The sequence below is a fragment of the Ahaetulla prasina genome, chromosome 1 (assembly GCF_028640845.1).
Source record: "Ahaetulla prasina isolate Xishuangbanna chromosome 1, ASM2864084v1, whole genome shotgun sequence".
Classification (NCBI taxonomy): Eukaryota; Metazoa; Chordata; class Lepidosauria; order Squamata; family Colubridae; genus Ahaetulla; species Ahaetulla prasina.
The window spans coordinates 10529948-11675298 of NC_080539.1; the positions used below are offsets into that span (position 1 = coordinate 10529948).

A 1145351-nucleotide genomic window follows, 5' to 3' on the forward strand; every position below is an offset into this window, starting at 1 on the left:
GGACTGGGGGGGTAGGAATATTCATCAGATAACCAAAAAGAAGAAAAAAACCGGGATGCTAAAACGAGAACCGGTTCGCAGGGAGCCGTTGAAGCCAAACGAGTTTTTTTCTGGGTAAAGATCATTAATCCATCAACTCCGCGAATGACACGGTGGGATATTTTCCCCCCCCCGCCTCAATTCCTGCTTTAAACCGCGCGCCCCCTCCCAAAAAAACCCCCCAACAATTCGCGGACCTTGTCTTGATCTTGTTGATTTAACGTTGCACGTTTTGTCTGCCACCTAAAGGTGCCTTTTTAAGACGCCCTTATCTATCCTAACCATTTTAAACACGGGGGAGGGGCGGGTATGGATAAACTAGCCGGTTTTCCAACTCTCCATCCTCGGCAGACGCCCAAGGAAGGTTTTTCATTTCAGGCTTCCAAAAGGTTGCTTCGGTGGGAAAATTTTAAACCAGAAGACGCTTAAATCTGTCTTTTTTAAAAAAAAATCGAAAAAAAATAACTAGCGGGGGGAGTGGGAGGCGGAATGCGGGTGGGGGGGGGACGTACATTCCCACTTCAATTTCTCCTTTTGAAACCAGCCACCTTTCTAAAATACAAATAAAACCGGCTCGTTTTGAGGTTCCCTCCTTTAACAAGGACAACGTTGCCTTTTTAAAAATTTTTTTTTTTTTTAATGGATCTGTTTGTTGGGGTGTTGTTTTTTTCCTAGTCAAGGAGGATTAAGGACGATTTATAAATGCGTTCATTGGGGGTCTCTCACGCCTTTATTATTATATCCCGTTGGTGGGCGAGAATTTTTGGCTCAGTGATTTGCTTGTCCAAAACAGACTTTAACTTAGTTTGAAGTGGGGGGGGGCCGCAGAGGGAGAGATCGGGATAGGGAGAGATTTAAATCTAGCTTTCTTTCCCCCACACCCCACTTTTCAAAGGATCCCCTCTACTTCTCTCTCCCCGGGCTGAACTTAAGGACCAAGAGCGAGCGGTGTTTGGGAAACGAGAGATGCTAAGTAGATCGCGGCGGCGGAGGGGGAGGAGGAGGGGGATTTTAAAATGTGTCATAGCGTCGGCTTTTAAGGTAGGGGCGGAGGTGGGAGTTGGCGAGCGCCCCTTGTGCGCCCAGAATTAGGCGAAGGACTTCCGTTTTCTCTGCTCTCAAACTTCCACAAGCTTTATCTGTGACATGCGCGGGCACACACACGTGTCGTCCCCCCCCCTCGCTCTCTTTCACCCTCTCTCTCTTTCTCCCTCTCCCCCCTCTCATTTTCCATCTCCATGTCTCTTTCCCTCTTTCTCCCTCTCCCTCTCCGTCTTTCTAGCTCTCTCTTTCTCCTTCCTCTTCCCCCTCTTTCTCCCTCTTCCTTCCCCCTCTCTCATTTTCCATCTCCATACCTTTCTCCCTGCCTCTCTTTCTCCCTCCCTCTCTCTCTTCCTCTTTCTCCTTCTCTCACCCCTCTCTTCCTCCCCTCTCTCTCCCCTCTCTTTCTCCCTCTCCTCCCTCTCTCTCATTTTTCATCTCCATGCCTTTCTCCCTCCCTCCCTTTCTCCCTCTTCCTCTCCCCTCTCTCTTTCTCCTCTCTTCCTCCTCTCTTCCTTCCTCTCCCCTCTCTTCCTCTTCTTCTCCCACTCTCTTCCTTCCCTCTCTCTTCCTCTCTCTCCCCTCTCTTCCTCCCCTCTCTTCCTCCCTCTCCGCCCTTCTCTCTCATTTTCCATCATTTCTCTTTACCCTCTCCCTTCTCTCTCCTCTCTCCTCTCTCTCCTTCCTCTCCCCTCTCTCTTCCTCCCCTCTCTCCCCTCTCTCTTTCTCCCTCTCCTCCCTCTCTCTCATTTTTCATCTCCATGCCTTTCTCCCTCCCTCCCTTTCTCCTCTTCCTCTCCCCTCTCTCTTTCTCGCTCTCTTCCTCCCCTCTCTTCCTTCCTCTCCCGCTCTTTCCTCTTCTTCTCCCACTCTCTTCCTTCCTTCCTCTCTCTCTTCCTCCTCTCTTCCTCCCCTCTTCCTCCCCTCTCTTCCTCCCTCTCTCCCCTCTCTCTCATTTTCCATCATTTCTCTTTTACCCTCTCCCCTTCTCTCTCCCTCTCTCCCCCTCTCTTTCTCCCTCTTCCTCTATCTCTCTCCATCTCCCCCCTCTCACACTTTCTCTCTCTCCCTCCCTCCCTCTCTCTCTCTCTCTCCCCCCTCACAGACACAGAGGACGGAAAGGAGAATAAACTCCCTAAATAAACAAAACGCCGCCAATATAAACCCTTATCTGTGAATTCCACTCCCGCTGGTAGGGCATCAAAAGGAGCTCACCGTGACCCATGGGCCTTATCACCATGTAGGGGCGCGTGGAATCGCAACCTCTCCAGAGGTTTCGTGTGTATTTTCACTGGGGGGGGGAGTCAACTTCACATTTTCCTTTGAAAAGAAATTCAGGTCGTTTCCCCCCCCAAAAAAAATTTGACCGGAGGGGGGAAAATCTATATTGGCTAATCCTCATCCCCCCCCCCCACGCGCGCACAAAGTCGGAAGGTTTCCCTTAGAAATTCCGGCCTGGGGAATTTATTATTCCTTCCCTTCGCTGGCCAGCGATCCAGCCAGCTGGCGGCGGGGATCCCTCGATGCTTCGAAGGTGTCAGTGGGGAGAAAAGGGCCGATTCCCAGGTAAGGGGAAGCTCAGGTGAGCTTTTTGTGGAAGGCGCGCACATTTTGCGCCCGCCAAGATTTACCAGCAGCGCGCGCGCTGAAAAAAGCCAGTTTGATTGCAGCCCTCCTCCCCCCTCCGGCTTGCAAAACTTTCAGGCTCAAGGTTCTAGCCCTCAGGAGGCTCGCGTTCCACTGACGCCACCCCTGGCTTTGGCAGACACCCCCACCTCCCACGCACACGCGGACCTAAATTTCATTCGTTACCAGTTGTTTCCCTTTTGCCAGTTTCTAAACTTGTAGGTTTCCCTTCTTAGACTCGTTCGAGGGGGTGCTTGCAAACGCCGCCCCCTCCTCGCTTGGGCGGTTAACAGGACCCCCCCCTTCCTTCTCCAGCGCTCTCTTTCCCCTTCTTGTAATTTTTATCTGCTTTTTTTTTCCCCTTTCCTTTCCTTTTTTTCTCTTTTTTTGGAAAGAGTGGGAAGTTTTAGGAACGCAGAAGAGAGCCTTTTCGGCCGGAAAAAAACGCCCCGCTGGATTTTTTGGGATATCCACTCAGGGAAGTGAACGTGGAAACGACTTTTCTGCTTGATCTTCCCTTCACTTCTTCCGAGGGAGGGAGGAAGGAAGGAGAGGGAAAGGATGACTGAGAAAAAGAAGATGAAGACAGAAGAAAATTTTAAAACAAGAAAGTGAAAAGGGAGAGAAGGAGGGAAAGAGAAAAAGGAAAGGGAGATTTTAGAAGGCTTTCCCGATCTTCCACTGGCCTCCTCCAGCGCGCTTTCCCGGCGCCCAGCCCCTTCCCACGAAGCTTCAGCGCAGACCGGACCCCCAACTCTTGCTGGGCTCGGCTCTTCTTCCCAGTCCGCCCCGTCGAAAACTTCCAGTCAGGCGTTTTCCAAACGCGTTCGATTCCCTCCCGCCCCTTATCTCCATCCTTTTCCTCCCAGCACCCACCCACCCAACCCTCCTGCCACGGGGGGGGGGGAGGTGACAGCGTGGCTTGACCCAAACGTACCGCTCTCTCGGAGAGGGGGGCGGGGGGTGGGTGGGCAGCGGGTCGCCTCCTTCCTCTCTCCGCCCCTCGGGAAAGCAGCCGCGGCTCTGCGGGCAGCCGCCAAAGACCCTCCGGAGCGTCGGGAGCCGAGGCCAGGCGTGGAGAGGGTTGGGGAGGGGAAGGGAAGAGAGGGAAGGGAAGGGAAGGAGAGAGGGAGGGGGCAGGCTGGAGCCAGCCGGGCGCCGATTGGCCGTCGGCTGCCGTGACGTGGCCGCTCGCTGCATAAGGCTTCGGAAGGGAGGCCGAGGCCAAGCCGCAGTCTAAAGCCGGCCCGGCCAAAGCAGAAGCCGAAACGCAGCCAAGCCGGGGGGGTAGAAGCAAGGCAGGGAGAGAAACAGACAGACAGACGCGCGCGGGCGCGCGCTTGGCGAAGCAGCCAGGTAGGGGGGGGAACATTCATTCTTCCAACGCAGCCACGCCGCCCTAAGAGGAAGAGGATTGGGGGGGGAAGACGGGGGACCTCCAGGCATTTTTGCCCCCTCCGGCGCGGGGGTCCATCTCCCTCCCTCTTTGCGCCCCCCATTCGGCACGCAGCCTTGATCCAGCACCCGAGCCGTCCGGTGTCCCCACCCCACCCCCGCATGGACCAGGCGAAGCGGTGGGGGCGTCCAGCACCCAGGCACCCGTAAAGGGGGTAGGTCACTTGCTGCTTTTTCCTTGCTCTCCTTCCCTCCCCCCTCTCTATCTCAGCCCCCCACCCCTTCGCCCACTCCCCTCCCACCCCCAGGCCAAGAATTGTTATCATTTATTATTATTATTTTAAACAGAGGCAAACCGCGAAGCCCAATCTCGAAGCAAAACGAAGGAGGGAAAGAAGGCAAGAAAGGCCGCGTCTTTTAGGACAACTTTGATTTATATATATATATATGTATATATATAACTTTGATTTATTATATATATATATAATATATATAAATATATAAATTGGTAAAAGCCCCGGAGGAGATAAGGGCCGTTTAAAGGAAGAGAGCCGGTGTGATTCCTTGCTTTGTCCTCGGTTCCTAAAATGAAACTCTTTATAGATTGGAGAAACCCCAATTGTCTCTGATCCGCCCCGCCCCCCAAATTCCTGGTTCGGCTCGGCTCTTCCCGGGCCAGGTGTTGAAAAGATTCGCTCCCGCTTCTCGTTCCGTCGACCTGTCGTTCGCCTGCGGTCGCCGCTGCCGCCTTTTTTTATTATTATTAATTGCTGAATTATTTTTTCCCTAGGAGGAGGAAGAAAAGGAGGAGGAGGAGACGGCGGCGGCGGCGGGATTTTTAAATATATATATATTTATATATATATATTTCGTCCTCGATTGCACTTTGACCTCGGACTGCTCTACCTCAAACCTGAGAATATCCCTGGCCTTTTGTTTCTTTTTTACAACTGATCGATCGACCTTCCTCTTCCGATTTTTCGTCCTGCTCAGTTCGACTTGACTGTTGCTGCTGCTGTTGTTATTAGCCGGCCTTTTGGAGAACTTCCCTTGCAAAACATTCATACAGCCGAGAAGGAAAGAAAGACATTATTATTAATAACTTTCTCTTATTAATATTTTTTTTTTTGGTTCTCGACTCACCAAAACCTCTGGACGGGGGAAAAGGGGAACTCGCTGATGATGACGACGATGTGATAATGATTGGAACAATTGAGGAGGACAAGGCGGTTGGCGAGATGCACTAAAGTGGGGCGTCTGTGGGGCACCCCCCGCTCCGCGATCCTGCCCCGACTTTATTGGAGACCAGCTGCCAGTTTTAATTTAGGCTCTGCCAAAACCAACGGAGCCGGGAGGGGCTCCTTTCTCTCTCTCTCTCTCTTTCTCTCTCTCTCTCTCTCTCTCTTTCTTTGCCTGCCTCCCCACCTACCCCCAATCGGGGTCTTCGTTTGACGCTTGGAGTTTGTGGACTCCTCGCCTTCGTTTCGTCGGGGGGCCCCCCTGCTCTTTTGAAACCCGGGAAAGGCGTTTGAAGCACGGACTTTTTTCTCACTCTGCCAAACTTCGGAATCGGTCTCTCCTCCGACCCCCACCCCCGACCCAGGGGCCTCCCCCGCCCACCCCAGCACCACCTCTAGCCAAAGACAATGGTTCACTGCGCCGGCTGCAAAAGACCCATCCTGGACCGCTTCCTGCTCAACGTCCTGGACCGGGCTTGGCACGTGAAATGCGTCCAGTGTTGCGAATGTAAATGTAACTTGACGGAGAAATGCTTTTCCAGAGAAGGAAAACTCTACTGTAAAAACGACTTCTTTAGGTAAGTTTCCCAAAAGGCTTTGTGCCCCCTTCGTTCCTTCCTCTCTTCGTTTTCACGACACGAATCTAGGCCTCTTGACACGGAAGTCAGCCTCCCCACCCACCATCACCGCATTCACAAGACGCGCTTAAATCTACTTTCCTGAATTAAACCGGTGTATTCAGGACAGGTGTGTTCCCCGCAAGACGTTGGACTCACCAGAGAGTAACCTGGCGGGGTGCTGGGATCCAAATAAGGCTGCTAAGACTTCCCCAATCTTTTTTTTTGAAAAAAAGAAAGAAAGAGTAACGCCGTCACGGATTGGGCGCAGACTGCTAAGTCCTTCCCTGACCTGGTCCAACGCCTTGCGAGAATCCGGAAGCGGGCTTTATGCTTCTTAGGAGAAACTATGGAGTCGCGGGGTGGGGGAGGGGATTACTTCTGGGTAAATATGCCGGCGATTGCTCTTACCAGGGCTGGGGTGGGGTTGGGGGGTTCTGGTCGTCTTTGGCATTGCGTCCCCCCGCCCGCCGCCGCCGAATTGTTCCGCGCCCTGAAAACTTGTCCTTTGGCCCTTTCCCCTCCGCTTCGACTCGACACGTGCAATTGCAAACCAGTCCCACGCCTCCTTTCCGAGGGGGAGATTCGCGCCCCGCGAAGGTCGCTTCTCCAGGAGAGAGAGAGAGAGAGAGTCCTTTTCCGGGCCGAAGTTCTGTTTCAAAGGTTCTGGGTCTGGGAGAATTCTCCGCTCGCCCAGAAGCGTAGGCAGCATTTCTGAGCGCGTGCAAAGCGCTTTTTCCCTCCCCCCCCCTTTCTCTTCCTCTTGGGGATTCCCACGGCCAGGCGGATTAGGGCCAGCTCTTTCCCGTCCGACCGGGCGGCAGGGGTGGATGAAAGGGAAGGGAAGTCTCGGACGAACGACGGCCCGGCCTTGCGGGCAAGGGGATGTTCCGCTCTTAGGAAAAAGGCCAGGGCGAGCGAGTGCGCGGAAAGATGGTTTCTGGGGTCGTCTTTGTTCCCGGGTCTCAGGTCGCCACCGTCGGCCTGGCGAGAGAAGGGAGAAAAGGGAAGAAAAAAGTCTTTCTTCTTTCCCGAATCAAGAGGGCGGCTTTGGGATCTGAGCCAAGCCGGCGCCGCGCGGGGAACCGCGCCGTGTTGCAGCTGAGCTTCCCACAAAGGGAGCCAGCAAAAGCGGGGGAGCGGCCGGTGTAGATAATGGAGAAATACTTTGCCTTTCACCTACGTGGGGTCTATTATGATAGGCGCCTGGGTGCCAGGACCTAGATACACGTGTCGAATAGAGGCGGTTGTGCGAACCCAGATATGCGTGTAGAAATAGAGGCGGGTATGTGAACTTAGATATGCGTGTAGAAATAGAGGGTAAATGAACCTATATACGCGTGTAGAAATAGAGGCGGGTGTATGAACCTAGATACGCGTGTAGAAATAGAGGCGGGTATGTGAATCTAGATATGCGCGTAGAAATAGAAGCGTGCAGGTGAATCTAGATATGCGTGTAGAAATAGAGGCGTGTATGTGAATCTAGATATGCGTGTAGAAATAGAGGCGGGTGTGTGAATCTAGATATGCGTGTAGAAATAGAGGCGAGCGTGCGAATGTAGAATTAGAAGTGAACAGAGTCGGCTCCACGAATCCAAAGCGAGATGGAAGATGAACGGGGTATCGCGTCCATTCGGTTGGGGGCACCGGGTGGGCGATCACTAGGGGAAAAAACCCACGGAGGAATCCGGCCTCCGTTCAACCCATTGCCCTCCGCCCGAACTCTCCAATGCCAGGCCAAGGAAGGCCCCGGAGCGCCCCCCAAATTAAGGAAAGGGCCAAGCCCGCCATCCCCGCGTCTTTTGAAGCTTGTCAGAATCTATTTTCAGATCCCAGTTTTTAGAGGGGAGTGATCCCGCCGGCTTTCTTTCGAAAGGGAAGGTGGACTACACGTCCCATCGCTCCCGGCCCGCCTTGGGCTTCAGACAGCTGAGGGCAAATTCCTTTCGGGGGGCCCGAGGAAATTTGGATACCCCCACCCAGCTTGGCCTGGAAAACCGCGCATCCCAGCTCGGGAAAGCAAGGCCGGCCTGTTGGTGGCTTCGTATTAAATCCGTCTCCCTTTGTTTATTTGAATTTTCCCTAGGAAATAGTTCTGCCGCCGATCCTTTTAAGGGTTTCGCGAAAACCGGCTTTTTAAAGGCCCGCGCAGAGGGGAGAAGTGCAGAGGATCGGCGCCTCGCCTTCGGGGTTTTTTTTACCCATCTTTACTCCGGGCGCGAACAGCCGGCCGAGCTCGCCTTGCTTCGGCCCTTGTTGGAGCCGAGGAGATTGCTTTCCATGGGAGGGAGCGCGCTCGTTTAGAAGGGCGAGTCGGGAACGAAAGCTAACGGGGAAGGCGCAGGAATTGGGGGCGTAAGTCTCATTGAAAGACGGGAATTTGGGGACGGGGGGGTAGAGCGCGTTTTCCAGAGAAAGGACCCGAGGCGAGGAGCCGCGCTTCCTTCGACCCGCTAACCAGCTTTCCAACCCGAACGAATTTGGGAAAATAAAGAGACAGGCGCGCTCCCATCCCAATCGCGCAAAAAACAACCCCGAAAAACAGAAAAGGGAAATTCTGAAATGTGTGCAGAAACATTTTAAAATTTAAAACAAATGTTTAAAGGGAGGGACGGGGGGGGGAACTAAATTAAACAGGAAATGTAGAGACGGGGGGGAATTTTGTCAAAGTTCCCGCTTATTGAGTTTAAAGCGACCCCTTTGCCTGCCCCCCATCCCGAGAGAAATTCGAGGGTCGTCGGTCTAAGCCGGGGAAAAGACTCCTCCGGGGGAAAAAAAGACGTGAGGCTGCTTCCCAATGCGCAGAACGGCGCGGGGTTTTCTCCCTCTTAGAAGAGCGCAAAGGTTCGGTGGCTAGTTCGGCCTGGCCTTTGTTTCTTTGTACCGCTTCGGGAGTCTCCCCATCCCCTCGACGCGGCTCTCTGAGCCCGATTTGCCAAATTCTCGGCTTGGAAGGTGGTTTTCCAAAAAAAAAAACAGCCACCGCCAGGCCCGGCCAGTGAGTTGGGGATGAGGGGGCTGTGAAATCTTCCCCGCGGGCTTGAAATCGGGGGAGACGGGGTGGGTGGGGAGAAACTGATCAGGGCAGGTTTGGGGAGATTTAAATGTCCCCGACAGCGTCGGAATCTGGCATCGGGTTCTTTAAGTGCCTAAAAGGTAAGGATCTTCGCGTGTTATATCTAGGCAAGCCGACATACTCCGAATAAATAATAATAATAAGAAGAATCAATAATAATAATAATAATAATAATAATAATAATAATAATAATAATAATAATAATAATAATAATAATAATAATAATAATAATAGTAATAGTAATAATAATAATAATACCAATAACATACAGTTCTTTTTCCGCTTCTCACCTGCCGCGAAATCCCCCTCCCCAACTTATGCACCTCGGGGTGGGGGTGGGACATTAAAATGGCCTCCATCATCTCCCCCCCCAAAAAAAGACCCAAGCCCCCTTCCCAAATTGACCACTGGGTGGGCTTTTCGCTCCTGCCACGGCCCGCAAACCTTTGGGGCCCGCAAGTTTAACTGTAAAGCCAGCTTCAGCCGTATGGACGCCCTTGGTTAAACTGTGGCCCACCCAGTTTTCCCAGCAGCCGCGTCCCCACGACCTGCTTCCTGAATTTATTCGCTCTCTCTGCCACGGGCCAGAAACGAATCCAAGGGATCCACGCAACGTCCACACCAGCCTTAAGCGAAATTTAAAACCCTCCTTTAGCGTGTGTGAACGGAATGCTGGTTTATTTTCGTGGACTAGATTCAGATATTGGGAAAACTGTATTTTAGAGAACCGGCCGCCTGGGTTTTATTTTGTAAACCACGTTTTAAAGCCACCATCCATTGGCCTTATTGGATAAACCACCAGTTTGACTTTGCTCTGAGCTTTCCTGAATTGGAACCGCGCCGGCTTCGCACGTGTCTCTGACTCGCGTCTTTAACGACCGCCGGGTCCCTGTCCCGGATAAGGCAAGAAGTGGATTCTAATCCAGACACACACACACCCTCCACCCCACCCTCAATCGGGCGACCTTCTTTGGTGGCGTATTAGGATTTGGTGCAATATTTTTAGCATATCCACAGGGGAAGAGTCGCCGGTTGATAAGTTTTTGTTCAGCCTAAATTGGAAAAAGTGGGGGGAGGATGAAAAAACGCCTTTTTCCTTTCGTTGGAGGGGGAAGGATGGGAAGAAACTCGGTTGCGCCCAATCCCACTTTGCAAAAAATTGCGCGTTCACCAACCCAGCGGGTGTGGGGGGAACACGGGACGGGACGAATTCTAATTGACTTTTGGTCGCTCTGCTTCTGAACCCCGCTGGCGAGTCCCGCAAAAGCAAAGGGACTTACATTTAACCCAGCTGAACTAAACTGGAATTAACCCGGATTCCTGGATTCCCACGACGCGCTGATTGTATTAATTAAGTCTGGATTAAAAACGACCGGCTGGAGTCTCCAGACATTTGCGCGGCTCAAATGTCGTTTTGGGGTGGGAGGTTGTGTCCCAGCAGGCCAAAACCTGGCTGAAACGGGGAACTTGAAGGTCGTGGGAAAACAAAGCTATTGGCTTCTTAAATTCAGGGCATCTCAAAGCCCTCGGCTTCCTAAATTCAGGGCATTCTCACCGAGCTCCCCCGAGTCGAAATGGTTATTTTGGCATCGTCTATTTGGTGAGGTTTTAAGCCACGATGCTTCGCGAATCTGGCGGGCTTGAGCTGGTTGTGTGAACCCGCCTCGATACCCTAGACCTTTTAAAAAGTAACATTTTTTTAAAAAAAAAAGAGAGAGAGCGAGAGGAAACGGCCCAGGATGTCAGTTGGAGAAGCAGGGATCGGAAGGCGAAGCTGTGGTTTTTCCAGCGGCTCTGAAAATAAACGTCTTTTGTTGTTGTTGTTGTGATGGTGGGTGCAGCGAGGTATCAAAATAGAAAGAGGAGCGTAGAAGCCGCATTCGGTATTTGTAGGAAGAGAACGGGGTGTGGGGGGCGGGGAAGAGAGAGAGAGTCTCTGGCAGCCAAAAAAAATCAGAAATGGAGGAGGCGAATTTTAGGACCTACACACGTTTTAATTCAAAAGCTGCAAACTGAATAAAATGCATTAGTTTGAGGGTGGGGGGGTGGAAAGTATTCCCGGATTCCTTCTGATTTGGGACAATTCCTATATTTGTTCTCTGGAGACCTCAGAGGACTTATTTCTTCCTCCCCCTCCCGCCTCCCGCCTCTCGCAAACACAAAATCTGGCGGTGTTGAGTTTAGGGGAGCGGGGACAGAACGGGGCTAGCCGAAAACGGAAGGCGAACGGAGGGAAACAGAGACACCCAGCTGAAGGTCGTGCGAAAGGAGGTGAAGTTCACGGAAAAACTAGGACGGGAGGAGGAGCGGACGGGAGCAACGAAGGCGGAGGAGAAGGGCGGACGGGGAAGGTCACCGGCCCTGGGGCGGCCCTCCCTCTCCTCCTCCCTCCCTCCGCCTCCCTTCAGGTCCAGCACAGCGGAAGGGCGCCGGGTTGCTGACCGTTCAACCCGAGACCTCAAAGCCGAGCGCAGCCGCCTTTCTCTCTTTCCTAGAGGCGTCTCACTGCCACTCTCGACGGCTTTCCACTCGCCCCACCGCAGACGAGACCCGTCGGTTTCTCCCCCACCACCACGATAACACGCCCCCCCCCCACTCAACCAGACACTCTTGCATCCAAGTTTGTCGTAGGGAAGGATTTTAGAGGCGCCTCCTATTCTTCTTCCCAGCGCTTTCCCAGATTTCTTTCCTGACATCTTTGCTTCGCTTTTCAAGTTTCTAGTCCTTTTTGTCCAGCTTTATTGGCTCGGATTCCCCCGCGTCCCCCCGCGCGCCGTGCCTCCGTTCGCTTCTGCAAAACCTGGCGAGCGCTTGCGCTGCTTTAGCTGGGCTTGCCGGCCGCCTGCTTGCCGAAGTGATCCTACGGGATCGACTTTCTTTCCTTTTAAGGCCCCATAACATCCATCACGCCAGAAACCTCACAAGGCAAGAGCCCCGAGACAGACCGTGGGGGGGGGAGTCCTACCCAGAGGGCACGGAGTCCTGGTCAGTAGGGAAAGGCCAGAGGGAGCCGGGCAGTTTGTAGGCTCGGACGCGGAGATGTTTAGAGAGACCTTGTGTAGCCTGTTAGACGTTGAGAGGCAGCCTTGCGGAGTCCCGTCGGCCGTCCCCTCCCCTCCCCTCATCCCCCCCCCCCCGGTGACCGCATTGGAAGCCAAGCAATGTCGTGTCCGGTGAGAATTTGGAAAGGAGGCCACTAGGAAATCTATTGGGAGTAGGAGAAAACAGCCTTGAAGGGAGCTCGGCGTCTTTTGGCTTAGAAAAGACACGTGTCTACCAGTTCTCCAGAGCTTGACCTGACCGACAGAGACGGGGCCCGGTCGTCTGAATGAAAAAGAGACCATCGCTGTCCTCTAACGGCGCTCCTGCATCCTACGGTCGAAGCACTTATAAACTCCCAGCTCTCCATCATCCCCACCCCACCTCGACCCGACCCGGCCGGGAGTCTTGCAAAAGACAGGCTGCAAAGGCTCCGCCGCGCTTCTGCTTCGGCTGGCGGGGGGGACGCTGGGCGAGTCGTTCTGCGTCTCCGCTTTCCAACGAACCGAGCCCCGTTGCGGTTCTGCCAAGTGGCGCCTGAGACGCGCGCGTTGGAGCGGTCGTGGGCACCAGCCAGGTGGGCAGAAGTAGGTCGCCCGCGGGATCTGACTCCCAGCGAAGAGGATTGGGGGTGAGGGTGTGTGTGTGTGTGTCCATCTCCGCCACGAAGCCGTCGCACAAAGCCTGCCCAGCCGTCTCTCCGCTACTTTAGGCTCAGCCCGACTTTAGCCATGGTGGTTTGTGTTAAACCCGACTTTCATGGCTTGGCCTAAAAAAATGAACAATCGGGTCGGCCTGGCTCGTTTAAAAACAAGCCGGGATTCCCGCCAAGCGTGACTTAAGCTGGAAGCGTGGATCCAGGCGCAGAAACCGGGTGCTGAACGGTTTTGCCCGCGGGTCCAAGGGGGAATGTGGGAAAATGACCAGCGTGGCTTAAGAAAGCGCCCGGGGCTGGCGGTGGCCCCGATCCCCCATCATTCTCCGGGCCGCCTTGCCTTCTCCTCTCTCTTGGCTGCGTGGGGGAAAAGGCGGGGGGCGGGGCGGCCCAGACCGAACGTTCTCCGGGGCTCAACTCAGTTGGGGACCGCTAGTCGGTCCCAGATCCCCCACCACCGATCCGAGAATAAGCGTGGATGAAGGAACGGGGTTGGATCGCCCACTCTGGGACTTACCCACCGGCAGGATTAGTCTACAGGGCCGCGCAAAGGAAGGCAAAACGGCCGTGGAAATTCGTATTTTATTTTAGAGGATGGGTGGCGTTTTTTAGGGGCGCAAGCAAAAGCGAGTCAGTCAACGTTTACGTGTGAACGCACAGACGTTAGACAAAATACGCAGAGGTGCAGAAAGTGGACCTCTTTCTAAAAGGGGCAGGGGGAAATGTGAAGACCCCCCCCTTCCTCCCACCTCCCTCCCTTCTCCAAGTTTACTCCCTTCTCTAAGTTTACTCTCCACAGTTACTCACTCCTTAAGCCGGTTTAGTTAATACTGCCGGGTTTTAGTAAGGCAGGTGTAAAAGTTACTAGGCTCCCCTTTAGCCCCACCCTGCGCTGGGACACCCCCCCCCCCAAAGGAGGGGGGGTACGGAAGGGGGTGCTGGAGGAAACTGCTTAGGGGATTTGCTGGTGGGTTGATTAGCAAGTCAGCCCAGCAGCTGTTCCTGCAAAGCTGGACTTGCGCCCATAACCTTAACGTGTGAAGATTCCAGGGGCCCTGATTTTTTTGCAAGGATGTCTGCTGCCTGTGGGCAAAAAAGTCAAGATGGCAGCTGTAATGGTATGTCACCCGTAACGAATGGGTGGGGGGGCCTCTCTCACTGTGAGGAAACCCTGGTTTGGAGGGTTGGTTCCTTGAAATTCTCAGAAGCAAGGATGAGCCAGGATTGTCCCTAAGGGAGGAGACCGGGTCCCCACCAACCACGGTTAGCATGGAAACCTTCCTTGCCTAGCCACTTTTTTTTTGTTACTGAGATCCCACCTGGATCCGAGGCCTTCTTCCAAAGCTGCCAAAGCTCCAGGGTGATCATCGGCCTTCTGAGTCAATTCCACCCAAAGATGGGATCGATAAGATCCCTCTGCTTGGCAGAGAAAACCACGCAGAGAGGATCTCCTCCAAAGCATTTTAAAATGAAAATCCGAAGTCTTTCCCACCCACCCCCCACGCACACTTTGGGTTTCTGCAACTGAGTTTTTAATTGAAAGGGTTTCTTGTATTTATTATTGATTGATTTGCAGCTCAGGGTTTAGAATGAAGGACCCTTGGTCCTCTCCGAGCTTGGTTGGTTTCTTGCAGACGTTATGTTACCCAACTAGCACTGATGAAGTTACCCTAGTCTGGGTCATGAAACCTCTACAAGAAAACAACTGAGTTCAGAGAGACACCAAGGACTCTCAAGTTTTTATTTCTTGATCGAATTTATTCGCCCTCCCCCCCCCTCGTGGTTCAAGGCTTGACTCTGAATTCCTTGCTAAGGACAGGCTTCGTTGTGGTTTGCTGAATAAGCCACAACGGTCCAGGGTTCCCACGGCATCAAACATCAGGGGTCGATCAATTAGGATAGCTGGATCTCTGGAAGGAAGGAAGAGTTTTAAACTGGGTAGCTTGTCTGCTTCGGTTCTAGAGCTCTGGCGACCAGATGGGCTTGAAGAGGTTGCTTCCTTGGCGAGCAGAAAGTCCCGAATCCTATTCTCATTCTCTCTCTCTCTCTCTCTCTCTCTCTCTCTCTCTCTCTCTCTCTCGCACACACAAACACACACACACACACACACACACACGGCTGGAGAAGTTCTTGTCGATTCTTTCTTATACCCCCATACAATAGAATGGAATTCTTTATTTGCCACGTGTGATTGGACACACAAGGAATTTGTCTTCGGTGCAGAAGGTCTCAGTGTACATAAGGAGAAATAAAATACATTCATCAAGAATAAAAAGATACAACACTTAGTGACAGTCAAGGTTACTAATAAGCTATCAAATCGTACTAGGAAACAAACCAAAACAATATAAATTGAAAGATACAAGCAACGTGGTTATAGTAATAAGTGGGAAGAGAGAGATACTAGAAAGGAAGAGAAGAAGAATAGTAATACTATTCAGTAAATAGTAAACTACTATTAATCTTCTCATCGTTCCCATCACCCATCTCCTTCCACTTATGACTGTAACTTTGTTGCTTGTATCCTTACAATTTATACTGATATTGTTTCCTGATTGCTTATTTGTAGCCTATGACTTTCATTAAGTGTTGTATCATTAAGTGTTAAATTTGCACCCTACGACTATCATTAAGTGTTGTAAGTGTTGTACCTTGATGAAGGTATCTTTTATGTACACTGAGAGCATATGCACCAAAACAAATTGTGTGTCTAATCACACTTGGCCAATAAAAATTCTATTCTATTCTATTCTATTCTATTCTATTCTATTCTATTCTATTCCATTCCATTCCATTCCATTCCATTCCTAATTTCTATTCCATTCCATTCCATTCCATTTCTAATTTCTGTTCTGTTCTGTTCTGTTCTGTTCTATTCTATTCTATTCTATTCTATTCTATTCTATACAGTCTTAGTAAATAGTTTGACAGTGTTGAGGGAATTATTTGTTTAGCAGAGTGATGGCGTTCGGGGAAAAACTGTCCTTGTATCTAGTTGTTCTGGTGTGCAGTGCTCTGTAGCGTCGTTTTGAGGGTAGAAGTTGAAACAATTTATGTCCAGGATGCGAGGGATCTGTAGATATTTTCACAGCCCTCTTTTTGACTCGTGCAGTAATGGACTTACTCTTCTACATAGACAGTGGGGGAGAACACTATATTTAAAAAAATTAGGAGTAACTCTGAGTGGTTTACAATTGTTAAAGCATGGGAGAAAAAAAAACAGAAAATATTTTTTTTAAAAAAAATACAGCACAAGACAAAGAGACAACTTTGAGCATCTCTCCATCTCAGTGCCCAATTTTTTCTTTCTTAGAGCGAGGCAGATCGGAATAGACTCAGGAAACTGCATTTTTTAAAAAAAAAGAAAGAAAGAAAGGAACTGTATTTGCTGTTCATTGAACCCGCTTTGTAGTCTTCACTGGAGGACTTGCTTTATTAGGTCCTTAAAACTGTGGCAATTCCTGTTAATATTTTCAGGCAACCGGTGTGTTGTTTTTGTACACTTCTTGATTAAAGGAGCTATTAGGGATAGTCACAACAACAAAGGAAACTGTTATTCAATGTGTATTTGCTCAAGTAAACTCTCTTAAACACTATGGGGTATAATTCTAAGTAAATATGCCCAGAACCATGTAATAAGATAATTGATGGAGAAATGTAATATATGCAGCTACCTAACGTACACCCTCTTTTATTTTTCTTGATATTTTTCCAGCATCCCTGTGGAGTGAGGAATATTTAATATTTTCAGTGTGGTAACCGGCTGCAAATCTTAATTTATGTTGTGAATACCTTCGTCTCTTCCTTCCTTCCTTCCTTCCTTCCTTCCTTCCTTCCTTCCTTCCTTCCTTCCCTCCCTCCCTCCCTCCCTCCCTCTTTCTTTTTCTTTCTTTCTCTCTGTCTCTCCCCCTCTCTCTATCTCCCACTTTCTTTCTTTTCTCTTTCTCTCTCTTTCTCTCTCTCTCTCTCTTTTTCTCTCTCTCCCTCTCTCTCTGTCTCCCTTTCTTTCTTTCTTTCTTTTTCTTTCTTTCTCTCTCTCTCTCTCTCTCTTTCTTTTTTTGCATCAGCAAAAAATCTGCAGCCATTTGATTGCCTCTTTTGAACCCTACTTCTAACTCCACCACCTTCTGATGGGTGTATGTGTGTGTGTGTTGTGTTTTCAGTCCTTGCATGTGCCTGAACTAACAGCAATTCCCATTTTCACTTTCAACAAGGAAACCTCTGGGGGTTTATTCCCCCCCCACTCCTTCTGGAGCCGGGGTCAAGCAAATGGTTAGCTGTCAGTCATTCAGATCTGCATGGAATTTAGTTCCAGAACAATTGCTAAAGGGCTTGAAAGCAGCTGGTGAAGACCCGTGGCTAGGAAGCGATAAAGATATTTAAAACCCACACATTGGAGGGCCCTGTCTTTGTGATTGGGACACTACAGAAAAATAGAAAACTGGTGGCAGAAAAAGACCTAGTGGGCTCTCAAGTCTGCCCTTTGAGGTTTTTTAGTTTATTTTTTAAATTTTTTGTCGGATGATGGACATGTTTATCCCAAGCATGTTTAAACTCAGTTGCTCATGACTGACCGCCTTCCTTCCTTCCTTCCTTCCTTCCTTCCTTCCTTCCTTCCTTTCCTCCCTTCCCTTTCTTTCTTTCTTTCTTTTTCTTCTTTCCTTCTCTTCCTCCCCTTTCTTTATTTCTTATTTCTTTTTCTTCCTTCCTCCCTTTCCTTTCCTTCCCTTCCCTTCCCTCTTTCCTTCCTTTCTTCCTTCCTTTCTTCCTTCCTTCCTTCCTTCCTCCCCTCCACTTCCTCCCTCCCCTTCTCTTCTCTTCTCTTCCCTTCCCTCTTTCTTTCTTTCCTTTCTTCCTTCCTTCCTCCTCCCTCCTCCCTCCTCCCTCCTTCTCTTCCTTCCTTCCTTCCTTCCTTCCTTCTTCCTTCTTCCTTCCTTTCTTCCTTCCTTCCTTCCTTCCTTCCTTCCTTCCTTCCTTCCTCCTCCTCCCTCCTCCTCCCTCCTTCCTTTCACCTTTTCAGCCTTCCTTCCTTCCTTCCTTTTCCATCCCCATGGATAAGATAGGAAAGAAGTGGGTTTATTTGGTTTATTTAAATTCAGCTCTTAAATGGATCTGGAAGGATATTGCTAAAGTAAAAGCTGTCACTGTTAATGTTTCTTTCTTTCTCTCTCTCTCCCTCCCTCCCTCCCTCTTTCTTTCTTTCTTTCTTTCTTTCTTTCTTTCTTTCTTTCTTTCTTTCTTTCTTTCTTTCTTTCTCCTGGAAGAAGGTTCCAAGCTTCCACTACTCTTTCTGTGAAGTCATACTTTCTAACAGGACTTTTTAAAACTTCCCTCATGTCAGTGTGTGATTATGTCCCCGTGTTCTTGATTTTTCCTTAAATACTGCCTTCTAGAACCTTATTCACACCCTTCATATATCGAAAGGTTGCAATTATGTCCCCCTCCCCTTTCTTGTGGATGGGTTGGTGCATGGTTCAAAAAAAAAAAAAAAACCCATTGGAAATGGGAATGTCAACATCTCTTTATTTGTGCTAGGTTACCGGCACTTAAGATAGTACCAAACATGCTGCTAGAATTAAGGGCACTTTTAAAGGCTCTTTAAACTCAGTTCCTGAATCTCTTGTTGGTCTCTTTACCTAAATGTTTCCCAGTTGTGGAGAAATTCCCATTTATGAGAGAAGCTGCCTCGCTTAGGCTATTTTTTTTTTTTTTAGAGTTTCGCATCTCAGAATGGAAGGAAAATAAAGCACCGATTTTCAGCACCCCCCGATCAGAGGGGTTTTTTTTTGGCGGGGGGGGGAAGGGGAGACACAAAGATGTTTGGGGCAGCATCTGGCTCTGAGGATCAAGTGGCTTACCTCTTGATAGAATTTGAACTCAAATCTGCCCTGATATGCATTATACAGTTGTTATAGGTATATTAAATTGAGTGTGGGGGCGGGGGGGTAGAAACAGATAAGGAATAAATATGGAGGCTACCAAAAATGTCCCAAATGCAAAATTTCTTTCCCATGGCAAGGTGAGCAACAAATAATTTAACAAATTAAATAAATAAACTTACCGAGACTCCTGTCTAGATTCCTTCCTTCCTTCCTTCCTTCCTTCCTTCCTTCCTTCCTTCCTTCCTTCCTTCCTCCCTCCCTCCCTCCCTCCCTTCCCTTCCCTTCCTTCCCTTCCTTCCTTCCTTCCTTCCTTCCTTCCTTCCTTTCCTTTTTCCTTTTTTTCTTTCATCTTTTTCAGCCTTGTCGTGCACCCTACTTCCCTCCCCATAGATAATATAGGAAAGAAGAGGGAATTTTACTTATCTGCTGAATTTATTTGAAATCTGGCTCTCAAATGGGATCTGGATTGGAAGGATATTGCTCAAAGTAAAAGTTGCAAGTGTGTTCATGTTTAAGAACGTAATTCTAAATTCTTAACTGAACTAACAGCAATGCTGTTAGCATGTCATTCAATTTATGATCCTCCCCTAAATAAATATAAAATCTGGACTTCATTTCTGGTGATTCTGCGGACACATCAGTGCTGTTTTCTTAGCAATAATTAGGAAGTGATGCTTTGGAGTTTTTATTTTGTTCTATAGACTACTGAATCTAGCTTACAGCTTGCAAATCTCCAGGTGGTTTCTTAACACACCTTAGCCAGGTCCAACTGTGTTTAATTTCCAGAAATCCACCAAGATCAACAAGATCTGGAGCAGAGGTGGGTTTTAGCAGGTTCTGACCAGTTCTGGAGAACCGGTAGTGGAAATTTTGAATAGTTCGGAGAACCGGTAGTAAAAATTCTGACTGGCCCCATCCCATCTATTTCTCTGCCTCCCAAGTCCCAGCTGATCGGGAGGAAATGGGGATTTTGCAGTATCCTTCCCCTGGAGTGGAGAGGGAATGGAGATTTTACAGTATTCTTCCCCTGCCACGCCCGCCAAGCCACACCCACAGAACCGGTAGTAAAAAAATTTGAATCCCACCACTGGTCTGGAGTCTTCAGGGTATGGATTATGGATCGGTAGGCCAGATTTACAGTTGACTTGGCTTTGTGGCTGAACGGATTGATGTAGGTAGATTTCTCCAATATCCAGTGGTTGTCTTCTTTAGGAGCTCACCACTGCTGTAATCCACCCACTTTGTAAAAAATCTGGGCTCACGCAGGATTTAGAAAGTTTGGTGACCAAAATAGGCTTGAGGTATTCATTCATTCCACTTTTGGCTGTTTCCTCCAGAGACTGATGGATAGGATAGGATAGGATAGGATAGGATAGGATAGGATAGGATAGGATAGAATAGAATAGAATAGAATAGAATAGAATAGAATAGAATAGAATAGAATAGAATAGAATAGAATTCTTTATTGGCCAAGTGTGATTGGACACACAAGGAATTTGTCTTGGTGCATATGCTCTTAGTGTACATAAAAAAAAAAGATACCTTCATCAAGGTACAACACTTACAACACTTAATGATAGTCACAGGGTACAAATTTAACACTTAAAGATACAACACTTAATGATAGCCATAGGCTACAAATAAGCAATCAGGATAGATTGAACCATGGAATTATTCAGTCGTCCAATCATTCCATGGATTGATACCCTTACAAATATAAACTTTGGATGGCTAATGATACATTAAAACTATGATAGATAGATAGATAGATAGATAGATAGATAGATAGATAGATAGATAGATAGATAGATAGATATAGAGATAGAGATATATAGATATATAGATATTTGTTTTCTGAGGTTTTTGCGGGTGTTTGTATGTAGGTCTTTGGTTATTCGGGTTTTCTCCCACCAAGACACTTCCAATTTTACGCGGGAGAAAACCCGAATAACTAAAGACCTACATATATAGATATATAGATATATTTATTAGTGGAATAAAAAGCCAACATGCGATATACACATGCAAATGAATAAACGGTGAATGAACGAATGAATAAAAGGAATAAACCCAGAACAAACCAGACAGGACAATAGATTTGTTGTTGTTGCTAAGTCTTGTCCAACTCTTCACAACCCCATGGAGCACAGCCGCCCCCAGCCCCACTCACCAACCCACCCACCCGTCCGCCATTGTCTCCTGGAGTTTGCCAAAATTCACGTTCATTGAATGGATGACATTATCTAACCATCTTCATCCTCTGCTTATCTTCTTCTCCTTTAGCCTTCCATCTTTCCCAACCTTGGGGTCTTTGCCAAGGTCTCTTCTCATTGGGTGGCCAAAATACCATATTTTTCGGATTACACATTTTTTTTCTCCCAAAAGGGGGTGAAAATGTCTGTGCGTCTTATAGACCAAATATTGCTGAAGCCCCGCCCACCCGCCAGCTGTTTTTTAGCCTCCTCACACCCCATTTTTGGGCCTTTTTTCAGCCTTTTTCAGGCCGTTTTTCAGCCTGTTTTCTGGGCTTTCTTCAGCCCGTTTTGAGGCTATTTTGGGCCTGTTTTCAAGGCCTTTTTTGGCCCATTTTCAAGGCTTTTTTTTTTTTTTGGCCTGTTTTTGAGGCTTTTTGGCCTATTTTTGAGGCTTTTTTGGCCCATATTTGAGGCTTTTTGGGCCCGTATTTGAGGCTTTTTCCAGCCCGTTTTCAGAAAAACGGGCCAAAAAAAGGCTGGAAAAGGGCCAAAAAGGCACGAAAAAAGGCACGAAAGTGGGGCATGCACAGGCCAAAAAGGTTTTTGTTGTTGTTGTTTTCCTTTTCTATATTTAGGTGCCTCTTATAGTTTGAAAAATATGGTAGTTGAGTTTCAGGATCTGTCATCTTCCAAAGATGGTTGATTTCTTTCCGTTAGGATTGAAGACCCTAAACAGAAATTTCTAAAAAGGTTTCTATTAAAACCTCTTGTGGGTTTGAATTCCTCTTGAACCAAGTTGGGATGGGGGGGGGCTCTATGGTGATTTTGAATCAGTTGCTCAACTTCTCACCCCAACCTACCTAGCAAGGTTGTTTTCACGGGATAAAACCGAGAGTGAGTCTCGTATAATTGCTTTTTTTGGAGGTGGGAGGGAAGGAATTGATTCAGAGTATCGCGCTCTGGAAAAAAAGAAGGGCCATCAATGCGACGAGCAAACAAATAAATAAATACATCTCGCACACACGGGAATTTTATTATTGGTAAGTAGGTAGCGCCGCGCATTTGATTAAATGTAATGGAAACTGTAATTTGTATTCCGTTATGACCGCTCGGCGCTAAACCTCTAGATCGGAAGGATCCAAATACCGTCGTCGGGGTCATGTAACATGCTACATACATGCAAATAAATCCTTTTTGGAGTTTTAACAGGATGGCCTGGTTTAAGCCATGTTCTCTCTTGGTATTTAGAAAAAGCCACTTCATATCACCGGGTTCTTATTGGTTAATGGATTGAAGCATTAATTTTATGCTTTTGAAAAAAAAAATTCTACTCTCTTTTACCATTTTACTTCTTGCTTTGAGTGTTTGTTGGATGAGAAAGAAAGAATAAAATAGCACCATATCTGGTCTTCGGTTCTATATTGAATTTTTCTTCTTTTCTTTTTTCCTCTTACTACTTTCAAGATGCTCTCAGGAAGTGGTTAGTCTTATATAGTTTGGGAATAGAAATACTGTTCCACCTTATGTTTTAGTCTGGTGCTAGTAAGCCGAGAGCCTCTTTCTGTTCCTATATATATCATTTTTCTGTAGCTGGTGGAGAGAAATACATTCCCCTTTGTGTGAATGTGCACTTAGCAACCTAATTTATTTATCTACGTGTGTTTAAAATGTCACATTATTGTCAGGGGTGAAATGCTCCCGGATTGGGTGATCTGGTAGCGATCGTGGCCAGTGGTTCGGCGATCCGGTAGCGATGGCGGATCAAAGCTCCGCCCACCCACCCGGGTGTCATTACTTCCTGGTTTTAACCAGGAAATAATGTGTTTTTTACTTTCTGCGCATCTTCAGAAGGATTTGTGCATGCGCAAAAGGTCTGCATGCGCATGTGACACACACACGCATGTGACTGGAGCGAGTGCGTGGGCGGGGTGTGTGCACTTCCTAACCGATAAGAAAGGTAAGTAGATTTCACCTCTGATTATTGTCCTGTTTCTGTTTTCCCCCAAAAAAGGGGCAATAGGTACACCCTTTATTTTTTGGAACCAAAAAATATCAAAAGCGTTTGGCTGCTTCCTTCTTCTGGGAAGTTTCCTTGACTCCCTGAATCCGCTTCATGTCATTGGGATCTCCTGGTGGTGTCCATTCCATATGAACTCCGCTCAGTTCAGTTCCTCTTCCTGAGACTCACCAACACTGGCTCGGTGCTGCCCCCTAGCCGTATTTCATCCTTCCTTGAATGCATTTTTTAATGACTGTGTCTTCTGACTGCTATGAGAAAGAAGGGGAAAGAAAGTTATTTTTAAAAAACCAGACAATTGATGCTCCCATTCATGGTGTTCCTTTTTCAATGACTTCAGCTGACAATACCTATGGAAATCGATTTTTTTTTAAAAAAAGAGAGCAAAGCCAGAGCAATTTGGCTTAAGGTAATATTTACTAGTGAAATATTGTATATATATAAAACAGTCTTTATCAGCCTCAGCAATTTTAAGATGTGTGGCCTACTCCTTAAGATGTGTCTTAAGTCTCAAGGCCTTCAATCATCTTATAAGCATTTTAAAGAAATTTGACTGGGGAATTCTGGGAGTTGAAGTCCCCAGAGCTTCAAGCAAGCAGGCTGGAGAATTCTGGGAGTTGAAGTCCAGACTTGTTAGAGCTGCTGAGGTTGAAAAACATGGTATATACCAGGGGTCTCCAACCTTGGTCCCTTTAAGACTTGTGGACTTTAACTCTCAGACTTTCTCAGCCAGCTTTGCTAAAGGGACCAAGGTTGGAGACCCCTGGTATATATCATGGATTTCTTTCCCCAATTTAAAAAAAATGGAAAAGTGTACCTCTCCGACTGTAACAGAGATAAGAGCCTTCAGATAAGGCCGAAATAAACATCCCAGAAACTGGCTACCTCTGTTTCAGAGGAGAAGAAGACAGAAGGGTTGAGTTTACACACCCTGGTGAAACACTACAACAGGTATGGTTCAAACTTGGTCCCTTGAAGAGTGGGGGACTTCAACTCCCAGAATTCCTCAGCCAGCAACTTGCTCATATTTATAGTTCATGCTGGCTGGGGGAATTCTGGGAGTTGAAGTCCACCACTCTTCAAAGGGCCAGCTTTGGATACCCCTGCACTACAAGATGCGGTTTCCTTGATTGTTGTTCATCACAGTGTGTGTTTTTCAAAGGCATTGGATTATATAACCCTCCAAATCAGGGGTCTCCAACCTTGGTCCCTTTAAGACTTGTGGACTTCAACTCCCAGAGTCCCTCAGCCAGCAAAGCTAGAAGTCCACAAGTCTTAAAGGGACCAAGGTTGGAGACCCCTGCTCCAATTCATACATGGTTGCCCCAAAGGTGCTTTTTCCAAGAGGCAACTGGACTTTCTGGTTTTTCTTTGAAGACGTTTCGCTTCTCATCCAAGGAAGCTTTGACTGGATGGTGGGGAATGAGTCAGAGCTGAAGAAGCTTCTTGGATGAGGAGCGAAACGTCTTCAAAGAAAAACCAGAAAGTCCAGTTGCCTCTTGGAAAAACAGCTTTGGATCTAGTAGGGAGGGTGCTGGGTTAGGAGCAGAGGGTGGGCAGGTTTTACTCTTCCCTTAGGTACAGAGATTCCCTGGGTGGCTTTGGGCCAGGTAGTATTCCTAGCCCAATTTATCTTGCAGGACTGTTGTGGGGGCAAATAAGGGGTGGGTGTGTGCAAGTCTTTCCTCTTTCAGCTCCTAAATAAAAGAGGAGGAAGGAAATCCAAGAAATAAATAAAAGGAGTTGACTCAGCATATCTGAGACGCACCAGGTGGGTGGATTGGCAGGTCTATTTGGGTTAGAGTCATGATTATCCTTCAGGTTTTTTTACCAGAAAAATGGTTGATCTGAATCAAAATTCTTTTCCTAATCAATTTCACTGGTGAACTGTTTTTTTTCCCTCCCTCTCTTTTCCTTCCTTTCTTTTCTTCCCACTTTCTTTCCTTTCCTTCTCTTTTCCTTCCTTCCTTCCTTTCCCTTTTCCTCCCTCCCTATTTTCCTCCCTTCCTTCATTCCTCCCTCCCTTTTTCCTCCCTTTCTTTACTTCCCTCCTTCCTTCCTTTCCTCTTTCTTTTCCTTCCTTCCTTTCCTCTTCCTCCCACCCTCCGTCTTTTCCTTCTTCCTTCTTCCCTTCCTTCTTCCCTTCCTTCCAACTTCCATTCTTTTTCTTCCTTCTTTCCTTCCTTCCTTTTGTCCAACTTCCATTCTTTTTCTTCCTTCCAACTTCCATTCTTTTCCTTCCTTCCTTCCTTCCTTCCTTCCTTCCTTCCTTCCTTCCTCCCTCCCTCCCTCCCTCCCTCCCTCCCTCCCTCCCTTCCCCTTTATCTTCTATTCTTTTCCTTCCTCCCTCCCTTTTCCTTATTCCCTCCCTCCCTCTTTCTCTCTCCCATTCCCTTCCATCCAGGTGTTTTGGTACCAAGTGTGCCGGTTGTGCGCAGGGCATCTCTCCGAGCGATTTGGTCCGGAGGGCCAGAAGCAAAGTCTTTCATTTGAACTGTTTCACTTGCATGATGTGCAACAAACAACTGTCTACCGGCGAAGAACTTTATATCATCGATGAGAACAAATTTGTCTGCAAAGAAGATTATCTGAGCAACAGCAACTCTGCCAAAGAGAACAGTTTGCACTCAGGTGAGGCATTTTCTTGGCTGGGAAGACCTTTATCCGAGCAGATTCCGCTTTGCTTGATTCAAGGTATCAAAGGCAGGAATTAGTTTTAAAAGGTGACAAAAAGGAACTCAGCTTGTGTGCCCTGGTGTGGGTGAAACCGAGCCCCAGTTTAGAAGAACTGATAAGATTAGTTCAATGGGGTGGGTGGGTGGGGAGTGTAGATTCCATTTTTTTGCACTGTACAGTAGTGGCCAAAATTGTGGAAACCTTTTGGGAAAAGTGTATTTTTGAGGTTTGATAGCTAATAACACCACTTTTTTTTTTTGGAGTTTCAAGATAATCCCATTCCACTGCTAGAATGGCCTGGGAATAGCCCAGACCTTCACCCAATTGAAAATCTATGGAGCCGACTAAAGAAACTTGTTAGTCAGAAACAACCCAGCAATAAAACCCAGTTAATAGAAGCCATCGTTCAATCTTGGTTTCACACTAGAACAGTTGCAGAACTAAAAGACTTGGTTCACTCCATGGGAAGACGTTGTAAGGCCGTAATTCATGCTAAAGGTTACCCAACTAAGTATTAACTGACATGGTGAACATTTTTTGTATATCTCATTTTTTCTAGGGTGATCATTTTTGTATATCTCATTTTTTTCTTCGTGTTTCACTTTTCTTCTTTAGACGGTAACTGCTATTCTAATAGCAAATCCTTCATAAAAGTTATTGCATTACATTCTTGATGAAATTATCTTTCCATTGATATATAATTTTATGGTACTACTCCAAAAAAAAAAAGTGGTGTTATTAGCTTGTTTTAGAAAATACACTTTTCCCAAAAAGGTTTCCACAATTTTGGCCACCACTGTAGAACTCCCGGAGTCAGAGGCAGTCTATCTGGGAATATGTTTGACAGTGGTGTGGACTTGCAGATGGTTGACCAATGCTAGCATGTCTTTGGGACTTTGATTTTTCTCCTCTGTCAGAGAAACGAGACTTTTTAATCTGTTAACACAAAGCATGGTCTTTTCCTGAACATAAACCAACCCCTGCCCTATTTATTTTGGTATCATTAATAGCAGTATTTCTCAACCTTGGCAACTTTAAGAAGTCTGGACTTCAACTCCCAGAATTCCCCAGCATCCCTTGAAGTTGGGAAAGGCAGATTTACGCTGCTTGCACTCTGTCTCTGCTTAAACAACAGCCTTTCCCTTCCTCAAATTAATGTACCGTCCAAATACCACCTCAAACAATGGAACAGCGTCGAGGCAGGATGGGGATGCCTTTGCAAAGGCAGGAAAGCCGAAATAATTAACAAAGTCACAAGAGAACGGAGGGAAAGTCAGTGAGAATCATTGAAATGAATAAGGTTCGTTTCAGCTGCTGAATCTAATTTCAGGCTTGGAGCGGGAATGCAAGAGAAGGAATTTTACATTCGACAGACTTAAAAGCTTGCATTGGATCGTATTTATTTATTTATTTTTATTTTATTATTTAAATTTGTATACCGCCCTTCTCCCGAAGGACTCAGGGCGGTTCACAGCCAAGTAAAATGCACAATACATACAATTAAAATACTAATAAGAAACTTATTTAAATTGGCCATAATTAAAATTTGGAAGTAAAACCCATTTAAAAACCCATAACTTAAAAAACTAACCCAGTCCAGCGCAGATAAATAAGTAAGTTTTGAGCTCGCGGCGAAAGGTTCGGAGGTCCGGAAGTTGACGAAGTCCTGGGGGGAGCTCGTTCCAGAGGGCGGGGGCCCCCACAGAGAAGGCCCGTCCCCTGGGTGTCGCCAGACGACATTGTCGCGCCGACGGCACCCTGAGGAGTCCCTCTCTGTGAGAGCGCACGGGTCGGTGAGAGGTATTTGGTAGCAGCAGGCGGTCCCGTAAGTAACCCGGCCCTGTGCCATGGAGCGCTTTAAAGACGTTCACCAACACCTTGAAGCGCACCCGGAAGGCCACAGGTAGCCAGTGCAGCCTGCGCAGGATAGGTGTCACTCGGGGGCCACGAGGGGCTCCCTCTATCACCCGCGCAGCTGCATTCTGGACCAACTGCAGCCCCCGGATGCCCTTCAGGGGGAGCCCCATGTAGAGAGCATTGCAGTAGTCCAGACGAGACGTCACAAGGGCGTGAGTGACTGTGCACAAGGCATCCCGGTCTAGAAAGGGGCGCAACTGGCGCACCAGGCGAACCTGGTGGAAAGCTCTCCTGGAGACGGCCGTCAAATGATCTTCAAAAGACAGCCGTGCATCCAGGAGAACGCCCAAATTACGCACCCTCTCCATCGGGGCCAATGACTCGCTCCCGACAGTCAGCCGCGGACTCAGCTGACTGTACCGGGATGCCGGCATCCACAGCCACTCCGTCTTGGAGGGATTGAGCTTGAGCCTGTTTCTCCCCATCCAGACCCGTACGGCTTCCAAACACCGGGACAGCACTTCGATAGCTTCATTGGGGTGGCCCGGTGTGGAAAAGTACAGCTGGGTGTCATCAGCGTACAGCTGGTACCTCACACCAAAGCCACTGATGATCTCACCCAGCGGCTTCATATAGATGTTGAACAGAAGGGGCGAGAGAATCGACCCCTGCGGCACCCCACAAGTGAAGACGCGAACTGGAGGTTGTCGGGTTGTTGTTGTTGTTTAAATATAGGAGATTATCGATATTTGTAGCTCAGGGCTTAAAATGAAGAGATCCTTGGTGGTCTCTGTTCTTGGTTGTTTTCTCGCAAACGTTTCGTTACCTAACTAGGTAACATCATCAGTGCTAGTAAGGAGGAAGGGTTTGCTCTCATTTTATATTTTGGTGGCTTGCCCTGTCAATGGGAGTGAAAATGGTTTTGGAGGTTCCTTGGTTGAACTGTTTACTGTTAGCTTGTTTGGGGTATTGTTTACTTCTTGAGCGTTGGTCAAATGTTAATCTTAGTATTATACCATTGTTAGGCCAACAATCAAGAAGCAAACAATATTCCGGACAAGCTTTCAGTAAACAGCCCAACCAAAGAACCTCCAAGAATACACCCACTCCTACTGACAGGGTAAGCCACCGAAATATAAAATGAGAGCAAACCCCACTCCCTACCAACCACTGATGAGATTACCTAGTTTGGTAATGAAACGTCTGCAAGAAAACAACCAAGCTCAGAGAGCACCAAGGACCCGCTATATCAGGGGTGTCAAACTCGATTTCATGGAGGGCCGCATCAGGGTTGTGGTTGATCTCGGCGGGGAGGGGGGCAGGGGGGACGTAGCAGCTCGACATCACTTGTGTCGGGAGCGCCTATGGTGGCCCGACAGCACTGCCAGTGAAAATGGGCTCCTGAGCTCCATTTTCGGCTGCGACGGCCTCCTACAACCCTCTGCCAGCAAAAACAAGAGCCCAGAAAGGCTGCACGCGGCCGTCCCGAGCTCCATTTTTGCTAGCAGAGGCACCGTAGGTCAGTCCTTCGTTGTTTCCAGGGCGGATCCGCAGGCCAAATCTAAGCACCCTGCAGGCTGGATCTTGAGTTTGACGCCCCCTGGTTCAGGGGTGGTATTCATTTACCTTTGCTACCAGTTCACAAATGTGAGCGTGCGCGCAGGGCCTTCCGCGCATGCACAGAGCGTGTTCTGTCTCCTTCCCCACTTCAGAGCAACGAGCTGGCCTTCAGCCAGTGGATTCACGGCTCTTATCAGTCCTGGCAGAGAAATCGCAACTGCCTGCCAAAGTTCAAACAAATGATTCATCTAGCAAGACTTTCAGCTCTTTTTGAAACGGTTCAGCTAAACTTTTGCTTCCCGTGGAGTGAGAGCAGTCCCAAAGCTCCTTATATATCCTGTGGAGCCCCACCCTTCCTTTTGATGACGCTGCCTCTCTAATCTTCTGAAGCGCGGGTCAAGCCAAACTTGATTATTATCAGCTGGGTCTGAAGGCGTAGCCTTGGGAAGGGAGGAATCAGGGGATGACGGCCTCATTACGTCCTCCGACTGGTCTGGTTCTGGCTCCTGGAGCCGAGCCAAAGGAATCGGTGCTCCTGAGGTAAGCCTTACCGGCCCTTCCCCCTCACTCTCGGAGTCACTTTCAAGCATGGGGCCAGATTCGGGGGCTGGAGTCACAACAGAGCGTCAAAAACAGGATGTGATGATGTTCGGGCAGGTGGGCGGTGCCTCCTGCAGCCGCTGCTACCGGTTCACACGATCTGGATAGAACCGGTTCACACAAACAGGATAGAACCGGCTGAATACCACCACTGACCTGGTCTATATAGAAGATTATTTTACGATAGCAAAAAAAAGCAGAGGTTTTCCAAAAGGGACAGAGAACATATCGGCATTATATTATAACAAAATAGAACACAGAGCCCACCCCACCCCACCCCACCCGCGGCAAGTTGTCCGACTAACAAACTTTATGAAAAGGCAGCGGCTTTTGTGAGCTGCAGCTGGCTTCATCTGAGGCATTCACCCATCGAGCCAATCTGTGCATTGGGTTAAATGAAATGCAGCTCACCGAAGCTGTTAATAAAAGTTGCCATTCAGAAAAGGTGCTGGGGATTCTGTTTTGTCCAGTGTTGAGGCAGAGATGACATTCCCAGGCGATCAACAGCCATCATGCCAGAAAATAAGGGATTTTTAAGCTTTATTATTAGTTAAATAATAATAAATAAATGGCCCAGTGGCTAAGATGCTGAGCCTTGTCGATTGAAAGGCCAGCAGTTCAGCGGTTCGAATCCCTAGTGCTGCGTAACGGGGGTGAGCTCCCGTTCCTCATCCCAGCTTCTTCTAACCTAGCAGTTCGAAAGCACGTAGAAAAAATGCAAGTAGAAAAATAGGGACCACCTTTGGTGGGAAGGTAACAGCGTTCCGTGTGCCTTTGGCGTTCAGTCATGCCAGCCACATGACCACAGAGACGTCTTCAGACAGCGCTGGCTCTTCGGCTTTGAAACGGAGATAAGCACCACCCCCTAGAGTCAGGAACGACTAGCACATAAGTGCGAGGGGAATCTTTACCTTTACCTATTAGTTAAAAGTATAGCATAAAAAGCATCCACTCCAACCAAGGTGATCCCCAAATCTCTCAACAAGCTGTCAGGAGCTCCTTCATACAGGTAGTCCTCGACTTACAATCACAATTGAGCCCAACATTTCTGTTATTAAGTGAGACATTAGTTAAGTGATATTTGCCCCATTTTACGACCTTTCTTTCCAGAGTTGTTAAGCAAACCCCTGCAGTCGTTACATTAGTAACACGGTTGTTAAGCGAACCCGGCTTTCCCCTTGGCTTTGCTTGTTAGAGGATTGCAAAAGGTGATATTAATTCTTTCTAACCATACGAGTCGAATTAGATCCTCCCTTGAAATGCAGGTAGTTCTTGACTTATGACCACAACTGAGCCAGAGATGATATTCAGACGGTTCAGACCGGTTCAGACGAACCGGTAGTGGAAATTTTGAGTAGTTTGGACAACCAGCAAATCACACCACCATCTGGCTCCGCCCCACCCCCCCGCCCCACCCCACCCTATATATCTTGCCTTTGCCACGCTGAGCCCCAAATTTCTGTTGCTAAGTGAGACTGTGGTTAAGGGAGTTTTGCCCCGTTTTATGACCTTTCTGACCACCGCTGCTAAGTGAATCACTGCAATAGTTAAATTAGTAAGCCGGTTGTTAAGTGAATCTAGCTTGCTCGTTGACTTTGCTTGTCAGAAGGTGACAAAAGAGGATCACATGACTCTGGGACACTGCAACCGTCTTAAATATGAGTCAGATGCCGAGCATCTGAATTCGGATCACGCAACCATGGGGATGCCGCAATGGTCGGGTGAAAAACTGTCATGAGTCACATTTTTCAGTACCGTTGTAAGTTTGAGCGGTCACTAAATGAACTGTTGTAAGTCGAGGACTGCCTGTATTTATTTATTTTAATCCCATTTTCATTACTTTTTAAGTCAGGGGTCTCCAACCCTGGGAACTTTAAGACTTGTGGACTTCAACTCTCAGAGTTCCTCAGCCAGCTTTGCTGGCTGAGGAACTCTGGGAGTTGAAGTCCACAAGTCTTAAAGTTTCCAAGGTTGGAGACCCCTGTTTTAAGTAACTCAAGGCAGCAAACACACCTAATTTCCCTCCTCCTATTTTCCCTACAACAACAATCCTATGAGGTGGATTGGGCTGAGATAAAGTGATTGGTTCAAAGTCACCCAGCCGACATTCATGGACTAGAATTTACAATCTCCTGATGATTGATCAACACTCATCCATGTGGATTTCCTGCAGAAGGCAGGTCTAGAATTCACCATTACCTCTGGTGATTGGCCCAAAGTTACCCAGCCACTTTTCATGCCTAAGGCAGGACTTGAACTCACTGTCTCCTAGTGACTGGCCCAAAGTCATCTATCCGGGTTTCAGGGAGAAGGCGGGACTAGAACTTCCTGTCTCCTGGTTTCTATATGGTGCCTTCACCACTAGACCAAACCGGCTCACCAAATAATTATCTTCCATATCATCTTTGAAAGTTATCTTTCCAATAACATAGATAAATACAAAGAGCATTATCTGAATAGAAGACTCCCAAATCAGGATTTTGCTAATCCATCAACAAGATCAGGAGACAGTTAATAAATCTGCAAGCTTGATAGAGCAGTAAAATTATATTTTATAAGTATATAAATATTTATATAATATATATTATATATTATATAATATATAAAGTAAATTTATATTTCATTATATCCGATTAATATAGTTATTACATACTTATATATATGCTTATATATTATATAATTACTTTCATGCTTATGCTTATATATACTGTTGTGACTAAATAAATAAATAAATAAAAATTGGGTAGTGCATTTGACAGAGCTTGAAAACAGTGGCAATTTTACTTTGAATGGACTTCAACTCCCAGAATTCCCCAGCCAGCATTTGGATAGGGGAATTCTGGGAGTTGAAGTCCGCACATCATGAAATTGCCAAGGTTGGAAATTACTGCTTTAGATAATCAAAGGCCTTAAGTTTTAAGAGTCTACGTTTATTCTCTGTTTGGGGCACAAGAGGTGAATATCTAGAATTGACTCCTCCTTCCTGCTTAATCCCTCCTGATTTCTGGAAAACCTCCCTAATAAAACACACCTAATTCTACCCACCATTTCTTTACGTTATCTGCAAGTGCATTTCGGGGTGTTTTTTTTGCCAGGCATTTGAATTTCTTTGATATCTAATTTTTTTTAAGCAAGGACTTCATTTTCAGTTCTTTTACATATCTCATATTATTTCTGCTCTCTTTGACATGCTGTGTGTTTTTCACCAACAACGGGGATATTTTTTAAATTCTATTTTTATTGTTTTTTTTAATGCAAAGAGCAGATTTTAAAATATTCCATGCTGCCCTGAGGGGGGCAAAAAATTTTTTGAAGGTGGGGGGGACAGCAATATGAAATATTGGAATAAATAAATAACTGGGAGGTATCACACTTGCAACTCCTATTTATTTCAATCAAGAGAAGACACATGAAATTATGTTTAATTATTATAGATAATAGAGTCGGTCAAAACTGGACAGGGGAAACCTTTACCTTGTATATATTATGTTAAATTACTATGTATTTTTTTTTATCAAGAAAGGACGCTTTACATGATATATTTTTTTTATTTGCATTTATATCCCGCCCTTCTCCGAAGACTCAGGGCGGCTTACACTATGTCAAGCAATAGTCTTCATCCTATTTGTATATTTATATACAAAGTCAACTTATTGCCCCCAACAATCTGGGTCCTCATTTTACCTACCTTATAAAGGATGTAAGGCTGAGTCAACCTTGGGCCTGGTGGGACTTGAACCTGCAATAATTGCAAGCAGCTGTGTTAATAACAGACTGTTTTAGCAGTCTGAGCCACCAGAGGCCCTTTGGGAATATTAAATCCCAAATCTAGAATTTCCCAAGCACACAATAGCTACAATTGCTGTTGTGGTGCATTTATACTTCACACTTATAACCTCTTTCTTTCTTTCTTTCTTCCCCCCACCCCCACACACCTTAAGAGCTCAGGGTGGCTTATCTGGGATATTCCATTTTATTCTGACAGTGAACCTATAACATAGATCAAGCAGTGATTTTAAAGCTCAGAAAGTGATTTGAACCCTTCTCTCTTTAATCCAGTAGCAGATGATTTAGACTTTCGGGAGCTTCCTTTTTTCTTATCCTAGAATCTCCAGAGCAAAGCCGTACCAAAAAACAGAAAGCTTTAAGATGTGATATTTTCATAGCAGAGATTTATTTTAGGGGACTGGAAGAGTTTAAATACCTTCCACCCCAAATTCCTTTCCTGGTTTCTGGAAAGCTTTCTCCATTTCTTTTGTATAATTTAAGGATAAATTTAAGGCTGCTTTCATACGTTAAGGATAAAGTGAGGATAAATTTAAGGATACGTAGAGACGTTAAGGATGAACGAAGGATGAATCGTGAGTGTGATTTTGTGACTATCGCACCCCCAAATTGGGAACCCCTGTCAAACTATCACACATTCCTGATGAGCTGATCAGTAAATCCACATGGCCTCCCTAAATTTATCACCCGTATCACTTATCACCCTTCACACTTAAACCATTTGAAGGGATACCAGCAGTAATAGTAACAATATTATCATAATAACAACAGCACCAATATTAACAATTCTCTCTGGTATAGGGATCAGGAACTTGAGAGACATGATTAATTATTGTCGATAAAACTGCCTTTTCCCCCCTTTTCTTCTTGTGGGTGTGCATTTTTTTTTCATGTTAATTTTGTATGAATTTAGGGAATGTTTTGAACTGGGATCCTTCACCTAGAGTTCTGTAAATTGGATAACATAAACAAACAATATTATTATATCATTATAATAGTCCATTCTGCACTGTAGTCCATTCTGCACTATTATGGTTGTTTATTGATCTATTTTACTTATTAATTACATTTATATGCCGCCTATCTCACTGTCTTTTTGTTGTTGTTAGTTGTGAAGTCGTGTCCGACCCATCGCGACCCCATGGACAATATGTCCATCTTACAATATGTCAATCTTACAATATGAAAACAACAACAACAATATTATTTTTTATTTATTTATTTACATTTATATCCCGCCCTTCTCCGAAGACTCAGGGCGGCTTACATTGTGTAAGGCAATAGTCTCATTCTATTTGTATATTTATATACAAAGTCAACTTATTTCCCCCCCAACAATCTGGGTCCTCATTTTACCTACCTTATAAAGGATGGAAGGCTGAGCCAACCTTGGGCCTGGTGGGACTCGAGCCTGCAGTAATTGCAGGCAGCTGTGTTTAGTAACAGGCTTCTTACAGCCTGAGCCACACCGCGGCCCTATTATTATACCGTTGTTTCTTTCATCTTGTAAGATTGATGGTGAGGTGCGGTGGTATATAAATGTAATTAATAAGTAAAATAGATCAATAAACAATCACATTAGTGCGGGATATAATTAATAAATAAAGTAAACCAATAATAATAATGCGGAATTTAGAAATGGGCCGTGCTTAGAAGAGAGCTCAATCCTTAGCAGACTTTAGAAGCTTTTCCATGCTTAATTCTATAGGCATTAATTTGGAATAAAATGTATCTGAATTGTAGACACACATATACATATATATTTCATTTTGTCTTCTAGGCTGGGCTTTTGTTCATTCCCTTCTTCATCTAAATCATTTCTCAGTCTTCTGCAAAGCTGCACCCTTTCCTATTTGTCGTTCATGGGTGTTTGTTTGTTTTCCCCCCATCTCTCCTTTCTCTACTTTTCTCTTCGTGGTTGCCCCTTTCTTTGGCTTCCTTCTATGCATCACAGTTAGGAAAGAAAACTATTTTGTTATTTAGGAATGGAGAGGGGGTGGTGGATGGGGTGGGGGGGGTGTCTGGATTGGAGAAAAGGCTGTAAGCTTTCTTGCGGATGAGAATCAATTCAGTGGGCCGGAAAGATTGACTGAATGTCAGACAAATATTTGAAGTGATAGGGTGGTGTTGCTTGCCGAGTCTGATTTTCAGCCGGCTTGTTTGTTTCTTTTGGTGGGATGTGTGTGTGTTAATAAAGTCACACCAGACAAAGCAGATCACGGGTCGGGGATGTGTATAACTTGCTATCCACACTTGGTTGTAAACTTACGGGGCGGAGCAAGCCATGAGGTGTCTATGGGTCCCTTCCTTTTGGAAAAACAGCACTGGGGGGAGGACCGAAAGACGGGCCATGTGGATTTTGCTGGAAAGCTGTTTGGGGAGGGGAGGAGAGAAAGCCAGGCGTTGGGTGAAGGGCAGTGAAGAAATTCACAGGCCAGGCCAATGTTTGGCCAGGCAGACTTAACACGGAGGTGCCCGGGTCAGTTTTCACACCCACGTGTCAGTGTGTACACGTGTAAAAGTGTGAAGGCTTGTAGGGAGGGAGAGGAAGAAGAAGATGGGCAACTTGGGAACAATTTTCACTCCCGTGTGAGAAATTGTTAACACAGCCTTTCTTCTCTTAAGTTTAAAAAGCAAAAAAAATAAAATAAAATGGAGCGAGTTTAAGAATTTAAGTTTAATTTAATTTTTTATTTATTTAATTTATTATTTAATTTTAAGTTTAGGAAAGGAGGGGTTTCTTCATGTGACATCTAAGACACGGTCCGGCAGAGATGGCATTTTATTTATTTATTTTAATTACGTTTATTATTTATTTTTCCCACCTTTATGATTTTATAAATAACTCAAGCGGGCGAACGTGACTGCTGTTTCTTCCTTCTCCTAGTTTCCTTACAACAACCCTTTGAATTGGGTTGGATTGAAAAAGAGGGACTGGTCCAAAGTCACCCAGTCAGTTTTCATGCCTAAGGCAGGACTAGAACTCATAGTCTCCCGGTTTCTAGCCTGGTGCTTTAGATCAGGGGTCTCCAACCTTGTCAACTTTAAGACTTGTGGACTTCAACTCCCAGAGTACCTCAGCCAGCTTTGCTGGGAGTTGAAGTCCACAAGTCTTAAAGCTGACAGGGTTGGAGACCCTTGCTTTAGATCACTAGATCAGACTGATTCTCTAAATAATCATGTGCTATCGAATACCATTGGCCTCCAGGAAAAATGCTTAAAATACATATTTAAGGCAGAAATTCTTCTTACATTTACCTGAGGGAAAATCTCATGGGAATATTTGATGGGATGTTTATTGAGTCTCTCATCTGCACCTCTATAACCGTCTGGTTTGGTTACGCAACCCAACAAGACAGACACAGACTTCAGAGGATAATTAGAACTTCGGAAAAAACAATGGCTACCAACCTGCCTTCCATTGAGGACCTGTATACTGCAGGAGTCAAAAAGAGGGCTGTGGAAATATTTCCAGATCCCTCATATCCTGGACATAAATTGTTTCAACTCCTACCCTCAAAACGACGCTATAGAGCACTGCACACTAGAACAACTAGACACAAGGACAATTTTTTCCCAAACGCCATCACTCTGCTAAACAAATAATTCCCTCAACACTGTCAAACTATTCACTAAGTCTGCACTACTATTAATCTCCTCATCGTTCCCATCACCCTCCACTTATGACTGTATGACTATGATCTTGTTGCTGGTATCCTTACGATTTATATTGATTGTTTCCTAATATGATTTGATTGCATATTTGTTCCCTATGACTATCATTAAGTGTTGTACCTTATGATTCTTGACGAACGTATCTTTTCTTTTATGTCCTCCGAGAGCATATGCACCAAAGACAAATTCCTTGTGTGTCCAATCACATTTGGTCACTAAAGAATTCTATGCTATGCTATGCTATGCTATGCTATGCTATGCTATGCTATGCTATGCTATGCTATGCTATGCTATGCTATTCTGTATAGAAATCTATAGGATCTTCCCATATAGCATCTTGCGTGGCTAGCTTGAAAAAAAAATGTGGTATTGCCATTCTCAAAGGCTGCTTATCAGAATCGTCTCCAGAATTCAGTGGAGTTGGGTGGCCCATAGATTTAAGTAAAATCAAACATTTAAATAATAAAATAATAATGAAACCTTGGTGCTCTTTGAGCTTGGTTGTTTTCCTGCAGACGTTTCATTACCAGTCTAGGTAATGCCATCAGTGCTGATGACCACAGAGTTTCTGTCGCTAAGCAAGGCGGTTGTTAAGTAAGTTGCTCCACTGCTTTTAGCCAGCGGAGATCAGAGAGAGGCAGAATATTAGTTTTTCCACGATCTACCAAGTTTAATGTTATTAGAGATCCACCAACCACTGTGAAATACAGCTGTGAGGATTTCAGAGTGAAGATGGATGGTTCTTCTCAATAGTTTAGCTCAGCTGTTTATTAAGGTGGAGCCTCAAGTCCAATGTACTGACCACACAACGCTGTTTTGATTCCCTTGTTCACAAACCTTGTTCAGTTTTGGTCGCCGCGATGTAAAAAAGATGCTGAGGCTCTAGAAAGAGTGCAGAGAAGAGTAACAAAGATGATGAGGGGACTGGAGGCTAAAATATATGAAGAACAGTTGCAGGAACTGGGTATGTCTAGTTTAATAAAAAGAAGGACTAGGGGAGACATGATAGCAGTGTTCCGATATCTCAGGGGTTGCCACAAAGAAGAGGGAGTCAAGCTATTCTCCAAAGCACCTGAAGACAGGACAAGAAGCAATGGGTGGAAAATAATCAAGGAGAGAAGCAACTTAGAACTAAGGAGAAATTTCCTGACAGTTAGAACAATTAATAAGTGGAACAACTTGCCTGCAGAAGTTGTGAATTCTCCAACACTGGAAATTTTTAAGAAAATGTTAGATAACCATCTGTCTGAGATGGTGTAGGGTTTCCTGCCTGGGCAGGGGGTTGGACTAGAAGGCCTCCAAGGTCCCTTCCAACTCTGTTATTGTTATTGTTGTTGTTGTTGTTATTGTTGTTATTATTATTACTTTATTTACACAAAATGACAGTATACACAGCAAACAAGATAATTATGCTGGATTTTGTATCACAGATCACTAGTCGAGCACTTCCCAAGCGTTTAGGACTGCGTGATGTATTGGTGAATTATACGAGCAGATCCCAGTAAGGTGGCCTTCTGCAGTACTGGGATCTGCTTATAATAATTTTATTATTATAATAATTTTATAATAATAATAATTATTATTATTATTATTTACACAAAATGACAGTATACACATTATTATTATTATTATTATTATTATTATTATTATTATTATTATTATTATTATTATTATTATTATTATTATTATTATTATTATTATTATCCCTGTCCTCCTTCAAGCTGTCTTCCGCTTATTTTAAGATGGGGGCATCTCTCTGAGCGCATTGCTCTATTAGGGATCAGAAAGTCTTGGTGAATGATTTGCAAATTTCTAATTGCTGCCTCTGTAGTTTTCGATTGTGAGAGTTGCAATATCCGGGTTGGTCATTGTGTGTAGACTTTTAGCCGTTCTGTTAGGACAGAACGTTGCTTGGGAGTATGGCGGGGTGAAATCCAGCAGGTTCTGACAGGCTCTGGAGAACCAGTAGCGGAAATTTTGAGTAGTTCGGGGAACCGGCAAATACCCACCTCTGACTGGCCCCAGAGTGGGTTGGGAATGGGGATTTTGCAATATCCTTCCCCCAGGAGTGGGGAGGGAATGGGGATTTTGCAGTATCCTTTCCCTGGAGAGGGGTGGAAATGGAGATTTTGTAGTGTCCTTCCCTCGCCACGCCCACCAAGCCACACCACGCCCACCAAGCCACGCCCACAGAACCGGTAGTAAAAAAAAATTAGATTTCACTACTGGGATATGGTTATACCATAGATCAGGGATGTCACTTGACCTCATTGAGGGCCACATCAGGGTTGTGTTTGACCTCTGGGGGGACGACCAGGGTGTGTGTGGCCAGTTCGACATCCCTTGTGTTGGGAGCGCCTGTGGTGGCTCTGCCAGCAAAAATGGAGCTCGGGAGGGCCATGCGCGGCCCTCCCAAGCTCCATTTTTGCTGGCAGAGGCACCGCAGGCCGATCCTTCACTATTCCCGGGCAGCCCCGCAAGCTAGATCTAAGCACCCCACAGGGTGGATCTGGCCCGCAGGCCTTGAGTTTGACACCCCTGCGATAGATTGTTAGCTTCCTTAGATTTATAACATCTATCCTATTGAATTATAACATCTATCCTATTGCGACTTTCTGGTGCCATATTATGGTGATTTTTATCATGGGTTTACCTTACTTTAAGGTAAATATATTGTACTATCTACATATTACACAGGCACACGCACATACTGTGTGTGTGTGCGTTTGTATATATGCTGATGCCAGTGGTGAAATGCTCCAAAGTCTGCTACCGATTCCCTGCGTGCACCAGCGCACTGTAGACGCTACTGTGCAGCGCTGAAAAAGGAGGCTTAAGAAGCCTTTTCCAAGGTAAGTAGAACAGTGGTGGTGAGGGGGACAGCTGTGCTGCGCGATTTAGATTTCCTGCTTTCTAGCAAATATAAATTATGCGGCACAGCTGATCATCAGGAATACCAGTTGTTCCGAACCGGTAGCATTTTTTTTACTACTGGTTCGCCCAAACCAGTAGCTTTTATTATTACCGGTTCGGGCGAATCGATCCGAACCGGTAGCATTTCACCCAGGCTACATAAATTTATATTTGTGTTTGATTAGTGTTATATATCAATGATTGCACAATCCCTGTAACACAATCTCTATCCCCTTTTTTATGTATACCTCTGCTTCTTCCTCTTGCAGCTACAACTGGTAGCGACCCCAGCCTGTCCCCGGATTCGCAGGACCCCAGTCAGGATGACGCCAAGGACTTGGAAAGCGCCAATATATCCGACAAGGAGGTGGGCAGTAATGAGAACGACGACCAAAACCTGGGGGCCAAACGGAGAGGGCCCCGCACCACCATCAAAGCCAAACAACTGGAAACCCTCAAAGCAGCCTTTGCCGCCACTCCCAAACCCACCAGGCACATCCGTGAGCAGCTGGCACAGGAGACTGGCCTTAACATGCGCGTCATCCAGGTATGAATGTTTGAAGAGTAGGGGGGCGGAAATGGCGGGACGGCGGGACGGCGGGACTTCCATGGGGAAGCCACAATCGCGGTCCAGATCTTTTGAAGTTTGCTCAAGACTAGACTGCCTGGATTCAGATTTTGGGACTTCGGCTTGCATGGAACACATTCAGATCTTCATCCATTGGCTGAACTGATTGTTTGGGAATCTACTTTGAGAGTGGATGTGTTTCAAGTGGCGCAGTGGTTAGAGTGCAGTACTGCAGGCAGGATAAAGAATGAATTATCAGAAAAGTTGAAAGAGGATATATATCAGTGGTTCTCAACCTTTATAGTGCTGCAACCCCTTTAATACAATTCCCCATGATGTGGCAACCCCTTTAATACAATTCCCCACGATGTGGCAACCCCAACCATAAAATTATTTTTGTTTTGAATTTATCGCGCCTGAAGCCGTATTGGCTAGCGATCTGAACTGCTTGCAATTGCCTTGAGAACGGAGGCATTAAAGTGGAGACTCCTCCCCTATTAAGTTTATCGCGCCTGAAGCCAGATTAGGCTAGCGATTGGGAGTGATTTGCAGCTGGCTTGAGAGGGAGACATCAGAGCAAAGATTTCTCTCTTTTTTAATTCATTGCGCCTGAAGCCGAATTCGGCTAGCAATTTGAAGAGCCTGCAGCTAGCTTGTGGAGTCAACCATTAGAGCGCGATTCTTCGACTCGCAAGTATACATCCCATATTTCCGATGGTCTTAGGCGACCCCTGGCAAATCGTCATTCGACCCCCAACGGGGTCCCGACCCACAGGTTGAGAACCGCTGATATATATGATGAAAAATTGTGAAATTAGAATTTGAGGGTGAAAGAAGATGTTGTTTATATAAATAAGCACAGAAATATTACGATACGATGAAAAAATATGGAAAAAGAATATTTTGGCAGAAATTGTAACTAAGTAAAATGTATTTGGATAAGACAAATGGCAGAAAATATGATATGGCCAATACTCTGTTCTAATACTCTATGTGGGTGCGGGGTGTATGTGTGTGTGTGAAGAAAAAATAAAAAATAAAACTTGATTAAAAAAAAAAAAAGAATGCAGTACTGCAGGTTACTTCTGCTGCCTGCCAGCTGACTGCAATTTGGCAGTTTGAATCCCACCAGGCTCAAGGTTGACTCAGCCTTCCATCCTTCCAAGGTGGGTAAAATGAGGACCCAGACTACTGGGGGGCAAGAGGCTGACTCTGTAAACCGCTTAGCAAGAGCTGTAAAGTATATGCACCAGGATATAAGTCTAAGTGCTGTTGTTATTGCAGTCTAACTCTGTCCACTGTCAGGAGTTCGATCCTGACTGGCTCAAGGTTGACTCAGCCTTCCATCATTCCAAGATCAGTAAAATGAGGACCCAGATTGTCGGGGGACGGTGGGCAAGAGGCTGTAAACCGCTTAGAGAGGGCTGTAAAGCTCTGTAAAGCGGTATATAAATCTAAGTGCTATTGCTATTGCTACTTTTTGTGTTGCTTTTTAAAATTCCTCAGGCCGTCTTCTGAGGCTCAAACCAGAATGAACGTTTTTTAAAAAACCATTACTACTGTCTTTAGAAAAAAGAGCTTGGTAGCAGCATCAACGCACTTAGAATTGTATCTGGTTCTATTAATTCCTTTGCAAAAGATTCTCAGACTTTAAGGTTTTTTTCCAGCAAGAAGATACTGGACTAAGTCTAAGGGAGATCTAGATTCAGTCCATTTCCTGCAGTGATTTATTTGATTGTGATCACCAGAGGGCATGGATTTATTGGGCTTTATTTGGGGATTTTATTTTTGCAAGATGCTCCAAGGAACTGTGAGTGAGTTGAGAATGATTACAATTTGTAAGGATATAACATAACATAATAATAGAGTTGGAAGAGACTTTGGAGGTCTTCTAGTCCAACCCCCTGCCCAGGCAGGAAACCTTACACCATTTCAGACAAATGGCTATCTAACATTTTCTTAAAAATTTCCAGTGTTGGAGCATTCACAACTTCTGCAGGCAAGTTGTTCCAGTTATTGATTGTTCTAACTGTCAGGAAATTTCTCCTTAGTTCTAAGTTGCTTCTTTCTGTGATGAGTTTCCACCCATTGGTTCTTGTTCTACCCTCAGGTGCTTTGGAAAATAGTTTGACTCCCTCTTCTTTGTGGCAACCCCTGAGATATTGGAACACTGCTATCATGTCTCCCCTAGTCCTTCTTTTCATTAAACTAGACATACTGAGTTCCTGCAATCGTTCTTCATATGTTTTCGTCTCCAGTCCCCTAATCCTCTTTCTTGTTCTTTTCTGCACTCTTTCTAGTCTCAACATCTTTTATATATATATGTAGCAGAGGTGGGTTTCAGCAGGTTCCGACCAGTTCTGGAGAACCACTAGCGGAAATTTTGAGTAGTTCGGAGAACCAATATACCACCTCTGTCTGACTGGCCCGATCCCCATCTATTCTCTGTCTCCTGAGTCCCAGCTGATTGGGAGGAAATGGGAATTTTGCAGTAACCGTCCCCTGGAGTGGGGAGGGAATGTAGATTTTACATTATCCTTCCCCTGGAGTGAGGAGAGAATGGAGATTTTACAGTATCCTTCCCTCGCCATGCCCATCAAGCCACGCCCACAGAACCGTTAGTAAAAAAAATTTGAAACCCACCACTGATATGTAGGTGGAGGGCACCTGGTTGAAAAAGCTTCCTTCATGAGGTTTAGATCAGTTGGACGAACGAATTAGCCTATTTAAGTTTTAAACTATGTGCATAGTTCTTACAACCAGAATAACAGAGATGGAAGGGACCTTGGAGGTCTTCTAGTCCAGCTCCTTGCTCAACCCATTCTGGGCAAATGGTTTTTTTTTTTTTTTTTGTTTACATTTATACCCCGCCCTTCTCCGAAGACTCAGGGCGGCTTACAGTGTGTAAGGCAATAGTCTCATTCTATTTGTATATTTACAAAGTCAACTTATTGCCCCCCCAACAATCTGGGTCCTCATTTTACCTACCTTATAAAGGATGGAAGGCTGAGTCAACCTTGGACCTGGTGGGGCTTGAACCTGCAGTAATTACAGGCAGCTGGTTTTAATAACAGGCTTCTTATAGCCTTGAGCCACCACGGCCCATTGGTTGTCCAATCTCTTCTTAAAAACTTCCAGCGTCGGAGCATCCACAACTTCTGAAGGCAAATTGTTCCACTGATTAATTGTTTCACTGAGATAATAAGGTATTTTGTAATATATAATTATATTATAAAACAGAGGTCTCCAACCTTGGCAACTTTAAGCCTAGCAGACTTCAACTCCCAGAATTCTGGGAGTTGAAGTCCGCCAGGCTTTAAAGTTGCCAAGGTTGGAGACCTCTGTTGTAAAAGAAAAGATAATAAGAATTTTTTAAAAAATAAGAAATTTCTCCTTAGTTGTATTCGGAAGAAGTCTTCAACTTAGAAAATGGCTGATTTGCCATTTCATAGTCACAAAAAGGTCTGGAGATATTAAGAAACTATAGCCCCATCCCATAATAATTTATAGACCTAAGTCATTTTGTTCATTAATTCTAATTTTGTTCTATTTTCCCTTATCTCACACAACCAATTTATTTGGCATATAATTTCTTCGATAGTAAATTGCACGTTCTAAATACGAACAGCATGAGGGATATATTCATACGCAGGACGATGTGGCATATTTTCCAGTCATTTCTATATTTGAATATTCCTTCCAACATTTTAAGGAAACAAATTGATTTGATTTAATGCTAGGTGAATTTTGTGTAAATTACTGTCTCTCCACTCAAACCATCTCCCAATGTTGTCTTTGTAGGGGGAAATAGTAGCATCAGGTATGTACGCTGTCTTGAGCTTACTTACCCAAAATAAAGGCTAGAAATTTTTTAAAAATCAAATAAATAATTTAAGGCAGATAGAGATTTGTTCAATTTTTCATTCTGGTAAGACAATGGGATTTCTTTTAAAAACGCTCTTAGCAAACCACAAGCCAAGACTACCTCACAACTTAAGTTAGTTCCTAACCAAAGGAATTATTAAGTTGGACACAGGCAATAATGTGTGCCTTATTCATTTATTCAATTTATATGTTGCTCATTTGGCCACTGAGTAACTGGTTTAAAACCAACAGATTTAAACTTAATGTTAACCGCTTTAATCTAGATTGCAGAAAATATGACTTCTGTAACAGAATCATCAGTGCTTGGAATACTTTACCTGACTCTGTGGTCTCTTCACATAATCATAAAAGCTTTAACCAAAAACTTTCTACTATTGACCTCACCCCATTCCTAAGAGGACCATAAGGGGCGTGCATAAGCGCACAAACGTGCCTACCGTTCCTGTCCTATTGTTTTTCTTTTCTTCTTCCTATATATATATAGATGCTTATACCTCCCAATATTTACTCATATATATGTTTATATACTATAAAATCTTTTTATATGATATTGTGACAAAATAAATAAATAAATAAATAAATAAAATAAAACAAAATAAAAATGACAATGCAAAGCATTAAAAGAATAACTATTAACATTAAAATTAACGAAGATAGCTAGCAAATATACAAGGAACAAATATACAATGGGGTGGAGGAATAATGCTTGCCTAGCTACCAGTACTTACTTACCGTACTTACTTACCATACTTACTTACCGTACTTACTTACTTAAATGCTCCTACAGTAATTATTACAAGTTTTAATTTGAGCTTGCATATTCAAAATGAAAACAAAAGTATCTGTGCTAAGGGAATATGAATGAAAAGTTTAATGAAAAAAAAGACTAGGGGTGACATGATAGCAGCCTTCCAATATTTGAGGGTCTGCCACAAAGAAGAGGGACTCAAGCTATTCTCCAAAGCCCCTGAAGCAGGAGTGAAATCTACTTACCTTCTTTACTGGTTTGGAAGTGCACACGCCCCACGCGCTCGTATCGCTCGCCCACTCGCGTGTCACATGCATGGTAAAAAAGACATTACTTCCTGGTTAAAACCAGGAAGTAATGACGCCCCGGGTGGGTGGGCCGCCATCACTATCAGATCACTGAACTACCGGCCATGATCGCTACCGGATCACGCAATCCGGTCCGATCGGGGAGCATTTCACCCCTGCTCTTGAAGGCAGGACAAGAAGCAATGGGTGGAAACTAATCAAGGGGAGAAGCAACTTAGAACTAAGGAGGAATTTCCTGACAGAACAATTAATCAGTGGAACGACTTGCCACCAGAAGTTGTGAATGCTCCAACACTGGAAGTTTTTAAGAAGATGTTAGATAACCATTGTCTGAAGTGGTGTAGGGTTTCCTGCCTAAGCAGGGGGTTGGACTACAAGAACTCCAAGGTCCCTTCCAACTCTGTTATTCTATTCTATTCTATTCTATTCTATTCTATTCTATTCTATTCTATTCTATTCTATTCTATTCTATTTGATTTTAGTCGAGGGGGTATTTATGGATAGACTCTGATCTTTATGATAGTGCAGATGGCTTTAGTTAGAGAAATTGCCTTGTTTATATATAATTTTAATTAAAAGTTTTGAACAAGAAGGTAATAAACATTTGTAATAAAAATATAAAGGAAGGAAGAAAAAAGAAATTAAAAAGCTGAAAAGTGCAAGAAAATGAAAGCTGAAGAAAAATAGGGGGAAAAAAGAAGATACACAATAGATTCTGATATTCTTCACAGTAACTCTGAGTACAAATATATTTTAACCCCTCTCTCTCTCAACTCTTCTTTCTGGAATTCTCTCCGATCCTCAAACCGTAAATCAAAAGTTCATTTTTTCCCCCTTCATTTTTACACAGAGATATATAAGAGGCTTCCGGTCACTAATAACTGTAAATAATCATGCTTTTTTTTTCTCTAATCGAAGAAGTCAATTTGTCCATTTTAGCAAGCTGTCAACCATTCATCCACAGTGGCTGATGCTAAATCTTTCCATTTCTGTGCATATAGTAACCTTGCCACGGTATAGTTAGTCCTCTACTTACAACGGTTCGTTTAGCGACCGTTCAAAGTTACAACGGCACTGAAAAATGTGACTTTCGTAGTTACGACCTTTGCAGCATCCCCACGGTCATGCGACCGAAATCGGATGCTTGGCAACTGGTTCGTATTTATGACGGCTTCCACATCCCGGGGTCGTGTGATCCCCTTTTGCGACGTTCCTTCAAGTCAATGGGGAAGCCAGATTCACTTAACCACCAGTGATTATCAACTGCAGGGATTCACTTAACAACTGGGGCAAGAAAAGTCATAAAGTGGGACAAAACTCATTTAAATGTCTTACTTAACAACAAATTTTGGGCTCGGTTGTGGTCATAAGTCGAGGACTACCTGCAATCACATACAGGTAGTCCTTAATTTACGACCACAATTGGAACCAGAATTTCCATTGCTAAGCAGGGCAGCTGTTAAGTGAGTCACGCCTGATTTTACAACCTTCCCCCCCCCCTAGTTATTAAATGAATCATTGTAGTTGTTAAATGAATCACATGGTTGTTTAGCCCAGGGGTCTCCAACCTTGGCAACTTTAAGACTTGTGGACTTCAACTCTGGGAGCTGAAGTCCACAAGTCTTAAAGTTGCCAAGGTTGGAGACCCCTGGTTTAGCCTATCCAGCTTTCTCCAATGATTTTTCTTGTTGGGAATACATGCTGATAACCAAGCATCTGAATTTTGATCACAGGATTGTGGGAATGTTGCAACAGTCATAAGTGCGAGGAACAGTCTTAAGTACAGATAGTCCTCGACTTGCGATCACAATTGAGCTCAAAGTTTTTGTTGAATCAAGATCCATTCAAAGGAAATGGCCTTAAACATGGATGTGAAGAGAGTCAATTTGTTCTCTTTAAGATACTGGGCTAGAAACCGGGAGACTGGGAGTTCAAATCCTGCCATGGCCATGCTGGATGACTTTGGGCCAATCACTAGGAAAGGGAGAGTTCTAGTCCCGCCTTAGCCATGAAAGGCAATTGGATGGCCTTGGGCCAATCATTAGGAGATGGAGAGTTCTAGGCCCGCCTTAGCCATGAAAGGCAATTAGATGACTTTAGGCCAATCACTAGGAGATGGAGAGTTCTAGTTCCGTCTTAGCTATGAAAGCCGTCTGGGTGACTTTGGACCAATTTCTCTCTCTCTCTCAGCCCACCCCACCTCAGAGGGTGGTTGTTATTGTGAGAAAAACAGGAGGTGGGAGGAATACTAGGTGTGTTTGCTGCTTTAAGTTAAAATTACAAAGATTATTATTATTATTATTTATTAGATTTCTATACTGCCCTTCTCCCGAAGGACTCAGGGAGGTGTACAGCCAAAGTAAAAGCAAACAATACAATATACAATTAAAACGAAATTAAAAAACTTATTACACAATTGGCCGAAAACTTTAAAACATTTAAAATTCTAAAAACCCATTAAAATTCATATAAAATTTAGGAATATGGAATATAAATTTAAAAATACAGCAAAAAAGCAGCCCCCGAATGAATAAATACGTTTTCAATTGCAAGCGAAAGGTCCGAAGGTCAGGTATTTGGCGTAGACCAGGGGGAAGTTCATTCCAGAGGGTAGGGGCCCCCACAGAGAAGGATCTTCCCCTGGGGGCCGCCAGCCGACATTGTTTGACATTTATTTAGATGAAATCTAAATAAAATAAAAATGCAAAGGCTACATAAATCTGCATTTATGATTTTTCCAGGCATGTTGCTTCCTGCAAAGCTTCCAGAGAACTTAGATTGCAGTTTCCATCAATCCCAGCTCCATTGGCATGATGGGAGCTGTAGTCCAAAATGTCAGGGAAGATATGGACAAAACTTGAACTAAATTCATAATTTTAAATCCTGTGGACCACTAATACAATCTGCCTAATGACCACTGGGTGGGCATGGCTAGGTGGTCATGTGACCAGGTAGGCGTGGCCAACTCAATGTCACTCATGTTGAGGGGCGCCTCACCAGCTTCTACTCGCCCCTCCTCCCAGCCACTCCTTGCCTGCCCGCCCAGGCTCATTAGGCCCCAACAAGAAATAGTTGTTGAGCTAAGCAGCCACCTGGTCAAACAATCCTTGGGAAAGGGGAAAAAAAAAAGAAGGAAGCAATTTTGTTTGCAGACGAGAAATAATTGACTTCTGCTGTTTGACATGCAACCTGCAGATTCCCTGCAGAAGAGGTGCCAGATGGAAGGCTTGTCTTTCGCTCTAAGTCGTAACAGTTTGTTTGGTTTTGGCTTGGGGTGTGTGTGTGCGTGTATGCGTGGCGGTGGGTGGGTGGGTGGGGGAATCCCACTCCTGCCGTTTGTTTCCCAAACTACGATGAAAGCAAACCAAGCCACAGGTGAAGGTGCTGCTTGCAAAGGCAGAAAAAAAAAGAATTCTGACGTACTTGGCGCCGCTCCTCCGCGCTGAAAGGCCTTTTGCAGAACTACTGGTTATCTTTTCTCATTCTGGAAGGGATTAACAGATTCACAGAGTCGGAAGGGATCTTGTAAGCAGTGGTGAAATCCATTTTTTTTTATACTACCGGTTCTGTGAGCGTGGCTTGGTGGGCGTGGCTTAGTGGGCATGGCAAGGGAAGGATACTGCAAAATCCCCATTCTCACCCCACTCCAAGGGAAGGATACTGCAAAAATCTCCATTCCCATCCCACTCTGGGGCCAACCAGAGGTGGCATTTGCCGATTCTCTGAACTACTCAAAATTTCTGCTACCGGTTCTCCGAACTGCTCAGAATTTCCGCTACCGGTTCTCCAGAACCTGTCGGAACCTGCTGGATTTCACCCCTGCTTGTAAGGTCATGTTCTTCCTCAGCCTCATCGCTGTCTGACTTCGTTGCCAGCTCGGCAGGCTGCTGGTAGATCACAACAGGTGACAGCAATTCTAGTCCAACCCCTTGGTCAAGCAGAAGAGTTTTCTATCATCTCAGACAAGTGATCGTCCAATCTCTTCTTAAAAACCTCCAGCGATGGAGCCAGCCAGCACTTCTGAAGGTCTGCAAAGAATACCATTTGCCTGCCAGCAAGAACTGATGGGACCATAAAATAGAGAAAGTAATTGAGAATAAAGCAGCAAATGTGTTCTGGGACTTTAGAATACAAACCAACCGGCCCTTGCCGTATAACGTAACAGACTTCACAATTGTGGATAAGAAAGACAATAAAACCTGGCTAGTGGCAGTAGCTGGAGACGGCGGAATAAGAAGAGAAGGAACGGAAGATAATAAAACACAAAAACCTGCAAATCAAACCTTCTTTTGACTTTGCCAAAAGAAAGGAGAGGGTAGTGCCGATACAGGTAGTCCCCGACTTACAGCCATTCAGTTAGTGACCGTTCGAAGTTCCCACGGCACTGAAAAACATGACTTATGACCGTTCTTCACAGTTTGCAGCATCCTCCATGATCATATGATCAAAATTGAGACAACCGGTTCGTAGTTAGGACCTTTGCTGCATCCCAGGATCTCCTGATCACCTTTTATGACCTTCTGACAAGCAAAGTCAATGAATGGGGAAGCCAGATTCACTTAACAACCTGGCTACTGTCTTATTAACTCCAGTGATTCACTTAACAACGGAGGCAAGAAAAGTCACAAAACAGGGCAAAACTCACTTAACAGATGTCTCACTTAGCAGTAGAAATTCGGGGCTCAACTGTGGTCATAACTCGAGGACTATCCGTAGTCATAGGCACCTTGGGTGAAATCCCCAAACAATCAGATCACCATTGTCTCCCAATGTTTGGCCAAATTCACATTCCTTGCGTCGATGGCATGATGTTACCATCTCCGTCCCTTTCTCCTTTCTTCTGCCATCTTTCCCAACCTCAGGGTCTTTTCCAAGGAGTCCTCTCTTCTGAGTTGGTGGCCAAAGTGTTTGCAGACGAGAAATAATTGACTTCTGCTGTTTGACATGCAACCTGCAGATTCCCTGCAGAAGAGGTGCCAGATGGAAGGCTTGTCTTTCGCTCTAAGTCGTAACAGTTTGTTTGGTTTTGGCTTGGGGGGTGTGTGTGCGTGTATGCGTGGCGGTGGGTGGGTGGGTGGGGGAATCCCACTCCTGCCGTTTGTTTCCCAAACTACGATGAAAGCAAACCAAGCCACAGGTGAAGGTGCTGCTTGCAAAGGCAGAAAAAAAAAGAATTCTGACGTACTTCGCGCCGCTCCTCCGCGCTGAAAGGCCTTTTGCAGAACTACTGGTTATCTTTTCTCATTCTGGAAGGGATTAACAGATTCACAGAGTCGGAAGGGATCTTGTAAGCAGTGGTGAAATCCATTTTTTTTTAAACTACCAGTTCTGTGAGCGTGGCTTGGTGGGCGTGGCTTGGTGGGCGTGGCAGGGGAAGGATACTGCAAAATCCCCATTCTCACCCCACTCCAAGGGAAGGATACTGCAAAAATCTCCATTCCCATCCCACTCTGGGGCCAACCAGAGGTGGCATTTGCCGATTCTCTGAACTACTCAAAATTTCCGCTACCGGTTCTCCGAACTGCTCAGAATTTCCGCTACCGATTCTCCAGAACCTGTCGGAACCTGCTGGATTTCACCCCTGCTTGTAAGGTCATGTTCTTCCTCAGCCTCATCGCTGTCTGACTCCGTTGCCAGCTCGGCAGGCTGCTGGTGGATCACAACAGGTGACAGCAGTTCTAGTCCAACCCCTTGGTCAAGCAGAAGAGCTTTCTATCATCTCAGACAAGTGATCGTCCAATCTCTTCTTAAAAACCTCCAGCGATGGAGCCAGCCAGCACTTCTGAAGGTCTGCAAAGAATACCATTTGCCTGCCAGCAAGAACTGATGGGACCATAAAATAGAGAAAGTAATTGAGAATAAAGCAGCAAATGTGTTCTGGGACTTTAGAATACAAACCAACCGGCCCTTGCCGTATAACGTAACAGACTTCACAATTGTGGATAAGAAAGACAATAAAACCTGGCTAGTGGCAGTAGCTGGAGACGGCGGAATAAGAAGAGAAGGAACGGAAGATAATAAAACACAAAAACCTGCAAATCAAACCTTCTTTTGGCTTTGCCAAAAGAAAGGAGAGGGTAGTGCCGATACAGGTAGTCCCCGACTTACAGCCATTCAGTTAGTGACCGTTCGAAGTTCCCACGGCACTGAAAAACGTGACTTATGACCGTTCTTCACAGTTTGCAGCATCCTCCATGATCATACGATCAAAATTGAGACAACTGGTTCGTAGTTATGACCTTTGCTGCGTCCCAGGATCACCTGATCACCTTTTATGACCTTCTGACAAGCAAAGTCAATGAATGGGGAAGCCAGATTCACTTAACAACCTGGCTACTGTCTTATTAACTCCAGTGATTCACTTAACAACAGAGGCAAGAAAAGTCACAAAACAGGGCAAAACTCACTTAACAGATGTTTCACTTAGCAGTAGAAATTTGGGGCTCAACTGTGGTCATAACTCGAGGACTACCCGTAGTCATAGGCACCTTGGGTGAAATCCCCAAACAACCAGATCACCATTGTCTCCCAATGTTTGGCCAAATTCACATTCCTTGCGTCGATGGCATGATGTAACCATCTCCGTCCCTTTCTCCTTTCTCCTGCCATCTTTCCCAACCTCAGGGTCTTTTCCAAGGAGTCCTCTCTTCTGAGTTGGTGGCCAAAGTGTTTGAGCTTCATGTAGGCATGTATAAATGCCCTTCTCGCTCTTATGGGTGGTCTTGTGCAGAGGGGGTTTCACGTATTCTTACCACTGATCCGCCCCGTGCACGTGTGCCTTCCACATATACGCCCGGCCTTCTGTGCATGCGTTTTCCTCGACCGTACGCCTTCCGCACATGCGCCTGGCCTCAAAAACGTGGCTAAATAGGATGGTGTTATGCCGCGGCAGACCTGAAGTCGCCGCTACCAGTTCGCCCAAACTGGTTTGAATAGGCTGAATACCACCACCGGTCTTGTGTCTTCTCGACCTCAGGCCCTTTACCAGAAACATGGGAGTTTGAGGGTTCGGGGGCAGGCTCTTAACTGTTCCTAAGATCCTGCTCAGATGCTCTGGACCAGAGGTCACCAACCTTTCAAACCTCAGGGACCACTAAATTCATAATTTTAAATCCCGTGGACCACTAATACAATCTGCCTAATGACCACTGGGTGGGCATGGCTAGGTGGTCATGTGACCAGGTAGGCGTGGCCAACTCAATGTCACTCATGTTGAGGGGTGCCTCACCAGCTTCTACTCGCCCCTCCCCTCCCAGCCACTCCTTGCCTGCCCGCCCAGGCTCATTAGGCCCCAACAAGAAATAGTTGTTGGAGCTAAGCAGCCACCACAAGAAAGAGTTGGCAAAACAGCTCAGTTCAATTGGATCTGGCCGAGAAGGAGGCTCAGTAGAAGCACCTCACTGAGGTCTAGGAGCATAGGCTTTCCAAGCAGAAGGAAGACCTGCGGGAGTGCAAGGCCAGGGACAGGCGCCTGGAGGCTCAGCAGGCTGAGATGGTCAACCAGTTTCAGGCCATGAGGCAGTCCCACTGGAACAAGGTCCTCCGGCTCTTCGCCACCAGCGGCACTTCCCTCCAGCCTTTGCCCAAAGCCCCACACCAGGAGACTGAAACAGACCCCAAGTCAGAATTTCTGCCCCCCTCCGACCCACACAAAAAGACCCTGAAGGGGGAGATTCTCTGCAGCAACACAAATGTTCATTGCACGTACCCAGGCCAGGGACCGTAGTTTGAGGACCCCTGATTTAGTGCGATATAAAAAATGCAAATAATTTTTCTGCGGACCACCAAAAGTTTCTCGCGGACCACCAGTGGTCCACAGATCCCCAGTTGGTGACCGCTGCTCTGGACAGAGAGCTCTGATGTCATTCCTGGGATCTGTTGGAGATCCTCTCCCAGCTAAGGAATCACAGCTGTGAGTGCTCCTACCATCACCGGGACCATTTTGGCCTTGACTTTCCACATGCTCTTCAGATCTTTCTTCAAGCGCTGGTCCTTCTTCAGCTTCTCCTCCCTCTTCCTGACGTTGCTGTCACTTGGCACCACTACATCTATCACCACCAGTGTCTTCTGGTCCTTGTCTACTACCACAAAGTCGGGTTGATTGGCCAGTATCTGTCTGTCTGGATCAGGAGGTCCCACAGGATCTTGAAGTCTATGGAGATTCTCAGTCATCCAGGTCAATTGGTTGTCCCAAAGGTGCTTTTTCAGGAGGCAACTGGACTTCCTTGTTTTTTCTTTGAAGAAGTTTTGCTTCTCATCTAAGAAGCTTCTTCAGCTCCCCACCATCCTGTCAGAGCTGAAGAAGCTTCCTGATGAGAAGCGAAACGTCTTCAAAGAAAAAACAAGGAAGTCCAGCTGCCTCCTGAAAAAGCACCTTTGGAGCAGAGGATCTTAGCTTTCTCATTCTCCACCACCTTCTGTGGGAGCTTCCATCTCGACTTAGGAGGATCTCTAGTCCATATTCTGTACTGATTTTCCTGCCCACAATGCCAGCTGCTTGGTTGTGGCATTCAGTGTGTGCTCTTCCTGCTGTTGTGTCTCGTCCGCTTTCACCGCAGCCGGGGCCTTCTTATCTGCTTCCGAACGCTGAGGAATGTCCTAGTATGCCTCCCGGCCCCAGCCCTGGCTCCATGCCCAGACAGGCTGAGGAGGAAGAAGTACCTCCAGCCCCCAGATCTGGCTCCATGCCCAGGCAAACGGAGCAACTAGACCCCTCCCCCTCCCCCACAGCATGTGAGCCTGAGGAAGGTCAATTGCCAACAGCTGCAGACTGGAGTGACCCTCGCTTCAGAAGAATTGATAGGCAGTGGCGACAGAAGGAAGGGAGGGGCAGGCCTGGATAAGTGCTGAGTCATGGAGCCACACCCCATGGCCTATATAAAGGATCTGCTTTCTGGCAGTCTCTGAGTCAGGCAAAGTCTAAACATATCTTGCTGAAGTCACTTACTGGTCTCCTGCCTGCCCTGAGGACTTTGCTAGGACTTTGGCAGAGCTGCAGAGGCACACCTGATTCGGATTTCCCTGACCCGGCCGTCAGCAGAGGAGTGAGACACGACACCTGCCTGCATCTTACACTCTTCCCACTTTATTTTGAATGAATGAAAATATTTCAATATTTTCTTCCTACATCCCAATGGATCATCTTCACTTCCTGGGTTTAAGAGAACAGGGGCCTCTTGACCAGAAGACCCCACTCTCTTAACCCTCTTAAATTAATCTTCTGGAATGCCATAAAGAGCCAAGAAAAAATGACAGAAAAACAAAATGGGAAGGGACCTTGGAGGTCTTCTAGCCCAATCCCTTGCTCAAGTAGGAAATCCTAAATCTCTTCTTAAACACCTCCTGTGTTGGAGCACCCACAACTTCTAGAGGCAAGTCATTCCACTGATTAATTGTTCTCACTGTCAAGAAATTTCTCCTTAGTTTTAGGTTGGTCCTTTCTTTGATTAGTTTCCACCCATTGCTTCTTGTCCTGCCCTCAGGTGCTTTGGAGAATAGTTTGGCTCCCTCTTCTTTGTGGCAGCCCCTGAGATATTGGAAGATTGCTATCATGTCCTCCCTAGTCCTTCTCTTCATTAAACTAGACATACCCAGTTCCTGCAACCGTTCTTCATATGTGTCTGTCTCCAGTCCCCTCATCCTCTTTGTTGTTCTTCTCTGCACTCTTTCCAGAGTCTCAACTTCTTTTTTACATTGCGGCGACCAAATCTGGATGCAGTATTCTAAGTGTGTGGCCTTACCAAGGCCTTATAAAGTGGTATGAACACTTCACGTGATTTTGTTTCTATCTCTTTGTAGGTATTTGGCTGTTGAAGATTGCTAGCCAATTTAGTTTGTGGTCATGGACTTATTCAGGATGCACCAGTAGCTCTGCACCAAAAAGACAAGTAGCATCCTGTGGCCTTCTCTCACCACTGATATTGCCTCATGCTCATGTGTTACATTGGGGAAGGTCTGGTAGTGGCTGGATTTTACATGATTGTATGAAATGCTCTTATATTCCTAGCAAAGTGATACCTGTTTATCTATTTGCATGTAGCATGCTTTCAAACTGCACAAAAGGCACAAAATTGAGGCGAGTGACGGGAGCTCACTCGGCCAGGCGTTGTTAGGACTCGAACCGCTGGAGCTGAGACCGTCTCCGGCGTTTTTAAGCCACTGAGTCACTGCGCCTCTTTAAAGATGATTATGATGAAGCCAGTGGTGAAATTCAGTTTTTTTTTACTACTGGTTCTCTGGGCTGGGTTTGGCTTGGTGAGCATAGCAGGGGAAGGATATTGCAAAATCTCCATTCCCACCCCACTCCAGAGGAAGGATACATCAAAATCTCCATTCCCACCCCACTCCAGGGGAAGGATACTGCAAAATCCCCTTCCCCCCCCACTTCTGGGGGAAGGATTTTGCAAAATCTCCATTCCTACCCCACTCTGGGGCCAGCCCACCGGTTCTCCGAACTGCTCAAAATGTCCGTTACAGTTCTCCAGAATGGAGAGGGGGGGTCTCCATTATGAACCCCCATAAGGGGGTCTCCGTTACGGACCCCCATAACAATGGGAATTTCAGCGCTTCCCCAGAGCTCCCGGGGTTCGCGTCCGTCTCGTCGTGACGCTGGCCACGCCTCTCTCCTATCTCTTTTTGAAAGCCTCCAGTGATGGAGCCCCCATGACTTTGGAAGGCAGGCTATTCCACTGGTTGGTTGTTCTCTTTAACTGGGTTAGCTTAGTACAGATAGGTTGATATTAGAGACTCCTGAAAAGGAGTCTTTCCCAAATGGCTTGTACAATAGTAGAGGTACCCCGCAGGTGCTTTTTTTTAAAAGGCAACTGGACTTCCTTCGTTTTTCCTTGAAGACGTTTCGCTTCTCATCCAAGAAGCTTCTTCAGTTCTGGCTGAATGGTGGAGGATGGAAAGGTTTACAGTCCCCGCAGTCTTTTGGTCGTGATGGAAGAATATAAATCCTTCCATTCTTCTCCACCACTGAGGTTGGCTGACCTTTGCTGCCCATCAATAGGGGCAAGGCTGCCTCCTCGCGAGCAGTCGGCTTAACCTTCGCTGCTCCTGCCTTTTCTTTGCCCTACGTGTTCTTGGATCAGGTACAACAGGCAGCTCCTCTTCCTCATCACTGGCTGGCTGCAGCTGCATGCTTTCCCCTCCTGAAGCCTCTGGGCTGCCCCGCTGCCCCACTGTGCTTCAGCCAAATCCCTCTCAGATGGCTGCTTGGAGCCATTTGACCAACTCCCCACCCAGAGGTGCCTGTAACTAGTTCCTTCTCCTGTGTGCTAACATCCGGAGGGATATTTAGGGCAACATCTGGAGGGAAGTCATCACACATGACTGCATTTATTATTATTATAATAATAATAATAATAATAATAATAATAATAATAATAATAATAATAATAATAATAATAATAATAATAATAATAATAATAATATTTTAATTTGTATACCGCCCTTCTCCCGAAGGACTCAGGGCGGTGAACAGGCAGATAAAATACAAGCATACACAATAATTAAAACAACCCTTAAAAACTGATTTAAATATGCCCAAAAATTAAAATAATATACATTTGACCACTTTTTTTTTTTTTTTGCCAAAACCAGCGTTTATTTCTGGTTTACGGTCCACAGTGAATAATAATGACTGGCAGCAGTCACCGCAAAATTGGATTGATCATGTGGTCAACCTGTTTTGTGACCAACGTGACTTACGACCTAATTGCTTTGCTTAAGGACTGCAGCAGTGACTGAACTTCGTATCTCCCTTGAAAAACCGAAGTGATAAAAGATGAAGTGAAGAAGAATTTAAAAAGGTCATAAAATCGAGTCGGTCATGCGGGTGGCCTGTTTAATGACCACCATAATGGGTCCATTATAGTCATAAAGAGACAGCAGTTCATTTTGTGACCGATCGAAGTTACAACATCACTGAAAAAGGGACTTGTGACCACTCCTCGTATTTATGACCACTGCAGCCTCCCCATAGTCATGCAACCAAAATTTGGATGCTTGGAAACTAATTCATATCTATGAAGGTTGCAGTGTCCTGGGATCATGTGATCCCGGGACACTGGTCACAAAACGGTCACAAAAGTGACCTTTTTGTGACCTTCTGACAAGTAAAGTCATTGGGGAAGCCACTTAACTACCATGTTACTAACTTAAGCACTGGAGTAATTAAGTTAACAACTATGGCAAGAAAAGTCATAAAATGGGGCAAAATTCACTTAACAAATGTTCTATTTAACAACAGAAATTTCAGGCTCCATTGTGATCATAAGTCGAGAATTACTTGTCGATAGATTTTTTTCCCCACAGTTCTGACGCTAACCTGGTTCTTCGGTCTCCCAAAGGCGTCCCCATTGTTACCATAACGGAGTCCATTCGCTTTGCCGCTGCTCCTCTCCTTCTCTTTCCTTCCACATTTCTGGGTGTTATGTATGAAAAAAGAGAGAGACATTTTCCAATTTTGTAGAAGATTGTCAAGTGACCGGAGTAATAAGGTTGCGTTCTGCCCTTGTGAATTTGACAGAAACTCCATCAGCCGACATCTAGAAATGAAGCGGATCTCCTCAGCTTGGGAGCCAGCTTAATTGCATCTCAATATCGGTTGTTAAAAGTAAAATTATTGTGATTGGCTGGCCTGGCAACCTGAAAGATGCTGTTGTGTGAACACAATAATTACGATGTGTGAATATGTTAGGCTGCTGGGTGTGGAATTCAAGCCTCTGGGGCTTGGGTTTAATTTGAAATGTGACTCTTGCTCCTCTCTATGGTTGCCTTCTCTTTATCAGACAGACACTGAATGTCACCACAAGCCACACAAGGGGAGAAGATTTGTGTCACACCATCCTTAAAGGCACAGGCGCTCGGCCAGAACACCAGTGGCAATTCAGATTTTAAGCAGTTCTCCGCATGCTCTCTTTTGCTATCTCTCTTGTTATGTGTGCTGTTAGGTGGGGGGGTGTTTTATTGGGGGGGTGGGAATGGGGAAAACAGAGTAGCTGAAACTAGAAAAGAGAGAAAGAGAGGAGAGGGAGAGGGAGGGAGGAAGAGAGGGAGGGAGAGAGAGAGAGAGTTAGAGAGGAGAGAGGAGAAGAGGGAGGGGGAGAGGGGAGAGAGACAGAGACAGACAGAGATGGGAAGCTACATTAAAAACCACAACTCAATAACCCAGATGAGAATTATAGGGTGCAAATGTTCCCAAAGCCCAATTAAAGGTAAAGGTAAAGGTTCCCCTCGCACATAGGTGCTAGCCGTTGCCGACTCTAGAGGGCAGTGCTCATCTTTGTTTCAAAGCCGAAGAGCCAGCGCTGTCCGAAGATGTCTCTGTAGTCATGTGACCGGCATGACTCAACGCCAAAGGCGCAAGGAACGCCTTAGTTAGGTGGTCCCTATTTTTTCTACTTGCATTTTTACTTGCTTTCAAAACTGCTAAGTTGGCAGAAACTGGCACAAGTAACGGGAGCTTACCCCGTTACACAGCAGCACTAGGGATTCGAACCGCTGAACTGCCGACCTTTCGATCGACAAGCTCAATGTACCTAGCCCCTGAGCCACTGCGTCCCGTAAAAAGCCCAATTACGAACCTACATTTCTTTTATTTTTCCCCTTTCACTGAAATTAATAGCAAAATGACCGTTTTAGGCTAAAAGAGCATGCAAAATCCATAAGAACCATGTGTGTGTGTGTGTGTGTGTGTGTATGTGTGTAGCTTAGCTCAAACCACTTTGCATTCTCTCTCTCCCAGCCTTTGTTATAAAAGTCTGACAAAATTATCCTGTGTTGCTTACGGTATATACAGTAGGTATGGGTTGTTGTTGTTGTTTTTTAATTTCAAAGATGTATTAGAAAGTTTCCCCCCAATATATTTGGCATGTCTATTCCTAATCTTTACTGCTGTTCACCTTAAGAACATTAAAGCTGTGAGAGCGGGGGGAGGGGGGAGGGGAAAACGAGAAAAGAGGAAGGAGGAAGGAAGGAAGGAAGGAGGAGGAGGAGGGATGAGAAAGGAGAAAAGAGGAAGGAGAAGGAGGAAGGAAGGAGGAGAGGAGGAGGAGGGGAAGGAGAGGGAGGAGGAAGAGGGGAAGGAGGAGGAGAAGGAGGAGGGGAAGGAGAGGGAGGAGGAGGAAGGAGGAGAAGGAGGAGGAGGACGAGAAAGGAGAAAAGAGGAAGGAGAAGGAGGAGGAGGGAGGAGAAAGGGAGGAGGAGGAGGAAGGAAGAAGGAGAAGGAGGGGGAGGACGAGAAAGGAGAAAAGAGGAATAATAATAATAATAATAATAACAACAACAACAACATTACTATAATAATAATAATAATAACATAATTACCATAATTATAATAATTATTATAATAATAATAATAATAATAATAATAATAATAATAATAATAATAATAATAATAATAATAATAATAATAATAATAATAATAATAATAATATTTTAATTTGTATACCGCCTTCTCCCAAAGGACTCAGGGCGGTGAACAGGCAGATAAAATACAAGCATACACAATAATTAAAACAACCCTTAAAAACTGATTTAAATATGCCCAAAATTAAATAATATACATTTGACCACTTTTTTTTTTTTTGCCAAAACCAGAGTTTATTTCTGGTTTACGGTCCACAGTGAATAATAATGACTGGCAGCAGTCACAAAATTGGATTGATCATGTGGTCAACCTGTTTTGTGACCAACGTGACTTACGACCTAATTGCTTTGCTTAAGGACTGCAGCAGTGACTGAACTTCGTATCTCCTTGAAAACCAAGGGATAAAGATGAAGTGAAGAAGAATTTAAAAAGGTCATAAAATCGAGTCGGTCATGCGGGTGGCCTGTTTAATGACCACCATAATGGGTCCATTATAGTCATAAAGAGACAGCAGTTCATTTTGTGACCGATCGAAGTTACAACATCACTGAAAAAGGGACTTGTGACCACTCCTCGTATTTATGACCGCTGCAGCCTCCCCATAGTCATGCAACCAAAATTTGGATGCTTGGAAACTAATTCATATCTATGAAGGTTGCAGTGTCCTGGGATCATGTGATCCCGGGACACTGGTCACAAAACGGTCACAAAAGTGACCTTTTTGTGACCTTCTGACAAGTAAAGTCATTGGGGAAGCCACTTAACTACCATGTTACTAACTTAAGCACTGGAGTAATTAAGTTAACAACTATGGCAAGAAAAGTCATAAAATGGGGCAAAATTCACTTAACAAATGTTCTATTTAACAACAGAAATTTCAGGCTCCATTGTGATCATAAGTCGAGAATTACTTGTCGATAGATTTTTTTTCCCCACGAAGTTCTGACGCTAACCTGGTTCTTTCGGTCTCCCAAAGGCGTCCCCATTGTTACCATAACGGAGTCCATTCGCTTTGCCGCTGCTCCTCTCCTTCTCTTTCCTTCCACATTTCTGGGTGTTATGTATGAAAAAAAAAGAGAGAGACATTTTCCAATTTTGTAGAAGATTGTCAAGTGACCGGAGTAATAAGGTTGCGTTCTGCCCTTGTGAATTTGACAGAAACTCCATCAGCCGACATCTAGAAATGAAGCGGATCTCCTCAGCTTGGGAGCCAGCTTAATTGCATCTCAATATCGGTTGTTAAAAGTAAAATTATTGTGATTGGCTGGCCTGGCAACCTGAAAGATGTTGTTGTGTGAACACAATAATTACGATGTGTGAATATGTTAGGCTGCTGGGTGTGGAATTCAAGCCTCTGGGGCTTGGGTTTAATTTGAAATGTGACTCTTGCTCCTCTCTATGGTTGCCTTCTCTTTATCAGACAGACACTGAATGTCACCACAAGCCACACAAGGAGAGAAGATTTGTGTCACACCATCCTTAAAGGCACAGGCGCTCGGCCAGAACACCAGTGGCAATTCAGATTTTAAGCAGTTCTCTTTTGCTATCTCTCTTGTTATGTGTGCTGTTAGGTGGGGGGGTGTTTTATTGGGGGTGGGAATGGGAAAACAGAGTAGCTGAAACTAGAAAAGAGAGAAAGAGAAGGAGAAGGAGGAGGAGAGAGAGAGAGGGAGGGAGAGAGAGAGAGAGTTAGAGAGGAGAGAGGAGAAGAGGGAGGGGGAGAGGGGAGAGAGACAGAGACAGATAGAGATGGGAAGCTACATTAAAAACCACAACTCAATAACCCAGATGAGAATTATAGGCTGCAAATGTTCCCAAAGCCCAATTAAAGGTAAAGGTAAAGGTTCCCCTCGCACATAGGTGCTAGCCGTTGCCGACTCTAGGGGGCGGTGCTCATCTCCGTTTCAAAGCCGAAGAGCCAGCGCTGTCCGAAGATGTCTCCATGGTCATGTGGCCGGCGTGACTCAACGCCAAAGGCGCAAGGAACGCTGTTTCCTTCCCACCAAAGGTGGTCCCTATTTTTTCTACTTGCATTTTGTACGTGCTTTCGAAACTGCTAGGTTGGCAGAAGCTGGGACAAGTAAAGGGAGCTCACCCTGTTACACGGCAGCACTAGGGATTCGAACCGCTGAACTGCCGATCTTTCGATCGACAAGCTCAATGTCCTAGCCCCTGAGCCACCGCGTCCCGTAAAAAGCCCAATTACGAACATACATTTCTTTTATTTTTCCCCTTTCACTGAAATTAATAGCAAAATGACCGTTTTAGGCTAAAAGAGCATGCAAAATCCATAAGAACCGTGTGTGTGTGTGTGTGTGTGTGTGTGTGTGTGTGTGTGTGTGTGTGTGTGTGTGTGTCTTAGCTCAAACCACTTTGCATTCTCTCTCTCCCAGCCTTTGTTATAAAAATCTGACAAAATTATCCTGTGTTGCTTACGGTATATACAGTAGGTATGGGTTGTTGTTGTTGTTTTTTAATTTCAAAGATGTATTAGAAAGTTTTCCCCCAATGTATTTGGAATGTCTATTCCTAATCTTTACTGCTGTTCACCTTAAGAACATTAAAGCATTGAGGGCGGGGGGGGGGGAAACGAGAAAAGAGGAAGGAGGAAGGAAGGAAGGAAGGAGGAGGAGGAGGAGGAGAAAGGAAGAAGGAGGAAGGAGAAGGAGGAAGGAAGGAGGAGAGGAGGAGGAGGGAAGGAGAGGGAGGAGGAGGAGGGAAGGAGGAGGAGAAGGAGGAGGAGGGAGGTAAAGGAGGAAGGAAGGAGGAAGGAAGGAGGAGAAGGAGGAGGAGGAGGAGAAAGGAAGAAGGAGAAGAAGGAAGGAAGAAGGAGGAGGAGGGAGGAGAAAGGGAGGAGGAGGAGGAAGGAAGAAGGAGAAGGAGGGGGAGGACGAGAAAGGAGAAAAGAGGAATAATAATAATAATAATAATAACAACAACAACAACAACATAACTATAATAATAATAATAATAACAACAACAACAACAACATAACTATAATAATAATAACAATAACATAATTACTATAATTATAATAATTATTATAATAATTACTATAATAATAACATTGCTATACATTGACAGCAGAATTGATGAGAAACAACTTGCAAAAGTCACCAGATATCAAGATTTGAGAATCGAATTGCAGAGACTCTGGCACAAACCAGTGCAGGTGGTTCCAGTGGTACTCGGCACACTGGGAGCTGTGCCTAAAGACCTAGGCAAGCACTTCAAAAGCAATTGGCGCTGACAAGGTCACCATTGGTCAGCTGCAGAAGGCCACCTTACTGGGATCTGCTCGCATAATTCGCCAATACATCACGCAGTCCTAAACGCTTGGGAAGTGTTCGACTAGTGATCTGTGATACAAAATCCAGCATAGTTATCTCGTTTGCTGTGTATACTGTCATTTTGTGTAAATAAAATAATAATAATAATAACAACAACAACAACAACAACAACAACAACAACAACAACAACAGAGTTGGAAGGGACCTTGGAGGTCTTTTAGTCCAACCCCCTGTCCAGGCAGAAACCCTACACCATTTCAGACAAATGGTTATCCAACATTTTCTTAAACATTTCCAGTGTTGGAGCATTGAGGAGGATGAGGGAGGAGGAGAAAGGAAGGAGAAGGACGAAGGAAAGGAGGAGGGAGGTAAAAGGAGGAAGGGGAAGAAGGACGAAGTAGGATGAGGAGGAGGGGAAGGAGAAGGAGGAAAAAGGAGGAGGAGGAAAGGAGAAAGGGAAAGAGAAGGAGAAGAAGGAAGGAAGGAGGAGGAGACTGCTTTTTTTAAAAAAAAAAATCCAACTTAAAATACTGCCCAACCTTGCTGGGGTTTTTTTTTCCAACCTCCCTTTTCCTTTGTTATCCCTCAACATTTGGGGAAGCTGTCTAGTTCCCTCGAAGGCTAAAAAGGGGTAGGAGGAGAAACAAGCGGTGATTTTCAATGGCTGCTCCTATTTATTTTATTTACTTTCAATTGATGCAGCTGCCCGCCTCCAAACCATGGCTTCTGGGCCGCTAAAAAGGTTAATAACATTTGTAACATTGATTAATGGTTATATAACAGTTCATAGCCAACGTAAACAAGAATGTAATAAATACTTAAGCAGCAGCCGAGATGAAACCTCCAAAGCCATCAGTCGTGGAGTCTGGCCACCATGCATGGTGCCATAGCTAAGTCTTCAAAGCCATGTGAAAAGGCCAATACACTTCATCTCATCTTTAGGGATGCTCCCATGGGGCTGGCGCCAGGACATAAAAGGCTCTCCTTCCTGGTTCCTCCCACTCTCAGATCACCAGCATTTTCATTTAACGACCCCATAATCCTTTACAGGGTGGAATCTGGGGAACTGAATGGAGCTAGCAGAGTGTTTACTGGCCGGATGCACTTCCCAACGCCAGTGCGGAGTTTTGTTTAGCAGGTACATTCTCATCGTGCCCAGAGAGAGAAATATCTGCCTCTACGTAGGATCGAACTCACAACCTCCTGATTGTGAGGCGAGAGCTCCACCTCTAGGCCACCGCACCACTGCTACAGCCCCCACACACACACACACCAGATGTCACTCCCTAATAATCGGGAACTATAACACGCCTCTCCTGGTGGATCTGTTGGAACAGGTAGATATAATGGGCAAGTTGTAGTCCCTCAAATAAGATGGCCCCATGCCATTTTTCTTGGTGTTTTATGGAAGGAATGTCAGAACCTAGGGGTGGAATTAAAAAGAGGAATCAGTCTAGAATCCCCTACGTAGCCACAAGCAAAGCCTTGAATTCCGTTGACCCGTATCTCGCTCCAACTTCTGACCGTTTGTTTAGAAGATTCTTGTGCGCAGGCATGAGTAGCACTAAATCCATTTAATTGGATCTTCGGGTGTGGACTTGGTCTTTCATGCCAGGCACATTGCCTCCATATAGCCAGCACTACGGAGACTTCAGTCCCCGTTTATTTATTTATTTATTTATTGTTTAAATTTCTGTACTGCCCTTCTCCCAAAGGACTCAGGGCGGTTTACAGCCAAAGTAAAAACAATTAGTACAAAAATTTAAACCAGTTTAAAAGGAAAATTTAAAGTTGGTTGAGGACTTAAACCAATAAAACCCCATTATTAAAACCCCATTAGGCCAATCCTGCACGATGGAACAGAAATGTTTTCAGCTCGCGTCGAAAGTTCCAAAGATCAGGGAGTTGGCGGATACCTGGTGGTAGCTCGTTCCAGAGGGTTGGTGCCCCCACAGAGAAGGCCCTCCCCCTGGGCGTCGCCAGCCAACATTGACTGGCTGACGGCACCCCAAGGAGACCCTCCCTATGGGAACGCACTGGTCGATGGGAGGTCGCTGGTAGCAACAAGCGGTCCCGTAAGAAATGCGCTCCTATGCCATGGAGCGCTTTAAAGGTGGTAACTAACACCTTGAATTGCACCCGAAAGACCAGTTTAGGTGGGAAGAAATCACTTTTTATTGTTGTTTATTCTTATTTAGGGACGCAGTGGCTTAGTGGGTAAGACGCTGAGCTTGCCGATCGAAAGGTCAGCAGTTCAGCGGTTCGAATCCCTAGCGCCGCATAACGGGGTGAGCTCCCGTTACTTGTCCCAGCTTCTGCCAACCTAGCAGTTCGAAAGCATGTAAAAAATGCAAGTAGAAAATTAGGGATCACCTTTGGTGGGAAGGTTAACAGCGTTCCGTGCGCCTTTGGCATTTAGTCATGCCGGCCACGTGACCATGGGGACATCTTCAGACAGAGCTGGCTCTTTGGCTTTGAAACAGAGATGAGCACCGCCCCCTAGAGGCGGGAACAACTAACACGTATATGCGAGGGGAATCTTTACCTTTACCTATTATTATTTATTAACTATTCTTCAAAAATAGACTGGACAACTATTTGACTGAGATGTTATAAGGCAGGGGGGTCAAATTCGTTTTCATTGAGGGCTGAATCAGGGTTGTGTTTGACCACAGAGGGCCATGGGGGCATGGCCATGGTGGGCGTGGCCAGGGGCGTGGCCTTGGTGGGCGTGACACGGGACTCGTGTTGCGGGCACCTGTGGTGGCCAAGTGCTAAGGAAGGACTTCCCTGAGACCCGCCATGGCCCCCCGTGCCCCATTTTGGGCCTGGATGGCCTCCTGCAGCCCTCTGCCAGCAAAAATGGAGCTGGGGGGAGCCACGCACACCCCCCTAGCTCCATTTTCACTAGCAGGGTGTTGCAGGAGGCCGTCACGGCCTAAAATGAGGCACGGGGGACCACGCATGGCAGAGGATTGGTCCTTTGCTGTTTCCCAGGTTGGCCCCATGGGCCAGATCTAAACACCCCATGGGTCAGATCCAGCCCGCGGGCCTTGAGTTTGACATCCCCTGATATAAGGTCTCCTGCCTTGAGCAGGGGGGGTTGGACCAGTAATGGGATTCAAATAATTTAACAACCGGTTCTCTGCCCTAATGGCCAGCTGGGTAGGCGTGGCTCAGTGGTCATGTGACCGTGTGGGCGTGGTCAGCTCAACATCACTTAGATCAATGGGTGCTTCGCCTTAGCTGTTACAATCTAATAGGGGTTAACCAAAGAGGCAGTTTCTGTAAGCCGGGCAGTAAAGATTAGGCTAGAAACACCACCAGAATGTTGCCTTCCTGCCTTCCTTACAGGATTAGCCCTGTAAAGTGGAAAGAAACAAACTAACATTTCTTCCAACAATCGGTTCTCCGAACTGCTTAGAAAGTTAACAACCGGTTCTCCCGAATAGGTGCAAACTGGCTGAATCCCACCACTGGGTTGAACTAGAAGACCTCCGAGATCCCTTCCAGCCTATAATTCTGTGTTCTTTGTTTTCTTGCTGTTCCTTAAGTCAATGCTGATCTTTAATTGAGGCCTCTGCAGACATAGCTGACAGAGGATATTATTGACTGGACTCAGAAAGTCCTTGATTTACAATCATTCGTTTAGTGACCTTTAGAAGTTACGACGACACTGAAAAAAGTGGCCATTTTTCACATTTACGACTGTTGCAGCATCCCTAGGGTCACCATGATCAAAATTTAGACACTTAGCAACTGGATCATATTTAAGATGGTTGCAGAGTCCCAGGGTCACCTGGTCCAACTCTCTGACCCGCAAAGACAATGGGGGAAGCCAGATTCACTTAATAACTGTGGCACTAATTTAACTCCTGCAGTGATTCAATTAACAACAGTGACAATCATCATCTTCACTTAACAGCCCCATAATCCCTTACGGGATGGAGTCTGGACAACTGAATGGAGTGTTTTAATTGGCCGGATGCCCTTCCTGTCACCAGGGCGGAGGTTTTTTCCCCCCAGCAGATATATTCTCATTGTGCCCAGAGAAAGAAATAGCAGCCTCTACCTAGGATCGAACTCACAGCCTCCTGATTGTGAGGCGAGAGCTCCACCTCTAAGCCATCACAGCACTCCAATTAACAACGGTGACCATCTTGGTGACCTTCAGAGGAGCAAAAGTCAACGGGGAAGCCAGATTCATTTAACAACCATGTTACTAACTTAATAACGGCAGTGATTCAGTTAACAACTGTGGCAAGAAAAGTCACCAAATGGGGCAAAACTCTCTTAACAACTGTCTCTCTTAGCGACAGAAATTTTGAGCTCCGTTGTAAGTTGAAGACTGTCTGTTGTGGTAAAGTATGATAAGGCAATATTGCTACGTTGTGGGTGAAACCAGCCATCCCGTTAAACCGCGAAAAAGAGAGAAATATTGAGATTGTGTGTTAGAGTGTAGTATACTCCTATTTCTTTTCTTGGCCTGAGTTTGGTGAGTTGTGGGAATTTAACTGCAGGTAGTCCTCGACTTACCACAGTTCGCTTAGTGACCGTTCGAAGCTAAACGGCACTGAAAAAAGTGACTTATGACTGTTTTTCACACTTATGACCGTTGCAGAATCCCTATGGTCACGCGATTTACATTTGAACTCACATTTATGACCGCTGCAGTTAACAAGCAAAGTGAACGGGGAAACAGATTCACATAACAACGGTGTTACTAATTTAAGAACTGCCGTGATTCACTTAACAAATGTGGCAAGGAAAGTCGCAAAATGAAGCAAAACTCACTTAACAAATTTCTCACTTAGCAACATAAATACCTTGCTCTATTGTGGTCGTAAGTTGAGGACTACCTTTACTTCAGGCAAGCAGGGCTGTTTGGAAAAAATAAAACAAGGAGGAGACACAATATTGTCTGCTTAGAATCATTGGAAAATGGGAGAGTTGAGTATATATATATATATATATATATATACCTATGGAAGATGATCTTATCAGTCTTAATTGGACTCTCCCAAACAGATTTGCTAGAGCTTTGCCTGGGCTAAAAATAAATAAAATCCATATACTTGAATAGGGTCCTTGGTTACTTTTCATTGCCACAGTTTGGAAGAGGCTAAAGGAAGCTGCTTCTGTCAATCAAGAAATCGGGGGCCCTACTATTGTGTGAATGTCACATTCGTGAACTTTTTTTTGCATTGGTATTTTTGTATCTTCACTTTTAATTGACTTGCACTTATCTAGTGAACTTTTTTGTATTGGTATTTTTGTATCTTTGCTTTTAATCGACTTGCACTTATCCAGTGTCCTGGACTAGAGAATCTGGGGTAAAAAGATGAGGAACTTTGATGCAGTGGTTCTATAGCAGAGGTGTCAAACTCAAGGCCCGCGGTCCGAATCCGGCCCGTGCGGTGCTTAAATGTGGCCCGTGAGGTGCTTAAATATAGCAAAGGACCGGCCTGCGGTGCCTCTGGCAGCCAAAACAAAGCACGGGAGGCCACACGTGTGTCCCTACCCCTTGCCCTGTTTTCGGCCAGGACAGCCTCCTGCATCACCCTGCTGGCCAAAATGGGGCATGGGGGGGCATGCGAGCCACCACCACCCCGCTCACTGTTTTGGCCAGCAGGGTGCTGCAGGAGGATAGCAGGGCTGAAAACAGGGCATGGGGGACTTGCAGGGTTCTCCTCCATGCCCCATTTTGGCTGGCAGGGTGCTGCAGGAGGATAGCAGGGCTGAAAACAGGGCATGGGGGACTTGCAGGGTTCTCCCCCATGCCCCGTTTTGGCTGGCAGGGTGCTGCAGGAGGATAGCAGGGCTGAAAACAGGGCATGAGGGACTTGCAGGGTTCTCCCCCATGCCCCGTTTTGGCTGGCAGGGTGCTGCAGGAGGATAACAGGGCTGAAAACAGGGCATGAGGGACTTGCAGGGTTCTCCCCCATGCCCCGTTTTGGCCGGCAGGGTGCTGCAGGAGGATAGCAGGGCTGAAAACAGGGCATGGGGGACTTGCAGGGTTCTCCCCCATGCCCCGTTTTGGCTGGCAGGGTGCTGCAGGAGGATAGCAGGGCTGAAAACAGGGCATGGGGGACTTGCAGGGTTCTCCCCCATGCCTCGTTTTGGCTGGCAGGGGGCTGCAGGAGGTGTCTGTCCCATTCCCCTCCCCTCCCTGCTCCACTGGCCAGCCCGCGGAGAAGAACTTCAATGCTGATCCAGCCTCTGAAGAAATTCAGTTTGACACCCCTGTTCTATAGCTGTCGTGTCCCACTCCTCCGCTGACGGCTGGGTCAGGGAAATCCGAATCAGGCTTGCCTCTGCAGCTCTGCCCAAAGTCCTAGCAAAGTCCTCAGAGCAGGCAGAAGACCAGTAAGTGACTTCAGCAAGATAAGTTCGACTTTTGCCTGACTCAGAGACTGCCAGAAAGTAGATCCTTTATATAGGCCATGGGGTGTGGCTCCATGACTCAGCACTCATTAAGGCCTGCCCCTCCCTTCCTTCTGTTGCCTCCGCCTCTCCAATCTTCTGATGCGAGGATTACTCCAATCAGCTGTTGTTGGGAGTAAACCCTCTCAGGCTCACCTGCTGTGGAGGAGGGGGAGGGGTCTAGCTGCTCCGTTTGCCTGGGCATGGAGTCAGGGCTGGGGCAGGGAGATGCTCCTTCTTCTGCAGTTTGTGTGGGCATGGAGCCAGGACTTGGGCCGGGAGGCATACATTCCTCAGTGTTCGGGAGCAGGTAAGAAGGCCCCGGCTGCTTTGAGGGCGGGCAAGACACAACAATAGCTTTCGAAATTGTATTTTATTGATTACTTTGAAGCCCGCCTTCATTAATTTTAAAAACATAGGTAGTCCTCGACTTCCAATTATAATTGAGACCAAAGTTTCTGTTTGCTAAGTGAGACAGTTGTTAGGTGAATTTCCCCCCTTATTTTACGACCTTTCTCGCCACAGTTCTTAAGTGAATCACTGAGGTTGTTAAGTTAGGAACACGGTTGTAAACCGAATCTGGCTTCCCCACCGACTTGGCTTGTCAGAAGGTCGCAAAAGGGGAATCACATAATCACGAGTATGCTCCAACGGTTGTAAGTGTGAAAAATGGTTATAAGGCACGTTTTCAATCTGTAACTTTGAACGGTCACTAAACAAATGGTTGTAAATCGAGTGCTACCTGTCAGTCAAAGGGGTGAATGTATCCAACACACCTTCCTCCCCTCCTACTTGATCAGGGGGCTGGACTAGAAGACCTCAAAGGCCCCTTCCAACTCAGTTATTGTTATCTTCTTTGTTATCTTCTAGCTTCCCCACAAAAATAAATCTGGCTTAGCATAGGGCCATGATGGCGAACCTATGGCACACGGTGCCACAGCTGGCACCCAGAACCCTCTCTGTGGGCACGCAAGCTGTTGCCAGCTCAGCTCCACTGCACATGCGCGCGAGAGCCCATTTTTTGCGCCCAGGAGGCTGCAGGGAGACCTGCTAGGCCAAAAATGTGACATGGGAGCAGGGGTGAAATCTACTTACCTTCCTTACTGGTCCGGAAGTGCACCGCGTCACATGTGCGCGCAGACCTGCCTATGCATAAAACCTTCTGTGCATGCACGGAAGGTAAAAAGACACCCTGGGGGTGCGCGGCGCTTTGCTGCGCCATCGTTACCAGATCGCCGAACTACCGGCCATGATCACTACCGGATCGCGTGATCCAGTCTGATCTGGGAGCATTTCACCCCTGCATGGGGCGGGGGGTGGCACGCCCTCCCCTATGGCCTGTTTTTGGTCCCAGGAGCCTGCAGGGAGGCCTGCTAGGCCGAAAACGGGGGGGGGGGTGTCACGCGCACCTGCGCAGGCGGGCGGGAGAGCATAGTGGGCTTGCGGCACACGATGAGGAAAAGCTTAGCCATCACTATGGGAATTGCAAGCTTCCCATACGAGAGAAAGTAATTTTATTTGGAATCCGGGCAAAAGCTAAAAAATTGACAGACAAACGTGATTATTCAGAACTGGCTTTTATTTGTCGAGTAGAGGGGGGAAAAGGAATTGGTCTGCCAGCTGAAGGAGGGGTATTTACTGACCGAGGGGAATATTAGAAGAAGCCCCTGGGGGGACTCGGGCCTGTTAATCCAATCTGATTGGTCTGTTAATCCAATTTGGCTGTGTTAAGGAGCTACATCAACTCCAATTCCTCCCTTGGCTGTGGAGAAAACTCAAGGGAATGCGGCAAGATCTTTGCCCTCAAAAGAAGGAGCCCTTTCTGTTGCTCCTATGGACACATATTTTTTTTGGGGGGGGAAACAAAAAATGTTCTTGCAATGTTTAAAAGAGGAGTGCAGAAAAATCAGTATACCAATTTTTAAAAAGTAATGCGTGACAAATCAAAACTGACTATCAATCAAATCTCCAACCAGTTAGTCAATTATCCATATCAATAAACATTATTATTATTGTGGTTGGTGACACAGTCAGCCAGATTTTCCTGCCTGGGCAGAGGGTTGGACTAGAAGACCTCCAAGGTCCCTTCCAACTCTGTTATTATGAAAAGATGTTCAGATTGTATTTGGCATTTTTATCCACCTAGCGAGTCCTCCCCAAGGCCCTGGGATAAGCAGATGTTGAAATTTCATGATGTTAACAGCATTGCTGCAGGATGTAAGCCGTTCTGAGAAAAGCTGCCATTTGCAATTGACCAATGGTGATTTTGTCAATGCCAATGGTGCTCAGGTGGCGCTCCAGATGTTTGGGGATGGCGCCCAAGGTGCCTACCACTGTTGGTATTCTCTTTGCTTCTTTTTCCGCCACATTCTATTTGCAGGCCTTTATATTCTGCTCCATGGCACAGTCGGCCAGATGTTTAGACTGGACTTGGCATTTTTATCCAGCTGGGATAAAACCTGCAACTGGCAGATGTTGTTGCTTCATGATATCGTTGCAAGATATAAGCTGTTCATTATTATTATTATTATTATGGCCTGGGGGGCCACGCAGGCTGGAAATGGTTTGAACTGTTATATATATAGGTGGCAGTTGAGACCCCCAGACTTTTAGTCATGGGGGACTTTAACCTGCCATCGTCCGGCTCGTCATCGACGGCAGCTCGGGAGTTCATGGCTTCCATGACGGCCTTGGACCTGACCCAAGTAGCTGATGGCCCTACTCACATTGGGGGTGGCACTCTGGATTTGATTTTTCTCTCTGGTCAGTGGTTGAGAGATCTGGACTTAAAGGAAATAGTCATTGAACCTTTGTCATGGTCAGATCACTCTCTTCTTCGCCTGGACTTTCTGACCGCCATTCACCACCGCAGGGAGGCGGAGCTGATATGTTGGTTCCGCCCCAGGCGCCTGATGGACCCGGATGGGTTCCGGACGGAGCTTGGGCCATTTCCTGAGGGTCTGGCTCACGGCTCGGCTGAGGAACTTGTTGCGGCCTGGGAACGGGCCGCGGCGGGGGCCTTAGACCGTGTCGTGCCTTTGCGGCCTCTGACCCGGCGCAGGTCCCAACCGGCTCCTTGGTTCTCCGAGGAGCTGAGAGGATGAGCGCGGAGAAGGCGCCTAGAGAGTTCCTGGAGGTCTAGCCGTTCGGAAGCTGATCGGACACTAGTGAAGTCCTATACTAGGACTTACCTAGTGGCATTGAGAAGCGGCGTAGCTCGCCTCCTCCCTCATTGCATCGGCAGATAACCGCCCAGCCGCCCTGTTTGGTGACTCGCTCCCTCCTACACCAGGGGCGGGATGACCCGTTGCAGGGGCGTGCTGAGGAGTTTAACGGTTATCTGCGATAAAATCGTTCAACCGGGATGGTCTGGACCAAGATTGCGGTGATGCGGGTGAGATGCTCGAGGGTGGTCTTGGTGACATTGTTTGGGATGAGTTTGACCCTGTGGCTCCGAGGACATGGACAGGTTGTTGGGTAGGTTGAATGCCACCACGTGTTTACTGGACCCGTGCCCCTCTTGGCTGGTGCTGGCCACTCGAGAGGTGACATGAGGCTGGCTCAGCGATTCGACCGCTTCTTTGGTGGAGGTGTCTTCCGGCCGCCTTGAAAGAGGCGGTGGTGAGGCCCCTCCTTAAGCCGTCCCTGGACCCGGCTGTTTTAGGTAATTATCGTCCGGTCTCAACCTTCGCTTGGCGAAGGTTGTAGAAATATGGTGGCATATCAATTTCCCTTGCACCTGGATGAAACTGTCTATCTAGACCCGTTCCAGTCGGTTTCGGCCCGGTTACAGCACGGAGGCGGCTTTGGTCGCGTTGGTGGATGATCTCTGGAGGGCCAGGGATAGGGTTGCTCCTCTGCCTGGTCCTATTAGACCTCTCAGCGGCTTCGATACCATCGACCATGGTATCCTGCTGCGCGGTTGGAGGGATTGGGAGTGGGAGGCACCGTTTATCGGTGGTTCTCCTCCTATCTCTCCGACGATCGCAGTCGATGTTGACGGGGGCAGAGGTCGGCCCGGGCGCCTCACTTGTGGGGTGCCGCGGGGTCGATCCTCTCGCCCTTCTGTTCTTTATCTACATGAAGCCGCTGGGTGAGATCATCAGTGGTTTCGGTGTGAAGTACCAGCTGTATCGGATGACACCCAGCTGTACTTTTCTACACGGACCACCCCAGCGAAGCTTCGAAGTGCTGTCCCGGTGCCTGGAGGCCGTCTGGTCTGGATGGGGAGAAATAGGCTCAAGCTCAATCCCTCCAAGACAGAGTGGCTGTGGATGCGGCATCCCGGTACAGTCAGCTAAATCCGGCTGACCATCGGTGGCGAGTCATTGGCCCCGATGGAAAGGGTCCGCAACAGGCGTCCTCCTGGATGAGCGGCTGTCTCTAGAAGACCATTTGACGGCCGTCTCCAGGAGAGCGTTCTACCAGGTTCGCCTGGTACGCCAGTTGCGCCCCTTTCTGGACCGGGATGCCCTATGCACGGTCACTCACGCTCTCGTGACATCTCGCCTGGATTACTGCAATGCTCTCTACATGGGGCTCCCCTTGAAGGGCATCCGGAGGCTGCAGTTAGTCCAGAATGCAGCTGCGCGGGTGATAGCTGGAGCCCCTCGTGGCTCCCGTATAACACCCATCCTGCGCAGACTGCACTGGCTACCTGTGGCTTTCCGGGTGCGCTTCAAGGTTTTGGTGACCACCTTTAAAGCGCTCCATGGCATTGGGCCGGGTTACTTACGGGACCGCCTACTGCTATCGAATATCTCTCACCGACCGTGCGCTCTCACAGAGGGTCTCCTCAGGGTGCCGTCAGCGGCAATGTCGTCTGGCGGCACCCAGGAAGGGCCTTCTCTGTGGGGGCCCCCACCCTCTGGAATGAACTACCCCCCGGACTTCGTCAGCTTTCGGACCTCCGGACCTTCCGCCGCGGGCTTAAAACATATTTATTTAATTGTGCAGGACTGAGCTAGATTTTAAATTACTGGTTTTAAATTGGGTTTTATTCTATTTTTAATTCTAAATTAACGGGCTTCTTAGAATAAGTTTTTTAACTGTTTTTTATAGTGTATTTATGTGTTTTTAAATGCCTGTACACCGCCCTGAGTCCTTCGGGAGATAGGGCGGTATATAAATTTGATCAATAAATAAATAAATATATATATATATATAAATATATATATATATATATATATATATATATATATATATATATATATATATATATATATATTTATTTATTTATATATATTTGTTTTCTGAGGTTTTCGCGGGTGTTTGTATGTAGGTCTTTGGTTATTCGGGTTTTCTCCCGCGTAAAATTGGAAGTGTCTTGGCGACGTTTCGACGAAGTCTCATTCGTCATCTTCATCCATACATCCAATCCATACATGCAGCAGACTGACACCCACTATGAAGATGTAACACGACCACGAACACGAAGCCAAACAACAGCAATGCAGCTCACCAGCTCAAATCCCCATGCAACTCAGACTAATCTGAGCACAACCAAGCCCCTACCCAAACAGGACACACCCCCATCCAATCAGAGCACAAAAAAACCCCATCCAATCAGAGCACAGCCAAGCTCCCACCCAATCAGTTCAAACCCCCACTAGCAGTTAAAAAGGAAGAAACAGCTGCAATCACACATTGCTCCCAGAAGCACGAAGCTGAAGCCTGAAGATGACGAATGAGACTTCGTCGAAACGTCGCCAAGACACTTCCAATTTTACACGGGAGAAAACCCGAACAACCAAAGACCTACATATACACACACACACACACACACACACACACACACACACACATATGCGCACAATATGTATATAAATCATTTGTTTCAGTGCCATTGTAACTTGAAATAGTCACTAAATGAACTGTTGTAAATCGAGGCATGTATGTATATGTATATGTATATGTATATGTATATGTATATGTATATGTATATGTATATGTATATGTATATGTATATGTATACCAGTACATATATACATACATACCAGTAGATATATATATATATATATAGGTATGTATGTATGTACTGGTATGTATGTATAGGTTTCATATACCTGTGAAAACCTACGAAAACATATATATAAATATATTTAAATATATATTTATATATATATTTATATATATATATATATATATATATAAACATACATATATACAGACACATATACATCTATCTATCTATCTCTATTATCTATATCTATCCATTCACATCTATCTATCTTTTTTTTTTAATTTACATTTATATCCCGCCCTTCTCCGAAGACTCAGGGCGGCTTACAGTGTATAAGGCAATAGTCTCATTCTATTTGTATATTTACAAAGTCAACTTATTGCCCCCCCCCCAACAATCTGGGTCCTCATTTTACCTACCTGATTGTTGGGGGGGGCAATAAGTTGACTTTGTAAATATACAAATAGAATGAGACTGGAAGGCTGAGTCAACCTTGGGCCTGGTGGGACTTGAACCTGCAGAAATTGCAGGCTGCTGTGTTTTAATAACAAGCTATCTTACAGCCTGAGCCACCACGGCCCCTATCTATCTACTGTATCTCTATTATTTATATTATCTATCTCTATTTTTATCTATCCAGTCACATCTAGCTATCTAGCTATCTAGCTATCTCTATTATTTATATTATCTATCTCTATCTATCCATTCACATCTATCTATCTCTGTTATTTATATTATCTATCTATCCATTCACATCTATCTATCTATCTATTTATCTATTTATCTCTATTATTTTATATTATCTATATCTCTATCTATCCATTCACATCTATCTATCTTTCTATCTATCTATCTCTGTTATTTATATTATCTATCTATCCATTCACATCTATCTATCTATCTATCTATTTATCTATCTATCTCTATTATTTTATATTATCTATATCTTTATCTATCCATTCACATCTATCTATCTTTCTATCTATCTATCTCTGTTATTTATATTATCTGTCTATCCATTCACATCTATCTATCTATCTATCTATCTATCTATCTATCTATCTATCTATCTATCTATCTATCTATCTATTATTTTATATTATCTATATCTTTATCTATCCATTCACATCTATCTATCTATCTACCTACCTACCTACCTACCTATCTCTATTCCTCAACTTACAACAGTTCCTTTAGTGACTGAAGTTACAATGGCACTGAAACAGGTGGCTTATAACCGTTTTTCACACTTCTGATCATTGTCCCCATGGTCACATGATCACAATTCAGCGGGTTGGCAACAGACTCATATTTATGACTGTTGTGGTGTCTGGGGTTCCTCTGCTCCCCTTTTGCGGCCTTCTGGCAAGCAAAGTCAAGGGGGAAGCCACATTCCCTTTACAACTGGGTTACTAGTTTAACCACTGCAGTGATTCACTTAACAACTGCGGCAAGAAAAGTCGCAAAATGGGACAAAAGTCACTTAACAAAATTTCTCACTTGGCAGCATAATTTCTGGGCTCAATTGTAGTCCTCAATCAAGGACAACCGGTCTATACACACGCTGTAGAGCAGGGGTCTCCAACCTTGGCAACTTTAAGACTTGTGGACTTCAACTCCCAGAATTCCTCAGCCAGCTTTGAATTCTGGGAGTTGAAGTCCACAAGTCTTAAAGTTGCCAAGGTTCGAGACCCCTGGTGTAGAGATGTATGTTTGTGCCTATAATTTATTTTATTTTATTTATTTTATTTGTCATACAGTATATATAAGCATAAGCATGAAATAACTATACAATAGATAAGCATATAGATAAGCATAAGTATGTAATAACTATATTAATTGGATATAACGAAAGGAAACAATAGGACAGGAACGGTAGGCACGCTTGTGCTCGTATGCATGCCCCTTACAGACCTCTTAGGAATGGGGTGAGGTCAATAGTAGACAGTTTTTGGTTGAAGCTTTGGGGATTTTGGGAAGAGACCACAGAGTCAGGTAGTGTATTCCAAGTATTAACAACTGTGTTACTGAAGTCATATTTTCTGCAATCAAGATTGGAGCGGTTAACATTAAGCTTAAATCTATTGTATGCTCATGTATTGTTGCGACTGAAGCTGAAGTAGTCCTCGACAGGAAGGACATTGTAACGGATGATTCAATGAGTTAAACTCAGGACATGTCGAAGGCGGCGTAGTTCTAAATTTTCTAAACCCAGGATTTCAAGTCAGTTAAAGGATTTTAAGTCAATTAAAAGGAGAAGGGCTAGTTTGAAGATTTACCAGCTGAAAAAGGAGTACAGGGAGTCCTCGGGTTAAAGCAGTTCATTTAGTGACCGTTCAAAGTTACAACGGAGACTTAGAAAAAAGTGACTTAGGACCATAGAGTCAGGTAGTGTATTCCAAGTATTAACAACTGTGTTACTGAAGTCATATTTTCTGCAATCAAGATTGGAGCGGTTAACATTAAGCTTAAATCTATTGTATGCTCATGTATTGTTGCGACTGAAGCTGAAGTAGTCCTCGACAGGAAGGACATTGTAACGGATGATTCAATGAGTTAAACTCAGGACATGTCGAAGGCGGCGTAGTTCTAAATTTTCTAAACCCAGGATTTCAAGTCAGTTAAAGGATTTTAAGTCAATTAAAAGGAGAAGGGCTAGTTTGAAGATTTACCAGCTGAAAAAGGAGTACAGGGAGTCCTCGGGTTAAAGCAGTTCATTTAGTGACCGTTCAAAGTTACAACGGAGACTTAGAAAAAAGTGACTTAGGACCATAGAGTCAGGTAGTGTATTCCAAGTATTAACAACTGTGTTACTGAAGTCATATTTTCTGCAATCAAGATTGGAGCGGTTAACATTAAGCTTAAATCTATTGTGTGCACATGTATTGTTGCAACTGAAGCTGAAGTAGTCTTCAACAGGAAGGACATTTATTCTTCAAATTTATATGCTGACCTTCTCACAGTTTGAAAGGGACTCTGAGATGGGTACCACATATTGTGAGTGTATGTTTGTGTATCTGGGCAACAATCCTTCACCATCATCTGTGAGATTAATCCTCGCAAACCCGGGTTGGTGGTTGTGGTGGGGAAAAAATAGGAGGACGAAGGAACATTGTTTGCTGCCTTGAGTTCTTTATTAAAAAGTAATAAAGGAAAGATTAAAATAATAATAATAATTGAGGCCTTTATCCCCTTCACTCTAAAACAGGGGTGTCAGACTTGATTTCATTGAAGGCTGCATCAGGGTTGTGTTTGACCTCGAGGGGACAGGGCGGGCATGGCCAGCTCGACGTCACTCGTGTTGGGGGCGCCTGTAGTGGCCTGAGTGGTCTACTAGCGAAAACGGGCTCCCGAGCTCCGTTTTCGGCTGTAACAGCTTCCTCTGCCAGCAAAAATGGAGCTAAGGAGGGACGCACGTGACCATTCCTTCGCTGTTCCCAGGGTGCTCTGCGGGCCAGATCTAAGCACCCCACGGGCCAGATCCAGGCCCCAGGCCTTGAGTTTGACACCCCTGCTCCAGTAGTGAAATGTAAAATTTGTTACTACCGGTTCTGTGGGCGTGGTTTGGAAGGGTAATGTGACTGGGTGGGCGTGGCCAACTTTTTTAAAAAAAACTTTTAAAAGCATTTTTTCTACAACCTCTTCAGCCAAAGAGGTTGTTAAAAAATGCTTTTAAAAGGCTCTGATGATACCAGCTGAGTTGGCTGATCGTCAGAGGCTTTTCTTTTCTTTTAAGCCGAAGAGGTTGTAGAAAAAATGCTTTTAAAAGCCTCTGACGATCCCAGCTGAGCCATGCAATCACCAGAGGCTCTTTTTTTAACTTTTAAAAGCATTTTTTCGGTTGAAGAAAAAATGCTTTTAAAAGTAAAAAAAACCAAACCTCTGATGATCAGGCAGCTCAGCTGGGCATGGGGGGGCAGGGATTTTTGCTACCGGTTCTCCAAACCACCCACCGCCATCGCTACCAGATCGGGTGATCCAGTCCGAACCGGGAGCATTTCACCCCTGCCCTGCTCTAAAACCTTTGCTCCTGCTTTAAGTTAGGCACTGTTTGAGATTGCAAGAGCCAAAAACAGAGTTACTTTCTGTGTCCTCTGCAGAAGATCTTTTAATGAGTTTGGATTTGCAGGAACAGCAGTTTTCTAGCCTAGAACTGGAGGAGATATTTGTGAGGGAGGAGAGGAAGAGCATGTGTCCATACAAAATCACACACACACACACAAACACGCATGCACAAACACACACTCCCACACACATCAGAGCTGCAATCTCTTTGTTATGATCACCTTCAAGGACGCTCTGAGGATCATTCACCTTCCATGATGCTGCCTCTTACTTTTATGGCCTTCTCTTATGCCTGAAAATACACACACACACACACACACACACACACACACATACACACACACACACACACACACACACACACACAGAGATCGATAGATAGAGATAGATAGATGATAGATAGATAGATAGATAGATAGATAGATAGATAGATAGATAGATAGATAGATAGATAGATAGATATGGATAGAGATAGATGAGAGATGAGAGAGAGAGAGAGATCTAGATCAATAGATGATAAAGATAGAGAGAGAGAGAGAGAGAGAGAGAGAGAGAGATAAATACAATACAATAAATAAATAAATAATAAATAAATAATAATAAATAAATAAGAAGAAGAAGAAAGAAAGAAAGAAAGAAAGAAAGAAAGAAAGAAAGAAAGAAAGAAAGAAAGAAAGAAAGAAAGATAAATACAATAGAACGAGTCCAGAAATATTTCACTAGAAGAGTTCTTCACTCCTCCGAAAACAACAAAATACCTTATACCAACAGACTTGAAATCCTGGGATTAGAAAATTTACAACTCCGTCGACTTCGACATGACCTGTGTTTAACACACAAAATCATCTATTACAATATCCTTCCTATAAAAGACTACTTCAGCTTCAATCGCAATATTACAAGAGCAAAAAATAGATTCAAGCTAAATGTCAACCGCTTCAAACTTGATTGCAGAAAATATGACTTCTGCAACAGAGTTGTTAATGCTTGGAACTCATTACCTGACTCCATAGTCTCTACTCAAAATCCCAAAATCTTCAAACAAAAACTGTCTACTATTGACCTCACCCCATTCCTAAGAGGACTATAAGGGGCGTGCATAAGAGCTCAATAGTGCCTACCGTTCCTGTCCTATTGTTCCCTTTATTATATCAAATTAATATAGTTGATGCGTATTTTTTACTTATATATTTTCTTCAAAACATGTTGTTTTATCTATGACAATTGTTTGTGTATACTGTTGTGACAAAAGAAATTAAAAAAAAGAGAGAGATCGCTAGATCAATAGATGATAGATGATAGATGATAGATAGAGAGAGAGAGAGAGAGAGAGAGAGATCGATAGATGATAGATACTGTAGATGATAGACAGACAGACAGACAGATACACAGACACACAGACACACACACACAGACACACAGACACACACACACGCAGTCCTTGACTTACAACAGTTCACTGAATGACCATTCGACGTTACAACGGCACTGGAAAAAAGTGACTTATGACCGTTTTTCAGAGTTATGAAAGCATCCCCATGGTCATTGTGATGAAAATTCGGACACTTGGCAACTGGTTCATACTTATGACCATCCTATGTCCCGGGGGTGTGTGTGTGTCACATGATCCCCTTTTGCGACCTTTGACAAACTAAGTCAATGGGGAAACCCGATTCACTTAGGAACCGGGTTGCTAACTTACCAACGGCAGTGATTCACTTAACAACTGTGGCAAGGAAGGTTGTAAAATTGGGTAAAGCTCACTTAACAAGTGTCTCAAATTGATAACAGATATGTTGGCCTCCATGGTGGTCGTAAGTCGAGGATGACCTGTATATAGGGAGATGCTCAACTCATATTGTGCATGTTTGTCTGGATGTAAAATACCCCAAGGACAGTCTGTTAATTTTTCTTACTTCGGTTATCATCTGACTTACATCCTCGGAACATTGCAATTTTGTTCTAGTTGTCTCTTCACACATTGTCTCAGTTAAATCGTCATGGAATTTGCTGAATTTTAGCTTAGTGTGTTCCGTGCATTAATTTATTTTGGTTGAAACCCCGATTATGCACCCAACGAATCCAGTAAAATGTGGTTGATTCCATAAAAGATGATATAGTGAATGCACAAATGCAGTTGAATGGATACATGGATAATAATAATAATAATAATTATATTATTATTATTATTATTATTATTATTATTATTATTATTATTATTATTATTATTATTATTATTATTTAATTTTTATACCGCCCTTCTCCCGAAGGACTCAGGGCGGTGAACAGGCAAATAAAATAATACAATACATTACAATAAAAACACTATTTAAAAAACTTATTCAATATAGCCTAAATTTAAAATACAATACAAAATGTAAAATAAACTCCAATAAAATCCATGTTTAAAAACCCTATTTAAGCCAGTCCTGCTCGAAAGAATAGATATGTCTTCAGCTCGCGGTAAAAGGTATGCTAAGCCATGGCCTGTTAATTGTGGTTTATTTAATCAAACACAAGTGGCTGAATCCAAACAAATATAGGTAGTCCTCGAGTTGCAACAGTTCACTTAGTGCCTGTTCAAAGTTTCAACGGCACTGAAAAACGTGATTTGTAGAGGGTAGAGAGCGAGGTTGTGAAGAAAGGAAGTGGCAATCGGGCAGGCCTGAATCAGTAATAAATAAAAAATTAATGATTAATGATGGATAATAGTTTGTACATAAATATGATGTTGGAAAATGGAAATAAAAATTATTTTTTTAAAAAAAAGTGATTTGTGACCGATTTTCATCGTTATGACCTTTGCATTCAGATACTTGACAACTGACTCAGGATTTATGATGCTTGCAGTGATCACCTTCTGTTCTGTCCCCCCTCGCCTCCATCCGAGCGATGGCTTAATTTGCCGGCACTATCAGCTCTGGCAGCAAACTAGCGAGCGCCTGCCAAGTGACTCTGTTATCTCCCTTGATGCCGATGAGTCACCCAGGAACAAACAGTACTTCAGATCTAGTTGAGCAGTTGATTTGCCTGCTACGAAGAGGCATAGCAGCCCTCAGTGGTTTTATATCCTGTGGGGTGTGGCTCCATGACTCAGCACTTCCTAGGTCTGCCCCACCCCTGCTTCTGTTGTTCCCGCCTCTCCTGCCTACGAAACCTAGGGTCCAGCCAGGCCCGATTGCCATCAGCTGGGTCTGGAGGTGTGGCCGGGGGGGGGAAGGGTCAGGGGACGGAGGCCTCGTTATCTCCTCTACCTGGCCTGCCTCTGGCTCCTGGAGCTGAGCCAGGGAAGCCGGTGCTCCCGAGGTAAGTCCTGATGGCCCTTCCCCCTCACTTTCCAAGTCACTTTCTGGCAAGGGGGCCCGGCTCGGGGGGCGCAGACACAACACCTTCTGATAAACAAAGACAATGGGGAGGCCAGATTCACTTAACAATCTGGGTTACTAACTTGACAACTGTAGTGATTCACTTAACAAACGCGGCAAGAAAAGTCATACAACGGGGCAAAAATAGACTTAACAAATTTCTCAGCAACATACATTTTGGGCTCTATTTGTGGTCGTAATTCGAGGACTACCTGGAAAGAGTCTGGAGGCTAAATTGTAGGATGACTGGCTAAGAGAACTAGGCATATTTAGCTCAGAGATCAGCAAACTGGCCGTGGTGGCTCAGGCTGTAAGATAGCCTGTTATTAAAACACAGCTGCTTGCAATTACTGCAGGCTCGAGTCCCACCTGGCCCAAGGTTGACTCAGCCTTCCATCCTTTATAAGGTAGGTAAAATGAGGACCCAGATTGTTGGGGGGGGGGCAATAAGTTGACTTTGTAAATATACAAATAGAATGAGACTATTGCCTTACACACTGTAAGCCGCCCTGAGTCTTTGGAGAAGGGCGGGATATAAATGTAAAAAAAAAACAAAAAACTGCGGCTCTGGAGCTGCATGTGACTCTTTCATCCCTCTGCTGCAGCTCCCTGTCGCCAGTCGGCACCACAATTTTGAGAGGAGCTTCCAGTTTTGGTTGCGGGGGGGGGGAAGCAGGGCGTGCCAGGAGAAGACTCTATGGCAAGGGGCGGGTTTTCCAGTCAGCTCCACCATTGATAGGGCTTTTGGTTAGGACTGGTAGAGGAAAAAGGACGCAACGCTAGGAGGAGACTCTATGGTGGGGGAACCGGACTTCTGGTCGGCTCCCGAATTGAATGGGGGGCTCCCAGTTAGCACCTTTGTGGCTCTTTGAGTGTTTAAGGTTGCCGACTCCTGATTTAGCCTAACAAAGGGAAGGCTTAGGGCAGACCTGATCGCATCTCCCAATACTTGAAGGGATGCCACAGAGAAGTGGAATTAGATTAATTCTCCGAAGCACCTGCGGACAGGACAACAGCATGGGTGGAAATTCATCAGAAGGAGATTCAACCTGGAAATAAGGAGGAATTTCCTGACAATGATTAATCAGTGGAATAGCTTGCCTCTCAGAGTAATGGGGGCTCCATCCCTGGAGGCTTGCAAGAAAAGATTGGACAACATGTGTCCAGGATGGTATAAGGAATCCTTCCTTGGCCAGGGGGTTTGTTTGTTTATTTGTGTTGGAAGCATCCCAATTAAAATAAGGCAAACTATCTGACATAAAATATACAATTTTTGTTGTTTGTTGTGAAATCATGTCCAACCCATCGTATGACCCATGGACAACATTCCTCCAGGCCTTCCTGTCCTCTACCATCCTCTGGAGTCCATTTAAGCTCACACCAACTGCTTCAGTGACTCCATCCAGCCACCTCGTTCTCTGCCGTCCCTTTCTTCTTTTGCCCTCGATCATTCCCAGCATTAGGCTCTTGTCCAGGGAGTCCTTCCTTCTCATTAGGTGGCCAAAGTATTTGAGTTTCCTCTTCAGGATCTGGCCTTCAAGTCAGGGTTGATCTCTTCTAGGACTGACCAGTTTGATTGCCTTGCAGTCCAAGGGACTCACAAGAGTCTTCTCCAGCACCAGAGTTCAAAGGCTCAGCCTTTCTTATGGTCCAACTTTCACAGCCATACATTGCAACTGGGAACACCATAGCCTTGACTAACCGCTCTACTGTTGGCAGGGTGATGTCTCTGCTTTTTAGTATGCTGGGTAGGTTTTAGGCATCCGATAATCGTTCTGCTAGTTTCATTTGATAGACCTCCACAGTTCCTTCCAGGCCTATGGTTCTAAATGGAAATTGTAAATTCTCCCTCTCTTTGTTTGTTTGTTTTTAAGGCTGGAAAGTCATCTCCTGAGGATGGTTAATGGTCTTCCTATCTATAGGAGACTCTTTAAAAACTCTAAAATCTCTAAAATTCATTGATTCTTTGATTCTGAAAATTCCGGCGAAATATGCAAATCCTAAACCAAACAAAGCACATTGTACTTTCAAGTAGCCGAGGTCTGATTAAAGAAGCCCCCCCCCGCCCCCCATGTTAGGATTATCTAGTGATGCAAAGACCCTTTTGTTCAAAAGAAAGTGTGTGTGGGGGGGGAAATGCATGGAAGGAACACAACTGAAATTTTCTCACCTTCTAAACGCAATCAAGATCTAACCCAATTGCTCTGTCCACAGAAGCCTTTGGATGTGACAATGGAGTTAACCTGTTTTCTGGATACGTCCAACGTATTTTAACTATAAGCTAATGAGCATCACTTTGGTTTGCAGGAAAGGTTTATGCATAACATTTATGGCATAGGACCAGGTTACTTACGGGACCGCCTACTGCCGCCAATAGCCTCCCATCGACCTGTGCGCTCCCACAGGGAGGGTCTCCTCGGGGTGCCGTCAGCTAAACAATGTCGGCTGGTGGTCCCCAGGGGAAGAGCCTTCTCTGTTGGGGCACCTACCCTATGGAACGAACTGCCTCTGGGGCTACGCCTTCTTCCCGACCTCAGGGCCTTTAAGCGCGAGCTCAAGACTTTTTTGTTTTAACGAGCAGGGTTGGCCTAAGAGTAATTTTTAATTGAGTGGTTTTATTTCTTGTTATTTTAATATTCGGCCTTATGGTTTCAGATTTTTAAATTTCAAATATTGTGTTTTAATTTTTGTATATGTCTTTTTAACTTGGCTGTAAACCGCCCTGAGTCTTTGGAGAAGGGTGGTATAGAAATGTAAATAATAAATAAATAAATAAATAACACAAATGCACACACAACCAGCCACCATCTCCAAGCCTCTCAAGTTGCATGAATGTATATTCATGAAGGAAGGTCTCTAACTGTCTCAGATAAACCTGTTTTGCAAACAGTTAACAAACAGTTGGTGTGAAAATCTCTCTAACTGCTTGAAATATGTAGCTGAACTATTTGTGGTTCTTGGGATTTGGGCCAAAGGAGATTAAGGTGAAACATCGTGAGGTCTTTTAACATAGAATCATAGAGCTAGCTGCAACGTTGCAATGTCCCAGCTGCAATGTATGGCTGTGAAAGTTGGACCATAAGAAAGGCTGAGTGCCAAAGAATGGAGGCCTTTGAACTCTGGTGCTGGAGAAGACTCCTGCGAGTCCCTTGGACTGCAAGACGATCAAACTGGTCAGTCCTAGAGGAGATCAACCCTGACTGCTCTTTAGAAGGCCAGATCCTGAAGAGGAAACTCAAATACTTTGGCCACCTAGTGAGAAGGAAGGACTCACTGGAGAAGAGCCTAATGCTGGGAAAGATTGAGGGCAAAAGAAGAAGAGGACGGCAGAGAATGAGGTGGCTGGATGGAGTCACTGAAGCAATAGGTGCAAGCTTAAATGGACTCCAGAGGATGGTAGAGGACAGGAAGGCCTGGAGGAACGTTGTCCATGGGGTTATAATGGGTCAGACATGACTTCGCAACTAACATAGAGCTAGAAGGGACAACAGAGGTCTTCTAGTCCAATCCCCTGCTCTAGGCAGGAGACACTTATACCATCCTGATCAAAAGTGTGTCCAGTTTATTTTTTGAAAACCTCCAGTGATGCAGCCCCCAACCTCTGCCGTTCCTTCTGCAGAGATCCAGGTTTGATTCTTCACAAGGCTCCCCACCTTGTTTGAAAAGCAGAATTTTTTTAAAAATTGAGGTTAATCTCGGCCTGATGGATGCATTCCGCCTTCTTCTCTTTGCAACTCAGTGTTCCAACTTTCCCCTTCTTTTTGTCCTGCTCAGGGGAAATTTTAGAAACAGATGCAAAAGGTAGTTTCATACTCCTGATTTATAGCACTTTCCAACCTTGGGGCGATACAGAGCTCCCTTTATGGGCTGCTGCATGAATGCAGCAATGGTTAGGTTGTTCCAGCAATCTCTAATGAGCCAACTGCCTCTGGCCAGAAGTGAATTGCAGGAGCTGAGACCCTGATCTAAAAATGGGGCTCAAAGGATCCCTACCCACTGGGTCAGTAATCACCCACTCACTCGATCATCCCTCAACTCAGAGAGTACAACAGTATGAGATTGGGGAGATTTCATTCATTCATTCATTCATTCATTCATTCATTCATCACATTCTACAGGACATCCTTGAGTGGTGCAGTGGCCTAGAGGTGGAGCTCTCGCCTCACAATCAGGAGGCTGTGAGTTTGATCCTAGGTAGAGGCAGATATTTCTCTCTCTGGGCATGGTGAGAATATATCTGCTGAACAAAACTCTGCATTGGCGACAGGAAGGGCATCCGGCCGGTAAACACTCAGCTTCATTCAGTTGCCCAGGCTCCACGCCCCCACAAGGGATTATGGGGTCATTAAAAGAAGATGATTCTACATGACATCCTTGATTTACAATTGGCTGCTTAGCAGCTGTTTGAAGTTATGACAGCCCCCCAAAAATGACTTACGATCTAAATTCATAAGTTCTCGCGTCCTGGCCCTGCTGCCTGCTGTGGTCACATGACCACATTTTGGGCCCTAGGCAAACATTTGCTTTGCACAATTTTGTTGCAGCCCGCCGATTATTTTCATTAAGCAGTTTGCTTGCACACCTGTAGAGATGGCAGATCAGGGTTAAATCTGTGTAGGTTTGGGGTGGAGATGTAGCATACAATTTACTTAGCATTTTGGCAGATTTATTTTAATTTTATTGATTGCTTGATTGATTTCATTTAAATGCCACCCATCTCATTCTACAAAGCGACAAATTTATGATGCTGTGGGATGTGGCATCGCAACCATGATAAAGTGTGTAGTACTAATATAGATAGATTATACTCAAGTCCTTTCTTTATAATAATGGTGTTCTCTCTCTCTCAATTTCTGTACTTATAAATCTGCAGCACATATAACTATAACGTGATCAACTGCATTATAATTTAGAATGAAAATACAGAATAACAGAGCTGGAAGGGACCTTGGGGGTCTTCTATTCCTACCCCCTGCTCAAGCAGGAGATCCTATACCATTTCAGACAAATGGTTGTCCGATCTCTTCTTAAAAACTTCTGGTGTTGGAGGGTATTCATGATTTCTGGAGGCAAGTTGTTCCACTGATTAATTGTTCTAACTGCCAGGAAATCTCTCCTTGCTCTTAGGTTGCTTCTCTCTTTGATTAGTTTCCATGTCTCAGATTTGTAGAGATGTTTATTAAGAATAGAATAGAATAGAATAGAATAGAATAGAATAGAATAGAATAGAATAGAATAGAATAGAATAGAATAGAATAGAATAACAGAGTTGGAAGGGACCTTGGAGGTTTTCTAGTCCAACCCCCTGCTTAGGCAGGAAATCCTACACCACTTCAGACAAATGGTTATCCAACATCTTCTTTAAAACTTTCAGTGTTGGAGCATTCACAACTTCTGCAGGCAAGTTGTTCCACTGATTAATTATTCTAATTGTCAGGAAATTTCTCCTTAGTTCTAAGTTCTAAGTTCTTAGTTCTAAGTTTAAGCCACAAAGAAGAGGGAGTCGGGCTGTTCTCCAAAGCCCCTGAGGGTAGAACAAGAAGCAATGGGTAGAAACTGATCAAGGAAAGAAGCAACTTAGAACTAAGGAGACATTTCCTGACAGTTAGAACAATTAATAAGTGGAACAACTTGCCTGCAGAAGTTGTGAATGCTCCAACACTGGAAATTTTTAAGAAAATGTTGGATAACCATCTGACTGAGATAGTGTAGGGTTTCCTGCCTGGGCAGGGGGTTGGACTAGAAGGCCTCCAAGGTCCCTTCCAACTCTGTTGTTATATTATATTATATTATTATATTATATTATAAGTTGCTTCTCTCCTTGATTAGTTTCCACCCATTGCTTCTTGTTCTACCCTCAGATGCTTTGGAGCAAGGGTCTCCAACCTTGGCAACTTTAAGACTTGTGGACTTCAACTCCCAGAATACCTCAGCCAGGAATTCTGGGAATTGAAGTCCACAAGTCTTAAAGTTGCCAAGGTTAGAGACCTTGCTTTGGAGAATTGGTGGACCCCCCTCTTCTTTGTGGAAGCCCCTCAAATATTGGAAGGCTGCTATCATGTCACTCCTAGTCCTTCTTTTCATTCAACTAGGCATACCCAGTTCCTGCAACCGCTCTTTATAGAAAAACAGAAGCCTGTTTTGGAGGCAATTGAGTGCCAATGAATGGGAGTTTCGTTTTATTCCCATTTTTTTTTTAATTAGCAAGAAACCGTGCAAATCTCTTGATTTGAATTCTGCATTCTCCCCCCAGAAAAGGCACCAATCAGTCCAGCACTCAAGAAAAGTTCCTGTTTTATTTTCTTAAGTTGTCTGCTTTCCATGATAGGTCAGATGGAGCACCACATGAGAAAATGCCAGGAAATATGGAAGCATTCTGCGGGCTCTTGCAGGAAGGAGAGCAACTTTATTTATTTATTTATTTATTTATTTATTTATTTATTTATTTATTTATTTATTTATTTGTCAAGCATGTATAAGATAACAGATATAAGTATAAACATGATTATGAATAAAGGAAATGGATACGAATAAATGGGGAGGTATGCACGCCCCGTACAGACCTCTTAGGAATGGGGTGGACCCTTTCCCCGTACGTACCCTTTACGTACGGCAGGAGAGAAAGTTGAACCCCTTTCATATGTGCTGTCTCCGACATATTTTTGGCATCACCTGGCAGGACAAAGTTCCAAAATAGCACAGTCTTGGAACGTGCTGGAATTTCTAGCATGTATACACTATTTTTTTTTTTTAAAAAAAGTTTTACAAAATTTTAACAGATATCTCCCCTTCTTCCCGCTCCCCCCTCCCCCACCCTCCCCCCTTCCCCCCTTTCCCCAACCCCCCACCCTCCCCAGACTTCCCAGAGCAAAATACAGGGTATAACAAACATCTAACAATCAAGCTAAACATATGCTAACTATCCATAAACTCTCATCCTCCCCTAGGACCTTAACTCTCCTTTTACATACAGAGAAATATAAATATAATTCTTGCAGTCAGTTCATTCAAAAGCTATTTGATATTTCTTGGTCTGGTATTTATTTTGAATGTAGTCAATCCATCTTCTCCATTCAACTATGTATCTTTCTTAGTGAACAGTCTTTCAAATATGCTGAAATTTTTGCCATCTCTGCTAAGTTTGCAACTTTTAATATCCATTCTTCAATCGTAGGCAAATGTTCCTTCTTCCAAGCATGTATACACTATTGAAACAGCGACATCTACGCTGGCTTGGGCATGTCGTGAGAATGGCTGATGGTCGGATTCCGAAAGATCTCCTGTATGGAGAATTAGTGCAGGGAAAGGCCTCAGAGGGAGACCACAGCTGCGATATAAGGATATCTGCAAGAGGGACCTAGAGGCCCTGGGAATGGACATTAACAACTGGGAAACCCTGACCTCCGATCATACAGCTTGGAGGCTAAAGACGCAGCATGGCCTTCTCCAATTTGAAGAGATATTTGTTCGGCAGGCTGAGGCAAAGAGGCCGTCCCGGAACCAGCGAAATCTGGAGGCTGGGCAGGGGACAGAATGTATCTGCCCTCAGTGTGGAAGGGATTGCCACTCTCGAATTGGCCTTTTTAGCCACACTAGATGTTGTTTCCAGAGCATGATACCATAGTCTTTTGAGACTGAAGGATGCCAACAGAATAGATAGAATAGGAACCGGGTGAGGTCAACAGTAGACAGTCTAAAGTTAAAGTTTTGGGGGTTTGGGGAAGAAACCACAGAGTCAGATAGTGCATTCCAGGCATTGACGACTCTGTTGTTGAAGTCGTATTGTCTGCAATCGATTTTGATGCGCTTTACCTTGAGTTTGTATCTATTGTGTGCTCGTGTATTGTTGTGGTTGAAGCTGAAGTAGTCATTGACAGGTAGGACATTTTGTAGGAGATAATTTTGTGTACGAAGCTTAGGTCAGACCGAAGGCCATGAACTTATGTACATAAACTAGTAAAATCTCTGCAGGAACCCCTACCAAGCTAGTTAGTGTTGCACCTAGACAATCTGAAAGATTTGTGTATGGTTTATCTTCTCGTTACGCAAGTTTAACTCGTGTAACCCAGAAAATTGGCTTACTCAAGGAAACCATGTGTATTGCTTCCCAGACTGATAACAGATTCAGGAGTTGTTCAAATAAAAAATCAGCTGAAACTCCCCCCATCCTTAGAGACTTACCAGTCTATTAGAACAAAAATGATCCTAATTTTTGAAAAATCATCTTAATTTATGAGGTCTAAGAATTCCAGCAGTTGAACAATTCCACTTCCAAAACCAATATACAGTATCTCCAAAGCGAATATTTCTTCAATATGGGTTGTTAACATTTCAAACGCTTTTAAAGACCAACAGAAGAGAATATGTGTAGCTCAGGGTTGAACTGGGGGGGGGGTCCGTGGTGCTCTCTAAGCTTGGTTGTTTTCTTGCAGACGATTCATTACCCAACTAGGTAACATCATCAGTGCTAGAAAGGAATGGTGTTTGCGCTTTGTTTATATACAGGTAGTTTTCCTCTTACAACAATTAGGTTGTAAATCTAATTCTGCGTAGCTTCTTTTCAAAAAACTCTACACTACTAACCAGAGCATTCAAAACATTTGCCAGACCCATTCTTGAATACAGCTCATCTGTCTGGAACCCATACCACATCTCTGACTTTAATACAATTGAACGAGTCCAGAAATATTTTACAAGAAGAGTTCTCCGCTCCTCTATAAACAACAAAATACCTTATGCCACCAGACTTGAAATCCTGGGATTAGAAAACTTAGAACTCCGCCGACTCCGACAAGACCTGTGTTTAACACACAGAATCATCTATTGCAATGTCCTTCCTGTTAAAGACTACGTCAGCTTCAATCGCAATAATACAAGAGCAAACAATAGATTCAAACTTAATGTTAACCGCTTCAATCTTGATTGCAGAAAATATAGAATAGAATAGAATAGAATAGAATAGAATAGAATAGAATAGAATAGAATAGAATAGAATAGAATAGAATTCTTTATTGGCCAAGTGTGATTGGACACACAAGGAATTTGTTTTGGTGCATATGCTCTCAGTGTACATAAAAGAAAAGATACCTTCATCAAGGTACAACATTTACAACACAAATGATGGTCAATATATCAATGTAAATCATAAGGCTTGCCAGCAACAAAGTTACTTCAGTAACAGAGTTGTTAATGCTTGGAATACACTACCTGACTCTGTGGTCTCCTTTCCAACTCCCAAAAGCTTCAACCAAAAACGGTCTACTATTGACCTCACCCCATTCCTAAGAGGACTATAAGGGGCGTGCATAAGTGCACAAAAGTACCTACCGTTCCTGTCCTATTGTTTCCTTTCAATATATGTTCCTGTATACAATGTTGTGACAAAATAAAAAGAAATTCATTTAGTGACCAATCAAAGCTCCAACGGCACTGAAAAAAGTGACCACTGACCGTTTCCATACTTATGGCCATTGCAGCATCCCCATGGTCACATCATCAAAATTCGGATGCTTGACAACTGACATGTATTTACGACAGTTGCCATGTTCCCGGGTCATGTGATCACCTTTTTCGACACCGTGACAAACAAATTCAACGGGGAAGCCAGATTCACTTAACAACCGTGTTGGCTAACAACCGCAGTGATTCACTTAACAACCGTGGTAAGAAAGGTTGTAAAATGAGGAAAAACTGACGTAAGAAATGCCTCACTTACCAACACATATTTTTTTTTTGGCTCAATTGTGGTCGTAGGCCTAGGACTACTTATACAAGTGGGTTGCCCTGTCAGAATTGGCGGGACTGTTCTTAGTGGTTCCTCAGTTTATTTTATTTTATTTATTTATTTATTTTGTCACAACAGTATATATAAGCATAAGCATGAAAGTAACTATATAATATATAAGCATATATATATAAGCATAAGCATGCAATAACTATATTAATTGGATATAATGAAAGAAAACAATAGGACAGGAACGGTAGGCACGTTTGTGCTCTTATGCACGCCCCTTACGGACCTCTTAGGAATGGGGTGAGGTCAATAGTAGACAGTTTTTGGTTAAAGCTTTGGGGATTTTGAGAAAAGACCACAGAGTCAGGTAATGTGTTCCAAGCATTAACAACTCTGTTACAGAAATCATATTTTCTGCAATCAAGATTGAAGCGGTTAACATTAAGTTTAAATCTATTGTTTGCTCTTGTATTGTTCTGATTGAAGCTGAAGTAGTCTTTAACAGGAAGGACATTGCAATAGATGATTCTATGAGTTAAACACAGGTCCTGTCGAAGGCGGCGGAGTTCTAAGTTTTCTAAACCCAAGATTTCAAGTCTGGTGGCATAAGGTATTTTGTTGTATTCAGAGGAGTGGAGAACTCTTCTTGTAAAATATTTCTGGACACGTTCAGTTGTATTGATGTCTGAAATGTGGTATGGGTTCCAGACAGGCGGTATTGTTTATTGTTTATTGTGGTGTTGTTTATTGCCATGATGGTGAACCTGTTGCAGGCGTGCCAGAGATGGCACACAGAGCCCTCTCTGTGGGCATGAGCGCCGTCGCCAGCTGCTCTTCTGGTTTCTGGTGCGCGCATGCATGCCGGCCAGCTGATCTTTGCGTGTGCTGGAGCCCTGGAAACCTGATGCCCAGCTGGCTAGTGCACATGCGTGTGCAACGGCCAGCTGATCTTCAGCTTTCTGGGGCTCTGGTCCGCGTACACATTCCGGTTTAGGCACTCGATTAGATTGGTATGGCACGCTTTCTTGTGGTATGGGAAAAATAAGGTACCTGGGTATTTTGAAAGACATTACATAAGGAATGCATTAATGCTAGTTTGGGAGAAAATTAAAGAACAACATTATTTGAGGATACCAGAGTCCTTGCTTTTCTTCATGCGTTTTTACTTTCCAAGTATCCAAGAACTATTGATCCATCTTTACTGAAGAAAAGTTTAAAAAGCCAAGAATTCTAGAAGCTGCAGTGCCGCTGAAAAAAAACCACCTTACAGAGATAGCAATTTCGAACCTCTCGTTCTTGCCATGATGTCCTTGTTCCTTGGTTTCTCTCTGCAATTAGTACTGATCATTGCTCATTACGATCTCTGGTTGCTTCCCAATTGCCAGGGAAATAAATGGGACTGGCTTTCACCCCAGTTTTCTTTTCTCCTTCTTGCCTGGCAGGTTTGGTTCCAGAACCGGCGTTCTAAGGAAAGGCGCATGAAACAGCTGAGCGCACTCGGGGCCCGCAGGCACGCGTTTTTCCGCAGCCCCCGCCGCATGAGACCACTGGTGGACCGTTTGGAGCCGGGCGAGCTCATTCCCAACGGGCCGTTTTCTTTCTATGGAGGTGAGTAAAGCGTGCAGGATTGGTCCACGGGGAATGGATAGACATCAAGACAGGAATGGCAGCCAAGGGATTGGATTTCACGGTTCTGGCCTTCGGCTTTCTTCCTTTTTGTTGCTATTCCCTTCCAATTTGCACTGGGAAGAGCAGGGAACAATGGAAACAAAAATGTATGGCTAGCAGATTTTAGCTAACAGGGTGATGCTGTCCAGATAGTCCTCGACTTACAACCATTCATTTAATGACCGTTCAAAGTTACAACGGCCCTGAAAAAAAGTAACTTATGACCATTTTTTCATAACTTATGAGCTGCGGTGGCACCGTGGTTAAAATGCAGTACTGCAGGCTACTTCTGCGGACTGCCAGCTGTCTGCAGTTCGGCACTTTGAATCTCACCAGGCTCAAGGTTGACTTCCATCCTTCCGAGGTCGGTAAAACGAGGACCCAGATTGTTGGGGGCAATAGGTTGACTCTGTAAACCGCTTAGAGAGGGCTATAAAGCACTGTGAAGCAGTATGTAAGTCTAAGTACTATTGCTATTTTTCACACTTATGACTGTTGCAGTATCCCAACGATCACATCAGAGGTGGGTTTCAGCGGGTTCTCACCAGTTCTGGGGAACTGGTAGCAGAAATTTTGAGTAGTTCGGAGAACCAGTAGTAAAAATTCTAACTGGCCCTGCCCCCATCTATTCTCTGCCTCCCAAGTCCCAGCGGATCGGGAGGAAATGGGGATTTTGCAGTATCCTTCTCCTGGATTGGGGAGGGAATGGAGATTTTACAGTATCCTTCCCCTCCCACACCCATCAAGCCATACCCACAGAACCAGTAGCAAAAAAATTTGAAACCCATCACTGGGTCGCATGATCATAATGCTTGGTGACTGGTTCATATTTATGACGGTTGCAGGGTCCTGGGGTCATGTGAGCAAAGTTAATGGGGCTAGAATAGCTCAGGCTGTTAGAGCCTGTTATTAGAACACAGTAGCCTGCAATTACTGCAGGTTCAAGCCCGGCCCAAGGTTGACTCAGCCTTCCATCCTTTATAAGGTAGGTAAAATGAGGACCCAGATTGTTGGGGGGGCAATAAGTTGACTTTGTAAAAATATACAAATAGAATGAGACTATTGCCTTATACACTGTAAGCCGCCCTGAGTCTTCGGAGAAGGGCGGGATATAAATGTAAACAAAAAAAAAAAAAAGCCAGATTCACTTAACAACCATCTTTCTAACTGAATAACTGCAGTGATTCACTTAACAGCCGTGGCACGAAAGGTCATAAAATGGGGCAAAATTCACTTAACTTGCTTAGCAACAGAAAATTAAGGCTCAATTATGGTCGTAAGTTGAGGACTTCCCTGTATTGGGGTTTAGTATTCAGGTTTTATTTCTGTGTGCCGCCCAGAATCACCGTGTTGGGCGACTGTATAAATTTAATAAATTAATCTCTTCCTTTCCATTCTCTTCTCCATTCACTAGATTATCAAAGCGAATATTATGGACCCGGAAGCAATTATGATTTTTTCCCGCAAGGACCTCCATCTTCCCAAGCTCAAACCCCAGTGGATCTCCCCTTCGTACCCTCCTCAGGACCATCAGGGACCCCACTTGGGGGGATGGACCATCCTTTACCTGGACATCATCCTTCCAGCGAAGCTCAGCGGTTCACAGACATCATGTCCCACCCTCCCGGAGACTCACCTAGTCCAGAACCCAATTTACCTGGCTCCTTGCACTCCATGTCAGCAGAAGTCTTTGGACCAAGCCCTCCATTTTCATCCATATCGGTCAACGGAGGTGGTAACTACGGTAACCACTTGTCGCATCCGCCGGAAATGAATGAGGCTGTTGTATGGTAGCTTTAAAACACCTGGAACTTTGGAAGGCATGGGTCAAGCAATTTCCATCCTTCATATACCAAGATGTATAGAAATGAGTTCCAAGACATAGACATTTCCGCCCCCTGCATTTATTTTCGCTCTTTTTTTTTTCTTATGCGGCTTAATTCTTGGGAATTAATTGAATTATTCAGAGCCCAGGGAAATTTTGCTATAAACTGGGGGACAATCTTAACACAACAGAATGAAGGAAGACTGTGTGTTTTTGGTTTTTTTCCTCCTTTTGTACTGAGTGAAAAAAGACACTCGTGAAGGGTTTTGATACTGCAATATATATTATGGGATGGCATACCCTTGGATGCTCACGACACGATCCCTCTATTGGAATTGAGAGGAATAACCTTCCATCAGGAAAAAAGAAACTAGTACTGGGGGAAAAAAAAAAAGCAAGCCAAGATCCATAAGAAGAAAAACACACACACACACAAAAAGGGGAAAATGAACAGCTTAAAAGAATTCTAGCAATTTTAAAATTTATGATTTTATTGCTTGTTAATTTTGCCTCTGAAAGTTGAACGCAGTTCACAATGAAAAAAGACTTTTTAAGCCTCTGAAATGCTTCTCAGGCCGACAAAATGTAGTTTATTTTATTGTTCTTTTGGGAAGGGATTTTTGGTTTTTTGGGGGGTGGGTGGGTGGGTGACCAGAGTAACAAATATTTAAATGTTAGCCCTCAGTATCAACTTTCTACCTTCTCCGAGCAACACACACCAATAATCCTCAAAAGACAGAAGTCCTCTTTGGCTTTTATGTTTAAAAAGAATGACTTGAAAAAAAATGAATAAAGTGTTCTACCTTCACACACAAAAAAATAAAATAAAAGCTAAACAAATAACAAATAAAGACTCTATGGAACTAGAAAAAAAAACAGTCAACTGTTTACGTCGAATGTTAAAATTCAGGAGCTCAACGTTTTACAAAAAATAATAATAATCCTGTTTTAGAACCTCTTGTTCAAAAGCAAAGTATTTTGAGCAATCAACCAAAATCGTTCATCTTCGCTTTATTTTTCCTTTGATTCCCCCACCCCACCCACCTATAGATGTAATAGGACATTACAGGGCTTATGATTCAGTTTGTTGAGATGGTGTTTACACAAGAAAAAAGAAGACATACCTTTAAAAAAATCAGACAGTTGCCAAATAAGCAATTCTATAGCACAAAATACTTGGGTGGTAGGTACCCACCGGCCAGGAAAATCTTTTAAACCAAGTGTTACAAACTTAACTGGGGGGGAATTAACATCTTTGCTAATGTTTCGTCCTGTTGAACATTAATGGAATTGTTAATATGACTTATATAGACCCCACAGGTTTTATTTTTGTGTCTTTAAAAGAAAGTCCAAAATATTTAAATTTTATGATCAAATATGCAGTCAACAGCTGCTCCTTTTTTTTTCCTTTATATATTAAATTTCTCATAGGTCTTTTATTGTTCAAATAAAACTAAGCTCGTGTGACCTCCAGTGCATATTAGACCATTCACTGTATGAAAGGGGGGAAAAGTTGGATTAAAAGAATTTGTGAATTTTTAATAAAACTAGAAAATCTGATATTTAGATAAGCCGTGTTTCATTCAGTGCTTTCAAGCTTTCAAGGTGACGTGAGACCATCCAAAAAAAATAGGTGGAAAAAAATATGTGGAATTATTTTAGGGAATTTGCTACAGAGTTGTTTCTCAGTCTTTACGACTCTGATGTATGGACTTCAATCCCCAGAGTTCCTCTGTTAGCATCGAATTCTACTCCCAGAATTCCTCAGCCAACCTGCTTTAAGATGTGTGAACTTCAACTCCCAGAATTCCCCAGTCAGTTGATCAATACATTCCACACATCTTAAAGGTGCTAAGTTTGAGAAGGCAGTTTTACATCATTGGCTCTCCTTCAAATTTCTGCAAGAATCTAAAAGAAGCTTTCAAGACAATCCAAAGCTGAGTTTGATTTTTGGATCATTTAAGTCATTTTCCATCACACTCAGCTGGAATGGGACGATGGACATCTTTGTGAAATTTTGAAGGGAAACCTAACAAAAGTCTTCTCTTAGTATTTACAACTGCAAATATTAATTTTTTAAAAATCAGCTGTTTCCACCTTCTGAAGGTCTTAAAGACATGAAATTAAATAAGTTCCAGATTTCTAACCAGTGAGCCACCCCTGCGGTAAGATCTGGTACAAATGGATTTCTATGGCCAATACTGGATTTGATTGGTTTTGGGTGCATCTTCAAAGGCAAGATTTGACTCTAATGCCTAAAGCAAAACTAAGCCCCATCTGTGGAAACTCAGTAGGTGAGGTTGTGGTGAGGAAAAGTTTGAATAAATACAGGTAGTCCTCAACGTACAACCACAATCGAGCCCCAAATTCCTTGCTGCTAAGTGAGACATTCGCTAAGTGAGCGTTGCCCCATTTTACGACCTTGTTTGCCACAGTTAAGGGTTTCAAAGATGGCCCCACGTGCCATGCAACTGGACTGGCCGTATCATGACTGCAAAAATCCAAACCTCTAAAGCCGAACTGTAGCCCCTTTAAGGCTTGTAGACTTCAACTCCCAGAATACTTGAGCCAGGATGGCTGGCTCAGGAATTCTGGGAGTTGAAGTCCGCCAGGCTTAAAATTGCCAAGGTTGCAGACCCCTGCTCTGAAACATGACTTTGCTACTTCCTAGTGGTGATCCACATTTTTGCAGCCTAGAAGCCATAAGTCTGAAAATGAGAAGCCTGAATGTATGAGAATCTGTATCAACTCTGCTCAGCTCCACACAGGCCCCTTACAAGCTTTCTTAGAAAATATAATCGGTTGCTGGTTCCTGCCCAACAGTGTGTACGTGGAACTGTGTTCCTTGCCTGGAGGTGGGGGAAGGCAAAAATAATTGGGATGTGGTAAAGGTGATTGCTGGGCCTGGAAAAAGCACCAGCATGCTTTTTGGTGCTTAGCATGGCAGCCATTTTGCGCAAATGTCATTATCACCCTCTCCTGTCTTGGCAGCCATTTTATGGGACTTCCCACAGCACCTCCCCCAGCAAATTCCTCAGCAAAGAACTGCAAGCGTACAATCAACATGTGCACGCACAAATCTCTATGTCCACATGTGAGCCAATCAGCGGTGGGTTGCTACCAGTGGTGGGATTCACATAATTTAACAACCGGTTCTCTGCCCTAATGATTTCTTCCAACAACCAGTTTGCCAAACTGCTCAGAAAGTTAACAACCGGTTCTCCCGAAGTGGTGCGAACTGGCTGAATCCCACCACTGGTTGCTACCGGTTCGCACCGGATCGGGAGAACCGGTAGCGGTGGCAGGAGGTTCTGCCCACCCGCCCAGATGCTTCTGCAAGTGTGTGCACGAGCAAACCGGTAGATTTGGAGCCCACCCCTGGAGTCAATGCATACACTTCATTCCAGGTGTGCCCATGAGAGCGGTCTAATAGGCCAAGATAAACGTATCAGCAAAGCCCCGCCCCTTTATGCATCTGGATTTTAAAAGGGGAGGAGCTTTGCATGCTCATTAAAAGGAGTGGTGCTTGGATTACATGTGGTGATGCTGTCTTATTTATATCAACCTCCTCTACGGATGCCTCTGTCATTTCCTCTCTGCTCAACACTGCCTTAGGATTGCTATGTCTGTGACTATGTTTGTGTATCACTCCAGCAATCATAGTTTCGCTTGGACTCTCCTAAACTGCAGCAAAAGAGGCTGTGATCTATCAGAAATAACGACAGGAGGGACGATAATCTCAATTTCTCATGGGCAGGCAAGGCTGGGGAATTCTGGGAGTTGAAGTCCAAAAGATTTAAAGTCGCCACGGTTGGGCACCTTTGCTCTATATACTTTTGGGTCACAGCTATGATTTTATTTTTTGGTCTCTGTAATTATTATTTTTTATCTTTTAGACCAGGGGTCTCCAACCTTGACAACTTTAAGCCCGGAAGGCTTCAACTCCCAGAATGCCCCAGCCAGCTTTGCTGGCTGGGGAATTCTGGGAGTTGAAGTCCTCTGGGCTTAAAGTTGCCATGGTTGGAGACCCCTGTTTTAGACAGTCAGTTGCCCAGAGTCATCAGGAGTCTGGCAGTTTAAATGGTTAAATAAATGAGGTGGTCCCCTTGGACATAGCAAGGAGCTTATTTCTGAATAAATCTGTCCCATGTTTGGCAAAAAATGTTAATTGAATCGGAGAGTGATCCCATCCAACATGCCTTGCCATAATATTTACTGCTTTGCTAGATTGGAAAAAGGAAAGCATTACTCTTGAGGGGCACGTAGAAATGCAAATTTTACGTGGATCAATATATTGACCTTGTTTTCCAGCGAGATCCATTCCAGCCCCAGTTGTGGAAGTAAGTCGAGGACTACATGTACTGTACACTCTCGCCTCTCCAAACTGTCTTGTTTTTCAAGAGATAAGATGTTCCCACTGCATTCCGACCCTTTCAGAGTGCTCCAACTTCCGCACAATTTGTAGTCCTGAATTCAAGAATCTCCCCGTTGAGTATGGATGGAGGTGCTTTGACTACATTTGACTCACAATCGGGAGAAGATACAGTCAATAGGGCTGAGACTGTCGTGTGACAGCAGCCATTATGTATTTGATGGGAGGAATAAAGGTGCATCCTAAAGACTAATGGAGAAAGTCCATAAGCTTTTGATCCCCCCAGTCATCATGTTGGTTTAGTTGTCTGATCTACTCAATACCAAATCTGGACTTCAAACCCTTTCCTTTCCATACAGAATTACAGAATTACAGAACTGGAAGGGACCATGGAGATCTTCTAATCCAACCCCTGCACAAGCAGGAGACTGTGTACCAATTGGCATGGCCTTGCTAATTTATTTGATGAACATATCTTTTCTTTTATGTACACTGAGAGCATATGCACCAAGACAAATTCCTTGTGTGTCCAATCACACTTGGCCAATAAAAATTCTATTCTATTCTATTCTATTCTATTTCAGGTTTGTTCACATGTCTCAGATTTGTAGAGATGTTTATCAAGAATAGGATAGGATAGGATAGGATAGGATAGGACAGGACAGGACAGGACAGGACAGGACAGGACAGGACAGGACAGGACAGGACAGGACAGGACAGGACAGGATAGGATAGGATAGGATAGAATAACAGAGTTGGAAGGGACCTTGGAGGTCTTCCAGTCCAACCCCCTGCTTAGGCAGGAAATCCTATACCACTTCAGACAAATGATTATCCAACATCTTCTTAAAAGCTTCCAGTGTTGGAGATTCACAATCTCTGGAGGCAAGTTGTTCCACTGATTAATTGTTCTGTCAGGAAATTTCTCCCTAGTTCTAGGTTGCTTCTCTCCTTGATTAGTTTCCACCCATTGCTTCTTGTCTTACCCTCAGGTACTTTGGAGAATAGCCTGACTCTTTCTTCTTTGTGGCATCCTCTGACATATTGGAAGAGTGCTATCATGTCTCCCCTGAGACCTTCTTTTCATTAAACTAGACATACCGAGTTCCTGCAACCGTTCTTAATATACTTTAGCCTCCAGTCCCCTAATCATCTTGGCTGCTCTTTTCTGCACACTTTCTAGAGTCTCAACATCTTTTTTACATCATGGCAACCAAAACTGGATGCAGTATTCCAAGTGTGGTCTTACCAAGGTATTAATACTTCACGTGATCTTGATTCTATCCTTCTATTTATGCAGCCTAGTGTTGGCTTTTTTGGCATCTGCTGCACACAGCTGGCTCCTATTGTCCACTAGGACTCCAAGATCCCTCTCACAGTTACTGCTATTGAGCAAGGTCCCACATATGCTGAATGATTCTGGGCCAGCGAGGAAGTTTGGTTATTTATTTTTAAAAATCCTTTATGACCTTTCAACTCAGACAACGGCTATTTGGACTATATTTCCCAGTCATATCTACTGGACCCACCAGAGCAGGGAGGCAGGGAATGCTACGGGTCTCCAGTCCTAAGGAGGTCCATCTTGAGGGTCCAAGAAGAAGGGTCTTCTCCATGATGGCTCCCTCCCTGTGAAACATCATCCCTGTGGAGATAAGATTGACTCCCACTCTTGATTCTCTTTCCCAAGGCCTGAAGACACAGTTCTGCCAATGAGTAGATATGGAACCCATCAAATGGTTTATCAGAGTGTTGTCACCAAGGGTTAAGGAGGGGGGTGTTTACTGGATTTTGTCTTGGGCTTTTATCTTTATAAACTGCTCAGGGTCACTGAGAGTGAATTGAGAGGCCATGCAAGTTTTCTAAATAAATAAATAAAACGGGAATAGAATAGAATAGAATAGAACAGAATAGAATAGAATAACAACTTAAAAACTTCCAGTGTTGGATTGGTAGGCCAGATTAACAGATTAACAGTTGACTTGGCTTTGTGGCTGAACAGATTGACGTAGCTAGACTTCTCCAATATCCGATGGTTGTCTTCTTTAGGAGCTCACCACTGCTGTAATCCATCCACTTTGTAAAAAATCTGGGCTCATACAGGATTTAGAAAATTTGGTGACCAAAACAGGCTCGAGGCATTCATTCATTCCACTTTCGGCTGTTTCCTCCAGAGACTGATGGATAGGATAGGATAGGATAGGATAGGATAGGATAGGATAGGATAGAATAGAATAGAATAGAATAGAATAGAATAGAATAGAATAGAATAGAATAGAATAGAATAGAATAGAATTCTTTATCGGCCAAGTGTGATTGGACACACAGGGAATTTGTCTTGGTGCATACGTTCTCAGTGTACATAAAAGAAAAGATACATTCATCAAGAATGATAAGGTACAACACTTATTGATAGTCATAGGGTACAATAAGCAATCAGGAAACAATCAATATCAATGTAAATCGTAAGGATACAAGCAACAAAGTTACAGTCATACAGTCATAATTGGAAAGAGATGGGTGATGGGAATGATGAGAAGATTAATAGTAGTGCAGATTTAGTAAATAGTTTGACAGTGTTGAGGGAATTATTTGTTTAGCAGAGTGATGGCGTTCAGGAAGAAACTGTTCTTGTGTCTAGTTGTTCTGGTGTGCAGTGCTCTGTAGCGTCGTTTTGAGGGTAGGAGTTGAAACAGTTTATGTCCTGGATGTGAGGGATCTGTAAATATTTTCACGGCCCTCTTCTTGATTCGTGCAGTATACAGGTCCTCAGTGGAATCAATGCAAGATAACAGAATTGTTAGTTAGCCAGCAATCCAGGATTCAAATTTATGCAAGATCACCCAATGGAAACTATTTATTTTCTGCTTTTATTATTATTTTTACAAATAACTCAAGGCAGCCAACTTATACAACATATATGCAATCCAAACAGACATAGGAACAAGACTGCAGAGGGAAGTAGCAATAACTTGCCCATTCAGAAGTGTATCTCGGCTTACGACCACAACGGAGCCAAAAAATTTATGTTGCTAAGTGAGACATTTGTGAAGTGAGTTTTGCCCCATTTTACGACCTTCCTTGCCACCCTAAAGTGGTTAAGCTAGTAGCCCCATTGTTAAATGAATTTGGCTTCTCCCATTGACTTTGCTTGTCAGAAGGTCACAAAAGGCGATCACATGACCCCGGGAACACTGCAATCGTCGTAACTATGAATCAGTTAGCCAAGGCATCTGAATGCTGATCACATGACCATGGGGATGCTGTGACGGTCGTTAAGTGTGAAAAACAGTCCGAAGTCACTTTTTTTCAGTGCAGGTGTAAATCTTGAACGGTCCCTAAATGAATTGTTGTAAGTCGAGGACTACCTGTATAAAAAGCAGCCTTGACACCAGTGTTTTCTTTTCCGTTCTTTGCACCCATTCCAGAGTGGCTGCTTCTCCCACTTTGCTTTTCTGCCTCCAGCAACCTACCCCATGCTTTACAAATTCCAGTTATTCCGGAACATTCTGCCATTCAAGGCCTCTGCCGAAGATGGCTTTAGAATAACAGAGTTGGAAGGGACCTTGGAGGTCTACTAGACCAACCCCCTGCTTAGGCAGGAAACCCTACACCACAAATGGGTATCCAACATCTTCTTAAAAACTTAAAAATGTAAAAAAGATGTGGAGGCTCTAGAAAGAGTGCAGAGAAGAGCAACCAAGATGATGAGGGGACTGGAGGCTAAAACATATGAAGAACGGTTGCAGGAACTGGGTATGTCTAGTTTAATGAAAAGAAGGACTAGGGGAGACATGATAGCAGTGTTCCAATATTTCAGGGGTTGCCACAAAGAAGAGGGAGTCGGGCTGTTCTCCAAAGCACCTGAGGGTAGAACAAGAAGCAATGGGTGGAAACTGATCAAGGAAAGAAGCAACTTAGAACTAAGGAGAAATTTCCTGACAGAACAATTAATCAGTGGAACAACTTGCCTGCAGAAGTTGTGAATGCTCCAACACTGGAAGTTTTTAAGAAAATGTTGGATAACCGTTTGTCTGAAGTGGCGCAGGGTTTCCTGCCTGGGCAGGGAGTTGGACTAGAAGACCTTCAAGGTCCCTTCCAACTCTGTTGTTACTTTTATTATTATAACTTCTAGTGTTGGAGCATTCACAGCTCCTGGAGGCAAGTTGTTCCACTGTTGTCCGCTTTAATCCTCTGGCAAACGAAGACCCGAAAAAGCATTCCAGGTACTGCCGTAAAACTATACATTAAGACAGGGATCTCGAAGCTTGACAACTTTAAGATTTGTGGACTTCAACTCCCAGAATTCAGCTGGCTGAGGAATTCTGGGAGTTGAAGTCCACAAGTCTTAAAAGTTGCCAAGGTTGGAGACCCCTGCATTAAGAGGTGGCCCTTTTCATTCAAAAGGCTGCAGGATGCGCGTAACACGCGCCCATCCCCGGGCAGGGCGGGGCCTTGAGGCTCCGCCCACCGCCGTTTCCGTGGAGAGAGGGTCCGCCCCTCGCGCTGCCCCAGTCACCGCCTCCTCCTCCTCTTGACGGGACAAGATGGCGGCGCCCTTAGCGGCGGAGTTGGAGCGTCTCCTCAACCCGCTACCCCGCGCCCAGGTTGACCCGGAGGACGACCCCGAGGAGGGTGAGGGCTCGCCTGCGGGGCCGGTGCAGAAGCCCCCGAGCTGGGTTTCGACTCTTAAAGGGGCTGGGTTGTTGGGGGGGGGGGAGTTTGTGTTTCCACGTGGCTTTCCGACGTCGCCTCGGTACACGTGTTGTGTGTGTGAGAGAGAGCTGGAACGGAGTGGGGGGGGGGTGGCGCCTATTTCGAACTCTGCCCCCCACCCTATGGGCTGAAAAGCCGTCTCTTTGCCCTGGGAGAGGTCGGTGCCTATTTCCCACTTGGGGCTGAGCAAGGAATGGATAAGGAGTGGCTAGGGTATGCGTGGAAGAGAAATGTCTATTAGAATAGAATAGAATAGAATAGAATAGAATAGAATAGAATAGAATAGAATAGAATAGAATAGGGATTAGAATAGAATAGAATATGGAACAGAATAGATATTAGAAAAGAGATTAGAATAGAGTAGAGATTAGAATAGAATAGAATAGAGATTAGAATAGAACAGAATATAAAATAGAATAGAGATTAGAATAGAATAGAGATTAAAATAGAACAATCTATTTTATTCTCTATTTTGCTCCCAGAAGCACTACATAAAATAGAATAGAATATAGAATAGAATAGAGATTAGAATAGAGAATAGAATAGAATTGAGATTAGAATAGAATAGAATATAGAATAGAGATTAGAATAGAATAGAGATTAGAGTAGAATAGAGATTAGAATAGAATATAGAATAGAGATTAAAATAGAATAGAGAATAGAATAGAGATTAGAATAGAATAGAATAGAGATTAAAATAGAATAGAGAATAGAATAGAGATTAGAATAGAATAGAATAGGAGATTAGAATAGAGATTAAAATAGAATAGAGATTAGAATAGAATAGAGAATAGAATAGAATAGAGATTAGAATAGAGATTAAAATAGAATAGAGATTAGAATAGAATAGATTTTTTTTATTAGATTATCAGCCATCTAGAATAGAATAGAATAGAATAGAATTTTATTGGCCAAGTGTGATTGGACACACAAGGAATTTGTCTTGGTGCATATGCTCTCAGTGTACATAAAAGAAAAGATACGTTCATCTAGGTCATGGTTGTCCCAAAAGTGCTTTTTTTCCCTCCCAAGAGGCAACTGGACTTTCTCGGTTTTTCTCTGGAGGCGTTTCGCTTCTGTCTGCAAGGAATACCACTATCCTATCGGAGTTGAAGAAGCGTTTTGGGATGAGATGCGAAACGTCTTTGAAAGAAAAACCAAGAAAGTCCAGTTGCCTCTTGAAAAAAAGCACCTTTGGGACAACCATGACCTGGATGACTGAGCATCTCCATAGACATTTCTCTGAAGATGTTTTGCTTCTCGTCCGAAGAAGCTTCTTCAGCTCTGACCGGATGGTGGGGAATGGAAGGATTTGTATTTCTTGCAGACAGCTGGTCATTTGAATCCTTTTAGAGAGTTGTTGAGGCCACTTGGAGGTTTATCTGTGTCCTCAGGATCACTTGAGTAGTATAAATGGTTCCTGTACTCTACAATTTTTCTGGAAATCCGTTCATACTCACACATCATTCAAAGAGTATTTATCCCAAAGTGCATAGAGTAGCTTATTCCATTCCCCACCATCCAGTCAGAGCTGAAGAAGCTTCTTGGATGAGAAGTGAAATGTCTTCAAGGAAAACAAAACAAGAAACTCCAGTTGACTCCTGAAAAGCAACTTTGGGACAACCATGACCTGGATGACTGAGCATCTCCATAGACATTTCTCTGAAGATGTTTTGCTTCTCGTCCGAAGAAGCTTCTTCAGCTCTGACCGGATGGTGGGGAATGGAAGGATTTGTATTTCTTGCAGACAGCTGGTCATTTGAATCCTTTTAGAGAGTTGTTGAGGCCACTTGGAGGTTTATCTGTGTCCTCAGGATCACTTGAGTAGTATAAATGGTTCCTGTACTCTACAATTTTTCTGGAAATCCGTTCATACTCACACATCATTCAAAGAGTATTTATCCCAAAGTGCATAGAGTAGTTTATTCCATTCCCCACCATCCAGTCAGAGCTGAAGAAGCTTCTTGGATGAGAAGTGAAATGTCTTCAAGGAAAACAAAACAAGAAACTCCAGTTGACTCCTGAAAAAGCACCTTTGGGACAAACGACCTGGATGACTAAGAATATCCATAGACTTTTAGCTATGTTCTGCAATAAGCCATGATTTCAAGTACAGGTAGTCCTTGACTTAAAACCATCCATTAAGTGAATGGCATTGAACCAAGGCACTGAAAAAAAGTGACTTATGACCAGTTTTCACACGGATGTTGTGGCATCTCCAAGGTCCCACGATCAAAATTTGGGTGCTTGACAACTGACATGTATTGACAGTTGCTCTGTCCCGAAATCATATGTTACAAATGATGATCACACATGTCATGTGTAAAGCACTATGAAGTGGTATATAAGTCTTAAGTGCTATGAAGAGCACTTAAGATCTGTGGTGGCGCAGTGATTAGAATGCAGTACTGCAGACTCAGTACTGCAGTTCTGCTGACTGCAATTTGGCATTTCGAATCTCACAAGGCTCAAGGTTGTCTTCCATCCTTCCGAGGTCGGTCAAACGAGGACCCAGATTGTTGGAGGCAAAATACTGACTCTAAACAGCTTAGATAAATAATAATAAAATGGGTCACAACTCACTTAACAACTGTCTTGCTTAGCAGCAGAAACTTGAGGCTTCATTGTGGTTTTAAGTTGAGGACTACCAGTACTGTCTTTGTTAAGCAGCACAATCACAATTTCCTTGTGAGATGAGCAACAAATAAATTTAATTAATAAGCCTTATTTGTTTATCATAACTTTGAATGGTCACTGAATGAATGGTTGCTGAGCAAGGACTACCTGTAATTTATCTGACGTAGTGTACCACTGCTATCCAAACCTCTTACTAATAATGCATCAACCAAACATGGTGACACACAAGTAGAAAGAATTATAAACTTTATTTTATATCAAGCTCGACTTCAGGGTGGCCATGTAGGTTTTGGAATCATACCATGGAGTTGGCTTTGTATTGTGAGAAGATCCTTGGTGTTCTCTAAGCTTGGTTGGTGGCAGACATTTTACCATCATAACTAGATAACATCAGTTTGCAAACCCCATGCCCTTCTAGCACTGATGATGTTACCTAGTTGGGTCATGAAATGTCTGCAAGAAAACAGCCAAGCTCAGAGAGCACCAAGGACCCCTCATTTCAACCCAGAGCTATAAATGTTCTTTGTTGTATGAAGGTTTATTTTTCAACTTTCAGGAGGCCTTGAGGTTTTCTGATGACCTAACATCCAAATAAATATTAACCGTCTTCGACTCTTAGCTTTTTTCCATGATCAGCAAGTTTGATTGGCTGCTGCCACCTGGTGTGAAATGCTGGTCTTTGGGTAGATCAGCAGTGTTTAATTGACGGCTGATTAGATTAAAAGGTTCATTATTTTTAATTAGCAAATTGGGTAGCTGATTATCAAAGATATCTAGATACTACAAAGATAATATGAAAAGTGGCTGGGTCAGGCCTTTTATTAGAAGAGGCCTCTTCCGCTCTGTTCTCATGAAGAAGAATGATTCTTCTCAAATCACGCTGGGTGGGACAAATGTATGTATTGTCCTTTTTTAAAATGGCATTTTAATCATAGGCTGTTTTATGACAACTCATCTGGCATGATTGAAATTAATCAGCCGAGCCTCCCCTGTTTGAGTGATATTCATGCTTTACATGATTTGTGTCTGAACCAGTTAAGAGTCAGAAAGCACAGCCTCGACTAAGCAAATTCTTTCTCCAGCGGTTAAACACTATAATGTTAGTTTGGAAAAGTTTTTTTTTTATTTGCATTTATATCCCGCCCTTCTCCGAAGACTCAGGGCGGCTTACAGTGTGTAAGGCAATAGTCTTCATCCTATTTGTATATTTATATACAAAGTCAGCTTATTGCCCCCAACAATCTGGGTCCTCATTTTACCTACCTTATAAAGGATGGAAGGCTGAGTCAACCTTGGGCCTGGTGGGACTAGAACCTGCAGTAATTGCAGGCAGCTGTGTTAATAACAGACTGTTTTACCAGTCTGAGCCTTAGAGGCCCAGAAGTTTGTTATGATTTCCTGGGAAGTGAGGGGAAAAAAGATATTTTACCTCAGGTCCAGCAATCCAGGTCAAGTTTTTAACCCTGAGAGGAGTTTTACAAAGTTTTGGTAGAGGAAGGCTTTATTGCAGTGAGATGGTGGCAAACAAAACTAATAATTTAATACAAGTAGTCCTCGACTTACCACAGTTCATTTAGTGACCGTTCAAATTTACAACAGCGAAGAAAAAATGACTCTTTTTCACAGTTACAACCTTTGTAGCATCCCCATGATCATTTGATCAAAATTCAGATGCTTGGCCATTGGTTCATACTTATGACCGTTGCTGTGTCCCAAGGTAGGTCACGTGATCCCTTTTTGCGACCTTCTGACAAGCAAAGTCAGTGGGGAAGCCAGATTCACTCAACAACCGGTAACTAGCTTATCAGTGATTCCCTTAACAACTGTGGCGAGAAAGTCATAAAACAGGGCAAAAATCACCTAACGAATGTCTCACTTAACAACATGTCATTATAAGGTATATATATATAAGCTATAAGGGAGATATTCTCTGAATTGGATTGGATTTTTATGCTTTAGCTGGTTTTAAATACTTTAGGATTAATTTGTTCTATTGATTTATATATTTTATTACTGTTAATTGTTAATTTTTTTTTAAGGATTTTGGTTATGTTAGGAAGTCAGAGCTAGAGAGGGAAAATTGGTATAATAGTTTTGGGGAAAAATTTTCTTAGCATATGTTTGTTTTATTTTTAACTATACCTTGTGCTTGTTGCGGGAAGTCAGGGGGGAGCGGGGAGGGGATTAGTGAAGGGAGGGGGGTTGGGGGGAAAGTGGGGGGGATTTTTTTTTTGTAAAACTTTTTGAATAAAAAACAAACAAACAAAAACATGTCATTTTGACTTTTCTCGCCACAGTTGTTAAGTGAATCGTTCCATTTGTTAAATTAGTAACACGGTTGTTAAGTGAATCTGGCTTCCTCCATTGACTTTGCGTTCTGTCTCCCTCAACCACAACCCAAAAGACACGTGAGCTGACTATATTTGCCAGCAATTTATTCCTACTACAGATATCAGTTCTGGCAACGAACCTGCGATTGCCTGCCAAGTCCTCCTATCTCTTGCAACTGCGGTCCGTTGCTGGAGCAACCCAGAGTTCAGAAATAAACAGAAATCCAGAAGCCAATTCCTTAGTCTCGCAATAAAGCAACCAAAGTTTCCAAAAGTCAGTTTTTGTCCGTCACGAAGCCCAATGGCAGCTCCACCCACTTTTATACCGTGTGGGGTGTGGCTCCGTGACTTAGCACTCCCTGGGCCAGCCCCTCCCTTTGCTGTGCACGTTTCCCTCGGCGTTGCTCCCTTGCATCTAGCCAAGATTGATCCTCCTCAGCTGGCTCTTGGGGCGTTGCCAGTGAGAAGGAGGGGTCGGGGGAAAGAGGCCGTGTCAGCTCTTCCTCCTCCACCTGGCCTGTCTCTGGAACCTGGAGCGGAGCCAGAGAGGAAGGTCCTGTAGAGGGAAGCCCTGTCTGCTCTTCCCCCTCACTCCCTGAATCACTCTCTGCCAGGAGGCCAGGTTCGGGGCCCGCAGACACAACACTTTGCTTGTCAGAAGGTCGCAAAAGCTGATCATGTGACTGTGGGGCAAAGCCACCGTCATAAATATGAACCAGTTGCCAAGCATCCGAATTTTGTTCATGTGACCATGTGGATGCTACAGCTGTCGTAAGTATGAAAAATGGTCATTGGTCACTTTTTTCAGTGCTGTTGTAACTTTGAACAGTCACTAAATGAACCGTTGTAAGTCGAGGACTACCTGTAAATCTTTTTTTGGGGTGGGGGGAGAGCAGAGTTAGCAGGTAATATATCCAAGGGTGCCAAGTTGTCTCTTCCGTGCTTCTTTGATTGGGAACTTGAGTGCTGAATATCGATGGGATTATATTAAGCAAACCTTGGAAGGGGGAAATATGCCGGCTGCGGAATTCTAGGAGTTGAAATTCACACGTCTTCAGGTTGTCAAGTTTGGAGACTCCGGGATTAATCTGAGACTTGATTGCTACTTTTGTAGTACCGCGCTCAGCTTGATAACTGAATTAACCTATTTTCTGGAGTTGGAGGATAATATTACCTCGTAAAGTAACCGGAACCCGAACTAACCACCTCTCGGTTTTTCCTCTGTCCAGCTACAGCAGCCAAAGTGATCGACAAATTTGACGAAGGAAACCTTGATGAAGATGTCCTTTCTGTTGGTCGAATACGGAAAGGAATTGCCTCTCAGCTTTTGGATGCTGATAAGCGATACCAGGGAAAAGCCACCACCCGCAAAGCCTTAGAAGAAGAGTTGTGGGGTGCAGCTGAGCTGCCAGGTGAGTTGTTACCTGTTTTTTATTTTCTAGCCAAACTGCCGTGGTTTTGAAGCCCACGGACAGGTTGCATCTATCTTGCAAAATTGTACTTCGGTACTCATTGTTAATTGGTTCCAAGAGGTGTGATGAGTACTAAAAACGATGAGTACCAAATATTTTTTTCCCATAAGGAATAATGTAGTGAATCACAAGACGGCCGACACTGACAAGTTCTAGCTTGTGCTTTGAGAACAGAATAGAATAGAATAGAATAGAATAGAATAGAATAGAATTTTTTATTGGCCAAGTGTGATTAGACACACAAGGTATTTGTCTTGGTGCATATGCTCTCATGTACATAAAAGAAAAGATACTTTCATCAAGGTACAACACTTACAACACTTAATGATAGTCATAGGGTACAAATTTAACACTTAATGATACAACACTTAATGATAGTCATAGGCTACAAATAAGCAATCAGGAAACAATATCAATCTAAATCATAAGGATACCAGCAACAAAGTTACAGTCATACAGTCATAAGCGGAAGGAGATGAGTAATGGGAACGATGAGAAGATTAATAGTAGTGCAGACTTAGTGAATAGTTTGACAGTGTTGAGGGAATTATTTGTTTAGCAGAGTGATGACATTCGGGGAAAAAACTGTTCTTGTGTCTAGTTGTTCTGGTGTGCAGTGCTCTATAGTGTCGTTTTGAAGGTAGGAGTTGAAACATTTTATGTCTGGGATGTGAGAGGTCGGTAAATATTTTCACGGCCCTCTTTTTGATTCGTGTAGTATACAGGTCCTCAATGGAAGGCAGGCTGGTAAAGCTGGCTCAGGATCTCTGAGAGTTGAAGTCCACAAGCCTTAAAGTTACTAAGGTTGGAGACCCCTGCTTTACAGCCCTCTAAGCCCCCAACACTCTGGGTCCTCACTTTACCAACCTCGGAAGGACGGAAGGCTGAGTCAACCTTGAGCCAGTGAGACTAGAACTGGCGAACAATTGAACACATGACCTTGGGACAGTGCAACCGTCATAAATATGAATTGGTTGCCAAGCATCTGCATTTTGATCACGTGACCATGGGGATGCTGCAATGGTTGTAAGTGTGAAAAACAGTCATAAGTCACTTTTTTTCAGTGCCGTTGTAACTTCGAATGGTCGCTAAACGAACTGTTGTTAGTCAAGGACTACCTGTAACAAGCTAGTCGTATGTAAATGGCCTGCCGGCAACTCCTATTAAGTTTTTCTCTTGAGACTTAGAGAGATTAATGCCAACCTGAGTGAATGATCAGTGGCATTGTTGGCTGGCATCTGCTGGGGTTAAATTTATTCTCTCCACTTCTGTCAGCTTTTGGAGATCTGCCAGTAAAATTGGCCAGAGAAAATCCACGCTTGGCAGCACTTGACCTCTGGATGCTAAATGTTTGGGTGGGGGGGTGTCAAATAGGGAGCAGGAGGTGTATCCCATTTATGTCCAGCTGGCTGGCATCTGGCATCAATTCTTTCAGAGCTGAAGTTTATTCAGGATTGTTACGAACAGTGGGCAGCGTGAAATGATAGCTCGTTCTCTCCAGTCAGACTGCTCCGTGTGTTTAAAGCAGGGGTGTCAAACTCAAGGTCTGGGAGCCGGATCTGATCCATGGGATGCTTAGAGCTGGCCCACAGGGCCGCCCTGGGAACAGCGAAGGACTGGCCCGTGGTGCCTCTGCCAGCAAAAACGGAGCTGGGAAGGGCTGTAGGCCGTTTTCGCTGGCAGAGGATTGCAGGAGGTGTTGTGACCCAGGCCCAAGTAGGTAGTAGGAAACTCAGTCAGTGAAAAAACAAACTTTATTCGTACAGCTGAGAATTACTTCATTCTCAGCGTAGTTCAACTAAATTAAAGCAAATTCCTCCCAACACAAATTCCTCAGTCCTATCGCAAACCTTGGTCCAATTAGGCAAACTGCCAAAGGCCTTTCTTGGCAAAAGTTCAGAAGACACTGATACAAAACAAATGCAAGAAGACAAAGCTATCAACGTTGTTTTCCGGCAAAGCCCAAATGCCGTTGCTGGTCTTTTAAGCCTTATGAGAGGGGCCAATCATCTCTTGAGATGCTCCTCAATCATCCTCTTTGCTCCTGAGTCATCCTCTTTGCTTTAGCTGCTCTTGCCTTCTGGCAGCTCTTCTCATGCATGCATTAGGAACAGGCTCCTCCTGTTTCTCTGCCTCATTACCGTCAGCCTCTGGAGGCTATGGAGTCTGCACCTCACTCCCCGATGGTCCTGGCCCCACCTCTGCCTCCGACGCAGAGCCCTCATTCGGGCCTTCCCCAGCCTCCAGGACTGGCCCATGCTCTTCCTCAGCCTCATCGCTGTCCGACTCCGTTGCCAGCTCCGCAGGCTGCTGGTGGACCACAACAGGAGACAGTCACAGCTGAAAACTGAGCTCGGGAGCCCGTTTTCACTGGCAGAGTGCTTGGGCCATCACAGGCACCCCCAGTACGAGTGACGTTGAGCTGGCCACTCCCAGCCCGGCCATAGCCACCCTGGCCCCCCACCCCGAGGTCAAGCACAACCCTGATGCGGCCCTGAATGAAATTGGATTTGACACCCCTGATTTCAAGTGAGGCAGGGAAGGGTCTTAGGGGTCCTTCATTACAATTCTCTCTTTAAATATTCAGGTTTAAAACAGTGTTTATCTTCCCAGGCTCCTTAATTTGAAAAACGTCTTCTCTTGCCGCACGCCTTTCCTTGCCGCCTCGTTTTATTAATGGCATGACTTTTATGATATATTTGAGTTATTCCTCCGATGTCGTAATATCTGTTGCATAACGGATGGTATGCAAACACTTTAAATAATAAAAGGATAACAGAGGCCTGTTTTCTTATTGACATAAATTGACCATGTTATGATGTGAAGCACTAGCAGAGAGCATTCGCTCCCTTGTCCCATTCTTTGATCAGTCACACCACGCCGGCAGTCTTGAATACAAATGACATAAATTCCTTAAGTCTTTTCAGCGTATAGACTTTATCGTGATTGGTTGCCCTGCCAGACGTTTACGCATTAAAAATCAAAATTTAAATCTGTAGAGTCTATACAGGTGGTCCTCGACGTAACAACCGTTCATTTAGTGACCGTTCAACTTCATTGAAAAAAAGTGACTTATTTTTCACACTTAACGACCGTTGCAGCATCCCCATGGCCACGTGATTTGCATTCGGATGTTTGGACAACTGCTTCATATTTATGACGGTTGCGGTGTCCCAGGGTTACATAATCACCTTTCCTAGCTTTCTGACAAGTAAAAGTCTACAGGGAAGCCAGATTCACCTAACAACTATGTTACTCTCTTAACAACTGTTAGTGATTCACCTAACAAATTTTAAGCAAAATGGGACAAAACTCACTTAGCAAAGTTGTCACTTAGCAGCATAAATTTTGGGCTCAATTTTGGGTCGTAAATCGATGACTAACCTGCGTAGATTTTCCTTAGAAATTACAAGTAGTCCTCAAGTTGCAACTGTAATGGAGCCTGCCCTTTATGGTCTTCAGCCTTGACGGTCATAAAATGGATCACCCATGTGACCAACCTGATTTTATATCCTTTTTTTTTTTTTTTTTGGTGGTAGTCTTTAAGGGAACGTGGCAGTTATTAAGTGAACCAATTGCTGGCTATGGGTTGATTGTAAAATGGTGTCACATGACTGTGGGACGCTACAAACTGGCATAATCCGGACTGGTTGACGAGTACTTAAAGACTGGTCACATGACCAGGGAGTAATGGCTATTGGAAGCTCGGAACTGGATTGTAAATACTCCCAGGGTGACCCACTGTAATTTGAAATGACTGCTAAATGACCGGCCATAAGCCAAGGACTTTCTGAGCTGGTCTTCCTTTTCAGCCCGATCCTTGGGTATTTTAATTGCTGCATGATATCCGTGGGCACCTTGAGGTAGTGTGGAGGTTCTAGCAGAAGAGCGTAGTTATTAACCGAAGATTGGTACATTCTTGGCGCAGTGGTTCAGTTGGTAAAGGCGCTGATCTTATCACCTGGAAAGCTGGCAGCCTGAGTTTGAGACCCGAATGCCACACGATGGCATGAGTTCCTGTCCTCGCCTCAGCTCCTGCCAACCTAGCAGTTGTTGTGGCCCGCCAGCAGAGCTGGTGGCAGACTCAGACAGTGAGGAGATTGGGGAGGAACATGGGTCAATCCTGGAGTCTGGGGAAGGCTCTTTATGAGTGTTCTGCGTTGGAGGCAGAGATGGGACCAGGGCCGTCTGACAGTTGTCAGCTGCCTTCGGAGTCGGACATCAGTGGGGCAGAAAAACAGGTGGAGCCTCTTCCCTATGTGCACCTGCGCAGAGCTGCCAGGAGAAGGGAACAGCTAAGGAATAAAGGTCGACTCAGGAGTAAAGCCCCAGGGGGACGGTGAATGGCCCCTCCCATAGGGAATAAAGAGGAACGAAAGGGGAATGAAGTTTACAGGAGACAATTAGTTTGCTTAATTGGTTCGTGACCCCTTGCCAGGTTTTGAAGATATCGGCCTGGCTGCTCCCTAAGCCAGTTAAGGTCTGTGACTGTAAATTCTCCCTTGAAAGACTTTGCTGGATGTGAATGAGAGGAATTCACAGTAACTTAATAAAAAGGGTTTTTTTGTCGGGACAAGGAGTCTGCTTCATGCTCTTGGGAAGCCTAGGTCAGAACAGCGGTTTGAAAGCATGAAAGTAGATAAATAGGTACCACTTCGGTGGGAAAGTTATAGCGTTTTGTGCACCTTTGGCGTACAGCCATGCTGGTCACATAAGCATTGCCTTTGGACAACGCTGGCTCCCTTGACTAAGAAATGGGGATCTCGCAGGAACTGTATCTTTCTCATGTACAACACCTTCTCTTTGTGAAGACGTGGGTAAGGGAACGTGACCCATTATCTCCTTATTTAATGGGAAAGGCTGTCAGCTAATCAATGGGTTTGATAATCAGTCCGGCTCCTGCTGTGGATAAGCGCGAGTGTGAGATTTTAATCTGCTGGAGACTTTCCCAGTGGTCCCTTTCGGGCCAAAAAACCCCGAGGTTGGTATTCTAAATGCCTCGTAAGGTGGAAAAATGTAAGAAGCGATGCTTTTGGGAAGAGATGGGTGGAATGCATGTATCCTTTCTTTTAACTTTAATAGCCCAAAATTCCCAGATGCTGTTGTAGGATGAACGAGGTTTATGGAAATTTCCATGCTTGTTGAACATTGTAAAGGCAGGGGTGTTGAACTGGATTTCTGAGGGCTAGATAAGCATTGTAGTTCTCCGTCGGCTGGGGGTGGATGAGAGATGGGACGGACCTCTCCTGCAGCACCCTAATAGGGCATAGGGAGCCTTGCGTAGCGCCCCCCATCCTATTTTTGGCCTGGACGGCCTTCAGCACCCTGCCAGCCAAAACGGGGCACTGGGTGGACCTCGCGTAGTCCGCCCCCCCCTTTTCAGCCTGGACTGCCTCTAGCACCCTGCTAGCCAAAACAGGGCATGGGAGGGGACCTCATGTAGCCCCCTGCCCCCCTCATTTTCAGCCTGGACTGCCTCCTGCAACACCCTGCCATCCAAAACAGGCACAGGGGGCTGAGCGAGGCCCCCTGTGCCCCGTTTTGGCTGGCAGGGTACTGCAGGAGGCCGTCCAAGCTGAAAATGGGGGCGGCCTCGCGCAGCCCCCTCGTGCCTCATTTTGGCTGCCAGAGGCATCGCGGGTTGATTCTTTGCTATTTCTGGGCCGGCCTACAGGCCAGATTTAAGCACTTTGTGGGCCGGATTCAGCCTGCAGGCCTTGAGTTTGACACCCCTGTTTTAAGGGAAGAAACATCTATAGTTTTTGAGGCAGGGGTTAGGGCAATTTAAAAAGAGAGTGAGATATGCAGGCAAGACTCAGCTGGTAGATTTCAGCTGGGGAGTACTGGATGTTGGCATCTTTAGTTGCATATGTTCCTGGAGTTGTGGTGTAAAATACTCATGTGTTCTGTGTACAGTCCTTGACTTACAACCTTCTGAAAAAGTGGTGGGGGTTAAACCTTTTTTTACCAAAGCCATATTTCCTTACAGTAACCTTCCTGGGTTCAGAAACAAGTCCCTTTTTTTTGGTTTGTTTTAACATACAGGTAGTCCTTGACTTACAACAGTTCATTTAGTGACCATTCGAAGTTACAACAGCACTGAAAAAAGCGACTTATGACCGTTTTTCACACATATGACCTTTGCCGCATCCTCATGGTCATGTGATCAAAATTTGGACGCTTGGCAACTGGTTCATATTTATGACAGTTGCCATGTCCCGGGGTCCTCTGGTCCCCTTTTGTGAACTTCTGACAAGGAAAGTCAATGGGGAAGCCAGATTCACTTAACAACTGTGGCAAGAAATGTTGTAAAATGGGCCAAAATTCACTTAACAAATATCTCACGTAGCAACATAAATTTTTTGGACTCCATTGTGGTTGTAAGCCAAGGACTACCGGTACAAGTGTTTACTCATTTATTCGCTTAACACATAAAATGTTACAATCAGAGAAAAAAAAGTCCTGTTGGTGTCACTAGAATCTTTATAAAGTGCATCTAATCACTTTGGAGTTTAGATAATTGGGGAGCCGGATCATCCTGCATCTCACTTGTAGGTTATTGCTCCTGAAATAAGCAAGAAAAGAATTATAAATATTCTCACTTGTTACTTTCTGGCTTCTTAAAAATCATATTCTCGGTCATTATCTTGCAGGTTATGAGTAGTTGCAGTTTTTAAAGTCCGTCTTTCACCAATCTTAACCATTATGTTTTCCTATTGGTAGATGAAGAAACATCAGGTGAGGAGATAGATGAAGGTGATCTTGACAGTGAATCTCTGGCTGAAGATGAGAGTCCAGAAACAGAGGAGGAAGAGGAAGAGGCAGCCAGTGATGCTGATGAAGTCAAAAAGCTGTCCCACAAGCTGAAAAAAACAGCCTTCAGTTTCCAGGCCATTGACGATTTTGAGAAATTTGCCGAAGGAATGGATGAGTTTGGGAGTGAAGAAGAAGAAGAAGAAGCAGAAGAAGAAGCAGAAGAAGAAGAAGAGGAAGCTAGCTCTGGAGAATACTACAAAGATGAAAGTGACTCACAGGGAAGCCTGAAGGAGAGTGAGGAGGAAATGGCAGATGTCGATAGAGATCCTGAAAGTGGGATCCTCTTGACTCACTCTCAAGGCCAAGCAGCGGAAGAAGTGGCAAAGGGAAAAGCAGTCAAAAATCAAATAGGTGAGTAGGAGGTTCTCCTTTGTTTTTAGGTGAGGTCTTTGTGGCTTCCTGGGTCGAGAGTCAATAGTAAGGTAGCAGGGACCTTGTTTCAGCGATGGGACATGTACTTTGTGTGTAAATCCTATCACACACAGTCACACACTATCAGGGTGGGCTGCTGGGGGTTTTGCAGGGGTTCAGGAGAACTTCTAGTTAAGATTCTGTGCAGTTCAGACAACCCCCAAAGCCCCCTCCCAGGAGTCCCCACGCGGCCCGTTTTGGACGTAGGTAAGTGCAGGGCACATGCAGAGGTTCTGGGAGGGCAAAAAACGGACCTACCGGAAGTTTGGGAAAGCTGGAAACGGGTCCATTTCCAGCTTCCAGAGGGCCTCTGGAACCTGGGGAGGCCGCTTTCGCCCTCCCAAAGGCTCAAGGAAAGGTTTTCTGACTCCCCAATCCAATCTACAACCATGGCATTTTCTGGTGGTCTCCCATCCCAGTAGAAATTAGGCCCAGCTGTGCCTGTTTTCAGGCTTGATCATGGTCGACCAGGTACTGCTACCTGGGAAGCAACCTAGAACTAAGGAGAAAATTTCCTGACAGAATAATTAATCAGTGTAACAATTTAGTAGTTTAATGAAAAGAAGGACTAGGGGTGACATGATAGCAGTCTTCCAATATCTCAGGGGATGCCATAAAGAAGAAAGAGTCAGGCTATTCTCCAAAGCACCTGAAGGCAGGACAAGAAACAATGGATGGAAAGGAGAGAAGCAACTTAGAAGTAAGGAGAAATTTCCTGACAGTTAGAACAATTAATCAGTGGAACAACTTGCCTCCAGAGATTGTGAATCTCCAACACTGGAAGCTTTTAAGAAGATGTTGGATAATCATTTGTCTGAAGTGGTATAGGATTTCCTGCCTAAGCAGGGGGTTGGACTAGAAGACCTCCAAGGTCCCTTCCAACTCTGTTATTCTATTCTATTCTTACCTGATTTTATGATCTTTTTTGCCAGGGTTGTTAAGCAAACACCGGGGTCATTAAGCAGAGCAATACTTTGCATGGAGGTGTCACTTCTGACCAAAACCCAGAAGTAACTACTGTTTTGGTTTTTTTTAGCAAAACCATTGTAAAACAGTCACATGACCGTGGGATACTGCAAACAGCTGTAAAGGCAGCCCTGTTGCTGAGCACCTGAAATGTGATCACATGACTCTTGGGGTGGGGACAACCCTCAGAAATTTGGATCCAGGTCGTAACTACCCCCAGATAGGTCTGTTGTACCTTCAGTCATTAAGTGACTGGTTGTAAGTCGAGGCCTAACGGTATCTGTCAAATATTTATGAAATGAATCACATCTGTGACTTACCATCATTCATTTAGTGACCGTTTGAAGTTACACAATGAGCCGCGGGTGGCCCAGTGGTTAGAGTGCAGTACTGCAGGCTATTTCTGCTGACTGCCGGCTGCCTGCAATTTGGCAGATCGAATCTCAGCAGGCTCAAGGTTGACTCGGCCTTCCATCCTTCCGAGGTGGGTAAAATGAGGTCCCAGATTGTTGGGGGGCAATATGCGGACTCTGTAAACCACTTAGAGGGGGCTGTAAAGCACTGTGTAGCGGGATATAAGTCTTAAGTGCTATTGCTATTGCTACAACAGCATTGAACAAAGTGACATACGAATGTTGCAGCATCCCCATGATCAAAATGGGATCCCTAGAATGTATCTACAACAATCCCATTGTCCCAGCTTCTAACAAGCAAATTCCCTGGGGGAAGCCAGATTCGCTTACTGACCACGTGACTCATTTAACAATTTCAGTGGCTTTCTTAACAACTGCGGCAAGAAAAAAGTCGTGGAAGTGAGACTTTGACAACTGCTTGGTTTAGCAGCAGATATGTTGAGCTCCATTTGTGGTCGTAAGTCGAGGACGACCTGCAACTTTAGGATAGGATGAATACCGTATTCCGTTAAAATTGCCAGGAAGATTTCTGTAGAAGATTTTGCGGCTGCTTTTTCTTTCCTGCCTTTTTTTTTTTTTTAATTATTTTACTTTCCTTGTTCTGATACGGCTTTGTTGTTAACTGCCTCGGGAGGGAAATGCACCTATAATCATTTAAATACATGGGAATGGGGCGGGAGAGAAATGGAAGAAAGCTCAGCTGGTTTGTATTTTTGCTTGGATTGAATAAAAAGGACTACCATGCTCAGAGAGGCAGTTTCTGCTTTCCCTCCAAGGAATTTAGATAAGACAAGAAAAAAAAAATGGAATTGTGAAACCCACCTCCGTGAGGCATCCACTCAACAAATGAATGACGGCTAATGTTTTGTGTTGTTTCTCTCCCTCCCCTCATTCCACCCTTTTCTTTATTTCTCCCAAAAGCCCTGTGGGATCAGCTCCTGGAAAGCCGAATCAAGCTGCAGAAGGCCCTCTTAATAGCCAACCAACTTCCCCAGCCAGATACCTTCTCTGAATTCAAGAAGAAAGGAGGGCAGGAATATTCTAACGTGCTCAAGAACAGTAAGAATCTATCTGCGATTATGTATTTTTATATCATTCATAGCCAGGGGCTGGCTTCAAAAATTTTAGCAAGGGGTTCTCTGCCCGGTTGCTGGGTGGGTGTGGCCATGGTGGGCGTGACATAGTCGACCTCCTGCACCAAGCTTGGGGTGGGGAGGCGTTTTTGGCTTTCCCGTGCTCTGGAGGCTTTCCTCAAGCCTCCGAAAAGGCAGAAACAGCCTCCCCAGGCTCTGTAGGCCCTCTGGAGTCTGGAAATGGGCCCGTTTCTGGCCTTCTGAACTTCCGATAGGCCCGTTTTCGCCCTTCCCGAGCCCCCGCCTTTCCCTGCACTTACCTGCATCCAAAACAGGCCGTGTGGAGACTCCTGGGAGGGGAGGGGCGCGGTGGGCGGGGCCAGCCAGGAGTGGGATTTGGGGGTTCTCTGAACTGCACAGAATCTTAGCTAGAGATTCTTCCGAACTCCTGCGAACCCTCAGCAGCCCACCCCTGTTCAATAATCAATAATTATTGACGGTATTGATAATGCATTATGAGTTTTCTTACAGACAGGTGGACATTTTACCTACTTAAGAGAGGAAAAAGAGAAATTGGGGGCTCCATTCATCTCAGCGTATTAATTACACAAAATTAAGCACCCATTCCTAGATCGGCTTATTCTACATACAGGTAGTCCTCAACTTACAATCGTTCATTTAGTGACTGTTCGAAATTACGACGGCACTGAAATGCTGTCATAATTGACCGGTTTCCACATGTACGACCTTTGCAGTATCATCATTGTTGGCAACTGACTAATATTTTTGACGGTTGCGATGTCCCGGAGTCATGTGTTCACCGTTTGCAACCTTCTGACAAGCAAAATCAATGGGGAAGCAAGATTCACTTAACAACCGGGTTACTAACTTAATGACTGTAGGGGTTCACTTAACAACTGTGGCAGGAAAGGTTGTAAAAGGGGGCCCAATTCACTTAACAACTGTCTCACTTAAATTTGGGGCTCAATTGAAGTTGTAAGCTTAGGTACTACCTGTACTTAAGAGGAAAAAAAATTTAAAAATTGGGGCCATAGCCATCTCTGTGTATTAATTACACAAAATTAAACAACCATTCCTCGGTCTGCTTATTCTACATAATTCAAGGGACAAAAGAGATTGGAAATGAGTCTAGAATCATTCTTAACTCCACTAGTAAATCCGCTTCTCCGTCGTTCCAGGCATTTTTATCTGACATTACTTTAAGGAAACAACTCCGTTTTTAAGACCATGTCTCTGATTCTTGCCTCTTCCCAACCAATTGCCGGCTGAAATTTTTACTGGGAAGACTGGGAAGTGAAAGAGTCAGTTGGGGGGGGATCTTCCCTCACCCTCAAAACTGAGGGAAGATGGTGGGGTGTAAGAGAATCATAAGGCTGCACACACAGAGAAGAGCATGTACAGCTGTTTGAATAGAATAGAATAACAGAGTTGGAAGGGACCTTGGAGGTCTTCTAGTCCAACCCCCTGCCCAGGCAGGAAACCCTACACCATTTCAGACAAATGGTTATCCAACATCTTCTTAAAAATGTCCAGTGTTGGAGCATTTACAAATTCTAGGGCAAGTTGTTCCACTGATTAATTGTTCTAACTGTCAGGAAATTTCTCCTTAGTTCTAAGTTGCTTCTCTCCTTGATTAGTTTCCACCCATTGCTTCTTGTTCTACCCTCAGGTGCGTTGGAGAATAGTTTGACTCCCTCTTCTTTGTGGCAGCCCCTGAGATACTGGAACACTGCTATCATGTCTCCCCTAGTCCTTTTTTTCATTAAACTAGACATACCCAGTTCCTGCAACCGTTCTTCATATGTTTTAGTCTCCAGTCCCCTAATCATCTTTCTTGCTCTTGTTTGAGGCGTCCCACATCCCCATATCCCAGCGCCGTAATAGCTCAGACTGTTAGAAGCCTGTTATTAGAACACAGCAGCCTGCAATTACTGCAGGTTCAAGCCCAGCCCGAGGTTGACTCAGCCTTCCATCCTTTATAAGGTAGGTAAAATGAGGACCCAGATTGTTGTGGGGGGCAATAAGTTGACTTTGTAAATATACAAATAGAATGAGACTATTGCCTTATACACTGTAAGCCGCCCTGAGTCTTCGGAGAAGGGCGGGATATAAATGTAAATTAAAAAAAAAATCAACATTTTTGGGCAGTTGTGTTGAAAACAAGCACTTCCTGTTTTTGGCAAAACCACACACATTTGGTTTGCTTAACCACGGTGGTTTTCACTTACTGCCATAAGAAACCATGTCTGACCTGTTTTATGACCGTCATGACCTACAACTGCAATGGGCAGGTTCCATTTATATGGGGACTACCTGAACACCAAATGAGAGAGGAAGCTTTTGAGTTTTCCAGAAAAAAATGGTTTTCAGTCCAGGTAGATCTTTCATGACATTGCCTCGTGGAAGAATTTGTTTGATGCCAAGGCAGCTAGATTTTATCAGTTCTTTGTGACAGATTGTGATGCTGATTAACCCATTCATACAATAAGTCCTCGACTTACAGCCACTATTAAGCCCAAAATTTCCATTGCTAAGCGAGACAGTTGTTAAGTGAGTTTTGCTCCATTTTATGATCTCTCTTCCCACAGTTATTAAGTGAATCTCTGCAGTTGTTAAGTTAGTAACGCGGTTGTTAAGTGAATCTGGCTTCCCCATTGACTTTGCTCTTTAGCATTCGGAGTCACGTCCCTGAAATGTTCATTACATGTCAAAACATTCAGATGCAAAGAGCATTTAAATCATGGCCCAACTGGGGATTAAGGAAACAAGTTGTCCATTGCTTTTGTAATTTAAGCAGCCAGGGGTTAATAAGCAATGCAAACCTAATAGGCAGACAAGAAAGAACTAGAGAGACACACAGTAGTGGCCAAAATTGTGGAAACCTTTTGTGAAAAGTGTATTTTCTAAAACTAGCTGATAACACCACTTTTTGGGGGAGTAGTACAGGAGCGGGTTTCAAAAGCCGTCGCTACCGGCTTGCTCGTGTGCACGTGGGTGCGCAACACTTATGAGCTGCACAGAAGCGTCCAGGCGGGTGGGTGGAGCCTATTGGTTCACCCAGTCTGGGACGAACTGGTAGCAACTCACCACTGGAGTAGTACCATAAATTATATATCCGTGGAAAGATAATTTAATCAAGAACGTGATGCAATAACTTTTATGAAGGATTTACTACCGCGTTTCCCCGAAAATAAGACCCTGTCTTATATTTGTTTGAACCCTAAAATAAGCGCTTGGCCTTATTGCCATGCGCTCAAAAGCCCAATTGGGCTTATTATCAGGGGATGACTTATTTTCGGAGAAACAGGGTATTAGAATAGCAGTTACAATGTAAAGTAGAAAAGTGAAACATATAGACAAAACGAGATACACAAAAATTATCCCTGTGTCAGTTAATATTTTGTTGGGTAATCTTTAGCATGAATTACAGCCTTACAACGTCTTCCCATGGAGTGAACCAAGTCTTTGAGTTCTGCAGCTGTTATCATGTGAAACCAAGATTGAATGATTGCTTCTATTAACTGGGTTTTATTGCTGGGTTGTTTCTGACTAACAAGTTTCTTTAGTCGGCTCCATAGATTTTCAATTGGGTGAATAGGATTATCTTGAAACTCCCCCCCCCCCCCAAATAATGGTGTTATTAGCCATCAAACCTTAAAAATACACTTTTCCCAAAAGGTTTCCACAATTTTGGCCACTTACTGTATCTTGTGAAGGTTGTTTCTTTTCGGCTTAGCCTCATGTCAGAAGGTCGCAAGAGGTCAATCATATGACATCCCTCCCCCCCCAGGACACTACAACCATCATAAATACAGTATATAAATACAGAGGGCCTCTGGTGGCTCAGACTGCTAAGGCAGTCTGTTATTAACACAGCTGCTTGCAATTACTGCAGGTTCAAGTCCCACCAGGCCCAAGGTTGACTCAGCCTTCCATCCTTTATAAGGTAGGTAAAATGAGGACCCAGATTGTTGGGGGCAATAAAGTTGACTTTGTATATAATATACAAATGGATGAAGACTATTGCTTAACATAGTGTAAGCTGCCCTGAGTCTTCGGAGAAGGGCGGGATATAAATGCAAATAAAAAAAAAAATATGCCAGTTGCCAAGCATCCTAATTTGTATCGCATAACCACAGGGATGCTGCAGTGGTTGCGAGTGTGAAAAACGGTCCTAAGTCACTTTTTTCAGTGCCATTGTAACTTCGAACAGTCACTAAACGAATGGTTGTATGTCGAGGACGGCCCCTAACTGCAACGGCTCCTCGGTGTTTGAAGACCCGCATCATACGTTTTGTGCGGCAGAGCTTGCTGTTGCTTTAAACCAAGGCTTCTTTCTTCTTCGTCGTCTTCCCCTTTTCGGTTTAAAAGTCAAAGTCCCAGCAACAGGAAACCTGACCTTTTAGTAAAACGTATGCTATTAACGTATTTAATGAGATGCATTACAAACGACAGCAAACGACGTGTTTTCATTACTGGCCCAAAAACGGCGATATCGTTAAGACCTTTAACAGAAACAATGGTTGACATTTTGATATTTCCCATAAGCAAAACTCAGTTATGAACATGGAGTTTAATACGTAAATCCCGTAAAGAGCTAGAAATTCATATATAGGACTTTAAAAAAAAAAAAAAAAAGCTTTGCCAGGGTGATAAAAGAAGATTCTGTACTTTAGCATAGCTTCCGCTGATGGTATCTTCAGCTAGTAAGTGATAAATATTGTAAAGGATTTAGAAATAAAATCCTGACTGGCTTAACCAGCTATTGCTACCTGAGAAAGTTCTGCGTTGCAAACATAGATCTCATATAACTTTCTTTCCAAGACATTATTTGTTTTCTAGCTAATAGCGCTCAGGACAGTGCACTGTAAAAACACAAATAAAACACAAATCTGTATAAATCAAAGCAAAAGGAGCATAATAAAGCAGTCAGTTAAACGACAGTGGCTAAAAGTAAGTAAGTATTATACAAAGAATTATAAAGTATTATAAAAATAAAATTACATTTAAAATAGGTCACAGCTATGGAAATGCAAGAGGTTAAAAATAAAAGAAAAATAAAAAAATAAAACATAATTTACGTGTGATGAATTTCACAGATGCGACCAGAGATAAAATAGGGAAGAGAGAAGAAAAATGAAAAAGAACATAAAAGGCATAGTAAAGTGCGCTATAAAATATCAAAATAACAGCGATATAAAACTGCCTACGGGTAGTCCTTGATTTAGGACTGTAAGACGATGAGCTTGTCGATCGAAAGGTCGGCAATTCAGCTATTCGAATCCCTAATGCTGTGTAACAGGGTAAGTTCCCGTGACTTGTCCCAGCTTCTGCCAACCTAGCAGTTCGAAAGCACGTAAAAAATGCAAGTAGAAAAATAGGGACCACCTTTGGTGGGAAGGGAACAGCGTTCTGTGCATCTTTCGCATTTAGTCATGCCAGCCACATGACCATGGAGACGTCTTCGGACAGCATTGGCTCTTTGGCTTTGAAATGGAGATGAGCACTGCCCCCTAGATTCGGGAACGACTAACATGTATGTGCAAGGGGAACCTTTACCTTTTTAATTACAATCATAAAATTGTAAACGGTCGTAAGGGAGATCATCATGTGATCAACCTAATTTTGCAACCTTTTTTGCGGTGGTTGCTGTATTGCAGTCATTAAGCCAACACATTGTTGTGGGTGTTTAAACCTGAAGGAGATGCTGGTTTTTGGCAAAAAACTTAAAATTGTGGTCACATGACCACAGGATGCTGCAGACAGCCATAAATCCAAGCCAATTGCCAACCACCCAAAAGGTCTCGTGACTGGGTAGGAGGGCACTCATTGGACCTTTGGAAAGTTATAAGTGCCTTTAGGGGATGGACTGCTGAATAGTCATTGAACGACTTGTTGCAAGTACAGGATTACCTGTATTAAAATCAAATTTAAATCAGTTGGAAAGTTTGAAGGAATTAAAATAAGTCAGCCTTAAAATTAGATTCTTATGCAATAATTAACTGGTGAATATTAGCAATATCAGCAAAATCTAAAAAAAAATGCAATAATGCATTTAATCTAAATGCAATTAATCTAGAAAAAAGTTGGAAAAAAACAAAAGTTAAATATTAAAATCTAAAATTACAGAAAATAGAAAACACTGAATGTGACATCCCATCACATTGAATTAAAAACTGTATCCAAGTTGTTTTTCAGATGCGAAGTTAGTTTTGACATCAGCCTATGGTCCTGTAACTTATTTGCCATCTTGCAGTCAGGGTTATTTGTAATTTCTGACAGAAGCAGCAAACGGAGGCAGAGGCATGGAGGGGGGAGGGGAGATAGGCAATCTGGACGCACCATGCAGTACAAGGGAAAAGCAAGAATCTGGGGGTTGGAGCGGGCAACTGGTCACGGGAGGCTCGTCTTTCCATCTTGGCCTGCCTGCGGCCTGCCTGGTGCGTTAGGATCGCCTGTGTTCTGCCCCGCACCTCTGCCTCTGTCTGCCACTGCTGTGGGAACACGAGCCTCCCACGGCCACCCACCCACTCCAGCCCACCCCCTTTCAGCTTTCTCGCAGCCCGTGTGGCGTGTTCAGATCACCACTTCTCCTCCGTCTGCTGCTTGGACAGGGAATCAACTTACAACTTACCTGTGCTGCACAACCCCAGAGTGCGCCAACTAAGGGATCGGCAGGCTTTAGCTGCTGCCGAATACCGTCTGTCCCCACGTGGTTGCCACCCCTTGTGTGTATGTCAGGTGCGGGTGCGCCTAGCTTGGCTGATCACTCTGAAATCGCGTTTCCCTGAAAATAAGCCCTAGTGCTTATTTTGGAGCCCCAAAATATATAAGACCGGGTCTTATTTTTGGGGAAGCATAGTAATGAAGCCGTATCCAAGGGAAACCATGCCCCCCACTCCTCTGGCCCATAGAAAAACCTCTCCACGGAAACGTTTCCCGACACCCAAAAGGTATAACCACTGGGATAAAGAACCACAGCCACTATTTCTATGTAGAAAGCTAGTTCTATGTAGTTTGAAGGAAAAGGAGGTTTAGAAATATTTAATAAGAAAATAGCGAACTGAAAAGAGAAATCTACTTTTCAATTTGTTTTACCCTTTAATAATTTACCATGTTTCCCCAAAAATAAGGCCCTGTCTTATATTTTTTGAACCCCGAAATAAGCGCTTGGCCTTGTTTTTGGGGAGGTCTTATTATTTTGGGGCGCGTGGAGCAAGACGGGGCTCCTCTTGCTATCTTACCTGATTTCCAGCTCTGTCTCCCTAACCCTAACCAGAGGAAATGGCGGGGACCGGCTGTGCATGCATTTAAATATTTTTGAGGAGGGTTTATTTTTTGGGGAGGGCTTATTAGGGGGAGGGCTTATTTTACGGGGAGGGCTTATTATCGGGAGGGCTTATTTTCGGGGAGACACAGTATTTCCCAAAATTGTTGAATTTTGCAACACTGCCACCAGAATAAAAAAAGAAAAAGAAAAGAAAAATGCTTCTTAATTCCCGACATTTTTAGAAAAGGAATTGTCTCTTTTCACAATCAATATTGGTTTACCCCAACAGTACGAATTCTCTGACTAGATTTCCCTTAAGTGTAATATTTATTGTGAGTTTCCCAGTTTGCCATTGCTAGCCCATTGTTGACTTTCAGTTGTTTGTTCTATTTAAATTCTGCCTCTATTTAATCATATAGTATTTTACTTCTTTACTTTTTGAACCATTCACAGCATATAAATCGGCCCCAATAAATTATCTGCATTTTTCTGTGATAAATGTTTCAAACTTAATCAGATCTCTTAAAATGCCACTTTGTTTTCGTAATTAATTTTGGACTGCAACTGTTGTAGATACTGAAATGTTTTTAGTTCTCACTATTTTGAAGAGAGGCTCTTGAAGGATTTCATCTTTTTCTGATTAATAATTTTCTTGCAACCTACATGAATTATTGCCTCTTCAAGTATCAGTTTTTTAATACATTCTTCTTCATGGAAATAAACAATATCATGATAAAAGATGATAGATATGGAACTTTTTTCTATTTATCTCTTGGTTTCAAAACAATGCTTGTTAAGTAATTCCTTAAAGAATGGATTTTTAAAAAATTTTAAATTTAAAAAAAAATTAATCGCCTCAGAGACTTTGTGAAAATCACCCAGAAGTCCTGTTCGTTCCATAGAAGCAGTTCGGCCATAAAAATACTATAATCCTATCTACTCCCAAAGTTCAACAGCTAGCTTGGCAGAACAATTTAAAATTCGATGCTGCTTCCAACTCTTATAAAATCTTGATCTTTAACGTCGGGTATTTTATTAAGCCATATAAAATGGAATGATAGTGACATGTTGAATAGAGGAATTGAAACAAATGTTGTAAGTGTGTTTTAAAAACCGGGACGAGGAAGGCATAAATGCTGTGACATTGTTGAAAAATGGTGAGACTTGGGTGTAGATGACGTAATGGAAGAAATACTAAAACATGGATGCAATCTGCTTATAGCCGTTCAACTTGTTTAATTAGGGTTTCCCCATCCAAAGCAAAAGTGAACGCACGGGGATTAGTTTAAGTGTGAAATAATAGAAAATACTTGTAGCTCAGGTTTTAGATCTTGACAGTTGTTTTGCTATCCAAGCTTGTTTCAATTTAGTTTCTGAACATTTCATTACCAGACTAGGTAACATCATCAGTAGGGTTTTCTTGTCCTATTCCCCTTTAGCTTATAAATGTCTTGTGTGCCAGTGTGATCAGTAGGTTGTGTGTTTGGTTCAATGGTGAAATGTGAACCGGTTTGCTGTGTACCAAGCATGCGCTGTGCATGCGCATGCACAGTGCGCGCCAAACGTACGTTGCATGCGCGCATGAAATGTGCGCTGCGCGCGCATGCACAATACACACCAAAAGGAGGCTTGGGAAAGTAGAACAGCAGGGGGAGGATCAGCTGTGCCGTGCGATTCAGCTTAGCTAGAAAGCAGGATTTCCTGCTTTCTAGCAAAGCTAAACCGCACGGCCCAGCTGATTGTCAGAAATACTGGTTAGGAGGAACCAGTAGCTTTTTCTAACTACTGGTTCGCCCGAATTGGTAGTTTTTATCACTACCAGTTTTCCCGAACCGGTAGCATTTCACCCCTGGTTTGGTTGTTCATTTAAAAGTGCCTGGGAGACTTTTAGCATCATTTAGGTCAGGGATCTCCAACCTTGGCAACTTTAAGACTTGTGGACTTCAAACTCCCAGCAAAGCTGGCTGAGGAATTCTGGGTGTTGAAGTCCACAAATCTTAAAGTTGCCAAGGTTGGAGATCCCTGATTTAAGTGGAAAGGACACTAGAGAGGACAATGTATAAAATGTGGAAGTGCAAAAGAGCAGAATTTACGGCGGGCAGGTGGTTGAGAAACCGAATTTTGCTCTTCAGTGGTTTATTAAGAAATGTTTAAAAGAGAGTTTATTGAATATTATGTTTATATTTATGTATGTATGTATATTTATATTGTGTTATATATGATTGTATATTTTATATCAGAGTTTCTCAGCCTTGAGAACTGTAAGATGCGTGGACTTCAATTCCCAGAATGGCTGGGGAATTCTGGGAGTTGAAGTCCATGGGTCTTAAAGTTGCCAAGGCTGAGAAACACTGCTGCATATTACAGGTAGTCCTCGACTTGCAACAGTTCATTTAGTGACAGATCATAGTTACAACGGTACTGGGGGAAAAAGTGACTTCTGATCGTTTTTCACACTTATGTCCGTTGCAGCATCTCCATGGTCACAGGATCAAAATTCAGATGCTTGGCAAGTGGTTCCTATTAATGACCGTTGTTGTGTCCCGCAGTCATTGATTCCCCTTTGGCGATCTTCTGACCAGCAAAGTCAATGGGGGAGCCAGATTCACTTAACAACCAGGTTACTAACTGAACAAATGCAATGATTTGTTAAGCCAGATTCAACTTAACAACCGTGACAAGGAAAGTCGTAAAATGGGGCAAAAACTCAGTTAACAAATGTTTCACTTAGCAACCTAAAGTTTGCGCTCAATAGTGGTCGTAACTCGAGGACTAGTAGTCCTCGATGTACAACCACCACTGAGTCCAACAATTCCGTTGCTAACCAAGACCTTCCGACAAGCCAAGTTCCACGGGAGAAGCCAGAGTACTTAACAAGGGTGTCACTAACATAACAATTGCAGCGTCCACTTCACAACTACGGCAAGAAAGATCGTCAAATTGAGGCAAATTTTACTTAACCGCTGTCTCGCTTAGCCACAGAAAGTTTGGGCTCAACTGTGGTTTGTGAGACTATTGTGTGCAGAACTGCAAGCACGGGAGAGAAATCCATAGCTACGGTTGAACGAAGGGGGGCTGGGCTGCACATCATTTGAAACCGGGGAGGTAGGCATGTGGGGGAGCTCTTCCTCTCGTCCCCTAGCAGCCCCCCCTTTTTTTTCCCACCTTGCTTTACGTACCGCAGCATGGCCTGGCTGTCAGCGGCCTGCGGATCTCCGATTCTGGCGGATGATTTACTGCAAAATGGCTTATAAATTGAAGTAGAAAGTGTTTTGCCGACGTGGCAGCTTTCAAGCTTCGCACCCATTTGTCACCCAGCATTTCCCTTTGTGTATGGAACAGGAATTAATTAGGCTGCACTGCGGGGTGAAGAGAAGAAGAAAAAAAAAACTTTATGGCCATAATTTATATAGGATGGCTTTTTGTTTTTGTTTTTTTCTGTTTTTTTTAAAGAGGCAGGCAGTGTCGCTTTGTTTAGGCTTTAAACCCTTGAGAGCAGAGGGGCTGTCCACATTGCACATGTGCACACAACACGCACACACACACACACACACACACACCCCTCTTAAATACAAATTCAGCCGGCTGCGCTGAAGGAGGCAAAGCTGGGTGGCTTCGTAAGAGCAGGCCGTTGTGGGTCAACTGGAAGCTAATCATTGAATTTACACATTGCGCTAAGCCATGTTGCGTTGTGCTTACCTTTGAGGTGGCCTATGTAGGTGGGCCAGTCGTCCTAATTGCGTGTACCTAGTTTATTCAACAGCTATGGTTAAAACGAAACCATGGCTTGGCAGAGTATAGGAATCCTATATATATATATAAAGGTGAAACGGGGTTTTATGCTAAGGCTCAGCTGTCTCTCAGCTCTTGCGGAGGAAAAGCCTCGGTTCATAACCATCACTGGATGTTTTTAAGAAGAGGCTAGACCAGGGGTGTCAAACTCGATTTCACGGAGGGCCGCATCAGGGTTGTGTTTGACCTCGGGGGGGCCAGGGTAGGCATAGCCAGCTCGATGTCCCTCGTGTCGGGAGCGCCTGTAGAGACCCGAGTGCTCTGCCGGCAAAAACGAGCTCCCGAGCTCCATTTCCAGCTGCCATGGCTTCCTGCAACCCGCTGCCAACAAAAACTGAGCTCAGGAGAGCCGCGTTTTGCTGGCAGAGGCACTGCGAGCTGGTCCTTCGCTGTTTCCGGGGCGGCCCCACGGACCAGATCTAAGTACCCCACGGGTCGGATCTGGTCCGCGGGCCTTGAGTTTGACCCCCCTGGTTTAGACAATCACTTATCTGAAATGGTACAGGTCAGTGATGGCTAACCTTTTTCCGGATGGAGTGCCCAAAGCACGTGCATGTGCGCCCGAACCCCACCCCACCAATGCAATGCTCATGCAGCCCCCCGTGCATGCTCCCCACCCTATATGCATGTGCCCCTGCACATGCCCTGTGCCCCAGCCGCCGTGCATTCGCGACAGAGACCCAATGGCCAGCTATCCGGCAGGAGGCGCACGCACATGTGTAGCAGAGCTGAACTGGGGCTACAGCTCACATGCCCATAGAAAGGGCACTGCGTGCCACCTGCGGCATGCGTGCCATAGGTTCACCATCATGGATATAGGTTCTCCTGCTTGAGCAGGGGGCTTGATTAGAAGATCTCCAAGATGCCTTCCAGTTCATTCTATTCTATTCTATTCTATTCTATTCTATTCTATTCTATTCTATTCTATTCTGAACGTATCTTTTCTTTTATGTACACTGAGAACATATGCACCAAATTCCTTGTGTGCCCAATCACACTTGGCCAATAAAGAATTCTATGCTATTCTATTCTATTCTATGCTATGTTATGCTATGCTATGCTATGCTATGCTATTCCATTCCATTTCATTCTATTCCATTCCATTCCATTCCATTCCAAATTTCTATTCTATTCTGTTCTATTCTATTCTGTTCTGTTCTGTTCTGTTCTATTTTGAACGTATCTTTTCTTTTATGTACACTGAGAGCATATGCACCAAAGACAAATTCCTTGTTTGCCCAATCACACTTGGCCAATAAAAAATTCTATGCTATGCTATGCTATGCTATGCTATGCTATGCTATGCTATGCTATGCTATGCTATTCTATGCCATGCCATGCCATTCTACTCTACTCCACTCCACTCCACTCCACTCCATTCCATTCTTTCATTTCACAACCACTGGAAGTTAGGATGATACTGAAAAAAATGACTTAACAACCAGTCCTCACACTTACAAATGTTACAGCATCAATATAATCCCATTATCAAATTTTGGGTGCTTGACAACCACACGTATTTACAATTTGCAACCTATCTTAAGGGGCTCCCAACAAGCAAAGTCATTGAGGAAGCTAGATTCACTTAAGAAGGTCGTACAACAGGGTGCAACTTACTTAGCAACTCCACCACTTAATGATGGAAGTTCTGGTCTTAATTGTAGTCGTATGTCAAGTACTACCTGTATTATAAATATGATTTTTTTGGACTTCCCTTAGAATCCTAATGTTCTATATAAATACAGGTAGTCCTCAACTTACGACCGCAATTGACCCTGAAATTTATGTTGCTAAGCAAAACATTTCTTAAGTGAATTGTGCCCCACGTTTCTTGCCATGGCTGTTAAGTGAATCACTGCAGTTCTTAAGTTAGTAACATGGTTATTAAGTGAATTTGGCTTCCACATTGTCTCTGCTTGTCAGAAGGTTGCAAAAGGGGATCACATGACCCCGGAACACTGCAACCGTCATAAATGCGAGTCAGTTGTCAAGCATCTGAATGTAAATCACATGACCACAGGGATTCTGCAAAGGTCGTAACTGTGAAAAACGGTCATAAATTTTTTCAGTGCCATTGAAACTTTGAACGGTCACCAAGGGAACTGTTGTAAGTCGAGGACTACCTATATTTGTTTGGATTCAGCTACTTGTCTTTGATTAAATAAACTAAGATTAACAGGCCATGGCTTAGCATAATCCATGTATCCATTCAACTGCATTTGTGCATTCACCACATCATCGTGTATGGAATCAACCACATTTTACTGGATTCGGTACTTTGCGGCGCCTGCATCCGCAAAGCTGCATTCATGAAAGCGGCATGCACATGAAACAGTCCCCTCTCCCCTACCGCCGCTGCCTCTTCTGCCAGTCCACCGAGCCAGAAGCTGGCCTACAGCATAGAAGAAAAATCTGTAGTTGCAAGAATCTCATACCAGGCAAAAACAACTCTCCAACTTTACATTAAGATTAACAGAGTTGGAAGGGACCTTGTAGGTCATCTAGTCCAACCCCCCCCCCGCCCAAGCAGGAGACCCTACACCATTTCTGACAAATGGCAGTTCAATCTTTTGTTGAAAGCTTCCAGTAATGAAGCTCCCACAACTTCCGAAGGCAACTTCTGTTCCACTGGTTGATTGTTCTCACTGTCAGAAAATGTCTCCTTATTTCCAGGTTGAATCTCTCCTTGTAAAGTTTTCATCCATTATTCCTTGTCTGGCCTTCGGGTGCTTTGGAGAATAGCTTGACCCCTTCAAATATTGGAAGACTGCTATCATGTCTCCCCTGGTCCTTCTCTTCACTTGACTAGCCATGCCGACTGTTCATCATATGTTTTAGCCTCCAGTCCCCGAATCATCTTGGTTGGTCTTCTCTGCACTTTTTCTAGAGTCTTAACATCTTTTTTATAATGTGGCGACCGAAACTGGATGCAGTATTCTAGGAATGGTCTTATTAAGGCTTTATAGAGTGGTATTACTACTTCACTTGATACTAATCCCACTCTATAAAGCAGTAAGTCACATTTTTTCAGTGTCGTTGTAACTTTGAATGGTCACTAAATGACTGTTGTAACTCGAGGACTACTTGTAATCAAGGCTTTCACATACCCTTTTGCTTGAGGCTTAGAATGGTTGCAGCTTCCTGGGGTCATGTGATTGCTATATGTGACCTTCCCAGCGAGCTCCCAGCAAACACCGTCAATGGGGGGAAAGCCGGATTTATTTAATGACCACGTAATTCACTTAACAACTGTGGCTAAAAGGTTGTAATATCAGGCACAGCTCCCTTAACAACTATCTTGCTTAGCAACCAAAATTGTAGTCCTGATCACAGACATAAGTCAAGGCCAATTGTACCAGCCTAGCTCTCTTAATGTCTCTCTCGCACCCAACCTTTTTATAACCAATGCCGATCAAAGCTAGCAATCTCAGTGTCAGGTTTGGAAGCCATATTAGGCCGGAAGCTTCCAGGCTGCCACTTTCTCATGTGTGGGAAAGTAGGGTGGGGGGATTTAGTAGAGGGGTTGTCTTTAGACATAATAGCATTCTTCCTGTCGGTCAAGGTCAGGCCGATCCTGCATCTGGAGGAGGAGCGGTCGGAGTGCCGTCTCAAGATGGGACGGATGGTGATTGGAGCATGTGATCAACTGAGGAGTCAAGATGGTTTTGGGGTTTTTGATTTACTGAGGGAAAACCCAGACTTCTCAGATTTGGATTTTCCCAGATGTGCCAGTTTACCTATCCTAGTAAATAGAACTTTGAAAAAGATGCTTGCTTCAGAGTTTTTACATGGAGTTGGGTTTTTTTTCTGGAATGCTGACACTCAGCTTGATTAGCACATTAAAGAGACCCATTAATTAAATATTTCACTCCACAATGTATGTTCCCTCCAGGATCCCTCTTATTCTTTTGCGTAGAAAAAACCCTTTTTCTAGGGTATCGGAATGCACGATTCTCTATAGGCCATTGCTCATCAACTGTATGACTGCATTGATCTTTTATGTAGTGTTTTTTTTTTAATCTTTTTTAATTTCTATAGGGCTGTGTTGATTCTGTGTTCTTTCCCTGGCTGTGATTTTCAACTAGAAATGTAATCTTGGCTCTTTTAGGAAAAAGAAACTAGGAGCACAGGCTGTATTCTATGTAGCCATGGTTGCGCAGTGGGTTAGAGTGCAGCACTGCAGGCTACTTCTGCTGCCTGCCAGCTGCCTGCAATTTGGCAGTTCAAATCTCACCAGGCTCAAGGTTGGCTCCGCCTTCCATCCTTCCAAGGTGGGTAAAACAAGAACCCAGATTGTTGGGGGCAAGATGCTGACTCTGTAAACCGCTTAGAGAAGGTTTTAAAGCACTGTAAAGCAGTATATAAGTATTATTGCTATTGCTATCTATCTATCTATGTATATCTATCTATCATCCATCCATCCATCTATCCATTTATCTATCTATCTATCTATGATGAGCCACGGTGGTGCAGTGGTTAGAATGCAGTACTGCAGGCTACTCCTGCCTGCAATTTGGCAGTTCGAATTTCACCAGGCTCAAGGTTGACCCAGCCTTCCATCCTTCCGAGGTGGGTAAAACGAGGACCCAAATTGTCGGGGGCCATAGGCTGACTCTGTAAAACCGCTTAGAAAGGGTTGGAAAGTGCTGACACGGTATATAAGTCTTAAATGTGATTGCTATTTGGGGTGGGATGCCAGTGCCCAGAATGGAGCCATGTTTTTGTTCTTGCTTTTATAGAGGTGAGATTTAGAAACGGGAGAGGCATGTTTCTCCAACATTTTTTTTCCTGAGTAAATGAGAATTTGTATTGAAGTGCTGCACTCAGCAAGCTTAATGACACAGGATTTGAACCTTAATCAAACATCAACTGCTATTCCATGCTCTTCAGGCAGCAGTACAGGTAGTATTGCTTACAAACCATTTGTTTAGTGACCGTTCAAAGTCACGATGGCATTCAGAGAAGTAACTTAGAACCATTCCTTGCACTTACCATCACAGCATTCCCATGGACAAAATTCAAGTGTTTGGCAACCAGCAGCAATAAAGGAGAATATTTGTATCTCAGAGTTGAAATGAGGGGGTCCTTGGTGCTCTCTGAACTTGATGGCTTTCTTGCAGATGTTTCATGACCCAGCTAAGTAACAATATCAGTATGAGAAGAGAGTGAGGTGCCTGGAGTGGTGGCGATGGAGGAAGAATGTTGGATCCTTGGTGCTCTCTGAACTCGGTGGCTTTCTTGGAGATGTTTCATTATCGAATTAGGTAATATCGTCAGTGACTAGAGGAGCCCTGGTGGCTCAGTGCACCTCAGTGCACCTCAGAATGCAGGATTGCAGGCTAATTCTGCCGACTGTCAGCAGTTCAATCCTGATCAGCTCAAGGTCGACTCTGCTTTCCATCCTTCCGAGGTTGGTAAAATGAGGACCCAGATTGTTGGGGGCAAAATGCTGACTCTGTAAACTGCTTAGAGAGGGCTGGAAAGCACCATAAAGCGGTATATAAATCTGCTATTGCTGTTGCTAGTTTGGGTAATGAAACATCTGCAAGAGAGCAACCAGGAGATATTTACTAGGTAGCAGCATCCTGGAATCGTATTCCATTTGCGACGTTCCCATCTGGCTTCCAACAACGCTTAACAACCACATGGTTCACTTAACTAAGCCATGGCAAAAAAAGGCGGTTAAATTGGGCGTGGCTCACTTAACAACGAGCTTGCTTAGCAACTGGAATTCTGGTCTCAATTGTGGTCATAAGTCAAAGACTCCCTGAAGTTTCTCTGAGTTGGCAGCTTGGTGGATCAGGGATGGAGCAGGGCCAGGTGACAAAAAAAGACTAGGAATTCCATCTAAGCTGATGATGGGGCTGGAGAAGAGCGAGAGAGATACCAATCAGATGTAAGATTGGCCATATAACATTTAATCAATCAATCAACCAGTCAATCATCAATCATTTCTGTAGCCATCCAACTTAAGCAAGTGACTCTGGAAAGCTTACAATTCCAAAATTGTAAAACAATTAACACGATTTAAAAGACATCAAAACAATAAAAAAACATCCACAAAATAATTAAGTATAAATCAGCAGCCTTGATGATTAATCAAGTAATAGTTCAACTTTGGTTTCCAAGTATGCAGAGAGGGAGAGAAGAAAAAAGGAATTGCTAAAAGTAGAACATAAAAACATAAGATTAGAACGTTCATAGGGATCTCCTGCTTGTGGGTTGGTCTACTCTAGAACAGGGATCTCCAACCTTGGCAACTTTAAGCCTAGAGGACTTCAACTTCCAGGCTTAAAGTTGCCAAGGTTGGAGACCCCAGCTCTAGAAGATCTCCAGGGTCCCTTCCAATTGTGTTACTCTGTTGTTTTGGGGTCTATCATAAACGTGAACAGCCAAGGACCATTCAGGCTTTTGGACAGTCAAGGATTACCTTTGCTTGCATTGTCTAGTTAAATGTAGTGTACATGAAGCAATCCACGATGAACTAAACCAACATCTTACCTGTATTTACCTATATATGAACTTAAGGCCACCTTGAAGACCATCCAGAAGTTACAACTGGCTCAGTACACAGCAGCGCAGACAGTAATCTGGCACCTCTCTTTTTATGTCCATTCGTAACTGCTACTCTTGCTGTATTAGTTTATTTATTTATATATAACAGCTGCAATCCCACATTGCTCCCAGAAGCACGAAGCTGAAGGCTGAAGATGACGAATGAGACTTCGTCGAAACGTCGCCAAGACACTTCCAATTTTACGCGGGAGAAAACCCGAATAACCAAAGACCTACATATATATATATATATATATATATATATATATATATATATATATATATATATATATATATATATATATATATATACATACATACATACATACATACATACATACATATAATTTTTTTTATTTTATTTTAGTACAAATAATCCATCTTCCATTAAACAGTGTGTCGTCAGGGTACAAAGGTTTGCGCAATAACAGTTAAAATTTACAATCATATTCATTATTTAATCTATTCTTAGCTTAATACCAATACATTAAATTTCCAATACTTTACATCCTCTTCTTAATTTGCTCAACTCTATTAACTCTATTATTTTCTATATTTTACTCATCTACTTTTATTTCTAATTTTTATATTCGTCCTTACCATCGATAGAATGTGGCAGTCAGGAACCCTGACAGAATGTTTCCCATATCGCATAATAACCAGTTTGTTTTTTCTCTTTCATTGCCGGTGTTAATCTATTCATTTCTGCACATTCTAATATTTCCCTTATCATAGTCTCCTCTGTAGGAATCTCTTCACTTTTCCAGTTTTGTGCAAATACAATTCTAGCTCATTTATTACATGAATAATCAGATACACATTTTCTTTACTATAAGTTTCTGGTAGGATCCCCAACAGAAATATTTCATACCCTGTTTCCCCAAAAATAAGACATCCCCTGATAATAAGCCCAATCGGGCTTTTGAGCGCATGCACTAAAATAAGGCTCCCTCTGAAAATAAGCCCTCCCGGAAAATATTTAAAAGCAGAGCTGGAAATCAGATAAGACAGCAAGAGGAGCCCCATCTTCCTCCACACGCCCCAAAATAATAAGACCTCCCCGAAAATAAGGCCAAGCGCTTCTTTTGGGGTTCAAAAAAATATAAGACAGGGTCTTATTTTCGGGGAAGCACGGTAGTTGCCAGTCAGATTTCAGGCACAATTCAAAGTGTTGATTGGTGGACCTTTATGACCTAGTTATTTGAGGGACTGTCTGTCTCTAATTTGCTGCTTGCCTATTACATTCAGGCACAATGGGTGTTGCTCCAGGTCCCCTCACTTAAACATCATCATTTTGTGGGATCAAAGAAATGTCCCCCCCTCTTCTTGTTGCCCTCTGGGACAACATCCCCAGAAATACATAGGAACCCACTTTCCTGTGTTTCTGGAGGCTCTTAGGACCTTCTCCTGCCTCCAGGCCTCGGGGGGTTAGCGTGCCTGTGGACCCCTTATTATATTTATCGTGTTTTTATTGTTTGTATTGATGTGGTTGTTTTTAGTTTGGTCCTCCTTGTCTTACTTTATGTCTTTAAAACTGTTTTGTTTTTTAAATTATGTATTTGGATACCACAAACTGCCCAGGGTGTTTTGGAAAAGGGGCAGTTGTAATAAATTTAAATAATATAATAATTTCCATTTTCAAATCAGAACATATCTCTGTTCAGTTTTTAAACTAAAGCTAGTTGGTTAGCACAGTTCAGTTCATTAGGGAAAAAAAGAGGGGGGAATAACAGAATTACAAAGTCGGAAGGGACCTTGGAGATCTTCTAGTCCAACCCCCCTGCTCAAGCAAGAGACCCTGTACCATTTCAGTCGGAATGGGCAAAAAATTGGCAACTCCAAATCTCAACCAACAAATGCTCTGTCTTACACATTGGCAAAAGGAATCAGAACACAAAATACAAGCTGAGAGGACATGACCTTGTAGATGACCCTCACTCTGTCAGGGACCTTGGAGTACTCATATCAAACGATCTAAGTGCCAAAGCCCACTGGAACAACATAGCCAAAAAAGCATTAAGGGTTGTAAACCTAATCTTGCGTAGCTTCTTCTCTGGTAATATTACACTACTAACCAGAGCATACAAAACATTTGCTAGACCAATTCTTGAATACAGCCCGTCGGTCTGGAACCTGCACTGCATATCGGACATTAATACAATTGAATGTGTCCAGAAATATTCCACAAGAAGAGTCCTCCACTCCTCCGCTCGCAACAAAATACCTTATGCCACCAGACTTGAAATTTTGGGCTTAGAAAATTTAGAATTACGCCGCCTTCGGTATGACCTAAGCGTAGCTCATAAAATCATCTGCTACAATGTCCTACCTGTCAGTGACTACTTCAGCTTCAACCACAACAATACACGAGCACACAATAGATACAAACTTAAAGTGAACCGCTCCAAACTCGATTGCAGAAAATACGACTTCAGCAACAGAGTGGTCAATGCCTGGAATGCACTACCTGACACTGGTTTCTTCCCCAAACCCCCAAAAGTTTAAGCTTAAACTGTCTACTGTTGACATCACCATTCCTAAGAGGTCTCTAAGGGTTGTTCATAAGAGCACCAGCGTGCCTACCATCCCTGTCCTAATGTTCCCTTTAATTGTATTCATTTTATGTATTCAATTCATGCTTATACTTATATATATTACCTAATACGTACTTGACAAAATAAATAAATAAAATAGTGGTTGTCCAATCACTTCTTAAAAACAATATAGGTATGGAAAGACAGTACGGATGATTAACAGCACATTAAGACAATACAGTGGCTTATACATTAAGTGAAAATAAAAACAGTAAAATCTAAATTTGATGGTGCAGCTACACCTGACTGGGGCAGACCTTTTGAAGGTTATTGAAATTTTTAAAGAGTTTTAGGAAATCGTAGCAACCTTGCATTTGTAGTCCTAGCTCTCTCCTTCTGCACCATCGCTTCCTTAGAGCTGAGTTTGTACCTTAGCTTTGCATTCTTCGTTGGCTTGTGTCAGCCGTGCACTGCTGCTCTCTATGAGTTGAGTGAAAGGGTAGATGGACCACCCCTCAGTTGGAGAAAGAAGGGTGAACAGAGATTGGGGAGCCTTGAGAAGAGAGACCACGGTAATCGAGCATCCTTGCCGATCGAAAAGCATATTTTGTAGCTCAGGGTTGAACTGTGGGGTCTTTGGTGCTCTATGAGCTTGGTGATTTTCTTGTAGACGTTTCATTCCTAGCACTGATGATGTTCCCTTGTTCGGTAATGAAACGTCTGCAAGGAGGTTTTCTTGCAAACGTTTCATTCTAGCACTTATTTTTATTTATTTATTTAATTTCGATACCGCCCTTCTCCCGAAGGACTCAGTGTGGTTTACAGCCAACATAAAACAGATTCATCAATAAATTAAAAATAATTTTAAAAATTTAATTCAATTAGGCCAAATTCCATTAAAACTATTAATAAAACGATAATAAAACCCAAGTTAAAAGCTATATTACAATTAGGCCAGCCCTGCGCGGTAAAACAGAAAGGTCTTAAGCTCTCGTCCGGAGGTCGGGGAGCAAACGTAACCCCAGAGGCAGCTCATTCCAGAGGTAGGTGCCCCACAGAGAAGGCTCTCCCCCTGGGGGTCGCCAGCCGACATTGTTTGGCTGACGGCACCCTGAAGAGACCCTCCCTATGGGAGCTCACAGGGTGATGGGAGGCTATTGGTGGCAGCAGGCGGTCCCGTAGATATCCCGGTCCCATGCCATGGAGTGCCTTAAAGGTGGTAACCAACACCTTGAATTGCACCCGGAAGACCGCTGGCAACCAGTGCAACTTGCGCAGGAGAGGTGTTATATGGGAGCCACGAGTAGCTCCCTATATTACCCGCACAGCCGCATTCTGGACCAGTTGTAGCCTCCGGGTGCTCTTCAAGGGGAGCCCCTTGTAGAGAGCGTTACAGTAGTAGTATGATGTAACCTAGTTTGGTAATGAAACATCTGCAAGGAGGTTTTCTTGCAGACGTTTCATTCCTAGCGCTGATGATGTTCCCTCGTTCGGTAATGAAACGTCTGTAAGGAGGTCTGCAAGAAAAACCAGCAAGCTCAGAGAGCACCAAGGACCCTACAGAGTATCCTTTTTAGCAACCAAGCGGAGAAATTGCCAGAGATTTGGGCAAAATTCTGCCCATCGCAGCAAACACCATCTTAACTGGAAGGATCAGCCAGCTGTGCACATTGGAGAGAAGCTAAAGAGAAGGTCCCAGCATTTATTGAAAACAACTGAGATGATCAGAAAGCGCCTGTGGCTACCCAAAGTCCTGGGACACAATTACCTAATCAAGATAATCATTTCTGTAGCCATCCAACTTAAGCAAGTGACTCTGGAAAGCTTACAATTCCAAAATTGTAAAACAATTAACACGATTTAAAAGACATCAAAACAATAAAAAAACATCCACAAAATAATTAAGTATAAATCAGCAGCCTTGATGATTAATCAAGTAATAGTTCAACTTTGGTTTCCAAGTATGCAGAGAGGGAGAGAAGAAAAAAGGAATTGCTAAAAGTAGAACATAAAAACATAAGATTAGAACGTTCATAGGGATCTCCTGCTTGTGGGTTGGTCTACTCTAGAACAGGATCTCCAACCTTGGCAACTTTAAGCCTAGAGGACTTCAACTTCCAGGCTTAAAGTTGCCAAGGTTGGAGACCCCAGCTCTAGAAGATCTCCAGGGTCCCTTCCAATTGTGTTACTCTGTTGTTTTGGGGTCTATCATAAACGTGAACAGCCAAGGACCATTCAGGCTTTTGGACAGTCAAGGATTACCTTTGCTTGCATTGTCTAGTTAAATGTAGTGTACATGAAGCAATCCACGATGAACTAAACCAACATCTTACCTATATATGAACTTAAGGCCACCTTGAAGACCATCCAGAAGTTACAACTGGCTCAGTACACAGCAGCGCAGACAGTAATCTGGCACCTCTCTTTTTATGTCCATTCGTAACTGCTACTCTTGCTGTATTAGTTTATTTATTTATATATAACAGCTGCAATCCCACATTGCTCCCAGAAGCACGAAGCTGAAGGCTGAAGATGACGAATGAGACTTCGTCGAAACGCCGCCAAGACACTTCCAATTTTACGGGAGAAAACCGAATAACCAAAGACCTACATATATATATATATATATATATATATATATATATATATATATATATATATATGCATATATATATATATATATATATATATACATACATACATACATACATACATACATACATACATACATACATACATATAATTTTTTTTATTTTATTTTAGAACAAATAATCCATCTTCCATTAAATAGTGTGTCGTCTGGGTACAAATGTTTGTACAATAACAGTTAAAATTTACTATTCGTATAGTAGTATACTAATATACTACTATTTACATATTCTTTATTTAATGTATTCTTAGCTTAATACCAATATATTAAATTTCCAATACTTTACATCCTCTTCTTAATTTGCTCAACTCTATTAACTCTATTATTTTCTATATTTTACTCATCTACTTTTATTTCTAATTTTATATTCGTCCTTACCATCGATAGAATGTGGCAGTCAGGAACCCTGACAGAATGTTTCCTATCGCATAATAACCAGTTTGTTTTTCTCTTTCATTGCGGTGTTAATCTATTCATTTCTGCACATTCTAATATTTCCTTATCATAGTCTCCTCTGTAGGAATCTCTTCACTTTTCCAGTTTTGTGCAAATACAATTCTAGCTCATTTATTACATGAATAATCAGATACACATTTTCTTTACTATAAGTTTCTGGTAGGATCCCCAACAGAAATATTTCATACCCTGTTTCCCCAAAATAAGACATCCCTGATAATAAGCCCAATCGGGCTTTTGAGCGCATGCACTAAAATAAGGCTCCCTCTGAAAATAAGCCTCCCGAAAATATTTAAAAGCAGAGCTGGAAATCAGATAAGACAGCAAGAGGAGCCCCATCTTCCTCCACACGCCCCAAAATAATAAGACCTCCCCCAAAATAAGGCCAAGCGCTTCTTTTGGGGTTCAAAAAAATATAAGACAGGGTCTTATTTTCGGGGAAGCACGGTAGTTGCCAGTCAGATTTCAGGCACAATTCAAAGTGTTGATTGGTGGACCTTTATGACCTAGTTATTTGAGGGACTGTCTGTCTCTAATTTGCTGCTTGCCTATTACATTCAGGCACAATGGGTGTTGCTCCAGGTCCCCTCACTTAAACATCATCATTTTGTGGGATCAAAGAAATGTCCCCCCCTCTTCTTGTTGCCCTCTGGGACAACATCCCCCAGAAATACATAGGGAACCCACTTTCCTGTGTTTCTGGAGGGCTCTTAGGACCTTCTCCTGCCTCCAGGCCTCGGGGGGTTAGCGTGCCTGTGGACCCCTTATTATATTTATCGTGTTTTTATTGTTTGTATTGATGTGGTTGTTTTTAGTTTGGTCCTCCTTGTCTTACTTTATGTCTTTAAAACTGTTTTGTTTTTTAAATTATGTATTTGGATACCACAAACTGCCCAGGGTGTTTTGGAAAAGGGGCAGTTGTAATAAATTTAAATAATATAATAATTTCCATTTTCAAATCAGAACATATCTCTGTTCAGTTTTTAAACTAAAGCTAGTTGGTTAGCACAGTTCAGTTCATTAGGGAAAAAAAGAGGGGGGAATAACAGAATTACAAAGTCGGAAGGGACCTTGGAGATCTTCTAGTCCAACCCCCCTGCTCAAGCAAGAGACCCTGTACCATTTCAGTCGGAATGGTCAAAAAATTGGCAACTCCAAATCTTAACCAACAAATGCTCTGTCTTACACCTTGGCAAAAGGAATCAGAACACAAAATACAAGCTGAGTGGACATGACCTTATAGATGACCCTCACTCTATCAAGGACCTTGGAGTACTCATTTCAAATGATCTAAGTCCCAAAGCTCACTGTAACAACATCACCAAAAAGGCATTAAGGGTTGTAAAGCGCTGTAAAGCAGTATATAAGTCTTATTGCTATTGCTATCTATCTATCTATGTATATCTATCTATCTATCTATCATCCATCCATCCATCCATCCATCCATCCATCCATCCATCCATCCATTTATCTATCTATCTATCTATCTATGATGAGCCATGGTGGCGCAGTGGTTAGAATGCAGTACTGCAGGCTACTCCTGCCTGCAATTTGGCAGTTCGAATTTCAGTTGCCATCCTTTGACTCTGTAAAACCACTTAGAAAGGGCTGGAAAGTGCTGACGCGGTATATAAGTCTTAAATGCGATTGCTATTCGGGGTGGGATGCCAGTGCCCAGAATGGAGCCATGTTTTTGTTCTTGCTTTTATAGAGGTGAGATTTAGATAGATAGATAGAGGCATGTTTCTCCAACATTTTTTTCATGAGTAAATGAGAATTTGTATTGAAGAATTTGTATTGAAGAATTTGTATTTGTATTGAACTCAGCAAGCTCAATGACACAGGATTGTGTCAAACATCAACTGCTATGCCATGCTCTTCAGGCAGCAGTACAGGTAGTATTGCTTGACTTACAAACCATTCGTTTAGTGACCGTTCAAAGTCACGATGGCATTCAAAGAAGTAACTTAGAACCATTCCTTGCACTTACAACCATCACAGCATTCCCATGGACAAAATTCAAGTGTTTGGCAACCAGCAGCAATAAAGGAGAATATTTGTATCTCAGAGTTGAAATGAGTGGTCCTTGATGCTCTCTGAACTTGATGGCTTTCTTGCAGACATTTCATGACCCAACTAAGTAACAATATCAGTATGAGAAGAGAGTGAGGTGCCTGGAGTGGTGGCGATGGAAGAAAAGGAGGTGGAAGAATGTTGGATCCTTGGTGCTTTCTGAACTTGGTGGCTTTCTTGGAGATGTTTCATTATCGAACGATAATATCGTCAGTGACTAGAGAAGCCCTGGTGGCTCAGTGGTTAGAATGCAGGATTGCAGGCTAATTCTGCCGACTGTCAGCAGTTCGATCCTGATCAGCTCAAGGTCGACTCTGCTTTCCATCCTTCCGAGGTTGGTAAAATGAGGACCCAGATTGTTGGGGGCAAAATGCTGACTCTGTAAACTGCTTAGAGAGGGCTGGAAAGCACCATAAAGCGGTATATAAATCTGCTATTGCTGTTGCTAGTTTGGGTAATGAAACATCTGCAAGAGAGCAACCAGGAGATATTTACTAGGTAGCAGCATCCTGGAATCGTATTCCATTTGCGGCGTTCCCATCTGGCTTCCAACAACGCTTAACAACCACATGGTTCACTTAACTAAGCCATGGCAAAAAAAGGCGGTTAAATTGGGCGTGACTCACTTAAAAACGAGCTTGCTTAGCAACTGGAATTCTGGTCTCAATTGTGGTCATAAGTCAAAGACTCCCTGAAGTTTCTCTGAGTTGGCAGCTTGGTGGAGCAGGGATGGAGCAGGGCCAGGTGACCAAAAAAGACTAGGAATTCCATCTAAGCTGATGATGGGGCTGGAGAAGAGAGAGAGAGATACCAATCAGATGTAAGATTGGCCATATAACATTTAATCAATCAATCAACCAGTCAATCATCAATCATTTCTGTAGCCATCCAACTTAAGCAAGTGACTCTGGAAAGCTTACAATTCCAAAATTGTAAAACAATTAACACGATTTAAAAGACATCAAAACAATAAAAAAACATCCACAAAATAATTAAGTATAAATCAGCAGCCTTGATGATTAATCAAGTAATAGTTCAACTTTGGTTTCCAAGTATGCAGAGAGGGAGAGAAGAAAAAAGGAATTGCTAAAAGTAGAACATAAAAACATAAGATTAGAACGTTCATAGGGATCTCCTGCTTGTGGGTTGGTCTACTCTAGAACAGGGATCTCCAACCTTGGCAACTTTAAGCCTAGAGGACTTCAACTTCCAGGCTTAAAGTTGCCAAGGTTGGAGACCCCAGCTCTAGAAGATCTCCAGGGTCCCTTCCAATTGTGTTACTCTGTTGTTTTGGGGTCTATCATAAACGTGAACAGCCAAGGACCATTCAGGCTTTTGGACAGTCAAGGATTACCTTTGCTTGCATTGTCTAGTTAAATGTAGTGTACATGAAGCAATCCACGATGAACTAAACCAACATCTTACCTATATATGAACTTAAGGCCACCTTGAAGACCATCCAGAAGTTACAACTGGCTCAGTACACAGCAGCGCAGACAGTAATCTGGCACCTCTCTTTTTATGTCCATTCGTAACTGCTACTCTTGCTGTATTAATTTATTTATTTATATATAACAGCTGCAATCCCACATTGCTCCCAGAAGCACGAAGCTGAAGGCTGAAGATGACGAATGAGACTTCGTCGAAACGTCGCCAAGACACTTCCAATTTTACGCGGGAGAAAACCCGAATAACCAAAGACCTACATATATATATATATATATATATATATATATATATATATATATATATATATATATATATATATATATATATATATACATACATACATACATACATACATACATACATACACACATACATACATATAAATTTTTATTTTATTTTAGAACAAATAATCCATCTTCCATTAAATAGTGTGTCGTCTGGGTACAAAGGTTTGTGCAATAACAGTTAAAATTTACAATCATATTCATTATTTAATCTATTCTTAGCTTAATACCAATACATTAAATTTCCAATACTTTACATCCTCTTCTTAATTTGCTCAACTCTATTAACTCTATTATTTTCTATATTTTACTCATCTACTTTTATTTCTAATTTTTATATTCGTCCTTACCATCGATAGAATGTGGCAGTCAGGAACCCTGACAGAATGTTTCCCTTATCGCATAATAACCAGTTTGTTTTTTCTCTTTCATTGCCGGTGTTAATCTATTCATTTCTGCACATTCTAATATTTCCCTTATCATAGTCTCCTCTGTAGGAATCTCTTCACTTTTCCAGTTTTGTGCAAATACAATTCTAGCTCATTTATTACATGAATAATCAGATACACATTTTCTTTACTATAAGTTTCTGGTAGGATCCCCAACAGAAATATTTCATACCCTGTTTCCCCCAAAATAAGACATCCCCTGATAATAAGCCCAATCGGGCTTTTGAGCGCATGCACTAAAATAAGGCTCCCTCTGAAAATAAGCCCTCCCGGAAAATATTTAAAAGCAGAGCTGGAAATCAGATAAGACAGCAAGAGGAGCCCCATCTTCCTCCACATGCCCCAAAATAATAAGACCTCCCCGAAAATAAGGCCAAGCGCTTCTTTTGGGGTTCAAAAAAATATAAGACAGGGTCTTATTTTCGGGGAAGCACGGTAGTTGCCAGTCACATTTCAGGCACAATTCAAAGTGTTGATTAGTGGACCTTTATGACCTAGTTATTTGAGGGACTGTCTGTCTCTAATTTGCTGCTTGCCTATTACATTCAGGCACAATGGGTGTTGCTCCAGGTCCCCTCACTTAAACATCATCATTTTGTGGGATCAAAGAAATGTCCCCCCCTCTTCTTGTTGCCCTCTGGGACAACATCCCCCAGAAATACATAGGGAACCCACTTTCCTGTGTTTCTGGAGGGCTCTTAGGGCCTTCTCCTGCCTCCAGGCCTCGGGGGGTTAGCGTGCCTGTGGACCCCTTATTATATTTATCGTGTTTTTATTGTTTGTATTGATGTGGTTGTTTTTAGTTTGGTCCTCCTTGTCTTACTTTATGTCTTTAAAACTGTTTTGTTTTTTAAATTATGTATTTGGATACCACAAACTGCCCAGGGTGTTTTGGAAAAGGGGCGGTTGTAATAAATTTAAGTAATATAATAATTTCCATTTTCAAATCAGAACATATCTCTGTTCAGTTTTTAAACTAAAGCTAGTTGGTTAGCACAGTTCAATTCATTAGGGAAAAAAAGAGGGGGGAATAACAGAATTACAAAGTCGGAAGGGACCTTGGAGATCTTCTAGTCCAACCCCCCTGCTCAAGCAAGAGACCCTGTACCATTTCAGTCGGAATGGGCAAAAAATTGGCAACTCCAAATCTCAACCAACAAATGCTCTGTCTTACACATTGGCAAAAGGAATCAGAACACAAAATACAAGCTGAGAGGACATGACCTTGTAGATGACCCTCACTCTGTCAGGGACCTTGGAGTACTCATATCAAATGATCTAAGTGCCAAAGCCCACTGTAACAACATAGCCAAAAAGGCATTAAGGGTTGCAAACCTAATCTTGCGTAGCTTCTTCTCTGGTAATATTACACTACTAACCAGAGCATACAAAACATTTGCTAGACCAATTCTTGAATACAGCCCATCGGTCTGGAACCCGCACTGCATATCGGACATTAATACAATTGAACGTGTCCAGAAATATTCCACAAGAAGAGTCCTCCACTCCTCCGCTCGCAACAAAATACCTTATGCCACCAGACTTGAAATTTTGGGCTTAGAAAATTTAGAATTATGCCGCCTTCGGTATGACCTAAGCGTAGCTCATAAAATCATCTGCTACAATGTCCTACCTGTCAGTGACTACTTCAGCTTCAACCACAACAATACACGAGCACACAATAGATACAAACTTAAAGTGAACCGCTCCAAACTCGATTGCAGAAAATACGACTTCAGCAACAGAGTGGTCAATGCCTGGAATGCACTACCTGACACTGTGGTTTCTTCCCCAAACCCCCAAAAGTTTAAGCTTAAACTGTCTACTGTTGACCTCACCCCATTCCTAAGAGGTCTCTAAGGGTCGTTCATAAGAGCACCAGCGTGCCTACCATCCCTGTCCTAATGTTCCCTTTAATTGTATTCATTTTATGTATTCAATTCATGCTTATACTCATATATATTACCTAATACATACTTGACAAAATAAATAAATAAAATAGTGGTTGTCCAATCACTTCTTAAAAACAATATAGGTATGGGAAGACAGTACAGATGATTAACAGCACATTAAGACAATACAGTGGGTTATACATTAAGTGAAAATAAAAACAGTAAAATCTAAATTTTATGGTGCAGCCACACCTGACTGGGGCAGACCTTTTGAAGGTTATTGAAATTTTTAAAGAGTTTTAGGAAATCGTAGCAACCTTGCATTTGTAGTCCTAGCTCTCTCCTTCTGCACCATCGCTTCCTTAGAGCTGAGTTTGTACCTTAGCTTTGCATTCTTCGTTGGCTTGTGTCAGCCGTGCACTGCTGCTCTCTATGAGTTGAGTGAAAGGGTAGATGGACCACCCCTCAGTTGGAGAAAGAAGGGTGAACAGAGATTGGGGAGCCTTGAGAAGAGAGACCACGGTAATCGAGCATCCTTGCCGATCGAAAAGCATATTTTGTAGCTCAGGGTTGAACTGTGGGGTCTTTGGTGCTCTATGAGCTTGGTGATTTTCTTGTAGACGTTTCATTCCTAGCACTGATGATGTTCCCTTGTTCGGTAATGAAACGTCTGCAAGGAGGTTTTCTTGCAAACGTTTCATTCTAGCACTTATTTTTATTTATTTATTTAATTTCGATACCGCCCTTCTCCCGAAGGACTCAGTGTGGTTTACAGCCAACATAAAACAGATTCATCAATAAATTAAAAATAATTTTAAAAATTTAATTCAATTAGGCCAAATTCCATTAAAACTATTAATAAAACGATAATAAAACCCAAGTTAAAAGCTATATTACAATTAGGCCAGCCCTGCGCGGTAAAACAGAAAGGTCTTAAGCTCTCGTCCGGAGGTCGGGGAGCAAACGTAACCCCAGAGGCAGCTCATTCCAGAGGGTAGGTGCCCCCACAGAGAAGGCTCTCCCCCTGGGGGTCGCCAGCCGACATTGTTTGGCTGACGGCACCCTGAAGAGACCCTCCCTATGGGAGCTCACAGGGTGATGGGAGGCTATTGGTGGCAGCAGGCGGTCCCGTAGATATCCCGGTCCCATGCCATGGAGTGCCTTAAAGGTGGTAACCAACACCTTGAATTGCACCCGGAAGACCGCTGGCAACCAGTGCAACTTGCGCAGGAGAGGTGTTATATGGGAGCCACGAGTAGCTCCCTATATTACCCGCACAGCCGCATTCTGGACCAGTTGTAGCCTCCGGGTGCTCTTCAAGGGGAGCCCCTTGTAGAGAGCGTTACAGTAGTAGTATGATGTAACCTAGTTTGGTAATGAAACATCTGCAAGGAGGTTTTCTTGCAGACGTTTCATTCCTAGCGCTGATGATGTTCCCTCGTTCGGTAATGAAACGTCTGTAAGGAGGTCTGCAAGAAAAACCAGCAAGCTCAGAGAGCACCAAGGACCCTACAGAGTATCCTTTTTAGCAACCAAGCGGAGAAATTGCCAGAGATTTGGGCAAAATTCTGCCCATCGCAGCAAACACCATCTTAACTGGAAGGATCAGCCAGCTGTGCACATTGGAGAGAAGCTAAAGAGAAGGTCCCAGCATTTATTGAAAACAACTGAGATGATCAGAAAGCGCCTGTGGCTACCCAAAGTCCTGGGACACAATTACCTAATCAAGATAATCATTTCTGGATGCAGAGTAGATCCGACATGGTGTCCCCTAAACAGGTTGTCCTCGGCTTACGACCACAATTGAGCCCCAAAGCTCCGTGGTTAAGTCACACGTTTGTTAAGTGAGTTTTGTCCCATTTTACGACCTTTCTCGCCTCAGCTGTTAAGGGAATCCCTGCAATTGATAAATTAGTAAAGTCGGTTGTTAAGTGAATCTGCTTTCCCCGTTCACTGTGCTTGTCAAAAGGTTATAAAAGGGAAACAAATGGGAAGGCCTGGAAAAAAAATTGGGAAAATTGGTGGGTGGGGACTGGTTTTTCCCCAATTTTTCTGGGTTTTTTCCCCCCGGGTTTTCCCATTTCTATGAAATGGCCTAGGGACGTAGCAACGGTCATAAATATGAACCAGTTGCCAGGTATCTGAATTCTGATCATATGATCATAGGGATGCTGCAAAGGTCATAACTGAAAAAACGCTCATGATTCACTTTTTTCGGTGCCGTTGTAATTTTGAGTGGTCACTAAGTGAACTATTGTAAGTCAAGGACCACCTGCAATGCCGGGGATTTTTAAACCCCATCTTTTTCTTTTAATTCCACCCCCAAATATAACCAGGGGTGGGCTGCAAAAATTTTAGCAAGGGGGTCTCTGCCCGGTTGCTGGATGGCCATGGGCGTGGTGGGCGTGGCCTAGTTGGCCTCCTGCACCATAGTGGGGGGGAATTTCTGCCCTCCCCTGGCTCCGGAGGCTTTTCCTGAGCCTCCAGGAGGGCAAAAACGGCCTCCTCAGGTTCTAGAGCAGGGGTAAGTCAACCTTTTTATACTACCTCCCACTTTTGTATCTCTGTTAGTAGTAAAATTTTCTAACTGCCCACCGGTTCCACAGTAATGCGCCATGTATCATCGTCTGCACCGTGGATTGGGGGGACGCCGGCTACCAACTCTGCTTGTCTATTACAGCTGGGTGATGTGGGGGGAGATATGCGAGCTATTCTGGGACGAGACTCTTTAGTTTGTGGTCACACTATAGCGCCATTTAGTTTCACTTACGTAACGTGAAGTAAACTTATGCGCGGGTGATACAAATAGTATATTGTCAGAAATTTAAATTGTCATGGGGAATTTTATGAAAACCTAATGAAAATGTTTGAAATAATGCTATGAAAATTTTTTAAAAAGTCAATTAAATTAAAAAATAAAAGGAAAGTGCTTCAGTATCGGACAAAACCCCTATCGCCCACCATGAAAGCTGGAACGCCCACTAGTGGGCAGTAAGGACCAGGTTGACTACCACTGCTCTAGAGGCCTGAAACGGGCCTTCCCAAACTTCCAGTAGGCCCATTTTTTCACTCTTCCCAAGCCTCCGCGCACACCCTGCACTTACCTGCATCCAAAACGGGCCGCGTGGGGACTCCTGGGAGGGGTGGGGTGGGTGGGGCCTGCCAGGAGTGGGATTTGGGGGAGGGGTCCTCCGAACTGCACAGACTCTTAGCTAGAGGTTCTCCCGAGCCCCTGCGAACCCCCAGCAGCCCACCCCCGATTATAACCCTGTCAATTTGGAAGACCTGACAGCACTTAATTAACCAACTCTCCTCCCTCCCTCCCTCCTCCCTTTACAGTTCCAATCTTTTTATTTTTATTTATAGCTAATCTTCGGAGGGTCGGGTTTCAATCCCTGCTCAGACTGGAAGCCCCATACGTCATGCTGCTGGGGAAACAGCTGGGAATCCTAGCTATTTAAACAATATATAAATCATTTAATCTTGTACTGAAGGGAGCGGAAGAGGACGAGGGAGATTGCTCTTGGAGTTTTGAAATGACAGCATCCACGCAGGCCATCGTCGTCGGACACCCGCTGGGAATTGAAACAGCAGGGCACCTGAGGGATTTTTGTCTTTTAATTTGGGGAGGTGGCAGTCAGATTTCTCAATAGGACCTTTTTTAAAAAAGAAGAAAAAAGCAGTGCAAAAGTTCATGTCTTCGCTATCGGAAGTGTAGCTGGGTTTGTTTGAAACCCACCCACCCACCTCCCGATCGAGCTTTGTGAACTCCGAAGGCTGGAGGAATTAAAAACTTGCATTAGAGGAAAACGGGAGATTAGCATCCTGTCTTATTCAGGCCTATTTGCATATATTTGCTTCTCTCTCTCTCTCTTTTTTTTTTGGTACTTGATGAAAATGGGAACCAGCAGTTTTTGTACTGTAGTAAAATGCAAAAGCAGCTGTTTCTAAGCGAATCGATAGAAGGGAATTATTTGTAGCTCATGGTTGAAACGAAGGGCCCTTGGTGGTCTCCGAGTTCGGTTATTTTTCTTGCAGGCGTTTCATTACCTGATTAGGTAACATCATCAGTGTATCAGTGTTTCTAGAATCCGTCTCCTTTTGTCTCATCGCCTGTCATCTGCTGCTTTCTCCAACTGTCCTGCAAAATCTCTAGCTGCTGCTTCTTTTTTCTTAGAGTGGTGTGAGGCTCAAAATTAAGTGTGGTTTTGTATCTTCCCCTTACAGCAGGGGTGTTATACTCAAGGCTTGTGGGCCAGATTCGGCCCGCAGGCTGCTTAGATCTGGCCCACGGGACAAGCCTGAAAATATCAAAGGATCGGCTCACGGTGCCTCTGCTAGCCAAAAACGGCTGGAGACTCTACATGTCTTTAATCTCTACGTTATGGAATTGAGACTATTTGTACCAGAAAGTACATCTCCCTTTGTCTGGAATAGCTGTTTTGAATACAAAGGGAAAAAAGCAATGGTGAAATGCTCCCAGTTTGGACCGGATCGCCCAATCCGGTAGCAATGGCGGTGGGTGTTTAGGAGAACCGGTAGCAAAAATCTCTGCCCATCCCCACCCATGCCCAACTGAGCCGCACGATCATCAGAGTTTGGTTTTTTTTTCTTGTAAAAGCATTTTTTCTTTGGCTAAAAAAATGATTTTAAAAGTAAAAAAAAAAGGCGCACAATGATGATCGTGCGGCTCAGCTGGGATCGACAGACCCTTTTAAAAGCATTTTTTCTACAACCTCTTCAGCCGAAGAGGTTGTAGAAAAAATGCTTTTAAAAGGCTCCTCTGACGATCCCAGCTCAGCTGCGCGATCATCAGAGGCTTTTTTTCTTTTAAAGGCAAAAAAAAAAAAGCTTTTAAAAGAAAACAAAAGCCTCTGACGATCAGGCAACTCAGCTGGGATCATCAGAACTCTTTAAAAGCATTTTTTTACAACCTCTTCGGCCGAAGAGGTTGTAGAGAAAATGCTTTTAAGAGTTAAAAAAAAAAAAGTTGGCCACGCCCACACAGTCACATTACCACTCCCCCACCAAGCCACGCCCACAGAACCAGTAGTAACAAATTTTACGTTTCACCACTGGAAAAATGGCATCTGTGTCAAACGCCCAATATGGCCACGCCCCCCCCCATCCTCCGAGGTCAAACACAACCCTGATACGGCCCTCAATGAAATCGAGTTTGACACCTCTGCCTTATAGGTAGGCCTCGACTTACAACCATTCATTTAGTGACCGTTCAAAGTTACAATGGCACGGAAAAAAGTGACTTACGAGCATTTTTCACAGTTCCCATCTTTGCAGCATTCCCCGGTGATCAAAATTCAGATGTTTGACACCTGGTTCCTATTTAGGACCACTGCTGTTTCCCAAGGTCACGCGATCCGCCTTTTGCGACCTTGTGATAAAACGGCGCTGAAAAAAATGTGACTTACAACCAGACCACACACGTATAACCATTGCAGCATCCCCACAACTGTGTGGTCAAAATTTGGGTGCTTGGCAATTCACCTTAACAAGCAGGGCAAGAAAAGCTCATAAAATCTGGCTCGACTCTGCCTTGCTTAGTAATGGAAACTTGGAGCTGCCAGCAAGTGAACCAATATTATATTCCTGTCTGCAAGGCATATAAATCCTTCCCTTCCCCGCCCTCCAGTCAGAGCTGAAGAAGCTTCTTGGATGAGAAGCGAAACGCCTTCAAAGAAAAAGCAGAAAGTCCAGTTGAGAAAAACGCCTTTGGGATAACCATGGCCGGGGTGACTGAGAATCTCCATAGACATTTATGATTTTAAATATTTATTTATTATTTTTATAAATAACTCAGAGTGGTGACAATACTTAATATTCCTTCCTTTTCCTATTTCCCCCATAAAATAACTCTGTGTGGTGGGTTGGGCTGAGAAAGAGGGACTGGTCCTAAGTCAGGGGTCTCCAACCTTGGCAACTTTAAGCCTGGAAGACTTCAACTACCAGAATTACCCAGCCAGCAAAGCTGGCTGGGGAATTCTGGGAGTTGAAGTCCTCCAGGCTTAAAGTTGCCAAGGTTGGAGACCCATGCCCTAAGTCACCCAAGCCTGCTTTCATGCCTATGGCGGGACTAGAACTCAGTCTCCTGGTGATTGGCCCAAAGTCATCCAGCCAGCTTTCATTCCTAAGGTAGGACTAGAACTCAAGGTCCCCTGGACTCTAACCTGGTACTTTCACCACTAGACCAACTTTCACCACTTTCACCACTGACTTCATTACTTAGAAATTTGTATTGTATTTTGCGTCTTACCCTACTCTTCTCCAACTTGACTAACATTGTGGATCTCAGTGTTAGCATTGAGTCTGTCATCTGCACTTCCATAACTGTCTGGTTTGGTTCTGCAACCCAACAAGACAGACACAGACTTCAGAGGATAATTAGAACTGCAGAAAAAACAATGGCTACCAAACTGCCTTCCATTGAGGACCTGTATACTGCACGAGTCAAAAAGAAGGCTGTGAAAATATTTATAGACCCCTCACATCCTGGACATAAACTGTTTGAACTCCTACTCTCAAAACGACGCTACAGAGCACTGCACACCAGAACAACTAGACACAAGGACAGTTTTTTCCCCATGTCATCACTCTGCTTAACAATTAACAACACTGTCCCACAACACTGTCAAATAATTTACTAAGACTGTATTACTATTCTTCTCTTCCTTACTAGTACCTACCTCTTCCCACTTAGAACTATAAACTTGTGCTTGTACCTTTCAATTTATATTGTTTTTACTTGTTTCCTAGTACGACTTGATAGCTTATTAGTAACCTTGACTGTCACTAAGTGTTGTATCTTTTTATTCTAGATGAATGTATTTTATTCTCCTTATGTACACTGAGAGCATATACACCAAAGACAAATTCCTTGTGTGTCCAATCACACTTGGCCAATAAAGAATTCTATTCTATTCTATTCTATTCTATTCTATTCTATTCTATTCTATTCTATTCTATTCTGTTCTGTTCTGTTCTGTTCTGTTCTGTTCTGCTCTGTTCTATTCTATTCTATTCTATTCTATTCTATTCTATTCTATTCTATTCTATTCTATTCCATTCCATTCCATTCCATTCCATTCCATTCCATTCTCCATATTATTCTGTTCTATTCTAGTCTAGTCTATCCTAAAATGAGATAGAGAAAAGGTTATTGATGTATTAATATGGCCACATGTGGTCTCACTATAAAACTGGTGATAAAACATTCCTACACAACATAAAGAATCAGCACATGGTCACCACGGTAGAGAAATTCCTAGGGATATATTGATTACTGAGGAAATGGGGAAACGGGGTTTGTTTGTAGCTTATTCTAACTCTGTGACAGAACACGACAGACAAAGAATGTAAACCTAGTAGTTACGGTGTCAAGGTTTTATTTAATGCATGGTTTTGTTTCAAATTTCACTGTGTCTACACATTTTATCATACCAACAAGACCAGGGTCATCATAATATAACAATAAGCATACCTAAGCATAGATTTTTTAAAAAAAGATTACCTATTTATTTACTTAATCTGACTTTTTATCATTAATCCAGGCAATCTGTTGCAAATATGCACTTCATTTTTGTTTAACAAATGTGGTAGATGGGAAGAAAACCCCCTGAGCAAAAACTCAGCCTAGGATCACATACTGCCAAAAAAAATGACAACATTGTTGAAGAGAGAAACTTCAAACCGTATAAAGCATCAATATAAAAAGAGAAAATTCTGGTCTTTTGCTATTGTTGAGTATGTCTGTCTCTTTTTATTTTACATTGGTGCCTAGAAATTTGAAACAGTTTTTGGAGGGGGAAAAAAAAGAGCTTTCAAAAAATGCTTGTTACTGTCATGGAAACCTTTACAGGTAGTTCTCGACTTACAACAGTTCATTTAGTGGCGATTCAAATTTACAACGGCATTGAAAAATGTGACTAGGGACCGTTTTTCACAGTTACGACTTTTGAAGCACCACCCTCACCCCCCGCATGGCCATGTGATCAAAATTCAGACGCTTGGCAACTTACTCATACTTACAACCACTTCAGTCATACCTGGGATCACGTGTTCCCCTTTTGCGACCTTCTGACAAAGTCAACGAGGAAGCCAGAACCGAGTTACTAACTTAAAAACTGCAGTGATTCACGTAAACAACTCAGGCAAGAGAGGTAGTAAAAGGGTCCAAAACATGGGGTGAAATGCACTTACCTTCGCTACCGGATTGGAAATGTGAGCGCGCGCTCCTCTTCTGCGCATGCGCAGAGGGTCAAAAATGGGATGTAATGATATCCTGGCGGGTGGGTGGAGCCTCCCACAGCCGGCACTACCGGCTTGCACAAACCGGATAGATCCGGCCGGATTTCATTGCTGGGCAAAACTCCCTTAACAAATACCTCACTTAACAGCAAAATTTGGGCCGTAAATCGAGGACAACCTGTATTTAGAAGCAGAAATATACACCTCTTGAACATCAACGACCTTTTCCTCCTCCTCCTCCTCCTCACTGGAGTTCATCAAAGAACTTCAAGAAAACACAATAATTTTCTTTTCATTCTAGTTCCCTTGTGGTGGCCAATACAAAGGTAGAGGAAACTACTGAGGACTTTTTCTTGTTCTGACATAAAGCCGAAAGATGATGGGCCACGGGAAAGGAACAAGGTGCAAAAATCTCTGGGAATGGCCATGGTTTAAAGCTGCGGCATAATTTTCTCAGTCGCCGAAGTTAGGGGCCTTAAAATGTTACAGCTTATTGTTATTCCGAGTTGATAATCTCTCCTTTGCTTTAATAATTTTTCCTCATGCCTGGATGGTCCGTGAGTTGCACGATAATCACTCACACAGCTTTGTAATCAATGCCCAAAGTAATAGGATTCCGCTGGCCAACGGCAATTAATAAATTTGTGTCTTTTTTTTTTTTTTTAAAACACTAGCAAGTCGGGCCTGAAATACGACTGACTGGCTTTTGCTCATTTGCATATTTATTGCAGTGGAAAAATTCTCGCAGAATGATTGATGTGGAGCTCGCCTCTTGAATTCCAAGCAGCGCATTATTATGAAATGAAAAATGCCGGCCATACAGTTGATTAAAGTTGAAGACAGTGGAATCAGTGTTTTTTAAGATTGTGGGAGAATTAAAGGCATATTTTAATAGATGTTGACAAGAAGTGAACTAACAAAAGCAAAGCAAAGGATTTGCTTGAAAAGATTTAATCAAACGTGTTTCTTGGGGGATTAATTGTCAGGGATGACTGGGGGAGAGAGAGAGAGAGAGAGAGAGAGAGAGGCGGGTAAGGTGGGGAGGGGGCTGGCTTGGGGTTTGAATGAGGAGTATTGTTCTTGGGCCAACGTATCAAGCATTGTGTTTGACCTATGTTTTAACTTGGTTCTGGAGCAGGTGGTGAAGAAGGAGGCTCCCTTTGAGAAAAGGATACAGGTGCTCCTCGCTTTATAAGAATTCATTTAGTGACTGTTCAAAGTTAACAGCGGCAATGAAAAAAAGCGACTTGCGACCGCTTTTTTGCACACGGAACCGTTGGCAGCAGTCGCGCGATCAAAATCCAGACACTTGGCAACTTGACTCGTATTTATGACGGTTGCAGTGTTACGACGCGATCCCCCTTTTGCCCTCTTCTAACAAGCAGAAGTCACCGGGGAAGCCAGATTCGCTTAACAACCCGTGTTAACTAACTTGACAACCGCAGTGATTCACTGATCCGCTGTGGCAGTAACGGTCATAAAATGGGGTGTGTTGTGTGTGGTAAAATTCACCTAAAAAAATGTCTCGGTTAGCAACGGAAATTTGGGGCTCAATTGTGGTGGTAAGTCGAGGACTAGTCGTGCTCCCTTTTTTTTCTCCTGAATGTTCAAACCAGTTAGCAAGGAAAGGCAGGTATTTTGGGCGTCGGTAACTTGTTCTGAAGGGAAGATCTGAAAGGACCTTTATCCAGGTTTGTGATATTTCCTCAATTGTAGTCTAAAAGCCAGGCGGTGGCTCAGTGGCTAAGACACTGAGCTTGTCAATCGAAAGGTCGCGATTCAGCGGTTTGAATCCCTAGTGCTGCCGTGTAACGGGGTGAGCTCCCGTGACTTGTCCCAGCTTCTGCCAACCTAGCAGTTCGAAAGCACGTAAAAAATGCAAGTAGAAAAATAGGGACCACCTTCGGTGGGAAGGTAACGGCGTTCTGTGGCCACATGACCACGGAGATGCCTTCGCACAGCGCTGGCTCTTCGGCTTTGAAACGGTGATGAGCACCGCCCCCTAGAGTCGGGAACGACCAGCACATATGTGCGAGGGGAACCTTTGTCTTTATTTTAGTCTTGCTTCCCTCCCCCTGTCCAAGTACTCTACTTAGGTATGTACAGCTGATCCTTACGATTTACTAAGAGCCTGCTAGTATGTATAGGATGTGTGTGAGAAGGAGATTTACAAAGATTAAAAACCCTCTCAGAGATACATCACCCTCCACGCTGGAGTTGGAACAGCATGAAATGCCCCTCCTTGTAAGTACAGGTAGTCCTCGAATTACGACCATGATGGAGCCCAAAATTCCTGTTGCTAAGTGAGACAGTTGTTAAGTGAATGTCGCCACATTTTACATCCCTTTTCTGCCATAGTTGTTAAGTTAGTAACACGGTTGTTAAGTGAATCTGGCTTCCCCATTGCCTTTGCTTGTCAAAAGTTCGCAAAAGGGGATCTCGCAGTAACTCCAGGACACGGCCACCGTCATAAATATGAACCAGTTACCAAGCGTCTAAATTTTGATCACGCACCGGACGCAAGTATGAAAATCACATAAGTCCCTTTTTTCCAGGGCTGTTGTAACTTTGAACAGTCACTAAATGAACTGTTGTAAATCGAGGACTGCCTGTATTTCTTCACACACACACCAGCTTCCCATCAGGAAGGAACAACGTCACTGTGTTTCACCCAGAAACGTAAGGTGCACGCTGAAACGTCATTGCGACAAGACTTCGCTTGAGGTTGTTTTTTTTTTTTATCGTCCCCTCCCTAGAACGCGGAGGCTTCTGCTCCGTCTCAGCAGGCTCTTCCTGTGCACCTTATTCTTAAAAGTAAAGCAGAGGTGGGTTTCAGCAGGTTCTGACCAGTTCTGGAGAACTGGTAGCGGAAATTTTGAGTCGTTCGGAGAACTGGTAGTAGAAATTCTGACTGGCCCCGCCCCAATCTATTCCCTGCCTCCCGAGTCCCAGCTGATCAGGAGGAAATGGGGATTTTGCAGTATCCTTCCCCTGGAGTGGGGTGGGAATGGAGTTTTAACAGTATCCTTCCCCTGCCATGCCCATCAAGCCACTCACAGAACCGGTAGTAAAAAATTTTTGAAACCCACCACTGAAGTAAAGGACCGTACAAGTTACTTGTTGAGCTTTGTGGTTAAGTGGAAACTCCACTCCTTGGTTTGCTGTGATCCAGTTCCAGCAGGGGTGGGCTGCTGGGGGTTTGCAGGGGTTCGGGAGAACCTCTAAGATTCTGTGCAGTTCGGAGAACCCCCAAATCCCACTCCTGGATGGCCCCACCCGCCCCACCACAAACGAGTCCCCATGTGGCCCGTTTTGGATGCAGGTAAGTGCAGGGCGTGCGCGGAGGCTGGGGAGGGTGAAAACTGGGCCTATCAGAAGTTTGGGAAGGCCGGAAATGGGCCCATTTCCAGCCTCCAGAGCCTGGGGAGACCGTTTTTGCCCTCCTGGACCCTCAAGGAAAGCCTCCAGAGTCCAAGGAGGGCAAACATGCCCCCCCCACCGGCCCGCCGTGGTGCAGGAGGCAGACTAGGCCACGCCCACCATAGCCACACCCACCCAGCAACTGGCTGGAGAACCCCTTGCTAAAATTTTTGAAGCCCACTCCTGAATTCCAGTATCTCCAATCGCAACAATTTCCCAATTTCCCAACACCTCGCTGTGATGGAGGTACCATTCCGCAGAATTCCCCACCGAAGACTCTCCTCTTTTGAAGGCACCTTAAGAACGGTGAATTTTCATTTCATGCAGGTGGTTGCTGTCAGGTGAATTCTGCTTTTGTTACCCTCTTTCTAACTCAGAGGTGTTGGGAACCTTTAAGATTTGTGGACTTCAACTCCCAGAATTGGGTTTGAGGTATAGATTCCTGACTTTACAGCAGGGGTATCCAAGCCTGGCAACTTTAAGACGGGTGGACTTCAACTCCCAGGATTCCTCAGCCAGCCATGCATGCTGAAGTCCACCTGTCTGAAAGTTGCCCATGTTAGACACCCCGATGTACTTTTTCCCCTGCATATCTAGCACTGTCTTAGGCACAGCTCTGCAAAGGACTAGAGGCTTCAGAGGTTGTGGGTGCTCCATCGCAGGAGGCTTTCAAACAGAGACTGGACAACCATTTGTCTGAAATGTTATAGGTTCTCCTGCTCTAGCAGAGATTTGGACTAGAAGACCTCCAAGGTCTCTTTCAACTCTGTTATTTTATGTTCTAGTGGAAAACGAGCTTGATTTTTACCTATCAAAGACATATTAGGTCTTGCTGGTTCTCCTGCTATTTTTCCCTCAGTTTCTGGTTATCTCCTTTCATTTTTTAGTTTCATTTTCCCCCTTAGTCTTTTCCAATTTCCTTCCTTCCTTCCTTCCTTCCTTCCTTCCTTCCTTCCTTCCTTCCTTCCTTCCTTCCTTCCTTCTTTCCTTCCTTCCTTCCTTCCTCCCTCCCTCCCTTCCTTCCTTCCTTCCTTCCTTCCTTCCTTCCTTGCTCCTTCCTTCCTTCCTTCCTTCCTTCCTTCCTTTCCTTCTTCCTTCCTTTCCTTCCTTTCTTTTTCTTTCTTTCCTTCTTTTCTTTCTTTCTCTTTCTTTCTCTTCCTCCTTCCTTCCTTTCTGTCTTCCTGTCTTCCTGTCTTTCTTTCTTTCATTCCTTTTTCTTTCTTTCCTTCTTTTCTGACTTTCTTTCTTTCTCTTTCTTTCTTTTCTCCTTCCTTCCTTCCTTCCTTCGTTCCTTCCAGTATTGTTGGCCGCCTTGAGATCTCGCCAGCAAAAAGACTGAGGGGTAAATGCAGTGTTCAGGGTCTTTAATAAAAGAGGCAATAGGATAAACAAAACCTTGAAAATGCAAGAGATGGAAACCTGGGAATAAAAGGCCTTGCAATAAAATTAACCAGCGGGACTTGCCCCGATAGATAGAACTCATCAGGCTTAGATGGGCTTTTGCAAATTGAATAAAAATGCCCTCCTGTCAATGGGCAGAGATAACAGAAAGTGGGCTGGTTCGGTTGCCTTTGGCAGTCGGTGTGGCATCGAGGCTGCCTTCTGAATTGATGAATCTCAGCTGCCTTCGTCCCTCTTCCATTAATTCTTCTGCTGCTGTAGGTTAGACTTCCTCTTGACATCCACACTTATCCTTAAATAACTGTTGTGCAAGGGTTATTGTCCCTTGCAAGAGAAATACTGTGCAAGAGAAATACTTTGAAACTGGGGGGACTGCTGGGTTAAAAACCAGTTATTCTGAGTGTGCAATTCTCCCATGACATTAATACAGAATAGAATAACAGAGTGGGAAGGGATCTTGGAGGTCTTCTAGTCCAGGGGTCTGCAAACTTGGCTCTTTTAAGACTTGTGGAGTTGAAGTCCACAAGTCTTAAAAGAGCCAAGTTTGCAGATCCCTGTTCTAGTCCAGGGGTGTCAAACTCGATTTCATTGAGGGCCGCATCAGGATTGTGGTTGACCTTGGAAGGCCGGGTCCGCGTGGCCCGTTAGTCACAGCAGACTGCGTGGGTGTGGCCAGAGTGGGCATGGCCTGCTTGATGTCACTCATGTCGGGGCGGGGTGCCTGTGGTGGCCCCTTACTGGCTCCAGGCTGACGAGGTTGTAAAATTTTTTTTTAAAAGGTTCGGATGATCCCAGCTGAGTTGCCTGATCATTAGAACCTATTAAAAGCATTTTTTTCTACAACCTCTTCGGCTGAAGAGGTTGTAGAAAAAATGCTTTTAAAGGATTCTGACGATCCCAGGTGAGCCACACGATCAGATCCTTTTTTTTTTTTACTTTTAAAAGCATTTTTTCGGCTGATGAAAAAATGCTTTTAAAAGTTTTTTTTTAAAAAAAAACCCTCATGATCGCACGGCTCAGCTGGACAAGGGGGGTGGGGCAGGGATTTTTGCTACCGGTTCTCCAAACCACCCGCCACCATCGCTACCGGATCAGGCAATCCGGTCCGAACCGGGAGCATTCCACCCCTGCTCCAGTCCCATAATCATCTTTGTTGCTCGTCTAGTAAAATGACAATTTCCCCAACATCCCAGTCTGTAGGCCCACAATGAGCAGAGACGATAGGAGGTGTAATACGGCAACTCGGTCCCTTTCTCTTAGTCCTTTCAGAAACTGGCATCCAGAGCAGAAGTAATACATATGTTGCCGTCTCTCAGCATGCGCCAGTTGTCAGCGGCAGGGATGCCCCCCCTCCCTCCCTCTCCCCCTTTTAATACATCTCCAGTGCCTTCACCATTCAGGAATAAATATGTAATGTGCTTGATGGCAAAAATAATTCCCCCACTTTTATCTCGGCTTTGTTCCTCTGGAGAGCTTGCCTGCCATTCCTCCGGCGCGGTGATATGATGCCTCCTATTGTGGCCGCCTTGTCGCTGGTTAAAACCACTGTTTGGAATGAATGGGCTGGCTCTTTTTTGACTTGCTAAAGCTGGAGAGGGGGAGACAGGCTAGCTACTAGAATGTGCAGAAATGAATAGATTAACATTTGCAATTAAAGAAAAGGAAGAATCTGACTGTTATAGTATATGGGAGTTACCGTATTTTTTTGAGTATAGGACGCACCTTAGTTTTTGGGGAGGAAAATAAAAAAAAAAGCTGATTGGCAGGTGGATCGGCCTCCTGGAATACCCCCAATCAGCTGTTCCCAGAGGTGAATTTTAGCGACAGGTTCCTTGGTTGTGAGCTCTGTGCCTTGCTTCTTCTTCTTTTTTTTTTTTTGCTTTTTTTTCTGCCTCTGAAACTCCTTTTCAGAAAAAACAGATTAAAAAAAAGAGTCTCTGAAGCTGTTTTGGAGGTTCTTTTCTTTCTGAAGCTCTGTTTGGGAGCTTCTTTTCTGAAGCTCCGTTTGTGGCTTTTTTTTCTGAAGCTCCGTTTGGGGCTTTTTTTCCTGAAGCTCCACTTCTGATGCTTTTTTCAGCCTCTGAAACCTCCATTTGAGAAGCTGGACAGGGCCACATTTGTAGTATAAGACGCAACCAAATTTTCACCTTCTTTTTTGGGGGGAAAAGGTGTGCGTCTTATACTCCGAAAAATACGGTATTTTATCAATGGTTAGAGAATAAAGATGAAAATTAGAAATAAAAGTAGAGGAGTAAGTAAGTTAAGAAGCGGGTTGTCGTAATACAAGGTACGTTATGTATCAGTATTAATTTAAGAATAGATAAAATAATGAACATGGCTGTAAGTTTTAATTGTTATTGCACAAAAGACGACACACTGATTAATGAAAGATGAAATGTTTCCATTAAAATAAAATAAAAAAGCAAAAAAGAGGGAGGGAGGCAGGCAGGCACAGGATAAATGGGAAATGTGTTCTGGACCAGAGCTCTCCAACCTTGGCAACTAAGACTTGTGGACTTCAACTCCCAGAGTTCCTCAGCCAGAGGAATTCTGGGAGTTGAAGTCCACAAGTCTTAAAGTTGCCAAGGTTGGAGACCCCTGTTCTGGACAGTTTTCTTACCGCTAATCCGGAAACGTGGCTTGTGGAAGACTTCCAGATTTAAATCTAAACAGACAAGTCTGTATGGAGGGGGCCCTAATTTGGGAAATAGTATTTCTTTGCATGGAGAAGGCCATGCCTTCCATTTCCAGAATCTTCTGTCAGAACTGATGGCTCAACGTCGTTTCTTAGGCTTTGCAAAACTTCCACTAATAATTCATCAAGATTGCACGTTTCTACAGATGCAGAAAGCCCTTCATTGGATCTCATGTCTCTCTATTCAGTGTTTCTCAGCCTTGACAACTTGAGATGTGTGGACAGCTCCAGCTGGCTAGAGAGACTTCTGGGAGTTGGAAGTCCAGACAGCTTAAAGTTGGAAAGTTTTAAGAAACATTGTTCCAGTTTATTATTTCTATGGAGATTCTCGTCATCCCGGTCATGGTTGTCCCAAAGGTGCTTTTTCTCAAGAGGCAACTGGAATTTTTGTTAACATAACATAATAACAGAGTTGAAAGGGACCTTGGAGGTCTTCTAGTCCAACCCCCTGCCCAACCCTACACCATTTCAGACAAATGGCTATCCAACATTTTCTTAGCCTTATGCACGGTCACTCACGCCCTCGTCACTCACGCCCTCGTCACTTCTCGCCTGGACTACTGTAACGCTCTACATGGGGCTTCCCTTGAGGTGCACCTGGAGACTTCAGTTAGTTCAGAATGCAGCCGCGCGGGTGATAGAGGGAGCCACTCGTGGCTCCCATATAACACCGATCCTGCGCAGGCTGCACTGGCTACCTGTGGTTTTCCGAGTGCACTTCAAGGTGCTGGTTACCACCTTTAAAGCGCTCCATGGCATAGGACCAGGATATCTTCGGGACCGCCTTCTGTTACCACATGCCTCCCACCGGCTGGTACGCTCCCATAGAGAGGGCCTCCTCAGGGTGCCGTCAGCCAAACAGTGTAGGCTGGCGACCCCCAGGGGGAGAGCCTTCTCTGTGGGGGCACCTACCCTCTGGAATGAGCTTCCCCCAGGACTTCGACAACTTCCTGACCTCCGGACCTTTCGCCGCGAGCTTAAAACATATCTATTCTTCCGAGCAGGACTGGCTTAATAGGGTTTTTAAACATGGATTTTATTGGGGTTTATTTTATATTTTGTATTGTATTTTAAATTTAGGCTTTGTTGAATAAGTTTTTTAAATAGTGTTTTTATTGTAATATATTGTATTATTTTATCTGCCTGTTCACCGCCCTGAGTCCTTCGGGAGAAGGGCGGTATAAAAATTAAATAATAATAATAATAATAATTATTATTATTATTATTGTTGTTGTTGTTGTTGTTGTTGTTATTATTATTATTATTATTTAAAACTTCCAATGTTGGAGCATTCACAACTTCTGCAGGCAAGTTGTTCCACTTATTGATTGTTCTAACTGTCAGGAAATTTATCCTTAATTCTAAGTTGCTTCTCTCCTTGATTAGTTTCCACCCATTGCTTCTTGTCCTGCCCTCAGGTGTTTTGGAGAATAGTTTGACTCCCTCTTCTTTGTGACAACCCCTGAGATTGCCACAGATTGCCCTCTTCTTTGTGGCAACCCCTGTTGTTGTTGCTGTTTTTTGAAGACGTTTTCTTTCTGCATCCAAGAAGCTTCTTCAGCTCTGACTGGATGGTGGGGAACAGAAGGATTTGATACTCCTTGCAGACCGCTGATCATTTACATCCTTTTAGATAGTTGTTTATCTATCTGGAGGTTTGTCTGTGGCATCAGAGTCACCTGAGTGGTGCAAATGGGTGTGGAGCCTTCTTGGAACTGCCGAAAAGACGGTGTTGACTGGAGATGGATGATGTCCTACAGTCCCCCTCTGTTGAGAGAAGGCTGCTCAATTTAGACATAGATGGCTTCTTCGACTCCTCTTTTAAACCAGCTTAATAATTTTGGTTCCACTCTAATAGCTTGAGGCACGAGCTTCATAAGTGGTTCGGGAGCTATTTGCGGTGTGGAACTATGAGACTAGTGATTTAATTTAGCGGAAGGCAGCTTTTTGTGTTTTCTCTCCTCAAAAAGATTTTCATTCTCTTGTCAACTTCCTTTTCGATAATTGGCCATTCCAGAATTCTTTTGAGCAAGTTGTCAGCTTTGCGAGGCAGTCCAGATAAGAAGCATGTACAGCAGGGGTGAAATGTTCTCGGTTCAGACCGGATCGCCCAATCCGGTAACGATGGTGGCAGGTGGTTCGGAGAACCCGTAGCAAAAATCCCTTCCCCCCTCATCAGAGGGTTTTTGGTTTTTTTTACTTTTAAAAGCATTTTTCCTTTGTCCGAAAAAATGCTTTTAAAAGTAAAAAAAAAAGACTGATGATCGCGCGGCTCAGCTGGGATCGTCAGAACCCTTTAAAAGCATTTTTTCTACAACCTCTTTGGCCAAAGAACGTGTAAAAAAAAAGTTTTTAAAAGGCTCCTCTGGTGATCCCAGCTGAGTTGCCTGATCATCAGAGGCTTTTAAAAGCATTTTTTTACCACCTCTTCAGCCGAAAAACTGGTTTTAAAAGTAAAAAAAAAAGTTGGCCACGCCCACCCAGTCACATTACACACACACACACACACCCCGCACCAAGCCACACCCACAGAACCGGTAGTAACGAATTTTACATTTCATCCCTGCTTTTGGGGATGAAGAAGTTTTTCCTCTGAGCCATGGCCAACCTGTCAGGTTTTCAACATCCTCTTCTCCTATCAGATGGGTGGCATTCCCTGCAGAATCTCCTTAAGGCATTTTCTCGTTTTGCCCCGCAGGTTACAAAGCGTTAAAGGCTTTGCTGAGAAGCCTGGTGGATCTTCAGGATGAGCTGTGGCACCAGAACTCGGGGACCAGACATTTGGTAACAGGACAAAAGAAAGAGGAGAGGTAAAAAAATAAAAAAAAAGATAGCGATGGCGGCGACTGGGCAACGGGGCGGGCAAAGGCCATAAAACACCTTTCCAACATCAGGGCAGAGGGCAGGAAAAAAATGAGGTGGGGCAGAGTGAGTCATCCCTTGAACCCAACTTGCAATCACAATTGAGCCCAAAATTTCCATTGCTAAGCGAGATGGTCGTTAAGTGAACTTTGCCACCTTTCTTGCCAATGTTGTTAAGTGAATCGCCACAGTTACTAAATCAGTAAACAAGGTTGTTAAGTGAATTTGGCTTCCCCGTTGACTTAGGTACGTTCAGCATCTGGTGGCGCAACCCCGAAGCTACAGGCAAGTGAAGAGATTAACAGAGTTGGAAGGGACCTTGTAGGTCATCTAGTCCAACAACCCCCCACCCCGCCCAAGCAGGAGACCCTACACCATTTCTGACAGATGGCAGTTCAGTTTCTTCTTGAAAGCTTCCAGTGATGAAGCTTCCACAACTTCTGAAGGCAGCGTCTGTTCCATGGATTGATTGTTCTCACTGTCAGATTTCTCCTTATTTCCAGGTTGAATCTCTCCTTGTTCAATTTCCATCCATTATTCCTTATCTGGCCTTCAGGTGCTTTGGAGAATAGGTTGACCCCCTTCCTCTCTGTGGCAGCCCCTCAAATATTGGAAGACTGCTATCATGTCTCCCTGGTCCTTCTCTTCACTAGACTAGCCATGCCCAGTTCCTGCAACCGTTCATCGTATGTTTTAGCCTCCAGTCCCCTAATCATCCTGGTTGCTATCCTCTGCACTCTTTCTAGAGTCTCATTTAATCTAATTTAAGAGAAATTGAAATTTAATTTCGCGTATGGAATTCTTGGGAGTTGACGTCTGCAGGTTGTAAAATTGCCATAGTGCCCCCCCCACACCTGTAATTTAAACTTAGAACCCCAGTCATAAATGCCCATATTGGCTGAGGCCGAAAAGGAGCCGAATCTGAAAACATCTGAAATGCTGAACTGCCAACCTTTGAATTGACAAGCTCAGCGTCTTAACCCCTGAGCTACCGCGTCCCATATATATATATATATATTATATATATCATTATATATATATTTCCATTCTCCCCTTTGCATTAGGCCTAAGGCTTATCCAGGGATAAGGTTCAGAGCTGTCGAAAGACTTGTTCCCGTTTCATAGGGTATTATCTGCCTGTGTGATTACATGGCTTTAACGGGGGATTAGCTATTCATAGAGGGGTGGGGGATGCAATCATCCTCTGTTGACCATAAGGCTAAATGGAAATGCCATATTCTGTTGTGGTCCGCCAGCAGACTGCGGAGCTGGCAACAAAGTCAGACAGCGATGAGGCTGAGGAAGAGCGTGGGCCAGTCCTGGAGGCTGGGGAAGGCCCGGATGAAGGCTGTGCATCGGAGGCTGAGGTGGGGCCAGGGCCATCGGGGAGTGAGATGCGGACTCCAGAGCCTCCAGAGGCTGACAGTAGTGAGGCAGAGGAACAGGAGGAGCCTGTTCCTAATGCACGCATGAGAAGAGCTGCCAGAAGGCAAGAGCAGCTCAAGCGAAGAGGACGACTCAGGAGTAAGGCCAGAAGATGATTGGCCCCTCCCATAAGGTTTAAAAGACCAGCAACGGTGTTTGGGCTCTTTGCTGGAAAACAAATTGATAGCTTCATCTTGCTGCATTTGTTTTGAAACAAATCTGAACGTTTGCCAAGAAAGGCCTTTGGCAATTTGCTTAATTGGACCAAGGTTGGTGATAGGACCGAGGTATTTGTGTTGGGAGGAGTTTGATTTAATTTAGTTGAACTACACTGAGAATGAAGTAATTCTCAGCTGTTCGAATAAAGTTTGTTTTTACACTGACTGAGTTTCCTACTACCTACTTGGGCCGGGGTCACAACATATTCAGGGGCAGTATACCATTGAAGGCCAAGATGAACTGAAGCAGCAAAGGATAAATCTGTCACTTTAACAGAATAACGGGGTTGGAAGGGACCTTGGAGGTTATCTAATCCAACCTCTTGCTCAGGCAGGAAACACTATACAGCAGGGGTGTCCAAACTTGGTCCCTTTAAGACTTTTGGACTTCAACTCCCAGAGTCCCTCAGCCAGCAAAGCTGGCTGAGGAACTCTGGGAGTTGAAGTCCAAAAGTCTTAAAGGGACCAAGTTTGGACACCCCTGCTATACAGGTAAGCCCTTGACTTAACAACACTTCATTTAATGACTGTTCAAAGTCACAACGGCACTGAAACGAGTGATTTATGACCATTTTTCACACTTAACGACCATAGTAGCATTTGACCAAAATTCAGACACCTGACAACTGATTCGTATTTATGATGGCTGCAGTGTCCCAGGTTCGCATGATCCCCTTTTGACAAGCGAAGTCGACGGGGAAACCAGATTCACTTAACAACTGCAGTGATTCACTTAACGGCTGTGGCAAGAAAAGGTTGTAAAATGCAGCAAAATTCACTTAACAACTGTCTCACTTAGCAACAGAAATTTGGGCCTCCGTTGTGGTCCTAAGTCTAGGACTACCTATATCAGTGTTGGCTAACCTTTTTGTCGTCCCACGCGCGCACCCATAATGCAATGTGCGTGTGACCACCTCACCATGGGCCCCGGCCTCTTGCACATGCAAGTGTGACCGCCCCCCTGTGCTCCCACCACCACTGCTCATGCATGCAGATCTCCCGTGTGATCCTCTCCCATGCATATATGTGTGCGACCCCTGCACACGCACGTGAGACCCCCTGCTCCCCATACATGCGCACGCTTTTCCCGTATGCTTCTCCCCCCCCCCCTCCCACCCCGGTGCAGGCATGGCGGAGACCTGACAATCAGTGGCTGGTGGGAGGCATGTGCACACGTGCGGTGGAGCTGAGCTGGGGCAACTGCTCATGTGCCATCAGAGAGGGCACTGTGTGCCGCCTCTGGCATGCGTGCCACAGGTTCGCCATCACTTACTTATATCATTTCCGACAAATGGTTGTCCAGTCTCTTCTTAAAAACTTCCAGTTTCGGAGCATTCACATCTGGAGGCAAGTCGTTCCACTGGTTAATTGTCCTCACTGTCAGGAAATTTCTCCTTAGTTCTAAGTTGATTCTCTCCTTTTTTTTTTTGTTTTGTTTACATTTATATCCCGCCCTTCTCTGAAGACTCAGGGCGGCTTACAGTGTGTAAGGCAATAGTCTCATTCTATTTGTATATTTACAAAGTCAACTTATTGCCCCCCCAACAATCTGGGTCCTCATTTTACCTACCTTATAAAGGATGGAAGGCTGAGTCAACCTTGGACCTGGTGGGGCTTGAACCTGCAGTAATTGCAGGCAGCTGGTTTTAATAACAGGCTTCTTACAGCCTTGAGCCACCACGGCACCAAGGCTCCTTGATTAGTTTCCGTCCATTTTTTCTTGTCCTGCACTCAGGTGCTTTGGAAAATAAATTGACCCCCCTCTTCTTTGTGACAACCCCTGAGATATTGGAAGACTGCTATCATGTCACCCCTAGTTCTTCTAAACTAGTCATACCCAATTCCAGCAAACCATTCTTTATATGAAAAACGGTTGAAGAGCTGAAGAAGCTACTTGGATGAGAAGCAAAATGTCATCAAGGAAAGAAAATCCAGCTGCCTCTTGGGAAACAAACCCATGTTACTTCTCTCCTTGGTTAAGTTTCCATCCCTTGGTTCAGTTTGACAGCTTTGCCTTTAGGTTGCCTGTTGCTAACCAGGTTTAGTGATAAAGCCGTACTAAAGAGAGCAAGCTATGCTTGGCCAGCTCTGTAGACTAATTACGCTACCATCTTTATTGTCAGCGATGAAGAGATCTCAAGTGGCAGCACTGAAGCTGAGGAAGAGAAGCGGGTTGTGCGGAGGCCGCCCAAACGGAAGCTGGAGATGGAGGACTACCCTGAATTCGCGTCCAAGAGGTTTGCTGAGTTTCGGGTCTACAGAAACAACACCCTACAGAAGTGGCACGACAGGACCAGACTGGCTTCTGGCAAACTGGGCAAGGCAAGTATTACTACTTTAGAGGGGTGCTGAGGAGTGATACATGGTATGTGTCAGGGTTTCAAGGAACACTCCCTACGAAATAAAGCTCTGAGGGTTGAGGTTCCTCAAAGTTCCAATTTATTAGAGATGTCATGTTGGCACAGCTGGGAAAACCCGAAACTGAGAGCTTCCAGGTTTTCCACACCCAGTTAACAGTTCACAGCCCTGTCCCACACCCACAAGTTCATCCCATTGTCCAATCAACTTTTCACACTCAATTGGATACAATCTTCAGGTAGTCTCCATCAGACGCTGGATGTCCTTGAATACGGAATGTTGTTATGACTAACTTTCTACCGCTCCAACAACAACCGCCTCCTAACTTCCCCAGCTAAAATATGTGGCAGTTAAGAAGCAAAAAGAAAATTGCCTTCCAAAACTGACAGTATGAACTCACCAGCAAGAAGCCTGGTGCCTGTGAGTTCTAGTCCCACCTTAGGCACAAAAGCTGTCTGGGTGACTTTGGGCCAATCCAGCAGGAGACTGTGAGTTCTGGTGCCACCTTAGGTATGAAAGCTAGCTGGGTGACTTTGGGCCAGTCACCAGGAATCTGCGAGTTCTAGTTCTTCCGCAGGCATGAAAGCCGGCTGGATGACTTTGAGCTAATCACCAGGTTGTGTTGAATTGTGTTCTTGCCTTGGCATGAAAACTGACTGGGTGCCTTTGGGCCAATCACTGTGACTTCTAGTCTCACCTTCGCTATGACAGCCGGATGGGTGACTTTGGGCTAGTCGCTCTTTCTCGGCCCAACCCACCTCACAGGGCTATTGTTGTAGGGAAAATAGGAGAAGGAAAGAGGTGTGTTCGCCACTTGAGTTATTTATACCAGAGGTCCCCAACTTGAGTTCTGGATTGGCGGTCCAAAGTGGGCGGAATGGGGAAAGAGGGGATGGTTTTGTGGGAGGGGCAACAGGAGGGCGTGTGCTATTGTTGCTTGTGCAAGTGGGGCCGCGAGCATTTGTGAAGACGCGCAAGAGGCGCCACAAGCACCCACAAAACAGCGACGCTCATGTGAATGGGCCGTGAATGCCCATGATGCTCGCCACGATCCTCTTGTGAGTGGAGCTGCTCATACGGCCCGTTGCCAATAGGCCGTGGCCCAGTAGTGGTTCGCGGCCCACAGGTTGAGACCTCTGATTTATACAAGTAAAGCAGAAGAATGGATGGATGGATGGATGGATGGATGGATGAATAGGATCAGCTTGAAGAAAACTTTACAAGTAAAACCCAAAGTTGCTTTTTTTTTCAAGAGGCAACTGGACTTTCTGATTTTCCTTTGAAGCAGGGATGAAATGCTCCTGGTTCGGACCGGATCACTCGATCCGGTAGCGATGGCGGCAGGTGGTTTGGAGAACCTGTAGCAAAAATCCCTCCCCCATGCCCAGCTGAGCCGCGTGGTCATCAGAGGTTGTTTTTTTTTAACTTTTAAAAGCATTTTTTCTTCGGCCGAAAAAATGCTTTTAAAAGTAAAAAAAACCCAAACCTCTGATGATCACACGGCTCAGCTGGGATCGCCAGAGGAGCCTTTTAAAAGCATTTTTTCTACAACCTCTTTGTCCGAAGAGATTGTAAAAAAAAATGCTTTTAAAAGGTTCTGGCAATCAGGCAACTCAGCTGGGATCGTAAGAACCTTTTAAAAGCATTTTTTCTACAACCTCTTTGGCTGAAGAGATTGTTTAAAAAATGCTTTTAAAAGGTTCTAGCAATCAGGCAACTCAACTGGGATCGTAAGAACCTTTTAAAAGCATTTTTTCTACAACCTCTTTGGCTGAAGAGGTTGTAGAAAAAATGCTTTTAAAAGTAAAAAAAAAAAGGTTGGCCACACCCACCCAGTCACAATACCCTCCCACACCAAGCCACGCCCACAGAACCGGTAGTAAAAAATGTTACATTTCACCCCTGCATCTTCAGCTCTGACCCGATGGCGGGGAATGGAAGGATTCCAGTCAGAGCTGAAGAAGCTTCTTGGGATGAGAAGCTAAACGTCTTCAGAGAAAAACCAGAAAGTCCAGTTGCCTCTTGGGAAAAAAAACACCTTTGGGACAACCGTGACCTGGATGGCCGAGAAGCTCCATAGACATTGACAAGTAAAAGTAACCCCTCCCACCTCCAAATCAAACAAAGTTATCAGCGTGTAAAAGAAAGAAAGAAATCGTAGCAAGGAAGATATTCTGCTCATTGGTTGATAAAGGAAGACAGTTGTGCGGGGGGGGGGGGGGGGCTGTGACTGGGAGAAACTGCAGCCTCTTTCCTGCTTTCTCTGACATCGCTTGATGCTCTTCCAGGGTTTTGGTGCCTTTGACCGATCCATCTTGACTCAAGTAGAACACATTCTGATGGACAAAGAGAGGCTGCTCCGACGGACACAGACCAAGAGGTCAACATACAAGGTCCTGGGAAAAAAAACCTCGTCTGCTGAGGTGCTTCCAGAAACCCTACTGGACGAGACGGTAAGGAATGACGCAGATTGGACCACTCGATCTCTCCTCTTTCTCTCTCTCTCCCTCTCCCTCCTCTTTATCTTCTCTCTCTTTCCTCTTTCTCTCGCCGCTCTCTCCCTCTCTCTCTCTCTCTCTCTCTCTCTTTCCTTTCTTTCTCTCTCTCTCCCTCTCCCTCCTCTTTATCTTCTCTCTCTTTCCTCTTTCTCTCGCCTCTCCCTCTCTCCTCTTTCTCTCTCTTCTTTCTCTTTCCTCTCTCTCTCTCTTTCCTCTTTCTCCTCTCCTCCTCTCTCTCCTCTTCTCTCTCTCTTCTCTCTTTCTCTCTCTCTCTCTTTCTCTTTCTCTCTCTTCTCCTTTTCTCTCTCTCTCTCTCTCTCTCTCTCTCTCTCTCTCTCTTCTCTTCTCTCTCTCTTCCTCTTTCTCTCTCTCTCTTCTCTCCTCTTTCTCTCGCTCTCTGTCTCTTTCCTCTGTCTCTCTCTCTTTCCTTTCTCTCTCCTCTCCTCTCATCTCTCTCTCTCTCCTTTCTCTCTCTCTCCTCTCTCTCCTTTCTCTCTCTCTCTTTCCTTTCTCTCTCTCCTCTCCCTCTCCTCTCTCTCTTTCTCTCTCTCTCCTCTCTCTCTTTCTCTTCTCTCTCTTTCCTTTCTCTCTCTCCTCTCCTCTCTCCTCTCTCTCTTTCCTCTTTCTCACTCTCCTCCCTCTCTCCTCTTTCTCTCTCTTCTTTCTCTTTCCTCTCTCTCTCTCTTTCTCTTTCCTGTCTCTCTTCCCCTTTTTCTGTCTCTCTCCTCTCTCTCTCTGTTTCTCTGTTTCTCTCTCTCCTCTTTCTCTATTGTCTCCCTCTTTCCTCTTTCTCTCTCCTCTCTCTCCCTCTTTCTCTCGCTCTCTGTCTCTTTCCTCTCTCTGTCTCTCTCTCTCCCCCTTTCTCTCTCCTCTTTCTCTCTCTTCTCTCTCCTCTTTCTCTCTCTCTTTCCTCTTTCTCTCTCCTGTCTCTCTCTCCCTCCCTCCCTCCCTCCCTCTCCTCTTTTCCTCTTTCTCTGTCTGTGTCTTTCTCTCTTTCTCTCTCTCTCTGTATGTGTGTATATATACACACACACACTAATCCCTGTCCATTTTGAATACATAGAGGAAAGAGGGAACTTGAGAGTTCACAAGGTTGATGCTCTATGAAACAAAACTGTGACCGAATTCTAGATGTTCTGCTGCAGATACCCCAAAGCTTCCTCCCAGAAGGCAACAAGGTCACTTAAGTGACCTGTTACTTAGCTAAGACTGTCTGTAAATTCTTTCCTGCAAGATTAGTTCGGTGGACTGAGATGGAGCAGCGTCGCCCGTTTCCTTTATGGTAAAACGACCATCCGGTGCACCTGGGCGACATGTTTGTTTGAAGAGCCACATCTTGTGAACCTGTCCTGTTTTGCATGCGCGGTGGGCTTCCCGCTGTCCCCCTTTCAAATCCTGGATAACGAGAGTAATATGTCATGTTTATAAGCTATCATCTGATTTGAAAAATCAAGGACTTGTTTGCGTGAGCTGCACAAAGACTTTTGATGGATGACGGTCTTCCCAGGCCTTCTCACTCCCTAAAGAATGCACATATGAAAGGGAACAGAACACAGCCCTCCCTGCCTTCGGTGTCCATTTGAGTCTACATATATTAGAGATGAATTGTGTATTGTACAAAAGCGTCTCTTGGTTTTGAAGTCAAAGCAGGCCCCAAGATGCTCAAAACAGCTCATTTAAAGTTCAAGGCAGCAGCAACCCTTTTGAAATGGGAAATTTCATGGTATTTCCACATTCCAGGAACGAAGCATTTTTGCATATTCTTAGGTTTCTGGAGCAACAAATAGCAAGCACTGCGAGAGAGAGAGAGAGTTGTGCCGAGGTTAGAAAAGGAAGGAAGAGTAGACAGTCCCATCCCCCCCCCCCCAAAAAAGGAACTGAGCCTGTTGGAAGCTTATCTCATAAACAGCAATTCAGTCCAGCTGAAGAGAAAGCTGCGAAGAAGAAAAAAATTATCCAAGGAGATTCTGCTTTATCTCTTAAATGGCAACTCAGCCCAGGTGGAGGGAAAGCTGGGAAGAAGCATTTCAGTGTGTTTAAGCATCTCCATCTTAATGAACTCACCAGAAAGGAAGGAAGGAAATTCCGCGTAGGCTGTCCTAGATTCTCTGTTGATCCCAGTGGAGCATCGAAAAAAATCAGTGTCGCTCTTGTTTACTTGGTCCTGACTTGTAGGGTGGAATCTTTTTTTAAAAAATTATTTACATTTATATCCCGCCCTTCTCCGAAGACTCAGGGCGGCTTACAGTGTATAAGGCAATAGTCTCATTCTATTTGTATATTTACAAAGTCAACTTATTGCCCCCCCAACAATCTGGGTCCTCATTTTACCTAACTTATAAAGGATGGAAGGCTGAGTCAATCTTGGGCCGGGCTTGAACCTGCAGTAATTGCAGGCTGCTGTGTTCTAATAACAGGCTTCTTACCAGCCTGAGCTACCACGGCCCTGGCACTTGTGGTATCTTAAACATGAGCAAATGTATTATCTGCACATGCAAGAACAGTGTGAACCCCACAAAGCTTTGGTAATAGTAGATTTCTCATATTTATGAATATAAAGAGGGCTGTGAAAATATTTACAGACTCCCTTGCATCCTGGACATAAATTGTTTCAACTCCTACCCTCAAAACGACGCTACAGAGCACTGCATACCAGAAGAACTAGACACAAGGACAGTTTTTCCCTGAATGCCATCACTCTGCTAAACAAATAATTCCCTCAACACTGTCAAATTATCCACTAAGTCTGCGCTACTATTAATCTTCTCATCGTTCCCACCACCTATCTCCTTCCACTTATGACTGTATAACTGTAACCTTGTTGCTGGTATCCTTACGATTTATATTGATTGTTTCCTAATATGATTTGATTGCTTGATTTGTACCCTATGACTATCATTAAGTGTTGTATCTTATGATTCTTGATGAATGTATCTTTTCTTTTATGTACACTGAGAGCATATTCACCAAAGACAAATTCCTTGTGTGTCCAATCACACTTGGCCAATAAAGAATTTATTCTATTCTATTCTATTCTATTCTATTCTATTCTATTCTATTCTATTCTATTCTATTCTATTCTATTCTATTCTATTTTTATGTTCATAAATAGATCTTCAGTAGTATAGAAGATGGTAAGGAGACATTCTTCAAATGTCTGAATTGCACATTGTTTTCCTTTGGGTTACATCTTTTGGCCTGGAAGGTCAAATAGAGGAAGCCAGTATGACTGACTACCACCACTGACTGTCAAACAAAACTTCAGATAGCAATAGTACTTAGACTTATATACTGCAGTACTGCAGGCTACTTCTGCTGACAGCCAACTGCCAGCAGTTCGACAGTTTGAGTGTCACCGGCTCAAGGTTGACTTCGCCTTCCATCTTTCCGAGGACCCAGATTGTCGGGGGCATGATGCTGACTCTGTAAACAGCTTAAGAGAGCGGTATATAAGCGCTATTGCTATCTGCAAAAAACCACCGTGAATCTCGATCAGTAGTTCTTAAACCGTTTGACCCAATAACGCCTTTTTCCAGTCTCAAATATTGTCATAATCTTCACCCCCAAGCCCCCAGGAAATGTTGTTTTACACAAGTTTTGGCAGTAGCGTTCTCAAACTCCATCGTTGACTCACAAACAAGGAAACGCAAATGGCTCCACTACTCCCAGGGTATGGCCGGATTACACACACATACCCCCAGTTGAAGAACCACCGTTCTAGATTGGAGCTGAGACTGTTCTCACAGAAGTCTCTTTTCTTTCTCGGCCTTCTTAGGAGATGCTTCCTCCAGTGATGTCAAATGCCCACCTCAAAGACCTGGACGAGGAGATCTTCGATGACGATGACTTTTATCATCAGGTGAGTCCCACTTTACAAGTGCAGAGTGTTGAAGGAAAGCTACCTGAACATGTTAAGTGTCCTCTACTGTTTTTTTCTTCCTCCCGTCATCTGGCTGAAGAGTTTATGGCAGGGAGGCGGCGGCCAGGAGACATGTGTGAAAGAGAGTTTTACACATACGCATACACATGCACACGTACACACACATACACACCTCTCAACTCATGCTGCTGAGGGCAGCATAGCCGGGCATGAGTTAATATCCCTCTAAAAGCACATTCAGATGTTCTCCTTGGATACTCGTTTCCATCCTGACTCACACACTAAATGAACTGAAAAAGTGTTACTAGATCGCGTGTTTCCCTGAAAATAAGACCCAACCGGAAAATAAGTCCTAACATGACTTTTCAAGATGCTCGTAATATAAGCCCTACCCAAAAAATAAGCCCCAGTTAAAATTGTCAGCCAGGCGGATGCATTTAGTACCGTTATTTTCCCACAAAATAAAACTAAACCAGAAAATAAACCCTAATGCGTCTTTGGGAGCAAAAATTAATATAACACCCGGTCTTATTTTAGGGGGAACACGGTACTCCTCGGCTTACGACCGTAATGGAGCCTGCCCGTCACAGCCGTAAGTCGTGACAGTCATATAAATTGGGTCACTCATACAACCAACCCGATTGTATGATCTTTTTTGCCACAGTCACTAAGTGAACCAGTGCACTTGTAAAGCGACTGTTGCGATCGTTAAACAAACCGACGGCTCACTGTGGGCTGGTTTTGCCGAAAAGCAGAAGTTTAAACGCTTTTTTTTTGATCATGTGACCGTGGGATGCTGCATGTATCGCCAAGTATCCAACCCGTGGTCTCATAACTATGGGTGAAGATGGCCATCGAAACTTCAGAACTGGCTCATAAGTACCACGAGGCAGGTCTTTCGTCTTTTGTGCTTTTTAGGTGACTGGCCATAAGTCGAGGACTATCTGTATTGCGAATAAATGGAAATAGCAGCAGTATTTTAGACCTGTATCCTGCCCCATGGTATTTCAGCATTCTCTGGGTGGTTTAAAACGCGGAAGCATTATTTTGCATATTGCCCTCAACCATCTGGGTCCTGATTTTACCGACCTTGGAAGGATGGAAGGCTGAGTCAACCTAGAGCCAGTCGGAATCGAACTCCAGGCTGTGGGCAGAGTTAGCCTGTAATTCTGCATTCTAACAGCCTCCTAAAGGTTCCTTTCTTCTTTTCCTTTCCTTTAAAAAAAAAAGTGGGGTGTATTTGAACCCAGGGACAAAATGTGTCCATCTCTGCAGTAGAGTATAGATAGTCCTCAACATATGGCCATAATTGAGCCCAAATTTTGTGCTACTAAGTGAGAAATTTGTTGTGAGTTTTGCCCCATTTTACGACTTTTTTTTGTGTGTCTAGATTTGTTAAGTGAATTACTGCAGTTGTTAAATTAGTAACATGGTTCAGTGAATCTGGTTCTCTCATTGAATTTGCCTGTCGGAAGGAGATGGTTAGAAAATTGCATGAGAATTTAGAATAACAGAGTTGGAAGGACTTTGGAGGTCTTCTAGTCCAACCCCCTGCTTAGGCAGGAAACCCTACACCACTTCAGACAAATGGTTATCCTACATCTTCTTAAAAACTTCCAGTGTTGGAGCATTCACAACTTCTGGAGGTAAGTTGTTCCACTGATTAATTGTTCTCACTGTCATGAAATTTCTCCTTAGTTCTAAGTTGCTTCTCTCCTTGAGGAGTTTCCACCCACTGCTTCTTGTCCTGCCTTCAGGTGCTTTGGAGAATAGCTTGACTCCCTCTTCTTTGTGGCAGCCCCCGAGATATTAGAACACTGCTATCAGGTCTCCCCTAGTCCTTCTTTTCATTAAACTAGACATAAGACATTAACTTGAATGAGGCATGCCATTCAGAATAATTGTGGCTGGTTGCTGGTGAACGCTGGCGTGTCACCCAAAGCGTCGCGGTGTCTCCCCTTCGACAAGTGTGTCACAGGTTTGCCATCACTGCCTTAAAGGAGATCTTGTCAATCAATAAACAGACAGGCCATCGATTGCTGGGGATACAAGAACTGGTGAAGTTTCTCAGCGTTGGGACTTTGAATGGTATTGTGCCCTCTGCCCCCAACACACTTTTAATTTGCCGTTCCCTGGCTTCAGAGTTGAGTAGTGTCACAGCTGCGTGATTCCCTCCTCCAGGGAGCAGGGGTGCCAAGGTTAATCCAAATTAAAACGAAGAGCGAAGAGAAGAACGAACTGAATCGAAATACCTTCAGTTCCTGGGAGTTGCCGCCTGCTGGTTTAGGGATTTCCGACATAGGTTTCGGGCGCGCAGGTCAAGAGCGTCGACTAAAACATGAGCTCTGAAGTTTGAGGTGTTGGGGTTTTGTTTTTTTTAACCCCCTTCGTTAGGAAGCGGCTTGGTGTTTGCCTGCTCAGCGCTCCAACAGCGTGTCTGCTGGTCTGCACCTGTCAAACGGAGAAAGGGGGGAAACGTCCCAGATGCCAACATCTGGCAGCTGAACGTGAAACAGGCTTGACTTTGGGATGCCCTGCTATCTTTAAATACGGAGCTGTGGTGGCTTCCGTCATTTACCTGGATCTAGCAGCGGGTTGTGACAGCTTAGCAACCCCTCGTACATCACAGGTAGACATCTGCTCAGCAGAGAGGCAGCTGCACTTTTGATACTCCTGCTTCTCTCTTCCTCCCTCCCTCCCTCTCTTTTTCTCTCTCTCTCTCTTTCCTTCCTCTTCCCCAGGTGGCTTGTCAGAAGAGACAGTAAAGTTTTCCCCTTTGTGTTGTCTCTGCAATTGTGGAGATCGGGGACACCCTCCCACCCTTCTTCGACAGACAGCGGTGCGGTACCCATTTTTTTCTGACCCATTAATTTTCTTCCACCGCTAAGCAGGATTTGGCAGACAGATTGGAGCTCAAATCTTAGGTATTGATAAGGAGCAAAGGGGGTGGTGGTGTATTTCCTCTTTCCTCCCAATGAAATGGACTTCATGAAAGCCTTTTATTTGTCAGAGGAGGGAAACAGAGTGGAGAAAGGCTTTGGGAGGCAAGGGGGCCCAGGGGTAGGATTCAAAAATTTTAGTGCCTGGTTGCTGCGTGGGCATGGCCTACTCAGCCTCTCGCACCATGGTGGGGTGGGGGGGCATTTTCACCCTCCCCAAGCTCCGGAGGCTTTCCTCGAGCCTCTGGGAGGGCCCTCCGGAGGCCAGAAGTGGGCTCATTTCTGAAACTTCCGGGAGGCCCATTTTTTGCCCTCCCCAGCCACTGGAGGCTTTTCTGGAGCCTCCAGGAATGTGAAAATGGCTCACATCCTGGGCTCAGGAGGGCTTCCGGAGGTGGGAAACGGCTCGTTTCTAGACTTCTAGAACTTCTGGGAGGCCTGTTTTTCACCCTCCCAGAGCCTCTGCGCGGGCCCTGTACTTACCTGGCATCCAAAACAGGCCCCATGTAGAGACTTCTGGGAGAGGAGGGACACGGTGGTGGGGCCAGTCAGTCCTTGCAGCTATCGGTTTGGTGAACCAGATGTAAAATTAGCATCCGGTTCTACCTATGACTTGATGTCATTCAAGGGTAGAAAAACCAGGGAAGTTAAAATTGTCAAATTTCTAAAAAATGTTAAAAACGCTAATGGTTAATCTCGTGTCAGGGTTCCAAGTAACATACCTGTAGCAAACAAAACTCTGAGGCAAGTATATTCTTTTAAAAAATAGGTTTATTGGATATGTCATATTGGCACAGGCTGGTGAAAACCGACTCTGAATATTCCCGCGGTTTTAACTTAATTAAAAGCAAAAGTTTGTCACTTTCTCAAAACAATCAGTCACACGGTCCAATCAGGATACTGTCCGGTTGCTAGGTGACTCCAGTCCCCTCCTTTCGAGCACCTGCAGGAATGTCCTTGGTTCTCACGAGAAAGCATTTGGTTTTGGCTACAGCACCCCAACTATCTCTATTCCCCACCTCCCTAGCCCTCTTCTCCGGTATGTCAGCACTGAAGTCCCCAAATGGCCTCAGTCAGGCCAGCTTCAGGGCTGACATCTCGATCTGCTTCTGCCTACCCTTGCCGTAGGAACTTTTGTGTGATCATAGCTAGCAACCGATTCCTGACGATAACGCTGCAACCATTTTTGTGCGCGTGTGTTTTTATATTTGTGAATCGATTTGGGTTTCTCTCCAGTCGTGACTCACGGGCGTGTGGAGAATGTAGAATGAATTTTAAGTCTAAAAGGGGCAAATGTTCTGTACCCACGTATGAAACGTCCAATCTTGCATTTTCGGGGAGTGGTGAACAAAAATCCAGCCAGCCGATGTTAATAAAAGATGGAAAGAAATCTGCCTGTATCTTCCCACCCTCACCCCCACCCCCTGGCTTTCTTTCTTTCTGACAAGTCGGTTTACCTTAATTAAACTGGTGAGTGATTAATATGGACAGTTGATCTCGTAGCTCTCATTAGGCGGGCGTTTAGGATTTTTTTTTTTTGTTCAGAAATTGGCAACGCCTGCAGCCGTCGCGTAGGTTAATGGCAAGGCAGGAATATTATCATCGGCGTGCATCTCCAGAATGGCTGAGTAGATGGTTAATAGCACGTTTTAAAGCTTCGTTTGGGGGGGGGGGTCTCTCTTAATAGTCTATGAAGAAAACGGCACCTTGTCAACCGCTTTGGGCAGTTAACAAGCAAGAACCGCGACCCATCAACAGCGGGAGGGGATTCCCCCGCGAGGTTGTTGCTGAGCTAGAAATAGATCTCACACAAGAGGTGGGGAGGAGGAGATCAGCCTTCCCATCGTCTCTGTAAAGTTGGGATTAAAAGAAGAAACTCCGTTGGCTTGTGCCATCCAACATCCTGTAGTGACCGGCTACAGGTACCTCTTCTACTTAATGACCATGAAGCCTTGGTTTTGCCACATGGGCCTGGGGAATCTAGGGTGGGATGGAACTCACCAAGTGGCTTATTAGCCGGAATGGGTGGGGAGGTTTTTTGGGGGGGATGTTATACTGGGTTTTAACTGCCCTGAGTCCCTGGGAGAGAGTGGGCAGCCATATAAATTGTCCAGATCTGTTCTGTCCTCCCTCGCCTCCGTGCGAGCGATGGCTTAATTAGCCAGCACTATCAGCCCTGGCAGCAAAAGAGTGAGCGTTTGCCAAGTGGCTCCGTTATTTCCCTCTACGCCGATAAGTCAAACAGTACTTCAGCTTTCAGTTCAGCAGTTAATTTGCCTGCTAAAAAGAGGCACAGCAGCTCTGGCTGCCTTTATATCCTGTGGGGTGTGGCTCCATGACTCAGCACTTCCTAGGCCTGTCCCACCCCTGCTTCTGTTGTTCCCTCCTCTCCTGCTTATGAAACCTAGTGTCCAACCAAGCCTGATTGCCATCAGCTGGGTCTGGAGGTGTGGCCTGGGGAGGGGGAAGAGTCAGGGGATGGAGGCCTCGTTATCTCTTCCACCTGGCCTGCCTCTGGTTCCTGGAGCTGAGCCAGGGAAGCCGGTGCTCCCGAGGTAAGTCCTGATGGCCCTTCCCCCTCACTTTCCAAGTCACTTTCTGGCAGGAGGCCCAGCTCGGGAGGCGCAGACACAACAAGATCGATGGATGGATGTATACATGTTAGATATATGATAGATGGAGAGAGAGAGAGAGAGAGATACATAGATACAGAAAGAGAGGGAGAGGGAGAGCTATGGATGGATGGATGGATAGATAGATAGATAGATAGATAGATAGATAGATAGATAGATAGATAAGATAGATAAGATAGATAAGATAGATAAAATAGACAGATTTGTTTAGTGATCATTTGAAGTTACAACGGCACTGACAAAAGTGATATATGACCATTTTTCACACTTAACACCCGTTGCAGAAGCATCATGGTCAGGCGATTAAAATTCAGGCACTTGTCAACTACCAGTAGTCCTTGACTTAGAACAGTTCATTGAGTGACCGTTCAAAGTTACAACAATAATGAAAAAAGTGACTTACGACCATTTTTCACAGTTAAGGCCTTTGCAGCAGCCCTGTGATCATGTCATCAAAGTTCAAATGCTTGGCAAACTGTTTCACCTTTATAATCATTTCTGTGTCTCTGTTGTGGTCCGCCAGCAGCCTGCGGAGCTGGCAACAGAGTCAGACAGCGGTGAGGCTGAGGAAGAGTGTGGGCCAGTCCTGGAGACTGTGGAAAGCCAAGATGAGGGCTCTGCGTTGGAAGCAGAGATGGGGCCAGGGCCATCGGGGAGTGAGGTGCAGACTCCAGAGCCTCCAGAGGCTGACAGTAGTGAGGCAGAGGAACAGGAGGAGCCTGTTCCTAATGCATGCATGAGAAGAGCTGCCAGAAGGCAAGAGCAGCTCAAGCAAAGAGGACAACTCAGGAGTAGGGCCAAGAGATGATTAGCCCCTCCCATAAGGCTTAAAAGACCAGCAACGGCATTCGGGATCTTTGCCGGAAAACAACGTTGATAGCTTTGTCTTGTTGCATTTGTTTTGTATCAATATCTTCTGAACTTTTGCCAAGAAAGGCCTTTGGCAGTTTGCTTAATTGGACCAAGGTTAGTGATAGGACTGAGGAATTTGTGTTGGGAGGAATTTGCTTTCATTTAGTTGGACTATGCTGAGAATTACTTCATTCTCAGCTGTTTTAATAATGTTTGTTTGTTTTTACACTGACTGAGTTTCCTACTGCCTACTGGGGCCTGGGTCACAACAGTCCCAAAGACACGTCTTCAGCTTTTGCAGCCTTCTGACAAGCAGAGCCCTATACCGTTTCAGACAAAGATGACTCATGCAAGTGAGCCAAGCTGCCTGGTTCACAGAAAAAGTCAAACGGTGCCCATTTTGCGGGGACCTAGGAGACAAGAAGCCAATTGGATTTAGCAGTCACTTTTCCCAAGCATTTTATGCTTTTACTATTATTTGTTTGTTTAATGCTGTGGGTGTGAGTTCCTTATATTTGTCATCCCTAACGGAATACTGTAGGCCTGGCTACATTTTTTTTTTACACTGTTTTGGCTAATAAATTCCAGTCGGAGTTGCTGAGGCCCCATGAAATATTACAACTTCAGGAGAAGGACAGGGGATATTCGTTCTTCCTGGGTTTTTTTTAGACACCGTACTAGAATGAAAAAAAAGAGAGGACCAGTTTTTTCAGTAAATTAGTTTATCATTTATCCTGTATTTCAAAGCCCTTGCTTGGCTCTGGAATCCATCTGGAGGGAACTGACTGTCTGGGAGGCCGTGAACCAAAAGGCAGAAAATCTAATTATATTTTTCAAAAAATGGAATGCTACAAGATTGTGCATGTGTGTGTGTGTATGTGTGTGTCTGACTATGTGCAAGCAATCTAATTTTTTTTCCTGTGGGTAACTTCGCTTCCATGCTGGTACATTGAATGTGATTTTCTTACAGGTAGCTTTCGACTTACGACTGATCACTTAGTGACCATTTGATATTACAACAGACTTTCCCAAAAGTGATTTACGACCTAGTTCTGAAGTTACAACATCTCCCTTCCATGGTCATATGACTATATCAGGTGTCGGCAACCTGGGGCTCTGGAGCCGCATGCAGCTCTTTCGTCCCTGTGCTGTGGCTCCCTGTCGGCTGAATCCACCACTGGCTGGCTCCGCCCCTCGCCCTCCCCTCCCAGTCACTCCTTGCATGCGCACACAGGAACCAGAAGAGCACCTGGCGACAGCACACGTGCCCACAGAGAACCCATTTCTGGCACGCATGCCATAGGTTCACCATCATGCGTGCCAGAAATGGGTTCTCTGTGGGCACGTGCGCTGTCGCCAGGTGCTCTTCTGTGTTCCTGTGTGCGCATGCAAGGAGTGACTGAGAGGGGAGGGCGAGGGGCGGAGCCAGCCAGTGGTGGATTCAGCCGACAGGGAGCCACAGCATGTGGCTCCAGAGCCCCGGGTTGCCGACACCTGATATAGTCATATGACCATGGAAGGGAGATGTTGTAACTTCAGAACTAGGTCGTAAATCACTTTTGGGAAAGTCTGTGGTAATATTTAAAATGTGATAAATAAATAAAAATAAATAAAAGCTTACAATGGGATGAGATGGGCCAAGACAGAGGTAACAGCTTTGCTCCCTGTCTGATAACTCTAATTCAAATCTTAGTAAAATTTCTCAACCTTGGTAATGGACTTCAATTTCCAGAATTCTCCAGCCAAGCATGGACTCCCTAGTCATGTGCACTTTAATTCCCAGAATTCACCAACCTGCATGGAGTGCTCAGCCAGCACAGACTTCAGCTCCTAGAATTCCCAGCCAACATGGATTCCCCAGCCAGTGTGGACTTCAACTTCCAGAATTCCCTAGCCAGTATGGCTAGCTAGGGAATTCTGGGAGTTGAAGTCCATACATCTTAAACGTTGCTAAGATTGAGGGGGAAAAAATCCAGTCTGGCATCTCTACCAATTAGTGTTTGCTGAACAAATATTAATAAAGGAAAACCATAAAAACCCTTCCTTCTTAAGTTCTCTGTTTATTCTTCTCTTTAAAGAACAATAAATACAACCAGCCATTTTAAAAGCCATCCCATGGTGGTTCTTCGGTTTATTTTACCACCAAATTATTATGACTGTAGCAATTACATTCAGGGCTCTTCAGTGCAAAGAGACAACAATTTTTGTTCTCAAAGGAAGAGAAACCTGGAAACCCAACCAGCTTTCTCCCTCCATGCCGAGCTCTCTGATTGATTCTTCCACATCTTCCTAGCGCACAATTTATCACTCGTATCTACTCCACACTCCTGGCAGACAAATCCAAGGTCCAAATCCACCCCCTACGCAGTTGGGTGAGGGACACAGTAGCTCAGGGGCTAGGAAGTTGAGCTTGTCGATCAATAGGTCAGCAGCTCAGCGGTTCGAATCCCTAGTACTGCCGTGTAACGGGGTGAGCTCCCGTTACTTGTCCCAGCTTCTGCCAACCTAGCAGTTTCAAAAGCACGTAAAAATGCAAGTAGAAAAAATAGGGACCACCTTGGTGGGAAGGTAACAGCGTTCCGTGCGCCTTTGATGTTGAGTCATGTCGGCCACATGACCACGGAGACGTCTTCAGAAAGCACTGGCTCTTCGGCTTTGAAACGGAGATGAGCACCGCCCCCTAGAGTCGGGAACGACTAGCATGTATGTGTGAGGGGAACCTTTACCTTTACCTTTACCTTACGCAGTTGGGTAACACAGCAAACCGATGTAAGGACAGCTGAGCTCTATAAACAGCAGCCCTGGAAAGCATGGCAAAGTTGGCAGCCAATACTGTAAGGCAGGGGTCTCCCAATCTCGGCAACTTTAAGACTTGTCGGTTGCCAAGCGGCTGAAATTTGATCACATGACCATGGGAGACATTGCAACGGTCGTAAGTGTGAAAAACAGTCATAATTCACTAAGTCTGTGCCATTGTGACTTCGAATAGTCACTAAATAAACTGTGGAAGACTACCTATATATAGCCTCCAGTCTAGTTTTACTGGCCAGCAATCAACACCCAGATGGGCATAGATCAGGGGTCTCCAACCTTGGCAACTTTAAGATTTGTGGACTTCAACTCCCAGAATTCAGCTGGCTGAGGAATTCTGGGAGTTGAAGTCCACAAGTCTTAAAGTTGCCAAGGTTGGAGACCCCTGGCATGGATTAATACCAATATCAGCACTAAATGAACAATCAAGACCAGTCAAGGAATCACCAACACAGACAAACAAGCTAACACTAAACAATTGTTGTGGCCGATCAGTTACCAGCGCCTCCAGCAGCCAAATCACATGAGGCTGTGTGGAGTCAGGATCAGCATCAAGGCAACCAAGGGGGAAAAGGGAATGGAGCTGGAAGAGAGAGAGAGAGAGAGAGAGAGAGAGATGTAGGCGGAGCCGGGGCCGTCCATCTGCACTCAGATGGAGAGTCAACAGCCCCTAGGTCTGGAAATGGTTGATGAGGAAGAGGAGGAACTGCTGGGTCCAGTGCCTGACAGGCGGATGTGCAGAAGCCAGAGGAGAGGAGAGCAGTGGAAATCCGTGGGCCGATCCTTGGGATGGAAGAGTCACCGCTGCTAGAGAAGCTCCACCCTAGCTCTAGGGATAAAAGGCAGGGAGCAGAGATGAATAGATGTGGAAGACAACTATTCATCTTCCAGCTGGACGGCCTTGTTAGCCTGCAGAGAGAGAGAGAAACTTTTTTTGCCGGGGCTGCTGGCGCTCCTAATAAAGGACTCTTTGAGTTAACTTCAGAGGATTTGTCGGGTTTGGGGAGCTGGATCAGAACAACAACAGCCTAACCAAGGAACCATGAAGAACACTGTCACTGCGATAACCCAGGTCGCAGCACAGAGATTACACAAACAGCTGGCAGTTCAAGCAGCCCCTTTATTTCTCCAAATCTCCCCAAACATTCCCGAAGTCCCAGAGCAGAGTGAGAACAAACCCCGCACAAACCTCAAGCAGCCTCTGGCTGCAACTAGTCCAGCCCAGCGCTGTCTGCACCAAGGCTGCACGGCAATAAATCCCCAATGTGTTTGGCAAAACGAGAGCCAAGCAAGGAGTTCAGGGAGCAGAAGATCCAGATAATCAGTCCAGAACGCCAACAAGGAATGTCCCTCTTGGCAAGTTCAAACGTCGACACACCACACTTCAGGAACCAAGAGTTTGTTCCCGACAAATGCCCCTCCTCCCGGTGTCTCATTCCCCAGGTGTTCCTGGTGAAGCTGGGCGGGGCACTCTCCTCGCAGGTGGCCTTCTCTGCCTGCACTGATCCCGCCTTCTCTGCACTCTCCTAGCCCTTACATCAGGAGGGGGTGGTTCTTACTCCTCGTCTGAGCTCTGTCTCTCCTCCCTGCTTGCAGGCCTGGCTAATTCCTAACAGCCATGCCTGGACTGACTCTGCCTTTCCCCAGTTTCCTCCAAGACCAGCGGAGCTGCCCTCTCACTCCCTGTCAGTTCTTGTTCCAGGTCATCTTCCGTCGCAGATTCAGACTCCGACAGGGGGGTGCATGACAATCACCAACACTGACAGGGCAAAGCATCGGTCTATAAACAGAGAACAAACCTCAACTCCCTTTTAGCACTGATGATGTTACCTAGTTGGGTCATGAAACGTCTGCAAGAAAACAACCAAGCTGTTCTGGTCCGTCAGCAACCTACGGAGCTGGCAATGGAGTCGGACAGCAATGAGGCTGAGGTGAGGCCAGGGCCATCAGGAAGTAAGGTACGGACTCCAGAGCCTCCAGAGACTGATAGTAGTGAGGCAGTTCCTAATGCACGCATGAGAAGAGCTGCCAGAAGGCAAGAGCAGCTCAAGCAGAGAGGAAAACTTGGGAGTAGAGCCAAGAGATAATTGGCCCCTCCCATAAGGCTTAAAACTGGGCCTCTGGTGGCTCAGACTGGTAAGACAGTCTGTTATTAACAGCAGCTGCTTGCAATTACTGCAGGTTCAAGTCCCACCAGCCCAAGGTTGACTCAGCCTTCCATCCTTTATAAGGTAGGTAAAATGAGGACCCAGATTGTTGGGGGCAATAAGTTGACTTTGTATATAATATACAAATGGATGAAGACTATTGCTTGACATAGCATAAGCCGCCCTGAGTCTTTGGAGAAGGGCAGGATATAAATACAAATTAAAAAAAACAACAGACCAGCACTGGTGTTTCAGTTTTGCCGGAAAACAACGTCATAGCTGCATCTTCTGCTTCGTCTTCTGCTTCATGTATGTCTTTGTTTTTGTGGCTTCTGGACATTTGCCAGGAAGGGCCTTTGGCAGTTTGCCTAATTGGACTAAGGTTTGTGAGATAACTGAGGAATTTGTGTTGGGAGGCATTTGTTTTACTTTGCGTTGAATGACGCTGGGAATGAAGTAATTCCCAGCAGTTCGAATAAAGTTTGTTTTTTCACAGACTTAAGTTTATTACTACCTACTTGGGTCTGGGTCACAACACAAGCTCATAAGAACACCCTGGATCCCACAGTTCAACGCCAAGCTGCAGTTATTATCTCCTACCCATTCATTCACTGACTCAACCGATCTGCTTCTGCTAATCCAAGACACCCACCTCCACCCCCCTCATCCTCTCGCTCGGGAATTTAATGCGTGTTAACTTATTTCACCCCACCAGGGCAGAGATGGATGCTTCGCCCACCTTTCTCCCTGTGTTTTCTGCCTGACCTTTCCGAGATCCTGAGCTGATATAGACGGGGCGGATTAAACTAATCATAAAATGATGAAGGGAATGCCGCAACGCTCATTGATTCGCCTGAAATTAACTGTAGTACAATAAGTCTTCCTAATGGCGTTCTGTGTTGCATTCCCAAGTGGATTCTGCTTTCCTCATTTTTTTCCCCCTCCTGCTTTCTGTCACACCAAAGATTCCCACCCCCCCTCCCTTTCGTTCCTAAGCTTCCTTTCTGGGTATCTATGACCAGGGCTGAAAGCTACTGGAGATGACAGAATACAGAATAATAAAGAGTTGGAAGGGACCTTGGACCTCTTCTAGTCCAACCCCCTGCTCAAGAGGGAGACCCTATATCAGGGGTGGGGAACCATGGCCCTTTTATGACTTGTGGACTTCAGCTCCCAGAATTCCTGAGTCCAGTTGCCTCTTGAAAAAGCACTTTTCAGACAAACATGACCTGGATGATTGAAAATCTCCCTAGAATCTCTGGAACAGAACAGAATAACAAAGTTGGAAGGGACCTTGGAGGTCTTCTAGTCCAACCGCTTGCTCAGACAGGAAACTTTATACCATTTTAGACAAATGGTTGTCCAATCTCTTAAAAGCTTCCAGTGCTGGAGTATTCACAACTTCTAGAGGCAAGTTGTTCCACTGGTTAATTGTTCCCACGATCAGGAAATTTCTCCTTAATTCCCAGTTGCTTCTCTCCTTGATTACTTCCCGTCCATTGTTTCTTGATTTGCCTTCTGGTTCTTTGGAAAATAGGTTGACTTCCTCTTCTTTGTGACAACTCCTTTAGGGCTTCACGGGTTGTCTTGGATAAGCTTGTATGGTATTTCCACAGTATAGGTTCGTTTCTCATCTTCTATGAGTAGGAGATCCCATGTTGGTTCAGTACCTCGGCAGGGGATGAAGAAGGCAATCTGGTTCTTATATCTGACGTGCTGTTGACAGAACCTCCAGGATAAAGAATAAACTCAGTATAGAGCTTGTGACAGCAAGCCTATGGCACGTGTTTCACAGGTGGCACGCAGAGCTCTCTCTGCGGGCACGCAAGCTGTCACCCCAGCCAAGCTCCACCGTGTATGCCTGCGCACCTCCCGCAGGCCAGCTGGTCTTCAGGTCTCTGCCGTGCATGTGCGGGGAGACGGGACGGATGCGTCAGGGGTGCTCGCATTACATTTTGGGGGTTGCGCATGCGCACACACCCTGCACCCCATTTTGGGCTTTGAAGGCCTCCTGCACCAACCTGGAAGCCAAAACGGGGCACGGGGGCACAGCACGAGGCCCCCCTCCACCCCGTTTTGGGCCTGGAAAGCCTCCAGGGGAATTCACATGCATGGGGATGCATGCGCATGCGTGGGGTGGCCGCTCGCATTGCATTTTGGGATTTTGGGCACATACGCGTGCATTTGCGCGCGTGCGTTTTGGACACTCAGCACCAAAAAGGTTAACCATCACTGGTGTAGAGTATCCATGACCATGTCCGAAAGCTACCGGAGATGACAGAATGATGGAGTTGGAAGGGACCTTTGAGGTCTTTTAGTCTAACCCCCTTCTCAAGCAGGAGATCCTATACCATTTTGGTCAAATATCTGTCCAATTTCTTCTTAAAAGCCTCCGGTGTTGGAGCTCCCACAACTTCTGGAGACAAGTCGTTCCGCTGGTTAATTGTTCTCACTGTCGGGAAATGTTCTCCTTAGTTCTAGGTTGGTTCTAGCGACCGGGGAATCCCCGCAGTTGAATTCCACAAGTCTTAACGTTGGCAAGGTCGGAGACCCTTGAAGACTTGTATCTTACTGAGCTATTTGCAAAATGTCTGTTCAATTAAATAGACTACATTGTTTTAGTTGTTACTCTTTTTTTATATATATAAATTTTTTTTATTTTATAAACAAACATTTAGTACATCAGTCATTTCTTCTGTGTGACATCTCGGTGTTTTCTTCATGGCTCCATCTATATGTTATTTCTTCTTTCTTCATTTCAATTTAATCTATTACAATTTGTCCACAAGTATAATGTTCTAATTATACCATTTTCTTACATAACTATCAATTTCTTAGCTATATCTGTTTTCTAACCAATGGTAAAATTGATCCCATATCTTAAAATATTCTGAATCCTCCTTTTCTTTGATCATCAAAGTTAATCTATTGATTTCTGCATGATCTAAAAAAATTTTAATAACTTCTCCTTTCAGGGGTATTTTCTTGGTTTTCCAGTTTTGTGCAAAAACAATTCGTGCTGCTGTTATTACATGTATAATCAAATACATATTTTGGTCTTGGTGTATTTGGGTTTTTCCCCGTGTAAGGTTGAGAGTATTTTGGTGACGTTTTGATGAGGTCTCATTTGTCATCTTCAGGTTGGTGCTTACGGCTTCGTGCTTGTGCGAGCAAAACGTAGTTGGAGCTGCCGTCTCTCTATAAATACTGGTGGGGAGGTGGGGAGTGTTGCTGTAAGTGGGTTGGTTGGCTGTGTGGTTGCAGCTTGATTGGTAGGTGGAGTGGGTGTTTGCAGAATAGTCGGCTGTTTTGTAGCATCCTGTGTGGGTATGGTCCTAGTTGTGTGCCCATTAGTCTTTTGTGTTGTACGAAACAGCCGGCTAATCTGCAAACACCCACTCCACCTACCAAACAAGATGCAACCACACAGCCAACCACCCCACTTACAGCAACACTCCCCACCAGTATTTATAGAGAGACAGCAGCTCCGACCACGCTTTGGTCGCACAAGCACGAAGCCGTAAGCACCAGCCTAAAGATGACAAGTGAGACCTCGTCGAAACGTCGCCAAGATACTCTCAACCTTACACGGGAAAAGACCCAAATACGCCAAGACCTACATACCTATACCTGTGAAAACCTACGAAAACAAATAAATATTTTCTTTACTAGTTTTCTCTGGAAGGATACCCAATAAGATAGTTGTTCCTCTTTTTGAAAGGTGACAAATCTGCTGAGGAAATTCCAGGCTGAGTTTCACAAACCCTGGCTTAGAATATAATCAAGAACAATGCAGTTGCAAGTCATGATTGTAAAGGGGGGATCACCCCAATGACCAACCCAATTTTGTCAGCTTTTTTTTTTTTTGCGGCAGTTGTTAAGTGAATACTTGTTAAATTAATCCATTATTTCCTATGGTTTGGTTTATGTGCGGAGAGGGGGTGCTGTTCAGAGGTTCGGACCGGTTCACCCAAACTGGTAGTGGAAATCGCGGGCAGGCCTGCTCTGTGCCATCCTATTTAGGCACATTTTTGAGTCCCGGTGCATGTGTGGAAGGCAAACTGGGTGCATGTGTGCACGAAGTGGGCGTGCAGTCTGAGGCGTAGGGGCCTCTGTGGCTCAGACTGCTAATGCAGTCTGTTATTAACAGCAGCTGCCTGCAATTACTGCAGGTTCTAATCCCACCAGGCCCAAGATTGACTCAGCCTTCCATCCTTTATAAGGTAGGTAAAATGAGGACCCAGATTGTTGGGGGGGGCAATAAGTTGACTTTGTATATAAATATACAAATAGAATGAAGACTATTGCTAACATAGTGTAAGCCGCCCTGAGTCTCCGGAGAAGGGCGGGATATAAATGCAAATAAAAAAAAAACAACTGGTAGTAACCTAATGTGCCCACCGCTGGTGCTGTCTGATCTTCGGAACCAGGTCGTAAATATATGACAGCGATCCAAATCCCCCTAATTTAGCTACATTAGAAGGTAACAATACAGATTTAAGAGTCAAGCAATGGAATGAATACAAGCTAGTTGTTTTTCTAAACCAAGAAGTTATAACTCAGAATAATTCTCTCTAGGATGTAGAAGGAAAAAATCAGGAGAACAGCTCTTGGAAAGCGTAGCTCCTAGCTTCAGAAGTCGTGTTGCAAACCCATCACCATGATTCTTATCTGCACGTTCAAAACGCTTCCAGCTTTGTCTTGATCTGCTCTTTCTCAACATCCTTTCCCTTTTTCTTGCTTCTAGCTGCTCCGGGAACTTATTGAACGCAAAACCACTTCCTTGGATCCAAACGACCAAGTGGCGATGGGCAGGTAAATGCTTCAATATCATAGGCCTTTAACAAGAGAGAGAGGCTCTGCGACTAATAGCTCGCTTTTTTTTCTAATTCATTTTATTTATTTCAAAGATAAGTTGTTTAAAAAAACTCCACAGAAACAAAAATACAAAGTTTGCAAACAAGACTATTATTATTATTATTATTATTATTATTATTATTATTATTATTATTATTATTATTATCCAATACATCATGCAGTCCTAAACGCTTGGGAAGTGTTCGACTAGTGATCTGTAATACGAAATCCAGCATAATTATCTCATTTGCTGTGTATACTGTAATAATAATAATAATAATAATAATAATAAATGTGCACAACATACAGGTCTGTATGACCACAGTGGAGCCCAAGATTTCTGTTGTTCAGTGAAACATTGGTTAAGAGAGTTTTGCCCCATAGGGCCTCTGTGGCTCAGACTGGTAAGACAGTCTGTTATTAACAGCTGCTTGCAATTACTGCAGGTTCAAGTCCCACCAGGCCCAAGGTTGACTCAGCCTTCCATCCTTTATAAGGTAGGTAAAATGAGGACCCAGATTGTTGGGGGCAATAAGTTGACTTTGTATATAAATATACAAATAGGATGAAGACTATTGCTAACATAGTGTAAGCCGCCCTGAGTCTTCGGAGAAGGGCGGGATATAAATGCAAATAAAATAAAAATAAAATAAAATAAAAATTTTACAACTTTTCTTGCCACAGTTGTTAAGTGAATCACTGCAGTCGATACGTTAGTAACCCAGTTGTTAAGTGAATCTGGCTTCCCCATTGACTTTGCTTGTCAGAAGGTCGCAGAAGGATCACGTGACCTTGAGACACTGCAGCCGTCATAAGTATGAACCAGTTGCTAAGGATCTGAATTTTGATCACATGATCATGGGAATGCTTCAAAGGTCATAACTGTGAAAAACGGTCATAAGTCACATTTTTTCAGTGCCGTTGTAACTTTGGTCACTAAATGAACTGTTGTAAATCAAGGACTAGCTATATATCAAACCAATGTTAAATATACGTCGTCTATCTAGGTTGAATGTTGACAAATATATCTCAAATTTAGTAACTCCTCCCCCTTCAGACCATTTTTTTTCATGGAGGCTCTGCTTTTAAAAGCAGTGCGGTCTAATGTTTAAGGCACTAGGGTAGAAACCAGCAAACTGAGCTCTATTCCTGCTTTAGGCATGAAAGCCAGTTGGGTGACTTTGGGCCAATCACCAGGAGACAATGAGTTCTAGTCCCGCCTTAGGCATGAATGCCAGTTGGATGACTTTGGGCCAATCACCAGGAGACAATGAGTTCTAGTCCCACTTTAGGCAAGAAAACCAGTTGAGTGACCTTGGGCCAATCACCAGGAGACAGTGAGTTCTAGTCCCGCCTTAGGCATGAATGCCAGTTGGATGACTTTGGGCCAATCACCAGGAGACAATGAGTTCTAGTCCCGCCTTAGGCATGAAAGCTAACTGGGTGACTTTGGGCCAATCGTCAGACCATGAGTTCTAGTCCCGCCTTAGGCATGAATGCCAGTTGTATGACTTTGGGCCAATCACCAGGAGACAATGAGTTCTAGTCCTGCCTTAGGCATGAAACCTAACTGGGTGACTTTGGGCCAATCACCAGACCATGAGTTCTAGTCCCGCCTTAGGCGTGAATGCCAGTTGGGTGACTTTGGGCCAATCACCAGGAGACCACGAGTTCTAGTTTCAACTTGGCATGGTCGCTGACTTGATGACTTTGGATCAATCATCTGAAGATGGTGAGTTCTAGTCCTGCCTTAGGCATGAAAGCCAGTTGGGTGGCTTTGGGCCAGTCACACTCTTTCAGCCCAACTTACCTCACAGGGTTGTTGTTGTGGGGAAAACAGAAGTAGGAAGGAACATTAGGTATGTTCACTGCCTTGAGTTATTCATAAAAATAATAAAGGCAGGATTAAAAAAAAAACCACCTAAAAATAAATAAGAATAAAACCCTCTCCCACCCACCCCACCTCACTGAATCGTACTTCGTTCTTGGTAATTTGCTTGTCTTTATATTTTATGTTGTTGCTATTTATTACGCTAACTTGCCTTCGATATTAATTATGAGCCCCCGTCAGAACCGATGTGGGAAGGAGGCAGAGAAGAATGAAGAGGAAGAGAAACAAATCCCAGACCTTTTTTTAAAACGGGCGGCAGCAGATGGTAGACTAGAGCTCACAATTTGGAAGACAAGACTTTCCCTTTTTTTTCCCGACGCGAGTGAAAAGATGCAGAATTCAAGACGGTATTTGATGGGAGCCAAAGAAACTTGTTGGGGCAGATCCATCCCTACAGCTGGTCACCCATAGCACAAACTTCATCAGCTCAAAGGCCCTATCACTTCTAAACAGATCCTGCAGTTTATTGAGAACAGAGAATACAAGTCAGGCAGTCCATCTTTCAGTTGAAGGCAGGGAGTTTATATCCTTAAAAAAAAACAAAAAACCCAAAAAAACAGACGTCATACGTCTACACGGATTGATTCATGAAGTGGATCTATTCCTACTCAAATCAGGGAAAATGCACTTTTTTTTAATTTGCATTTATATCCCGCCCTTCTCCGAAGACTCAGGGAGGCTTACACTATGTTAAGCAATAGTCTTCATCCATTTGTATATTATATACAAAGTCAACATATTGCCCCCAACAATCTGGGTCCTCGTTTTACCTACCTTATAAAGGATGGAAGGCTGAGTCAACCTTGGGCCTGGTGGGACTTGAACCTGCAGTAATTGCAAGCAGCTGTGTTAATAACAGGCTGTCTTAGCAGTCTGAGCCACCAGAGGCCCACTCAGATTGAAAAAGACTTTATATTCAGCCAGACATCCTGGCAACACATTGAACCAGGGGTAGAATGCTCCCGGTTTGGAACGGATCTCCTGGTTTGGACTGGATCACTTGATCCGGTAGCAGTGGCAGCGGGTGGTTCGGAGAACCAGTAGCAAAAATCCTGCCCCCACCCCACCCCAGCTGAGGCGCGTATCATCAGATTTTTTTTTTGCCCAAAAAAGCTTTTAAAGGTAAAAAAAAAAGCCTCTGATGATCGCACGACTCAGCTGGGATCATCAGAACCCCTTAAAAGCATGTTTTCTACAAGCTCTTCGGCCAAAGAGGTTGTAGAAGAAAAAATGCTTTTAAAAGAAAAAAAAATGGCCACGCCCGCCCAGTCACATTACCACACACACACCAAGCCACACCCACAGAATCAGTAGTAACAAATTTTACACTTCATCCCTGCATTGAACTTCTGAGTTTCTACAATCTGGAGAAGGGTTAGTACAACAAACGATCGCATTTTGAATGTGTGTATTTATTCATTTACATGCAAGGATCGGACAGTCAATTAGAAGCCACAAAAAATAAGGAAAAGATATAAATATAAGTAGTTCCTTGGTTAACAATAGCAACCAGGACCAGAATTTCTGTCATTAAATGACGCAGTTGAAAGCATAATGTCACGTGACTGCACAGTTTAGCAGCAGCACTTCCAGTTGCGGTCATTGAATGAATCCCGTGAAGTGAGTTCAGTGCAGCATCACATGTTCATCGTTTGGGACCTCCTGCTGGCTTTCCCATTGACTGCTTGTCAAAAGCAGGCAGTGAAGTCCATGAGGCTTCCCACATGTCCAGGAAGGCACTGCAACATTGTGAATGTGAACTGGGCCCCAAAATTGCCAGCGGCAATCACGTGACCATTGGGACGCTGCAACAACCAGAATTTCAAGGATTGGTCCTAAAAACCACTCGTTCATCGTTTGTAAGTTAAAATGATCCCCAAGTAAGTATTTGTTAAGCGAGGACTACCAGTATGTCATAATCCACTTAGTTAAAGGCATAATCACAACATGTAAATTGGAAAGTAAGGATCTTATTAATTGGATGAAGTCAGTGCCTCCTGCATTTACATTGCAACAAGGCAAGTGTTTCAATATGCTCCTTGTGTCTTACGGGCACGTCTTAAAAAAATGGTTTAGTGTAAAACTTATCTGTTCTTCCTGAAAATTTCTGAAGACCAGGTGCTATGTAAAGTTCATGAGCCTCTCTGTAAAAATTGCAACGAAAAACAGAAACTGATCAGTTTTAATCTTTGCAGAATCCCATGGGCCTATGTGCTTAAAATACAATTTTACAGGCAGTCTTTGTCTTACAACCACAAATGAGCCCAAAATTTCCATCGCTAAGCAGAGTGAGTTTTAAAGTGAGTTTTCACCCATTTTACGATCTTTTTGCCACAGTTGTCGAGCAAACCACTGCAGCTGTTAAGTGAGTCATGCGGTGGTTAAGCAAATCTTTTTTCCCCCATTGACTTTGTTGGTCAGAAACTGGCTGGGAAGGTTAGAAATGGCAATCACATGATCCCGGGACACTGCAGCTGTTTAAGTACATGCCAGTTGCCAAGCATCTGGATTTTGACCACGTGACCATGGGGACGCTGCAACGGTCATAAGTGTGAAAAATGATCTTAAGTCACTTTTTTCAATGCTGTTGTAGCTTCGGTCACTGAATGAATGGTTGTAAGTCGAAGACTACTTGTATTATGTTTGCCAACTTAAAGGGCCGAGGGTAAAATGTTGCAGCTGGCATGATTTTTTTTTTCTTAAAGTAGAATTTAGAATAACGGAGTTGGAAGGGATCTTGGAGGTCTTCTAGTCCAACCCCCTGCTTAGGCAGGATACCCTATACCAGGGGTATCAAAATCAATTTCATGGAGGACCGCATCAGGGCTGTGATTGACTTGGGGGGGGGGTTGGGCGGGTACGGCCGATTGGTTGGGCATGGCCAATAGATTAGGCATGGCCAGCTTGACACCACTCCCCAAACTGCTGGCATGTGTTGTGACTCCAGCCCCTGAACCTGGCCCCATGCCCAAAAGTGACAGAGAGTGAGGGGGAAGGGCCGGTAAGGCTTACCTCGGGAGCACCGATTCCTTTGGTTCGGCTCCAGGAGCCAGGAACCAGACCAGTCGGAGGACGTAATGAGGCCGTCATCCCCTGATTTCTCCCTTCCCCGGGCTACGCCTTCAGACCCAGCTGATAATAATAATCAAGCTTGGCTTGACCCGCGCTTCAGAAGATTAGAGAGGCGGCGTCATCAAAAGGAAGGGTGGGGCCACAGGCTAAAAGGAGCTTTGGGACTGCTCTCACTCCACGGGAAGCAAAAGTTTAGCTGATCCGTTTCAAAAAGAGCTGAAAGTCTTGCTACGTGAGTCATTTGTTTGAACTTTGGCAGGCAGCTGCGATTTCTCTGCCAGGACTGATAAGAGCTGTGAATCCACTGGCTGAAGGCCAGCTCGTGAGTCTGAAGTGGGGAAGGAGACAGAACAGCATGTTTCTTCTCATTGGGTAGACTAGGCCTAAGCCACGCTGGCCTGATGTTTCCTCTTTGAATTGGGTAGACCAGGACAGCCCCATACTTTTTTCCAGGACGGCCCTGCAGGGCAGATCTGACCACATCACGGGCCTTGTATTTGACACCCCTTCTCTATACCATATCTTTAAAACTTCCAATTATTTTTTTTTTTTAAGAACTAGGGCAGGTTCACATCTGTTTGACCATTTACAATTATTTCTGGAGCGGAGTGTCCTGCAGCTCAATGATAAAATAACACTTTGCACATGGTGTTTATAATTTGTCCAGAACTCAGGTTTTTTGGCTATCCTGCAAATCTCTCTCTCTCTCTTTTTTTTTATTCTGGTACATCACTTTGACATTTGGGTCAAGGAGACAAAAATAGGACGGAGGTTTTAAAAAGTTTCTTTTTACCTTCAGCGTTGCGCCAAAGAGTAAAAACCGCGAAGAAAGAGGACTTGTAATTGCAAACATTTTTATTTTAAGACCCCAAATGGCATTGCTTTCATCTGATTTACTTGTTGGGGAGTCCCAGATCAGGCAGGCAAATCTCAAAATCCAATTACCGCAATCTTAATATAATCTTAATTGCTGTAATCTATTTTATTGTAAAGTCAGATAAATGTGGAGTGTAATAACTGCTTAAGTGCAGTGGGGTTGTTGGGTTTTTTTTGGTCTCCGTCCCATTAAATTATAGCTGAGTAAAGTTACCCGAGCTATTCCAGCCAAACCACCAAATATATTTGACACCCAGCAGCTGAAACTCAGGTAATATTTTAAGAAGAATGAAACCATTTTGCCAGCGCACCTGCGTTTTTTTTTAATGCATCTAGTAGGGTGTTTTTTGGGTGGTTGTTTTTTTTGTAGCAGTGAGTTGCTTTTTCAGCCCTTTGAATCTTTTTTTTTTTCCTAATTTCATTTTGGGTTTCCTTTAACGCATTTCCTATGCATTAGCCAGCGGCTGTTATTAAATAAATATCCTTAATTAAACACGCGTTTTTAAAAAAAAGCAAGTGTATGTATATTGTGGGGATTTTTTCCCCCCTCTTCCTCTTAGAATTGGAAATATAGCGAATTTGCCCCATTGCACTGCATTTGTTTTTTCATTTTTTTTAATTATTATTATTATTATTATTTATTAGATTTCTATACCGCCCTTCTCCCGAAGGACTCAGGGCGGTGTACAGCCAGAATAAAAACACAAACACAAAAGTTAAGAACAAAATTAAAAAACTTATTATACAGTTGGCCGAAACTTTAAAACCTTAACTTAACAACGGTTTGTTTAGTGACAGAAGTTACAACGGCAGTGATAAAAGTGACTTTTGGCCATTTTTCACACTAACAGCCGTTTACAGTATCTCCATGATCAAAATTCAGATGCTTGGCAACTGATTCATATTTATTATTTTTTTAATATTTATTTTTTATTAGTTTATGGTATAAAATACAAAAACAAATAGGTAGTAGGAAAAACGGGAGGGAAAACGAAAGGGAAAAGTGCAGAAAAGAAGAGAAATGTATATAACTGTACATTGAATGAGTTGTTTGACATGAGTGTAAAAATAAAACTTTTTATGAAAAAAAAAAAAGAAAGAAAGAAAGAAAGGGAGTTGGCTTCCAACACCCGTTGGTGCAGTAAAATAAAATTGTAATATCAAACCTCAATTTTTTACTTTTACATAATAGTATAAACTAGCCATTTCAAAGTTTCATTTTTTCCCCTCCTCAAGCACAAAGTCCAGAAGTGGTTTCCAAGTAGAAATAAAATTACTTACTTACTTTCTTACTTACTTACATACATACATACATACATACATACATACATACATACATACATACATTGTTTTATCAAAACAGTCGATTTAGCCATCTCTGCTAATTTTACCAACTTTAGCAGAGATTTGTCCATTGTGGGAATCGAAGTGTCCTTCCATTTTTGTGCATAAATTAATCATGCTGCTATCAACATAAATAAAATTAAAGTTCCCAATATTTCCCCCAAGTCTTTTTCCATTAAACCCAACAGAAGCGTTTCTGGTTTTATCTTAATATTCACTTTAAGACTCTTCTGTATTAGAATATGAATCCTACTCCAATATTTCCTTGTTTTATAACATGTCCAGCCAGCTGACTCATATTTATGACAGTTCCAGTATTCCAGGTCATGTGATCTCCTTTTGCAACCTTTTGACAAAGTCAGTGTGGAAGCCAGATTCACTTAACAACTGTGTTCTTATCTTAACAACTGCCGTGATTCATTTAACAACTGTGGCAAGAAAACTCACTTAACAATTGTCTCATGTAGCAACAGAAACCTCGGGATCAATTGTGGTCGTAAGTTGAGGACTACCTGGAATTGTGGGCATAAGGCAAGCCACCTGAGGCTGTTGCTGCAGGTGCTGAGTTCCCACAGCCCTGATCTTGAACCCACCATGTCACAGTCCTGAGAAGGGAACACAGATAGTCCTCGACTTTCGACCATAATGGAGCCTGCCCATTATGGTTGCAAGTCATAACGGTTGCAAAGCCATGTGTCTGACCCAATTTTACCATCTTTTTGACGACGTGTTAAATGAATGCCACTGTCCTAAAGTGAGCACCATTGTTCACCGTCAGCCATTTTGCCGAAAAACCAGAAATAAACACCAGTTTTTAACAAAACCATCATCAAATATAGTCACGTGACCATGGGCCGCTGAAAATGGCCGCAAACCAGGGGTGAAATGCTCCCGGTTCAGACCAGATTGCCCAATCCGATAGCAATGGCAGCGGGTAGTTCGGAGAACTGGTAGCAAAAATCCCTGCCTCCCTCCCCCCCTTTGCCCAGCTGAGCCCCACGATCATCAGAGGTTTTTTTTTTTTTTACTTTTAAAAGCATTTTTTCTTCAGCCGAAAAAATGCTTTTAAAAGTAAAAAATAAAAGCCTCTGACGATCGCGCGGCTCAGCTGGGATCGTCAGAACCTTTTAAAAGCATTTTTTTACAATCTCTTTGGCCGAAAAGGTTGTAGAAAAAATGCTTTAAAAAAAAAGTTGGCCACGCCCACCCAGTCACATTACCCCCCCACCAAGCCACGCCCACAGAACTGGTAGTAACAAATTTTACATTTCACCACTGCCGCAAACGCACGTTCGTTGCCAAGCAACCCACCTGCAGTCACATGACCATGGGGGTGGGTGAAGTGACTGTCAGAATTTTGGAACTGGATTGTTAAGTATCCCCAATCTGGAGATCCGTCATAAAATTTGAAGCGGTCCTAAATCGAGGACTACCTGTACCACTGTAGGAATTTAGCACCCACCCCCCTCCTAGAAGAATGAAATATTTTAGAAAATACTTAAAAGGCAGAATATATTTCCCTGGATGAGAAATGGAGAAACATGTTTTAAAGACAAAGCAGCTTCCTGACTCCCCCCCACCTTTGTCAATGGGCCATTAAAGCCTCAACCAAGCTCACTCAATCCCCCCATCATTTGCAACACAATAGAACAGAAACTCACCACATGGCAAGGCTCAGGCAAGCTTGAGGGACAACCTACAATGTTAGCTAAGACCCCTAGACCACCTGGGAGTTTGACAACCAATCAGGATACTCTTCCTGTGCCCCAGAAAGTTCAAAGCTCAGAAAAAGCATAAAGCCAGGGAGCACACAGGATCTCAGCCTTTTTTTCTGTTCAGGAACTCAAGCCATGTGATCCTGACCACCATTAAACCATCTTTCCAAGCAGCCTCCATGTTTCCAGTGTCTTTGTCCCCACTTGGAACTGAACCCAGATGGATATTTTTCCAACACCACGAAGGCACCTCAGAAGAGGGAGGCAGCAGCTGATGGGTTTTATTGGTTTCTGTTTTGGGTTGCAATTGTTGATTCCCATCGCTTTTGAGAAGAAGGCAATTTTCATTACCGTGCAACCCGAATGCCACTGTCCTAAAGTGAGCACCATTGTTCACCGTCAGCCATTTTGCCGAAAAACCAGAAATAAACACCAGTTTTTAACAAAACCATCATCAAATATAGTCACGTGACCATGGGCCGCTGAAAATGGCCGCAAACCAGGGTGAAATGCTCGGTTCAGACCGGATTGCCCAATCCGATAGCAATGGCAGCGGGTGGTTCGGAGAACTGGTAGCAAAAATCCTACCTCCTCCCCGATGCCCAGCTGAGCCCGCAACCATCAGAGGTTTTTTTTTTTTAAAAGCATTTTTCTTCAACCGAAAAATGCTTTTAAAAGTAAAATAAAATAGTAATATCAAACCTCAATTTTTTTACTTTTACATAGTAGTATAAACTAGCTATTTCAAAGTTTTATTTTTTCCCCTCCTCAAGCACAAAGTCCAGAAGCGGTTTCCAAGTAGAAATAAAATTACTTACTTACTTACTTACTTACATACATACATACATACATACATACATACATACATACATACATATATACATACATATATTCTTTTATCAAAACAGTCGATTTAGCCATCTCTGCTAATTTCACCAACTTTAGCAGAGATTTGTCCATTGTGGGAATCGAAGTGTCCTTCCATTTTTGTGCATAAATTAATCATGCTGCTATCAACATAAATAAAATTAAAGTTCCCAATATTTCCCCCAAGTCTTTTTCCATTAAACCCAACAGAAGCGTTTCTGGTTTTATCTTAATATTCACTTTAAGACTCTTCTGTATTAGAATATGAATCCTACTCCAATATTTCCTTGTTTTATAACATGTCCAGCCAGCTGACTCATATTTATGACAGTTCCAGTATTCCAGGTCATGTGATCTCCTTTTGCAACCTTTTGACAAAGTCAGTGGGGAAGCCAGATTCACTTAACAACTGTGTTCTTATCTTAACGACTGCCGTGATTCATTTAACAACTGTGGCAAGAAAACTCACTTAACAATTGTCTCATGTAGCAACAGAAACCTCGGGATCAATTGTGGTCGTAAGTTGAGGACTACCTGGAATTGTGGGCATAAGGCAAGCCACCTGAGGCTGTTGCTGCAGGTGCTGAGTTCCCACAGCCCTGATCTTGAACCCACCATGTCACAGTCCTGAGAAGGGAACACAGATAGTCCTCGACTTCCGACCATAATGGAGCCTGCCCATTATGGTTGCAAGTCATAACGGTTGCAAAGCCATGTGTCTGACCCAATTTTACCATCTTTTTGACGACGTGTTAAATGAATGCCACTGTCCTAAAGTGAGCACCATTGTTCACCGTCAGCCGTTTTGCCGAAAAACCAGAAATAAACACCAGTTTTTAACAAAACCATCATCAAATATAGTCACGTGACCATGGGTCGCTGAAAATGGCCGCAAACCAGGGGTGAAATGCTCCCGGTTCAGACCGGATTGCCCAATCCGGTAGCAATGGCAGCGGGTGGTTCGGAGAACCGGTAGCAAAAATCCCTACCTCCCTCCCCCCCCCCGATGCCCAGCTGAGCCCCGCAACCATCAGAGGTGTTTTTTTTTTTTTACTTTTAAAAGCATTTTTTTCTTCAACCGAAAAAATGCTTTTAAAAGTAAAAAACAAAAGCCTCTGACGATCGCGCAGCTCAGCTGGGATCGTCAGAACCTCTTAAAAGCATTTTTTTACAATCTCTTTGGCCGAAAAAGTTGTAGAAAAAATGCTTTTAAAAAAAAGTTGGACACGCCCATCCAGTCACATTACCCCCCACCAAGCCACGCCCACAGAACTGGTAGTAACAAATTGTACATTTCACCACTGCCGCAAACGCACGTTCGTTGCCAAGCAACCCATCTGCAGTCACGTGACCATGGGGGTGGGTGAAGTCACTGTCAGAACTTTGGAACTGGATTGTTAAGTATCCCCAATCTGGAGATCCGTCATAAAATTTGAAGCGGTCCTAAATCGAGGACTACCTGTACCACGAAGGCACCTCAGAAGAGGGAGGCAGCAACTGATGGGTTTTGTTGGTTTCTGTTTTGGATTGCAATTGTTGATTCCCATCACTTTTGAGAAGAAGGCAATTTTCATTACCGTGCAACCCGAATGCCACCCTGTCATTCTGTTTCCATAGACAATGGCTGGCTATCCAGAAACTGAGGAGTAAAATTCGGAAGAAAGTGGACACCAAGGCCAGTAAAGGAAGGAAAATACGGTGAGTAGAAAGAGGCACAACCGTTTTCTGTTCTCTCAATTTCTGGATTCTGCCCCCCTCCCCTTATATGAAAAAGTTAAAAAAAGTACTGTATTTTTCAGAGTATAAGACGCACCTTTTTCCCCCAAAAAAGAGGGTGAAAATCTGGGTGCGTCTTATACTCTGAATGTAGCCCTGCCCAGCTTCTCAAAGGGAGGTTTCAGAGGCTGAAAAAAGCATCAGAAACAAAGCTTGAGAAAAGAAGCCCCCAAACGGAGCTTCAGAAAAAAAGCCCCAAACGGAGCTTCAGAAAAGAAGCTCCCAAACAGAGCTTAGAAAAAAAAGCCCCAAATGGAGCTTCAGAAAAGAAGCTCCCAAACAGAGCATCAGAGGCTTTTTTTCTGAAGCTCTGTTTCGGAGGCTTTCAGAGGCAGAAAAAGGTTTTTTTTCTGAAACAGAGTTTCAGAGCCAGGAAAAAAAGCAAAAAAAAAAAGAGAGAGAGAGAGAGAGAGAGAGAGCTCTGTTGCTAAAATTCACCTCTGGCAACAGCTGACGGGGGTTATTCCGGGAGGCTGATCCACCTGCCAATCAGCTTTTTTCTTATTTTCCTCCCCAAAAACTAAGGTGCGTCTTATACTCTGAAAAATACGGTAATTCTGTGACAAACAATTCTGTTTCGTTCTTTAAATCATTGGTTTTCTGTGAGTGTTAAAATAGATCAGGAGTTCTTCAAAGTTGACAAACTTTTCAGACGTGTGGACTTCAATTCCCAGAATTCTTCAGCCATGGGGGATTCTGGGAGTTGAAGTCCACAAGTTCCCATATTTAAAGACCCCTGAAATAAACGAAGAAATGTTTCAAACTGCATTTTTTTTTTTTGTTGGGGTCCCTCGTACTTGGAGAGATTAACACCAAGATCAGGTTTTCGGTAGACATTTTACCTTGTATTTCAGCAAATAAACCTCAGCAAAACCATCCAAATTATTAATCTTCATGGGGTGCATGATTTCAAACCACTAGCCAAAAACTTTTTTTTAAAAAAAAACATCCAGCCCCCTTCCCCCCCCACCCTCCAACAACTTCACAGAATTCAAGTGCCACAAGGCAGCCTCCATTTCTGGACTCTTGTGACGGTATTGATCTGATTCAAGCCTGGAGAACCACAATAATATGTATAAGGAACCTTTCATCACACAACTAGGTGGCACCGCCAGTGTGAAAAAGGATTCAGGTTTGCAAATGGAAGTTGTTGTAGGTAAGTAGATAGGTAACGGATGATGTTACCTAGTTGGGTAATGAAACGTCTGAAAGAAAACAACCAAGCTGAGAGAGCATCAAGGATCCCAGAGTTCTTTTCCTCCTCCTCCTCCTTTCTATAAATCCCGCTCCTTTCAAGATTTGATGATGTTACATAGTTGGATCATGAAACATCTGAAAGAAAACAACCAAACTGAGAGAGCATCAAGGAACCCAGAATCATCATCATCATCATCATCATCCTTTCCATAAATCCCACTCCCTTCTAGAGTTGATGATGTTGCCTAGTTGGGTCATGAAATGTCTACAAGAAAACAACCAAAGTGAGAGAGCACCAAGCATCCCAGAGTCGTCCTCCCCATCTCCCTCCTCCTTCTCCCTGCACTCCCTTGTAGCCCTGATGGTGTTACCTAGTTGGGTCATGAAATGTCTGCAAGGAAACAGCCAGGCTCAAAAAGCACCCAGGAGCCCACAGTTCAACTCGGCGCCACAAACGTTCTAATCCACGAAACCCCTTTTTCCCCTGGGATGGGCAAAGCTTTTCTATCGGAAGAGCTTCCTTTTAACGCCTTCTCTTTTCCTTCCTTTCCTCTCATTCCCACCTACGTCCCCCCCCTCCCGCCTCCCGGGGCCTTCCAGGTATCATGTCCACAGCAAGCTGGTGAGCTTCATGGCACCCATTGACCACTGCACAATGAATGATGATGCCAGGTTAGTAAGCAGTTAATTACGCTTCTGGAAGGGCTTTGTGACAGCCTGATATTGACCTGTTCTTCAGCCTGTCACCGTCTCAGGTTCTTTTGTATCAGCCGGCCATTTGTCACAGGCCTAGGCCGCCCCTTTATCCAGTCGGAGCCAGCTGCGTGCGCTTCCCACACACTCCCGCACCGCCCCCCCACCCGCCAAATTGTCACAACGGCGCTTTTCCACAGTTCAGCCCAGCCTGTGCCCTTGATATTTGCCGCTTCAGTGCTTCAGGGAGAGCTGAGTTTGTGGCGCGCCCGTGCTTTTAATTTCCTTTTTTTTTCCAGCCATCTGGGGGTGGGGGTGGGTGGGGAGAAGGATTGCAGCGTTATAGCGCCTTTTGTAACATCTTAAAAGAAGAGATTTACAAGGATGTAAGCGCGGGGCCCGCGAAACGCACACAGGCAATTATTTCCATTTAAAGTTGCCACCAAATTCTTCCTTCCTTCCTTTCTTGGGCTGGACCAGATGTTACCTGTGGTGATCCCTCTGGAATTAGATTATTTGGGGTGGGTGGGGAGAAGGATTGCAGCGTTATAGCGCCTTTTGTAACATCTTAAAAGAAGAGATTTACAAGGATGTAAGCGCGGGGCCCGCGAAACGCACACAGGCAATTATTTCCATTTAAAGTTGCCACCAAATTCTTCCTTCCTTCCTTTCTTGGGCTGGACCAGATGTTACCTGTGGTGATCCCTCTGGAATTAGATTATTTGGGGTGGGTGGGGGGGGAGATTTCTTTTTTTTCTTTGGGACAGGATATTGTTGCAAGTTCAAGATAAACATATGCGACTCTTGTGGGCTTAGTCCGTTTAATCAAAGGCATAAAATGGATTCTAGTCCGTGAAAGCTCCTGGCATGGTGAATTTATTAGGTTTTAAGGTGCCATAAGACACTTTGCGAAAGATCAGACAATAATTTCTTGGCTTAAGAGCTCTCTCTTGCTCTCTCTCTCTCTCTCTCTCTTTCCCTCCCTCCCTCCACCGCTCTGTCCTCGCCTCTTATTCCCCACTCTCTTCTCTCTCTTCCTCCCTCTCTCTCTTCACCCCTCTCTCCTCTCTCTCCCTCTCTCCCGCCACCTCTCTGTCCTCTCCTCTCATTATCCTCTATCTTCTCTCTCTCTCCCCTCTCCCTTCCTCTCTCTCCTCCCCACTCTCTCTCCTCTTTCTCCTCAACATCCCCTCCCCCCTCTCTCTCCCCTCCCGCCACCACTCTGTCCTCTCCTCTCATTCCCCCCTCTCCTCTCTCTCTCCCTCCCTCTCTCTCTCCCTCCCTTCCTATCTCTCTCCTTCCCTCCTGCCATCTCTCTGTCCTCTCCTCTCATTCCCTCTCTCTCTCCTCCCCTCTCCCTCCCTCCACCTCTCTGTTCTCTCCTCTCATTCCCCCTCTCTCTCTCTCTCTCTACTTTCTCCCTTCCTCTCTTTCTCCTCCCCACTCCTCTCCTCTTTCTCCTCTCCTCTCCCTTCTCTCTCTCCTCTCCTCTCTCTCTCCCTCCCTCCTATCACCTCTCTGTCCTCTCCTCTCATTTCCCCCCCTCCTCTCTCTCTCTTTCCTCTCTCTCTTTCCTCCCTCTCTCTTCTTTCTCCTCTCCACCCCCTCTTCTCTCCCTACCCTCTCTCTCTCCTCCCTGCCTCTCTCTTCGGTGAACTATCCAATAATAAAACCAGATCTTCATGAAGTCTTTCATTAACTACAGTTCCTTGTTTTAGCCAACCCAAGAAACTTTGTGTAATGGTGTTTGAAACAGACCACTATTTTCAGCAACTACTAACAGTGACTCAGGTGTCATTTGAATATGGCTGTTGTGTTTGCGGGAGACTAACACAGCTGCGCGCCAGGAGATTTTAAATTAAAAATAAAAATCGGCCATGCTAAATAATGCTGGTTGCTAAACATGCCCTGGCTTTTGCTTCATGATACAACGGTGAGTCGTATAGCCGGTGCTGTTGATGTCTACAATGCATGTGAAGACAATTGTCCAATTTTAAATTCTAGTTTATACCTTCCCATTCCCGTATGTTTGCGTGTGTGTTGTAATGCAAAGCTCATATATGCATGAACAGTAATAATAATAACACTGCTTTCTTTAGCGGCAGTCGAAGGTAATTTCATTGTTTGCAAGTGTGAATTACTAGATTGAAAATGCAAATACACATTTCACAGTGGTGCGATCATGCACTCAGCCTTTTGCTCCGTTAGTTTGGAGGCTTCACCCCAAAACAAATAAAAGTCTTGTACAGCGGGGAGCGCTGCATGTTTAGAGTGTGAAAAATCAGAAAAAACAGAGTTGTGCTTACTGCCTATAAAATAAATTAATTGTAGGGGGATGGCTGACAACACCGAATTCCAACTAAAGCAGGAAAACCAGATAATCTTCCGATGTAGGAGCAATCCATCTGGGACCGGAGCCCTTTGTTGGAAAACAGTTACTCATGAACGGTTCTCCCTTGCCCAGATTTTAAAACAGAGATTATCCCCAGAGAGTGAAACGTGGGGAAGCCGAAAAACCTATATGGGGTTAATGAACCATCTAAGCCAGGGGTTTCAAACTCGATTTCATTGAGGGCCGCATCAGGGTTGTGTTTGACCTCGGGGGGAGGGAGGAGTGTGTGGCCAGAATGGGTGTGGCCAGCTCGATGTCACTCATGTTGGGGGCGCCTGTGGCAGCCCGAACACTCCGCCAGTGAAAATGGGCTCCCGAGCTCCGTTTCCGGCTACAATGGGGTCCTGCAATCCTCTGCCAGCAAAAACAGAGCTCGAGAGGGCCACATGGCCAGTCCCTCACTGTTTCCAGGGTGACCAGATCCGGCCCGCGGGCCTTGAGTTTGACACCCCTGATCTAAGCCATGATATAAATTAGACCATAAATTAGGGCCTCCGTGGCTCAGACTGGTAAGACAGTCTGTTACTAACAGCAGCTGCTTGCAATTACTGCAGGTTCAAGCCCCACCAGGGCCAAGGTTGACTCAGCCTTCCATCCTTTATAAGGTAGGTAAAATGAGGACCCAGATTGTTGGGGGCAATAAGTTTGACTTTGTATATAATATACAAATAGGATGAAGACTATTGCTTGACATAGTGTAAGCCGCCCTGAGTCTTTGGAGAAGGGCGGGATATAAATGCAAATAAAAAAAAAAAGACCAGTGTTGGTGAACCTTTTTCGGCACTGAAAGATCAGCTCCTTGGTGCACACGTGCATGAGCACCAGAAACCGGAAGAGCTGTTTCCTGGTGCGCATGCGCATGCTGAGAAGCTCAGCTTCCAGTTTCCAGCATGTGTATGCGCGCCAGTCACCTGGTCTTCCGGTTTCTGGCACACCTGCGTGCGCGAAGACCAGCTGCCACGCATGCACGTCACTGGTGGGTTTCAAATTTTTTTACTACCAGTTCTGTGGGTGTGGCTTGGTGGGTGTGGCAGGGGAAGGATACCCTAAAATCTCCATTCCCTCCCCAATCCAGGGGAAGGTTACTGCAAAATCCCCATTTCACCCAATCAGCTGGGAATTGGAAGGCAGAGAATAGGTGGGGGCGGAACCAGTCAGAATTTTTACTACCGGTTCTGTGGGTGTGGCTTGGTGGGTGTGACAGGGGAAGGTTACTGCAAAATCCCCATTTCCTCCCGATCAGCTGGGACTCAGAAGGCAGGGAATAGATAGGGACGGGGCCAGTCAGAATTTTTACTACCAGTTCTCTGAACTACTCAAAATTTCTGCTACCAGTTCGCCAGAACTGGTCAGAACTGGCTGAAACCCACCTGTGAGGCACATGCCAGAAATCGACAACTGGCGTGCCTGGAGAGATGGCTCTGCATGCCACTTCCGGCACACGTGCCATAGGTTTGCCATCACTGAATTAGATTGTTGTCCAGGGAAAGACCACCAAGCCAAACTGTTCTGTCTCCTTCCCCACTTCAGACCCACGAGCTGGCCTTCAGCCAGTGGATTCACAGCTCTTATCAGTCCTGGCAGAGAAATCGTAGCTGCCTGCCAAAGTTCAAACAAATGACTCATGTAGCAAGACTTTCAGCTCTTTTTGAAACGGTTCAGCTAAACTTTTGCTTCCTGTGCAGTCCCAAAGCTCCTTATATATCCTGTGGCAGGAGCCCCACCCTTCCTTTTGATGACGCTGTCTCTCTAATCTTCTGAAGCGCGGAAGCCAAGCTTGATTATTATTATTATCAGCTGTGTCTGAAGGCGTAGCCTGGGGAAGGGAGGAATCAGGGGATGACGGCCTCATTACATCCTCTGACTGGTCTGGTTCTGGCTCCTGGAGCCAAGCCAAAGGAATCGGTGCTCCTGAGGTAAGCCTTACCGGCCCTTGCCCCTCATTTTCTGAGTCACTTTCGGGCATGGGGCCAGGTTCGGGGGCTGGAGGCACAACACAAACCTTTATTGCTGAAGGGTGTCTTTAAGGGAGATAACTATACCAAAATAGTCCACACGCCTTAAAGTTGCTCAGGTTGACGAACACTGTTGAACATTATATAGAATAAGGCATTATTAATGGCAGAATGGGGTGCATTGGGAATGTCTTAGAGTTTCACATGATGGCTTAAAAGTGATATTTTAAAAGGGAAACATCCTCACAAATGCCCTCAAACTTCCCTGAATTAGGTTAAAGGAGTTGAGCGAGTTTTAAAAATCCCAAGCACGGCTAAAATGAGAATTCTAAGGTGGATAAATTTTGGAGGCCAAGAAGAGAGCTGGAGAGAGGGATCTGCTAAAGGGGAAAAAAGTTCCTCTATGATTAAATATGTCCTGCAACACTTGATTGGCGGCAGTGCTTCAAGCCACACCTTCTCCTGGTGATGTAATGAAGCCTTGCCAATGTTCCCTTACCAGGGCTCCTGATTTTAGCAGAGATTTCCTGGAAGAAATGATCAGAATCTGTATTTCTCAAAGAGTTTACAATTTCAATTTTTCCAGCAATCCACCGACTGGTTACTAATAAAGGTTAATGGGAATAATACATTATGTGGCTGCTTTCTCTCCCCCTCAACCCCTCCATTGGAGTTACGGTTTAAAACGGGTGAAATGCTCAGAATTTCACACCTGCTTTAAACCGATTTGCTTCGCGTGCATGCCCACCGCAGGTGCTAAGAAGCCTTTTCTAAGTCTGCAAAGGTAAGTAGAACAGCGAGGGGGGGGGAACAGCTGTGCCGCGCGATTTAGATTCACTATAAAGCAGGATTTCCTGCTTTCTAGCGAATATAAATTGCGCCGCACAGCTGATTGTTGCATAGCTGATCGTCGGAACTTTTTATTTTACTTTTTTAAACGGTTTTTTACTACTGGTTCTAGTGAACACACACATTCTCTCTCTCTCTCTCTCATTCTCTCTCTTTCTCATTCTCTCTCTCTTTTTCTCTGTCTCTATTTCTCTTTTTATTCTTTCTCTCTCTGTCTCTCCCTCTTTTCTCTGTATTTCTCTTTTTATCCTTTCTCTCTCTCTCTCCCCTCTCCATCTTTCTCTGTCTCTTTTTCTCCGTATTTCTCTTTTTATTCTTTCTCTGTCTCTGTCTCTCTCTCTCACACATACACACATTCTCTCTCTTTTTCTCCGTATTTCTCTTTTATTCTTTCTCTCTCTTTTCTCTCTCTTTCTGTCTCTCTTTTCTCTTTTATTCTTTCTCTCTCTCTCCTCTTTCTCTCTGTCTCTATTTCTCTTTTATTCTTTCTCTCTCTCACACACACACATTCTCTCTTTCTCATCTCTCTCTCCCTCTTTCTTTCTCTTTCTGTCTCTCTTTCTTTTTTTATTCTTTCTCTCCCTCTCTTTTTCTCTGCATTTCTCTTTTTATTCTTTCTCTCTCTCTCTCTCTCTCACACACACACACACATTCTGTCTCTCTCTCTCCCTTACCTCCCTTTGGTAAAAACCCAGCCATACATATTTGCCAAACCCCTTTTTTCATTACTGGGATTTCTATCCTTTAAAAGCACGGAAAAAAATAAAAAAAATAAGAATAAAATAAATAAAAAGCTAACCTGTTTTAAGAACGGCCCGACGTGATTTGTCATCTTTTCCCAGTGAGACAATTTGTCATCCCTTGCCTGGAATCTGTTAACAAAACAGTCAAGCTGTGAAGAGGAGAATTCATCCCGGACACAGGGGATATTAAAGTACACAAAGGAAGGTGCTTCTCCCCCCCCCCCTCATCTCTTTAGACATGGCCATTTCTTTACAGTGATTAATCTATACAAATTTCAGTGCAAGGAAGGAAAGGGAAAGAGAGCAAAAGCAATCTCTCGGGTACTTCTCGACTTACAACCGCTATTGAGCCCAAGATGACTGTTGCTAAGCAAGACATTTCTTAAATGAGTTTCGCCACATTTTGCGACCTTTTTTTTTTTTTGCCACCGTTGTTAAAGCGAATCTGGCTTTGCCATTGAGTTTGCTTGTCGGAAGGTTGCAAAAAAGTGATCGCATGATCCCAGGACGCTGCAGCCATCATCAAGATGAGTCGGTTGCCAAGCATCTGGATTTGCCTCACATGACCGTGAGAGCCTTCAAAACTTGTACATGTGAAAAACGGTCATATGTCACTTTCTCAGTGCCATTCAGTTCACTAAATGAACTGTTGTAAGTGGAGGACTAGCCGTATTTGCAAGTGACCGTTCCTTGTTTGGTATAGGACAACGGCAGATTCTTGCAGGCCCAGCTAGGGTTGATTGATTTCTGTATTCTATATCAGGGGCCTCCAACCTTGGCAACTTTAAGACTTGCGGACTTCAACTCCCAGAATTCCTCAGCCAGCTTTGCTATAGCATACGTACGCAGCGATAGTTTAGTAAGGTTTATTAATATTCCCCTAAAACTCCCTTCATCAAAACCCCCAGAACTGTCCCAATTAAGTCCAACCACCACAGACCAATGGCCAATGAGTCCATAGGGCACTTAAAAGTTTCCCAAACAAGATAAACCCAGCAGACAAAATTAAATCCACTATACAAGAGGGTTCACAAGGTTAAGAAACATCCAGAGTTCACAAGGCACGGTGTCAATCCAAAGCAAGGCAAGAATCACAACAATCAGAAATCACACAGCTTGGAAAGGAACACACTGTTCCCAGCATCGCCGCCATCTATCTGCTGTGCTAAATAGCCAGCGTCAGCTGCAGCCCATCAATAGGGGCGAGGCTGCCTCCTCGTGAGCAATCGTGCTGACCTTCGCTGCTCCTGCCTTTTCTCTGCCCTACATGTTCTTGCATCAGGCGCAGCAGGCAGTTCCTCTTCCTCATCACTGACTGGCTGCAGCTGCATGCTTTCTGTTGTGCCTCCAGCCCCCAAACCTGGCCCCATGCCCGAAAGTGACTCAGAAAATGAGGGGGAAGGGCCGGTAAGGCTTACCTCAGGAGCATCGATTCCTTTGGCTCGGCTCCAGGAGCCAGAACCAAATCAGTCGGAGGACGTAATGAGGCCATCATCCCCTGATTCCTCCCTTCCCCAGGCTACGCCTTCAGACCCAGGTGATAATAATAATCAAGCTTGGCTTGACCCGCGCTTCAGAAGATTAGAGAGGTGGCGTCATCAAAAGGAAGGGTGGGGCAGGAGCCCCACCCCACAGGATATATAAGGAGCATTGGGACTTCTCTCACTCCACGGGAAGCAAAGTTTAGCTGATCCGTTTCAAAAAGAGCTGAAAGTCTTGCTACCTGAGTCGTTTGTTTGAACTTTGGCAGGCAGCTGCGATTTCTCTGCCAGGACTGATAAGAGCCGTGAATCCACTGGCTGAAGGCCAGCTCGTGGGTCTGAAGTGGGGAAGGAGACAGAACACTTTCCCCACCTGAAGCCTCTGGGCTGTCCCACTGCAGCTGTGCTTCAGCCAAATCCCTCTCGGATGGCTGCTTGGAGCCGTTGACCAACTCCCCTCCAGAGGTGCCTGCAACTGGTTCATCTTCCTCTGAGTTGACATCTGGGGAGATAACTGGGGAAGCCTCTGGGGAAATCATCACACCAGGCTAGAAACCAGGAGACGACGAAACGATTTTGGGCCAATCATCAGATGACCATGAGAGACCATGAGCAGATATCTGCTGAACAAAGCTCCGCATTGGCAGCAGGAAGGGCATCCGGCCATTAAATAGCCCCATTCAGTTGCCCAAATTCCACCCCGCAAGGGATTATGGGGTCGTTAAATGATGATGATCAGATGACCAGGAGTTCTAACCTGCCTTAGGCATTATTAATGACCGCTTGGTGACTTTATACCGTGGGTTTCAAACTCCGTCACCTGTTCTTTCATGACATTTTTCCCCTTCGCGGAGCTGAGGTGGGCGTGGCCTGCGCGTGACGCATCCGGCCTGCGGGCCGCCAGTTTGACGCCCTTGCTTTATACCGATCACTCTTCTCTCTGTCCAGCCTACCCCTCAAGATTGTTGTCGTGGGGAAAATAAGAGGAGTATTAGGTATGTTTGCCACCTTAAAAATAATCAAGGCAGGATACAAATTAAATAAATAAACGCCTTGCGCTGCACCCAAATCAAGCAGCACGAGGGGTCACCCAGCCCAGCTGAAAGGTCGGGAGAGAAAAGTTAGAAGGAAGGAAAGACGTCTTCGCCGGTCCCCAAATTTTGCCTTGGAGAATCCGCCGCTGTGGGGAAGGAGAGCCCAGCCCTGGGTTCAAATTTCAGTCACATCATTTGGGCCAAAAAAGGGGGGGGGACAAAAAACACAGAGGACCGACAGTTCTTTGCTTCGGTCTCCCTGCCCTCCCCCCAGGAGCCTTCCCTTCCCCAAAGCAGTGAAAGGAAGCAGACAATTTCAAGAACGGCCATGTGGGAGTCTATAATTAGAGTGGGACGGCGGCTCGGGTGCCCTGCAGCCCAGCTGGCGAAGAGATCATAGCTCTAGGGTGGGACGAGACACGGAGGATGAACTTGCATGGAGCGTGAAGGGCAGAGACGGGTGGGAGAGAGGAGCAGCACATGGCATGACCAACACTTCCACTTTTGCGCAGCATCATTGGAATATAAGGGTCCCTCCTTCCCTCCCTCCCTCCCTCCCTATTTCTCTTTTCACAAAGTCCATATAAAACCTTGTTTCTTTATCCAAGCAGGAATGCCGGGCAGATCGGAGGTCAGGGCTCAACTTTGGGGATCTGTAAGAGCAGATCGGTGTGGGGCTGGGAAGATCAGCCTTCCCTTGGTGGGAGCCAGAGATCCTGCAGGGCTAGGCAGTTTGTGGATTAATTTACGGGGGCCCCCCTGCGTTGACCACGTTCGTCAGTGGATTCCTCTGTTGAGTGTGGATGCGATTGTGAAGCTGCTGTGGCTTCCCGAGGGTGAGATTGCCACCTAGTGTTCATTTCTTTTTCTTTCTTTCTTTTTTCAAATTGAGGAAGACAGGTGAGCTGGAAGCAGGCGGAGGAAAATTCACCTCCTCCTTTATGTGTTGGAGGTTTCCTTACAGTGGCCATCACTCCACTGGCTGGGATCTAGGGCTTCTGTTTGCTTTGGTTGTTTCCCTCCCTCCCCTCCTTAAGCGGGCGGGTGGGTGGTGTTGGACTAGAACAGTGGTCTCCAACCTTGGCAACTTTAAGACTTGTGGATGTCAACTCCCAGAATTCCTCAGCCAGCTTTCCAATTCTGGGAGTTGAAGTCCACAAGTCTTAAAGTTGCCAAGGTTGGAGACCCCTGGACTAGAAGATCTCCAAATCTGCTATTCTTTTAAGTACCTCCCTGAAATGCCCTGAAAATTGTTATTGGGCTGATTTTAGGGCCTTTTGAGGCTTCAGGGGTGGGCTGCTGGGGGTTCGCAGGGCTTCGGGACAACCTCTAGCTAAGATTCCATGCAGTTCGGAGAACCCCCAAATCCCAGTCCTGGCTGGCCCACCCCGCCCCACCCCTCCCCTCCCAGGAGTCCCCACAGGGCCCATTTTGGGTGCGGGAAAGTGCAGGGCACGTGTGGAGGCTCGGGAGGGGGAAAACCGGCTACCAGAAGTTCGGGAAGGCCGGAAACAGGACCATTTCCGGCCTCCAGAGGGCCTCCGGAGCCTGGGGTGGCCGTTTTTGCCCTCCCGGAGGCTCGAAGAAAGCCTCCGGAGCCCGGGGAGGGCAAAAACGCCCTGCCCCGCCCCCGCCATGGTGCAGGAGGCTAACTAGGCCATGCCCACCCAGAAATCGAGCGGAGAACCTCTTGCCAAAATTTTTGAAGCCCACCCCTGGACTTAACCAATGGGACTTACTTGCGCAGTGCAGCTCTCTAGAACATGTTCTGATAATGATGCAGCTATTAACAAAAAGTGTTTATTCTCAGTCTTTCTCCCCCCCCCTTTTCTTTCTAATTGGGGAACAACTTGGTTGTAAATAAAATAAAAATCTACAATCTCCCAATAGTTTGTTATGGATAGATTACAGAAAAGTAAGGTAAAGGTAAAGGTTCCCCTCGCACATACGTGCTAGTCATTGCTGACTCTAGGGGGCGGTGCTCATCTCCGTTTCAAAGCCGAAGAGCCAGCGTTGTCCGAAGACGTCTCCATGGTCATGTGGCCGGCATGACTCAACGCCAAAGGCGCACGGAACGCTGTTACCTTCCCACCAAAGGTGGTCCCTATTTTTTCTATTTGCATTTTTACATGCTTTCGAAACTGCTAGGTTGGCAGAAGCTGCAACAAATAACGGGAGCTCACCCTGTTACACGGCAGCACTAGGGATTCGAACCGCTGAGCTGCCGACCTTTCGATCGACAAGCTCAACGTCCTAGCCCCTGAGCCACTGCGTCCCTTTTACAGAAAAGTGAACGAGTAGCATTAGGAGAGGGATGTATAAAAATCCATCCAAGAGTGCTGAATCTGTACGGTTCCCTTTGATTTGTAATCATGGAAGAGAGAGTCTATAAAACCTATTAGTACAGCTTGGAGAAGTCCAATTATTTATTTATTTATTTATTTACATTTATATCCCGCCCTTCTCCGAAGACTCAGGGCGGCTTACAGTGTGTAAGGCAATAGTCTCATTCTATTTGTATATTTACAAAGTCAGCTTATTGCCCCCCAACAATCTGGGTCCTCATTTTACCTACCTTATAAAGGATGGAAGGCTGAGTCAACCTTGGGCCTGATGGGACTAGAACTTGCAGTAATTGCAGGCAGCTGTGTTTTAATAACAGGCTATCTTACAGCCTGAGCCGCCACCACGGATATGAAAACCAAGCGTTCCTATGTTATTGCCTCAGTTTCCCCCTAGTTTATTCATCTTCATATGGATAGGATTGTAGCTTGCATGATCTCAGTCTTCGGAAGGTGAAACCATCAAGATCGTGGAGGAATTGGGTAGATAGGAATTGTGTAATATATTCTGGACCGATGTGTTTTTCAACCTTGGCAGTTTTAAGATGCGTGGAGCTTTGAAAGCATCCTGTCACATTGTATTATTGTGTAGTTTGGGAGCTTCGGACAGGAAGGTGGTGCAGAGAGTGGCGAGGACAGCCAAAAAGATGATTGGAAGATCACTTCCTTCTATCCAGGACAGGGTAAATAAGTGATGCTTAAGCAGGGCCCGCAGTATTGTCAGGGACGCTACACATCCTCTCCAGTTTTCTTCTGTTGTTTCCTTCTTGAGGCGGCTTCGCGGTATCCGAAACAGAACAACTAGACTCTAATACCTTTGTACCGTAGTATGAATCTTGTTAAATCTCAAGACTCTTTTTTCCACACTATATATTCAAAGTGGACTGCAATTAATATATGTATGTATATGTGTGTGTATGCCAGTAGATAGACATATGTGTATGCATATATATATAGCAATAAATTATATACCTTTTCGCAGTGCTTTACAGCCCTCTCTAAGTGGTTTACAGAGTCAGTATATTGCCCCCAACAATCTGGGTCCTCATTTTTCCGACCTCGGAAGGATGGAAGGCTGAGTCAACCTTCAGCCAGTCAGAAGCAAACTTCTGGAGTGAGCAGTAAGTTACCCTGCAGTATTTATTTATTTATTTTATTTATTTATTAAATTTTTATACCGCCCTTCTCCCGAAGGACTCAGGGCGGTTTACAGCCATGATACAAAACAACAGCAATATACACATAAAACCATAATTAAAAAACTTATTATAAAAATGGCCGAATTAAAACATTTAGAATAAAACCCCAAATTTTAAAATGTTAAAACACTAAACTAATTAAAATCCCATTAAAATCCTATGCCAGTCCTGCGCGAACAAACAAATAGGTCTTCAGCTCTCGGTGGAAAGTCCGAAGGTGCGGCAGTTGCCGAAGTCCGGGGGGAAGTTCGTTCCAAAGGGTGGGAGCCCCTACAGAGAAGGCCTTTCCCCTGGGGGCTGCCAGCCGACATTGCTTGGCGGACGGCACCCTAAGGAGTCCCTCTCTGTGCGAGCATACAGGTCGGTGGGAGGCATTCGGTAACAGCAGGCGGTCCCGTAAGTACCCTGGCCCTAAGTCATGGAGCGCTTTAAAGGTAGTCACCAACACCTTGAAGTGCACCCGAAAGACCACAGATAGCCAGTGCAGACTGCGCAGGAGAGGTGTTACATGGGAGCAATTGCATTCTAACCACTGCACCACCGTGACTCATATGGAGATACACACACACACACACACACACACACACACACACACACACACACACACACACACGTTCTGTTTGCTATGGGTGTATTACTTGGAACCCTGGCATTTATACTCTCTGTGTGTATTTCTTTTGACAGCAGGCAACATAATTTCATTTCTTCATGTGTGCCAGTGTGTTCACAGAAAAAAAGTGACAATAAATCTTAGCTTAGTTTAGTTTAGTTTAATTTAGCTTAGCTTAGTTTAGCCCAGTGCTTCTCAAATAGTGGGGCGGGCCCCCCAGGGGGGGCGCGAGGCTCCGTAAAGGGGGGGCGCGTTTGACCTCGGCAAACACTGTCATAACAAGCTAATGATACTATTTACAGTCGCGCGGGAGGCGCGAAAAATGTTTTCTTCTTCCTAGGGGGGCATGACAGAAAATAATTGAGAAGCACTGGTTTAGCCTAACTTAACCTAGCCTACCTCACCTCACCACATCTGTGGTGGCGCAGTGGTTAGAATGCGGTACTGCAGGCTACTTCTGCTGCCTGCCGGCTGCCTGCAATTTGGCAGTTCAAATCTCACCAGGCTCAAGGTTGACTCGTCCTTCCGTCCTTCCGAGGTCAGTCAAATGAGGACCCAAATTTTTGTGGGTGGGGGGGGCGCATATGCTGGCTCTGTAAACAGCTTAGAGAGGTTGTAAAGCATGGTTAAGTGGTATATAAGTCTAAGTGCTATTGCTTTTCCTTTTCTCCTTCCTTCCTTCCATCCATCCATCCATCCATGGTGCACAATGGTTAGAATGCAGGCTAACTGCCCACTGCCAGCAGTTCGATCCTGACCGGCTCAAGGTTGACTCAGCCTTCCATCCTTCCGAGATGAGTAAAATGAGGACCCAGATTGTTTGTTTGTTTGTTTGTTTACATTTATACCCCGCCCTTCTCCGAAGACTCAGGGCGGCTTACAGTGTATAAGGCAATAGTCTCATTCTATTTGTATATTTTTACAAAGTCAACTTATTGCCCCCCCAACAATCTGGGTCCTCATTTTACCTACCTTATAAAGGATGGAAGGCTGAGTCAACCTTGGGCCGGGCTTGAACCTGCAGTAATTGCAGGCTGCTGTGTTCTTAATAACAGGCTGTACCAGCCTGAGCTATCCGGCCCCTTGTTGGGGGGCAAGAGGTTGACTCTGTAAACTGCTTAGAGAAGGCTGTAAAGCACCGTGAAGCGGTATATAAGACTTAAGTGCTATTACTGTCTCACTTGCCTTATCTTACCATCTTACCTTTAAGCATGCTGGCTGGGGAATTCTGGGAGTTGAAGTCCACCCATCTGAAAGCTGTCAAGGTGGAGAAACGGTGCTTTGGGTGGTGAACATATCTAAAATGGCTTTCAGTCTGGGTCCTGTTGACAATCTGGGGTCATCCATGGCACCCATGAAACCCTCCTGACCTAGTTTATATTTAGGAATAATAGGAAGCGAGGGTAAAATTGGGCAAAATTGTCTGTTGCCATTATTCATGCGGTTGGAAGTCTGGAAGCGAACTGGAAACCAAGGGTTAACCAAAGCGGGGGTCTCCAACCTTGGTCCCTTTAAGACTTGTGGACGTCAGCTGGCTGAGGAACTCTGGGAGTTGAAGTCCACAAGTCTTAAAGGGACCAAGGTTGGAGACCCCTGAACCAAAGGATTTCAGTATATGTGGCAAACTAAAATTAAACTCTCTATATTCGAAATGTAGCTTTAAATGTAGTTTGTCATCTCTGATCTAGAATTACACATTATAAAAACGTTGAATCTCTGAAAAACTTTGTTATCATCCATAGTGCTTAGAATTATCCTCAGTAGTTCCTAGTGGTTAGAGAAGACAAGAGGGGATCAGGCAAGCATGGGACTCAAAGAATAAGATTGTGCGTTAATAGGAAGTCAATTTTTAAAATATATATATTTTTTATTAATTTGGGGTTGTCCTGTTTATTGCACGCTTTAAGTAGGGCTGAGCAATGCTTTGATTTCGGTCTCCATTTAATTTTCTTTAATTCTAATCCCAAGAAATGACTCACATGCTTTAAAGTGTTAGGTGCAGATTCTGCTGTTTTTGCAGTCCCACGTACCTACAGCACAGTGGTGGGTTTCAAATTTTTTTACTACCGGTTCTGTGGGCGTGGCTTGGTGGGCGTGGCACAGCTTGGTGGGCGTGGCAGGGGAAGGATACTGTAAAATCTCCATACCCAGTCCACTCCAGGGGAAGGATACTGCAAAATCCCCATTTCCTCCCGATCAGCTGGGATTTGGGAGGCAGAGAATAGATGGGGGGCAGGGCCAGTCAGAATTTTTATTACCGGTTTTCTGAACTACTCAAAATTTCCGCTACCGGTTCTCCAGAACTGGTCAGAACCTGCTGAAACCCACCTCTGCTACAGCATCTTTTATAGATCAATCTGAAACACTTTTTTAAAAAGGGGGTTATTAGGTTTTGCAATAACCAGCAGTCCAAAGTAAATGTATAATATAAGCCTTAAAATCAGTTATAACAGTGATTCCCAAACTGTGAGCCGCGGCTCCCCAGGGAGCCGCGCTATCGTCATGGGGGCGCCGCGGAATATCTGCGCCCGCTGGGTCCGGCGCTGATGCGCCATTTCTGGGGCGTCTGGTGCGCATGCGCAGTTGCAGGTCGGATTTCCGGGGAGCCGCGGGCGCGTCTGGTGCGCATGCGCAGTTGCAGGTCGGATTTCCGGGGGAGCCGCGGGCGAAAAAGATTGGGAACCTCTGAGTTATAAAATGTGTGCTACAAAACAGGAAAACCCAACTCGGCCTCATGTCTATGGAGATTCTCAGTCCTCCAGGTCATGGTTGTTCCAAAGCTGGACTTGCTTTGTTTTTTCCTTGAAGATGATTCACTTCTGAAGAAGCTTCCTGGATGAGAAGCAAAACGTCTTCGAAGAAAAACCAGAAAGTCCAGTTGCCTCTTGAAAAAGCACCTTTGGGCCAGCCCAGCCTCATGGTTTTAAGCTCCGATTGCAGTAAATTAAATTAATGAATCTGTGCCCCATTGCAAAAGCTTCACAGCTACGAATGTTAAAAATTCAGCACAGAACAGAAAAATTCTAAACATAAAACAGAAGCAGTGATTAATGATCTAAATATAAATTAGAATGGCAAATGAGACAAGACAAGTTTCAAAAAGTTTTAATCTGCCTTCTCTAGCTTGGGCAAGCAAACTATATTCTCCGTCTGTCCGTCCATCCATCCATCCAATTTCTGTGCTGCCTTGCCACACTTGCGTGAATCTGGGCAGTTTGCGGATAAAATGATATAAAAGCCGAAGTTAAAAACAATATTAAAACCGGAGTAAAAAGAATAATTGCAAAGTTAAAAGGCAGAGGGAGTGCTTTTGGAACATTTGCTTTCCAAGCATAGAAACCATCATCATCATTGTTCTTGTCCCATGTTAGTTATTTCATCTTGAAACTTGGCTTCAGATTTGTCTTTAACAAACTTATCCCAAAATTAAGATACACAAACAGAGGCGTTCTGCCCATGAGTTGAAGAACAAGCCAGATTCAGTTAAATCATAGTTTCCTAGTTCATTTGAAGTGGGAAAAGATGTTGGAAGTTTTCAGAACAGATCGGGGTTTATTAAACCACAATTGGAAGTTGGCTTAATCTTCTGCCTTGTTCCAAAAGCATGGGAACATAATGGCCTAAGAATCACTATAACAAATCAACAACAGCAACAACAGCAACAACAAGAAGAAGACTCATCTCCGTTTGGATTTTTAAATGTGTAAAAAACTCATCCTGAGTAATAATCGAAAGTCTTAATTGCCTTCTGTGGATGTGATTATCCAAAGCCGGATATGCAGATATGAAGGGAAGCCGCCTCGGCTCCTCCGTTCTGCAAGCGAGAGCTCAGTGCGTTCCCAAGTCTTCGCCCCTTTGTCTGAAAAATGCAAAGACAAAGGAGATCAATGAACCAGAGGATTTATGGGAAGGAATAGATTTAGGCCAGAGCCTGGATATAAATTCAAGAGATGGGAAGAGTGCAAGCAGAAAGGAAAACGGAAAGTAAGCAGATTGTATTCCCAAGGAACAAACTGTCTGCTTCGTCTGAACAAGGTTTAAAATCTGTGATAGCGGAAATCCACAAAGACAGCAAGCTTTAGAAATCTGGAAAACGGATAGCCTTTGACTTACGACCACAATGGAGCCCAAAATTTCCCGTTCTAAGCAAGACACCATCTCCTGGTGATCAGCCCAAAGTTACTCTGTTGGCTTCTACAGCTAAGGCAGAACTAGAACTCACCGTCTCCTGGTGATTGGCCCAAAGTTACCCTGCTGGCTTCTACAGCTAAAGCAGAACTAGAATTCACCGTCTCCTGGTGATTGGCCCAAAGTTACCCCGTTGGCTTCTACAGCTAAAGCAGAACTAGAATTCACCGTCTCCTGGTGATTGGCCCAAAGTTATCCCGTTGGCTTGTACAGCTAAGGCAGAACTAGACCTCACCGTCTCCTGGTGATTGGCCCAAAGTTACCCCGTTGGCTTGTACAGCTAAGGCAGAACTAGAACTCACCGTCTCCTGGTGATCGGCCCAAAGTTACCCCGTTGGCTTCTACAGCTAAGGCAGAACTAGAACTCGCCGTCTCCTGGTGATTGGCCCAAAGTTACCCCGCTGGCTTCTACAGCTAAGGCAGAACTAGAACTCACCGTCTCCTGGTGATCGACCCAAAGTTACCCCATTGGCTTGTACAGCTAGGGCAAAACTAGAACTCACCGTCTCCTGGTGATCGGCCCAAAGTTACCCCACTGGCTTGTATAGCTAAGGCAGAACTAGAACTCAGCATCCCCTGGTGATCGGCCCAAAGTTACCCCATTGGCTTGTACAGCTAAGGCAGAACTAGAACTCACCGTCTCCTGGTGATCAGCCCAAAGTTACCTCGTTGGCTTGTACAGCTAAGACAGAACTAGAACTCACTGTTTCCTGATTTCTAGTTCAGCACATTAACCACTACACCAAACTGGCTTTCCTCCTTGTTATCAGTTTCCTTGTTTAGGCCTAAATTGCAGGAAAAAAATTGCTCTCCTTTAATCTCTCAACATTTCTGGCCTAGACATAACCCTCTCTCTGCTGTGGGCTGTGGGGCATGTCAAGAGTGCCCCTATGCAGGCAAATGGTCCAAGCTTCTCTCTCCTCAGGCTTTAGGAAAGGCCTAAATCCATGTTTCTCAACCGTGGCAGCTTGAAGATGTGTGGACTTCAACTCCCAGAATTCCCCAGCCAACATTGCTGGCTGGGGAATTCTGGGAATTGAAGTCCACACATCTTCAAACTGCCACGGTTGGGAAACATTGACATGAATAATTAAACCCAGGCACTCATGGAGTTTTACAGCCAACGACTCGCGATAACTTTCCCCGCCTCTCCTCGGAACCAGGTTTTATGATAATATAGTAAAAATATTAAATTAGAAAATGTCTCACTCGAGGTGATAAAACCTTACTGCAGTGGAAATAGGTAATTATTCCCAGCTCAGCCTAAAATGACAGTTTAAAAGAAATAAAAATGTTACCGCTCATTACTTGCTTTCTCAGGTTGTGATAAAGTTAAATTTTAATTCAGGCGAGTCTCGATTTAACCCCCGGGCGGGCCTTCCACCCAGTTGAAAGCCCCAGCAATTACAGATGTTGTAAGTTACTCCTGGCCTTTGGGTGGTCTTATTACTCCTTCTTTTCTTCCTCCCCTCACCCGTCCCGGTTACTAATGGTCCCTTTGCCTTTGTTTGGACAGGAAATGGAGATTGGCAAATTGATTGGGGGGGATCCTCCTGCCCACCCCCTCCTGAAAACCAAAAACAAGTGAATCATAGCTAGTATTCTAAGCTGGTTAAAGGTGCAGTCCTGCTAATAGACACAAGACTATACAGTCCTGCTAATAGACACAAGAACAGTTTTTTCCCGAAGGCCATCACTCTGCTAAACAAATAATTCCCTCAACACTGTCAAACTATTTACTAAATCTGCACTACTATTAATCTCATCGTTTCCATCACCAATCTCTTTCCACTTATGACTGTATGACTGTAACTTTTTGTTGCTATCATTAAGGGTTAAATTGCAACCTATGACCATCATTTGTGTTGTAAATGTTGTACCTTTGATGAAGGTATTTTTTTTTCTTTTTTCTTTTATGTACACTGAGAGCATATGCACCAAAACAAATTCCTTGTGTGTCCAATCACACTTGGCCAATAAATTCTATTTTATTCTATAAATCAAAGGTTTGCTCTCCCTATGGGTAGTACTTGACTTACGACCGGTCACTTAGCAACCATTCGAAGTTACGACCGATCCGAAAAAGAGGAGTTACAACCCTGCTTCAAACGTCTGAGGGACCTCCTTTGCAGTCATGTGACTGAATTTCAGGCACTTGGCAAGACAGCTACATTTATAGCCATTTCTGGAGTCCCACAGTCATGTGATCACGTTTTACGATGGTTTTATCGGAAAACCGGCACTTCCTGTTTTGAGCAAAACCGCTTCCCGTGTTTATTGGTTCACTTAATGAATTGTGGTGTTCACTTGAAAAACCAGCACACAGACACACACACACAAAAATAATAATCGTAGAATTGTGCTGCTCGTGTGATCAACCCATTTTGCAACCATTATGACATAATGGGCAGGCTCCATTATGGTCATATATCAAGGACTACCGGCATGTAGTTATAAGCAGTTGTTTCAATCTCTTTAAGAACATGAGAATTCTCCTGATTCAGACCCTGCCCTTAGTTTCCTACACTCTGTATTTCTGACATTTTGTAAACGAGAATTCAAGGGGAATGAGTGGCTCTAATCCATTAAAACAGGGATCTCCAACCTTGGTCCCTTTAAGACTTGTGGACTTCAACTCCCAGAGTCCCTCAGCCAGCAAAGCTGGGAGTTGAAGTCCACAAGTCTTAAAGGGACCAAGGTTGGAGACCCCTGCATTAAAATATAGATAGTCCTCGATTTACAACCATTTGTTTAGTAAGTGTTCAAAGTCACAACGGCACTGAAAAAGGTGACTTACGTCCGTTTTTTCCACACTTACGACCTTGGCAGCCTCCCTGTGGACAAATGATCAAAATTCGACCACTTGGCAATTGGCCTGTAATTATGACGGTTGCAGCGTCGCGGAGTCACGTGATCCCCTTTTGCAACCTTCTGACTAGCAAAGTCATCGGGGAGACCAGATTCACTTAGCAACCATTTTTAAGTAACGTAACAACTGCTGTGATTCACTTAACAGCTTGATTTTCAGAGTTTTGCACTTTTTCCTTTGGGCAGACCGGTAGGCAGCAGTGGTAGGGCTGCTGCTGGTTCGGACCGGTTCAGGCAAACCGCTAGTTGTGACCTGCGGATAGGTCTGCCCATCCACAATCCCGTCCTATATCACTGTGTTGTTTGATGCTGGACGCATACGCGGAAGGAGTACACACACTAATTTTGTGATGCTGCACGCACATGCGGATGGCACGCATGGGAGCGAATTCCCATGTTTTGTGATGCTGTACGCATGTGTGGATGGCGCGTGAGAGTGAATTTCCTTGTTTTGCGATGCACGCGTGCGCGCTCACACTTCCGGTGCTGGGCAAACCGGTTGTTACAATACATGACGCCCACCTCTGCACGTAGGTCTATAAAAGGATTCCTCCTGCCACTCAGAATATAGCTGAGTCTTTTTGCAGCTGTAAAATCTATCGTAAAACCCCTCAATGCGTCCTCGCCTTTCTCTGCGTAGAGCAGCGGTTCTCAACCTGTGGGTTGGGACCCCATTGGGGGTCGAATGACGATTTGCCAGGGGTCGCCTAAGACCATCGGAAATATGGGAAGTATACTTGCGAGTTGAAGAATCGCGCTCCAATGGTTGACTCCACAAGCCAGCTGCAGGCTCTTCAAATCGCTAGCCGAATTCGGCTTCAGGCGCGATGAATTAAAAAAGAGAGAAATCTTTGCTCTGATGTCTCCCTGTCAAGCCAGCTGCAATCACTCCCAATCGCTAGCCTAATCTGGCTTCAGGCGGGATAAACTTAATAGGGGAGGAGTCTCCGCTTTAATGCCTCCGTCCTCAAGGCAATCGCAAGCAGTTCAGATCGCTAGCCAATACGGCTTCAGGCGCGATAAATTCAAAACAAAAATAATTTTACGGTTCGGGGTTGCCACATCGTGGGGAATTGTATTAAAGGGGTCGCAGCACTATAAAGGTTGAGAACCACTGGCGTAGAGTGAAACACGAGTGCGAAAATTGTGCCTCAAAGAAACACGTTGATATTCAAAGGTCCCCAGGCTATGATTGTAAGAAACGCTGCTCCTATCAGCCCCGATTTGTTGACCTGGGCTGATAGCAGCAACCATTAATTTCATAATTGCTACCTTGGACTTGATTGAGGAGGTTAAAAAAATAAAAGTTTCATATTTATATTTTTTTTCCTGAAGATCCCATCCTTTTCCTTTCCACCTCTCTTCCTCCAACCTAATCCCTAGGGTTTCTTTTTTTAATCTTCTTAATTTTAATTGTTTTGTATTATCTTTTTGTCGTCTCGTAAGCCACCCAAAGTCGCTGCAGCAGAGAGAGGGCAAACTATCAAGCATTGGATTCTTCCTTTCCAGTTTTACTTTGGAAACAGGAGTTGCCTACCGAAATAGAGGATTTTCCTCTCCTTCCTGCACCCTTGTTTATTTATTAAGTTGGGGAGATTGGGTCAGTTTTGTTGTGTCTGCGCCCCCCCAGTACCGGGCCCCCTGCCAGAAAGTGACTTGGAAAGTGAGGGGGAAGGGCCATCAGGACACCTCAGGAGCACCGGCTTCCCTGGCTCAACTCCAGGAGTCAGAGGCAGGCCAGGTGGAGGAGATAACGAGGCCTCCGTCCCCTGACTTTCGCCCCACCCCAGGCTACGCCTCCAGACCCGGCTGATGGCAATCAGACCTGGCTGGACCCTAGGTTTCGTAGGCAGGAGAGGCGGGAACAACAGAAGCAGGGGTGGGGCAGGCCTAGGAAGTGCTGAGTCATAGAGCCACACCCCACAGGATATAAAAGCAGCAAGGGCTGCTATACTACTTCGTGGCAAGCAACTGCTTAGAGGGAGAATTAGAGCTGAAGTCCTGTTTGTTCCTGGTTTCCTGGCTGACTCATCGGCATCAAGAGAGATAACAGAGTCACTTGGCAGACGCTCGCTAGTTTGCTGCCAGAGCTGATAGTGCCGGCTAATTAAGCCATCGCTCGGACGGAGGCGAGGGGGGGACAGAACAGGTTCACTGTTTTTTGTTTTTTGTTTTTATTCTAGTGCTGCTGTGAGTAATTTTGGAAGTGCCTTGCATCCCAATTTCATTAGTTTTAAAATAGAAAACATGTCTTGTTTGCGTAGCGTGCAGTTTGCTTTGTTGGGGATTGCTTCCTATGAATAATGTTTGAATTATTCCCGGCAAATGGGTTGCACCTCTTTCCATATCATGATAAAACATACAAACCAAGTCCTTACCATGGAAGAAAACATTTAGGAAAATGAGGATTTAAAAACCACGCTTGGTTTAAATTTATAAATGGTGGCATGCGAAAAATAGGAGGCTTAGGGGTTTTTTAATTGGCTGTTTTAATAGATTTTTTAAGGGGAGTTTTAAAGGGGATTTTAAGGGGGAGGAAACCACGGGCTTGGGTTGGGGGTGGGAGGAATGGGTGGGTGTTGGGGAAACCCGTGGGGAGTCCAGTTCCTCGCATGCTCGTGGCGGGGTTGGTGGGTCCGAGGGTCATGGGGGGAGTCGGTGTTCCATTGGTTGAGGGTGGTGCTATTTCCACGGTAAGGGGGAGGGGCAGATATGGCGGAAGTGGGGGCTCATATCGTGTTAGGGGGGTGCGCGCTCGATGTTTGCAGGCGGTTGCGCGCCCCGAGCCCCCAAACTTCTCCCGTTCCCCGGATGGTCAGGACCCTCAGGGCCCTGGCCTTCAGCTGATGTTATGCAACGCACGGTCCGTGGCCAATAAGGCCCCCCTAATTTACGATCTTATTCAGGGGGGTGCCGCGGACCTTATGGGCGTTACGGAGACCTGGTTGGGCCCAGAAGGGGGCGTGCCCCTTGTTCAGATGTGCCCACCGGGTTTCCGAGCATTTCATCAGCCGAGGGGCCAGGGTAGGGGTGGTGGCGTGGTGGTTGTGATTAGAGAGAGTCTAGAGCCGAGGGAGACCACTGTACCTCAGATTGCCGGGTGCGAATCCCTCTTTGTGAGATGGGGTCATAGATGTCAGATGGGCTTGCTGGTCGCGTACCTGGCTCCTTGCTACGTGACAGCTGCCCTGCCCGAGCTCCCGGAGGTGCTTGCTGGGGTGGCAGTTGAGACCCCCAGACTTTTAGTCATGGGGGATTTTAACTTGCCATCTTCCGGCTCGTCATCGACAGTTGCTCGGGAGTTCATGGCTTCCATGACGGCCTTGGACCTGACTCAAGTAGTTGATGGCCCTACTCACATTGGGGGTGGCACTCTGGATCTGATTTTTATCTCTGGTCAGTGGTTGAGAGATCTGGATTTGAAGGAATTAGCTATTGAACCTTTGTCATGGTCAGATCACTCTTCTTCGCCTGGACTTTCTGACCGCCATTCAACACTGCAGGGAGACGGAGCCATTACGTTGGTCCCGCCCCAGGCGCCTGATGGACCCGGAGAGGTTCCGGACGGAGCTTGGGCCACTTCCTGAAGGTCTGGCCCACGACACGGCTGAGGAACTGGTTGCGGCCTGGGAACGGGCCGCGCGGGGCCTTAGATCGTGTCGTGCCTTTGCGGCCTCTGACCCGGCGCAGGTCCCAAACGGCTCCTTGGTTCTCCGAGGAGCTGAGGGGATGAAGCGCCAGAGAAGACGCCTGAGAGTTCTTGGAGGTCTAGCTGCCCGAGGCTGATCGACACTAGTGAAGTCCTATACTAGGACTTACCTAGTGGCATTGAGGATGCGAGGCGTTGCTACGCCTCCTCCCTCATTGCGCCGGCAGATAACCGCCCAGCCGCCCTGTTTCGGGTGACTCGCCCTCCTTCACCAGGGGAGCGGGATGACCCATTGCAGGCACGTGCTGAGGAGTTTAACGGTTATCTATACGATAAAATCGTTCAGCTTCGGGACGGTCTGGACCAAAATTGCAGTGACTCAGGGGAGGCGTCCGAGGGTGGTCTTGGTGATATTTTATGGGATGAGTTTGACCCTGTGGCTCCCGAGGACATGGACAGGTTGTTGGGTAGGTTGAATGCCACCACATGTTTACTGGACCCGTGCCCCTCCTGGTTGGTGCTGGCCACCCAGGAGGTGACACGAGGCTGGCTCCAGGCAATTACGAGTGCTTCCTTGGTGGAGGAGTCTTCCGGCCGCCTTGAAAGAGGCGGTGGTGAGACCCTCCTCAAGAAGCCTGCCTTGACCCGGCTGTTTTAAGCAACTATCGTCCGGTCTCCAACCTTCGCTTTACGGCGAAGGTTGTAGAGAGTATGGTGGCATATCAGTTTCCCTTACACCTGGATGAAACTGTCTATCTAGACCCGTTCCAGTCCGGTTTCCGGCCCGGTTACAGCACTGAGACGGCTTTGGTCGCGTTGGTGGATGATCTCTGGAGGGCCAGGGATAGGGGTTGTTCCTCTGCCCTGGTCCTATTAGACCTCTCAGCGGCTTTTGATACCATCGACCATGGTATCCTGCTGCGCCGGTTGGAGGGATTGGGAGTGGGAGGCACCGTTTATCGGTGGTCCCCCCCCTATCTCTCCGATCGGCCGCAGACGGTGTTGACGGGGGGGCAGAGGTCGGCTCCGAGGCACCTCACTTGTGGGGTGCCGCAGGGGTCGATTCTCTCGCCCCTCTTGTTCAACATCTATATGAAGCCGCTGGGTGAGATCATCAGTGGCTTCGGTGTGAGGTACCAGCTGTACGCTGATGACACCCAGCTGTACTTTTCCACACCGGGCCACCCCAATGAAGCTATCGAAGTGCTGTCCCGGTGTCTGGAAGCCGACGGGTCTGGATGGGGAGAAACAGGCTCAGGCTCAATCCTCCAAGACAGAGTGGCTGTGGATGCCGGCACCCCGGAACAGTCAGCTGCAGCCGCGCTTGAGTGTTGGGGGCGAGTCATTGGCCCCAATGGAGAGGGAGCGCAAGTTGGGCGTCCTCCTGGATGCACGGCTGTCCTTTGAAGATTATTTGGCGGCCGTCTCCAGGAGAGCTTTTACCAGGTTTGCCTGGTGCGCCAGTTGCGCCTTTCTAGACCGGGATGCCCTATGCACGGTCACTCACGCCTCGTGACGCCTCGCCTAGATTACTGCAATGCTCTCACATGGGGCTCCCTTGAAGGGCATCCGAGACTGCAGTTAGTCCAGAATGCGGCTGCGCGGGTGATAGAAGGAGCCCTCGTGGCTCCCGGGTGACACCTATCCTGCGCAGACTGCACTGGCTACCTGTGGCCTTCCGGTGCGCTTCAAGGTGTTGGTGATCACCTTTAAAGCGCCCATGGCATAGGGCCGGGCTATTTACGGACCGCCTTCTGCTACCGAATACCTCTCACCGACCCGTGCGCTCTCACAGAGAGGGACTCCTCAGGGTGCCGTCAGCTAGGCAGTGTCGTCTGGCGACACCCAGGGGAAGGGCCTTCTCTGCGGGGGCTCCCGCCCTCTGGAACGAGCTCCCCCCAAGACTTCGCCAACTCTCAGACCTTAGAACCTTCCGTCGTGAACTTAAAACACACTTATTCAGGTGCGCAGGACTGGATTAGATTTTTTAGCTTTTAAATTTTAAATTTTAAACTTTATACTGATTTTAATTGGTTTTATTATTTTTAGTTCAATTGGCCGGTTAAATATTTCATTTTAAAATTATTTTAAATTCATTGTCTATCTATGTATTTTAATATGGCTGTACACCGCCCTGAGTCCTTCGGGAGAAGGGCGGTCTAGAAATTTGATTAATAAATAAATAAAATAATAAATAAATTCCTGTAGATTATTGACTTTATGCTTTGCAAGGCTTGGCTAATTATCTGTGGGCGCTTTGGGAATTTCGGACAGCCATCTCAGTCAGGGGTGTCCCAGCTTTAAGACTTGTGGACTTCAACTCCCAGAATTCCCCAGCCACATATCGTATTTGTGGACTTCAACTCCCAGAATTCCCCAGCCACATGTCGTATTTGTGGACTTCAACTCCCAGAATTCCCCAGCCACATATCGTATTTGTGGACTTCAACTCCCAGAATTCCCCAGCCACATGTCGTATTTGTGGACTTCAACTTCCAGAATTCCCTAGCCACATGTCGTATTTGTGGACCTCAACTCCCAGAATTCCCCAGCCAGCCATGCTGGCTGGGGAATTCTGGGAGTTGAAGTCCACAAGCCTTGAAAGTCCCCAGGCTTGGATACCCCTGACCTAAATAGTATCTCCAATTGCATATTTATATGTTTAACATCTGTGATATCTGCACAGCTGTTGTTTGTCTGAATCTGTTCCACCTTCTTGCCATTTGGTCCTATGGCCCCTTCTTTATTGCATGTAACTTTTTTACACACACCCCGACCCCCAAAAAATAACAAACCAATTTTTATTTTAATTCAGCGAGCAACATTCCGCTTGTCCAAAACCGCAATCAATTTGAACATCGTTGCGGGCTCCAGTTGATTGTCTCTCCTTCAAGTATTATGTCAGTCTCGAGGAAGAAAGGATAACATATATAAAAACGAAATTACAATCCCATGCAACCTGGCTGATTGAATCGCCCGTCCTTTCATCGCCCCGGTTCTCGTACGTTCCTATTAAAATATTCAATCTTGTTCCTTCCTTGAAAAGCCTTGTTTGGAAAGGGCAAACTTGGAGGAGGAACAAAAAAAACCCTCATTCCCTGGAGAGATGGGATCTAAGGCTCCTGTCGTATTTACATATTGGGAGGCCGTGTGTGTGTGTGTGTGTGAGGGGGGGGGAGAGGGAGAGAAAGAGTGTGAGAGGATAGAAAAAGAGATAGGATAGGGAGATGAGAGAGAGGAGACAGAGTGAGAGGAGAGAGAAAGAGGAGAGAAAAAGAGCGTGTGAGAGGGGAAAGAGGGAATGAGAGTGAGAGGAGAAAGATGGGAGAGGTAGAGAGAGAGAAAGTGTGAGAGGGGAAAGAAAGGAAGATAAAAAGGGAGAGGAGAGAGAAGGAGGAGAGAAAGACCGTGTGAGAGGAGAGAAAGAGGAGAGAGGAAAAAAGAGAGAGAGGAAAGAGAGAAAATGCGAGAGGGGGGCGAGAGAGAAAGAGAGAGAGAAGAGAGAAAGTGAGAAAGAGTGAGAGGAGAGAGAAGGAGAGAGAGGAGAGAGAATGAGAGGAGGGAGAAAGGGGGAAGAGTGTGTGAGAGGGGAAAGAGGAATGAGAGTGAGAGGACAAAGATAAGAGAGGGAGAGAGAGAAAGAGTGTGAGAGGGGAAAGAGAGAGGAGAAAGGGAGAGGAGAGAGAAGGAGGGAGAGAAAGACCATGTGAGACGGGAGAGAAAGAGGAGAGAGGAAAAAAGAGTGAGAGGAAAGAGAGAAAATGCGAGAGGGGTGAGAGAGAGAGAGGAGAGAGAAGGGGAGAAAGAGTGAGAGGAGAGAGAAGGAGAGGAGAGAAAAAGGGGAAGAGTGTGTGAGAGGGGAAAGAGAGGAATGAGAGTGAGAGGACAAAGATAAGAGAAGGAGAGAGAGGAAGAGTGTGAGAGGGAAAAGAGAGAGGAGAGAGAAGGAGGGAGAGAAAGACCGTGTGAGAGGGGAGAGAAAGAAAGTATGAGAGGAGAGGAAAAAGAGTGAGAGGAGAGAGGAGAAAGAGGAAAGAAAGTGAGAGGAGAGAGAGAAAGTGAGAAAGAGTGAGGAGAGGGGGAGAGAGAGAGAGAGATGCCTTGCGTAAGGTCCCTGGTGTTTATTAATAAAGATGCCTTTTTAATTATCGGGTGGCCTTTTTGCTTGAAGAACCAGATGACGTACGTGGCAGGTCCTGCCTTGTATAAAATTGTCCATGAGAAGTTACTTTTCCTGTCTCCCCACCCCCACCCCACCCCCCCAAAAAAATCCCTTCAGAAGGCACCTACAGCAACGTGATTTCTTGGGGGGCTGTGGAAATGCTCTTTGCCTGTTTATTCGTGTCGGAAGCATACCAATTAAAATAAGGGCATACCATATGACGTGAACATTTAAAATACAAGATTAAAATAGGTACAAATTAAACAGCTCTTGCCCAGAAACCAGCAACATTTAATTGTGTTCCGTCGCACTGCCACGAATTCCTCAAGTGTACACTGATCCGGGCGCTAAGAGTAGGTATACACATATATGTCGTTTCCTTGTCTGCATGTCACCACAATTGCAAAGGGCAGAAGCCACCTGATAGCCCCATTTGTTCAGTGTCTCTCAATCTTGTAGTTCCCGGGTGGGGAACAATGGCCCTTTATATCAGGGGTCCCCAACCTTGGCAACTTTAAGACTTGTGGACTTCAACTCCTAGAAGAATCAACTCCTTCAACTCCTAGAACTTCCTAGCAAAGCTGGCTGAGGAACTCTGGGAGTTGAAGTCCACAAGTCTTAAAGTTGCCAAGGTTGGAGACCCCTGCTTTATAATGATTTGTGGACTTCAACTCCCAGAATCCCCCAATCAGCTATGTTCTAGAGCAGGGGCAGGGAACGATGGCTCCTTTATGACCTGTTGGACTTCCAACTCCCAGAATTTTTCAGGAGGCAACTGGACTTTCTTGGGGTTTTTTTGAAGACCTTTCGCTTCTCATCCAAGAAGCTTCTTCAGCTTCGGACTGGATGGTGGAGGAATGGAAGGATATATACTCATTGCAGACAGCTGGTCATTTGCATCCTTTTAGAGAGGGTCCTTTAAGCACTTGGGGGTTTATCTGTGTCCTCAGGGTCACCAGAGTACTTCTCCTAGTTCCTGTAGTTTTGTTTTGGTTTTTTTCCCCGTGGAAATCCATTCCTACTCCCACACCATTCAAAGGGTGTTCATCCCAAATTGTATAGCTAAAAGTCTGTAGAGCAGGGGTCTCCAACCTTGGCAACTTTAAGACTTGTGGGCTTCAACTCCAAGAATTCCTCAGCCAGCTTTGCTGGCTGAGGAATTCTGAGAGTTGAAGTCCACAAGTCTTAAAGTTGCCAAGGTTGGAGACCCCTGCTGTAGAAGTTCTCAGTCATCCCAATCCCAAGACAACCATAACCCATATGACTGACAACCTCTACAGACTCTCAGTGCATTTATATCTGAAAGATATTTTGATTTCTCAATCTTGCCACTGCAACTCTGGAACGCTGTCAAAGAATTTTAGCAACAAGAATTAAGATGGCTCCGATCCTGCTTATCCCAAATACATAGTGGGCCTGGTGCCGAAACCTGTGGAAACCCGTCTCTCTTTCTCCTCCTTATTTTATTGACTTTGTTTTCTTGCTTTCTCCTGGTTCTGGAATGAGCTAGGCCAGGGGTTGGCCACCTTAAACACTCAAAGAGCCATTTGGATCCGTTTCCTACAGAAAAGAAAACATCGGGAGCCACAAAATCCTTCCTATGCTTGACTATTTCTTGAGCGGCCACAAAACTAGCATATGTAGCTCTTCTGAAACTTTTCTTTTGTTGGATTTATACATGGTTGGCCTACTGGGGCCAATAAATAGCATGCCTACGGGTGTCGCATATTGGCGGTTGTGATGCCTATTTTGAGTGACAGGGAGCCGCAGCAGAGGGGTGAAAGAGCCACATGCGGCTCCAGAGCTGCAGGTTGCTGACCTCTGAGCTAGGCTTACAAACTTGAATAACTTTGAATAACTTTGAATTGTTTGCCTTTCTCTGCCTCTTGTCTCTCCCCTCCAGGACAGAACTATATCGGTCCCTGTTTGGCAAGCAGGTCCACCTGGAAGAAGGACACCAAGCCTAGCGATCCATAGGAGACCTTTGGAGGTTCTGGAATATGGGAGAAGTTCTCGTGTTTGGATAGTCCCACCACCCTACAGGTCTCACTCAGGAGAGCCCAGGTAGCGTCTGTCCATTTGATGGAGAAGAACCTTAAGAAAGCTGCCATCCATGATCGCATTGAGAAGCGGGACAATGTTTTTGTCCTATTCTCCCCTCCCCACATCTCTCTTTCTGAACTTCCCTCAAGATGAGCCATGTCAATTCCGTCAGGCGGTTTCCTGTGGGATCTTCAAGGACACAGTGAGCAGGAAGCCAGCTTGGATTTTACTCATCGTTCTGGCAGGGCAAGACTGTTGCCAAAGATCACCACTGTCATTACATCCGGATGATTGGATGGATGGATGATGGAGAGAGGGAGGATGGATTGGATGGATGGAGGATGAATTGGAAGGAGGGAGGGAGGGATGAAGGATGGAGGGAGGGAGGATGGATGGATTGGATGGATGGATGATGGAGGGAGGATGGACTGAGGGATGGAGGGATGGATGGATAGATGGTGGAGGGAGGGAGGATGTATTGGATGGATGGAGGATGGGTTAGATGGATGGATGGATGGAGGATGAATTGGATGGATGGATAGATGATGGATGGATGGAGGGATGATGGAGGGCGTATGGATTGGATGGATGGATGGATGCCAAAGCAATTTGCTTGATGAAAAAAGGCCTTCAAGTTTCCTGAAAAAACTTGGTGACATGTTGCATAAGTGGATGTTACAACATTGGCCCCAAAAGTTGTGGAATAAAATTGGGTTTAATTTTTTTTTAGGAAAACAATGACTCTCTTTCTGTATGTATGTTTGTGCGCACATGTGTTTCTTATACAGAAAGAGCTGCCAATCTCAAGTGAGTGCTACAGGACAACAGTTAAGCCCTGTTGATTCTCTTCTTAATCATCCATTGTTTGGCTCTGCCTTTCCTGCAGTTTGAAAGTAGAAACCTAAACTTCTGAATGTCTCTTTGAACCTCCATCCCACCTTTCCAAAAATGTTGGGTGAAACCTTTGGAAGCTAAATCGGCGTGTTTCTAAGATCAAAATTTCCCCTAACTTGAGACTGCACCAGAACACTATTTTTTGAACTGAAACCTACCGTTAAAAAAAATCTGAAATGCTTTTCACGTCCATCTTTGGAACATAAGTCATTGGAGGGCTCAAGGAGGCAGCTCTGTCTGTGCTTATCTGTCAGGGGTCTCCAACCTTGGTCCCTTTAAGACTTGTGGACTTCAACTCCCAGAGTTCCTCAGCCAGCTTTGCTGGCTGAGGGACTCTTAGAATTGAAGTCCACAAGTCTTAAAGAGACCAAGGTTGGAGACCCCTGCTCTAACTGATAAATACTCCTGAATTTTTATACTAGTCCAGAGCTATTAATATATTTAATTATTTTTTGCTGATAGGGATTTGTAGAGGCCAGACAGCTTCTCCTCCTTGTAGAAGTTAGATCCAGGTTGAATCTAACAAAGGGAAATACAATTCACTTGTTTATATTCAGAAGCTCATTGGAAATTAAAATCCCATATAGTGGATTTATTAGCATGCTGTGATCAGTCTTCCAGTGAAGGTTATTTTGTATAAGTAACATGTGTCCATGTATGTAATAATACAACATACTATATTGATTGTCTTTGAACCATGACTCACAAATGCGTGCAAACACGCACTCACACAAATGTAGTCAATCAAATATAGGCTTACACCTTTGTGTATTTGTGTGTGATGTCATACGTGCATGTGCCTTGAATGATAAAATGCTTTTCTATAGATTTATTGAGCTTAAAAATTAAAGTATTGTTCCAGTTAATAAATAAGAGAGCCTTCCGTATTATTTAAATTAATAATTAAGAATGAGAACTCAGCACGTATGTCGTAAGAATTGCAGGGTTGATGAAATAGATTGTCAAGGAATTTTTTTTTATTATTTTATTTATCCAATTTAGATACTGCCCATCTCACTGTCAAAGCGACTCTGGGCAGTTTACAAATGAAAGTACATTCAGAGGTGAAATAACTTAATGTGGAATTAGTAAATTCAGCGACAAAATATTTAAACTAAAATTACAAATTAAGAGAAATATTTTATATTTCAAATTGACTTTATATCTTAGCTTTTCCACCGGCGTATGATTTCTTTTTTTAAAACATAAAAAGATTAGAAACATTAATTGCGGCTGTTGTTTTTTTAGCAATAAGATTAGCATTGTGTTGGTGTTTTGATGCAAGAGATATCAGTACAGCTAAGTCCTCAACATATGACGGTAATGGAAGCTGCCCATTTATGAGTCGTAATAGTTGTCAAAACAGATCAGTAACATGAGTGATTTTATAGCCTTTTTTTGCAGCAGTTGTTAAGCAAACACGGCAAAATGGCTGCCACAGTTGTTAAACCAACGCCGTGGTTGTTAAGCTATGGGTGCCGAAAATCGGAAGTACAAGTTTCCAGCAAAACTATCATAAAAAACCACAGGATGCTACAAATGGCTATAAAGGAAGCTATATTGCGAAGATCAGTCATGTGACTTTGGAGGAAGAGGCTTAATTGTTGACATTTCAAATCCTGGTCCTAAGAAGCCCCCAGGGTAGATCTGCCATAACTTCAAATGGGCGTTCAGAGCTGTGATGGTCCAGTGGTTAGAATGCAGTATTGCAGGCTAATTCTGCCGACTGCCAGCAGTTCGATTCCTTTGATCCTGACTGGCTTAAGGTTGGCTCAGCCCTCCATGTTTCCGAGGTTGGTAAAATGAGGAGCCAGATTGTTGGGGGCAAGAGTCTGACTCTATAAACCGCTTAGGGCTGTAAAAGCACTGTGAAGCGGTATATGAGTGCTATTGCTATTGCAGTCTAACTCTGCCCACTGCTAGGAGTTGGATCCTAACTGTCTCAAGGTTGACTCAGCCTTCCATCCTTCTGAGGTCAGTAAAATGAGGACCCAGATTGTTGGGGACAATATGCTGACTCTGTAAAATGCTTAGACAGGGCTGTAAAAGTACTGTGAAACGTTATATAAGTGCTATTACTAAGTGACAGGTCATAAATCAAGGACTACCTGTGTTGTCACTTACCTAAGATCTGCACGTATGCCAGATCACACACCTGCAAACATGGGTGACCTGTAGGCAAAATATAATTACCGTATTTTTCAGAGTACGACACACTTTTTTTACCCTCCTAAAAGAGGCTGAAAATTTGGGTGTGTCTTATACTCCAAATGTAACCCCACCTACCCACTTGATGACCCCCACCCACTGGCCTCTGTGCATCTTCTTCCTGGCTGCAGAGATTGCCACCAATAATGGCTTGTGCTTTTGGGCTCTGCATGTCGCGTTTTCAGCCTCCAAATGCTCAATTTGAGAGCCCTTCAAGGCTGCGGGGATCACCAAAGCACATTGCTGCCCATCGCCGCCCGAAAATGCAACGTGTTTGGAGGCTGAAAAATATGACGCATGGTGCCCAAAATGGTTACCCGGAAATGTTGTTGCCTTCTCTTACCCCTTCCACGCTTCGCCTGCTTTAGTCACTGGAGCTCCCTCCGACAGCTGTGCTTTTGAAGCTTTTTTCAGCCCCAACCCTGCGATCTTCCGCGCTTTGTCTGCTTTTCTAATTGCTGCTCCCTCCAACGATCAGCTGTGCTTTAGAAACTGTTTTTTTAGCCCCAACCAGCCCCAATCTGAAAACCAGCGAGCAAACTAATCTGCTGAAGCTGACCAGGCTAAGGACCCTAGCCAGATGAATGGTAGCAAATCCCCCCCCCTCCATTTTCCTCCCAAAAAACTAAGGTGCATCTTATACTCTCTGACGCTCTGGAACGAACTTCCCCCCGGCCTGCGTCAAGTGCCTGATCTTCGGACCTTCCGTCGTGAGCTCAAAACATATTTATTCATTAAAGCGGGACTGGCATAATTAGTGATGTATTTTAATTGGGTTTTTTAATATTTTTAACTTTTTAACTTAAATTTTAATAATCAGCCTTTAAAATTTGCTCTTTTTAAATGTTGTTTTAAATTGTATATACCTTTGTTTTTATTCTGGCTGTACACCGCCCTGAGTCCTTTGGGAGAAGGGCGGTATAAAAATTTAATAAATAAATAAATAAATAAATAAATAAATAAATAAATAAATAAATAAATAAATAAAATACTCTGAAAAATATGTTAGTTATAGAAAGTGCATACCTGCACCAATTCCAAATTCCAAATCTACTTTTAGATAATGAAATAACAATTTGTGAATTCCCATCAAAGTGTCTTCTCCAAGTGGGGGCACATAAGGGCAGTTACACCCAAACAAACATATTCCCCCCCCCAAAAAAAAGGCCAACATTCTCTAATTTTGCCTCCTCCTGGGGTGCAGAAAGTATCTGTATCAAAGTGCCTATTGAATCTTGGCTTGGAAAATGTATGTAGCATGGACGAATAAATCTTTAGGCGCGTTTGCAGCCAAGTCCTGGCTGTAGATCTTGGGAGAAGTGCATTGATTTTTCATCTTCTTATGTTCCTTTTCATCCATCTTCAGTTCCTTTCTTTCCTCAGCTTGGATGTGTGTGTCTGCGTGTCAAAATAGTCCCAAGAGAAGCTGCTTTCAAATGTTGCCCTTCGTAGCGTGCCATTTCTGCTCCTGGGGTCTGACAAGAAACAATGAATGGGAACTAGTCAAGGAGAGAAGCAACTTAGGAGAAAATTTGTGACAGTGAGAACAATTAATCAGTGGAACGACTCGCCTGCAGAATTTGTGGGTACTCCAACATTGGAGGTTTTGAGGAAGAGACCGGACAGCCACTTCTCTGAAATGGGAGAGGGTCGTCTGCTTTAGGAAGAAGTTGGACTAGAAGATCTCCATGGTCCCTTCCAACTTTATTCTGTTCTGTTCAGGAAATTATTTTCAGTGATGAAAGTTTCACGAATGAAGGCAAATATATTTGTCCCAGGATAATGATGGGAAATCCAATTTGGGTTGGTCACTGGTCTTCTGAGCTTTCGGACTCGAGATGGAGCCCACCTTCAGGGAGTCTCTCTTCTGGAATACGTGCTTTGGGCTGTTCTGTGAATTGTGTTTATGTGGTGCCTTCCTATTGGCTGATTGGTGTGTTGCTGCGATTGGCTGCTGTTGTGCTGCCAAGCCATCGGCTCCTTAGTACCTGATAAGCTGGAGGTAAATCAGCACTCCTGTTAACTGACAAGGGGCCTGTTTCCCAACCTTCAATGGCTTCTCTGGCTATTTTTGTACCTGCTCGGCCAACAATCTTAGTAGCTGTGAAATTGAATGTACCGTATTTTTCGGAGTATAAGTCGCGCCTTCGTTTTTGGGGAGGAAAATAAGAAAAAAACTGATTGGCAGGTGGATTAGTTTCCCGGAATAGCCCCCATCAGCTGTTCCCAGAGGTGAATTTTAGCAATAGGTTCCTTGGTTGTGAGCTCTGGTTCTTGCTTTTTTTTTTTTTTGCTTTTTTTTTTCTGCCTCCGAAATTCCGTTTCAGAAAGAACTTTCTGCCTCTGAAAGCCTCCAAAACAGCTTCCAAAAAAAAGCCTCTGAAACTCGGGGGGCTTTTTTTCTGAAGCCTCATTTCTGATGCTTTTTTCAGCCTCTGAAACCTCTGTTTGAGAAGCTGGACGGGGCTACATTCAGAGTATAAGACACCCCCAGATTTTCACTCTCTTTTTTGGGGAAAAAAGGTGCGTCTTATACTCTGAAAAATATGGTATGTCCTTGCTCATTGCAAGGTGAGGCTACCAATGAGTTCGGGTCTCCTCGTCTTGACCGCTCCCTTGTGTTCTTGCAATCCAATGGGTTAGCTTCCTCCCCGCTTGTCCTGCAGAGTCACAGGGGCAATCCACCCAGGGAATCCGGTAGATTACGTTGGAAGTATCTCCCACCTCCAAGCGATCCAAATTCGATTTCGCATGAAACTTTCAGCCTGCTTTGTATCTTCTGCCCGATTGCATCAGTCTTAAGAATCCTCTCCTTCCCTCCCTCTCTTTGTACAGGTACAACCATTCATTTAGTTCAAAGTTAAAACGGCACTAAAAAAAAGTGACTTGTGACCGTTTTTCACACTTACAACTGTTGTGGCACAAGTCACGTGATAAAAATTTGGATGCTTGGCATGTAGTCTGGGAGTTAAAGTCTACAGGTGTGGTGACCTGGGCAAGGCACAAAGGCAACATAGCTGATAGTTCAAAACCCCCCTTTATTGCTCCAATTTTCCCCCAAATTTCCCCCACGTTTATGGCAAGTCCCTGAGCAAAGCGCTCTCTCTCTCTCTCTCTCTCTCTCTCTCTCTCTCACACACACACACACACACACACACACACACACACACACACTTCAAGCAGCCTCTGGCTTGGTAAGGCCACACTTGGAATACGGCATCCAGTTTTGGTCGCCACAATGTAAAAAAGATGTGGAGACTCTAGAAAGAGTGCAGAGAAGAGCAACAAAAATGATTAGGGGACTGGAGGGTAAAACATAGGAAGAATGGTTGCAGGAACTCAATATGTCTAGTTTAATGAAAAGAAGGACTAGGGGAGACATGATAGCAGTATTCCAATATCTCAGGGGCTGCCACAAAGAAGAGGGAGTCAAGCTATTCTCCAAAGCACCTGAGGGTAGAACAAGAAGCAATGGATGGAAACTCATCAAGGAGAGAAGCAACCTAGAACTAAGGAGAAATTTCCTGACAGTTAGAACAATCAATCAGTGGAACAACTTGCCTGCAGAAGTTGTGAATGCTCCAACACTGGAAGTTTTTAAGAAGAGGCTGGATAACCATTTGTCTGAAGTGGCGTACAGTTTCCTACCTAAGCAGAGTGTTGGACTAGAAGACCTCCAAGGTCCCTTCCAACTCTGTTATTCTACTCTATTCTATTCTGGCCCAGCAAAACACTGTTAGCACAATGGCTTCAAGGCAAGAAGTCCAGTGGGTCAAGAGAACCAGTCAAGGAGTCCAACGAAGCAAAGGAACAAGGCAAGATGTCCACTGAACTCCCGATGTCGGCAAAGGCACACCAAACTCCACAAATTCAGCGTTTGTTCCTGACAAATGCCCCTTCCCACAGCGTCTCCTTAAGTCTCAGTCCCCAGGTGTGCCTTGTGAAGAGGGGCAGGCACTCTCCCAAGTCATCAGGTCAGTCTGCGCTGTTCCTGCCTCCTCTCCTCTCTCCATGCTCGGGGATCAGAAGGGGGCGGTCCTTGCTCGTCGCCTGAGCTCTGTCTCTCCTCATCTCCACTGCCTGCCCTCTCTCCCCCCCACTTGGTCATCTTGGCCCCATTCTTCCCTGCTGGCAAGCCTGAGGGACTTGGGGCAGCCTCATCCTGCTCCTCCCCACATTCCTCTGAAGCCAGCGAGGCCGCCCCCTCAACCTCCGTCGGCCCCAGCTCTGGCTCGTCGCCCTCCACGGCATCGGGCTTCGACGGGGCCATGGCACTAGGTTTTAAAGTTGCCAAGATTGGGCATCCCTGCTCTTAAGGGTTTCAAGAATGACCTAAGACTTTCTAGTTAGGGTCGCGGGTATTTTGAAACGGGAGGATTTCAAACTTTTGAAACATTTCAAACTTGAATCCTTGTGCACACTCCTGCAGAGAATATTCCTCCATTGAAACAATAGGCCTTTTATTTGCATATGGAGGATTTGCTTTGCTTATTAAATTGTGGGTTACTTCAGACCTCCCTTAATACTTCAAAAAGATGCTTGAACTAAGATTTCGATAATATGCAAGTACTCTACAAATGTAATGATTCATTAACTCGGTTCACCGAAAGGGGCCTAATTAACTAATTGGTTTGACAGTCTTGTTTTATTATCGACTGTGTACTTTGGGGTGTGTGTGTTTTTAATAAATACAGTTTATTATTCTGAGCACTGCAAATTAGATTTGCAAGTTTAACCTTTCTGTCTATAAAACTCAGGTATATTCCTCTGGGCTGGGTTTTTATGACATGGTCACTCATGGCTAAGTAAACTGTGGATTATTAATGGGTTTATGGCTTACTATCTTCTCTAAACACACTTCGATTATGGAAACAATGGAGAAGATGAAAGTATAGGAAGGTGGAATTTTAAAACATTTCTTTGGGGTTTAATGGAAAAAGACCTGGAGAAAAAAAATTCGGAACTTTGATGTTATGTATGTTGACGTCAGCAAGATTAATTTACGCACCAAAATGGAAGGTCATGTCGATCCCCAGAATGGAGGAATGGCTGCAAAAATTGATGGAGGTAGCAGAGATGCCTAAATTGACTGTTTTGATAAAAGTGTGTGTGTGTGTGTGTGTGTGTGTGTGTGTGTGTGTGTGTGTGTGTGTGTTCGTAGGTTTTCATAGGTATAGGTATGTAGGTCTTGGCGTATTCGGGTCTTTTCCCGTGTAAGGTTGAGAGTATCTTGGCGATGTTTCGACGAGGTCTCACTCGTCATCTTCAGGCTGGTGCTTACGGCTTTGTGCTTGTGCAAGCAAGACCTCCATATATATATAGACACAGGCACATACATACATACATACCTTTATTTCTATTTGGAAATCACTTCTGGACTTTGTGCTCGAGGTGGGAAAAAAATGAAACTGATTTTGGGTTTTACCCATTAGATAGATTTGTTGTTATAGAAATGGCTAGTTGTAACAGTGTAATGTAAAAGTGAAAAGTTGAGATTTGATGTTAATGCCTTATTCTACTGCACCAAAGGGAATTGGAAGTCGATGTCTTTTATTTTTATTTTTCCCCTTTTCTTTCTCTCACTTTTCCCTTCCTTATTTTCCCTACTTTTTACTTTTGTATTTTTTTTTTTGGTATGCTACTTTATAAACTAATAAAAACTGTTTAAAAACATGCTGACAACCTTCTCTTTCACGAATAAGACTTTCTTGGTATTCATAAAGACAGTCCTCGGCTTACAACCATTTGTTTAGCGACTGGTTGAATTTACAACTGCACTGGGGGAAAAAGTGACTTACGACCAGTTCTTGCACTTATGACCATTGCAGCCTCCCCACGGTCACATGATCAAAATTTGGGCACTTGGCAACTGGCAGGTATTTATGACAGTCCCGGCAACTTGCAGTCATGTGACTTTTCCAGCTGGCTTCACCTTAAGCAAAGTCAATCTGGGAAGCAGCCAGATTTGCTTAATGACCATGTGATTCACTTAACAACTGCAGTGATTTGCTTAACAACCATGGCAAAAAAAAAGGACGTAAAATTGGATGCAACTCACTTAACAATCATCTTACTTAGTGGAAATTCTGTGGTTGTAAGTTAAAGACTACCAGTACTTAGAGATTGGCAGGAGTAGTTCTATGCCAGTTTATTAAATGGTAGGTTACCAGTTACTTCTTTCCATCTATGCTGGATTTCTGCTCCCGTTATCTAGCAGCTAGCATGGCCACCCTGCCAGAAAACGCTTGGAACTGTGTTTGGTAGTCCAGCAACTGGTGCCTTCAGCCTTAAGTGATGGTTTGAGATATCTTCGATGGCTTTCCATTCCTGCTTTGAGCAAGGAGCTTTGGGTGAGAAGACGGTAATTCTGCAGGGGAAATGTAGATGCACATGGAGGAAGGGTTTTAAATACGGAGACAGAAACATATTAAGACTTTGGACAAGTTTGTGACCCTGTCTTGGTAAGTCCTGTGCTACAGAGGTGGTATTTTTAGTAGGAAATCCTTGTGTAATTTGAGAAATTTCTCTCCTCTCCTCTCCTCTCCTCTCCTCTCCTCTCCTCTCCTCTCCTCTCCTCTCCTCATTGTGTAATTTGAGAAATTTCTCTCTTCTCCCCTCCTCTCCTCTCCTCTCCTCTCCTCTCTTCTCTCCTTTCTTCTGATCTCCTCTCCCATCTCTTCTCTCCTCTCCCTTCTCCCCTCCCCTCTCCTCTCCTCTCCTCTCCTCTCCCTTCTCTTCTCTCCTCTCCTCTCTCCCCTCCCCTCCCCTCTTCTCCTCTCTTCTCCTCTGCCCTCTCTTGTCTCTTCTCTCCTCTCTTCTCTCCCCTCCTCTCTTCCCTTCTCTCCCCTCCCCTTCTCATGTCAAGGCCAGAGAGTGCAAAGTAGTGAGGAAGTTTGCTTCTGCTGGTTTCATAGGTAATCCAGGAGGGGATGGGTCTCTGCAGGCTTCTTCCTGTCCACTCCTGCCATCCCCCTCAACCTTCTCCTCCATCTCCAACCTGCTCCTCCATCAGAGCTGCCTTAATGCTCTGCAGTTACTGACTCTCTACACTCTTCTACTCAATCTGTTGTATTTTCCTGATAAGGAAGCCAGTGTTTTCAGCAAATAAGGGCCAATGATGTTGAATGAGATAGACCATTTAAGATCTCCTTATGAGGAAGACTTCTACACAAAATCCTCTTTAAAGGGTAGAACCCTGAAGAGAGCCAGGTCCCAAGTCATGGAAGTGACCAGTGGTGGGATTCCGCCGGTTCGGACCGATTCAGGTGAACTGGTAGTTAAATTACTGGCTGGCTCGCCCCTTCCAGGAGTCCCCACGTGCCCCATTTTGGCTCCCAAGTAAGTGCAGGGAGGCCCACTAGGCCCAAAACGGGACATGGAGTGGGGGCGTGGTGTGGCCACCCTCCATGGCCCGTTTTTGCTCCAAGGAGACTGCAGGGAGGGTGCAACCCGGCACCCCTGCAGCCTGGTTGTGCTCCCAGGAGGCTGCAGGGAGGCCTACTAGGCCCAAAACGGGGTGCAGGCGGCAGGGCATCCTCCCTCCTCAGCCCATTTTTGCTCCTGGGGGGGGGATATAGGAAGCAGAGTGCTGCCTGTCACAGCCCATGGCCACGCCCACCATGGCCACGCCCACCCAGCCGATCATTAGGGCAGAGAACCCGGTTGTTAAATTATTTGAATCCCATCCCTGGAAGTGACCTACTGAGTTGGAAACCAGAAAGTCACCATAAATAAAGCTTCCCATCTCAGATAAATGAGGTGAGTATATTTTTTGTGTCTTTTCATTTTTGTCTTGTGCAATCTTTGTAAATTTCCCTTTGGCGCTGGCTGGAGTTTGCCAGCTGAATTGACATTAAATCTCTCTCCAACACCGATTGCTGGCATTGACCTTGTTTGAAATGTCGGGGGGGGGGAGAGAGAGAGAGAGAGAGAAGCTGAATCAAGAAGACTCCAAAATGTTGAATTTAGCACCTAAGCAAACTTTTGATATCCCTCCTTACGTAAATGATGCAACGCCATAAAAATGCAGGCTTTAAAAAACGTCTTCAGCGAGGGGGAAACCCAATATCGCATCCATTAACCTCGCACAGAAGATCCGTTTGCTTTTCCCAAAAGGAAGATGGTAAATTTCCAGTAGAAACATTTCTTTGCTTCGATAATCTTGGTGCTCGGTCTAATCTTCACAACGTCACTGAACTGTCTAGAGAGGTTTGCTACTGCTCAAAATAACAGCTATGTTTCTGATAGCAAGTTATAGTATCATAGCCATCCTGAGTTATTTTAAGCGCCTTCCTGAGCTAGCATCAATCAGAATAGAGGTGGAAGGGACCTTAGAGGTCTTCTAGTCCAGCCCCCTGCTCAAGCAGGAGATCCTCTACCATTTCAGACAAGTGGCTGTCCAGTCTCTTTTTAAAAATCTCCAGTGATGAAGCACCCACAACTTCTTCTTCCATACTTCCACCTCTCACAATACTAGACAACACAGTATCAACAGTAGAAACCTTCAAATTTCTGGGTTCTATCATATCGCAAGATCTCAAATGGACAGCTAACATCAAAAACATCATTAAAAAAGGACAACAAAGAATGTTCTTTCTGCGCCAACTCAGTAAGCTCAAACTGCCCAAGGAGCTGCTGATCCAGTTCTACAGAGGAATTATTGAGTCTGTCATTTGCACCTCTATAACTGTCTGGTTCGGTTCTGCAACCCAACAAGAAAAACACAGACTTCAGAGGATAATTAGAACTGCAGAAAAAATAATTGCTACCAACTTGCCTTCCATTGAGGACCTGTATACTGCACGAATCAAGAAGAGGGCCGTGAAAATATTTGCAGATACCTCGCATCCTGGACATAAACTGTTTCCTACCCTCAAAACGACGCTATAGAGCACTGCACACCAGAACAACTAGACACAAGAACAGTTTTTTCCCGAAGGCCATCACTCTGCTAAACAAATAATTCCCTCAACACTGTCAGACTATTTACTGAATCTGTACTACTATTAATCGTTTCATAGTTCCCATCACCAATCTCTTTCCACTTATGACTGTATGACTATAACTTGTTGCTGGCAATCCTTATGATTTATATTGATATATTGATCATCAATTGTGTTGTAAATGTTGTACCTTGATGAACGTATCTTTTCTTTTATGTACACTGAGAGCATAAGCACCAAGACAAATTCCTTGTGTGTCCAATCACACTTGGCCAATAAAAATTCTATTCTATTCTATTCTATTCTGAAGGCAAACCATTCCACTGGTTAAAAGTCCTCACTGTTAGGAAGTTTCTCCTTAATTCCAGGTTGCTTCTCTTCTTGCTTAGTTTCCATCCATTGCTTCTTGTCCTGCCCTCTGGTGCTTTGGAGAATAGCTTGACCCTCTCTTCTTTGTGGCAGCCCCTCAAATACTGTCATACTGCTATCATGTCCCCCTTAGTCCTTCTTTTCTTTAGACTAGCCAAACCCAAATCCTGCAACCATTCTTCATATAAGTATTTTTAGCAGGGGTGAAATGCTCCCGGTTCAGACCGGATCGCCCGATCCGGTAGCGATGGCGGCGGATGGTTCAGAGAACCGGTAGCAAAAATCCATGCTCCCCCACCCACTCAGCTGAGCCGCGCGATCGTCAAAGGTTTTTTTTTTTACTTTTAAAAGCATTTTTTCCACAACCTCTTTGGCCGAAGAGGTTGTAAAAAAAATGCTTTTAAAAGGCTCTGACGATCCCAGCTGAGTTGCCTGATTGTCAGAGGCTTTTTTTTCTTTTAAAGGCCAAAAAAATATGCTTTTAAAAGCAAACAAAAGCCACTGACGATCAGGCAACTCACCTGGGATCATCAGAGCCTTTTAAAAGCATTTTTTACAACCTCTTTTAAAATGCTTTTAAAAGAAAAAAAGTTGGCCACGCCCACCCAGTCACAATACCCCACCACAACCAAGTCATGCCCACAGAACCGGTAGTAACAAATTTTACATTTCACCCCTGATTTTTAGTCTCCAGGCCTTTAATCGTTTTAGTTCCTCTTCTTTGCACTTTTTCCGAAGTCTCAACATCTTTTTTGTAATGTGGTGATCAAAAATTGAATGCAGTATCCCAGGAGTGGCCTTACCAAGGCTTTATAAAACGATACTAATACTTTATGTAATTTTTATTCTATGCCTCCATTTATACCAGGGGTCTCCAACCTTGGTCCTTTTAAGACTTGTGGACTTCAACTCCCAGAGTTCCTCAGCCAGCTTTGCTGGCTGAGGGACTCTGGGAGTTGAAGTCCACACGTCTTAAAGGGACCAAGGTTGGAGACCCCTGGTTTATACAACCAAGGATTGTATTAGCTTTTTTGGTTGCTACCGCACATTGCTGACTCATCTTTAGATAATCCCCCATTTATTTATTTCTATTTCTCTCTCTTTCCCTCTCTCTCTCCCTCCCTCCTTCTCTCTCTCTTTCTCCTATATGTAGAATAGAATTTTATTGGCCAAGTGTGATTGGACACACAAGGAATTTGTCTTGGTGCAGATGCTCTCAGTGTACATAAAAGAAAAGATACGTTCATCAAGGTACGATATTTGTGTGTGTGTGTGTGTGTGTGTGTGTGTGTGAGAGAGAGAGAGAGAGAGAGAGAGAGAGAGAGAGAGAGAGAGAAATGACTAGGCACACAACATACACAAGGTCAGAAAATGCTTCCAAGTCTAACAAGTAGCTTTTTCTAAAAAAAAATCACACAGCAAGAAAAGGGCTTTGAACCTTCCAGCTTATTTTAATGAGAATTTTGTCCCCTCCACCTAGGTAGCTTTTATAGGCAGCTGGTCATTAGTTTAAGCGGTGCAGAAGCATGCAAGTTTAAATTGGCACAAGTAAAGCCTAAAGTAGAAACGGGTTCTTCAAATAGGGGGAGTGGGAAGGGTTTCCTTTACCAGCCATTAAGGCTAAGAAAGGTGATTTTTTATTTATTTATTTATTATTAAATTTCTATACCGCACCATCTCCCGAAGGACTCAGGGCGGTTTACAGCCCTATTAAAATACACAATACCAATACAAATATAATAAATAACAATATTTAAAAACAATTAAAACCAAATATTTAATGCCCAGATCATTAAAACGGTCAAAGTCCGATTTAAAACCCATTTAAAAATTTCACTAAAATATTTCTTAGGCTAGACCCGCTCGATGGAATAATAAGGTCTTCAGTTCACGCTTGAAGGCCCGGAGGTCGGGAAACTGTTGCAACCCCGGAGGTAGCTCGTTCCATAGGGCCGGTGCTGCCACAGATGGCGCAGGTCTTTTTTTTTTCTCCTTGTGTCTCCTTCTAGATAGTTCTCCATTTATGAACGGTCACTTAGCAACTGGTTGAAGTTATGACAAATCCCCAAAAGGTACTCACGGCCTGGTTCTGTATTTCCAACAGTTCCTTCCCATGGTCATGTGACTGCATTTTGGGCACTCGGCAACTGGCCCGCATTTATGGCCATTTGGAGTGTCCCGAAGTAAAGTGGTTATGATTTAAACATTTTTATTTTATTTTTACAAAATCGTTATGTGAGCCTCTGCTTGGTTGCTTTATGGTGTTGAAAATTGATGCATGTCAGTACCATTGATGTATTTCATTCTGTTTGTCGAAAACTGTGTTCTGGATTTTCCCCGACCTTGAGCCATGCGTTAAACCTCATAATCTTGGGCCGCTTTTAACAAGCCAGTATTGACTAGTTTTGATTCAGGGAAGAGCGTAAACATAGTAAGGCTCCAACTCTGGTGTGTCTTTTCTAAAGCGCTCAAAGTCATCGGATTCATTCATTTATTTAATTGTATCCCGCCTTTATTATCATTACAAATAACTCAAAGTGGCAATCTGATCCAACATATCCTCCTCCTTATTTTCCCCACAACAACAACCCTGTGAAGTGGGTTGGGCTGAGAGAGAAGGACTGGTCAAAAGTCACCCAGCTGACTTTCATGTCTAAGGCAGGATTAGAATTCAGTGTCTCCTGGTGATTAGCCCAAAGTCACCAAGTTGGCTTTTGTGCCTAAGGCAGGACTTGAACTCACAGTCTCCTGCTTTCTAACCTGGTGCCTTAACCACTACACCAGTCCCATGAGTCTATATGGAATAAGGGAACTATCCATTTCTCCCTGGAAGATAAAGGTAAAGGTTCCCCTCGCACATATGTGTTAGTTGTTCCCGACTCTAGGGGGCGGTGCTCATCTCCGTTTCAAAGCCGAAGAGCCAGCGTTGTCCGAAGACATCTCCGTGGTCCTGTGGCCGGCATGACTCAATGCCAAAGGCACAAAGAACACTGTTCCCTTCCAACTAAAGGTGGTCCCTATTTTTCTACTTGCATTTTTTTACATGCTTTCGAACTGCTAGGTTGGCAGAAGCTGGGACAAATCACGGGAGCTCACCCCGTGATGCGGCGCTAGGGATTCGAACCGCTGAACAACTTTGTTCCAAAGATGTGCACAGTCTGGAGAGCTTTTGTTTGTTTTCTTGGCCCTGGAGATTTGGGATGAGGTTGCTTCTTTCCGGCTGAAACCGTGTCATTTGTCATTATCTACCCTTTTGAAAGGCAAAGTCAGTAGGCTTAAAGTTTTTTTTTTTTAAAGAGCGAGGGAAAATACAGGCATAACTCAATAAAAATGTTTCTTTTCAGATCTTCAATGACCAACAGAATTTAAATTATTTTAGCCAGTTGTAAGGGTTGGTGGGTTGTTGTTGTTGTTTTTTAAATATTTCCAACATGGGTATAAGGAGGAAAGGCAACTTCTCCTCCCCCCACCCAAAATATTGCAAACAAATAAATAAATAAAAGCGGGGACCGAATTTCAACTTGGAGACAAACAACTTCATTTACAAGTGTGGCTCTAATTAGCTTCTGAATTAGTAAAGCGGAGTTTCCCCCCCACCGATTGGCAAAAGCCCTCGGGGAAGCCTCGGAATAGAGAGAATCGCATTTCCAATTATTTTGTTGAATTGCTAATTTAGTTATTGTGGCTGGCATAATTGTGATGGGTATTGGGTGTGCAATTCAATTTGTTTTAAATATTTCTGGGAAGGCTGATCGGTAATAGAGCTGACCTATTTCACGGCCTAAATTGAGAGAAGGGACTCAAGCAAAGGGTGGAGGAGGGAGGGAGAGAGGTTTTTTTTGGGGGGAGGAATGGGGGGGGTGAAACGCAACTACAAAGCAGCTGTTTTTGTTTCAGCTTTATTTTGATCTCTCTCTCTCTCTCTCTCTCTCTCTGTGCCTCTCTTAAGATCACTGAGGCAACAAAAGGTTTAAATTAAAAAGATGATCGCACTTTGATCTGCTGACATTTGAGAGCTTTTACACTTTGGGGATACCCTTCTGGGTATTTTAAACATATGAATATTGGTTGCTAGTGAATGTCCAGGGTCAAGAGTGGCATCTCTTTGAGTCTTCTATTTACATAATATATATATATATAATGCTAGGAATCAGCACCTTGGACAGCTCCAGCCCAACTTAAACGTGTATGAAACTGAGGTAAAATCCAGTTGATTGGCATGTTTTTTTTAAACGCACACACACACACACACACACAAATACACACACATATTTATGTATGTATATATATATGTGTGTGTGTGTGTGTGTGTGTGTGTGTGTGTGTATGTATATATATATATATATATATATATATATATATTTGTTTTCTGAGGTTTCATGGTGTTTGTATGTAGGTCTTTGGTTATTCGGGTTTTCTCCCGCGTAAAATTGGAAGTGTCTTGGCGACGTTTCGACGAAGTCTCATTCGTCATCTTCAGGCTTCAGCTTCGTGCTTCTGGGAGCAATGTGTGACTGCAGCTGTTTCTTCCTTTTTAACTGCTATATATATATATTTGCTATATATATTTGTTTTCTGAGGTTTTCGCGGGTGTTTGTATGTAGGTCTTTGGTTATTCGGGTTTTCTCCCACGTAAAATTGGAAGTGTCTTGGTGACGTTTCGATGAAGTCTCATTTGTCATCTTCAGGTTGGTGTTTATAGCTTCATGCTTCTAGGAGCAAAAACGGGCTGTAAACACCAGCCTGAAGATGACGAATGAGACTTCGTCGAAACGTCACCAAGACACTTCCAATTTTACATGGGAGAAAACCCGAATAACCAAAGACCTACACACACACACACACACACACACACATGATCTGTGTTTTAAAAAAAACATGCCAATCAACTGGATTTGATCTCAGTTTCATACCGGTTTAAGTTGGGCTGGAGCTGTCGAAGGTGCTGATTCCTAGCGGTTTTGGCAGAAAGGGGTGTGTGTGTGTGTGTGTGTGTGTGTGTGAAAAATAAAATAAAAGCATCAGTTTGGGGTAAACAGGTTCATTTATGCAACCTACCTAGTAGGGGGAAAACTGTTCCATTAGCCGTACCTGCAATTAAATTCAATTGAGTAGCGGTGAGGGAAATGGCGATGTGAGTTCGGGCAGCCATTTGTGAAGCAGTTTTAATGCATGAAATTGTTTTGGCGACCCCCACTTTCTCTGAATGTGAAGAGGTGGGGGTTTGTTGGATACGAAGCATCAGTGGGGAAAAAAAATAAGGTAGAGACCATTCAAAAGGAGCCCCCCTCCTTGCATTAGGTGGTATAGAGGCTGCTTTCACCGTCCGCTCGACAGACACCCTGAAGGCCCCTGAAACTGGGAGGCAAAATAGAATTTTAATTTGTCCCTATAACTGCCTGCAGCCTTTGCAAAACTTAAGGCATACAAATTACATCACGTGCGCTTGACCTAATGATCTTAATCTATGGAACTCAGCCACACAAGGTGAAGTCAACTGTTCTTGGGTAAATCTATTAGTTTATCGGTCCCCATGTTTTTTAACCGTAGCAATTTTAAAGATGGGAGGACTTCAACTCCCAGAGTTCCCCAGTCCCCATGTTGTAGGCATGGTTGTCTTTTCTCTTCACTTCTCTTCTCCTCTCGTCTCGTCTCTTCTCTTCTCTTCTCCTCTCCCCTCTTTTCTCTTTTCTCCTCTCCTCTCCTCCCCCCTCCTCTCTTCTCTTCTCTTCTTTTCTTCCGCTCTCTCCTCTCCCCTTTTCTCCCCTTTTTTTCTCTCCCCTCTCTTTTCTCCCCTCCCCTCTTCTTTCTCCTCTCCTCTCCTTTTCTTTTTCCTTTGCTTCTGTGTTATTGCCAAGAAAACTGCACAGATGAATCTCTGAAACCAGCAGGATCTCAACTTGAGAGGGATCTTGGAGTCCTAGTGGATAACCATTTAGATATGAGCCAGCAGTGTGCAGCAGCTGTTAAAAAAGCCAACACAGTTCTGGGCTGCATAAACAGAGGGATAGAATCAAGATCACGTGAAGTGTTAGTACCACTTTATAATGTCTTGGTAAGGCCACACTTGGAATATTGCATCCAGTTTTGGTCGCCACGATGTAAAAAAGATGTTGAGACTCTAGAAAGAGTGCAGAGAAGAGCAACAAAGATGATTAGGGGACTGGAGGCTAAAACATATGAAGAACGGTTGCAGGAACTGGGTATGTCTAGTTTAACAAAAAGAAGGACTAGGGGAGACATGATAGCTGTGTTCCAATATCTCAGGGGCTGCCACAAAGAAGAGGGAGCGGGGCTGTCCACCAAAGCACCTGAGGGTAGAACAAGAAGCAATGGGTGGAAACTGATCAAAGAAAGAAGCAACTTAGAACTAAGGAGAAATTTCCTGACAGTTAGAACAATTAATAAGTGGAACGACTTGCCTTCAGAAGTTGTGAATGCTCCAACACTGGAAATTTTTAAGAAAATGTTGGATAACCATCTGACTGAGATGGTGTAGGGTTTCCTGCCTGGGCAGGGGGTTGGACTAGAAGGCCTCCAAGGTCCCTTCCAACTCTGATGTTACGTTATGTTATGTTATGTTATGTTATGTTTGTTATGTTATGTTATGTTATGTTATGTTATGTTATGTTATGTTATGTTATGTTATGTTATGTTATGTTATGTTATGTTATGTTATGTTATGTTATGTTATGTTATGTTATGTTATGTTATGTTATGTTATAAGGCTTTACTTTTAGCAAAGTAAAGTATTCTTCCCTGGAAAGGAAGAATAAAGTCTTCTACAGGTTGCAACTATTTTCCCTTATGGGACTTCTCAGGGCAGTTATAGTTTATCTATATGTGTCTAATTTAATGAAAAGAAGGACTAGGGGAGACATGATAGCAGTGTTCCAATATCTCAGGGGTTGCCACAAAGAAGAGGGAGTCAAACTATTCTCCAAAGCATCTGAAGGCAGGACAAGAAGCAATGGATGGAAACTAATCAAGGAGAGAAGCAACCTGGAATTAAGGAGGAATTTCCTGACATTTAGAGCAATTGAGCAGTGGAACAACTTCCCTGCAAAAGTTGTGAATGCTCCAACACCGGAAGTTTTTAAGAAGAGGTTGGATAACCATTTGTCTGAAGTGGTGTAGGGTTTCCTACCTAAGCAGAGGGTTGGACTAGAACAAAGATCTCCAACCTTTGCCACATTAAGACTTACAGACTTCAACTCCCAGAATTCCCTAGCCAGACAGCATGGTATCCAACCTATAGCATGGCTGGCTGAGGAATTCTGGGAGTTGAAGTCCAAAAGACTTAAAGTTGCCAATATTGGGGACCCCTGGACTAGAAGACCTCCAAGGTCCCTTCCAATTCTATTTTTTTTTTTTTTATTTATTCAAAAAGTTTTTATTAGTCAAAAAAAAGGTTTATACAAATACATATCAGGTATGGTAAATTTTCATTTTTCTTATCTAAAATAAGAATTTTACTCAAATTTTTTAACACATACAACAGCCATATGGCAAGCAGGTAACACGAAGTAGCTAAGTTTACAAATTTTAAATACGTAATAAAGAAGGGTCAAGAATAAACAGAATATCGTACTAAAGAGAATAAGGAAAACCAACACAATCCCAAATATCTTTATCACTTCCTAGTTTTGGATCTCAGAACTCTGGGTTCAGCCTGACCCAACTCCAGGGCCGCAACAGCGCAGCCGCTCCGCCCATGATCTATAACCTCCCCTTCTTCAATTCCTGGGTCATCTGATTCCAGGAGGGCTTTGTGTTCCTCCACATAGGCCGTAGCCTCCGCAATTGTACTGATTTTTTCGTAATGCCCTCCCGGAAAATCATCAATCCTCTGGCATCAGCCATCTGAAGCCCACTCCTTCTGGTACAATTTGCTTGACAAAAATAATATTTCTTTCTTTTTCACGTACCTGTCTGGGAATCTGCCTCAGAATGGCTATCTCCTGCCCCTGTAAATCAGTGCCCCACTCCTATGTTTTCTAAGAATTTCATCTCGCCTCTTCTCACAAATTTGACATGAACCTCTCTGGGAACTGCATGCGTGCGTGCATATTGCTAATTAACTCTATAAACTCGATCCACATCCCAATTCATGAAATCAACACCTCTCCCAAGAAATTCTCCCAACAATTTAGTCACAACATCTCTCAAGTCTTCTTGGTCCACTTCTTCCAAATTTTGAAACCTAAGGAAATAAGACATTTTATCCATCTGTAGTCCAAGCACAGCATTGCCTGTCGTCTCCTCTCTTTTCTGCACTGCCCGCATCTCACCCTCCAAACCTTCCACTTTCTGCTTGTTTTCTGCTGAAACTTGTTGAGTATCCTTTAAATCCTTTTGGATAGTCACAATTTCTGCTCTTATTTCATCCAATTTCTTGTCCATATTAGATAACTTTTCCAAAATTCTCCATCTCTCCAGCAGTTGGTCTCTGACCTTTGCCATTAAGGAAAAAAAAATACAAAATCCTCAGGCAGGCACAGTATCCTTGTAATTTCCTCCGGATCCACCAGGGGCACTCACAGGAGCAACGAGTCCAGAGTACAGTTAGTCAACCAGGAAGTCAAGGGAAGTGATGTCATCAAAATTCTCATAGTGAAGGCGGAAGCTGGACGCCACCACTGTTCCCCAGAAGGAGGGGGGGCCTCAAACCTTCCCTCCTAAATTTCTCCATCACCTCTTCTCTCCAGAGCTCCACAAAACCGCCAATCTTCTTATTTTAAGTTCTCCCCTCTCCAGAATAACTCGTGCTCCTTCCAACCGCAGGGGAGAAAACCCCCGCACCGGAGCACTCCACCACGCCACCGATATTCCCTTCCCTTCTCCTCCTCAATTCTTCTCCGTTCCCTGTTCACCACCAGGCTGCTGCAGTTATAAATCCAAAGCCCCGGTGTCACCGGGCACAGCGGCCCAGGCGACGACCAAAATAATGGCCGCGGCCTGTGGCCTCCAAACCCCGCCAAGCCTAGGACGCGCCAGCATCGGTCCCCACAGTCCTGTATGTCGGCTGGGAGACCCCTGGCGAGCCGTCCGTGCGGCAGGTGTCCTTTTCGGAACACCTGGCCCCTGAGGGCCTCGGCGGCGGCCGGATTCGGGCGCTGGAGGCAGGAGAAGCCTTCCAGACGTCCGTTGCCGCTGGACACCGGAAGTCGTCTCCCCTTCCAATTCTATTTTTATCTGCTGGGGTAGACTTAAGTCATCAGCAGGCAGAGGGAAAAGGGGGAGTCTAGACAAATGTGGAGGGGGAGAGAAATACAACAGATGTTGTATTGTTTTCCAGTGGTGTGGGAGTTGCCTTGAGAGACAGGAAGAAGATTGACAGCAATCCAGTAAGTGAAACCTGAATCCAAAGGAGGGATGAAGGTGGAGAAAGCATCTCAGAAGGAACCCTCCCTAATTCTCTGGAAAATAAAAGCAGGTATGGGGGGCGGGGGCGGGATGTGCTTTCAGACATGCAAGTTTCTGTGAAGATAGTCTCATGGTTTTAGCTTCCCCTCGGGATTACCTTGAAAGCTGACATCAACACACTCCTCTTTTTAATGTTAGTTTGTTCATTAAGGTAGAAATAAAGGTTCCCCTCACACAAATGTGCTAATCATTCCTGACTCTAGGGGGCGGTACGCATCTCCGTTTCAAAGCCGAAGAGCCAGCACTGTCTGAAGACATCTCCATGGTCATGTAGCCAGCATGACTCAATGCCAAAGGTGCACGGAACGCTGTTCCCTTCCCACCAAAGGTGGTCCCTGTTTTTCTACTTGCATTTTTTATGTGCTTTCGAACTGCTAGGTTGGCAGAAGCTGGGACAAGTCACGGGAGCTCACCTCATTATGGAGCACTGGGGATTCGAACCGCTGAACTGCCAACCTTTTGATCAACAAGCTCTGTGTCTTAGCCACTGAGCCAGCATGTCCCACTTGATTTCTTCATTAGGCCACTGTATTTTAGATGGAAACCACCAAGCCAAATGCAAAGTATCTTGGTTGAAAGGACAGCCGCGCAGAAGCCCTACAGCTGTGGGGGCCTGCAGGTGTTCTCTTGCTGTCTGCCCCACCCTCTTTTGCAGTGTGCTACCAGTCAAGTTGGCTCATTGCAAGACAAGCACCAATTTGCAGAATTTGCTGGATTCCTAAGAACGCCCTTGGAGACCCTGTAGGACCCTGTAGAACATTCCTCAGGGAGAAGAAGCGTCCAGGAGAGTCGATGGACTCACCTGCCCAGAAAAAGACAAGTTTGAAGTTGCCAACTGGAGCAGCACCCAGCCTTTTCTCCAGATTACTCAATGCAAACTGGCTAGCTCCATTTTAAAATAACCTAGTTCCATGATGGCGAACCTATGGCATGTGTGTGCCAGAGCTGGCATGCAGTGCTCTCTCTTTGGGCACGCGAGTTGTCACCCCAGTTCAGCTCCGCCACGTATACGCGTGTGCCTCCTGTCAGCCCACTGGTCTTCAGGTCTCTGCCGCGCATGTGTGGGAGCGGGGCATGTGTGGGGGTGCTATGCCTGCATATGCATGGGGCGGGGTCCATGCAGGGGGCTGTGTACACATGTACTGAGGCACATACGGGGGGGCACACATGCAAGATGAGGGGAGGGGCGCATGCAGGGGTGCTCACATGCATGCACAGGGATGGGATGCATGCGCACAGGCCTGCGCATTGCATTTTGGGGATGCAGCCACGTGCACCCGCGCTTTGGATACCGGAAAAGGTTAGCCATCACTGACCTAGATGAAGACTAAGCAAACAGTGAGTTTGAGGAATGCACCTGCTCTATGTTTATGTGGTTTGTGTGAACAAACTCAGCTTAGAGGGTTAAGTGGGAGTGGTGAAGAACACTGACCAATTGTTCTGTCTCCTTCCCCGCTTCAGACCCATGAGCTGGCCTTCAGCCAGTGGATTCACGGCTCTTATCAGTCCTGGCAGAGAAATCGCAGCTGCCTGCCAAAGTTCAAACAAATGACTCATGGAGCAAGACTTTCAGCTCTTTTTGAAACGGATCAGCTAAACTTTGCTTCCCGTGGAGTGAGAGCAGTCCCAAAGCTCCTTATATATCCTGTGGGCTGGGGCCCCTGCCCCACCCTTCCCTTTGATGACGCCGCCTCTCTAATCTTCTGAAGCGCAGGTCAAGCCAAGCTTGATTATTATTATCAGCTGGGTCTGAAGGCGTAGCCTGGGGAAGGGAGGAATCAGGGGATGACGGCCTCATTACATCCTCCGACTGGTCTGGTTCTGGCTCCTGGAGCCAAGCCAATGGAATCGGTGCTCCTGAGGTAAGCCTTACTGGCCCTTCCCCCTCACTCTCGGAGTCACTTTCGGGCATGGGGCCAGGTTTGGGGGCTGGAGTCACAACACCAATAGACTATTAGTAGCTCAGGGTTGAAGTTTAGAGGTCCTCAGGGCTCTCTGGGCTTACTGGTTCTCTTGCAGACATTTCATTGCCCAGCTAGGTAATGTCATCAGAGCACCAAGGATTCCACACGGACCAATCAGCTTTCTGATAAAGCGTCTGCCTATATGTAGTAGGAGAGAGGAACCTACGGGACTTGGCCTACTGCCTGCTGACCAAATGAGATTTTTACATGGGGACTTTTCTCCAAAAATGTTCTCCGAGGCTGTAGAGATTAGTGGATTCTGGAAATTCCTTGTGTGTCCAATCACACTTGGCCAATAAACAAATTCTATTCTATTCTATTCTATTCTATTCTATTCTAAATTGCATGGCTGGTTATCAGTTTCCATTTCTAAACTACACCGCTTGATCCTCCCAAAGGAGCTTTTTCCAAAAGGCAACTGGACTTTCTTCTTTTTTCTTGAAGAGGTTTCACTTCTCATCCAAGAAACTTCTTCACCTTCTTGGGTGAGAAGAGAAACGTCTTCAAGGCAAAATAAAAATCCAGCTGCCTTTTGATAAAAGTTCTTTTGGGATAACCATGACCTGGATGACTTAGAATCTCAATTATTAAGTATGACATTACTTGATGCTCACTGAGTAACAGCACTCGTGTTTCTAAGCTAGCCTCACTACAGGAAGCCCAAACATGCAACAGAGTTGGATGTCTCTAAGTCAGGGGTCCCCAACCTTTTGGACTTTGGGGACCACCAAGTTCATAATTTTAAATCCCACGGACCACTAATACGAATCCAGCACACCACTTGCTGAAGTGCCTGGACTCCCAGTGACAGGATGGGATCCTTCAGGCACTCTCTCTCTCTCTCCCTCTCCCCCTCTCTCATTCTCTCTCTCCCACTCATTCTCTCATATTCTCTCTCTGTTTCTTTCTCTCTTTCTTTCATTCGCTCTTTCTCTTTCATTCTGTCTCTTTCTCTCATTCTTTCATTCTGTTTTTCTCTGTCCCATTCTGATTCTCTCATTCTCTCTCTCGATTCTCTTTCATTCTGTCTGATTCGCTTTCATTCTGTCTCTTTCTCATTCTGATTCTCTCATTCTCTTTCTTTCATTGTCTCTTTCTCTTTCATTCTGTCTCTCTCTCCCCCCCCTCATCTCTTCCCCCTTTCTTTCTCTCTCTTTCCTACTCTTTCTCATTCTTTCTCTCGCTCTCTCTGATTCTCTCTCTCATTCTCTTTCTCTCTCTCATCTCATGGGCTAGCCAGTGTCTTGGGGCTGAGAGGAAGCCAAGTGTCTCTCCAAGAGACTGAGGTGCAGGAGCACCAACAAGGGCCGGAAGAAACGACTGTGAGTTCCTGCAAGAGATGAAGCTTCACTCCCGCTCTGGAATATGGAGCGAATCTCCATTCTCCCTCCCCTTCCCTTGCCAGGTGAGGAGTGACTGGGAAGGGAGGGTGAGGGGCAGCCACTGGTGGGTTCAGCCAACAGGAAGCTACAGCAGTGGGAAGAAACAGCCCAGGGTTCCCGCCACCTGTTGCTTTGGCCCGCCTGCACCGCCACCTCCCCTTGCACCATTACCTCATTCTGGCCGGCGAGGGCTGCACTGCAAAGTTGCAAGTTGCACGAACCTCCCTCAACGGTGGAGATTTACAACCCCACCATAAGCTTCCTGGCCAGTCCCATATTCCAGAGCTCTAGTCATAGGACTGGCCATTGCTTATCCCGGAGCAGCTCCTCCCCCCAGGTATGCTGCGGGCCACCAAAATTTTCTCATGGACCACCAATGGTCCGCAGACCACTAGTTGGTGACCACTGCTCTAAGTGAACAGGTTGCCTGGAGCAGAAATATATATTTCAATATCACCGACTGTTGCTCAAAGGTCCCTTCACGCCTGAAAGTCACACCAAAGGATGCAGATGCAAAACTGATTGTTGGTTTTATTAAAAGAAAACTGAGGTAAGTGCAACAACTTCAGACCTGACAATTCTCCCAAAGCAAAACGCACTTTAATACTTCCAAGCGAGAGGTTTTGTCTGAATTTATTCCTGCTAAAGTCATAATGATCGCTCCATCTTTTAGGGACCGAACAGATTCAGGAAGCACCCAGAATGCCTCTTAGCTTGTTTCTCCTCCCCTCTTCAATCCTGTGTGAGGATGTGTTGATTTTTTATTTTTTGTTTTAAACTTTGGTGGACTAGAATTTAAAGGGCAAGATTGAAAAGGCCATCTTTTTCACTGTGGTTGTTTTTGCAGCCTCTAAAAAGAATCGGCGTGGGGTCAAAAGGAACAGCCATTTGACAGGCTTAAGCCGGTGGTTACAAAGCTGCTGGAATCAAGAAATCCTTTACGCACACAGCAGATCAGATCAGTTCGCATGTTTTGCAGGAGGGAAGGAAGGACCAAAAAAAAATTGCACAGATAGACGTGAGAATCTATGTCGGTTCTTGGAAGGCTTGTGGGATCAATGTGATTCTGTGGCGGTTGTTGGGGAAAATAAATCTCAAATGCATTTGTGTTTTCTGGAACCTGGGCCATCCTGGAGTATAGCTGAACATCTATTTTCTTTAATGAACAAATAATGGGAGGGGGAGTTTCAAAAAAAAAAGAAAGGCACTGAGCTGAACCCTGGAGGGAAAATCTGGTGGAAATGCAAGCCCACCACCACAGTCCCATAAGCAAGCCTGTTCTTTTGGAACCTTTTGTTAGTATGAGCTAAGTCGATCAGCGTTATTTTAGCCCAGGGATCTCCAACCTTGGCAACTTTAAGACTTGGGGACTTCAACTCCCAGAATTCCTCAGCCAGCAAAGCAAAGCTGGGAGTTGAAGTCCACAAGTCTTAAAGTTGCCGAGGTTGGAGACCCAGTTTTAGCCCAAAATATGTGCTTTGTATCTCCCATCAAATGACGTGCCTTTTGATGTTTTAGCCTGCTGCAAGTCACTATAGCCCTCCAGATGTCCAAGATGTCCATTCTGGCCAGTAATCTTTGGAAATAACTTTGGGGAAGCTTTTGATGTCTAGTGCATCACACCTGGAAGCTGGAGAAGGCTGGGCTCTCTGAACTACAGCGAAGGGCTGTTTTAATTTCACACACTCCGCACTTTCCAGGTTAAAAAAAGAACCTGGGAACTAGATTCTCAGTCTTTGATTTTTAGTGAAACTTGGTTGGTTGGTTAGTACTGTGCTATGAGGATCCTCCCAACCCAGACCCCCAAATTAAATTCCCTCCCCGCTTTCTGTGTTACGTTGAGCAGCATGGATTTTAGCACTTTGCAATTTATGGAAGGAAAAAAAAGCCAATCGCATTAATTCCAAACTGCTGGGGTTTTTTAAGCAGGGAAAAATTAGATCCTTGGTTTAGAAAGAACATTAAAGTGGCTGGGGGTTTTATTACTGCCCCTCCCAACTTGGATCTAAGGCTGGCTCTGAGAGTTGGTGTGTGTGTGTGTGGGGTGTGTGTGTTTGTAGAGTAGACTCTCCCATCACATCTATAGGCCCACAGGTAAGAATCAGCAATACAACTTGAGGGGGTCAAGGACAGCTCGCTGCGGCCAACACGCCTTGCCCAACTCACCGCGGGACAAGTCAACGCTGAATTAATTGTTCCACTCAGTCACTTTTATTGTCGGTGGCCACATTTTCATTGGAAATTAATGTAACTCTTGTGTTTCTGGATTGACTTACTTTCATTATTATTGGCAACGGTTCCGCTGAAATTAATTTTCACTGTTGTATTGGTTGAATTGTGAGCTGGCTGTGGAGAGTTGTCCCTTTCCAAAATTGGGGTGTGTGTGTGTGTATGTGTGCCCCACAGCTGCATGCTATAGGTGTGGTGTGTCTGCAAGGAGAAAGGAAATGCTCTTCTACCATTTGGCCAACTGAATGGCATCCCAAATCTTGCTGGTGGGCCAGACACTTTCTCCACCCAGAAAGGCACATGCCCCCTAATTCCTACCAGAACCCCAAAATCCCATCTCTGCAGATTTTACTAAGTGCTGATGGTCCTACACATCTGCCACATTCTCCCCCCCCAAAAACCCCACCAGTTGTAGCTTCCAGCACTTCCTGTCCTGGCTGGAGGGCAGTGGAAAGGGATGCTCTGATGCATCCCCGGTCAGTGTATGTATGTGTGTGTGTAAACCAGCAGGTGGGGTGGGAAGGGGGGATGTCAGCAAACCAAAATCTTTTTGGCTTATTCTGTGCTGGGACCCAGGAATGGGGCAGAGAGGCAGGATACCTGACATAAGAGAGACACTCTGGGCTGGGTTGGGTCCAGCCCGCCCTGGGAAACCGAGGGCTGCTGGATAGGTCTGTTTAACGCCCAAAGACTGGTAGTTATGACCACGGAAAGCACTGTGCTGCCTTTTAAGCGTCAGCTGGCTGCTTTGCAAATGTACGGAGGGAGCCCAGCCGAGCCCGGGGGGGGGAGACGCATTTCAAAAAGGAAAATGGGTTCTGTCCTTGCCCTGTGTCGGAAGGAGACGCTCATTCCAGATTAGGGGGATGAGCTATACGAAGTCCGAGGGTCTCCCTTTAGGCACAGAAATGGTGATCCCGCCAGGCTGCTTCAGGAGGGGTGGATGCCCGCCTCCTGCAGGATTAGCCGATGAACTGAAGGGCCCCGGGGAAAATGGGGCGAGGAGGAGCAGCCCCTGTTTACCACGGCTGTTGGGAAACCAGAGGGATCTTGGGTTTGGGGAGAGGGGGGATGTTAACGAACAGACAAACTGGCTCACCACGGACATCAACCCCTTATCTCCTCCCACCCACCCTTTAAATTCCGTGACCTCATGGTACAAGAGTACCATTCATAATCTGGATAAGTGCTGTACAGACAACCGTTAGTTACAATATTGGTCCAGTCACTTTCTTGTTAAATAAATAGGTACGGTTATGTGGCATCCATAAATTATTTTAGGACGAGGAGGAGGGGGGCTGCGTTCCTAGAGTCTTTTGCAACTAGAAGGATGCCATGCCGTCTTCCGTCGAAGTCTGGTATTTAAAAAAAAATAATAATTAAAAAGTCACTTTCCAGCGGTTCTTGGCAGGTCCACGTTGTGGGCGGGTTGAGAGCGGCGAGCGGCCCCTTCTTGCCCTCCGCGATTGAGGGAGGGGGGCGTCCTCTTACGTGGAGGTGGGCGAGTCCATTGTGGAGAGAATGCGCACGATCTCGGTACGCTGGGTGGGCGATATGTGCTGCGTCATGTGAACGATGGAATCCATGGCTATCTCTGGGTTCGCCTGGACCAAGCTAGGAGGAAGAAAAAGGAGAAGCAGTGACCTCAGATTGGGTAGACACTTCATCTGGAGAGCCCGGCTCTGCGGTCAGATCCACCAAGTACAGGTAGTCCTCGACTTATGATGACAATCGGGGCCAGAATTTCCATTTCCATAAGCAAGGCGGTTGTTAAGTGAGCTGCGCCTGATTTTGAAACCGTTTTGCCATGATGGTTAAGCAAATCACTGCACTGCAGAGAATCTACCCGACCCATTAGAACGGGGAGGCAAGGAATGTTACGGGTCCCGTCCATTAGCGAGATACATTTGGCGGGACCCAGAACGAGAAGGGCCTTCTCCGTGGTGGCTCCCTCTCTCTGGAATATCATCCCCCCGGAGATTAGATTGGCCCCCACTCTCTTTCGCAAGGCCCTGCAGATATGGTTCTGCCAGCAGGCCTGGGGAACCCAGAATAGGATGGAGCCCATTAAATGGCTAGTATGAATGTCGGCGGGGTTATTATTTTATTACTTTTTCTTTTTATTCTTTTTATTTCTTCTATAATATGTTTTTATGTCCTTGTAAGCCTTTGTAATCCATGCGTGGATAGGTGGCAATATAAATTTTCTAAATAAATAAATAGAAATGGTCATTAAGTGAATTCTGGCTCTTCCAATTGATGTTGCTTAGTCAGAAGCTGGCTGGGAAGATTGCAAGTGGTGATCTGGTGACCCTGGGAATGCCACAACCATCATAAATAAATACCAAGTGGTTTCCAAGCGGCTGAATTTTGATCACTGTGGGGATACTGCAACTGTCATGAATGCGACGACCAGTTCTGTGTCCCTTTTTTCAATGCCATTATAACTTGAGAACGGTCACTAAATGAATGGCTGTAAATCGAGGACTACTGTAGACTACTGACATTTCAAATTTATGGACGAGGTAGGGTCCCTGAGCGTCGCATAGCATTCTTACCTTCGTATCTGTTTGAGTATGTAGTCCCTGGAAATGTATTTGATGTTCTCGTCAACCACCGAGCGGGCGCCTTCTTCCTCTGCCAGCTGCTTCTCCAGCCACTCTACCAGGTCCTTGTTGTTATCCCACAAGTAGGCCTACCAAAAAACAATGAGGACTGGAGCTGTTGACTAGCTTAAGGAAGGCATGAGTTAGAGAATGGCCGTAATTAGGGAGCAGAGAACTCAATGTCCTCGCAAAGAATTCAACCTCAACTCCCAAAGAGGTCTGGATAGAGTCTGGAGAACCTCTTATATCTTCAGGCTAGACTCCATTCCAACCCTAGAAAATCTTCCGTTGACTTTGTCAAAGCGACGCTGGCGTACTAGGTAACGTTCTTTGCTTGGTCAGTATTTCTCAGCCTTGGGAACTTTTGGTTGTGTGGACTTCAACTTCCAGAATTCCCCAGCCAGCAAGCATGCTGGGAGTTGAAGTCCACACATCTTAAAGTTGCCACGGTTGAGGAATATTGACTTAGGTCTTCTGATTCTCTCTTCCAGTCCAATGAGGGGTGTGTGTGTCACAAACTAGCCGACTCCATTCAAATGTACTTTGACTTGCGTGCTGAAGCTACACTGTTCCTGCTTCTATTAAACGAAAGGTACATCTGCTTTGGAGGGTGGAAGAATGGTGAATGGAGGAGGAAGATGAAGGGGATGAAGAAGAGGGAGGAGGTGGAGGAGGAGGAAGACGAAGCAGATGGAGAAGAGGAAGGAGGAGGTGGAGGAGAAGAAAAGTAAGGAAGAAGGAGGAAGAAAAGTCTTCAATTTTGTCGGTACAAATTTCTAGGAATAATTTATGCATCAACAGAAATGATAGCTGGTTTTAATAAAATTGATGAATGTTGTAGCTTCCAATTGCAGATGGATTCATTTGTCTGATTTAGAGGCCGCCCCAATCTCTTATGATTCTGAGCAACTTAGAAAGCACAACAGAAACACAAAAAATATCAAAAGCATAATCCACAATAGCAACAACATCCCACAAGGGATCCACTACCCATTCTACCCCAGGGCCTGTTTTAAAGACCCCTTTTAAAAAGAGGGGGGCTAGGCAGGTGGCCCTGCTTTCAGCATGTGTGTTGCTAGTCCTCATGGGCAATTTGCTTGAAGGAGAGCAAAAATAACCTTAGCAATTTCTGCAGAATCGAAATCTTTTGTCTTTCTTGCATGTACCCAGTCCAAACCCCCCTCCTTCAAATCCCTATTTCTGAATTAATGAATATCAGATCAAAATGCCGCGTGCCGTGGGGTGAAATGACTCTAGCAGTAAATTTAGAAGGAGGAGGGGGGGGGGGTGGAAAAATCAGAAGGTAGCAAGATCAAGATCATTTAGTTCTCTGTATTTGCTAGGTAGTTGACTATGTAATAATTCAGGAGTGTGTTTGAACCCTAATAGCCATCTCACTGCTTCTCTTCGCCTTTCATTTTCTTTACAAATCATTTAAGAATCGTTAATGGTTTCCAGGGGGGAAAAAAACCCCAAGTACCACCATTAGCGCTCATTCATATTTATGTCATTTTATTTGGGTAATTAAACACCAAAGCTCATCATTTAAAGGTGCACTATCCTTCTCTGTTATATTGCTAATGAAGTCCAAGTCAGAATGACAATGAATTTCCCATCATGATTTAATAGCCGCCAGTTGTCCCGTCCAGTGAAGGAGGAGGGGGGTGGCTTTCCCCCAGCGGGAAACATCTGCCGGCCCTTTAAGACCGACCCTTGGGCCTGGTGACTCTGCGGCAGCGCAAAAACTGGCTGGCAAAAGCACTGGATAAGGGAGAAATAAAGTGAGTCGAGCCTTAGAAGCAACCCAACCGGGAGGTCTCTAGGAACACAGATATATTTATAAGGCAGGGATAAGTTGACTTTAGGTGGATTCCCACATTTGAATTTAGTTTTTAAAAAGAAGGCAGATTTCAAAATTTGGATGACAGCAACCGGCTCAAGGTTGACTCAGCCTTCCATCCTTCCGAGGTGGGTAAAATGAGGACCCAGATTGTTGGGGGCAAGAGGCTGACTCTGTAAACCGCTTAGAGAGGGGCTGTAGAAGCAAATAAAAGTCTAAGTGCTATTGCTATGTTTTAAATTTGTTTTTAAGTTTTGTTTGCTGCCAATCTCACCACACAAGGTGACTCTTATAAGCCTGCCTTTATTATTTTTACAGGCAACTCAATGTGGCGAACATATTTAAGGCAGGTAATCTTTGGCTTACGACATCAACGGAGGCCAAGATTTCTATCGCTAAGCGACACCATTGTCAAGTGAATTTTGCCCCGTTTTACGACCTTTCTTGCCACAGTTTTTAGAGCGAATCACTGCAGTTGTTAAGTTATTAAAATGGTTGTTAAGTAAATCTGGCTTCCCCATTGATTTTGCTGGTCAGAAGGTCTCAAAAGAGGATCATGTGACCCCGGGACATGGCAATCCTCATCAATAGGAGCCAGTTGCCAAGCGTCTGGATTTTGGTCAAGTGACCCTGGGGATGCTCCAACGGTTGTAAGTGTGAAAAATGGCCCTAAGTCACTTTTTTCAGTATGGTTGTAACTTTGAATGGTCACTAAATGAACTGGCTACCTGTACTCCTTCCTCCTTCCGTGTTTCCCATAGCTCTACAAGGCAGAAGGGCGGTTAAGAAGTTTGATCAATACAGACAGATAATAAATAAATGAATAACGACAACCCTGGATGCATAACAATGGCTGTCTGTTCATCCTCTTTCTATATTGTTTAATATTTGAAAGAGAATATAGATCAGGGGTCTCCAACCTTGGCAACTTTAAGACTTGTGGACTTCAACTCCCAGAGTTCCTCAGCCAGTTTTGCTCTGGGAGTTGAAGTCCACAAGTCTTAAAGTTGCCAAGATTGGAGACCCCGATATAGATTATACAGTATTTTATGTTAACTATATTTGGTGATCTCAATGAGCTAATGGTTCGCTATTGACGTTTACAGAAATTGTACTGCAAAAACGTGATACTTTGGCGATGTTAAATTAGAAATGTTTTAATATTTTATAATACAGAATAGACTATTCTATAATATAATTTTTAGAATATTATATTCTATAATAGAATAGAAATAAAGTGAGACTGTTTTTTTGAGGAGGGGGAAAAAAGATATCGGTCCGCATGGAAGTCCACATGAGGAGGAGATGCTGTCTTGCGTTTTTCTGTTTGGATGGGATTTATTAAATCGAAATAAATAACTGAGAGGAAGCCTGGTAGATAGAGATGGGCAAGTCAAGCTATACTCCAAAGCCCCTGAGGGCAGGACAAGAAGCAATGGGTGGAAACCAACCAAGGAGAGAAGCAACTAAGAACTAAGGAGAAATTTCCTGACAGTGAGAACAATTAATCAGTGGAACAACTTGCCTCCGGAAGTTGTGGATTCGTCAACACTGGAGGTTTTTGAAAAAAGATTGGACAACCATTTGTCTGAAATGGTGTAGGGTTTCCTGCCTGAGCAGGGGGTTGGACTAAAAGACCTCCAAGTCTGTTATTCTATTATCCTGTTTAATATTTGAAAGATAATATATAGATTGTACAGTATTTTATATCAGGGGTCTCCAACCTTGGTCCCTTTAAGACTTGTGGACTTCAACTCCCAGAGTCCCTCAGCCAGCAAAGCTGGCTGAGGAACTCTGGGAGTTGAAGTCCACAAGTCTTAAAGGGACTAAGGTTGGAGACCCCTGTTTTATGTTAACTATATTTGGTGATCTCAATGAGCTAATGGTTCACTGATGACATTTACAGAAATTCTTGTAGTGCAAAAATGTGGTACTTTGGAGATGTTAAAATAGAAATATTTTAATATTTTATAATACAGAATAGAATATTCTATAATGTAATTTACAGAATATTATATTCTATAATAGAATAGAAATAAATAAGGGATAGCTGAATATTAATTGACAGGAGATATATACCATTTCTCACAGTGCTATATTTTTGGGAGAAGCTATAGCATTCTTGGTCCCACAAGGATGTAAGCAGCACTTTAATGCTCAACAAAATTAAAATGCCATCAATACGGTAAAACGTAAGATTTAAAAGGTGGAGGGACTTGGATTTCAACTTCCACCCCTTTCCAATACGTCTGCTTTGTGATTCTTTCCAGAAAAGAATTAAAAGGTTCCCCTAAAAGAGAGGGAATTTGTTTGAATGAACAGGATTTGTTCGAATGAACAGAATTGCCCTGCCAGTTATTTTCTTATAAAATTTAGCAAGGTGAAGTAATAGAGATGGTGCCTTTATCAAATCCACAACGGTCAAAGCTCATTATAAAAAATAAAAAACTCTGCCAAACGGTCCACGTGTTTTCTTTCACGTTTCGGTGAGTTGTCTATTTGGACTACAGCAAAAACAATCTTTCTTTCAACGTAAATCGAGGTGTTTTATAAATGATCGATGAAGCAGCTGGCTGTCCCATCTCCCAGCCAGAGCTTGCAAATGTCGGCCACTTTGTAGGCCTGTGAGAAGCAAGGATTTGCCCAAGATTCCCAAAGCTTTAGTTTAGACGAATATTTAATACCCTTATTAATCATTTTTAATCCGTTTGCCTTTAATTAAGAAACAGCATGATGCTTCCCTATCAACATATGCCAGGGAGCAGATTAATTGTGGCTTAAGATAACTCTCCTTGATTGGTGTAATGTATTAGCTAACTAGATGCCAGGCTTATATATATATAAAATATATATATATATATAATATATATATATGTATGTATGTATGTAAGTATGTATGTATGTATGTATGTATGTATATAGGTCTTTGGTTGTTCGGGTTTTCTTCCGTGTAAAATTGGAAGTGTCTTGGCGACATTTCGAAGTCTCATTCGTCATCTTCAGGCTTCAGCTTCGTGCTCCCAGAACATTGCTCCCAGAAGCACGAAGCTGAAGCCTGAAGATGACGAATGAGACTTCGTCGAAACGTCGCCAAGACACTTCCAATTTTACGCGGGAGAAAACCCGAATAACCAAAGACCTACATACAAACACCCGCGAAAACCTCAGAAAACATATATATATATACATATACATATACATACATACATACATACATATACATATATATACATATATGTTAAAAGAAAGCTGCTAAGGCCTTATCTTCCAGAGCTCTGGACTCTCCAGAAAGCAAGTTACACACACACACACACACTCTTTTGCAGCATTTCCAGTTCAATTTGAACTCCATTCCCCCCCCCCCCCAATTCTAAAACAGGACGGCCAGCTCCCAGTTTTGGAAAGTACCGATTGCTAAGTGCAAGCAGGTTGAAAACAGGGGTGGGGAAAATTCCGCTGATATTTAGGAACATGATAGAGAAGGCACTAAGGGAGTTTTAATTCCAACAGGGGAGAATTCCAATGGAAGAGAATTCTAACAGAAGCCTTCTCTCTCAGCTCATTTCCAATGAGCAAAATTGAAGCAACCTATTGGTCTTTCTCCAAAAACTGGAAGGATGGGAGCTGTAAATTAAGCAGCAGCCTGAAAGGAAATGACACAATTTTATTTGTTGATCAAATTTATTTATTTTATTTATCAGATTTAGATACTCCACTCTCAGTGTAACTCTGGGCAGTGTTTTTAAAAGCATAAAAACATATCGGCCATATACAATAACCATACAGGTAGTCCTCAACCTATGGCCCCAACTGAGCCCCAAATTCCCGCTGCCAAGCACGAGGGTTGTTAAGTGAGTTTTGCCCCGTTTTATTACCTTTCTGCCATGGTTATTAAGCGAATCACTCAAGTTAAGTGAATCATGCAGTCATGAAGCGAAACTGGCTTCCCCCAGACAGACAGACAGGGATCGATGGATGGATAGATGGATGGATAGACAAACAGAAAGACTGATAGACAGACAGACAGATGATAGTTAAATAGAGATAGATGATAGATAGATAGATTGATTGATTGATCGATCAATAGATATGGATGGATGGATGGATGGATGGACGGACGGACAAACAGAAAGACTGATAGACAGATGGTAGTTTAAATAGAGATAGATGATGATCAATAGATAGATATGGATGGACAGATGGATGGACGGGTGGATGGATGGATGGATGGGTGGATGATACAGCAGAGAAGAACAACTCAGATGATCAAAGACCTGGAGACTAAAACATACTGTATGAAGAACAGTTGCCGGATTTGGCTATGGTTAGTTTAGAGAAAAATAGGACTAGGAGGTGACATGAAAGCAGTATTCCAGTATTTGAAGAGCTACCACAAAGAAGAGGTGGTCAACTTAAAACTTGCCAAAGTACCAGAGGGCAGGACAAGAAGCAATGGATGGAAACTAATCAAAGAGAGAAGTAACCTGGAATTAAGGAGAAGCTTCCCAACATTGAGAACAATTAATCAGTGGAATGACTTGCCTCCAGAAGTTGTGCGTGGAGGTTTTTAAGAAGAGATTGAACAGCTACTGAAATGGTATAGGGTCTCCTGCTTAAGCAGGGGATTGGACTAGAAGACCTCCAAGGTCCCTTCCAGCTCTATTCTGAATTTGAGATAGATGGATAGATAGATAGATAGATAGATAGATAGATAGATAGATAGATAGATAGATAGATAGATAGATAGATGATATATAGACAAACAGACATAGTTAACAAACATGTAAATTTCTGTTGTATTTTTAGTTTTAAGTAGATCTTTACAAACCTGGAAGTGAAAATATGAATGCTGTGTTCTGAAACTATCTATAAAGTATAGTCTGACTGGTTGCACTAAAACTAGGGGTTTTTGGCATAGGATATAGAAATAACTGGATTTGTTATATAAAGGACCAAAACCAAGTCAAACAGAACCAGTCTCCCTCACTAAGTACCTGAATATTTTTCTATGGAGGCTTACTTCCTGCTTTCTCTAGGCAGCTCAGGATATATTGCAGTAAGCTTAATTATTTTTCCCTGTAAATTTCTCTTCCAAAGCCACTGCTGCATAAGGCCTGCTTATAATTACACAGTTTTCTTCCTAGCAACCTCTAACACCCAAAATCTCTTTGGTGTTAAAACCAAACTGTGCTTCCATGTAAATTCAACCATTCCCCTCCTGCTCTAAAATTAGGCACAAGAATAGCCCAGATTCCAGAACTTGAAAGAATTAGCTGCATCAAGACTGCTGCAATAAATGAAACCATGTTTTCCTAATTTTTTAATCTTTTTAAAAAAATCTTGTAGGTCAATTATACCTCTGAACAAAAATTCCACGTATTTTCCTAGATCCTATCTTAATCGAAGATTTCAACATCTTTGGTTTTATAGCTAGGAGGGTGACATCAAACAAACAAACAAACACACACAAGGAAGAGGAAGAGATAGATAGATAGATAGATAGATAGATAGATAGATAGATAGATAGATAGATAGATAGATAGATAGATAGATAAATATGATAGACAGACAGATAAATATGGATGGATGGATGGATTTAAATAGATAAATAGATAGATGATAGATAGATAGATGATAGATATGATAGACAGACAGAAAGACAAATATGGATGGATGGATGGATGGATTTAAATAGATAGATAGATAGATAGATAGATAGATAGATAGATAGATAGATAGATAATAGATATGATAGACAGACAAATATGGATGGATGGATAGATTTAAATAAATAGATGACAGACAGACAGACTGACTGACTGACAGATATGAATAGATAAATAAATAGATATAAATAGATAGATGATAGATTCACAGAGATGATAGATAAATAGATAGACAAACAAACAAATAAATGAATAATATTAGGCTGTACCTTAACCGTTCCTTCGACTTCCACAAACCAGCGTCTCAGCATTGCCTGAATCTGGCCATCAGTGAGTTCAGGATTTGCTGCGTGGATCTTTTTCTTGACCAAGTCCTCCAGAAGAAGACGCCGTATTCTCCAGTAGAAGAACGAACGGGAGGTTCTCCATTCTAGCACATCCTGGGGTGCAAGCAGGAATGGGAAGAAGAGGAGGGAGAGAGAGAGGGAGAGAGAGAAGTTCACAATGATGGTGGAGAACCAAGGCCACAGGTCCCACCCGACCCACAAGAGAGCCGGAAAAAAATATTTTGCAGGTGAAAAATAGAGGTGGCACCTCTGTAACCAAAACAAAGGAACCAAGATCAGAGGATGTTTTATAGCATAAAGAGCTTGTGTGTGTGTGTGTGTGTGTGTGTGTGTGTGTGTGTGTGTGTGTGTATGAAGCCCCCACTCATTCCACTGTTATCTCCCCAATATGACTAGATTTGCTCTAATCTACATTATGGATGCTCAGTCCTTTTCCAAGACAGAGCTAATCTCCCGTCAAAACAATGGGATGTTTATCATGCATTCGTTTTCACTTATCGCTGGCCACCTTGGAGGCTCGAGAGGCCGAATGTAAATATTTGGGATCGATAAATAAATCTGGGTACACACAAGCCAATGTTTTTTTTTCCCTTTCCTCTGAGCGAAAATTACTACTTGGTGCGCTTTTCTTGTCAAACAAGAGTTCTTGAGTTCCTCAGGCAATCACGTATGTACAATGAGGGGGGGCCACCTCCTTACACAAAATGGTTTGATGAGGAAAGAGAGCTGGAAGGAGAGCAATTAACTCGCTTGTAACCACGTTAGGGAGCCCTGTTTGGGCTATGAGCAATTTTATCTCAAGTTGATATGGAAATGCAATGTGACAGTGCCTTGCGTGGACTCTTTTTAAAAAAAAATTTTTTTGGCTTCTTAACACACATTCTAGGACAGGGATGAGTAACTATGGCAACTTTACCACTTGTGGACTTCAATTCCCAGAATTCCTAAGTCAGCCATATTGGCTCAGGAATTCTGGGAGCTGAAGTCCACAGGTCATAAAGCTGCCCATGCCTGCTCTAGAAGTGGAATAGAATCACGGGATTGGAAGAAGGGCTGGGCTGCTGGGGGTTCGCAAGAACCTCTAGCTAGGATTCTGTGCAGTTCAGAGAACCCCCAAATCCCACTCCTGGCTGGCCCCTCCCATCCCCTCCCCTCCCGCTCCTCCCGTTCCAGGAGTCCCCACGTGGCCCATTTTGGATGCAGGTTAAGTTCAGAGTCCACATGGAGGCTCGGGGAAGGCGAAAAAAGGGCCTACCGGACCCTGGGGAGGCTGTTTTCGCCCTCTCAGAGGCTAGAGAAAGCCTCTGGCAAAAAACACCCCCCTCCCTGCTGTGGGGCAGGAGGCCGACTAGGCCACACCCACCATGGCCATGCCCACCGAGCAACCGGGCAGAGAACCCCTTGCTAAAATTTTTGAAGCCCACCCCTGATTGGAAGGGGCCTTTGAGGTCCTCTAGTTTATCCCCAATTCGACACAGGAGTCCTCAGACCATTCCAGACAAGTGGATGTCCAATTTTCTCATGGAAACCTTGACTGGAGCCTTTGGGAGTTCTCTTGAATAAATCCAGTTTTATATAGAGAGCCTGTTTGGCCTAGTGGTGAAGGCACCAGGCTAGAAAGCAGGAGACTGTGAGTTCTAGTCCTGCCTTAATCTTGAAAGCCGACTGGGTGACTTTGGGCCAATCACTCTCTCAAAGCCCAGCTCGCCTCACAGGGTTGTTGTTGTGGTTGAAGAAGGAGCATAAGATGCGTTTGCCGCCTTGAACTGTTTATTAAAAATAAAGGCGGGATAGTTTTAGTGTTTTTAGAAATATTTATTTTTACGGTTTTATTGCTTTTTAATGTTGTAAGCCGCCCAGAGTAGCACTGAAGCGAGATGGGTGGCAAACAAATGCAATGAATGAATGAATGAATGAATGAATGAATGAATGAATGAAATGTTTGCAAGAAAACAAGCAAGTTCAGAGAGCACCAAGGACCCCTCAAGCTGAGAACTATTTGTAGATGTTTTTATTGCTGACGGGAAAGTCCTTATGGACTTTTTGAGAGTGAAACAGAAAAAAAATGAGCGTATGATTTTAACGATTCGACAGAATAGGTAATAGAAGAGAGCTATGTTGCAACCACAGAGTAAGAGGTAAATTTATAATTATAATTGTAACTTTTCTAAAATTACTTCTCTGTATTTTTCTCTCTTTTTTACTTTCTTGCAACTTCCTCCTTCTTTTCTTTTTTCTCATTTTGTATTAGTTTGAGTTTTCTTTTTTTAAAAGATCTCTAGTTAAATTATACCGAACCAAAAAACAAACAAACCCTGAGAAGTCACCTTTCTTCCTTTGTTGAAGAGGCCCAACCTGAATCCAACAAAAGTCACAGTCCCCCACACACACCCCACCCCATTTTCCCACACAGGATGGGAAAAAAATGGAGCAGAGAGGTTGTTTTTAAGCCAAAATCAGACCCTGATTTTGAGGGTTCAGAGCGACATTTTCTTGCAAGTAAAACCATTTTGTTCAGCAGCATTTGCATCCCTGTACGCAGCCACAAGCAACGCACGATTCCCCGTTCAATTAGATGTGTCAGAATGAGGCTGCTGTTGCACAGATGGTGGCTTGAGAGTCCAACTGTTCAAGGTGAGCACACCCATGCTGGCTTGTTGCAAAAGAACCAGTCAGGAAAAGCTGTGGCTACACAGGCCATAGACCGTGTAGGCCAAAATGCTGGCTTACAAGCTGATTTGTCAAACGATTGAAAAAAATATTTAAGAAATAAGAACAAAGATTTTATTACACCGAGAGGGGAAAAACATGATTTGCATAAAACTTAGCAGTCACAGTTCATTGCAAGGCTCACCTTACATATAGTGTAACAAAACCTGGAAACTTCTAAGGCCCCAGAATCCATCCATCCTTCCTTCCCTATCCCTCCCTCCCTTCATCAGTTCATTCTTTTTTTCTTTCCTCCCCTCCTTTCTTTTTCTTCCTTTCTTCCTTCTTTTTTCTTTCTCTTTCCTCCCTTCCTTCTCTCTTCCTCTCTCCCTTCATTTCTCCTTTCCATCCATCCATCCTTCCCTATCTCTCCCTCCCTTCATTAGTTCATTCTTTTTTCCTTTCCTCCCCTCCTTTTCTTTCTTTCTCTTCCTTCCTTCCTTCCTTTTTTCTTTCTCTTTCCTCCCTTCTTCTCCCTTCCTCCCTCCCTCCCTTCATTTCTCCTTCCTTTCCTCCCCTCTTTCCTTCCTTCCTTCCTTCCTTCTCTCTCTCTCTCTTTCCTTCCTTCCTTCTTTCTCCCACTCCTCCCTTCATTTGTTCATTCCTTCCTCCCATCATCTCCTCTCCTCCTCTCCCCTCCCCTCTCCTTTTCCTCCCTCCCTCCCTCCCTCTCCTTCCTACCAACAAGCAGAATGGGACAATTGTTTAATCAACATGGACCGCTGAGGACTCAAGGACTTCACTGGATTCCACCTTTTGGTGCTGCCCCGCTCTGCCTTCACCCCCAAAGCAGCGGGGGATACCCTCAGAGCTATTAGGGCCCTCCCTTAAGCCTTTGCAAACTTTTAATATTCACCCCACGCTGTCGGCATCATCATCCCCTCCCCTTCAAAACGCTGGGTTGGGAAGACCTTCTCAGCAGCTGCTCTACCAGCCCTGCCTGCAAAAGCTCTTTTTGACAGCCATTGGTAAGGAGAAGATTCCCGACACTTACGGTAATGACACCCTTCTCCTGCATCCGGCCGGGCGTGTCGTGCAAGTCAGCAAACTGCACCGCTACCTGATGGTAAATGGGAATTAGGAATTCTTCTCGCTCCTTCAGCTTGGCCTCCAGATCCTTCCGCTCAGCTGGGTTTAACTCCGGGGTGCCTGAAATCAAAAAGTAAAGATGCTTGTCAGGGGCTTGGAGAGAGGGAAGAGGGAAGAGCCAGGGAGACAGGAGGGGAAGACCCCCGGCTCAGCAGCTTATCTACGGTTCAGACATACATTATTTATTTGGGACATTGTATGTAATGTATGAACAATTCCAACCCACCCCCACCCCCTGTTCAAAAGCCATCCCACCCAGTGATGGCTAACCTTTTTGCCGCTGTGTGCCAAAAGTGGGGGGAGTGCAGGGGGGGGGTCACCCCACCACCCCACCCCCTGTGCATGTGCGTGCAATCCCCCTGTGCTCCCCCTGCTTTTGGCACACAATGGCCCGGTAGGCCCATTTTTCGCCCTCCCCAGGCTCCAAAGGCTTTCTTGGAGCTTGGGGAGGGCAAAAACGGCCTCCCCCACCCGGACACCCTCTGGAGGCCAGAAACGGCCCATTTCCCAACTTCCGGTGGGACTGGAAGGCCCATTTTTCACTCTCCTCAGGCTCCAAAGGCTTTCTAGGAGCCTGGGGAGGGTGAAAACGGGCTTTCCGGTCCCACCGGAAGTTGGGAAATGGGCCGTTTCCAACCTCCGGAGGGCCTCTGCGGAAGTGGGGAAGGCCCCCAAATCAGATGTCCGGCACACGCGTGCATGCTGGAGCTGAGCTAGGGCAATGCTCACGTGCCAACAGATATGGCTCTGCGTGCCACCTGTGGCATGCGTGCCATAGGTTCGCCATCCCGGCTATAGATGTACCACTCTGTTTCCCGACACAGATGCTTAAGGGGGAGCGTGAGGGGAGAATGAAAATCACCAGACTGCATTTGTGCCCTTCTAAGAAGCTTCTGCTGCCCAAGGAGGGTTTCCGGGTTTTTAAAACAAGTCTGAATCTCCAAGGGTAGACAGGAAAGACAGTGGAAGAGCAGAGGATGAAAAAAAAATGAATGGTAGAGGGGTGGAAAAACAAGATTTCTAACAAATAGGGAAACCGTTGTACCCTCCCTGTCAATCCATGGATCTCTTTGCCCATCCCAGTTCTGCCTTCTGAAGAGTTCGGTTTTGGGCTTTTTTTTTTGTTTTTTCTGGCTTTATTCTCTATCTTGCAGAATCCAATCTAGGTCCATTACAGGGACCGGAGGTTTAGTCTTCTGAGCTTTCGGCCTCGTGCTGAAGCCCATCTTCAGGGAAGTTCTCTCCAGCAGAATAGACGCCAGCACGAGTCCGAAAGCTTGGAAGACAAAACCTCTGGTCCCAGTGAGCGACCCAGATCAGATCCTGCAGCGTTATCCTGGGACACGTATTTGTTTTCATTATTTTATTTGTCTGTCTGTCTTTCTGTCCTGTCCTGTCCGTCCCACCATCCAACCATCCAACCATCCATCCATCCATCCATCCATCCATCCAACCGGACCGGGTTTACACCACACAAAAAAAAAAGGTTGTAAAACCGGATCCAGTCGTGTGGTAATCCACTTTAGGTCTGTAAAGTGAGTCACCGCGTGAGTTGCCACCACATGACTTACGACCATGATTGCCAGAGTCAATATGTCGTAAGTCAAGGACTAACCTATTTCTAACACTTGTTGTGGTGCTGTTTAGAAACAAGAAATGAAAGAGAAAATTCTCTCTCTTTCTTTTTTTTCCAGCAAACGAGTATTCCTGTATCGAAGGCTGCCTGTTACCCCCCCCCTCCCCCCAATAATGATCCAGGTGAGATTAACAAGTGTGTCAATGTCCATTTTCTGCTTAATTTAAAAGTGGTTGTCTCACAAAGATTTTCTGGCGTTTGAACTTATCCTCCCCGAGAAATGGGGGGGGGGGGAAGCAACAATAGGGAAGGGAGGAGGAAGAGAGAGAGGAATAAGGAGTGATTATTCCTTCATTGATTGATTGTCAGAAATGTTTTGTATTCACTGGGCATTGTAAAAAGCTAAGCTCTCAAATCAATTTCATAAGCCCCGCGTACAATTAAAAGACCGGGGAAAGCCGGGTTTTTCTTTCGGAGCCTGATGTTCAGCCAAGCGCTTTAGAATAGCCCGAATGGGGAAGGCCTGTATTTGCCAGGGGGCAGAGACCGGGGGAGGGGGGGGGAAACCCCTTAAATATTGCACAGAAATTCAATTTCCTGAAATATGAAAGCACAGATAAATATTTGCAGCTTCTGTAGATTATAGGAAAATGCACGTTGCCTGTTTCTGTCTGGGGGTCAGCGGTGTGCGTGTCGTTGTTTAGCAAAATTAGGTTGTAAGGTTGGCAGGTTTAGGCCAAGGAAAAGAAAAGCTGTTGGGAAAAGTTCTTCTTTTCTCTGTGTGTCTCTCTCTCCCTCTCCCTCTCTCTCTCTGCGTATGTCTCAGTCTCTCTCTGTGTATCTCTCTGCCTCTGTCTGTATCTCTCTCTCTCTGTGTGACTCTCTCTGCCTCTGTGTCTGTCTCTCTCTCTCCCTCTCACACTGTTGCTCTCTCTGTGTGTGTCTCTGCCTCTCTCTCTGTCTCTGTGTTTCTCTGCCTCTCTCTCTCTCTGTCTCTCTCTGTATGTCTCACTGTCTCTCTGTGTGTGTATCTCTCTGCCTCTGTCTGTATCTCTCTCTCTCTCTGTGTGGCTCTCTCTGCCTCTGTGTCTCTCTGTAGGTCTCTCTCTCTCTCTCTGTCTCTGCCTCTCTCTCTGTCTCTGTGTTTCTCTGCCGTGTTCTCTCTCTCTCTGTCTCTTTCTGTGTGTCTCAATGTCTCTCTCTATGTGACTGAATTTGCCTCCCTCTGTCTCTGTGTCTCTCTGTATGTCTCTCTCTCTTTCTCTCTGTATGTCTCACTGTCTCTCTCTCCCTGACTCTCTCTAACTCTCTGTCTCTGTGTATGTCTCTCTCTCTCTCTCTCTGTCTCTTTCTCTGCCTCTGCCTCTCTCTATCTTTTAGAGAATTTTTTAGCCTTTGTTTCACGAAAGGTTTTTGAGCAAGGGTTGGTGACCTCTCCAAAAGCCGAAGAAATAAAAATGTTTCAAAGCCCTTGCAAGGATCCTTCCTATTCCTTTGGTTAGCAGAAGTACATTTATACAGATCTGTCTTATATCTGCAGGATGTAAGCACAACAGAGCTGGCCCAGGGCAGGGGTCCCCAACCTCTGGCCCACGGCCTGGCACCGATCAGCAGCATCCCAGCAACCGGTTCATGCAAACAAGCAAAGCCCCATACGCGGGATGCAAGCAGCATGTGAAACCACGCCCCCTCCGGTCCACTATAAAAAGCTCTCTCCAAGGAACTGGTCCCTGGTGCCCAAAAGGTTGGAGGCCATTGGCCTAGGGTACAAGTTGCATTGGAGTGTGTATGTGTATGTGTCTGTTGGTCTTTGGTATGTCTTTTAAACAACATTTCCTATTTTCCCTAAAAAAGAAACTGGCACGGGTTAGGGTTCTTCCTGACTTTCCTTGGGTCAACCTCACCAGGAAGTCGTCCTTCATCTACAAATGGAATAATCGGGAGGACCTACCCATTTAATCCCTCTGTAGATCTCTCCCCCACCCCACCCCAAAAAAAGCCATATCTCCTTCAAAATCCCTATTAAGAGATTCCTTCTCCACTCCCCACGAATCTCTTAACCCTTAAAGATACAAGTGTGTCCTCTACTTCCGACTATGAAAAGGACCAGTTAATTCATTAAGCGATATGGTCATTAAGTTATGAAATGAGGCATCCTGGGACTGCACCTGATTTTGTTTAGTGACCGTTCAAAGTGACCAGCGGCACTGAAAAAAGTGACCTGACCCTTTTTTCACACTTACGACCATTGCGGCATCCCCATGGTCAGGTGATCAAAATTTGGACGCTTGGCAACTGGCTTGTATTTAGGACGGTTGCACTCATGTGATCTCCTTTTGCAACCTTCTGACAAGCAAAGTCAACGGGAAGGCTAGATTCGCTTAATCATCATATTCCTGCCTTAATAACTGCAGTGATTCACTTAACAGCTTTGAAAAGAAAAGTTGTAAAATGGGACAAAATTTCAGTTGTCTCAATAAAACTTTTGGGCTCAGTTGTGGCTGTAAATCAAGGTATTTGGAATCTAGCCACTCCAATTTTTGCCTCCAGGGAGGTAATTTAGATTCTCCTCGCAGGACAGGTGATTCAGATCTTCTAGAACAGGGGTGTCAAACTCAAGGCCCGCGGGCCAAATCCAGCCTGTGCGGTGCATACATCTGGCCCGGAGGGCTGCCCTGGAAACAGCAAAGGATTGGCCCGCAAAAGGGTCTCTGCCAGCAAAAACAGAGTTTGGGAGGGCCATGTGTAGCTATTCCAGGCTTCGTTTTCGGACGGGACGGCCTCCTGCAGCCCTCTGCCAGCAAAAAGAGCTTGGGAGGGCCACGCGCAGCCATTCCAGACTTCATTTTCGGCTGCAACAGCCTCCTGCAGCCCTCTGCCAGCAAAAACAGAGCTTGGGAGGGCCATGTGTAGCTATTCCAGGCTTCGTTTTCGGACGCGACGGCTTCCTGCAGTCCTCTGCCAGCGAAAACAAAGCTTGGGAGGGCCATGCGCAGCCATTTCAGGCTTCGTTTTTGGCCTCGACAGCCTCCTGCAGCCCTCTGCCAGCGAAAACAGCTGTTTTCACTGGCAGAGGGCTGCAGGAGGCCATCACGGCCGAAAACGGGGCCCAGGAGCCCATTTTCGCTAGCCGAAATGTCGGGCCACCACAGGCATCCCTGACACGAGTGATGTCATGCTGGTCATGCCCCCTGGCTATGCCCACCCTGGCCCTCCCGAGGTCAGAGACAACCTTGATGAACTCAGTGACATCAAGTTTGACCCCCTCTGTCCTAGAAGCATCTTCAGAAGGTCAGAAGAACAATGCCTTCTCCGTCATCTCTTCTAATGAAGAAATGAAGAAGCCAAGAAAACAGATGCCTTCCTTTTGACCTCTCTGCCAACTGTTCCTCTTTGCTTGGCCGCTAATGAAGACACAGGAACCAATGTAGTATGAACTGAAGGTTACTTTGACCTTTTTTTCTATGGGAAGAAATCTAAGACACTAAAATATCATTACACTACGAGTCGTGCAAAAACACGTGTTCTTTCTTGCTATCCAGTCAATGGTACAGGTAGTCCTCGACTTACGACGGTTCATTTAGTGACCGTTCAAGGTTACAATGGCACTGAAAAACGTGACTTATGACCACGTTTCACACTTCCAAACCTTTGCAGCAGCCCCATGATCATGGGATCAAAATTCAGATGCTTTGGCAACCAGTTCGTAGTTATGATGGTCGCAGTGTCCCAGGATCATGTGATTCCCTTTTGCGACCTTTGGACGAGCAAACTCAATGGGGAAGCCAGATTCACTTAACAACCGTGTTACTAATTTATCAACCGCAGTGATTCACTTAAGAACTGTGGCAAGGAAGGTCGTAAAAGGCGGTCGTAAAACTCACTTAACAACAGACAGTTTGGGCTCAATTGTTGTCGTAAGTCGAGGACTACTTGTCTCTGCAGAGCAAATGACATGCACATCACAAAAAAAAAGGATACCACTAACCTAAATACATCTATTTCACCATTTATGGGACGACATTGCAAGCCATGAATCATCATGGCTTGGTCATCATCATGGCTTGTTATGCAGGCCCATTTCATACATTTTAATGGCAACTGTCCTTGGCGAAGACAGCATGCATAGGCTGGGATGCTACTCACAAGGCTTAGGAGAAAGAATATACAAGTTGTGACTTATTTTCTAAAGCTGGCTTGTTGAAGGTAATCGCAGTTAAGATTCTTTGACACCAACTTCTACTCATTTGAAAAAAAACCTGGTTCCAGATTCCTTGCGCCTGACATTAGACTTGATAACAACTAACGGTTTGTCATTTTGGGTAATAATACAATAATACTGTTTGGAAACAGTTCAGTTCAGCCCTTTAATCCCTATACGGCGGATAATACGGTACCCAATAGCAAACAGTTCCACTGGTTTGTACTAAATCAAAACCACATTTGCAAGTGTGCTTTTCAAGGTTAGCTCCATTTTTGATCCCTTCCCTACGTGCTTCTAGTTAACTCACTTCTCCCAACGAACTGAGCATAGCAAATATCCCACCGGTTCCTTACCGCTTTTGCAAGGTTTACCCTGCCTATAGCCAAGGCACTCTCCTCCCCCCCACCCTACCGTTGCCCCGTTCCCGCTTATGCTGAGGCGCCACACATGGCAAGGCTGAGTGACATTGTAATAAACACAAAACCAATGAAGATTTCAGTTAGGGCACGTGAAAATTGATAATTAGCAGCTCAGTGTCACATTATTCAATATTTCCCCAACCTGCCTGCACCGGGGCCAACCGAAGAACGGAGTTTTGAATGAAAACACAACCCTTTTCTGAGATAGTGCCCCCCCTTCCCGCACACTCCCTACACACACCCCTAACCTTCCACCTTCTACCAGCAGCTGGGGGGGGGGACCCGCGCTCTCTCTCTCACCACGAAAACTGCCATTTGGTGGGAATGATAGCAGCCATCCAGGGGTTAACAGAGGCAGTGAACCCCCGGCTAATGAACAAGTTATGCAGCAGGCAAGCCGAGATAAATGGAACAGCTCTTCACTTCTGCTGGAGTCAGCATGAACCGCAGCCCTGCGGCTTGTTTGTGCCAAATGGAGTGCACAAAATATCAAAGGGCAGTGATCCAGAAGACGACCGGCTTTGACAAATTTTAAATTGGCCAGAAAGGGGGAAAACACACACACACACACACACACAACAAAAGCAGAGAGAGGAGAAATTATGCAATCCGCAACGTCCTCTGAACCGGAGTCTTCCCGAGGGTTGGGTGGGTATGGGTTGTGGTGGGAAGCCGATGCCAATGATTGCCCAACAGAGGGGCGCAATTATGATCCATCTCGGCAAAGATACTTCTCAGGCTCGGAAGCTTTTAAAGCACTCGGTCTCTGTTGAGGGAGTGAAAGGGTCAGGCTTCTGGTGACACGGCCCGTTTTAATCAGGGTTGGCCTAGGATTCATGGCCTGCTTCGGTTGGAAAAGCTGGTGTTTGTAGAAATTAAAATACACCCTCATCCCACGATGATCGTAGAAATGATCTGAAACCTAAACCATTTTTTGTCGTTGTGCTGGGAGCCCGGAGTTGTGCCATTTGTAGAAAGGAATGAAGAACGGAGGGGTTTAAGGATGGTCCTGCAACAGCAGCTGGATCAGAAAGGGACAGGGAATATTCTTTTTTTGAAAAAAGCCTCTCTTGTTTTGGAGAAATTATCAGGGGTGAAATGGTCCCGGTTTGGACCGGATCGCCTGATCCGGTAGCGGTTGGGTGGTTTGGAGAACCGGTAGCAAAAATCCCTGCCCCCCCCTGCCCATGCCCAGCTGAGCCACGCGATCATCAGAGGTTTTTTTTTCTTTCTTTACTTTTAAAAGCATTTTTTCTTCGGCCGAAAAAATGCTTTTAAAAGTAAAAAAAAAAAGCCTCTGATATGGTGCGGCTCAGCTGGGATCATCAGAGGCTTTTAAAAGCATTTTTTTTACAATGGTTTTTCTTTTAAAGAAAAAAAAATGCTTTTAAAAGAAAAGAAAAGCCTCTGACGATCAGGCAACTCAGCTGGGATCGTCAGAGGAGCCTTTTAAAAGCATTTTTTCTACAACTTCTTCGGCCAAAGAGGTTGTAGAAAAAATGCTTTTAAAAGTAAAAAAAAAAAAAAAGTTGGCCACACTCACCCAGTCACATTACCCCACCACCACCGAGCCATGCCCACCAGAACCGGTAGTAACAAATTTTACATTTTACCCCTGGAAATTATGTTCTCTCTCTAAGGTTGAAAGGTTGCACAACCTTGCATAGTTAGGCAGTGGTGGGATTCAAATAATTTAACAACTGGTTCTCTGGCTGGGTAGGCGTGGCCATGGTAGGCGTGGCCAAGTGTGTGTGACAGGAAGCACTTGGCCTCCTGTACCCCCCTGGGAGCGGGCCATGGGGGGGGCATTGCCTCCCCGCATCCCATTTTGGGTCTAGTAGGCTTCCCTGCAGCCTCCTGGGAGCAAAAATGGTGTGTGTGTGGACTTCTGAAATGGGTGGGATGGGGAAGGGTAAGGCCAGCCAGCACTTTAATAACCGGTTCGGCTAAAGTGGTGTGAATCAGTTGAATATCATCACTGTTGTTATGAAGTCTGGACTTCAATTCCCAGTTTGCTTGCTGGCTGGGGAAATCTGGGAGTTGAAGTCCAGGCATTTTAATGTCGCCGATATTGAGAAATACTGAGTTATAGATAAGACAGGAGGGTCTCGCTCACTTTAGCTGCAGGATAGAAAAACAAATGGGATCCTTTTTTTTCCTGAATGGTGATGCAACATCTTGAAAAAGTAGCAGACAATGAGCAAGTTAAAATATTGTGGGATTTTTTTTGAATACAAAGTGATTGTAGAAAAAGGATTGGCAAAGTCAGGGGGGGGAGTTAAAAGAGGGATCAGCCTAGAATTATTACATAGTCACAAACGAACTAAGTCCCTTCACGCTGATAAAGTCTTGCCGTGTAACACACCAGATTTCACTGTGGTTGAAAAGAAGAAAATGTGGATAACTGATGTGGAAGTACCAGGAGATCGTAGAATAGAATTGGAGAAGATCACAAAGTATCAAGATCTGAAAATCCAAGCTGATTATAGATTAACAGAATTGGAAGGGACCTTTTAGGTCATCTAGTCCAACTCACCACTCAAGCAGGAGACCCTAAACCATTTTTGACAAATGGCAGTCCAATCTTTTCTTGAAAGTTTCAAGTGATGAAGCTCCCACAACTTCTGAAGGCAACTTCTGTTCCATGGGTTGATTGTTCTCACTGTCAGAAAATTTCTCCTTATTTCTAGGTTGAATCTCTCTTTGGTCAGTTTCCATCCATTATTCCTTGTCTGGCCTTCAGGTGCTTTGGAAAATAGGTTGACCTCCTCCTCTCTGTGGAAGCCCCTCAAATATTGGAAGACTGCTATCCTGTTTCCTCTGGTCCTTCTCTTCACTAGACTAGATTATGGCATAAATCAGCTTTGATGGTCCCAGAGGTGATCAGCATATTGGGTACCATACTGAAAAATCCTGGCCAGCACTTAGAAAAATCTGCACATTCACAAAATCTCCATCTGCCAATTGCCAAAGACCACACCTTACAGGTAGTCCTCAAATTACGACCGCAGTCGATTCCCAAACTTTCCATTGCTAAGACAGTTGTTAAGTGCCTATTGCCCCATTTTATGACCTTCCCTGCCACTGTTGTTAAGTGAATCACTGCAGTTGTTAAGTTAGTAACACAGTTACTTGCCAGTTGCCAAACCCCAAAATTTTGATCCTGCAACCACTGCAACCACTTACGACTGTAGCAAGGGATGCTGCAACAGTTGTAAGGGTGAACAATGCTCATAAGTCACTTTGTTCAGTGGCCCTGTAACTTCGAACGGCCAATAAACCAGCGGTTCTCAACCTGTGGGTCGCGACCCTGTTGGGGGTCGAATGACGATTTGCCAGGGGTCGCCTAAGACCATTGGAAATATGGGACATATACTTGCGAGTCGAAGAATCGTGCTCCAATGGTTGACTCCACAAACCAGCTGCAGGCTCTTCAAATCGCTAGCCAAATTCGGCTTCGGGCGCGATGAATTAAAAAAGAGAGAAATCTTTGCTCTGATGTCTCCCTCTCAAACCAGCTGCAATCACTCCCAATCGCTAGCCTAATCTGGCTTCAGGCGCGATAAACTTAATAGGGGAGGAGTCTCCGCTTTAATGCCTCCGTCCTCAAGGCAATCGCAAGCAGTTCAGATCGCTAGCCAATACGGCCTCAGGCGCGATAAATTCAAAACGAAAATAATTTTATGGTTGGGGTCGCCACATCGTGGGGAATTGTATTAAAGGGGTCGCAGCACTATAAAGGTTGAGAACCACTGCACTAAACGAATGGTTGTAAGTCGATGACTACCTATACAGCATCCTAAGTTATTGGGAAGAATTTAATCCGCATGAAAGGCAACAGCAGCTAAAGAACTGGCAGCTGGGACTTCATATTGTTGAATATATTATAATAATAGCACTTGAGACTGTTCCTCGCAGCTTAAAGAACTGTGCCTTTTAAAATTCTGGTTAATTAATCTTACAAATTCCAATATAAATATGGTGGAGGGCAAAGAGGAGAGAGGCCACTTGCTAATCTTTGAGGTTTCTATACAACTCAGCCGGCGGAAGAGAAAGCTTTCTCTTGTCTTTACACAGCAGGTCACCACTCTACATGGGGCTGCATGGGCTGAAAATTTGCATCCGGGTCCAATTCAAGGTGCTGGTTGCTACCTTCAAAGCCCTACATGGTTTGGGACCAGCTTATTTGAAGGACCATCTTTTCCCAGTCACATCAACCCAACCCACCAGAGCAGAAAGGCAGGGAATGCTATGGGTCTCCTAGCACAGGGGTCCTCCAACCTTGGCAGCTTTAAGACTTGTGGACTTCAACTCCCAGAATTCCTCAGCTAGCAGATCGTTGGCTCTGCGCTGCAATGGAGAGACGGGCAATGGAGCGGCCAGAGTGAGGGAAGGAGGAAGCAGTATCCCTGTTGTGACTCCAGCCCCCGAACCTGGCCCCCTGCCCGAAAGTGACTCTGAGAGGGGGAAGGGCTGGTAAGGCTTACCTCGGGAGCACCAATTTCTTTGGCTCGGCTCCAGGAGCCAGAACCAGACCAGTTGGAGGACATAATGAGGCCGTCATCCCCTGATTCCTCCTTTCCCCAGGCTACGCCTTCAGACCCAGCTGATAATAATAATAATCAAGCTTGGATTGACCCGTGTTTCAGAAGATTAGAGAGGCAGCGTCATTAAAGGGAAGGGTGGGGCAGGAGCCCCACCCCACAGGATATATAAGGAGGTTTGGGACTGCTCTCATTCCACGGGAAGCAAAAATTAGCTGATCCGTTTCAAAGAGAGCTGAAAGTCTTGCTCCGTGAGTCATTTGTTTGAACTTTGGCAGGCAGCTGTGATTTCTCTGCCAGGACTGATAAGAGCCGTGAATCCACTGGCTGAAAGCCAGCTCGTTGATCCGAAGTGGGGAAGGAGACAGAACATTCCCTCTATATTCTCCCTGCTCCTTCTCTTTCCCTTGTGCTGGCCACTCCATTGCCCGTTTCTCCATTGCAGCGCAGCAGCCAGGATCCACTTTGATAGCGGAGGCGGGGGCTAATTTAACAACCGGTTCACGCAGGGTCAGGTTGGCCGTTGAAGGAGGCTCGTCTCACATGTGCGGCGGAGCTGGAGGACAGGGATGGGCCACGCCTCCCACATCAGCCAACCTGACCCTGGGGCGAACTGGTTGTTAAATTGTAACCACTGGTTACAACCATGGGCGTCTTCCAAGAATTCACCTCGGAGGTTCTGTTAGGAGAACAGGACCAATTTCATCATAGGAAATATCTCTGAGTCGTATATTTTTATACGTGACAGATGTTAGAAATCCAAGGGTTACCCCTTCTCTTTCGTACACAGGGGAGTGACCCTTCAAAGACCGTCATTTATCATCTGCAATTTTTTATGTCCTTTCATTAAAAATAATTTCACTGTGTTAACAATCTTCTGCCTGACTGATCAGTGACATCCTTTAAAATCAATGAATACATCCAGTGATTCTATGTGCTATTTCCATTTCACCCCCTCCCTTCTCAAGCCCACTCATTGTTGCGGTGGTCTTTTTTTTGGGTGGCTGTTTACCCATTCAAACATAGTGGCAAAACATGGTTTTATTTCTTAGGCAGCATAAGTTTGATTTATGAGCAGAAAAAAAACCAGTATATACGTTAAATGCAAATGCACATATACAGTTGCATATGTTGCATATCCCTGTTCCTTAGCATTTAATAAAAATCTGTGAATTTACATCACATTTTCCTCTTCAACGTCAAAATTATTTTATGAACCAGGTGCTAAGCTGCATGAATTCTGATCATGTGACCAGGGGGATGCTACGATGGTGTTATGCCTCACTCGCCCCCCTCTCCGCAGCCGGGCCCCTCTCATCTCCTGCTATCTCAGCCAGAGACTGATAGTGCAGAAGAATGTCCTGGCATGCCTCCAGCCCCCAGCCCTGGCACCATGCCCGGACAAACCGAGCAAACAAACTTCCCCCCGATAGCATGTGCGCCTGAAGCCAGCCACGAGCTGGAATTGCCGGCAGCTAGGGACGAAACGATGCAGTGGATAAATCCACGCTTCTCAAGAATGGAAAGGCGACGTCAGCAAAAGGAAGGGAGGGGCAGGCCCGGATAAGTGCTGAGTCATAGAGCCACACCCCATGGCCTATATAAAGGATCTGCTTTCTGGCATTCTTTGAGTCAGGCAAGTCTAAATTGGATTGCTGAAGTCACATCCTGGTCTCCTGCCTGCCCTGAGAACTCTGACAGAACTTTGGCAAAGCTGCAGAGGCTTTGTGGCCACGCTTGATACGGACTTCCCCGACCCAGCCGTCAGAGGAGGAGTGGGACATGACAGATGGTCAGAAGTCTAAAAAAATGGTTGTAAGTTACTTTTTTCAGTGTCTGTGGAGATTCTTAAGTCATCCAGGTCATGGTTGTCCCAAAGGTGCTTTTTTCAAGAGGCAACTGGACTTTCTTTGTTTTTCCTTGAAGACGTTTCGCTTCTCATCCAAGAAGCTTCTTTGGCTCTGGCCGGATGGTAAGGAATGGAAGGATTTATATGCCTTGCAGGCAGCTGGTCATTTGTATCTTTTTAGAGAGTTGTTGAGGCCGCTTGGAGGTTTCTCTGTTTTCAGTAGAGGTGGGTTTCAGCAGGTTCTGACCAGTTCTGGAGAACCGGTAGAGGAAATTTTGAGTAGTTCGGAGAACCGGTAGTAAAAATTCTGACTGGCCCGACCCCCATCTATTCTCTGCCTCCCGAGTCCTATCTGATCGGGAAGAAATGGGGATTTTGCAGTAACCTTTCCCTGGAGTGGGGTGGAAACGGAGATTTTCTCCATTGCAATACCCACCAAGCCATGCCACGTCCACCAAGCCCCACCTACAGAACCGGTAGTAAAAAAATTTGAAACCCACCACTGTCCTCAGGCTCACCTGAGTGGTGCAAATGGGTGTGGAGCCCTCTTGGAGCTTCTGAAAGGACTTTTGCTGCGGAGCTGTGCTTTCTGCAGGATGTTTTTCTCTGCCCTGTGAAGCAACAGTGAAGGGACACAGGGCAGAAAACATCCTGCAGAAAGCACAGCTCCACAACGCAGTCCTTTCAGCAGTTCCAAGGGGGCTCCACAGCCATTTGCACTACTCAGGTTGACTCTGAGATACAGACAAATGTCCAAGTGCTTCAAGGACCTTCTAGAACAGGGCTGGGCAACTATGGCTCCTTTATGACCTATGGACTTCAACTCCCAGAATTCCTGAGCCAGCATGCTGGCTCAGGAATTCTGGGAGTTGAAGTCCATAGGTCATAAAGGGGCCATAGTTGCCCAGCCCTATTCTAGAAGGATGCAAATGACCAACTGTCTGCATGGAGTATAAATCCTTCCATTCCCCCACCATCCAGCCAGAGCTGAAGAAGGTTCTTGGATGAGAAGCCAAAGGTCTTCAAAGAAAAACGAGGAAGTCCAGTTGCCTCTTGAAAAAGCAACTTTGGGAATTTTTTTTTTTCAGTGCCACTGAATGGTTACTAAACGACCCGTTGTAAACCGAGGACTACCTGACATAAGCAACCCACCAAGACTTACCAAGTCGCTCTGCCAGCCCCATATAGATGGGATCCACACGCCTCATGGTTTTTACTAAGTCTTTCTTTCGGAATTTGATTTCCACTGTCCCTTCAGGTTCCAAAACGCCACCTCTGAAAAAAGATGTTTTAACAGAAATTAGCATACAAAAGATTGATGGGGGGTCAGCAGAACATAAAGACCCCTAAGTAGCCTTTTAGAAATTCTAAACCTCTTTAAAAACTCTCCTAGCTGTTGCCCCAAAGGTGCTTTTTTTCAAGAGGCCACTGGACTTTCTGGTTTTTCTTTGAAGGCGTTTCACTTCTCACCCAAGATGCTTCTTCAGCTCTGCCTGGATGGTGGGGAATGGAAGGATTTATATTCCATTTCTATTTCTATTCCATTCCCCACCGTCCAGTCAGAGCTGAAGAAGCTTTTTAGATGAGAAGTAAAACGTCTTCAAAGAAAAACCAGAAAGTCCAGTTGCCTCCTGAAAAAGCACCTTTGGGGCAACCATGACCTGGATGACTGAGAATCTCCATAGGTATCTCCTAGCTGTTAATGGAAGAAACAAAGTCTGAAAGAATAGGTTAAAAACATGTCAGCACAGAACAAGCTGAGCCAGTTAGAAAGAAGGCTGAAAAAAGAGAAAACAAAGCTAAAAAAAACAGTGGCGCAGTGGTTAGAGTGCAGTACTGCAGGCTACTTTTGCTGACTGCCGGCTGCCTGCAATTTGGCAGTTTAAATCTCACCAGGTTCAAGGTTGACTCAACCTTCCGTCCTTCCGAGGCGAGTAAAATAAGGACCCAAATTGTTGGGGGCAATGTGCTGACTCTGTAAACTGCTTAGAGAGGGCTGTAAAGCACTGTAAAGTGCTATATAAGTCTAAGTGCTATTGCTATTGCTAAAACCTTGAAGGAAACCAGGTAAAGTAGGGAACTAAGTTGAAATGTATACTTTATATTTATTTGAATTAGCCAGACAACTTTCACTGCAAAATTGAAGAAAATTAGGGGGGAAAAACCCTAATAAACCGAAGGAATGTTTTTAAGCTGCTGGGAACTTCACAAAATGAAGCATGGTAAGAACCTAAAGTGAGATAAAAGCGTATTTTAATAATCAAAGTACAGATATAAATGCTATGTCCTTCTAGTAAACTAGCCTTACATTGAACAAGGGAACAGATAGGAGATTCATTATACACATATACTACATCAGTGGTGGGTTGCTACCGGTTCGCACCAGTTCGGGCGAATTGGTAGCAGTGGCAACGGGACGCTCCACCCACCTGCCCGACGTCATCAAATACGATCTGTACATGCGCAGAAGTGGTGCGCGCACGAGCAAACCAATAGCAAAGGTAACTGAAACCCACCCCTGTACTACATACAGGTAATCCTTGATTTATGACCACAGTTGAGCCCAAAATTTCTGTTACTGAGCAAGACAGTTATCAAGTGAGTTTTGTCCCATTTTGCAACCTTTCTTGCCACAGTTGTTAAGTGAATCAATGCAGTTAAGTTAGTAACACTCCTATCTCTGTTGTTCCTAGAAACTGCAAGCAATTGGCTGAAATTTGAGAACAGCTGGGGGATTATGTACATTTCCCCCCCCTCTTTCTATACCCTTGAAAAAATAACTAGCAGATTTCGGTTTCTTTTGGAGATAATAAAGACGATATTGTTGCTTTTTTATAGTACATTAGGCAAGTTGCTTGACTGTCCCCATATGTGCGTTATATTGATAATGATTATGTTGTTTTGGGTTAGTTTTATGAGATGTATTAATGGTTATGGAGCATAATGTTATGAGTAGTTAGTTATAATTTAGATCTTAAATGTTGTTTTATGATTCGTACCGAAACTTAAGCATTTTAAATATGATAAGATTAGTTCTAATTTTCTTTTTCATTTTTTTGCAACAAGAAAGTATTGGAAAGAAATTACATCAAGGGATGTAGGACTGTCTGTCCCTCTTTCTGTCTGTCTGTCTGTTCGTTAGCTAGAATTCTCTCTGAAAACTGAAGGGAATGCATCTAAAATTGGTGTGGAGGAAGAAACTGGAAAAATATAGGTGGGATATGAGCCAGCAGTGTGCACAGCTGCCAAAAAAGCCAACACAGTTCTAGGCTGCTTAAACAGAGGGATAGAATCAAGGTCACGTGAAGTGTTAATACCACTTTATAATGCCTTGGTAAGGCCACACTTGGAATACTGCATCCAGTTTTGGTCGCCACAATGTAAAAAAGATGCTGAGACTCTGGAAAGAGTGCAAAGAAGAGCAATAAAGATGATTAAGGCACTGGAGGATAAAACAGATGAAGAACGGTTGCAGGAACTGGGTATGTCTAGTTTAATAAAAAGAAGGAATAGGGGAGACATGATCGCAGGGTTCCAATATCTAAGGGGCTGCCCCAAAGAAGAGGGAGTCAAGCTATTCTCCAAGCACCTGAGGGTAGAACAAGAAGCAATGGGTGGAAACTAATCAAGGAGAGAAGCAACTTAAAACTAAGGAGAAATTGTCTGACAGTTAGAACTAGTGGTGGGTTGCTACTGGTTCGTCCCGGATTGGGCGAACTGGTAGCGGCGGCAGCAGGAGGCTCCACCCACTCGCCCAGACGTCTCTGCGCATGCACAGAAGTGTTGCGCGTGTGCACGCACACCCACAAGCAAAATGGTAGCAAACAAAATTGAAACTCACTTCTCACTACACTACTTAGATTAATCAGTGGAACAACTTGCCTCCAGAAGTTGTGAATGTTCCAACACTGGAAATTTTAAGAAGATGTTGGATAACTATTTGTCTGAAGTGATGTAGGGTTTCCTGCCTAAGCAGGGGGTTGGACTAGAAAACCTGCAAGGTCCCTTCCGACTCTGTTATTCTATATGGATTTGAAAACGGACTAGATGATGCTGGATTGGGGGAAAATGTTTCTAAAAATTCCTTCAACACAGGTAGTCTTACAATCATTTCTTTAGCAGCCATTCTTAGTTACAATGGCCCCGAAACAAGTGACATATGATATGACTGGTCATTGCACTTATGACTGTCCTGTGGACAACCAAAATATATTTACAATAGTTGCCACATCCTGGAGCATCCTGGGGTCATGTGATCGCCATTTGCAACTTTTCTAATGGGCTTCTGACAAGGAAAGTCAATGGGGGAGGGGAGCCAGATTTGCTTAACGACCCCATGATTCAGTTAACGTCTGTAGTGATCCGCTTAACATTGTGCGGAATAAGGTTGTAAAATGGGGCAGAATTCACTTAACAACCATCTTGCTTACCCATGGGAATTCTGGTCCCATTTGTAGACATAAATTGAGGTCTACCTGAATGTAAGTCTGGTGCCAAGATTAATAAATGCTTAAGTTTCCTGTGACTATTATTGCTTTTCAACTTGCCAACAAACTGGGGGGAAGAAAGGGTGAGATGGGATGTTGAGGCTAAAATCTCCAACCGTGAGAGTCAAGGACACTTCTGCAGGTGTCTGCCAAGATGTGGACTGTTGTCAAAACAAAAAGCTGATTCCCATTGGACAATGTGAACCTTGCAGTCACAGAGTTGCGGTGGCACAGCGGTTAGAATGCAGTACTGCAGGCTACTTCTGCTGACCGCCGACTGCCTGCAATTTGGCAGTTTGAATCTCACCAGGCTCAAGGTTGACTCAATCTTCCATCCTTCTGAAGTTGGTAATATGAGGACTCAGATTGTTGGGGGGGAAATGATGACTCTGTAAACTGCTTAGAGGGATGTGAAGCACTGTGAAGCGGTATATAAGTCTAAGTGCTATTGCTATTTGCACCTCAAAGGGGCCGGAATAGCTCAGGCTGTTAAGAAGCCTGTTATTAGAACACAGTAGCCTGCAATTACTGCAGGTTCAAGCCCGGCCCAAGGTTGACTCAGCCTTCCATCCTTTATAAGGTAGGTAAAATGAGGACCCAGATTGTTGGGGGGGCAATAAGTTAACTTTGTAAAAAATATACAAATAGAATGAGACTATTGCCTTATACACTGTAAGCCGCCCTGAGTCTTCGGAGAAGGGCGGGCTATAAATGTAAACAAACAAAAAAAAAAAGTTTATGTTAAATTACATCAGACTCACCTGCTTTCCCGGTCAGCGTACAATTCCATATGTCGAGGATTAATGGTGGGGTCGATCACCACCCAGGACCCGCCTCGGAGTTCTGCTTGGGGTGGGATATAAACAAGGACCGGTTGCTTATATTCTCGCAGACCGTCTACAATGTAGGCCCCAAACTTCAGCACCTGGTCGTACATATCTGGGGAGGAGAAGGACGCAGAAGTAAGAAGTGGGTCTCGTGCTTTCTCCCTAATAAATGCCCCACCCCTCACCTCCACTTTAACTTGTGGGATTCACTGGTTCAGGTGTTTGGCCCAGTGGTGAAATCCTCTGAAGTCTGCTAATGGTTCTGTGAGTTAGCTACCGAGCACGCGCATGCGTGCCTGAGGTGCATCCACGCAGCGCTAAAAAAGGAACATTTTGAAGCCTTCTGCGTCTGCAAAGGTAAATGCCATAGAACAGCGAGGGGGGGGGGGAAATCCATTGTGCCACGCAATTTAGATTAGCTAGAAAGCAGGAAATCCGATGATTCTAGCTAATATAAATCGCGCGTCACAGTTGATTGTCACCCAGCTGATCATTGGAAATATTGGTTCGTGCGAACCGGCAGCATTTTTTACTACCGGTTCACACGGCATTTCACCCCTGTTTGGCCTCAAATAATTTTTTAAGAGAAGATTGGGGCAAACTCTTGGAAGGCAGAAATCCTTCCAACAAACTTTTAGACATGGACAGCTAAATCAAACGTGAAAATTGTCATGGAACCCCAGGGCAGAACTCTTCTCCTTCAAGACTAAATTTGAATAGGCAAGAGCTGGTATTCAAAGATACACAGGTAGTCCTCGACTTACGACCAAAATTGATCCCATAGCTTCTGTTGCTAAACGAGACAGTTGTTGTTAAGTGAGTTTTGTCCGATGTTACGACTTTTCTTGCCACACTTGTTAAGTGAATCACTGCCGTTATTAAGCGAATCCGGCTTCCCCATTGACTTTGCTTGGGAGAAGGTTGCAAAAATGTGACCCCAGGATACTGCAACCATTGTAAATACATGCCAGTTGCCATGCATCCGAATTTTGGTCACGTAAGCATGGGGATTCTGCAGCGGTCGTAAGTGTGAAAAACAATTGTATCACTTTTTTTCAGTGCCGTTGCAACTTTGAATAGTCACTAAACAAATGATTGTAAGTCAAGAACTACTCGTAGTATTTCTGAAGATGGAGGTCCAATTGTCAGGCTTCATGCCTGAGCAAAGGGTTGGACTAGACTAGAAGACCTCCAAGGTCCCTTCCGATTCTGTTAATCTGTTATTCTTTTCCATGCAGGAAGGAAAAAAGGTCTGTAGTCCTCACATAAAAACATTTAAATCTTTTTTTTTTTTGGCCATGGTTTTTAAGTGAATCACCTGGTCTTTAAACAAATCTGGCTTCCCGCAGTGACTTCGCTTGTTGGAAGCCCCCCAATAAGTCATAACTGATGATCATGTAGTCATAGAATGCTACAACCGTCATAAATACATGCCAGTTGTCCAGTGCCTGAATTTTGATCACGTGACCATAGGGATGCTGTAATATAATTAATGTAACTAAAGTAATAAGTTCAAAGAATGGTTGTAAGGTATTTTTCAGTGTCATCGTAACTTTGAATGGCCACTAAACAAACGGTTGTTAAGTTGAGGATTACCTGTGCTTAATAACTCCCTGTAACTTTGCTTTGATCCAGCGTGATCTTTAATTTATTCCTAGGCAAAGAAAGAATATAGTAGCCCCAAAAAATGTTGAGGCAAAAAAAAAAAGAGGCGTAACTTTTGGTTTAATGTCATGTCTGGATGTAAGAAACAATCCTTTTGTTTCCTATAGCAAATGACAAATTTATTGCTAATTAAACAATCATTTTATTATGTAGCGCTGGCAATAAACCACTTGAAACTCCTTTCAGCTAATTCCAGTGTTAAGGAAATAATTGCTCAATTCAAATTATTTTAACCAAATTAATTCTTTAGTAGACTTTTTTTTTTTTAGTCGCGCTACATAATAAAATAATGGTGTAATTAGCGTGGCATTTTTCACTCCTGCTACGAGCGTATATTTTATGTGGAAAGAGCAGCCTGAGCTAAAGAGGGCTCATTTGCACCGAGGTGGAGGTTTTAAAAAAATAAAAAAATAAAGAGGAAAGGGAAGTTTGCTGGCAAAGAACTAAAAAAAAAAATCCCCATAAACCGTAGCAATTTTATTCAATCCGAGGCACCAACTGTCTATTGAACTGTAACAGCTAATAGTCACTGATACCGGCACTCAACTTTCTGAAGGGAAAAACGATTTTAATCTTGAATGGTTTAAAATTGTATGTGCATCTCCCCAGGAAACCTTAGCAGCCGGGAAATCTCTAAAGGGTGAGGGTTATCAAAGAGGTCAAGAGATGTCATTAATGGAGGTAAAGCTGAATTTTTTTAAAGTCTGTTTCTCCCCCCCCCCCCCATGCATGGGTAGTTTATTACTTTGGTATTTATTTAATGGCCCCTGTTGGATTTGTACAGATAGTCCTCAACATATGCAGGATGTCAACAGGGGCATTTACAATCCAGTTCTGGCTAACCCACACCTCACTCCATGGTCATGTCACTGCATGGACTGGAGGCTAAAACCAGTTGTGGGATTCAAGTAATTTAACAACCGGTTCTCTGCCCTCATGATTTATTTATTTTATTTTATTTATTTTATTTGAATTTATATCCCGCCCTTCTCCGAAGACTCAGGGCGGCTTAAAGTGTTAAGCAATAGCCTTCATCCATTGGTTTATTATATACAAAGTCAAATTTTATTGCCCCCAACAATCTGGGTCCTCATTTTACCTACCTTATAAAGGATGGAAGGCTGAGTCAACCTTGCGCCTGGTGGGACTTGAACTTGCAGTAATTGCAAGCAGCTGTGTTAATAACAGACAGACCTAGTCTGCTGAGCCACCAGAGGCCCTCATGATTTCTTCCAACAACCAGTTTACCAAACTGCTCCAAACATTAACAACTGGTTCTCCTGAAGTGGTGCAAACTGGCTGAATCCCACCAGTGGCTAAAACGTATATGAAGAATGGTTGCTGGAACTGGATATGTCTAATCTTATGAAAAGAAGGACTAGGGGTGACATGATAGCAGTCTTCCGATATCTCAGGGGCTGCCCCAAAGAAGGGGGAGTCAAGCTATTCTCCAAAGCACCTGAAGGCAGGACAAGAAGCAATGGATGGAAACTAATCAAGCAACTTAGAACTAAGGAGAAATTTCTTGACAGTTAGAACAATTAATCAATGGAATGGTTTGCCTTCAGAGGTTGTGGGTGCCCTCCTCATTGGAGGTTTTGAAAAAGAGATTGGACAACCATTTATCTGAAATGGTATAGGGTTTCTTGCCTAAGCAGGGGGTTGGACTAGAAGACCTCCGAAGTTCCTTCCAACTCTGTTATTCTATTCTATTCTATTCTATTCTATTCTATTCTATTCTATTCTATTCTATTCTATTCTATTCTATTCCACTCCTACTCCTATTCATGTTGGGCACTCCACAATTGGCCCCCATTTATAGCTCAATGACCAGAGTTGCTGCAAAAAAAGCTCATAAAATTGAGTTGGTCAGGAGTGATCTACTTTTTGACCATCATAATTTATGCCCATATTGTACAAGCTCCATTACAGTCCTAAGTCAAAGATTACCTGTAAGCCAGGCTTCCTATTGATTTAGTAGCTTTTTGGATGTGTTTTTTTTTTATAGTTTTATGACCTGTCCACAGTCTATTGGCTGGGAAATTCTGGGAGTTGAAGTCCATGCCTCTTAAAAGTGTTTGAAGTTGAGCAAACCTGAACTATACTGCTGAGCTATTTACAGGTAGTCCTCAGTTTATGATAAACATTGAGGGCAGAATTACAGCCGTAAGTCATGCTGATTATTAAGTAGATCATTATGTGATTGAGCCTGATTTCACGACTTTTACGGCGGTCGTTAAATAAAACCATTGTTCGCAATGGGCGGTTTTTTGCCAGAAATCAGAAGCAAATGTAAGTTTCCAGCAAAAATATTCCAGGGATGCTCCAAACAGACATAAATATAGTTACTGAGCACCCAAAATGCAAACATATGATCATGGGTGGGGGGAGCAGATAATCAGAGCTTCAAATCTAGGTTGTAAGTAGCAGGGTCAGTTGTATCTTTGAACAGTCGCTAAGTCATAGGACAGATCCTAAAATGGGGCAATATTCACAACTGTCTCCCTTAGCAACAGAAATTTTGGGCTCTATTATGGTCATAAGTCAAGGACTACCTGTATCTACTCCATAAAAATTTGAAAGGAGGAAACGAAAGAACAGGTTTTGTCACCAAGCGATGTTTGTCACCAAGTGATGACAGGAAAATGTTCCCTATTTCTACCCATTGTCCTATGTTTAATTACAAGGTTAACATTTTAATGATAAACTCCTTGCAATTGAAAAAGAAATTACCAACTTTCTTGTCCCAAAGGTGCTTTTTCAAGAGGAAACTGGACTTTCTGGTTTTTCTTTGAAGACATTTCACTTCTCATCCAAGAAGCTTCTTCTGCTTTAACTGGATGGTGGGAAATGGAAGGATTCCAGTCAGAGCTGAAGAAGCTTCTTGGATGAGAAGTGAAACATCTTCAAAGAAAAACCAGAAAGTCCAGTTGCCTCTTGGAAAAGCACCTTTGGAGCAACCATGACCTGGATGATTAAAAATCTCCATAGGTATCAACTTTCTTAGCTTCCCTGTAAAATAAGGCCGAAATGGCGCAGTGGTTAGAATGTAGTATTGCATGTCCACAGCATATAAGGAGAATCAATATAAAGTGTTTTATAGATGACACATGCATCCTGAAAAGTTGGCAAAAATATTTAAAAATAAATCAGCTAAATGTTGGAAATGCCCCAACACCAGGACCATATTATCATACGTGGTGGACGTGCCCAGAAGCGAGAAATTATTGGATTAAAATTAAAACATGGTTAGAAGAAATGACACAACAACATATGGATTTAAAACCTGAAATGTTCCTATTGGGTATCTTAACAGAGAAATTTAGTAAAGAAAATATATATTTGATTATACACGTTATAACTGCAGCGAGGATAGTATTTGCACAAAGATGAAAGCGAAGAAAATCCCTACAGAGGGAGAAGTAATTAGGAAAATACTGGAATGTGCAGAAATGAATAGATTAACTTTGACAATTAAAGAAAAAGAGGAACCAGAATATTTTAAGGTATGGGGGCAATTCTATCAATGGTTAGAGAAGAGATATATATAAATGTATTAATATGTAAGAAATGTGAGAGAAATGTTATAATACACAAAATGATAATATTAAGATACGATAAATATTGGAGGAGCAAGAAGAAAACACAAAAGATGTACTCAGAGGATACACTGAATGATTGAATATGTACTGGAAGTTTGTTTGTCCAAAAAATAAAAAAAAACTTTTTACAAAAAAAAAAAAGAATGTAGCGTTGCAGACTAACTCTGCCCACTGCCAGGAGCTCAATCCTGACCGGCTCAAGGTTGACTCAACCTTCCATCCTTCCGAGGTGGGTAAAATGAGGACCCAGATTGTTGGGGGCAAGATGCTGACTCTGTAAACTGCTTAGAGAGGGGCTGTAAAAGAACTACGAAGTGGTATATAAGTCTAAGTGCTATTGTTATTGCTAAGTGATATAAACACCCTTTTTTAAAACAAAAATGCACCAAATAGGACACGCTTAACAATCATATAGAAAAGATGCTAAATTCATTACTTTTGACTCTGCTGCTGTACAATCAGTGTTGTTGGTTCTTTCTTTAAAGTCTTTTTAAAAAAAATTCTGATTAAAGTCTCTGGTAACTGTTCCTTTTTATTGTTATTTATAACCCGTCTCAGAGGGTGGTGCAGGGGGGGGGAAGGGGGGTAACATGAAAAACCCACGGCGAACGACCCCATAGCGCTGCTAGCAAGGCGGTTTAATATCGCTGGGATTTGCATCTTATCAACCCCATTCACGCTGGGCCCGAGACCCCGGTGCTAATTTCCAGTAAATTTCACGCTTGATGTCTCACTGTTGTGGGTCACTGGCAGTTCGTCTAAATAAGCCAGTGCCTCCATCTAAATATTCAAGGCGCGTTTTAACAACAACAAAAAAATTATTTTAATTTTTGCCAATAGGCTTTGTAGCTGGCTGAAATGCGTTTAGAAGAAGGCAAGCCGTTCCCTTCTCAATGTGATTTTATTTATTGTACAGAATTGTATCTGGATGGGGATATAAATACATGCACGGAAGCCAATGTGTATGGATGGCAAATGCACACGCATACACGCCCCAGTCTAAATTAGACCCCCTGCACTGACTTGTAAAGAATTTCCCCCTTCCTCCACTAATGTCAATTCTCAACATGGCAAAAGCTCCCTCTAATCTTTTCCTTCTCATTACACACAATTTTAGAGTCATTTTACCCACAGTGCAGCCGTTTCTTAGCAATGTGTGTACATATGCATGTATTTGTGTGTTCTTAGGCTCACCAAGGGGTGCTATAATTGTTTATTTTCATTCCCGGCTTAATCCTTTCCTGCTTCTCCTCGTAGCCCGACTAACACGGAAACTAAAATTGCAAACAACTCTCCAAGGGGGAAACGGTGAGATTGACAACATGAGCCTCGAGTTTTTATACCTGCCTGTGCTGGATAATATCTAAGTAGGAAGTTGTTGGTTTTTATTTTTTAAGGGGCAAGGTAAAACCTTGGGAGTAATGGCTTTTCATGCAGAGAACCTATTAGATCCCCCAAACCACTCTGCTGGTTCCTAGCCCCTGTTGAGTTTCAGACTGCAGGATGCTCCAGTGATTTGAGATCAAGGGGGTACTGTTTTCTGACCAGCCACCGATCAACCTTCAATTTTCCTTCTTCTTGTTAGCCTACAAGCTACAGAGATATACAGGTAGTCCTCAACTTGAAACTATTCATTTAGCGACAGCTCAAAGTTACAACAGCACTGAAAAAAAGTAACTTACAACCAGTCCTCAGATTTGCGACCATCGCAGCCTTCCCATGGTCATGTGATCAAAATTCAGGGGCTTGGCAAACCACCATATATTTATGATGGTTGCAGTGTCCTGGGGTCGTAACAGAATATCAGAATTGGAAGGGACCTTGGAGGTCTTCTAGTCCAACCTCCTACTCAGGCAGGAAACCTTAAAGCAGGGGGTCCCCAACTACCGGTTCGTGGACCGGCAGAAACCGGACTGCACAAACAATTGAAGCCCCATCTGCGGGATGCAGTCAGCATGGAAAAACATGCCCCTACCCCACCGCTGTGGAAAAACCTGTCTCCCTGGTGCCCAAAAGGTTGGGGGCCACTGCCTTATAACATTTCAGACAAATGGTTGTCCAATCTCTTCTTAAAAACTTCCAGTGTTGGAACATCCATAACTTCTGGAGGTAAATTGTTCCACTGATTAATTGTTCTGTCAGGAAATTTCCCCTTAGTTCTAGGTTGGTTCTCTCCTTGATTAGTTTCCATCCATTGCTTCTTGTCCTGCCTTCAGGTGCTTTGGAGAATAGGTTAACCCCTTCTTCTTTATGGCAGCCCCTTAGATATTGGAACACTGCAATCATGTCATCCCTTGTCCTTCTTTTCATTAAACTAGACATACCCAATTCCTGCAATTATTCTTCATATGTTTTAGCCTCCAATCCCGTAATCATTTTTGTTGCTCTTCTCTGCACTCTTTCTAGAGTCTTCACATCTTTTTTACATTGTGGCAACCAAAGCTGGGTGCAGTATTCCAGTGTTCATGTGATCACCATTTGCAACCTTCTCAACTGGTTCCAGCAAGCACGGGGAAAGCCAGATTTGCTAAGTGTCCAAATGAGTCACTTAATGACTGCAGCGATTTACTTAAGAACCGTGCCAAAAGATTTATAAAATTGGGTATAACTCACTTAATGAGTGCAGTGGTTAGAATGCAGTACTTCAGGCTACTTCTGCTGACTGCCTGCTGACAGCAGTTTGTCAATTCGGTTCTCACCAGCTCAAGGTTGACTCAGTCTTCCATCCTTCTGAGGTCGATAAAATGAGGACCCAGATTGTTGGAGGCAATATGCTAACTGTCAACTCTGAAGCTGACCTGACCGACGCCATTTTGAGGCTTCAGTGTTGCCACAGCTGAGGGATACGGAGGCGGGGAGTAGAGATAGCTGGGGTTTGTAGCCAAAACAAAATACTTTCTCCTGGGAACCAAGGACATTCCCAAAGGTGGTCAGAGAGAGGAGGAGTGAAGTTACCAGGCAACCGGGTGACACCTTGATTGGACCATGTGACTGACTGTTTGGGGAAGGAGGAAAACTTTGATTTTTAATTAGGTGAAAACCACGGGAACATGCAGAGTCGGTTTTCGCCAGTCTGTGCCAATATGATATATCCAATAAACTTATTCTTTGAGGAATTTACCTGCCTCCGAGTTCTGTTTCCTATGGGTGTATTACTTGGAACCCTGACACTAACTCTATAAACCGCTTATAGAGAGCTGTAAAGCACTTGTGAGGTAGTATATAAGTCTAAGTGCTATTGCTATAATGCCATTAACAATTGCCTTGATTAGCAATGGAAATTCTGGTTCCAATTGGGGTCGTAAGTCGAGGACTCCCTATAGGATGATAAAATAGGAAGCCATCAGAGTGGATGGTACTCCACTTTTCAGCCCAATTTGTTTTATTTTTCAGAGCCCGGGGGAGGGGGCAAAGGGTTATTGAAAATAGATGCGTTTAGCCTCCCCAAGGCTTGACATCTCTGTTTTGCATCCTTAATTGAAAAGAAAAATAAGTAGCATTGCCAAAAGTCATCACTGCGATGCGAGTATTTACCATATTTTTCGGAGCATAAGACGCTCCGGACTATAAGACGTACCTACCATTTTTTGGTGAGGAAAACAAGAAAAAGAAATCTGCCATCAATTTTGCCACGTTGCAGCAAACAGCCTGCTTGACTTTCATTTTCGTTTTCAGCATAGCTTGATTAGCACAAGGGGAAAAAAAAAAATCGGCTCCCAGCAATTTACCTCCTTGCAGCAAGCAGCAGAGGCCCGCGCAGCAATAGGCCATGGCAATCCCTGCAGCCTGAAACAGCTGAGAGTCGGGAGGCTGATCCAACGGATAATCAACTTGTGTTAATTAGGTTGTGCTGAAGCTGAAACGGGCTGTTTCTTCTTGCTGCTTGCTGCAAGGAGGTAAATTGCTGGGAGGCAGAGGCCAAAGGGTGGGGGCCAGTGGGCGGGTGGGGCTACATTCGGCGTATAAGATGCACCCAAATTTTCACCCCCTTTTGGGGGGGGGGAAAGGTACGTCTTATACTCTGAAAAATATGGTAACTATTTGATCCTATGGGGTTTCCAAAAGTCACTGGAGACCCATGCAGCATGCAGAACGTCAAATCCTGATTTACATATCCTCTCCTATTTATGATCATTTGCATCTGTAAGGGGGGGCCTCCATTCATCTCTGTGAAATTACTTTAAATGTATCAATACGAAATTTGGCACCACAGAACCATCCTTATAGTTAGTCCTCGACTTACAACCGTTCTTTTAGCGACCGTCCCAAGTTATAAAGGCACTGAAAAAAGTGACCCATGATTGTTTTTTCACGCTTAGGACTGTTGTGGCATCTCCATGGTCATGTGATCAAAATTCAGGGGCTTGGCAAACCACCATATATTTATGATGGTTGCAGTGTCCTGGGGTCGTAACAGAATATCAGAGTTGGAAGGGACCTTGGAGGTCTTCTAGTCCAACCTCCTACTCAGGCAGGAAACCTTATACCAGGGGGTCCCCAACTACCGGTTCGTATACCGGCAGAAACCGGACTGCACAAACAATTGAAGCCCCATCTGCGGGATGCAGTCAGCATGGAAAAACATGCCCCTACCCCACCGCTGTGGAAAAACCTGTCTCCAAGGAACCGGTCCCTGGTGCCCAAAAGGTTGGGGGCCACTGCCTTATAACATTTCAGACAAATGGTTGTCCAATCTCTTCTTAAAAACTTCCAGTGTTGCAACATCCATAACTTCTGGAGGTAAATTGTTCCACTGATTAATTGTTCTGTCAGGAAATTTCCCCTTAGTTCCAGGTTGCTTCTCTCCTTGATGAGTTTCCACTCATTGCTTCTTGTCCTGCCTTCAGGTGCTTTGGAGAATAGCTTGACTCCCTCTTCTTTGTGGCAGCCCCTGAGATATTGGAACACTGCTATCATGTCTCCCCTTGTCCTTCTTTTCATTAAACTAGACATACCCAGTTCCTGCAACTGTTCTTCATATGTTTTAGCCTCCAGTCCTCTGATCCTCTTTGTTGCTCTTCTCTGCACTCTTTCTAGAGTCTTCACATCTTTTTTACATTGTGGCAACCAAAGCTGGATGCAGTATTCCAGTGTTCATGTGATCACCATTTGCAACTTTCTCAACTGGTTCCAGCAAGCACGGGGAAAGCCAGATTCGCTAAGTGTCCAAATGAGTCACTTAATGACTGCAGCGATTTACTTAAGAACCGTGCCAAAAGAGTAATAAAATTGGGTATAACTCACTTAATGAGTGCAGTGGTTAGAATGCAGTACTTCAGGCTACTTCTGCTGACTGCCTGCTGACAGCAGTTTCTCAATTCGGTTCTCACCAGCTCAAGGTTGACTCAGTCTCCCATCCTTCTGAGGTCGGTAAAATGAGGACCCAGATTGTTGGAGGCAATATGCTAACTGTCAACTCTGAAGCTGACCTGACCGACGCTATTTTGAGGCTTCAGTGTTGCCACAGCTGAGGGATACGGAGGCGGGGAGTAGAGATAGCTGGGGTTTGTAGCCAAAACAAAATACTTTCTCCTGGGAACCAAGGACATTCCCAAAGGTGGTCAGAGAGAGGAGGAGTGAAGTTACCAGGCAACCGGGTGACACCTTGATTGGACCATGTGACTGACTGTTTGGGGAAGGAGGAAAACTTTGATTTTTAATTAGGTGAAAACCACGGGAACATGCAGAGTCGGTTTTCGCCAGTCTGTGCCAATATGATATATCCAATAAACTTATTCTTTGAGGAATTTACCTGCCTCCGAGTTCTGTTTCCTATGGGTGTATTACTTGGAACCCTGACACTAACTCTATAAACCGCTTATAGAGAGCTGTAAAGCACTTGTGAGGTGGTATATAAGTCTAAGTGCTATTGCTATAATGCCATTAACAATTGCCTTGATTAGCAATGGAAATTCTGGTTCCAATTGGGGTCGTAAGTCGAGGACTCCCTATAGGATGATAAAATAGGAAGCCATCAGAGTGGATGGTACTCCACTTTTCAGCCCAATTTGTTTCATTTTTCAGAGCCCGGGGGAGGGGGCAAAGGGTTATTGAAAATAGATGCGTTTAGCCTCCCCAAGGCTTGACATCTCTGTTTTGCATCCTTAATTGAAAAGAAAAATAAGTAGCATTGCCAAAAGTCATCACTGCGATGCGAGTATTTACCATATTTTTCGGAGCATAAGACGCTCCGGACTATAAGACGTACCTACCATTTTTTGGTGAGGAAAACAAGAAAAAGAATTCTGCCAGCAATTTTGCTGCGTTGCAGCAAACAGCCTGCTTGACTTTCATTTTTGTTTTCAGCATAGCTTGATTAGCACAAGGGGGAAAAAAAAAATCTGCTCCCAGCAATTTACCTCCTTGCAGCAAGCAGCAGAGGCCTGCGCAGCAATAGGCCATGGCAATCCCTGCAGCCTGAAACAGCTGAGAGTCGGGAGGCTGATCCAACGGATAATCAACTTGTGTTAATTAGGTTGTGCTGAAGCTGAAACGGGCTGTTTCTTCTTGCTGCTTGCTGCAAGGAGGTAAATTGCTGGGAGGCAGAGGCCAAAGGGTGGGGGCCAGTGGGCGGGTGGGACTACATTCGGCATATAAGACGCACCCAAATTTTCACCCCCTTTTGGGGGGGGGGAAGGTACGTCTTATACTCTGAAAAATACGGTAACTATTTGATCCTATGGGGTTTCCAAAAGTCGCTGGAGACCCATGCAGCATGCAGAACGTCAAATCCTGATTTACATATCCTCTCCTATTTATGATCATTTGCATCTGTAAGGGGAGGCCTCCATTCATCTCTGTGAAATTACTTTAAATGTATCAATACGAAATTTGGCACCACAGAACCATCCTTATAGTTAGTCCTCGACTTACAACCGTTCTTTTAGCGACCGTCCCAAGTTATAAAGGCACTGAAAAAAGTGACCCGTGATTGTTTTTTCACGCTTAGGACTGTTGTGGCATCTCCATGGTCATATGAGAAAAATTTGGGCGCTTGGCAACTGACTCTTATTTATGACGGTTGCAGTGTGCCGGGATCGTGTGATCCCCTTTTTGTGACCTTCTGAGAAGCGAAGTCAATGAAGAAGCCGGATTCACTTAACAACCGTATTGCTCCCTTAAAAACTGCAGTGATTCACTTAACAGCCGTGGCAAGAAAGGTTGTAAAATGAGAAAAAATTCACAGCCATAGAAATGTTGGGCTCAGTTGTGGTCGTAAGTCAAGGACAGCCTGTAAAACAGTGGCTAAGTAGCTAAATATTGACACGGAAAACCACCAGACCAAATCTTCCCACTGCCATTAATTAATTTTGGTCTGCCCAGTCAACCTAACCTTATTTATTTTATTTTTTTACATGAGACAGGAATACAGATAGTCCTTGCCTTACAATAATTCCTTTAGCGACCAGATTTACTTAAAGACTACGGGCTTCCCTTAACAATTGCAGTGGTTTGCTTAACAACCTAGGCAAAAAAAAAAAAAAAGGTCTTAAAATAGAGCACAATTCACTTAGCTGCCTCGCTTAGCAAGAGAAATTTCAGGTTTCACTTGTGGTCGTAAATCAAGGACTACCTATACCACTAAACCTAAAGGTGCAACTGGACTTTCTTGTTTTTTTTCCTTTGAAGATGTTTCCCTTCTCATCCAAGAAGCTTCTTCAGTTCTGACTAGATGGTGGGGAAACGGAAGGATTTATACTCTTTGCAGATAGCTGGTCATTTGCATCCTTTTAGAGAGTCATTGAGGACACCTGGGATTTTTCTCTGTGTCCTCAGGGCCACCTGAGTAGTGCAAATGGGTGTGGAGCCTTCTTGGAACTGCTGAAAGGACCGTGTTGTAAACAGGAGATAGATGTTGCCATACCCCTCCCCATTTGTTGAGAGAGGGCTGCTCAATTTGGACATAGATGGTCTCTTTGACCCCCCTTTCAAACCAGACCCTGAGGACACAGATAAACCTCCGAGTGGCCTCAACGGCTCTCTAAAAGGATGCAAATGACCAGCTGTCTGCGAGGAATATAAATCCTTCCATTCCCCACCATCCAGTCAAGAGCTGAAGAAGCTTCTTGGGATGAGAAGTTAAACGTCTTCAAAAGAAAAAACAGGAAGTCCAGCTGCCTCTTGAAAAAAGCACCTTTGGGACAACCATGACCTGGATGGCTGAGAATCTCCATAAACACATACCACTAAATCCACTCTTAAATTCCAGTATTTGTCCCTGTCGTCTGCTTTCTACCAGTACCACAGTTTCTCACCATACTCCTTCCTATTTTTTTTTTTTTTTACAATAATCACCTTTCATTCCACCTGAGAAACCTCTCCAATTGGCGAAGACGATCAGCGGAAGTCCCTCCCGATTGAAATCCTTGATGGCTTCTGCGGTTTTGAAAGCAGAGTCAGGAAACCACACTTGGCCAGCTTGCTGGATAATCTGTGGCAAAGGGTTGGAAAGAAGGAAGATCAATAATAAACCACATTCTGACCGGCACGGGCAGAACAAAGTAATAGTATGTAAATAGGGAGTAAATCCCATGTTTGCTTGCACCAATGCTGTTACTTAACATAACATAACATCAGAGTTGGAAGGGACCTTGGAGGCCTTCTAGTCCAACCCCCTGCCCAGGCAGGAAACCCTACACCATCTCAGTCAGTTGGTTATCCAACATTTTCTTAAAATTTTCCAGTGTTGGAGCATTAATTAACTTAATCGAGGAATGAAATATATGCAAGCCAACGATGAAGCTCAGAGAGCACTCAGTGGTGGGTTTCAAAAACATTTGCTACCGGTTCTGTGGGTGCAGCGTGGTGGGTGTGGCTTGGCTTGGTGGGCGTGGCATGGGAAGGTTACTGTAAAATCTCCATTCCCACCCCACTCCAGGGGAAGGTTACTGCAAAATCCCCATTTCCTCCCGATCAGCTGGGACTCAGGAGGCAGAGAATAGGTGGGGGGTGGGGCCAGTCAGAATTTTTACTAACGGTTCTCCAAACTATTCAAAATTTCCGCTACCGGTTCTCCAGAACTGGTCAGAACCTGCTGAAACCCATCTCTGATACCACTCCACAGATTTTGAATTAGAACAGGCTTACTTGATCTGGCATGCCAAACTCCAAGCATTTAATCTTTCTCTAAAGATTATACAGATGTTTTTAGCCCCACATGTGGGTTGTCCACCTTAGAATCAACACTTACCTTGGCTTCCGAGTCTAGATTTGCAGGATCTGCAGGAATGCTCAGTTCTACTGTCCTCGTTTCAACAGCAACCACCCCAAGTGGTATGCCACCCAGTCTAGCCAAAGCAAAAAAACCCACATTAAACGCATAAGCGACATTCCCCAGCCTTGTTTAAAACTCTGCTTCTGGTTTTTAAAACCTGAGCAATGCTTAGAAGAAGCCTCAGACAAAATGCTTAGAAGAAGCCTCAGACAAAATGGTTTTTACTAGATAAACTGAAGATAGAGGGAAAGATTTCCCCGGTCCAGTTGTGTCTGACTCTAGAGTTGTAATGATGAACCTATGGCACATGTGCCACAGCTGACACGCAGAGCCATATCTGTGGGGATGCGAGCGTTGCCCTAGCTCAGCTCCAGCGTGCATGTGTGTGCCAGCCAGCTGATTTTCGGGCCTTCCGGGCTCACCGGAAATCGGGAAATGGGCCATTTCCAGTCTCCGGGTGGGGGGGGAGATGTTTTTGCCCTCCCCAGGCTCCAAGAAAGCCTCTGGAGCCTGGGGAGGGCGAAAAACGGGCTTACCAGGCCCATCGGTAATCTTTTTGCCGTCACGTGCCAAAAGCGGGGGGGGGAGTGCGGTGGGGGGGTTGCATGCGCATGCGCGGGGGGCATTAAATTATGGGTGTGGGCATGCACGCGTGTGACCACCTCCCCCCACGCTCCCCATGCTTTTGGCACGTGACGGCAAAAAGGTTAGCCATCACTGCTCTACAGGGTGGGTGCTCGTCACCGTTTCTTAGCCGAGGGAGCCAGTGTTGTCCAAAGACATTTCCCTGGTCAAGTGCCCAGCGTGACTATACACTAAAGTACATGCTGTATACCTGTTGTGTCCCGTCAGCTTCCAGCAGAGCTAGCAGCAGAGCCAGATGAGGAGGAGGCTGAGGGAAAGCCTGGGCTGGCTTCAGAGCCTTTGGAAGGCTCTGATAAGCAACAGCATCAGAGGCAGAGCCGAGGCCTTTCCTCCTCCCCCAGGTGGAGAGGCAGCTCTCTTCCAGCTGAGTGGCAGGGAGGAACAGATGGGGCCCATCCCAGATGTGCATATGCACAGAAAGGAAAGGAGAGGAGAGCAAAGGAAAACAATAAGCCGGGTCTCAGGGAAAGGCAAATGTAGACGCTAACGAGCCTCTTCCTGGCTGGGAAATAAATAGGAGGGTTTGGGAGTAGCCGGTTGTCACAGACAACCATTCGTTTCTAGTATACAGCAAACAATTCGGATTCCTTAGTTAGAATCAGGTTTGTTGGGACTAATTATGTTTGATTTTTTGTTTATCCACGTGCTGCCCTGTTATAAAAAGGGGATTGTTTTACTTGCAAGTAAAGGTTTTATCATTACTTGTGAAGGCTGGGTCAAAACGATACCAAAATGGTACCTATTTATCTACTCGCATTTGCATGCTTTCAAACTACTAGGTGATCAGGAGCTGGAGCAGATAACGGGAGCTCACCCTGTCATGCAATGCTCGGGTCTTGAACCTGGGCTGTCTGCTTTCCAGCTGACAAGCTCAGCGTCTTTAACCGCTGAGCCATCACACCCTTAAACTGAACATAAAGAACATAAAATAAAAATAATGAGCCAATGACATAAATAGATGCCAAATTCTAGATTGGGTGTGATTACAGATCCACAGATACATGAATTGTGCACACTTCGAAAATGATTTGTGAGAAATGTTTTCGCTTGGATGAGCACACCACCTTTCTGTCGCTCGTTAAAGCAACCTGCTTTTTTCAAGCTTTTTTGCAGGACTGAGAAACAATTACTGTAACTTTAAAATTTGTAGTAATTTTAATGAGTGGACTCTTTAAAGCAGCAGTATCTTTTTTTCAGGCCAGTTCCCCATAACGAAGCATTATGCTCTAATTTTTTTTAAAAAGGATACAAAATGATGGATTAAATACAAACCACAGATAAATAAAGGTAGTCCTCAACTTACAACAGTGAAAAAAGTGGCTTATGACCGTTTTTCAGACTTACAACTGTTGCAGAATTCCTGTGGTCATTGATCAAAATCCGGACACTTGGCAACTGACTCATATTTATGACGGTTGCACTATCCCAGGGTCATGTGATCCCCTTTTGCGACTTTCTTACAAGCAAATCCAATGGGGAAGCCATATTCACTTAACAATCATGTTACTAACTTAATAACTGCAGTGATTCACTTAATAACTGTGGCAAGAAAAGTTGTAAAATGTGGCAAAATTCACTTAACAAATGTTTCACTTAGCAAAGGAAATATTGGGCTCAATTGTGATCATAAGTTGAGGACTAGCTGTAATATTCTCTATTAAAGTTCAAAAATATACCTACAGATCCACAAGGATCATGTACAGTCCTTATAAAATTTTATAAAATGGGCTCATTTTATAAAATGAGCCCATTTTAAACCTTATAAAAGGGTGGCCCAGTGGCTAAGACACTGAGCTTTTCGATCAAAAGGTCGGCAGTTCAGCGGTTCGAATCCCTAGTGCCGCATAAGGGGGTGAGCTCCCGTTACTTGTCCCAGCTTCTGCTAACCTAGCAGTTCGAAAGCACGTAAAAAATGCAAGTAGAAAAATAGGGACCACATTTGGTGGGAAGGTAACAGCGTTCCGTGCGCCTTTGGCATTGAGTCATGCTGGCCACATGACCATGGAGATGTCTTCGGACAGTGCTGGCTCTTCGGCTTTGAAACGGAGATGAGCACTGCCCCCTAGAGTCAGGAGTGACTAGCACATATGTGCGAGGGGAACCTTTACCTTTACCTTATTCCTGACATTTTGAGCTTGAAATGAGCGGTCCTGACCTTATCAGATATGTTCTGAAACAGCTTCTGATTCCTGCTCAGAACATATCCCAAACAATTAGACTAGCATCAGAACCCTTAAACACCAGAAGAGGTGTCAGAAACTCAGAACATTTTGAATTCAAAATATTTTACCACCCAAGTAGTTTTGCATTTTGCATTTGCCAATAATGCCCAATGTCTCTGATTCCTTTTTAATTCTGTTATCTTGTTATCTTACAGGGTTCTTATACTAATAACACGAATCTTAAGTGCTCTGAGGACGCTAAAGTGCTCTAGGCATAATTATTACTGTCGCTACTATCCTAAATGTTTTTAAAGACATACCTGGCTCTGCCAACCACAACTGTCTGAGCCCAGGGTTGCATGATCTCCAAAAATGAGCCGTGATCAAAGAAACCACTCAGCCACTGGCCCTTCTGAGCTGCAAAGACAGGGAGAAAAGGAGACATATTAAGAAGAATGGAAACTTAGCTTGACTTGGTGCAGAGCTGGGTTTCACATCATTTTACCACTGGTTCTCCGGACACTGAAAATGTGAGTGTGTGTGGCTTGCACACATGCGTGCGGCTTAGAAAACGTAGCTAAATAGGATGGCATAGTGCCGGGACGGGTAGGCGGGCAAGCCCACCTGCAGGTCACCACTAGAGGTTCGTCCGAACAGGTCTGAACCGGCTGAATTCCACCACTGCCTTGGTGCCCTTGGTTTGGAGAACAGAAGAGAAGACTTGACTTCTACTGGAATGGTGAATCTTCTTTCCTTGCCCCAAAGGTGTGTGTGTGTGTTTTTTTTTTCCAAAAGGCAACTGTTGTTTTTTTTTTTTTTTAAAAACTCTTTGTGTCAGCTTTGGAAGCCACTGTCAGCTTTGGAAGCCTTTTGAAAGGTTTTGGAACGCTGACAGCCATACTAGGCCGAAGGCTTCCACACACTGTCACTTTCTCCTGTGTGGGAAAGTAGGAGAGGGGGGTGAGGGTACAAGGGGCTATTAGACATAATAACATTCTTCCTGCTGGTCAAGGTCAGGCTGAGCCCACATCTGGAGAAGGAGTGGCCAGAATGATGTCTTGAGATGGGACGGTTGGAGATTGGAGCATGTGATCAGCAGAGTTTGTATTACTGAGGGATAAACCCGGATCCCCAGATTCGGATTTCATCCAACTGTGCCAGTTTACCTATGCTAGTAAAAGAACTTTGAAAGATGTTGGCTTCTGAGTCTTTTCTGCAGGAGGGGTATTCTGGAACGCTGACACTTTGTTTTTCCTTGAAGCTTCTTCAGAACTGAAGAAACTTCTTGGATGAGAAGCAAAACATCTTCAAGGAAAAAAAAAAGTCCAGTCGCCTTTAAAAAAAAAAAAAGCACCTTTCGGACAACCATGACCTGGATGACTGGGAATCCCAACATCCAAGTTGTCCAAGAAGAAGACAGTAAAGAGAGTTTTCCACCTATCATTTCTCCACTCTTCCACTCATTCCTTTCTTTTTTCGACTATGAGATCGAGAGCTTGTCTTGAATTTGTGGACTTCACTTCCCAGAATTCCCCAGCTAGCATAGCTGCCTGGACAATTCTGGGAGTTTAAAGTCAGGGGTGGGTTCTACTTACCTTTACTACCGGTTCGCATCGTGCCCACACCCACACGCTCTTCTATACATGTGCAGAAGCTTCTGCGCATGCGCAGATCATTTTTGATGATGTTTGGGTCAGTGGGTGGAGTTTCCTGCCGGTTTTATTACCGGTTCTATAGAACCGGTCCGAACTGGGGGAAAATCACCACTGGTTAAAGTTCACAGGTCTTAAAGTTGCCAAGATTGGCAACTTTTGTGTGTTCTCTGCCCCCCCACATGTGCATGCACCTCCTTGCACACGCCCCTGCGCATGCATGCAAGCACACCCCCATTGCACATACCCTACCCCCTGTGTATGCGCCCCCCCATGAGCAGCAGGGACCCAACGACCAGCTGGCTGGCGGGAGGTGCACGCACATGCGCAACAGAGCTAAACTGGGGCGACGGTTCGTGTGCCCAGAGAGGGAGCTGCATGCCGTAGGTTCGCCATCATGGATCTAGCTTCTTTTATCAGCTCTACTTTGCTTATTCTCAGAAGCTGAGACACGCAACTCTCATAAACACCCTGCACCAATTTCGGACTTTCATCTAACCTGTCACTGACAGGTTGGATATCAGTGTATATTTCACCCCGGATCACCTTAAGAAAAAAATGTTCCATTTTTAACAAATTGCACCAGGAGAGAGACATATTAAAATGACAAAACCCGTCTGCCTGCCCTCACCAATGGTTGTCTCTTTAATTTGCTCGTCTGCATAAAAAGAGGGCAATTTATCAGCAGAAAGCATCACCCTTATTGTTAAACGATGGGACAGGCGGGTAGCAGAGGGAATTTGTGTTGGTTTAAATAAATAACTCTACAGGGTGTTTTCCCCCCCCTTCCTTTCTTTCAAGACACTGCAAGCATTTTTCAAAAGAAATCTAAGGCATTACAGCTGTTGTTTTTCAAGCCGCTTCAGTTCTCTAAATTACGTGTTACCTTTTAAAGTTAAGTTATTAGCGTTCTTCCACCCAAATGGGCAATGCTGGCAACGAAGACACAGATAATTGGCAGTGGCAGGGTAGCAGATTATCTGAGTGATAATCCACACCACAGCAGCCTGGCATATGCTTGAAGGTAGCGTTTCTCAACCTTGGCAATTTTAAAGTATTTGGACTTCAATTCCCAGAATTCCCTAACATGCTGGCTGGCGAATTGTGGGAATTGGAAGTCCACGCTTCTTAAATTTGCTGAGGTCGAGAAACATTGCTCGAAGGTCTCAGATTCGGCTCTTGGGAGCTCTCCCCACGACAAGGGCTGGCTCAACACCTGGAATGTTTGGGCAGCTGTTGAAATCCTAGAGCAGGGGTGTCAAACTGGTGGTTCGTGAGCCAGATGCGTCATGCACAGGCCACACCCAGGCCAGCTCCGCGAATGGGAAACATCACAAAACGTCACATGACAAGTAAGGTGACGCTGCGAGTTTGACACCCATGTCCTAGAGCTGAGGTCTCCAACCTTGGCAACTTTAAGACTTGTGGACTTGTGTCTCGGGATCCCGAGACACATGATAGAAAATATAAATATATATCAAAAGATGGAGGTAGTTACCTATAAAGAACTTCTTTGTATGGAAAAGGGGGAATTACAATTAAAATCCAGAGAAAAGATGGGGGAAGAAGGGAAAAATTATACATGGTTCCAATATGGACAATTACAAGCTAGATGGAAATTAGATCAAAAAATAGGTGTTAAGCAAACTGAGGATAATTTGTTAAAACAAATGAGAGATCAAGGCCAACAGCATATTAAGAGGTTGTATAATGTATTAGTAGAAATAGACTCAGAGTCCGAACTAGTTAAGGATTGTATGATTAAGTGGGCACAAAATTTTCAGCAACCAATAATGTTGGAAACTTGGGAAAGAATTTGGGTGAGGAATGTTAAATTTACACAAGCGCAAAATATGAGAGAAAATTTTTATAAGATGTTTTATAGATGGCATTTAGACCCCAAAAAGTTGTCATGTATGTATCCTAATGTACAGGCTAAATGTTGGAGATGCGATTGTGAAGATGCCACTTATTACCATATATGGTGGACTTGTAAAAAAGTTAAAGCATTTTGGATTAAAGTATGGTGGATCATGCAGAATATTTTGAAAAAGAAGATTAAGTTTACTCCGCAGTTCTTTCTACTAGGAATTATTATGGACTGTACAGCTATAGAGACTAAATTGATTTTGAACTTAATAACAGCCGCAAGACTTTTGATTGCTCAATATTGGAAGAAAGAAGAATTACCTACAATTGAAGAATGGACACTCAAAGTATCAAATCTGGCAGAGATGGCAAAAATCTCCGCTTACTTGAAAGACTATACACTAGAAAAATATATTTTAGAATGGAAAATGTGGATTGATTATATTCAAAATAAGTATCAGATAAAAAAATATCGAATAGCATATGAGTAAATTTAGGAAATATTTTGTATTAGATATATTTTTGAAGGAGAGGGGAATTGAGAGTGTGACTAAGTGTGGTGTGACTAGAGATTATAATTTAGGAATTATTTTAGATTATGATTGTTAGTTTTGATACCCTGCATTTTGTTCTGGGAAGTCGGGGTGGGGGGTGGGGGGTAAGGGGGAGGGGAATTGGGGGGGGTTTGGTAGAGATGGAGTGATGGTTAATGTACAGGGATTATTGAAGATGTATAAATATAATTAATGCAGGGTCGGGTCTGCCCAGTTACCATTTTAGAACGGTGGGGAGGGAGAAAAGAGAGAGTAGGAGGTAGGAAAGAGGAGAAGAGGAAGGAAGAGGGGTAGAAGAGGGAGAAGGAAGGTGTAGGGTGGAGGGAGGAGAGGATGTAGATAAGAGAAGGAGAGGAAGGTCTGGAAAGTAGAAGAAGGTAGAAGAGGGAAGAGTGTTAAAAAGGGGGGTGGTGACTGGGCAAGCCCGACTAATTGTATATAACTGTACATTGGATGAATTATTTGATATGATTGTAAAAATAAAACTTTTTATAGTAAAAAAAAAGACTTGTGGACTTCAACTCCCAGAGTTCCTCAGCCAGCAAAGTTGGCTGAGGAATTCTGGGAGCTGAAGTCCACAAGTCTTAAAGTTGCCAAGGTTGGAGACTTCAGCTCTAGAGACATAGTGGTGCCATTAATCCAGCTACAAACGATGTTCAAAATACTGGATTAGTACAAAATTAGGAGAATCCGAAGCAAGGACCCCCAAAGGTCTCTAGGATCTCAAAGCTGCCCAAGCCTTTAAGATGTTGACACAGGCCTTGTGTTGGGAAGAAAGTGTTATTCTGGAGTCTGTGAGAACTTAAACATGTGACTCAACAAAGAATAATGGAATAACAGAGTTGGAAGGCGCCTTGAAGGTCTTCTAGTCCAACCCCCTGGTCAGGCAGGAAATGCTATACCATTTCAGATAAATTGTTCCAGAGTTGGAAGGGACCTCCAGTGTTGGAGCACCCACAATTTCTGGAGGCAATTCGTTCCACAGATTAATTGTTCAGCCAGGAAATTCCTCCTCAGTTCTAGGTTGCTTCTCTCCTTGATTAGTTTCCACCCATTGCTTCTTATCCTGCCTTCATCTGTTCTGGAGAATAGTTGGACTTCCTCTTCTTTGGGGCAGCCCCTGAGATATTGGAAGACTGCTATCATGTCTCCCCTAGTCCTTCTTTTCATTAAACTAGGCATACCGAGTTCCTGCAACTGTTCTTCATATGTTTTAGTCTCCAGTCCCCTAATCCTCTTTGTTGCTTTTCTCTGCACTCTGTTGTGTCTTGCCCGCTCTCACCGCAGCCGGGGCCTTCTTATCTGCTTCCGAATGCTGAGGAATGTCCTAGTATGCCTCCCGGCCCCAGCCCTGGCTCCATGCCCAGACAGGCTGAGGAGGAGGAAGCACCTCCAGCCCCCAGCTCTGGCTCCCTGCCCAGGCAAACGGAGCAACTAGATCCCTCCCCCTCCCCCACAGCATGTGAGCCTGAGGGAGGTCAATTACCAACAGCTGCCGACTGGAGTGACCCTCGCTTCAGAAGAATTGATAGGCGGCAGCGACAGAAGGAAGGGAGGGGCAGGCCTGGATAAGTGCTGAGTCATGGAGCCACACCCCATGACCTATATAAAGGATCTGCTTTCTGGCATTCTCTGAGTCAGGCAAAGTCTAACATATCTTGCTGAAGTCACTTTCTGGTCTCCTGCCTGCCTTGAGGATTTTGCTAGGTCTTTGGCAGAGCTGCAGAGGCACGCCTGATTCGGATTTCCCTGACCCGGCCGTCAGTGGAGGAGTGGGACACGACACACTCTTTCTAGAGTCTCAACATCTTTTTTACATCGTGGTGACTAAAACTGAATGCAATATTCCAAGTGTGGCCTTACCAAAGCATTTTAAAGTGGTATTAACACTTCACGTGATCTTGATTCTATCCCTCTGTTTACGCAGCCCAGAACTGTGTTGGCTTTTTTAGCAGCTGCTGCACACTGCTGGCTCATATCTAAATGGTTGTCCACTAGGACTCCAAGATCCCTCTCACAGTTACTACTACTGAGTGAGGTACCACATATACTGTACCTGTGCATTTGGTTTTTTTGCCTAAATGTAGAACTTAACCTGACTAGGAATAGGAATATCTGAGTTCTGGTCAAGTTAACGTTGAAAAACACAACACAAGACCCAACTGGCTCTAAGCGTTGATGCCAACTTTCTCTCTTGCCACTACCCTGAATTGACTTTCTCTGAATCCTTCATTACAAAAACATTGTCTACAAAACACTGCCAAAAAAAAAAAAAAAAAGGAGGGGAAGCTTGGTGTTTCTGCCCCTTTCTTGTTTTGCAATAATTGTGAAAAAGTCCTCCCCAAAGCCAAGTGCAAAACCAATTAAAAGTGGAGATGTAGGGACGCCAACCTTTGCTGACTCCGACAGAATGGAAAGTGTTTTATCAAACCTAATCTTGAAATTACTATGTTCTAATATACCCGTTTCTTCTCCCCCCCCCACCTGCTGTAAAACGTGGCCATCTATTTTAAAATTATCTCTTCATCTGAGAGTCCAGAAAGCTGATCGTTTCGATTCCGGGGCCTCGTGTTGAGCGTCAGTTTGAAGAATATCGCGGCGCTATCTCCCCTAATAAACGGCTTTAACTTTTCACCTAAGAGATCGCTCCCTTAACTTATCGGGTAAAATCATCTGCTTCCCTCAACGCCTCTACTAAATTAGAAACCAAAGTCACTCCGTTTGGAGCATTGCAGACTCAAGACAAGGCAGATGAATTGCCAGCAGATGATTTGAGGAGGGGAGAAGCAAGGAAGGGGAAGAACATTAGACCCCAAATTGCCAGGGGAAAAAAAAAATCTACCATCATCAACGGTTTCATTCTAAGTAGGAACCAGAAGGCTTGGAACTCCCTCGTTCATATTTTGATTTCTGGGAGAAATTTGCAATTTTGGTTGGATTATTGTAATGCGCTCTACAAAGGGCTGCCCTTGAAGATTATCCAGAAATTCTAGTTCCACCTGTGGTCGTAAGTCAAGGACTACCTGCATTTGTCAAGCTTGAACTGCGCTTTTGCTGTTGCAACCATTATTGCTTCTCAGCTTGCCAACAAGCCCAGGGGGGAGGGAAAGGTGAGATGGAACGTCGGTTCCAGACATCAAGGAACCCAGGCGTGAGAGCCAAGGATGCTTCAGCAGGTGTTTGCCAAAACCAGAGACCTTTTCTCATAACAATACAATGACATTCAATTGGACAATGTGACCTGCACTAATAGGGGGTTAGGAGAATCCTATACTTTAATTATGTGGGTTTGCGTGGGAATTAGCTAGAACTGGTTTTGCCCTCAACAGTACCAAAATGATGTACTCAATAAAGTTTTGCATTAAGAGATTGGATCGTCTCGACCATGCCTGCTTTGGTGGGTTTATCAGTCAGAACGTTGACAGCATTGTTATTAACTGTGCAGTAGGCCATCCAGAGTAACTTAATTATGAGATGAGTAGGTTTATAAAATAGGAAAAAGGATAAATAATTGGAGCAATCTCAAACATAATGAGCCCCCTTCCATATTTTGTCCCAGATTGAATCCACCTTCTGAAGTCCACATACTTGGGTGAGGTCGTCCAGCAAGCATCCAGCGAGGATCATAGGGGGCCTTGGTGGGAAGGAATTCAATTGTTCTGTCTATCGGGTCCTTCACAATGAGCATCGGGACTGGACTGAACACACTCTAATACAAAAGAAAGAAACAAGAAAGCCACGTCATTACACATTCTTATAGTTCTAATTTTCAGAATATCCTTCCCGAAGAAAGCGATGTCAGCTAGAAATCATCTGTCTTGTTATCTGTTTGGAAAGAGGATGCCTCTTTGGGGATATTATTAATACAAGTAGTCCTTAACTTACAATCATTCGTTTAGTGACCAAAGTTCCAACGGCACTGAAAAAAAGTGACTTATAACTGTTTTCCACACTTAAGACCATTGTGGTGCACACCAAACACATGCGGAAAAAGAAGACTTCACTAGGTAAGTAGAACAGCGAGGGGGGGAGGAACAGCTGTGCTGCGTGATTTATCTTCACTACAAAGCAGGATTTCCTGTTTTCTAGCGAACATAAGCCATGCAGCACAGCTGATCGTCGGAAATACTGGTTTGGTTGAACCGGTAGCTTTTTTTTAGCTACCGATTTGCCCGAATCAGAGCGAACCGGTAGCATTTTATCCCTGGTTTAATCCTTCTGCCAACCCCAGTTAGGAAAAAATAGACCTGCATTAAAACATCAGTGGTGATGTCATCAGGACAGAACTTTTGGGAGAGGAATAAAGGAGACCCAGAACCCCCAAATACAGTAGAACTGGTTTTGTACATTTTGAAGAAATATAAAAAGGGGTCCCACAGGCATAAGTTTCAGAAGAGAGAACAAGAACAACTCATACAATATGATTACTTACTCATTCAGGGTGTATACTTTTGTATTATGTTTTGTTGGCTTTAATTCTCTGTGTACCATGCAGAGTCACTATTGTGAGACAGACAACTGTACAAATTGTAGGGTACTTGGTCTACTCTAAGCTTGTTTGTTTGCTGGCAAACATTTCATTACCCAACTAGGTAACAACATGAGTGTGAATAAGGGTGGGGTTTGCTGCCTGTTTATGTATACTAGTTTGCCCTGACAGTTTTGATGGGGGTCATTCCCTCCTGGAAGGTATCTTGATTATAGTGTTATTTTCGGTCTGACTGTCTGGTGTAAATCCCTGCTTATCTGAATGCTAGCTGCTGGAAGAGTATGTTCTAATGTTTCTGTTTCCTAGAATTTTCATTGATTCTTTTGAATGGTGTGTAAATGTCGTTTATCACTATGTGTCTATTGATGACGATTTGTCTGAGAGCAAAATTCCAAAAATTCTCCAGCGTTTTGGGATTTGGCTTGGTTTAAGATGCCTACAGTTTTCAGTTGAAACAATGGTCGAATCTGTCTATATATTATGAGATTAAAGTGTTTTCATCAAGTCTTCCAACTATTGGTTGATGTTCATGGCTGTGAGATGTATAAATTGTTTAAATAAAGAAACAAATGAGTGCAGGAAAGTGTACCTTTGGCATGTAGGAGAGCCACTGCAGAATGGTGTAGACACCTTCAAAGTCATCACACACAGTGCTGTGGGTCACTCCATTGTTGTGCATGATCTGGATACCACCCAATTGGTTATTAGAAGTGTACACCTCTCTTCCAAGCACCTGTGCAAAGAAGGGGCAAGAAAAAGAACATTATCAGACTTTTTAAAGCACCCAATGAGCTTCAAAATGCTTTTTCTTTCTTCCTTCTATCCATAGAAAGCCAACAAAATGGCTAATATAACATGTATTAGAAAAATAGACACATGAAGGAAAAACAGACAACTCTATGCAATGAAATTCTTGTGTGACAGTGTTTGTATGTGCAATCCAGGAAAAAAAAAAAGAAAAAGGATGGGAAGTGCAGGAAGAGACGGGGAGGGGAGGGGAAGAAAGGAAAATGGAAGAATAGAAGGGAAGGGAAGTGGAAGAAGGGAAGGAAAAAAGTGGAAGAGGAGGGGGAAGGGGAGGAGAGGGGGATGAAAGTGGAAGAAGGGAAGGGAAGGAAAATGGAAGAAGGGAAAGGAAGGAAAGTGGAAGAAGAGAAGCGAAGGGAAGTGGAAGATGGGAAAGGAAGGAAAGGAAAGTGGAAGAAAGGAAGGAAAAAAACTGGAAGAAGAGGAGGGGGAAGGGAAGAGGAGGAGAGGAGAGGAGAAGGGAGGAAAGTGGAAGAAGAGAAGGGTAGTGAAATAAGAGGAGGGGAGAAGATGGAAGGGGAGGGGAATGAAGAGGGAAGAAGGGAAGGGGAAGGGAAGGGAAGAAAAGGGAAGGGGAAGGGACTTTCAGGTTCCCAACCTGCATTTTGCATCGACACAATTGTTAAAAAACAACAACAGCAAAATCCTCCTTGGTGTACAGCCAAGAACAAGTGAGAGCATCACATCTAATTCTTCTGAAGCAAACAGCCATTGGAGAGTACCTGGAGGAAATCCACCTTGCCCACCTGGCTCCAGACAAAAAAAAAATGGGGGGGGGGGAATATCACACCAGGCAAACCCGCACAACCCCCCCCGAGTTTCCTCGGAAGGCGCTTCCAAGCAGGCACCTCTGACCACCAGCCTCCCGTGCGCAGGGCCCGTCTCCTAATCTCCGCCGCGCGCCAGGTGCCGCCGCCGTGTTTCTCATTCCCCCGCTGTCTCTTCCCATTTGCCCTCTCCCTGACTGATACACTGATCTCTCGGTCACTCGGGTTTCTGCTCTGCTGGGTCCATATTACTAATAACACCTCTGCCACGGCCAGTTTACCTCATGAAAGCAGGAGCACATCATTACAAAATAAACTCATAACTTTGACATTCGAGCAAATACACGCCATTTGTTATTTTTATGGCTCGAGTCTTTCGAACAGGCAGCGGGCATTATATACCTGTTTCATTTAGATTTTATCAACGACAGGGGAAGGAAGGGGAGGGGGGAAATAAAAATAAAACAAGAACAAAGAAAAAGGAGAAAGAAAAACCCCGCAAACCGCATGCTCTCCAAAACAAAAACAGACCAGAAAATAGCACGGTTTAGATGACACCCTTTTGTTTCTCCTCCCTAAAATGGCCGCTGAAACTTGCCCGGAGGTGTTGCCAGGCCCTCTTCAGCTAAAACAGGAGAATTTTGGGGTTTGTTTTTGATTTGGGGGGGGGGCAGGAACATAACTGGAATTTGGAGAGTGTTGTGTCTTGTCCGCTCTCACCGCAGCCGGGGTCTGCTTATCTGCTCCCGAACACGGAGGAATGTATGCCTCCCGGCCCCAGTCCTGGCTCCATGCCCAAACAAGCTGCAGAGGAGGGAGCACCCCCCGGCCCCAGCCCTGGCTCCATGCCCAAGCAGGCTGCAGAGGAGGGAGCATCCCCCGGCCCCAGCCCTGGCTCCATGCCCAGGCAAGCAGACAGCTAGACCCTCCCCTCCTCCACAGCATGTGAGCCTGAGGAAAGTTTACTTCCAACAGCTGATTGGAGTGACCCTCGCATCAGAAGATTGGATAGGCGGAGGCAACAGAAGGAAGGGAGGGGCAGGCCTTAATGAGTGCTGAGTCATGGAGCCACACCCCATGGCCTATATAAAGGATCTGCTTTCTGGCAGTCTCTGAGTCAGGCAAAGTCGAACTTATCTTGCTGAAGTCACTTACTGGTCTCCTGCCTGCTCTGAGGACTTTGCTAGGACTTTGGGCAGAGCTGCAGAGGCAAGCCTGATTCGTATTTCCCTGACCCGGCCGTCAGCGGAGGAGTGGGACACGACAGAGAGCAAGGGTTGGGTCACACTCACAAAATGGCCGCTCACGACCATAATTGAGCCCAGAATTATGGTTGTAAGTCGCAGTGGTTGTTAAGTCGGTCAGCATGCAACTGCACCCCATTTTACAATCTTTTTTGCAGTGGTTGTTAAGCAAATCCATTGTCCACAAAGGGTATTTTTGGGGACAGAAACCTGAAGCAAATGCTGGTTTCCAGGAGAATAACTTTGTTAATTGGGGGGGAGTTCACGTGATCATGGGATGCTGCAAATGGCCATAAGTGCGGACCAACTGACGAGTGCCCAAAATGTGGTCATGTGACCATTCCGTGTGTGTGTGTGTGTGTACGCGTGTGTGCGTGTGAGCACGTGTACATGTGGGAGAACTTTGCATCCAGATTGTAAGTAGAGCTGGGGAGTTCCGTCAGAACTTTGGTCACTAAGCAACTGGTCGTATGTTGAGGGCTACCTGTACAGGTAGCCCTCAATTTACGATGGTTCATTTAGTGACCGTTCAAAGTTACAACGGCACCGAAAAAAAATGACTTATGGCCGTTGTCCCATTCCCATGGTCACATGATGTACTTTCAGATGCTTGGCAACCGACTTGTATTTATGACGGTTGCAGTATCCCAAGGGGTCATGTGATCCCCTTTTGAGACCTTCTGATAGGCAAAGTCAATGGAGAAGCCAGACTTGCTTAACAACCAGGTTGCTAATTTAACAACTGCAGTGCTTCACTCAACAAACGGGGCAAGAAAAGTCGTAAAACGGGGCAAAACACGCGCGGCCCTCCCAAGCTACGTTTTCACTGGCAGGGGGTTGCAGGAGGCCATCGCAGCCGAAAACGGAGCTTGGGACCCTGTCTTCAGTGGCAGAGGCGCTGCGGGCCAGTCCTTCACTGTTTCTAAGGAGGGCTCCGTGAGCCAGACCTAAGCACCCCGTGGGGCCGGATGCGACCCGAGGGCCTTGAGTTTGACACCCCTGGTTTATGGGATTCTCTCCTTCCCTACAGGCTCTTCATCAGCATCCGCCGGCTGTCTTCCCACAACTCAGCCTGAATCCAGGCTGCTGCCTCCGCTATCAAAACACGGAGACAAGTAAATATGGCAGCCTCTCAACCGGTGCTTCCCTTGAAGCATCTTGACGGTCTGGGGTGGAGGTGGGGGGGGCCTATTTGTCTTGAACTCTGAAACAGAATTTAAAGGGCAGCCGCAGACAGTATATATTAGACCACTTTCGCTGCTTGTCAGCAGCAGTAAACTGGAGGGTCTCTACCGTCTCTCGCTAAGTGGCCGTCTGCAATAACGGCTCCCTTTTGCTTCCAGCAGCTCCTGGATCTGCTGGCCGGTGATGGAAATCACAGCGGCATTTTTTAAAATATATATATATATATATATTCCTCTCCCCAAATGAAAGCCGCTTCTTTCTGTTCAGTTCTAAACTTCCTCTAACCTGCTCTCAAGGAAAAAACTGATTTTTTTTTTTAAAAGAACAACAACAACAAACCAAGTTTTCTCTCTTTGCTGAGGGCATTGTCCCTGGCGAGGTTGGCATGACTGTATGTAGCCGATTTTCCTGTGACCCATGCACCGGTAGGAGCCATCTCTGACAGAGGCAGTTCCTAGGCGCATGTGGGTACTTGCATTTAATTAGTTTCCAAGTAGTCTAGCAGCTCAGCGGAAGGGAAGGGGAAAGGGAAAGGAGAAAGGGAGACCAGGGGAGGGGAGGGGAAGGAAGGAAGGAGTGAAGGAAAGGAAAAGAAAAAGGAGGGAGGGAGAGAGGGAGGGAGGGAGGGAGGGAGGGATGAAGAGAGGGTGAGTAGAGTAGTGTAGAGTAGAGAAGAGAAGAGAGGAAAAGAAGGAAGGAAGGAAGGAAGGAAGGAAGGAAGGAAGGAAGGAAGGGGAGAAGAGAGGAGATGAGAGGAAGAGAAAAAAGGAAGGAAGGAAGGAAGGAAGGAAAAGAGGGAGAGAAGAGAAGAGAGGAAGAGAAAAAAGACAGGAAGGAAAAGAGGGAGAGGAGAGGAGAAGAGAAAAAATGAAGGAAGGAAGGAAGGAAGGAAGGAAGGAAGGAAGGAAGGAAGGAAGGAAGGAAGGAAGGAAGGAAGGAAGGGTTAAATAAAGTCTAATAATCCACAACTGAATTTCAGCTAGCTTGCTTCAGTTTACAGCTCCATTCACTTCTGCCCAATAAAATTTGCTTCTGGAATTTTCTAACAGTCTTATGGATGGTTTCCATTAAGACCAGATATAGACAATTTATCTAGGAGCTGTTGGCCACCCTTTTTACTATCAAGGATCACGAGGCCATGCTTGATGCAGCTCATGGGAACTGGTCTCCAATAATGTTTGGAGAAAGTAGGCAGCGAGCATCATCACACCATTTTTAATAAAAGATATCCAGAGGCACAGGGGCTTCATTTTACTCTCAGATTGCAGCAATTGATGGGAGGCTGGCCCTTACAACTAATCCAGTTCGGAGCTTCTTGGATGAGTAATGAAATGTCTTCAAGAAAAACAAAAACAAAAGTTCCAGTCGCCCTTCGAAGAAGCATCTTTGGTGTAATGGAGGAACACCTGGGCTGCTTCTGTGCTTTTTAATTTATGAGTATTCAACAAGGGAAACGTCTTGAGTTAGGAACATACAGGCTTGGTCTAATGCTTGGAGATTATTAAACTGTGCTCTGCTCCTGCTATCAGCCCTGTGATCTTTTATTTAGAAGATGTAGGGCACTAAAAGTACACAGTTCTTCAACACCTCCACATTAAAACCCCAAGCACCTGATAAATGGAATTATACACCTGTCATCTCTTTCCCCCCAAAGTTTTAAGAGTATAAAGGACTCATTTTTCCCCCCTTGCCCTCAAAGCTCTCTCATTGCACTCCATGCCCAGCTTCAGAATGGAAAGGTCTACTCCGTATTGATTTAAAGTCGGAGAAATAAATAAAATGCCTTCGTCATTCTAGTTCACAAGAAATTCATGGGAGACTACTACATGATATATTTGAAGAGCTGTTTGCAAATCTGGTTGTTTTTTCCCGTTCTAGTGAGCGAAGCATTACAATAAGGAGTGGCCTCTGTGAAACATTAGTTAGTGTGATCAGAAGTGCCCATGGATTATAATTCCAGAAGAAACAAAGGTGATGAAAATGTCTTAATTTTACAGACTAAACCATTATTTCAATGGGAATACTCTTATAGAGGCTTTGGATTAGTTAATCTGCTCCCCTTCAGCTAAAAATGCTCTGAAGCTTCCAGAGCTGAGAAGAATTTCCACTAAATAAAATATACTGTGAGCTTCCGAGATACTTTGGGCATCCTAGACCAAGTCAAATCCAAAAAAGCTAGAAAATTCCTGGAAGCCTGGCATTCAAACAAATCAGCCATCACCAAGCACATAGAGATAAACAACAACTACATGCCACTTAATCCAAAAAGGTAACAAAAAGACCAAAACACCTCCTCGCCAGCAATCAACATCCAGATGAGCAGAAATGAACACCAAGATCAGTAACAGGCCAACAATCAAGAAATAAGCAATAGCCCAATGAGCAGATGGAATGGTTTTCGGTCCAGCAAGATCCAGAAAACCCTGTCTAAAATCTAGATCAGTGGTTCTCAATCTTGGACAACATGAAGACGTCCGGATTTCAATTCCCAAAATTTGCCAGCCAGCTATGTTAGAAATTGAAGTCCAAACATCTTCAAGTTTCCAAGGTTGAGAAACACCGATCTAGATCTTGGCTTCCTAGAGTCATCTGATGCGCCCAGAATTAGGGGTGCAACAGCATCTTGAGCTCATCAGAACTTGAAGTATTAAAGAAGAAGCTCCATCCTCTCATAAGATGTCATAATGGCCAAACCAAACAAGGCATTTACCCACAATCTGGAACTCTCCATCCCAAATGGTGGTGCTGCCGAAAAAACACAAAGGACATGTCCTTGCCACTTTCTATAGAGGGATGATCGAGGGCAATCTGTAATATATATCCCGTCATATTTGTCTCTTTTCTTTTACGTACAATGAGACCATATGCACCAAGACAAATTCCTTGTGTGTCAAATCAAACTTGGCCAATAAAATTCTATTCTATATGTGTGTGTGTGTGTGTGTGTGTGTGTGTGTGTGTGTGTGTGATATATATGCAATAAAATACCTTATGCCACCAGACTCCAAATTTTGGGCTCAGACAACTTAGAACTATGCAGACTTCAGTCTGACCTAAGCAGAGTATATAAAATTATCTGCCACAATGTCCTACCTGTCAATGACTATTTCAGCTTCGACCACAACAATACACGAGCAAATAATAGATACTAACTCAAGGTAAACCGCTCCAAATTTGATTGCAGAAAATATGACTTCAGTAACAGAGTGGTCAGTGCCTGGAATGCACTACCTGACTGTGTAGTTTCTTCCCCAAAGCCCCAAAACTTTAAGCTTAAACTGTCTACTGTTGACCTCACCCCATTCTTAAGAGGTCTTTAAGGGGCGTGCATATGTGCACCTGCGTGCCTACCGTCCCTGTCCTAATATTCCTTTTTACTTACTTAGCACGTGTTATTGAGGGAGCAGTTCGAAGCTCCCAGGTAACACCTATCCTGCGTAGACTGCACTGGCTACCTGTTGTCTTCCGGGTGCGCTTCAAGGTATTGGTTACTACCTTTAAAACGCTCCATGGTTTAGGACCGGGATACTTACGGGACCATCTACTGCCGTCCTCTATCTCCCAACAACCGGTGCGTTCTCACAGAGAGGGACTCCTCAGGGTGCCGTCAGCCAAACAATGTCGACTGGTGGCCCCCAGGGGAGGGCCTTCTCTGTGGGGGTTCCTACCCTGTGGAACGAACTTCCCCCTGGACTTCGACAACTATCTGACCTTAGGACCTTTCTCCGCGAACTTAAAACCTATTTATTCCGCCTTGCTGGACTGGCTTGATTTTAAAAAATTTTAATTTGATTTTATGGGTTTTAAATTTTTGTCAATTTTATAGGGTGTTATTGTATTTTAAATTTGGCCATTTGAATAAGTTTTTTAAGGGTTGTTCTTAGTATTGTATGTATTGTTCCTTTTGTATTTTATTTTGGCTGTTCACCGCCCTGAGTCCTTCGGGAGAAGGGCAGTATACAAATTAAAATATTATTATTATTATTATTATTATTATTATTATTATTATTATTATTATTATTATTATTATTATTATTATTATTATTATTATTATTATTTTTCATGTATCCAAATTATGTTTACACTTTTACCTGTTATCTTATATATGATTGACAAATAAATAAAATAAAATAAAATAAATATTGCATTACTGTCTGGTTTGGAAGCATTACTGCTTCAGACAGAAAGGCAGTGCAGAGAGTGGTGAGGACAGCAGAAAAGATTATTGGTAGTTCACGTCCTTCTACCCAGAACAGGGCACATAAGGGATGCTTGAGCAGAGTCCACAGGATTGTCTGGGATGCTACACATCCTCTTCATGTCCTGTTTTCCTTGTTACCTTCTGGGAAGAGGCTTTGGGGTATCCAAAGCAGAACATCTAGATCGGGGTGTCAAACTCAAGGCCTGCGGGCCAGATCCAGTCCACAATATGATTGGATCTGGCCCATGGGGCAGTCCCGGTCAATCCGTGTCGCTTCAGCCCGGTCTACCCACATTGCTTTGGCCTGGTCTACTCAATGCGAATACAGGCCCGATGTTTCCCCTTCAAGATTGTGTTTTAATGCTGAAGCAAAGATGCTTAAATTCTGCAATGTCGGTAGAACAAGCAATGCCTGTCCTACCCTGGCTGATCAACTGCCTCTATGACTCAACCAAAATTGCTTTCTTCCAAAAAAAAACAAAAAAACAAAAACCATAACAGAGTTAAGACAGTGCATATATATATATTTTCACCAGACAACAGCACAACGGCCTCTGCCAATATTTCTGCTGCAATTCATTCTGCTTGGCACAAATGGGCCCAGCTCATGGACATAACTGGAGCCAGATGTGCACATTAAAATGGTTTGGCCTACATCAGAGGCAGAGTTGGTATTCAGCCAAGTTCGGGTGAAACAGTACTGGCGACGGCGGGTAGGCCCAGCTCCCCCATCCTCCCGGACATAATGCCGTCCTATTTAGCCACTATTTCGAGGCTGGGCGCATGTGTGGAAGGTGCGCGTGTGAGCAAAGCGCATGTGCAGAAGACCGGGCGCATGCACGCAAGGTGTGCAAACCTGCAGCGAGCATGCGGAAGGCCCGGCACATGAGCAGAAGGCACGCATGAGCAGCGAACCAGTAGCAAGAATATGTGAAACCCACTCCTGATCAGGGATGTCAAGCACAAGGCCCGTGGGCCGTATCCGGCCTCTGGGGCTGTCCTGGAAAATGTAAGAGGCCAGCCTGCTTGGCTACCCAATGCAAAGAGGAAACACGCCAGCAGTTTGGGGAGTGGTATCAAGCTGGCCACACCCACCCAGTCAGCCGCCCCTCCCCACCAATGTCAACCACAGTCCTGATGCAGCCCTCCAGGAAATTGAGTTTGACACCCCAGACCTACATGGTGGCCACTTGTTAAGTCAGTCGCATGGTTGCTAAACGAATCTGGCTTCCCCATTGACGTTGCCTGTCTGAAGGTTGCAAAGGAGGATCACGTGACCCCGGGATAGTGCAACCATTATGAGTGGGTTGCCAGTCACATGACTGCGACCGTCATAAATATGTAGCAGTTGCCAAGCATCTGAATGTAAATCATGTGACCATGGGATGGGAGAGTGGTGTGGAAAAAATGGTCGTAGGTCACTTATTTCAGTGGCATTGTAACATCGAACGGTCACTAGAAGTAGAAATAGAATGGAAGAGTTGGAAGGGACCTTGGAGGTCTTCTAGTCCAACCCCCTGCTTAGGCAGAATACCCTACACCGCTTCAGACAAATGGTTTTATTTATTTATTTATTTATTATTCGTATTTATATACCGCCCTATCTCCCGAAGGACTCAGGGCGGTTCACAGGCAAATAAAAACACATAAATACAGAGTTTAAATAACAATTAAAAAACTTATTCTAAAAGGCCGAATGTTTAAAAACAATATAAAAAATAAAACCCATTTAAAACCCATTTAAAACCCATTTAAAACCAATAAATTTAAAATCTAATCCAGTCCTGCGCAAATGAATAAGTGTGTTTTAAGCTCGTGACGGAAGGTTCGAAGGTCCGGAAGTTGTCGAAGTCCTGGGGTAGTTCGTTCAGAGGTGGGAGCCCCCACAGAGAAGGCCCTTCCCCTGGGCGTCGCCAGACGACACTGCCTCGCTGACGGCACCCTGAGGAGTCCCTCTCTATGAGAGCGCACGGGTCAGTGAGAAGTTGTCAAATCTTGTCTTATCAAACCTTAAAGAGCACCCATAACTTCTGCAGACAAGTTGTTCCACTGATTAATTGTTCTAATGTCAGGAAATTTCTCCTTAGTTCTAGGTTGTTTCTCTCCTTGATTACATGTCACATTAGAATTAGAACTAAAATAGAATAGAGCTGGAAGGGACCTTCGAGGTCTTCTAGTCCAGCCCCCTGCTTAGGCAGGAAACCCTATACTATTTCAGACAAAAGGTTGTCCAATTTCTTCTTAAAAACTTCCAGTGTTGGAGCATTCACAACTTCTGGAGGCAAGTCGTTCTAACTGTCAGGAAATTTCTCCTTAGTTCTAGGTTGCTTCTCTCCTTGATTGGTTTCCACCCGTTGCTTCTTGTTCTACCCTCAGGTGCTTTGGAACAGGGGGTCTCCAACCTTGGTCCCTTTAAGACTTGTGGACTTCAACTCCCAGAGTCCCTCAGCCAGCAAAGCTGGCTGAGGAACTCTGGGAGTTGAAATCCACAAGTCTTAAAGGGACCAAGGTTGCAGACCCCTGCTTTGGAGAATGCCTTGACTCCCTCTTCTTTGTGAGATATTGGAAGACTGCAATCCTGTCACACCCCCAGTCCGTACTAAATGAACTGTTGTAAGTCGAGGACTACTTGCACCCTGAATGTCTGAAGATTACAGCAGTTGTCATTGTCCCCGCCACAACAACACAACCAGCCCTTCTCTCTCCATCCTCCTAGGAGCGGGAGAACAAAATAACCTTGAGAAGCTTCACGGAAAGGCTGGGGGGAAAAAACGCCACTCCTTCCATGCCAAGCCCCCGGTTTCTTTTTCATCCCTCCTTCCTTTCCAATTAGCATTCTTCAGGTGTTGCATCTGTTCATATCCACCCTAATCGTCGCGCCGAGCCACTCCAGAAAGATTCATACGATGCATTAATAATTATCATAATGCCGTTTTGCATGGCAAGGACGGCCCTGGCAGATTCAATTCTCGCATTATGACTTTGATCTCATTTGTCACGACAAGAGGGATCTGCGGAGCCTCCTGATCCCCATCGGACCCAGGGGCTGACCGGAACCATGGGTTCAAGAGCCAGAAAGGAAATCCTTTTGGCTGATGGTTCAAAGAAGCCTCCAGGGATATTCCAGATTTAGGCACTGTTTTAATGTGAGGAAGAGGGACGCGGTGGCTTAGTGGGTAAGACTCTGAGCTTGTCGATAGAAAGGTCGGCAGTTCAGCGGTTCGAATCCCTAGTGCCGCATAATGGGGTGAGCTCCCGTGACTTGTCCCAGCTTCTGCCAACCTAGCAGTTCAGAAGTACATAAAAAATGCAAGTAGAAAAAATAGGGACCACCCTTGGTGGGAAGGTAACAGTGTTCCGTGCGCCTTTGGCGTTGAGTCATGCTGGCCACATGACCACGGAGACGTCTTCGGACAGCACTGGCTCTTCGGCTTTGAAACGGAGATGAGCACCGCCCCCTAGAGTCGGGAACGACTAGCACGTATGTGCGAGGGGAACCTTTACCTTTACGTTTTACTTAATGTGAGGAAGAGAAAAAGGGAGCTGTATACAGGTAGTCCCCAAATTACAACGGTTCACCGAGCGGCCTTTCAAAGTTACAACAGTGACTAGATGATGGATGGATGATTTCTCTTATTTGTTGCTGTTCTGAGTTGCTTTTCCTTTTCTCTCTCTCTCTTTTCTTCTTCTTTTTTTTAGGTAGGTGACATGATTAGAAGTTAGATAGGAAAGAAAAAAAAAAGGCCTCTTAATAAAGGGTGATAGGATCAAAAGCTAGAATAAGTGATAGAAATAAGAGAAGGGGGAATATTAGTGTACACATTTTTATAGCACAAAATGAAAGTAATAGCAAGTGAAAACGTGGAATAATTGAAGAATGATAGACTATAACTTAATACGAGTGTGTATTATTATTAGAAATACATAAATAAATGGTATGAATGGCTTGAGTCTAGGAAGGAAAAAATAAAGGGGAGAAATTAGAATGTACAAAATGTATTAGAAATGTACAATATGTAAATAATAAATATATAACAATCTAGAAAAGTAAAGCTATTATTATTAGATAATTTAATGTAAATAAAGAAAAGGGGATAAGAAAGAAAATAAAACAACAAATGTGTTTTGGGGGGAAAAGTATAAAAGCGAAAGAAGACCACTAAGAAACGCTGTTTAGAAATAGGAAATGTTTATATGTTATATGTTGTGTGTTTGTCAGATTGTGTATCACATTAAAACAATAAAAAAAAAGAAATACATAAGTGGATTGAATGTGATGATTATGATTAACCTGATTAGTTTTATTTGTTTTAGAATGTATGACGCCCAGGTGCCACAACGTTCACGCACTGATTTGATACCTTTATTAAAAAAATTTGAAAGTTATTAATTTGGCTGAGATGGCTAAAATCTCAGCGTTTTTAAAAGACAATACGCAGGAAAGATATTTAATTGAATGGAAAAAATGGATTGATTATCTACAAAATAGATATCAGATTAAGAAATATCAGATTGCCTTTGAATAATTAGAAAGTTATTTTATGTAATGGGGAGGGGGTTGGGAGATGAAAAGCTTTGGATGTGGTTATTTGGATTGGAAGGGAAAATTTTATTTTATGTTTGGTTTATGTATAACAATACCTTGTGATTGACCCGGGAAGCGGGGGAGGGGAAGGGTTTTTTTTTTTTGGGAGGGAGGGGGAAAAAAAAGGGGGGGAAATGTTTTTGTTTTTTAAAACTCTTTCAATAAAAAAAATTTTTTTAAAATTTTTTTAAAAAACTTGGATAAAGTTACAACAAAGTGACTTATGACCGTTTTTCACACTTGCAACGATTCATGTGATCAAAATCCAGGGCGCTTGGCAACCGGCATGTGGTTTATGATGGTTTGCCTCATCCTCAGGATCGTGCGATCTCCTTTTGCCGCCTTCTGACAAGCCAGGCTCACTTAACAACCGTGGTTACGAACTTAACTGCAGTGGTGCACTTAACAACGGTGGCAAGAAAGGTTGGACCACGGAGCAAAACTTAACAACTGTCTTGGTTAGCGACAGAAGTTTTGGGCTCAACGGTGGTCGTTAAGTCGAGGACCGCCCGTGTAGCGTGACATAACGTGGTTAATCCAGCCAACCCCACCTTCCATTTTGGAAGCCACGTTTGCTTGTGGGTGAAAAGCACCAAAGTGAAGACAGAGGGACTCACTATCTGTGCGAAATGCATTAAAAACATGTCTGTGCACACACACACACACACACACACACACACACTTCCACAAATCCGTCTACTTTTCATCCGCAATACCTTCCTGCGTCTGGGAGGGAAACGGGGCTTTACCGAGGCGAGTGTTCTGTGTCACTTCTTTATTTTAAACACTATTAAACACAAAGCTGGGAGGATTACTAACACCTCAGATGACTGGTTCAAGGTTCAAAAGGCCTGAACATCCATTTGTAGAGTTCTGCACTTAGATAGGGGGGAAAAAAAATCAAATGTACAAGATAAATATAAAGATATGTATAAATAAATAAATAAATAAAGATAGCAGAGGTTTTCGTTGGCAGAAGGCTGCGAGAGGCTGTCCCGTGCACCCCGCCCCCAGGACTCTGTATTCTCTGGCAGAGGGCTAGCAAAACAAACTAAAACAAAACAAAACAAAGAAATGGTTTTTTCCCTTTTACATTTGAGCATGCAAGAAGGGACAGGAAAGGAGAAAGAAAAAGATGCAAGGAAGGAAAAAGAAGGGAAGAGGGGAAGGAAGAAGAAAGGAGAATGAAGAGGGAAGGAAAAAGAAGAAAAGGCCGGAGGGGAAGTCCTGCCTTAGCACTTGGCCACCACAGGTGCCCCCAACATGAGTGACATCAAGCTGGCCACGCCCCCTGGCCACGCCCACCCTGGCCACGCCCACCCGAAACACAACCCCGATGCGTCCCTCAATGAAATTGAGTTTGACACCCCTGGTATAGCGTTTCCTGCCTAAGAAGGGGGTTGGACTAGAAGACCTCCAAGGTCCCTTCCAACTCTGTTATTCTATTCCTGTGATGGCGAACCTATGGCATGCGTGCCAGAGGTGGCATGCAGAGCCCTCTCTCTGGGCACGCGCGCCGTCGCCAGCTGCTCTTCCGGGTTTTGTCGCGCGAAGACCAGCACCAATGAAACTCTGGAGTCCTTAGTGGCCTCTGAGCTTAGTTGTTTTCTTGCAGATGTTTCATTATCCAACTAGGTAACATCATCAGTGCTCGTGAATGTGGGTTTTGCTCCCTGTCCAGCCATCAATAGACACACAGAGACAACCTACATATGCACACCGTTCAAAGAGGACAACAAAACAGCTAAGAAGGAAACATTTTCTCCAGCAGCCTACGCTCAGATAAGCGGGGATTAACACTGGACAACCTTTCAAGCAGAAAATAACATCCTAATCAAGGAACTACCAAGGAGAAAACCAATCCCCACTAACACTGGCAGGGCAAGTTGCTGTATATAAACAGGGAGCAAACCCCGCACTCCTTCGCACTGATGATGTTACCTAGCCAAGTAATGCAACGTCTGCAAGAAAACAACTTAGCTCAGAGAGCACCAAGGACCCCTCAGGTCAACCCTGAGCTACAAATAATCTCTTCTATTGGTCCAACAGGGTAAGCTTTACAAAAGGGGATGCATATTTGAAATAAGGAGGAGTTTCCTGACTATGAGAGTTATGAAGCATGAAGCTGCCAGTCTCTTGAAGTCGTGCTCCCATCAATGGAGAATTTCAAACAAAGGCCAGAGAGGATAGTAAGAAGCAGTGGTGAAATCCTCTTAAGGTTTGCCACTGGTTTGCTGTGCGCGCATGCGAGGTGCGCGCCAAACGCGCAGTGCACGTCAAACATGTGCTGTGTACGCATGCACACCACAGGCGTTACCGCGCAGCGCAGAAAAAGGAGGCTTAAGAAGGTAAGTAGAACAGCGAGGGGGGGGGAAACAGCTGTGCCGCGAGATTTAGATTCTATATATAAATATAAATTCCGCGGCACAGCTGATCGATGGAAATACCAGTTCAGACGAACCGGTAGCATTTTTAACTACCAGTTCTCCCGAATAGGTAGCATTTTTTAAACTACCAGTTCACCCGAACTGGTAGCTTTTATTACTACCGATTCGCCTGAACCAGTGTGAACCGGCTGAATACCACTACTGGTAAGAAGATCCTGGAATAGTAGGAAGATTCTTGTCCTGGGCATGGGGTTGGAATAGAATACCCCAAAGGTCCATTCTAACCCTATAATTTTGATTCAAGTGACCAGAAATCAAGTCCGCCTCAAAGGACCATAATAATATCAATTAGGGTTATTTTCAAAACATCTGCGTGACATTTTTCATCGAAATATACGTTTCCAAACACATTGTCTCTCAAAATACGTCTTTTAATCTACACCTTGTTCTGTTTAAACTGCCAAGCGCGGTGCAGAAGTGTTCAAAATATGAAGTCAGGTTAATGTGTACATCAAACTAATGTTTGTGAAAGAGGAAGAAAAAAAGATAATAAAACCCAGGCACCATCAGACACTTCCACGTATATGGAAAGCTACTGCTTCATAACTCATTTGGAATAAAAAGAAGGCAAACTATAATCTACATGTTACTGAATTCTGACAATACCTATGGCTCGAAGTGATTGATCTTATCCCAAGCTGCACTGTGTTAAAACAAACAGCTTGTGTGTGTATGTGTCTAGTGTGGGAGTTTGCAGCCGGCATTTGGATAGAAAGTTGATTTGGGGAGGGAGGGAAGGAGGAAGGAAGGGGGGGAAAAAACAACACAAAAAGGCTCAGCAAAAGTTTAGATTAAAATTTTAGACAAATGATCCCTGTGTCCTTCTCTTCTCCCGCCCTGCGAATTCTGCCTGGGGGCTCCATGCTATTTCTATGCAAATAACAGCCTCATACTTTCTATCTTATTATATCCACCGGAGCTGCAGTGACGCGACCCGAAACATGAGCGAGAGGTAGGCAAGAGAGAGAGACAGAGAGAGAGAGAGGGAGGGAGGAAAAAAAGAGGGTGGGAGGGTGGAAAGAGGCAGAATGGATGCTCGGTGAAGTGTAAAAAAATATTGTCAGGAGTGAGCAGCAAGGAAAAAAACACACTGAGAGAGAGGCAGAAAGAGAGAGAGAGAGAGAGAGGAACAGAAAGAGATACACAGACAGAGGGAGACACACTCAGAGAGAGAGACAGAGAGAGACAGGGGGACAGAAAGAAAGAGACAGAGCGAGAGAGACTGAGAGAGAGACAGACAGACAGAGGAACAGAAAGAGAGACACTGATAGAGAGAGACACACTCAGAGAGACAGGGGGACAGTAAGAGAGAAAGAGACAGAGAGAGACTGAGGAACAGAAAGTGATACATGGAATAAATAAATAAATACACAGAAAGAGAGAGACAGAGAGACAGTGGGACAGAAAGAGAGAAAAAGAGAGAGAGGAATAGAAAGAGATACACAGACAGAGAGAGACAGGGGGACAGAGAGAGAGAGACAGAGAGAGAGACAGAAGAACAGAAAGAGATACACAGACAGAGAGATACAGAAAGAGAGAGGGGAGGGACAGAAAGAGAAAGACAGAGACAGAGAAACAGAGAGAGAGACAGAGGAACAGAAAGAGATAAACAGACAGAGGGAGACACACTCAGAGAGAGAGACAGAGAGAGACAGGGGGACAGAAAGAGAGAAAGAGACAGAGAGAGAGAGAGAGAGACAGACAGACAGACAGAGGAACAGAAAGAGATACACTGATAGAGAGAGACACACTCAGAGAGACAGGGGGACAGTAAGAGAGAAAGAGACAGAGAGAGACTGAGGAACAGAAAGTGATACACAGACAGAGAGAGACAGAGAGACAGTGGGACAGAAAGAGAGAAAGAGAGAGGGGGGGGAATAGAAAGAGATACACAGACAGAGACACACACAGAGAGAGATAGGGGGACAGAAAGAGAGAGACAGAGAGAGACTGAGGAACAGAAAGTGATACACAGACAGAGAGAGACAGAGAGACAGTGGGACAGAAAGAGAGAAAGAGAGAGAGAGAGAGAGGAATAGAAAGAGATACACAGACAGAGACACACAGAGAGAGAGACAGGAGGACAGAAAGAGAGAGACAGAGAGAGGAACAGAAAGAGATACACAGACAGAGAGATACAGAAAGAGAGAGAGAGAGGGAAGGACAGAAAGAGAAAGAGAGAGACAGAGAGAGAGACAGAGGAACAGAAAGAGATACACAGACAGAGAAAGACAGAGAGAGAGACAGAGGGACAGAAAGAGAGAGAGACACACAGAGAGAGACAGAGGAACAGAAAGAGATACACACAGAGATACACACAGAGAGACAGAGGGACAGAAAGAGAGACAGAGAGGAGACACAGAGAAAGAGAGAGAGGGACAGAAAGAAAAAGACAGACACACACAAATATACAGACAGAAAGGGAGACAGAGACACAGAGAAAGAGAGACAGAGGGACAGAAAGAAAGAGACTCAGACAGCCCGACAGACACACAGAGGGAGACAGACAGACAGACAGAGAGAGACAGACAGAGGAACAGAAAGAGATACACAGACAGAGAGATACACACAGAGAGACAGGGGCACAAAGGGAGAGAGAGAGAGAGAGAGAGAGAGAGAGACATACACAGAGAGAGAGACAGAAAGGGAGACAGAGAGAGAGAGGAGACAGAGAGAAAGAGACTCAGAGGGGCAGAAAGAAAAAGACAGATGGACAGACAGACAAACAAACAAACACACAAGCACACACAGAGCGAGAGAGAGAGAGAGAGAGAGAGAGAGAGAGAGAGAAAGTGAAACAGAGAGAGAGGGAGGCCCAGAGAAAGAAAGACAGACTGAGACAGATAGAGGGACAGAAAGAGAGAAGACAGAGAGGAACAGACAGAGAGCGTGAGGGAGACACACAGCAAGACGGAGAGACGGAGAAAGAGATAGGGAGAGAGAGAGAGAGAGAGAGAGAGAAAGAAAGAGAGAGAAAGAGAGAGGGAGAGAGACAAGAAAACTATTGCTGGCATAACCCGTTTATTTCAAAGCCTCTCTCCTTCCTCCTCCTCTTCCTCCTCTATCCTCCCCCCCCATACATTGTCATCTTTTAAAATTCATTTGGCATCAGGGGGATCATGCACCATCCATTTGCCATCACCGTACCATTTGCATTTCATGCCTCCTGGTTTTTGATGGGCTGATACTTTGATGCAGTGGGGAGACATGGCATTATCATTATTTCAATTTTCGGAGGGGGGGGCGAGGATGGTGAAGAGGGAGGAGGGTCAATGAGTGGGATGCAGTGTGTGCGTGCACTCACACACACAAACAATTGTATACAGAAGCAGGAGGGAGGGAAAAGCGGGGGTGGGGGGGAAATGGCACGCCAAGCTTCCCTACACGCTTCGCAAATACTGAAGACAAAGGGCAGGCAGAAATCTCTCTGTACAACCACAGAGAGATGTGGTTGTACCACGAACCCCTGCCAGAGAGTGGCAGCTTCTAGGTTGCCACTGTGTTCCTTCGGCCAAGGTGCAGGTGGACAACTTCACACAGGTTTATTGCACGCCAATCAGGAAGAAGCTGCATCAATACGAAACTCTCTTTCAGACATAAGGCCCCCTCCTCGTTCTCCCCTCCCACCCACCCCCGTCTTCTCTTTCCTTCTTTCCAGTTTCCAGCCAAAGCTAGTGGATGGGTTCCTTTTTAAGGCTTTGCCTTAAAATGCTACTAAGACCCTAGAAGGTCAGTAGCCCCCAACCTTTTGGGCACCAAGGACTGGTTCCATGGAAAAAGATTTTTCAGCAGACCGGAGGGCGTGTGGTTTTCGCATGCTGCCTGTATCCCATGGATGGGGCTTCGGTTGTTTGCACGACCCAGTTGCTGGCATGCCCTGGTCCGCTGCTGGTTCATGGGCCGGGCATTGAGGATCCATGCCCTCGATAGTGTGCAGAGAAAAGCAACAAAATTGATAAGGAGTCCAGAGCAACCTGTTTTTGGAGGGACGTATTCAGCATGATAAACCACCTTTTAGGGACGCAAGAACAGGAAGATCGCCCCTCCTCACAACCCCTGGCCATTGTGTTTGTTTTGCACAGTTGGCCATGTCAGATTTGCCCAAGTTTGCAACTCCTCATGGCTGAAATCTATAATGGTCACTGTGACTGCCACTATATTTGGTTATCTTTGAAGCCTGGAGACTTCAGTGAAGCATGACCTGTGCTGGCCTGTTATAGGCTTCTCCTGACTCCTTTGGGGAGCCCTTGCGCAACTGGCAGGTCGGCAAGCATGTGCACAGCTCATGTTGTGGTCAGCACGCGCGCGCGCACACACACACACACAAATGCCTATTGGCCCACCGCTCACACAACTTGAGCTGTGCACACACACACCCCTGTCAGCCACTCGCAGGGCCTAATTCCAAATAAGCCACGGCCCAGGGGTTGGGGATCCCCATTCTAATCCAACCCACTGCTCAGGCAGGACACCCTATACCAGGGCTGTCAAACTCGCGGCCCGTGGGCTGGATGCGTCACGCGCTGGCCACGCCAATGCCCGGTTTAGCGAAGGGGGAAAAACTCCCGATACATCACATTTTATTTATTTATTTATTTGATTTTTATACCGCCCTTCTCCCGAAGGACTCAGGGCGGTGTACAGGCAGAATAAAACAAACAATACAAAATACAATTAAAATGCAATTTAAAAAACTTATTTAAATTAGCCTGACAATTTAAAAATTTACCATACACTAAAAAACCCCATTTAAAATTAATAAAATTTGACATTTAAAATTCAATTTAAGCCAGCCCCGCGCGGATAAAAAGGTGTGTCTTCAGTTCACGGCGAAAAGTCCGAAGGTCAGGTATTTGGCGTAAACCTGGGGGAAGCTCGTTCCAGAGTGTGGGAGCCCCCACAGAGAAGGCCCTTCCCCTGGGGGCCGCCAGCCGACATTGTTTGGCGGACAGCACCCTGAGAAGACCCTCTCTGTGAGAGCGTACGGGTCGGTGGGAGGCATGTGGTAACAGCAGACGGTCCCGTAGGTACCCAGGCCCTAAGCCATGGAGCGCTTTAAAGGTCGTAACCTGAGTTTGACACCCCTGCCCTATAGCATTTCAGACAAATGGCTGTCCAATCTCTTCTTAAAAACTTCCAGTGTTGGAGCACCTACGGCTTCTGGAGGAAAGTCGTTCCACTGGTTGACTGTTCTAACTTCACCTATACTCTTCCGCTCCATCTTCGGAGCATGACAGCTACTACTGAATTAAAAATGTGGGTGGGCTGGTCCACCCGCAATCTCCACTACCGGTTCTCCATGAACCAGCTGAATACCACCTCTGACCAGGCCCTTTTGTCCTCCATGATCTCCAGGAGTTTCCCCAAATGTATGTTCAATGTATCAATGACACCATCTAACCATTTCATCCTCTGCCATTCCCTTCTCCTTTTGCCAAATTAACAGTTCAGGCTTATTCTTTAAATGGAGTTGTACTTGTATTTTTATTTTTTTTTATGTGGGATGGGCTATTTGGGGGCTGTTACTGTGAATATCTTTTTTCCTTGTGTTTTCTACTTGGGTAAGAGGCTGGAAGACAGGAATACTTGACAGGGATAAAGAGTTGATAAATAAATGAAGTCATCCATCCATACTTGAGTTCTCATCCGTATGGGTGGATGTGATACCGAGGGTGAATTATGGAGCACGTGATCACTCCAATTAGAGCCTTCTGGTCATTATCTAAATCTCACCAGGAATGGACTATAATGACTCTGCAGCTTTGATATCAGGTTGAGAAGCAAATAATGAGAATCATAGGTTGCTTCTGTTCTCTAGAAGATTGCCAGTGATCCGAATCAAGTCTGTTAAATTCGTCGTCTTCTTTTTTTCCCCTTTTTGGTCTTCCTTCTAACCTTATACAGGTAGTCCTCCACTTACGACTACAATTGAACCCAAATTTTCTGCGGCCAATTGAGATTAGTGTTTAAGTAGGTTTTGCTCCATTTCATGACCTTTCTTGTCACAGTTGTTAAGTGAATCACTGCACTTGTTAAGTTAGTAAGATGGTTGTTAAGTGAATCTGGCTGCCCCATTGACTTTGCTTGTCGGAAGGTCACAAAAGGGGATCATGTGACCCCGGGACACAGCAACAGTCATAAATATGAACCAGTTGCCAAGCATCCGAAGTTTGATCACGTGACTACAGAGATGCCCCGACGGTCATAAATGTGAAGAATGGTCAGAAGTCGCATTTTTCAGTGCTGTAGTAACATCGAAGGGAATTCTGGGAGATGAAGTCCACAAGATCCCTGCTTTATAGCTTCAACCTAAAAGCCTTGAATGTGGAGGCTACATCTGGCCTACCAAACATCTACTCTATGGTAGTACCTGCCATAGCTGGAACTCTATGGTCCCGCCATATCGAGAACATATCGAGGGCCTCTGGTGGCTCAACAGACTAATGCAGTCTGTTATTAACAGCAGCTGCTTGCAATTACTGCAGGTTCAAGTCCCACCAGGCCCAAGGTTGACTCAGCCTTCCATCCTTTATAAGGTAGGTAAAATGAGGACCCAGATTGTTGGGGGCAATAAGTTTGACTTTGTATATAATATACAAGTGGATGAAGACTATTGCTTAACATAGTGTAAGCCGCCCTGAGTCTTCGGAGAAGGGCGGGATATAAATGCAAATAATAATTAAAAAAAACTCTATGGTTCTATCATAGAGTACTATCCATAGAGTCACAGTGCACATACTATGTAGCCCTGGTCCATTCAGCCCAATACTGGCTGACAATACAGATAGTTCTCAACTTCCCACCCCCATTTAGACCAGAATTTCCATTACTAAGCATGGCGGTTAGAAATAGAAATAGCATTTAGGCTTATATACAGTGGTGCGGTGGCCTAGAGGGGAAGCTCTCACTTCACAATCAGGAGGCTGTGAATTCAATCCTAGGTAGAGGCAGATATTTCTCTCTTTGGGCATGTTGAGAATATATCTGCTGAATATAACTCCCCACTGGTGACAGGAAGGGCATCCGGCCAATAAACACTCAGCTCCGGATTGCCCAGATTCCACCCCGCAAACGATTATGGGGTTGTTAAAAGGAGATAATGATGATGATTTAGGCTTATGTACCACCCCATAGACTCTCTGGGCAATTTACAATGTTGGAAGCATTATTTACATATTTGCATAAATATCTGAGTCCTCATTTTACTGATCTCAGAAGGATGGAAGGCTGAGTCAACCTTAAGCCCGTCAGGATCGAACTCCAGGCTGTGGGCAGCGTCTGCCTGCAACACTGCACTTTAACCCCTGTGCCACCAGGGTTCCAAGTGAGTCACACCCGATTTTATAACCTTTTTTTTTTGCCTCGGTTGTTAAGCAGATCACTGCAGTTGCTAAGTGAATCAGGAGATTGTTAAGTAAATACAGTTTCTCCTATTAGCTTTGCTCGTTGGGAGCCAGCGGGGAAGGTCACTGACGGTGATCACATGACCCTAGGATGCTACGACTGCCATAAATACATGCCGAGTGTCAGAATTTTGATCCTGTGTGCAGGGGGCTGTTGTGAAGGTCGTACGACGTGTGACGACGGGACATAAGTCATTTTTTATCAGTGCCATTGTAACTTTGCAGTCATTAAACGAACACTTGTAAGTCAAGGGTTACCTGTATTCCTCATCATTGGCCACTTTTGCAGCAGAGATCCCCAGTATAAAAGCCTCAGGCCGCATTCCCACGGAACCACAGCTGATCCCTCCCCAGCAAAGGCACAAAATCAAGATACCTTTGGCCGACTTGGTCCTTGGGCTGCCCGAATTTTCAGCAAAGGATTCGATCGCCCGAACTCCCAATTCTTAAAAACGCAACACACACACCCCCAAGCAATCTTCCCCACCTGCCTTTCCCCACCCACCCTGGGCCAAACCGATGGGTCTCTATTTTCATTATTTTTAAGTGCATTGCTTAACTCTCGGTGCTGATCCCTTCGCATCAAAAGGAAAGGTCTCCGTCTCCTTGAACCTTTGGCCCAGGGTGCCACAATAGTCACAACATTCTCCTCCAATCTTTGTCGTGGCAGTGCTGCAAATCCCCAGAATCAGATTGCTACCCAAAGAAAGAAAATAAAAGTGGAATCGCTCCCCCCCAACCCGCACTCTGCCACCTGCTTCCCCTTGTCATCTCCAATCCCCACCCCCCCTCCACTCTGCCTCCGTCTGTAATTCAAGGGCAAATTGTTTCTCTCTCCTGCTCGCAAGAACTGAGCTCTTGAGCATAAATTTCAAACAGCTGCTGCCTGGGTGGTGTGGTGATTTAAGAGCCGTAGCCTTTGACTCCTGCTTCCAACCCTGTTTAAAACCTAAAGTGGGATGGCTAGGAGGTTGGGGCATTTTCCATCCCCAGAGGGACAATTCATTCAGGTATATTGCACAAAGGCTGCAAACAAGCCGGTCTCGTTTTTTCTCTTAGAGAGGGGTCATTATTCTGCAGGAGCAGTGGCTGGAGAAACAGCAGGCTGGCCGAAAAGAGCGCATTGATCTAAATAAAACGGAAGCAGGGATCTGGACCGCACAGTGGGCCAACAACTCTGCTCGCAGAAGGATCGGGGTGGGTGGGGCAAGAGAAAGCTTTTCAGTTTGCATCTTGTGCCTTTTCCACGGGTTTTGGGATGTGCGTGGCTGCTGAAAATGCAACTTTGAGAGTTGCAGAATCTAATCTGGGTCATTCACCAAGACCGGAGGTTTAGGCTTCCGAGGTTTCGGACTTGTGCTGGAGCCCATCCTCAGGGAACTTCTCTCTCTCTCTCCAGAATTGGTGAAGATGGGCTATTTTATGCGTCATACTTACGGGGTGCCTGGATGTGTTGTAGCTTTTTAAGGTAAAGGTAGAGGTTCCCCTCGTACTTATGTGCTGGTTCATCTCCATTTCGCTGTCCGAAGACGTCTCCGTGGTCATGTGGCCGGCATGACTCAACGCCAAAGGCGCAGGAACGCTGTTACCTTCCCACCAAAGGTGGTCCCTATTTTCCTACTTACATTTTTTACGTGCTTTCGAACTGCTAGGTTGGCAGAGGCTGGGACAAGTAACGGGAGCTCACCCCGTTACGCGGCGCTAGGGATTCGAACCACTGAACTGCCGACTTTTCGATCGACAAGCTTAGCGTTTTAGCCACTGAGCCACTGCATCCCTTTTCGTATCTTTTTAGTTGTTCATTAATAGCTGGTGATCAACACCCCAACCAACAACTGAAAAGCCACACACAACCGGACACCCCATAAATACGATGCACAGAACGGCCCAAAGTATACACATTCTGGTGAAACAGAAGTTCCCTGAGGATGGGTTCCAGCATGAGTCCAAAACCTCGGTAGACAGAACTTCTGGTCCTGGTGACCAACCCAGATTGGATCCTGCAACATTATCCTGGGAACACGTGTATTTGCCTTCATTCGTCTTTGAAAGTTGTCCAAAGCAGGGGTCTCCAACCTTGGCAACTTTAAGCCTGGAGGACTTCAACTCCCAGAATGCCCCAGCCAGCTTTGCTGGCTGGGGAATTCTGGGAGTTGAAGTCCGCCAGGCTTAAAGTTGTCAAGGTTGGAGACCCCTGGTCCAAAGCATGGGCTGGCTGGAGAATTCTGGGAGTTGAAGTCCACAAGTCTTAAAAATTGCCAAATTTGGACATCCCAGTTTTAAAATCATGATCCACAAAGAAGAAAGGCTTACTTTGTTGAGCGCTCCAGCACCGGTCAAGATTATATGTGAATTTTCCACCTGGATTGTCCTTTGTCCCAGCCGGACAACGTAAGCCCCAATTCCAATGGCGCGGCAGGTCACCTAAAAACAAAATAAATCCGAATGTGTATTCAGGTCATTTCTGCAGCATTTTTGGCAAACCCTTTGCACTCAATACATGAATGCAAGGAAGCACCAGAACCACTGTTTATTTTTTGAAGCAGAATGCCCACTTATACTAAAAGATGCTTCCTCTACAGTCAATGGATTCACTTCATGAATTAACACGCCTGATTTGACCTGGAAAGCATTTCAAGCGAAGGCCTCAAATTCTGGAAAGAGACAAACTATTCATAATGGGAAAAGGTTTGGTGTACCGGTGAAGGTGCTGGACTGGAACCAGGAGACTGTGAGTTCTAGATCTCCCTTAGGCATGAAAGCCAGCTGGGTGACTGGGAGCATCACTTCCTCTCAACCCGACACAGCTCACAGCATTGTTGTGAGGAAAAGAGGAAGAGGAGGAGGAGGAAGAGGAAGTATGTTTGGTACCTTGAGTTGATGGGGAGGAGGGAGGGAGAGAGAGAGAGGGAGGGAGGGAGGGAGGCAGTGGTGGTTTCAATTTTTTTTACTACCAGTTCTGTGGGTGTGGCTTGGTGGGAGTGGCATGACTTGGTGGGTATGGCTTGATGGGTGTGGCAGGGGAAGGATACTGTAAAATCTCCATTCCCGTCCCACTCCAGGGGAAAGTTACTGCAAAATCCCCATTTCCTCCCAATCAGCTGGGACTCAGGAGGCAGAGAATAGATGGGGGCGGGGGCAGTCAGAATTTTTACTACTGGTTCTCCGAACTACTCAAAATTTCCGCTACCAGTTCTCCAGAACTGGTCAGAACCTGTTGAAACCCACCTCTGGAGGGAGGGAGAAGGAAAGGAGGAAGGGAGGGAGGGAGGGAGGGAGGAAGGGAGAGAGAGAGAGAAAGAAAGAAAGAAAGAAAGAAAGAAAGAAAGAAAGAAAGAAAGAAAGAAAAGAAAGAGAGAGAGAGAAAGGAGGGAGGGAGGGAGGGAGGGAGGAAAGAAAGGAAGGAGGGAGGGAGGGAGGAAGGATGGAAGGAAGACTACTGATAAATAATTCCCAATTTACTTCCCCCAAGAAGATGGGGAGGAATAATAGTTGGCCCAATAAACAACTTGTCAATAAACTCTGAATACTGATCCATGCCAAAACTTATTCCAGTCTAAACAAGACTCAAGGTCTTCCAATGAGCTGGCTGGGCGCGTCATGCAAAGGCCAGGGAGCCCCCCACTCCCCGTTGCACCATCTCTCCAAAACAGAATCAAAACGGCCCTTTCTGATCTCATCCCATCCAGTTCGCATCGCAAACATCCTGCCAAGACCTTCTTAGCCTCTTCCATGGTTCCATCTCTTCCTTAAGTGAGACCCACACGAGAAAGGGCGATGAGCAGCCAGGGCATAGCTGGAAAAGAAGGGCTCTGCCAAGGCTTCCGCTGCAGCACATCGGAGGTCTACAGCTCTCTGCCAGAAGTTTGCCTGAGTAAGCATATCTGCTGGTGGGGCCAACACTTGAAGGGCCCTGCTGCTTACAGCTGCTTGAATCTAGGAGGCCAATGAAAGCCTAATCTGCCTTATCTTCTAACCTCCCCATCCCACCTCCCAATTGTGGATTTACCAGATTAATTGTGATGATCTCTTCATAAGCAAGGGAGGATTCTCCAGCAATCATGCCAGATCCTCGCAGGTTCTCGGTCCCCAGGCCATCTTCTTTCCCAATAATATCTGTAATTTTATACCTGATACAGGGTAGAAGGAAAGATCAGAGAATAGTAGAGGAAACGCCCACCCACCCCCGCATACACACAAATATGATATTTGGCACTAAAATACTAGTAGTTCCTAGCTGGATTTACTATATAGCATCCTCTGGATCTACACCTACACAACTCACATCCTCCTTGTTGGATTGCTATTGATATTTAATACATAAATAATATTCATTATAGTCAAAGACCAACACAAAAACAAATCGAAACAAACTAATACAATCCAAAAACATAATCTCTCTCTCTCCTCCCTTCCTCTCTCTCTCCTTTCTCTCTCTCTCCCTCCCTCTCTCTTTACCTATTTATGTGTGTCTTATGTTCAGGTTAGCCCAAATAGTGCACAATGTTTGAACCAACATACTTAAAATCCATTAACATTAAGAATGCATTAAAAAAAATTCTGGGTCACATTACACTTGTGGAATTGTTATTTCCGTGATATTCACATCAGTTTTATTCATAAAACTGTGGCCCATGGCAGCCCACAGTCATGTGATCGTGATTTCTGATGCTACCTTCCAGCTTCCCCACTGAGCAAAGTCAATGGGGAAGCCTGCAGGAAATCAAAAGCTGCTCCTGCTGCTTTTTCACCTGCACATTCTGTTTATCTCTTTAAGTAAGTAAACATTGACTTATCATTGAAGTTCTTTTTATTTTTCTTCCTATAATATATACTCTTCTTAGATGGTTACAGTAAAAAAAAAAAGAGGAGGGGGTTAAAAATATGGTCAGGCTAAAATGTTACATCCGTTTTAAAATTTAATGTTCATCAATCTTCTGCACCTTTGTCTCTAGGATAACCCCAAGTCCACATATCTTCGAGTTGCCAAGTTTGAAAAACACTGCTCTGCAATGTGTATGTATGTTTGTATGTATGTGTGGGTATCAGTGGTGAAATCTGAACCAGTTTATTACCGGTTTGTTGGCTGCGCATGCGTGCCACGTGCCAAAAGGAGACATGGGATAAGTAGAACAGCATGCGGGGATGTGTGTGTGATCAGCTGTGGCGCGCAATATTTTTTTTACTTTTAAAAGCATTTTTTCACAACCTGTTTGGCCAAATAGGGAGTAAAAAAATGCCTTTAAAAGTTATTAAAAAAAAGCTTTGACGATCACACGGCTCAGCTGTGATTGTCAGAGTCTTTTTTTTACCTTTTAAAAGCATTTTTTACAACCTATTCATATCATTCAGGCGGGAAAAGTGAGTGAGCTGAAAAGAAGCAGCAAGCAGGCAAGCGGGCAACTGGGTGGGTATGGACGGCGGGAGGGCAGGGATTTTTGCTACCGGTTCTCCGAACCATCTGCGGCCATTGCTACCGGATCTCCCGATCCGGTCCGAACTGGGAGCATTTCACCCCTGGTGTGTATGTCGTAGTCACCGCCATTCTTTCTCTTTGGATTTATTTATTTATTTATTTATTTAAATTACTATTTTGCCATCTCCACCAAAAATGGATATCTGCTGGAGAGTCCTGAATTGGTGGAGGACAGCAAGCCTGCAACTTTTGAACTGAATAACTCTGATTATGGGAGTTTTCGCTCTTCTCTTGAGGACCATAGACATACATACCTCGATTCTCCTTCGTCTTCCACGTGTTCACAATGTACTGAGTTCAAGGCACTAACTTTCTTATAATCTTGAGGAGTTAGGTACAGATACTTGAATCCCTGGAAAAGGGAAGGGGGTGAAGAAAAGAGATAAAATAACATAAGGGAAGTTCTACTACTCTTATCCCAAATCTGTACTGCACATCCAAATAATAACATCTGTTAAAATAACTATACATGATTTGTGGCTGCAAATGACATTAAAGAGACTTTTAAGATTCGTGAGATGAACTGAATGATAGCGTTTTCAGTCGTGCATTGAAAACAAACCAGGTTTCTAGTTCTCATTGTGGTAATATGAAAGTGCAGGTAACCCTCGACTTATGACTACTATTGAGCCCAAACTTTCCAGTGCTAAGTAAGACAAGTGAAATTTTGCCCCAGTTTGCAACCTTTCTTGCTACAGTTGTTAAGTGAATTGTTGGAGTTGTTAAATTAGTAACAGGGTTGTTAATCTGGCTTCCCCATTGACTTTCCTCGTCAGAAGGTCGCAAAAGGCGATCACGTGACCCAGGCACACTGCAACCGTCATACCAGTTCATGCCAGTTGCCAAGTGTCCAAATTTTGATTATGTGATGCTGCAACGGTTATATGTCTGAAAAATGGTCATAAGTTGTTGTTTTTTTCCAGTTCCATTGAACTGTCACTAAATGAATGATTGTAAGTCAAAGTTTACCTGTACTAATTCTGCTTATACCACTAGACTACAATCAACTTTGCTGATTCCTTGGCTGCAGCTCTTGAAAGTAGCAAGGTGTCTTTTGTGCATCCACACACCCAAGAGAGTGAGAGAGATACATTTTACGGTAATTTAAATTACTTTTCCTCTCTGAAAACTCATTCCAACTTCACCTCATACTCAGTGGTGGGATGCAGCCCATTTGGGCTGGTTCAGGTGAACTGGTAGTTAAATTGCTGACTGACCCTGTCCCTATCCACCCCGCCCCTTCCAGGAGTCCCAACGAACCCCATTTTGGCTCCCAGGCAAGTGCAGGGAGGCCTCCTAGGCCCAAAACAGGGCATGGGGGAGTGCGGCACCCGCATGTGGCCCGTTTTCGCTCACAGGAGGCTGCATGGAGGCCTACTAGGCCCAAAACAGGGCGTGGGGGGGCGGCAGTGCATCCCCCCCCACGGTCCGTTTTTGCTTCCAGGGGGGTGCAGGAGGCCGAGTGCTGTCTGTCACACCCCCTGGCCACACCCACCCAGCCGGTCATAAGGTCAGAGAATCAGTTGTTAAATTATTATTATTTTTGTTTACATTTATATCCCGCCCTTCTCCAAAGACTCAGGGCGGCTTACAGTGTGTAAGGCAATAGTCTCATTCTATTTGTATATTTACAAAGTCAACTTATTCCCCCCCCCCAACAATCTGGGTCCTCATTTTACCTACCTTATAAAGGATGGAAGGCTGAGTCAACCTTGGACCTGGTGGGACTAGAACCTGCAGTAATTGCAGGCAGCTGTGTTTTAATAACAGGCTTCTTACAGCCTGAGCCACACCGCGGCCCTATATTTGAATTCCTCCCCTGCATACCATGCTTCCAAAGATCCTCACCTTATAGGGGTCAGCTGGATCTTCCCATGCGACGTGGAACATGTGACGAATTTCTTCAGCCAAGCCGATCCGGGCCCCGCTGTTGGCAGCAACGTAAACCCGAGGGATACCCAGCACCCGAGCCAGCTCGGATGCTCTGAGAAAAAGCAAGTCTTCTTGGGGACCAAAAGACCCGATCTTATATGTGATGTCATTGCTAATGACAACGATGTCTCGGCCATCTGTATATTCAGGGGTCTTGAGAGTCATGCGCCAAGCCACCATTCCAATCTGCAAGAACAAGAATTGTTGATGTTTCATTATTGATTATAGCTAGGATTCAAACTTGGCAACTTTCAGTTGTGTGGACTTCAATGCCGGGCCAGCATGCCTTAAAACTCCCAGAATTACCCAATCAGCATGCTTTAAGATGGGTGAGCTTCACTTCCCAGAATTCCACAGCTAGTATGTTTTAAGATGGGTGGATTACAAGTCCCAGAATTCCACAGCTAATACGCCTTAGGATGCGTGGACTTCCATTCCCAGAATTCCTTAGCTAGCATGCTTTAAGATGGGTGGACTTCAACTCCCAAAATTCCAGGCCAGCATGATTTAAGGTGGGTGGACTTCAACTCCCAGAATTCCCCAGTCAGCATGCTGCACCGAGACGAAGAGACCCCAGTTCAGGAAGCGGAAGTTTTTAGAACAGCATCTGTATTGTCTCCGTTTTGTAAGCATATTAGTAAGCAAGGTCAAGGTAGAGTATATCAGCTTGGATTCAATCTAGGTATAATCAGGTTACATTAAATAAATAAAAAAATCAAGTGAAGTGAACTCCTGGTGATTTCCTGGCACATCCATGTAGATTTCCTGGCAACAATATTGATGTGGTTTGTCATTGTCTTGTGTGGTTTGTTTGTTTTTTACAACTACCCAATTTAATCTACAATTTCCTCTTCCATCCAAGTACTATGTTTCCCCGAAAATAAGACATCCCCTGATAATAAGCCCAATTGGACTTTTGAGCGCATGCGCTAAAATAAGCCCCCCTGAAAAATAAGCCCTTCCCGAAAAAATATTTAAACGCATGCGCAGCCGGTCCCCGCCATTTCCTCTGGTTAGGGTTGGGGAGACAGAGCTACAAATCAGGTACGATGGCAAGAGCAGCCCCGTCTTGCTCCACGCGCCCCAAAATAATAAGACCTCCCCGAAAATAAGTCCAAGCTCTTATTTTCGGGTTCAAAAAATGTAAGACAGGGTCTTATTTTTGGGGAAACATGGTACTAACTAAGATTTGATCCTGCTTGGCATTCAACCCCAGACACTGTGTGGGACCAACTCAAAGATTCACTGAGACTGGAGGATTCAAGTTACGTAATAGTAGTTTGTGTTGGTATAGAGCAGGGCTGTCAAACTCCCGCTGGCCAGATGCATCACGTGCTGGCTATGCCCACGTCCCGGTTTAGCAAAAGGGGAGGAAAGTCCCGATACGACACATGACGCCACTATGACAATGTGAGTTTGACACCCTGGTATAGAGAGATTTGAGTAGACGGAACTAAGGATGAAGGTGTTGTGTCTCGCCTGCTCCCCTGCCGCAGCCGGGCCCCTCTTATCTCCTGCCGGACGCTGATAGTTTAGAAGAATGTCCTAGTATGCCTCCAGGCCCCAGCCCTGGCACCATGCCCGGACAGGCCGAGCAAGACGAAGGGCCTGACGTGCTTCAGCCCCCAGCCCTGGCACCATGCCCAGGCAAACGGAGCAACTAAACCCCTCCCCCACAGCATGTTAGCCTGAAGAATGTGAAGCCATATTACCAACAGCTGGAGGCTGGAGAGATCCTCTCTTCCGGAGAATTGAGAGGCGACGTCAGCAAAAGGAAGGGAGGGGCAGGCCTGGATAAGTGCTGAGTCATGGAGCCACACCCCATGTCCTATATAAAGGATCTGCTTTCTGGCATTCTTTGAGTCAGGCAAAGTCTAACTTGGATTGCTGAAGTCACTTCCTGGTCTCCTGCCTGCCTTGAGAATTCTGATAGGACTTTGGCAGAGCTGCAGAGGCACGCTTGATACAGACTTCCCCGACCCGGCCGTCAGCGGAGGAGTGGGACACGACAGAAGGTTTATGGTATGCCTTTAAAGACCTTGAGCTAAAGCATAAAGCAAAATTAAAACTGTTTCACTTCCTTTTAGGACCGTGATGGTGAACCTATGGCAGGCATGCCCGAAGTGGCACATAAAGCTATGTTGTCTGGCATGCGTGACATCGCCTGTTCCTCTTCCAGGTTTCTGGCACTCAGTGATGATCAGCTGTCCTTTTGGGATGTGGCAGTGCAGGAAACTGGAAGAGAGCTGGTCTTCCGTTTTCCTGCATGAGCATGTGCGCCTGCCAGCTGATCGTCACACGCACATGCATGCCAGAAACCCGGAGGAGTAGAAGTTCATTTTTGGGTGCGCGCATGTGCCCTGGGCAGCTCTGCTTCCTGTTTGTGGCCCACACTCCCTTTTCGGCACTTGGTGCCAAAAAAAGTTTGCCATCACTGTTTCAATGGACTCAATGGGATTTGCTTCCATGATTGCTCTATTTTGAAATGCAAACATGAGGCAGTTGCCAAAAGTAATATCCCAAAACTTACTTCTATCAAAATTAGAGAGCTAAATCTTAGGTTATAATAATACGAAATAGGGATACTGTGATCATCTTTAGCTATGTTGAACGATCATTACTGACTGACTACTCCATGCAAAATATATTTACGATATTAAAATTGCTTGGAGGGAGATGGGTGGTTAAGAAATACGAAGTATACATTATACGACATATTATAAATATATTAAATAGTTTGTTGCACAATCCGCCAGACCTTTAGACTTGTTTTTCATTTTTTTTATCCACCTGTTGAGTCCTTCCCAAGGACCTGGGATAGGCAGGTGTTGATGTTTGATGGTGTTAAAGCCGCCATTGTAGGATGTAAACTATTCCAAGTAAAGCTGCCTTTTGCAATTGACTGTTTGGGATTCTGTCAATGCTGATAGTGTTCTATGTCTATGAAGAGTCTCAGTCATCCAGGTCATGGTTTGTCCCAAAGATACTTTTTCAAGAGGCAACTGGATTTCCTTTGTTTTAACTTGAAGACATTTGTTGTGGTCCGACAGCAGCCTGTGGAGCTGGCAACGGAGTTGGACATGAGGCTAAGGAAAAACATGGGCCAGTCCTGGAGGCTGGGGAAGGCCAGGATGAGGGCTCTGCATTGGAGGCAGAGATAGGGCCATCAGGGAGTGATGTGCGGACTCCGGAGCCTCCAGAGGCTGACAGTAATGAGGCAGAGGAACAGGAGGAGCCTGTACCTAATGCACGCATGAGAAGAGCTGCCAGAAGGTAAGAGCAGCTAAAGCAAAGAGGACAACTTGGGAGGAGGGCCAAGAGCTGTTTGGCCCCTCCCATAAGGCTTAAAAGATTAGCAACAGCGTTTGGGCTCTTTGCCGGAAAACAACATTGATATTCTTGATCCGTGTCTTGCTGCATTTATTTCTTGTCGGCGTCTTCTGCTTTTGAACTTTTGTCAAGAAATGCCTTTGGCAGTTTGCCTAATTAGACCAAGGTTGCTAATAAAATTGAAGAATTGTGTTATGAAGAATTTGCTTCGATTTAGTTTGGACTACGCTGAGAATGAGTTAATTCTCAGCTGATCTAATAAAGTCTGTTTGTTTTTGAACCGATTGCATCTACTACTACCTACTTGGGCCTGGATCACAACAACATTTCACTTCTCATCCAAGAAGCTTCTTCAGTCCTTGGATGAGAAATGAAACATTCTCAAGGAAAAAAATAAATCGAGAAAATCCAAAGCATCTTTGGGACAACCCATGATCTAGATGATTGAGAATCTCCAAAGACAGATCTATTTGCAAACTTTTTATACCACTCCATCACATCTCCAGCTGGTGTGCAACAGTGCAGTGGAGACATAAAAAGAATACGTAATCATACCACTCCTGCTCCTGAGCTCCCCGTATCACCGTATCCCTAAGATCGACTTGCAATCGAAATGTTCTCTCCAGAGGCCACATCCTCTTCTCCACACCCTTGCAATTTGCACAGTGGTAGATCTCACAACAGACCTTCTCTAGATGAGCTAACATGATGAGCTAACATGATGAGCAAACCTTTTTGTTGTTGCCTGCCGAAAGTGCGTGTGAAAGTGCACCCGCGTGCCTGAACCCATAATGCAATGCACGCGCACAACCACACACCCCCGCAGCCCGTTTTGGGCCTAGCAGGCCTCCCTGCATCCTCCTGGGACCCGTTTTTGGTCCCAGAAGGCTGTAGGGAGGCCTGCTAGGCCCTAAACAGGGTTCAGGGAGGTGTGGCATGACCCCCTCCACAGCCCGTTTTTGGCCCTAGGAGGCTACAGGGAAGCCTACTAGGCCCAAAACGGGGCACGGGGGGTGCAGCACGACCCCTCCCCGTGGCCCGTTTTCAGTCCCAGGAGGCTACAGAGAAGCCTGCTAGGCCCAAAATGGGGTGTGTGGGGGGGTGCGGCACAACCCCACCCCCGCAGCCTATTTTGGGTCCTAGCAGGCTGCAGGGAGGCCTGTTAGACCCAAAATGGTCCATGGGGGGAGCCCGCACCCCCCTCCCCGCTCCCCCCGCATATGTGTGTGTGACCCCCCCCCCAGCACATGCATCACTGAGAATAAGGCTTTCCTTGATGCTATCCATGCTGTGCCACGTTTCATAGGAATTAACCAGGCCTTGGACTACCGTGATATCTTTATCCAGAAAGGGGGAAAAAAAATAAGAGAAAAAAAACTATGAGGGGTCTTTAGGGCTCTCTGAGCTTGGTTCTTTTCATGGCCTAACTAGGGAACATCATCAGTTCTGTTCCCAACTAATCCTTTGGCGGGATGCCTATCATGAACAGAGCAGATAAAATAAAATAAAATAAAACCACAATGGGCGGGTGTGGGTGGGAACTGGGGGGAAAATAAGAGGAAATATTGCTTCTAAAGAAGTGGGTTTTTTTTCCTTTTTCTTCTTTCTGTCTATGTTGGTGGAATGAGGATGTGGGCCATTGTATTTCTTCAGAAAGAAGTAGTAGAGCCATTATTTATTATTTTCCTGTAGAAACCCATTTGGCCTGTAAGGTATCACTGGCCAGCATTGGGGGTCGGCGAGGAATCAAAACCCAATGAATTATTCACAAGCTCCGATCAGAAGCAATCATTATTTCTGATGTTTCAAACTGTGATTAGGGCTCGGTGGTGGGGAAGACATTGATTCCCTGGATAAAAAAAACACGGCAGTTCAGAATAGCATGGGTGAGAGAGGAAGGAAAGAAGGAAGATACTCCAGCCTGTATTCTGGAGCGTATATAATTTTTCACATACGTTCCCGCTCAAATACCCCACCCGTTGGAAACCGCAGCTTAGGAGACACAGTAGCCAAAGCTTCAGATAATCATAACACTCGCGGTAATGTTATGCACAGTTGAAACGAACTGGAATTATTGCAAGAAAATCATCTTTGGATTGGGCTCAAAGTTATGATAGTATGTGAAACTGATAAGAGTACATTTCATCAGGAGGAAAATGCCCCCTGAGCCAGGGAAATATTATTGTTCTGTACACAAAGCACTTGTTAAAGTATTGTCTGTCTTTCTTTCTATCTATCTGTCTGTCATCTCCCCCTCTCTCTCCTATCTATTTATCTATCTATCTGTATGTATGTATGTATGTATGTATGTATGTATCTATCTATCTATCTATCTATCTGTCTATCTATCTAGCTATCTGTATCTATCTATCTATCTGTATCTGTATCTGTATCTATATCTATATCTATCTATCTATCTGTCCGTCCATCCGTCCGTCCATCTGTATCTATATCTATATCTATATCTATATCTATATCTATATCTATATCTATCTATCTATCTATCTATCTATCTATCTATCTGTCTGTCTGTCTGTCTGTATCTCTGTATCTCTGTATGTATATATGTATGTATGTATGTATGTATGTATGTATCTAGCTAGCTAGCTAGCTAGCTAGTTAGCTAGCTGTATGTATGTATGTATGTATGTATCTATCTATCTAGCTATCTAGCTATCTAGCTATCTATCTGTATGTATGTATGTATGTATGTATGTATGTATGTATGTATGTATGTAGCTAGCTATATCTATGTATGTATGTATGTATGTATGTATGTATGTATGTATGAATGAAACTAGCTAGCTAGCTAGCTAGCTCTGTATCTATCTATCTATGTATCTATATCTATATCTATATCTATATCTATATCTATCTGTATCTATCTATCTATCTATCTATCTATCTATCTATCTATCTATCTATCTATCTATCTATCTATCTATCTATCTATCTATCTATCTATCTATCTATCTAGCCTATCAGCTATCTGATGTTCCTTACAAATTGTTCAACCTCTTAAGAATAGTACTAGATCAGATTAAAGCTCATTTTTTTTACATATTAGCCTGTTCCTGAAGCTCTCCCCCATCCTCTGCACACAACCACAAAGAGTTAGTAAGTTGTAATATATTGGATTGTAATTTTCAATTGGCATGCAACCTCAGTCAGGGATGGCTTTTACATTTTAAGGTTAAAAGAACAGTACAAACAAAATACAACGCGAACTGCCTCCAAACAGCTAATCAGACTATCAGAGAGGAGAAATGGAACACTAAATCAAAGACCAAAAGCTACCGTCATTTTATTTTATCCCAATCCTGCTGAAAACTCAGTTATTAACAGCTTTACAAAAGGACAACCAAGTCAGGATGATACAGATTTTGGAAGGAAAGCTGTTCCACAGGAGTTTCTGATTTTTGAAGCATGTCACTAAGTTAGCCGGAGAGAAAATAGATTCTATACATTTATATATTATAAAGGTAGTTTGGTCAGGCACCAAGAACCAGAACTAGAAAGCAGGGCCCACCTGTGATTTCCGCTACCGGTTTGCCGAAACCGGTACGAACCGGCTGACTACTATCTCTGGTTCGCAGCCTTGGGTTATTTTGTAAAAATAAGCAAATAAAAACCATCCATTGGGAGTCAACTAGTCACAATTTCAGAAGATCAGTCTTAGGAATTTGCACCCAGAAGAGCCATTTTCAGGAGCTGGCAATCTGGAGCCCAGTTTTTAAAGGGAATCTATTTGTTAGAGGATAAATAGATATAACTGGTAGCACAAAAAAACCCCCACACACCCTCAGACTTTTAAAGGACATAAGGCCAAGCAGTTACGTTGCTTGGTAACATGACCTTAATACAAGCCTCTGCACCAAAGGACTGAAAAATGGACAATATAACACGAGGGTTATTTTTAAAAAGATCCCTGAACAATCCAGAAATCCACAGGCTATTTAAACTGAAGTCTGTTCTGGGTAAATTGGTGAAAAATGGCAATTCAGGGTAAAAGTGTCAAATCTGTCAAACAATAAGCCACATCTAAAAAGGTAAGTTTAGTAACCTTTCAAAGCATTTTAGCCGTATCAAGAGGTGTATGGATAAGGTGGATAAACCTGATAGGTAGTCCTTGACTTAACAACAGTTCATTTTAGTGACCGTTCAAAGTTGCAAAAGCACTGAAAAAAGGGACACACGAACGTTTTTCCACACTTACGACCGCTGCAGCATCCCCTTAGTCAGATGATCAAGATGCAGACGCTTAGCGATTGACCCATATTTATGTCAGTTGCAGAGTCCTGGGTCATATGAATATATTTTGTGACTTTCTGACAATCAAAGTCAAGGGGGAAGCCAGATTCACTTAACAACCGTGTCACTAACTTAACAACTGCAGCGGTTCAGTTAACAACTGTGGCGAGAATGGTTGTAAAATGGGGCAAAACTCACTTAAACAGCTGCCCTGCTTAGCAACATAAACTTTCAGCTCAATCGTAAGTCAAGGACTACCTGTATTTATTTAGATTACTTAAAAGGTGGGTGACAAGATTCTCTATCAAGACTGCTTAGCAAATATAGATACCATAAAGGAAGAGAACCTACTGGAGATTTATAACGGAATAATAATAATAATAATAATAATAATAATAATAATAATAATAATAATAATAATAATAATAATAATAATAATAATAATAATAATAATAATAATAATAATAATTCCAAATTTCTTTTGAAAAGAACCCAGTGGAACACAACAAAACTGCCTCCTGGATCAAAGATATTCAACCACATCAACACGAAACAAAATGAAAAATATTGTAATAACAACTGACATGGTTGCAAAACAAGCAAAGAAGGTCAAGAACTGGAGTGCACCTGGCCTGGATGAACTGCATGGGTACTGGCTAAAACACCTGGCCAGCCTCCATCATCGCATGGCCACTCAATTTGATCAAATGCTTCAAAATGCAACAAGCAAAGAATGGTTAACAGCTAGTCAAACATACTTGATAATGAAAGATCCAGAAAAGGGCACAGAGCCAAGCAACTACCACTGAATTATTTGTTTGCCAACAATGTTCAAACTTTTTACAAGAATACTGGCAAATTCAGTATTCAATCATCTGATGGAATGTATCCAGTAGAACAAAAAGAAAATTATAAAAAATCAAGAGGAACAAAAGATCAGCTGCTCATTGACAAAATGGTACTAAAAAATGCAAAACGAAGAAAAACAAATTTAAACATGGTATGGATTGATTACAAGAAGGCATTTGACTCATTACCCCACAGCTGGATTAATACCTGTCTGGAAAACTTTGGAATCAGCAAAAATATTTGTACATTTTTAAAAGCAAATATGCAAAAATGGAAAACAGTTCTAACAGCAAATGGGGAGAACATTGGTGAAGTCAACATGAGACAAGGAATCTTCCAGGGGGACTCACTTTCACAACTACTGTTCAACATCACATTAATTCCATTTACAATAATCCTACGAAACACAAAACTGAGATACCAAATCTCAAGCCAACATGGCAAGATAAACCATCTACTATACATGGATGACTTAAAAATGTATGTGAAAAGCCCCACTGAATTTAAATCAATACTCAACACAGTTCAACTGTTCAGCAGCGACATCAACATGAACTTTGGACTTGAAAAATGTGCTATATTATCCATGCAGCAAGGAAAAACGGAAAAAATAGAAGGAATAGAACTGGGAAATGAAAACGTAGTAAAGCATTAGCAAAGGATGATGGTTACAAATACCTAGGCATATTGGAAGCAGATAACATCTTGAATGGAAAAGTCAAAGAGTCAACGGAAAAGGAATACATCAGGAGGGACTGCAAAATATTAAAATCAAAACTGAATGCTAGAAACATAATTAAAGGCATTAATACATGGGCAGTTCCAGTGATACGCTACTCAGCTGGAATCATCAACTGTGTCAGGCCTGGAAACCATACTAGACTTTAGGTTTCCAGACGCTGCCACATTTTTCCCCTGAGGGGAAGAAGGGGGGCTGAGGGGTATGGTAACATTCTTCAAGCGGTCAAGGTCGGATGGTGTTCACATCTGCAGGAAGAGTGGCGAGAAGATATTCGAATGAACTGGGAGAACGTGGGACCATGTGACCATCAAAGGGGTCAGGGGGGTGGGACTCTTGGGGTCTGTATAACTGGGAAAAGAATCCGGAAGTTCAGTTTTGGAATAATGTCAAGGTTCCAGAAAAACCTCTTCTGCATAAAAAAACTCAGAAGCCATTGTTTTTCAGAGTTCTTTACTAGCATGAGGAAACTGGCACACGATGAGTGAAATTCCAAAACTGAACTTCCGGATTCTTTTCCCAGTTATACAAACCCCAAGAGTCCCACCCCCCCCTGACCCCTTTGATGGTCACATGGTCCCATGTTCTCCCAGTTCATTCAAATATCTTCTCGCCACTCTTCCTGCAGATGTGAACACCATCCGACCTTGACCGCTTGAAGAATGTTACCATATCCCTCAGCCCCCCTTCTTCCCCTCAGGGGAAAAATGTGGCAGCGTCTGGAAACCTAAAGTCTAGTATGGTTTCCAGGCCTGACAAACTGGACTTTGAATGAACTGGAAAACTTGGACTGGAAAGCGCACAAACTTTTGAATATGCACCACACTTGACATCCATAAAGTGACATCGACATGTTGCACCTGCCAAGAAAAATAGGGGGCAGGGGACTATTGCAAATCCATCAAACTGTAGAAGAAGAAAAACGAAATTTGGATGATTATGTGAACCAGAAAAATTGCTGCAGGCTGTGAAAACGGAGAACATTATAAAAACAACAGAAACAAAGGCAGAATATAAGGAAAAACAGCTGGATGACAGATTAAATAGATGGAAAACCAAAGCTTTGCATGGACAGCATTTGAAAAACATTGAAAGAAAATGTGATGACAGCTTTACGTGGGCATGGCTTAAGAAACAAACGGAAGTTTAATACTCGCTGCTCAAGAACAAACACTACAAACTAACGCCATGAAAGCAAAGATACAAAAATCCACCGACAATTCAAACTGCTGACTTTGCAACAACAAAGTCAAAACTGTTTCACATTTAATATGTGAATGCAGCAAAATCGCACAAACTGATTACAAAGCTAGACACGACCAAGTTGCTAAATTAATCCACTGGTCATTATATAAAAATACGACTTACCTGTATCCAAAAAATCATGGGAACACAAAGTGGAAAAAGTTATAGAAAATGAGGTGAAGACCTTGTGGGACTTTCGAATACAGACAGATCGTCACTTGGAACATAACATGTCAGATATCACAGTTGTCGAAAACTGAAATGTACAATTTATTGACACTGTGGTACCAGGAGATGCCAGAGTCGAAGAAAAAGAACTGGAAAAAAATCATGAAATATTGCGACCTGGCCATAGAAACTACATGGCTATGGATGAAACATGCAACAGTGATACCCATTGTCATCGGGGCACTTGGTACCATGTCCAAGAATTTTATAAGATACATCAAGAAATTGCAGCTTCCTGCAATAACACCAGTGGAATTGCAAAAAACTGTGCTACTTGGAACATCGTACATCTTAAGAAGGTACTTGGTTGATACCTAGGACACTGGCAGCAACCTGTATCAACCATTAGCACCAGTCAATGGTATTTGTGATGCATTTTTGAATGTTCCGTTGACTGAATTTCATGTTTAATGAATAAAATAAATAACAATAACAATAGATTAGGAGTTATCTCCAGGAAAGAGACCTGTTGTGTCTGGGCCCCCCAAGCCGGCCCTGCTGCCAGAAAGTGACTTGGACAGTGAGGGGGAAGGGCCGTCAGGACTTGCCTCGGGAGCTCCAGGAGCCAGAAACAGGCCAGGTGGAAGAGATAACGAGGCTTCCGTCCCCTGACTCTTCCCCCCACCCCAGGTCACGCCTTCAGATCCAGCTGATGGCAATCAGGCTTGGTTGGACCCTAGGTTTCGTAGGCAGGAGAGGAGGGAACAACAGAAGCAAGGGTGGGGCAGGCCTAGGAAGTACTGAGTCATGGAGCCACACCTCACAGGATATAAAAGGCAGCCAGAGCTGCTGTGTGTCTCTTTGTAACAGGGAAATCCACTAATTGAGCTGACGTTTGTTCCTGGGTGACTCACCAGCGTCGTGGAAGATAACGGAGGCTCTTGGCAGACGCTGGCTATTCTGCTGCCAGAGCCGATAGTGCCGGCTAATTAAGCCATCACTCGGACGGAGGCGAGGGAGGACAGAACAAGACCTGTCCTTGGATGGTGTGTTCTTTAATCACGTTACTCTATATAACAATTGCAAATAAATTTATTCCATATTTGGCAGGAGCCCTGAGGTGGTCCTGTTTGCTGATGAGAACTTATTATTCATGGGAGTTAAAAATAGAGATGGTGAAAGGCTCTGGACGTGGAGCACAGACCTTTAAAAAACAAACTGAATGGATGCTTGGATCAAAAATCCCTTTACTTATTTGTAGGTGAGATCTGAGTTAGTAACAACAGGAGGCAGGAAAGTGGTAGGGTGCAGGAGGCAAGCATCGTATTGGAGGTCACTAGCAAAGAGAAAATAAATAAATAAAAAGTATTTTACAAGTAAGACTTATGACCATACAGGTAGTCCTCAACGTACGACCACAACTGAGCCCAACATCTCTGTTGCTAAGGGAGACATTTGTTCAGGGAGTTTTGTCCCATTTTACCACTTTCCTTGCCACAGGGCAAGGGTTGTTAAGTGGATCTGGCTTTCCCTTTGACTTTGCTTGCCAGTAGATCGCAAAAGGGGATCACGTGACCAGGGTGAAATCTACTTATCTTCCCAACCAGTTCGGAAGTGCCCACGCGCACGCAGACCCTCTGTGCATGCTCAGAAGGTAAAAAACAACCAGGAGGGTGGGCGAAGCCTCGCACTGCCATCACTACTGGTTCTCCGAACCACGGCAGTCATCGGCCGAACCGGTCCAAACCAGGAGCATTTCACCCCTGCACATGACCCCGGGGACACTGCCACCATCATAAAGAAGAGTCAGTGGACAAGCGGCTGAATTTGGATCACGTGATCCAATGGATGGTGCAACGGTTTATAAACCTTATAAACAGAAGAACACAGACATCTGCTAAACTCTGCTGAAGATGTTACCTAGCCTGGTAACAAAACGTTGGAAAACCAACCCACAAGCTCGGAGGACAAACCTGCACCCTCATCTTACACTCGAGCTACAGATATTTGCCTCTATTGCAAGATGGAGGGACTCATTTACTACAGGTTTTGGTGACCATCTTCAAAGCGCTCCATGGCATAGGGCCGGGTTACTTACGGGACCGCCTACTGCTACCAAATACCTCTCACCGACCCGTGCGCTCTCATAGAGAGGGACTCCTCAGGGTGCCGTCAGCGAGGCAATGTCGTCTGGCGCCACCCAGGGGAAGGGCCTTCTCTGTGGGGGCTCCCACCCTCTGGAACGAGCTACCCCCAGGACTTCGTCAGCTTCCAGACCTTCGGACCTTCCACCGCGAGCTTAAAACATACTTATTTATTTGCGCAGGACTGAGTTAGATTTTAAATTTACGGGTTTTAAATTTGGGTTTTATTTTTATATATTTTTTAATTATTGGGCTTTTAGAATAAGTTTTTTAATATTGTTTTTATGCTGTATTTATGTGTTTTTTAAGTGCCTGTTAACTGTCCTGAGTCCTTCGGGAGATAGGGCGGTATACAAATATGATTAAATAAATAAATAAATAAATAAAATAAATACAGGAGAAAGAGCGGCAGAACCTGGAGGCGGAGTTAAAAGAGGGCTCAGCCTAGAATTCCTATGTAGCCACAAACAGACTAAACCCAACCCCCTGTTGAATTCTGTGGAACCTTATCTAACTCCAAGTAGGTTGCTAACTGTTATTTGAGAAGCTCCCTCTGCATAGTCACAAGAAGCAATAAATAAGCTTAATTGGACTTTCTTGTGTGGATCTGATCTTTCGCACCTGACAGTTACAGAAGTGATGAGTAACCATTGGAAGGCCTGAAGGACCTGATTGGGAACTGATCCACCTGGAGAAAAATCTATGTCAGCGTTCCAGAACACCCCCCAACTCCAAATAAAACTCTGAAGCAAGCATTTTTTTCAAAGCTCAATTTACTAGAATAGGTAAACTGGCACAGCTGGGAAAATCCGAATCGGAGAAGTCTGGGTTTTCCCTCAGAAAGTCAAAAAACCCCAAACCATCCCCTCATTCCTCAGTCGATCACATGCTCCAATCGTCATCCATCCCATCTCGAAACAGCTCTCCGACCACTCCTCCTCCAGCTGCAGGATCGGCCTGACCTTGACCAACAGGAAGAATGCTAATATGTCTAAAGACAACCCCTCTACTAAATCCCCCCCCTACTTTCGCCACACGTGAGAAAGTGGCAGCATGGAACCCTAACCCTAACCCTAACCCTAACCCTAACCCTAACCCTAATATGGCTTCCAAAGTTGACAATCTATTTATCTGGTCAAACAGCATCAACACTGACCTGATGGCATATAAACATCATCATCATTATTATTATCATCATCAACACTACCAAAAGCACTCTGGACAGTGAAACAAGATAAAAAAAACAGTACAATTATCAAGATTGGTAAAAAGTGGGGGGGAATACAAGATTGAGGCCCCAGTAAAATTTTCAACCCTCATAGATCACTCAAAGCTCCATTACCCAAGGTCCCAATCAAGTTGCTACTATCTGTAATGTCTTTACAGAAATCTACGGCGCAAATGCATTTAGAATATTAGGAATCTTTTTGATCAACAAAACTCAAGAGGATACTGCGAAGTTGGAAAAGAGAAAGAAAAGCAATTAAAATGGCTAAGGGGTTGGGTTAATAGGAAAGGTCATAGTATAATCCAGAGGTCCCCAACCCCTAGGCTGTGGACCAGTACTGGTCCATGGCAGGGGTGGAATTCAATTTTTTTTACTACCAGTTCTGTGGGGGTGTGGTGTGGTGTGGTGTGGCTTGGTGGGTGTGCCTTGGTGGGTGTGACAGGGGAAGGATACTGCAAAATCTCCATTCCCACTCCACTCCAGGGGAAGGATACCGCAAAATCTTCATTCCCTCCCCACTCTGGGGCCATCAAGAGTTGGTATTTGCTGGTTCTCCAAACTACTCAAAATTTCCAGAACCTGCTGAATAGCACTCCTGGTCCATGGCCTGTTAGAAACCGGGCTATGCAGCTGGAGGTGATTGGCAAAACTGCGCATGTGCAGGATTTATGTTGTGTGCTCCCCATCCCCTCCCGGTCTATGGAACAATGGTCTTCCACAAAACTGGTCCCTGGTGCCAAAATGGCTGGGGACCGCTTGGTGTAATCCACGTGCTCAGAGGAACTCCTTAAATCACACGTGTCAAACTCGTGGCGTCACGTTGCCATCATGTGATGCGTGACGTTTTTCTTCTCGTGGAGCTGGGGTGGATGTGGCCTATGCGTGACGCATCTGACCCGTGGGCTGCCAGTTTGACACCCCTATCCTAAATGCTATGGATCATATTTTCAGAGGGACTTCCAGAGAAGAAATAGTGAAATGGCTAGAAGTGGAGCAGATGACCAAAGAAGAATGTGTGGATCAGCTCTTTGTAATTCCTCTCCGGACTAGGAAAGGAGTTGAGATTGCCCACAAGTGCTTCATACAGTTGTTCCTTACAAGGACACCACAAGACAGTGGTTTTCAAAGAGTTTAGAACTCTGTGATATAAGGGAATAGATATCTTGCAATAGACCAGGGGGGTCAAACTCAATTTCATTGATGGTCACATCAGGTTGTGTTTGACCTTGGGGGTCGGGGTGGGCATGGATGGGTTGAGTGTGGCCAGCTTGGCATCACTCGTGTCGGGGGCCCCTGTGGTGGCCCAAGCGCTCTGCCAGTGAAAACGGGCTTCCGAGCTCCATTTTTGTCTGCAACAGCCTCCTGCAACCCTCTACCAGCGAAAACAGAGGTCGGGAGCCCATTTTTGCTGGCAGAGGCACTGTGGGCTGGTCCTTCGCTGTTTCCAGGATGGCCCTGCGGGCCAGATCTACGCACCCTGCCCTTGAGGTTGACAGCCCTGCAATAGACAGTTGGCATCTTTAAGGATACTGGGTTTGTAAAAGGTAAAGGTAAAGGTTCCCCTCACACATATGTACTAGTTGTTCCTGACTCTAGGGGGCGGTGCTCATCTCCGTTTCAAAGCTGAAGAGCCAGCACTGTCCGAAGACGTCTCTGTGGTCATGTGGCCGGCATGACTCAACGCCAAAGGTGCATGGAACACTGTTACCTTCCCAAAGGTGGTCCATATTTTTCTACTTGCATTTTTTTTGTGCTTTCGAACTGCTAGGTTGGCAGAAGCTGGGACAAGTAACGGGAGCAAATCACTAGGGATTTGAATTGCTGAACTGCCGACCTTTCGATTGACAAGCTCAGCATCTTAGCCACTGAGCCACCATGTCCCTTTCTGGGTTTGTATATTTCTTTTTGTAATCACTTTTGGATATTGCTTGTTAACTGCTTTTCTGCTGTTAGAAATAGGAATAGCAATAGCACTTAGACTTACATACCGCTTCATAGTGCTTTTACAGCCCTCTCTAAAAAATCAAAGTTTTATAGCACCAAATGAGTTTCCCTCAATCCTTAGCGAAATAAATTTTAAACACAAGATTGGGGACCAAAAAAAAGTACTTTGGAATATACAACAAAAGGGTGATTAGAACTTTGATTTTTGAAAGTTAAAACTGCACTAAGGGTCCAGATGGATTTGAAATAAGATTTTGGAATTAATCCTCAGAATCCTTCCCATGGGAAAAGGCTTTGTTTAGAATCCTCTTTTTAAAAGCCACGGTTGATAAACTTTGAAGATTGGACAGTAGAGGGAACTAGAGAGAACGGAAAGTTACAATTAAAGGAGAAGAACGGATAAATTTGACTTACCGATACAGAATGAAGCAAAATATTTTTTAATATTGAAGGTTGTTTTTGAACAACGGACTAAGAAATTAATTTTAAAAGTGCCTATCTCTATAAATAGACTGTGTTTAAAAGATGTCATGAAAAATTTAATCAATTGCATCTGACACGACTGAGACTGATTTGAAAGTGGATTTTAAAATGACAGACTACAAGAATGATATGGCAAAAGAATCTACATTGGACATAAAAAAAGCCAACTGATATGTTAATAACTACTGTAGGGGGGATATTCAAATAACAAACTAAGATAGTGGTGTAGATAATTTTCCTACCCTAGATTTACAAAAGAGGCTTGTTAAAGCTTTGAAGAATTTTGTGAGAAGGGACAAAACAAAAATGAAACCAAGTTCTAGGACATTATTTGAAGGCACTAAAGATCAAGATTGTTAAAAGAAAAAAGGGAGGAATATAAAAATGGTTTATTTGATCCAGATTAAAATACAAACATATATATATATATATATATTGTTATCTCTAATTATCTTTAATTGACTTTTAACTGGGCCTGAACAATGAGGCTTTACAGATTTGTTTATAGATATGGGATAGAATATGAGAAGAAATTATTTGCTGTATTTTAAGAAAAGGTAATAAGTTACTAAAATTGTTTATACTTGTGATGAAAGAGAAGTCATTTCTAGATATATTTATTTTCCTATCTTTCCTATGTTTCTATTTTTCCTTTTCTATTTTTTTCTTTTCTGCACATTTTATTTTTCTCTGTTGATTCTTTTCCTTTCTTTTTTTGGTATTCGTTTTATCTTTTTAATTGCAATTTTTTAATAAAATTGTCATTTAAAAAAACAGATAGTACTCCCAGAGAAAGCTTACATAAGTAATGTCTACCATGGTGTTTACAGGTAGAGTTAAAAAAACTCAAGATGGCCACTGTTTCAATGTGGAAATAAACGAACGCCGAACTTCCATTGCACTCTTGCAGCCGCCATCTTGACTTTTTTGCACAGACCCAGCAGATCTCACAGCCCCAACCTGTTCCACTGTTCGCAAACCAGCCCATGGTGCGCATCTCGGAGCCAGACATTCTCTCCTTGTACCCAGCCTGGAAAGTCAGCAACTGGCGTGTGTTGCTTCCAGTAAACCATTTATTCTCATCCAGGAAAGGCATTTTAATGCCAGAACGTGCCATGAAGGAGATGGTTTAGCAGAGGATCAATTACGAGAGCTCTCTCTCTCTCTCTCTTTCTCTCTCTCTCCCACCAGCCCCCATTTCCCATTTTAAGCCTGAATTGCTGCAAAGGAAGAAGAGTGACACCTAGTGCTGAGAAGGAAGAAAAAGACAACCCACCAAAATTGAGGTTGTGTTTGAACAGCAGGTTCGGCTTGTTCCTGCAAAGATGGGAATAACTGAAGACTTTTAAGGGCAATTTACTCACTATCCCTTCTTGATCCTCAAAGACACTTGCTTTTCACCTTAGCAATCTACACCCGCGTGGACCATAAATGGTCACACACCGAAAGGTCTACCAGTAGGGCTGGGCTGTTGACAATCCATCACCAAAACCCATTCATCGCACATTTGAGGAACCGAAGCAGAACCTTCCAGGGAGCGACTCGAGATGCATCACCTCTGCGTTATTTGCAAATTTATGATAAGGCAGGCTGGTCTTCACGCCATCAAACCCCATAATAATGGGGTATAATAAGAGGGAGGTTTCAAAAGGCAGAGCGAAAGGATGCTGTTGTGTTGATAGAGGCAAAAATAAGGAAGATCTTTAGGGGGATCTAACGTGTGCTTGAAAATAAGAACAAGAAAGAACAACGCTAAAATAATCCAAAGCAAATTTTCTTAGATGGGGGTGTCAAACTCGATTACATTGCGGGCTGCATCAGGGTTGTGTTTGACCTCGGGAGGCTGGTGTGAGCATGGGCGTGGCCAGCTCAACATCAGTCGGGGGTGCCTTCGGCGGCCCAGGGGAGGCTGGCGGGATCCATTGTCTCCAGTGGAGGAAGGCAAGACCAGGGAGTGCGCCAAGCCCTTGTCCTCCAGAGGAGCCTCGCCATCCCGCTCAGGCCACGTGGAGGGCCCCTGGACAGTGGCACAGGCTGTCCACTGGTCTAGGCAGCGGAGGGCAAGCAAGTTTGTTTTGCTAGCACTCTGCCAGTGAAAATGGAGCTCGGGAGGGGTGGCACTCCGTTTTCTGCCACGGCCGCCTGCAGCACTCTACCCATGAAAAGGGAGCTCAGGAGGGCCACGCGTGCCCCTGCCGAGCTCCATTTTCGGCTTTGACGGCCTGCTCCAGCACTCTGTCAGCAAAAACAGCGCTCAGGAGGGCTGTGTGTGCCCCTCCCAAGCTCCATTTTCGGCTGTGATGGCCTGCTCCAGCACTCTGCCAGCAAAAACAGCGCTCAGGAGGGCTGTGTGTGCCCCTCCCGAGCTCCATTTTCGGCTGTGACGGCCTGCTCCAGCACTCTGCCAACGAAAATGGCCGTCACCAGGTTGTAGATCAGCGCCTGGTCAGCCTGGGCCAGGCAGAGGCACCATGGACCGGTCTTTTCTGTTTACAGGGTGGCCCTGTGGGCCAGATTTAAACACCCCTCAACCAGGCTCTGGCCCCTGGGCCTTGAGTTTGACACCCCTGTCTTAGATAGACAGGAAAACAGCGTTCTGAGAAAGAACACAATCAGCCAGAATAAGCTTTCCTCCATCTCTTTGTCACACCATCCCGTACTTTAGAGAAATGTAGCTGTACAGGTATCCCTTGACTTACGACTGTTTGTTTAATGACAGTTCAAAGTTACGATTCGGAAAAAGTATCAGTCAGTTAAAAAAGAGCACTTACAGCAAAAAATAAAATAAAATAAAATTATCCTGCCTGGTTCCACGCATCTTTAAAAACCCCAATTAACTAAAAAAAAATGTAAGTCCAGAAACATTAGCTACACTCACTCTGGAGATAACCCTGTGGAGTACTGGGGGAACTACAGATGGATGGCAGGCTACAAATCACCCACTCCAGCCTTATTTTTTTTTCCCTCTCTTTCTCCTTCTGAATGGGCATTCAGACCTCCTAATTTTAACCCTTTAGTGTCAGAAACAGTCCAGCAAAACAGGCTATTGGTAAAATGAATTAGCTAAAAGTAATTATTCTGTTCAAGTGTACAAAGGTAGAAGATACACACAAACACATCCCAAAAAACAAGCATAAATATGAAAGATTTCTAGGCTGCATTAGCAGAGGGACAGAATCAAGATCACAAGAAATATTAATACCACTTTATAATGCCTTGGAAAGGCCACACGTGGAATTGCATCAGGTTTTGGTCGCCACAATGTAAAAAAGATGTTGAGACTCTAGAAAGAGTGCAGAGAAGAGCAACAGAGATGATCAGGGGACTTGAGGCTAAAACATATGAAGAACTGTTACAGGAATTCAGTATGTCTTGTTTTATGAAAAGAAGGACCAGGGGGCGACATGATAGCAGTGTTCCAATATTTAAGGGGTTGCCACAAAGAAGAGGGGGTCAAGCCAGTGGTGAAATCCTACTGGTTCACACCAGTTCAGGCGAACCGGTAATGATAAAAACTACCGGTTCGGATGAGCTGGTAGCAAAAAAACAAACAAACAAACAAACAAAAAAAGAAACAAAACCTACAGGTATTTCTGACGATCAGCTGTGCCGAGCGATTTAAAATTGTAGAAACCAGGAAATCCTGCTTTCTAGTGAATCTAAATCGTGTGGCACAGCTGTTCCTCCTTCCTCTGTGCTACTTACCTTCTCAAGCCCTCTTTTTCTGCCCGAAGCGCGCGCTTGGCACGTACTGCGCATGCGCACACAAGCAGCGCTTTTTGTGCACAATGCGCATGCATGCCCAGCATGCGTTTTGCGTGCGCTGCATATGTGCACACACACACACAGTGTGCACTTGGCACGCACCGCGCATATGCGGCCAGCGAACCGGTGGCAAACCGGTTCAGATTTCACCAGTGGGTCAAGCTATTCTCCAAAGCACCTTAAGGCAAAACAAGAAGCAATGGATAGAAACTAATCAAGGAGAACCAGCCTAGAAATAAGAAGAAATTTCCTAACAGTGAGAAGAATCAATCACAACGACTTGAAACTGTAGCTGCTCCACACTCAAATTTTTTCAAGTTAGGAAGAGTTATTACATATAAAGATTTGTTAAATGAGAGAGGAGAGTTGAAATACAGGAAAAATTTTGAATAGTGATACTGTATAGTGGGCATATCTCCAAGTACAATCAAAATACATGAAGGACAAAAATGATTGGGGCATAAAAACAGAGTTAACAGAATTAGATAAAATTTTATTAAGAACAGAGGAGAAGGCAATAAGGAAAATATATCAATATTTATTGGAACAGGATATGTTAGAAGAAGAAACTATATTAATTTGGAATAAATATTTTGGCTATAGCATCGATCTAGACCAGTGGTAGTCAACCTGGTCCCTACCGCCCACTAGTGGGCGGTTCCAGCTTTCATGATGGGCGATAAGGGTTTTGTCCGATACTGAAGCACTTTCCTTTTTTTTTTAATTTAATTGACTTTAAAAATAAATTCATAGCATTATTTAAAAACATTTTCATTAGGTTTTCATAAAATTCCTCGTAACAATTTAAATTTCTGAAAATGTACTATTTGTATTGCCTGCGCATAGGTTTAGTTCACGTTACGTAAGTTCGACCGCAAACAAAAGAGCCTCGTCCCAGAATAGCTCGCGCATTTCCCCCCACACCACCCAGCTGTAACAGACAAGCAGAGCTGGTAGTCGGCGCCCCCCAACCCAATCCACAATGCGTGAGAGGCATGCGCAGACGACAATACAAGGCGCATTACTGTGGGACCAGTGGGCGGTTAGAAAATTTTACTACTAACAGAGATACAAATGTGGGCAGTAGGTATGAAAAGGTTGACTACCCCTGATCTAGACAATTGGCAGGATCTATGGGAAAGAAACATAAAAATTACTTTAGCTACTACATACAAAGAAAATTTATACAAGATGTTCTATAGGTGGCATTTCCCAGCCACAAGATTAGCAAAAATAAGCAAAAAACATTTATCAATGCGTTGGAAGTTTGAGGCAGTGCCAGGGACTTTTTATCACATGTGGTGGGAATGCCCAAAAGCTTCAAAATTTTGGCACCAGATAAGACAATGGTTAGAAGAGATACTAATGCAAAATATAGAAGCAAAACCGGAATTCTTTCTACTGGGTATTATAGAGGGCAAATACAGCAAGAGTACAATTTACCTAATGTTACATATTCTAACAGCAGCAAGATTGGCTTTTGCACAAAAATGGAAAAACAAAGAGACCCTCACAGAAGAAGTGTTAGCTAAAATATTAATTTGTGCGGAAATGGACAGACTGACTTTGGAACTTAAAGATAAGAATGAATCAGAGTATTTATGAAATCTGGAACAAATTTTATTATTGGCCGGACAGGAGGAGAAATGCTGGGATAAGTGACTATTTATGAGCAAAGTTTTGAAATTTTTACATTAATTTCTTATGATAGATACGATTGACTTAGATATCGATGTAACCTGCATAGATGAAAGAATATATATAATTGAAATGTGATAATTAGTGTAAATTTGTATAGAGATAAGGAAACGTATAAATTATAAGGTAAAATTTGATGAAAATGTTTAAACCAGAGATGCCACACTATGTCCACTGTTTTTAATTTGTATTATTAATAAAAAAAAACTTAAAAAAAAAAAAGAAACTGTAGTTGCTCCAACCTTGGAGGTTTTTAAAAATAAATTGGACAGTTATTTGTCTGGAACGATATAGGGCAGTGATGGCAAACCTTTTTGCCATCGTGTGCCAAAAGTGTGTGTGTGTGTGTGTGTGTGTGTGTGTGTGTGTGTGTGTGTGTGACGTGTGTGCCCACACCCATAATTCTAAGCGCCTCGCACACAACACCCCCCCCCCCACGCTTCCCCACGCTTTTTGCATGCTGGGCCTGATAAGCAAGTTTTTTGCTCTCCTCAGGCTCCAGAGACTTTCTACAAGCCTTGGGAGGACCAAAATGGCCTCCTCACCACCCTCGAGGTCCTCTGGAGGCTGGAAATAGCCCGTTTGCCAACTCCTGTGGGACCGGAAGTTGGCAAACGGGCCGTTTTCGGCCTCTTGAGGGCTTCTGGGGGAGTGGGGAAGGCCGTTTTGGTCCTCCCAAGGCTCCTAGAAAGGCTCTGGAGTCTGAGGAGAGCAAAAAATGGGCCTTCCCCACCCCCACCAGGCCCTCCAGAGGTAGGAAACAGCCTGTTTCCCTATTGGAGGTGGGCCCACAAGGTCCGAAAATCAGCTGGCTGGTGCGCGCATGCACACCGGAGCTGAGCTCGCATGCCCACCAATACGGCTACACGTGCCACCTATATAAATCCAAATAAAATTCAGACAGAGCTTCAATTGCATCATTACCGCCATTAACCTTTTTCCCCCCCCAAAAAAACCATACAGCAGACTTCTGCCACACGTAATTCAGCATTTAGCCCCTGCTGAACGCACTCAATCCCATCCAAAGTTTTAGGAAGGTAACCTTGCTTCTGTTTTTCCCAGATTCAGATAGTCCTCAACTTACAACCATTCATTTACAACAGCACTGAAAAAAGGGACTTACAATGGGTCCTCACACTTACAAACACTGCAGCATCTCCACGGTCTCGTAATCATAATTCAGGCACTTGGCAACCAGCATATATTTATAATTAAAGGTAAAGGTTCCCCTCGCACGTACGTGCTAGTTGTTGCCGACTCTAGGGGGCGGTGCTCATCTCTGTTTCAAAGCCAAAGAGCCAGTGCTGTCCGAAGACATCTCCATGGTCATGTGGCCGGCCTGACTCAACGCCAAAGGCACACAGAACACTGTTACCTTCCCACCAAAGGTGGTCCCTATTTTTTCTACTTGCATTTTTACATGCTTTCGAAACTGCTAGGTTGGCAGAAGCTGGGAAAAGTAACGGGAGCTCACCCCATTACATGGCAGCACTAGGGATTCGAACCGCCGAGCTGCCGACCTTTCGATCAACAAGCTCAACGTCCTAGCCCCTGAGCCACCGCGTCCCCACATATTTATAATTATATTTTATACAAATATATATAATTATATAGTTATAAGTGGCGACCAGAGTCATGTGAATGCCATCTCTGGCTTTCTCACCTGGCTTCTGACTAGCAAAGTCAACGGGGGAGGGGAGCTGGGTCGGCTTAACAATCACTTGATTCGCTTAACTGCAATGATTCACTTAACAACCATGGCAAAAAAAATATCATAAAATCAGGTGCCGTTCGCCAGTGGGAGAGCCGGTAGTGGTAATGTTGATGTGAGAGCGAACCGGTTTGCTCCAGACATCATCTGGGCCCTCCTGCCCGCCCCTGCGCTATACTTACCTTTATTCCTTCGCTTTTAGCCCAGCTGAAAGGCACGGCAGAGCGGATTGCCATGCCTCAGCTGTTCTGGAATTTAAAGCGTTTGCGCGAAGCGCAGGATTGGCGCAAAGCATATGTGCAAAGCGAACCGGTGGTAACACTGGTTGGAACCCACCACTGCCACTCACTTAACAACTGCTTTTCTCAGCAATGTCCCAATTGTAGCGGTAAGTCAAGAACTACCTGTATGTGTTGTTTTTCCACAAAACCCCACCACTCTCACAGAGCATGTTGATGTCTGTCTGGTATGCATGGAGGATGGTGTCATGTGGGCTACTTAAGGCTCCCCATCAAGGAAAAGAGGTTGCTATTTACAGATCGTCCTTGACTTATGACCATGATTGAGCCCAACACTTCTTTTGTTAAGTGAAACTGTCAGGCCTGGAAGCCATATGTTGCATTGGGCCTTCAGGCCTACCACATTTACTGCTGTGGGAAACTGGGAGGGGGGATTGTATGGAGTAGGGGTGATATGTAGTCATAACAACATTCCTTTCTCAGAGAGTCAAGGACATCTTGCCCTGCACGTGAAGGAGTGTGGCTGGGAAGCATCTCCAGTTGGGGCAGTGCTTTGATTGGATCATGTGATAGACATGTGGGTGCAGGGGAAGGGACTTGGACTTTCCTTTGGGTGGGGAAAACCCGGAAATGTTCAGATTCGGCTTTTCCCAGATGTGCCAATACGACATCTCTAATAAAATGGAACTTTGAGCCTCAGAGTCTTCTTTCGTTGGCGGGTGTTACTTGGAACCCTGACAGAAACATTTCTTCAGTGACTTTTCACCATTTTACATTTTTTTTTGTTTACATTTATATCCCGCCCTTCTCTGAAGACTCAGGGCGGCTTACAATGTATAAGGCAATAGTCTCATTCTATTTGTATATTTTTTACAAAGTCAACTTATTGCCCCCCCAACAATCTGGGTCCTCATTTTACCTACCTTATAAAGGATGGAAGGCTGAGTCAACCTTGGGCCGGGCTTGGACCTGCAGTAATTGCAGGCTCTGTGTTCTAATAACAGGCTTCTTAACGGCCTGAGCTATCCCGGCCCACTGAGCTATCCCGGCCCAAGATTTCTCTTGCCACTGTTGTTAAGTGAATCACTGTCGTTCCTAAGTAAGTAACATGGTTGTTAAGTGAATCGGGCTTCCCCACTGACTCGGCTTATCAGAAAGTCGTGACCCTGGGACACTGCAGCTGTCCTAAATACGAGGCTGTTGCCAAGGATCTGAATTTTTGATCATGATCATGAGGATGCTGCAAGGGTCGTTAAGGGTGAAAAAAAAGTGCTAAGTCACTTTTTCCCAATCCTGTTGTAACAGGTCACTAAATGAACTGTTGTAAGTCAAGGGATAGGCACCTAGACAAGATAAAAAAAAAATGTACTCGACTCCAGGCGAAGCAAGAGACCGCCGGTTTCCCTCTGAGGCGGACGGAAGGGGTTAAAAAAAATGTGCGTGCTCGAGAAAGAGTGAGCCAGCCAGCGTGAATGGCTGGTCTTCGGGTACAGGGTCCCACATAATAAGACTATTTGTATTCATACTGGCAGAATAAACACTCAGTGTTCATGCCAGGCGAGCTACGCGCTAGTAATTTCAGCCCAAACACAGCTCGGTCCCTTGGGAATTTCTCTACTCCCCTGGTCTCCAACCACTCCAAATGTGAAATGAGAGCTAAGAAGTGGATTTCGGGGCTGGGGGCTGGAGTGGGGGGTGGGGGGAGAAATAGAGGCAGACAAAGACCAGCAAAGAGAAACTCGCGTGCCGCACTTGAACACTGCTCTCTCGCTCGCTTTGAAAGGAGAAACTGTTAACGTTATCGGGGGTTTCGCTGTCCAGCTGCGTACTTAAAAATCTCCCGGTCCTCCCGTTTCTCATACCTTAAAAATCTCTATCTGGATGGAGTAGTTTAATTCTACATCCTGCCCGGAATAATAGGCTACAATAAAAGCACATATTGGAATTTATAAGGTTCCTAGGTGCTCTCTGAGCTTGGTGGTTTCTCTTGCAGGTGTTTCGTGACACCCCGCCCCGCAAACTAGGTAACATCATTAGTGGGCACTGATGATGTTGCTTAGTTTGGTAATGAAACGTCTGCAAGAAAACCACCAAGCTCAGAGGACACACCCTCGTTTCAACCCTGAGCTATACACGACCCCAGGAAAATGCAAGTCTCTAGATGGCCATTTTGCATGCCAGGTAAGTACAGGGCTTGCACGGAGGCTCTGGGAGGGAGAAAAACGGGCCTCTAGAGGGCCTCCGGATGGGCAGGAGAGGCTGTTTTCGTCCTCCCCAGGCTCCAGGAAAGCTTCTGGAGCCTGGGGAAGGCGAAAAATGGGCCTAAGGGGCCTACCAGAAGTCCAGAAATAGGCTGCTTCTGGCCTCCAGAGGCTTCAGGGAGACCTGCTAGGCCCAAAATGGGGCGTGAAGGGGGTGGGGTGCGCATGCACGGGTGCGCAGTGGGGTGGGAATGGAGATTTTGCAATATCCTTCCCGCAGGAGTGGGGAGGGAATGGAGATTTTGCAATATCTTTCCCCCAGGAGTGGGGAGGAAATGGGGATTTTGCAATAGCCTTCCCACAGGAGTGGGAAGGGAATGGAGATTTTGCAGTATCGTTCCCCTGGAGTAGGGTAGGAATGGGGATTTTGCAATATCCTTCCCACAGGAGTGGGGTGGAAATGGGGATTTTGCAATATCCTTCCCCCAGGAGTGGGGTGGAAATGGAGATTTTGCAATATCCTTCCCCCAGGAGTGAGGAGGGAATAGGGATTTTGCAGAATCCTTCCCCTGCCATGCCCACAGAACCGATAGTAAAAAATATTGGAGTGGCAGGACCTGGGGGCAGAGTTAAAAGAGGAATCAGCCTACAATCACTACGTAGCCACAAGTGAGCTCAGTCCAACCTCCCTTGAATTCTGTGGGCCTTTATCTAATTCCTAGTAGATGCTAACCGTTAGGTTGAGAAGATTCCTGTACTTAGGCTGTTTAGCAATAAATCAATTTAACTGGATCATCACCTGTGGACATCACCTTTTAGTGCCTGATAATCCATAGCCAAAGTGTACCAAACCTGTAATTGTGTATTTTGATATTGCAAGCCTCCCCAGAGTCTTTTGGAGTGGAAGGCCAAAATAACACCATTAAAAAATAACAATAGCGCTATACCGCTTCATAATGCTTTACAGTGCTCTCTATGTGGTCTGTTACCTTCCCACCAAAGGGGGTCCCTATTTTTCCTACTTGCATTTTTTACGTGCTTTCGAACTGCTAGGTTGGCAGAAACTGGGACAAGTCACAGGAGCTCACCCCGTTACGCGGCAGCACTAGGGATTCGAACCGCTGAACTGCCGACCTTCTGATCGACCAGTTCAGCATCTTAGCCACTGAGCCTCATTTTATCGATCTCAGAAAGATGGAAGGCTGAGTCAAAACGATTCTGAGTCAGAATCGAACTGGCACCGAACGAGCCTGCAATACAGCATTCTAACCACTGCACCACTACAGAAAAAAACACTTTTAATTTTAACACCCTCAAACGACAGTGTCTGCAAATCCTTGGGGAGAACCTGACAGGTGGACAAAAATGCCAAATCCAGTCTAAATATCTAACTACGTGGCCAACTACAGAATAGAATAACAGAATTGGAAGGGACCTTGGAGGTCTTCTAATCCAACTCCCTGCTCAGACTGGGGAACTCTTGAGAGTTCATACATCCTAAAATTGTCAGGTTTAAAAAACACCGATCTAAGCGAAGCCCTACAAGTAGTTCTCGACTTAAAACACTTTATTTAGGAACTGTTCAAAGTTACAAATAAAGTGACTTATGACCATTTTTCACAGTTACAACCTTTGCAGCATCCCTATGGTCACCTGATCAAAATTCAGAAGTTTGGCATCTGGTTCATATTTACGACGGTTGCGGTGTCCCGGGGTCACATGATCCCCTCTTGCGACCTTCGGACAAGCAAAGTCAGCGGGGAAGCCAGATTCACTTAACAATCGTGCTACTAACTTAACCACTTCAGCGATTCGTTTAACAACCGTGGCAAGGAAGGTTGTAAAATGGGGCAAAACTCACTTAACAACTGTCTCACAGAGCAACAGAAATTTTGGGCTCAATTGTGGTCGTAAGTCGAGGACTACCTGTATTCTTTTTTTTTTTTTTAATCCGTAAGCCCCGCCCAGAGTGAAAACAAAGAATGAAGCTGGCTCTTCTCTGTTTTCTCAACAACTATTCCAGGGTTCACAGACTTCAGAGGATAATTAGAACTGCAGAAAAAATAATTGCTACCAACCTGCCTTCCATTGAGGACCTGTATACTGCACGAATCAAGAAGAGGGCCGTGAAAATATTTACAGATCCCTCGCATCCTGGACATAAACTGTTTCAACTCCTACCTCAAAGCAGCTATAGAGCACTGCACACCAGAACAACTAGACACAAGAACAGTTTTTTCCCGAAGGCCATCACTCTGCTAAACAAATAATTCCCTCAACACTGTCAAATTATTTACTAAATCTGCACTACTATTAATCTTCTCATCGTTCCCATCACCCATCTCCTTCCACTTATGACTGTATGACTGTAACTTTGTTGCTGGCAATCCTTATGATTTATATTGATATATTGACCATCAATTGTGTTGTAAATGTTGTACCTTGATGAAGGTATCTTTTCTTTTATGTACACTGAGAGCATATACACCAAGACAAATTCCTTGTGTGTCCAATTACACTTGGCCAATAAAAAATTCTATTCTATTCTATTCTATAAGAAGACATATGATAGTCTATGATGGGGAACCTATGGCATGCCTGCTGGAAGTGGCACACAGAGCCATCTCTCTCGGGACGCGAGCCGTCACCCGTTGCTCTTCCAGGTTCTGGCGTGCCAGTCAGCTGGTTTTCACGCATAAGGAGCGCCGGAAACAGGAAGAGCAGCTGCCCAGTGTGCCTGCGCATACCAGGAAGATAATCTTGCAGTTTCCGGCATGTGCATGCGCACTGGTCACTTGGTTTTTGGTTTCTGGTGCACATGCGCAGGTGAAGACCACCTGGCTGGTGCGCATGCATACGCTGGAAACCGGAGATCATCTTCCGGGCGCATGCATGCGCACTGGGCGGCTACTGTTCCAGTTTGTGGCATGCCCGCACGCTCTCATTTCGGCTTTGCCGAAAAGGTTCACTAACACGGTGATAGTCTGTACCAGAACAGTATAATATTGGAATATTGGCTTAATATTCCAATAGAATAGAATAGAATAGAATAGAATTTTTATTGGCCAAGTGTGATTGGACACACAAGGAATTTGTCTTGGTGCATATGCTCTCAGTGTACATAAAAGAAAAGATACGTTCATCAAAGTACAACATTTACAACACAAAAAAGAGATTGGTGATGGGAACTATGAGAAGATTAAGAGTAGTGCAGATTCAGTAAATAGTTTGACAGTGTTGATGGAATTATTTGTTTAGCAGAGTGATGGCCTTCGGGAAAAAACTGTTCTTGTGTCTAGTTGTTCTGGTGTGCAGTGCTCTATAGCGTCGTTTTGAGGGTAGGAGTTGAAACAGTTTATGTCCAGGATGCGAGGGATCTGCAAATATTTTCATGGCCCTCTTCTTGATTCGTGCAGTATACAGGTCCTCAATGGAAGGCAGGTTGGTAGCAATTATTTTTTCTGCAGTTCTAATTATCCTCTGAAGTCTGTGTTTTTCTTGTTGGGTTGCAGAACTGAACCAGACAGTTATAGAGGTGCAAATGACAGACTCAATAATTCCTCTGTAGAACTGGATCAGCAGCTCCTTGGGCAGTTTGAGCTTACTGAGTTGGCGCAGAAAGAACATTCTTTGTTGTCCTTTTTTAATGATGTTTTTGATGTTAGCTGTCCATAGAAGACAATATTTGTAGCTCAGGGTTGAAATGAGAGGTCCTTGGTGCTCTCTGAGCTTGGTTGTTTTCTAGCAGAGACCTTTCATTACCCAACTAGGTAACATCATCAGTACACATGAGACAAACCGAACAATCACAGAGCAATACCTTCATTAAGGAACGATCAAGGAGAAAACCAGACCCCACCAACACTGGCAGGACAAGCCACTGTATATAAACGGGCACCAAGCCCCATACTCACTAGCACTGATGATCTTACTTAGTTGGGTTGTGAAACGTCTGCAAGCAAACAGATAAGAGAGGGGAGCACCAAGGATTCCGCAGAGCTTCATATCTTTGATATTAGGAGGACAGACGGAAGATTCAATATTTGGACTTTTTTAAAAAAACAAACAAACAATCCTTTTACTGCTTTAAAAAACAAAACAAAATCTCAACCATACTTTGAACATGTCAGTGAAAGGAAATGGATTGCTGAGACAGGGAGGGAGGAAGAAAGAGGAGAGAGAGAGAGAGAAAGGAGGAAGGAGGGAGAAAGAGAAAGGGAAGGAGATAGTAAGAATGAACGAGAAAGAGAGGGAGGGAAAGAGAAGAAGAGAGAGGGAGGGGAAGAGAGAGAGAAAGAATGAGGGAGGAAGCAAGAGGGAGCAAGAAAGGGAGGGAGGGAGGGAGAAGAGGGAAAGAGGAGGAGGAAATGAGAGAGAGGGAGAGAAAGAATGAGGGAGGGAGCAAGAAAGGGAGGAAGGGAGAGAGAGAGAGGAGGGGGAAAGAGGAGGAAAGGAGAAAGACAGTGAGGGAGAGTGAGAGAAAGAGAGGGAAGAGAGACACAGAGAGTGAGTGGGAGGATGGAGGAGAGAAAGAGGGAGAAAGGGAGAGAGAGAGGAAGAGAGAGGAGGGAGAGAGGGAGGGAGGGAGAGGGAGGGAGGAAAAGAGAGGGGGAGAGAGGGAGGGAGGGAGAGAGAGAAGGAAAGAGAGGGGGGAGAGAGAAAGAAGGAGAGGAGAAAAGAAAGGGAGAGAGGGAAGTGGGGACAGGAGAGATTGAGATTTCTGTAAAAATAGCAGGTAATAAACCAAACAGGCAGCCTTGCCTCATTTCCTCCAGGAAGCCTGTTCATCTGTACCAACTGGCCTTGGTCATCCAGGACAAGCTCTGTATACGTCAACACATCAGAAGGCAAAGGCTGAGGAGGGAGAACCGCAAACTCCTTCATAAAGTCCCATAATTTGATCAGAGCCTATAGGAATCAGAAGGAGGGAAAGGGTTTGATTATTTTTTTTAGCCTTTTCATTCTTTTTTCTAATCATTCTGATCTTCGGGGCTCGGTTGAACTGTAACAAGAAACTAAGGTTTTGTATCCTGAACTTGGGGCAAAATCAAACGTGGGTTGCATATCGTGGTTTGTTTTCAGTCAACCTAGATTAAAGTAGAAAGGACGAACTAAATAAGCCTTCGGGCCACAGGTAACCTCTCCTCCGAAACTTGTTGCTGAATTGTGTTTCGTAATGGGACAGGAAAAAAAAACATGTGTTACAGCAGGAATAATTCTGAATGGTATTTAATGATTTAATGCCACTTTAATTCAGTGAAATCCAACAAAATAAATCCTATTTTTATTGTGACCCTGAACGTTTGGAGGGAGGGAGGGGGGGAAGGCAGTCCTTGTTTGTAAAAATTGGTAAAATTTATTGGCCGCCCATATCCAGGTTCTAAATATATCTGATAGAACCGTGATGGCAAACCAATGGCACACATGCCCAAAGTGGCACACAAAGCCATGTTGCCCAGCACGTATGGCCTTGCTTGTTTGTCTTCTGGGTTTCTGGCACGCGACGGTCAGCTGTCCTTCGCGTGGGCGGCAGTGCCAAAAACCGATGTGCGCATGCGCACTAACCAGCTGATTGTCGGGTACGCATGTGCGCCAGGACCCAGAAGTTCAGCTTTTCCAGACCGCAATCCCTTAGCGTACACGTCAGTGCCAAAAATGGGCCTGCGCATGCACACTTTGCCATCTGATCATCGGGCGCGCATTCACGCTAGAACCCGGAAGTTTGGCTTTTCTGGAAGGTGGCCCCGACGAGCGCACGCACATGCGTGCAATGTTTCCGCGCAACCTTTTTGGCACTTATCGCCATCACTGTGATAGAATAATGGTTCTCCACCTGTGGTCCGCAGACCCCTGAAGAGGCGCGATGTCATCAGAAAGGGGTCCGTGAAGACTTGAAAAAAATGTTATGATTTAAATCTCGAATTAAATCTCGGGGTCCCGTGGCCATTTCCGTGGTGAACAAAAGATTGAGAACCACTGAGATGGAGCATTATCGGAGACAGGATGGTGAATTAACACTCCTTCATCCCTCCCAAATCTAAAACCGAAGAAGTGGAAGATTTCACATGTCCAGCTTAAGGGGCTGATGTTCATCTTCATTTCCTAGCTGAGGGAAGCAGCTTTGTCCGAAGATGCTTCTGTGGTCATATCGATGGCACAGTTATACACCGAGACGCACGGAATGCTGTTAATTTCCCACCAAAGTGGTACTTATTTATCTACTCGCATTTGCATGCTTTCAAACTGCTAGGTTGGGGGTGTCAAACTCAAGGCCCACAGGCCGGCCCAAAATGTGGTCGAATCCGGCCCACGGGGCTGTCCTGAAAAATGTAAGGGACCGGCCCGTGTCGCTTCGGTCTGGTCTACCCAATGCAAGGAAGAAACATCGGGCCAGCCTGGCTTCAATCCGGTCTACCCAGTGCAAAGAGGAACCATGCCAACAGTTTGGGGAGAATAGAAGAATAGAATAGAATTTATTGGCCAAGTGTGATTGGACACACAAGGAATTTGTCTTGGTGCATACGCTCTCAGTGTACATAAAAGAAAAGATACTTTCATCAAGGTACAACTGCTGGCCATGCCCACCCAGTTGGCCACACCTACCCAGCCCCCTGAGGTCAACCACAGCCCTGATACGGCCCTCAATGAAATTGAGTTTGACACCCCTGTGCTAGGCAAACAGGAGCAAGTAACGGGGGCGCAAGCCAAACTAGGAGAGCAGAAAAACCTTCCAGAGTTTTTGGAACTTCTCAGTCATCCAGGTCATGGTTGTCCCAAAGGTGCTTTTCCAAGACACAACTGGACTTTCTGGTTTTTTTCTTTGAAGACGTTTCGCTTCTCATCCGAGAAGCTTCTTCAGCTCCGAATGAGAAGTGAAACGTCTTCGAAGAAAAACCCAGAAAGCCCAGTTGCCTCTTGAAAAAAGTACCTTTGGCACACCTTCCACAGTCCTTACCTGACGAAACATTTCAGGAATATCATATACGTAGGTTGTCCCCAGGGACTGGGCCTGGAATCTCTTTGACTGGAGTAAATCTTTCGTCACATAGGGAGTATTGATCAGCATCCCGTGTAGAGGTCCTTGCTTATCGCCATAAGCCTGGAACATAATCTGAAAAGAAGAGAATGTACATCCAGGATTAAGTCAGATGATCATGATTTATTTTTTTTAATCCCTCAATCTGGATTCAGCTACAGTCTATGTCCAGAAATGCTTTCTACAAGCTTTTAATCCAGTTAGTTGAGAATTCTGGAAACTGTATTCCAACCAATCAGGAAAGCGTTCAAGAACATTTGAGTCAATATAGATAGTCCTCAACTTATGACTACAACTTGGACCAGAATTTCCACTGATAAGCAACAGTGAGGATGCTAAGTGAGTCGCATCCAATTTTAAGCACCATTTTTTGAAAGAGTTGTTAAGCAAATTCCTGCAGTTGTTAAATGAATCGTGTGGTCGTTAAGCAAATCTGGCTTCCCCCATAGACTTTGTGTTTGTCAGAAGCCAACTGGGAAGGTCATTAACAGGGATCCCAGGATGGAGCAACCGTCATAAATACAGGTCAGTCGCCATGGAGATGTTGTGACAGTCATAGGCATGAGGATGCTGCAAGGACCGGCTCCCATTTAATCACTTTTATCATCTTTTACGGGGCATTGCTTCCAAAGGGATCTGGGTGGCATCGGAATTTAATAAATAAATAAGTCACTTTTTCAGTCCTTCCAAACAATCACTAAACGAATGGTTGTAGCTTGAGGAATCCCTGTACAGGTAGTCCTTGACTTACGACCGCAATTAAGCCCAAAATTTATGGTTCTACGACTTTTCTCGCTGTATTTGTTAAGTGAATCACTGCAGTTTTTAAATAAGTAACACAGTTGTGAAGGGAATCTGGTTTCCGCATGGACTTTGTTTGTCGGAAAGTTGCAAAAGGTGGATCCCTTGACACCCCTCCCCCCACACTGCAAGCGTCATAAATGTGAGTCAGTCGTCAAACATCCGAATGTAAATCATGTGGCCATGGGGATGCTCGCAACGGTCGTAAGTGTGAAAAATGGTCATGAGTTACTTTTTTTCAGTGCCGTTGTAACTCCGGTCACTAAGCAAACTGTTGTAAGTCAAGGACTACCTGTATAGGTAGTCCTCGACTTAAAACCACAACTGAGCCCAAATTTTTCATCCGCTAAGCAGGACAGCTGTTAAGTGAGACTTGCCCCATTTTGCAACCTTTCTTGCCACCGTTGTTAAGTGAATCCCTGCGGTTGTTAAGTTAGTAACAGGGTTATTAAGTGAATCCTGGTTCCCCCATTGACACGGCCCATCAGAATGTCGCAAAAGGGGGAATCACTTGATCCCAGGAAACTGCAATCGTCATACATGTGAGTCAGTTGCCAAGCATCTGAATTTTGATCGTGTGATTATGGGGATGCTACAACAGTCCTGTGAAAAATGGTCCTAAATCACGTTTTTCAGTGCCTTCAAACAGTCACTAAACAATGATTGTAAACCTAGTGCTACTGTGTTGAAACAGGAGCCAATGGCCACAGATAAGCAGGCCATAACCTGCAGCATTGGTCAAAAGGGCCCAGCAGAGATTATTCAGTACTACCTGAGACTTCTCAGGAAACAACAACTGAATGAAAAACTGTGGGTGGCCTTCTACTGCTGCACCATAGAGAGTATTTTAACTTACTGCACCTGTGTATGGTTCGCCAACTGCACAGTGGCAAATAGGATAGCACTCCAGAGGGTCAACATCAGTGGTGGGTTGCCCCCGGTTCAGACCGGTTCTTGTGAAACAATAGTAAAACCGGAGGGTAGGCTCCGCCCACTGACCCCGACGTCATCAGAAAGCTTCTGCGCATGTGCAGAAACAAGCAAGCCTGTGCAATCCCGCTGCAAACCGGTAGTAAAGATAAGGAGAACCCACCCCTGGTCAATGTCATTGCCCACAGGATCATTGGTTGCCCCCTCCCCCTTTGGAAGAGCTTTATAGATCTTAAGAAAGTTCAAAACATTCTTAAAGATCCACCCTTTTTTTGGAACTATTACCATCTGGCAGACGGTACAGGATAATAAAAACAAGGACAAATGTGCTTCAAAACAGCTTCTATCCCAAGGCATTAACCATATTGAATTCTACGGTATAGTGCAGATGTCTGCAAACTTGGCTCGTTTAAGACTTGTGGACTTCAACTCCCAGAGTTCCTCAGCCAGCTGGCTGAGGAACTCTGGGAGTTGAAGTCCACAAGTCTTAAAAGAGCCAAGTTTGCAGACCCCTGGTATAGCACAATACTAATGCAATATCAGGGGTTTTCAATTTCAATTATATAGAATGTAAAGGATGTCTTTTTATTGTTATAGTTATAATGTACACTGAAGATGGCATTTAATTTCATTGTAACATGTGCAATGACACTAAACTAAACTAAACTAAACTAAACTAAACTAAACTAAACTAAACTAAACTAAACTAAACTAAACTAAACTAAACTAAACTAAACATAAGCAAAGAGAAACAGTTTTCCAATGTTAATCCATTGATGGAGACATACTTGGGCAGTTCTGGAGTCTGTCACTTCTTTATACAGGCTTATGTCAAGGTAATAGCCTGACTCGTTGGTCAAGAACAGCCGGATTGGAATCGCCTTGCCACTGGGTGCCAGCTGAATGTTAATCTTCAGCTCAGCTTGCAAGACTCGGAGCTTCCACAGACGGCTCCCGTAGCGCATAACCATGCTCCGAACAGATTCCTCAATCTAGGGAACAAAAACAGAGCAGGCGAGAAATGAGAATGTGTGGACATAGCACGCGAAGCTTGCAAAGTCATTCAACCAGAACAGGGGTCTGCAAACTTGGCTCTTTTAAGACTTGTGGACTTCAACTCCCAGAGTTCCTCAACCAGCTTTGCTGGCTGAGGAACTCTGGGAGTTGAAGTCCACAAATCTTAAAAGAGCCAAGTTTGCAGACCCCTGAACCAGAAGATCAAAACCTCTTCTGGAGCTGAGGAGAGGATGGGATGGGATGGGATGGGATGGGATGGGATGGGATGGGATGGGGTGGGGTGGGGTGGAGTGAAATGGAATAGAATAGAATAGAATAGAATAGAATAGAATAGAATAGAATAGAATAGAATAGAATAGAATAGAATAGAATAGTTGAAAGGGACCTTGGAGGTCTTCTAGTCCAACCCCCTGCCCAGGCAGGAAATCCTACACCACTTCAGACAAATGTTTATCCAGCCTCTTCTTAAAAATTTCCAGTGTTGGAGCATTTACAACTTCTGGAGGCAAGTCGTTCCACTGATTAATTGTTCTCACTGTAAGGAAATTTCTCCTTAGTTCTAAGTTGCTTCTCTCCTTGATTAGTTTCCACCCATTGTTTCTTCTCCTGCCCTCAGGTGCTTTGGAGAATAGTTTGACTCCCTCTTCTTTGTGGCAGCCCCTGAGATATCGGAAGACTGCTATATCATGTCACCCCTAGTTCTTCTTTTCATCCAATTAGACATACCCAGTTCCAGCAACCGTTCTTTATATGTGATATGGATATCCTAATGGGATATGGATCACTGGATTTAAATCAGGGGTCTCTCCAACTTCGGCAACTTTTAAGACTTGTGGACTTCAACTCCCAGAATTCCTCAAGCAGATTGACACCCCTAGTCCTTAAAGTTGCTGAAGTTGGAGACCCCTGATTTAAATGATAGAGAGTCAAATTCCCATTGAATGTGAGAAGCAGCTCTCCAAGAATAAAAGCAGTTTTTGACAATGGAACTAGTGACCCAGAGAGACAGTGTGGCCCCTTTCACTCACGTGTGCAAGCAGAGGCTGTTGCAAAAGCTTTAATCTGGATTCTTGCACTAAGATGAGGTTGTGTGAGGAAAACAAATTATTGGGGGAGCGGGTTAGCAAAACAGAAGCATAGTAAGTATGTGTGGTAATTGAGACAATCTTGAAGTACTTGGTTCTCAGTAAATTTATCAAAACTTCTAATGGCAACAGCAACGGATTTGTTTCTTTTTATTAAGACAACAATTCTTTCAAAAGAGAATATTTGTAGCTCAAGATTGAAATGAGGGGTCCTTAGTGCTCTCTGAGTTTGTTGTTTTCTTGAACAGGTTTCATTACCCAGCTAACACTGATGATGTTACCTAGCCTGGTAATGAAATGTCTGCAAGAAAACAATCAAGCTCAGAGCCCACCAAGGACCCCTCACAATAATTATTTCTTGAAGACAGTATTCACTAACTATGAATATTTATTGCTTAGAACATCTGTTACTTATGCCTATGCATGACTTTTTTCATTTTTCTCCTCCATTCTCAAAATGTATAAATATGAGTGCATCCTTTTGAATTTATTTATTTTTATTTTATTTATGTATATCTCCCCTTTATTATGTTGTTTTTTTTATAAACAACTCATGGTGACAAACACATCCTTCCCCTCCCATTGTCCCCAAAACAACAACCCTGTGAGATCAGTTGGGCTGAGAGAGTAACTCAAAGCCACGCAGTTGCCTTTCATGCCTAAAGTGGGACTAGAACGCTCAGTCTCCTGGTGATTGACACAAAGTCATCCAATTGGCTTTCATTACTAAGGCGGGACTAGAATGCTCAGTCTCTTGGCAATTGGCCCAAAGTCACCCAGCTGCTTTTCATGCCTAAAGCGGGACTAGAACTAGAACTCACAGTCTCCTGCTTTCTAGCCTAGTGCTCTAACCATTCGACCAAGCTGGTTCAGGAGTCCCTCCTATTATTTGCTGGAGGAAACTTTTCCACTTGCACGCTGTTAAATAAATAAATACTGCAATGAGACTTGATTATTATTTTTCTGAGGGGGTGTCCTGCATTTGATTCTACAGTTATATCTAGTCACCTTAATTTTCAGTGTAAGATTGTGGGTAATTGTGTGTTGTGTGTAGAGGCAGAAGAGGGAATGGGGGAATGTGTTGCCCTGGGAGGACTTCATCCAAATCTATTTCCCCATTCGGCCAATCCTTTGATTCGTTAAATGGGGAGGGAAACATTAACGGCAAAATTGCATCTTCAAAAACGGCATTCAAGCCCTGTGTTTTCGCTGCTGCCAGAGCACCTTAAATCAACACGGGGATTACCGCTCGGAGGCAGGTTATTCTGCCATTTTATTAAACTTCCAAATATACTGCTGTTTGGTAAATAGTGCATATTAAAAACAAAGCAATTGGAAGGCAGAGCTTGTGTTCGCTCAGAAACTCAGAGACGGTCTCTGTTCCCAAGGACCTTCTACAGCAGCTCTTTCTGCGGTACCGCGAGCGTGGCAAACCCAATTGGAAGTGCAATTGTTAGATTTGTTTGTTTGTTTGTTTGTTTGTTTATTGCTGTTAAGGGAGGGTAATGAACACGGATAATGAATTTGGTTAAAATAAACCAGCCGCTTACCATATAAGAGGTGCGGCCCCAAATAAAATATAAATGGTGAAACAGGAAGGAAACAGCCTCGAGCCCCCCATTTTTAAATGAAATGAATTATGGTAACAGGGAAAGAAACAAGAACAACATCTCCTCTCTTCTCGTTTTCATTAGGAAGATGAAGAAAGCAAGTTTGGTCTAAGGGTTAAAACATAGGCTAGAAATTGGGAAACTGTGAATTCTAATCCTGCCTTAGAGGCATGAAAGCCGGCTGGGTGATTTGAGCCAATCACAAGGAGAAAATGAGTTCTAGTCTCACCTTAGGCATGAAAGTTGATTGGGTGACTTTGGGCCAATCACAAGGAGATGTGAGTTGTAGTCCCACCTTAGTCATGAAAGCCAGCCGGGTGACTTTGGGCCAATCACCAGGAGACGGTGAGTTCTACTCTTGCCTCAGGCATGAAGGCCAACTGGGTGACTTTGGACCAATCACCAGGAGAAAATGAGTTCAAGTCCTGCCTTAGTCATGAAAGCCAGCTGGGTGACTTTGGACCAATCATAAGGAGACTGTGAGTTCGAGTCCCACCTTAGGCATGAAAGCCAGCTGGGTGACTTTGGACCAGAGGTGGGTTTCAGCAGGTTCTGACCATTTCTGGAGAACCGGTGGTGGAAATTTTGAGTAGTTCGGAGAACCGTTAGTAAAAATTCTGACTGGCCCCGCCCCCATCTACTCTCTGCCTCCTGAGTTGATCGGGAGGAAATGGGGATTTTTTAGTAACCTTCCCCTGGAGTGCGGTGGGAATGGAGATTTTGCAGTATCCTTCCCCTGCCACGCCCACCAAGCCATACCACGCCCACCAAGCCACACCCACAGAACCGGTAGTAAAAACCGGTTTTGAAACCCACCACTGCTTTGGACCAATCACCGGGAGAAAATGAGTTCAAGTCCCATCTTAGGCATGAAAGCTAGCTGGGGGACTTTGGATCAATCCAAAGGATACAGTGCATTCTAGTCTCACCTTTAGCATGAAAGCTGACTGAGTGACTTTGGGCCAATCACTCACACTCACGCACAGACACAAACACACAACGAGTTATTTATAAAACTAATAAAGGCAGGATATAAATATTATTTAAAAAAAAAAAGAGATTCCTGCCTGGGCACTTGCTTTGCAGCTCTTTTGGCGTAACAACTGCCCTACATTTTTTGACACTGCCCAAGCAGAGAGAGTGAGGGTCAAGGACAGGAGAACAACCTACCTTTGAAGGATCCATAATAACGGTAGGGACAAAATTGAGGAAAATGTGGTTGCAGTCGGTGCGCACATTTGTGTTGTTGAAAGCTACTTCCAGCTCGTCCATGGCTTCTAAAAGCAAGCGCTCCCCCTCATTCTGGAGGTATTCAAACGAGGCTTCCTGGAAAAATAAACTCATGACTTAGCGACAGCCGTAGCGCTTCATAGTGCTTTTACAGCCCTCTCTAAGCGGGTTACAAGGTCAGCATCTTGCCCCCAACAATCTGAGAAATGGTCATAAACTACTTTTTTTCAGTATCTGTATATTCAGTATACTTCTTTCTGATCTTCTTCGGGCAGTGATGGCTAACCTTTTTGCCATCGGGTGCCAGGAGGCGAGGCGAGGGTGTGTGTGGCGCATGTGCATGCCCACACCCATAATTCTATGCGCATGCACATGCACTCCATGCTCCTCCTACTCCTGGCATGCGATGGACTGGTAGGCCTGTTTTTCTCTCTCACCTGGCTCCAGAACCTTTCTAGGAGTCAAGGGAGGGTGAAAAGGGCCTTCCCCACCACCCCGAGGCCAGAAACCGGAAGTTGGCAAACGGGCTGTTTTCGGCCTCCAGGGGGATGGGGAAGGCCGTTTTCAACCCCCCTAGACTCCTAGAGAGGCTCTGGAGGTGGGGACAGAAAAAAATGGGCCTTCCAGTCCCACTGGAAGTTGGCAAATCCACTTATTAATTGTTCTAACTGTCAGGAAATTTCTCCTTGGTTCTGAGTTGCTTCTCTCCTTGATTATTTTCCACCCATTGCTTCTTGTTCTACCCTCAGGTGCTTTGGAGATAGTTTGACTCCCTCTTCTTTGTGGCAACCCCTGAGATATTGGAAGACTGCTATCATGTCTCCCCTAGTCCTTCTTTTCATTAAACTAGACATACCCAGTTCCTGCAACCATTCTTAATATGTTTTAGCCTCCAGTCCCCTAATCATCTTTGTTGCTCTTCTCTGCACTCTTTCTACAGTCTCAGCATCTTTTTTACATTGTGGCGACCAAAACTGAATGCAGTATTCCAAGTGTGGCCTTACCAAGGCATTATAAAGTGGTATTAACATTCACGTGATCTTGATTCTATCCCTCTGTTTATGCAGCCCAGAACTGTGTTGGCTTTTTTGGCAGCTGCTGCACACGGCTGGCTCATATCTAAATGGTTTTCCACTAGGACTCCAAGATCCCTCTCACAGTTACTACTATTGAGCAAGGTACCACATATCCGGTACCTGTGCATTTTAGTTTTTTGGCCATTTTCACCCACCCCCGACTCCTAGAGAGGTTCTGTAGGCTGGAGGCAGCAAAAAACAGGCTTCCCCCCCCCCCCGGGGTTTCTGGTGGGCCCAGAAACCCCGAAAATCAGCTGGCCAACATGCTCATGCACGCCAGAGCTGATCGCGCGTGCCCACTGATATGGCTACGCGTGCCACCTGTGGCACGCGTGCCATATTTTCGCCATCACAGTCTTAAGGGGTTATGTATCACTCACAGCAGAATTACCAAAAGTTAAGAGCTGTGGTGGCATAGTGGTTAGAATGCAGTACTGCAGGCTACGACTGCCATCTGCCAGCAGTTCGGCAGTTCAATCCTGGCCGGTTGAAGGTCGACTCAGCCTTCTATCCTTCTAAGGTCGGTAAAATGAGGACCCAGCTAGTCATTTGCATTCTTTCAGAGTGTTGTGGCCCGCCAGCGGCCAGCGGAGCTGGTGGCAGACTCAGACAGTGCGGAGGTTGGTGAGGAACATGGGCCAATCCTGGAGTCTGTGGAAGACCCTGATGAGTGTTCTGCGTCAGAGGCAGAGATGGGGCCAGGGCCGTCAAACAGTTATCAGCTGCCTTCGGAGTCAGATATCAGTGGGGCAGAAGAACAGCTGGAGCCAGTTCCCGATGTGCGCATGTGCAGAGCTGCTAAGAGAAGAGAACAGCTGAGGAATAAGGGCCGACTCGGGAGTAAAGGCACAGGCGAACGGTGAATGGCCCCTCCCATAGGGAATAAAGAGGAGCGAAGAGGAGGGGAGTTTGCAGGAGCCAATTAGTTCAATTCATTAGAGTGAAGATTTGTTCCTGACTTCTTGCCAAGTATTGTCTGCTACAGAGTGGCGTTTGGAAGATATCGGCCTAACAGCTCTCCAAGCCTGATAAAGGTCTGTAGTTGTGAAATCTCATGAAGGACTGCTTGCCGGGATTTTGCTGGAGATGAATTCCCTTTAACCTAAAGAAAAGAGGTTTTATTGGGACGAGGAGTCAGCTTCATGATCTTGGGAGGCCCAGGTCATAACATAGAGTCAGGAAGCATTTGCGCTTCAGTTTGAGATGCGGACAACACAGACTCATCCCCAACAGCCTGCGCCTGTCTTCAACAGTGCAGGGACACAGGGCAGAAAAAGTCCTGCAGAAGAGAAGGCTCCACTCCCATTTGCACCACTCATGTTGTGTCCCACTCCTCCTCTGACGGCCGGGTCGGGGAAGTCCATATCAAACGTGCCTCCGCAGCTCTGCCAAAGTCCTATCAGAGTCCTCAGGGCAGGCAGGAATCCAAGGTGTGACTTCAGCAATCCAGATTAGACTTTGCCTGACTCAGAGAACGCCAGAAAGCAGATCCTTTATATAGGCCATGGGGTGTGGCTCCATGACTCAGCACTTATCCAGGCCTGCCCCTCCCTTCCTTTTGCTGACGTCGCCTCTCCATTCTCCGGAAGCATGGATCTATCCATTGCATCGTTTCGTCTCCAGCTGTTGGTAATCCCAGCTCGTGGCTGGCTTCAGGCGCACATGCTATCGGAGGGAGGTTTGTTTGTTCGGTTTGTCCGGGCATGGTGCCAGGGCTGGGGGCTGGAGGCATGCCAGGACATTCTTCTGTACTATCAGCGTCTGGCAGGAGATAAGAGGGGCCTGGCTGCAGCAGGGGGTGGGGCCGAGCGAGGCACAACAACTCAGGTGACCCTGAGGAGACAGACAAACCTCCAAATAGCCTCAACGACTCTCCAAAGAATGCAAATGACCAGCTGTCTGCGAGAAATCTAAATCTGTTCTGTCCCCCCTCACCTCCGTCCGAGTGATGGCTTAATTAGCCGGCACTATCAGCTCTGGCAGCAAACTAGCGAGCATCTGCCAAGTGACTCTGTTATCTCCCTTAATGCCGATGAGTCACCCAGGAACAAAAAGGACTTCAGCTCTACTCAAGCAGATGATTTCCCTGCTACGAAGAGGCACAGCAGCACTTGCTGCCTTTATATCCTGTGGGGTGTGGCTCCATGACTCAGCACTTCCTAGGCCTGCCCCACCCCTGCTTCTGTTGTTCCCGCCTCTCCTTCCTACAAAACCTAGGGTCCAGCCAGGCCTGACTGCCATCAGCTGGGTCTGGAGGCGTGGCCGGGGGGAGAAAGAGTCAGGGGACGGAGGCCTCATTATCTCCTCCACTTGGCCTGCCTCTGGCTCCTGGAGCTGAGCCAGGGAAGTCGGTGCTCCCGAGGTAAATCCTGATGGCCCTTCCCCCTCACTTTTCGAGTCGCTTTCTGGCAGGGGCCCCGGCTTGGGGGGCGCAGACACAACAAAATCCTTCCATTCCCCAACATCTAGTCAAAGCTTATCTAGAAGTTTTTTGGATGAGAAGCGAAATGACTTCAAAGGAAAAATAAAAATAAAAATAAGAAAGCCAACTTGCCTCCTGAAAAAGCACCTTTGGGACAACCATGACCTGGATGACTGAGACTCTCCATTGATGCAAAAGGAGGGACAGAATGAAATGTCACAGCATGACAAAAATTAAAATATTTTAAAATTTATTTTAAATAATTAAATTGAGTCATTAAATTGAACTGTCCTGCGGCGAGTTGTCACATGGTGAGTCGGCCCGCAGCAAGGTGTCTGTGGAGAGTTGGCCACACAAAATGGCTGCTGCAAGTTGTCCCATTCCGCAGCATCTCTTCATTGCTCTTTTTTTTAACTCAAGAAACCCTACCGTGATTTTATCTATTCCTCCCTCCCACTCCCATTTCCGGGACCCATTCATCATCCCACCACAGGACCACAAATAAATGAAGCCCCACCTTAGTCACCAAGTCTGAATGGCGGATGATCGCTCGGACAAAGAATCGATAATCGGTAACTTCCGCTCCTGCCTCAACTTTCGCTGCCCCCAGATAGAGGTGCATCTTGTGATTGGCACATGGGATGGCGGTGAGGTCAAAGTTGCGCATTCGGTTGAGCTCCAGCTGGAACGCCAAGGCTGGTTCCAAGTGGCGGTAGATTCTGTCCTCTTCGAACTAGGAAGGAAGCAAACACCTTTTACACAACTGAGGGTAGACAACATGGTATTCACTAAGGTTTCTCATCCAATATCAAGCCTTCAGGAAAGAGTGGCATTCAAATAACCTAAATAAATAAAGGCAGGTTTACTCATCCAGTTTATTTTCTATTTATTTACCTAAGGGGCTGCCACAAAGAAGAAGGGATCAACCTGTCCTCCAAAGAACCAGCGGGCATGACAAGAAAGAATGGATGGAAATTAATCAAGGAGAGAAGCAACCTGGAATTAAGGAAAAACTTCCTGACAAGAAAGACAATTAACCAGTGGAACAGCTTGCTACCAGAAGTTTTGGGTGTTTCATCACTGGAAGTTTTAAAGAAGAGACTGGACAACTATTTGTCTGAAATGGTATAGGGCAGTGATGGCTAATCTTTTTGCCATCGCATGCCAGGAGGGGTGGTTGGGCGGGGTCGCACGCGCGCGTGCCCACACCCATAATTCTATGCGCCCTGGCCCCGTGCATGCAACACCCCCCCCCACCGCTCCTGGCATGCGATGGCCCAGTAGGCCAGTTTTTTCTCTCATCTGGCTCCAGAGGCTTTCTAGGAGTCTGGGGGAAATGGTCTCCCCTACCCCCCGGAGGTTCTCCGGAGGCCAAAAATGGCCCATTTGCCAACTTCCGATGGGACCAGAAGGCCCGTTTTTTGCTGTCCCCAGTCTCCAGGGCCTCTCTAGGAGTCTGGGGAGGGCAAAAATGGCCTCCCCCCCCGAGGTCCTCCAGATGGCAGAAACGGCCCCTTTACCAACTTCTGGTGTTTTCGGATTGGGGAAGGCTGTTTTTGGCCCCCCCCCCCCAATTCCTAGAGCGGCTCTGGAGCCAGGTGAGAGAGAAAAATGGGCCTTCCCCACCATCCCCCGAGGCTCTATGGAGGCAGGAAATAGCTTGTTTCCCTACTTCTGGTGGGCCCAGAACACCCCAAAATCAACTGGGGCCGTGGTAGCTCAGGCTGGTAAGAAGCCTGTTATTAGAACACAGCAGCCTGCAATTACTGCAGGTTCAAGCCCGGCCCGAGGTTGACTCAGCCTTCCATCCTTTATAAGGTAGGTAAAATGAGGACCCAGATTGTTCTGGGGGCAATAAGTTGACTTTGTAAATATACAAATAGAATGAGACTATTGCCTTATACACTGTAAGCCGCCCTGAGTCTTCGGAGAAGGGCGGGATATAAATGTAAATAAAATAAAAAAATAAAAAACTGGCCGGCGCGCGTGCCCACTGATATGGCTAGGCATGCCACCTATGGCACGTGTGTCATAGGTTTGCCATCACGGGTATAGGGTTTCCTGCTTGAGCAGGGGGTTGGACAAGGTCCCTTCCAACTTTGTTATTCTGTTATGCAGGTGGTCCTCAACTTACGACCATTCAATCAGCAACTGCATAAAAATATTGCTTTCACTGTCTTAATAAATATATTAATAAACATTAATTAAAACATTAACCCTTACCTTATCCCTGGCACGGAAAGTGAAGAATTTGGGGAATTCCCTCTGCAAAAGAAAGTAAAATTAGTATGGAAAATTATTATTGCTCATTAATCTCATATCAATATTTTAAAGCAATTTACACTACTCCGCTGAACTTACTCTCCATTCCAAAGTTTCGCTCTTTACTGAAAACACTGAGTAGTTGCTCTCATTCTTTTTTAAGTGGATTTTCTAATTTTAAGATGCCCTGAAAAATGTTTTTGAATGGGAGCAAGATATAATACTAGCCAAAAGAAATCTAACCACAACATTCAGGGGGGAAATTTTAAAACTAAATGATGTAAATTGCATTTCAGAGGCCCGAATATTTTCAAAGGGACTGAATTTAGAATTAAATTCACTGAAGACTACACATTGAGTGTGGTTGGTTGGCCAGTTACAAATCTATCTGGTGGTGATGCTGTCTAACCCATATTTTTCTATCTTATCAAGTGGTAGGTTGTGGTCTACTTTATCAAATTTATTATTTATTTATTATTTATTTATTTATTTGATTTTTATACCGCCCTTCTCCCGAAGGACTCAGGGCGGTTTACAGCCAACATAAAACAATTTTATAAATAGGATTTTAAAAAAATCTTAAAAATCTTATTCAATTTGGCCAATCCCATTTAAAACTATAATAAGAAATGATAAAAACCCAATTAAAAATCGTAGTGTATTAGGCCAGCCCTGCGCGGTGAAACAGAAACATCTTGAGTTCACGGCAAAAGGTCCGGAGGTCAGGGAGTAATCGTAACCCCAGAGGAAGCTCATTCCAGAGGGTAGGTGCTCCCACAGAGAAGGCTCTCCCCCTGGGGGTCGCCAGCCGACATTGTTTGGCTGACGGCGCCCTGAGGAGACCCTCCCTGTGTGAGCGCACAGGTCGGTGAGAGGCTATCGGTGGCAACAAGCGGTCCCGCAAATAGCCCGGTCCTGTGCCATGGAGTGCTTTAAACCAACACCTTGAATTGCACCCGGAAGGCCACCGGCAACCAGTGCAGCTTGCGCAGGAGAGGTGTTATATGGGAGCCACGAGTAGCTCCCATATAACATGAAGTCCAAGCAAATTGTAATCCACAACATTCCTCTGGTCCACTAATTTTGTCACTTTGTCGAAGAATGCAATAAGATTTGTCTGACATGATCTGTTTTTAACCAAATCCATGTTGACTTTTGGGTATGACTTTGCTTGCCTCCAAGTGTTTGTTTTATTTGCTGTTGCAAAATGGGATAAACTTCGAACAGATGGGCATCTTTCAAATGTCGGCAGAATGTTTAATACTGGTTACTATGTGACTTTGTTTGCTCTGTGAATAATGAGATTGTGCCCTGCCATAGTCCCTGGCTCGTCAGGAAGCTCTTTAGCAGCCCAATTTCCTTTTGAGAGATAGCATTTACTAAACGTTTAGTAAGACCACACTTAGAATACTGCATCCAGTTTCAGTCACCATATTATAAACAAGATGTTGAGACTCTGGAAAGAGTGCAGAAAAGAGCTAAAACATATAAAGAATGTCCCAAAGGTGCTTTTTTCAAGAAGCAACTGGACTTTCTGGTTTTTCTTTGAAGATGTTTTGCTACTTATCCAAGAAGCTTCTTCAGCTCTGACTGGATACTGGGGAATATACTCCTTGCAGACAGCTGAACATTTGCATTCTTTTAGCAGGTCGTTAAGGTCACCTGGAGGTTTATCTGTGTCATCAGGGTCACCTGAGTGGTGCAAATAGGTGTGGAGCCTTCTTCGCACTGTTGAAAGGACCATGTGGTAGATTGGAGATAGATGATGTCGTATCCCTCCCCCTCTGTTGAAAGAGGGCTGTTCAATTTGGACATGGATGGCCTCTTTGACCCCTCTTTCAAACCAGCGATCCTCTCTGTCCAAAATATGGACTTTGTTATCTTCAAAAGAGTGGCTCATGTCTTTTAAATGCAGATGGACTGCTGAATCTAGCCCTGATGGGTTTGTTCTCCTATGTTATATAAAGAATGGTTGCAGGAATTGAGTATGTCTAGTCTTGTGAATTGTATGGCTGTGAAAGTTGGACCATAAGAAAGGCTGAGGCGCCAAATAATTGAGGCCTTTGAATTCTGGTGCTGGAGAAGACTCCTGCGAGTCCCTTGGACTGCAAGGCGAACAAACAAGTCAGTCCTAGAGGAGATCAACTCTGACTGTTCTTTAGAAGGCCAGATCCTGAAGGTGAAACTCAAATACTTTGGCCACCTAATGAGAAGGAAGGACTCCCTGGAGAAGAGCCTAATGCTGGGAAAGATTGAGGGCAAAAGAAGAAAGGGACGACAGAGAACAAGGTATAAAAATCAAATAAATAATAATTATAATAATAAAAAAAGGTGGCTGGATGGAGTCACTGAAGCAGTTGGTGTGAGCTTAAATGGATTCCAGAGTAAGGTAGAGGACAGGAAGGCCTGGAGGAACGTTGTCCATGGGGTCGCGATGGGTCAGACACGACTTTGCAACTAATAACAAGAAGTCTTGTGAAAAGAAGCACTAGGGAACATAAGAAAGCAGTATTCCAATATCTAAGGGGCTGCCACAAAGAAGAGGGGGGTCAACCTATTCTCCAAAGTACCTGAAAGCAGTAAAAGTAGCAATGGATGGAAACTAATCAAGGAGAAAACCCACCTGGAGTTAAGGAGAAACTTCCTAACAGTAAGAACAATTAACCAACGGAACGGCTTGCCTCCAGAAGTTGTAAATTCTTCATCACTGGAGGCTTTTAAGAAGAGATTGGATAGTCACTTGTCTGGAATAGTATAGGGCCGTGATGGCAAACCTATGGCACATGTGCCACAGGTGGCATGCATAGCCATGTCAGTGGGCACGCGAGCTCTGCTCCGGTGTGCATGAGCGCCTACCAGCTGATTTTCAGGCCTCTGGGCCCACCAGAAGTAGGGAAACACGCTGTTTCCTGCCTCTGGAGGGCCTCGGGGTGGTGGTGGGGAAGGGCCGTTTTTCTCTCTCACCTGGCTCCAGAGCCGCTGTAGGAGTTCGGGCGGGGGGCGGGGCGGCAAAAACAGCCTTCCCCAATCCGAAAACTCTCTAGGAGTCTGGGGAGGCCAAAAACGGCCTGTTTGCCAATGGGCTGTTTCTGGCATCCCGAGCTCCTCCGGGGGGATGGGGAAGGCCATTTTTGCCCACCCCAGACTCATAGAAAGGCTCTGGAGCCAGGTGAGAGAGAAAAACAAGCCTACCGGGCCATCACGTGCCAGGAGCAGGGGGAGCGGGGGTGGTGGTGGTTGTGCGCGCATGTGCGGGGCGGGGTGCATAGAATTATGGGTGCCTGAGCAGGAGATTGGACTAGAATAGGGGTCTCCAACCTTGGCAACTTTAAGCCTAAAGGACTTCAACTCCCAGAATTCCCCAGCCAGCTTTGAATTCTGGGAGTTGAAGTCCTCCAGGCTTAGAGTTGCCAAGGTTGGAGACCCCTGGACTAGAAGGCCAAGGTTTCTTCCAACTGTGTCATTCTGTTAATTGTATCCTAACCAAGGATCTTCTAATTGTTGGACCAGCTACCACAACTGAGAAGTCGAGAAGAACACCAGAAATCTTGTCTAGTTCTTCGCCGCATTTCTAAACTCTTCCTTGTCTCTTGCTGTTTGGACGTTGCTGAAAACTAATCTTTTTATCCTTATGCTGCATTTGTCAGCATGCTGTCACTAGACCGACTGCTCTTTTTTTTTTTCTTCCTTCCTTCTTCTTTTCAAGCTCTTCAGTCTAGCACTTTCAGGCAAATATCCAATTAAACGTGCATGGGCAAATGCAAACGGAAAGACGCAGAGGTAAACATGTCCTCAAAGAGTTTTCGTACCAAAATCCCAAAAAAGGAGGGGAAAAAAAAACCCACCAGATTTCCTAGATGAAGGAATTATGCCCCTGCTGTGTTCTAATCAACCAACCATCATCAAGACAATCAGAATAATTCGCCTAAATTAACCAATCAAGACACCCTGCAAATTGGAGAATGCAAAAAGCTACATGAGAAAATCATCATAGCTGGTTATTATACTAATAATCGTGTTAAAAGCCTAATGAGATGAGGAAATTGAAAGCCTGCTGAAGCAACTCTCTATTACTTCAACATGCTGGGAAGTAATTATATAGACTGTAATTAAAACACAAAACCAGCCCACGCCATGGCCGCTAAGTTACGGTGATAGTCCGGTACTAGAACGAACAGGGGTGGGGGTGAAAAACAAAAACAAAGAATGAACGTGGTTTCTTGGAAGGGCTGAGCAAGTGTGCTTAGCATTAGAAGGGCTGAGGAGATACCTGAAGATTCCTCACATCCTGGATATAAATTGTTTCAGCCTTGGGATGGCGCTATAGGCAGTGGTGGGATTCAGCCGGTTCGCACCACTTTGGGAGAACAGGTTGTTAACTTTCTGAGCAGTTTGGCAAACTGGTTGTTGGAAGAAATCATTAGAGCGGAGAACCGGTTGTTAAATTACTTGAATCCCACCACTGGCTATAGGGCAGGGGTCTCCAACCTTGGCAACTTTAAGCCTGGAGGACTTCAACTCCCAGAAAGCCCCAGCCAGCTTTGCTGGCTGGGGATTCTGGGAGTTGAAGTCCTCCAGGCTTAGAGTTGCCAAGGTTGGAGACCCCTGGACTAGAAGACCAAGGTTTCTTCCAACTGTGTCATTCTGTTAATTGTATCCTAACCAAGGATCTTCTAATTGTTGGACCAGCTACCACGACTGAGAAGTCGAGAAGAACACCAGAAATCTTGTCTAGTTCTTCGCCGCATTTCTAAACTCTTCCTTGTCTCTTGCTGTTTGGACGTTGCTGAAAACTAATCTTTTTATCCTTATGCTGCATTTGTCAGCATGCTGTCACTAGACCGACTGCTCTTTTTTTTTTCTTCCTTCCTTCTTCTTTTCAAGCTCTTCAGTCTAGCACTTTCAGGCAAATATCCAATTAAACGTGCGTGGGCAAATGCAAACGGAAAGACGCAGAGGTAAACATGTCCTCAAAGAGTTTTCGTACCAAAATCCCAAAAAAGGAGGGGGAAAAAAAACCCACCAGATTTCCTAGATGAAGGAATTATGCCCCTGCTGTGTTCTAATCAACCAACCATCATCAAGACAATCAGAATAATTCGCCTAAATTAACCAATCAAGACACCCTGCAAATTGGAGAATGCAAAAAGCTACATGAGAAAATCATCATAGCTGGTTATTATACTAATAATCGTGTTAAAAGCCTAATGAGATGAGGAAATTGAAAGCCTGCTGAAGCAACTCTCTATTACTTCAACATGCTGGGAAGTAATTATATAGACTGTAATTAAAACACAAAACCAGCCCACGCCATGGCCGCTAAGTTACGGTGATAGTCCGGTACTAGAACGAACAGGGGTGGGGGTGAAAAACAAAAACAAAGAATGAACGTGGTTTCTTGGAAGGGCTGAGCAAGTGTGCTTAGCATTAGAAGGGCTGAGGAGATACCTGAAGATTCCTCACATCCTGGATATAAATTGTTTCAGCCTTGGGATGGCGCCGTAGGCAGTGGTGGGATTCAGCCGGTTCGCACCACTTTGGGAGAACCGGTTGTTAACTTTCTGAGCAGTTTGGCAAACTGGTTATTGGAAGAAATCATTAGAGCGGAGAACCGGTTGTTAAATTACTTGAATCCCACCACTGGCTATAGGGCAGGGGTCTCCAACCTTGGCAACTTTAAGCCTGGAGGACTTCAACTCCCAGAAAGCCCCAGCCAGCTTTGCTGGCTGGGATTCTGGGAGTTGAAGTCCTCAGGCTTAAAGTTGCCAAGGTTGAGACAACTAGACACAAGGACAGTTTCTTCCCTCGGGCATCACTCTGCTGCATGCTTAATTCTCGCAGTTGACAAAACACGATGACAACTAAGTTCTGCCTGATGTGTATGTATATTAATTCACAGACTGCGGCTGAAGTGTTATTGATCCTTTTATGACCTCTTATTCCCTCCTTCTGCTCGCTGCACTTGTCGTATTATTATTATTTCCTCTGTTGTTTTGCGAGTGCATTGAGTGCTTCTGTACCGGAGACAAATTTGTTGTGTGTCTAATCACACTTGCTCAGATAACTCTTCCCTTCCCTTCCCTTCTTATTCCTATTCGAAATTCTCTCTTTGATGATTGAAGTTAGCCCAGTCACATTGTAAAATCCTCAGAGTTACGACGCGTCTCTCGCCTGACAATAGCCAGGCGATTGCTGATTGGATAAGACTCGCCCCCAGAAAAAGCTTGGGGAGATTGGAGCCCTGCTATTGGTGTAGTTCTCTCAGGGAGCCGGTATATAAGAGCTGTCAAGTGTCCCTGGAGTTTTTTGAGTCGGTTCCTCTGTTGTTATATTCAGCTGTTGAAATAAAGTGTTCTAGCCGTTTGCCTGGGCTCTCTTGGCCATACTTACCACCGATTTAATACACATGTTCAAAATTCAGGTGCTTGGCAACTGGCATGTACTTATGTCGGTTGCACAGTCTTGGTGGGGTGTCAGTCATGCGATCCCCATTGTGACCTGCCCAGCTGGCTTCCAATAAGCAAAGTCAATTGGGGGCGTGGGGGGAGGGGGAAGCTGGATTCGCTTAATGATCACCCGATTTGCTTAACAACTACAGTGCTTGGTGTCAACCCTGAAGCCGAAGCCATCTTGACAGCTTCAGTGTTGCCACACTGGAGCGGAGGGATAGGGAGGGGGGATTTGAGATAGCTGGGACTTTGTAGCCCAAACAAAAGACTTTCTCTTGGGAACCAAGGACATTCTCACACCTGGTCGGAGGAAGGCAGAGGGATGCCACCAGGCAACCGGACAGAGCCGTGATTGGACCATGTGACTGATTGTTTTGAGAAAGTGACAAACTTTGACTTTTAATTAGGTGAAAGCCGCGGAAACCTCCAGAGTCGGTTTTCACCAGATCTCTGCCAATATGATATATCCAATAAAGCTATTCTTTGAGGAATCTGCCTCAAGGCAGATTTTTGCTTGCTATGGGTGTATTACTTGGAACTCTGACAATTTGCCTAACAACCGTGGCAAAAAAAAAATATTGTGAAATCGGTCGCAACTCATTTAACCACCGCCTTGCTTAGCAACCGAAGTTCTCTTCCCAATTGTGATCATTAAGTCGAGGACTACCTGTATCTGGATGATGCTAGGTTGTTGAAGATTGCCGGCGACAATGCTGAGTAAAAACAGATCAATAGTCTGATCTGACTTCTTGTCCCCCTAATGTCCTTGCTAAGAAAAGTCTCTGACATAGACATTGTTCTTTTGTTATTACTGTCCAGCTGTTTGCTTAGGAATTCCACCAAAGCTCTACCAAGGTGTATGGATTTATCCACAAGCATTAAAAAAACCAAACACCTCTCTTCCCCCCCCTTCCCCCCCCCCGTTATCTATTTTTATTCTCTTAAACTACTCGGATTTCTACTTCCTAAAGCCCTCTGCTTTTCACTTAAGCTATCCATACTTTTCCAGCTTCCTGTCTTAAAGCCACTGATTGATTGGTATCTGTTATGTACTTTCAGAGTCGCCTTCCAAAGCTGGGCCACGCCAATCAACACGGGCAAAGCAATCCAGAAGAGATGGAGCCAAATAATAAAGCAAACAATAGATTTAAACTTCATGTGAACCGCTCCAATCTTGATTGCAGAAAATATGACTTCAGTAACAGAGTTGTTAATGCTTGGAATGCACTACCTGACTCTGTGGTCTCTTCTCAAAGTCCCCAAAGCTTCAACCAAAAACTGTCTACTATTGACCTCACCCCTTTCCTAAGAGGTCTATAAGGGGTGTGCATAAGAGCACAAATGTGCCTACCGTTCCTGTCCTACTGTTGCTTCATGCTTATGCTTATGTATGCTGTTATGACAAATAAAATAAATAAAAAAATAAAATAAATAAAATGTAAGGAATATTTTTGCTTCATCTTCTTTTTTTTTTTTTAAATCTGTGGCCTTAATTCAGGGGTGTCAAACTCAAGACCAGGGGGCCCAATCCACAAACGGCCCTCCCAGACTCAGTTTTCATCCGCTACAGCCTCCTGCAGCAGCCCGCTGCCAGTGAAAACGGAGCTCAGGGGGGCTGCTGCAGGAAGCCATTGCGGCTGAAAACAGAGCCCAGGGGGGCTGCTGCAGGAAGCCGTTGCGGCTGAAAACGGAGCTCAGGGGGGCTGCTGCAGGAAGCCGTTGCGGCTGAAAACGGAGCTCAGGGGGGCTGCTGCAGGAAGCCGTTGCGGCTGAAAACGGAGCTCAGGGGGGCTGCTGCAGGAAGCCGTTGCGGCTGAAAACGGAGCTCAGGGGGGCTGCTGCAGGAAGCCGTTGCGGCTGAAAATGGGGCTCAGGGGGGCTGCTGCAGGAAGCCGTTGCAGCTGAAAACAGAAATCAGGGGGCCTGCTGCAGGAAGCCGTTGCGGCTGAAAAGGAGCTCATAGGGGCTGCTGCAGGAAGCCGTTGCGGCTGAAAACGGAGCTCAGGAGGGCTGCTGCAGGAAGCCGTTGCGGCTGAACTCAGGGGGGCTGCTGCAGGAAGCCGTTGCGGCTGAAAACGGAGCTCAAGGGGGCTGCTGCAGGAAGCCGTTGCGGCTGAAAACAGAAAAAGGGGCCTGCTGCAGGAAGCCGTTGCAGCTGAAAACAGAAATCAGGGGCCTGCTGCAGGAAGCCGTTGCGGCTGAAAAGGAGCTCAGGGGGCTGCTGCAGGAAGCCGTTGCTGAAAACGGAGCTCAGGGGCTGCTGCAGGAAGCCGTTGCGGCTGAAAACGGAGCTCAGGGGCTGCTGCAGGAAGCCGTGCGGCTGAAAAGGAGCTCAGGGGCTGCTTCAGGAAGCCGTTGCGGCTGAAAACAGAAAACAGGGGGCCTGCTGCAGGAAGCCGTTGCAGCTGAAAACAGAAATCAGGGGGCCTGCTGCAGGAAGCCGTTGCGGCTGAAAAGGAGCTCAGGGGGGCTGCTGCAGGAAGCCGTTGCGGCTGAAAACGGAGCTCAGGGGGGCTGCTGCAGGAAGCCGTTGCGGCTGAAAAGGAGCTCATAGGGGCTGCTGCAGGAAGCCGTTGCGGCTGAAAACGGAGCTCAGGAGGGCTGCTGCAGGAAGCCGTTGCGGCTGAAAACAGAAAAAGGGGGCCTGCTGCAGGAAGCCGTTGCAGCTGAAAACAGAAATCAGGGGGCCTGCTGCAGGAAGCCGTTGCGGCTGAAAAGGAGCTCAGGGGGGCTGCTGCAGGAAGCCGTTGCGGCTGAAAACGGAGCTCAGGGGGGCTGCTGCAGGAAGCCGTTGCGGCTGAAAAGGAGCTCATAGGGGCTGCTGCAGGAAGCCGTTGCGGCTGAAAACGGAGCTCAGGAGGGCTGCTGCAGGAAGCCGTTGCGGCTGAACTCAGGGGGGCTGCTGCAGGAAGCCGTTGCGGCTGAAAACGGAGCTCAAGGGGGCTGCTGCAGGAAGCCGTTGCGGCTGGCAGAGCTCAGGGGACTGCTGCAGGAAGCCGTTGCGGCTGAAAACGGAGCTCAAGGGGGCTGCTGCAGGAAGCCGTTGCGGCTGAAAACGGAGCTCAGGGGGGCTGCTGCAGGAAGCCGTTGCAGCTGAAAACGGAGCTCAGGGGGGCTGCTGCAGGAAGCCGTTGCGGCTGAAAACGGAGCTCAGGGGGGCTGCTGCAGGAAGCCGTTGCAGCTGAACTCAGGGGGGCTGCTGCAGGAAGCCGTTGCGGCTGAAAACGGAGCACAGGAGGGCTGCTGCAGGAAGCCGTTGCGGCTGAAAATGGAGCTCAGGGGGGCTGCTTCAGGAAGCCGTTGCGGCTGAAAACAGAAAACAGGGGGCCTGCTGCAGGAAGCCGTTGCAGCTGAAAACAGAAATCAGGGGGCCTGCTGCAGGAAGCCGTTGCGGCTGAAAAGGAGCTCAGGGGGGCTGCTGCAGGAAGCCGTTGCGGCTGAAAACGGAGCTCAGGGGGGCTGCTGCAGGAAGCCGTTGCGGCTGAAAAGGAGCTCATAGGGGCTGCTGCAGGAAGCCGTTGCGGCTGAAAACGGAGCTCAGGAGGGCTGCTGCAGGAAGCCGTTGCGGCTGAAAATGGAGCTCAGGGGGGCTGCTTCAGGAAGCCGTTGCGGCTGAAAACAGAAAACAGGGGGCCTGCTGCAGGAAGCCGTTGCAGCTGAAAACAGAAATCAGGGGGCCTGCTGCAGGAAGCCGTTGCGGCTGAAAAGGAGCTCAGGGGGGCTGCTGCAGGAAGCCGTTGCGGCTGAAAACGGAGCTCAGGGGGGCTGCTGCAGGAAGCCGTTGCGGCTGAAAAGGAGCTCATAGGGGCTGCTGCAGGAAGCCGTTGCGGCTGAAAACGGAGCTCAGGAGGGCTGCTGCAGGAAGCCGTTGCGGCTGAACTCAGGGGGGCTGCTGCAGGAAGCCGTTGCGGCTGAAAACGGAGCTCAAGGGGGCTGCTGCAGGAAGCCGTTGCGGCTGAAAACGGAGCTCAGGGGGACTGCTGCAGGAAGCCATTGCGGCTGAAAACAGAGCTCAGGGGGGCTGCTGCAGGAAGCCGTTGCGGCTGAAAACGGAGCTCAGGGGGGCTGCTGCAGGAAGCCGTTGCGGCTGAAAACGGAGCTCAAGAGGGCTGCTGCAGGAAGCCGTTGCGGCTGAAAAGGAGCTCATAGGGGCTGCTGCAGGAAGCCGTTGCGGCAGAAAACGGAGCTCAGGGGGGCTGCTGCAGGAAGCCGTTGCGGCTGAAAAGGAGCTCAGGGGGGCTGCTGCAGGAAGCCGTTGCGGCTGAAAACGGAGCTCAGGGGGGCTGCTGCAGGAAGCCGTTGCGGCTGAAAAGGAGCTCATAGGGGCTGCTGCAGGAAGCCGTTGCGGCTGAAAACGGAGCTCAAGGGGGCTGCTGCAGGAAGCCGTTGCGGCTGAAAACGGAGCTCAGGGGGACTGCTGCAGGAAGCCATTGCAGCTGAAAACAGAGCTCAGGGGGGCTGCTGCAGGAAGCCGTTGCGGCTGAAAACGGAGCTCAGGGGGGCTGCTGTAGGAAGCCATTGCGGCTGAAAAGGAGCTCAGGGGGGCTGCTGCAGGAAGCCGTTGCGGCTAAAAGGAGCTCAGGGGGGCTGCTGCAGGAAGCCGTTGCGGCTGAAAACGGAGCTCAAGAGGGCTGCTGCAGGAAGCCGTTGCGGCTGACAACGGAGCTCAGGGGGGCTGCTGCAGGAAGCCGTTGCGGCTGAAAACGGAGCTCAGGGGGGCTGCTGCAGGAAGCCGTTGCGGCTGAAAGCGGAGCTCAAGGGGGCTGCTGCAGGAAGCCGTTGCGGCTGAAAACGGAGCTCAGGGGGACTGCTGCAGGAAGCCATTGCGGCTGAAAAGGAGCTCAGGGGCTGCTGCAGGAAGCCGCGGCTGAAAAGGAGCTCAGGGGCTGCTGCAGGAAGCCGTTGCGGCTGAAAACGGAGCTCAAGAGGGCTGCTGCAGGAAGCCGTTGCGCTGAAAACGGAGCTCAGGGGGCTGCTGCAGGAAGCCGTTGCTGAAAACGGAGCTCAGGGGCTGCTGCTGCAGGAAGCCGTTGCGGCTGAAAGCGGAGCTCAAGGGGGCTGCTGCAGGAAGCCGTTGCGGCTGAAAACGGAGCTCAGGGGGACTGCTGCAGGAAGCCGTTGCGGCTGAAAACGGAGCTCAGGGGGGCTCCTGCAGAAAGCCATTGCGGCTGAAAAGGAGCTCAGGGGGGCTGCTGCAGGAAGCCGTTGCGGCTAAAAGGAGCTCAGGGGGGCTGCTGCAGGAAGCCGTTGCGGCTGAAAACGGAGCTCAGGAGGGCTGCTGCAGGAAGCCGTTGCGGCTGAAAACGGAGCTCAGGGGGGCTGCTGCAGGAAGCCATTGTGGCTGAAAACGGAGCTCAAGAGGGCTGCTGCAGGAAGCCGTTGCGGCTGAAAACGGAGCTCAGGGGGGCTGCTGCAGGAAGCCGTTGTAGCTGAAAATGGAGCTTGGCAACCTGTTTTTGCTGGCAAGAGTGCTCAGGCCAACACAGGCACACCTCCTGACACATGTGAAGTCAATCTGGCCTCGGCCAACCTGGCCATGCTTACCCTGGCCACGCCCACCCAGCCCACGTACCCACGTACCCACCCAAAAATCAAACACAACTGTGATGCGGCCCCCAATGAAATCGAGTTTGATATCCGTGATCTAATTTATTCTAGGAAGTCCACAAACCCCAAAACAAAGAGTTCTAAATTTTAAAAAAAGAGGAAAAAAAAATAGGGACAGGGTGGGAAGAGGTGGCGCTTACAGGTAATCCTCAACTTAGTGACCGAAGTTGGAACAGTACTGAAAAAAGGGTTTTACAACCATTTACCACATTTATAACTATTGGCTGCATCCCAGTCAGGGCCTCTGTGGCTCAGACTGCTAAGACAGTCTGTTATTAAAAGCAGCTGCTTGCAATTACTGCAGGTTCTAGTCCCACCAGGCCCAAGGTTGACTCAGCCCTCCATCCTTTATAAGGTAGGTAAAATGAGACCAGATTGTTGGGGGCAATAAGTTGACTTTGTATATAAATATACAAATAGGATGAAGACTATTGCTAACATAGCGTAAGCCGCTCTGAGTCTTCGGAGAAGGGCGGGATATAAATGCAAATAATAAAAAAAATTGGACAGCCAGATTTTTCCTCCCCAGGTAAAACATATTATAATATAAAATAGAAATAAAACTAAAGATCGTGAGGGAATAACGAAAGGTTTAAAAAAATGGTGCAAGATAAAATAAAAGAAAGAAAAAATAAAAGCAGTGATTTCCCATATTTTTTTTTGGTGCACTAGAATACAACCTTACAACCTCAATTTTTTGCATTATCTATTTAGCGAGTATTAGCCATTTCTGCAACAAGAAGATTAAGCTAACTAAAGCTTAAATCAAAAGTTCATATATTTTTTTCTGTTTTGAGCACAAACGGTCTTTCTACTTACGTGAAATCTTTGGTCCACCTCATAGTTGATTTGTTTTCTGAAATCCTTGCAAGCCAAAATGTAAGACGCAGAGGCATGAAGAATAAAAGGAGGGAGAGAGGCAAAACAAAACTAGCAATTAGTCCATAAATTAGAAGTGAATTAAGGGGGAAAAAAATCACAAGCCGTACAATATGGTCATCGTTTTCAATTCTCAATTAACTTTCTTCGGAGAACGTAACGAAAAACTGCATTATTTGTCCATTGCATAGCTGGAGACAAAATAAAATCAAGTGTGAACATGATTTTTTTTCTTCCATTAAAATCAGTCCAATTTGCCATGCAAGCTACCGAAACAGAAAAATGCTGACTGGGGGAGATCAAGAAGTCTGAATTTAATACCTTTTGGGCCACCAGAAAAGTTAGACGTCGAATTCCATGGTCAATCAGGACAGCTTTCTGGAAAAAGGGAAAGAAACATGAGAAAGTATATCCGGAAAACCAATCAACAAAAAGGGAGAAAAATCTCAGTACCGTAAAGCTTTTTTTTATATATATAAACCTATACCTGCTATTGTAAAAAAAATTCTATTTAGAGTCCTGCAACTATAAATAGGAATTGCTTTCTAGCCTGGTGCCTTAACCATAAGACAACATGGACTTTCACATAGATGCAGGTCTAAGTACTGTATATAGTTTTTTTCTGCAGATTTTCACTGTAATTTTTGTCATGGACGCCAAGAAAGTTCTAAACAGCATGTCCTCCTTTCCCCTATTTGTCTTCCTTTCCAAACTATTCATGTCCTCCTTTGCCTGTTCAGGAGTCAGCCTTCCTAGTCTAGTAAACTAGACTACGGAACCAAAGTTAGGAGCAGCCACTGCTATAAGGTAGTAGCAGAATCTTGCAAGTCTGAATGCACTTGTAGGGGTATGTGAGAATGACCTTGAGACCAAAGGCAACGGTCAAATAAGAGGAAGCTGAGCCCGCAAAAGAAATAGGGGTGGGGCAAACATCTCAGAAGTAGAAGTGGGATTCAGGTGGTTCTGTTCGGTTCGGGCGAACCAGTAGTGGCAACTGCTGGAGGCTCCGCCCATCCACCTGGACAGAAGTCAGCGCGCGCCCACATTTGCGAACAGGTAGCAAAGGTAAGTGAATCCCACCTTTGCTCATAAGGATTGCACACACAAAAAAAGGCCTCTGGTGGCTCAGAAGGGCCTCTGATGGCTCAGCAGACTAAGTCTGTCTGTTATTAACACAGCTGCTTGCAATTACTGCAAGTTCAAGTCCCACCAGGACCAAGGTTGACTCAGCCTTCCATCCTTTATAAGGTAGGTAAAATGAGGACCCAGATTGTTGGGGGCAATAAAAGTTGACTTTGTATATAATATACAAATGGATGAAGACTATTGCTTAACACTGTGTAAGCCGCTCTGAGTCTTCGGAGAAGGGCGGGATATAAATTCAAATTTAAAAAAATTGACAGCCAGATTTTTCCTCCCAGGTAAAACATATTATAATATAAAATAGAAATAAAACTAAAGATCGTGAGGGAATAACGAAGGTTTAAAAAATGGTGCAAGATAAAATAAAAGAAAGAAAAAATAAAAGCAGTGATTTCCCATATTTTTTTTTGGTGCACTAGAATACAACCTTACAACCTCAATTTTTTGCATTATCTATTTAGCGAGTATTAGCCATTTCTGCAACAAGAAGATTAAGCTAACTAAAGCTTAAATCAAAAGTTCATATATTTTTTTCTGTTTTGAGCACAAACGGTCTTTCTACTTACGTGAAATCTTTGGTCCACCTCATAGTTGATTTGTTTTCTGAAATCCTTGCAAGCCAAAATGTAAGACGCAGAGGCATGAAGAATAAAAGGAGGGAGAGAGGCAAAACAAAACTAGCAATTAGTCCATAAATTAGAAGTGAATTAAGGGGAAAAAAAATCACAAGCCGTACAATATGGTCATCGTTTTCAATTCTCAATTAACTTTCTTCGGAGAACGTAACGAAAAACTGCATTATTTGTCCATTGCATAGCTGGAGACAAAATAAAATCAACTGTGAACATGATTTTTTTTCTTCCATTAAAATCAGTCCAATTTGCCATGCAAGCTACCGAAACAGAAAAATGCTGACTGGGGGAGATCAAGAGGTCTGAATTTAATACCTTTTGGGCCACCAGAAAAGTTAGACGTCGAATTCCATGGTCAATCAGGACAGCTTTCTGGAAAAAGGGAAAGAAACATGAGAAAGTATATCCGGAAAACCAATCAACAAAAAGAGAGAAAAATCTCAGTACCGTAAAGCTTTTTTTTATATATATAAACCTATACCTGCTATTGTAAAAAAAATTCTATTTAGAGTCCTGCAACTATAAATAGGAATTGCTTTCTAGCCTGGTGCCTTAACCATAAGACAACATGGACTTTCACATAGATGCAGGCCTAAGTACTGTATATAGTTTTTTTCTGCAGATTTTCACTGTAATTTTTGTCATGGACGCCAAGAAAGTTCTAAACAGCATGTCCTCCTTTCCCCCATTTGTCTTCCTTTCCAAACTATTCATGTCCTCCTTTGCCTGTTCAGGAGTCAGCCTTCCTAGTCTAGTAAACTAGACTACGGAACCAAAGTTAGGAGCGGCCACTGCTATAAGGTAGTAGCAGAATCTTGCAAGTCTGAATGCACTTGTAGGGGTATGTGAGAATGACCTTGAGACCAAAGGCAACGGTCAGATAAGAGGAAGCTGAGCCCGCAAAAGAAATAGGGGTGGGGCAAACATCTCAGAAGTAGAAGTGGGATTCAGGTGGTTCTGTCCGGTTCGGGCGAACCAGTAGTGACAACTGCTGGAGGCTCCGCCCATCCACCTGGACAGAAGTCTGCGCGCGCCCACATTTGCGAACAGGTAGCAAAGGTAAGTGAATCCCACCTTTGCTCATAAGGATTGCACACACAAAAAAGGGCCTCTGGTGGCTCAGAAGGGCCTCTGATGGCTCAGCAGACTAAGTCTGTCTGTTATTAACACAGCTGCTTGCAATTACTGCAAGTTCAAGTCCCACCAGGACCAAGGTTGACTCAGCCTTCCATCCTTTATAAGGTAGGTAAAATGAGGACCCAGATTGTTGGGGGCAATAAAAGTTGACTTTGTATATAATATACAAATGGATGAAGACTATTGCTTAACACTGTGTAAGCCGCTCTGAGTCTTCGGAGAAGGGCGGGATATAAATTCAAATTTAAAAAAAAAATTGCAAGCAGCTTGTAGAAGTGATCTGTTTCTTGGATTGTAAATGAACCTGTCATTTGTACTTCTATATGCGTCTGATTTGGTACAGCAACCAAATAGGACAGGTACATATTGCAACGGATAGTAAGGATTGCACACACACACACAAAAACAATTGCAAGCAGCTTGCATATTGCATGGGTCAGAATGAGGGCTGAGAAAATATCTACAGACCCCTCACATCCTGGATGTAAATTGTGTCAACTCCTCCCCTTCGGGACGCCACTATAGGGCATTGCCAAAACAGCTAGACCCAGAGAGAGTTTTTTTCCCCTTGTGCCATCACTCTGCTGAACACCCATTTCCCACAGTATGCCTGAGTGTATTTATGTTGTGGCCTGTTGACCACCGGCCCCTCCAGCAGCCGAATCAGAGGAGGAGGAGGAGGAGGAGGAGGAGGAGGAGGCATGGGAGTCAGGGTCAGCATCAAGGCAACCTGAGAGCTTCAAGGGGGAAGAGGGAATGGAGCTGTCAGAGAGAGAGAGAGAGAGAGAGAGAGAGAGAGAGAGAGAGAGAGAGAGGCAGAGCCTGGACTGTAGGTGAGCTCTCAAATGGAGAGTCAACATCCCCCAGGTCTGGAGGTGGCTGATGAGGACGAGGAGGAACAGCTGGGTCCAGTGCCTGATGCGCAGATGCACAGAAGGCAGAGGAGAGGAGAGCAGTGGAAATCTGTGGGCTGATCCTTGGGAAGGAGGAGCCATTGCTGCTAGCGAAGGCCCACCCTAGCTCTGGGGATAAAAGGGTGGAGATGAATAGATGTGGCAGACTTGTTAGCCTGCTATAAGTGAGAAACCTTTTGCCGGGGCTGCTGGTACTCCTAAAAATGGAATCATTGCTTCAACTACAGAGGGTTTGTCGTGTTTCAGGAGCTGAGTCAGAACAATTTATCCGTGTGATATGGCTGCATTATTATCCTTCTTATGTTTTCAATTATCTTCTCTTAATGGCATCATATATTATGACTATTGTTACTTTGATATTATGATTATTATTACTCTGTTGTTTTGCATGAACACTGAGTGCTTAATGCACCGGTGACAAATTCCTTGTGTGTCTAATCACACTTGGCCAAATCAAGTATTCGATTCTATTGTAAAGGCAAGGGGGAGAAATATATTTCACTCTCGCAAGACTTTATTAAAGTAACCTTATAATAGAAATAGACCTAGTACTCTTTCCTGACAGCGAGAACAATTAATCAGTGGAACAACTTGCCTCCAGAAGTGGGGAGCACTCCAAAATGGGAAGTTTTTAAGAAGAGATTGGACAGCCATTTGTCTGAAATAGCAGGGGGTTGGACTAGAAGACCTCCAAGGTCCCTTCCAACTCTGTTATTCTTGGGTGTGCCTCTTGTCTGGACCACTTTGCATGGCTGACTGTGCCTCCACTTACTTCCTTTTATCTTCTGGATAACTACAGAGAATCAAGTTTGAGACGCTTTACATCTCTGGCCTGTATTCAGATATCTCTTATCTGACTCTTTCCTTGGTTGCAACTCTTCCTCCTGTTTCTCAAGGTTATTCCTACGGCCCATTACCTGCATAGCTTTCTACCTTCAGAAATGTTATGTGGGAATGACCTTGGGAGGAAAAGTCGCAGCTAGACATTGGTCTGATAAGAGAAATCCGAGTCGAATTACCAGTAGGAAAAAGAAGGTCCTAATCCTGTTATGGGGACGTGGTGGCTCAGTGGCTAAGACACTGAGCTTGTCGATCGAAAGGTCGGCAGTTCAGTGGTTCAAATCCCTAGTGCTGTGTATCGGGGTGAGCTCCCGTGACTTGTCCCAGCTTCTGCCAACCTAGCAGTTCAAAAGCACGTAAAAAATGCAAGTAGAAAAATAGGGACCACCTTTGGTGGGAAGGGAACAGCGTTCCATGCGCCTTTGACATTTAGTCATGCTGGCCACATGACCATGGAGACGTCTTTGGACAGCGCTGGCTCTTTGGCTTTGAAACGGAGATGAGCACCGCCCCCTAGATTCAGGAACGACTAGCACATATGTGCGAGGGGAACCTTTACCTTTAATCCTGTTATACAAGGGTTTAGTCAGATCCCATTTGGAATCTTGTGTCCAGTTCTAGAGTTCTTACTTAAAAAAAGATATTGATAAGATTGAGCGAGTCCAGAGACAGTCAACAAAAAATGATGCAAGGTCGGAGGGACCAAATATATCAGAAGAGAGTGGAGGAACAAAATATATACAACCTGGAGGGCAGAACAGAAGGGTGACAACAAGGTTCTAGAAAGGGGCACAATGGCTCAGCAATTAAAAATGCTGAGTTTGTTAATTGGAAAGCTGCTCAGGTTTGAGACCTGTGAAACAGGGTGAGCTCCTGTTACCTGCTCCAGCTCCTGATCACCTAGCAGTTTGAAAACATGAAAATGTGAGTAGATAAATAGATAAGTACATAAACTTTGATGGGAAGGTAACAGCGCTCCATGTTCCTTTGGCCACATGATCACAGAAGTGTTTTTGGACAATGCTGGCTCCCTCAGTTAAGAAATGGAGATGAGCAGCGCCCCCTAGAGTCAGACACTACTGGACAGGGATATCTTTATCTTTACCTATAAGGTTCTAGAAGGCAGTATTTTCAATGTTAAGCAAAAATCAAGAAGACCGGAGCACAGCCTCAAGGTGACAGGAGGGAAGTTCAAAAGTCATTTAGAAAGGATGATTTCACAATGGGTTTAAACATGCTTCGAATAAACACATGTCTATCATCCGACAAAACTTAAAAAATAAACAAATTAAATTAAAAAGAAAACCAAGATGAACAACAACAAAAACTCAAAGGGCAGACTTGATGGACCACTGGGTCTTTTTCTGCCATGTTTCAATGTTTCTATGAATCTGAAGGCGAGCTGGGGAGGGAGAAAATGTCTCAGAAGGGACCCTTCCTTAATTTTTTTTTGGGGGGGGACTAGAAATAAGGGAAGGGAAAGGTACTTTCAGACTTGCAAGATGCTATGACTGTAATCTTACAGTAAATGTAGCGTATAAACTTATATAAATCACAGAATAACAGAGTTGGAAGGGACCTTGGAGGTCTTCTAGCCCAACCCTCTGCTCAAGTAGGAGACCCTATAACAGTGATGACTAACCTTTTTTTTCCTCAGGTGCCGAAAGCGTGAGTGCCCACACCCAAAATGTAATGCCCCCCCCACGCGTGCCCACATCCATAATCCAATGCCCCTCACGCGCCACGCAACCCTGTGCATGCGCGCCTGAGGCCCTTGTGGCCCATTTTGGGCCTAGCAGGCCTCCCTGAAGCCTCCTGGGAACAAAAACAGACTGCCGGGGGTTGGGGGCCCGCAGCGGTCCATTTTTGGTCCCAGGAGGCTTCAGGGAGGCCTGCTAGGCCCAAAACGAGGCATGGAGGTACACAGTACTCCCACCACCACCCACGCATGCGCTCGCAACCCCCACCCACGCAGCCAGCATGCATGCGTGTCTCCGCAGAGACCAAAAAATCAGCTGGCTGGTAGGAGACAAGTGCACATGTGTGGTGGAGCTGACTTAGGGCGACGGCTCATGTGCTGGCAGAGATGGCTCTGCGTGCCATAGCTTCGCCATCACGGCCCTATAACATTAATGGAATAAACTCATGGCTGGTGCTTTTGTCTGGACTACATCAAAGGCAGAATGGGACAATTCAGCACGGCTGTTTTGTCTGCGCCCCCCGAGCCAGGCCTGCTGCCAGAAAGTGACTTGGACAGTGAGGGGGAAGGGCCGTCAGGACTTACCTCGGGAGCACAGGCTTGCCTGGCTCAGCTCCAGGAGCCAGAAACAGGCCAGGTGGAAGAGATAACGAGGCCTCCATCCCCTGACTCTTCCCCCCCCAGGCCACGCCTGCAGACCCAGCTGATGGCAATCAGGCTTGGTTTCATAGGCAGGAGAGGAGGGAACAACAGAAGCAAGGGTGGGGCAGGCCTAGGAAGTGCTGAGTCATGGAGCCACAGCCCATAGGATATAAAAGGCAGCCAGAGCTGCTGTGTCTCTTTGTAACAGGCAAATCTAATGATTAAGAGCTGAAGTTTGTTTCTGGGTGACTCACCAGCGTCGTGGAAGATAACGGAGGCTCTTGGCAGACGCTGGCTATTCTACTGCCAGAGCTGATAGTGACGGCTAATTAAGCCATCATTCGGACGGAGGCGAGGGAGGATAGAACAACAGCCCTATTTGCCCCGGCCAACTCACCAAGGAACAACTTGCTACAGCCAACTCGCCATGGGACAATTCAACAATTCAATGTCATTATTTAAACTAATTTTAATTTTTAACAGCCACAAAAAAAAATTTTGGTCCCTCCTTTGGCATCCTTTCTTTAAAGATTCTATTCTTCCATTTCTTCAATATTAGTAGTTGGCTATGGTATTAGAGTTGGCCATGGTAAGTTAGCCCCGGTGAGTTGGCCGCCTACTCCACCTCACCTGAAATCAGAAGTGAATTTAAAAAAAGAAAAAAAAAGAAAACCCAGGTTTTGATACGAAGGAAAAAGAGACAAAGCTTCATGTCCTCAGCTTCAGGATCCGATTCCTTCTTTCCAGAAGAAAAGGTTTTACTACGGTAAACGCCCTCTGAAAATGAGCATTCACCGTCGAGGGGGGGGAGGGGGAAGGGAGGGAAAATAACTTTAATAATGAGGTTGAGATTTTCCTTTTAAAAAAGAAGGTTATTGCTTTTAAAATTCCACAAGTGTCAGACAATAAGTATATAGCAACGGGATTCTGATTACATTGTAATAATACAGGCCTCCTAGCGACTCAACAGCTATTACGGCGCCATTAGGTACCAACACCTGGAGAAAGTCTATTTCCACTGTCTGTTTCAATCACCTCCACCAGTCATTTACAAGTATACGATCCTAATTTCTATCAAATACACACACACACACACACACACACGTATACACACACACACACACAGAGGCACGTGCAAGGAGGGGTGGAAATCCTGTTGGGACATGCTGAGACTGGAAATTTATTTGGGCAATTTGGATCAAGCTATTTGATAGTCTAATGCACAACGCCTTCTTTCCTCCAGACACACTTAAAAACACACACACTCACAAGCCTCTTCATGCAAATGAAAGAAAACCTAGCTTAGCAGTTCATTTACGGGAAGAAGTGTAAACTGAGGATTCTTGATGGTGAAGCGAGAGCGAGATCCGAGGCAGCCATTCCTTATCTACGCATCCCCGAGAGAAAGCTGGCTTTGATTAAATCGCTTTCGTTTTCAGGCTAGGGATTTAAGGTTCTCCCTTAAATGAAGTTAAGATTTATTTATTTTTAAATTAATGTATTAAAACAAAATGAAACAAAAACGGGGAGAAAAGGGATGCTAATTTCATCTAATTTGCCATTTGCTGCAGTTCGTTTTATTAAAAACATTAAAACGTTTTTAATAAAACAACTGCAATGAACGGCCATAGGGATAGCAGACCTACCCTATTTTTTGGTGTATAAGGCGCACCTTTTTACTCCCAAAAAGAGGGTGAAAATCTGGGTGCGTTTTATACATCGAATGTAGCCCCACCCACCTGCTACCCCTCACCCTTTGGAGGTTGTCGGCCTTTCTGGGTTGCACAGCCGCGCGTCCTCATGAAAACGGTCTTGCATCTGATCAGCACTGTAGGCGGCTAGTAGACCAGTGCCTCTATTTTTTAAAGAAAGTAGACAGGTGCGCTCCCCCCAAAAAAAGGCAATGAGTAGACCAGTATGGCTCTGCTAGGCAGAAATCTTTTTTTCTTGTTTTCCTCTCCCAAAATTAAGGTGCATCTTATACACTGAAAAATATGGTATATACTGCCTCGTAGTGCTTTGCAGCCCGCTCTAAGTGGTTTAGAAATGGCAGCATACTGTCCCCAATAATTTGAGTCCTCATTTTACCGATCTCGGAAGGATGGAAGGCTGAGTCAACCTTGAGCTGGTCAGGATCGAACTGCTGGCAGTCGGTAGAATTAGCTTGCAAGGCTGCATTCTAATCACTGCGCCACCAGGGCTTTTTACAAATGCCTGCATAATGTCTTTCGAAAATGTAGTACGACATTCAGTCTGCTTCCTTTTGTTCCAGTTGTCAGAAGGAAGGTCTTCATTTGTTTTTACGTATCAATTGTTTACAGGTAGTCCTCGACTTACAACAGTTCATTGAGTGACTGTTCGAACTTACAACAGCGCTGAAAAAAATTGACTCCTGACCATTCTCAGATTTACGGCGGTTGCGCCACTCCCATGGTTCACATCATCAAAATTCAGGTGCTTGGCCACGGATTCATATTTATGACGGTTGCAGTGTCCCAGGGGTCATGCGATCACCTGGTGCGACCTTCTGATCAACGGGGAAGTCAACGGGGAAGCCCGATTCACTTAACAACCGTGTTACTAATTTAACAACCGCAGTGATTCACTTAATAACTGTGGCAGGAAAGATCGTAAAATATGGCAAAATTTATTTAACAACTGTCTCGCTTAGCAACAGAAATTCGGGGCTCAACTGTTCTCCTAAGTCGAGGATTACCTGTATTTTGTCTAAACCAGGGGTGTGAAACTCAAGGCCCTGGGGCTGGATTCGGCCCATGGGGTGCTTAGATCTGGCCCATGGGGCCACTCCGGAAACAGCAGAGGACTGGCCTGTGGTGCCTCTGCCAGCAAAAACAAAGCTCGCGAGGGCCGCGGGCAGCCCTCCTGAGCTCCGGATTCGCTGCCAGAGGGTTACAGGAGGCCGTTGCAGCTGAAAACGGAGCTTGGGAGCCTGTTTTCACTGGCAGAGCACTCAGGCAACCACAGGCACCCCGACAAAGAGTGATGTCAAGCTGGCCACGTCCACCCCGGCCCCCCGAAGTCAAACACAACCCTGATGCGGCCCTCAATGAAATTGAGTTTGACACCCCTGGTGTAAATAGAAGAGCAACAAAGAGAAGAGCAACAAAGAGAAGAGCAACAAAGATGATTAGGGGATTGGAGGCTAAAACATATGAAGAACGGTTTCAGGAACTCGGTATGTCTAGTTTAATAAAAAGAAGGACTAGGGGAGACATGATAGCAGTGTTTCAATATCTCAGGGGCTGCCACAAAGAAGAGGGAGTCGGGCTGTTCTCCAAAGCACCTGAGGGTAGAACAAGAAGCAATGGGTGGAAACTGATCAAAGAAAGAAGCAACTTAGAACTAAGAAGCAACTTAGAACTAAGGAGAAATTTCCTGACAGTTAGAACAATTAATCAGTGGAACGACTTGCCTGCAGAAGTTGTGAATGCTCCAACACTGGAAATTTTTAAGAAAATGTTGGATAACCATCTGTCTGAGATGGTGTAGGGTTTCCTGCCTGGGCAGGGGGTTGGACTAGAAGGCCTCCAAGGTCCCTTCCAACTCTGTTGTTATATTATATTATATATTATATTAAATAGACCAAGAATGGGGTCTCCAAAGAAGTCTAATTTGCCCCGTCCCCTTGATACGAAAAGCAACGGTTGATCTTGGTATGAAGGTTGTTTTTTCTCCTGGCAGAGTTAAAAAAAAATGAGAAAAAGTGAGACTCTACCTTTTAAGATCTAATCAGATGGCACCCTTCTTCAGTTGTGAAGTGATACTGCTGGGTGACTTCTACAATTATTTACAAATAGCTCAGACAAGAGAGCTGCTCAGCCATGTTATTATTTTCTATAGTGCTATCAGGGACCATTCCAGAATAATAATAATAAAAAAAAAAGAGGCCATTGTCCCAAGGACTTGACACTTGTCCTTAAAGATAAGCGAACAGCTCAAAAAAAAAAAAAAAAAGGAGGAAAACTGTAGCAATGACGGATAGAATCCGCATTCCACTTTGCTAAACAAATGAAGAAAAAACAAATAACTAGAGAATGGCATCCAGGCTCACCTTGCTCTGCGTGAATTCCCTGAACATGGCAGCGAGACCTTCATCGTCGATATCACAATCCGTCTTAATGGCGACATTCAGGATGTGAATAGGTTCATCTCGAGCGCTCTATGGTTCAAAGAAAAATCAGAAAAGTGAATTGGGGTGGGGGAGAGAGAGAGAAAACGCAGTAATAAATCAAGGGCTGCATAACATTTGCAGGTGGAATGGAGATTCTCTTGTACCCTTCAGGATTTTTGGAAAAATGGCCGTTCGTGCTTTAGACGGGAACAAGGCGTCCTTCTAAATTCTGTAACTTAACTGCTTTTAAAAATTGCCAAGAATCACCAATACATTGGTGTGTCGCGTTTGAGCATTAGTGATCCAGCTAGACATAGTAATAGCAATAGCAATTAGGCTTATATACCACCCCATAGTACTTCACGGCACTTCTCTGGGCAGTTTACAATGTAGAAAAATTATTTGCATGAATGCTTAAGACATTAAGGGAGCAATAGCAATAGCACTTAAACTTATATGCTGCTTCACAGCCGTCTCTAAGCGGTTTACAGAGTCAGCGTATCGCCCACAACAATCTGGATCCTCATTTTACCTACTTTGGAAGGATGGAAAGCTAAGTCGACCTTGAGCCTTGTCAGAACTGAACTTAAGGCTGTGGGCAGAGTTTGCCTGCAATACTGCACTTTAACCACTGCACTACCAGAGCTCTTTCATAGCATCCATTGACAGCTATCAAAAATGCAATAAATGTATGGCCAAAATCTCATAAGATTCCTGGCATTGTCTATTTTTTTTAATTTATTAAATGTTTATGCCATCCATCCCCCCGCTATAAGGCAACTCTGGGATGGCTTATACAGTATAAAAAGACAAATAGTTAAATAATTAAATCTTAAAATTGTGCAATTTTAAATTTGTTTCTTACAGAAAAAGTCACCAAATGTGGACATTGTTATATGGGATTTCCATTTCTCAAGAAATAGGATAGTCTTGCAAGGTACGGGGTCATTTCCCCCACCCCAAAACTGGGACTATGTCATCGCACATCTTCACACAATAGCATCTCCATGGCTTAGGGCCCGGGTACTTACGGGACCGCCTGCTGTTACCTTATGCCTCCCATCGACCCGTACGCTCTCACAGAGAGGGTCTCCTCAGGGTGCCGTCCGCCAAGCAATGCCGGCTGGCGGCCCCCAGGGGGAGGGCCTTCTCTGTTGGAGCACCTACGCTCTGGAACGACCTTCCCCCCAGTTTGCGCCAAATATCTGACCTTCGGGCCTTTCGCCGGGAATTAAAAACTCATTTATTTATTCAAGCGGGATTGGACTGATTTCTTAAATTCTAAATTTTAAAGTTTTAATTCTTTGTAATTTTATATGGGGTATTTTAGGTTAGGTCAATTTGACGGTTTTAATTCGGCCATTGTGGAATAGGTATTTTAAATTGATATTTTAACTTTGTATACTTGCTGTTTTTATCTTTGGCTGTACACCGCCCTGAGTCCTTCGGGAAAAGGGCGGTATAAAAATTTAAATAAAATAAAATAAATAAAATAAATAAATAAAATCTAATGCCTGAAAGGTTTTCCAACCTTTAAGCTAAGAATAGGCCTTGTATAATTTTGCGTGACTCAGATTACATTTCTCATGGATCTGGAAGGAACCAATAAGATTCTACCATCATCAGAAACAAGGAATACTATAAATTAGGACAGTGCCTCCCTCATGTGCAAATCTGGTGTCTTTGGAGCTCTCTCAGCTTGGTTGTTATCTTGCAGACATTTCGTTACCCAGCTAGGTAACATCATCAGTGCTCTGCTGAGGTTTGCCTACGTGCAAAATTCTCTCATTTGTCTGCTTTCTGAAGCATTTGATGCCCATGTATGCTACCAACAGAAGAGAATATTTGTAATGCACGGTTGAAATGTGGGGTCCTTTGTACCCTTTGAGCTTGGCTGGTTGTTTTCTTGCAGCATTTCATTACCCGACTAGATATCAGTGCAAGGATAACAAAACGAGAGTGGTGTGGTGGCCTAGAGGTGGAGCTCTTGCCTCACAATCAGGAGGCTGTCAGTTCGATCCTAGGTAGGAGCAGATATTTCTCTGGGCACAATGAGAACATATCAGCTGCAAACTCCACATTGGCGACAGAAAGGGCATCCGGCCAGTAAACAGCTTCATTCAGTTGCCCTGACTTTACCCCACAAGGGATTACGGGCGTCATTAAAAGACAAAAAAAGGGTAATAAAAAGTCTGCAAGAAAGCACCCAACCAAGCTCAGACAGCATCAAAGACCCCGCATTTCAACCCTGAGCTACAAGTATTCTCTTCCATTGGTAGTCAAATGTGTTGCAAAAACCCCCCAAAAGATGCAGCTGCTTTAATGAACTGCATCCATATGCTTGCACGTATCATTTTCTCCACAGCTGCCTTAATTCATCCCCCTCCATTCAACTCAAGAAGCTGCCTCTACTGTCAAACCCAGTCAGAATAGACGACTGTACCTTGTCTTCATCATACAGGGATGGGTGTCCTGATTCTGGGAAGGTGGGGCTTGGAGGCGGAGAGTCGCAAAAGCATCCCATAATCTCGTCAAATAGTCTGAAGCAGGACATAAGCAAAAGATCAGCCATCATCTAAACGTCAAACAGCAATCCAACATTTTAAAATATTCCCAAGCAGTCCATTTCATTGCCTCAAACTTGTCCCACCCAGCTCATCTGCTTTCTCTGGTCCACAATATCCTGCAATATTTCTGACGTCAAGGCACAATATCGAAAAGTGTAACGAATAGGAAAGGGAGAAAAGGATTGTTGGTTTGGGACAAAGTTGCTTAACATTGCAAGCGTTTCTCAATCTTGGTGGCTTTAAGAAGGACTTCAACTCCCAGAATTCCTCATTGCCAGCATTGCTGACTCCAGAATTCTGGGAGTTGAAGTCCACACATCTTATAGTCTCCAAAGCTGAGAAACACTGAGCTACATGACGACAAATTGCATAGGCTGGTCCCTTCCTTCACCCAGACGAAGCAGACAACTTCAAAGTTAAACCCAAAGCAGTGGTAAAATCCAAATTTTTTTTACTACCGGTTCTGTGGGCATGGCTTGGTGGTGTGGTGTGGCTTGGTGGGCGTGACAGGGAAAGGATATTACAAAATCCCCATTCCCACCCCACTCTAGGGCCAGCCAGAGGTGGCATTTGCCAGTTCTCCGAACTACTCCAAATTTCCGCTACCGGTTCTCCAGAACCTGTCAGAACCTGCTGGATTTCATCCCTAACCCAAAGGTGCTTTTTCAAAAGGCAAATTGGACTTCCTTGGTTTTTGCTTGAAGACGTTTCGCTTCTCATCTAAGAAGCTTCTTCACTTCTTCATGAACTGGATGAGAAGCAAAACATCTTCAGGGAAAAAAAACCCAAGGAAGTCCCATTGTCTTTTGAAAAAACTCCTTTGGGACAACCATGATCTGGATGACCAAGAATCTCCATAGACTTTCAAAGTTAAACAAACATCTCTTTCCTAAGAAGTTCAACAGACCTTTGCCCCAGATCCCTTCACCCGTATGCTATTTTTTTCCTCCTACCCTTCCAACCCGGCCTTCAAATTACCCTTTTTGATACATAGCTTAACTTGGGGGTTTGTGCGCTGCAGAAAGAGAAGAGAGAAGGGGAAGAAGAGAGAAGAGGAGGAAGAAGAAGAAGAGGAGGAGGAGGAGGTGGTGGAGGAGGAGGAGGAAGAGAAAGAAGAAGGAGGAGGAAGGAGGAGGAGGAAGACGAAGGAGGAGGAGGAGGAGGAAGACGAAGGAGGAGGAGGAGGAGGAGGAAGAAGAGGAGGAGGAGGAAGAGGAGAAGCGATGGAAAACAAGCAATCCTGTCCTAGCTTTGGTTCTGCCCCATTGCTTACCGGACGAAGTCTTCAAAGGTTCGGAAGGAAACCATGCCTCCCATGCGCTGGCACGGTGGGGTGAAAGAATTGTCCAGGAGAACGTCGCTCACGCTGGCCACGTGGACCATCCCGTAATGGTTAAGGTTAGACGAGAAGGACATTCTAAACAGCAGGTTCAAATCACAGGACGTATTAGGAGACCAGCAGAGGACAGACGGGGCACAAAAAGAAGGGGCCAGGAGAAACCAAAGAGCTCACGAAACTAGTTAAGAGACTCACTTTCGGTGGGGTGTCAGTAAAAAATAAAGGAGAAAACCTCACTTGGTTTGGCATATAGAAGTTCAAAAGAAAGAAGCACACAAAATTGGATAGGAGTGGATTGAAGCTTACCATGAGGTTGGCTCTAGTTTCCTAAGGCAATCTGCATGGTTGTTCAAAATTAAATCTGCAGGTTGCGGGTTTGGAAGGTTTGCTGTTTGGTTGGTTCAGGCCCTGTCCTCATCCTGCCCACTTCCTCAACTCTGAACCGGGCTGAATTCAAAACAAGAGGGGCCTAAATTGTTCCCACCACTTAGAGAACCACTTAGAGAGCTGTACTGGGGGGGGGGCTTCAAAAATGTTAGCAAGGGATTCTCTGCCCGGTTGCTGGGTGGGTGTGACCATGGCCTAGTCGGTCTCCTGCACCACGGCGGTGTGTGTGTGCTTTTGCCCTCCCTAGGCTGTGGAGGCTTTTCTCGAGCCTCCGGGAGGGCAAAAACGGCCTCCCCAGGCTCTGGAGGCTCTCTGTTTTTCGCCCTCCCCAAGCCTCCGCGAATGCCCTGCACTAACCTGCATCCAAAACAGGCCACGTCGGGACTTCTAGGATGGGCAGGGTGGGGTTGGCAGGGCCAGCCAGGAGTGGGATTTGGGGGTTCTCCAAACCGCACAGAATCTTAGCTAGAGGTTCTCCCGAACCCCTGCGAACCCCTAGCAGCCCACCCCTGGCTGTACTACAAAACCAAGAGGCCCAAATTAAAAGAATAGCTCCACCAGAATTTGAAGACAATGTGCTTCAATGCACTGAATGTGCTGCTCGGTGACCTCCAACGTTCTTGGAGGGTGTGTGTGTGGAAACCTGGATAGTCAGTTGAGGAACTTGGTAACCAGGTTTTAAACAGCTTTAAGCGGAACTGAAAATGAGTTTCAAAGGAGCTTCAGTGGTCCCCGAAACCTCAAAGTAGATCAAAATAGGAGTGAGAATAATTTGTTTTATACTTGTTATAACTTTTCCAGTTTTTTTTAAACGTTAGAATTAGATTTCTGTGAACTAGAACAAAGCATTGTCGGTTTGCCACTTAAGGTCCTGAGCAAACACCCAAAAAAGATCAGGGGAAGGATGGCAAATCCCTGCATTGTGGTTATCAACACATGGCTCTTGATGTGTTTCTTGGGCCACGCGGCTTGCAAGATGGATCGAGGATTGAAGTCCCTCTCTACAGCTGGCGCAAGTGGCTGAGCTGATAGAACAAGGTTGCTTCACGGAGTTTGTGGACCACAACAACCCTCACCAACCCTGGGATGAGGGTTGCAGCATCCCAGGGTCATCTGATCCCCGTATGCGATCTTTCCAGCCGACCAGCATGATCAATGAGGGAAGTCAGATTCATGATTCATGCAATAACTGCAGTGATAAACGGCCAAAAAAAAAAAAAAGGTGCAAAATTGAGTGTAGCTCTTTCAACAACTGGCTTGCTTAGCAACCGAGATTCTGGGTACCAATCGTGGTTGTACATTGAGGGCTACCTGTGCTTCATTTAATATTAGTCATTCTCCTCTGAGTCATGTGACCTTTTGGGCCGAATGAATCCGGCCTATAGTGTGTCAAGACTGGGTTTGCACCTTTTCAGATTATTTTATGGGTTAGCATGACACGCTAACCATGAACGTATCAAAAGCCCATGGACATAGTGTACGAAGAACTACTTTCCTAGTAAGGAAAAGAGTCTGATAAAGAGAATATATGTGGCTCATGGCAGAAATGCAGAACCCTTGATGGTCTCTTGATGAGCTTGGTGACTCAGAGCTTGCAAGCTCCTTGGTGGGAGCTTGCAGGCATCTCATTACCCAACTAGATAACATCATCAGGATGAGGGAGTGTGGAGTTTGCTGTCTGTTTCTACTGCATGCAATAGTTTGCCCTGCCAATTTTGGTGGGGGTGTAGTTTCCACCCCATGGAGGAAACCACATCCCCATCAAAACTACCAAGGCAACTACTAGTACAGATTACTATCAACGGAGCTTCTACCTTTGATTTTTTTTCTTTAAAAAAATGTATAGGTTAAAAGCAAAAATTACAGGAATTGGGTTTGGCCAGCTAAACAGTTGAACAGACACAATGGAAATTATGAGCTTTAGGGTGGCATGCAAAGACTTATATTTTATGGGAAGATCCTTCCAATACTTTGCAAGGCTGTTGAAGGGAAGGTTTGAATGTATTATCTATAGCAGGGGTCTCCAACCTTGGTCACTTTAAGACTTGTGAACTTCAACTCCCAGAATTCCTCAGCCAGCTGGCTGAGGAACTCAGGGAGTTGAAGTCCACAAGTCTTAGTGACCAAGGTTGGAGACCCCTAATCTATAGCACAGCAGGGGCTTTGCATAGGCGATCCCAACTCTAAAGAAGGAGGAATTTCTTGACTATGAGAGCTATTAGTTTCATTGTGGTTTTAATCATGGTTAATACCGTGTTTCCCTGAAAATAAGACCATGTGTTTTGAACCCTGAAATAAGCGCTTGGCTTTATTTTTGGGAAGGTCTTATTATTTTGGGGTGTGTGTAGCAAGACGGGGCTCCTGCCATCTTACCTGATTTCCAGTTCTGTCTCCCTAATCCTAACCAGAGGAAATGGCGGGGAACAGCTGTGCATAAGTTTAAATATTTTAGGGGAAGGCTTATTTTCGGGGGACGTATTTTAGCACATGGGTTTAAAAACCCGATTGAGCTTATTATCAGGGGATGTCTTATTTTTGGGGAAACACGGTATGTTTGCATGTTATTATGAATCTGTAATTTTGTTTCTGATGTTGTTGTTTTTAATTGTCGTGAGTCAGGAATGTGAGATGCACAGCCATACAAAATTGAGTCCTGGATAAGATGTTAGATTGAGACTTCGAAGGTCTCTGTTATAACTGGCATTCTAGGATTTGAAATTTCACCAAGATTTGCAAACCACGAGCAAATATTTTAGACTACACCAATCTTTGGAATGGGCTGTTGCATTTTTTTCTCCTTTCTTACATAATGCCTCACATATATTTGTGGCACTTAAAAATAATTATCATAATGAATAGATGAGGACTCCACAGTTTGATCTTTGAGTTTTGGACATGTAAAGGCATTCACAGTTGTTCATTGGAATAAACTGGGCTTGAGTTTGTCCATGTGGCTAGCTAACTAGCTATTTGTTTGTTTGTTTGTTTATTTATTTCTACCTTTTTAAAAAAAAAATCTGAGCCAGTCTTTAAAAGGTCAGGAATTTAATTCCACAAGGCTGGATTTTTTCAGTCTGCAGTCCTGCAGATTCTTAAATCTCCTTTTAGTAATAATAATTGCCTTTATTGTCATTGTACATCATGTATACAACGAAATTGGTTTTCTGAAATAATTATTATCTGCTTGAAATGAAAAGGGAGCAAAATTGGTGATGAGCTAATCTAAGATTCCTGGCTTTCCAGAGAGCTTTGTTAATGGGGTTACACTGAGCCAAGAATCCCAACTTCCCTTAGCCCCTTGGCATCTGGAAAGGGGTTTCCAAGTACTTCACCTGCATTGCAGAACTGTAACTTTTCTAGTGTATTATATTAAACCCATTTTGCAGGTGGAAGTACTGAGGCTGGGTGGTGGAATTTGCTAAAATAACTTGATCAGTAGAAGGCAGAAGTGTAATTTTCACTAAAGGCTATTTTAATTTGTAATTCATTTTGTGAGTCCCAACATCAGGACCCTGATGTTACAAATTTCATGCAGAATTATGGAGCTGTCAAAGTCTGGGGTATCTTATCTGATTCAGTTGTCTCAGCTACTAACTTCCACAATTTTTAATTCTAAATTAACTTCTGTGGATCTTTCTCCATATTTTAGGGGTTTCCTAAGGGTGTGTAAGTGCACTAGCGCGGCTATCGTCCCTGTCACATTTTAGTGTTGTTGGTTTTTTTTTTCATTTTGCTTCATCGAATTTGTAATTTTACTTTGACAAATAATTAAAATAAAAACAGCATAGACTAAAAGAAACCCCGGAAGGCATTCTCTCTCCTGTTCCACTGTTGTTGTTGTTGTTGTTTTAAAAAACCACATACATTATGGAACAATTTATATCTTGACTATTCCCAAACTACGTTTTCAACGGTTAAGCTATACATTGCTCTGGCAGACAAAAGCAGATGATAGACAGATATTAGCATTTGCAAATTAAGAACACACAGATATACACAAACACACCCCTATACACAGAGAGCTAAGTTTAGTTTCTGAAGAGTTAGTAAGTTTTCTTTGAACAAAGGCCATGGATATATACATCAACACAAATACACAACGGCATGTTGAAATATGTTTAGGAAATCTCTAATAATGGGTGTTGTTCCACTGTGCCAGCTGGGCATAACCTTTATGCTGGATTTCAGTGCCCGTCTATCCGCATCAACAGAACAGGCTCAGAAATGTTCTGAGTTATGCTTTTCTGAAATGCAGGTAGTCCTCGACTTACAACCATCCATTCAGTGACCATTTGAAGTTACAACAGCACTGAAAAAAAGTGTTTCGTGATCTGTTTTCACACTTGCAACCAACCATTGCAGCATCCCTAGGGTCACGTGATCAAAATCCAGACACTTGGCAACTGGCATGTATCTGTGACAGTTGCATAGCCCCCGGGTCCTATGATCACCATTTGTAACCTTCCCAGCCCACTTCTGACAAGCCAAGTCAATCGGGGAAGCCAGATTTGCTGAACCACTACACGTTTCGCTTAACAACTGCAGTGGTTCGCTTAAGACGGTGACAAAAACCTGATCAAATGGGGTGCAACTCAGTTAACAAGTGCCTTCCTTGCTTAGCAACAGAAAATTGTGGTTGTAAGTTGAGGACTACCCATGTCGTGAATTGGCAAGAGGTGGCGTTCAAACAGGTGGGCGAGTCGTTATTGTGAGCATCTCTCTGAAAGTCACCTAGAGGTTATGTTTATGCAACACACCTAACCAGGTCAATTCCAGGCTTAGGAATAGTAGTCACACAACCATGCTAAACTTGGTTAGTGTTAAAATTGATTCGGGTGTATGCATGTATAACCCTGTGTGTTCGTTTGGTAGCCATGGACACCCCTGCATAGCGTATTTCTTCTTCAAGCAATGGGTCAGATGAACCCATCACTTCTCCAATGGAGAGCAACTACCTGGTACCGAGGAACAAGTGCTAGGTGACTTTACTGTTGGTCATCATGGAAGGACTCACGAGTCAACATCTGGAAGCCAACTGTTGTGGCTCCCGCCCCCGAACCTGGCCCCATGCCTGAAAGTGCCTTGGAGCTGGGCCTGCTGCCAGAAAGTGACTTGGAAAGTGAGTGAGAAGGGCTATCAGGACTTACCTCGGAAGCACCGGCCTCCCTGGATCAGCTCCAGGAGCCAGAAGCAGGCCAAGTGAAAGAGATAATGAGGCCTCCTTCTCCTGACTCTTCCCCCCCCACGCCACGCCTGCAGACCCAGCTGATAGCAATCAGGCTTGGCTCAATCCCAGGCAGGAGAGAAGAGAACAACAGAAGCAGGGGAGGGGCAGGCCTAGGAAGTGCTGAGTCATGGAGCCATACCCCACAGGATATAAATGGCAGCCGGAGCTGGTGTGTCTCTTTGTATCAGGCAAATCCACAGATTGACTAGAGCTGAAGGTTGTGACTCACCAGCGTCTTGGCAGCCAACGAGGGCTCTTTGCAGACGCTGGCTCTTTTGCTGCCAGAGCTGATAAGAGCCGGCTAATTAAGCCATCGTTCGGACGGAGGCAAGGAGGACATAACACCAACTGATGGCTTGCCTTGACTTATGTCTACCCATCTCGTCATCTCTCTCCCGCAACACGGCCAGCTGAAATAGCTGATTCAACAGTGTGGCATTCCAGATACTGACTGATACCCCGCACCCCTAGATATCATTCTCAACATCTGGTGAGCATTTTGATTCAGAAGAAGGCATTCCGTACACCAGTCCACACACCAGCCACTGGTGGTGAATTTGACCTATCACAACAGCAGCCGATCCCTGGCTGATTTGTAGAAAGTATCTCTTGTTTGTGGCAGGGCTCTTCAAACTTGGCAGCTTTTAAGACTTACGGAATTCGATTTCCGGAATTCTGGGAGTTGGAAGTCCACAAGTCTTAAAGTTGCCAACTTTGGAGACCCCCTCCCTGGTCAATGGCAAGGGAATTTCCAGACAGCAGGTGGTTGTGTGCATCCGTTTGTGTGAAACTAGAACTTTTCCCCTGGGCCCTTCAAGAAAATAGTGACATCAATGGATGTTACAGGATGAGTCCCTCACAAACAGAAAGCAGAAGATTGTAGTCCAAAGGTTCAAATCCTTCTACAAAGAACCCCATCACTTCACCTCGGAGGTAATGATCGAATTCTTTGTTGTGTGGATTAAAAAAAAAATCCCTACCTATAAAAAAGTCTTAACACACTGGGTGGTTAAGGAAAAAAAATAGATAGACTTGTCCAGAGCATTCTAGCTTGTGAAGTGTGACGTATTTCCTTCTGACATAGAAAGAGGCTGTCAAGTTGGCCTTCTATCTCTTGCCTCCAATGGTGCAGTGATTACTACTTTAGTGAGAAATAGGCCCCGAATATAGAATGAGCCAGTGAGTTCCCGCTTATCTCTACCCACCCTCTCCAATTTGCCTTAAAGCCATATTTGCAAAATTGCATTTAAAGGAAAGAAACGACACGGGGAAAGAAAACAACACCACTGTTCTGGAAGACGGCTAAGCAAATACATTCTCTTTGGAGTGAGAGGCTGTATGTCTTTCCTGACAAATGACTATATAATAATTATGTTCTCAGCCAACCACTTTCCACCCACCCAACCCATCCTCCCTGGAACGCCGTAATGAATTGTTGGCATTAAAAAAAAAAAGTTAATTTAAGGCAGAGGAAAGTTATCTCTGCCAAGGCATTCCTACTGGAGAGAATACACCCCTCAGCCAACTGGAGTTACTGGTGGAAGATTTAACAAGTGGGGGAAAAACCCAAAGTACCGCTAGAAACCATTAACCGGGCCGTCCCCATCCCAAAATCATTTTCACACATGATGGACTAGAACAGGGTTCTTAATTCGAGTCCACAGATCACTTTGATGTCTATAGATAAGAGTTTAGGAGTCATCTGACCTTGGATGGGGAAAAAACTTCCTTTTCCCTAAATTTAGTTTTTCAGCCAGCAACCCATGCAAGTATGGCCTTATTTCGTTGCCTGGCCTCCAAAAATGCTCGTTATCTTTAACAAAATCTCTCTATTTGAAGTAATTTGAGATTATTTATTTATTTTTTATTTAGACAAATTTTATGCCACCCTCGCAAGGTGACTCTGGCAGGCTTAACACATTCTCTTTTTAAAATATTTTTTGATAGCCGAATCTGAGCAACTTTTACAGCGTGATGTACATCTATGCATTTTATTTCATGCATTTAAATAAGGTTTATGCTAAGGGGTTTCGTAGGTTTCTCGAAGACTTTCAAATGGATCTGTAGCCCAAAGGGATTTTAAAAATCCTGCTCTTTTTCTTGCCGTGGGGGGAGAGTGGGGGGCAACCTCCATTTGCTTCCCCCCTGCTGTAAAAGGGTGCGTGCTAGTCTTCAAACCCCAATTTATGGTCACCATCCAGTAATAAATTTTATTTCTTTAGGACCTGGGGTATTAAGCACCAGTTCCTTCGGGGATGTGAGTTCCAAATACTTTTCACAAACAAAGGGTTTCCACTCCACCCCCCCGCCCCCAGTGTTTGAATTCAAATATTTTGTAAAACTTTTCTTCCCCTGGGCATTTTTGAAAACTGGACTCGGCGTTTGTCTGAGAGAAGCTAATGGCGGCTTTCTCAGGGAAGGCCAGGTAAGTGAAGACACGACATCCCTTCTACTCACAGGTGAGCTGACAAGGATATTCTGCTACCTCTTCCCTAAAATAAGATTTAGGGCAGGGGTCTCCAATCTTGGCAACTTTAAGCCTGGCGGACTTCAACTCCCAGAATTCCCCAGCCAGCAAAGCTGGCTGGGGAATTCTGGGAATTGAAGTCCACCAGGCTTAAAGTTGCCAAGATTGGAGACCCCTGATTTAGGGTGTAGGCAAATGAAAAGGTTAAGGCATCTCCATTCAGAACCTTCCCCAGCTGGAAAATTTGACATTCACTAGTTTGTGATATGGGTCAATAGCCAGAAAACCTGGAGAATTGTTATTTTTTCCCAATATACAGGTAGTCCTCAACTTACAACAGTTCATTTAGTAACCATTCAAAGTTACGACAGCACTGCGGGGGAAAAAAGACGGTTTTTCACGCGACTGTTGCAGCATCCCCGTGATCAAAATCCAGACGTTTTTGGCAACTGACTCACAGTTATGACGGTGGCAGTGTCCCAGGATCATGCGATCCCCTTTTTGTGACCTTCCGACAAGCAAAGTCAACTGGGAAAGAAACACTCACTTAACGACCGTGTTAATCACTTAACAACGGCAGCGATTCACTTAACCACTGTGGCCAGGAAAGTCGTAAAATGGGGCAAAACTCCTTGAACAACTATCTCGCTTAGCAACAGAAATGTTGGGCTCAATTGTGGTCATAAGTTGAGGACTACCTGTGTATTTTTTTAAAAAAAAAACACCACTTGGAGTAAAGTTACTCATTCTGCTTTAAATCCCGATTGGTGAGTGGGCCAGCTGGGGTCCATCTTCGCTACCCAAGGGAAAAGAAAGGGAGGAAGGAAAAATGACCAATTTTTGCTTCAAGATCTGGAACAGGATTTTAAGGAAGGTAAAGTAAGTCTTATGCGCTAGTGAGGTTAATTTTTAATAGCATGCCAAAAGAAAGGATAAAGAGAAGAAAAAACACAGAAACATTCAAAGGGGAACAAAGGAAAACATTAAAAACAAACCCTGAAAATAAGGATTAGAGATTGGTATAGTTTTGAGCGGGAACCCAGATTTCCAAAATAAATAAATAAATAAAGTTAGGTTGTTAATAACCCAATCCTTTTTTTAAAAAATTGTGTTAAAACTACACATTCTTCTGACAACTAGCTACTTTTTAAAAGAGCTAAAAAGGAGAATTACCGTACCTGTTGAGCGTGGGAATGTTCCCTCTGTAATTAAACAACCACAGTTAGTTAAAGATTGGTTAGTGGAAGCCATCATTAAAATGAATAAATCAATAATTTTAAAAAAAATAATCAGAACTGTCATTTAAGCCAGTGTGCAAAGCAGAAGCTGTAAGAATTACATTTGTAGAGGTGGGAAAAAAAACATATTTATTTTCTGGCAGCATCCATGGGACATAAGAAAAAAAGGGCTTATCCATCAATATCCTGAAACGTGGGGGAAAAAAATCAAGTGCAAAAAGATGCTTTGGAAAACCGGAAATTTTTTTTTCTTTCTTGACACTTTTTAAGTTATGAGGTTCTTCCTCAAGACAATTCCATATAAAATTATACAAAATTAGCTGCATTTTTTGGGGGGAAAAGTGTCATCAAACTATTCTTTATACATTTACTACCTTGCAATTGTATCGCCACTTACTTACTTACTTACTTACACTTACTTACAAATAAGTTGTACTGAAATTGAGAAGGAACGTTACCAAACTGTAGGAGATTTTGCCCTTTTAATGTTAAGTAAAACAAAATGAACTGAAAACCAGCTTTTGAAAATGGCATTAAGGCAGTGGTGGGATTCAAATAATTTAACAACTGGTTCTCTGCCCTAATGACTTCTTCCAACCACCAGTTCACCAAACTGCTCAGAAAGATAACAACCGGTTCTTCCAAAGTCCCACCACTGCATTAGGGCATTGTAACTCTTTGTAAGCTTATTGATACGGCACAAAGTATGTTATGGAAACAATAGGACTATCGTCTCCATTGAATCCTCTGTGCAGTGGGTGTCTGTGTGTAATATTTTAGGGTCCTGAGAAAAGCAAATTTAACTTTCTACGCCATTTTTGGATCTAATTCCTCTTCTTTATCTCAGTGTAAGTTATATTCATCCAAAAAGAGCAACTATCTAGATCAGGGGTGTCAAACTCAAAGCCCGCGGGCCAAATCCAGGCGTCCAGGGGTGTGCTTAGATCTAGCCTGCGGGGCCGCCCTGGAAACAGTAAAGAACCGACCCGTGGTGCCTCTGCCAGCAAAAACGGAGCTCGGGAAGGCTGCGCCCCCCCCACCGCCCCCAAGCTCCATTTTCATTGGCAGAGGGCTGCAGGAGGCCGTCGCAGCCAAAAATGGATGTCAGGTTGGCCACACCCCCAGGCGTCAAACACTACCCTGATGCGGCCCTCAATGAAATCGAGTTTGACACCCCTGATCTAGATATATTATGTACTCCTGTAGGAGAAGGAATGACAGAATCTGGAGGTGGAGTCAAAAGAGGAATCAGCCTAGAGTCTCTACATAGTCACAAACGGACTAAATTGAATTCTGTTAACCATTATCTAGCGCCAAAATAGTGCTAACCATTAGTTGACTAGATTCCTGTGCATACGCATGAGCAATGAATCCGTTTGATTGGAATTTAACCTGTGTCTTTCACTCCTGAAGTTGCAATGGACACCACTTGGAAGCGAATAGCAGAATGTAATGAGTTTCATATACCACATCAAAAAATCCATCACATCATAAAAGAAAAAGAAGTCAGTCTATGGCCACAAGGAGTGAGGTCACTTCCCCTAGCCCACTACTTAATCCCACTGCCAGATACATTATTTAATTATGTTCATTTTTCAGCCAGGATGAACAGAAGCAAGTCGGGAGGTCAAATTTTTTCTACTTACCGGTCCCAATCAATTGATAGCATAAATATTATAGAGAGTTTGCTGCTAAAGGGATTCCCCAAAAGTGCTTTTTAAAGGGCAACTGATTTCTTTACTTTTTCCTTGAAAATGTATACCTGTATACTGCACGAGTCAAAAAAAGGGCTGTGGCAAAATCTACAGACCCCTCACATCCTGGACATAAATTGTTTCAACTTCTACCCTCAAAACGATGCTATAGCGCATTGCACATCAAAACAATTACACACAAGGACAGTTTTTTCCCAAATGCCATCACTCTGCTAAACAAATAATTCCCTCAACACTGTCAAACTATTTACTAAGACTGTATTACTATTCTTCTTCTCATCCTTCCTATTACCTATCTCCTGCCACTTATGACTATAACCTTGTTGCTTGTATCTTTACGATTTATATTGTTTTATTTAGTTTCCTAGTATGGTTTATGCTGATTGCTTATTTAGTATCCTATGACTATCCCTAAGTATTGTATCTTACGATTTATGATGAATGTATTTTTTGATTATGATGATCCTGATTTATCACTTATAGCTTTTATGTACACTGAGAGCTTATGCACCAAAGACAAATTCTTGTGTGTGTGATCACACTTGGCCAATAAAGGATTGAGTTCTATTCCTATTCCTATTCCTATTCCTATTCTTTGTTTCGCTTCTCATCCAAGAAACGTCTTCAGTTCTGGATGAGAAGCAAAATGTTTTCAAGGAATTTTTTTTTAAAAAATCCAGTTTCCTTTTGAAAAGCACTTTTGGGATAACCATGACCTAGATGATTGAGAATCTCTATAGACATTTGCTGAAGGGAGTTGATAACTCAGCAAATTTAAGCTTGGGTACAATTCTGGAATTTGGCCCCTATCTTAAAATGTTTTATACTGATAAAACTGTCAGTAGACAGTAATCAGCAAATGGTGGCTGGCTAGTAGCATTAAGCAAAGCTTAATGTAAGATATAAATAGATTGATAAACTGAAGTCAACTGGTTGATCCAAAGTTGAACATCTTCATTAGAAAAAAAAAAGCTGTACTTCAGTTTATCAATGCAGTCCCAGACATATCAGACAGATGTTGTCTTTAGTTTGATGCACGTTTATATTAAATAGTGAACCTGTTTCTCCATTGCTGTAATTTACAGGTCTAAAAAATGGGCTTAGGTTTGGCTAAACCATGATTGCATATATTGTATTATCAATCGGCGCTATACACCAACAAGAATAAAATGAAAGATGGCGAAAACTCAACCGGAGCTCAGCTTAAATTCTTCTAAATTTAACTGGTTATTTCACAGGTTCTTTCAGGAGACATAAATAATTCACTGAGCACACCGACCAACATTGTATTTTTCACCTGCAGTTCGTGATTAGGAAGAGTAGAAGCTGCATTATTAAAATAAGCACTCTCGCTTTCTTCCTCTTTCTTTTCCCCTTCGCTTCCTCTCTTCCCCCTCTCTTCTTCCTCTTCCTCTCCCTCTCTCCCTTTCTTTTCCTCTCTTCCCCTTTTTTCCTCTCTCTCTCTCTCTCCCCCTTTGTTCCTCTTTTTCATCTCTCTTGCTCTCTCTCTTTCTTCCTCTTTCTCTTCCTCTCTCTCCTCTTTTCTTTTTCTCTCTTCCCCTTTCTTCCTTTTCCTCTTTCTCCTGTCTCTCTTTTTTTCTCTTCTCCTTTCTCTTCCTCTTTTTCATCTCTTCCTCCTCTCTCTTTCTTCCTCTTCCTCTCTCTCCCCTTTCTTTTCTCTCTTCCCTTTCTTCCTTTCTCTATCTCTCCTGTCTCTCTTTCTCTGTCTTCCTTTCTTCCTTTTCATCTCTCTTCCTCCTCTCTCTTTCTTCCGCTACCTCGCTACCTCGCCTCTTCTCTCTCCCACTCTCCCACTTTTTTTCCTTCCTTCTCTTCCTCTCTCTCTCTCCCCTTTCTTTTCCTCTCTTCCTCTCTCTTCCTCCTCTCTTTCTCTCTTCTCTCTTCCTCTCTCTCTTCTTCCTCTTTCTCTCTCCCACTCTCCCACTTTTTTTCCTTCCTTCTCCTCTCTTCCTTTTCATCTCTCTCTCTCTCTCTTCTCTCTTCCCTTTTCTTCCTCTTCCTCTTTTCATCTCTCTCTCTCCCCTTTCTTCCTCTTCCTCTTCCTCTCCTCTCTCCTTTCTTTTCCTCTCTTCCCCTTTTTCCTCTCTCTCTCTCTCCCCTTTGTTCCTCTTTTCATCTCTCTTGCTCTCTTTCTTCCTCTCTTCTCTCTCTCTCTTTTCTTTTCTCTCTCTTCCCTTTCTTCCTCTTCCTCTCCTCTCTCTCTTTTCTCTTCCCTTTCTCTTCCTCTTTTCATCTCTCTTCCTCCCTCTCTTTTTCTTCCTCTTCCTCTCCGTCTCTCCCCCTTTCTTTTCCTCTCTTCCCCTTTCTTCCTTTCTCTATCTCTCTCCTGTCTCTCTTTCTCTCTCTTCCCCTTTTTCTTCCTTTTTCATCTCTCTTCCCCCTCTCTTCTTCCTCTTCCTCTCCCTCTCTCCCTTTCTTTTCCTCTCTTCCCCTTTTTTCCTCTCTCTCTCTCTCTCCCCCTTTGTTCCTCTTTTTCATCTCTCTTGCTCTCTTTCTTCCTCTTTCTCTTCCTCTCTCTCCTCTTTTCTTTTTCTCTCTTCCCCTTTCTTCCTCTTCCTCTCTCTCCTGTCTCTCTTTTTCTCTCTTCCCCTTTCTCTTCCTCTTTTTCATCTCTCTTCCTCCCTCTCTTTTTCTTCCTCTTCCTCTCCGTCTCTCCCCCTTTCTTTTCTTCTCTTCCCCTTTCTTCCTTTCTCTATCTCTCTCCTGTCTCTCTTTCTCTGTCTTCCCCTTTTTCTTCCTTTTTCATCTCTCTTCCTCCCTCTCTCTTTCTTCCGCTACCTCGCTACCTCGCCTCTTCTCTCTCCCACTCTCCCACTTTTTTTTCCTTCCTTCCCTTCTCTTCCTCTCTCTCTCTCTTCCCCCTTCTCTTCCTCTTTTTCATCTCTCTTGCTCCCTCTCTCTTTTTTTCCTCTTTCTCTCTCCCACTTTCTTTTCCTTCCTTCTCCTCTCTTCTTCTCTCTCTCCCCTCTGTCTCTCTTCCCCTTTCTCTTCCTCTCTTCCTTCCTCTATCTCTCTTTTCCTTTCTAAACTTCTCCTCCCATCTCTCTCTCTCTCTGTTTATCTGTCTGTGTATCTGTTTGTGTGTGTGTCTGTGCCTGCGCGTATGTGTGTAAAATAGGATTCCCAGGTTGCACATTTATATAACATTTTATCTGGAATTAAATTCAACAGCCCTTACGTCTCAATAAACATCTTTATTGCTTGTTTAGATTTGGATTGTGAGCAGGGACAGTGGGAAAAAAAAATATTTTTTCTGTCTTTTTTAAGATTCCACAAGGCAGAATATTCCTGAAACATTCCTTGAAGTGCTCTCACACACATATACAGGTAATCCTCGACTTACAACAGCTCATTTAGTGACAATTCGAAGTCACTACAACACCGAAAAAAGGGACTTATTACCAGTGGTGGGATTCGAATAATTTAACAACTGGTTCTCTACCCTAATGACCAGCTGGGTGGGCGTGGCCATGGTGGGCGTGGCCAGGGGGTGTGACAGGCGGCACTCAGCCTTCTGCAGCCCCCCCTGGGAGCAAAAATGAGCCGCAGGGAGGATGCGCCAACACCCCGCGCTCCATTTTGGGCCTAGTAGGCCTCCATGCAGCCTCCTGGGAGCCAAAATGGGGCGCATGGGGACTCCTGGAAGGGGTGGGGCGGGGCCAGCCAGTAATTTAACTACCGGTTCGCCTGAACCGGCTCGAAACCGCTGAATCCCATCACTGCTTTTTTCACACTCATGAACACTGCAGCATCCCCAGGGTCACATGACCAAATTCGGAGACTTGTCAACTGTCTCGTATTTGTGACGGTTGCAGCATCCCGGGGTCACGTGACCTCCCCCTTTTTCAACCTTCCAACAAGCAAAGTCAACAGGGAAGGCAGATTCACCTAACCACCCGTGTTGCTAACTTAACAACTGCAGTGACTCACTTAGTTATTGGAGCAAGAAAGGTCGTAAGCCATTAGCCATTGTCTTGCTTAGCAGCGGAAATCTGGGTCTCGTTTGTGGTCGTAAGTCAAGGTCTACATGGATCTTTCTCGTGGTATTCGATGCCGGCCGTGGTTTTTATCCATCCAAATCAACAGGAGTGTGTGAGGAAGCCTGAAGGAACTTTTGAGAGGATATTTCAGCTGATTCATTTTTATGGCCTTGAATGAAAAGGACGTGTCCATCATCTGATTATATGGACTGTGTCCTATAAAATACTGAACTGTATTTTCAAGGGAGCATTGCTCAAAATTTAACGGGAGCGCTGCTCAAAATAAAATCTAATAAATAACGTAAAATAAAACCTTCCCTAGGCTTACATGTCTTTTACATGTGCCTGTAATAAGTGGCCATAAGAATACCAGAATAATGGAGTTGGAAGGGACCTTGGAGGTCTTCTAGTCCAACCCACAGTTCAAGTAGGAGAACCTATGTCATATCGCACAGAGAACAGCTCCAAAGGTTGTACCATAATATCCTTTTTAATTCTGGGAATGAGGGAACTAACTATTCACCATCCTTCTCCATTGAGAATAGTGATGGCAAACCTATTCGGCACAGAGTGCCCAAACCGGAACGCGTGTGAGTGCCCGCATGAAGAAGTGCACTGGAGCCCCAGAAACTCGCCACTGGCCACCTGGTCTTTGGGTTTCTAGTGCATGCATGAACCCCGGCCAGCTGGTCTTCACACATGCCGGAGCGCTGGAAACCTAAAGACCAGGTGGCTGGCGTATGCATGTGCACTGGCCAGCTGGTCTTCGGGTTTAAAGATCAGCTGGTCGGCACACCAGGAGAGAAGCTGCTGACAGTGCACATGCCCACAGAGAGGGCTTGTTGTGCCTCATCCTCCCTCCTCTCCTCAGCTGGGCCCCTCCCGTCTCGTCCCGGGTCTGCTATCAGACTCTGAGTCTGATAAGGAAGATGAACGGCCTGTCATGCCTCCAGGCCCCGGCCCTGGCCCCATGCCCGGACAGGACGTCAGGAATGAACAAACAAACCTCACTCATTCGGCGTGTGGCTCAGCCATCAGAGGATATCAGCCACGGATTGGAATTATTCGGGCCTACTCCTTCTGACCCCTCCCTTTCTCAAACAGCAGAAAACAAATCAAAGTGGGAGGATCCTCGCTTCCGGAGATCTGAGAGGCGACATCAGCAGAAGGAAGGGAGGGGCATGCTTTTGGCATTCCTTGAGTCAAGCAAAGTCTCATCTAGTTTGCTGAAGTCACAACTTGGATTCCTGCCTGCCCTGAGAAATCTGAAAGGAATTTGGCACAGCTGCAGAGGCTTCGTGGCCACGGTTGATACGGACTTCCTAGACCGGGTCGTCGGAGGGGGAGGGGGACACAACAGGGCTCTGCATGACTCTAGCACGCGTGCCATAGGTTTGCCATTGTTGTGGTCCGTCAGCAGCCTATGGAGCTGGCAACAGACAGTGATGAGGCGATGAGGCTGAGGTGAGGCCAGGGCCATCGGGAAGTGAGGTGCAGACTCCAGAGCCTCCAGAGACTGACAGTAGTGAGGCAGAGGAACAGGAGGAGCCTGTTCCTAATGCACGCATGAAAAGAGCTGCCAGAAGGCAAGAGTAGCTCAAGCAGAGAGGAGTAGGGCCAAGAGATGATTGGCCTCTCCCATAAGGCTTAAAACAGACCAGCACCTGTGTTTCAGCTTTGCCGGAAAACAACGTTGTAGCTGCGTCTTCTGCTTCGTCCTCTGCTTCGTGTATGTCTTTGTTTTTGTGGCTTTTGGACATTTGCCAGGAAGGGCCTTTGGCAGTTTGCCTGATTGGACTAAGGTTTGTGAGATAACTGAGGAATTTGTGTTGGGAGGCATTTGTTTTACTTTCAGTTGAACAATGCTGGGAATGAAGTAATTCCCAGCTGTTCGAATAAAGTTTGTTTTTTCACAAACTAAGTTTATTACTACCTATTTGGGCCTAGGTCACAACAGCCATCACGACTCTAGAATAACATTTTCTTTACGAACATATGGAAGGCATCCAAAATAACTACTCAATGTAATCAAAATTTGTTTTAGTTTAGACACATTAAGTCTCTTTAGATTCACTGGACAATGTGGTCCTTCTTTCTAACTCTGTTATAATTCCTGATCTTGTGGTGAAAAACAGAGCAGCTCCACATAGTTCCTAAAGCTGTCATCCAATTGTAATACAGGTGGTCCTTGACTTACAACCAGTTGCTTAGCAACCATTCAAAGTTATGATGGATGCTCCCGCCCCCAGCCAAAAGATACATATGATCTGGTTCTGAAGTTCTGACATCATTCCGAACCGCAATCCATGATTGCATTTTGGGTACTTGGCAACTGGCTGGCATTTATGGCTGTGTGCAGCGACCACAAATTACAATTTTTTAAAAAAAATAGAAATCAGAGTTTATTTCCATTTGATGACTCACTTTATGACCGTTACAACTTATGATCGTCATTGTTGGACTTAATTACGGTCATCAGCCAAGGACTATCTGTATGCAAGAATGAATGTTAGTCTTTAAGGTGCCCCAAGACTTTGCTGCAATTTGTAATGTGACAGAAAGCAGAACGTGATGAAATACATATATTGTAGAATAAAACGGCTTGCCTTGAATTGCTTAGATTTAAATTTAAATTAAATTCGCTGTTTAGTTCTGTCTTTGCCCCGTTTTTTGGGTTGTTGTTTTTTTTCTTCTTCTAACCAGCTTTGCTTTCTGGTGACTCCAGCTACTCAAAAGTCTGATCGCCAGTCACAGAAATGTCCAGCAGGATAATGATAACAATAATAATATCAGAGTTGGAAGGGACCTTGGAGGTCTTCTAGTCCAACCCCCTACCCAGGCAGGAAACCCTACACCATTTCAGACAAATGGCTATCCAACATTTTCTTAAAAATTTCCATTGTTGAAGCATTTACAACTTCTGCAGGCAAGTCGTTCCACTGATTAATTGTTCTAACTGTCAGGAAATTTCTCCTTAGTTCTAGGTTGCTTCTCTCCTTGATTAGTTTCCACCCATTGCTTCTTGTTCTACCCTCTGGTGCTTTGGAGAATAGTTTGACTCCCTCTTCTTTGTGGCAACCCCTGAGATATTGGAAAACTGCTATCATGTCTCCCCTGGTCCTTCTTTTCATTAAACTAGACATACTGAGTTCCTGCAACCGTTCTTTGTATGTTTTAGCCTCCAGTCCCCTAATCATCTTTCTTGCTCTTCTCTGCACTCTTTCTAGAGTCTCAGCATCTTTTTTACATTGTGGCGACCAAAACTGAATGCAATATTCCAAGTGTGGCCTTACCAAGGCCTTATAAAGTGGCACTAACACTTCACGTGATCTTGATTCTATCCCTCTGTTTATGCAGCCCAGAACTGTGTTGGCTTTTTTGGCAGCTGCTGCACACTGCTGGCTCATATCTAAATGGTTGTCCACTAGGACTCCAAGATCCCTCTCACGATTACTACTATATGATATTCCAATTACCTATAGAGTACGCAGGGGTCTCTGTGTTTAGAAGTTACATTAAAATCAGAGAAGAACTGTTTGTGATTTTTCTTTTCTTGCAAATTAATTTTGTGATTCTTGTTTGGGATAGGAAAATCTATTTGCAGGAAAGGATGAGCCTGTGGTCCGCTTGTAGCACTACATGCAATAATACAGGCACCCAGAAATATCTCCCAGTTCCAGAGAACACTTCTGTGACTGATATAATAGGCCACCCCCAGATCTTAAATTTGCCAAGCTTGGACACCCTCTGCTCAGGGGTGGGAGTCAAAAAGTTTAGCAACTGATTCTCTGCTCCGTTGCTGAGTAGGTGTGGCCATAGTGGGCTAGGCCTACTTGGCCTCCTGCACCACAGTGAGAGGAGGGCATTTTTGCCTTCCCCAAGCTCCGGAGGCTTTCCTTGAGCCCCCGGAAGGGCGGAAACGGCCTCCCCCAGGTTCGTTTCCGGACTTCCAGAACTTCCAGGCTTGTTTCTGGACTTCCGGAACTTCCAGGAGGCCAGTTTTTCTCCCTCCCCAGGCTCAGGAGGCTTTCTTTGAGTCTCCAGGAGGCCGAAGACGGCCTCCCCGGGCTCCGGAGGCCCTCCGACTTCCAGAACTTCCTGGAGGCCAGTTCTTCACCCTTCTAGAGCCTCTGTACGGGCACTACACTTACCTGGCATCCAAAATGGGCTGCGTGGAGACTTCTGAGAGGGGCAGGGTGGGCAGGGCCAGCCAGTCCTTGCAAGTACCGGTTTGGCGAACTGGATGTAAAATTAGCATCTGGTTCGCCCGAACCGGCTGAATCCCACCCCTGCCCCTGCTGTAGACCATGAATCTTTACATTAGATTTCACCAATCTAATATTCCCCAAGTTAATGAGGATGCAACTCCAAGAATTCTCAGCTACCCTGCCTGTTGGGAAGCATGGGACTTGTGATCCCGAGATAAGCCAATGGTTTTTAGATGGGGAAGCTAGGATTACATTGCATTACATCTATGTTGCTGATAAGATAACACGACTCGCTTTTTCAGAAGGCAAAACAAAACCAGAAATCTGGACAACAACGCAAGACAAATGGAGGCAGAACAAAATGGAAACACAATACAGCCTGGACAAAGATCCCAGTTTATTCATTAATTCATTAGATTTTTATCTTGCCTTTATTACATTATACAGGAAGTCCTCGAGTTACAACTACTGGTTTAGCGACCGTTAGACATTACAACAGCACTAAAAAAAGTGACTTATGACTGTTTTCCACACTTACGACCATTGCAGCATCCTCACGATCATGTGATCAGAATTCTGCTGTTTGGCCACTGGCTCATATTTATGATGGTCGCAGTATTCCGGCGTCATGTGATCCCCCTTTTGCGACCTTCTGGCAAGCAAAGTCGACAGGGAAGCCAGATTCACTGAACAACTGTCTTATTAACTCAACAACCACAGCGGCTCACCTAACGATTGTGGGAAGAAAGGTTGTAAAATAAGGCGAAGCTCACTTCGCCACTCTCTCGCTTAGCCAGAGAGATTTTCGGCTCAACTGTGGCCATAAGTCGAGGACCACCTATATGTAACTCAAGAAAGCAAACACTCCTTAAGCACTCCTTCCTTCTCTTATTTGCTAACGCTTTGGGTATTTCGCAGGCCTCCCTGTGAAATGAGCCCAGGCCTCTCTCTCTCTCTCTCTATTGCTCTTTCTGCTCTGATGTGTCAGTTTGAAAATAATGAACTCATCCCATCCTCCCCACAGCAAGGGGACATCATTTGAGTATCATTTGCAACACGGGTAGGATAGCAAATGGACAATCTTTTCAGAAGAATCAGCAGCGTGGAAAGAATTGGTGATTGGGAGGCTGCACAGTCGGAGCGTACAGTCCAGGGTGTCTCCAGAGCACGTCCGGTTGTAATTTACGCGGTTCAAGCGTCAGGTGCAGCTAAGATTTGCTCCTGGTCTCGAGTAGGGGAGCAGAGTATATGCAAACAGAGAGAAGGAAGAGACACAGTGCAGTCGTCCCAAAAGCACAGTAGTGCTTTTTTTTCAAGAGGCAACTGGACCTTCCTTGGTTTTTCCTTTGAAGATGTTTTGCTTCTACATCCAAGAAGCTTCTTCAGCTCTGACTGGATGACGGGGAAAGGAAGGATCCATCCACCATCCTGTCAGAGCTGAAGAAGCTTCTTGGATGAGAAGCGAAACGTTTTCAAGGAGAAAAACCAAGAAAATCCAGTTGCCTTTTGAAAAATCACCTGTTGTGGTCTGCCAGCAGCCTGCGGACCTGGCAGCGGAATCGGACAGTGAGGAGGCTGGGGAGGACAATGGGGCCAGTCCTGGAGTCAGGGGAAGGCCCGGACAAGGGCTTTGCGTCAGAGGCAGAGATGGGGCCAGGGCCATCTGGGAGCGATGCACGGACTCCGGAGCCTCCAGAGGCGGACAGCAGAGAGGCAGAGGAATAGGAGGAGCCTGTTCCTAGTGCACATATGAGAAGAGTTGCCAGAGGGCAAGAAGCAAAAAGGACGACTCGGGAGTAAGGTCAGAAGATGATTGGCTACTCCCATAAGTCTTAAAAGAGCAGCAACAAGCTGTTGGGTTCTTTGTAGAAAAGCAACGTTGATTCCATTGCTTCTTGTCAGCGTCTCTTGAACTTTGTGGGGGTTTTGCCAAGAAAAGCCTTTGGCAGGTTGCCAAAGACAACAAAGGTTGGTGATAAAGTCAAAGGGCTGTTTATGAAGAATTTGTTTTGGACAAAGCTAAGAATGAATTAATTCTCAGCTGTTCTAATAAAATAAGTTTGTTTATTTATTTATTTATTAATCACATTTATATACCGCCCTATCTCCTGAAGGACTCAGGGCGGTTCACAGGCAAGTAAAAACATATAAATACAAATTAAAATAACAATTAAAAAACTTATTCTAAAAGGCCGAATTATTAAAAAGCAGTATAAATAATAAAACCCATTAAAAACCAATATAAATTTAAAATCTAATCCAGTCCTGCGCGGATGAATAAATGTGTTTTAAGCTCGCGACGGAAGGTTCGGAGGTCCGGAAGTTGACGGAGTCCTGGGGGGAGTTCGTTCCAGAGGGTGGGAGCCCCCACAGAGAAGGCCCTTCCCCTGGGTGTCGCCAGACGACACTGCCTAGCTGACAGCACTGATGTTCAGGATTGAATTGTGTTTGGTAATCACTACTTGGGCCTCGGTCACAACAGCACCTTTGGGATAACCATGACCTAGATGACTGAGAATCTTCACGGACACAGGATAGTTAGTAGTCCTTCCAGAATCCCAAGCCAAGTGACAGGAAAAGGACTTCTCCATATAATAAAAGGGCTGTTCCATTTATTTATTTATATCCTGCTTTAATTATTTTTTATAAATACTCAAGGCAGCAAACAGGCCTAACAGTTTTTTCTTGTCCTATTTCCCTCCAAATAACAAACCTGTGAGATAAATTAGGCTGAAAGATACTGGCTCAAAAGTCACCCAGCTGGCTTTCATGCCTAAGGTAGGACTACAACTCACAATCTCCTGGTGAGCTCCTGGGTCAGCAACCTTAAACACTCAGAGAGCCACTTGGACCTCTTTCCCACAGAAAACAAAACACCGGGAGCTGCAAAACTTTTCCCATGCCTGACTATTTCCTGAGTGGCCACAAAACTAGTATATATAGCTGAATTAAAGATTCTATTTTCTTCTGAAACTCAACTTTTCTTGGGATTTATCCATGGTTGGCCTATCAGGAGTCAAAAAGCTTAATAAATTGTGTGTCCGTGGGTGTCGCACATTGGCAGTTGTGATGCATATTTTGAGTGACAGGGAGCTGCAGCAGAAGGATGAAAGAGCCACATGTGGTTCCAGAGCCGCGGGTTGCCTTTCACGATGCGTTCTTAAATTTCTCAAGGATGGGGAGCAGGCAGCTCAGGTTCCTGAGTTTGAAAGAATATTTTCTAGAAGAGCTGCGGGGCAAGGATTTTAAGTGTAACTTTTTAGTCTTTCGGCACACAGGCTTTTTATTGTCTGTTCTACCTTCGGAAAACCAGAAGGAGACTTCAGTCTAATTTCCAAAACCCTCCGTAAGACATCGTCAGTTCAGACTTTAGAATAGACTAGAATAACAGAGTTGGAAGGGACGTTGGAGGTCTTCTAGTCCATCCCCCTGCCCAGGCAGGAAACCCTACACCACTTCAGACAAATGGTTATTCAATATTTTCTTAAAAACTTCCAGTGTTGGAGCATTCACAACTTCTGGAGGCAAGTTGTTCCACTTATTAATTGTTCTAACTGTCATCCTTAGTTCTAGGTTGCCTCTCTCCTTGATTAGTTTCCACCCATTGCTTCTTGTTCTACCCTCAGGTGCTTTGGAGAATAGTTTGACTCCCTCTTCTTTGTGGCAGCCCCTGAGATATTGGAACGCTGCTATTATGTCTCCCCTGGTCCTTCTTTTCATTAAACTAGACATACCCAGTTCCTGCCACCGTTCTTCATATGTTTTACCCTCCAGTCCCCTAATCCTCTTTTTTGTTCTTCTATGGACTCTTTCTAGAGTCTCCACATATTGTTTACATCGTGGCGACCAAAACTTTCATAGAGATCCAGCTGTACCTGAAGTCAGAAGGAAATATTCACGGTGGTCCCATACCTCTTTGGATTTACCTGGCCTAGCCAAATTTGAAAGCCCACAATGGATCCTTCTTGCAAAAGAATTAAGACGGTGGGATTAACGAAGGCTGGATCCAATCCTTTAATAGAACTTGATTTTTTTCAACTTGGCTTGGCACAATAATCCAGATGCTGGGGAACATCAAAAGCTACGGCAAACAATGTGGAGGGGGATGGAGGAGAAGAGGATGGGGAGGGAGGCCAAAGGAGAGAGAGAGGAATGATATCAATGGATGGGAAGAGGGGAGGAGGGGGGAAGGGAGGGCAAGAGTGCGTAGTTGGGTGGCCAACAGACCTCCAAAATAGCATGCAATTATTTGCAAATATTGTTGAGATGAAGAGAACAGATGAGACCAAATTCAATGGCCCATTTATATCACTGCAGAGAGATTTCTGTGCAGCTGAGCTTTGAGGACTCATTCATTTCGAGCAAAAGCAGATTTTTGAAGAGAGGAGGAGGAAAAGGGAAGGAGGGGAGGGGGAGAAGGCGAGCCCATTTTGTGAGATGTACTGATGGATTCTCAATGAAGCGAGACCAGGCCTCCTCAACCAATTCTCCCAAACATTAAACGAGGAGGAGGAGGATGGAATAAAAGGCAAAGGATATTTGGGGAAAACAAAGGAAGAGGAGAACGGCAATGCCTTTCAAGAGGGCTGGTTGGGTCCTGTATGAGTGGGCTACCTGGTGGTGGATCAACAGCGACATCTAGTGGTCAGAGGCAAGCAATACAGTGATGTACTCTACACTAGCGGCCCCCAAACCTTTTGGGCACCATGGACCAGTTCCATGGAGGGAGGGTTTTCTACGGACCAGAATGGACACAATTTCCCTTTCTGCCTGCATCTCACTGATGGGACTTCACTTGTTTGCACTGCCCAGTTTCTGGCATGTTGCGGCTGGGTGCCAATCCAGGAACCTGGGATTAGGGACCTCTGCTCTACACCACTCTGAAGCTGAAATTCAAACTTCTTCAGCCGTTCCAAGGACTTCAGAAGAATTGCCAGAACTCTATTGCTCAAGAATAAAATGACAGAATCTTGGTTCCTCTCCTTCGCCTTATATAAGTAGTCCTCGACTTATGACCACAATTGACCGGTCAACTGAGCTGAGCTGCTGGCATTGCCGGGGAACACTGGAGCCTTCGCTGCCGAGCAGCTGATTGGCTGATTGGCCGAACAGCTGATTGGCCTCCCAGAATACCGCCGATCAGCTGTTCTAGGCAGCGGGGATCACTGCAGCCCATTCACCCCGGCCCATTCGTTGCAGCCCATTTGCCACCGATTGCTGCGATCGGGTGGCGGCAAACAGGCAGGGGTGATAGGTGGCGGCAATCCCCGCCACCTAGAACAGCACCGCACCAACCCCCCTCCCCCGGCCACAATATTTGCTCTATAAGATGCACAGATTTTTCCACCCGCTTTGTGGGGGGGGAGTGCGTCTTATAGTCCAAAAAATATGGTAATTCCCACAACACTCTCAAACTATTTAGTAAGGCTGTATTACAATCATTATTCTCATCTTCCCTATTACCGATCACATTATCTTCTTATGACTATAACTTTCTTGCTTGTATCTTATGATTTAAATTGTTTAATTAGTTATCCTAATATGATTTATGTTGATTGCTTATTTTGTATATCCATGACTCTCACTAAGCGTTGTATCTAGTGTTTCGCGATGAATGTATTTTTACAATGACTATGATAATGAGCTACCCTGTTTCCCCCAAAATAAGACATCCCCTGACAATAAGCCCAATCGGGCTTTTGAGCGCATGGCAATAAAGCCAAGCACTTATTTCAGGGCTCAAAAAAAAACATAAGACATGGTCTTATTTTCAGAGAAACACGATATCACTATTTGCTGTATGTACACTGAGAGCTTATGCACTGGAGACAAATTCCTTGTGTGTCTAATCAGACTAGGCCAATAAAGAATTCAATTCAACTCAACTCAACTCAACTCAACTCAACTCAACTCAACTCAACTCAACTCTACTCTACTCTACTCTACTCTATTCTATTCTATTCACAACCATCATCAAAACGGCCATAACTTTCAATCAAGTGACATGATGCCTCAATTTGTAACTCCAACAATTTACGACCCTAGCACTGGGCTCAATTATGGACACAGGTCAAGAACTACCTCTACATGACTTAAGAATTACCCAATAAAATGCTGTCGGTTATAAAAAATAAACTTGTCCAATTTTTTAAGGAACCACCGTGAGTGACACAACCAGTTCTCCATATTCCTCCCCATACAATCTAGGAAACCTAATTTCATCTTCAGTTTTGTGACTCGTCGGCTTTGTCATATACAGGTAATCCTCGGCTTACAACCGTTCATTTAATGACCCTTCAAAGTTACAACGTTTCCCACACTTAAAACCATTGCAGCATCCCCATGGCCTCATGATCCAAATTCAGATGCTTGGTCACGGGTCACGTGATCCTCTTTTGCGTCCTTCTGACCAGCAAAGTTCAATGGGGAAGCCAGATTCACTTAACAACCGTGTTATTAACTTAACAAACTCAATGATTCCCTTAAAAACTGCAACAAGGGAAGCCGTAAAATGGGGCAAAACTCACTTAACAAATGTTTCACTTAGCCACATACATTTTGGTCGTAACTCGAGGACTACCTCTAAACTGTGTTTCAATAGAAGGAGGTTTCCCTGGAAGGCTTTGTTAAAGTTGCAAAGCTGGAAAGATGCCAAAGTTTGTTGATTCGTTGAGAACCTAGAATTTCTTTTACTTTCTTTCAAGTTTTTCTTCTTTAAGGAGGAAGGGTTTCCCTACAGGTAGTCCTTGACTTACAACAATTCATTCAGTGACCATCTAAAGTTACAACACCACTGAAAAAAGTGACTTATGACCATTTTTCACACTGACGATCGGTGCAGCCGTCCCCATGATCACATGATCAAAGTTCAAATGCTTGGCAACTGACTCATATTTATGACGGTCGCAGTGTCCCCGGATCATGTGATCCCCTTTTGTGACCTTCTGACAAGCAAAGTCAAGGGAGAAGCCAGATTCACTTAACAACCAGGTGATTAACTTAACAGCTGCAGTGATTCACCGAACGACTGTAGCAAGAAAGGTGGTAAAATAGGCCAAAACTCAGTTGATCAAATGTCTCCCTTAGCGTCAGAACTTTTGGGCTCAACTGTGGTCGTAAGTCAAGAACTACCTGTATAAAGCCTGGTTCCTCTTTAGGCAGACCCTTAGCAACCTGGGTGGATTGGTGTATGATGCAAACCATCATTAGCAAATTCTAAGTCTTCGGCTGCTAAGGAACTACATTCAGATGTCAGCTGTTCCCCCAAATAGGCCTAGTAGCCAAAACATAGCAGAACGACACATTTATCACGATGCGGGGGAAAATTCTCTGTTCTACGCCATGATGCTGCTGCACCTAAAGAGTCCTTCACACGTTAAGAGAGTCCACTGCAGAAGACAACTCATAAATTCAAATAAATAAATAAAACAATTCAAAAACCATTGACATGTTTATCATCCAGGAATAATGCCACGGTTTTAACTCACGGTTTTCAGCGTGGGGTCCACAGAACAACGTAACACAGGGGATTGAAGATCTTACTTCCCAGCCCCCACCTCCCCAAGTCCAGTTGAAACCCACCCTTTTCACACACACACACACACACCCTTTGACCCTTCTTCCAAATCCCTTAGAAATACCTGCATTTCAAAGTCTAACCTGTTTGGATGCGAAGTCGGGAGCATAAACTGGAATTCCACCACGCACGTGTTGTCTTTCAACTGGCGGTGCTGGACGCTGTTCAGCTCGTAGGCGATATATGCCCTCCGAACATACACCTGGGGTGGAAAAGGAAACATGTCTGAAGGGCGCGTTGAACATGGGTGTTCAAACGTCCTCTCCTTCTTGCCTGATGGAGAGTTAGACCAGGGGTGAAATCTACTTACCTTCCCTACTGGTTCAGAAGTCCATGCGCTGTGCTCACGCGCGCATCGCATGTGTGCTTGGACCCTCTGTGCATGCAAGAAACCCTTCTGGGCATGCAGAGCGTAAAAAACAGATTACTTCCTGGTTAATACCAGGATAGTAATGACGACTGGGCGGGTGGGTGGAGCCTCGCGCTGAAATTGCTACCAGTTCTCCGAACCACCTACCGCCATCGCTACCGGTTCAGCTGAACCGGTCCGAACCGGTAGCATTTCACCCCGAGTTAGACCCAGCTTAAGAGCACATCAGTTGTAACGGTATTTATTTTATTTATTTTATTTATTTATTAAATTTTTATACCGCCCTTCTCCCGAAGGACTCAGGGCGGTGTACAGCCAAAGATAAAAAGTTGATGTACATACAATTTAAAACCAGGATTTAAAACTAAGCAAATTACAAAAAGGCCAATATTAAAATTTAAAAATTTAAAAACCCTAAGACAATAAAAACCCAATTTAAAATTAATAAAACTATTATGCCAGTCCCGCTTGAATAAATAGATGTGTTTTCAGCTCACGGCGAAAGGTCCGAAGATCAGGCACTTGAGGTAGGCCAGGTGGAAGTTCATCCCAGAGCGGCGGGGCCCCAACAGAGAAGGCCCTGCTCCTGGGGGCCGCCAGCCGACATTGTTTGGCGGACGGCACCCTGAGAAGACCCTCTCTGTGGGAGCGTACGGGTCAGTGGGAGGCATAAGGTAACAGCAGGCGGTCTCGTAAGTACCTGGGTCCCAAGCCATGGAGCGCTTTAAAGGTGGTAACCAAAATCTTGAAGCGCACCCGAAAGACCACAGGAAGCCAGTGCAAACTGCGTAGTAGCGATGTTACATGGGAGCCACGAGTGGCTCCCATTACTACTCGCGCAGCCGCATTCTGGACTAACTGCAGTCTCCGGATGCACCTCAATGGCAGCCCCATGTAGACAGCATTGCAATAATCCAACCGAGACGTAACCAGAGCGTGAGTGACCGTGCATAAGGCATCCCGGTCAAGGAAGGGACGCAACTGGCGAACCAAGCGAACTTGGTAAAAGGTATCTAGCAGAGGTCTCCAAATATGGCCATTTTAAGACTTGTGGACTTCAACTCCCAGAATTCCAGCTGGGGAATTCTGGGAGTTGAAATCCACAAGTCTTACAACTTGCCAAGTTTGGAAATCCCCGGTATATAGGAATGACAATCAAAACAATCTGGTGCAACCAAAACAATCTGGAACTGAACACACTCAAAACCGTAGAAATGGTGGTAGACTTTAGGAAAAACCCTTCCATACTTCCACCTCTCACAATACTTGACAACACAGTATCAACAGTAGAAACCTTCAAATTTCTGGGTTCTATCATATCGCAAGATCTCAAATGGACAGCTAACATCAAAAACATCATTAAAAAAGGACAACAAAGAATGTTCTTTCTGCGCCAACTCAGTAAGCTCAAACTGCCCAAGGAGCTGCTGATCCAATTCTACAGAGGAATTATTGAGTCTGTCATTTGCACCTCCATAACTGTCTGGTTCGGTTCTGCAACTCAACAAGAAAAACACAGACTTCAGAGGATAATTAGAACTGCAGAAAAAATAATTGCTACCAACTTGCCTTCCATTGAGGACCTGTATACTGCACGAATCAAGAAGAGGGCCGTGAAAATATTTGCAGATCCCTCGCATCCTGGACATAAACTGTTTCAACTCCTACCCTCAAAACGACGCTATAGAGCACTGCACACCAGAACAACTAGACACAAGAACAGTTTTTCCCCGAAGGCCATCACTCTGCTAAACAAATAATTCCATCAACACTGTCAGACTATTTACTGAATCTGCACTACTATTAATCGTTTCATAGTTCCCATCACCAATCTCTTTCCACTTATGACTGTATGACTATAACTTGTTGCTGGCAATCCTTATGATTTATATTGATATATTGATCATCAATTGTGTTGTAAATGTTGTACCTTGATGAACGTATCTTTTCTTTTATGTACACTGAGAGCATATGCACCAAGACAAATTCCTTGTGTGTCCAATCACACTTGGCCAATAAAATTCTATTCTATTCTATTCTATGACCTTGAAGGATGAGGGGGGAAGAATTGCTGGCTAAGGAACAGTCAGATAAGAGACAGCGTAGCCCCCAGATGGGCAGTGGACAGGGCAAGAGGCACATTAGGGACCTTCCCTAGTTTCTCAAGCGATATAGGGGACGGTGGGAGATTTGTACTTTTAGAGCTGCAAAGTTCTGTTAACTTAGCCTTACAATACAGGTAGTCTTCAACATACAACAATTCCTTCAGTGACCATTCAAAGTTACAATGGCACCGAAAAAAGTAACTCATGTCATGACCGTTTTTCACATATGTGACTGTTGCTGCATCCCCATGGTCATGTGATCAAAATTTGGACTTTGGCAAGTGTCTCCTATTTATGATGGTTGCAGGGTCATGTGATCATCTCTGTTGGATGACAACAGGCCTGTCAAAATGGCAGGCTGCAGGCCGGATGCATCATGAGCAGGCCACGCCCAGCTCCGTAAAGGTAAAAATGTGGTGATATGTCACGTGAAGTGATTGAATTTGACACCTGTGGAATAGAACAGGGGTCTCCAACCTTGGCCACTTTAAGCCTGACGGACTTCAACTCCCAGAATTCTGGGAGTTGAAGTCCGCCAGACTTAAAAGTGGCCAAGGTTGGGGACCCGCAGACTAGAAGACCTCCAAGGTCCATCCTAACTCTGTTATTACATCTATATATCTATCATCTATATCTATTCTTCCGAGCAGGACTGGCTTAATAGGGTTTTTAAACATGGATTTTATTGGGGTTTATTTTATATTTTGTATTGTATTTTAAATTTAGGCTTTATTGAATAAGTTTTTTAAATAGTGTTTTTATTGTAATATATTGTATTATTTTATCTGCCTGTTCACCGCCCTGAGTCCTTCGGGAGAAGGGCGGTATAAAAATATAATAATAATAATAATAATAATAATAATAATAATAATAATAATAATAATAATAATAATAATTATTATTATTATTATTTTCTGTTAATTTGGGTCTGCCTGCTCCTAATCCAGCTCTTTAACCCCCTAGTATAGGGAGGGCTTGACTTACATCAGTTCATTTGGTTACAATAGCACTGAAAAACGATTCATTTAGTGGCCGCTCAAAGTTACAACGGCACTGAAAAGAGTGACTTGTGACCAATTTTCACACTTGCAGCATCCCCATGGTCAAGTGATCAAAATTCAGACAACTGGCAACCAACTCATATTTATAGAATAGAATAGAATGGAATTTTTATTGGCCAAGTGTGATTGGACACACAAGGAATTTGTCTTGGTGCATATGCTCTCAGTGTACATAAAAGAAAAGATACGTTCATCAAGGTACAACATTTACAACACAATTGATGGTCAATATATCAATATAAATCATAAGGACTGCCAGCAACAAGTTATAGTCATACAGTCATAAGTGGGAGGAGATGGGTGATGGGAACTATGAGACGATTAATAGTAGTGCAGATTCAGTAAATAGTTTGACAGTGTTGATGGAATTATTTGTTTAGCAGAGTGATGGCCTTCGGGAAAAAACTGTTCTTGTGTCTAGTTATTCTGGTGTGCAGTGCTCTATAGTTGCCATGTCCCAGGGGGATCATGTGACTACTGTTGGCGATCTTCAGACAAGCGAAGTCAATGGGGAAGCCAGATTCACTTAATGACCGTGTGACTCACTTAACAACTGCAGTGATTCACTTAATCCCGGTGACAAGGAAGGTCATAAAATGGAGCCAAATTCACTTAACCAATGTCTCACTTAGCAAAAGACATTTGGGGGCTCAATTGTGGTCGTTAAGTTGAGGACTACCTGTACGGTAGGTTTCATTAAGCATGATGTCTTCACAAGTGAAGGGACGTGGTGGCTTAGTGGGTAAGACGCTGAGCTTGTCAATCGAAAGGTCGGCAGTTCAGCGGTTTGAATCCCTAATGCTGCGTAATGGGGTGAGCTCCCGTGACTTGTCCCAGCTTCTGCCAACCTAGCAGTTCGAAAGCATGTAAAAAATGCAAGTAGAAAAAATAGGGACCATCTTTGGTGGGAAGGGAACAGCGTTCCGTGCGCCTTTGGCGTTGAGTCATGCCGGCCACATGACCACGGAGACGTCTTTGGACAGCGCTGGCTCTTCGGCTTTGAAACGGAGATGAGCACCGCCCCCTAGATTCGGCAACGACTAGCACATATGTGCGAGGGGAACCTTTACCTTTACCTTCACAAGTGAAGGCAACAGTCAGCTATTTCCACGGCCAAAATCTTTGCCCCCCGAAAGTTTTTTTGGCTCCCGTTTGAGGGCCTTCCAAGTCAGCCGTACACCTTGTGCCAGCTGGCCCCGTGGTTGTGCGCCGTACGAAGAAAAGCAGACAAAGGGGAAAACTTCTTCACACCTCAACTACTGAGCCTAGAGAACCTGCTGTTAAAAGACAGGGTGATGACAGCCGAAGAGGTGGAGTGTGACAAGAGGGGAAGGTGATTTGGGAATGAGGCTGAACAGTGAAATGTTAGTCACTAATTTAATGCCGAGCCGCCTTGAACTCTGTCTCCCCGTCACACGCTTCCGTCTTTCCCCTTAATTTCATCGTGTCGCACCAAGAGGTCACCTTGGAAAATATCTCAGGTTGCTTCAAGGGCAGTGATGCCCAGGTTAACTCCTTTCAAGGGGACAAAAGTACTTCCCTTACATTTTATGAGTTTCTGGTGTTTCTCAATCAGACATCTACAGGCCTTAATATGCTATTTTTCTAGGGATTAAAGCATCTGGCTAGAAACTAGGAGACTGAGAGTTCTAGTCCCGCCTTAGGCATGAAAGCCAGCTGTGTGACTTTGGACCAATCACCAGGAGACTGTGAGTTCTAGTCCCGCCTTAGGCATGAAAGCCAGCTGTGTGACTTTGGACCAATCACCAGGATACTGTGAGTTCTAGTCCCGCCTTAGGCATGAGCCAGCTGTGTGACTTTGGATCAATCACCAGGAGACTGAAAGTTCTAGTCCCGCCTTAGACATGAACATCAGCTGTGTGACTTTGGGCCAGTTACTCTTTCAGCTCAACCTATCTTACAGGGTTGTCGCTGGGTGGGAAATAGGAGAAGGAAGGAGCATTAGGCATGATCACAACCTGGAGTTATTTATAAAAATAAAGGCAGGAGTAAAAGAGCTCCCTAAACTATATAAATAAATAATTCTGTTTAAAAGCTAGTAGCTATGTACAAAGGGACACAGTGGCTCAGGGGCTAGGACGTTGAGCTTGTCGATCGAAAGGTCGGCAGCTCAGCGGTTCGAATCCCTAGTGCTGCCGTGTAACAGGGCGAGCTCCCGTACTTGTCCCAGCTTCTGCCAACCTAGCAGTTTCGAAAGCACGTAAAAATGCAAGTAGAAAAAATAGGGACCACCTTTGGTGGGAAGGGAACAGCATTCCGTGCGCCTTTGGTGTTGAGTCATGACGGCCACATGACCACGGAGACGTCTTCGGACAGCGCTGGCTCTTCGGCTTTGAAACGGAGTTGAGCACCGCCCCCTAGAGTCGGGAACGACTAGCATGTATGTGCGAGGGGAACCTTTACCTTTACCTTTAGCTATGTACAAATGACGAACTGAAAATATCAGTTATGAGGCCTGTCTGAAAAACTGATATTTGCAAGTAGTCCTCGAGTTACAATAGTTCATTTAGTGACTGTTCAAAGTTACAACGACATTGAAAATAGTGACATGACCGTTTTTCACAGTTATGACCTTTGCAGCATCCTCCATAATCATGTGATCAAAATTCAGAGGTTTGGCAACTGACTCATATTTATGACCGTTGCAATGTCCCGGGGGTGTGTATGTGTGTCACGTGATCCCCTTTTGCGACCTTCTGATAAGCAAACTCAATGGGGAAGCCAGTTTCACTTAACAACCAAGTTACTAACTTATCAACTGCAATGTTTCACTTAACAACTGCGGCAAGAAATGTTATAAAAGTGGGGAGGGGGCTCATTTAACAAATGTCTCATTTAACAACAGAAATTTTGGGCTCAATTGTGGTCGTAAGTCACGGAGCACCTGTATTCTCAAAATAGCTTTTGGGGGAGGAGGAATAGATCTTTTCCTGATATGCTATTGGTGACTGTATAGGGCAGCGGTGTCAAACTCGATTACATTGAGAGCCGCATAAGGGTTGTGTTTGACCTTGGGTGGCCGGCCAGCTCAATGTCACTCATGTTGGGAGTTGCCTGTGGTGGCCTGAGCACTCTGCCAGCAAAAACAGAGCTCATGTGGGCTGCCCAACGGTCCTCGTGAGCTCCGTTTTCGCTGGCAGAGGCATCGCAGGCCGGTCCTTTGTTGTTTCCAAGGTGGCCCCGTGGGCCAGATCTAAACACTCCACGGGCCGGATTCGGCCCGCAGGCCTTGAGTTTGACACTCCTGGTGTTGTTGTGTACCAGGAGCCTGCGAAGCTGGCAACGGAGTCAGACAGCGATGAGGCTGAGGTGAGGCCAGGGCCATTGGGGAGTGAGGTGCAGACTCCAGAGGCTGACAGTAGTGAGGCAGAAGAACAGGAGGAGCCTGCTCCTAAGGCAGGCATGAGAAGAGCTGCCAGAAGGTAAGAGCAGCTCAAGCAAAGAGGACGACTCGGGAATAGGGCCAAGAGATGATTGGCCCCTCCCATAAGGCTTCAAAGACCAACAATGGCATTTGGGCTCTTTGCCGGAAAACAACATTGATAGCTTTCTCTTGTTGCATTTGTTTTGTATTGGTGTCTTCTGAACTTTTGCCAAGAAAGGCCTTTGGCAGTTTGCCTAATTGGATCAAGGTTGGTGATAGGATTGAGGAATTGTGTTGGGAGGAATTTGTTTTAATTTAGTTGAACTACGCTGGGAATGAAGTAATTCTCAGCTGTTTCAATAAAGTTTGCTGTTGTTTTTTCACGGACTAAGTTTCCTATCTACTTGGGTCTGGGTCACAACAGGTGTAGGGCAAAAGTGATGATACAAAACAGAAGCTTGGTCCAAGTTTAATGATGTGGTTTTCTCGTGTGCAATGATGGTGTGCAAGTTTAATGATGTGGTTTTCTCGTGTGCAATGATGGTGTGCAAGTTTAATGATGTGGTTTTCTCGTGTCCCCCCGGATGAAAGCCTTTGAAGCAAACACAGCTTCCCTTTTCCACAAAAAAGCACAAGGCCACAGAGAAGCCTCTGGAAAAAAAGGTGTCGCAGGCACACGGTGGAATTGAGGCTCACCAACGAAAGAAAATGTGTGGTTTTACTCACCTCCAGAGCTGCCATTCGCACCACCTGGTTGCTGTGGTAGAAGAAGTTGGGGAGCACATCGAAGATGGAAGTCTCGGAAAGGATAAGTTTCTGGTGGAGAGGAAAAGAGAAGATACTTTTTTTCCCCTTTTAACTACAGAATTTCAGTTTATTCTTTTGTGCCTCAAAACCAGTGGCTTACACAGATAATGTACGAAAGAGCACAGTCAGATATAAAGCTTTTTCTTCCAATCTTGTAAATGTTTAATTATACCAATAATCAGTGGTGAAATTCTCCGGGGGTCGTCACTGGTTCGCTGCCTGCGCATGTGCGGTGCGCGCCAAACGCACACTGCGTGCACATGCATCTGAAGTGCGTGCCAAACACACACTGCACATGCGCATGCACAATGTGCACCAAACGTGTGCTTTGCACAGAAAAAAGAGCCTTTTGAAGGTAAGTAGAACAGCTGTGCCACGCGATTTAGATTAGCTAGAAAGCAGGAAATCCTGCATTCTAGCGTATGTAAATCGCACGGCACAGCTGATCATCGAAATACAGGTTCATCAGAACCAGGAGCTTTTTTTTTCTACCAGTTTGCCCGAACCGAACCAATAGCTTTTATTACTACCCGCTCCCCCGAACCGATGCAAACCGGTAGCTTTTCACCCCTGCCAATAGTCCTTAACTCGCAACCATTTGAAGTTACAAGGGCACTGTCGCATCCCACTCCCCCTCCGATGACCGGGTCTAGGAAGTCCGTATCAAGCGGGGCAATGAAGCCTCTGCAGCTTTGCCAAATTCCTTTCAGATTTCTCAGGGCAGGCAGGAATCCAAGTTGTGACTTCAGCAAACTAAATGAGACTTTGCTTGACTCAAAGTTGCTTGACTCAAGCTGGTCCTTTATATAAGCTGTGGGGTGTGGCTCCATGACTCAGCACTTATCCAGGCCTGCCCCTCCCTTCCTTCTGCTGACGTCGCCTCTCAGATCTCCGGAAGCGGGGATCCTCCCACTGTGAATTCTCTTCAGCTGGATCTGCTGTTGGTAATTCCAGCACGTGGCTGGCTCCCTGCTCACACGCTGTAGGAGTGAGGTTTGTTTGTTCATTCCTGACATCCTGTCCGGGCATGGGGCCAGGGCTGGGGGCTGGAGGCATGACAGGCCATTCATCTTCATTATCAGACTCCGAACCTGATAGCAGGCCCGGGAGGAGACAGGAGGGGCCCGGCTGAGGAGAGGAGGGAGGACGAGGCACAACAGGCACTGACTTACAACTAGTCCTCGTACTTAGAACCGTAATAGCATCCCCAGGGTCACCTGATCAAAATTTGGATGCTTGGCAACCGATGTGTATTTGCAACAGCTGCAGCATCCTGGGGTTGTGTGATTCCCTTTTGTGACCTTCCCTGCTGGCTCCAGACAAGCAAAGTCAATAGGGAAGCCAGATGAGCTTAAGGACTATATGATTCACTTAAGAACTGCAGGGATTCACTTAACAACTGTGAGCGAAGTGATCGTAAAATTGCACGTGACTCATTTAACAACTGCTTTGTTTAGCAATGAAAATTCTGGACCCAATTATGGTCATAAGTTGAGGACTATCTGTCATAAGTCACTTTTTTCAGTGCTGTTGTAATTTTGAACGGTCACTGAACGAATGGTGGTAAGTTAAGGACTTGCTGTACTGTGAGGAGATAATTCTGCCTTATTTCCAACCTGATCCATTGGATTATATATGATGCCCACACAGAAGGCTGTAATTACTAATGTTAATTCTGTAACTAATTTGAACTTGATTAGCAAAAGTTCTAACCCTCAACAGCTTAACAATAATTTTTTATTTTTATATATATTTATACAGTAGCTAAGACACTGAACTTGTTGATCGAAAGATTAGCAGTTCAGCGGTTTGAATCCCTAGTGCCGCATAACGGAGTGAGCTCCCGTGACTTGTCCCAACATCTGCCAACCTAGCAGTTTGAAAGCACGTAAAAAAATGCAAGTAGAAAAAATAGGGACCATCTTTGGTGGGAAGGTAACAACGTTCCATGCCACAATGACCAGATTCAATTTCATGACTCTTTTTATGATAGTTGTTAAGGAAATCGCAGCAGTCATTCAGCAAATCATAAGGCTGTTAAGTGACTCACATGGTCGTAAATCAAATCATGTTTATCTAGTTTATTCAAAGGGACGGGGTATTTTTGCCTGAAAATGGGGAAAAAAATTGAATGTTAAATGTGTGCTCACATTTGTGATGGTTGCCATGTGCTGTGGTCATGTGATTGCCATTTGTGACTTTCACAACTGGCTTTTGACATACAGGAAGTCCTCGACTTATGACCACATTTGTGTCCAAAATGTATGTTGTTAAGTGAGAATTTGAGTTTTGCCCCATTTTATGACATTTCTTGCCACAGTTGTTAACTGAATCACTGCAGTTGATAAGTTAGTGATACGGTTGTTAAGCGAATCTGGTTTCCCCATGGACTTTGCTTGACAGAAGGTCTCAAAAGGAGATCACATGACCCAGGGACACTGCGACCGTCATAAACGTGAGTCTGTTATCAAGCATGAGTCTAAGTCACGTGACCATGGGGACGCTGAAACAGTCATAAGTGTGAAAAATGATCACGTCACTTTTTTTTCAATGTCGTAACTTCGAACAGTGATGTTGTGGCTCCAGCCCCCGAACTTGGCCCCATGCCCGAAAGTGACTCTGAGAGTGAGGGGGAAGGGCCGGTAAAGCTTACCTCAGAAGCACCGATTCCTTTGGCCCGGCTCCAAGAGCCAGAACCAGGCCAGTCGGAGGACGTAATGGGGCCGATATCCCCCGATTCCTCCCTTCCTCAGACTACGCCCTCAGACGCAGCTGATAATCATACTAATCAAGCCTGGATCAACCCGCGCTTCAGAAGATTAGAGAGGCGGCGTCATCAGAGGGAAGGGTAGGGCAGGAGCCCCACCCCACCCGATATATAAGGAGCTTTGGGACTGCTCTCAAAGAGACAGAACAAGTGACTAAGTGAACGGTTGTAAGTTGAGAATTACCTGTATACCTTGTTTTACCTGTAGGATTTCTGAAAAATCATCACAAAAATGCTTGATTTTTACAATTCAACGCAAAGCTCCATCATCTTCCTACCTGCAGATTCTCGATGCAGAACTGGTGTCCATACATGTCGATGGCCGAGAGGAAGATGGACTCCACCTGATTGTGACGGAGTTCATAGGAAGGCAGGTGGGAAGCGATGAGCACCTAAGCAGGAAACAAAAAGTCGCAGGTTGTATAAACGTTACTCAGGGACTGGAAGAAAGTGTGAAACTGCGGAATTTCAAAGCTGGGATTCAGGATCAGGCCCGGTTTTAATTCAAAGCCTTTATTGTCATTATACATCATGTATGAAACAAAATTGGTTTAGCCCACAGTATTTTTTTCTAGAGAGTAAGTCATCTGTGTACCAAGTTTGGTTGAAATTGCTAAGAACCAATCCCCCTTACCAAAGGGAGTCCCCTTGTGGAGTACTGTGAAGCCGTTACCATGGCAACTCCACTGTGCTGTACAGTAGAAGCCATTTTAAGGCACAACAGGCTGTATCTTAACAGAACTTGAATTCAAAATGCACACTATCATTGTCAAAAGTACTGTGATTCATTCCTTTTCATTTCAGCAGACCAGGCATTCCAGAGTTATGCTGGAACACACACAGACACACAAACATACCCTGAGGGGCGTTAGGGGTTTCTTACCCCCCACAGTATTTGTTTCCAGAGAGTAAGTCACGTGTGTACCAAGTTTGGTTGAAATTGCTTGAAGCGTTCCAGAGTTATGCTGGAACATATAAGCACACAGCCGTTTGCAGCTAGATAGATAGATAGACAGATAGATAGATATAATAAAGCTATGGGGTAGCACAGAAGGCCTTGGGGAAGATATTTTGATGTCACAAGGTGTTTATTCCTGCAAAAATTAGAATTGTACAGGTGGCAGTCTGACTTCCCATGCCAAAAGTTGGACTTTTGAAGAAGCAAGATCATTTTTTACTACTGTTTTGTAGTTCAAAAGTATTGATGCTTTGAACTTTAGCACTGGGAGAAGATTCTTGGATAGCCAAGAAGGAAAACAAATAGATTTTCAAACAAATGAACCCATGAGCACAAAAAAACCAGACTCAAATTATCCTATGACCCTAATTGAGCCCAAAATTCCTGTGGTAAATTTCTGTTGCAACCTTCGTAAAAATCAGTCAGTTGCCAAACATCTGAATTTTGATCATGGGACCATGGGGATGTTGCAAGGGCCATAAGTCACTTTTTTCACTGCCGTTGTATCTTCGAAGGGTCACTAAATGAACTGTTGTAAAATTGAGGACTACCTACATCGGGATTTTAAAAAAACAAACACGAAAATGCATGTTTCCCTCCTTTTCTTTTTCTTTCCTTCTCCCCCCCCCCCCCCACTCTCCAATTTCTAGAATGGAAATGAAAAGAACGAGGGGATTTTTTTTTTTAAAAAAAAGGAAGCTTCCACCAGCGTAGAAGTATTGAGAGACAATTAGATTCATCTCTTTCCCTGCATCCACGCTATTTTAATTATACAGAAAAGTTGCTAGCAGCGGAGAGCTCTCCAGGTAGAGAGTTGGCATTTAAATTGGAATGCGAAATGGGGAAGTTAAGAAAGGGACAGAGGGAGAAAAAAAACACAAATCAAGGTTTTATTTGAATCCGGGAAAGAAAGGAAAAATTCAACCGCCCCGGGGGGAGCCATTAACAAAGACCGCTGCTTCTTTTTACACAGTGCGTTGGAGTTTTCTTGCCGAAGTTGAAGCAATATATTTTGTCTTCTGCTCCTGTGAGTTGTACTATGTCTTTCAGTCCAACCCCGGGGCGCACAGGTTGCCAGCTGGACGCCAGTAAATGACATTGGGCAAAATAGGACACTGCCCCAGAAAAAACAAGGGGGAAGATGAGTAATTGAATCTCTTCATGAGATGCTCCCGAGCATGAGATCAGGGGTGGGATTCAGTCGGTTCGGACCAGTTCGGGCAAACCGGATGCGAATTTTACACCTGGTTCACTGAACCGGTAGTTGCAACGACTGGTTGGCCCCGCCCACCCCACCCTGCCCCTCCCAGGAGTCCCCACGTGGCCCGTTTTGGATGCCAGGTAACTGCAGGGTCCATGCGGAGGCTCTGGGAGGGCGAAAAACAGGCCTCTTGGAAGTCTGGGAATGGGCCCGTTTCCAGCCTCTGGAGGTCCTCTGGAGTCAGGGGGAGGCTGTTTTCACTCTCCTGGAGGCTCAAGGAAAGCCTCCAGAGCCTGGGCAGGTCAAAAAATGGGCCTTCTGGAAGTTCCAGAAGTCCAGAAATGGGCTCGTTTCCAGCCTCCGGAGCCTGGGGGAGACCATTTTCGCCCTCCTGGAGACTTGAGGAAAGCCTCCGAAGCCTGGGGAGGGTGAAAATGCCCCGCCGCCCACTATGGTGCAAGAGGCCGAGTAGGCCACGCCCACCATGGCCATGTCCACCCAGCAACCAGGCAGAGAACCCGGTTGCTAAAATTTTTGTATCCCACCCCTGCATGAGATGTTCTTTTCCTAGCTTAAGGTCATCAGGCCACCAGGCTATGGAGCCACAAGCAACCTATGGGAAGATCAGGTGAAGGGATGTGACGAGAGTTGACTAACAACCATGCGTTTGAAGTTAAAACGGCACTGAAAAAAGTGACTCATGGCTGTTTTCACACTTACGGCCACTTCAGCATCTCCATGGTGACATCATCAAAGTTCAGGTGCTTGGCAACTGATTCATATTTATGACGGTTGTTGTGTCCCGGGATCATGGGATCACCTTTTGCGACCTCCTGACAAAGCAAAGTCAAACAGGGAAGCTAGAATCACTTAGCAACCATGTTATTAAACTTAACGGCTGCACGGATTCAGCCAGCCACTGTTAAGCAACTGGACTTTGTTTTTCCTTGAAGGCATTTCGCTTCTCACCGAAGAAGCTTCTTCAGCTCTGACTGGATGGTGGGGAATAGAAGCGAAATGCCTTCAAAGAAAATCGAGGAAGTCCAGTTACCTCCTGAAAAAGCACCTTCGGGACAATCATGATCTGGATGACTGAAAATCTCCATAGACATTCACCCTTATCTATCTGTTACCTGGCGGGCTCGTAAGGCCACTCTGGCGTTGGTGGTCTTACTCAATTGGGTCAGTTCCGTCAGAATGTTGATCAGCTCATCGGTCAATGTTGGATCTCGGCCGCACAACTGATCCTGTCAAGAAAACAAAGAAACTCTTAGTAACGAAGGAAGATTAACAAAATAGAAATAAATACATATTTATTTATAAGCATACAGTAATATAAGTAATATTACCATCGGACAAGGGGTGAAATGCTCCCGGTTCGGACCGGATCACCCGATCCGGTAGCGATGGCGGCAGATGGTTTGGAGAACTGGTAGCAAAAATCCCTCCTCCCGCCCCCAGCCCATTGCCCAGCTGAGCCGTGCGATCATCAGAGATTTTTTTTTAACTTTTAAAAGCATTTTTTCTTCGGCCGAAAAAATGCTTTTAAAAGTAAAAAAAAAAAAAGCCTCTGATGATCGTGCAGTTCAGCTGGGATCGTCAGAGGCTTTAAAAAGCATTTTTTCTACAACCTCTTCGGCTGAAGAGGTTGTAGAAAAAATGCTTTTAAAAGGCTCCTCTGACGATCCCAGCTGAATTTCCTGATCATCAGAGGCTTTTCTTTTTTTTTAAAGGCTAAAATAATGCTTTTTAAAGAAAAGAAAAGCCTCTGACAACTCAGCTGGGATCGTTAGAGCCTTTTAAAAGCATTTTTTCTACAACTTCTTCGGCTGAGTGTTAAGGTATAACTATGAGGATAACGGTCATAACGAAGATGTACAAGATTATGTGTATTTAAAAGAGACTACATTGTATAATTATGAGAATAATGGTTGCAATCCGGGTGTATAATACTATGGATACTTAAAAGAGACTTGATACAGACAGTACGCGGTGGTTTCAAAAATGGAAACATGATGTATAAAAAAGGAAAACGTATAATAAAAAATAATACATATAATATATATTATTTATATAATATATGTAAAAAAAAACGGAAAAAAAAACCTCTTGATTTATGGACTCCGCATCCAAAGAAGGCCTACTTTTCAAAATGTAGCCCCCATTGGCCCATCCCAAATCAAATATTATAATCTATTGATACTAAAACCAGCACAGAAAATCCGAATTTGTGTAATAATACTGTATACTAATTTACAGGTCTTTATAGAGAAGAGGTTCTTGGTTTGCTCCTAAGGAAAAATGGCATTTTAAACTAAAGGAATTTGGAAGCCAGATTCACTTAACAACTGTGGTGATTAACAACGGTGGCAAGGAAGGTCGTAAGATGGGGTGTCAGGTCTGGAACCCTAAAGTCTAGTATGGTTTCCAGGCAGGCTTGGAAACCATACTAGACTTTAGGGTTCCAGACCTGACAATGGGGCAAAACTCGCTCAACCGCTGCCTTGCTCTAACAATAGAAATCTGGGGCTCAACTGCGGTCGTAAATCGAGGACTAGCTGTAGGTCACTCCAACAGAAGTGACTCTGGATTCAATCTGTAGGAGCTCTTCCACCAGCTGTATGGAAAACAGCAGTGGTTCCTCCTTGAAAACCTTCAGAAAGGACTATAGATAGAGTTGCGCCACCCCAAAATGGAAAAGCAGTTTAAAACCCCATCTTCGCAAGAAGGATTCACCAACACACACACACACCCCAAACAACGCAAGGCGTGCAGCAGCGTTCCCCATCTTTCAGCCCGCCCCGATCGGGCAAAGGCGGTGTGCGATGCCTCTGACGTGTTCTTTGACAAGGCCTAACGCCTCTCCGGCACCCCCATGTAATTACACACTTGAGTGACTGGACTCTGAAGAAAATTGAAGGCCTGAGCTGCGAACAGCTGCCATTTTTTCTCTCCATCATGCCAGCATGATTACTTGAAAAATGAACAGCCTCAGCTCAAAGCTACTCCAGAATTCTCAGAGGAAATATGGCTCCGTGTTCAAATAATGAGATTCTTAAGGCAAGCGTTACTTACAATCACATGGCAGGGGAAAGGAAAGGAAAGGAAAGGAAAGGAAAGGAAAGGAAAGGAAAGGAAAGGAAAGGAAAGGAAAGGAAAGGAAAGGAAAGGAAAGGAAAGGAAAGGAAAGGAAAGGAAAGGAAAGGAAAGGAAAGGAAAGGAAAGGAAAGGAAAGGAAAGGAAAGGAAAGGAAAGGAAAGGAAAGGAAAGGAAAGGAAAGGAAAGGAAAGGAAAGGAAAGGAAAGGAAAGGAAAGGAAAGGAAAGGAAAGGAAAAAGAAAAAATAGGAAAGGAAAGGAAAGGAAAGGAAAGGAAAGGAAAGGAAAGGAAAGGAAAGGAAAGGAAAGGAAAGGAAAGGAAAGGAAAGGAAAGGAAAGGAAAGGAAGGAGGGAGGGAGGGAGGGAGGAAGGAAGGGAAGGAAGTATGGGAAGGAAATAGAGAAGAATAAAAAGAAGGGAAAGAAAAAGAAAAAGAGAAAGGAGAGGAGAGAGCATGGGAAGGAAATAAAGCAGAATAAAAAAGAAGGGAAAGAAAAGAGAGAAGAAGGAAAAGAGAGGAGAGGAGAGGGGGAGAGAGGAGAGGGAAGGTGAATGAGGAAAGCGGGAAAGAGAGGGGAGGGGAGGAAGACTGGAAGAAGGTAAGAAGGTGAAGGGTGTGTGTGTGTGTGTGTGTGTGTGTGTAAGAGAGAGAGAAAGAGAGATCTTCATATTGCACAGATTAGTATTTAAGTAAGACAATGGTGGCATGTATAGACATCACATATCAGCTGTTGTAAGATACGTGTTTGCCCACCAGAAGAAAAACAGTGTCTTGTTTAAACTTTTAGCTGGGCAAAAATACATTTCTACCGAATGCACCACATCTTTAGCAAAAAGAGAGAAAGTTGCAGAAGAGGCTTGGGAAGCTCAACTCTTGTCAATTAGCATCTTTGAAAGCATGACACAGGCAGTGATGGGACGGATGCCATCAATCCTGGGGTTAACTCTCCCACAGGCTACAGAAACAAGGCATTTTTCTTCAGCTCAACTATATTTGAAAATACCTGGGGCTTAGACCAATATTTTTACTCCTCCAGGTCATAGGAAAACGGGGAGGCATTATCTGCCTTTGTCCTTTTAGTTGAAAAAGATGGGATTGGAGATTTGGAGGACATCAGTGGCCAACCCAGAAGAGTTGTCTCAGCACCTCCAGCCCAAGGTTTAAAGGAGACGTTCTGAGGCAAAATCAGACCTCAAGAATGGCGGACGGCTCTGGTTGGTGAATTTTAAGGGGAAGGCATAAAGCATGCAAAACGAGGACCAAGTCTGGCTATCCAGTTTGAAAAGGTTAATGCTATTAAAGCAGCTGCTTGACATGCAGTTATAATATGCAGGTGATACTCTAAACCGGGGCCTCCAACCTTGGCCACTGTAAGCCTGGCAGACTTCAACTCCCAGAATTCCCCAGCCAGCTTTGCTGTTTCTATTCTATTAGGTACATTCACAGTCAGCAAGGCCTGTCCAAACAGTTTTTCAAAGGAATACTTCTCAACACAGACCTTATCTCGCTTGGCAAACTGCCACGTAACTTGTTTCCAACCGCAGTACAAGGCAAAACTTGGCACAGAGTCTCTCTGAGTCACGGAACGAACAAATCGTTTCCCGCAAAAGCCCACTCCCTATTTGCTCCTTTTTAATTTCCTATGGGAGGGGCCAATCACCTCCAAGGTGTGGCTTTACTCCTGAGCTGACCCTGCTTTCTGAGTTGTTCTTGTCTTCTGGCAGCTCTGCACATGCGCACACTGGGAACAGGCTCCAGCTGTTCCTCTGCCTTGCTGCTGTCGTTTCTGCCTCTGGTGCAGAGCCCTCATCAGAGCTTTCCCCAGCCCCCAGGACTGGCCCAAATTCCTCCCCAACCTCCTCACTGTCTGACTCTGCTGTCGGCGGCCACAACACTGTTAAATAAACATGTGTAGACTCCAACTTCCAGAATTCAGGCTGAGGAACTCTGGGAGTTGAAGTCCACTCATGTTCAAGCTGTTGAGATTGAGTGCCAAATGGCAGGTCTGTTTTAGTTATCAGCAGTTCTACCCCACAGCTTTAAATCTGAAATGAGTCATTACTACAGATCGATCATACCCTTTTTAAACTCCTAGGTACAACTCTCGGTTATATTTCAAGTGGTTTGCTAAAGAGCGTGAAAGAAATCGTGTCCAAGAGCTTCACTTACAATGAGCATTGTCACAAGGAGGTTCTTCTTGGTCACCTGGGCGTGGGAAAAGATGTAGTTGAGCACAGCGTTCATATCGCTTTTGTTCTCCTCTCGAAGAGCAAAGACGCACTTATCATAGTGACCTGCAATCAGAAAGACAAATATGACATTCATTAAATAAAGAGATGCTTGAATATAAAAAGGATGGCATGATGGTTAAGATGCTGGTGTCAGCGTTCCGAGTGTTGTGGTCCGCTGGCGGCCAGCAGAGGTGGCAGCGGAGTCGGACAGTGAGGAGGTTGGGGAGGAACTTGGGCCAGTCCTGGGGGCTGGGGAAAGTTCAGATGTGGGCTTGTGTAGGAGGCAGAGAGGGAGCAAGGCGGAGGAACAGTTGGAGCCTGTTCCCAGGTATGCACATGTGCAGAGCTGCCAGAAGATAAGAATAATTAAGAAAGCAGGGTCGACTCGGGAGTAAAGCCACACCTTGGAGGTGATTGGCCCCTCCCATAAGAAACAAAAGAGGAACAAGTGGGGAGGGGGCTTTTGCAGGAAACAATTTGTTCTGTAACTTGACTATAAGAGACTGTGCCAAGTTTTGCCTTGCCCTGCTTTTGGAAGCTAGTTATCTGGCAGCTTTCCAAGCGAGATAAGGTTTGTGTTATTATTATTATTTATTAGATTTTTATACCGCCCTTCTCCCGAAGGACTCAGGGCGGTTTAAGAACACAAGCAATATACAATTAAAACAAAATAAAAAAACTTATTAAATAATTGGCCAAAATTTAAAACATCTAAAATCTAAAAACCCCTTAAAATTCATCTAGAAATTTAAATTTTAAAAATTTAAAATTTAAGCCAGCCCTGCGCGAGTAAATAAATACGTTTTCAGCTTGCGGCGAAAGGTCCAAAGATCAGGCACTTGGCACAAGCCAGGGGGAAGTTCGTTCCAGAGGGTAGGAGCCCCCACAGAGAAGGATCTTCCCCTGGGGGCCGCCAGCCGACATTGCTTGGCGGACGGCACCCTGAGAAGTCCCTCTCTGTGTGAGCGTATATGTTGATAAATATTCCTCTGAAAGACTGTTTGCCAAGCCTTGCTGACTGTGAATGAAAGGAATTCATTCCTTTCTTGATTATGTAAATAAAAGGGGTTTTGCTGGGACCAAGATTCTGGTTCCTGATTTTTAAGGAAGCCTAGGTCAGAACACCGAGTAATGCCAAAAGCAGAACTCCGGGTTCGAGATCCGTGTGTCTCATGGCAGGGTGAGCACCCGTCTATACCTCAGCTCCTGCCTACCTGGCAGTTCGAAAGCATGCAAGATGTGCGTAGATAAATAGGTGCTACCTTGGTGGGGAGGAAACAGAGTTCCACGGCATCATGCTGGCCACATGACCATGTGTCTTTGGGCAGCACTAGCTCACGGTCTTGAAACAGAGAGGAGTGCCATTCCCTAGAGTCGACAACGACTAGCAGAGGAGTCATTGAGAGGCAACTGGACTTTCTGGTTATTCTTTGAAGACTCCTTCTCTGCAAGGAGTATAAATCTTTCCATTCCCCACCATCCAGTCAGAGCTGAAGAAGCCTCTTGGATGAGAAGCGAAACGTCTTCAAGAAAAAACCAGAAAGTCCAGTTGCCTTTCAACAACTCCGCTAGAGAGGCTAGTTCAAAAGTCCAGATGGGACGACTAGCAGAGTAAAATCCACAGGGATTCTTGCCTTGCCTTGCCTCGATTAAAAGAAGCTGCAACCTATTTCAAATGTCCTCTAATTGGGGGCATTCCGGATTTAGGACTTTTCAGCTCCCAGAATTCTCAGCAATGCCCTTGATAGATGGGGAGTTCTGTGAATTGAGGAATATATCTGTAAAGGACTCCTAGACACAGAAAGGCTAATTTGGAACAAATTAAAATACTTTGGGGCAGTTTTGCTGATTTTCAGCAAAACTACCCCAAAGTATTTTATGGGTTCACTATGGGTCATACTGAAAAATGGGCTTACTTAACAGCTATGGCGTTCACTTAACCATGGGGCTCATACGTACAACCATTTGCTTGACCACTGCAAAAAATTCATGACATTGGGTCAGTCACATGACCGACCCATTATATGACTCTTACAGCTTATGACCATAACGGACAGGTCATAACTCAAGAAACCAGCTTTCCTTGGTTTCACAGACCTGCAAATGCCATCGATGGGAGGATTGGTTGCATAATTAATTTTTCATCCTTGTTGTAACTGTGAAGACTATTTATAACCTTCTTTTGGGGGTGGTGGGGTTTATTGTTTTTAGTCTTTGCATATTGGATTTTTATTTTTCGTAAGTCGCCTAGAGTCACTGAAAGTGAGTGAGCGGCCATATAAATTCAGGAAAGGAGGGAGGGAGGGAAGAAAGAAGGGAGGGAGGGAGGGAGGAGGGAAGGGAGCGAGGAAGGGAAGGAGGGAGGGAGGGAAGGAGAAAGGGAAGGAAGGAAGGAAGGAAGGAAGGAGGAGAGGGAGGGACGAAGGAAAAGATGAACAGGAGGTGGAGGGAAGGAGAGACGGAGGAAGGGAGGAAAGCAGGAGGGAAGGAAGGAAGGAAAAGATGAATGATGCAGGTGGAGGGAGAGAGGGAGGGAGGGAGGGAGGGAGAAAGGATGGAAGGAAGGAAAAGATGAATGATGGAGAGGAGAAAGGGGAAGGAAGGAGGGAAGGTGGAGGGAGGAAGGAAGGAGAGAGGGAGGGAGGAAGGAGAGAGGGAAGGAAGGAAGGAGGAGAGGGAGGGAGGGAGGAAGGAAAACATGAACAATGGCGGTGGAGGGAAGGAGGGACGGAAGAAGGGAGGAAAGCAGGAGGGAAGGAAGGAAGGAAAAGATGAATGATGCAGGTGGAGGGAGGGGGGGAGGGAGGGAGGAAGGAAGGAAGGAAGGAAGGAAGGAAGGAAGGAAGGAAGGAAGGAAGGAAGGAAGGAAGGAAGGAAGGAAAAGTTGAATGATGGAGATGGAGGAAGGGGGAAGGAAGGGAGGGAAGGTGGGAGGGAGGAAGGAAGGGAGGGAGGGAGGGAGGAAGGAAGGAAAAGTTGAATGATGGAGATGGAGGAAGGAGGGACGGAAGAAGGAGGAAAGCAGGAGGGAAGGAAGGAAGGAAAAGATGAATGAGGGAGGAGGAGGGAGGGAGGGAGGGAGAAAGGAAGGAAGGAAAAGATGAATAATGGAAATGAAGGGAAGGAGGGAGGGAGGAAAGCAGGACTGCAGGAGGGAAGGAAGGAAAAGTTGAATGATGGAGACGGAGAAAGGGGGAAGGGATGGAGGGAGGGTGGGGGAGGAAGGAAGGAAGGAAGGAAGGAAAGATGAATGATGGAGTTGGAGGGAAGGGGGCAGGGAGGGAGGGAGTGGGGAAAGAAGGAAAGCAGGACTGCAGGAAGGAAGGAAGGAAAAGATGAGCGATGGAGACGGAGAAAGGGAGGAAGGAAGGAAGGAGTCAGTATTCATGGCTCATGCAGACAGTATTGAGGAACTAACTGAAATAGGGTGGATGGGGAGGCAGAGATGGATACTTTAAACTGAAGCAAAAGCACTTGCAATGCTCCTGAAGTGCTAATACGGAGAGGGAAGGGCTGACCATTCTAACGGCTGTTCAACCCGGGTCAAGGCTAATGGGAAATCAGCTCGAAAAGCTGTCCCACTGGACTACGGTTAACCAGCCTGCCTGACACCTCTGCTGAAAGTTAACCATCCCTTAGAAAAGAGCCATTGGAGTTGGCAAAGCCTTTTTTGGGTCGACATCCCCAGTGCGAGGCTGCCATCTGGCGGCCGGAAGCCTTACAGCTTCTTCTTCTTCCCTCTTGCCAACGTCCCTCCTCATGCCAACCACCCTTGTTTCGAAAATTCAAAACCCTGAACTGAGATGACCCACCGTGTTGGAACTGAGTTTCCACCTTGAGGTACTGCCGAAGCAAATCCATCACGACTGCCTTCATGTGACCTCGGATGCCGCTTCGGTATCTGCAACAGACCCCCCCTCCGATGAACAGACTGAAGCGGGTAATCGTCGACAGTGTGGTTGAATGGTAAACACGCTTGCAGGATTCGTCTAGAGCAGGGGTCTCCAAACTTGGCTCTTTTAAGACTTGTGGACTTCAACTCCCAGAGTTCCTCAGCCAGCAAAGCTCTACCTGGCTGCAGAGCCGGCTGAGGAACTCTGGGAGTTAAAGTCCACAAGACTTAAAAGAGCCCAAATTTGCAGACCCCTGCTCTAGAGCAGGGGTGTCAAACACCATTTAATTGAGGGCCGTATCAGGGCTGTATTTGACCTCGGGGGGAGGGACTCAAAATCGCTTGTGTTGGGGGCACCTGTGGTGGCCCGGGCGGGGCTGGGGGAATCCATTGTCTCCTGTGGAGGAAGGCGAGACCAGGAAGAGCGCCAAACCCTTTTCCTTCAGAGGGGCCTTGCCCTTTGGCTGGTGACCAAGTGCTAAGGCAGAACTTCCCTTCCTTCCTCCCTTCTTTCCTCCCTCCCTCCCTCCTTCCTTCTCTCCCTCCCTTTTCTTTTCTGCTAGCCCTCTGCCCGCGAAAATGGAGTTTCGGGGAGCCATACATGACTATCCCGGGCTCTGTTTTTCAACCTGGACGGCTTCCTGTAGCCCTCTGATAGCAAAAACAGAGCTTGGAGGGGGGCGCCTGGACCCTGTTTTCAGCCACGATGGTCTCCTGCAGCCCTCTGCCAGCGAAAACAGAGCTCGGGGGGGAGCCCCCCGGCTCTGTTTTTGACTTGGATGGCCTCCTGCAGCCCTCGGCCAGGGAAAACAGAGTGGCTACATGCGGCCCGCGGGCTGCTTAGATCTGGCTCATGAAGCCGCCCTGGAAACAGCAGACTGACCCATGGTGCCTCTGCCAGTGAAAATGGAGCTCGGGAGAGCTGCACGCACTCCTCCCAGGCCCCGTTTTCAGCCTGGACAGTCTCCTGCAGCCCTCTGCCAGTGAAAACGGAGCTTGGGGGGCAGGCTGTGCGCAGCCCACCCGGACTCAGTGCCTGCCCCACCATGGGCTCCATTTTCGCTGGCAGAGCGCTGCAGGAGGCCGTTGCAGCAGAAAACGGGGCCTGGGAGGACTGTGTGCAGCTCTCCCGAGCTCCTTTTTCACCGTCAGAGGCACCATGGGCCAGTCCGCTGTTTCCAGGGCGGCCCCGTGAGCCAGATCTAAGCACCCTGCGAGCCAAATCTGGCCCGTGGACCTTGAGTTTGACACCCCTGTCATAGACCCATTTGCAGGGCCTTAACTATTTATTAACGGGGTAGAGACTGGATTCTATCACAAAGCAGCCTAGCATTTGGCTTCCCCATTCAGATTTTGCCAAAGATTTTTTCTGTGATCACACTTACCTTTGAACCAGCTGCACAATACTCTGAGTGTTCATGAAGAAAACCTCACGCTCCGATTTGCGGTTTAAAGTGGCGGCGTGACTGTCCAGGATGTTGGCAATCTGCAGGAAAAAAAAAGAAGCAAACTGGGATCGACACCCTTAAAATTTTGCCCTTGCCCCGAAAAGGTGGGAGGAGGGGATGCACACACAACAGACAGAATCCAGCAGCTCATATCAAAATTTAGCAGACGGAGCCTTCCTTGTTGAAAGAGCAAACTTCTAACTCTGTAAGGTTGCAAAAATAGGCCGCCCTAAATTTCTAAAATTAAAATCACAGACAAAGAAGATTTTGAGGAGAAAAAGTTTTGCTTGTTTGCTTATGACCTGCCTATTCATACAGGTAGTCCTTGACTTACGTTTAGTGCAGGGGTCCCCAGCCTTTTGGACCTGAGGGACCACTAAATTCATAATTTTAAATATTGCGGACCACTAATAAGATCTGCCTAATGACTGGCTAGCTAGGTGGTCATGTGACTGGGTGGGCGTGGCCAACTTGATGTCACTCACATCCAGGGGCGCCTCATCGGCCTCGCCCCTCCCCTCCCAGCCACTCCTCACCTGCCCACCTGGACTCCTTAGGGCCCCAATAGGAAACAGTTGTTGGAGCTAAGCAGCCACCATGAGAAAGAGTTGGCTCAGTTCAAATTGGATCTGACCGAGAAGGAGGCTCAGCAGAAGCACCTCACTGAGGACTAGGAGCATAGGCTTTCCAAGCAGAGGGAAGACCTGCGGGAGTGCAAGGCCAGGTACCAGTGCCTGGAGGCTCAGCAGGCTGAGATGGTCAGCCAGTTCCAGGCCATGATGCAGTCCCACTGGAACAAGGCCCTCCGGCTCTTTGTGGCATTTCCCTCCAGACTTCGCCCAAAATAATTTTTATGCGGACCACCAAAATTTTTTTGTGGACCACCAGTGGTCCACGGACCGCCGGTTGGTGACCACTGGTTTAGTGACCGTTCAAAGTTATAACGGCACTGACGGAAGGAAATTGTGGTGGGGATAAATATTTTGAATGAAGAAGGGAAGGGCAAGAAAGGGGGTAAAAAATATGAGGATTAGACTTGATTTAACACTGACTTCAGGACAGGGGGATGGAACAGATTTTATGATAGATATGTGCAAATAATAAAATTTTAAGAGGGAAAGGGAAATACATTGGACAAATAATACAATGGGGGGGGTGAAATTTGAATTATGTTTAATTATACACCTGACTGATATCTTGTTCAAAAATGATTTGTATGTGGTTTATTTTCAAAAAAAAAAAAAATCTGAAAAAAAAGAGAGGTTATAACGGCACTGAAAAAAGTGACTTGTGACTTTCTCGCACTTACGACCGTTGCGGCATCCCCGTGGATGTAATCATGTAATCCAAACTCAGATGCTTGGCAAATGACTCCTTTTTATGACGGTTGAAGAATCCCGGGGTCATGTGATCCCTGTTTGCAACCTTCTGACAAACAGAGCCAAGGGGGAAGCCAGATTCACTTAACAACCATGTGACTAACTGAACCACTTGACAACGGGGGCAAGAAAGGTCATAAAATGGGGCAAAACGCACTTCACAACAGAAATTTGGGGCTCAGTTGTGGTCGTAAGGCGATGTCGTGTCCCACTCCTCCGCTGACGGCCGGGTCAGGGAAATCCGAATCAGGCGTGCCTCTGCAGCTCTGCCAAAGTCCTAGCAAAGTCCTCAGGGCAGGCAGGAGACCAGAAAGTGACTTCAGCAAGATATGTTTAGACTTTGCCTGACTCAGAGACTGCCAGAAAGCAGATCCTTTATATAGGCCATGGGGTGTGGCTCCATGACTCAGCACTTATCCAGGCCTGCCCCTCCCTTCCTTCTGTTGCCGCCGCCTATCAAGTCTTCTGACACGAGGGTCACTCCAGTCTGCAGCTGTTGGCAATTGACCTCCCTCAGGCTCACATGCTGTGGAGGAGGGGGAGGGGTCTAGTTGCTCCGTTTGCCTGGGCATGGAGCCAGAGCTGGGGGCTGGAGATACTTCCTCCTCTTCAGCCTGTCTGGGCATGGAGCCAGGGCTGGGGCCGGGAGGCATACTAGGACATTCCTCCGTGTTCGGAAGCAGATAAGAAGGCCCCGGCTGTGGTGAGACCGGACGAGACACAACAGGCGAGGACTATCTGTAGTCCTTGTTTATCAATACAATTGGGACGGGTGCCTTGACTGTTAGGCAAAGCGGTTGCTAAGTCAACTGCTGCAACTATGCTTATGATCTGATTTCAGATTTCCTTGGCACTGCTAGGCTCGCTAAATGAGGCAGTCACTAAACAAGGACTAGCTGTTCGGGAAGTCCTCCTTTATTGACAGCAGTGACTCCTTTATTCCAGCTTAGTGCTGGAAACACCAGCACTAAGCAACACGGGAGTTTACTTTCATTTTCTAACAAAAAAAAACCCACCACAGCAACAATGGATTCACTTAATGTCTACTGCATTTGTTTAACAACGGTCGCAAAAAAGATTGCAAAATCGGGCAGTCACCTAGTGACCCACTTTATGACTATCACAATTTACGATCAAACATTGAGGGCACAATTATGGTTCTGGACCACCCAGAAATTTCTCAAGTTTCTTTCATGGTGAGTCTGTTAAGACGGAGTCTCTGAATAATCTGAAATGTTTCTCCCCAAATTTCTTGCAAACTGAACTACTATCTTTGAGATTAGCGCCCAACAGCCTCACTTTCTTACCCTTCCTTGTTCAGGGCTGCTCTCCCTTCCCTTCCTTCTCCCCGAATGAGACAATTCGCCGCGGCCAACTCACCACAGCCAACTTGCATGGGACAATTCAACACTTCAATTTAATTATTTAAAATAATGAAAAATGCATTTTAATTTTTGCCATTCCCATTTCGTTCTGTCCCTCCTTTTGCATCCTTTCTTTAACGATTCTATTCCAACATTTCTTTGACGTTAGTGTTTGATTATCCAGCAGCGAGTTGTCCCACAACTCAGTAAGCTCAAACTGCCCAAGGAGCTGCTGATCCAATTCTACAGAGGAATTATTGAGTCTGTCATTTGCACCTCTATAACTGTCTGGTTCGGTTCTGCAACCCAACAAGAAAAACACAGACTTCAGAGGATAATTAGAACTGCAGAAAAAATAATTGCTACCAACTTGCCTTCCATTGAGGACCTGTATACTGCACGAATCAAGAAGAGGGCCGTGAAAATATTTACAGACCCCTCGCATCCTGGACATAAACTGTTTCAACCCCTACCCTCAAAACGACGCTATAGAGCACTGCACACCAGAACAACTAGACACAAGAACAGTTTTTCCCCGAAGGCCATCACTCTGCTAAACAAATAATTCCATCAACACTGTCAGACTATTTACTGAATCTGCACTACTATTAATCGTTTCATAGTTCCCATTGCCAATCTCTTTCCACTTATGACTGTATGACTATAACTTGTTGCTAGCAATCCTTATGATTTATATTGATATATTGATCAATTGTGTTGTAAATGTTGTACCTTGATGAATGTATCTTTTCTTTTATGTACACTGAGAGCATATGCACCAAGACAAATTCCTTGTGTGTCCAATCACACTTGGCCAATAAAAAATTCTATCTATCTATCTATCTATCTATCTATTGGCCATGGCGAGTTGGCCGCAGCAAGTTGTCCTACCGCGTTTCCCGAAAATAAGATCCTGGCTTATATTTTTTTTCCTCACCAAAAAAGGCACAAGGTCTTATTTTTGGGAAATGTCTTCTACTGACCCACCTCGCGTCAGTGGCACCAATGGCCCCACCCAGAAGGAGCCCACTGCCGGCCCACTTCTTCTGCATCCGCTTGCCACCACTCGCGCGCGTTGCCCCCAGCCTCTGTTTTGCCATCAGAGGTCTTCAGAAAAAGCTTCTGCAGCTGAGAAATGGGCTCCGGATTGACGCGTGCGGTGCCTGCTGGCCTGGTTTCGCCACCAGAGGCCTTCAGGAAAGGCCTCTGCAGCCATGAAACAAGCTCCGGATTGGACCTGAAGGCCTCTGATGGTGAAACGGAGACCGGGGTGTAGTGCGAAAGTGGCCACAGAAGTGAGCCGGCAAGGCGAGGGAGGTGTCGTGGTGTGTGAGGCCTGGCTGCAACTGTCTGAATGTACAGTAAGTAGGGCTTCCCCACCCTAGCTTGATTTTTACCCATGCGCCTCACCTCACCCCGTGCAACCCGGAGTGGACAGGGTCTTAACTAGGGCTTATTTTGGGGGTAGGGCTTATAGATTGGGCACACATGTAAAAATCAAGCTAGGGCTTACTTTTGGAGTAGGTCGTATTTTCGGGAAAACACAGTACCTAGATCCTCTTTCCCCACCCTCCTCACCATCTCCCACAATCAAGGATATCATCCAGTGGTGAAATCCAAAATTTTTTACTATCAGTTCTATGGCCGTGGCTTGCTGGGCGTCGCGTGGCTTGGTGGGCGTGGCAGGAGGATACTGCAAAATCTCCATTCCCACCCCACTTCAGGGGAAGGATACTGCAAAATCCACATTCTCTCCCCACTCCTGGGGGTAGGATATTGCAAAATCTCCATTCCCACCCCACTCTGGGGTCAGCCAGAGGTAGTATTTGCCAGTTCTCCAAACTACTCAAAATTTCCACTATCGGTTCTCCAAACTGCTCAAAATATCCGCTACCGGTTCTCCAGAACCTGTCAGAACTGCTGGATTTCACCCCTGATATTATCCTCCCATCTAACCTCTTTCTAGTCAGTTTCATCTCCGTTTCAACCCCAGATCACGGGCAAAACTTTCCTTACCTGCTGGCTGGGAAACTGGCAGAGGACAGAGGTGATGTTGCTGGCATACTGTGCCATTTCTTTTTTGATGGATTTTTCCACGTTGGGGGGGATCCGTCCAGAGACGCTGGTCATGATATCCTGGAGCTCCAGTAGAGGCAAGGATGGATCCCGGAGAGTCTTCATTAAGCGTTCCACCCAGTTCTTCACCTGAGTTAGAGATGGAGTTGAAAGTAAGTCAAGATAACAGATAAATGAGTTTGTTTTTGGGAGGGAGGGAGGGAGGAAGGGGTGAAAGAAACAAAGGGAGGGAGGGAGATGGGAAAAGGAAGGAAGGAAGGAAGGAAGGAAGGAAGGAGGGGGGGGGGGGGGGGAGGGAGGGAGGAAGAAAGGAAGGAAGGAAGGAAGGAAGGAAGGAAGGAAGGAAGGAAGGCAGGAAGGAAGGAAAGGAGGGAGGGAGGGAGGGAGGAAGGACGGTAGGAAGGAAGGAAGGAAAGGAGGGAGGGAGGAAGAAAGGATGGTAGGAAGAAAGGAAGGAAGGAAAGGAGAGAGGGAGGAAGAAAGGATGGTAGGAAGGAAGGAAAGGAGGGAGGGAGGGAGGAAGAGAAACACAACCTAGGACAGTGTTTCTCAACCTTGGTAAATTTCAAATGTATGCACTTCTACTCTCAGAATACCTCAGTCAGCATGTGGTATTCTGGGAGTTAGGAGTCCACACATTTGAAAGCTGCTAAGATTGAAAAAGGGATGCGGTGGCTCAGGGGCTAGGACGTTGAGCTTGTCGATCGAAAGGTCGGCAGCTCGGCGGTTCGAATCCCTAGTGCTGCCGTGTAATGGGGTGAGCTCTTGTTACTTGTCCCAGCTTCTGCCAACCTAGCAGTTTCGAAAGCACGTAAAAATGCAAGTAGAAAAAATAGAGACCACCTTTGATGGGAAGGGAACAGCGTTCCGTGCGCCTTTGGCGTTGAGTCATGCCGGCCACATGACCACAGAGACGTCTTCGGACAGCGCTGGCTCTTTGGCTTTGAAACGGAGATGAGCACCGCCCCCTAGAGTCAGCAACGACTAGCACGTACGTGCGAGGGGAACCTTTACCTTTACCTTTAAGATTGAAAAACCCTGCCTTTAAAGCGTAATGTTCTGCAGATGTGCTAGAACTAAACATGCAAGATTAATTGGGCTGGAAATTCTTTGGAGAAGTTCTAACACATCTGGAAGCCCACCAGGTTGGAAAGACTGGCATAAGGCGTAAAGATAGCAATAGCACTTCGACTTATATACCGCTTCATAATGCTTTACAGCCCTCTCCAAGCGGTTTACAGAGTCAGCATGTTGCCCCCAACAATCTGGGTCCTCGTTTTACCGACCTCGGAAAGGTTGGAAAGCTGAGTCAACCTCGAGCTGGTGAGACTCAAACTGCTGGCAGTGGGCAGAGTTAGCCTGCAATGCTACATCTTAAACACTGTGCCATCACGGCTCTTTAAGACTACGGTTTATGCCAACACAAGGGGAGGAAAGAAAGCAACGGACGCTACCTTGCTGGTGAAATAGGGATCTGGAAGGCAGTATCCATTCATCACATTGAGTAGGTTGTCAAAGACATAATGGAAGATCCGGTGAAGTTTCTCACCCCGCATGGCTGTGCTCTGGATCTGGGGCAAGGTTCCCATATTGAGCTCGGCCTTGAGAGAACAAGAAAAACACAAGTCAGCCAGCGCTGTGAGAGTTGTACCCATCCAATCCTCTGCTTTGTCTCAAAAGGGATCACTTTCTCAGATCTTCTGGACCGAAGCTTCTTTCTCAGACTCAAAACGATTCCACCAAAGGTTGATCCTCTCTTTCAAAGTTACGTCGTTCTTAAAAAAAGTACTACATTTCCCCGAAAATAAGACCCGGTCTTATTTTCTTTTGGGCCCCAAAATATGCACCAGGTCTTATTTTTAGGGATGTCTTACCCGCTTTCTTTAGGACCCCCACAGCCAGGTCTCCCACTCCCCGACACCTGTTGCACCCCTGCCCAACTTTTTTTTTAAAAAAGTTTTTTTTATTTTTACATTTAAACCAGTGGTAGTCAACCTGGTCCCTGTCGCCCACTAGTTGGTGTTCCAGCTTTCATGGTGGGCGGTAGGAATTTGGTCCGATACTGAAGCACTTTCCTTTTTTTTAAATTTAATTGACTTTTTAATTAAAATTTAAAATTTAAAAAATTTTCATAGCATTATTTAAAAAAAATTCCCCATGACAATTTAAATTTCTGAAAATATACTATTTGTATCACCCGCGCATAAGTTTAGTTAACGTTACGTAAGTGAAACTAAATGGTACTATAGTGCGACCGCAAACAAACGAGCCTCGTCCCAGAATAGCTCGTGCATCTCCCCCCACACCACCCAGTATAACAGACAAGCAGAGCTGGTAGCCGGCGCCCCCCCAAACCCAATCCACGATGCGCGAGAGGCATGGACAGACGCCGTTAAGCCTCCAAATTTTACCTGTTGAACTCGGCTCGGGTCATCCAGTTGCATTTTAGCAATGATACATCCTGGCTCAAGGGCTGCTCCCGGACGCTTCACATAATGGATACAGCCCGATTCCACCGCAGTGAGTGTCATCACCATCTTCATCACCTGAAAACAGCAGAAGAACACGTTAAGCAAGGGACTTCTCCAGAGTTGTCACTTCCCTGTGTTCCCGTGTCCTGCTGCTTTTGTAATTCTCTTGTGTTTCCTATTGACGTATTTCGCAGAGCTGGTATTCGTAACAGTGACAGAGTTGGAAGGGACCTTGGAGGTCATCTAGTCCAACCCCTTGCTCACGCAGGAGACCTATACTAGGGATTCGAACTGCCGAACTGCCAACCTTCCTGATCAACAAGCTCAGTGTCTTAGTCACTGAGCCACCTCATTTAAGCAAGAAGAGTATGGATAAATACAGACGGCTCATTAAAGGCACAGGCACGCTTGGTTGTTACAGAAACGGAAGCACCGGCAGTCCCAAAGCTACTTTTTCAAGAAGCAACTGGACTTTCTTGTTTTTTTCTTTTGAAGACATTTCACTTCTCATCCAAGAAGCTTCTTTAGCTCTGACAAGGCAGTGGGGAATGGAATAATTATTTATTTATTTATTTATTTATTTATATTTATATCCCGCCCTTCTCCGAAGACTCAGGGCGGCTTACACTATGTTAGCAATAGTCTTCATCCTATTTGTATATTTATATACAAAGTCAACTTATTGCCCCCAACAATCTGGGTCCTCATTTTACCTACCTTATAAAGGATGGAAGGCTGAGTCAACCTTGGGCCTGGTGGGACTAGAACCTGCAGTAACTGCAAGCAGCTGTGTTAATAACAGACTGTCTTAACAGTCTGAGCCACAAGAGGCCCTTTCATTATCCTTTCAGAGCTGAAGAAGCTTCTTCGGATGAGAAGCAAAACGTCTTCAGAAGAAAAAAAACAAAGAAAGGCCAGTTGCCTCTTGAAAAAAGCACCTTTGGGAAAACCATGACCTGGATGACTGGGAAACTCTACAGACTTTTAGAAACGCTGGTGGATCAAAGAAAATCTGCATTAGACGTTTTTCTGTCCGAACTGGACCTTTGATTACAAGGATCATTGAAACAAGCTTACTTTACGTGCAATTATGGCATCCAAAGATTTCGCCTGCTGGTTTATGGCATTGTACATCTAATAATTCACATCACGTCAGGCATAAAGCACGAAGACAATACCGTGAGATTGAATCCGGTTCTTTTTTTGTTTTTTAATTACTTGTATCCCGCAAAAGGGGATCACATGATCTTGGGACACAGCAATGGTCATAAATATGAACCAGCCGCCAAAGTTGATCACATGATCTTGGGGATGCTGGAAAAGTCGTAACTGTATAAAACAGTCATAAGTCCCTTTTTTCAGTGCCGTTGTTTCCACGAAAATAAGACCCAACCGGAAAATAAGGCCTAGCATGATTTTTCAGGATGCTCGTAATATAAGCCCTACCCCAAAAATAAGCCCCGCCTAAGATCATCAGCAGACAAAGGCGTTTAATTTTCCCCAAAATAAGACCTAACCAGATAATAAGCCATAATGTGTCTTTTGGAGCAAAAATGAATATAAAACCCAATATTATTTTGGGGGAAACACGGTAACTTGGAATGAACACTAAACGAACTATTGTAAATCAAGGTGTACATGTATTGTAGTTCACTTGACCTCTATTAAACTACACCTTTCTCAACAAATGGAGTTAAGGATCGTTCTTAGAGGTTCAAGCTGAGGCAGGTCTGACTCAGAGTCACCCTGCTGGCTTTCATGCCTAAGGCAGAACTAGAATTCACAGTCTCCCACATTTTAGTTTGGCTCCTTAACTATTAGACCAAACTAGCTCTTTATCTGCTTACTCCTAATAGACAGAATCTTGCCAGATTAAAGCTATAATCTTCTAACCCAGGGATGTCAAACTCAAGGCCTGCAGGGCAGATTGAGCCCATGTGGTGCTTAGATCTGGTCCTCCTGAGCTCTATTTTTGCCGGCAGAGTGCTAGCAAAACAAACTACTAGCAAAAGTGGCATTTGATCACACAAGTGATGTCGAGCTGGCAACGCCCACCCATGGCAACACGCACCCCAGCCCCCCCGAGGTCGAACAGAACCCTGATGCGGCCCTCAATGAAATCGAGTTTGACACCCCTGTTCTAACCTACTAGATCAGCGGTTCTCAACCTGTGGGTCACGACCCCGTTGGGGGTCGAATGACGATTTGCCAGGGGTCGCCTAAGACCATCGGAAATATGGGAAGTATACTTGCGAGTCAAAGAATCGCGCTCCAAGCCAGCTGCAGGCTCTTCAAATCGCTAGCCGAATTCGGCTTCAGGAGCGATGAATTAAAAAAGAGAGAAATCTTTGCTCTGATGTCTCCTTCTCAAGCCAGCTACAATCACTCCCAATCGCTAGCCTAATCTGGCTTCAGGCGCAATAAACTTAATAAGGGAGGAGTCTCCGCTTTAATGCCTCCGTCCTCAAGGCAATTACAAGCAGTTCAGATCGCTAGCCAATACGGCTTCAGGCGCGATAAATTCAAAACATAGGGCCGGGCTATTTACGGGACCGCCTTCTGCTACCGAATACCTCTCACCGACCCGTGCGCTCTCACAGAGAGGGACTCCTCAGGGTGCCGTCAGCTAGGCAGTGCCGTCTGGCGACGCCCAGGGGAAGGGCCTTCTCTGTGGGGCCACCCGCCCTCTGGAACGAGCTCCCCCCAGGACTTCGCCAACTCTCGGACCTTAGAACCTTCCGTCGTGAGCTTAAAACACACTTATTTAGGTGCGCAGGACTGGACTAGGTTTTTTAGATTTTTAAATTTTTGAAATTTTAAATTTTATATTGATTTTAATTGGTTTTGGTAATCAGGCTGGTTAGAATAAGTTTTTTATTTGTGTTTTAATCTGTATTTATATGTCCTTTTTATATGCCTGTTAACCGCCCTGAGTCCCTCGGGAGATAGGGCGGTATACAAATGTGATCAATAAATAAATAAACAATAAATAAAACAAAAATAATTTTACGGTTGGGGTTGCCACATCGTGGGGAATTGTATTGAAGGGGTCGCAGCACTATAAAGGTTGAGAACCACTGTACTAGATATACCCTGGGAGATTTTAGGCTAGTCCACGACTTACAAGTATTCGTTTAGCAACTGTTCAAAGTTACAGCAGTGCTGAAAAAAACCACTTATGACCAAGCCTCGCACTTACGGCCATCACAGTATCTCCATGGCCATGTAATCAACATTCAGGCGCTCGGCACCCTTTCCTAGCTGGCTTTCACCAATCACCATTAATGGTGGAAGCTGGTTTCACTTAACAGCAGTGTGATTCAAGCAGGTGATAAAACCGGGCACGACTCACTTAATGACCACCTCGCTTACCAATGGAATTTCCGGTCCTCGTTGTGGTCTTAAGTCGAGGACTACCTGTACTCTGAAACTTTTCCTTCTTACCTCATCCAGTTCAGGACTTGTTCTGGGACCCCTTCTGGAATGTGCTGCCCCCTCCCCTTCTTCAGTCGCAATTCCATCACACAGAACGCCATGAAAATATCTAAGATTACAAATCTTGAAAAATATACTAAAATATGCATACCAGCCGGGGAGAGTTTGGTATCGGAAATTGAATACATCAGAAATGTATTAGCTTGTAATGGGATGATGAATATCTCCCTTTGAACCTTTTCACAGATACTTTTAATCTGTTAAGTCAAGGTGTCTGCGATGACACACTGTGAATAAAATAACGTATAAATCTGAATGAATATATTTTATTTATTTGGGGTCCTTACCATGCATTTGTGCATTTACAAAACACGCTAAATGGGAAAAAAGAGACAGGAAATCGGAGGATCTCCTTAAAATGGATTAAATCCATATACAAACAGACGAGCTCTGAAGAAGAAAAAACACACATGGTGCATTTCTAAGCGTTTGCATTAAAAAGTTAATCAGCTGCTCGGTTTTGTTTTCAATTTTTTTACGAACAAAATTGATTCCAACCAAAACGTCTATGGAGATTCTCAGTCATCCAGGTCATGGTTGTCCCGAAGGTGCTTTTTTCAGGAGGCAACTGGACTTATTTGTTTTTCTCTGAAGACGTTTCGCTTCTCATCCAAGAAGTTTCTTCAGCTCTGACTGGATGGTGGGGAATGGATTTACATTCCTTGCAGGCAGCTGGTCATTTGCATCCTTTTAGAGAGTCACTGAGGCCACTTGGAGGTTTTTCTGTGTCCTCAGGGTCAGCTGAGTAGTGCAAATGGTCTCGCTGTCTCTCTAGAAGGATGCAAATGACCAGCTGTCTGCAAAAAATATAAATCCTTCCATTCCGCACCATTCAGTCAGAGCCAAAGAAGCTTCTTGGTTGAGAAGAAAGGAAGGAAGGAAGGAAGGAAGGAAGGAAGGAAGGAAGGAAGGAAGGAAGGAAGGAAGGAAGGAAGGAAGAAGAGGGGAGGGGGGAGGGGGAGGGGAGGGAAAAGAAAAAACAAGAAAATCCAGTTTCCTCTTGAAAAGCACCTGGCAGTTAAGAAGCAAAAAGAAATTCTCTAATTTTTCTAATTAGACATCTCTAATAAATTGGAACTTTGAGGACCAAGTCAAGCCTCAGAGCTTTATTTCGTTGGGGGTGTTCCTTGGAACCCCGACATTACCTTTGGGACATTCAATCCAAAATCAATCAAACTCTGATTAAAAGAGAGATAGAGCAAGCACATGGATGGAAACTGTTTTGGCTTGTGAATGTTAACACAAAGTTTTCCCAAGAAGGCCAGTCTAACAGGCTCACAAGCTTCTTCTTTTTTTTTTTTACCTCAATTTCACCAAAGCATTGTCCAGCGAAGACATGTCCACCATCTTCCACCACGTACTGGATGAGTTTCCCGGCTGATGGGGATCGCAGAATCGATGGGTCATTTTCCTTCTCAAACACACAGGTTTTATTGCCAATGGTGATGCGATACCTAAGCAGGAGAGCACAGAAAGCCCAAAATGGTCGATACAGAAAATTTTATTGATTTATTAATTCAAGAAAATTCAAAATCAGAAACGAAGAGGGGATAAGCCGCCTGAGAAAACCAAGGGAAATCATCAAAACCATTAAAAAGCAAAAGTTAGAATATTTCGGACATGTGATGCGACACCCAGAAAAATACGGCATCCTTCACTTAACCCTCCAGGGAAAGATTGAAGGCAAACGAGGTCCAGGAAGAAGAAGAACATCATGGCTTCAAAACCTAAGGGACTGGTTCTGTTATGACTCGTCCTCCCTCCGCTTCTCAGCCGGGCCCCTCCCTCTCCAACCGGGCCTTTTATCAGACTCCGAGTCTGATAATGAAGATGAACGGCCTGTCATGCCTCCAGCCCCCGGCCCTGGCCCCATGCCCGGAGAGGATGTCAGGAGTGAACATACAAGCCCGATAAACTTCACTCCTACAGCGTCTGAGCAGGAAGCCAGCCACGTGCTGGAATTACTGACAGCAGATCCAGCTGAAGAGAATTCAAAGTGGGAGGATCCTCGCTTCCGGAGATCTGAGAGGCGACACCAGCAGAAGGAAGGGAGGGGCAGGCGTGGATAAATGCTGAGTCATGGAGCCACACCCCACAGCCTATATAAAGGACCTGCTTTTGGCATTCCAACCTTGAGTCAAGCAAAGTCTCATCTAGTTTGCTGATATCGGACTCTATCGCTGAAGTCACAACTTGGACTCCTGCCTGCCCTGATAAATCTTGAAGGAACTTGGCAAGCTGCAGAGGCTTCGTTGCCAAGTTTGTTACGGACTCCCTTGACTCATTCGTCAGAGTGGGAGTGGGACACGACAGGTTCAGACAAAATTCAGCAGAACTTTTTTGTGCAGCTGTTGATAAAAATAGTCTTGCCAACATGACTGCCAACGTCCGATGACGGATAAGGCACAAGAAGAAGAAGAAGAATTAAGAAAATTCATATGGATCCCCAACTCACTCTGATTCTGGGTGATCTAAAACCCCAATGCAAAATCCAATGCAAGTAATCCTCAACGTACGACCACAGTTGAGCCTAAAATTTCCATCAATTAGGCAAAGTAGCTGTTAAGTGAGTTTTGTCCCATTTTCAAATAGGTAGGTCGTGGTCCCGACTAAAGATCAGAAAACAGGTCCTCTGAGTCCTTGTCCAATATAGGTTCAATTCAGGAAGTGGAACTTAAGCTTAGAAGGAAAAGTGGGGGAGGAGATCCATTTGAGGCCATCAATTTTTCAAGGTGACATCCTGGAGAATGTGCTACTTTTTTTTTTTCCAAGAGGCAATTGGACTTTCTGGTTTTTCTTTGTAGACGTTTCGCTCCTCATCCAAGAAGCTTCTTCATCTCTGACTGGATGGTGGAGGAGTGGAAGGATTCATATTCCTTGCAGACAAGCTGGTCATTTGATTGCTGGTCAATCCTTCCATTTCCCCACCATCCAGTCAGAGCTGAAGAAGCTTCCTGGATGAGAAGCAAAACATCTTCAAAGAAAAACCAGAAAGAACCAGTTGCTTTTTGAAAAAAGGAAAAGAAAAAAAAAACACCTTTGGGACAGCCATGACCTGGATCAGGGATCTCCAACCTTGGCAGCTTTGCTGGCTGAGGAACTCTGGGAGTTGAAGTCCACAAGTCTTCAAGTTGCCAGGGTTGGAGACCCCTGACCTGGATGACTGAGAACATCCTGGAGAACGTTGGGTTTTTATTGGGGTGGGGGCCGGATGCTGTGGAATTTTCCTTAGCAAAATGAAAGGCATACAGATGTTGTGATCCATCAGCAGCCTGGGGAGCTGTCGGCGGAATCGGACTGCGATGAGCCTGTTCCTAATGCCCGCATGAGAAGAGCTGCCGGAAGGCAGGAGCGGCTCAAGCAGAGAGGTCACCTCGGGAGTAGAGCCAAGAGATGATTGGCCCCTCCCATAAGGTTTAAAAGGAGACCAGCACCGGTGTCTCAGTTTGCCGGAAAGCAAACGTTGCAGCTGCGCTCTTCGCTCTGTTCTCTGCTCTGGACGTTTATCAGAGAAGACCTTGGCAGTTATCCAGATTGAATCAAGTTTGAGATAACCAAAGACTGTTTGTTTGTTTCGTTTTAAGTCACCCGGCGCTGGGAATGAATTAATTCCCAGCTGTTGGAATAAAGTGTATTTTTACTAAGGACTGCGTTTGTTGCTACCTGCTCGGGTCTGGGTCACAACAGAGTGGAAGATTCACAAACCCTAAAGTTAAGATATTGATAAGACCGCAGAGACACAGCCCCACCCTTATAGGCTGTGTGCCTTCCTTATCTTGGTTGGGGTTCTCCAAAACAATCCAGGATTTGACCTTGGGAAAGAAGGTATAGGGCCGTGATGGTGAACCTATGGCACGTGTGTCCAAAGTGGCACGCGAAGCCATGTCGCCCGGCACGCATGGCCTTGCCTGTTTGATTTCCGGGTATCTGGTGCGCATGCGTGCATGACAATCAGCTGTCCTTCACCCAAGCAGCAGCTCCAAAAACGCAACAGCCAGCTGATTGTCGGCTGCGCATGCGCACTAGAACCCGGAAGTTCGGCTTTTCCAGAACACGACCCCGACAAGCGTGTGTGCGTGCGCTATGTTTCCATACGACCTTTTCGGCATTCGCGCACGCTCACAACCAGCGAACTAATGAGCTGAAGCCGACTAGGCTAAGGACGCCAGCCAGATGAATACCTAGTAGGCAGAAATTTTTTTTCCTCTCCAGAAACTAAGGTACATCTTATACTCCGGAGCGTCTTATACTCTGAAAAATATGGTAACTGAACAACTGCAGTGATTCACTTAACAACCGTGGCAAGACAGGGCATAAAATGGGATGAAGCTTACTTAACAACTTAGCTAAACTCACTTAGCAACAGAAATTTTTGGCCCAATTGTGGTCGTAATTTGAGCAGCACTTGTATTTGCAATCATGCCAAGCTGCAGTATTCTGGAAGCAGAAACATCTTAACCACCCAGCATTATCCCTTCAAAATAATAAATAAATAAATAAATAAATTCAGCCCACCGATAGGTTTTCTCATTCCCTTAACTAAGTTCCTGGTAGTAAATCTGTAGGAAAGAAAAGTTACTCAATGCACATTTGTTTGTACAGATTGGGGGTATCAAATTTCCTCGGTGCATCGTTTTTAAAAAAATGAATTGTGTATGTATGGGTGTGTATGGGAAATGTGTGCGCGTAGGTTTGATTATTAATGCCTGTTAAGCAGCAATGGGCAATGCAATTTGATCCTCTTTCATTTGAATTTAAAGGAAACTATGATGACTGCTCATTTATGGATTGGATAATGACCCCTTTTGGCCACACCGAATATTATGAAGTGGTTTCGGGGACCACCCTCAAATGTTTTAGAGGGTGGCATTCTGGGGTCTCTTCCTCTGCTTGCAAGCATCCCTGGAATCATTCAAGGTTACCTGTCCACTTCTTCTTTCATGTAGGTGGTGTAGCTGCTCCCATCATAGGACAATAGGAGACCTCCGTCACTTAGCCGGTGAACGTCAACCTCCACACAAGAACCGTTCATGATGACAACGTAGGAATTTGGAGACTGCCGAGCTACCTGTGAGAAACAGAAGAGCAAAATGTAGAATAGAATAGAATAGAATAGAATAGAATAGAATAGAATAGAATAGAATAGAATAGAATAGAATAGAATAGAATAGAATAGAATAGAATAGAATAACAGAGTTGGAAGGGACCTTGGAGGTCTTCTAGTCCAATCCCCTGCTCAGGCAGGAAACCCTACACCACTTCAGACAAATTTAATTTAATTAGATTTTAAATGTTTAAATGTTTTTTAACTTTCTGATCTGTGCTTTTTACCTTGGCTGTAAACCTCCCTGAGTCCTTCGGGAGAAGGGCGGTATAAATTAATTAAATAAATAAATAAATGGTTATCCAACATCTTCTTAAAAACTTCCAGTGTTGGAGCATTCACAACCTCTGGAGGCAAGTTGTTCCACTGATTAATTGTTCTAACTGTCAGGAAAGTTCTAGGTTGCTTCTCTCCTTGATGAGTTTCCACCCATTGCTTCTTGTCCTGCCTTCTGGTGCTTTGGAGAATTTATTGACTCCCTCTTCTTTGTGGCAGCCCCTGAGATATTGGAACACGGCTATCATGTCACCCCTAGTCCTTCTTTTCATCAAACTAGATATATCCAATTCCTGCAACTGTTCTTCGTAAGTTTTAGCCTCCAGTCCCCTAATCAGCTGGTCTTCGCAGGTGCCAGATCGCCAGAAAACGACCTGAAAATGACCCCCAAAAACGGCCTGAAAATGGCCCTAAAAATGCCCAAAAACACCCAAAAAGCAGGCATGCACATGCCAGCCAGCTGGTCTTTGGGTTTGCAGCACTCCAGTGTGCGCACATGCACCCACGTTCCAGTTTGGGCACGGTGCCGAAAAGGTTCACCATCACTGCCCTATACCATCTCGGACAAATGGTTGTCCAATCTCCTTCGGTATCCTTAGTTGTGTATTTGGTGCTACGTTACCTTTAGTACATATTTCTTCCCTTCGTAGATGAGTTCCACGTCTACTATGTTCAATAATGTATGGGCAGGCAAGACTTGGCCCCTGGAAGAGAAAGATTAATAACAGCACTCCGTTTCCTGCCAATAGCTTTGCAAGGAAATAGTCAGGCTTCTAAAAAGGTAAGGCTAAAAGGATGCAGGACCTTCATTAATGATAGCATACAAAAGAGGATGTCTTCTCCTGCAAGTTCCGCTTTTAAAATACGTTTTAATTCATATCATTTCAATCGCCATTCACTGGGTGAAAGAAAGTGACTGATCCAAGATCGCCCAGCTTTCTTCACGCTTAAGGCACAGGGCTAGAATTCATATCTCCTTGGTGACCAGCCCAAAGTGAAAACGCACCTATTTATTCAAGCGGGACTGGATTGAAATTTTATTGGGGTTATTTATATTTTAAGATTTTAAATTGTTTTAATATTTCGGCCACATTATAATATGTTTCTTAATTTCTTTTAATGTTTATATAGTATTTTTACTTGGCTGTACACCACCCTGAGTCCTTCGGGAGAAGGGCGGTATAAAAATCGAAATAAATAAATAAATAAATAAATAAAGTCACCCAACCAGCTTTCATGCCTAACGTGGGACTAGAATACACCGTCTCCTGGTGATTGGCCCAAAGTCACCCAGCCAGTTTTCAGGCCAAAGGCAGGATTAGAACTCACAGTCTCCTAGCGATTGGCCCAACTAGCTTTCATGCCTAAAGTGGGACTAGAATTCAGCATCTCCCAATAACTGGCCCAAAGTCACCCAACCAGCTTTCGTGTCTAAGGCAGGACTAGAACTTACAGTCTCCCAGTTGTCAGGGTTCCAAGGAACACCTGTCAGTTTTGGAAGGCAATTTTCCTTTTTGCTTCTTAACTGCCACCAGTTTCTAGTCTGATGCTTTAGCCATTACATCAAACTTGCTCTCAATTGGCCACTACTCTCTAGGACAGTGATAGCTAACCTATTTGCCGTTGCGTGCCAAATGCGAGGGGAGCGCGCAGGAGGAGGGTCGCACACATGTATGCCCACACCCATAATGCAATGTCCCCCGTGAGCCCTGCCCTCCGCACATGCGGACGCCACCCCTCGTGCTCCCCCTGCCCTTGCATATGCATGCACGACTCCCCACGATCCCCTCGCGCATGTGCGTGTGACCTCCGCAACCCATTTTGGACCTAGTAGGCCTCTCTGAAGTCTCCTGGGACCAAAAATGGGCCATAGGGGGGCACACCGCACCCCCACACACACTCCCCCGCGCATGCATGTGCATCTCCTGCATGTGCTCCACCCCCGCGCCAGATACCAGAAAATCAGCTGGCTGGTGGGAGGCGTGCGCACATGCGCGGTGGAGCTGAGCTGGGCAATAGCTTGTGTGCCATAGGTTCGCCATCACACCTCTAGGAAATCAACCCTGCAGGACTTTGTGAGTTGGACAAGCTTATATCTTCCCAGCACTAATTCTGCAAGATCACTCAGAACATAATCAAGGAAAGAATTCCAGAGACAAGGGGACCAAGAGGAAGTTTTAAGAAATGTCAATGAAATGAAAATCTGGTTTTTACCTCTCCAGGGAGTGGAGAAAGTTGGAGATGCTATTCCGCAGGCTGACATCAGCCACGTGGAGGGCCCCACACACCACCCCCAGCATGGTATCTGGTCTCTCCGCCTAGATGAAAAAGAGGGGAAGAGGCCATTTTTTAAAAAAAATCACTTCTTTATATTATTAACTTAAGGACGAAGCAGTCTGTGGCTCAACCTTTAGTATCACCAACTGTCGACTTTCCAGAGTTTCCTTTAGAAAACTTGGGACTAAAATGAGTGTTTTAAGCCCAGTGGAATAGTTCCTTTAGCCATTCTTAGCGCCTTCACCATTCTTTTCTATTCTGCCAATATCTTTTTCTTAATTTGTTCTAACCAAGTTTTCCTCCTTCTCCTTCCTTCTCATGCGCCTCCTGTTTTACCTGGAGGCCTATTCAATCATCTGGAGAACTTTCTACTTTCCTAATGGCCAAACAGAACTGCCCAAGTAGAGACATTTGGAGAGTTCGCCAGCATGCGATCCGAGGGATCCTTTGTGCTCTCCTGAGCTTGGTGGTTTTCTTAACAGAAGTTTTATTGCCAAAATAGGTAACATCATCAATGTCTGTGATGTTACCTAGTTGGGTAATGAAACATTTGCAAAGAAAACCACCATGCTCAGAGAGCACATGAGGACCTCAGGGTTCAGCCCCGAGCTACAAATATTCTCTTCTGTTGGTACCACATATGGGCATCAAATGGTTCAGAAAGCATGCAGGTGAGAGAAATTTGCAGGAACATCAACCTGGCACTGATGTTGTTATCTAGTTGGATAATGAAACATCTGCAATAAAATCAGCAAACTCAGAAAGCATCAAGGACCCCACAGTTCTCCTCCTCCTCCTCCTCCTCCTCCTCCTCCTCTCCACAAATCCCACTCCCTTCTAGCACTGATGATGTTACCTAGTTGGGTCATGAAACCTCTGCAATAAAACCACCAAGCTCAGAGAACACCAAGGTCCCCATAGTTCAACCCTGGGCTACAAATATTCTCTTGAATGAGATCAGATTCTCCAAACAGATAATCCAAATTAAAATGCTGCATTTTTTCTTTTTGGATATATTCCGTCCCTTTTCTGTGCCAGAACACGATTACCTGCACTTTCTCAGCAATCAATCGGTCCAGCCAACCAGTGTCAATGCGGTTGTGCTGAAAGCTTTCCGTTTCAAGCAGCTTAATCAAATACTCCACAGTGGTTCTGAAATCGCCTCGAATGGACAGCTCCTTCAGAGCAACGACCATATTTCTGAAGATTTAAAAAAAAAAAGAGAGAGTCAGGTCTGAAAATAAATTGGAGAATATCACCGGACTATATTTCACTCTTCTTTCATCCTGAAGGCCCTATCCAGTTCCTGGTCCCTGAGAGGTCTATAACTGGGGTGTTTCAAGCTCAAGGCCCATGGGCAGGATCTGTCATGCAGGGTGCTTAGATCTGGCCCGCCGGGACGCCCTGGAAACAGCAAGGGAGCAGCCTGTGGTGCCTCTGCCAATGAAAATGGAGCTCGGGAGGCTGCGACGGGCTCCTGTAACCCTCTCCCAGTGAAAACGGCTCTCCCGAGCTCTGTTTTCGCTGGCAGAGGGACTGCAGGAGCCCCTTGCAGCCTCCCGATCTCTGTTTTTGCTGGCAGAGCACTTGGAGCACCACAGGCGCTGACATGAGTGACTTTGAGTTGGCCATGCCCACCCAGCCCACGCGGCCTCCTGTTTTACCTGGAGGCCTATTCAATCATCTGGAGAACTTTCTACTTTCCTAATGGCCAAACAGAACTGCCCAAGTAGAGACATTTGGAGAGTTCGCCAGCATGCGATCCGAGGGATCCTTTGTGCTCTCCTGAGCTTGGTGGTTTTCTTAACAGAAGTTTTATTGCCAAAATAGGTTAACATCATCAATGTCTGTGATGTTACCTAGTTGGGTAATGAAACATCTGCAAAGAAAACCACCATGCTCAGAGAGCACATGAGGACCTCAGGGTTCAGCCCCGAGCTACAAATATTCTCTTCTGTTGGTACCACATATGGGCATCAAATGGTTCAGAAAGCATGCAGGTGAGAGAAATTTGCAGTAACATCAACCTGGCACTGATGTTGTTATCTAGTTGGATAATGAAACATCTGCAATAAAATCAGCAAACTCAGAAAGCATCAAGGACCCCACAGTTCTCCTCTTCCTCCTCCTCCTCTCCTCTCCACAAATCCCACTCCCTTCTAGCACTGATGATGTTACCTAGTTGGGTCATGAAACCTCTGCAATAAAACCACCAAGCTCAGAGAACACCAAGGTCCCCATAGTTCAACCCTGGGCTACAAATATAATACAAATGATTAATTGTTCTCACTGTTAAGAAATTTTGCCTTAGTTCTAAATTGCTTTTCTCTTTGATTATTTTCCGCCCATTGCTTCTTGTCCTGCCCTCAGGTGCTTTGGAGAATAGCTTGACTCCCTCTTCTTTGTGGCAGCCCCTTAGATGTTGAAACGCTGCTATCCTGTCCCCCCTAGTCTTTCTTTTCATTAAACTAGACATACCCAATTCCAGCAACTGTTCTTCATGTGTTTTAGCCTCCGGTCCCTTAATTGTTGCTCTTCTCTGCACTTTTTGTTGGCAATTTTTGCACTTTGTTGCTGGCAATCCTTATGATTTATATTGATATATTGACCATCAATTGTGTTGTAAATGTTGTACCTTGATGAACGTATCTTTTCTTTTATGTACACTGAGAGCATATGCACCAAGACAAATTCCTTGTGTGTCCAATCACACTTGGCCAATAAAAATTCTATTCTATTCTTATATCAATGGAATGAGATCAGATTCTCCAAACAAGATAATCCAAATTAAAATGCTGCATTTTTTCTTTTTGGATATATTCCGTCCCTTTTCTGTGCCAGAACACGATTACCTGCACTTTCTCAGCAATCAATCGGTCCAGCCAACCAGTGTCAATGCGGTTGTGCTGAAAGCTTTCCGTTTCAAGCAGTTTAATCAAATACTCCACAGTGGTTCTGAAATCGCCTCGAATGGACAGCTCCTTCAGAGCAACGACCATATTTCTGAAGATTTTTAAAAAAAGAGAGAGAGTCAGGTCTGAAAATAAATTGGAGAATATCACCGGACTATATTTCACTCTTCTTTCATCCTGAAGGCCCTATCCAGTTCCTGGTCCCTGAGAGGTCTATAACTGGGGTGTCTCAAGCTCAAGGCCCATGGGCAGGATCTGTCGTGCAGAGTGCTTAGATCTGGCCCGCCGGGATGCCCTGGAAACAGCGAGGGAGCAGCCTGTGGTGCCTCTGCCAATGAAAATGGAGCTCGGGAGGCTGCGATGGGCTCCTGTAACCCTCTCCCAGTGAAAACGGCTCTCCCGAGCTCTGTTTTCACTGGCAGAGGGACTGCAGGAGCCCCTTGCAGCCTCCCGATCTCTGTTTTTGCTGGCAGAGCACTTGGAGCACCACAGGCGCTGACATGAGTGACTTTGAGTTGGCCATGCCCACCCAGCCCACGCGGCCTCCTGTTGTGACTCCAGCCCCGGAACCTGGCCCCATGCCCGAAAGTGACTCGGAGTGAGGGGGAAGGGCCGGTAAGGCTTACCTCAGGAGCACCGATTCCTTTGGCTCGGCTCCAGGAGCCAGAACCAGACCAGTCGGAGGACGTAATGAGGCCATCATCCCCTGATTCCTCCCTTCCCCAGGCTACGCCTTCAAACACAGCTGATAATAATAATCAAGCTTGGCTTGACCCGCGTTTCAGAAGATTAGAGAGGCGGTGTCATCAAAAGGAAGGGTGGGGCAGGAGCCCCACCCCACAGGATATATAAGGAGCTTTGGGACTGCTCTCACTCCACGGGAAACAAAAGTTTAGCTGAACCGTTTCAAAAAGAGCTGAAAGTCTTGCTACGTGAGTCATTTGTTTGAACTTTGGCAGGCAGCTGCGATTTCTCTGCCAGGACTGATAAGAGCTGTGAATCCACCGGCTGAAGGCCAGCTCGTGGGTCTGAAGTGGGGAAGGAGATAGAATACCTCCAAGATCAAATACAACCCTGATATGGCCCTCAATGAAATCAAGTGTGACACCCCTGGTCTATAACAAGATCTTTTATTTATTTACCTTAGTACAGGTACTCCTTACGACCACAGCTGAGCCCAAAATTTATGTTCTTGAGTGAGACAGTTGCTAAGTGAATTTTGCCCCCCTTTTACGATCTTCCTTGCCAGTGATTAAACACTGCGGTTGTTCAGTTAGTAACACAGTCGTGAAGTGAATCTGGCTTCCCCATTGACTTTGCTTGTCAGACGGTCACAAAAATTGATCGCATGATTCTGGGGCACTTCAGCTGTCGTAAGTACAGGTAACTGTCGACTTACAACAGTTCGCTTAGTGACTGCTCGAAGTTACAATGGCACTGAAAGAAGTGACTTAAGACCATTTTTCACACTAGTGACCATTGCAACATCCTCATCGTCACGTGCTTTATATTTGGATGCTTGACAATTGACTCACATTTATGACGGTTGCAGCATCCTGGGCAGTAGTGGTTTTCACTTACCTTCGCTACCAGTTCGGAACTATGAGCGTCATTCATGATGATGTCCGGGCAGGTGGGCGGACCCTCCAGCCACCACTACCGGTTCGCCTGAACTGGGGCGAACCGGTAGAAACCCACCACCAATCCTGGGGTCATATGGTCCCATTTTGCAACCTTCTGGCAAGCAAAGTCCGCGGTGTGGCTGAGGCTGTAAGAAGCCTGTTATTAAACACAGCTGCTTGCAAATCTAGTCCCACCAGGCCCAAGGTTGACTCAGCCTTCCATCCTTTATAAGGTAGGTAAAATGAGGACCCAGATTGTTGGGGGGGCAATAAGTTGACTTTGTATATAAATATACAAATAGAATGAGACTATTGCCTTACACAATGTAAGCCGCCCTGAGTCTTCGGAGAAGGGCGGGATATAAATGTAAATAAATAAATAAAAAAGTCAATTGGAAAAACAGATTCACGTAACAATTGTGTTACTAATTTAACAACTGCAGTGATTCCATTAGGAAATGTGGCAGGAAAAGTCGTAAAATGGGACAAAACTCCCTTAACAAATTTCTCACTGAGCAACATAAATGTTGGGCTCAACTGCGGTTGTAAGTCAAGGACTACCTGTGCCAGGTGCTTGAATTTTTTATTGATTTTTTAATTCCCATCCCCTACACACATACGTGGTTTATGAGCAGAGTATCGGCCATATCATATCTTACACAATTCAATATATTCAAATATATTTTACTTAGTTACAATTTTTGCCAGAATATTATTTTTTCATAATTTTATTCATATCCTAATATTTCCTTGTTCATTTCACTGTCACATCTTCTTTCGCCCTCAAGTTCTAATTTCTCCATTTTTATTAGTATTCATTCTCTTTCATTCTTTTTTTAACTGTTTCAATTTTTATCCTAATATATTCAAATATATTCAGTTGCCTTTCTTCCATTTCATCTTTTCCTTTTCACAGCAATCCTTTCTTCTCCTTCTCATTCCTCTTCCTCCCTTCTTGCATCTTCCCTACTTTCTTCTCTCCTCCTCCTTCTCTACTTCCCCTTCCTTTCTCCTCCTCCTCCCTACTTCCTCCCTATCTAACCTTCTCTCCTACTCTTATTTCCCCTACCTTTCCTCCTTTCCTCTTCCCTTTCTTCTTTCTCTCTCCCTTCTTCCCCTTTCCACCTCTCTCCTTCTTCTTATCTCTCTTCATTGCTGTATTTATTTTCATTTCAATATTTCTGGTGTCTGAATTTTGATGCTGCAACAATCTTAAGTGTGAAAAACAGTCCTAAGTCATTTTTTCCAGTGCCTTTGTAACTTTGAACGGTCACTAAATGAAAGGTTGCAAGTCAAGGACTACCTGTGCCTACCCTGGTAATAATGGCACACAAATGAGTACAGAGAGTGCTTCACGTACAACCACAATTGGACCTGGAATTTCCATTCGTAAGCAAGGTGATTGTTGAGCGAATTGTGGTGGTTTTATGACCTTTTTTTTTTTTTTGCCATGGTTGTTAAGTGAATCACTGCATTTGTTACATGAATCACGGGGGCGTTAAGCGAATCTGGCTTCTCTCATTGACTTATGGGCTTAGTAGACGTCAGTTGGGAAGGTCCTATATGGCGATCAGATGACCCTGGGATGCTGCAACCCTCATAGATACACACCAGTTGCCAAGCGCTCGAATTGTGATTGTGTGACCATGGGGATGCCGCAATAGTCATAAGTGTAAATCACTTTTTCAGTGCCATTGTGACCCTGAACAGTCACTAAACAAATGGTTGTAAGTCAAGGACTATCTGTAAAATATAATTCCACGCAGGCAACTAAACCAAAGGAAATCATACCCCCCCCCCCCGATTCTTCTGCGATCAGCAGAGAAATCAAGAGAAGAGGGAAGTACTTCTCACTGTTCTGTTGTGACTCGTCCTTCCTCCTCTCCTCAGCCGGGCCCTTCCCGTCTCCAAGCGGGCCTTTTATCAGACTTCGAGTCTGATAATGAAGATGAATGGCCTGTCATGCCTCAGCCCCCGGCCCTGGCCCCATGCCCGAAAAGGATGCCAGGAGTGAACGAACAAGCCCAATAAACCTCACTCATACGGCATGTGTTCTTTGGCTCAGCCGTCAGAGGAAGCCAGCCAGGTGCTGGAATTACTGACAGCAGATCCAGCTGAAGACAAGTCAAGGTGGGAGGACCCTTGCTTCCGGAGATCTGAGAGGCAACGCCAGCAGAAGGAGGGGTGCGGCAGGCCTAGATAAATGCTGAGTCATGGAGCCCCACCCCACAGCCTATATAAAGGACCTGCTTTTGGCATTCCAACTTTGAGTCAAGCAAAGTCTTATCGGGTTTGCTGATACCGGACCCTATCGCTGAAGTCACAACTTGGACTCCTGCCTGCCCTGATAAACCTTGAAGGGACTTGGCAAGCTGCAGAGGCTTCGTTGCCAAGTTTGCCACAGACTTCCTTGACTCGTTCGTCGGAGTGGGGGGTGGGACACGACATGTTCCTTCTTACTTACGAGATGGCTTCTTCACGGTTTTCCCCCCACGAGAAACAATGGCCGAACTGAGAGTCTGCAAATTCGTGAAGGCCTCCTGCAGCAGCCACGCTGAAGTAACCCCAGACGTTCTTATTACTGCGAAAATTCAGTTCTTGGACTGTTCCAGAACTGGGTTTAAATCCCTGGAATATAAAATGGAACATTATTTTTTAAACACACATACACACACACACACCTAACTGGATTGGAATATTCATTTTAAAAGTCATAATTTCTAAAAGGGCAAGAGAAATATATTCCAGGATTCTACATTAGTGTTTTTAAACCTCAGCAACTTTAAGATATGGGGACTTTAATTCCCAGAATTTCCTAGCCAGCAACTTTTAAGATGTGTGGCCTTCAACTCCCAGAATTCCTCAGCCAGCAACATTAAGATGTGTGGCCTTCAACTCCCAGAATTCCTCATCCAGCAACTTTAAGATGTGCGGCCTTCAACTCCCAGAAGAAAAAAATGCTTTTAAAAGTAAAAAAAAAAACACACCTCTGATGATCGCGCGGCTCATCTGGGGTGCGGGGGGCAGGGATTTTTGCTACCGGTTCTCCGAACCACCCGCTGCCATCGCTACCGGATCGGGCGATCCAGTCTGAACCGGGAGCATTTCACCCCTGCCTCATCCTCATGTCACCTGTCTTCTTGTGTTTTTTTTTTAACCTTCTTATTGAATTTTCTTAATTTAAATCGTTTTGTATTAATTTTTTTATCATTTTGTAAAATAGCCAATCACTTCAACAGTGAGATGGGCAGCATAATTAATCCATCTATCCATCCATGAATTAATTTAGCTTTATTTCTCCTGGGATCACCACCTCAAGAAAAAGACTCCACTTCCTATATATTTATACATATTTTTTGTACCCCATCTTCATATTTTTTACAAATAATTGAAGGCAGTGAATATACGGACCCGCCTCTTCTTGTTTTCATAAGAACGACAACCTTGCAAGGTAGGTTGGGATGAGGGAAGGTGATCCCATCTTTTATTATCTTTGCAAATAAGTCAAAGTGGCGAATGTATCCAACACACTTTCTTCCTCTTATTTTTCCCCACAACAACAATCCTGTGAGGTGGGTTGGGCTGAGAGAGAGAGAAAGACTGGCTCCAGCTGGTTTTCATGGCTAAGGCGGGACTTGAACTCATGGCTTCCTGCTTTCTAGCCTGGCGCCTTAACCACTGGGCCAAAGTGGCAGAAATATAGGAAGGCTCACCTCATCAGGGTTCTCACTGGTGATACGGGCTGCGATCACGTGACCCCGCGGACAAGGCACATGGGCCGAGCTGTCGAAATCAATAGGGGTGTCTCCCCAGGGTGACGCTCCATACATGATGCGGATATCTTTGATCCTGTGGAGAGGAATTCCCATCGCAATCTGGGGGGGGGGGAAGGAAAATATAGCCCTTGTCATATTTAGGTGCACAACAGAAAGATCTTCCACTGACACCACAAAGCATAAGCGTTGTGTTGTGTTTTCTTGTTTCTACCTAAAAGGATCTCTAAGTTATTAACCAAGACCGTGATTATGGAGCCACCTGAATTTCTTTTTTCTCAGCATTACTGGTAATCCTCGACTTACGACGACAATTGAACCCGGAATTTTTCTGTCGCTAAGCAAGACAGTCGTTAAGTGAGTTTTGTCCCATTTTATGACCCTACTTGACCCAGTTCTTAAGTGAATCACTGCAGTTGCTAAGTTAGTAATACATGTTGTGTCTGCGCCCCCCGGAGCCGGGCCTGCTGCCAGAAAGTGACTTGGACAGTGAGGGGGAAGGGCCGTCAGGACTTACCTCAGCAGCAGTGGCTTGCCTGGCTCAGCTCCAGGAGTCAGAAACAGGCCAGGTGGAAGAGATAATGAGGCCTCCATCCCCTGACTCTTCCCCCCCCAGGCCACGCCTGCAGACCCAGCTGATGGCAATCAGGCTTGGTTGAACCCTAGGTTTCGTAGGCAGGAGAGGAGGGAACAACAGAAGCAAGGGTGGGGCAGGCCTAGGAAGTGCTGAGTCATGGAGCCACAGCCCACAGAATATAAAAGGCAGCAAGAGCTGCTGTGTCTCTTTGTAACAGGCAAATCCACTGATTACGAGCTGAAGTTTGTTTCTGAGTGACTCACCAGCATCGTGGAAGATAACGGAGGCTCTTGGCAGACGCTGGCTATCCTGCTGCCAGAGCTGATAGTGACGGCTAATTAAGCCATCATTTGGACGGAGGCGAGGGAGGACAGAACAATGCAGTTGTTAAGTGTATCTGGCCACTGTCATAAATATGGGTCAGTTGCCAAGTCTCCAAACTCTGATCACATGACCATGTGGACTGGGGTGAAATCTACTTACCTTCCTTACCGGTTCGGAAGTGCACGAGCCATGCGTGTGTGCTCGCTTCATATGCGAGCAGACTTGCGCATGCGCAAAACTTGTGATAAACAGTCACAAGTAACTTTTTCCAATGCCGTTGTAACTTTGAACAATCCCTAAACGGAAGCGAATCAAGGAAAAAAATCTACCTGTATCATCCTCTTCTTTTAATGACTGCATAATCCCTTGCGGAGTCTGGGCAACTGAATGGAGCTGAATGTTTACTGGCCGGATGCCCTTCCTGTTGCCAATGCAGAGTTTTGTTCAGCAGATATATTCTCATTATGCCCAGAGAGAGAAATATCAACCATTCTATCTAGGATTGAACTCACAGCCTCCTGATTGTGAGGCAAGAACTCTACCTCCATGCAACCGCATCACTCAAAAAAATCTACCTGTATAAACTCTTTAAAAATCAGTGTTTCTCAACTTTGGGGACTTTAAAACGTGTGGACTACAACTCCCACAATTCCCCAGCCAACTAAGGAATTTAAAATCAATCAGTCCATCACCAATAGTGATAATTTCCTGATCTATTTTGTGGAGAACGTTCTAGATTTTTGAAGGATGGTTTTTGGCCTTTTATTGGTAGAGCCCAGAATGCTTTTGAAACCGGACTGAAACAGATTTCCACCCCTTATTTTCAGTCAAAAATAAAATTTAGTGCTCAAGGAGAGAGAGATATTTAATCACACGAAGGCTTTTGATCTTCCAGACCACAACAATTTGTGTACAGACATTGAAAACCTGGGTATCCTGGGCTACCTCACCTGCTTATTGGAAAATGTGTATGGGAGCCAAAAAATGAGAGTCAGAATAGAATACTGATATTCCTCAATTTACAACAGTTCATTTAGTGACCATTTGAAGCTACAGCAGCACTGAAAAAAGTGACTTATGACCGTTTTTCACATTTACGACTGCTGCAGCATCTCCACGGAGATCAAAATTCAGATTCTTGGCCAGTGACTCATATTTATGATGGTTGCAGTGTCCCAGGATCATATGATCACTTTTTGTGACTTTCTGACAAGCAAAGTCAAATAGGGAAGCCAGATTTCCCTTAACAACCGTGTTACTAACTTAACAACTGCAGTGATTCACTTAACAACTGTGGCATGAAAGGTCGTAAAATAAGGTAAAAGTCAGTTAGCAAATGTCTCACTTAGCAACACAAATATTGGGCTCAATTGTGGTCATAACTCAAGAACTACCTGTACAGAACATCTGAAATGGTACAAAATTGAGAAATGTGCCAAGATTGTATAATGGTCCCCTTATTTATTTAACTTCCATTGCAGAATACATTATTCAGATTACATTATGGGAAATGCTAGGTTAGAACAATTGGAATGGTCACCGGCACATCATTAACTTCAAATATACTGATGCTGCTACTTTGATAGTTTTTACCAAAGAAGACTTAAGGAAACTCTTATTGGTGGTAAAAGACGAGAATGGCAAAGGTTACGGTATCTTCTGCTCAATATTTTTAAAGAATCTAGGATTTTGTTAAGAGGCAATGCTTCAATGGTATGGTTGTTTATTGGTATATTTGCACACCGCCATGAATCTATATTGATTTGGTGGTATGCAACTAGAATAAATCATAACAATGATCTATATTTTTTCATAATACTCCGGTTATCAGTAAACTATTATGGGTATAGAATACAAATAAATGCACGAATGAATATCAAAGAGGAAAAAAACTACTTTTTTAATACACATAAGAGGTTTATTGTCCTTTTTGTACAGTTTTTATTAAGAAATCTACACAAGGGTTGCAAATGTAAAGAAGGAAGGAAGGAAGGAAGGAAGGAAGGAAGGAAGGAAGGAAGGAAGGAAGGAAGGAAGGAAGGAAGGAAGGAAGGAGAGAGAATAAGGGGAGGGAGGGAGGGAGAGGGAGGAAGGAAGAAAGGAAGGCGGGAGGAAGAAAGGAAGGAAGGAGAGAGAATAAGGCGAGGGAGGGAGGGAGGGAGGAAGGAAGGAAAGAGAGGGAAAGGAAAGCAAAGGTAAGGTAAGGTAAGTTAAAGTAAGTTAAGTTAAGGTAAGGTAAGGTAAGGTAAGGTAAGGAAAGGAAAGGAAAGGAAAGGAAAGGAAAGGAAAGGAAAGGAAAGGAAAGGAAAGGAAAGGAAAGGAAAGGAAAGGAAAAACAAAACGAGAGTAAAAAATAGTTAAATAAACAAGAAAAATAAGCAACTTCTGATTTTTTTTCCAACAGTTACAAACAAACTCAATATCCTTTCTCCCACTTGGCATTACAATAATCCCTCCAATCTCTTATCTACTCCTTTCTCAAGCATCAAATCATAAATCTTCATTTCACTTTTTTTTCCCCATTTCCAGCAAAAAGTCCATAAACAACTTCCAGCTTTTTATTAAAAAAAACAAAAAAACAAAACTACAACAGCTGCATTTTCCGAAGAAAGACCTCAGAAACACGTAACCTCTCTGCGAAGTCAAGTTCGTCTCCATTACACACAGACTGGAGACACCGAGCACCACAACGTTCCCTTCATCTGAAAACACACCCTCCCGTTTCAAAGCAACCGGGGAGAGGTTTTTTCCCTAACGCAACACTTCACTTTCCAAAGCCAGAACTTTTCCCTTGCCTTATCAGCACTCGGATCTTGTTCCAAGTCCAGAACGACTCACTTCTTGCGACATTTGGAACAAATCTCCCCCCCACCCCAAAAAAAAAAAACACCTCTTCCTGCCTGCTCAGGATTTTGGAAGAACTGGTTATTCCAGCTGAATTCACTCCTCCGAAAACAACAAAATACCTTATACCAACAGACTTGAAATCCTGGGATTAGAAAACTTACAACTCCGTCGACTCCGACCTGTGTTTAACACACAAAATCATCTATAGCAATATCCTTCCTGTAAAAGACTACTTCAGCTTCATGGACGTCGTTATTTCAATTAGCGTACTGCACGGGTCTTTGTCCCGTAACGGTGCGCAGCCGGGAGAGTGTGGGAGACCTTTTCATTCTTGTGGTCCCACGGACTCCTACGGACTTGGACCCATATGGTTGGCCATCTTTATGGGCCTTTGGTGATCTTTGTTTCTGACGGATACATCTCTGAGCGGCCTAGGATGGACACTTTTACGCGACTATCTGGACTATCGCTCCATGAGATATACACTCGCGAACTACTACGATTGCGAGGTTCCCCGCCTCGCAAGAATGGCCCTCAAGCTATCGAGGCCTACCTCAACGAAGGTCTTGGGACCCAGAGAGGTGGCCGAGCAAGAAGAACTTATGGGGTTTTTAAATAGATTTTTAATAAGGGGTTTTAAGGGAGGGAGGGATCTGGCGGGTGGGGTGAAAACCCGTCGGGGAGGGATCCAGCCCCTGTGCTAGTTCGCGGCACTTTGCTATCTTGTCCGAAGGCGGCGGGGGAGGGCGATGTTCCAGGTTCAGAGGGCTTTTCGATCTGTACGGTAAGTGGGAGGGGCAGATATGGCGGGGGGGGCGTATCGAGAGTTGGGAGCACGTGTTCGATGTCTAAATGCGATCGCGTGCTCCGGCCCCCCACCCGTTCCTCAGGTGGCCATGATCCTCAGAGCTTGGACCTTCGGCTGATGTTGTGTAATGCCCGGTCCGTGGTTAACAAGGCCCCCCTGATCTGCGATCTTATTCAGGCGGGGTCCGCGGACCTTATGGGCATTACGGAGACCTGGTTGGGCCCAGAGGGGGGGGTTCCCCTCGTTGAGATGTGTCCTCCAGGTTTCCGAGCATTTCATCAGCCGAGGGCCCAAGGTAGGGGTGGGGGGGTGGCGGTTGTCATTAAGGAAGATCTAGAGCCGAGGGAGGCCACTGTTCCTCAGATTGCCGGCTGTGAATCCCTCTATGTGCGGTGGGGCCATAGGAGCCAGTTGGGCTTGTTGGTCGTGCCTGGCTCCTTGCTGCGTGACCACAGCCCTGCCAGAGCTGTTGGAGGTGCTTGCCGCTGTGGCGGTTGAGACCCCAGACTTATAGTTATGGGGATTTCAACCTGCCGTCAGTTGGCTTGTCATCAACGGCAGCTCGGGAGTTTGAGGCTTCCATGACGGCCTTAGACCTGACTCGAGTAAATGATGGCCCCTCGCACATGGGGAGGCACGCTGGACTTGATTTATATCTCTGGTCAGTGGTTAAATGATCTGGTACTAGATGATTTAGTAACAGAACCAATGTCATGGTCGATCATTTCTCCTTCGCCTAGACTTCCGAACCGCCATTCACCATCGCGGGAGGCGGAACCTATCGTTGGTTCCGTCCCAGGCGCCTGATGGACCCTGAGAGGTTCCTGACGGAGCTTGGGCCTTTCCCTGAGGATCTGGCCCACGGCACGACTGAGGAACTCGTCGCGGCCTGGGAACAGCCGCGGCGGGGGCGTTGGACCGTGTCGCGCCTTTGCGGTCTCTGACCCGGCGTGGGTCTCGTCTGGCCCCTTGGTTCTCCGAGGGGCTGAGGAGATGAAGCGCGGCGAAGGCGCCTAGAGAGCACCTGGAGGTCCAGTCGCTCCGAGCTGATCGGACACTAGTTGGGTCCTATACTAGGACCTACCTAGTGGCAATGGGGGAGGCGAGGCGTACCTACGCCTCCACCCTCATTGCGTCGGCAGATAACCGCCCGGCCGCCCTGTTTCGGCTGACCCGCTCCCTCCTTCATCAGGAGGTGCGGGATGACCCTTTGCAGGGACGTGCCGAGGAGTTTAGTGGTTATCTATCGATAAAATCGCTCAGCTCCGGGACGATCTGGACCGAATTTGGGATGATCAAGCGGGGAGAGGAGGCACGTCTTGTTGAGTCTGTTTGGGATCAGTTTGATCCTGTGGCTCCGAGGGCGTGGACAGGTTATTGGGGAGGCTCCATGCCACGACATGTTTACTGGACCCGTGCCCTTCCTGGCTGGTACTGGCTACTCAGGAGGTGACACGAGGCTGGCTCAGAGGATTATCAATGCTTCTTTGTTGGAGGAGTTTTCCCGCCGCCTTGAAAGAGGCGGTGGTGAGACCCTCCTTAAGAAGCTTCTCTGGACCCAGCTATTTTAAGTAACTATCGTCCGATCTCAATCTTCGCTTTGTTGCGAAGGTTGTAGAGAGTGCTGTGGCTCGACAGCTACCCCAGTACCTGGATGAAGATGTCTATCTGGACCCGTTCCAGTCCGGTTTCCGACCGGATACAGCACAGAGGCGGCTTTGGTCGCATTGGTGGATGATCTCTGGAGGGCCAGGGACAGGGGTTATTCCTCTGCTCTGGTCCTGTTAGACCTCTCAGCGGCTTTTGATACCATCGACCATGGTATCCTGCTGCGCCGGTTGGAGGGATTGGGAGTGGGAGGCACCGTATATCGGTGGTTCTCCTCCTATCTCTCCGACGTCGCAGAGCAGTGTTGACGGGGGCAGAGGTGGGCCGTGAGGGCCTCACTTGTGGGGTCCCGCGAAGTCGATCCTCTCGCCTGCTGTTCAACATCTATATGAAGCCGCTGGGTGAGATCATCAGTGGCTTTGGGGTGAGATACCAGCAGTCGCTGGCGACACCCAGCTGTACTTTTCCACCCGGGCCACCCCAATGAAGCTGTTGAAGTGCTGTCCCGGTGTTTGGAGGCCGTCTGGGTCTGGATGGGGAGAAACAGGCTCAAGCTTAATCCCTCCAAGGCGGAGTGGCTGTGGATGCGGCATCCCGATTCAGCCAGCTGCAACCGCGGCTGGCTGTTGAAGCAGTTATTGGCCCCAAAGGATAGGGTCTTGTAACTTGGGTGTCCTCCTGGATGATCGGCTGTCGTTTGAAGATCATTTGACGGCCGTCTCCAGGAGGGCCTTCCACCAGGTTCGCCTGGTTCGGCAGTTGCGCCTTCCTTGATCGGGATGCCTTATGCACGGTCACTCACGCTCGTTACCTCTCGCTTGGATTATTGTAATGCTCTCTACATGGGGCTCCCCTTGAAGTGCGTCCGGAGGCTTCAGTTAGTCAGAGCGCGGCAGCGGGTGATAGAGGAGCTGCACGCAGCTCCCATGTAACCCCTCTCCTGCGCAGGCTGCACTGGCTACCTGTGGCCTCTCGGGTGCACTTTAAGGTGTTAGTCACGACCTTTAAGGCGCTCCATGGCTTAGGACCTGGGTACTTACGGGACCGCCTACTGCTACCACATGCCTCCCACCGACCCGTCGCTCTCACAGAGGGACTCCTCAGGGTGCCGTCCGCCAAACAATGTCGGCTGGCGGCCCCAGGGACAGGCCTTCTCTGTGGGGCTCCCACTCTGGAGCGAACTCCCCGGGCTTACGCCAGATATCTGACCTTCGGACATTCCGTCGCGAACTGAAAACATATCTCTTTATTCGCGCGGGGCTGGCTTGAATGGAATTTTTAATTCAAATTTTTAGCAATTTTAATGGGGTTTTTGGTTTTATGGTAAATTTCTTAAATTTTTCAGACTCATTTAATAAGTTTTTAACTGATTTTAACTTTGTATATTGTATATTGTTCTTTGTTGGTTTTATTCTGCCTGTACACTGCCCTGAGTCCTTCGGGAGAAGGGCGGTATAAAAATCAAATAAATAAATAAATAAATAAATAAATCGCAATATTACAAGAGCAAAAAATAGATTCAAGCTAAACGTCAAACCGCTTCAAACTTGATTGCAGAAAATATGACTTCTGTAACAGAGTTGTTAATGCTTGGAACTCACTACCTGACTCCATAGTCTCTACTCAAAATCCCAAAATCTTCAACCAAAAACTGTCTACTATTGACCTCACCCCATTCCTAAGAGGTCTGTAAGGGGCGTGCATAAGAGCACAAAAGTGCCTACCGTTCCTGTCCTATGGTTCCCTTCATTATATCAAATTAATATTATTGATGCATATTTTTACTTATATATTTTCTTCAATACATGTTGTTTTATCTATGACAATTGTTTGTGTATACTGTTGTGCCAAAATAAAAAAAATATTTAAAAAAAATAAAAAAATATTTTAAAAAAAATCTGCAGATTGGCCTTCGCAAGTCGCTTCATATCCTTCCCCACCAGGTCTCCTCGACTTACTTGGAGTTGAGCGGAAGGCAGGTTGACGTCAGCCACCATTTCTGTACAAGGATGCTCGACCTGCAGCCGAGGGTTTAGCTCCAAAAAGTAAAAACTCCCATCCTGGCTGTAAAGATATTCTACCGTCCCGGCACTGACGTAGCCCACCATCTTGGCGAGTTTAACCGCACACTGAAAAAAGAGAGAAAGGGCTACTTTCAAAAGACATATTTTGAACCAAAACAACTTCGTGAGGTCATTGGCTTGGGTAGTCTCTGAGTTCAAGAGAATGGGGCCCCAAGGAACTCAAATAGGTATGGGACAATGGAACTCACCGCAACTCAGAATTACCATTCTGCTTCCCTGCTTATTTTAAGTAGGGTTCATAAAAGCCATCTTGTTCCTATCAACGTTCAAAGTATGGGGGCCCTCTCGGTAAGTAGCAGTAGCAGCACCCTGGCAAACCTATCTAAGCTCAGAAGCTAAGCAGCATCAGGCCTGGTTAGTAGATGGATGGGAGACCACTCAGAAATCTCTAAGCGATAAACTAGATTAGGAGTGTCAAATTCGATTTCATTGAGGGCCGCACGAGAGGTGTTTGACTTCGGGGGCGGGCAGGGTAGGCGTGGCCGGGATAGGTGTGACAAGGGTACGCGTGGCTGGGATGGAAGTGGCCATCTTAACGTCACTCGTATCAGGGGCACTTATGGTGACCAAGTGCTAAGGCAGGGCTTCCCTCAGACCCTCCCTCACTCTCATTATAATCTCTCCTTCCTTCCTGCCTTCCTTCCTTCCTGTGCTGTCCGGCTGCGGTCATGAAGCAATTCATCCAATGTCATTAACAGAGATGTCATGTGATCATAACCTGCAACTTCCTGATGGCTTCCCCAATGAATACAGGTAGTCCTTGACTTACAACAGTTCATTTAGTGACCGTTCAGAGTTACAACAGTGCTGAAAAAGTGACATGGCTATTTTTCACACTTTTTCACAGTTACAACCTTTGCAACTTCCCCATGTTCATGTGATCAAAATTCAGCTGCTTGGTAGCTGGTTCATACTTATGACTGTTGCAGCATCCCGGGGTCTTGTGATCACTTTTTCCAACCTTCTGACAAGCAAAGTCAATGGGGAAACCAGATTCATTTAACAACCAGGTTACTAACTTATCAACTGCCATGATTCAGTTAACAACTGTGGCAAGAAATGTGGTAAAATGGGGCAAAACTCAAATTCTCACTTAACAACATACATTTTGGGCTCAATTGTGGTCATACATCGAGGACTACCTGTATGTCAGAAGCCAGTTGTGGAGATCACAAATGTTCACATGACCACAAGACCCGGCAACCAGGGGTGGATTTCATATATTCTTACCACCAGTTCATCACGCACGAACATGCTTGCTTCACATGTGTGCATGTTCCATGCATGCACTTTGCACTCTCATGCACCTTCCACACATGCGCCCACCTTGAAAATGTGGCTAAATAGGACAGCATTACGCCAAGATGGGGGGGCGGGCCCACCTGCAGTCGCCACCACCAATTCGCCAGAACCGGCTGAATTATCACCTCTGATGACAACCATCACAAATTGGTGCACACATTTAACCTATGGAGGACTTCAACTTCCTCAATTCCCCAGCCAATTTGCTTTAAGATGTGTGGACTTCAACTTCCAGATTTCCCCAACCGGCATGCTGGCTGGAGAATTCTGGGAGTTGAAGTCCACAAATCTTAAAGCCACCAAGATTGAGAAACACTGTCCTAGATTGAATATGTGTTGTTTGTTGTTGTTAGTTGCAAAGTCGTGCCCGACCCATCGCGACCCCATGGACAACGTTCCTCCAGGCCTTCCTGTCCTCTACCATCCTCTGGAGTCCATTTAAACTCATGCTGACTGCTTCAGTGACTCCATCCAGCACCTCGTTCTCTGTCATCCCCTTCTTCTTTTGCCCTCAATCTTTCCCAGCATTAGGCTCTTCTCCAGGGAGTCCTTCCTTCTCATTAGGTGGCCAAAGTATTTCAGTTTCATCTTCAGGATCTGCCCTTCTAAAGAGCAGTCAGGGTTGATCTCCTCTAGGACTGACTTGTTTGTTCGCCTTGCAGTCCAAGGGACTCACAGGAGTCTTCTCCAGCACCAGAGTTCAAAGGCCTCAATTCTTTGGCACTCAGCCTTCCTTATGGTCCAACTTTCACAGCCATCCATTGCAACTGGGAAAACCATAGTCTTGACTATACGCACTTTTGTTGGCAGGGTGATGTCTCTGCTTTTTGTACGCTGTCTAGATTTGCCATGGCTTTCCCCCCCCAGGAGCAAGCGTCTTTTAGTTTCTTGGCTGCAGTCCACATATGCGGTGATCTTGGAGCCCAGGGAAATAAAATCTGTCACTGCCTAGTTGTCAGGAATTGAGAGGGCCGGATGCCATGATCTTAGCTTTCTTAATGATGTGTTGTTTATTCATGCACAAACTTCTCTAAGTACCTACATAAAATTAGGGAGCTAATCAGAATCATACCGGACTGAAGATCAGTTGTGTTCTTCACACACAGTTAATCGGGTTACTGAGTTAATCCATTTTTGGTGCAATATTCTGAACCTTAAATGAACCAGAGGCTTAACCTAGATAAGAGACTAAGTTACTCCCACTCACAAAACCAAAGTAAGACAAATACAGAACCAGCTCGGCATGTTGTATGAATGCCTCTGCCAAATATTTCCCTGACCTATTTAAATGTGCTGTGTGAGTGCAGTATTGTGGGTTTCTCAAAATCCTCTTCTTTTTTTCAATCATATTTCAAAGATGTTCCGCTGAGCATAACATAGATCCTAAAGGCAACATGGGCAACATGTACATTGGCACTCTTCTTCTTCTTCTTCTTCTTCTTCTTCTTCTTCTTCTTCTTCTTCTTCTTCTTCTTCTTCTTCTTCTTCTTCTTCTTCTTCTTCTTCTTCTTCTTCTTCTTCTTCTTCTTCTTCTTCTTCTTCTTCTTCTTCTTATTATTATTATTATTATTATTATTATTATTATTATTATTATTATTATTTAGATTTTTATACCACCCTTCTCCCAAAGGACTCAGGGCGGTGTACAGCCAAAATAAAAACAGTAACAAAATACAATTAAAATAAACAATTAAAAAACTTATTATAAAATTGGCCAAAATTTAAAACATATTAAAATTAATTTAAAATTTCAAAATATTAATAAAACCCCAATTTAAAATCAAAACTACTATGCCAGTCCCGCTTGAATAAATAAGTGTGTTTTTAGCTCACGACGGAAGGTCCGAAGATCAGGCACTTGACGTAGGCCAGGGGGAAGTTCATTCCAGAGCGTCGATGCTCCCACAGAGAAGGCCCTACTCCTGGGGGCCGCCAGCCGACACTGTTTGGCGGACGGCACCCTGAGAAGACTCTCTCTGTGAGAGCGTACGGGTCGGTGGGAGGCATAGGGTAACAGCAGGCGGTCTCGTAAGTACCCGGGTCCTAAGCCATGGAGCGCTTTAAAGGTGGTAATCAGAATCTTGAAGCGCACCCGAAAGACCACAGGAAGCCAGTGCAGATTACGGAGCAGTGATGTTACGTGGGAGCCACGAGCGGCTCCCGTTACTACTCGCGCAGCCGCATTCTGGACTAACTGCAGCCTCCGGGTGCACCTCAAGGGCAGCCCCATGTAGAGAGCATTGCAATAATCCAACCGAGACGTAACCAGAGCGTGAGTGACTGTGCATAAGGCATCCCGGTCAAGGAAGGGACGCAACTGGCGAACCAAGCGGACTTGGTAAAAGGCCCTCCTGGAGACGACCGCCAGATGTTCATCAAAAGACAGCCGTCCATCCAGGAGGACGCCCAAGTTGCGAACCACCTCCTTTGGGCCACTAACTTACACACATATTCCCTCTAAGTTTCATTTATACAATACAGTTTGTCCTCGATTTCCGACAAAAATTGAGGCCAAAATTTCTGTTGCTACGAGAGACGGTTGTTAAATGAGTTTTGCCCCATTTTACAACCTTTCTCGCCACCGTTGTTAAGTGAATCACTGCAGTTGTTAAAGTTAGAAAGACAGTCGTTAAGTGAATCTGCCTTCCCCATCGAGTTGGCTTATCAGAAGGTTCCAAACAGGGATCACATGACCCCAGGGCACTGCAACCGTCATAAGTAGGAGTCAGTTGCCAAATGTCTGCATTTTGATCATGTGACCATGGGGAAATGCTGCAGTGGTTGTAAGTATGAAAAATGGTCATAAATTACTTTTTTCAGTGCTGTTGTAATTCTGAATGGTAACTAAATGGAATAGGAATACGGGTAAGGGTAGGGGTAGAGGTAGGGTAAGATAGAATAGAATAGAATAGAATAGAATAGAATAGAATAGAATAGAATAGAATAGAATAGAATAGAATAGAATAGAATAGAATAGAATAGAATAGAATAGAATAGAATAGAATAGAATATTTATTTATTTATTTATTTTATTCGATTTTTATACCGCCCTTCTCCCGAAGGACTCAGGGCGGTATAAATAGAATAGAATAGAATAGAATAGAATATGAATACTATACTATACTATACTATACTATACTATACTATACTATACTATACTATACTATACTATACTATACTATACTACACTATAGACTAGACTAGACTAGACTTGACTAGACTAGACTAGGGGTCTCCAACCTTGGCAACTTTAAGCAAAGCTGGCTGAGGAATTCTGGGAGTTGAAGTCCTCTAGGCTTAAAGTTGCCAAGGTTGGAGACCCTGGAATAGAATAGAATAGAATAGAATAGAATAGAATAGAATAGAATAGAATAGAATAGAATAGAATAGAATAGAATAGAATAGAATAGAATAGAGGAATGGAATGGAATGGAATGGAATGGAATGGAATGGAATGGAATAAGAATAGAATAGAATAGAATAGAATAGAATAGAATAGAATAGAATAGAATAGAATAGAATAGAATAGAATAGAATTCTTTATTGGCCAAATGTGGTTGGACACACCGAAGAATTTGTCTTTGGTGCATAAGCTCTCAGTGTACATAAAAGCTATAAGTGATAAATCAGTGATGGCGAACCTTTTCGGCACGCGCTCGCTAGCCACGCAACCTGGAAGAGGAGCTGCAAAGAGGACATGCATGGACATGCGCACTCATCCACGCAGCAGGAAATGAATTTCCAGTTCCCAGCACGCGCACCTAGTCTTCTGGTTACTGGTGCGCATGCGCACGCAACAATCAACTGGCCGGCACACATGCCCACACCGGAAAACTTTCACGTTTCCAGCACTGCTGCATGCACGAAGGCCAGATGATCCTCAGGTGCGCATGTGTGCCAAAAAACCAGAAGAGGGACAGGCAACGCCACGCATACCATAGGTTTGCTATGATAAATTATGATCGTGGTATTATAAAAATACCTCATAGTCATCATAAACAAACTGTTGCAAGTCAAGGACTACCTGTAGCAACCACCACCATCTAATTCTGACTCTTCCACCACAAATATGAGGAGTGGGCTACAGCTCTCCCCTCTCAAAGGCCGAAATTCCCACCTACCTGTTCCATATGTTCAAAGACAGCCAACGTCGCAATAGATGCTGGAGCCTCCTCAATAATCTTCTGATGCCGGCGCTGCACGGAACAGTCTCGGCCAAAGAGGGAGATGGCATTGCCATATTGGTCGGCAAGGATCTGGACCTCGAGGTGGCGGGATTGCTTAGCCAGTCGCATCACGAAGATCGGTGAGCCGGGCACCTCAGTTTGTACCTAACAGTCATACACAAGCAGGCAATGACAAAGCAATTTAGTGTATTTGCCAGGTATTTAAAGCCATTTTAAAAAAAGAATCCCAAAGATGCTTTTTTTTTTTGTCTAAATACTGTACTTTTTATTTCTTAAAAAACAACAAGACTTAACAAACACTAACATAAAACATATACTCCTTCTTTATATCAGCTTCGTATTGGTAATTCTCTATTATTTACATTTTCCCCTCTCGTTTAATTATACGTGATCAAGAATCAAGAACACGTGAAGTGTTAATACCACTTTATAATGCCTTGGTAATGGCACACTTGGAATAGTGCATCCAGTTTTGGTCACCACGATGTAAAAAAGATGTTGAGACTCTAGAAAGAGTGCAGAGAAGAGCAACAAAGATGATTAGGGAACTGGAGGCTAAAATATATGAAGAACGGTTGCAGGAACTCAATATGTCTAGTTTAATGAAAAGAAGGACTAGGGGAGACATGATAGCAGTGTTCTGATATCTCAGGGGTTGCCACAAAGAAGAGGGATTCAAACTATTCTCCAAAGCACCTGAGGGTAGAACAAGAAGCAATGGGTGGAAACTAATCAAGGAGAGAAGCAACTTAGAACTAAGGAGAAATTTCCCGACAGTTAGAACAATTAATAAGTGGAACGACTTGCCTGCAGAAGTTGTGAATGCTCCAACACTGGAAATTTTTAAGAAAATGTTGGATAACCATTTGTCGGAAATGGTGTAGGGTTTCCTGCCTGGGCAGGGGGTTGGACTAGAAGACCTCCAAGGTCCCTTCCAACTCTGTTATTATTATTATTATACTTATATTTTTGTTCCATTATCCCTTATTTCTATATATATTCCATCATACCTGTCATTATAACAATACATTTTCTTTCATGCACTACCTTTTTTGTGTGTGACCTTTTCCCCTTTTTCATCATTTACCATTTCTAATTTCTATCCAATTATACAAGTTATTCCATACTAGATAATATTCTGTATCTTCCTTTTCTTTTATCTCCTTTGTTAATTTATCCATCTCAGCACAATCCAGAATTTTGGTTATCATTTCCTCCTCCGATGGTATGTTCTCATTTTTCCAGTTCTGTGCATATGATATTCTTACAGCTGTTATTATTATGTGTAGAATTAGATACCTTATTTCTTTATCGTATTTCCTATTGAGTATTCCCAGAAAAAAAAAAGGTGATTTTTCAAACGGCAACTGGACTTTTTTTATTATTATTATTATTATTTGCATTTATATCCCGCCCTTCTCCGAAGACTCAGGGTGGCTTACACTATGTTAGCAATAGTCTTCATTCTATTTGTATATTTATATACAAAGTCAAATTATTGCCCCCAACAATCTGGGTCCCCATTTTACCTACCTTATAAAGGATGGAAGGCTGAGTCAACCTTGGGCCTGGTGGGACTAGAACCTGCACTAATTGCAAGCAGCTGCTGTTAATAACAGACTGCATTAGCAGTCTGAGCCACAGAGGCCCATTTTCCTTGAAGGTGTTTCACTTCACATCCAAGAAGCTTCTTTGGTTCTGTCTCAATAGTGGAGGATGGTAGCATTTGGGGCAATTGTGACCTGGATGACTGAGAATCTCCATGGGCATTAAAAAAAAATGTTTTTTTTTTCTCCCCCCAGATCATTAGTTCACCCAGTGTAGTGGAGGGAGGAAAGAACGGCCTTGAGGGACAGGAAGAAGAGATTATCAAGAAAATGATCAGATAAAAGAAACTTGAGTCTGGAACGGAATGTAACTCAAGAAAGCATCTCACGCAAGAGCTTTCCTAGCCCTCACAAAGATTTAAGTGGGAGAGAATCTTGCAACATTCTGAGTTGCAAGATTAAAGTTAGCCATTCATGGCAGAGCAGACTGGAAACCAAAGACTAATAATAATAATAACAACAACAACAACAACAACAACAACAACAACAGCAGCAGAGTTGGAAGGGACCTTGGAGGTCTTCTAGTCCAACCCCCCAGGCAGGAAACCCTACACCATTTCAGAGAGATGGTTATCCAACATTTTCTTAAAAAATTTTCAGTGTTGGAGCATTCACAACTTCTGCAAACAAGTTGTTCCACTTATTGATTGTTCTAACTGTCAGGAAATTTCTCCTTAGTTCTAAGTTGCTTCTCTCCTTGATTAGTTTCCAACCATTGCTTCTTGTTCTACCCTCAGGTGCTTTGGAGAATAGCTTGACTCCCTCTTCTTTGTGGCAACCCCTGAGATATTGGAACACAGCTATCATGTCTCCCCTAGTCCTTCTTTTCATTAAACTAGACATATTGAGTTCCGGCAACCGTTCTTCATGTTTTAGCCTCCAGTTCCCTAATCATCTTTGTTGCTCTTCTCTGCACTCTTTCTAGAGTCTCAACATCTTTTTCACATCGTGGCAACCAAAACTGAACGCAATATTCCAAGTGTGACCTTACCAAGGCCTTATAAAGTGGTAGTAACACTTCGCGTAATTACTGCAAATCGTCATTGTGCCTTCTCTCTCCTTCTCTTTATTTTTATGAGAACTAAGGGAGGTTCCCAGAATTCCCCACACTTTCACAATTACCCAGCTAGTATACCTACATTTTATTTATTTATGTATTTATTGTTCACATGGCCATCAACTCCCAGAATTCCCTGCTAGCATACTTTAACCAGTGTGGACCTCATCTCATAGAATTCCCCAGCCAGCAGGCTTTAAGTTGTGCAGACCCCCAGCTCCCAGAATTCCCCAGTCAGCATGATGGCTGGGGAATTCTGGGACTTCCACACATCTTAAAACAGCCAAGATTGGGAAGCATTGGGCTAGGAGCTGACAATACCTAGTAGATCAGGGCTGGAATGGTACCTATGGCCCTTTTATGACTTGTGGATTTCAACTCCCAGAATTCCCCAGTTAGCATGGTGGCTGGCTCATGAATTCTGGGAGTTGAAGTCCACATGTCATAAAGGGGCCACCGTTTCCCACCTCTGTAATAGAACCATTGGGCTTCAGATTGACTTTTTGAACCAAGCAATCATTTCTAATCTGGAGATTCTAAGATTTGGAATTTCAAGACATTTCGCCAGACGGAGGAAATACGCCCTAGAAGAAACATACCTGTCTAAAAAGATTGGGAAAATCATCGGCATTGTTTACTTTCCGGATTCCTTTCCCTCCTCCTCCTTCAGAGGCTTTGATCATGACCGGATAACCAATAGCTTCGGCAGCCTGAACGCAAGGTAAGCCACAAAAGAATGAGATTTATTACAGATTGGTAATTGTCCTTAAGTTTCTGGATAGGTAGAAAAAAAAGAGCCTCACCCCCATCACACTTGTGTTGTGGTCCATCAGCAGCCTACGGAGCTGGCAACGGAGTCGGACAGCGATGAGGCTGAGGTGAGGCCAGGGCCATCGGGAAGTGAGGTGCGGACTCCACAGCCTCCAGAGACTGATAGTAGTGAGGCAGAGGAACAGGAGGAGCCTGTTCCTAATGCACGCATGAGAAGAGCTGCCAGAAGGCAAGAGCAGCTCAAGCAGAGAGGACGACTCGGGAGTATGGCCAAGAGATGATTGGCCCCTCCCATAAGGCTTAAAACAGACCAGCACCGGCATTCGGAGCTCCCATGTAACACCTATCCTGCGCAGACTGCACTGGCTGCCTGTTGTCTTCCGGGTGCGCTTCAAGGTGTTAGTTACTACCTTTAAAGCGCTCCATGGCTTAGGACCGGGATACCTACGGGACCGTCTACTGCCAACGTCTATCTCCCAAAAACCGGTGCGCTCTCACAGAGAGGGGCTTCTCAGGGTGCCATCAGCCAAGCAATGTTGGCTGGCGGCCTCCAGGGGGAGGGCCTTCTCTGTGGGGGCTCCTACCCTATGGAACGAGCTTCCCCCTGGACTCCGACAAATACCTGACCTTAGGACCTTCCGCCGCGAACTTAAAACCTACTTATTTCGTCTTGCTGGACTCGCTTAAATTTTATATTATTAAATTGATTTATGGGTTTTAAATTTTTTAGTAAATTTTAGAGGGAATATTTTTATCTATAAGTAGCCAAATTAAATAGGTTTTTTAAGGGTTGTTTTTAGTTTTGTATTGTTGTTTTCTTTCTGTATTTTATTTGTGGCTGTACACCGCCCTGAGTCCTTTGGGAGAAGGGCGGTCTATAAATAAAATTATTATTATTATTATTATTATTATTTGAGCTTTGCCAGAAAACAACGTTGTAGCTGCGTCTTCTGCTTCGTCTTCTGCTTCGTGTACATCTTTGTTTTTGTGGCTTCTGGACTTTTGTCAGGAAGGGCCTTTGGCAGTTTGCCTAATTGGACTAAGGTTTGTGAGATAACTGAGGAATTTGTGTTGGGAGGCATTTGTTTTACCTTGAGTTGAAGGACGCTGGGGATGAAGAAATTCCCAGCTGTTCGAATAAAGTTTGTTTTTCCACGGACTAAGTTTATTACTACCTACTTGGGCCTGGGTCACAACAACTTGCTCCAAAATTCAGCAAAGCCAACGAAGCAAGGCCCTAAAATTTAGGGGTCTTCCATCTTTAATCTTGGATCGACTTCTCCACTTAAGAGGGGTATATATTCTGGGGTTGCTCTTGGATTGACTCCTATTTGAAGGGCAGGAGGCCCCTCTGGCCAAGCATACCTTTGCACAGCTGCCCCTTCCTGAATCCTCCAAGACAATCACTCAATGCCTTTTTCATCTCATGACTTGACTACTGCACTGCAAGCTACATGGGGCTGCCCTTGAAGATACTCAGAAGCTTCAACTGGTCCAGAATGCAGTAGACTGGTCAGCGGTAGGCTTGCCTCAATTGGTTACCACCTTTAAAGCGCTCCATGGCTTAGGACCGGGATATTTACGGGACCGTCTACTGCCATCTTGTACCTCCCATCGACCTGTGCGTTCTCACAGAGAGGGACTCCTTAGGGTGCCGTCAGCCAAGCAATGTTGACTGGCGGCCCCCAGGGGGAGGGCCTTCTCTGTGGGGGCTCCTACCCTGTGGAACGAACTTCCCCCTGGACTTCGACAACTACCTGACCTTCGGACCTTTCGCCGCGAACTTAAGACTTATCTATTCCGTCTCGCAGGACTGGCTTGAATTTTAATTTTTTAGTTGATTTTATGGGTTTTAATTTTTATAAATTTTATAGGGTTTGATTGTATTTTAAAAATTGGGCCAAATTTAATAAGTTTTTTAATGTCTGTTTTTAGTATTGTATGTGTTTTCACTGTATTTTATCTTGGCTGTAAACCGCCCTGAGTCCTTCGGGAGAAGGGCGGTATACAAATTAAAATAATATTATTATTATTATTATTATTATTATTATTATTATTATTATTATTATTATTATTATTATTATTATTATTATTATTATTATTATTTTATTTTTTATTTTATTTTACATTTATATCCCGCCCTTCTCCGAAGACTCAAGGAGGCTTACATTGTGTAAGGCAATAGTCTCATTCTATTTGTATATTTATATACAAAGTCAACTTATTGCCCCTCCAACAACCTTATAAAGAATGGAAGGCTGAGTCAACCTTGGGCCTGGTGGGACTAGAACCTGCAGTAATTGCAGGCAGCTGTGTTTAATAACAGGCTTCTTACAGCCTGAGCCACACCGCGGCCCTTATTATTATTATTATTAATACATCTTTGTGATGGTTCTTACTTCGCAAGCCCCACTGGTTACCAGTACAGGTAGTCCTCGACTTACAACCATTCCCTTAGCGACCGTCTGAAGTTACAACAGCACTGGCAAAAGTGATTTATGACCATTTTTCACACCTGATGACCACTGTAGCATTCCCCCCCCCCCCCGGGTCACATAATTTACATTCAGATGCTTGACAAGTGATTCGCATTTAAGACGGTTGCAGTGTCCCAGGGTCGTGTGATCCCCTTTTGTGACTCTCTGAAAAGTCAAGTCAATGGGGAAGGCGGGTTCACTTAACAACAGGGTTACTAAGTTAACAACCGCAGTGATTTACTTAACAAATAGGGCAGTAAAAGTCGTAAATGGGGCAAAACTCACTTAACGAATTTCTCATTTAGCAACAGAATTTTTGGGATCAGTTGGGGTCATAAGTTGAGGACTACCTGTATACTTCTGCTACAATTCAAGATGTTGGCTACTACCTATTCAGATAGTCCAAGGGTCTGCAAACTTGGCTCTTTTAAGAGTTGTGGACTTCAACTCCCAGAGTTCTGGGAGTTGAAGTCCACAAGTCTTAAAAGAGCCAAGTTTGCAGACCCCTAAGATAATCCACACATCTTCAAACATCTTGAAACTGCCAAGGTTGAGAAACAGTGTTCGAATAAATACACAACTCCTTCTGCGTTTAGCACTAAGCTCCAGAGCTTGAGATACAAAAGTAGGACACTGTATTCATGGCTGAAAGTTTAGCTCTATGGATAAGATAGTTCGGCGGCCATGCTTACCTTCAAGCCATGATCCACATCCGTTACACAGCCCTTCTCGTATAGTTCCTGGGGAACGTTCAAGATCCGCTTTTGAAACTCGTTTTCTTGCCAATCTACCTGGATTCCTGAAACCCAGAAGATTTGAGATGATCCACACTCGCGGGTGTTCTAAATTTAATTTATTTCCCATTGAACTCAAAAGGAACATTTGAGGGGGTTCTTGGTGCTCTCTGAACTTGCTTGTTGTCTTGCAAACGTTTCATTACCCAAACCAGGTTAGATCATCAGTGCTAGTGAGGAGTGGGATTTATAATAATATAATAATAACCGAGTTTTAAGGGATCTTGGAGGTCTTCTAGTCCAACCCCCTGCCCAGGCAGGAAACCCTACACCATTTCAGACAAATGGTTATCCAACATTTTCTTAAAAATTTTCAGTGTTGGAGCATTCACAACTTCTGCAGGCAAGTTGTTCCACTGATTAATTGTTCTAACTGTTAGGAAATTCCTCCTTAGTTCTAAGTCGCTTCTCTCCTTGATTAGTTTCCACCCATTGCTTCTTGTTCTACTCTCAGGTGCTTTGGAGAATAGCTTGACTCTCTCTTCTTTGTGGCAGCCCCTGAGATATTATAACACTGCTATCGTGTCTCCCCTAGTCCTTCTTTTCATTAAACTAGACATACCCAGTTCCTGCAACCGTTCTTCATATGGTTTAGCCTCCAGTCCCCTAATCATCTTCGTTGCTCTTCTCTGCATTCTTTCTAGAGTCTCAACATCTTTTTTACATTGTGGCGACCAAAACTGAATGTAATATTCCAAGTGTGGCCTTACCATTTGCTCTCAGTTTATATGCTATTGGGTGCCCTGTAAAGGATGGTGGATGTGGTCTTAGAGGCTATTTGGTCGGGCTGTTTACTGTTGGCTTGTCTGGCAATTGCTGGTTTAATGTTAACCTTGGAGTTAATCTATGCCGGGTGTCGGCTACCCGCAGCTCTGGAGCCGCATGCGGCTCTTTTGTCCACCTGCTGTGGCTTCCTGTCGGCTCAATCCATCACTGGCTGGCCCTGCCCCTCACCCTCCCCTTTGAGTAACTTCTCGCCTGGCCTGAGAGAGAGAGGGTGATGAGACAGAGAGAGAGAAAAACAGAGAGAGAGAGAGAGACAGAGAGAGAGAGAGAGAAAGAGAGAGAGATACCTGTTTCCCACAGAAAACACTGAGAGCCACAAAACCTGGGTAGGCATGGGGGGGCGGGGTCATGTGACTGGGTGGGAGTGAATGACAGCAAGTTGGCCACACCCACCCAGGTTTTGTGGCTCCCGGCGTTTTCTTTTCTGTGGGAAACGGGTCCAAATGGCTCTTTGAGTGTTTAAGGTTACAGACCCCTGATCTATGCTCATCTGGGTGCTGATTGCTGGTAGGGAGATGGGGAAGAAACAAAAAGACCCAAACCAGCCACTAGAAGATAAACTAAGAGCAAATCCCGCTCCTTACTAGCACTGACGATATTATCTTGTCTGGTAATAAAATGTCTGCAAGAAAACAATCAAGCTCAGAGAGCACCAAGGGCCCCTCATTTCAATCCTGAGCTACAAATATTCTCCTTTAAAGGAACATTTCCTAATTGGTTATGACACACAAAAACCATTACCCAATCACAACCGGGACATTTAAATTGACTTAACGTGTTTTATCTATGTTGGGTAAAAAGGACTTTCTGATAAACTGTTTGGGATAAGGAAGGAAAAAATTTGGGAAGGACCATCCTGATTGAATTGGCAACACTGGTAATCTTCCACTTACAACTGTTTGTTGAATGACCGTTTCGGAGTTATAATGTCACTGAAAAAGGTGACCTAGGACCAGGGGTTGACATCAACTTACCTTCCCTACCGGTTCGGAAGTACATGCACTGCATGCGCGCGGACCCTCTGTGCATGTGCAAACCCTTCTGCCCATGAGCAGAGGGTAAAAAGCAGGTTTCAACCAGGAAGTGACAACAACCGGGTGGGTGGGCAGAGTCTTGCGCTGCCATCGCTACCGGTTCTCTGAACCACCCGCCGCCATTGCTACCGGTTCGGCTGAACCGGTCCGAACCGGTAGCATGTCACCCTCTGCCTAGGACTGTTTTTCACACTTTTTTTTTTTTTTTACATTTATATCCCGCCCTTCTCCGAAGACTCAGGGCGGCTTACAGTGTGTAAGGCAATAGTCTCATTCTATTTGTATATTTACAAAGTCAACTTATTGCCCCCCCAACAATCTGAGTCCTCATTTTACCTACCTTATAAAGGATGGAAGGCTGAGTCAACCTTGGACCTGGTGGGACTAGAACCTGCAGTAATTGCAGGCAGCTGTGTTTTAATAACAGGCTTCTTACAGCCTGAGCTACACCACGGCCCTTACAGCATTCCCCACGGTTGTGTGATCAAAATCCAGATGCTTGGCAACTGACTCACATTTATGACAGCTGCAGGGCCCCAGGGTCATGCGATCCCCTTTTGCGACCTTCTGACAAGCAAAGTCAATGGGGAAGGCAGATTCACTTAACAACCGGGTTACTAACTGAACCACTGCAGTCTTCCTCTTAACCGCTGTGGCAAGAAGGGTCGTAAAATAGGGGGCAAAACTCACTTAACAAATGTTTCGCTTAGTAAGAGAAACGTTGGGCTCAGTGATGGTCGTTAAGTCGAGGACGACCTGCATTTAAAAAGGGAGGGAAGAGCCTTAAGCTAAACACTCCATTTCAGTCAATCCGATCCACTCCGCAAAGCGACAAAATCAGAAGCCATTCTGCCAGTTGTCTCCCCCAGAAATAATTTTCTCCCCAGTGTCTTCCAAACTATTTCTAAATGCAGCTATTGCATGGCAGAAAGGGATTGCAATACACTCCTCACCCTATTCGGATTCTTTCCTAATTAGTTGCAAAATCAGGTCACCAGATTTCAAAAGCCACCGCTTGGCACGAGTTCATTATCTGGATATAAATTTTGTCACCAGCATTTGAACTTTATGGAGTCATTTGTGTGGCTGTGAGCCAAAACTAAAGAAACTTAAAAAAAAAAAAGAGCGAGCAGGGGAAATGGGTTACATCTACAGTTAGAGAATTTTCTCTCCAGGCAGAAAAGAGCCAATTGGTTCCTATCTCAGAAGTCTAGAATGAACCAAAATCCATACGGACCAAATCTTGTTGCCTTGAATGGAAGTTACCATATTTTTCAGAGTATAAGATGCACCTTTTTCCCCCAAAAAAGAGGGTGAAAATCTGAGTGCGTCTTATACTCCGAATGTAGCCCTGCCCAGTTTCTCAAACGGAGGTTTCAGAGGCTGAAAAAAGCATCAGAAACGAAGCTTCAGAAAAAAAGCTTCAGAAAAGAAGCCCCCCAATAGAGCTTCAGAAAAAAAGCCCCCAAACAGAGCTTCAGAGGCTTTTTTCCTGAAGCTGTTTCGGAGGCTTTCAGAGGTAGAAAAAAGTTTTTTTTTCTGAGTTTCAGAGGCAGAAATAAAAAGCAAAAAAAAGCAAGGCACAGAGCTCACAACCAAGGAACTTGTTGCTAAAATTCACCTCTGGGAACAGCCGATTGGGGGTATTCTGGGAGGTTGATCCACCTGCCAATCAGCTTTTTTCTTATTTTCCTCCCCAAAAACTAAGGTGCGTCTTATACTCCAATGCGTCTTATACTCCAAAAAATATGGTATCTCTAAGAGCTACCATCCAGCCAATTTAGCCACTATTGAAAAGTTAAGCAGGATCAAATCTTGATAGAAGAGAATATTTGTAGTGGAGGATTGAACTATGGGGACCTTGGTGCTCTCTGAGTTTGGTGGTTTCCTTGCAGACGTTTCATTACCAAACTAAGTAACATCATCAGTGCTAGAAGGGAGTGAGATTTGCTCTCAGCAGTATGTCTCAGATCTCCTGACATTGCAAAGCTTCTCTTTTTCTAGGCTTGGGCTAGATTTCCAGAAATGACTCTCACTTCCTAGATGAGAATAAACCAGGACCAACTAAAGATTCTCCCATGGAATAACAGAGTTGGAAGTAACCTTAGAGGTCTTCTAGTCCAACCCCCTGCCCAAACAGGAAGCCCTATACCATGTCAGATAAATGGTTGTCCAATCTCTTCTTAAAAACCTCTCAAATTACAGTATCATTGTTGTGTCTGCGCCCCCGAGCGGGGCCCCCTGCCAGAAAGTGACTCAGCAAGTGAGGGGGAAGAGCCATCAGGACTTACCTCAGGAGCACCGGCTTCCCTGGCTCAGCTCCAGGAGCCAGAGGCAGGCCAGGTGGAGGAGATAACGAGGCCTCCGTCCCCTGACTCTCCCCACCCCAAGGCCACGCCTTCAGACCCGGCTGAAGGCAACCAGGCCTGGCTAGATCCCAGGTTTCGGAGATACGAGAGGCGGCTACAACAAAGGAAGGGGTGGGGCAGGCCTAGAGAGTGCTGAGTCACGGAGCCACACCCCACAGAGTATAAAAGCAGCCCTGGCTGCTCTTCTGCTCCGTGACAAGCAAAAATTGAGCTGAACTATTTGACTCGTGGAGAGTTGAGCTGAACATTCAGCCTGGATTGCTGACAACCTGGTTGCCCGGCAACCCCAAGATAAGGGAGACTTTGGCAGGCAGCTGCAGATTCCCTGCCAGGACTGATAGCAGCCGTGAACTCAATTACTGGCTCGTTTAGCCAGCTCGCGTGGCTAAGGCCGAGAGGGGACAGAACAATCATATAGAGTACTGCGGCTGTTATTATTTGATTGTTTGACATTTATACTTGCAATTTTCTATCGGCTTTCTTTTGTTAAACTAAGACAAGCATGTTTTATTATATAATAGTACAGGTAGTCCTCAACTTACAACAGTTCATTTACTGACCATTCAAAGTTACAACGGCATTGAAAAATGTGACTTATGACCAGTTTTCACCGATACAACCTTTGCAGCATCCTCCGTGATCCTGTGATCAAAATTCAGATGATTGGTGTCTGGTTCATATTTATGACCGTTGCTGTGTCCTACCTTTTGCAGCCTTCTCACAAGCAAAATTGGGGAAGCCAGATGCGCTTAACAACCTGCTTACCAACTTATCAACTGCAGCGATTCATTTAACAACGGTGGCAAGAAAAGTCATAAAATGGGGCAAAACTCACTTAACAACAGAAAATTTTGGGCTCAATAGTGGTGGTAAATTGAGAGCTACCCGTATCTGTATCGAAGGGAGCTGGAAGTAATCCTTTTTAGTTTTGGTGTTTGGTGTTTTTATACCCCTTTCTAAATTTTCCTCATCCACCACTTTCCTCTAAGCGCTGAGGACGTTGCCTAGTTCGGTAATGAAACGTTTGCTAGAAAACCACCAAGCTCAGATAGCACCAAAAGTAACCCAGGGTCAAATCTGCTTACTATCCCATATCATTTCTCAGGGTTTGTTTTAAACGACATTGCCATATGGAGGTAGTTGGTCCACAGACCCTAAACACATCTTACCGCTGCCACTCCAGGGAAGGGTAGGGATACCCGCAGTTTGCGCCACTATAGAAGAGGCAATTTTATCTCCTAATGCCCACATCGCTTGGCTTGGGGGACCTAGAAAAAATAAAAAAATTAATTAAGGTTCAGCAGCAAAATCAAAACTGTTCTTTTCATTTAATAGCACTGATTTACTGAATGCCACATGGCTTGTCATGTCCATCTCAGCTGTGTTAATTGCTTTCCTAGATATTCCACCTACAGCCACCGTTGTTGGGGAAAGTGATTTGTTCCTCATTTTGTTCTATTTCTTCAGGATTTTCTTCTCAAGCTGCGTGTCAGTTTTGGAAGGCAATTTTTACCTCATGTTACCTCATGCCTCCCACCGACCCGTACGCTCTCACAGAGAGGGCCTTCTCAGGGTGCCGTCTGCCAAACAATGTCGGCTGGCGGCCCCCAGGGGCAGGGCCTTCTCTGTTGGAGCTCCTACGCTTTGGAACGAACTTCGCCCTGGCCTACGCCAAGTGCCTGACCTTCGGACCTTTTGCCGTGAGCTGAAAACACACTTATTTATTCAAGCGGGACTGGCTTAACAGTTTTAATAGTTTTATTAAATTTTAATTGGGGTTTTATTATTTTAAGGTTTTAAATTTTAAATTTTTAATGTCGGCCATTTTTGTAATACGTTTTGTTTTAAATTTTTTGTTTTAATTGTATATCTATTGGGTTTTTTATCTTTTGGCTGTACACCGCCCTGAGTCCTTCGGGAGAAGGGCGGTATAAAAATCTAATAAAATAAATAATAAATAAAATAAATAAATTTTTCCTGGAATCCATCTCTCTGGACCAAATGCCTAGGCTTTGCATCGTCTCTGCAGCTTCAAGGCCTCGTACCACGCCTTCAGAAGGAGAATACTGGGTCTCAATAAACCTTCTAGTATGTGCTCCCATGGCTCCCTCTGCAATCTCCTCTCTCTCTTCCATCTTCACTGAGTCTTCACACCACCCAAGCTTTAGGTTGGTACTGGGGCTCAGCACCCCATTCAGGCCCCTTTCGGGGTGCTGCATATTTATTTAAGGGTTTGGGGTTAATGTCAGGGTTCCAAGGAACACCCCCATCGAAATAAAGCTCCGAGGCTTGAGGTTCCTCAAAGTTCCAATTTATTAGTGATGTCATGTTGGCACAGCTGGGAAAATCTGAAACTGAAAGCTTCCAGGCTTTCCACACCCAGCTGACAGTTCACAGCCCTGCCCCACACCCACAAGTTCATCACATTGTCCAATCAACTCTTCACACTCAACTGGATACAGTCTTCAGGCAGTCTCCCTCAGACGCAGGATGTCCTTGAATACGGAATGTTGTTATGACTAACTTTCTATCGCTCCAACAACAACCGCCTCCCAACTTCCCCAGCTAAAATATGTGGCAGTTAAGAAGCAAAAAAAAAATTGCCTTCCAAAACTGACAGGCACCTTTTCTTTTTTTTTTCAACACTCCTGTGCTTATATATATATATATATATATATATATATATATATATATATATATATATATATATATATATATATATATATATATATATATATATATATATATAAAATTATTTTTAATATAAACGTTTCATCTTCCTTAAACAGTGTCGTCTGGATACAAATATCTCTGTGCAATAACTGACAGGCACCTTTTCTTTTTTTTTTCAACACTCCTGTGCATATATATATATATATATATATATATATATATATATATATATATATATATATATATATATATATATATATATATATATATATATATATATATATATATATATATATATATATATATAAAATTATTTTTTTAATATAAACGTTTCATCTTCCCTTAAACAGTGTCGTCTGGATACAAATATCTCTGTGCAATAACCATCAAAATTTACAACAGTATTCATTACACTGATATTGTATTGAACATAGTAAACCTATTCATTTTTCCCTCTTAACATACAGTATCTTCTAATAAGAACATGATAATAATATTTAGCATAATAATCCTAATAGTCATAAGAATAGCAATCATCATATTGTTTACATCTCTATCTTAACTACATCTCTACTCTGATCTCTATTTCCAACTTCCATTTTTATTCCCTAACCATCGATAAAATAATTCCCATATCATATAATATTCAGTTTGTTCTTTCTCCTCAACTGTATGCGTTAATCTGTTCATTTCTGCACATTCTAATGTTTTCCTAATCACATTCTCATCAGTCAGGATCCCTTCACTTTTCCAATTTTGTGCAAATACGATTCTAGCTGCAGTTAATACATGGATAATTAAATATGCGTGTTCTTTCCTATACGTTTCAGGTAAAATCCCCAACAAAAATATTTCTGCTTTTAAATCAATGTGCTGCTTTATCATCTTTTCCAGCCACGTAAGCATTTTTGTCCAGTATTTTTCTGCTTCTACACATGTCAACCACATAATAGGAGTCAGGTATCTGGTAGCTCTTCCAACATTTAGCTGGCTTATCTTTGAACACTTTTGCCAATCTCGCCGGTGCAAAGTGCCCAGAGGTGGGTTTCAGCAGGTTCTGACCAGTTCTGGAGAACCGGTAGTGGAAATTTTGAGTAGTTTGGAGAACCGGTAGTAAAAATTCTGACTGGCCCCACCCCCATCTATTCTCTGCCTCCCGAGTCCCAGATGATCAGGAGGAAATGGGGATTTTGCAGTATCCTTCCTCTTGATTGGGGAGGGAATGAAGATTTTACAGTATTCTTCCCCTGCCACGCCCACCAAGCCAAGCCACGCCCACCAGGCCACACCCACAGAACCGGTAGTAAAAAATTTTGAAACCCATCACTGGAAGTGCCATCTATAAAACATCTTATACAGATTTTCTTTATATGCAGCTGACATCGTTAATTTGTAGTTCCTGTCCCACAATTCCCGCCACTCCCGTGCTTTTGAGGGACTGTCAGAATACAATTATGAGAAGAGCCATTCCATTCCTAACTGTTAGCTGTTTTCTTCTGGCTGGACTCCCATGAGACCCCTTGCAACAGTAAACTAACTGGATCTGTTTCAGATAAACTTTGAACGCTTTACCCATGAAAGCAATGCCATTTTTGTGGAGCAGTTCTGGAAGCTTGGGATTCTCTGAGGCGTGGCCCCAGCCGGCCCACACGGCCTAGAATTAGAAAAAAAAGAAGTCAGATTTCCATGCGAGGAGATCTAAAATAAATACAGTATTCCTCGGCTTACATCTCCTCATTTAGTGACTGTTCGAAGTTACAACGGCACTGAAAAAAAGTGACTCACAACCATTTTTCATCCTTACAACTTTTGAAGAATCCCCATGGTCACTTGATCAAAATTCAGATGCTTGACAATCGGTTCCTATTTATGACGGCTGCAGTATCCCAGCGTGATTCCCCTTTTAAGACTTTCTGACAAGCGAAGTCAATGGGGAAGCCAGATTCCCTTAACAACCGTGTGACTAACTTAACAACCGCAGCAATTCACTTAACAACTGTGGCAAGAAAAGTCATTAAATAGGGCAAAAAAACCCTCACTTAACAAATTTCTCACTTAGCAACATAAATCCTGGGCTCAATTATGGTCATAAGTCGAGGACTACCTGTACATTGAGCCTGGATTTTGGTCATAAGTCATTGCAGTCATAAATCGAGTTACCACGTGACCAGATTCGATTTTACAACCATTTTAACAACGGTCATGAAGCAAGTCACAAATGGTCATTAAGTGAATCACATGGATGTAAGTCCAAATCCAGCTTAACAGGCATTTTTTGCCTGAAAAAACATGACCAGAGGACATATAATCAAGGGACAGCAGGATGCTACAACTGATCGTAAATGTTGCCAAAGGTCCAAAAATGTGATTATATGACAGCGGACATGGTACCGCAGTTGTAATTTTGAAGATGGGTCATAAGTAACGTTTTTCAAGTCTGTCATAACTTCAAATGCTCGTTAATTGACCAGTCATAAATCAAGGACTACCTGTAGAGAAAGATATTTGTGACTGCAACTCTCCCCCAGTTTAATTTTTTTTTATTTCTTTTTGTTACAACAGTATACACAAACATTGTCATAAATAAAACAGCATATCTTGAAGAAAATATGTATATATATTTGTGCTCTTATGCACGCCCCTTATAGCCCTCTTAGGAATGGGGTGAGGTCAATAGTAGACAGTTTTTGGTTGAAGATTTTGGGATTTTGAGTAGAGACTATGGAGTCAGGTAATGAGTTCCAAGCATTAACAACTCTGCTACAGAAGTCATATTTTCTGCAATCAAGTTTAAAGCGGTTGACATTAAGCTTGAATCTATTTTTTGCTCTTGTAATATTGTGATTGAAGCTGAAGTAGTCTTTTACATTTTAATTCATATTATTGGACTGCACAGAAGCTAACAACATTCCACGCATTGTGGAATGGCATTCCATTCCAAATCAAACACAGGTATGAGCATGTATGCCTTATAAATAAGACTGCATGAACACACCTAAACTATTTCACACATTTCTAAAATATCTAGGAATATTCTGGCTTGTTTCCAAGATGTCAAATGTATCTTCATCTAGAATACTCCATTCAGAATAACAGAGTTGGAAGGGACCTTGGAGGTCTTCTAGTCCAACCCCCTGCTGAAGCAGAAAACCCTGTAACATTTCAGACAAATGGTTGTCCAATCTCTTCTTAAAAATTTCCAGTATTGGAGCATTCATAACTTCTGGAGGCAAGTTGTTCCACTGGTTGATTATTCTCAATGTCAGGAAATTTCTCCTTAGTTCTAGGTTGCTTCTCTCCTTGATTATCGTATTTTTTGGCGTATAAGACGCTCCGGACTATAAGATGCACCTACCTTTTTTGTGAAGGAAAACAAGAAAAAAAAATCTACCTCTGCCTCCCAGCAATTTGCCTCCTTGCAGAAAACAAAAAACAGCCTGCTGTAGTTTAATTTTCATTTTCAGCACAGCCTGATTAGCACAAGAAAAAAAAAATCTGCCTCCCAGCAATTTGCCTCCTTACAGCAAACAGCAGAGGCCCGTGCGGCAAGCTGAGGATCGGGAGGCCAATCCAACCGACAATCAGCTGCTTGCGCTAATCAGGCTGTGCTGAAACTGAAACGAGCTATTTGCTGCAAGGAGGTAAATTGCTGGGAGGCAGAGGCCAAAGGATGGGGGTAGGCAGGGCTACATTCGGTGTATAAGACGCACCCAAATTTTCACCCTCTTTTAGGGGGGGGAAAGTGCGTCTTATACTCCGAAAAATATGGTAGTTTCCATCCATTGTTTCTTCTCCTGCCTTCAGGTGCTTTGGAGAATAGTTTGACTCCCTCTTCTTTGTGGCAGCCCCTGAGATATTGGAAGACTGCTATCCTGTCACCCCTAGTCTTTCCTTTCATTAAACTAGACATACCCAATTCCAGCAACTGTTCTTTGTATGTTTTAGCCTCTAGTCCCCTCATCATCTTTGGTGCTCCACTCTGCACTCTGCGTCATCATTCTGAATACTCCGCTCCTTCCTCTTTTCACAATTTTTACATGTTTCGTTCAGGACAGTTTACATCCCATGCTTAATCCCCACTAAGCATTTGAGAAGTGGAAAAATTTCCCTCCATGCATTATTTCTTTGCAGCACAGAGAGTTTTGTCAGTGTTGGGCTTTCCTCAAATAATGGATGGTGTTGTTTCAGCTACAACATTTATGGACAAATAATTTTACTTTCCGTTACTACAACTGGTTTCTCCACCCCTTGTTAGTTTCTTCTCCATGCCTCGCCAAACATGAGGACATTCTTCTCCATCCTGAACTTCTCCAGATGCACTGGACTACAATGCATCCCAGAATTCCCAACCAGTGTCGCCACTGATTGGGAAAAGTGCATTTATAAAATCTGATCAGGTCAGTCAACAAGAAACTTCTTTTCTGTCTTCTGTAACATATCAAGGAAGTTCAGACAATCACAAGTCCAATTCACAACACGCTTGTCAGGCGTGTTGTCCCCAGCCAGGAATTCTGGAAGTTGAAGTCCTCCAGGCTTAAAGTGGCCAAGGTTGGAGAGCCCTGCACTAAGCCATGACCTCTTGAACTATAGGAATCACAATTGGCTTGGTCCACACAACATGCTAAGTTTTAATCAAGCCTAGTTTACAAACCGAAGCGAATAGCATGCGTAGCTAAATCTACACCGCAAACAGCTATGTTAGAATAAGGCCACCTGCATCTTCCATAAGCATTCTTTTATTTTTAAAACTTCTGTATTTCCACCTTCTCACCTGCACAGGTATCCTTTTTGCAATCTCCAATATCAGTTCCACGTTAGCATAGTTATTGTTATTCGGACCTCCGGGTACCGGAACATAATGGTCGGCCATTTTAATATATTCTGAATATATGAAAAAGAAGAGAGAGAATGTTTGAGCTACTCAATTCAACTGACAAACTTTTCCAAATCAGATTTTTTAAAAAACAATATGTTTATGAACTGAGCGTAAGATTCATGAGGGAACACTTCTTTTGGGATTTCTTTGTTTTTTAAAAAAAAATTGGGGCTTAATAACTACAAACAGCCAAAGTGCTTCCTTGCAGAATTTATTTATTTATCTATCCAGTCATTCATTCATTCAATCAATCAATCAATCGATCAATTTCTATAGCTGCCCATCTCAACTAAGTGATTCTGGGAGGCTTAGAAGTCTAAAATTACAAAACAGTTTTAAATAAATTAAAACATCCACAAAATAATTAAGTAGAAACAGCAACTGTGAGGATTAGTCAACTAATAGTAAAACCAAGGGACAGGCTGATAGCATATTCTGAATCCCAGGCCCAGGGGCATAATTGTAGTGAGTCTCTGAAAAAATGCTAGTCGTTGTCTGAGTAATATACAGGTAGTCCTCGACTTACAACAGTTCCCTTAGTGACCAAAGTTACAACGGCACTGAAAAAAAGGGACTTATGACCATTTTTCACAGTTACGACCATTGTAGCATCCCCTTAGTCGCATGATTTACATTCAGATGTTTGACAACCGACTCACATTTATGACAGTGGCAGTGTCCCAAGGTCATGGGATTCCCTTTTGAGACCTTCTGACAAGCAAAGTCAGTGGTGAAGCCAGATTTACTTAACAGTGTTTCTAATTTAACAACTGTAGGGATTCACTTAACAAATGTGGCAAGAAAAGTCGTAAAATGGGGCAAAACTCACTTAACAAATTTCTCACTTAGCAACATAAATTTTGGGCTCTATTGTGGTCATAAGTCGAGGACTACTTGTACAGCTAGTCCTTAATTTATGACCGGTCGCATTTGCAGCATCTAGTGCTCATGTGACTGTGTTTTACAGCAGATTTGCCAAAAAGCAACATTTACTTCCGATTTTCATTAAAATCAACTCTTATCAAGCCTTTGGTTCACTTAACAACCGAAGTGTTCACTTAACAACTGTCACGGAAAAGCTCCTAAAATCAGGTTGGTCACGTGAGAGACCAGATTTACGACTGTCAATCAAAATTTGAGCCCCAAATTTATGTTGCTAAGTGAGACATTTGTTAAGCGAGCTTTGCCCCCATTTTACGACTCTTCTTGCCACAGTTGTTAAGTGAATCATTACAGTTGATAAGTTAGTAACCCGGTTGTTGAGTGAATCTGGTTTCCCCATTGATTTTGCTCGTGGGAAGGTCGCAAAAGGTGACCACCTAACCTCGAGACACAGCTATGGTCATAAATATGAGTCCGTTATCAAGAGTTGAATTTCGATCACATGACCATGGGGATGCTGCAAAAGTCAGAAGTGTGGAAAACGGTTGTAGGTCACTTTTTTTCAATGCTGCTGTAACTTTGAACGGTCCCTAAGCGAACTGTTGTAAGCTGAAGACGACCTGTATGCATTTCGAACAAATTTTCTTATTTTAATTTATTTAATTTCTTCTTCATTTCATTTCATTTATTTATTGAATTTTTATACCGCCCTTCTCCCGAAGGACTCAGGGCGGTGTACAGCCAAAGTAAAATACAAAATATATACAATTAAAACATATTTAAAATGGACCAAATTAGTAGACGGCTGACAAATTAAAATAAATTTAAAATTTAAAATTTAAAATTTAAAATATAGATTAAAACCCCCAATAAAATCAACCTTATCAAGCCTTTGGTTCACTTAACAACTGTCACGGAAAAGCTCCTAAAATCAGGTTGGTCACGTGAGAGACCAGATTTACGACTGTCAATCAAAATTTGAGCCCCAAATTTATGTTGCTCGTGAGACATTTGTTAAGTGAATCATTACAGTTGATAAGTTAGTAACCGTTGTTGAGTGAATCTGGTTTCCCCATTGATTTTGCTCGTGGAAGAAGGTTTCAGAGTATTTCTAGCAGGACTACCCAATTCTGTAACAGCTTTGTTCCCTAGGCCATCCGTCTGGTAAACTCACAAGATTCTCTCTTTTTTTTTTGCCATGTATTTGTATAAATAATAATAATAATAATATCAGAGTTGGAAGGGACCTTGGAGGTCTTCTAGTCCAACCCCCTGCCCAGGCAGGAAACCCTACACCATCTCAGTCAGATGGTTATCCAACATTTTCTTAAAAATTTCCAGTGTTGGAGCATTTACAACTTCTGCAGGCAAGTAGTTCCACTGATTAATTGTTCTAACTGTCAGGAAATTTCTCCTTAGTTCTAGGTTGCTTCTACATCCGAATTAAAGTGTCATGTTTCTCATATTTTCTATTCCATTCCATTCTTTTCCATCCCATCCCATCTATGCACCAAGACAAATTCCTTGTGTGTCCAATCACACTTGGCCAATAAAAAATTCTATTCTACCGTTTTCCAGAGGGAACCATGTAAAACATAGTCCATAAGCTCACCTGCATTGGCTTTTAAGTCTTCAGGCGTCACCATAACCACGAAATGGCTCGCTCATTCCGGAACATCTCATAAGACCAACGTCTGATGGACCTCATGCATTTGACGGCCGCTAGATGTTCATCAAAAGACAGCCGTCCATCCAGGAGGACACCCAAGTTGCGAACCACCTCCTTTGGGGCCACTAACTTGCCCCCAACAGTCAGCTGCGGTTGCAGCTGGCTGTACCGGGATGCCGGCATCCACAGCCACCCTTCATGAGAAAGGGTTTCACTAACTTCAAACCTTTACTTTTTACTGTAGGACGAAGCTATTGGTCTCTTCACACATCATCCTTAGTGATGCGCGCAAACCAGCTTCAGCATTTCCTGCGTCGGATGAGGAGAACAGCTCTTTCTCCTTCTGTCCTGATCGCTTTTTACAGGTGCACAATTGAGAGCATTTTAACAAACTGCATCCCTGTTTGGTTTGGTGGCAGCAGTGCCTCAGATAGAAAGTCCATACAGAGAGTGGTAAGGACAACTGAGAAGATTATAGGAAGCTCACTTCCTGTTATTCAGGATGCTGCTTATAAGCGCTATGTGCTTAAAGCTCAAAGCATTGTTAGAGACCTGACACACCCTCTTCATGGCCTGTTTTTGTTGCTCCCCTCTGGAAGAAGGTTTCAGAGTATTTCTAGCAGAACTACCCAATTCTGTAACAGTTTTGTTCCCTAGGCCATCCGTCTGGTAAACTCACAAGATTCTCTTTTTTTTTTGCCATGTATTTGTATAAATAATAATAATAATATCAGAGTTGGAAGGGACCTTGGAGGTCTTCTAATCCAACCCCCTGCCCAGGCAGAAAACCCTACACCATTTCAGACAAATGGCTATCCAACATTTTCTTAAAAATTTCCACTGTTGGAGCATTTACAACTTCTGCAGGCAAGTAGTTCCACTGATTAATTGTTCTAACTGTCAGGAAATTTCTCCTTAGTTCTAGGTTGCTTCTACATCCGAATTAAAGTGTCATGTTTCTCATATTTTCTATTCTATTCTATTCTATTCTATTCTATTCTATTCTATTCCATTCCATTCCATTCCATATGTTCTGTTCTATTATTCTATTCTATTCTATTCTATTCTATTCTGTTCCGTTCCGTTCCGTTCCGTTCCGTTCTATTCTATTCTAATTCCATTCCATTTCATTCCATTCTATTCTAATTTCTATTCCATTCCATTCCATATTTTCTATTCTATTCTATTCTATTCTATTCTATTCTATTCTATTCCATTCCATTCCATTCCATTCCATTCCATATGTTCTGTTCTGTTATTCTATTCTATCCTATCCTATCCTATCCTATCCTATCCTATCCTATCCTATCCTATCCTATCCTATTCTATTCTAATTCCATTCCATTTTATTCCATTTCATTCCATTCTATTCTAATTTCTATTTGATTCCATTCCATATTTTCTATTCCATTCCATTCCATTCCATATGTTCTGTTCTGTTCTGTTCCGTTCTGTTCCGTTCCGTTCCATTCCATATGCTCTGTTCTATTCTATTATTCTATTCTATTCTATTCTATTCTATTCTATTCTATTCTGTTCTGTTCTGTTCTGTTCTGTTCTATTCTATTCTATTCTATTCTGTTCTGTTCTGTTCTATTCCATTCCATTCTTTTCCATCCCATCCCATCCCATCTATGCACCAAGACAAATTCCTTGTGTGTCCAATCACACTTGGCCAATAAAAAAATTCTATTCTATTCTATTCTATTCTATTCTATTCTATTCTATTCTATTCTATTCTATTCTATTCTATTCTACCGTTTTTCCAGAGGGAACCATGTAAAACATAGTCCATAAGCTCACCTGCATTGGCTTTTAAGTCTTCAGGCGTCACCATAACCACGAAACGAATGGCTCGCTCATTCCGGAACATCTCATAAGACCAACGTCTGATGGACCTCATGCATTTGACAGCCGCTATCCCGTTATTGGCAATGAGAACCTAGACAGAGAAGAAACATGAGGGGGAAAGGATAAAATGGTTCAGGTTTACAATCATCAATCAAACTGGGAAATAACTATCTGGACAGCACAACTGATCACAGATATATGTCCACATTGCCCGAATTAAAGGACAGAACGAGCTAACGTGAGGTGGAAGTAAACCGGTGGAAGGGCCAGTTTAGCTCACGCTGGTAAAGCCTGTTATTAAGAACACAGTAGCCTGCAATTACTGCAGGTTCGAGCCCGGCCCAAGGTTGACTCAGCCTTCCATCCTTTATAAGGTAGGTAAAATGAGGACCCAGATTGTTGGGGGGGCAATAAGTTGACTTTGTAAAAATATACAAATAGAATGAGACTATTGCCTTATACACTGTAAGCCGCCCTGAGTCTTCGGAGAAGGGCAGGGTATAAATGTAAAACAAAAAAAAAAAATAAAAAAAAAATCACAAGACTGCCATATTCTCATCTAAAACTAACCACAGCTCTGAGGTAAATCAACTCTACATAGCCGGGGTGAAATCTACTTACCTTCTCTACCAGTTCGGAAGTGCAAGCGCCGTGCGCACATCACTTGTGCGCTTGGACCCTCTCTGCATGCACAAACCCTTCTGCGCATGCGCAGAGGGTAAAAAACAGATTATTTCCTGGTTAAAACCAGAAAGTAACAACGACTGGGCGGGTGGGAAGAGCCTCGTGCTGCCATCGCTACCGGTTCTCCGAACCACCTGCTGCCATCGCTACCGGTTCAGGCGAACCGGTCCAAACCGATAGCATTTCACCCCTGCTACATAGATATCCCTAAATATGTTACGGTTTCCTCAACTACTGTTGTGACCCAGGTTCCTGGACCTGGACTCCTGGACTCGGATGATTCAGAAAGTGAGGGAGAAGACCTGGCAAGCCCTGCTTCTCTTGGGCCCTCTCCCTCCCTGGCACCCACTCAAAGGGAGGAGGAGGGGCCGGCAAGGCCTGATTCTCTGGAGCCTTCTTCTGATTTGGCAACGCCCCAAGAACAGTTTTGGAGTGATTCAAGACTGCGCAGACGTGACCAGCGCGCGCAGCAGAAGCAGCGTTGGGATAAAGCCAAGTAATGATTGTCATGCTGTGACATCTGCAGAGACTATAAATAGGAGGCAGGACTTCCTGGTTTTTTGTCTTGGACAAAGTAATGAATTTGCATGGGCAAACTGTATCAATGGAGGGAAGATTATATTCGTGAGTAATTCTGGCATTATCTATAATTTCCTCGTTATCTCCAGAAACTTGGCAGGCCCGTGGGTAGATGTGGCCAGGACATTTATCTATGTAAATAAATTAGAAGAGAAGGCCTTTGACTGACTCTTTGTTGGGAGTATTGGGGGAGGGAAACAGAACAACTACATTCCTTGGTTTATGACCACAAGTGGGACCAGAATGGCCATCACTAAGCAAGAGAACTGTGAGGTGTCCAATGCTCCTTTTTTTCCCCATGGTTGTTAAGAAAATCACTGTAGTTATTAAGTGAATCACATGGTCATTAAGAAAATCCCGCTTTCTTCATTGACTTTCCTTGTCGTAAACCAGCTGGGAAGGTCACAAATGGGGATCAAGCGTCCCTGGGACATTGCAACCGTCATAAATACAGACCAGTCGCTAAGAACCCAGGTTTTCATCCTGCGACCATGGGGATGCTGTAACGTTCATAAGTTTGGGTCCCAAGCATCTTTTTCTCGGGTCTCACCTTTTTTTTAACATTTAAAAGTCATTGAAAAAGTTTTAAAAGTCATGGGGAATGGAGTGTGAGAGATGAATGAGAAAGAAAACACACTATAGGTAGTCCTTGACTTACGACCACAATGGAACCCTGAATTTTTGTTACTGAGTTGGTAAGTGAGTTTTGTTCCATTTTATGACCTTTCTTGCCACAGGTATTCAGTGAATCACTGTAGTTGTTAAGTTAGTAATATTGTTATTAAGTGACTCTGGCTTCCCCACTGACTTGGCTCATCAGAAGGTCGTAAAAGGGGATCACATGAACCTGGGACACTGCAACCGTCATAAATATGAGACAGTTGCCAAGCAAGTGAATTTTGATCATGTGACCATGGGGATGCTGCAATAGTTGTAATTGTGAAAAGCGGACATAAGTCACTTATTTCAGGGCCTTTGTAACTTGGAAAGGTGACATCAAGGACTGACTCCCTATATTTGAATGCTGATACTACGATCTCATTATTATGCTTGTGGTTACTTTATTGTTTTGTATGCACACTGAGAGCTTATGCTCCGGAGACAAATTCCTTGTGTGTCTAACCACAGTTGGCAAATAAACCTCTTCTCTTCTCTCTTTTCCTCTTCTTTTAATTCTTCTCCCTTTCCTTTTCTTTCCTTTCCTTTCCTTTTCTTCCCTTCCCTTTCCTTACTTCTTTCCTTTCTTCTTTCCTTCCTTCTCTCCCCTCCCTTTCTTCTTTCCTTCCTTCCTTCCTTCTCTCCTCTCCCCTCCCTTTCTTCTTTCCTTCCTTCCTTCTCTCCTCTCCTCTCCTCTCCCTCCCTCCCTTCCTTCCTTCCTTCCTCTCCTCTCCCTCCTTCCTTTCTTCTTCCTTCCTTCCTTCCTTCTCTCTTCTCTCTTCTTCCTTCCCTTTCTTTTTCCCTTCCTTCCTTCTCTCCTCTCCTCTCCCCCCCCTTTCTTCCTTCCTTTCTTCTTCCTTCCTTCTTTCCTTCCTTCCTTCTCTCCCCTCCCTCCCTTCTCTCCTCTCCCCTCCCTTCCCTTTCCTTCCTTCCTTCCTTTCTTCCTTCCTTCCCTCCACTCCTCTCCTCCTTTCCCTTTCTTCTTTCCTTCCTTCCTTCTTTCCTCTTCCTTTCCTTTCTTTCATTCTTCCTTCTCTCCTCTCCCCTCCCTTCCCTTCCCATTCGATTCCATTCTTTACCTTCTCAATGACTTTGTTCCCTCCAAAACGAGTGACAAACTCCGCTGGAGATGCAACAGTGAAATCCCTCTGTAGATCCACTTTTTTCCTATCCCGGCCTTGTTTCATGAGGTGAAGGCCGGACATGCTTGGCCTGGGGGAGAAAAGGAACACAACATCATTATAGCTGTCAGATAGACGTTGCAGAGATGGACTAGAAATCTAGATCTCTTTCACTATTATTTCCTTATCAGATTATTTGACACTAGATGCCAAGACCTGAACCCAAGATCTTGGCTAATAAGCTACAGACCATCATCCTAGGATCCTGTGAGGAGGTGTATGATCTTTCAAGGACCCCCCAAAAGGAAGGAATTTTAAGAGGCATTAGCATTTTGAGGGAGAACCAGAAACAAACCAAGTTCTGAGGATACACTACTAACCAGAGCATATAAAACATTTGCTAGACCAATTCTTGAATACAGCTCGCCTGTTTGGAACCCATACCACATTTCTGATATCAACACAATTAAACGTGTCCAGAAATATTTTACAAGAAGAATTCTCCACTCCTCCAAATACAACAAAATACCTTATACCACCAGACTTGAAATCCTGGGATTAGAAAATTTAGAACTCTGCCGTCTTCGACAGGACCTGTGTTTAACTCATAGAATCATCTATTGCAATGTTCTTCCTGTTGAAAACTTCTTCAGCTTCAATCACAACAATACAAGAGCAAACAATAGATTTAAACTTAATGTTAACCGCTTCAATCTTGATTGCAGAAAATATGACTTCTGTAACAGAGTTATTAATGCTTGGAACACATTACCTGACTCTGTGGTCTCTTCTCAAAATCCCAAAATCTTTAACCAAAAACTCTCTACTATTGACCTCACCCCATTCCTAAGAGGTCTATAAGGGGCGTGCATAAGAGCACAAACGTGCCTACCATTCCCTGTCCTATTGTTCCTCTTCATTATATCCAATTAATATAGTTATTACATACTTATGCTCATATATATGCTTATATAAAAGGTAAAGGTTCCCCTCGCACATACGTGCTAGTTGTTGCCGACTCTAGAGGGCAGTGCTCATCTCCGTTTCAAAGCCAAAGAGCCAGCGCTGTCCGAAGACGTCTCCGTGGTCATGTGCCCGGCATGACTCAACACCAAAGGTGCACGGAACGCTGTTACCTTCCCACCAAGGTGGTCCCTATTTTTTCTACTTGCATTTTTACGTGCTTTCGAAACTGCTAGGTTGGCAGAAGCTGGGACAAGTAACGGGAGCTCACCCCGTTACACGGCAGCACTAGGGATTCGAACCACTGAGCTGCCGACCTTTCGATCGACAAACTCAATGTCCTAGCCCCTGAGCCACCGCGTCCCCTAATATGCTTATATATTATATAGTTATTTCATGTTAATGCTTATATATACTGCTATGACAAAAAGAAATAAATAATAAATAAATAAATAAAAATGTTGTCTTGGACCCTAGACATGTGTGTATGGAGAATCTCAGACACAACAACAACAACAGCAACAACAACAACAACAGGGTTGGAAGGGACCTTGGAGGCCTTCTAGTCCAACCCCCTGCCCAGGCAGGAAACCTTACACCATTTCAGACATCTGGGTCATGGTTGTCCCAAAAGGTGCTTTTTCAAAAAGCAAACTGGACTTTACTTTTCCTTGAAGTTCCTTGAAGTTCCAGTTCCAATCTCCACCACTCAGTCAGAACTGAAGAAGTTTCTTGAATGAGAAGTGAAACGTCTTCAAGGAAATGTCTCCCAGTTGCCTTTTGAAAATACACCTTTGGGACAATCCTAGAGAGCGTGTAAGAGATAGATTAAGGCCAGTTTGGTGTTGTGGTTAAGGCATCAGGCATGAAACCAGGAGATTGTGCGTTCTAGTCCTGCCTTTAGGCACAACCTGGTTGGCCTTGGGCCAGCCACTCTGCCTCAGCCCTGGGAAGGAGGCAATAGCAAACCACTTCTGAAAAACTAGCCGAGAGACAAGTCCGAACAGTTGTTAGGAGTCTAAATATGATTTGCAGGCACACACAAATGTTGCCCAGGGCAGAAATAATGTCAATAACTCTAGGGATTGAAACTGCTAAAGTGGAAATCTTTGATGCTCACATCAATGCCAGCCGTTCTATAAGCCAGGAACAAATGCCAATATTCCCACGCTATGGCCAAGCGATGGCAATATTAGATACATCCCTAGTTAGAGCAGCATCTTTTTTAAAATTCAGAAATGAATTAAGCGTGCCAACTCCAAAGTGTGTCCTTCTGACTCCAATAGGCACAGCCGGAATCCCAGCATTTGTATCCCCTAATAGCCCCAGTCCAGAGAAACCATTAGAAGAGCGAGGAAGTCAGGAAATGGGCAGCTTCCAGCCTCCGGGGGGTCTCCCGGGGGAGGTGGCAGAAGGCCATTTTCACCCTCCCCAGGCTCCTAGAAAGCCTCTGGAGCCGGGGGCGGGGAGCGAAAAATAGGCCTTCCAGTCCCACTGGAAGTTGGGAAGTAGGCTGTTTCTGGCCTCCGGAGGGCCTCCGGGGGTGGGGGAAAGGCCGTTTTCACTCTCCTCAGGCTCCTAGAAAGCTTCTGGAGCCGGGGGGGAGGGGTAGCGAAAAACGGGCCTAATGGGCCCACCGGGCCACCACGTGTCAAAAACGTGGGGAGCGTGTGGGGTCTCGTGCACATGTGCAGGGGGGGCAGGGCACATTAAATTATGGGTGTGGGCAAGTGCGTGCGCGACAGCCCCATGCTCCTGCCGCTTTTGGCACACAATGGCAGAAAGGTTACCCATCACTGACCTATCGGCTGCCAAGTACCCGAATTTTGATCACGTGAAACATGCGGATGCTGCAACGGTGGTAAGTTTGAGGTTCTAGTTCTAAGTCATTTTTTCCCCCAGTGTTGTTGTAACTTCAAACGGTCGCTAAATAAATGTATGTTGTATGTTGAGGAAACCTTTCCCCCCGCCCCCAGTTTCTACAACTGCCCATCTCCCCTATGTGACCCAAGGCAGCTCCAGGCAACCAAAAACCACACATTCCTGAACTGCAATTACGCTGGTCTGAGGAAAACTTGGCAGGCAATCGCAGGTTCGTTGCCAGAACTGTTATCTGTCGTTGCAGTCCTTGACTGGGACTCCTTACGCACGGTCACTCACGCCCTCGTTACATCCCGCCTGGACTATTGCAATGCTCTCTACATGGGGCTCCCCTTGAAGAGCACCAGGCGGCTCCAGCTAGTCCAGAATGCGGCTGTGCGGGTGATAGAGGGAGCACCGCGTTGGTCCCATATAACACCCATCCTGCGCGGCCTGCACTGGTTGCCGGTAGCCTTCCGGGTGCACTTCAAGGTGTTAGTGACCACCTTTAAAGCTCTCCATGGCTTAGGACCAGGATATTTATGAGACCGCCTTCTGCTACCTATAGCCTCCCAACGTCCTGTGCGCTCCCACAGCGTGGGCCTTCTCAGGGTGCTGTCGACCAAACAATGTCAGTTGGCGGTCCCCAGGGGGAGAGCCTTCTCTGTGGCAGCACCGGCCCTTTGGAACGAGTTGCCTCTGGGTTTACACCAACTTCCCGACCTCCGGACCTTCAAGCGGGAATTGAAGACATTACTATTTCATCGGGCGGGACTAACCTAAGTATATTTTAATGTGTATTTTAACTGTATTTTAAGGGGTTTTTAAGTCGGTCTTTGACCGTTTTAGTTGATGGCCTTGTTAATATTTGTTTTTAAATTCTTTTAACTGTGCTATTTATTTGTTGTATTTTAAGATGGCTGTACACCGCCCTGAGTCCTTCAGGAGAAGGGCGGTATAAAAGTTAAATTCTAAATAAATAAATAAATAAATAAATAAATAAATAACAAAAACCATTTTCGCCTTGCAAAACGATTCAGAAACAAAAACTAAATTAGAAAACGGGGGGGGGGGGGACTTAGAGGAAGAGGCTTGCCCTCTGCCTTAGTGTCTTGTTTTTCAAAACCATGACTCTTTGGAGAGAAGCAACTTAGAACTAAGGAGAAATTTCCTGACCAGAACAATTAATCAGTGGAACGACTTGCCTCCAGACATCGTGGGTGCTCCAACGCTGGGAGTTTTTAAGAAGAGATTAAACAGCAATTTGTCTGAAATGGTATAGGGCCGTGATGGTGAACCTATGGTACGCAGAGCCCTCTCTGCGGGCACGCGAGCCGTCGCCAGCTCAGCTGCATTGCGCATGCGCGAGAGAGCGCCTCCCGCTGGCCAGCTAATTTTTGGCATGCACAAGGGGGGGCTCATGCGGGAGAAGCGCACGCATAGGCGGGGAGGTCACGCACATGCACAGGGGGCGGGAAGCATGCACGTATGCGCCAGTGGTGGGTTTCAAACATTTTTTTACTACTGGTTTTGGGGGTGTGGCTTGGTGCGCATGGCATGGCTTGGTGGGCGTGGCTTGGTGCACATGGCAGGGGAAGGATACTGCAAAATCTCCATTCCCTCCCCATTCCAGGGGAAGGATACTGCAAAAATCCCCATTTCCTCCCGATCAGCTGGGACTTGGGAGGCAGAGAATAGATGCTGGGCAGGGCCAGTCAGAATTTTTACTAGCGGTTCTCCGAACTACTCAAACTTTCTGCTACTGGTTCTCCAGAACCGGTCAAAACCTGCTGAAACCCACCTCTGGTATGTGCGGGGACAAGGGCAGAGCATAGGAAATGCAGCCCCCCGCCACACACACAGCCCATTTTTGCGCCCAGGAGGCTGCAGAGAGGCCTGCTAGGCCAAAAACGGGGGTCGCGGGTGTATGCTTGGGGGGGATCGTGCACGCATGCGCAGGGGAGCGCGGATTGCATTATGGGTGCCGACACACGCGCATTTTCAGCACGACGAGAAAAAGGTTAGCCATCACTGGTATAGGGTTTCCTGCCCTGAGCAGTGGGTTGGTCCCTCCAAGGTCCCTTCCCTTTTATTCTATTACTCTGTTTGCCTGCAAAGTTAAAGTCTTTGCATCAATTTTTTTCAAGCATTCTTTTAAAGCCCCAAAAGCTTTTCCACACCTTCCTTTCCAAACCCATGGAGAAATTCCTTGCCTTCAAGGGGCAAGGTAACCTGATAGTCCTCGACTTACAACCGTCCATTTCGTGACTACTCAAAATTACCGCAGCATTGAAAAAAGTGACCCACGATCCTTTTTTCACTATTACAACTTTTGCCGCGTCCCCAGGATCATGTGATCGAAATTCAAAAGCTTGGCAACCGTCTCATACTTACGACCGTTGCTGTGTCCAGAGGTCAGGCGATCCTCTTTTGCGACCTTCAGGTGAGCAAAAACTCAAGGGGGAGGGGAAGCCAGATTCACTTAACGACCGAGTTACTCACTTATCAACTGCGGCGATTGACTTGAACAACGGTGGCAAGCAAGGTCGTAAAACGGGGCAAAAGTCACTTAACAAATGTCTCACTCAACAACAGACACGTTGAGTTCCATTGTGGTCGTAAGTCGAGGACTACTTGTATCTCTCCCACCCCTCGAAAAAAAATGCATAGTAAAACATCTACCAGGAATCAATTCTCAAGTTCCGCTAATGTTTAATTCTGTCAACATTTAAAACACAAGTCATCCAAATTTCTATATCAAAGCTCCCCACAAGCGATCTGTCTATAAAAATCAGATCAGAAAACTGTGTCCAGCCGACAATCTTATTACCTTTGAAGCATATGATATCTCATGCCTGCACTTTCTTCTCCCTTTGGTTCATCCATGCTGCCCGAGAAACTTGCAAAAGTATCTTCAAAGTTTAGAGACTCGACCGAGCAACAAGACAACCGTAACGCTCAACGGCAGCTGCTTTAAACTAGTTTTTCATGTTGTCCTCCTTGTCTCCAAATAAGCTAGATTTTTTTTCTTTAAAAAAAAAGTTCCTATCAACTGTTTTGCATTTTTAACCTTTGTCCCTTGGCTTTTTTTATGCCCATCTCTCTCCCTGCGCACACTCAGCAGTGGGCAGGGACGAAGCTACAGGCTGCAGCAGAAAGGGAGAAAAAAAATGAAATAAAATGCACACGAGGTTCGGAGGAGGGAAGCCAGAGAAAGATCTCCCTGGTTATGTAACAGGGAGGCACGCTTGCTTGTCCTACAAAATCAGAACGCTGCTATCACGAATCAAGATAAAACCCACGGACTGCAAGATTTCACTTATCTTCCCCATAAACTGGGCATGCCCAAAAATGTAATACGTTTATTCGTTTTTGCTTTATTTATCAAATTTAGAAACCTCCACAGAGAGACTCCGGGCAATGGATGAGTAAAATATTAAAATTAAAAGCAAAATATGAATTTTTTTTTTTTAAAGAGCTAATCCTCTAGAAAGTAGGTTTTTCCAGCTAAATCTGGTATTCAGCTCTAGGCTGTGAGAAATGAATACCGCAAAAAAAAAAAAAGTCATTTAAAAAAAAAAAAGAAATATGCTGGAAGATTGGACTTGCTGAAACAGCTGTTAAGACAACTTCTTACCCCACCCCAAAAATGAATGAATAAATCTGCTGTTTTAAGAGTACATGTTGAACTAATAACTGCAATGGAACAAGCGTGGAAATAAAAACGAAGTTATTTCCCGATCAGATCAAAAAGCAATGCAAGGGGGAAAGTCATTGACATCGTTTGCCACATGGAACAAGCCAACTGAATTTGGCAATTAAGCAAATAAACAAGTTGTGTAATTCCATTCTGCAGTTCAAGGATACTTGAAAGTCACGCGAAACCTGGTTTTTCAACAGCTTGGGGGTTTTTTTCCAAGCATTTCTTCCCAATGACCGGTGGGGGGGGAGGGGGTTACGGATCTACCTTTCCCCTGCCCCCCATTTCCTTCTCCAAAATGTGGTTTATATGAGTGAAAAGCAATCTCTTCAAAAGTCAATATACATCCCAGGAAATTCACCTCAAAAGCTGTTCATTGAAGCAATACAGCCGTGAGTGTCAGTTAATTGCCTCAACAACCAGTCACTCAGCCCAAAATTTCTGTTGCTAAGCGAGACAGTTGTGCAATGAGTTTTGTCCCGTTTTATGACTTTTCCTGCTAAGTGAAAAGTTGTTAAGCGAATCGCTGCAGTTGTTAAGTTAGTAATGGTTGTTAAGTGAATCCGGTTTCCCCATGGACTTTGCTTGTCAGAAGGTCTCAAAAGGAGATCACATGACCCAGGGACACGGCGACCGTCATAAACGTGAGTCAGTTGTCAAGCATTTGAGTGTAAGTCATGTGACCATGGGGGACGCTATATAGGTAGTCCTCGACTTATGGCCATACTGGAGTCCAAAATTTCTGTTGCTAAGTGAGACATTTGTTAAGTGAATTCTGCCCCCTTTTACGACCTGTCGTGTCCCAGTTGATAAGTGAATCATTGCGGTTGTTACGTTAGTCACCCGGTTGTTAAGTGAATCTGGCTTCCCCATTTGACTTTGCCTGTCAGAAGGTCGCAAAAGATGATCATGCGACCCCGGGACACTGCGACCGTCATAAATATGAGTCAGTCGCCAAGGGTTAGAATTTTGATCACATGACCATGAAGAAGCTGCAACGGTCGTTAAGTACGGAAAATAGAATAGAATAGAATAGAATAGAATAGAATAGAATAGAATAGAATAGAATAGAATAGAATAGAATAGAATAGAATAGAATTTTATTGGCCAAGTGTGATTGGACACAGAAGGAATTTGTCTTGGTGCAGATGCTCTCAGTGTACATAAAAGTACAAGTCACAAAACAGTCACAAGTCACTTTTTTCAGGGCCATTATAACTTCGAACAGTCACTAAACGAACTGTTGTAAGTCGAGGGACTACCTATATTTTAGTGGCAATGCTTGCTTGTTTGTTTGTTTGTTTTGCACCATGCCACCTTTCATCCCTAGCATAATTATTTTATCCTTTAGTCCAGTAACAGCAATAGCAACACACATAGTCCTTAAGTTACGACCACAACTGAGCCCAAAATTTCTGTTGTTAAATGAGACATTTGTTAAGTGACTTTTGGCCTGTTTTACAACTTTTCTTGCCACAGTTGTTAAGTGAATCATTGCAACTTTGGTAAGGGCCTCTGGTGGCTCAGACTGCTAAGACAGTCTGTTATTAACAGCAGCTGCTTGCAATTACTGCAGGTTCAAGTCCCACCAGGCCCAAGGTTGACTCAGCCTTCCATCCTTTATAAGGTAGGTAAAATGAGGACCCAGATTGTTGGGGGCAATAAGTTGACTTTGTATATAATATACAAATAGGATGAAGACTATTGCTTGACATAGTGTAAGCCGTCCTGAGTCTTCGGAGAAGGGCGGGATATAAATGCAAATTAAAAAAAAAAGTTAGCAACCCGGTTGTTAAGTGAATCTGGCTTCCCCATTTGACTTTGCCTGTCAGAAGGTCGCAAAAGATGATCATGCGACCCCGGGACACTGCGACCATCATAAATATGAGTCAGTCGCCAAGGGTTAGAATTTTGATCACATGACCATGAAGAAGCTGCAACGGTCGTTAAGTACGGAAAATAGAATAGAATAGAATAGAATAGAATAGAATAGAATTTTATTGGCCAAGTGTGATTGGACACACAAGGAATTTGTCTTGGTGCAGATGCTCTCAGTGTACATAAAAGTACAAGTCACAAAAACAGTCACAAGTCACTTTTTTCAGGGCCATTATAACTTCGAACAGTCACTAAACGAACTGTTGTAAGTCGAGGGACTACCTATATTTTAGTGGCAATGCTTGCTTGTTTGTTTGTTTTGCACCATGCCACCTTTCATCCCTAGCATAATTATTTTATCATTTAGTCCAGTAACAGCAATAGCAACACACGTAGTCCTTAAGTTACAACCACAACTGAGCCCAAAATTTCTGTTGTTAAATGAGACATTTGTTAAGTGACTTTTGGCCTGTTTTACAACTTTTCTTGCCACAGTTGTTAAGTGAATCATTGCAGCTTTGGTAAGGGCCTCTGGTGGCTCAGACTGCTAAGACAGTCTGTTATTAACACAGCTGCTTGCAATTACTGCAGGTTCAAGTCCCACCAGGCCCAAGGTTGACTCAGCCTTCCATCCTTTATAAGGTAGGTAAAATGAGGACCCAGATTGTTGGGGGCAATAAGTTGACTTTGTATATAATATACAAATAGGATGAAGACTATTGCTTGACATAGTGTAAGCCGTCCTGAGTCTTCGGAGAAGGGCGGGATATAATTGCAAATAAAAAAAAAAAGTTAGCAACCCGGTCGTTAAGTGACTCTGACTTCCGCCTTTGACTTTGCTTGTCAGACGGTCACAAAAAGTGATCACGTGACCCTAGGATACTGCAACAGTCGTAAGTATGAAACAGCTGCCAAGCATCTGAATTTTGATCACGTGACCATGGGAATGCTGCACAGGTTGTAACTGTGAAAAACGGTCCTAAGTCACTTTTCTCAATGCCGTCGTAACTTTGAATGGTCACTAAATGAACTGTTGTAAGGCGAGGACTACCTGTATTTTAGCGACGATTCTAGTGTTTTGGGGGTTTTTTGCACCATATCACCTTTTATCAGTAGCATAATTATTTTATCATTTAGTCCAATCACAGCAGTAGCAATAATACTTAGATTTATAGGCTGCCCCATAGTGAAGCTCAACATTGGCAACTTTAAAGAAGGATGGACTTCAACTCCCAGAATTCCCTCACCAGCCATGCTGTCTTACACCACATAAACTTTCTAAAAAAGCAAAACTTTCCATGTATGGCTTGTATGCAAACACACCGTATCGTGTTAATGGATTCCCGAAACTGAACCTATTCATATGTTCCCCCCACCTCACATCAGAAGTCTGGAAAGATATTAACCATCACTCCATCTCTAGCCTCAACCCCCCTCCCCTAATGTACAGGGATTATTGAAGATGTATAAATATAATTAATGTAGGGTCAGGTCTGGCCAGTTACCATTTTAGAACGGTGGGGAGGGAGAAAAGAGAGAGTAGGAGGTAGGAAAGAGGAGAAGAGGAAGGAAGAGGGGTAGAAGAGGAGAAGGAAGGTGTAGGGTGGAGGGAGGAGAGGATGTAGATAAGAGAAGGAGAGGAAGGTCTGAAAAGTAGAAGAAGGTAGAAGAGGGAAGAGTGTTAAAAAGGGGGGTGGTGACTGGGCAAGCCCAACTAATTGTATATAACTGTACATTGGATGAGTTGTTTCACATGATTGTAAAAATAAAACTTTTTTATGAAAAAAAAGAAGTCTGGAAAGAAAAAGATAACACTTACAACAAGTTTACTACCAGACCAACAATCACGAGGTAAACAACACCCCCATCAAGGAATTACCAACTCAGACAAACAAGGTAAGAGTAAGTAACAGTCAAATCAAGGAACCACCAAGAAAACTTCCCCCAATACCCATGGGGCGAGCTTCTTGCTACAGAAAGCAACCCCGCTCCCTTCTTGCACTGATGACGTTACCAAGTTTGGTGATGAAACATCCGCAAGAAAACAACTAAGCTCAAAGAGCACCAAGGACCCCATAAATCAGGGGTAGTCAACCTTTTTATACCTACCACCCACTTTTGTATCTCTGTTAGCAGTAACGTTTTCTAACCGCCCACCGGTTCCACAGTAATGCACCGTGTATCGTCGTCTGCGCATGCCTCTCGCACATCGTGGATTGAGTTTGTGGGGAACACCGGCTACCAGATCTGCTTGTCTGTTACAGCTGGGTGGTGTGGGGGGAGATACGCGAGCTATTCTGGGAACGAGGCTCTTTTGTTTGCGGTCGCACTGTAGCGCCATTTAGTTTCACTTACGTAACATGAACTAAACTTATACGCGGGCAATACAAATAGTATATTTTCAGAAATTTAAACTGACACGGGGAATTTTATGAAAACCTAATGAAAATGTTTTTAAATAATGCTATGAAAATTTTTTAAAAAGTCAATTAAATTAAAAAATTTTCCTGACAGTTAGAACAATTAAACAGTGGAACAACTTGCTGCCAGAAGTTGTGAATGCTCCAGCACTGGAAGTTTTTAAGAAGATGTTGGATAACCATTGTCTGAAGTGTTGTAGGGTTTCCTGCCTAAGCAGGGGGTTGGACTACAAGACCTCCAAGGTCCCTTCCAACTCTGTTATTCTATTCTATTCTATTCTATTCTATTCTATTCTATTCTATTCTATTCTATTCTATTCTATTCTATTCTATTCTATTCTATTCTTAGAAACCTTTTTCCTTAAGAGAAGAAAGTGGAATAGATTATATTTAACTTCAAGCAAATACTTAGCAGTTTGCCACACAAGCTAAGCCAAAACAAGGCAAGTGGGGCTTCCGTATCGGACAAAACCCCTACCGCCCACCATGGAAGCTGGAACGCCCACTAGTGGGCGGTAGGGACCAGGTTGACTACCACTGCCATAAATGAAACAAATGTAGTCCTTAATACCTTTTTAATACCCAAGGCAAAAAAGGTTGTACAATTAAAAGGTAAAAGTTCCCCTTGCACATATGTGCTAGTCGTTCCCGACTCTAGGGGGCGGTGCTCATCTCTGTTTGGCATGACTCAATGCCAAAGGCGCACGGAACGCTATTCCCTTCCCACCAGAGATGGGCCCTACTTTTCTACTCGCATTTTTTACATGCTTTCAAACTGCTAGGTTGGCAGAAGCTGGGACAAGTCACGGGAGCTCACCCCGTTACACAGCACTAGGGATTCGAACTGCTGAACTTCCCACCTTTCAATCGACAAGCTCAGCGTCTTAGCCACTAAGCCAATTGGGCAAGGTTACTTTAACAACTGCTTCGTTTAGCAATACAGTAGAAGTTCAAATCACAATTGTAGTTGTAAACCAAGGACTATCTATAGTTATGAACTGTAGCAGTATCTTCTCGTCAGCCTAGAGCAGGGGTATCAAACTGGATTTCTTTGAGGGCCAGATCAGCATTGTAGTTCTCTTCTGCGGACGGGGGGGGGGGGAGACGGGGGGGGAGGGCTGCCTCCTGCAGTCTCCTGCAGGCCAAAACAAGGCAAGTGGGGCCTCATGCAGCCCCCCACGCCTTGTTTTCACCCTCCATGGCCTTCTGTAGCACTCTGTTGGCCCAAAACTGCCCATTTTCACCCCGTTTTTAAGCTGTTTTGGGGGCCATTTTCAGCCCGTTTTAGCCGCCAGAGGCACCATGGGCCAGTCCTTTGATATTTCTGGATTTAAGCACGCCGTGGGCTTGATCCGGCCTGCGGGCTTTGAGTTTGATACCCCTGGCCTAGCGGAAGAGGTTTGTGCAACAGGATTATCAACAGACCGAGCACAGCACGCATGGCACAGTGTGAGGTCCAAGCACAAGAATGAATGGAATCCAAAATTTCTGTCACTAAGCAAGACCACTGTCAAGTGAGTTTTGTGGCATTTTACGACCTTTCTCGCCAGTTGTTAAGTGAATCGCTGCATCACCTGTATACCAACAGGTACTCTGGTGCCTGTTAAGAGTGTTTTTCCAAGCCTGCTCTTTTTTAAAAGAAAAAAAAAATCTGTTAATGAATCATTGGGAACGGACATCCTTCCAAAACGCTCATTTCCAGAATAAACTTTAATTCTAAGAATGTGTTGGTTCCGCATTAACCTTTCTGAGACATTCTCAGAATATCAAAAAAGGTGGGAGGAATTTTATTGGTCTGAAAGTGAACTTTAAAGTAGGTAAGTTAGGAGGTAGTTTTTTTAAAAAAAAGATGTATTAGAATGTTTTGATTTTAGAAATGTTCTTAAAGTTTCATATCTTAAAAAATGGATGAAAAAAAAGTATTTTTTTTTCCTTTTAAGGTTAAAGAATCTGAAATAATACAGTGGATTTTGTTAACATAAATAGTGATAGTTTTAAAGATTATTAAGTGCAAGCAGATATTAGAATAATAGAAGGGACCTTGAAGGTCTACTAGTCCAACCCCCTGCTTAGGCAGGAAACCCTACAACACTTCAGACAAATAGTTGTCCAATCTCTTCTTAAAAACTTCCAGTGTTGGAGCATTCACAACTTCCGGAGGCAAGTCGTTCCACTGATTAATTGTTCTAACTGTCAGGAAATTTCTCCTTATTTCTAGAAATATATATTATTTCCACAGCAGGGAAGATAAAGCAGAAATGGTTAAATTGATTGCTTTATTCAAAGAGGAGAATATATTTAATTATGTTTTTTATTTGGATATCACTTCTGGATTTTGTGCTCGGGATGAAAAAAAGTATGAAACTTTGACTTATGTTTTGCCGATTAGATAGAGTTGTTGTTATAGAAACGGCTAGTTATATACTAATGTGTAAAAGTGAAAAGTTGTCCTACATAGTCACGGGGAAAGCCATATAGTGTATGGATTATTTATTTATTTATTAAATTTGTACACACAAACACACCTCTCTCTTAAAATGTAATACAGGTAGTCCTTGGCTTACAACAGCTCATTTAGTAACCATTCAAAGTTAACCACAGCCCTGAAAAAAGTGACGTAGGACCGTTTTTCACAGTTACGACCTTTCTAGCATCCCTGTGATCATGTGATCAAAATTCAGATGCTTGGCAACTGACTCACATTTATGACGGTTGCAGTATCCTGGGGTCACATGATCACCTTTTGCGACCTTCTGACAAACAAAGTCAAATGGAGAAGCCAGATTCACTTAACAACCGGGTGACTAACGTAACAACCACAATGTAACAATCACTTATCAACTGGGGCAAGACAGGTCGTAAAAGGGGGCAAAATTCACTTAATAAATGTCTCACTTAGCAACAGAAACTTTGGGCTCCAGTATGGTCATAAGTCATGGACTACCTATATAGCAGTGATGGCTAACCTTTTTGCCGTTGCGTGCCAAAAGCGTAGGGGGGGGCACATGCGCACATGCCCACACCCATAATTCAATGCCCTCCTGCGCCATGCCTCCCATGCATTCGTGCATGACTCCCTGCCCCCCGTGCTCCCCCTGCTTTTGGCACGCGATGGCAAAAAGGTTACCGATGGGCCCAGCAGGCCCATTTTTTGCTCTGCCCAGGCTCCAGAGGCTTCCTTGGAGCCTGGGGAGGGCAAAAAGAGCCTTCCCCACCCCCTTCAAGGCCCTTTGGAGGCTGGAAACAGTCTGTTTCCCAACTTCCAGTGTGCCCGGAAGGCCTGTTTTTTTTGCCCTCTTCAGGCTCCAGAGGCTTTCTTGGAGCCTGGGAAGGGCAAAAACAGCCTCCTCCACCCCCAGAGGCCCTCCGGAGGCCAAAAACAGCCCATTTCCCGACTTCTGGTGGCCCGTAAGGCCCGAAAATCACTTGGCCAGCACACATGCGCACTGGAGCTGAGCTAGGGCAACGCTCGCATGCCCACAGACATGGCTCCATCATGGCTATATATATAGAATTAGAATATAGAATTTTATTGGCCAAGTGTGATTGGACACACAAGGAATTTGTCTTGGTGCATATGCTCTCAGTGTACATAAAAGAAAAGATACGTTCATCAAGGTACAACATTTACAACACAATTGATGATCAATATAGCAATATAAATCATAAGGATTGCCAGCAACAAGTTATAGTCATACAGTCATAAGTGGAAAGAGATTTGTGATGGGAACTATGAAACGATTAATAGTAGTGCAGATTCAGTAAATAGTCTGACAGTGTTGAGGGAATTATTTGTTTAGCAGAGTGATGGCCTTCGGGAAAAAACTGTTCTTGTGTCTAGTTGTTCTGGTGTGCAGTGCTCTATAGCGTCGTTTTGAGGGTAGGAGTTGAAACAGTTTATGTCCAGGATGCGAGGGATCTGCAAATATTTTCACGGCCCTCTTCTTGATTCGTGCAGTATACAGGTCCTCAATGGAAGGCAAGTTGGTAGCAATTATTTTTCTGCAGTTCTAATTATCCTCTGAAGTCTGTGTTTTCTTGTTGGGTTGCAGAACCGAACCAGACAGTTATAGAGGTGCAAATGACAGACTCAATAATTCCTCTGTATAATTGGATCAGCAGCTCCTTGGGCAGTTTGAGCTTACTGAGTTGGCGCAGAAAGAACATTCTTTGTTGTCCTTTTTAATGATGTTTTGATGTTAGCTGTCCATTTGAGATCTTGCGATATGATAGAACCCAGAAATTTGAAGGTTTCTACTGTTGATACTGTGTTGTCAAGTATTGTGAGAGGTGGAAGTATGGAAGGGTTTTCCTAAAGTCTACCACCATTTCTACGGTTTTGAGTGTGTTCAGTTCCAGATTGCTTTGGTTGCACCACAAGGCTAGTCGTTAGACCTCTCGTCTATATGCGGATTCGTCATTGTCTCGAATGAGACCAATCACTGTTGTGTCATCTGCGAACTTCAGTAGCTTAACAAATGGATCATTGGAGATGCAGTCATTGGTATACAGAGAGAAGAGAAGTGGGAGAGCACACAGCCTTGGGGGGCCCCTGTGCTAATTGTACAGGTATTTGATGTGATCTTGCTTAGCTTCACCTGCTGCTTCCTGTTTGTTAGGAAGCTTGTGATCCACTTACAAGTCTGTTCCGGTACCTGTAGCTGGTTTAGCTTAGTTAGAAGAATGTCTGGAATGATGGTATTGAATGCTGAACTAAAGTCTACAAAAAGGACCCTTGCATAGGTCTTTGGAGACTCAAGATGTTGTAGGATGTAGTGCAGAGCCATATTAACAGAATCATCTGTTGATCTATTTGCTCGGTATGCAAATTGCAAGGGGTCTAAGAGCGGATTCGTGATGGTTTTCAGGTAGGAAAGCACTAGCCTTTCAAAGGTTTTCATGACTACAGATGTTAGAGCAACTGGTCTGTAGTCATTCAGTTCCTTGATGGAGGGCTTCTTCGGCACTGGGATGATGGTAGAGTATTTGAAGCAAGAAGGAACATAGCACATCTCTAGTGATTTATTGAAGATATGGCTGAAGATGTGGGCCAATTGGTCAGCACAGACTTTTAAGCAAGAAGGAGTTATCTTGTCTGGGCCTGGAGCTTTTCCTGGCTTTTGTCTGTGAAATAGGTCCTGCACTTCCTTTTCTGTGATCACTAGGGGTTGTGAACCCAATGAAATGGGGTCGGTTGTAGGAGGCTTGGCTGTTGTTGGTGTGTCTGAGATGGGGGTTGTGGAGATAGGTGGCTGTAGTTTCCTTTCAAACCTGCAGTAAAACTCATTCAGGTCATCTGCCAGTTGTTGATTACCTTCAGCCTGGGAAGGAGGTTTGCCATAGCCGGTGATATTTTTAAGAGTTTTCCACATGTTTGCTGGTTCATTTGCTGAAAATTGATTCTTTAGCTTTTCAGAGTAGCTTCTTTTTGCTGCTCTTATCTCCCTTGTTAGTGCATTTCTGGCCTGATTGTACAGCATTTTATCACCTTTTCTGTAGGCTTCCTTATATAGTCATATCACGACCTCTCTCTTAAAATGTAATATATTGTATATTGACCATCAATTGTGTTGTAAATGTTGTACCTTGATGAACGTATCTTTTCTTTTATGTACACTGAGAGCATATGCACCAAGACAAATTCCTTGTGTGTCCAATCACACTTGGCCAATAAAATTCTATTCTATTCTATTCTCCTGGGGTCACGTGATCACCTTTTGCGACCTTCTGACAAACAAAGTCAAATGGAGAAGCCAGATTCACTTAACAACCAGGTGACTAACATAACAACCACAATGATTCACTTATCAACTGGGGGAAGACAGGTCGTAAAAGGGGGCAAAATTCACTTAATAAATGTCTCACTTAGCAACAGAAACTTTGGGCTCCAGTATGGTCATAAGTCATGGACTACCTATATAGCAGTGATGGCTAACCTTTTTGCCGTTGCGTGCCAAAAGCGTGGGGGGGCCCCCATGCGCACGTGCCCACACCCCTAATTCAATGCCCCCCCGCGCCCTGCCTCCCATGCATTCGTGCATGACTCCCCGCCCCCCGTGCTCCCCCTGCTTTTGGCACGCGATGGCTAAAAGGTTACCAATGGGCCCGGCAGGCCTTTTTTTTGCTCCGCCCAGGCCCCAGAGCCTCCCTGGGCGCCGGGGGAGGGCAAAAAGAGCCTTCCCCACCCCCTTCAAGGCCCTTTGGAGGCTGGAAACAGTCTGTTTCCCAACTTCCAGTGTGCCCGGAAGGCCTGTTTTTTTTGCCCTCTTCAGGCTCCAGAGGCTTTCTTGGAGCCTGGGAAGGGCAAAAACAGCCTCCTCCACCCCCAGAGGCCCTCCGGAGGCCAAAAACAGCCCATTTCCGACTTCTGGTGGCCCGTAAGGCCGAAAATCACTTGGCCAGCACACATGCGCACTGGAGCTGAGCTAGGCAACGCCGCATGCCCACAGACATGGCTCCATCATGGCTATATAGTCATATCGACCTCTCTTCCCACAGTTTGTTAGGAAGCTTGTGATCCACTTACAAGTCTGTTCCGGTACCTGTAGCTGGTTTAGCTTAGTTAGAAGAATGTCTGGAATGATGGTATTGAATGCTGAACTAAAGTCTACAAAAGGACCCTTGCATAGGTCTTTGGAGACTCAAGATGTTGTAGGATGTAGTGCAGAGCCATATTAACAGCATCATCTGTTGATCTATTTGCTCGGTATGCAAATTGCAAGGGGTCTAAGCGGATTCGTGATGGTTTCAGGTAGGAAAGCACTAGCCTTTCAAAGGTTTTCATGACTACAGATGTTAGAGCAACTGGTCTGTAGTCATTCAGTTCCTTGATGGTGGGCTTCTTGGCACTGGGATGATGGTAGAGCGTTTGAAGCAAGAAGGAACATAGCACATCTCTAGTGATTTATTGAAAATATGGGTGAAGATGGGGCCAATTGGTCAGCACAGACTTTTAAGCAAGAAGGAGTTATCTTGTCTGGGCCTGGAGCTTTTCCTGGCTTTTGTCTGTGAAATAGGTCCTGCACTTCCTTTCTGTGATCACTAGGGTTGTGAACCCAATGAAATGGGGTCAGTTGTAGGAGGCTTGGCTGTTGTTGGTGTGTCTGAGATGGGGTTGTGGAGATAGGTGGCTGTAGTTTCCTTTCAAACCTGCAGTAAAACTCATTCAGGTCATCTGCCAGTTGTTGATTACCTTCAGCCTGGGAAGGAGGTTTGCCATAGCCGGTGATATTTTAAGAGTTTTCCACATGTTTGCTGGTTCATTTGCTGAAAATTGATTCTTTAGCTTTTCAGAGTAGCTTCTTTTGCTGCTCTTATCTCCCTTGTTAGTGCATTTCTGGCCTGATTGTACAGCATTTTATCACCTTTTCTGTAGGCTTCCTTATATAGTCATATCACACCTCTCTCTTAAAATGTAATATATTGTATATTGACCATCAATTGTGTTGTAAATGTTGTACCTTGATGAACGTATCTTTTCTTTTATGTACACTGAGAGCATATGCACCAAGACAAATTCCTTGTGTGTCCAATCACACTTGGCCAATAAAATTCTATTCTATTCTATTCTCCTGGGGTCACGTGATCACCTTTTGCGACCTTCTGACAAACAAAGTCAAATGGAGAAGCCAGATTCACTTAACAACCAGGTGACTAACATAACAACCACAATGATTCACTTATCAACTGGGGGAAGACAGGTCGTAAAAGGGGGCAAAATTCACTTAATAAATGTCTCACTTAGCAACAGAAACTTTGGGCTCCAGTATGGTCATAAGTCATGGACTACCTATATAGCAGTGATGGCTAACCTTTTTGCCGTTGCGTGCCAAAAGCGTGGGGGGGCCCACATGCGCACGTGCCCACACCCCTAATTCAATGCCCCCCTGCGCCATGCCTCCCGTGCATTCGTGCATGACTCCCCGCCCCCCGTGCTCCCCCTGCTTTTGGCACGCGATGGCTAAAAGGTTACCAATGGGCCCGGCAGGCCTATTTTTTGCTCTGCCCAGGCTCCAGAGGCTTCCTTGGAGCCTGGGGAGGGCAAAAAGAGCCTTCCCCACCCCCTTCAAGGCCCTTTGGAGGCTGGAAACAGTCTGTTTCCCAACTTCCAGTGTGCCCGGAAGGCCTGTTTTTTTTGCCCTCTTCAGGCTCCAGAGGCTTTCTTGGAGCCTGGGAAGGGCAAAAACAGCCTCCTCCGCCCCCAGAGGCCCTCCGGAGGCCAGAAACAGCCCATTTCCCGACTTCTGGTGGCCCGTAAGGCCCGAAAATCACTTGGCCAGCACACATGCGCACTGGAGCTGAGCTAGGGCAACGCTCGCATGCCCACAGACATGGCTCCATCGTGGCTATATAGTCATATCACGACCTCTCTTCCCACAGTTTTTAAGTGAATCACAAATTGCCGTTTCAACTTTGAACCGTCGCCAAATGCATAGTTATAAGTCAAGGACTATTGGTATTTAGGGAAAACTGCAGACCAGATTATTTTGCAAGCTTTCGTGGGGTGGGGAGGGGGACACAGGGAACCCATTTCTAAACCTAATTCAAACTGGAGGAAGAGGATGCTGAAAAAAACGTGAAGGCGATGAGGAAGAAAACAGCATTTTTATTTTTCCCAGTAATTTGGCAGCAGCAGATCGAATGATCATGGTGGCCCAATAAAAGCAAACAGATTGAGAAAGAGGTTCAAGGCTGGGGGCCCCTGGCACGCAAAGGTGTATTCCATGCCATATTTTAGACACACAACAGATGCGTGTTGTAATGGCACGTCTCCTGGGCCTCACTCCTCTTTAATCTTCTTATAACTTTACACTGCCTGTCCCAAAGGTGCTTTTTCAGGAGGCAACTGGGCTTTCTTGTTTTTTTCTTTTGAAGATGTTTCGCTTCTCATTCAAGATGCTTCTTCAGCTCTGACAGAATGGTGGAGGAATGGAAGGATTTACACTCCTTGCAGACAGCTGGTCAGTTGCATCCTTTTAGAGCAGAGGTGTCGAACTCTAAGGCCATGGGGGCCGGATCCGGCCTGCGGGGTGCTTAGATCTAGCCCGCGGAGCTGCCTTGGAAACAGCAAAGAACCGGCCCGCGGTGCCTCTGCCAGCGAAAACAGAATTCGAGAGAGCTACACGCGGCCCTCCCGAGCTCCGTTTTTGCTGGCAGAGCATTGCAGGAGGCCGTCACAGCCGAAAACGGAGCTCCATTTTCACTGGCAGAGGGCTCAGGCCACCACAGGCACTACCAATATGAGTGACGTTAAGCTGGCCATGCCCACCCTGGCCCACCGAGGTCTAACACAACCCTGATGTGGCCCTCAGTGAAATTGAGTTTGACACCCCTGTGTCAGGCCTGGAAACCATACTAGGCCATAGGTTTCCAGACGCTGCCACATTTCTCCCCTGAGGGGAAGAAGGGGGGTTGAGGGGTATGGTAACATTCTTCAAGCGGTCGACTTGTGTTCACATCTGCAGAAGGAGTGGCAAGAAGAGGTTTCGAATAAAGTGGAAGAACGTTGGACCATGTGACCGGCAAAGGGGTTGGGGGGGAGTGGGACTCTTGGGGTTTGTATAACTGGGGAAAGAATCCGGAAGTTTCAGTTTTGGAATTTCACTCATCATGTGCCAGTTTCCTTATGCTAGTAAAGAACTTTGAAAGACAATGGCTTCAGAGGGGGTTTTTTTATGCAGAAGAGGTTTTTCTGGAACCTTGACACTATTCCAAAAGTAGAGGGTCATTGAAGCACTGTGTCCTCATGGTCACTTGACTAGTGTTCCTGGTTCCTGTAGTCTGCAATTTTTCTTTTTGGACCACTCAGGTGATCCTGAGGACAAAGGTGTCGTGTCCCACTCCTCCGCTGACGGCCGGGTCAGGGAAATCCGAATCAGGCGTGCCTCTGCAGCTCTGCCAAAGTCCTAGCAAAGTTCTCAAGGCAGGCAGGAGACCAGAAAGTGACTTCAGCAAGTTAAGGTAGACTTTGCCTGACTCAGAGAATGCCAGAAAGCAGATCCTTTATATAGGCCATGGGATGTGGCTCCATGACTCAGCACTTATCCAGGCCTGCCCCTCCCTTCCTTCTGACGCCGCCGCCTATCAATTATTCTGAAGCGAGGGTCACTCCAGTCGGCAGCTGTTGGTAACTGGCCTCCCTCAGGCTCACATGCTGTGGGGGAGGGGTCTAGTTGCTCCGTTTGCCTGGGCATGGAGCCAGGGCTGGGGCTGGGAAGTGCTTCCTCCTCCTCAGCCTGTCTGGGCATGGAGCCAGGGCTGGGGCCGGGAGGTGCTTCCTCCTCCTCAGTCTGTCTGGGCATGGAGCCAGGGCTGGGGCCGGGAGGCATACTAGGACATTCCTCGGCGTTCGGAAGCAGATAAGAAGGCCCCGGCTGCGGTGAAAGCGGGCAAGACACAACAAAAGGTAAACCTCCAAGTGGCCTCAACGACTCTCTAAAAGGATGCAAATGACCAGCTGCCTGCAAGGAAAATAAATCCTTCCATTCCCCACCATCCTGTCAGAGCTGAAGAAGCTTCTTGGGAAGAGAAGCAAAGTGTTCCACAACCTGGATGACTGAGAATCTCTATGTCGTGTCCCACTCCTCCGCTGACAGCCGGGTCAGGGAAATCCGAATCAGGCGTGCCTCTGCAGCTCTGCCAAAGTCCTAGCAAAGTTCTCAAGGCAGGCAGGAGACCAGAAAGTGACTTCAGCAAGATATGTTTAGACTTTGCCTGACTCAGAGAATGCCAGAAAGCAGATCCTTTATATAGGCCATGGGATGTGGCTCCATGACTCAGCACTTATCCAGGCCTGCCCTCCTTCCTTCTGGCGCCGCCTATCAAGTCTTCTGAGCGAGGTCACTCCAGTCGGCAGCTGTTGGTAACTGGCCTCCCTCAGGCTCACATGCTGTGGGGGAGGGGTCTAGTTGCTCCGTTTGCCTGGGCATGGAGCCAGGGCTGGGGCTGGGAGTGCTTCCTCCTCCTCAGCCTGTCTGGGGATGGAGCCAGGGGCAAGACACAACAGAGTGCAGAGAAAAGCAACAAAGAGGATTAGGGGACTGGAGACTAAAAATATGAAGAACAAGTGCGGTGAGAGCGGGCAAGACACAACAAAAGGTAAACCTCCAAGTGGCCTCAACGACTCTCTAAAAGGATGCAAATGAACCAGCTGCCTGCAAGGAAAATAAATCCTTCCATTCCCCACCATCCTGTCAGAGCTGAAGAAGCTTCTTGGAGGAGAAGCAAAGTGTTTTCAGAAGAAGAAGAAAAAAAACAAGAAAGTGCAGTTGCCTCCTGAAGAAGCACCTTTGGGACACCACAACCTGGATGACTGGGAATCTTTACATAATCCCTGAAGATGGGCTTCAGCAAGAATCCAAAAGCTCATAAGACGAAACCTTTGGTTTAGGTCACTGACCCAGATTCGATCCTGCAAACGGAACACATTGGATAAATCCCAACTCTGACCTGGTTTAGTATGTGTGTGTAAATGCTGTTTGGGGTTTATTTGATTCCAGCTTCCCATGTTCTACAGTTCTGGCTTGCAGTTTTAGAAACTCCAGTTTAGTGAACAGGAAGCCTGGCAAAATTATGGCTCCTATCCCAACATTCAAAGGGACGCGGTGGCTCAGGGGCTAGGACATTGAGTTTGTCGATCGAAAGGTCGGCAGCTCAGCAGTTCGAATCCCTAGTGCTGCCGTGTAACAGGGTGAGCTCCCGTGACTTGTCCCAGCTTCCGCCAACCTAGCAGTTTCGAAAGCATGTAAAAATGCAAGTAGAAAAATAGGGACCACCTTTGGTGGGAAGGTAACAGCGTTCCGTGCGCCTTTGGCGTTGAGTCATGCCGGCCACATGACCGCGGAGACGTCTTCGGACAGCGCTGGCTCTGCGGCTTTGAAACGGAGATGAGCACCGCCCCCTAGAGTCAGGACTGACTAGCACATATGTGCAAGGGGAACCTTTACCTTTACCTATCCCAACATTAAAATACGTCTAAATGGTAGGTCCAGGGGTGGGCTGCTGGGGGTTCACAGGGTTCAGGAGAACCTCTAGGTAAGATTCTGTGCAGTTCGGAGAACTCCCAAATCCCGCTCCTGGATGGCCCCACCCGCCCACACCTCCCCTCCCCTCCCAGGAGTCTTTACCATACTTGGTTACTTCTCATGAAAGGAAGTTAGAGACAAGATGGCTAATGGAGCATAACTTCCAGGAATGTTCATTTAAAATATTTTTTCAAGCACATCTAAAGCAGATTACAGGTACTCCTAGATTTACGACCACAATTGACCCCAAAAATTTATGTTGTTAAGCGAGACAGTGGTTAAGTGAACGCTGAACCATTCTACAACCTGTTCTGTCCGTCCGAGCGATGGCTTAATTAGCCGGTACTATCAGCTCTGGCAGCAAACTAGCAAGCGTTTGCCAAGGGACTCTGTTATCTCCCTTGATGCCGATGAGTCACCCAGGAACAAACAGTACTTCAGCTCTTAGTTAAGCAGTTGATTTTGCCTGCTACGAAGAGGCATAGCAGCCCTCGCTGCTTTTATATCCTGTGCAGCGTGGCTCCATGATGCAACATTTCCTAGGCCTGCCCCACCCCTGCTTCTGTTGTTCCCACCTCTCCTGCCTACGAAACCTAGGGTCCAGCCAGGCCTGATTGCCATCAGCTGGGTCTGGAGGCGTGACCTGGGGGGGAAGAGTCAGGGGACGGAGGCCTCGTTATCCCCTCCACCTGGCCTGCCTCTGGCTCCTGGAGTTTGAGCCAGGGAAGCCGGTCCTCCTGAGGTAGGTCAAAAGGTCACTAAATGAACTGTCCATCATAACTTTGACCAGTCATTAAGCAAGTGGTCACGAGTCAAGGACTGCCTGTCTTTCTTATTCGTTTTATTAAAAACGAATAATGAGCCGTGGTGGCGCAGTGGTTAGAATGTAGTATTGCACTGCTCACTGCCAGAAGTTCGATCCTGACCAGCTCAAGAGTGACTTAGCTTTCCATTCTTTTGAGGTGGGTAAAATGAGGACCCAAATTGTTGGGGGCCAACGGGCTGACTCTGTAACTATTTACAGAGGGCTGTAAAGCACTTTGAAGCGGCATATAAGTTTAAGTGCTATTGCTAATATGGTGAGGGATGATCAAATATCGGGGACAGACTATTCCAGATTGCAACAACAGAATTGCATACTTCACACCTTCTGCGGATTGGCCAGCCCAATTCAAGCCTTTCCTTGTGTTTTTTGCAACAGTTGTTTGATGTTCTGAAATGCTCACCAACACAACAAAGGAGAGATGTATACATCTCTCATTGTACAATACCTTGACTTATAACCATTCATTAGTGACCGAGGTTACAACAGCACTGAAAAAGTGACTTGTGACTGCTTTTCACACTTCTGATGGCAATAGCAGGCATAGAATAGAATCATTTGGAAGAAAGCAACATTCTAATCAGACTTGAAAAGGGAATGGTGAATGCTAACCCGTTTAATTGCCGGTCCTCATGTGTTTGTTAACGAAGGCGAACACAAAAACCACAACTCTTCCAAGTTCAGCCAACCTCGCTCTATATAGCAACTGGGCTACAAACATTATTTTGGGGGACATCAAGGTCCTTCAATCAATCGCTCAAGAACTTCTCAATGAGACAGAGCAAACAAGCCTCCCGTCCCCATCCCGATGCTTCCCAGTGCATTGAAACATCCATTCCCACAGAAATTGGGCAGCATAGGACAGGTAGCCCTCTACTTTCGACCATTTCCATTACAGGTCATCCTCAACTTACAACAGGTCATTTGGTATAGGGGTCTCCAACTTTGTCAACTTTAAGCCTGGAGGACTTCAACTCCCAGAATTCCCCAGCCAGTATTGTTGGTTGAAGTCCTCCAGGCTTAAAGTTGCCAAGGGTGGAGACCCCTGATTTAGTGTGACCGTCCAAAGTTACGGCACTGAAAAAGGTGACTTGTGACTGTTTTTTTCACAGTTATGACCCTTGCAACATCTCCATTGTTATGTGATCAAAATTCAGACACTTGGCAGCAGACTCGTATTTATGACGGATGCAGGGTCCCAAGGCCGTGTGATTCCCTTTTTGTGACCTTCTGACAAGCAAAGTCAAGAGGGAAGTCAGATTCACTTAACAACCGGGTTACTAACTTATCAACTGCAGTGATCTCCCTCCAAGGTCCCTTCTAACTCCATATGTCTGCTACTATGTTAAATAAATGTATATAGACTCCAACTAGGGATGCGGTAGCTCAGTGGCTAAGACGCTGGGCTTGTCAATCAAAAGGTCGGCAGTTCAGCGGTTTGAATCCCCAGTGCCGCGTAATGGGGTGAGCTCCCGTGACTTGTCCCAGCTTCTGCCAACCTAGCAGTTCGAAAGCAGCTAAAAAATGCAAGTAGAAAAATAGGGACCACCTTTGGTGGGAAGGTAACAGTGTTCCATGTGCCTTTGGCGTTGAGTCATGCCGGCCACATGACCACGGAGACGTCTTCGGACAGCGCTGCTTTTTGGCTTAGAAATGGAAATGAGCACCCGCCCCCTAGAGCCGGAAATGACTAGCATGCGTGTGCAGGGAAAGCTTTACCTTACCTAACTGAAGGAGAAAAACAAAAGTTCCTTTAAACTTTCTTTAAAAACAAAATCATACTTAGTTTGGCTAGTGAGTCCAAATCCGAATTCTGCATTGTCCCAGGCTAATAATCTGGTTCCCTCCATGTGGCCAAGCCATAGACATACCTACACTTTCAAAAGTAGGATACATTTCATGGTTTCCTTCTGCCTTCCCTTCTGTGACTCAGTACTTGCAAAATCCTTCAGAACAGGGGTGTCCAACCTTGGCAAGTTTAAGGAGTCTGGACTTCAATTCCCAGAATTCCCCAGCCAGCATGGCTAACTGGGGAATTCTGGGAGTTGAAATCCACACATCTTAAAGTCCACACATCTTAAAGCAGGGGTGTCAAACTCGCAGTCCGCAGGCCAGAGACATCATGTGCTAGCTCCACCCCCGCTCGGTTTAGCGAAGGGGGAAAAAGTCCTGCTATGTCATGTGACCACGCTGTGACGACACAAGTTTGACACCCCTGTCTTAAAGCATGGCTGACCAGGGAATTCTGGGAGCTGAAGTCCACACCATCCTGCTTTAGAGCAACAAGAAAAGAAAATAAGACATAATTCCATACCCGTAGTCCTCGACTTACGACCACAATTGAGCCCAACATTTCCGTTGTTAAGTGAAACATTTCTTAAGTGAATTTTGCCTCATTTTACAACTTTTCTTGCCGGAGCTATTAAGTGGATCACTGCAGGTATTAAGTTAGTAACACGATTGTTAAGTGACTCTGGCTTCCCCATTGACTTTGCTTGTCAGAAGGTCACAAAAGGGGAGCACACGTCCCCAGGACCAGGGGTGAAATGTTACCGGTTAGCACCGGTTCGGTTGAACTGGTAATAAAAGCTACCGGTTCATCCGAACAGGTATTTCCAACGATCAGCTGTGCCGCACGATTTATATTTGCTAGAAAGCAGGAAATCCTACTTTCTAGCGAATCTAAATCATGCGGCACAACTGTTCCCCCCCTCGCTGTTCTACTTACCTTCTTAAGCCTCCTTTTTCCACGTGAAGCATGCATTTGGCGCACAACACGGGGGATTTCACCACTGCCCATGACGCTACAACCGTCATATATATGAGTCATTTGCCAAGTGTCTGGATTTTAATCATATGACCATGGGAATGTGGCAACGGTCGTAAGTGTGAAAAAGAGTCTTGGCACTTTTTTCAGTGCCGTTGTAAGTTTGAATGGTCACTAAATGAACGATTATGATTTTCATTTTGTTCTACCTCATATGAAGGGCCTCTTGAACACCGGAAGAACTGAGGTCAGAAAGAGAGTCCGAACTGACGGAGACTGGAGAGATGGACTGGTCTTTTTCTTCCAGTAAATCGATTTTCACCAAGGAGCTTGTCTCATCTTCAGAGTTATCCTCTGAAATGGAACCGATGATGAAATGGGAATGTAAATTCAGCTCCAGAAGCTTATCGTCAGGCGGTGGCTTGTTACTCATTGTGCCGGCGAAGAAGGTTTGTACCGCTAACAAGGAAAAACAAAAACAAAAAAAACCAATAACACCTGAGTTTTAAGAAGATTTAACATTTTTCATTTTTCAAACATTAAACGCGTTTTCAAATACAGGTAGTCCTCAACTTACGACTGGAATTGAGCCCAAAATTTATGTGGTGAACTGAGACATTTGCTAAGTGAGTCTTGCCCCATTTCACGACATTTCTCACCACATTTGTTAAGTGAATCACTGCAGTTCTTAAATTGGTAAGATGGTTGTTAAGTGAATCTGGTTTCCTCATGGCTTGTCAGAAGGGAGCAAAAGGTGATCACATCAACATGGCAACTGTCATAAATGCGAGTTCATTGTCAAGCGTCCAAATGTAAACCACGTGACTATGGGGATGCTGCCATAGTCGTAAGTGTGAAAAATGGTCATAAGCCATGTTGAAATCCTACCGGTTCGCACCAGTTCAGGCGAACCAGTAGTGATAAAAACTACCGGTTCGGGCGAACCGATAGTAAAAAAAACCCTAGCGGTTCCTCTGAACCGCTATTTTCGACAATCAGCTGTGCCGCATGATTTAAAACCTTTCTTGCCACATTTGTGAAGTGAATCACTACAGCTCTTACGTTAGAAACATGCTACAACCGTCATAGATGTGAGTCAGTTGCCAAGCGTATGAATTTTGATCATGCGGCCATGGAAATGCTACAAAGGTCATAAGTGTGAAAAATGGTCATAATGTTGTGTCTCGTCTAATCTCACCTCAGCCGGGGTCTTCTTATCTGCTTCCGAACACGGAGGAATGTTCTAGTATGCCTCCCGGCCCCAGCCCTGGCTCCATGCCCAGACAGGCTGAAGAGGAAATACCTCCAGCCCCCAGCTCTGGCTCCATGCCCAGGCAAACGGAGCAACTAGACCCCTCCCCCTCCTCCACAGCATGGGAGCCTGAGGGAGGTCAATTGCCAACAGCTGCCGACTGGAGTGACCCTCGCATCAGAAGACTGGATAGGCGGAGGCAACAGAAGGAAGGGAGGGGCAGGCCTGGATAAGTGCTGAGTCATGGAGCCACACCCCATGGCCTATATAAAGGATCTGCTTTCTGGCAGTCTCTGAGTCAGGCAAAGTCTAAACATATCTTGCTGAAGTCACTTTCTGGTCTCCTGCCTGCCCTGAGGCCTTTGCTAGGACTTTGCAGAGCTGCAGAGGCACGCCTGATTCGGATTTCCCTGACCCGGCCGTCAGCGGAGGAGTGGGACACGACACATAACTCACTTTACAGTCTTCATTTTTTTCAAGATTTGGGCCTAACCTTCAGGCTGAGATTTCCTAATGGCCTCCCATCCACATCCTAACCTTATCTAAAACTGCTTTTTGAGATCAGTTGGCTAGGCACTAGCTGCTACAGGTACAGGTAGTCCTTGACTTACGACCACAATTGAACCCAGAATTTATGTTATTAAGTGAGAAATTTGTTAAGTGAGTCTTTTCTTGCCACATTTGTTCAGTCAATGCACAAATGTTGTTAAATTAGTTGTTAAATTAGTAACACGGTTGTTAAGTGAATCTGGTTTCCCCCATTGATCTTGCTTGTCAAAAGTTTGCAAAAGATGACCTCGCGACACTGCAGCCGTCGTAAGTATGAACCTGTTGCCATGTAAATCATGTGACCCTGGGGATGCTGCAATGGTCATAAGTGTAAAAAACGGTCATAAGTCACTTTTTTCAGTGCTGTTGTAACTTTGAATGGTCATTAAATGAACCGTTGTAAGTCGAGGACTACCTGTACTGCATTAGCCTTTTTGTTTTCCTTGTTTAACAGAAATGTCCCTTGTGTGGCAAAATTGAGAAACTATTTTTAAAAATTGTCCTCTTAATTCCTTCTCTTACATATTAACCCCGATACACCCATATTGTCATGTCCCACTCCTCTGCTGACGGCCGGGTCAGGGAAATCCGAATCAGGCTTGCCTCTGCAGCTCTGCCCAAAGTCCTAGCAAAGTCCTCAGAGCAGGCAGGAGACCAGAAAGTGACTTCAGCAAGATAAGTTCGACTTTGCCTGACTCAGAGACTGCCAGAAAGCAGATCCTTTATATAGGCCATGGGGTGTGGCTCCATGACTCAGCACTCATTAAGGCCTGCCCCTCCCTTCCTTCTGTTGCCTCCGCCTATCCAGTCTTCTGATGCGAGGGTCACTCCAATCAGCAGCTGTTGGAAATAAACCTTCCTCAGGCTCACATGCTGTGGAGGAGGGGGAGGGGTCTAGCTGCTCCGTTTGCCTGGGCATGGAGCCAGAGCTGGGGCCGGGGGGTGCTCCCTCCTCTTCAGCTTGTCTGGGCATGGAGCCAGAACTGGGGCCGGGAGGCATACATTCCTCCGTGTTCGGGAGCAGATAAGAAGGCCCCGGCTGCTGTGAGAGCGGGCAAGACACAACACATATCTTTCCACTGTGTTTCTGAATGCACAGCCGTGTATTATAATACCATGACAAACTTCAATAGATTAAGCAGAATGCAATGGAAGTGGGGAAAACGGCCATAAATCAGTTTTGTTAGGGCCGTCGTTACTTTGAGTGGTCACTGAACAAACTGTTGTAAGTTGAGAACTACCTGTGTTTTGAAGCCACAGAAGATCAGATCAGAAAGCCCCCAAATCTTGAAAGGAAGAAGTTTTGATAGTGACTGACCTCCAATAATTCTTGTTATCCGAGTTGTGATCCACAGCCAAAATGACCTGAAAGAGAGGGAAAAAAGCAAGAAGTTTAGACAAACCGCAACACCTAGAATACGGCATCCAGTTTTGGTCACCATACTATTAAAAAGATGTTGAGACCCTAGAAATAGTGTACAGACGAGAAACCAAGATGATTAGAGGACTGGAGGATAAAACATACAATGAGCCGTTGCAGGAACTGGGCATGGCTAGTCTAGTGAAGAGAAGAGAAGGACCAGGGGAAACATGATAGTAGTGTTCCAATATTTGAGGGGCTGCCACAGAGAGGAAGGGGGTCAACCTATTTTCCAAAGCACCCGAAGGCCAGACAAGGAATAATGGATGGAAACCGATCAAGGAGAGATTCAACTTGGAAATAAGGAGGAATTTTCTGACAGTGAGAACAATCAACCAATGGAATAGAAGTTGCCTTCAGAAGTTGTAGGAGTTTCATCACTGGAGGCTTTCAAAAAGAGACTGGACTGCCATCTGTCAGAAATGGTGTAGTAGGGCAGGGATGTCAAACTGGATTTCATTGAGGGCCGCATCAGGGTTGTGATTGAACTTGGGAGGGCGGGGATGGGCCTCCCGAGCTCTGTCTTCACTGGCAGAGGATTGCAGGAGGTCGTCACAGCAGAAAACGGAGCCTGGGAGAGCCACGAGGTCTGTTTTCCCTGGCAGAGGCACCGCGGGGCGGTCCTTCGCTGTTTCCAGGGTGGGCCTGCGAGCCAGATCTAAGGGCCCTGCAGGCTGGATCGGGCCCATGAGCCTTGAGTTTGACACCCCTGGTGTAGGATCTCCTGCTTAAGCGGGGTGTGTGGGACTAGATCAGGGGTCTCCAACCTTGGCAACTTTAAGCCTGGCGGAGTTGAAGTCTGCCAGGCTTAAAGTTGCCAAGGTTGGAGACCCCTGGACTAGATGACTGTTAAGTATGTAATGCAAATAAGTCTTGAAATAGGCAAAAAAGGATGAAAAAATAAGCTTAAGAACTGATACGCCATTGCTTATTGAAGGGACAGGGGTTATACCTCCAGTCCCTTTGCTTAAAAAAACCCACGAGTGGCTGATAATCCTCGACTTATGACCACAACTAAGCAGAAAATTTCCATTGCTATTTTTATTTCCATGCCTCATTTTACATGCTCTCTTGCCTCAGTTGTTAAGTGAATCACTACTGCAGTTGTTAAGTCAGTAACCCGATTATTAAGTGAACCTGGCTTCCCCATTGACTTTGCTTGTCAGAAGGGTGCAAAAGGGGATCTCGTGGCCCCCCCACCCCCAGGACACTGCAACCGTCATCAATATGAATCAGTTGTCAAGCATCTGAATTTTGATCATATGACCAGGGAGATGCTGCAATGGTCGTAAGTGTGAAAAACAGCCATAAATCACTTTTTTCAATGCTGTTGTTACTTTCAACGGTCACTAAACAAATGTTTTTAAGTCAAGGACTACCTGAATTTCTGGGGAGGACCGTTGGAGGCAGATTGTTCTCATCCTAAGCAGGAACACAGCATCTTGGAAGCTAAGAGGACTAGTGGTGGGATTCAGCTGGTTCTGTCCGGATTGCCCGAACCGGTAGCGGTGACTGCGGGAGGCTCCGCCCAGGACCCGCCCAGATGTAACGCGCAACTACTGCGCATGTGCAGAAGGCTATGCACATGTGCAGAGGTGGTGCAGGCAAGGGAAGAGAGTGCGTGCGCGCCACTAGTGGGTTTCAAATCCTGTCGATACCGGTTCGCTCGTGGGCATGTGCATGCACAGAAGCGCCCGGGTGGGTGGGCGGAGCCTGCCGCCGCCACTACCGGTTCCCCCCGATCCGGGGCGAACCGGTAGCAACCCACCACTGGTGCACGCACGCACTCACATTTTCAAACTGGTAAGGAAGGTAAGTGAACCCCACCTCTGAAGAGGACCCCATAAAGCTAAACCTACTATGGGCTGGTGCAATGCCCCAGGCCTGACTCAAAGTCTTCCATGTCTCTCTTTATCCCAGCCCTCCAAATTCAATATACAGGTGGTAGTCCTCGACTTATGACCCTGAGTCCAACATTTCTACTGTTAAGTTGTTCAGTCAGTTTTGCCCTATTTTACGACATTTCTTGCCACAGTTGTTACGTGAATCACTGCAGTTAAGTCCCTAACATGGTTGTTAAGTGAATCCAGCTGCCCCATTGGTCGTAAGTGTGAAAAACAGTCATAAGTCACTTTTTTCAGTGCCGTTGTAACTTTGAACGGTTGTAAGTTGAGAATTATCCAAGGAACCAAGCTTAACAAGTATCTACCATTAAAAAAATTAAGAGAAGAATATATTATGAATATCGGGTTTTTTAAGAATGTTGATCTTTAAGGTATTTTAAATGCACTGATGTTGTTAGCTAGTTTGGTAATGAAATGTCTGCAAGAAAACCAGCAAGCTTAGAGAGCACCCCGCTGTTCCACCCTGACTTACAAAATATTCTTTTCTATCAGTAAGATATTTTAAAAATTGGTAGCACGTGTTTAAACTTAGGTAGAGGTAGCTATATTATTATTATCTCTGTATTTTTTTTAAGTCAGTTTTTTTTTTTTAATTTACATTTATATCCCGCCCTTCTCCGAAGACTCAGGGCGGCTTACAGTGTGTAAGGCAATAGTCTCATTCTATTTGTATATTTACAAAGTCAACTTATTGCCCCCCCAACAATCTGGGTCCTCATTTTACCTACCTTAATAAAGGATGGAAGGCTGAGTCAACCTTGGGCCGGGCTTGAACCTGCAGTAATTGCAGGCTGCTGTGTTCTAATAACAGGCTCTTACAGCCTGAGCTACCACGGCCCAGAGGTCATTATTGTTATAAATTTATTTGAGATCTCCTTCCCTCCCTCCCTCCCTCCCTCCCTGTCTGTCTGTCTATCTATCTATCTATCTATCTATCTATCTATCTATCTATCTATCTATCTATCAATCTATCTATCTCTATCTCTATATCTTAAGTGAGTTTTTTTCCTATCGAAGCAACCTGGTCTACCTACCTATCTCCCCCCCCCTCTCCCTCTCCCCCTCTCCCTCTCCCTCTCCCTCCCTCTCTCTCTCTCTAAATATATATATATCTTAAGTGAGTTTTTTTCCTATCAAAGCAACCTGATCTACCCAAATATGGGAGGGAGCATACTGCTTCCCTTTCACTTTTCAGCCCCAATCCAGGGGCCCTCACACGACAAAATATTTTGTGTTAAATTTATATTTACTGACAAAGAAATAAAGGGAAACTAGTATAGATCTATTTCAAGCTATTTAGCTCTCATCAGCTAGCCATACCCTTCTGGGATTGGGGCTGAAAGGCGAAAGGGAAGCAGTATGCTCCCTCCCATATTTGGGTAGACCAGGTTGCTTCGATAGGAAAAAAAAAAACCACTTAATCTTTTCCCTGGTAAGCTGACAAAGCGAGGAGAACCTGTGGCTTAGACGTTAATACATCTGCCTAATATGAAAGCAAGCCCAGGTTCGAATCCCAGAAGGGTATGACTAGCTGATGAGAACTAAATAGCTTGAAATAGATCTATACTATTCTCCCTTTATTTCTTTGTCAGTATATATGTATATGTATGTATATGTATATATATATGTAAATATTAATTTATTTTTATTCCCCTTCCCTTTTCCCTTTTATCTTTATTTGTATTTTAATGGCTGGCTTTTAATTTTACTATTTAATAAAGATATCATCAAGACAAACAAACAAGTAGCTACAAGTACCGCTACGAAACTGTCAACACAACTCCACCGTGTTCCAGCACTGAATTTCACTTACTCATCAGCTGCCACAACACAGACACATGCATACAGAGAGGATTTCCTTAACCAGTTCTGGACCACCCACACAAAAGGTAAGAGTCGAGGACCTCACCTTTCAAGATCCTTGGCTAAGATGCCTCTCACGAGAATCGCTTACAGGACGACTTTTCTAGATTGAGACTTTCAGGCAAGGTGAAAAGGAAGCCTACTCAGTACTTTTCAACTTTGGTGACTTCAGCTCTACAATTCCCAGAATTCTCAATATGGCCACGGCTGAGAATTCTGGGAGCCCAGGAGAGTCTGGGAATCTGTTGTAAAAATAACTGACAGATGACATATAATGCTTAATGTCCAACCCTGGGAACTTTCAAGACCTGTGGATTTCGATTCCCGGAATTTCCCAGCCAGCCGTCTTCATGGACGATGACTTAAACATGAGTCAGCGGTGTGCAACAGCAGCCAAAAAGCTAATACAATCCCCTTGGTTGCATAAACAGAGGCATAGTATCAAAACCACATTAAGTATTTGCACCGCTTTATAAAAGCCTTAGCAAGGTCACACCTGGTATACTGCATCCAGTTTTGGTCACACTACAAAAAAGATGTTCAGACTTTAGAAAAAGTACAAAGAAGAGCAGCTAAGATGATTGAAGTCAGTCAATCTGAACCGGTTTGTCATCGGTTTGTTGGCTGCGCATGCGCGGTGTGCACCAAATGCAGTGCACGCCAAACATACGCTGTGCATGCACGCGTAGTGTGCACCAAACGCGCACTGCGCATGTGCAGTATGGGCCAAATGGTGGGAAAAGGAGGCTTGGGAAGGTAAGTAGAACAGCAAGGGGGGGATCAGCTGTGTCGCGCGATTTAGATTCGCTAGAAATCAGGATTTCCTGCTTTCTAGCGATTTTAAATCACGCGGCACAGCTGATTGTTGGAAATACTGGTTCAGAGGAACTGGTAGCTATTTTTACTGAACCGGTAGTTTTTATCACTACCGGTTCGCCCGAACCAGTTCGAACCTGTAGCATTTCACCACTGATTAAAGTCCTGGAGAATAAAACATATGAGGAACAGTTGCAGGATTTGGGTTTGGCTAGTCTACAGAAAAGAAAGACTAAGGAGGACATGATACAAGTATTCCAGTATTTGAGGGGCTGCCACAAAGAAGAGTGGGGTCAACTTATTTTCCAAAGCACCAGAAGGCAAGACAAGGAACCATGGATTGAAACTACTCAAGGAGAGAAGCAACCTGGAATTGAGGAGAAACTTCCTAACAGTGAGGACAATTAACCAATGGAACAGCTGGCCACCAGAAGTTGTGGGTGCTTCATTACTGGAGTTTTTAAGAAGAGACTGGACAGTCACTCGTCTGAAATGGTACAGGATGTCCTTCTTGAGCAAGGGGCTGGACTAAAAAACCTCCAAGGTCCCTTGCAGCTCTATTCTGATTACGATTCTAAAGTTGCCAAGATTAGAAATCCCTGGATGAAAGTAAGGCCCAGATGGCTGTTTTCTAGCTATGCCAAACGGGTGAAGGAATTGGACCGCACAAACAAGGATCTCCTCTAATAAACTGTTTCTAAAATTTACCTTGCATTCGAGCAACCAGGATTAATAATGCCAGCTATGCAACTATCCCTTTTAACGTTCCATGGCTGAATCTCCAGCTAGAGATAGAAACAGCTTGGGGCCTGGGTACTTACGGGACCGCCTGCTGTTACCCCATGCCTCCCACCGACCTGTACGCTCACACAGAGAGGGACTTCTCAGGGTGCCGTCCGCCAAACAATGTCGGCTGGCGGCCCACAGGGGAAGATCCTTCTCTGTGGGGGCTCCTACTCTCTGGAACGAGCTTCCCCCTGGTTTACGCCAAATACCTGACCTTCGGACCTTTCACCGCGAATTGAAAACACATCTGTTCATTCGCGCGGGGCTGGCTTAAGGCTTTTCTTTTTAAATTGCCTAGATTTTTAAAATTTTAAATTCTATTTATGTTTTAAATTGGGGTTTTTAGATTTTTTAAATATTTTAATTTCTCGGCCATCTGTATAATAAGTTTCTTAATTCATTTTTAATTGTATATGGTTTATGTTTTATCTTGGCTGTACACCGCCCTGAGTCCTTCGGGAGAAGGGCGGTCTAGAAATCTAATAAATAATAATAATAATAATAATAATAATAATAATAATAATAATAATAATAATAATAATAATAATAACAACAACAACAACAACAACAACAACAACAACAACACTTGATGTTGTTCAATCAAGATTCAGCCAGATACTGCCACCTATTGTCAATTCTGCCTTTGATACCCTCAAATTTAGAAAACACCAACTCAAGCAAAACAACGTTTTTGTGCAATCCATCTGCCTGTGGCCTTTCCTGCAAATGTAGCCATAGCCTACAGCAGTGGCCAAAATTGTGGAAACCTTTTGGGAAAAGTATTATTTTCTAAAACTAGCTAATAACACCACTTTTTTTGGAGGGGGGGGGAGTAGTTCCATAAAATTATATATCAATGGAAAGTTAATTTAATCAAGAACATTAATGCAATAACTTTTATGAAGGATTTGCTATTTGAATAGCAGTTACAGTATAAAGAAGAAAAGTGAAACAGGTAGAAAAGACAAGATGTACAAAAATTATCACCATGTCAGTTAATATTAGCTGGGTAACTTTTAGCATGAATTACAGCCTTACGACGTCTTCCCATGGAGTGAACCAAGTCTTTTAGTTCTGCAGCTGTTCTAGTGTGAAACCAAGATTGAATGATGGCTTCTATTAACTGGGTTTTATCGCTGGGTTGCTTCTGACTGACAAGTTTCTTTAGTCGGTTCCATAGATTTTCAATTGGGTTTAAGATCTGGGCTATTCAGGGGGGCAGAGGTCGGCCCCGAGGCGCCTCACTTGTGGGGTACCGCAGGGATCGATCCTCTCGCCCCTTCTGTTCAACATCTACATGAAGCCGCTGGGTGAGATCATCAGTGGGTTCGGTGTGAGGTACCAGCTGTACGCGGATGACACCCAGCTGTACTTTTCCACACCGGACCACCCCAACGAAGCTATCGAAGTGCTGTCCCGGTGCCTGGAGGCCGTACGGGTCTGGATGGGGAGAAACAGGCTCAAGCTCAATCCCTCCAAGACAGAGTGGCTGTGGATGCCGGCATCCCGGTACAGTCAGCTAAATCCGCGGCTGACCATCGGTGGCGAGTCATTGGCCCCGATGGAGAGGGTGCGCAACTTAGGCGTCCTCCTGGATGAACGGCTGTCTCTAGAAGATCATTTGACGGCCGTCTCCAGGAGAGCGTTCTACCAGGTTCGCCTGGTGCGCCAGTTGCGCCCCTTTCTGGACCGGGATGCCCTATGCACGGTCACTCACGCCCTTGTGACGTCTCGCCTGGATTACTGCAATGCTCTCTACATGGGGCTTCCCTTGAAGGGCATCCGGAGGCTGCAGTTAGTTCAGAATGCGGCTGCGCGGGTGATAGAGGGAGCCCCTCGTGGCTCCCGCATAACACCCATCCTGCGCAGGCTGCACTGGCTACCTGTGGCCTTCCGGGTGCGCTTCAAGGTTTTGGTGACCACCTTTAAAGCGCTCCATGGCATAGGGCCGGGTTATCTACGGGACCGCCTACTGCGACCAGATACCTCTCACCGACCCGTGCGCTCTCACAGAGAGGGACTCCTCAGGGTGCCGTCAGCTAGGCAGTGTCGTTTGGCGACGCCCAGGGGAAGGGCCTTCTCTGTGGGGGCTCCCACCCTCTGGAACGAACTCCCCCCAGGACTCCGTCAACTTCCTGACCTTCGAACCTTCCGTCGCGAGCTCAAGACACATTTATTCATCTGTGCAGGACTGGCTTAGATTTTTAAATTTAGAGGGTTTTAAATTGATTTTAATATTTATGTTTATATTTATATTTCTATTTTTAATAATTCGGGCGCTAGAATAAGTTTTTTAAGGATTATTTTAATTTGTATATTGATATTGATGTTTTATATGCCTGTGAACCGCCCTGAGTCCTTTGGGAGATAGGGCGGTATATAAATTCGAATAATAAATAAATAAAAATAAATATTCCCAGGCCATTCCAGCAGTGGAATAGGATTATCTTGGAACTCCGCCCAAAAAAGTGGTGTTATTAGCCATCAAACTTCAAAAATACACTTTTCCCAATATCCAAAAGGTTTCAACAATTTTGGCCACTACTGTAAGATGAGCACTAGAAGGCAGTGCAAATTTCCCAGCCAGACGCTCAAAGGGGGAGCTCGAACATGCTCAACCTGTTCATCCCCTGCTTACAGACAACCACACAAGTTACAGCATGACGCATCATAATAAATATCACAATATCCAAAGTTCTCACTCTGTTAGTGACTAGCAAGGATCCCAGTCCTTATGGACCTCCGTGCCAGATAAAATCCGAGATGCACAATTTTTACAAACGCAGGTAGGTAGCCATCGACTTTGCAATCGCTTCACATTCTCTACCTGCTGGCTGGAGAATTCTGGGAGTTGAAGTCCACGGGTCTTAAAGTTTTTGTAACTTCAAACAGTCATTAAGTGAACTGTTGTAAGTCAAGGACTACCTGTATTTTCTTGGGCTCCAAAATCACAGCAGATGGCGACTGTGGCCATGGAATTGAAAGATGCTTGCTCCTTGTGAGGATGCTATGGCAAATATTAAGAAACAGAAACATCACCTTGCCAACAAAGGTCCGAATATACTATGGTTTTCCCCAGGAGTAATGTATGACTGTGAGAGTTGGACCATAAGGAAGTGTCTATAGAAATTCTCAATCATCCAGGTCATGATTGTCCCATAGGTGCTTTTCAAAAGGCAACTGGACTTCACAGAACTGAAAAATCTTCATGGATGAGAAGTGAAAAAAACAAAGAAATTCCAGTTCCCTCTTTAAAAAGCACCTTTGGGACAACCATTAAGAAGGCTGAGCGTCAAAGATTTGAGGCTTTCGAATGGTGGTGTTGGAGAGTCCTATTTGACTTGCAGGGAGATCCAATCAGTGAATCCGAAATCAACCCTTTGATTTCTTTGGAAGGACAGATCCTGAAGGTGAAGCTCAAATACTCTGGCCACACAATGAGAAGAAAGGATTCATTGGAAAAGACCCTGATGTTGGGAAAGATGGAACACCAAAGGAGAAGGGGACGGCAGAAGATGAGATGGATAGATTGTGTGATTGACGCAATGACCATGGATTTGGGAAAACTCCAGAGACAGTGGAGGATGGGGAAGGGAGAGGTTGGAGTGCTGTGGTCCAGTCAGGCACCATTTGACAACATAGTTCTGGGCTGTATAAACAGAGGGATAGAATCAAGATCACGTGAAGTGTTAGTGCCACTTTATAAAGCCTTGGTAAGGCCACACTTGGAATACCGCATTCAGTTTTGGTCGCCGCGATGTAAAAAAGATGTTGAGACTCTAGAAAGAGTGCAGAGAAGAGTAACCAAGATGATTAGGGGACTGGAGGCTAAGACATATGAAGAACGGTTGCAGGAACTGGGTATGTCTAGTTTAATGAAAAGAAGGACTAGGGGAGAAAATATCTCAGGGGTTGCCACAAAGAAGAGGGAGTCAAACTATTCTTCAAAGCACCTGAGGGTAAAACAAGAAGCAATGGGTGGAAACTAATCAAGGAAAGAAGCAATTTAGAACTAAGGAGAAATTTCCTGACAGTTAGAACAATTAATCAGTGGAACGACTTGCCTGCAGAAGTTGTGAATGCTCCAACACTGGAAATTTTTAAGAAAATGTTGGATAACCATCTGACTGAGATGGTGTAGGGTTTCCTGCCTGGGCAGGGGGTTGGACTAGAAGGCCTCCAAGGTCCCTTCCAACTCTGTTATTCTATTCTATTCTATTTTCATTATTCTATTCTGTTCTGTTCTGTTCTATTCTATTCTACTTAGCGACTAAACAACAAGTTGATAAAAATCAAACAAACATCTTATGACCCTCTGGATGAATCCAACATTGGGCTCCATTTTATTAACGTATAATTTAAAGGTATAAGACACAAAACTCAACACTGATTCTACACTCTGGGCAGTAAACAGATTAAAAACATACAATTTCTAAAAACGAAAAGTAAATATTATAGCGAAAGCAAACATATCCTAAGCAGAACAAACAATGTACAGCAGATGGACACACCCTGAGAAACAAACCAAAACAGATTTTCAGAGATTATTTTAAAGTTTGTAAGATTGGGAGGGGATTGTTGGTGGGGGGGGCGTCAGAAATTCCAAAGAGGTGTTTTTCAGAAAGGACTCACTTCCCAGGCGTTATCGGATGACACTGTTTTAATGGCTGGGACATGAAAATGAGGCTCTTCTGTTGAATTTTACAGGATGGTCAAAAATGATGGGCTGGTCCAGAGGGTGGGCTGCTGGGGGGTTCGCAGGGGTTCGGGCGAACCTCTAGCTAAGATTCTGTGAAGTTCAGAGAACCCCCAAATCGCACTCCTGGCTGGCCCCACCTACCCCACCCCACCTCTCCCCTCCCCTCCCAGGAGTCCCCACGCGGCCCATTTTGGATGCAGGTAAGTGCAGGGCGCATGCGGAGGCTTGGGGAGGGTGAAAAACAGGCCTACCGGAAGTTCAGGAAGGCTGGAAACGGGCCTGTTTCTGGCCTCCCTAGAGGGCCTCCGGAGCCTGGGGAGGCCATTTTCGCCCTTTTGGAGGCTCAAGGTAAGCCTCCGAAGCCCGGGGAGGGCAAAAACACGCCCCCCTGCCATGGTGCAGGAGGCTGACTAGGCCATGCCCACCATGGCCACGCCCACCCAGCAACCAGAATATTATAGCATAGCATAGCATAGTATAGCATTGGAACAGAGGTCTCCAACCTTGGCAACTTTAAGACGTGGACTTCAACTCCCAGAATTCCTCAGCCAGCAAAACTGGTATTCTGGGAGTCTTAAAGTTTCCAAGGCTGGAGACCCCTGGAATAGAATAGAATAGAATAGAATAGAATAGAATAGAATAGAATAGAATAGAATAGAATAGAATAGAATAGAATAGAATAGAATAGAATAGAATAGGGATCTCCAACCTTGGCAACTTTAAGACTTGTGGACTTCAACTCCCAGAATTCCTCAGCCCTGACCCCTCCCTGGTCCATGGCCTGCCAGAAACCAGGCTGCGCAAACAAGCAAAGCCCCATCCACAGAATGCAGGCAGCACACAAAACACTGAAAACCACTCTCCATGGAACCGGTCCCTGGCGCCCAAAAGGTTGGGGGGCCGCTGCCCTAAGCCATGAAGGGCTTTAAAGGTGATACCTAGAACCATCAACTGATCCAGGAGCCAACTGGTAGCCGATGAAGCTCCCACTGCAGAGGTATCACACGGTTGTATCAAAATGCATCCATACCTGCGTGGGTGTGGCTTTACAGGTAGTCCTCAAGTTAGAACTATTCGTTTAGTGACTTTTCGGAGTTACAACGGCCCTGAAAAAGTGACCGGTGACCGTTTTTCACACTTACAACCGTTGCAACATCCCCATGGTCACGTGATCAAAATTCACCCGCTTGGCAACTGACATGGATTTATGACAGTTGCCGGATCTGGGGGGGGGGGTGTCACGTGATCCCCTTTTGTTTCACTTAACAGCCGTGATACTAACTTAACAACGGCAGCAACTCACTTAACAACAGTGGCAAGAACGGTCATAAAATGGGCCAAAGCTCACTTAACAGTTGTCTCGCTTAGCAGTGGAAATTTAAGGCGAAATAATAGAAATAGAAATAATAGAAAGAAACAGAAACAGAAATAGAATTCTTTATTGGCCAGATGTGATCAGACACACAAGGAATTTGTCTTCGGTGCATAAACTCTCAGTGTACATAAAAGCTGTAAGTGATAAATCATGATCATAGTCATCGTAAAAATATTCATCATAAATCATAAGATACAATACTTAGTGATAGTCACAGGATACTAAATAAGAAATCAGCATAAATCATACTAGGAAATTAAATAAAACAATATAAATTGTAAAGATACAAGCAACAAAGTTATAGTCATAAGTAAAAAAGGAGATAGGTAATAGGAAAGATGAGAAAAATAATAATAATACAGCCTTACTAAATAGTTTGACAGTGTTGAGGGAATTATTTGTTTAGCAGAGTGATGGCGTTTGGAAAAAAACCTGTTCTTGTGTCTAGTTGTTCTGGTGTGCAGTGCTCTATAGCGTCGTTTTGAGGGTAGGAGTTGAAACAGTTTATATCCAGGATGCGAGGGGTCTGTAAATATTTTCACAGCCCTCTTTTTAACTTGTGCAGTATACAGGTCCTCAATGGAAGGCAGGTTGGTAGCCATTGTTTTTTCTGCAGTTCTAATTATCCTCTGAAGTCTATGTTTGTCTTGTTGGGTTGCAGAACCAAACAGTTATAGAGGTGCAGATGACAGACTCAATGATTCCTCTGAAGAACTGGATCAGCAGTTCTGGAACTGGGCAGACCCCTGGTCTCCTTGGGCAGATTGAGCTTTCTGAGTTGGTGCAGAAAGAACATTATTTGTTGTGCTTTTTCGATGACAGGTGTCCATTTTAAGTCTTGAAATATTATAGAACCTAGAAACTTGAAGGTCTCTACTGCTGATACTGTGTTGTCTAGTGTTGTAAGAGGTGGTAGTATTGGAGGGTTTCTCCTAAAATCTATCATCATTTCTACGGTTTTGAGTATAGGTCGAAAGCTACCTGTATTCTTAACCAGCTGTAGCTTCCAAGGGGCAGCCCCATGCGGAGTGTTTTGCAGTAATCTACTACAACAGGGGTCTCCAACCTTGGCAACTTTTAAGACTTGTGGACTTCAAGTCCCAGAATTCTTCAGCCAGCAAAGCAAAGCTGGCTGAGGAATTCTGGGACTTGAAGTCCACAAGTCTTACAGTTGCCAAGGTTGGAGACCCCTGTACTACAAAGTTACCCTGATCCCTCTTTTAACTCTTCCTCCAGATTCACCATGCCATGGCCAACTCTGGACTTCCCTTTGAGAAGTCCAACTCAGAATGGCTTCGAGTGACTTTATACAGCAAATGTTTAGAGCAGGGGTTCCCAACCCCAGTCCGTGTGAACCGGCACCAGTCCAGGGCGTACCAGCAACCACGATGCGCAAAGAAACCTCATCCATGGGATGCAGGCAGCACGTGAACCAGGGATGAAATCCAGCAGGTTCTGACAGGTTCTGGAGAACGGAGAACCAGTAGCGGAAATTTTGAGCAGTTCGGAGAACCAGCAAATGCCACCTTTGGCAGGCCCCTGGGGGAAGGAATGGGGATTTTGCAGTTTCCTTCCGCTGCCACGCCCACCAAGTCACAACACGCCCACCAAGCCGCGCCCACGGAACCGGTAGTAAAAAAAAATTGGATTTTACCATTGACGTGAACCCATGTCCTTCTGGTCTGCGAAAAAGCCTTTCTCCACAGAACTGGTCCCTGTTGGCCCAAAAGTTGGGGGCCACTGTTTTAGAACAGGGATATCAAACTCAATTTCATTGAGGGCCGCATCAGGGTTGTGTTTGACCGGGGGGGGGGGGCGCGGGGGAGTGTGGCCAGCTCAACGTCGTATGTGTTGATGTGGTAGCCCAAGCGCTCTGCCAACAAAAACGGACTTCCTAGCTCCGTTTTCAGCTGCGATGGCCTCCTGCAACCCTCTGCCAGTAAAAATGGAGCTCGGAAGGTCCTCCACTGTTTTCAGCCCCGCAGGCCAGATCTAAGCACCCCGTAGGACGGATCCAGCCCCCAGGAGTTTGACACCTCTGATTTAGAGCATTCATCACAGCAACTCTTACGTGTGGTATCGATCTCCCATCAAGGAACCTTGGACGCTCTTAACCTACAATCCAGTGGTGATTTTTTTTTACTACCAGTTCTGTGGGCGTGGCTTGGTGGGCGTGGTGTAGCTTGGTGGGCATGACAGGGGAAGGATACTACAAAATCTCCATCCCCACCCCACTCCTGGGGAAGGATATTGCAAAATCCCCATTCCCTCCACACTCCTGGGGGAAGGCTATTGCAAAATCTCCATTCCCACCCCAGTCCTGGGAGAAGGATATTGCAAAATCTCCAATCCCTCCCCACTCTTGGGGGAAGGATATTGCAAAATCTCCAATCCCTCCCCACTCTTGGGGGAAGGATATTGCAAAATCTCCATTCCCTCCCCACTCTTGGGGCAAGGATACTGCAAAATCTCCATTCCCTCCCCACTCCAGGGGAAAGGATACTGCAAAATCCCCAATCCCTCCCCACTCCAGGTGGAAGGATATTGCAAAATCTCTATTCCCACCCCACTCTGGGACCAGTCAGAGGTGGTATTTGCTGGTTCTCCGAACTATTCAAAATTTCCGCTACCGGTTCTCCAGAACCTGTCAGAACCTGCTGGATTTCAACCCTGCTACAATCTCTTCCTTTGTCTCCATCAGAGTAAAGAAAGGAGCAACTGCATTCTGGTGTGCCAGCTTCTGATCTCCTTCTCAGGCCCTTAAGTAGCACTTTAATCCAGTCTCTCTCAAATTTTGTACACTAGAAGAATCCTTGAAATGGTTTTCAACTCAGGCAACCCAGCATAAAAACTGTATCTACAACTCATGGCATATTATCCTGACCAGTAAGTTGGAAATGTCATTATTCTATAATAAAATAATGGAATTAACTTGATTTAACAACAAAACAGAACTACGTCGTAATGTATACATTTGCGAATAAGCCCACCGGGATAAAATGCCCTTCAAATTTTTAATGAGATTGCATGAAAAAAAGTGCCACCCAGCTCAAAATTTTCATATATTTTTTTTTTAACCATTGGCTTATCTGCGGGCGGTGCATTTTTCATGGTACTTTAGTTAAAAAAATATTCAGGGTCTGCTAATTCACGGATGAGCTGATCTACAAGTATGCATGGCAAGTGTTTTGAAACCTTGATCTCTTGAAGATGGGTGGACTTCAACTCCCAGAATTCCCCAGCCAGCATGGGTGTGAAAACTGGAAATAAATGTCATGTTTTGGCAAATCTGTCATAAAATGCAGTCATGGGACTACGGAACACTGCTGGAAAACTGGCCCTGTTGCCAAGTACCCAAAATGCAATCATGTGACCACGGGGGGGGGGGGGGGAAATGCTCCAAGTTTGGACCAGATCGCGCAATCCGGTAGTGATGGGGGCGGGTAGTTCAGAGAACCGGTAGCAAAAATCCCTGCCCCGCCCCCCCCGCCCGCTGTTCCTCTTCTCTGTCCCTGAAGCTCTCGGTGGTGATATAGCTGCAAATGGCCTTAAATGACTGCCGTGGCGCTTCAAAGGGCTGCACTACAGCTGATCAGCGCTATAGGTGGCTAGTAGACCGGTGCCTCTATTTTTAAAGAAGGTAGATCGGTGCCTCCCCAAAAAAGGCAATTAGTAGACCGGTGCCTCTATTTTTAAAGAAAGTAGACCGATGCGCTCCCAAGTTTTGTATACTTTATTATTTTTATTATTTATTATTATTGGCCGTGCCCATTCAGTCACCTGATCACCAAGCCACACCCACCAATTAAGCCACACCCACAGAACTGGTAGGGAAAATTTTTAGATTTCACCGGAGGGGAACGGGACTGTCAGTATTTTGAATCTGGATCATAAGTGTCACACACCCACCCGTGGGTTCATCGGAAGTTTGAACGGTTGCTAAGCAACCAGTCATCAGTCATCAGGACTAATGTATTACCAGCATTAACCTGTGCATATTTATTCAAAGGTCAACTTTATAATGCAGATTGCTCCCAACAAAATATTTTTAGATTGCTTCTCACTTTATATAAACAGAGATGTGGCCAGAGGCAGATTTCCTCATCAAATTGGTTTGCAGACTCTGAACTTCAATTCCCAGAATTCTCAGAAATTGCCTCACTGGATCAGGAATTCTGGGAATTGAAGTGTACATATTTGGAAAGGGCCCAAGATAGAGAAGGCTGGCAGAGGGGTTAGAAATACTTAGAATATGATCTAAAAAATAAGGGACTAAGCTGGGATCTTTTTGTGATTTTTTTTCTCAAATTTTTTCTTCTTCAAATAAATATAAATACAATTGGAAAGGGTTTTAGAGATCATCCAACCCAGACTGGATCTAACCCAACATCGATTAGAGCATCTTTGATAAATGAATGCCCAACTTGGCATCAAACTTGGCAATTAGTGGACAGAATCCTGGCTGGGGAATTCTGGGAGTTGAAGTCCCTGCAGCTTAAAGTTGCCCAGGTTAATAAATTCTGGTTTATTTACTTGTATCCAAACTTTTATTGTTTTTACAAATAACTCAACATAACGAACATATCCAATACACTTTCCCCCTCCTATTTTCCCCACAACAACAACCCTGTGAGGTGGGTTGGAGTGAGAGAGTAACTAAAGTTTTAGAGCCGCGATTGCGATCCTAGGGCACGCATGTCACAGGTGCACACGAACGTTGCCCTAGCACAGCTCCAGCAGCAGGCGTGGGCTGGCCACCTGATTTTCCGCCCTTCCAGGCCCACCGGAAGTTGGGAAACGGGCTGTTTCCGGCCTCCGGAGGGCCTACGGGTAGGGGTGGGGAAGGCAGTTTTCGCCCTCCCCAGGCTCCTAGAAAGGCTCCTAGAACAGGGGTCCCTTTAAGACTTGTGGACTTCAACTCCTAGAGTCCCTCAACCAGCAAAGCTGGCTGAGGGACTCTGGGAGTTGAAGCCCACAAGTCTTAAAGGGACCAAGATTGGAGACCCCTGTCCTAGAAAGCCTCTAGAGCATGGGAGGGTAAAAAACGGGCCTTCCGGGCCCACCAGGCCATCATGTGCCAAAAGTAAGGGGAGTGCTGGGGGGGGAGGGGTGTCACACACACATGTGGAGGGGGCGCATTGAATTATAGGTGTGGGCATGCACGCATGCAAACCCCCCGCGCCCCCCCCCCCCCCGGGCTTTTGGCACGCGACAGCAAAAAGTTTAGCCATCACTGTTTTAGAGACTTCAGACAGAGAATTCGCCTCTTCATTTGACAGTCTGGCTGTTGTACAGTCAGAAACTTTATCCTGATGACTAGTTGGATCACCTTGCAGCTTGAAAAATGGTTCTGGTCTTCCCCTTCTAGTGTTTCCATTTTTAACAACCTTGATAAGAAATGCCATACTAAGAATGACCTTCTTGCTAAATAATCGAGACCTGCAATGAATACTTTAAGTGTTTCTGAGAAACATCCACTCAGCTAGGCAAATCCTACCCCACCATATTCCTTCGTTATTATTTGCAATAGTCAGTTTACAATCCATAATCTCCAAGTATGCCCAATCCTTGGGAAAATTGCTCGGAAGCTCTCTTCCATAACCATCTAGGATTGTTCTCCTCTTTTAAAGATACATGCTGTCTTTGCTTAACGACATGCTGTTTAGTGACTGTCTGAAGTTATGATGGCACCGAAAACCAGCCTCAGTTTTACGACCAGTTCTTCCACTTATGCCCATTGCAGCATCCCTGCTGGCTCCATAACCAAGATTTGAACACTTCACAAAAAGCAGAATCAATGGAGAAGCCTTTCGTAAAACTACCAGTCACCATTACGTGATGGACAATGTTCCTCCAGGCCTTCCTATCCTCTACCATCCTCTGGAGTCCATTTAAGCTCATGCTGACTGCTTCAGTGACTCCATCCAGTCACCTCGTTCTCTGCCGTCCCCTTCTTCTTTTGCCCTCAATCTTTCCCAGCATTAGGCTCTTCTCCAGGGATTCCTTCCTTCTCATTAGGTGGCCAATACAGAAAGAATTTCACTTTCCTCTTCAGGATCTGGCCTTCTAAAGAGCAGTCAGGGTTGATCTCCTCTAGGACTAACCAAGGGACTCACAGGAGTCTTCTCCGGCACCAGAATTCAAAGGCCTCAATTCTTTGGCGCTCAGCCTTTCTTATGGTCCAACTTTCACAGCCATCCATTGCAACTGGGAACACCATAGCCTTGACTAACCGCTCTACTGTTGGCAGGGTGATGTCTCTGCTTTTTAGTAGGCTGTCTAGATTTGCCATAGCTTTCCTCCCCAGGAGCAAATGACCAAATGGGAGGAGGTGCTATTAAGTCTATCAGAGTCACACGATGTTTCACACTCAGTGACCATGTTGCTTAGCAGTGGAACCGCTGGTTCCAACTGTGGTCACTCATTGAGAACTAGCTGTACTTTGTGCTTCTGCAAAAGTTCGGATTCTTTAAGATAGGGAAGAGGCCTTCCGGAGGATCCATTGGGTGCAGTGATGCTGGTTTGACTACACTGGGATCAAGCCCAAATAAAACACGATTGCAAAACTGAGCAAGTTCGGAGGAAGATTACCAAAACGATGAAGGGTCTGAGACCAACCCTATGAGGGATGGTTAAAGGATCTAGCTACAGGTAGTCCTCAACTTACAATTACTCATTTAGTGACCAAGGTTACTATGGCACTGAAAAAAGTGACATGACTGTTTTTCCACAATTTTGACCATTGCACCATCACATGGTCACATGATCAAAATTTGGATCATATTTGTGACAGTTGTGATGTCAAGGGATCACTTTTTGGGACCTTTTTTTTTTTGAGACAGTTTTTTTCCTGAATGCCATCACTCTGCTAAACAAATAATTCCCTCAACACTGTCAAACTATTTACTAAATCTGCACTACTAATAATCTTCTCATTGTTCCCATCACCTATCTCCTCCCACTTATGACTGTATGAATGTAACGGTGTTGCTTGTATCCTTACGATTTATACTGCTATTGATTGGTTCCTGATTGCTTAGTTGTACCATATGACTATCATTAAGTGTTGTAAGTGTTGTACCTTGATGAAGGTATCTTTTCTTTTATGTACACTGAGAGCATCTGCACCAAGACAAATTCCTTATGTGTCCAATCACACTTGGCCAATAAAAAAATTCTATTCTATTCTATTCTATTCAGCAAAGTCAATGGGGAAGCCAGAGTAATTTAGCGTTACTAACTTAACAACTGCAATGATTCACTTAACATCTGTGGAAAGGTCATAAAATAGGGCAAAACCCACTTAACAACTGTCTCACTTAGCAATAGAAATTTTAGGCTCAATTGGGGTTGTAAATCAAGGATTACCTGTATTTATTTACTGATTTAGATTTTTTAAAAAAAATATTTGATTTAGAAGGCACCTAACTGCATAAAACTATGTGGTAACAACATCAAGATGATGATATTATTACTAGAGATTAATAGTAACAAAAATAAAAATTATAGTAACAAAAAAACCCCACAGGCAACACACACTGATAAAGCTAAATGAAAATGTCATTTATAATTAAAATCAACAATATCAATAAGAACAAAGCAAAAAGCAACACGCCAAAAGCAAACAAATCTAATAGATACTGCATCTTGAAATAGAGGCTTATGTAGCATACTGGAAAGATGCCAATTTTGTAAAGTTTTCCTAAAGAGTAAAAGAGACAGGGCCAACCAAATTTTAAGGAGCAGGTGGAAATTTTCCAAAGAGAAGGTACACCTCCTAAGTCCTGGTTAGAAACATGAAATCCATTCTGTTAATTTAATGTATATGCAGAATTTAACCCCAGCATAACCACACACACACAAAAAGACTAAGAGAGGGTATGATAACAGTCTTCAAATATCTGAAACATTATCATACAGAATAGATAACAGACTTAAGATTATTTGATTATTTATAAATTGCCTGCAATTTGACAGTTCAAATCTCATCAGGCTCAAGGTTGATTCAGCCTTCCATCCTTCCGAGGTCGGTAAAATGAGGACTCAGATTGTTGGGGGCAAGAGGCTGCCTCTGTAAACTGCTTAGAGAGGACTTTAAGGCTCTGTGAAGCGGTATATAAGTCTAAGTGCTACCCTGTTTCCCCGATAATAAGCCCTCCCCGAAAATAAATTATTTAAACACATGCGCAGCCAGTCCCTGCCATTTTCTCTGGTTAGGGTTAGGGAGAAAGAGCTGGAAATCAGGTAAGATGGCAAGGGGAGCCCCGTCTTGCTCCATGCGCCCCAAAATAATAAGACATCCCCAAAAATAAGGCCAAGTGCTTATTTCGGTGTTCAAAAATATATAAGACAGGGTCTTATTTTCGGGGAAACACGGTATTGCTATTCGCCAGGATTTAAATTTTAATCGAAATTTCTATCACATGGTTCATGTGTTTAACCACCACATTATAGAGCAAGGCTGTTAAACTGGCGACCCGCGGGCTGGATGCATCACACACAAGCCACACCCACCCCAGCTCCGCGAAGGGGGAAAAAATGTCACAATATGTCACGTGACAGCAAGGTGACCCACCTGTTTTGACACCTGTGTTATAGAGACAAGCTTCCAACGCAATGATTAAGGTGCTGAAGTAGGAACAGAGCAGGGGTGTCTAACCGGATTTCTTCAAGGGACGGATCGGCACTGTAGCTCTCCGCGAGCCGACCCGAGGGGGAAAGGGGGTGAGATGGGACAGATGTCTCCTGCAGCACCCAGCTATGCAAAACGGGGTACGGAAGGGCCAAGTGACCCCTCCCGTGTTCCGTTTTGGCCGGCAGGCTGCTGCAGGAGGCCGTCCAGCCTGAAAACAGGCCTCTCACCTCACGCCCCGTTTTCACGAGCAGAGGCACTGCGGGCTGGTCCTTTGCTATTTCCAGGCCGGCTCCGCAGGCCAGATTTAAGCACCCTTAGAGCTGGATCCGGCCTGCAGGCCTTGAGTTTGACACCCCTGGAATAGTGGAACCTAGTTCATAATCCCCCTTCGGGCTGGAAGCACCCTGTGTGACTTAGGGCCAGTCCCTTTCTCAGCAAAATCTACTTCATAAGGTTGTTGCTGTGGCGACAAAATCAGAGAAGCGAATCGTATACACGCTGTGGGAAAAGCAGGGTGGAAATCTAATAAAGGAATTGGTATTTTGATAACAGGTTTCATAATTATAATCTTTGATTGATATTAATTAGTTTGATGCAATGATTAAGCTCGCTGACCTTGGTTTTCTTGCTGACGTTTCATTACCCAAACTGGATGGTACCCAGAGGGTTTGCACTCTGTTTATGTAAAATGAGAACTGACTCCAGTCCCTACTAACACTGATGATGTTACCTAGTTCGGTAATGAAAGGTCCGTAAGAAAAGAGCCAAGTTCAGAGAGCACTAAGGACCTCTCATATCAGCCCTGAGCTACCATTATTCTCCTTTATTGATACAATAATTCTAAGGAAGGAAAATTCACAGAGTCTATACACCACAGCCTTGAGACCTCCTTGATTCTTGAAATTGCAATTTTTTTTATCCATGGCAAAGTGGGTACGAACCATTCTACAAACTCTTCCAGCACATAAGACTCAGTGGCAATTCTATTCAACAAATACATGAACAGAAAATGTTTATTCTGTCTATAATCTCTGGGACGATTAAAAAATGAATTAAGAAGCGGGTGACCACAGGTATCAGATGAAAAACTTTGAATTATAAAAACCTGTGAATGTCAGAAAACAAAACATAAACATATCTTTTTACACCCAGTAGAGATCACCTGGCTTCAGGAAAGATCTTTATCAAACCACTTTCCTTCACATTCCCATGACTACCCACACAGAAGTTTATATATTATTTCAGTCTGGGCATTTGGGAAGAGCACTCAGCCTATTTCAAATCATGCCATGCCATAGAGAAAGGAGGAAAAAGAAAGAAAAAGGAAAAGAGAGAGAGAAAGAAAAAAAGAAAGGAGATGTAGCAAAAGAGAGAGAGTGAAAGAGTAAAAAGAAAGAGAAAAAAGAGAGAAAGGAAAAGAAAGAGAGACAATCAAATTTTAGTTGACCTTGGAAATGTGAATCTTACGCATGAAAAAGCCTTTGGGCCAGTCATTCTCTCTCAGTTCAGCCTACCTCACAGGGTTGTTGTGGGGGGGTTTTTTGTTTGTTTGTTTTTAATTTATATCCCGCCCTTCTCCGAAGACTCAGGGCGGCTTACATTGTGTAAAGCAATAGTCTCATTCTATTTGTATATTATATACAAAGTCAACTTATTGCCCCCGCAACAATCTGGGTCCTCATTTTACCTACCTTATAAAGGATGGAAGGCTGAGTCAACCTTGGGCCTGGTGGGACTCGAGCCTGCAGTAATTGTAATTGCAGGCAGCTGTGTGTTAATAACAGGCTGCATTAGCAGCCTGAGCCACTTTCCAGCCCTGGAGGAGGGCTGGGAAGCAGGAGGAGAAAGGAGAATTATGTATGTGTCCCCTGCCTTGAGTTACTTATAAAGTAATAAAGATGGAATAAAAATCTAATTAAATAAATGTTGGGTCATGCTGGATTTTCCTTGAAGATGTGATCACCAAAAAACAACAACCCAGGGCTTTTGTCTAAAAGAACAAAAAGAAGACAAAGAGGAAGGCTAAACTACTTTGCTATTGCTGTCAAAAATAAAATTAAGGTCCATGATCTTGAATCCCCCGTGAAGGAACTCAAAGGAGACCATTTCCAAGCCCGTTCTAGATCCTTCTCTTGATTTTTCATTCTAACCAGCAACCAGATCTATTAAAAGGATTGAGGCACTGGGGGAAAACATGTTGAGAAGGTATTGAAAAGCCCCTAGCCAACTTTCCTTCCCTGAAACACCTGTTGAATGATTTATTTCCTTTTACTAATAGGTCTTCCTGTTTCCTTCCAGTTTGGGCCCTTGGAAAGATCCCTTCCTCCATGGAGGTTTGAGAGCTGGGTCTCGGTCCAATTCTCCCAAAATCAATGTACCCACATCCTTCTGAAAGCAAAGAACGGAGGTCCTGTGTCTGCAGCTCCCTAAAATCCCGACCCATTTCTTGGTCAGTAAAAAGGCCCACATTGAAATATCCATCCATATCTTTTTAAGAACAGTACAATCAAATACAAGTACAGTCAGCAAAGAGACTTCAGTGTCTTTTTAAAGCAGTGTTTCTCAACCTAAGCAGTTTTGTGTGGACTTCAATCTTCAATCTTGCGTAGGTTCTTCTCTGGTAATATTGTACTACTAACTAGAGCAACTAATTACTAACTACTAACTATAATTACTAAATACTAACTGTGAGTCCCTTGGACTGCAAGGCGAACAAACAAGTCAGTCCTAGAGATCAACCCTGACTGCTCTTTAGAAGGCCAGATCCTGAAGATGAAACTCAAATACTTTGGCCACCTAATGAGAAGGAAGGATTCCCTAGAGAAGAGCCTAATGCTGGGAAAGATTGAGGGCAAAAGAAGAACAGGACGTCAGAGAATGAGGTGGCTGGATGAAGTCACTGAAGTAGTAGGCATGAGCTTAAATGGACTCCAGAGGATGGTAGAGGATAGGAAGGCCTGGAGGAACGTTGTCCATGGGATTGCGATGGGTCGGACACGACTTTGCAACTAACAACAACAAACAACTACAGCATACAAAACATTTGCCGGACCAATTCTTGAATACAGCTCATCTGTCTGGAACCCGCACTGCATATTGAACATAAATACAATCGAGAGAGTCCAGAGATATTTTACGAGAAGAGTCCTCCACTCCTCTACCTGCAATAAAATACCTTATGCCACCAGACTCCAAATTTTGGGCTTACACAACTTAGAACTACGCCGACTTCAGTCTGAGCTAAGCGTAGTACATAAAATTATCTACTGCAATGTCTTACCTGTCAATGACTACTTCAGCTTCAACCACAATGATACACAAGCAAATAATAGATACAAACTCAAGGTAATCCGCTCCAAACTCGATTGCAAAAAATACTTCAGCAACCAAGTGGTCAACGCCTGGAATGCATTACCTGACACTGTGGTCTCTTCCCCAAAGCCCCAAAACTTTAAGCTTAAACTGTCTACTGTTGACCTCACCCCATTCCTAAGAGGTCTGTAAGGGGCGTGCATAAGATGCGAGCACCAGCATGCCTACCATCCCTGTCCTAATATTCCTTTTTACTCTTACTCTTTTCATGTATCCAAATTATGTTTAGATTTTTACCTGTTATCTTAGGTATGATTGAAAAAAATAACTAAATAAATAAAAACTCCCAGAATTCCTCAGCCACCATACACTCTGGGGAATTCTGGGAGCTGATGCCCACAGGCCTTAAAAAAGTTGAGAAACACTCCTTTAAACAAACGGTCTTGACTTTCCCCCTTTTACTTTTCGTTCAAGACGTGTCTGACTACAATTTCATCATCGGCATCAGTTCCCAACCTTATTTACTTATTTACACACACAGGGGTTGTTCAACCACCACTTGTACCGCTGATCCCTCCAGGGGTTGGAGAACAAGCTCTGTGGCTCTTTTTTTCTTTTTTTCCTTTTCTTTTCTTGGGCCGGATCCCATTCTCCCCATGTCTCACAAAAAGCATCCCTTCCTCTCGATCCACCCCCCCCCCGCAAAGGAAACCCCTTACCCAAAATTCGACCGGCTTAAGCCACCAGATCCTAACCCACCCACCCACCCCCAGCAAATAGTCCTTTGGTAAACCTGGAGGAGGAAAATGTTTCTTTGGATGGAGGAGGACAAGGGATCCTCAGGAGCCGGTTGGGAGATCCCTCCAGGAGTCTCCTCCCACCCCTCCTCCCACCCCTCCTCCCACCCCCAGCAAATAGTCCTTTGGTAAACCTGGAGGAGGAAAATGTTTCTTTGGATGGAGGAGGACAAGGGATCCTCAGGAGCCGGTTGGGAGATCCCTCCAGGAGTCTCCTCCCCACCCCCTCCTCCCCACCCCCACCCCAACACCCAATCTGGATCTCCAGCGCTTCTGGAGAGGCGATCCCGTTGCCAGAGACCACCTGTTTTGGATCCGCAGCGGAGTGAAACAAAAGCATGGGAAGAAAGAAAGAAAGAAAGAGAGGGAGAAATTGGGGGGGGCTCCCCTTTCAGTGATAGGAGTGGGGGGGGGTTTCCCCCCCTCGACCATAGGGCCGCCGCCCTCCCTATAGGGGGCGCCCTTCCTCTCACCCGAAGGCGCCCGCGGGCCACAAGCGGGGATCCCCTGGTTGCTCTCCGGGCCTGGCGCAGCAAACGGCGGATGCTCTGGCGGGTGGCGTGGACGAGGCGGCGGGCGGGCGCTCTCCCATTCAGCGGGAGCGCATGGGTGCAAGAGCCCGGCCGCAGGCAGGCTCCTCCTGCTGGCTCCCACTTTGCAAATGCCGAAGCCTCCCGCTGGTTCTCCCGGGTTCCCTTCGGCGGCCGCCTTGCGCTGGGAGCATCCCTCCCGGGCCTGGGGCGATGGGGCAGGTTACTCCAGGTCAATCCCCTCTAACCCCTCCCCACCCCGGCTTCACCCTCCCCTCTCTCTCTCTCTCTCTCCTCCCCCCCCACCCAACCCACTTCCCCGACCCCGGCGCAAGCCACACGCGCTCTCCCCATTGGCGCGGCGCACTCACCCCAAGCCGTGGGCGTCACCAATCAGGCCAGCCCTGGGGGGAGGAGCCAATAAGGAGACGGCGGTGGCCTGAGCGGATCGCCCCGCTCGGTCATTGGCTGCTGGGGAATCCAGCAGGAATATAACCTGCTGGCCGCTGCTGCTGCTGCTGCTGCTATCCGGGTCTAGCTGGAGCAGGAGTGAAAGCCAACAAGTGATAGAATAGAATAGAATAGAATAGAATAGAATAGAATAGAATAGAATAGAATAGAATAGAATAGAATAGAATAGAATAGAATAGAATAGAGTAGGGTAGGGTAGGGTAGGGTAGGGTAGAGTAAATTAGGAATAGAACAGAATAGAATAGAATAGAAATAGAATAGAATAGAATAGAATAGAATAGAATAGAATAGAATAGAATAGAATAGAACAGAATAGAATAGAATAGAAATAGAATAGAATTCTTTATAATATTCATAATAGACTATTATAAATATTATAATATATTTATAATATTTATAATATTATATTATAAATTATATATTATAATATTATAAATACATAATATTTATAATATTATATTTATAATAGAATAGAATTCTTTATTGGCCAAGGGGGGAGCTTTGCTAGCTGAGGAATTCTGGGAGTTGAAGTCCACCAGGCTTAAAGTTTGCCAAGGTTGGAGACCCCTGATCCAGCTTATAGTGTGTCAAGACTTTTTAAGATTATTTTATGGGTTAGCATGAGATGGGAATGCCTCTGAACAAAGGTATTCATACTTTTGATACTGACAGCGTGCCCTCTGGATTTTCGCAATCAGAGGCTTGAGCAAATACTGGATTGTGACCCAAAGGGTAATAATTATATGGCCAACTTCCTTCTGCAGCTTGATTTCTCTGTTCTACGTCTGTAATACGTACAACATGTCAAGACATAGTTTGCACAACTCCATCCCAATTACAGGCTGACACGACATGTTGAGACAGAATTCACTCACTACGAAAGACGACCAGGTTAAACTAATTGTTGTGCCTTCCCACAATAAGTGAATCTCCTTACAAAGCACTTTTTCTTCTATGCTAGTATTTTTATGTTTGGAGGACAAAAAAAAAATTATCATACATTGTTACTACTTAAAGGGAACCATTTTTCCTGATGCAAAAGTACAGGTAATCCTTGACTTAATGACCACAACTGAGGCCAGAATTTCTGTTCTTAAGTGAGGCAGTTAAGTGACTCATGCCCAAATGTATATCCTTTTTGCATGGTGGTTAAGCGAATTGCTGCAGTCGTTAAGGGAACCATGCAGTCGTTAAGTGAATCGAGCTTTTCCCCATTGACTTTGCTTGCCAGAAGCCAGATGGGATGGTCACAAAGGGTGATCACATGATCCCAGAACACTACAACTATTGTTAATACATGCTGATGGCCAAGCACTCAAAATTTTGACGATATGACCGTCGGGCTGTTGCTGGGAAGTCTGGTACTAACGTAACGTTTTTCAGTGCCGTTGTGAACTTAGAATGGTCACTAAACGAACGGTTGTTAAGTCAGGGACTAGCTGTATAAACTTGCAAAGATAAGTTTGTTGAAGCCACTTTCTGGGAAATCTTAGTGTTGCTTTCCAGGATGTTGCAAAAGAATAGAATTTAGGTCAGGATTACAGTATTAGCTATGCTTCTCTTTTACTCAAACCTGCATTAATTTGGAATGATTGTCCCATGTTATTAGACTACCTGTAGGTACTAAGATTTCTGCTGGTACAGAAAGGGACTGTTGGGGCAACTTTACATTGTAACCTTCATAAAGTTCTACTGCAGATGAACTCCTTTGAAATTCAAGGGCTTTTCAAACCGGGTTGAGGCAAATCTGAAATGACTGCAATATATTATCTAGGTGCAATCATTAAGCAGCTTAACATGAAACATTGCATAAAAGTTTGTCCCAGCAGGGGATGATGTAAATAATTGGATTTACAAGCTGATCTTCAGCCAAACACACTTAAAGACTGATAAAATGTGGGGGGAAAAGTTGCTTAATTCGAATGAATCAGAATCAGAAGAGCTGGACGGGACCTTGGAGGTCTTCTAGTCCAGCCCCTTGCTTAAGCAAGAGATTCTGTCCAGTTTCTTCTTAAAAACCTCCAGTGATGAAGCACCCACATCTGAAGGCAAGCTGTTCCAACTGGTTAATTGTTCTGTCAGGAAATATCTCCTTAATTCCAGTTTGCTTCTCTCCTTGATTAGTTTCCATCCGTTGTGTCTTGTCCTGCCTTCAGGTGCTTTGGAAAATAAATTGACCCCCCACTTTTTGGAGCATATGCATGAAGACAAATTCCTTGTGTGTCCAATCACACTTGGCCAATAAAAAAATTCTATTCTATTCTTTGTGGCAGCCCCTCAAATACTGGAATACTGCTATTATGTCCCCTCTAGTCTTTTTTTTCCCCTCTAGACTGGCCATACCCAAATCCTACAACCATTCTTCATATGTTTTTGTCTCCAGGCCTTTAATCATCTTAGTTGCTCTTCTCTGCATTTTTTTCCAAAGTTTCAACGTCTTTTTTGTAATGTGGTGATCAAAATTGGATGCAGTATGCCAGGTGTGGCTTTACCAAGGCTTTATAAAGCAGTACTAATACTTGTGTGATTTTGATTCTATGCCTCTGTTTATACAACCTTCTATTGTGGCAAACTTCTTTCAAATAGTCCTCACTTTACAACCATTTATTTAGTGACCATTTGAAGTTACCCGGCACTGAAAAAAGTCACTTACGTGATCAAAATGTCCTTCTTATTTTAAATCTGGGACATCGTTTGAATAGCCAAATCTGTATTTTACTGGAAATAAATACATGGTCAGAAAAAAAAATTCAACTTTGCAGATGGCCTAAAGCGCATTTGGGGGGCTAAATAGCATACCAGAAAATATATCTGTACTCATTTACCTTCCTGCATGGGCAAGCTTCAGCCATGGCAGCCACTTTGTGAAAGTGCCCACAAGTTATCCTTCTCCAAGTTTTTTTTTTTAATGCCCAGTTCACCCACAGGATTGAAGGGGGGAAAATCCAGGAAAAAAAGTGTTGTTGTTGTTGTTGTTAATTGCGAAGTCATATCCGACCCATCGCGACCCCATGGACAACATTCCTCCAGGCCTTCCTGTCCTCTACCATCCTCTGGAGTCCATTTAAACTCATGCCGACTGCTTCAGTGACTCCATCCAGCCACCTCGTTCTCTGTCGTCCCTTTCTTCGTTTGCCCTCAATCTTTCCCAGCATTAGGCTCTTCTCCAGTGAGTCCTTCTTTCTCATTAGGTGGCCAAAGTATTTCAGTTTCATCTTCAGGATCTGGCCTTCTAAAGAGCAGTCAGGGTTGATCTCCTCTAGGACTGACTTGTTTGTTTGCCTTGCAGTCCAAGGGACTCGCAGGAGTCTTCTCCAGCACCAGAGTTCAAAGGCCTCCATTCTTTGGCGCTCAGCCTTTCTTATGGTCCAACCTTCACAGCCATACATTGCAATTGGGAAAACCATAGCTTTGACTATATGCACTTTTGTTGGCAGGGTGATGTCTCTACTTTTTAGTACTGTCTAGATTTGCCATAGCTTTCCTCCCCAAGAGCAAGCGTCTTTTAATTTCTTGGCTTCATTTTTGCCATGCCTTTCTAAATTCTCATCTCTAGGCTGGAATACAAAAAGAATTAACCTCAAGTGAATCTTTTTGGATGCATTCAACTTGTAGTCCTCAATGGAACTGCATCCACATGGAGGGAAGTATGCAGTGGAGTACCCCAAGGCTCTGTTTTAGGCCCAGTACTCTTCAACATCTTCATCAATGACTTGGACGAGGGGATAGATGGGGAACTCATCAAATTTGCAGATGACACCAAGCTGGCAGGAATAGCCAACACTCCGGAAGATAGGCTCAAGTTACAGAAGGATCTTGACACACTTGAACATTGGGCGCTAATCTAACAAAATGAAATTCAAGGGTGAAAAAAGTACGGTTCTACATTTAGGCAAGAAAAACCAATGCACAGGTACAGTATAGGTGGTACTTCGTTCAATAGTAGTAACTGTGAGAGAGATCTTGGAGTCCTGGTGGACAATCACTTAAATATGAGCTAACAGTGTGCTGCAGCTGCCCCAAAAGTCAACGCAGTTCTGGGCTGCATTAACAGAATCAAGATCATGTGAAGTGTTAATACCACTTTATAATGCCTTGGTAAGGCCACACTTGGAATACTGCATCCAGTTTTGGTCATCACGATGTAAAAAAGATGTTGAGACTTTAGAAGAGTGCAGAGAAGAGCAACAAAGAGGATTAGGGGTCTGGAGATTAAAACGTACAGAAAGTGTAGGAACTGGGTACATCTAGTTTAATGAAAAGGACTAGGGGTGACATCATAGCAGTGTTCCAATATCTCAGGGGCTGCCATAAAGAAGAGGGGGGGGGGGTCAACCTATCCTCCAAAGCACCTGAAGGCAGGACAAGAAGCAATGAATGGAAACTAATCAAGGAGAGAAGCAACCTAGAACTAAGAAGCAATTTCCCGACAGATTTTATTGATGTAACCTTGTAATAAAAATAGACCTAGTACTCTTTCCTGACAGTGAGAACAATAAACCAATGGAACAACTTGCCTCCAGAAGTCGTGGGTGCGCCAACACTGGAAGTTGTTAAGAAGAGATTGGACAATCATTTGTCTGAAATGGTATAGGGTTTCCTGCCTGAGCAAGGGGTTGGACTAGAAGACCTCCAAGGCCTCTTCCAACTCTTGTTATTCTATTATTTGCTTGATACAGGGAGTCCTCCTGGATTTACTCAACCATAAATGGATGCTTTGGGGGTTTCAAGCTTTTTGTCCAGCTCAGAAATCAGCAGGCTATTGAATTCGCTAGCAGTGTAAAAGATTTATAGCAGGGTGTAAAACTTTTATTACAGACGCTGTAAACAGCAATTGCAATTTACAAAAAAAGTTGCTGTGAGCTACAGACTTTAATATCCAGCATCAAGGAGAACTCTAATCTATGCAGCTATAAAATAGAGCCCAGTGCAGAGTTTCAGGCAGAGTAGCAAAACTTTGTAAATCAAGGGTGTATCATTTGAGTCTTGGTTGTCCACATGATCTTTAACAAAATGCATTAGATTACTTGCCTAGGAGTGTTCCTAAGGTAAAGGTAAAGGTTCCCCTCGCACATACATGCTAGTCGTTGCCGACTCTAAGGGGTGGTGCTCATCTCCGTTTCGAAGCCGAAGAGCCAGCGCTGTCCGAAGACGTCTCCGTGGTCATGTGGCCGGCATGACTCAATGCCAAAGGCGCACAGAACGCTGTTCTCTTCCCACCAAAGGTGGTCCATTTTTTTCTACTTGCATTTTTACATGCTTTCGAAACTGCTAGGTTGGCAGAAGCTGGGACAAGTAACGGGAGCTCACCCCGTTACACAGCAGCACTAGGGATTCGAACCGCCGAGCTGCCGACCTTTTGATCGACAAGCTCAACCTCCTAGCCCCTGAGCCACCGCATCCCTAGGAGTGTTCCTAATCAGTGCCAATTCTATGTTGGTAGATTACCTTTCGGTAAGGAACAATAAAACAGGGTGTGGTGCAAGTATTCAGTGGCACGGGAGCCACAAGCAGGTCAACTGGTCCAGAATGCGTTAGTGTGAACAGTAAATGCAGTTTCTTTCCAGGTGCAATTCAAGGTGCTGGTCATCACCCTTAAAGCCCTACATGGCATAGTGCCAGTTTATTGGTAGGACCATCTTTCCCTAAAGACATTTACCTGTCCTCCCAGGTCAGAAAGATGCCCGCGCTCTTAGTCCCTTCCCCCAGATTGTCATCTAATAGGAGTTGGAAATGAGAGGTCTTTTATATAAGTCTTTGTAGCTTGCTTGAAATGAAGGGTCCTTGTTGCTCTCTGAGTTTGGTTGTTTTCTTGCAGATGATTCATTACCCAGTGAACTGATGTTACCTACAGTTGGGAATGAAAGATCTGCAAGAAAACAACCAAGAGCACCAACGACCCTTCATTTGAACCCTGAGCTACAAATAGCAATAGCACTTAAGACTTATATACCGCTTCGTAGTGCTTTATAGTCTTCTCTAAGCGGTTTACGGAATCAGCATATGGCCCCCAGCAATCTCATTTTACTAACCTCAGAAAAATGGAACACCGAGTCAACCTTGTGCCTGTCAGAGCAGAATTACAGGTAGTCCTTGTCTTACGACCACAACTGAGCCCAACATTTCTGTTGTTAAGTGAGTTTTCCCCCTTTTACGACCTTTCGTGCCACCGTTAAATGAATCATTGCAGTTCATATAAGTTAGTAGCCTGGTTGCTAAGTGAACCTGGCTTCCCCATTGACTTTGCTTGTCAGGTTGCAAAAGGTGGTCACATGACCTTGGGACATAGCAGCTGTCATATATACGAACCACTTGTCAAGAATTTTGATCACATGATCATGGGGAAGCTGCAAATGGTTTTGTCTCTTTTTTAGTGCCGTTGTAACTTCGAAAGATCGCTAAGTGAACTGTTGTAAGTCGAGGACTACTTGTACTGAATTCTAAGCCAGTGGTCTCCAACCTTGGCAACTTTAAGACTTGTGGATTTCAACTCCCAGAAGCAAAGCTGGCTGAGGAATTCTGGGAGTTGAAGTCCACAAGTCTTAAAGTTGCCAAGGTTGGAGACCACTGTTCTAAGCACTATAGCTCTAAATATTCTCTTTTATTTTACTCTAACCTCCTAAATTTCTTCTCCTTCTGTGAAGCTTTGAAGACCTGGCTCTTCCCCTCAAGCCCGGAGATAACATTGGATGACTACACAAGAGAAGTTTAACTTGGCACCACATTTTTGTTGTTTTTAATGCTTTCATCAGTCCGTTTGTATCATTATAATTTCTGTAGCAATAGATTATCCATTGCCGGCTTGCTGGGTCTGTCGCAACTTCGCCAGAGCCCCTTTAGGCAGGTCATTTCAAGGTGACTCAGAATGGCCTTCGTGGCTCCTTTAACCATCCTGCAGGGTAAGGCCACGCCATAGCTTCACCCACGCCTAGCAAACCCTTACTTTGTCCTGTTGCCACCTCTCACAACGTGGATGAAGGGTCGGACTTTGAGAGGTCAAAGACACACTATAACAGCATCAAGTAACAATCACTGAATCTGCCAGTAAAGAAAAAAAACACAATTCTGTTATCTCCCTCAACGCCCAAAGCCGTAAAAGACAAAATAAAGAAGAATGATTTCGTCTGTTTAATTTTAATATGATTTTATATGCTGTTTTAACTTTTGACTGGGAGCTTCCCAGAGTTGATTAGTAGACAGTCAGCCCTATAAATGCTTTCTTTTAAATAAATAAGTTCTAGGGAATGTTGTTAAATCTGTCTTCCGCTACCTCTGAATGATGAATACTAAATCAAGGGAGTTAGAAACATTACGGAGATTTTATATAATAGAAAGTGAGTTGTTCAAGGAACTTTGCTGACAGCCTTGAAATCAGGGTTGTTTGCCACAATCACTGCATCAGATGCCAAATTCCATCTGGTTGTTAGCAGCCATTGGTTTCTGCTCTGATGAAGTCTTAGCTAGCTCGTAAATCCTTCCTTTTTGCAGTGTATAAAGCAGGAATTTTTCCTTGGTTAAAAAACACCAATTAACCATTTCCAATAAAGTTGGAACCAGCCGTTTCAAGCGCAAAACGTTTCGAATTCAGAACAGAGTGGACAGACAAAACAATTTTGAGTTCAAATTGTTTTGAGTTCAAAACATTTGGCATACTACTAGGGTTTGCCAGAATTAAGATGGGTTTTGTCTAAGTGAGCACAAAATAATCCTTTTTACTTGTGTAGAAGAAATGGGGTTTTTCTCTCCCTCTCTCTTTCACACACACATACAACAGCAGAGTTACTGTAGGCCATGCAACGAAAGCTCAGCAACACCGTATTCTGGACTAACAAAAGAAAACATTGTTTTAGATTTAGAACATGAAGGAAAAAATGAGACACAACAACATGGCATTATGAGCTTAATACTTTTTTAAAAAATCAACACATGTGGAAATGCATCTTTCATCAGAAGAGCCTCATACAAAAAGTTGTTTTCCAACATTAAAGGAAGGAAATAATCATTCAAATTTAAATTAGGTTGACAGATACTCAGAACTAGAAATACCTCCCATTACAAACTGCGTATTCAGGAGTAAGATGTAATTTTAACAGCTTTGTATCTTCCCTTTAAAAAGGCCATAATCTGGTCTGATTAAAATTGTATTATTCTATTTTTCTTTCAATCATTTAATCCAGTTAAATTATTGGAATTAATTAAGGACAAGTCTTATGAAAAGGCTATGACGTATGAAGGCCACTGAGGGAGAATCAAAGGAACTTCCGCTTTTAAGAGGTCAAAAGCTGGATGTGTTTTTTTTCCTCAGCTATTTTAATATTTTCTTCAAGTGGGAGGAGGTTTGAGGGGGGGTTTGCCCATTTTGGAAATTGCTGAGTTCTTTCTCTAAACAAAATAACTGTTAACTGCTGAAAAACAAAATGCAAATTAAAAAAAACACAAATTTACACCATCCCCATTTTAACACGATACAATCTAGTTTTTCCTACTGAAGCAGACCAAACATCTGTTAAGGAGATAAAACTTTTCATCATCTGTATCAACATTTAATCACTTTTAACATTTCATCTTATTTATTTTTTTGCAGCCCCAGATATCAAGGTAGCTCTAGGCAGTTTACACACCATAATCATAGGAAAGGGACAAAAACAGATAAAAAAATCATAATCACAGTATTGTAAAAGTTTTAGCATTCCCCTTAACTTTCGATTGACACAGAAATGTGTCAGGGATTGATTTTTTTAGAAAGAAATAATGCTGTACAATATACAAACATTTCGCACCTTTTTTTTTCTGGTCAGTTTTTTTTTTTTTATAGAAGAAAGAATTAGGGTTCAGTTCTTTACAACTGTTTGCTCAAGATATGAATTTTGCATTAAGAACATCAAATGTAAATCATATCATAAAACCATAATGTAGAAATGAAAAAAAAATCTTTTTTTTTTCATTTCTACAGTATGTTCTGCCTCTAGATATTAATTCATATTGCAACAATATAGGATTGAAACTTGAAAGGCTACATCAGCAATAGCAATGATTGCTCTTGATGTAGCAATACATTATTTTTTCAAGTAATAGGTATATTCAGGTAGCCCTTGACTTACAGCTGTTTGCTTAGTGACTGTTCAAAGTTCTAAAGTTGCCCCAACTGGTAGTCATGACTGTATTTCGGTTGCTCAACAACTGGCCCATTTAATTAAATAAATTAAATAAATTTAAAGCTGTTTGCAGTGCCCCATGGTCACGTGTTTTGCCGGAAACTGTTTTTTACTTCTGGTTTCCAGCAACCGGCCCATTTGCTACAATGCGAACATTGGGCTCACTTAACAACTCCGGAGGAATACTTGTATACACAGAAAAGAAGGCAAAATATGCAGCCTGTATAACAAAGAACTTTTTTGTTAGTTACACTTTTCTTCTGAAATGCCAAATGGCTGCTTAAGTTCATGGATTTTTAGCACTTAACAGATGCTTTTATAAATAGGGGGAAAGAATAAATATATGTCGTCTCCTATTACAGAAGTAGTCTATTTGACCTGTTTCTAGGTAAGAAGCAAACAAAAAAAGAAAGAAAGACTCTTGCTTCATTGGGCTAATTGAAGTATTTTGTTTTTAACTGGTGCCAGGCAGGTGTGACTGAGGCATTATAGACCAACTCTTAACAAAATCTTATGATCTCAAGCTTTCACTAAGTCAATATATAAATAAAGTCACTAAGTCGGTAAAACCTTGAATAAACCTGTAAAGTAAAATGACTGATCTAATGATGGGTGCCTGATGATGGGGCCGTCAATCTAGTTTCCACTACAAAACCCATCTCCTTCCTAACTACAAAGATACATCATGTAGACATATGTACAATGCACTCGAGTTTAGGGTTCCAGGTAGCTTACAAATAATAACTATGCAATGGCATTTTGATTGGCTGAATTGACCCAATATTGCCACAGGAAGTTAGTTAACTCATTAACTGTTACTTAGTTAAATTTATTGGCTGCCCAACTCAAGAACTTTCATGTTCTTTAAAGCGGTCTTTGTATTAAAAAGCATCCTTTAAGCTTCAATCCCTACATCAGGGGTGCCCAAAGTTGGCAATTTTAAGACTTGTGGACTTCAACTCCCAGAATTCTGGGAGTTTGGACACCCCTGCCCTACATAGTATTAAAAATACCCTTGGATTTCTGGATGACTCTGATTATTATCGATCTGAATCACTTCCGATCTCCTGCTTAATGTCGCTATCTCCTCCAGCATTGTCCTCCTCTTCGCTTTCTTTATCCCAGTCCTTCATTGAGGCTCCCATCATGTAATCGTCTCGCAATATACTCCATGCTGGAGCGTCTTCAGATTTCGGTTTATTCTGAGAATTTAGAGATGGAAAGTAGAGGAAAATTCAGCATATAACAACTAAAACAGAAAAGTGGATGTAGGACGGTACAGGTAGTCCCCGACTTACGACTACAATTGAGTCCAAAATTAGTAAGCATCCGAATTTAAAAGCATGCGACCATGGGGATGCCGCAACGGTTGTTAAGTATGGGAAATGGTTATAAGTCACTTTTTTCAGTGCTGTTGTAACTTCGAATTGTCACTAAATGAACTGTTTTAAGTCAAGGTCTGCCTGTATACTGTACAAGCCAGAAAGAAGGCTGAGAAAATATCTACAGATTCCTCACATCCTGAACATCAACTTTTCACTTCTCCCCTCAGAATGCCTCCACAGAGCACTGCATGCCAAAACAACCAGACACAGGGAGAGTTTTCCCTCCATGCCATCACTCTGCTAAACACCTAATTCCCACAGCACTGTCTTATGCCTCAAGGTATTTACCCATATAGTAAGGATGTATTGCTATTATCCTTCTCGTCTTTCCTATTGCTTTCTCTTATTGCTACCTTATAATTTATCACTTGTTGTTTGTATCTTTATGATTGTATCTTATGATTTACAATCTTTGACTTATCGCTTTGTTGCTATGTACACTGCGAGCTTACCCACCGGAGACAAATTCCTCGTGTGTCCAATCATACTTGGCGAATAAAGAATATTTCTATTCCTTTCAAATCCATGTACAGCAGGGGTGTCAAACTTGATTTCATTGAGGGCTACATCAGGGTTGTGTTTGACCTCGGAGGGCCGTGGTAGCCTGGCTATTAGGGGCGTGACATGGGACTTGTGCCAGGGGACCTGTGATGACCAAATGCTAAGGAACGAACTAACTTCCTTCCTTCCCTTTTTTTCTTTCCCGGTTCATTCTTTCTTCTTCCTTCTCCTCTTTCCTTATTTTTCCTTCCTTGCTCTCTTCCTATCTTTCCTTCTTCTTGTCTTTCCTCTTTCCCTTTCTCCTTTCCTGTCTCTTCTTGCATGCTCAAATGCAAAAGGGGAAACATTTCTTCTTTTATTTTGTTTTTAGTTTGTTTTGATAGCCCTCTATCAAAAATGGAGGCCGGGAGTCCTTGTGCATCCCACCGCACCCTGTTTTCAGCCTGCATGTCCTCCTGCAGCCCTTTGCCAGTGAAAACGGAGCACAGGGGTCGCACTCGCCCCCCGAGTTCAGTTTTTGCTGGCAGAGGCACTGTGGGCCGGTCCTTTGCTGTTCCTAGGCCGGCCCCAGGGACCAGATCTAAGCAGCTCGTGGGCCAGGGCCGGGCCAGGGCCTTGTGTTTGACACTCCTGAGGTACAGAGTGTCTTTGACTTAGAATCACTTGTTTAGCGACTGTTCAAAATTATGACAGCACCGAAAAAAGTGAGTGAACATCCCTTACCTGACGGCTGTTTGATGACTTTCTAGCAGAGTTTTGTTCCATTTCTTTTCCATCCATTCCTCGGAGGACGCTGATGAAGTCTCTTTTGGAAACCGAGGAGATCAATTTTGCTCGCTTCCTCTCAGAACTGCCTGCTTCTTTTATCTTCTCATCCACGTTTGTTTGGTGCTTCCGGACCGCGTTGAATAACTGAACTACACCCCTGGAAATTAAAAGGAATCATTAGGCAGCTAGGTTTAATGACAGAAGCAATGTTTGTGGTCCCTCTCGACACAGCCTCAACAAGGAACCCTAATTATAGGTAGTCTTCCAATTTACGGCCACAATTGGGCCCAGAATTCCCATTGCTAAGCAAAGCATTTAAGGGAGTCATGCCAATTTTAGGGTCCTTTTTTCTTTTCTTTTTCCTAGAATTGTTAAGAGAATCCAGCTCCCCCCTGCAATTGACTCTGCTTGTCAGAAGCCAGCTGGGAAGGTCGCAAATTGAGATCCCAACGATCCCGGCAAGTGTTGTATATTTATGCCAGTTGCCAAATGCTGAATTTTGACCATGTAACCATGGTGATGCTGAGGCGGTTCTAAGTGTGAGTGCCAATGGTAAGTAATTTTTTTTCAGTGCTATTGTAACTTTGAATAATCATCAAACCAGTGGCTGTCGAGGACTAACTGTAGGGTTAAGATATCAGAAATATTTTTTTTCAATTACCAGGATTATTCAATAGTCAAAGAAATCCAGCTGGGTTATTTGATACATTACAATCTAGTTCTAAACTATATTTTATGGTTTTTAATAAGACTTCTGAACACTTTGGCTGATATTTTACGAGACAGTCCCATATACTGGTGGTCCTCGACTTACAACAGTTCATTTAGTGACCGTTCAAAGTTACATCAACACTGAAAAAAAGTGACTTGTGACCATTTTTCACACTTATAACCGCTGCAGCATCCCCATGTTCCCATGTTCCAAATTTGGATGCTTGGCAATTGGTTCATATTTACGAACATATTCGCCATGTCCCAGGGTCATGTGATCCCCTTTTGTGACCTTCTGACAAGCCAAGTCAATGGGGAAGCCAGATTCACTTTACAACTGCGTTACTAACTTAACACCTTCAGTGATTCACTTAACAACTCTGGCAAGAAATGTCATAAAATGGGGCAAAACTCACTTAACAAATGTCTCTCTTAGCAACAAAAATTTTGGGCTCCATAGTGGTCGTAAGTCGAGGTCTATCTATACAAATCATTCAAGTCACTCCAATCAGCCAAGAATTTGATTTGATCAAAAGAAGTTCATCTTGCAAAAGCTTTTTGGTTTGCTTTGCTGTACTGGTTAAGACACCAGGCTAGAAATCAGGCAACTGGGAGTTCTAATCCCACCTTAGGGCATGAAAGCCAGCTTGGTGACTTTGGGCCAATCATCAGAAGACTGAATTTTAATCCCGCCTTAGGCATGTAGGCCAGCAGATGACTTTGGGACAGTCACCAGGAGCCTGCGAGTTCAAGTCCCACCTTAGGGATGAAAGTCAGTGACTTCGGGCCAGTCCCCCTGTCACAGACCAACCCACCTCACAGGGGTGGTGTTGTGGGGAAAGTAGGAGGAAGAAGGAATACAAGTAGTCCTCAACTTACAACAGTTCATTTAGTGACTGTTCGAAGTTACAACGGCAACGGAAAAAAGTGACTTGTGAGTTTTTCACACGTACGACCTTTGCAGCATCCCCAGGGTCACATGATCAAAATTCAGACTTTTGACAATTGATTCATATTTACGACAGTTGCAGTGTCCTGGGGTCACGTGATCACCTTTTGTGACCTTCTGGCGAGCAAAGTCAATGGGGAGCCAGGTCCACTTAACAACCAGGTTACTAACTGCAGCGACTCACTTAACAACAGTGGCAAGAAAGGCCATAAAATGGGGCAAAACTCATATTTCCAAAGAACAAACCTTCACTTTTACCTGGTGGCAATCCTCTGAAGGTTTCTCTCAACTTCTCTGTCTTTGACAACATCTGGCTTCACTCGGCACATCATTTCCCATTCCCGCTTTTTATTCAGCTGGATGACAAGCACAGGGGAGAAATTAGTCATTTAATAGAAAGGACTGAAGGAAGAATCAATCCTTTCTAGCTGATGGTTATGAAGTGAAAATGCCCTCCAAACTGTAATCTGCTACAGGAGCTCAGCCAGCTTTGAATTCTGGGAGCTGAAGTCCACAAGTCTTAAAGTTGCCAAGGTTGGAGACCCCTGATCCAGACTCACCTAGAGTTGGACAACCTCTAAATTTTGTAACATAAAAACAGAATTAAAACATTCGTTTTATAGATTTAACAACAGATTATTTACATTTATTTTTAATCCAATTTATATGGCTGCCCATGGATCCAAGAAACCCTAGACAGTTGGGTCGTTAACAATAGATAACTTACAAAAATTAGGGTTTTGTCGTATAGGGAATCCTCGACTTAACAACCATCCATTTAGTGACTATTCAGAGTTGCAATGCCGCTGAAAAAAAGTGACTTACAGTGACCATCACAGCATCCCGATGGTCATGTGATCAAAATTTGGGCCGTTGGCAACCAACATGTATTTAGGATGGCTGCACCATGTCAGGTCATGTGATCATCATTTGCAATCTTCCTAGCCAGCTTCTGACAAGCAAAATCAACGGGGGAAATCTGGATTTGCTTAACGACGGTGTGATTAACACGTTCTGTGATTCGCTTAACAACGATGGCAAAAAAATAATAATCAGGGGGAAGTCACTTAACAACCACCTCACTTAGCAATGGAAATTCTGGTCTCAATTGTGATCCTATGTTGAGCATAACCTGTATCTCAGCCACTGCACACCTCTTGAATGTAGCAGTGATATACAACTGCTTTCCCTACCTTCTTCCTCTGCTCCAATCTCTCTTGCTTTTCTTTTTTTCGTTCTACGTCCCGCTCCTTGTTTTTCAACAGGATTGTGGGCTTATTACTAGAAATCTTTTTGTTAAGCACTTTGGCCATGGCTTCAGCCCATCCAGCATTTCCTGTTTCTTTGGATTCCTCTTCATCTTTAACTCTGGTATCTGGAGTCTTAGGGGTATCATCATCACCCTGCTCTCCATCATCACTTGAAAAGCTATCTTCTGGAACCCCTGAACTCCACTCGGATCCTAAAAGAAACAGAATATCTTTGTTACTTGCATCATATCCATAACCAAAATACTTTTATCTATATTTCTGCAACCCAACAAGACAGACACAGACTTCAGAGGATTATTAGAATTGCAGAAAAAACAATGGCTACCAACCCGCCTTCCACTGAGGACCTGTATACTGTGAAAATATTTACGGACCCCTCACATCCTGGACATAAACTGTTTCAACTCCTACCCTCAAAACGATGCTACAGAGCACTGCACACCAGAACAACTAGACACAAGAATAGTTTCTTCCTGAACACCATCATTCTGCTAAACAAATAATTCCCTCAACACTGTCAAACCAGTTACTAAATCTGCACTAATCTTCTCATCGTTCCTATCACCCATTCCTCCCACCTATGACTGTAAGACTGTAACCGTTGCTTGTATCCTTACGATTGATAGTTTCCTGATTATTTGTACCCTATGACTATCATTAAGTGTTGTACCTTATGATTCTTGACAAATGTATCTTTTCTTTTATGTACACTGAGAGCATATGCACCAAAGACAAATTCCTTGTGTGTCCAATCACACTTGGCCAATAAAAAATTCTATTCTATTCTATTCTATTCTAATTATAATTCTAATCATAATTCTATTCTATTCTATTTTTACTTAATTCAATTCAGTTTTTTTAAACTAATAGCCCACAAGAACAAGAGGAGCTTGTATCATTTCAAGGAAATGATGAGAATGTGTGTTTTGTACAACTAAGATGATTTCTGGCAGGGCCAAGATGGCGTAGTGCAATCCATCTACATCTGCTTGATCTCACAGAGGGCTTTGATACTATTGATCATTATATCTTTTTGAACTGTGTCTAAGGATTAGGAGCACAGAGCACTGTTTTGTAAGCTGGCAAAGAAGTGAAAGAAGGGTGTATACTCTCTCTTTATTTATTTAAGCCTGAATATTCAGTATATTAAGGGTAGTTGGACTGAAAGAAGATACGGTTTTAAAATTGAAGGAAAAAACATCAACAATCTGTACTATCCTAATGTGGCTACTTGATAGCCAAAACATGGAAATTTTTTCTCCTAAAATCAAAGATAAAGACAACCAATCTAATGACAAAGGTACAACAATCAGGATTGACAATGAAGAGGTATATATCTTCTTTTAGGATTACCCATTAACAGTAAAGAAAAAGCAATCAATAAATATGCAATGGATATTTATGCAATAGCATTTGTTAGGAGCAGCCACGAAGGCCTTGTAAAAATATTCAGATGCTGTGATATCTACAAAGATCACAATAGTACAAGCAACACTAAGAAAGTGAATGTCAGATCCCAAAGAAGCAGGATAGAGCAGAGGATGACCAGCAGCCAGGAGGATGGACTGAGTTACAATGGCTATAAGTGAACAGTTACAACACCTGAAGGATCAAGTTGAAAACAGATCCTCCAGGGGAAATTTATTTACGTGGTCACGAGGGCTCTACATCAGCATAATCAATCTCTCAATTTCACTACCTTATGAGGAAATGTCATCAGTGTAAAGTTTAGAGGGGAAACAACTGCCCAAGGAGCTGCTGATCCAGTTCTACAGAGGAATTATTGAGTCTGTCATTTGCACCTCTATAACTGTCTGGTTTGGTTCTGCAATCCAACAAGAAAGACACAGACTTCAGAGGATAATTAGAACTGCACAAAAATCAATGGCTACCAACCTGCCTTCCATTGAAGACCTGTATACTGCACGAGTCAAAAAGAGGGCTGCGAAAATATTTACAGACCCCTCGCATCCTGGACATAAAACTGTTTCAACTCCTACCCTCAAAACGACACTACAGAGCACTGCACACCAGAACAACTAGACACAAGAACAGTTTTTTCCCCAACACCATCACTCTGCTAAACAAATAATTCCCTCAACACTGTCAAATTATTTACTAAATCTGCACTACTATTAATCTTCTCATTGTTCCCATCACCCATCTCTTTCCACTTATGACTATATGACTGTAACTTTGTTGCTGGCAATCTTTATGATTTATATTGATATATTTGACCATCAGTTGTGTTGTAAATGTTGTACCTTGATGAACATATCTTTTCTTTTATGTACAATGAGAGCATATGTACCAAGACAAATTCCTTGTTTGTCCAATCACACTTGGCCAATAAAAAAATATATCCTATTCTATTCTATTTAATATCGTGAGGTCCTTGGTGCTCTTTGAGCTTGGTTGTTGTTTTTTTGCAGAGGTTTCATTGCTAGGTAACATTGCTAGTACCGATGTTACTTATTAGCTAGTTGAACATATGTTGTGCACTAATAAAGATCTGAACAGAAAACATCTGCAAGTAAACAGCCAAGCTCAGAGAGTACCAAGGACCCTACAGTTCAACCCTGAGGTACAATTATTATTTTCTAGTAGTGGCAATTAATATCGAGCAAAGAAATAAATCAATCCAAGAAAATGAGGGGTCCTTGGTGCTCTCTGAGCTGGCTTGTTTTCTTTTTTTAAAATATTATGAGTATCTACCACTGGTGATGTTACCTAGTTTGGGTAATGCAAGAAACTAAGCAAGCTCACAGAGCACCAAGGACCCCTCACCATGTGGGGGGCTGAGACATGGAAAAGCAACAGATACCAGATCTAATGAGCCGGGAAAGAAGGCGATATTAATCAGACATCCCCACCCTATAGAGTCCCCTTTATCCTACACTTCCCGTTATAAATACAGACGATTTGTCCGTTTTAAGCAGAAAATCCCTTTTGCTTTCTCCACAAATGCCGCCGCCTTTTCTCCCATCGGCCATCCATTAGCCGGCTAGCCGGCTAACCAATTGCAAATCCCGTCCCAGGCTTTACCACTCTCGTTTTCTTCCAACTCAGCGCTGGGAACTTTCGCCGCCCCACGTGGATCTACGGCAGCAGCCGCCATCTTGCTGGTCCCTGCCCCTTAAGCGATCCGGGGAAAACACGCAGCCGTCACAAAAGTTCCGGGCGGGACTATTTCTAGAGACCGGAAGTGGGGTGGGGCGGGATTTTTACCTGTTGCAGGCATATAATCGTTTAATTCTGATGGGATTAATATTAATAAATTTAATAGCCCATCGTTTAATTCTGATGGGAGGAACGTAATAGCGATTGGAAGTGATCTGCTGCTGGCAATTAAGGATGACGGGGGGAACCGGGGTTTTTTCAGCACAATGTAGTGTGCCTCCTCTAGAGTCGCTTTGGACAGCGAGATGGGGGAAGGAAGGAAGGAAGGAAGGAGAAAGGGAAGGAGGGAGGGAAAAGGGAGCGGATAGAAAGGAAGGAGAATAAGAGGGAATGGGAAGGGAGGGAGGTAGAAAAGAAGGAGAATAAGGGAGGGAGGGAGGGAATGGGAAGGAAGGAAGGAGGGGGAAAGGAAGAGAAGGGAGGGGATAGAAAAAAAGAATAAGGGAGAAAATGAGAAGGGAGTGGGTAGAAAGAATAAGGAAGGGTGGGAATAGGAAGGAAGGAAGGGGTAGAAAGGAAGAAGAATAAGGAAAAGTGGGAATGGGAAGGAAGGGAGGGGTAGAAAGAAAGGATAAGGGAGAAAATGGGAAGGGGTAGAAAGAATAAAGGAGGGAATAGGAAAGAACGAGTAGAAAGGAAAGAGAATAAGGAAAAGGGAATGGGAAGGAAGGGAAGGGAGGGGGTTGAAAGAAAGAATAAGGGAGAAAATGGGAAGGGGTAGAAAGAATAAGGGAGGGAATAGGAAAGAACGGGTAGAAAGGAAGGAGAATAAGGAAAAGAGGGGAAGGGAGGGGAGGAGTTGAAAGAAAGAATAAGGGAGAAAATGGGAAGGAAGGAGGAATAGGAAGGAAGGAAGGGGTAGAAAGGAAGAAGAATAAGGAAAAGTGGAAATGGGAAGGAAGGGAGGGGTAGAAAGAAAGAATAAGGGAGAAAATGGGAAGGGGTAGAAAGAATAAAGGAGGGAATAGGAAAGAACGAGTAGAAAGGAAAGAGAATAAGGAAAGGGAATGGGAAGGAAGGAAGGAGGTTGAAAGAAAGAATAAGGAGAAAATGGGAAGGGTAGAAAGAATAAGGAGGAATAGGAAAGAACGGGTAGAAAGGAAGGAGAATAAGGAAAAGAGGGGAAGGGAGGGGAGGAGTTGAAAGAAAGAATAAGGGAGAAAATGGGAAGGAAGGGAGTGGGTAGAAAGAATAAGGAAGGGAGGGAATGAGAAGGAAGGGGAAAGGAAAGAAGGGGTAGAAAGGAAGGAGAATAAGGAAAAGCGGGAATGGGAAGGAAAGGAGGGGCTAGAAAGAAAGAATAAGGGAGAAAATGGGAAGGGAGGGGGTAGAAAGAATAAGAGAGGAAATAGGAAGGAAGGGGTAGAAAAGGCGAATAAGGAAAAGAGGGAATGGGAAGGAAGGGAAGGGGCAGAAAGAAAGGATAATAAGAGAGGGAATGGGGAGGAAGGGAGGGGGTAGAAAGGAGAATAAGGAAAAGTGGGAATGGGAAGGAATGAAAGGAAAGAGTACAAGGAGAGAGGGGAGGGAAGAGAAACAAAGAAATGGGAGGGGGGAGGAAGGAGCCTGCAAGAAAGCAATTCTCGATCAATGCAAGCAATGGAGTAAGAAGCTCCTCCTTGTAAAGCAGAATTGGGCAGGTCTACTGGGATTTCATTCTGAATAAGTGGACTCAATGGGTGACTTACAATGCAAGGTTGCGGGCCAGACTCTGAATGGAGCTTCCCAAAATAGTGTTTCCCAACCTCAGAAACTTAACCCAAAGGTGCTTTGCCAAAAAGCAACCGGACTAAGAAAGTCCAGTTTCCCTTTTGAAAAGGGATGATCGAGACTCTCCATAGACAGAGGTTGTCCTCGACTTACAACTGTTCGTTTAGTGACCAAAGTTACAACAGCACTGAAAAGTGTGACTTATGTCCATTTCTCACACTTATGACCTTTGCAGCATCTTTATGGTCATGTGATCAAAATTCAGGTTGCTTGGCAACTTAACTCATTTTTGACTTGCTGTGTCCCGAGGTCATGCGATCCCTTTTTGCAACCTTCTGACAAGCAAAGTCAATGGGGAAGCCAGATTCACTTAACAACCAGATTACTAATTTATCAACTGCAGTGACTCACTTCACAACGGTGGCAAGAAAGGTCATTAAAATGGGGCAACACTAACTTAAACGTCTCATTTAACAACAGAAATGTTGGGCTCAATTAATGGTCATAAATCAAGGACTATCTGTACTCCGAAATTAAAGATGTGTGTGGACTTCATTCAATACCCAGAATTCCCCCAGCCAGAATTCTGGAGTTGGAAGTCTTAAATATCTTTGAAGCGAGACCCCAATGCTTTATAATACAAGTGCTTTATGTTTATTTGTTAGGATTATAACAAGATCAGATATTACCAACTTGTATAAAAGTCAACGTGTCACTTAGAAAGCAGAAGTATACCATTGGGCAGGTATATGGTGTTGCAAGCTTTTGGGAAAGTGCAGAAATATTTCTACAAACTGTTTTTGTAACTATGTGGCAAAGAGGAGGGGGCATCGAGAGTAACACGTGTATCCAGAAGGTGTATGATAAGAGTAGACCATATATGGGCTTTTGTTTATTTCAACCAATTAGGATAACTTCTTTTTTCTTTTGGCAATGTCTGTAACCAAAAAGTATAAAAGATTATGTTTAAGCCATGCTCGATGCTCAGACCTTTGTTTTCCACCCGAGTGGGGGTCTGTGTCCTATTTGCGCAAATAATAAATTAATTCTTGTTTCTCAAATCCTTCGTGGTCTTGTCTCCTCACTTTAAGACGTAAGTTTTCTACAACATCTTGAGGTTGAGAGAAGCACTTGATTTATTTACCATACAGCATTACTCTGGTCATTCGTTTCCCATTTTTCATTGCTTAATGGTTCATTTTAGAACGAAATTTAAGTTCGCATTGGAGTGCTTTATTTCCCATATTGTCTTAATTATTTTTTGGGGGGGATGAAGGGCCAGCAGGCTAACAGATTAACAGAGTTGGATGGGATTTTAGAGGTCATCTAGTCCAGGGGTCTCCAACCTTGGTCCCTTTAAGACTTGTGGACTTCAACTCCCAGAATCCCTCAGCCAGCAATTCTGGGAGTTGAAGTCCACAAGTCTTAAAGGGACCAAGGTTGGAGACCCCTGATCTAGTCCAACCCCACCCCCCCTCAATAGAATAGAATAGAATAGAATAGAATTTTTTATTGGCCAAGTGTGATTGGACACACAAGGAATTTGTCTTGGTGCATATGCTCTCAGTGTACATAAAAGAAAAGATACCTTCATCAAGGTACAACATTTACAACACAATTGATGATCAATATATCTATATAAATCATAAGATTGCCAGCAACAAGTTATAGTCATACAGTCATAAGTGGAAAGAGATTGGTGATGGGAACTGTGAAACGATTAATAGTAGTGCAGATTCAGTAAATAGTTTGACAGTGTTGAGGGAATTATTTGTTTAGCAGAGTGATGGCCTTCGGGGAAAAACTGTTCTTGTGTCTAGTTGTTCTGGTGTGCAGTGCTCTATAGCGTCGTTTTGAGGGTAGGAGTTGAAAGTTTATGTCCAGGATGCGAGGGATCTGCAAAGACTATTGCTAACATAGTGTAAGCCGCCCTGAGTCTTCGGAGAAGGGCGGGATATAAATGCAAATAAAATATATATATATATTTTCACGGCCCTCTTCTTGATTCGTGCAGTATACAGGTCCTCAATGGAAGGCAAGTAATTATTTTCAAGCAGGGGACCCTATTTTATTTTTATTTATTTCATTTCATTTCATTTGGCTCATCCAAATAGCTATAATAGTCTCGCCCTCCTCTTCCTTTCTCCTTCATTCATGCTTAAAACGGACACCTGGAGAGCGCGTGCCCGCCAACTTCTCCCCCGCGCGTGCGCGCCACAAAAGAACGTTCCCGGGCGCGCGCGCTCTTCCCGAAAAGGCGGGAAAGGAGGGGGCAGGGCCCGCCCGAGGGAGGGAGGGGGCGGGGGGGAGAAAAAGGCGGAGCCGCGTGCGCGACCTCCCCGGCGCCCCGCCCATTCCCGATCGCGCCCGAGCACGTCCGAGCGGGAGCGTGAGGAGGAGGAGGAAGAGGAGGAGGCGGCGCGTGCGCCGGCAGAGCATCAACAAGGGAGGGCGAGAGGAAAAAAAAAAAGAGAGGCAGAAAGATTTAAGGACCTTCCGCCCGGGTTGGTTGGTTGTCCGGAGCAGGTATCGTTGAACGTCAGAAAGCCGGCCGAGGCGCAAAGCAAGCCGGCTTCGGTGGAACGAAAAAAGTGAAGGAAGAAATAAATCAATACCATAAATAAGCCGGGGAGGTGATTCGGCGGGAGGGGGAAGCGGGAGAAAGAAGAGCCGGAAAGAGAGCATGCGCGGCGGCGTCGGGGGGGGGAGAAAGAACGAGGGGGAGGGCGACAAGCGTGGAGCGCGCGTACCGCGAAGAGCCACGCGGACAGGCGTTGCGCATGCGCCGCCGGCGGCTCCCGCTCATTGGGCGAGGGAGGGAGTGCGTGACACTGACGTAAACGGCGATCTCGGAAAGGAGGGAGGGAGGGAGCGGTTGAGGAGATGGGCAGGAAGGAGATGTAGCGATTTGTCGCCCTCTAGTGGGCAGCAGCGTTCATTCCAGCTGAAACCCCATCAAGTCTTGATTTGCATGGGAGGTTTTTTTTTGTTTTTTCCTCTCGGGCTGGAAAGTTGGAAAAATGCTTAAATAGAAAGCAAGGGCCAAACCACTTTGGGAGACTTTACAAGAAAAACGCATGTATGAGCAATGCCTGCGAGTCCCTTGGACGGCAAGGCGATCAAACAGGGCAGTCCTAGAGGAGATCAACCCTGACTGCTCTTTAGAACAGGGGTCTCCAACCTTGGCCACTTTAAGACTTGTGGACTTCAACTCCCAGCAAAGCTTGACTGAGGAATTCTGGGAGTTGAAGTCCACAAGTCTTAAAGTGGCCAAGGTTGGAGAGCCCTGCTTTTAGAAGGCCAGATCCTGGAGATGAAACTCAATCCTTTGGCCACCTAATGAGAAGGAAGGACTCCCTGGAGAAGAGCCTAATGCTGGGAATGATGGAGGGCAAAATTTATTTATTTATTTATTTATTTAAATTTTTATACCGCCCTTCTCCCGAAGGACTCAGGGCGGTGTACAGCCAAAAATAAAAACAGCAAGTATACAAAGTTAAAATATCAATTTAAAATACCTATTCAATAGTGGCCGAATTAAAACCGTCAGATTGACCTAACTTAAAATACCCCATATAAAATTACAAAAGATTAAAACTTTAAAATTTGGAATTTAAAAAATCAGTCCAGTCCCGCTTGAATAAATAAGTGAGTTTTTAATTCCCGGCGAAAGGTCCGAAGGTCAGATATTTGGCGCAGACCGGTGCCCAGGGGCCGCCAGCCGGCATTGCTTGGCGGACGGCACCCTGAGGAGACTCTCTGTGAGAGTGTACGGGTCGATGGGAGGCATAAGGTAACAGCAGGCGGTCCCGTAAGTACCCGGGCCCTAAGCCAAAATAAGAAGGGGACGTCAGAAAACGAGGTGGCTGGATGGAGTCACTGAAGCAGTCGGCATGAGATTAAATGGACTCCAGAGCAGGGGTCTCCAACCTTGGTCCCTTTAAGACTTGTGGACTTCAACTCCCAGAGTTCCTCAGCCAGCTTGTTGAAGTCCACAAGTCTTAAAGGGACCAAGGTTGGAGACCCCTGCTCCAGAGGATGGTAGAGGACAGGAAGGCCTGGAGGAACGTTGTTCATGGGGTTGCGATGGGTCGGACACGACTTCGCGACTAACAACAAAAATAGGGGTGTACAGCAGTGTTTCTCAACCTCAGCAACTTAGAAGATGCATGGACTTCAACTCCCAGAATTCCCTAACTGGCATGTTGCCTGGGGAATTTTGGGAGTTGAAGTCCACAAATTCTGGCTGGGAATGCCACATGCATCCATACAACACATTAAATGTTGCCTTTTTTTCCTCATTCCTGTCTATGGGATTTCCTTTTCAGTAATCTATGATTTTCAGTCTTATTGTCCATTCTTCCTTCAGGTACAGATAGTCCTTGACTTATGACTACAGTTGAGCCCAAAATTTCTGTTGTTAAGTGAGACAATTGTTCAGTGAGTTTTGCTCCATTTTATCACCCTTCTTGCCATATTTGTTAAGTGAATGGCTACAGTTGTTAAGTTAGTAACACGGTTGTTAAGTGAATCTGGCTTCCCCGTTGACTTTGCTTGTCAGAAGGTCGCAAAAGGGGATCACATGACCTCAGGACATAGCAACGGTCCTAAATATGAGTCAGTTGCCAAGCATCTGAATTTTGAACACATGACCATGGGGATGCTGCAACGGTCATAAGTTGAAAAATGGTCATAAGTCACTTTTTTCAGTGCTGTAATTTTGAATGGTCACGAAACAAATGGTTGTAAGTCCAGGACTGACATATATTAGTTTTGTGATGCAATCCTTGTTCATTCTGTCTTATTCATGCACTATTGTGTTCAATCCATGTTCATTCACCATTTCTGCATTGTGTCTCAGATCCTTGTTTTACATCACACACGTTTTACATCAATTCCCAACACGTTCAAATTACTTTTATGCATTTATATATTTATATCCCTCCTTTATTATTTTTACAAATAAAGCGGTGAATACATCCAACACCTTCTATTTTCCTCTACAACAGTCCTCCTGTTTTCTCCACAACAACAACCCTGTGTAGTGGGCTAGGCTGACAGTGACCGGCCCAAGATCACCCAGCTGGCTTTCATGGCTAAGGCAAGACAAACTCACCATCTCTTGCTTTTTAGTCTGGTGCCTTAACTTCTAGGTCAGGGGTGTCAAACTGGCGGCCCGTGGGCCGGATGCATCTCGCGCAGGCCACGCCCACCCCAGTTCCGCAAATGGGGACAACATCGCGAAACGTCACGTGACGCGGTGAGTTTGACACCCCTGCATGAGATTATATTTCTTGTGATTTACCCAACTCCGTGTAACTGCAGTCTTGAATTAAGCTACTTTTGCTTCTTTGGGCAAATACAGGTAATCCTCGGGTTATGACTGTAAAAACGAGCTCACAATTACAGTTGTAAGTTGCAACTGTTAAGCAAATCACATGACCACCCCTGCTTTTATGACCTTTTTATGCGGTGGTGAACTGAATGCCGCAGTTGTTAAATAAAACCATTTTAGCTAGTGGGTAGTTTTTTTTTCCCCACTGGAAACCAGAAATAAACATTAGTTTTTGCACACACACACCCCAAAAAATTGCCACAATAGTCACATGACATGGGGAAGCTACAAATGGTCCCAAATGAGGGACATTTGCCCAATGCCCAAAATACAATCACATGACCAGAACTGGGTCATAAATAGCTCTGGGAATGTCTGTTATAACTTTGAGTGGTCGCTAGGTGACTAGGCATATATCAAGGACTACCTGTAAAATCTTTCCTTGCAACTCACTACGTAACATATTCTAACTTTCTACCATCTTAAAATTTCCCCATACATTTTCTCATTCTACCAAAGTACACGTAGTCCCCACTTAATGACTGTGATTCAGATTAGAATTTGTGTCACTAAATGATGCAGATGTAAAGTGTAACGTCACGTGACCATGCCAGTAAATGAGAGCAGTTCTGGCATTTCCGATCGGTGTCGTTAAACAACTGTACCATGGTTCAACACGAACCACAGGGTTGCCATTTGTAGCCTTCCGCCAGCTTCCTCATTGGCTGCTTGTTGTAAACCAGGAACAGAGGTCGCAAATGGCGATCACATGACTGCAGGATGATGTAATGTCATAACTGACGGTTGCCCGGGGCCTGGATCATGTGATCATGGAGATGCTGCAACAACTGCAGCTACAAGGACAAGCTGTAAGTATCACTCAGCACCGTCGTAAGTTTGGACTGTTGCTAAATGGGTGGTCATTAAGTGAAGACTACCTTCACTCAAATTAATCCATTTGCTAACCACTAAAATGAGTTCTCTTTATTCTTTAGAACCAGTTCCCTTGAATCCTATTTGGCCTTGAAACTATCGAAAGTTACCCATCATACTATATACAATGATTCGTTTTGAAAAATTAGGATTTACAGGGTTAGAATTAGGCAGAGCTTGTTTCACCTGAATCTAATGGAGAAGAACTTCCAAGGTGCTTGGAAATTGCTTGATGTGTGTTTTTTTTCTCCTTTCTTGCAGTGGCTGAGTGTCCATAAAGCATCATTCAAAAGTAGGCAATTACCTTTACAATTTAGAAAGGACCATGGATCACCTGGCTTCATTCAGCAGTAAGTAATGTTAACTCTGAAATTGAAAAAAAAACCTCTTTACAAGCAAAATTGCTATTTAACCTTTGTTTAAATAGGTTAAATTAGTAGTACTTAGCATTAGACTCTATAGCTTGGTGACGTTAAAACATGCCTCATATATGAAGCACGATATGCTTATATTGTAGAACGATTTTAACAGAGGTTGTAGAGGTTGTGAGTTCTCTGTCTCTGGAAATTTTAAGAGGCAGATTTCAAAGAGCTGGAATAGCCCTTGGTGGGCTCCCTTCCAATTCTGCAGTTCTGTGGCCCAAAGGCATTTGCCATTTTTTTTAATACACCAGAGAGATGTTAAATTTTATATTTACCGACCAAGAAATAAAGGGAGACTAGTATAAATCTATTTCAAGCTATTTAGTTCTCATCAGCTAGCCATACCCTTCTGGGATTCGAACTTGGGCTACTTACATATTAGGTAGATGGATTAACCTCTAAGCCACTGGCTCTCCTAGGTTTGTCAGCTATACCAGGGGAGAGATTAAATGTTTTTTATCATGGCAACTTGGTTTACCCAATTATGGGTATAGCTAGCTGATGAGAACTAAATAGCTTGAAATAGATCTAGTCTCCCTTTATTTCTTGGTCGGTAAATATAAAATTTAACACAAAAATAGTTTGTCCCGATGTTTTGTCCTTTTTCGCCTCCGTCCGAGCGATGGCTTAATTAGCCAGCACTATCAGCTCTGGCAGCAAAATAGCGAGCGTCTGCCAAGGGACTCTGTTATCTCCCTCGACGCTGATGAGTCACCCAAACAGTACTTCAGCTCTTAGTTAATCAGTTGATTTACCTGCTACGAAGAGGCACAGCAGCTCTTGCTGCCTTTATATCCTGTGGGGTATGGCTCCATGACTCAACACTTCCTAGGCCTGCCCCACCCCTTCTGTTGTTCCCGCCTCTCCTGCCTACGAAACCTAGGGTCCAGCCAGGCCTGATTGCCATCAGCTGGGTCTGGAGGCGTGGCCGGGGGGGGGAAGAGTCAGGGGACGGAGACCTTGTTATCTCCTCCACCTAGCCTGCCTCTGGCTCCTGGAGCTGAGCCAGGGAAGCCAGTGCTCCCAAGGTAAGTCCTGATGGCCCTTCCCCCTCACTTTCCAAGTCACTTTCTGGCAGGAGGCCCGGCTCGGGGGGGCGCAGACACAACACGCGAAAGCAACTGCCTGCGAAGGCTCCGCGACTGGGGCCGAAAGGTGAAAGCGGAAACAGAAATCCGTCCGATATTTGGGTAGACCAGGTTGCCCTGATAAAAAACCACCAGAGAAATGGATCTATAGAAGGGAAGAAGGGAAGGAAGAAGAAAGGAGAATGAAGGAAGGAAATTATGAGAGTGAAAGAGGGTCTCAGGGAAGTTCTGCCTTAGCACTTGGCCACCACAGGTGCCCCCAACATGAGTCCTGTGTCATGCCCACCCTCGGCCACACACGCCATGCCCCACTGCCACCCTCAGCCCTCCCAGGTCAAACACAACCCTGATGCCTCCCTCAATGAAATCCAGTTTGACAACCCTGGTTTAGGGTGACTGCAGTTGGCCTGCAAACATTTGTATAATCACTAGATGGCAGCATTCCCTTCCAGGACTAGGAGCAGACACAACGATGAGTCAAAGCAGAGAATGAAAGATTGGGTCGCCCCTCATGACCCTCAGGTGGCAGGTGGAACAAACAGAATATCCTCCTCCTTCCAAAACTTTTGCTTCTCTGAAAATTGCCATTTTCTAACAGAGGAATTTTAAAGGAAGAATCCAGGGTCAAGTTTATAAGAGAGAATTCTATCCGGCCATGACTAAGGACAAAGGCTTCTGGTCTTGTTACATGTGCTAATCAACACAAGGACACCAAATAGTTGTCATTCATGACTGCTGTCCTGAATGGTCACCTAATTGAATGGTGAAAACACCACGTAGCTTGCATTTCTTAGTGGTTTTATTTCCGCTTTTGGTATTGATAAACATAAATATATGGGGCCTCTGTGGCTCAGACTGGTAAGACAGTCTGTTATTAACACAGCTGCCTGCAATTACTGCAGGTTCTAGTCCCACCAGGCCCAAGGTTGACTCAGCCTTCCATCCTTTATAAGGTAGGTAAAATGAGGACCCAGATTATTGGGGGCAATAAGTTGACTTTGTATATAAATATACAAATAGGATGAAGACTATTGCTAACATAGTGTAAGCTGCCCTGAGTCTTCGGAGAAGGGCGGGATATAAATGCAAATAAAAATTTTAAAAAAATAGACTAGCCTATTCAAGTGGAAACTTCACCCACTGGACCACAGTGCTGGTCCATGATGCTATCTACTGTAATAAACCCAGTAACAATTAAAGGTGCTCGCAGACTCATTCTTCCTTGCTTAGTAAAGACGTCATGAGATCACTTTGGTGAATGTCACTCTGCACACACAAGCAAATGGATTTTCTACATCGGGTTGAATGGGTTAGACATGCAGAATTGAAACAGCCCATCCTCAACTCACGGTCACAATTGGGCCCAGAATTCACGTAATTGTTCAGTGAGTCACGCCCCATTTTAATGACCTTTTTGCCACAGTTTTTAAGCAGATCAAGAGCTGTGGTGGTGCAGGCTACTTCTGCTGACTGCCAGCAGTTTGGCAGTTTGAACCTCACCAGGCTCAAGGTTGACTCAGCCTTCCATCCTTCCGAAGTGAGTAAAATTAGGATCCAGATTGTTGGGGGCAATAGGCTGACTCTGTAAACTGCTTAGAGAGGGCTATAAAGCGGTATATATAAGTCTAAATGCTGTTGCTATGGGCTAACTCTGCCCACTGCCAGCTCAGGGTTGACTCATCCTTCTGAGGTGGGTAAAATGAGGACCCAGATTGTTGGGGGCAACATGCTGACTTTGTAAACCATTTAGAGAGGGCTGTAAAGCACTGTGAAGCGGTATATGAGTACTACTGCTAAGTGCTAAATCACCGCAGTTAAGTGAAGCCCACAGCTGTAAAGTTAATCCAGCTTCCCTCAACACCTTTGCTTGTCAAAAGATGGCTGGAAAGATCACAGATGGGGATCACATGACCCCAGGGCCCTGCAATTATCGTGAATATATCCTGGTTGCCAAGCATCCCAATTTTCATCAGGTAACTGTGAGGATGCTGTGTTGTTTCTAAGCGTCAGCAACAGTTGTAAGTCGCTTTTTCCCCACTGGTGTTGTATCTCCAAACTATCACTAAATACAGGGGTTCCCAACCTTTGGACTGCTGCCCACTAGTGGGCTGTGAGGGGTTTGCAATTGGGCTGTGGAAATGGCCAGCGAGTGTGCACGCACATCCTCACTTGCACGAGTATGTGCACGCATGCTCCATTTGCGTGAACGGCAGGCACACGTGCATGGAGCTTGTGGAAATGGAGCTGCATGCATGTTTACCAGACATTTGCCTGAATCATCCCGTCCCTCCTTCCCTCGCCAGTCCGCAAAGCCGGAAACATTGGGGAACTCTGACTAAACAGACAAGTTGACGATTACCTGTATATTAAAATTCTGAGTGTGTAACTATGAAAATAAGACATTGTAGAACTTTGGCTGTGTTTCTTGTAATGGTGATCGACCCTCAAAGCAGCATTCAGGTTGCATACACATACATACCCAATGTTCTGCTGATAAGAAGTTGGCTTTTGTGGGCCGGCAGCAGCCAGCAGAGCTGGCAGCAGAGTCGGACAGTGAGGAGGTTGGGGGAGGAATATGGGCCAGTGCTGGGGGCTGGGGAAAGTTCGGACGAAGGCTGTGCAATGGAGGCAGAGAGTGAGCTAGACAGCAGTGAGGCAGAGAAAGAGCTGGAGCCTGTTCCCAGTGTACTCATACACAGAGCTGCCAGAAGACAAGAACAACTCAAAAAGCAGGGTCTACTTGGGAGTAAAGCCACACCTTGGAGGTGATTGGCTCCTCCCATAGGAAACAAAAGAGGAGCGAATGTGGAGTGGGCTTTTTCAGGAAACGATTTGTTGGTTCCATAACTCTAAGAGACTCTGTGCCAAGATTTGCCTTGTACTGCATCTTTTTTTTTTTTGTTTACATTTATACCCCGCCCTTCTCCGAAGACTCAGGGCGGCTTACAATGTATAGGGCAATAGTCTCATTCTATTTGTATATATTTACAAAGTCAACTTATTGCCCCCCCAACAATCTGGGTCCTCATTTTACCTACCTTATAAAGGATGGAAGGCTGAGTCAACCTTGGGCCGGGCTCGAACCTGCAGTAATTGCAGGCTTTGTGTTCTTAATAACAGGCCTTACCAGGCAGAGCTAAACCGGCCCTGGAAACAAGTTACGTTGGAGCTTGTCAAGCAAGATAAGTTGTGTTGATAAATATTCCTCTGAAGGACTGTTTGGACAGGCCTTGCTGACTGAGAATGAAAGGAGTTCACACTCTAAATAAAAGGGGTTTTGCTGGACCCAAGTCTCTGCTTCCTGCTTTTTACGGGAGCCTAGGTCAGAACATTGGCTAAGAGAAGCCTACCCTTTACATATAAATTTCATTTTAGTTTTTCTCTTTTCTCAGGTGACCCTTTTGATAAGCCACCATGCCGAGGGTGTTCCTCTTACCTTGCAGAACCTTACATCAAATGTGCAGAATGCAGCCCACCTCCTTTTCTGCTATGCTTGCAGGTAAAATATTTACAGATCCCTCACATCCAGGACATAAACTGTTTCAACTCCTACCCTCAAAACGACGCTATAGAGCACTGCACACCAGAACAACTAGACACAAGGACAGTTTTTCCCCGAAGGCCATCACTCTGCTAAACAAATAATTCCCGCAACACTGTCAAACTATTTACTAAATCTGCACTACTATTAATCTTGTCATCGTTCCCATCACCAATCTCTTTCCAATTACGACTGTATGACTGTAACTTTGTTGCTGGCAATCCTTATGATTTATATTGATATATTGATCATCATTTGTGTTGTAAATGTTGTACCTTGATGAAGGTATCTTTTCTTTTATGTACACTGAGAGTATATGCACCAAGACAAATTCCTTGTGTGTCCAATCACACTTGGTCAATAAAAATTCTATTCTATTCTATTCTAAATGATGTATTTACAAGGAGAGAGAGAAGAGAATGCAATGACGATCTCTTTTTTTTTTTGTTTACATTTATATCCCGCCCTTCTCCGAAGACTCAGGGCAGCTTACAGTGTGTAAGGCAATAGTCTCATTCTATTTGTATATTTACAAAGTCAACTTATTGCCCCCCCAATAATCTGGGTCCTCATTTTACCTACCTTATAAAGGATGGAAGGCTGTCAATCTTGGGCCTGGTGGGACTAGAACCTGCAGTAATTGCAAGCAGCTGTGTTTTAATAACAGGCTATCTTACAGCCTAAGCCACCCACGGCCCCTGGGGCTGATTTTTATCAGACAGGTCAAGTGAAAACGGACAAGAATTCTCTTCTTTCTTCCAGAAGAGACTCCTTGTCAATTTTGGACATCGATCATATTCACCTGGTTTGAAAGGGAGAGAGGTTGCCCCCCCACCCCCCGCCCCAAAGCTTTATTCTGGGTGTGTGATTTCTTGACTTTTTTTTTATGAAACAATGCCAGAACAAGGAAAAAGTTTGCTGGAAATGTGTCTGTAAATGACAACAATAACAGGATCTTTTTGCTTAGGATGATATGGTGGTATTGGTGGGAAAGGGAGGCTGGGAATTTTGTGATTCTTCAAAACCGCGTGTATCAAGAACGAAGGAACAAAAAAGCCTAACCTTGTTTTTCCAGTGCTTCACAAGAGGATTTGAATATAAGAAGCATCAGAGTGACCATTCCTATGAAATAATGGTAAATATACAGTTCTAATTAATCTGTCTTGCTTTCATCAGTTGTTGCCATCTAACTTTTTTTATTTATTAGATTTTTATTCCGCCTTTAATAGTTTACAAGTAACTGAGGCTGGTGAACATACTCAGTGCTCCTTCCCCCTCCTATTTTCCCCATAACAACAACCCTGTGAGATGGGTTGGGCTGAGAATGACCGGCCCAAAGTCACCCAGCTGGCTTTCATCACTCTGCTAAACAAATAATTCCATCAACACTGTCAAACTACCGTATATACTCGAATATAAGCCGATCCGAGTATAAGCCGAGGTCCCCAATTTTACCCCAAAAACTGGGGTAAACTGGGGACTCGAGTATAAGCCGAGGGTGGGAAATGAGGCACCTACCGGTTGGGGAAACCCTCCCTCCCTCAGCTGAGAAGGCTGGCGGCTCCCCCGCCCCGCCCTCTCACTGCACCGGCAGGGCTTCCCCGCGCTAATGCAAAAGCCCATCCGGTAAAATGTGAAAAAAAGAAAAAAAAAAAAACTCGAGTATAAGCCGTATATACTCGAGTATAAGCCGAGGGGCTTAAAAAAAAAAACCTCGAGTATAAGCCGTATAGACCCGAGTATAAGCCGAGGGGACGTTTTTCAGCACAAAAAACGTGCTGAAAAACTCGGCTTATACTCGAGTATATACGGTATTTACTGAATCTGCACTACTATTAATCTTCTCATAGTTCCCATCACCAATCTCTCTCCATTTATGACTGTATGACTATAATTTGTTGCTGGCAATCCTTATGATTTATATTGATATATTGACCATCAATTGTGTTGTAAATGTTGTACCTTGATGAACGTATCTTTTCTTTTATGTACTCTGAGAGCATATGCACCAAGACAAATTCCTTGTGTGTCCAATCACACTTGGCCAATAAAAATTCTATTCTATTCTATTCTATTCTATTTCATGCCTAAGGCAGAACTTGAACTCATAGTCTCCTGATTTTAAGCCAGCAACTTCACACAGGGGTGTCAAACTCAAAGCCCATGGGCCAGATGCGCCCCATGATGCGGCCCACAGGGCCGTCCTGGAAAATGTAAAGGGCCAACCCTTTACTTTGCCTCGGTCTACCAATGCGAATAGGAAACATTGACCCAGCATCGCTTCGGCTCTGTCTGCCCAAGTTGTGGCCTGCCGGCAACCAGCAGAGCTGGCAGCAGGGTTGGACAGTGAGGAGGTTGGGGAGGAACATGGGCCAGTCCTGGGGGCTTGGGAAAGCTTGGACGAGGGCCCTGTGTTGGAGGCAGAGAGTGAGCTAGACCAGCAGCAAGGCAGAGGAATAGCTGGAGCCTGTTCCCGGTGTGCGCATGCGCAGAGCTGCCAGAAGACAAGAACAACTCAGAAAGCAGGGTCGACTTGGGTGTAAAGTCACACCTTGGAGATGATTGGCCCCTCCCATAGGACATAAAAGGGAGTGAACAGGACGTGGGCTTTTGCAAGAAGCAATTAGTTCATCTCGTTTCAAGATTTGGAAAGTTCTGTTTGCGACTCTAATAGACTCTGTGCCAAGTTTGGCCTTGCCCTGCGTTTGGAAATTGGTTCCCTGGCAGCATTCCAAGTGGAGGTTGATAAGGTGGGGGGTTGATAAATATTCCTCTGAAAGATTGTTTGCCAAAGCCTTGCTGACTGAATGAACAGAATTCACAGTCGTGTAAATGAAAAGAGGTTTTGCTGGGCTTAAGACTTTGCTTCCTGCTTTCTGACGAAGCTTAGGTCAGAACAATGCAAAAGAGGAAACATGCCAGCAGTTTGGGGAGGGCTGTCAAGTTGGCCATGCCCATCTGTGCCCCCCCCCCCGAGGTCAACCACAGCCCCTATGCGTCCCTTAATGAAATTGAGTTTGACACCCCTGCCTTAACCTGTACACCAAACAGCCTCTTTATGGAATATGTTCTATTGATACAGGCGTGGGAAAGTTTTATGGTTTTTTTTTTAAATTTTATTTGCATTTATATCCCGCCCTTCTCCGAAGACTCAGGGCGGCTTACACTATGTTAGCAATAGTCTTCATCCTATTTGTATATTATATACAAGTTAACTTATTGCTCCGAACAATCTGGGTCCTCATTTTACCTACCTTATAAAGGATGGAAAGCTGAGTCAACCTTGGGCCTTGGTGGGACTAGAACCTGCAGTAATTGCAGGCAGCTGCTGTTAATAGGGCCTCTGGTGGCGCAACAGGCTAATGCAGCCTATTATTAACAGCAACTGCTTGCAATATTACTGCAGGTTCAAGTCCCACCAGGTCCAAGGTTGACTCAGCCTTCCATCCTTTATAAGGTAGGTAAAATGAGGACCCAGATTGTTGGGGGCAATAAGTTGACTTTGTATATAATATACAAATGGATGAAGACTATTGCTTGATATAGTGTAAGCCGCCCTGAGTCTTCGGAGAAGGGCGGGATATAAATGCAAAAAATAAAAATAAAATAACAGACTGTCTTAGCAGTCTGGGCCACAGAGGCCCCTCTGTTTAGGTCTAACCTTTTAAATCAGGAGTCATCAAACCTTGGCAACTTTAAGACTTGTGGACTTCAACTCCCAGAATTTTGGGAATTTTGGGAGTTGAAGTCCACAAGTCTTAAAGTTGCCGAGGTTGGAGACCCCTGTTTTAAATGATGGTGTCACTCACTGAAAGTATGGGAATAATAAGATGTCAGTACCAAAAAACATGGGAAAGAAATTTTCAGAATACATTATTTATTTATTTGTTAAATATAAACACTAGCTAGAAGTGGCTGCTAGGTTAATGGCAGACTCTTAACTCGCTCTCCTCCCCTTGTTCCCTGCTCTCTGTCATTCCATCTTTTTCGGTTATCATATTGATGGGTTCTCATTACGTTCTTTTTATTGGTCTGTTACCATCTGTTCTGGGAAAACTACTTTCGTTTCTTCCTTTTTATTGCTGTAAACTGCCTAAAGTAGCCCCACGGTGAGAAAGGCAGGAAATAAATGTAACAAATAAAATAAAATTTCTTTTGGAGAGTTCTCAAATAAAATGGACCTCAGAAGCCGCCAACTTAAACTCCTGTGCCTTGTTTTTTCCAGAGAGAGAGGGAAAAAAAACGTGCTTCTTAATTTGACCATTTGAAACTGAATTTCAGTAGTTTAATTTAGCAAGAACCACCAGGAAAAAAGCTGGGGAAATGTAGGCTGTACACATCAATCTTAGAAGATAATAAACCTATAATAAACTTGTTTTTTTTCCAACTGGGTGGACTCCAGATAATGTTAATTTCAACCAATTTCCACAACCGCCAGTTGATGTGTCCAGTTGGGAGAATCTGAACAAAATGTTACTTATGTAATGCTTTTGTTCAGGTAGAGTTTGAATCAGAAAATACCTTTGTTAATAATTTGTCATGCAGAACAATTAACATTTTCTAACCCATTAACACTATGGTATAACACAACAAGTTTTGCTTTATTTTATTTTAATCACCCATGCCGATGTTCCCTCTAGGATTAGCTGGCCGACAGCTAAATTAGCAAGAAATTCTTTGTTACATTCTGTAACAATGCTTCATAACTAACAATAATTACAGCTTGAGTAATGTTTACTTTGTGTGGCATAATTATTTAAAATTCCTGTGGGGTGCCACTGGAACTCTTAAAATGTCAGTACGTAAATAGCAGTTTGCCTCAGTGGCAAAAATACTCATTTGGACTATTCTGCATGTTAAATCTGTTAGTCAGCAATGGACGTTTGTAAGTTCATTATCAGGTTTTCTTAGGGGCACATATGGGTACCATTTTCTATGCCTGCAGGTATGAATAGAAATGAAATTCACTCATTTCCACTGGAACAAACTCAAAACTACCGTATTTTTAGGACTATAAGACATGCTGTCCCCCAAAGAAAGTGGGTGGAAATGTCTGTGTGTCTTATAGAGCAAATGTTACAGAAGCCTCGCCCACCCACCAGCTCCCACCTCTGCCTCCCAGCAATTTGCATCCTTGCAGCAAATAGCCTGATTTAGCATGAGCAGCTGATTGGCGGTTGGATCTGCCTCCTGGAATACCACCAATCAGCTGTTCCAGGAGGCAGGGATAGGCAACAGCGACGGCGATCCCCGCCACCTGGAACAGGCCAAAAGTGGGATGCAGGGAGGCCGACAATGGGGCGTGTGGAGGCAGCGATAGGTGGCACCAGCGATGGGCGGTGTCGATCCCCGCAGCCTGGAACAGCTGATCACGTGTATTCCCGGAGGCCATCCAACCACCAATCAGCTGCTCGGGCTAAATCAGGCTGTGCTGAAGCTGGCCTTGCTGTTTGCTGCAAGGAGGCAAGTTGCTGGAAGGCAGATGCAGATTTTTTTTTTCCTCCCCAAAAGCTTGGAGGGCCTTATAGTCTGAAAAATATGGTAAATTGAATATAAAGCAACTTAATAGAATAATAGAGTTGGAAGGGACCTTGGAGGTCTTCTAGTCCAACCCGCTGCACAAGCAGGATACCGTACATCATTCCTGTGGCTGTCCAGTCTTTTCTTCAAAGTCTCCTGTGATGGAGGACCCACAACTTCTGAAAGCAACCGGTTCCACTAATTAACTGTTCTCACTGTCAGAAAATTTCTCCTTAGTTCTAAGTTGCTTCTCTCCTTGATTAATTTCCACCCACTGCTTCTTATTTTACCCTCAGGTGTTTTGGAGAATAGCTTGACTTCCTCTTCTTTGTGGCAACCCCTCAAATATTGAAACTGCTATCATGTCACTCCTAGTCCTTCTTTTCACTAGACGAGGCATACCCAATTCCTACAACCGTTCTTCAAATGTTTAGCCTCTTGTATTTGTACTCTTGTGATTATAATCTTCAAATTATGTCAATAAAATCAAAGCAAATCACTCAACCATTTCATCTAAGCACATTGAACTTTGTACTTAATATTCTAATTTTTTTTAAAATTATTTAATTTTGTCACAACAGTATACATAAACATTGTCATAGTAAAAAAAGAAAAACATATCATGAAATATATATATATACATATATACATACACACACATATATATAAGTAAAGGATATGCATAGCTATATTAATTAGAAATAATAAAAGAGAACAATAGGACAGGAACGGTAGGCACTTTTGTGCTCTTATGCACGCCCCTTATTTATTAATTTATGTTGTAGGCCTGCATATTAATTTTTTTAAAGTTGTGTAAAGCAGGAAATGGCAAGAGAATTCTTTCTTGAAGAATTTCTTTATTTTTATTCGAATTCACCAATTGGAGCCAAGTGCACAAAACACAAAATTAAACTTCACAGTACTTTTGATAACTTTTTAAGCCCTACAGCTGAACCAAAATTTTATTTCCTGGTCTTCCTTCATTTTAGGAGCCTAATTTAGGTGAGAGGAAGTCATCCAATTCCTTCTGTTAGACAGCATTTCAGAAACTCTATAAAAGTTGTAATCACACTCTCTCACTAGAACCGTGATGGCGAACCGATGGCACGTGTGCCACAGCTGGCATGCAGAGCCCTCTCTGCGGGCACGCGAGCCGTCGCCCAGCTCAGCTCCCCCGCGCATGCACGTGCCTCCTGCCAGCCAGTTGATTTTTGGGATGCGCAGGGGGGTGAAGCACATGCGGGAGATCCGTGTGCATGCGCAAGGGGGGGGCATGTACGCATGTGCAGGGTGGTGGCACCCCCCCCCCGCCTGTTTTTGGGCCTAGGAGGCTGCAGGGAGGCCTGCTAGGCCCAAAACGGGGGGGGGAATGAGGGGGGTTGTGTGCAGATGTGGGGGGGCAGGAGGAGTGGGGGGGGGAGTCGGGGGCGCATTGCATTATGGGTGCCGGCTGGTGCGTGTGCACACACGCTTTCGGCACGCAGCGAGAAAAAGATTAGCCATCACTGCCTTGCAACATCGGTCAATGCTGTATCCTGATACGGTTATTTGTTTAAATGTTTTAAAAAGTACTATGAATATACATATCCACGCTGATTTGACCTTTGGGTATAACCATCATTGATCCAAATGCAGGAAGAAAATAAGAGCCCTAAAATTAAAGGCATGAGATTTTTTTTAAAAAATCCTTTTCCTATAGGTACTGTATGTGTATGGGGGAGTCCTGCTATATTAACTGCAATTGCTTCTGAAGCCTTGGTTCTGAAGCTTGATTTTAAAATTTTTAATTTACTTTTATGGGTTTTAAATTTTTGTAAATTTTTATAGGGTGTTATTGTATTTTAAATTTTTGGCCAATTGAATAAGTTTTTTTAAGGGGTGTTCTTAATATTATATGTATTGTTTCTCTTTGTATTTTTATTCTGGCTGTGCACCGCCCTGAGTCCTTCGGGAGAAGGGCGGTATACAAATTAAAATATTATTATTATTATTATTATTATTATTATTATTATTATTATTATTATTATTATTATTATTATTATTATTATTTGTTTACTGAAATGGCTGCTAAGTAAACAGAGAGCGAGAGAGAAAGGAAACTCCTGTCCTGTGATTCAGATAAAGTTCTCTCTCCTAGAGCATCCTGGGCCTGACCCCCTTCCTTTCCCCCACCTTTTTGCCCCCTGGCAGCATGCAGAGATTGTTGTGCCATGGACAAGCGAACAAACTCAGCTCCGTGAGCTTAATTACTTGATGAGAAGTCTGTAGAGATTCTCGGTCATCCAGGCCATAGTTGTCCCAAAGGAGCCTTTTTCAGAAGGCAACTGGACTTCTTTGTTTGTTTGTTTTTCTTTTGCAGGCATTTCACTTCTCATCCAAGAAGCTTCTTCAGCTCTGACTGGATGGTGGGGAATGGAAGGATTTATATTCCTTGCAGACAGCTGGTCATCTGCATCCTTTTAGAGAGCCGTTGAGGCCATTTGGAGGATGCAAATGACCAGCTGTCTGCGAGGAATATAAATCCTTCCATTCCCCACCGTCCAGTCAGAGCTGAAGAAACTTCCTGGACGAGAAGCGAAATGTCTTCAAAAGGGAAAAAAAACAAGAAAGTTCAGTTGCCTCCTGAAAAAGCACCTTTGGAACTACTTGATTAGAAGTCTCCCAGGCTAACAGCTTCTTCCTGAAACCGACCGGATCTTTAATCAATTTCCCACTGAAGGAGTTTGTTGTGGTACAATAAATGCAGACTTTGGTTGTAAAACGATTTTTTATTACGGCTCATATTTGCAAATGGTCACTATTCAGCACAACTGTTAAATATGGATTACCTGCGTGTATATGTGTTTGTAAGCGTATAGAGAGAAAAAAAATGAGGTGTTCCATACATGCACAATACACACACATATGTGGTGTGTGTGTGTGTATGAAAAATCAAAATCTTGTGAGTTAGATAAGTGTCACAAGTTTTCATGACATCTCATAGGTTTTGGGGCATTAAAATGATTTAAGCGTTTTCCATTTTTTTTATGACTTTTGTCACTGTGACACTGCACATCACTTGAAAATATATCTTTGGGCTAGAAGGGCCTGTCACACAACTGAACATGCTCTGCTTAATCCCTCCATTTAAAAATGTGTGAAATGGATTAAAAATCCTTTTCTCTCTGTTATAATGTTCGGAATTCCAGAGTTCATCTTTGAGGGGGTAAGCGGGATATTTCTGCAACTAGAACTCCAACATCTGTTAACAACTTACGCTTAGGCTTTTAGCTTATTTATTCTTTTATTATTTAATAAGAAAACTTTTACGATTGCCCAATTCACTCATGGCGACTCGGGGCTACTTACAAAAAATAAAAACCCAAATACAAAACCCAATATTTCGATTGCCTAAAAAAGAGTGGCAATAGTTGCCGGAAAGCAATTGGAATTCAAGGAGTTATTGCCAGGAAATAAACCTGTCTCATTTCTCTCTCTCTCTCTCTCTCTCCCTCCCTTTTCCCTCTCCCTCCCTCCTTCCCTTCTTTCTCTTTCCTTCTCTCTCTCTCTCCCTCACTCTCCTTCTTTCTCTTTCCTTCTCTCTCTCTCTCCCTCACTCTATCTCCTCTCTCTCCCTCTTCCTCTCTCCCATCCCCTCTCTTTTTTCTCCCTTTTCCTCTCTCTCTCTCCCTCCCTCCTCCTCTCCCTCCTCCCTCTCCTCTCTTTCCTTCTCTCTCTCTCTCTCTCTCCCTCTTCCTCTCTCCCACCCCCTCTCTTTTTTCTCTCCCTCTCCCTCTCTCTCCCTCCCTCTCTCCCTCCCTCCTCTCTTTCCTCTCTCTCCCTCCCTCCTCTCCTTCTCTCTTCTCTTTCCTCTCTCTCTCTCTCCTCCTCTCCTCCTCCCTCTCCTTTCTCTTTCCTTCTCTCTCTCCTCTCCTCTTCCTCTCTCTCCCACCCCATCTCTTTTTCTCTCCTTTCCTCTCTCTCTCTTTCCTCCCTCCTCCTCTCTTTCCTCTCCTCCTCCTCTCTCTCCTTCTCTCTTCTCTCTTTCCTTCTCTCTCTCTCTCTCTCTCTTCCTCTCTCCCACCCGTCTCTTTTTCTCTCCCTTTCCTCTCTCTCTCTCTCTCTCTCTCCTCCTCCCTCCTCCTCTCTTTCCTCTCTCCTCTCTTTCCTCTCTCTCTCTCCTCCTCCCTCCTCTCTCTTCTCTTTCCTTCTCTCTCTCTCTCTCCCTCTTCCTCTCTCCCACCCCTCTCTTTCTCTCCTCTCCTCTCTCTCCTCCTCTCTTTCCCTCTCCTCCTCCCTCCCTCTCTCTCCTTTTCTCTTTTTCTTTCTCCCTCCCTCTCTTTCTCTCTCCCACCCCCCCTCTCTTTTTTCTCTCTCACTCTTTCTGAGTTGTGTACATGTGTGTGTATCCTGACACAGCATATTTAATGGAAATGCAAATAAAATATCTTCAGCTTTGCTGGCTGAGGAACTCTGGGAGTTGGAAATCCACAAGTCTTAAAAGAGCCAAGTTTGCAGACCCCTGGCCTACACAATTGCAGTCCCAAATGATTTTTTTTTGATACTTGCCTCCTACTGCAGACCTCTAATTTCCCCGTCCTTGATCCTACCTGGACCGCTCAGGAAGAAATGGCTCTCCTGGAAGCAGTGATGGATTGTGGCTTTGGAAACTGGTGAGAGTTGCTGAGGGTTAACCGGTTGGGGAATCTTCCAGATGTCAGTGGGTATATACGGATAGTCCTTGACATATGACCTTAACGGGGTTATTACAGTTGCGTGTGACAACATTTGTAAACGAGGTTGGTCACCTTTTTTGCAGGGGTTGTTAAATGAATGTCCCCAAATATCAAGCAAACCCGTTCGCTATGACACAGTTTTGCCAAAAAAAACCGAATGTAACTTCTGGTTTTTAGCAAGACTGTCTTAAAATGCAATCATGTGACTGCGTGGGGGTGGGGGCTGGTCATCAAAACTTTGGAACTGGGTTGTAACTCCCATTTTCCCAGGACTTTGAATGGTCGCTAAATCGAGTACTACCTGCACAGTTAGAATGGTCATAAGGATGGGACCCAGAGGTGGGTTTCAGCAGGTTCTGACCAGTTCTAGAGAACCGGTAGCAGAAATTTTGAGTAGTTTGGAGAACCGATAGTAAAAATTCTGACTGGCCCCGCCCTCATCTATTCTCTGCCTCCCAAGTCCCAGCTGATCATGAGGAAATGGGGATTTTGCAATATCCTTCCCCTTGATTGGGGAGGGAATGGAGATTTAAAGTATCCTTCCTCTGCCACGCCCACCAAGCCATGCCATGCCCCCCCAAGCCACGCCCACAGAACCGGTAGTAAAAAAAATTGAAACCCACCACTGGACTGGGACCAAGGGAAAGAAAGAAGCCAAGGGTATTATAGGTAGTCCTTGACTTACAACCATTTGTTTAGTGACTTTGTTTAGTGACTGAGTTACAGAATGCCACTGAAAAAAGGCATTAATGAGTACTTTGTACACTTATGATCATGGCAGCATCGTCATGGTCATGTGATCAAAATTTGGACACTTGGCAGCTGGTTCATATTTACGACAGTTGCAACCTCTTGGGGTCATGTGATCATGTTTTGCGACCTTCTGACAAGCAAAGCCAATGGGGAAGCCGGATCTACTTAACAAATATGTGACTAACTTAACAACTGCAGGATTCATTTCAACCATGGCAAGAAAGGTCCTAAAATGGGGCAAATCTCACTTAGCTGCCTTGTTTAGCAATAGAAATTTTGGGCTCAATTATCGTAAATCAAGGCTATCATGGACTTGAGCCCAGTTAACTCTGGCTTGACTCATGGAGTCAGAGTCACATGTTAGACTGTTGTTTTTTTTAATCTTGGAATAGTGTTGATGTGCTCTGGAGTTGATGGATGGTATCAGTCTTTTGTCGGGGATGGATCACTCCTTGTTGACCTTGGAGTTCTTGGACGCTTCACCCCACGAGGAATGTGGGACCTGTTTGATTAACAGAATAACAGCGTTGCAAGGGACCTTGGAGGTCTTCTAGTCCAACTCCCTGCTCAAGCAGGAAACCCTACACCAGTTCAGACAAATGGTAGTCCAGTCACTTCTTAAAAATCCCCAGTGTTGGAGTACCCATAACTTCTGGAGGCAAGTCGTTCCACTGATTAATCGTTCTCACTGTCAGGAAATTTCTCCTTAGTTCTAGGTTGCTTCTCACCTTGATCAGTTTCCATCCATTGCTTCTTGTCCTGCCTTCAGGTGCTTTGGAGAATAGCACTAGCACTTAGACTTATATACTACTTCCTGGTGTTTTACAGCCCTCTCTAAGCGGTTCACAGAGTCAACATGTTGCCCCCAATAATTTGGGTCCTCATTTTACCAATCTCGGAAGGATGGGAGACTTGCCAGGATCAAACTCCTGGCTTTAGGCAGAGTTAGCCTCCAATACTGCATTTTAACCACTGCACTACCATACCTCAGTTGACTAGGTTGACTCCCTCTTCTTTGTGGCAGCCCCTCAAATATTGGAAGACTGCTGTCATGTCACCCCTAGTCCTTCTTTTCCTTCATAATAATAATAATAGCCTTTATTGTCATTGTACATCATTTATACAACAAAATTGATTTAGCCTCTACTGGTGCAATCCAGAACAGAAAATACAATACAAGACAGATTGATTAGACTAGATAGGTTTGCCCCATGCCCCAGGTCCACTGATGGAATGCTGTTGGGTTTCAGAGGGAATTTGGGGTTATTCTTGGAACGCCGGTCCACAGTTCAAGCAAGGCCTTTGATGCCATTTGAAGCAAGAGGTCAACAATTGCCTGTGGCTGAGATTGTCCCTGTGCAACCTCTCGGAGAGCTCCTGGCGTGGTCCAGAAGAAACCCAACCTTTCCAGAGTTTTCCAAATCATTTCCTTTCTGAATCAACAGTTTTTGCATGTCTCTATAGTCATCGCAGATTTTATGAGCCAGGCGCGCTATCGGTTTTATTTCTTGGCCCCTTGCAGGCAAGATGTAGCCAACCAGATGAGCACAAAGACGAAAGAAGAGTGTGAAAAGCATTACATGAAGCATTTCATCAACAACCCCCTTTTCGCATCCTCCTTATTACATCTGAAGCAGGCGGGGGAGAAGCAGCAAACCAGCTTAGCCATTCCGTTTTATGGTAAGTACCAGCCACAAAGAAAATTGAAAGTAGCGTATTTTTTGGAGTATAAGACACACCTTTTTCCCCCCAAAAAAGAGGGTGAAAATCTGGGTGCCGAATGTAACCCACGCAGCTTCTCAAACGGAGGTTTCAGAGGCTGGAAGAAGCTTCAGAAAAGAAGCCCCCAAATAGAGCTTTAGAAAAGAAGCCCCCAGATAGAGCTTTAGAAAAGAAGCTCCCAAACAGAGCTTCAGAGGCTTTTTTTCTGAAATTCTGTTTTGGAGGCTTTCAGAGGCAGAAGAAAAAGCAAAAAAAAAAAAAGCAAGGCACAGAGCTCACAACCAAGGAACCTGTTGCTAAAATTCACCTCTGGGAACAGCTGATTGGGGGTATTCCAACCTGCCAATCAGCTTTTTTCTTATTTTCCTCCCCCAAAACTAAGGTGCGTCTTATATTCTGAAAAATACGGTATTTCCTGTTCTTCTTCAGGCTTTCAAAACAGCAGCGGGTTTATTAGAGGCAAATTTGTATGAAGGGTGGTTCTCAGCCTGTGGCCTACGGACACCTGGGTGGCCGCAATGTCATCACAGGGGCCCCCCTGCCAAGGCTTGAAAAAACATTTTGATTTAAATCTTGAATTAAGTCTCGGTGGTCCATGGCCACAAAAGGTATTTAAAGGCGGTCTGTAGTGAAGAAAAGAGAATCACTGCTGTATTAAATACCAACCTCCCAAACCTGGGTTGTTGTTTTTTAAGGTATTTTGAAATGAACACTGCCAGAATTCACATAGGCTTGGAATTTTGGGAGTTAAAGGCTTACTAGGTGGCAGCCTTTGACCTAGACCAGTGTTGGTGATCCTTTTCGGTACCGGGTGCCAAAATAGGAGCGCGTGGGTGGTGAAGCGCCAGAAACTGGACGAGCAGCTCCCTGGTGTCTATGCATATGCCGAGAAACCGAGCTTCCTGTTTCTGGCATGTGCATGCACGCCGGTTACCTGGTCTTCCTGTTTCTGGTGCCTGAAGACCAGCTGGCCAGCCCCCGCATATGCGTGCTGCAGACCGGAAGCTCAGCTTCCAAGCATACATATGCACACCAGGGAGCTGCTCTTTCCGGTCCTCCTGTGCGTGCAAAGACCAGCTGGCCGTCATGCATGTGCGCGCCGGAACCCGGAAGAGCAACGGGTGATGGCTGGCGTGCCCGCTCTGGCACGCATGCCATAGGTTCGCCATCATGGACTTAGACCATAATGGAGCCTGTCCATTATGGTCATCAGACATGACGGTCGTAAAAAGGACCACCATCACCGGATGGGTTTTTAACTATGGTTTTTTCAGCGGTCATTAAATGACCGTAAAGCAAATGCCACAGTCATAAAGCAAACCCATTGTTTGCTGTGGACCATTTTTGCTGAAACGTGGAAGTAAATGCTGGGGTGGTGTTTTTTTTTTGGCAAAAACGCTATAAAACAGAATCAGATGACCATGAGGCACAGCAAACAGCCATAAATGTGGACCAGTTGCCGAGCACCCAAGATGCGCTCCCCAGCCACTGGAATATCAGAGCTGGTTGGGTGGGTGTTCTAACTTCAAACAGTCACTAAGCAGCTGGTCATAAGTCAAGGACTACCTGTAACTCAGTGCAACGTACTGGGAGAATTGCAGAAGGAAGGTTCATTGGGCTGCCTTCAACACCAGTCAGAAGGTACAGCTGGTCCAAAATGCCATGGTGCAAATAGTGATGGACGGTTTGCAGGACGTCCACATCACATCTCTTTTATTCAGCTGCATGTGTAACCACTAGTCTCCTAAATATAACCAGAAATTCTGGTTGCTAATTTATATAGCCCTGTATCAGGGGTGTCAAACTCGATTCCATTGAGGGCCACATCAGGGTTGTGTTTGACCTCGGGAGGCCGGTGGGTGTGGCCAGCTTGACATCACTCGTGTTGGAGGCGCCCATGATGGCTTGGGCGCGGCTTGGGGGGGGAGAATCCATTGTCTCCAGTGGATGACACCGCTGGCTCCCTCTGCCAGCAAAAACGGAGCTTGCGGCCATTCCCACAAGGCACTGCAGGCCAGTCCTTCACTGTTTCCAGGGCAGCCCCGTGGGCCAGATCCAGCCTGTGGGCCTTGAGTTTGAGACCCCTGCCCTATACAATACAGGGACTGGATATTTCCTACACTGCCTCTCCAGATAGTGATATCTCCCTATCCTGTAGGGTTTGATAGATTTTTGGCATCCTTTGGGTCCTGTCTATTAAAAAGTGTCTTGTTATAGGACCTAGGCGATAACGTGCTTTCTCTGGAGTAGGATCGCCTCAAGGCCATGTGGCCTGACTCTGCTTTCTCTCTGGAGACCTTTAAAGCTCTGGTTCTTGGGCACAATCACCGAACTGGGTTATTGTGTGAACCAGCACAGCACGGGTGTCATATAGCCGTCAAACTTGCCGTGTCATATTGCCGTCACATGACGTTTGGCGATGCTTTTTCCCTTCATGGAGCTGGGGAGGGTGTGGCCTGTGTGTGATGCCTCCAACCCCTGGGCCGCCAGCTTCACACCTATGAGTTACAGATTGCTGGGTTTTTCCTCCCTGTTTTTACTACTGTCATTTAATTGATTATATCGTTTGCTTTTAACTGTTAAGTTGAGTTGCTTGCAGGAAGGCAGCTACAGAAACTGAAACCGTAAATAAGTTATGGGAAATCCCAGCATATAGTTAACAAAATAATTTTCCTTTCTTTGAAAAGTCAGTTTTCCTCTATCAGTGATTCTCAACTTGGCAACTTTAAGATGTGTGGACTTCAACTGCCAGAATTCCCTGTCCAAAATCGGAAATAGAAGCCCACACATCTTAAAGTTGCTGAACTTACTTTCTCTTAGTAAGCTTTGAAAATTGTGACAAAGCATTTAATTTTTTTAATTTTTTTTTTTTTTTAGCATCTGAAGATCCACCCCGGCCTACCTTTGATTCCCTTCTTTCTAGAGACATGGCAGGATACATGCCAGCCAGGGCCGATTTCATCGAGGTAAGAATGTCTCGGAGCCGGCTGCTGTTTTAGCTATTTTTTTAATTTACGTCTGTTTCTGTGTGTGTATATAAAACAACTGTTTTATGATTACCTATGAATAAATGTAGGGACGCGATGGCTCAGAGGCTAGGACACTGATCGAAAGGTCGGCAGTTCAGCAGTTCAAATCCCTAGTGCTGCCGTATAACGGGGTGAGCTCCCATTATTTGTCCCAGCTTCTGCCAACCTAGCAGTTTGAAAGCACGTAAAAAATGCAAGTAGAAAAATAGGGACCACCTTTGGTGGGAAGGTAACAGCGTTCTGTGCGCCTTTGGCATTTAGTCATGCCGGCCACATGACCACAGAGATGTCTTCGGACAGCGCTGGCTCTTCAGCTTTATTTATTATTATTATTGTTTATTTATTTATTTTATTATTTTGAAACAGAGATGAGCACTGCCCCCTAGAGTCAGGAACAACTAGCACATATGTGCGAGTGGAACTTTTACCTTTACCTATGAATAATGTAGGGACGCGGTGGCTCGGGCTAGGACACTGAGCTTGTTGATCGAAAGGTCGGCAGTTCAGCGGTTTGAATCTCTAGTGCTGCCATATAACGGGATGAGCTCCAATTACTTTTCCAGCTTCTGCCAACCTAGCAATTGAAAGCACGTAAAAAATGCAAGTAGAAAAAATAGGGTCTACCTTTGGTGGGAAGGTAACAGCGTTCCGTGCACCTTTGGTGTTTGTTTATTTAATTATTATTTATTTATTTATTATTTAAATTTTTATACCGCCCTTTTCCGAGGACTCAGGGCGATGTACAGCATAAATAAAACATAAATATCAAAATATTTTAAAATACAATATTCAATTAAAAATCTAATTCAATACGCTGCATGTTAAAATTGTTGAATAAAAAGTAATAAATAAATTAAAACCCCTTAAAAAACCCTCTAAAAACCCTCAATATTAAAATTAATCATTAGGCCAGCCCCGCTTGATGAAAGAAAAAAGTTTTGAGCTCGCGCTTAAAGGTCCGAAGATCAGGGAGAAGACGAAGTCCCACAGGTAGATCATTCCATAGGGCCGGAGCCCCCACAGAGAACGCTCTTCCTCTGGGGGCCGCCAGCCGACATTGGTTGGCCGACGGCACCCTAAGGAGGCCCTCCCTGTGAGAGCGCACTGGTCGATGGGAGGTATTGAGTTATGCCAGCCACATGACCACAGAGATGTCTTCGGACAGTGCTGGCTCTTCGGCTTTGAAACAGAGATGAGCACTGCCCCCTAGAGTCAGGAACAACTAGCACATATGTGCGAGGGGAACCGTTACCTTTACCTTTTATGAATAAATGTGAGTTTATCCCAGATTATTATTATTATTATTATTATTATTATTATTATTATTTATTAAATTTTTTATACCGCCCTTCTCCCGAAGGACTCAGGGCGGTGTACAGCCAGATGCTTACTTGAATGGACCAGGAACCATTGCAGTGAGCAACACACTGCAGTCATGCAACTGAAATGGCCACATTAGATTCCTCATCCTGCTGCTCTTCTTTTGACAAGCTATTGGTTGCTAGCAGTGGTGGTATTCAGCCGGTTCTATCCGGTTCAAGCAAACCGGTAGCGGCGGCTGCGGGAGGCTCTGCCCACTGCCTAGATGTCATCACGTCCAGTTTTTGATGCTCTGCACATGCGCAGAAGGTCCTGCGCATGCACGGAGGTTCACATACACTCCCATTTGCGAACGGGTAGCGAAGCTAAGTGAATACCACCCCTGGTCGCTAGTAAAAACCAGTTCCATGTACCAGTCGACCTTGACTTACAACAGTTTATTTAGTGACTGTTCGAAGTTACAACAGCACTGAAAAATGTGACTTACGACCATTTTTCACAGTTATGGCCTTTGCCGCATCCCCACGATCATGTGATCAAAACCGAGATGCTGGGCAACTGGTTCATACTTATGACCATTGCTGTGTCCTAAGGTCATGTGATCCCCTTTTGCGACCTTCTGATCAGCAAAGTCAACGGAAAAGCCAGATTCACTTCACAACTGGGTTACTAACTTATTAGAGCTTCAGTGATTCACTTAATAACTACGGCAAGCAAGGTCGTATAATGGGGCAAAACTTCCTTAACAAAGGTCTCGTTTAACAACATACATTTTGGGCTCAATTGTGTTTGTAAGCTGAGGACTACCAGTATAACACTTTGCGATCGTTTGAATAAAAAGCCAGTTTAGTTTAGCGGTTAAAGCCCCAGGCTATCAACCGGGATACTGTGAGTTTTAGTCCTGTCCTTGGTGATTGGCGCAATCACCAGGAAACAGTGATTTTAGTCCCGCCTTAGCCAAGAAAACCGGCTGGGGGAATTTGGACCAGGGGTGTCAAACTCGATTTCATTGAGGGTCGCATCGGGGTTGTGTTTGACCTTGATGGGGGGGATGGGGGGGCATAGCCAGCTCGATGTCACTCGTGTCAGGGCACAGGTGGTGGCCCAAGCACTCTTCCAGCGAAAACGGGCTCCCGAGCTCCATTTTGGGCTACAACAACCTCCTGCAACCCTCGGCCAGCAAAATCGGAGCTCGGGAAGGCCGCCTGCAGTGCTCCTAAACTCCATTTTCAGCGGGCCAGTCCTTTGCTGTTTCCTGCGGGCCAGATCTAAGCATCCCACGGGCTAGATATGGCCCCTGAGCCTTGGGTTTGATTGACACCCCTGCTTTGGACCAATCACTAGGAGACAGTGAGTTCTAGTCCCACCTTAGCCATGAAAACCGGCTGGATGACTATGGGCCAATTGTCAGGAGATTATGAGTTCTAGTCCCGCTTTAGACATGAAAGCTGGCTGGGTGACAGGGCCAGTCTCTCCTGTTCAGTCAAACTCACCTCACAGGATTGCTATTGTGGAGAAAATAGGAAGAGGAAGGAGTGTTAGATATGCTGGCTGCCTTGGGTTATTTATAAAAATAATAAAGGTGGATATAAAAATAAATAAATCCCAAGTCTTAAAAAAAAAGGTTGTGCTTTGTTCTCTGACCAAATAGCTCAGTTTTGCCATTTCTGCAGTTCTGACATTTTCACAGCCCATTCCTCCATTGTGAGAATGTCATTACTTTTCCACTAATATTGATGCCGCTTTTATATTTGCCAATTTTTGCTTCAGATTTTGGAACTATCTGATGAAAGCTGGCAATGTTATCTAATTATTTTGTGATTTCTCCATGAGAAATGTTGGTTTTTGTTATAATATTGTACAAGTGTTTCAGATCATTGACCAACTGCTGCCAATTGATTGAAGGCTGAAGGGTGTATTTCTGGCCTATTTTTGATTTCTGGTCATAGACCATAAATCTGTTAAATAAGTTTGCTTTTGAGAATTATCTTGGATTTCTGCTGAAGGACATTACAGGTAGTCCTCAACTTACGACCACAATTGAGCCCAAAATTTATGTTGCTAAGTGAGACATTTGTTAACTTTTGTCCCATTTTTACGAGTTATCTTGCATAATTGTTAATTGAATCACTGCAGTTGTTAATTTACTAAATGTTGTTAAGTGAATCTGGTTTCCCCATTGACTTTGCTTGTCAGGAGGTCACAAAAGTGGATCACATGATCCTGGGACACTGCAACCGTTATAGATGCGAGTCAGTTGCCAAGCATCCAAATGTAAATCACGTAACCTTGGAGATACTGCAACGGTCATAAGTGTGAAAAATGGTCATACGTCACTTTTTCAGTGCTATTGTAAGTTCAAACGGTCGAAAAGATAAATAAGCAAATTAAGTTACGTAAGAAAATGGTAAAATTAGATATTTGTGAAAAAAATTGTAACAGATTAGATGAAAAGGAAGATAGAAGAAACAATAAAAAGATGAAGTCAAGGAGAAAACACCGAGATGTCACATGGAAAGAACGACTGATGTATTAAATGTTTGTTTATGTATAAAATAAAAAAAATTATTCAAAAAGAAAAAAAAGTAAACTCAAACGGTCAATAAGTGAACTGTTGTAAGTCGAGGACTATCTTTATATAAATCTTTTTCAACGGATAAGAGAAAATCAACAGCTTATGGTTCTTTCTATACAGTACTGGTAGTTCTCGACTTGTAACCATTCATTTAGTTGCCAAACGCTCTAATTGTGATCACATGGCTGTAGAGGTGGTGTGATGGTTGTGACTTGGAGGAGGGGTCATAATTTTTTCTGAGGCTGTTATAACTTCCAGACATTGTTAAATCAATGGTTATAAGTTGTGAGCTACCTCTAACCAGCTTTTTGCCCTGAAATCAGGGATGGGCTGCTGGGGGTTTGGGAGAACCTCTAGCTAAGATTCTGTGCAGTTCGGAGAACTCCCCAAATCCCACTCCTGGCTGGCCCCGCCCCGCCCACCCTGCCCCTCCCAGGAGTCCCCACACGGCCGTTTTGGATGCTGGTAAGTGCAGGGTACGCATGGAGGCTCGGGGAGGGCAAAAAAATGGGCTTGCTGGAAGTTTGAGAAAAGCCTCTGGAGCCTGGGAAGGCCATTTTCGCCCTCCCGGAGGCTCGAAGAAAGCCTCCGGAACCTGAGGAAGGCAAAAAGCCACCCCCCACCCCCCGGTGCAGGAAGCTGACTAGGCCACGCCCACTATGGCCACGCCCACCCAGCACCCAGGCGGAAAAACCCTTGCAAAAATTTTTGAAGCCCACCCCTGCCTGAAATGATAAATTAATTTGTATGGATTCACCTCTCCTCACCAGACTTAACATTTCATTGTGCTTAAGGTTGGACAAGCAATAAATATATTATTTATTTTTAATAGCCTGATCCTAATTAATAAAAGGGGAAGTCTTTCTCATAGTAAAGATTAAAGGCCAATTTGGAGCCTATTTACATTTTCTACTAGTTTTATTACATTCCTCTGCCCGTATAATGTTTGTTTATTTGGGCATTTTGCTTCAGGAGCCCCCAGGGCAGATTCCAACCTAATTAAAACAGGACAATAATCCCAAATATTAAAAATGATTCCACAAAATCCTACAAAACTCTATAGAGAATTGCAAACCGCTTGGAAACAGCAAGCTGAAAATTAAAATAACCCAAGATGAAAATTTAACCAGGAGGACTAAGAGCCAAAAAGGCCTTGCCCCATCACTAACTCAAATTTATAGAAACATGGTTAGAACAATTAACCAGTGGAACTACTTGCCTCCAGAAGTTGTGAATGCTCCAACACTGGAAGTTTTTAAGAAGAGGTTGGATATCCATTTGTCTGAAGTGGTGTGGGGTTTCCTGCCTGAATGGGGGGGGGGTTGGACTAGAAGACCTCCAAGGTCCCTTTCAACTCTGTTATTCTATTCTATTCTATTCTACCCCACCCCATCCTTCCTGCAGAGATCAGAATGGCCCTAACCCTGTTGGCCTTTTGCAAAGCTTTAAAAACCTGGCTATGTACTCAGACCTGGGGTTCAGAATGTATGAAGGGCCCCATTACTTGGCTTCACTATTAGCAGATTAATCATCAAGGCTGCTGTTTTACATCTATACATATTTATTTTATGGATGTTTCTATTGTTTTCATGTCTTTTAAATCGTCGTAAAATTTTACATTTGTAAGCTGCCCAGAGTCACTTTGGTTGAATTGGGCAGCCGTAGAAATTGAATAAATAAATCAATAAATAAGTGCACACAGTGCTCTTCACCGCAGATTAGCCCGCCAAATGTTACTTGAATGTATTTTGTGAATCCAGCTGGTCTAATTAATGTTTACTGAGTTGTGTGTATGTATTCAGAAAAATCAGATTCAGTCTTTAGTTAGCGTTGGTAAAGCGTGAGTAAGCATGTTTGTGAACCTCGCCGCACTCAATTGTTCGTCTGCCTTCCAGCTTGGTGAATTACATTTATTTAAAGTTATTCAAAGCTAACCAGGAGCCATTCCTCTTTTTTTTTATCTGTTTTCCACAGGAGTTTGACAATTATGCCGAATGGGATTTAAGAGATATCGATTTTGTAGAGGATGACTCAGATCTTTTACACGGTGAGTTTTGCTTCCATGGTTGAAATCCTAAAACACCTCCTTTTTTCTCTACTTCCTTCCTACTTCCTAAGGAATAAAATTTCTTGCAGCCATTTTTTTTTTATTCCTAATGACTTCATGATCAGGTCCACATAGGCAAAGAACAGGAGTGCAATAGTTGCTAAGTAATTATTTCCAGGATTATTATTTTTTTTAATGACTCTTAATTACAGTTAAGCTTAGTGAGCTTAGTTATTTTCTTGCAGACATTTCATTACCAAACTAGGTAACATCATCAGTGCCAGTCTAATTACAACTCTAGAGTTTCTTGGTAATGTCCCACCAAATATTTACCAGGTTGAACTGTGTTTAGTTCCAAACCCAGTGAGATTCGGCTGGAGTTGTCGTCTGATATCCAATAATAATGAAATCCTCAGAAACAGCCATCCTTAAAATGTTTGATGGATTGATTTGATTTGATTTCTATTAACACCCATCTCAACAAGTGACTCTGGGCAGAGTAATGATAAAAACACCGAAAACTTGGTTTTCTTTCTCATTTATTATCTGAAAATACATATTTCACTTTAGTCACTTAAAAAAAAATAGCAATTTTAGGACATTTTCACATATGTTTCCCACAGCATCCTTACATTACAGGAGATTGTTTTCTTTCTCAGTATGATTTATTTATATTTCAAGGCAGGCGCTCCCAAAACAGCTCGTAGCATAATTAATATTACAAAACTCATCTCACAGAGCATAAAAATCACACTTTCTAATAAAAAAAGACGGGCCCACACCCATGCAAGTGTCACCACAAACAGAAGCTTGATAGAGAAAAATCTCACTGCATATAAAAAGCAAACTTTAATGTGGGACTGGGTTATAGAGAGCTAAAATGAACCAGGGCCTCTGGTGGCTCAGGCTGGTAAGACAGTCTGTTATTAACAGCAGCTGCTTGCAATTACTGCAGGTTCAAATCCCACCAGGCTCAAGGTTGACTCAGCTTTCCATCCTTTATAAGGTAGGTAAAATGAGGACCCAGATTGTTGGGGGCAATAAGTTGACTTTGTATATAATATACAAATGGATGAAGACTATTGCTAACATAGTGTAAGCCGCCCTCTTCGGAGAAGGGCGGGATATAAATGCAAATTAAAAAAAAACACGACGCCATGTCAGAAGGTCTGTGGGAAGTCTGCTGTTCATGAGAATATGACAGTCACACCTGGAGACCATCCTTCACTGGTTGCTCCCGACCATAAGCACATACGGTATTCACAGGTAGTCCTCGACTTACGACCACAACTGAGGCCAAAATTTCTGCCGCTAAGCGAAACATGTGTTAAGTGAGCTTCGTCCCATTTTACGGCTTTCCTTGCCACATTTGTCAAGTGCAGCTGTGAAGTTAGCCAGACGGTTGTTAAATGAATCTGGCTTTCCCATTGACTTTCCTAGTCAGAAGGTCGTAAAAAAGGGATCACATGAACCCAGGACACTGCAACCGTCATAAATAGGAGTCAATTGCCAAGCATCTGAATTTTGATCATGTGACCATGGGAATGCTGCAACGGTCATAAGTGTGAAAGTCTTTTTCAGTGCCGTTGTAACTTTGAATGGTTACTAAATACACCGTTGTAAGTTGAGGACTACCTGTTTTGTTGTTATTATTATTATTACATTTATTGGCTGTCTATCTCACCATCCAGCTACTCTAGGTGGCCCACAACAGCAACAAAACAGAAACAAAAAGGAAGTTTAAACGAAGTTAAGATAAAATAATAGAACAATAAAATAAGGAAAAAAGAAAACAAAAAAAATACATCGATCTGTCAGGGGAAAAATTTATTATTAGCTGATTGTGAGCATAGCTGCACTTAATAACAAATGAAACAGCACACCATAAAAGTCTCATTTAGTATTCAGAGGTTTATTAGAATAGAATAGAATAGAATAGAATAGAATAGAATAGAATAGAATAGAATAGAATAGAATAGAATAGAATAGAATAGAATAGAATAAATTCTTTATTGGCCAAGTGTGATTGGACACACAAGGAATTTGTCTTGGTGCATATGCTCTCAGTGTACATAAAAGAAAAGATACCTTCATCAAGGTACAACATTTACAACACAAATGATGGTCAATATATCAATATAAATCATAAGGATTGCCAGCAACAAAGATACAGTCATACAGTCATAAGTGGAAAGAGATTGGTGATGGGAACGATGAGAAGATTAATAGTAGTGCAGATTTAGTAAATAGTAAATAGACCAAAAGCATAGCAAACATAAAGTCTTTACTATTAAGGTACTTAATCCACTTGACCCACATTACAATGAGGGTCAAGCAGTCAAAAGGGACGGCTTGAAGCCGATTGGCAACCTCCCATTATTCAACATTTCTTTATATACCTTAAAACCGCGAAGCACATGACATAGCAACAGAGGCAGTTTTTCATTCCTTTAACCTCCGTGTTACAACACGATTATTTTTACAGGTATTTTCAGCATACACGTCCTCTTTTTCCCACAGCCTCAGCCCCACTCATTTCGGCATGTAGGGGACTACGGTGTCCATGTCAGCTACCATTCCATCAGACGCACATGCTGATTACAAATTTTCCTTTATACTTGCATCAGGCAATTAATGTCAATATTGAACCCATCTCAGCCCCCCTCCCCCAAATTTTACTGCGCTGAAAGGGGGTCCCCATTATTTCCCCCCCCCCAGATATGACTGGTAAAAAAAGATGGGAGACTAGAGAGCAGAGAGCCAGGGTGGGTGGTGGGGAAGCTGGAGCCTGCTGTCAATCGAGCAGCCACCTCCAGAGTCAAACTTCCCCATTGGGTCCCCAGACCAATTTGCAAAGCCAGGACTTTAGGATAGGAGGTTGGGGGATAGATCTTATCCTGTGCCAAAAGGCAATGCTGCAGCAGAGAAGGTTCTTCTTCTGACTCCCGGCATTTGGAGTTCTTTGACCCATGAGATCCGTAGTAGGTTATCTCTGCTGGCCCAATGATTGATGATATCAGTAGGAGAGAATATTTGTAGCTCAGGGTTGAACTGTGAGGTCCTTTGGCGCTCTCTGAGCTTGGTTGTTTTCTTGTAGACCTTTCATGACCCAACTAGGTAACATCATCAGTGCTGATGTGGCGATACATAGTTGGGTCCTGAAAGGTCTGCAAGAAAACAGCCAAGCTGAGAGAGCCCCCAAGGACCCATAAGAACCAATATAGGCACATGATGGCCATGTTTTGGAAGAGATTCTTTTCAAACCAGGATTCAGGTCACTTTGTTTTGTTAGTTCTTGAGTTCTTCACTATCAAGTAACTGCTTTGATGATATGGAAGATCAGTGTTGTAACCCTGTCAGTTTTGCCGTTCTGCTTCGCCCCATTGCTGCATAAACCCCCCTGCATAAAGGATTTTTATTCTTTTCGTCTGTCTTCCACCGCTCCCCCCTTGAACTTTTTACAGCTTTGAAGATTGCAGTCGTAGATATCTATCACTCTCGGTTAAAGGAAAGGCAGAGACGGAAAAAGTGAGTTTTTGGCAATTTCCTTCCCCCCCTCCCATTCTTCCAACATTGTTAACAAGTTCCTTGGAGCTTAATTGCAGTTTTCTACTAGCATTTGAAAAGGGATAAATATGATACAACACAGCCCAATTTTGTAATTGCTCCAGTGATGCATGTATGGATAGTCCTCAACTTATGGCCACAATGGAGCCCAAAATTTCCTCTGCTAAGCAAGACAGTTGTTAAATGAGTTTTGCCCCCTTTTACAACCTTTCTTGCCACTGTTGTTAAGTGAATCACTGCGGTTGTTAAATTAGTAACATGGTTGTTAAGTGAATCTGGCTACCCCATTGACTTTGCACTGTGAAGCCATATATAAATCTAAGTGCTATTGCTAGTAGAAAGCAAATGTTCCATCCTAGAAACTTGAAGATATTGTCAGACTGGAAGCAATCAATCTGAAGAACAAGAATTAAAGAGCTCTTATTAACCATATTAATTAGAAAAAAGGTTAAGGTTGCAACACAAAGATGCCTCTGACTTCCCTACTTTCAAGTGAGATAGCCAAAACCCCACACAAATATATCATTGGTGAAATCCAATTTTTTTTTTACTACCGGTACTGTTGGCGTGGCTTGGTGCGGGTGGCAGGGGAAGGATGCTGCAAAATCTCCATTCCCTCCCCACTCCAGGGGAAGGATACTGCAAAATCTCCATTCCCACCCCACTCTGGGTCCAGCCAGAGGTGGTATTTTCCAGTTCTCTGAACTACACAAAATTTCCGCTACTGGTTCTCCAGAACCTGTTAGAACTTGTTGGATTTCATCCCTGAAATATATGAATGATGGTAGTCTCTTTTGTAAAAGAAAGTTACCGTATATACTCGAGTATAAGCCGAGTTTTTCAGCACGTTTTTTGTGCTGAAAAACGTCCCCTCGGCTTATACTCGGGTCTATACGGCTTATACTCGAGTTTTTTTTCTTTTTCACATTTTACGGACGGGAAGCCCTGCGGTGCAGTGAGAGGGCGGGCGGGCCGCCAGCCTTCTCAGCTGAGGGAGGAGGTTTCCCCAACGGTAGGTGCCTCATTCCCACCCCACTCTGGGTCCAGCCAGAGGTGGTATTTTCCAGTTCTCTGAACTACACAAAATTTCCGCTACTGGTTCTCCAGAACCTGTTAGAACTTGTTGGATTTCATCCCTGAAATATATGAATGATGGTAGTCTCTTTTGTAAAAGAAAGTTACTTTAAATGGTTGCAGGAACTGGGTATGTCTAGTTTAATGAAAAGAAGGACTAGGGGAGACATGATAGCAGTCTTCCAATATCTCAGGGGCTGCCACAAAGAAGAAGGAGTCAAACTATTCTCCAAAGCACCTGAAGGCAGGATAAGAAGCAATGGGTGGAAACTGACCAAGGAGGGAAGCTACTTAGGACTAAGGAGAAATTTCCTGACAGAACAATTAATCAGTGGAACAACTTGCCTCCAGAAGTTGCGAATGCTCCAACACTGGAAGTTTTTAAGAAGAGATTGGACAACCATTTGTCTGAAGTGATGTAGGGTTTCCTCCCTTAGCAGGGGGTTGGACTAGAAGACCTCCAAGGTCCCTTCCAACTTTGTCATTCTATTTCTATTCTATTCTATTCGGTTCTAAAACCCACCTGATGTCTCATTTAATGACCACATCACTTAATAATAGATTTTATAGTCCCTGTTGTGGTCGTATGTCAAAGACTACCTGTATTGTCTGAGGGAACTGGCATTCCTCTCAGTTGGAGAAGCAAGTCAGAGATACCAGTGTTCATTAAGTGATATAGGTTGCGCATAACTAGATACAGGTTGTCCTTGACTTACGACCACAATTGAGGCCAAAGTTTATAATGCTAAGTGAAGACATTTGTTAAATGCGTTTTGCCTCATTTTACGACCTTTCTTGCCACAGTTGTTAAGACAGTCACATGGTTGTTAAATGAATCTGGCTTCCCCATTGACTTCGCTTGTCAGAAAGTCACAAAAGGGGATAACGTGACTTCCGGGATACACTGAAATCGTTATAAATATGAGTCGATTGCCAAGCATCTGAATTTTGTTCATGTGACCATGGGGATGCTTCAAAGGTCGTAAGAGTGAGAAACGGTCATAAGTCACTCTTTTTTTCAGTGCCATTGTAACTTCGAACAGTCACTAAATGAACTGTTGTAACTCAGCTATCTATAAATACATCTTGAATTGCCTAGATCAGGGGTCTGCAACTTGGCTCTTTTAAGACTTGTGGACTTCAACTCCCAGAGTTGAATTCTGGGAATTGAAATCCACAAGTCTTAAAAGAGCCAAATTTGCAGACCCCGGCCTAGATCAGTGTTTCTCAAAATGTGACAGCTTTAAGATGTGAGGACTTCAATTCCCAGAATTCCCCAGCCAGCACGGGGAGCCTGAAGCTTAAAGTTGCTGAGCTTGGAAAATACTGCTCTAGGCCAGCCTTTCTCAACATTGACCACTTGAAGATGGCTGGACTGCCGACTCCCAGAATTCCCCAACCAGGAATTCTGGGAGTTGAAGTCCACAAGTCCTAAAGGGGCCATCATTCCCTGCCTCTGAGGTAAATCATTGCAGTTAGGCCTCCTATCTTTATAGAATTAACACCAAAATGAAGAATAGAAACTGGAAATAAATGTAGTCGACTTGATAAACTGGAAAACACAACCACTGCCACCACCACCCCAATCTTCTCTGCCCATTGCTCCATGCCAGGCACTTTCCCAGATAGTTACTGGAAACTTGTTTTAGTGTTGGTTTATGCAAATCCGAGACAGCGTTAAGGCAGCCGTTACGCCTACAGTGATGGGAATCTATTTGGAGGTAATTTACCTACAGATTTTATCCTCTGCATTCAAACACCGTGTGTGCTGTTTTGCACAGGACCTTGGCGCTGGAAACTTCAAACAACAGAGTGGGATTCTTATTACTCCCTCAGCATCTCTTTTTTTAAAAAAAAAAAAAAACACACACACACACAAATACACACATGCACACCTGGCTAAGGTTTTAAAAATGAAATTTTGCTTCCAGGAGGCAACCTCAGGTCCCCCTCGGCTTGCCACTCCACTAAATGAGTAATTCACCTTGCCCAGAAGGAAAACCTTTCTGCCTGTTCCAACAAATCTTGCCAAGCGTTTGTCCAGTCTTCTCGAGACAATCACAGAGGGAAACCAGATGCCAGTTCCTCAGAGGGTGTTATTGTTGGTGTTTTTTTGTTGTTGGTTTTTTTGCTGCTGGCGCTTGTCTGTGATTATAAATACTACTAATAAGCACCTTTTAACTTACAGAATCATCAAAGACCATGGGCTAATCAATCTCAGAAAGTTTCAGAGTAAGTATGTGAAGTCATTGATCTTAATGTCATGTTGCCTCTTTTAAAAACAGTGCCACCGCCCTTCACCCTTTAACTACGGCTGGCGCTTTATGTAATTATGTCTGAGATGAATGAAAGGCAAGTCGGAAGCTTCTGGAGCAGGAAAACATCTGTTCCTCTAAGTCTGTCATGTTACTGAAGCAGACACTGCTGGGAAGCCTCCGGGAGCACCATGTAAAAACATACCCGTTGCTTAAAAATGTGCAATACAGGTAATCCTCAACTTACGACCACAGTTGAGCCCCAAATTTCTGTTGCTATGTGAGTCAGCGGTTCAGTGAGTTTTGCCCCATTTTACGACCTTTCCTGGCACTACAGGTAGTCCTTGACTTAACGACCGCAATTGAGCCCAGAATTCATTTTGCTAAGTGAGAAATTTGTTGAGTGTCCCGTTTTACGACTTTTCTTGTCACATTTGTTAAGTGAATCACTGCAGTTGTTAAATTAGCAACGCGGTTGTTAAGTGACTCTGACTTCCCCATTCAGTTTGCTTGTCAGAAGGTCACAAAAGATAGCCAAGTGACCCCTGGATATTACAACGGTCATAAATATGAACCAGTTGTCAAGCATCCGAATGCCAGTCATGTGACCATAGGGATGCTACAGTGTGAAAAATGGTCATAAGTCACGTTTTTCAGTGCTACTGGAACTTTGAACGGTCAGTAAACGAACTGTTGCAAATCGAGAATTACCTGTATTGTTAAGTGAATCGCTGCGGTTGTTAAGTTGGTAACGTGGTTGTTAAGTGAATCTGGCTTCCCCATTGTTTTGCTTATCAGAAGGTCATAAAAAGTGATCACATTACCCTGGGACTCTGCAACCGTCATAAATATGAGCCAGTTGCTAAGTGGCTGAATTTTGATCACCCGACCACGGGGATGCTGCAGTCGTTATAAGTGCGAAAAACAGTCATAAGTCGCTTTTTTCAGTGCTGTTGTAACTTGAATGGTCATTAAATGAACTTTCGAAAGTTGAGGGCTACCATTATCCATTTTTAAAAGGTGCAGTGTTTCTTTACAGTGGCAAGGCTGTGACCTATGACGTTTCTTCTGGAAACTGATGTGTGTACTTCCACTTTCCAGCAAAAACTGGCCCATAGAAAACAACGGCTCTACTTAACAACTGCCACATTTGCTTAACTGTCGCAAAAAAAGTTCATAAAATCAGGTTGGTCACACTGCTGACCCACTTTACAACCATATAGACTTACGACTGTAGCGAGGCTCGAATTTTGGTCCTTAGTTGAAGACTATCCGTAAAGGAGAAGGCAGTGTTGGCTACTTCTGTCTGATCTTAGCACCATGTAATGCGTTACGAATTCTGAGGTTGCAGCCTGAATCAGGAGGTGTCTTCAGACACACTCGCTGCAACCAAACGGTTGCAGCCTCCATCTTGATTTTTTTGACTCCCTCCCCCCCAATAGATGTCTTGGTCTCAACTTAGCAGGACAGCTGGGAAAACAGGATTTCAGGATCATATTCTTGACTCAGTATACATTTCCTTCTTTGTTTTGCAGTTCTGGAAAGAAAATACCCAAAGAAAGTTCAAGACCTCTATGAGGCCATGAGGCGCTTTGCAAGAATATTAGGACCGACGGAACATGATAAATTCATAGAGAGCCACGCACGTAAGGTTTTCTTATTCATATTTATTTAAGTAGGAGGCTTTCACTGGTGCATGGCTCAGCCATGAATGTAAAACACATCTAGGTGCGTTTGATGTAGAATTGCTGCGTTTCTCGCCAGACCGAAAAAACAGGTTGTCCTCGACATACAACCACAATTGAGCCCAACATTTCTGTTGTTAAGTGAGACGCTGGTTAAGCAAGTTTTGCCCCATTTTACGACCTTGCTTGCCATAGTTATTAAATGAATCACTGCAGCTGATAAGTTAGTCACCCGCTTGTTAAATGAATCTGGCTTCCCCATTGACTTTGCTTGTCGGAAGGTCGTAAAAGCTGATCACGTGACCCAGGGACGCTGCAACCGTCATAAGTATGAACCAGTTGACAAGCATCTGAATTTTGATCACATGATGAAGGGGATGCTGCGGTGGTCGTAAGTGTGAAAAATGGCCATAAGTCACTTTTTTCAGTTCCATTGTAACTTTGAATGATCACTAAACGAACCAGAGGTGGGTTTCAGCAGGTTCTGACCAGTTCTGGAGAACCCAGTAGTGGAAACTTTGAGTAGTTTGAAGAACTGGTAGTAAAAATTTTGACTGGTCCCGCCCCCATCTATTCTCTGCCTCCCAAGTCCCAGCTGATTGGGAGGAAATGGAGACTTTACAGTATCCTTCCCCTGGATTGAGAGGGAATGGAGATTTTACAGTATCCTTCCTCTGCCATGGCCACCAAGCCACACCCACCAAGCCACACCTATAGAACTGGTAGTAAAAATTCTGACTGGCCCTGCCCTCATCTATTCCCTGCCTCCCAAGTCCCTTCCGTCGTGAGCTAAAAACACATTTATTTATTCAAGCGGGACTGGCATAATAGTTTTAATTTTAAATTGGGGTTTTTATTGTTCTGGGTTTTTAAAATTTTTTTTATAATTTTAAATTTAAATTTTTAATTATCAGCCTTTTTGTAATCTGCTAGGTTTTAATTGTTGGTTTTAATTGTTTATGTATTGTGTTTTATCTTTGGCTGTACACCGCCCTGAGTCCTTTGGGAGAAGGGCGGTATAAAAATTTAATAAATAAATAAATAAATAAATAAATAAACAAACCGGGAGGAAATGGGGATTTTGCAGTAACCTTCCCCTGCCATGACCACCAAGCCACACCACGCCTACCAAGCCACCTCCATAGAACCGGTAGTAAAAAAAATTTGAATCCCACCACTGAAACGAACTGTTGTAAGTTGAGGACTACCTATACCTGTTTGGCAAATTATGATCTGTTATTAGAGAAGAGTGTAAGATAGGAGCTTCGCTAAGCTAAAAAAGTATAGGAGAAAAAAAGGTGCAATGTACAGATCGACAGAAATTTATTTGCTTTTGTCTTCATTTTATTGTTTTTGCTAAACCATTTATATTTATTTATTAAATTTGTTTGCCATCCCTCTCTCGGCAAGGCAACGCTACCTGTCATAGAATATTTCAGTAAATCAATTTTTTTTTAAAAAAAGGAATAAAACAACCATGTTAAAACATTTAAAATCAAACTAAAATGGATAAGGAATAAATGCAGGCAACTCCTCAATTTACAACAATTCATTTAGTGACCATTTGAAGTTACAACAGCACCAAAAAAAGTGACTTATGACCATTTTTCACACTTAGCGACCATTGCAGCATCCCCACGGTCAGATGCTCGGCAACTGGCATGCATTTATGACGGTTGTGGTGTCCTTGGGTCACGTGATCCCTTTGCGACCTTTTGAGAAGTTGTGGGAAAATCAGACTCACTTAACAACCCTGTTGCTAATTTAACAACTGCAATGATTCACTTAACAACTGTGGCAAGAAAGGTTTTAAAATGGGACAAAATTCACTTAACAAATGTCTCATTTAGCAACAGAAATTTTGGGCCCAATTGTGGCCGTAAATTCAGGGCTACCTGAGTAATACAATTGAAAGTCCCTCCGTGGCTCCTAGAGGAAAGAGTGGATAGTTCATTTATTTTATCTGCTTTTGTTTGTTGTGTCTGTTTATAATGTCGTTTAAGCCCTTCAATTATAAAATACGTTGACCAGAATGGGTATTATTACTGTACAGCTGCTTTGGATGGATTTTAGCAGAGAAAATCAGTATGTAAATAAAATACTAGTTTGTGTGCCCAACACACAGCTTCCTGTTTAAACAGCCCCTAAATAAAAGCCATAATCATCTTGTCAGATAATGGTTGTTTAGAAGTTAAACAATTCTATTTTTCTTTTCCTGAAACAAAATGCCACATGTAACCGTTCCGGGCTCCATTTCCCATACAAAGCACTGGGTTTTGTAAAGGCTTGATGCAGACACACTGAGAATTGGAATAAGCCCAATTAAATTAGAGAAATTAAACACATAGATCTCTCGCCTTTAATAAGGAAGGTAAGAACAAAAGCCTCGTCCTTGTGTCTTTAAAAAGAGCTCTACCCACTGCAATAACATTTAATACATGAACTAATTTGGAGGTCTTTTTTCCTGACACCAATCTCAAGAGTGACTTTTTCCAGTTGAAATGCCCTTCCCTCAAAATTCTCATTCCCCATTCAGAACAGATTAATTTGAAACGTTTTGCACAAGGTTAATTCTTTAATTTGTCTTAATTAGAGGTTCGGAAATGACCGAATTTTTACCAGTCTTTTTCAAGAGTCTTTGTTTTTTACCGTCAGCAGATGCTGAATGTCATTTTTTCACTGTCGGTGTCTTACTCAGTTGTTTTACTCATTATGTCGGTGGTTTTACACGTGGAAATTGCTTCTATCCACGGGAATGATCAAAACAGTTCAGAACCCTCAGTTTGAATTTTCCCTTCAAATGAGAGACAAAGAGTTGAATGAGATATGCTCATGATGGCAAACCTATGACAAGTGTGCCAGAGGTAGCACGCAGCACCCTTTTTGCTGGCATGCGAGCCGTCATTCCAGTTCAGCTCTGTTGCGCATGCACACGTGCCTCCCACTGGCCAGCTGTTTTTTGGGTCTCTGCCATGCATGCGCGGGGGGGGGGCGCATACACAGAACCACGCACACGGGGGGGGCATGGTGCATCCGCGGGGGGGCGTGCACACATTGCATTTTGGGGGGTTCAGGCACTCAGTCCGGAAGAGTTTAGCCATCACTGAGATATGCCATTGGCCCCATTATTTTACTGCATTTCCACCATCACTGTGGGGTTGGGCCAATCCCACAGGTGCCTGGAAAATCCTTCACAAGGGCCACTGTTCTGTTTATTAAACTGGAAAATGAAGCTCATTGATACGCTAGCTGGCAGGGGAATTCTGGGAGCTGAAGTCCACACACCTTAAAGTTGCTACAGTTGAGAAACATTGCTTTATTGTGTTTTAGGGACTAAGTTTCCAGTATTTTGGACTACAGCAGCATGCTGATTAGGGAATTCTGGGAGTTGAAGTCCATAGACCTTTAAACATTGGTAAGGCTGAGAACCATTGCTCTGAGGCAGGCAGGGGTCTTCAACCTTGTGGCATGGCTTGGCTGAGGAATTCTAGGAGTTGCCAAGTCCACAAGTCGTAAAGTTGCCAAGGTTGGAGACCCCTGCTTTAAGGAATTCAGAGAGTTAGGGCAGTGTGGTGTTAAATGTGTTAGACTATCGTTGTTGTTGTTAGTTGCGAAGTCGTGTCCGACCCATCGCGACCCCATGGACAATGTTCCTCCAGGCCTTCCTGTCCTCTACCATCCTCTGGAGTCCATTTAAGCTCACACCTCCTGCTTCAATGACTCCATCCAGCCACCTCATTCTCTGTTGTCCCGTTCTTCTTTTGCCCTCAATCTTCCTCAGCATTAGGCTCTTCTCCAGTGAGAACTATAAACTATAAACAGTGAGGACTATAAACAGCTTCAATTGCATCTTCAGCTCCAACTCTCTCCCCGTCCCCAGTCCATTTCTTTTGGACCAGTCCACTTCTTTTCGCCTGAGAATCAGTGTAGTACAGTGTTAGAAGTGCTGTTTAGGTATTTGAAGACATGGAAGCCCTTGGTGACTTTGGACCAGGGGTGGGATTCAGCTGGTTCGGGCAAACTGGATGTTAATTTTAATCTGGTTTGCTGAACCGGTAATTGCAAAGACTGGCTGACCTCGCCTGCCCCGCCCCTCCCAGGAGTCTCCACACGGCCCGTTTTGGATGCCAGGTAAGGGCAGGACCCACATGGAGGCTCTGGGAGGGGGGAAAACGGGCCTACCGGAAGTCTGGAAACAGGCACGTTTCCAGCTTCCTGAGCCTGGGGGAGGCTGTTTTCGCCCTCCCTGTGGCTCAAGGAAAGCCTCCAGAGCCTGGGGAAGGCAAAAACACACACACACCACCGTGGTGCAGGAAGCCGACTAGGCCACGCCCACCCAGCAACCGGGCAGAGAACTGGTTGCTAAAATTTTTCAATCCCACCCCTGCTTTGGACTAGTCCTTTTCTCCACCCAAGTTGTTCTGTCCCCCTCTGCAGTCCGGGAGACACGAGCGATGACTTAATTAGCCGGCAACTATCAGCTCTGGCAGCAAACTAGTGAGCGTCTGCCAAGTGTCACTGTTATCTCTCTTGATGCCGATGAGTCAGCCAGGAAACCAGGAACAAACAGGACTTCAGCTCTAATTCTCCCTCTAAGCAGTTGATTTGCCTGCTACGAAGAGGCATATCAGCCCTCTCTGCTTTTATATCCTGTGGGGTGTGGCTCCATGACTCAGCGCTTCCTAGGCTTGCTCCACCCCTGCTTCTGTTGTTCCCGCCTCTCCTGTCTACGAAACCTAGGGTCCAGCCAGGCCTGATTGCCATCAGCCGGGTCTGGAGGCGTGGCCTGGGGGGTGGAAAGAATCAGGGGATGGAGGCCTCCTTATCTCTTCCGCCTGGTCTGCCTCTGGCTCCTGGAGCTGAGCCAGAGAAGCCGGTGCTCCAGAGGTAAGTCCTGATGGCCCTTCCCCCTCACTTTCCGAGTCACTTTCTGGCAGGGGGCCCGGCTCGGGGGGCGCAGACACAACACAGGTCTCAGTCTGGTCTAGTGGAAAAGATGCTGGACGAGGAACGGAGAGTTCAAGTTGTGTGTCCGGCCATTCCCCGCCCCAGCTACAGAAGCTCCCTGGTGGGCTTTGGGCCAGTCCTTCTCTCTCATCTCGGAGGGAGGCACTCGCTATAAGATCTCATCCCTATCCCATCTGGCTTTTGGCTCTTGTAGGCATGGTTTTATCACCTGTTTTTAATAATGTTTCAAGATTGGTTTGTTTTAATCTTTTTAAGTACTTTTTCCTATTCTATAATTTGTAAGCCGCCAAGAGTCACTTTGTAGAGGAGGTGGTCAGCATAGAAATTTAATAAATAAAACATTTTTTTTTAATAAATAAAACTCAAGTTTCCTCTTGAACTCTCAAATTTCTTCTTTCCGCTACGTATTCAAATTGGACAGTGATTAGTGTGTGTGTGTGTGTGTGTGTGTGTGTGTGTGTGTGTGTGTGTGTGGTGCAGGTATATATTTATGTATGTATATAGCATGTATAGTATGTGTATTATGTATGTGTTTGGGGTGGATATACACTTTCTGTTCAGAGCAGACAACAGAATTTCATTTTTAATGTGGGCCAGTGTGTTTGGAGTAAAAAAATGACAATAAGGTTACCTTATCTTAAAAATCTCCAGAGCCAGTGTGTTCCTAGTGGTGAAGGTGGTGAGATATGAGTTCTAATCCCCCCTTTGGCCACTGGATCTCCCTGGGTGACTTCATTCTCTCTTAATCCAGCCCACTCCAGAGTCAAACTCTCATCCAAGCCTAGTTACATTATTATGGTGCTTAAGGAAAGAGCCAGATATTTTTTATTTTATTTTATTTTTAAATCATACTACCATATTTTTTGGAGTATAAGACGCACCTTTTCCCCAAAAAAAGAGGGTGAAAATCTGGATGCGGTTTATACCCCGAATGTAGCCCCACGCAGCTTCTCAAATGGAGGTTTCAGATGCTGGAAGAAGCTTCAGAAAAGAAGTTCCCAAACAGAGCTTCAGAGGCTTTTTTTCTGAAGTTCTGTTTTGGAGGCTTTCAGAGGCAGAAAAAAGTTTTTTCTGAAACAGAGTTTCAGGGGCAGAAAAAAAAGCAAAAAAAAAAAAAAAAGCAAGGCACAGAGCTCACAACCAAGGAACCTGTTGCTAAAATTCACCTCTGGGAACAGCTGACTGGAGGTATTCCGGGAGGCCCATCCACCTGCCAATCAGCTTTTTTCTTATTTTCCTCCCCAAAAACTAAGGTGTGTCTTATACTCAGGTGCGTCTTATACTCTGAAAAATACGGTATTTTTTAAAATCATACTAACTTTTCACTCGCTTCTGGATTTTGCTATTTGGTGAAGTTTTTCCATGTTTGTTTTATACGTTATATCTAAATATTGTTTTAAATGCAAATAATAATTTAAAAAAACAAAGAGAGCCACAACCTAACATGTTCTTTATTGGTTGTTGTTGTTTTCATTTCCTATTATTCTAATGGAAACACAGTGGAGTTTGAACTGCGAACTGAAATCAAACGCCTACAGGAATACAGGGTAGCAGGAATCACCAATTTCTGCAGTAAGTATATACTGGATAGTACCAATTCGAGTAGTCCTCGACTTGCAACCATTTCTTTAGCAACCATTACAAGCTAACAGTGGCGCTGTAAAAAGCGACTTAACATCCGATCCTTGCACTTACGACCATCGCAGCATCCCCAAAGTCACGTGATCAAATTTGGGGCACTTGCCAACCAGTTTGTATGTAGGACAGTTTTAGCCTTCTGGGGTCACATGATCTCCATTTTGTGACCTTTTCAGGTGACCTCCAACAAGCAAAGTCAGTGGGGGGGGGAAGCCAGATTTGCTTAACAACCATGTGATTCACTTAACAACAGTTCATGTAACTGTGACCAAAAAAAAGTCATAAAATTGAACGCGCCTCACTTAACAATCCTTGCTTAGCAATAGAAGTGTGGGCTCCAGTTGTGGTTGTAAATGGAGGACTACCTGTAGTGGCAGCAAGAATTATTGTTTAGTGTGTTCTCATAAGCATAATACGTGTATTATACTTCGCTTACTGATTGATTGATTCAGTTAGTGACCTTTCATAGTTATAAGAGTGGAAAAAATGAAATTGCGACCGATCCTCATATATACGGCCATTGCAACGTCCCACAGTTACATAATTGCCATTCGCACATCCAGTTGATTTGTGACAGAGTTAATTAAAAAAAATTTTTTTTTACTCCTTTAATGACCCTCTAATCCCTTGCATCGGGGTGAAGTTGGGGCAACTGAATGGAGTTGAGTGGCCGGATGCCCTTCCTGTTGCCAGTGCGGAGTTCGCAGCAGATAATTTCTCATTGTGCCCAGAGAGAGAGAGAGAGAGAAATATCTGCCTCTACCTAGGATTGAACTCACAGCCTCCTGATTGTGAGGCGAGAGTTCCACCTCTAGGCCACCGCACCATTCCAAACAGAATTAATAAAGATGATGGAAGCAAAATTGTAAATTGTAATCGTGCTGCTTTGCTTAGCGACTATAGCAGGAATGGGACGACTTCCCACAGCCAACTCACCATGGGCAAGTTAGCGGGGGACAAGTCACCACAGCCAACTCGCCACGAGACAACTTGTTGTGGGACAATTTAACAATTCTATTTAATTATTTAAAATAAATTTTAAAAAATTTAATTTTTGCCATTCACATTTCATTCTGTCCCTCCTTTCTGTAATGATTATATTCCATCATTTCTTTTGATATTAGTGTAACTCTTGTCCCGCAGTGACTTGTCCTGTGGCGAGATGACCGTGATGGAAAAGAAAGTGAGGTCATTAGCCCTTGCAGTCATGTGATTTTCCACTTAGTGTCCCAATTATGAGCATTAAGGGAGGACTGCCTGTATAGATGAATTGCCTCTGTCTGTTCTGTGGTGTAGCCACCCCTAAATTGAGAAACCTAAGCTATTAATGACAAAGGCTCAAGTCATTATAATTGAGAAGAATCCGCATTCTGCAAAGAAGGTGGATATTTAGGGGATGCCCCAGATGGCAGCTGCTAAATTCTGCAGCAGTCACCAATTCACCTGAGAAGGAGCCGACTGAGTCACAAACCCATGTGAGTCCTTTCATCAGACAATGCAGCAACTATGTGCTCTGTCATTAGAGTCCAGCTTCCTGCTAGGAAAAAATTAATAATAACCTGCCATCAGCAGTGCCCAACAATTGTCAATATTGTCAATTGTCTTTCTGCGCCAACTCAGAAAGTTCAAACTGCCCAAGGAGCTGCTGATCCAGTTCTACAGAGGAATTATTGAGTCTGTCATTTGCATCTCTATAACTGTCTGGTTCGGTTCTGCAACCCAACAAGAAAGACACGGACTTCAGAGGATAATTAGAACTGCAGAAAAAACAGTGGCTGCCAACCTGCCTTCCAGGGAGGACCTATATACTGCACAAGTCAAAAAGAGGGCTGTGAAAATATTTACAGATCCCTCACATCCAGGACATAAACTGTTTCAACTCCTACCCTCAAAACGACGCTACAGAGCACTGCACACCAGAACAACTAGACACAAGAATAGTTTCTTCCCGAAGGCCATCACTCTGCTAAACAAATAATTCCCTCAACACTGTCAAACTATTTACTAAATTTGCACTACTATTAATCTTCTCATCATTCCCATCACCCATCTCTTTCCACTTATGACGGTATGACTGTAACTTTGTTTCTGGTAATCCTTATGATTTATACTGATATATTGACCATCATTTGTGTTTTAAATGTTGTACCTTGATGAAGGTATCTTTTCTTTTATGTACACTGAGAGCATATGCACCAAGACAAATTCCTTGTGTGTCCAATCACACTTGGCCAATAAAAATTCTATTCTATTCTATTCTATATGAGAGATTTCAAACTAGCCATTCAGGATCCCCAGCTAAATCTTGATTTTACAGTATGGTTTTTTTTCCTCATGTTTGGGTCTCCGGCACACAGATATGCGTGCGCAAGCGCGTATTCCAGTTTGGGTACTCGGTGATGAACAGGTTCGCCATCCCTGCCCTACACCATTTCTGACAAATGACAGTGAAGACCGTCCCACGGTGCCTCTGCCAGCGAAAACAGACCTCGCGGCCTCTCGGGCTCCGTTTTCAGCCATGATGACCTGCAATCCTCTGCCAGTGAAGACAGAGCTCTGGAGCACCTCCTCCACCCCACCCTCCCAAGGTCAAACACAACCCTGATGCGGCCCTCAATGAAATCCAGTTTGACACCCCTGCCCTACTACACCATTTCTGACAGATGGCGGTCCAGCCTCTTCTTGAAAGCTTCCAGTGATGAAGCTCCCACAACTTCCGAAGGCAACTTCTGTTCCATTGGTTGATTGTTCTCACTGTCAGAAAATTCCTCCTTATTTCCAAGTTGAATCTCTCCTTGATCGGTTTCCATCCATTATTCCTTGTCTGGCCTTTGGGTGCTTTGGAAAACAGGTTGACCCCCTTCCTCTCTGTGGCAGCCCCTCAAATATTGGAACACTGCTATCATGTTTCCCCTGGTCCTTCTCTTCTCTTCACTAGACTAGCCATGCCCAGTTCCTGCAACGGCTCATTATATGTTTTATCCTCCAGTCCTCTAATCACCTTGGTTTCTCGTCTCTGCACTCTTTCTAGGTCTCAACATCTTTTTTATAGTGTGGTGACCAAACTTGGACACAGTATTCTAAGTGTGATCTTACTAAGGCTTTATAGAGTGGTATTAGTACCTCCCTTGATCTTGATAGTATCCCTCTGTTAATGCAATTTAGGATTGCATTGGCTTTTTTGGCTGCCGCCTCACGCTGCTGGCTCATATTTAACTGGTTGTCCACCAAGACTCCAGACTCACAGTACTGCTATTAAGCCTGGTTTCACCCAGTCTATATGTGTACTTTTGGTTTTTCTTATCTAAGTGCAAGACTTTACTTTTCTGTATGTTGAATTTCATTTTGTTAGATAGAGCCCAGTGTTCAAGTCTGTCAAGATCCATCTGGAACTTGAGCCAATCTTCTAGGGTCTTAGCTATTCCTGTCAGCTTAGTATCATCTGCAAATTTGGTAAGTTCCCCTTCTATTCCCTCATCTAAGTTATTTATGATGGTAGTCATTCTCATTAGTAATGAGAAAATAGGTTATCTCCCTAGGTTATTTTCCTCCAGCAAATCTGGTTCTTCTCAAAGCCCAACAGGAAATGTCAATCACTTGGATTTCATTGCATCTGAATTTTTTTCTTACAACTCTGTAAGAGTTATTTATAGAAGTATTCATTTTTGACATGTCTGATAAATATTAGGATGTTCTTTAGTGAACATCCATTTAGTTCATTGGCCACGTGCATTTAATGATAAAGGTTAACACTGCTATATTTTACCTTTATTATTTTCCTACAGATGAGAGTTCGGTTACTTTAAAAAACTTCTAAGTTTCATTATAAAATAAAAATACATAGAAAAAGAAGTTAGAAAACAGAGAGAGGAAGGAAGGAAGGAAGGAAGGAAGGAAGGAAGGAAGGAAGGAAGAAAGAAAGAAAGAAAGAAAGAAAGAAAGAAAGAAAGAAAGAAAGAAAGAAAGAAAATTTGTGACCAACTTTTTTCACTACAAAAAAAACAACCCCAAAATACAACTTTAACCTTCTGAACACAACATTTCAAGCCATTTGTATCAAATGCTTCAAAATCAGTCTAACCATTAAAACCTAAAATCAACATTTCATTTTTTTCCCTTTTTGAGCAGAAAGTCCAAAAGCTTTTCCAAGTTAAAAACAAAACTAGTTAAAAGTCTTCTCTTAGTTAAAGTAGTCAATTTTGCCTTCTCCGCCAACTCCATCACCTTCACTAGCCATTCTTCCATTGTGGGAATTAGCGTGTCTTTCCATCTTTGTTCTACCCACCTTTCCTCTAGTTATCTTTGAATTACATTCAAACAAATTATTTCAGTAACAGTCCCTGGCTTGGCAGCCTGGATGGTGCTGTATTCCTTTCCATGATCTCGGAACTGCCAGCGGCTCCCATGGGACGATGCATAGAGTAGTTTTGATTCCCCCTTTTCCCAGCCTCACTTCTATTCCCCACAGCTCCCTCCCCACATTGACTATGGCATCTGGCAAGGGGTGGTTGCACGGGTGGGCTGCTGGGGGTTCACAGAGGTTCGGGAGAACCTCTAGCTAAGATTCTGTGCAGTTTGGAGAACCCCCAAATTCCACTCTTGGCTGGCCCCACCCACCCCGCCCCTCCCAGGAGTCCCCACATGGCCTGTGTTGGATGCAGGTAAGTACAGGGTGTGCGCGGAGGCTTGGGGAGGGCGAAAAATGGTCCTGTTTCTGTTCTCCAGAGGGCCTCCGGAGCCTGGGGAGGCTATTTTCACCCTCCCGGAGGCTCAAGGAAAGCCTCCAGAGCCCAGGGAGGGCAAAAACGCACACATACCCCCACCATGTTAGAGGAAGCCGACTAGGCCACACCCACCATGGCCACGCCCACCCAGCAACCGGGCAGATAACCCCTTGCTAAACATTTTGAAGTCCACCGCTGGGTAGTTGTAGCAGGATGGCAGTCTTGACCTACTTTTTAAGGGGCAAAACTGTTTGGGTTTATTTGACAAGGGGGAAGAGGAAAATCTGACCCCAGCACTCTTCTGACACCCACAATTCTCCTTCCTGTTCCAGGTGCGAGGACATACGATCGTCTCAAGAAAGTGCGGGAAGAGGAGCGGCTAAAACGCACCATGCTTACTGAAGTCCTGCAGTACATCCAGGACAGCAGCGCCTGCCAGCAGTGGCTCAGCCGGCAAGCTGACATGTACGTCCCACTTTGCTTTGAGCTTAGAAGGAAAAAAACAAACAAAGAAAATTGGTCCTTTTTTTATTGAACAGGCAGGTTTGCCTGAGGAATGAACAGAGAGGTAACACGGAAAAAAAAGCCACTAGCTGTATGTTCATCTTTCGGGAGCTCTGTCAATCTTGGGTAAAGAAACAGAATAGGATTAGATTTCTTTTACATTTTTATTTTTATACATATATTTATTTATATCACATCTGTATTTTCTTTTAATAAATAACTCAAGCCTGTGAACATACCTAATAATTCCTTCCTCCTCCGATTTAACCCCCCAACAACAATCTTGTTGTTAGGTTGGACTGAAAACAGAGGGACTGGCCCGAAGTCACCCAGCCGGTTTTCATGCCTAAGGCAGAACTAGAACTCACCATCTCCTGGTGATTAGTCCAAAGTGAATTGGCTGCCTGTTCATACCTATTGTGGGAGTAGGACTCACCAACTCCTGACGATTGACCTAAAATGACCTAGTTGACTTATTATGCTTCAGGCGGGACTAGAACTCACCGTCTCCTAGTTTCTAACCTGGTGCCTTAACCACTAAACCAGACTGGCTTAATTTCCAGGCAAAGCAATTTGCCTAATTTTCTGTTCCAAGATATGAGCAATTGTTCTTGGGAAGCAGGATGTACATTTGATGTGTCAAGCGAGGCAGGGATCCAACCAACTCTGGCTTCTGAAAATTGTGCCACTCATTATTGACACTTTCCTGCATTTAGTGTCTGACATCATCCCAACCTCTAGTCATAGTGTTGGGACCAACAAACTTCCTTTTCCCACCAACGGGCCAGCGTGAGACCTCCAGCCAGGTTCTCAGAGGTGACCGGTAAAGTTGAGTTTTGCCTCATTTTACGACTTGTCCTTGCCACATTTGTTAAGTGAATCACTGCAGTTGTTAAATTAAATCACCTGGTTGTTAAGTGAATCGGGCTTCCCCATTAACTTTTAAGATCACGTGATCCTGGGACACTACAGCTGTCATAAATAGAAGCCATTTGTCAAGCACCTAATGGTAAATCACCTGGCCACATGGATGTTGCAGTGATCATTCATGTGAAAAATGGTCATGAGTCATGTTTTTTCAGTGCCGTTGTAACTTCGAATGGTCACTAAGTGAACTGTTGTAAGTTGAGGACTACCTGTATTCCTTCCTGATGCTTTGAGAACTGCTTTGAGGGTTGGCGCCTCTCGATTCTCATTCTATTCTCAGGCTATAGCAATAGCACTTAGACTTATATACCGCTTCACAGTGCTTTTACAGCCCTCTCTGAGCGGTTTACAAAGTCAGCATATTGTCCCCCCAACAATCTGGGTCCTCATTTTACCCACCTCGGAAGGATGGAAGCCTGGGTCAACCTTGAGCCTAGTGAGATTCGAACTGCCAAACTGCTGGCAGCCAGTGATCAGCAGAAGTAGCCTGCAGTGCTGTACTCTAACCACTGCACCACTGCAGCTCTATCTGTCCGTGGCGGCTGGCTCTTTCCGATTTGATACGTCTGCTTCTCACCAGCTTGTGTTTCCCACCCCCCTCCTTTTGTCTTTCCCATTCCCATGCCCGATTCTCACTTCCGCAATTCTTTTTTATATATTTCATTTTGTCACAACAGTATACACAAACATTGTCATAAAAAAAAACATATCATGAAGAAAATATATATATATATATAAGTAAAGTATATGCATCAGCTATATTAATTTGATAAAATAAAGGGAACAATAGGACAGGAACGGTAGGCACTTTTGTGCTCTTATGCACGCCCCTTATAGTCCTCTTGGGAATGGGGTGAGGCCAATAGTAGACAGTTTTTGATTGAAGATTTTGGGATTTTGAGTAGAGACTATGGAGTCAGGTAATGAGTTCCAAGCATTAACAACTCTGTTGCAGAAGTCATATTTTCTGCAATCAAGTTTGAAGCGGTTGACATTAAGCTTGAATCAATTTTTTGCTCTTGTAATATTGCGATTGAAGCTGAAGTAGTCTTTTACAGGAAGGATATTGCAATAGATGATTTTGTGTGTTAAACACAGGTCATGTCGAAGTCGACGGAGTTGTAAGTTTTCTAATCCCAGGATTTCAAGTCTGGTGGTATAAGGTATTTTGTTGTTTTTGGAGGAGCGAAGAACTCTTCTAGTAAAATATTTCTGGATGCGTTCTATTGTATTTATGTCAGAGATGTGGTATGGGTTCCAGACAGATGAGCTGTATTCAAGAATAGGTCTGGCAAATGTTTTGTATGCTCTAGTTAGTAGTGTAGAGTTTTTGGTGTAGAGTTTTTGGCAAATGTTTTGTATGCTCTAGTTAGTAGTGTAGAGTTTTTGGTGTAGAGTTTTTGGCAAATGTTTTGTATGCTCTAGTTAGTAGTGTAGAATTTTTGGTGTAGAGTTTTTGGCAAATGTTTTGTATGCTCTAGTTAGTAGTGTAGAGTTTTTGGTGTAGAGTTTTTTCCTTCCTCCCCCCCCCCCAATTTGCATTTTATGGCAAGATGCCAGCGAAGAAGCTGAAGATGGCAGTTGCTTAGAGAGCTTTTATTCTCTCTGTCTGTTGCTCAGCTGGACTCTGTACAACTAAAGAGTAAAAAGTCATACCAGATAGGGTCATTTAGCTGCTGTCTGTTGAAGGCTCACAGGGCACACGGCCAAAAAAAAACAACCACAACAATGACATACGATGACAATTGAGTCCAAAATTTATGTTGCTAAGCGAGACAGCCGTTAAGCGATTTTTTTTTGCCCCATTTTACAACCTTTCTTGCCACAGAAACACTGCGGTTGTTATAGTTACACGGTTGTTAAGTGAATCCAGCCTCCCCCATTGACTTTGCTTGTCAGAAGATTTCAATAGCTTTTCGCGTGGCCCTGGGACACTGCAACCGTCGTAAATCATGCCAGTTGCCAAGCGTCCAAATTTTTGATCACATGACCTCGAGGATGCTGCAACTGTCGTCGTTAAGTGTGAAAAATGGTCGTAAGTCCCCTTTTTCACTATCTTAACTTCGAACGGTTACCAAACAAACGGTCATAAGTCAAGGAGTCCCTGTATTACAGCTGAAGAAACAACTATATCAGTGGTCTGCAAACTTGGCTCTTTTAAGACTTGTGGACTTCAACTCCCAGAGTTCCTCAGCCAGCAAAGCTGGCTGAGGAACACTGGGAGTTGAAGTCCACAAGTCTTAAAAGAGCCAAGTTTGCCAGACCCCTGAACTATATCAAGCCCACTTCCTTCCTTCTGCCTTCCCTGAAGGGCTGCAGGATGGATGCAGCCAGACCATCCGTTCATTCATCTTGGGAAATGTTCTTTGCCTTAAGCTCTCCTTAACCCTAATGTGTGGATCTTACATTTGGCTAACCTGTTGCTTTTTTTCTTTTTCTTTTTACAGCGATTCTGGCTTGAGTCTCACAGTACCAATTACGTCAAATTCAGGTATTTCCTTCTGTGCCTATCCATCCGTCGTTATACTGTACAGCAGTGGCCAAAGTTATGGAAACCTTTTGGGAAATGTGTATTTTTTGAGGTTTGATGGCTAATAACACCACTTTTTTGGGGGGGAGTTTCAAGATAATCATATTCCACTGCTGGAATGGCCTGGGAATAGCCCAGACCTTCACCCAATTGAAAATCTATGGAGCCGACTAAAGAAACTTGTTAGTCAGAAGTGACCCAGTAATAAAACCCAGTTAATAGAAGCAATCATTCAATCTTGGTTTCACATGATAACAGCTGCAGAACTAAAAGATTTGGTTCGCTCCATGGGAAGAGTTGCAGGCCCTAATTCATGCTAAAGGTTACCCAACTCAGTATTAACTGACATGGTGATAATTTTTGTATATCTCATTTTTTCTGCGTGTTTCACTTTTCTTCTTTATACTGTAACTGCTCTTCTAATAGCAAATCCTTCATAAAAATGATTGCATTACATTCTTGATTAAATTATCTTTCCATTGATAAATAATTTTATGGTACTACTCCCAAAAAAAAAGTGGTGTTATTAGCTAGTTTTAGAAAATACACTTTTCCCAAAAGGTTTCCACAATTTTAGCCACTACTGTAAAAATGGGGAAAATGAGTCCGGATCCCTAATTATTAATGCACTCAACATCACTCCGCTTTGAAAAGAAAAGCCTTGGTGTTCTGCACTGAAAATTGTTCTGAAAGGCTGGCAGGTTACTAGTCCTCACTTCCTTCTTTATAGAAGGCCACAAGTGGACAAGCAGGAATCATTTTGTGGCATCCTTGGTGCTCTCTGAACCTGGTTGTTTTCTTGCAGACCTTTTATTACAAAACCAGGTAACACCATCAGTGTCTACGTGATCAATGCACTGATGATGTTACCTTGTCTGGTAGAGAAAAGTCTGCAAGAAAACCACCAGGTCAAAGAGCACCAAGGATCCTACAGTTCAATCCTGAGTTACAAATATTCTCTTCCTATAGGAATCGTTTTGCTTATCATGTGATTTTTAACTGAGCATAAGAGACCCGATAAAAGAACAATAAGTATCATAATCTACTAAAATCAATTTAACCTTTCAATGTAGCATCAGCTGCCCCTAGTATAAAATGCATGTGACATGTAAAATCAATACATTCAAAATAACAGGAAATGATTTTTAAATCACTTCAAAGCATCCATTAAAAAAAGAAGCAGTTGTGGTGCTTTTTCATTTATTAGTGCCCAAAGTTGGGTTTTTTCTCAGCAGTTTAATTGCAGTAGGCTGCACAAACAGGCAATGCACACACACACTTTCCAGAATCACCAGCCCATTGGATTTAAGAAAACCAGACACCTCATGACATGTTACTAAATGCAAAGAAACATTTACGACATACAAGCCTGTGACACACTCACACTTACGTATGTGATTGTTTTGCATGTGTTCACAAGAATGTACAGCATGTGCCCATAAAATGAGTCCTAGGATGTCATTCCCCAGTCAGGATCTTGATATTAAATTGGGAATCACTAGAACTCAAAATGAGGCATACATGAAACCCATGAGTAATTAACATTCCTTGTAGAATCTCAAAAGGGGAAAGGAAGGCGTCTCCTCACCTACATTTGCTCCAAGCTAAAAACTTGCAAGCTGTTTTATTCTTTTTTTTTTTTAGCCACTGCCCATTAAGGTAATTATCCCTGGCATTTCGTTTTCCTCTGAGCTCACTGGTTCCCTTTTTTCCCATCCATACCTTGGTGTGTGTGAGTGTGTGTGTGTGTATTACTGACAAAGAAATAAAGGGAGATTAGTATAGATCTATTTAGCTCTCATCAGCTGGCCATACTCTTCTGGGATTCGAACCTGGGCATGGCTAGCTGATGAGAGCTAAATAGTTTGAAATAGATCTATACTAGTCTCCCTTTATTTCTTTGTCAGTAAAATATAAATTTAACACAAAATAGTTTGTTAAGCAACTGCCTGTGAGGGCTCCTGGATTGGGGCTGAAAGGCGAAAGGGAAGCAGTATGCTCCCTCCCATATTTGGGTAGACCAGGTTGCTTCGAAAGGAAAAAACCCACTAGATAGATAGATAGATAGATAGATAGATAGATAGATAGATAGATAGATAGATAGATAGATAGATAGATTAGAGAGAGAGAGAGAGAGATTACATAGATGATAGAGAGAGAGAGAGAGAGAGATAGTCCTAGCTCAGAAAAAACTGTGAAGGCATCTGATGGACTTCAGTCACGGCGCCATAAACACGTAATCTTGATGGTGGCAGAAGACTTGCACCGCCTTGTCGGCTTTAGTCTCATTTCAGGGGAAATAATAATAATAATAATGGCATTTCTCTTATGACAGCTCATTGCTTAGTAAGTGTTCCTACTCATTTTCTTAACTGCATCTTTCCACCGATTACCTCACCTAATGTGAACAGGTTTCAACGTGAGTCATTCGGCTGCATTGCTGGTGCCTAATGTGTCACCTGTTCAGGGCTTGAACCTGCTCAGAAAATCAGACACCAGTAAGAAGAACCCAGCCTGCTGTCAGATGTGCTCTGAATCAGGGGTCTCCAACCTTGGCTGCTTTAAGAGTTGTGGACTTCAACTCCCAGAATTCCTCAGCCAGTTTTGCTGGCTTAAAGTCTTGACCGCAAGTCTTAAAGCAGCCAAGGTTGGAGACCCCTGCTCTGAATGACCCAAAATTGCCTGTCCACTGTGTGGCCAGATATGGCCCAACACACAATAGCCACAAGGATTTCCATGGTGCACTGGAACTCATGCCTCTCCTTAAAGAAATCACTTGTTCCATTTTTACAATGCCAAGAATAACACAAAATGAAGAGGGCAGAGAAGAGCAACAAAAATGATTAGGGGACTTAAAGTTGTGAATGCTCCAACACTGGAAGTTTTTAAAGAAGATGTTGGATAACTACTTGTCTGAAGTGGGGTAGGGTTTCCTGCCTAAGCAGGGGGTTGGACTAGAAGACCTCCAAGGTCCCTTCCAACTCTGTTATTCTATTCTATTCTATTCTATTCTATTCTATTCTATTCTATTCTATTCTATTCTATTCTATTCTATTCTATTCTAACATACTCCTTTATTTCCTGCAAAATATCCCAAAATGTCAATTATAGGAAGTCCTCGACTTAACAACCATAATTGAGTCTGGAATGATTGTTGTATGGGTAATCTCGACTTACAGTGGTTCATTTAGTGACCGTTCAAAGTTACAATGGCACTGACTTATGACTTACACAACATAAGTGACTTATGACCGTTTTTCACACGACCGTTGCAGCATCCCCATCCACATTGTCCCGTGATCAAAATTCAGGGGCTTGGCAACTGGTTCACATGTATGATGGTTGCAATGTCCCAGTGGTCACGGGATCGACTTCTGCGACCTTCTGACGAGCAACGTCAATGGGGAAGGCAGATTCACTTAACAACCGTGTTACTAACTTTAACTGCTGCAGGGATTCGCTTCACAGCAGTGGCAAGAAAGGTCGTAAAATGGGGCAAAATTGACTTAACAACTGTCTCCAAGCAACTGAAATTTTGTAATTCAATTGTGGTTGTAAGTTGAGGACTGCCTACAACCTGGTGGGGCTTCATTGCTAGATAAATGCTTGGAACCATAGAATCCTGCCCAGGAAGGAAATTCTTAGACCAAGGATGTCCAAACTTGGCAACTTTTAAGACCTGTGGACTTCAATTCCCATAAGACAAGACTCATGAAGTTGCCAGGTTTGGACACCCCTGTCTTAAAGGCCATCATAAATCAACAGCCCCCCTCCCCCCCCCGCCCAACCTTTGCTTTAAAACTTTAAGGACCATACTCAGCTATCATCTCAGGAAACCACAACTCTTGAAACAAACGGTATTTCAAAAGGAACTTTTATCAAGAGAAGTGATCGCAGACAAGTCAGGCAAAGCCTGAAGATTCCGGCATAAAGCATTATGCTAATTTCTCCTGTTCTGTTGTGACCCAGGCCCAAGTAGGTAGTAGTGAAACTCAATCAGTGAAAAAACAAATAAACTTTATTCGAACAACTGAGAATTACTTCATTCCCAGCGTAGTTCAACCAAATTAAAGCAAATTCCTCCCAACACAAATTCCTCAGTCCGATCGCAAACCTTGGTCCAATTAGGCAAACTGCCAACGGCCTTTATTGGCAAACGTTCAGAAGTCACAGATACAAAAATAAATGCAAGACGAAGACGAAGCTACCAACGTTGTTTTCCGGCAAAGTCTAGACGCCATTGCTGGTCTGTTTTAAGCCTTATGGGAGGGGCCAATCATCTCTTGGCCCTACTTCCGAGTCATCTTCTCTGCTTGAGCTGCTCTTGCCTTCTGGCAGCTCTTCTCATGCGTGCATTAGGAACAGGCTCCTCCTGTTCCTCTGCCTCACTATTATCGGGCTCTGGAGGCTTTGGAGTCCACACATCACTCCCTGATGGCCCTGGCCCCACCTCAGCCTCATCGCTGGCCGACTCCGTTACCAGCTCCTTAAGCTGCTGGCGGACCACAACATGTTCAACCAGTGCCCCATGTCCACCAGTCGCCAATACAACGTCACAAAGGTGTTGCAAAAACCCCAACATCTTCGGGACGCCGCAGCCTTTGGTAACAGTCTGGAACCGGTTGGGAAGGAATCCACCCTGAAGGCCCAGTCCCCTTTCCCTAATTCCCACGGGGTTGCAGCAAAAGCATTCAAAGCAACCAGGCCCCCAACCCTGCCATTCGGAATGGCAGCAACACTTCCATCAATCAAGTCCCACCCCAATTCCAGGAAGACTCTTCCCAGTCTTCATAATTCAAGCTCAGGGTTTTTCTTCCTCCTTTCAAGTAGGGGTCTGCTTCTGTAAAGCTCCCCACCTGTTGGTTCTTGTTCTGTCCTTGTTCTATCCAGACATTGTGGATAGAATTGAGCTACTCCCTCTTCCACGGAACAGCCCTTCCAGTTTGGGAAGATGCTATCTTGCTGCGTGTTTAAATCCCACGGGATCCTGTTAAATTCTCTAGATTGCTATCTAGAAATGCCAGAGGTGTATATAGCAAAGGCAAATCAGTCCATTACCAAATTCTCTTGTCTACTGCGAGAGCCTTCTCCTTGGGTCTAGAGATAGCCCTCGACTTACAACCATTTGTTTAGTGACCGTTCGATATTACCACAGCACTGAGAAAAGTGACTTACGGCCATTTTTCATACTTAACAACCATTGCAGCACCCCCAGGGTCACGTGGCCAAAATTTGGATGCTTGGCAACTGGCTCACGTTTATGGCATTTGCATTGTCCCCGGGGTCATGTGATGGGCTCTTGCGCCCTTCTATTTGACCAGCAAAGTCAAGGGGGAAGCCAGAGGCACTTATAACAGTCGTGTAACTAACTTAACAGCTGCAGTGATTCATTTAACAGCTGTGGCAAGAAATGGTGGTAAAATGGGACAAAGCTCACTTAACAACTGTCTCGCTTAGCAACAGAAATTGTGGTTGCAAACTGAGGATTAACTTGCATAGTAGCGCAGTGTTTCTTCATCAGTGTTTCTTACCAGGGTCGGAGATGGCAGGACCAAATAGGGCCTTTTGCTAATAGGCTGCCAAAAGAGAAAAAGACCTGATCTGATTTCTTAATTAGTAGTGTCTTTGGAACAGGTTGGGCATTTTATGGACCCTGGGCAACATCTAGCCCTCGTGAGCCCTTGCTTTTATTTTGAAAGCATTTCCCCCCCAATTTACATGTGTGCAAGCGTGCATTTTTATGCAACTTCATAGCCCTGTTGATTCAACCTTCCACAACAGTTCCATCCAGTTTCTCGTGCAATCCTCTTGGGGAAATCAATTGCCCACCCTTGTATTGGAAGGTAGCCCCAAATTACTTAGCAATAGCACGTAGACTAATATATTACTTCATAGTTCTTTGCAGCCCTCTCTGAGTGGTTTACAGAGTCAGCCTCTTGCCCCCAACAATCTTGACTCCTCATTTTACCAACCTCGGAAGCATGGAAGGCTGAGTCAACCTTGAGCCGGTCAGGATCGAACTCCTGGCAGTGAGCAGAGTTAGCTTCCAATGCTACACTCTAACCACTAGGTCACCACGGTTCCCGATTACTGGTAATTAATGGCATTCAGGTTTGTCCATTGCCACACAACCAGAGGCTGCTTTGATGAAAAACTTTGGGATTTCTTCCCCCCACTGATGCATTAGTAATTCTAGTTGCACATCCCAGTGGTAACTTTTTATGGCCCTTTCAGAACAGGCCCAGGTTGTTCAAAACAGTGGGCAGCATTTCTACTAAATCTATCCGCCCCAGGGGTGAAATGCTCCCGGTTAGGACCGGATCGGCCAATCTGGTAGCGATGGCGGCGGGTGGTTCGGAGGACCAGTAGCAAAAATCCCTGCCCCCCCCACTCATGCCCGCTTGGTCACCCGCTTGCTGCTGCTTTTCAAAAATGCTTTTAAAAATAAAATAAAAAAGGTCTGACGATCACAGCTGAGCTGATCGTCAGAGCCTTTTTTTTTACTTTTAAAAGCATTTTTACAACCTATTCGGTAGAATAGGTTGTAAAAAAATGCTTTTAAAAGTAAAAAAAAAATCTTGTGCCACAGCTGATCACACACACACCCTGCGCACTGTTCTGCTTACCCCATGCCTCCTTTTGGCGAGCACTGTGAGCGCGCAGCTTGCATTTGGGGTGTGGTGCGCAGTGCGCATGCGCAGCCAGTGAACCGGTAGTAATCCAGTTCAGATTTCACCACTGATCCGCCCCCATTTTAACTCTTCCCCCTCCCTCTCCCCCTCGCCCCTTCTAATCCACCAGCACCCCATGTGGAAAATAATTGCAAGAGCTGGTTCCCCAAATCCTGACTCCTGCTAACCAGAGCTTCTACCTTTCCATAGGTAGAAGAAGCGCCCCTCCGTTGAACCTCACCGGTCTCCCTGGAACGGAAAAGCTGAACGAGAGGGAAAAAGAGGTAATGGGGATTCAGAAACTGGTTGCATTTACCCTCGTGTTAAATTACTCTTGGTCTCGTTTAAGGCCATGTGGATTGCACCTCATCAAAGTTTTTGTGGATGCAGTCCATGCAAATTCCTGCCTGGACTGACAGTTACGCAGATCGGGTCTAATGCAGGGAATATGCTGCCTATTTCCTGCCTGTGTAATCTTTTCCCATCACTATTTCATAGGAAACCAACATTGTTTGTTGGGATCGGCCTGCAAATGCGAGTCAGTTGAAATGCTGGCCTTGCCTGACGGGGTTTGTGCCATTCGCCCTAATCACACAATACCTGTGTGTATAAGTGGCCACTGGAAATGCCAGCTCTAGGAACACATACAGGCCTAAATATTTTCCCTGTCACCCTCATAGACTCAGTTATTTTTTTATTTTCAAAGACTCGCAGTGCAATTAGAGGAAATGAATTTCCTGGGCAAAAATGGAAAGGAATGCAGGTTTTATAAAAGAGAAATGGCCTTTAAAAACATTGAAAGCTTCCTTCAAGTCCCTGATGAATTCCTGAATAGAAGCCCTTAGGACAGTGTTTCTCAACCTTGGCCACTTAAAGATGGATGGACTTCAACTCCCAGAATTCCCCAGCCAAAGCAAATTCCATGAGGCAAAAAAACTCTAGAACGGTGTTTCTCAACCTTGGGTACTTTTAAGATGGATGGACTTCAACCCCCAGAATTCCCCAGCCAGCATGGGCGGGCTTCAACTCCCCAAATTTCCAGCATGGCTGGCTGGGGAAGTCTACACATCTTCAAGTAGCCATGGTTGAGAAACACTGCGTTAAGATAACGAAATGGTCATATTTGGAGTTTTTTTTTCCCGTTCTTCTCAAGAAAGGAAGAGACTAGCTGCCTTTTCCCCCCAAATCTGCCAAACCTTCAAGACAAATTCAGCCGATATTTTTCATGTGTCTCAGTATCCTAGGACCTAGGTGAACATTCTTCATCTACAACGTTCTTGTAGCCTTGACAGAAGCTTCATTTTCCTTGGTGTTTGCCATTTTGTTGTGCTGGGTTATATAAGAGCATTTTCTTATTAGTGTAAAGCAGGGATCTCCAACCTTGACAACTTTAAGACTTGTGGACTTCAACTCCCAGAGTTCTTTGCTGGCTGAGGAACTCTGGGAGTTGAAGTCCACAAGTCTTAAAGTTGCTAAGGTTGGAGACCCCTGGTGTAAGGGGAGAAAAGTTGGTGTCTCCACCGTAGTCATTATAACACTGGGAACTTAAGAAGGGAGCTGGAGTTTTTAGCATCTGCTGGTACTATTTTGGCACTACTAAGGCGAAGGGCAGATTCATAAGCTCCTGTTTCAGCCTCCAGGAGACACAAGGGGCTTGTCATGTAACGTCTAGCGTGTAAGTCTGCAGTCTGCATGCCTCATTCCAGAGATAGTCCCAAAGGTGCTTTTTCAAAAAAAAGCACCTTCAAAAGGCAACTGGACTTTCTGTGGGGGTTTTTTTTTTTCTGTCTTGAAGACCTTTTGCTTCTCATCCAAGCAGCTTCTTCAGTTCTGATTGAATGGTGTGGAATAGAAGGAAGAACGCAGGAAATATCAATCCTTCCATTCCCCACTATTCATTCAGTCAGAACTGAAGAAGCTTCTTCGATGAGAAGCGAAATGTTTTCAAGGAGAAAAACCAAGAGAGTCCAATTTGCCTCTTGAAAAAGCACCTTTGGGACAACCATGGACTGGAAGACTGAGAATCTTCGTAGACATTCCGCAGGTAGTTGCTTTTCAGAGTTTGGGCAGAGCCAGGTTTATGAAAAGGTACCAAAACGGACTGACTGATCTTACTGTTGTGGGGGGGAGGAAGGGTGAAGAGATGGCTGCCTGATTGGCATCTATCAGTCATCCTGGATTAGGCACCGCTAGGTCTCTTGAGTTAGAACGCCTAGCTGTATTTGAAGCAAATTTTCCTACGCAGCCAATTTTGGAAGAATAGAATTTCTGGCTGTTGTGGAGACCAGATGTTTTGAATATGGGTGGGTGTGCTTTGCAGCAATTGTTAAGTGAATGCCACAGTCATAAAGCAAAAGCCACAGTCTTAAGCCGGCCCATTGTTCATCATGGGACAATTTTTGTCAGAAACCAGAAGTAAATGCCAATTTCCAGCAAAATGCATCATAAATTGTGGTCATGTGACCTCAGGGTGCTGCAAATGGCCATGAATGCGACCTGTTTGCTGAGTGCCTCCAATGTAACCACATGACCATGGGGAAGGGATGTTTTGTGACCCAGGCCCAAGTAGGTAGTAATAAACTTAGTCCATGGAAAAACAAACTTTATTCGAACAGCTGGGGATTACTTCATTCCCAGCATCATTCAACTCAAAGTAAAACAAATGCCTCCCAACACAAATTCCTCAGTTATCTCACAAACCTTGGTCCAATTAGGCAAACTGCCAAAGGCCCTTCCTGGCAAATGTCCAGAAGCCACAAAAACAAAGACGTATACGAAGCAACTACAACGTTGTTTTCCGGCAAAGCTGAAACACCGGTGCTGGTCTGTTTTAAGCCCTATGGGAGGGGCCAATCATCTCTTGGCCCTACTCCTGACTTGTCCTCTCTGCTTGAGCTGCTCTTGCCTTCTGGCAGCTCTTCTCATGCGTGCATTAGGAACAGGCTCCTCCTGTTCCTCTGCCTCACTATTATCAGTCTCTGGAGGCTCTGGAGTCTGCACCTCGATTCCCGATAGCCCTGGCTTCACCTCAGCCTCACCGCTGTCCGACTAGGTTGCCAGCTCCATAGGCTGCTGATAGACCACAACAGGATGCTGCTGGCTGGGGAATTCTGGGAGTTGAAGTCCACACATATTTTTAAGTTGTCACGGTTTAGAATCATTGATCTAGAACAGTAATGACGAACCTTTTCAGCGCCGAGTGCCAAAAAGGTTGCACGGAAGCGGGGGCCGTTCATCAGGGCCGTGCTCCAGAAAAGCCAAATATCCGGGTTCTAGCGTGCATGAGCGCCCGACAATCAGCTGTCCTTCATGCACGCGGCAGTGCCAAAAAACGGCCAGCTGACCGTTTTTTGGCAGTGCCGCGCGTGTGAAGGACAACTGATCATCGCACACGCATACACACCAGAAACCCAGAAAACAAACTGGCAAGGCCACACATGCCGGGCGACATGGCTTCATGTGCCACTTTGGGCACGCATGCCGTAGGTTTGCCATCACAGATCTAGAACAAATATCGATGGATAATTAAGCAGATGCGGTCCTACTGAAATTGGGAGAAAGGGAGGAAGTGAAGGGGAGAGGGTGACGATGCTGGCTTGGGAATTCTGGGAATTGAAGTCCCACAAATCTTACAATTGCTAAAGTTGAGAAACACTGAGGTAAAACGGACATTGAGGGGTTATTAAGCCAATGTCGTCTCAGTGAAGGTGGGAGACAGGAAGAAAATGAAGAGGAGTGGGTGACGGGTATTTAGGATACATGACTAACCAGAAGTGGTTTCTCCTAGCTCTGTCAAATCGTACGGTTGGTCCCTGGAGCATACTTAGAGTACAAAGCCGCCTTAGTCAACGAGTGCCATAAACAAGGAGGCCTTAGGCTAGCCCAGGCCCGAGCCCTGATCAAGATCGACGTGAACAAGACCAGGAAGATCTACGACTTCCTCATCCGAGAAGGATCCATCACCAAAGCCTAACATGAAAGAAAAAAAAATCAGAACCTTTTTTTGGGGGGGTACTTTTTGCACCTTGTGCTTTTGAAGCGAAGATTGGGGTTTCGTCCGTCGTGACTGCCTTGCAAGATGGAGAAAGACGTCTTCGCAAACTTCATTTACATGTCCTCGGTTCTTTTTAACTCTGGCGTATAACGATTTGTGTGCCCTGTGCTGCTATGAACTTTTTTTTTTGGGAAAGAATGGTAAGATATGTAATCTATTAATAAAATATGAGTGGGTAGCGTGTTTCTCGCACTTCTGCTAGTTCTTAAAAGAGAAGTGTGGAAGATTTTTGCTTCAGTGCTACCGGTGGCATAAGTACAGGTCTGAAACACTTCACACTCGCTTCTTGGAACACATTTTTGTGCTCAGCTTTTGTGTGGGAGAACCGGCAGGAAAAAAATTCCTCTTCATTTTTTTTTTTTCCAAGAGGCTCAGTGAATGCTAGAGGAGATAAAACCTTCACCGCCTGCTCATGTTACCCATTCTAAAATTACAGCATTCAGAAGGAGGGAGGGAGGGAATTTCAGGATGGATGGAGCAGAATTAATTATCAATCGCTTCTCTTTCACATACCTAAATTCTGCATCAAGGATTCAAATACTGGGTGTGTGTAGGGTGTATTTGAAGGAGCTGAACTGGGAAAGGTCCCTGAAGTTTAGGATATTGAAAGCATGAGTTTGGGCACTTAAAGAAGCAGCTTTTAGGCTAATATACCACCCCATAACATTTTACAGCCCTCTCAAAGCAGACAGCCTGTTGCCTCCAAAAATTTGGGTCCTCATTTTACTGACCTCGGAAGGATGGAAGGCTGAGTCGACCCATCAGGTTCAAACACCAAGCTGTGGGCAGAATTAGCCTGCAAGGCAGCATTCTAACCACGGCGCCACCGGGGAACAAAATCTTATGGAGGAACAAAACCATAAACCTCTGACTTGACTATTCCAGAAGGTCTTGTGGTCCCAATACCGGCTGTCTGCTGAGAATACTTAATACTTAGGACTAGCCTTTAAAAATAGCACTGTGGGGTCTTTTGATGCTCTCTAAGCTTTGTTGTTGTTTTTTACAGATGTTTCATTACCCAGCTAGGTAACATCATCAGTTTGCAAACCCCATTCCTTTCTAGCACTGATGATGTTACCTCATTGGGTAATGAAACGTCTACAAGAAAGCAGCCAAGCTCAGAGAGCATCAAGGACTCCACAGTTCAGTCCTGAGCTACAAATATTGTCAGCTGTTCATATCAGGTGTTGTTTTGTGATGGGCTTCTTCAAGACATCTTCGACCTCCGACTGGATGTGTGCATTTTGGGCTATGAAAACTAAAAACTTGTCAAATTATAATCGTAATTATAATGTGTTACAGTAGTAGCCAAAATTGTGGAAACCTTTTTTGGGGAAAGTGAATTTTCTAAAACCAGCTTATAATACCGTTTTTTTTATGGAGTAGTAGCTTAAAATTATATATCAATGGAAAAATGATTTAATCAAGAATGTAATGCAATAACTTTCATGACGGATTTGCTATTCGAATAGCAGTTATAGTATAAAGAAGAAAAGTGAAACACGTAGAAAAAACGAAATATACAAAAATTATCACCCTGTCATTTAATCCTTAGTTGGGTAACCTTTAGCGTGAATTAAGGCCTTACAACGTCTTCCCATGGAGTGAACCAAGTCTTTTAGTTCTGCAGCTGTTATAATGTGAGACCAAGATTGAACGATGGCTTCTATTAACTGGGTTTTATTGCTCTGTCACTTCTGACTAACAAGTTTCTTTAGTCGGCTTCTTAGATGTTCAATTGGGTTAAGGTCTGGGCTATTCCCAGGCCATTCCAGCTGTGAAATAGGGTTATCCTGAAACTCCAAGTGGTTTTATTAGCCATCAAAACTCAAAAATACACTTTTCCCAAAAGGTTTCCACAATTTTGGCCACTACTGTATATTCTCTAATACAGGGCTCTCCAACCTTGGCAACTTTAAGTCTGGAGGACTTCAACTCCCAGAACTCCCAGACTTCAACTCCCAGAATTCTCCAGCTAATTCTGGGAGTTGAAGTCCTCCAGGCTTAAAGTTGCCAAGGTTGGAGACCCCTGCTCTAATAGCACTTTGGGGGGTAATAAGGGAGCCTGGTGAAACTTCTAAAAAGGAAGACAGCACAGCAAAAATTCTACGCTGAGTCTGAACTGCGCTTGGGATTAAACATTAAAATCCATGCAAAACAAAATACAGGTAACCCTTGATTTACGACCACAATTGGGACCGGAATATGTCTTGCTAAGCAAGATGGTTGTTCAGTGAGTTATGCACTTTTATGACCATTTTGCCCTGGTTGTTAAGTGAATCATACAGTCATTAAGTGAATCCGGCTTCCCCCATTGACTTTGGCTGTGGAAGCTGTCTGGGAAGGACACTGTAACAGTTGTAAAGACATGCCAGTTGCCAAGAACAGTCACTAAACGAACAATTGTAAATCGAGGACTACCTGTATAGCACAGGACTTACTAGAAAAGTCTCTTTTTAGATTGACAGCACTGTGTCAACAGTGAATTTTAAAATTCAGGGTTGAGCTGAATTAAAATCCCAACATTGTAAGATGGACTGGCCAGTTTTTAAAAAACGGCAGTGGAAAACTTGTGTATTCTGATCAGAAAACCAACAACAAATGAGTCCAGCATGAACTAATTTTAATTTGTTACATTGAGATGCATTTTGACATCACAAGTTTCTGTACGACATCACGACTGGTGCAAACACAGGCTACCAAAGAGAGTCAGCACCGTTCTAAATACACCCCTGCGCCATTCAATTCCATGCAATGGGGATAAATTCAGCCACTGTATGTTGTCAGAGGCATGGTGAGAAAGGCGCACCTGGTCTATATTACCCCCTTTATGTATCTCTTAAAAGGCAGAGCCAGGCTCACTAAAGCAGGGCTCCTGGCAGACAATGGCTGGGTCAAGGCAACACTGAATTCTAGTTCCATCTTAAGCGTGAAAGTCAGCTGGGTGACCTTGGGCCAATCGCCAGGAGACTGGGAGTTCTAGTTCTGTCTTAAGCATGAAAGTCAACTGGGTGAGTTTGGGCCAATCACCAGAAGATGGAGTTCTGGCCGGGTGATTTTAGGCCAGTCATTCTAGTTGTGGGTTGTGGGGAAAATAGGAAGTGTTCTGTTCTCCTTCGCCTCCATCCGAGTGATGGCTTAATTAGCCGGCACTATCAGCTCTGGCAGCAAAATAGCAAGTGTCTGCCAAGTGTCTCTGTTATCTCCCTCGACACTGATGATTCACCCAGGAACAAACTTCAGCTCTTAGTTAATCAGTTGATTTGCCTGCTACAAAGAGGCACAGCAGCTCTTGCTGCCTTTTATATCCTGTGGGGTGTGCCTCCATGACTCAGCACTTCCTAGGCCTACCCCACCCCTGCTTCTGTTGTTCCCGCCTCTCCTGCCTACGAAACCTAGGGTTCAGCCAAGCCTGATTGCCATTAGCTGGGTCTGAAGGCGTGGCCTGGGGTGGGAAAGAGTCAGGGGACGGAGGCCTCATTATCTCTTCCACCTGGCCTGCCTCTGGCTCCTGGAGCTGAGCCAGGGAAGCCGGTGTTCCGGAGGTAAGTCCTGATGGCCCTTCCTCCTCACCTTTCCATGTCACTTTCTGGCAGGAGGGCCGGCTCGGGGGGCGCAGACACAACAGGAGGAAAGAGTATAAGGTATGTTTACCAACTTGAGTTATTTATAAAAATAATAAAGATGGGATAATAAATAGGCAGACGACTAGCAGAGCACGTCCATGAATACCAGCTACCAGTCAGAAGACTCCATAAAGACTCCTTAATCTCACCACACATGGACAGACTCAAGTCAGTTTCAGCTGGGAAACGATTAGCATTTTAGACCAAGCCAAATCCAAACATGCTAAGGAATTCTTGGAAGCATGCCATTCAATCAATCAACCATTGCTAGACACAAAGAGATAAACCACATTTACATACTGTTCAAAAAAGTCAACAAAAGAATTTAGAAGAACAAAATCCCCTCCAGCAGCCTACACTCGGATAAGCAGGGATCAATACCAGACAAACAATCGGGCAGAAATCAATAATTAAGGAACCATCGAGAGGGAAACCACATCTCCAGTGTAAGCTGACCTCACGATGATGATGATGATGATGATATTACATAGTTGGGTATTGAAATGTCTGCAAGCCAACAACAATGCTCAGAAAGCACCAAGAAGGCTACCGAATAATATACCGGTAATGATATATTACAATAATATAATATAGTTTTACTTATTTTATTCACCAAATAAATATTCCTATTATTAAGAAGCGGCAAGATAGAGTAAATGTAGTCCTCAACTTCCAACCACAGCTGAGCCCAAAATCTATGTTGCTAAGTGAGAAATTTGTGAAGTGAGTTTTGCCGCATTTTACGAACTTTCTTGCCACAGTTGTTAAGTGAATCAGCGCAGTTGTCAAATTAGTAATACGGCTGTTAAGTGAATCTGATTTCCCCACTGACTTTGCTTATCAGAAGGTCACAAAAGGCAATCACATGACTCCGGGACACTGTCACCGTCATAAATGCGAGTCAGTTGTTACATCTGCATGTAAATCACATGACCATGGGGATGCTGCAACGGTCATAAGTGTGAAAAATGGTCATAAGTTACTTTTTTCAGTAGTGTTGTAATTCTGAATGGTCACTAAGTGAACCGTTGTAAGTCGAGGACCACCTGTACCACAAAATACATAGAAAAACATACACAATGCAACCATTTATTTATTTATTTATTTATTTTTATACTTTTATACCGCACCATCTCCCGTAGGACTCAGGGTGGTTCACAGGCATATTAAAATACAACAATAATAAATAAGCAATTTAAAACCCAATTAAAACAAAATATTTCAATCGCCAAATAACTAAAACGGTAAAAACTGGTTAAAAAAAAGCTTTTGCAAAGCATTAAAAGCTTTGCAAAAGGATTTCATCCAGTTTTTCAAAAGCTAAGAGAAAAGGGAATAACAACTGTGGGAACTTGACAGCAAAGGAGATGCAAAGCCAAAATTCTAGATGGGTTGCAAAATATCTTCAATCCAAAACAGTTTAAGCTGAAACAGTACAGGTAGTTCTCACTTAACGACCGATCGCTTAGCAACCATTCGAAGTTACAACAAACCTCCCAAAATGTGCTTATGACCCGGTTTTGAAATTCCGACAGCCGCTCCCCACCCCGCAGTCACATGATTGCACTTTGTTGCTTGGCAACCATCTTACATTTATGGCCATTTGCAGCATCCTGTGGTCACATGACCCTGATTTTCAACATGATTGGGGGTTTTTTTTGGCTGTTCTGGTGTTCATTTCCGGTTTCCGGCCAAAAATCACCCATTGGATATAATGTATTCCTTTAATAACTGCCACATTCACTTAACGGCCACAGCGTTTAGCAACTGCCACAAAAGGGATCGTAAAATTGGGCATGGTCATGCAGTGATCTGCTTAATGACTGCCATGACTTATGACCGTAATTACAAGCACAACGTTCTGTCCCCCTTCGCCTCCGTCCGAGCGATGGCTTAATTAGCCGGCACTATCAGCTCTGGCAGCAAAATAGCGAGCGTCTGCCAAGGGACTCTGTTATCTCCCTCGACGCCGATAAGTCACCCAGGAACAAACTTCAGCTCTTAGTTAAGCAGTTAATTTGCCTGCTACAAAGAGGCACAGCAGCTCTTGCTGCCTTTATATCCTGTGGGGTGTGGCTCCATGACTCAGCACTTCCTAGGCCTGCCCCACCCCTGCTTCTGTTGTTCCCGCCTCTCCTGCCTACGAAACCTAGGGTCCAGCCAGGCCTGATTGCCATCAGCTGGGTCTGGAGACATGGCCTGGGGGGGGGGAAGAGTCAGAGGACGGAGGCCTCATTCTCTCCTCCACCTGGCCTGCCTCTGGCTCCTGGAGCTGAGCCAGGGAAGCCGGTGCTCCAGAGGTAAGTCCTGACGGCCCTATCCCCTCACTTTCCAAGTCACTTTCTGGCAGGAGGCCCGGCTCGGGGGCACAGACACAACACACAATTAGAAACTCCGCTATAGTCGTAAGTTGAAGGCTACCTAAATTGGAATACACCCCTTAACATACAACCACAATGGAGCCCAAAATTTTGTCATCATGTGAGACTTTTGTTAATTTTGCCCCATTTTATGACCTGTCTTGCCACAGTTGTTAAGTGAATCACTGCAATTGATAAATTAATAACCTGGTTGTTACAGGACTCTAGCTTCCCCCTTGACTTTGTCAGAAAGTCATAAAAGGAGATCGCATGACCTTGGGACTCAACACCGGTCATAAGTATGAGCCATTTACCAAGCATCTGAAGTTTGATCACATGACCATTGGGGGGGGTGCAAAGGTCATAACTGTGAGAAAGAGCTTTAAGTCACTTTTATCAGTGCCGTTGTAACTTTGAGTGGTCACTAAGTGAACTGTTATAAGTCGAGGACTACCTGTACTTTTCTGCAGGGTCTGAATAACCCATTCTGTATTTAAAACAGAGCTTGAAATGTTTCTTATTCAAAAGGTTCGCATATTTTCCCCAATGTCCCATTTGCAGTTTACCATTATCCTGCCTAAGCAAAGGGTTGGACTAGAAGACCTCCAAGGTCCCTTCCAACTCTGCTATTCTATCCTATTGTATCCTATCCTATCCCTATATAAAGTATGAATGCCTGGGACATTGTAAACAGTCCGACGGTGTCTCTGCCCGAAAGTTGGCACAGTACTGTTTTAATTAGCAAACAAAAATATATCTTCTCCAAATAAACCTGACTCCTTTTCTTAATCCAGAAGTTTCATTTTCACAAACAAACAAAAAAAGGCCTAAGAATTCAGCAGAGTTTTATTCCTAAGCACAAAACGAGCCGATGGACACCCAGCAGTGTTCGAAAAAAGAGAGACCTCCGCAGGATTCAACCATGACAGACAAAAGCTTGCAACCAAAATAGGAAACACAACGGTCAGACCTGCTGAATTGAAATAATGCAGAGAGCAGTTGGGGAAAACGGAATGGAACAAGCCAGCATCTTCCTCGTTTATCCTGGGCTTTCAGTCTTGGAAACCAAGAAACGGGCTGTTCGCACTTTTTGCTTTTGCGCCTGGTCCTTCGAACGCCTTGTCATGTTGGCTGCGCCTAGCGCTATTTTTACATTTGGAGCTGAAGCCTAGAAGCATGCAGTTAACCCAGCAAAAAAAAAATATGAGGTGAAAAACAAGGAATAGCTTCCTCTGGCTATTGATGCTTGCTATGTAACAGTGCGAGGTTTCAAAATATTTTACTACCAGTTCTGTGGGCGTGGCTTGGTGAGCGTGGCAAGGAAAGTATACTGTAAAATCTCCATTCCCTCCCCACTCCAGGGGAAGGTTACTGCAAAATCCCCATTTCCTCCCGATCAGCTGGGACTCGGGAGGCAGAGAATAGATGGGGACGGGGCCAGTCAGAATTTTTACTACCGGTTCTCCGAACTTCTCAAAATTTCCGCTACCGGTTCTCCAGAACTGGTCAGAACCTGCTGAAACCCACCTCTGATGCAAAATAGATGAACAGTCTTGCTAACCAGTCTCTAATCCAGTGCTTGTCAATCCTGGCAACTTGAAGATGGGTGGACTTCTAACTCCCAGAATTCCCTAGTCAGCCATGCTGGAAATTCTGGGATTTGAAGTCCATCCATTCTGGCTGGGGAATTTTGGGAGTTGAAGTCCAGCAGTGAAATTGCAGCCCATTGTGAGGCTTAAAGTGCTGGACAGAAAAGGCCAGTTTGGCAGCTTGATTAATGTACTCAAAATATATGATTTTTTTTCTTTTATGTACACTGAGATGATGTACTCAATAAAGTTTGGCATTAAGGGATTGGATTGTCTCAGCTTTGCTGGCTTGGTTGGTTGGGTTCGTCAATCCGAACCTTGATACCAGTCTCTGATCCAGCGCTTGTCAATCCTGGCAACTTGAAGATGGGTGGACTTCAACTCCCAGAATTCCCCAGCCAGCATGGGTGGATTTCAACTCCCAGAATTTCCAGCATGGCTGACTGGGGAATTCTGGGAGTTGAAGTCCACCCATCTTCAAGTTGCTAAGGTTGAGAAACTCTAATCCAGGGGTATCAAACTCAAGGCCTGGGGGGCGGATCCGACCTATAGGGTGCTTAGATCTGACCCGCAGGGCCGCCCTGGAAACAGTGAAGGACCAGCCCGCGGTGCCTCTGCCAGCGAAAACCGAGCTCGGGAGGGCCACAAATAGCCCTCTCAGACTCCATTTTCGGCCAGGACAGTCTCGTGCAGCCCTCTGCCAGTGAAAACGGAGCTGGGGGGAGGCGCGTGGCTTCCCAGAGCTCCAGTTTTGCGGGCAGAGGGCTGCAGGAGGCCCTCATGGCCAAAAACGGAGTTCGGGAGCCTGTTTTCACTGGCAGAGTGCTCAGGCCACCACAGGCGCCCCCCCCCACCCGACACGTGTGACGTCAATCTGGCCACTCCCAGCTCGGCCCCCTGAGGTCAAACACAACCCTGATGCCCTCAATGAAATCGAGTTTGACATCCCTGCTGTAATCCATTACTGAAAAACAAAACAAGGTTAGCGGCTAAAACACAGTAGTCCTTTGTGGCTCTATACACATTTCTGTGCACATCTATATGTACCTTGTCTGGGTTAAAAACATTTGGCTGCAGGTCATTGAAATGGGGATTGATATATACCAGTGGGGAAATCCAAATTTTTTTACTACCGGTTCTGTGGGCGTAGCTTGGTGTGCATGGCAGGGGAAGGAAATTGCAAAATCTCCATTCCTACCCCACTCTGGGGCCAGCCAGAGGTGGTATTTGCTGGAAGGATACTGCAAAATTCCTATTCCCTCACCATTCCAGGGGAAGGATATTGCAAAATTCCCATTACCACCCCACTCCTGGGGAAGGATACTGCAAAATTTCCATTCCCTCCTCACTCCTGGGGGAAGAATACTGCAAAATCTCCATTCCCACCCCATTCTGGGGCCAGCCAGAGGTGGCATTTGTTGGTTCTCTGAACTACTCAAAATTTCCGCTACCGGGTCTCCAGAACCTGTCAGAACCTGCTGGATTTCACCCCTGATATATACCATAAATCTGCAGGATTACCCCCCGATGCTGACACCTTTCCAAAACACAGTTAAAAAAGTGTGGAAATAGAAGTTACTGCACATTAAATTTTCACAGTCTCAATCCCCAAACGTTTGATTAGGTTCTTGAAAGTTTAAGTATGTGAAGATTATATGATCCCACACTGTGCTCTTTTCTTGCAGTTACTGATTACAGGACGTGATTACGTCTCTTACAGTGTCCGTTCCAAGATGGTTTTGAATAGCCTGTTTCTAACTCACTCTGAAATTAACCTGAGGACTACAGAACAGGTAGCCCTCGAGTTTCAGTCACAATTGAGCCCAAAATTTCTGTTGTTATCTGTCTCCTCAGGGTCACCTGAGTAGTGCTAATGGTTCCTGTAGTCTGCAATTATTTTTCTCTGGAAGTGACGACCGCCGTGATGGCACGCGTGCCATAGGTGGCATGTGGACCCATATTTGTGGGCACGCAAGCATTACCCTAGTTCAGCTCCAGCGTGCATGCACATGCCAGCCACCTGATTTTTGGGCTTTCTGAGCCACTGGAAGTCGGGAAATGGGCTATTTCGGGCCTCCGGAGGGTCTCCAGAGGGGTGGGGAAGGCCGTTTTCACCCTCCCCAGGCTCCAAGAAAGCCTCTGGAGCCTGGGGAGGGCGAAAAATGGAGCCATCGTGCCAAAAGCCGGGAGAGTGCAGGGAGGGGGGGATAGCGTGTGCATGCAAGGGGAGACGGGGCGCATTGAATTATGGGTGTGGGCACATGCACTCATGCCCTCCCCCACACTCCCCCTGCTTTTGGCACGCGATGGCAAAAAGGTTAGCTATCACTGGACTACAGGAACCATTAGCTCAACTCCAGGGGTGAAATCTAAATTTTTTTACTACCGGTTCTGTGGGCGTGGCTTGGTGGGGGGTCATGTGACAGTGGGTGTGGCTATGTAAGCAAGTGACTGGGGGATCAAAAGACAGAAACTCACTAACAATGTCCTGCTGGAGCAGGGTTGGACTAGATCAGGGGTCTCCAACCTTGGCCACTTTAAGACTTGTGGACTTCAATTCCCAGAATTCCTCAGCCAGCTTTGCTGGCTGAGGAATTCTGGGAATTGAAGTCCAGAAGTCTTAAAGTGACCAAAGTTGGAGACCCCTGGGCTAGATGACCTCAGGTCCCTTCCAGCCCTGGATTATCCTCTGAAGCTGCATCTAGTGCCAGGTTTTTACTCCTTCCTTCCTTCCTTCCTTCCTTCCTTCCTTCCTTCCTTCCTTCCTTCCCTGCCTCCTTCCCTCCCTCCTTTCTCTCTCTCTCTCTCTCAAAAATGATGCCCCCACACCCCATTTTTCTTCCCAGCCTACCTGAAGCCTGCTAGCCAAACCAAAAAACCCAGGGAGGTGTTTGAGTCCGTTTTTCCTCCCAGCAGGCTTCAAGCTTCAGGGAGCCTGCTGGGAGGAAAAACAGACTCTTTCCCCCCCCACCCCAGTTTTTTGGCTAGGACACAGCTGAGCCACGCGATCATCAGAGTTTTTTTTTTTACTTTTAAAAGCATTTTTTTTGGCCGAAGAAAAAATGTTTTTAAAAGTAAAAAAAAGAAAACTGATGATCACACGGCTCAGCTGGGCATTGGGGGACAGCAGGGATTCTTGCTACTGGTTCTCCAAACCACCCGCCACCATCGCTACCGGATCGGGTGATCCGGTCCGAACCAGGAGCATTTCACCCCTGCACTACTCAGGTGGCCCTGAGGACACAGAGAAACCTCCAAATGCTTCAAGGACCCACTAGAAGGATGCAACTGACCAGCTGTCTGCAAGGAATATAAATCCTTCCATTCCTCCACCATCGAGTCAGAGCTGAAGAAGCTTCTTGGATGAGAATCGAAACATCTTCAAAGAAAAAAACAAGAAAATCCAGTTGCCTCCAGAAAAAGTACCTTTGGGACATCCGTGACCTGGATGACTGAGAATCTCTACAGAATCCCTGAAGATGGGCTTCAGCAAGAATCTGAAAGCTCGGAAGACGAAACCTCTGATCCCGGTCAGATTGGATCCTGCAAACGGAACATGTTGGATAAATCCCAACTCTGACCTGGTTTAGTATGTATGTGTAAATGCTGTTTGGGGTTTATCTGATTCCAGCTTCCCATGTTCTAGAATTCTGGCTTGCAGTTTTGGAAACTCTAGCTTAATGAACAGGAAGCCTGGCAAAATGGTGGCTCCTACCCCAACGTCTGAATGGTAGGTGGAACTAGCCAGGATCTCCATATTGGCAGGCAAGATGAAACCTTGACAGTCCCCATGGCATAATAAGCAATTGGAGGAAGACAAAAATCAAGGCTTAGTCATGGCAAGGGACGAAGCAATGAACCTCCATCGGTTGCAAAAGCATGTACTTTTTATAGGCCAGGGCTATCTTAGTCATTTTTAATGGTTGGACATAGAGTTGTTCCGGCATGCACAACTGTTTTCAATGGGACACATTAGGCCTGAAATAAAGGATCATCACAGGACTGGGGAATTCTGGGAATTGAAGTCCATACATCTTAAATGATTTGTCTCATTCAAGACAATGACGAATCCGCATGTAGACGAGAGGTCAAACGACTAGCCTTGTGGTGCAACCAAAACATCTGGAACTGAACACGCTCAAAACCGTAGAAATGGTGGTAGACTTTAGGAGAAACCCTTCCATACTTCCACCTCTCACAATACTAGACAACACAGTATCAACAGTAGAAACCTTTAAATTTCTAGGTTCTATCGTATTGCAAGATCTAAAATGGACAGCTAACATCAAAAACATCATCAAAAAAGGACAACAAAGAATGTTCTTTCTGCGCCAACTCAGTAAGCTCAAACTGCCCAAGGAGCTGCTGATTCAGTTCTACAGAGGAATTATTGAGTCTGTCATTTGCACCTCTATAACTGTCTGGTTCGGTTCTACAACCCAACAAGAAAGACACAGACTTCAGAGGATAATTAGAACTGCAGAAAAAACAATTGCTACCAACCTGCCTTTCATTGAGGACCTGTATACTGCACGAATCAAGAAGAGGGCCGTGAAAATATTTGCAGATCCCTCGCATCCTGGACATAAACTGTTTCAACTCCTACCCTCAAAACGACGCTATAGAGCACTGCACACCAGAACAACAAGACACAAGAACAGTTTTTTCCCGAAGGCCATCACTCTGCTAAACAAATAATTCCCTCAACACTGTCAAACTATTTGCTAAATCTGCACTACTATTAAACTTCTCATCGTTCCCATCACCAATCTCTTTCCACTTATGACTGTATGACTGCAACTTTGTTGCTGGCAATCCTTATGATTTATATTGATATATTGACCAGCATTTGTGTTGTAAATGTTGTACCTTGATGAACGTATCTTTTCTTTTATGTACACTGAGAGCGTATGCACCAAGACAAATTCCTTGTGTGTCCAATCACACTTGGCCAATAAAAATTCTATTCTATTCTATTCTAAAGTTGCCAAGGTTACTTACTTTCCTGTCCTGATCAATGAATGGCACACAACCAGTGGTGGGATTCAGCCGGTCTGGACAAACCGGTAGTTAAATTGCTGGCTGGCCCCTCCAGGAGTCCCCGTGTGCCCCATTTTGGCTTCCAGGTAAGTACAGGGAGGCCTACCAGGCCCAAAACAGGGTGCAGGGAGGGGCAGCGTAGCCCACTCCCTGGCCTGTTTTTGCTCCCAGGAGGATGCAGAGAGGCCTACTGGGTCCAAAATGGAGCATGGGGGTGTGTGTGCGTGCCACTGGTGAAATCCAAATTTTTTTACTACCGGTTCTGTGGGCATGGCTTAGTGGGCGTGGTGTGGCTTGGTGGGCGTGGCAGGGGGAGGATATTGCAAAATCTCCATTCCCACCCCACTCCAGGGGAAGGATACTGCAAAATCTCCATTCCCACCCCACTCCAGGGGAAGGATACTGCAAAATTCCCATTCCCACCCCACTCCAGGGGAAGGATACTGCAAAATTCCCATTCCCACCCCACTCCAGGGGAAGGATATTGCAAAATCTCTATTCCCACCCCACTCTGGGGCCAGCTAGAGGTGGCATTTGCTGGTTCTCTGAACTACTCAAAATTTCCGCTACCGGTTCTCCAGAATCTGTCAGAACCTGCTGGCTTGCACCCCTGGGCGCGTCCCCCCACCCCATGGCCCATTTTTTGTTCCCAGGTGGGTGCAAGAGACGGAGTGCTGCCTCTCACCCCCCTGGCCACACCCACCATGGCCACACCCACCCAGCCGGTCATTAGTGCAGAGAACTGGTTGTTAAATTATTTGAATCCCACCACTGCACACAACACTCCTTTTTTGAAAAAGAGTCGCAAAGCCGCTACTTTTGTCTATTTCCCCAGCTGTGAACAGCAGAAAACCCCTTTTTTGTTACATGTACATATTCAACTTTCAAAAAAGGATAGATTGTCAGTGTATGTGATGATGTAATAAGAGCCGGAATCAGAGTTTAGCATCCTGGTAGTATTTTCTTCATTCGTGGACCAGTTCTTATCATATTAACCTACTCTTACTAAATACCTTTGACAAAAAAAATGAAAAAGGGGTCTCTTGATGTGGCACAAATAATTTTTCTAACCCTTTGATGTCAAACACCCTGGATGAAGGGGGCTTGGTAAGGTATCTTTGTTTAGCCTAAAAGATTGAGAATAACTGGCAGTTGTTGAGGTCCGTGAAGCTTTAAGCTTGCCATCCAACCAGTTTAGCAACATTCGGGATATAGGCAGGTGTTCCTATGTTGGAGTCAATAAAGCTTAAGAATTAACATCAGCCCATCAGTTGTCAAGCTACAGTTCTTCATTCCCCAGTTATCTTCCCTCTGATCTCACCAAGGTGCAGCCAGCTGTGTAACTGCAGCAAGGAGCTTTTGCAACGGATAGTGGCCTACAAACACAAGTTGAGTTGCCAGGAGCCCCTGGTAAAAAGACAGGTAGTCCTCAACTTACGACCCCAATTGACCCCAAATTTGATGTTGCTAAGTGAGACATTTGTTAAGTGAGTTTTGCCCCCTCTTACGACTTTCCTTGCCACATTTGTTATGTGGATCATTGCCGTTGTTTAATTAGTAACACGGTTGTTAAGTGAATCGGGTTGGCTTTGCTTTGTCAGAAGGTCGCAAAAGGGGATCTCGTTGACATCTCTAATAAATTGGAGCTCTGAGGCTTGAGGTTCCTCAAAGATCCAATTTATTAGAGATGTCATGTTGGCACAGCTGGGAAAACCCGAAACTGAAAGCTTCCAAGTTTTCCACACCCAGCTGACAGTTCACAGCCCTGCCCCACACCCACAAATTCATCACATTGTCCAATCAACTCTTCACACTAATTGGATACAATCTTCAGGCAGTCTACATCAGACGCAGGCAAAAGTCCTTGAATACGAAATGCTGTTATGACTCACTTTCTACTGCTCTAACAACAACCCCCTCCCAACTTCCCCAGCTAAAATATGTGGCAGTTAAGAAGCAAAAAGAAAATTGCCTTCCAAAACTGACACTCGTGACCCCTGGACACTGCAACCGTCATAAATGGGAGTCAGTTGTTTATCACCCAATCATGGGGGTGCTGCAATGGTCATAAGTGTGAAAAACGGTCCTAAATCACATTTTTCAGGGCCGTTGTCTGGTCATGGTCACTAAGCAAACTGTTATAAGTGGAGGACTATCTGTATAGCCTGAATAGATAGATATGTGATCGCTTTTCTCTACCCCATCCCTCTATCCCAAATGTTGGCAACAATACAGGTAGTCCTTGACTTAGGACCCCAGTTGGGACTAGAACTTCCACCAGCAAGACAGTTAGTCATTAAGGGAGTCACACCCAATTTTACAACCTTCGTTGCCATGGCAGTTGAGCAAATCCAGATTTCTTCATTGACTTTGCTTGTCTGGGAAGGTAGCAAACATGACTGCAAGATGCTGCAACCTTTCCAGTTGCCAAGTGTCTGAATCAGGGGTGGGTTGTACTTACTTTTACTACTTGTTTGCAACGGTAGCTTCTGCGCATGTGCAGATCATCAATTATAGAATAGAATAGAATAGAATAGAATAGAATAGAATAGAATAGAATAGAATAGAATTTTTTATTGGCCAAGTGTGATTGGACACACAAGGAATTTGTCTTGGTGCCTATGCTCTCAGTGTACATAAAAGAAAAGATACCTTCATCAAGGTACAACATTTACAACACAAATGATAGTCAATATATCAATATAAATCATAAGGATTGCCAGCAACAAAGTTACAGTCATACAGTTGTAAGTGGAAAGAGATTGGTGATGGGAACGATGAGAAGATTAATAGTAGCGCAGATTTAGTAAATAGTTTGACAGTGTTGAGGGAATTATTTGTTTAGCAGAGTGATGGCCTTCAGGAAAAAACTGTTCTTGTGTCTAGTTGTTCTGGTGTGCAATGCTCTATAGCGTCGTTTTGATGGTAGGAGTTGAAACAGTTTATGTCCAGGATGTGAGGGATCTGTAAATATTTTCACGGCCCTCTTCTTGATTCGTGCAGTATACAGGTCCTCAATGGAAGGCAGGTTGATAGCAATTATTTTTTCTGCAGTTCTAATTCCTCTGAAGTCTGTATCTTTCTTGTTGGGTTGACGTCCAGGCTAAAGAACCGGACAGAACCGGGAGCAACCCATCACTGGTCTGAATCACAGTCATGTCACCATGGGAGATGCCACGATGGTCATAAGGGCAAGGACCAATTGTAAGTCCCTTTTTTCAGTGGGGTTGTAACTTTGAATGGTCCCTAAATGAATGGCTATAAGTCGAGAACTACCCGTGTTGCTGACCTATGGTGGCCATTGCTCTGAATATAAGAAAGCATTGTTATTATTGCTGTAAGTAGTATTGGTATTATTTAGTACTACGCTATCAAATCATTTGAGGTTAAGTCTTAATGGTTTGTTACCGATGGAAAAGTGTTCAGTAGATGGTTTTTGTAGACAACTTCCCGCGAGTTGCTGCCCCATTATCTGTGAAAAAAGCCACTATGTTGTGGGTACAGAAGAAAAGCACAAAAAAGAAAGCACAATAAAGTCTCCACCTCAACCAGGGTGAAATGCTCCGGGTTCAGACCGGATCACCTGATCCGGTAGTGATGGCGGCGGGTGGTTCAGAGAACCGGTAGCAAAAATCTCTGCCCCGCCCGCCCCATTGCCCAGCTTTTTTGGCTGAAAAAAAGCTTTTAAAAGTTAAAAAAAAAATGGCCACACCCACCCAGTCACATTACCCCCCCCCACTACCAAGCCACGCCCACAGAACCGGTAGTAACAAATTTTACATTTCACCACTGCCCTGTTCTAAAGGCCAATGGGGGTCTATGAACGAATGAATGAATGAATGAGTGAGCGAGTGAGTGAGTGAGTGAATGAATACAAAAAAAATTGAACAAATGCGAAAATGAATCAATACAAAAATGAATGAATGAACAATTGAAAAACAAACGGATGAACAAGAGCAGAAATGAACGAATGCTTTATTACAGCCAACTTATTATTATTATTTTTGAGAAAAATTTTTATTTATTTTTAACAGAAAAACACCCTCATCAAATCAATCAAAACAATTTACAACATGCTGCATGGGTGTTAACATATCTTCTTGTGCATTCACAGAATAAACATCTCATTCATACATATATCTTATATTATCTTTTCTTACATATCTTTCCATATAACCAATGATAAAATAAATCCCATATTTTATAATATTGCTTGTCTTCTTGCTCTCTAATTTCAAATGTTAATTTACTCATCTCTGCACATTCCATCATTTTTCTAATTATTTCATCTTGCAAAGGTAACTTCTCATTTTTCCAATTTTTAGCAAACACAATCCTAGCTGCTGTAATAATATCCACAATCAAATATTACAAGTGATTAAATCATAATTACTGGTTGAAATGTCCAAACAATAAACAACACATCAAACAGACATTGGTACGGGGACAAAAATAATAGGCGATGGTTTGCGGCATCTGTGAAGCAAAATTGATTGCCTGCTTTCCAGACCTCTCTAATTATCTGGAGCTGCATGATATAGGCTATTCTCTGAAGCAACGAAAATTGCTTGTCCTCAACTGACCAAGCAAGAATTTGTCAGAATAGTAGCAAAGTTTCTGAATAGGGCATAATCATACTACCTAGCTCCCTAAAATATTTTTGTTTTGCTGCTCAGAGTTGCCTTGAACCATGAGATGGACGGCAAATAAATGGATAATTATAAGCATAATAAGAAAGCAAAGGGAATATTACCCATCATCATAGGTGCCTTGGGTGCGAACTCCAAACATCTGGAGCAGCTGTCTGCGGAGATGCTCAGTCATCCAGGTCATGGCTGTCCCAAAAGGTGCTTGTTGTTGTTGTTGTTGTTGTTGCAAAAGGCAACTGGCTTTTTGTTTTTCCTTGAAGACATTTCGCTTCTCATCCAAGAGGTTTCTTCAGTTCTGACAGAATGGTGGAGGCTGGAAGGATTTATATTCCTTGCAGTCCTCTGGTCGTTAGTGCTCTTTCTGAGAGTGCTGTAAGCAGGGATGAAATCCAGCAGGTTCTGGAGAACCGTTAACGGAAATTTTGAGTAGTTTGGAGAACTGGCAAATACCACCCCTGGCTGGCCCCAGAGTGGGGTGGGAACGGAGATTTTGCAGGATCCTTCCCCTGCCACGCCCACCAAGCCATAGAACCAGTAGTAAAAAAAATTGGATTTCACCACTGGCTGTAAGGCATGATTTATTTTTTTATTTTATTTTTTTTAATTTATTTTTATTTTTCACAACAGTATATATAAGCATAAGCATGAAAGTAACTATATAATATATAAGCATATATATATATATATAAGCATAAGTATGTAATAACTATATTGATTGGATATAATGAAAGAAAACAATAGGACAGGAACGGTAGGCACGCTTGTGCTCTTATGCACGCCCCTTATAGACCTCTTAGGAATGGGGTGAGGTCAATAGTAGATAGTGTTTGGTTAAAGCTTTGGGGATTTTGGGAAGAGACCACAGAGTCAGGTAGTGCATTCCAGGCATTAACAACTCTGTTACTGAAGTCATATTTTCTGCAATCAAGATTGGAGCGGTTCACATTAAGCTTAAATCTATTGTGTGCTCATGTATTGTTGCGATTGAAGCTGAAGTAATCTTCAACAGGAAGGACATTGTAACAGATGATTCTATGAGTTAAACTCAGGCCATGTCAAAGGCGGTGGATTTCTAAGTTTTCTAAACCCAGGATTTCAAGTCTGGTGGTATAAGGTATTTTGTTGTACTTAGAGGAGTGGAGAATTCTTTTTGTAAAATATTTCTGGATATGCTCAATTTTATTAATGTCTGAAATGAGGTATGGGCTCCAGACAGGCGAGCTGTATTCAAGAATTGGTCTAGCAAATGTTTTATATGCTCTGGTTAGTAGTGCAGCGTTTCTGGAGAAGAAGCTACGCAAGATTAAGTTTACAACTCTTAAAGCCTTTTTTCCGACGTAGTTGCAGTGGGCTTTGGCACTTAGATCATTTGATATGAAAACTCCAAGGTCTTTAACGGGGTGGGGGTCATCTATAAGGTAATGTCCGGTATATAATACAAGGTAATTAAGCGGTATATAAGTCTAAGTGCTGTTACTAGTGGCCTTGAATGGTTTTTAGGAAATCAGAATTCCTTCACTCACGGACCGGGTGCAATTGACACATAATGTGAACCTGTGTAAAGGCCCTCTTGATCACAGCTGCTACCTGCTCTTTGAGCAGGCATTGTGAGTCCAAGAGGACCCTCAAGGTCTACCCTAGTCTCAAATGAAAGTAGAGCTCCATCCAAGAACAAGGGTGCCTTAAATAACCACCATTACTCAGTTACCAGGTTTGGACTGAAATTTGTTCCTCCCATTCATCCTCTAGCTCAGGGGTCTCCAACCTTTCAGACCTCAGGGACCACTAAATTCATAATGTTAAATCCCATGGACCACTAATATGATTTGCCTAATGACCAGCTGGGGGGCGTGGCTAGGTGGTCATATGACAGGGTGGGCGTGGCCAACTTGATGTCACTCATATGTCTCGCCGGCCTTGACTCGCCCTTCCCCTCCCAGCCACTCCTCACCTGCCTGCCCAGGATCCTTAGGGCCCCAACCAGAAGCAGTTGTTGGAGCTAAGCAGCCACCATGAGGAAGAGTTGGCAAAACAGCTGGCTCAGTTCAAATTGGATCTGACTGAGAAGGAGGCTCAACAGAAGCACCTCACTGAGGACTAGGAGCATAAGCTTTCCAAGCAGAGGGAAGACCTGCGGGAGTGCAAGGCCAGGTACCGGTGCCTGGAGGCTCAGCGGGCTGAGATGGTCAGCCAGTTCCAGGCCATGATGCAGTCCCACTGGAACAAGGCCCTCCGGTTCTTTGCTACCAGCAGCACTTCCCTCCAGCCTTTGCCCAAAGCCCCACACCAGGAGACCAAAGCAAACCCCAAATTGGAATTTCTGCCCCCCTCTGACCCACACAAAAAGACCCCAAAGGGGGAGACTTTCTGCAGCAACACAACTGTTCATTGCACATATCTGGCCAAGGGACCGTAGTTTGAGGACTCCTGATTTAGTGCAATATAAAAAAATGCAAATAATTTTTCTGTGGACCACCAAAATTTTCTTGTGGACCACCAGTGGTGCATGGACCACCAGTGTCGTGTCCCACTCCTCCGCTGACGGTCGGGTTGGGGAAGTCCGTATCAAGCGTGCCTCTGCAGCTCTGCCAAAGTCCTATCAGAGTTCTCAAGGCAGGCAGGAGACCAGGAAGTGACTTCAGCAATCCAAGTTAGACTTTGCCTGACTCAGAGAATGCCAGAAAGCAGATCCTTTATATAGGCCATGGGGTGTGGCTCCATGACTCAGCACTTATCCAGGCCTGCCCCTCCCTTCCTTTTGCTGACTTCGCCTCTCAATTCTCCGGAAGCGAGGATCTCTCCAGCCTCCAGCTGTTGGTAATCTGAGCTCATGACTGGCTTCACATTCTTCAGGCTCACATGCTGTGGGGGAGGGGTTTAGTTGCTCCGTTTGCCTGGGCATGGTGCCAGGACTGGGGGCTGAAGGCACGTCAGGCCCTTCGTCTTGCTCGGCCTGTCCGGGCATGGTGCCAGGGCTGGGGCCTGGAGGCATGCCAGGACATTCTTCCGAACTATCAGCGTCCGGCAGGAGATAAGAGGGGCCCGGCTGCGGCAGGGGGAGCGGGCGAGACACAACAACCAGTTGGTGACCGTTGCTCTAGATCAGGAGTCTCCAACCTTGGCAACTTTAAGACTTGTGGACTTCAACTCCCAGAATTCTGGGAGTTAAATCCACAAGCCTTAAAGTTACCAAGGTTGGAGACTCCTGCTCTAGATCAGACTTTCCCAAAATTTCAGGGTTGGTGGTCCAGCATGGGGGAGAGGGGTGGAAGAGAGCCAGGGGTGCACACATGAGGGGCAAGGGCGCACACGTGTGTGCGAAGCTTCATTTGTGTGAGAGGCAGGCTCACGTACCAGCATCAGCCGCTTGCGTGAATTGGGCTGCGCGTGAACACACACACACTGACCCACTGCTCATGCGGCCCAGTTGCAAATAGGCCACAGCCCATAGTGAGCCATGACCCACAAGTTGGGGAACCCTGCTCTAGATCAGCGATTCCCAATCTTTCTGGCTCAACAGGCGCATTCACCAATGAAGCTTCAAGTGCTCACCTGCCATTTGTATGGCCTGGTCCCAGGCGGTGGACCAGTAACAGATTAACAGACTCCTAGGTCATCTAGTCCAACCCTCCGCCAGAGCAGGAGATCCTACACCATTTCTGACAGATGGCAGTCCAGTCTCTTCTTGAAAGCTTCCAGGGATGAAGCTCCCACAACTTCTGAAGGCAACTTCTGTTCCATCGGTTGATTGCTGTCACTGTCAGAAAATTTCTCCTTATTTCCAGGTTGAATCTCTCATTGATCAGTTTCCATCCATTATCCTTTGTCTGGCCTTCAGGTGCTTTGGAAAATGGGTTGACCCCTTCCTCCTCTCTGTGGTAGTCCCTCAAATATATTGGAAGACTGCTATCATGTCACTCCTAGTCCTTCTTCTCATTAAACTAGACATACCCAGTTCCTGCAACCGTTCTTCGTATAATTTAGCCTCCAGTCCCCTAATCATCCTGGTTGTTCTTCTCTGCACTCTTTCTAGAGCCTCCACATCTTTTAGAACTGGGGACTCCTGCTCTAGAGGAATATTCCTTAAGCTTGGCAGTTTGGAGAATTCCCCAGCCAGCCTGCTGGGAGATGAAATCCACACATCTTCAAGCTAGTAATTTTGAGAAGCATTGGTCCAGATACTGACTCAGAACATTGGCAGCTTCACCTGTGCAGCCTAGGGCATGCTGTCCAACTGGATATCATCCAGATGCTAATGACACCGGACCTCAAACTGACCGATGACCTCACACAGAAGTTCCGTGTAGATGTTAAACCGGAAGGACAAGTGCATGACGCCTCAAGGGTATCATCTCTCTCCTTCTGTCTGTACCAACGGTGATCAATCCCTGAGAAAATCCTTCAAAACTTTTAACACGTGTCTTCTGTAAATCCAAAATAAGAAATTTACCCAAGTCACCCTTCTGGTTTGTTGTTTGTATATCCCTTTTCATTATTAAGCCATCAGCCAGTTTCATTCAGTGTAACATCTTTTTTTTTTCCATGTCATTCTTGTAATCTCACATTAAAACCCACATCCGAAAAAAACCTCAGTTTCAGTCCTGCCCAGTAAAACCAGCTCTGCCTGGTTTATAAGCTCACTTAAATCCAGTTTTTTGATAGTAGACAATCTTTAAGAGTACTTTCTGGGTGCATTGTTCCCAAATATTCAGCCGGTTCTATCCGGCTCCGGCGGTGGCTGCGGGAGGCTCTGCCCACCCGCGCGGACCTCACGACGTCCCTTTTTTTTGCGACGATTTCAGCCTCTGCGCATGCGCAGAGGACATTTGCGAACCGGTAGGGAAGGTAAGTGACTTTCACCCCTGCCAAATGTCCTTGAATTTTTTTTCAAAGTTTTTGATCCATTGTATATTATGGGTTTCTTCTCCATTGCAGGTAATTTAGTGACAGTTTAAAGTTACAACAGCACTGAAAAAAATCACACTAATGCTACTTTATAAATCCTTAGTGAGACCAAACTTGGACTACTGCCTCCAGTTTTGGTCACCACGTTACAAAAAAGATCGTGAGACTTTGGAAACAGTGCAGAGAACAGCAAGTAGGATAACTAAACATAAAGGCCTGTGAAGAAGGGTTGCAGGAACTGGATATGGGATAGAGAAAAGAAGGACTAAGGGTGATATGATTGTAGTATTCCAGCATTTGAGGGGCTGCCACAAAGAAGAGGGGGTTAAAATTATTCTCCAAAGCACCTGAAGGCAGGACAAGAAACAATGGGTGGAAACTAATCAAGGAGAGAAGCAACCTGAATTAAGGAGAAACTTCCTAACAGCGAAAACAATCAACCAGTGGAACAGCTTGCCACCAGAAGATGTGGGCGCTTCATCACTGGAGATTTTTAAGAAGAAACTGGACAGCCACCTGTCTGAAATGGCATAGGGTCTCCTGCTTGAGCAGGGGGTTGGACTAGAAGACCTCCACGGTCCCTTTCAGCTCTATTCTGATTGATTGATTACAAGAGGAAAAAAACTGTGGAAGATAGCAAAATAAAAAGACCTGCAGATAGAAATTGAACAACTGTCAATAATAATAGACGCCTTGGGTGCAATCCCAAAACAACTGGAGCATCACTTGAAGACCGTCAGCCAATCAGCCTCTGGTGGCTCAGACTGCTAAGACAGTGTGTTATTAACACAGCTGCTTGCAATTACTGCAGGTTCAAGTCCCACCAGGCCCAAGGTTGACTCAGCCTTCCATGCTTTATAAGGTAGGTAAAATGAGGACCCAGATTGTTGGGGGCAATAAGCTGACTTTGTATATAATATACAAATGGATGAAGACTATTGCTTGACATAGTGTAAGCCGCCCTGAGTCTTCAGAGAAGGGCGGGATATAAATGCAAATTTTAAAAAAAATTGCAAAAAGCGACTTTACAAGGAACGGCTTACATCCTGCAACGATACCTCTAACACCACAAAACATCAACAACTGCCTATCCGTGGTGGTGCAGGATTGCAGGCTAACTCTGCCCACTGCCAGCAGTTCGATCCCGACGAAATCAAGGTTGACTCAGCCTTCTATCCTTCCGAGCTCGGTAAATTGAGGACCCAGATTGTTGGGGGCAATAGGCTGATTCTGTAAGCCGCTTAGAAACGGCCTTAAAAGGACTGTGAAGTGGTATATAAGTCTAAGCGCTATTGCTATCCCAGGTCTCGATAGGTGGATAAAAATGGCAAATCCAGTCTACGATGATGAAGCATAATAATAATGCATACCTGTAGAAGAGCTGTATATGCCACTTAAAAAGGACCAGACTGAACGGATGAGTAATACGCACATCTGCTTCAGCAAACAGGACCTATTATTAATATACCACATATAACTTTCCAGAAAACATAGGTAAAGATTCGGTTCGTTGTGGCTGCATCCTAAAAAACATTTAGCCTAATTAAATTAAACTCCTTTCAAACTTTAGGCAATATGTTGAATCATGAAGCAACTGAAGGTTCTTGGTTTGCTCAACAAGCCAACCAGGAAAAAGTAATCAAATTTATAGAATGTCAAATAAATGCCCTATCTGTCGTGTCCCACTCCTCCGCTGACGGCCGGGTCGGGGAAGTCCGTATCAAGTGTGCCTCTGCAGCTCTGCCAAAGTCCTATCAGAGTTCTCGAGGCAGGCAGGAGACCAGGAAGTGACTTCAGCAATCCAAGTTAGACTTTGCCTGACTCAGAGAATGCCAGAAAGCAGATCCTTTATATAGGCCATGGGGTGTGGCTCCATGACTCAGCACTTATCCAGGCCTGCCCCTCCCTTCCTTTTGCTGACTTCGCCTCTCTACTCTCCGGAAGCGAGGATCTCTCCAGCCTCCAGCTGTTGGCAATCTGAGTTCATGACTGGCTTCACATTCTTCAGGCTCACATGCTGTGGGGGAGGGGTTTAGTTGCTCCGTTTGCCTGGGCATGGTGCCAGGACTGGGGGCTGAAGGCACGTCAGGCCTTTCGTCTTGCTCGGCCTATCCGGGCATGGTGCCAGGGCTGGGGGCTGGAGGCATGCCAGAACATTCTTCCGAACTATCAGCGTCCAGCAAGAGATAAGAGGGGCCCAGCTGCGGCAGGGGGAGCGAGCGAGACACAACACTATTTAAGATTTAGCCCACATAATGAAGTAGGTCAGATTCACTAATAAAGGTGGTACTTGGCTCAACAATATCAACTGTGAGAGGGATCTAGGTATTCTAGTAGACAATCACTTATATGTGAGCCAATAACTTCTATATGTGCCAGTCGTTCCTGACTCTAGGGGGCGGTGCTCATCTCCGTTTCAAAGCCGAAGAGCCAGCGCTGTCCGAAGACGTCTCCATGGTCATGTGGCCGGCATGACTCAACGCCAAAGGCGCACGGAACGCTGTTCCCTTCCCACCAAAGGGGGTCCCTATTTTTCTACTTGCATTTTTTATGTGGTTTCGAACTTGGAATATTGTGCCCAAGTCTAGTCACCACACTCCAAAAAAAGGATCTGGATAGGCCTAGGACAGGGGTGTCGAACTGGCGGCCCCCAGGCCAGATGCGTTCCGCACAGGCCACGCCCACCCCAGCTCCGCAAACGGGAAAGACATCACGTGATGGCAATGTGACGTCATGAGTTTGACACCCGTGACCTAGTAAGAAGGCAGGGAAGAGCAACAAAGATGATTAGGGGTCTGGAGGCTAAACTAAACCATATGATGAATGATTGAGGGAACTAGTTTGTCTAGTCTAACAAAGAGAAGGACTAGGGGTGACATGACGGCAATCTTTCAATCCTTGAGGGGCTGTCACAGAGAAGAGGGGGTTGACCTACTCTTTAAAGCATCGGAGAGCCGGACAAGAAGCAACAGATGAGAATTTATCAAGGAGAGACCCAACTTAGAATGAAGGAGAGTGAGAACGATCAGTGGAACAGCTTGACTCCAGAAGTTGGGGGTGCACCATAACAGAATTGGGAAGGGACCTTGGACTTTCTTCTAGCCCAACTCCTGCTCAAGCAGGAAACCCCATAACATTTCAGACAATTGGGTTTTTGCTTTCTAGTGTAATCATAACATGGTCCAGTTTGTTTGTTTTTAATTTTAACCTCTCGAGATCTGTCAACCCAACATTGCCCTTTGGTCCCCAAACCTGGAATCAGCACACAGGAGGGTCAGCTGCGTAGCAAACCTGCTATTTTTCCTTCGATCAGCTGCAGAGACAAAACACCTGCAGCTGATGCAAAACCTACTTAGGTAAGAGGCTTCGCTCCAGCCCTTCTGCCTGCCCGCTCGGTCGGTGCGTGTTTCACGTCAGAGAGTGGCTGATTCAGCTCTGCCAGCCTCCATCCAATGAGGATGTGGGAAAAGTACATTGTTTTGGTATCCAAGGCAACTGGGGGTAAAAAAATGGAGGGGGGTGAGTCTGCTGTGTTTTGACACATGCGAGAACATGAGCTTGCGGGCGGGAGTAACAGAATGAGTTGGCGGGTCCGTCATTCCAAAGATGACGGACGGAATTTAAAAACCTCTGTGCCATTCTTTTGCCCAAACCAACATGTGTTTAACCGTCAAAGCAAGAGAAGAGGGTTGTTTTGAAGCCAACCCAACAGGAAACCCAGTGTCCAGGGTTAACCACAGGCCTGACGTCCCAAAAATGACTTTTAGGTAAACCAGCTTCCTCGTTTGCATCCTTAGATGCAGACTGACCTTAAGAGGAATTCCCCCCCTTAATTAACTGCTTTGATTACTCTTGGGGAGCTGAAGGTTATTTACACAAGGTGCTCACCTAATTGTATCTCTCCACCATCACCCTGCAAAGTAGGTTAGGTTGGGAAAGAGTTTCCAAAATCAAGAGAAGATCTGAAATTTGTCTCTCCCTGCCAGGAGGTCATTGCAGGTCAGGGAAATGCATAGGGCTGACCTTGGCTGATTTTGAAAAAAGATAAGAGTTTTAACAAGGCTGGGAAAACACCAGGAAATCCCCAGGCTGTGCTATTTTTTTAAAAAAAATTTTATTTGTCATAACAGCATACCTAAGCATAAGCATGAAGCAACAGTAGGACAGGAACGGTAGGCACGTTTGTCCTCTTATGCACGCCCCTTATAGACCTCTTAGGAATGGGGTAAGTTCAATAGTAGACAGGTTTTGGTTGAAGCTTTGGGGACTTTGAGAAGAGACCACAGTCAGGTAGTGTATTCCAAGCATTAACAACTCTTGTTACTGAAGTCATATTTTCTGCAATCAAGATTGGAGCGGTTAACATTAAGTTTAAATCTATTGTTTGCTCTTGTATTGTTGTGATTGAAGCTGAAGTAGTCTTCAACAGGAAGGACATTGCAACAGATGATTCTATGAGTTAAACACAGGTCCTGTCGAAGGCGGCGGAGTTCTAAGTTTTCTAAACCCAGAATTTCAAGTCTGGTGGCATAAGGTATTTTGTTGTATTCAGAGAAGTGGAGAACTTTTCTTGTAAAATATTTCTGGACAAGTTCAATTGTATTGATGTCTGAAATATGGTATGGGTTCCAGACAGGCGACCTGTATTCAGGAATTGCTCTAGCAAATGTTTTGTAAGCTCTGGTTAGTAGTATAGTGTTTCTGGAGAAGAAGCTACGTAAGATTAGGTTTACAAGTCTTAATGCCTTTTTTTTTTTAATGTTCTAGACAGGAAGCCAAAGAAAGCACGGCAGAAGAAGAAAAATGGCAAATTAACACTGTTGATAAGAAAATTAGGGTGAATTGGTCCCTCTGAGGTCACCAGGAGTCGAGCTGAATTGCATTCAGCTGAGTTGAAGTTGACTCAACTTAGCTGAATTCAGTTCAACTGCCTTTTCCACTTACTCCCTTCAACCTTGACAATTTGAAGGTGTGCGGACATCAACTCTCACCATGCTGCCTGGGGGAATTCTGGGAGTTGAAGTCCATCCCTCTTCAAGTTGCCAGGCTTAAGAAACACTTCCTTGTTCAAAAGCCAGAATCGAAGAAGCTTCTTGGATGAGAAGCGAAACCTCTTCCAAAGCAAAACAAAGTCCAGTTGCCTTTTGAAAAAGCACATTTGGGACAACCGTGACCTGGAAGACAGAGAAACTCCATAGAGATCCTTACTCTGTGACTCACATCCAATAGAGCAGGGGTCTGCAAACTTGGCTCTTTTAAGACTTATGGACTTCAATTCCCAGAATTCCTGGGAAACCAGCAAAGCTGGCTGAGGAACTCTGGGAGTTGAAGTCCACAAGTCTTAAAAGAGCCAAGTTTGCAGACCCCTGCTATAGAGTAACTACTGTGACATTCTGTCTCCCCTAACAGATTGCAGGATCTGTTCTCAAAAGGTTGTGTGTTCAGTTCTTTGAATATACATAATTAACCTTATTTAAAAATCAACCAATAAACTCCTATTTCTTATGGGTTAGTTGCAAAAAAACAACAAAGAATTGTAGAAAGATTTTTTTCTTTTTCAAAATGGATGCTACTTGTACCCAGTCCAAATTCTAGAAGACTCTAGGTAATCTACAGCAAGAAATGGAGAAGCAGATGACAAAAACAGTCAAAAGCAACACCACCCACAAAGTAAAATCCAAGGTTAAGGCAGACCCAGTTTTGTGTAATGGCTAACAGCTGGGTGATATTGGGACAATCCCTTCCCTCTCTCTCACCCCAGCTGACCGCACAGGGTTTTTGTGAAAACAGAACAGAAGAAAAACAGAATGATAGAGTTGGAAGAGACCTTGGAGGTCTTCTAATCCAACCCCTTGCCCAGGCAGGAAACCCTACACCACTTCAGACAAATGGTTATCCAACATCATCTTAAAAACTTCCAGCATTTACAATATCTGGAGGCAGGTTGTTCCACTGATTAATTGTTCTGTCAGGAAATTTCTCCTTAGTTCTAAGTTGCTTCTCTCCTTGATTAGTTTCCACCCATTGCTTCTTGTCCTGCCCTCAGGTGCTGTGGAGAATAGCTTGACTCCAGCATGTTTTTATGACAGCTGCAGGGTCCCGGGGTTCATTTGATCACATTTTGCAACTTTCCGACAAGCAAAGTCATCGGAGAAGCCAGATTCACTTAACAACCGTGTTCCTAACTTAACATGGCTAGTTTCTGGCTACTTTCTAATCATGATTGTATCCCCCGAAGGAGCATACCTCCAGAAGAATTTCAAATATATTTGAAGGCAAACGGAATATAAGCCAGAAGTATCACATGGCTGCAGGAAAGGCAAATACAATTTTAGGCCACATCAATAGAAGAATAATTTTCAAATTAAGGGAAATAATTGTTTTAATAATTACAAATACTGCTTTGGTCACAGCAGACCACAAGTTCTGGGCACCAGGCTCAAAGAAGGATGAAGAGAAACTGGTTAAAAGAACGGCAACACAAATGACCAAGAGGTTAGAAATTATAGTCCTGCAAAATGCATTTGAAGGAGCTGGTTTATGTTTAGCCTTAGAAGAGACAGTTCACAGGACACAATCGCCCTCTTCAAATCCCTGAAAAGATATTGCACAGAAAGTGTGGTTTTGCGTGTTGTGTAGAAGGTATGAGACAGAATAATGGAATTAAGAGGATAGGAAGGTTCACGATCAAGGAGTGAAACAACTTAAAACTAAGGAGAAATTTCCTGACACTGAGAATAATTAATCAGTGAAAGAGCTTGCCTCCAGAAATTGTGGGTGCTCCATTCACTGAAGGCTTTTAAGAAGAGACTGGCCAACCATTTGTCTAGAATAAAGTTTTCTGCCTTGAGCAAGGGGGTTGGACTAGAAGACCTTCCAAGGTCCCTTCCAATTCTGTTATTCTGTTTTGCCTCTCTAACTTACCCGAAAGCATATTTAAGAAATGGACAAATGTCTTTTCGTTAAGCAAAAGTCAGAGAGAGAGAGAGAGAGAGAAACAGCCAAGAAAATACTCTTTTCTCTCCAACTCTAAACAACCACTAAAAACAAGGAGAGATTTTTTTTTCCAAGCGATATCTCTTTTCAATGCAACTTTTGAGAAATGGGAATTGTGTAATTCCCCTGGGCCATTAGGTGGGAAATTAAATTCTATCCTGATTGCAAAAGGACTGATGGGCCTCAACATTATGCTTCCTGAAAAATATTTGCAGGTGTATATAGGTAGGCCACGTTTAGCACCACAATTACGACCAGCAACTCAGTCGTTAAATGAAGAAGTTTGCCACCATCACAAGGTGAAAATGTTGTTAAGTGAAACCACACCTATGCTTACGATTTTGCTTCAGCTTTCCTTTGGTTTACAGAGTTGCGAAGGTTGCAAATACAAGGAATTGGTCCCAAAGTTAATATTTTATGACCATCATGCAAATGATCACCGCTAAATGCGGACTACAGTACGGAGCAGCAGCCTGGCCTTTTAAATGCCACTATTTGGGGAGGGGGAAGCAGAGGTGGTCTTGGTATCCATTTTTCAGATTTCACATTTTCTCCCTGCCTTGGAAGCCTCTCCCTGCCTCTAACCACTAAGCCTCCCACAAGGTATCTGTGCGATATTTTCTTGTTTAGAATAGAATAGAATAGAATTTTTATTGGCCAAGTATGATTGGACACACAAGGAATTTGTCTTGGTGCAGATGCTCTCAGTGTACATAAAAGAAAAGATATGTTCAGAATTAGAATAGAATAGAATAGAATAGAATAGAATAGAATAGAATAGAATAGAATAGAATAGAATAGAATAGAATTTTTTATTGGCCAAGTATGATTGGACACACAAGGAATTTGTCTTTGGTGCATAGGCTCTCAGTGTACATAAAAGAAAAGATCAAGAATTCTAAGGTACAACAATTAATGATAATCATAGAGTACAAATAAGCAATCAGGAACCAATTTTTGTGGGAAATTTTCTTTCTCACTCAATTCAGTCATTCTCCACCTCTCTCCAGTCCCTCCTGGAATGATGAAATCCAGATTTTTCCAAGTTGTGTTATTATTTTAATAGCTTAAAACACTCCATTTCTTCATCCACAAGAGAGCCTTTCTGAGTGATGGCAAACAAAGAGTAAAAAAATATAAAGTTTTCACCGGTAGACTTGGGTTTCATCACATCTTATACAATAATAGTGAATTTGTTTTCTTTGAAGTTGTCATTGTGGCTTAGGCAGCACCATCCATTCAGGAGAAGTTAATAGGAAGCTGGGAGAAGGCCCCAAAATTGTGAATGGGCAAAAAAACCAACAACTGAGAGCACCCCAAAAAATCTCCCAAAGGACTCAGCATGTCAATAGTGCCACAAATACAGGAAGTCCTCGACTTACAACAGTTCATTTAGTGACTGTTTGAAGTTACAATGTCATGAAAAAAAAGACTTAGGACCATTTTTCACACTTATGACCGTCGCAACGTCCCCGTGGTCAACATTCAGCCGCTTGACAACTGGCTCGTATGTCCCGGGGTCATGTGATCATCTTTTGCAACCTGATAACCGAAGTCAATGGGAGAGTCAGATTCACTTAACAAGATTATTAACTTAACGACTGCAGTGTTTTCACTTAACAACCGTGGCAACAAAGGTTCTAAAAATGGGGGCAAAACTCACCTAATAACTGTCCATAATAATTGAATTATCTGTAATAATTGAGCCCAACACAAGTTTGGGGTTCAGTAATTTTGGTCGTCAGTCGAGGATTACCTGTACCAAATGACTTGGGGTGTCTATTTTGGGGGGTGGCAACTTGGGGGAAGATGAGGAAACAAGGTTGAAAGGACAATCTAGGCTCCTGAACGAGTGGTCACTCTATCATCTTGTTGGCCTTCCTAACCGGGCAGATATATTTCAGTCTCTCTTCCATCTCTATTCCCCAAGACAAGTGGGTTCGGTTTAGGAGTGTGTGCCTGGATTTTGGGGAGTGGGGGGGACGACTCCTGCCTGTTGCTCACCTGTATTCAGCAGCGCAACTCCATCACCTCAGTGATAGTAATGGAGTTGGGAGGGACCTTGGAGGTCATCTAGTCCGACACCCCCCTGCTCTCACAAGGAGACCTATATTATACGATAGATGGCTGGTCCACTCCAGTCTCTTTTTAAAAGCCTCCAGTGTCGGGGCAGCCACAATTTCCAAAGGCAATTTGTTAACTGTTCTCACTGTGAAGCATTCATTCTAGGTCAGGGGTCTCCAACCTTGGCAACTTTAAGACTTGTGGACTTCAACTCCCAGAATACCTCAGCCAGCAAAAGCTGGCTGAGGAATTCTGGGAGTTGAAGTCCACAAGTCTTAAAGTTGTCAGGGTTGGAGACCTCTGTTCTAGATTGCTTCTCTCCATGGTTAAGTTTCCATCCATTGTTTCTTGTCCTGCCTACAGGTATTTTGGTAAATAAAGTTAGACCCCCACTTCCTTGTGGCAGCCCTTCAAATACTGAAAGAAGGAAGAGGGGGAGGGGGGTTTCAACTGATACCTCCACCACTATCAAGCAGACAAAGGACGTCCTCACACCTTTGGCCTAAGGCCCTTCTCCTTTGAGAAGACCGAGCCCTCACCTGGCTGCCATTCTGTCAAAACTCAGAGGACCTGGATGACTTCACTACTGGGGGTGGGTGGGTGTTGTTGTTTCTGGCCGCACCTGGCCAAGGTGGCTTCCAACGGAGGCCTGCTGAGATGGGCAGTGCCAACCTTGCCTAGATTGGTCGAAAACATCCCTCAACTCCCTTTGAGTCATCTTATTCATGTTTCCACGGGGCTGTTGCTACTGCTGCGGCGGTTTGCCAGGTTCAGCGCAAACAGCCGTCTCTTAGTAACCCCCGGGTAGTTCAGAGACACATACCCACACACACACACTCACAAACACATCCAGCGCTGGGCGGGCGAGAGGAGGCGGAGCCTGGGAGGTGAGCTGTCAGCTGCCAGGGCCAACCCAAAGCACATTCCCAAGTGCTCGCTTAAGACCAGAGGCGTCCAGCCATTCATAAGCCCTTGCAGGGACCCAGAAGCACCTTTTGAGTCAGTGCGCATCTCCAGGACCGGGTAAGTCATGGGGTGGCCAGGGATTGGAGAGGGCGCAGGGGTTGGGTGTTTCGGGGGGGGCACACATCCTGTGAAAGGGGGGGGGCGCGGAAGAACCCCAAATCTGGCAAAGCCAGAACTAAAGTCCCTCTTTTTCCAAGGTGAAGAGAAAGAAGCAAGGCAAAACTGTGTGCAGTTGTTGACACAAGTGTGCTGGGTTTGCTCCAGAAGCAGCTGCTTTGGGAAGTGAGGAGGGTGGGAGTCGAAAGTAGTGTAAGAGGGAGGAAGAAGAGGAGGGGTGGGTGGGTTTGTTGGGTGGGGGAATGGGAAGGGGGTTAAGGCTTCTCAGGTGTATAAACACCATCCAGCTGTTGGTGATCCCCAAATGGCTTTCTTTGCTGCACAAAATGAGATGCAGTTGGGGGTTTGGAAAAGGGGGGAAATTAAAGTAATAGGACCTGATGCGCAACATGTGATTAAACAATTAAGGTGTTATTTTTTGGGGGGCGGGGGAGGAAGAGAAGGAAGCATTTGCTCTGCTCTTTTCATTCCTGCCGGTTTGTTTCTTTGTGGTGAGTTTTATTGAGGGGGGGGGGAGCCCAGGGTTTTTTTTGGGGGGGCCGTTAAGGGGGACTATTTGGAGCCTGCTTTGTGGGGCGTGGGTCACCCCCTCCCCCTCCGAAAGAGTCTTTCCAAGCGCCTAATAAAGTCCCTGGCAGCTCGGGAGATGCAATTCGTTACCTCGGGAGGACTTTTTTTTGGGTGGGGGGAGAAGGGGGGGGGGAAAAAGACAGAGCGGAAAAAGCAGCGTCGTTTTTAAGCCTGTCCGGCGTAAAGAAATATATATATATAGAAATCCGATCGGGCTTATATATATATATATATATAGGACCTTTTCAAACAAAAATGAAGAAACGGAGCGTGGCATTTTGGAGATGCTGGGTTGTTTTTTTTCGCTCCGGCTTCCAAGCCATCCTGGATTTCTCTCTCTCTCTCTTATTTTTTTGAGTCGAGACAACGCAGATGATTGTGTTGTTTGTGACTGATTCGGGTAGTGGCGGAATGGGGTGTGTGTGTGTGTGTGTGTGTCCCCCCCGCTTCTCAACCTCCGACAAAACTTTCCAAGGAGGTTTTTACGGCGATTGTTTTTCAATAGCCCGCATTTTCATCCCGAGGAAACCCTCTTGGACCAAAACAGGCGGCTGCTGGTGCTGTTGTTTTTTGGAGGGGGGTTTCATAACGATTTGCTGATTTTTTCAGAAATACCCTGTAAAATGAGAATACTCCGTCTTCTCATTTTAGAGAGAAAGATAGGAAGGTGAGAAAATACATTTTGAAGGTGGAATGGATGCGTTGTGTTAAAAAAAACAAACCATTTTGTATTTTTTTTTGGTGGTGGGTGGGAAAGGAGCCGTTAAGCCATGATGAGGTCGATCCTCTTGCTAAGTCACAAAACAATGGTTTGTAAGCTAGGATCGTGGCTAGGTTCGTTAAGCCAGGCCAGACTCAACTGTGGCTTGTTTCAATGTGAGAAAACCAGGCGAAGAGGGAAGCAAACCCAAGATCAGGAAACGAAAGACGTTTGGGATGACAAAGGATGGAACATTGTAAAATATTATTTGTTTGTTTCCTAGGTTTTATAGTCCGTCTTTCATTCGGTAGCTTGAGGCTGGGTGCGTAGGGCTTCCTCCTCTTGTTGTTGTTTTTCCCCTTCAAAACAACACGACAAGGGTAGGCTGGGTTGAGGAAGAATGACTGGCTCAAAGTCACTGCATCCATCGTCAAGGCTGAGGCTAGATTTGAACTCGGGGTTTCTCAGTCCCAGCCCAATACTATACCGCACCACACTGACTTTTGGGCATGTTCGGAGTTACTTTGATTAAGAGACAGTCAACTCACTTCTTTGGGGATGATTAGGATTACAATCTCTTGCTTCTGACTTTGTGGCTGCGGCTAATGGGATGTGGAGTCCACAACATCTGGAGAGTCCCAGCTGGCCCCGGCATCTGGACAGCAGGGTTGGAAACTGTGAGATTGTGGCTTGAAGATGCCTTTCAATAGACACGCACGCCATTTACTGCAGTGCTTCTGAATTTTGACCACTTTTGAGATGTGTGGACTTCGACTCCCAGAATTCCCCAGCTTGTGTGAATTCTGCCATACATCTTAAAATGGCCAAGCTCAACAAACATTAATTTAGTGTATTTGCTTTTCAATTCCATTATTGTTTTCAAAAGTGATTCATTTTTTAAAAATTGGGCTCTGTCCTTAGGCTGACAATCAAAACCAGCCTTTGCTTAAGTGGTCCTTGACTGACAAGCGTTTTGTTTAGCAACCTTTTGAAGTTAGCAGCAGCAATGAAAAAACTGACTTGCAACCCGTCTCACACGTACAACCGTTGTAGCATCCCCACAATCATGGGATCAAAATTCAGATGATTGACAGCCAGGTTGTATTCATGACAGTCACAGCGTCCCGGGGTCATGAGATTGCCATTTTCCAACCTTCGGAGTCGCATAATGACCATATGATTCACTTAACAACTGCAGCGATTTGTTTAACAACCTGGCAATATAAAAAAAGGCACCCGCCTTGCTTAGAATGGAAATTCTGGCCCCAGTTGTGATCTTAAATTGAGGACTGCATCAGTGCAAATATTTTCCCAAATGCTGGGATCTTAAGTGTTAAATTTGTACCCTATGACTATCATTAAGTGTTGTAAGTATTGTACCTGGATGAAGGTATCTTTTCTTTTATGTACACTGAGAGCGTATGCACCAAGACAAATTCCTTGTGTGTCACTTGGCCAATAAAAAACTCTATTCCATTCTATTCTTTTTTTTTTAATAAAAATATTTTTATTAATATTCTATTCTATTCCATTCCATTCCATATTTTCTTTTCTATACTATTCTATTTTATTCTATTCTATTCCATTCCATTGCATTGCATTGCATTCCATTCCATATTTTCTATTCTATTCTATTCTATTCTATTCTATTCTATTCTATTCTATTCTATTCTATTTTATTCTATTCTATTCCATTCCATTCCATATTTTTTCTTTTCTATTCTATTCTATTCTATTCTATTCTATTCTATTCTATTCTATTCTATTCTATTCTATTCTATTCTATATTATGGTGGAGTGTTCGGAAAATATGTGGCTTGAGAAAGGTGTGGCTATTGAAGCCAAAGTACAGATCTTTGGAATGATACAAAGAATAATAGAATAACAGAATAAATAATAGAATAACAGAGTTGGACAGGACCTTGGAGGTCTTCTAGTCCCTGCTGAACAGTTTGTTAAGTGACCATTCAAAGTTACAACAGCACTGAAAAAGTGTCTTAAAACTGTTTTTCACGTTTTTGACCATTGCAGCATCCCTGTGGTCATGTGATCAAAATTGAGACACTAGGCATCTGACTCATGACAACTGCAGCGTCACATGGTCCTTTTGCAACCTTCTGGCAAGCAAAGTCAACGGGGAAGCCAGATTTATTTTACAACCCTGTTACTAACTCAACAAGTGCAGTGATTCACTTTAACCCCTGAGGCAAGAGAGGTCGGCGTTTTTATCCACCTGTTGAGTCCTTCCTAGGAACCTGGGATAGACAGGTGCTGATGTTTTATGGCTTTCGATGTATTGTTGCAGAACGTCAACGGTTCTGAGTAAAGCTGCCTGTTGCAATTGACTGATGGGGATTCTGTCAATGCCGATGTTTCACGTGGTGCTCCAGTTGTTGTTGTTATGGTTTGTCACACAGTCAGCTGCGTATTTAGACTGGATTTGGCATTTTTATCCAAACGGGCCAAAAGTCTCTTTAACAACTGGGTTACTTAGGAATGGAAATTTTATTCCCAGTTGTGGCTGTAAGTCGAGGACTACCTGTACCATTCCGGACAAATGGTTGTCCAGTCTCTTTTGAAAAACCTCCAGTGTTGGAACACTCACAACTTCTGGAGGCCAGACGTTCCACTGACACGTCTGTGGATCTGAGCAAAACTTTTTTTTTTTTAACATACATCTTATTTACTCATCGCAAGGGATTGAACTGAAGACTTGAAAAATGGGAAACTGAATAGAAAACAGCCTTGATGGGTTTTGCTCGCTCTAATGATAGAAGGCAGAGAACGCTTCGTGGTGCGGGTTTTGGACTTAAGGTGGCATTTTCCTTGCACAGTGTGAATTATCCTACCCAGGAAATCCCAAGCCTGGAGGCTGGAATGGGAAGTGTAAAAACATCCTGGAAGAAGACAAAACATTTCCATATTATTGTTTAGAAAAGGATGCAGCTATGAGCTCATCAGGAGCTAAATCAAAGTACACTTTCCACTCCCAGGGGTGAAATTCTCCCAGTTCGGACTGGATCAGCCAATCTGGTCATGATGGTGGCGGGTGGTTCGGAGAACCAGTTGCAAAAATCCCTGCCCCCCCCCCCCGCCCATGCCCACCCAATCCCCCGGTCGCCTGCTTGCCGCTTCTTTTAAAAAATGCTTTTAAAAGGTAAAAAAAAGGCTTTGACGATCACAACTGAGCTGCCTGACAGTCAGAGCCTATTTTTTTACTTTTAAAAGCATTTTTTAAACAACCTATTCAGCAGAAAAAAAATGCTTTTGAAAGTTAAAAAAAAGATCGCACAACACAGCTGATCACCTCACCCACCCACCCCCATGCACTGTTCTACTTACCCCATGCCTCCTTTCGGTGTGCACTGTGCGCACACCTTGCATTTGGTGTGTGTTGCGCACTGTGCATGCGCGTGTACTGTGTGCATTCATAGCCAGCAAACTGGTAGTAAACCGGTTCAGATTTCAGCACTGTTTCCCCTCCTTTTAATGATAGTGGAAGAAAAAGGTGTATTTTTCAGCTACTGTATAATATCTGAGTCAGAGTACATTTGTTTAATGAATAATGATGTAATTAGACATCATAGCTCCGTTCAGAAGATGGATGTTCCATTTTAGTGTTTTTCAATCTTAAAAACAATAAGCTGTGTGGATGTCAATCCCCTTTAAAGCCAGCAGGCTTCAAGACCTGTGAACTTCCACTCCCAGGAATCCCTGGTCAACATGCTTTGTCGACTTCAACTCCCAGAATTCCTTAGTCAGCATGCTGTAAGATGGGTGGACTTCAACTCCCAGAATCCCTGGTCAACATGCTTTGTAGAATTCAACTCCCCAAATCCCCCAACCGGCATGCTTTAAGATGGGTGGACTTCAACTCCCAGAATCCCCCAGCTGGCATGCTTTAAGGTGGATGGGCTTCAATTCCCAGAATCCCGCAGATGGCATGCTTTAAGATGGGTGGACTTCAATTCCCAGAATGGCATGCTTTAAGATGGGTGGACTTCAACTTCCAGAATTCCCCAGCTGGCATGCTTTAATATGGGTGGACTTCAACTCCCAGAATCCCCCAGCCAACATGCTTTAAGGTGGATGGACTTCAACTCCCAGAATCCCCCAGCCGGTATGCTTTAAGATGGGTGGACTTCAACTCCCAGAATCCCCCCCACCCGCATGCTTTAAGATGGGCGGACTTCTGGGAGAAACATTGCTTCAATCTACTGGTGCTTGATGCTCAGCAGACTAAGTCTGTCTGTTATTAACACACTGCTTGCAATTACTGCAAGTTCAAGTCCCACCAGGCCCAAGGTTGACTCAGCCTTCCATCCTTTATAAGGTAGGTAAAATGAGGACCCAGATTGTTGGGGGCAATAAGTTGACTTTGTATATAATATACAAATGGATGAAGACTATTGCTTAACACAGTGTAAGCTGCCCTGAGTCTTCGGAGAAGGGCGGGATATAAATTCAAATTAAAAAAAACACGACATTCTGCTCTTAGGCTCACAACTTTTCCTTTCCTTTTCTGCCGTGTAATTTAAATCCTTTTAAACAATAGATGGTTGGGGAGATTTTTTTGGTTTTGTTTCCGCTTTATCCATTTTTAGTCCAGCTGCAGTGCTTATTTCACAAATGCCTTTGACTGCTTAATAAGAAAACCCTTCATTAACTGAAACAGGTCATGCCCAAAAGTTGTTTTGAAACTAAATCTATGTTGGTTCAGTCTACAGCTGTTGTGAGCTACACTTTTTATTGTTGCTGCTGCTATTATTGTTGGTTCGTTGCATAGTCAGCCAGATGTTTAGACTGGATTTAGTCAGCCAGATGTTTAGACTGGACTTTTATCCACCTGCTGAGTCCTTCCCAAAAACATGGGATAGGCAGATTGCTGATGTTTTATGGTGTTGGATATTTTATCGCAGAATGTCAGCTGTTCTGAATAAAGCTGCCTTCTGCAATTGACTGATGGGGATTTTGTCAATGCCAAGGGTGCTCACGTGGTGCTCCAGTTGTTGTTATTATGGTTTGTCACACAGCCAGATGTTTAGATTGGATTTGGCATTTTTATCCATCTGATGAGTCCTTCTCAAGGACTTGGGAAGATAGGCAGATGTTTTATGATGTTAAAGGTCCAATCCAAGCTGCCTTCTGCAATTGACTCAGGGGTAATTTTGTCAATGCCAAGGATGGTTGAAGTTGTATGCCACCCAACTCACAATGACTTTAGGCGTCTCACCACAAGCAAACATCGTCAGACATTACAACAATATTACAATGATATCAACAGAAGTGGGAAATTTCAGGTTTTATTAGTTTCACCGGCAACTAATTTTTTGTATACCCGGAGAAAGTTTTTAAAGCAGAAACATGGATGTGGCCATGGGAATTACTAAGCCCACCAATATCTCTTTAATTGACTCCCCTCCCCCATTGAGAGGGCTTCCTTCCCCTCACTCGTTCAGTTTAATTTAGTGTTTCTCAACCTGCAGGCTGGGGGATTCTGGGAGTTGAAGTCCACACACTTTCAAGTTGCCACAACTGGTTTAGATAAAAGAGAAATTAGCAGTTCAGCAAAATACCCCCTGGTTTATAGAAAAGGTGAAATGGGTATACAGAGAGTCCTTGACTTACAACCATTTGTTTAGTGTCCATTTGAGGTTACCACGGCACTGAAAAATTGGCTTAGGACCCTTTTTGCAACATTTTCATGGTGATGTAATCAACATTCAGATGTTTGGCAACTGGCTCATATTTATGACCATTGCAGTGTCCCGGGATCATATGATCCCCTTTTGCGACCTTCTGACAAGTAAAGTCAATGGGGAAGCCAGATTCGCTTCACAACCGTGTTCCTAAGTTAACAAATGCAACGATTCACTTAACGACTGCAGCAAGAAACGTCGTAGAATGAGGCCAACTCATTTGACAAATGTTTCACTTAGCAACATACATGTTGGGCTCAATTGTAATCGTAACTCGAGGACTACCTGTACTGCATATTTTCACCTTGGAGGTCTTCTAGTCCAGGGGTCTACAACCTTGGCAACTTTAAGACTTGTGGACTTCAACTCCCAGAATTTGCTGGCTGAGGAACTCTGGGAGTTGAAGTCCACACACTTTCAAGTTGCCACAACTGGTTTAGATAAAAGAGAAATTAGCAGTTCAGCAAAATACCCCCTGGTTTATAGAAAAGGTGAAATGGGTATACAGAGAGTCCTTGACTTACAACCATTTGTTTAGTGTCCATTTGAGGTTACCACGGCACTGAAAAATTGGCTTAGGACCCTTTTTGCAACATTTTCATGGTGATGTAATCAACATTCAGATGCTTGACAACTGACTCATATTTATGACGGTTGCTGTGTCCCGGGGCCATGTGAATACTTTTCTTGTGGTCTGCCAGCAGCCTGCAGAGCTTGCAATGGAGTCGAACAGCGATGAGGCTGAGGAAGAACAGGGGCCAGTCCCGGAGGCTGGGGAAGGCCCAGATGAGGGCTCTGCGTCAGAAGCTAAGGTGGGGCCAGGGCCATCGGGGAGTGAGGTGCGGACTCCAGAGCCTCCAGAGCCTGACAGTAGTGAGGCAGAGGAACAGGAGGAGCCTGTTCCTAATGCACGCATGAGAAGAGCTGCTAGAAAAATCTTTGCATCACAACAGGTAGTGCCGTGAGAAGAAAATTGTGAGCAGGGAGGGAAGATATATTATTAATATTAATTAATATTAACATTCTGCCTCCAGGCCCTTTAGGGTGTATAATATTCTGGGTGCATGCTTAAGCCTTTGCAAATTATTGCTTTCTTGAAAAAGATCCTGCATGGGCTTTTAATTAGTAGAAGGTAATGTTTCATACTGGATTTCAAAAAAACTGCCCAACAAAATTGGATAAAGTCTGGTTGGGTACCCCAAAATTTGCCACTCTGGGCTTTACACCTTCCTTGTCCAGGAAAAGTGATTGGATTGGATTGAAAGCTGCAGGCTACAGAGGTAGTCCTTGACCTACAACAATTCATTTAGTGCAGGGGTGGGTTCTACTTACCTTTGCCACTGGTTTGCAGCAGTGCTGCGGGTGCTTCTGTGCATGCACAGAAGCGTCCTGATGATGTCGGGGTCAGTGGGCTGCTTGAATCCACGGAGAATTGTCATAGTTCTGCTAATACTCATTGAATAAGAATACATGTGTTTTGTATTATTAAATAACTATTCCTTATTTGAGATTAAAATGTAGTGCTCCTTGTATCTTATCCTCCTGCTCCATATTTTTTTAGTCCCGGTTGAAGATGCACTCTAGTTGCAGAAAAGAACTTTAATTCAAACTTTAATTAAATGTAATTGAAACCACTTTAATTCAGATTTTGAATTATTTGAAATGCTGTTGAAATCAAGGTTTGTTTGTTTTACACTGACTGAGTTTCCTACTACATACTGGGGCCTGGGTCACAACAACTTTGTGTGACTTTCTGACAAGCAAAGTCAATGGGGAACCAGATTCACTTAACAACTAAATTAACAACTGCAGTGATTCACTTAACAATTGTGGCAAGAGAGGTGGACAAATGGGGCAAAGCTCGCTTAACAACCATCTCACTTAGCAACAGAAATTTTGGGCTCAATTGTGGTTGTAAGTCGAGGATTACCCACACTCTTCAGATCTCCTTGTGAGTTTGAAAGTTGAGGGAAAAGTGAGTATTTTTCGGGAATGGCAGCCTTGTCTTTTCAAATTACAATCTGAAACTATTTTTGGAAAACCGGAATACAGAATGCCAACTCCAGGGAAGGCCTCAAACGCCAAGATCCAAAGTCATTTTGGGACAGACGTTTTTCTGATTTAAATTTATCCAAACATTCCTGCCCACGTTGAAGCTTTTAATTGTAAACTTGTATTGATGTGTACAATTTAATATTTTCTTTTACGGTTTTAAAATTAAGTTCTTCTAATTGGTATTCCTGACTGTGTTTTATGATTTTTAAATCCCTATTTTGTTTGTTAAGTGAGTTACTCATGAGAAATATCACAGAGGCAATTAGTCATAATAATGAACTTAAATCTCGTTAATTAGTTTCAGGGTAGCTTAGTCTGGAAGCTCCCTGTGTATTATAGGAAGATTTTGCTTAGAAAAACAAATCAGTATATAAATTTAATAAATTCAATATACTGCTGCCTAATAAGGAACTTTTATGCGCAACATGTTATAATCTTAACATCATCTTTATTTTGGAGCTTGTCGTGTGGCAAACTGGAAACTGATATAGGGTGTGTTAGCACTTCACGTGAATTAAACTTGAATTTGTCTGTGGAGATTCTCAGTCATGGTTATCCTAAAGATGCTTTTTCAAAAAGCAAATAGACTTCGTTTTTCCTTGAAGACATTTCACTTCTCATGCAAGAAACTTCTTCAGTTCTGACTGAATGGTGGGGAATGGAAGGATTTGATGACTGCAAGGAATATAAATCCTTCCATCCTCCACTGTTCAGTCAGAACTGAAGAAGCTTCTTGGATGAGAAGCGAAACGTCTTCCAAGGAAAAAAACGAAAAAAGTCCAGTTGCCTTTTGAAAAAAACACCTTTGGGATAAACTTGAAGTTAATATCCAATCCTGAAGCAGCTTCAGAATTTTGGCTTTCAGGCCTACAATAAGAGCAGGATTACTGTACAGGAGATGCACACTAAATACAGGTAGTCCTCGATTTACAACAGTTCACATAGTGACCGTTCAAAGTTACAACGGCACTGAAAAAAAGTGACTTATGACCATTTCTCACATTTATGCCCATTGCAGCATCCCCACGTTCATGTGATCAAAATGCAGGCGCTTGGCAACTGACTCGTATTTACGACGGTCGCAGTGTCTCGGTGTCACATGATTCCCCTTTTTACGACCTTCTGGCAAGCAAAGTCCAACGGGGAAGCTAGATTCGCTTCACAACCGTGTTCCTAAGTTAACAAATGCAACGATTCACTTAACAATTGTGGCAAGAGAGGTGGACAAATGGGGCAAAGCTCGCTTAACAACCATCTCACTTAGCAACAGAAATTTTGGGCTCAATTGTGGTTGTAAGTCGAGGATTACCCACACTCTTCAGATCTCCTTGTGAGTTTGAAAGTTGGGGGAAAAGAGAGTATTTTTCGGGAATGGCAGCCTTGTCTTTTCAAATTACAATCTGAAACTATTTTTGGAAAACTGGAATACAGAATGCCAACTCCAGGGAAGGCCTCAAACGCCAAGATCCAAAGTCATTTTGGGAACAGACGTTTTTCTGATTTAAATTTATCCAAACATTCCTGCCCCACGTTGAAGCTTTTAATTGTAAACTTGTATTGATGTGTACAATTTAATATTTTCTTTTACGGTTTTAAAATTAAGTTCTTCTAATTGGTATTCCTGACTGTGTTTTATGATTTTTTTTAATACACCCGTTGCCCTGGGAGTTTTAGCTAGAGGGCAACAAACATGTTTTCTAAAGCAACCTAAACAGATGAATTTAAGAAATAGTGAATCTGTACTTGTTTTGTGGCGTTTACAGATTTTGTCTGCTCATTTAACAGATCAGGAAGGGATTGTGCTGCGAGACTTAATTTGGGGCATTGCGATATTCATCCTTCATGTAATCAGACCCCTGTGCTGCAGCCGAGATATTCCACATTTAATTGCAAATGTTATGTCCTTAAATATATGCGTTTTAAATACTATTTCACCTCAGAAAGATCTGATTCCTTTTTTATCAAATAGCCATTTCCCTTCTAATATGATCTTATCTGCAAAACTCCAGACAACCAGTAGAGAAATACAGAAAATTGATGCTTTGCGGCAGTGGTGGGATTCAGCCAGTTCGCACCACTTCGGGAGAACCGGTTGTTAACTTTCTGAGCAGTTTGGTAAACTGGTTGTTGGAAGAAATCATTAGGGCAGAGAACCGGTTGTTAAATTACTTGAATCCCACCACTGCTTTGCGGTCATCTGGGTGATCACAATTCAGCGCTGCAACCTTCCATTCATCTATGTTATAAAACAAATTTCTTCTGACAAAGAGGAAGAATATAAACCCTGTTCCTCTTTAAGAAAAAGAGAATATATATATACACACACACATCCATATATATATTCTGAGGTTTTCGCGGGTGTTTGTATGTAGGTCTTTGGTTATTGGGGTTTTCTCCCGCGTAAAATTAGAAGTGTCTTGGCGACATTTCGACGAAGTCTCATTCGTCATCTTCAGGCTTCAGCTTCGTGCTTCTAAGAGCAATGTGTGATTGCAGCTGTTTCTTCCTTTTAACTGCTAGTGGGGATTTGAACTGATTGGGTGGGAGCTTGGCTGTGTTCTGATTGGTTAATCCCATCACCTCCTGGTGCTCAAACCCTGCAGAAAACTGTCTTGTGGTCTAATTGCAAGGAACAGCCACCCGGAGCACAAGTGGGTAATCTCCTGTCTTCCCCTTCCAGGCAGGCTTGGCTCTTCTCTTCCTCTCAGGTGAAGTCAAGCGCCGTCTCTCCTCCCTCTCACGCCCCCTTCTCCGCCACTCCCCCTTCTCTGCCTCCTCCTCTTGCGTTGCCGCCTCCCATTTTCAGAATGGGAGTGAAACAAAAAAAAAATCGGGACTTTTTGGAATTGCTGCGGGACGTGGGACAAATTATTAAAAAGCGGGACTGTCCCGCCAAAAGTGGGACATCTGGTCACTATACATAAAGGGGAAGATGTAGGTAGAGCTACTCCCCAATTGGGCAACTCAGATCTCTCAGAGCAGGGGTTTCCAACCTTGGCAACTTTAAGACTTGTCGACTTCAACTCCCAGAGTTCCTCAGCCAGCAAAGCAGGCTGAGAAATTCTGGGAGTTAAAGTCCACAAGTCTTAAAGTTGCCAAGATTGGAGACCCCTGTCCCAGATGTGACTTGTTGTCCAAAATGTCTAGAAGCTGCAGGTACAGGAAAACTGCTGACTTGGAGCCTAGAGGCATCTTGAAGAAGTGTCATCTTCCTTCTTGTCTACTTGTTTTTTTTTTTAAGGATAGCTTTAGTTTCCTTACAGAGGAACTGACCTTGATTACAGAGTGAAGGTTAAAGAGGCCCATTGAGTCAACTCTGACTTTTGTTGAAAGCAACAGTATTATGATTTGTCAGTGACTTCTTCCAGATTTTTATTTATTTATCAGTCTAGCCCAGGGACAGGGGTGAAATCCAGCAGGTTCTGACAGGTTCTGGAGAACTGGTAGTGGAAATTTTGAGCAGTTCGGAGAGCCGGTAGCGGAAATTTTGAGTAGTTAGGAGAAATGGCAAATACCACCTCTGGCTGGCCCCAGTGTGGGGTGGGAATGGAGATTTTGCAGTATCCTTCCCCTGGAGTGGGGTGGGAATGGAGATTTTGCAGTATCCTTCCCCTGGAGTGGGGTGGGAATGGAGATTTTGCAGTATCCTTCCCCTGGAGTGGGGTGGGAATGGAGATTTTGCAGTATCCTTCCCCTGGAGTGAGGTGGGGATGGAGATTTTGTAGTATCCTTCCCCTAGAGTGAGGTGGGAATGGAGATTTTGCAGCGTCCTTTCCCTGCCACACCCACCAAGCCACACCCACAGAACCAGTAGTAAAAAAAAATCCCACTACATGTAGTGTAGAAATGATTTGCCCTTGTCTTCTACGTTTTTGCTTCATGTGCATCGCCAGGTCCTTCTATATCTTGAAACCTTCCAGGTGAATTAGTAAAATCATCTTCATATCAAGGTAGACTCCATTAATTTCATGGAGATATCCTTGGGGAATCAATGGGTAATAATAACAAGTGGATGGATGGATGGATGGATGGATGGATGGGTGGGTGGATGAATGGATGGATGGATGGGTGGGTGGGTGGGTGAATGGATGGATGAGTGGATGGATGGATGGATGGATGGATGGATGGATGGATGGATGGATTACTGGTATGTGCCTGGAAGTTGGTGTCAACTCTTAGTGGTCACATTAGATGGATCTTCTCTGGAATGAATAATCTAAACCACAGGTGGCATAAAACAGAGCTATCAAGCAGAATAACAGAATAACAAAGTTGGAAAGGACCTTGGAGGTCTTCTAGTCCAGGGGTTTCCAACCTTGGCAACTTTTGTGGACTTCAACTCCCAGAATTTGCTGGCTGAGGAACTCTGGGAGTTGAAGTCCACAAGTCTTAAAGTTGCCAAGGTGGGAGACCCCTGTTCTAGTCCAACCCATTGCTCAACCAAGAAATCTTATAACATTTCAGACAAAATTGTCATTCAATCTCTTAAAAATATAGTTAAAAATATAGAACTTCTAGAGGCAAATCATTCCACTGATTAATTGTTCTAATTGCAAGAAATTTCTTCTCCGTTCGGAGGTTGGTTCTCTCCTTGATTAGAACAACTAGGAAAGCTGTGGTAGGTCGGACTTGGATTTTAAAGAACACCTGTTGAATGAAAGTTTTTTCTTTTCCCTTTCTAAAATTAGTTTGATAGAACAACTGGTCTGTCCTAGCTCAGAAGCATGGATTGGTTTCTTTACACAAGTATTCCAAGAACGCTGGCAGGAGAATTCTGGTAATTGATGCCCACTCATCTTAAATTTGCCAAGGTTGGGAAACACTGTTGTAGGGCATGGAAATCTCTTTGAGTTGATTGCAGGGCACGATGGGATTAAAAGTAGGCCCTATCTGCATTTCTTGATTTAAGACAGGCTGGTTGGGGATAATGGGAGGTATAACCCCAGGAAACCCAGGCCCATTGGGCTGGGGAAACCAATCTCCATGTGAGGTCCTTGACGCTCACTGAGTTTGATGGTTTTCTTGCAGATGTTTCATTACCCAGCTAAATAACATCATTAGTGCACCATAATCTCCATGTTCTGTTCTATTCTATTCTATTCTATTCTATTCTATTCTATTCTATTCTATTCTATTCTATTCTATTCTACTCTATACTCTACTCTACTCTACGTTCTGTTCTGTTCTATTCTACTCTACTCTACGTTCTGTTCTATTCTATTCTATTCTACTCTACTCTACTCTACGTTCTGTTCTATTCTACTCTATTCTGTTCTGTTCTATTCTATTCTATTCTACTCTACTCTATATGTTCTATTCTATTCTATTCTATTCTATTCTATTCTATTCTATTCTATTCTATTCTACTCTACTCTACTCTACTCTACGTTCTATTCTATTCTATTCTATTCTATTCTATTCTATTCTATTCTATTCTATTCTATTCTATTCTATTCTGATCCTTCTTTTCTTTAGACTAGCCAAACCCAGTTTTTGCAACCGTTATTCATATGAAACTTTTATGTACACCGAGAGTGTATGCACCAAGACAAATTCCTTGTGTGTCCAATCACACTTGGCCAATAAAAAAATCTATTCTATGCTGTACTGTGCTGTGCTGTGCTGTTCTATTCTATTCTATTCTATTCTATTCTATTCTATTCTATTCTATTCTATTCTATTCTACTCTACTCTACTCTACTCTACTCTATGTTCTAGGACTGTATATTTCAAACTTAGTAAATGTACCAATATGTGTACTTCGACTCCCACAATTCTCTAGCAAGCACCCTGGCTTGAAGAATTCTAGGAGTTGAAGTCCACCCATCTTAAAGCTGCCAAGTTTAAGAAAAGCACTGTTCTAAGGATAATTGCCAGCCTAAGAAACTAACCAAACGCAGTCATTTTTATCCAATTGCTATTTTAAAAGTCTGCAGATTTTTCTCACTTCATGTTGTTGTTGTTGCTGCTGCAAGCGTGTGAAAGATAAATATAATGAAAGATAAATATAATGAAAGATGCTCGTTCGTCTGTTTTGGGTTTATTTCTATCTCTGCTAATCCCAGGGGTAGCATTTGGTTCTCGGTTTGGCATAGATCCCAAGTCTCATATTCTCTGGCTAAAATGTTTCTCCTCAGAGGCAGAGCGCTGGCCGATGATGCTCTCTGGATCAAATTGCATCAAACAAAAGAGACACACAACCTAAGCCGCACAATGCATTTGCTGCGAGCAGTCAAAAGCGTTGTGCGTTTTTGTAATGACAAATCAAGGGGCTGCAGATGGCAGACAGTCTAGTGCAGTGATGGCTAACCTTCTTTTTCCTTGGGTGCCGAAGGCACGCATGCGATGCCGCCCCCCCCCCACATGCCCTGCCCCCCCTGCACATCTGTGCGCAACCCCCCCCCGGGGCCCATTTTGAGCCTAGCAGGCCTCCCTGAAGCCTCCAGAGGCCAGAAAGGGCCCGTTTCTGGATTTCTGGTAGGCCTGTTTTTCACCCTACCCAGGCTCTGGAGGCTTTCCTGGAGCCTCCAGGAGGGCGAAAACCGCTTCCCCTGGCCCTCCGGAGGCCCTTCGTAGGCTGGAAACGACCTGTTTCCAGACTTCCGGGAGGCCTCAGCTGGCCGGCATGCACAGATGCGCGGTGGAGCTGACCTAGGGCAATGGCTCGTGTGCCTGCAGAGATTTATTTATTTATTTATTTATTTATTTATTTATTTATTTATTTATTTATTTATTTATTTAAATTTTTATACCGCCCTTCTCCCGAAGGACTCAGGGCGGTGTACAGCCAAGGTTAAAACAGTTAAATATACAAAATTAAAATATCAATTAAAATACATATTCAATAATGGCCAAATTAAAACCGTCAAATTGACCCAAACTAAAATACCCCATATAAAATTATTAAAAATTAAAAATTTTAAAATTTTAAAAATCAAGCCAGTCCTGCTTGGATAAATAAATAAGTTTTTAATTCCCGGCGAAAGGTCCGAAGGTCAGGTAGTTGGCGCAAACTGGGGGGGAAGTTTGTTCCAGAGGGTAGGTGCTCCAACAGAGAAGGCCCTTCCCCTGGGGGCCGTCAGCCGACATTGCTTGGCGGACGGCACCCTGAGAAGACCCTCTCTGTGAGAGCGTACGGGTCGGTGGGAGGCATAAGGTAACAGCAGGCGGTCCCATAAGTACCCGGGCCCTAAGCCATGGAGCGCTTTAAAGGTGGTAACCAGAACCTTGAAGCGCACCCGAAAGACCACAGGTAGCCAGTGCAGACTGCGCAGGAGTGGTGTTACCCGGGAGCAACGTGGAGCTCCCTCAATCACCCGCCCAGCTGCATTCTGGACTAACTGGAGTCTCCGAGTGCACTTCAGGGGTAGCCCCATGTAGAGAGCATTGCAATAATCCAGACGAGAAGTGACGAGAGCATGAGTGACCGTGCATAAGGCATCCTGGTCCAGAAAGGGGTGCAACTGGCAAACCAGGCGAACCTGGTAAAAGGCTCTCCTGGAGACGGCCGCCAGGTGATCTTCAAACGACAGCCGTCCATCCAGGAGAATGCCCAAGTTGCGTACCCTCTCTGTTGGGGCCAGTGACTCGCCCCCAACAGACAGCCGCGGTTGCAGCTGACTGTACCGGGGTGCCGGCATCCACAGCCACTCCGTCTTGGATGGATTGAGTCTGAGTCTGGCTTGCCATCATGGCTTGCCATCATGGGTCTAGTGGGTCTAGTGGTGAAGGTTCCTGGCTAGAAACCAGGAGATTGTGAGTTCTAGTCCCGCTTTAGGAATGAAAGCCAGTTGGGCAACTTTGGGCCAATCGCCAGGAGACTGCGAGTTCTAGTCCCGTCTTAGGCATGAAAATTAGCTGGATAATTTGGGGCCAATCACCAGGAGACGGTGAATTCTAGTTCTACCTTGCAGGTGGTGACTTTGCCATCTGCTGATGAAGGATAAGTGGGAATCCGGTTGATCTGATGTTCAAATTTCTTTCTCTACACAGATACGCTGTATTATTTTGTCATCATTAACTCTACTCATTTGTTAAAACTGTTTGCATGTCATCAACTCATAGCCCAGCAAGATGTTCCACTGGTTAAATTGTTCTCATGGTTAGAAAGTTTCTCCTTAATTTCAGGTTGCTTCTCTCCTTGATGAGTTTCCATATCATTGTTTTTTGTCTTGCGTTCTGGTGCTTTGGAAAATAGGTTGACCCCCTTCCTCCTCTCTGTGGCAGCCCCTCAAATATTGACATACTGCTATCATGTCACCCCCTAGTCCTTCTTTTCTCTAAACTAGCCAATCCCAAATCCTGCAACTGTTCTTCATATGTTTTAGTCTCCGGGCCTTTTAATCATCTTTAAACTGCTCTTCTCTGCACCTTTTTGCCAAAGTCTCAACATCTTTTTTGTAATGTGGTGACCAAAACTGAACTTGCTAACTTAACCGCTGCAGTGATTCACTTAACAACCGTGGCAAGAAAGATCATAAAAGAGGGATAACATTCACTTAACAATTGTCTCACTTAGCAACAAAAAAAAATTGGGCTGCGTTGTGGTCTTAAGTCGAGCACTACCTACATTTTCTAGTTTGCACCTAGGAGAAGGGGAGTCTGGTGATGTGGCTGTGGGAAGTAGCTTTCGCTATTTTACCACCCTGCGAGCATTGCTGGTGGCCTCCATGTGTGGCATGGACATTCTGAATGAACACTAAACCTCTCAGCTTTGGTTTCTGTTCACACAACAGGCTTAAACAGATCAGTTATAATTCCAGAGCAGTGTTTCTAATACCACTCTATAAAGAGCTATAAAACTCTAATGCCACTCTATAAAGCCCTAGTAAGGCCACACCTAGAATCCTGCATCCAGTTTTGATCACCACACTATAAAAAAGATGTTGAGACTCTAGAAAGAGTGCAGAGGAAAGCAACCAGGATGATGAGGAGACTGGAAGCTAAAACATACGATAAACGGTTGCGGGAACTGGGCATGGCTAGTCTGGTGAAGAGAAGGACCAGGAGAGACATGATAGCAGTGTCCCAATATTTGAGGGGCTGCCACAGAGAAGAGGGAGGGGTTCAAGCTATTTTCCAAAGCACCTGAAGACCAGACAAAGGATAATGGAAGGAAACTGATCAATGAGAGATTCAACCTGGAAATAAGGAGAAATTTTCTGACAATGAGATCAATCAACTCATGGAACAGAAGTTGCCTTTGGAAGTTGTGGGAGCTTCATCCCTGGAGGCTTTCAAGAAGTGATTGGACTGACATCTGTCAGAAATGGTGTAGGATCTCCTGCTTGGGCAGGGGTTTGGACTAGATGACCTATAAGGTCCCTTCCAACTCTTTTAATCTGTTTCTCAATTTTGGCAACTTTCAAATGTATGGACTTGCAGAATTCCCCAGCCAGCATGAGGAATTCTGGGAGTTGAAGTCCACCTGACTTAAAGCGGCCAAACACTGATTTAGAAGTATAAGCAAAGGGGTTTCCCTTAAGTGTCTGGGAAAGTGGTAAAAAAAGTCAAGATGGCGGCCACAGAAGCATAAGTAAAGCTTCCAAATGGGCCTTTTGAACCACATGAAGACCCCGAAGTCTCCTAGCTTCAGAAATGAAGGTTTATTTCAAATTCTTCTGAGCCAGCTGGTTACGTGGACAGCGTGCAAAGCAAAAACTGGAAATAAAATTAAAGCTATGGAGGAGAAAGGACCATTCATAAAATCATGATTTAGTCTGGATCCTCCCAATCACGGTTTGAATGGTTATCCATATGAAGTTGATTTAATTAACTGTCAAGATTTAGAGGGTTAACAAAAATTTGAAGCAACTTCTTGTCGCTGGCTCAGCTCAAACATTTGAGTGGATAAGGAATGAAATGGAATAGGAATAAGGAATAAGGAATAAGGAATAGAATAAAAATAAGAATAAGAATAAGGAATAGAATTAGAATTAGAATTAGAATAAGTATAAGAATAGAATAAGAATAAGAAAAGAATAAGAATAAGGAATAGAATAAGAAATAAGGAATAGAATTAGAATAAGAATTAGAATTAGAATAAGTATAAGAAGTATAAGAATAAGTACAAGAATAGAATTAGAATTAGAATAGAATAGAATAGAACAGAACAGAATAGAATAGAATATTTATTTGAAATGGAATGGAATGGAATGGAATGGAATGGAATGGAATAGAATAGAATAGAATAGAATAATGGAAGACAAAAATAAAACAGGTGCAATATTGAGGTATCAAAATTATGTGGCTTAGATGTTTCTTTGGCAGATGAGCTAAAGAGCATCACAGCTGAAAATACCTGAAAGAAAATACTTCAAGCCACCTTGAAATTCTGTAATCCTTTTGCTTTTCGGGGAACGCTTTGTTAATAGGATAATCACTCTGGATAAACAGCTTTGCCAAATTTCCCTCAAATAGATACTGAAAGATATTAAGATATTTGCGGTCCTGTCAACCCTTTGGCTTACACCAAAAGTGTCCAACCTGGGGCAACTTTAAGTACCTGTGGATTTCAAGATCCACAATTCAACCGTGCTTGGCTGGGGAATTCGGGGAGTTGAAGTCCCGAAGTCTTAAAGTTGCCAGAGGTTGCACACCTTTGGCTTACAATTTGTCTTTTTCCTGGTGTCCCCTTTCAGTTGAAAGAACAAACGTGTTCACAGAAGAACAAATTAAACGAATTGAGCAGAGACAGGTGGGTCAGTCTGGTGGCAATGCACAGCAGGCAGGTAGCCGTGGCTGATGATGTGTTCTGGATAAAAATAGCATCTTGTTTTTCTTTGAGAAAAGCTGAAAGGTCCGTACGTTAGACAACGAACAAGGACAGTGGGGAGCTGGGGAAGAGGACGTCAAATTATTAGCCCAAATCGGAGCCTGCTCTATCATTGTTTATTCCAAAATAGATATTTTCCTTATTTTTCAAGGGGGTCAAATTCAAGGCCCAGGGGCCGGATTTGGCCCGCAGTGTACTTAGTTCTGGCCCACGGAGCCACCCTGGAAACAGTGAAGGACCGGCCCACGGTGCTTCTGCCAGCGAAAACAGAGCTCACGGCCCTCCCGAGCTCTATTTTCGCTGGCAGAGGGTTGCAGGAGGCCGTGACAGCTGAAAACGGAACGTGGGAGCCCGTTTTTGCTGGCAGAGCATTTGGGTCTCCACAGGCGCCCCTGGCACAAGTGATGTTGAGCTGGCCATGGCAATAGTGAAATTCAAATTTTTTTTACTACTGGTTCTGTGGATGTGGCTTGGTGGGCGTGATGTGGCTTGGTGGGCATGGCTTGGTGGGTGTGGCAGGGGAAGGATACTGCAAAATCTCCATTCCCACCCCACTCTGGGGTCAGCCAGAGGTGGTATTTGCTGGTTCTTCGAACTATTCAAAATTTCCGCTATCAAAATGGGGGGGAGGGGGAAATCTGCCTACCAGGTATTCATCTGGCTAGCGTCCTTAGTTTGGTCAGCTTCAGTACATTAGTTTGCTGGTTTTTACCCCCTGCTTGGGGATAAAAAACAGCTTCTAAGGCACAGCTGATCTTTGGAGAGAGAAGCAATAAGAAAAGCAGGCAAAGCACGGAGCTCGCTTCACTCGCTAGCGCCTCCTTAGGGCTGAAAAAAAAAGCTTCGGAAAAGCTACATTCAGAATATAAGACGCACCCATATTTTCAGCCTCTTTTAGGAGGGGAAAAGTGTGTCTTATAGTCTGAAAAATACGGTAAATAATAAAATTAATCAGCATTAATTTAATAAATGATGATGAAGATGCTGCTATTAATAATATTAATAATAATAATAATATAAACAGCGTGTGTTTTCCTTTAAGAAGATACTTGGTTGATACCTAGGATGCTGGCAGCAACCTGTATCAACCATCAGTGCTAGTCAATGGTATTTATGTTATATTTTTAAATGTTCAGTTGACTGAGTTTCATGTTTAATGAATATAATAATAGTAATAATAATAATAATAATAACAAGAAATTGCAGCTTCCTGCAATAACACCAATGAAACTGCAAAAAACTGCGCTACTCCTAACATCATATATTTTAAGAAGATACTTAGTTGATACCTAGGACACTGGCAGCAACCCATATCAACCATTAGCACCAGTCAATGGTATTTGTGATGCATTTTTGAATGTCCAGTTGACTGAGGTTTTTTTTTTATTTATTTGAATTTATATCCCTCCCTTCTCCGAAGACTCAGGGCGGCTTACATTGTGTTAAGCAATAGTCTTCATCCATTTGTATATTATATACAAAGTCAACTTTTATTGCCCCCAACAATCTGGGTCCTGATTTTACCTACCTTATAAAGGATGGAAGGCTGAGTCAACCTTGGGCCTGGTGGGACTTGAATCTGCAGTAATTGCAAGCAGCTGTGTTAATAACAGACTGCATTAGTCTGTTGAGCCACCAGAGTTTCATGTTTAATGAATAATTATATTATTATTATTATTATTATTATTATTATTATTATTATTATTATTATTATTATTATTATTATTATTATTATTTCATGTTTAATGAATAATTAATTAACAAAATAACAAGTGTTAGAAGGGACCTTGGAGGTCTTCTAGTCCAACCCCCTGCCCAGGCAGGAAACTCTACACCACTTCAGAGAAATGGTTATCCAACATTTTCTTAAAAACTTCAAGTGTTGGAGCATCCACAACTTCTGGAGGCAAGTTGTTCCACTGGTTAATTGTTCTGTCAGGAAATTTCTCCTTAGTTCTAAGTTGCTTCTCTCCTTGATTAGTTTCCACCCATTGCTTCTTGTCCTGCCTTCAGGTGCTTTGGAGAATAGCTTGACCTCCTCTTCTTTGTGGCAGCCCCTGGGACATTGGAAGATTGCTATCATGTCATCATAAATTGAATGTACACCTCATCTATCGATTAGATTACCACTCTATATTGGTTATTGGCTAACCAAGGAGAACTATGAAGTTCTATCAGTTTGTTCCAATGAAGAAGAAACAAAGAATATATTTGATATAATGTTATCCATCCTTGCAGAATAGGGACACAATGGCTCAGTGGCTAAGATGCTGAGCTTGTTGATCGGAAGGTCGACAGTTCAGCGGTTCAAATCCCTAGTGCCGCGTAACGGGGTGAGCTCCCCTGACTTGTCCCTAGCAGTTCGAAAGCATGTAAAAAATGCAAGTAGCAAAATAGGGACCACCTTTGGTGGGAAGGGAACTGCGTTCTGTGTGCCTTTGGCGTTGAGTCATGCCGGCCACATGACCACGGAGACGTCTTCGGACAGCGCTGGCTCTTCGGCTTTGAAATGGAGATGAGCACCGCCCTCTAGAGTCGGGAACGACTAGCACATATGTGTGAGGGGAACCTTTACCTTTATACCATAAGGTCTCCTGCTTAAGCAAGGGGATGGATTAGAAGACTTCTGAGGTTTCTCCCAGCCCTATGAATTTATGTCCTATGTTCTAATATATACTTAGTGAAAAAACAGATGTTACAAAATGGTCAGATGGAACAGGATGCCCAGGAAGGGGTGTGTATTCATGTAAAACATATCTATCCTTGCTCAATTGGAAAAAGAAACTATACATGTTGTGCACCATAATCTCCATGTTCTATTCTATTCTATTCTATTCTATTCTATTCTATTCTATTCTGTTCTGTTCTGCTCTGCTCTGCTCTGCTCTGCTCTGCTCTGCTCTGCTCTGCTCTGCTCTGCTCTGCTCTGCTCTGCTCTGCTCTGCTCTGCTCTGCTCTACTCTACTCTGCTCTGCTCTGCTCTGCTCTGCTCTGCTCTGCTCTGCTCTGCTCTGCTCTGCTCTGCTCTGCTCTGCTCTGCTCTGCTCTGCTCTGCTCTGCTCTGCTCTGCTCTGCTCTGCTCTGCTCTGCTCTGCTCTGCTCTGCTCTGCTCTGCTCTGCTCTGCTCTGCTCTGCTCTGCTCTGCTCTGCTCTGCTCTGCTCTGCTCTGCTCTGCTCTGCTCTGCTCTGCTCTGCTCTGCTCTGCTCTGCTCTGCTCTGCTCTGCTCTGCTCTGCTCTGCTCTGCTCTGCTCTGCTCTGCTCTGCTCTGCTCTGCTCTGCTCTGCTCTGCTCTGCTCTGCTCTGCTCTGCTCTGCTCTGCTCTGCTCTGCTCTGCTCTGCTCTGCTCTGCTCTGCTCTGCTCTGCTCTGCTCTGCTCTGCTCTGCTCTGCTCTGCTCTGCTCTGCTCTGCTCTGCTCTGCTCTGCTCTGCTCTGCTCTGCTCTGCTCTGCTCTGCTCTACTCTACTCTACTCTACTCTGCTCTACTCTGCTCTGCTCTGCTCTGCTCTGCTCTGCTCTGCTCTGCTCTGCTCTGCTCTGCTCTGCTCTGCTCTGCTCTGCTCTGCTCTGCTCTGCTCTGCTCTGAAGGGACGATGGCTGGCATTGCCCAAATAACCCCCTTCCTATACCTCAGCAAAGGCAGCGTCGCCTCCAACCGCCAACTGCTCTTATCCCGCGGGATCACCTGCATCATCAATGCCACCGTCGAACTCCCGAACCTCAACTTCCCCGACTTTGAGTACCTCCGGGTGCCCGTGGCCGATATACCCAGCGCCCCGATTTCTCTTTACTTCGACAGCGTGGCAGACAAGATCCAGAGCGTGGCTCGGAAGAACGGCGTCACTTTGGTCCACTGTGCGGCTGGGGTGAGCCGATCGGCCACGCTGTGTATCGCCTATCTGATGAAGTACCAAAACGTCAACCTGTACGAGGCCTACAACTGGGTCAAATCGAGGCGCCCAGTCATACGTCCGAATGTGGGTTTCTGGAAGCAGCTGATAGACTATGAATGGGAGCTATACGGCCGGAACAGCGTGAAAATGGTGCAAACTCCTTATGGGACGATGCCAGATGTTTATGTTAGAGGAGGGAGGGTCTTTATGCCTTACTGGGGGATCTGAAGCGAGGAAGCCGGACCAGGCGGTGGTGAGAAACCCTAAACTGGCCAGATTGGAGAGGACCTGTTTCCGCTCCTGTTTGGGAATCATCCCACTTCTTGGCTCCAGCTTCTTTTGAGTCGGCTGAACCTCAGAAGCATCTTCAAAGCACTAAACCAGCAACCTCTTACTCAAGGGGGCCTTAAACCTACATCCTGCGGAATCACTTTTGTAAGGAAAACTATGAAGTTCTATCAGTTTGTTCCAATGAAGAAAAAACAAAGAATATATTTGATATAATGTTATCCATCCTTGCAGAATAGGGACACGATGGCTCAGTGGCTAAGATGCTGAGCTTGTTGATCGGAAGGTCGACAGTTCAGCGGTTCAAATCCCTAGTGCCGCGTAACGGGGTGAGCTCCCCTGACTTGTCCCAGCTTCTGCCAACCTAGCAGTTCGAAAGCACGTAAAAAATGCAAGTAGCAAAATAGGGACCACCTTTGGTGGGAAGGGAACAGCGTTCTGTGCACCTTTGGCGTTGAGTCATGCCGGCCACATGACCACGGAGACGTCTTCGGACAGCGCTGGCTCTTCGGCTTTGAAACGGAGATGAGCACCGCCCTCTAGAGTCAGGAACGACTAGCACATATGTGTGAGGGGAACCTTTACCTTTATACCATAAGGTCTCCTTCTTAAGCAAGGGGATGGATTAGAAGACTTCTGAGGTTGCTCCCAGCCCTATGAATTTATGTCCTATGTTCTAATATATACTTAGTGAAAAAACAGATGTTACAAAATGGTCAGATGGAACAGGATGCCCAGGAAGGGGTATGTATTCATGTAAAACATATCTATTCTTGCTCAATTGGAAAAAGAAACTATACATGTTGTGCACCATAAGAGAAGACATTGGCCAGGTTCTTTCAAAACACCTAAACTGGAAATGGAATGACTTTGTTTTCTGGGCGTTTGTGCAATAGATCGAACAATAAACAGACCAAATAAGCTGCATTCACACAACTAAGGGACAAAACAACTACCCAAGATGAACGCTAACCCAGTTAAGCATGTTGAGCGCGTGCAGTTTGGAAGGACATTGTAAGCCCAAATGATTGTGTTGCCTTGCAGATTCTTGTCCTCACTATTCCTGCCTGCTGCTGTCAACACTTGGGCAGCGCCAGCGTGAAGCTCTTCGAAGTCTGTATTATAGCCTGCCAATCTGTTTTTATCTCTTAATATCGCATAGCGAAGCTTGCAGGCTGAACTGAGTGAGAGTTGATGAAAGGTTCAAAACAGCATTTATTTTGCTTAGAGCAGTGTTTCTCAACCTTGGCAGCTTGAAAATGTGTGGGCTTCAACTCCCAGAATTCCCCAGCCACCCATGCTGGCTGGGGAATTCTGGGAGTTGAAGCCCACACATCTTCAAGTTGCCAAGGTTGAGAAATACCGGCTTACAAACTGCTTGTAATTTCCAGGGAAGGATAAATAGACAACTATAGATATTTGGCATTGTTTTTTATCAATTCCATACTACCGGTTATAAGACCTATCCTGAAAATAAGCCCTAGCATATATTTTATGCATGTGCCTAATATAAGCTCTACCTCCAAAATAAGCCCTACTTAAGCATCTGCGCAACCAGCTGGCTGCCCATTCCGTCTGGTTGTTCGCAGTTCCACTGACATCAGGTGAGGCATTGGTGAAATGTAAATTTTTTTACTACCGGTTCTGTGGGTGTGGCTTGGTGGAGGGGGTAATGTGACTGGGTGGGCGTGGCCAATTTTTAAAAAACTTTTAAAAGCATTTTTTCTACAACCTCTTCGGCTGAAGAGGTTGTAAAAATGCTTTTGAAAGTCTCTGACCATCCCAGCTATTTTGCCTGATCGTCAGAGGCTTTTCTTTTCTTTTAAAAGCATTTTTTTTACCTTTAAAAGAAAAAAAAGCCTCTGACAATCAGCCAACTCAGCTGGGATCGCCAGAACCTTTTAAAAGCATTTTTTCTACAACCTCTTTGGATGAAGAGGTTGTAGGAAAAAATGCTTTTAAAAGGCTCTGATGATCCCAGCTGAGCCACGCGATCATCAGAGGCTTTTTTTTTTTACTTCTAAAAGTATTTTTTCAGCAGAAGAAAAAATGCTTTTAAAAGTTAAAAAAAACCTCTGATGATCATGCGGCTCAGCTGGGCATGCCAGGGGGCAGGAATTTTTGCTACCGGTTCTCGGAACCACCTCCACCATCGCTACTGGATCAAGCGATCCGGTCCGAACCGGGGGCATTTCACCCGAGGTGAGGGGAGGCGAGGTGAAGCTGCCTCACATGCCCTGCACCGGCTTACCTTAGGACCCTCTCAGCCAGGCTAGCCAGGCCCCAACAACTTCCTCATGGTTGTGGCACCACCGTATCACTGTGCCTCCTGCTCCGTTGCAGCTGCAAGCAAGCAGAAGTGGGCCGGTGGCCACATGGAATCCTGCTGGACAGGACTGCTGGAGCTGCAACAACGAGATGAGGCAGGTGTGAGTGGCCTGGCTGCGGGGGCACAGAGGTAAGTCAGTGCGGGGTGGGGCAGCTCCTCCTCCCACTGCCTCATGGCGGCAGTGTGGCCTGCCCCCACCGCGAGGAAGCAGAAGTGGGCGTCCCATACATGGGAAAAAAATAAGACATCTCCTGAAAATAAGCCCTAGTGTTTATTTTGGAGCCCAAAAGAAAATAAAACTGGGTCTTATTTTCAGGGAAACACGGGTAGATTTGCAATAGATTCTTGTAATTTAGCGGTTGAGCAGCAAGTTTCAAGTGCTTATGGGGCAGGAGGAGACAGCTTCAGAAACTCAACCTTTCCAGTTGCCTGAAGAAATTTTGATGCCCTTAGAATAATTGTACATTTTGACAGTTTCGGTGAACAAAAGCTGGCACAACCCCTGTATGATTCAAAATGGAACCAAGCAGCTGTCTGCAAATTTGAATGTGTATTTAGGGATAAAGTTTTTTGCAGATTCCAACTAAGAAACCTGAATATGCAAATACTGTACAGCGGTGTTTCTCAACCTTAGCAATTGTACAGTATCTGGACTCCCAATTCCCAGAATTCCCCACACATCTTAAAGCTATCAAGGTTGAGAAACAGTGCTGTACAGGATCCAGCAGTGAAACTGATCATTTCAAAAAAAAATTTAAATTTACATTTATATCCCGCCCTTCTCCGAAGACTCAGGGAGGCTTACAGTGTGTAAGGCAATAGTCTCATTCTATTTGTATATTTACAAAGTCAACTTATTGCCCCCCCCAACAATCTGGGTCCTCATTTTACCTACCTTATAAAGGATGGAAGGCTGAGTCAACCTTGGGCCTGGTGGGATTCGAGCCTGCAGTAATTGCAGGCAGCTGTGTTTTAAAAGCAGGCTATCTTACAGCCTGAGCCACCACGGCCCTTTTATTGGTAATCTATATGCTAAATTGTCTTTAGCACAAGGGAGTTGTACGGAAGAGGGACAAAAATGTGACTTTGTAGGAAATTTGGGACATGAGCAGAGATTTTCAATCTAATGGCAGGTGGGCAACTCTTGAGTTATACATTTTTATGCTATATGCACAAGTGCTATATGCACAAGGGGCCGGGATAACTCAGGCAGTAGAGAAGCCTGTTATTAGAACACAGAGCCTGCAATTACTGCAGGTTCGAGCCCGGCCCAAGGTTGACTCAGCCTTCCATCCTTTATAAGGTAGGTAAAATGAGGACCCAGATTGTTGGGGGGGCAATAAGTTGACTTTGTAAAAAAATATACAAATAGAATGAGACTATTGCCTTATACATTGTAAGCCGCCCTGAGTCTTCGGAGAAGGGCGGGGTATAAATGTAAACAACAACAAAAAAATTGTTGATCACCATAAGCTGGAGCTTGGGAGAAAGAAAATTCCATATGGTCTGGCTTCAGAAGGGAGAGAGGAAAAAAAAGGGAAAGTACAGGTAGTTTTTGACTTATGACTGGTCGCTTAGCAACCATTCGAATTTATGATCTACCTAGAAAAAGGAGATTTATGAGCTGCATTCAAAGTTTTGATGGTCGCCCCACCCTCTTGCAGTCCTGTGACCATATTTTGGGTGGTTGGCAACACAGCTTTGAAGAGTTGTAGGCTTCAACACCCAACATGGCTGGCTGAGGAATTCTGGGAGTTAATATCCACCAGTCTTAAAGTTGCCAAGCTTGGAGAACCTTGATCCATGCTTACCCATCAATCCCTTTGCATGTAGGTGTGTCAATGCCACAGTTGTGCGTAAGTCTAAATCAAACTTGCCTGGGCAAAGGTTACCCAGCTGGCTTCATGCAGAAGGTGTCAATTCTGAAGCCAACTCGGCTGAACCATTTTCTGCAGCCTCATAGTTGCCACAAACTCTGGGAAGGAAGGGGGTAGATAGCCCACTAATAGACAAAACAAAACAAAACTTTCTTGCGGGAACCAAGATCGTGCCAACAGGTGGCTGTTGGAGGAAGCAGAGTGTGAGCCAAGGAACCAACAAACTACTTTATTGGACAATGTGATCAGTAATATTCGGGGAGGGAAACCTATGCACTTTTAACTAGGCTGAAACCGCGGGAAAGTTTAGAGTTGGTTTCTACTAGCTGTGCCGATTTGATGCATCCATAAACATGTTCTCTGGGGAAATCTACTAGCCTCGGAGTTTTGCTTTTGTTGGGTGCATTATTTGGAATGTTATGCAAGGCAAGACTAAAACTCATCTTCTCCTGGTTTCTAACCTGAACCATCACCACTCCATCAACTGGCTTGGTTGTGGTAGGGGTGGTATTCTTACTTTCCCTACCTGTTTGCAAATGTGAGCTCATGCACCCTATCCACACATGCGCCTGGCTTTCTGTGCACATTCTTTGCTGCAGGGGTGAAATGTAAAATTGGTTACCACCAGTGGGTGTGGCTTGGTGGTGGTGTTGGGGTTAATGTGACTGGGTGGGCATGGCCACTTTTTTTTTTTTACTTTTAAAAGCATTTTTTTACAGCCTCTTTGGCTAAAGTGGTTGTAGAAAAAATGTTTTTAAAGGGTTCTCATGAACCCTTTAAAACCAATTTCTTTTCAGCCTCTTTGGCCGAAGGTTATAAAAAAAATGCTTTGAAAGGGTTCTGACAATCCCAGCTGAGTTGCCTGATCGCCAGAACCCTTTACAAGCATTTATTTTACAGCCTCTTCAGCCAGAGGTTGTAGAAAAAATGCTTTTAAAGGGTTCTGACGATCCCAGCTGAGTTGCTTGATCACCAGAACCCTTTAAAAGCATTTTTTTACAGCCTCTTCGGCCGAAGAGGTTGAACTTTTGAAAAGGTTCTGACAATCCCAACTGAGCCGTACGATCATCAGAGGCTTTTTTTTTTACTTTTAAAAAATGCTTTTAAAAGTAAAAAAAAACCTCTGATGATCACGCGGCTCAGCTGGGCTTGCGGGTGGAAGGGGGAGGGGCAGGGATTTTTGCTACTGGTTCTCCGAACCATCCGCCGCCATCACTACCGGATCGGGCGATCCGGTCCAAACCAGGAGCATTTCACCCCTGCTTTGCTGGCGTATGTACCTTTTGCACATGTGCCCGGGTTCAAAAACATGCCTAAATAGGATGGCATAGAGCAGGCGACAAAAACCCAAATTGGAGATCCAATGCTTTTGAAAGAGTTTAAAAAAATACAAGCTTCTTGTTCTTTGATTCCACCACCTGTTATTCAAGATGCAGACTATCACCATCCAAGGAGGTTATGTTTGGCTAAGTGCCACCATCGACTTCTCTTCCAGCAGCTCACCAACCGTGAAGGAGACGAAGGAGAAGACACAGAGAGCGAGCGAGAGAGGAAATGGTGCTTTATTAAGGGTCAGAAAATTTAACAGGAATCGATACAGCGTATAGATTATGAAGGAGAGTGTATGTCCCTCTGCGTGTGTCTGCATTTTGTTTCTATGGGTCCGTGTATGTGTATATAAATAGTTATAAATAAAACAATCATTCCCGGGGTTTTTAAAAGTATCAACACCACCGCATAGCAAAGTCAAGCGAGACATTTCACATCACAAGCATGCCAACCACAAAACACCGTTTTGGAGGCCATCCGAGACGGCCACCAAAGGAACAGACGCTTTAAAAAGCATTGAGATGCAGCCGGTCTTTTCAAGCAAGTTTAAATATATAAAAAAAAAAGTGTCACCAAATAGAAAACCGAATAACAAGAGCAGGGAACTCCGATCTCTACAGATTGAACACAAATAGCAGCTTTATTTCAATCTGCTTTAGGGAAGGTGGGGTAGAGACATCCATGAATTCCACAGCGATGCTATTTGCACGCAGTGGCTAGAACTGGATATACAGGGAGTTTGACGTTTCTTGTCTCTCTCTCTTTTTGGTGGGGCGGGGGGACGTTCTGTATTTGCTATAAGGCTGGCTAAGGAAGCATTTTATTTCTTTCTTTTGGCTCAGTATTTACCCAATGGGTTGGAAATCCCGAAACATGTGAGAAAATGGGAGGGGGGGGAGATCGACCCAACGTAAGCCAACTTTAAGATGAACAAGGAGTCCGTGAATTTATATAGTTTCTTGCCTTGCTCTGAATGGCATGGATTTCAATGCCAAAAAGCTCAGCTGTTTTTCTAGTAGGGTCAGTATTAAGGCTGCCTTCTCCCACTTCTACAGCAGAAATGGAAGGAAATCTGCTAAGAGATTTCTGTCAATATAGAATCTGTCAATGCCTTGTGGAAGGCCCACAAGGCATCGACATCAGCCAAGAAGGTGGACAATACACGGGAAATGTGTTCGTTCCTAAAGAGCTGGCCTTCTCGTGCGGACTGAAGGCCATCGGGGTTCGGTACCCCTTTTCTAGCCTTCAAAGTCGGGAAGAAGGAAGACTAATGATCCAATACGACGCTTGTCCTTAAACACAGGAATGTATCTGAGGGCTTAAAACTGGCTTGTTCCCCCCCCCCCCACACAAAAAAAATTAGGATACAACAAACACATCCGACTCGTGTGGTCAAAGTACAGATTTAAGGAATTAGGTTGGGGTTCGGATCAAGTCGAGGAAATTTGGGGAACAGCGGTGCAGAGAAATGGATGGATGGATGGAAAGGATTGATGGGAGTTTAAACATGGATTGTAAACAGGGCAGGAAACACATAACTGGGGGTGGGGTGGGGAAGCAAGCACTCACCGTAGTTTGAGGGGGTCTTTTGCTTCCTTCACCCCAAAAGGGGAGCGTGTTTAAGCAAAATAATTTGGTAAAAGTACAACAACAGACGCCGGGTTTAAGAAACCCACAAAAGAAAACCAAGCCACTCTTCTCCCAGCTGCAAACCTGGATTTGAAGCAAGGCAAAAAAAAAAAGAAAAGAAAAGAAAAGAAAGAAAGCAGTAATATAATATGCGGAAACACCGTAACCTTGGATACAGTTTCCAAGGACACAGGAGTGGAAGAGGGGGGGGGCGCTTAGCTACCAAAGCAAGTGAATGAGAGAAGCTGTGTTAATAGAGGAGGCCTGGTCGAGTGCAACAGTTTGGGGGGGAAAAATTGAGGGTGGAGGGGTTTTTGCAATCTCTCCAAACAAAAGAAGGAAAGTGTTTTGTTCTATTATATCCATCACCTTTTTTTTATATTTTTGTTTTGGGAGATGTTTTGTTTTTCTTTGGGAGATGTTTTGCTACGAATCATGAAAGCGACTGGGCAGGTTTTATCTCCCGGTTACCTGCGTGGGACTTTCGCACAACCACAGTTTCAAAAAATGTGCAATTGGAACATCCCAGGTCTTGTGGCCGTCTCTTTTTGTTCGTACAGGCCATAACTTGGGTTAATGCTTTTCAAACTTGGGGCATTTTAAGATGGTGGACTTTAACTCCCAGAATTCCCCAGCCAGCCATGGCTGGCTGGGGAATTCTGGGAGTTGAAGTCCACCTATCTTGAAGTGCTCAAGTTTGAAAGGAAAAAAAAAAACACTGACCTAGAAGAAATTTTCATTCTTTGCTAGAAATCAAAGACCAACTTAAAACAGCCTTATTATTGATCATCGCAGCTACGATTCAAACCAGCTTCACCTTTTCTCAGTTACAGAGAAATGCTCTTCTGGGGGAAAAAAAATGCATTTATTGCAACCCCCTCCTTCCCCCATTTAGCTACAAATTGGTACATTTCAGTAAACCTGGAGCTATTATTCCCCCCCCCCCCTGGCTGGAATAATAAGCTGCTTAGATCTGCCAACCCCTGAACTCAAAAGAGACACGTCACCGATTTCCCTCAGCGTTTTGAAGGCCCATCTTTATCACCTGACTGAACCCGTCAGGATGTAGTCGTGGATGCCTTGAAGGGGCGGGATGGGTGACGGCTCAGTGGCGAGAAATTTCAGAGGACTCTCTGTCCTACAGAGCCAAGCAAGAATCTGAGTCACCACATTTGATTAGAAAGATGATCAATTCCAGCTGAGGCGTGCTTTATTGTTTTCGGTCTCCAAGGGTGGCTAACGGGTGTGGCGGCGATGTGGTTCCACCATCGTTGAGGGTTGACATTTTGGGAGGCAGGAGAGATTTGGCTTTGAGGTTTTGCAGAAAAGCTTGGGATTTGGGGTCTACGTCGATGTCTCGCAATCTTGGCGGCTTAAAGATGGGTGGATTTCCAACTCCCAGAATTCCCCAGCCAGCCTTGCTTGAAGTTGTCATATTTGAGAAAAACTCTGCCCGTTTATGATCAAGTCCACCCGTCTTCAAGCTCCCATGGTTGAGGAACGCTGGTCTACATACAGGGAAGTTGATCATACTCTGCAGAGATTTATCACGGTGAAGCAAAACTCAATGATGTGACCTTAAGGAGAATGAGGGTTTTATTACATAAAACAGGGCTCTCCAACCTTGGTCCCTTTAAGAAGTCCACAAGTCTTAAAGGGACCAAGGTTGGAGACCCCTGACATAAAAGATGGCGTCCTTTTTGCTTTGGGAACTGTGGCTGTGGCCACCGCAGGAGGAGGAGGAGCCCAGATGCCAAATGAGAAGCCTGTAGCCTGAATGCAAAGCCCAAGCGGCTTAGAGAACCTCTATCTCCAACCAAGCCTGGTAAATATCCAACCACGTGGAAATGAACTGGAGAAAGAGATTCTTGATCGGCTTATGGCCAGTACAGGAAGGAAGGAAGGAAGGAAGGAAGGAAGGGAGGGAGGAAGGAAGGAAGGAAAGGAAAGGAAAAGAGGAAATGAAGGCAAGGAAGAAGGAAAGGAAGAGAAAAGGAAGGAAGGAAAGGAAGAAAAAGGGGAAGAAAGGAAGGAAAAAGAAAGGGAGGGAGGGAAGAAAGGAAGGAAGGAAGGAAGAAAAGGTAGGAAAAGAGGAAAGGAAGGCAAGAAAAAAGGAAAGGAAGAGAAAAGGAAGGAAGGAAAGGAAGAAAAAGAAAGGAAGGAAAGGAAAAAGAAAGAAAGAAAAAGAAAGGAAGGAAGGAAAGAAAGGAAAGAAGCAGGGAGAGAGAAGGAAAGAAAAACAGTATTGCAGGGGTGAATGCAATCACATGCTGCCATCTCTTCCTGCCTTCCTTACTTGCTCGTTTGACTTTTCCTGTTTTTATAACCCGTGGGGGCTGTGTGCATATATGTGTGTGCGGGGACGGGGGAAGATATCTTTGATTGCCAGGCCTTTGCTCTGCACTGGGGATACCTAGACTTGCACCCCATTCCAGGGGTCTCCTAAAACACTCCTGCACCTTGAGAGATCTGGCCACCATGCACCAGCCCAAGAGGCTGTTTCTGCAAATTCTATTCTCACGTTGGGAAAAAAGCCGTCCTCCTGAGACATTGCGGGAGGCCTCTTTCAGAGCCACCTGCAGAGAAAACTCCCACTAAGCAGAGAATAGGGGGGGGAAAATCATCACAGTTGCCAACTGCGGTAGCAGCCAGATTAACTCGTTGAGTTTGGCCGATGCACGTTTTGGGTCGACAGAGAACGGGTTTCGCCAGCTATGACTTCACGTCAAATAGAGAAGACGAAAGATGCAGAGTTTATCTCTGCCCAACACCTCGGATCAAAAGCATTTACAACCTGTAGAGCTCATTTCTAATCAGGGAGCAATGAGTCATGGTCCAGGGCTATAATTACCATCGTTAAACCTGAGGTTTTAAAAAAAAAGGCTCCGTTCAAACTGCTGAAAAAAGGGAAGGCGAAAAAGAGGCTGTGTGTTTTTGTTTTGCAACAGCCGCGTCCCCCCCCTCCTCCTACCCCTCTTTGATCACAGTCCTGTCTCAGTGGCAATCAAAATACCAACTTCTGCTTAGAAGGGGAGCAAAGAGGCCTCTACAATCTGACGGGTCTTCAAAAGAGTTTCCATCACAATACATTTGCAGGATGAGTACTCTCTGCCAATCCTGTTTGGCTGCTAACAAACCCGTAGGGTGTTAACGCCATTAAAAAGAAAGCATATACCTGGAACGGAGGTGTCGAACCTTGTTCGACTTGAAGACTTCTGAACTTCAACTCCCAGAATTCCCCAGCCGGCTGGGGAATTCTGGGAGTTGAAGTCCAGGAGTCTTCAAGTTGACAAGGTTCCACACTCCTGAAGTAGAAGATTCCACTATCCACTTTTCCCATTTGCACTTTTTCTGCTGTAAAACCATGAGGCCAACTGAAAAGACCGCGTTATAGTAAATGTAAACTCGTTTGAAAGTGTCAGGACCCTTCTATGGCCTGCGTCCCAAAAACAATAGTTCTGAAAAGGAGTTTTAAGGTTGGAAGGACAATTTGCATTCAGTCAAATATAACCGGATCTTGTCACCTAACTTGGGGGTGTGTGTGGGGGGTCTTGATTGGGTGGGGAGAGATTGGTACAGATGGGGATGAACAGGTGTGTCAGTACAGGTGTTTATGTCCCTTTGGGGGGATTTCTTTAAAAGGGATCCTTTTAGGACGAGCAATGATAAAAATTTTAGGAAACCTGCAAAGCGGAAAGTTCCTTTTTGGGGGAAAATGAAGGAAAAACTACGGGGGTTCTTTCAAAAGGGTGTGCATGCTAAAAAGCGAACGGAGGACTCATCCTTTCGGGCCTTGGAAATGTTTGAAACCCAAGTTACTCCTTTGTGGAAACTATCACGCGCTTCGACATAAAAACAACAGCACTTTGCCACATCCGAAAGGCGGCATGAGTCCAGTTCTGCTCAGGAAGGCATTTGTGCCTTAGTGCAAAATCCCCCCCCCCCCCAAAAAAAATATTAGGGTGTATCGCCAAATCCTTGCCAAGGTGAGGCTCTTGCAGATTAAAAATGTACCAGTGGCATTTACCCTTCCCCGTGAGCTAGTCGAAGGATGAATGTTTTCAAAGCGCCCGAAAGCACCAGCACCGTTTCACGTTGGCTCCTCAGAAGCCTGGTTTCCTCCCTCCTTTTGGGAATTTAAGACCAAAGGCTGGCCCAGAACAGTCTGCTTAAAGGAGGTCGGGCAACAGAAGGCCTGGAGGTTTGGGCTCCACGCAATTGATCCAGAAGTTAGCACAGCTGGCGTGGTATTGATGCCCTCCGTAAGCAAGTTTGAAGCTGTCCGTCTCGGAGTTGAAGGCCTAGAGAGGAAGGAAAGCAAGAACACAGCGTGAGAAACACCTCATGGTGTGTTTGTTATCTTTAACGTCGAAGGAAGGAAAAGGAAAGGTCGACTGCTTTGGGGCACCAGGTGCGCTTTCCAAACTTCCTATCCAGGCACTCTTGAGAAAGGCGTCTAACTAACCTAGTTTTTCCTAACTGTGGCCACCACTTCCAGATGTGGAAACTTCAAATCCCAGAATTCCACAGCTAGGGTAGCCATTGGTAAGAATTATGGGATTTGAAGGCCACGCGTCTTCGAAGTGGGTCAAGGATTTGGAAAATGCTGGTCTAATCGGGTTGCAAATTGCAGTGGTGCGTAATCCAGGTTGAATCTAGGGATAGTCTATTACAGGGGTCTCCAACCTTGGTCCCTTTAAAACTTGTGGACTTCAATTCCCAGAGTCCCTCAGCCAGCTTTGCTGGCTGAGGGACTCTGGGAGTTGAAGTCCACAAGTCTTAAAGGGACCAAGGTTGGAGACCCCTGCTCTATTAAATGCAGGTTGTCCTCGATTTACAACGATTTACCAACCGTTCGAGAGTTACAACGGTGCTGAAAAAGGTGACTTAACAAGCAGTTCTCACCACTTAATGACCATGGCATCCTCTCCACAATCATGTGATCAAAATCCGGGTGCTTAGCAACCCACATGTGTTTACAGGCGGTGGCAGTGTGTCCTGGGATGGTGAAATAAAGTGAAATGAGCTACCAGACAGGAATTTCTTCCTGGTGACTCTAAACCAGGGGTGTCAAACTCAACTTCATTCAGGGCTGCATCAGGGTTGTGTTTAACCTGAGGGCCCAAAGTGGGCATGGCCAGCTCGACGTCACTCCTGTTGGGGGCGCCTGTGGTGGCCCCAGAGTCCTACCAGTGAAAATGGGCTCCTGAGTTTCATTTCCGGCTGCCACGGCCTCTTGCAACCCTCTGCCAGTGAAAAGGGAGCTTGGGAGGGCCGCTGGCAGAGGCAGTGCAGGCCGATCCTTCGCTGTTTCCAGGATGGCCCTGCGGGCCAGATCTAAGCACCCCATGAGCCAGATCCGGCCCACAGGCTTTGTGTTTGACACCCCTGTTCGAAACTCTCATCACCGCCCTGCAATTTTTTCAGTTTCTTGCTGTCGGGCAAAGTTCTTTCCATTTCTATAGTTTTCCACGTACAATTTTAATCTTGCTGTCTAGTCCACCATGCAAGACGTACTTTCATAATCCTGACAAGGGCAGGATGTTTTTATTGATTGCCCGGTTATCTATCCTCTGCCAAAATGGAACAAGACCAGAAAAACTGGTGGGATGTCTCAGGGTTGGGTGAATAAGCATGTTCAGGTACTGGGACTTTGAATCTGGCTTCTAGGGACAGGTAGTCCTCGACTTATCTCCGTTTCAAATTGAAGAGCCAGCATTGTCTGAAGACGTCTTGCACGTGGTCATATGGCCGGCATGACCCAATGCCGAAGACGCACGGAACGCTGTTCCCTTCCCACCAAAGGGCTGCGGTGTGGCTCAGGCTGTAAGAAGCCTGTTATTAAAACACAGCTGCCTGCAATTACTGCAGGTTTTAGTCCCACCAGGTCCAAGGTTGACTCAGCCTTCCATCTTTTATAAGGTAGGTAAAATGAGGACCCAGATTGTTGGGGGGGCAATAAGTTGACTTTGTAAATATACAAATAGAATGAGACTATTGCCTTACACACTGTAAGCCTCCCTGAGTCTTCGGAGAAGGGCGGGATATAAATGTAAATAAATAAATAATAAAAAAAAAGGTGGTCCCTATTTTTCTACTTGCATTTTTTACGTGCTTTCGAACTGCTAGGTTGGCAGAAGTTGGGACAAGTAACGGGATCTCACCCCATTACGCGGCACTAGGGTTTCAAACCACTGAACTGCCGACTTTTCGATCGACAAGCTCGGTGTCTTAGCCCCTGAGCCACTGCGTCCCTTTCAATACATGCCATACGTGTGTGAAAATGTCGGAAGTTGGATCACGTGACCACGGGAATGATGCGATGGCCGTAAGAGTGAAAAATGGTCGTAAGTCACTTTATTTCAGCATCGGCGTAACTTTGAATGATCACTAAATGAATGGCTGTAAGTCAAGGACTTCCTATAGACCAAAGCAGGGGTCTCCAACCTTGGCTACTTTAAGACTTGTGGACTTCAACTCCCAGAATTCCTCAGCCAGCAAAGCTGGCTGAGGAATTCTGAGCGTTGAAGTCCACAAGTCTTAAAGTGGCCAAGGTTGGAGACCCATGGCCCAAAGGTAAATCTACTGTAACTTCAAATGGTTGCTGAGTGACCAGTCGTAAGTCGAGGACGACCTATAAAGGGCAACAGAACCAGTGCAAGAACAAGGTACTGAGAATTTAGATTCTTAAAGAAGAAGCCCCCCCAAAAAATAAGAATCAGAAGGTTCTATCCAGTCTTCTCTGTCTTATAAGGAGCCACCACGGAGTTCAGAACTTCTTTAGACACATAAGAACCAATAATACAAACTACAGAATGACTTGACAACTCAACAGTCACCACACACGAGGGACACCAGCACAAAGCAAGCGACTCACAAACAACCAGCATGCTGACAAGGCCAAGAGGAAGGAGGTCCTTCGACTTGGGTAGTGCTGTGTTAGTCGACTAAAATCAAAAGGTTAGCGGAAAAAAGGGGGCGGGAGTGTCACAGAGATTGCGGTTGGAGAACAATGGCCCAAAGCTATGCCGACACGTCTTGTTTGGGACACACAGTTTAAAAAAAAAGAGAGAGAGAGAGAGAGAGAGAGAGAGAGAGAGAGAGTGTGAGGGGAGGACAAACCAGTCAAGGTTTGTGAATTCGTACTTCTCTAGGATGCTCTTCCAGGGGCATTTCTTCTTTCTGAAAACAATGTCGAAACCAAAAGAAATGTCAGCAACAACATTGCCAAAAGACAGGAGCTGGGTTCTCTGCTCCATGCCGTGACCCTTCATCCCATCAATGGTTCAAGATTTGGACTTCCTTTCATCCTGCCTTGCTAAGCAGATAAGCAGAGCCTAGCCTAATCTCCATGGATGTCAGCTTTATCCTACAATCACTGAGGAAATTCCACAGCCTCCATATAGAATAGAATAGAATAGAATAGAATTAGAATGGAGTGGAATAGGAATAGGAATAGAAATGGAATGGAACGGAACGGAACGGAACAGAACAGAACAGAACAGAACAGAACAGAACAGAACAGAACAGAACAGAACAGAACAGAATAGAATAGAATAGAATAGAATTAGAATGGAGTGGAATAGGAATAGGAATGGAATAGGAATAGGAATAGGAATAGGAATGGAATGGAATAGAATAGAATAGAATAGAATAGAATAGAATAGAATAGAATAGAATAGAATAGGAATAGGAATGGAATAGGAATGGAATAGAATAGAATAGAATAGAATAGAATAGAATAGGAATGGAATAGGAATAGGAATGGAATGGAATAGAATAGAATAGAATAGAATAGAATAGAATAGAATAGAATAGAATAGAATAGATTAGAATAGAATAGAATAGAATAGAATAACAGAGTTGGAAGGGACCTAGGAGGTCTTCTAGTTCGACCCTCCTGCCCAGGCAGGAAATTGTATTATATTGTATTATCTGTTTTATTTTTGCCTGTACACCGCCCTGAGTCCTTCGGGAGAAGGGCGGTATAAAAATCAAATAAATAAATAAATAAAATAAATAAATAAATAAAAACCCTACACCACTTCAGACAAATGGTTATCCAATCTCTTCTTAAAAATTTCCAGTGTTGGAAGCCGTCTTCCAACACTGGAAATTTTCTGAGAAGCCGTCCCTACGTGGAATTTCTGTAAATAAATAAATAAAAATCCTTCCCATTCTACAACACTTCTAAGATCATCTAACCCAGAGGTAGTCAACCTGGTCCCTACCGCCCACTAGTGGCCATTCCAGCTTTCATGGTGGGCGGTAGGGGTTTTATCTGATACTGAAGCACTTTCCTTTTTTTTAATTTAATTGACTTTTTCAAAAAAATTCATAGCATTATTTAAAAACATTTTCATTAGGTTTTCATAAAATTCCCCGTGACAATTTAAATTTCTGAAAATATACTATTTGTATCACCTGCGCATAAGTTTAGTTCACGTTACGCAAGTGAAACTAAATGGCGCTATAGTGTGAGTGCAAACAAAAGAACCTCGTCCCAGGCTCTTAATAGCTTGCGCAACTCCCCCCACACCACCCAGCTGTAACAGACAAGCAGAGCTAGTAGCCGGCGCCACCACCCCGCCAACCTACTTTATAAATCACCATTACTGTGGAACCAGTGGGAGGTTAGAAAATTTTACTACTAACAGAGATACAAAAGTGGGCGGTAGGTATAAAAAGGTTGACTACCCTTGATCTAACCAGTGAGAAGTTTGCTAGAACTTGGCTAGTTTGAAAGAAATGCCTGATGTCCCAAAGGACAAATTTGACAAGGCTTCCCAGAGTAATCTCATTTCATGGTTTACTCAGATAACAAACATCCTAAAATAGACAGTGGGAATGCTGTGAACATAGTATACCTTGACTTAGCAATTCATTTGACAAAGAACCTTAAAACATTCACATTAGCAAGATATTCAAGTACGGGTTAGAAGGCAAGTCTGTTAAGTCAGGGTTCCCCAACCCCACGGGCTGTGGATTGACTGCCTGTTGGGAACTGGGGCACGGAAGTGGGGAGCGAGCTCATGAAGCTTCATTTGCACATGCGTGGCTGTGTGTGCAAAACCATCCGCGCCAGTGGTGGGATGCTGCTGGTTTAACAACCGGTTCGGTGATCACGCACTTTGCCTGCACAGTTTTACAAATACTAACTTTCTGTGTTACCACTTGGGAGTAACACAGCTGAGGCGCGGCAATCGGCTCTGCCGCGCCAATCAGCTGAGAAGATAAACGTAAATAAAGTGGAGGGGCGGTTGGGCAGGCTGACCTGATCGTCAGAACTACCGGTTCACCTGAACCGGTAGAATCCAGGGGTGAAATGCTCCCGGTTCAGACCGGATCGCCCCATTTGGTAGCGATGGTGGCGGATGGTTCCCTGCCCCCCCCGATTCTCAGCTGAGCCGTGTGATCAACAGAGTTTTTTTTTACTTTTAAAAGCATTTTTTCTTCAGCCTAAAAAAATGCTTTTAAAAGTAAAAAAAAAAGCCTCTGATGATCAGGCAACTCAGCTGGGATCGTCAGAGGCTTTTAAAAGCATTTTTTTACAATCTCTTCAGCAGAAAGAGGCTCTTCTGATGATCCCAACTGAGTTGCCTGATCCTCAGAGGCTTTTTTTTCTTTTAAAGGCAAAAAAAATGCTTTTAAAAGAAAACAAAAGCCTCTGACCATCAGGCAACTCAGCTGGGATCATCAGAGCCATTTAAAAGCATTTTTTTAACAACCTCTTCGGCCGAAGAGGTTGTAGAAAAAATGCTTTTAAAAGTAAAAAAAAAAAAAAGTTGGCCACGCCCACCCAGTCACATTACCTTCCCCACCAAGCCACGCCCACAGAACCGGTAGTAACAAATTTTACATTTCACCACTGGTAGAATCCCACCCCTGATCCCTGCCCAACCCTATCATTGCGGTCGGTCTGTGGAGCCAGAAAGATTGGGGACTATTGTATTAAATGATTCCATAGCTGGTTTGAAAATCATGTTCCAAAAGAATTTTTAATTGTTCCTTGTGAACCTAGAAAATGATTTAAGGATTGGGCTACAAGGTCCAATCCTGGATCTGCTACTTTACAAAATTTTCAATAATGACTTGAAAGAAAAGATGGAGGGAATGCTTAAATCTAACTGCAGAAATTGAGTAGGTTGACTACTATAATAGAAAACACAAATAAATAGTTTGAGGGTTGAGAAACAGATTGAAAATAACATTTTCAACATTTTATGAATTTTAATAAAGACCAATGGGTAATTCTTCAGAAATTAGGAAAAGAAATCAAATATATAAACTGCAGGATGGGGGAAACCTGGCTTGGTAATGCTTTATGTCAGTATTTTTCATCCTTGGCAACTTGAAGATATATGGACTACAACTCCCAGAATGTTGTCAGCTGGGAATTTTGGGAGTTGAAGTCCACATATCTTCTTCATGCTGCCCCGGTTGAGAAACATTGATTTATGAGAGCTGGACAAACTGAATATAAGTTAGCAGTGTTACTGTGACTGCTAAAATGGCCAAAGCAATTTTCAGTCTGCATCAATAATGTCATTTCCAAATGATAGACAGTGAACGTTTTGCTATATTTTGCCATTGTGCCATTCTGCAGATTGGGTCCGGTTTGGGGAACTTCATTTCAAAGAAAGATTCTGGAAAAAAATTTAAAACAACGGCAAACAAGCACAGGGGAGGATAATCAGAGGATGGAAACTTCAACCTCGCGAACAGAAAATGTGAAGAGGGATGTACATGAAACAGGAATGTATTTTGGTTCGAAGAACCTACAAAGAAATAATATTCCAAATTTCTGCCAACTCTTTCGGATCTGTCTTGGTTTGGCAGAAGCGATACTTGGGATGTTCTGGTTTTGGTTCTGCGAACCAAAATCTGCGAAGTTTCTGACATGATATATATTTTTTTAATATGAGGCTGGGGCAGGGCTGATATGCAGGCCCCCTTCCATTGGCAGAGCCTGGGCACCAGACTGCCTATCACGGACAGAGAATGGAAGGGTCCCTGGAGGTCTTCCAGTCCACCTCCCTGCTCAAGCAGGAACAGTTCTCCAATCTCTTTTTAAAAACCTCCAGTGTTGGAGCACCCACAACTTCTGGAGGCGAGTTGTTCCCCTGATGAATGGTTCTCCCTGTCAGGAAATTTCTCTTTAGTTCTAGGTTGCTTCTCTCCTTGATTAGTTTCCATCCGTTGCGTCTTGCTCTGCCTCTGCTTTGCTTTCCCTTCTTTCTTTGCCACTGCTGATATCCCATTGCAGTAATTCTCACCAGCCCGTCCACTGCCTTGAGCTTGCCCACCATCCTGGTCTACTGTATCCCCTCCTCACTGTGATGGTCTCATCAAGAATTGGCATTGGCTCTCTACATGGGGCTCCCCTTGAAGAGCACCAGGAGGCTCCAGTTAGTCCAGAATGCGGACGCGCGGGTGATAGAGGGAGCACCGCGTTGCTCCCATATAACACCTATCCTGCGCGGCCTGCACTGGCTGCCGGTAGCCTTCCGGGTGCAATTCAAGGTTTTGGTCATCATCTTTAAAGCGCTCCATGGCTTAGGACCGGGGTACCTACGAGACCGCCTCCTGCCGCCGATAGCCTCCCAACGACCGGTGCGCTCCCACAGGGCGGGCCTCCTCCGGGTGCCGTCGACCAAGCAATGTAGGTTGGCGACCCCCAGGGGGAGGGCCTTCTCTGTGGCAGCACCGGCCCTGTGGAACGAGCTTCCTCCAGGGTTACGGCAACTCCCAGACCTCCGGACCTTCAGACATGAACTGAAGACTTTATTATTTCAACGAGCTGGACTAGCCTAAGAATAAAATATTTTAGTTAATTTTAATGGGTTTTAACCGGTTTTTACCGTTTTAGTTATTTGGCGATTGAAATATTTTGTTTTAATTGGGTTTTAATATTGCTTATTTATTATTGTTGTATTTTAATATACCTGTGAGCCGCCCTGAGTCCTACGGGAGATGGTGCGGTATAAAAGTATAAAAATAAATAAATAAATAAATAAAAGGGGTCCTTGGTGCTACCTGAACCTGGTTGAGTACCAAGCTCAAGGGAGCACCAGTTCAACCCTGAGCTACAAATATTCTCCACTGCTGGTCAGTGGTGGGATGCAACCGGTTTAACAACCAGTTCGGTGAGCACTTGTGCGCCTAACGCACTTGTGTGCCTAACACTCTTGTGTGCATAACACGCTTACGCGCCTCACGCTTATGCGCCTAACGCGCTTGCGCACCTAACACGCTTGCATGTCTAACGTGCTTGTGTGCTTAACACGCTTGTGTGCCCAACTCGCTTATGCACCTAACATGCTTGCATGCCTAACGCACTTGCGTGCCTAATGTGCTTGTGTGCCTAACGTGCTTGTGTGCCCAACGCGCTAACATGACTAACGCGCTTGTGTGCCTAACGCGCTTACACGCCTAACACGCTTACGCATCTAACACGCTTGTGTGCCTAATGCGCTTACACGCCTAACATGCTTACATGCCTAACACGCTTGCGTGCCTAACGCACTTGCATGCCTAATGTGCTTGTGTGCCTAACACGCTTACACGCCTAACACGCTTACGCGTCTAACACGCTTGTGTGCCTAACGCGCTTACATGCCTAACACGCTTGCGTGCCTAACGCACTTGCGTGCCTAATGTGCTTGTGTGCCTAACGTGCTTGTGTGCCTAAGGCGCTTACAGGCCTAACATGCTTATGCGCCTAACATGCTTGTGTGCCTAACGCGCTTGCGTGCCTAACGCACTTGTGTGCCTAACGCGCTTGCACGCAGCATTCAAAATACAGCAATTTGAAGCTCAGCTGCTTATCTTCTAAGGCAGCCCCGGTAAGTAGAACAGCGGAAGAATGGAAATCAGCTGAGCCAGAAAGAAGGAAAGATAGGACAGGATAGGGCAGGTGTGGGTGGGCGGGGCCAGCTGATCATCAGGAGTTACCAATTCACTCGAACCGCTCCGAAATGGCTGAATACCACCTCGGCTGCAGGTCCTCAGGACTTACCAAACAAGCTTCCAGTGTGGTATTTCCCACTGGCCTGTCTTTTCCTTCTATAGTCATACATTGATTCATTCAAATATTCATGAAATGAGTGGCCCTCATTTGAATGAATGAATGAATGAATGGATGAATCAATCACTCAATCAATCAATGGTATTTTATTTATCAAGTTGACCAGGCCATTCATTTCATGCAAGGTAATTGTGGACCAAATACAATAAAAGCAATGATTAAAATGTAAGAATCAGTTAAAATAAATAAATAACATTAAGTAAAAGCAACAATCTTTCTACTGCCTCCTCTTCCCTCCTCTTCCCTCCCTTTTCTGCCAGCCATGGATTTTTGTCCCTCTCTTGCCTCCCTACAAACCATTTCTGCTCCAAAATCACATTTTGGTCTGTAACAAAAACCGAACATTCAAAACATGCACATTTTGGTTCGTACACAGATCTTCCTGGATCAGCCGTTTGGGCACAGAAAGCTTTCTAAATCCCTAGAGATAGATAGGTTTGGTTTTGAGCAATGATGGCCGAGGTAATGGACTTGCAAAAGGATCATCTGGAAAAAGCCGGCAATCTGTTCTTCCAGAGTAAAGGACAAGGAAGAATGGATTCAAGTTAAAGGTAAAGGCAAAGGTTCCCCTCGCACATACATGCTAGTCATTCCCGACTCTAGGGGGCGATGCTCATCTCTGTTTCAAAGCCGAAGAGCCAGCGCTGTCCGAAGACGTCTCCATGGTCATGTGGCCGGCATGACTAAACGCCAAAGGCGCACGGAACGCTGTTACTGTCCCACCAAAGGTGGTCCCTATTTCTCTACTTGCATTTTTTACATGCTTTCAAACTGCTAGGTTGGCAGAAGCTGGGACAAGCAACGGGAGCTCACCCCATTACGCGGCAATAGGGATTCGAACCGCTGAACTGCGGACCTTTTTGATCGACAAGCTCAGCGTCTTAGCCACTGAGCCACCGCGTCCCCAATGGATTCAAGTTACAGAAAGGCACATTCTGGCTGAATGTCAGAAAAAATTTCCTAACGGTAAGAAAGGTTTGATAGGGTCATATTATTCTTATTAGGATTGATGACTTCAAGGGTCTCTCTTCCAATGCTAAGGTTCTCTGGCTGAGTTTACACAACCGGCTGGTTACAAATCTAGTGGCCACAAGATTCACACAATCTGCTCCTCTGGGTTAGTGGAATACTTGCTTATATTGTGGGTGGTTTAGCCTGGCTTTTTCGTTAATTTAGTTTGAGGTATTGTGCAAACCTTCAAAACCAGCTAATTCTACAACCAGTGTAATTTCTTTTGACTTATTTAAATTTATAAGCTAGTGGTATGAATGCAGTCCATGACCATAACTGTTCAATCTCTTATGACAGGAGTCTCCATTCTTGGCCACTTTAAGATTTATGGACTTCAACTCCCAGAATTCCTTAGTCAGACATGCTTGCTGAGGAATTCTGGGAGTTGAAGTACACAATAACAATAACAACAGAGTTGGAAGGGACCTTGGAGGTCTTCTAGTCCAACCCCCTGCCCAGGCAGGAAACCCTACATCACTTCAGACAAATGTTTATCCAACCTCTTAAAAATTTCCAGTGTTGGAGCATTGACAACTTCTGGATGCATGTTGTTCCACTGATTAATTGTTTTAACTGTCAGGAAATTTCTCCTTAGTTCTAAGTTGCTTCTCTCCTTGATTAGTTTCCACCCATTGCTTCTTGTTCTACCCTCAGGTGCTTTGGAGAATAGTTTGACTCCCTCTTCTTTGTGGCAACCCCTGAGATATTGGAAGACTGCTATCATGTCTCCCCTAGTCCTTCTTTTCATTAAACTAGACATACCCAGTTCCTGCAACCGTTCTTCCTGTTTTAACCTCCAGTCCCCTAATCATCTTTGTTGCTCTTCTCTGCACTCTTTCTAATCTTAAAAGTTACTAAGCCTTATAAAATGAGCATAGCAAACGAAGAGGGAAAAATAAAACCTGGACAGCAAAATTGTAAAAGGGAGATTGCAGAGTGGGGAGAAGAAGAGACGAAAATGGCCGCTCTACTTGCCTTGCTCCTTGAATTTACATTTAAGAGGCATACCCCACAAGCCAGTTCCTGAGCATTTTTAATTCCTGGGCGAAGCATACAGGAGGAGAAATCCAGTGAGTTTTCGTCAGGCTGCAGGGGGAAAAGAGGAAAATCTTAACATTTCTCAGGGGAGCAAAGAAACAAGCCAATCAAACTTTTATTCTAGAACAGCCTCTTCTGCCTGGGAGCATCTATGCGGGAATTGTGAGAGCCACTTAAGTTTAGTGATTAAGGTGCCAGGCTAAAAACCGGGAGTTCTAGTCCTGCCTTAATCATAAAAGCCAAACTGGGTGATTTGGGGTCAATCAATCAATTCACCTCACAGGGTGTTGTGAGGAAAATAGGAAGAGGTAGGTGTTTGCCACCTTGAGTTATTTATAAAAATCATAATAAATATAAATAAATTCAAATAGGAAGAGGCCTTGCCCATAACTTGCTCGTTTGATCTTGAACTGCCGACTTTAGTCTTGAGAGAGACCTGCATATAAAGGAGATGTTCTTCCTTTGAACTTCGTTCTTTCATGAGATGATACAGGTAGTCCTTGACTTATGACCACAATTAGGGCTGGAATTTCCACCGTTAAAGCCAGAGCTACATTTTACAAAAATGTAAAGGTCTTCTGTTGGTGTTTACGGATGAGTTCTGCCAGTTTGTCCTACATAGTGGTGGTTGTAGTTCTTACATTGTATGTTGTAGAACAGGGATCTCCAACCTTGGCAACTTTAAGACTTGTGGACTTCAACTCCCAGAATTCCTCAGCCAGCTTTTGCTTTTGCTGGCTGAGGAATTCTGGGAGTTGAAGTCCACAAGTCTTAAAGTTGCCAAGGTTGGAGACTCCTGTTGTAGAAGACTCCTGTTTTCTCTGCTGGGGCTTTTGGTTTGCTTAGGATGTTCTGAAGGGCTTTGAAGACCCTTGACTCTTGAACTGCCGACTTTAGTCTTGAGAGAGACCTGCATATAAAGGAGATGTTCTTCCTTTGAACTTCGTTCTTTCATGAGATGATACAGGTAGTCCTTGACTTATGACCACAATTAGGGCTGGAATTTCCACCGTTAAAGCCAGAGCTACATTTTACAAAAATGTAAAGGTCTTCTGTTGGTGTTTACGGATGCGTTCTGCCAGTTTGTCCTACATAGTGGTGGTTGTAGTTCTTACATTGTATGTTGTAGAACAGGGATCTCCAACCTTGGCAACTTTAAGACTTGTGGACTTCAACTCCCAGAATTCCTCAGCCAGCTTTTGCTTTTGCTGGCTGAGGAATTCTGGGAGTTGAAGTCCACAAGTCTTAAAGTTGCCAAGGTTGGAGACTCCTGTTGTAGAAGACTCCTGTTTTCTCTGCTGGGGCTTTTGGTTTGCTTAGGATGTTCTGAAGGGCTTTGAAGACCCTTGACTCTTGAACTGCCGACTTTAGTCTTGAGAGAGACCTGCATATAAAGGAGATGTTCTTCCTTTGAACTTCGTTCTTTCATGAGATGATACAGGTAGTCCTTGACTTATGACCACAATTAGGGCTGGAATTTCCACCGTTAAAGCCAGAGCTACATTTTACAAAAATGTAAAGGTCTTCTGTTGGTGTTTACGGATGCGTTCTGCCAGTTTGTCCTACATAGTGGTGGTTGTAGTTCTTACATTGTATGTTGTAGAACAGGGATCTCCAACCTTGGCAACTTTAAGACTTGTGGACTTCAACTCCCAGAATTCCTCAGCCAGCTTTTGCTTTTGCTGGCTGAGGAATTCTGGGAGTTGAAGTCCACAAGTCTTAAAGTTGCCAAGGTTGGAGACTCCTGTTGTAGAAGACTCCTGTTTTCTCTGCTGGGGCTTTTGGTTTGCTTAGGATGTTCTGAAGGGCTTTGAAGACCCTGCCAGGTCCAAAAATGCCAGGAAATTTCTAGAAGCCTGGCACCCTGACAAATCAGCCATTAACAGACATAAAGGTAAAGGTAAAGGTTCCTCTCACACATACGTGCTAGTCGTTGCCGATTCTAGGGGGTGGTGCTCATCTCCGTTTCAAAGCCGAAGAGCCAGCGCTGTCCGAAGACGTCTCCATGGTCATGTGGCTGGCATGACTCAACGCCAAAGGCGCACGGAACGCTGTTACCTTCCCACCAAAGATGGTCCCTATTTTTCCTACTTGCATTTTTACCTGCTTTCGAAACTGCTAGGTTGGCAGAAGCTGGGACAAGTAACGGGAGCTCACCCCGTTACATGGCAGCACTAGGGATTTGAACTGCTGTGCTGCCGACCTTTCGATCGACAAGCTCAATGTCCTAGCCCCTGAGCCACCGCGTCCCTTCAAACAGACATATAGTGACACAAAATCAATGATGTCCTTTCTTATTTAGCTTTTACGAATAACAGGTACCCTGTCCTCCCAAATCAGTCCATTAAAAAAGGACATATGCGATTTTGACTTTAAAAAATAAACAAACAACTTTTCCACTAGGGAACATCAAAATGGAAAGATTGGAGGAATAGGACTCCCAAACGAGAAGCCTAATGCTCGGGCCCAGTGTTTCTTAGACCCGGTTGCTTTAAAACATGTGGACTTCAGCACCCAGAATTCCCCAGCCAGTATGACTAGCTGGAGAATTCTGGGAGTTGAAGTCCACACCAGTGGTGAAATCCAAATTTTTTTACTACCAGTTCTGTGGGCGTGGTGTGGCCTGGTGGGTGTGGCAGGGGAAGGATACTGCAAAATCTCCATTCCTACCCCACTCTGGGGCCAGCCAGAGGTGGTATTTGCCGGTTCTCCGAACTGCTCAAAATTTCCGCTACCGGTTCTCCACAACCTGTCAGAACCTGCTGGATTTCACCCCTGGTCCACACGTCTTGAAGTTGCTAAAAGTTGAAAAAAACTGGCTTAGATAATTAGAAATGTCCCGTCCAAGCATTATCCTTACTATTATTACTTAGTTGATCTGGAATTAGCCTCAGAAAAATATACGCTGCCACCTACACGCAGACAGTGATCCTAATGGCTTAATGAAATGATTGTGCAGATACAATCCAATTCGACCGGTCTCCTGGCCTCCACCTATTTTCCTCTAGCAATTGTTCAAAATTACTAGAGCCGTTACCGTTAACGCGGCAAGGGACATGAATCCGATCAGGTTGTTCCACACTTTATCGATATCCTTCAGGAGCAGTTGGAGTTTCTCACTGCAGACGGCGGTGGCTTTGATGCCCAGCTCCACTCGCTTGGTGACTCGATAAACTTCAACAACCCCTAGGAAGAATTTGAAAAAAGAGCAAGAGACACACCAAGAGGTCATACGGACAGTGGGTGGGATTCAAATAATTTAACAACTGGTTATTTTCCCTAATGACCGGCTGGGTGGGCGTGACCAGGGTGTGTGACAGGCAGCACTCGGCCTCCTTCACCCCCCTGGGAGCAAAACCGGGCAACAGGGGGGGCCGCCTCACCCACATGTGTCCCGTTTTGGGCCTAGTAGGCCTCCCTGAAGCCTCCTGGGAGTGAAAACGGGCCGCAGGGGTGTGTGTATGGCAGTGGCCAAACCATTCTTAAGCGACTGGTTATGAGTTGAAGACTACCTGAAATTGTATTACTGAGATACGAAATCAAATAAAATTATACCTAATAAATATTCCATGCCCTGCACAGACTGGATGACTTCAGTACATACAGAAGAGCTGCTGATTCCATTCAGGATGTCATTCGCTTTCTTGATGACCTATTAGAGGAGAGGTTCATTTTAGCACAGGTGTGGCAAAGTTACACATTCAGCTGCTGAATTCTATCCGATTTTTATCCTACACTGCTTATTTTACATAAGATAGCGCATATTATTGTACTCTTCCCCAACTTTATAACAGTGGCAGAACTGTTCAGGTGACTCTCCATGTGCAGTTGAGGCTGGTGTCCAGATTACTTAAACACCACAATTTGTAATTCAAACCACAACACCCCGCAAAAGATCTGAAGTTCTTTTTCCTAGTAGTTGGGATACATTTGCTACAAAGGACCTGTTGTGACTCCAGCCCCCGAACCTGGCCCCATGCCTGAAAGTGACTCCGAAAGTGAGGGGGAAGGGCCAGTAAGGCTTACCTCGGGAGCACCGATTCCTTTGGCCCGGCTCCAGGAGCCAGAACCAGACCAATTGGAGGACGTAATGAGGCCGTCATCCCCTGATTCCTCCTTTCCCCAGGCTACGCCTTCAGACCCAGCTGATAATAATAATAATCAAACTTGGATCGACCCGCGCTTCAGAAGATTAGAGAGGCGGCGTCATCAAAGGGAAGCCTGCCCCGCCCCACAGGATATATAAGGAGCTTTGGGACTGCTCTCATTCCACGGGAAGCAAAAATTAGCTGAACCGTTTCAAAAAGAGCTGAAAGTCTTACTCTGTGAGTCATTTGTTTGAACTTTGGCAGGCAGCTGCGATTTCTCTGCCAGGACTGATAAGAGCCATGAATCCACTGGCTGAAGGCCAGCTCGTTGCTCCGAAGTGGGGAAGGAGATAGAACAGGACTTCTTTCCTTGTACGCTCTTAAAACTACGCAGCTTACACGGAGTTCTCAACTTACGGCAGTAATGAAGCCTGCCCGTTATGGTCGTAAGTTATGACAGTCATAAAGCAGGTTGCCACACGACCAACCTGTTTTTATGACCTTGCTTTGTGATGCTCATTAAGCTGTGTTTGTAAAGCAAACGCTATGGTCGTTAAGTGAACCAACTGTTTGCTAGGAGCCATTTTTGCTGAAAACTGGAAGTAAATGCCCATTTTTGGCAAAGATGTCATAAAAGGTGGTCATATGAGCGTGGGACCCAGCAAATGGCTGTAAATGCAAATGGCTGTAAATTGCCGAACTTCAGAACTAGTTCATAAGTACCCTGAAGAGGTCAGTTGTAACTCTGAATGGTTGCTATGCGATCACCCATAAGTCAAGGGCTACCTATACTATTCTTATGCCCCTGGCCTTATTGTTGTGGTTTGCCAGCAGCCTGTGGAGCTGGCAACGGAGTCAGACAGCAATGAGGCTGAGGAAGAGCTTAGGCCAGTCTTGGAAGCTGGGGAAGGCCCGGATGAGGGCTCTGCGTCGGAGGCTAAGGTGGGGCCAGGGCCATCGGGGAGTGATGTGTGGACTCCAGAGCTTCCATAGACTGACAGTAGTGAGACCAGAGGAACAGGAGAAGCCTGTTCCTAATGCACGCATGAGAAGAGCTGCCAGAAGGCAAGAGCAGCTCAAGCAAAGAAAATGACTCGGGAGTAGGGCCAAGAGATGACTGCCCCCTCCCATAAGGCTTAAAAGACCAGCAATGGCATTTGGGCTCTTTGCTGGAAAACAATGTTGATACCTTTGTCTTGCTGTATTTGTTTCTTCTGAATTTTTGCCAAGAAAGGCCTTTGGCAGTTTGCCTAATTGAACCAAGGTTGGTGATAGGACTGAGGAAATTGTGTTGGGAGGAATTTGCTTTAATTTATTTGGATTATGCTGAGAATGAAGTAATTCTCAGCTGTTCTAATAAAGTTTGTTTGTTTTTATACGGACTGAGTTTTCTACTATCTACTTGGGCCTGGGTCACAACACTTATGCCTTAAGACAGAGGTCCCCAACCTTCTGGGCACCAGGGACTGGTTCCATGGAGAGAGGTTTTTCTGTGGACCGGAGGGAGTGTGGATTTGTGTGCTGCCTGCATTCCATGGGTAGAGCTTGCTTGTTTGCGTGGCCCAGTTTCTGGCATGCCACGGACTGATGCCGGTCCAGGAAGTGGGGGTTGGGGACCCCTGCCTTAAGATCTCCCCACTTAAGGGATTTATACAATTGTTACAGAGGTTATAATCGTTATTGACCAGCAGGAGGCACTATATGTGCCTGGTTTCCAAAAATGTGTTGCATTGGGCTTCCCACTGGTTATTAGGAGTTGTAACATAGATACCTCTGAAACAGAATAACAGGGTTGGAAAGGACCAACTCTGGTTTTCTAGTTCAACCCTCTGCCAAGCAGGAGATCCTAATAACCACTATACCAGTTCAGACAAATAGCTGTCCAATCTCTTCTTCTTTAAAACTTCCAGTGTTGGAGCATTCACAACTTCTGCAGACAAGTTGTTCTATTGATTAATTATTCTGTCAGGAAATTTCTCCTTAGTACCAAGTTGCTTCTCTCCTTGATTAGTTTCCACCCATTGCTTCTTGTCCTGCCCTCAGGTGCTTTGGCGAATAGTTTGACTCCCTCTTCTTTGTGGTAACCCTTGAGATATTGGAAGACTGCTATCATGTCTCCCCTGGTCCTTCTTTTCATTAAACTAGACATACCCAGTTCCTGCAACCGTTCTTCGTATGTTTTAGACTTCAGTCCTTTAATCCTCTTTGTTGCTCTTCTCTGCACTCTTTTCAGAGTCTCAAAATCTTTTTTTATATTGTGACGACAATATACGTGACAATATTCATATATTTGAATGCTCCAACACTGGAAGCTTTTAAGAAGATATTGGATAACCATTTGTCCGAAGTGGTGTAGGGTTTCCTGCCTAAGCTGGGGTTGGACTAGAAGACCTCCAAGGTCCCTTCCAACTCTGTTATTCTATTCTATTCTAATATAAAAAAAACAACTGAAGTCAATTGTACAAACTATTCTCGCTGCTCTATAGACGTCACGGCCAACTTTCCCCTTTTCAAATCACCAAGTAACACCTACATAAAGGAAGTTATTCAGGTAGATGGTGATCACCTACTTACCTGCAGTGCGCTTTCCAAGCATCTCTGCCATTCATAGGCATATCTCTCACTTTCCTAGTGGGAGAAAGTAAAAGAAACTATTTTTGCAAAAAACCCAATATGGACTGATGTGATTATGAGTGATTCTTTTTCTGCATGGGGTAGCCAATTCAGATGTTGGAAGTTCAGAAACTTTTCTAATTCTCCATCTATACCACAAAAGTGCGTATAGTCAAGGCTCTGGTTTTCCCAGCTGCAATGTATGGCTGTGAAAGTTGGACCATAAGGAAGGCCGAGCGCCAAAGAATTGAGCCTTTGAACTGTGGTGCTGGAGAAGACTCCTGCGAGTCCCTTGGACTGCAAGGCGATCCAACAGGTCAGTCTTAGAGGAGATCAACCCTGACTGCTCTTTAGAAGGCCAGATCCTGAAGATGAAACTCAAATACTTTGGCCACCTAATGAGAAGGAAGGACTCAATGGAGAAGAGCATAATGCTGGGAAAGATTGAGGGCAAAAGAAGAAGGGGACGACAGAGAACGAGGTGGCTGGATGGAATCACTGAAGCAATAGGCGTGAGCTTAAATGGACTCTAGTGGATGGTAGAGGACAGGAAAACCTGGAGGAACGCTGTCCATGGGGTCACAATGGGTGAGACACGACTTCGCAACTAAAAACAACAACAACAACAACTATACCACAATAGTTTGGGAAGTAAGGCTGTGGGTCTCTTCCCATCAAATTGTGAAGAGTAAATAGGGCATTTTGATCACTATCCACTAGCAAAACTGGTTCCCTCCTTCTGGCATTTTGGAATAGCACTTAGCAATAGTACTTAGACTTATATACCGCTTCATAGTGCTTTTACAGCCCTCTCTAAGTGGTTTACAAAGTCAGCATCTTGCCCCCAACAATCTGGATCCTCATTTTACCCACCTCAGAAGAATGGAAGGCTTAGTCAACCTCCTTGAACCTGGTGGGATTTGAACTGCTGAACTGCAGCTAGCAGTCAGCTGAAACAGCATGCAGTACTGCACTCTAACCACTGTGCCACCTCGGCTCAAGGCCTCACCTCGAAGTACATTAAAGGGGTTGGTTCCAAATAATTTTTGGTGTGCATGTTGTCCCTTGATTGGGAAATGTGGCTGAGCATGTGCCTGGTGGGTTTGGCTTATGAGATGGGCTGCTCTGAATTATTTATCATTTGTATTTCATGTGGTTCCTTGTACTCCTACTAAAATCTGGAATGAATTTGGCAGCATACAGATATGTTTGTAAGTCAGTGATTCTCAAACTCAGGAAGTTTTGAATATGTATGGACTTCAACTCCCAGAATTCAATTGAATTGTGGAAATTGAAGTCCACAGATCTTAAAGTCACTGAGGCTGAGAAACATACTGCGGTAAGCAATAAGTGAAGGAATCATAATGAAAGTTTGAGCATATCAGGGAAACAAGGCAGCTACAACTCTGCCTCTGTTTACAGACCCCTCACATCCTGGACATAAATGATTTCAACTCCTACCCTCAAAACGACGCTATAGAGCACTGCACAACGAGACAACTAGACACAAGAACAATTTTTCCCCGAATGCCATCACTCTGCTAAACAAATAATTCCCTCAACATTGTCAAACTATTTACTAAATCTGCACTACTATTAATCTTCTCATTGTTCCCATCACCTATCTCCTCCCACTTATTTTTATTTATTTATTTATTTATTTGCATTTATATCCCGCCCTTCTCCGAAGACTCAGGGCGGCTTACACTATGTTAGCAATAGTCTTCATCCTATTTGTATATTTATATACAAAGTCAACTTATTGCCCCCAACAATCTGGGTCCTCATTTTACCTACCTTATAAAGGATGGAAGGCTGAGTCAACCTTGGGCCTGGTGGGACTAGAACCTGCAGTAATTGCAGGCAGCTGTGTTAATGGTGGTAGACTTTAGGAGAAACCCTTCCATACTTCCACCTCTCACAATACTTGACAACACAGTATCAACAGTAGAAACCTTCAAATTTCTAGGTTCTATCATATCGCAAGATCTCAAATGGACAGCTAACATCAAAAACATCATTAAAAAAGGACAACAAAGAATGTTCTTTCTGCGCCAACTCAGTAAGCTCAAACTGCCCAAGGAGCTGCTGATCCAATTCTACAGAGGAATTATTGAGTCTCTCATTTGCACCTCTATAACTGTCTGGTTCAGTTCTGCAACCCAACAAGAAAAACACAGACTTCAGAGGATAATTAGAACTGCAGAAAAAATAATTGCTACCAACCTGCCTTCCATTGAGGACCTGTATACTGCACGAATCAAGAAGAGGGCCGTGAAAATATTTGCAGATCCCTCGCATCCTGGACATAAACTGTTTCAACTCTTACCCTCAAAACGACGCTATAGAGCACTGCACACCAGAACAACTAGACACAAGAACAGTTTTTTCCCGAAGGCCATCACTCTGCTAAACAAATAATTCCCTCAACACTGTCAGACTATTTACTGAATCTGCACTACTATTAATCGTTTCATAGTTCCCATCACCAATCTCTTTCCACTTATGACTGTATGACTATAACTTGTTGCTGGCAATCCTTATGATTTATATTGATATATTGACCATCAATTGTGTTGTAAATGTTGTACCTTGATGAACGTATCTTTTCTTTTATGTACACTGAGAGCATATGCACCAAGACAAATTCCTTGTGCGTCCAATCACACTTGGCCAATAAAATTCTATTCTATTCTATTCTATTCTATTCTATTCTATTCTATTCTATTCTATTCTATTCTATTCTATTCTATTCTATTCTAATAACACTGTCTTACCAGTCTGAGCCACAGAGGCCACTTATGACCATATGACTGTAACTTTGTTGCTTGTATCCTTACGATTTATACTGATATTGTTTCCTGATTGTTTTTATTTGTAACCTATGACTATCATTAAGTGTTGTACCTTATGATTCTTGACAAATATATCTTTTCTTTTTTATGTACACTGAGAGCGTATGCACCAAAGACAAATTCCTTGTGTGTTCAATCACACTTGGCCAATAAAGAATTCTATCTATCATCTATCTATCTATCTATCTATCTATCTATCTATCTATCTATCTATCTATCTATCTACCTACCTACCTACCTACCTACCTACCTACCTACCTACCTACCTACCTATCTATCATCTATCTATCTATCAATCATCTATCTACCTACCTACCTATCTTTCTATCTAGGTATATATATCATCCATCCATCCATCCATCCATCCATCCATCCATCCATCCATCCATCCATCCATCCATCCATCCATCCATCCATCCATCCATCCATCCATCCATCCATCCATCCATCTATCTATCTATCTATCTATCTATCTATCTATCTATCTATCTATCTATCAACAGCTCTCTCCACAAAGATTTTTACTTACCTGCATTTGCAGTTTGGCACCTGCTTAATCAAGCAATTGTTTTCAGCACAGGTGCCACAACCCTTTTGTTGGTTCTCCCCTTACCTCTACTTCCCCAGTAAGATCTTTGTACTTGTCTCGGATGACTGGCAGCGAAGGCTTCTCGCTCAGGGTGTTTGATCGATCTCTAAAGGGCTGCTCCACGGGTGGAAGAGGTGAGGAGCCCAGACTTAGAGTCCTTTTGTGAGAACCTAGAAGGAAATACAGGTATTAAAGGTGCGGTCAAGTCCATGAATACAGACAGTGCGACTTACAACCGTTCGTTTAGTAACTCTTCGAAGTTACAATGGCAAGGAAAAAAAGAGACATAACATTTTTCACACTTATGACCTATAGCAGGGGTCGGCAATCTTAAACACTCAAAGAGCCACAAAGGTCCTAACCGGAAGCCCCGCCATTCAATTCTGAAGCTGACCGGAAGTCCAGTTCCCCCACCATAGAGTCTTCTCTTAGCACAGCAACCTTTTTCCTCTACCTGTCCTAACCAAAAGCCCTATTAATTGTGAAGCCGACAGGCGACAGGGAGCCGCAGCAGTGGGATGAAAGAGCCACATGTGGCTCCAGAGCCGCAGGCTGCTGACCCCTGACCTAAAGTCACATGATCAAAATTTGGATGCTTGTCAACTGTTTCATATTTATCATGGCTGCCGTGTTCTGGAGCAACATTTGCAACATGACAAACAAAATCAATGGGGAAGCCAGATTCACTTAACAGCAGTGTTATTAACTTAACAATTGAAGTGATTCACTTAACAGCTGACAAGGAAGGTCATAAAATGGGACAAAACTCACTTTAACAGCTGTCTCACTTAGCAACAGAAATGTTGCGCTCAATTGTGTTCATGAGAAAAGGGTCTCCTGCCTTCAGCACGGGGTTGGACTAGAAGACCTCCAAGGTCCCTTCTAGCCCTGATTCTACGTTGCTCCATCATTTTACTGCAACCTCTCACTTTAATTTCTGATTTGTGCCTGCCTGCCCAGAATCGCTGGAAAGTGAGCAGTCTTAGAAATCAAATCACAAAGAATTCCAGAGATATTCTGGATTTCTTCAATTCCAAGCACTAGGTGAGACTTAGAACCAACCACAAACTAACTATATAGGTCCGTGATGGTGAACCTGTGGCATGCGTGCCAAAGATGGCACGCATAGCCATATCAATGGGCACGTGAGCTCAGCTCTGACACACATGGGAGTGCCAGCCAGCTGATTTTCGGGCCTTCTTGACCCACTAGAAGTAGGGTAACAGGCTGTTTCCTGCCTCCGGAGGGCCTGAGGGGGGTGGGAAAGGCCCATTTTTTTCTCTCACCTGGCTCCAGAGCCTCTCTATGAGTCTGGGGAGGGCGAAAACGGTCTTTCGAACCCCCCCAGGCCCTCCCTTCAGATTAGGGATTTCTTTTGTCATAACTTGAGGACTACCTGTAATTGCAACCACAATATCAGCGCAGATTCTCACCTTGAACAGAGAGGTCAAAGGTTGCCAGCTCGCTTTTGATCATTTCTTCACTGGATTTCATTTTCCCTTGGGAAGTTGCCAATAAGAAGTCAAATTTGCTGATCTTTGGTTTTTCACCCTGAAACTCTCCGAAGTCATCAAAAACTTCTTTCCCAGCTTCCGAGGAGACGGGGCCGGAGTCAACCTCTTGACTTCTGCCTGTGGCTGGTCTCTCGCTTCCATCGTCCCGTGGTCGAGCAAAATCTCCAAAGTCTTCAACTTCATCCTCGCTTTGGTCCACGGAATGAGGACTGGAACTCTGGAAGTTTGCAAACGATGAGAACTTCACATCTTGGAGGGCATCCTCGTTCGCAAAGGTGGTCACTTTGGAAATGGTGGTCACGGTGATATTTTCGGTGCTGCCGAAATAGGTCTCCTTCTTCTGGAGGACGGAGGTAGCTAAGGAGGCTTCATTTCCTGCAGGAAGGGAGAAGGGGGACGACTTTCTGCTCTGATAGACATCTTCTTTATCAGACCAGTCGCAGCTTGGGAAGCTACTCAGAAGAGAGCCACTGCTGTAAGTTCCAAACGGGGCACACTTCAAGTCCTCCAGATCTAAAAAGAGCAACAAACATCCAAAGAGTTAAGGAAGGGATGGGCGATCTTCTCACCAAACCTCTCACAAATCAAAGCCAAAGGAGGAGACAACCTCTGGGGTGGGTGAAGTTGAGAAACTCAAGTTGCTCCTTCGAGTCAAATATCAGGGGTCAGTTCCCAAACATTCCTCCACGCTCCCCGACCAGAAATATGATGGGTAGCCTAAAGAAATCGATTCTTCGTTGTAGCAAGAGAACGTACCGTATTTTTCGGAGTATAAGACGTACCTTAGTTTTTGGGGAGGAAAATAAGAAAAAAGCTGATTGGCAGGTGGATCGGCCTCCCGGAATATTCCCAATCAGCTGTTCCCAGAGGTGAATTTTAGCAACAGGTTCCTTGGTTATATGAGCTCTGTGCCTTGCTTTTTTTTGCTTTTTTTCCCTGCCTCTGAAACTTTGTTTCAGAAAAAACTTTTTTCTGCCTCTGAAACAGAGCTTCAGAAAAAAAGCCTCAGAAGCTCTGTTTGGGAGCTTTTTTTCTGAAGCTCCGTTTGGGGCTTTTTTTCTAAGCTCTGTTAGGGGCTTTTTTTCTAAGCTCTGTTAGGGGCTTTTTTTCTGAAGCTCCGTTTGGGGCTTTTTTTCTGAAGCTCCGTTTGGGGCTTTTTTTCTAAGCTCTGTTAGGGGCTTTTTTTCTAAGCTCTGTTAGGGGCTTTTTTTCTGAAGCTCCGTTTGGGGCTTTTTTTCTAAGCTCCGTTTGGGGCTTTTTTTCTGAAGCTCCGTTTGGGGCTTTTTTTCTGTTTGAGGGCTTCTTTTCTGAAGCTCCGTTTGGGAGCTTTTTTTCTGAAGCTCCGTTTGGGGCTTCTTTTCTGAAGCTCCGTTTGGGAGCTTTTTTTCTGAAGCTCCGTTTGGGGCTTCTTTTCTGAAGCTCCGTTTGGGAGCTTTTTTTCTGAAGCTCCGTTTGGGGCTTTTTTTCTAAGCTCTGTTAGGGGCTTCTTTTCTGAAGCTCCGTTTGGGGCTTTTTTTTTGTAGCTCCGTTTGGGGCTTTTTCCAGCCTCTGAAACCTCTGTTTGAGAAGCTGGGCGGGGCTACCTTTGGAGTATAAGATGCAACCAGATTTTCACCCTCTTTTTTGGGGGAAAAAGGTGTGTCTTATACTCCGAAAAATACAGTATTCACCCAAGTGTCTATGGAGCCATCCAGGTCATGGTTGTCCCAAAGCTGTTTTTCCAAAAGGCAACTAGTTTCTTGGTTTTGTTTTCTTTTCTTTGAAAATGTTTCGCTTCTCATCCAGTGGTGGGTTGCTACCGGTTCAGGCAAACCGGCAGCAGCAGTGGCGGGAGGCTCCGCCCACTGCCCAGATGTCATCAAATACGATCTGTGCATGTGCAGATGTGGTGCGCGCACAAGCGAACTGAGCGTGTGAGCGCGAGCGAACCAGTAGCAAAGGTAAGTGAAACCCACCCCTGTTCTCATCCAAGAAGCAGTGAGAACAGAAGAAGCTTCTTGAATGAGAAGTGAAATGTTTTCAAAGAGAAAAAAAATCCCAAGAACGTCTCGTTGCCTTTGGGATATCCACCCAAAGACGTTGTTCTGATTCTAACTTTGCCTTCCGCTAGACTACGTGGTGCTCTGGCTTCAAGTGCAACAGTTCAGCGGTGGGTTGCTACTGGTTCCCACCGGATCGGACAAACCGGTAGAGTCGGTGGCGGGAGGCTCTGCCCACCCACTTCTGCACATGCACAGAAGCATCGTGTGTGCGCACCCATGAGTGAACCAGTAGCGACAGGTTTTGAAACTTGCCCCTGCAACAGTTCCTGTCTGCCTTCCTTCCCCAGCTGTTGGATCATAGCTCCCATCACCCGCAACTACCACCTCAATGTGCTGGCTGTGGTGATGAAAGTAGAGTACAGGTAGTCCTCGACTTACGACCACAATTGAGCCCAACTGTGAGTTAAGTGAGTTTTTTCCCCATCTTACAACCGTTCTTACTACAGTTGTTAAGTGAATCACTGCAATTGATACATTAGCAACCCTGTTGTTAAGTGAATCTGGTTTCCCCATTGACTTTGCTCGTCAGAAGGTTGCAAAAAGGGATCACGTGACCTTGGGACACAGCAATGGTCATAAATATGAAGTCCTCAGTTGCCAAGCATCTGAATTTTGATCCCATGATCATGAGGATGCTACAATGGTTGTAACTATGAAAAACAGTTGTAAGTCACTTTTTTCAGTGCTGTTGTAACTCTGAATGGTCACTAAATGAACTGTTGTAAGCTGAGGACTACCTGTACAGTTATCCAACATTTCTGAACGTTGCTGAATTGGAATAAAGGTATCACTTCAAACATCTTCAATCAAGCCACGACACCTAGTCGAATTTAGCCGTGTCAGACCTGATTAACAGAAGGATGAAATACTTAACAGGGCATCACAGACCTCTAGGCCAGACTGGGAAATAAAAAAAAAAAATCCTGTAAGAAGTGTCTATGGAGATTCTCAATCATCCGGGTCATGGTTGTCCCAAAATTGTTTTTCCAAAAGGCAGCCGGACTGTAGGAGATTTATTTATTTATTTATTTATTTAATCATATTTATATACCGCCCTATCTCCCGAAGGACTCAGGGCGGTTCACAGGCGCTTAAAAACATATAAATACAGAATAAAAACAATTAAAAAACTTATATTAAAGCCCGTTAATTAAAATATACAAATAAAACCCAATTAAAACCCAGAAATTTAAAATCTAGCTCAGTCCTGCACAATTAAATAAGTATGTTTTAAGCCCGCGATGGAAGGTCCGAAGGTCCGGAAGCTGACGGAGGGGGGTAGTTCGTTCCAAAGGGTGGGAGCCCCCACAGAGAAGGCCCTTCCCCTGGGCGTCGCCAGACGACATTGCCTCGCTGACGGCACCCTGAGGAGACCCTCTCTGTGAGAGCGCACGGGTCGGTGAGAGGTATTCGGTAGCAGTAGGCGGTCCCGTAAATAACCCGGCCCACTGCCATGGAGATGACCAGATTGAGCCCAAGGGAGGGGGCCAAACAAGTCATAAGTCATAAGGACCCAGATTGTTGGGGGGGCAATAAGTTGACTTTGTAAAAATATACAAATAGAATGAGACTATTGCCTTATACACTGTAAGCCGCCCTGAGTCTTCGGAGAAGGGCGGGGTATAAATGTAAACAAAAAAAAAAAAAAAGTCATGATTTCTTGCGTGCCTGCAAGATATCTAAGTCCAGCCCACCTTATAATAATATCAGAGTTGGAAGGGACTTTGGAGGTCTTCTAGTCCAACCCCCTGCCCAGGCAGGAAACCCTACACCATTTCAGACAAATGGCTATCCAACATTTTCTTTAAAATTTCCAGTGTTGGAGCATTTACAACTTCTGCAGGCAAGTTGTTCCACTTATTAATTGTTCTGTCAGGAAATGTCTCCTTAGTTCTAAGTTGCTTCTCTCCTTGATTAGTTTCCACCCATTGCTTCTTGTTCTACCCTCAGGTGCTTTGGAGAATAGCTTGACTCCCTCTTCCTTTTGGCAGCCCCTGAGATAATGGAAAACTGCTGTCATGTCTCCCCTAGTCCTTCTTTTCATTAAACTAGACATACCCAGTTCTTGCAACCAGTTCATGCCCGCCACACCACACCCACAGAACTGGTAGTAAAAAAAATTGAAACCCACCACTGCCTTTCTAGGAAATGCCTTTAATTCGTCACTGATAGCAGAAGACAGAAAATGCCTTTCTTATCTCCCACTCCTTTCTCTTGACTGTTAGTTGGCAAGATTCTTCTAGAGAGCTTAAGCATGCAATACATCTTGCGCCGGAATAGTGCAAATGGATGTGGAGCCTTCTTGAAACTGCTGAAAGGACTGTTTGTAAACAGGAGATAGATGTTGCGGTACCCCTCCCCCTCTGTTGTGAGAGGGCTGCTCAATTTTACTGTAGATGGCCTCTTTGACCCAGGGATGAAATGTAAAATTTGTTACTACCGGTTCTGTTGGGCGTGGCTTGGTATTGGGGTAATGTGACTGGGTGGGCGTGGCCAACTTTTTTTTTTTAACTTTTAAAAGCATTTTTTCTACAACCTCTTCGGCCAAAGAATGCTTTTAAAAGCCTGTGATGATCAGGCAACTCAGCTGGGATCGCCAGAGGAAAAAAAAGCTTTTAAAGGGTTCTGACGATCCCAGCTAAGCTGCACGATCAGCAGAGGCTTTTTTTGATTTTTAAAAGCATTTTTTCGGCTGAAGAAAAAATGCGTTTAAAAGTAAAAAAAAACAACAACCTCTGATGATCGCGTGGCTCAGCTGGGGCGGAGGGGCAGGGATTTTTGCTACTGGTTCTCTGAACCACCCACCGCCATCGCTACCGGATCGAACGATCCGGTCTGAACCGGGAGCATTTCACCCCTCTTTGACCCTCTTTCAAACCGTCTATCTCCTGTTTACAACACAATCTTTTCAGAAGTTCCAAGGAGATTCCACACCCATCTACATATTCGGATGACCCTGAGGGCACAGATAAATCTCCAAGTGGCCGCAAGGACTCTCAGAAAGAGTGATAACAACCAGATGACTGCAAGGAATATAGATCCTTCCATCCTCCACCATTCAGTCAGAACCAAAGAAGCTTCTTGGATGAGAAGCAAAACGTCTTCAAGGAAAAAAACAAAGTCCAGTTGCCTTTGGGATTTCAAAAGACCTTTAAAAACCTGGCTGTTCCCTCAGGCTATGCGACAGGAGGAATGACCCTCTAAGATTGGTGTGTGGTCTGGACTGCCATCTTGTAACTATTCTGTAATTCTTTTTTTAAAAAAATTAATTGTATTCATGCTGTTCTTTACTTTGTGAGCCACCCAGAATTGGATGGGATTGGACGGCACCGAAATTGAATGAAGTAAATTAAATGCAGGTAAGTTGTCCACTTATGAATGGCCATTTATATAGATCATAAATATCATATATTTATATGATATCAGGATACTGTGACCATTGTAAATATACACCAGATCCTGTGCTGGTTGCCAAAAGACCAAATTTTCATCATGTGACCCTGAGGATGCGGTGATGATCATCAAATGCAAGAACTGGTCATAAGTCACTTCTTTCAGTGCTGTTATAACTTCAGACAGTCGCTAAACGAACGGTTGTAAGCCAAGGGCTACCTGTACAGAAACCGCAGTTATCTTTTCCCAACTTTCTATTATTCAGGGCAACGACAAACAGACTTGTATTTTTGTGAGAATTAAAAATGATTCCAAGTTTCCGATTGTGGAATTTGGGAAGCCAACCTCATGTTTTGCCTGTCCCTGCCTGACAGAAATATCACACCTCTCTTGATCATTTTGTAGCCCCAACCAAGTGCAAAAGTTGTACTTTGTCTAAAAGCCGACAACGGAGAACCTGAGATAGTGTACTTTTGCTCAAGCAATCTTGTTTCCCTCTTTGTTTTAAGGCTAGAGCAAAATTCAGATATACAAAGGATTATTTTTTTAAGAAGGGGTAAAAGTGCGCATGGAATATCCGGAATAAACAATCTGCAGGATTGACATTTGGTTCTTCAGCATTAAGAACTGGTGTTTTGGCTCAGTTCTGATCAGTTGCCTTATTCAGGAGAGTCCAACCTTGGCAACTTTAAGACTGGTGGACTTCAACTCCCAGAATTCCCCAGCCAGAGTGGCTGGGGAATTCTAGGAGTTGAAGTCCACCAGTCTTAAAGTTGCCAAGGTTTGGACACCCCTGGCCTTATGTGATAAAGAGAACTGGGATTTCACGGAGTTAATAACCTCAACAATGTATGTTTCTTTCAAATAGGGAGTCTCCGTAATTCCTTAACAGCTATGTGGGGGAAAGCGAACGCATAGGAGGCCCAAATATGCAACTGACAAAGAGATTGTATGTGGGATGTAATTTCTTTGTGTGGAATCTATATAGCCTTCATTGCCAATGAGCAGAACATCATGATTTCCAACAGATACCTTCGGCAGGATCATCAACCCAACGTTCCAACCTGCGTTGTGATTAAATGAATAAGAAGCGATTTTTTTTTACTGATCGGGAGATGATAAATTTATGAAGAAGACATATGAATGAAAGGACCAGCTTTGTGGGTCTTCAGTGCTATTATGTCAAGTGGGAACAACCCTTGCCAAAATTTAGGTGCCCTGCCTAGGCCTATCGGTACAAAAAAAAAAAATCACCTAAAATTTATGAACTAAGTGGCTGGGTCTGCACTCTTTTAACATTTTCCAACTATTTAAGGTGTGCAGTTCCTGAGCTTGAAAATGGGACCCTCCATATTTTGGGGTTCCCAAAGAAATGGTAAACGTGCCTGGTGACAGCATGAATATCTGCAATTCTCTTGGTTGTGTGTCTGTCTGTGCAGTGGTGGGATTCAGCCAGTTCGCACCACTTCGGGAGAACCGGCTGCTAACTTTCTGAGCAGTTTGGCGAATTGGTTGTTGGAAAAAATCATTAGGGCAGAGAACCGGTTGTTTAAATCACTTGAATCCCACCACTGTGTCTGTGTGAATGAAACTGCAGGTATTTTAAAAGAGAGAAACTGTGTTGAAGTTCTGAATGCTTCATCACTGGAAGCTTTTAAGAAGAGATTTAACAATCATTTGTTTGAAATGGTATATAGCTGTGATGGAGAACCTTTGGCACGCGTAGCCGTATCAGTGGGCACGCGAGCTCAGCTCCGGCGTACATGCGCGCACTGGCCAATTGATTTTTGGGCCTTCTGGCCTCACCAGAAGTAGGGAAACAGGCTATTTCCTGCCTCCAGAGGGCTGGGGGATGGTGAGGAAGGCCCATTTTTCTCTCTCACCTGGCTCCAGAACCTCTCTAGGAGTTTCTGGAGGCTGGGGACAGCAAAAAACATCACTTCCTGTCCAAACGGAAGTTGGGAAACGGGCCGTTTTTGGCCTCTAGAGGGCCTGGGGGCGGGGGGAAAGGCTGTTTTTGCCCTCCCCAGACTCATGGAGAGGCTTTGGAACCAGGTGAGAGAGAAAAACGGGCCTACCAGGCCATCGCATGCCAGGAGCCGGGGGGGGGGGGGGCAGGGGAGCAGGGAGGTCGCATGCGCGTGGACAGGGCACATAGAATTATGGGTCTGGGTACCCACAATAGAAGAATGGATATTGAAAGTTTCCAATTTGGCTGAGATGGCTAAAATCTCAGCGTTTTTGAAAGACAGTACTCAAGAAAAATATCTAAACGAATGGAAGAACTCGACTGACTATATTCAAAATAGATATCAGATTAAGAGATATCAAGATTGCCTTTGAATGAAGGATGTCGTTTTTGATTTTAATGGAAGAAGTCAGGTTATGTGAAAGAGAAGGATTATAATTATGTTAGATTCCAAAAATTTTATGTATGAATGTTTGTTTATTGAACTATACCTTGCGTTTGCTCCGGGAAGTCGGGGGAGGGAGGGGTTTTGGAGGAGGAGGAGGAGGGGGAAATTCATTTGTTCTTGTAAAACTTTTTCAATAAAAAAAAAAGAATTATGGGTGTGGGCACACGCATGCACAATTCCCCCACCCCCCCACCCGTTCCTGGCACGTGATGGCAAAAAGTTTAACCATTACTGGTATATAGGGTTTCCTGCCACAGCAGGGGGTTGGACTAGAAGACCTCCAAGATCCCTTCCAACTCTTCTCTTCTCTTCTCTTCTCTTCTCTTCTCTTCTACTCCTGTTCTACATCTGTTGTGTTGTGTTGTGTTGTGTTGTGTTCTGTTCTATTCTATTCTATTCATTCTAATTCTAACTTCTAATTCTATTCTATTCTTCTCTGCCATTCCCACTCTCACAGATTTCAGCTTCACTTAACAACTGTGGCAACAAAGGTGGTAAAATGGGGTAAAACTCATTGAACAGCTGTCACACTTAGCAACAGAAATTTTGGGCTCAACTGTGGTCCTGCGTTGAGCACTATGTATAATAGAAACTAAAATTTTAATAGAGCTTCCAAAGTTTCTGTAGCATCAAAGAGCATGGTAGTTACGGGACCGCCTGCTGTTACCTTATGCCTCCCACCGACCCGTACGCTCACACAGAGAGGGTCTTCTCAGGGTGCCGTCCGCCAAGCAATGTCGGCTGGCGGCCCCCAGGGGTTGGGCCTTCTCTGTTGGAGCACCTACCCTATGGAACGAACTTCCCCCTGGTTTGCGTCAATTACCTGACCTTTGGACCTTTCGCCGTGAATTGAAAACGCACTTGTTTATCCAAGTGGGACTGGCTTAATTTTTTAAACTTTTTGAATTTTAATAATTTTAATTGGGGTATTTTTATGAATTTTATGGGTCAAATTTGACGGTTTTAAATTTTTGGCCATTTATAGAATATGTTATTTTAATTTTGTTTTAATTTGTATATTGTACTGTTTTTTAATCTGGCTGTATACCGCCCTGAGTCCTTCAGGAGAAGGGCGGTATAAAAATCTAAATAATAATAATAATAATAATAATAATAATAATAATAATAATAATAATAATAATAATAATAATAATAATAATAATAATAATAATGATGGTAGGGTTAAGTTGGTTTGAAAAAATACAGATAGAAAAATGGACAAAAAAACTAAAGGAAAATTATTCAATAAATAGATGTGAAACTGAATTTGAATATTTAGTATCTCGGATTATGAAAGATGAAATTGGGCTAAAGGGACTCGTTAGTAGGGTTTATAAGATTATAAATTCTGATGAAAAATTACAAAGAGTGATGAGGACAAATTGGGAAAAAGATCTTAATATTGAAATACCAGAATCAGATTGGAATGTGAATTGGAAGAGTAGAATTATGAGAACTTTATCTATAAGGATTAAAGAGCACAATTATAAAGTTGTTTGGAAATGGTATTTGACTCCAGTAAGATTGTCACAAATGGATAAAAAACCTAGTAAAAATGTTGGAGATGTGAGATGGAATTGGGGACTTATGAACATATGTGGTATAATTGTGATAAGGTTAAAAGTTTTGGCAACAATTGGAGAAAATGATATTTGAAATGATGGGGAAAGTAATAACATTGAGAGTGGAAACTATATTATTGTTGGTAATTAAGGAAATAGAATTAACAAAATATGAAAAGAATTGATTAGAATTATGATTATAATAGGTAGAATTATAATAGCTAGATATTGGAAACTAGATGTGATTTTTAGAATAGAAGAGTGGAATTCTGAAATGTGGAAATTAGCTTTAAATGATAAAATGACATGTGATATTAAAATTAGAAGTGGTGTGTATAAAGAAGATATTTTCTGGAAGACTTGGAAACCATTTGTGGACTTTGCGCTTGGAACATTGGACGCTTCAGTACCTGTACCTCGAGAACGTGGATTTTGGCAATCATGAGGATATATCCGAAGACCCAAATCTTCCTTTTATGTATAGCACAAGGGTGTAATAATGTATTTTTTTTGTTTGTTTGTTGTAAAAAAAGTAATAAAAAAAAAAAAAATAAAAAAAAAAAAAAAAAAAGGAAAGATGGGACAAGACAGGGCCACGGGTAGTCGTCGACTTACAACCACTCATTCAGTGATCATTTGACGTTACGAAGGCAATAAGAAAAATGCTTTATGACCATTTTTCACACTGATGACCATTACATTATCCTCGTGGTCATGTAATCAAAATTCAGATGCTTGCCAACCGACTCGTATTTATGATGGTTGCAGTGTCCTGGAGTCATGTGATCACATTGGTGACCTTCTGACAAATAAAGTCAATGGGGGAACCAGATTTGCTTAACAACTGTGTTACTAACTTAATAATTGCAGTGATTCACTTAACAGCTATGGCAAAAAGGTCATAAACTGGGCACAAAATTAACCGCTATCTTGCTTAGCAATGGAAATCTGGAGTTCAATGATGGCCATAAGTCGAGGACTGCCCATATAGAGAGGGAGAGGATTATATCTGTATCCTATCCAGACAGGAATCAATTGATGCTTCTGTCGAAACCTTCTGTACTCCAAAAGAGTAAGTAGCAAAAACAGAGAAAGTTCCACCAAGCTCTAAATAAAGTCAGCAATCAAAAATCATCTCCTAGATTAGGGGTCTCCAACCTTGGCAACTTTAAGACTTGTGGACTTCAACTCCCAGAGTTCCTCAGCCAGCAAAGCTGGCTGAAGAACTCTGGGAGTTGAAGTCCACAAGTCTTAAAGCTGCCAAGGTTGGAGACCCCTGTTCTAGATTAAAGAAATTCTCCCCTCTTCGTTTAAATATTCACATTCCTGAGGGTAGAAATGCATTGTTTTTAAAATAAGTACAGGTAGTCCTTGATTTACAACAGTTCATTGAGTGACCATTTGAAGTTACAGCGGCACTGATAAAAGTGACTTATGACTGATTTTCACATGATCGTTTGTGGCATTTCCCCAAGGTCACGTGATCAAAATCCAGATGCTTGGCAACTGGCATGTATTTATGACTGTTGCAATGTCCCAAGGTCATCTGATCACCTTGGGACCTTCTGACAAGCAAAGTCCAAGAGGAAGCCCGAGTCACTTAACAACCTTGTGGTTAACAACTGCACTGATTCATTTAACCACCATGGCAAGGAAGGTCATAAAATGGGGGCAAAAGTCAAGTTAACAACCATCTCAATCAGCAGTAGAAATTTTTGGGTCTATTGTGGTTGTAGGTCAAGGACTACCTGTATAAGCTATCTGATACTATAAACACTATTTATTTCAGAGAATTCTTCCTGCTAGGCAGCTGTTAGAAATTATTTTGAGGTTGGCTGGTAAATACAGAAATACTTTACCGAACAATTTTTGTATCGTTTAAATATTTTCTAAGCCGCTTTCCCCCCATTTATAAGCAAAAGGAAAAAAAAAAGGCCTCAACAAACAAAAAACAAAGAAAAAGAGAATTGTAAATAAAAAGGTTGTTTTCCAGAAATTTTCCATTTCTTTCCATGACTTTACATCTTTACTTGGGAGAAAGTTATTTTCTATTTAGTTTTAGTCAAGCAGCCATCTTAGTTAGTTCCATTTAGTAGCACGGTCATCAAACCCATTGGTTTTTTAAAATCTTTTTCTGAACAATCATAACTCCTTTTCTTTATTCTAGCTCTGTTAACCACCGAAGACAGAAAGACAGAAAAAGAAAGAGAGAGAAAGAGAGAGAGAAAGAGAGAGGCTTTTCATATAGAAGGGGATACAATTGCTTTAAACTTTATTTTTTTTCTGATGACCAGAAATTTCTGGACTCAAAAAAAGAAAGAAAAAAAAAAGGTGGGTGGGTGGAAGGAAAAACCACACATGCTCAGACTTTCAAATTATGCCAAGATAAATATTTATTTAAACACAGCAGGACTTACAGGTCACAAAAAGAGAATGGTATTACAGGAGTTCAAAGGAAATCATCAGAGTCAAAGCATGCAGGCCAGTCTTTTCGCAGAAGAGAGAGAGATATCAAAGCTGTTTTCCAAAAGGCACATTCACACAGGAAAAATGTCAAGTTGAAAACAAAAGGCATCAGAAAAGTAGAGGGAAAAAAAAAAAGAGACAGCCGGAAGGAAGATGTCTACTTCGGTTCTGATTCGGAAAAAAAGTGGGGTTTTTTTTCTTTTCTTTTCTGATGCAAAGGTTCTGCCAGTTTTGGCAAACTTCCCGCCGTTTAATCGCCGTTTAATCGCACTGCAACCGTTTCGAAAAAGATCAATGGGGGCAAATATCAGGTAAAGGGCGGGGGAAGAAAGAGACTCCCACCCACCCCTAAGGCCAAAGGCAATTCAATCCAATCAGGCAGAACCGAGAAAAGGGTTCTAAAATTTGGCAGAAAAGTAAAAAAAAAAAAACCAAAAAAACCCAAAAACCAAACAAACACGACAGGTTGAAATTAACAAGCAGAAGGTTATAAACATTGGTCAGATTGTTAATTCCGCAATCAAGCCAGGGGCATTTCGTCCGTTCACAGAATTCAAGAAACAAAGTTTAAAGAGACAGTATCCCCTTGAAAGAGCTAGAAAAAGACTCTCCCTTCATTCCTGCGGTGTTAAGAGCATTTACACTGAAGAGTGATTGATTTAAATATCCTTCCCCCCACCTCAAACACATTAATTCCTTCTAGTCTCCCCACCACCCATAGCTGGATTTTGCTTGCATAAACTCTCAAGCGTGGAAACGCTGGTTTTGTTTGCGATGTATGCTAATGCTGGAATATGAGAAGAAGTCCTGTGTAACCTAGGAACTCCTCCTCCTTGAAACCACCAGAAAAGCACCCTGGAGGAATGGGAAAAAAGGGAATACTGTCCCTTTTGTGACAATTCAGTTTACAGACCAAATAGAAATGAGCAAAGAAAAAAAAAATATCTGCTTTCAATTAAAGTGGTAGAGTATATATGGAACATTACCAATTCAGAACTTGAAAAGTTCCCCTCCATCCTCTCTCTGTATATATACTGTACACAGTGGTAGGATTCAGCCGGTTCGCACTTATTCGGGAGAACCGGTTGTTAACTTTCTAAGCAGTCTGGAGAACCGGTTGTTGGAAGAAATCTAATTTTGTTTTTTATCACTTTACACGGCTAATCCTGTAAGGAAGGCAGGAAAGAAACATTCTGGTGGTGTTTCTAGCCTAATCTTTACTGCCCTGCTTACAGAAACTGCCTCTCCGGTTAACCCTTATTACATTGTAACAGCTAAGGCGAACTGCCCATCGAAGTGAGTGACGTTGAGGTTACATGACCACCGAGCCACGCCTACCCAGCTGGTCATTAGGGCAGAGAACCGGTTGTTAAATTATTTGAATCCCACCACTGACTGTACATTACAGCTTAGGGCTGCAAACGTATTTCAGAAAAGGTGCTTTGGAATACCAATCAGTTCACTCTTAAAAGCAGCCGTGAGAATCTGGGAAAAGATGTAGCTGCTTTAAAGGGGTGGAGATAGAAGCTATATACACGGATCCTGCATGATTGCTCTTGGGAATCAAATCCAGACTACTTCACAGCTCTAATATATACACAGAGAGAAGAAAATAGAAGCAACAGGACAGAAAAATACTCGATTTATCAAATAACAGTAGACAGAAAGCCCCAAGAAAATTTAGACAAAGAATGAATTTTGGAGTCAAAGCAGATGAAAGTACTTCTTTGTCATTTTGCTATCAGCATCTAAGGCAGTTTTTCTCATCCCTGGAAATTCTAAGCGGTGTGGAATTCAACTCCCAGAATTCCTCAGCTATTCACTCAAGCTGGCTGGGGAATTCTGGGAACTGAAGTGCCACACCTCTTAGGAGTTGCCAAGGTTGAGAAACCCTGATCTAAGAATTCAAAAAAATAGCTGAGGACTCGCCATTCTCTTTCCTCTTAAAGAGTAAATTTTTCTTACGACTTAACTGCATTTTCTCATAAAGTCTGCATCAAAAAGTAACCGTGGAAACCGCCACTTAAGCTTGCTTCCTAGCCAATAGTTAAAATACTTAAGCAGTTGATCTTGGTTGGTATTAACCACTTCTTTGGTACGACTGGAATAGCAAGCTGTGGATGTGGGTTCTGGGATTTTGATTGAAAGAAATCCACTTTTGATCTCTTAATCGTGATTGGGAAATGGAGATATTAACCCTGAACAGGCCCTTGGCACCAGAAAGTAGATAAATACTTGATTTTGGAAAATAAGGAATGGGGGAATCATTCTCTATAAAGTTTAGCATCAAAAACATAATACTGACTTAATCAATCTCAGGATCCAGAATGCATCCCTCGGTGCAAACTGAATGGCAAGCATCAATCCTTGAATTGCTACGGACAATTACCGTAATTCATCAAACTATCACTAAGACAGATTAGAAAAATAGTAGGAAAAAAGTGCTTTTGAAAAACTCAAAATAAAAAAAAAACCACAAAAAACTTTCAAGGACAAGCATGGTAGGTACCAGGCTACTGGTAAACCAACCAGACCGGATCAAAGATATAAACATCCAAAAACAAAAACGAAAAAAAAGGTTTCATTTTTCACGAAGCAAATTTACTCCTGAATATTTCAAACACCCTGTTAGAGAAATCCTCTTCTTCTAAAACCACCAAAGGGTTTGTTTCTATATTCCCTACCTAAAAATAGACTATTAGATTACAGTACAGTTATTTTTTTCTCCTCTTTTCACTTAAGATCTGGGGTGGGATAGAGGCAAGTGAGAAAGAAACAGCAACTGATGTAGAAGTACATGGCTTCTGGAGCAACTATTTCCTTGCCACCTATACTAATACTGATTAACCCTTGTTTGTGCTGGATATTGTGATTTTCCCCCCATTTTTTTTAAAGGCCACAAAATTCACTGAGAAATTGTACCCCCCGCCCCCAAAAAATCACCAACCCATGAAGTGTTTAGTTTAATGGTTTACAACTAAATTGGAGATAATTAATTCATTCTCCGTATTTGTTCATTTCCTGAAGAAAACTAAAAGATTATTCTTTTTACGCCAAATACCTGACCTTCGGACATTCCGTCGCGAACTGAAGACACATCTTTTTATTCGCGCGGGGCTGGCTTAAATTGAATTTTATTAAATTTTAAATTCTTATTAACTAATTTTAAATGGGGTTTTTAGTTCATTGTATATTTTTACTTTTCAGGCCAATTTTAAAATAAGTTTTTTAATTGCATTTTAAATTGTATATTGTATTGTCTGTTTTATTTTGCCTGTACACCGCCCTGAGTCCTTCGGGAGAAGGGCGGTATAAAAATCAAATAAATAAATAAATAAAATAAATAAAAAGGAGGAAAACTCCAATACAACAGTGTTTCTCAACCTTAGCAACTTTTCAGATGCATGGATTTCAACGCCCAGAATTCCTCAGGTAGCATAGCTGGCTGGGATATTCTGGGAGTTCTAGTCTACACATCTTAATTTTCCCAAGACTGAGAAACACTGCAATAGGAGATTTCCGTGCTTTTTATTTCATTCGGGACAATTCGAGACTGCCTTTCAACTGATGCAAATGGGAGAGACCAATCCGCTATGTCCTTCTCACCTATCATAATTTAGTGCAGGTGAGACAACCCAAGGAATTGGCCACACCTTTCTATTCCAGGTATTCAAGAGGGCACTGATATTCTGTGGGATTTATGGAAGGATGGCTTCCAACCTACTAACAGTTGATGCAAAAGGATTGGTAATCCGGTAGCATAGCAATCTCAGTGTTATGTTTTCCTAGTTCGAAGTCTGTTATTTGCACCCTGAGAAAGCTAAGCCATTAATGACTATTTCAATGCCAGTATTGGGAATCTATTGTTGCAAACCGCATGCCAGAATGGGGGGAAAAATGCATTAATAGCAGCATTCTGGGTTGACAAAGCAGTCACGGTTGTCTCTGCGTGAACCCGGAATGTTAAGAAAGCCATCGCTCCACAGTGGAGGGAAAATAGCACAATTTCTAGCATTAAACACAGCTAGGGCCTGGACTTCAGTTATTATTGCTAATTTCTTCCAGAATACACAGGGATGACAATCTATTGATCTGTGCAAATGTGATATAGCAGCTATATTATTCAAAGTATATTCTGGTGCAGAAATTGCATGAGGCAGGATTTCAAGTGAATACTGTATGTGTCTTCAACGGGGTTGGACTAATGACCTCCAAGGTCCCTTCCAAGTCTATTACTGTTTACTGGGGCCAAATTAGAGACTGACACCCCGCCCCCTCGCAAACACGCATCGCCTTAATCTGGTCAGACAGTACTTTTAATACCTATGACTAGATTTAATACTGATTCGAAACTGTAACTTAAAACTGGCCTTTAAAGTCCCAGTTACACTGACATTCTGATTGATTTAACAACTGGGATTAAGGTACCACTTTATTGGGATTAAGGAAAAAGGAACTGGAGGCTGTTTTCATAGCTTAGAGAGACACACCCCTGCATAGGCCAGAGCTAGGTAATTTCTTTCCAATGCTGGGATTTAAAAAAAAAAAATATTTGCAACTGCAGGAAAATTCAAAAAGACAGACCTGTGCTTTGAAGAAAGGGAATGCCCACGCAACAGGATCAAATCCCTTTTCTAACCAATTAGCTAAACCCAAAGCAGCCTCTTGCAGGTTCTGGTTCTGTCTTATTATTAGTGACACAACAGAAGAGTTATTTTGCCTAAAACTGGGGTTGCTAAGAGGACATACTGTGCAGGACAGGATCTACCTCAAAAAAAAAACAAAAAAAAACCCCAGCCAATCTAGAAATTACACAGTCGGACAACCAATTAATACTGCTCGATTAAGAGATGAGAAGCTAGCCAAAAATACAGATTCCGGAGGCTTTTCCCATGGCAGGATCGGCACAGAATACTGAAATTCAGCTCATGAGACCAAGACTTTGGGACTTTCCCGTAGCTTGTTACCAGAGCAATCTAACCAGTTCCTCACCTGCTGCTGGTGGATGTTGACCACTAACCGTTGGCAAATCCAGGGAGCTATCAGACAGGACATGCTTAAGGTCTCCTCCCACGTCTGACAGTTTCATGTCAAACTGGACAGAGAGGGCGTCCTCCGAATCCTCCTTGCCCACGCTGCTGCCCCCAATGGATGGGAGGTCAAGAGACTTGACCGAAGCGGAGTCCTCCTTGGTGTGCTTGAAAGCGGCCAGTTTGTCGACGAGGGATTTTTCCGAGCTGGAGGAAAACTTGCTCGAGTGGAAATCGGCAAAGTCGTCTTCGCTTTTCACCGATGAAGGAGTATGGTCTTTGAGTTCCTCGAATCCCAACCCGGGGCTGTCCAGAGACAGCTGCTTGAAGATGTCGTATTTGTTGGAAGTGGCAACGGGACTCTGCCCGTTCTTCACAGCACCGGCTAAGGAGCCAGTTGGGGGGACCGAGCTGGCCTCTTGCTTGAGGGCCCCGTATTTATCATCCAGTTGCTGCTCCAGAGAATTGTTGTTGAAAGCCATGAAGTCTGCAAACTCGTCCTGAGTGGTAACCGAAGGACAACTCGACAACCCACCAAAAAGGTTGAAGTCGGCAAAGTCGCTGGCCAGGGACGAGCCGCTGCCTGGCGCGGGAAGAGTGGTGGCGGCCGATATGGTGTGTGATGGTGTAGCAAAAGTTGCCGGTTTGGGGGAACTGTACGCGGCTGGAAAGAGAGCAGGTTGGCTCTCTCCAGTCGAGGCTGAGGAGAAGAGATCCAGGTCTGCCAAATTCAGAGAGGGCTTTGCTTGTGGTTGTGGTTTGGACTGTATGGAAAGAGAAGAGAAGGAGGAAGGAAATGCTTTGTCCTTTGTTGGCGGTTCTAGTGGAGAGATGCTGTCCGCGGTTTTGAAATCGGTGAAGCCGTCGTCTGTTCCCGGGGACTTGAAATCGGCAAAGCTCTCGCCTGGAAAACAAGAGAACAGACAGCAAAGTTCGTAGGGGTTTCCTGAACATTTTAATAGCCTCAACCGAGTATCGTATCTGCTAACTCCCACCTGGTTCAAAATGGCCCTGAACTAATTTTATTTTGTCCACTTTCCGTTTTACTTCTCCTCAAGGATTCCAGGTGAATAATCTTTTAATGTTTTCCACACACAAAAAAATGCATAAGTAAAACGTAATAAGCATGAAAACGAGGTAAATTAAGGATTGGAAGGTTCTATTGATCCCAAGGGAAATGTAATAGGAAGAGAGGCAGAACTTGGGGTGGGGGGAGTTAAAAGAAAGAATTAGCCTAGAATCCCTACATAAAGGTAAAGGTAAAGGTTCCCCTTGCACATACGTGCTAGTCGTTCCCGACTCTAGGGGGTGGTGCTCATCTCCGTTTCAAAGCCAAAAAGCCAGCGCTGTCCGAAGACGTCTCCGTGGTCATGTGGCCGGCATGACTCAACGCCAAAGGCGCACGGAACGCTGTTACCTTCCCACCAAAGGTGGTCCCTATTTTTTCTACTTGCATTTTTTACGTGCTTTCGAAACTGCTAGGTTGGCAGAAGCTGGGACAAGTAATGGGAGCTCACCCCGTTACACGGCAGCACTAGGGATTCAAACCGCTGAACTGCCGACCTTTCGATCAACAAGCTCAACGACCTAGCCCCTGAGCCACCGCATCCCCCATTTGAATCCCTACATAACTAAGGTCAACTCCCCTTGAGTGCGGTTGACCCTTATCTAACCAGGTTAGCTGAGAAGATTCCTGTGTATAGGCATGAATACTAATAAAGGAATATATCTGTTGCTCAGGGTTGGCATGAGGGGTCCTTGGTGGTCTCTGAGCTTGTTTTCTTGCAGACGTTTCATTACCCAAACTATGTAACATCATCAGTGCTACCAAGGAAACAAGCAAGCTCAGAGAGCACCAAGGACCCCTCATAGACCCGAATAGCAATAAATCAGTTTAACTGGACCTTCAGGTGTGGACCTGACCATTTGTGCTTGACCAGAAAATATGTAAAGTATGTATTTATGCACCTTCTCCTCTTTTGGAAGCCAGGCGGAGCCCTTAACACTAAGTTATTGTTGTCCACTAGTGTTGTGGTCTGTCAGCAGCCTGCGGAGCTGGCAACAAGTCAGACAGCGATGAGGCTGAGGAAAAACATGGGCCAGTCCTGGAGGCTGGGGAAGGCCTGGATGAGGGCTCTGCGTCGGAGGCAGAGATGGGGCCGGGGCCAGGGCCATTGGGGAATGATGTGCAGACTCCAGAGCCTCCAGTAGTGAGGCAGAGGAACAGGAGGAGCCTGTTCCTAGTGCACGCATGAGAAGAGCTGCCAGAAGGCAAGAACAGCTAAAGCAAAGAGGACGACTCGGGAGTAGGCCCGAGAGATGATTGTCCCCTCCCATAAGGCTTAAAAGACCAGCAACGGCTCTTGGGCTCTTTGTCAGAAAACAACTTTGATAGACTTGTTTCTTGTCTTGCTGCATTTATTTCTTGTCGGCGTCTTCTGCTTCTGAACTTTTGCCAAGAAAAGCCTTTGGCATTTGCCCGATTAGACCAAGGTTGGTGATAAGACTGAAGAGTTGTGTTATGAAGAATTTGCTTTGATTTAGTTTGGACGACGCTGAGAATGAGTTAATTCTCAGTCTGTTTGTTTTTGAACTGTTTGCGTTTACTACTACCTACTTGGGCCTGGGTCACAACAGGACCACTCCCTTGGTCTCACCAGGTGGTATTGTTTAAGCAGGGGGACCGGGAGCACACTTGTAAGAATGTGTGGTATGGGCAAAAACTATGAGGGACAAGCGTTCCCACAAGAAATCGGGCCCTCTGTCACATGGAGCCTTTTATGTAATAACCAGCGCCTTCTAACAAAAGAGAATATTTGCAGCTCAGGGTTGAACTGTGGAGTCCCTGCTGCTCTCTGAGCTTAATGGTTATCTTGCAGATATTTCGTTACCCTTGCACTGATGATATCACCTAACTGGGTAATGAAAGGTCTGCAAGAAAACCACCAAGCTCGGAGAGTAGCAAGGAGTCTGCCACTAGCGCCATGAATGTACTCGGGAACCCACTGTCAATCCGCACAGTTCACAAAGTGAAAGTGTTAACCCTTAACTGGCTGTTCCACAGTTTTGGGCGATGGTGACTTTTTTTCTAGAATGCTGCAGCGTGAGTCTGTTTGGCATCTTAAGGTAAAGGTAAAGGTTCCCCTCGCACATACGTGCTAGTCGTTGTCGACTCTAGAGGGCGGTGCTCATCTCCGTTTCAAAGCCGAAGACCCAAAGCTGTCTGAAGACGTCTCCGTGGTCATGTGGCCGGCATGACTTAATGCCAAAGGCACACAGAACGCTGTTACCTTCCCACCAAAAGTGGTCCCTATTTTTCTACTTGCATTTTTTACGTGCTTTCGAACTGCTAGGTTGGCAGAAGCTGGGACAAGTCACGGGAGCTCACCCCGTTACACGGCAGCACCAGGGATTCGAACTGCTGAGCTGCCGACCTTTCGATCGACAAGCTCAACGTCTTAGCCACTGAGCCAGCGTCTCCCTGTTTGCCATCTTAGAAACCCACAAAACTACATTTTGGACTAAAGGGGTTTCCGAGGGACATGAGAATTTGGGAGGCCTTCCGAAGTCCTAGGGTGCGAATTTCTTACCATTGTTGTGAAAGAAATGAGTGTGTTGTGTTATTGGGGGTTGGAATATTTCTCATGGCACTTATTCCTTTCGGGAGTTCCAGTGAGTTCTAGTCCCACCTTAGGCATGAAACTGGATAGGTGACTTTGGGCCAATCGCCAGGAGACGATGAATTCTAGTTCTACCTTGAAGGATGAAAACCAGCTGGGTGACTTTGGGCCAATCACCAGGAGCCTGTGAGTTCTAGTCCCACCTTAAGCATGAAAGATGTCTGGATGACTTTGTGCCAATCATTCTCTCTCAGCCCAACTCACCTCACAGGGTTGTTGTGGGGAAAATAGGAGGAGGAAGGCACGTTGGATATGTTCACTGCCTTAAGTTATTTGTAAAAAATAAATAAATAAAGGTGGGATAGAAACATATAAATAAAAATAAATGGGGTCATTAAGAGTCTACATTAATTTGATGGCACATCGTTATAATTAATCCCATATGAATGGTTAGTTTAAAATGGAATATTTACTTAACTTCTTCAAATTTGGCTTAACCCATTCACCAGCAAGAAGTAGAAACAACAAAATGGCGAAGGAAATACTTTAAATTCAACACAAATTTAAGATTCGTTCTTTCTGTCTGTATCTACCCAGCTACAGCCACATCCATGGGCAAGCACACACTTCATTTTTAATAAAATATTCAAATGACCATCACCAAAGCAAAAATAATAATAATATTAAAAACACCCAGTCAAGTCAGTTTCCCAAATGCTGCAGTAGCAAATCAACAGATCGGTCTTCGAGGCAGATGTAAATTCTAACCGGTTGGGAGGTTTCAGGGACATTCTCCTGAAAAGTGGTACAAGTATCACTTTTCCCGAAACTCATTTGTGAAACTGACGGTACCCCCAAGACCAAGAAAAGGGCACAGCAAAAACTTGACTTACAGATGGGTGGCAAGCTTTTCCGTTAGATATGTAAGCTGGTGAAAGGGTTAAAAGTGATAAAAAAAAAACAGAGTTCAAAACCAACTTGCCTCTTCTGCCTGAAAATGAAATACAGGTAGTCCTCGATTTATAGTGATTTCTTTAGTGACCGTTTGAAGTTATAGCAGCACTGAAAAAAGTGATTTATGCCTGTCTTTCACACTTACGACCGTTGCAGCATCCCCCCCACCCCATGGTCGCGTGATCTAAATTCGGGTGTTTGGCAACTGGTTCATATGTTGTCTGAAATGGTGTAGGGTTTCCTGCCTGGGCAGGAGGTTGGACTAGAAGACCTCCAAGGTCCCTTCCAACTCTGTTGTTGTTGTTGTTGTTGTTGTTGCTGCTGCTGTTGTTACTAGAAGACCTCCAAGGTCCCTTCCAACTCTGTTGTTGTTGTTGTTGCTATTATTATGATTATTATGATTATGATTATTATGATTATTATGATTATTATGATTATTATTATTATATTTACGACGGTTGCAGTGTCCTGGAGTTATGTGATCCCCTTTTGCGACCTTCTGACAAGCAAAGTCAACGGGGAAGCCAGATTCACTTAACAACCGTGTTCCTAACTTTTAACAAACGCAAGGATTCACTTAACGACTGTGACACAAAAGGTCGTAAAAGGGGGCACAACTCACTTAACAAATGTCTCACTTAACAACAGAAATTTGGGGCTCGATTGTGGTTGTAAGTCGAGAACTACCTGTACTGGGCTGCCTACCAGGTTTCCACATGGCAGAAGAAACTTTTGAACTCATTCAGTTAAGCATGTAGATGTCCAACAAACCCATCACGCCTATCGTATGAACATTATTCACAGCATAAAAACAGTACTTTCAGTGACAATGAATCAATGAGGACACTGTTTCACTATTTTCAAGGATATTGTCCCTTAATCCCCACCACCTTTCTCTAATTATGTTAAAACCAAACATGGATGCTATACTTAGGGAGTGGGTGGATGGTCCTCACTTTTTAATAGTATATTTAAACCCCTCCGTGATCTACGGGGGTATGGCGGGAATAAAAGGGTTCATGCCTCTTTCAGCCCCTAGTAGAAACTTCAAAACCCATTTTAGCCCTGTGCGTGTGCGTGTAGATAAGATAAATGGGCTGCTGAATGTTAATGGGGCAAGTCCTGGGGAATGCATTCCTATGCTACAAACTCATCAGATAGAAACTCAAAGTTTCTTAGTTTCTTTCTTTCTTTCTTCCTTCCTTCCTTTCCTTTCTTTCCTTCCTTCCCTTCCTTTCTTTCTCTCTCCTTCCTTCCTTCCTTTCTTCCTTCCTTTTCTCTCTCTCTCTCTCTCTTTCTTCCCTCCTTCCCTTCCTTCCTGCCTGCCATTTTATTCTACATCCCTATATGACTCACCTCCTAGAATATTTTGTAATTATTATGCTGGAGCAGGGCTATGTTACAGCTGAACTGGCTGTGAACCCAAGATTAAAAATGCGTCTTTCCTAATCTGCAGATAGATAAAGCAAGCCGGTTGCATCAAACTAACCTCAGCCCTTGTTACTCATGGGATAACTGCCAACCCTCTTTGAAAACCACACACACACACACACACACACACACACACACACACACACACACACACACACAGAAAAGCCATGCCATGCAGAAGAAATTGATTTTGATGACAGAAATTACATCTTTCTCAGAATATGCAAGCTATTTAACCTCACAGACCTTATGCAGATTTCCTTTCTAATTATCTGCTTTAAAAGGACCTCTCATTTCTTGCAGGTACATACGTAAGAAACAATAAAGGGAGATTTGGATAATAAGATGGATGGCATAAAAAAAAGAAGGAAGGAAGGAAGGAAGGAAGGAAGGAAGGAAGGAAGGAAGGAAGGAAGAAAGAAAGAAAGAAAGAAAGAAAGAAACAAACAAACTTGTGTCTCTCTTTGATGATTCTCCACAGGGGTGAAATGTAAAATTTGTTACTACCAGTTCTGTGGGTGTGGCTTGGTGGTGGTGGGGGAATGTGACTGGGTGGGCGTGTTCAACTGTTTTTTTTTTACTTTTAAAAGCATTTTTTCTACAACCTCTTCAGTGGAAGAGGTTGTAAAAAATGCTTTTAAAAGCCTGTGATGATCAAGCAACTCAGCTGGGATCACCAGAGGAGCCTTTTAAAAGCTTTTTTTTTTTACAACCTCTTCGCCGAACAGGAAGTTTAAAAAAAGCTTTTAAAGAGTTCTGACAATCCCAGCTGAGCCGCGCAATCATCAGAGGCTTTTTTTTTTTTACTTTTAAAAGCATTTTTTCGGATGAAGAAAAAATGTTTTTAAAAGCAAAACAAAACAAAAAACAAATGTCTGATGATCGCACAGCTCAGCTGGGGCAGAGGAGGGCAGGGATTTTTGCTACTGGTTCTCTGAACCACCCGCCGCCATTGCCACCAGATCGGGCAATCCGGTCTGAACCGGGAGCATTTCACCCCTGGTTCTCCATAACTCCATAACTCCATAACATAAAACCTATTTGTTTCATCTTGCTGGACTGGCTTAATTTTTTAAACTTTTAAATTGATTTATTGGGGTTTTTAAATTTTAGTGATTTTATAGGGTGTAATTGTATTTTAGCTTGGCCAATTGAATAAGTTTTTTATGGGTAGTTCTTAATATTGTATGGGTTTGTTTTCTGTATTTTAACTGGCTGTTCACCGCCCTGAGTCCTTTGGGAGAAGGGCGGTCTATAAATTAAAATATTATTATTATTATTATTATAACTTAGCAATAGCATTAGACTTATATACTGATCCATAGTGCTTTGTAGCTCCCGGGCTGCAGCCCATTTGGAACCAGGCCACACAAGCGGCAGGCGAGCACGTGGGAAGCTCCATTTGCACGAGCAGCGGGTGCTCACACTCACGTGGGAAGCTCCATTTGTGGAAGTGGCACGCGCCACTTCCGTAAAATGGAAGGATGAGCACCTGCTGCTTGTGCAGAAACATCCCCTCTCTCCTCCCCACCAAAGGTTGGAGACCCCAATTTATAGCCGTCTCTGAGCAGTTTACAATGTCAGCCATTTGCCCCCAACAACCTGGGTCTACATTTTACCAACCTCGGAAGGATGGAAGACTGAGTCAATCTTGAGCCTCATCAGAATCGAACTCCTGGCTGTGGGCAGAGTTTTGCCTCCCATACTGCATTCTAACCGGCTCTTGCATTTAAAGAGAGGCAGCTGCTTATACAGGCAGTCCTCGAGTTACAAAAGTTGGTTTAGCGACCGTTCAAAGTTACAACGGCATTGAAAAATGTGACCCATGACCGTTTTTCATATTTAACGACCTTTGTAGCATCCCCATGATCATGGGATCAAAATTTTCGATGCTTGGCAAACTGGTTCTTATTTATGACGGTTGCAGTGTCCCAGGGTCATGTGATCCTCTTTTGTGACCTTCTGACATGCAAAGTCAATGGGGAAGCCAGATTCACTTAACAAGTGGGTTACTAACTTATCGGTTGCCGTGATTCACTTAACATTGGTGGCACGAAAAGTCGTAAAATGGGGCAAAATTCACTGAGCAAATGTCTCACTTAACAACAGGAATTTTGGGCTCAGTTGTGGTCATAAATCAAGGACTACCTATACTTATGGAAACTATTTAAGCCAGATGGATTAGCATTCTGCAGTGTTTGGGGCACATTCCAAAGAACTGACACTGACCTAAAACACCTTCCCATATGTTCTGCCCTGCAGAAAAATAGCTTTTTCCTCTCAGTGACTTAGCTTAATACCATCATCAGCTGCACAAGTATTATTATAATTATAGTAACAGAGTTAGAAGGGACCTTGGAGGTCTTCTAGTCCAACCCCCTGCCAAGGCAGGAAACCCTACTACCACTTCAGACAAATGGTTATCCAATATCTTCTTAAAAACTTCCAGTGTTGGAGCATTCACAACCTCTGGAGGCAAGTTGTTCTACTGATTAATTGTTCTCACTGTCAAGAAATTTCTCCTTAGTTCTAAGTTGCATCTCTCCTTGATTAGTTTCCACCCATTGCTTCTTGTTCTACCCTCAGGTGCTTTGGAGAATAGCTTGACTCCCTCTTCTTTGTGGCAACCCCTGAGATATTGGAAGACTGCTATCATGTCTCCTCTAGTCCTTCTTTTTTATTCTGTTTATTCTGACTTTGGGAGGATCCTCAGGGTCTCCTAATGTGATGAACATTTCCTCCCCTTTTAATTGGGAGTAAGGGGTTTTGAAATTTGGGACCTTCAGGATACAATTCTTCTATGTTACCGACTCCGGAAACTGCTTCACCCATCAAAACAATACTTGGTATTTTTCTCTTGTTCTATTTCATTATTTTTCATTTGTATTGTAACCTTGTCCTTTTGGTACAAATCACGAAGGACAATACATGAAGGGACCTAAATCAAGAAATAAATTAAACGTTCCCTAATACAGGGGTCTCCAACCTTGGCAACTTTAAGACTTGTGGACTTCAACTCCCAGAGTTCCTCAGCCAGCAAATTCTGGGAGTTGAAGTCCACAAGTCTTAAAATTGCCTAGGTTGGAGACCCCTGCCCTAATAGATACAGTCTTTTTCAAATCCAGGTAATAGGAACTGAAAGAACTAAACTGGGAATTTCGGTGTACAAATAATTTAAAAAATGTACCATGGCTCAATTTTTATAGACTGCAGCTCTATCTCATCCAATCTCCTGGAAGACTGGGGCAATGTATGTGATCTTAATGTCCCATTACATTATTATTTCGTCACAACTTAGCAACGTCGGTTGAGAAATAATCCCCAGTCTCAGATAATCCAATGAGATTCCAAGTCAGGTGCAGCCTAGATTTGATCCTTAATATTTTCTAGCTTTAATCTGACAAATCACTGTACTAAAAAGGCCTTCAATAGCTTTCCAGGTCCTTCCCAGTGCCAGTACCTCAACCATTTTTAACTGGAGATGCTGGACCTCAATTCACATTGTCTACTACAGGGGTCCCCAAACCCTGGTCCATGGACCAGCTCCGAGCCATGGCATGCCAGAAACCAGGATGCTCAAACAAGCATAGCCCCATCTGTGGGATGCAGGCATCATGCAAAATCACGTTCCCTCTGGACCACGGAAAAACCTTTCTTCATGGAACCAGTCCCTAGTGTCCAGAAAGTTAGGGACTGCTGGCCATTAAGTTAATTACATGTAGTCCTGAATCCACACAGAGGCAGGTTTTTCCAGTAGATCTTATTTTGGAGCATCCCTTCCTACTTGTTGTGGTCCGCCAGCAGCCTGCGGAGCTGGCAGCGGAGTCGGACAGTGATGAGGCTGAGGAAGAACATGGGCCAGTCCTGGAGTCAGGGAAAGGTCCGGATGAGGGCTCTGCGTCAGAGGCAGAGATGGGGCCAGGGCCATCGGGGAGTGATGCGCGGACTCCGGAGCCTCCAGAGGCTGACAGTAGTGAGGCAGAGGAACAGGAGGAGCCTGTTCCTAATGCATGCATGAGAAGAGCTGCCAGAAGGCAAGAGCAGCTCAAGCAAAGAGGACGACTTGGGAGTAGGGCCAAGAGATGATTGGCCCCTCTCATAAGGCTTAAAAGACCAGCAACGGCGTTTGGGCTTTTTGTCGGAAAACAACGTTGATAGCCTTGTCTTGCTGCATTTATTTCTTGTTGGCATTTTCTGCTTTTGAACTTTTGCCAAGAAAAGCCTTTGGCATTTGCCCGATTAGACCAAGGTTGGTGATAAGACTGAAGAGTTGTGTTATGAAGAATTTGCTTTGATTGAGTTTGGACGACACTGAGAATGAGTTAATTCTCAGCTGTTCTAATAAAGTCTGTTTGTTTTTGAACAGCTTGCTACTTACTAATACTAATACTACCTACTTGGGCATGGGTCACAACACCACTAGAGACTTGTGGCTGGGGAATTCTGGGAGTTGAAGTCCACAGGTTTTAAAAGTTGCTTGAAGTCAAGGAACTTCCCGAGACCTCCTCCCCCTGGGCTGTGGCCCACTACCAGACTTCAGCCCATTCGGAACTGGGCCATGCAAGCTGGGGGGGGGGCAAGTACACATGTGCATGCAGCTCCACTCGTGTGAATGGCAACTGCTCGTTCTCAAAGCTCTATTTGTGTAAGGGGTGAGTGCGCCTGCCCTCCACTCAAACAATTGGAGCTGTGCATGCATTCACCTGCCATTCACACAACATCATTCTCTCTACCCTCCCCTCCGCTGGGCCATTAAGCCAGAAAGGTTGGGGACCACTGCTCCAGAAAAGAAACAACTAATTTTTATTTATTTTAGAAAATTTATATTGCCGCTTGCTTGCACATGGCGACTCAAGGCGGCTTACATGAATATATAATATACTTTAAATACTTTAAATAACTAAATGAAGTTGCTTTCAGAAACGCCTGCTTTTGTTGAAGGTATAGAGGTAGCTCTTGACTTACAGCCATTTGCTTAGCAACCATGAAAAATTATAATGGCAATAAAACAAGTGACTTATGACTGGACCTTGCACTTAACTGTGGTTAGAAAGCAGTACTGCAGGCTAATTCTGCCCACTGCTAGGAGTTCGAACCTGACCAGCTCAAGGTTGACTCAGCTTTCCATCCTTCTGAGGTTGGTAAATGAGGATCCAGATTGTTGGGGGCAATAACCTGATTCTGTAAACTACTGTTGTGTCTTGCAGCCAGGGCCTTCTTACCTGCTCCCGAACACTGAGGAATGTATGCCTCCCGGCCCAAGTCCTGGCTCCATGCCCACACAAACTGCAGAAGAAGGAGCATCTCCCTGCCCCAGCCCTGACTCCATGCCCAGGCAAACGGAGCAGCTAGACCCCTCCCCCTCCTCCACAGCAGGTGAGCCTGAGGAGGGTTTATTCCCAACAGCTGATTGGAGTAATCCTCGCATCAGAAGATTGGATAGGCGGAGGCAACAGAGGGAAGGGAGGGGCAGGCCTTAATGAGTGCTGAGTCATGGAGCCACACCCCATGGCCTATATAAAGGATCTACTTTCTGGCAGTCTCTGAGTCAGGCAAAAGTCAAACTTATCTTGCTGAAGTCACTTACTGGTCTCCTGCCTGCTCTGAGGACTTTGCTAGGACTTTGGGCAGAGCTGCAGAGGCAAGCCTGATTCGGATTTCCCTGACCCAGCTGTCAGCGGAGGAGTGGGACACGACAACTACTTAGAGAGGGCTATAAAGCACTATGAAGCGGTATGCAAGTCTAAGTGCTATTGCTAAGTGTTATTAACCTGTCGTAGCATCCCTACTGTCACACGATCAAAATCTGAGTGATTGGCAACTGTCATGTATTTACAATGGTGGCAGCATCCCGGAGTCATGTGATCGCCATTTGCACCTTCCCAGCTGGCTTCCAACAAGTAAAGTCAAAGAGGAAAGCCGGATTTGCTTAACGGTCGCTTGATTTGCTTAACAGCTGCAGTGATTCACTTAACAACCATGTCATAAATTTGGCCACAATTCACTTCACCACCACCTTGCTTAGCAATGGAAATTCTGGTCCCACTTGTGGTCGTAAGGCGAGGACTACCTTTACCTCCAATGAAACCTTTTATATTCTAGGACAGTGACGGCTAACTTTTTCCGGACCGAGTGCCCAAAGCATGCCCCCGCGCCTGAACCCCCAAAATGAAATGTGCATGCGGCCCCTGTGCATGCGCCCCACCCCCTGTACACGCCCTCCGCCCTGCGCATGTGCGGCAGAGACCCAAAGAGCAGCTGGCCAGCGGGAGGCACGCGTGCATGCGCAGCGGAGCTGAACTGGGGCGATGGCTCATGTGCCATCAGAGAGGGTGCTGCGTGCCACCTCTGGCGCGCATGTCACAGATTCTTCATCACGGTTCTAAGATCTCCACCAGACCCAAATTTCGGGGTGAGTTACCATCTGTACGCTGATGATACTCAGCTGTACTTTTCCAACCCGGACCACCCCAACGAAGCTGTCGAAGTGCTGTCCCGGTGCCTGGAAGCCGTACGGGTCTGGATGGGGAGAAACAGACTCAATCCCTCCAAGACGGAGTGGCTGTGGATGCCGGCACCTCGGTACAGTCAGCTGCAACCACGGCTGACTGTTGGGGGCGAGTTATTGGCCCCAAGGGAGGGGGTACGCAACTTGGGTGTCTTCCTGGATGGACGGCTGTCTTAACACCTGGCGGCCGTCTCCAGGAGGGCTTTTTACCAGGTAAGCTTGATTCGCCAGTTGCGTCCCTTCCTTGACCGGGATGCCTTATGCACGGTCACTCATGCTCTGGTCACTTCTCGTTTGGATTATTGCAATGCTCTCTACATGGGGCTGCCCTTGAGGTGCACCCGGAGGCTGCAGCTAGTCCAGAATGCAGCTGCGCGAGTAGTAACGGGAGCCACTCGTTGCTCCCACGTAACACCACTGCTACGCAGTCTGCACTGGCTTCCTGTAGTCTTTCGGGTGTGCTTCAAGATTTTGGTTATCACCTTTAAAGCGCTCCATGGCTTAGGACCCGGGTACTTACGGGACCGCCTGCTGTTACCTTATGCCTCCCACCGACCCGTACGCTCACACAGAGAGGGTCTTCTCAGGGTGCCGTCCGCCAAACAATGTCGGCTGGCGGCCCCCAGGGGCAGGGCCTTCTCTGTTGGAGCTCCTACACTCTGGAACGAACTTCCCCCTGGCCTACGCCAAGTGCCTGATCTTCGGACCTTTCGCCGTGAGCTAAAAACACACTTATTTATTCAAGCGGGACTGGCTTAATAGTTTTTTAAATTTTAATTGGGGTTTTATTATTATTTTAGGGTTTTTTTTAATTTTAAATTTTTATATGTCGGCCATTTTGTAATATGCTTTGTTTTAATTTTTTTGTTTTAATTGTATATACTTTGAGTTTTTATCTTTTGGCTGTACACCGCCCTGAGTCCTTCGGGAGAAGGGCGGTATAAAAATCTAAACAAACAAACAAACAAATAAATAAATAACCAGTGACAGAGACCACTAGAAAGCCCAAGGAAGGCTGATCTTGGAAGGTTCTGCATGGGATAAAACTTACCTATAGATTTACTCTCCGATGGGTGCTCCAGTTCTCGAAAAGCACTGTATCTATCTCCATAATCTACGGTACATATTTAAAAATAAGAGAATGTAGTTAAAATTCTGATAAGAGATTCAGAAAGCTCCTGTTTTGTAGTAGCACATGGCTGGTATTTTATTTATTATTTATTCAATTGTTAACGTCACCCGTCTCTCCGACAAGGTGACTCTGGGCACTTTACAAGTTATAATGTAATACTGAAAGGCTTTCAGGTTTTTGCGAGAGCCAGTTCTGACAAAAGCGCCCTGCCTCAATCCAAATTAGTCAAGTTATCAAAATGGGTAGTAAATTGTCCTGCCCAAAACAGAAGGGCTCCGAGCCTATCTCCCAGGTAGGGTGGAATGCAAGTGTAGGGCTCTGATGCTCACAATGAATCCTGGAGTGGGGTTTGCTTCCGCAAAGAGGAAGAGGAAGAGGAGGAGGAGTTGTTGATGTTCTCTGAGCTTGGTTGTTTGCTTTGCAGACGTTTCATCAGCACTGATGATGTTACGGAGTTGGGTAATGAAACGTCTGCAAGAAAACAACCAAGCACAGAAAGCACCAAAGATCCCAACACAAAAGACTAATGGGCACACAACTAGGACATCCACACAGGATACTACGAAACAGCTGATTCATCTGCAAACACCCACTCCAGCTACCAATCAAGATGTGACCACACAGCCAACCAACCCGCTTACAGCAACACTCCCCACCTCCCCACCAGTATTTATAGAGAGACAGCAGCTCCAACCACGCTTTGCTCACACAAGCACGAAGCCGAAAGCAACAGCCTGAAGATGACGAGTGAGACCTTGTTGAAACGTCGCCAAAAACAGTCTAAGCCAGGGGTGTCAAAAACTCGATTTCATTGAGGGCCGCATCAAGATTGTGTTTGACCTGAGGGACTGGGTGGCAATGGGCATGCCCGGGATGGGTGTGGCCAGGGTGGGCATGTCCAGCTCGACGTCACTTATCGAGGCTCCGTTTTCAGCCGCGATGGCCTCCTGCAGCCCTCTGCCAGTGAAAATGGAGCCGGGCAGGCTGCGCACAACCTTCCTGAGCTCCATTTTTGCTGGCAGAGGGCTGCAGGTGGCCTGTCTGAAAATGGAGTGAAATTGATGTGTTTTGGTGGCTTTCCTTTTTCGCTTTTTGATTGTTGCTTTTGAACGTAAGAAAAGTGGAAGGGAAAAATATCACATTTACAAAGGTAGCTTTTTTGGAAAAAATGCCCAAGTACCTTCAGCAGGCTTGTCAGATGCAATCCCCTTAAAAACAGCATACTTATCCACAGCAGGTGTCACTTTGGGGCCCGAAAAAGGTATCAGCATTGAAGGAACACTAAAGAAAGGAAAGAAGAGAAGTCGAACACATAATTGGAAAAAGAGGGATATTAGATCCAGGTAGTCCTTGATTTATAACCGTTCATTTAGGAACTATCTGAAGTTATAACAACACTGAAAAAAGGATATATGATTATTTTTCACATATTTACGACCACTGCAGCATCCCCATGGTCATGTGATCAAATTTTGGCAACTGGTTCATATTTATGACAGCTGCAGTGTCCCGCAGTCATGTGATCCCCTTTTGCAACCTTCTCACAAGCAAAATCAATGGGGAAACCGGATTCACTTAACATCTATGTAACCAACTTAACAACTGCAGTGGATTCAAATAACAACGGTGGCAAGAAAAGTCGTAAAATGGGGCAAAGCTCACTTAACAACTGTCTCGCTTAGTAACAGAATTTTTGGGCTCAATTGTGGTCGTAAGTCAAGGGCAATCTGTATTGGGATAGATATGGGATAATAATAATCTAGAAAAAAATTATGAACAAGATCAGCTCTGGTCATGGAACAATTTTACTCAGAATAAAATATGGGATTTGGAGACATATATCAGAATGAAGGAAGCCACAAAGAACAAATATGTCCAATGTCTGCCAATCTTTATGTTAAACATTCTCTGAAAATATTTTTGGAACAATTACTTAGAATATGGAAAATCAGTTTGCCACCTACAAACATTCTGTCACAAAATTAAAGCCCTTTTCTTAAGGGGCCTTATTTTAACCTTTAAAGAGGGGCCTGCATCTCAATGCACACGAAAAGAAGGTACAGAATTAGTGAATAACAGAATAACAAAGTTGGAAGGGATCTTGGAGGTCTTCTAGTCCAACCCCCTGCTAAAAGCAGGAAACTCTACTTATACCATTCCAGACAAGTGGCTGTCGAATCTCTTCTTAAAAACCTCCAGTGTTGGATTAATTCTGGAATACGGGTAGCCCTCAACTTACGATCACAATTGAGACACAAATTTCTGTTGTTACGCGAGATATTTCTTAAGTGAGTTTTGTCACAGTTGTGAAGTGAATCTCCAGTTGTTAAATTAGTAACAAAACCATTAAGTGAAATCTGGCTTTCCCATGGAATTTGCTTGTCAGAAGGTTGCAAAAGGTGACCACGTCACCCCGGGATATGGCAACTGTCATAAGTGAGTCAGTTGCCAACTGTTTGAATTCAAGACAAGTGACCATGGGGATGCTGCAATGGTCATAAACGTGAAAAATGATTGTTAGACCCCTTTTTCAGGGCTGTTTTCACATCGAACAGTCACTAAATGAACTGCTGTAAGTCGAGGACTACCTGTACTAGATTTGGCAGCAAATCCAATATGAAAAGAAATCCAGTTGCCATGACTCCACATTTATGGAAATGTGACTCAGTTTTGTGCAGTCTCTAAACTGGTTATTTGATCATGGATCAAACTGTTCATCATTGATCAAGCTCCGTGGAGTGCTCCCAAAGAAAAGCTTTTTTTTTTTTTTAAGCAATTAATCTTGCTAAACAATTACATTAATCCTGAGAAAAAGATTGATTAGAACCACCTTTTCTCCCAATTCTGACATTTGATTTAGGCTTCTATTCAGATCAGGGGCGTCAAACTCGATTTCATTGAGGGTTGTGTTTTACCTTGGAGGGAGGCGGGATGGGTGTGGCCAGGGTGGGCATGGCCACCTTGATGTCCCTCGTTTCGGGGGCGCCTGTGGCGGCCCAAGCTCTCTGCCAGAGGAAATGGAGCTGGGGAAGGCCGTGCATGGCCTTCCCGAGCTCCGTTTTCATTGGCCGAGGACTGGAGGCTGTCACAGCCGAAAAGGGAAGTTGGTAGGGCCACGCAAGGCTCTCCCGAGCTCAGTGGTGGGATTCAAATAATTTAACAACCGGTTCTCTGCCCTAATGACTAGCTGGGTAGGTGGGGCTCGGTGGTCATGTGACCGTGTGGGTGTAGCCAACTTAACATCACTCACGTCAATGGGCGCTTCCGCCTTAGCTGTTACAATGTAATAAGGGTTAACCAAAGAGGCAGTTTCTGTAAGCAGGGCAATAAAGATTAGGCTAGAAATACCACCAGAATGTTTCCTTCCTGCCTTCCTTACAGGATTAGCCCTGTAAAGTGGAAAAAAACAAAATAAGATTTCTTCCAACAATCGGTTCTCCAGACTGCTTAGAAAGTTAACAACCGGTTCTCCCGAATAGGTGCGAGCTGGCTGAATCCCACCACTGCCCGAGCTCCATTTTTGCTGGCAGAGTCACCATGGGGCGGTCCTTCACTGTTTCCAGGACGACCCCGCAGGCCAGAACTAAGCACCCTGCAGGGCGGATCCAGCCCACGGGCCTCGAGTTTGACACCCCGATTCAGATCAATACAGCGATTAGCTATAATGACGATGATAATGGTAACAATGGTATTATTGAGACTTTTCAAATCATCAGAATCCCCATTCTAGTAAACGCAGAGATGAGATTTGCTTTAAACCTTAGATAAAGCAGGAGAACATTTTTCATTTTTTCCCTTGTTTTTATTTTCTCGGGCCTTTTAAATCCTTTTAGTGCCTCCAGGGTAGCACTATTATTTTTAATGCTCTTTTAGGCGCTTTTCTTATTCTGCTGCGTTGCTGAATTATAATAATAATAATAATAATAATAATAATAATAATAATAATAATAATAATAATAATAATAATAATAATAATAATATAATGATGATGATGATGATGATGATGATGATGATGATGATGATGATGTTTTAATTTGTATACTGCCCTTCTCCCGAAGGACTCAAATTATTTATCTGTGTATCGTTTTACTCAGTTTTGTGAGTTCCCTTGAGAATGACAAGTGAGGGAAGGCAGGATAGGAAAGAGATGAAAGGAAGTAAGTACAGGTAGTCCTTGACTTACAACCGTTTGTTTAGTGACCGTTCGAAGTTACAATGGCACTGAAATCTCATGATTAAGGCTGGTCCTCATACTTATGACTGGTGCAGAATTCTCAAGGTCGCCTGAGTCTGTCTGTCTGTCTGTCTTTCTTTCTTTTTTATTGGACAAGTGGGATTGGACACACAAGGAATTTGTCTCCAGTGCATAAACTCTCATACAAGCCACAAGTGATAAATCACATAATCTCAAAACACCATCATCATAAATCATAAGATACAGTTGCTTAGCAAACAACATTTATGATGATTGCCATGTCCTGGGTTCAGGTGATCGCTATTTGCGACTGGCTTCCACTAAGCAAAGTCAAGGAGAGGGGAGGGAAAGCCCAATATGCCTGAGATTCTCAGTCATCCAAGTCATGGTTGTCTCCAAAGGTGCCTTTTTTCAAGAGGCCACTGGACTTATTTGTTTTTCTTTGAAGACGTTTCGCTTCTCATCCCAAGAAGCTTCTTCAGCTCTGACTGGATGGTGAGGAAATGGAAGGATTTATATTCCTCGCAGATATCTGGTCATTTGCATTCTTTTTAGAGAGTTGCTGAGGCCATCTGGAGCAGTAGTGAAATCTAAATTTCTTTCCTACCGGTTCTGTGGGTGTGGCTTGGTGGGGGGGGTGTCATGTGACTGGGTGGGCGTGGCTATGTGACTGGGAGCTCAAAAGACAGAAACTCACTAACAATGTCCTGCTGGAGCAGGGTTGGACTAGATGGCCTCCAGGTCCCTTCCAGCCCTGGATTATTCTCTGAAGCTGTGTCTAGTGCCAGGTTTGTAGTTCTTCCTTTCTCTCCTTTTCCCTCCCTCCCTCCCTCCCTCCCTCCCTCTTTCTTTCTTTCTTTCTTTCTTTCTTTCTTTCTTTCTTTCTTTCTTTCTTTCTTTCTTTCTTTCTTTCTTTCTTTCTTTCTTTCTTTCTTTCTTTCTTTCTTTCTTTCTTTCTTTCCTTCCTTCCTTCCTTCCTTCCTTCCTTCCTTCCTTCCTTCCTTCCTTCCTTCCTTCCTTTCGCTCTCTCTCAAACAAACCCCCCACCCCCGATTTTTTGCCTATGCCTCCCATTTTTTGCCTAGCAGGCTTCAGCTTTTTTACCTTTTAAAAAATGTTTTTAAAAGAAGGAAAAAAAAGGCTCTGACAATCGCGTGGCTCAGCTGGGCATGGGATGGGGGGGGCAGGGATTTTTGCTACCGGTTCTCCAAACCACCCGCCGCCATCACTACCAGATCAGTCGATCCGGTCCGAACCGGGAGCATTTCACCCCTGATCTGGAGGTTTATCTGTGCCCTGAGGCACAGTTCCAAGAAGGCTCCACACCCTTTTGCACTATTCAGGTGACCCTGAGGACCCCAGGTGGCCTCAATGACTCTTTATAAAAGAACCTCACGTAAACATACTTGGGATAAATCTGATTTACTATCATGATTTCTGTGGCATACAGGCAATCCTTGACTTACAGCAGTTTGTTTAGTGACCGCTTGAATTACAATGGAACTGAAAAATGTGACTTATGACCATTTTCCACGCCTATGATCGTTGCAGCATCCCTGTGGTTATGTGATTAAAATTCAGGTGCTTGACAGCTGACTCATATTTCTGAAGGTTGCAATGTCCCAGTGTCGTATGATCAAGTTTTGAGACCTTTTGACAAGCAAAGACAACGGGGAAGTTATATTCACTTAACAACCGTGTGACTAAGTTAGCAATAGCACAACCCTCTCTAAGCAGTTTTACAGAGTCAACCTCTTGCCCCCAACAATCTGGATCTTCATTTTACTGACCTCGGAAGGATGGAAGGCTGAGTCAACTTTGAGCCGGTCAGGAATCAAACTGCTGGCAGTCGGCAGAAAACGCACCTATTTATTCAAGCGGGACTGGCCTAAAATTTTATTGGGGTTATTTATATTTTAATGTTTTAAATTGTTTTAAATTTGGCCACCTTATAATATGTTTTGTTTTAATTTCTTTTAATGTTTATACTGTGATTTTTACTTGGCTGTACACCGCCCTGAGTCCTTCGGGAGAAGGGCTGTATAAAAATTGAATAAAATAAAATAAATAAAAATAAATAAATAAATACTGCATTCAAACCACTGCGCCACCTAACCATTGCACCACCATGGCTCTTCAACTGCAGTGATTCACTTAACAACCACAGCAATAAAGATTGTAAAATGGGACAGAACTCCCTTAGCATCTGTCTTACTTAGCAACAGAAATTTTGGGCTCAATTGTGGTTGTAAATTGAGGATTACCTGAACTAGCCCACTCTCCAAAACTGATTGCTATCATCCTTATCACCATATTGAGCCACGGTGGCGCAGTGGTCAGAGTACTGCAGAGTACTCTGCTGCCTGCCGGCTGCCTGCAATTTGGCAGTTCAAATCTTACCAGGCTCAAGATTGACTCAGCCTTCCATCCTTCCGGGGTCAGTAAAATGAGCACCCAAATTGTTTGGGGCAATATGCTGACTCTGTGAACCACTTAAGAGAGGTCTGTAAAGCACTGTAAAGTGGTATATAGGTCTACGTGCTATTAGCTGAGAATAACGCACATGGCACAAGAGCAACTGAAAATGGTAACCCGGTTCAGGATCTCTCAATCTCAGCGACTTTAAGATGCATGCCATGCTGGCTGGGGGATTCTGGGAATTCAAGTCCACACATCCCAAATTTGTCGAGGTTGAGAAATACTGACCTGGTCTATATCTTCTCAACTTGATTAAAAAGTGTTATGCAAAAACCGATGGCTACACACAAGAGTGTCAAATTCGCTACCTGCTCCGCTGCTGTGCTGCTGACGTTTTCTTTGATCCAGACACTTCCCCTTGAAAATCTGTAAAAGTATCGTCAAGTCCCCCCGACTTGGACGCATCTTGGAAATCCTGGAAGTCGTCATCATCTGTTTTTGCAACCTAGAGATTTGGAGGAGACATAAGAGCTTTTTCCAGGAGAATAGAATAGGAATAGGAATAGGAAGGAATAGAATAGAATAGAATAGAATAGAATAGAATAGAATAGAATAGAATAGAATAGAATAGAATAGAATAGAATAGAATAGAATAGAATAGAATAGAATAGAATAGAATAGAATAGAATGACCTTGGAGGCCTTCTAGTCCCCAGGCAGGAAACCCTATACCCGTGATGGCGAACCTATGGAACCTATGGAATTGAATGACTACGGACCAGTTGCTCTAGCATCTGTAGTCATGAAAACCTTTGAAAGGCTAGTGCTGTCCCACTTGAAAACCATCACGGATCTGCTGTTAGACCTCTTGCAATTTGCATACCAAGCAAATAGATCAACTGATGATGCTGTGAATATGGTTCCGCACTACATCCTACAACATCTTGACTCTCCAAAGACCTACGCAAGGGTCTTTTTTGTAGACTTTAGTTCAGCATTCAACACCATCATTCCAGACACTCTTCTAATTAAGCTAAACCAGCTAGCGGTACCTGAACACACTTGTAAATGGATCATAAGCTTTCTAACAAACAGGAAGCAGCAAGTGAAACTAAGCAGAATCACATCAGATACCTGTACAATTAACACTGGCACCCCCAAGGCTGTGTGCTCTCCCCACTTCTCTCCTCTCTATATACCAATGACTGCATCTCTAACGATCCATCTGGTAATCTACTGAAGTTCACAGATGACACAACAGTGATCTGTCTCATTCGAGACAATGATGAATCTGCATACAGATGGGAGGTTGAAAAACTAGCCTTGTGATGCGACTGGAACAATCTGGAACTGAACACACTCAAAACTGTAGAAATGGTGGTACACTTTAGGAGAAACCCTTCCATACTTCCACCTCTTACAATATTAGGCAACACAATATCAACAGTAGAGACCTTCAAATTTCTAGATTTTACCATATCGCAAGATCTAAAATGGACACCTAACATCAAAAACGTCATCAAAAAAGCTCAACAGAAAATGTTCTTTCTGCGCCAACTCAGTAAGCTCAAACTGCCCAAGGAGCTGCTGATTTAGTTGTACAGAGGAATTACTGAGTCTGTCATCTGCACCTCTGTAACTGTCTGGTTTGGTTCTGCAATCCAACAAGACAGACACAAGATAATTAGAACTGCACAAAAAACAATGGCTACCAACCTGCCTTCCATTGAGGACCTGTATACTGCACGAGTCAAAAAGAAGGCTGTGAAAATATCTACAGACCCCTCGCATCCTGGACATAAACGGAGAGGGTCCACAATCTGGGCATCCTTCTGGATGCACGGCTGTCGTTAGAAGAGCATATGACGGCCGTTGCCCGAGGAGCTTTTTATCAAGTTCGCTGATACGCCAGTTGCGTCCCTTCTTAGACCGGGATTCCCTATGCACAGTCACTCATGCCCTCGTCACTTCCCGCCTGGACTACTGCAGCGCTCTCTACATGGGGCTTCCCTTGAAGAGCACCAGGAGGCTCCAACTGGTTCAGAATGCGGCCGCGCGGGTGATAGAGGAAGCAACTCGAGGCTCCCATATAACACCTCTCCTGCGCAGGCTGCACTGGCTTCCGGTGGTCTTCCGGGTGCAATTCAAGGTGTTGGTTACCACCTTTAAAGCGCTCCGTGGCATAGGACCAGGTTATTTACGGGACTGCCTGCTGCTACCGGTGGCCTCCCATCGACCAGTGCGCTCCCATAGGGAGGGTCTCCTCAGGGTGCTATCGGCCAGACAATGTCGGCTGGCGACCCCCAGGGGGAAAGCCTTCTCTGTGGGGGCTCCAGCCCTCTGGAATGAGCTACCTCCAGGGATTCGTCAACTCCCTGACCTCCGAACCTTTCGATGCGAGCTGAAGACGTTTTTGTTCCATCGTGCAGGACTGGCCTAATAGTTTTTAAATGGGGCTTTTATTGGATTTTATAGTTCTTAGCCAATTTTGAATTAGTCTTTTAAATTTGTTTTTAATTTTTGTATCTGTTGTTTTATTCTGGCTGTAAACCGCCCTGAGTCCTTTGGGAGAAGGGCGGTATAGAAATTAAAATAATAAATAAATAAATAAATAAATAAGTAAATAAACTGTTTCAACTCAAAACTACGCTATAGAGCACTGCACACCAGAACAACTAGACACAAACGCCATCACTCTGCTAAACAAATAATTCCCTCAACACTGTCAAACTATTTACTAAATCTGCACTACTATTAATCTTCTCATCGTTCCCATCACCAATATCTTTCCACTTATGACTGTATGACTGTAATTTTGTTGCTGATATCCTTATGATTTATATTGTTTCCTAATATGATTTGATTGCTTATTTGTAGCCTATGACTATCATTAAGTGTTGTACCTTATGATTCTTGATGAACGTATCTTTTCTTTTATGTACGCTGAGAGCATATGCACCAAGACAAATTCCTTGTGTGTCCAATCACACCTGGCCAATAAAAAATTCTATTCTATTCTATTAGTTTCCACCCATTGCTTCTTGTCCTGCCTTCAGGTGCTTTCGACTACCCCTGGTCTAGATAATACGTTCAGACAGATGCTTGAATTCCACGGCTGAAAGTCAAAAGCTTAAAGAATAAGTTGCCTTAAACCAATTTTATGATGGGGAATTGTATTAAAAAAATGTTGGATAGCCATTTGTCTGAAATGGTGTAGGGTTTCCTGCCTCGGTAGGGGGTTGGACTAGAAGACCTCCAAGGTCCCTTCCAACTCTGTTATGTTATGTTATGTTATGTTATGTTATTTATTTATTTATTTATTCGATTTTTATACCGCCCTTCTCCCGAAGGACTCAGGGCGGTGTACAGCCAAATAAAAAGTGCAATATATAAATTAAAACAAGACTAAAACAAACATATTACAAAATGGCCAAAAATGTAAAAAATTTAAAACATTTAAAATAGTTTAAAAAACCCTAAAAATATAAATAACCCCAGATTAAAATTTAATTAGGCCAGTCCCGCTTGAATAAATAGATGTGTTTTCAGCTCACGGCGAAAAGTCCGAAGATCAGGCACTTGACGTAAACCAGGGGGAAGTTCGTTCCAAAGCGTAGGAGCTCCCAGAGAAGGCCCTTCCCCTGGGGGCCGCCGCCAGCCGACATTGTTTGGCGGACGGCACCCTGAGAAGTCCCTCTCTGTGTGAGCGTACGGGTCGGTGGGAGGCATAGGGTAACAGCAGGCGGTCCCGTAAGTACCCGGGTCCTAAGCCATGGAGCGCTTTGAAGGTGGTAACCAAAATCTTAAAGCGCACCCGAAAGACCACAGGAAGCCAGTGCAAACTGCGCAGGATTGGTGTTACATGGGAGCAATGGGTTATGTTATGTTATGTTATGTTATGTTATGTTATGTTATGTTATGTTATGTTATGTTATGTTATGTTATGTATCAGCACTAACCTGGTTTGCAGGGAAAGGTTGGATGAAACTGGTGGAAGCCTGTGTGGTGGCTCCACCCACTGGCACCGCCATGCTGATCCCCACCACTGTTGGTCCTATACTAAGAGGCATGGAAACCGGTGGCCCAGGAGGCATCAAAGGCTGTTGGCTCACTGTGACAGGGATGGCCATCTGAAGCCCACTTAAGGTAGGGATGGGAGCAGAAGGAAACTGGTTTAAACCTTCAGGGCTCATGGTCGGCACGCCTCTCTGTATGAGCGGGAAAAAAATGCAGAAAACAGAGCGTTCGCACAACCAAGTCAATTAAAGCATTTGCACACCATATACAACTTAATTGGGGCTAACGTTAAAGGTAAAGGTTCCCCTCGCACATACATGCTAGTCGTTCCCAACTCTAGGGGACGGTGCTCATCTCCGTTTCAAAGCCCAAGAGCCAGCGCTGTCCGAAGACGTTTCCGTGGTCATGTGGCTGGCATGACTAAACACCAAAGGCGCACAGAACGCTGTTACCTTCCCACCAAAGGTGGTCCCTATTTTTCTATTTGCCTTTTCTTATGTGCTTTCGAATTGCTAGGTTGGCAGAAGCTGGGACAAGTAACGGGAGCTCACCCCGTTATGCGGCACTAGGGATTCGAACCGCTGAACTTCCAACCTTTCAATCGACAAGCTCAGCATCTTACCCGCTGAACCACTGCATCCCAATTGGTGCTAATTTTAGTTTTGCTTAATTATTTGCAGGTAACACTAGCCCCTGGATAGACAAACCATTAAGGACATCCCCTCCCCCCTTCCCAGTTTTATCTTTGACCCTGATTCCTACCTGAGTTAGCGCAATCATAGCCAAAACGGTGTAGAGTTCTTCTTTGGTCAGCTTCCCTGGAGTGGTGCGATTGGCTAAGGCCCAAATTTGCCCAAGAGTTTCTCGGGGAAGCCCAGAGGACATCAGAATTGGATAGAGTTTGCCAGTATCTATCCCAGAGGGTGTCATGGTGGTTTCGAGGATCTTCTTATAAAGATCTGCGAAGGGAAGAATTTGGTCCAAGGGATTACCGTATTTTTCGGAGTATAAGACGCACCCTTTCCCCCCCCCAAAAAAGAGGGTGAAAATCTGGGTGTGTCTTATACTCAAAATGTAACCCCGCCGAGCTTCTCAAACGGAGGTTTCAGAGGCTGAAAAAAGCATCAGAAATGAAGCTTCAGAAAAGAAGCCCCCAAACAGAGCTTCAGAGGCTTTTTTTCTGAAGCTGTTTTGGAGGCTTTCAGAGGCAGAAAAAAGTTTTTTCTGAAACAGAGTTTCAGAAGTTTCAGAAGCAGAAAAAAAAAGGAAAAAAAAAAAAGGAAGGCACAGACTAAGGAACCTGTTGCTAAAATTCATCTCTGGGAACAGCTGATTCCAGGAGGCTGATCCACCTGCCAATCAGCTTTTTTCTTATTTTCCTCCCCAAAAACTGAGGTGGGTCTTATACTCCGAAAAATACGGTAAATCAAGCAAATTCAAAAGGCTGGGGCTTTTCTGCCCTCAAACATTAACCTGGATTGATTAATTTAATTTATATCCCGCCTTTACTATTTTTATAAACAACTCAAGGTGGAGAACATATCTAGTGCTCCTTCTTCCTCCTATTTTCCCCACAATGACAACCATGTGAGGTGAGTTGGGCTGAGAAAGAGTGACTGGCCCAAAGTCACCCAGCTGCCTTTCGTACCTAAGGCAGGGTTTGAGATCATGCCTTAAGTCCTAGGCTGGCGGCCCACAACCATTTGGGCACCAGGGACTGGTTCCTTGGAGAGATATTTTTCTGCGGGCCGGAGGGGCTGTGGTTTCATGTGCTGCCTGCATCCCACAGATGGGTCTTCCCTTATTTGCGTGGGCCAATTTTTTGGAATGCTGCGGAATGTTGCTGGTTCATGGGCTGGAGGTAAAGTGGCAAAGATTTATAAATTCAGTCAAAACTGAACTGCTCCAAAGAGGTCACTTTTCTTAAATGTGGATGGAATTTGCCTTTTACTAAGTTTACTAAGTTTCACAAACTGCTTCTGAAAGGACAGCTGCGATTGTGTGTGTGTGTGTGTTTGTGTGCAGTTTTAAGTCAGTTTTAACTCCTATAACTGCCTGGATAAGTCCCTGCACTTTTCTTGGCAAGGTTTTCCAGGAGTAGTTTGCCATTGTCATCTTCCTAGGGCTGAGAGAAAGTGACTGGCCTAAGGTCACCCAGCTGGCTTTGAGCGTAAGGTAGGACTAGAACTCACTCCCTGGTTTGTACCCTGGTGCCTTAACCAGTTTGGCTTTTTTTTTTTTAATCCTTGTAAATAACATCCTTGACAACAGGCTCCAAATAAAAATTCATTTGTGGTCTGATCAAAACATAGCATGGTACTTTGTCGATAGTGTAAAGAACAAGAAGAAAATGACCTGATAATAGTAATAGCACTTATATACACCGCTTCACAGTGCTTTACAGACCTCTCTAAGCAGTTTACAGTGTCAACATGTCGCCCCCAACAATCTGGGTCCTCATTTTATCCACCTCGGAAGGATGGAAGGCTGAGTCAACCTTGAGCCTGGTGAGAGTCGAACTGCCAAATTGCAGTCAGCCGGAAGTCAGCCGAAGTAGCCTGCAGTACTGCATTCTAACCACTGCGCCACCACGTCTCATAATAACATGAGAATAACATTTCCTGCCTGAATACAGTATTCATCCTCATCATTTTATTAATTATTACCTGGAATTAAATTATCATTGTAAATCCACGGAGGCATCATTTGCTGGATTGGATCCTGGGAAGGAAAAACTCCAACGCCTAAAGACACGGACAAACACACACACAAAGGCAGATCTTTAGAAAATAGCTAACACAAACGACTCCGTTGGGACACGTCAATCAAGAGTAGTTTCAAAGGAAGGGATCAGCTCTCCAAAGGTGGTTAAAGAAGTAAAAAGTGATTGGTTTGAGAAAAACGAGCATGTGTTTCTGAATTCATAGCAGACTCTGGAGCAAGTGGTGTACAGTAGCGGCCAAAATTATGGAAACCTTTTGGGAAAACTAGCTAAATTCTAAAACTAGCTAACAATATCACTTTTTTTTGGAGTAGAACCATAAAATTATATAACAATGGAAAGATAATTTAATCAAGAATGTAATGCAATAACTTGTATGAAGGATTTGCTATTAGAATAGCAGTTACAGTATAAAGAAGAAAAGTGAAACACATAGAAAAAATGAGATATACAAAAAAAAATTTCCCCAAAAAGTTACCTTTGTAAATTTTCCCCCTCCGCTTTTCTTACACTCAAAAGGGACAATCAAAAAGCAAAGAAGGAAAGAGACCAAAAAACACCAAAACAAGTGCCAATCAAGGCACTACCAATCCGGACAAACAATCAAATAATAATCAGTTCTAGGCTGTATAAACAGAGGGATAGAATCAAGATCACGTGAAGTGTTAATACCACTTTATAATGCCTTGGTAAGGCCACACTTGGAATATTGCATCCGGTTTTGGTTGCCACAATGTAAAAAAAGATGTTGAGACTCTAGAAAGAGTGCAGAGAAAAGCAACAAAGATGATTAGGGTAGTGTGGAGTCTAAAACATATAAAAAACGGTTGCAGGAACTGGGTATGTCTAGTTTGATGAAAAGAAGGACTAGGGGAGACATGATAGCAGTGTTCCAATATCTCAGGGGCTGCCACAAAGAAGAGGGAGTCAAGCTATTCTCCAAAGCACCTGAAGGCAGGACAAGAAGCAATGGATGGAAACTAATCAAGGAGGGAAGCAACTTAGAACTAAGGAGAAATTTCTTGACAGTGAAAACAATTAATCAGTGGAACAACTTGCCTCCAGAACTTGTGAATGCTCCAACACTGGAAATTTTTAAGAAGATGTTGGATAACCATTTGTCTGAAGTGGTATAGGGCTTCCTGCCTAAGCAGGGGGTTGGACTAGAAGACCTCCAAGGTCCCTTCCAATTCTGTTATTCTATTCTAATCACCATAGAAAAAATGAGATATACAAAAATTATCCCCATGTCAGTTAATCCTTAGTTGGTAATCTTTAGCATGAATGACAACCTCACAACATCTTCCCATGGAGTGAACCAAGTCTTTTAGTTCTGCAGCTGTTATCATGTGAAACTAAGATTTAAGGATTGCTTCTATTAATTGGGTTTTATTGCTGGGTTGCTTCTGACTAACAAGTTTCTTTAGTCGGCTCCATAGATTTTCCATTGGGTTAATTGGGCTATTCCCAGGCCATTCCAGCAGTGGAATAGGATCATCTTGAAACTCCCCCCCAAAAAAGTGGTGTTATTAGCTATCAAACCTCAAAAACACACTTTTCCCAAACCGTTTCCACAATTTTGGCCACTACTGCATAGTATAACTTTCTGCAAAACACTCTCAGGCAGATGAACAACCACAACAAAAATGGCAAGCACAAAAAATAAATCCATTCAGAAGTTCAAGTGCTGCTAGATAACCAAAGTAAGGAGAAATACCACTGCCGAAGCTTTTGTAAATGTGCTTTTAAATAGGATTGGAAACTGAGATACATTTAAGGTTAGCAGTTTAAGCATGACCAAAGACAACAAGAGGGCACCAAACAACACAAACTTTGCAGGTGTTAATGGTGTGGGTGGAAAAAGTCATCAGAATGGATATACAATGAATAACTTGGAAAACTGCTGTACGCCATCCAGAGCCACACTCTTGTAAGATGGGCTGTCATATAAATATGATAAATAAAAGATGCAGTCAGGTGATTATTCAGCAGGTGGTTAGCCTGTTGCTCAACCGCTGCTAACACTAACCAGCAGCATGAAGGTCTTGTCTACTCTTAGGTTTTTCTTTTTAATCTTAAAACAAAGCAGCCCTTTAAGCAGAAGGCAGAGGGGAAGTTGGCAATTTTAGATTATTAAAGGGAGGGAGGGAGGGAGGGAGGGAGAGAAGGAGGGAGGGAGGGAGGAAGGAAGGGAGGAAGGAAGGAAGGAAGTTTTATGCACCACTGGAGAGCCTAATCCCAGTTAGTAGCACTGGGTGACCTTTCCAGCTTGGGTGTCTTGTGACTTCGATGCATAAATGATGTCCTACAAGATGGTCTTCACTTTTTTCAACTATAACACCTACTTCCTTCAAGCCTGCATCACAGTTAGGCCCTCTCTACCCTGTTTCCCCCAAAACAAGACATCCCCTGATAATAAGCCCAATCAGGCTTTTGAGCACATGGCAATAAAGCCAAGCACTTATTTCAGGGTTCAAAAAAAATATAGGACAGGGTCTTATTTTCGGGGAAACATGGTACCAAACTGGCACCCTCCGGCCTACAAAAAGGTAGAGGGCTGGAATTCTGGGAGTCATGGTCCTAGCATGTCTGTAAAGTGGCCAATTTTGGAGAAAGTCGTCTTTAGAGCAAATAAGGGCCAATTCTCCTTGGGCAAGTGAATGGCAGCAAAGGTGAGGGGGAGGGGGAGGAGATGGGGAGACAGAGAAGGAAAAGTGTCAGTTTTGGAAGGCGGTTTTCTTTTTTTGCTTCTTAAGTGCCACATATTTTAGCTGGGGAAGTTGGGAGGGGGTTGTTGTTGGAGCGGTAGAAAGTTAGTCATAACAACATTCTGTATTCAAGGACATCCTGCATCTGATGGAGACTGCCTGAAGATTGTATCCAATTGAGTGTGAAGAGTTGATTGGACAATGTGATGAACTTGTGGGTGTGGGGCAGGGCTGTGAACTGTCAACTGGGTGTGGAAAACCTGGAAGCTTTCAGTTTCGGGTTTTCCCAGCTGTGCCATCTCTAATAAATGACATCTCTAATAAATTGGAACTCTGAGGAACCTCAAGCCTCAGAGCTTTATTTCGTTGGGGGTGTTCCTTGGAACCCTGACAAAAAGAAGGAAAAGAAAAGGAGAAAGAAGATGTAGGAAGAGGAGGAGAAGGAGAAGAAGAGAAAGAGGAGGAGATGGAGAGATGGAGAAGGAAAAGAAGAGGAGGAAGTGGAAGAGGAGGAGGAGGAGGAGGAAGAAGAGGAAGAGGAAGAAGAGAGGAGGAGGAGGAATAATAATAATGTTTTGCTTGGAAAAGAGAACAGGCTCAAAACATATGCAAAGAGCTGGTTAAGGGCCAACACCGTATTATGTGGTAAGCCAGGATAAAATGTGCTTCATTGTTATGATCCAAGCAGGGATTCGGAGCAAAATTACCCGGCAGTCACCTTAAGAGGTTAGAACAGTGAAGCAAGCATCCACTTGGGCTGAAAACAACAAATTGGCTCACCGCACACTTGAACTGGCAGTTTCTGTTCTGAGGCCTTGTTTGCCTCTGGACAGGGGGCTCCCTTGGGAAGCGCCCCTAGGGACTTCCCGCCACTGGCTGCTAACTGGGGACCAGGGCTGTTTACAGCTGAAGCGGCCGCACTGAGCTCAACCTCAGGCGCCTTCAGCTTGATCTGAGTCTGCCCAAATTCACTCAACCCGCCAGGTGCCAACGGCTTGTCTTCTAAGAAACGGCCTGGGTGAATAAGAGGAGGAACGATTAGAGGCACTTGCTAAATTGCACTTTCCCTTTAGAGCTGCAGCCCATTCCTTAAACCCACAGGCGGAAAGGGGAAACACAAACGCACCCACAGCCCCACCACGGAGGGCTGGTGTGACTGAGTAACAATCTTCACAGAGGACGATTGTCACTGGGTCACGTCAGTCCTCATTTAAAGATAAGGCATCGCAACAGATGCCGCCGATACAGGTAAATCCTCGACTTAGGACCCTGATGGAGCCCGCCCATCACGAATGGAAGTCGTTGACGGTCATAAAGTGAAGGCAGTTTCACGGTGCAAAAGTCAACGTAGTTAACAGAGGTGGCCAAATTGATTGCTTTGATTAGGGGGGGGGGGGAACCCCACACAATTACTTTCGTTTCTGACTTGGAAACTTCTGGCCTTTTATGTTTTGAGGTGTGTTAGGGTGGGGGAATGCAACTTTGATTTTGGGTTTTTACCAATTAGATAGGTTTGTTATAAAAATGGCTTAGTTTAGACTACTATGTAAAAGTAAAATGTTTTTCTTTCTTTTTTCTCTTTGCCTGACTCTTTTCTCTTCCCGTCTCCCTCCCTTATTTTTCTACTGTTTTGTATTTTTGTATTGTATATTATAAACAAATAAAAAAATAAAAAAAGTGAAACCAATTTTACGACATTTTTTTTTAAAAAATTTTTTTATTAAATAAAAAGTGAAGAACAGGGGAGACAAATAAATAAAATAATGTAAGAAATATTAGATAGGATTAAATAGGAATTGAATCGATACGAAGGGAATATGTATATAACTGGATTGTGACTGAATGTACAAAAAGTATATATGGAATATGCATGATGTTATATGGTAATCTACACAAAAGGAAGTGTTAGAAAAGTCTGTACCAGACAAGTTGCACCATGTCTAATGTTTTTAAACTGTATATTTAATAAAATTTGATTAAAAAAAACCACAATTTTATGACATTTTTTGACAGCGGTCGTTAAGTGAACTGCTATGAGCCCGTCCCACCAAAAACTGGAGGTAAATGCTGGTTTTTGACAAAAATATCATAAAATAGGATGCTGCAAACAGTGTCACAATGCAGGATGGTTGCCGAGTGTCCAATATGTTGTCAGGTTGGAACACTGGAATTGGGTCATAGGTGCCTATAGGAAGGTTTATTTTAACTTTGAATGGTTGCTACTAGTCGTAAATCGAGGACAATCTGTACTAAGCATACCCAGAATTCAGCAGGGACAAGAAAAGGGGCAAGAGCTGCATTACCCGGGTACTTACGAGACCGCCTGCTGTTACCCTATGCCTCCCACCGACCCGTACGCTCTCACAGAGAAGGTCTCCTCAGGGTGCCGTCCGCCAAACATTGTCGGCTGGCGGCCCCCAGGGGCAGGGCCTTCTCTGTTGGAGCATCGACGCTCTGGAATGAACTCCACCCTGGCCTACGTCAAGTGCCTGATCTTCGGACCTTCCGTCGTGAGCTAAAAACATATTTATTTATTCAAGCGGGACTGGCATAATGGTTTTTAATAGTTTTAATTTGAAACTGGGTTTTTTATTGGGTTTTTTAAAATCTTTTATAATTTTAAATTTAAACTTTTAATTTAATCTGCTAGGTTTAATTGTGGGTTTTAATTGTATATGTATTGTGTTTTATCTTCGGCTGTACACTGCCCTGAGTCCTTCGGGAGAAGGGCGGTATAAAAATTTAATAAATAAATAAATAAATAAATAACCCTTTAAAAAAAATATTAAGACAATTTTTTTACATTCTAAAGGTAAAGGACTGTAACTGAGAGTAATCCCACCCCTCCAGTATGCAAAATCGGCCTGGTTGTTTTTAAATCTACCAGAATGCTTTAAATTGTAAATCGTTAAATTGTGAATTTAAATTAAATTTAAATCTAGTAGAATAATTTAAATTATAAGAAGGTCTTGGGGAACCCAGGGAAGCGGAAACACATGGCTCCATTGAGGTAGATATAATCATTCTCTTTTTGCTTTGGGGTTTGTATATTTTTGTTCCTAATAATATTTAATTTTTAACATTGGGGTTTTTTTTAAACTTTTATGATTGGTTTATATATGTATATGTCATTTTATCTGATGGTTGTCTACTGCCCAGAGTTGCTTTTCATGAGATGGGCAGCCATGCAAATTTGATAAATCAAATAATAAAGTGTATTTTATTTATAAGGTGTAATTGGCTGCTCATCTTACCACTGAGTAAAATACAATAAAATAAAAACGGAAAATAGAATAAAATAAAATGAAACAAAATAAAACAAAATAAACTTTCTGGCTTTTCTGATATGAAAATGCTAAGGTTTCTTTCTTTACTTGCTAACTGGTCTGAAGTCTGTCAAATGCCTTGGTATATATATGTCAAGGTGATATAAAAGCCTTATATACATACATACACACATACACACATATGCGCATACACACACGTATCGGTATACACACACACACCACTTGGCTAGAACGGCTGTTCTTTCTGAAAAACTTTGGTGCCCATTTGTTTATTAGGAGTCCTATTTCTCTCCTGGAATTCAGGATTAGAGAGTGCGAGAAAATACATTCATTGCTCCTGCATTAAGGGCTACTTAATGAGGCACCTACATTTTTGCAAAATAAGTTTTTAACTTACGACCACAATTGGGATGAGAATTTCTTCGTGTTTTATACCTTGATAAAATAATGAAAGTTATAGAGTCAAAGAATTTCCACTACTAAGTAAGGTGGTTAAATGAGTTGCTCCTGATTTTATGATCATTTTTTTTGCTTGTTGATTGTTAAGTGAATCGCACAATCAATCAAATCCATCTCCCCCCTCCCCCATTGATTTTGCTTATAGCAAACAGGCTAGAAGTTCACAACAGGGGATCGCATCAGTTTCATGGGACACGGCAACCATCATAAATATGAACCAGTTGCCAGGAGTCCAAATTTTGATCACGTGACCATGGGGATGCTGCAACGGTCGTTAAGTGTAAAAACTGGTCATCAGTCACTTTTTCCCCAGTGTTGTTATTAGCTTCAAATGGTCATTAAACGAATGGGTTGTAAGTCGAGGACTACCTGTATATTTCATTCCCCAAAAGATATGGCGTGTTACCTGTTTTCTGAGTGTTTTGTGAAGCTGGAGAAGGAGAGAAATAGGGCACTGGTCCCACGGCACCCTGGAAGACGGAGGTGACAGGAAACTGGCCTGGAGGGAGAGGGTGGGCCGCAGCCTTCTCTGAAAGCCGCTGCCCACCTGGAGAAGCAGGATGGCAAGACTGAAAAGGCTGGGAGGAGGTTGGAGGCACGAATGGTGGGGTTTCGACAGGCCCCTGAATAAAGTCACTAAACTCCTCGTCGTCAAGAAAGGCAGTAGTTTGGGAGACAGACACGGTAGAATGAGATGGTTTGGGATGATCTGTGAAATGGAATGAACACAAGACACGTACATACACACGAAATGGAAACCCCTGGAGCAGGGGTCTCCAACCTTGGTCCCTTTAAGACTTGTGGACTTCAACTCCCAGAGTCCCTCAGCCAGCAAAGCTGGCTGAGGAACTCTGGGAGTTGAAGTCCACAAGTCTTAAAGGGACCAAGGTTGGAGCCCCCTGCCCTGGAGGACAATGAACCAAAAAAATAAAATAAAATAAAAAATAAAAAATAAAAGAGAAGTGCCCATTTCTAGGACCTAAAAGGTCAGACCTGGGTATTTTACAGCCCCTGGGCCACATCTGGCTTTTTGGCTGCCTCTATCTAGCCTGCGGGAGGTCAACTGGAAATCAGAAATCAAATATAAATAAGCGCAGGGGGCAGGAGAAGAAGCTGAGTTGGTTCTGGCCCTGTGCAATTGTCGTGTGCTCTTTTGTCAATATCCTGAAGGTGCTTTTTTCAAGAGGCAAGTGGACTTTCTGGTTGTTCTTTGAAGACGTTTCGCTTCTCATCCAAGAAGCTTCTTCAGCTCTGACCGGATGGTGGCGAATGAAAGGGTTCCAGTCAGAGTTGAAGAAGCTTCTTGGGATGAGAAGGGAAACGTCTTCAAAGAAAAACCAAGAAAGGCCAGCTGCCTCTTGAAAAAAGCACCTTTGGGACAACCATGACCTGGATGACTGAAAATTTCCACAGACTTTCAGTCAATACTGGTAGCCACTGGAGGGCAAGGAGAGAGAAAGCCCTTTTCTGAGCCTGCACAGTGCTCGCCGGTCTGTAATGAGACAACTCGCCACGGCCAACTCGCCACAAGGACAACTTGCTGCCAAACAATTCAGCCAATACAAAAGTTACATTAATTTCAACAGAACCGTAGCTGATAATAAAAAAAAAGGAAGAAAGTCAATTCAGAAATACAAGAGTTACAATCATTTCAATGAAAACCGGGTCACCAATAATAAAAGTCACTGAATGAAATGTTTAATACAGCACTGAATTGTTCCGCAGCGACTTGGCCATGACGAGTTGGCCGCGGCGACTTAGCCATGGCGACTTGTCCTAGACCCCGCCTCTCACCTGACGCAGCCTGAAGAGGCGGCTGCAATCACTGGGTGAGAGGACCAGGCTCAGCTACCCACCATTGCCCTGGCTGAACCACAGACTGGTGGGTGAGTGGGGGGAGTGCAGCCAGGATATCTTCATTCAGCCCTCCGCAAAAGTCCCAGTTCTTCATGTGGCCCTTTGGGGAAATTAACTGCCCACCCCTGTAAAGCTAAAGGTTTCCTCTGTTCAGTGGTGTCCGACTTTCTTAGCTGAGGGAGCCAACATTGTCTGAAGACCCTTCCGTGGTCATGTGGCCAGCATGACTATACGCCAAAGCGCACTGATTGCTGCTGTTACCTTCCCACCCAAGTGGTACCTATTTATCTACTCACATTTGCATGCATTCAAACTGCTAGGTGGGCAAGAGCTGGGGGCAAGTAACGAGAGCTCATCCCATTGGGAGGCGCTCAGGTCTCGAACCGGGGCTGCCAGTTGACAAGCTCAACGTCTTTAAACTGCTGAGCTATCACCCTCCTGCCCACCTCTGTACAAGAGGGTGTGAGGAAAGAATGGTGCATACCAGTAATGCAAAAATCCCACAATTTTATGGTATTACTTGCCCTGCTGAAGAGATAAGTGGCTTCTGAACTTCACACTGTAGAGGGGGTAAAAAAATCTTGCTTTTTCAGCAAGAGGTGAAAGGGAGAAGGAGCTGCTTCCTCTCTACAGTCCCCATTTTTGCTTTTTTACAAGCATTAAAATCACTCAGAAAGGCCTTGATTTAAGGGCTATTTAAAATTTTGGGTAGAGCAGGGGTCTCCAACCTTGGCAAGTTTAAGACTTGTGGACTTCAAAGTGTTGTGGTCTGCAGCCTATGGAACTGGCAATGGAGTCGGACAGCGATGAGGCTGAGGTGAGGCCAGGGCTATCGGGAATTGAGGTGCAGAGCCTCCAGAGCCTGACAGTAGTGAGGCAGAGGAACAGGAGGAGCCTGTTCCTAATGCACGCATGAGAAGAGCTGCCAGAAGGCAAGAGCAGCTCAAGCACAGAAGACAATTCAGGAGTAGGGCCAAGAGATGATTGGCCCCTCCCATAAGGCTTAAAACAGACCAGCACCGATGTCTGGCCTTTGCCGGAAAACAATGTAGCTGCGTCTTCTGCTTCGTCTACGTCTTTGTTTTTGTGGCTTCTGGACGTTTGCCAGGAAGGGCCTTTGGCAGTTTGCCTAATTGGACTAAGGTTTGAGAGATAACTGAGGAATTTGTATTGGGAGGCATTTGTTTTGAGTTGAACGATCGAATAAAGTTCGAATAAAGTTTGTTTTTCCACAGACTAAGTTTATTACTACCTACTTGGGCCTGGGTCACAACACAGAGTTCCTCAGCCAGCTTTGCTTTGCTGGCTGAGGAATTCTGGGAGTTGAAGTCCACAAGTCTTAAAGTTGCCAAGGTTGGAGACCCCTGGGGTACAGCACAGAGGGCTTTTATCAGTTAGATGGCACATTCCCAACTGAGCCCTCTGCTAGAGAGAAAAATGGGACCACCTCCTTTAGAAAGCTGAGAATTTACCCAGAAGGATCCCAGCTGCTATATGCTAAATTGGCTTTCACTGCTGCACAGGTAATAAAAATCTTTATTTTCCTATGCCTGCTTTATTTTTTACATGCATTTTATTTTCTTGAGGACATTAGCAGCATGGTGGCCTCGTGGCGAAGACACTCATCTCCAACTCAGAAGATTTGAGAGTTCAATTCTAAGTAGCAGCAGTTGTTTCTCTCTCAAAGGGAAAATATCTGCTGTGAACTGCACGTAGGCATCAGGAAGGGCATCCAGCCAGTAAACTCTCCACTCCAGCCAGTCGCCCCGAGTACAGGGTTGTAAAAAGAAACAAAAATCTCGAGGACATTAGTTTTTAATAGCCACAGCCATTAATTTGATGCTTTTAAAAGATGAGAATTTGCAACTGCAACTTATACGGAAGCAGCTTAACATTTTTGAAAAGGCTGCTAGTTTTCAAAGTGCATTACAGGCTCAATCAACTGAACATAATTTGGCTATAATTTAATAGAACTGGAATCCTAATCCAATTAGAATTAAGCATATTAAAGTCCTGCTGTTTATGACCCAAAAAGTTGTTAAGATTTCTTTTTTTCACTGAAAGCAATAGAATTGATAAATGCTTCTGTTTGGCAGGTTTCTCTAAAGGTTTCTGTGCACCTTAAAGCTGCATACATTTTTTTTTTTAAATTTCAAGATCTTGTCTCCAAGTTGAATACCTGCATTTTTGGGATGAGCAGTTGGCGTGGGATGGAGTTTAGCATCTCTGGAAAACCCGTCTAGGTTCCCTTTAATAGCTTCCAGGGCATCATCTCGGCTTTTTTCACCCATCTGAAAACACATTGATACACCCTATTGTGAAACAGATCTAACAGAACGTTCAACTATTTTAGAAAACCCAACTACATTTATCAGTTGCTCCAAAACAAAGTACGCTATTTTCTCAGGGTGGAATTCCTCAAGGAAAAATCAGACAAGCAAAACCCATTTTATGTCAAAGTAGCTTATCATTTTATATTCCCGTAAACAGGTAGTCCCTGACTTATCACCACAATTTGGATCAAAATTTCCATTGCACAAGTGATAGCAATAGCGCTTAGACTTATATACTACTTCACAGTGCTTTTACAGCCCCTCTCCAAGCAGTTTACAAAGTCAGCATATTGCCCCCAACAATCTGGGTCCTCATTTTACCAACCATGGAAGGCTGAGTCAACCTCGAACTGGCCAGGATCAAACTCCTGGCAGTGAGCAGAGTTAGCTTGCAATACTGCATTCTAACCACTGCACCACCACAGCTCAGTTGCTGTTGTTAAGTGAGTCACACCCAATATTACAAGACTTTTGCCAATTAAGCTAATCGTTGCAGTTGTTAAGTGAATCATGTGGATGTTAAGGCTTCCCCGATTGGCTTTGCTGATTGGAAGCCAGCTGGGAAAGTTGAAAATGGAAATCACATGATTCCCCCAAACGATGCAACCGTTTTAAATACATGCTGGTTGCCAAGTGCCTGAATTCTGATGACAAGACCATGGGGAATACTGTGGTGGTCGTAAGTGCAAGGCCTGATTGTAAGTAACTTAATTCCAGTGCTGTTTTAACTTCAAATAGTTGCTAAATGAATGGCTATAAGTCAAGGACCATACTGTTTTGTGGAAACACTGGTTTTGGGTTGTTGTTGTTTTTAAAATTCTATTTATTATTTTAATTTCCCTCCTCAACGGATATTAATTTAAATCCAACTGGCTTGCCAATGAATAAATTTGTCACCGCATACCTTTGGCTTCACGCTGCTTAAAAGCCGTAGCTTTTGCTTCTGTTCTTCAAACTGACGCCTTTTTCTTTCTTCCTCCAAAACCTTCTGCTGGTGTTCAAACCGTTTCCTGCAAGATGTAATCAATGCTGATTATAGACATGATTTAGGCCTCAACTGCTATTTCTGTTACTTCTGTACTAGACTTGACTTGAAAAAAACACAGACTTGGCCTTGGGCAAGGGGGGAAAGAAGTGGCAATCTGTTCATCTAAGGCGGTGAGGGCTAAACTTTTTGTTGTGGCGTGCTGAAATTGTGTGCACGCACATGTGACATCACACATGTACGCCTGCACCCATAATAGAATGTGCGTGTGACCCCCCCACGCATGTGCATGCACTACCCCCATACTGCCCCTGTGCCCCATTTTAGGCCTAGTAGGCCTCCCTTCAGCCTCCTGGGAGCAAAAATGGGCCACGTGGGGCCGCGCCACACTCCCCTGCACCCCATTTTGGGCCTAGTAGGCCTCCCTGCACTTACAGTATAACCCATAATGCAATGCGATCACGGCCCCACTTTTGCATACCCTGCCAACCCGTGCATGTGCCCACGACCCCTGTGCTCCCCCCGCTCCTGCACACGTCTCCTGCGTGTGACCTGCCCCCTGTGCATGTGCAACCGAGACCCGAAAATCAGCTGGCCAGCGGGAGACACACATGCACATGTGCGGTGGAACTGAACTGGGGTGACGGCTCGCGTGCCTGCAGAGAGAGCTCTGCGTGCCACCTGTGGCACACGTGCCCTAGGTTCACCATCACAGATCAAAAGTGAGTAATCTAATTCAGGGGTCCTCAACTCCCTGGGCTGCGCAAGCAGCGCGCAAGTGCACATAGGCAGCTCCAACTGCATGCGGCTCCCTTTGTGTAGTGGCGGGCGCCTATGCCTGTCAGTTCTGCAAAAGGAGCTGAACACGCCTGCATGCACGCCGACCGCTAGCACAGAGGCATCCCCTCTCCCACCCCAAACTGGGCCATCCAGCCGAAAAGGTCGGGGAACGCTGATCTAAGGCAGCGGTCACCAACTGGTGATCCATGGACCACTGGTGGTCCATGAAATTTTTTGGGTGGTCCGCAGCAAAATTATTTGCATATTTTAATATTGCATTAAATCAGGGGTCCTCAAACTACGGCCCCTGGGACAGATACGTGCAATGAACATTTGTGTTGCTGCAGACAGTCTCCCCCTTCGGGGTCTTTTTGCGCAGGTCGGAGGGCAGAAATTCCCACCTGGGGTCTGCTTCAGCCTCCTGGTGCGGGGCTTTGGGTGAAGGCTGGAGGGAAGCGTCACTGGTGGCGAAAAGCAAGAGGGCCTTGTTCCAGTAGGACTGGCTGACCATTCATGCCCTAATTCATGCTAAAGGTTACTCAACTACGTATTAACTGTCAGGGTGATAATTTTTGTATATCTTGTTTTTTCTATGTGTTTCACTTTTCTTCTTTATACTGTAACTGCTCTTCTAATAGCAAATCCTTCATAAAAGTTATTGCATGACATTCTTGATTACATTATCTTTCCATTGATATATAATTTTATGGTTCTACTCCAAAATAAAAGTGGTGTTATTAGCTAGTTTTAGAAAATACACTTTTCCCAAAAAGGTTTCCACAATTTTGGCACAACTGTATATAATTAATTAATTAAAAAAAATAAGTCAAATCTATTGTCACAGAATGGCTCACTTACTGTTGCTCTTCAACAAAATGCTTCCGCATATCAGGGGTGTACTGAGGAGCTGCTGCACGCATTCCAAGGAAGGGACTTTGGCCCATATATGGCATCCCCGCTGTTGGCATCGCACCGAGAGGCATGCCACCCTGTGTGAACCAAATTAGCAGGTCAACATTAAAGAACAAAGAACAAGAGAGACAGGGAGATAAATGCATGGTAAATGATCCAGCAAACTGGGTCTCGGGATACTCAGAATGTATGTGAGCTTTCTTACAATGAGATCTCAACGTCTGCAAACACATGTCCATTATTTGTCCGTGTTATTTGATGCATATAAATTATATGAATTATGGATGCTCCTGGGCTTACAGCTTATTTGTTTAGTGACCATTCGACATTGCGACGGCACTGAAAATGTGAGTCACTTAACAACTGTGGCAGAATAGGTAGTAAAAAAAGGGCACAAGTCACTGAACAACTGTCTTGCTTAGGAACAAGAATCTGGGGCTCAATTGTGCCCCACAAGGACTACCTGTATCAAAACAGAAAATGTTGCAAATATGGCACACCACCATATGAGATGTATATTTATGTTGAATGAAACTCTTCCATCTCTATCTCATTAACCAGTTGCACTAGATCAGGCAGGGAGGTTATCTTATGCATGTTAACGAATTTTGACTGGTGGACTCTAAAAAGAGAGCCTTCTCTGCCATTGGTCCATCCTATGGAACATCTTCAGTGATGGAATTCCATTTTTTTTTACTATGAGTTCTGTGGGCATGGCTTGGTGGGTGGGGTGTGGCTTGGTGGGTGTGGCTTGGTAGGCGTGGCAGGGGAAGGATACTGCAAAATCTCCATTCCCACCCCACTCTGGGGCCAGCCAGAGGTGGTAATTGCCGGTTCTCTGAACTACTTAAAATTTCCGCTACCGGTTCTCCAGAACCTGTCAGAACCCGCTGAATTTCACCCCTGAACATCTTGCTTCTGGAGGTGAGGCTGGCCCCCATTCTCCTAGTATTTCAGAAGCGCATTAAGACCTGGCTCTGTGGTGCGGTGGAGCTCTCGCCTCACAATCAGGAGGCTGTGAGTTCGATCCTAGGTAGAGGCAGATATTTCTTTCTCTGGGCACACTGAGAATATATCTGCTAGAAAAAAACCTCCTCATTGGCGACAGGAAGGGCATCCTGCCAGTAAACGTTCAGCTCCATTCAGTTGCCCAGACTCCATCCTGCAAGGGATTATAGGGTCGTTAAAAGAGGAAGATGATTAAAACCTGACTCTGCCAATAGGTCGGGGATGGGGGATCTAAGAGTATCATGCAACCCTGGAGGTGGTTGGTGGGTTGAAGGCGCTTTTAACTTTGCAATTGTTCTTTTTAACTGTTTTAATTTTGAGGGGACCTTGGTTGTTTTCTTTTAGATGTTTCATTACCCAAACTAGGTAATATCCTTGCAATGCAATGATGATGTTACCTAGCTGGGTAATGAAAGGTCTGTAAGAAAACAGCCAAGCTCAGAGAACACCAAGGACCCCTCATTTCAACCTTGAGGCACAAGTACAAGTAGTCCTTGATTTAGGACCACAATTGAGCCCAAAATTTATGTTGCTGATAAAATTTGTTAAGCATGTTTTGCCCTGTTTTATGACTTAAGTTAGCAACATGCCTGTGAAGTGAATCTGGCTCCCCCGTTGGCTTTGCTTTTCAGAAGGTTGCAAAAGGGGATCGCGTGACCCCGGGACACTGCAACCGTCATAAATATGAACCAGTTGCCAGGCATCCGCATGTAAATCACATGACCATGGGGATGCTGTGACGGACAGAAGGGTGAAAAATGGTCTTAAGACACTTTTTTCAATGCTGTTGTAACTTCAAACAGTCACTAAATCAGGGGTCTCCAACCTTGGCAACTTTCAGACTTGTGGACTTCAACTCCCAGACTTCAACTTGTGGAGTTGAAGTCCACAAGGCTTAAAGTTGCCAAGGTTGGAGACCCCTGCACTAAATGATCTGTTGTAAGTCGAGGACTACCTGTATTCTCCTTGATCAATGTCTTAATTTTGTTTTTAATTATGACTTCTGTAGGATTTTATCATTTTATTTGTACACCACCTAGAGACACCCAATAGGGGTAAAGAAATTGGGACGAATGAAATAATCCCCGATACAGATTCAAACCAGACCGCTTGAAATCGCCTCAGCACGTACCTGCACAGTTATCGTTCCTGGAGGCATCTGAGAACCGTAATTCATCCCCATCATGCCTTGCATATTGGGCTGCATGACAGGCACCATTGAAAAGCGCTGCTGTTGCATTGGAATCATCCCTACACCGAGACATTAAAAACCAGTTAGGATTCCTGTGGAGTCAACTCCACCACTCGACACAAGAGGGCAAGAACAGATACAATTGGGCCAACCAATTAGCTATAGTTAGGGGTGGGCTTCAAAAATTTTAGCAAGGGGTTCTCTGCTCGGTTGCTGGGTGGGCGTGGCCATGGTGGGCGTGGCCTAGTCGGCCTCCTGCACCACTGCAGGGTGGGGGAGCGTTTTTGCCTTCCCTGGGCTTTAGAGGCTTATCTCCAGGAGGCTTATCTCCAGGAGGACAAAAATGGCCTCCCCAGGCCCCGGGGGGCCCCTGGAGGCTGGAAACGGCCCGCTTCTGGTGTTCCCGAACTTCCGGTAGGTCTTATTTTTTTTACCCTCCATGAACCTCTGTGCGCGCCCTGCACTTATCTGAATCCAAAATGGGCCGCGTGGGGATTCCTGGGAGGGGTGGGGTGGGTGGGGCCAGCAAGAGTGAGTTTTAGGAGTTCTCTGAACTGCACAGAATCTTAGCTAGAGAATTCTCCCGAACCCCTGCGAAACCCCAGCAGCCCACCCCTGGCTATAGTTAAGGGGCTGGTGATCCAAACAGACCAGGGGTGTCAAACTCAAGGCCTGAGGGATGCTTAGATCTGGCTCGCGATACCACCCCGGAAACAGTGAAGGACCTCTGCCAGCGAAAGCGGAGCTCATGAAGGCTGTGCACAGCCCTCCTGAGCTCCATTTTCGCTGGCAAAGGGTTGCTGTTGTGTCTCGTCCAATCTCACCTCAGCCGGGGTCTTCTTATCTGCTTCCGAACACGGAGGAATGTTCTAGTATGCCTCCCGGCCCCAGCCCTGGCTCCATGCCCAGACAGGCTGAAGAGGAAGAAATACCTCCAGCCCCCAGCTCTGGCTCCATGCCCAGGCAAACGGAGCAACTAGACCCCTCCCCCTCCTCCACAGCATGTGAGCCTGAGGGAGGTCTATTGCCAACAGCTGCCGACTGGAGTGACCCTCGCGTCAGAAGACTTGATAGGCGGAGGCAACAGAAGGAAGGGAGGGGCAGGCCTGGATAAGTGCTGAGTCATGGAGCCACACCCCATGGCCTATATAAAGGATCTGCTTTCTGGCATTCTCTGAGTCAGGCAAAGTCTAAACATATCTTGCTGAAGTCACTTTCTGGTCTCCTGCCTGCCCTGAGGACTTTGATAGGACTTTGGCAGAGCTGCAGAGGCATGCCTGATTCGGATTTCCCTGACCCGGCCGCCAGCGGAGGAGTGGGACACGACAGTTGCAGGAGGCCATCACAGCTGGAAAGAGAGCTCGGGAGCCCATTTTCGCTGGCAGAGCGCTCAGGCTACCACAGCCACTGACACAAGTGATGTTGAGCTGGCCATGCTCAACCTAGCCAGGCCCCACCACCACCCCGAGGTTAAACACAACCCTGATGCGGCCTTGCTTCTCAAAAGTTGGTTTTGAGAGGGGAACTCTTGAGCTTCCTATTCAGGCAAAATCTTTCCTTGGCAGGAGAGCTGAAAGCGATGCCAAATTCTTATATTAATTCTTATATTAATTTGCAATAATGATCTGGCTGGATAGAAAGCCTCCTATCCAAAAGACTAACCAACCCTACATCAAGCAGCGAGTTGGACTAAAAGACCTTCTCAAGGATTTTATCAATACTGACCTTAAATCTTTGAAACAAGAGTTAGCATTAATGAGGGGTCCTTTGTGCTCTCTAAGCTTGGTTGTTTTCTTGCAGATGTCTATGGAGATTCTTAGCCATCCAGGTCATGGTTATCCCAAAAGTGCTTTTTTGTCAAGAGACAGCTGGACTTTCTTGGTTTTTCTCTGAAGACATTTCGCTTCTCATCCAAGAAGCTTCTTCGGCTCTGTCAACCATGACCTGGATGACTGAGAAGCTCCACAGACTTTTTTTGCAGATATTTCATTATCTAAATTAAGTAACTTCATCATTAGTGCCTGATGATGTTACCCTAGTTTGGGTAGTGAAACGTCTGCAAGGAAACAACCAAGCTCAGAATATGCAAAGGTCCCTTCATTTCAACCATGAGCGACAGATATTCTCCTTCATCAGTTAGTAACCTTGGTTAAGTTGCCACACTGATTTAAAGGTGCAAAATCAAAGGGGAAGGTCTTTGATCTCAGATGGTGAATCGGTCTTCACGTTACCAAGTCCTTTAGCATCTCTCCAAAGAAGTGCAGGAGCGCTAGTCTTAAGCAGGGGTGAGGCACTCGGTTTGCAGAATCCTTATCTTTCTTTCGGTTCCTCTTCCTTTGCCCACCCAAGAGCAAAATTCCAAAAAAAACCAAGCACCAGTCCCAATTTTTACACTTCTGAGTTATAGTGGCACAGTGGTTAAATTGCAGTATGGCAGGCTAACTCTGACCAAAGCCTGGTGTTCAATCCTGACGAAGCTCAGGATTGACTCAGACTTCCATAGCAATAGCAATAGCAGTAATAACAACAGCAATAACAACAGCAACATGCTTAGACTTATATACCACTTCACAGTGCTTTACAGTTCTTCCTAAGCGGTTTACAGAGTCAACATCCATCCTCCCAAAGATGGTGATATGAGGATCCAGATTGTTGGGGGCAAAATGCAAATAATGCTTCTACATTGTAAACCATCCAGAGAGTACCAAAGGTGGGTTTTTTTTCCAAGAGGAAACTGGACTTTTGGGGGTTTTTTGAAGACGTTTCGCCTCTCATCCAAAAAGCTTCTTCAGCTTCTTCAGAGTACAAAATCTGAAGAAGCTTCTTGGGATGAGAAGAGACACGACTTCAAAGGAGAACCCACCAACAGAAGACAATTTAATTAAGAAAATCCTAGAATGTGCAGAGATGGATAAACTCAAAAGAAATCAAAGAAAAAGAGGATACAGAATATTATAAGGTCTGGTGTAGATGGTACGAATGGTTGGAAAATAGGAAAGATAATGAAAATTGAACAACAGGGTAAAATGTAGATGAAATAAAGGAAGATAGATAATATAAAAGTAAAATAAGATAGAATTAAAGTATGTATAAATAGTAAGAAAGGACCTCTTTGAATAGCTGATAAGAAACAGTGATATGTATATAAATGTTGTATGTTTGTCTTGTGTTTTAATGTGTTCAAAATAAAAAACTTTATTTTTTTAAAAAAAAGAGAGAAGCAAAATGTTTTCAAAGAAAAACCAAGAAAGTCCAGTTGCCTCTTGGGGAAAAAAAAGCACCTTTGGGACAACCATGATCTGGATGACCAAGAATCTCTGTAGACATCCAGAGACTATTGTAAAGCGCTATGGGGCAGTTGTTGTTAGTTGCGAAGTCGTGTCTGACCCATTGCGACCCCATGGACAACATTCCTCCAGGCCTTCCTGTCCTCTACCATCCTCTGGAGTCCATTTAAACTCATGCCAACTGCTTCAGTGACTCCATCCAGCCACCTCGTTCTCTGCCGTCCCGTTCTTCTTTTGCCCTCAATCTTTCCCAGCATTAGGCTCTTCTCCAGTGAGTCCTTCCTTCTCATTAGGTGGCCAAAGTATTTCAGTTTCACCTTCAGGATCTGGCCTTCTAAAGAGCAGTCAGGGTTGATCTCCTCTAGAACTGACTTGTTTGTTCGCCTTGCAGTCCAAGAGACTCACAGGAGTCTTCTCCAGCACCAGAGTTCAAAGGCCTCAATTCTTTGGCGCTCAGCCTTTCTTATGGCCCAACCTTCACAGCCATACATTGCAACTGGGAAAACCATAGCTTTGACTATACGCACTTTTGTTGGCAGGGTGATGTCTCTGCTTTTTAGTACGCTGTCTAGATTTGCCACAGCTTTCCTCCCCAGGAGCAAGCGTCTTTTAATTTCTTGGCTGCAGTCCCCATCTGCAGTGATCTTGGAGCCCAGGAAAATAAAATCTGTCACTACCTCCATTTCTTCACCATCTATCTGCCAGGAATTGAGAGGCAGTATATAAGTCTAAATGCTATTGCTATAGACCAGGGCTCTCCAACCTTGTCAACTTTAAGACTTGTGGAAGCTGGCTGAGGAATTGTGGGAGTTGAAGTCCACAAGTCTTAAAGTTGACAAGGTTGGAGAGCCCTGCTATAGACGCCTAACTTAAGATATTTCATGTTTTTTCTTGCAAGTCCAGTACCCTTTCTAGTTTTACCTACCTTGAGGGCCAAGGCCACCAGCTACAGGGAAAACAAAGCTGAAACGAGAAGAGGAGAAGGAAAAAAAAAGTCAATATGTCATTTAAGGAAAAGAACATCCCGTGTTAAAAGTCCTTAGCACTGATGGGTGCCCCCCCGAAGCAGGGGAGAGATCCTGTTAGTTACTATCCACAAGGTCAGTGAAAAAAAAAAATATATATTTTTTTCAGATTGTGAAAAACACCAGGAGACAATATAGAATTTGTTTTTAAACAAAACTGTTTAACCATTCTGTTAAGAATGGTCATGTAATAAAAGACGAATGAAGGGAGAAAAAAATACCACAATTGAGCCCAAAATTTCTGTTGCTCCGAGAGACAATTGTTAAGTGAGTTTTGCCCCATTTTACAACCTTTCTTGCCACAATTGTCAAGGGAGTCACTGCAACTGTTAAGTTAGTAACGTGGTTGTTAAGTGAATCTGCCTTTCCCCCCTTAATTTTGCTCGTCAGAAGGTCGCAAAAGGGGATCATGTGACCCTGGGACACTGCAACTGTCATAAATATGAGTCAGTTGCTAAATGTTTGAATTTTGATCACATGACCATGGGGATGTTACAACAGTCGTTAAGTATGAAAAATGGTCATAAGTTATGTTTCTCAGTGCCATTCTAACTTCTAACAGTCACTGAATGAAGTTGAGGACTATCAAAAAAGTGCAAGGAAAGAAAAAGAAAAGGTAAAAAATATATGACTTCTCACCTTCTTTTCAACAGATAATTGGAGTATTATTTATTATTTTTTATTTTTATTTATTTTATTTAATTTTTATACCGCCCTTCTCCCGAAGGACTCAGGGCGGTGTACAGGCATAATAAAAACCAGCAATACAATATACAAATTTAAAATCCAATTTAAAAAACTTATTTAAATTAGCCCAATGATTAAAATTTACTCTACTAAAACCCCATTTAAAATTAATAAATTTAAAATTTAAAATCCCAATTTAAGCCAGCCCCGCGCGGATAAAAAGGTGAGTCTTGAGTTCGCGACGAAATGTCCGAAGGTCAGGAATTTGGCGTAAGCCCGGGGGAAGCTTGTTCCAGAGTGAGCCCCACAGAGAAGGCCCTTCCTGGGGCCGCCAGCCGCCATTGTTTGGCGGACGGCCCCCGGAGAAGCCCCCCCCTGTGGGAGCGTACGGGTCGGTGGGAGGCGTATGGTAACAGCAGGCGGTCCCGTAAGTACCCAGGTCCTAAGCCATGGAGCGCTTTAAAGGTCATAACCAACACCTTAAAGTGCACCCGAGAGGCCACAGGCAGCCAGTGCAGTCTGCGCAGGAGGCGGTGTTACATGGGAGCTACGTGTAGCTCCTCTATCACCAGCAGCTGCATTCTGACTAACTGAAGCCTCCGAGCGCACTTCAGGGGAGCCCCATGTAGAGAGCATTACAGTAATCCAAGCGAGAGGTAACGAGCGCATGAGTGACCGTGCATAAGGCATCCCGATCAAGGAAGGCGCAACTGCGGACCAGGCGAACCTGGTGGAAGGCCCTCCTGGAGGCGGCCGTCAAATGATCTTCAAGCGACAGCCGATCATCCAGAAGGACACCCAAGTTGCGCACCCTATCCTTTGGGGCCAGTAACTCGCCACCAACAGCCAGCGCGGCTGCAGCTGACTGAATCGGGTGCCGGCATCCACAGCCACTCCGTCTTGGAGGATTAAGCTTGAGCCTGTTTCTCCCCATCCAGACCCGTACAGCCTCCAAACACCGGGACAGCACTTCAACAGCTTCATTGGGGTGGTCCGGGGTGGAAAAGTACAGCTGAGTGTCGTCAGCGTACTGCTGGTATCTCACCCCGAAACCACTGATGATCTCACCCAGCGGCTTCATGTAGTTGTTGAACAGCAGGCGAGAGAATCGACCCTGAGGACCCCACAAGTGAGGCCCCTCGCGGTCGACCTCTGCCCCCTGTCAACACCGTCTGCGACCGGTCGGAGAGATAGGAGGAGAACCACCGATATCGGTGCCTCCACTCCCAATCCCTCAACCGGCGCAGCAGGATACCATGATCGATGGTATCGAGCGCCGCTGAGAGGTCTAATAGGACCAGGGCAGAGGAATATCCCTTGTCCCTGGCCCTCCAGAGATCATCCACCAATGCGACCAAAGCTGTCTCCGTGCTGTATCCGGGTCGGAAGCGGACTGGAGCAGGTCTAGATAGACATCTTCATCCAGGTGTTGGGGCAGCTGTCGCGCCACGGCACTCTCTACAACCTTCGCAACAAAGCGAAGGTTGGAACTGGGCGATAATTAGCCAAAATAGCTGGGTCAAGAGGGCTTCTTAAGGAGGGTCTCACCACCGCCTCTTTCAAGGCGGCAGGAAAACCCCATCCAACAAAGCGTTGATAATCCTCTGGAGCCAGCCTCGTGTCACCGCCTGAGTGGCCAGTACCAGCCAGGAAGGGCACGGGTCCAGTAAACATGTCGTGCCGTGAAGCCTCCCCAACAACCTGTCCACGTCCTCGGGAGCCACAGGGTCAAACTCATCCCAAATGTGCTCAACAAGGCGTGCCTCCTCTCCCTCGCCTGGATCATCCCAAATTCGGTCCAGGCCGTCCCTCAGCTGAGCGATTTTATCGTATAGATAACCACTAAACTCCTCGGCTCGTCCCTGCAAAGGGTCATCCCGCACCTCCTGATGTAGGAGGCGGGTCACCCAGCTGGGGCGGCGGGCGGTTATCTGCCGGCGCAATGAGGGTAGGCGTGGGCGCCTCGCTTCCCTCATTGCCACTAGGTAGGTCTAGTATAGGTCCTAACTAGTGTCCGATCAACCGGGCGACTGGACCTCCAGGTGCTCTCTAGGCGTCTTCTCCGGCGTTTCATCTCCCTCAGCCCCTCGGAGAACCAAGGGGCGGACGAGATCTCGCGGGTCAGAGGCCGCAAAGGCGCGACACGGTCCAGGGCCCGGCGCGGCCTGCTCCCAGGCCACGACCAGTTCCTCAGTCGTGCCGTGGGCCAGATCCTCAGGGAATGGCCCAAGCTCCGTCTGGAACCTCTCAGGGTCCATCAGGCGCCTGGGACGGAACCACCGTATAGGTTCCGTCTCCCTGCGGTGGTGAATAGCGGTTCGGAAGTCTAGGCGAAGGAGAAAATGATCCGACCATGACATTGGTTCTGTTACTAAATCATCTAATACCAGATCATTTAACCACTGTCCAGAGATAAAAATCATATCTAGCATGCCTCCCCCTTATTGTCCTTCCTCTCTCTTAAGTGCTTTACAAATCCCCTCATTTAGTCCATATCTTCATTAATCTTAGAACAGAACAGTGTAACTGAGCTGGAAGGGACCTTGTAAATTATCTAGTCCAACCCCCCGGCCCAAACAGGACACCCTACACCATTTGTGACAGGTGACAGTCCAGTCTCTTCTCGAAAGCCTCCAGTGATGAAGCTCCCAGAACTTCTGAAGGAAACTTCTGTTCCATCGGTTGATTGCTCTCACTGTCAGAAAATTTCTCCTTATTTCCAGGTTGAATCTCTCCTTGATCAGTTTCCATCCATTATTCCTTGTCAGGTGCTTTGAAAAATAGCTTGACCCCCCCCTCTCTGTGGCAGTGCTTCAAATATTGGAAGATTGCTCTCATGTCTCCCCTGGTCCTTCTCTTCACTAGACTAGCCATGCCCAATTCCTGCAACCGTTCTTCATATGTTTTTGTTTCCAGTCCCCTAATCAATATAACAATATAACAACAACAGAGTTGGAAGGGACCTTGGAGGCCTTCTAGTCCAACCCCCTGCCCAGGCAGGAAACCCTACATCATCTCAGACAGATGGTTATCCAACATTTTCTTAAAAATTTCCAGTGTTGGAGCATTCACAACTTCTGCAGGCAAGTCGTTCCACTTATTAATTGTTCTAACTGTCAGGAAATTTCTCCTTAGTTCTAAGTTGCTTCTTTCCTTGATCAGTTTCCACCCATTGCTTCTTGTTCTACCCTCAGGTGCTTTGGAGAACAGCCCGACTCCCACTTCTCTGTGACAGCCCCTGAGATATTGGAACACTGCTATCATGTCTCCCCTAGTCCTTCTTTTCATTAAACTAGACATACCCAGTTCCTGCAACCGTTCTTCATATGTTTTAGCCTCCAGTCCCCTAATCATCTTTGTTGCTCTTCTCTGCACTCTTTCTAGAGTCTCAGCATCTTTTTTACATCGTGGCGACCAAAACTGAATGCAGTATTCCAAGTGTGGCCTTACCAAGGCATTATAAAGTGGCACTAACACTTCACGTGATCTTGATTCTATCCCTCTGTTTATGCAGCCCAGAACTGTGTTGGCTTTTTTAGCAGCAGCTGCACACTGCTGGCTCATATCTAAATGGTTGTCCACTAGGACTCCAAGATCCCTCTCACAGGTACTACTATTGAGCAAGGTACCACATATATGGTACCTGTGCATTTTGGTTTTTTTGCCTAAATGTAGAACCTTACTTTTTTCGCTGTTGAATTTCATTTTGTTAGATAGCGCCCAATGTTCAAGTCTGTCAAGATCTTTCTGTAATTTGAGCCTATCTTCTGGAGTATTGGCTATTCCTGCAAGCTTGGTGTCATCTGCAAATTTGATGAGTTCCCCATCATCTTCCTTGTTCTTCTCTGCATTCTTTCTAGAGTCTCAACATCTTTTTTACAGTGTGGTGACCAAAACTGGATGCAGTACTCTAGATGTGGTCTTACTAAAGCTTTACAGAGAGGTATTAGTACTGCAGGTTGATCTTGATTGAATCCCTCTGTTAATACAATTTAGGATTGCATTGGGTTTTTTGGCTGCCGCTGCACACTGTTGGCTCATATTTAATTGGTTGTCCACTAAGACTCCAAGATCCCTCTCACAGTTACTGCTATTAAACCTGGTTTCTCCCAATCTTCATGTTCTGTTAAATGCTTCAATGTTCAGGATGATTTCTTTACGAGCAACCAGGGATGCGCATTGTGTTAAAGTACTTGTGTTACTCTGACCCAGCATAACATGCGAATCCAAGCATTAGATGTGTGGTGAACTACATTTTACGGCTTAAGTGTTTCAAGTCTGCCAAGTCATTATGGCTTAGCAAAAAAACCAAAAACATATTTTAAATAAGGCACACTGTGCACTATATGAATCCTTCCCGTTTGTGACTCAGTCTATTGATGTAAAATAATTCCATCTGCTTCCTATTAAATCTTAAGGGTCATATTTCTGACTGTGTGCAATCTAATCCAAGTCATTGTTCAACTACAGAATTTACTGATCATTAACATCAATTCTGAATATTAATTGATGCTGAGTCATTGGGTTAGCTATCATAGTTTTATAGAGAGAGTCCTGGAAAATGTAATAAGAAAAGTTGGGAAAGAAAATTTTTTGCTCTGTTCCTTTTTTCTCCAAAAGAGAGAAAAAATAATACATGGAATATTGGAAAACATATGCAAGTACTTCATACATGTTTTCCCATTTATTTTCTTAATACGTTTTCCCCAGGTTTTTACAAGATGAACCAAAGCCACTAAGACCACACCTAGAAAACTGCATCCAGTTTTGGTCACCACACTATAAAAAGGATGTCGAGACTCTACAAAAAGTACAGAGAACAGCAACCAGGATGATTAGGGGACTGGGGGCTAAAATATGGACCAAGGGAAACATGATAGTAGTGTTCCAATATTTGAGGGGCTGCCACAGAGAGGAAGGAGTCAAGCTATTTTCCAAGGCACCTGAAGGCCAGACAAGGAATAATGGATGGAAACTGATCAAGGAGAGATTCAATCTAGAAGTAAGGAGGAATTTTCTGACAGTGAGAGCAATCAACCAATGGAACAGCTTGCCTTCAGACGTTTCCGGAACTTCATCACTGGAAGCTTTCAAGAAGAGACTGGACTGCCGTCTGTCAGAAATGATGCAGAGGGGCAGGGGGTTGGACTAGATGACCTACAAGGTCCCTTCCAACTCTGTTAATCTGTTAATCTGAATGGAAGGATTTATACCCTGGATTACAATGCTATCCAGGCAACTATTGCCCTTTTTTTAATCTCTCCTTGGAATAAATGGTTACTGGCCCGGAAATAAGTAAGCACTCACAAAAGCCTGAATGAATCAGAACAAATTCTACAACAACATGCAGCTTTTTAAAGCAGGCAGGAAAAACATTCTGTTCATCAGCTATAATTGCAAATAATGGCACAATGAAAGTGCTGTCTGTCTCAGTTCTGGCTCTTTAAGATAGAAAAATATTGGAAGAAATAAAAAGTAGTTCAAAAAATAGTTTAAAGCAGAAGAACAAACTGAACAGACCAAAAAGATATTAATGAAGGTAAAGTCCACTCCTATATTGTTGCGATTTAAAAATTAGACGAATGTTTGCAAGAGGTTTAATATCGTAATGTATTTGTTTTATCCCAGTTCCCTCTATTTTATGAGATCTAGGAGATGTGAACAAAATGTGGCATTTGTTTCTTTCCATAATAGCAAAACAAGTGCCTCATAAATCCCCAGGGAACAAGACTCATCTGCTGTTTCTCTTTGACAACTGGTTTGCCGTTCTCTATTTTTTTTTTTAAATTAACAAAAAATACTGTACATTGACATGTATTGACCCAAAAACAACCCGTACAAAAACACTTCGGACTTTTCTTTCTTGAAAAAAGAAATCACGTTATGCTAGTCAAAACCGGGTATAAAATGAGCAGAGAAAGAAAAATGATTGGTTAATTATTTTTTGTCATTGGATAGGAGGAGAAAATGCATCAAGTATAATTAAAAAGACTGAAAGGTGGGAAAGTCAAAGGCATAAGGTGGTTCCTCTCTGGATCAGAGATTTGATAAGATTCTTGAGTTTATTCCATGGTAGGAGAAACCAGACGTCTGAATCCACCCTAGGCTACTTATTGATTGCTTTGTCACGAGATGATGAGAATGCAGTATGGAAAATAGTCTTTTTTTTTTTAGTCCAAGGGCAGATAGATGTGCTCTATAATTGTTCTGGACCATGGCCAGGAAAGGGGCTCCCATTACAGTAATAATAATTCAACAATCTCTCTAGATCAGCCTTTCTCAGCTTGGAACTCTCAAGCTTTGGTGGACTACAATTCCCATACAGCCCAAGAAACAATGGGTCTTTAATCCAGGAGAAGAAGATGGCAAAACTGGTAGCGCAGTAGTTAGAGTGCAGTATTACAGGCTAATTCAGCCCACAGCTAACAGTTTGATCCTCACCGGCTCAAGGTTGACTCGAGCCTTCCATCCGTCTGAGGTAAAATGAGGACCCAGATTTTGGGGGCAATGTTACTGCCTATCTTTTTTGAACTCATCAGCCACTCTTACAATTTAAGTTTCACAAGAACGAATTGCAGAATTATATTCATGGATGTTCTTTCACGGATGAAGGGGAACATACGTGTCCCAGGATAATGCTGCAGGATCCAATCTGGGTCAGTCACTGGGACCAGAGGTTTTGTCTTCTGAGCTTTCGGATTCGTGTTGGAGCCCATCTTCAGGGAACCTCTGGTCCCAGTGATCGACCCAGACTGGATGGGCGTTCTTTGTTCAACTGGCTGGTGATCTTGAATAATATTCCAACCATATATAATAATCAGCATCACAAAAGTTTACAACTGCTCTAAGTGATTTATTACGAGTTTGAGGGAAGGTGGGATTGGACAACCCTAAGAACAATTTCTTACATTACAGGCAGGGGTGGGATTCAGCCAGTTCGGGAAAACCGGATGTTAATTTTAATATGGTTCGCCGAACCAGTAGTTGCAAGAACTGGTTGACCCCTCCCTGCCCGCCCCTCCCCTCTCCTCCACGCAGCCCGTTTTGGATGCCAGGTAAGTGCAAGGCTCGCTCGGAGGCTCTGGGAGGGCGAAAAACGGGCCTACTGGAAGTTCTAGAAGTCCGGAAACGGACTCGTTTCCGGCCTCCGGAACCCGGGGCACACCGTTTTCACCCTCTCAGAGGCTTGAAGAAAGCCGCCTGAGTCTGGGGAGTGCAAAAAAACCCCGCCCCCCGGTGGTGCAGGAGGCCGAGTAGGCCACGCCCCCCATGGCCACGCCCACCCAGCAACCAGGCAGAGAACCAGTTGCTAAAATTTCTGAATCCCACCCCTGATTACAGGAGCTCCCCAAGTGATCACTTCTTGCTGGCCATTGGTTCTTTTCCACAGAAAGTCTTCAACCGTGGACTCCACAGGTAGTCTTCAACTTGCAATCATTCGTTTAGTGATCGTTTGACGTTACAACAGCACTGAAAAAGTGACTTATGACTGCTTTTCATACTTACGACTGTTGCAGGATCCCCGTGGTCAAGTGACCAAAATTCGGAAGACTGGCAACTGGCCTGTATTTAGGATGGTTGCAATGATCACCTTTTGCAACCTTCTGATAAGCAAAGTCAATGGAGAAACCAGATTCATTTAGGAACTGACTTAATTGCTAGGCAAGACAGTGGCACCCATTTTACAGCCTTTTCTGCCACCGTTGTTATGCAAATCACTGCAACTGTTAAGCGAATCATGCAGCCATTAAGCAAATCTGGTTTCCCCCATTTGACTTTGCTTGTTAGAAACCAGCTGGGAAGCTTACAGATTGCGATCGCATGACCCCAGGACACTTCAACTGTCATAAATACATGCCAGTTGCCAAGCGCCCAAAATTTTGATTACGTGACCATGTGGATGCTGATACAATTGTGTGAAAAGTGTGAAAACTGGTCATAAGCCACTTTTTTTCAGGGCCGTCGTAACTTCAAATAGTAACTTGAACTTTGGCTGCTTAAAGATGTATAGACTTCAACTGCTGGCTTGGGGAATTCTGGGAGTTGAAGTCTTCACATCTTCACGTTGCTGAGCTGAAAAACATGGATCTCAGCCCACATATACAGATATGAGACATACATCTAGATTTATATCTATAAAGGTAAAGGTTCCCCTCGCACATACGCGCTAGTTGTTGCCGACTCTAGGGGGAGGTGCTCATCTCTGTTTCAAAGCCGAAGAGCCAGCGCTGTCCGAAGACGTCTCCGTGGTCATGTGGCCGGCATGACTCAACGCCAAAGGCGCACGGAAAGCTGTTACCTTCCCACCAAAGGGAAGTTTTTCTACTTGCATTTTTACGTGCTTTCGAAACTGCTAGGTTGGCAGAAGATGGGACTAGTAACGGGAACTCACCCCGTTATACGGCAGCACTAGGGATTCGAACCCCCGAACTGCCAACCTTTCGATCGACAAGCTCAGCTGTCTTAGCCCCTGAGCCACCGCGTCCCCATATACAGATACAGATGCTCCAATTAACAGCTGTTCATTCTAGGAGCAAAGGCTCAAATATCTCTGGAGCGCATCAGGTTGGGTAAATTTGATCTATCCGTACAGCAGATCTAATTCAGAATATGAAAGAGCAGAAGTTGATATCTACCTGTGCAGGTGGGCGGCTTGATCAATCATACCAAGCCTGAAACAGAGGTCCACCCATCTGATTTTAAAGTTCGTATCTGCATATTATCTTTAAATCCTCCTACTGATATTTGAATAAGACTCCTACGGTGCTGATGGTGACAAGAGCAAGGAAAAGGAGAGTAGTTGTCCACAAAAGGTAGCGTCACACAACCCAGCCTGATCTTACTCATTGCCATTTAATGAGGGAAGGACAGAAAGAAAGAAAGGAAAAATCATTAAACATAGATGCCTTTCTAAAGAAGGGGTGATTTATTTATGAAAGCTTATGCAGGAAAAGAAAGAACGTTTATTAATTACGCTCGAAGTTCAAGAAAAAAGATGACGCCAAACTATTATTTTTCTGATGCTAAAGGTCCTACAAAAATTACATACAATCTGCAAGTAATTGTGCTTAATTAAATCCGATCACTCTTTACAGATATAACCGCCTGCAGTGTCATTTTAGGAAGACTGATTACTTTTAAAAAGCCCTGGGCCAGTCTGTCATCTATTTCTCTGTAGTAAAAAGGAAATGAATATTCATTAATCAAACGCCCCAAAGCTTATCTACCCACAAAACCTCTTATTAGCTTACTCATATTCTAGAGTGTCAGTATAGAGTAGGCTGAAATTTCAAAAGGACTTTGATGAGAAGCAAAAATTAATTCGGGGGATTTTAACCGTGGACAGGACTACAATATTGTTTTTTTAAGGAGAAAATGGATTTGAAATACCATTCACTCTTACTGTTGCCAATACAGGCGGTTCCCCGGCTAAAAAACTCGAGCTCCTTATACCAAAAAGGGTGGATGTTTTTCCCACCCCAACCCTATACAGGTAGTCCTTGACTTATAACCCTTTGTTAGTGACCGTTCAAAGTTACAACAGCATTGGGAAAAAGTGACTGATGACCGTTTTTCACACTTATGACAGTTGGAGTCTCCTCATGGTCACATGATCAAAATTCAGACGCTCGGCAACTGGCATGTTATTTATGACAGTTGCTCTGTCCCCCGCGGGGTCATGTGATCACCAGCTGGCTTCCAACAAGCAAAGGCAATGGGGGAAGGCAGATTCACTTCACAACCACAAGATTCGCTTAACGGCTGCAGTGATTTGTTTAACAACCGTGGCCAAAAAGGTTGTAAAATCAGGCACAGCTCACTTAACAATGGCTTAGTAACAGAAATTTTGGTTGTCCCAATTGTGGTCGGAATTTGAGGACTACACCTGTACAGTTCTTTATCATTCAGTCTCTTAATAGTACATTATTGAGGGGGCTAGAAGAGAAGCAGGGATGGGATTCAAAAATTTTAGCAACTGGTTCTCTGCCTGGTTGCTGGGTGGGCGTGGCTATGGTGGGTGTGGCCTACTTGGCCTCCTGCACCATGGCGGAGAGGGGAGGATTTTGGCCCTCCCCAAGTTCTGGAGGCTTTCCTTGAGCCTCCGGGAAGGTGAAAATGGCCTCCCCCGGGCTTTGGAAGCCCTCCGGAGGCCAGAAATGGGCCCATTTCTGGACTTCCAGGAGGCCCGTTTTTCACCCTCCCCAGGCTCCGGAGGCTTTTCCTGAGCCTCTGGGAGGGCAAAAACAGCCTCCCCCAGGCTCCGGAGGCCCTCCAGAGGCTGGAAACAGGCCCATTCTCAGACTTCCGAAACTTCCGGGAGGCCAGTTTTTTGCTCTCCCAGCGTCTCCACATGGGCCCTGCACTTACCTAGCATCCAAAATGGGCTGCATCGAGACTCCTGAGAGGGGAGGGGCAGGCGGGGCCAGCCAGTCCTTGCAACTACTGGTTCAGCGAACCAGATGTAAAATTAGCATCTGGTTCGCCCGAACCGGTCAGAACCAGCTAAATCCCACCCGAGTATAAGTGACCATTGGGCACGATTAGTACTTGAATGGGAAATCACCAGGAAATGTTTATTTATTTATGTCCTGCCTTTATTGTTTTTATAAATAACTCAAGGCGGCGAACACACACAATTATCATTAATTTATCATTAAGTGTTAAATTGTACCCTATGACTATCATTAAGTGTTGTAAGTGTTGTACCTTGATGAAGGTATCTTTTCTTTTATGTACACTGAGAGCATATGGACCAAGACAAATTCCTTTTGTGTCCAATCACACTTGGCCAATAAAATTCTATTCTATTCTATTCTATTCTATATTACTCCCTCCTCCTCCTGTTTTCCTCAGCCACCTTGTGTGATGAATTGGGTTGAGAGTAAGTGACTGACTGGCTTAAAGTCACCCAGCTGGCTTTCATACCTAAGATGGAACTAGTACTCACAGGCTCCTGGCTTGCAACCTGGTGCCTTCACCACTAAATCAAACTGGCCTCAGAGTTAAAGGCTAAAGTCATTGTTTTTTTCAAACTTGGCAACTTCAAGATGTGTGGATTTCACCAATTCTCAGAATTCCTCAGGCCATGTGCTGGCTAGGGAATTTTGGGAGTTGAAGTACGGACATCTTAAAGTTGCCAGAATATGAAAAACACAGGGCTAGACCCAGAAATAAACAAACAAACAAACACACCCACACAATCCTGGAGGCAGGTAATGGCAAACCACTTCCTTTGTGTTGACACAAAAAACTCTGTATGCATGTGTTCCTGTACTCACCATAAATTGAACTCAACTCAAGGTGTGTTTATGTGTGTGTGTTACTTTAGCTGTATTATTATAAATATTTGAAATATTCACTTCCTTTGTAAATAGGATGGAGAAAGAAGGAAGAAACATATACTATTTTCATCGTAAAACAATCTCTATTATTGAAAAGAGATCTATAAGGCTAAAGGACATTAAAATGTATCTAGCATTATTTACGTTAGGGCTGAGAGTTTAAACTCGAGTTTAAACGGCCAAAGAGGTTGTAGAAAAAATGCTTTTAAAAGTTCAAAATAAGTTCAATACTACTGTTTTTCACACGTACGACCGTTGCAGCATCCCCACAGTCACATGATCTACATTTGGTGCTTGACAACTGACTCACATTTACGACGGTTGCAGTGCCCCTTTTGCATCAAAGTCAGTGGGGGGGCAGCATGATTCACTTAACAACCAGGTTATTAACGGATCAACTGCAGTGATTCACTGAACAAGCGTGGCAGGAAAGTTCGTAAAACGGGGCAGAATTCACCCCATTTCGAAGAGGTCTGTAAGGGGTGTGCATAAGTGCACCTGCGTGCCTACCGCCCCTGTCCTAATATTCCTTTTTTACTTACTCTTTTCATGTATCCAAATTATGTTTATACTTTTACCTGTTATTTTATATATGATTGACACATAAATAAATAAATAAAATAAATAAAGAACTCAAAGACTTAACAAACGCCTCACTTAGCAACATAAATTCTGGGCTCAATTATGGGTCCTAAGTCGAAGACAGAAGATGGCAGTGTGGATGCGGACACCTGGCACACTGGGTGGACTTATCCAAAATGAGACATACATCTATATCTATATCTATAAAGGTAAAGGTTCCCCTCGCACATATGTGCTAGTCGTTCCCAACTCTAGGAGGCAGTGCTCATCTCCGTTTCAAAGCCAAAGAACCAGCGCTGTCCGAAGACGTCTCCGTGGTTATGTGGCCAGCATGACTCAACGCCAAAGGCCCACGGAATGCAGTTACCTTCCCACCAAAGATGGTCCCTATTTTCCAACTTGCATTTTTTACCTGCTTTTGAACTGCTAGGTTGGCAGAAGCTGGGACAAGTAACGTATATAAGTATATAAATACGATTAATAAATAAATAAATAAATAAAACGGGAGCTCACCCCGTTAGGCGGGGGTACCTTTTGATCGACAAGCTCAGGGTCTTACCTCCTAAGCCACCGCGTCCCTATCTATATCTATATCTATGTCATCCATATCTATATCTATATCTATATCTATGTTTTCATAGATTTTCACGCGTATAGGTATGCAAGTCTTGGCATATTCGGGTCTTTTCCCATTTCCTTTCAACCTTACACGCAAAAAGGCCCGAATATGCTAAGACTTGCATCTATATCTATATTAATACCTATATGTATATCTTATATGTATATCTATACCTATCTCTATCTATCTATCTATCTATCTATCTATCTACATACACACACACACACTGGTTCCTACAAGGGTTCAAGTTTCTCTTGCACACAAAATTCATATATAAATATAACATATAACATATATGTATGTTATATACATATATGTATGAATAAAATTCATACATATATGTTATGCTATATATATATAGAGGAACCAGGTGGATTTCTTGACCTATCCTGGAGATCCCCTGGAACCCAAATCTGCACTAGGGCGAGCAAGGCCACGAATGGACTGACGAACACCGCACCGGATCCCACTTTTGAGTAGCAAGAAGGGGCGGATCTGGGCCTCGCCAGGTGTAGCCCACCCACCCCACCCAGCCAGGCGCGCGTCACAGCCGACCCACGCACTCTCAGCCTGCTTGCCTTAACACCCCCCCCCCAAAAAGCGAACGGGACACAGCCCCCCCCCACACAGACGGAGCATGGGACACAACGGAGCCCCTCCAGAGGGTCTTGAGGGACCCTCCCCCCCTTCCCTCCTCCCACGAATCTCTCTTTGCCATCCGGGGCTGGGCTACCTGGCGGGTCCGGGGCTTCCCGCGGTTGCCGCTGTGGCTGCTCCGGCGCCGCCCGCCTTTGAGTTCGGCATCCCCGGCGGCCCGGCCGCGACGCTGGGCACCCCGGCGGGGGCGGCTCCGGCCCCCAGCCCCGCCGGCCGCAGCGCCATCTTGCCGCCTCCGCCTCCTGTCAGCTGGGCCGCCGCCGCCACTTCCGGAGGAGAGCCGGCGCGCGCTCGCTGGATGCCGCGGGAGGCCGGGCGGTGGTTGCTTACTGGAGGTGTGTTTTTTTTACTACGCTCCTCGGTCTCTGGAGGCTGGCGGGGTGGAGCCTCCGGGAGGGAGCCCTTGTGGCCATCTAGGCCACCCCCTCTGGTCAAGGGCAGGAAGGACTGCTGAGGGAAACGTCCCCGGCGCCAAACAGGGTTTTTGCAGGTGCAAAAGGACTCCGCATGCCATCGTCCCCGGCACAGAAAGGACTCCCGATGCGAAGGACTCTAAACGCTCATCCCTGGCACAGAAAGACTCCCAATGCTATCGTCCCCAGCATAGAAAAGACTCCTGATGCAATCATAAAACAACTTCCAATACGAAGGACTCTAGATGCCATTATCCCTGGCACAGAAAGGACTCCCGATGCTATCATTCTCAGCACAGGAAGGACTCCTGATGCGAAGGATTCTAGATGCTATCATCCCTGGCACAGAAAAGGACTCCTGATGCTATCATCCCCAGCACAGAAAGGACTCCCAATGCAATCATCCCTGGCACAACAACAACTTCCAATTCGAAAGACTCTAGGTGCCATTATCCCCAGCACAGAAAGGACTCCCGATAGGAAGGACTTTAAATGCTATCATCCACAGCACAGAAAGGACTCCCGATGCTAAGGACTCTAGATGCCATTATCCCCTGCATACCGTGTTTCCCCAAAAATAAGACCCTGTCTTATATTTTTTTGAACCCCGAAATAAGTGCTTGGCCTTATTTTCGGGGAGGTCTTATTATTTTGGGGCGCGTGGAGCAAGATGGGGCTCCTCTTGCCGTCTTACCTGATTTCCAGCTCTGCGTTTAAATATTTTTTGGGGGGAGCCTTATTTTAGTGCATGCGCTCAAAAGCCTGATTGGGCTTATTATCAGGGGATGTCTTATTTTCGGGGAAACAGGGTAGAAAGGACTCCAGATGCAATCGCCCCGGCATAGAAAGGACGCCCAATATGAAGGATTCCACATGCTATCGTGCTTGGCACAGAAAGGACTCCACATACAATCATCCCCAGCACAGAAAGCGACTCCGGATGCAAGTATCCCTGGCAGCTCCCATTCAGAGTGGATGCAATAAGCCCCTGGGAGAAGGGGCGTTGTGGCCACCTTGTTTCCCGCTTGCTCCATAATCGCAGGGGCTGTGTTGGGGATGATGGGAGCTAGAGTTGTTCTGGAAGGCACCCTGGCTGCAAGCAGAGCTCTTGGAAGAAAGGGAGCAACTGCCATAAAAGTTGCATAGGTGCCATCTATACAGGACCCGCGTTTCTGAATGGCGGATAAGAGTAGCTCATTTTAGTGTTTTCAAACTTAGCAATTTTTAAGAGATGTGTAGACTTCAACTCCCAGAATTCCTCAGCCAGCATGTCCAGTGAACTCGGTCTGTTTATGTCTGTGGAGATGCTCAGTCATCCAGGTCATTGTTATCCCAAAGGGGCTTTTTCAGGAGGCAACTGGACTTTCTGGTTTTTTCTTTGAAGACATTTCGCTTCTCCTCCAAGAAGCTTCTACGGCTCTGACTGGATGGTGGGGAATGGAACATTAATATTCCTTGCAGACAGTCTGTTTACACATCTGGTTGAATTGACTGCAATTGAAGTTTGTTTTAAGAGATTCTTGTCAAAGTGGAAACACAAACCATGTAGTTTTGACATTCATCTACCATGGAACAATATCTCCCATCTCTGCTTCCCTCCTTAGACATCCAACTTTAAAAGCATGAGAAATCTGTCCCAATAAGGACAGGGATATGAAAGGTTAATCTCATGCTTAAGCTAGAATGTATGGCAATTCCAGCTGAAAATTAGAATGGCAGGAACCAGAGGTGCTATTCAGCAGGTTCTGGAGAACTGGTAGCAGAAATTTTGAGTAGTTTGGAGAACCAGCAAATACCACCTCTGGCTGGCCCCAGAGCGGGGAGGGAATGGGCATTTTGCAGTATCCTTTCCCTGGAGTGGGGTGGGAATGGAGATTTTGCAGTATCCCTACCCTGCCACGCCAAGCCACGCTCACAGAACTGGTAGTAAAAAAATTTGAATTCCACCACTGGCAAGAACCCATGATGACTATAAAACCTCCCAATGAAATTTCAGAGAACTGGCAGTAAAAATTCTGACTGGCCCCACCCCCATCGATTCTTTGTCTCCCAAGTCCCAGCTGATCAGGAGGAAATGGAGATTTTGCAGTAACCTCCCCTGGAGTGGGGTGGGAATGCAGATTTTACAGTATCCTTCCCCTGCCACACCCACCAAGCCATGCCACACCCACAGAACGGGTAGTAAAATTTTTTGAAACCCACCACTAGGTATGTGGCCCTCCCGGGCCCCGTTTTCAGCTGCGACAGCCTCCTGTAGCCCTCTGCCTCCTGTAGCCCTCTGCCCGTTTTTGCTGGCAGAGGGCTGGAGGTTGTTATCTTGGCCAAAAACAGGGCCCGGGAGAGCCACATTCCCCTCCCCACACACGCACACCTGAGCTCAGTTTTCACTGGCAGAGGGCTAGCAAAACAAACTAAAAACAAAAGGAGAAATGTTTCATTTTGCATTTGAGCCTGCAAGAAGGGACAGGAAAGGGGAAAGGGAAAGAGGAAAGAGAGAAAAGGAACAGTGGGAAGAGAGCAAGGAAGGAAAAATAAGGAAGGGAAGGAAGAATGAAGAGGAAAGTAAAAAGAAGAGAAGGAAAGGAAAGGAAAGGAAAGGAAGGAAGGAAGATTATAATGAGTGAGGGATGGTCTGAGGAAAGTCTTGCCTTAGGCACTTGGCCACCACAGGTGCCCCCAACACGAGTGGGGTCGACCTGGCCTCGCCTATCCTAGCCACAACCACTCTGGCCCTCTGAGGTCAAACACAACGCCTAATTAGGCCCTCAATGAAATCGAGTTTTACACTCCTGATATTTAACATGTCTGTATGAGTGGCTCAGAGGCTAAGACGCTGAGCTTGTCAATCAAAAGGTTGGCAGTTCAGCGGTTCGAATCCCTAGTGCCGCGTAACTGAGTGAGCTCCCATTACTTGTTCCAGCTTCTGCCAACCTAGCAGTTCGAAAGCATGTAAAAATGCAAGTAGAAAAAAATGGACCACCTTTGGTGGGAAGGTAACGGCGTTCCGTGCGCCTTTGGTGTTGAGTCATGCCGGCCACATGACCACAGAGACTTCTTCGGACAGTGCTGGCTCTTCGGCTTTGAAATGGAGATGAGCACCACCCGCTAGAGTTGGGAATGACTAGCACGTATGTGCGAGGGGAACCTTTACTTTACTTATATGGGTGTTATATCTACACTTTTGAGAGCAGGGAATAGAATTTCATTCCTAATGTGTGCCAGGGTGCCCACAGTAAAAATAAAGGTTATCTTATTTTGTCTCCACAGAACCAGTGACTACATTCCAAGATTTGATTTTCATAATCAATGACAAAGATGAGTAGTAGAAGTTCTCCCTTTTATTATAAGCTGAGAGTCATTTATCATAAGAGGAATCCTTTGTAGCTGGAGTCCTTTCAGTGCCTATAATGACTGCATCTGGATATTTTCTTGTGGTGTGACACTTGTGGCATTGGCACCATCACACTGTCACCATGAAGGATGATCTGATTCAAGTCCCCCCTTAATCAGGGGCTGGGGGATGAGGTACCCCGTAGCTAAAGGTAAAGTAGAAAAAAACAGCAACCCACATATATCAAAGAAGCAGAATCAAAGTATTTGTCCATCAAAAAAGGGCTCCTGGGATTTATTCTTTTTGCGAAGATCAAAAAAAAATATCCTTGTTTATTTTGACAAAGCAACTGAATTAATTTTCTGGAGTTGCCCGTTTCTGAGAATTGTTACTTTGTACGTCCTTGGAGTTCTTTTTCATTTTCTGGACAAGTGTCCTATTGAAAGTAAAAGGAACAAATAAGTTATAAGACCCATAGCCAACTTTCTGAAACTTTAAAAAACAAACCAAAAGTTAAGTTACCACTTAACTTTTTTGTAGTAGGATAAACACTCATTTCAATAAGAATAATAACAAATTAAACCTGTATGCCACTCGACTTCCAGCGACTCTGGATGGCTTGTTTATAGCTGAAAACCCAAGATCAGTGGCAGCAAACTACTTTGTATTCAGGGAGTTTGAAATTGATTCTCAAAAAGAATAATGGATCCTTGGAAATAGAGATTGTCCTTGTTTAGCGACAACAACTGGGACAAACAATTCGGTCATTAAGCAAAATATTTACTAAATGAAACCATGACTGTGCTTATGATCTTACTTCCATTTTCCTTCACTTTACAGGCCTCCAAAGGTCGTAAATGCAAGGACCGGTTGCAAAGTCACTTTTTCATCAACTTTGTTAACTCTGAACAGTCGCTAAATGAGGCAGTCACTAAATAATGACTGCCTTGATTCAAAACTTGTGTTTTAATTTTTGTATATGTCTTTTTAACTTGGCTGTAAACCGCCCTGAGTCTTCGGAGAAGGGCGGTATAGAAATGTAAATAATAAATAAATAAATAAATAAATAAAACTTTGAAAATTCATAGGCAGAAACAACAAACAAGGGCTATTTTCTGTATTTAACATAGCACAATTTAATCGTATTGTTTTTAACACTACTTATAACTCACAGCAACTTGCTGGCGAAATATTAATACAAAGTAGAATGAACAGGACAGAGATACTGTGTTTATATGCTAATAACGAAGGGATTGGCATGAAAAGCCTATTAAGAGCTACTTTTTTAAAAAGTCAACCCAAACAGTGAGATTTTTAAAAGCTGCCTCTATTGCTGTGTTAATAAGGTTTCTGACACTGATACTGTCCAAAGGGAGTTGGACTAGAAGACCTCCAAGGTCCCTTCCAACTACGTTATTCTCTTAAGGATCCACTGGGAAATGTTACATTCCTTAGTAGGAAATTTGCAAAACGGCAAACTGAAAGCACCCTACTCTTAGGTTTTTCTAGGAATGTTCTTAAACGTGCACGGTGTAATTTCATTGGCTCCTGTATCCACCTATATTTGCATCTATATGCAGCACTTTTTAAAAAAACACCATCTGGACCCAGGAGTGTCTACTTACTTGTTTTTCTTGGCTTTCTTTTGTAAGAACTTAAGAGATGTAAGGATGTGTGCCCTTTCCAAGGGTTTCTTTGTAAATTTCTTCTTTTGCTTGCTAAATATGACATTCAGGGCAGAGGAAAAAGAAAAGAGAAGTAAAATAGAAACAGTTCATTAGCAAAGTCCGGCTTCCTCCCTTGCTCCTTTTCATTTTCCTGTTCCTTGTTGTGAACCTGAGCTGGCAAATTATCAAATCCACCCGAGAGCTAATCTGAACAGAACTCCTCGTTCTGGTTTGGGCAGTCAGTGGAAACTATAATATGATTATAGGAACACCTGAACCAAAAAAAAAAAAAAAAGGATTAAAGAAGGAAGTGTGAAAGCATATGACATGTTTCAGTCATCTTGAACTAAACCTAAGTGTGAAAAATCAGTTGCAAGAACAAAAAATGTTTATATGAGTGCACAGAACAAATTTCCCAAAGAAGTTACATTTGACATATTCAGCACATATTAACTTGTCAGCAGCCCTCATTCAATTTCTAAAAGGAGGCAGATTTTTCAGAACCCTGGAAACTAAACAGAGAAAAATAATATTTATTTAATAAGGAAATGAAATTGGAGAGAACTCAAACCAACTAAATAAAAGGCACCTTGAGATGGGACCATATTTGTAATTTTGAGAACATGTAGTATGCACACTCAAAAAAATGGCTGCCTTAGAAGACTTGCTTAACATGCTGTGATGGAGGGAGGGAGGGAGGGAAGGAAAGATTGATTGATCGATCAATTGATTGATTGATATAGCTGCCTATCTCATAAGAAGCTATTCTGGGCAATAAAGATATAAAATCATAAAACCAGGGGTGAAATGCTCCCGGTTTACACCGGATCACCCGATCCGGTAGTGATGGTGGCTGGTGGTTCGGAAAACCGATAGCAAAAATCCCTGCCTCCCCCCAGCCCTGCTGAGCCACGCGATCATCAGAGGTTTTTTTTTTCCTTTTAAAAGCATTTTTTCTTCTGCCGAAAAAAAGTTTTTAAAAGTAAAAAAAAAACCTGATGATCATGCGGCTCAGCTGGTGCTAACCAAAAAACGGGAGTGGGTGGAAGTCCGTTTTTCCTCCCAGCAGGCTCCCTCCCCGCCTCATTTTTGGTGTGGCTAGCAGGCTTCAGGTAGGCTTGGAGGAAAAACTGTGTGTGTGTGGGGGGGTCGTTTTTGAGAAAGAGAGAGAGAGAGAGAGAGAGAAAGGAGAGAGGGAGGCAGGGAAGGAAGGAAGGAGGAGAGGAAGGAAGGGGTACAAACCTGGCACTAGATGCAGCTTCAGAGGATAATCCAGGGCTGGAAGGGACCTGGAGGTCATCTAGTCCAGGGGTCTCCAACCATGGTCACTTTAAGACTTGTGGACTTCAACTCCCAGAATTCCTCAGGAACTCTGGGAATTGAAGTCCACAAGACTTAAAGTGGCAAAGGTTGGAGATCTCTGATGTAGTCCAACCCTGCTCCAGCATGAAATTGTTAGTGTTTCTGTCTTTTGATCCCCCAGTCACATGACCCCCCAAGCCACACCCCCCAAGCCACACCCACAGAACCGGGAGCAAAAAAAATTAGATTTCACCCCTGCATAAAACATGAAAAACAATCATTATTGAAAAGTTTAGGAAGCATATGGCACATAAGGGAATAAATTAGCAAGAAAGTAACTTCAAGATTTCACTGGTTAGTCACAAAGAGCCCATTTACCAGAATTAGCCTCCAGCATGACTCTACCATCCCCAAAGATCTAGTGTAACAACTACAGGTAGTCCTTGACTTACAGCCATTCATTTAGTGACCATTCTAAGTTACAATGGCACTGACAAAAGTGACTTTAATGATCATTTTTCACACCTATGATCGTTGTAGCATCCCCATGGTCACATGATGCTTGGGAACTGGTTCATATTTATGACGGTCGCAATGTCCCAGGGTCATGTGATCCCCTTTTGCGACCTTCTGACAAGCGAAGTCAACGGGGAAGCCAGATTCAGTGAACAAACCGTGATTCACTAGGCAACTGCAGTTATTCACTTAGCAACCAGGGCAAGAAAGGTTGTAAAATGCAGCAAAACTCACGTTAACAAAATGTCTCGCTTAGCAGCATAAATTTAGGGCTCGACTGTGGTTGTAGGTCGACGACTACCTGATGCTCCTGGAGCTTGGATTTGTAGCACACCCTTTCCTACTTAGTTTGTTTTAAGAAGGAACTAGGAACGAGTTACCTGGGAGACATTAAGCAGTTTCTAAGGACTCTAACCAGTGTCTTAGATGTGGTTCTACTATGTGCTTAGGATGCAGCTATAGGCTTGTGTCCCCATTATTCTTTTGGATTATGTCCCTGGGAATCCCCCACAGGGCTAACGCAGCAAAGAATTATCACTGAAATAAATATCTAAAGCAGCAATCAGGCTGCCGTGTCATGTTTTTTCTTAACACTGGCAGATCATGAGACAAGGATAGTTTTCCCCCGAATGCCATCACTCTGCTTAACAACTAATTCCCACAACACTGTCAAATAATTTACTAAGACTGGTATTATTATTATTCTTCTCTTCCTTATTAATATCTATCTCTTCCCCCTTATTACTATAACCATGTATCTTTTCATTTATATTGTTTTTATTTGTTTCCTAGTACGATTTGATAACTTGACTATCGCTAAGCGTTGCATCTTTTTCTCCTTGATGAATGTTATTTTATTCTCCTTATGTACACGGAGAGCATATACACCTAAGACAAATTCCTTGTGTGTCCAATCACACTTGGCCAATAAAGAATTCTAATTCTTTTATCTCTCTCTCTGCTGGCTCTTAAAAGCCAAAAGTGGCATGCCTGGGGCACCTGTTTGATTTTCACTCCAGCAGTGAGAGAGAGAGCTAATGTGATTTTAGACGATTGGAAACAACCAGAACAGTGTCCTTCCTGCTTTAGCTTCTTCATTCACCTTGACCTCAGAGAACATACCTCTGCAGTTTGCGAAAGTGTTTTATGTAATCCGGGACAGGACAACCAGCTCTCTGGATAACGGAGGCTATGCTAAAAGAGGACAAAACAAGGGATGAAAAAAAAAAACAGGAGGAAAATAGTGAGAACAAACCTACAGCTGACGATTCCTACCTAATTGCCTAAAATTTGAGGATCAAACACTCATCTGCCCCCTTGCCAAGGCAGAGATTAGGGATGAGCAACCTGGCCCCAAACTGTCTTAATAGCTTCTCAGGTACTGTATCCCATTCCAAAAATCATTCCTCCATGGACATGCTAAAACCCAGGAGACAGAGAATTCTAGTCCGGCCTTAGACATGAAGGTCAAATGTATGACGTTGGGCCAATCACCAGGAGACTGAGAGTTGTAGCCTGGACTTAGGCATGAGAGCTGGCTGGGTGACTTTGGGGGAATTACCAGGAAATGGAGTTCTAGTCAGCCGTAGGCATGAAAGCTGGCTGGGTGATTTGGGCCTCTCACCAGGAGACTGGGAGTTCTAGTCTGGCCTTAGACATGAAGATCAAATACATGACGTTGGGCCAATCACCAGGAGACTAAGAATTGTAGCGCGGACTTAGGCATGAAAGCTGGCTGGGTGACTGGGTGAATTATCAGGAGACGGACTTCTAGTCAGCTGTAGGCATGAAAGCTGGCTGGGTGATTTGGGCCTCTCACCAGGAGACTGAGAATTCTAGTCCGGCCTTAGACATGAAGGTCAAATGTATGACGTTGGGCCAATCACCAGGAGACTGAGAGTTGTAGCCTGGACTTAGGCATGATCAAGAGATGGAGTCCTAGTCAGCTGTAGGCATGAAAGGTGATTGGGTGATTTGGGCCTCTCACCAGGAGACTGGGAGTTCTAGTCTGGCTTTAGGCATGAAAGCCGGCTAGGTGACTTTGGGCCAGCCCACTTTACAGGGTTGTTCTTCTTGTGGGGAAAATCGAGGTAGGAAGGAGCATTGTGTATGTTTGTTGCCTTGACTTATTTATAAAAAATAACAAAGGCAGGGAATAAATAAATAATGAAGGGGGAAATAACCCCTGGTTTTTTTCTACATATAAGCCAAGATATGGAGTCTGCTGCAACTCACAGCCAGAGGGTCAAGGGCCTTGTGCCATTTTGCCAGCAGACCAGGAGGGTGGAGGAGGAAATGTCGCCAAGCTGGCCCATGATTCATTCTTGAAGCCTTGACTTGCTCAACAATGGTCAAGCCTGCGAACAAGGTAAATGAAGCACTGAGTGGAAGAGGTACCTCCGCAGTAATGGCTTGTCATCTTCGGTAAAGAAGGTAATTGCCTTTCCTGTGTGCCCTGCTCTCCCTGTGCGACCTGTTGCAAGAGAGAATAGTAGTTAGCCTAGGTAACAATAAAGGGGCTCCTGAAGACAGAAACAGGGAGGTTGCAAAGACATCCTTACATCTCCTAAGAGCTGCGGTGGCGCAGTGGTTAGAGTGCAGTACTGCAGGCTCCTTCTGCTGACTGCCAGCTGCCTACAGTTCAACAGTTTGAACCTCACCACTCAAGGTTGACTCAGCCTTCCATACTTCCGAGGTGTGTAAAATGAAGACCCAGATTGTTGGGGGCAATAGGCTGACTGTGTAAAACCGCTTAGAGAGGACTGTAAAGCACTGTGAAGTGGTATATAAATCTAAGTGCTGTTGCTATTTCTAAAGGCGAGATCGACATATTTCAGAATGTTAATACAAACTGGAAACCTTTGTCTGCTGCTGCAAAGAGTCTTTATCAGGTCTGATCCAATAAGAGATCTACCATAGATCTATTTATCTATTGTTGTGCACCCACCCAGAGTCATCTTTGGGGAGATGGGCAGCGTTATACATACACACATACGTACTTTACATACGTACAGAGAGAGCCCATAATTTTAGCTAGTAAATTCCCTTCCTGATTCAGATGTGTGTTCAGATAAAAACTATGTGCGAGGCACTCCATCTTTATCATGATTTGTTCTAAGGTGTAGGTCCAGAGGACTTGTTACATCTATTCAAGTTAGCTTATTGTGCTACTGAATTGTAGCCAAATAATTATTGAATGCCGTGTTTTCTTTCTTTGTGCTGGACAGATAGCGGGAGATGTCAGCTAAAGGAAAATAATTTAAATAGATATAGATAGATATATACTGGGTTATATGAGTCATCATAATAATATATGAGTCATCCCCACTTTGCACTTCCCAGTTACTGCATTCCACATTTGAAGAGCAACCGATCAGGCTTCAGCTGCAGCCTGATTTTGTCAAGGTCATGATTTTATCTTCCTTAAAAGAAAAAAGGAAGAGGAAGAGAGAAAGAAACGGAACAAACGGAAAAGCTCCAAGGGAGAGGCTGACATCTAAAAGGAAGTCAAGTCCTATATTACAAGTTGGCAGTGAAAAAAGGTGGACTACTAAGATTGGAAGGCTGCAATGCCAAGGCAAAATTTCCCTTGTAATTATGTCTAGGATACAATAGGTCCATGATGGCGAACCTATGGCACATGTGCCCGAAGTGGCATGGCACGGCAAACACGGGCTTGCCTGTTTGTCTTCCGGGTTTTTGCCACACATGGGCGTACGACGATCAGCTGTCCTTTGAGTTTGCGGCAGTGCTGAAAACTGGTATGCGTATGCGTGCCAGAACCCGGAAGTTCAGCTTTTCTGGAGCGTGATCCCTTGGTGCGCGCGGCACTGCCAAAAACCAGCCTGTGCGTTCGTTCGGCTTTTCCAGAGCGCAGCCCTGACAAGCGCGCCAGGCACTAAATTTAGTGCCCGGCTTTCTGGCATACAAATATCACAAAAAGATTTAGGATGTTCTTACAGCAATTCTGAACATATTAAGGTTTATCATAGTTTGAAACATGATGACAATCGTTGGGGGAAATAGAATGGATGGATAAAGTAATGGAACTGGCAGAGATGGCAAAGTCCTTATTAAAGGAAAGAATATTTCCGGTTTTGTTTCTATCCAAAAACCGTTGCTAGACTTTGTGCTCGAAACAGAAAAAAAATGAACTAGTAGATATTGATTACAGGTAGTCCTCAATTTATGACTAAAATTAGCTCAAAATTCCTATTACAGGCAGTCCTGTACGTACAACAGTTCATTTAGTGGCCGTTCAAACTTACAACAGCACTGAAAAAAGTGAGTTATGACCATTTTTCATACTTATGACGGTTGCAGCATCCCCACATTCACGTCATTTACATTTGGATGCTTGACAACTGACGCACATTTATGACGGCTGCAGTATCCCGGGGTCATAGGATCTCTTTTTGTGACCTTCTGACAAGCAGAGCCAATGGAGAAGCCAGATTCATTTAATAACTGTGTTATTAATTTAACAGCTGCAGTGATTCACTTAACAACTGTGGCAAGAAAAGCGTAAAATGGGGTAAAACTCAATAAATTTCTCACTTAACAACATAAATTTTGGGCTCAATGGTTGTTAAGCGGAGGACCACCTGTATTAACTGAGACAGTTGTTAAGGGAGTTTTACCCCCATTTTACAACCTTTCTGGCCACAGTTGTTAAGGGAATCACTGCAATTGTTAAATTACTAACACTGGTTGTTAAGAGCACCTGCCTTGCCCATTGACTTTGCTTGTCAAAATGTCACAAAAGGAAATCACATGACCCCAGGACACAGCAATTGTTGTAAGTGTGAACCAGTTGGCAAGCATCCAATTTTTGATGTTGCAACAATCGTGGTGAGTGTGAAAAACGGTCACGAGTCACTTTTTTCAGTGCTGTTGTAACTTCAGTCACTAAATGAATGGTTGTTAAGTCAAGGACTAAGTGTATATTGTAACTTGACATTGTAATTTACCTCACAGAAAGAAGTTGGAAGTCAATGCTTTATTTCTTTTACTTTCAACCTCTTTTTCCCCTTCCTCAACTCCCTAATTGTTTTTCCTGTTATTTGTATTTTATGTTAAAATAAACTTCAATGAAGTTTTTTGGGTTTTTTTTTAAAAAAGGAAAGAATCGGATAGAATGGCAGGGCTTTCCAAGCACTGACTGGTAGTGTCTCTTTTTTTGATCAAAGACTTCCAGATTATTTTCTGTGAGTCTCAGCTGTGAAAAGGCCTGGCCTGCAATTCTCCTGCTCTCAGAGTCAAATGCTGAAATGACAAAATGCTCTTATTTATTGTATGACTATAACTTGTTGCTGGCAATCCTTATGATTTATATTGATATATTGACCATCAATTGTGTTGTAAATGTTGTACCTTGATGAACGTATCTTTTCTTTTATGTACACTGAGAGCATATGCACCAAGACAAATTCCTTGTGTGTCCAATCACACTTGGCCAATAAAATTCTATTCTATTCTATTCTATTCTATTTAAAACGCAGAACCCTAAACTCACCTATCCGGTGGATATATTCCACGGCACTGCTGGGGAAGTCAAAATTGATCACCATGTTCACTCCTTTGAAGTCGATCCCTCGAGCCAGCAAAGCAGTGCAAATAAGGACCCAGATCTTCCCAGCTCTGAAACTGTGCACTACATTATCTCTCTAGGGAGAAGTGGGGGGAAGGAAGAAATTCACACGTTAGCCATGATTAAATACCTCCGGAAACAACTTCTCTTCCACCAGAACTCAAAACACGTCCTCTTGAAGAGAGCCACTTAGCAAAGCTCTCCTAAAAGCAAGAACCGGGGGGGGGGGAGCGGGGGGGGGACACCAAGACAAGCAGGAACTAACAATGGATGGAAACTAATTAAGAATAGAACCAACTGGAACTAAGGAGAAATTAAACAATGGAACTGCTTGGCTTCAGATGTTGTGGGTGCTCCATCTTTTAAGAAGAGACTGGGCAGCCACTTGTCGGAAATGGTATAGGGCAGGGCAGTGATGAAAACTAAATTTCTTTCCTACCGGTTCTGTGGGCGTGGCTTGGTGGGGGGTGTCATGTGACTGGGTGGGCGTGGCTATGTGACTGGGGGATCAAAAGACAGAAACTCACTAGATTATCCTCTCTATATAGCCAGGTTTGTAGTCCTTCCTTCCTCTCCTTTTCCCTCCCTCCCTCCCTCTCTCCCTCCCTCCCTCCCTCCTTCCTTCTTTCCTTCCTTTCTCTCTCTCTTCCTTCCTTCCTTCCTTCCTTCCTTCCTTCCTTCCTTCCTTCTTTCTTTCTTTGTCTTTCTTTCCTTCCTTCCTTCCTTTCCTTTCTTTCTCTCTCTCTCTCTTCCTTCCTTCCTTCCTTTCCTTTCTCTCTCTCTTCCTCCCTTCCTTCCTTCTTTTTTCTTTTCTTTCTTTCTTTCTTTCTCTCTCTCTCTCTCTCTCAAACAACCCCCCCCATTTTTGCCTAGCAGGCTTCAGCTTTTTTACCTTTTAAAAAATGCTTTTTTTAAAAAAAAAAGCCTCTGACGATCAGCTGGGATTGTCAGAGCCTTGTTTTACCCCTTTAAAAGCATTTTTTTTTCAACCTCTTCAGCCGAAGAGGTTGTTTAAAAAATGCTTTTAAAAGTGAAAAAAAAAAAGGGGGGGGGCTCTGATGATCGCGTGGCTCAGCTGGACATGGGGTGGGGCAGGGATTTTTGCTACTGGTTCTCCGAACTACCCGCCACCATTGCTACCGGATCAGCCAATCCGGTCCGAACCGGGAACATTTCACCCCTGGAGCAGGGGCATCAAACTCAAGGCTCGGGAACCAGATCCGGTCCACGAGGTGCTTAGGTCTGGCCCGCAGGGCTGCCCTGGAAGCAATGAAGGACTGGCCCATGGTGCCTCTGCCAGCAAAAATGGAGCTCGGGAGGGCCACATGTGGCCCTCAAGAGGGTTGTAGGAGGCCGTCGTAGCCAAAAACGGAGCTCAGGAGCCCATTTTCTCCAGCAGAGCACTTGGGCCACCACAGGTGCCCCCCAACACGAGTGACGTCGAGTTGGCCACGCCCTCCCAGCCTCCTCCCCCCCCCGAGGTCAAACACAACCCCGATGTGGCCCTCAGTGAAATCGAGTTTGACACCCCTGGTATAGGGTCTCCTGCTTGAGCAGGGGGTTGGACTAGAAGACCTCCAAGGTCCCTTCCAACTCTGTTAAGTAGCTTATAAAACGTTCTTCCATACCAAAAAAAAAAAAGCCTTCCCCTCCTACCTGTTGTTGAGTCCTGTCTGCATGAATGACGTCCACGTTGATGCCTTCGTAAACCAGCTCATGAAACAGCTCTTTAGCCCGTTCAATAGACTGGACAAACACCAAGACTGGAGGTGTGAAGCCCTGTAATGGAAGGCAAAGAAAAGAAGAGAGCCAGGGTGAAGCGACAATCCAGACAGGAAGTAATGCTGTAATGCTGTGGCTGTCAGCTGGCCTAGTTCAGGGGTCTGCAACCCGCATGTGGCTCTTTCATCCCTCTGCTTCGGCTCCCTGTCACTCAAAATATGCGTCATAACTGCCAATGTGCGACACCCGCCGGCACGTGATTTATTGAGCTTTTCGACCCATCTTTTTTTTCCAGAGTTCAAAATGTGTTTGTTGCATGCAGAAATAAAAATTTGCTTTCTCGGTAACAGGTCATTGATTTCCTAAATGCAACACACTATAGTTTTTTTTATACATAGCATAAAGGTCAAAAAAATGATATATGCAGTGTTACCTTCATTTTAGAGGTCAAAAGGGTTTTTGTGGCGCCCGGTGTTTTCTTTTCTATGGGAAACAGGTCCAAATGGCTCTTTGAGTGTTTAAAGTTGCCGACCTCTCCTGGCCTAGTCAATTCACTCTTCAGATTCAGGACGTACTCTGAACTCTACATCCACACAATCCTATCGTTTTCAGGGTATTTGGAAAGAAGTCCAATTTAGTTTTAAAATAGTTGGGCCCGTGGGATTGGGACCTATCTGAGGAAAACAAATCTTTCTCAGCCTAGTACCAGCATTGGCCATCGAAACAGACAAAAGCTTTCCCCTGGTGCAGAAAGGGAGAGCAAGAAAAGAGAGAGGGTGGGCTGGCGAAGGAAGGGAAGGTAGAGGAGGAAGAAGAGAGAAAAATTAAAGAAGGAAAAGGAGAGAAAATATACTGTATACATATACAGGTAGTCCTTGACTTACAACAGTTCATTTAGTGATGATTCAAAGTTACAACGGCACTGAGAAAGTGACTTGTGACCGTTTTTCACACTTAAGACCGTTGCAGCATCCCCGTGGTCAAAATTCAGATGTTTGGTAAATGACTCATTTTTATGACGGTTGCAGTGTCCCAGGGTCATGTGATCAGCTTTCATAACCCTCTTGGCAAGCAAACTCAACGAGGAAACCAGATCCATTTAACAACCGTGTTACTAACTTAACCACTGCAGTGATTCACTTAACAGCTTAGGGCAGGAAAAGTCATAAAGTGGGACAAAACTCAATGAACAAATGTCTCACTTAGCAACGGAAATTTTGGGCTCAGTTGTGGTACCCCTTAAAGATCAGTCCAGGGATATTTTTCAAATATACAGGTCTTCTTACCAGTTGTAGAAAAATAACAATCAAACAGATCTTCTTTAGTTTCATTCAGGAACAAAGTTCAATATAAAAACAGTCCATAAATATTAAAGAAGCAATAAATAGCCATGATCAAGCCATGATCATGCCTAGAGATCAAATATAGAGTTACAGCATATCAGAAGGTAAAAATGGTGTAGTAGCTACAAACACACAATGCTGGTTTATATATTTCCTGACCAACCAGTTGGGCAATAACAATTTCCTAACACCAAGGACTACCTGTATCAACAGATTAAGTTACTGAGAACATTTATTTTATTTTCAGGGAGACCAAGGCCCTTCCAGCATCCCTTGACTTGTGGCCAAGGGCTGTCTGAAGGACCAGCTCTCCATTAGCCCAGCTGCTCAGAATGGGAAGACAGGGAATGTTGAGGGTTCCATCTATCAGGGACATACGTCTGGTGGGACCACAAAAGGACCTTCTCTGTAGAGGCCCCCTCTATATGAAACATTCTCCAGAGATACGATTGGCCCTCACTTTGTTGCTTATCTAAAAGGCCCTGAAGATGTGATTTTATCAGCAGCAGGCCTGGGGAACCCCAAATGGACTGGAACCAATCAAAAATTGATTTGATTGGGTTGCTGTCATAGAGGGGAGATGGGGTTATAAGTTTTTATGTTGTGGTGTAGGGTTTCCTGCCTGGGCAGGGGGTTGGACTAGAAGACCTCCAAGGTCCCTTCCAACTCTGTTATTATGTTAGGTTGTGGATTTTTTATTGTAAGCCACTTAGAATCGCCTGCAAGCTGAGTGGCTGTATAAATTTGTTTAATAAATAAGCAAACAATACAAATGCCAGCATTTCCTCGTGTTGTAGCCTCAAGATCCTTCAAGAGGGTGGCCCAACATTACTCAGTGATCTCCCAAGAACCAGCAGAGATTTGGTCAGTATCTCAGAATCTCAACTGGATGTTCTAATTCTGACATCACACAGTAGCAGAAGAAAGATTAGATACAAAGAGCAATGAAGCTCATTCCAAAATTCTGCCTGGATTTGCTCATAGGCTGCTATCTCCTGAGACAAATAATCTTGTTATGAAAATGGTTGGTTTTGTATCTGAGGCCTGTATAGGTCTTTCCTCCACTTCTCTCCCTCCCTCCCTCCTTCCTTTCTTCCTTCCTTCCTTCCAATATGAAGGTACCTTAAAGAAAGAGTATTCTCACTTGGCATTTCAAGTGAATTCTGTATCTCTAATGGTTTAAAGCATCTGCATCTCTCAAGGTGTTCTATTCATTTATTCTGCTTTATAAACACATCAGGTTGATTCAGCGCAGAAAACTCCCAAACAGACAGTCTCAGCATGAAAAACAAATTACCTTTTTCACAAGATCTCTCACAGCTAACAGTTTTCCTATCTCCGATCCAACAAATAAGAGCTCTTGATCCACCGTCTCGACTGCGGCATTTCTGAAGCAAAAAAGTCAAAGACTTGAGTCAGTTCTGAAGACAGCTCTGGCTTAATAAACATTTTTGTCCAGAAAACATCTTCCATTAAAATGTCCTAAAGTTGCTTTCTTGACTTTTTCCTTGAAAACGTTTCGCTTCTCAAAAAATTCCAGTTCCCTTTTGAAAAAGCACCTTTGGGACAACCGTGACTTAAGATGATTTGAGACTCTCCATAGATTTTCATCAAAATATTTTCCCATTCCTACTTCCCAACTAAAAAATGATCACAGCCTTTCTTTCAGTGGAAAACATAGAACGGGCGTGTCAAACTGGTGGCCTGGCGGGCCGGATACATCACGTGCAGGCCACACCCACCCAACTACGCAAAGGTAAAAACCGTCCAATTACAATCAACAAAATAAAGAGAATATGTGTAGCTCAGGGTTGAAATGTGGAGCTCCTGGTGGTCTCTTGAGCTTGGTTGCAGATGTTTCGTTACCAACTAGATAACATACATGTCAGTGAACGAGGGATTTGTACCCTGTTCATATGCACTAGCTTGACCTGCCAGTGTTAGTAGAGTTCTATTTTTTCCCATGGTAATATATTCATTGTTGTTGTCTGCTTGATAATTTGTCTGGTGTCAATCCCTGCTTATCTGGGTGCTGGTTGCTAGAAAGGATGCGCAACAGATATTTGGGGCTCAACTGTGGTCGGTTTCACCCTAAGCAAATATCAAAATGAAAATGACCTCTTCGGTGTTTTTGTTTTCTTCTTAGTTTATTTTTCTCTTTTGAATGGCATGAAAACACGCTTTATCTCCATGTGTCTATTGATGGTTGATTTGTCTGATTGCCAGGCTTCCAGCAATTTTCTAGCGTTTTTGGATTTAGCTTGGTCTAGGATGCTCGGTTTCCTAATTGGAAGTATGGTTGAGTCTGTCCAGATGTTGTGAGACTAAGAATACCAGATACTTCACAAAATAAAAGAGAGTTCAGTTCAGCATCAGCAGCCACTTAGAACAGTCTTGCTCCCCTTCTGTATGTGGGAATGACCTTGGGATAGGAGGAAGGACTGCAGCTTTGCTGGCTGAGGAACTCTGGGAGTTGAAGTCCACACATCTTAAAGGTGCCAAGGTTGGAGATCCCTGGTCTAGACAACCCTCTGATAAATGAAATTTGAGTCCAAAGGACTTTGTACGTCAAAAAACCAAGCAGCCTCTTCAGCTTAACTCAAAAACTGCTTGTCTCTTCAGCAGGGCAAGGAACGGCAATGGAAAGTGCCCAGAATAGGAAGAGGAGCAATGGAACTCCGTGGGAAGAATTTGATTCCAGAGCAGGAATTGACTCTACCCTTCTGGTAGAGACCAAGCAAGGAGGACGAATCAGGGAGGGGAAAACTCTAATCCCAACACTCACCTTGCTCCAATGGATACAGATATGATATTGTCAAGGTTGAGTTTACACCACTGCTCTACGTCATGCGCAAATGTTGCACTGAACATGGCTCTCTTGACAACGTGGGAGGAACATGCCAAGAAGATGGTAGCTAGCTGGTCTCGGAATCCTGTCTTCCCATCTTCAAACAATTTGTCTGACTCGTCGACTACCAGCCATTCAACTCTAGGGCAGAAGGTAAGGCTGCAATTAGGTGGTGATACACATCTTACATAGTAAAATCAGATCACTACTCACTGCCACGTTCCAGATGGCCTTATTAAGGCTGGTGAGCAAATATCAGAATGAAAGGGTATGGATATTTAATTATTTGCTAATATATATTCAACTTTTCTTGTAAGTTCCTCTGTGACAAGCATTGTTTCTCCTACATGTTTCTTCATAACCACCCTGAAACCCAGAAGTGCTTTTTCAGGCCACTGGACTCTCTTGTTTTTTCTTTTGAAGATGTTTCACTTCTCATCCAAGAAGCTTCTTCAGCTCTGACTGGATAGTGGGGAATGGAAGGATTTATATTATTATATCCCCACTATGCATTTTTAGAGGGTCGTTGAAGCACTTAGAGGTTTATCTGTCTCCTCAGGGTGGGAGTTGGAATGGATTTCCAGAGGAAAAAATTGCAGACTACAGGAACCAGGAGCACTAACTCAGGTGACCCTGAGGACACAGATAAACCTCCAAGTGCTTCAAGGACCCTCTAAAAGGATGCAAATGACCAGCTGTCTGCAAGTTATATAAACCCTCCACCACCCAATCAGTTGAAGAAGCTTCTTGGATGAGAAGCGAAACGTCTTCAAGGAAAAACAAATAAGTCCAGTTGCCTTTTGGAAAAAAACACACATTTGAGACAACCATGACCTGGATGACTGAGAATCTCTACAGACTTTTAACCACCCTGAAAGATTATTACTTGCTACAGGCTATTAAAATTATGCAACCTTTATGGACTTTTTTAAAATGCATACATTATCAACCTTAATATGGCATGGGGTTTATTTGGATCAACATCTTTAGGCAAAATTAAATCTATAAACAGCACTGAATACTACTACAGTCCATCTTTTAACAAATACTACCAAATACAATTTACACCAGGGGTCTCCAACCTTGGCAACTTTAAGCCTGGAGGACTTCAACTCCCAGAACACCCCAGCCAGCAAAGCTGGCTGGGGAATTCTAGGAGTTGAAGTCCGCCAGGCTTAAAGTTGCCAAGGTTGGGGACCCCGATGTACACTAAAAAAGGAGATGTGTGTGTGTGTGTCTATTCCTTTTTACCTGGTCAGATCTATAGCTGGGGGGTCTTGTTTCAGCAGGTAGATAAGCCGGTTTGGCGTAGTCACCAAAATATCTGCAGAAAAAGCAACAGTTAAGAAGAGCTAGAAGAAGCAAGCAGACGGGAGTTGAATATGGATCCCTGTTCATTCCTAGCTCACCGAATTTCTGAGAGGACTTTGGCCCAAACTTCTTCGCTGTTTCAGCGGCTTTGTGAATCAAATGTATCCTGAAGCCGATGCCCTCAGACAACTTAAGTAGCTCTCTGTGGGTCTAAAAGGGAGACGAATCAGGCACATATTTACACAGCTGAAATATAGGTTTAAATATCCCAAGAGTCACCGTTATTTTCAGAAGCGGAAAAACAAAGCACAGAAAATAAATACACCAGGGGGACCATCATCATGGAACAGTGGGGAATAGAAAAGCCTTTTTCAGTTCACTGAGATATTGACTAAAGATTATTTAAATCGTTTTCAACTCTTGATTTGCTACATTATTTGCTGCATTCTAACCACGAAGCCGCAGTGGCACAGTGATTAGTATGCAGTACTGCAGGCTACTTCTGCTGACTGCCGGCTGCCTGCAATTTGGCAGTTCGAATCTCACCAGGCTCAAGGATAACTCAGCCTTCCATCCTTCCGAGGTGGGTAAAATGAGGACCCAGATTGTTGGGGGCAAATAGGCTGACTCTGTAAACCGCTTAGAGAGGGCTGTGAAGCACTGTGAAGTTTGGAGACACCTGTCCCAAACTAACACCTTCATCACCCTGCTATTCCTACTGTGCTTTGGCTTGAACAGCACCTGAACATATCTTTTTCATTTCATTTATAACAATTTTTATTTGTTTATAATGTAGCACACAAAAACCCCAAAAGTAAACAACAGGAAAAACAGGGAAGGAAAAAGGGAAGAGAAAAGTGGGGAAAAGAAGAGGGGGAAAAAAGAAAGAAATGGCATTGACTTCTGATTCCCTTTGGTGCAGTAGAATAAGGCATTCACATCAAACCTCAACTTTTTACTTTTACATAATAAACTAGCCATTTCTATAACAACAAAACTACCTAATCGGTATAACTCAAAATCAAAGTTTCATTTTTGTTCCGTTTGAACATATCTTCATGCTAAATTTAAAAGACAAAAGTCACCTTACCTGACTAGCAAGTTCCCGCGTGGGCGACAGCACAAGAGCTCTGAAGCCTTTATTCATGGGTTGCTTGAGGTGGGTTAAAATGGGAATGCTGAATGCCAGTGTCTTCCCTGAGCCAGTGGGAGCACAAGCCAGGAGCTCACGACCCTGGGATGCAAAAAGAAAGGAACAAGGCTCAGTTGAACACAAACGGTTTATAAAAAGTGCACGAAAAGTGGCAAAGGAGCCATAGCAGGCGCATGAATTTCAGTTCTGCAGGCTGGCATTTCTAATACCCTCAGGGCACCAAGCACTTGCAATCATTGTGCCAATCAACCTGACATCAGTCCTGCGTGGTAGTCCCCCCATCAATCCTCCCACTAGAAAAGCAACAATGAGACATTTATTATCCAGTAGTGGCCAAAATTGTGGAAACCTTTTGCGAAAAGTGTATTTTCTAAAACTAGCTAATAACACCACTTCTTTTTGGAGTAGTACCATAAAATTATATATCATTGGAAAGATAATTTAATCAAGAATGTAATGCAATAACTTATATGAAAAATTTGCTATTAGAATAGCAGTTACAGTATAAAGAAGAAAAGTGAAACACATAGAAAAAACGAGATATAGAAAAATTATCACCATGTCAGTTAATACTTAGTTGGGTAATCTTTAGCATGAATTACGGCCTTACAATGTCTTCCCATGGAGTGAACCAAGTCTTTTAGTTCTGCAGCTGTTATCATGTGAGACCAAGATTGAATGATTGCTTCTATTAACTGGGTTTTATTGCTGGGTCGCTTCTGACTAAATCGGCTCCATACATTTTCAATTGGGTTAAGGTCTGGGCTATTCCCAGGGATTCCAGCAGTGGAATAGGATTATCTTGAAACTCCCCCCAAAAAAGTGGTGTTATTAGCCACTAAATCTCAAAAATACACGTTTCCCAAAAGGTTTCCACAATTTTGACCATGACTGTAGTTATGTTTGCTCACTGGCAGCTACTGCACTGTACAGCTAACTCTTGACTTACAACATTTAGTGACCATTCAAAGTTACAATGGCACTGAAAAAAGTGACATGATTGTTTTTCACACTTACGGCCACTGTAGCATTCTCCCACGGTGACATGACCAAAATCCAGAAGCTTGCCAACTGGCTCCTATTTGTGACGGTTGCAGTGTCAATGGGGACCAGCAAAGTCAATGGGGAAGCCAGATTCACCTAACAGCCACGTTACTACCTTAACAAATGCAATGATTCAACCAACAAATGCTCAGTCTTACATATAGGAAAAAAGAACCCAAAAACTAAGTACATACTAGATGGACATTACCTTACAGACGACCCCCATCCCGTTAAAGACCTTGGAGTTTTCATGTCAAATGATCTAAGTGCCAAAGCCCACTGCAACTACATAGCAAAAAAAGCTCTAAGAGTTGTAAACCTAATCTTGCGTAGTTTCTTTTCCAAAAACACCACACTACTAACCAGAGCATATAAAACATTTGCTAGACCAATTCTAGAATACAGCTCACCTGTTTGGAACCCTCACCACATCTCTGACATCAATACAATTGAACGTGTCCAGAAATATTTTACAAGAAGAGTTCTCCATTCCTCTGAAAACAACAAAATACCTTATCCCACCAGACTTGAAATCCTAGGCTTAGAAAACTTGGAACTCCGTCGCCTTCGACAAGACCTAAGTTTAACTCACAGAATCATCTATTGTAATGTCCTTCCTGTTAAAGACTACTTCAGCTTTAATTGCAATAATACTAGAGCAACTAATAGATTTAAACTTAATGTCAACCGCTTTAATCTAGATTGCAGAAAATATGACTTCTGTAACAGAATCATCAGTGCTTGGAATACTTTACCTGACTCTGTGGTCTCTTCCCATAATCCTAAAAGCTTTATCCAAAAACTTTCTACTATTGACCTCACCCCATTCCTAAGAGGACCATAAGGGGCGTGCATAAGCGCACAAACGTGCCTACCGTTCCTGTCCTATTGTTTTTCTTTTCTTCTTTCTATATATATGCTTATACCTCCTTATATTTACCCATATATGTTTATATACTATATAATCTTTTGTATGATTCCTACATATATTGTTGTGACAAAATAAATAAATAAATAAATAAATAAATAAATAAATAAATAAATAAATAAATAAATAAATAAATAAATAGATTCACTTAACCCACTGTGGCGAGAAAAGTCGTCAGATGGGGCAAAACGCACTTAACAAATGTTTTCACTTAGCAAAATAAATTTCGGGCTCGATTATGGTCGTAACAAGAGGACTACCTGTACAGGTAACCCTTGGCTTACAACCTTTTGTTGAGTGACTATTCAAAGTCACAACGGCATTGAAAAAAGTGATGTATGGCGCAGGGGTTAAAGTGCAGTACTGCAGAGCTATTTCTGCCAGCTGCCGGCAATTTGGCAGTTCAAAGCTCATCAGGCTCAAGGTTGACTCAGCCTTCCATCCTTCCAAGGTGGGTCAAATGAGGACCCAAATTGTTATGGGCAAGAGGCCGATTCTGTAAATTGCTTAGAGAGGACTTTAAAGCACTGTGAAGCGGTATATAAGTCTAAGTGCTAGTGCTGTTATGCCTGCTCCTCACACTTATGACCGTCTCAGCTTCCCCACAATCACATAATCAAAATCCACGCACTTGGCAAGTATATACAACAGCTGCAGCATCCTGGTATCACGTAATCACAATTTGTGACCTTCCCAGACAGTTTTTTGACAAGCAAAGTCAATGGGTGAAACCAGATTCGCTTAACACCTATGCGATTCGCTTAACAATTGCATTGATTTGCTTAACAACTATGACCAAAAAAAAAAAAGGTTGTAAAATCAGGAGTGACTCACTTAACAGCCACTTTGCTTAGCAATGGAAATTCTGGTCACAATTGTGGTCATAAGTCAAGGACTATCTGTATAAGTACATGTGTGTGGGCACTCATGATCACAATTCCTCTTTCAAAGCCTAAAGCAGGGATCTGCAAACTTGCCTCTTTTAAGACTTGTGGACTTCAACTCCCCGAGGTCCTCAGTTGAAGTCCACAAGTCTTAAAAGAGCCAAGTTTGCAGACCGCTGGCCTAAAGCATATAACAGCAACATCATCACCATTTTCTCTCAGAGGGGAATATAAGTGGGACACACATGAAGCATGACGGGAATAGCTTGCATCTGAATGGGTGTGGGAATCTGGAATCCAGCAGCTTCAATATTCTGCATAATCTTAGAGTGGATTCTGTATTCTCTTCCAAGTTCTTCAAAGGAAGCGATTGGGTCTGGGAGATCCGTGCCTTGAATGTAGATTTTGTGCTTATTTCTGAAATGATTTATCTGGGAAAAAGGTAAGAGAAAGATTACATTTTCTTTAAATGAAATATTCATATTACATATCAATAACTCAGATGAAAACTTCGCCTCCATTTCAACCGAACGCCTTATTATTATTTTGAAAAAAATATATATTATTTTGAAAAAACAGCATTTCTCTAGCTTCATTCATTGATCGTTTATTTTTAGAGAACATGCCAAAAGAGAAGCAACTCACCTTTTCTTGTCTAACTTGTTTTAATTTCTTCGTTTTGGGTTCCTTTTTACCCTTGCTTTTTGGAATGTCAAGTTGGAGAGTCGACATCCATAATATACCATCATTTTCAGTACCAGGAATTACAGCAACTGTTTCTGAAAGTTACAAGAACATCATCAAACCAGAGCTTCTCAACCTGTGGTCTGCGGACTACTGGAGGAGGGGGCACAACGTTGTCACAGGGGGTCCATGAAGGCTTGAACAAAGGTTGATTTAAATCTTGAGTTAAGTCTTGGCGGATCGTAGCCACAAAAGGAATTCAAAAGGGGCCCGTGGTGAAGAAAAGGTTTGACAACCACTGAGCTAAACCACAAGTAAGAATAAAACTAATCTGTTGCAATGGCCACTGTTTAAGATATTTTATGTCAGTTTGCAATCTGGTCTCTTTTAAATACTGTATTTTTCATACTATAATACACACTCCTCCCCCCCCAAAAAAAAACTGGGGGAAAATTTCTGTGCGTTATTATAGAGCGAATATTGTGGCAGCAAGGGGGAGGGGGGTTGGTGTGGCGCTGATCAGCTGTTCTAGGTGGTGGGGATTGCCGCCGCCCGTTCATGGCAGCAAACGGGCCATGGTGAATGGGCCGCGATGAACGGAGAGTGACGAACAGACAGCAGTGAACGGTTGGCGGAGTAAATGGGCTGCGGCAGCAGTGAACAGGCGGCGGAGACAGAGGCAGATTTTTTTTTCTTGGTTTCCTCCTCTAAAGCTAATGTGTGTCTTATAATCCAGAGTATTTTATAGTCCGAAAAATACGGTATGCTGGACCACAACGCATGTTGCTTCAAAAGTAATGGGAACTGAATTTCATTTTATACACATTGTACATTTTATAGGATCCAATCTGAGTCGATCACCAGGATCAGTGGTTTACTCTTCTGAATTTTCGGACTCCTGCTGGAGCCCATCCTCAGAGAACTTCTCTCTAGCAGTGTGTGTGCTTTGGGCTATTCTGTATTTTTAATTGTGTGTGGCTTTTTAGATGTTGATTGGGGTGTTGATGGCTGGCTATTAAGTCGTTGGCTGTTGTTTTCTTTTGATGCCAAGTCCTCACCTCCTAAGTACTTGATATGCCATATACCAGTGGTCACCAACCAGTAGTCCATGGACCACTGGTGGTCCGTGAGAAAATTTTGGCGGTCCACAGAAAAATTATTTGCATTTTTATATTGCACTAAATACTATTTATCTTTTTAAAAAATTCATATTAGTGGTCCGCAGGATTTAAAATTATGAATTTAGTGGTCCCCGAGGTCCAAAAGGTTGGTGACCCCTGCCATATACCACATGGGTATGGGTATGGATGTGTAAAGCCAATTTTGGGATGAATGGCCTAGGTGATGGTTCTAACTCTATGAAAATGTGTAATCTATATATTCTGGTCAAGTTTCACATATACACTTATATAAAATAGAACCCTAATTGCTTTTCCTACAAAATAAATTCCAAGCCACATACGTCAAAACTGTAATAAACAAAGTAGAAAGTATCAAAATATCAAGAAACTACAACTTTCCCAAAAGTGCTTTTTCAAGAGGCAACTGGACTTTCTTGTTTTTCTTTGAAGACGTTTTGCTTCTCATCCAAGAGGCTTCTTTAGTAAGTGAATCTTCAGAGCTGAAGAAGCTTCTTGGCTGAGAAGCGAAACGTCTTCAAAGAAAAACAAGAAAGTCCAGTTGCTTCTTGAAAAAGCACCTTTGGGACAACCATGACCTGAATGACTGAGAACCTCCATGGGCAACTACAACTTTCATGCAACTCAACGAAAATGAAAAAAATCCTATTTTTTGAAGTTAATGGGTAGCCAGCCCTTCATTACCTTGGCCTTTTTTCTTTTTTCCCCTCCCTTTAGTACTTTGTCCATCTCCTTTTCTCTTCTTTGCAGCCTGTGTTTTCTGTAGTACTGCTACCTCTTCAAGCGGAAAATTAGACCGTTCCAATGTTTTCGTTTGAGCTTCGTGGAGTTCATTTTCTTTTCTTTTCTTTCCAAAAAAATCAAGAGATCCAAGAATCTCTGATGTTTCAGTTGCCTCTTCTTTAGTTCTTAGTACCTGAAATTAAATAGCCACACTTTCTTCAATGTAAAACTAACAGGAACCCTTAATTGTAGTTTCTACTTGGCTGCTATATTCCCAGAGAGAACTAAGGGCCAATAACAGGCATATGCAAAACAAAGCAAAAATTAGTAGCAGTTTTTGATCAATTAGTACTGTTCTACTTTATCCCCACTTACAGAGTTATTGTGCATTTGCATGTGTCTGCTTGCTCTAGCTCAGGGGTCTCCAACCTTGGCAACTTTAAGACTTGTGGACTTCAACTCCCAGAATACCTCAGCCAGCAAAGCTGAGTTGAAATCCACAAGTCTTAAAGTTGTCAAGGTTGGAGACCCCTGCTCTAGCTGGCTTCTTTCACCACATTTAAACTTACACTCACATTAACAAAATACAATTACTATGTCACAAGGAATGCTATCTCCAAACGAACTATTCATATAAATGAAGCAATGGCCTGCTCCATGCAGGAGCTGAACCACTTATTTTCCAAATCTCTTTTAGCCCAAATCTAAAATATGGTGAAAGTCTAGCCACCCTGAACACTTTGGAGTTAAGAATTCCTATCCAACAGCAGACTGGAAATATAGCAATATATCTAAGGATTTGTACAGGTAGCCCTCAACTTACAACAGTTCATTTAGTGACTGTTCAAAGTTACAATGGCACTGAAAAAAGGTGACTTATGACTGTTTTTCACACGTCCAACCGTTGCAGCATCCCCACGGTCACGTGATCAAAGTTTGGATGCTTGGCAACTGGCATGTATTTATGACGGTTGCAGCGTCCCGGAGTCACATGATCATGTTTTGAAACCTTCTGACAAGCAAATTCAATGGGGAAGCCAAATTCACTTAACAACCATGTTACTAACTTAACAATTGCAGCGGTTCACGTACAACTGTGCCAAGAAAGGTCATGAAATGGAACAAAATTCACTTAAACGCTGCCTCACTTAGGAACAGAAATTTCAGGCTCTACTGGGGTTGCAAATCAAGCATTACCTTTATTTTTCCCTCCCATGAAAAAAGTATTTCCTGCCCATACGGGGATGCCCAATAACAAAACTCCCAGAAATAAGAGTAGGAGAGAAGGTTAGATAGGGAGGAAGAAAGGAGGAGGGGGAGAAAGGAAGGGGAAGTAGAGAAGGAGTAGGAGAGGAGGGAAGAAAGTAGGAAGGATAAAAAAAGGAAAGGAGAGGAAAGAGAAGAAAGATTGCTGTAAAACAAAAAAGATGAAATGGAAGAAAGGCAACCCCGAACACGTTTGAACATATCAGGATAAAGACTGGATTATTTAAAAAAATAATAAAAATAATAAAATAAAATATATATCCATAAAAATGGAGAAATTAGAACCTGAGGGCAAAAGACTGGACTAGCCTCCTTCACTGTGTTGGAAGAAATATCCATCTAGTTCAATTCCAAGCTGGGAGAAAGATACTGGAAACCTGGAGGCTGATTGGAAAAATGGTTTACTGATGAACAGAACCACCAGCAGTCCTGGGTCAATTGGTTTTATACAGCTTGTTCTACAGCACTTTGCAATTTAGAGGCTTGTTTTGTGTATTTTGCTATTTGATTTTAATTAGTTTGTCTCAGGAAGGCCAGGATTAGGTCTAAAGTGCTGTCTTCCTTGGATTTTTTAATCTTGTTTAACGAATATAATTAATCACATGAAGTGTTAATATCACTTTATAATGCCTTGGTAAGGCCACACTTGGAATATTGCATTCAGCTTTGGTCACCACGATGTAAAAAAGATGTTGAGACTCTAGAAGGAGTGTAGAGAAAAGCAACAAAGATGATTAGGGGACTGGAGACTAAAACATTGAAGAATGGGGGGGTGGGGGGTAAGGGGGAGGGGAATTGGGGGGTTGAGGATAGAGATGGAGTGATGGTTAATGTACAGGGATTATTGAAGATGTATAAATATAATTAATGTAGGGTCGGGTCTGCCCAGTTACCATTTTAGAACGGTGGGGAGGGAGAAAAGAGAGAGTAGGAGGTAGGAAAGAGGAGAAGAGGAAGGAAGAGGGGTAGAAGAGGGAGAAGGAGTGTAGGGTGGAGGGAGGAGAGGATGTAGATAAGAGAAGGAGAGGAAGGTTTGGAAAGTAAAAGAAGGTAGAAGAGGGAAGAGTGTTAAAAAGGGGGGTGATGACTGGGCAAGCCCGACTAATTGTATATAACTGTACATTGGATGAATTATTTGATATGATTGTAAAAATTAAAACTTTTTTACAAAAAAATAATAAAAAATAAAACATATGAAGAATGGTTGCAGGAACTGGGTATGTCTAGTTTGATGAAAAGAAGGACTAGGGGAGACATGATAGCAGTCTTCCAATATCTCAGGGGCTGCCACAAAGAACAGGAAGTCAAGCTATTCTCCAAAGCCCCTGAGGGTAGAACAAGAAGCAATGGGTGGAAACTAATCAAAGAGAGAAGCAACTTAGAACTAAGGAGAAATTTCCTAACAGTGAGAACAATTAACCAGTGGAACAACTTGCCTCCAGAAGTTGTGAATGCTCCAACACTGGAAATTTTTAAAGAAGATGTTGGATAGCCATTTGTCTGAAATGGTGTAGGGTTTCCTGCCTGGGCAGGGGGTTGGACTAGAAGACCTCCAAGGTCCCTTTGTCAGGCCTGGAAACCATACTAGACACCTTGACACCCTTCCAACTCTGTTGTTGTTGTTAATATTGTTGTTAATATTAATTAATATTGTTAATATTAATTAATATTAATAATATTATTATTATTAACATAGAATGATTGACTTGTGGGGCCGGCACGATGTGCAGTAAGTTCACATGGTGCAGTAGGATTGTGTGTTTGTTAGTAGGATTCACTGGATTAGGGATTTTTCTTTTCTTTTACTGTTTTTCACCGCGAGTTGTATTGGGGGGGGGGTGTGCACGAAGGGAGGCTCAGCCAATGTCATTGTACAAATGTTGTACTCTGACAATAAAGGATTGACTTGAATTGAAGGAAATATAATATTCTGCCTTTTTAATATTTCTGAAAATATTTCATTCTTCCCTCAATTGGGTTGTTGGGAATATTTTAGAAACTATATATACAAACATTCATACATACACACACATATATATACACACACACACAAACTATATATATATTCACACACATACACATTTTGTTAGAGATACAAAAACTTTCTCTTAAAATAGAGTTTTCAAATAATGATCATAGCGACGAAACGGTTTCTGAGGAGAGCGCCGTCCATTCATTTCGGACTCGACTCCAATCAATGGAGGGAGAATTTTCCACAGTTTTGCCATCCCCACAGCCTCGCCACCCGCTCAGCCGTGGACGTCCGACCAGCGACGAGGACGCAGCCTCCGCTCCTCACCCCGAAACGCTCCGCGTCCCGCCTGAAGCGCCTCACGTCGAATTTGGCTCCAGCTCCCAGCTTCCGGAAGAGCTCGTGGGCATCCATGCCGCTCGCCTCCCTCTCCCGGCCTGCACCGCGCGGCTGCACGCGTGTTGCCCGGCAACCGGGAACTCGAAGGACCAATGGAAAGAGGAGAACGACGCGGAAAACAGCCATAGAGATGATAGGGGAGAGAGTCACCCTTCCGTCCTTCTTAATCTGAGCGATAATCAAGAGCGGTATAAGACTTCCGGTTTTCATTCGGAGGACTTAAAGAAATAGTTCGCCCTGTAATCCTATGCAGGCACGCACTTATGAATGGAATTTAGTGGGATTTATTCCCAATAAGAAAGTATAATAAAGTAGTGTTTCTCAAGCTCAGCATCCTTAAAAATGTGTGGACTTCAACTCCCAGAATTCCCATAAACTGGCTAGGGAATTCTGGGAGTTAAAGTCCACATATTTTAAAATTGCTGAATTGAGAAACACTGGTATGCAACAGAGGGATAGAGATTCAGACCGCATTAGATAAAGTCTCAGTTAAATTCAGTGGGGCTTACTCCTATGTTCCTAATACATCTTCAGAAAATGATTTTTTAAAATCTCCTAACTCTTTGAAAGCAGATACACAAAGAATAAACAAGCCCTTCTATCCCACTCCCATCTAGGTTGTGCTGCCCTTTTTAAAATACATTTTATATTTTATTTGAATTTATTAGCAACTCAACTCCAGTAGATTGTTTTATTTGGCTTTTCCAACTTCTGCTACTTTAAAATGAGACCCAGAAGAATCAGCTTTACAGTTTGGAGATTGTTTTCTCTTCTTCTCAAGGGTTCAAGCCACGTGCCAGGCATTTATTGGTACTAGTCTACTGACCAGGAGAGGGCACTTGAACACAACAAACTTATCTCTGCTGAAAAAAGCAGGAATTTCTCCAGCCCTTTTTAATGCCATGCGTCAGTATTAATTTCCAAAATGCTCTTTCCATTTTCTGAGCAAAACTTGAATTGTGGCCTGATGAATAACTGTCATAAACCAAAGGGTTGTAATTTAGCAGATATTCATTCAAACATTGCAGACAGGATTCGCATAAACATTATTCTAAATACATTTGAAAACATGTAACATTCATAATAAAATATCATTTCATATTACATATAAGTTATACTGTATATACTGTTTCCCCAGTCTCTGTGAAAAGAAACCAGGCTTAAATTATTATTATTATTTTTTTGCAGGGTCCCTGTGATATTGACTTCATGCCTCAAAGCCACAGTTGGTTGAAATGAGTGGTAGTGTTGAGATGTATAATCTGTCATGCTTTGCAGCCCACAGGGCAGTGGTGGGATTAAAAAAATTACTACCGGTTCTGCGGGTATGGCTTGGTAGGCGTGGCATGGCTTGATGGGCGTGGCTTGATCGGCATGGCAGGGGAAGGATGCTGTAAAATCTCCCTTCCCACCCCACTCCAGGGGAAGGTTACTGAAAAATCTCCATTTCCTCCCAATCAGCTGGGACTTGGGAGGCAGAGAATAGATGGGAGTGGGGCCAGTCAGAGGTAGTATTTACTGGTTCTCAGAACTACTCAAAATTTCCGCTACTGGTTCTCCAGAACTGGTCAGAACCTCCGAACCAGAGATGACTGCAAGCGCAGTCAAAAAAGTGAAGAAGCACTTCAATGCAATCGAAATTCTGTCATCTTGACCTTTTTAACTGTATCCTGCAGACACCCCTGGCTGCCTATGTTGGCAATGGCATAGTTAGGACTGGTAGGGGGTTATGAGCCCCAGATTTCCTATTTGCCTTGGGCAAGTCTTGTTCATTCTCCATTCCCTTCACTAGAAGACCTCTAAGGTCCCTTGCAAATCTGTTATTCTGTTTGTGTGTCTTACATGCTCAAAACTGACAAGACCCAGCTACATTCTGCAAGAATATCCACAATACATGATCCAAATATCAAATAGGTCCTACCAGATCAAAAGCAGCCGAAGACTCTCTTTTAGCTGCTTGTGGACAGCCACTTGTCTGGATTTTTTTTTTAAATTTGCATTTATATCCCGCCCTTCTCCGAAGACTCAGGGCGGCTTACACTATGTTAAGCAATAGTCTTCATCCATTTCTATATTATATACAAAGTCAACTTATTGCCCCCAACAATCTGGGTCCTCATTTTACCTACCTTATAAAGGATGGAAGGCTGAGTCAACCTTGGGCCTGGTGGGACTTGACCCTGCAGTAATTGCAAGCAGCTGTGTTAATAACAGACAGACTTAGCAGTCTGAGCCACCAGATATACGGTCTCCTGCTTGAGCAGGGGGTTGGAGTAGAAGACCTCCAAGATCCCTTTCAACTCTGTTATTTTGTTAATGCTCATGTTGCTACATTCTGGACCAAATGAAGCTTCTGAGTAGTCTTCAAGGCCAGACCTATGCATGGTAGTAGTTTAGCTGATAAGGGCATGAGTGATTTTCACAGATGATACCATGGTCCTGATTTTTTAAAATTTGCTTTGGGACCTGCAATGAAGGCATTTTTGTTGACTGCATAGCTTTTACAGGAGAAGATGGTGAACGAAGAAGAAAATTTCCCCATTTTTTCCCTTTGATCTTTGTATTCCCTTCTATATTTTTGAATATCTTTGTTAAAGTCTGTTTAACTTCTAACTTTTGTTAAAGTCTGTTTAAAGTCTGTTAAAGTCTGTATTTCCTTTCTTTTGATCACCTATTGTTTTTCCTATATGATGTTGTCTTCATTAAATAGATATACCCCTAACTCCTTCAAAATTGTTTTGGCCGTCATGATATAAAAAAGATATTGTCTCAAAAAAGATATTGAGACTCTAGAAAGAGTGCAGACAAGACCAACAAAGATGATGAGGGGACTGGCAGATAAAACGGTTGCTGGAATTGGGTATGTCTCGTTTGATGAAAAGAAGGACTAAGGGAGACATGATAGCAGTCTTCCAATATCTCCGGGGCTGCCACAAAGAAGAGGGAGTCAAGCTATTCTCCAAAGCACCTGAGGGTAGGACAAGAAGCAACGGATGGAAACTAATAAAGAAGAGAAGCAACCTAGAACTGAGAAGAAATTTCTTGACAATTAGAACAATTCATCAGTGGAATGACTTGCCTCCAGATGCTCCAACATGTAGCGGTTTTTAAGAAGACATTGGATGACCATCTGTCTGAAATGGTATAGGCCGGTTTCCTGCTTGAGCAGTTGGTTGGACTAGAAGACCTCCAAGGTCCCTTCCGATTCTGATGTTCTGTTAAAATCCAGATTCCCTTTCTTACGGATGGGACTTCTAAAACAAAACTGATCAACCCGAAGGGTGAATAGAAGGCCAACCCCAAAACCAGCTGATGCTGAGAGACAATTCAGGAATCCTCTGTACTTCCTTTAGACCTCTGAGTGTATTTTCCCGGCCAGTGATGGATTCTCCCTGGGTTTCCAAGTTGATTTATGGATCTTTGTTACACAAATTTCACCATCCCCCACCCCTTCTTTCTCGTACCTTGCCACAGCCATTAGTCATCATCCGTCTAAATGAAGAAGGGATCCTGGTTAATAAGCTTGATGGAAAGTTTTTGAGAACTTCTCTCTTGTGCTGGGGCTGTTCTTTGTTTTCTGGATAAAGAAAATTTTAAAAAAAAAGAAGAAGAAGAAGAAGAGAGGAATTGTTGCCGTTTGAGAGAAAGAGAGCCAAACCAAACCGATTTGGGGTGCTTTGGCCCAAGCCCACCCACCCAAGCCTCTTTCGAACAGACCCACAACTTCTCTTTTTCTCCCTTTCCAGAGTCAAAAGGTTGGCAGCGAAAGGCGGCCATTCATTAGGGAAAAAAACTGCAGACAGAAAGGGAGGGAAGCGGCAGTGTGATTTTTCACCCGGTGGCTTGTTATTAAAAGCAGTCACGGTAACGAGGAAGGATAGCAGCGATAAATCTTCCCATCCAAGCAATCAACACCTATTTAATTACATTTTCCGAAATGGAACAGTGGTCAGAAAGCAGCTAAGCCACGATTAAACAGATTAGGGGTTGGGGAAGAATGCATGGAGTTTGCATTTCCATGTAACCATGAAAGAACTCGCTAGCTGAATTTTAGTTATTGTTTTGTGATGCAGCTCATGACAGCTATATAACAATATGCGGAGGAGAGCCAGGAGAGTCCACAGGGGTTAAAAACAGTCAAGATGGGGGACCAACCATGCAATCAAAGCCTGCCCCCTTTTTTATATAAATATCATCATCTTGGTGTTTTTTTTTTCATGTGGACATCTGAGATGAGAAAAAAATTGGGCACAAAAATATTATGTTTTACATACGAGCATGTCAAATTAAAATAATAGCTTAGTCACAAATTTGTTTACCTATTTATTTATATATTCCTCCTGTATTATGAGGGACACGGTGGCTCAGACGCTAAGACGCTGAGCTTGTCGATCGAAAGGTTGGCAGTTCAGCAGTTTGAATCCCTAGTGCCGCGTAACGGGGTGAGCTCCCATTACTTCTCCCAGCTTCTGCCAACCTAGCAGTTCGAAAGCACGTAAAAAATGCAAATAGAAAAATAGGGACCACCTTTGGTGGGAAGGTAACAGTGTTCCATGTGCCTTTGGCGTTGAGTCATGCCGGCCACATCTTCGGACAGCGCTGGCTCTTCGGCTTTGAAACGGAGATGAGCATCGCCCCCTAGAGTCGGGAACGACTAGCACATATATGCGAGGGGAACCTTTACCTTTACCTTTTACCTATATTATATTTGTAAATAATGTAGTAGTGAATATATCTAATACTCCTTCCTCTTTCAATTCCCCCCCCAACAACAACCCTGTGAGGTCAGTTGGGCTGAGAGAGAATGACTGACCCAAAGTCATCCAACCAGCTTTCATGCCTAAGGGGGAACAGAACTCACAGTGGGCTAATTCTGCCCACTCCCAGCAGTTCGATTCTGATCAGCTCAAGCTTGACTCAGCCTTCCATTCTTCTGAGGTTCGGTAAAATGAGGACCCATATTATTGGGGGCAATATGCTGACATTTGTAAACTGCTTAGAGAGGGCTGTAAAGCACTGTGAAGTGGTATATAAGTCTAAGGGCTATTGCTATTTTAGAAGACATGTACAGTAGTCACCAAAATTGTGGCCACTACTTTTTGGGAAAAGTGTATTTTCTAAAACTAGATAATAATGCCACTTTTTTATGGAGTAGTACCATAAAATTATATATCCATGGAAAGATAGTTTAATCAAGAATGTAATGCAATAACCTTTATGAAGGATTTGCTATTACTGCAGAATAACAGTTATAAAGAAGAAAAGTGAAACACATAGAAAAAACGAGATATACAAAAATTATCTCCATGTCAGTTAATACTTAGTTGGGTAACCTTTAGCATGAATGACGGCCTGATAACGTCTTCCCATGGAGTGAACCAAGTCTTTAGTTCTGCAGCTGTTATCATGTGAAACCAAGATTGAATGATTGCTTCTATTAATTGGGTTTTATTGCTGGGTCGCTTCTGACTAACAAGTTTCTTTAGTCGGCTCCATAGATTTTCAATTGGGTGAAGGTCTGGGCTATTCCCAAGCCATTCGAGCAGTGGAATAGGATTATCTTTAATATGTGTATAAGAAAAGAAAAAAGAAAAAAAACTATATATATATATATATATATATGGATTATCTTGGAACTCCCCCCAAAAAAGTGGTGTTATTAGCCATCAAATCTCAAAAATACACTTTTCCCAAAAGGTTTCCGCAATTTTGGCCAATACTGTAAATATGAGTCAGTTGCCAAGCATCTGAGTTTTTATCCCATGTCCATGGGGAAGCTGCAACGGTTGTAAGTGTGAAAAACAGTCATAAGTCGCTTTTTTTCAGTGCTGTTGCAACTTCAAACGGTCACTAAGCGAACGGCTGTAAGTCAAGGACTGTTTCTTTTCAAACTTGGTCTTCCTTCTCAGTGTTTCATCCCATATAACGTCTTCTCCTCTTGAATAATGGGACACAAATTGGCCGGAGAAAACCGAAATTGAAAAGCCAGAGTCATTGAGGGAGCCCGTTCTTCAATTCAGTTGTGACAGATCCGATTCTGAATAGCACATCCGTGTCAGGTCATGTCAACACAGACCATACTATCACCTCTGAAAACCCTGTTGGGGCAAAGGTGGACGTGTCTGGCCTTTTTCTTCAGTCTGAAAAAAAAACGAGGCCAGGCAGTTGGTGGGATGAACTCACCAGTGGAATTATACAAAGGCTACAAATGCTCATTTCGGACTATAAAAACGACCGGACAGTTTTATGATCCGGTGCAGCCATTAAACTGGCTGAACCGCTCAGGGGGGAGACAATGAAAATGAAGACAATGAAAGTGGGGAGGGATGAGGGAAAAGAAAGAAGAGAGAGAAGAGAGGGAGGGAGGGAGAGAAAGTTGAGGAGTGTTGAAGTCCACACATTTTAAAGTTGATGGTTCTTTGTTTTTGTTTCCTTTTTTCTTTTCTTTTCTGGCTAAACCCGTTAGGCTAGATTCTTAATAGGAACTCTTGGCTAATGTAGGATGTTTCCTATTCCTCTGGAGTTTCTTTTGCAACCCAAAAAACATGCAGAGTAGGGGTGAAATCCAGAAGTTTCTGACAGGTTCTGGAGAACCGGTAGCGAAAATTTTGAGTAGTTCGGAGAACCGGCAAATGCCACCTCTGGCTGACCCCAGAATGGGGTAGGAATGGGGATTTTGCAGTATCCTTCCCCCAGGAGTGGGGAGGGAATGGGGATTTTGCAGTATCTTTTCCTGCCATGCCCGCCACACCATACCCACCAAGCCACACCCATAGAACCGGTAGTAAAAAAAATTGGATTTTTTTTTTTGTTTACATTTATACCCCGCCCTTCTCCGAAGACTCAGGGCGGCTTACAGTGTATAAGGCAATAGTCTCATTCTATTTGTATATTTTTACAAAGTCAACTTATTGCCCCCCCAACAATCTGGGTCCTCATTTTACCTACCTTATAAAGGATGGAAGGCTGAGCCAATCTTGGGCCGGGCTCGAACCTGCAGTAATTGCAGGCTTTGTGTTCTTAATAACAGGCTTTACCAGCCTGCGCTATTCACCGGCCCCTCACTACTAATGCAGAGGGTCATGATCAATAATGGATGGGCTCGATCTATCTATCTATCTATCTATCTATCTATCTATCTATCTATCTATCTATCTATCTATCTATCTATCTATCTATCTATCTATCTTTCTATCTATCTATTTATCTATCTATCTATCTATCTATCTATCTATCTATCTATCTATCTATCTATCTATCTATCTATCTATCTATCTTTCTATCTATCTATTTATCTTTCTATCTATCTATCTATCTATCTATCTATCTATCTATCTATCTATCTATCTATCTACCTACCTACCTACCTACCTACTTATCTATCATCTATCTATCTATCTATCTATCTATCTATCTATCTATCTGTCTATCATCTATCTATCTATCTATCTATCTACCTACCTACTTATCTATCATCTATCTATCTATCTATCTATCTATCTATCTATCTATCTATCTATCTATCTATCTATCTATCTATCTATCTATCTATCTATCTATCTATCTATCTATCTATCTATGTCTGTCTGTCTGTCTGTCTGTCTATCATCTATTTATCTATCATGTATCTATCTATCTATCTATCTATCTATCTATCTATCTATCTATCTATCTATCTATCTATCTATCATCTATCTATCTATCTATCTATCTATCTATCTATCTATCTATCTATCTATCTATCTAATCTTTTATTATTAATTTATTCAATGTATATGCTACCTATCTCCCAGTTGCCCAGAGGAAGATGTATCTCGATGTTTAGCGTTTAATGTCTTCAACTTAGAGCGTACAGGTAGGGCTTGACTTATAACCACAATTGGTTGCCAAACATTTCTGTTGCTAAGCGAGACAGTTGTTAAGGGAGTTTTGCCCCCATTTTGTTACCTTTCTTGCCATGGTTGTGAAGTGAATCACTGCAGTTGTGAAATTAGTCACCCTATTGTTAAGCGAATCTGGCTTCCCCAAAGACTTTGCACATCAGATGGTCACAGAAGGAGATCACCTGACTGCGGGCTATTGCAAGTGTCATAAATATGAATCAGTTGCCAAGCTGTTTTGTATATACACAGTTCTATTCTATTCTGTTCTGTTCTGTTCTGTTCTGTTCTGTTCTGTTCTGTTCTCTCTGTCAAGGACCTTGGATTACTCATCTCAAACCATCTAAGTCAGTGGTGAAATCTATTTTTTTACTACCGGTTCTGTGGGCGTGGCTTGGTGGGCGTGGTGTGGCTTGGTGGGCGTGGCTTGGTGGGCGTGTCAGGGGAAGGATACTGCAAAATCTCCATTCCCACTCCACTCCTGGGGGAAGGATATTGCAAAAACCCCATTCCCACCCCACTCTGGGGCCAGCCAGAAGTGGTATTTGCCGGTTCTCCAAACTATTCAAAATTTCCGCTACCGGTTCTCCAGAACCTGTCAGAACCTGTTGGATTTCACCCCTATCTAAGTGCCAGAGCTCACTGTAACAGCATTGCTAAAAAAGCATTAAGAGTTCTTAACCTAATCTTGCGTAGCTTCTTCTCTGTAATATTGTACTACTAACTAGAGCATACAAAACATTTGCTAGACCAATTCTCGAATACAGCTCATCCATCTGGAACCCTCACTGCATATCGGATATTAATACAATAGAGAGAGTCCAGAGATATTTCACGAGAAGAGTCCTCCATTCCTCTACCTGCAATAGAATACCTTATGACACGAGACTTGAAATTTTGGGCTTAGACAACTTAGATCTATGCCGATTTCAGTTTGACCTAAGCGTAGTACATAAAGTTATCTGCTACATTGTCCTACCTGTCAATGACTATTTCAGCTTTAACAACAACAATACACGAGCAAATAATAGATACTAACTCAAGGTAAACCGCTCCAAACTCGATTGCAGAAAATATGACTTCAGCAACAGAGTGGTCAATGCCTGGAATGCACTACCTGACTCTGTGGTTTCTTCCCTAAACCCCCAAAACTTTAACCTTAAACTGTCTACTGTTGACCTCACCCCATTCCTCAGAGGTCTATAAGGGGTGTGCGCAAGCGCACCAGCGTGCCTACCGTCCCTGTCCTAATGTCCCCTTTTATTTGTATCCATCTTATGTATTCATAATTATGTCTATACTTATATCTGTTAGCCAGCTTTGCTGGCTGGGGAATTCTGGGAGTTGAAGTCTGCTAGGCTTAAAGTTGCCAAGGTTGGAGACCCCTGATCTAATACATGCTTGACGAAATAAATAAAATAAATAAATAAATAAAAATAAGTTCTATTCTATTCTATTCTATTCTATTCTATTCTATTCTAGAATTATTATTATTATTAGCATATGCACCAAAACAAATTCCTTGTGTGTCCAATCACACTTGGCCAATAAATTCTATTCTATTCTATTCTATTCTATTCTATTCTATTCTATTCTATTCTATTCACAGGTAGTCCTTGACTTATAACAGTTTGTTTAGTGACCATTCAAACTTATAACTTCCCTTTAAAGGTGACTTACGTCTGTTTTTCACACTTACAACCGTTGTAGCATCCCCATGGTCACATGCTCAAAATTCAGACACTTGACAAATGACTCATATTTATGACGGTTGCAGTGTCCCAGGGACACCTGATCCCCTTCTGCGACCCACTGACAAGTAAAGTCAACTGTGGAAGCCAGATTCACTTAACAAGCATGATAGTAACTTAATAACTGCAGAGGTCCACTTTGTAACAGAAGCAAGCAAGGTTGCAAAATGGAGCAAAATGCACTTAACAAATGCCTCACTTAGCAAGAGAAACGTTGGGCTCAATTGTGGTCGTAAGTCGAGCATTAACATTTAACAGTAACAGAGTTGGAAGGGACCTTGGAGGTCATCTAGTCCAACCCCCTGCTCGCGCAGAAGATCTGTACTGGGAATTCGAACCGCCAACCTTTCTGATCGACAAGCTCAGTGTCTTAGCCACTGAGCCCCCTAGTCAGGATTTTTATAATACATTACCTGCATTATATTCTAGTCTAGTGCATTCAGTGGGCCCCGAAAAACTGTTTTACTACAGCCAGATTATGTCCTCAATTTAAAAAATAAAATAAAACTAATAATGTATTTAGGACCAGATTTCCTTCTGCATTCTTAAGATTTTTCCTTCGGCTGGCCCTAAACTGATTGCGCCAATCTTTCTCTCCATCCTGGTTTTGGTCAAACCGCCCCCCCCCAAACACCCCGTCAATTGTTACCAGTCTGTTAATTCATCTCCATTATTACCCTGGTGACCTCTGACCCCTGCTGTGCCCCCCCATCTCTTTACCGGCCCCTGGTTCTTGGCCTACGATGTGTATTGATGTCCCTTCCATTCTCTTCTTGGCAAAGAAACATGCTGCCCGCATTCAATGCCCCCTCCCGCCACTCCACGGCCTTTGTCTTGTCCTGCTGTTTCCCCGTCTTGAAGCTCACCCATCTTGCTGCTTCTTGACCTCCTGTCCTCTCACTGCTCTTTTTTTTTTCATCAGCTTCAATTCCCTTTGCTCTTAACATTCCAGCTTTTTCTTCCTTCCTTCGTTTCCTCTTCCATGTCCTCCCTTCCTTCCTTCCTATCTCTTTCCTCCCTCCCTTCCTCCCTCCCTCCTTCCATCTTTCCTTCCACCCTCCCTCCCTCCCTCCATCTTTCCTTTATTTCTGTCTTTCCTTCTTTTCTTCTGCCACACAACATGGGCTTTGTAGTACCAACAACTTGGACTTTGTAGTATTATTTCTGCCTTCCTTCCTTTCCTCTTCCGTGTTCTGCCTCCCTCCCTCCCGCCATCTTTCTTTCCTTCCTTCTTTCCTTCCTCTCTTTTCTTGTTTGCTTCCTTCCTTCCTTCCTCTTTTCTTCCTTCCTTCCTTCCTTCCTTCCTACCTTCCTTCCTTCCTTCCTTCCTTTTAGCACACAACATAAACTTTGTAGCATTATTGTACTTGCAGGGGCACACCAGACTAAAGTATCTAGCCATGATTAATGGTCAACTCCTTCCTTCCTTCCTTCCTTCCTTCCTTCCTTCCTTCCTTCCTTCCTTCCTTCCTTCCTTCCTTCCTTCCTTCCTTCCTTCACACAATATGGGCTTTGTAGTAGAAGATGGAAAAAGAGAAGCAAAAAGAAAATTAGGGGAAGGAGGAGGAGAAAGAAAAGGAGAAGGAGAAGGAGAAGGTGGAGGAGGAGGAGGGGGAGGAGGGGAAGGGAAGAGGAAGGGGAAGGGGAAGGGGAAGGAGAAGGAGGGGAAGGGAAGGGAAGGGAAAGGGGAAGGGGAAGGAGAAGGAGAAGGAGAAGGAGGGGAAGGGAAGGGAAGGGAAAGGGGAAGTGGGAGGGGGAGGAGAAGGAGAAGGAGAAGGAGAAGGAGAAGTTAAGATATTCCTATCTTATTTACAATCCCAGTGCTAGGAATCTTAGAGTTAAGGAGAGGCAAGGAATAATATCTAAATTTTGGAAGTTTCCGGTCTCTTCAAAGGCGATGGGGGATGGGGGGAAGGTTGCTTTCTGATTCTTCTTTGTGTTTTGTACACTTCTAGGCTGAGAACTGCTAGAAACAGGCGATGGCGAGCTCCTTGATTTGAAGCTGGGCTTCTTGTGAATAAAGAGCCTTTTCTGTCTTTCTTTTGCCAGCTCAGCACTTACTCAACAGTTTTCTTTGGGGCTCCGAAAAGTGGCGGCTTGGAAGCAAGGCTGTCTCTTCTTTTTTTTACATGACTACGCAAATCCTTTGTCCCCCTGTTTCCCCTAAAACCTCAGCGCACCTCTGGCGTTCCTTTGAATCCCCCGGGGTTTTTTTTTTACACGAGACTCTTTGCTTTGTCTTGATCGCATCAAAAGGTTTTTAGAGCCGAAGGGAAACTCCGCTTTCTGGGGCAAGGATCTGCCTTCTGTTATTTTTGCACCTCCATTTAGCCCCCTTCAAACACGATCCTGCTGCTTTGTGTTGAATTATTTATTGCCATGGCCGTTTCCCCTCTCCACCCGCCGCCCCAAAAAACCCCACTTTATTTTATAGATAGATAGATAGATAGATAGATAGATAGATAGATAGATAGATAGATAGATGGATGGATGGATGCTTGGAGGAAAATAGAGGAGGGAGTATTAGGTATGGAGTATTTGATGGGTTGAATTATTTATTGCCATGGCCCTTTCCCCTCTCCACCCCCCCCAAAAACCCCCACTTTATTTTATAGATAGATAGATAGATAGATAGATAGATAGATAGATAGATAGATAGATAGATAGATGGATGCTTGGAGGAAAATAGAGGAGGAAGGAGTATTAGGTATGGAGTATTTGGTGGGTTGAATTATTTATTTATTTTTAAAAAGCAAGATGGTAGATGTGTGAGAGATGACAGATAGATGATAGATAGATAGATGGATAGATAGATAGATAGATAGATAGATAGATAGATAGATAGATAGATAATTGATGGACAGAGAGAGAGAGATGGAGAGATGGAGAGATCTCCATCAGTGAGCCAGCAGTGTGCAGCTGCTGCTAAAAAAGCCAACACAATTCTGGGCTGCATAAACAGAGGGATAGAATCAAGATCACGTGAAATGTTAATACCACTTTATAATGCCTTGGTAAAGCCACACTTGGAATATTGCATTCAGTTTTGGTCGCCACGATGTAAAAAAGATGTTGAGATTCTAGAAAGAGTGCAGAAAAGAGCAACGAAGATGATTAGGGGACTGGAGGCTAAAACATGAAGAACGGTTGCAGGAACTGGGTATGTCTAGTTTAATGAAAAGAAGGACTAGGGGAGACATGATAGCAGTGTTCCAATATCTCAGGGGTTGCCACAAAGAAGAGGGAGTCAAACTATTCTCCAAAGCACCTGAGGGTAGAACAAGAAGCAATGGGTGGAAACTAATCAAGGAGAAAAGCAACCTAAAACTAAGGAGACATTTCCTGACAGTTAGAACAATCAATCAGTGGAACAACTTGCCTGCAGAAGTTGTAAATGCTCCAACACTGGAAATTTTTAAGAAGATGTTGGACAACTGTTTGTCTGAAGTGGTGTAGGGTTTCCTGCCTGGGCAGGGGGTTGGACTAGAAGACCTCCAAGGTCCCTTCCAACTCTGTTATTATAAAATTATGAAATTTAGTGACTGTTCAAAGTTACGATGACACTGAATAAGTACGACCATTTTTCACACTTATGACCTTTGTAGCCGCCCCATGGTCAAGTGACCAACATTCAGACGCTTGGCGACTGGTTCATACTTATGACTGCCGCTGTGTCCCGAGGTCATGCGATCAACTTTTGCAACCTGTCGATGAGCAACCTCAAGGGGGAAGCCAGATTCGTTTAACAGCCGTGGTACTAACTTATCAACTCCAGTGATTCACTTAACAACCGTGGCAAGAAAGGTTGTAAAATGGGGCAAAACTCACTTAACAAATGCCTCACTTAGCAACAGAAATTTTGGGCTCACTTGTGGTCGTAAGTCGAGGACTACCCGTACTGTAATGTATGGATCCTACTTCAGAATTGCTCTGAGCCTCGTACCTGATGGGCTTTGTAACTCTTCCAGATGGTTCAAAATCCATTCTCCACCTGCACACCCCGCATATTTCCTTTTCAGGAAAACTTTGAAGTGACTCAGTTTCTTATCAAGCCATCCTAGAGAATCCCCCCCCCCCTTAGAGATGCCACCTTCATTAGCATAAACTTGTCAAACAATTAAACCAGATAAACAGAAAGCACTTCCTTAAAGAGAGAGAGAGATTGTCTTCTCCTGCTAATCTGGGATAGAAATCTGGCCCTTTTAAGCAGCCCCAGGAATAAGTGAAAGAAAATAGGTAGCCATCCTGGCAGGATATCCAGATCAGCTTTAGCAGGTAAATAGAAGAGATGGATGAGAAAAGTTTTACAAGGTTTACCCAGAAAGTCTGCCTTGTGATTTGGGGATATAATAAAATGAAACTTAAGTGGTCCAGGAGACGAAGGAAGTCAAGAGCTGGCCAAAGATTTGGACTTTTTTTTTTTTTGGTTGTTGTTAGTTGCAAAGTCGTGTCTGACCCATCGCGACCCCATGGACAATGTTCCTCCAGGCCTTCCTGTCCTCTACCATCCTCTGGAGTCCATTTAAGCTCATGCCTACTGCTTCAGTGACTCCATCCAGCCACCTCGTTCTGTGCCATCCCCTTCTTCTTTTGCCCTCAATCTTTCCCAGCATTAGGCTCTTCTCCTGGGAGTCCTTCCTTCTCATTAGGTGGCCAAATTTGGATTTTTAGGAGACAACAACAACAAAAAAAGGCCCACAGAGTATGGAGGAATCCAGAGGCAGACTAGATTAGCGCAAAGCAGTGTCCCAATTGTTCTAAAACAGGGGTCTCCAACCTTTGGCAAGTTTAAGCCTGGAGAACTTCAACTCCCAGAATCTCTGGCGGATTTCAACTTCCAGCTTTGCTGGCTGGGGAATTCTGGGAATTGAAGTCCGCCAGGCTTAAAGTTGCCAAGATTGGAGACTCCTGTTCTAAAATAGAATAGAATAGAATAGAATTTTATTGGCCAAGTGTGATTGGACACACAAGGAATTTGTCTTGGTGCATATGCTCTCAGTGTACATAAAAGAAAAGATACGTTCATCAAGGTACAACATTTACAACACAATTGATGATCAATATATCAATATAAATCATAAGGATTGCCAGCAACAAGTTATAGTCATACAGTCATAAGTGGAAAGAGATTGGTGATGGGAACTATGAAACGATTAATAGTAGTGCAGATTCAGTAAATAGTCTGACAGTGTTGATGGAATTATTTGTTTAGCAGAGTGATGGCCTTCGGGAAAAAACTGTTCTTGTGTCTAGTTGTTCTGGTGTGCAGTCCTCTATAGCGACGTTTTGAGGGTAGGAGTTGAAACAGTTTATGTCCTGGATGCGAGAAGTCTGTAAATATTTTCACAGCCCTCTTCTTGATTCGTGCAGTATATAGGTCTTCAACGGAAGGCAGGTTGGTAGCAATTTTTTTTTTTGGTGCTTAGATCATTTGATATGAAAACTCCAAGGTCTTTAACAGGGTGAGGGTCATCTGTAAGGTAATGTCCATCAAGCTTGTACTTGGTGTTTAGGTTTTTTTTCCCAATATGTAAGACTGAGCATTTGCTGGTTGAGATTTGGAGATATGGAGATCTGCTTGAGCTACTCTTGCCTTCTGGCAGCTCTTCTAATGCATGCATTAGGAACAGGCTCCTCCTGTTCCTCAGCCTCACTACTATCAGTCTCTGGAGGCTCTGGAGTCTGCACCTCACTTCCCGATGACCCTGGCCTCACCTCAGCCCCATCGCTGTCTGATTCCATTGCCAGCTCCGTAGGCTGCTGACAGACCACAACACCAAGGTTGGAGACCCCTGTTCTAGTCCAACCTCCTGCCCGAGCAGGAGACCCTGTACCCATGATGGCGAATTTGGCACGCGTGCCGGAGGTGACACGCAGTGCCCTCTCTGTGGACACGCGAGCTGTCACCCCAATTCAGCTCCACCACAACAGCTGGTTATCGGGTCTCTGCCACATATACATGGGGGGAGAGGCATGTGCAGGGGGGCTGCGTGTGCATGTGGGGTGGGGCACGTGCTGGGGCCGTGCGTACATGTTTGGGGGAGCGCATGCAGAGGGGCCATGCACATGCGTGTTGGGCAGGTGGTGCAGGGGGCGCACACCCATGCACGGGGCGGGGCGCATGTGCAGGGGCGCACACATATTGTATTTTAGGGATTCGGGCACTCGGTCCATTAAAGGTTAGCCATCACTGCCGTATACCATTCCGGACAAATGGTTGTCCAATCTCTTTTTGAAAGCTTCCAGTGATTGATGACCTGATAATGGGGCGTTATATAAGTCTAAGTGCTATTGCTATAACAAAAGGAATATTAGCAGGGATATTTGGTTTCTCTCATGTCCCACACCTCCTCTGACAGCTGGGTCTGGGAAGTCTGTATCAAGCGTGGCCACGAAGCCTCTGCAGCTTTGCCAAATTCCTGTCAGAGTTCTCAGGGCAGGCAGGAATCCAAGGTGTGACTTCAGCAACCAGATGAGACTTTGCCTGACTCAAGGAATGCCAAAAAGCAGATCCTTTATATAGGCCATGGGGTGTGGCTCCATGACTCAGCACTTATCCAGGCCTGCCCCTCCCTTCCTTTTGCTGACGTCGCCTCTCCATTCTCCGGAAGCGGGGATCTGTCCACTGTGTCTTTTTGTCCTCCTGCTCAGCTGCCGGCAATTCTAGCTCGTGGCTGGCTTCGTGCTCACACACTGTAGGGAGGTTTGTTTGCTCAGTCTGTCTGGGCATGGTGCCAGGGCTGGGGGCTGGAAGCATGCCAGGCCATTCTTCTTCACTATCAGTCTCTGGCTCAGATAGCAGGAGATGGGAGGGGCCCGGCTGAGGAGAGGAGGGCGGGCGAGGCACAACAGTTTCCTAATATGATCTACCTTGAATGGTTGACCACCAACCATTGTGGCAGCGTTATTGTGGGTACAATCTGACACAATTTACTAACCAGTTTGTCAAAGGGCCTGGCATGTATTGGCTACATTAAATAGATGTGAAAACACTGTGCCTTCTGACTCTATCCTTTAGGGCAGGGGTCTCTAACCTTGGCAACTTTAAGACTTGTGGACTTCAACTCCCAGAATTCCTCAGCCAGCAAAGCCGTGAAGTCCACAAGTCTTAAAGTTGCCAAAGTTGGAGACCCCTGCTTTAGGGCAGGGGTGCTCCTGGGGAATTCTGGGAGTTGAAGTCCACAAGTCTTAAAGTTGCCAAAGTTGGAGACCCCTGCTTTAGGGCAGGGGTGTTCTTGTGGAATTCTGGGAGTTGAAGTCCACAAGTCTTAAAGTTGCCAAAGTTGGAGACCCCTGCTTTAGGGCAGAGGTGTTCCTGGGGAATTCTGGGAGTTGAAGTCCACAAGTCTTAAAGTTGCCAAGGCTGGAGACCCATGCTCTAGTAGGGCCATCCTACTTCAGGCAATGGATAAGTCTTCCCTTTCAAACTGAGCACTGGCTCTGTACATGCCTGAATTCCTAGCTTGGAGACCAGCATCAGTTCAAATGAACTATTGATTGGTTGGACTTGGGATGGAGCGTTGCACACCAAAGCAGGAGACAGATAGTGTTCTCTGTTCGTGAGACAATCCCTCTGCGTCGATCAATGGCTGGTTCCAGATGTTTCTGAATGGAGTTTTGGTCCTCTTTTGAAAGAGCATTCAACCTGTGTTCAAAGAATCTCTGACAGGGTATTGTGGGGGAAGCTCTGCTTTGAAATGGACAACAGTCAACTTAAAAGAACTTAATAGACTGACAGAGTTCAAAGGGAACTTGGCAATCCTGCTCAAGCAGGAGGCACTCCATACTAGGGGTCTCCAACCTTGGTCCCTTTAAGTCTTGTGGACTTCAACTCCCAGAGTCCCTCAGCCAGCAAAGCTGGCTGGGGAATACTGGGAGTTGAAGTCCACAAGTCTTAAAGGGACCAAGGTTGGAGACCCCAGCTCCATACCATTCCAGACAAATGGTTATCCAATCTCTTCTTAAAAAGCCTCCAGGGATGAAGAACCAACAACTTCTGGAGACAAAGTTGTTCCACTGGTTAATTGTTCTCACTGTCAGGAAATTTCTCCTTAGTTCTAGGTTGCTACTCTCCTTGATTAGTTTCCACCCATTGCTTCTTATCCTGCTTTCAGGCCAGTGGTGAAATCCATTTTTTTTTACTACTGGTTCTGTGGGCGTGGCTTGGTGGGCGTGGTGTGGCTTGGTGAGTGTGGCAGAAGAAGGATACCGCAAAATCTCCATTCCCACCCCACTCAGGGGCCAGCCAGAGGTGATATTTGCCGGTTCTCCAAACTACTCAAAATATCCGCTACCGGTTCTCCAGAACCTGTTAGAACCTATTGGATTTCACCCCTGCTTCAGGTGCTTCGGAGAAGGGGGTCTCCAACCTTGGCAACTTGAAGACTTGTGGACTTCAACTCCCAGAGTTCCTCAGCCAGCAAAGCTGGCTGGGGAATACTGGGAGTTGAAGTCCACAAGTCTTAAAGGGACCAAGGTTGGAGACCCCAGCTCCATACCATTCCAGGCAAATGGTTATCCAATCTCTTCTTAAAAAGCCTCCAGGGATGAAGAACCAACAACTTCTGGAGACAAAGTCGTTCCACTGGTTAATTGTTCTCACTGTCAGGAAATTTCTCCTTAGTTCTAGGTTGTACTCTCCTTGATTAGTTTCCACCCATTGCTTCTTATCCTGCTTTCAGGCCAGTGGTGAAATCCATTTTTTTTACTACTGGTTCTGTGGGCGTGGCTTGGTGGGCGTGGTGTGGCTTGGTGAGTGTGGCAGAGGAAGGATACCGCAAAATCTCCATTCCCACCCCACTCAGGGGCCAGCCAGAGGTGATATTTGCCGGTTCTCCAAACTACTCAAAATATCCGCTACCGGTTCTCCAGAACCTGTTAGAACCTACTGGATTTCACCCCTGCTTCAGGTGCTTGAGAGGTCTCAACTCCCAGAGTTCCTCAGCCAGCAAAGCTGGCTGGGGAATACTGGGAGTTGAAGTCCACAAGTCTTCAAGTTGCCAAGGTTGGAGACCCCTGCTTTAGAGAATAGCTTGACCGCCCCCCCCCCTTTTCTTTGTGGCAGCCCTTTAGATATTGGAACACTATCCTTCTTTTCACTAGACTGGAGATACCTAATTCCTGCAACCGTTCTTCATGCATTCTTCACAGGTGTGAAATTTTAAAATTTTCTCTACCGATTCTGTGGGTGTGGCTTAATTGGTGGGCGTGGCTTGGTGGTCAGGTGACCCGGTGGGCATGGCCTGGTGGTCAGGTGACTGAATGGGCATGGCCAATAATAATAAATAATAAAGATAATAAACAAAGTATAGAAAACATGGGAGCGCACTATTAAAAATAGAGGCACTGGTCTATTAATTGCCTTTTTTTGGGAGCGCACCGGTCTACCTTCTTTAAAAATAGAGGCACCGGTCTGCTAGCTGCCTACAGAGCTGATCAGCTGTAGTGTGGCCCTTTGAAGCACCGGGGCAGTCATTTAAGGCCATTTGCAGCTATATCACCACCAAGAACTTCAGGGATAGAAAAGAGGAACAGCGAGGTGTGGGCGGTAGGGGGGCAGGGATTTTTGCTACCGGTTGTTGTGTCTTGCCCGCCCTCAGAGCAGCCGGGGCCTTCTTACCTGCTCCCCAACACTGAGGAATGTATGCCTTCTGGCCCAAGTCCTGGCTCCATGCCCCCACAAACTGCAGAAGAAGGAGCATCTCCCTGCCCCAGCCCTGACTCCATGCCCAGGCAAACGGAGCAGCTAGACCCCTCCCCCTCCTCCACAGCAGGTGAGCCTGAGGAGGGTTTACTCCCAAGAACAGCTGATTGGAGTGACCCTCGCATCAGAAGATTGGAGAGGCGGAGGCAACAGAGGGAAGGGAGGGGCAGGCCTTAATGAGTGCTGAGTCATGGAGCCACACCCCATGGCCTATATAAAGGAGCTACTTTCTGGCAGCCTCTGAGTCAGGCAAAAGTCAAACTTATCTTGCTGAAGTCACTTACTGGTCTCCTGCCTGCTCTGAGGACTTTGCTAGGACTTTGGGCAGAGCTGCAGAGGCAAGCCTGATTCGGATTTCCCGGACCCAGCCGTCAGCGGAGGAGTGGGACACGACATCTTGCCTGACTCCTCACACATCTACAAGATGGATCTGCAACAGCTGGCGCTGATTGTGCAGCAGCTACAAACAGACAACCAGCAACTGCAACAGCAAGTCGCCCAGCTGACTGCTCAACTGGCTGCTGGGAATGCCCCAGCAGTCCAACCTCCTCCTCCTCCTCCTCCTCAGCGCCACAGCCCAGTACCGGTGCCGGAGAAGTTCTCAGGACGGATGGAGATGTTCCCGGCCTTCATGGCCCAGTGCCAGACCTACATGGCAATGCGGCCGGGGGACTTTCCAGATGACCGGGCCAGGGTGGCCTTCGTGATGAACCTGTTGTCTGGCCAGGCTGCGCAGTGGGCCACGCCCTTGGTGCTCAGGGACAGCCCCTTGCTGGCGGACTACCACCGGGTCTGGGGGCAACTACGCCTGATGTATGAAGACCCTGTGCGGGCCCAGACGGCTGCCTGGCGCCTCGGAGAGATCCAACAAGGGCCCCGCCCCTCCGGGAGTACATCGCGGAATTCCGGTTGCTGTGCCATGATTCGGACTGGAACGACACGGCATTAGCGGACGCGTTCAAGAGGGGCCTTTCGGAAGAGCTGCAGGACGAGCTGGCTCGGGTGGAGGCGCCGCGGACCCTCGTTGACCTGGTGCCCCTCTGCCTGCGCCTCGACACCCGTCTCCAGCAACGCCCGTCCTGTCGCCGCCCGCAACCGTCAAAGACCGTCGCCCTCCCTCGACCCGTGCCGACCCCGTCCCGGGCCACCCCGCGCTTCGTGGCCGCCGCCGAGGAGCCCATGGAGTTAGGAGCGGCCAGGCCTCGCCTGACGGCCCAGGAGCGGAGCCGGAGGCGCCAAGGGGGGCTGTGCTTGTACTGTGGGGAGCCCGGCCTCAGGTGGCCTGGTCGCGGAACGCCATCTCGTTTCCCAGCCTGCAGTGTGTCGACCACATCCGCCACACCTGCGCCGGCCAGGACGTCTTCACCCCGGCCGTCGCCGTGCCCCCGGAGCTGCAGGACTTCGCTGACGTCTTCAGCGAAAAGGAGGCGGACCGCTTACCCCCGCACCGGCCCTACGACTGCCCCGTGGACCTGCAACCCGGCACCCCGCTGCCCACGGGACGCCTGTATTCCATGTCCGAGCCCGAGTTGGCCGCCCTCAGGGACTTTCTGGACAAAAATCTGGCCCGAGGGTTCATCCGGCCTTCCAAGTCCCCTCTGTCGGCCCCGGTCCTCTTCGTAAAAAAGAAGACGGGATTTGCGCCTGTGTTGCGACTACCGCCGGCTGAACGCCATCACGGTGCGGAATCGCTACCCCTGCCGCTCATCCCGGAGCTGATGGACCGGCTGTGGAGGCCTCCATCTTTACCAAGCTCGACCTCCGGGGCCTACAACCTGGTGCGGATGCGTGAAGGGACGAGTGGAAGATGGCGTTCGCACCTGCACGGACACTACGAGTACACGGTCATGCCGTTCGGGCTGACCAACGCCCCGCCGTCTTCCAACATTTTATGAACGATGTGTTCCGGGACATGTTGGATCGGTTCGTGGTGATCTACCTGACGACATCCTGGTCTACTCCCGGTCCAGGAAAGTCACCTCCAGCACCTCCGCCTGGTCCTGCAGCGCCTGGAGCACCAGCTCTACGCCAAGCTGGAGAAGTGTTTTTCCTCCGTCGTCCATTGAGTTCCTCGGCACATCCTCTCACCCGAGGGATCGCCATGGACCCGCGCAAGGTGGAGGCCCTGAGCAGCTGGGAAGCCCCGCCGGGTGAAGGATGTCCAGCGGCTGCTGGGCTTCGCCAATTACTATCGGACCTTCATCCCGGCTTCGCCACGCTGACGGCCCGCCACCCAGCTCCTTCAGAAGAAGGTCCTGCCCGTGGGGTCCCCGCAGGAGGAAGCCTTCACGGCTCTCAGGAAGGCTTTCGCCACGGAGCCCATCCTGCGACATCCCGACCCGCACCGCCTTCGTGGTGGAGACGGACGCCCAACGCCGCCTCGGAGCGGTGCTGCTACAGGCCCCGGCGGATGGCGGCACTCTTTTCCCGCGCTGCACTACCGCGGAAGCTCTACCCTTCCGAGCGCAACTATACCATCTGGGAAAAGGAGTTGCTGGCTATCAAGGCCGCGTTCGAGGCGTGGCGGCACCACCAGGAGGGAGCCCGGCATCAGGTGGAGGTCCGAACGGACCATCGGAACCTCGAACATCTCACCACGGCTCGGAAGTTGAACCAGCGGCAGATCCCGTGGTCGGTGTTCTTTGCCCGGTTCAACTTCCGCCACCTATATCCCCAGTGGCCACAACCGGAGGGCGGACGCCTGTCCCGTAAGCCGGAGTACCTGAGCGCCAAGACCCTCTTCCTCCACGGACCGTACTGCCGGCGGAAGCCTTGGCGCCGCCTGGAACTGGTGGCCTTACGGGCGGGGGTGCGAGAGGCGCAGCCCGAAGACGCCTGGTCTCAGCAGCGGCGAGCGGAGGCGGGCCCCACGTCTCCGTGGACATTGGAAGACGACGTACTCAAGTTCCGGGGGCGGTTGTATGTGCCCACGGGCCGCCGTCCTCGTCCTGACCCAGTGCCACGACAACCCTGCCGCGGGCCATTTCGGGTTTTTCAAGACTCTCAACCTGGTAACGCGGACCCTTCTGGTGGCCCCGGGTGCGGCATGGTGCCCATCCGTGTGTGCCGCCCTGCGTGCCGTGCCGGCAAGCCAAGGCCGCCACGGGGGCCCCCCCCGGTCTCCTCCAGCCCTTGCCGACTCCTGACAGACTCTGGGGGGCAATTTCCATGGACTTCCTGACGGACCTGCCGCCGCCCTCGGGTTCACCACGGTGCTGGTGGTGGTGGACATGCTCACCAAGATGGCACACTTCATCCCGTGCCGCGGGCTGCCCACCGCCACCAAGACAGCCCGTCTCTTCTTGCAGCACATCTTCCGCCTCCACGGCCTGCCGGACAGGGTGGTGTCGGACCGTGGGGGGCAGTTCACGGCCCGCTTTTGGAAGGGCCTGATGGCCGCATTGAGGTGCAGGTGCCTGTCGCCGGCGCACCACCCGGAGACCGACGGCGGGACGGAAAAGGTCATCGGCGCCCTGGAACAGTACCTCCGGTGCTTCGTGAACCAACAGCAGGACAACTGGGCCGATTACCTGTCCCTAGCGGAGTTCGCATTCAACAACTCCCAACACACCTCCACCCAGACCACCCTGCTCCTGGCCAACTTGGGGTACCATCCGCGCTCTTCCTCTGGCGCCCCGGACTCCCGGTTCCCGAGACACAGTCCTTTCTCTCGAGTTGCACGCGTCCAGCAGATGGTGCGCCGGCAGCTGAATCGGGCGAAGGAGGACTACAAGCGGTCGCCGATCGCTCCCGACGGGCAACACCCCACTGGTGGTCGGAGACCGCGGTGGCTCTCCACAGCATCTCCCGTCCGACCGCCGGCGAAGAAACTGACCACCGGTTCATCGGTCCGTTCCCCGTCGAGGCAGTCATCAATCCGGTGGCCTACCGGCTGACCCTGCCGCATTCCATGCGGATCCATCCCATCTTCCACTGGCCTTGCTGGTCCCTGAGGCCCTGCCGTCTCCCCTCCGGCGCCCGGCGCCACCCGGCGCTGTCGACGAGGACGGGGCGGAGGAGTACGAGGTGCACAGCATATGCGACTCCCGCTGGCTGAAAGGGCGCTTCCAATACCTGGTTGCATGGCAAGGGTACGGGACGGAGTTCACCTGGGTCAACGCCTCCGACGTCCACGCCCTGGACCTGGTGCGGGCCTTCCACGAGCAGAACCCGGCCCGACCGCATCCCGATCGTCAGCCCCGGGGGAAGGGCCCTGCGGTGAGGGATAGTGTTGTGTCTTGCCCGCCCTCAGAGCAGCCGGGGCCTTCTTACCTGCTCCCCAACACTGAGGAATGTATGCCTTCCGGCCCAAGTCCTGGCTCCATGCCCCCACAAACTGCAGAAGAAGGAGCATCTCCCTGCCCCAGCCCTGACTCCATGCCCAGGCAAACGGAGCAGCTAGACCCCTCCCCCTCCTCCACAGCAGGTGAGCCTGAGGAGGGTTTACTCCCAAGAACAGCTGATTGGAGTGACCCTCGCATCAGAAGATTGGAGAGGCGGAGGCAACAGAGGGAAGGGAGGGGCAGGCCTTAATGAGTGCTGAGTCATGGAGCCACACCCCATGGCCTATATAAAGGAGCTACTTTCTGGCAGTCTCTGAGTCAGGCAAAAGTCAAACTTATCTTGCTGAAGTCACTTACTGGTCTCCTGCCTGCTCTGAGGACTTTGCTAGGACTTTGGGCAGAGCTGCAGAGGCAAGCCTGATTCGGATTTCCCGGACCCAGCCGTCAGCGGAGGAGTGGGACACGACACCGGTTCTCCAAACTACCCGCCCCCATCACTTCTGGATCGTGCGATCCGGTCCGAACCGGGAGCATTTCACCCCTGATTCTTCGTAACTCAATTATCTCTCTCCTTCCTGGTTTGCCCTATCAGTTGTTTGGGATGATTGGGGCCTCCAGGAATTGGTTTGAAGACCTGGTGGGTAGAAGGTCTCCTCTCCAAACCCCAGACAGCCGACTTTTAAGTTGGGAGAGGTGCTGGATGAGCGGAGTGCCATTTCTGACTGATAGCTAAATCTGTGGGTCTGTCAAAATATAGCTGGTTACAGCAGCGCTGGTGGCATTGAGTAAATGCCGTTCCTGATGACACAATCCTCCAGCTGTAAGCCAGAACAGAGACTCCATGGGGAGAGCAAAACTATACCGTTTTATATTTCTTTCCGTAGGTGGAAGAAGGATACCGTAACTAAGCTGGAAATAAGTGCCTTAAAATACCATCTAGCGTATTAAAAAGCAGAGACATCACCCTGCCAACAAAAGTGTGTATAGTCAAGGCTATGGTTTTCCCAGTTGCAATGTATGGCTGTGAAAGTTGGACCATAAGGAAGGCTGAGCGCCAAAGAATTGAGACCTTTTGAACTCTGGTGCTGGAGAAGACTCCTGCGAGTCCCTTGGACTGCAAGGCGATCTGACCGGTCAGTCCTAGAGGAGATCAACCCTGACTGCTCTTTAGAAGGCCAGATCCTAAAGAGGAAACTCAAATACTTTGGCCACCTAATGAGAAAGAAGGACTCACTGGAGAAGAGCCCAATGCTGGGAAAGATTGAGGGCAAAAGAAGAAAGGGACAGCAGAGAATGAGGTGGCTGGATGGAGTCACTGAAGCAGTCGGCGTGAGCTTAAATGGACTCCAGAGGATGGTAGAGGACAGGAAGGCCTGGAGGAACGTTGTCCATGGGGTAGCGATGGGTCAGACATGACTTCGCAACTAACAACAACAAAATACCATAAACACAATGTTTCTCAACCTTTGTGGACTTCAACTCCCAGAGTTCTGGGAGTTGTCGTCCATCCATCTTAAAGTTGCCAAGGTTGAGAAATTGTGATCCAACCTATTCCTTGCATCAGTGCGAAGATGGAAGGATGATTGAACACGTGTAAAATGCCTTGTGTGAGCAGGTTTGAAGGTCAAGGATCAGGCCAAAGTATCTTTGAGTTTTCAGCAACAGGGATCCAAATCTGTCAGTCAGGATTTGGCTCTGGGTTGGGTTTTTTGTTTTTTGTTTGTAAAACAGGATTGTCTTTACGTAAGACTACTCAAAGCTGAGTTTTCTATCCCATCGCATGAAGAATCATCTGAGAATCTTTTCCACATGCATTATTAGAAGACACCAGCAGTGATTACTGAATAGGGACTGATATCTTTTGGGAGCTGATTAACACAACACACTAAGTCATAATATGTTGGCTTGTGTCTTAGCTTATTGTGTAAAATTTGGAAACACGGCTTGTGGTGGTGTTGGGAGATTGTATCAAGCCACAATCAACAGATTATGCAATAAACAATGGATAACCAAACCATGATTTAGTGCAAAGTGTGAACCAATTCATTACTTGTGTTTAGACAATACATTTCAATAAAGACATGGTAGATACATTAAGGCAAATACAGGTAGTCTTACAACTGTTTGTTTAGTGACTGCTCGGAGTTACAACGGCACTGAAAAGAGTGACTTATGACATCTATGACCATTGTCGCATTCTCATTGGTCACATGATCAAAATTTGGACTTTTGGCCATTGGTTCATATTTATGTTGGTTGCAGCATCCCGAAAAGCATGTCATCAATTTTTGCAAACTTTTGACAAGCAAAGTAAATGGGGAAGCCAGATTCACTTAACAACTGCAGTGATTCACTTAACAACTGTGGCAAGCAAGGTCGTTAAATGGGACAAAACTCACTTAACAAATGTTTCGCTTAGCAACATAAATTTTGGGCCCAGTTGTGGTCGTAAGTCGAGGACTACCTCTATGTTAAGCTGGGGTTAGTTTGCAACCTTCCCAGCCAGCTTGGGACAAGCGAAACCAATGGGATTTACTTAATACACAATTCACTTTACAACCACAGTGATTCTTGTAACAGCTGCGACAAAATAGGTTGTAAAATCAGCTGTGATTCATTTAACAACTGGCTTGCTTGGCAACAGAAACTTTGGTTCCAAATGTGGTCATAAGTTGCAGACCAGCTATATCAACTCGCCTAGCTTATGGTACGCACACCCCAAAACTGGATTAAAATTCTATTCAGTGTGCAGCCATTCAATACTTAATGCCTTCTTTTCCAAACATCCAAATTCCGCTTCCGGTCCCCTTTTTGAAATCAGCCAGCCCAAAAACTGCAAAAAAAGGGCCGATGGGCTGCATTTATGACACGCCAATAAATCAATGTTGCTTTGCCAAAAGTTTCTTTTCCCGCCCCCCCCCCCACTTTCGTTCTTCCGATCTGCCCATCTTCTGATCTGTTGCCACGTAAATCCTGTCCTTACAAAAAAACAAAGAGAGACACGATAGCGGACGTTGTGATCCTATGTACAGGTGGAGGGGGAGGCATTGCACTTAATTTCTCAATACATCCATTTGATAGACATTAACTTTTCTTTAATATAAATCTCTGCGGATAAGGTATGGGGTGGGGTTGAGGGGGGGAGGGAAGAGCCGGAATACCGAGCTCCTCATATATACAGTCAGTGGTGGGATTCAAGTAATTTAACAACCGGTTCTCTGCCCTAATGATTACTTCCAACAACCAGTTTGCCAGACGGCTCAGAAAGTTAACAACCGGTTCTCCCGAAGTGGTGCGAACTGGCTGAATCCCACCACTGTATACAGTTCAGTTGGTGTCAGTTCAACAGCACGGATGGTTCCCCCTTCGCAACCTGATGTGTTATCAGCCCCAAGTCCTCTCTCTGGTCCTCTCCAGTAGAAGTATGTCACTTTATATAAATACGATTGCTCTCCAGCTTTAGGTTCTCTTCCAAGCTTCTCATTCAGGATGCGTTTTGATCTGCTGTGTTGGTAAAGAAACGAAATATCCTCCAGAAGGAAAATATTTTGGCATTCTGGAAGCAATAAGTCTTGGAAAACACGACGGGAAACGCTTCGTCTCTGGCAGACACCGTTCAGGATCCCTTGAAGAAAGACACACAGCAGCGGCTGTCTTTGGAAACTTCTAATCTTCTTTCCAGGCTGAGCAGGATCTCTTTGGGATCAAGCTAAGCAAGCTACTCGGGCTTTTGCTGCAGCAGCCGCCGCAAGATCTCATTGTGGCCAGGCAGGCAGGATGTTGTGGAAAAATAATTTCCAGTTGCTACAGGCACAGGGAATGGGGATGGAGTATCACCAGGCTTGTAACGGACACTGGGGGGGAAAAAAATAGAAAAAGAAAGTTAACAGAGATTAGAATGTGAGGAAATGACTTAGATCAGGAGAGAATCTATAATCAAATGAATCAAGGAGAGACGCAACCTGGAATTAAGGAGAAACTTCCTAACTGTGAGGACAATTAACCAATGGAACGGCTTGCCACCAGACGTTGTGGGAGCTCCAACACTGGACATTTTTAAAAAGAGACTGGACAACCATTTTGTCTGAAATGGTATAGGTAGGGTCTCCTACTTGAGCAGGGGACTGGACTAGAAGACCTCCAAGATCCCTTCCAGCTCTATTCTGACTGATTGATTGATTGATTTGAGGATTAGACCTTTGGGGGTGCCTGTAACTCATCAATCGTTCTCTGAATTGACCTGATTCCTATCCTTTTGAGGCAGGAAACACAACACTGAAATATAAGATCGAAAGTAAAACAGGTCATCCTCAACTTACGACCACAATTAAGTTCTGTTGTTAAGCAAGACAGTGATCAAATGAATTTTGCCCCATTTTATTACTTTTTCTGCCATGGCTGTTAAGCAAACCACTGCATTTGTTAAGTGAATCATGCAATTGTTAAGTGAATCAGGCTCCCCACCCCCACCCCGTTGACTTTGCTTATTGGAAGCTGGCTGGGAAAGTTATGACCAAAACTGAGACCAACACCTCCATGGTTAAGCAAGACGGTTATTAAACTATTTTTGTCCCATTTTACAATCTTCCTTGCCACAGTTGTTAATTCTGTGATTATTAAGTTGGTAACACGGGTTGTTAAGTGGCTTCCCCGTTGACTTTGCTTGTCAAAAGTTTGCAAAAGGGGATCACATGACCCCGGGATGCTGCGGCGGTCATAAATATGAGCCAGTTGCCAAGCATCTGAGTTTTGATCACATGACCATGGGAACGGAGGCTGCAGTGTGTGGAAAAAACAGTCATGTCGCTTTGGTAACTTCCAATGGTCACTAAATGAACGGATGTAAGTCGAGGACTATCTGTAATACAATAATTTGCTTCTTTTTCCCTCTTCATCTTTCAGTTCCATGTTGCGCTGTTGTTGTTGTTGTTGTTGTTGTTTTAAGCTTGTAAATCCTGCATGCCAAGATTTAGCTCGGAGCTGACAGGAAATCTATCTGGGGAACATCAAAGCAGAAATGCCCCAATGTTGATCGCCATCAAGATGATGGCTGGCAACCTTTTTTTTTTTTTTTTTAAATAAACCTAGGAAGCTGAATTTTCTTTCCTGCTTCTCAGGATCACCAGCAAAGGCCCAACAAGTTGCGTCTTGCTAACGTTTTGATGAAGGAAATGCTTCCTGAATGCAGGCAGGCTTGTTTGAACAAGCCAGCATCAAAGTTAACGGGCGGGCCAGAGAGAATCATCTATCAAGGGCAAAGTTAGGGTTGAGTGCATGCTAGATGAATCAGCAAGGCCTTCTAAGGAAATGGTCTCCTCCTAGGGTGCTGGATGCGCATGACTGCCTGACTGATGGAGATAGGCGGGTTAGAGGTTCCTACTGCTCCATCCTTTCGGGTGTAAATATTAGATATTGCATTTACTGGATACGGTAAGCCAAGCAGAATCTACATTTTTTGCGCCTATGAGTCAGTGTTGACTCCTGGCAACTGCCTGGACAAGTCCCTGCGATTTGCCATTGCTTGCTTCCTAGAGCTGAGACAGTTGGACTGGCTCAAAGTCAATTTTGCTTGGCGCCTAAAGCAGGACTGGAACTCAGAGTCTTTCAGATTCTAGTCTTTCAGGGTGTCAAACTCAAGACCTGGGGGCCTGATCCAGCCTGTGGGATGCTTAGATCCAGGCCACCGGGCCGACCTGGAAAGAGCGAAGGACCAGACTGCGGTGCCTCTGCCAGTGAAAATGGAGCTCGTGCGGGCCACGGGCAGCCCCCCGGAGGTCCATTTTCGCTGGTAAAGGGTTGCAGGAGGCCGTTGCAGCCGAAAACGGAGCTCAGGAGCCTGTTTTCGCTGGCAGAGCGCTCGGGCTGCCATAGGCGCCCCCCACATGAGTGACATTGAGCTGGCCACACCCCATGGCCACACCCCCGAGGTCAAAAACAACAATAACAATAATAACAACAACAGAGTTGGAAGGGACCTTGGAGGCCTTCTAGTCCAACCCCCTGCCCAGGCAAGAAACCCTACACCATGTCAGACAGATGGTTATCCAACATTTTCTTAAAAATTTCCAGTGTTGGAGCATTCACAACTTCTGTGGGCAAGTCATTCCACTTATTAATTGTTCTGTCAGGAAATTTCTCCTTAGTTCTAGGTTGCTTCTTTCCTTGATCAGTTTCCACCCATTGCTTCTTGTTCTACCCTCAGGTGCTTTGGAGAACAGTCCGACTCCCTCTTCTTTGTGGCAACCCCTGAGATATTGGAAGACTGCTATCATGTGTCCCCTAGTCCTTCTTTTTATTAAACTAGACATACCCAGTTCCTGCAACCGTTCTTCATATGTTCTAGCCTCCAGTCCCCTAATCATCTTTGTTGCTCTTCTCTGCACTCTTTCTAGAGTCTCAGCATCTTTTTTACATCGCGGCGACCAAAACTGAATGCAGCATTCCAAGTGTGGCCTTACCAAGGCATTATAAAGTGGCACTAACACTTCACGTGATCTTGATTCTATCCCTCTGTTTATGCAGCCCAGAACTGTGTTGGCTTTTTTAGCAGCTGCTGCACACTGCTGGCTCATATCTAAATGGTTGTCCACTAGGACTCCAAGATCCCTCTCACAGGTACTACTATTGAGCAAGGTACCACATATATGGTACCTGTGCATTTTGTATTTTTTGCCTAAATGTAGAACCTTACTTTTTTCACTGTTGAATTTCATTTTGTTAGGTAGTGCCCAATATTCAAGTCTGTCAAGATCCTTCTGTAACTTGAGCCTATCTTCTGAAGTGTTGGCTATTCCTACCAGCTTGGTGTCATCTGCAAATTTGATGAGTTCCCCATCTATCCCCTTGTCCAAGTCATTGATGAAGATGTTGAAGAGTACTGGGCCTAAAACAGAGCCTTGGAGTACTCCACTGCATACTTCCCTCCATGTGGATGTAGTTCCATTGAGGACTACACGTTGAGTGCGGTTGGTCAGCCAGTTACGAATCCATCTGGTGGTGGTGCTGTCTAACCCACATTTTTCTACTTTATCTAGTAGTAGGTTATGGTCTACTTTATCAAATGCTTTACTGAAGTCCAAGTAAATTATATCGACAGCATTCCTCTGGTCTACTAATTTTGTCACTTTGTCAAAGAATGCAATTAGATTAGTCTGGCATGATTTGTTTTTGACAACCCTCATGCGGCTCTCAATGAAATCTAGTTTGACACCTCTGATCTAGACTGATGCCTAAAACCACTACTCCAAATGAGGTTGTTTTTTTTAATCTCTCTTCATATCCACATCCATATTCTGTGGGGTCCCTGATGCTCTCTGAGCTTGGTGGTTTTCTTTCAGACGTTTCATTACCAAACTAGGTAACACCATCAGTGCTAAATGACCCCCATAGTTCAGCCCTGAACTACAAATGAGGACCCAGATTGTTGGGGGGGCAATAAGTTGACTTTGTAAAAATATACAAATGGAATGAGACTATTGCCCTATACACTGTAAGCCGCCCTGAGTCTTCGGAGAAGGGCGGGGTATAAATGTAAACAAAAAAAAAAAATTCTCTTCTATCTATATCAACCTGCCAAATTACTACCAACCTGCCTTCCATTGAGGACCTGTATACTGCACAAGTCAAAAAGAGGGCTGTGAAAATATTTATAGACCCCTCGCATCCTGCACATAAATTGTTTCAACTCCTACCCTCAAAACGATGCTATAGAGCACTGCACACCAATACAACTAGATACAAGGACAGTTTTTCCCCGAACATCATCACTCTGCTAAACAAATAATTCCCTAAACACTGTCAAACTATTCACTAAGGCTGCATTACTATTGCAATTGGTCTTCTCATCGTTCCTGTCACCCATTTCCTCCCATTTGTGACTGCATGACTGTAACTTGTTGCTTGTATCCTTGCAATTTATATTGATATTGATTGTTTTCTAGTATGACTTGATTGCTTATTTGTACCCTATGACTATCACTAAGTATTGTACCTTATGATTCTTGAAGAATGTATCTTGTCTTTTTATATACACTGAGAGTATATGCACCGAGGACAAATTCCTTGTGTGCCCAATTACACTTGGCCAATAAAGAATTCTATTCTATTCTATTCTATTCTATTCTATTCTATTCTATTCTATTCTATTCTATTCTATTCTATTCTATCAATATCCCCAAAAAACTCCAGTGGGAATACCGAGCCTTGGGAAGAAGTTTTGGCTTCTGAACATACAGAATGTGTTCAATTTTTCTTCTCAAGTCACATTTCTACTCGCTCAACCACTGGAGGAGACAGGATGCCCAGATAACCAAATTAGCCAGGATAGAGAAAATCCATGTTTTTGAAAAAATTCTCAGGAGCGTTGGCCACAGTACTGAAACCTACTCTACTCATGTTTGCTTGTTTTTAAATGTGTTGTGTTGCTTCCTTTAGCAAGGAAGAAACACAGGAAGTTTTAAAGAAGACATTGGACAACTATTTGTCTGAAATGGTATAGGGTTTCCTGCCTGAGCAGGGGGTTGGACTAGAAGACCTCCAAGGTCCCTTCCAACTCTGTTATTCTATAACCCAATCAAGACTGGCAGGGCATGGCTATATATACACCACTATGGCCAAAACTCCTAAGAATTTTTCAGAAACATGGATTTTTCTCCATTCTGGGTAATATATAAAGGTAAAATTAAAGGTTCCCCTCGCATATATGTGCTAGTCATTCCCAACTCTAGAGGGTGGTGCTCATCTCCGTTTCAAAGCCAAAGAGCCAGCGCTGTCCAAAGACGTCTCCATGGTCATGTGGCCGGCATGACTAAATGTCAAAGGCACACGGAACGCTGTTCCCTTCCCACCAAAGGTGGTCCCTATTTTTTCTACTTGCATTTTGTACGTGCTTTCGAACTGCTAGGTTGGCAGAAGCTGGGACAAGTAACGGGAGCTCACCCCGTTACGCAGAAACTAGGGATTCAAATCGCTGAACTGCCAACCTTTCGATCAACAAGCTACGGGACCGCCTACTGCTACCGTTTGCCTCCCACCAACCCGTGCGCTCCCATAGGGAGGGCCTCCTCAGGGTGCCGCCAGCCAAACAATGTCGGCTGGCGGCCCCCAGGGGGAGGGCCTTCTCTGTGGGGGCTCCCACCCTCTGGAATGAGCTTCCCCCAGGACTTCGACAACTTCCTGACCTCCGGACCTTTCGCCGCGAGCTGAAGACGTATCTATTCTTCCACGCAGGACTGGCATAATAATTATTATGATTATTATAATTATTACTATTATTATTAATTTTTATGGGGTTTTTATAGTTTTAATGTATTTTATTTATTTATTTATTTATTTATTTATTGTTTATATTTATATACCGCCCTATCTCCCAAAGGACTCAGGGCGGTTTACAGGCATTTAAAAGCAATAAATACAATTCTGAAAACAATTAAAAAACTTATTCAAAAGCCTAATAATTAAAAATATAAAAAATTAAAACCCAAGTTAAAACCCACAAACTAAAATCTAACTCAGTCCTGCGCAGTTAAATAGGTATGTTTTAAGCTCGCGGCGGAAGGTCCGAAGGTCCGGAAGCTGACGAAGTCCTGGGGGCAGTTCATTCCAGAGGGTGGGAGCCCCCACAGAGAAGGCCCTTCCCCTGGGTGTCGCCAGACGACATTGCCTCGCTGACGGCACCCTGAGGAGTCCCTCTCTGTGAGAGCGCACAGGTCGGTGAGAGGTATTCGGTAGCAGTAGGCGGTCCCGTAGATAACCCGGCCCTATGCCATGGAGCGCTTTAAAGGTGGTCACCGAAACCTTTTAATTATGGGCCAAATTTAATAGGTTTTTAAATACTGGTTTTAATTGTATTGTATCTATTTATTGTTGGTTTTATCTGGCTGTAAACTGCTCTGAGTCCTTCGGGAGAAGGGCGGTATAGAAATTAAATAATAATAATAATAATAATAATAATAATAATAATAATAATAATAATAATAATAATAATAATAATAATAATAATAATTATTAAGCTCAGCATCTTAGCCACTGAGCCACTACGTCCTGTAATTGAGCCTGGCAGTTCGGTTCTTAAGTTGTGATTTTGCTCGTGGGAAGCCAGCTGGGAAGGTTGCAAACAATGTTCACGTAACACCCCCTCCCCATGACAATGCAAATGTTGTAAATTCACATTGGTTTCCAAGCACCCGAATTTCAATCAATGGTGAGGATGCTGCAATGGTCCTATGTAGGAGGAGCAGTTGTAAGTCACCTTTTTTTTGAGTGCCACTGTAATTTTAAACAGTCACTAAATGTAACAGTTGTAAATGGAGAACTGCCTGTAGAACAATCAATAAGTGGAACAACTTGCCTGCAGAAGTTGTGAATGCTCCAACGCTGGAAATTTTTAAGAAAATGTTGGATAGCCATTTGTCTGAAATGGTGTAGGGTTTCCTGCCTGGGCAGGGGGTTGGACTAGAAGACCTCCAAGGTCCCTTCCAACTCTGTTATTATGTTATGTTATGTATATTGTGCATGGCTATTATGGCTTAAGAAAATATTGATTTGAAGCCTCCGTCACTTGCACAGAACCTAGTTTGATGGGTCCACAAAGGCCTCCTCAATTTTTAACCCATGTCAGGAAGCACTGGGCTTGTACAGAAAGTCCTCAACTTACAACCATTCGTTTAGTGACCGTACAAAGTTATAACAGCACTGAAAAAAGTGACTTATGACCAGTTTTCAAACGTACGACTGTTGCCGCGTTCTCCATGATCAAAACGGAGAAGCTTGGCAATTTATTTATGCCCCTGAGTCATGTAATCATCTTTTGCGACCTTCCGACCAACAAAGTCAATCGGAAAGGCGGATTCCCTTTACAACCAAGTTATTCACTTAACAACCGCAGCGATTCGCTTAACAGCGGTGGCAAAGTAGGTCGTAAAACTCACTTAACAACAGAAATGCGGGTCTCCCGTGTGGCCGCATGTTGAGGACTGCCTGCCGCAGAATTCAAAAGTGCATTCCAAACGTTGGTGAACACACCCCATTATTATGATTTTTGGCACAAGTGGGGGAAAAAAACCCCCACATGCCTGCTTATCTGTTGAGAAGTTCAAGGTTTTCTCTTCGAACTATCTAACAATCGATAGAGGCCACATATTTCCCACAGTCTGCAAAGCTGCCTTTGAAAAATGAAAGAAAGGAAGAAAAGAGGCTTTTTTGTCTGCTCTGGAACAATTTTTCATCACAAAAAAAATATAAAAAAATAAGCGGACAGGTTTACACAAAAGGACTCTCGGGTTTATTGTTCATAGAGACGTTAAAGTGCTGTAATATCAAGAAAAGTAAAAACCATGATGCCTTTGTGAGTTTTTGTTTTTTGTTTTAATTTGTGTAAAGTTAGCTAATTTAGTGTTCTAACTAGTTGCTGAGGAAAAATATAACCATTTAGAGAATCATAACATAACATAACATAACATCAGAGTTGGAAGGGACCTTGGAGGCCTTCTAGTCCAACCCCCTGCCCAGGCAGGAAACCCTACACCATCTCAGTCAGATGGTTATCCAACATTTTCTTAAAAATTTCCAGTGTTGGAGCATTCACAACTTCTGAAGGCAAGTCGTTCCACTTATTAATTGTTCTAACTGTCAGGAAATTTCTCCTTAGTTCTAAGTTGCTTCTTTCCTTGATCAGTTTCCACCCATTGCTTCTTGTTCTACCCTCAGGTGCTCTGGAGAACAGCCCAACTCCCACTTCTCTGTGGCAGCCCCTGAGATATTGGAACACTGCTATCATGTCTCCCCTGGTCCTTCTTTTTGTTAAACTAGACATACCCAGTTCCTGCAACCGTTCTTCATATGTTTTATCCTCCAGTCCCCTAATCATCTTTGTTGCTCTTCTCTGCACTCTTTCTAGAGTCTCAACATCTTTTTTACATCGTGGCGACCAAAACTGGATGCAATATTCCAAGTGTGGCCTTACCAAGGCATTATAAAGTGGTACTAGCACTTCACGTGATCTTGATTCTATCCCTGTTTATGCAGCCCAGAACTGTGTTGGCTTTTTTAACAGCTGCTGCACACTGCTGGCTCATATCTAGATGGTTATCCACTAGGACTCCAAGATCCCTCTCACAGGTACTACTATTGAGCAAGGTACCACATATACGGTACTGGTGCATTTTGTTTTTTTGGCCTAAATGTAGAACCTTACTTTTTTCACTGTTGAATTTCATTTTGTTAGATAGCGCCCAATGTTCAAGTCTGTCAAGATCTTTCTGTAACTTGAGCCTATCTTCTGGAGTGTTGGCTATTCCTGCCAGCTTGGTGTCATCTGCAAATTTGATGAGTTCCCCATCTATCCCTCGTCCAAGTCATTGATGAAGATGTTGAAGAGTACTGGGCCTAAAACAGAGCCTTGGGGTACTCCACTGCATACTTCCCTCCATGTGGATGTAGTTCCGTTGAGGACTACACGTTGAGTGCGGTTGGTCAGCCAGTTACGAATCCATCTGGTGGTGGTGCTGTCTAACCCACATTTTCTACTTTATCTAGTAGTAGGTTATGGTCTACTTTATCAAATGCTTTACTGAAGTCCAAGTAAATTATATCAACAGCATTCCTCTGGTCTACTAATTTTGTCATTTTGTCAAAGAATGCGATAAGATTAGTCTGGCATGATCTGTTTTTGACAAACCCATGTTGGCTTTTGGTTATTACTTTGTTTGCTTCTAGGTGTTCACTGATTCGTTGCTTGATTATCTTTTCCAGAATCTTCCCGGTATTGAGGTCAGACTGATAGGTCTGTAGTTTCCTGGATCTGTTTTTTCCTTTTTGAAGATGGGAACTACATCAGCTCTTTTCCAGTCCTCTGGCAGCTCCCTGTGCTCCAGGATCTTTGAAAGATATAGTTCAGTGGTTCTGAGATCACGCCTGCCAGTTCCTTCAGAACCTTGGGGTGTAATCCATCCGGTCCTGGTGATTTGAACTCGTCTAGGTAGACAGGTGTTCACTTACCATTTTCTTCCCTATTTTAACTTGTGTTTCTAATCTGTTTTTGTAGTGCTGTTTTGATAGGTTGGATTGTTTTTCCTTTTGTGTAAAGACAGATGCAAAATATGAGTTAAGTAGATCTGCTTTCTCCTGTTGCTTGTCATCTTCTTGCCACTTTCTCCCAGCAATGGGCCAATTGTTTCCTTGACTTTTTCTTGTTTTTAACATGTTGGAAGAAGCTTTTTATTATTTTTACTTTTGTCGCTAGCCTTTGTTCATTGTGAGCCTTAGCTTTCCTCACTTCATCTTTACAGGCTCGGCTATTTGCTGATATTCTGCCTTAGTTATTTGCCCCTCTTTCCACTTTTTATATTTGTCCTTTTGTCTTTCAATTTGTCAGATAGTTCTTTATGCATCCATGCTGGTTTCTTTTGTGATCTACTATTTTTCTTCTTCATTGGTATTGTGTTAGACTGTGCTTTTATAATCTCACTTTTCAAAATTTCCCAAGCTTCTTGAGTTGTTTTCCCCCTGAGGATTCTCATCCATTGAATCCTTCTCAAGATCTCTAAGTTTATTGAAATTAGCTCTCTTAAAGTCCAAGACTCTAGTTTGACTTTGTTCTACTACTTGTATTTGCTTAATGTTGAATTCCAATATTGCGTGGTCACTTGCCCCAAGGTTCCTGTAGCTTCAACACCTTCTATCATTTCATCTCTGTTAGTGAGAATTAAGTCCAATATGGCTGATCCCTTGTCGCCTTCTCTATTTTTGGGAAACAAAGTTGTCTGCTAGGTTTGTTAGGAACCTGTTGGATCTTCCACTTGGTGCAGAGTTTGTTTCCCAGTTGATGTCAGGGTAGTTAAAATCCCCATTACTACTGTGATGTGCTTCCTACATACCTTAGTTAGCTGACTAGCAAAAGTTCATCTACTTCCTCTGTTTGGTTGGGTGGCCTATAGTATAGACCTATGGCAATATCGTTTTCACCCTTTTATATTGACCCAAATACATTCAAGATGATTTTCATCATTGTTGTGTTTCTATTTCTGTAGAGATGTAGTTATTTCTTATATATAGTGCAACTCCACCTCCTCTTTTATTTGGTCTATTTCTTTTAAATAATTTATATCCTCTAGCTGTATGTTCCATTTGTCAGTTTCATCCCACCAAGTTTCCGTAATGGCAACAATATCATATCTACCCTCATTTACTTGGATTTCTAATTCACCCTGTTTATTCCTCATACTCTGTGCATTGGTGTATAGACATTTGAGTCCATTTGGATTGATCTTGTGTTTACTGTCTACATAACCTGTGTTGACTGCCCTACTTTCATGCCACCTGTTGGTTTAGTGCACATGGTATGGCACTCACTGTTAAATGCTTGGTTTTGCTTGATAGCATGGTTGATAGTCTTACCCATACAGACATCTATGTTACATGCACTGATAACCCTTTTAGTTTTCGATTGCTGGGGACAGAAATTTTCCATATCAGTTAATTCTCTGTCCCCACTGTTCAGTTTAAATGTTTATCCAGAAAATCTGTGAATGTATTGCTAAGTAACTCAGTCCCTTTCTTTGATGGATGCAATCCATCTCTTTTGTACAATTTTTCATTGGACCAGTTGCAGACATCATGACTAATAAAACCAAAGCCTTCCCTTTTACACCATTCCTTTAGCCACACATTAAACTCCACTACATGCTGGCCTTTACCTTTTTGTTCCTTATGTACTGGTAAAACCTCTGAAAAGTTAAGCCTACAACCTATGCTATTAAGTTCATACCCTAAGCTCTGGAAATCATTCTGCACAGAAAGCACATCCTTTTGGGACAGATCATTTGTGCCAAGGTGTATAATAGCATCAACATCAGAATCCTTACTGGCATTCTTGACTATCTTAAGAATACGTCTCTTGTCTCTGCTGGCAGTGGCACCAGGTAGACACCTGACGTCTTTCAAAACCTCCATATCCTTTCCTAAATTTACATCCCTTACAATTGAATCACCAATCAGAAGGTGGCTTCTCTTTTTGGATACCTTGCTCTTCTTGTGTGACCGATCTGTAGTACTTGATACACACTTTTCCAAAGTAGGTTCACACTTTTCCTCACTTTCTTTCATTATATTAGATTTATATCCCACTTATATCCCACTTTTATTTTGTACTGTGAAGACAGCATACATAATAATGCTGGCTATGGTTTTCTCTGCAACAGTAACCCTGTGAGGTGAATTGGGCTGAGAGAGAGAGCAACTTGTCTATAGTCAGCTTTTGGGCCTAAAGTGGAACTAGAACTCACTGCCTCCTGGTTTCTAATCCAGCATTCTCGCCATGGCACCAAACTGGTTTTTTTCTGGTTCTTCTCACTTTTTTTTGAATTATTGAGTCTGTCATCTGCACTTCCATAACTGTCTGGTTTGGTTCTGCAACCCAACAAGACAGACACCGACTTCAGAGGATAATTAGAACTGCAGAAAAAACAATTGCTACCAACCTGCCTTCCACTGAGGACTTGTATACTGCACGAGTCAAAAAGAGGGCTGTGAAAATATTTACAGAACCCTCAGATCCTGGACATAAACTGTTTCAACTCCTACCCTCAAAATGATGGCACTGAGCACTGCAAACCAGAACAATTAGACACAAGGACAATTTTTCTCCAAACGCCATCACTCTGCTAAACAAATAATTCCCTCAACACTGTCAAACTATTTACTAAGTCTGCACCACTATTAATCTTCTCATCACCCATCTCTTTCCACTTATGACTGTATGACTGTAACTTTGTTGCTTGTACCCTTATGATTTATATTGATGTTGATTGTTTCCTGATTGCTTATTTGTACCCTATGACTATCATTAAGTGTTGTACTTTAGGATTCTTGATGAACATATCTTTTCTATTATGTACACTGAGAGCATATGCACCACAACAAATTCTTTCTGTGTCCCATCACACTTGGCCAATAGAAAAGTCTATTATTCTATTCTATTCTATTCTATTCTATTCTATTCTATTCTATTCTATTCTATTCTATTCTATTCTATTCTATTCTATTCTATTCTATTCTATTCTATTCTATTCTACTCTACTCTACTCTACTCTACTCTACTCTACTCTATTCTTTTAGTTAAAAACAACTTGTGTCTAGTATGGCATTCTGTGTAATTTGCTCTCCCTTATCCAGAATTTGAACTCAAATATTTTGGCCACCTAATGAGAAGGAAGGACTCCCTGGAGAAGAGCCAAATGCTGGGAAAGATTGAGGGCAAAAGAAGAAGGGAACAACAGAGAATGAGGTGGCTGGATGGAGTCACTGAAGCAGTCGGTTTGAGCTTAAATGGACTCCAGAGGATGGTAGAGGACAGGAAGGCCTGGAGGAACGTTGTCCATGGGGTCACAATGGGTCAGACATGACTTCGCAACTAATGTCAACAACAACATGCAGAATTTGAGACTCTAGAAAGAGTGCAGAGAAGAGCAACAAAGATGCTAAGGAGATTGGAGTCTAAAATACACAAAGAAGGGTTGCAGGAACTGGGTATGTCTAGTTTGGTGAAATGAAGAACTAAAGGTGACATTAGAAGAAGCGATTGGATAGCCATTTGTCTGAAATCGTATAGGGTCTCCTGCTTGAGCAGGGGGTTGAACTAGAAGACCTTCAAAGTTCCTTGCAACTCTGTTATTTTATTACTCATCCACTGACATCCACTGAATGCCTTAGCTCTTGAACTCTACCATGCAAGTATTCCTCAACATACGGCCATAATGGGGCCTGCCCATTATGGTTCTATGTCGTCATGGTCATAAAATGAGACAGCCATTTGATCAACTCAAATTCCTACAACCGGTCCTTGTACTTAACGACTGTTGCAGCATCCCCATGGTCATGCGATCAAAATTACGGTGTTTGGCAATTCTTCATGTATTATATAATAACCGCCTCGCTTAGCAACTGAAATTCTGATTCCAATTGTGGTCCTAAGTCAAGTACTGCCTGTGTTAATTTTCCCCAATAACGTTACATCTGTTTACCTGTTTATTGGAAGACATGTTGGTTAGTGAGCTGAGGCTGCTGGTATCCGTGACCACCATCGCTGAAGGGAACCGTGATGTGTGAGAATACTGAGGAGGTTCTTGCTTGTGCGCGTACACTGTGGAAAAAGGCCAACAGTCATTCTTTTGTGTATGCGTGTGCGTGTGAAAAAGAGTGATAGAGACAAAGTCAGAGGGATGAAAAAAATGACAATGATTTTAGACCAGGGGTCTCCAACCTTGGCAACTTTAAGACTTGTGGACTGCAATTCCCAGAATTCCTCAGCCAGCTTTGGTTGCTTAAGGTTGCTAAGGTTGGAGACCCCTGTTTTAGACTACAGTCATAAATTGCTCTCCCACCAAATATTTATTCCAAACAGAACCAAATTGCTATACCGTCAAGGGTTAAATCAGCAACTTTTGAAAGCCTCAACATATGTAATTAGAATAAAACATAAATGGGACTGTGAACATTGATTTCCTAATCCAAGGTTCTCCAAACTTGACAACTTAAAAAACTTAATGGACTTCAACTTCCAGAATTCCTCAGCCAGAATTCTGGGAGTTGAAGTCCACTAAATCATAAAGTTGCCAAATTTTATGCTCTAATCCATTAAATGCTGGATATCCTACATAGGGATTTTTCCTTCCTTTTCAGCTAGAGATTTCTACCTGGGCAGGGAGCAGACTAGAAGACCTCCAATGTCCCTTGCTGTTCTATAACTCTGTAATTTTAAGTCCAACCTCAGAGGCCTTCATGCTAATAAAAGTGCTAAGCGGGAGTCAGGCTCAGATCAGGAATAAAACAACTTTTATTAAAGCTAAAACATATGAAGAACAGTTGCAGGAATTTGATATCTCTGGTTTAATGAAAAGGACTAGGAGAGATATGATGTCAGTTTTCCAATATCTCAGGGGTTGCCACAAAGAACAGGGAGTCAACCTATTTTCCAAAGCACCTGAAGGCAGGACAAGAAGCAATGGATGGAAACTAATCGAGGGGAGAAGCAACCTGAAACTAAGGAGAAATTTCCTGTTAGCAAGAACAATTAACCAGTAGAACGACTTGCCTCCAGAAATTGTAAATGCTCCAACACTGGAAGTTTTAAGAAGAGATTAGATAACCATTTGTCTGAAGTGGTGTAGGGTTTCCTGCCTAAGCACGGGGTTGGACTAGACAACCTCCAAAGTCCCTTCCAACTCTGTTATTCTGTGAACAATCCAGGTTGGTCCTTGATATTGCCACATTCCTTTGCAACTAAACTCTGATGTTGGTTAGACTTAGAAACAGTGATTGGTCTGAAACAGTTTTTTGTAAACTTGAAAACTGCTATTTCCTGCCATGTCATAAAATGTTTTTATGACATGGCATAAAAACATTTTACCAAAATGTTTTACCAAATTCTACCAAAAACTGTCTACTATTGAGCTCACTCCATTTCTAAGAAGTCTGTAAGGGGCGTGCATAAGAGCACAAGCATGCCTACCGTTCCTGTCCTATTGTTTCCTTTCGTTATATCCAATTAATGTAGTTATTGCATACTCATACTTATATATATGCTTATATATTGTATAGTTATTACATGCTTATGCTTATATATACTGTGTGACAAAATAAATAAATAAATAAATAAATATTTATCTCCCCATATTCTTGCCCCACTACTAGGATTTAACTTACGCTGTTTAATTTTACCTATGTGACTCCCTAAGACATCACGACATCATGTATAACCAAAGTCCTCAATAATATTTTGCCAATTGCAAAAAAATTCTTTGTTTTTCTTGATAAAGAAAAAAATTATGAGGAACTAAACATTGCAGAATGCTGGTTTCCAATAATGGTAGAACGCCCTTAGCTTACAAACAGTCTTTTTTTTAATGAATACCGTATATACTCGAATATAAGCCGATCCGAGTATAAGCCGAGGTCCCCAATTTTACCCCAAAAACTGGGGTAAACTGGGGACTCGAGTATAAGCCGAGGGTGGGAAATGAGGCACCTACCGGTTGGGGAAACCCTCCCTCCCTCAGCTGAGAAGGCTGGCGGCTCCCGCCCGCCCTCTCACTGCACCGGCAGGGCTTCCAGCGCCGTCCGAAAATGTGAAAAAAAAAAACCTCGAGTATAAGCCGTATATACTCGAGTATAAGCCGAGGGGCTTAAAAAAAAACAAAAACTCGAGTATAAGCCGTATAGACCCGAGTATAAGCCGAGGGGACGTTTTTCAGCACAAAAAACGTGCTGAAAAACTCGGCTTATACTCGAGTATATACGGTATATCTGTTTGAAAAAAACAAACATTACCTGTATATGAGAAAAGGGACTATTGATAGAATAACAGAGTTGGAAGGGACCTTGGAGGTCTTCTAGTCCAACCACACCTGCTCAGGCAGGAGACCTTATACCAGTGGTGGGATTCAAGTAATTTAACAACCGGTTCTCTGCCCTCATGATTTCTTCCAACAACCAGTTTGCCAAACTGCTCAGAAAGTTAACAACCGGTTCTCCCGAAGTGGTGCGAACTGGCTGAATCCCACCACTGCCTTATACCAATGATGGCGAATCTTTTCAGCACCAAGTGCCCAAACTGGAACACGTATGCATGTGTGTGCATGTGTGCGTGCCGGAGCACCGGAAATCCAAAGACCAGCTGGCTGGCACATCCATGCCTGTTTTTTGGCCATTTTGGGTCATTTTTTGGGCCGTTTTTTGGTGCTCCGGCACCCGTGAAGATGGGCTGGCCAGCACACATATGCGCGCTGAAAACCAGAAGGGCAGCTGGCAATGGCGCCTGTGCCCACATAGAGGGCTGTGCATGACACACATGCCAGAGGTTCGCCATCACACCCTTATACCATTTCAGACAAAGTGTTATCAAATCTCTTCTTAAAAATCTCCAGTGTTGGAGCACCCATGACTTCAGCAGGCAAGCATATCAGGAACATGAGGATCACCTGTACATGAAAAAAAAAAAAACAGATGAGGTTTGGGTTGCACAGTTGTGGCTACCTTCCTGATTGAGACAGAAGCAAGCACCTTGCTGTGCTTATGGCCTCTGTTACTGTTGCTTCTCCCGGCTTCCGCCCTTCTATTTCAGCCGACACCCCCAAAAGAATCTTACTGTGTGAATTCTGCAGCTGTGTCACCGCCGCCATGAACGGCTGTTGAGCCATCGGATTGGTCGACTGCTGCATGATTGACTGCTGGTGTGGGCTGTGCAGCTGTTGGGAGAACTGGACCGGTTGTAGGGCTACGCTGTTGATAACGGGGACGCTCTGGGCCTGCGAACTGTTTAGGCCTGAAAGACAGAGAGACAGTCAGACTGAGGCGTTCGATTACAAAGCTCCAAAGTCTTCGGATTTCCCCTGTAACACCCGCAGCCTCCCTACAATTTCCAAGATGAAATTCCTCAACTTGAATAGTCTGGAACCTGATTTTTCAGGGCATTATTTTTGTAATTGGAGTGTGATTGTCTTTTTGTTTCTGTCAGTTAAAGATGTTTGGTTGCTTCTGGTTAAAGATAATTAAAAGATAATCTTGCATGCATTGTTTTTGAATAAATCCTTCCATTCTCCACCGTTCAGTCCAAACCGACGAAGCTTCTTGGATGAAAAGCAAAACAGCTTCGAGGGGAAAAAAATAAGAAAGCCCAATAGTGTTTTGAAAAGGACCTTTAGTACTACTTTTAAAATTACTATTATTGGAATGACATGATTGAAGCTCTGCCTCTTTTAGCAAAAGAAAAAAAAAAGGATAGGGCTTTAATCCCCAAGATGTAGGCCACCATTTTGATTTTTTTGACCTCTCCTCTTGCAGAGCTTTTCAACCCTCAAGTTGTTTTGGGATGAGGCACAAAAAATATTGCCTCACTCTCTTCTTTCTTTCTTTCTTTCTTTCTTTCTTTCTTTCTTTCTTTCTTTCTTTCTTTCTTTCTTTCTTTCTTTCTTTCTTTCCTTCCTTCCTTCCTTCCTTCCTTCCTTCCTTCCTTCCTTCCTTCCTTCCTTCCTTCCTTCCTTTCTTCTCCTTCCTTCCTTCCTTCCTTTCTTCCTTCCTTTTTTCTCTCTCTGCCTCCCTCCCTCCCTCTCTCCCCCTCCCTTCTTCGGATCTCATCACTGATTCATTTTTTTAATCTCAATTTCCCTGTTTTCTCACAGTGCACCAAAATCAATATTTCTCTCTTAATATTTACTGAGCAATTGGAGACTGGCACCAATGGAAACCAGTGCCCGTGCTACATTAGGCAGCGACAACTGCAGGAAGAAGAAAGGAAGAGATAGTAAATATTCTGCGAAGTCTCTCAGACAGGATCCTGCCCTTTTGGACTCTGTAAAGCTCCTTGCTTCCTGGTGGTGCTTTACAAGGAAAGAGATAATCACGAATAATTCTAAGAACAAGAAGACGTTTGTCTCGCTCATAAAGCACTTACTTTGTGTGATAGCCATGACTCCCGATAAAGGTGTCATGATGAGGTTCTGGGATTGTTGTGGGGTGTGATGGGAAAAGCTGTGGATATTGGTGAGGGTACTGACTGGGGGGAGCCCACCGCCAGAAACTGTAATCTGTCAAGCAAAGAAAGAACAAACAAGTCAGAATTCAGGAATGGCCCATCAACATTAGTGCAGTATTATCAACCCACAGTAACAAAGTGCCAAAACAGAGCCTATAATGGAGATTTTGCTGATTTCCTGGCTGCGGCAAATGAAGTAAAAGGTTAAATTTGTAACTTAGATATCTCTTTGCAATCTTCCCGTGAAGATTGCAGTTTTTATATTCTGCGTTTTCTCTTTTACCCGGGTTCCTTCTTACTGAAATATGATGCGGATGTGCCACGCCGTAAATAAATAAATAAAGAACAATATTATCCATCTTGTGCCACTCCTGCTAATGCGGAGTAGCAAGATCCAAACTTATTTTAATCAGTAAGTGTTTGATTTATTCATCCAAAATATTTGGCCCGTGCCCATGGTCTATATAGACAACCGTGGAGTGTCATATTTGCCCTATATACAAGTAGTCCTTGACTTACAAAGGTTCATTTAGTGATTGTTCGCAGTTACAGTACTGAAAAAAGTGACTTATGGCTATTTTTCATATTTACGACCATTACAGCATCCTCATGGTCACGTGAACAAAAATTCAGATGTTTGGCAACAGATTCATATTTATGACAAGTTAATGAGAGAAGCCAAATTCATTTAGCAACCATGAGATTCACTTAACGACCATGGTGATTTGCTTAATGATCACAGCAAAAAAACCAAAGATTCTAAAATTGGATACGCCTTAATTAAGAACTGTTTCGCTTAGTGGCTGAAGTTCTGGTCCCAATTGTGGTTGTAAGTCAAAGGCTACCTGTAGATCAGGGGCTCCAGACTTGGCAACTTTGTGGACTTCAACTCCCAGAATTCCCCAGCCAGCATGGCTGTAAGTCAAAGGCTACCTGTAGATCAGGGACTCCAAAACTGGCAACCTTGAGACTGGTGGACTTCGACTCCCACAATTCCCCAGGCAGCATGGCTGGCTGAGGAATTCTGGGAGTTGAAGTCCACAAGTCTTGTCATTGGGAGAGCCCTACTGTAGATGAAGGAGGCCATCCAAACACAGCTCGCATTTTGCTTTAAGTGAAACCCACCATCACCTCCTCCAACCCCTGAGATACTTTTGCTAAGCCTGAATCGAAATTCCATTAACTTCACAACTCCTACAAAGGTTTCACTTGAGGAAAAGAAAAAAAAGAAAGACTGTCTTGAAAATATGCCTCACATTTCATTTCAAGGGGGTGGCAGGAATCTGTCTGGAGGCCCAGTTGACCCTGGCTTCAAGAGTCAACAAATGACTTTCTGGATGGAAGACCAGGCTGTCTCAGTCAAGAACTATGCATCCCCAACCAGGGAGAGAGAGAGAGAGAAAGGAAGGCCATAAAAACCATCTAGTGTGACTTGAATCAGTCAAGCTAGGCCAAGAAAAATAACCCCACCCGATGAATTGCTCAAATATTCTAAGTCTGCTGCCACCGAGGCCTGGCAGAGCCCAAACAACGTGGAGAAAACAGCTACATTACAGGGAATCCTGGACTTACAACCATTCGTTTAGTAACCATTCATAGCAGGGGTGAAATGCTCCCGGTTCGGACCGGATCACTTGATCCGGTAGCGATGGCGGCGGGTGGTTCAGAGAACTGGTAGCAAAAATCTCTGCCCCCCCCCGCATGCCCAGCTGAGCTGCGCGATCTTCGGAGGCTTTTTTAAAAAAACTTTTAAAAGCATTTTTTCGGCTGAAGAAAAAATGCTTTTAAAGGTTAAAAAAAAAGCCTCTGACGATCGCGTGGTTCAGCTGGGATCATTAGAGGCTTTTAAAACCTCTTCATCCAAAGAGGTTATAGAAAAAATGCTTTTAAAAGGCTTCTTTGATGATCCCAAATGAGTTGCCTGATCATTTTTTACTATTGTATATGTCTGTATTTTATCTGCCTGTTCACCGCCCTGAGTCCTTCGGGAGAAGAGCGGTATACAAATTAAAATATTATTATTATTATTATTATCATCAGAGGCTTTTTTTGTCTTTTAAAGGCAAAAAAAAAATGCTTTTGAAAGAAGAGGTCGGCTGAAGAGGTTGTAGAAAAAATGCTTTTAAAAGGCTTCTTTGATGATCCCAAATGAATTGCCTGATCATTTTTTACTATTGTATATGTCTGTATTTTATCTGCCTGTTCACCACCCTGAGTCCTTTGGGAGAAGGGCGGTATACAAATTAAAATATTATTATTATTATTATTATCATCAGAGGCTTTTTTTGTCTTTTAAAGGCAAAAAAAAATGCTTTTGAAAGAAGAGGTCGGCTGAAGAGGTTGTAGAAAAAATGCTTTTAAAAGTAAAAAAAAAAAATTGGCCACACCCACCCAGTCACATTACCACTCCCCCACCAAGCCACGCCCACAGAACCGGTAGTAACAAATTTTACATTTCACCCCTGGTTCATAGTTACAACGGCACTGATAGAACCATTTGCTTAGTGACCGTTCGAAGTTACAACGGCAGTGAAAAAAAGTGACTTATGACCAGTTTTCATACTTACAACCTTGGCAGCATTCCCATGGTCACGCGATCAAAAATTTAGGCAACCGGCATGCGTTTAAAACAGTCATGTGATATCCACTTGCGACCTTCACAACAAGGAAAGTCAATGGGATTGATTTGTTTAAGGGCCACATGATTTCCTTGACAAATGCAGTGATTCGCTTAACGACCACTGTGGCAAAAAAGGTTGTAAAATGGAGCACGACCCACTTAACTGCCTTGTTTAGCAATGGAAAGTTTGGGCTCGGTTCTGGGGGCAAGTCAAGGACTACCTGTAGTATAAAGGTAGTTAAAGGGGGAAAAAATAGAGAGAGAGATAGACTTCAGACGAAATGATAGATGTTTGAAATTGACAATTGTATTTTGCCAAGTGTGTTCATGGGAAAGGATTTTAGGCGTCAAAGCACTGACTGTTTTCATTGTTGATTCTAGGAGTCTGACATCTTCCTATTTTGAAAGTACATATTTTGCTCACACAGAGGGCATCGGTCAAGGATGGGTCTCCGTTCACCTTGCCAACTGGCGGATGGGACGATCAACAGCAGTGGGGAAATTGTTTTCTAGAGTGGTTCTTGGGCTCCAAGATCACTGCAGCCAAGAAATTAAAAGACGCTTGCTCCTGGGGAGGAAAGCTATGGCAAATCTAGACAGCGTACTAAAAAGCAGAGACATCACCCTGCCAACAAAAGTGCGTATAGTCAAGGCTATGGTTTTCCCAGTTGCAATGTATGGCTGTGAAAGTTGGACCATAAGGAAGGCTGAGCGCCAAAGAATTGAGGCCACTGAACTCTGGTGCTGGAGAAGACTCCTGCGAGTCCCTTGGACTGCAAGGCGATCTGACCGGTCAGTCCTAGAGGAAATCAACCCTGACTGCTCTTTAGAGCAGGCCAGATCCTGAAGAGGAAACTCAAATACTTTGGCCACCTAATGAGAAAGAAGGACTCCCTGGAGTCTTTTCCCAGCCTAATGCTGGGAAAGTTTGAGGGCAAAAGAATGGGACGGCAGAGAATGAGGTCGCTGGATGGAGTCACTGAAGCAGTAGGTGTGAGCATAGGAAGGCCTGGAGGAACGTTGTCCATGGGGTCGCGATGGGTCGGACACAACTAACACAACACAACTAACAACAACAACAAGAGATGTTCATGAGACTTGGTGCTTAATATTTGGTAACTCTAGATGAGTGGTCTTTATGTCAACAGAAGTCACTTCCAGTCCTCTAACTCTGTGTGTTTCTCAACCTTCGCGACTTGAAGACCTGCGGACTTCAACTTCCAGAATTTCCCCAGCCAGCTGAGTTGAAGTCCACAGGTCTTTGAGTCACCAAAGTTGAGAATACACTATTGTATAGGTAGTCCTCAACTTACGACAATTTATGCTGCTAAAGTGAGAAATCTGTAAAGTGAGTTTTGCCCCATTTTACGACTTTTCTTGCCACATTTGTTAAGTGAATCCCCCGCAGTTGTTAAATTAGTAACACGGTGGTTAAGTGAATCTGACTTTCCCCATTGACTCGGCTTGTCAGAAGATTGAAAAAAGGATGATCACATGACCCCGGGACACTGCCACCGTCATAAATATGAACCGGTTGCCGAGCATCCGAATTTTGATCACGTGACCTGTGGGGATGGGGCAACGGTCGTAAGTGTGAAAAATGGTCATAAGTCACTTTTTTTCAGTGAGGTTGTAACTTCGAACGGAGATTAAACAAATCAGGGGTCTCCAACCTTAGTAACTTTAAGGCTTGTGGACTTCAACTCCCAGAGTTCCTCAGCCAGCAAAGCTGGCTGAGGAACTCTGGGAGTTGAGGTCCACAAACTTTAAAGTACTAAGGCTGGAGACCCCTGAAACAAATGGTTGTAAGTCGTGGGTTATTTATACCTGGTAACCCTACATTCATATCAACCTCAAAGAAACTTCTAAGCAAGACTGAGGAGAGTAGTTGAACAACCAGAAGACTAACAATGTGATCTTTACAAAGGGAGCTGGTTGTTTCATTAGGCCCACTGTGATACAGCTGTCTTCCCTTCCCAAGAACCAAGCTCCTGACCTGGGGTCAGACATTCATATTTCACACTGTAAACTGCCCATAAAATATAAAAAAAATAAAAATGTTCCTCAGCACAGGAGAACATTGTTCCTTCTAATCTTCCCTCAAGGAAGGAGACATTCCTCAGCTTAGCTAAACCAGGCATGCATACATAATAAAAATTTAAAAATATATATTTGCGAAAAGCCACCATTAGGCTCCAGCTCATCTTGGAAAAACAATTAGGACAGGGGGGAAAAAATGAATTAATGTGGCAAGGGAGGGGAAGTCACCTGACTGGGAAAGAATTTAAACCCTGTGATAAAAGACTTCAGATCCATAATGGCATTCTCTGGAATAAAGGCCCCCAAGACATGCTAGGAATTAAACCCCGGAATAATTCATAGGCCAAATTCCAGTGCAAATTCTGATCTATTTACGTTTTTTTTTTTAAAAAAACCTGCTGTTGTATTAGGAATACATTTTAAACGATAACTTATGTTTGGCTACAGTGGTGGGATTCAAATAATTTAACCACCGGTTCTCTGCCCTAATGACCAGCTGGGTGGGCGTGGCCATGGTGGGTGTGGCCAGGGGGTGTAACAGGCAGCACTCGGCCCACTGAATGCCCCTAGAGCAAAAAAGGGCCATGGGGGGGGGTGAGACTTCTGGAAGGGGCGGGGCCAGCCGGCACCCCAGTACAGTCAGCTGCAACCGCGGCTGACTGTTGGGGGCGAGTCATTGGCCCCAACAGAAAGGGTGTGCAACTTGGGCGTTCTCCTGGATGGACGGCTGTCGTTTGAAGACCATTTGGCGGCCGTCTCCAGGAGAGCTTTTTACCAGGTTCGCCTGGTTCGCCAGCTGCGCCCCTTCCTTGACTGGGATGCCTTATGCACGGTCACTCACGCTCTAGTCACTTCTCGTCTGGATTATTGCAATGCTCTCTACATGGGGCTATCCCTGAAGTGCACTCGGAGGCTCCAGTTAGTCCAGAATGCAGCTACGCGGGTGATTGAGGGAGCCACAAGTTGCTCCCGGGTAACACCGCTCCTGCACAGTTTGCACTGGCTACCTGTGGTCTTTCGGATGCGCTTCAAGGTGTTGGTTACCACCTTTAAAGTGCTCCATGGCTTAGGGCCCGGGTATTTATGGGACCGCCTGCTGTTACCCTATGCCTCCCACCAACCTGTACGCTCTCACAGAGAGGGTCTTCTCAGGGTGCTGTCCGCCAAGCAATGCCGGCTGGCGGCCCCCAGGGTAAGGGCCTTCTCTGTAGGAGCACCTACCCTCTGGAACGAACTTCCCCCTGGTTTGCGTCAATTACCTGACCTTCGGACCTTTCGCCGTGAATTGAAAACGTACTTGTTTATCCAAGCGGGACTGGCTTAATTCTTAATTTTTAAATTTTGAATTTTTTGAATTTTAATAATTTTAAATTGGGGTATTCTGTTTTATTGGGTCAAATTTGACGGTTTTTAAATTTTTCGGCCATTATAGAATATGTTATTTTAATTTGTTGTTTTAAAATTGTATATTGTATTGTTTTAATCTGGCTGTTACACCGCCCTGAGTCCTTCGGGAGAAGGGCGGTATAAAAATCTAAATAATAAATAAATAAAAAATAAAAAATTTAACCATCAGTTCAGCCGAAGTGGTGCGAACCGGTTGAATCCCACAACTGTTTTGCTCTCCCGATTGTACCACTGTTTTACTTAGAAGAAAGTGCAATTAATTTTACTTCTGAGATGAGTGTACACAGGACAACGGTGTAAACGTAAACAATGTGCACATTCGTAGCCGGTTTGGGATCATCAATAAAAAGTGCCCGTGCAATTTTCCTCCAATTAAACTATTCAACACTACCAACAATACAGCTACCCTTTGAAAAGATCTTGACTTTGTGTCGGAATGGTCAAAAACTTGGCAACTCCAAATCTCAACCAGCAAATGCTCTGTCTTACACATTGGAAAAAAGAATCTGAACACTAAATACAAGCTTGATGGTCATTACCTTGTAGATGAACCCCCACCCCATTAAACACCTTGGAGTTTTCATATCAAATGATCTAATTTTCATATCAAATGATCAAAGCCCACTGCAACTACATCGCAAAAAAGGCTTTAACACTTGTAAACTTAATCTTGCGTAGCTTCTTCTCCAGAAAGATTACACTACTAACCAGAGCATATAAAACATTTGCTAGACCAATTCTTGAATACAGCTCGCCTGTCTGGAACCCATACCTCATTTCGGACATTAATACAATTGAGCGTGTCCAGAAATATTTTACAAGAAGAGTTCTCCACTCCTCTGAATACAACAAAATACCTTATACCACCAGACTTGAAATCCTGGGTTTAGAAAACTTAGAACTCCGCCGCCTTCGACATGACCTGAGTTTACCTCATAGAAACATCTGTTACAACATCCTTCCTGTCGAAGATTACTTCAGCTTCAATCACAACAATACACGAGCACATAATAGATTTAAGCTTAATGTGAACCGTTCCAATCTTGATTGCAGAAAATATGATTTCAGCAACAGAGTTGTTAATGCCTGGAATGCACTACCAGACTCTGTGGTCTCTTCCCCAAATCCCCAAAGCTTCAACCAAAAACTATCTACCATTGACCTCACCCCATTCCTAAGAGATCTGTAAGGGGCGTGCATAAGAGCACCAACGTGCCTACCGGTCCTGTCCTAATGTTCCCTTTGATAGTATCCAATTTCATATAGTTATTACATCCTTATGATTATATATATGCTTTATATAGTATAGTTATTTCATGCTTATACTTATATATACTATTGTGACAAATAAATAAAATAAATAAAAATAAAATAAATTAAATCAGGGACAGATATTGTAGGAAAGATCCTTGCATTTCAAATACGAACAGGAAAAAGCAGAAACATCTGTTCCCGTTGGGATTGTGAAGAGGGAGAAACTGAGGAGTAAGCTCTGGGATCCTTTTGTGCTTCATTTTAGTTTCTTTTTTTTTTAATCCTTTACTTTGATTATTAAGGCAGCAACAAGGATATAAACCAGGGGTGAAATCCAGCAGGTTCTGACAGGTTCTGGAGAACCGGTAGCGGAAATTTTGAGCAGTTCAGAGAACCGGTAGCGGAAATTTTGAATAGTTCGGAGAACCGGCAAATACCACCTCTGGCTGGTCCCAGAACTGGGTGGGAATGGAAATTTTGCAATATCCTTCTCCCAGGAGTGCAGAGGGAATGCGGATTTTGCAGTATCCTTCCCCTGCCACTCCCACCAAGCCATGCCCACAGAACCGGTAGTAAAAAAATTTGGATTTCACCACTGATATAAACAAATCAAAATATATACCCTCTTCTCCTGAAAATAGGAGGTAAGAGAAAGGGAGAAAGTTTGCCTGAAAAAGTAGGAAAAGAAGAAAATGACCAATAGAAGATAATATTTTTAGCTCAGGGTTGAACTGTAGGGTCTTTGGGTGTTCTCTGAGCTTAGTGATTTTCTTGCAGAAATTTGATTATCAAGCTAGGTAGCATCATCAGTCTCAGTACTCCCTTACTAGCACTGATGATGCTACCTTGGTTGGTAATGAGATGTTTGCAAGAAAACTACCAAGCTCAGATAATACAAAGAGCTTCACAGTTCTACCCTAAGCTAAAACACAAAAACATCCTTTGGAATTGAAGGTGTTGTAGTGAAGATTAAAAGCTACCACTTGAGGTTGGTTTCATTGGTTTTCCTATATATCACAGAGGTGTCTCCTTTGCGCTGTCTTCGTTTGGTGGTTTTCTTGCAGACATTTCATTACCAAACTAGGTAACATCATCAGTGCTGATGATGTTATCTAGTTTAGTAATGAAACATCTGCAAGAAAACCACCAAGCTCAGACGGACCAAGGACCCCGCAAAAGAAAACAATTTATATTTTCATCTGCCCAATAATTAAAAAGTAACTAAATAATAACTAAAAAGACAAAGATATTTTTTTTCTTTTTATTTCCTGTTTATCAGTTCTTTGGGGGAAGTTGAATAAATTTGTCATTGTAAATTAGGTACCAAGCTGTGTGAAACCAATTTTTCTATTATGGTAGAATAATATACGGCTTGAACTGAAGAATCCACCCCAATACTGCAGCAAAGGCTAAGTTATCAATGGCACTATCCTGATAAAAGCATTTTTATCACTGTATCCTTCACTCCCTTTGATGTCCATATTTGTAGAAGTAAAATGGGGGGGGGGAATTAGAATAGAATAGAATAACAGAGTTGGAAGGGACCTTGGAGGTCTTCTAGTCCAACCCCTCTGCTTAGGCAGGAAGCCTTACACCACTTCAGACAAATGGTTATCCAACCTCTTCTTAAAAACTTCCAGTGTTGGAGCATTCACAACTTCTGGAGGCACGTCGTTCCACTGATTAATTGTTGAAGCTTGCTAAATAAAATTGTAAAATCTGAAGAGTTAAGTGGAATCTGGGATGACTTAATCAAGATTTTGGTGGCCTGTTTTTTTTTTAATCATGCGGAATGCCATCAGCAGTGAAGAGTAAACACTGATCCACCCCATTGTGCCAATTTGAGAGGCATTCGATCAATACCCTGAGAACAGTTTTTATTGGCGTGTTTCAATGCCTAAGCAGAGAACGGGAAGGTCAGAAGGCTATTTTCCCTGAAAGCATCCAGGCCTTTACCCTCCTCCTGCTTACAAGCCTTTCATTGTTTAATGCAGGTCTTGGGGGGCGTTGGGGGGAGGAAATGGAGAGTTTTAACATGTAGGGGAAAAAAAAATCTGTTTGTTTTTCGCCTCCTAAACTAACTTATCTTATCAGCACCTGAGGTACAATAGCCCAGGTGTGCTCACCATTTTACCGTCCGGGGACAGCAGGCTGTGGCTGTGACCTGGGTCCAAACTGGCCGGAGATACTGGCTGGAGAATAGACTGGCTGGTAGTCACCATCGAGTTGTTACCATGATGGCTGATGGAAGTTGAAGAAGTGACTTCGTTGCCACCTGGATGGCTGTAGCGGACCCCTGCGAGAATGCAATCAGAGAGAAGAAATCATAGCAATTTTTTAAAGCTAAATTAGGACAAATGTAGAAGAGTGTTTGTTTTGTTTGTTGTTTATTTATATCCCACTTTTATTACTTTTGTAAGTGACTCCAGGCAGCGAACACAGGTATCATACCATTCACGCATTGATATGTATAAATTATAAAATAAAAGAACTTGGATTGAAAAAAAAAAGGCAGCGAACACACATAATACTTTCTCCTCATATGTGCACCACAACAACCCAGTGAGTTGGATTGGACTGACAGAGGGGGACCAGCCCCATATCACTCAGTTGGCTTTCATACCTAAGGAGGAAACTAGAACTCACCATCTGCTGGTGATTGGCTCAAAATCAACCAGCTGACTTTCATGCCTAAAATGGGATTAGAATTCACCGTCTCCTGGTGATTCGCTCAAAATCAACAAGCCGACTTTCATGCCTAAAATGGGCCTAGAACTCACTGTCTCCTGGTGATTCGCTCAATATCAACCAGCTGACTTTCATGCCTAAAATGGGACCAGAACACACCGTCTCCTGGTGATTGGCTCAAAGTTAACCAGTCAGCTTTCATGCCTAAAACGGGACTAGAACTCACTGTCTCCTGGTGATTCCCTCAAAGTCAACCAGTCAGCTTTCATGCCTAAAATGGGACTAGAACTCACCGTCTTCTGGTGATTGGCTCAAAGTCAACTAGTCAGCTTTCATGCCTAAGACAGGACTAGAACTCACCATCTCCTGATGATTGGCTCAAAGTCAACCAGCCAGCTTTCATGCCTAAGGAGGAACTAGAACTTACAGTCTCCTGGTGATTAGACCAAAGTCACCCAGCTGCATTTTATATCTAAAACAGGATGAGAACACACAGGTTGCGGGAGACAGGTCTCAATTTACAACCACAATTGAGCCCAAAATTTATGTTGCTAAGCAAGAAAGTTGTTTAAAATGAGTTTTGCCCCATTTTACGGCCTTCCTTGCCATTGCTGTCATGTGAATCATTGCAGTAGTTAGTAAAATGGTTGTTAAATGAATCTGGCTTTCCCACTGCACAACCGATTCTTTTTTTTATATATACAAGTTTTTATTGGTTTTTCAATTTCCCCCCTTCCACACAATTCATGAACAGAGTATTGACATTTTCTTATCTTATACAATTCAAAATATTCAAATAGATTTTTCTTTTAGCCAAGATGTTCCTTTCCCCCCCCACACACATAGTTTTTTATTCCTTTCCTAATATTTCTTTGCATATTTTATTGAATCACATCTACTTTCACCCTTCATTTTCTAATTTCTCAATTTTTGTTCATATTCATTCCCTTTCATTCCTTTTTTTTTTGTTTAACTATTTCCATTTTTATACTTGGAATATTTTCGGGGTTGTCTTTTCTCCATTGCCTTTTCACAGCAATCTCTTCCCTTGCACTCCTCTCCCTCCCTTCTTTCTTCATACCTACTTTCTTCCTCTCTTCTCCTCCTCCTTTTCTACTTCCCTTTCCCTTCTCCTCCTCCACCCTGCTTCCTCCCTATCTAACCTTTTCTCCTACACTTACTTCCCTTGCCTTACCGCCTCTCCTCTTCCCTTCCTTCTTTCTCTCTCCCTCTCTCTCCCTTCCAACTCTCTCCTTCCTCTTATCTCTCTCTATTGCTGTATCTATTTTCAATATCTCTAATGTCCAGACATCCCCTATTCTCTCACTTATTACACATATTTTTCAAACCTCACAACAGATTCTTAAGTGAGAGGTTCCAGCAATTGGGATTCCATCCCCCAAATCAGGGGTGAAATCCAGCAGGTTCTGACAGGTTCTGGAGAACCAGTAGCAGAAATTTTGAGCAGTTCAGAGAACCAGCAAGTATCACCTCTGGCTGGCCTCAGAGTGGGGTGGGAATGGAGATTTTGCAATATCCTTCCCCCAGGAATGGGGAGGGAATGGGAATTTTGCAGTGTCCTTCCCCTGGAGCGGGGTGGGAATGGAGATTTTGCAATATCCTTCCCCCAGGAGTGGGGAGGGAATGGAGATTTTGCAACATCCTTCCCCCAGAAGTGAGGAGGGAATGGAGATTTTGCAGTATCCTTCCCCTGGAGTGGGGTGGGAATGGAGATTTTGCAATATCCTTCCCCCGGAGTCGGGAGGGAATGGAGATTTTAAAGCATCCTTCCCCCAGGAGTGAGGAGGGAATGGAGATTTTGCAATATCCTTCCCCCAGAGTGGGGAGGGAATGGAGATTTTGCAGTATCCTTCCCCTACCACGTCTACCACAGAACCGGTAGTAAAGAAATTTGGATTTCACCACTGCCCCAAATGGTATTTACATTCTGCTCAAATTGAGATCTCCAAGTTCTGAGTTCAATATATAGCAATCAATGCATCCAGGTACAAAGAGAGAAGGCAACAGTGTAGAATGGAAAGGACACTAGTGGAGTTACAACATCATTTTTTTAAGAATGGCAGCTCTACTGACTGCCCCACAGCTCTCTTTAAATCAGACTAACACCAGACAAACAAACAGGCAGACAACAATACTAATCAAGGAAACATCAAAGAGGAAACCTCAGCTCCACCAAACTACCAGGGTACTGCCTAATAACTTGCCAGCTTGGTTCAGTTCAGTTCGGTTTGGTTTGGTGGCGGGTTTACTGCTTAGGCGAAACCAGGCTCAAAAATAATAACTGTGAGAGGGACATTGGATTCCTAGCGGACGATCACTTAAATATGAGCCAGCAATGTGCGGCAGTAGCCAAAAAAGCTACTACAATCCTTGGTGGTATAAACAGACACATAGAATCAAAATCATGCGAAGTGTTATTACCACTTTATAAAACCTTAGTAGAACCACACCTTGAATCCTGCATCTAGTTTTGGTCACCCCATCACAAAAAAGATGTTGAGACTTTGGAAAAAGTGCAGAGAAAGAGCAACTAAGATGATTAAAGGTCTGGAGACTAAAACATATGAAGAACAGTTGCAGGATTGAGGTTTGGCTAGTCTAGAGAAAAGAAGAACAAGGGGAGACATGATAGCAGTCTTCCAGTATTTGAGAGGCTGCCACAAAGAAGAGGGATCAACGTATTTTCCAAAGCACCAGAAGGCAAGACAAGAAACGATGGAAACTAATGAAGGAGAGAAGCAACTTGGAATTAAGGAGAAATATCCTAACAGTGAGAACAATTGATCAGTGGAACAGCTGGCCTTCAGAAATGGTGGATGCTTAATCAATTGAGGTTTTTAAGAAGAGACTGGGCAGCCACTTGACTCAAATGGTATAGGGTATCCTGCTTGAGCAGGGGGTTGGACTAGAAGATCTCCAAGGTACTGCATTGCGTTGCATTGCATTGCATTTGCATTGCATTGCATTGCATTTGCATTGCATTGCATTGCATGCTATTCTATTCTATTCTATTCTATTCTATTCTATTCTATTCTATTCTATTTGATTCTATTCTTCTGAATATAAATACTGCACAAATACTGTGCATAAATACCGCACATTGCTTACTACCTCATGCTGATTTATCTGTGTGTCTATTGATGGATAATTGGAATGAAAGCCAAGCTTTCAGGAATTTGTTAGATCAGAGGTGTCCAATCTTGGCAACGTTAACATCTATGGACTTCAATTCCCAGAATTTCCCCAGCTAGCCAGCCAACCAGCCAACTTCCTTGTTTTAAAATTCCAACTTTTAAATTTGCCACAAGAGATCACAACTTTCATGTTTTGGGCAGAGTGAAATAAACACCAAATGTTTACTCCTTCTTGAGAAAAAAAATACTCGCCAAGATTATTTAATATTCCTTATTTGCTACATGAATTTAATCCCGTGGCTCCCAATTGATTTCATCTTATATTTTTCAATAGGTTTTTGGGGTATTCCTGTCTTTTCAGTGACAGCAAATGGGCTTTTTGGAACCACGTGAAATTTTATATTTCGTCATTGCTTATTTGTAATCATTGGTAGGATTTGCTTTCTCACAATCGGGTGTATCGATATATCTGCTTAAATTAATCTCTTTCTTTCTCCTTCTGTAACTAATCCAGGGATTTTAGCATCAATGGCTTTCATTTGTCTTGGGCTCAAGGCATCCTACAGTGCAGTCTGAATGGCTAATTTAATTTTGTGGCACCTTCCAACAGCCCTGCCGAGTTTATCTGGTGAATTTAACCTTTTGCATTGTTCTAAACGGGGCTTCTGTCTTTCTCTTTCTTTTTTCAATCATTTCTTCCCCAACCTTTTCCTTTGGAAAAGAAAACAAGAACAGCTACAGTTAAGTCCTTAGTGACTTACAACCATTCATTTAGTTCAAAGCAGAGGTGGGTTTCCGCAGGTTCTGACCAGTTCTGGAGAACCGGTAGTGGAAATTGTGAGTAGTTTGGAGAATCGGTAGTAAAAATTCTGACTGGCCCCGCTCCTATCTATTCTCTGCCTCCCGGGTCCCAGCTGATCGGGAGGAAATGGGAATTTTGCAATAACCTTCCCCTGGAGTGGGGAGGGAATGGAGATTTTACAGTATCCTTTCCCCCTGCCACGCCCACCAAGCCATACCACATCCACCAAGCCACAGAACCGGTAGTAAAAACTTTTGAAACCCACCACTGGTTCAAAGTTAGAATGGCACTGAAAAAAGTGACTTACGACCATTTTTCACACTTATAATTGTTGCAGCATCCCCTTGGCTGTGGGATCAAAATTTGGATTCTCGGCAACCGGCTTGTATTTAATGACTGTTGCAAAGCCCCGGGGTCATGTGATCACCATTTGAAAAGCAAAGTCAATGGGGAAGCCGGATTCACTTAATAGCCGTGTAACTGACTTAACAACGGCAGTGATTCACCTAACAACTGTGGCAAGAGAGGTCGTAAAAGGGAGCAAAACTCACTTAACAAATGTCTCACTTAGCAATGGAAATGTTGGGTCGTAAGTCAATTGTGGTCGTAAGTTGGGGACTACCTGAAGGTACCTGAAGATATGGTGTAAAAAAGATGTTGAGACTCTAGAAAGAGTGCAGAGAAGAGCAACAAAGATGATTAGGGATTGGAGGCTAAAACATATGAAGAATGGTTGCAGGAACTGGGTATGTCTAGTTTAATGAAAAGAAGGACTAGGAGAGACATGATAGCAGTCTTCCAATATCTCAGGGGCTGCCACAAAGAAGACGGAGTCAAGCTATTCTCCAAAGCACCTGAGGGCAGGACAAGAAGCAACGGATGGAAACTAATCAAGGAGAGAAGCAACCTGGAACTAAGGAGAAATTTCCTGACAGTGAGAACAATTAATCAGTGGAACAACTTGCCTGCAGAAGCTGAGAATGCTCCAACACTGGAAGTTTTTAAGAAGATGTTGGATAGCCATTTGTCTGAAGTAGTGTAGGGTTTCCTGCTTGGGCAGGGGGTTGGACTAGAAGACCTCCAAGGTCCCCTCCAACTCTGTTATTCTATATTCTATATTCAACAGGTGCATCGAAGTAGGTATGGAATGATTCATTGCAGAGGTATTTAACTTAGTTAAAAATAAATGTCCCTTCAGAGATCACCACTGGATGCCATACTGGCATGCTCATTGAGCAGATCAGAAATAATTAACCAAGGAGCCCATCTGAGAAATAAAACCTCTATTATCAGTTCTGGGGTTCCAGGGTGATTTGTTACAAACTGTCATATCCCATCTATCAAAAATGCTGGTGTCCGTTGGTCTGTCTGTATAAGTCCACCATTTCCGCTAACCCTTCGGGAAAGCAAAATAACTTAACCATGGAAAAGGGTCATCGGATGTGTTTAAGCAGCCAAAGAGATCAGGGCTGCCTGTGGGACTCTGCAGAAGTTTTCTAGTTTTGTCCAGGTGATGAAGTTTGAACCGCATGACCTAATAGACGACCCTCACTCTGTCAAGGATCCTGGAGTACTCATGCCAAAGGATCTAAACGCCAGAGCTCACTGTAACAGCATTGCTGATAAAGCATTAGTTTTTAACCTAACTTTATTTATTTTATTTTTATTTATTTTATTTGTCACAACACTATATATAACATAACATAACATAACAACAGAGTTGGAAGGGACCTTGGAGGCCTTCTAGTCCAACCCCCTGCCCAGGCAGGAAACCCTACACCATCTCAGTCAGATGGTTATCCAACATTTTCTTAAAAATTTCCAGTGTTGGAGCATTCACAACTTCTGCAGGCAAGTCGTTCCACTTATTAATTGTTCTAACTTTCAGGAAATTTCTCCTTAGTTCTAAGTTGCTTCTTTCTTTGATCAGTTTCCACCCATTGCTTCTTGTTCTACCCTCAGGTGCTTTGGAGAACAGCCCGACTCCCTCTTCTTTGTGGCAGCCCCTGAGATATTGGAACACAGCTATCATGTCTCCCCTAGTCCTTCTTTTTGTTAAACTAGACATACCCAGTTCCTGCAACCGTTCTTCGTATGTTTTAGCCTCCAGTCCCCTAATCATCTTTGTTGCTCTTCTCTGCACTCTTTCTAGAGTCTCAACATCTTTTTTACATCGTGGCGACCAAAACTGGATGCAATATTCCAAGTGTGGCCTTACCAAGGCATTATAAAGTGGTACTAACACTTCACGTGATCTTGATTCTATCCCTCTGTTTATGCAGCCCAGAACTGTGTTGGCTTTTTTAACAGCTGCTGCACACTGCTGGCTCATATCTAAATGGTTATCCACTAGGACTCCAAGATCCCTCTCACAGGTACTACTATTGAGCAAGGTACCACATATACGGTACTGGTGCATTTTGTTTTTTTGGCCTAAATGTAGAACCTTACTTTTTTCACTGTTAAATTTCATTTTGTTAGATAGCGCCCAATGTTCAAGTCTGTCAAGATCTTTCTGTAACTTGAGCCTATATAAGCATAAGCATGAAATAACTATACGATATATAAGCATATATATAACCATAAGTATGTAATAACTATATGAAATTGTATACAATCAAAGGGAACATTAGGACAGGAAAGGTAGGCACATTGGTGCTCTAATGCACGCCCCTTACAGACCTCTTAGGAATGGGAATCTTCCATAGCTTCTTCTCCGGTAATATTGAACTGCAAACTAGGGCATACTGCAAACTAACAAAACTTTTGCCGGACCAATTCTTGAATACAGCTCATCTGTCTGGAACCCGCACTGCATATCGGACATTAATACAATTGAACGAGTCCAGAGATATTTTACAAGAAGAGTCCTCCATTCCTCTACCCATAATAAAGTACCTTATGCCACCAGACTTGAAATTTTGGGTTTAGACAACTTAGAACTTTGCCGTCTTCGGTCTGACCTAAGCATAGTACATAAAACCATCTGCTACAATGTCCTACCTGTCAATGACTACTTCAGCTTCAACCAGAACAACACACGAGCACACAATAGATACAAATTTAAAGTGAACCACTCCAAACTTGATTGCAGAAAATAAGACTCCAGCAACAGAATGGTCAATGCCTGGAACGCACTACCTGACTCTGTGGTTTCTTCCCCAAATCCCCAAAACTTTAACCTTAGACTGTCTACTGTAGACCTCACCCCATTCCTAAGAGGTCTGTAAGGGGCATGCATAAGCGCACCAGCGTGCCTACCGTCCCTATCCTAATGTTTTCTTTTATTCATAGCCTTTACATGTATTTATAATTACGTTTACACTTGTATCTGTCATAAAATACATGCTTGACAAAATAAATAAAATAAAATAAACACGGCACCCCTTCACACGTGCAGGATGCTGCAACTCTTCACAAATACATGCCAAGTTCCAGAATTTTGATTCTGGGTCCAATGGTTATAAACGCCAATGACTACAGGTAGAGCTCAAGTTACAACCACAATTGAGCCCAAAATTTCCATTGTTAAGTGAGACATTTGTTAAGTGAGCTTTGCCCCGTTTTACGTCCTTTCTTGCCACAGTGGCTAAGTGAATCACTGCAGTTGTTGCGTTAGTCACCCGGTTGTTAAGTGAATCTGTCTTCCCCATTGACTTTGCTTTTCACATGACTTGGCTGGCTAGAAGTTTTCAAAAGCTGATCACGTGACCCAGGGACACTACAACCGTCATACTCTAAATATGAACCAGTTGCCAAGTTGCTCTGAATTTTGATCATGGGACCCTGGGGATGCAAATTTAATAGAGAATATAAATATAGAACAGAAACAGGAAATGATTACTTATAAAGAACTTTTGTATGCTGAAGGAGGTAGATTGCAATTAAAATCATTACAGGTATTAAATGAAGAAGGGAGGAATTATACTTGGTTTCAATATGGGCAAATAAGTGCTAGATGGAAAGAAGATCAAAAAATTGGTATAATGCAAAGGGAGGAAAATTTAATAAAGCAAATTAGAAATCAGACCCAGGAGCATATAAAGAGATTGTATAATGTGTTGCTTGAAATAGATTTGGAAAAGGATTTGGTAAAGGATTGTATGATAAAATGGGCACAGAATATTCAGGAACCAATAATGTTGGAAACATGGGAGAAAATTTGGGTTAGAAATGTTAAGTTTACACAAGCACAGAATTTAAGGGAAAATTTTTATAAGATGTTTTATAGATGGCACTTAGATCCCAAAAAATTATCATGTATGTATCCTAATATCCAAGCGAAATGTTGGAGGTGTGATTGTGATGATGCTACATATTTTCATATTTGGTGGACTTGCAAGAAAATTAAGGTCTTTTGGATAAGAATTTGGTGGATTATTCAAAATGTACTGAAGAAGAAGATAAAGTTCCTGCCACAATTTTTCCTTTTGGGAATTATAACGGATTGTACAGGGATTGAGACTAAATTGATTCTGAATTTAATAACAGCAGCAAGACTGTTGATTGGACAATACTGGAAGAAGAAGAGATACCTACAATAGAAGAATGGATATTGAAAGTTATTAATTTGGCTGAGATGGCTAAAATCTCAGCTTTTAAAAGACAATACGCAGGAAAGATATTTAATTGAATGGAAAAATGGATTGATTATCTACAAAACTGATATCAGATTAAGAAATATCAGATTGCCTTTGAATAATTAGAAAGTTATTTTATGTAATGGGGAGGGGGTTGGGAGATGAAAAGCTTTGGATGTGGTTATTTGGATTGGAAGGGAAAATTTTATTCTATGTTTGGTTTATGTATAACAATACCTTGTGATTGACCCGGGAAGCCGGGGGAGGAGGGGAAGGGGTTTTGGGAGGAGGGGAAAAAGGAAATGTTTTTGTTTTTTAAAACGCTTTCAATAAAAAAAAAAAAAGGATTACTTGTAGTTGTAAATCATGTTATTCGGTGCCATTCAGGGGTGAAATTCAGCAGGTTCTGGAGAACCGGTAGTGGAAATTTTGAATGCTTCGGAGAACTGGCAAATATCACCTCTGGCTGGCCCCAGAGTGGGGTGGGAATGGAGATTTTGCAGTATTTTTCCCCTGCCACACCTACCAAACCGCACCATGCCCACAAGCCACACCCAGAGAACTGGTAGTAAAAAAAATTGGTGTCATTGTACCTTCAAACAGTTGCTGGATAAATGGTTATAAGTCAAGGGCTACCTGTATGCCAATTTTAATTGAGAAAAAGGTGAGGAAGAACCTCATCAGTTGCTACCTGGTAAACGGGGCTGCCCTCATTTTTTCAAATCAATACTTTCTCATGACCTTTGATCTCCCAAATTCCTTCCAAAAACTTCCATTCCATTATTCTATCCTGACATTTTTAGGACTCATCAAAGGTTTCCCATAAGCATGCTTATCACAAACTTTCAAACTTTTCAGCGTTCCCTATCCCTGCTGCAGTTATGTATACTACTTGTAGTAGCCATCCATTAAGACAGAGGGATAATATTTCATTTTTATTGAATGCCACTTGCTCCCGAGTTTAATTTTCTGGGGTTTGTACGCTGGCAGTGAGCCAGGGTAGCATAAAGGTCAGGACCAGCCTCTTTCATCTTTCTCTTTTTGCCTCCCTTTGTCTCCAACAACCCCCCCCCTCCCAAAATATTATTCCACTCTGTGCAAAAGAGACACACTGCAATTGCCAGACGTTGGGATGGCTTACTTGAAAAGGGATTTGGAAATTAAGCTAAGGGCTGCACAGAAGTACAGGCAGTCCTCCAGTTACGACCACAATTGAGCCCAAAATTTATGTTGCCGAGTGAAAAATTTGTTAAGCAAGTTTGCCCCATTTTACGACTTTTCCCGCCACCATCATTAAGTGAACCATTGCCTTTGTTAAGTTAGTAACACGGTTGTTAAGTGAATCTGGATTCCCCATTGGCTTTGCTTGTCAGAGGGTCGCAAAAGCGGATCGCGTGACCCCCAGAGCACTGCAGCCGTCATAAATATGAAACAGTTGCCAAGCATTTTGATCATGTGACCATGGGATGCTGCAATGGTCATAAGTGTGAAAAACGGTCCTGAGAAACTTTTTTTCAGCCCCGTTGTAACTTCGAACGGTCAATAAATGAACTGTTTGCAAGTCAAAGACTACCTGTGGTCCAAAAACAGCCTATGTAGCTTCTTCTAAACTTATCCACGTTCAGCCCAGCAAAACCGGTTAGAAAATCAGAATTGAGTTGGGTCAGAATATACTTATCTTTCATCTTCTAAGTCAGGGGTCTCCAACCTTGGCAACTTTTAAGACTTGTGGACTTCAACTCCCAGAATTCACAAGTCTTAAAGTTGCCAAGGTTAGAAAATCAGAATTGAGTTGGGTCAGAATATACTTATCTTTCATCTTCTAAGTCAGGGGTCTCCAACCTTGGCAACTTTTAAGACTTGTGGACTTCAACTCCCAGAATTCACAAGTCTTAAAGTTGCCAAGGTTAGAAACCCCTGTTCTAAGTCACCTGATGTCACAATTAAAATAAAGCATCCCTTGTGTGAGCATTTTGGGCTATCAAGAAGCAGGGGAAAGAACCATCCCTTCACCCTGCTAGAGGGGCTGCCCTCTTTACAAAAAAGCTAAAATCCATCTCTTTGCATATTTGCTACGACCACAGTTGAGTCCAATGTTTCCGTTGCTAAGTGAGACGTTTATGAATTGAGTTTTGTCCCATTTGACGACCTTTCTTGCGCACACTTGTTAAGTGAATCGCTGCCGTCGGTAAGTTAGTCACCCAGTTGTTAAGCGAATCCGGCTTCCCCACGGACTTTGCTGGTCAGAAGTTCACAAGTTCACATGACATTGGACACAACAACGGTCATAAATAGGAACCAGTGGCCAAGCACCTGAATTTTTTTAAAAAATAATGTTTTAACAAAAACAATGGACATTGCTCGACATGAGCCAGCAGTGTGCAGCATGGTACCGTATATGTGATACCTTGCTCAATAGTCATGCCTATGAGAGGGATCTTGGAGTCCTAGTGGATAACCATTTAGATATGAGCCAGCAGTGTGCAGCAGCTGCTAAAAAAGCCAACACAGTTCTGGGCTGCATAAGCAGAGGGATAGAATCAAGATCACGTGAAGTGTTAGTGCCACTTTATAATGTCTTGGTAAGGCCACACTTGGAATACTGCATCCAGTTTTGGTCGCCATGATGTAAAAAAGATGCTGAGACTCTAGAAAGAGTGCAGAGAAGAGCAACAAAGATGATTAGGGGACTAGAGGCTAAAACATATGAAGAACGGTTGCAGGAACTCGGTATGTCTAGTTTAATAAAAAGAAGGACTAGGGGAGACATGATAGCAGTCTTCCAATATCTCAGGGGTTGCCACAAAGAAGAGGGAGTCGGGCTGTTCTCCAAAGCACCTGAGGGTAGAACAAGAAGCAATGGATGGAAACTAATCAAGGAGAGAAGCAACTTATAACTAAGGAGAAATTTCCTGACAGTTAGAACAATTAATGAGTGGAACAACTTGCCTGCAGAAGTTGTGAATGCTCCAACACTGAAAATTTTTAAGAAAATGTTGGATAACCATCTGACTTGAGATGGTGTAGGGTTTTCCTGCCTGGGCAGGGGGTTGGACTAGAAGGCCTCCAAGGTCCCTTCCAACTCTTTTGTTATTATTATTATTATTATCTCTGGTTTCTAACATTTGCGTCAAATTCAAGTTAATAAGTAGTATATTCCTCGATCTATATACAAATTTACATATCTCCTACTTCATTACGTATCACGTATACAATGTATTACTTCCTAAACAGCTATACACATATTTAATAAACCAGGGATGAAACCTAAAAATTTTCCCTACCGATTCTATGGGCGTGGCTTAATTGGTGGGCGTGGCTTGGTGGTCAGATGACTGGATGGGCGTGGCCAATAACAATAATAAAAATAATAACGTATACAAAACAATAAGAGGTACCAAAATCCAACTTTCACACTTTAAACACACACAACACAACACAACACAACCGAGTCACACACAATGTAAAAGCAGCTGCACTTCACCCAAAATGGCCCCTGCAACAAGCAGGAACCTCACACAGCTACAAAAAACTCAAAAACCAACTTTCACACTTTACACACACACACAACATTTATTTATATTTATTGAATAAACCTATATTACACTCACAAGTTCAATATACATTATATGCATATGCAATATATGCATTTTCAGACATTCGCTATCCTTTGTTTTTGGCATTCTTCCTCTTGTCTAACCAATTGTAATATTTACTCCAGACATCATAGTACCTTGATTCGCTTTTATCTTTGAGTTCTAAAGTGAGTCTGTCCATCTCCGCACAGTTATAAATTTTACATATTACTTCTTCTGATGGTATTTCTTTATACTTCCATTTTTGAGCAAATGCTAATTTTGCCACGGCTAGCATATGTAATGTTAAATAGGTAACATTTTTGTCGTATTTGCCATCTATCATGCCCAATAAGAAAAATTCTGGTTTAACTTCTATTTTAACCATTAGAATCTCTTCTAGCCAGCTCTTTATTTGCTGCCAAAAGTTTTTTGTTTTTGGGCACTCCCACCACATATGATAGATAATATAACCCTAAATCCACCTCACATTTCCAACAAATTAGAGATGTGCTAATTGCTAATCTTGCAATTAGCAAGATTAGCAATTGCTAATTTTTGCCAATCTTGTGGGTGGGAAGTACCACAGTCATAAGTGGGAAAAACAGTCATAAGTCACTTACGAATTATCCCAATTGTGATTGTAATTTGAGGACTACTAGTACCGAGTACCCAACAATGGTATCATCAAGTGGCCATCAGGAATAATGGTTCATTGCCTTCTTGAGATCTAATCTTCCATCTGTTGATGAGGATCTCCAAACTTGGCAACTTGTGGACTTCAACTCCCAGAATTCCGCGGGAGCATGGCTGGCTGAGGAATTCTGGGAGTTTATGTCCACAAGACTTAAATTCGCCAAGTTTGGAGACCCCAGCCCTAGACCTCACTGTACAGAGTTCTATTTAAGACAAGGGTGGGCAACTAGCATGGCCCCTTTAGCATCTGTCAACCTCAACTCCCAGAATTATTATTATTTTATTTTATTATTATTTATTTGATTTTTATACCGCCCTTCTCCCGAAGGACTCAGGGCGGTGTACAGGCAAGATAAAACATACAATGTACAAATTAAAATGCAATTTAAAAAACTTATTTTAAAATTAGCCTGAACAAATTAAAATATGCCAAGAACTAAAAACCCCATTTAAAATTAATCAAATTTACAAAATTTAAAATTAAAATTCAATTCAAGCTAGCCCTGCGCGAATAAAAAGGTGTGTCTTCAGTTCGCGACGAAATGTCCGAAGGTCAGGTATTTGGCGTAAGCTCGGGGGAAGCTCGTTCCAGAGTGTGGGAGCCCCCACAGAGAAGGCCCTTCCCCTGGGGGCCGCCAGCCGACATTGTTTGGCGGACGGCACCTTGAGAAGCCCCTCTCTGTGAGAGCGTACGGGTCGGTGGGAGGCATGTGGTAACAGCAGGCGGTCCCGTAAGTACCCAGGCCCTAAGCCATGGAGCGCTTTAAAGGTCATAACCAACACCTTAAAGTGCACTCGAAAGGCCACAGGCCATGCTCCTGGGGAATTCTGGGAGTTTGAGCCCACAAGATTTGCCAAGTTTGGAGACCCCAGCCCTAGATTTCCACTGCGTGGACTTCCATTTAAGACAGGAGTGGGCAACCATGGCCCCTTTAGCACCTGCCGACTTCAACTCCCAGAATTCTTCAGCCATGGCTGGCTCAGGAATTCTGGGAGTTGAAGTCCACAGGTTGGTAAAGGGGGCCATACTTGCCCATCCCTGATCTATGGCTGTTTGCATAGACCCAACTTTACGTGGCCAGAGGTCTCAAGAGGCTTTCTTCTGAAGAGGTCTTTTCACTCCCTGTTTCCCCATCCCTTCTCGTGGAAGGACACCCTTTGAAAAATGGACTCTGGCCAGGAGAAGTGGACGTCGCAGACAGGAACAGCGTAAACATTGCTCAAGTGGAAACCCTGTCACCACATTCTTGAACTGTATTTCTAAACTCATGCAAAGGGTGGCCAGGCTGGGGCAGGTCAGAAGAGCCGAAGCATTGTTTGAACAATGGGAGGGAAGATCATAAGAACAAAGGAGGCTGGGTTTTGAAGGCCGGGCTTTTATTTTTCTTTTTTCTTTTAATAAACTGAAACATAAATAAATGAGTACTTCATTTTGCACCTCTCCAGCCCAGGCATAGAGATTTCTCTTCAGAACTGAATGTTTAAGGAAGGTCGGTTGCTAGATGAAGAAAAATCCTCAAAAGCAGAATGTTTTTAAGGGCCCGCAAGTAGTCCTCAACTTATGACTATAACATTTTTGTTACTTTATTTTATTTTATTAATATTAATTGTTAATTAATATCCAATATTAGAAAAATGATCGATTTGAAACGAAAGGATTTAAATTGGGAGGAAGTAATGAGAGAAGGAAAAAATAAACTGATTAAGGATTAGAATTTAGGGCGAAGGGTAAGACTAGTTATAAAATAGAAATAAGAAAAAGAAAATAAGAATTAGAGAGAAAGAATATTATAGAAAAAATGAAACATATAAAGTGTGTTAGAAGATAACCAAAACTGGTATAAATTTGGAACTTGGCCAATACTCTGCTCAGAAAAAATGCATTGTATGTTTGTTTGTTTGTGTGTGTTTGTTAAAAATTAAAAAAAAAATTCCAAAAAAACCCCCTTATGACTGTAACAGAGCCCAGAATTTCCATTTTACATCATGACGGTCATAAACCAAGGCACCTGCATTAACCAATCTGATTTTACGACATTTTTTTGTGGCAGTGGGAAAGGAAACACCGGAGTTGTTAAGTGAATGCTGAGGTTTTTAAAGTAAATTCATTGTCCGCGAGGAGCGTTTTTGGCTGGAAACCAGAAGTGGCTACTGGTTTCCAGGAAAAAAAAAAAATCATAAATGGCAATCATGTGACTGGCAGGACTCCAGAAACAGCTGTAAATGTAGGCCAGTTGCCAGGTCCCAAAATGTGATCATGTGACTGCGGGGTGGGGGCAGGGGTGAAATTCAGCAGGTTCTGACGGGTTCTGGAGAACCGGTAGCGGAAATTTTGAGTAGTTCAGAGAACTGGCAAATACCACCGCTGGCTGGCCCCAGAGTGGGGTGGGAAAGGAGATTTTGCAGTATCCTTCCCCCAGGAGTGGGGAAGGAATGGGGATTTTGCAGCATCCTTCCCCTGCCACGCCCACCAAGATACGTCACGCCCACCAAGCCACGCCCACTTGGATTTGGATTTCACTACTGGGTGGGTGGGTAGGGTGGACTGTCTTATCTTCAAACCCAGATCATAAATATCTTTGGGGGAATCCATCGTAACGTTGAATACTCAGTAAGCGACTAACTGTAATGAGTATATTTTGCTCTATTTATTTCATGATTTATCATTATTTCGCTACCATATTTCTATGCCCGTGATCAAAAAAGACTTACACAGCTGACACAGAATAAATAATACTATTAAAATATCCAATCTGAAAACCTAACGTCATTTAAAACAGATAAATAATATTAAAACTGCCTGTGTTTAGGCTCTTAGGGCTATATCTATGACACTCTTTCGAACATGCACATAGGAATATATTTTGAAGTATCTTTAACTGATCATTATAGTTCTCAGTGTATATATATACACTGAGTTAGAAAATATATATATACACTGAGTTAGAAAATCAAGTATATGAAATCTCATGCACCGCCTGCCCCACCACATACATTGGACAAACCAACAGAAGAATAAGTGCACGCATTGAAGAACACAAGAACTCAGTCAAAAAAGAGGAACCAACCTCTTCCCTGGTCCAACACCTTAAAGCCACAGGACACGATATTGACTTTAAAAAGACCAGAACTATAGCCAAAACTGAACACTTTAACAACAGAATAATCAGAGAAGCCATTGAGATAGAAAAACGCCCACACAGCTTGAACAAACGAGATGATACCTCCCACCTACCAGCCATTTGGAAACCCGCCCTTATTGATAAACGAGTCCCTAACATGAAGAATGACACCAGACCCACACTCACGAGGTCCACACAGGATGTCACCACCGCACATCCACCCAGAAAGCAGACCCAAACCCACACTGATCATGAAGCACGACCAAGGACCAGAAGCCAGACCGCAGCTGCAACATTAGCCATTTCAAACCCCTCCAATCCATACATGCAGCAGACTGACACCCACTATGAAGATGTAGCACGACCACGACCACGAAGCCAAACAACAGCAATGCAGCTCACCAGTTCAAATCCCCCTGCAACTCAGACTAACCTGAACACAACCAAGCCCCCCCAAACAGAACACACCCCTATCCAATCAGAGTACAGCCAACCCCACCATCCAATCAGAGCACAGCCAAACCCCCAACCAATCAGTTCAAACCCCCACTAGCAGTTAAAAGGAAGAAACAGCTGCGATCACACATTGCTCCTAGAAGCACGAAGCTGATAACACCAGTCTGAAGATGATGAATGAGACTTCGTTGAAACGTTGCCAAGACACTTCCAATTTTACGAGGGAGAAAACCCGAATAACCAAAGACCTACATATTAATCCTTGGATGTGGTTGGCGAAGTGCAGATTTGTTTTTATCTAATTGTTTCTTCCCATTTCCTGCAGATTTTTTTTTTTATTTTTTTAGAAAAATGGTGTTTAGAACTACGCCATTACCAATGCCATTAAAAGGTTAGCCACAAGAACCACATAAAAAGCAGTGGGTTAAATGCAGAATTACAGAATTAAAAAATAACGGAATTGGAAGGGACCTTGGAGGTCTTCTAGCCCACCCTATACCGTTTCAGAATGCCTTAAACATCGGATGCTATATTTGACTCAGGAAAGTTGAAAAGCTAGGCCAGCCAGACGAGAAGGCGAACGTTTTCCTTGCTACTGAATGTTTTGGGATAATGGGTGGTGCAAAAGATATTGTCCGTGGTTTATGGAGAAGCAGCCAGCTGGCTTTCCCTCACTACTGCTTAAGGCAGGACGGGTGTAAAGAAATAGCCTGGGCTTCACCTCCCATTAAGCTGGGATGGCTGCAGCCAACAGCAACCCAGCCTCTTGAAGGCTTACGGCCTTGTCTGTGCCATGGTTCACAAAGAGAGTTTTACTAGAGTTACTGACAGAATATAAAAGTTCATTTATGGGACCTGCCCAAATGTTTTTGACACTGGATAGCAGAGCTCACAAATGCCTTTATGAGTCTTTCTTTCTTTCTTTCTTTCTTTCTTTCTTTCTTTCTTTCTTTCCTTCCTTCCTTCCTTCCTTCCTTCCTTCCATTCTTTCCTTTCTTCCTTCCTCTCTGTCCTCCTTCCTTCATTTCTACCTTTTTTCCTTTCCTCCCTCCCTCTCTGTTCTCCTTCCGTTCTTCCTTTCCTTTCTCCCTCTGTCTTCTTCCTTCCTTCCTTCCTTCCTTCCTTCCTTCCTTCCTTCCTTCCTTTTCCTCCCTCCCGCCTTCCTTGTTCTCCTTTCTTTCTTTCTTTCTTTCTTTCTTTCTTTCTTTCTTTCTTTCTTTCTTTCTTTCTTTCTTTCCTTTTCCTCCCTCCTTCCTTGGTCTCCTTCTTTCTTTCCTTCCTTCCTTCCTTCCTTTTCCTTTCCTCCCTCCCTGGGTCTTCCATCCTTCCTTCCTTTTCCTCCCTCCCTCCTTCCTTGTTCTCCTTTCTTTCCCTCCTTCCTTCCTTTTCCTCCCTCCCTCCTTCCTTGTTCTCCTTCGTTCTTTCCTTCCTTCCTTCCTTCTTTCCTTTCCTTCCTCCCTGTGTCTTTCTTCCTCCCTCCCTCTCTTCCTTCCTTCCCACCCAATGAAGAAGAGATTACTATTTTATATTTAGGTACTTGAAAAATTACTGTGGTTCAGAATCAGCCTGTCCTGTTCCTTCATTCCCTCCTCAAAAAGGTCAACTTTCCTTTCCTTCATGGTCCATTTTCTCCTTTTCTGCACTTACAAGGAGTCCTTAACTTGCAGTCATTTTTTAACAGTGGTTCATAGCTTACAATAATTTACAGATTAACAGAGTACAATAAATTCGGAAAAAATAACTTACAACCTGTCTTCAAAATTACAACCATGGCATCACACCCACACCCACACCCACCCAGTCACATCGTTGCAATTGAGTGCTTGGCACCCAGCTAGCATTTATGACAGTCGCATAAACTGACAATTTGGGAAGCCAGAGTTGCTTAATGACCGCAGGATTCCATTAACAACCGTAGTTAAAAATGGTCATAAAATCAGGTCCAGTCACATGATGATTCACTTTACAACTTTACTGACTTGCAATGGAAATTCTGTTCCCCGTTATGGTTGTAAGTCAAATCAACTACCCGTATTTTGATTTCTTTGACTTTTTTAAAAAATGCGGCACCCAAAATTGGCGTGACGCTTGAAATACATTGGGACCAGTGAAGAATAAAATGGAACGCTTACTCCCTTTCTTGCAAAATCTTACTTCCAGTGATGTCACCTGAATTGCAATTGCTTGTTTAGCAGTCACATCACCAAGCTGGCTTCATATTCGACTAACAAATCAATTGCTTGATTTTAGAACGTGTTAGCAGAGCCTCTGTGAGATGTCTCATTCCAAACAGCTTTTGCAATGTGTGGAAGCTTGGAACCAACTTCTAACAGAGTTAGTAGGTCAATCATCAGTAACTGAGTTTTTAAAAAATGCTTTGGATAAACACATGTCCGTCATTCGACAAAATTTATGGGGAAAAAACTAAAATAAAAATAAATCTATATATATATGTAAAAATGGCTTTATTCACAGAAATTTTATGGCAGTATGTGCCATCCTTCCTCTCCTCATTTTAGCCTCTCAAGAGAGGTGGGGATAGATGAAATTTAAGATTAAATTTGTGCAATACACTATAGCGTAAATGCAATTTATTAAGATTTAACTTAGGGTATTGTGTGAACCACTCCAATTGTGACTATCAACAAATGAGGATTAAGAGACTGAGTTCTAGTTCCACCTTAGATATGAAAGCCAGCTGGGTGACTTTGGGCCAATCACCAAGAGTTTGAGAGTTCTAGTTCTGCCTTAGATATGAAAGCCAGCTGGGTGACTTTGGGCCAATCTCCAAGAGTTTGAGAGTTCTAGTTCCACCTTAGATATGAAAACCAACTGGGTGACTTTGGGCCAATCATCAAGAGTTTGAGAGTTCTAGTTCCACCTTAGATATGAAAACCAACTGGGTGACTTTGGGCCAATCACCAAGAGTTTGAGAGTTCTAGTTCCGCCTTAGATATGAAAGCCAGCTGGGTGACTTTGGGCCAATCTCCAAGAGTTTGAGAGTTCTAGTTCCACCTTAGATATGAAAACCAACTGGGTGACTTTGGGCCAATCACCAAGAGTTTGAGAGTTCTAGTTCCACCTTAGATATGAAAGCCAGCTGGGTGACTTTGGGCCAATCACCAAGAGTTTGAGAGTTCTAGTTCCACCTTAGATATGAAAACCAACTGGGTGACTTTGGGCCAATCACCAAGAGTTTGAGAGTTCTAGTTCCACCTTAGATATGAAAACCAACTGGGTGACTTTGGGCCAATCACCAAGAGTTTGAGAGTTCTAGTTCCACCTTAGATATGAAAACCAACTGGGTGACTTTGGGCCAATCACCAAGAGTTTGAGAGTTCTAGTTCTGCCTTAGATATGAAAGCCAGCTGGGTGACTTTGGGCCAATCTCCAAGAGTTTGAGAGTTCTAGTTCCACCTTAGATATGAAAACCAACTGGGTGACTTTGGGCCAATCACCAAGAGTTTGAGAGTTCTAGTTCCACCTTAGATATGAAAACCAACTGGGTGACTTTGGGCCAATCACCAAGAGTTTGAGAGTTCTAGTTCTGCCTTAGATATGAAAGCCAGCTGGGTGACTTTGGGCCAATCTCCAAGAGTTTGAGAGTTCTAGTTCCACCTTAGATATGAAAACCAACTGGGTGACTTTGGGCCAATCACCAAGAGTTTGAGAGTTCTAGTTCCACCTTAGAAATGAAAGCCAGCTGGGTGACTTTGGGCCAATCACCAAGAGTTTGAGAGTTCTAGTTCCACCTTAGATATGAAAACCAGCTGGATGACTTTGGGCCAATCATCAAGAGTTTGAGAGTTCTAGTTCCACCTTAGATATGAAAACCAACTGGGTGACTTTGGGCCAATCACCAAGAGTTTGAGAGTTCTAGTTCTGCCTTAGATATGAAAACCAACTGGGTGACTTTGGGCCATTCACCAGGAGACTGAGAGTTCTAGTTCTGCCTTAGATATGAAAACCAACTGGGTGACTTTGGGCCATTCACCAGGAGACTGAGAGTTCTAGTTCCACCTTAGGCATCAAAGCCTTAGGATAGGTGATTTTGGGCCAGTCCCTCTTTTTCAGCCCAAGCCACCTCACAGGGTTGTTGTTGTGGCAAAAATAGGAGGAAGAAGGAATGCTAGGTATGTTTGCCGCTTTCAATTATTTATAAGAATAATAAAGATGGGACAAAAAAAAATCTAATAAATAAATAAAACAAACCATGTTTTGCCATATGGTTATAAACCCTGACTGAACATTTGTCATAGCTAACCTTGGTACTTCATAGCCAACGGGAGTTTTAAATTCAGGTCTATCCTCTCGTTAACGATTGCACGTCCATTTGGGAATAGTGATTTCACTAAAAGCTCTTCACCCCAGATTTAATTAAAGGCATTGACGTATTTGAGGTTATTTTTAATTTGTAAAAAATAATAATATGCAAGCTGGATTTTTTAAAAATCAGTTTGGAAATAAGTCACAGGCTGCATCCAAGTCAGTCTGTCTGGTGGAAGGCAAACTTTTCGCCTCAAAAGTCAGTGGACGAAATAAACTTTCTACCTTCCTAATATGGCCCTTCAGAACCCCTCCCTGCCTCAGACAAATGGATTCTACAGAGACACAACAGCTGCCTATCAAAAGTGCTCGAAAGTGTTAACGTCCTTTGGCTGTACGGTGAATCAGTGAATCGTTTATGTCTATTATAAACCTGTTTATTGTGACTGCCCCTTGCCCCCCTGCAGCCATTCAGATGATGCCATAAAGCTCTAATGATCCCCAATAAAACTCCCTAAACAACCTGCTGGCCTGGTAGAACACAATGACAAGTAAGACAGCGTAACATAGAAACTGTAATGGGTTTAGAGCCACTGGGCATTTGAATCCGGCAATCTTTTACTCCCCTAGCATTCGAAGGAGGAAGCCACAATGGGTGCTCTCAAGTCCAACCTCACTGCCTTTCTCCCACGATATGAAAATCCGAGATCGGAGGACCGATTAACAGATCAATATTATAGGGCCGTGATGGCAAACCTATGGCAAACGTGCCATAGGTAGCACCCGGAGCCATAGCGGTGGGCACGCGAGCTCAGCTCCAGCGCACCAGCCAGCTAATTTTCAGGCCTTCTGGGCCCACCGGAAGTTGGCAAACGGTCCGTTTCCAGCCTTCGGAGGGAGTGGGGAAGGCCATTTTCGCCCTCCCCAGGCTCCTAGAAAGGCTCTGGAGCCTGGGGAGAGCAAAAAACAGGACTACCGGGCCCACCATGCCATCACGTGCCAAAAGCGGGGGGTGCACAGGGTGTGTGTGTGTGTGTGTGCATGCGCAGGGGGGTGGGGCGCATAGAATTATGGGTGTGGGAACGTGCGCGACCCCCCTATCCTTCCCCCGCTTTTGGCACGCGATGGCAAAAAGGTTAGCCATCACTGTTATAGGGTCTCTTGCTTGAGCATCGGGTTGGAAGAGAAGACCTCCAAGGTCGTTAAGAAGCAGACACACATCAATATTGTGTGTCTGCTACTTAATCATAGAATAAAAGGGTAGGAAAGGACCTTGGAGGTCTTCTTGTCTAACTCCATGCGCAAGCAGGAGACCCTCTAACAGTGATGCTAACCCTCTAACCTTTTCCAGACGGAGTGCCCAAAGTGCACATGGGCACGACTGCCCACACCTCATTGGCCGAAAATACAACGTGCGAGCGGCCCCTGCGCATGCGTCCGGTGCATGCGTGCATCCCCCACATGCGCACATGCCCTGTACATGCACGCGGGGGCCCCAGCACACACAGCCCGCCCCCCATGCATGCATGCGAGGCCCCCGTATGCACCCCTCAAATGTGCGCGTGCCAGTGGTGGGTTGCTCCTGGTTCTATAGAACTGGTAGTAAAAGCGGCGGGAGGCTCCGCCCACCCGCCCGGATGTCATAATTGATGATCTGTGCATGCGCAGAAGCACGCTCTCTCCTGGTAGTAAAGGTAAGTAGAACCCACCCCTGGCATGTGCCCCTGCATGCGTCCCGCCCTCCGCGCGCATGCACGGCAGAGACCCGAAAACCAGCTGGTGCACGCGCAGCAGAGCTGAACTGGGTGATGGCTCGCGTGCCATCAGAGAGGGCGTTGCATGCCACCTCTGGCACACGTGCCATAGGTTCGCCATCACGGCCCTATAATATTCCAGACAAAGACTCTTCTTGAAAACATCTCCAGTGATAGAAAAAAAATCTGTAGAGGTCATCCAGGTCATGACGGCAAAGGTGCTTTTTTTCAGGAGGGAACTGGACTTTGTTATTTTTTTTCTTTTGAAGATGTTTCACTTCTCATCCAAGAAGTGATGAGACCTGGGGCCTCTGGTGGCTCAACAGACTAATGCAGTCTGTTATTAACAGCAGCTGCTTGCAATTATTGCAGGTTCAAGTCCCACCAGGCCCAAGGTTGACTCAGCCTTCCATCCTTTATAAGGTAGGTAAAATGAGGACCCAGATTGTTGGGGGCAATTAAGTTGACTTTGTATATAATATACAAATGGATGAAGATTATTGCTTAACACACTGTAAACCGCCCTGAGTCTTCGGAGAAGGGCGGGATATAAATTCAAATTAAAAAAAAAAAGTTTCTTCAGCTCTGAAAGGATATAGCTACACAATTTGGGATGAACATCCTTTGAATGTGTGGGAGTAGGAAACATTGCAGAGTGCAGGAACCAGGAGCACCACTCAGGTGACCCTGAAGACACAGATAAACCTCCAAGTGCTTCAACAACCCTTTAAAAGGATGCAAATTACCAGCGAACCAGTAGTGGTGGGCAGCGCTGCTACCCAACGCCCAGATGGCATCATGGATACTCTGCGCATGTGCAGAAGGTTCTGTGCATGCGCAGAAGCGCCACGCATGAGCAAAGCAAGCGTGCGCACACGCTCACAGTTCCAAACCGGTATCGAAGGTAAGTGGAACCCACTACTGTTACACGATGCGTTAAAAATCAGAGCTGGACAATTCAGTTCAAATCAAGGCCATCTCAGATCATCAAGAGAGATTGAAAGAGAACGGCAATTTACAGAAGGCCCGAATTCATAAATAACAAAGAGCATTGAATGGGATTCACAAAAGCAGATCCTTCGGATGACGTGGGCTGTGATTGGCAAAAGCTGGTGAGCGAGTAAGCGGGTTTTTAAAAGTGCCACAAATCTCTTTGTTCTTCCTAACAAACAATTCATACGCTCTTCGCTGAGCTCATTCGGCTTTCAGCAAGGCATTATTTTCTCTGTTGCTTTCACATCATCATCATCATTGCAATTAATCCCCTTATGTCCAACCTTTGGACAAACCTCTCAACACCTGAGGGGGCATGCTAGCGATGGCTCAGCTGGAAAGCTGACAGTCCTGGTTCGAGACCCGAGTTCCACACAATGGGGTAAGTTCCCATTCCTTGCTCCAGCTCCTGCCCACCTAGCAGTTCGAAAGCATGCAAATACGACTAGATAAACAGGTATCACTTCGGTGGGAATGTAACAGCCTTCCGTATGCTTTTGGCGGATAAGCCACATTGGCCACATGACTGCAGAAATTGCCTTTGGACAACGCCTGGATAGGAAAAACCTTTACCTTCACATTACTCAATGCTTGAGTTTCTCAACCTCAGTCAACTCCCAGGAATTCTGGGAGTTGAAGTCCACACGTTCAAGTTGCTGAGGTTGAGAAACAATGCTTTAGGCCCGTGATGGCGAACCTGTGGCATGCGGAGCCATATCTGTGGGCACGCAAGTGTTGCCCTAGCTCAGCTCCAGTGCGCATATGTGCACCAGCCAGCTGATTTTCGAGCCTTCCGGGCCCACCAGAAGTCAGGAAATGGGCCGTTTCCAGCCTCCGGAGGGCCGCTGAGAGGTGGGCAAGGCCCTTTTTGCCCTCCCCAGGCTCCTAGAAAGGCTCTGGATGGCCCACCATGCCATCATGTGCCAAAAGTGGGGGGCGCACAGGGTGGGTGTGTGCATGCGCAGGTGGGTGGGGTGCATTGAATTATGGGTGTGCGCACACGCGCGTGTGATTCCCCCCCCCCACAGTCCCCCTGCTTTTGGCACGCAACGGCAAAAAGATTAGCCATCACTGCTTTAGGCCATGGGTGTCAAACTCGATTGTGTCATGTGACATATCATGACGTATCGCAACATTTTTTACCTTTGCGGAGCCAGGGTGGGCGTGGCCTGCATGTGATGCACCCGGCTCGGGGCCCGCCAGTTTAACAGGCCTGCTTTAGGCTGTGGGTAGTAGGGCTCAAACACCATTACTGGCCCACTTGAGAAAGAAGTATTAAGGCCTTTGGAGGAACCCAAAGGATTGTAAAAACCATCACGCAGGAGATCCTAAAAGTAGCAAAGTGGGGATGCAACAGCCACAGGATGAAAAATTGAGAAGGAAACTGCAGTAGAAAGCAATGGGGAGCAGCCATGTTCTACCAGTCCGGAGTCATGGCAACTGGATTTCTTAATGAAAAGAAGGACTAGGGGAGACATGATAGCAGTGTTCCAATATCTCAGGGGTTGCCACAAAGAAGAGGGAGTCAAGCTATTCTCCAAGGCACCTGAAGGCAGGACAAGAAGCAATGGGTGGAAATTAATCAAGGAGAGAAGCAACTTAGAACTGAGGAGAAATTTCCTGACAGTTAGAACAATCAATAAGTGGAACAACTTGCCTCTAGAAGTTGTGAATACTCTAACCCTGGAGGCTTTTAAGAAGAGATTGGGCAGTCCTTTGCCTGAAATGGTATAGTGTTTTCTGCTTGAGCAAGGGGTTGGACTAAAAGATCTCCAAGTCCCCTTCCAACGTATTCTGTTATTCTGTAAGTCAAGGACTACCTGTACTTTTAACCATGTTAAGACAAGTTAGCCAATATGATCCACAAGCTGATTTGTTAGAAAGCTCTTCCTCCTAATTTTTTATTTTTTGTTTTTGAAACGTAGCAACCGATGCGTTTAAAAAATATAAAATACCGGTATGTAGTAGGATTGCATATCGTGATAAATAGCATACATAAAGGCACCAGTTGCCACAAGTTATCTTCGGTTAGATCTGCACTAATAGAGTTGAACCTCTGGATTTTCAGCTCCCTGTCTGTAAAACCAAGTCTATAATGTCCTGTGGTGGTTGGGACAATAAATACAATAAAGATGGCCAGATATTGCCTTTGCAATAAATAAATTCTTTTTTTCCTGTTCTGGAGGATGCTACAAAAATGTATTAAGTATATACTTCAACAATAAAAAATAAAGTCCTAAGTTTTCTCCTCTGATTAAAATCTTTCTGCGTCCTGCCAATGCAGATAACTTTTAATGCGTTGGAATTGTTTGGAACGCAAGTGGGCGGAGAGTCTTCTGCCAACCGACTGTTTGAGGCACGCTATTAAACAGTTAAGGAATTTAGTGTTCTAGACAAAAAAAAAAAAAAAAGCAACTACAAAACCAGTGCAAGGACAGTTCAAATCCCAGCATGGGGAATCATCAGTGGGGTCAGAAAACAGCTGGTGTGGGGAGATGGAACTTCAGCATAGCACACCCCCCCACAATCAATCAACCCTGCCTCACATGGTGCGTGGGTGTGAGGATAATCTTAACAGAATAAGAGAGTTGGAAGGGACCCTGGAGGTCTTCTAATCCAACCCCTTGCTCAAGCAGGAAACACTATGCCATTGTCCAATCTCTTCTTAAAAACTTCCAGTGTTGGAGCATTTATAACTTCTGGAGGCAGTTGGAAATGTCATCAGAAACCTGGTTCATACTACCATATGTGGTGGACATGCGTAGAAGCTAAAAGATATTGGACTAAAATCCACACGTGGATGGAAAAAATGATAAAAAACATAGACTTTAAACCAGACGTTTTCTTATTGGGGATTATCAGGGCCTCTGTGGCTCAGACTGCTAACGCAGTCTGTTATTAACAGCAGCTGCTTGCAATTACTGCAGGTTCAAGCCCCACCAGGCCCAAGGTTGACTCAGCCTTCCATCCTTTATAAGGTAGGTAAAATGAGGACCCAGATTGTTGGGAGCAATAAGTTGACTTTGTATATAAATATACAAATAGGATGAAGACTATTGCTAACATAGTGTAAGCTGCCCTGAGTCTTCGGAGAAGGGCGGGATATAAATGCAAATTAAAAAAAAAAATTATACCTGAAACTTATAATAAAGAATTTAGATACTTGATTGTGAATGTAGTAACAGCGGCTAGAATTGTGTTTGCAAAGAATTGGAAAAATGAGAAAACACCAACACAAGACGAAATTATTATAAAAATAATGGAATGTGCAGAAATGAGTAAATTGACATTTGAAATTAGAGAACTGGAAGATAAACAATACTACAAGATATCAATGGTTAGATAATAAAATATGTTAATGGAACTTGATAGAGATATGTATAATATAAGAATCGTTGAAAGATGCAAAATGCAATGTAACATTACTAGTGTGAATTAAGATGAGGAACGAATGATATAAGGTAAGCAATAAAAAATCTAGAACATAATACATGAAGATAGGGAGGATATATTCATAGTTAAATAAATGATAAATTGACCAAAATAATTGGATATATATTAAACTGGTAAAATGTAAAATTAGATAAATTACATATTATAAGTATGGTGAAATTGCACAAAAGATTTGTAAGTAACCAACCAACATGCTGTTTGTACTTTTATTGAAGATGTTTTTAATGTATGTTTGTTTAGAAAATAAAACTTTTCAAAAAAATAAATTAGAAATTAAAGAAAATACCCATCGTTCTATGCATTTGATTCTAAAATGCAGGTTGGGTGCCTCTCATGAAAAGGTGCGCATTTTCACATGCAATACACAGTTGTGTATTTGTGGGTCTGTGGATAGGTGTGAGAGGTTTAACAGACACTAGATGCAATATTAAACTAGATGGATCAATGGTCCTTTGGCACAATATAAGGCAATAAATAATGTCCTCATTTCCCACCCTCTGGAACGAACTCCCTCCAGGACTTCGTCAACTTCCGGACCTCCGAACCTTCCGTCGCGAGCTTAAAACACACTTATTTATCTGCGCGGGACTGGATTAGATTTTAAATTTATGGTTTTAAATGGGTTTTATTATTTATATGGTTTTAACAATTCGGCTATGGAATAAGTTTTTTACTTGTTATTTTAGTTTGTATTTATATGTATTTTTAAGTGCCTGTGAACCGCCCTGAGTCCCTAGGGAGATAGGGCGGTATATAAATGTGAACAATAAATAAATAAATAAATAAATACACCATTGTAATGGCTAATATTTTCCTTGTAATGTTTATAGTATTTCTTACCTTCAGTTGATGACTAATTCAAAAGAGTAATCAACTCTTTTGCAAACCAACTTTTGAGGCTGTACAGCCAGCAGCAAAGGATAGATGCTTGCTGACTCAAAGTTTAGATCATGTGAAGTGTTAATATCACTCTGTAATGTCTTGGTAAGGCCACACTTGGAATATTGCATCCAGTTTTGGTCGCCATGATAAAAAAAAAGATGTTGAGACTCCAGAAAGAGTGCAGAGAAGAGCAACAAAGATGTTGAGGGGACTGGAGGCTAAAACACATAAAGACCGGTTGCTGGAATTAGGAATGTCTAGTTTGGTAAAGAGAAGGACTAGGGGTGACATGACAGTAATGTTCCAATATTTGAGGGGCTGCCATGAAGAAGAGGGGGGGTCTACCTATTCTCCAAAGCACCTGAAGGCAGAACAAGACACAATGGATAGAAAAACTAATCAACGAGAGAAGCAACCTAGAAGTAAGGAAGAATTTCTTGACAGAACAATTAATCAGTGGAACGACTTTTCTCCAGAAGTTGTGGGTGCTCCAACGCTGGAGATTTTTAAGAAAGAAATTGAACAAGTATTTGTCTGAAATGGTGTAGGGTTTCTTGCCTGAGCTGGGGGTTGGACTAGAAGATCTCTAAGGTCCCTTCCAACTTTGTTATTCTGTTCTGTTATTCTGCTGAAATATAAAGGAGAGAAAGGAAGTCGTGGGCCCAAAGGTCTAATCTTAATGCCCTTTCTACCCCCCTCTGAATCAAATGGATGTTGGTTAGCACAATCCCAGCAGCCTCTAATAGAAAAGACAAAAGAACATCCTAGGATAACTCCATAGATGCTGAAGGAAGACAGAGGGCACATCAAAGGTACCTAGGATGGTTTAAAGCCCCATTTTAATTGTCAATTAAGGATGCACAACTGGGGAGAGGAGCAAAAGCAAATCCATGACAACCTCCAGACGCCATGCTGGTGTATTATTGTAATGCCAAGCGGGAGAAACACTGAAAACAGCTGATTTTTTTTTTTTTTTGCTGACAATGAGTTGGTAGAGCACCTTGTAAGCAATCAGACCTCGACAGAAGGGAGCAGGCTCCCCACTCAGGCCCTAGCATTGTCAGGACATTCCACCTCAAGGGTCACTTCGTGGTCAGTGGGAAGAAGAGGGAAGCCAATGAAGACAAGGGCTGGAAAGTACATTCAGATGTTTATGTGGCTCCTCTTAAACGAGCCAGGCTGACTTTTGTCTGCATTTGCCAGACCCTGATAAATCACAAGACCTATTTGTCACTTGGAAAAAAGTCTTACTAAGAGTCAGCAAGGTTTGGATTTCCTAGCTTATCCCAAAGATAGATAGATAGATAGATAGATAGATAGATAGATAGATAGATAGATAGATAGATAGATAGATAGATAGATAGATGATAGATAGATAGATAGATAGATAGATAGATAGATAGATAGATAGATAGATAGATAGATAGATAGATAGATAGATAGAGAGATAGATAGATGAAAGATAGATAGATAGATAGAGATAGAGATAGATAGATGAAAGATAGATAGATAGATAGATAGAGCAATAGATGATAGATAGATAGCGATAGATAGATAGATAGATATAGAGATAGCGATAGATAGATGATAGATAGATAGATAGATAGATAGATAGATAGATAGATAGAGCAATAGATAGATGATAGATAGCGATAGATAGATAGATAGATAGATAGATAGATAGATAGATAGATAGAAAGAAAGAAAGAAAGAAAGAAAGAAAGAAAGAAAGAAAGAAAGAAAGAAAAAGAAAGAAAGAAAGAAAGAAAGAAAGAATGAATGAATTCTTTATTGGCCAAGTGTGAATTGGATACTCAAGGAATTTGTCTTTGGTGCATATGCTCTCAGTGTACATAAAAAGACAAGATACATTAGTCAAGAATCATAAGGTACCACACTTAATGATAGTCATAGGGTACAAATAAGCAATCAGGAAACAGTATCAATATAAATCGTAAGGATACAAGCAACAAAGTTAAAGTCATACAGTCATAAGTGGAAGGAGATGGGTGATGAAAACGATGAGAAGATTAATAGTAGTGCAGAGTTTGACAGTGTTGAGGGAATTATTTGTTTAGCAGAGTGATGGCCTTCAGGAAAAAAACTGTTCTTGTGTCTAGTTGTTCTGATGTGCAGTGCTCTATAGCGTCGTTTTGAGGGTAGGAGTTGAAACAGTTTATGTCCTGGATGTGAGGGATCTGTAGATATTTCTATGGAATCTATGGAGATTCTCAATCATCCAGGTCATGGTTGTCCCAAATGTGCTTTTCCAAAAGCTAACTAGACGTTCTTAGGTTTTTTTCTTGAAAATGTTTCACTTTTCATCCAAGAAGCTTCTCCAGAACTGAAGAATCTTTCGGGATGGGAAGTGCAACATTTTCAAGGAAAAAAAACTCAAGAAAGTCCAGTTGCCTTTTGGAAAGGCACATTTGGGACAACCATGACCTGGATGATTGGGAATCTCTATAGACTCACTTTCCTTGCCACGTACATGTATACATCCGAACGAGACTGTGTTGTTTCTCTGTGTCATATAATATATGTGGGTATGTGCTTGTTTATTTATTTATTTATTTGTTTTTTTGTCATGGTTAGGTAGTGTATATTGGGACCTTTGAGAACTGTATGCAACCAAATTTCATTTGAATGCATTGCCAATTAGTGTAAATTTAAAGTGACGATAAAAGTTATTCTAAGTCCATTCTAAGTCTTCTAAGACAGGGGTCTCCAACCTTGGCAACTTTAAGCCTGGAGGACTTCAGCTCCCCGAATGCCCCAGCCAGCTTTGCTGGCTGGGGAATTCTGGGAGCTGAAGTTCTCCAGGCTTAAAGTTGCCAAGGTTGGAGACCCCTGTTCTAAGACATTTCCTAACTTATTTTTCTTCTGTTTTTCCAGAAAAAGATGCCTCTTGCAGAAGGAAAATAAGATTGGCTTAGAGTTGTGGTATATAGAGCAATTTTCCTAACACATCTCTGCCTTAAAAAATGATGACTGTCCTGAATTTTCTATCACTGGTGCACCAAGGGAAATAGCCATAGAGGCAGCATGCATTCATACACGGAGAGACAATAGAAAGTTAGAAACTTTTGATATAAGAAACAATTTGAAAAAATAATAATAATGAAATGTCTGGATTAAGAAGAGCAGTAACAAGCAAGAAAGCCTTAGGGCCAGGGTACTTACGGGACCGCCTGCTGCTACCGAATGCCTCCCACCGACCCATACGCTTGCACAGAGAGGGACTTCTCAGGGTGCCATCCGCCAAGCAATGTCGGCTGGCGGCCCCCAGGAGAAGGGCCTTCTCTGTGGGGGCTCCCACCCTCTGGAATGAACTTCCCCCTGGACTTCGCCAATTGCCTGACCTTCGGACCTTCCGCCGCGAGCTGAAGACGTATCTGTTTATTCGCGCAGGACTGGCATAGGAATTTTAAATAGTTTTAAATATTTTAATATTTTAATATTTGATACAAATTTTATGGGGTTTTTAAGGTTTTAAATGTTTTAATTTGGCCATACATCTAATAAGTTTTTTAATTATTGTTTTATCTGTATATTACTGTTGTTTTTATCTTGGCTGTGAACCGCCCTGAGTCCTTCGGGAGAAGGGCGGTATAAAAATTCAATAAATACTAATACTAATACAGAATTCTATTTTGTGATTAAGGGTACCTATTTCCCCTCCCTCCCCTTGTTCTTTTTCCTTGTGCATTGTCCTCTCCAAAATTATAAAATTCACTTGTTTTATTGAAAATAAGCCATTCTGGACACCTTTTTTAACTGAAGAGCAAAATACAAATATTGGGAAAAGAATAACGAGCCCTAACATTTTGGAAAACAGCTATTAAAGGCAGTCCTTGACTTATGACTACAAGTGGGTTCAGAATTTCCATTGCGAAGCAAAGAATAGAATAGAATAGAATAGAATAGAATAGAATAGAATAGAATAGAATAGAATAGAATAGAATAGAATAGAATAGAATAGAATATTATTGGCCAAGTGTGATTGGACACACAAGGAATTTGTCTTTGGTGCATATGCTCTCAGTGTACATAAAAGAAAAGATACATTCATCAAGAATCATAAGGTACAACACTTAATGCTAGTCATAGGGTACAAATAAGCAATCAAATCATATTAGGAAACAGTCAATATAAATCATTTGTTAAGCGTTTGCAAGACATTCGTTAAGCGTGTTTTTCCCCATTTTGCGACTTTTCTTGCCGCAGTTGTTAAGTGAATCGCTACAATTGTTAAGAGAATCACCTGCTCGTTAAATAAATCTGGGTTCCATTGACTTTGCCTGTCAGAGGCCAGCTTGGAAGGTCACCAGGGGTGGGATTCAGCCGGTTCGTGTGAACCGGTAGTTACAGCCAGTGGCTGGGTCCGCCCATCCGCCCCAGCGCTATCCTGTCTTATACAATTGTCATGTTTTTGATGCAATGCACATGTGTGCAAGGTGCATATGCAAGCGAAGCTACCCTGTCCTTTATAATTGCCATGTTTTTGACACAGCGCATTTCATATTTTGGATTCGATAATAATGTTTTAATTAATTGAGTTTTATAATTTGAAGTGATTTTATATGGGTTTTTTTTCTTCAGTTTTTCATTGGGAGGCACCAAGAGTTGGTTGAAAGATCCAACTCTGTTATTCTATTCTATTCTATTCTATTCTATTCTATTCTATTCTATTCTATTCTATTCTATAGGCAGCTATAAAAATATTTTAAATAAATAAATAAAATACAGGTAGTCGTCAACTTACAAGAGTTCACTTAGTGACGGTTCAAAGTTACATCATTAAAAAAATGTGACTTGTGACCATTTTTCACACTTACGACTGTTTCAGCATACTCATGGTCAGGTGATCAAAATTCAGAGAGTTGGCAACCGACTCACATTTATGACGGTTGCAGTGTCCCAGTGTCCTGAGCTTCTGACCCGCAAAGTCAATAGGGAAGCCAGATTCACTTAACGACCGTGATACTAACTTAACAACTGTAATGATTCACTTAACAATTGTGGCAAGAAAGTTCGTAACATGGGACAAAACTCACTTAACAAATGAAATTTTGGGCTCAATTGTGGTCATTAGTTGAAGACTACCTGTAGTAATGTTTCCCACCATTGACTGTGGGATTCTGGGGGCGGAATTCCACATGTTTTTTAAAGTTGCCAAGTTTGAGAAACACCGCTATATAGGTAGCATGTGAACTAGTGGTGGATTGCTCCCGGTTCGCCCCGGTTCGGGAGAACCGATAGTAGCAGTGGCGGGAGGCTCCGCCCACCTGCCCAGACATCATCAAAAAATGCTCTGCGGATGTGCAGAAGCGCCGCACACTCACGAAGCGAGCACACCTGCGCGCTACCGATAGCAAACCAACAGCCCCGGGATTTGAAAAACCCACTATTGATGTGAACCCCTTTTCGCCACCTTCCGACAAGCAAAGCCAACGGGGAAGCCAGATTCGCTTAAGAACCAAGTTACTCATTTAACAATGGCAGCGATTCACTTAACAACTGTGGCAAGAAAGGTGGTAGAACGGAGGGGGGGCACTTAAATTCACTTAACAAATGCCTCGTTTAGCAATATAAAGGTTGGGCTCAATTGCGATCATAAACCAAGGACTAAATTTGCAGAGAGCATCCCTTCCAGGATCTCTGCATCACTTCTAGCTTGTCTGGTGGCCTCCCCTTCCAAGGTAGGGTTGGCTTGCATGCCTGGTCTTTCCCTCCACCCCCTTTTTAAAGAGGGTGGGGCCACTGGGGATGCTTCATTGTTTAGGGAGACAGCGGTGGAAGCCGACATGAAAAGGCTGGTGACTCCACACTGACCCTTTTGCGACCCTAATGCTTGTCCGAGAGCCGATTTTTTCCTTTTGCTCAGGGCCTTTGGTGTGTAGATTACAGGTAGAAGAACAATGCGGATTGTTCTCGGCAACAATGCTGTGTGCTGCACACCACTCCCTGCAGATAGCTTCTCTCCAGATTAAGCTGAGCTCTGCCTTTGTCCTTTTTACTGTATCTAATTCGGCTGTGCCAACATGCCTTTCAGACAAGCCTCCTGGGTCTAAAGCAGAAAAAAAGTTACCGTTTATACAGGACCCTCCAGTTAATTTCATTTTCCTCTGGAAGGAAAAATCCTTACGCCGAGTGGGGAACAAAAAAGATTTCATTCTAATAAGTACCTAAACAGAGGCATGAAATCGGTACGTGAAGTATCAGTACCGCTTTGTAAAGCCTTAGTAAGATCACACCTGGAAAACGGCCTCCAGTTTTGGTCACCACGTTACCAAAAATGTGAAAAAATTGTTGAGACTTTGGAAAAAGTGCAAAGAAAGGCAACAAAGATGATTAAAGTCCTGGAGACTAAAACATATGAAGAACAATTGCTGCATTTGGGTTTGGCTAGTCTAGAGGAAAAGAAGGACTAGGGGGGAGATGATATGGTACCAATATTCCAGTATTTAAGGGGCTGCCACAAAGAAGAGGGGGTCAATTTATTTTCCAAAGCACCAGAGGGCAAAACAAGAAACAATGGGTGGAAACTAATCAAGGAGAGAAGCAACCTGGAATTGAGGAGAAACTTCCTAACAGTGAGGACAATTAACCAGTGGAACAGCTGGCCTCCAGAAGTTGTGGGTGTTTCATCACTGGAGGTTTTTAAGAAGAGACTGGATAGCTACCTGTCTGAAATGGTACAGGTAGGATCTCCTGCTTGAGCAGGGGGTTGGACTAGAAGAAGAAGAAGAAGAAGAAGAAGAAGAAGAAGAAGAAGAAGAAGAAGAAGAAGAAGAAGAAGAAGAAGAAGAAGAAGAAGAAGAAGAAGAAGAAGAAGAAGAAGAAGAAGAAGGAGAAGAAGAATATTTTAATTTGTATACTGCCCTTCTCCCGAAGGACTCAGGGCGGTTTACAGCCAGAATAAAAATACAGCAATACATACAATATTAAAAACAAACATTAAAAAACTTATTCAATTTGGCCTAATATTAAAATACAAGTAACACTAAAATTAATAAAAATTAAATTAAATTAAATTAGAAGAGCTTCAAGGTCCCTTCCAGCTCTATTCTGATTCTAACAGGTACTCTGCCTCTTCTAGGGAAGACCTAATTAAACTTGAAGTACAGATAGTCCTTGACTTATAACCATTCGTTTGAAGGCTGGAGGCTAAAACATATGAAGAACGGTTGCAGTTTAATGAAAAGAAGGACTAGGAGAGACATGATAGCAGTGTTCCAATATTTCAGGGGCTGCCATAAAGAAGAGGGAGTCAAGCTATTCTCCAAAGCACCTAAAGGCAGGACAAGAAGCAATGGGTGAAAACTAGTCAAGGAGAGAAGCAACTGAGAACTAAGGAGAAATTTCCTGACAATTAGAACAATTAATCAGTGGAACAACTTGCCTGCAGAAGTTGTGAATGCTCCAACACTGGAAATTTTTAAGAAGATGCTGGATAACCATTTGTCTGAAATAATGTAGGCAGGTGTTGTGTCTTGCCCGCCCTCAGAGCAGCCGGGGCCTTCTTACCTGCTCCCGCACACTGAGGAATGTATGCCTCCCGGTCCCAGTCCTGGCTCCATGCCCACACAAACTGCAGAAGGAGAATCTCCCTGCCCCAGCCCTGACTCCATGCCCAGGCAAACGGAGCAGCTAGACCCCTCCCCCTCCTCCACAGCAGGTGAGCCTGAGGAGGGTTTATTACCAACAGCTGATTGGAGTGACCCTCGCATCAGAAGATTGGAGAGGCGGAGGCTACAGAGGGAAGGGAGGGGCAGGCCTTAATGAGTGCTGAGTCATGGAGCCACACCCCATGGCCTATATAAAGGATCTACTTTCTGGCAGTCTCTGAGTCAGGCAAAAGTCAAACTTATCTTGCTGAAGTCACTTACTGGTCTCCTGCCTGCTCTGAGGACTTTGCTAGGACTTTGGGCAGAGCTGCAGAGGCACGCCTGATTCGGATTTCCCAGACCCAGCCGTCAGCGGAGGAGTGGGACACGACAGCAGGGATGGGTTCTACTTACCTTCACTACCAGTTCGTATCATGCCCGCCCGCGCGCTCTGCTCACATGCACTCTTCTGCGCATGCGCAGAAAAGTTTTGATGACGTTTGGGTCAGTAAGTGGAGCCTCCCCCCCCCGGTTTTATTACTGGTTCTATAGAACCAGTCCAAACCGGGGGCAACCCACCACTGGATGTAAAGTTTCCTGCCTAAGCAGGGGGTTGGACTAGAAGATCTCCAAGGCCCCTTCCAACTCTATTCCACTGGGTTGTGTTGAAATAGGCTTTCATTTTGTTATCTGCTGAGCTGGTTTTAGATTGAAATGCATTTTTTTGCACTGAAGAATCTCTAAATTAGATCTATTTAATTTTTTTTTCAACCAAAGTTTACAGCAGAAATGAACATATCAGAAATAGATATCATATCAGTGAGAACTAGCACCATCTCAAGTGTAAGATAATTGCCCTTGTTCTTTGGCACAATGTGAATATTGAGGCGGAGGAGGAGAACTTTATTAACTTTATTAATCCTATTTAAATGAAGCTATCGTGAAAGGTTTTATTTAACTAAGGCACTATCTTTCTCTGAAACAGTGAAGTCAGGGGGTTGGGGATCAATAAACAAGATTACAGAAACAAAATCACAGTGCAAATTACCAAGAAAGAAAGACCGAAGAGCCCATCACTCACTGTGGATGGAACAGCATTTAATTTACTGAAATTTGAATTACCGGGGGAAATTGGAAAAAGGGCGAAGAATTTACCTTGAATTTTGTTCTTACATTAGCTAGGGTGGGGTTTCTCCAACTTGGCAATTTTAAGATGTTTGGACTCCAACTCCCAAAATTTCTCAATCAGCTACTGGCTGGGGAATTCTGGGAGTTAATATAATATAATATAACAACAGAGTTGGAAGGGACCTTGGAGGCCTTCTAGTCCAACCCCCTGCCCAGGAAAACCTACACCATCTCAGTCAGATGGTTATCCAACATTTTCTTAAAAATTTCCAGTGTTGGAGCATTCACAACTTCTGCAGGCAAGTCGTTCCACTTATTAATTGTTCTAACTGTCAGGAAATTTCTCCTTAGTTCTAAGTTGCTTCTCTCCTTGATTAGTTTCCACCCATTGCTTCTTGTTCTACCCTCAGGTGCTTTGGAGAATAGTTTGACTGTCTCTTCTTTGTGGCAACCCCTGAGATATTGGAACACTGCTATCATGTCTCCCCTAGTCCTTCTTTTTATTAAACTAGACATACCCAGTTCCTGCAATCGTTCTTCATATGTTTTAGCCTCCAGTCCTCTAATCATCTTTATTGCTCTTCTCTGCACTCTTTCTAGAGTCTCAACATCTTTTTTACATCGTGGCGACCAAAACTGGATGCAATAGTTGAAGTCTATGCATCTGTTGTGTCTCGTCCGCTTTCACCACAGCCGGGGCCTTCTTATCTGCTTCCGAATGCTGAGGAATGTCCTAGTATGCCTCCCGGCCCCAGCCCTGGCTCCATGCCCAGACAGGCTGAGAAGGAAGAAGTACCTCCAGCCCCCAGCTCTGGCTCCATGCCCAGGCAAACGGAGCAACTAGACCCCTCCCCCTCCCCTACAGCATGTGAGCCTGAGGGAGGTCAATTACCAACAGCAGCAGACTGGAGTGACCCTCGCTTCAGAAGAATTGATAGGCGGCGGCAACAGAAGGAAGGGAGGGGCAGGCCTGGATAAGTGCTGAGTCATGGAGCCACACCCCATGGCCTATATAGAGGATCTGCTTTCTGGCATCTCTGGCAAAGTCTAACATATCTTGCTGAAGTCACTTTCTGGTCTCCTGCCTGCCTTGAGAACTTTGCTAGGACTTTGGCAGAGCTGCAGAAGCACGCCTGATTCGGATTTCCCTGACCCGGCCGTCAGCGGAGGAGTGGGACACGACAGCATCCTAAAGTTTGCCAAGTTTGTGAAATGCAGCTCTAGATCAAGCAAACATCACAGATCCATCCATCCCTGCTCTTTGTGAGATAATGGCCTTTGTATCTAGCAAGGAATTAATTTTTTTGTGTTAAAATGACAACAACTTGCCCTCCAGAAGTTGTGAGTGCTCCAACACTGGAAGTTTTTAAGAAGAGATTGGAAAACACTTTGTCTGAAGTGGTGTAGGGTTTCCTGCCTGAGCAAGGGGTTGGACTAGAAGACCTCTAAGGTCCCTTCCAACTCTGTTATTCTGTATTCTGACAAGACCAAGGGATTAAGGCAGTGGTGAAATTCAATTTTTTTTTACTACTGGTTCTGTAGGCGTGGCTTGGTGGACGTGGTGTGGTGTGGTGGGTGTGGCAGGGGAAGAATACTGCAAAATCCCCATTCCCTCCCCACTCCTGGGGGAAGAATAGAATAGAATAGAATTTTATTGGCCAAGTGTGATTGGACACACAAGGAATTTGTCTTGGTGCATATGCTCTCAGTGTACATAAAAAAAAAGATACCTTCATCAAGGTACAACACTTACAACACTTAATGATGGTCATAGGGTACAAATTTAACACTTAATGATACAACGCTTAATGATAATGATAGGGTACAAATATGCAATCAGGAAACAATCAATATCAATATCAATATAAATCATAAGGATATTGCAAAATCTCCATTCCCACTCCATTCTGGGGCCAGCCAGAGGTGGTATTTGCCAGATCTCCGAACTGCTCAAAATTTCCACTACAGGTTCTCCAGAACCTGTTAAAACCTGCTGGATTTCACCCCTGGGTTAAGACAGTTCTGGCCCAGTTTAGCTCTAGATTATTGTTTGGTTATATTTTCCCCTGTAGCTCTATGTTTATGAACCTGAGGAACTTTAATATGATGGGGGAAACGTATTTTATCATATCTCTGCTAAATGATAAAGTTGATTGGATGCCTTGGGCTACTTATTCTTTGGCAGCATTGACACAATACAATCCATATGATTGTCCCAAAGGTGTTTTTTTCAGAAGGCGACTGGACTTTCTTTGCTTTTCCTTGAAGAGGTTTCGCTTCTCATCCAAGAGGCTTCTTCAGATGAGAGGAGAAGAAGAAGCTTCTTGGATGAGAAGTGAAACGTCTTCAAGGAAAAACAAAGAAAGTCCAATTGCCTTTCTGAAAAAGCACCTTCGGGACTCTGTAATCCTTGATTATGGTATTGATCTAAATTTCTGGCTTTGTCTACAACAGGGATGTCAAACTCGTCATTGTGGGATGCATTGGGATTGTGTTTGACCTTGAGGGGCCGGGGTGGGCATGTTTTAGCCTCCAGTCCCCAGATCATCTTTGTTGCTCTTCTCTGCACTCTTTCTAGAGTCTCAACATCTTTTTTACATCATGGCGACCAAAACTGGATGCAATATTCCAAGTGTGGCCTTACCAAAGCATTATAAAGTGGCACTAACGCTTCACGTGATCTTGATTCTATCCCTCTGTTTATGCCGCCCAGAACTGTCTTGGCTTTTTTAGCAGCTGCTGCACACTGCTGGCTCATATCTAAATGGTTATCCACTAGGACTCCAAGATCCCTCTCACAGTTACTACTATTGAGCAAGGTACCACATATACGGTACCTGTGCATTTTGGGTTTTTTTTTGCCTAAATGTAGAACCTTACTTTTTTCACTGTTGAATTTCATTTTGTTAGATAGCGCCCAATGTCCTAGTCTGTCAAGATCTTTCTGTATCTTGAGCCTATCTTCTGGAATGTTGGCTATTCCTGCCAGCTTGGTGTCATCTGCAAATTTGATGAGTTTCCCATCTATCCCCTCATCCAAGTCATTACATAATATATAATATATCCAAGTCATAACATATTTTTTTTATTTGCATTTATATCCTGCCCTTCTCCGAAGACTCAGGCCAGCTTACACTATGTCAAGCAATAGTGCCGCGGTGTGGCTCAGGCTGTAAGAAGCCTGTTATTAAAACACAGCTGCCTGCAATTACTGCAGGTTCTAGTCCCACCAGGTCCAAGGTTGACTCAGCCTTCCATCCTTTATAAGGTAGGTAAAATGAGGACCCAGATTGTTGGGGGGGGCAATAAGTTGACTTTGTAAATATACAAATAGAATGAGACTATTGCCTTACACACTGCAAGCCGCCCTGAGTCTTCGGAGAAGGGCGGGATATAAATGTAAACAAAAAAAAATTAGTCTTCATCCATTTGTGTATTATATACAAAGTCAACTTATTGCCCCCAACAATCTGGGTCCTCATTTTACCTACCTTATAAAGGATGGAAGGCTGAGTCAACCTTAGGCCTGGTGGGACTTGAACCTGCAGTAATTGCAAGCAGCTGCTGTTAATAACAGACTGCATTAGTCTGTTGAGCCACCAGAGCTATATATAAATGTTGTACCTTGATGAACGTATCTTTTCTTTTATGTACACTGAGAGCATATGCACCAAGACAAATTCCTTGTGTGTCCAATCACACTTGGCCAATAAAAATTCTATTCTATTCTATTCTATTTTTTAAATTTGAATTTATATCCCGCCCTTCTCCGAAGACTCAGGGCGGCTTACATTGTGTTAAGCAATATATAATATAATATATATATATACACACATATATATATACATATAATATGTAATACACACACACACACACACACACATATATTATAATATTTGCTTATACATTTTAACAAACCTCCCTTATATCATTAGTCCTCTACTTTCATCTACATGTTTCTAACATCTGTTTTTAACTGAAGAGCAAAATACAAATATTGGGAAAAGAATAACGAGCCCTAACATTTTGGAAAACAGCTATTAAAGGCAGTCCTTGACTTATGACTACAAGTGGGTTCAGAATTTCCATTGCGAAGCAAAGAATAGAATAGAATAGAATAGAATAGAATAGAATAGAATAGAATAGAATAGAATAGAATAGAATAGAATATTATTGGCCAAGTGTGATTGGACACACAAGGAATTTGTCTTTGGTGCATATGCTCTCAGTGTACATAAAAGAAAAGATGATACATTCATCAAGAATCGTAAGGTACAACACTTAATGCTAGTCATAGGGTACAAATAAGCAATCAAATCATATTAGGAAACAGTCAATATAAATCATTTGTTAAGCGTTTGCAAGACATTTGTTAAGCGTGTTTTTCCCCATTTTGCGACTTTTCTTGCCGCAGTTGTTAAGTGAATCGCTACAGTTGTTAAGAGAATCACCTGCTCGTTAAATAAATCTGGGTTCCATTGACTTTGCCTGTCAGAGGCCAGCTTGGAAGGTCACCAGGGGTGGGATTCAGCCGGTTCGTGTGAACCGGTAGTTACAGCCAGTGGCTGGGTCCGCCCATCCGCCCCAGCGCTATCCTGTCTTATACAATTGTCATGTTTTTGATGCAATGCACATGTGCAAGGTGCATATACAATGACTACCCTGTCCTTTATAATTGCCATGTTTTTGACACAGCGCATTTCATATTTTGGATTCGATAATAATGTTTTAATTAATTGAGTTTTATAATTTGAAGTGATTTTATATGGGTTTTTTTTCTTCAGTTTTTCATTGGGAGGCACCAAGAGTTGGTTGAAAGATCCAACTCTGTTATTCTATTCTATTCTATTCTATTCTATTCTATTCTATTCTATTCTATTCTATAGGCAGCTATAAAAATATTTTAAATAAATAAATAAAATACAGGTAGTCGTCAACTTACAAGAATTCACTTAGTGATGGTTCAAAGTTACATCATTAAAAAAATGTGACTTGTGACCATTTTTTCAGCATACCCATGGTCAGGTGATCAAAATTCAGAGAGTTGGCAACCGACTCACATTTATGACGGTTGCAGTGTCCCGGTGCCCTGAGCTTCTGACCCGCAAAGTCAATAGGGAAGCCAGATTCACTTAACGACCGTGATACTAACTTAACAACTGTAATGATTCACTTAACAATTGTGGCAAGAAAGTTCGTAAAATGGGACAAAACTCACTTAACAAATGAAATTTTGGGCTCAATTGTGGTCATTAGTTGAAGACTACCTGTAGTAATGTTTCCCGCCATTGACTGTGGGATTCTGGGGGCGGAATTCCACATGTTTTTTAAAGTTGCCAAGTTTGAGAAACACTGCTATATAGGTAGCATGTGAACCAGTGGTGGATTGCTCCCGGTTCGCCCCGGTTCGGGAGAACCGATAGTAGCAGTGGCGGGAGGCTCCGCCCACCTGCCCAGACATCATCAAAAAATGCTCTGCGGATGTGCAGAAGCGCCGCACACTCACGAAGCGAGCACACCTGCGCGCTACCGATAGCAAACCAACAGCCCCGGGATTTGAAAAACCCACTATTGATGTGAACCCCTTTTCGCCACCTTCCGACAAGCAAAGCCAACGGGGAAGCCAGATTCGCTTAACAACCAAGTTACTCATTTAACGACGGCAGCGATTCACTTAACAACTGTGGCAAGAAAGGTGGTAGAACGGGGGGGGCACTTAAATTCACTTAACAAATGCCTCGTTTAGCAATATAAAGGTTGGGCTCAATTGTGATCATAAACCAAGGACTAAATTTGCAGAGAGCATCCCTTCCAGGATCTCTGCATCACTTCTAGCTTGTCTGGTGGCCTCCCCTTCCAAGGTAGGGTTGGCTTGCATGCCTGGTCTTTCCCTCCACCCCCTTTTTAAAGAGGGTGGGGCCACTGGGGATGCTTCGTTGTTTAAGGAGACAGCGGTGGAAGCCGACATGAAAAGGCTGGTGACTCCACACTGACCCTTTGGCGACCCTAATGCTTGTCCGAGAGCCGATTTTTTCCTTTTGCTCAGGGCCTTTGGTGTGTAGATTACAGGTAGAAGAACAATGCGGATTGTTCTCGGCAACAATGCTGTGTGCTGCACACCACTCCCTGCAGATAGCTTCTCTCCAGATTAAGCTGAGCTCTGCCTTTGTCCTTTTTACTGTATCTAATTCGGCTGTGCCAACATGCCTTTCAGACAAGCCTCCTGGGTCTAAAGCAGAAAAAAAGTTACCGTTTATACAGGACCCTCCAGTTAATTTCATTTTCCTCTGGAAGGAAAAATCCTTACGCCGAGTGGGGAACAAAAAAGATTTCATTCTAATAAGTACATAAACAGAGGCATGAAATCGGTACGTGAAGTATCAGTACCGCTTTATAAAGCCTTAGTAAGATCACACCTGGAAAACGGCCTCCAGTTTTGGTCACCACGTTACCAAAAATGTGAAAAAATTGTTGAGACTTTGGAAAAAGTGCAAAGAAGGGCAACTAAGATGATTAAAGTCCTGGAGACTAAAACATATGAAGAACAATTGCTGCATTTGGGTTTGGCTAGTCTAGAGGAAAAGAAGGACTGGGGGGAGATGATATGGTACCAATATTCCAGTATTTAAGGGGCTGCCACAAAGAAGAGGGGGTCAATTTATTTTCCAAAGCACCAGAGGGCAGAACAAGAAACAATGGGTGGAAACTAATCAAGGAGAGAAGCAACCTGGAATTGAGGAGAAACTTCCTAACAGTGAGGACAATTAACCAGTGTAACAGCTGGCCTCCAGAAGTTGTGGGTGCTTCATCACTGGGGGTTTTTAAGAAGAGACTGGATAGCTACCTGTCTGAAATGGTACAGGTAGGATCTCCTGCTTGAGCAGAGCTCCAAGGTCCCTTCCAGCTCTATTCTGATTCTAACAGGTACTCTGCCTCTTCTAGGGAAGACCTAACTAAACTTGAAGTACAGATAGTCCTTGACTTATAACCATTTGTTTGAAGGCTGGAGGCTAAAACATAAAACAAACGGTTGCAGGAACTGGGTATGTCTAGTTTAATGAAAAGAAGGACTAGGGGAGACATGATAGCAGTGTTTTAACATCTCAGGGGCTGTCCCAAAGAAGAGGGAGTCAAGCTATTCTCTAAAGCACCTGAGGGCAGGACAAGAAGCAATAGGTGGAAGCTAATCAAGGAGAAAAGAAACTTAGAACTAAGGAGAAATTCCCTGACAGATAGAACAATTAATCAGTGGAACGACTTGCCTCCAGAAGTTGTGAATGCTCCAACACTGGAAATTTTTAAGATGTTGGATAACCATTTGTCTGAAGTGATGCAGGCAGGGATGGGATCTACTTACCTTCACTACCGGTTCGCATCATGCCCGCCCACACGCTATGCTCACAGGCACTCTTCTGCGCATGCGCAGAAAAGTTTTGATGACGTTTGGGTCAGTAGGTGGAGCCTCCCACCGGTTTTGTTACTGGTTCTATAGAACCGGTCCAAACCAGGGGCAACCCACCACTGGATGTAGGGTTTCCTGCCTAAGCAGGGGGTTGGACTAGAAGACCTCCAAGGCCTCTCCAACTCTATTCCACTGGGTTGTGTTGAAATAGGCTCCCATTTTGTTACCTGCTCAGCTGGTTTTAGATTGAAGTGCATTTTTTGCACTGAAGAATCTCTAAATTAGATCTATTTAATTTTTTTTTTTCAACCAAAGTTTACAGCAGAAATGAACATATCAGAAATAGATATCGTATCAGTGAGAACTAGCACCATCTCAAGTGTATGATAATTGCCCTTGTTCTCTGGCACAATGTGAGTATGGAGGCGGGGAAGTGGGGAGAACTTTATCAATCCTATTTAAATGAAGCTATCGTGAAAGGTATTATTTAACTAAGGCACCATCTTTCTCTGAAACAGTGAAGTCAGGGGGTTGGGGACTGGAGGCTAAAACATATGAAGAACGGTTGCAGGAACTCGGTATGTCTAGTTTAATAAAAAGAAGGACTAGGGGAGACATGATAGCAGTGTTCCAATATCTCAGGGGCTGCCCCAAAGAAGAGGGAGTCAAGCTATTCTCTAAAGCACCTGAGGGCAGGACAAGAAGCAATAGGTGGAAGCTAATCAAGGAGAAAAGAAACTTAGAACTAAGGAGAAATTCCCTGACAGATAGAACAATTAATCAGTGGAACGACTTGCCTCCAGAAGTTGTGAATGCTCCAACACTGGAAATTTTTAAGATGTTGGATAACCATTTGTCTGAAGTGATGCAGGCAGGGATGGGATCTACTTACCTTCACTACCGGTTCGCATCATGCCCGCCCACACGCTATGCTCACAGGCACTCTTCTGCGCATGCGCAGAAAAGTTTTGATGACGTTTGGGTCAGTAGGTGGAGCCTCCCACCGGTTTTGTTACTGGTTCTATAGAACCGGTCCAAACCAGGGGCAACCCACCACTGGATGTAGGGTTTCCTGCCTAAGCAGGGGGTTGGACTAGAAGACCTCCAAGGCCTCTCCAACTCTATTCCACTGGGTTGTGTTGAAATAGGCTCCCATTTTGTTACCTGCTCAGCTGGTTTTAGATTGAAGTGCATTTTTTGCACTGAAGAATCTCTAAATTAGATCTATTTAATTTTTTTTTTTCAACCAAAGTTTACAGCAGAAATGAACATATCAGAAATAGATATCGTATCAGTGAGAACTAGCACCATCTCAAGTGTATGATAATTGCCCTTGTTCTCTGGCACAATGTGAGTATGGAGGCGGGGAAGTGGGGAGAACTTTATCAATCCTATTTAAATGAAGCTATCGTGAAAGGTATTATTTAACTAAGGCACCATCTTTCTCTGAAACAGTGAAGTCAGGGGGTTGGGGACTGGAGGCTAAAACATATGAAGAACGGTTGCAGGAACTCGGTATGTCTAGTTTAATAAAAAGAAGGACTAGGGGAGACATGATAGCAGTGTTCCAATATCTCAGGGGCTGCCCCAAAGAAGAGGGAGTCAAACTATTCTCCAAAGCACCTGAGGGTAGGACAAGAAGCAATGGGTGGAAACTCATCAAGGAAAGAAGCAACTTAGAACTAAGGAGAAATTTCCTGACAGTTAGAACAATTAATAAGTGGAACGACTTGCCTGCAGAAGTTGTGAATGCTCCAACACTGGAAATTTTTAAGAAAATGTTGGATAACCATCTGACTGAGATGGCGTAGGGTTTCCTGCTTGGGCAGGGGGTTGGACTAGAAGGCCTCCAAGGTCCCTTCCAACTCTGTTATTATATTATATTATATTATTAATAAACAAGATTACAGAAACAAAATCACAGTGCAAATTACCAAGAAAGAAAGTCCGAAGAGCCCATCACTCACTGTGGATGGAACAGCATTTAATTTATTGAAATTTGAATTACCGGGGGAAATTGGAAAAAGGGCGAAGAATTTACCTTGAATTTTGTTCTTACATTAGCTAGAGTGGGGTTTCTCCACCCTGGCAACTTTAAGATGTTTGGACTCCAGAATTTCTCAAGTAGCTACTGGCTGGGGAATTCTGGGAGTTGAAGTCTATGCATCCGAAAGTTTGCCAAGTTTGTGAAATGCGGCTCTAGATCAAGCAAACATCACAGATCCATCCATCCCTGTTCTTTATGAGATTATGGCCTTTGTATCTAGCAAGGAATTAATTGTTTTGTGTTAAAATGACAACAACTTGCCCTCCAGAAGTTGTGAGTGCTCCAACACTGGAAGTTTTTAAGAAGAGATTGGAAAACACTTTGTCTGAAGTGGTGTAGGGTTTCCTGCCTGAGCAAGGGGTTGGACTAGAAGACCTCTAAGGTCCCTTCCAACTCTGTTATTCTGTATTCTGACAAGACCAAGGGATTAAGGCAGTGGTGAAATTCAATTTTTTTTTACTACTGGTTCTGTAGGCGTGGCTTGGTGGACGTGGTGTGGTGTGGTGTGGTGTGTGTGGCAGGGGAAGAATACTGCAAAATCCCCATTCCCTCCCCACTCCTGGGGGAAGAATAGAATAGAATAGAATTTTATTGGCCAAGTGTGATTGGACACACAAGGAATTTGTCTTGGTGCATATGCTCTCAGTGTACATAAAAGAAAAGATACCTTCATCAAGGTACAACACTTACAACACTTAATGATGGTCATAGGGTACAAATTTAACACTTAATGATACAACGCTTAATGATAATGATAGGGTACAAATATGCAATCAGGAAACAATCAATATCAATATCAATATAAATCATAAGGATATTGCAAAATCTCCATTCCCACTCCATTCTGGGGCCAGCCAGAGGTGGTATTTGCCAGATCTCCGAACTGCTCAAAATTTCCACTACAGGTTCTCCAGAACCTGTTAAAACCTGCTGGATTTCACCCCTGGGTTAAGACAGCTCTGGTCCAGTTTAGCTCTAGATTATTGTTTGGTTATATTTTCCCCTGTAGCTCTATGTTTATGAACCTGAGGAACTTTAATATGATGGGGGAAACGTATTTTATCATATCTCTGCTAAATGATAAAGTTGATTGGATGCCTTGGGCTACTTATTCTTTGGCAGCATTGACACAATACAATCCATATGATTGTCCCAAAGGTGTTTTTTTCAGAAGGCGACTGGGCTGTTTGACCTTGAGGGGCCGGGGTGGGCATGTTTTAGCCTCCAGTCCCCTGATCATCTTTGTTGATCTTCTCTGCACTCTTTCTAGAGTCTCAACATCTTTTTTACATCGTGGCGACCAAAACTGGATGCAATATTCCAAGTGTGGCCTTACCAAAGCATTATAAAGTGGCACTAACACTTCACGTGAACTTGATTCTATCCCTCTGTTTATGCAGCCCAGAACTGTCTTGGCTTTTTTAGCAGCTGCTGCACACTGCTGGCTCATATCTAAATGGTTATCCACTAGGACTCCAAGATCCCTCTCACAGTTACTACTATTGAGCAAGGTACCACATATCCAGTACCTGTGCATTTTGGGGGTTTTTTTTGCCTAAATGTAGAACCTTACTTTTTTCACTGTTGAATTTCATTTTTAGTGCCCAATGTTCAAGTCTGTCAAGATCCTTCTGTAACTTGAGCCTATCTTCTGGATGTTGGCTATTCCTGCCAGCTTGGTGTCATCTGCAAATCTGATGAGTTCCCCATCTATCCCTTTGTCCAAGTCATTGATGAAGATGTTGAAGAGTACTGGGCCTAAAACAGAACCTTGGGGTATTCCACTGCATACTTCCCTCCATGTGGATGTAGTTCCATTGAGGATTATACGTTGAGTGCAGTTGATCAGCCAGTTACGAATCCATCTGATGGTGGTACTGTCTAACCCACATTTTTCTACTTTATCTAGTAATAGGTTATGGTCTACTTTATCAAATGCTTTACTGAAGTCCAAGTAAATTAAATCGACAGCATTCCTCTGGTCCACATGCTGTTGAGTATTTTTACAGTGGATCCAGCCTGTGTTGACATCTTCCCTGAACTGTTTATCATGATTCCAAAATCTCTTTCTTCAAAACTCAGCAAAACAAGAAGGGAAACCACAAAAGGCCCACAATTTTCAAGAAAAACTGCAATATCTTTAAGGGGGGTGGAAAACGAAAGAGGAGAAGGAAGTTTCAACAGTTCATTTAGTGATCATTGTGATATCACTGAAAAAAGTGACTTATTTTCAGCAGCTTTAATGGCTGCCTCTTTGCCGCCAGAAGAAAGGGCTTCTCCTGGATCAACCAGAGACTTTGTAATGTCCCTGGGATCGACAGGATGTGCCCTCCTCTATCACCATCTCTACGGGACGGTGAGGTCCAAAACAGACCGTCCAGCGGTGAAGATATCAACGGCAATCTTGGAGCTTCAAGATCGCCTGTTGTATCGTCGCAACGCCAGCTCCACCCTCCTTGGCCGTTTTTCACACTTATGAGTGTTGCAGTTTTCCCCTGGTCACATGATCAAAATTTAGACGCTTGGCAACTGACTCGTATTTATGACAGTTGGGGTGTCCTAGGGTCCTGTGATCCCCTTTTGCGACCTTCTGACAAGCAAAATTAAGGGAGAAGCCAGATTCACTCAACAACTGTCTGGCTAACTTAACCACTGCAGTGATTTATTTAACAACTATGGCAAGAAAAGTCGTAAAACGAGACAAAATTCACTTAACAACTGTCTTGCTTAGCAACAGAAATTATGGCCTTCATTGTGGTTGTTAAGTTGAGTCCTACCTGCACAGGGAGTTGTTCTTAAGTGAGTTTGCCCCCCATTTGACGATGTTTCTTGCCACCGTTGTTAAGTGAATCACTGCAGTCGTTAAGTTAGTCACACGGTTGTAAATTGAATCTGGCTCCCCACCCCCAATTGACCTTGCTTGTCAGAAGGTCGCAAAAGATTATCACACAACCCCGGGACACTGCAATCGTCATCCAAATTTTGATCACGTGACCACGAGGATTCTACAATGGTCGTTAAGTGTGAAAAACAGTCATAAGTTGCTTTTTCCAGCGCCGTCGCAACTTTGAACGGTCACTAAATGAACCGTTGTAAGTCGAGGACTACCTGCAATGTGTTCCAGTAACTGTAAAACAGTAACTGCATCTGACCTCCTTTGCAAACAGGAGATGTTAGCTTTGACTTACCTGGCATTTTGCTGGACGGAGAAGAACTGGGTTGAGTGTGGTGAGGTGACCCATGGGACAGTAAGAGGTTCATGGTGTGAGGCTGACCCGTGCTGTAGGCATCCATGGCGAGTTTTTGCCGAAAAGCTTCTTCTTTCCTCCGGTTTGCAAACCAGTTGTAGACGCGGACTTCCGTGACCAGATTTGAACCCAAGCCGTGTGCTTTAGAGGGCGACACACCCCGCTGGAGGCATTCTGCCCTAGAGGAGAAAATTAAGAAAATTCCTAGAAAAGGGTTTGTTTGGACCCAGGGGTGAAATGTAAAATTTGTTACTACCGGTTCTATGGGCGTGGCTTGGTGGTGGTGGGGTCATGTGACTGGGTGGGCGTGGCCAACTTTTTTTTAAAGCATTTTTTCTACAATCTCTTCGGTTGAAAAAGTTGTAGAAAAAATGCTTTTAAAAGGCTCCTCTGATGATCCCAGCTGAGTTGCCTGATCGTCAGAGGTTTTTCTTTTAAAAGCATTGGGGTTTTTTTGCCTTTAAAAGAAACAAAAGCCTCTGATGATCAGGCAACTCAGCTGGGATCGTCAGAGGAGCCTTTTAAAAGCATTTTTTCTACAACCTCTTCGGCCCAAGAGGTTGTAGAAAAAATGCTTTGAAAAGGCTCTGACGATCCCAGCTGAGCCGCACGATCATTAGAGGCTTTTTTTTTTTTACTTTTAAAACCATTTTTTCGGCTGAAGAAAAAAATGCTTTTAAAAGTAAAAAAAACCAAACTTCTGGTAATTGCGTGGCTCAGCTGGGCATGGGGGGAGGGGGGACAGGGATTTTTGCTACCGGTTCTCCGAACCACCTGCCACCATCGCTACCAGATCGGGTGATCTGGTCTGAACCGGGAGCATTTCACCCCTGGTTTGGATCCTGATGTTGGACTAACACAGGAGGAGAACTTACTAAGAACATTTACCAGGCTAAAAAAATTGGTCCGGCTAGCTCAATATTGTTATTCTGATTTGACGCAACTCTCTATGATTTTTTGGCCAAAAAAAAGAAAGTTCTAAAAAAAAATGTAGGCATTGAATTAGGAATTATTTGTATGCAAAGATATGCCTTGCCCCTAAGGTCCTGTCCTCACATCACCAGGACTGAAATAATAGAATTCAGTAACTTATTTTTACATGTTGTGCCCTCATGATACTGGTTTGGTCTCATCCTCAGTTCATAGCCGAAGCAGATGGGCTGACATTTATTTTATTTAAATATGTAAATCATGGTACCTCATTAAAGCACAGCTCTCAAGATTTATTCTACTTATTTATTTTTATCCAAACTTTATTATTTTATAAGTAACTCAAGGGTGGCGAACATGTCTAAAACTCCTTGCTTTGCCTATTTTCCGCACAACAACAATCCTGTGAGGTGGGTTGGGCTGAGAGAGGTACTGGCCCTAAGTCACCTAGCTGGCTTTCATGCCTAAGGCGGGACTAGAACTCACCACCTCCTGGCGATTGGCTCAAAGTCACGCAACTGGATTTCAAGTCTAAGGCGGGGCTAGAACTCACTGTCTCCTGATGATTGGCCCAAAGTCACCCAACTGGCTTTCATGCCTAAGGCGGGATTAGAACTCGCCATCTCCTGGTGATTTACAAGGGTGATTTGTAAAAAGTAATTTATGATCAGTCCTGGCACTTACAACTATGAGTAAGTGCTAGGTTTTTGGCAAAACTGTCAAAAAACACACTCATGGGACCATGGGACCATGCAAACATTCATAAATGTGGATGTTTTGCCAGTGTCCAAAATTCAGTACCCTGACCATGGAAGGGGCCCGACTGGCTGAACTTTGGAACCAGGTCCTAAGTACCCCTAAAGTAGATCCATCATGACTTCAAACGGTTGTCAAAAACCTGTACTCAAAGCCTGCACTGATTATGACCATCACATTGAACAAACTCAACCAGAGAAGCAATGATTCTCTCAGTCTTGTTACGTTTCCAATGGAGACAACAATACATGGATGTCAGGAAAATGCCAGGTAGGCTAGAAGGAGGAGTCAAGTGAGGGCTTAGCTTAGAATCCTTGGACAGCCGCAAGTGACATAAACTTGACCTCCTTCAAGAACCATGAAGCCTATCTGGTCATTCCCCGGTGGAAGGCAAGCAGCTTGGGGGGGGAATTCTTGTAACATAGGTAGAAACCAATAAGAGTTGTTAACTTCAGTTATTTGTGAATGGCTCTGGTTGCTTGCGCCTGGCATTGGGGTAGTGTTATACTTTCCTCAGGGGCAGGTTCAGTCCCAAATTGTGCAGGCCTCTTTTACACACGTACACAAAGAGAGGGAGAAGAAAGAAAGGAGAGAGAGAGAAAGAAGAGAGAGAAAAAGAGATGAGAGAAAGGAGAGAGAGAAGAGAGAAAGAGGAGAGAGAGGAGAGAGAAAGGAGAGAAGAGAAGGAGAGAGAGAAGAGAGAAGAGAGGAGAAGAGAGAAGAGAGAGAGAGAAGAAGAGAGAGAGAGAAAGGAGAGAGAAGAGAGAAGAGAGGAGAGAAGGAGAAAGGAGAGAAAGAGAAGACAGAAAGAGGAGAGAAGAGAGGAGAAGAAGAGAAGAAGAGAGAGAGAGAGGAGAAGAGAAGAGAAGAGAGAGAGAGAAGAGAAGAAGAAAGAGGAAAGAAGAAGAGAGAGAGGAGAGAGAAGAGGAGAAGAGAGAAGAGGAGAAAGAGAGAAGAAGAGAGAGAGAGAGAGAGACAGAGGAGAGAGAAGAGAGAGAAGAGGAGAAAGAGAAAAAGGAGAGAGAAGAGAGAGAGAAAGGAGAGAGAGATGAGAGAAGAGAGAAGAAAGAGAGAGAGAGAGAAAGAGGAGAGAGAGAAGAAAGAAAGGAGAGAAGAAGAGAGAAGAGAGAGAGAGAAAAGGAGAAAGAGAGAGAGAGAGAGAGAAGAGAGAGAAGAGAGAGAAGAGAGAAGAGAAGAAGAGAGAAGAGAGAAGAGAGAGAAGAGAGAAGAAAGAGGAGAAAGAAGAGAAAGAGAAAGGAGAGAGAGAGAAAGGAGAGAAGAGAAGAAGAGAGAGAAGAGGAGAGAGAGAGAAGAGAGGAGAAAGAAGAGAAGAGAAGAGAAGAGAGAGGAGAGAAGAGGAGAAAAGAGCAGAGAGAGAAGAAGAGAGAAGAGAAGAGAAAGGAGAAAGGAGAGAAGAGGAGAGAGAGAAGAAGAAGGAGAGAAGAGAGAAAGAGGAGAAAGAGGAGAGAGAAAGGAGAGAAGACAGAAAGAGAGAGAAGAGAGAAAGGAGAGAAAGAGGAGAGAGAAAGGAGAGAAGACAGAAAGAGAGAGCAGAGAGAAAGGAGAGAAAGAGGAGAGAAGAGAGAGGAGAAGAGAGAGAAGAGAGAAAGGAGAGAGAGAGAGGAGAAAGAGAGAGAGATTTGTTTGCTTAGTTAGATGGTGAGGATAGCAAGGTTTTTTTTCCTCTTTGACCCAGAACATGCCAGCTCCCTCACACAATAGGGATTTTGGGTTTGGAACAACAAAAGCTCCCTTCTCTGCCAACAAGCTGTGGGTTTATTTGATGCAGCAGCAGCAGAAGAAGGGAGAATTATTCTCTTTTGTCCAGCACTTTTTACCTGTTGCATTCCTCTACCAAGGCTTCCCTCTCTTCCTTGCTGGGGTTCTTTTGCCGGTCGTAGGCCTGGTACAAGATCTGCTGGGAAGCAGGGCCCCACTTAAAGCGGTTGCGTCTCATCTTCTTGCTGGGTGTTTCGGCACAAGAGTCGTCTATCTGGCCCACACCCTGGCTTTGCTGGTTAAATTCTGGAAAGAGAAACAGCAGCTGATCTTGACTGCCTTTTTCTGTCATATTTCCAGAACCCTGGACTGTCTGGTTGAATTCTGAAAGAGAAAGGAGTAGATTTTTTTGATTGGGCCTGCCGGTAGGGTTGTGTAACACACACACACACACACCTGTAGGAAGAGAGTCAGTTGACTTTAAGGAATGTCTCAGGGCACGAGAACCTGGTTTCTTTGCCTGCCTGGCTGGATCAACCATCTGCTAGGCCAGGGGTCCCCAATACCTGGGCCGCAATTCACTACCATGGCCTATTTTGGAACCAGGCTGCACAAGTAACAAGCCGGTGCACACACGTGCGGCTCGACTTGCACTTGAGTAAGTCAAGATAGGTGTGTGTGCATAGGTGTGCATGGCGGCCAACCACTCATGTGGCCTAGTTCCAGGAGTGGGCTGCTGGGGGTTCGGGAGAACCTCTAGTAAGATTCTGTGCAGTTTGGAGAACCCCCAAATCCCACTCCTGTCTGGCCCCGCCCACCCCTCCCCTCCTCTCCCCTCCCCTCCCAAGAGTCCCCATGCGGCCCGTTTTGGATGCAGGGCGTGCGCAGAGGCTGGGGAGGGCAAAAATTGTGCCTATCGGAAGTTCAGGAAGGCTGGAAACGAGGCCTGTTTCCGGCCTCCAAAGAGTCTCCGGAGCCTGAGGAGGCTATTTTCACCCTCCCGGAGGCTCAAAAAAAGCCTCCGGAGCCCATGCAGGGCAAAAATGCACACACACACACACACACCGCCGTGGTGCAGGAAACTGACTAGGCCACGCCCACCATGGTCATGCCCACCCAGCAACCGGACAGAGAACTCCTTGCTAACAATTTTGAAGCCCACCCCTGCGTGTGTGGCTCAACTTGCACGAGTAATGGGCCGGCACGCATGCACACGCCTGTGCAGCTCAACTTGCGCAAGTCAGGCTACGTGTGCATAGGTATGCATGGCGGCCTAGTGTTATACTTTCCTCAGGGGCAGGTTCAGTCCCAAATTGTGCAGGCCTCTTTTACACATGTACACAAAGAGAGGAGAAGAAGAGAGAAGAGAGAGAGAAGAAGAGAAAAGAGATGAGAGAAAGGAGAGAGAGAGAGAAAGAGGAGAGAGAGAGAGAAAGGAGAGAAGAGAAGGAGAGAGAGAAGAGAGAAGAGAGGAGAAGAGAGAAGAGAGAGAGAGAAGAAGAGAGAGAGAGAAAGGAGAGAGAAGAGAGAAGAGAGGAGAGAAGGAGAAAGGAGAGAAAGGGAAGAGAGAAAGAGGGGAGAAGAGAGAAAGAGGAGAGAGAAGAGAGAAAGAGGAGAAAGAGGAGAGAGAAAGAGAGAAGAGAGAGAAGAGAGAAGAAGAGAAGAAGAGAGAGAGAGAGAAGAGAGAAGAGAGAAAGGAGAGAAGAGGAGAGAGAAAGAGGAGAAAAGAGAGAAGAAAGAGAGAAGAAAGAGAGAGAGAGAGAGACAGAGGAGAGAGAAAGAGAAGAGAGAAAGAGGAGAAAAGAGAGAAAAAGGAGAGAGAGAGAGAGAGAAAGGAGAGAGAGAGGAGAGAAGAGAGAAGAAGAGAGAGAGAGAGAGAAGAAGAGAGAGAGGGAGAAGAAAGAAAGGAGAGAGAGAGAAAGAAGAGAGAGAAAAAGAGATGAGAGAAAGGAGAGAGAGAGAAGAAGAGAAGAGAGAGAGAGAGAAGGAGAGAAGAGAGAAGAGGAGAAAGAGAGAGAAAGGAGAAGAGAGAGAGAGGAGAGAAGAAGAGAGAAAGAGAGGAGAGAAAGAGAGAGAAGAGGAGAAGAGAGAGAAGAGAAAAGAGAGAGAAGAAGAGAGAAAGAGGAAAGATAAGAGAAAGAGAGAGAGGAGAGAGAAAGAGGAAAGATAAGAGAAAGAGGAGAGAGAGAAGAGAAGAAGAGAAGAAGAAGAGAGAGAAGAGAAAGAGAAGAGAAAGGAGAGAAGAGGAGAGAGAAAGAGAAGAAGAAGAAGGAGAGAGAGAGACAGAGGAGAGAGAGAGAGAAAGAGAAAAAGGAGAGAGAGAGAGAAAGGAGAGAGAGAGAAAGGAGAGGAGAAGAAGAGAGAGAGAGAGAAGAAGAGAGAAGAAGAGAGAGAAGAAAGAGGAGAGAAGAAAAGAGAAGAGAGAGAGAGAGAAAAGAGAGAGAAAAGAGCAGAGAGAAAGAGAGAGAGAGAGAGAGAAGGAGAAAGAGAGAAGAGGAGAGAGAGAGAGAAGAGGAGAAGAGAGAAGAGAAGAGAGAGAAAGAGAAGAAGAGAGAGAAGAGAGAAAGAGGAGAAAGAGGAGAGAGAAAGGAGAGAAGAAAGAAAGAGAGAGCAGAGAGAAAGGAGAGAAAGAGGAGAGAAGAGAGAGGAGAAAAGAAAGAGAGAGAGATTTGTTTGCTTAGTTAGATGGTGAGGATAGCAAGGTTTTTTTTCCTCTTTGACCCAGAACATGCCAGCCCCCTCACACAATAGGGATTTTGGGTTTGGAACAACAAAAGCTCCCTTCTCTGCCAACAAGCTGTGCGTTTATTTGATGCAGCAGCAGCAGCAGCAGAAGAAGAAGAAGGGAGAATTATTCTCTTTTGTCCAGCACTTTTTACCTGTTGCATTCCTCTACCAAGGCTTCCCTCTCTTCCTTGCTGGGGTTCTTTTGCCGGTCGTAGGCCTGGTACAAGATCTGCTGGGAAGCAGGGCCCCACTTAAAGCGGTTGCGTCTCATCTTCTTGCTGGGTGTTTCGGCACAAGAGTCGTCTATCTGGCCCACACCCTGGCTTTGCTGGTTAAATTCTGGAAAGAGAAACAGCAGCTGATCTTGACTGCCTTTTTCTGTCATATTTCCAGAACCCTGGACTGTCTGGTTGAATTCTGAAAGAGAAAGGAGTAGATTTTTTTGATTGGGCCTGCCGGTAGGGTTGTGTAACACACACACACACACCTGTAGGAAGAGAGTCAGTTGACTTTAAGGAATGTCTCAGGGCACGAGAACCTGGTTTCTTTGCCTGCCTGGCTGGATCAACCATCTGCTAGGCCAGGGGTCCCCAATACCTGGGCCGCAGTTCACTACCATGGCCTATTTTGGAACCAGGCTGCACAAGTAACAAGCCGGTGCACACACGTGCGGCTCGACTTGCACTTGCGTAAGTCAAGATAGGTGTGTGTGCATTGGAGTGGCGGCCTACCACTCGTGTGGCCTAGTTCCAGGAGTGGGCTGCTGGGGGTTTGGGAGAACCTCTAGTAAGATTCTGTGCAGTTCGGAGAACCCCCAATTCCCACTCCTGTCTGGCCCCGCCCATCCCTCCCCTCCTCTCCCCTCCCCTCCCAAGAGTCCCCATGCGGCCCGTTTTGGATGCAGGGAGTGCGCAGAGGCTGGGGAGGGCAAAAATTGGGCCTATCGGAAGTTCAGGAAGGCTGGAAACGAGGCCTGTTTCCGGCCTCCAAAGAATCTCCGGAGCCTGAGGAGGCTATTTTCACCCTCCCGGAGGCTCAAAAAAAGCCTCCGGAGCCCATGCAGAGCAAAAATGCACACACACACACACACACCGCCGTGGTGCAGGAGACTGACTAGGCTACGCCCACCATGGTCATGCCCACCCAGCAACCGGACAGAGAACTCCTTGCTAACAATTTTGAAGCCCACCCCTGCGTGTGCGGCTCAACTTGCACGAGCAATGGGCCGGCACGCATGGACACGCCTGTGCAGCTCAACTTGCACAAGTCAAGCTATGTGTGCATAGGCGTGCATGGCGGCCTACCGCTTGTGCGGCCTACTTCCCCTTCCCCCCTCTCACCAGCCGGGCTGTGAAGCCGCAAAGGTTGTGGACCGCAGCTCTGGCTGCTTTTCTCACACCCCATTTTTAATAGGGGTGCCAAAAATTCTGGACAGATATGAGATGGGAGCCAAGAGAGGTTTCTAACTCTCTGATTTTTTTTTCATCTGGCAGTTGTTTGGATTTTTTTAGACATTGGCAGTTGCCTCAATAGGGGGATGATTTTTCTCTTGGTGCCAAACAAAATGTCAATCAGGCGCATCCGCCAGAGACTCGAAAATAAGTCAATACAGGGAGTTCTTGCTTTATGAGCATTTATTTAGTGACTATTGAAATGTTTATTTCCCGCCTGTATTGTGTTTTTTTTACAAATTACTCAAGGCAGCAAACATATCCAACACACTTTCCTCCTCCTATTTTCCCCACAACAACAACTCTGTCAGGTGGGTTGGGCTGAGAAAGCGTAACTGGCCCAAAGTCAACCAGCCCGCTTACAAGCCTAAGGTGGGACTAGAACTCACTGTCTCCTGTGATTGGCTCAAAATCACAAGCTTGCTTCATGCCTAAGGCGGGACTAGAACCCTCAATCTCCTGTTGATTGGTCCAAAGTCCAAAGCTGGCTTTTATTGCTATGGCGGGACTTGAACTCACAGTCTCTCGGTTTCTAGCCAGGGGTGTCAAATTCAAGGTCCATGGGCAAGATGTGGCCCACGGGGTGCTTAGATCTGGCCCGTGGGGCTGCCCTGGAAACAAGGGCCTCTGGTGGCTCGGACAGTAGTAACAGACAGTCTGTTATTAACACAGCTGCTTGCAATTACTGCAGGTTCTAGTCCCACCAGGCCCAAGGTTGACTCAGCCTTCCATCCTTTATAAGGTAGGTAAAATGAGGACCCAGATTGTTGGGGGGCAATAAGTTGACTTTGTATATAATATACAAATAGGATGAAGACTATTGCTAATATAGTGTAAGCCGCCCTGAGTCTTCGGAGAAGGGCGGGATATAAATGCAAAAAAAACCAAAAACGGGGTGCAGTGCTTCTGTCAACAAAAATGGAGCTCGGGAGGGCTGCATGCAGCCCTCCCAGTCTCCATATTTTGCCGCTATAGCCTCCTTCAATCCTCTGCCAACGAAAATGGAGCTGGTGGGGGGGCTGCCATCGTGGTTGAAAACAGAGCCATGTAGGGCAGGTGCAGGCCCCCCCCCCGGCTATCTTTTCGCTGGCAGAGGGCTGTAGCAGCCGAAAACGGAGTCCGGGGGGCATGCATGCCCCCTCAGCTCCGTTTTCACTTGCAGAGTGCTCCGGTCACCACAGACGCCATGCCCACCCTGGCCACGATGCCCCCCCACAAGGTCAAAGACAACCCTGATGTGGCCAGTGATGGGATTCAAATAATTTAACAACCAGTTCTCTGCCCTAATGACTGGCTGGGTGGACATGGCCATGGTGGTCGTGGCCAGGGGTGTGACAGGCACCCCCATGCCCTGGGTTGGGTCTAGTAGGCCTCCCTACACTTACCTGGGAGCCAAAATAGGGCATGTGGGGACTCCTGGAAGGGGCGGGTGGGGAGCCAGGAATTTAACTACCAGTTCGCCCGAACTGGCTGAATCCAACCACTGAATGTGGCCCTCAATGACACCCCTGCATTAGACCAAATTGGCTCTCACTAGTGACTAGACCAAACAGGCTCTAGTTACAATGGCACTGGAAAAAGTGACTTATGACCAACCCTCATACTTACGACCATCGTAGCATCCCTAGAACCACATACTCAAAATTTCTGTGCTTGGCAAGTGGCATGTATTTATGACAGTTGTGTACCATGCTGGGATCATGTGATCACCATTTGTGACCTTCCCAGCTGGCTCCCGACAAGAAAAATTCAATGGGGGAACCTGAATTCATGTGGTTGTTAAGTGAATCTGGCCTCCCCCCCCCACATTGATTTTGCTGGTCAGAATTTGACTGGGAAAGTTGCAAATGACAATCACATGACCCCAGAACAGTATAACTGTCCTAAGTACATGCCAGTTTCCAAACATCCCAAATTTGATCACATGACCATGAGGATGCTGCAACAGTTGCAAATATAATATAATAATAACAGAGTTGGAAGGGACCTTGGAGGTCTTCTAGTCCAACCCCCTGCCCAGGCAGGAAACCCTACACCATTTCAGACAAATGGTTATCCAACATTTTCTTAAAAATTTCCAGTGTTGGAGCATTCACAACTTCTGCAGGCAAGTCGTTCCACTGATTAATTGTTCTAACTGTCAGGAAATTTCTCCTTAGTTCTAAGTTGCTTCTCTCCTTGATTAGTTTCCACCCATTGCTTCTTGTTCTACCCACAGGTGCTTTGGAGCAGGGGTCTCCAACCTTGGTCCCTTTAAGACTTGTGGACTTCAACTCCCAGAGCAAAGCTGACTGAGGGACTCTGGGAGTTGAAGTCCACAAGTCTTAAAGGGACCAAGATTGGAGACCCCTGCTTTGGAGAATAGTTTGTTTCCATCTTCTTTGTGGCAACCCCTGAGATATTGGAAGACTGCTATCATGTCTCCCCTAGTCCTTCTTTTCATTAAATTAGGCATACCGAGTTCCTGCAACTGTTCTTTATATGTTTTAGCCTCCAGTCCCCTAATCATCTTTGTTGCTCTTCTCTGCACTCTTTCTAGAGTCTCAACATCTTTTTTACATCGTGGCGACCAAACCTGAATGCAATATTCCAAGTGTGGCCTTCCCAATGCCTTATTAAGTGGTATTAACACTTCAAATGATCTTGATTCTATCCCTCTATTTATGCAGCCCAGAACTGTGTTGGCTTTTTTGGCAGCTGCTGCAAACTGCTGGCTCATAATAAATGTAAGGACCAGGTGTAACTTGCTTTTTTTCCACCGCTGTTATAACTTTGGACAGTCACTAAAAGAATGTTTGTAAGTCGAGGACTCCCTGCTGTGATTTACAGTTAACAGTTCTTAGAATGGCATATTAGAATATGAAACAGTGATCAAAGGATCTGCAATATTCTTCAAGGTTAGAGAGAAAGGAAAAGCCATAATAAAGCAAACCAATTAAAAAAAAAGTTATGTTTGCTTAACAATCTCAGTGTTTTACCGAACAACCACAACAAAAAAGATCATAGACTCAAGCACAGTCATGTGGCGACATGGACCTTCCGCCGCGAATTGAAAACATATTTGTTTATTCGCGCGGGGCTAGCTTAAACTTTTTAAACTGTTTAGTTTTTAAATTTTAAATTCTATTTATGTTTTAAATTGGGGTTTTTAGATTTTAAATATTTTAATTTCTCGGCCAATTGTGTAATAAGTTTCTTAATTTAGTTTTTAAATTGTATATTGTGTATGTTTTTAGCCTGGCTGTACACCGCCCTGAGTCCTTCGGGAGAAGGGCGGTCTAGAAATTCAATAAATAATAATAATAATAATGTTTAACAACTTGAATTTTGGTCGTGTGACCAGGGAGGTGCCGCAACGGTCGTAAGTGTGAAAAACGGTCATAAGTCGCCTTTTCCAGTGCCATTGCAACTTTGAACACTAAAGGAACTGTTGAAAGTCAAGGATTACCTGCATTTTAAAATAACACTGTTATTTTAAAAGGATTGCTGTTAATCATTAATCCTTCCGAATTACAGTTCATTGTCTGTCTCAGGACTGCAGTGAATATTTCCTGAAGGGAACGGAGGCCCAGGGACCAGGGGAAATCCCTTGGCTTGGTGGTAAATGGAGGTTCCACTGCCATTCCAAAGTCACAGGGAGCTAGGCAGTAAATACATTTATTTAATTAATGAATTGATTATGATTGACGGCCAGGCATGGCACAAAAAAATGAGTGGCAGAGTAGGAATAACTAGGAAAGGCTGGATAAGTCTACAAAGAAGCTTAAGACTCGACGTTCTTCTCTATTGGCAGCCTTTCGCCACTGCTGAGTTGTAGTGATCTCAAAGCCCGTAAGGAAAGCGTTGCAGCTTTGATTGTACTGTTGTGGCCTCCATCTTGACTTTTTTGACCTTTCTCTTCGCCTTCCTTCCCTTTCTTCCCCCCTCCCTTCCTTCCCATTCCCTTCCTTCTCTCCCCTCTCCTCCCTTTCCTCCTTGTATTTTTTCCTCCCTCCCTTCCCTCCTCCCTTCCTTATTCTCCTCCCTTCCTAGCCACTCCCTTTCCTTCCTTCCCTCCCATCCCTTCCTTTCCGCCTTATACTTTTTCCTTCCTTCCTTCCCCCCTTCTTTCCTTTCTTCCTTCCCTTCTTTCCTTCCTTCCTTCTTTCCTTCCTTCTTTCCCTTCTTTCCTTCCTTCCTTCTTTCCTTCCTTTCCATTTTCTCCCTCCCTTCCCTTTTTTCCCTTCCTTCCTTTCTTCCTTCTTTCCTTCCCTTCCTCCTTCCTGCTTGCCTGTCTTCCCTCCCATTCGCTTCCCTTATTCTCCTTCCTAGCCCCTCCCTTCCCTTCCCTCCCCTCCGTTTCCTTCCTTTCGTACTCTTTTTCCTTCCTTCCTTCCTTCCTTCCTTCCTTCCTTCCTTCCTTCCTTCCTCACTCACTCACTCACTCCCTTCTTCCTCTCTGCCTGGCCACTCCTTCCTTCCCTTCACTTTCCCCCTCCCTTCCCATTCCCTCCCTTCCCTCCTCCCTTCCATATTCTCCTTCCTTCCTAGCCACTCACTTTCCTTCCTTCCCATCCCTTCCTTTCTACCTTGTACTTTTTTCCCCTTCCTTCCTTCCTTCCTTCCTTCCTTCCTTCCTTCCTTCCTTCCTTCCTTCCTTCCTTCCTTCCTTCCTTCCTTCTTCTTTCTCTCTGCCTGACCACTCCTGCCTTCCCTTCCCTTCCCTTCTCCTCCCCAACTGACCTAAGAACACTCCAGTCCAGAGATTCAACAGAAAACCTTCTTTGGGACAAGAAAATTGCCCTCCTGAGGAAAGCTGACATTTCTAAATTCTAAACCTTTTCTGCTGCTGATAACAACCATCATGAAACTCGTTGACAAAAGAACTGGGAGGGGGAGGCGGGGAGGCGATATGTGCAGCTCTACCTCAAACTCATCCATCAAAGCGGTGATAATTAGAGTAAGGCAACACCTTGTGGTATCTCACACTCCGCTTAAATCCCACACCATAAAAAAAAAAAAAGGAAAAAAAGTCAACAAGTTTATCTTTGCATGTGCAAGACTGTGGCCAGCTCACTGGATCACTTTGTCCTAAACTGCATTGTTTCCCCCCAGGGCCCAAAGGGGAGCCGGCTGCATTTGACACAATAGCCCATTCAAGTTTATCCCATAATTGGGAGAGACATTTCTAAGGACAAGGAAATCTCCTTCTTTTCTACTGTTCTTCAAGGTTAAGATAATTAGGAAAAAGAATAGAGAGAAAGTGACACCTTCCAAAGATAAACGAAGTCTAAGTTGCAAGAATTGAGTCAGTTTGATGTGCAGGTAAGGCCTCTTTAACAGAGGCCTTCAACAGTTACAGAGTTGGAAGGGATCTTAGAGGTCATCTAGTCCAGGGGTCTCCAACCTTGGCAACCTTGGCAACTTTAAGACTTGTGGACTTCAACTCCCAGAATACCTCAGCCAGCAAAGCTGGCTGAGGAATTCTGGGAGTTGAAGTCCACAAGTCTTAAAAGTTGCCAAGGTTGGAGACCCCTGATCTAGTCCAACCCCCAAGAGACCTATACGAGGGATTTGAACCTCTGAACCGCCGACCCTTCTGATCGACAAGCTCAGCATCTTACCCACTGAGCCACCTAGCCCGGCTTACAGCAGTTCGTTTAGCGATTGCTGCAAGTTACGACAGCACTGAAAAACCTCACTTATGACCATTTTTCACATGAATGACGGTTGCAGCAGCCCCGTGGCCACGTTGATTCGCATTCAGCTGATTGACAACTGGTTCATATGTATGACGGTCGCAGTGTCCTGGGGTCACGTGATCCCCTCATCCCTTCAAAGTCCATGAGGAAGCCAGGTTCACCTAAAAACCGTGTTATTAACGTAACAACCGCAGGGATCCACTTAACAACCGTTGCGAAAGAAAAGTCATACAATGGGGAAGAGCTCCCTTAGCAACCGTCTTGTGCGCAGCAACATAAATGTTGGAGGAGGTCGTAAGTCGAGGACTCCACGTAAAAGCAACTTCGGAGTTTCCTTTCACGGAGAAGCCTTCCATCCTCATGTTTGCAGGACGGACAACGGATCGGCGCCCACACATATGTACAGGCAGTCCTCGACTTACAACCGTTCATTTAGTGACCGTTCAAAATTACAATGGCACTGAAAAATGGGATTTAGGACCATTTTTCCGCAGCATCCCCGTGCTCGCGTGAATCAAAATTCAGAGGCTGGGCAACTGGTTCATACTTATGACCTTTGCTGTATTCCCCCGATTCCCCTGACAAGTAAAGCCAATGGGGGAAAGCCAGATTCGCTTAACAAACCCAGTTACTAACTTATCAGCTGCAGGGATCCACTTAACGACGGTGGCAAGGAAAGTCGTAACATGGGGCAAAACTCCCTTAGCAAACGTCTCACTGAACAACAGAAATGTTGGGCTCAATGGTGGTCGTAAGTCGAGGGCTACCTGTTACAACATCCCATCCCAACCTCTCAAACCATAGTATTACTTACGCCGGAGGATCTCTCTCTGTTTCCGGACATACCACGTATAGAGCGCTGCCCGCTTCTGCGTTTTCATCGGGGTCCCCTTGTTGAGATGCTGAGAAAGGTGCGACTGATTCAGTCCTGTGACATCCACCACCTCCCTTTGAGGGATGTTGTGCTGTTGCATGTAACCCTTGATCATCTTTGCGGCTCGCCAAGGGTCCTCGCTGAAAGGCAGAAAAAGATTCTAGTTAGTGCTGAGTCAATGGGAGATGCAGGAGCAGGGCTGAAATGCTCCCGGTTCGGACCGGATCGCACGATCAGGTAGCGATGGGGGGCGGGTAGTTCGGAGAACTGGTAGCAAAAATCCCTGACCCACCCTCACCGCCCACGCCTCGCTGTTCCTCTTCTCTGTCCCTGAAGCTCTCGGTGGTGATATAGCTGCAAATGGCCTTAAAGGTGTTGTAAATGTTGTACCTTGATGAAGGTATCTTTTCTTTTATGTACACTGAGAGCATATGCACCAAGACAAATTCCTTGTGTGTCCAATCACACTTGGCCAATAAATTCTATTCTATTCTATTCTATTCTATAAATTCTATTCTAAATGACTGCCGCAGTGCTTCAAAGGGCTGCACTACAGCTGATCAGCGCTGTAGGCAGTTAGTAGACCGGTGCCTCTATTTTTAAAGAAGGTAGACCGGTACCTCCCCAAAAAAGGCAATTAGTAGACCGGTGCCTCTATTTTTAAAGAAGGTAGACTGGTGCCTCCCCAAAAAAGGCAATTAGTAGACCGGTGCCTCTATTTTTAAAGAAGGTAGACCGTTGCACTCCCAAGTTTTGTATACTTTATTATTTTTATTATTTATTATTATTGGCCATGCCCATTCAGTCACCTGACCACCAAGCCACGGCCACCAATTAAGCCACACCCACAGAACTGGTAGGGAAAAATTTTAGATTTCACCCGTGCCAGACGAACATTCAGATTAACAAGAATTGGAAGGGACCTTGTAGGTCATCTAGTTCAACACCCCCCTGCCCAAGCAGGAGATCCTACACCATTTCTGACAGATGTCAGTCCAATCGCTTCTTGAAAGCCTCCAGGGATGAAGCTCCCACAACTTCCGAAGGCAACTTCTGTTCCATGAGTTGATTGTTCTCATTGTCAGAAAATTTCTCCTTATTTCCAGGTTGAATCTCTCATTGATCAGTTTCCATCCATTATCCTTTGTCTGGCCTTCAGGTGCTTTGGAAAATAGGTTGACCCCTTCCTCCTCTCTGTGGTAGTCCCTCAAATATATTGGAAGACTGCTATCATGTCTCCCCTGGTCCTTCTCTTCACTAGACTAGCCATGCCTAGTTTCTGTAACCGTTCATCGTATGTTTTAGCCTCCAGTCCCCTAATCATCCTGGTTGCCCTTATCTGCATTGAAGCAGGTCAAACAACTGGAACAGAACAGAATAACAGAGTTGGAAGGGACCTTGTGATAGGTCATCTAGTCCAACCCCCCCCAAGCCCCACACCTAAAGAGGAGACCCTATATACCTGTGATGATGAACCTCTTGTGGCTCAACAGACTAATGCAGTCTCTTATTAACAGCAGCTGCTTGCAATTACTGCAGGTTCAAGTCCCACCAGGCCCAAGGTTGACTCAGCCTTCCATCCTTTATAAGGTAGGTAAAATGAGGACCCAGATTGTTGGGGGCAATAAGTTGACTTTGTATATAATATACAAATGGATGAGGACTATTGCTTGACATAGTGTAAGCTGCCCTGAGTCTTCGGAGAAGGGCGGGATATAAATGCAAAAAAACAAAAAAAACCTGTGGCACGCAAGTCTCCTGTACAGGGTCTCCTGTATAGCCAATACGGCATAGCCATATCAGTGGGTATGCAAGCTCAGCTCCAGCGCACATGCGTGCGCCAGCCAGCTGATTTTCGGGCATTGTTGGATATATTGGATATGTTGGCCCCCTTGAGTTATTTGTAAATAAATAAAGGCAAAATACAAATGAATAAATATGACTGGAAAGGACTTTGGAGGTCGTCGAAGCCAGGGGTCTCCAACCTTGGCAATTTTAAGCTGGCTGAGGAATTTTGGGAGTTGAAGTCCACAGGTCTTAAAATTGCCAAGGTTGGAGAGCCCTGCAATCTAACCTCTGCTCAGGGCAGGAGACCAATTGTGGTCCAATTTTTTTTCTTTTCTGGAAAGCCTCCAGTGACCCACAACTTCAGAAGGCAAGCTGCTTCACTGATTCATTGTTCTTACCGTCAGGAAATTCCACCTTAGTCCCAGATCAGATCTCTCTGTAACAAATTTCCATCCATTGAGTTTGTCCTGCCTGCAGGTGCTTTGGAGCAGGGGTCTCCAACCTTGGTCCCTTTAAGACTTGTGGACTTCAACTCCCAGAGCAAAGCTGACTGAGGGACTCTGGGAGTTGAAGTCCACAAGTCTTAAAGGGACCAAGGTTGGAGACCCCTGCTTTAGAGAATGAATCGGCTCTTAAAAGTCATGAGGGCCTTGAAAAAATTGGCTAACAACAACCTGTACCTGCACTTAAAACCCACACCAACACACATACACCACAACCATGTGATTGCAATTCGGAGAATTGGCAGCCCTTTCCCATTTTATGACTGCTTGTAAGTATCCTGTGGTCACACGATTTGCAATTTGCAACTTGCTTTTTTTTCCGCCTCTGATTTTCAGCAAAAAAGCATCCATGCCGGAAGCAGGATTTGCTCAACAATCATGTTATTTGCCTAACCATCGTGATACAAATTGTTGTAAGATCTGGTCCGATTGCAATGCATACAATCACTTACAACAGAAATTATGGTCCCCGTTGTAGAAGCTTTATCTGCATGGTAGAAGTTCACGGACAATATCTTTGTATGCCTAGATCTACTAAATCTTCTAGTCTACTAAGTCTACATCTATTAGATCTACTCAAATCTACAAAGATCTAGACCTTACTATTACTATGAGTACAGTACTACTAGATATAGGATCTAGTTCTATTAATAACTGCTAAGAGTTGGATACCAACTTGTTGAATCAGAATCAGAATAGAGCTGGAAGGGACCTTAGAGGTCTTCTAGTCCAGCCCCCTTGATGGTGCTAGCTAGCTAGCTATTTAGCTATCTATCTAATAATAATAACCTTTATTGTCACTGTACAACATATGTACAATGAGATTGGTGGAGCTCCCTCAGTGCACCACCCCTCAACACAATACAACTCACAGTGAAGACAGAAAATCCCTAACCCAATAAATCATATTAACAGACACCCAGTCCTATTGCTCCAGTGTGAACGTGTTACACATTGCACCAGCCCTACAAGTCCATCATACTACGTAGTTATGATGTTATTTCGCATTCTATCTATCTATCAATCTCTATGTATCTATGTCTGTCTGTCTGTCTGCTTCTCTCTCTCTCATCTATCTACATTTCATCTACTGTGTTCCCCTGAAAATAAGACCCAGGGGTGAAATGCTCCTGGACCAGTTCGGCCGATCCAGTAGCAAAGGCAGCGGGTGGTTCGGAGAACCGGTAGCAAAGATCCCTGGCCCCCACATGCCCAGCTGAGCCACGTGATCATCAGAGCCTTTTTTCTTTTTAACGCATTTTTTTAACAACCTCTTCGGCCAAAGAGGTTGTTTAAAAAATGCTTTTAAAGGGTTAAAACAAGGCTCTGACGATCCCAGTTGAGGTGCCTGATTGTCAGAGGCTTTTTTTTTTTTTTACTTTTAAAAGCATTTTTTAAAAGGTAAAAAAGCTGAAGCCTGCTAGGCAAAAAATGGGGGGGGGTTGTTTGAGAGAGAGAGAGAGAGAGAAAGAAGGAAGGAAGGAAGGAAGGAGGAATGGAGGAAGGAAGGGAGGAAGGGAGGGCCCAGGGTTTGGGATGAGTTTGACCCTGTGGCTCCCGAGGACATGGACAGGTTGTTGGGTAGGCTGAATGCCACCACGTGTTTACTGGACCCGTGCCCCTCCTGGCTGGTGCTGGCCACTCAGGAGGTGACACGAGGCTGGCTCCAGGCGATTACGATTGCTTCTTTGGTGGAGGGTCTTCCGGCCGCCTTGAAAGAGGCGGTGGTGAGGCCCTCCTCAAGAAGCCTTCCTGGACCCGGCTGTTTTAGGTAATTATCGTCCGGTCTCCAACCTTCGCTTGGCGAAGGTTGTAGAAATATGGTGGCATATCAGTTTCCCTTGCACCTGGATGAAACTGTCTATCTAGACCCGTTCCAGTCCGGTTTCCGGCCCGGTTACAGCACGGAGACGGCTTTGGTCGCGTTGGTGGATGATCTCTGGAGGGCCAGGGATAGGGGTTGTTCCTCTGCCTCTAATAGGACCACTATTAGACCTCTCAGCGGCTTTCGATACCATCGACCATGGTATCCTGCTGCGCCGGTTGGAGGGATTGGGAGTGGGAGGCACCGTTTATCGGTGGTTCTCCTCCTATCTCTCCGACCGGTTGCAGTCGGTGTTGACAGGGGCAGAGGTCGGCCCGGGCGCCTCACTTGTGGGGTGCCGCGGGGTCGATCTCTCGCCTTCTGTTCAACATCTACATGAAGCCGCTGGGTGAGATCATCAGTGGTTTCGGTGTGAAGTACCAGCTGTATGTGGATGACACCCAGCTGTACTTTTCCACACGGACCACCCAGCGAAGCTATCAAGTGCTGTCCCGGTGTCTGGAGGCCGTCGGGTCTGGATGGGGAGAAACAGGCTCAAGCTCAATCCCTCCAAGACAGAGTGGCTGTGGATGCGGCATCCCGGTACAGTCAGCTAAATCCGCGGCTGACCATCGGTGGCGAGTCATTGGCCCCGATGGAGAGGGTCCGCAACTTAGGCGTCCTCCTGGATGAGCGGCTGTCTCTAGAAGATCATTTGGCCGTCTCCAGGAGAGCGTTCTACCAGGTTCGCCTGGTGCGCCAGTTCGCCTTTCTGGACCGGGATGCCTATGCACGGTCACTCACGCCTCGTGACGTCTCGCCTGGATTACTGCAATGCTCTCTACATGGGGCTCCCCTTGAAGGGCATCCGGAGGCTGCAGTTAGTCAGAATGCGGCTGCGCGGTGATAGATGGAGCCCTCGTGGCTCCCGCATAACACCCATCCTGCGCAGACTGCACTGGCTACCTGTGGCCTTCCGGGTGCGCTTCAAGGTTTTGGTGACCACCTTTAAAGCGCTCCATGGCATTGGGCCGGGTTATTTACGGGACCGCCTACTGCTATCGAATACCTCTCACCGACCCGTGCGCTCTCATAGAGAGGGTCTCCTCAGGGTGCCGTCAGCGAGGCAATGTCGTCTGGCGGCGCCCAGGGGAAGGGCCTTCTCTGTGGGGGCTCCCACCCTCTGGAACGAACTACCCCCCGGACTTCGTCAGCTTCCGGACCTTCGGACCTTCCGCTTAAACATACTTATTTAATTGTGCAGGACTGAGCTAGATTTTAAACTTATGGGTTTTAATTGGGTTTTATTTTTATATTTTAATTAACGGGCTATTAGAATAAGTTTTTTAATTACTTTTATATTGTATTTATATGTTTTTAAAGTGCCTGTGAACCGCCCTGAGTCCTTCGGGAGATAGGGCGGTATATAAATATGATTAAATAAATAAATAAATAAAAATAAAAAGGGAGGAAAAAAGAGAGGAAGGAAGGAGTACAAACCTGGCACTAGATGCAGGTTCAGAGGATAGTCCAGGGCTGGAAGAGACCTGGAGGTCATCTAGTCCAACCCTGCTCCAGCAGGACATTGTTAGTGAGTTTCTGTCTTTTGATCCCCCAGTCACATGGTTACAAAGCCATGCCCATCCAGTCACATTTATTTATTTATTTATTTTATTATTTATATTTTTATACCGCCCTTCTTCCAAAGCAATCAGGGCGGTATACAGCCAGATTAAAACAGTACAATATACAAATTAAAACAACAGTTAAAATAACATATTCTATAATTGGCCGAAAATTAAAACTGTCAAATTTGACCCCAAAATAAAATACCCCAGTTAAAACTATTAAAATTCAAAAAAGTTAAAAAGTTAAAAAAGTTAAGCCAGTCCCACTTGAATAAACAAGTGCGTTTTCAATTCACGACGAAAGGTCCGAAGGTCAGGTAATTGACGCAAACCAGGGGGAAGTTCGTTCCAGAGGGTAGGTGCTCCAACAGAGAAGGCCCTTCCCCTGGGGGCTGCCAGCCGACATTGCTTGGCGGACGGCATCCTGAGAAAACCCTCTCTGTGTGAGCGTACGGGTCGGTGGGAGGCATAAGGTAACAGCAGGCGGTCCTGTAAGTACCCGGGCCCTAAGCCATGGAGCGCTTTAAAGGTGGTAACCAATACCTTGAAGCGCACCGAAGACCACAGGTAGCCAGTGCAGACTGCGCGGGAGGCGGTGTTACCGGGAGCAACGTGTGGCTCCCTCAATCACCAAGCAGCTGCATTCTGGACTAACTGAAGCCTCCGAGTGCACTTCAGGGGTAGCCCCATGTAGAGAGCATTGCAATAATCCAGACGAGAAGTGACGAGAGCATGAGTGACCGTGCATAAGGCATCCCGGTCAAGAAAGGGGCGCAACTGGCGAACCAGGCAAACCTGGTAAAAGGCTCTCCTGGAGACGGCCGCCAACTGGTCTTCAAACTACAGCCGTCCATCCAGGAGAACACCCAAGTTGCGCACCCTTTCTGTTGGGGCCAATGACTCGCCCCCCAACATGACCCCCCCACCAAGCCACGCCCACCAAGCCATGTCCACAGAACCAGTAGCAAAAAAAAAATTAGATTTCACCCCTGATAAGACCCTGGTCTTATATTTTTCTGGACCCTGAAATAAGTGCTTGGCCTTATTGCCATGCTCTCAAAAGCCCGATTGGACTTATTATCAGGAGGTGTTTTATTTTGAGGAATCTCAAATTTTCTAAGCATCGTTCTCAGTTAAAATAAGAGGCAGCAGTTCTTAGCTATTTACTCCCAATATCTGTCTTGCCATATAAGAATTAACTCAATTAAACATCCCCCACCCAGCATCATTTGTCACCGCCTCTCCTAAAAACAAGCAAACACAATCTCTTGTCACAATGAATGTATTAATCACCGATAGAGACACGACATTCTTGTGTTGCTCCTATTCGTATGTCTGCCCCTCACTAAGCAATGTGTGGGCTGGGAGGGGAGATGGGAAGAAATGACAGGGCAGGTCACCCCTGGGCATAAAACCAAGGTCAACACCTCGTGTGACCAGTGTGAACACAGTTTAAACCGGTGCCTTTTTTAAAAAAAATCAGCAGTTGCCTTGTTGCATACTACGTAGTTATGATGTTATTTCGCATTCAATCTATCTATCAATCTCTAAGTATCTATGTCTGTCTGTTTCTCTCTCTCTCTCTCTCTCATCTATCTACATTTCATCTACTGTGTTCCCCCGAAAATAAGACCCAAGGGTGAAATGCTCCTGGACTGGTTCGGCCGATCCAGTAGCAAAGGCGGCGGGTGGTTCAGAGAACCGGTAGCAAAGATCCCTGGCCCCCACATGCCCAGCTGAGCCACGTGATCATCAGAGCCTTTTTTCTTTTTAACGCATTTTTTTAACAACCTCTTGCCAAAGAGGTTGTTTAAAAAATGCTTTTAAAGGGTTAAAACAAGGCTCTGACGATCCCAGCTGAGGTGCCTGATTGTCAGAGGCTTTTTTTTTTTTAACTTTTAAAAGCATTTTTTAAAAGGTAAAAAAGCTGAAGCCTGCTATGCAAAAAATGGGGGGGGTTGTTTGAGAGAGAGAGAGAGAGAGAAAGAAGGAAGGAATGAAGGAAGGAAGGGAGGAAGGAAGGGAGGAAGGAAGGGAGGAAGGAAGGGAGGAAGGAGGAATGGAGGAAGGAAGGAAGGAAGGGAGGGAGGGAGGAAGAAAGAGAGGAAGGAAGGAGTACAAACCTGGCACTAGACGCAGGTTCAGAGGATAGTCCAGGGCTGGAAGGGACCTGGAGGTCATCTAGTCCAACCCTGCTCCAGCAGGACATTGTGAGTTTCTGTCTTTTGATCCCCCAGTCACATGGTTACAGAGCCACGCCCATCCAGTCACATGACCCCCCACCAAGCCACGCCCACCAAACCATGCCCACAGAACAGTAGCCAAAAAAAAATTAGATTTCACCCCTGATAAGACCCTGGTCTTATATTTTTCTGGACCCTGAAATAAGTGCTTGGCCTTATTGCCGTGCTCTCAAAAGCCCGATTGGACTTATTATCAGGGGATGTTTTATTTTGAGGGATCTCAAATTTTCTAAGCATCGTTCTCAGTTAAATAAGAGGCAGCAGTTCTTAGCTATTTACTCCCAATATCTGTCTTGCCATATAAGAATTAACTCAATTAAACATCCCCCCCACCCAGCATCATTTGTCACCGCCCACTCCCTCTCCTAAAAACAAGCAAACACAATCTCTTGTCACAATGAATGTATTAATCACCGATAGAGACACGACATTCTTGTGTTGCTCCTATTCGTATGTCTGCCCCTCACTAAGCAATGTGTGGGCTGGGAGGGGAGATGGGAAGAAATGACAGGGCAGGTCACCCCTGGGCATAAAACCAAGGTCAACACCTCGTGTGACCAGTGTGAACACAGTTTAAACCGGTGCCTTTTTAAAAAAAAATCAGCAGTTGCCTTGTTGCATACAGGTTACGCTCCACTTACAATGGTACCAAGTTACGACAGAAAGTGGACTTAGGACCATTTTTCACAATTACAACCGTTGCAGCATTCCAGTGGTGGGTTTCAACATCTTTTTACTACCGGTTTTGTGGGTGTGGCATGGCTTGGTAGGCGTGGCTTGATGGGCGTGGCAGGAGAAGGATACTGTAAAATCTCCATTCCCTCCCCAATCCAGGGGAAGGTTACTGCAAAATCCCCATTTCCTCCCGATCAGCTGGGACTGGGGAGGCAGAGAATAGATGGGGGAAGGGGCAGTCTGAAATTTTACTACTGGTTCTCCGAACTATTCAAAATTTCCGCTACCGGTTCTCCCGAACTGGTCAGAACCTGCTGAAAGCCACCACTGCAGCATTCCCCTGGTCACATGCAGGGGTGGGCTGCTGGGGGTTCGCAAGGGTTCAGGAGAACCTCTAGCTAAGATTCTGTGCAGTTTGGAGAATCCCCAAATCCCACTCTTGGCTGGCCCCTTCCGGTCCACCCGTCCACCCTCCCCTCCCAGGAGTTCCCACATGGCCTATTTTGGATGCAGGTAAGCACAGGGCGTGCACAAACATCTACTGGAAGTTCGGGAAGCTCCAGAAGGCCTCCGGAGACAGGGGAGGCTGTTTTCACCCTTGAATAAAACCCCCGGAGTCCGGGGAGGGCAAAAAGTCCCCTCCTCGCCATGGTGCAGGAGGCTGACTAGGCCACACCCACCATGGTCACGCCCACCCAGCAGCCAAGCAGAGAACCCCTTGCTAACATTTTGGAAGCCCATCCCTGATCAAAATTCACATGATCAAAATTCAGACACTTGGCAGCGGGACTCGTATTTGTGACGGTCGCAACGTCCCTGCCATCTTCTGACAAGCAAAGTCAATGGAGGAACCAGATTCACTTAACGACTATAGTATGTTACTCAATTAACAACCGCAATGATTCACTTTTGAACACCTGTGTCAAGAAAGGTCGTAAAACAGATTAAGGAAAAGAACAGAAGTAGTTTTGATTATTCCACACGGAGACCGCTTGATGTGGATAAGAATGAAACTCTGACTTCGGGTTTTTGCAGACGAGACTGATAGATCTTTATAGAAATGGCTTGTTTATATCAGGGGTCTCCAACCTTAGCAACTTTAAGACTTGTGGACTTCAACTCCCAGCTTTGCTGGCTGAGACACTTTGGGAGTTGAAGTCCACAAGTCTTAAAGTTGCTAAGGTTGGAGACCCCTGGTTTATATTATAATGGAAAAGCAAAAAAGCTGTGATTTGATGGGAATGCCTTATTTTACCATAACAGACAGAGTCGGAAGTCAATGTTTCTTTTTCTTTCTTTTTAACCCTCTATCTTTCCTCACTTCTCTTCCCCCTTCCTCCCCCCACTGCTCTTCTATTTACTTTTGTATTTTACAATACAAAATCTACAAATCTACATATGCCATGGGATGTACCCCATGGCATAGGGCCAGGTTATTTACGGGACCGCCTACTGCTACCGAATACCTCTCACCGACCCGTGCGCTCTCACAGAGAGGGACTCCTCAGGGTGCCGTCAGCTAGGCAGTGTCGTCTGGCGACGCCCAGGGGAAGGGCCTTCTCTGTGGGGGCTCCCACCCTCTGGAACGAACTCCCCCCAGGACTCCGTCAACTTCCGGACCTCCGAACCTTCCGTCGCGAGCTCAAGACACATCTATTCATCTGTGCAGGACTGGCTTAGATTTTAAATTTATAGGGGTTTTAAATTGGTTTTAATATTTATATTTATATTTTTAATAATCTGGCATTAGAATAAGTTTTTTAATGATTATCTTAACTTGTATATAAATGTTTTATGTGCCTGTGAACCGCCCTGAGTCCTTCGGGAGATAGGGCGGTATACAAATATGAATAATAAATAAAATAAAAATAAATAAATCAATAAAAAATGTTTACAGGAAGAAAGGTCACAAAACAGGTTAAAGCTCACTTATCCACTGTCTCACTTAGCAACAGAAAACCCGGGCTCCATTGTGGTCGTAAGTGGAGGACTACTTGCTCTCAGGCTCCTGGATCAAAGTCAGATGTTTGCTGAGTCACCGAAACACACACTTGCTCGCTCGCTCACTTGCTTGCCTGCTTGCACAAAACAGACAACCATTTGTTCAAAAATGTCCCTTTGGTTTGGACATTTGCCTGATCCCCTCTTCCCCTGTCCATTTAACCACTGGAGTGGGTAAATAAAACTCAGTAACATCCTGCAAGAAGTATGCCAAGAATTTATTCCCTTGCATTATAAAACCCCGTTCTCCAGTGAAAACAAACAATCTAATCTGCATCTCTCTGTACACACACAAAGGCCCCACAGGGCCGCCCCCTTCACCTGCCTGCTCTTACCATCCTGTTTTCCATAACTCGCATGTATCTAGGGGGAAAAAACACAAGGAAATTAGCTTCTGTATCCTGCCATCAGGTTCTTACCGGTGCTACAGCAGGGGTGTCTAACCTTGGCTACTTTAAGATTTGTGGACTTCAACTCCCAGAATTCTCCAGAGAGAGGGAGGGGAGGGGAAGAAGGAGAGGAGAGAGGGAGGGAGAGAGAGAGAGAGAGAGAGAGAGAGAAAACAAGGAAGGAACGAAGGAACGAACGAACAAAGGAAGGAGGGAGGAAAGAATGAACAAAGGAAGGAGAGAGGAAGGAAGGAAGGAAGGAAGGAAGGAAGGAAGGAAGGAAGGAAGGAAGGAAGGAAGGAAGGAAGGAAGAGGGAGGAGGGAAGAAGGAGAGGAGAGAGGAGGAGAGAGAGAGAGAGAGAGAGAGAAAACAAGGAAGGAACGAAGGAACGAACGAACAAAGGAAGGAGGGAGGAAAGAATGAACAAAGGAAGGAGAGAGGAAGGAAGGAAGGAAGGAAGGAAGGAAGGAAGGAAGGAAGGAAGGAAGGAAGGAAGGAAGGAAGGAAGGAAGGAAGAGAGGGAGGGAGGGAGGGAGAGAAGGAAGGAAGGAAGGAAGGAAGGAAAGAAGGGAGAGGGAGGGAGGGAGAGAAGGAAGGAAGGAAGGAAGGAAGGAAGGAAGGAAGGAAGGAAGGAAGGAAGGAAGGAAGGAAGGAAGGAAGGAAGGAAAAGAAAGAAAGGGAGGGAGAGAAGGAAGGAAGTAAAGAAAGAAAAAAGAGAGAGAGAGAGAAAAAAGAGAGAGAAAAGGAAGGAGGGAGAAAGGAAGGGAGGGAGGGAAGGAAGGAAGGAGGAAGGAAGGAAGGAAGGAAGGAAGAGAAAGAAAGGAAAGAAGGAAGAAACAAAGGAAGGAAGAAGGGAGGGAGGAAGGAAAAAAAGTATCCCAAGGTCACGTGATCCTCTTTTGCAACCTTCTGACAAGCAAAGTCAATGGGGAAGGCAGAGTCACTCAACAAACTCACTCAACAAACTTAACAATGGCAGTGATTCACTTAACAACTGTGGCAAGCAAGATTGTAAAACGGAGCCAAAGTCACTTAACAAACACCTCCCTTAGCAACAGAAATTTTGGGCTGAATTGCAGTCATAAATCAAGGACTCCCTGTATTCCCAAATAACTGTCGCTTATAATAAATCTGATGCAGGCGGTGTGTACAGTTTACACCAATGATTCCGTGACTTTTAAATATAATTCTGTGAAAACATGTTCACCAAGGGAAAGTACTAGGAAACAGGAAAAAACAACATTGGGATAGCCCATTCAATCGTGTGGTGTGTTTTTTTCTTTTTCAAAATAAATACAAGCATGGATGGCCTTGTACTCCTGGTTGAAACAGTTCCACCCAAACGGTTGTTTATTGCAGCTTTTGCAAAATCACTGAACAGTGCAAGAAATAGTTTCCGGATTTGTGGATTGTGGCAGAGAAAGGAATGTTAGTTTAGAAGTAGAAAACAGATTCTAGGCTGGGGTGTCAAACTCAAGACCTGGAGGCTGGATCCGGCTCATGGGGTACTTAGATCTGGCCCACTGGCCCACCCTGGAAACAGCGAAGGACCAGCCCGCTATGCCATAGTGGGTTTCAAATCCCGGCGCTGTTGGTTCGCTATTGGGAGTGCACAGGCGCACTCGCTCGCTTTGGGAGTGCACAGGCGCTCGTGCTCTCTTTGGGAGCATGCTCACTTTGCTAGTGTGCGGCGCTTCTGCGTATGGGCAGAGCAGGGTGGGTTCTACTTAACTTTACTGCCGGTTCGCAACGGAATCACTCTGCGTGCAGCGGGTTCGCAGCGGGATCATTTCTACATGCACAGAAGCTTCCTGATGATGTCGGAGTCGGTGGGCGGAGACTCCCCCTAGTTTTACTACCGGTTCACAAGAACCAGTCCGAACCTACCACTGGCACAGAGCATTTTTGATGACATCTGGGCGGGTGGGTAGAACCTCCCGCCGCCGCTACCGGTTCACCCAAATTGGGGCGAACCTGTAGCAACCCACCACTTCCATTCTGCTCCTGCCAATGAAAACGGGCTCCTGAGTTCTGTTTTCACTGGCAGACGGTTGCAGGAGGCCGTGGCAGACGAAAAGGAAGCTCGGGAGCCCGTTTTTGCTGGCAGAGCACTCGGGCCTCCACAGGCGCCTACAGAAGTGACGTCGAGTTGGCCACGCCCACCCCAGCCACCTCCACCCCCCTGAGGTCAAACACAACCCTGACACGGCCCTCAATGAAATCAAGTTTGACACCCTTATTCTAGGCAGTGTTGTTTTTACATACCTGGAGTAAAACTGGAAACCAACCAACCCTTTCATCTTCCTACCAGTCTATTTTAAGAAACTTTTTTCGTTTGGCTATTCTTTTGAGCCACACCTGAGAAGTCTAGCTATGTTATGAATAATAGCAGACCAATAAATAGTAGGCAAGGGGTGGACAAATAAGGAGGTTGCCTGAACGCTTACAATTCACCCATGCTCAAGATTCAGATAAAATGTTAAATTCAAACCAACCCAATATAGGCTGTGCTGAAACAACATGCTTAAAATACCAACTCTTTCACGCATCCCACATGTTTTTCACACATCAACCATGTTTAGTACAGGTAGTCCTCGATTTACGACCACAACTGAGGCAGCGGTGAAATTCAATTTTTTTACTACCAGTTCTGTGGGCGTGGCGTGGCTTGGTGGGCGTGGCTTGGTGGGCGTGGCAAGGGAAGGTTATTGCAAAATCTCCATTCCCACCCCACTCTGGGACCAGCCAGAGGTGGTATTTGCCGGTTCTCCGAACTGCTAAAAATTTCCGCTACCGGTTTTTTATTTATTTATTTATTTTTCATATTTATATACCGCCCTATCTCCCTGGGGACTCAGGGCGGTTCACAGGCAATTAAAAATACATATAAATACAAACTAAAATGACAATTAAAAAACTTATTCTATAGCCGAATTATTAAAAAACAATATAAATAATAAAAACCCATTTAAAACCAGTAAATTTAAAATCTAATCCAGTCCTGCGCGGATGAATAAGTATGTTTTAAGCTCGCGACGAAAGGTTCGGAGGTCCGGAAGTTGACGAAGTCCTGGGGGGAGTTCGTTCCAGAGGGTGGGAGCCCCCACAGAGAAGGCCCTTCCCCTGGGTGTCGCCAGACGACACTGCCTAGCTGACGGCACCCTGAGGAGTCCCTCTCTGTGAGAGCGCACGGGTCGGTGAGAGGTATTCGGTAGCAGTAGGCGGTCCCGTAAATAGCCCGGCCCTATGCCATGGAGCACTTTAAAGATTGTCACCAACACCTTGAAGCGCACCCGGAAGGCCACAGGTAGCCAGTGCAGTCTGCGCAGGATAGGCTCTATGAACTGCTCAAAATTTCCGCTGCCGGTTCTCCAGAACTTGTCAGAACCTGCTGGATTTCACCCCTGAATTGAGGCCAAAATCTCAATTGCTAAGCAAGTGAGCTTTGTCCCATTTTATTGTTCAATTAACGTGGTTCTTAAATGACTCTAGCTTCAGGTGATCACATGACCCCGGGAAACTGCAACCGTTATAAATATGAACCAGTTGCCAAGCATTCGAACTTTGATCACATGACCATGGAGATGCTGCAACAGTCATAAATATGAAAAATAGTCGTAAGTCACATTTTCAGTGCTGTTGTAACTTCGAAGAGTCACTAAATGAACAGCTGTAAGTCAAAGACTGCCTATACAGTGTGCACATGGAGTTGTGGGTAGTGTTGTTGGTTGTTTTTTAATCATGTGACCATGGGGATGCCGCAATGGTTGTGTGAAAAACGCTCATTACTCACTTTTCTCAGTGTCGTTGTAACTTTGAACGGTTACTAACCGAACTGTTGTAAGTGGAGGACTACCTTTATTTATAACTTGCCTATTTGCCAGAATATCTGTTGTTCTGAATTTGTTGCTCTTACTAATTTGCTATTATTCTTATTGTCCCCTTTGCCTTCCTCTGGATTTCTTTTCGGATATGGAAATTTATTTATTTATTAGATTTATGTGCTATCCATCTCATCTCAACCACAAAGAGGATTAGGGGACTGGAGCAGTGGTGGGATTCGAGTAATTTAACAACCGATTCTCTGCCTAATGATTTCTTCCAACAACCAGTTTGCCAAACTGCTCAGAAAGTTAATAACCGGTTCTCCCGAAATGGTACGAACTGGCTGAATCCCACCACTGGACTGGAGGCTAAAACAAATGAAGAATGGTTGAGGGAACTGGGTATGTCTAGTTTAATGAAAAGAAGGACTAGGGGAGACATGATAGCAGTCTTCCAATATCTCAGGGGCTGCCACAAAGAAGAGGGAGTCAAGCTATTCTCCAAAGCACCTGAAGGCAGGACAAGAAGCAATGGGTGGAAACTAATCAAGGAGAGAAGCAACCTAGAACTAAGGAGAAATTTCCTGACAGTTAGAACATTCAATAAGTGGAACAACTTGCCTGCAGAAGTTGCTCCAACACTGGAAGTTTTTAAGAAGAGGTTGGATAACCATTTGTCTGCAGTGGTATAGGGTTTCCTGCCTAAGCAGCGGGCTGGACTAGAAGACCTCCAAGGTCCCTTCCAACTCTGTTATTCTATATTCTATTCATCTAGGCACAACTAGATAGAAATTCATCTCTTTTATCCTCTGCATATGGTATACGGTCAGTGGTGGGATTCAAATAATTTAACAACCGGTTCTCTGCCCTAATGATTTCTTCCAACAACCAGTTCAGCAAACTGCTCAGAAAGTTAACAACCGGTTCTCCCGAAGTGGTGCGAACTGGCTGAATCCCACCACTGTATACGGTGACAAAGCAGCTCACATTATCTTCTTCTGTTAGTGTAACAGTCACCCTTAAAGCAAGCTGAGAGCAAAGTCTCTTACGGGGCCATAATTTCTATTTGCACAGGAGAGAAACTTTGGACTGCAACCTGCCTCTCCAAAAAAACGGGCATACAGGCTGAACCTGTCAAGTAAGAGAGGACATCTGACTAAAGATTCACGGAGGCTTCAACCTTCTAACAAAATGTATTACAGGTAAAGTCTTCGTCTTACAACCATCCTATAATGGTCAAATTATAATGAAAGGAAACAGATATATATATATGTTATATATCGCTGTTGACCATTCCAATTGCAACAGCACTGAAAAAAAGGAACTTATAACCGTTTTTCGGATTTATGACCATTGCACTATCCGCATGGTCATGTGATTTAAATTCAGACGCTTGACCTTAGAATTCAAAGAAAAAGATCATTCAGAATATTATGCGGTTTGGGAAAAATGGTATATAGGTGGATAGACAACAGAAACAAAAATAGGTAATATTCATAAGCAGAGGTGGGTTTTAGTAGGTTCTGACCAGTTCTGGAGAACCGATAGCAGAAATTTTGAGTAGTTCGGAGAACCAGTAGTAAAAATTCTGACTGGCTCCGCCCCCATCTATTCTCTGCCTCCCAAGTCCCAGCTGATCAGGAGGAAATGGGGATTTTGCAGTAACCTTCCCCTGGAGTGGGGAGGGAATGGAGATTTTATACTATCCTTCCCATGCCATGCCCACCAAGCCACACCACACCACCAAGCCATGCCATGCCACACCCACAGAACCAGCAGTAAAATTTTTTGAAACCCACCACAGTTCATAAGTAAGCTGAGGATGTATATATATATATATATATATATATATATATATATATATATATATGTATGTATGTATATATATATATATATATATATATATATATATATATATTCTGAGGTTTTCGCGGTGTTTGTATGTAGGTCTTTGGTTATTCGGGTTTTCTCCCGTAAAATTGGAAGTGTCTTGGCGACGTTTCGACGAAGTCTCATTCGTCATCTTCAGGCTTCAGCTTCGTGCTTCTGGGAGCAATGTGTGATTGCAGCTGTTTCTTCCTTTTTAACTGCTAGTGGGGGTTTGAACTGATTGGGTGGGAGCTTAGCTGTGCTCTGGTTGGAGGGGGGGTTTTTTGTGCTCTGATTGGCTGGGGGTGTGTCCTGTTTGGGTGGGCGCTTGGTTGTGCTCAGATTAATGTGAGTTGCAGGGGGATTTGAGCTGGTGAGTTGCATTGCTGTTGTTTGGCTTCGTGTTTGTGGCAACTTTAAGCCTGGGGGACTTCAACTCCCAGAATTCCCCAGCCTGCTTTGTTGGCTGGGGAATTCTGGGAGTTGAAGTCCTCCAGGCTTAAAGTTGAACTCCTCCAGGCTTAAAGTTGCCAAGGTTGGAGACCCCTGCTCTAGTTAGTAGTACAGTATTACCAGAGAAGAAGGTACGCAAGATTAGGTTAACAACTCTTAATGCCTTTTTCTTTTTAAGATGACCACTTTAGACCACGTGACTCTGAAAAAGTCACCCGTTTTGCTCCCACAGATAGCAGACAAATAGATGCTAAAAAACAAACAAACACCAGAAATGGATGGAATAAATGGAAGTGAATCAGCCGGCAACAATCAGAGCAATGTGTATGCAAATACAGGCTTCAAGTTGGCACGAATATCCTTCAGTCACTTCATTCAATGAACACTCAGGTATATAAATAAAGGCAGTTATTAAACTCCAAGGAAAGTCCTTTTATCAGTACGACTAATGAATAACTAGCATAGGGAATCTCCTTCCTCATAAATGACCAAGGGAAAGTTTGGTTTGGTTTTGCTTTGCTTAGGCTTTTTAAGGCAGGAGCTTAGTTTCGGTTTTAAAATCGCATTAGTTTTAGAACATAGAATCATAGGGTTGGAAGGGCCCTCCAAGGTCATGTAGCCCAACCCCCTGCTCAAGGCAGGAGTACTGATACCATCTTGGTCGAATGGTTGCCTGGTCTATTTTTTAAAACCTTCAGTGATGGAGCACCCACAATTTCCGGGAGACAAGCTAATGAAGAGGAGGACCAGGGGAGACATGATAGCAGTCTTCCAATATTTGAGGGGCTGCCATAGAAATGAAAGGGTCAAGCTATTCTCCAAAGCACCTGAAGGCCAGACAAGGAATAAGGGATGGAAACTGAACAAGGAGAGATTCAGCCTAGAAATAAGGAGAAATTTTCTGACAGTGAGAACAATCAACCCATGGAACAGAAGTTGCCTTCGGAAGTGGTGGGAGCTTCATCACTGGAAGCTTTCAAGAAGAGATTGATCTGTCAGAAATGGTGTAGGGTCTCCTGTTTGGGTGGAGGGTTGGACTAGATGACCTACAAGATCCCTTCCAACTCTGTTAATCTGTTATTCATTGATTAATTGTTCTGTCAGGAAATTTCTCCTTACTTCTAGATTGGATCTCCCTTTAACAAGCTTCTATCCATTCCTTTCTTTTCCTGCCCTCTGGTGCTTTGGAGAATAAGTCGACTCCCTTTTCTCTTTGACAACCCCTCACGTACTAGAAGATTGTTATCATGTCCCCCTAAATCCTTCACTTCAATAGGCTAGATCAGGTGTCTTATTCCTGCCAGATTAGTGTCATCTGCAAATTTGATTACGGTACTTCTCCTTCTATTCCCTCATCTAAGTCATTTATGAAGATATTGAAGAGTACTGAGCCTAAGATGGAACCTTTATTGATTGATTGATTGATTGATTGATTGATTGATTGATTGATTTTGTCAAATACATATTAAATAATATATATAAGTATAAGCATGAATTGAATACATAAAATGAATACAACTAAAGGGAACATTAGGACAGGGATGGTAGGCACGCTGGTGCTCTTATGCATGCCCCTTACAGACCTCTTAGGAATGGGGTGAGGTCAAAAGTAGACAGTCTTAGGTTAAAGATTTGGGGATTTTGGGATGAGACCATGAAGTCTGGTAGTGCATTCCAGGCATTAACAACTCTGTTACTGAAGCATATTTTCTTCAATCGAGATTGGAGCGGTTCACTTTAAGTTTGAATCTATTGTGTGCCTTGTGGTACCCCACTGCTGGCTTCCCTCCATGTAGATGTAATACCATTAAGGACTAGTCATTGAGTACGGTTTGTCAGCCAGTTACAAATCCATCTGATGGTGATAAAAATAGCAACAGTACTTATATACCGCTTTACAGTGTTTTCCAGCCCTCTCTATGCAGTTTACAGAGTCAGCATAAGGCCCCCAACAATCTGGGTCCTCACTTTACCCACCTTGGAAGGATGGAAGGCTGAGTCAACCTTGAGCCTGGTGAGATTTGAACTGCCAAATTGCAGGCAGCCAGCAGTCAGCAGAAGTAGCCCTGCAGTACTGCACTCTAACCACTGCACCACTGTGGCTCACGAGATGCTGTCCATTCCACAAATTTTAGCTTTGCAGAAAATAGCTTGTGGTTTACTTTGTCAAATGCCTTTCTGAAATCCAAGTTTATTTGTCCACTGCAGGGGTCTCCAACCTTGGCAACTTTAAGACTTGTGGACTTCAACTCCCAGAATTCCTCAGCCAGCTTTGCTGGCTGAGGAATTCTGGGAGTTGAAGTCCACAAGTCTTAAAGTTGCCAAGGTTGGAGACCCCTGGTCCATTGCATTTCGCTGCTCCACTAATTTAGTCCCTTTGTCAAAGAATGAAATAAATTTTGTTTGGCATGATCTGTTTTTGACAAACTCTACTTGAGGAGGGTGGCACTGGGGCATGATTACAGAGATTTGGAAGTGAGGCAGGAATTATTTGATTTAAAATACATATTTGCCAGGGAGCTTAAGGTACAAAGGCATGAGCAAGGGGAACAAGATAATTTTGACAAAATATAACTTTAAAGAATTCTGTGGGTCCAGAGAACAGAGCCGGTCAAATCACAATTTCTTTCAGAAATGAGAAGAAAGCAATGTTCAGTAAAAGTTAGATGAAATGCACAAACGTTACAAGCTACTTGATTGTACAGGTAGTCTTCAACTTACAACTTATAGCCATTCGATTAATGACCGTTCAAACTTGCAATGGCATGGAAAAAAGTGTTTTATTACCGTTTTTCACACTTAATGACCATGGAGCATCCCTATGGTCACATGATCAAAATTCAGATGCTTGACAACTGTTTCATATTTATGACGGTTGCAGTATCCTGCGGTCACGTGATCACTTTTTGTGACCTTCTCGCAAACCAAGTCAATAGGGGAGCCAGATTCATTTAACAACCCTGCTGCTAACGTAACGACTGCAGTGACTCACTTAACAACTGTGACAAGAAAGGTCATAAAACGGAGGCAAAACTTAACCACTGTCTTGCTTAGCCACAGACACTTTGGGTTCAATTGTTGTCCCAAGTTGAGGACTACCTGTAGTAGATAGCCTCATTCAGAGCAGCAGTGATGCTAAACTCAGATTGCATCCTAGGCCCATGAAGGCGAACCTATAGCATGTGTGCCACAGGTGGCATGCGTAGCCATATTGGTGGGCACACAAGCTCAGCTCCGCCTCCTAATTTTTGGGCCTTCAGCTTTTTGGTGGGACAGGAAGTTGGCAAATGGACTGTTTCCAACCTCCGGAGGGTCTCTGTGGGGGTGGGGAAGGACGTTTTTGGGGGGCCCCGGCTCCTAGAAAGGCTCTGGAGCCTGGGGAGAGCAAAAAAACAGGCCTACCTGGCCCACTGGGCCAAAAGCATGGGTGCAACGCATAGAATTTTGAGTGTGGGCACAGGCGCACGCGACCCCCCCACGCTCCCCCTTTTGGCACGCGACGGCAAAAAGGTTTGCCATCACTGTCCTGCATTGGGGTTGGGCTAGATGAACTCTGGGGTCCCCCTCAAATCTCAAACAGACCATTCTACAATGTAGAATGTACAATGTAGTTGCCAAACACCTTAAGTTTCACTTGACTGCTCTTACATTGAAGGATAGTTCCTCTGAAATGCATTATTTTAATAGGCATGGAGTTAAATCAATAGGCTTCAGGCTATAATCTGATTGTAAATTTCCATTGGGAGCTTTGTTGATGGTAACATGCAATGCAGGAGCTGCTTTCCAATCAGTAGGGGCAGCCTTTGGCAGTTCTCTGAATTCTGCAGGAACTGGACTGCATTTAATTTTGTTGGCAATAAATGGAAGAGAACGCCTATTTGTTTGTATCCCACCTTTATAATATAATATAATATAACAACAGAGTTGGAAGGGACCTTGGAGGCCTTCTAGTTCAACCCCCTGCCCAGGCAGGAAACCTTACACCATCTCAGTCAGATGGTTATCCAACATTTTCTTTAAAATTTCCAGTGTTGGAGCATTCACAACTTCTGCAGGCAAGTCGTTCCACTTATTAATTGTTCTAACTGTCAGGAAATTTCTCCTTAGTTCTAAGTTGCTTCTTTCCTTGATCAGTTTCCACCCATTGCTTCTTGTTCTACCCTCAGGGGCTTTGGAAAATAGCTTGATTCCCTCTTCTTTGTGGCAGCCCCTGAGATGTTGGAAGACTGCTATCATGTCCTTCTTTTTATTAAACTAGACATACCCAGTTCCTGCAACCGTTCTTCATATGTTTTAGCCTCCAGTCCCCTAATCATCTTTGTTGCTCTTCTCTGCACTCTTTCTAGAGTCTCAACATCTTTTTTACATCGTGGCGACCAAAACTGGATGCAATATTCCAAGTGTGGCCTTACCAAGGCCACACTTATTATTTATTATTGTCACAAATGAAATTACAACAAAGGATAAACAAAGGATACATGGATATTTCCAGAGATATGGTGTAAGAAATGGTTTGTTATTAGTGTGGGAGAGAGTGAAAGAAAAACATTATTTGAACATAACAATGTGGCTTTCAACAACAGAAGCTTTGACATATCCAAATATTGTAAATATGGGGAATATTGTTAGATACAAGGATATTTTAACACAACGGGGAGAATTGAAACAAAAGCAAGAGTTAGAAAAGCAAGGGATTGAGATAGATTGGTATACAAGATTGCAAATACAATCAAGATTTGAAGCAGACCGTAGACAGTATGGTTTTAATTTGGGGAAATCAGAATTGGATGACATACTGACAGGAACAGTTGAAAAAATGATTAAGAAATTATATAATTATCTATTGCAAATTGAACCAGAAGATGAAGAAGTAAAAGAAACAATGATAGCATGGGCAAAAAACTTTGGTTATACTACTGAATTGGAGAAATGGCAACAATGATGGGAGAGAAATTATAAATTAACAATGGCAACAGCATATAAAGAAAATTTGTATAAGATGTTTTATAGATGGCATATGCCACCAGAAAGATTAGCTAAAATGTTCAAAGATAAATCAGCTAAATTTTGGAAATGTCATCAACTTGCCGGGATCATATTACCATATGTGGTGGACATGTACAGAAGCCAAGAACTATTGGGTTAAAATACAGATATGGTTAGAGGAAATGCTACAGCAACGAATAGAGCTAAGACCAGAGATTATTGGGAATACTTCTGGAGAAATATAGTAAAGAAGATATGTATTTGATTATTCACATAATAACAGCGGCTAGAATAGCATTTGCAAAAAAACTGGAAAGCAGACAAAATCCTGTCGAAAGGAGAGATAATAAAGAAAATTTTAGAACGTGCAGAAATGAATAGACTAACATTGAAAATAAAAGATAAAGAAGAATCGGTGTATTTCCCAGACATGGGGAAGTTTTTATGATTGGTTAGAAAAGAAATATAAATAAAGATCGAGAGATGAAGTGGGTAGGGAAAAGACAAATAAGAGAAAAGACAATAAAAAGAATAGAAACTCAGATGACGCCTAGGTAAATGGAAAAGGGGGAAGGGGGGAAAAAGGGAAAAGGTGTTAATATAAAAGTGTACATGAATGATAAAACAGATGTAATTATTAAACGAAAAAGAAATTGAAATGAAGAAATATGACAACATATTATACAACATATACAACAGTGATTGGTCTCATTCGAGACAATGACGAATCCGCATATAGACGAGAGGTCGAACGACTAGCCTTGTGGTGCAACCAAAACAATCTGGAACTGAACACACTCAAAACCGTAGAAATGGTGGTAGACTTTAGGAAAAACCCTTCCATACTTCCACCTCTCACAATACTAGACAACACAGTATCAACAGTAGAAACCTTCAAATTTCTGGGTTCTATCATATCGCAAGATCTCAAATGGACAGCTAACATCAAAAACATCATTAAAAAAGGACAACAAAGAATGTTCTTTCTGCGCCAACTCAGTAAGCTCAAACTGCCCAAGGAGCTGCTGATCCAATTCTACAGAGGAATTATTGAGCCTGTCATTTGCACCTCTATAACTGTCTGGTTCGGTTCTGCAACCCAACAAGAAAGACACAGACTTCAGAGGATAATTAGAACTGCAGGAAAAATAATTGCTACCAACCTGCCTTCCATTGAGGACCTGTATACTGCACGAATCAAGAAGAGGGCCGTGAAAATATTTGCAGATCCCTCGCATCCTGGACATAAACTGTTTCAACTCCTACCCTCAAAACGACGCTATAGAGCACTGCACACCAGAACAACTAGACACAAGAACAGTTTTTTCCCGAAGGCCATCACTCTGCTAAACAAATAATTCCCTCAACACTGTCAGACTATTTACTGAATCTGCACTACTATTAATCGTTTCATAGTTCCCATCACCAATCTCTTTCCACTTATGACTGTATGACTATAACTTGTTGCTGGCAATCCTTATGATTTATATTGATATATTGATCATCAATTGTGTTGTAAATGTTGTACCTTGATGAACGTATCTTTTCTTTTATGTACACTGAGAGCATATGCACCAAGACAAATTCCTTGTGTGTCCAATCACACTTGGCCAATAAAAAATTCTATTCTATTCTAAATATGTAAATAGAAAATCGGGGCTGCTCAAATACCATTGTAGATTAAATTGAAAATGGACACAACAAAGAAGTGGGAAAGGAGAGAGGAAGAGAGGGAGGGAAGGAGGGGAGAAGAGAGGAAAGGAAAGAGAGGGATAGAAGAGAGGGAGAAGGAGAGGAAGAAAAGGGAGGGGAAAGAAGAGTAGGAGAGAGGGTTAGAAAGGGAGGGTTAGAAGAGAGGAGTAGGGGAAGGGAAGGGGAAGTAGAAAGGGAGGAGAGGAGGAATGGAGAAACTAGAAAGGGACAGAAGAAGGAAGACAAAGGAAGAAGATTGTGGAAAAACAAAGAAGAGGAATGGTAAAAGAACAGCCCCGAAGAAACAATGGTTGGAAACTAATCAAGGAGAGAAGCAACCTGGAATTAAGGAGAAACTTCCTAACAGTGAGGACAATTAACCAGTGGAACAGCTTGCCACCAGAAATTGTGGGTGCTTCATCACTGGAGGTTTTTAAGAAGAGACTGCACAGTCACTTGTCTGAAATGGTAGAGGACAGGGATGGCTAACCTTTTCCGGACCAAGTGCCCAAAGCGCTCTTGTAGATATGCAAATGCGCATGGGCACGCCTGAACCCCCAAAATGCAATGCATGCATGGCTCCCCAGCACACGTCCTCCCACATGCACCCACCCCTCATGCACGCACACACGCACGGCCCACACGCACAGCCTATGTGGCAGTGACCTGACGACCAGCTGGCTGGTGGGAGGTGCATGTGCATGCGCGGCAGAACTGAACTGGGGCGACGGCTCACATGCCTGCAGAGAGAGCACTGCATGCCACCTGTGGCACGCGTGCCATAGGTTCGCCATCACGAGTATAGGGTCTCCTGCTTGAGCAGGGGGCTGGACTAGAAGACCTCCTAGGTCCCTTCCAGCTCTTTCTATTCTAAATTCTAAGTATAGGTATCCTTGACGTATAATACATTGTTTGAATACAGGTATCCTTGACTTATCATCATTCATTTAGTGACTGAGCCGCTGCCAGGGAAAATGGAGCTGGCACGCGACCCTCCCGAGCTCCGTTTTTGCTGGCAGAGGGTTGCAGGAAGCCGTCACAGCCAAAATCGGAGCTCGGGATCCCCTTTTCGCTGGCAGAGCGCTCGGGTCACCACAGGCACAGTGGTGGGATTCAGCCGGTTCTGTCCAGATCGCGCGAACTAGTAGCGGCAACTTCAAGAGGCTCCGCCTACCTGCCCGGATGTAATGTGTGACCACTGTGCATGTGTGCACGCTCACATTTGCAAACCGGTAGGGAAGGTAAGTGAATCTCACCTCTGCACAGGTACCCCTGACATGAGTGATGTTCAGCTGGCTATGCCGCCCCCCAGCCCCCCTGAGGTCAAACACAACACTGATGTGGCCCTCAAAGAAATAAAGTTTGACACCTCTGAACTAACAGACGATGATAATCCACATTTGTAACTCTGAGTAGCACATCGGCTTTTGATAGAGTCGGTTCATACCGAGGCCCACTCACAGAGACTAAGAATAGCTTTTAACAGGATTGAGATGAGGGCAAATCCACATCTTTGATCTGAATCTCCTTTTTCTGATCCTTTGCATTGCTTTTTTTTTTTTTTTTTTGCAATGGGGCTGCCAAAGACAACCATTCTCTCTCCTATCTAGATTTTTAAAGAACATCATGCACCGATCTGTTCTGCTACAGGAAAGGCCGCTCCTTAGGCGCAGAATGCAAGTTGTCGTGTCCCACTCCTCCGCTGACGGCCGGGTCAGGGAAATCCGAATCAGGCTTGCCTCTGCAGCTCTGCCCAAAGTCCTAGCAAAGTCCTCAGAGCAGGCAGGAGACCAGTAAGTGACTTCAGCAAGATAAGTTCGACTTTGCCTGACTCAGAGACTGCCAGAAAGCAGATCCTTTATATAGGCCACGGGGTGTGGCTCCATGACTCAGCACTCATTAAGGCCTGCCCCTCCCTTCCTTCTGTTGCCTCCGCCTATCCCATCTTCTGATGTGAGGGTCACTCCAATCAGCTGTTGTTGGAAGTAAACTTTCCTCAGGCTCACATGCTGTGGAGGAGGGGGAGGGGTCTAGCTGCTCCGTTTGCCTGGGCATGGAGCCAGGGCTGGGGCCGGGGGATGCTCCCTCCTCTGCAGCCTGCTTGGGCATGGAGCCAGGGCTGGGACTGGGAGGTGCCCCCTCCTCTGCAGCTTGTCTGGGCATGGAGCCAGAACTGGGGCTGGGAGGCATACATTCCTCCGTGTTCGGGAGCAGATAAGAAGGCCCCAGCTGCGGTGAGAGCGGACAAGACACAACACAAGTTTCATTACAGCGGTCGAACTTCAACCTTCAGGCACCCCTAAGCAACGACTGCAATGGAGCCCACCCATTACGATCGTTAAGTCATAACGGTTGTAAAAGAGTTCGGTCAATCTGATTCATGAGTTTACGTGGTGGTGGCAGTTGTTTTTGTGGTCATTAAACCTACCCATTTTTCGCTACAGCACGGTTTTGCTAGAAACATGAAAGAGCCAGTTTTCCGCAAAACCGTTGTAAGCCAGGATCACTGGGACACTGAATATCCATATATTGTGGTTGTTTCGTTGAGCAGCCGAAGTATATACATACACACAAGCACATATATACATATACATATGCACACACATACACATATTCTCTTAACTGCCCACTTTCCTCTCTTTGAATGGTGCACAATATAATCAATAAAATTAACCTTCTCATCGTTCCCATCACCCATCTCCTTCCACTTATGACTGTGTGACTGTAACTTTGTTGCTTGTATCCTTACGATTTATATTGATTGTTTCCTGATTGCTTATTTGTATCCTATGACTATCATTAAGTGTTATACCTTACGTTTCTTGATGAACGTACCTTTTCTTTTATGAGACCGTATGCACCAAAGACAAATTCCTTGTGTGTCCATCACACTTGGCCAATAAAAAAATCTAATCTATTCTATTCTATTCTATTCTATTCTATTCTATTCTATTCTATTCTATTCTAAAATCAAAATGATTTAAATTTTAAAAGTTTAAAATTATCAAACAAATAACATTGTACAAAAGGTGAAAAATTCCAAGCTGGGGGCATAGCAGTTGTTGATACAGGATCCAATTTAGGTCGGTCACCAGGACCCAAAGTTTTGTCCCTGAGCTTTTGGACTCATGCTGGAGCCCCTCCTGAGAAAATTTCTCTCTCGGCCAACAAGAGGATCCCTGAGGATGGGCTCCAACACGAGTCCGAAAGCTGGGAAGGCAAAACCTCTGGTCCCACTGACCAACCCAGATTGGATCCTGCAACATTAACCTGGGAACACATAGATTCTCCTTCATTCGTTGTTGATACAGTTGTGGGGGGAGTTCTTGTGGAGCCAATCAGCCCCACAGTTGTGTAGGCCTCTGTGTCCCCTACGCAAGGCTGTACAGCCACGTTTGCAGAAGGCTAAGACGCGGTGGCTCAGGGGCTAGGACATTGAGCTTGTTGATCGAAAGATCGGCAGCTCAGTGGTTCGAATCCCTAGTGCTGCCGTGTAACGGGGAGAGCTCCCGTGACTTGTCCCAGCTTCTGCCAACCTAGCAGTTTCGAAAGCACGTAAAAATGCACCTTTGGTGGGAAGGGAACAGCGTTCCGTGCGCCTTTGGCGTTGAGTCATGCTGGCCACATGACCATGGAGACGTCTTCGGACAGCGCTGGCTCTTCGGGTTTTGAAACGAAGATGAGCACCGCCTCCTAGAGTCGGCAATGATTAGCACGTATGTGCGAGGGGAACCTTTACTTTTTTAAGAGATTAGAGGATTTTCTCACCTGTGAGAGCAGAATGTTTCACAATACAGAGGCAGCCTCATTATTATAAAAATTAGATTTTCATAGACTGCTACGCAGGATCATGGATTTTAGAGCCAGTGCGTGTTGCATAAATAATCCAAAATTGGAATGCAAAATGATCCACTAGAAATGATCTGTGTTTGCAGACCCAGCAGATTTCAAAAGCAACAGGTTATCAGATCTTACTTTGGCTTCAAATAAATAATCAACAATACCGGAAACAATCAAAATATGAAATTTCCTTTTGGGTTTCTAATTATGTTCTTGAACTAGACTTCTTCAATCTGTTGAGACGGCAAATTGCCGATTTCCTTCCTTTTGGCCAACTTAACCTAACAAAAAATCTCCAATCTTTGACGTTTTGCAGAATTCTACATCACCCGAAATATTAAAGGAAATGGGAAGGACGGGTGTGTTTGTGTGTGTTTGTGTGAAAAAAACCCTCACTTTTAACTAGTTGAAGGGTCCCGCAGTACAGATAGCCCTTCACTTACAACCGTTCGTTTAGTGACCATTCAAAGTTATGGCAGCACTGAAAAAAGCAACTTATGACCTGTTTTTCACACTTACAACCGTTGCAGCATCCCCATGGGTCATGTGATTCGGACACTTGGCAACTGGTTCACATTTATGACCGTTGCAGCGTCCCAGGTCATGTGATCAACTTTTGCAATCTTCTAACAAGCTAAGTCAATGGGGAAGCTAGATTCACTTAACAATTGTCTATGTATGTATGTGTGTGTGTGTGTGTATGTGTATTTATGTATTTATTTATTTATTATGAAATTTATTTGCTGCCCATCTCATATCCAATGACTGCTACTAACCGAACAATTGCAGCGATTTGCTTAACAACTATGTAGAGAAAGGTCATAAACTGATGCAAAACTCACTTAAAAATTGTCTTGCTTAGCCACAGAAATTTTGGGCTCAGTTGGGGTCATAAGTGGAGGATTACCCGTACAAATTTTTTTTACTTCCTATGGGTTAGACTTTTATGAACCAGTCATAGCAATTCTGGATGATTTTCATCTGAATCAATATTGCCAACCTTTGCTTTATACATACAGTAGTGGCCAAAATTGTGGAAACCTTTTGGGAAAAGTGTATTTTTGAGGTTTGATGGCTAATAACACCACTTTTTTTTAGAGTTTCATAATAATCCTATTCCACTACTGGAATGGCCTGGGAATAGCCCATACCTTAACCCAACTGAACATCCATGGAGCCGACTAAAGAAACTTGTTAGTCAGAAGCGGCCCAGCAGTAAAAACCCAGTTAATAGAAGCCATCATTCAATCTTGGTTTCGCATTATAACAACTGCAGAACTAAAAGACTTGGTTCACTCCATGGGAAGAGGTTGTAAGGCCGTAATTCATGCTAAAGGTTACCCAACTAAGTATTAACTGACATGGTGATAATTTTTCTATGTCTCGTTTTTTCTACTTGTTTCACTTTTCTTCTTTGTACTGTAACTGCTATTCTAATAGCAAATCCTTCATAAAAGTTATTGCATTACATTCTTGATTAAATTATCTTTCCATTGATATCTAATTTTATGGTACTACTCCAAAAGAAGTGGTGTTATTAGCTAGCTTTAGAAAATACACTTTTCCCAAAAGGTTTCCACAAATCTGGCCACTACTGTATATATATATATATATTAACCAAAGCCTTTTTTGATATTCTTAGGTGTTGCTATTGCCATTTAAAGAGTTCTTTATTTCCCTAGAAAATAGAAATTGATTCTCCTTTTGTCAGGTCCTTGAATTCCAATCCAGACATGATACATAATCTACTACCTGGATTAAGAATTAATTGCGTGGTAATTTTTCTACCCTGGGAAAACACGGCTAGAACCTGAGACAATATTTGAAGAAATTCCCAGCAGGATAAGGACCAACAATGACTGCTATTTATAGCAGACTACTATATCTGTTATTTCATCTAAGACTAGAGAAGGAAAATATCTTTTTTGTAGATTTTCTTTTCAACCAAGATTCTGTCACACATAGACCTCCACTGTCTATATACAACTTCTGGTTGGTTTGGATTTACAACTTTGCAAATAAATTGTTCACTTTTTTTAAAAAAAGCACAAGTATTTGTGTACCTTTCTGTTGATGATTTATAGAAATAAATTAATAACAGCCAGAGTTCCACGTGCTGGAAGTTTATACGGTGCGGTTCAAGTATACGAGAGACAGATTTAACTTCTTAAACACTTACTTGTAAGCAGGCAATTAGCCAAGTTACTCAAATCTGAACATAAGGATATACTGCTTTGGAGTTTCGGATGTTGAAAGAAACAGGCTGGGTTAATTAAGTACTGGTTGAATGAACTACAGGAAAGCATTGTACAGGTAGTCCTCGACGTACAACCAAAACTGAGCACAAAATTTATGTTGTTAAAATGAGACATGTTAAGTGAGTTTGTCCCTTTTTACAAACTTTTCACACGTTAAGTGAATCAATGCAGTTCTTAAATTAGTAGCACGGTTGTTAAGTGAATCTGGTTTCCCCATTGGACTTTGCTGGTCAGAAGGTCACAAAAGGGGGAGTCGCACGACCCCAGAACATGGCAACCGTCATATATGCGAGTCGGTTGTCAACTGTCTGAATGTAAATGACAGGGATGCTCCAAATCATGGGGATGTTGCATTAGTCGTAAGTATGAAAAATGGTCATAAGTCCCTTTTTTCATTGCCATTGTAACTTCAAATGGTCACTAAATAAACTATTGTAAATCGAGGACTACCTGTACCTTTTTATAAAGCCTTAGTGAGACTATACTTTACAACAGGGGTCTCCAACCTTGGCAACTTTAAGACTTGTGGACTTCAACTCCCAGAGTTCTGAGAGTTGAAGTCCACAAGTCTTAAAGTTGCCACAGTTGGAGACCCCTGCTTTAGAATACTGTATCCAGTTTTGGCCACCACAGAATAAAAAAGATGTTGAGACCAGGGGTGAAATCTACTTACTTTCCTTACCGGTTTGGAAGTGCACGCGCGCATCACATGCACGCACACACACCCTCTGCGCATGCGCAAATCCTTTCTGCGCATGGGCAGAGGGTACAAAACACATTACTTCCTGGTTAAAACCAGGAAGTAACGACAGCCAGGCAGGTGGGCGGAGCCTCACACCGCAATTATTACTGGTTCTCCAAACCACCGGCCAACATCGCTACCGGATCAGGCGATCCGGTCTGAACCGGGAGCATTTCACCCCTGGTTGAGACTCTGTAAAGAGTGCAGAGAAGAGCAACAAAGATGATTAGGGAACCGGAGAATAAAACATACGATGAACGGTTACAGGAATTGAGTATGTCTAGTCTAGTGAAAGGGGACACGGTGGCTCAGGGGCTAGGACGTTGAGCTTGTCGATCAAAAGGTCGGCAGCTCAGCGGTTCGAATCCCTAGTGCTGCCGTGTAACGGGGTGAGCTCCCGTTACTTGTCCCAGCTTCTGCCAACCTAGCAGTTTCGAAAGCACGTAAAAATGCAAGTAGGAAAAATAGGGACCACATTTGGTGGGAAGGTAACAGCGTTCCGTGCGCCTTTGGCGTTGAGTCATGCCGGCCACATGACCACGGAGACGTCTTCGGACAGCGCTGGCTCTTCGGCTTTGAAAGGGAGATGAGGAAACAGAGATGAGCACTGCCCCCTAGAGTCGGCAACGACCAGCACGTATGTGCGAGGAGAACCTTTACCTTTAGTCTAGTGAAAAGAAGGACTAGAAATGATATGATAGCAGTCTTCCAATATTTGAGGGGATGCCACAAAAACAGGGGATCAATCTAGTCTCCAGAGCACCAGAAGGCACAACAAGAAACAATGGATGGAAACTAATCAAGGAGAGAAGCAACCTAGAACTCAGGAGAAATTTCCTAAGATTGAGAACCATTAACCAATGGAACAATTTACCTCCAGAAGTGATGGGTGCTCCATCACGGGAGGCTTTTAAAAGAGACCAGACAGTCATTTGTCTGAAATGGTGTAAGACGTCCTACTTGAGCAGGAGGTTGGAGTAAAAGATCTCCAAGATCCCTTCTAACTCAATTATTCTGCTGTTTAGTGAGTGTGTGAACCCCTCCCAAATTTATCTTCTTTATGCATACCATAAAGAAGATAAATTTTCATGCCATTTGAAAAGCCTTTCATGGTATTGAGGAATGGGATTAAAATAAATGTGTATTCTATTATGTTTTGTTTTGCTCTTTTTTGGTCATTGGGTTTGTTGGCAACAAAATAAGCTCTAATAAAAATATACCTGAAACTACCAGAGGAAGTAAATACTTCTGCAGAAGTACATATTGTTTAACTACAGAGAAGTCTTTAACAGATTATTAGTCTAATTTTTATTTATTTCCCCCCTATTCTTCAGCTTTCCCACCCATTATTTTTTTTCATCCCCTTCCCTTTATAACAGCATGTTTGTGGTGTGTCTTTATTTTTTAGGGATTATAAATAACAAAAGGAAAGCAAGACATAAACCTTAGATGTTCATTATAGGAAGAATCAAAACAAAATAAGACAAAACGGAATTTCGAGGTACAGAGGAATTTCAAGACTGATGAAATTAAACTAGACGATTAATCCTTTGCGCGTATCGAAGGCTGTGTTAAGATTCAAAATGGATTTAGGATCCATCCCTTTTAAATATTTTTGGCTTTCAAAAGGCAGCAGAGCCAGTTGGCTTTTTGTCACAGCATTTCTTTGCACGGATTGATAAAGCAGAAATATTCTTCAGACCAATAGATGGAAAATCCAGATTAAAGACAGTAAAAACAATTGGGTAGGTTTAATTAAATCAAGTGCAATTAATTATTCTACTCTAAACCGGTGGCACACGCTCTTCAACTTACAGGAAGCACAACCTTAACCAGCTGGGTTCATACAACTCATTAAGCCACAAGGAGACAAACCAAGCTTAAATAATAATAATAATAATAATAATAATAATAATAATAATAATAATAATAATAATAATAATAATAATAATAATAATAATAATAAAAGCAAAAGGTAACCAAACTGCACACCTGGGGCAAACCGCACCTGGCTGAAGCTTTTCGTGACCGCCACCAACTCGAAGATTTAACTAGATTCACCTCTCTTGAAGGTTCTCTATTCTCCTATCCTGGGTTGCAGACTGTCCTGTACAAACAAATACTCCACTTTCCTTTGATCTCAATGGGATTTACTTTTGAGTTGACCTACCTAAGGGTGCGCTGAAAGGTACAGAGGCTGCCAGAGAACCCTTGGGAAGAAAGGTAAGGAAAACCAGCCATGTAAATAAAGGTTAGAGAGAGTTCATCAAAGTGACTGCAAAAACAAAAGACAAAAACACTTCTGCACCCGAGTGTCGGCCCCGCTACCTCTCTTCAGAAATCAAACCTCGTTGAGTTAAAAAAAAAAAAAAAAAACCACAGCGGAGAATGAACCGAGGTTTCCAGATTCTTTGCATTACTTAGGGGAGGGGCTGCTTCCCACCTCGCAGCGGATTGCGTCGGGTAGGGGCGGATGGGTGCTGTAGTCCAAAACCACCCAAGGCGTTTCTCCCAATTATTCCATCCCGAAAGGTGTGGCGGGATCCGAATCGCCTTGAATTCGTATCGGGGCTGGTGAATTTCTTTTTCTGAAACTTTTAAGTTTAAGCGTTAACGGAGGAAATAAGTGTGTGTGTGCGCGCGCGTGTGTGTATGGGTGGGATGGGGGCGTTCTTTTCAGAAGTTTTCCACTTAGGAAGTCCTAGAAAATTTCAAAGGGGCCCTTCCAGACGATTTATATATAGCCCCTGCCCTCATTCCGTTTAAGGCGCTTGGGCTAATCCGGAGGAAACCGGATTGAGAAGGGCGCTTATTTGTTTTTCTTATTTATGAATTGATTTTTAATTTTCTCCTCCACCCCTCAATCTCTCTTCGCCTCTAACGAAGGATTTTGGGGCATTAAAATCAGATCCATTTTTTCCTCCTCCGGGGGGGGGGGGAAAGAAAAGTTTCATGTAACTTTTTAACGATTAGGCCGTCTCCACTGAATAAACCTATTTGAGACAGACAGAGAGACACAGGGACAGGGGAGGGAGAGAGAGGGAGAGAGAAAGAGAAAGAGAGAGCGCTTTTTGAAGGAAAACCGGTTTTAGAAAAGAAAAAAAAATCAATTCTAAATATTTCTACAGCCTTTCAGAACAGACGGAGAAGGAATACCGATAAAGGGGAATATTTGTACCTCCGAGTTGAAACGAGGGGTCCTTTGGTGTTCTCCGCGCTTGTTTCATTACCCAAACTAGGGTAGCATTGATGATTTTACCTAGTTTGGGCAACGAAACATCTGCAAGAAAACCACCAATCTCAGAGAGCACCAAGGAGAAGCAATAAGAGTAATGAGATGATGGTGGCTCGTCGAGCAATCGAGATGGATTTGACTTTTTTTTTTTTTATCCACCTCTCAAGTCCTTCCCAAGGACCTGGGAGATAGGCAGGTGTTGGGCAAAGCCTCCACTAAGCCATTCAGGCGACCTCTCTATGCCCAGGGCTGTGTGTTCAATTCCGACCCGTCGCACCGCGCTAAATTGTTGAGAGACTGGCACTCTTATTCGCTGCCTTCCTTCGGTTGGCACCGCTTCCCGCTCTGGACTGGGGTGTGTGTGTGTGTCCCTAAATCGAAAGCCCTCGAAGCTAGCCTTGTTCAAGGCCCGCGACAGGATCGCGGTGGCAGGCAGATTTCCCGCAGGCGCCGCGCCGGGGAAAAATTCTCGAATAGACCCGCCCGCTCGCTCGCTTCCCCTTTTCTCCAGACTCGCGCGACCCTGCCCGGGCGCTCCTCCTTCATTCCCCAAATCAACATTTGGGGCCTCGCCAAGTCCCCGAAAGTAATTTCGATAGGAAAAGGCCCCAAGAACTAAGGAGCTGCTGGGCGGTTAAGAAATTTGAAATCGAGCTAAATAAAAAGCCAGTTTCGATCCCTAAACAATCCCCCTCCCCATTGCAAACTAGTTTCTGTGAGCGAAATCGGGAAATAATCAGATAATTTCTCACAGACTCTTAAGGTTTAAAAAGCACTTTTAAGTCCGAATGCGGCCCGCTTCTTGAAAAGCTGAACCTTTCTTAATTAAAAGCATTTAATTTCTCCTAAATGGGCTGAAACATATAAAAACCGCTCTTAGCTTTTCATTTTATTTCCTTAATGGGAAGAGTTTGGAAGAGAGATTCGTTCGGCTTTTCCCTTTCTATTTTCGTATCCCAAGAATTAATTTTAATGAGCGCTTCCAGAAACAAGATTTACCTGGAAACGTTTATCTTAGAGGGACGTGAAAAGTTACCTTTCGTTTTCGCAAACACACACAGACACACACACGGCCCCCAAAACTCCATTTTTGAACCGGCGGCTTCCTATAAAACTGACTTGCGAAGAAACAGGAATAAAAAAAAACCCCAGCCTGTCTTTAAAACTGAGCGGCAAGTTAATAAATAGCAGTTTATTTAGTTGATATTTTGCTAAAAAGAGGGAAGGACCGGCGGAAAAGCGGGCCGTAAAAACGACGAGGGATAATTAGTAACCAACTTGTCAAAAGCTGTTCGACTCTTAAGTTGGAAGACACGTATGTAGGTGCGTGTGCTCCGGCATTTTTACACACACACACAAAGACAGGGGGACGCACTTGTTTAGGATCTGGACGAACAAAAAGAAAGAGAGAGAGAGAGAGGGTGTTTTCGTATTGGTGAATCAACAGCTAATGAAAGTTTTTAACTGGACAAAAGGTATTAGAAGGAGGGAGAAAAATACTTTTAGGAAATGAAAAGGTTTACCCGGAGTTAATTATTGCTAGATTCCTTTTCATCAAATTCACACTTTTCTCTCTCCAAAGCCTCTCTCTAGAAATTGATAGGTAACGGATATTACTATTACTTACTACGGCACTACTACTATTACTACTACTCTTGGACACAACGATTCTTGGCATCTTGACTGGAGGCGATATTTGGGGTGACGGGAACATATATGGTATGACAATTGAATGGCCCTGCCCTCAAATATGTTCCTTTGAAGTCACCACCACCCTTCCCCCACCCACTGCACTTTATATCAATGCAATTTTTATTTAACAGCGGGGAAGACTACAGTTTTATTAAACGGGATCTCGTGTGGGAATGCAAACTAATTTCAATAAAACAGAATATTTGTAGCTCAGGGTTGAAATGAGGGGTACTTGGTGCTCTCTTGGTTGTTTCCTTGCAGACGTTTCATTAGCCAAACTAGGTAACACCATCCGTGCTAAAAAGGAATGGGGTTTGGCTTTCATTATGTTATAGCACTGGTGATGTTACCTAGTTCAGGTAATGAAACCTCTGCAGGAAAACAACCAAGTTCACAGTGGGCCAAGGTCCCCCGCAAGCTAATTCTTCCTTAGTTTTATGCTTTAACTAGTTATTTGAAGGAAAAAGATAATGCTGCTTGAACTTCCATATCCGATACCCACCTCCCAGCTATTACCCAGTTCCTAGAGAGTGCAATCATTACACACACACACACATTCATTGGAGGATATTATAAAATTAAACCACCTCCTATACCCAGCAATACGCGTGGCCTGTTAATATCTGAGAGAGCGTTAGGGACGTCTGAATTGTACGTTGATTATAAATTAATGCGTGTCAAAGTCTCAGCGCCACCAACCGTGTTCGCACGTGTTAGGTCTGAACGGTAGAATAAGGCGCGATTGCTTTCGGCCAGTCTCAGAATTGATGGGGCCGGCGGGGGGATAAGTTAGTACACCACCCCCCAAAAGCAGCAAAATTTAGTTCGGCTCATGTCTTGAGTGGTTTTGTAGCATGGACAATGTAATTTACACGTTTACCCATCGACTTTATTCGTTGGTATGAAATATTGCTCTGTGGAACTTTTGTGCCTTTCTGCATAGATAGACACAGCAAACTCTAGTGAAAAGACTTTCCTGCCTATATCTCAAACCTTGTTTCCAAGGCTCCACTTATTTGATCTTTACCTTAGATAATTTTTAGACAGTTTCTAATGGGATTTTTTGCCTCAAGGTAACAGTAGAAAAATTCTAAGCTTAGGTTTAAAAAAATAATAATAAAGGGAAAAAATATATACAAACGAAAAAACTCCGCAGAATTTTTTTTTAAAGAAAAGGAACCACTCTAAATTTTAAAAGAGTCTAAAATAATGTCAGCGTTCATTCTACAAAGCTGTATTTTGGCCCCACTTGTTTCCTTACAAAGACTCTTTTGCTCCCGTTTAATAAAATCAAAATTAAAACAAAGCAAAAAATAATAGTACGATCCATTTACTAGTGCTGCCGCATTCTGAATTTTATTATTGAACCTCCTCCTGGTGTTGTCGTTAGGGAACATGAAAAGCGTCACGTTCTCTGTTAAGGGACAATTCCAATCCCTAAAGTCCTTCCCAGTAAATACTTAAAAGGATTGCGCTGCTGCCCAGAGACCAAAAAACCCTGATTTCGTTTTGCTGGGATTATTTTAATCAGTTAAAAAAGGAATTTATCTCCGCGCTATGTATTTTTTTTTTTTAACTGGCGCTTGTCCTTGATTGTTGGGTGTGCGACTGAGAGAGAGCGAGATAAAAATCGATTGAAACTCTCACGTGCTCGGTCATCCTTCCCACCCCCATGCACAACGACAAGAGGACAGCGGACAAAGTTGTGTAAACGAGTTGTGTACATTTGTATTACACGCGCACGCAAACAACAGGGAGTCATTCATTCTTTTAAGGGAAAGGCGCAAAGCAATAGGGGGTGGGGGGGGGGAGAGAGAAAACATTTGGAAACAAACCTGAACGGCGGTTCGGTTTAAAAATAATATTTTTTTTTCAAAAACTCAATAACTCTTATGATTTTGCGAGGGGTGGCCAGCCCGAGGCGAAGAAGGCGGCGAAAAACGCACCTTTTGCAAACGAAGCCGTTGCATTCAGTCGCCGGAACATTCTATGCAGTGTGACCGGAACGTTCCATTCCTTTTTATCCCAAACGTTCTATTCCGAACGTTCCACTCCGAACGTTCCATCCCTCTTTTTCGGACAACCTCCCATCACTTTCCCCCCCAACCCCGCGCGCTTTGCAGGGGGGACGGAGACCCCTGGCTCTACGGTACCCTTCTCTCGCAGCCCCCCCTCCTCCTCTTCTTCTTCCTCCTCCCTTACCTGATCATCCTCTCCACTTCGGCCCTCTGCTCCACCGCCTCCTCGGTGTTGAGCGCCTGCAACTCCCGCAGGATCTGCGGGGTGTCAAAGTCATCTCCGTCATCGGACCCCTCGTCCCCCGACAGCCTGCCTTTGCTGTGCCCGTTGGTCAGGGTGTGGAAGATGGGCTTGGTGTCCGCCTCCGTCCCTCCGCCGCCGCTGTTGGGCGACAGTTGCAAGTTTTCCAGTTTCACCCCGTAGCCGCCACCTCCGGCCGCCGTAGCGTGGTTGGTACTGCCGCCGCCACCGGTCGAAGGCATCAGTTCCTCCAGGGCTTGGATCAGGATTTCTTTGGTGACTCCGGAGGTGAGCAGCGCGTTGAGAAGCTCGTGTTGCAAAGCGCTGAGTTTGGACACCATTTTAAGCCCAGAAGGAAGGGAGGGAGGGAAAGGGGGGGGGAAATAAAAGAGAGAAGAGAGAAAGAAAGAGAGAGCGAGAAAGAGAGAGAGAGAAAGGGGGAGAGAAAGAGAGAGAGAAAGGGAGAAAGGGAGAGAGAGAGAGAGAGAGAAAGAGAAAGAGAGAGAGAGAGAAAGAGAAAGAAAGAAAGAAAGAAAGAAAGAAAGAAAGAAAGAAAGAAAGAAAGAAAGAAAGGCAGAAAAAGATAAGGGGAGGGGGAGGATAGGGAAAGGGGGGAAGGAAAGCCCCCCCTAAAAAAAACCCAACTTCCTTCCCCAAAGCCCCCGCGACCGCGTTGCAACGGGAAGCCCCCTTAGAGCGCTCCCTCGGCTGACACCTGTTTCTGCGGCAGGTTCTGCGGTGCTGCAAATGCCACGGCGAGCCTCCCTCCTACTACTGCTCCTTCTTGATGCCCTCCGGTAGGCCCTATATAAGATATGCAAATGAAGTGGGCAGGCGAGGGGGGGGGCTCTCCGCGCAGGATGCAAATGAGGGGCGGGAGGGGAGAGAGAGAGAGAGAAAGCGGGCGGGAAGGGAGGGCACAGACGGCGCGCGGGGAGGGGGCGTCCAGACTCGCTTCCTTCGCCCGGCGGGATGAGGATCTGGCCCTTCACAGCCTTTAGGTCAGAAGGGGAAGGGTTGCGGTTGGGGGGGGGGTTGTCTCTAGAGATGGCCGGGGTCCCGTTTCCCCCCCCCCGTCCTTCCTTCTCCGCTGCACTTTGAACCTGTTTAAGGCAGCCGGTTTTGGGGATTGGTGGGGGGGGGAGCAAGGTTGGGGGAGGAACGTCTCTCCCCAGGGCTGGGGGTCTCGCCTGTCCGACGAACTTCGTGTGTGTCCCTGGCCAGAGGAAGGGAAGGGGGCGGCGACCCCAGAAACCCAGAATAGAATAGAATAGAATAGAATAGAATAGAATAGAATAGAATAGAATAGAATAGAATAGAATAGAATAGAATAGCAGAGTTGGAAGGGACCTTGGAGGTCTTCTAGTCCAACCCCCTGCTTTGGCAGGAACCCCTACACCACTAATAAGGAGAAATGAAGCCGGTGTTTAAAAATTGCCTCCTTTCTTCAGAGGCGAGGATTTCGGGTTCTTTCCTTCTCCACTACCACCACCCCCCGCATTCCCCCTAAAGAAAACGAATCCGAACCACCGTGCCAAAAAAAAAAACAAAAAAAAATCAACTTCGATGATTATCGATTATTTTATGGATTAAATCCGAGGTCGGTTTTGGCAAGCCGAGAGTTTCGGGAACGGTTTTAGCGGGGAGAGAACTGGTTGATTTCACCTTTTAATCCTATCTGCCTGCTCCTTTCGTTCCCCCTCCCTCCCTTCCCATTTCTTTCCCTCTTTTCCCACTTTAACCGGTTGGATAAAATTGGAGATGGTTGATTTTCGGTTGATTTCTTTTTTAATGTGCTCTCTTTTTCAGTTTCCTGGTTTCATTCTCTGGGAAGGTGTGGGGGGAGGGGAAATCGAGGGGTTAGACTTAATTCGATAAGATCAGAATCGAATATCCTGGTCTGCATATATATACCTTTCTTGCAGACGGAAACTTTGAACTCGGATGAATCACAGAAAGCATGACTAAAGATTCCAGATTTTATTTACTGGATCATTGCATCGGTCAGCCCTTTCTCCTTATGCAGGCTAATCTTTTTCTGTGCTCTTCTCTTCTCTTGTTTTCAAAACTAGAGAATGGATTGGGGGGGGGTTACCACTCTAAAATTAAAATTATTATTCAGAAATCAGGGAGAGTAACATGTTGGATGTTCCCGTTTTTTCCTTGAACACTTTTTATTTCGGGGTGGTGGTGGTGGTGGTAGAAAAATATTTCTCCATTTGAAAAATCAATCAATCAATCTCAGTTTAGCCGATTTTAATATTAATCTTCCAGGTTTCTTCCTGGCCCCGCCCCCAAATATTTGAGCTCGCCATAGGATTGCATTGTTAAAGGTTTATTTAAATGCTGGGATTGGAAATCAGACATGCATAGTTTCTGAAGTCGTTTTGGAGTAAATGTGAACATGACGACACGAGGTTAAAAAAAGAAATCCTGTGTCGGTTTACCTGAGAATTCGACTCACTGTATATACAGCAGAATTGAATGTTAGCTCAGTACACTTAATTTTTCTCCTATTGAAATCAGCAAAACAGTGAAACTCAGTGTGTGTTTGTTCCAAAGCAGTTGGTTTCAGGAGGTTCCATTGAAATGCAAGGTCTGTGCATTACGCTGAAAATAGGTGAGCTGTGATTGGACCGTGCATTTTAATTTGGGATTTCTTTGCTCTGAATGTGTGGCATGAAAAACTTGATGATGATTATTATTAAGTTGTTGTTAAGGTCATTGACAATTATTCTTGTTCACTTTCAGCTGCTTATATAGAAAACAAGGATAAATCAAAACTCAGCCTTCCATGTGGCCACAGATGGCAGGGTCATTTCGGGGGTGAAGAGATTGTTGGGCGTGCCTAACAGGTTCACCGCAACATGTGAACGGCTGCCAAGCTACTTTTAAAGGGTTGTGTACAGACTTCACTTTCATCTTGGAAGCCACTCGAAAAAAATACTTCCTTGAAAGCAAATTGGGCTGCAGGACTAGGAAATCAAATGTTACAAGTGGAGCAGCAAACTTTTTATCCGGGATATGTATATAGGTATAATATGCAACCTTGGCGACTTTATGACTTGTGGACTTCAACTCCCAGAATTCCTCAGCCAGCTCGGAAGAACAGACAATATATAACATATCATGGTACTTATATAATACCGTTTCTATATAAAACATCCTGGAAGATGACAAAGGGCCAGTTTGGTCTAGTAGTTAAAAGTACCAGGCTAAAAAGCTAGGAGGTCATGAGTTCAAGTTCCGCCTTAGCTATGAAAGCTACCTGGGTGACTTTGGGCAAGTCACTAGGAGACTGGAGATTGGAGAGTTCAAGTCCCGCCTTAGACATGAAAGCCAATTGGGTGACTTTGGGCCAATCACTCTCTCTCTCTCTCTCTTTGCCCAACCCACCTAACAGGGTTGTTGTCATTGTGAGGAAAAATAGGAGGAGGAAGTTGTGTTGAATATTTTTGCCACTTTAGATTATTTATAAAAATAATAAAGTTGGGAACTAACTAACTATAAACAAACAAATAAATAAATACAGTAGTGGCCAAAATTGTGGAAACCTTTTGGGAAAAGTGTATTTTTGAGGTTTGATAGCTAATAGCACCACTTTTTTGGGGGGAGTTTCAAGATAATCCTATTCCACTGCTGGAATAGGATTAAGGGTTAATAGCCCAGACCTTAACCCAATTGAACATCTATGGAGCCGACTAGAGAAACTTGTTAGTCAGAAGTGACCCAGCAATAAAACCTAGTTAATAGAAGCAATCCTTCAATCTTGGTTTCACATTACAACACCAGCAGAACTAATTCTAGTTCTAATTCTAGAACGAAGGCCTTAATTCATGCTAAAAGTTACCCAACTAAGTATTAACTGACATGGTGATCATTTTTGTATATCTTGTTTTTTCTATGGTGATAATTTTTATATATCTCGTTTTTTTCTATGTGTTTCACTTTTCTTCTTTATATTGTAACTGCTATTCTAATAGCAAATCCCTCATAAAAGTTATTGCATTACATTCTTGATTACATCTTTCCATTGATATATAATTTTATGGTACTACTCCCCCCAAAAAGTGGTGTTATTAACTAGTTTTAGAAAATACACTTTTCCCAAAAAGTTTCCACAATTTTGGCCACTACTGTAGCAACCTATTTTTTATTGTCAAGAAATCTAATGGGTGACTACATGAATTCACCAGGAAGAGAATTCAGATCGGAAACGTACAAACATTTACAGTTAACAAGGCATTGGATATTAATTGAAAAATCAAAAGGAAAATGTTTATTACTTAAATATAAGACTTTTTTCAAAAAGAAAGACAGCGAGTGAAGATGTATTGACTTGAATATCTCTTTCAGCATTAAAGCCCCTCTGAATTTTCTACACATAAAAAGCATATATTTTTTTCTGCTTCTGCGTGGTTATTGTAATCCCGGATGAATGTCTACGCATTTTTATTGCAATCAGGTGCACTAATTGAGGGAATAAATGTTTTTCACCTTAGTGGTTGGGTTCACACAACCTGTTAAACTAGGTTAAAGTAAGGCCGAGTTGTTTGTAAGTTTAGCCATTGCTTTCACCTATTATGGGCATCTCACCCTGACTGACGCTGACCTATAATACAGTTTATCGCTGTGTTTTGTAAACTTAGGTTTAACGATCACCGTGTTGCGTGAACTCACAGCCAGGGGATCTGATGCTTCTGAAGCACCTTGGATCAACTTCTTTGAAAGAATTAGAATTTCAGTAAAAAAGACAAGGCCATTCAAAACATTAGTGGGCAACTAGCTCTTACTGAGATCCCAAAATGTTACAGGTAGTCCTTGACTTATGACCACATTTTTTTTTTATTTATTTACATTTATATCCCGCCCTTCTCCGAAGACTCAGGGCGGCTTACAGTGTATAAGGCAATAGTCTCATTCTATTTGTATATTTACAAAGTCAACTTATTTCCCCCCCAACAATCTGGGTCCTCATTTTACCTACCTTATAAAGGATGGAAGGCTGAGTCAACCAATTGAGCCCAACATTTCTGTTGCTAACTGACACGTTTCTTAAGTGAGTTTTGGCCCAGTTTACGACCTTTCTTGCCACAGTTGTTAAAGGAATCATGGCAGCTGTAAAGGTAGGAACACGGTTGTTAAGTGAACCTGGCTTCTCCATTGACTTTGCTTGACAGAAACGTCGCAAAAGGGGATCCGGAGACCCCCCGGGACACTGCAACCGTCATAAATACGAACCACTTGCCCTACAGCTGAATTTTTGATCATTTGACCATGGGGATGCTGCAACGGTGTGGAAAACGGTCATACGTCACTTTTTCAAGTGCCACTGTTGCTTTGAACGGTCATTAAACAAATGGTTGTAAGTCAAGGACTCCCTGTATCATTTCAGAAAATTGGTTGTCCAATCTCAAGAATTTTTTGCTCCATCATTATCAGTTCTGACATAAACTATCAGAGTTACATAAACCCTGTAGCAGTAAAAAGGGAAAGGTTCCCCTCGCACCTACGTGCTAGTCGTTCCTGACTCTAGGGGGCAGTGTTCATCTCTGTTTCAAAGCCGGAGAGCCAGCGCTGTCCGAAGACGTCTCCATGGTCATGTGGCCAATTCTTGAATACAGCTCGCCTGTCTGGAATCCATACCACATTTCTGACATCAATACAATTGGATGTATCCAAAAATATTTTACAAGAGTTCTCCACTCCTCTGAATACAACAAAATACCTTATGCCACCAGACTTGAAATCCTGGGCTTAGAAAATTTAGAACTGCGCCACCTTCGACATGATCTGAGTTTAACTCATAAAATCATCTATTACAATGTCCTTCCTGTCAAAGACTACTTCAGCTTCAATCGCAACAATACACGAGCACACAATAGATTTAAGCTTAATGTGAACCGCTCCAATCTTGATTGCAGAAAATATGGCTTCAGTAACAGAGTTGTTAATGCTTGGAATACACTACCTGACTCTGTGGTCTCTTGCCAAAATCCCCAAAGCTTCAACCAAAAACTGTCTACTATTGATGTCACCCTATTTCTAAGAGGTCTGTAAGGGGCGTGCATAAGAGCACAAGCGTGCCTTCCGTTCCTGTCCTATTGTTTTCTTTTGTTATATCCAATTAATATAGTTATTACATACTCATACTTATATATATGCTTATATATTGTATAGTTATTACGTGCTTATGCTTATATATACTGACTGACAAAATAAAATAAAAAAAAAATAAATGACTAAATGCTGAAGGTGCATGGAACGTTGCTCCCTTCCCATTAAAGGTGGTCCCTATTTTTCTACTTGCATTTTTTACATGCTTTCGAACTGCTAGGTTGGCAAAAGCTGGGACAAGTAGCGGGAGCTCACCCCATTACGCAGCACTAGGGATTCGAACCGCTGAACTGCCAACCTTTTGATCGACAAGCTCAGCGTCTTAGCCACTGAGCCACCGTGTCCCCTCTGTATTAGTAGTGGGCTTCAATTTTGTTTGCTACAGATTCACTTGCGGGCATGGGCGTGTTCGCACTTGCGCGCAATGCTTCTGTGCATGTGCAGAGATGTCCGGGCGGATGGGCGGAGCCTCCCACCACCGCTACCAGTTCGCCCAAACTGGTAGCAACTCACCGCTGCTCTGCATATTCGCCACTAGATGAATAAGGAAGAAACAGCTGGAAACTTAACTTAATCGATTAATTTAATTGTATTGTTGATGAATAAGAAAAGGTATTTGGGGTAGAGATTCAGCCCACATGAGCTGGGACTAAAAGAGCAAGTCTGTACTTTATAAGTGGTCCTTGAATTACAACCATTCATTTAGTGACCGTTCAAAGCTGCCACAGCACTGAAAGAAGTGACTTACGACTGGTCCTTACACTTACGACCGTCGCAGCATTCCCATTCTCATGGGATCAACATTTGGATACTTGTTAACTGGCAGGTATTTATGAAGGTTGAAGTGTCCTGGGCTTACAGATAGTCCTCGATTTACAACAGTTTGTTTAGTGGCCATTCAATGCTACATCATCGTTGAAAAAAGCGACTTATGATGATTTTTCACACTTACAACCATTATAGCATCCCGATGGTCATAAGATCAAAATTCAGCTACCCCTCGGCAACTGACTCATATTTATGATGGTTGCGGTGTCCTGGAATCATGTGATCCCCTTATGCGACCTTCTGACCAACAAAGTCAATGGGGGGAATCCAGATTCACTTAACAACCGTGTTACTAATTTAACAAGAGCAGGGATTCACTTAACAACTGTGGCAAGCAAGGTCGTAAAACAGGGCAAAGTTCACTTAACAAAGTCTCACTTAGCAATATAAATTTTGGGCTCAATTGTGGTCGTAAACTGTATCTGATCGCCATCGGCCCCTTTCCCTGTGGTCTGGTGACAAGCAAAGTCAATGGGAGGGGAACCAGATTTGCTTAACGACGGCGTGATTCACTTAACAACTGCAGTAATTTGCTTAACCACTGTGCCAGAAAAGGACATGACTTTTTTTTTTATTTGCATTTATATCCCGCCCTTCTCCGAAGACTCAGGGCGGCTTACACTATGCCAAGCAATAGTCTTCATCCATTTGTATATTATATACAAAGTCAGCTTTTATTGCCCCCAACAATCTGGGTCCTCATTTTACCTACCTTATAAAGGATGGAAGGCTGAGTCAACCTTGGGCCTGGTGGGACTTGAACCTGCAGTAATTGCAAGCAGCTGCTGTTAATAACAGACTGCATTAGTCTGTTGAGCCACCAGAGGCCCCTCACTTAATAACGGCCTCGATTAGCAACAAAAATTCCGGTCCCAATTGTCGTAAGTCAAAAGCTACTTTACTCTCTGATTCCCAGATACTTCAGTGACGGTTAAGAATTCATTGCAAAATTGCAATTACGAACAGCAGTGGCAGCCATTCCCTGAATTGGTCATATTTAGAGATTGTTTTTCACTACCTGATCACATCCTAATTTGACTGTATTTGGAGCTACCCTGCAAAATACTCCAAAAATTGAAATTGGAAAAGTTAGGATTAAGGGTAAGGCAGTGGTGAAATCCAATTTTTTTACTACCGGTTCTGTGGGCGTAGCTTGGTGGGCAAGGCTTGGTGGGTGTGGCAGGGGAAGGATACTGCAAAATCCCCGTTCCCTCCCCACTCCTGGGGAAAGGATATTGCAAAATCTCCATTCCCTCCCCACTTCAGAGGAAGGATACTGCAAAAACCCCATTCCCTCCCCACTCCTGGGGGAAGGATATTGCAAAATCTCCATTCCCTCCCCACTCCTGGGGGAAGGATATTGCAAAATCTCCATTCCCACCCCACTCCAGGGGAAGGATACTGCAAAACCCCCATTCCCTCCTCACTCCTGGGGGAAGGATATTGCAAAACCCCCATTCCCACCCCACTCCAGGGGAAGGATACTGCAAAAACCCCATTCCCTCCTCACTCCTGGGGGAAGGCTATTGCAAAATCCCCATTCCCTCCCCACTCCTGGGGAAAGGATATTGCAAAATCTCCATTCCCACCCCACTCCAGGGGAAGGATACTGCAAAATCCCCATTCCCACCCCACTCTAGGGGCCAGCCAGAGGTGGTATTTGCTGGTTCTCTGAACTACTCAATATTTCCTCTACCGGTTCTCCAGAACCTGCTGGATTTCACCCCTGGGGTAAGGTACAAAGAATGCAGGATTCTACTAACCATATTTCTATCTGGGCACAGTCTGAATGGTTAGTGTTAACCTTTAAAGCCCCAAATAGCTTATGGCTTGATTAGGATTGTGTTTCTCAACCTTGCCAGATGGAAGATGTGTGGACCAACTCCCAGAATTCCCCAGCCACGACTGGACCACAACTGCAGAAAAGTGTGTTCTCTCCTCTTCCCAACACCTATAGTTAGTTCCCAGAGACATTTTTAAAAAGATCCAAGCCACATTTTTAGCCTTTGATTAAAATGCACTTAATTTTGGAAAGAAGATTCAATTTGCCAGTTCTAGAATTGAAAAAAGATTGATTGATTTTCTTTCGTTTTTCCTTCCCTTCTTCCTTCCTTCCTTCCTTCCTTCCTTCCTTCCTTCCTTTCTTTCCATTTTCCTCTCTCTCTCTCTCTCTCCCTCCCTTCCTTTTTTCTTTTTTTCCTTACTTCCCTCCTGCTGTCCTCCTTCATTCCCATCTCCTTCCTTCCTTCCTTCCTTCCTTCCTTCCTTCCTTCCTTCCTTCCTTCCTTCCTTCCTTCCTTCCTTCCCTTTCTTTCTCATCTTTCTCTTTCTTCTTGCCTTTCTTTCTCTGTCTTTCTTTTTCTTCTCTCTCTCTCTCCCTTTTTCCTACTTTCCTTTTTTCCTTCCTTCTTTCCTTCCTTTCTTCTTTCTTCATTCCCATCTCCCTCCCTGATTCTTTCTTCCTTTCTTCCTTTCTCTCTCTCTCTCTCATTCTTTCTCTTTCTTCCTGCCTTTCTTTATTTTTCTTCTCTCACTCTTCCTTTTTCCTTTTTTCTACTTTCCTTTTTTCCTTCCTTCCTTCCTGTCATCTTTCTTCATTTCCATTTCCCTCCCTCCCTCCCTCTTCCTTCCTTCCTTCCTTTTCTTTCTTACCAGAGATCCCTGCAAAGTTTCAAAGCCATCAATGAATTCCTGCTGGCTTCAGGTATGTTTACCTACCTAGCCTAAAAAGGGGAAACATTATGCGGCCGCAGCTATTTCAAGGCCAACTCAACAGAGCAAAGAATCTGAATGGGAGTGTTTAAATGCTTTCCAGTCTTAATTTCAGCTTTATCTGAAGGCAGAGACCAGGGTAGGAACTGGTGGGAAGAAAGGAAGCCATCCAACATAGCAGGAACTGGCTGTGAATCTTGAAACTAGTAAGCCTGTTTTCTCCCAGAAGGCAAGTTTTTAACTCCACAAAATGAACAGTCATCATTCCAAGGCAGAATGACATGAAAAGCAAATTCAAACATGATTGTTTGAAAAGGATGTTGTGGTTTGTGGTCACCACAATTTTAGAAACCCGCTGAGACTCTAGGAAGAGTGCAGAGAAGAGCAACAAATCTTGATTGCAGAAAATACGACTCCAGTAACAGAGTTGCTAATGCCTGGAATGCACTACCTGACTCTGTGGTCTCTTCCCAAAATCCCCAAAGCTTCAACCAAAAACTGTCTACTGACCTCACCCAATTCCTAAGAGGTCTGTAAGGGGCGTGCATAAGAGCATAAACGTGCCTACCGGTCAGTGGTGGGATTCAGCCAGTTCGCACCACTTCGGGAGAACCGGTTGTTAACTTTCTGAGCAATTTGGTGAACTGGTTATTGGAAGAAATCATTAGGGCAGAGAACCGGTTGTTAAATTGTTTGAATCCCACCACTGCTACCGTTCCTGTCCTATTGTTTCCTTTTGTTATATCCAATTAATATAGTTATTACATACTCATACTCATATATATGCTTATATACTGTATAGTTAGTTCATACTTATGCTTATATATACTGTGTGACAAAAATAAATAAATAAAATCAATAAAAATAAAAAATAAATTAAGGGACTGGAGAATAAACCATATGAAGAATAGGTGCGGAAACCGGGTATGTCTAGTCCAGTGACTGCTAACCATTTTTCTGTCACATGCCAAAAGCGGGGGGGTTTCACGGGGGGTCACGCACGTGTGTGCCCACATCTGTAATGCAATGCTCCCCACGTGCTCCAACCCCCAGCGCATGCATGCGCACCACACCCCATGCATGCCCTACCCCATGCGTGCCCACACCTGTAATGCCCTACCCACTGCATACCCACACCTGTAATGCAATGCCCCCCCCGCTCCCCCGCTCCCCCCCACCCGCATGCGCGACCTCCCCCCTGTGCATGCACATACAACCTCCCTGCAGCCCATTTTGGGCCTGGCAGGCCACCCTGAAGCCTCTTGGGACCAAAACCTGGCCATGGATGAGTCAGGGGGTGCCACCACCCCCACATGGCCCGTTTCGGAGGGGCGTCACCCTCCCGCGCTCTCCCCATCCACCGCGCATGTGCATCAGAGGTGGGTTTCAGCAGGTTCTGACCGGTTCTGGAGAACCGGTAGCGGAAATTTTGAGTAGTTCGGAGAACCGGTAGTAAAATTCTGACTGGACTTGCCCCCATCTATTCTCTGCCTCCTAAGTCCTAGCTGATCAGGAGGAAATGGGGATTTTGCAGTAACCTTCCCCTGGAGTGGGGTCAATTCTCTATTCGCAAACTAATGCAATATATACTTTTATTTATAGCGATATACTCTCTGATCAGGTCAGGATCAGGAAACACCGAAGATTTCCTGACGTATTTTCTATCTATCAACCCACAAGCACAATTCTGAGAGAAGCTTGAATTGCATTCAACGGGCAACATTCAGAGTTTGCCTCCCTTAACACCACCCAGGTTGCTCTTTGAAGGTGGGCAAATTCACACATGAATTTGTGCGTGGTAGAGAAACAGTTGGAATCGACAACAAAATGTTGCAGCAGAAAGTGCTTCTCTGCAAGGAATTACGGTAACCGGGTCTCCTTTCAGAATATTTACCCTGATCAGTTCTCACAGTCTCACAAATTTCCCATCATTTCCATAATCCAGGTTGGTGGGTTTTTAAAAAAAAAACCTTGTTCACTTTAGGATGTGTGGACTTCAACTTCCAGAATTCCCCAGCCAGGTTGGGTGGCTGGGGATTTCTGGGAGTTGAAGTCCACACATCTTACAGTGGGCAAGGTTGAAAAATACTGGTGCAGACCAACATCCCATATTTATTTATTTGATTAACCACTCTCCTCTTACCCTGTAATCTATGGTACTAAAAAAATCAATGTCAGGTTACATTTTTTCCCAACTAACAAATTCTAGTCAAAGATAGTTGTTTTATAACAGGTATCCTGTTGGGAGAGTTATTCTGAAATTTGTTTACCTTAGGGTAAACAACGCTTAGGGTTCCCCAAACCATCTGCAAATTTTGAGCTCCAGGTCTACTTCCTTGCTGATATCTTCTTCTATCTGGGCTGTTACATTAGGGCTACTTAAGAATCCAGCTCCGAAAATAAATTTCCCATTAATAAACCACTTTCCAAATAAGTTTGCATGTAAACATTGGGTCTACTCATTAAGCTATGAGGTAGAAACCAGGAGATGATGAGTTCTAGTGCTGCCTTAGGCATGAAAGCTGATTGGGTAAACTGTGGAGATCACTAGGAGATTGTCAATTCTAGTTCCATTTTAGGCATGAAAGCTGGCTGGGTGACTTTGGTCCAATCACTAGGAGACTAAGTTCTAGTCCTGCTTAGGCATCAAAGCTAGCTGGGCGACTTTGGGTCAGTCCTTCTCTCTCTCAGCCCAACCCACCTCACAAGGTTGTTTTTGTAGGGAAAATAGGAGGAAGGAGTATTAGGTATATTTGTAGCCTGGAGTTGCTAAAAATATAATAAAAGCAGGATAAAATCAGATAGGATAGATAGATAGATAGATAGATAGATAGATAGATAGATAGATAGATAGATAGATAGATAGATAGATAGATAGATGATAGATAGACTTTCCTATCTATCTATCTATATCTATCTATATCTATCTATCTATCATCATCATCATCATCATCATCATCATCATCATCATCATCATCATCATAACAACAACAACAACAACAACAACAACAACATCAGAGTTGGAAGGGATCTTGGAGGCCTTCTAGTCCAACCTCCTGCCCAGGCAGGAAACCCTACACCATCTCAAACAGATGGTTCTCCAACATTTTCTTAAAAATTTCCAGTGTTGGAGCATTCACAACTTCTGCATCTCTCTCTCTCTCTCTCTCTCTCTCTCTCTCTCTCTCTCTCTATCTATCTATCTATCTATCTATCTATCTATCTATCTATCTATCTATCTATCTATCTTGATTTCTGGTGATTTCACAAAAATGTTCGCATTGATCTCTGGGCAAAAGAAATAAATCTGTTTTGGTCTTGCCATGATGGGCTTTCAACTTCCCAGTCTAGCTGAAAACTTTTAATCTCCCTGGAGCCTTTGAATGCCTACTGTTGTCTAGCGAGATATTCCAAGAGATGGGAAGTCACATCAAGCCATGGTGACTCAGCCACAGCTCTGAATTCCTTCACCCTGTCACATGCATAAGTTTATCAAATTTAAGAGCAATGTAGGTTAAGAAGGCTAGAAACCAGGAGACTGGAATTCGAGTCCCACTTTAAGGCGTGAAAGCCAGCTGTGTGACTTTAGGCTAAACACCAGGAGTCTGCGAGTTCTAGTCCCACCTTAGGCATGAAAGCTGTCTGGGTGACCTTGGGCCAGTCACTCTGTCTCAACCCAATTCACCTCACAGAGTTACTGGTACAAGGAAAATAGGAGAAGGAAAGAGTATTAGGTATGTTTGCCACCTCTGATTATATATAAAAACAATAAAGGGATATAAATAAATCAACAGAACATCTATGTGTGTGTGGGTTGCTAGGAACTGAAAGCAATTTGATATCAATCAATTGAAGAAACTATATTTTTACATTCACATATAGAATAGAATAGAATTGGAGAATTGCTTGACTCCCTCTTCTTTGTGGCAGCCCCTGAGATATTGGAAGACTGTTATCTTGTCTCCCCTAGTCCTTCTTTTCATTAAACTAGACATACCGAGTTCCTGCAACCGTTCTTCATATGTTTTAGCCTCCAACTATCTAATCATCTTTGTTGCTCTTCTCTGCACTCTTCTCCAGAACAACCTCAATATCTTTTTTATTAAGTGATGATCAAAACCGGGTGTGGTCTTACTAAGGTTTTATAAAGCAAAAAGAAAACTTTATTGTTTTATTACTGTAAGGAATGTGTTTGTATATCCACCAATCTGCCAACCAACTTTGGACCACACCAGCAGGCATAATCAATCCGTTATCCATTCAAGTGCCATAGGGACTTCCCATTGTTTCTCCTCGACAAAGGCTTCTGTGGAATGTGAAAGCTTGCAGAATAGAGAATAATCAGGGTGAGAAATGTACCTTGATCAGCGTCTGCGGAGGAAAACACACATTCCAATTCACAAGAGCGCCAGCGTTTCCCCCTTTCCTTTGTTTATCGGTGGATCTTCAAATCTCCTTTGTGCCTTCATCTTCCTGCCGATTTCATCTCTACCGTCAACACTGAGATTACAAGATCCTAAGGGTGCGAGACCCTGTTTGGGTGGTTGGTTTCTTGCTTGCTTGCTTATGTCTAAATTACCCGATGTACTTTATAATCTAGCGCAGGGTTATGGCTATTATTTGATCCTATGAAATGTTCAAGGATTATCTGGATCTGTTGGATTTCAATTCCTGTAACTTTCGGATCTAGAGATGGTGTGGCGTGGTGGGCGTGGCGTGGCAGGCGTGGCAGGGGAAGGATACTGCAAAATCTCCATTCCTTCCCCACTCCTGGGGGAAGGATTTTGCAAAATCTCCATTCCCTCCCCACTCCTGGGGGAAGGATATTGCAAAATCTTCATTCCCTCCCCACTCCAGGGGGAAGGATATTGCAAAATCTCCATTCCTTCCCCACTCCTGGGGGAAGGATATTGCAAAATCTTCATTCCCTCCCCACTCCAGGGGAAATATACTGCAAAATCTCCATTTCCACCCCACTCCTGGGGGAAAGATGCTGCAAAATCTCCATTCCCACCCCACTCCAGGGAAAGGATACTACAAAATCTCCATTCCCTCCTCACTCCTGGGGGAAGGATATTGCAAAATCTTCATTCCCTCCCCACTCCAGAGGAAATATACTGCAAAATCTCCATTTCCACCTCACTCCTGGGGGAAAGATACTGCAAAATCTCCATTCCCACCCAACTCCAGGGGAAAGATACTGCAAAATCTCCATTCCTTCCCCACTCCTGGGGGAAGGATATTGCAAAATCTTCATTCCCACCCCACTCCAGGGGAAATATACTGCAAAATCTCCATTTCCACCCCACTCCTGGGGGAAAGACGCTGCAAAATCTCCATTCCCACCCCACTCCAGGGAAGGGATACTACAAAATCTCCATTCCCTCTCCATTCCAGGGGAAAGACACTGCAAAATCTCCATTCCCTCCCCATTCCAGGGGAAAGATACTGCAAAATCTCCATTCCTTCCTCACTCCTGGGGGAAGGATATTGCAAAATCCCCATTCCCTCACCACTCTGGAGCCAGCCAGAGGTGGTATGTGCCGGTTCTCCGAACTGCTCAAAATTTCTGCTACTGGTTCTCCAGAACCTGTCAGAACCTACTGGATTTCACCCCTGTGATAGAGGTGTGATGCAGTAAGTGGACTCTCCATTTTTAGGAGCAATTTATCTGAAGCATCAGCAGAGGAAAATGGTAAAGATTGGATTAACCGAGGAGCTACACCAGTGCTTCCCAAATTTGGCCACTTTAAGACATGTCGACTTCAAATTCCAGAATTCCCCAGCCGGCATGCCGGCTGTGGAATTCTGGGACCTGAAGTCCACGTGCCTTCGAGTGGAGAATTGGAGAAATACTGATAACTATCATTCTGATTCCGCAGAAAATAACCAGAAGACATATTTCTTAAACTAGAAACAGCCACAAAAATACGACAAATGAAAGTTAACAATAACCAACCTTCACACGCGATGCAAACGCAGCCCCTAAATCTTTAACTGAATTGGTTCAACAGCTTGCATGAACGCCGTAAAAGCTTATGAAGTAGCTATCAGCCACCTGGCAAAATACAGGTAGTCCTCGACTTACGACCACAATTGAGCTCAAAGTTTCCCTTGCTGAGTGATACATTTGTTAAATGGGTTTTTGGCCCATTTTACGACCTTTCTTGCAACAGTTGTTCCGGGAATCACTGCAGTTGTTAGTTGTTAAGTGAATCTGGCTTCCACATGGACTTTATTATTATTATTATTTATTATTTTATTTTATTAGATTTATAGACCGCCCTTCTCCCGAAGGACTCAGCCAAGGTAAAAAAGAAACAATGTACAATTAAAAGTAAATTAAAAAACTTATTATACAATTTGGCCGAAAATTAAAATGGTTAAAAATCTAAAAACCCCAGTTTAAAACTTAAATAAAATTTAAAATTCGAAATCTAGATAATTTAAGAAAGCCCCGCGCGAACAAACAAATATGTTTTCAGTTCGCGGCGAAAGGTCCGAAGGTCAGGTATTTGGCGTAAACCAGGGGGAAGTTCATTCCAAAGAGTAGGAGCCCCCACAGAGAAGGATCTTCCCCTGGGGGCCGCCAGCCGACACTGCCTGGCGGACGGCACCCTGAGAAGTCCCTCTCTGTGTGAGCGTACGGGTCGGTGGGAGGCATAAGGTAACAGCAGGCGGTCCCGTAAGTACCCAGGCCCCAAGCCTTTTGCTCGTCAGAAGGTCACAAAAGGGGACACTGCAACCGTCGTAAATATGAATCATTTGTCAAGCATTTGAATTTTGATCATATAACCATGAGTATACTGCACTGGTTGTAAGGGTGAAAAAAAAAAGCCACTTTTCCAATGCCATTGTAACTTTGAATGGTCACCAAATGGACTTTTGTAAATCAAGGCCTGCCTGTATAATGGACATAGTCCAGCAAATCAACCTATTTGCCAGGCTGATTAAATACGATCCTCCGCATGTCATTGCAGTGTATCTTTGAACACTAGCAAAAGAATTACACAAACGGGAAGAGCTTTAGAAAAATCTGCAAGAAGGGGCCTCTTTGCTTAATTATTATTTTTAAAATATATATATATATAAATAAAATGAGCGCATCGAATATTTTTCTCCAAATTTGGAAGAGATTGGGAAAATCAGCCAGTCCTTGCCAAGCGGCTAGTTGAGAGTTGAGAAAGAGAGAGAGAGAGAGAGAGAAAGGGAGGGAAGGAGAGAAAGAGAGAGAAAAAATTAAGAGATAACCGTACAATGGAGTCTCCAAATCATGTTGTTTCTCCACCAAATTATCAAATCAAAGCGGTCAGAGAAAAGAAGAAACAAGGCCTTTTTAATCAAGATCAACCGCAAGATTGGCTTTCTGTCTCCTGACTAAATTGAGGAGGGGGTTAGAAAAGAGTCTGCCACTAGGATCAGCAAATATTGGTGCTTTAAAGCAAGGACCAATTCACAGCAGAGGGGTGTTTACACAGGTCAGGAGTGGGTAAAGACGGAGACAGGCCACCCCTCTCCCCCAACGTGGTGCCCTCCAGGCAGAGAAATCAGCCCTCATTCTTCTCCCCCACCCCCCCGCTCCAAAGACCCTGACAAAAGTGACCTATAACCAGGGGTGGGCTTCAAAAATTTTAGCAAGGGGTTCTCTGACTGGTTGCTGGGTCCTGTACCATGGTGGGGGGAGTATTGCCCTCCCCAGCAGTGGTGGGTTTCAAATTTTTTTACTACCAGTTCTGTGGGCGTGGCTTGGTGGGTGTGACATGGCTTGGTGGGCGTGGCTTGGTGTGCATGGCAGGGGAAGGTTACTACAATCCCCATTTTCTCCCGATCAGATGGGACTCGGGAGGCAGAGAATAGATGGGGGCGGGGCCAGTCAGAATTTTTACTACCGGTTCTCCGAACTACTGAAAATTTCTGCTACCGGTTCTCCGGAACTGGTCAGAACCTACTGAAACCGACATCTGCTCCCCAGGCTCCGGAGGCTTTCTTCGAGCCTCCAGGAGGGCAAAAATGGCCTCCACAGGCTCTGGAGGCCCTCTAGAGGCTGGAAATGGGCCCGTTTCCGGCCTTCCCTAACTTCTGATAGGCCCATTTTTCACCTTGCCCAAGCCTCTTCACATACCCTGCACTTACCTGTATCCAAAATGGGCCGCATGGGGATTTCTGGGAGGGGAAAAGAGGGGTGAGCGGGGCCAGCCAGGAGTGGGATTTGGGGGTTCTCCGAACTGCACAGAATCTTACGTAGAGGTTCTCTCAAACCCCTGCGAACCCACAGCAGCCCACCCCTGCTTATGACCGTTTTTCACAGTTATGACCTTTGCAGCATCTCCATGGTCATGTGATCAAAATTCAAATGCTTGACCACTGGTTCATATTTATCACCTTTGCTGTGTCCCAGAGGGTCAGCACCTTCCGACCTTCCGACAAGTGAAGTCAATAGGGAAGCCGGATTCACTTAACAACCGAGTTACTGACTTATCAACTGCGGTGATTCACTTAACAAATGAGGCAAGAAAAGTCACAAAATGGGGCAAAACTCACTTGAGAGATGTCTCAGTTAACAACAAAAATTTTGGGCTCAAGCGCAGTCGTATATCGAGGACCTGTCTTTGTTTAGTGACTGTTCAAAGTTACAACAGCACTGAAAAAAGGTGATCCATGATCGTTTTTCACACTTACAACCATTGCAGTCATGCGATCAAAATTTGGGTGCTTGACAGCTGGAATGTATTTTTGACCGGGTGTCATAGGTTTCACGTCACGTAATTTTTATGATTTATAACCTTCTCAGCTGGCTTCCAAAAAGCAAAGTCAATGGGGGAAACCAGATTAGCTTAACGACTGTCTGATTCACTTAACAACTTCAGTGATTACCTTAACACTGTGGCAAAAAGGTCACTGTCTTGCTGAGCAGTGGAAATTTTGGGCTCAATTGTAGTCGTAAATCAAGGATTACCTCAACTCCAGAACCAGTCGAACATCCTCACCCCCACACCGTCTGCTTGTAAGGAAAACAATCCTCACCACCACACCATCCGCTTGTAAGGAACACAATCCTCACCACCACACCGTCCGCTTGCAAGGAAAATAATCCTCACCAGTGCACCATCTGCTTGTAAGGAAAACAATCCTCACCACCACAACATCTGCTTGTAAGGAAAACAATCCTCACCACCACACTATCTGCTTGTAAGGAACACAATCCTCACCACCACACCATCTGCTTGTAAGGAACACAATCCTCACCACCACACCATCTGCTTGTAAGGAAAACAATCCTCACCACCACAACATCTGCTTGTAAGGAAAACAATCCTCACCACCACACTATCTGCTTGTATGGAACACAATCTTCACCACCACACCGTCCGCTTGTAAGGAAAATAATCCTCACCACCACACCATCCGCTTGTAAGGAACACAATCCTCACCACCACACCGTCCGCTTGCAAGGAAAATAATCCTCACCAGTGCACCATCTGCTTGTAAGGAAAACAATCCTCACCACCACAACATCTGCTTGTAAGGAAAACAATCCTCACCACCACACTATCTGCTTGTAAGGAACACAATCCTCACCACCACACCATCTGCTTGTAAGGAACACAATCCTCACCACCACACCATCTGCTTGTAAGGAAAACAAACCTCACCACCACACCGTCCGCTTGTAAGGAAAACAATCCTCACCACCACAACATCTGCTTGTAAGGAAAACAATCCTCACCACCACAACATCTGCTTGTAAGGAAAACAAGCCTCACCACCACACTGTCCGCTTGTAAGGAAAACAATCCTCACCACCACACCTGCTTGTAAGGAAAACAATCCTCACCACCTCTGTCTGCTTGTAAGGAAAACACAGCATAAATACTCTTGTACTGCCTTTTCCAGGATGATAATTCTAAATTTTCTGTGTAATTTACATCCTCTCATCCAGGAAAAAAACCAGGACTGAAGTAAGGACTACAGCTTATGAAATGCTATCAAGACTCCCTTGAGTCATACTCACTTCCTGGAGATTTCATGGCACCTTCACAAACATTTCCTGGCAACAATATGGAAGTAGTTTTCCACTGTCTTCTATTGGGATATGTTTTGACTTTATATCCTGAGATTTTCCTGGTGGTCTCCTATCCACGCTAGCCAGTTCTGACCCTGCATCGTTTCTGAAGCCAGATGTTACGCACTGCATCAATTAAAATGGATAATCAAATGAGATACAGGGAGTCCGACTTACGACCTCAGTTGAGCCCAAAATTTCTGTTGCTAAGTGAAACATTTGCTAAGTCAACTTTGCCCCATTTTATGACCTTTTGTGCCTTGGTTGTTAAGTGAATCGCTGCAGTTGTTAAGCGAGTCACACAGTTATTATGTGAATCTGGCTTCCCCGTCGACTTTGCATGTCAGAAGGTCGCAAAAGGGGATCGCATGACACACACACCCCCGAAACAGTGCAACCGTCATAAATATGAGTCAAAGAGAACGAGAGAGAGAGAGAATGAGAGAGAGAGAGATGCAGAAAGATCTAAGGCCTTTGCTGAACTTTTTCTGTGGAGAAAGGGCAGTCAAGTGTTGAGGGGAACATGTGAAAGCAAGTAAAAAGCCTCTGGATTTGGCCTTTGAGCAAATTCCGTGGCGTTTCATTAGAATAATGTTCTGTCACACTTGGGGAACCTGGACCTTGGCCGCCATCCACACATGGAGCAACGCGAAGCTCGTAAAGGAGATATTGTTTTCTTGCCTTAGTTGCTATTCCCCTCTGCTACATTTGGGGGTAGCCTTCCCGCCGCCCCCCTCCTCTCTCTCTCTCTCTCTCTCTCTCTCTCTCTCTCTCTTCTCTCTCTCTCTTCTCTCTCTCCCTCAATCAGCCAGCATGTCAGAAGGGTCCGCTGGGGAGGGGGAGTAGATGGCTTCCCCCCACCCCGCCACCTCTCCTCAGCCTGATCACTGTCCTGCACGACCCATTAATTCTTCTCAGCCAAAGATCACGGCCATCCAGTTGGCCAAGCCAAGCCGAGCCATTATTTCTCACAGGTTTTGACCTCTCTTGGTTTGGAAATGGGGTCATGGGAAGAGAGGAGCAGGGAGCCAATCTTTTAGTGGGTTTTTGAAAAATGGGGGGGGGGTTGGGTTTTTTTGGGGTGTTTTTTTTTAGTAACCTGGTTTATTCAGGGGGAAGGCTGTAAGGAAGCCAACGGGAAGCTTGAAGTATTAGTACTGCTTTGGAAAGCCTTAGTAAGGCCACACTTAGAATACTTCATCTAGTTTTATCAATCAAAATCAATCAGAATACAGCTGGAAGGGATCTTGGAGGTCTTCTAGTCCAACCCCCTGCTCAAGCAGGAGACCCTTCAGACAATCCCTTCTTAAAAACCTCCAGTGTTGGAGCTCCCACAACTTCTGGAGGCAAGCTGTTCCACTGGTCAAATGTCCTCACTGTTAGGAAGTTTCTCCTCAATTCCAGATTGCTTTTCTCCTTGATTAGTTTCCTTCCATTTTTTCATGTCCTGCCTTCAGGTGCTTTGGAAAATAAGTTGATCCCCTCTTCTTTGTGGCAGCCTGTATACTTCACGAGTCAAAAAGAGGGCTGTGAAAATATTTACAGACCCCTCACATCCTGGACATAAACTCCTACCCTCAACACCTACCCTCAAAACGATGTTATAGAGCACTGCACACCAGAACAACAAGACACAAGAACAGTTTTTTCCCCGAACGCCATCACTCTGCTAAACAAATAATTCCCTCAACATTGTCAAACTAAGTCTGCACTACTATTAATCTTCTCATCATTCCCACCATCCATCTCCTTCCACTTATGACTGTAGGACTGAAATTTTGTTGCTTGTATCCTTATGATTTATATTGATATTGATTGTTTCCTGATGCCTTATTTCTACCCTATGACTATCATTAAGTGTTGTACCTTATGATTCTTGATGAAGGTATCTTTTCTTCTATGTACACTGAGAGCGTATGCACCAAGACAAATTCCTTGTGTGTCCAATCACACTTGGCCAATTAAAAATTCTATTCTATTCTATTCTATTCTCTCAAATACTGCAACCGTTCTTCATATATTTTACCATATTATAAGAAAGATGTAGAGACTCTGGAAAGAATGCAGAGAAGAGCAACTAAGATGATTAAAGTCCTGAAGATTAAAAAGCATGCTGGAACTGGTTATGGCTATTCTAGAGAAAAAAATGATAGCAGTCTTCCAGTATTCTTCTGTCACCAAGAAGAGAAGGTCAACTGGAATCGGGTACAGTCATGTGATGCCTCACTTAATGACCATGCTGCTTAAAAAAACTTTTTTTCCGGCTCCCAATTGTGATGATAAATCAAGCGCTACCTGTAGAAGTATGTGCTGTGCTGTATTTTAAGACTATTTCCCCTGTTGCATTTTGAGTCTATTTCCAGTTGAAATTCAACACTGTTCTGAATTGATCAAAGTTCCCCAGCCTTTTTTAAAGATTTATGATAATTACTGGAATCACTTTGTGAAAGGGCAGGTCTTTTGCCTTGCAAATAATTCTACCCACATTTTGATCTGATTTTTTTTTAAAGTGCTTCAGTGAAAAACAGCAAGATCTTGAATTTTAGGGCCATCTGCAGGAGGGAGGTCAAAAAAGTCAAGACGGCAGCCATGACTGCATGTTGTTTCTCAACCTCAGGGACTTTAAGAGACTCTTAAGGGACTTTAAGAGACTTCAGCTCCCAGAATTCTCCAGCCAGCATGGGAATTAAAGTCCACTTTTCTTAAACTTGCCAAGGTCAAGAAACACTGCTCTATTTGAAGAGTTGTCTGCTGTCCAGGCCCATTTTAAGATGGACAGACAGAAAAGCATTGCCTTCTTCATCTACTTTATCCTCCAAATTCAACAGACTGTGACTTGATTGGCAATTTGGAGAATTGTAATCTCAGTATTCCTGGATAGAGGAATAAGCTAGGAAAAGGTGAATTAGCCTCTGAAAAAGTTACGCAAACCCCCATTAGTTATCCTCCTTCAGACCCAATTATTTATTTAACAATATTAATAGCCTGGGGAATTCCGGAAGTTGAAGTCCACATATATTGAAGTCCCTGAGTTTGAAAAATACCAGTCTATGCTCTGCCACTTTTTGCATGTAACATAATGCCTTGGTAAGGCCACACTTGGAATACTGCATTTAGGTTTGGCCGCCACGATGTAAAAAAAATATTGAGACTCTAGAAAGAGTGCAGAGAAGAGCAACAAAGATGATTAGGGGACTGGAGACTAAAACATATGAAGAATGGTTGCAGGAACTGGGTATGTCTAGTATATCTCAGGGGCTGCCACAAAGAAGAAGGAGTCAAGCTATTCTCCAAAGCACCTGAAGGCAGGACAAGAAGCAATGGGTGGAAACTAATCAAGGAGAGAAGCAACTTAGAACTAAGGAGAAATTTCCTGACAGTTAGAACAATCAATAAGTGGAACAACTTGCCTGCAGAAGTTGTGAATGTTCCAACACTGGAAATTTTTAAGAAAATGTTGGATAGCCATTTGTCTGAAATGGTGTAGGGTTTCCTGCCTGGGCAGGGGGTTGGACTAGAAAACCTCCAAGGTCCCTTCCAACTCTGTTATTATGTTGTGTGCAGCACATACAAAAATGGGACAGGCCATCGCTATGCACTAGAAGAAAGAATTGCTTACATCTTAATAGAACCACTCACCTGTATGGGAAAATTGTGCATCTGAGGTATGTCTGCTTGTTGTGTCCACACTTCAGTGATGCCATGATTTGTGGGACAAATCCTAGGACCTTTGGCTCACCTTTGTTGCTATTTAAATGTCGCCCCAGCCCTTCAGGTAAAGGACTGTCCCCTGTAAAGCTGGAGATATGGGCTCAATATCCTGGACTGGAGAAGATGAGGCTTTGAATTAAACTCAAATATTTGCTAATTATATTTACCTCACACTAAGTCAGGGAAAGAAGAAGCTGAGTTCAGGGATGTCTGCAAGAAAGGGGAGAGAGTCAAAAAATGTCAAATGTCATCCCACTCCATTGTACAGGAAAAAAAGAGGTGGGCTTTTGATGACACCAGAGGGACACAGTGGCTCAGTGGCTAAGATGCTGAGCTTGTCGATCGAAAATGTCAGCAGTTCAGCGGTTCAAATCCCTAGTGCCGCGTAACGGGGTGAGTTCCCATTACTTGTCCCAGCTTCTGCCAACCTAGCAGTTCGAAAGCACATAAAAATGTAAGTAGAAAAAATAGGGACCACCTTTGGTGGGAGGGGAACAGTTTTCCGTGCGCCTTTGGCGTTGAGTCATGGCGGCCACATGACCACGGAGACGTCTTTGGACAGCGTTGGCTCTTCGGCTTTGAAACGGAGATGAGCACCACCCCCTAGAGTCGGGAACGACTAGCACGTATGTGCGAGGGGAACCTTTACCTTTACCTTTACCTATGGAGATTCTCAGTCATCCAGGTCAAGATAGTCTCAAAGCTGCTTTTTCAAGAAAAAAGCACCTTCGGTCCTGGACTCCATGTTGACTTTTTTTGTTGTGACCCCTGGATTTATAGAATATACTGTACTCAGCTTGACGAATATTTACTGAATTCCTGTTTTTTATTTTGTGTTGTGGTTTGGCTTCTTCAGCAAGAACATCCCATTGGCTACATTAGGAATGAATGTTCAGGCAAGTCCTTGACTTACCACCATTCATTTATTGACCGTTCAGAGTTACAACTGCACTGAAAACAGTGACTTAGGACTGGTTTTCACCCTTATGGCCGTCCCCATGATCAAGTGATCAAAATTTGGACGCATGGTAACTGGCTCATATTTATGATGGTTGCAGTGTCCTGGGGTCATGTGATCCCCTTTTGTGACCTTCTGACATGAGTTCTAGTCCTGCCTTAGGCATGAAAGCCAGCTGAGTAAATTTGGGCCAGTCTGTCTATCTCAGCCCAATTTACCTGACAGTGTTCTTGTTATGAGGGAAATATGGTGACACCTTGATGCTCGACTGCTTTGAAACTCGTCGAATTTCATAGTTGACGCATTTTGAGGCAAAATTTTTGTCCCGGTCCTCGTCGTTCGTTTGGTACTTGACATACAAGCTAGAACTCGTCAGTGTCAGATGCCACATGACACCCTACCCTTTCCAGCCGAAACGAAGGGAAGTTATGAGAAAATATTGTTTGGTACTCCTCGTTTTTGGTACTCGTTGTCCCTCCCAGAACCAATTAACGATGAGAACCAAATCCTTATGATTTATATTGATATATTGACCATCATTTGTGTTGTAAATGTTGTACCTTGATGAACATATCTTTTCTTTTATGTACACTGAGAGCATATGCACCAAGACAAATTCCTTGTGTGTCCAATCACACTTGGCCAATAAAATTCTATTCTATTCTATTCTATTCTATTCTATTCTATTCTATTCTATTCTATTCTATTCTATTCTATTCTATTCTATTCTATTCTATTCTATTCAAAATACCAGTGTAAGAGGAGGAAGTAGTATTAGGTATGTTCGCGGGCTTGAGTTATCTGTAAAAATAATAACAGCGGGATACAAATAGATAAATAAATATTTATTTAAACATCTCAGTGGCACCTGGGTATTATGGAATGGGCATTGCCAACATTTCAAGTTCAATTCAAATGAAGTGCCTTATGACTACTTTGTACATTTATGACCATCTCAGTATCGCCACAGGCACATAATCAAACTTCTGGTGCTTGATAAACAGCATGTATTTATGATTCATGAGGGTTGCAGCGTTCCAGGGTCCTGGGATTGTCACTTGCAACCTTCCTAAGGAGCTTCTGACAAGCAAAGTCCACAATCTTGAGTTCAATCCTGACCGGCTCAAGGTTGACTCAACCTTCCATCCTTCTATGGTCAGTAAAATGAGGACCCAGATTGTTGGGGGCGATAGGCTGACTCTGTAAACCGCTTTGGAATAGAATAGAATAGAATTTATTGGCCAAGTGTGATTGGACACACAAGGAGTTTGTTTTGGTGCATATGCTCTCAGTGTACATAAAAGAAAAGAAAAAGAAAAAGAAAAAAAATACCTTCCTCAAAGGTACAACATTTACAACACAAAGGATGGTCATAGGTTGCAATTTAACCCTTAGTGATAGCAACAAAAAGTTATAGTCATACAGTCATAAGTGGAAAGAGATTGGTGATGAAAACGATTAATTAATAGTAGTGCTTTTCAGAGAGAATTAATAGTAGTGCTTTTCAGAGTGCTTTACAGTAGTAAATAAATAAATAAATTAGTAGTAGTAAGTAAATAGTAGTGCTTTACAGAGTGCTTTACAGTAGTAAATAAATAAATAAATAAATAGTAGTAGTAAGTAAATAGTAGTGCTTTACAGAGGTAAAGCACTGTGAAGCGGTATATAAGTGCTATTGCTATTGCGGGCTAATTCTGCCGACTGCCAAAAGTTCGATACCTTCGATCCTGACTGGCTCAAGGTTGACTCAGCCTTCCATCCTTCCAAGGTCGGTAAAATGAGGACCCAGATTGTTGGGGGGAATATGCTGATTCTATAAACCGCTTAGAGAGGGCCGTGAAGCACCGTGAAGCGGTATATAAATCTAAGTACTATTGCTATTGCTAAAGCCAAAAGCGGGAAGCCAGGTTCGCTTAATTAAAGACAATATGATTCACTTAACCACTGTAGTGATTTGCTTAACAACCATGGCAAAAACCATCATAAAATAGGGCATGACTCACTTAACAATGGCCTTGCTTAGCAATAGAAATTTTGGTCTCAGCTGTGGTTCTTAAGTTGAAGACTGCCTGTATGTTGCTTCTGAATATGGAGGTTCTACAATTCCTAATACAAGTAGTTCTCAACTTACAAGAGTTCATTTAGTGACCGTTCGAGGTGACAACCGCACTGCAAAAGGTGACTTATGACCATTTTTCACACTTAGAACCAGTGGTGGGATTCAAGTAATTTAACAACCGGTTCTCTGCCCTAATTATTTCTTCCAACAACCAGTTTGCCAGACTGCTCAGAAAGTTAACAACCGGTTCTCCCGAAGTGGTGCGAACTGGCTGAATCCCACCACTGCTTACAACCCTTGTGGCATCCCTACGGTCACGTGATCAAAATTCGGATGCTTGGCAACTGACTCATATTTATGACGGTTGCAGGGTCCCGGGGTCATGTGATCCGCTTTGGTGACCTTCTGACAAGCGAAGTCCAAAGGGAAGCCAGATTCACTTAACAACTGTGTTCATCATATAACAACTGCAGGGATTCACTTAAACACTGTGGCAAGAAAGGTCGTAAAATGGGGCAAAGCTCACTTAACAAACGTCTCACTTAGCAACTGAAAATTTGGGCTCAGTTGTGGTCGTAAGCCGAGGACTAGCTGTAGTTGCTGTGGGGTCGGCGTTCATGAAGCCTTCTTAAGTGTGACTGGTAACCCATCTTAAGATGAATGAATTTCATTGGCTCAGCCCCACCAGACCCCCTCCTCTTTCTCCTCCTCCTCCTCCTCTCCACAAATCCCACTCCCTTCTAGCATTGATGATGTTACCTAGTTGGGTCATGAAATGTCTGCAATAAAACCACCAAGCTCAGAGAGCACCAAGCGCCCCACAGTCCTCCTCCTCCTCCTCCTCGTCCTCCTCCTCCTCCTCGTCCTCCCTATCGTGATCATCATCAAGAGGCCTGACTCACTCCCCGGTTTCTGGAAATCTGGCAAAGATCTGGTTGGCAACAGCTTTTGCAAGAAGATATCCGGGGGTAGAGAGAAAACCAGCTGAACCCAAGCGAGCAATTAAAAAGCCTCCGCGCTCGTTTCCATTCGGCCAAGACGAGAAGGCGAAGAAGGAACACGCCATTAAGAGAAGGAGGGGGGGAAAAATGGAAAGAAAACAAAGGTCCCATTTTACAATTTCTCTTTACGCTTGATTGCACCCCCCCTGAAATTGCACTCCTGGCTTGTAGGTGAGAGGTGTTTCTCGCAAACAAGGCCATTAAAAGGCCGGGTGGAATTTCTTACCTGGTCCTCAGCCACCCAAGTGCCTCGAGTTTGCCCCCCCCTTGCCATTCCCCTCTCCAGCCCAAGTGTGCGCACACACACACATACACATACACACACACACACAAACATCCACAGAGTGATGTAAGAGGACCAGCTCTTTTACCTGTGTTTCATCCCCACCTTTGCTAAATATGACCTACATTTGATCCCTAGTCCTTTAGCTGACGGAGAAGCTGTGGTTTCTATAAGAAAGGAACCGACATCAGAGGCACAGAGAGAGAGAGAGGGAGGGAGAGAAAGAGAGAGAGAGAGGGAGGGAGGGAAGGAGAGTGCCTTTTATACATTTTTTTTTCATTTCTTCATTTTTGGCCTCCAGGCGCGGTCAACAGGCATAGCTGTTGGGAGACGTTTCCACTTGCTAGGACAAAACTTTTAGTCCTAATATTGACAGTCTGAATTGTGGTAAGGCCAGAAAAGGAAACATATATTTTCTTAGGTACCAATCAATCAGAATAGAGCTGGAAAGGACCTTGGAGGTCTTCTAGTCTAGCCCCCCCCCGCCCCCCACCCTACTCAAGCAGGCGACTCGATACCAGAAGTGGGTTTCAGCAGGTTCTGACCAGTTCTGGAGAACCAGTAGCGGAAATTTTGAGTAGTTCGGAGAACTGATAGTAAAAATTCTGACCGCCCCCGCCCCCATCTATTCTCTGCCTCCCGAGTCCCAGCTGATCGGGAGGAAATGGGGATTTTGCAGTAATTTTCCCCTGGAGTGGGGAGGGAATGGAGATTTTACAGTATCCTTCCCACCAAACCATGCCACGGCCACCAAGCCACACCCACAGAACCGATAGTAAAAAAATTTGAAACCCACCACTGTTCTATACCACTTTAGAGAAGTAGCTGTCCAATCTCTTCTTAAAAACTTCCATTGTTGGACCACCGACAAGTTCTGGAGTTCTATTTGATTATCCATGTAATAACTGCAGCTAGAACTGTATTTGCACGAAATTGGAAAAGTGAAGCGATTCCAATGGATGTGAATGTGATTAGGAAAATATTAGCATGTGCAGAAATGAATAGGTGAACACTTGCAACTAAAGAGAAGGAACAAACTGAATATTATATTGTATGGGAACTATTCAACCGATGGCTAGAGAATAAATATGAAAGTTAGAAATAAAAGTAGATTAGTGAAATATAGAAAATATATCAATAGAATTAAATAAGAAGAGAATTGCTACAGTATTAGATATGCTATGTATATCAGTATTAAATTAAGAGTAGACAAATAATGAATATGGCTGTAAAGTTTAATTGTTATTGCACAAGGCATTTGTACCCAGATGACGCACTGTTTAATGGAAGATGGATTGTTTGTATTAAAATAAAATAAAAATTTAATAATAATAATAAAAAAGGTTCTGGAGGTAAGCTATTCCACAGGTTGATTGTTCTCACTGTTAGGAAGTTTCTTCTTAATTCCAGGTTGCTTCTCGCTTTGGTTGTTTCCATCCATTGTTTCTTGTCTTGCCTTCGGGTGCCTTGGAAAATAAGTTGACCCCCACTTCTTTGTGGTAGCCACTTAAGTACTGGAATACTGCTATCATATCCCCCTTACTCCTTCTTTCCTCTATTCCTGCAACCATTCTTCATGGTTTTGTTTCCAGGACTTTAATTAACATAACATAACATAACATAACATAACATAACATCAGAGTTGGAAGGGACCTTGGAGGCCTTCTAGTCCAACCCCCTGCCCAGGCAGGAAACCCTATACCATCTCAGTCAGATGGTTATCCAACATTTTCTTAAAAATTTCCAGTGTTGGAGCATTCACAACTTCTGGAGGCAAGTCATTCCACTTATTAATTGTTCTAACTGTCAGGAAATTTCTCCTTAGTTCTAAGTTGCTTCTTTCTTTGACCAGTTTCCACCCATTGCTTCTTGTTCTACCCTCAGGTGCTTTGGTGAACAGCCTGACTCCCTCTTCTTTGTGGCAGCCCCTAAGATATTGGAACACAGCTATCATGTCTCCCCTAGTCCTTCTTTTTGTTAAACTAGACATACCCAGTTCCTGCAACCGTTCTTCATATGTTTTATCCTCCAGTCCAGTCCCCTAATCATCTTTGTTGCTCTTCTCTGCACTCTTTCTAGAGTCTCAACATCTTTTTTACATCGTGGCGACCAAAACTGGATGCAATATTCCAAGTGTGGCCTTACCAAGGCATTATAAAGTGGCACTAACACTTCACGTGATCTTGATTCTATCCCTCTGTTTATGCAGCCCAGAACTGTGTTGGCTTTTTTAACAGCTGCTGCACACTGCTGGCTCATATCTAAATGGTTATCCACTAGGACTCCAAGATCCCTCTCACAGGTACTACTATTGAGCAAGGTACCACATATACGGTACTGGTGCATTTTGTTTTTTTGGCCTAAATGTAGAACCTTACTTTTTTCACTGTTGAATTTCATTTTGTTAGATAGCGCCCAATGTTCAAGTCTGTCAAGATCTTTCTGTAACTTGAGCCTATCTTGTCTTGTCCTATAATTGTCTTAGTTCCTCTTCTTTGCACTTTTTCCAACATCTCAACATCTTTTTTTTGTAATGTGGTGACCAAAACTAGATGCAATATTCCAGGTGTGGCCTTACTAAGGCTTTATAAAACAAGATTAATACTTCACGTGGTTTTGATTCTATGTGTCTGTTTATACCATCAAGGATTGTATTAGCTTTTTTGGCTGCCGCCGCACAATGCTAATTCATGTTTAAGTAATTGTCCACTAGGATAGGATCATCATAACATAACATAACATAACATAACATAACATAACATAACATAACATAACATAACATAACATAACATAACATAACATAACATAACATAACATAACATAACATAACATAACATAACATAACAACATAACATAACATAACATAACATAACATAACATAACATAACATAACATAACATAACATAACATAACATAACAACATAACATAACATAACATAACATAACATAACATAACATAACATAACATAACATAACATAACATAACAACAACAGAGTTGGAAGGGACCTTGGAGGTTTTCTACTCCAACCCCCGGCCCAGGCAGGAAATCCTACACCATTTCAGACAAATGGTTATCCAACATTTTCTTTAAAATTTCCAGTGTTGGAGCATTCACAACTTCTGCAGGCAAGTTGTTCCACTTATTGATTGTTCTAACTGTCAGGAAATGTCTCCTTAGTTCTAAGTTGCTTCTCTCCTTGATTAGTTTCCACTCATTGCTTCTTGTTCTACCCTCAGGTGCTTTGGAGAATAGCTTGACTCCCTCTTCTTTGTGGCAACCCCTGAGATATTGGAAGACTGCTATCATGTCTCCCCTACTCCTTCTTTTCATTAAATTAGACATACCCAGTTCCTGCAACCGTTCTTCATATGTTTTAGCCTGCAGTCCCCTAATCATCTTTGTTGCACTTTTCTGCACTCTTTCTAGAGTCTCAACATCTTTTTTACATCGTGACGACCAAAACTGAATGCAGTATTCCAAGTGTGGCCTTATCAAGGCATTATAAAGTGGTATTTATACTTCACGTGATCTTGATTCTATCCCTCTGTTTATGCAGCCCAGAACTGTGTTGGCTTTTTTGGCCGCTCATATCTAAATGGTTGTCCACTAGGACTCCAAGATCCCTCTCACAGTTACTACTATTGAGCAAAGTACCACATATACGGTACCTGTGCATTTTGGGTTTTTTGCCTAAATGTAGAAACTTACTTTTTTCACTGTTGAATTATTTCATTTTGTTAGTTAGCGCCCAGTGTTCTAGTCTGTCAAGATCCTTCTGTTTCTTGAGCCTATCTCTGGAGTGTTGGCTATTCCTGCCAGCTTGGTGTCATCTGCAAATTTGATGAATTCCGCCCCCCATCCGCTTGTCCAAGTCATTGATGAAGATGTTGAAGAGTACGATTAGCACGTCCTGGGAAAGTTTGAAGCATGTTAGCATCATTATACCCCAATGATTTTTCTGTGAGAGGAAAGAGAAATTAAAGCTATTATGGTCAGGGAGGAGGAGGAGGAGGAGGAGGACACAGTTCTAGGCTGCATAAACAGAAGGATAGAATCAAGATCTTGTGAAGTGTTAATACCACTTTATAAGGCCTTGATAAGGCCACACTTGGAATAGTGCATCCAGTTTTGGTTGCCATGATGTAAAAAAGATGTTGAGACTCTAGAAAGAGTGCAGAGAAGAGCAACAAAGATGGTTAGGGGACTGGAGGCTAAAACATATGAAGAACGGTTGCAGGAACTGGGTATGTCTATGAAAAGAAAGACTAGGGGAGACATGATAGCAGTGTTCCAATATCTCAAGGGTTGCCACAAAGAAGAGGGAGTCAAGCTATTCTCCAAAACACCTGAGGGTAGAACAAGAAGCAATGAATGGAAACTAATCAGGGAGGGAAGCAACCTAGAACTAAGGAGAAATTTCCTGACAGTTAGAACAATTAATAAGTGGAACTACTTGCCTCCAGAAGTTATGAATGCTCCAACACTGGAAGTTTTTAAGATGAGACTGGACTGCCATCTGTCAGAAATGTTGTAGGCTAGGGTCTCCTGCTTTGGCGGAGGGTTGAACAAGATAACCTACAAGGTCCCTTCCAACTCTGTTATACTATTCTATTCTATTCTATTCTATTCTATTCTATTCTATTCTATTCTATTCTATTCTACTCTACTCTACTCTACTCTACTCTACTCTACTCTACTCTACTCCTATTCTGTTCTGTTCTGTTCTGTTTTGTTCTGTTCTATTCTATTCTATTCTATTCTATTCTATTCTATTCTATTCTATCCTATCCTATCCTACTCTACTCTACTCTACTCTACTCCTGTTCTGTTCTGTTCTGTTCTATTCTATTCTATTCTATTCTATTCTATTCTATTCTATTCTATTCTATTCTATTCTATTCTATTCTATTCTATTCTATTCTATTCTATTCTATTCTATTCTATTCTATTCTATTCTACTCTACTCTACTCTACTCTACTCTACTCTACTCAACTTTATGCTATTCTCTAGTTCAGCTTTTTTTTGTCTACACCAATATAATTTCCAAGCACTTTATTCTATCTTATGGATCTCAGCAAAATTTTTAGAAGTTGGCTGAGCAGTTTCTCAAGCTAAAATTGACATTTGTACTAAACAAGGTCAAAGACATTTTCCAAACGAGCTGAGCCACTCTAAAAATACAATAACGATTTTCGCCCTTGGTTTCATTCTGCCAGGCCCAAATGTTCTTATGCCCACCCCTTTCCCGGCTGTATATTGTCCTGCCTGTGCCAAAAAGAAAAAAGAGAATTAAAGTACAGGCTGTGGGAGACTAAGATGTTGAGGAACTTTGATCACTTTGAGGAATTGTCCTACACCTGCAACTTAAAAGTACTTTTGAAGGTATTCTGTGATTATTTTTTTTCCAAATAAAGAGATTGCGACTTGCCTCCCACAGTCTCGGTCTAATTAAAACCAATTCTGCAAAAATGTACATGCAGCGTTTTAAAACTAAGCCCGAGAACTGCGTCCTAAACTGTTTAAGATCCCAGATGAAAATGAGATCTTGTGGATTAGAACAGGAAGGCAACCTTTGACCTGAGGAGGATTGAGGTTTATAAAACCAAGGGGTCTCTTTTGTGGCACAGAATGCCTTTTAAATCATGCTCGGTTGCGGAGCTCATTACAAAATGATTGTGAAATTAATTGTCTCTCTATGCCAGTAAAAATGATATGATCACATCACCCTGGGACTATGCAACCGTCATAAATACACGCCAGTTGCCAAGCGTCCAAATTTTGATCAGGTGACCATGGGGATGCTGCAACGGACGTAAGTGTGAAAAACGGTCATGTAAAAAAGATGTTGAGACTCTAGAAAGAGTGCAGAGAAGAGCAACAAAGATGTTTAAGGGACTGGAGGCTAAAACATAGGAAGAACAGTTGCAGGAACTGGGTATGTCTAGTTTAATGAAAAGAAGGACTAGGGGAGACATGATAGCAGTGTTCCAATATCTCAGGGGTTGCCCCAAAGAAGAGGGAGTTGTCGTGTCCCACTCCTCCGCTGACGGCCGGGTCAGAGAAATCCAAATCAGGCTTGCCTCTGCAGCTCTGCCCAAAGTCCTAGCAAAGTCCTCAGAGCAGGCAGGAGACCAGAAAGTAACTTCAGCAAGATAAGTTCGACTTTGCCTGACTCAGAGACTGCCAGAAAGCAGATCCTTTATATAGGCCATGGGGTGTGGCTCCATGACTCAGCACTCATTAAGGCCTGCCCCTCCCTTCCTTCTGTTGCCTCCGCCTATCCAGTCTTCTGACACGAGGGTCACTCCAATCAGCAGCTGTTGGAAATAAACTTTCCTCAGGCTCACCTGCTGTGGAGGAGGGGGAGGGGTCTAGCTGCTCCGTTTGCCTGGGCATGGAGCCAGGGCTGGGGCCGGGGGGGTGCTCCCCCCTCTGCAGCCTGCTTGGGCATGGAGCCAGGGCTGGGGCCGGGAGATGCCCCCTCCTCAGCCTGTCTGGGCATGGAGCCAGGGCTGGGGCCGGGAGGACATTCTTCAGCGTTCGGAAGCAGATAAGCAGACCCCGGCTGCAGTGAGAGCGGGCAAGACACAACAGGAGTCAAGCTATTCTCCAAAGCACCTGAGGGTAGAACAAGAAGCAATGGGGGGGAAACTCATCAAGGAGAGAGGCAACCTAGAACTAAGGAGAAATTTCCTGACTGTTAGAACAATTAATAAGTGGAACAACTTGCCTCCAGAAGTTGTGAATGCTCCAAGGCTGGAAATTTAGGTCACTTTTTCAGTGCTGTGTTACCTCACAGATGAATGGTTGAGAGCTACCTGTTTGCACCATGTTGAGTTTACAGAGTAGGGGTGAGCACCCTGGTACTTGGGTCCAGAGTGACACCTCTATAGACAGTCCTCGACTTACAACAGTTTGTTTAGTGACCGTTCAAGGACGCAACGGCACTGAAAGAGTGACTTATGACCGTTTTTGACCGTTATGACCTTTGCAGCGGCAAAATTCAGGTGCTTGGCAACTGACTCCTATTTATGACCTTTGCTGCGTCCCGGGGTCGTGTGACTCCCTTTTGAAACCTTCTGACAAGCAAACTCAACGGGGAAGGCAGATTCACTTCACAACCACGTTTACTCACTTGCCAGCTGCAGTGATTCACTTGACAACTGAGGCAAAAAAGGTCATAAAATGGAGCAAAACTCGCTTAACAAATGTCTCCCTGGGCTCAGTTGTGGTCATAAGCCAAGGACTACCTGTACTACTTTCTTGCCTAAGCAGGGGGTTGGACTAGAAGACCTCCAAAGTCCCTTCCAACTCTGTTATTCTGTTCTTTCTGTTCTGTTCCGTTCCGTTCCGTTCCGTTCCATATTTTCTATTCTATTCTATTCTATTCTATTCTATTCTATTCTATTCTATTCTATTCTATTCTATTCTATTCTATTCTATTCCTATCCCTATTTCTATTCCACTCCATTCTAATTCTATTCTATTCTATTCTATTCTATTCTATTCTATTCTATTCTATTCTATTCCTATTCCTATTCCTATTCCTATCCCTATAATTCTATTCTATTCTATTCTATTCTATTCTATTCTATTCTATTCTATTCTATTCTATTCCTATCCCTATTTCTATTCCACTCCATTCTAATTCTATTCTATTCTATTCCATTCCATTCCATTCCATTCCATATTTTCTATTCTATTCTATTTTATTCTATTCTATTCCATATTTTCTATTCTATTCTATTCTATTCTATTCTATTCTATTCTATTCTATTCCATTCCATTCCATATTTTCTATTCTATTCTATTCTATTCTATTCCATATTTTCTATTCTATTCTATTCTATTCTATTCTATTCTATTCTATTCTATTCTATTCTATTCTATTCTATTCTATTCTATTCTATTCTATTCTATTCTATTCTATTCCATTCCATTCCATTCCATTCCATATTTTCTATTCTATTCTATTCTATTCTATTCTATTCTATTCTATTCTATTCTATTCTATTCTATTCTATTCCATATTTTCTATTCTATTCTATTCTATTCTATTCTATTCTATTCTATTCTATTCTATTCTATTCCATTCCATTCCATTCCATTCCATATTTTCTATTCTATTCTATTCTATTCTATTCTATTCCATATTTTCTATTCTATTCTATTCTATTCTATTCTATTCTATTCTATTCTATTCCATTCCATTCCATTCCATTCCATATTTTCTATTCTATTCTATTCTATTCCATTCCATTCCATATTTTCTATTCTATTCTATTCTATTCCATTCCATTCCATATTTTCTATTCTATTCTATTCTATTCTATTCTATTCTATTCCATATTTTCTATTCTATTCTATTCCATTCCATTCCATTCCATTCATATTTTCTATTCTATTCTATTCTATTCTATTCTATTTATTTATTTATTTATTTTATTTTTATTTTATTTACATTTATATCCCACCCTTCTCCGAAGACTCAGGGCGGCTTACACTATGTTAGCAATAGTCTTCATTCTATTTGTATATTTATATACAAAGTCAACTTATTGCCCCCAACAATCTGGGTCTATTCTATTCTATTCTATTCTATTCTATTCTATTCTATTCTATTCTATTCTATTCTATTCTATTCTATTCTATTCTAAATTTGTACAGTCCACCAACACCCTTAGATCATGCCATCACTACATAAACATGACGAAACTATGCATATACCCACATATATTATAGGACACGGAGAAACGATAAAATCACACAAAAGAACCACATTTCGGCCATACAATTTTGAATCTGGTTTTGAATCCGTGTGGCTTTCATAAGGTACCCGGTGAAGGAAAATGGAATTGATGACACAGTCCTGAGGTAAAAGGAAGTGCGAGGAAGAAACTGAAAATAGTTCCACCTTCATTTTGTTTAGTTATAAGAGAGGCCAGAGAGAAAATCTGAGAGACTTTTAAGATTGATGTCAGCCCTTTGAGGTAGGCCAGGTCATGGAACCAGCACAGCAGTAAATATATAAATAGAATTACAGTCTGTAGAGATTCTCAGCCATTCAGGTCCCGGTTGTCCCAAAGGTGGTTTTTTTCAAGAGGCAACTGAACTTTCTTGTTTTTTTTTCTTTTGAAGAAAGAATATAAATAGAATTAACAGTCTATCTCTACATTATGAATAATAAATAATTGGAATCGAATTGAATAATACTTTATTTGGCCGAGGGTGATTAGACACACAAGGAATTTGTCTCCGGTGATCATTTATTATTCATAATGACAAATAAGCAAATGCTCTTTAGCACAATCAAGTAGGATTACAGAATCTCAGAGCAAAGTTTGTTTTCAACTCATTTTCCTCTTCGGGTGGAAAGACCTGGGCAGATCTCAACAGGTGATGTTACACCTTGATCTTAAGGTTCCCTTTTGCTCCTGAAAGGGGCAAAATAAAGTACAGGTAGTCCTCAAATTATGACCATTCTTTTAGTGACCAAAGTTACAAAGGACAGTGAAAAATGCAACTTATAGCCTGTCCTCGCACTTAGGGGCATCACCGCATCCCCACAGCCATGTGATCAAAATGGCGAGCGGTAGATGTTTCGAATGGTTGCTGGGATCATGGAATCGCTATTTGTGACCTGCCCGGCTAGTTTCTGGCGAGCAAAGTCCAGGGGGAAGCTGGATTCGCTTAATGGCTATGCGATTGACTTAACAACTACAGTGATTCTAAAAAGTAGGCTCTAGAAAGAGTGCAGAGAAGAGCAACAAAGATGATTAGGGGGCTGGAAGCTAAAACATACGAAGAACGGTTGCAGGAACTGGGTATGTCTAGTCTAGTGAAGAGAAGGACCAGGGGAGACAGGATAGCAGTGCTCCAATATTTGAGGGGCTGCCACAGAGAGGAGGGGGGGTCAAACTGCATTGTACTGCAATGCTCTCTACATGGGGCTCCCCTTGAAGAGCACCCAGAGGCTCCAATTGGTCCAGAATGTGGCTGTGCGGGTGATAGAGGGAGCACCTCGTGGCTCCCATGTGACACTTTTCCTGCGCAGACTGCACTGGCTACCTGTGGCCTTTCGGGTACGCTTCAAGGTTTTGGTAACTATCTTCAAAGCGCTCCATGGCATTGGGCAGGGTTACTTACGGGACCGTCTGCTGCCACCAATTATCTCCCACCGACCCGTGCGCTCTCACAGGGAGGGACTCCTCAGGGTGCCGTCAGCCAGGCAGTGCCGGCTGGCGACGCCCAGGGGAAGGGCCTTTTCTGTGGGGGTTCCCACCCTTTGGAACGAACTTCTCCCAGGACTTCGCCAACTTCCTGACCTTCGAACCTTTCGCCGCGAGCTTAAGATACATCTATTTATCTGCGCAGGACTGGAATAGAATTTTAAATTTTAAATCTGGTTTTAATGGGGTTTTATTATCTTATTGTAGTTTTAATATTCGGCTTTATTTAATAAGTTTTTTAAATTGGTGTTTTATTTTGTATTTATATGTATGTTTTATTAGGCTGTAAACCGCCCTGAGTCCTTTGGGAGATAGGGCGGTATAAAAATGTGATTAAATAAATAAATAAAATAATAAATAAACTATTTTTCAAAGCACCTGAAGGCCAGACAAGGAATAATGGATGGAAACTGAACAAGGAGAGATTCAACCTGGAAATAAGGAGGAATTTTCTGACAGTGATCAACAATCAACCAGTGGAACAGAAGTTGCCTTCAGAAGTTGTGGGAGCTTCATCACTGGAGGCTTTCAAGAAGAGACTGGACGGCCATCTGTCAGAAAGGGTATAGGGTCCCCTGCTTGGGTGGCGGGGGGTGGGGTTGAACTAGATGACTTACAAGATCCCTTCCAACGCTGCTATTCTGTTCTGATTCACTTAACAACCGTATTAAAAAAACGGTTGTAGAAGTTATTTAGCCACTGCCTTGCTTAGCAACAGAAATGTGGTCGTAGGTCAAGGACTACCTGTAAATAGGATGGTACCCCTGAAAGTAATCAGTGCTGCTGTTAAATTCCATCAAATTAAATTGGAGCTATGTTGGTCATTCAGTTGTCCATCCTTAGGACAAACAGAGACATGGTTGGCTGTAGGTCATTTTGGAGGGCCTTTGTATAATAACAGAGTTGGAAGGGACCTTGGAGGTCTTCTAGTCCAACCTCCTGCCCAGGCAGGAAACCCTACACTACTTCAGACAAATGGTTATCCGATATTTTCTTTAAAAATTCCAGTGTTGGAGCATTTACAACTTCTGGAGGCAAGTTGTTCCACTTATTGATTGTTCTGACTGTCAGGAACTTTCTCCTTAGTTCTAGGTTGCTCCTCTCCTTGATTAGTTTCCACCTATTGCTTCTTGTCTTGCCCTCAGGTGCTTTGGAGAATAGCTTGACTCCCTCTTCTTTTTGGCAGCCCCTGAGATATTGGAAGACTGCTATCATGTCACCCGTAGTCCTTCTTTTCATTAAACTTGACATACCGAGTTCCTGCAACCGTTCTTCATATGTTTTAGCCTCCAGTCCCCTAATCATCTTTGTTGCTCTTCTCTGCACTCTTTCTAGAGTCTCAACATCTTTGACGTCTAGGATATGAATGTCATTCCTAGCAGAAACACCTTAGAAAAATACAGGTGAGACTCAGTGCAGCTGCCTTTATTGTCACGAAAGATTTCCTTTTCTTAGTGGTGGAGAACTGCTTGTTCATTCTTAGCATCTGGTATTTGGAAAGTATATTCTCAGAAGCCATAAAACCGGAGGAATGCAACTGAATACAGCTTTGGAGAATTTAGGTGTTTCTGCTGTTATTGTTGATCGTTTTTGAGAAAGACTTAATCATGCTTTTTTCTCAGGTGACAAAATGACCTTCTGCAATGCTTAACCATCTTAACCGTCAAGATATTTTCCTTATATTTAGGCAAAATCTAGCTACCTGCAACTCATACACATTATTTCTTGCTGTTTTTTCTACGACCAGGGACAATCAGCAGCTGGGAACATCAAATGGATGAAATGGATGAAAATGTTTGATTAAAACCCAGCTGGATCAGAGGTTTCAATAAGCATCTCATGAAGTTTGATATTCACCATGGTGCCTAAGACGACCAGACACTTACTGAGTTATTTATGCCACTATCACAACTGATAAAGACGGAGCAAAAAATTCTTGAGATTGGACAACCATTTGTCTGAAAACGTACAGGGAGTCCTCCACTTACAACAGTTCCTTTAGTGACCGTTCAAAGTTACAACAACCCTGAAAAAGTGACACGACTTTTTTCACACTTACGACCGTTGGCAGCATCCCCACGATCACACGATCAAAATTCAGAGGCTTGACAACTGACTCATATTTATGACGGTTGCAATGTCCAGGGCTAATATTTGAATATTTGCAGATCCCTCGCATCCTGGACATAAACTGTTTCAACTCCTACCCTCAAAACGACGCTATAGAGCACTGCACACCAGAACAACTAGACACAAGAACAGTTTTTTCCCGAAGGCCATCACTCTGCTAAACAAATAATTCCATCAACACTGTCAGACTATTTACTGAATCTGCACTACTATTAATCGTTTCATAGTTCCCATCACCAATCTCTTTCCACTTATGACTGTATGACTATAACTTGTTGCTGGCAATCCTTATGATTTATATTGATATATTGATCATCAATTGTGTTGTAAATGTTGTACCTTGATGAACGTATCTTTTCTTTTATGTACACTGAGAGCATATGCACCAAGACAAATTCCTTGTGTGTCCAATCACACTTGGCCAATAAAATTCTATTCTATTCTATTCTATTCTATTCTAATAGGATCCATCCCCTTTTTTTGACCTTCTAATGAGCAAATGCAATGGGGAAGCCAGATTCACTTAGCAACTTTGCTATTAACGGAACAGGGGGCAGTGATTCGCTTAACAACTGTTACAACAAAGGTCTTAAAATGGGGCAAAATCAGTGGTGGGATTCAGCCAGTTCGCACCACTTCGGGAGAACTGGTTGTTAACTTTCTGAGCAGTTTGGTGAGCTGGTTGTTGGAAGAAATCATTAGGGCAGAGAACCGGTTGTTAAATTATTTGAATCCCACCGCTGGGCAAAATTCACTTAACAACTGTTTCGCTTAACAACAAAAATGTTGGGCTCAATTATAAGTTAAGGACTCCCTGTATAGCAGGGGTCTCCAACCTTGGCAACTTTCAGTCTGGTGGACTAGCTCCCAAGCTTCACCCAGCTGGGCTGGCTTGGGAGTTGAAGTCTACCAGGCTCAAAGTTGCCACGTTTGGAGACCCCTGCTGTATAGGATTTCCTGCCTGAGCAGGGGGATAGTCTAGAACTGTGATGGCAAATCTATGGCACATGTGCCACAGGTGGCACGCAGAGCCCTCTCTGCGGGCACCACACCAGCCATTACCCCAGCCCAGCTCCACCACGCATGCCCATGCACCTCCCACCGGGCAGCTGGTCATCTGGTCTCTGCCACAAATGCGCGGGGCATATGCGTGGGATGCACGCATGGGGGGGACAGGGTGCATGCATGGTGGTTGCAAGTTGATGCAGGAGGCTTTCCAGGCTCAAAACGGGGCTGAGTGCCCAAGGTCTGTGCACGAATGCACGCACGCATGCCCGAATGCAAGAGTCTCCCACACACGCTCCTCAGCCCAACCACCACACCCCATTTTGCACCTGTAAAACCTTCTGCACCAACCTGGAAGCCAAAACAGGGCACGGCGGGGTCAGGACACCTGCGTAGGGGATGCATTTTGGTGGTTCGGGCACGTGCATTCGCGCTTTGGGCACTCGGCATCAAAAAGGTCTCATGGTTCCTTCCAACTCTTATTATTCTGTTATTCTTCTTTTCTAAATAGGCATTTAAACCTACTGGCAGAGTTTTCCTCCATGGTGAGGGCTCCAGGTTGGGGATAAAGAAGGGCAAATAGTTGCATCAGTTTTGAATCTGCTGTCCGTCTTTTGACCTGAAACTTCTAGTATTATAAAAGAGGTGGCTGGTGGCTCCATTCAAGGACCCTGGAGAAGGAAGCTCAGACAGATAATTTGGCTTTCTGGTGCCCTGGTAATTAATGTCTCTGTAGCACTTTGCAAACAAATACCGGCTTTTCTTTGTCTAGGAGTAAATAACAGCTACTTTGAAGTTTCCCTTTAGAAAGCAAAGGAAACCACCGCTAAGTTCAACTTTCCCTGGACCTTTTCTTTCTTTCTTTCTTTCTTGTTTTTTTAAAAAGAAGATGTCACATGATATTCAGCAGAAAACCAAAATATGTTTGTTGGGTTATATTGCTGCAGCCATTAATGTGGGATTTTATCTTTGTAAATAGAGTGAAATGTACGGATGGAATGGGAGAAGTAAGATGTGAGGTGCAATCATCCTTCACCTTATTTGAAATAACGAAAAGAAAATGTAAACAGGATAAAACAAGCAAGCCCGGCAGAATAATATTCTGCTGGGGACATTCAAAGATCCTGCATGGTTCCTGTTAAGTTTGGGTATTGACGAGGCAGGAGACCAGGTTAGTGACAACAGCTCTTTAATATAGTGTGACCCAGCAAAACTCTGGAGAAAAACCTCTCCTTATATACACTTCAGCCTGAGGCTGCATCCAATCAGAAACGAGATATTTCCCGCCTAAAACTCCCGCCAAAACTTACAGTAATACATTACACTCCTTCCCTCCCAGAAGGCACTTTGCCAATATTTGCATATTACTTCTCTACGTAGTCCTGCAGGTACGTGCCTCCTGACTCTCCCGGACCTGCGCAGTTCACTTTCTGGAGTTGAGTCGAGCTTGCCGGAGGGACTTTCGTTCCTCTGAGCTCCTCCTCCCGCCATCCGGCCCTGGATTATTCGCCGGCTCGGACCTGCTGTCCTCTAGAGGGACCGGAGGGTGTCGCTGGACCTCGCCTGACTCAGATAAGTCTCTGTTTGGTTCTTTGCTTACGCTTTCTGTTTGTTCTTGGCGCCGGTCAGCTGTGGGGTTAATTAAATCATAGTCAGGGCTGTTCTCGCCTAATTCTGCCTTATCGCCAATCTGTTTCTTAATTGATCTATGTGGCGCCCAGATTCTGCCATCGTCTAGTTCCACTAGATAAGATTTGGGGCCCGTTTGTCTATGACTATCCCCCTCTTCCAGTTAGGGCCGTCGCTGTAATTATGTGCCCACACCGAGTCTCCTATGTTTAACTCTCGGGTTTTATTTGGTCTTGTTTTGAACCCGTCCTGTCACGTAGTTCGGTGTAGCCGGTCTAGCGGCACCGTAGCTTCCGCCCCATTAATAGCTCGGCTGGGCTGCGGCCGTGGCCACACAGGGGTCCTGTGTTGGACGTTAGGAATGCGCCGATTTGTGCCTGCCAATCGCCGGGCCGCTTCGTGATAGCGCTTCTTCGCACTCCGGACAAAACGTTCAGCAAGGCCGCTCGACGAGGGTGGAACGGCGCTGAGAGGGCATGTCGGATGCCCTCTTCAGCCAGGTACCCTTCAAATAATGCTGCGGTGAACTGTGGGCCGTTATCGGACACGAGGGTGTCCGCAGCCGATGCGTGGCGAAAAGGTGTTTTAGTGCTGAGATGACAGCTCATGTTGTGGATTTCATTAGGATGATCTCCAGCCATTTGAGAATGCATCCACCACAATTAGAAATGTTTGGCCGTGGAAGGGCCGGCAAAATCAATGTGTATGCGGGACCAAGGGCCTTGGGGTTTCTCCCACTCCAAAACTGGGGCCGTGGGTGGTAGTGGTCTGATTCCTGACATACTTGGCATCGCCAACCCTGTCACTGATTTCCTGTCCATTAGGGGCCACCAGACATAGCTCCTAGCCAAACCCTTCATCCTCACAATTCCTGGGTGACCCTCATGCAGGAGTTCCAGAACTTTTTTTCTCAGCTTCTCTGGAACTACCACCCTATCCCCCCAGAGCAGGCACCCCCCTTGCACAGACAATTCCCCTTTTTTCTTTACAAATTCCTTGAAACGTCGCCGCAGAGCGGCCATCCCCTTTGAACCCAACTGATTACAGTCCTTAAAACAACGTCCCGGTAGGAGGCCCGAGCCACTTCCTGCGATGTGACTGGCCCCGAGTCCAAAGAGTCAATTAGTAGAACGGGTGTGCCCGGGGTGGGGTCCTCGATTTCCCCTGGCAATGGGCATCTGCTCAATGCGTCCGCATGCCCCAGCTCCTTTCCAGGCCGATGCTGCAGCTTGTAGGAGTATGCGTCAAAAAATAGTCCATCTGGTCAGTCTAGGTGAGAGTGCTACTGGCGTTGGCGGTCGCCAGCCAGTAACCCCAATAGCGGTCTGTGATCAGTAACAATTTCAAAGTCTCCCAAAACGATTCGTGAAATTTTTCACCCTGACACTATTGAGAGCCTCCTATCTAGCTGGCTGTAATTCCTTTCAGCCGGGACATCGCTCGTGAATAGAACGCTATAGGGGCTTCAGTGCCGCTTTGGGAGTCTGTGGCTAAGTACCGCTCCTACTCCATAGGGGACGATCACAAACCAATACTAACGGCAGTCTGTTGTTGTATTGTATTAACAGGCTATCGCTTGATAGCAAACTTTTACTGCCTCAAATGCCCTATTCTCTGACTTCCCCACGACCAAACAGTGTTTTTCCAAGCAATTTATGCAGCGGTTCAGCAACGGTTGCCTTGTCTTTTAAAAACACGGCGTAAAGTTTACCAGACCCAGGAAAGCCTGGAGTTCTGTCTTGTTTTTGGGTGCTGGGGCCTCTTTATCGCTTTGACTTTGCTCTCAGTGGGTGAATCCTTTTGTCTATTCTATAGCCCAAAATTCAACAGATTCGACCCCTATCTGACACTTGCTTGCTTTGACTTTTAATCCTGCCGACCTAAAAATGGCCAAAACTTTCCTTAATCGCTTCCCCAGTTCTCTTAAATCTTCCCCTGATACCAACACATCATCGAAATAGGGTACGACTCCCGGTAACCCTTGTAGGAGCCGCTCCATCAAATTTTGGAATAGCCCGGGCCACACTCACCCGAACTGTAACCGGTGCACTTAAAGGCACCCGTGCGTTACAATGGTCTGGGCCTCAGCTGTGCTAGCATCTACGGGTAGCTGTTGGTACGCTTGTGCCAAGTCTAATTTGGCGAAAACTTGTCCGTGCCTAGTGAGTGCAATAAGTGTTGCACTACTGGAACTGGGTAGGCGCTCTTTGCAATGCTTTGTTCAAGGTAGCCTTGTAATCAGCGCAAATTCTTATGGACCCGTCTGGTTTTATAGGGTGACGATTGGCGTCTCCCATTTGGCATGGTCAACTGGCACTAGTATCCCCTGGCTGACTAATTTATCTAACTCTTTGTCGATTTTAGGTTTGAGTGCAAAAGGAACCCTCCTTGCCTTTAACCTAATGGGAGCTATTTGGGGGTCTAAATTGAAGGAGATAGGGGTCCCTTGTACTTGCCTAAACGGTCCTCGAATACGCCTGCGAATTCCTCCATTAGGGCGTTTGCAGGTTGCATCCGCTCCGGTGGACGCCAGTCACCCCATTCCCAACGCCTGAACCAGTCTAGCCCCAGCAAGCTTGGCAAGGTTCCTCGACTAACGTGATGGGCAGGGTCTTTTCGTATGTCCCGTACTTGACCTCGACGGTCGTTGTCCTCGAACAGGGATGCGGTTGCCCTGGTAATCCTGCACCCGGAGCCGTTGTTTCTGTAGCTTGCGCTTTGCGATGTGCGGCAAGGCTTTCACAAAAGTGTCCCAGGACATGATTGTGATAGCTGATCCTGTGTCTACTTCCAGTCGGCACGGTACGGCTTCAATTGTCGGGATTGTGAAGATCTTTTCTTCGATGCGGGGTGCTGCGTGGTCTATGGTAACAGTCATTCGGTTTGACTTCGCTCTTTCTTTCCTGGCCAATCGCGGTCGCCTGCCGATCTCGCGCTCTGATTGGCTGGTTTGAAATTTCGGAATGTGGGGTTTGCATCTCTGACTCAGAGCCGCTCTGATTGGCCGATTTGAATTTTCGGGAAGGTTGGGGTGCTCGGCAGACTTGAGCCAGGTGCCCTTCCTTTCACACCGCCGCAAATGGCGCCCTGAACTTACATCTTTGGCGCTGATGTCGCCCGCAACTTCCGTGATTCCTCCGGTCTTCCTTGTCGATTTTCCGTGTAGTGGACTTCTTCCTCCTCTTCGCTGGTTGACTCACGATAGGTTTCTTCGTGGTGGACTGTGCTCGGCTTTGCGCCCGCCATCGGCGTGAGTCGCTTTGTAAGGTGTCTGCTGCATGGTTGGACATCTCATGGGCTCTGGCTTCGCCCAGAGCGCTTACAATGTCAGGTTGCTCTTGGCTAGCAACCGCCTCCTCAAACGGATGTCTCTGACCCCCGTATAAGTTGTTCCAGCAGCTCTTCGTCCAGATCGCGGTACTGCAATGCTTGGAGGCTTGTCTCAGGGCTGCCATGTAGTCGCTGATAGACTCGCCTTCTTGTTGCCTGCGCCCCCAAACTCGCACCGTCGAACGATTTGGACGGGGCTGGTGCGTAGTGATTCTTCAGAAGGGTCTGAAGGGTCTGCCACGATACGGAGTGTAGCGGTGTTGGCTCCGCTAGGGCTTCTGCGACGGCGATGACTGCGGACCCACAGTGGCTTATGAAGTAAGCCCGTTTGCGGTTGTCGGAGACTCCTGTAGCTCGCTTGCCTCCAGGAAACTTTCAAACGGGTCATATATATCCCCCATGTCCCCTGGGCAGGGTCAAACGGAGTGGGTGGCGTGTAGCCGGTCAACGCTGCATTCGCCATCACCTTGCTGGGTTTGATTCTCGTAGTGAGTTCAGCTCTGTTCTGGTGCTCTGCCTCAAGATCCCACCTTCGTCGCCAATGTTAAGTTTGGGTATTGACGAGGCAGGAGACCAGGTTAGTGACAACAGCTCTTTAATATAGTGTGACCCAGCAAAACTCTGGAGAAAAACCTCTCCTTATATACACTTCAGCCTGAGGCTGCATCCAATCAGAAACGAGATATTTCCCGCCTAAAACTCCCGCCAAAACTTACAGTAATACATTACAGTTCCAGAACAGTTTTAGTCCTCTGCAGAGAATTAAATGGTTTTTGTGTTTTTTCCTGAAACTCTCCTAAACAATGAATCCATATTCCAAGTCTGGCAAAGCCTAAATACAAACTGTTTTCTTTCATCATTTGTAGAATAGAATAGAATAGAATTTATTGGCCAAGTGTGATTGGACACACAAGGAATTTGTCTTGGGTGCAGATGCTCTCAGTGTACATAAAAGAAAAGATACCTTTTGTATCTTTTGTTGTTTTATTTGTTTTATCTGTTGTTTTATTTTAATACCTTTGCAAAAAAGTTAAGCTTGATTTGTGGCTGCCAGGTTTTCATTCCTGTTCAGGATGGGATCAGGGTTGTCTTCAGGGTATGATCAAAAGGGTCAAGATGTTAGACCTCAAGGTGCCACCAAGAGGGGCTGCCACAGAGAGGAGTGGATCAAGCTATTTTCAAAGGCACCCGAAGGCCAGACAAGGAATAATGAATAGTAACTGAACAAAGAGAGATTCAACCTAGAAATAAGGAGGAACTTTCTGACAGTGAGAACAATCAACCAGTGGAACAGAAGTTGCCTTCAGAGGTTGTGGGAGCTTCATCACTGGAGGCTTTCAAGAAGAAACTGGACTGCCGTCTGTCAGAAATGGTGTAGGCCAGGGTCTCCTGCCTGGGTGCGGGGTTGGACTAGATGACCTACAAGGTCCCGTCCAACTCTGTTAATCTGTAAGAAGAAGAAAAGATCAATCTATTCTCCAAAGCACCAGAAGGCAAGACAAGAAACAATGGATGGAAACTAATCAAGGAGAGAAGCAACCTGGAATTAAGGAGCTATTTAGAATAGCATAGAATAGAGCTGGAAGGGACCTTGGAGGTCTTCTAGTCCAACCCCCTCTCAAGCAGGAGACATTTCTTAACAGAGAAAACAATTAATCAGTGGAAAAAATTGCCTCCAGAAGTGGAGGGTGATCTGAAAGACTGGACAGTCGTTTGTCTGAAATGGTATAGGGTCTGCTGCTTGAGCAGAGGGTTGGGCTAGAAGGCTAGTAGTAACTGTGAGAGGGATCTTGGAGTCCTAGTGGACAACCATTTAGATATGAGCCAGCAGTGCGCAGCAGCTGCCAAAAAAGCCAACATAGTTCTGGGCTGCATAAACAGAGGCATAGAATTAAGATCACGTGAAGTGTTAAGACCACTTTATAAGGCCTTGGTAAGGCCACACTTGGAATATTGCATCCGGTTTTGGTCGCCACGAATTAAAAAAGATGTTGAGACTCTAGAAAGAGTGCAGAGAAGAGTAACAAAGATGATTAGGGGACTGGAGGCTAAAACATATGAAGAACGGTTGCAGGAACTCGGTATGTCTAGTTTAATGAAAAGAAGGACTAGGGTTGACATGGTAGCAGTGTTCCAATATTTGAGAGCCTGCCACAAAGAAGAGGGAGTCAAACTATTCTCCAAAGCACCTGAGGGTAGAACAAGAAGCAATGGGTGGAAACTAATCAAGGAGAGAAGCAACTTAGAACTAAGGAGAAATTTCCTGACTGTTAGAACAATTAATCAGTGGAACAACTTGCCTGCAGAAGTTGTGAATGCTCCAACACTGGAAATTTTTAAGAAAATGTTGGATAGCCATTTGTCTGAAATGGTGTAGGGTTTCCTGCCTGGGCAGGGGGTTGGACTAGAAGACCTCCAAGGTCCCTTCCAACTCTGATATTATTATTATTATTATTATTATTATTATTATTATTATTATTATTATTATTACCTCCAAGGTCCCTTCCAACTCTGTTGTTATTTTTCTCCCCTGAAGCTCCACCTTTTTATATGTGCAAAATGGGGTTGAAAAGAGGTGGGGCATCAACCACATGGTTGTGGCTGCCTTCTTGATTTCATGGGCATTTGGCAAGGAGCATGTATTTATGAGCATGCATTTATCCAGCATCCGGGGCTCACCTAATCCAAATTCAGACGCTTGGCAACCGGCTCCTATTTATGACAGTTGACGCATCCTGGGGTCAGGTGATCCCCTGTTGCGACCGTTTCACCAGCAAACTCAATGGGGAAGTGCAGGTTCCATTAAACCACCATGTTACCAACTTAACAACTGCAGTGATTCGCTTAGCAACCGTAGCAAGAAAGGTCGTAAAATTGAGGGGGCGGGGAAGTGGCTCACCAGGCTAATGCAGCCTGTTATTAACACACAGCTGCCTGCAGTTACAATATGGGGAATATTGTTAGATACAAGGATATTTTAACATATCAGTCTGAGTGGCTCAGACTGCTAAGACAGTCTGTTATTAACACAGCTGCTTGCAATTACTGCAGGTTCAAGTCCCACCAGGCCCAAGATTGACTCAGCCTTCCATCCTTTATAAGGTAGGTAAAATGAGGACCCAGATTGTTGGGGGGCAATAAGTTGACTTTGTATATAAATATACAAATAGGATGAGACTATTGCCTTACACAATGTAAGCCGCCCTGAGTCTTCGGAGAAGGGCGGGATATAAATTCAAATTTAAAAAAAAACTCATTTAACAACTGTCTTGCTTGAAAGAAATTTGGTAAGATTGCTAATTGCCTACATACGATCTATCCAACTCCTTTGGGGCTATATGGGGTAATTGCAGAATATATTCTGGACTCAAAAATGAGAGCCGAAAAGCAACTAATACCTCTTCTGCACCATCCAACCCCTCCCCAACAGCTCATACAGCCCCCTCCCCCCCTTTTTTTTTCCTAAAGTGAACTGATACTTGCACAAGACACTTGCACTTTGGACGTATGTCCTTCTGCTCCATTGAACACCCGTCTAATGGCTTCTCTGTTAATATTTAAGAAAGAATCGAAGGAAAAGGTAAAAGGAATTGAAAAGGACAGTTTCTACATTTTCTTGAAGAAGGAGGAGTTCCTCCCCCCCCCCATCCTCAAAATCTCTCTCTTAAAAAAAAAAAAAAAAGCAATAGCACACCAAATAGAACAGGGGTCTCCAACCTTGGCAACTTTAAGCCTGGCGGACTTCAACTCCCAGAATCCCCCAGCCAGCAAAGCTTTGCTGGCTGGGGGATTCTGGGAGTTGAAGTCCGCCAGGCTTAAAGTTGCCAAGGTTGGAGACCCCTAAAATAGAAGATACATATAGAATAACAGAGTTGGAAGGGACCTTGGAGGTCTTCTAGTCCAACCCCCTGCTTAGGCAGGAAACCCTATACCCCTTCAGACAAATGGTTATCCAACATCTTAAAAATTTCCAGTGTTGGAGCATTCACAACTTCTTAGTAAAAATAATTTACTAAGAATGTTACTATTCTTCTTCTCTTCCTTTCTAGTATCTATCTCTTCCCACTTATTACTATAACCACATTGCTTGTATCTTTCAATTTCGATTGTTTTTATTTGTTTCCTAGTACGACTTGAAAGCTTATTAGTAACCTTGACTATCACTAAGTGTTGTATCTTTTTATTCTTGATGAATGTCTTTTTATTCTCCTTATGTACACTGAGAGCGTATACACCAAAGACAAATTCCTTATGTGTCCAATCATACTTGGCCAATAAAGGATTCTATTCTATTTTGATTATAATTTTGAAATATTTGGGGCCTTCCTAAAAAAAAAAAAATACAGCAGTATTAAGTTCAGAAGTCGCCGTGGAGTCTGAGAATCTGGTCATCCGTCCAGTTGGTATTTGTGCCCTTTGTTTTATAATCTCTAACCGGGAATCTCGGATTCACATGGATGAAAAAGTAAGGATGGCAATTACGACAATGTAATTGAAGCTACACCTGGTTTTTATGTGCATCCCATATCTGGATTTTTTTTGACTGCACCTTACAGATATCCCTACATCTGCATGGCTGCTGTAGCAGATTGGATGCTGGACTACACAGATGTTAGTTCTCATTCACAAAATTTTGATTTGTGTTTATCTTGCTTTCTTTTCACCGAAAGGAGACTGAAATGAAACAAATACAGGTAGTCCTCGACTTAAGGGCCGCGGTGTGGCTCAGGCTGTAAGAAGCCTGTTATTAAAACACAGCAGCCTGCAATTACTGCAGGTTCTAGTCCCACCAGGCCCAAGGTTGACTCAGCCTTCCATCCTTTATAAGGTAGGTAAAATGAGGACCCAGATTGTTGGGGGGGCAATAAGTTGACTTTGTAAATATACAAATAGAATGAGGCTATTGCCTTACACACTGTAAGCCGCCCTGAGTCTTCGGAGAAGGGCGGGATATAAATGTAAATAAATTAAATTTTTAAAAAATTAAATTAATTAACGACCGCAATTCAGCCCAAAATTTCTGTTGCTGAGAGAGAAAGTTAGTTTGCCCCATTTTGCCACCTTTCTTGCTGCATTTGTTAAGTGAATCACTGACGTTGTTAAGTTAGTAACCCGGTTGTTAAGTGAACCTGGCTTCCCCATTGACTTTACTTGTCAGAAGGTCACAAAAGAGAATCACATAACCAGTGTATACTGCAACTGTCATAGATGTGAGTCAGCTGTCAAGCATCCAAATGTAAATCACATGACCCTGGGGGTCGTAAGTATGAAAAATGGTCATAAGTCCCCTTTCACAGGATCCTGGAACATTGCAACTGTCATAAATGTGAGTCAGTTGTCAAACATCTGAATTTTGATTACATGACCTTGGGGATACTGCAACAGTCGTAAGTGTGAAAACCATCCCTTTTCTCATTGTCATCGTAACTTTCAGTGAATGGCTGTAATTCGAGGACTCCCTTGTATTAGGCTATTCTATTATAGGGGATTGTGTTTTCCAAGTGGGATTGAAAAAGCTAAGCAGGGCGACATTTGTTCTATATTTGAAGGGGAGAAAAACCAGGAATTTTCAGCACAATCGGGAAATTGGAGAAAAAAATTACATTCACTCCGTCATCAAGAAAACGATGTAGATGTACATTAAATCACCAATGTTGAGCTGCACTCACCGGAAACTTGACTGGAGTGTCATAATTTTAAACCATTGTTAAACAAATGGTTGTAAAATGAGGATTACTTGCTTGACCAACACGGTCACCTTAGTTAGTTTTAGTCTTTCTTTCTTTCTTTTTTTCTTTTTTTCTTTCTTTCTTTCCCTCCTTCCTTCCTTCTTCTTTCTTTCCCTCCATCCCTTTCTTTCTTTCTTCCTCTTCTTCTTTCTTCCTTCCTCCCTCCTTTCTTCCTTCCTTCCTTTCTTTCTTTCTTCATTCTTTCCTTTCTTTTCCTCCCTCCTTCCTTTTTTGTTCATTTGTGTTTGTTTCTTTCCTTCCTTCCTTCTTTCTTTCCTTCCTTCCCTCCCTCCCTCTTTCTTTCTTTCCCTCCCTCCCTGCCTCCCTCTCTTTCTTTCTTTCTCTTTTTCTTCTTCCTCCCTCCTTCCCTCCTTCCCTCCCTCCCTCCCTCCTTCCTTCCTTTATTCTTTTTTTCTTTCCTTTCTTTCCCCCCCCTCCCTCCGCTTTTTTCTTTTTTTTGCCTAACATAGGCCAGTGTTTCTCAACCTTAGCAATTTAAAGCTGCATTGTGTGGACTTCAGCTCTCAGAATTCTGGGAACCAAGTTCCACACATCTTCAAGCCGCCAAGGTTGAGAAACACTCCGTTATGCAAACTCCTGGAAATGGTATAATAAGGATAAGCATGTTTGGTGCCTCTTCATGAAAGACACTTTAGACCTATGATGGCGAACCTATGGCACGCGTGCCATGCGCCCTCTCTGATGGCACACAAGCCGTTGCCCCAATTCAGCTCTGCTGCGCATGCGTGCTTGCCTCCCGCTGGCCAGCTAGTCTTCAGGTCTCCACTGCGCATGTGCAGGGGGGCATGGCGTGTGCAGGGGGCCCCACATGCACATGCGCAGGTGTGGGGCACATGCAAGGGGCATGCATGCATTACGTTTAGAGGGTTCAGTCACGCACATGTGCAAGGACAACAAAGAATGTTCTTTCTGCGCCAACTCAGTAAGCTCAAACTGCCCAAGGAGCTGCTGATTCAGTTCTACAGAGGAATTATTGAGTCTGTCATTTGCATGTCTATAACTGTCTGGTTCGGTTCTGCAACCCAACAAGAAAGACACAGACTTCAGAGGATAATTAGAACTGCAGAAAAAATAATTGCTACCAACCTGCCTTCCATTGAGGACCTGTATACTGCACGAATCAAGAAGAGGGCCGTGAAAATATTTACAGATCCCTCGCATCCTGGACATAAACTGTTTCAACTCCTACCCTCAAAATGACGCTATAGAGCACTGCACACCAGAACTAGACACAAATAATAAACAAATAATTCCATCAACACTGTTAGACTGTTTACTGAATCTGCACTACTATTAATTGTCTCATAGTTCCCATCACCAATCTCTTTCCACTTATGACTGTATGACTATAACTTGTTGCTGGCAATCCTTATGATTTATATTGATATATTGACCATCAATTGTGTTGTAAATGTTGTACCTTGATGAACGTATCTTTTCTTTTATGTACACTGAGAGCATATGCACCAAGACAAATTCCTTGTGTGTCCAATCACACTTGGCCAATAAACATTCTCTGTATATATATTCGGCATTCAGTTTGGAAAAGGTTAGCCATCACTGCTTTAAACAGTCACTTATCTGAATTGGTATAGGTTATCCTGCTTGAGCAGGGGGCTGGACTAGAAGACCTCCAAGGTCCCGTCCCGTCCCTTCCATGCCATTCCATTCCATTCCAGAATATTCTAGAATATTCTATTCTAACCCTAACCCAGCAGGGGCTTGCATAATTATGTTTAATAAACATATTTATCAAATATATATTTAAACATTGAACGTTTAAAACATTATTTGGAGGTACAAATGGAACTCTGTCCCAGAGTGCGTTGTACACTAATAGTAACCCTGTCTTTGTTCCTTAGATTACTTTAAATTTATTGGCTGCCCATTTTACCAAATGGGTAACTCTCAATTAGCAAGCAGTTCTGCTGATATGTAACCATGATTAATTAATGTCATTATTGTAATTGCGTCGTGTTTTACATGTTGACACTAATTGTATTGTGTGCCCTGCAGGATTGAGATGGGCTATTAATATTTTTAAAGAGGTAATTGGCTCTGGAAGGAGGACAACTAATGATGATTTGCGTAAAACTTGCATATGCTAATCCAGCCTTCCCTAATCTATTCCTACCCAGGATATACTGAGATTGTATTTCTCCAAATTCCCCATCCATTCATAGTCTGTTGAATTTGGCGAATGATGGGATAGAGAAGCCAATGCTTTCTGTCTGTTTGTCCATCTTAAAATGGGCTTGGACAGCAGACAATTCTTTAAATAGAGCAGTGTTTCTCATCCTTGACAAGTTTAAGACAAGTGGACTTTATTTTTTTTATTTATTTTTCACCTTTATTAACATTTAAAATCCTAAAATACAAGTTAAAATACATCTACAACAAGAATACATCTGTAATAATCATACAATTTCAACATCATTCTGACAGTACATAATTCTTAACTTTGTACATCTATTCCCACATATCAACATATTTAAACACATTTTGTATCTTATTTTATTCTATACATTCCTTATTTTTAATTTCTATCCATTGATACTAATTTTCCCAAGTTAAATAGTATTCCGAGTCTTCCTTATTATTTAATTCTCAAGTAAGTTTGTCCATTTCTGCACATTCAAAATTTTTCCGAATTATTGCACAGTCTGTTGGCATTGTGGACATTTTCCAGGCTTGTGCAAGTATGATTCTTGCCGCTAATGTGAATAATCAAATATTTAATCCTTTTAGGGTAATTTCCTTTAATAATCCCCAGAAGAAACAGTTCAGGTTTCAATTCTATATTACAGTGTGTGATTTCTTTTAGCCATTTTTGTATTTTAATCCAAAACATTTTGACTTCTGGGCAAAGCCACCATACATGGAAGTAGGTACCTTGGACTTTAACTCCACTTAGCATTGCTGGCTGAGGAATTCTGGGAATTCAATCTTGGCAACTTTAAGACAAGTGAACTTCAACTCCCAGAATTCTGGAAATTGAAGACCACCTGTCTTAAAGTTGCCACAATTAAGAAACACTGAAACAGAGGAAGGGCCCTTGACAAAGTAGCTGTTATGGGAATTTTTTTTTTAATAGAAAAATAAAAAATATGTACCTGGGTTCTGATCTTAAAATGATCACAGGAAGGAATTACACTGATGCGTCATATCAGGAAACAGGAAAGAAAAATAGATGGTGAGTAGCGGTTAGGTTATTCTCTTCTCCTTTGGAAGGAATATATAATTGTTAGCCCGAGGCACTGCCAGCCGCAGGAAGCACCTCCAAGGAGCTGATGTGGCCACTGAGGTTCCCACCCAAACATTAGAAACGGAACATGAAGGAATCAGCAGAAACCGGGGGCGGCTGGTGGGAGTCGTAGCATCGTCTCGGCGACAGTGTCCAACTTGGCAGGGTGGACAGATGGCCAAACCCAGAGACAATTTTCACCAAAAGCATTTTGTTACCAATTCGTTGAGCCCGAAAGGTATCCTGGATCCACAATGGTGATGATCTTGCCAGATGACCTGGTTTTTTTGTAGCTCCTTTAATTTAATTTATTTTTTAAAAAAAAATTAAAAAAGGCAGCGAACACCCACAATATTTCTTCCTCCTTCTATTTTCCCCACAACAACAACCCTGTCAGTGGGTTGGGCTGAGTGACAGCTTCCATGCCTAAGGCAGGACTAGAATTCACTTTCTCCTGGTGATTGGCCCAAAGTCACCCAGCCGGCTTTCATGCCTAAGGCGGGACTAGAATTCACTATCTCCTGGCAATTGGCCCAAAGTCACCTAGCTGGCTTTCATGCCTAAGGTGGGACTAGAATTTACTCTCTCCTGGTGATTGGCCCAAAGTCACCTAGCTGGCTTTCATGCCTAAGGCGGGACTAGAATTCACTATCTCCTGATGATTGGTCCAAAGTCACCCAGCCAGCTTTCATGCCTAAGGCGGGACTAGAATTCACTGTCTCCTGATGATTGGTCCAAAGTCACCTAGCCGGCTTTCATGCCTAAGGCGGGACTAGAATTCACTATCTCCTGGTGATTGGCCCAAAGTCACCTAGCCGGCTTTCATGCCTAAGGCGGGACTAGAATTCACTATCTCCTGGTGATTGGCCCAAAGTCACCTAGCTGGCTTTCATGCCTAAGGCGGGACTAGAATTCACTATCTCCTGATGATTGGTCCAAAGTCACCTAGCTGGCTTTCATGCCTAAGGCGGGACTAGAATTCACTATCTCCTGGTGATTGGCCCAAAGTCACCTAGCTGGCTTTCATGCCTAAGGCAGGACTAGAACTCACTGTCTCTTTGGTGGCCGGTCCATCAACCAGATGGCTTTCGTGACTAAGATAATTTGAACTCATAATTTCCCACTTGCTCTTCCTTGCTTCACTCACAGAATGCTTTAATTTGGATTTCTTATACCGGAATAGAATAGAATAGAATAGAATAGAATAGAATAGAATAGAATAGAATAGAATAGAATAGAATAGTTGGAGGGAACATTATAGGTCATCTAATCCAGGGGTCTCCAACCTTGGTCCCTTTAAGACTTGTGGACTTCAACTCCCAGAGTTCCTCAGCCAGCTTTGCTGGCTGAGGGACTCTGGGAGTTGAAGTCCACAAGTCTTAAAGGGACCAAGGTTGGAGACCCCTGATCTAGTCCAACCCACTGCCCCTTTCTAACTCCAGAGTTCTGAGCTTCTATTCTAATCTATTAACATTACGTGGCTATAGGTCTATTTATAATCCTCACCGGCAGAATCCTCTGTGAGAGAAGAGATATTTCAAAAAATCAGAATGAAGGCGATACCTGCCCACAAGCCGTGTCACTTTTTTACATGCTCATAGGCACGATATTGACTGTTTCAATGATTCGTTCTCTGGATGCCCCCTGTGAGTTGGTTATCATTTGTTCCTAAACTATACAAACCAGGGTAGTTTAAAAGAGTGTGGCCGTTGTTATTAGCTGCCTAACTTATTATTTTTTTTATTTATTTATTTACATTTATATCCCGCCCTTCTCCGAAGACTCAGGGTGGCTTACAGTGTATAAGGCAATAGTCTCATTCTATTTGTATATTTGCAAAGTCAACTTATTGCCCCCCCAACAATCTGGGTCCTCATTTTACCTACCTTATAAAGGATGGAAGGCTGAGTCAACCTCGGGCCGGGTTTGAACCTGCAGTAATTGCAGGCTGCTGTATTTTAATAACAGGCTTCTTACAGCCTGAGCTACCATGGCCCTTTATTGCTCGTGTTTCCTCTGATGAAAAAAGGTGAACATTAGCAGAATAACGTAAGAGTTGGAAGGGACCTTGGAGGTCTTCTAGTCCAACCCCCTGCTCAAGCAGGAAACCTTATGCCATTTCAAACACCTGGTTGTCCAATCTCTTGGAATAGTGCATTCAGTTTTGGTCGCCACGATGTAAAAAATGTTGTGGAGACTCTAGAAAGAGTGCAGAGAAGAACAACAAAGAGGATTAGGGGACTGGAGGCTAAAACATATAAAGAACGGTTTCAGGAACGGGGTATGTCTAGTTTAATGAAAAGAAGGACCAGGGGAGACATGATAGCAGCATTTCAATATCTCAGGGGCTGCCACAAAGAAGAGGGAGTCAAGCTATTCTCCAAAGCACCTGAGGGTAGAACAAGAAGCAATGGGTGGAAACTAATCAAGGAGAGAAGCAACCTAGAAGTAAGGATAAATTTCCTGACAGTTAGAATAATTAATCAGTGGAACAACTTGCCTGCAGAAGTTGTGAATGCTCCAACACTGGAAATTTTTAAGAAAATGTTGGATAACCATTTGTCTGAAGCGATGGTGGGGTTTCCTGCCTGGGCAGGGGGTTGGACTAGAAGACCTCCAAGGTCCCTTCCAACTCTGTTATTCTATTCTATTCTATTCTATTCTATTCTATTCTATTCTATTCTATTCTATTCTATTCTATTCTTCTTAAAAACCTCCAACTATGCAGAGCTTTTAATGTATATCTCTTGGAACTCAAAAACCTGATGACCAATGTTATAATCCAACGAGGACTAGACGGCTGGGAGGAACTCGTATCAGCTCTATTTACTTCGAATTAAGCCTCGAAAATGAAACACAGCCAGGAAAAAAAAAAATCAAATCAGCACGTTCGGCTTTGAGAAGTTGTTTGTCTTAAAGGACCATCCTTCTTCAATCTGGGCTGAACCCTTGTGCAAACACTGAGTGGGTGATCGCACACCCGATACGAGCAGCGCGCGACAAAGCTGCAAAAGAAAAGGGGGGGGGGAGAAAGAAAAAAGCCAATGAGTTTTTAGGTGGCACCAAGTCAAGAGGGCACCAACCTTTCTTAGGAGGATTTGGAGAAGTCGAACAAGTTTGCAGGAGGCCGCTAAGAAGATCAGGGCCTTGGAGACTAAACTTTAACAATTGGGTAGGTTCAAGCTTGAGTAAATACTGTGGGTGGATCTATTAGGACCTTAGAAGGATGTTAGCCAGACACAATTGCTCCAGGATATGAAACTATGGATTTACTGAACTGAATATTTAATATCGCCACAATGTAAAAAAGATGCTGAGACTCTAGAATGAGTGCAGAGAAGAGCAACAAAGAGGATTAGGGGACTGGAGGCTAAAACATATAAAGAATGGTTGCAGGAACTGGGTATGTCTAGTTTAATGAAAAGAAGGACTAGGGGAGACATGATAGCTGTGTTCCAGTATCTCAGGGGTTGCCATAAAGAAGACGGAGTCAACCTATTTTCCAAAGCACCTGAAGGTAGAACAAGAAGCAATGGGTGGAAACTAATCAAGGAGAGAAGCAACTTAGAACTAAGGAGATATTTCCTGACAATTAGAACAATAAATCAGTGGAACAAGCTGTGAATGCTCCAACACTGGAAATTTTTAAGAAAATGTTGGATAACCATTTGTCTGAAATGGTGTAGGGTTTCCTGCCTGGGCAGAGGGTTGGACTAGAAGACTTCCAAGGTCCCTTCCAACTCTGTTGTTGTTGTTGTTGTTGTTGTTGTTGTTATTATTATTATTATTATTTTAAAAATCAACAATTTTGCAATAGAACCCATTGGTTTTTCTGCTCTCCAAAGCAGAGACCAGGTAGTCACCCTATTCTAGAGTCCTTACAACTCCAAGAAACTACAGGTAGTCCTTGACTTACGACAGTTCCTTTCGTGACCGTTCAAAGTGACGTCACTGCAAAAAGTGATGGATGAGGATTTTCCATACTTACGACCATGGCAGCATTCCCACGGTCACCTGATCAAAATTCAGACGCCTGCCAACTGACTCCTATTTCTGACGGTTGCAGGGGTCATGCAATCCCTTTTGTGACCTTCCGACCAGCAGAGTCAGCGGGGAAAGGCAGATTCCCTTAACAATTTCGTTGCTAGCTTAACCACTGCAGTGATTCGCTTAACGACTATGGCAAGAAAGGTGGTAAAACAGGAAATAACTAGGAGTGAAATCTATTTATCTTCCTTACCGGTTCGAAAGTGCGTGTGCGTGTCACATGCGCACGCACACCCTCTGCACATGCGCAAAACCTTTCAGCACATGCGCAGAGGGTACAAAACACATTACTTCCTGGTTAAAACCAGGAAGTAACGGCAGGCGAGCGGGTGGGCGGAGCCTTGCACCGCGATTGCTAACGGTTCTCTAAACCACCAGCCAAGATCGCTACCGGATCGGGTGATCCGGTCTGAACCGGGAGCATTTCACCCCTGGATATAACAAATGTCTCACTTAGCAACCCTAATCTGAAGTTCAGTTGTGTTCGTCAGTCAAGCTCAACTTGTATTCCTTTTTATTTTATTTTTTTTCAGATTCCTTTGGAAAAACTATTCCCTGGCAAGAAAACCATTTTTTTTCCTCATTGGCTGAAAACAAAACAAAAAACCAAGGAGCTTGCCTCCAGCAGCCCAAGTGTGATAAAGTTGCTGGAGTGTTGTTGTTGCTGTTGTTGTTTGCAACGCCTCTCGTTGTCACGCCTTGGGCATCCTTTCCCACAAACCAGAATGGTGGTTCTTGATCCAAGAAGTTGACCCTTTCAAAGAGACAACATTCTCATTTCATGTCCAGCGTTTTTTTCCCAAGGTGGTCACCTCTCTATCTCGCTGGGGGAGGCAGGGATGAAAATGGTTTTCTTTTGGGGGCGCTCCGTTTCTTATTGGGCGGGTCCGCTTTCTGGACAAGAGGGAGGTTGCCAACAGAGGCAGTCTCCCAGAACTTTTGCCGCAGCTCCAGGTGCAAAATAAACTCAGTGGGACTGGGAGGTGAGGTGTGGAGGGGAGGGGAAGAGATGATAACCACGGTCCCTGGGCTGGGAGGGGAGGGGTGTTTCGGTTGCTTAAAAAGCACCCCACCACCGAAGTGCCTCTCCTTGCCGAAGGGACAGGCAAGGAAGTGGTGGATCGGGGAGGTGGTGATGGAGAAATAGTTGGAGAAAATCAAAAGAAAATTGGCCAAGCCAATGGCCCGTGTCGGGCCCCGGCCTCGGCGACTGGAGTGGTGTGTGACTTTGATTCTCCTATCAGAGCCCTCCTGAATTAAAAATTCAAGCAATTTCGTGCATGGCTTCTCTCTGACGAGAGCCGGGGCCCCGGACTCATTAATGCAAGAGCACAGAAGAAAGTCGTTAGCCCTGGTCAGATGGAATGTTTCTCTGGGAACAGTTCCGCTTGAAGGGGGAGAGAGAGAAAGTCCAGAAAAGCAGGAGGGGGAAGGAGGGGGGAATGAAGAAGAAGTTGGATTTCACACATTTCTCAGCAGTGAGAAGGTCTGGGCCTGGCAGCCCCGCTCCCCAACCTGCAGCCCCCTTTCCCAACAGAAAGGAGGTCCTGGGCTCCTGGTGGAGGCCAAGATCTCCTGGTGGAGATTCTGGGCTCCTAGTGGAGGTTCTGATCTTCTGATGGAGGCCCTGGGCTCCTAGTGGAGGTTCTGATCTTCTGATGGAGGCCCTGGGCTCCTAGTGGAGGTTCTGATCTTCTGATGGAGGTTCTGATCTTCTGATGAAGGTCCTGGGCTCCTAGTGGAGGTTCTGATCTTCTGATGGAGGCCCTGGGCTCCTAGTAGAGATTCTGATCTTCTGATAGAAGTCCTGGGCTCCTGGAGGAGATCCTGCTCTCATAGCAAAAAACTTGATCTCATGGTGGAAGTCCTGGTGGAGGCCCCGACTTCATAGTGAAGGTCCTGAGTTCCTGGTGGTGGTTCTGATCATCTGTGGAGGTTCTGATCTCCTGGTGGAGATTCTGGGCTCCTAGTGGAAGTTCTGATCTCCTGGTGGAGGTCCTGAGCTCCTGGTGGAAGTTTTAATCTCCTGATGGAGGTCCTGGGCTCCTGGTGGAAGTTCTGATCTCCTGATGGAGGTTCTGGGGTCCTAGTGGAGGTTCTGATCTTCTGATGGAGATCCTGGGCTCCTAGGGGAGGGTCTGACTTGATAGTGAAGGTCCTGAGTTCCTGGTGGAGGTTCTGATCATCTGGTGGAGGTTCTGATCTCCTAGTGGAGGTCCTACCTAGGTTCTTGATGGAATTCCTGGGTTCCTGCTGGATGCCCTGATCTCATAGTGGAGGTTCTGGTGGCCAGCTCTGCCTTTCCCTGTTCCGAGGATCGCGGGGGGGGTGGGCTGATGGAGAAGACCAGCAGGACTGGTCTCCAACTGGATTTTGCCAGAGCCTCCCCTAATAGCCACACACAGGACTGCTGTGGGCAGCTTCTGTACACTGCTGAGCTGGAAGGCTAAAAATGGAGCCAGGAGGGACTTTCCCACCTGTTCTTGTGGCCGGAGAAAAAGGTTCAGGCTGGAAGGCCTGCAAAAGGTTTTGGATGAAATGGCCAATGGGTTCCTGTTTGCTCTGAGGGAACATCACTTTCATCCATTCGCCTCTGCAAACATTGGCACAAGCAAGCAAGCAGCAGCTTCCTCCTCCCCCCTCCCCCCTCCATCCCCTAGACCTCTTCTGTTGCAGCTGTCTGGTTTTCAAAATTCTCTTTCCTCCAAATATTTATTTCTCTCTCTCTCCACCTCCCCCACTCCGGTCATCTTTTCCATGAGGTCATCAGTATTTTGTATGTTGGTCCTTTTTTTTTTTTTTTTAAGGAAAGAAGGTTTTCAGTATGGCTAAAATGACCTTGATATATTATTTAAGGATAATTTCAGGCCACTGTTAAGATGCCATAAGGAAAAGAAGGTACATTGGGAATGAAACAAAACTAAATGAGAAAACTGATTTTTTAAAAAAAACAAACAAAAAACAAGCAATCAGGCGTCCAAAATTTTATATAAGAAGAAGAATATATTGCTTGGCTGGGAGCATCAATAATTTAAATCCTATATATTTTAAACGGTTAGTTATGAAGCTGTCTTTGTTTATTTCTGCTTACCACATCTCTGACATCAATACAATTGAACGTGTCCAGAAATATTTTACAAGAAGAGTTCTCCATTCCTCTGAAAACAATAAAATACCCTATCCCACCAGACTTGAAATCCTAGGCTTAGAAAACTTGGAACTCCGTCGCCTTCGACAAGACCTAAGCTTAACTCACAGAATCATCTATTGTAATGTCCTTCCTGTTAAAGACTACTTCAGCTTTAATTGCAATAATACTAGAGCAACTAATAGATTTAAACTTAATGTCAACCGCTTTAATCTAGATTGCAGAAAATATGACTTCTGTAACAGAATCATCAGTGCTTGGAATACTTTACCTGACTCTGTGGTCTCTTCCCATAATCCTAAAAGTTTTATCCAAAAACTTTCTATTATTGACCTCACCCTATTCCTAAGAGGACCATAAGGGGCGTGCATAAGCGCACAAATGTGCCTACCGTTCCTGTCCTATTGTTTTTCTTTTCTTCTTCCTATATATATGCTTATACCTCCTTATATTTACTCATATATGTGTTTATTTACTATATAATCTTTTTGTATGATACCTACATATATTGTTGTGACAAAATAAAATAAATAAAATAAAAAATAATGTGTATTTGACGAAATAAATAAATAAATAAATAAACATTCTCCATTGGTTTGGGGCAAATGGACGTTTTGCTTCTCATCCAAGAAGCTTCCTCAGCTCTGACTGGAATCCTTCCATTCCCCACCATCCGGTCATAGCTGAAGAAGCTCCTTGGATGAGAAGCGAAATATCTTCAAAGAAAAACCAGAAAGTCCAGTTGCCTCTTGAAAAAAAGCACCTTTGGAGATAGAATAGAATAGAATAACAGAGTTGGAAGGGACCTTGGAGATCTTCTAGTCCAACCCTCTGCTTAGGCAGGAAACCCTACACCACTTCAGACCAATGGTTATCTAACCTCTTCTTAAAAACTTCCAGTGTTGGAGCATTCGCAATTTCTGGAGGCAAGGTGTTCCATTGATTAATTAAGATGAAGTGAATTCAGATGAAGCGAGGAGCTTTGAGCTGAGAGGATGAGAGAGTCAGCGTCGCCCCAGAAACACAGTGACTCAAAACATGTTGCCAGAGAGCCTCTCATGACATAAATCAAGCTCAGAAATCGCCAAAATAATATAAAAAGGACAGAGAAACGTGGGAGGTCGCGCTAGAGGTAAAGGAAAATAGACTCCTCCCGTGGGAATGGAGCATTTGAAGGGTGGTGGAGCCCTGGACCTTGTGATGAATTGCAATGGGCAGGCCTTAAAATAAACAGTGAGGTATGATATGCTCTGCTCCAGGGGTGAAATTTACTTACCTTCCTTATCAGTTCGCCAATGTGCGCGCGCATCCGCAGAGACTTATAATGTCACAAAAAAGATGGATAAAATCAAGATCACATGAAGTGTTAGTGCCACTTTATAATGCCTTGGTAAGGCCACACTTGGAATATTGCATCCAGTTTTGGTCACCACGATGTAAAAAAGATGTTGAGACTCTAGAAAGAGTGCAGAGAAGAGCAACAAAGATGATTAGAGGATCGGAGGCTAAAACACATGAAGAACAGTTGCAGGAACTGGGTATGTCTAGTTTAATAAAAAGAAGGACTAGGGGAGACATGATAGCTGTGTTCCAATATCTCAGGGGTTGCCACAAAGAAGAGGGAGTCGGGCTGTTCTCCAAAGCACCTGAGGGTAGAACAAGAAGCAATGGGTGGAAACTGATCAAAGAAAGAAGTAACTTAGAACTAAGGAGAAATTTCCTGACAGTTAGAACAATTAATAAGTGGAACGACTTACCTGCAGAAATTGTGAATGCTCCAACACTGGAAATTTTTAAGAAAATGTTGGATAACCATCTGACTGAGATGGTGTAGGGTTCCTGCCTAGGCAGGGGGTTGGACTAGAAGGCCTCCAAGGTCCCTTCCAACTCTGTTGTTATGTTATGTTATGTTCCCCAATACTTCACCACTATGTTGGAAATGTAAACAACAAAAGGGAACATATTATTGTATGTGGTGGTCCTGTCATTAAGCGAAACAATATTGGCAAAAAATTAAATTACAAATAGGAGAAATTATAAATCAACATATAGAAATGAGGCCAGAAACATTTTTACTCGGAATAATTCCAAAGTCATATGAAAAAGAAATACAGTACTTAATGATCCACATAGTTACAGCAGCACAAATAGTCTAAGCACAGAACTGGAAAAAATAACAATATACCATTTGAAGACAATGTAATTAGAAAAATCATGGAATGTGCAGAAATGGATAAACTTATGAAAGAGATACAAGAAAAAGAGGAAACAGAATATTATTTAGTATGGGAGAGATGGTATAAATGGTTGGAGGAAAAGGGGGGGGAAAAGTGCAAGGAAAGATTAAGCAATGGATAAACTAGCAGTAGAAATAGAAGAACAAATAGGAAGAAACAGAAATTGTGGAAAGGAAATAGAGTACATGTGTATATCTAAGTATATATGTAAATAAAATAATTAGAATAATATAATAACAATAATAATAATAATGTTTTAATTTGTATACCGCCCTTCTCCCGAAGGACTCAGGGCGGTGAACAGGCAAATAAAATACAAACAGAAACATACACAATAATTAAAACAACCCTTAAAAAACTGATTCAAATTTGCCAGAAAATTTAAAATAACATTACACCCCATAAAAATACAGAAATTTAAAACCCATCAAAATTCAATTAAAATTTAAAATTTAAAATCAGGCCAGTCCAGCCATACGAAATAAATAGGTTTTAAGTTCGCGGCGAAAGGTCCTAAGGTCAGGTAGTTGTCGAAGCCCGAGGGGAAGCTCGTTCCATATATACATATGATATATTAGAAATATATATATAAAAGATACATTAGGATAAGAGAGAGAAAATGTATAAGTATTGATCACTGACGCAAAACTGTTGGAAAGAAGAAAGTGTTAATATTTCTTTTTTGTTTTTGTTTTTGTCTTTTTTTAAAAAAAAATCTGTTTAATAAAAATTATTTTTTTAAAAACATGTTGCAAAAAAGTGACGTCATGACATCTGCACGGGTGGGCGGAGCCTCCTGCAACAGCCGCTACTGGTTTGCCCGAACCGGATAGAACCTGGCTGGATTTCACCCCTGCTCTGCTCATTGACTCACAGGAAGTGTACGAGTAGTCCTCGACTTACAACCGTAAAATGGAGCAAAATTCACTTCGCAAGCGTCTCACTTCATGTTCAATTTTGGGCTCAACTGAGGTCATAAGTCGAGGACTACCTGCCGTGGAAGCTTGAGATCATTGGTAACTGAGTTTAAACATGCTTGGGATAAATACATGTCATGTCCATCATCCAACAAAAATCAAAAGATAAATAGAAAATTAAAATTAAAATATCAAACATCCACATCTGGCTGACTTTGCAATGATCAATGATGATGATGATATAATAATAATAATAACAATAACAATATCCACATCTGGCTATCCCAGGTCCTTGGGAAGGACTCAATAAGCCTGTGATGGCGAACTTATGGCCACAGGTGGCACATGTAGCCATATCAGTGGGCATGCGAGCTCAGCTCTGGCATGCATGTGTGTGCCGGCCAGCTGATTTTCAGGCCTTCTGGGCCCACTAGAAGTAGGGAAACAGGCTGATTCCTGCCTCCAGGGGGCCTGGGGAGTGGTAGGGAAGGGCCGTTTTTCTCTCTTATCTGGCTCCAGAGCCTCTCTATGAGTCTGGGGAGGGAGAAAACAGCGTTCCCCACCCCTCCAGAGGCCCTCCGGAGGCCAGAAACTGCCCATTTGCCAACTTCCGGTTGCACAAGAAGTGACATTTTTTGCTGTCCCAAGCTTCCAGAGCCTCTCTAGGAGTCTCTGGAGGCTGGAGACAGCAAAGAACATCAATTCCTGACTTTCAGCCATTTATTCGGCGACTGTTCACAGTTATAACGGCACCAAAAAAAAAGTGACTTACAAACAGTCCTCACACTTATGACCACTGTAGCATCCATACAGCCACATGATCAGAGTTCGGGCACGTAGTAAGCAGTGTGCTCCTTCCAATTTTGGTCATAAGTGGAGGATTATCTGGATGTTTCTATGCTATAGTGACCAGACGTCCCGCTTTTGGCGGGACAGTCCCACTTTTTAATAATTTGTCCCGTGTCCCGCGGCATTTCAAAAAAGTCCCGATTTTTTTTTCCACTCCCATTCTGAAAATGGGAGGCGGCAAGGCAAGAGAAGGAGGAGGAGACAGAGAAGGGGGAGTGGCGGATAAGGGGGCACGAGATCGCCCGCTGCCTGGAAGAGCCGAGAGGAGAGCCGAGAGGAGAGCCAAGCCTGCCTGGAAGAGCCGAGAAGCAGCAGCCACTCCTCCTCCTTCAGCCAAGTGGCGAGACTCAGCGCGCATGTGCAGGCCCCCCCCCCCGGTCAATGGTGTCCCACTTTGCCATCACTGAAATCTGGTCACTTTATTCTATGCACCACCATAAGCCACGTCTGAAGAGGACTCTGCTGATGGTAGCTAGAGACCTTTGGTGCTTAGTCTCTTGGCTTAGAGCAGCGGTTCTCAACCTGTGGGTCGAGACCCCGTTGGGGGTCGAATGACAATTTGCCAAGGGTCGCCTAAGACCATCGGAAATATGGAAAGTATACTTGCGAGTTGAAGAATCGCGCTCCAATGGTTGACTTCACAAGCCAGCTGCAGGCTTTTCAAATCGCTAGCCGAATTCGGCTTCAGGTGTGATCAATTAAAAAAGAAAGAAATCTTTGCTCTGATGTCTCCCTCTCAAGCCAGCTGCAATCACTCCCAATCGCTAGCCTAATCTGGCTTCAGGCGCGATAAACTTAATAGGGGAGGAGTTTCCGCTTTAATGCCTCCGTCCTCAAGGCAATCGCAAGCAGTTCTGATCGCTAGCCAATATGGCTTCAGGCGCGATAAATTCAAAACGAAAATAATTTTACGTTTGGGGGTCGCCACATCGTGGGGAATTGTATTAAAGGGGTCGCAGCACTATAAAGGTTGAGAACCACTGGCTTAGAGGATCACATGACTATCAGCTCTTTATGGGTTTGAACCCCTTGCAAGTGTGAACTAGTGAAGTGTGTTATATGTAGAACTGATCTGGTGAGAGGAGGGGAAATTTCATTAGTATTAAAGCAGGGGAAAATTTCATGTCATTTTAATTTTTATCAGAACTTACTGAACTCAGATTTCCAACTTGGAATGTATTTACATTCAGTATTTAGCATTCTTTACAGCTGAAAGATTTCAGCAGTGGCAAAATAATTATGTAAACATGAAAGTGGGTAAAAACCTAGACAGGTAGTCCTCGACTTACGACCACAATTGAGCCCAGAATTTCTGTGGCTAAGCAAGACAATTGTTCGTTGAGTTTTGACCCATTTTACAACCCTTTTTTGCCACAGTTTTTAAGTGAATCGCTGCCGTTGTTAATTTAATAACACGGTTGTTAACTGAATCCGGCTTCCCCATTGACTTTGCATGTCAGAAGGTTGCAAAAAGGGGATCACATGACACCGGGACACCTCAACCGTCATAAGTATGAGTCAGTTAACAAATGGCTGAATTTTGATCACATGACCAGGGGATGCGGCAACGGTTGTGTGTAAAATGGTCGTGAGTCACTTTTTTCAGTGCTGTTGTAACTTTGAACGGTCACTAAATGAGGGGTTGTAAGTTGAGGACTACCTGTAGGAAAAGTGTGGATTGGTTTGTTTCTTTGGGAGCAAGAATATGGCTGTCAAAATGGCGACCTCCTGTTTTCCCAGAATGCTCCATGGGAAAAAATGTGATGGATGTCAATTAATGGTATTTGGAAGGTGAGTTCATCTCTCAAATTCTGAATAGAGGGGATGCAGGTTTTTTTCATCTGAAATTTAACCAATTTGGACATAATTTTTGAATGGCATTAAAAGTTTCTTCAGTTATAATAATACAGGCCAAAATGGATTTAGGGGGTGTTCGGAGATGCATTAAAAGTAATCTGAAGTGTCTAATCAAGTCGTTACAATTTTTCAAAAAAAAAAAAGCCCTTTTAATGTAAAAAAGATATTGAGACTCTAGAAAGAGTGCAGAGAAGAGCAACAAAGATGATGAGGGGACTGAAGGCTAAAACATATGAAAAACGGTTGCAGGAACTCGGTATGTCTAGTTTAATGAAAAGAAGGGCTAGGGGAGACATGATAGCAGTGTTTCAATATTTCAAGGACTGCCACAAAGAAGAGGAAGTCAAGCTATTCTCCAAAGGGCAGGACAAGAAATTATGGGTGGAAATTGATCAAAGAAAGAACCAGCTTAGAACTAAGGAGAAATTTTCTGACAGTTAGAACAATTGATAAATGGAACAACTTGCCTGCAGAAGTTGTGAATGCTCCAACACTGGAAATTTTTAAGAAGATGTTGGATAACCATTTGTCTGAAGCGGTGTAGGGTTTCCTGCCTGGGCAGGGGGTTGGACTAGAAGATCTCCAAGGTCCTTTCCAACTCTGTTGTTAATAATAATAATAATAATAATAAAAAATAAAATAATAATAATAAAATAAAAATAAAGACGTGATTATGGCTGAGCAACGGAACATTGAAGAAAGAAACAGAGGGCCTGATTCTTGTGGCCCAAGAACAAGCCATTAGAACAAATGTAATCAAAGCCGGAATAGAAAAATCTGATGGTGATCCCAAATGCAAACTCTGCAAAGAAGCGGATGAAACCATTGATCACATACTGAGCTGTTGTAAGACAATAGCTCAGACCGACTACAAACAACGTCACAACACAGTTGCTCAATGGTCCACTGGAACTTGTGTCACAACTACCATCTGCCTGTAGCAAAGAACTGGTGGGATCATAAGCCTGAAAAAGCGATTGAAAATGAGCATGCAAAACTACTGTGGGATTTCTGAATACAGACTGATAAAGTTTTGGAACACAATACCCCGAATATCACGATTGTGGAAAAGAAAAAAGTGTGGATAGTCGACATTGCTATACCTGATGACAGCAGAATCGATGAGAAACAACTTGAAAAAGTCACCAGATATCAAGATTTGAGAATCGAATTGCAGAGACTCTGACATAAACCAGTGCAGGTGGTTCCAGTGGTACTCGGCACACTGGGAGCTGTGCCTAAAGACCTAGGCAAGCACTTAAAAGCAATTGGCACTGACAAGATCACCATTGGTCAGCTTCATAAGGCCACCTTACTGGGATCTGCTCGCATAATTCACCGATACATCCCACAGTCCTAAACGCTTGGGAAGTGTTCGACTAGTGATCTGTGATACGAAATCCAGCATAGTTATCTTGTTTAATAATAATAATAATAATAATAATAATAATAATAATAATAATAATAATAATAATAATAATAAACAGTTTGCTGCGCATACTGTCATTCTGTGTAAATAAAATAATAATAATAATAATAATAATAATAATAATAATAATAATAATAATAATAATAATAATAATAATAATATATGAATTAAATATTGCAAAGCCTCATATTTCACATATTATGAACGGAAATCTTTTTTATTTTGCTGACTGGTAATTGTTTTGTGATTAGGGGAAATTATGATGAGTGGGCTGGATGGAATTGTGATCAGTGCCCGGGATCTCAGAATCTCTTGGAGATGGATTAAAATATCATTTTTTGAGAGGGGTTGGGATATAGTGCCCTCTAGTGTTTAAAAACCGAATCATCTCAAGGTACTTTTAACATCCTGCCCTAGAGAATTTTATAAGAACCTTTTTCAAGGGGCCTCATTTGTTATTTTCCCCACCATAGAAACTCATTTCTACCGGAGCTTTTCTTATTGGATATCCTCCCAGAAAAAACCAGTAAAGAAAATATTTATTTGATTATACATGTAATAACAGCAGCAAGAATTGTTTTTTGCACAAAACTGGAAAACAGAGAAAATACCCCCAGAAGGAGAAGTTATTTTTAAAAAAATTAGATTTTGCAGAAATGAATAGATTCGCTTTGATGATCAAAGAAAGAGAGGATTCAGAATATTTTAAGATATGGGATCAATTTTACCATTGGTTAGAAAAAAAGATATAGATAAGCAATCGATAGTTATGTAAGAAAATGGTATAATTAGAATACTGGACTTGTGAAAAAATTGTAATAGATTAAATTGAAATGAAGAAAGAAGAAACAAACAAAAAATATGGAGCCATGAAGAAAACAATGAAATGTCACAATGAAGGAATGACTGATGTATTAAATGTTTGTTTTGTTTATAAAATAAAATAATTATTTTTTAAAAAAACCTCAATTCTGGGGCAAAAATGAGGTTTCTGAAACGTATTTCCCCTATTTTTATAAATCTCAGAATTTTTATCATAATGCACAAGGGTACAAGTTTGACTTCGGAGTCAGCGTTCCAAGGCCACCGTCTCCTGGCTGGATTTCCTCTCTAAGGTCCAAGGGAAGATCGATAGTCCTCGATTTATAACTACAATAGGGACTGGAAATTCCATCATTATGTGGCGTGGCTGTTAAGCGAGACATCATGTGACTTGCAACCTTCCCTGCCAGCTCCCCTCTTTTATTTTGTTGCTTGGAAGATCTAATATTTGAGGAGCTATCATAGAGAAGAGGGAGTCAACCTATTCTCCAAAGCAGGGGTCTCCAACGTTGGCAACTTTAAGCCTGGCGGACTGCAAGCTTTGCTGGCTGGGGAATTCTGGGAGTTGAAGTCCGCCAGGCTTAAAGTTGCCAACATTGGAGACCCTGCTCCAAAGCACCTGAAGGCAGGACAAGAAGTCATAGGTGGAAGATCATCCAAAAAAAATCCAACCTAGAACTAAAGGAGAAAAATTCCTGACAGAATAATTTATCCATGGAATGACTTGCCTCCAGAAATTGTAGGTGTTCCATCGCTGGAGGTTTTTAAGAAGAGATTGGACAACCATTTGTCTGGAATGGTATATAGTGTCCTGCTCGAGCAGTGGATTAGACTAGAAGACCTCCAAGTCCCTTCCAACACTTATTCCGTATTCTCTGTACTCCATATTCTGTATTCTACATTCTGTGTTCTGTCACAAAGTGTTGTGACCCAGACAAAATCAGTCGTAAACAAACATATTTTATTAGAACAGCTGAGAATTACTTCATTCTCAGCTTAGTCCAAATTAAGTACAAAACAAAGTCCTTCAGAAAAAGTCTTTCGGCCTTATCACAAACCTTTGTCTTCTTTGGCACCCTGCCAAAGGCTTTTCTTGGCAAAGCCCCACAAAGTTCATAAATAAGAGCCGCTGACAAGAAACAACTGTCTTGCTTTCCTACAAAAAGCCCAAGAGCCTTTGCTGCTCTTTTAAGCCTTATGGAAGGGGCCAATCATCCCCTGGCCTTACTCCCTAGTCGTCCTTTTTGCTTCAGCTGCTCTTGTCTTCTGGCAGCTCTTCGCATGCATGCACTAGGAACAGGTTTCTCCTGTTCCTCTGCCTCTCTGCTGTCCGCCTCTGGAGGCTCCGGGGTCCGCGCATCGCTCCCAGATGGCCCTGGCTCCATCTCTGCCTCGGATGCAGAGCCCTCGTCTGGGACTTCCCCTGATTTCAGGACTGGCCCATTGTCCTCCCCAGCCTCTTCACTGTCCGACTCCGCTGCCAGTTCCACAGGCTGCTGGCGGACCAAAACACAAAGGGCAATCACTTGACAGTGGGATGCTGCGAGTTTCATAGCTATGTGAAGGTTGCCAAGTGCTTAAATCATGAACATGTGACCACAGATATACTGTCAATCAAAATAGAGCTGGAAAGGACCTTGAAGGTCTTCTAGTCCAGCCCCCTGCTCAAGCAGGAGACCCTATACCATTTCAGACAAATGACTGTCCAATCTCTCCTTAAAAACCTCCTGGGATGGAGCACCCATAGCTTCTGGTGGCAAGCTGTTCCACTGGTTAATTTTCCTCACTGTTAGGAATTTTTTTCTTAATTCCAGGTTGCTTCTCTCCTTGATTAATTTCCACTCATTGCTTCTTGTCCTGCCCTCAGGTGCTTTGGAGAATAGCTTGACTCCCTCTTCTTTGTGGCAGCCCCTGTGATATTGGAAGACTGCTATAATGTCACCACGTAGTCCTTTTCCCCCCTAGACTAGCTTGTTGTAAGTAGGAGGACTGGTTACAAGTCACTTTCTTCAGTACCAACTTAACTTCAAACAGTCACTAAACAAATGTGTCATAAATCAAGGATTATCTGTATAAGTATCAGGCTTATCCTTTCTACATCTTTGTTAGTTTCTGTGGCTGCTAATATTGGAAATTCCTGAAGTAAAGGTAGTCCTCGACTTACAGCCACAATAGAGCCCAACATTTCTGTTGCTAAGAGAGAGAGTTGTTAAGTGAGTTGTGCTTCACTTTACAACCTTTCCTGCCCAAGTTGTTAAGCGAATCGCTGCAATTAGCAACCCGGTTGTTAAATGAATCTGGCTTCCTCGTTGACTTTGCTTTTTGGGAAGGTCGCCAAAAGAGATCACCTGACCTTGGGCCACTGCCACCGTCGTAAATATGAACCAGTTGCCAAGCGTTCGAATTCTGATCACGTAATCAGAACAGACGTAAGTGTGAAAAACGTTCGTAAGTATTGGAAAGGCTGATGAATGGGGGTGACCTTAAGCTTCTGCACAAAACAGGAGGCTGGGTTTAGTGGCCTCTATGTCCGTTCCCCACTATATAATTTTATGATTCATTCATGCTTGCCCTACTTAGTAAATCACACAAACGGGGCTGTTTCTTGCTTGCTTTTAATGATAGCGGACAGGAGGGAACCGATGTTCTAGACAGGGATTTGGTGAGGGGATTAATTCCTTCCTGCTTGCTGCTTTTTGACCCTTGGAAAATCATCTCCCCACCACCACCACAACAACCTTCCCAAAGTTACCGGTTCCCCCTATTGGGGAGGGAGGGGGCTTTCTATGGAATTTTTAATTTTTATTTGTTTAGAAAATTACACTGTAAGCCGCCCTGAGTCTTCGGAGAAGGGCGGGGTATAAATGTAAACAAAAAATAAATAAATGTATACAGCCACCTATTCGCACAGGGTGAGTTGAGGCGGCTTACAAGGATATAAAAACACCACATAAAAGAAATAAAAAGAAAATAAAAATTATATAAAATATAAATTATATAAAATGAAATTATATAAAATAAAATAATTGCTGCCAACCTGCCTTCCATTGAAGACCTCTACACTGCACGAATCAAGAAGAGGACTGTGAAAATATTTACAGATCCCTCACATCCAGGACATAAACTGTTTCAACTCCTACCCTCAAAACGACGCTATAGAGCACTGCACACCAGAACAACTAGACACAAGAACAGTTTTTTCCCGAAGGCCATCACTCTGCTAAACAAATAATTCCCTCAACAATGTCAAACTATTTGCTAAATCTGCACTACTATTAATCTTCTCATCGTTTTCATCACCCATCTCCTTACACTTATGACTGTATGACTGTAACTTTTTGTTGCTATCATTAAGGGTTAAATTGCAACCTATAACCATCATTTGTGTTGTAAATGTTGTACCTTTGATGAAGGTATTTTTTTATTTTTCTTTTATGTACACTGAGAGCGTATGCACAAAACAAATTCCTTGTGTGTCCAATCACACTTGACCAATAAATTCTATTCTATTCTATTCTATTCTATTCTATTCTATTCTATTCTATTCTATTCTATTCTATTCTATTCTATTCTAAAAAGAAAAATAATGAAATAATAACTACCACCCCCAACAGATATACTAGCCATTTAATGAGCTCCATCCCGCTTGGGGTATTCCATTTTTACTGGCAGAGGGCTGTAGGATGTTGAGTTGGCCATGCCCACCCTGGACACAGTCCCATGAGCCATGCTCACTCAGCGCCCCGCCCCCCCGGCCGAGGTCAAAACAACCCTGATGCGGCCATCAATGAAATCAAGTTTGACACCCCTGGATTAGATCAAGCACGTGGTACCCATAAGTTGTTCAGTTAAAAACTCTGAGCAAGGTCATCCAACTTGAGCAATGCTGGGTGATGCTTGGAAATGTAGCTTAGCTAATCCAAGGTTAATTTGGAGTTACATTTCCAAGCATCAAGTAGTAAGGGTCATCATCTGTTCTTTAGGCCTGAGCTTCTCTTAGTTAGATTACCTTACGCCACCAGACTTGCAATTCTGGGTTTAGAAAATTTAGAACTACGCCGCCTTCGGTATGATCTGAGCTTAGCTCCTAAAACCATCTGCTACAATGTCCTTCCGGTCAATGACTACTTCAGCTTCAACTACAACAATACACGAGCACATAATAGATTCAAACTTAAAGTGAACCGCTCCAATCTCGATTGCAGAAAATATGACTTCAGTAACAGAGTTGTTAATGCCTGGAATGCACTACCTGACTTTGTGGTCTCTTCCCAAAATCCCCAGAAGCTTTAACCAAAAACTGTCTACTATTGACCTCACCCCATTCCTAAGAGGTCTGTAAGGGACGTGCATAAGAGCACCAGCGTGCCTACCGTTCCTGTCCTAATGTTCCCTTCAGTTGTATTCATTTTATGTTTATGCTTATATATATTATTTAATATGTATTTGACTAAATAAATAAATAAATAAACAGATATATTGAACTGAATGGAAGACCAAACGTGATCGCCTGCAGTATGCAAGCTCTATTACAGCAGTGTTTCTTTCAGGTGTGTGGACTTCAACTCCCAGAATTCCCCAGGCAGTATAGATGATGCTTTAGTTGTTGTCCTGGATCCGGTCCACTAAGTTGACCAATTGTCCTCCTTTAGGGAGGACAGTCCTTTTTTTGTAAGTTCTGTCCTCTCTCGAAAAGTGTCCTCCTACATGCCCTCCTTTTCAATATTTGAAGACAAATCTGTAAATTTCCGTATTCGATCGATGCGGATCCAATCCTTTGCGTGTGATGTGATGTATTTGTATTTGACATGACGATTCGTCAAGGCTCGGTACAGTGCGGCGAGACGCGATTATGAGACGCATGCGCTCCGCACAGGAGAATTGTTTTGAGAGAGTGCGCCGCGCACAAGTGGCTTTGTTTACTTCGTATCAAAACACGACACGGCACGCACGCACACATTAGACTCACATCTTTTTCAGTGAATATTCAACCATACACACTGAGCGCAATAATTCACGTTTTATTAATTCATTATCTATTTAATGATTTCCAAATATGTATAATTTTATTTACAAGTTTATTCGCTTACGTTATTGTTTCAGTTTTAATAATTAATTGATGACATAATTACAATATAAATATAAAATGTTATTGTTACAAATGTTTTTTTATTATGCATTTATCACATTGTCGTGTATTCTGTATTATTGTTGCAATGAATAAAATGTTTCTTTTATTTACGATATTCTTTTTCTTCAATTTATTTGTGTCCTACTTCTCATTGTAAAAAAGTTGGTCACCTTATGGTCCACACAACTGCTAAGCTATAATGTGGGTCATTTGGTTCGACTTCAGCCTATCATAAACCTCAGCCACTGGGGTATGGAAATAAGTCGTAACTATAGCTTAGCACATTGTGATTTATTCCACAATTCAACCATTTAGCACAAAATTGGAACACAGTCACTGATTCCATATCACTTTCTAGCTATCCAAGATCCTTTGTCCAGTCAGCTGAAATCTGTTTTATTTCCTGGACAACACAGACAGTGCCTTATACACTGTAAGCCGCCCTGAGTCTTCGGAGAAGGGCGAGGTATAAATGTAAACAAAAAAAAAAAAAAACCCAATGCAAACAAACACCCTTGTTCCTAACAGCAGAATGGAACAGGGGTGAAATCCAGCAGCTTCTGACAGGTTCCGGAGAACCGGTAGTGGAAATTTTGAGTAGTTTGGAGAACCGGTGAATGCCACCTCTGGCTGGCCCCAGAGTGGGGTGGGAATGGAGATTTGCAATAACGCGACTAGAACTCACCATCTCCTGGTGATTGGCTCAAAGTCAACCAGCTGACTTTCATGCCTAAGGAGGAACTAGAACTTACAGTCTCCTGGTGATTAGACCAAAGTCACCCAGCTGCATTTTATGTCTAAAGCAGGATGAGAACTCACAGGTTGCGGGAGATAGGTCTCGATTTACAACCACAATTGAGCCCAAAGTTTATGTTGCTAAGCAAGAAAGTTGTTTAAAACGAGTTTTGCCCCATTTTACGGCCTTCCTTGCCATCGCTGTCAAGTAAATACAGTAATTGCAGTAGTTCAGTTAGTAAAATGGTTGTTAAATGAATTTGGCTTTCCCACTGCACAACCGATTCTTAGGTGGGAGGTTATAATAATAATAATAACAACAAAGTTGGAAGGGATCTTGGAGGCCTTCTAGTCCAACCCCCTGCCCAGGCTGGAAACACTACACCATCTCAGTCAGATGGTTATCCAACATTTTCTTAAAATTTTCCAGTGTTGGAGCATTCACAACTTCTGCAGGCAAGTCGTTCCACTTATTAATTGCTCTAACTGCCAGGAAATTTCTCCTTAGTTCTAAGTTGCTTCTTTCCTTGATCAGTTTCCACCCATTGCTTCTTGTTCTACCCTCAGGTGCTTTGGAGAATAGTTTGACTGTCTCTTCTTTGTGGCAACCCCTAAGATATTGGAACACTGCTATCATGTCTCCCCTAGTCCTTCTTTTTATTAAACTAGACATACCCAGTTCCTGCAACCGTTCTTCATATGTTTTAGCCTCCAGTCCCCTAATCATCTTTGTTGCTCTTCTCTGCACTCTTTCTAGAGTCTCAGCATCTTTTTTACATCGCGGCGACCAAAACTGAATGCAGTATTCCAAGTGTGGCCTTACCAAGGCCTTATAAAGTGGTATTAACACTTCACGTGATCTTGAGTCTATCCCTCTGTTTATGCAGCCCAGAACTGTGTTGGCTTTTTTAGCAGCTGCTGCACACTGCTGGCTCCAGCACTTGGTTCCAGCAGTTGGGACTCCATCCCCCAAATCAGGAGTGAAATCCAGCAGGTTCTGACAGGTTCTGGAGAACCAATAGCAGAAATTTTGAGCAGTTCAGAGAACCGACAAATACCACCTCTGGCTGGCCCCAGAGTAGGGTGGGAATGGGGATTTTGCAGTATCCTTCCCCCAGGAGTGGGGAGGGAATGGGGATTTTGCAGTATCCTTCCCCCAGGAGTGAGGAGGGAATGGGGATTTTGCAGTATCCTTCCCCTGGAGTGGGGAGGGAATGGGGATTTTGCAGTATCCTTCCCCCAAGAGTGGGGAGGGAATGGGGATTTTGCAGTATCCTTCCCGCAGGAGTGGGGAGGGAATGGGGATTTTGCAGTATCCTTCCCCCAGGAGTGGGGAGGGAATGGGGATTTTGCAGTATCCTTCCCGCAGGAGTGGGGAGGGAATGGGGATTTTGCAGTATCCTTCCCCTGCCATGCCCACCAAGCCACTCCCACCAAGCCACACCTTGCCCATCAAGCCACGCCCACAGAACAGGTAGTAAAAAAACCTGGATTTCACCACTGGAATCGAATGATTTCCCCCCACACACACAAGGGTGGCATCTTCTTCTTTGCTGTCCATAGGGGGAACCAACAAGACCACTCCAACCCCCACTGACAGGGGAAGCTACTAGAATATACATTGAGAGCAAACCCCCACTCACTACTAGCACTGATGAAGTTACCTAATGTGGTAATGAAACGTCTACAAAAAAAAAGAAAAAAAACCCAACCAAGTTCAGAGAGCACCAAGGACCCCACGTTTCAACCCTGAGCTACAAATATTTTCCTCTGTCATTATAGGTAGTCCTCAACTTACGACCACAATTTTTGGAGCGCAGAATTTCTCTCGCTCCGTGAGACATTTGTTAAGTGAGGTTTGCCCCTTTTTCCGACCTTTCTTGCCACTGTTGTTAAGCGAATCACGGCAGTTGTCAAATCAGTCACGCGACGGTTTATTTATTTATTTATTTATTTATTATTTAAATTTTTATACCGCCCTTCTCCCGAAGGACTCAGGGCGGTTCACAGCCTGATAAAAAATACAAAATAATACAATATAAATACGATTAAAATATAATTAAAAAACTTATTAAATTGGCCACGGTTAAAATTTAGAATAAAAACCCATTAAAAACCCATAAGTTTAAAAACTAACCCAGTCCAGCGCAGATGAATAGGTGAGTTTTAAGCTCGCGACGAAAGGTTCGGAGGTCCGGAAGTTGACGGAGTCCTGGGGGGAGTTCGTTCCAGAGGGCGGGAGCCTGCGCAGGATAGGTGTCACGTGGGAGCCACGAGGGGCTCCCTCTATCACCCGCGCAGCTGCATTCTGGACTAACTGAAGCCTCCGGATGCCCCTCAAGGGGAGCCCCATGTAGAGAGCATTGCAGTAATCCAGACGAGACGTCACAAGGGCGTGAGTGACTGTGCATAAGGCATCCCGGTCTAGAAAGGGGCGCAGCTGGCGCACCAGGCGAACCTGGTGGAAAGCTCTCCTGGAGACGGCCATCAGGTGGTCTTCAAAAGACAGCCGTTCATCCAGGAGAATGCCCAAGTTGCGCACCCTCTCCATCGGGGCCAATGACTCGCTCCCAACAGTCAGTTCAATGCAACTGGCTTCCCCATCGACTTGGCTTGTCCGGAGGTCACGAAAGTTGATCACGTGACTCCAGGATACCGCAAGCATCATAAATACGAACCCGTTGTCAAGCATACCGAATTTTGATCACGTGACCATGGGGATGCTGCAACGGTCATAAGTGTGAAAAACGGTCATAACAGCTCATTTTTTTCAGTGCGGTTATAACTTGGAATGGTCACTAAATGAACTGTTGTAAATTGAGGACCACTTGTAGTGAGATGGACCGGTTACTATCTCTTTCTAGTTCTCCTGCATGGGTGCTTCCCAACCTTCACGAAGGGGGTCATCTGTGGGAGGGGGGGGAGAACAGGGGGGGTCGAAAGAAGCTTGCTTCTTTTCTTATGGGTCTGTTGTGTCTTGCCCGCCCTCAGAGCAGCCGGGGCCTTCTTATCTGCTCCCGAACACGGAGGAATGTATGCCTCCCGGCCCCAGTCCTGGCTCCATGCCCAGACAAAGTGCAGAAGAAGGAGCACCTCCCGGCCCCAGCCCTGACTCCATGCCCAGGCAAACGGAGCAGCTAGACCCCTCCCCCTCCTCCACAGCATGTGAGCCTGAGGAAAGTTTACTTCCAACAACAGCTGATTGGAGTGACCCTCGCATCAGAAGACTGGATAGGCGGAGGCAACAGAAGGAAGGGAGGGGCAGGCCTTAATGAGTGCTGAGTCATGGAGCCACACCCCATGGCCTATATAAAGGATCTGCTTTCTGGCAGTCTCTGAGTCAGGCAAAGTCGAACTTATCTTGCTGAAGTCACTTACTGGTCTCCTGCCTGCTCTGAGGACTTTGCTAGGACTTTGGGCAGAGCTGCAGAGGCAAGCCTGATTCGGATTTCCCTGACCCGGCCGTCAGCGGAGGAGTGGGACACGACAGGGTCTGTGCCAGGGGTGAAATGCTCCCGGTTCAGTAGCGATGGCAGCAGGTGGTTCGGAGAACCGGTAGCAAAAATCCCTGCCCTCCCCGCCCCCCCATGCCCAGCTGAGCCACACGATTATCAGAGGTGGTTTTTTTTTTTTTACTTTTAAAAGCATTTTTTCTTCAGCCGAAAAAATGCTTTGAAAAGTTAAAAAAAAAAAAGCCTCTGATGATCACGCGACTCAGCTGCATGCTAGCCATAAAACGGGGGGAAAGGGAGTCCATTTTTCCTTCCAGCCAAAAAAACGGGGTGTCGGGGGGGGGGTGTTCGTTTTTGAGAGAGAGAGAGACACAGAGAGAGAGAGAGAGGGAAGGAAGGAAGGAAGGAAGGAAGGAAGGAAGGAAGGAAGGAAGGAAGGAAGGAAGGAAGGAAGGAAGGAAGGAAGGAAGGAAGACAAACCTGCCACTAGACGCAGTTTCAGAGGATAATCCACTGCTGGAAGGGTCCTGGAGGTCATCTAGTCCAACCCTGCTCCAGCAGGACATTGTTAGTGAGTTTCTGTCTTTTGATCCCCCAGTCACATGGTTACATAGCCACGCCCACCCAGTCATGATGACCCCACCACCAAGCCACGCCCCAAGAACCGGTAGCAAAAAAAATTTAGATTTCACCCCTGGTCTGTGCAATGTTTTCTGACCTTCCTTTCCTGGGAAACCTCTTTTCCAAAGCACCCGAAGGCCAGACAAGGCATAACGGATGGAAACTGACCAAGGAGAGATTCAACTTAGAAATAAGGAGGAATTTTCATACAGTGAGAACAATCAACCAATGGAACAGAAGTTGCCTTCAGAAGTTGTGGGAGCTTCATCACTGGAGGCTTTCGAGAAGAGACTGGATTGCCCTCGGTCAGAAATGGTGTAGCAGGGCAGGGATGGCTTTTTCCGGACCGCGTGCCTAAAGCGCGCATACCCGAACCCTCCAAATGCAATGCAACCGTGCCCCACGCACATGCACCGCCCCCACCCCCCGCATTCGTGGCAGAGACCTGAAGACCAGCTGGCTGGTGGGAGGCACATCCGCATGCGCAGCAGAGCTGAACTCACGGGCCATCAGAGTGGGTGCTGCATGCCATAGCTTCGCCATCACAGGTGTAGGGCACTGGTGAAATCCAAATTTTTTCACTACCGGTTCTGTGGGTGTGGCTTGGTGGGCATGGCAGGGGAAGGATACTGCAAAATCTCCATTCCCATCCCACTCCAGGGGAAGGATACTGCAATATCCCCATTCCCTCCCTACTCCTGGGGGAAGGATATTGCAAAATCCCCATTCCCTCCCCACTCCTGGGGGAAGGATACTGCAATATCGCCATTCCCTCCCCACTCCTGGGGGAAGGATACTGCAATATCGCCATTCCCTCCCCACTCCTGGGGGAAGGATACTGCAAAATCCCCATTCCCTCCCCACTCCTGGGGGAAGGATACTGCAATATCGCCATTCCCTCCCCACTCCTGGGGGAAGGATACTGCAAAATCCCCATTCCCTCCCCACTCCTGGGGGAAGGATATTGCAAAATCCCCATTCCCTCCCCACTCCTGGGGGAAGGATACTGCAAAATCCCCATTCCCTCCCCACTCCTGGGGGAAAGATATTGCAATATCGCCATTCCCTCCCCACTCCTGGGGGAAGGATACTGCAATATCGCCATTCCCTCCCCACTCCTGGGGGAAGGATACTGCAAAATCCCCATTCCCTCCCCACTCCTGGGGGAAGGATATTGCAAAATCCCCATTCCCTCCCCACTCCTAGGGGAAGGATACTGCCAAATCTCCATTCCCTGCCCACTCCAGGGGAAGGATACTGCCAAATCCCCATTCTCTCCCCACTCCTGGGGAAAGGATATTGCAAAATCTCCATTCCCACCCCACCCTGGGGCCAGCCAGAGGTGGTATTTGCCGGTTCTCCAAACTACTCAAAATTTCCGATACCGGTTCTCCAGAACCTGTCAGAACCTGCTGGATTTCACCCCTGTTGTAGGGTCTCCTGCTTGGGCAGGGAGGGGGGGTTGACTGGATGACCTACAAGGTCCCTTCCAACTCTTCTATTCTTCTGAAACACCCTTGCTACAAAATCTGAAATATAAAAAGCTAGCATTATGCCTTATCTACATTGAAACTCTGGGCTATATAATGCTCCTGAAACTTCTTTCTAACGCACATTTCTCTCGTCGGTTCAACCATTGCCGTCCCCACCTAGGCCATAGGGTTGGTCGGGGGGGGGGCACAGGGAGGGCTCTGTAATTAACTTAACTCCCACTTGTCTGATAAACAGCCGCTGCCAATCTTTGGCACCACTTCAAAAACAGAAGGGAACCACACCCGGCCCTGGTCAGATTGGGATGGAGAATGTTTGATCTATTGTTAGGAAGGTGCTCAATTCGGTTTGGGCTCAAAGCCTAGATTGTAAAATGTAATATCTTACAATCTGGGCTTTGAACCCAAACCAAACTTTGAATTTTGAATTTGAATTTGAACTTTGAATTTGAAACAAATTGGGTATGTCTAGACTCTAGTCTAATGAAAAGCAGGACTAGGGATGACATGATAGCAGTATTCTAATATCTAAAGGGCTGCCACAAAGAAGAGGGAGTCAAACTATTCTCCAAAACACCTGAGGGTAGAACAAGAAGCAATGGGTGGAAACTAATCAAGGAGAGATGCAACTTAGAACTAAGGAGAAATTTCCTGACAGTTAGTGTTATGTTTGGGCAATGAAGAGGCAGGAGACGATGCAAGTGACAACAGCTCTTTAGTTTATTGTGAAACCCAGCAAAAGACAACAGGCAAACACCTCTCTTTATATAGTATTTGGCTGAGGCACCAGCCAATCAGCAACGTGTATTTTCCCGCCCAAATTTCCCTCCAAAATTTCAAATACATTACACTCCTCCCCTCCCAGAACGCATTTAGCCCATTATTTGCATAAAATTTGCATGTTATTTCTCCACGTAGTCACGCAGGTAGACAGGGCGTCTCCTAACTCTTTCTGACCTGCGCAATTCATTCCCTGGGAGGGAGTCAAGCTGGTCAGAGGGACTGTTTGTTCCTCCCAGCTCCTCCTCTGGGCCCTCCGGCCCTGAATTATTGGCAGAGTCGTCCCTGCTGTCCTCTGGAGGAGCCGGTTGGCGTTGCTGGACTTCCTCTGATTCAGCTAAGTCCTCTGATCGCCTCGGGATTGAGCTAGCTGTTGGTTCAAATATTTGGTAGTCAGGGTCTGGCTGTTTGGTCTCTGGATTGTTTTGCATTCTTTTTCGTAATTGATCTATGTGGCATTTCCACACTCGGCCATCCCCCATGTCTACTAAATATGATTTTGGGCCTGTTACTCCCACAATGGTTCCCTTTAGCCACGCTGGACCCTCACTGTAGTTGTGCCCATACCAGGTCGCCTGTGGTCATTGTTCTAGTTTTGTCCCCCGTATTCTGGTACCCATCAGGGGAGTATGTTGGGTTTAACTGATCTAAGTGGCACCGGAGTCTCCTCCCCATTAATAACTCCGATGGGCTGCGGCCGGTGGCCACACAGGGTATTCTATGTTGGACTGCCAGGAAGGTGTCGATTTTAGCTTGCCAATCTTCTGGGCTAATTCTGGATAACACTTCCTTGGCACTGCGCACGAAGCGTTCTGCAAGTCCATTCGTCGCCAAATGGAACGGTGCCGAGAGGGCATGTCGGATGCCCTCTCTGGCCAAGTACCTCTCAAACTGGGTGGCCATGAATTGTGGGCCGTTATCAGACACTGTGGTGTCAGGCAACCCGTGTGTCACAAATAGTCGCCGCAAAACTGTTATTACGGCCTCAGCTGTCGTGGTTTTCATGAGTATGATTTCCAACCATTTCGAGTAGGCATCTACCACAATCAAAAAGGTTTGCCCATGAAACGGCCTGGCAAAATCTATGTGGATCCTAGACCAAGGACCTTGGGGATTTTCCCATTCCCTTATGGGGGCCGTTGGGGGTAGTGGCCTTGATTCTTGGCAAGCTTGGCATTTCCCCACCTGGTCGCTAATGTCTTTGTCCATTTGTGGCCACCACACATAACTTCTCGCTAGGCTTTTCATCCTCACAATCCCTGGGTGGCCCACATGTAATAGTTCCAAGACATGCCCTCGTAATTTCTCTGGAATAACCACTCTGTCCCCCCATAACAGACGCCCCCCTTGTACCGACAGTTCTGAACGCTTTTTGGTAAACTCTTTAAATCGTTCTCCCGGTGCAGTTGGCCATCCCCTCTGCACCCAGACGATTACAGTCCGGATAATAATATCTTTGTAGGATGCCCTAGTCACTTCTGTGGACGTGACCGGGCCAGAGTCCAGAGAGTCAATTAACAAGACAGGTGTCCTTGGGGTTGGGTCTTCAATAGTCTCTGGCAATGGGCATCTACTTAAAGCGTCTGCATGTCCCAAGTCCTTGCCTGGTCGGTGAGACAGTTGGTACGAGTATGCTGCCAGGAAAATAGTCCAACGGGTCAGCCTGGGCGATAATGCAACCGGTGTTGGACGGTCCCCCGCCAAGAGTCCCAATAAAGGTCTGTGGTCTGTGACTATTTCAAATCACCGCCCAAATAGATACTCGTGGAATTTCTTTACCCCAGAGACTATGGCAAGCGCTTCCCGGTCTAGTTGGCTATAGTTCCTTTCTGTTGCTGACATCGTGCGGGAAAAATATGCGATAGGGGCTTCCGAACCGTTCGGTAACTTGTGGCTGAGGACAGCTCCTACCCCATAGGGTGATGGATCACAAACCAATACTAATGGTAATGTCCCATTATACTGAATTAAAAGGCTGTCACTGGATAAAAGTCTCTTAACCCCTTCAAATGCCTTAGCCTCAACCCTGCCCCAAGTCCAGAGTTTTTTGCTAGCAGCTTATGTAGTGGTTCTGCTACCATTACCTTATTTTTAAAAAATACAGCATAGAAGTTAACAAGTCCCAAAAATGCTTGTAATTCTGCTTTGTTTTTTGGGGGTGGAGCCTTCCTAATGGCTCGCACCTTGCTTTCCGTGGGATGGATGCCTTCCTTATCTATCCGATAACCCAAAAATTCTACTGATTCAACTCCGATATGGCATTTGTTAAGTTTAACCTTAAGTCCCGCAGTCCTGAAAATTTCCAAAACTTTCCGCAATTTGACCCTTAACTCTCCCAAATCTGTGGCTGATATTAACACATCGTCAAAATAGGGGACTACTCTCGTTAGACTCTGTAGGAGCTGTTCCATGAGATTTTGGAATAACCCAGGGGCTACACTAACTCCGAACTGAAGTCGAGTGCATTTAAAAGTGCCCCTGTGTGTGACAATTGTCTGTGCTTCGGCCGTTTCATTGTCAACTGGTAACTGTTGGTAGGCCTGTGCCAGGTCGAGTTTAGCAAAAACCTGTCCCTGCCCTAACGAGTGCAACAAATGTTGTACGATGGGGACAGGATAAGCACTCTTTTGCAATGCTTTGTTAAGCGTTGCCTTATAGTCAGCACAAATACGGACAGATCCGTCCGGTTTGACTGGGGTCACTATTGGCGTCTCCCATTTTGCATGGTCGACTGGGACTAGGATTCCCTAGTTTACTAGTTTGTCTAATTCCCTATCTATTTTGGGTTTGAGCGTGAACGGAAACCTCCTTGCTTTTAGCCTAATCGGAGCTATCTGGGGGTCTAAATTGAACGAAATGGGGGTCCCCACGTACTTGCCCAGGCTGTCTTGAAAAATGTCCTCAAATTCCCGCAACAGTTCCTCCTTCAGGTTGCCGCCGATGCTGTGAACCCCGGTAATGCCCATTCCCAAGGCTCGGAACCAATCGAGATCCAGCAAGCTGGGCAAGTTTCCATCGACGATGGTGATTGGCAGGGTTTTATTGAATTGTCCGTATCTCACTCTGACTGACGTGACTCCTCGAACAGGGATTCGGTTTCCCTGGTAGTCTTGCACTCTCAGCTTTTGGGATTGCAGCTGGCGTTTCGCGACTTCTGGCAGGTCCCTTGCGATTGTGTCCCAGGATCTAATCGTGATAGATGAGCTGGTATCCACCTCCATCTTCCACTGCACTCCTTCGATGTAGGTCTTGGTGAATATTTTCTTTTCCAGTCGTGTCGATGCGTGACCCACTCGCACAGTGGTGTGATTTGACGTCGCGCCTTTTTTGAATTGGCCAATCCCTGGCCGCCTCGCAGAACCTGCTGATTGGCCGGTTTGAATTTTTGGCAGCAAGGTTGGGAGGCTCGGCAAGCCTGAGCTATGTGTCCTTTCTTTTCACACCGCTGACAAATTGCGTCTTTGAACCTGCAATTCTGTTGTTGGTGTTGGCGTCCGCAACTCACACATTTGTCACGGTCGTTTCTTTCCGGCCTCCCGGTGTGGAAAATCTCTTCCTCTTCTTCATCTTCCCACTCTGCCTGGATTTCCTCGCTGTGAATCGGCGTCACTTTCGGCTTCTGTAAGGTTTCCGGCGCTTTGGTGGACATCTCGTGCGCCCTGGCCTCATCTAGGGCTATCGCTAGGGTTAGGTTGCTTTTCGAAAGCAGACGCCTCTGTAGTCGGATGTCCCTGACCCCACAAATGAGTTGTTCTAATAGAGTGTCCTCCAAGTCCCTGTACTCACAGTGGGTTGCGGCTTTTCTTAACACAGCCATGTACACACTGATCGATTCGCCCTCTCGCTGAACTCTTTGCCTTAGTTCGAAACGTTGCACGAACTTCGATGGCACCGGCGCATAGTGTCCTCGTAGCATTGTCTGGAGCACTGGCCACGGTACCGACTGAACCGGCGTTGGTTCCGACAGCGATTCGGCGGTATCAAAGACTTCTGGTCTGCAGTGGCTCAGGAAGTAAGCACGCTTTCGATTATCCGATACTCCTTGCAGTTTGTTGGCTTCGAGGAAACACTCGAAGCGAGCCATGTATGACCCACATTTTTCTTTGGCTGGGTCGAATGGCGCTGGCAGCATATAGCTAGACATCGTTATGTCCGTCCTTGATAACTGGCTGGGTTTGAAACTATTCAGCTCTTTTGAAACATTCAGCTCTTTTCCTAGTCTCACTGCCTTCAATATCCCACCTTCGTCGCCAATGTTATGTTTGGGCAATGAAGAGGCAGGAGATGATGCAAGTGACAACAGCTCTTTAGTTTATTGTGAAACCCAGCAAAAGACAACAGGCAAACACCTCTCTTTATATAGTATTTGGCTGAGGCACCAGCCAATCAGCAACGTGTATTTTCCCGCCCAAATTTCCCTCCAAAATTTCAAATACATTACAGTTAGAACAATTAATCAGTGGAACAACTTGCCTGCAGAAGTTGTAAATGCTCCAACACTGGAAATTTTTAAGAAAATGTTGGATAACCATTTGTCAGAAATGGTGTAGGGTTTCCTCCCTGGGCAGGGGGTTGGACTAGAAGACCTCCAAGGTCCCTTCCAACTCTGTTGTTATTATTTTTATATATAAATATATATTATTTATTTATTTATTTTGTGACAACAGTATATATAAGCATAAGTATGAAGTGACTATATAGTATATAAGCATATTTATAAGTATGAAATAACTATATAAATTGGATATAATGAAAGGAAACAGTAGGACAGGAACAGTAGGCACGGTTGTGTTCTTATGCACGCCCGTTATAGACCTCTTAGGAATGGGGTGAGGTCAACAGTAGACAGTTTTTGGTTATAGCTTTGGGGATTTTGAGTAGATACCACAGAGTCTGGTAGTGTGTTCCAAGCATTAATAACTCTGTTACTGAAGACATATTTTCTGCAATCAAGTTTGAAGCAGTTAACATTAAGTTTAAATTTACTGTTTGCTCTTGTATTGTTGTGATTGAAGCTGAAGTAATCCTCAACAGGAAGGACTTTGCAATAGATGATTCTATGAGTTAAACACAGGTCCTGTCGAAGGCGGCCGAGTTCTAAGTTTTCTAAACCCAAGATTTCAAGTCTGGTGGTATAAGGTATTTTGTTATATTCAGAGGAGTGGAGAACTCTTCTTGTAAAATATTTCTGGACACGTTCAATTGTATTGATGTCTGAAATGTGGTATGGGTTCCAGACAGGCGAGCTGTATTCAAGTATTGGTCTAGCAAATGTTTTATAAGCTCTGGTTAGTAGTGTAATGTTTCTGGAGAAGAAGCTACGTAAGATTAGGTTAACAACTCTTAATGCCTTTTTTGCGATGTAGTTGCAGTGGGCTTTGGCACTTAGGTCATTGGATATGAAGACCCCAAGGTCTTTGACTGGGTGGGGGTCATCTGTAAGGTAATGTCCCTTGAGTTTGTATTTAGTGTTTGGATTCTTTTTTCCAATGTGTAAGACAAAGCATTTGCTGGTTGAGATTTGGAGTTGCCAGGTTTTAGACCATTCTGACACAAAGTCAAGATCTTTTTGAAGGGTAGCTGTATTGTTGGTGGTGTTAAATAGTTTGACATCGTCAGCGAAGAGAACACAATTACTTTTAATATGGTCACAGAGATCATTAATGTATAATATGAAGAGTGTTGGTCCAAGAACACTGCCTTGGGGAACGCCGCTATTGACAGGAACAGGATTTGATAGGGTTTTGCGTAGGATTTTGTAGGTCCTGGCATTTTTGGGTCTTTTCCGTATAAGGTTGAGAGTATCTTGGCGACGTTTCGACGAGGTCTCACTCATCATCTTCAGGCTGGTGTCTTCGGCTTCGAGAAGCATATATATGTATGTATGCCCACAGCACACAAAACACACACACCATCACTGCACACAGACATTTTGGCATCCAGAACAGGGGTGAAGTCGACTTACCTTCCTTACCAGCTCAGAAGTCCACACGCCGCCCGCCCATGCATCACATGTGTGCGCAGACCTTCTGCGCATACGCAAAATTTTCTGCACATGTGCAAAACTTTCTGTGCAAAACCAGGAAGTAATGACACCCGGGTGGCGGGTGTCGCCGGTGGTTCGGCAATGCCTGCCAGATCGCCGAAACACTGGCCATGATCACTACCGGATCGCGAGATGCAGTCAGAACCGGGAGTATTTCACCCCTGATCTAGATGCATTTATACTGGTTCACGGTTTGTTACGCAGTGAAACTCAGCGAGCGCTAGTTGCAAATCTTGAAAGGAAAGAGATCAGAAATGTCATGGCTTTTTTATCTTTATGGGTTTTATCTTTTAAGATTGATTTAGCTTGCCAGAGCAAACAGCAATACAGGCAGTCCTTGGCTTATGACCAATCGCTTAGACTGTTCAAAATTGTGACAGGGCCCCCCCAAAAAAGATACAGGTAAATCCTCGACTTATAAGGGACAAATGTGAAGGAAAGTGAAAAAAGTGACTTATGATTGTTTTTCACATGACCGTGACAACGTCCCCATGGTCACCCGATCAAAATTCAGACGCTTGAAAACTGACTCATATTTATGACAGTCGCAGTGCAGTGTTCAAGTGACCCTCTTTTGCAGCTTTCTGGCAAGCCATGGGGAGAGAAAGATTCACTTAACAACCGGGTTACTAACTTAACAACTGCAGTGATCCACTTAACCACAGTGGCAAGAAAGGTCGTAAAATAGGGCAAAACCAGTGGTGGAATTCAAATAATTTAACAACCTGGTCAGTGGTGGGTTTCAAAAATTTTTACTACCGGTTCTGTGGGTGTGGCTTGGTGGGCGTAGCATGGTGTGGCTTGGTGGGCGTGGCAGGGGAAGGATACTGTAAACTCTCCATTCCCACCCCACTCCAGGGGAAGGTTCCTGCAATATCCCCATTCCCTCCTGATCAGCTGGGACTCGGGAGGCAGAGAATAGATGGGGGCAAAGCCAGTCAGAATTTTTACTACTGGTTCTCCGAACTACTCAACATTTCCGCTACCGGTTCTACAGAACTGGTCAGAACCTGCTGAAACCCACCTCTGAACCTGGTTCACCCAGGGTCAGGTTGGCTGTCGTGGGAGGCGGGGCCCATCCCCGTCCTCCAGCTTTGCCGCATATGCGGGACGAGCTTCCCGTGATGACCAACCTGACCCTGGGCGAACCAGTTCTTAAATTATCCCGCCCCCCTCTATCAAAGTAGATCCTGGGTGCTGCACTGCAATGGAGAAATGGGAAATGGAGTAGCTGGCACCATGGAAGGAGGAGCAGGGAGAAGAAAGAGGGAAAGTGGCCTTTTCTTTCCCGTTTCCACTCCACTCCACACCAAATGGCCACTCCATTTCCCATTTCTCCACTACAGTACAGCGCCCAGGATCCACTTTAATAGCGGGATGAGGGGAAGGTAACTTAACCACCGGTTCGCTCGAATTGATGCGAACCGGTTGAATCCCACCACTGGCAAAATTCACTTAACAGCAGGGGTGGGCTGCTGGGGGTTCGCAGGGGTTTGGGAGAACCTCTAGCTCAGATTCTGTGCAGTTCAGAGAACCCCCAAATCCCACTCCTGGCTGTCCCCTCCCACCCCACCCCTCCCAGGAATCCCCACATGGCCCGTTTTGGATGCAGGTATGTGCAGGGCACGTGCAGAGGCTCAGGAACGGTGAAAAACTAGCCTACTGGAAGTTTGGGAAGGCCAGAAACTGGCCCGTTTTCTGCCTCCAGAGGGCCTGGGGAGGCCATTTTCACCCTCCTGGAGGCTCGAGAAAAGCCTACAGAGCCCGGGGAGGGCAAAAACACCCCCCTCCCGCCATGGTGCAGGAGTCCAACTAGGCCCACCATGGCCATGTTCACCCAGCAACCGGGCAGAGAACCCCTTGCTAAAATTTTTGAAGCCCACCTCTGCTTAACAGCTTAGCCACCAAAATGTTAGGCTCAGTTGCGGTCGTAGGCCGAGGACTCCCTGTATTTGGACACAGCTTTGAAACAACGGCCTTGGAAGTAGATTAAAAACAGATTCATTTATAATGAAATAAAGACAGCCATGCCGGCAAGGGGGGAAGTTCTCTCTCTCTCTCCCTTTCTATATACCTCCTTTGTGCAAACAGGAGACTAAATGAAGGAGTTATATTTAGTCTTCCTGTTTGTGTCAATAAAAGAGGAGCCAGATGTATGCGAAGGCTTAACTAATCTGGATTACGTGACCCTAAGTGCATGAAGGCCCTGCTAGCATGACCCCAAAGGGTCAACATCTCCTAGAACCTGCATTAAAAAAAAGAAAAAGGGCCGTAATAGCACAGAAAATAGAAAAAGGGCCGTAATAGCACAGGCTGGTAAGAAGCCTGTTATTAGAACACAGCAGCCTGCAATTACTGCAGGTTCAAGCCCGGCCCGAGGTTGACTCAGCCTTCCATCCTTTATAAGGTAGGTAAAATGAGGACCCAGATTGTTGGGGGGGCAATAAGTTGACTTTGTAAATATACAAATAGAATGAGACTATTGCCTTATACACTGTAAGCCACCCTGAGTCTTCGGAGAAGGGCGGGGTATAAATGTAAATTAAAAAAAAATAGAAAGAAAAACTGTTCAGGATTGTACATTCCACCGTGATAGCCAAATATCTTCATCATCTTTTATTTATTTATTTATTTTGTCACAACAGTATATATAAGCATAAGCATGAAATAACTATAAGATATATAAGCACATATATAAACATGAGTATGTAATTATATAAAATTTGGATACAATCAAAGGGAATATTAGGACAGGAACGGTAGGCACGCTTGTGCTCTTATGGACGCCCCTTACAGACCTCTTAGGAATGGGGTGAGGTCAATAGTAGATAGTTTTTGGTTAAAGCTTTGGGGATTTTGGGAAGAGACCACAGAGTCTGGTAGTGCATTCCAGGCATTAACAACTCTGTTACTGAAGTCATATTTTCTGCAATCAAGATTGGAGCGGTTCATATTAAGCTTAAATCTATTGTGTGCTCGTGTATTGTTGTGATTGAAGCTGAAGTAGTCTTCAACAGGAAGACTACTTCAGCTTCAATTTAGAATCTAATATATCCGGAAACAACAAAAAGCACCATTGCTCCCATTCATTGCTAAAATGGCTACGTTTCACAGTCATGATGTCCACCTAAACAAAATCTGGAAAAATAAAGCTAACAGGGCCTCTGGTGGCTCAGACTGCTAAGACAGTCTGTTATTAACACAGCTGCTTGCAATTACTGCAGGTTCAAGTCCCACCAGGCCCAAGGTTGACTCAGCCTTCCATCCTTTATAAGGTAGGTAAAATGAGGACCCAGATTGTTGGGGACAATAAGTTGACTTTGTATATAATATACAAATGGATGAAGACTATTGCTTGACATAATCTCTGGGAGTTGAAGTCCCCAAGTCTTAAAAGAGCCAAGTTTGTAGACCCCTGGACTAGATGACCTCCAAGGTCCCTTCCAACTCTCTTACTGTTACTAAGTCCTTTTTCATCCCCTTCCTAGAAGACCCTTAGGACGAACCATCATCCAGGATGAATGGATGAACCCAAGTTGTGGTCAGCAGATACCCAGCTGGTTTTCTGTCCTTCCACTCTCCACTCCAAGCTGAGACTTTGGATTCAGACCCAAACCGCTAGAAGCTTGTACTTGGGTTTGCTTGACCTAAGATTAACTCCTTGTTTGTAACTCTGAGGAAAAACACACAAGCTTCTATTTCAAATTGGGATTTTTCTTTTATCTGACAAAGGGTCACCAATGGCATTTCCCGGATGTGGTGTTATTATCTCAGGGAGGAGAAAATCAACCAGATTGTGGCTTCTCTTGTCTAGATTTGATGGATTACTTTTGTAGAGAGATTTCCTTCCCCCCCAAATATCAAATACCATCCTGATCTGATTCTAACAACTGAAAGGGATGCCCAGAGGTCCTCTCTCACAGAGGATACATTCAGGATAATAAAAGGTAGACTTTAGGTAGACTTTACCCTTCCATACTTCCACCTCTCACAACACAGACAACACAGTTTCAACAATAGAGACCTTCAAATTTCTAGGTTCTACCATATCGCAAGATCTAAAATGGGCAGCTAACATCAAAAACATCATCAAAAAAGCACAACAAAGACTGTTCTTTCTGCACCAACTCAGAAAGCTCTAACTGCCCAAAGAGCTGCTGATACAGTTCTAAAGAGGAATTATTGAGTCTGTCATCTGCACTTCCATAACTGTCTGGTTTGGTTCTGCAACCCAGCAAGACAGACACAGACTTCAGAGGATCATTAGAACTGCAGAAAAAATAATTGCTACCAATCTGCCTTCCATTGAGGATCTGTATACTGCACGAGTCAAAAAGAGGGCTGTGAAAATATTTACAGATCCCTTGCATCCCGGACTTAAATTGTTTCAACTCCTACCCTCAAAACGACGCTACAGAGCACTGCACACCAGAACTAGACACAAGAATAGTTTCTTCCCAAACACCATCACTCTGCTAAACAAATAATTCCCTCAACACTGTCAAACTATTTACTAAATAGTTTACTAATTAATAATACTATTAATCTTCTCACCATTCCCATCATCCATCTCCTTCCACTTATGACTGTAACTTTGTGGCTTGTATCCTTACGATTTATATTGAAATTGTTTCCTGATTGCTTATTTGTACCCTATGACTATCATTAAGTGTTGTAAGTGTTGTACCTTGATGAAGGTATCTTATGTACACAGGGAGCCTATGCACCAAGACAAATTCCTTGTGTGTCCAATCACACTTGGCCAATAAAAAATTCTATTCTATTCTATTCTATTCTATTCTATTCTATTCTATTCTATTCTATTCTATTCTATTCTATTCTATAATTTTAGGGTATTTTAATTATATTTTTGGAATTGTAAGCTGCCCAGGGACATTGACTGAGATGGGTGGCTATCGAAATTGAACGAACAAAGAAACGAATGGTGAATGAATGAATGTTGAGATTTGAAGAAGCTGAGACTGGAAAGAGTGCAGAAAAGAGCAACAAAGATGATTAGAGGACTGGAGGCTAACCATTTGGCTAACCATTGGACAACCATTTCTCTGAAATGGCATAGGGCCGTGATGGTGAACCTATGGCACGCGTGCCAGAGGCGGCGTGCAGCACCCTCTCTGTGGGCACATGAGCTGTCGCCCCAGTTCAGCTCCGCCGCGCATGCGCCTCCCGCCAGCCAGTTGGTTTTCAGGTCTCTGCCATGCATGTCCGGGGGCCGGGGCGCATGTGGAGGGTGCACGCATGCCCAGGGGTGGGGGCGCATGCCCGGGGATCATGCAAGCATTGCATTTGGTGGGTTTGGCCGTGTGCATGCGGACACTTGGTCTGGAAAAGGTTAGCCATCAGTGGCATAGGGTTTCCTGCTTGGAATACTGCATTCAGTTTTGGTTGCCATGATGTTCCTGCCTAAGCAGGGGAATGGACTAGAACAGGGGTCTCCAACCTTGATAACTTTAAGCCTGGAGGACTTCAACTCCCAGAATTCTGGGAGTTGAAGTCCACCAGGCTTAAAGTTGCCAAGGTTGGAGACCCCTGGACTGGAAGACCTCCAAGGTCCCTTCCAACTCTACTACTCTACTATTCTTGGACTGTCCCACCCATATTGATGGCAATGATGTTTACAGTTTCTGACATGCCTGGCAAACATCTCTTCTTTCATTCTGAGACGAAAACACCAAAGCTTTGGCTGGGTTCCCACATCCTCGCATTAAGCCAGAGGATGCTGAGCTAAAGCTAAACAAACCACGCCTCACAATGATCTTTGCAAGGCTCCCCTACAAGATAAGCCACAGCTCGAATGGGGTTATTTTTATGATGGAGGAAAGATGATGTTTAACTTGGAGGGGGCATTCCAAAGATTCACCTCCTCTGATTTCATCAAATCAGACGAATGCCGGTAGATAGAAGACTCCTGGTTATCACATCAAGGGATTTCCCTAGTTAGCCCAACTTTTGTCTGATAACAGCTTTCCAACGGCATCACCGTAATGAGGAAGGTAAAATTTATTTTTAAACCACTTCTGATCGCTTTTCATCTCAAAGTGGCTTAGAAAAGTAGAATAGAATAGAATGACAAGAGTTGGAAGGGACCTTAGGGTATGTTAAGCACAGTGACTCAGTTCTGTGTGCAACTATCATAAATATATGCTGGTTACCAAGCACCCTAATTTTGATCATGGGACTGTGAGGAATGATGTGATGGTTGTTAAGTGCAAGGGTTGGTTATATGTTACTTTTTTCGATGCCACTGTAACTTCAAATGGTCACTACATGAATCATGAATGGTCTTAAGTCAAGAATCACCTGTATTTACGATACCTGGCTTTTCCACATTTAAAACAGAATAGAATAACAGATTTGGAAGGGACCTTGGAAGTCTTCTAGCCCAACCCCCTGCTTAGGCAGGAAACCCTACACCACTTCAGACAAATGGTTATCCAACATCTTAAAAACTTCCAGTGTTGGAACATTCACAACTTCTGGACGCAGGTTGTTCCACTCATTAATTGTTCTCACTGTCAGGAAATTTCTCCTTACTTCTAAGTTGCTTCTCTCCTTTCCATCCATTGTTTCTTGTCCTGGCTTCAGGTGCTTTGGAGAATAGCTTGACTCCCTCTTCTTTGTGGCGGCCCCTGAGATATTGGAAGGCTGCTATCATGTCTCCCCTAGTCCTTCTTTTCATTACACTAGACCTTCCCAGTTCCTGCAACCGTTCTTCCTATGTTTTAGACTCCAGTCCCCTAATCCTCTTTGTTGCTCTTCTCTGCACTCTTTCTAGTGTCTCTACATCTTTGTTACATCGTGGCGACCAAAACTGAATGCAGTATTTTCCAAATGAGTAACAGTGCTAAAACCAGAATTAAAACAGAATTGGAAACAATCTATAATATATTTATAGAATTATAGAACTTATAACAAACAATAAAGCAAAAACTAGAGGATGTTAATAGCTGGGAAAACCAACTGAACAAGAAGGGTTGTTTTTTTTTTAAATTAAAACACATAAATGTTGTAGATGTCTACAGAGAGTCTCAGTCATCCAAGTCACAGTTGTCCCAAAGGTGCTATTTCAAACGGCAACTGAACTTTCTTTGTTTTTCCTTGAAGACGTTTTGCTTCTCATCCAAGAAGCTTCTAAGAAGCTACCGGTAGTCCTCAACTTACGGCCACAATTAAACCCAAAATTAACATCGCTAAGCGAGACTGTAAGTGTGTTTTGGGACAAAACTTGCTACAGTTGTTAAGTGAATCAGTGCAGTTGTTAAGTTAGTAACAGAGTTCATTGAGGGGGTCAAACTATTTTCCAAGGCACCTGAAGACCAGACAAGGAATAATGGATGGAAACTGAACAAGGAGAGATTCAACCTGGAAATAAGAAGGAATTTTCTGACAGTGAGAACAATCAACCAACGGAACAGAAGTTGCCTTCAGAAGTTGTGGGAGCTTCATCACTGGAAGCTTTCAAGAAGAGACTGGACTGCCATCTGTCAGAAATGGTGTAGGGTCTGCTTGGGCGTGGGGTTGGACTAGATGACCTACAAGGTCCCTTCCAACTCTGTTCATCTATAGAATCTGTAGAATCCTTGGACAAATTGCTTTATATATTAAAACAAAACAAAGCAGTAATTTGCAGTAATCAACAATGTTTAGTTTATAAGAATAGTTCATAGGACTGATATATGGGCACAAAGCGCTTTTATCAAGGGGATGCTTTATTTTGTTTATTTGTTTATTTTTAAATTAACTTTTTTTTAAAAAAAAACCCCAAGAATTAAATGTAGGTGGGACAAGAAGCCTAACAGACTCCAAAGAGGACCTTAATAGGCGCCATGCTGTTGACTCCTGATACAGTATACAATCAAGCCATTTAAAGACAATTTGGGGATGCAGTTCAAAGCTTAGGGCCAAACTTTGAGATCGCTAACGCTTCGCTCTTCCAAAAAGCTGCAGGTTTTGGCGCCTGCAGCGCAGCCCAGAAATACACCGGAGTCGAGGAAACAATCCACGTTTTTCTAGAGAGGAAAATGATGTGTTGACACAGCGAGATGGTGTGACAAGACTCGGGTTGTATAACTTGAAGCTGCCACCTGAACCTTGGACTTTTGATTGCTCAGGGGTTGGAAGATGGGAGCTACAGAAATAAGGATGGTTCCCTTTGGTCAGAAGGTCGCAAAAGGTGATCCTATAACCCAGAGGTGGGTTTCAGCAGGTTCTGACCAATTCTGGAGAACCGGTAGCGGAAATTCTGAATAGTTCAGAGAACCGGTAGCAAAATTCTGACTGGCTCCGTCCCCATCTATTCTCCGCCTCCCAAGTCCGAGCCGATCGGGAGGAAATGGGGATTTTGCAGAATCCTTCCCCTGGAGTAGGGTGGGAATGGGGATTTTACAGTACCCTTCCCCTGGAGTAGGGTGGGAATGGGGATTTTACAGTATCCTTCCCCTGGCACGCCCACTAAGCCATGCCCACAGAACTGGTAGTAAACAATTTTCAAACCCACCACTGCTATGACCCTGGGGACACTGCAATCATCATAAATGGGCCGTGGTAGCTCAGGCTGGTAAGAAGCCTGTTATTAGAACACAGCAGCCTGCAATTACTGCAGGTTCTAGTCCCACCAGGTCCAAGGTTGACTCAGCCTTCCATCCTTTATAAGGTAGGTAAAATGAGGACCCAGATTGTTGGGGGGGCAATAAGTTGACTTTGTAAATATACAAATAGAATGAGACTATTGCCTTACACACTGTAAGCCGCCCTGAGTCTTCGGAGAAGGGCGGGATATAAATGTAAATAAAATAAATAAATAAATATGAGCCTCTTGCCCAGCCTACGAATTTTGATCAGGTGAGCACAGTGATCCTGCAACGGTCATAAGTCACTTTTGTCAGTGCCATCGTAACTACGAACGGTCACCAAATGAACTGTTGTAAGTTGAGGACTACTTGTATGGTAGTGTAGCGACCAAACTCCCTTAACAACTGTTTTGCTTAGCAACAGAAATGTGGACTCTGTTGTGCTTCTAAGATGAAGACTTCCTGTATTTTGATTTTTTTGCAAGGCGCAAGCCTTCCGTGGCATGGGTCAATCAGAGGTGGGTTAAAGCAGGTTCTGACCAGTTCTGGAGAACTGGTAGCAGAAATGTTGAGTAGTTCGGAGAACCGGTAGTAAAAATTCTGGGTGGCTCCACCCCCCATCTATTCTCTGCCTCCCAAGTCCCCCTGATCGGGAGGAAATGAGGATTTTTGCAGAACCCTTCCCCTGGAGTGGGGTGGGAATGGAGATTTTACAGTATCCTTCCCCTGCTGCGTCCCCCAAACCACGCCCACCAAGCCATGCCACACCCACCAAGCCATACCCACAGAACCGGTAGTAAAAATGCTTGAAACCCACCACTGCAACGGTTAAGACCACCTAATACAGGAGCGTCAAACTCAGTTCCATTGAGGGCCGCATCAGAGTTGTGTTTGACCTTGGGGTGGGCGTGGCCAGGGTGGGTGTGGCCAGCTTGACATCACTCGTGTCAGGGGCACCTATGGTGGCCACATCAAGGTTGTGTTTGACCTTGGGGTAGGCGTGGCCAGGGTGGGCGTGGCCAGCTTGATGTCACTCGTGTTGAGGGCGCCTGTGATGGCCCAAGCGGTCTCCCAAGCCCTGTTTTCAGCTGCGCCGGCCTCCTGCAACCCTCTCCCAGCAAAAACAGAGCTCGGGGGTGGGGGACTCGGAGAGGTGGACCTCTGTAGCAGGCCATCATGGCCAAAAACGAGGCCTGGGAGGGCTACGTGTGGCCCTCATGAGCTCCATTTTCGCCAGCAGAGGCACCGCAGGCCGGTCCTTCGCTGTTTCCAGAGTAGCCTGGCGGACCAGATCCACACCTCTGACCTAATAGATAGTCCTTTGGCCGTCCCGTACAGCAAGTATAAAAAGATACCGTTGATTGAAAGACTCTTCTCCTGTCTCCGAGGAGAAGTGGTGACCGTTGGACACATACTCCCTTGATGCTCTTTCTATAGAGATATTTGAAAAAAATCCCGTATCCTCCCAATAATCGGTAGGTATCTTGGCCATTCCACCCCAGCTTATCTCCAGGGGCTGCTTAAGGATGAACAGACTGGGACGATAGCGCAGGCGGCTAGATTCCGCGCAGCAGCACTGGGGATTCATCAGAAACACATGATTAATCCACCGTTGCTATTTTACACAACTAACGTAGCAAACCCTTTCGCAGGATGAGTCTTTTGCATTTCAGTATTTTATGACTACGGGCTTCAGAGTTGATGGATTGATATTATAGTGCAATTAGTTCATGTGTAACTGACAGTCTGGACACCACATTTTAATATAGATTTTATCTGCTATTTATTATTTTATACTAGAATTTTTAACTGGATATTCCTTGAGTGTTTTGGTGTTTTTTGTTTTGGGCTCTGGTTTTTTGACTGTAATAATTTTATATATATTTCTGAGGTTTTCACGGGTGTTTGTATATAGGTCTTTGGTTGTTCGGGTTTTCTCCCGTGTAAAATTGGAAGTGTCTTGGCGACGTTTCGACGAAGTCTCATTCGTCATCTTCAGGCTTCAGCTTCGTGCTTCTGCTTGCTCCCAGAAGCACGAAGCTGAAGCCTGAAGATGACGAATGAGACTTCGTCGAAACGTCGCCAAGACACTTCCAATTTTACACGGGAGAAAACCCGAACAACCAAAGACCTATATATATATATATGTATGTATGTATGTATGTATGTATGTATGTATGTATGTATGTATGTATGTATGTATGTATGTATGTATGTAAAATTTGAAGTGTCTTGGCGACGTTGATGTAGTCTCATTCATCATCTTCAGGCTGGTGTTTACTGATTCGTGCTTCTAGGAGCAATCTGTGATGCAATGTGTGATCCTAGAAGCACGAAGCAGTAAACACCAGCCTGAAGATGACGAATGAGACTTCGTCAAAACGTCGCCAAGACACTTCCAATTTTACACGGGAGAAAACCCAAACAACCAAAGACCTACATACAAACCATTTCACTACCCAAAGCCATTCTATCCATGGAGGACAAAACACACACACACACACACACACAGGAGCCTGAAAGTTTTTACTTACCTTTCAAAGAGGCCATAGAAGACTTGGAAAGGCCTGTCACTTTTCTGGCTTGGTAATAAATCGTACCTCCAGCTGATAAGCAAAGTGCCCTCACCTTGAAACAATCCCAGGAAAGGATGTAAAAGGGCTGGCTTGCAAACAGAACAAGGAATCAAGAATCCCCATAAAACCTGCCACCTGCACACTTAAAGGCTATTAACGCACCCTTGCCCTAACACCATGCCTCCCCCTGAAAGCTGGAAGTCCCCCACAAACACGGAGCTCACACCTGAAGGATATGTTCTTAAAAATTGTGCTTGCATCAAAATTGGAAAGGCAAAGAGAACCCACAGGAAGCAGAACTAATCAACAAAATATTGACCTGTGCAGAAATGGACAGGTTAACAATGGAGCTCAAAGATAAAGATGAATCGGAATTCTGTGTAACCTGGAATGCATTTTATAAATGGCTAGAGAAAAGGAGGAATGTAGGGATAGAAAATTAGAAACAAAGTGAAGAAAAGGGGAGAAAAAAAAATAATAAGAGAAATATTAGATAGGAGTAAACAGGATTTGAATAGATACGAAGGGAATATGTATGTAACTGGAGTGTGATTGAACGTACAAAAAGTATAGATGGAATATGCATGATGTTATGTTGTAATTCCCTCGCATCCTGGACATAAACTGTTTCAACTCCTACCCTCAAAACGACGCTATAGAGCACTGCACACCAGAACAACTAGACACAAGAACAGTTTTTTCCCGAAGGCCATCACTCTGCTAAACAAATAATTCCCTCAACACTGTCAGACTATTTACTGAATCTGCACTACTATTAATCGTTTCATCGTTCCCATCGCCAATCTCTTTCCACTTATGACTGTATGACTATAACTTGTTGCTGGCAATCCTTATGATTTATATTGATATATTGACCATCAATTGTGTTGTAAATGTTGTACCTTGATGAACGTATCTTTTCTTGTATGTACACTGAGAGCATATGCACCAAGACAAATTCCTTGTGTGTCCAATCACACTTGGCCACTAAAAATTCTATTCTATTCTATTCTGTAATTTACACGAAAGAAAAAGTGTTAGAAAAGTATGTACCAGACAAGTCGTACCATGTCTAATGTTTTTTAAATTGCATATTTAATAAAATTTATTTTAAAAAATTGTGCTTGCATAAAACGGATACAAGTAGCCCTTGACTTACAACTGCAACGAAGCCCAACATTGTTAAGCGAGACATTTGTTGAGTGGGGTTTGCCCCCTTTTACGACCTTTTTTGCCACAGTTGTTAAATGAATCGCTGCTGTTGATAAGTTAATGACACGGAAATTAAGCGAATCTGGCTTCCCCGTTGACTTTGCTTGTCAGGTCGCAAAAGGGGGAGACGCGTGACCTTGGGACTCAGCAACGGTCATATGTATGAACCAGTTGCCAATCATCTGAATTTTGATCACAGGATCATGGGAATGGAACAAAGGTGTGAAAAATGGTCCTAAGGAGTGGTAAAATCCTGCTGGTTCTATCCGGCTTGCACGAGTCGGTAGCACCGGCAGGGCGTGATTCGGCGAACTAGTAGCGGCGGCAGCATGAGGCTCTGCCACCTGCCCGGATGATATTAAAACCAGGAAGTAACCCCTTTTTGACCCTCTGCGCATGCGCAGAAGGCTTTGCGCATGCGCAGAAGATCAAAAATTGGATGTGACAATGGCGCACGCACTTCCAAACCGGTAGGGAAAGTACCGTATTTTTCAGAGTATAAGACGCACCGGAATATAAGATGCACCTTAGTTTTTGTGGAGGAAAATAAGAAAAAAGCTGATTGGCAGGTGGATCAGCCTCCCAGAATACCCCCAATCAGCTGTTCCCAGAGGTGAATTTTAGCAACAGGTTCCTTGGTTATGAGCTCTGTGCCTTGCTTTTTTTTTCTGCCCCTGAAACTTCTGAAACTTTGTTTCAGGAAAAACTTTTTTCTGCCTCTGAAAGCCTCCGAAACAGCTTCAGAAAAAAAGCCTCTGAAGCTCTGTTTGGGAGCTTCTTTTCTGGAGCTCTATTTGGGGGCTTTTTTTTTTCTGAAGCTTCTTTCAGCCTCTGAAACCTCCATTTGAGAAGCTGCGGGGATGTCGTGTCCCACTCCTCCGCTGACGGCCGGGTCAGGGAAATCCGAATCAGGCTTGCCTCTGCAGCTCTGCCCAAAGTCCTAGCAAACTCCTCAGAGCAGGCAGGAGTCCAGTAAGTGACTTCAGCAAGATAAGTTCGACTTTGCCTGACTCAGAGACTGCCAGAAAGCAGATCCTTTATATAGGCCATGGGGTGTGGCTCCATGACTCAGCACTCATTAAGGCCTGCCCCTCCCTTCCTTCTGTTGCCTCCGCCTATCCAATCTTCTGATGCGAGGGTCACACCAATCAGCAGATGTTGGTAATAAACCCTCCTCAGGCTCACATGCTGTGGAGGAGGGGGAGGGGTCTAGCTGCTCTGTTTGCCTGGGCATGGAGTCAGGGCTGGGGCAGGGAGATTCTCCTTCTTCTGCAGCCTGCTTGGGCATGGAGCCAGGGCTGGGACCGGGAAGTGCCCCCTCCTCTTCAGCTTGTCTGGGCATGGAGCCAGGACTGGGGCCAGGAGGCATACATTCCTCCGTGTTCGGGAGCAGATAAGAAGGCCCCGGCTGCTGTGAGAGCGGGCAAGACACAACAGGGGACTACATTTGGAGTATAAGACGCAGCCAGATTTTCACCCTCTTTTTTGGGGGAAAAAGGTGTGCCTTATACTCCAAAAAATACGGTAAGTAGGTTTCACCCCCTGGTCCTAAGTCTCTTTTTTCAGTGCTGTTGCTATTTTGAACGGTCACTAAATGAACTGTTGTTAAGTCGAGGGCTACCTGTACGTTTTAGATAAAGCTCCGATGGATTAAGAGGATGGGAAAGGTAGACTACTCAGGATAGCCTCACCTGCGAAGGATCAAGTTGACTTCTGCAGCAAAGATGAACAAGAGAACAAGGTGAAAATTCAGCGAAGCTTGAATTCCTCCCGAAGGACCTATATATATATGGTGAGCAGATTCTCTCTTGCCAACACTGCAGTTCTTTTATTGATCCCGCATCATAAGTGAGCGAATGTGTTAGAGGTTGGCCAGGGGGCATCACATTTCATTATACTACTGCAGTGCAAGGCAAATCTGAAATCAGGCCTGTCAGAATGTGACATCTGTTCTATCCTGCTCTATGGAGTAGAGCCGTAATGGCGAACCTATGGCACAGGTGCCCGAGGTGGCACGCAGAGCCATATCTCTGGGCACCTGAGTGTCGTCCAACTCCCCTGCAGCTGCAGGTGGTGTTCTCGGACCTCCAGTGTGCATGCTTGCAATTCCGGAGACTCAGCTGGTTTTTGGAGCTCTCCTGTGCACGCGCAAATGTTTATGCATGCAGGTACCTCCGCGTAGCGCATGCATGCGTGTGCATTGCACGCTTGAAAGCAGTGTGCATGCACAGATGGGGCAAATGCATGCGCAGCGCACAGGGGAGCTGTGTGAAAGCCGCACACGTGCACAGACGGTGCGGTTGTACACACAGCGCACGGAGGGTAGTGCCGTGTGAAAGCTGCACACACGCTCAGATCAGGGGTGGGTTTCACTTACCTTCGCTACCGGTTCGCTTGCACACGCGCACTCGCTTTGCTTGCACATGTGCCGCTTCTGCACACGTGCAGAACGTATTTGATGACATCCGGGCAGGTGGGCGGAGCCTCCCACTACCGCTGCTACCAATTCACTCAAACCGGGGCGAACCGGTAGCAACCCACCACTGGCTCAGATGGGGTGGTTGCGGGTGCAGCACACGGGGGAGCCGCGTGTAAGCGAAGGGCACACCTGCTTGGCACTCAGTGAGTGAAAGGTTTGCCACCACTGAACTCAGGAGCACTTTTTCATGCGGCTGTTGACAAAGATAGGATTGCCAATGTGATCGCCGACGTCCAATGACGGATATGGCACCAGAAGTGCAAGGCAAGGTATTGGGAAAGATTATTCCGTTTCACTGGGTTTTCCACATTGACCCTCAGCATCTGTGCTAACAATCCTACCAGAAATAATAATTCTTTAGGCTTCCATTTTTATTATCAAAAGCAGTCGCAGATCATAGGACTAAGGAGAAATTTCCTGACAGTGAGAACAATTAATCAGTGGAACAACCTGTCTCTAGAAGTTGCGGGTGCCCCATCACTGGAGGTTTTTAAGAAGAGGTTGGACAACCGTTTGTCTGAAGTGGTGTAGGCTTTCCTGCCTGAGCAAGGGGTTGGATTAGAGGACCTTCAAAGTCCCTTCCAAATCTGTTGTTTTGTTCTGCTCTGTTGTACTTGACCTACGACGATTTGTTTTATGGCTGTTCTAAATTATACCATCACTGGTATAAAAGTGACTTACAACTGGTCCTTGCGCTTACAACCGCTATGGCTTCCGAGTCATGTGATCAAAATTTGGGTGCTTGGTAATGACAACATCCAGGGATTATGTGATCACCATTTGCAACCTTCCCAGCTGGCTTCTGACTAGCAAAGTTATTTATTCCCTGAACTTTGATGATATAAAGACCTGCCTTTAAATAATAAAAGAGTATGTTGTATGGAATAGTTGGGCTTCGATGCAGTTAAAATTTGCCGCGTTAAAAGTCAGATTATCATAGCAATAGCAATACAGACTTATACACCGCTTCATAGTTCTTTTACAGCCCTCT

The 1145351-nt window shown here is 44.3% G+C and overlaps 9 protein-coding genes and 1 long non-coding RNA gene across 32 annotated transcripts; 4 read left to right on the forward strand and 6 right to left on the reverse strand.

Moving 5' to 3' along the window:
- The first annotated feature begins 5747 nt into the window (after window positions 1–5747).
- On the forward strand, window positions 5748–96070 carry LHX1 (LIM homeobox 1). Its single transcript, XM_058164165.1, has 5 exons — window positions 5748–5917; window positions 25225–25451; window positions 40157–40434; window positions 94051–94216; window positions 95691–96070. Exons 1-5 carry the CDS (start codon window positions 5748–5750, stop codon window positions 96068–96070), a joined length of 1221 nt encoding a protein of 406 aa, XP_058020148.1.
- Window positions 96071–104990: 8920 nt separating this feature from the next.
- AATF (apoptosis antagonizing transcription factor) lies at window positions 104991–239280 on the forward strand. The gene is made up of 12 exons (XM_058164164.1): window positions 104991–105105; window positions 111383–111565; window positions 118349–118792; window positions 121153–121290; window positions 169206–169317; window positions 173136–173334; window positions 175659–175823; window positions 179644–179727; window positions 195878–195945; window positions 207370–207450; window positions 209326–209397; window positions 238794–239280. The coding sequence occupies exons 1-12, from the start codon at window positions 105018–105020 to the stop codon at window positions 238855–238857; spliced, it is 1698 nt and encodes a 565-aa protein (XP_058020147.1). The 5' UTR covers window positions 104991–105017; the 3' UTR covers window positions 238858–239280.
- LOC131188710 (uncharacterized) lies at window positions 117999–152665 on the reverse strand. The gene is made up of 4 exons (XR_009152818.1): window positions 152450–152665; window positions 147282–147443; window positions 131775–131954; window positions 117999–118190 (listed from the first exon to the last, which is right to left on the reverse strand). It is a non-coding gene; the product is annotated as an uncharacterized LOC131188710 (long non-coding RNA).
- Window positions 239281–264631: 25351 nt separating the features above from the next.
- On the reverse strand, window positions 264632–598967 carry ACACA (acetyl-CoA carboxylase alpha). 7 transcript variants are annotated; one of them, XM_058164172.1, is made up of 56 exons: window positions 598684–598967; window positions 573922–573968; window positions 571012–571261; window positions 544327–544459; window positions 541280–541418; window positions 536821–536930; window positions 533622–533703; window positions 530546–530644; window positions 525086–525192; window positions 521745–521855; window positions 518416–518625; window positions 512867–513037; window positions 504685–504846; window positions 503436–503599; window positions 499290–499440; window positions 496375–496478; window positions 494783–494864; window positions 493703–493848; window positions 490084–490234; window positions 485226–485360; window positions 484269–484415; window positions 482755–482943; window positions 477933–478033; window positions 476468–476556; window positions 472594–472718; window positions 468460–468573; window positions 465446–465559; window positions 462320–462409; window positions 454756–454874; window positions 437113–437136; window positions 427788–427931; window positions 426391–426487; window positions 423888–423995; window positions 414899–414955; window positions 414518–414562; window positions 399835–399876; window positions 398129–398344; window positions 394054–394209; window positions 389960–390163; window positions 387360–387515; window positions 385166–385312; window positions 354326–354595; window positions 352732–352829; window positions 351011–351131; window positions 349315–349425; window positions 324952–325095; window positions 323462–323582; window positions 316119–316215; window positions 312968–313064; window positions 312073–312208; window positions 298445–298622; window positions 294359–294471; window positions 280510–280664; window positions 276729–276899; window positions 268906–269042; window positions 264632–267961 (listed from the first exon to the last, which is right to left on the reverse strand). In XM_058164172.1, the coding sequence occupies exons 1-56, from the start codon at window positions 598800–598802 to the stop codon at window positions 267835–267837; spliced, it is 7233 nt and encodes a 2410-aa protein (XP_058020155.1). In that variant the 5' UTR covers window positions 598803–598967; the 3' UTR covers window positions 264632–267834. The 7 variants fall into 7 exon arrangements, with proteins under 7 accessions (XP_058020155.1, XP_058020150.1, XP_058020151.1 ...); XM_058164167.1 differs by lacking the exons at window positions 414518–414562; window positions 499290–499440 and adding an exon at window positions 497487–497637; XM_058164168.1 differs by lacking the exons at window positions 414518–414562; window positions 437113–437136; window positions 499290–499440 and adding an exon at window positions 497487–497637.
- Window positions 598968–605894: 6927 nt separating this feature from the next.
- On the reverse strand, window positions 605895–617109 carry RRP15 (ribosomal RNA processing 15 homolog). 2 transcript variants are annotated; one of them, XR_009152819.1, is made up of 6 exons: window positions 616997–617109; window positions 613874–614142; window positions 612939–613036; window positions 610976–611177; window positions 606928–609568; window positions 605905–606249 (listed from the first exon to the last, which is right to left on the reverse strand). XR_009152819.1 is itself a non-coding variant. In XM_058164174.1 (5 exons), the coding sequence occupies exons 1-5, from the start codon at window positions 617067–617069 to the stop codon at window positions 609407–609409; spliced, it is 804 nt and encodes a 267-aa protein (XP_058020157.1). In that variant the 5' UTR covers window positions 617070–617109; the 3' UTR covers window positions 605895–609406. The 2 variants fall into 2 exon arrangements, 1 of the variants encoding a protein (XP_058020157.1); XM_058164174.1 differs by having other exon boundaries at window positions 605895–609568.
- Window positions 617110–620942: 3833 nt separating this feature from the next.
- On the forward strand, window positions 620943–686621 carry TADA2A (transcriptional adaptor 2A). Of its 14 annotated transcripts, XM_058164182.1 has the most exons (19): window positions 620943–621367; window positions 623211–623281; window positions 624920–625045; window positions 625371–625459; window positions 630012–630118; window positions 631236–631295; window positions 640241–640332; window positions 642671–642828; window positions 645748–645836; window positions 651769–651841; window positions 655306–655369; window positions 658671–658714; window positions 660273–660383; window positions 666891–666962; window positions 669371–669616; window positions 672085–672217; window positions 675631–675674; window positions 682595–682668; window positions 686172–686621. In XM_058164182.1, exons 4-19 carry the CDS (start codon window positions 625435–625437, stop codon window positions 686355–686357), a joined length of 1578 nt encoding a protein of 525 aa, XP_058020165.1. In that variant the 5' UTR covers window positions 620943–621367; window positions 623211–623281; window positions 624920–625045; window positions 625371–625434; the 3' UTR covers window positions 686358–686621. The 14 variants fall into 14 exon arrangements, with proteins under 14 accessions (XP_058020165.1, XP_058020169.1, XP_058020164.1 ...); XM_058164186.1 differs by lacking the exon at window positions 624920–625045; XM_058164181.1 differs by lacking the exon at window positions 623211–623281.
- A 55507-nt stretch (window positions 686622–742128) lies between these two features.
- DUSP14 (dual specificity phosphatase 14) lies at window positions 742129–742879 on the forward strand (the record flags this gene model as incomplete). Its single annotated transcript, XM_058163861.1, has 1 exon — window positions 742129–742879. A coding segment is annotated over one exon (540 nt), but the record flags the coding sequence as incomplete, so codon positions are not given.
- A 7952-nt stretch (window positions 742880–750831) lies between these two features.
- SYNRG (synergin gamma) lies at window positions 750832–854869 on the reverse strand. 3 transcript variants are annotated; one of them, XM_058164175.1, is made up of 23 exons: window positions 854390–854869; window positions 840327–840364; window positions 836055–836173; window positions 833861–833991; window positions 832142–832247; window positions 831084–831195; window positions 827454–827756; window positions 824082–824315; window positions 820538–820615; window positions 818634–818830; window positions 817814–818062; window positions 814224–814360; window positions 808423–808523; window positions 807162–807224; window positions 793560–794501; window positions 776607–777200; window positions 775198–775343; window positions 771691–771744; window positions 768584–768680; window positions 768066–768214; window positions 764966–765076; window positions 757039–757074; window positions 750832–754193 (listed from the first exon to the last, which is right to left on the reverse strand). In XM_058164175.1, exons 1-23 carry the CDS (start codon window positions 854536–854538, stop codon window positions 754062–754064), a joined length of 4278 nt encoding a protein of 1425 aa, XP_058020158.1. In that variant the 5' UTR covers window positions 854539–854869; the 3' UTR covers window positions 750832–754061. The 3 variants fall into 3 exon arrangements, with proteins under 3 accessions (XP_058020158.1, XP_058020159.1, XP_058020160.1); XM_058164176.1 differs by lacking the exon at window positions 824082–824315 and having other exon boundaries at window positions 854390–854866; XM_058164177.1 differs by lacking the exons at window positions 824082–824315; window positions 827454–827756 and having other exon boundaries at window positions 854390–854866.
- Window positions 854870–858049: 3180 nt separating this feature from the next.
- On the reverse strand, window positions 858050–884623 carry DDX52 (DExD-box helicase 52). The gene is made up of 15 exons (XM_058164178.1): window positions 884477–884623; window positions 880873–881104; window positions 879011–879144; window positions 878611–878796; window positions 875447–875590; window positions 874455–874566; window positions 874297–874369; window positions 872983–873186; window positions 871495–871585; window positions 868789–868911; window positions 867058–867208; window positions 863940–864015; window positions 862665–862736; window positions 859683–859775; window positions 858050–858493 (listed from the first exon to the last, which is right to left on the reverse strand). Exons 1-15 carry the CDS (start codon window positions 884561–884563, stop codon window positions 858412–858414), a joined length of 1860 nt encoding a protein of 619 aa, XP_058020161.1. The 5' UTR covers window positions 884564–884623; the 3' UTR covers window positions 858050–858411.
- Window positions 884624–919424: 34801 nt separating this feature from the next.
- Window positions 919425–1041230, reverse strand: HNF1B (HNF1 homeobox B). Its single transcript, XM_058163867.1, has 10 exons — window positions 1040833–1041230; window positions 1002948–1003147; window positions 995154–995418; window positions 988810–989048; window positions 939139–939308; window positions 934747–934749; window positions 929611–929743; window positions 928306–928482; window positions 925184–925302; window positions 919425–919472 (listed from the first exon to the last, which is right to left on the reverse strand). Exons 1-10 carry the CDS (start codon window positions 1041228–1041230, stop codon window positions 919425–919427), a joined length of 1752 nt encoding a protein of 583 aa, XP_058019850.1.
- Window positions 1041231–1145351: the final 104121 nt, after the last annotated feature.

What these genes read in the sequence shown, in the direction of transcription:
- TADA2A (XM_058164184.1), top strand. Translation starts at nt 625,435, where the DNA reads ATGGATCACCTGGCTTCATTCAGCA. An exon ending in AGGAATCACCAATTTCTGCA is followed by an intron (nt 666,963 to 669,370) that starts GTAAGTATATAC and finishes CCTCATGTTTGG; the next exon opens with GTCTCCGGCACACAGATATG. An exon ending in TGAACGAGAGGGAAAAAGAG is followed by an intron (nt 682,669 to 686,171) that starts GTAATGGGGATT and finishes GGTTTCTCCTAG; the next exon opens with CTCTGTCAAATCGTACGGTT.
- SYNRG (XM_058164175.1), bottom strand. Translation starts at nt 854,538, where the DNA reads ATGGCGCTGCGGCCGGCGGGGCTGGGGGCCGGAGCCGCCCCCGCCGGG. An exon ending in CAGGAACGATAACTGTGCAG is followed by an intron (nt 833,992 to 836,054) that starts GTACGTGCTGAG and finishes TGGTTCACACAG; the next exon opens with GGTGGCATGCCTCTCGGTGC. An exon ending in CTTTGACCTCTCTGTTCAAG is followed by an intron (nt 775,344 to 776,606) that starts GTGAGAATCTGC and finishes ATTTCCTTCTAG; the next exon opens with GTTCTCACAAAAGGACTCTA.
- HNF1B (XM_058163867.1), bottom strand. Translation starts at nt 1,041,230, where the DNA reads ATGGTGTCCAAACTCAGCGCTTTGCAACACGAGCTTCTCAACGCGCTG. An exon ending in ACAGCTGCAGAATTCACACA is followed by an intron (nt 925,303 to 928,305) that starts GTAAGATTCTTT and finishes CTTTTTCCACAG; the next exon opens with TGTACGCGCACAAGCAAGAA. An exon ending in ACATGTCTTCCAATAAACAG is followed by an intron (nt 919,473 to 925,183) that starts GTAAACAGATGT and finishes TTGATATTACAG; the next exon opens with CACTTTAACGTCTCTATGAA.
- RRP15 (XM_058164174.1), bottom strand. Translation starts at nt 617,069, where the DNA reads ATGGCGGCTGCTGCCGTAGATCCACGTGGGGCGGCGAAAGTTCCCAGC. An exon ending in GTTGGAAGAAAACGAGAGTG is followed by an intron (nt 614,143 to 616,996) that starts GTAAAGCCTGGG and finishes TGTTTCTTTTAG; the next exon opens with GATCCGAGTGGAGTTCAGGG. An exon ending in AGTCATCAAACAGCCGTCAG is followed by an intron (nt 609,569 to 610,975) that starts GTAAGGGATGTT and finishes CTAAATTCTCAG; the next exon opens with AATAAACCGAAATCTGAAGA.
- DDX52 (XM_058164178.1), bottom strand. Translation starts at nt 884,563, where the DNA reads ATGGATGCCCACGAGCTCTTCCGGAAGCTGGGAGCTGGAGCCAAATTC. An exon ending in TCTGTATCCATTGGAGCAAG is followed by an intron (nt 871,586 to 872,982) that starts GTGAGTGTTGGG and finishes TTTTTGCTTCAG; the next exon opens with AAATGCCGCAGTCGAGACGG. An exon ending in GGAATATATCCACCGGATAG is followed by an intron (nt 864,016 to 867,057) that starts GTGAGTTTAGGG and finishes CTCTTGCAACAG; the next exon opens with GTCGCACAGGGAGAGCAGGG.
- LHX1 (XM_058164165.1), top strand. Translation starts at nt 5,748, where the DNA reads ATGGTTCACTGCGCCGGCTGCAAAAGACCCATCCTGGACCGCTTCCTG. An exon ending in AGAGAACAGTTTGCACTCAG is followed by an intron (nt 25,452 to 40,156) that starts GTGAGGCATTTT and finishes TTCCTCTTGCAG; the next exon opens with CTACAACTGGTAGCGACCCC. An exon ending in TTAACATGCGCGTCATCCAG is followed by an intron (nt 40,435 to 94,050) that starts GTATGAATGTTT and finishes CTTGCCTGGCAG; the next exon opens with GTTTGGTTCCAGAACCGGCG.
- AATF (XM_058164164.1), top strand. Translation starts at nt 105,018, where the DNA reads ATGGCGGCGCCCTTAGCGGCGGAGTTGGAGCGTCTCCTCAACCCGCTA. An exon ending in GGACAAAAGAAAGAGGAGAG is followed by an intron (nt 169,318 to 173,135) that starts GTAAAAAAATAA and finishes CTTTATTGTCAG; the next exon opens with CGATGAAGAGATCTCAAGTG. An exon ending in AGTAAAGGAAGGAAAATACG is followed by an intron (nt 207,451 to 209,325) that starts GTGAGTAGAAAG and finishes GGGGCCTTCCAG; the next exon opens with GTATCATGTCCACAGCAAGC.
- ACACA (XM_058164172.1), bottom strand. Translation starts at nt 598,802, where the DNA reads ATGGGAGAGCGCCCGCCCGCCGCCTCGTCCACGCCACCCGCCAGAGCA. An exon ending in ACCTTTGAAGACTTCGTCCG is followed by an intron (nt 426,488 to 427,787) that starts GTAAGCAATGGG and finishes GTCCTGCTTCAG; the next exon opens with ACTATTTGACGAGATTATGG. An exon ending in GGCTTCCTGGAGGAAATGAG is followed by an intron (nt 354,596 to 385,165) that starts GCAAGGCTGCCT and finishes TTGTTCTTGCAG; the next exon opens with ATTGGAATGGTGGCTTGGCG.